Genomic DNA, 1,153,433 nt, shown 5'->3' with positions numbered 1-1,153,433 from the left:
TTTTGTTAAATACTTTTCTGCATATAATGAGATGGCTATATGCCTTTTATCCTTCCTCTTTTTTTAATGTTATTTTGAGAATGAGAGCAGGGCAGGGGCTGAGAGAGAGGGAAGAGAGAACCCCAAGCAGCCTCCATGCTATTAGCACAAAACCCAACCCAGGGCTTTATCTTGTGAACCATGAGATCATAATCTGAGCTGAAATCAAGAGTCAGATGCTTAACTGACTGAGCTGCCCAGGAACCCTGATCCTTCCTCTTGTTAATAGGATGTATCACATTGTTTGATTTGGGAATATTGAATTACACTATCATCCCTGGAATAAATCCCACCTGACCATTTTTAACTTTTTTATTATATAGTTGAGTGTGGTTTTCTAATATTTTGTTGAGTGTTTTGCATCTATGTTTACCAGAGGTATTGGCCTATAGTTTTACTTTTTTGTAGTGTCTTTATCTGGTATTGGTATCAGAGTAGTGTTGGCCCATAGAATGAATATGAGAATTTTGTTTTCTATTTTTTTGGAATAGTTTGAAAAGAATAGATATTAACTCTTCTTTAAACACTTGGTAGAATTCATTTCACCCTGTGAAACCATTTTATCTGGAACTTTTGTTTACTGGGAATTTGTTCATCACCAATTCAACTTTATAATAATCTGTTCAAATTTTGTTTTTGATTCAGTTTTGGAAGATTGTAGGTTTCTAGAAAATTATCCATGTCTTCTAAGTTGTTCAAGTTGTTGGCATACAGTTTTCTTTAAACAGTATTCTCTTGTAATTCTTAGTATTTCTGTGGTGGTGTCATTTCTCCTTCATTTCTTATTGTATTTGAGTTCTCTTTCTTTTTTAAATCTTTTTTGGGGGGGATGAGTCTGGTAAAGGTTTATCATTTTTGTTTATATTTTCAAAGAACCATATTTTGGTTTCATTTTTTTCTGTATTTTTTTTTAGTCTTTGTTCAATTTATTTATGTTCTAATCTGTATTATATCCTTCCTTCTACTAACGTTTGGCTTTTTTTTTCTTTTCTAGTTCTTTTAGGTGTAAGATTATATTGTTTGAGATTTTCTTGTTTTTGTTTTTGTTTTTTAATTTTTTTGAGGTAAAACTGTATTGCTATAAGTTTCCCTCTTAGAAGGGAAGACTACCTTTGCTAGGTCCAAAAGATTTTGGATTGTTGTGTTTTCATTTTCATTTGTCTCTATGTACTTTTTGATTTCCTCTTTGATTTCTTAGTTGACCCATGGGTTGAATTAGTAGCATGTTGTTTAGCTTCCACATATTTGGGGGTTTTTCCCCCCAGTTTTTTTCTTGTGATTGATGTCTAGTTTCATGTTGTGGTAGGAAAAGATTCTTGATATGATTACAGTTCTTAAATTTGTTGATTTGTTTTGTGGCGTAATATGTAATTTATTATGGACAATGTTCCATGTGCATGTAAAAAGAATGTATATTCTGCAGTTTTTGGGGTGAAATGTTCTATATATTAGGTCCATCAGTTTAATGTGTCATTCAAAGCCATTATTTCTTTATAGATTTTCTGTCTGGATGACCTATATATTGATGTAAGTGGGATGTAAAGTCCACTACTGTTATTGGGTTAATGCCAATTTCTTGCTTTAGGGCTGGTAATGTTTGTTTTATGTATTTAGATACTCCATTGTTGGTGCATGTATGTTTACAATTGTTGTGTCCTCCTGTTGAATGATCTCTTTGTCATTATATAATTCTTTGTCTCTTGCTACTATCTTTTCTTAAAAGTCTCTTTTGCCTTGAATAGACAGTTTTCCAAAGAAGACATCTGCATGGCCAACAGACACATGAAAAGATGCTCAACACCACTCATCATCAGGGAAATGCAAATCAAAACCACAATGAGATACCACCTCACACCTGTCAGAATGGCTAAAATTGGCACAAGAAACATCAGATGTTGCTGAGGATGTAGAGAAAGGGGAACCCTCCTGCACTGCTGGTGGGAATGCAAAGTGGTGCAGCCACACTCTGGAGCCACTGTACGGAGGTTCCTCAAAAAACTGAAAACTACCCTACAATCCAGCAATTATACTACTAGTCATTTACTCAGACGATACAAAAATACAGATTCAAAGGGGTACATGCATTCCAATGTTTATAGCAGCATTATCAACAATTGCCAAACTATAGAGAGAGACCAAATGTCCATCAAGTAATGAATAAAGAAGATGTGTGTATGTATGTGTGTGTGTGTGTGTGTGTGTGTGTGTGTATATATATATATATATATATATACACACATACACATGGGAATATTAGTCATCAAAAAGCATGAAATCTTGCCATTTGCAATGACATGGATGGAGCTGGGATATATTATGCTAAGTGAAATGAGTTAATCAGAGAAAGACAAATACCTTGTTCTTTTACTCATATGGAATTTAAGAAGCAAAAGAGATGAACATATGGGAAGGGAGGGGAAGAGGAGAGGAGGAAACAAACCACAAGAGACTCTTAACTAGAGGGAACAAACTGAGGGCTTATAGAGGGAGGTGAGTGGGAGATGCGCTGGATGGGTGATGTGTATTAAGGAGGGCACTTGTTGGGATGAGCACTGGGTATTGTATGTAAGTGATGAATCACTGAATTCTACTCCTGAAATGAATATTGCACTGTATGTTGGCTAACTAAAATTTAAATTAAAAAAAAATAAAATCTCTTTCGTTTGCTATAAGTATTGCTACCTTGACTGGTTTTTAGTTGCCTTTGTTTGCTCCCATTTGCATGGAATATCTTTTCCCGTCCTTTTATCTTCAGTTTCTATGTGTCTTTAAATCTGAAGTTAATTTCCTGTAGGCAGCATACAAATGGGTCTTATCTTGTTCATCCGTTTAGTCACCCTATGTCTTTTGATTGGAACATTTATTCCATATATATTTAAAATAATTATTGCTAGGTTTGTATATATTGCCATTTTGCTAATTATTTTTGTAGCTTTTTCTGTTCCTTTTTCTTGCTGTCTTCACATGTATTTGATAGCTTTCTTTAGTGTTATTCTTGGATTCCTTTCTCTTTACTTTTTGTGGGTCTATTATTGGTTTTTGATATGTGATTCCTATTGAGTTTAAAACCATTAAATTTTTACTCCCCTTTTCATGTTTTATGTCCATGATGTTATATTTTACATGTTTAAAAATTTTTAAGGTTATTCCTTGAGTTCTTTTTGTAGATATAATTGATTTTACTACTTCTGTGTTTTAATCTCCATACTGGCTTTATAAATAATCTCAAGGCCTTACTATATGCTTGCTATGAAATTTTTTCTCCCATAATTTTCTTATTTATAGTTATGGCCTCTTCTTTCCACTTAAAAAATTCCCTTTAACATTTGTTACAGTTAGTTTGGTGATAATACACTTAATTTTTGTTTGTCTGGGAAACTTATGTGTCCTTCAATTATGAATGATAACCTTGACAGGTATAGTAATCTTTGTTGTACATTTTTCCTTTCAGCACTTTGAATATATCATGTCACTCCCTCCTGGCTTGCAAAGCTTCTTTTGAAAAACCAGCAGATAGTTTTGTGGGTCTTCCCTTGTTTGTAACTATTTCCTTTTCTCTTGCTGCTTTTAAGATTCTCTCTTTGTTATTACTTTTTGCCATTCTAATTATTATGTGTTTTGGTGTGGACTTCCTTGGGTTTATCGTACTATGGGATTTTTCTGCTTCCTGGACCTGGATATCTGTTTCCTTCCCCATATTAGTGAAGTTTTCAGCTATTATTTTTTCAAATAAATTTTCTTCCCCCTTCCCTCTTTCTTTTGGAATCTCTATAATGCTAATGTTATTACACTTGGTGATATCACAGAGTTCCCTTAACCTATTCTTATTTTTCTTTTTTTTTTCTTTTGCTTTCCATCACCTTGTCTTCCAGATCACTGATCCATTCTTCTCTAGCCTTTAATATGCTGTTGATTCCTTCTAGTGTATTTTTAAAATTTTAGTTATTCAGCTCTGACTGGGTCTTTTGTCTATTTTTTATCTCTTTGTTGAAATTCTGAGTTCTGAGTTCATCCACTCTTTTTCAAGTCTGGTAGTTTTATAACTATTACATTGAACTCTTTATCAGGCATATTTCTTATTTCCACTTTATGTATATTTTTTCCAGTTTAGCTTTTTGTTCTTTTACTTGGGACATATTCTGTATTCTCTTTTTGTCCAATTCTCTGTGTTTGTTTCTATGTATTAGGTAGGTCAGTTATCTCTCCTGGTCTTGAAAGTAGTGGGTTTGTGCAGAAGAGGTTCTGTGGAGCCCTGTAGTGCATTTCCTCTGATCTCTAAAACCAGACATTCCTGGGTCATCCCCTGTGTGGACTGTGAGTGATTTTCTGTTGTGGCTGAGCCATGGTTGCATTCAGCCCAGTCAGCTCAATGACCTGTTTTGCCTACTGTGGCTGCACTGGATAGAGCTTGTTTCTTGTGCTATTGAGAGGCCTAGCTAAGGCAGCATTGGGTTCATTGTTGGGTAGGGCCAGTAGTCAGCCTAGCTGTCTGCAATTAGCCTCCCCTTCGCAGCTGCAGGCACACCAACGGGCAGGGCTTGCTCCTTGTGTAGCCAACTGAGTGGCTTGGCTACAGGAATTGTGGTTGTGCTTATGTGTGGCATTTTCTCCTCTCCTCCTCAGGGAAGCAGTCACTGGAGTGGTGTTGTCCCAGCCAGGCTGCCTGGTAGGTGTGGTGGGACAAGAGTTACTTTGGAGGGAAGCCTGCTGAGGTTGGCAGGCTGAGGGTAGTGAGTCTACATGGGATAATATCAGGGTGGGGTATATGGTGATAGCAAAGTAGATAGAGAGTGTTAGAAGTGGCTCCAACAAGTGTTCTGTTACCTAGGCTGGGAAGGGAAAGAAAATTGTGCCTTAAAAGAAGTTGCAGGATTAAATTAAGTATTTGTAAACACCTGCACTATGTTTATATTCAATAAAATTAGTAGATAGCATGATGCAGTGGGACAAACATGAACTTTGAAATCTGAAAGATTAAAAAGAACTCAAATCAACACACTTGGCATACGTGGGGCCTTATCAAATATACCAGGTGACAGTGCACATTTGTTTATGTTTATGTAGGGATTTTATTAACTCTCTTTTGCTGAATGCCTGTCTTGATTCAGTCCCTTTCTTAGCTTTTGTGAGACACCAAGAAGCAAAAGTCGTGGAAGCTATGAGCTTGCAGATGCAGGGCTTGGTGCTAAATTGTATCAGTTGTTTTGCAGATGTTATGAATGAATATTCCCAAGGAACCCTCAAACTTTACCCGAAAGCACCTTTGTATGTATTTGAGGAACTCTTTATCGTGTGCATTTTATAGTAATTATCAAAGAAGTTATTTTTGTTCTCTTTTTGCATGGCTGCCAGTGTGCTCTCAGACCACAGCCTGAACGAAATTTAACTCCATTTCTGGAGACTCAGTAGCTGTAGGGACATGTGATCTTCCAAAGGGACACTGTTTTCTACCCCCTTTTGAATACTTCTATGGGAGATTGTTTGGGAAGACCTGGTCAGGTCTTTGTCCCTGATTTCACTCTTCTACCTTCTCATACACATATAATGAGAGATAGGTTACAGAACAGGCTCACCTTGTATCCACATAGCTCCCTGCTCCTGTTACAGGGCTATGCACACTCCAACTCTCTCATCACCTCATCTTAGAAGAGAAAGAAACACTGCAGAGAGCTCATTTCTTCTGCCTCAAGCCAGTTACTGAAAATGGTAAAATGGGAGAGTGGCAGAGCCAGAAAAAGAAGCCGCTTTGACTCTGCCAAGCATGTGCTCTTGCTGCCAATTGAAACTCTGTGTGTGTAGACAGTCTGTGCAGCAGATTAAGACCCGCTTCGAGTACCGCATCTGCCTGGGGCTCTTTCCCAGTATAGTTTACTGCTCTCCATCCCACCCTGAAGGATATCACCTCCCTGATTCCCTCCCAGGCCTCTGTGACAGCTTCCTGTCAAGTGACTCTCCCCCACAAGTCTTTTTTGACAAATCTCAGAGATGCAACAGCTGGTCACCCTTCAAGACTTGCACATGTCTCTGTTGCCACTTATGCAGATTTCTTTCTTCCTTATTGATTTTTTCCATTTCTCCTCTTCTGTTTTGTGGGTATCAACTAACAGTTTACATTCTCTTGTATTGCTCAGTTCTCTCTATTTAAAGTCACTATCTTGTGGCAACTTCTGCACATATGGACCTTCCAATTATAAAGTTATAAGGAACAATAATAGATACTAACTTGTCTGTTTACATTCTGTTCTACTGTTCAAAAAGTTTTTGTACAGCAGTTATATTATAACTTCTCTCTGAGGTAAGCATCTGATACAGGGATTTACTTTTATATTTTTTTAAATAAAGAGTAAAGAGTTTCAAAATAATGATAATGTATATTTTTTAAAAAACCAACCAACCACACACCTGCCATCAACTTACAAAATAGAACATTATCAGCACCTCTGAGCCCCTGAGACCCAACCCTCCATCTCTGTAATCCCTTACCTTCTCCCAATGTCACAGACATCTGGATCTTGGATTATCACTTCCTTACTTTTCTTTGTGGTTTTACCACATGTATGTATCCTTAAGTAGCATAACGTTTAGTTTTGCCTCCTTTGAAGATGGAATGTAAATGAAATTATCCTGTTTGCATCTTCTTAAACTGTGCTGCTCAATATGATAGCCATGCAACTCCTGAGCACGTGAAAAGTGACTAGTCCAAATTGCAATGTCCTGTGTGTATACATTGTATACCACAGGTGCTTGTACACCAAATATCAAAGATTTAGTACAAAAAAATAATGCCATATAAATAACTTTTATATTGGCTTTAGGGTGAAATATATTAGTTTGAATGAAATATATTATTAAAATTTCACCTGTTTCTTTGTTTTTAATATGGCTTCTAGAAATTTTAAAGTGAAATATGCATCACATTTCTACTGGACAGAGATACTCTAGAATTTATATTTTTGCTTACCATCCTCTTTATGAGACTGACTCACGGTGGTGTTGGTAGCTATATTCACAATGTGTTGGATGCCACTTTATTATTCCGTGCTATTATTAGTAGACATTTGGATTTCTTCTATGTTATTCCCCCAGTTAGAAACAGTGCTATTTGAATGGGCAAGAGTTTCTCTAGGATACTGCTAGGTTCTGGAGTTTGTATCAATTCATAATACTAGATAGTTGTACCATTTTATTCCTGCTAGCAGTGAAAGAGAATTCCCATGCTCCACAACAGAGGTCGGCAAACTTTTTCTGTAAGAGGCCAGGTAGTAAATACTTTACGCTTCAGCACCAAGTGATATAATTGAGCAGTGGTTCTCCATGAAAGACTAATAATCTTTTTTGACATTTGTAAAAAACATTCTTGGCTCATGAGCTATACAAAAGCAGGTGGTAGGTTAGATTTGGACCATGGGCTGCAGTTTGCCAAATCTTGTGCTGCATCATTGTCCACACTTGAAATTGCCAAATTTTAATCTTAGCCAATCTTAAGGGTACAAAGTGATGTTTTACTACGGTTTTAATTTGAATTACCCAGCCTACTAACGAGGATGAGCATACTTTCACTGATTTATTGATCATTCACGTTTGCTTTTCTGTGAAATGCTGGTTTAATTCTCTTGCCCTCTTTTTTATTGATCTGGTATCATTTAGAGGCAATGAAACTGCCCTTGCCTGAGGGGAGAGATTTTATGAATGTTTTAAGATCACATAGCTAGGAAGGAATGGAACATAGACCCAGGCTCTTTCCTTTAATTACAATGTCTTTTATGCTTTCACTAAAAACTCTAAAAGTATTATAATGATTTATGCTGTTATTTACTACTGTTGTTCTTCTCTCGGGTAAATGTCTTTTCTTAACTTTTAATAGATTTCACAGTGCCTATTTGGAATAGGGTAGCAACTTTTTTATGATTGAGATTTGCTTTAAGACCATCACATTTCTGGGATTAGGTAGCTGATTTTTTCAGTGCTGATTTCACAGTGTGGTCGTATCTGAAAAGCTTGACTACCCTCAGGTTGTCTTGCTGCTTGTAATGGCCATGTGACATACATGGAAGTCTATTAACTGGGTGTTCTTTGAGAAAATTATTATTCTCCTGATAAAAGGGGATAGATTAAGCTAGCACCAGCCTTTTGGGCATCTGTTTATTTCTGCCTGGAACTTAGCTCCAGTGACCAACAGTGTAACAGCCACCTTTCAAATCATGGAAGGTAGAAAGATTGAGTTCTCATTGACTTACTCCACAACCTGCACCAACCTTGGGCTACCTCAAGATGTCTTATTACTGGAGAAAAGAAAAATATTTTACCATTCAAATAAGTTACTGTACTCAGATTTCTGCCAAAGCAGCAAAAGCCAACTGTAATTGATGAAGGCAAAAATGCAGACTTACAGATGGTATACCTCATGTTTGAATCACTTTTGGGGAATAATTTTTCAGGGAAAAAAATGATAATTTCTAGAGAAGACCTATCATAGGAAGTCATTTATAAATTGTTGAAAGAAATATATATTTTGCAGGAAAACTTTTCCCATTTCCTCAAATACATTTCATTCTGTAAAGATTGAGGTGCTAAACTGTAATATAAAAAACACTGCTACTTAGTTCATTATCTTCATTTGTCTGTCAAATGGAATAAAGAAGACTGCAATATGAGTGTCTTAGAATCTGAGATAAGGTGCCAGGTCACCCTCTAAAATCACAAGAGATCTTTAGTGTGGGGCAGGAGAAAAACTATGGGATTATAAGGTTGGCCAGAGACCCGTATTCAAATTCTGACATTGCCATTTACTACCTGTTTGGTCTTTGAGTCTGGGTTCTAAATAGTCACCTATATATAAGGATAATAAACGCTGTGTTTAAAAAAGAACTGTTAAAAGGGTTAAACGCCTTGTCAACATCCAGCTCTTCCCTCAGATCATCTTTCTTCCGAGTGTGATTTTGGTAAAACAAACCTATGAGTAAAGAATTTCTAGATGTAAGGCACTCTGGAACATGAATTGCAAATAGTTGTGAGGATCTTTGACAATTGAATGACTAGAATGAACAATTAATATTTATTCTTTAATCTTGTACTTGGAAGACCATTGTAACAACCCCACTCCCACCTCATGCACATGCACATGTATGTGCACACGTGCGCACACACATTCTCTCTCTCTCTCTCTCTCTCTCTCGCGCGCGCGCACACACACACACACCATTAATTCACTAAGTCCTACTCATTCTCTTGGGCTCAGCATTGATATCACTCCCTCAGAAATGCCTTGCCTGACCACTCTTCACTTTGTGCTTACTCCTGACGTGTCTTTTAACTTCTTGTATTGTACCATCTGCTTCCTTTCTTATACTGTGAGCTGCTTGAAGGCAGGGGTGTGTTTAATTCACCATTTTGTCTTCAATACTGAGTAGTTTTCTGACATAATATGTGTTTAAAAAGTATTTCTTGAATGAATGAACCTGTGAGTGAATGAGTGACTTCTACATGCCAGAGTCCATTGCTTTTGTTTGAATTTTATTTAAATCCAAATTAATGTATAGTGTAAATATGGTTTCAGGAGTAGAAGTTAGTGATTCATTACTTCCATATAATACCTAGTGCGCATCCCAACAAGTGCCCTCCTTAATATCCATCACCCATTTGGCCCATCCCCCTACCCAACATCCCACAAGCAACACTCAGTTTGTTCTCTGTATTTAATAGTCTCTTAAGGTTTGCCTCCCTCTGTTTTTATCTTTTTTCCTTTCCTTCCCCTATGTTCATCTGTTTTGTTTCTTAAATTCCACATGAGTGAAATCATATGATATTTATCTTTCTCTGACTTATTTCACTTAGCATAATATGTTCCAATTCCATCCATATTGTTGCAAATGGCAAAATTTCATTCTTTTTGACCACCAAGTAAGTAATATAGGGTTAGGGGTTAGAGAAAGGGATAGGGTGAGGGTTATGATATAATATATGTTACTGTATTCAGTATGTATGTGTGTGTGTATGTATGCATATACATATATGTACGCATATATATGTGTGTGTGTATGTATATATATTGCAAATAGTGTGTATATATACACACACACACACACACACACATACATACCACCTCTCCTTTATCCATTCATCAATGGATATTTGGGCTCTTTCCAAAATTTGATAATTGCTGATAACACTGCTATAAACACTGGGGTGAATGTATCCCCTTTGAATCAACATTTTTGTATCCTTTGGATAAATACATAATAGTGCAATTGCTGGGTTGTAGGGTAGCTCTATTTTTAATTTTTTGAAAAGCCTCCATACTGTTTTCCAGAGTGGCTGTACCAGTTTGCATTCCCACCAGCAGTGCAAAAGTGATCCCCTTTCTCCACATCCTCACCAACATCTGTTGTTTCTTGTGTTGTTAATGTTAGCCATTCTGACAGGTGTGAGGTGGCATCTCATCGTGGTTTTGATTTGTATTTCCCTGATGATGAGTGATGCTGAGCATCTTTTCATGTGTCTGTTAGCCATCCAGATGTCTTCTTTGGAAAAATGTCTGTTCATGCCTTTTGTCCATTTCTTTACGGGATTGTTTTTTAGTGTTGAGTTTGGGAAGTTCTTTATAGATTTTGGATACTAACCCTTTATCCAGTATGCCATTTGCAAATATCTTCTTCCATTGTATCGATTACCTTTTAGTTTTGTTGATTTTTTCCTTTGTTATGCAAAAGCTTTTTATCTTGATGAGGTCCCAATAGTTCATTTCTGCTTTTGTTTCCCTTGCTTGCAGAGACATGCCTACTAGAAAGTTGCTGCAGTCGAGGTCAAAGAGGTTGCCTGTTTTCTCCTCTAGGATTTTGATGGTTTTCTGTCTTACATTTAGCTCTTTCGTCTATTAGAGTCCATTTGTATGCAAGGCCAATACAAGTAAATTGTCTCCAAGAAATTCAAATACAGTCACTTGCACTGTAAATTGATTCACTCAAGGAAAACCCTGTAACTGAAGACAACTTCAGTTGTCATGGATTGTATGAAGCCAAGGAAAAGCAGAGACCGAGAGTAACAATGTGTCTATATCCCTCCATCCTTCCAGCACCACTCATAAGACTAGGAGTTCTTATTCAAAGAAACATAAAAAGGGATGGCAATCCTAGATTCTAGAATTTGAATATTTCTGTGACTGAAAAGCAATATTTCTTGAGCAGTATATCTGAAGCATAATATTAAGGATCCCTGATAAATATATGCTGTTAAGGAAAGTCTGAGGAAGAAAAATATTTGATTGACTTAGTATTCTTCATGTCTAGAGAAATAAAAATGCACCTAGCACATTAATAAGAGGAAGGCCTAGGGGATCTCACATCTTTCAAAGTAAATTTCCTGTGGATTAAAGATCTAAGTGAAATTTTAAAATTTAAAAATGCAAAGGAAAATAGAGATGAGTTCTAAAAATCTTACCAGAGGTGGAAGGCTTTCTAAGCTTAAAAATAGTTTAGACAGGAACAAAACAGAATAATAGAAAAGAATAGTGAATCCAGAAAATTCCCATATAAATAGGAATTTTTAAAAATTTGATAAGAATGACATTTCAGGACAATAACTAGAGTTTTAGAAGAAATATATATTTAAATCTCTACATTAATTATCTTACAAAAAATGAATTCTAAATAGATACATATATAATAAATACATATAAATACAAAAGTACTAGAAGATAAAATTGGTAACATTTTTATTTAGTAGTCTTAGATAACTCAGTAACATTTAGTAACCTTAGACTGTGGAAGGCTATTCTGACATTCCAATTATTAAAAAAATGTGAGTTGAATCTGACTCCAGATACATAAAAAAAATAGTGCATAGAAATAAGTATCACAAACAAAAGGCAATTACTAATTGAATTTTTTTCAACACCTAAAAGAAAATATTATTTATAACATACTTTACCAAAAAAATCAATTTTTAAAAATAAAGGGCATGATTCTATAGTTCTTATAGTTTAAAAAAATCTATTTGGCCTTAAAATCTATGAGTAGATGTTACATCACACACATTATTAGAGGAATGCAAGTTAAAGCAAGATAACTTATTGTACCTTCTGAGTTAACAAAGAATGTGAAGCTTAGGAAAACCAATGTTAACTAAAGAGTAGGGACATAGTCACTCCCTAATGTAGCAGTAAAACTGGTATGATCCTAGTGGAAGGCAATTTGGCAATCCTTATTAAATTTTGAAATGTATGTTTATCTTTTGACTCAGCAATTTTATTTTCAGAAAATTTAACTACAGATACAACAGATATATTCACATATGGGTGAAAGATACATTTACTAGGATGTTTATTGTGATTTTGTATGAAATAGATTATGATAATAAATACCCATGAATAAAATAGTGATATAGCTATTTTAGGGTATGTTATATACTATTGTTAGAAATGAGATTTAAGAAGTTAACAGACAACTCTATAATGCTTACTACATGCCATTTAATTTTCATAACAATTTTATAAATGAGGCACTATTATCCTCATTTTATGGATTAGAAAATTGAGGTGTAGATAGCTTTGCAACTTAGTATATTATTTAACCTATTACATGCTTAAGGCAAAATTCAATTCAGGCAACCTGACTCTGGATTCTGTGCTACTACCTGGAAAATATGCTGCCTGTGAAAAATTATAATGTTCATTTATACCTCAAAAAAATCACAAGTTGAAGGGGCTCCTGGGTGGCTCAGTCGATTAAGCGTCCGACTTCAGCTTAGGTCATGATCTCACAGCTTGTGAGTTCGAGCCCCGCATAGGGTTCTGTGCTGACAGGTCAGAGCTTGGAACCTGCTTTAGATTCTGTGTCCCTCTCTCGCTCTGCCCCTCCCCCACTCATGCATGCACGCTCACTCTTTATCGCTCTCTCTATCTCCCAAGGATAAATAAACATTAATTTTTTTTTAAATAACAAGATGATGAATATGGCTATCAAGAGCCCATTTGTATTAAATACATATACATACATACATGTTTCTAAATTAATTGACATTTCTGGAAAGACACACAGCAACTAAAAACAATAGGTATCTCTAAGTACTATTTTGGTAACATTTGCATATATCACTAGCATAATATTGGAAATAACAGAACTCTCTGAAAATATTTAAGTTATGATATTCTCCATTATAGTAGCCAGTAAAATTTTTGTTTAAGAGTTCATAATAGTGTGGGAATATACTTATATTAACAGAAAAATAATAATATATTCATGACCATATGATAATGGAAAATTGTACAAAATCATTACAGTAATGAATGCACAAAAATTTTAGCAGTAGTAATAGTGGGTAGTCCAATTAAGGGTTTTCCATCTTTCTACTCCCTATATATTTCTGAATGTCCTGTATATATTACACTTATAGTAGAATATTTTTATTTTACAAAAATAATGTCAGCAACCCTGAGAAAATCAGACTTAAAAAGCTGAGGCTTAGCCTTAGGACCATAGCCACCTCAGTAAGATCTATTAAAGATGGTGACAAGAAACACCTCCTCACAAGGTTTTGGGTAGAAGAAAAAAATCTACGTACAAGGAACTATAGCTATGCTCTAAAACCCCTAGTCAAAATCTGTTAAAGAGAGGAAGGAATCCGAATGTTAACACAAAAGATCACAGAATTCACACTTAATTGGGATAATACGTATTGGTCTAGACTGGTGTAGAAGATCATTAGAACAAATGAAATGCCACCCAAAAATCAGGTTGCAGAACATTCGCCGTGGTCCTTTTCTAAAGTTCTAGGGTAGATTCTGGCACTAATTGTGCTTTCTTTGTTACGTTAATTATTGGAGCAGCATATGGCTGTTTTGTTAAAGCCACATATATACACGTCTGCTCAAGTAAATTAATGTTCCCATCTCAACTGGATGATTTGGCAGGAATAATACACTCACCAGCCAATGTGTAGAGTGACCCACATGACTCCCTCACTGAAGGATATAAAGTGGAATATTGTATAATATGCTAATAAGCAGATGGAGGCAGTACATTTTTCTTTTAAATATTTTCATAGTACCATCTACTGACCTTTACCTAGCATCCTGTATATCATGCATTTGTTAGAATTAGAAAATGCAGGAGAAATCTGGAAAATGGTATGCAAATTGGGAAGGTGCACAGGATGCATCTTTCAAATTAACAAAATAAGAGAACTGACATCTCAATACTTAATTAAAAAAAGAGGGAGAGATTTTGCTTTCAAGGTGGGTTATGTGTGCACACATTTGAGCACGTGCACACATATATATACACATACACACACACACACACAGTTTTCTAGTAGACAGATTACCTGGAAAGTTTGAAAAACTTTCTAGGTCTGTAATATTGAAAAGTAAACAAACACATTTTGTAGTAAGACTGTTTTTACCCTGTTTGATACTACTCTAATTCCTTCTACATGTTATTGCCAAACTAAGCAACTTAAAGCATCCTTGCTCAAGGGAGTATGGATGTATTCTGCAGTGATAGGGTTTTCAGGTTATCTATTCTGCTGTGTTGCTAGAAACTGAAATGCACTCTTCTCCATTCGAGACATACAGTACTAACTATAATTAAATAAAATTAATATGTATAGTGTATGATCTGAGTGCTGCAGTTATATTTTAGAAATAACAGATGTTTTGGTGACAAGCCTCAGCTATTATAGCCCACTACATAGTAGCAAAATAGCTAAGAGAATGGGCTTTCAGTTAATTCTAACTTTGCATGAAAATTCTCACACTTTTCCTGACAGGTCGTGTGATTTGGGGTTGTCACTTTATTCTCTGAGCCTGTTTCCTCATTGGTAAAAGGTTATTCAGGTTCATCCCAGGGGATAATTATCAAGGTTAAATAGTGAGATATGAAAATATGGTCAAAGTGCTGGCACATAATAATTCAGAGATACCTTAAAAGGCCTGGTGGGGAGCAGAGCACATTTGAAGAGTAGAGATAGTGAGGGACATACAAGCCTGGAAAATTAGCGATCATGTCAGGATCCTCAACTTTGATTTGACTATCCATAAACTTGGCCAGTAACATTAAGAATTTTGAACTTGATCCTAATGGTATGAGGAAGTTGTTAATATAGAGGTACATTCTGATAAAGGCTTTTTGCAGGGAATTTTAAAAGGTACCTAATGTGTGATAACACTTTGTTAGGCATTACTGAGTTCAAGATAATCAGCCAGGGAATGTCCAAGTTGTCTGAAATTCAAATCCACCAAAACTTCTGACTCTACATTTTGTTAACCATTTTGGACAACAGTTCTCAGCAAGTTTAGAGCCATACTTTAAAACTAGTTTTTAGGGGCGCCTGGGTGGCTCAGTCGGTTAAGCGGCCGACTTCGGCTCAGGTCATGATCTCGCGGTCCGTGAGTTCCAGCCCCGCGTCGAGCTCTGTGCTGACAGCTCAGAGCCTGGAGTCTGTTTCAGATTCTGTGTCTCCCTCTCTCTCTGACCCTTCCCCGTTCATGCTCTGTCTCTCTCTGTCTCAAAAATAAATAAACGTTAAAAAAAATTAAAAAAAAAACTAGTTTTTATTTTAATACTGTAACAATAAAACCCCTCTTTGTCTCTCTCTTTCAATTGCTTTGCTTGTAGTCTTCATGGGCTACACGTCATTTCACGTCATTGCTGCAATGAAACCAAGTGTTGGCCATGGTCTTAGGTAGTTGATGGTAATGTGGTTTTAAAATGTACTATGCACCTATCTCTGTCAACATCATTTTGCTTGGGATAACTGTTTTGGGACTGGGGGTTTGCATGCAAGATTGTAAAAATTCTTAGATGCCTTTCTGGTGCCTAAATAAGCTTTTGAACCTTATTGGTGCTTTAGAGTCCAAAAGGTAAGGCTCATGGGAAACTTGGGGTTGTAATGATTCAACATCAAAGCTTCAGAAACTGCAGTTACTGAAGAAACAATGATTGATTGAGCCTAAAATGAAAAATTCATTTAGGAAAGGAAACATTTGGACTTGAATTTTTTGGACTTTAATTGGTGATTTAATTTTTAGAATTTCCTTTCACTCTGAATTTAATAACTGATCCATCTTGCCCAAATTGGAGGACGTTTTGTATTGCAGGCACTGTTTTAATTGTACTTTTGTATTGCCATCATTTGGACTTACTTCATAACCTCTGGTGCACTATATTGGACCATGTGCTTCTGCAGTAATTCAAAATGGGACTCAGGACAGGGAATAAACTTCCAGCCTGGGGTGCAATGTGGCTTTTAGTCAATAAAATTAGCATACTATACTGATCCACATCCATGATCCTTCTGCCTGAAAGGTTGCTGCATAGGCTACACAGGTTGGGGCACACAGAGTATCATGTGAATATTACCACCTAGAGAACCACCACAATAGTGAGCTCTGCTTTTGGGGATAAAAGCAAAGTTGACCACCACTATCCCAGGAACAGAGGTTGCTCTAGGTGGCAGAACCATACTATGAGCACTATTGTCTCTTGCTAACCTGCAGGCCTCTGCCTCCAAAGGAGATAGTCCACTGGGCATTGACTTGGGCTGGAATGTTACGATCAATGAGTTGAGGGAAAAAAATGCAGCATTTATAGGAAACAGTATTTTTCTTTCTCCTTTTTCCTGCTTCAGCCCATAAAATGGGCATTCCTTCCCTCTCGTAAATATTGGAAAGTTGTCCAGCACCTTTCTTCCTCCTACCGTCACTTTGCCCTAAGGTTCAAACCATTTTCTGAATTATAGCCTTATCTACAAGAAGGCTTACATTTTGACCATTAGAAAGTAATACATGTACAAAGAATATGCAATTTAAAAAATTAAAGTCCATTCTGCCCCCAAAATGCCAAACACCTTTTAGAACATTTATACATATATAAAAGTGCTTTCTACATATAAAAGCAACACGCCCTATATCTACAATGTAGGAGAGTCCTTGATCCTCAAACCCTCATCAAATATTATCTAGTTAGGATGATAATAAGAAACTGTTAGTTCTAAAATAGGGGTTGATTTCTGAGATGAGATATTACATAAACTAGAAATTACTTAGTACTTGTGAGACAAGTTGAGATGCTATCACCACTCTACCAATGAGAAAACCAAAGATTCAAGGAAGTTAAGTGACTTACGCAAGGCTCATATGGCTGGTAAATGACTAGAACACATGATTTTTAAAGTCAAACATTTTTTTAGCTCTATCACATTGCTTCTGCTATGCATGTACCTTCCCCTTGAATTCATGGTATAATCTGGGAGTCATAAAAGATAGGGTTCTGATGTTATTTTTCAGGTTTGGTTGACTTCGACACCATGTGCTTTAGTTAGGTGTACCTTGAGACAAAGCTGAGCAATAAATTATATTTGAAGCTATTTGCTGTTTTACATAATTCATCAAATACAGGGGTCTTTGATCACAACCTTTTCAGCATATCATTAAAGGGCTTGGATATTTATGAGAAGCTGTTACTTCTTCTAAGAGAAGAGTTGCTTTTCAGGATCACCAGCTTACAGCATTTTAGGTGCATGTCTCTTCATCCAAATGGTTTATGCTAGAGCACCTGTTGGTGGTGGAGCAGGAAACAGTTGGCAGTGAACTACAAGTGCAAGAATTTGAAGGTAACTAGGTCTTATTACCGTATGCCTGTATAAAAATATCATTTCCCTACTGTGGATGGAGGAACAGAAGCCTTGTGTCTGCAAAGATATGAACATTTGTTTGGGAAATTTATGTTGATATATAACAGCATATGGTCTTTTTCATCATGGATTTATGTACAGGAGGCAAGCTTCATGTTCACAGTTAGAAGCATTAAAGATGGAGCCTCATGACTGACCTAGTGTGTGGCTGTCTTGTCATCTGCGATAAGAATCAGTGCTTGGTGTGCGCACACACACATGCGCACGCACGCGCGCACACACACAAACACACATTATTCCCTTTCCCAAAGAGGAAAGGCCAACACTCCTGGCAAAGAAATTGGTCTTTAAAATTATCAAAGGGATGCTGGAACCACACACAGATACAGAATTCAGCAAGGACCACATCTCCCTAGTGTAAAGGAGCCATCGTATTTCAGAGACTCCTCAAGCCTGGTGCCAAAACAAAACACATGAAAGTTAGGAGGAGCAAAAATAAATAACTAGGTCTTGCTAATGAGTAGAAAATACTCTTTATGCTTGCTTTTTTTCCCATTTTTCGTTAAAAAACTTAAGTATACATGACAATGTTGCATTAGTTTCAGGTATCCAGTATGGTGATTTGATAACTCTGTATGTATGCTATACTCCCCATAACTTTAGCTACTACAGGTCACCATATAATGTATTACAATGCTATTGACTATATTCTCTATGCTGTATCATTCATTTTTGTAACTTATTCATTCCATAACTGGAAGCCCTGACTTCCATTCCCCTTCAACCATTTCCTACCCATTCCCTTCCATTCCCCTTGCGCATTCCCTACCCTCCTCCCTTCTGGCAACCATCAGTTCTCTGTATTTATGAGTCTGTTTCTGCTTTTCTCTGTTCATTTATTTTGTTTTAGATTCCACATATAAGTCAAATAATATGGTATTTGTCTTTCTCTGATTTATTTCACTTAGTACAACACACTCTAGGTCTGACTATATTGTCACAAATGGCAAGCTCTCATTCTTCTTTATAGTTGAGTATATTCCAGTGTGTGAGTGTATCATGCCTTCTTTATTCATCTATCAATGGGGACTTCCATTGAAGACTTCCATACTTTGGCTACTGTAAACAATGCTGAAATAAACATAAGGATGCATATATCTTTTTGAGTTAGTGTTCTCATTTTATATGGATAAATACCCAGTGCTAAAATTACTGGATCGTATAGTTTTCTATTTTAATTTTTTGAGGAACCCCATATTTTCCACAGTACTGTTCCAATTTACATTCCCGCTAACAGTCCACAAGGATTCCTTTTTTCCCACATCCTCACCAACACATACTATGTCTTGCCTTTTTTACTCTGGTCATTGTGACAAGTGTAAGGTGATATCTCATTGTGGTTTTGATTTGCATTTTCCTGATGATTGGTAATGTTGAGCACCTTTTCCTGTGTCAGTCATCTATATGTCTTCTTTGAAAAATTATTCAGGTCCTCAGCCTATTTTTTCTTGGATTTTTTTTTCTTGGTTTTCTTCTCCAATTCAGTAGGTTGCCTTTTTGTTTTCTTGATGGTCTCCTTCAAACAGCTTTTTGTTTGGGTATAGGTCTAAAAGTTTATTTTTTATTTTGTTTCCCTTGCCTGAGAAGACATATCTAGAAAAAAATGGTTCTAAGGATGATGTCAGAGATTATTGCCACTGTTTTCTTCTATCAGTTTTATGCTTTTTGGTGTCACATTTAGGTTTTTAATCCATTTTGAGTTTATTTTTGTATATGATGTAAAAATGTGGTCCAGTTTGATTTTTTTTTGCATGTAGCTGTCTAGTTTTCCGAACACCACTTATTGAATGGACTGTCTTTTCCTTATTGCATATTCTTCCCTCCTTTGTCATAGATTAATTAACCATATAAGCATGGGTTTATTTCTGGGCTGTCTATCCTGTTTCATTGATCTGTGATGTTTATTACCACTTTATAGCATGTCTTCAGATCTGGGATTGTGATACCTCCACTTTGTCCTTTCTCAAGGTTGCTTCGACTATTCAGAGTATTTTGTGGTTACATACAAAATTTAAGATTATTTTTTCTAGTGCTGTATAAAACACTATTGGTATTTTGATAGGAATTGCATTGAATTTATAGACTGTGTGGGTAGTATAGACATTTTACAGTATTAATTCTTCTGATCCATGAATTTGTGTGTCTTTCCATTTGTGTCATCTTTAATTTCTTTCATCAATGTTTTATAGTTTTCATAGTACAGGTATTTTATCTCCATGGTTAAGTTTATTCCTAGGTGTTTTGTTTATTTATTTGGGGGGGGGTGAAATTATATGTAGGATTTTAAAATTTCTCTTTCTGCTACTTCATTATTAGCTTATGGAAACACAATTTTCTGTATATTAATTTGGTATCCTGCGATATTACTGAATTCATTTATTACTTCAATAGTTTTTTTATGGAGTCTTTAGAGTTTTCTATCTATATATACTATCACGTAACCTGCAAATAATGGCAATTTAACTCTTTCCTTACCAATTTGGATGACTTTTATTTCTTTTTCTCACCTGATTGCTGTGGCTAGGACTTCCAGTATTATGTGGAATGAATGTAGTTAGAATAGGGGCGCCTGGGTGGCTCAGTCGGTTGGGCGGCCGACTTCGGCTCGGGTCATGATCTCTCGTGGTCTGTGAGTTTGAGCTCCGCGTGGGGCTCTGTGCTGACAGCTCAGAGCCTGGAGCCTGTTTTGGATTCTGTGTCTCCCTCCCTCTGACCCTCCCCCGTTCATGCTCTGTCTCTCTCTGTCTCAAAAATAAATAAACATTAAAAAAAAATTTAAAAAAAAAAGAAAGTAGTGAGAGTAAAAGAAGTGTCTTTAAAAAAAGAAAGTAGTAACAGCGAGCATCCTTTTCTTTGTGATCTTTGAGAAAAAAACTATCACTTTTAACCATTAAGTATGATGCTAGGTGTGGATTTGGTTATAATGTTGAGGTATGTTCTTTCTTTTAAAAAAGATTTTTTTTCAATGTTTATTTATTTTTTGAGAGACAGAGACAGAGCATGAGTGGGGGAGGGGCAGAGAGAGAGGGAGACACAGAATCTGAAGCAGGCTCCAGGCTCTGAGCTGTCAGCACAGAGCCCAACGCAGGGCTTGAACTCAGAAACCATGAGATCATGACCTGAGCTGAAGTCGGATGCTTAACCGACTGAGCCACCCAGGCGCCCCAAGGTATGTTCTTTCTAAACCCAGTTTTGTTGGGCATTTTAATCATGGATGGATGTTGAATTTTGTCAATTTTTTTTTGCATTTATTGAGGTGATCATGATTTTTATCCTTCATTTTGTTTTTTGTTTTTTAATGTCTGTGTTTGAGGGGAGGGGGAGGGGGAGAGGGAGGGAAGGAGGGGCAGAGGGAGAGGAGGACACAGAATCCAAAGCGGGCTCTGTGCTGACAGCAGAGAGCCTAATGTGGGGCTTGAACTCAGGAATCATAAGATTGTGACCTGAGCTGAAGTGGGTCACTTAACCTTCTGAGCCACCTGGGTGCTCCCTTCATTTTGTTAATGTAGTGGATCACATTAATTGATTTGCAAATATCAAGCCATACTTACATCCCCCTGAGTAAATCTCACTTAATCATGGTGGATGATCTTTATAATGTACTGTTGGATTTGATTTGCTAATACTTTGGTCGGGAATTTTGCATCTATATTCATCATGGATACTGGCCTGTAGCTTTCTTTTTTTGTAGTGTCTTGGTCTAGTTTCTATATAAGGGCAATGCTGGCCTCATAGAATATATTTAAAAGCTTTTCTTCCTCTTCTATTTTTTGGAATAGTTTAATAAGTATTAACTGTACTTTAAATGTTTGGTAGAATTCACCTGTGAATCCATCCTGTTCTGAACTTTGATTGTTGGTAGTTTTTTTGCTTACCAAGTCAATTCCATTACTAGTAATGGGTCTGTTAAGATCTTCTATTTATTCCTTATTCAGTTTTGGAAAATACTATGTTCCTAGTATTTTACCCATTTCTTTTAGATTGTCCAATTTGTTATCATAGGATTTTTCATAGTATTTTCTTATAATCCTTTGTATTTATGTGGTGTCAGTTGTTAATTCTCTTTTGTTTCTGATTTTACTAATTTGGATCATACTCCTTTTTCTTTTTTTAAAATTGTTATTTAAATCTAAGTTAACCTATAGTGTAATAATGGTTTCAGGAGTAACTTCCTTCAGAAGTTAGTGATTCATTGTTTCCACATAATACCCAGTGCTCATCCCAACAAGTGCCCTCCTTAATACTGTATTTACATTTTAACATATTTCTTCTTTAATTTTTACAAAAGACTGCCATGAAGTTATATGGGTGCATCTGTCAGCTTACAATGGCTATTGTATGTCAGCTAGAGAGAGAGACTACTGTCTTAGGAGGATAGAGATGTGTTTTCTAGTCCTTGGCCTATTCTGATTAGCTTTGTACTTCAGTCAAGTCACAACATTTACCTAATGACCAGCATAAATCCAGGACAGCTTTTTTCCTCAAAGCTGTGAGGTTTTGAACAAGAAACATGCATCCTCACTTATTTGAAGAGGCTCCAAGGTAAAAGACCAGAAGAAGGAAAGACTATGAAAGCAGTGGTAATTCAAAAAGCAACCAGTTGGCCTCATTTGATGATAAATTACTCAAAGGAGGTACCATATCAACCAATCATTAATCTGATTCTAAGTTTTCCCTTTTGACGTTGAGCTCTTTTTTTCTTTTTTTTTTAAATAAATTTTTGAAGTAGTATGGTGAAATGGAAAAGGCACTAAAATAGAAATCAGAAGGTACACTTGCTTGTTGGACTCAAGTTTATCATTTCCTTCATGTGTTTCCTTGGGCAAGTGTCTCTCTGATTTTTTAAAGTCTGACTTTTTTTTTTTTTATACATGAAAATAATATTCAGCCCTAATTTATGTGTCTTTTGTGAAAACCTAATTTAATTGGACTTAACAAGTATTTGTTTGCTGTTATTGGGTACCAGGTACTGTTCCTTTATGCATTTTCTTACATTCAACAACAAATTCTTGAGCAACCACCATTTATTAGATGCTCTGCTGAGTTCTACCCTACTATCATAGAAGCTACAATCTTGTGAGGGATGATGCATGAAATCTGTTGATGTGTTTAATACTGTGCAAAAAGAATGACTATATTACTATAGGAAAACAGAAGGGGATGATTAACTCTGCCTTGGGTAGTGGCAAGGTCACAAAAAGCCTTAGAGAGGGAGTAACAAATGAGTTTGGTCTTGAAGCATAAACAGGATTTCTCTAGGTGAAAGGATTAGCAAAATGGAGAATAGATATAGAAATACTTGGCAAAATGGAAAATTATGACAGATTACTGCTATTATTTGTAGCACCCTTATATAGTATGCTGCTGCAGACATTGCAAATAACAGAGACTGTAAATATATCTTAATTAATCAACTGGTCAGGAACACAAATGAGAGAAGCCAGCTCCTGTGGCTATTTCTTCTATCTTCTCTGTTGAGTGTCCATGTGTGATCACTAGTTTGTAATTTGTTAAACTGATGGCTTCACCACTGCTTGTACCAACTGATTGCACCATTGTTTCCTTAACATTTGTGAAGCACCTACTACAGGCTATATGCCAAGTGCTTTGCATACATCTTTTTACTTACCCAGTGATAAGTCATGACCTAATGATAGAGATATTGTTATTACATTCACAGAAATAAGATTGGACACCATGTGGATTGATGTGACATGTCTGGTGACAAAGAATTCATCAGTGGTGGGATTTCAAAACTGATGTGTCTGAGTTCAGTTCTCATGCAGCTTCCATATGCTGATTCCCTAATGTATAAGTTATATGGGATTACAGCATAAAACCTTGGATATATTTAAATCCACATGTATATTTATATATAAATATGACCTATAAAGTCTGGTGCATTAGATACCTCTTTAGTAGCTGATTGGTATGCAATGATTCCTCTATTCTCTTAAAGTAGTTCCATTCACAGAAGTGGGACCCATGGTCATATTTGCATTGTATGATTATGTCCCTTTGCTCAAGGCTGACAGTCTTGGAATGGACTCCTGATCAAATATGGGGCAGTAATACTTTCTTCTCCCTTTCGATGTGTTTTGCTCCGTTTGAACTGGATATGGACGAGTCAGCTTTTGGTTGTGAGAACCACAATATGACACTTGGAAGTTGCCAGAGTCTATTTACCTCAACCTGGAAAGGAAACTATTGTCTTTTTTTTTTTTTTTTTTTAATAACAGCTTTATTTTTAATTCACATACCATAAATTCCACATTTTAAAGTATACAATTCAGGGGGTTTTTGGTAGATTCAGCATTATACAGCCATCACCATGAATTCTAGAATACTTTTATCACTCCAAAATGAAAACTCATACTCATTAGCAGTCCATTTCTTTTCCATGTAAACCACTAATGTACTTTCTGCCTCTGTGATTTGGCTTATTCTAGACATTTCATGTAAGTAGTATCATACGAAGTAGCCAATCTTTAGTAGAAGTGACTAAAATCAGCACAGAAATAGAAGACAAGATAAGAAATAGGTTGGGAATATATATAACTAAACATCTCATATATTCTTTTATATATACATATATAATATATATGTAATGAGAGAAATATATAATGAGAGAAAGAGAATCTTAAAAGAATTTGCATTCTTAAATTTCAGTTCTAAATTACAGTTTCATTCCTGTCCTTTCTACAATTTTGTTGTTAAAACATTTCTTTGCATTTAACTCAGATGTGTAGATAGTTATTTTGTCTATAAGTAATTTAAACATCTTCCCTAGAGTCTCACCCACTAATCAGGAGGGAAAAAACCTGTCCAGTATATTTTATTTTTTTTAATTTATTTATTTTGAGACAGAACACATGCATGCAAGCAGGGGAGGGGGAGAGAGAGAGGGAGAGAGAGAATCCCAAGCAGGCTCCACATTGTCAGCACAGAGCCTGATATGGGACTCGAACCCATGAACCATGAGATCATGACCTGAGCTGAAACTAAGACTCAGATGCTTAAGTGACTGAGCCACCCAGGTGCCCTCCAATATATTTTAAAGCCCAATACAATCCAATAATGTAAAGCTTCAATTCAGCTACAACTCAGATTTTTTTGAAGACATAGGCAAATCCTAGCAATGTAAATTCTCCTTTGGTTCAATGTATAGAGGGTGTGCTTTGTAATCAGACTGTACTAGATTTAAATCTATGTTCTGTCAAACCAACCAGCCTACATCACCTTGGGCTAGTCCTATCCACACCCACCCCCCCCCACCCCAACTCAATTTCTTTTTCTAATAAGTCAGGATAATAATTCACAGAGCTTTCAGAGAGATTAAGTGGGATAACATATGAGAAGAATATAATACAATTCTTGGAACAGGTGGTAACTTCAACTGTCCCTTTGGAGTCTAGATATATGCAGGGAATATAGGACTGGAGAGTCTACCAGAAATTAGTATTTCCCCTTCGGTAGTTTGGAGTTATTATTAGGGAAGCTTCCTGTCTCCCCCCTTCTCCAGCAGGGACTATATTTTTCAACTTTCCTTGTGTGACCTGGCCATGATCTATATCTGTCTAGTGGTATGTGAGTGAAAAGGATGTGTATTGCTCTGAGCCAGGGTTTTAAAGAAGCTTTAAAGGTTTATCTTTCCTCTCACTCTTCCTCATCTGACCCTGAAGCCATTTGGAGGCCAGAGCTGCAAAACTATAGGGACTGTGTCCTTGAACTACTACATGGAGGAAAACTGTACATTGAACAGGAGGAGAGGTGCTGGACTCTTACACAAATGAGGAATAAACTTTTATTGGGTTAAGTTATTGAAATTTGGAATGTATTGATTACAGAATCTAGCATTACTCTAATACAATATACAGTAAGGCTCTATCCTTGGGATCTCACTGAGAAAACACAAATTATACTATAGTGGGGTTCATTGCTTTGTTTCTTTGCAGAATATCAAATCTCATTCATTTGAATCCAATGCCATTTATGTTGCCTTTATGAGAGTATTTTTCAAAAAGATCAATGAAATAAAACTGTAAAATTCATGAGGCTATTCCATGACCCCTGAATTATTTTTTTCTACCCTCATTCAACATTCATTCAACAAATATTTATTGAGTGCCTTGGTTGGAAGAGAGGGACTAGTGAAGATATATTTTAAAAATAGATAGAAATACTGGACTGGGTAATTGGAAGGTAGTGCTCAAGGCAAGCTGTAGATCATAGGCGTATTAAAACAGCCTTCATGAAAACCTGCTGACTTTTCAAAGCATGTTTGATGATTGTGTCTACCTTTAATTCTTTAGCTGTTGCTTATCAGATATAATATACCTAATTTAAAAAAAATGTTTTTCTCTCCTACATTTTAAGCCTATGAAAGCCTATTGCCAGAGGAACTTCTAAGCATCACAACTGATACTGTTGTTACAGAGTCTCTGGCACAGAGACTGTACCCAGTAGCGGGGTTTTGTAGAAAAAGTGAGGCTTTGGGGCCATTGAAATTTACATTCAAATCCTGTCTTCAACCTAAGACTCACTTTCTTTAAATTTTTTTTTTTCAACGTTTATTTATTTTCGGGACAGAGAGAGACAGAGCATGAACGGGGGAGGGGCAGAGAGAGAGGGAAACACAGAATCGGAAACAGGCTCCAGGCTCTGAGCCATCAGCCCAGAGCCTGACGCGGGGCTCGAACTCACGGACCGCGAGATCGTGACCTGGCTGAAGTCGGACGCTTAACCGACTGCGCCGCCCAGGCGCCCCTAGACTCACTTTCTTTAAAGTGAGAAACTTAATGGCTTTTTCTCAGGGTTTTAAAGAGAATTTTAAGTCATTTATATATAGTGAGTAGTAGCCTAGTAATTGACTAATAAAACATAACAGATATGACAATTGCCCCTTAAAGTTTCCATGTAATTAACAAACTCCAATATCTTATGACCTTTTGACTGATAAGCACACTGTGTGATTACAGAGTGATTTAGCTCCTCTCCCTCTTTAACATACACAAAGAGCTCTCTGACCAAGTCTGACTTCAGCATGTGGATGCATCCATTCATATATGCATGATCACACATGTATACCCACATGTGCGTTGCTCACATGAATGCTCATGTGCATACATGTACTTACACATTTTTCTTCTGTCCAAGCATTTGTGATGGGCAGCCCAATTTCCCCAGCCTGAAGATTCTAGAAATTTTTTAAATTTCTGCTTACATTTTATTATTTTTTTAAATTTCTTTTTTAACATTTATCCATTTTTGAGACAGAGAGAGACAGAGCATGAACAGGGGAGGGGCAGAGAGAGAGGGAGACACAGAATCCGAAACAGGCTCCAGGCTCTGAGCTGTCAGCACAGAGCTCAACGCAGGGCTCGAACTCATGGACCGTGAGATCATGACCTGAGCCGAAGTCGGACACTTAACCGACTGAGCCACCCAGGCACCCCATCTGCTTACATTTTAAAGTCTCTGATCCATGAATGAAATTTGTTAATTTATATCACTATTACATGCTTTAGGTTGCCTTTTACTATTGTCCAGTCCCACCAAAGAGTGAAAACTCAGTGCATCACACCAGGAACAAATGAAATCCTAGAATTTTTAAAAAGTCATCCTGAGAAATAATCTTACAAATAAGCTAAATTAGAATTCTAAAATGATTTGATGTTTCTGGAAATTTTAAAAGCCCTAGTGTGAATTGAAAATGATGAAGTGTTTTTCTTTGTGGGGAGGGGTTGTTGATGTTTTGTTTTTGTTTTTTGTGGGTTTTTTTTTTTTTTTTTTTTGGTAAAAACACTTGATCTGTGAAGTACTTTGCAGGGGAACCCTCTTGCACTGTTGGTGGCAATGCAGACTGGTGCAGCCACTCTGGAAAACAGTATGGAAGTACCTCAAAAAGTTAAAAATAGAACTAGACTGCAATCCACTACAATTGCACTATTAGGTATTTGCCCAAAGGATACTAAAATACTGATTTGAAGGGGCACATGCATGCCAATGTTTATAGCAGCATTATCAACAATAGCCAAACTATGGAGAGAGCCCAAATGTCCATCAAATGATGAGTGGATAAAAAGATGTGGTGTAAGTATATGATGGGATATTACTCAGCCATCAAAAAGAATGCTTGCTATTTGCAACAAAGTGGATGGAGCTATAATGTATTATGCTAAATGAAATAAGTCAATGGAGAAAGACAAACACCATATGATTTCATTCATATGTGGAATTTAAGAAACAAAACAGATGAACATATGGGAAAGGGGGAAGGAGGAGAGAGGGAAACAAACCATAAGAGACTCTTAGTGATAGAGAATAAACTGAGGGTTGATAGAGGGAGGTAGGTGGAAGATGGGCTAGATGGGTGATGGGTACTAAGGAGGGCACTTGTGATGAGCACCGGGTGTTGTATGTAAATGATGAGTCACTGAATTTTTTCTACTCCTGAAACCAATACTGTGTGGTGTGTTAACTACAATTTAAATTTGAAAAAAAAAGAATATGCCTAAATTTTTTTGTAAAATCACTTGACCTCACAAGGTGCTTAATAAACTGACAGTGTGTATCTGCCCAGGTGTGCTCATTACTGAGAGTGAAAACCAAACATGGAGTAGATTTAGTGGGAATTTTTTTTTAGTGGTTTTTAGGTGGGAAGGACAGATTTTAGTCACAAAATGGTAGGGACAGCACTAATTTACTCTCTCCCTAACTGCTTCTATAAACTGAGTCTGATGTTCCTTTCAGATTTAGGAAGGTTAATAACTCAGTCCCTGAGACATGCAGGAAAGAAAACATCTTCTCTATTCTGGTTTTTACCCCTGCCAACAGGGCCATCACCAAAACCTGTTTCAAAGAAGTGAAAAATCATTGCCCCAAGAAACAGGTCTAGCATTTACTAAGTGAGTATCTAGATATTCTGAGCATTTTGTTAATTCACGATATTCTCGACAGTGCTCTGAGTAAGGTACTATTATTATTATCCGTGTTTGTGGGGAAAGAAACAGAGACACAGGCTAAATACATTGTCAAGTAGCAGGGGCAAGACTTGAACCCAGGCAATCTGGCTTTTGACATCTTGGCTCTGTTGGCCCAGTAGAGCATGTGCCCAGAGGTAGTCTGTGATGGGACACTGTATAATCCTAGCTAAGCATGTGGGTTATTGTGTTGCATATCTATAAATTATGATCCTACGTGTGAGCTGTGTGTGACTTTGAGCAAATTATCCAATCTACTTGAGGTTTCTCATTGTTAGATAATACCGTCTATCTGATAAGATTCCTTAGGTGTTTAATGGAGTTCAGATGCTGGGCGCTCAATACATGTTAGCTATTAGGATTATTTCTCTCCCAATAGCTTGCAAGGGAGGGCATATTGTCCTGGTTACCACTAGATTTCTCAGTGCCCAGCACTATGTCTGGCAAATGATCAAGAGAGGTGGAGTGATTGAAGAAAAGAGCACTTCTGTTTTGAAGGGCATTCACTGTTATCTGAATGTGTGCCTCCTGTCCCAAAGGGTCTCCTGTGTTTGTCTTTGAGAACAAGGCCATTGTGAACCTGAAGATATAGGAGGCTGCAGGCAAAAATAGGCCCTTTGCATAAATAGCTCAGGTTATTTTCCCTCCATATTACCCCACACTCTGACAAAGTTCCTTTCAGCCAGATTCTCACGAAAAGTGGTACCCTGCTTAGGAACAGAGTCATCAGACAAAAATATACATGGATCTCTGTGGGTCATTCTTCATTCAACAAGTATGCATGGCATAACTTATGTGTTGCTGGCTCTGTAAAGTACAAGGAGTCTGAAATCAAGTAACGTCAGTTCTCTGCCACAAGCCTGGAAACTGGGTTAAAAATGGCGAGTGTGTGTTTCCCATGCCCTTAGTAACCATGCCCACAACAAGGAATGATAGCTTGCCTTCATGCTGCTATGCCAGGACAAGCAGTTACTAAAATAAAGCTCCTTAGCAGCAGATTCTCTGGTTTATGCACTGTGCCATTCCCAGGGTGTGGTCATAATAGATGTTCATTATATATTTGTTGAATGAAGGGATTAAACATAATTGGCACCAAGGGTATAATCTGTTAGATTTCTCAGACTTTGGGAAGATGTAATTCTTATTCTAGGAATTAACAGCTTAGTCAGGGAAAGCTAGTCTTACCCTCTGGACTTGTAATTGGTAAACCCTTCCAATGAAGTACTTCACATGGTTTAGAAAGGGCATATCCTTTTCCCCTTTCCACATGCTCCTAGGGACATATATTACAGATGGTGTACGCTACTGCCCTTGAACAGAAAAGCGTCTCAGTGTGTGACAAGCATAGAAACTTCAAGGAAAATTTGAATATAAATAATCTGGCACTTATAGTCGCTAAGTGGTCACTAAAGTGGCAGAGACCCCATAGGCTATGCTAGGTGAGCAATGGCCCACAAGTGGATTGTTGTAAAATGGAATGACTCTGAGAAACTGGAAAGAAGAAGCTTCAGAGTCAGACTGAGGTGTGTGTCCAGCTGTTGGTATGTGGTCTTAAGGAAGTTACTGAACCTCTCTGGGTTTTGCTTTCTTAAGTTGAAAAATACCCAAGTGATCCAGCAATCCCAATTCTGGGTTTATATCCACAGGAAATAAAAATCAGTATTTTGAAGAGATATCTACACTCCCATACTCATCGAAGCATTATTCACAACTAGAAAGACATGGAAACAACCTAAATGTCCATCAGCAGATAAACGGATAAACATATGCATACATACAATGGAATATTATTCAGTTATAAAAAAAGAAATTCTGCCATTTGTGACAGCATGATGAATCTGGAGGACATTATGCTAAGTGAAATAATTCAGACACAGAAAGACAACTGCATTTTTTCCTTACATGTAGAATCTAAAAAAAAAAAAAAAAAAAGTTACACTCACAGAAGCAGAGAGAATGGTGGTCGCCAGGGTCTGAGGAGTGGAGGAAATGGGGAGAAGTCAGTCAAAAGATATAAACTTTCAGTAAAAGATGAATAAGTTGTGGGAGTCTAATGTAAGGCATTCTGACTATTACTATACTGTATACTTAAAATTTGCTAAGAGAGTAAATATTAAGTGTTCTCACCACACACCCATGAAAAAATCACTATGTAAGGTGATAGAAGTAGTTAGCTTGATTGTGGTAATTATTTCACAATGTACAGGTAGATCAAATCATCACATTGTGTGTCATAATGTTTGTCAGTTATATCTCAATGTAGCTGGAAAAAAATGGAAAGCTGAAAAAGAAAAAAATAGGATTAATACTACATACTTCATAAAGTTCTTGTGATATTTATGAGATCATGCAAACTGAGAGCCTAATTTAGCGAAAGCCGAAATTATTAACCTTTAGTCGTAGCCATTGTTGATTCCTCTTTTACATCACAATGCAGCCAGTAAAGGACAATGTGCTTAATGTATGTACCACTTTTCTAATTGTCTGCTGGTATGTGATGCCAGTCAAATGAGTTTCGATTATGCTGCACTTGAATTAAAGGAGGGTTGGAGAATTGAATTCTAATCAGTGAAAGTCCATTCCAACAAGTGTGTGTGTGTCCTGTGATCCCCTGTGCTTGTTATTTTAGGTGTTTCAACTGGCCAGAGTTGATTTCCTTTGCTTTTAACCCCTTGAGCTAAAACTTAGCCATCTTAGTATTCTTTCAGCCATGGGGTAAAAGACATCATAATATAATGAAAGAGCCCAGGTTTTTAAAAAATTTTTTTAAATGTTTATTTATTTTTGAGACAGAGAAAGCATGAATGGGGGAGGGGCAGACACAGAATCTGAAGCAGGCTCCAGGCTCTGAGCTGTCGGCACAGAGCCTGACGTGGGGCTCGAACTCACTAACTGTGATATCATGACCCAAGTCGAAGTCGGATGCTTTACCGACTGAGCCACCCAGGCATTCTAAGCCCAGGTTTTGAAATGAGAAAGACCTTCTTTTAAATTCTGCCTCTGTAACCAGCTATACTGATTTGGGGAAGTCACTTAACCTCTCTAAACATCAGTTTCTCATCACAAATGTATAATAATAAATGATTACTTAAGAGGGTATCCTTGGCTTCGGTCCATCCTCTTTCAAATTTGTATTCTAGCTTATTACTGGAATGATCTATCTAAAATCTAAATCAGACCATGTTTCTTCCTTGCTAAAACTCTTTAAAAGACCTGCTACATCTGTATTAGCTGGCAGTAGGGGGTGTTTTTGAAAATATAGGTTCTCTGCTTCCACCCCAGACTTAGTAAATTATAATATACTGGCATGAGGTTCTCCTGTGAATCACAAGGTTTACATTCATTTGCCTAACCTTTCTATGATTTGACCCCAGCCTCTTTTTAGCATTATCTCACACCCGACATGTCACAGGCTATCTGTAGCTACACCAATTGCTGATAGCTTTCCTAATATGTTATGTGTCTGCCCTTGCTCATGTAGCTTTCTCTGCTGGAATGACTTTCGTATCCCATTTTTCTACTAGGTAATCTCATCCACATTTCATAACATTCAGATAAACCTTACCTCGTCTCTGAACATTTTTCCTGCCCCACTTCCAGAAAGAACTGAATACTCTGTTTAGATACGCAAATGTGTGATACCGACTTGAAAGTCAAGTGGATGACTAGGATGAACATTAATTTCCTTGCCTGTAAGCCTCTAAATGGCTGGATAGGAGTTGTCTTATTTGTCTTTGTATCATCAGCACATGGGACATGGGCAGCAAGCATATTTGATAAAGGAAGCCCATCTTTTGAAAATATGAACTCTGGTACAGAGATGTGTAGCTTTGATGAATGAGGGCATAGAGCTACAAATTGTAAATGATTTCTTTGCCTTTGATATTGTTAGAAACAAATCAGTCTCTCTCTTTGGATCATTAAACTGGGACCATTTCATTTGGAGCTTTGGAGAAGCTGTTCCTCCTGAAGACTGCCTTCTATTTTTTAGAGCAGTGAGTGGTTTCAGACGTTGGTCTGCAGCTGTGGGATTAATACAGATGCCGACATGTCAGTACACCCAAGGAGCAAAGCTTTTTGGGTGTAAAGATTACCAAAGATTTTCATTTCAGTCCAACTCAGAAGTTCAGGGATGATATAAACAGCATGCTGTTTTATCCATCCGTGATTACCCAGGGAAGTATGCTGTATTTTATGGGCAACCTGGTGGCAGGAGATATATTGTCCAGTGGGTTTTCTACCTGCTGTTTGATTTATGACTGAAGGTCAGCTATATTATGGCTCACCTGCCAATGCTAACTACCTTTTATAAAATTATGGTCCTTCTGAATGGATGAATGCCTCTTAGTTCACACTTTCCATCAGAGTTTTTTAGGTAACAGTTACTGATGCCAGTTGGTTCTTGGCAATAGCATTAAACTTCAAGCCATAGACAGTGAGGACCCTTGGACCTTCTGATGTGTGGCGCAGGCCTTAAAATCTTTACAGGGAATACAAATGGTGATTCTAAATCAGGTTGATCTTTCTCCTGCTCTCCTTAAACTTCCTTTCCTCTCTAGTGTCATGTCCTGCTGCTGTAAAGAAGTTAAAGGTCTGTCAAACTGGTATTTATTCTCTGCTGAGTCAGGAACTCACTTTATAGCTGCATATTTTTTATTCCCTTCCATCTAGGAGCAGTGATTTTGGGCTCCAGTCAGGTGATGAATTCTGTTGAGAAATCCTTATAGGAAGAGGGTACATCCACATAATATTCTGAAGTACCCAGTTGGCTATTACTCAGAAAATGAGGTTTATAGGTTTGCAGCCTGACAACTCTTATATTCCTACAGTTCTTGACCTCCGAGAAGATATTCCCACTTACAGTCTCAAGGTGGTGCAGTAGAATGTTGAGAGAATGTACTCCAAAGCTAGATATAACAATGTTTGAGTCCTGCTGATATCATTATGTGATTGGCCTTGAGTTTTTCTCTGTGCTCTCCAGAGATAATGATGACAAAGTGTCATATACAGCACGTAGTAAGCATCCAGTAAATATTTTATAGTTTTTATTCGCATTTTCAGCTAGTGACTTCATCAAGGCCCATCTTCTCTTGTGATCATTAATAATATTAACCTCAGTGTATGTCTCTGCCTCAACTTTATAACAAGGTAAGAATTCTCTAAAGGGCATTTCATCCACAGTTCTCCAAAAATATTTATATTGGGATTTTATGAAAAATACTTACCTTTTAGTATAACTTTAATATATTTTGAGAACTACAAATTTCCTAGAAATGGTTTCTCCAGACATGTTATCTGAAAAAGTAGGTCATTTTAATAATTTCCTACTAAAAAGACTTTGTACTGAGCATAAGGTATAGTAGGAGAGATTGAAAGCATGTGTATAGGGAAAGCAAGACATGTAACAAGGCCATACTTTAACTCCTTAGATTACATGCTATGTGAATTCGCATCAATTCCCTACCTTAGTTTTCCTTCTTTTTCTTCCTTTCTTTCTCTCTCTCTCCTTTCTTTATCTTTCTTTCTTTCATAAAATGATAATAACAAAATGTATGAATATGAACAGCAAAATTCATAGGAATTTTATGGCAATAGATTAAGATGACAAACATAGGTAAAACGCTTAGAATAGTGTTGGGCCCATACTTAGCACTTAGAAATGCAAGCTCCCATCCCAATAGCAGACTTTACCTGAATATGTCCAAAATCTAGTACCTACAGTGATAGACAAAATAGGAACAAAAACATTCTTAGCAACAAGTAGGGATTTATAGTAAGTACTCCCTATGTCTGCTATAATTTCAATGAACTTCTGTTCACCAAACAGTGATACTGGGAAATGCCATTTGGAGGATGTCCAGGAAACTGCATCCATAATACAATATACAACCTTTTGAAACATTTTTTGTTCATAGCCTCCCTAATAGTGACACCCAGGGGGAAAGTGAGGCAGCACAGCTCAACACTACAGTCATCTGATCTCCATGGTCACTGCTGACTGAGAAAGAAATAAGAACTATACTGTCATAACTGACAGAAGTTCTTTCCAAGGCATATTGAAAAAAAAAAAAACGGTTGTCTGGTTGAGACTTTTTGACATAACCAAGTTGCAATATTGAGAATAAGTAGTCCCACATTTTTAGTCTAGTGAGACTAATGATTGAGTCCCATAGTACAGAGATGATCTCTTCTTTGGCTTTGCATAGCAGAACACAGGCTCAAGGTCTCAAAAACTGCTGTTGAATTAACAGATAGATAAATGAATGAAGTTTGAAGATATTTAACAAAAGCTGCATTTATCACTTGCCTTGCATAAGATTGGAGCCCAAGAAATAGTTAATTAGTTAATTGGAAATATAGTAGGAGGGTAGGTGACTCTTGAGCCCCTGTGACTCAGGCATAATTGTAATTTTTCTTCAACATCTCAAAGCATTTTAAGTAGCATCTGCTTTTCCTAATGAATGATTTTGAAATTTTTCCAAATACTTACTAGCCAAAAACAGTCAGCATATTTTCTATAACTTGGCCAGAATTATAATGTGTAGAGAAAAAGACAGGCTAATTTTTAAATGGAGTAGAAGAGGTTCTGTGTGGGGGACTGGGTTGCCCCCAAAGCTCTTAACTCTTAGTGATTGGTCTAAAAAGCATTTGAAAATAAATAACACTTCATTTATTTTATGGTTCTCACTCAAGCTACTAACCACAGCAATATGCCTAATTCTCTCCTACTTATAAGCCAGTAAGAAAAGTTTTCTTATCTGAAATAGACCAATAATATATTGACTCATTACTGGTCCCCTTTATAGCTCTCTATTGTATTGAAGATTGGAGCTTCACTGTACAGACCTTAGGCCAACTTTAAGACATGATATTCTTTCAGCTATTAGAAATGGTCATGAACCTTTTGAGTTATATTCAAATATCTGTGAAAACATGGACTATTTCATCTCAAAGTGAAGTCCACATTTTACCAAAGTCTCATCTATCTATCTCATCAGTAGTCTGAAAATAATTAAAGGAACACAACATAGAACTAAAATACTGGCCATCCCATGGACACTAACTCCCAAAGAAGCCTATTTTTTTTTTTCAGTTAAAATCACTGTAATCATAAAGCCATCTGAGTCTAATTGATTTCCATACAATAGACAGTAATACTTTCTAAGAGATTATTCTATTACTAAATGAAAACTGCTGAAACTTTAGCTTGGCTTGTTATTGGATTTTGGTATATATTCTTGATTCAATTAGGTTTATCCAACCTTATTAAGACAGTTCTATGGGCTAAGTTTTTTAATGCTAGGTATTTATCCATGCTGCATGATAAAGGCCCTATATATTTTAATAGTTAACTAAAACACAACGCATGCTATAGCTGTTTTATCACTGCAGGATCTAGAGCTGCACTGTCCAATGTAGTGGCCACTAACCAAATGTAGCTATTCAAATTTAAAATTTAGTTAAAACTACACAAAATTGAAAATTCCATTTATCTGTCACTGTAGTCATGTTTCAAGTACTCTTATAGCTGCATATGGCTAGTGTATTGAGCAGCACATATATAGAGGACATTCCCATCATTGCTGAATGTTCTACTGGACAGCACTGATCTAGGGCAACCAACAAAGATATCCCAATTACAGCAGTCTTAATTAATGTCTGCAGGGTAAGCCACACGGTGTTGCACTTATCTCTATTACCTCTGTAAATCAGAAGGAAATGTGTTTATCTTGGGTGACATGGAGTCCTCCATTGTCAAGTACTTGATTTGAGTTTCAGGATTCTGAAATTCCATGTCACTATTTTTTTTTTTTTTTTTTTTTTGTCTGCTGTTCTCCTACCATTTTTCCACTTAACTCTTTGTTTCTCACATATTTCTTTAAGAATGGCGGCACAGTGTCTGGCAAGGGGTAAGGAGAGAAAGGAAAAAGGATTAGAGGGCACACTGATGTCTAAGCAATAAAACCCTGGTGTTCTGGGTTTAGACGTTCTCACATTGTAAGAAGTTCTAAAGTTTCACTTTAGAAAAAGAAGGAGCCTTTAAAGGGTTGATTTCTGCTTTTTCTGGCAAACCTTAACTTCCTGGTTCAAAGAAAAGACATGTATAAATGAGGCCCACAAGGCTTCTTTGACATCAAATCACTCTTACAGCACAACATTTTGATGAGTTAAGTGTAAATGAACCAGAAACATATGGATTAAATTTCTCCCATGATAGTAAGAGGTTAGAAAAATGGAAGGGGAAATATGCCTGGGAAAATGCATTTGGGGGCTTGCTGGGCCTTCAGTGCTTAAAACTCAGAGCATATTCTTTTGCTGAAAGCAAAATGTAAAGTGGAAGCCGTCATCTCAGCTATGTTTCTTATGCAAACTTCCAGGGGAAATTGGAAAAGACATTTGGGTTTCCCTTCAAGTTGATAAGACTATAGTCTAGATTGAGAGAAGACTGTGGCCATATCTGGCACCATGGTGGGAAAAAAGGAAGTGTGTGTGCATTGGGGTGGGGTGGTGATGCTCCCTTCCCTACGCCAGTGTCCAGAGTCAGCTGATTTGGTGGGATGGCCCTGGTCCATCAAGGTCTCTTAGAAGAAACAGCATTTTGTGGAAGGCAGGCCTCTTTGTATTTGAATATACCAAGACACACTACTCTGCCTTTTTGGGAGTCACTGAAAGATTTGAAGTGGAAGAAGATACATGATCAAATCATTCTGGCAGCCCTGTGCAGGGTGGATGCAAAGGAAGAAAGATATAGCTGGAGGAGAGTAGATGAGAGATGATGAGGCCCAGAACTCAAAGGAAAATGTAAGTATTTATGAGAAAGAACTTAACACCAAGTTAAGGCTTGGTGATCCACTTGACAGGGAAGATGAAATGAGGTAATTAGGTAGGAGTTAAATAATTTGTCCAAAGTCACATAAGTTTTTTCATATCCAGCTCCTTTTTTTTACCCCAAAGTTGATGAAAACATACACCAGGCAACCAAGGGTATTAATCCAATCACTGATAAGTATTTATTGAGCACATGTCCTGGCAAGACATTGTTAGATGCTTGAGGTAATGATGCTGAGTTTAGAGACAATTACTGCTATATCGGGGAATTAGCTCACTTGTATCTTAGATTATTCTCCAAAATCATTCCTGGAAACAGACCACATAATCCAAGGAAAACTAAATCATTCATACTCCAGCTGGATTCCTTCAGAATGGTTGCTGTCATACTTTGGTGTAAAGGTTTTGAAACAATTTTGAGTTAAGGGAGAGCTGCCTGCTTTCTCTAAATCAGTTTGTCTGTAACAAGCCCTTGGCCAGTTTTACTTGGCAGGCAGCAATATGCTGCATTAGAGAAAATTGCCACTATTAATACTTACGGGCATTATAAATCACTACCTCCATCCAGGGTTTTAGACTAAAATGCACCTTAGGCCATTTCCCCAAAGAAGCAACCCATTCCTTCAAAAGAACAATACATACCCTTATATTGTCAATGGAAGTGATAGCCTTTCTGTCCACGGCTGGTCTTGGTCAAGAAACAAAGAAAGCATCTCTGTTTTTCCTTCACTCAAGACTATATGGTTCTATGAGTTCCCACTTGATGAATCCTTGTGTAACATAAGGGATGAAAGAGGGAAATGGTAGGATCACTTCCCAGAACTCATTGCACTGACCAGTGCACACCTACAGCAAGAAAAGTAGTAGAGCTGAGATTTAGATGGGGTCTATCCACCTCCTAATCCATGTTCTTTCCACACCACCACCAGATGTAGAGTTGAAGGTAAGCAAATTGAATGAATCAAGTTAATCATCTCTCCCCCAAATTGCCTCTACTAACAGATGCCACAGAGAGAAAGGATAGGGAGAGGGCACACTGCAGACCAAGGAATAAATAAGCTAAACTTTGTCCCCCCCCACCCACATTCACTATAGTATTTCTAACATAAGCTTAGATGCAAAAGACACGATGGTCTCCAAATACACAATATAGTGACTGATAAATACAGGATGATGTGGAGATACATGTATTCTTGACTGGGACTTACCATATTTGCTGTGCTTTGTGAAAGATTATCACTTTCATGTTATCGTCAACTATCAATTGCTGAGTTCAACTATGCCAGTTCAAGTTTACCTATATGCCTTCTGTGAAAAGAATAAACTTTTTTCTTTACACACACTAAAAGGAATGTAGTGAACATTAAACATTTATTTACTTTAATGAGGATTTGATACTTCTAAAACTTCAAAGGACCGTCTATTGTTTTCAGAAAAAAAGTTTAAGCTCCTTAGAGTGGCATGGCTTCTCATGAATGGCCCGTATAAAGTAGACCCTAGTGGTTAAGAGAAAGATCTGAAAATAGTGTGAGTTTGAGCCTGGGCTCTACCAGTTCCCTGCTGTGTAAACTTGGCGTATGATCTCTCTCCATGTCAGTTTTTTCATCTTGATCATGAAAAGAGTAATTCTACCACCTAAGGTTGTTGGAAAATTAAATTATTGTATGTAAGGTCTTAGAACAGTGCCTGACATATAATTAATACTCAATAAATTTCAGCTATTAATTGTTTTGCTCTTGTATTAACTCAGAGCTGTCTTACCTAGTATTTGTGTCTAAGCCCAAAGTGATTGAATTAATGCTAGTCATTTCTAGACATTGCCATTTATTTTTTGATAACATGTGAATTACTTTTAGACTCAAAGTATAGACTTTTTTCAAGAAAAGGTTTGGTTACATCTTCCTGTCTGTAAGAGAAATGTTCTTGTATTTTTGGAGTTTTGTGTCTTTTCTATACTTTTAACCTTTTGGAATATAATAAAATTTTCTGATACTGCTCTTTGCTCCATTACTATTATCTCTACTATCATAACATTGTTGCTGCTGTTGGCTACCATTTCTTGGCACCTTATTATGTTAGGCACTGTACCAAGTGCTTTCTCTGCATTGTCCACTTTAAGTCTCACATTAAACAAAAAAAAAAAAAAGAAAACCTGAAGAGTAAGAACTATTCATCCATTCAATTCATATTGGCTTTCTTTGTGCATGTTAACATTCTAGGCACTGAGAATGCAGTATTTTAGTAAAAAACAAACAAATAAAAATTCCTGCCTTCATGGAGCCTACATTCTGATAACTTCTGATCCCTCATTTTAAGAAGGTATCTGTTTCCTCCACTGTTCAGAGTAAGCAACCAGACCCAAGGTAATTGGATTCTAAATCCTGTGCAAAGTCCCTTTTCAAGGCGCCATTGAGAGTTTTTGGTTTTCCTTCAGTTTCTATTTCTTCCTTTTCCCTTCCTAATACCCTCCATTTCCTGCTTAGAGATCCCTAGAATCTATGCTTTCAACTTTTCAGACTGGAGAGATTGGTTCAGGGCTGGGGAGGTGATCCAAACTGGTCAAATAGGAGTGAATTCTGGCATCTTTCCTTTATATGCAGGAATAAAATTCCTCTCTCTCTTTGTGGACAGCATAATGTGTATACATGAAGCCTGAAAATGCTTTAGCCATTTTTGCCTCCATGAGGGAATTAAGGGTGAGAATGAAATCAACTGCTCAATCAGTTGAAATCAATTCCAAGAGAAATTTAGAGAAAAATTGGAGTCCCAATGAGCCACGAGCCTCTAGTCGAAACTATGCCTGATGCTGCCTTATTTCAGAACCCATAAGATTTGCAAGGCAAGGAATTCTCTTTATTTTTTACCAGTTTGATTTTGGTCTTACATGTTTTTACTGCTGTTTTGTTTACTCTGTAACTGAAAGAATCTCAAACAATAGATAAAGCAAAGGTCAGTGCCAGTTCTTCTCCGTCCCCACCCTTATCACTTTCATCTCTCATCATCTTATCCTTTTTTTTACTCTTCCTTTTTAACTTCTCTTTCTTACTTCCCTGATATTTCACCCTCCCAAAATTCATATGGCTCCTATCAACACTACTGGTGGAAACATTAACAGACATAATAATGAACTCCTGAAATATTTATTTCATAGAAAAATATGTTAGGACTGGAAGGGACTTTGAGAGATAATGTGTTCCAGCCCCTTCCTTCAGGCAGATAAGCTATTATTATTCTCAGGAGGCAAATGAAGTCCAGAAATACTAACTGACTTGCTCAAGCTAGTTTATGTCAGACTGGGGAATAAACTCCAAATCAAAGGGATCAGAGAATCTCAGCACTCAGTAGCTATAAGGATTTTAGACATCATCTGGATCCAACTCACTTATTTTGCAACTGGGGAAACTGAGTATTGATGAGGGTTAGTGACATGCCCAAGGTCACCTTGCTAATCTGTAGCAGACCTAGGACAAACACATAAACTTGCTGAATTTCTCTCTAGTGCTATTTCCACTAAGTTAAACTGCTTCTGCTTTCTTAATTTGTTTTTTAAAGTGTTGGCTAATTATTGAAAATAATATGCAAATACATGAGGTTCAATGCTCATTCCAATTGGCTTGTTAAGTGCTCTATATTTCCTTGATCTCTGTGGGAACTACATCTATTGATAACAGTGGACCCCAGGACTCAGAAACAACTTCAGTCACAAATTCATAAATACTTTCTTCCTCTTTGCTTACACATAAAGTATCCCTAGTTATTTTTTAATACAATATTTTCTTTTCTTCCTCTCAAAGTTAATTCTCCAGCATTCATGGTGGGAGGGGTGTTAGACACTAAAAGCTTGCCTCTCCACCACTGCACTTACATGGAGCAGAGTGGATTTTTATTATAAGCATACTTCTCTATCAACAACTACTTGGACGAGATTGTCTCTGGACTTTAAAGCTAAAAGAAACTGAGGCAGGGTTTTAATTTCTATAATGACAGGAAATTTCCCACGTTGCTCATCCAAACAAGTATTGTTTTTCAGCCCAGTGGGCTAGAGCTGGTGCCACCAACCTGAAGATGTCTTGAAGTGCTTACATTGTTTAAGTTCAGACTTAAAGGCTCTTCTCTCCACTCTTCATCAGAGACTAACACAGCCAGAGGTCAAAGACCTATCCAATCTTACTCCTAAGTCCACAATTCACAATACTCTGGTCAGAGTGGGAGGGAGAATGCTTCCCTCGCTAGCCTTCCTAAATTTTTTTTCATACTTAACAATGTTCCCTAAGGAAGCAAGTTTTAATATCTATAATTGTATCAGCCAGGATCTTTATATTTAAAACAACTCCAAACTCTCAATTGGATAAAACAAAGTTTTTTTGGTCTTTCATTCCCCTCCCCGAGCCCCAATTATTCATGCGGCATGTGTGATGTGGGTCACCCAGAGATACCCCTTTGTGTCCTCATTGTACTTATTCACTACCCAGGCGAAATGGGAAACAATATCGCTGTGACAGAAAGGAAAGAGAGTTCCAGAGGGTTTAACACAGCAAATAGATACTCTAGTCCCAAAGTGATACATATATTGTGTTCAAAGTCATTGGTCAAGAAATGGCCACATCTAATTACTGGCAGAGCTAAAGAAAAAGATACAGTATGTGTGCATAGTCCTAAAGACCACCACTACACCATTTAAATTGTATCATCTCTTGAAATACTAAGTTAACTGAGGAAGAAGGAGGAGGAGGAAGTTGAGAAGGACAAAGGGGAAGGGCATAAGGGCTAGTGAACTTTAATCATTTACTTACAAGGCTTAGATGTTGGTGTTTTCTTTACCTTGTTAATAGAATATAGACTTTTTTCTTTTTCATTGGGAGATGGAGAGAGTCTGGGAACGCACAGGATAAGTTCCCCAAACATCATTAAGTAGCCAGTAAGGATATGTATGACATATGTCCTGCCGATCTCTTTTTTCTATTCTTTGCTATACTCTATCCAAATAAAAATTCTTGAGTTCTTTATTCTTCATTGCTATTCAATATTTTCAATAGCAATTTTACTTAATAAGCTTAGTTAATATTTTTACATCAACTGAACGATTACATTAAAATCAGCCTACAAATTCTACTGAAGTTGTCTTTTCTAATCTAATGCTTTCTTGCTTCATAAGGCTACAACTAATGAAACACTTTAGACCTTGCTAGATTATTTTTAATCTATCAAATATACTGTTTGGAATAATTTTGGAATATTATTATTTTGAATTAGAACAGACCTAAAGCTTATAGATAAAACCTGATACCTTTCCATCTGCAGTAAGGCTAACAATTTTAAAAAAGCTTTTTTTCTGGCACTTTCTTGCCCTAATATAGACCTTTTCATCTTTGGAGATCTGTTAAAAATTAAAAACAGCTGCACAAATCATAACTTTAGAGACAAATGATCTTATGTCAGTGAGTTATTCTCTTTAGGTGGTGCTTGGTTTTCTTGTCTATGATTATGGTTGGTGTCCAACTTTTCTAGTAGAATTACTGCTTTTATTTTATCTGAGCTTTAACACTGAAAATTTATTCAGGAGTTCAATTCTTAGTTTTAAAAACTAGAAGCCATTTGATATGGAGTCATGGATTGGAAGCAAACTTGTTACTTATCTCTTTCAATGTCTCATTCATGCAGAAACAACCTCTCTAGTATGAAAGAGAAATAAACACCCAGCCTCTTTAAAACTCTTGTAGTAACAGAGAACTTATTACATGAAGCATCCAGCCCATTCTTTTTAGGAAGCACTAGGGTAGGGGTGGATTGGGGTCGATCATAGTGTTGGAATGGGTTGAAATGCCATAATACTTACATTTAAACAAACCCATGTTTATGTGCTTCCATGCATTTATCTTATTTCTGTTGTTTTTGTACATATAGAACAAATCCGAAGCCCTCTTTTTGTATCAGTCTTCGCGTATTTGAAGTTAGCCGCCATAGCTCCTAAGCTTTTTATTTTCTTAAGCTTGTGTCAGATGTTCTTTATATGAGATGGGTCACAGTTTTTATTATTCTCCTTTGGGCACGGTCATTTGTCACTGTCACTCCTTAGGGCACAGTGCTGCATGTGTGAATCTTCTTTTATTGGGATCTCTTAAGGTGCTGCATGATGAGTTACTCCCTGTCATGTTTGGAGTAAATGTGCCTTAGATAAGCGAAGTAAATGTACCTTAGGTAAATTTTTATGGCCAATTAGGAAATAGTCTCGTTTGTTTTAAAAGTTGGTGTGAATGTAGAATCAATCATTTTGTGTATAAGTACACAAATGGAATATAGATAATAAGAATCAGTCCTATGGTCAAGCCTCATAAAGATGGGACCATTTTTAAAACAGAATAATAACTTCAGTAGTCAAAGGACACCTCTGGTAATTCAATGGGCCCTTAAAAGCAGGCATCCATTCACTCTTACGTTGAGGCTCTCTGTCACCAATGTAACTCAGTTCTTCTCCTGGGTCTACTCTTCATGATGTATTCCCTTTTCTTCTACCAGAATCAACTAAACAACCATCACCTCATATCTACAGTTCATGTCCCCAAAGGGATCTATTTGGTCTATGAAATCATCATTCTCTAATGGACAGAGCTCTTGTACCAGTGTATATTATAAGCTATGGTTTAACCTACCAATTGTCTTTCTTTAGGTTAGATGGCCACCCCTGGAACAATAAGGCATGGTCAGGAAAGAATTGGAACGTGCGAAATAAAATGTGACTTCCTTTTAATAAGGAAGTACCTATGGTTGTCACCTTGTCAAGAGCACCGGGCACTGTGACATGGAGAGCCTTATGGATTCCTTTTGGGAATCAAAGGATAATGAGAAGAAAAGAACACAACTCTACACCTGGATCAACTCATTGACTGTAAGTGAGATTAAGACAACTCTTCAGGGCCTTTTCTGAGGACAACTTCCTTAGGTCTTAAAATTCAGGAACATACTGTTGGTAACTAATTTCTAATCAATTAGAAATGCTCCAGATAAGGGAAGAGAAGGTGAAACCATTGCAGGGTATATGAAAAGCTTCATGAAGGCAGGTACACCTAGATACTTACCTTTAAAAAAAACCAAACCTAATACTAAGCAGACAGTAGGTCTCAATAAATGTAGATTGGTAAAAATCCCTTAAATGAACATGCAAGGACACCCCAGGATTGCCTTAAATATATATCTCTTAAAGGGGCAGTCTAGACATTGTCCAAATGGATAGCAGGACATAAAATTCTATGGTGCCTGATTACTAAATCAACATTTTGATTACATAATGATTTCCTATGTTTTGAAAGAGAAAAGTCAGATAATTCAATTACTTCTGAGCATATTCTATGGATATTATTTCACCTTAAAGATTAAGCTTTTTCTGTATCATCAAAACAACTTGAGACAATAGACTAAGGTTAAAATAAGTCTGCTTTCCCCTTAGTTTAAAGAAGAATTTTCTAATGATAGTTGTTCAAATATGAAATCAGCTTTTTAAGAGAAACACCTTTATTTTCAGAGGACTCTATGGGATGTCCATCTGACATGCATGTTGTGAAATGAATCCCACCATCAAATGACTTATAAGGTCCTTCCTGAGGTTCAGTGATTGATTTGACTCTGTCTATATTTATATTGTTTTTCTCTACATCAGCAATGGCAAATACGTGACCCAAGTACTATCAATCGTTCTCCCATGCCCATGGCAGACATCACTAATCAATACAGCTACTGCTAGCAAAGTGGAGTTAGCACTGTAGATGAAACTTCTTTGATGATGACCTTAGACTTCGCTTGTATTTGATTCTGTAGCCTCATTGTCTTAAATTGAGAATGTGGTGGCAATGTGGTTGAGTATTTTATGTCAGGTTTGTTGTAGATTCCAATACCCCTACTTACAGATTTTCCTGAGTACAACTCAAATTAACATTTAACATGAAATCATCAGTCTTGGTCAGTTTCCAAATGCATTTATTTTGCTTTTTGCCCTGTTTTTCCCTATCTATGCAAGGAACTTTTTTTTTTTATCCCTTTCAGGACTAACTTAGAACTTTCCTGAGGTAAATTAAAATTCATGTCCAAACCTCTGAAACCAAGATTTATTTCCCAGATTGTATAGTTTTTCATAAAGCAGGAATCTAAGCAGTATAGTTGAAAATCTCTTTCATTCCATGTACTAAAGGAGTATTTCTGTCCAGAAATCAATTAAGTGGGGGAAAAAATATTCACTTGACCAATGAGGAAATGTGTTCTGATTTCAGTGATCATCAGTAAAGAACAGATCTAGCTGTATAAAAGGTACCATTAGAGAATTTTAATTAATTCTGACCTGCTCCTCCCTGTTGACCACATACATGCACACCTGCTATTATCTCTATCTGCATATTTCATAGGAATTTGCAATCCTGTATGAGCAACCCTCCCAATATGAGTTTCATCATTTTCCTCTCTTTAAACCATCTCATCATCCTGCATTTTATATTATTCACTAACTTAGCAAACACTGAGCATCCATACATGCTAGGAATTGTGAAATGCTGTAAATAGCAAGGGATGAGCATATCTAGTTCCTGCTATTATGAAGTTTATGATAGAGTAGATCTAGAATAAGTAATTACATAAGTGATTGGGCACTAAAGCTAGAAACAGAGATGTGCACACTCCTGTCTTTTGCTCAATCCTAACATTTAATAACTCACTATATTCCTCCAGATTATATTGTCTAAATCTCCTTTGAATTAGAATCTTCTGATGCATTCCTACTTTGACTGCCAGCGTTCTCTCTCTTATCTCTCTCATTCTGCACCAATAAAATAACCACTGCTGTGTTCTTCCTCAAATGCACTTTTCACATAACCATCACCAAATAATCTTTCTAAAGTGCAAAACCCACTTATTAAAAAGCTGTATTTTATTAAAAAAAAATTTTAAGTTTATTTTTGAAGAAGAGACAGTGTGAGCAGGGGAGGAACAGAGAGAGAGGGAGACAGAATCCAAAGCAGGCTCCAGGCTCTGAGCTGTCAGCACACAGCCCGATGTGGGGCTCCAACTCATGGACCGTGAGATCATGATTGAGTTGAAGTCAGACACTTAACTGACTGAGCCACCCAGGCACCCCTAAAAAGCTTTATTTTTAGAATCTAGTTTCCAAGATCCTTTACCCAGTCTGTAAAGCCCTCCGAGATTGCCTGATAGAACTACTCCTGTACCGATCACTCTTTACTCCTTATATTTATGTTCTTACAACAACAAACATTTTCCACACACACATATTATATGCCACTGTGATTTTGCTCACAGTGTCCTCTCTGCCGGGAATGCCTTTTCTCTCTGTTTGGCTTCCCTAACTCTTTACTATCTTCTGACTCAAGATTTAGTTTTGAAATTTTTTACAACCCACCAAGAATTGAATCAGGAATTACATTATACTGCCAAAATACCTGGACATGTCTCATCATTGCCCCCACCTTTTTGTATTGCAATTGTATGTTTATAAATCTGACACTCAAGGTAAATGTGTGGCTCAATCAGTTAAGCGTCTGACAGGCTCAGGTCATGATCTCATGGTTCAAAAGTTCGAGCCCCACTTTGGGCTCTGTGCTGACAGCTCACAGCCTGGAGGCTGCTTCAGGTTCTGTGTCTCCCTCTCTCTCTGCCCTTCCCCTACTTGCACTCTGTCTCTCCTTCAAAAATAAATAAACGTTAAAAAAAATTTTTTTTTAGTCTCTTTATAAAAAAATAAAAAATAAGTCTGACACTCTGACATGACTTTGGGATCCTTCATGACAAGGACTCCATCTTCTTTATCTTCGGGCCCTCAGAACTCATTTTAGAGTTTAACACAGACACCCTAGAAATACTTGTTTGATGTATGAATGAATTAATAATCTACAAACAAGACATCCACATCTGCAAAATACAGTATTTGTTCATAAAAATCTATACACTTTTTATATAATATCTGTCCTGCGTAATGAACCAAGACTTGATAGTTAGATTGCATCTAATTCAACCAATAGTAGCTATGCAGGCAGGGCTGCTTTTTGGTTAATGCAAACACTATCTGGCTAAATAATTCTGGTTGATGTTTTTTCAAACAGAAAAAAAACCCCACTTTTACAGCTGCTTTAATGTACCATCAAAGCTCCAGGCTATCCTACATGTTGCACTGACTGACTTAAGTCCAAACCCTGTCCTGCTTTGCATGTCTTCACCAACCAGTCCAAGCTGCTCTCCACTCCTGAGTTGACTTTAAGATCTATTTTGCCACTGACACATATACTATTTTGCTATTTATATATAAATCAATCTATCATAGGTGGAATAGACCAAGTAAGAAGACCAGAGATAGCTGTTAGTGTCCGCTTTATTCCAGGTTCTTCACAAGGATTATTTCCAAATTTCCCAACAACACTAGAAAATAGGCTTGGGGCGCCTGGGTGGCGCAGTCGGTTGAGCGTCCGACTTCAGCCAGGTCACGATCTCGCGGTCTGTGAGTTCGAGCCCCGCGTCGGGCTCTGGGCTGATGGCTCAGAGCCTGGAGCCTGTTTCCGATTCTGTGTCTCCCTCTCTCTCTGCCCCTCCCCCGTTCATGCTCTGTCTCTGTCTGTCCCAAAAATAAATAAACGTTGAAAAAAAAATTTTTTTTAAATAAAAAAAAAATATTAAAAAAAAAAAAAAAAGAAAGAAAATAGGCTCACATTAAGTCCCATTAAGAGATAATGAATCTAAGAGTTAGCCAAGTGAAACCAATTTCTTAGTAATCTGAGGGTGGTAATGTGGTGCCAGGATTTGAACACACATGTATCTGACTAGGAAGTTCCCATCTTTGCCCATTTCATTGTGTGTATGTGGTTTGGTTTCCTTTTTTATAGCACACAGGTATACAGTAGAGGTGTGGGACCAGGTATAAAGCTGAGTTGCTATGAGCCAGATTATTGGAAGCTAAAGACAATCTGATGTGTGTGAATGAAAGGAGATAGTAGTTTCTTCCCTTAAACTAATCCTATCAAGTCAGCCACTATGTGCAGGAGACCATATATATTTTAATGTATATCTTATCAAATGAATCTTCATGAAATTGAACAGTGTTATCTCCCATTTTTAGATGAGGAAAGTATCTTGATTTAAATCAAAAAGAACATAGCGGAAGGGGAGGAAAAATAAGATAAACACAGAGGGAGAGAAAAACCATAAGAGACTCTTCCATATAGAGAACAAACAGAGGATTGCTAGAGGTGAGGTGGGTGGGAGGATGGACTAAATGAGTGATGGGCATTAAGGAGGGCACTTGTTGGGATGAGCACTGGGTTATATGGAAGTGATGACTCACTAAATTCTCCTGAAATCATCATTACACTAAATGTTAACCAACTTGGATTTAAATAAAATTTAAAAGTGAAAAAAAGATCAAACAGGTAATATGGTATAACGAACTAAGATTTGTACCCAAGCTACTCTGACCCAAATTCCATGTTGTTCAGCACTTATGACCCTCAGTAAACACTCTATACATGTAGCCATAGAGATTTTGGTTGACAAACTGTACATAAACACAAACGGCAGTGTTACCTCATTTTTCCTCCTGAGAGCCACTCTGCAACCCACCTAATTGCCTTTGAGTCTTTCCACCTCTAATTGTGCCTTTAGAAGATTGATCTTTAGACCAGTACATAAGCCTTTTATTTATTTATTTTTTTTAATGTTTTGTTTATTTTGAGGGAGGGAGGGAGGGAATATCTCAAACAGGATCCACACTGTCAGCACAGAGCCTGACCCAGGGCTTGATCTCACATATCATGAGATCATGACCTGAACCAAAATCAAGAGGACCCTCAACCAACCATGTGCCCCAATAAGTAGCCCTTTTAAAGACAAAATTAAAAAAAAAAAAAACTATGCAGAGGAGTCACTAGACCATCCCCTAGTATCCACTCATCTTTAACTTTGAGATGTAAATATATTTTTATTTACATTTTCCTAAGTAAACAGCAAAATGATTGAAATGATTGGAACCAACCTATTTGCTTAAAGAAAACAATAGTTTCCATCTCATTCACTTTTTAAAATTTTGCTTATTAGTGCGATCAGAATTTCACATGGATTATCTCATAACCACTTAAATGTTATGGTTTTTTTTAATTTTTAAAGTATAATTGATATAATAGTTTGAGGAATACAACACATTGATTAAATAATTTTACATTATGGTACCCACCATCTGTCAGATTATAATATTATCAACTATATTTGTGCTGTACTTTTCATCTCCACAATTTATTTTATAACTAGAAGCTTGTAACTCTTAATCCCTGTCATTGATTTTGCTCATCCCATTCCTCTCTGGCAACCATCAGTTCTGTGTACTTAAGGGTCTATTTGTTTTTTTGTTCATTTTATTTTTATATTCCACACATAAGTGAACTCACATGGTATTTGGTTTTGTCTGATTTATTTCACTTAGCATAATATCCTCAGGGTCCATCCGTGTTGTCACAAATGACAAAATCTCATTCCTCTTTATGGGTAATATTCTATTGTGTATATATTTATATGTACACATATATATGTACACAAAACATACACATTTATACACATATATACATACATGTATACACATATATACATATAGGTGCACATAGATACATACATATGTATACACACATATATATAATCTTTTATCCATTCATCTATTGATAGAAACTTGGGTTGCTTCCATATCTTGGCTATTGTTAATGATTCTACAAAGGATAGGGGTACATATATCTTTTCCAAATAGTGGTTTTTATTTTCTTTGGGTAAATACTGACTATTAAAATTACTGGATCATATCGTATTTCTATTTTTAATTTTTTGAGAAATGTCTATACTATTTTCTACAATGGTTGCATCAATTTACATTCCCAACAAAAGTGCATGAGGGTCCCCTTTTCTCCACTTCCTTATCAACACTTGTTATTTCTTGTATTTTTTTTAATGTTTATTTTTGAGAGAGAGAGACAGAGCACCAGTGGAGGAGGGGCAGAGAGGAGGAGACCGAATCTGAAGCAGGCTCTGCACTGATAGCAAAGATCCCAATGCAGGGCTAGAACTCATGAACCATGAGATCATGACCTGAGCCAGAGTTGGACACTTAGCTGAGCAGCCCAGGTGGCCCTCTTGTATTTCTTACGCTAAGGATTGTGAACGGGGTGAGGTGATATCACATTGTGGTTTTGATTTGCCTTTTCTCAATGATTAGTGATGTTGGGCATCTTTTGTGTGTCTGTTTGTCATCTATATGCCTTCTTTGGAAAAATGTCTTTTCAGGTCCTCTGCTCGTTTTAATGAGATTATTTGGGGATGTTCTTTTTGGTATTGGGCTTAAAGTTCTTTATATATATATATATGTGTATATATATACACACACACATACACACATATATATGTATATATATAATATATATACTACATATGTATATTTTATATATAACATATATAATAAATACATATATAATATATATTTTTTAACCCTTTTTTGGATATATCAGTTGCACATATTTTTCCCATTCAGTGCATTGCCTTCTGGTTTTGTTGATGATTTCCTTTGCTGGGCAAAACTTTTGTTTTGATGTAATCCCAATAATTTATTTTTATTTCCCTTGCCTGAGGAAACATATCCATAAATATGCTGCCAATGCTTGTGTCTAAGAGATTACGGTCTATGTTTTCTTTTAGGAGTTTGACGGTGTCAGGTCTCACATACAGGTCTTTGACCCATTTTGAGGTTTTGAGGTGTGTGTGTGTGTGCGTGTGCACGTGCTGTAAGAAAGTTGTCTAGTTTCATTTTTACATGGCTCTCCAGTTTTCCCAATACTATTTGTTAAAAAGACTTTCTTCATTGCATGTTCATGCCTCCTTTGTCATATATTAATTGACTGTATAAATTTATTTCTAGGATCTCTATCCTGTTCCATTGATCCTTGTGTCTGTTTTGGTGCCAGTACCATACTGTTTTGATAACTGTAGCTTTGTAGTGTATCTTCAAATCTGGGAAGGTTATGCCTCCAGCTTCGCTGTTCTTTCTCAAAATTGGTTTTTGACAAAGACCTTATTTAGGGTCTTTGGGAATTCTATACAAATTTTAAGATTTGTTCTGGTTCTATAAAAGTGGCACTGGCATTTTGATAGGGATTACATTGAATTTCCTTTTTTGCAAATGTTTTTAAGAGGGAGCATGAGCAGAGGAGCGGAGGTAGAAGGAGAGAAAGAATCTTAAGCAGTCTCCACAATCAGTTGGAGGCTGACACAGGGCTCTATCCCATGACCCTGGGGTCATGACCTGAGCTGAAATCAAGAGTTGGGCACTCAACCAACTGAGCCACCCAGGAACCCCTGAATTGATTTTCTAAAAGGCCTGGGGTGGTATGAACATTTTAATAATATTCTCCCAATCAGTGTGGATGGTACATTTTTACATGTGCATTTTCCTCAATTTCTTTCATCAGCATCTTACAGTTTTCAGAGTATAGGTCTTTCACCTACTTGGTTAAAATTATCCCAGTATTTTATTCGTTTTGGTGCAATTATAAATGGGATTGTTTTCTCAATTTATCTTTCAGCTACTGTGTTATTAGTGTATATAAATGAAACAAATTTCTGTATATACTAATTTTTTATCCTACAGTTTTACTGAATTCATTTATTACTTCTAATAGTGTTTTGGTAGAGTCTTTAGGATTTTCTATATATATAGCATGATGTCACCTGCAAATAGGGACAGTTTTTCTTCCTTACAAATTTGGATGTTTTTCTTTCTTCTTGTCTGATTCCTACAGCTGGGACTTTGAGTACTATGTTGAATAAAAGTGGTGAAAGAGAACATACTTGGGGCACCTGTGAGGCTCATTTGGTCAAGTGTCCGACTTCAGCTCAGGTCATGGTCTCAGTTTGTGAGTTCAAGCCCCACTTTGGGCTCTGTGTTGACAGCTCAGAACCTGGAGCCTGCTTCAGATTCTGTGTCTCCCTCTCTCTCTCTGCCCCTCCCTTGCTCATGCTGTCTCTCTCTTTAAACATTAAAAAAAGCAAAAAACAAAAAAACAAAACAGAGAACATACTTGTCTTGTTCCTGATGTTAGAAGTAAACCTTCAGTTTTTAATCATTGAGTATGATGTTAGTCTTAGTTTTGTTGTTATATGACCTTTATTATGTCGAAGTAGGTTCCCTCTAAACTTTCAGTTTTTATCATGAATGAACACTGTATTTGTCAAATGCTTTTTCTGCATCTATTGAGATAGTTATATGGTTTCTATCCCCCCCCCCGTCTTTTTTTTGTTGTTGTTTTTTGGTTAATGTGTTGTATCACCATAGATGTGTGAATATTGAACCACACTTACATTCCCTGGAATACATCCCACTTGATAATGGTGAATGATTTTTTTAATGTATTGTTCAGTTTGGCTTGTTAATATTTTGTTGAGAATTTTTGCCTCTATGTTCATCAGGCATATTGGCCTGTAGCTTCCTTTTTCTGAAGTGTCTTTGTCTGGTTTTGACATCTGAATAATGTCCTTGTAGAATGAAGTTGGAAATTTTTCTTCCATTTTTGGGGAATTGTTTGCAAAGAATATGGATTAACTATTCATTAAATGTTTTGTAGAATTCATCTACCTGTGAAACCATCTGGTCCTGGACTTGTATTTGTTGGGAACTTTTTGATTAATGATACAATTATGTTAGTAGTAAGCAGTCTCTTAATTCTTCCTAATTCAGTTTCTAGGAATTTATCCATTTCTTCTAGATTGTCCAATTTATTAACATATAATTTGTCATAATGGTCTCATAATTCTTTGTATTTCTGTGGTATTAGTTATTCCTCCATCTCTGATTTTATTCTTGTTTTTAAGTCTAGCTAAAGATGTATTAATTTTATCTTTTCAAATAACTAGTACTTGGTTTCATTGATCTTTTCTATCTTGTTAATTTTTTCTCCAATATTCATTATTTCATTCCTCTACCAACTTTGGGTTTATTGTTCTTTTTCCAGTTCATTTAGGTGTAAGGTTGGTCTGATACAGATTTTTCTTTTTTCTTATAATAGGTCTGCATCACTACAAATCTCCCTCTAAGAACTGCTTTTGCTGGGTCCTGTAGATTGTGAAACATTGTTGTTTTGTTTTTTAATATTTATTTTTGGGAGGGGGAGGGGCAGAGAGAGAGAGGGGGAAACAGAGGATCCAAAGTGGGCTCCACGCTGATAGCTGAGAGCCAGATGCAGGGCTCAAATTCATGAACCATGACATCATGACCTAAGCCAAAGTTGGACGCTTAACCAACTGAGCCACCAAGGCACCTCTGTTGTTTTTTTTAATGTTCTTTGGTCTCCGTGTATTCTAAAATCCTTTAGAACATGTGATTTAGCCTCTTCATGTTTGTGTTTTTTTCCATTTTCTTTCTTGTAATTGATTTTTAGTTTCATGCCATTGTGCTTGGAAAAGATGCTTGATGTGGTTTCAGTCTTGTTAAATTTATTGAGATTTGTTCCATGGGCTAATGTGATCTATCCTGGAAAATGTTACATGTGCACTTGAAAAGATGTGTATTTTGCTGGTTTTGATGGAATATTGTATATTTATCTGTTAGTCTATCTGGTCTAATGTGTCATTCAAGGCCATGGTTTCCTTGTTGATTTTTCTGTCTGGATGATCTATTGATAGTGGGATATTAAATTCCTCTAATGGTCATTGTATTACTGTCAATTTCTTCTTTTGTTAATATTTTATGTATTTAGGTGTTCTTATGTTGGGTACATAAATATTTACAATTGTTACATCCTCTTACAATGATCCATCTACCATTTCTGTGGTATCAGTTATTTCTCCTCCATCTCTGATTTGAGTCCTTTGAGTCTGGCTAAAGGTTTATCAAAGAACCAGCTCTTGGTTTCACTGATCTTTTCTACTGTTTGTTTTTAGTCTATTTTATTGTTGTGTTTCTTTACTAACTTTGGGGTTTGTGGTTCTTTTTCTAGGTCATGTAGATGTGAAGTACCCTTCTTTGTCTCTCGCTGCAATCTTTGCTTTAAAGTATGTTGTGTCTGGGGGCGCCTGGGTGGCTCAGTCAGTTGAATGTCCAACTCGTGATTTCAGTTCATGATCCAGGGTCGTGGGATGGAGCCCCACATTGGGCTCCATGCTGAGCATGGAGCCTGCTTAATATTCTCTCTTTTCTCTGCCACTTGTGTGTTCATTCATGCTCTCTAAAATAAAAAATTAAATTAAAAATTAAATAAAAATAAAGCATATTTTTTTCTGATACAGGTATTGCTAACCTGTTACCCCCCCCCCACTTCCATTGGCATAGACCATCTTTTTCCATCCCTTCACTTTGTGTCTTATGTCTAAAGTGAGTCTTTTTTTTTTTTTTAATCCATTCTGCTACCCTGTGTCTTTTGATTGGAGCATTTAGTCCATTTACAGTTAAAGTAATTATTGATACATATATGCTTAGGACATTTTGTTAATTGTTTTCTGGTTGGCTTTGTATTTCTTCTTTCTTCTCTTGTGGTTTGATGGCTTTAGTGGTATTTTTTAAACTTCTTGTGGATCTATTAAAGGTTTTTGATTTGTGAGTACTGTTGGGTTTGTATGTGGCATCTTAATCACCTAAATTCAAACACATTCTGAAAGCATTAAATTTTTACCCCCTTGTTTTATGTGTATAATCTCGTATTTTACATCCTTTTATTTTGTGTATTTTGTAGATATAATTGATTTTAGTACTTTAGTGTTTTCACCTCTGTACTGTAATTAATCTACTACATTTACTGTATGTTTGCTTTTACCTCTGAAATTTTTTCCTTTAATAATTTTCTTCTAGTTATAGCCTCTTTGTATTTAAAGAATTCCCTTTAGGGGTGCCTGGGTGCCTCATTTGGTTAAGCCTCTGACTTCACCTCAGGTCATGATCTCTCACTGCTGGTGAGTTCGAACCCATGTTGGGCTCTGTGCTGACAGCTCAGAGCCTGGAGCCTGCTTCAGATTCTGTGTCTCCCTCTCTCTCTGCCCCCTCCCCTGCTTGCACTTTGTCTCCCTCCAAAAAAATGAACATTAAAAAAGAATTCCTTTTAATATCCTTTAAAAGTCTGGTCTAATTGTGATAAAAATCCTTTAACTTTTGTCCACAAAATTCTTTGTTTCAGTTCTGAATGATAACCTTGCCAGGTAGGGTATTCTTGGTTGTGGGTTTGTTAGTTCTCCCATCACTTTGAATATATCACGCTACTCCCAATTTGGCCTAAAAAAAATTCTGAAAAAGCAGCTGATAGCGTTTTGGGGTATCAGTGTATGTAATGGTTTCCCTTTGTCTTTCTGCATTTAAAATGCACTCTTTATCATGAATCCTGGTGTGGACCTCCTTGGTATCATCTTATTTGGGGCTCTCTTGACTTCCTGGACCTAGATGTCTATTTTCCTTTCCCACATTAATTTCTTCAAATACGTTTTCTGCTGCTCTTCTATTTCTGGAATCCCTGTAATGTAAATGTTATTATGTTTGATGATTCAAAGTTCTTAATTTTATTATTTTTCTTTTTGCTATTCAGCTTTGTTGCTTTTTATTACCCTTTCTCCAAGATTGCTGATCCTTTCTTCTACAACTCCTACTCCACTGATTCCCTTTAGTCTGTTTTTCATTTTGGTTATTGTAGTCCTCAGTTCTGACTAGTTCTTTTGTTATTTTCTATTGCTTTGTTGAAGTTCTCACTGAGTTCATTTACTCTTTATTTATTTCTGATGAGTATCTCTATGACCACTCCTTTGAGTTCTTTATCAGGCATATTGCTGGTCCTTATTTCATTTAGCTCCTTTACTGTGATTTTGCCTTATTCTTTCATTTGGGGCATATTCCTGTCTCCTCATTTTGTCTGTGTTTGTTTCTGTGTAGTAGGTAGGTCAACTATGTCTTTGCCCTCCTACCCTTTTTGATGTGGCTGTCTACACATCAGCTGCAGAAGATCTGTTCTGTGTATTCAGGTAATTTTCAGATGTAGCTGTTATCTCAGTGTATCCTTTGGATGATTTTACTATCGGCCATGTTCCTGCTTTCAATGCTATATTTTATATATTATTTATGTACTCATTTTACGAATGAGAAAACTAAGCCTTTGCATAGTTAATATATTTTGCAGCTGGTATACAGCTGATGATTCAGAGGCTTAGCTAAAGAGAAACAGTACAACCCTAGTCATGTTAAATGAAGAAGAAACAAATATGAATCAAACATCTACTTGTTCAATAGACATTTTTAAAACCAGGTTAATATCTAGCATCTATAAGAATTTGGACACTAAATGGGTAAGTGGCATTAATGAAGACACTTGTTGGGATGAGCACTGGGTGTTCTACATAAGGGATGAATCACTGGAATCTACTCCTGAAATCATTATTGTACTAATAGGTATATATATAAAATAAAAGCAAACTTTGGGATTAAAAAAAAAAAAGAACTCAGACATAGACAAGGAAAATGTAATAAATAGAAAACATTCTCTGATACAGCAAAATGAATGGATTATTATAATCTGGTTTAGCAAAACATTACATTCTAGCCATTGAGACTTCCCAAGTTGGTGTGGCAGGGGATCTGCCTCTGTGAAAATCAAATGAGTTTTGATGTTAAAGCACATTGTAATAGGTTGTAACCTGACACAAATTAAAAAAAATTATTAGATATATATGTGCACCATAGTTGACCTGATGAGACTTTGAATTTCCTTTTTTTTAAATTTCCTTTTATGAAATATTTAGAAAAGCTATCAGACATTTGGAAAATAGAAATTACATAATTGATAAAAAATGTATTAAGTAATTGATTCTAGTAGGAATTTTATGAACGATTAGGCAGTGAGCAGAGAATCTTACCAAAATTACCTAACGTATAATGATTTTACTTTAAGCCTGTTACTGATCTGTCAAAGAAAATCACTTCAATCATATATGTCTATACATCCCTTTCTCTATTACACATCAATCTATCAGCTAGTGGTATTTACATATTAGGGGAGCCTTCTAATATTATTTAATAACATAGAGATAGAGAAGTATCATATTTGTATTTTTGTTATTGTTAATAATACCTTTACAACAGAATTTTACCAATTATGGTCTTAAGTGCAATTTCCTTTTGAGTAGTAATAGGTTTATCATATTGGTTCAATACAAGTACTGCTCTACCCAGGTCAGCCATGGAAGATGAGGAAACAAGATGGGATTTAAAGACTCAAAGCCAGGTTGACAGAAGTATCAGAAACTATGGTCATGAACCAGAGAGTTTCTAGTTTTAGTCTAGTCTCAAATTGACACAATTGAGACCAGCTTTTCTTTTATTCCCCAGTTTGAGATAAAATTGACATAAATTTATACAGCATTAAGGCTTTTCCAAAATATGTTCTCTATTTGAAGTCTATTATATATAGTAGACTCATATATAACATTAATACATTTCACACAGACTCTAGATACCATATTATAAATTCTACATGGACAAAGACTATATTTTGTTCACTTTTTTACTTATTCACTCAACAAAGCTTTGTTATCTTCTCTGCATCAGGCTTCAAATGATTTGCACTCTAGTGGGAGAATGCTTACAAATAAATAGACCCAATACAAAGTGATCCATGCTCAGGTCAGAGCAGCATGGTGGAGAGGGCACACAGGAGACAAAGTCAGTATGAAAACTGTGCTGAAGAAAGGGCTTTCCAGGCAAGAGTACTATATTGGGAAATGAGGTTTAAATATTTCAGTAGAACCCAAAGGATAGGGTGTATATAAGAAAATGTGGTCAGAAATTAGACTGGAGAGTCAGCAGCTAGACCCTGAACAGATATAGGTGTCATATTAAGAGTTTGTGCTTTATCCTAGATGAGCTAGAGAAATAGAAAATAGAAGTCAGAGACTGACAGACTAAGTTTTATTATGGTCTCTTTTATATCAGAATGGAAGGCATATTAGAAATATACAAAACAAAGAATGAGGGTTTATGGTAGGGATTTAAGAGGGGAGGAATAAAATCTTAAAATATTTAGGATTAGAACTGATGTACCTTGGATGTAGTAGTAGGTTGAGAGAAGAGGATGAATAATTCAATTACTTGCTCAAGGTCTAACCTCATGCTTGACACATTGAAATCACTCAATAAGATGTTCACAGAATGAATGAGTAGAAAAGTAAATGAAGCCTAAACACCATCATTACTATCTCATTATCATCAATATCATTGACTGGATGCTTATTAGGCACCATGCTCTTGTTAACTTATTCAGCTATATTAACACAGTGGATACTCACAATAACCCTAAGTGATGGGTTCTATTAGATTTCCATTTTATAGATGGGAGAACTGAAGTTTGCTGAAGTTAGTAAGGAGAGAGTTCATGCCTTGGGTCTCATAAGTCTAAGTGGATAATTTTATCTCCTATGGTAATTTAGAAAGTTGACCTATAGCCACTGTTTTTTGAATTTAACCATGCTATTTAAAAAAAAACTAGTCTTAAATTTTTAAGAAGATTGCCTTCTATATTTTATAGAATATTCCAGACTTTGTCATGGAAAATGGATGGAACTGTACTCCAAGCCTAGAAACTTGGGAATATATAACCTGCCTGAAAGAGAGCAAGGTTTCTTTTCATCACAGAAACAAAAACTAGGAGAAAGGTAACACGGTGCTTTGCATTCACTTGCTTCACTGTCACTAAAAATAACAGAAGTGATGCTGCATTTTTCTTCTCTCTATAATGAATGGCCTAATTGCATTTGGTAATTGCATATGACTGAGAATAATTTAATTGAAAATGAACTGTGGCTTTGCTTTTTGCAAATGCAGGCATCTTGAGTTTCTCACTGGTTTATTATGTCTTACCAGGCCTTGCCCCTATGAAGAGAGGAAGTCCCTCAACACTGGAGACCCCATGGATTTTCATGGAGGGGCATCTTGATTGACACCATAAATGTCGATAAGTCAGGGGCAATTTGATGTTATCCCTTGAGCTTTTTCACCTCCCTGTTACTGAAACACATCTCATCATCATTATCATTACCATATTATTATTATCACAATTCCTGTATGTGTATGTTTGAGAATCAACAAAGCAGTTTCATTTACAGGTGGAAAAAAAACCAGGTATTTCTTTATTGCTTATGAAAAACTAAAATTCAGAGAAGTTAAGAGACTTGCCTAGATCACATACTTGAGGAACCACAGTTTGTACCTAAGAATCAAAAAAAAAAAAAAATCACAATATACATGACTTTAAAACACCTGAGGAAGGGAGCCAACAGGAATGTGATTTTAATTCAAGAATATTTTAAATTAAATAATTAAGAATGTTTAATATGTAATGCCTAATAAGTCAGCAGCAAGCAATAATATGAAGAAGAAACTACAAATCAAAAGGTGGTAGGACAGGTGCCTGGGTGGCTCCTTCAGTTAAACATGTGACTCTTGATATCAGCTCAGGTCTTGATCTCAGGGTTGTGAGTTCAAGACCTGCACTGGGTGTGAAGCCTACTTAAAAAAAAAAGTGGTGGTGGGCAAGGGAAGATACAGAGGATTCACCACAGCAGGCTAACTGGTATGGCTCCTTACCTGCACCCAGACATTAGGAGCAATACTGAAGACAGAAGCTGAGCAGATTCAATCCCAAGAATTAACACTATATGCCTCCAAACTGGAAAGAGTGCTGATCAAGAATTGGTGATCAGGCAGTCCTAGAAGATGTAAAGTAATATTCCATTAAGGTATAGTATATAGGTTTTCTTTTTCAATTTTTTATTGTGGTAAATAAACACAACAAAATTTACCATCATAACCATTAAATACAAAGTTCAGTAGTGTTAAGTACATTCATATCGTAGTGTAACCATCACTACCCTCCATCTCCAGATTGCTTTTCATCTTGTAAAACTGAAGCTCTGTACCCATTAAATAATAACTCCCAGTTCCCCCTCTCCCATCTCCTGAAACCACCCTCTGTCTCAATGATTTTGACTAATCTAGGTACCTCCTTAAAATTTAATCCTAGTTTGTCTTTTTATGACTGACTTGTTTCACTTAGCACTATGTCCTCCAGTTTTAGCCTATTGTAGTATATTCCAGAATCTTCTTTTCAAGGCTGAGTAATATTTTATTGTACATATATACCACATTTTGCTTCTCTGTCAAATGGACACTTGGGTTTCTTCCACATTTTAGCTATTGTGAATAATACTGCTATGAATATGGGTACCTTAGCTTGGGTTGCTGCAAGAAAATACCACAAACTGGGTGGTTTAAACAATGTAAGTTTATTTTTCACAGTACTAGATGTGGGAAAGTCTGAAATCAAGGTGCTTGGGAACCTCTCCCTTGCATGCTATAAGCTCACATGACCTTTCCTTATTACATGTGCAGGGACAAAGTCTTGTCGCCTCCTCTTCATATAAGGGCATAAATTCCATCATGAAGTCACCACCCACCTAACCTCATCTAAACCTAGACACTGATTTTACTTCTTTTGAGTATATACACAGAAGTAAAAATGCTGAATTTTTTTCCACAGGGGCTGTACCATTTTACATTCCCACTGAAATTGCACAAGGGTTCTAATTTCTCCACATCCTTCCAACATTTGTTTTCAGTTTCATTGACAGTATCCATTCTAATGGGTATGAAGTGGTATTTCATCAAAGTTTTGATTTGCTTTGTCCTGATGATTAGTGATGTTGAATATCTTCATGTGCTTAGTGGCCATCCCTATACTTTCTTTGGAGCAATGTCTATTCCTTTGCCCATTTTTAAATTGGGTTGTTTTTAAGATTTCTATGTATTCTGGATATTAATCCCTTCCTGGATATATTATTTGTAAATAATTGATCCTATTCTATATGTTATCTGTTCACTGTTGGTAGTGTCCATTGATGCACATAATTTCCAAGAATCCAAATTTTCTTTTGTTATCTGTGCTTTTGGTGTCATATAGAAATAATTACTGGTCATGAAGCTTTGCCCTGTTGTCTTCTAAGAATTGCTAGATTTTGAATTAATTTTTATATATGATGCTAGGTAAGGATCCAACTTCATCCTTTTATTGTGAATACCTAATTTTCCTAGCACCATTTATTAGAGACCATCCTTTCCCCCATTAAATGGGCCTTGGCACCTTTGTCAAAAGTTATTTATTTCTAGGCTCTCCATTCTTTTCCATTGGCTTTTATACCACTATGACACTGTTCTCATTACTAGTTTTGAAATCAAGACATACAAGCTTGCTTTGTTCTTAGGATATAAGGGGAGAAGGTTGCAAAAATGTCTGCCTGTTTCTGTGTCTGAACCTCCATGATCAAAAGCAGCAATCAGTGATCAGTACATAGATCCCTGATTTTTGGAGGATGTGATCCTTCTTGCCCGCCCTGGCTCCCACAGGTTGCATGCAATGTACTCCTGGAACATGTACATTGCCTACTACAGGGCTGGAGCACTGCTGCTGAGCCAAGAGCTGAATTTGGCTGAAATTAATCACAATTTACTGGCTCAAGCCTTTTCCTGGAAGTTACAAGCCTTCAATAGACTACAAAGTCCCCAAATAGTTACATCATTTCTTCTAGTACGATTATTGTTTAGGTGGGAAGGCAGAGTCCTCGAGCTTCTTATTCTGCCATCTTCCTAGAATACTCCTCCTATAACATAGTTTTGTTAATGGTCATGTTGATGGTTTACAAATTTATAGCTATCAGGGATAAGACTGTTATGAATATTCTTGGATACAACTTCATAAGAGGCCCTGTTTTCATTTATCTTGGTTAAATAACTAGGAGCATAATTATTGCATTAGGTCTTGTGCATTTAATTCTGTGATTGTATATACTCACCAATAGAGTATAAGACGTCTACTTGCTCCAAAAATTGGTATGTTTTAATTTTCATTCATTCAAAAATATTTTCTATTTTATCTTGTGATGTTTTGACTTATGGATTACTTATCAATTGTTTAATTTACAAATGTTTTTAATTAAGATATCTTACTGCTAATTTTTAATTTAAATTCCAGTTAATGTACAATGTAATACTCATTTCAGGTATGCAATATAGTGACTCAACACTGCCATACAACATCCAGTGCAATCCTTAATCCCTTCACCCATTCTCCCCTCTCTCTCCATTCTGGAAACCATCAATTTGTTCTCTAAGGTTAAGAGTCTGTTTCTTGGTTTGCTTCCCTCTTTTTTCCCCCCTTGCTCATTTATTTTTTTCTTAAATTCCATATATAAGTGAAGTCACATGGCTAATTATTTGATTTAATATATGTGATAAGGTATTCAAATAAAGAGAATGACCGTAAGATTTGAGACTAGTTTTATATATATTCTTTTTAAGTATACACTTAACATTCACCAAGAAATTACTATAATGTTCTAAACATGTCCATGAGGACAAGTTGGTTGATAATATTGTTTAGATCTTTGACATCTTAGCTGATGTTCTCTCAAATTTCTTCTTCCAATTTATTATAAATTATTGAGGGTTCTGAAAATCAGTCATAAGTGGAGATTTTCTATTCTCTTTCATTCTTCAGTTTTTCATGAATTTTAAAACTCTTATTAGATGAATACACATTTAGAATATGTCTTCTTGATAGATTATTTATTATTATGAATGCCCCCCTTTTTTCTCTGAGAGTATTCTCTCTTGCAGTTAACTTTGCCTGACATTAACATAGCCACATCAACCATTTTACCTATAATGCTTGTACTGTATATTGTTCCCTGCTCTTTAATTTTCAACTGATCTATGATTTAAAGGAAGCAAATATTTCGGTCTTTTTTTCTATCCAAACTGACCATCTCTTTTTAATGTTTAGTATTTTTACACTCAGTATAATTATCTGTATGGCTGAGTTTGAGTCTAGTGCTTGGGAATTTTGTTTTTCTGTTGGCCTATTTTATGTCCATCTGCTTATAGTCAAATCATATATTTTTAGCATTTCAATTTATCTTTTTTCTTGCATTTATACTTTTTTTGGTAATGCTTTATAGATTACATTACAAAATTTTAGCTTACCTGTTTTGAGGTATGTTTCTTCCTAATTAAAGATCTATAATATTATGTCATTTATTTCCAACAATGCTTTACTATTTGTGCTAGTTTTATCATGTATTCCACTTTTGCATGGACTGTAAACAATACTATTAGTATTATTACCTTAGGTTACAAGTTCTCTTAGAGAAATTTAAAATATATTTCTTACCATTCTCCCTGAAGTTTGGGACATCTACTTGGTGTTATTTCTTCTCAGCCTAATAAATATCTTTGATATTTTCTTTTAGTGGTCTTAAAAGACAAATTCTTTCAACTTTCACTTGTCTTGAAATGACTTTTTATTCTTGCCTTTATTTTAGAAGAATATTTTTTACTGAATATATTCAGTTCCCTCGCCTTTTGTTGCTTTCTAGACCTTGTGTTTAAAGTACATTAAACAACAAAGGAAGAAAGTCTTTGGGTTGTGCAATGTAAGATTTATGAAGGAGACAGGGCTTTAACTGAGCATTAAACACACACAAAAAACCTAGACAATTAACAGCACTATAACACACTGGAGGAGAATCTTATTTTAGTTCAAATCTCAGTCTGGGGCTCTCTACTCCTTATTTGCTTCTCTGTAAGAAAAGGGGAGAAATAGATCTGACTGGGAACACATCACATCAGACAAGACATCAGGTGAGAGCCTGACATTCATTGAATCACACTGAAGTCACTGCATTTAAAAAGGAATATAGGTCCTGTTTCACTCTCCTGAACTCCCTGGCATTACTAGTAAGATTGGGTTTCTAGGTCAGGTCACAATCCTCCAACTTACTGGAGGTACCGATATGAAGCTAAGAGTTATTTTCTTTGCAGCATCAATTCTCCCCTAGGTGTCAGCACCTGGGTTTGAAGTAGAATGGTAAGGGTTGCTTTTTTTGGCTTCACTACTTAATCCACTTCTACCAGGAACCAATGGAGACAAAAAGTGATCAATTTCTCTATAAGGGTGATAATTTGTTTTCTATTTCCCTCTTAACATCTCTCTACTTGTTGGAATTCAGTTTACAGGTGAGAGATTGAGAGGTATAGTTTTACCCCCCAACTCCAACATCTATGGAAAAGTACAAGAGAAGAAAGAGACCCACACATTTCATAGATAGCAATGCAGAAAGATGAAGGACAGGTGAGAGGGATTTCAGGCCCTACATATATCTGATCTCTTATATATTGAAAGGTAAAGTGGTTTCATAATGTAAGACCATAAAAACATAGAACCTCCTTGGCTACTATTCTTTGGTGTCATTCAGCGAGAATCAAGGTACCTGCAAGGATGTTCTGCATTCTTCCCACCCCCACCCCCCCATAGAAATGCAGAGCTCTCTAATGAATAATGTTACATACTCTGGAATTACACTTCCAAACTTTGAATATGAGCTCAACCACTTGCTATATAAACTTCAGTTTATTTCTCCTTTATAGTTTAGTTCATATATATAATGAGATAATCCATATAAAATACTTGGCCTAGATGGTGTTAAATAAATGGTAACGTAAATAAAAATAAGATTGACCATTCATTCCTTTATCCTGTTGAACTTCTGCAATACAGCATATAAAATGTGAGGATTATAAGGAGAATCAGACTTGCACAAAATTACAGGGCAAGTTACTGAAAGAGCCAGCTAGAGGACTATGATATACACTGGGAGGAGCCAATATGAAGTTATTATGTTTTATATCAGTGACAAATCCAAAAGTCTGGTACATGGTAACTGTTGAATAAGTGATTGCAAAAGTAGAAATAAGAGTGGAGTGTTCAGAATACAAATAGAATATAAATAAAACACAAAAACTAGACACAGTGGTGTCATTCCTGAAATGAAGAGAGCCCCTTTTGAGAAGTTTTATCGTTGACTGTATACTTTCAACTCTGGTTGTACTACCCAGGATTTATGAAGAGAGGAACAACTAACTCAGATTTCATTCAGTGAAAAAGGTCATTCAATTTCAAAAATCCTAAGTTCTCCAGCTGGCTACTCAGGAGCCATGAACTGAATCAAAAACCATTTTGAGAAGAGTCAAGAGGTAGTCGTGCCAACAGAGGGTGCATCCAAATTGGTTAAAAAAAAAAAAAAAGACCAAGGATGACTACATGCAGAAGAATGATACTGGACTATTTTCTTTTACCAAATGCAAAAAATAAACTCTAAATGGTTAAAGTCCTAAATATGAGACATAAAACCAGAAGACTTCTAAAAGAAAACATAGGCAACAATTTCTTTGATATTAGCCATAGAAACGTTTTTCTGCATATGTATCCTCAGGCAAGGGAAACAAAAGCAAAATTAAACTATTAAGATTTTTCTTTTGGTATAGTCCTCACAGTAAACTAACCAAACAAAAAGGCAGCATAGTGAATGGGAGAATATATTTGTAAATGATGTACCCAATAAGGGGTAATAGCCAAAATATATTAACTACTCAACAACAAAAATAAGCCGATTATTCAGGTCCTCTGACCGTTTTAAAAACACTTTTCCAAAGAGGACATACAAATCGCTAATACACACATTAAAAAAAAAATGCTCTACATTATCAAGAAAAATGCAAAATGAAGCCACGAGATATTACCTTATACCTGTGAGAATAGCAAGAATAAAAAAGATGAGAAATAACACATGTTGGCAAGAATGAGGACAAAAAAGAATCCTAGTGCATTGTCGGTGGGAATGTAAATTGGTGTAGCTACTGTGGAAAAGAGTATGGAGGTTTCTTTAAAATAGAAATGCCTTAAAATAGAAATGCCATTTGATCCATTCATTCTACCTCTGGGTATTTACCCAAAGAAAATTAAAACACTAATTTGAGATGATATATGCATCCCCATATTTATTGCAGCATTGTTTATAATATGCAAGATAAGGAATCAACTCAAGTGTCCATCTGTAGATCTATGGTTTGAGAAGATGTGGTATGTATATACAATAGAATATTACTCAACCACAAAAAAGAATGAGATTCTGCTATTTGAAACCATGGGGATGGGCCTCTAGAAAGTATGATGTTAAGTGAAATAAATCAGACAAATACCATACAATTTCAATCAACTGTGGAATTTAAGAAACAAAAATGAACAAAGACCTAAATACAGAGAACTGAAGATTGCCAGAGGGAAGGTGGGTGGGTGATAAAGGGGATTTTTTTGCTGAGTAATTTACAGAATTACTGAAACCTATTATACACCTAAAAGTAATACAATAGTATTAGAATAGAAAGTAATACAACTGTTACATATGCTTCAATTAAAAAGTTTTAAAAATATTGTCACTTTTTGCAGATGGCCTTATTTACATATAGAAAACCCTAAGACTCCATCAAAAACTCTAGGAAGTAATAATTTTCTAATCTGAAAATTCAATAGAGGGGCACCTGGGTGGCTCAGTCAGTTAAGTGACTGACTTAACTGTCACTTAACAGTTAAGTGTTAACTGAACTAGCAGCAGTTCCTGAGTTGAATCCCCATATGAGGCTCTGTGCTGACAGCTCGGAGCCTGAAGCCTGCCTCTGATTCTTTGTCTCCCTCTCTCTCGGCTCCTTTCCCCACCTGCTGTCTCTGTCTATCAAAAATAAATAAACATTAAAAAATTAATACAGAAACTGAAAGTGAGGGAAGATGGTGGCATGGGAGGATGCTGGGCTCACTGTGTCCTGATCGCTTAGATTCCATCCACATCTGCCTAAATATAGTCCAGAAAACCACCAGAAGACTAGCAGAATGGACTCTCCAGAGCCAAGAGTAGACAAGAGGCCCACGGAAGAGGGTAGGAAGGACAGTGTGCGCTACACAGACTGGTGGGAGGGCGCTGGGGCAGTGGAGGGGCAGCCTCCCAACAAGGCAGAGGCTCCAAGTCTGACTTGCAAAAGCAGAGGGGCTGAATGGAGTGTGTTCTGACAGCCAGAGGGACTTAACATCTGGAATGTTGTAAGTCAACACCTCTGTTTAGAGAATGGGAGGGCTAGAGAACAATGGGAAGGAGAGTTGTTGAGCCCCAGAAGACAGAGCTCAGCTTGGCAGGGAACAAAGGAGCTGGTCAGCGCCATCTCCCTCTTCTATACACTGGCTGAAATCCCAAAGGGAAGCAGTTCCCGTCACCAAACTTGCTTGCACCACACAGACACCCAATGCTGTGCTTCTGTGAATCCATCCCTCCGACGGGTTGGCCTCCCTCCCGGTGCTGCAGGGACCCTCCTGCAGGGGATCACTGATGGCAAAGCTAGCTAAGCCTGCCCCTCCCACCACTGTGCACCTTGCAGATCCACCCCGGCTAATATGCCAGATCCCATCAAAGCAGCACCACACCACTCCACAGTGAGTCCTGACCCTGGGAGAGGGGAAGATAAGGTACACACCAATCTGACTGTGGCCCCGCCCACCAACACGTTACTCCAGACAGCACAGGGGAAGTGCCCTGCAGTTGGGAGCCACCCCAGGGACACCCCAAAATGGCAAAACAGAAGGACTCTCCTCAAAAGAAACTCCAGGAAGTAGTGACAGCTAATGAATTGATCAAAAACAATTTAAGCAATATAAAGGAACAAGAATTTAGAATAATAGTCATAACATTAATCACTGGGCTTGAAAAAAGCATAAAGGATAGCAGAGAATCTCCTGCTACAGACATTGGGGGACTAAGAAACAGGAAGAGTATGGCCAACTAATCTTTGACAAAGCAGGAAAGAATATCCAATGGAAAAAAGACAGTCTCTTTAATAAATGGTGCTGGGAGAACTGGACAGCAACATGCAGAAGGATGAAACTAGACCACTTTCTTACACCATTCACAAAAATGAACTCAAAATAGATGACCTGAAACTGAGACAGGAAACCATCAAAACCCTAGAGGAGACAGCAGGAAAAAACCTCTCTGACTTCAGCCACAGCAATTGCTTCCTTGACACATCTCCAAAGGCAAGGGAATTAAAAGCAAAAATGAACTATTGGGACCTCATGAAGACAAAAAGCTTCTGCTCTGCAAAGGAAACAGTCAACAAAACTAAAAGGCAACCAACAGAATGGGAAAAGATATTTGCAAATGACATATCGGATAAAGGGTAGTATCCAAAATCTATAAAGAACTCACCAAACTCCACACCTGAAAAACAATCCAGTGAAGAAATGGGCAGAAAACATGAATAGACACTTCTCTAAAGAAGACATCCAGATGGCCAACAGGCACATGAAAAGATGCTCAATATCATCCCTCATCAGGGAAATACAAATCAAAACCACCCTCAGATACTACCTCACACCAGTCAGAGTGGCTAAAATAAACAAACCAGGAGACTATAGATGCTGGAGAGGATGTGGAGAAACAGGAACCCTCTTGCACTGTTGGTGGGAATGCAAACTGGTGCAGCCTCTCTGGAAAACAGTGTGGAGGTTCCTCAAAAAATTAAAAATAGACCTACCCTATGACCCAGCAATGGCACTGCTAGGAGATACAGGAATGCTGATGCATAGGGGCACTTGTACCCCAATGTTTATAGCGGCACTCTCAACAATAGCTAAATTATGAAAAGAGCCTAAATGTCCATCCACTGATGAATGGATAAAGAAATTGTGGTTTATATACAAAATGGAATACTATGTGGCAATGAAAAAGAATGAAATATGGCCTTTTGTAGCAATGTGGATGGAACTGGAGAGTGTTATGCTAAGTGAAATAAGTCATACAGAGAAGGACAGATTCCATGTTTTGACTGCTATGTGGATCCTGAGAAACTTAACAGAAGAGATTCCTAAAAACTGAGAACAAACTGAGGGTCAATGGGGGGTGGGAGAGAGGGGAGGGTGGGTGATGGGCATTGAGGAGGGCACCTTTTGGGATGAGCACTGGGTGCTGTATGGAAACCAATTTGACAATAAATTTCATATTAAAAAAAAAGAAACAGGAAGAGCTAAGAATGCTATAAATGAGCTGCAAAATAAAATGGAGGCGATCACAGCTCAGATGGAAGAGGCAGAGGAGAGAATAGGTGAATTAGAAGATAAAATTAGGGAAAAAGAGGAAGCTGAGTAAAACAGAAAAAACATCCAGGAGTATGAGGGGAGAATTAGAGAACTAAGTGATGCAATCAAATGGAACAATATCTGTATCATAGGAATTCCAGAAGAAGAAGAAGAGAGAAAGGGGCTGAAGGTGTACTTGAACAAATCATAGCTGAGAACTTCCCTGATATGGGGAAGGAAAAAAGCATTGAAATCCAAGAGACACAGAGAACTCCCTTCAGATGTAACTTAAATCAATCTTCTACCCAACGTATCACAGTGAAACTGGAAAAATACAAAGATAAAGAGAAAATTCTAAAAGCAGCTAGGGATAAACGGGCTCTAACTTACAAAGGGAGACCCATAAAACTAGTGGCAGACCTATCTACTGAAACTTGGCAGGCCAGAAAGGAATGGCAGGAAATCTTCAATGTGATGAACAGAAAAAATATGCAGCCGAGAAACCTTAATCCAGCAAGTCTGTCATTCAGAATAGAGATAAAGGTTTGCCCAAACAAAAACTGAAGGAATTCATCACCACTGAACCAGCCCTACAAGAGATCCTAAGGGGGATTCTGTGAGTGAAATGTTGCAAGGACCACAAAGGACCAGAGACATCACTACAAGCATGAAACCTATAGATAACACAATGACTCTAAACCCATATCTTTCAATAATAACACTCAGTGTTAATGGACTAAATGCTCCAACCAAAAGACATAGGGTATCAAAATGGATAAAAAAATAAGACCCATCTATTTGCTGTCTACAAGAGATTCATTTTAGACCTGAGGGCACCTTCAGATTGAAAGTGAGGGGATGGAGAACTATCATGCTACTGAAAGTCAAAAGAAAGCTGGAGTAGCCATGCTTATATCAGACAAACTAGACTTTAAATTAAAGGCTGTAACAAGAGATGAAGAAGGGCATTATATAATAATTACAGGGTGTATCCATCAGTAAGAGCTAACAATTATAAAACAATCACAAACATAAGCAACCTTATTGATAAGAATGTGGGAATTGCAGGGGACTTTAATACCCCACTTACAACAATGGATAGATCATCTGGACACAGGATCAATAAAGAAACAAGGGCCCAGAATGATACATTGGATCAGATGGACTTGACAGATATATATAGAACTCTACATCCCAAAGATGAAGAATATACTTTCTTCTCGAGTGCACATGGAACATTCTCCAAGATAGATCACATATTGGGTCACAAAACAGCCCTTAATAAGTATAAAAGAATTGAGATCATATCATACACACTTTCAGACCATAATGCTATGAAGCTTGAAAAAGTCAGGAAAAAGTCTGGAAAACCTCCAAAAGCATGGAGGTTAAAGAACACCCTACTAAAGAATGAATGGGTCAACCATGCAATTAGAGAAGACATTTAAAAATATATGGAAACAAATGAAAATGAAAACACAACAATCCAAGTGCTTTGGGATGCAGCAAAGGCAGTCCTGAGAGGAAAATACATTGCAATCCAGGCCTATCTCAAGAAACAAGAAAAATCCCAAATACAAAATCTAACAGCACACCTAAAGGAAATAGAAGCAGAACAGCAAAGACACCCCAAAGCCAGCAGAAGAGAAATAATAAAGATCAGAGCAGAAATAAACAATAAAGAATCTAAAAACACTGTAGAGCAGATCAATAAAGCCAATTGTTGGTGTTTTGAAAAAATAAAATTGATAAACCTCTAGCCAGGCTTCTCAAAAAGAAAAGATGACCCAAATAGATAAAATCATGAGTGAAAATGGAATATTACAACCAATCCCTCAGAAATACAAGCAATTATCAGGGAATACTATGAAAAATTATATGCCAACAAACTGGACATCCTCGAAGAAATGGACAAATTCCTAAGCACCCCACACTTCCAAAACCCAAACAGGATGAAATAGAAAACTTTAACAGACCCATAACCAGCGAAGAAATTGAATCAGTTATCAAAAATCTCCCAACAAATAAGAGTCCAGGACCAGATGGCTTTGCCGGGAAATTCTATAAGAGAGATTTTTTTTTTTTTTTTTAAACGTTTATTTATTTTTGGGACAGAGAGAGACAGAGCATGAACGGGGGAGGGGCAGAGAGAGAGGGAGACACAGAATCGGAAACAGGCTCCAGGCTCTGAGCCATCAGCCCAGAGCCCGACGCGGGGCTCGAACTCACAGACCGCGAGATCGTGACCTGGCTGAAGTCGGACGCTTAACCGACTGCGCCAGCCAGGCGCCCCCTATAAGAGAGATTTAAAGCAAAGATAATACCTATATTTCTCAAGCTATTCCAAAAAAATAGGGAAGGAAAACTTCCAGACTCATTCTATGAAGTCAGCATTACTTTGATTCCTAAACGAGACAGAGACCCAGTAAAAAAAAAAAAAAGAGAACTACAGGCCAATATCCCTGATAAACATGAATGCAAAAATTCTCAATAAGATGCTAGCAAATCGAATTCAACAGCATATAAAAAGAATTATTCAGTATGATCAAGTGGGATTCATTCCTGGGCTGCAGGGCTGCTTCAACATTCACAAATCAATCAATGTGATACATCACATTAATAAAAGAAAAGAACCATATGATCCTGTCAATTGATGCAGAAAAAGCATTTGACAAAATTCAGCATCATTTCTTAATGAAAACCCTCGAGAAAGTCAGGATAGAAGGAACATAAACATCATAAAAGCCATTTATGAAAAGCCCACAGCTAATATCATCCTCAATGGGGAAACACTGAGAGCTTTCCCCCTGAGATCAGTAACACAACAGGGATGTCCACTCTCAATGTTGCTGTTTAACATAGTGTTGGAAGTTCTAGCATCAGCAATCAGACAACAAAAGGAAATCAAAGGCATCCAAATTGGCAAAGATGAAGTCAAGCTTTCACTTTGTTGCAGATGAGATGATATTATACATGGAAAACCCGATAGACTCCACCAAAAGTCTGCTAGAAATGATACATGAATTCAGCAAAGTCGCGGGATACAAAATTCGTGTACAGAAATCGGTTGCATTTTTATACACCAATAATGAAGCAACAGAAAGAGAAATAGAGAAACTGATCCCATTCACAACTGCACCGAGAATCATAAAATACCTAGGAATAAATGTAACCAAAGATGTAAAAGACCTGTATGCTGAAAACTATAGACAGCTTATGAAGGAAATTGAAGAAGATATAAAGAAATGGAAAAACATTCCATGCTCATGGGTTGGAAGAATAAATATCGTTAAAATGTCAATACTACTCAAAGCTATCTACACATTCAATGCAATCCCAATCAAAATTGCACCAGCATTCTTCTCGAAGCTAGAACAGCAATCCTAAAATTTGTATGAAACCACAAAAGACCCCAAATAGCCAAAGTAATTTTGAAGAAGAAGACCAAAGCAGGAGGCATCACAATCCCAGACTTTAGCCTCTACTACAAAGCTGTAATCATCAAGACAGCATGGTATTGGCACAAAAACAGACACATAGACCAATGGAATAGAATAGAGACTCCAGAATTGGTCCCACAAAAGTATGGCCAGCTAATCTTTGACAAAGCAGGAAAGAATATCCAATGGAAAAAGTCTTTAATAAATGGTGCTGGAAGAACTGGACAGCAACATAGAGAAGAAGGATACTAGACCACTTTCTTACACCATTCACAAAAGTAAACTCAAAATGTATGAAGGACCTGAATGTGAGACAGGAAACCATCAAAACCCTAGAGGAGAAAGCAGGAAAAAACCTCTCTGACCTCAGCCGCAGCAATTTCTTACTTGACACATCTCCAAAGGCAAGGGAATTAAAAGCAAAAATGAACTATTGGGACCTCATGATGACAAAAAGCTTCTGCTCTGCAAAGGAAACAGTCAACAAAACTAAAAGGCAACCAACAGAATGGGAAAAGATATTTGCAAATGACATATCAGACAAAGGGTAGTATCCAAAATCTATAAAGAACTCACCAAACTCCACACCTGAAAAACAAATAATCCAGTGAAGAAATGGGCAGAAAACATGAATAGACACTTCTCTAAAGAAGACATCCAGATGGCCAATAGGCACATGAAAAGATGCTCAACGTCGCTCCTCATCAGGGAAATACAAATCAAAACCACACTCAGTTACCACCTCACTCCAGTCAGAGTGGCTAAAATAAACAAGTCAGGAGACTACAGATGCTGGAGATGATGTGGAAAAATGGGAACCCTCTTCCACTGTTGGTGGGAATGCAAACTGGTGTAGCTGCTCTGGAAAACAGTGTGGAGGTTCCTCAGAAAATTAAAAATAGATCTACCCAATGACCCAGCAATAACACTGCTAGGAATTTACCCAAGGGATACAGGAGTGCTGAGGCATAGGGGAACTTGTACCCCAATGTTTATAGCAGCACTCTCAACAATAGCCAAATGATGGAAAGAGCCTAAATGTCCATCCACCGATGAATGGATAAAGAAATTGTGGTTTATATACACAATGGAATACTACTTGGCAATGAGAAAGAATGAAATATGGCCTTTTGTAGCAACGAGGATGGAACTGGAGAGTGTTATGCTAAGTGAAATAAGTCATACAGAGAAAGACATACCATATGTTTTCACTCTTATGTGGATCCTGAGAAACTTAACAGAAGACCATAGGAGAGGGGAAGGAAAACAAAAGTTAGGGAGAGAGCCAAAGCATAAGACACTCCTAAAAACTGAGAATAAACTGAGGGTCAATGGGGGGTGGGAGAGAGGGGAGGGTGGGTGATGGGTATTGAGGAGGGCACCTTTTGGGATGAGCACTGGGTGTTGTATGGATACCAATTTGACAATAAATTTCATATCAAAAAAAATTAATACAAAGAAGTCAGTTGTGTTTCTATACACTAATAACAAGTAGACATTTAAAAAATTCCATTTATAATTCTGTCAAAAATAAAATACTCAGGAGTAACTTACCAAGGAGGTAATATACCTCTACTCCAAAAACTATAAAATATGGAAAAAATTAAAGATGACACAAATGGAAAGGTGTTCCATGTGCTTACAGATTGGAAGGATTAATATTAGAAGAATTAAAATGTCCATACTACTCAAAGCAATCTACAGATTCAGTGCAATTCCTATCAGCATTCCAACATTTTCACAGACCTAGAAAAAACAACCCAAAAGTTCATGTGGAAGCACAAAAGACCCCAATAGCCAAGACATCCTTAGAAAAGCAAAACCAAACAAAGCTTGAGGTAGCATAATCCAAGATTGAAGATGTACTACAAAGCTCTAGTAATCAGGATACAACGGTACTGCACAGCAATAGACAGATAGATCAATGCAAGAGAACAGTGATCCCAGAAATAAACCCATACTTACATGGCCCATTAATCTACAACAAAGGAGGCAAGAATATTTAGCAGGGAAAATACCATCTTTTTAATAAATAGTGCTAGGAAAGATGGACACCCACATGCAAAAAAAAAAAATGAAATTGGACCACTTTATTAGACCATACACAAAAATAAACTCAAAAGGGATTAAAGACCTAAATAGACACTAAACCATAAACTCCTAGAAGAAACATAGGCAGTAATTAGACATTGGTCACAGAAATATTATTCTACATGTCTCTTCAGTCAAGGAAAAGCAAAATTAAACTACTGGGACTAAACCAAAATAAAAAGCTTTCACACAGCAAATGAAACCATCAATAAAACCTAAAGGCAGTGTACTGAATGGGAAAAGTTATTCACAAATAATATATACAATAAGGGGTTATTTTCTAAAATATAAAAGCAAATTACTCAACACCAAAAAATAATCTGACTAAAAAGTGGGCCAAAGACCAGAATAGATATTTTTCCAAAGATGATCTACAGATGCTTAACAGACACATGAGAAGTTGCTCAACATCACTAATCATCAGGGAAATGAAAATTAAAACCACAATGAGTTACCACCACACACCTGGCAGAATGGTCAGGAAAAAAGACAAGATATAGCATGTGTTGGCAAGGATGTGGAGACAAAATAACCTTCATGCACCATCAATGGGAATGTAAAATGGTACAACCACTGTGGAAAATAGCATGGAGTTTCTTCAAAAAAAATTTTATAATAGAAAAACCATATGATTCAGTAATTCCACTCCTAGCTATTTACTCGAAACAAAAAACACTAATTCAAAGTGATATATGTTCATTGCAGGATTATGTACAATAAGCAAGATATAGAAGCAACCCAAGTGTCCCTTGATGAATGGAGATGATATGGTATACACACACACTGGAATATTACTCAGCTATAAAAACAACAACAACAAAAAGAATGAGATCTTGCCTTTTACAACAACCCTATAGATGTACCTACAGAGTATTACGCTAAGTGAAATAAGTCAGATAGAGGAAGTCAAACATACGTGAAATCTAAAAACAAACAAACTGCAGCAACAGACCTATGAATACAGAGGAAAAACTATTGGTTACCAGAAGGTTGGGGGATGGGCAAATCAGTAAAGGAGAGTGGGAGATTCAGGCTTTCAGTCATAGAATGAATATGTCAAGGCAATAAAAGTTACAGCATAGGGAATATAACCAATAGTATTTTAATAGGATTATATATTTAAATGTAGTAGTTACACTTGCTGTGAGTATAGCATAACATTTAGACTTGTCAAATCACTGTATTGCATACCTGAAACTAATGTAACATTGTGTGTCAACCCTACTTTAATAAAAAATTATCTTTAAAACGTTCCAACCATTGGAATTATTAAACTTTAAATAAGCTATTTTAAATGTGTTAAAGTTAAGGCAATCTATGTCTAACATATTTAAGTATTAGAATCCTATGTAACCAACTAAAGAATGTGAAAGGTATACAAATTATTTTTTAAAGAATCATAGAAATTCTGAAGTTGAAAAATAGAATAATTGAAATAAATTTATTAACAGAACTCAACAGTTTTGGGCTGGCCAAGGTAGGAATCCATGAATTAAAAAAAGAAAAAACAACCAAAATTATCCAGCCAAAAATAAAAAGAAATATGAATGAATAAGGAACAGAGCTTCAGAGACCTGGGGAACACCATCAAGCAAACCAACATACATGTAAATAAGACTCCCAGAAAGGAGAGGTGAGAAAGAGGCAGCAAGAATATTTTAAGAACTAATGGCTCCAAACTTTCTCAATTTGATGAGACATTTACCTAGATACATCATAAGCAAACTGTTGGGAGACAAAACAGAGACTTGGAAGCAGCAAGAGAAAAGAGATAAAAAAATGAGAGCTCTTCAAATAATATTAACACCTGACTTCTGAAGACCTACCATGATATATTCAAAGTGTGGAAAAGATAAAAACTTACAACTAAGAATATTTTATCTCTCCTGTTGTGAATGATAACCTTGCTGGGCAAAGAGTTTCTCGAACAAATGTTAAGGGATTTCATCATGACTAATAGAGGCTTATAAAAAGTGTTAAAGTGAATCCTTTAAATGGTTAAAAAAAACCCTAATTGGAATAAAATTATTAAAGGAAAAAGTTTACAGATAAGAGCAAACACATAGTACAAGTAGACCAATCACTTATAAAGGTAGTATGGAAGTTAAAAGACAATAGTAGTAAAATATGACAACATATACATAAAACAGGAAGCATGGAGTAAAATTTTAGAAGGTATGAGAAGTGCTTTTAGAAGATATTAGAACTTAAGCAACCAAAAACTTGATACAGACTGCTATACACATAAGATGCTATCATAACCAAATGGTAACCACAGACCAAAAACCTATAATACACACAAAAAAGGTAAAGGAATCTAAGCATAACACTAAAGAAAGCCATCAACTCAGAAGGGAAGAGAATAAGAGACTAAAGAACAGAGAAAAACAACAAAAATAACCAGAAATCTTAACAAAATGGCAATTGTACATACCTATCAATAATTGCTTTAAATGTAAATGGTCTAAATAATCCAATCAAAAGACAGAGTGATTAAATGGATTTAAAAAGAAAAAAGATCATTTCTGTGCTGCCTAAGAGAGATTGATTTCAGGGCCACCTGGGTGGCTCAGTAGGTTTAACATCCGACTTTGGCTGAGGGTCATGATCATGAGTTCGAGCCCCACATCAGGTTACACACTGACAGTATGGAGCCTGCTTGGGATTTTCTCTCTCTCTCTTTCTCTCTAAACTAAAAATAAATTTTTAAAAAGAGAGAAAGAGATTCATTTCACTCCTATAGTCACACACAGACTGAAAATTAAGGGTGTAAACATACCAGGCAAGTGGAAGAGAAAAAAGTTGAAGTATCACAACTTATAGCAGATAAACAAAGACTCTAAGAAGAGACCAGGGATGGTGCTATCTTAACCTAATGATAAAGGGATCATTCCGACAATAGGATATAAAAATTGTAAATATGCATCCAACATGAAGCGAATATTAACACACAGAGAAATTGACAGTAATACAGTAATAGAAGATTTTAACAATTCACCAATATCCACGTATAGGTCAGCCAGATTATCAGGAAAATAGTGGCTTTGAATGACAGACCAGATGGACTTAATAGTTTTATACAGAACAATTGATTTAAAAACAGAATACACATTCTTTTCAAGTGCACATAGGGAACATTCTCCAAGAGAAATGACATGTTGGACCACAAAATGAATCTGAATAGAAATATAATGTGATAAGCTTGGGAAGACAGTGGAGGAAGAGGATCCTAAGTTCATACCATCCCATGTTTACACCTCAGTATCACTCACATCCAAGTCAATAACCAGAGAGTGATCTAAAGACTGCCAGAATAAACTCCACAACTAAATGTAAAGAGGGCAGGGAAGGGTTGGGAGGTTGGGAAGGGCAGAAACAGTGGTTAGGAGCTGCCTGCAGAAAGAAGTGAGCTGCAGGTGGAGAGAGAGGAAAGTACCAGGAAGCCCACACAGGGATACCAAATCCCCATAACATCTGGCTTTGAAAACCAGAGAGGCAGAATTTCATGAGTTTGTATATCCAGCAGTACTTGGAGCCTGGAGCTTTAAAAATCAATGGACTCAGCACTGAGTGAATTGGAAGAGCTAGTGATAGCTGGGTCCCTGCCCTTAAAAAGACAGCAGCACACAGAGAAGCAATATGGAAGCAACAGTTTGCACAACACCTGGGTCAAACAGAAGGGAAACCTGTTTATTTGAATTTCAGAGCATGTTAGAGGACCTTCTCTGGGAACAAAGAAGCAGGCAGGTGCCATTTTCCTGCCTGGCCTCTCATCATAAACACACAACCACCTTCAGAATGCAGCACTGCACAGACACTTGCTACCTAAATGGCTAGCAGGGCACTCCACCCATGAGTTCTGAGAATTCATCCACTCCAAGCCCGCTGGCCTGGCCCTGACCTCAGCACAAACTTTGTTAATACTGTGCATGCCCCACCTAGCCACCACTCAGTCACATGCTGGGTGCCTCAGGCACTGGTACTGCACATCATGCCCGGCCCACTGCCATGTGCCAAACCCCTGTTGGCCACTACACTCTGGGGGGATCTGACCTAGAACTAGCAGCTCAGCACAAATTTTGCTAACACTGCTGCCCTGCCCTCAAGCTTTCCTGCTGTTACACCCCCTTAGAGTTTGTCTGCCTGGGTCTCACTAACAGCACAGAGAGCAAGCACAGCTCACAACAGGCAGAGAGTCAGTGCAAATGTCTAAATGGAAAGAAAAAGCAACTCAAACAACAGCAGGATGCAAGCAACATACAAAGGAGATTGCCCTAAAGTGCCAGGTTCTGGTGAACAGGGGGCACTGTATTACAGGTCACTGCAAGGCACTACAGGACCTCTTCTTCATAAAGCCACTATTTTTAAGAGTAGAAGACATAGCTGACTTTTCTAACACACAGAAACAGACACAGACAGGTAGACACAACAGGAAGACCGAGGAGTATGTCCCAAATGAAAGAACAGGACAAAATCAGAGCATGAGATCTAAGCGAAACAGAAATAATATCTGATAGAAAATTTAAAGTAATGATTATAAAAGATAGTCACTAGACTTGAGAAAAGGGTGGAGGTCATCAGTGAAAACCTTGACAAAGAGAATAAAAAAGAACATGAGAGATGAAGAACTCAGTAAATGAAATTAAAAATATAAATTATGGAAAGAACTCAAATGTCCATCAACTGATGTATGGATAAAGATGTGTCCATCGACTGATGAATGGATAAAGATGTGATGTGTGTGTGTATACACATACACACACAATGGAATATTACTTGTCTATCAAAAAGAATGAAATCTTGCCATTTGAAACAATATGGATGGAACTAGAGTGTATTATGTTAAGCAGAATAAGAGAAAGACAAATATATGATTTCACTCATATGTAGAATTTAAGAACTACAACAGATGAACACAGTGGAAAGGAAGGAAAAATAAGAAACAGAGAGGGAGACAAACCATAAGAGATTCTTAAATACAGAGAACAAACTGAGGGTTGCTGGAGGGGAGGTGGTTGGGGGATGGGCTAAATGAGTGGTAGGCATTTTGGAGGGATGAACATTTGGAGGCATTGTTGGATTGAACATGGACTGTTATGTGGAAGTGATGAATCACTGGGTTCTACTCCTGAAACCAAAGCTACACAGTATGTTAACTAACTTGAATTTAAATAAATTATAAATATATACAAAATAAATAATAAAAATACAATAGATGGAATAAATAGTATGATACAGGAAGCCAAGGAACATATAAGTAAACTGGAGGATAGAGTAATGGAAAGCAATCAAGCTGAAGAGGCGAGAGAGAAATACTTCATAATGAGAATAGGCTTAGAGAACTCAGCGACACCATCAAACTTAATAACATTCATGTAATAGGGATCCCAGAAAGATGAGAGGGACAACGGGAGGCAGAAAATGTATTTGAAGAAGAAAGAGCTGTAAACTTCCCAAATCCAGAGAGGGAAAGAGAGATCCAGATTCAGGAGGCACAAAGATTCCCCAACAAAATCAACTCAAGGAGACCCACACCAAGACACATAGACATTAAAACTACAAAAAAAAAAAAAAAAAAAAAAAATTAAATAAATAAATAAATAAATAAATAAATAAATGTATTTAAATGTTGCAGAGAAGACAGTTACATACAAAGGAAACTCCATAAGTCCATCAGCGGATTTTTCAGCAGAAACTTTGCAGGCCACCAAGGAGTGGTATGATATATTCAAAGTATTGAAAGGAAAAAATCTGCAGCCAAGAATATTCTATTCAACAAGGTTATCACTCAGAATAGAAGGAAAGATAGGATTTCTCAGGCAAACAAAAGTAAAAGAATTTATGACCACTAAGCCAGCCCTACAAGAAATGTTAACAGAGACTCTGTGAATAGAAAATAAAAGAGTAAGAAAAATGGGAAGCACAAAAGCATGCGTGTGCACACACACACACCTATATATATATATCCATAAAAATCAGTCAAAAGCAGCATGAAATTAAAGTATGTATAATCTGATACCAAATATCTGAAATGTGGAGGGGAAAAGAATAAACAATGACTTCAAAATTAAGTGATCATCCACATAATATATTGACTGCTATACGCAGAAGAGGTTATATAAAAACCAAATGGTAACCATAAATCAAAAAACAGTAATAAATATGCAAAAAATAAAGAGTAAGGAATCCATGTATTTTGCTAAAAAAGCCAAATAATCATGAGAAGAGAGCAAAATAAGGAACAAAGAACTATAAAGACAAGCATAAAACAAATAACACAATGGCAAAAAAAAAAACCCTATCAATAATTACTTTGAACGTAAATGGACAAATGCTCCAAAGACAGAGTGATAGATAAAAACAAACAAAAACAAAAAACAAACAAAAAAATAAGAGGTATCTCCCTACAAGAGACTCATTTCAGACCTAAAGACACATACAGGCTATTCTTGAAGGGATAAAGAAACATTTACCAGGGAAATGGAAGGGAGAAGAAAGCCAGAGTGACAGTACTTAGACCAAATAGACTTTAAAAAAAAGGCTGTAACAAGAGACAAAGAAGGACATTATATAATCATAAACAGTAAAATCCAACAAGAATATATAACAACTGTAAATGTTTATGCACCCAACATGAGAGCCAAGAAATACATAAAGCAATTAATAATAGTCATAAAGGAAATAATTGGTAGCAATACAATAATAGTAATACAATAATAGTATTAATAATACTATTAATAATAATAGCAATGAACAGTTCAACCCAACGGAAAATCAACAAGGAAACAATGGCTTTCAATGACACATTGGACCAGACGGATCTGAAAAGAATGTGTATCTGTTCTAATAGATACATTGAAAACATTCCATCCAAAAACAGGAGAATATACATTCTTTTCAAGTGTATATGGAACATTCTCCAGAAAAGATCATATATTAAGCCACAAAATAAGGCTCAATAAATTCAAAATGATTGAAATCAGACTATGCATGTTTTCTGACCACAATGTTAAGACACTAGAAATCAATCACAAGATCTGGAAATACAACAAATACATGGAGGTTAAATAACAATAATATTAAATAATGAATGGGTCAACCAAGAAATCAAAGACAAAAATGAAAAAAAAATACATGGAGAAAATGAAAATGAAAACACAAGAGTCCAAAATCTTTAGGATGCAGCAAAAACTCAACTAAGAAGGTAGTTCGTAGTAATATACGCCTACCTAAAGCAGAACATTCCCAAATTAACAACCTAATCTTACATATAAAGGAGCTAGAAAAAGAGCAAACAAAACCCAAAGTTAGTAGAAGGAAGGAAATAAAGATTAGAGAAATATACAGAATAGAAACTAAAACAAAAAAACAAACAATAGAACAGATCAATGAAACAAGGAATTGTTTCTTTGAAGAGATCAACAAAATTTTAACAAACCTTTAGCCAGACTCATGGGGGAGAGAGAGAGAGAGAGAGAGAGAGAGAGAGAGGACTCAAAATCAGAAATGAAAGGGAAGAAATACACCACAGAAATACAAATGACTATAAGAGAATATTATGAAAAATTATATGCCAACAATTTGGACAACCAAAAAGAAATGGATACATTCTTAGAAATATAATCTCCAAAAATCAAATCAGGATGAAATAGAAAATTTGAAAAGACCAATCATGAGCAATGAAATTAAATCAATACTCAAAATCTCCCAACAAACAAAAGTCCAGGGCCAGACGGTTTTACAGGTGGATTGTACTAAACATTTACAAAGGAGTTAAGGCCAATTGTACTCAAACTATTCCAAAAAATAGAAAAGGAAGAAAAACCTCCAAGTTCAGTCTGTGAGGCCAGCATTACTCTGATACCAAAACCAGATACAGACACTACAAAACAAACAAACCAAAAAGGACAATATCTCTGATAACATAGATGCAAAAACCCTCAACAAAATGTTAGCAAACCAATTCCAACAATACATTAAAAGGATCATTCACCATGATCAAGAGCGATTTATCCCTGGGATGTAAGTGTGGTTCAATATTTACAAGTCAATCAATGTGATACATTACACCAATAAAAGAATGGATAAAAACCACATCTTCATTTAAATAGATGCAGAAAAAACATTTGACAAATTATATCTATTCATGATAAAAGTCCTTGACAGTGTATGTTTAGAGGGAACATACCTTCAACATAATAAAGGCCATAAACGAGAAATCCACGGTTCACATCATACTCAATGGTGATAAACTGAGAGCATTTCCCCAGGTCAGAAACAAGACAAAGTCCATGCTGACCACGGTTATTTAACAAAGTACTAGAAGTCTTAGCACAGCTATCAGACAAGACGAAGGAATAAAAGGCATTCAAGCTGATAAAGAAGTAAAACCTTGGGGCGCCTGGGTGGCGCAGTCGGTTAAGCGTCCGACTTCAGCCAGGTCACGACCTCGCGGTCCGTGAGTTCGAGCCCCGCGTCGGGCTCTGGGCTGATGGCTCAGAGCCTGGAGCCTGTTTCGGATTCTGTGTCTCCCTCTCTCTCTGCCCTTCCCCCGTTCATGCTCTGTCTCTCTCTGTCCCAAAAATAAATAAAAAAACGTTGAAAAAAAAAAAAAAAGAAGTAAAACCTTTACTAATTGCAGATGACATGATACTATAAATAGAAAACCCTCAAGACTCCACCAAAAAAATACTAGAACTGATAAACCCCATTAAGTTGGAGGATGAAAAATCGATATACAAAAATCTGTAGCATTTTTATACTAATAATGAAACAACAGAGAAATTAACAATCCCACTTACAACTTTACCAAAGATAATAAAATGCCTAGGTATAAACTTAACCAAAGAGATGGAAGACCTATACTCTGAAAACTATACAAAATTGATGAAAGACATTTAAAGATGACACAAACAAGTGGAAAGATATTCCATGCTCACAGATTAGAAGAATGAATATTGTGAAAAATGACCACACTACCTAAAGCAATCCTCAGATTTAATGCAATCCCTGTCAAAATGCCAACAACATTTTACTCAGAACTATAACAAATAATCCTAAGATTTGTATAGAACCAAAGAAGACCCTGAATACCCAAAACAATCTTGAAAAAGAAAAACAAGGGGCGCCTGGGTGGCTCAGTCGGTTAAGCATCCTACTTCAGCTCAGGTCAAGATCTCACGGTCCATGAGTTCAAGCCCTGCGTCGGGCTCTGGGCTGATGGCTCCGAGCCTGGAGCCTGCTTCCGGTTCTGTGTCTCCCTCTCTCTCTGCCCCTCCCCCGTTCATGCTCTGTCTCTGTTTCAAAAATAAATAAACGTTAAAAAAATTAAAAAAAAAAAAAACTGCAGGTGTCACAATTCCAGATTTCAATCTATACACACAAAGCAGTAGTAATCAAAATAATATCATACTAGCACAAAAATAAGCACATAGATCAATGGAATAGAATAGAAAGCCAAGAAATAACCCACATTTATATGGTCAATTCGTGTTTGAAAAAGGAAGAATGAATACATAATGGGAAAAAGACAGTTTCTTCAACAAATGGTGTTAGGAGAAATGGAAGAAGTGGACAACCAAATGCAAAAGAATAATACACAAAGATATACCATACACAAAGACAAATTCAAAATATATTAAGGACTGACACACAAGACATGTAACTATAAAAATCCTAGAAGAGAACACAGGCAGTAACTTTTTTTTACATATGTCTCCCGAGGCAAGGGGAAGAAAAGCAGAAATAAACTAGAGGGAGTACATCAAAATAAAAGCTTTCTACACAGTGATGAAAATAATCAACAAAACTAAAAGGCAACCTACTGAATTGGAGAAGATATTTGCAAATGGTATATCTGATGAAGGTTAGTATGTGGAACATACAAAGAACTGATACAACTTAATAACCACCCCCCTCCCCCGCCCAAAAAAAACAATCCAATTAAAAACTGGGCAGAAGACATGAACAGACATTTCTCCAAAGGAAACATACAGATGGCTAATAGGCATACAAAAAGATGCTCAACATCACTCACCATCAGGGGAATTCAAATCAAAACTACAAGGAGATATCGCCTCATACCTGTCAGAATGACTAAAATCAAAAACACAAGAAGCAAGTGTTGGAAAGGATGTGGAAAAACAGGAATCTTTGTGCACTGTTGGTGGGAATGTAAACTGGTGAAGCAACTGCAGAAAACAGTGTGGACATTCCTCAAAATGTTAAAAATGGAACTACCTTACAATCCAGTAACTGCTCTACTGGGTATTAAACCCAAAAGGGCAGGGGTGCCTGGGTGGCTCAGTTACTTAAGCTACAAACTCTTGATTTTGGCTCTTGTCCCATGGTCTCACAGTTTGTAAGTTTGAGCCCCACATCGGCTCTGCACCAACAGCGTGGAGCCTGCTTGGGATTTTCTCTCTCTCTTCCCCTCCCAAAATAAATAAACTTAAAAAAATTAAGCCCAAAAATACAAAAATACTAATTCAAAGGATACATGCATCCCTGTTTATTGCATTATTTACAATAGTCAAACATGGAAGCAGCCCAAGTGTCCATTGAAAGATGAATAAAAAAAGATGTGGGGTATGTGTGTGTGTGTGTATATGTATACATATACATATACACACACCACACCTTTTTTATCTATGTGTGTATATATATATATATGTGTGTGTGTGTATAAAATGGATCATTAGCCATATCTGTGTGTGTGTGTGTGTGTGTGTGTGTGTGTGTGTGTATATATATATATATATATATATATATATATATATATATATAATGGATCATTAGCCATAAAAAGAATGAAATCTTGCCATTTGCAACAACATGGATAAAGCTAGAGAGTATAATGCCAAACAAAATAAGGCAGTGAGATAAAGACAAATACCATATGATTTTACTGAAATGTGAAATTTAATAAACAAAACAAATGAGTAAAGGAAAAAAAGAAAAGAAAAGTGTGCTTGTGGGTTTGTCTCTACAATAGAGAACAAACCAATAATTACCAGAGGGGAAGAGGGTTAGGGGAATGAGTGAAATAGGTAATGAGGATTAAAGCCTACGCTTATTGTGATGAATACTAAATAATATATAGAATTGTTGAATCACTATATTGTACACCTAAAACTAATATAACACTGTTAAATAAACTTTAATTAAAACTAAAAAACTGGTTATAAATAAAACCAATTTAATATTTTAAGATTAAAATCATATCAATTATCTGTTCCAATCACAATGGCATAACTTAGAAACTGATTACAAGAAAATGGTAGAAAAAGCACACACGTGGAGATTAAAAAAAAACATGCTATTACTTAACTGATGGGTCAAAAAAATCAAAGAGGTAATAAGGAAATAATTCATGGGACAAACGAAATGAAAACAATGTCCAAAATCTTTAGGATCCAGAAAAAGTAATAGTTATAAAAGGAAAGTTTATAGTGACACAGACCTATCTCAAGAAACAAGAAAAAAAAAACCCAATGAAGTTGAAAAAGAAGAAAAAAGCCCAAATTGAGTAAAAGGAGAAATAATAAGATTAGAACAGAAATAAAAATACTATAGAAGATAAAAATAGAAGGAATACAATAGAAAACAAAAATACAATAGAAAAGATCAATGAAACCAAGAACTAGTTCTTTGAAAGACTGATATATTTTAACCAGACTCATTAAGAAAAAGGATCCAAATTTAAAAAATCATAAGAGGAGAAATAACAAGTGCTACCACAGAAATATTAAGGATTATGCAAGTACTACAAAAAATTATACATCAACAAGTTAGACAAACTAGAGGAAATGGATAAATTCCTAGAAACATACAACCCTCCAAAACTGAATGAGAAAAGAGAATTTGAATAGACTGATTACAAGTCAGGTAATTGAATTGGTGAGCAAGACTCCCAACACACAAAAGTTCAGGAGCAGATGGTTTCACAGGTGAATTCTTCCAAACAGTTAAAGAAGAGTTAACATCTATTTTTGTCAAACTATTCCAAAAACTAGAAGAGGAAAAAAAGCTTCCAAATACATTCTACCAGGCCATCATTGGCCTGATACCAAAACAGACAAAGATACTGTAAAAAAAAAAAAAAAAAAAAAAAAAAAGAGAGAGAGAGAGAGAGAAAGACAGAAAGAGAGAGAAAACTACAGATCAATACCCCTGATGGAAACAGGTGCAATAATTTTCAACAAAATATTAGCAAACCAAACTCAACAATGAATTTACAAAAATCATTCACCACATTGAGTGGTATTTATTCCAGGGATGCAAGTGTGGTTCGTTATTTACAAATCAATCAGTGTGATATGTCACATTAACAAGTGGAAGGATTAACACTATATGATCATCATCTCAATACATGCAGAAAAAGCATTTGGCAAAATACAATATCTGTTCATGATAAAAATTTAGATCCAACAATTCTACTACTAGGTATTTACCAAAAGAATACAAAAATACCAATACAAAGGGATACATGCACCCTGATGTTTATTGCAGAATTATCTACAGTAGCCAAATTATGGAAATAACCCAAGTCAACTGATGAGTCTATCAAATGATGAATAGCTAAGGAAGATGTGGTATATGTATACAATGGAATATCACTCAGCCATAAAAAGAATAAAATCTTGCCATTTGCAATGACATGGAATCAGAGAGTATTGTGCTAAGCAAAATAATTGAGAAAAAGAGACATCATATGATTTCACTTATATCTGGAATTTAAGAAACAAAAGTGCAAAGGGGGAAAAAAAGGAAAAAGAAGTAAACCAAGAAACAGAGAACAAACAGATGGTAATCAGAGGGAAGGGGAGAGGAGGGATATCATTGGGGCAGATGGGTGCAATAGGTGATGGGGATTAAAGAGTGCACTTGTTGTGATGAGCACTGGCTGTGTTATGGCAGTGTTGAATCACTATATTGTGTACCTGAGACATATATTACACTGTATGTTAACTGGAATTTTTTTTTAAAAATTTAAACAAACATAATAAAGGCCATATTAAACAAACCTATACCTAATATCATACAACTTTCCCATTAATGGTGAAAAACTGAAAGCTTTTCCTCTAAGATCAGGAACAAGACAAGTATGTCCACTCCTGCTTTTACCCAACCTTGTAATGAAGAAGCATATCTGTCACTATCAGCAGATGACATAATACTAAGTATAGAAAACCCTAAAGACTATACCAAAAACTATTAGATATAATAAATTAATTCAGTAAAGTTGCAGGATACAAAATGTATATATGTTACATGTATGTCTGTATGTTAATACAGAAATCTGTTACTTTTCTAGACATTGTAACCAAGTACTAGAAAGAAAAATTCAGGTAACAATCTTATTTACCATTGCACAAAGAATACTGACCTAGGAATAAATTTAATGAGGTAAAAAACATATACTCTGGAAACTGTAAGACATGAGGAAAGAAATGGAAGACAACACAAAGATATACCATGCTCACAGATTGAAGAATACTGTAAAAATGTCTATACAAAGCTAACTACAAATTCAATGCAAGCTCTATCAAAATACCAATAGCATTTTTTGCAGAACTATAATGAATAACCTGAAAATTCATATGGAACCACATAAGATCTCAAATAGCCAGGACAATCTTGAGAGAGAAGAAAAAAGCTAGAGGTATTACAATCCCAGATTTTAAGATATAGTACAAAGCTATAGTAATCAAAACAGTATAGTGTTGGCACAAAAAAAGATACAGAGATCAATGGAACAGGATACAAAACCCAGAAATAAGCCCACAACTACATGGTCACTTAATCTATGACAAAGGAAATAAAAATATACAATGGGAGAAGGATCTTTTCAATAAATAGTGATGGGAAAACTGGACAACTGTAAGAACGAAGGGAGAGAGAGGAAGGGGATCTCTTTGTGACACCATACACAAAAATAAACTCAAAATGGTTAAAGACCTTTATGTGAGATGTGAAATCATAAAACTCCTAAAAAAGAAAACCTAGACAGTAATTTCTTGGACATTTGCTTTAGCAACATATTTGTGGATCTGTCTCCTCAGGCAAGGGAAACAAAGGCAAAAATAAACTATTAGGACTACACCAAAATAAGAAGCTTTTGCACGATGAAGGAAACCATCAACAAAACAAAAAGGCAACCTACTGAATGGGGGAAGATATTTATAGACCTTTACTTGTCTGATAAATGGTTAATATCAAAATATCAAAATATGCAAAATATGAGTTTCTTATGCAACTGATCACCAAAGAAACCCAAACAATCTGTTTAAATAATTGGCAGAGAACCTGAAAACACATTATTTTCCAAAGAAGACATACAGATGGCCAAAAGACATATGAAAAGATGCTCAACACCACTAATCATCTTGGAAATGCAAATCAAAACCACAATGAGATGTCACCTTATACCTGTCAGAATGGCTAGAATAAAAAAGGTGAGAAAGAACATGTTGGTGAAAATATGAAAAAGGAAACTTCGTGCACCATTGGTGAGAATGTAAATTGGTGCAACCACTGTGGAAAACCATATGGAGATTCCTTGAAAAATTAAAAATAGAAGTACCTTAGGATTCACTAATTCCACTATTGATTATCCAAATGAAAACACTAGTTTAAAAAGATTTATGCACCCCTGTGTTTATTGCAGCATTATTTACAATAGCCAAAATATGGAAACAGTTCAAGTGTCTATCAATATGAGTGAAAAAGAAGATGTGGTATTCTTTCATAATTAAATGATTCTTTCATTATTGACACCAATAAACACACACAATGGAGTATTACTCAGCCATAAAAAAAGAATGAAATCTTGCCATTTGTGACAGCACGGATGGTCTAGAGGGTTTTATACTAAGTGAAATAAGTTCTACAAAGAAAGTCAAGTGCCATATGATTTCACTTATATGTGGAATCTATTTAAAAAAAAAAAAAAAACACCACCAAAAAAAAAATCTCTAACAAACAGAGTCTTAAACATAGAAAATGATCTGATGATTACTAAAGGGTAGGTGGGTAAGGGGGATGGGTGAAATAGATGAAGAGGATTAAGGGGTCCAAACTTCTAGTTACAGAATAAACAAGTCATGAGATGAAAAGCATGGCATAATGAATATAGTCAATAATACTGTAATAACGTTGTATGGTGGCAGATGGAGTATACACTTATTATGGTAAGCGTTGGGTAATATGTCGAATTGTCAAATTAATATGTTGTATGCCTGAAATTAACATTGTATGTCAATTATATTTCAATTAAAAAATATAATAAATGACATGACTCCAATAACTCATTTTATCATGCTTTGCACTATTACATTTCATAGATACTGAATTTTTTAATAGATTGAAAAATCTGTGGTGGCCTGTGTTGAACAAGTCTATCAGCACCATTTTTCAAAAAGCATTTGTTAAACTTTGTCTCTGTCACATTTTGGTAACCTTGCACTACTTCAAACTTTTGCGTTATTCTATCATTATGGCGATGTGCAACTAGGGATTATGACTGCTAAAACCTGAGGTAATGTTTAGCATTTTAGCAATAAGTTATTTTTAACTACTTAGCTATGCACATTTTTTAGACATAATTCTGTTGCACACTTAATAGACTATAGTGTAAGGTAAGCATAACTTTTACGTGCACTGGGAACCCAAAAATTCATTTGACTTGCTTCATCACAATATTTGCTTTATCGAGGTGATCTAGAACTGAACCCCCAATCTCCAAGGTATGCCTGTATACATTTTAGCTTTGAAGATTCACTTTAACAGATACTATTTGATTCAAAGACACAAATAAGGTGAAAGTAAATGGATGGAAAATTGTATACCATGCAAATAGTAACAGAGATGGAATAGCTATTCTAACAGCAGAGAAAAGGCTTTATGACAAAAGTTGTCATTAGTTTAAAAGGATATTTACAATAATAAAAGGGCCAATCTATCAAAAGCCTAATGATTGTAAACATAGCTGCAACTATTAATAGATCTCCAAAATACATGAAGCAAAAACTGACATAATTGAAAGGAGAAATAGACAACTCAACAATAGAATTGAGAGACTTTAGCACCTCGCTTTCAATAATGATAGAAATAAGCAGAATATATATAGCAAAAGCTACACTTGTGCAACATTATGTATCAAGTAAATCTAACAAACATCTGAAATTCACATCAAACAAGAACAGCAAAACACATATTTAATTAGGCAAGATAAAGGGGGGAGGGAATGCATCCAGATTGGAAAAGAATAAGCAAAAGTATCTCCTTCAGCAGATCTTTTACATAAATTTCTAAGGAATCCATAAGAAAACCAGTAGAAGTAATAATAGATTCAAGAAGTCTACAAGAAACAAAGCCAGTAACCAAAAATTAATTATATTTCTAAACACTGGTAATGAACAATCTGAACATGAAATTAAACAATTTTATTTGTGATGGCATCACAAAGAATAAAATGCTTCAAAGCAAATTTAACCAAAGAAGTGTCAGTCACGTATACTTAAAACATTATTGAAAGAAAATAAATAAAACCTAGATGGAAAGACATCTCGTGTTCACAGATAAGATTTAATTGATCTACAGATGCAGGGCAATACCTATCAACATCCTAAATGCTTTGTCTGAAGATCCTGACAAGCCAATCTTAAAACTCACATAGAAATGCAAGGGATTCAATGTCTAAAACAATTTAAAAAGATAAAGAGGCTGCACATTTCGTGATTTCAAAAGTTGGCAAGGGGAATGATGGAAAAGGCATTTCTCAATTTATCAAGGTAAAAGCAACAACTTTTCACTTTCCATTGAAAAATAATTACAAAATTAAAGAAAACACTCCTCATGGTTGGTAAGCAAATCAAAGTTCACTTGCTCCTTTTTGAATTATAAAAGTAGGGGTCAGGGGCCCCTTGGTGGCTCTGTCAGTTAAGCATTCAGCTTCAGCTCAGGTCATGATCTCATGGTTCAAGAACTCAAGTCCCACATTGGGCTCTGTGCTGACAGTTTAGAGCCTGGAGCCTGCTTCAGATTCTGTGTCCCCGTCTCTCTCTGTCCCTTCCCTGCTTGAACTGTCTGTCTCTCTTTTTCTCTCTCTCAAAAATAAACATTTTTTTTAAAAGTAAAGTTCAGAGATAAAGATGTGGGTAAGGAAAATGATTCATACAAACTGCAGTTGAATGGAGTGTCAAAAATATCTCCTTAAACCCCTCATTTACAAATGAGGAAGCCAAGGACCAAGTGACCTTCCACGGTGACCAGACAAGTTACTGAGGTCTTCTGGATTTTTTTTCCAGTGCCTTTTCCCCTTTGTCTTTATGGAAAAGATGATTATTGTTCCAGTATTTACTCTCTCCCCTTTAAGAGAATTTGGGGGTTTTAAAGTCACATGGCCCACTATCAAAGATGCTCCCTTTTCCTAGTATGGGAGCTGGGAAATGTGCAATTTATGCAGCTTCTCCCTAAAAGGAAATTGCCTACTTTCAGTGTTGTTGTTGTTGTTGTTGTTGTTGTTTTAATCTTATTGTTACCTTGAACTCTAATAAAGAAAACCTTCTAGAGAATGGCAAATCCACAATTAGAGAAAATCTACACTCTGTATGACTTTATGGGACAGAGGCTTCAACAGCCCTAGACCACTCACCTCTAAACTATTGCATGAAAAAAAACAAAAACACAAGCTTCTCATATAAGCCACTGTATTTTGAAGTTTTTGTATACATCACTGTAACCTGTACCTAACAAGTGAAAACACTAAGAAAGATTTCCTAAAGACAGGGAATGTACAATGGCTATCTGTGCAGTCCAGTTTAACAGTGTGTCTGATACATAACAAGTTCAATAAAGCACCACTCAATAAAGACAAAAGTTCAAGAGGGAAAGGCCAGGAAAAAAAGAAGGGGGAATTATACGTGTTAGCAAAACAACAGAACTACCAGTTAGTGAAAATTAAAGTTGCTTTTAGGGGAACATTTCCACAGGATCTTTCATCTTTCTCTGCTAATTGTCACAATCTGGCATCCACAGAGTTATCTGCACAAAGATACAGAGGCATTCTGTTGTAGAATTCCCCAGGGTTCCTCTGGAGGGTCCAGATTGTTTGCCTGGTCCTGATTCTGATTGGAATCTTACCCTTTAACAGAAGGGTACATTTGTAGTTAGCATTTAAGAGTTTGCAGCCAGCATTATTCCAAACCATGGAAAAGGCTATCTGCTGTCCACAAAAGTCATGTTTTTCTTCAGCCTGCAAGAAAAGCTGTGTTACAAACATAGATAAGTCAGACCTGGTCAATAAATGGGTGACTAGCATCAGCAAGGTATACGTCTCCTCTCTTAAGGCTTTTCAAGGGTCACGGGAGTGTGAAGATGCTTGAACCCTATCCTCCACCCCAACTAAGAGACCTATAACCGGCATAAAGGTGAGATTCCATTCTGACACTGAGGACATCTATTTTCACTCTAGAAAGTACTTTCTGTATTAATATTCAAACAGTGAATGACAGTGCCTTGAAGAAAACAAAACCAATAAAAAAATATTTAATGAAGGCAACAACATGAATGCACAGAAAGTTGTGCTATTGTAAGTAGGACTTTAAGGGACCTATCGATTCATCTTGTACATCCTTGGCCACTAATGGATTGTTCCCTAGAGTAAATTTCTAATTATTTTAACCAGGCTACTTCTAAATGACTCAGATAGAGAGGGCTTTTACAACTTCCATTGGGGGAGAGTTTTCTGCGGTCTGATACACATCGCTGTTTCGAACTGGTTGGTTTGGTACGAAAATTTCCGTTTTAAATTTATTTGTTTTGTTATTTTCCACCGAGAACTTGCTATATTGGGAAGAATTAGGCTACCACATGCTGGTTTCTTATTCATTTCAGTGTGAATTTCTGTTCTTGTAGTAAAGTTTCAATGAGACTTCTGGAAATCACAGCCTGTTATCTCAATTCTGTCCAGCTCCAAGATCCTCAGGTGAAACCCCCTGGGGGAGGGACTCCCAGTACCATTAGGAATGATTTCTATGAGCACCTGGGGGCATCCTTCTGGCTGATCTAAGCTGTTGTCCCCTTTCTGTAAGGGCTGATCTTGTTCAGGTATTCCTTCTCTTCATTCACAGAAACCAAACCTTATTAACTATTCATTCTACTCTAATGGTGTGTGATAAAATTTTTGATTTTTTAAACACAATGTAAATATAAGGAATTATAAAAACACTTAATAACATTTAATACATTACTTCCACTGAAGCATCTGTCATATATTGTTTACTAACTCCAATGTAAATATTGTGGACAGAAAATTATGTCCTTTTTGTATCTAACAGAGCCTAGCTTTGTGTCTGACATATAGCAGGCACTAAGTTCATAGCTTTAAAAACCTAGCTGAAAGAATAATTATCTATACTTTTTCAAGATTGCTATGAAAAAACTCAAGATATATATAAAAATATAGTTGAACTATGTCACCTTAATAAAATAGCATATTCCTTATCTAAATACCACCAGCATTTTTCAATGAGATAGAAAAAACAATTCTAAAATTTGTATGGAACCACACAATTTGTATGGAACCTGAATAGCCAAAGCAATCCTGAAAAAGAAAAGAAAAGCTGGAGCTATCAGTATTCCAGATTTCAAGCTATATTACAAAGCTGTAGCCATCAAGGCAGTTGTGGTACTGGCACAAAAATAGACACATAGATCAATGCAACAAAATAGAAAACCCAGAAATGTATCTACAACTATATAGTCAACTAATCTTTGACATAGCAGGAAAGACTACCAATGGAAAAAAAGACAGTCTCTTCAGCAAATGGTGCTATGAAAACTGGACCACTTTCTTACACCATACACAAAAATAAATTCAAAATGGATGAAAGACCTAAATTTGAGACAGGAAACTATTAAAATCTTAGAGGAGAACACAGGCAGCAACCTCTTTGACCTCAACCACAGCAACTTCTTACTGGACACATTGCCAGAGACAAGGGAAACAAAAGTAAAAATGAACTATTTGGACTTCATCAAGGTAAAAAGCTCTGCACAGTGAAGGAACAATCAAGAAAACTAAAAGGCAGCCTATGGAATGGGAGAAGATATTTGCAAACAACATATCTGATAAAGAATTAGTACCCAAAGTTTATAACAAATTTAGCAAACTCAATACCCAAAAAAACAAGCAACCCAGTGAAGAAATGGAAAGAAGACATGAATACTTTTCCAAATAAGACATCTAGATGGCTAACAGACACATGAAAAGATGCTCAATATCACTCATCATCATGGAAATAAAAATCAAAACCCAAATGAGATACCACCTCACACCTGTCCAAATGGCTAAAATGAACAACTTAGGAAACAACCGAGGTTGGCAAGGATTCAGAGAAAGGACAACACTTTTGCACTGTTGGGAATGCAAACTGGTGTAGCCACTCTGGAAAACAGTATGGAGGTTCCTGAAAAAGTTAAAAACAGAACTATCCTATGATTCAGGCAATTGCACTACTATGTATTTACCCAAAGGATATAAAAATACAATTTTGAATGGGTACATGCACCCCAACGTTTATAGCAGCAGCATCAAAAATAGTCAAACTATGGAAAGAGCCCAAATGTCCATTGACTACTAAGTGGGTAAAGAAGATGGGGTATATGTATGTATGTATGTATGTATGTACGTATACATACATACATATATGTATACATACATACATAATACTATAATACTATTACATAGTAATAGAATATTATTCAGCCACCAGAAAGAATGAAAGCTTGCCATTTATAATGATGTGGATGGAGTTAGAGTGTATTATGCTAAGTGAAGTAAGTCAGTCAAAGAAAGACAAATAACTCATGATTTCACTCATACGTAGAATTTAAGAAACCAAGCAGATGAACATATGCAAAGGGGGAAAAAACAGAAGGAAGCAAAGCATTAGAGGCTCCTAATAATAGAGAACAAACTGAGAGTGGATAGAGGGAAGTGGATAGAGGGATGAGCTAGATGGGTGATGCATATTAAGGAGGGCACTTGTTATGATGAGCATTGGGTGTTGTATGTGAAGTGATGAATCACAGAATACTCCTGAAGCTAATATTGCATTGTATGTTAACTAACTAGATATTAAATAAAAATTCATTTTTTTTTAATTTTTTTTTTCAACGTTTATTTATTTTTGGGACAGAGAGAGACAGAGCATGAACGGGGGAGGGGCAGAGAGAGAGGGAGACACAGAATCGGAAACAGGCTCCAGGCTCTGAGCCATCAGCCCAGAGCCCGACGCGGGGCTCGAACCGATGGACCTCGAGATCGTGACCTGGCTGAAGTCGGACGCTTAACTGACTGCGCCACCCAGGCGCCCCTTAAATAAAAATTTAAAATAACCAGCATGTAGCTGTCTTCATAATTAAATTAATATATTTTATATTTAAAATTTTTGTAATGTTTTATTTTAGAAAGACAGCAAGAGGTGGAGGGGTAGAGAGAGGGAGATACAGAATCCAAAGCAGGTTCCAGGCTCTGAGCTTGTGAGCACAAAGCCCGATACGGGGCTCAAACCCACAAACCATGAGATCATGACTTGAAGTCAGATGCTTTAACCGACTAAGCCACCCAAGCACCCCAGTATTTTCTAACTAAATTTTCATTTATACCACCGCCTCTCCAAAGAGTTGTTATAGCATAATAAAAAAGTGCATGGACTTTAGATCAGGTCTTTGGTTTGATTCACCACTACTTGTTATTGGTGTAAAGTTGGGTAGGTCATCTAAGCTTTCTGAGCTTCTGTTTCCTTGTCTTCATAATGAACATAGCAATAATTATCTCATGGTCATGTCTTAAAGATTAAATGGGATCAGTTATTTATAGGTATTTAGTTTGGTGCCTGACCTGTAGTTTTTAAGATGAATTAGTTAGGATACTTTAGCATACGGAAAAAAAGGCCAACTAAAAAATTTAACAGTAAGAAAAATTTATTTTATAAGAAGACTACATTAAAGCATTTTGGACTGCTATAACTATATACCATATACTGAGTGGCTTAAACAACAGACATTTATTTCTCACAGTTGTGGAGGGTGGAAGGCCAAGGTCAAGGTGCCAGCAGTTTCAGTTTCTGGTCAGAATGCTCTTCCTACCTTGTAAATGGCTGCCTTTTCACTGTGTCCTCACTTTAAAAGGAGAAAGAGATCTCTGATGACTCTTCTTATAAGCACACTAATTCCATTCCCACCTTCATTACCTCATCTAAACCTAATTGCTTCCCAAAGGTCCCACCTCCGAATACCATCACATTGGGAGTTAAGACTTCAACGTATGTATTTTGGGGGGGACATAAACATTAAATCCATGACAGGCTGAGTCAAGATTGGGAAATTCAGTAGGTCAACAATGCTCATCATTGTGCTTTATACCTTTGTCTCTACATTCTCCACATTACCATAACTTCTCTGCTGCTCAATGATTGATTGTTACACATGCAGCTTAAAGACAGTCCTATCCAGCAAATACGATCTTCTTCTCCATCTCTTTTTATTGGGGAGGCATGTTTTTTCTTTAGATATTAATCAATATTGTGTTACATTTTATGCTCCAGTTGCACAAAATCCTAGAAAAGCAAGTTTCTATAACTTTCAACCTCTATAAAAAGCAGCAGGATCTGCCAGACAGGAATAAATTGGAAAAAAGTTACTGAAAAGAAAAACTAATGAGTTGTCAACCCCTTCCCCCTGTTAGATCCCTGACATGTTATATTTGGTAAACATATAGTAGTTGCTTTATAGTTGATTCAATGCTTATAATTTTATTCTATAAATGGAAAAATGAAGATGATTGTATAGGAAACATGTAGTCAACATGAATTGTAAATTAATCCAAAGTCTGTAATGCAGAAAAGAGCTCTAGAAGTACACATTTGAATTATTTATGTGCCTGTACCTCTTCTTACTAGCTGTGTTAACACTCATGGAAAGTTCCTTAGTCTCCCTGATCCTCTATTTCCCTATCTACATGAGTTAAATAAAGCCCTTGTCTCATAATCTCATTGTGAGCTTTAAAACAGGTAAAATTCCTCTCTCTTTCAAAAATTAATAACCATTAAAAATTTTTAAATAGGTAATATTCATGTAGTCATCTACAATAATAGCTGACATATTAAAGGCCTGTCCTCAATGTGTATTCAAGTGAAATCTGGGTGATCTGTTTAAAGGCGTTTGTTTTTCTCCCCCTACTATTACAACTATTCTAAAAATCAAGTGCATCACTGAAAGAAGAATCCAGAGTCTGAGGATCCAAATCCTATCTCCAACTCCACTTGTTTTTTTTGTTTTGTTTTGTTTTTTTTTTGCTGTGATCCTAAGCAAGAAAATTTCCCTCCCTGGCTCATAAAATTGAATCTCCCTATTTATAGAGAGTCACAAGAAATCCAACCAGTCGCTGTGCCAGTCATATAGTAGGCACCCAAATAGTGAATAAGCAGCATCTTCAAAGTATTTGGGGTGGGGGGGAGGGTGGAAAGATGGTAAAGATACCCAAAAGATGATAAAGATATGGAGAAACTAGAACTCTCATACACTGATGGGTGTACAGTTGTACAACTTCGGAAGTTTCTAAAATATTAAACATATACTTGCCATGCTACCCAGCTATTTTACTCCTAGATATTTACTCAGAGAAAAGGAAATAATACACCCATATAAATACTTGTACACAAATGTTGATAGAAGTTATACTTGCAACTGCTCTACTTAAAAGCAACCCCGATGTCCATCAACTCGTAAAAGGATGAACAAACTGCAACATAAATCCACACAATGAAAGCCTACTTGGCAATAAAGAAGAAATAAAAAATAACTATTAATTCATTAAACTACATGGGTGAATCTCAAAATAATTATGCTTAAACAATCTAGACCAAAAACATAATATACGGTGATTCCATCTATATAAACATCTAGAGAATGTAAATTAATTTATAGTGGTGGAAAGCAGATCAAGAGTTGCTAGGAATAAGGATCAGGGACAGGAAGGATTACCAAGAGACATAAAGCTTTAGGAGGTGATTGGTATGTTCATTATCCTTATTACTGTGATGGTTTCATAGTTGTATATATTTGTCAATCCATATCAACTTCAAACATGTGCAGTTTATTGTATGTCAGTTATACAGCAAAAGGTTTTTTTAAAAAAGATGCTAAAAGTCATAACCCAGTAGGTACACTCTTCTGAAGCATAGAGATACAACCAAATGATTAAGTTAAGTGGACCAGGAACAATTACCATGAAAATGCATTTGTAGGTCAATGACTAACCGAAGTCTAATGAATTATTTTAACCTACATGAGGATTTTCAAGTAAAAGTGGCTTTGGAGCTAGGATGTGGTCTCAATTAGAATCTTAAGCAAAATAGGGCGTGCCTGGACTCACAATTCTCACCTTGCTTAATTGAAGTGAGTCTTGCCTTTGCTGTGGAGCTGGAAGCTTGCTTGTGCTTTCCATTGTCCCCATTTTGCTTGATCCAGAGCTCTTGATTTATTGCTAATCCCTCCACCCCCTTGCAATTTGATGGCCATGTTCTACTTCTCAAGCACCTCTCTAGCTTATTATTTCTTTAATTGCACCCCTTACCCATGCTGCTCTCCTTGGTCACATTTGCTCAATTAGTTTCTTAATTTTAGACCAGGGAAATAGCCTTGTGCATCACAGTTTTTTAACTGCCCTGACATTCATGATAAATGATGAACATAAATACCTTTAACAGAAGTTGTTTTTCCCATTCCAATTCCAAGACAAACTTGTAATTTTGTAGATGATCCCGTAATCTAGTATCTTAGTTTTAGAGAAAAAAATAAAACTCCTAAGTGGGTAGAAGAGAAAAGAAATATAGCTTTCAAGGGTGACTTAGGTGGAAAAAATAGGGGGAAAAGAAAGGTCAGGTATCAACTGCAGAAAAAATATAGTATGTGTGTAGAGCTGCCTACCTGTGCTCAGACTTGCTAACCTCTGTTTGGAGAGTCTTGGCAAGGCATTCTATTCCAGATGTGCTTTACACATTGCCCGTCTTCTTTCAAAACAACTCTCAGCTTCCTTTTCCTCTCCTGGCAAAGGATTGTGGTAAAGAGGAGGATGTCAAGATTTTGAACAGAGATGAAGACTAACGTTATTTAGAAGCCAGAAATAGGAGGTAACCCCATGTAGGTGGTATCGTTTCAGTATCTCTTGCTCCAAATGCTGGGTGCTATTTTCTGCCATTCAAAATTCTTGTGGGAAGGGATGTGTTCCATGAGGTTAGTGGGGTCTTGAATTCTATTTAAGATGTTAAGAGTCCTCATTTAATCCAATATTTTCATTTTATAGGTAGAAAAAACTAAAGCTCAGAGAGAAAATTATTTGCCTAGGTCAGGCAGTTAAAAGTAACAGTTGGGAAAACTAGGATAAAGAAAAACTTCCCTGGGGAAAAGAGAAGTCAGAAAGTAAGCTGGACATACAAAAGCAGTTTGCATCAACAGTAGCTGAGGCCTAAAGGTGAGCAGACAAGGAACATTCAAGAGATGCTGAAACACAGGCAACATAAAGGCTGTGGAAGATTGTTGACTGATTGAACCTGCTGCCGGGTGGGCTTGTTGACTGTGGCTTCTCAAATAGTCATCTCTAGTGGATGATGCAAAGCAAGGCAAACACTCAAAATTCAAACAGAAAATTGTTTCCTCTGGGCTGGCAAGGCACAAAATCAAAAAGCTCTGTAAATCTGGATTCACATATGTGATTCTCAGCTGGTGTGAGTCCCTGAATGAATTACATGCAGCCAGAGAAATTAATGCTACACACATGGGGACCCAACTTGAAAGAAAGAATTGCATCTGAGAAGACTCTGCCAGGCATTAAGGAACTCTGGGAAGCAGACAGAGTCCACATTGATATGGTATGCTAGCTATGGAGGACCCCCAGTGACATTATGATCAAGCACAAGAATAATGTATAATAAATGAGCAAGGACACAAATTGAAAGAAGAGCAAAAAAGCAATAAAATGATGCCTTAATATTCAGTTTCCACTAGTTGGGTGGACTAGGTGGGTGTTAACTCTCACTTTCCTGCCCATCGGAAATGCTGCCTGTTCTGAATGAATTTAGTGCTCTTTACACCCGTTAAAACCTGTAGCCACATGATTTAGGATGACCCTCTTTCCTTCTGGCCTCATGCTAATTGACTTGAGAGTGAGTTACAGTCCCAACAGAATAGCAGTCACACACTGGGTGTATTTTTAATGTCAATTTCTGCAGGAGCTTTTACATAAGGAAATTGTTGTAACAATTATTCTATCCTGGGCCATAGGATAGATATTGATTTTTAGCCTATTAGATGAGGAAGGATGGATGGGTCTATGTAAATGTAAAATGGACGACAGTGACCTGCATCTTTATGTAAAGTATTGATACCCTGATACTTGGGGAGTTATGATTTTTGTACCCCTTTTTGGAGAGTCCTGTGGATTTGGAAAGCTGAGAAGGCAGGTAAAGGATGTTTATGGCTGTAATTCTAAGGCTAGTGGATAGAATTGATATTAGGAAGCTCCTAAGTAAGGAATATCAGCGCACATATTCAGAAATGCTTTCTTTTTGTCATTGATGGTAGCTTTCTGTATTTATGACAAACCTAAAATGTCCAGGAGACAGGGTTGCCATGGTGTACAACTCAAGAAGCACAATTAACCAGCAGGATTGCCTGGAAAAATCATAAATACTCAATTGAAAATCATGTCCTACATTGCACTGTAGAAGAATATAACATAAACATGCATTTATAAGGTATAGTAAAAAGATATGTTAGAAACAGAAATTAAATTTCCAAATCTGAAAATAATTTACTTAAAAACAAAAGTTGACTAAAAATTATGGTGTCATAATTCTACTTGGATTTATTTTCTTAAGTGGAAATGAAAAGATGGAATACATTATGAAAGAGATGGGCATTTTATAGAAGTTTGGGTCAGAGGAAACAAAATCCCTGGTTACTAAAGCAGGTAACTTAAACAATATATGCCAGAGAAGTCTGGACACAAATTTATACAAATAGACATTGTGGTAAGAGAGAAAAATCCAAAATGTGTTTCACAGTTTACCTAAGGTCTGTATCATAAAGTGGGTGAAGGGCCAGGTCTTAGAGGTCAATTAGGAAATATTCTTTAAAGGAAAAAAAAAGCTCCAGTTTCTGAAGATAACAGATTAGGAGGATCTTGAACTCACCTCCTCCAAAACTAAATAGAGGCAACAACTACATCTCTGCAACAAACCCTAAAAACAACCACAAGATTTACAGAACAAATCTTACATAGCTAATCATAGAGAGAAGGCCACACTGAGAAGGGTAGGAAAGGTGAAGATGTAGAGGAGAACCAAATCTGGGGTGTGACTAACCACAAACAGGAGGGACATCACAAGCCCAAAGGAGTATAGGGATCAGACCCCACACTAGGCAATTCCCAGTCCTGGGGACTTGTACTGAGTAGCTGAATCCCCATATCATCAAGCTTTGAAACTCAGTAAGGCTTTGAAAATCAGTAGGGCTTTGCTCCAAGAAAGCCAGAAGATGATAGGAAATCAAGCCCCCACCACCCTTAACAAGTCAGCAAGCTAAATGACTCAGCCTGAAATATCAGTTTGAAAAACACGTGGGGTATACATGAAGGAAATATATTGACACAGCACAGAAATATCAGTTTGAAAAACACATGGGGTATACATGAAGGAAATATATTGACTAATCTTATTACATGTACCAGAGTGGGGGGGAATCTGCAGGAGATTCCTCCAAAAACAGAAGTGCCAGTGGGCACCATTTTTCTCACCCTCCTCCAGAATAGATAGCCAGACACTTCCAGAAGCCAACACTCTCCAGCTAACTTGCTACCACTGTGTGTCCCACACCCCAGCAATCCCCTGCAGACCCTCCCCATCCAACCTGTTTTGAAAGGTGTTCCTCCGAAGGAGCTTCTCCCTATTACACACAGCAGGCAGCCCTAGCTGGGACTGATGCCACACCAAAATGACTCCTGCCTTGGAGGGGGGTGGGAGGTAGAGATAACTTCACATATCAGAATGCCCAGTTTCTGTAGCTGAGTCTCTTATCTGTGCAGGGAACAAGCTCTGCCATTTGATGTATTGGCAGCTGTGGCAGAGGATAATTATAGAGGGGTAGGCTAACTGCTGGTGCCACTCACCAATGAGCCTAGGCAGCTGTAGCCAGCCCTCTCAAAAATGCAGAAAGCAAGCCCTATTCACTGCCTCCACAGTGGGCAAAGTAGTCATTGCAGCTGGCTCAGCTGAAGACCAGCCACATCTACCAGCAAGACCACAGCTATTGTGGCTCAGTACAATAGGCAAGTACATAATGACTATAAAGAGGACACCTCTGGAGTGCCCGATTCTAGTGACCAATAGAGATTGCATTACAGAACACCATAGGACCTTGTCTATACAAGGCCTTTACTCTCAAACCAGGAGACATAGTTGACACACCTAATATGTAGAAACAAATGGGGAGTTAGACAAAATGAAGAAACAGAAAAATATGTCCCATGAAAAACAAGAACCACAGATACAGAGCTAGATAAAATGGGTATAAGCAATATGTCTGATAAAGAGTGAAAGTAATGGTCATAAAGATACTAACAGACTTCAAAAAGGAGTCAATGAACTCAGTGGGAACATCAAAAAAAGAGATATAAAATAGAATAAAGAACAAGTCAGAACTGAAAATACAGTAACTGGAATAAAAAAATACAAAATAGTATTAAACTAGAGGATGCTAGAAGAATGGATTGGTGATCTAGAAGATAGGGTAATGAAATCACCCAAACTAAACAGCAAAAAGAAAAAAATAATTAAAAAATGAGAATAGGTTAAGCGTCGTCATCAGGTATAAGACATTCACATTATAAGGACCCTAGAACAAAAAGAGAAAGGGGGTGGAAAATTTGTTGAAGAAATAATGACTGAGAACTTCCCCAGTCTGAGGAAGGAAACAGACATCCAGGTCCAGGAACAACAGAGAGCCCCAAACAAGATGAACCTAAGATGAACCATCAAGACACATAATTAAAATGATAAAAAACAATAAAGAATTTTAAAAGCAGAAAAAGCAAAGAAAACAATTACATACAAGAGAAACCTCTTAAGGTTGTCTGCTGTTTTTTAGCAGAAACTTTGCAGGCCACAGGGAGTGGCATGATATATTCAAAATTCTGAAAGGAAAAAAACCTACAACAAAGAATATTCTACTAGCAAGATTACCATTCATAATCGAAGAAGAGTTTTCCAGAAAAACAAAAGTCAAAGGAGTTCATGAAATCAGCCTTATGAGAACTGTTAAAGGGAATTATTTAAGGGGGAAAGAAAAGGCCATAACTAAAAGAAAATTATTAAAGAAAAAATTCACAGGTAAAAGCAAACATATAGTGAAGACAGATAATTTGAAAATCCGTTATGAATGTCAATTAGATCTACAAAAATTAGTAGGGTTAGTCAAGAGATGCAAAAAAAGATGTAAAATTAGAACAAAAATATAATGCATGGAGAGGGAAATAATGATTTAGTAGTTTTAGCATGTGTTTGAACTTAAGCAACCAGCAAATTTATATTGACTGCAGAATTAATACCCATTCTTCTTGAATTATTCTGAAAAATACAAGAGAAAGGCAGTATTCTATGAAGGCAGTATCATCCTGATAACCAAAACCAAATAAAAACATCACACAAAAAAAGAGAACTACAGGTCAATACCTCTCATGAATATAGATGCAAAATTCTCAACAAAATGTAACCAAGCCAAATCCAGTATTTAAAAAAAAGATCCTAGACCACGATTAAGTGGGATTTATTCCTGGGATGCAAGGGTGGTTTAATACTTGCAAAAATAATCAGTGTGATAAGTCACATCAATAAGAGAAAAGGTAAAAACCATATGATCATTTCGATACATGCAGAAAAAACATGACAAAGCACAACATCCATTCATGATAAAAAAAAAAAAAATCTACAAACTGGGTCTAGATGAATCAGATCTCAACATAACCAAGGTCTTATATGAAAAACCACAACCAACATTGTACTCAATGGTGAAAAAAATGAGAGTTTTTCCCCTAAAGTCAGAAACAAAACAAGGATGTCCACTCTCACCACTTTTATTCAACATATTACCAGATATCCAACCCACAGCAATTTGACAACATAAAGAAATAAAAGGCATTCAGTTTGGTAAGGAATAAGTAAATTTCTATTTGCAAAAGACATGATATTATATATATAGAATACTCTAAAGACCCATCAAAACACTACAAGAAATGATAAGTGAATTCAATAAAATCGCAGGATACAAAATCAATGTGCAGAAATCTGTTGCATTCCTATGTACTCATAATGCAGCAGCAAAAAGTGAAATTAAGAAAACAATCCCATTTACAATTGCACCAAAGATAATAAAATGCCTAGGAATAACCTTAAAGAGATGGAAGACCTGTACTCTGAAAACTATAGAGTACTGATAAGTTTTAAAGGTAATTGGGTTTGGTTTTGCTAGAGCTCAGAAGGCATTGGGGCTGCTCTTGGGGAGAAAGCAAGGCAAACAGCTCATGGACTCACAGTGTGGAAACAACAATCTGATAAGCACCTGGGCACAGAGTAGAGAGGTTAGTTGTTCATCTTGGAGCATGTCCCAGAGAAACAGCATTCATGGAAAGACTCTGAGAACAAAGAAAGTAACAGGCACCACTTCCCTCCCCAACCCCTCAGCATAAGGACAGGGCCACCTTCAGGAACCAGCATAGCTCAACAATCGCTACCTAACTTGCTAACACAAAGCCCCACCCTGCCACGCTCCAGTGAAACCCCCCTTCCCACATACACTTGTCTTATTCCCAGTGAGGCAGGCCCTCTCCCCCAGAAGACTAGCCTAAACCCCCACCCATATTGCATCTACTGACCAAGGAGTTGAGGACTTCAGTTTTACTTCAGTTTAACTTCAGTTAAAACTTGCCACATTCAGGCCAGGGACTAAACTCTGCACAAAAAACAAAGATGGCCTCTGAAGAAAATTGGCCTGAAGGATAAAGCAACCAGAACACAACAACAGAATGCATGTAGTACATATTGCAGATATTTCGTGAAGCACCAGGCCCTGGGGAACAGTGGCCACTACACACCAGGCACTGCAGAACCTCTTCTTTATAAGACCATCTCTGTTTTTTTTTTAAGTTTATTTATTTTTGAGAGAGACAGAGAAGGCACAAGTGGGGGAGGGGCAGAAAGAATCTCAAGCAGGCTCTATGCTGCCAGTGCAGAGCCTGATGTGGGGCCCAGATTCACAAGGCCATGAGGTCATAACCTGAGCCCAACCCAAGAGATGGGTGCTTAACCAACTGAGCCACCCAGGCATCCCTATAAGACCATTTCTCTGAAGAACAGGAAATGTAGCTGACTTTCCTAACACAGAGTAGAAGGCACAGAGTCTTAGACAAAATGAGACAACAAAGGAATTTTTCCCAAATGAAAGAATAGGACAAGGCCACAGCCAGATATAATAAGCATGCCTGCTAGAGAATTGAAAGTAATAATCATTAAGTTACTCATTGGAATTGAGAAAAGAGTGGAAGGCATCAGCAAGACACTTAACACAGAGAGAGGGACAACATAGCAGAGATAAAGGGCTCAATATACAAAATAATAAACACACTTGATGGAATGGACAGCAGGCTGGAAGAAGCAGAGGAACAAATTAATGACCTAGAAGACAGAGTAATGGCAAGTGTTCTAGCTGAACAAAAGAAAAAAGAATTATGCAAAGTGAGAAGAGATTTAGGGAACTCAGGGACTCTATCAAATATAATAACATTTGAATTATAGGAGTCCTCAGAAGAAGGAGAGAGAGTAAAACGGGGAGAAAATATATTTAAAGAAATAATAGCTGAAAATTTCCCTAGTCTGGAGAAGAAAACAGATTTCCAGATCCAGGAGTCACAGAGAATCCCCAACAAAATCAACAAAAGCAGATACACATCAAGACATATTGTAATTAAATTGACCAAATATACTGATAAAGAAAAAAATTTTAAAGTAGTAAGGTAAAAGAAGACCTTAGCATACACGGGAAACTCTACAAGGTTATCAGGGGCTTTTACAGCAGAAAATTTTCAAGCCGGAAGGGAATTGAATGATATATTCAAAGTGCTGAATGGTAAAAATCTGCATCCAAGAATACTCTATCCAGCTAGACTATCATTCAGAATAGGAGAGATAACGAGTTTGTCAAATAAACAAAACCTAAAGGAGTTCATGACCACTAAAAAAGCTCATGACCAAAAAAAAAAATATGAAAGGGGACTCTGAGTGGAAAGGAAAGAACAAAAGTGACAGTAGGAAGGTAGAAAACACAAAATCATTAAAAATAAGTATTTTTGTAAAATATCAGTCAAGGAACTCACAAAATCAAGGGTGTGAAATGTGATAATCTATACCTAAAATGTGAGGAGGAGAGGAGTAAAGGATGGATTCAAACTTAAATGACCATCAACTTAATATAGACTGCTATATGCTGAAGCTGTTATATACAAACCTAATAGGAAACACAAATCTAAACCCACTAATAATAAATAATAAACCAAGAATAAAGAGAAAGAAATGCAAATAGACCACTAAAGAAAGTGAGCAAACCATGTAAGAGAGAAAGAGAACAAAGGATCAGTGAAAATCTTAATCCCAAAACAGGTAATGAAATTGTAATACATACATACCTATCAATAATTACTTTGGATGTAAATGAACTAGATGCTTCAGTCAAAAGACAGGATAGAATGGATAAAAAAAAAAAAAAAAAACAAGATTCATCTATATGCTGCTTCCAAGAGACTTATTTTAGACCTAAAGACACCTGCATATTGAAAGTGAGGAAATCAAGAAACATTTATCATGCAAATGGATGTCAAAAGAAAAGCCAAAGTGCAATACTTATATCAGAAAAAAATAGATTTTAAAACAAAGACTATAACAGGAGACAAAGAAGGACATATATATAATGAAGGAATACACAGAAATATAGACAATTGTGAGAACCTTTTAAAATCTATATGCCAACAAACTTGACAACCTAGGAGAAATAATTTCCTAGAAATATATAAACTATAAAAACTGAAACAGGAAGAAACAGAAAATTTGAACAGACTGATATCCAGCAAATTTCTTCTTTCCAGAAGAAATTGAATAGGTAATAAAAAAAAAAAAAAAACAAAACTCCCAGCAAACAAAAGTCCAGGTCCAGAGGGCTTCACAGGAGTCTTTTACTGCACATTTAAAGAGCTAATACATGTTCTTCTCAAACTATTCCCAAAAAAGGAAGGAAAATTTCCAAATTCATCCTATGATGTCAGAATTACCCTGATACCAAAATCAGATAAAGACTCTACTGAAAAAGAGAACTATACAGATGCCTGGGTTGTTCAGTTGGTTGAGTGTCCGACTTCAGCTCAGGTCATGATCTCACAGCTCATGAGTTTGAGCCCTGCATCAGGCTCACTGCTGTCAGCACAGAGCCCACTTTGGATCCTCTGTCTCCCTCTCTCTATCCCTTCCCTGCCCATGCTCTATCTCAAAAATAAATAAATATTTTTTAAGAAAAGAGAGAACTACAGGCCAATATCCCTGATGAACATAGATGCAAAATCCACAACAAAACTGAATAATGAAAAACTGAATATAAGAATATTCCACTAACAAACTGAATATAAGAATATATTTTTAAAAAATCATTCACCATTATCAAGTGGGTTTATTCTAGATTGCAAGTGTGGTTCAATATTCACAAATCAATATGATACATCACATCAATAAGAGAAAGGATATGAACCATATGATCTTTTCAATAGATGCAGAAAAAGCCCCTGACAAAGTACAACATGCATTCATAAAAGCCCTCAACAAAGTAGATTTAGAGGGAACATATTTCAACATAATAAAGACCATATATGAAAATCACACAGCTAATATCATCCTTAATGGGTAAAAATGGAGAGTTTTTCCCCTAAGGACAGGAACAAGATAGATATGACCACTCTTACCACTTTTATTCAAAGTATTGTTGGAAGTCCTAGCCACAGCAATCAGACAAAAAAAAAAAAAAAAAAAAAGGAATAAAAGGCATCCAAGTCAGTAAGGAAGAAGTCAAACTTTCACTTTGCAAGTGACATGATAATCTATATAGAAAACTCTAGAGATTCCAAAAAACTACTAGAACTGATAAGTGAATTCAATAAAATTTCAGGATACAAAATCAATGTACAAAAATCGATTGCATTTCTATACACTAATAATGAAGCAGCATAGAAAGAAATCAAGGAATCCCATGTACAACTGCACAAAAATATCTAGGAAGAAACATAACAAAAGAAGTGAAAGGCCTGTACTCTGAAAGCTATAAAAACACGGAGGAAAGAAATTGAACATGACACGAAGAAGTGGAAAGACATTTCATGTTCATGGACAGGAAGAACAAATATTGTTAAAATGTCTATACTACCAACCTGTACATTGAATTCAATCCCTATCAAAATACCAACCGCATTTTCCAGAGTTAGGCCGAACAATAATAAAATTCCCATGGAACCAGAAACGACCTTGAATAGCCAAGTAATCTTGAAAAAGTAAAGCAAAGCTGGAGGCATCACAATTCCAGACTTCAAGTTATATAAAAAAGCTGTAGTGATAAAAACATGTATGGTAATGGCATAAAAATAGACACATAGATCAAAAGAACAAAATAGAAAACTCAGAAATGAGCCTACAACTACATAAAGTCAATTAAAGTCCTTCAACAAAGCGGGAAAGAATATAAATGGGAAAAAGACAATCTCTTCAACATATGGTGTTGGGAAAACTGGACAGCAACATGCAAGAGGAAGAAACTGTACCACTTTCTTTCACTGTACCCAAAAGTAAATTCAAATGGATTAAAGACCTAAATGTGAGACCCATAACTGTAAAAATTCTCAAAGAGAACACCACAAGCAGTAACTTCTCTGACATCGGCCAGCACAACTTTTTTCTAGAGAGGTCTCCTGAGGCAAGGGAAAGAAAAGCAAAAATAAACTACTGGGACTACACCAAAAACAAAAACAAAAAAATTCTGCATGGGGAAGGAAACAACAAAATTAAAAGGCAACCTACTGAATGGAAGAAGATATTTGCAAATGACATCTCTGATGAAGGGTTAGTATCCAAAACATACAAAGAACTGGTAAAATTCAATACTCAAAAAACAAATAATCCAATTAAAAACCAGGCAGAAGACATCAACAAGTATTTCTCCAAAGGAGACATGCATATGTCTAATAGACACATGAAAAGATGCTCAACATCAGGGAAACTCAAAACTACAATTAAATATCACCTCATACCTGTCAGCATGGCTAAAATCAAAAACACAAGAAGCAAGTGTTGGAAAGGATGTGGTGAAACAGGAAGCTTTGTGCACCATTGGTGAGAATGCAAACTGGTGCAGCCCCTATGGAAAGTAGTATGCAGGTTTCTCTAAAAGTTAAAAATGGTACTACCTTACGATCCAGTAATTTCACTACTAGGTATTAAACCCCAAAATACAAAAACGCTAATTCAAAAGGATACATTCACCCCTACGTTTATTGCCACATTATTTACAATAGCCAAATTATGGAAACAACCCATGAGTCCTTAAGTTAATGAACAGATAAAGAAGATGTGGTGTTTGTATATGTATATTTATATATACACACGTATATATACACACACATATACACAATGGAATATTATTCAGCCATAGTAAGAATGAAATCTTGGCATTTGAAACACTGATGAAGTTAGAGAATATAATATTAAGTGCAATAAGTCAGGGAAAAACAAATACCATATGATTTCACTCATATGAGGAATTTAAGAAACAAATGAACAAAGGGGGAAAAAAAAAAAGAGACAAACCAAGAAACAGTCTCTCAATAATAGAGAACAAACAAATGGTTACCAGAGTGGAAGGAGGTGAGTGATTGGGTGAAATAATGATAGGGATTTAGGAGTGCCCTTGTCATGATGAGCTCTGGGTGATATATGGAATTGTTGAATCACTATATTGTAAACTTGAAATTAACACTGTATGTCAACAAACTGGAATTAAAATAAAATAAAAAACTTTAAAAGAATGGGCAGAGGACCTGAGCAGACAGTTTTCCAAAGAGGACCTATAAGTAACCAAGAGGCCCATGAAAAGATGCTCAACACCACCAATTATCAGGGAAGTGGAAATCAAAACCACCATGAGATATCACCTCACAGTAATTGCAATGGTTAGTATCAAAAAGACAAGAAATAACCAATGTTGGTAAGAATTTGAAGAAAAAAAGTTCCTTGTGTACTTTTGAGGAGAGTGTAAATTGGTGAAGCCACTATGGAAACAGTATGGAGAGTCCTCAAAAAATAAAAATAGAAGTACCATGTGATTTGGTAACTCCACTACCAGGTATTTACCAAAGGAAATGAAAACATTAAGTCAAAAAGATGTACGTGCCTATATGTTTTTACAACATTATCCACAATAGCCAAGATATGGAAGCACCTAAGTGTCCATCAATAGATGAATGGATAAAGGTGTGAAATGTTACTAAGCCACAAAAAAGAATGAAATCTTGCCATTTATGACCACATGGATGGGCTTGGAGGGTATTATGCTAAGTGAAATAAGTCAGAAAAAAAGACTAATACCATATGATTTCACCTATATGTGTAATATAAAAACAAACAAAAATACAAAAAGATTCTTAAATAAAGAGGAAAAAACTGGTAGTTGCCAAAGGGAAGTTGGAGGATGAATGAAATAGGTGAAGGGGATGAGGTGATACAAACTTCCAGTTACAAAAGAAGTTACGCAGATGAAAATTACAACATAGAGAATATAGTCAACAATATTTTAATAATGTTGTATAGTGATAGATGGCAACTACACTTAACATGGTGTTGAATGATGTACAGAATTGTTGAATTTGGACACCTGAATATAATAGAACCTTTTATATCAGCTATACTTCAATAAAAAGTAAAAACCTAAGTAAATATCAAAAAAAGAAAAAACTCAATTCCATTAAAGGGATTATTGGATTTGTAATGATTTTATAACCTAAGACCCACTGTTCATTCACTCACCAGGTGAGAATGGACTAGATAGCTCACTTTTAGACGGGATCAGATGGAATATTTTGTCTAAGGCCACAAAGTTAGTAATTTCCAGAACCAAGCCAAGAATCAAGATCTTTTAGCTCCTGAGCCATGGGATTTCTTCTGGACTAGGATAGCCTTCTTCTCTCTCCAGACGGGGGAAATCCCTGGCACCTCACAGCCTCCTCCTCCTCTTGGGTCCCATGGTAAACATTTCTCATCAGTCAAAATGCTCTTCAGAATAAAGCCCATGTCAACTAATTTTCTTTTCAGGACAGCCTTGAAGTAGCTTCTGTCATCTGATTCAGATTGGCACAGATACTGAAAACTGGTTCTCTCTGCCTTACACTAAGATGCCTACATAGTCTAAAACCAGGCTAACTTTTTTGCCCTTTTCACTTTTCATTTTGTTTGGATAATAGAACTAGATTGGTCAGCATCATTTGTGCTGATTTTACTTTGCACCACTCTTACCAGCCTGGAGTTTTGCTGGAATCTATGATGCAATGGGGAAACATTTAGCTCTTAAACAGTATTTCATATATCCTGGAGGGAAACTGGGAAAAGGGCAGGAGAGCGGGGAGGCAACACCTTCTAAAATTATTTTCCTTTTAGGGGAACAAAATTTCCTTTAAAGAATCAAATTGTTAGCCTGAGATTTTATTTTGAAACTTCTTTTAAATCTAGTTTGAAATAACTGCCCATGCCTTGCATTTCTCTGCCTGAACAGTACCTCAACTAGTATCTTCACCCACGAATGAGTACCTCTGAAAGATGAGTTTTATTTAAAAATCAGCTAAATAGTTGATAAAGTCTTACAAAGAAAAGCAATAAAATGGGGTAGAAAGGGAAGACGGAGTGCAGAGACAATACCAGGGTTTGTACTGGGAACTGAGTCAGCTTTGTTCATCTGCATAACTAGAAAGACAGTGAGGATCAAGGTAAAAATATTTCCTTTACTGTATGTAAAGGCTTCTCAGCTACCATTACTTTTACTAAACTTTTTATATAAATTATCAGATGGGGCAATGGTTCTCCTACAAATAACAGATGACAGGGAGGGCTGGCCTATTACTTCACCTATTACTCCAGTGAAGGAACACAGGCTTAGAGATGTAGTCACACTGTTAGCCAGTGGGGCAGTTGGAATTAAATTAAAGTTCTCGGAGGTGCAAAATCACGGCTCTTTCCACTGTCCCTTGGCATTTGAATATGCCTGATGATAGGAACCCCCTGAAGCTCTTTTAAACTATAGATTTCTGGACTTCTTGCCAAAACTTCTGGATAGGCAAACCTAGAGTGGGATTTGTGCATCTGTTTATCTAGTTCTTGACATCTTGGAGCCAAGATTTTCTGAAAGTAAATTAGGGACCAGTTGCTGATTTTATTGAGTGTAGTCTAATAAAACAAGATGTACATAATACTGGTGTCTTTGAAGAACTCCTTTAAATGATAGGCTTCTTAGAATCCATGCTCCTTATCGTGATCCCACTAGAGTGATCTGTTTCTTGAACATCCCAAGCTCTTCTTTGCTTGGCGAACTTTGTAGTATTTTACCTCTTCCAAGACACAGTGTCCCAAGATCTTTGTGTGTCCAGCTTCTTATCATTAAACTCTCATTTTAATAATCACCTTGTCAGTAATACTTTCCTTGATCACAAGTGGCCTGCTTTCAGTAGATCCCTGCATGATTACCCTGTTTTATTTTCAGAGAGTTTTTCATATTTGAGGGTATGCGTGTGTGTGTGTGTGTGTGTGTGTGTGTGTGTGTGTGTGTGTGTGTGTGTTTTACTGGATCTATGAAAATTAGGTCCCATGAGGACCAATATCTTGCCTTTGTCACCAGTCTAACCTCACCATGTGGAAGAACCTGGCATATGGTAGGTATTCATTAAATGTCAGATCCATGATGAATATAATCTTTGAGTTTACCTTAATCTGTTAATTAGCACATTACTTATTTTGATTGGACTTTCTCATGTCACTGGTTGTTACCTTTTGGTCCTTGGCTGCCTAGTGATGTTTAAACTGAAGTCCTGGGTAACAGGTATGGATTTCCTTTGCTCTTGTACAACTGGATCTGGAATTCTCTAGAGAATTTTCTATACCCAGTGGGCAAGCAAGAAAGCTGACTTGAAGGACAGACTCCTGCCCATATTCTCTTGGTGGGAAGCCTATGACCCAAATGTAACCAAAAGAGACAAAGGAACAAAATCTTCTAATATGCCAGGGAGTAGAAATATTGGTGATAACCTGGCCAGTCTAGCTACACACTTCACTGGTAATCTCAGAACTATATTCTAAACAGCCAGTATCTCCATTTGCTATATTCACCAAACTTCTCCCAGTTTTTCTCATTTCAGAAACTTGTTGAAATACCTTATTTTGCTTTGCTTTGATTTCTTTTCAGACTTTTGTATTTTAATCTCAGCAGAATAAATTTAAAGAAAGGTAGAAACATCTTGAACTAGAAGCAGAGAGCTCTATTTTTAGTCTTTCAGCCCCTATCCCCACACTGAAAATTCCTCAGTGGCTTTATTTCACCCTTAACTTCTACTTCTAAGATTCGGGCTTTCGCCATCTCCTCAGCAAAGGAAATATACCAAAATTCAATATTTGGAACTTAAATAATGAGAGGAAATTCTATATTATTGAAATTTTTATGTTAAACATTCACCTGTTTTCTTATTTAATCCTTCAGCTTTGTGAAATGTATATCATTAAGCTTTATATACAAAAGAAAATTAAGATTCAAGTAATTGATGTAATTTCATAAGACATGCACAGAGTTAATTCCTGGTTTCCTGTTTTAACATCTGTGGATGCTCTCTTCAACACTTCAACTGGTTGCCTAGAGTCTGAAGTCTGACTTTCTAGACTGGTATTGAAATGTGCTAGAAATACTGGAGATCTATAGTGAGAGAAATCTGGGTACAAAGCTCAGCTTTGTAACTTGTTATGTAACTTTGGGTAAGTGGCTTAAGCTCTTTAACCTTCAGTTTGTTTATCTATAAAAAGGTTGGAATGTAGTTACTTCATAGGTTTGGGGAGGGGATTAATGAAATATAAAATGACTAGTATAATGCCAAGATCAAATACCTAACATTTATTGAGTACCTATCGTTCTTATAGTTTTCATCCAAGTCTGAATGTTTTGGCTAAAAAAACGAAACATCTTGGTCAAAATCATAATATAGCTGACTAAAGGACAAACCTAGAATATACAACAGTATCTTTAAACACTAGACAAATTCTTTAAACACTAGACAAATTGTCTTCCATGCCACTTTCTGCTCTCTAGGCCTTCAGCTGGCATCTTAATAAAACAGTTACCTGGCATGGTTATAAATACTGAGCTTCAAAAAACTGGGGGAAGCCAGTCTTTTCCATGGACTCATCCTTGGAAGGGCGTTAACATAACAGTTCCTATCCTTTGTTCAGAATAATTTAAAATGTCAATTTAAGTGTCAAGTGTTTAGAAACAAAGACATGGTAAATGAACTCTCAAGTACATCTATAGAGCTGGGAACAGGAGCCTAGATTCACAATAGAAAAGATTTAAAATTGGAATGGGTAGGCCTGTTTGTGGAGCATCAAGACCTAAACTCTAACATTTTATTTTAATTAAAATATTTTCACAGGGTCATGAGAATGGAAGCACAAACCATGACACCCTGTTCTTTCTTTTCCCAATAACATAAGATACACGCACACACAAACATGTGCACGCACAAGGCCTGCCCACTACCCTCACTCATCCTCAAACAACTCTTACGCACTTTTGGCAGAAAGGATGAAAATACTGTTCAAATTTTTTATCCCTTTTTGCTGAATAGAGCTTTCTCCATCTGGTTTCCATAATCCTTGTGTGAAAATTCAAGGGTTCAACCTTAACATTAAAAAAAAATAGTCCTGTCATACTTCAGTGTTAAAAAAAGACTTGTGAAGTAAAAATAAGAATATTGATTAAACCAATTTAAACAACCTTAGCGTCTCAAGTTAATAAAATATAGAAACAGGAATATTAAAATTGAAGTCATGTACCTGGGATTTTGGACATTCTTTAGTTACTCTTGAGCAATTCATATATTTAGGGTTCAGTTTCTTCACTTGTTGAAGAAGTTTTATTGTTAATTCCTACCCTATCGAGTTCCTTTATTGAACTATAATTGAAAAATAACTTTAGTTTCAGGTATACAACCTAATTTGATATTTGTACGTATTATGAAATGGCTACCACAGCAAGCCCAGTTAGCATCCATCACCACGTGTAGTTACAAATTTTCTTGTGATGACACTTTTGAAATAAACTTTCTTAGCAGCTTTCCAAATGTACAATTTGGTATTAACTATAGTCACAATGCTGTACATTACATCCCCATGATTTTCTTTTACCTGGAAGCTTATACCTTTTAACTATCTTTGCCTATTTTGCCCACCCTTCTGCCACCAATCTGTTCTCTGTGAGTTCATTGTGTTGTTGTTTAGATTCCACATAGAATTGAGGCCATTATAGTTTCATCACTCTCTGATCAACTTTTGTCACTGAACATAATTTCTTTAAGGCCCATCCTGGTTGTTTCACAGGATAAGACTTCCATTGTTTTTATGGCTGAATAATATTCCATTAATGTGTGTGTGTGTTTTAATTATGTATTACATATGTTTTTTCCTTATCCATTTATCCCTCCATCAACACTTAAGTTGCTTCATGTCTTGGCTATCGTAAATAATGCTGCAATGAATGTGGGGGTACATACGTATTTGAGTTGGTGTTTTTGTTTCCTTTGGATAAATACCCAGAAGCGAAATTGTTGATATAGCTACCCTATAGTTTATTCATTTTGTGGGCTTTTTTCCCCAGCACTTCTGTATTCTAGCACTTTCTATATTCTGTGTTGAGCTCTACTGATATGGTATAAACTAAGTAAGACACAGAAAATTCTCTAAAGTAGCCCACAGTTCCTTGGGGAAGAAGTCACATGAAGCGCTGTGATAGAATCGTATCCAGAGTACAATAACATCAAGGACATCTGAAGGGATACATATGGTATGGTGCATATAGCATTAGATGACAGGTGGAGGTGGGCTAGGCTGAGGAGTGGGAGAAGTATTCCACCAATATCTGGACTCCTATAGAGCTCAAGTTTCTCTTGTCTAGTTCTACTTAGCCCTGCCAAAGATCATCCTGCTACATCCAGGGTCCCATACTGGATCCCAGAAGCTTACAATTACTCTTGGCCATTGAAAATGAGTGAAGATGGTTGTCCCGATAGGATGGGCAGACCAGTAAGTTGAGGTATTGCTAGACAACGTGCAATGATCTAGATACTGCAAACAGGTCATCCTCATTAGACCACAATGAGAAGAGTCCATTATCTTCTAAATGATACATGGCACTTTCCCAGAAAAGCTAACCCAGAAAGCCCTCACATGACTCTTTACTGTTAGCCCAGCTTCCTCTCCAACACTCAGCATTTTCCTTCTGCAGACTCTACTTCTGTCTACATGCCTCTATAGAATTTTCCGAAAGACAAGGAAAATGGACCAAATTACTTCATCTTACACCTTGGCCATAGATCTTTATGTTGAACAACAAAGAAGTTAGCACTTTTGTCCTTTTGCCCCAAGAGCTTTCCCTGGGATGAAGAGTACAAGGACAAAGGATGGGAGGTGGGGTGAGTGAGGATGGGACCCAGTAGTTGATTCCACATGTGTTATTTCTGGAAGCCAAAATTTGGCAAAGTCAGGTTATACCATCTTCTTTAGCAATCCATTCTGCCTCTAGTGTCCCAGCTTTCAAATGGAATGGTGCACATTTTACAGCCTCTGTTTCACAGCAGATTTAGAGAAATGGAATGATTTGTTCAAATTCACACAATAGAGCCAAGGTAGGATTTCACTTTCAGGCTTAGGCTTCTTCCCAGACCACTTTTTTTTTTTAGATTAATATTTTGTTATTGCTATTGCTTTGTTTGTTGCACAACCTTTAATTCACATTGTTTTCTTATTCCAGCCCTATCCTTTGCTAGCTGGGTGAACTTGAGAAAGTTGATTTCTCTGAGCCTCAGATTCTCATTTGGGGGAAATAAGACCCTTTGTAATTATGGCAAAGAGGATGATTTAATCCATGTAAAACCCTCAGCACAGTGGATTACATATGATAGTTACCCAGTAATTTTAAAAAACATTCTAGATCTAGTATTTTTCAAAATGGCTCTCTGGCTCTTGGTTTCTTCTTCCTTTATAATTATGATTATTATGCATTAAGTGCTATTAGGTGCTAAACACTATACAGGGTAAACTCATTTTTAAAAGATTATACAAGATATACATTATTCTCTGGGTTTTATGAATAAAATCACTTAATTATTTTACTACATTTATTATTATCTAGGTGTTTATGGTTATTTATGTCTATGGTGGGAATATTTACACCATAGAAATGGAAAATGCTATTTATATAAAGGCTTTGTTTTGTTGGTTTTCCTAGACTTGAATTAATATATTAATAGGAAATTCAACTCACGAGTGTACTGTTTCTCATACATTGTAAACAACACCAATAATTGAGGAAATATTTCAGCAGTTACACACTATCAGAGGAGTCAGCAAAGATTTAGTTCATGCCATTAACAAGCATATAAAGTTTCAACATATGTCTTTGTTTCATTTTTGTTCTCAGTAACATAAATGAAAATATCAACCAACACTCATGTTACCACCACACTCATTCTTCGATGAGGTTGACCTCTTTGATGAACCAGATAGAAATCAAGCATATTTGCAGTCTGATTTTGTCAAATCATGATTGAATTGCAAATATAGATTGTCTGTAGATACAAGAGTTTAGCAAAAATTAACCATAGTCTGTAAGAGTTAATTCTCTATATGGAACTTGTAATAAAGATATACAGGTGCATATAACTTACATATATCAGAAAAGTGAATTATAAATTGATGTATATTTGTACATATGCACACATTCCCTCCACCCCAAAGAACTAGCTATTAAATACTTATCAACACCCCTGCCTAAGACCTATTAACCTTCTTGTCATCACCTCTGGCTCCTGGCAGATGATAAATAAATGCAAGGGTCCAGACATCAACCAATACATATCCCAAGCTCTACAGAACTTCTCAGGACCTGTTTTCTCAGGATGATCTTGTGTGAGCGAGGAGTCACCAAGATGTGGCTTTGATCTGCCCTGGGCCAAAGGGATTTATACCCCATCAGCATGAATAAAACTTTCTGAGGAACTCAGCTTGTAAATAAAGCATGGAGAGAACTCGAAATCCACTGACATTCCTACAAGCTCAGTGCACAAGAGAACTGTGAGGGTCATTCCTTTCAGAACTTTTGTCTTTGTAGAATGAGTATTGTAACAGGCCAGTCTCGGGCTCCTGTCTCCATGCTTTATCATTTTCATTCATCATCTCTAAGGCTGAGCTGGCCTGGTTTCACTTGTCTGGGCCGTGGATGTCCCCTGCTGGAGACCAGAGCTCACTGCAATTACAGGACATCGGAGAAATGTGGCAGCAGTAGATTGTGTGTGAAAGAAGGCTCTGGCTTGCTGCTGTCAGCATGCATCTCAACAGGAAACAACTCCTAAGATTCACTTTCTAGTCGCAATTTTACAAGCCTGTTCTCATTCACTGGTTCCATCTTATCAAGCGTTTAGCATAGTGTCCATCACACGGTCAGCTCTCAAATATTTATTGAAAACAAAACAAGTGAACATAAGCCTAATCCTTGGCAACATTGTACATTATCTCATTTAATCCTCAAAACAGCCAATCAAGTTAGGATTTATTATTATCATGTGCTTTGTTTTTAGATCAAGAAACTAGTGTACAGAAGTTAAATGTAAGATCAAATAGCTTGGATGTGGCAGGGTCAGCATTACCACAGGGACTGGCTCTCCCTGTGTGCGGGGCTCACACCCTGCTTTGCCAACTCTCAGAGTTTTCTCCAGTCTTGCATTTACAAACAAATGACCTATTCCCATTCGCTTTCATATTTCTCCACCCCAGCATTCGCCCAGGATCAATCACTTCTTTTGTCCGGCTTACTGTGTACCTTGGCCAAATCCTTTCTGCTTTCAGAACCCAAGTTTCATCATCAGATAAATTAAGAGGATGGACTTGCTGATTCTTAATTTTCCATCCAATTCTGAAACGCTGATGCTTTCTGAATTTAATTTCAGAATGGACATACTAAAGTCCAAATCGCTGGGGATTTCCTTTCTGGCCAAGGAAGCAAAACTCTGTCATGTACTGTTTGCAAGTTTGTATCAAGAGGATGGAATTCAGCCTCAAACCTCAAGCCTCAAAGAGGCTGCTCTATGGGAATATATTTTTCAGATCAGAAGCAAGAGGTTATCAGTAGGTGGACAAAAACTGCCGTTTCTCCCTTCTTTTCAGTGAGCCAAAGCATGGTTGGCAATTCAGACAGCCAGTTGGGAGTTTTCACCATGTGACAAGCCCAAAGGCATTTCTGAGGCTGCCAGCACAGAGGCCTGTCGAATCTACTAAGGAACCAGATGCAGCAGATAAAATATCTTCCACAGCTTGGCATCTGGGGCCTGTGCTTGCCAGCTGAGAAAAGGGGCTGGGTGGCACCGTGCTGGGGGTGGGGGTGGTAGACAGCAGAACAAATGACACACTTTCTTATTAAAGAAGAGAGGGGAAGCAGTTCTAGAGAGCAGTTCATAATTCCGGAAGTGCTTGATTAAATGAAGGTGAATTGTACGTAGGTGATTATATAGGTTATTATATGAAGTAAGATCACAAGTAAGTCAATAGGCTGTCACCTTAGATGCAACTTAATTGAAAATAAAATTGTTACAGTTTTGTATGTCTAGAATAGGATAGTCTTTTTTATTTTATTTTTTGTAATTGATGCAGTACAGCTGCATTAATCAAGGCAATCTATATCTTTATATAGGTCTTGGATATTCTAGTTCCTCCACCCATAGAAAACACAAGGTTAATGCATTATTTTTTATTGTCCATCAGTAAGTGACTGTGCGTTGGGCCAAGTGCCTCTGTGTGTTTTCCAGAAGTGTGTTTTCCATTTAGATCCTTCAAATGGTATTCATTCAGTTCCATTCCTTTCTTTTCAGTACAAGTCATTGTGTATTTACTGCATACAGACACAGACAGTGTGAGGATTACAAAGGTAAAGAGAAAGAGAGTGTCTTCAAGGAGCTTACAGCCTAAAGGATCACAGGAAATATTTGTCTTAGGTGTAGGGAGTAGGTGTGGAGTACAACAGTAACCAAATGAAGGACACCTTTCTGTGTGTTATAGTGTCTGACTCCATGAGCAGGAACTTATACCTTCTAATACAAAAGATATGTGTGTGCATATAGGAGTATTTTTCTTCTTTGATTTAAAAAAAAAAAAGACAAGAATATGCTAAAAGGCACTTCTGTAACTGTCAAGAGCTTTCTTGAAAATAACTTTGTCTCATTTTTTGTTTTAATTTAGTTGATGGATATATCAAAATGACAAAAGCTAAAGGGAGGAGGCATAGCTCCCTGCCATTTTTAAAATCAATGTTTTTGTTTCTTCATGCTTTCTATGCATATGATGCATTTGAATACTAACTTAGATAAAATAGAACATTTTAGCTTTTCCATTAATCTAATGTTAATCATTCTTTGCAATTTCTTATCTCTTTTGTCTTTATCCTTCTCTACTTCATACCATCACTCCGAACCACAGAAAAATCAAAGGCCACCTGAACTATGCATCTTTTCATACCCAGCCAAGGGGTCCTAAGCCAGCAGTATTTTATCTTTTCTCTTCCTTTCTAAAATAAAGTCATACCACATACTCTCCTCTGAGGTTCCACTTTTCACTTAATAGAATTTTTGTCAACCATTCCACTATTGGTAAGGATTATTTTCAACCAGTGTGCTTTAAACTACAACTAATGCTGAAAAGACCACTCTGTACATATATCCTCAAACTTTTATTCTATGGAATAGATTTTCAGGAGTAGGATTACTGGGTCAAAGGGTATATATATTTTAATAGCTACTGTGAAATTGTATTTCAAGTTTCAGTAACATAAGTCAGTGATTTTTCTCCATCTCCACCAGCAGTAGCTATTATGACTTTTTAAATTTTGCCAATATAATAGCCAAGAAGCAGCATTCCATTCTTTGACTTATATCTCCTAAATACTACTGAAGTTGGCTTTTCACAGGTTTTGTTCTTTGGGACAAAAGTGGATTGTTTATTCTGATATTAAAATTTAAAACAAACTCATTCCTCTCATTGAGTTTTTGATAGGTGAATTAACCGTGAAGTTCTGGGTCATGACATAATTATGAGTCAGAGTAGCCATCCAGGCCACAGACATAGCAATGTCTCAACTGGAAGGGAACTTGGTGATTATATAACATTTATTCACTCAACTAATTCATTAGAAAATACTTAACAACTTATGTCATGGACACTATCCTAGGCACAGAGACTCAGAAGGAAAAAAAAACATCAGTATTAAAAGTATGGTTTTATTTATAAAATGGCTCCACTATATCTAGAGAACAGACACAAACAAAAATGGTAACGGAACATGATAATTGCCATAAGGGTGCCAAGATAAAAAGAGTTTGAAAAACAGAGAAGGGAGAGATTAATTTTGCCTACAGGGACAGGAAGTTTCCAAAAGTAACAATTTATCCTACTCATAAAAAATTTCAACCAGCTAGGAGGTCAGGAAAGGGAGTGTGAAAGAGAATTTTTTCTAGACAGAAGGAATGAGAGCAAAGGTAAGGTGATATGAATGGCAAATAAGTGCCACATGATTTAAAAGTGGGATTTCTAGGGCCACACCAGGGTGTCTTTAAAGTGGATAAATAGAGTCTATTAGAGCCAAGCCTGGGCATTCGGTACAAGTGGTGTTGCCCACTACCAATGTCAAAAGAAATTACTTGCTATTGGGAATCTACCACTGAAACCAAGAGCACACTGTATATAACACTGTATGTTAGCTAACTTGACAATAAGTTATACTTAAAAAATTACTTGCTATTATAACCTTCGCCTCCTATTTCCATTTACTTCTGGATCCTGAAAAGATCCCACATGGATTTCACTGGAATAACACTACACTGACATTTCTGTTAAAGAAGCCTTGTAACAAATGCCTAATATCATCCCTGCCATGTATCCAAGATCTTACCCTGTCTTTTCCTGGCATGTTGCTCTTCAAACCACCTTTGGTTACACGCTGTTTTTAAAGACTTGATTTTGACAACTTATTCTATCTCATCCCGTAGCCCAACAGGATTCCCAAAGCCAGGGGGTAGAGATAAATGAGCCTAAGGCCATCTTTAGTAGGCTTTGAATACCATTCTTAAAGTGTTTAGATTTCATATCATTAAGTAATTAAGTACCTACTATGTTTCAGACACTTTTCTAGATGTTGCATACAGTGATGAGCAAGACAGACCAAGTACCTATGCCATGGGAGGGCAATCTAGCAAAAAGGCTTACAAGTGCCCTATAGAAAACACGGCTCCATGCAATCTGTTTAATCAGGAAAGAGTCTGTATTCTAGGATGACTGCCTCATTTTATAGCTTCCTATACCTTCATGTTTAGGAGAATAAAGAAGGTTAAGATTCCCTCCCTCCATTAAAATTAATCCATTATTTAGTATAATTTTATTAAAGCCTGTTAGGTGATGAATCTTATTAAAAGGAACATTTCATAATGATAAAAGGACACATTAAGAACAGAATACTACTTTTGTATCCATCTAAAAACAACTTCAAAACATGAAGCAAAAATGATAAAATATAGAGAAATCTATAATTATCGATAGAGATTTCAACACTTCTATCCCAATAATTGATGAAAGTAGACAAAATTAGTAAGAACATAGATTTAATGCCATCACCCAAGATAACCTAACCTAAGACTTTTATAGAACACTCCAACCAATAGCAGAATGTGTATTCTTTCTAAGTACACTCAGAATTTTTACCCAGATAGATAATTTGTGGATCAATAAACTAAGTCACAATAAACTGAAGGGGACTGAAGTCGTAGGAGGTGTGTTTGACAACAATGGCATTAAACTAGAAATCAGTCACAGAACAATATCTGAAAGAAGACTTATCAAATATTTTAAATTAAACCACAATTCCTATATAACTTGAAGGAAAAAAAGCACAACTAAAAAATGCATTTAAATGGAATGAAAGGAAAATGCATCAAAACGTGGGATGCAACTGGGGCCTGGGTGGTCCAGTCAGTTACACATCTGACTCTTAGTATCCACTCAGGTCATGATCTCACAGTTTTGGGAGTTTGAGCTCTGCATTGGACTCTGTGCTGGTAGCACAGAACCTACTTGGGATTCTCCCTCCCTCTGTCACTGCCCCTCTCCCATTTGTACTTTCTCAGTGGCCCCCAAAATAAACTTTAAAAAATAGTAAATTAAAAAAAAAAGTGGGATGCAAATAAAACAGTGCTTAGAGGGAAATGGATAGCATTGATTGCTTAAATTAGGAGGAAAAAAGGGGCACCTGGGTGGCTCAGTCGGTTGAGCGTCCGACTTCAGCTCAGGTCACGGTTTCACGATTCGTGGGTTCGAGCCCTGCATCTGGCTCTCTGCTTCAGAATCTGTGTCTCCCTCTCTCTCTGCCCTTCCCCCGCTCATGCTCTGTCTCTCTCTCTGTCAAAAATAAACATTAAAAAAATTTTTTTTTAATTAGGAGGAGAAAAGTCAAAGCAATTTCACAGTATTTCACCTTAAGATAGAAAAATGAAGAACGGATTAAATTTAAAGGAGAAGGCAGGAAATAATAATGATGAGCAAAAAAAGAAAAATAGTTAAAGAAAGCAAAATAGCAAAAAATAAATAGATAAAACAAAAAAAACACCTGTTTCACTGGCAGGTCAATAAAATTGATAAAACTCTAACCAGACTCATTAGAGATAAGAATATTTAAAAATACTAATATCAGATTGAGGGGTCCAAGATGGCAATATAGAAAGACCTCAACTCCCCCTCCTCCGTGAACACACCAAATCTACACCTGCATATAGAGTAGTTTCTCTTGAAGCAGAACAGATGGCTGACTGAACAGCTTCTGCTCAGTAAAAGACTACATGGAGAATGGCAGGAGAGACCAACAGTAACAAGGGGAACCTCTATCCCCAATATTGAACTGCAGTGAGAAGGGATAGTGCTGAGAGACTGAGCAGATTCATCTAGCCAGGGACACAGAGGATGGGGGGGAAAGCTGTGGTACAAAAGGGCACCTAGAACTTAAAGGAACCCGCACTTGAGGGTCTGGGGGACCTATAGAACACTCTCCAGGGTCAGGCAAGTGCCACTGTTTATATTCTCCCTCTGCCCTGATTGTGCAGATAGGAGCAGGGCGTGGGCATCCTAGCCAACCTACCACTTCAACAAGACCCAGATGCCCTGGCACACAGAAAAAAAAAAATACCACAGCTTAAAAGAACAACTAAAATAGAAAAGAAACAGCCCTAGAGGAACTGCACAAATATTCTCAGTGGTCAAAAGGACTGGTCAGTGCCATTGTTTATGCTCCCCTGCCACCTTCATAGCACAGACGGGAGCATGGTATGCACCCAACCTAGCCAATTACCTTAGCACTTAGTCGTATGCCCCTCGTCCATACCAGCTTCAGCCATCCCCCTCAAGATCCCTTCACCTGACCTTCAGCCATCCCATCAAGGTGGTCCCAATTTGGTCCACACCAGGACAGTATAAAGTGCCTACTATAGCTCTAGCCATTTTGCCAAGGTGACACAAGTACAAAGCACTCCAGGATATGACAAACCCACATTTGCGTCAGCTCTAGACTCACCAGGGTACTGTGTGGAGCACCCCAGAACCTCCTAACCGACACATACTTCAGATCCAGCTCTCTTGCCAGAGTGCCCCCTGTGTGAACCACCATAGATCTACTGGCCTGTGTACACCTCAGCTTCAGCTAACTCACAAGGGCACCTCCTATGCCTAATGTCCTGAGACTCCCTGGACTGTGTCCATTTAAACTCCAGCCATACTACCAGGGCAATCTCAGTGTAGAATGGCCCAGGAACTCCAGCCCACATCCACTGAGGCTCCAGCCAGCCAAAGCCACCAGAAATCCACAGTCTACATAGATGTTCCTATACAAGGTCATTCAAGATTGAGAAGAGTGGCTCTTCTGTCTAGCTCATGGAAACCAAAAGAGAAAGTCAACAAAAATATGGGAACAGGGAAATATACTGCAAACAAAGAAACAAATCAAAATTTCAGGTAAAAACCTAAATGAAATGGAAATAAGCAATTTACCTGATAAAAAGTTCAAAGTAACAGTCATAAAGATGCTCCCTAAACTGAAGAGTGGAAGAACTCAGAAAATATAAAAAAGAATCATAGCTGAAGAATACAGTAACTGAATTGAAAAATGTACTAGAGGGAATCAACAGCACATTAGATGATACAGAATAGCAGATATGTGTTCTGGAAGACAAGGTTATGGAAAGCACCCAAGTTGAACAGCAAAAGAAAAAGAATTATTAAAAAATGAGGGTAGGTGAAAATATCTCTGGGAAAATTAAACATACTAACATTTGCATTATAGGGCTTCCAGCAGAAGGAGAGAAAGGGGCAGAAAATTTACTCAAAGAAATAATATCTGAAAACTTCCTTAACCTGGAGAAGAAAGCAGAAATCCAGTTTCAGAAAAGACAGAGTCCCAAACAAGATGCCACAGAGATCCACACTGTGACATACAATTAAAATGTCAAAGATTAAAAATAGTAACTTTTTTTTAATTTTTTTTAACGTTTATTTATTTTTGAGACAGAGAGAGGCAGAGCATGAATAGGGGAGGGACAGAGAGACAGGGAGACACAGAATCAGAAGCAGGCTCCAGGCTCCGAGCCATCAGCCCAGAGCCTGACGCGGGGCTCAAACTCACAGACCGCGAGATCATGACCTGAGCTGAAGTCAGAGGCTCAACTGACTGAGCCACCCAGGTGCCCCGCAAAGATTAAAAATAAATAGAATACTCTACCCTGCAAATTCTTTCTCTCCTTCAATTGTGAAGACAGACAAATGTTAAAAATATTTATTATCACTAAACTGACCTTACAATAGATGTTAACAGGAACTTCTTTAAGCACATACAAGAAGGTGTTAGAAAAAAAATAGGAAGAGAAAAAAATTCACAAGTAAAAGCAAACATAATAAAGGTAGTAGATCAATCACAAAACTAGTAGAAAGATTAAAAGACAAAAGTAGTAGTAAAAGAAATTTTATCTAAATTAAAGGACTCAAAATGTAAAATAGGACATTGTATACATAAAACATGGAAGGGGGAATAAAAATATACTATTTTTAGGATGTGTTTAAACTTAAGCAACCATCAACTTAATATAGACTGCTATTTATTTAGGATGTTATATAGGGGCCTCATGGTAACGGCAAACTGAAATCTGTAATCAATAATAAAAAAAAGAAAGAAAACTAAGCATAACACTAGTCTGAATCGTTAGTCACAAAGGAAGAGAACAAGAGAAGGAAGAGACTTCTTACTTCAGACATAAAGACATATACAGACTGAAAGTGAAAAGATGGAAAAGAATTTCCATGGGGCAGTTGGGTGGCTCAGTCAAACATCTGACTGTTGGCCTCAGCTCAGGTCATGATCTCATGGTTCAGGATTTCAAGCCACACGTAGGACTATGCACTGACAGTGTGGGGCCTGCTTGGGATTCTCCCTCCTTTTCTCCCTCTCTCCTTCTCTGTCCTTCCCCTACACTTTTCCATGCTCTCAAAATTAAAAAAAAAAAAAAAATTCCTTGCAAATACGAAAAGAGCCAATGTGCAATACTCAGACAAAATAGACTTTAAAACAAAGACTATAACAAGGGACGAAGAAGGGCATTACATAAGGATAAGTGGGTCAGTCCAACAAGAAATAACAATTGTAAATATAGGAACACGTGGATATACAAATCAAACATTAATAGAGAAAGCTAGAAGTTGAAAATATGATAGGAGGCTATAACATTCCACTTAAATCAATGAATAGATCATCCAGACAGAAAATTCAATAAGGAAACTGACTTTAAGTGACAAATTAGACCAAACAGATATAAAAAGAACATTCCATCCAAAAACAGAATACATTTCTTTTCAAATGCACATGAAATATTCACCAGGATAGATCACATGTTAGGTCACAAAACAAGTTTCAATAAATGAAAATGGAAATTATATTAAACATCTTTCCCCAACCACAATGGTATGAAATTAGAAATTAATTACAAAGAAAAAAAACTGAAAAAGATATATATAAATGAAATTTATAGTGATATAGGACTACCTCAAGGAACAAGAAAAATTTGAATCTAACTTTACACCTAAAGGAACAAAAAACCAATGGATAAACACCCAAGTTAGTAGAAGAAATAATAAAAAACAGTGGAAATAAATGAAATTGAGATTTCAAAAACAACTGAAAAGATGAAACCAAGAGCTGGTTCTTTGAAAAGATCAAAATTGATAAGCCTTTAGCCAGACTCATGAAGAAAAAGAGAGGACTCAAGTAAAATTTGAAATGTAAAAGAACTGAAATGGACATCATGAAAATACAAAGGATTCTAAGACTACTATGAAAAAGTCTATGCCAACAAACTAGACAACCTAGAAGAAATGGATAATTTCCTGGAAACAACCCTTCAAAACTGACTCACCAAGAAAAAGAAATTCTGAACAAACCAATTACCAGTAATAGAATTTAGTCAGTAATCAAAAAACTCCCAACAATGTCCAGAACCAGATGGCTTCACAGGTGAGTTCTACCCAAATACTTAAAGTTAATCCCTATTCTTCTTAAACTATTGAAAATAAAAAATAATTTAAAAAAAGATAAAGGAAAAGCTTCCAAATACATTCTACCAGGCCAGCATTACCCTAATACCAAAACCACACAAAGATACTACCAAAAAAGGAAACTACAGGCCAATATCCCTGATAAGCATAAATGCAAAAATCCTCAATAAAATATGCATTCAACAACACTTATAAGGATTATCTACTACAATCAAGTGAGATTTATTCCAGGCAGGCAAAGGTAGTTCACTACGTGCACGTCAACCAAAGTGATTCATCACAACAAAATATAAACATCATATGATCCTCTCAAGAGATGCAGACAAAACTCAATATCCATTCACGGTAACAACTCTCAACAAAGTGGGTTTAGAAGAAATATAGTTCAACGTAACAAAGGCCATATATAACCAACCCACAGCTAATGTAATAAATGGTGAAAATTGAAAGCTTTTCCTCTAAGATAAGGAACAAGACAAAGATGTCCACTCTCACTATCTTTATTCGACATAGTGTTGGACATCCTAGCTGTGGCAATCAAACAAGAAAAATAAAAGACATGGACAAATGGTCACTATTTGCAGATGACATGATCCTATGTACATATAAAACCCTAAAGGCTCTACCAAAAAGCTATTAGAATGAATTCAAGTTTACAGAATATAAAATTAACAAAAAGCTGCTGTGTTTTTATGCATTAATAATGAAATTGCAGAAGAAGAAATCAAGAAAAATCCCATTTATAATTGCACCGAAAGAATAAAATACCTAGGGATAAATTAAATCAAGTTGGTAAAGATTTATACTCTGAAAAACAGAAGACATTGCTCAAAGAAATTGAAGACAACACATAAAAAAAAATGGAAAAATATACCATGTTCATGGATCAAAAGAATGAATATTGTTAAAATGTCAATACTATCCAAAGCCATTTACAAATTTAGTGCTATTCCTATCAGAATACAAACCGTATTTATAACAAACTAAAACAGTTCCAAAATCTGTATAGAACTACAAAGATTCTGAATAGCCAAAGCAATCTTCAGATAAGAAAGCTGGAGGTATCCTGATTTCATAGTTAAAGATATACTGCAAAGCTGTAATAAACAAAACAGCATGGTACTCGCACAAAAATGGTTACTGACCAATGGAACATGATAGCCCAGAAATAAACTCATTCTTATATGGTCAATTCATCTACAATAAAGGACATAAGAATATACACTGGGGAAAACAGTCTCTTCAATAAGTAGTGTTTGCTACATGCAAAAGTATCGAACTGGACCACTTTCTTATACCATACACACAAAAAAAGACCTAAATGTGAGACCTGAAGCCATAAAAGTCCTGGAAGAAAACATAGGCAATACTATCTTTGACACTGGCCTTAGCAACACACTTACAGATATGTCTCCTAAAGCAAAATTAAACCATTAGGACCTCACGGAAATAAGAAGCTTTTGTACAGTAAAGAAAACTGTCAACAAAACAAAAAGGCAACCTACTGAATGGGGGAAGGTATTTGAAAATGACATATTTGATAAGGGGTTAACATCCAAAAAATATAAAGAATTCATACTACTACACAAAACCCCCAAATAATGTGATTATAAAATGAGCCGAGGACCCAAGTAGACATTTCTCCAAAGATGACATAAAGATGGCCAACAGACGCATGAAAAGATACTCAGCATCACTAATTATCAGGGATATGCCAATCAAAACCACAATGAGATATCACCTCACACCTGTCAGAATGGCTAGTATCAAAGAGACCAGAAATAATTTGTTGGCAAAGCTGTGGAGAAAAGGGAACCCTCATGTACTGTTGGTGGGAAGGTTAATTAGTACAATCACTGTGGAAAATAGTATGGAATTTACTCAAATAATTAATAGAAATACCACATGATGTGGTAATTCCAGTACTGGGTATTTACCCAAAGGAAAAAAACCCTGCTCATTTGAAAAAGATATATGCACACCTAGGTTTAGTGAAGCAATATTTACAATAGCCAAGATATGGAAGCAACCTCAGTGTCCACTGATAGATAAATGGATAAGAAGATGTGGTATGTATGTATATATGTATGTATGTGTGTATGTATACATACATACACACAGTGAAGTATTACTCAGCCATAAAAAAATGAGATCCTGCCATTTATAGCAACATGGATGGACATTGAAAGTATAATGCTAACTGAAATAAGTCAGACTAAAAAAGACCAACACCATACAATTTCACTTATATGGGAAAATAAAAAACAAAGCATACAACAGAAACAGAGTCAAATACAAAGAAACTGGTACTGACCAAAGGGAAGGTGGGTGGGGGAATGATATAAATAGGTGAAGGGGATTAAGAGGTACAAACTTCCAGTTATAAAATAAACCAGTCACATAGGTGAAAAGTACAGCATAGGGGATATAGTCAATAATATTGCAAAAACTATGCAAGGTGAGAGATGGTAACCACACTTTGGTGGTGAGCGTCGCTTAATATGTCTTATTGTTGAATCACTATGCTGTACACCTGAAACTAATATAATACTGTATGTCAACTATACTTCAATTAAAAAATGCCAATATCAGAAACAAACCTAAGTAAATAGAAGGGGAGAGGGTAAAAAAGAGAAGGGAGAGAGAAGGAAGTAGCAGGGGGAAAGAACATCTCTACAGAACCTACAGACACTTAAAAAAGAATATTATGAACACTTGCCAATAAGTTGAACAATCTAGATATGGGAAAATTATTTAAAGGACATAGCTATCAAAGATAATTCAAGGAGAAATAGCTGTACTTAATAGTCATATATATTAAGGAAATTTAATCTGTAGCTAATAACCTCACCACAAAGAAAACTCCAGGATCCGATGGCTTCACTGGTATTTTTCCATTGAATAGTTGACTATATCATCAAACTGATCAATTGCTCACAAGCTTGTCTAGAAAAATCAAAGAGTTAGGATACTTCCCAACTCATGTTATGAGGCAAATATTTTCAGATGTTGAAGCCAGAATCATTCTAAGAAAATAAAACTAAAGACCAAATTTTATTGTTTAAGCCATCCAGTCTATGCAATCTTGTTATGACAGCTCAAGATGACTAATACACCAGCTATGAATAATGAAAATTGAACTAAAACAGTGCAGTTGCAAGAAAAATAAATGTAACACATATGCATGTATATACATATTATACATATGCACATTATATATGTACACATAAACCATATCTTCGTACACTGTAAATATAAAGTCAATATACAAAATTATGTCGATATATAATTTCATGACAAAGCTATTATTAGTGGCTTTCACCTCTGCCTATTATTACAAAGACACATGCAGATGACCTTAGATAGTAGACATTTATCATGAAAAAAAAAATCACAGGGTACTAAGGAAGCCTGGGGATTCAGCTGAGCAGCTGTGAGGACACTTGTAGGCACTAAGTCTTGGTCACAGTATGTATTTAATTATAATTTCTGAATATTCTTTTGGACTAAATGTGTGAAATCCTTTTTCCTGATAGTTCCTTCCACTGACTGCAAGATTACAGGTAGTAAACAAATTCCATGAGGCAATGCCAGAGAGACCATCAGACTCTGATTCTAAGTCTGGAATGACAAATAATATTTCAACCTGAGGGCCAACCCTCATGGATTAGTAATGACTACCTGGAGCAGAAGTCTTGAGAAAGGACCTTGAGACTCTACTTGAACTCAATAGGGAAGAGGACTACAAAGAGGCATGTCTACTGTGGGGTATCAGCCTGCATACCTTATATTAACCATCCTGGACTGAAACCTCATTACTGGATCCAGGAGACAGATTCAGACCCTCAGCTGGCCTTACAAAAAACGGTACATGTAATTAGCCTTTGACCTCTGGTAACCATTCAGCTTGCTGCTCTGTGTCAAGTGACCCTGTCCATTTTTCTTGCCCCTTTCACAACTGTTAAACCCAACCACTATTACTGACCTTTCGAACTTCATCAGAATAGCTAATCAAATGGTGTATTCCATCAATGAAAAATTCTTTTAATGCGTGCGCACACATCCATACCACGCACACACTACACGCAAGTATAAGGATGTGCTTTAACAGAAGGAACAACTAAAGTTCACAGATGTGTATTGACTTGCCTATTCGAGCAACTGCTAAATGATAAACCCAGACTTAAGACACAGTTCTTTTGTTCCCAAGTCCAGTGTATGTTTCAGTATCACAGGCAAGTATCTTCAAGTTGTAAGAATCCGAGTCACATGCGAGGACAATATGGGATTTGGCCAAAAGCAGAAAGTTACTGAGTTGCCAAAGAAAGACTACACTTACAAATCCGAGTACATTTAGTTTCATTTTTCTTTTATGGTTAGGGATCCTTTCTGGGGGGTTATTTCTATCACATGATGTTTCATACGGTTTTATAATTATCTATTTTCTGATTTCTTCTCTACTCCATTAGAAGCAATTTGAAAACATTGCTTTAATCTGTGTCCACAGGGAGGAACACAGTATCTGGCATAACACAGGCACCTCAAAAATGGTAACTGGATGACTGAATAAATGCAAATTATTTTCAGACTTTTCTAAGATTACAGAATTTGTCAAGAAAGTGATCTGGGATCTGAGGAAATGTAATGATGTACCTCCGATGATTTAAGTACAATCTGTCACTTATTAATAGCAGCTAGAGGCCTGGCACTGTGCCAGGCATTTGAATATACTTTTCCTTTCCTTGACCACTCACAGCAAGTCCGTGGAATAAATGTTTCGGTCTTTGTACAGAAATTAAAACTCAGAGAGACCAACCAATATATCCTATTTCATACAGTAAGAACCAAACCTTTACCTTCAAAGTCCAGTGATCTTTCCAAATATTAAATTAGGGAACCATAGATCTGGAATAGTTCCTAGAATGATGATGATCAGGATTCTACATAACTCTAGTTTTTCAAATTAAGATATCTAAGAAGATGTTTGTAAAATACTTATCTTCCATTTTTAAATTATATTCTTTGTGTCTTAGAATTTGAGGTAAAATCTATTCTACAGCATCCTGGCATGTAATGTTTTCCTCTACTGATCTCTGAGCAGATCCGACCAGGTTGTAATTCAAACAACAATTTTCCACTTGTAGCATAGCCTTCCTCCCCAATTTGTCCTTTGGATAACCTCATAATGACTTTTACTGTATTTATGCAAGCCCTTTCCAATCAGCCCTTTGGAACTTTCACATAGAGAAAAAACAAAAAAAAAAATATGAAAGGAGGAAAGAAGAGAAATGATGATCTGGGGTAGCATTTAACTAGCAGGAATTTTTCACACTGTCAGGTCATAGAAACACAGAAAGTCGGAAGAGGCTTAGAGTTCTCGTAATCCAGCCCCATAATATTTACAGAGGTGTTTACTTTGGCGTTTGTGAAAGAATACATGATTTATAGTCAGCCACTCTGGGGTCAAATCCTGAGTTTGCTACTTTCAGCTTCAGGAGCTCTACTTGGTATGCTACTTTACCTTGTTTTCCCTAATTATACAATGAGAATATGGATTCTCAACTCAGAAGATCATTTTGGAGACCAAATGTGGTAGTATATACAGCCCTTGGCACATGTCTGGCGAACAAGGGCTTGTAAGCATTACACCCTCTGTCATCCTCATTATTGTCATACCATAGTGCTTCCCTGGGCAACTTTTACTGTACAAGTGTGAGGATACTGCTTGGAAGGATCCCAACACTGATGATACCGTTACTGCTCAGCTACTCCTAGGCAGTGGTTTGGATCTTACTGTCAAAAAGGAGATTGAACCACAACCCCACTAGTAAGCTTTTCATTTTGGAATATTAAACCATATTCTAGAGGGAATACCTAGGAATTTCAGAGCAGGCTTTCCTACTTAAAGAGATGTATTTTTTGAATCATTTCTACAAATTTACTTTATTAAAAGGTTATGATTGACCTAAGTCTCTTTGCCTCAATTTCTATAACACTACTGAATGCTCTCCCTCTCTTTTCTTACTCCAGTCAAGGGAAAGTGATGGGGCATACACGTATGTGGCGGGTACATTTGGGAAGTATCAACTGGGCATGCTCATTGCAACCCCCTTTCTTTTTTTCCTCTTGGGTATTTCCCAGGCAGTATACATTCTTTTCTGTCTCTAAATTTCCAATATTCTATGGGGGACTGTGGACCTTTGGTCTATGGTTAAGGGAATAAATCTGTGTAATCTGGATTAACATTAGGAGTTTACTGCCCCATGTATAAAATACATCCTCCAACTGAGTCTTATAAAAGATGGGAGACAATATATTGTGGCTCACTGTTTAAGAACTTGAACTACAAGGTGGATACTGTTTTAAGGACTTCCCCAAAACCCCTGGGTTGAATCCGGGATCATGAAATGTTTTATTCAGACAATTTTCATTAGTCTTCCTTATATCCCTTTACTAAACAGTTGTTGTACGCACTACATTCAGACATTAAAGGACTGATAATTTCATGCTGTCTAACATGGTTGTCAACTAGATCTATATTCCATTGCAAGATACTTTTGGCATTCAGGTTATAAACATTGACCTTCATTTGGAACCAAGCCAATGCTAGTCTGGAGTTGTGTGGCTTTTCTGGTTTTATATTATTCCTGAGGCTCTCTGTTATAGTACCTGCTAATGATACTTATAAATATTGGAAATCCAGATTGTAGCTTTAATATTTGAAATAAAATAGATTTTATTAATGGGAAAATAAAAAGAAAAGTGGGCTATTATCAGGCTAGAGATGCAAGTTCCCCTTCTACAGAAAAAGTAGGAAAAATAACCCTTGATCCCAAACCAAAAGTTTCATTAAAGCATTCTTGTGATGCTTTAGTCTTGGGAAATAAGCTGGCTCAGAAACATGCAAGGGCCAACAGCAGCAAGGCAATTAAAGAGTGCTTTATAGGTGAAGAAAAATGGGGGTTCGGGAAACAATTTTAATTCTGGCAGTGACAGAGGAGAAAGTATCAAGAAATCAAAGACTAAGGAATGTATTTATAAAGGCATTTGAGCTTTCAGAGGATAAGCTAGATCTATATAAATAGAGGAATAAAAGAAAGTGTATCAAACACAGATCTAATTGATTTAAAAGATGAAACTGGAAAAAAATGGAGGATTTGATCTGAGCATGTCTGGATTATTCTTCTCAGATTTACCAATCAGATGAGTCACTCCAACTCCCTTGGGATAGACTAAGTAAAGGGGCAGAAAGAGGCCAGAGGTGTAAGACAACTGAACTCTTCACCTAAAATATAAGAAATAGAGGGAAAGGATTTGCTCCTAATACTCAGCAATGAAATACATATGATTAGAACAAAACAGAAAATTAAAATCCATGAAATAACAAACCTATTAACCATTAGTGTTAATATAAATCATCTGATAGTTACCAGACTTAGCTGGTTGTACTCTATACTTTAGCCAAAAATAATAATTTGAAAATTTTAAAAATTAAAAAAAATCCCTACAATCTGCACACCAGGCACTATGTTTAGTTAGTTTAGAATATAGAAGATCTAGTCCCTACTTTAGGGTCTTCAGGAAAATTATGAAAGTATTTAATGAATAACTTAAATATGATGTATAAGTGGTAGCATGGAGATATTCACAGGAGGGCTGGGCAAAGAGGGGACTTAATACAATCTGGAAATGGCTAAGCTTCAGAGTTCACTGTCAGCTTTTTAGCAGCCAAAATGAGGAGATAACCATGATGAGTTTTATAACTTTCAACATCTTAAAGGAAAAACTATATCAATTCTTCAGGAAAGACAATCTTTTTACCAGCACTAAATAAGAAAGAAATTCTTTTCATGGAATTTTGTAGGAAACATTGAAGGATGTAATGGGTAATGTCCACAGCATCAGATTTTCAGCCCTCACAGAAGTGATATAGATTTCTCTCTTATCATGGCTTTTGGTGACAGTAAAGAGTGTATTTTAAAATATTCATTACCAAACTTACTGCACATCAGAATCACTTCGGAATCTGTTTTAGAATATATACTCCAAGCATTATTTAATAAATCCATCCTCCAAATCTTAAATTCTAATAGCTTATTTTCACACCATAACTTTTTCCTTTTCTATTTTCTTACACTGTATTCCCACTAGAGGGGCCTTTAGACTTTATACAGATCTCCAGTCTATAATCTCTCCCTTCTCTCCAAAACTTTCTCTCCTTGGCTTTCTTTTTTTTCCTGGGTGATTACTTAAGCTATCTTCATTCCAGAATCCTCAATCCCCCAAGATGCTGTAGCACTATACATCTTCAACCATCCTGTGATAAAATTTTGATCCTCTGTGATTTTTACAATTTAATAGACCTATGAATGCAAGAAAGCCACAAGGATTTTAGAGTTGATTAAAGAGTATCAATTTATGAAACTGATACTTTAGGAAGTGTCTCCCAATTATGAAAGAGAATATTAATCATGATAAAGAGCAAAGAAATTGTGCATGACACCTGCTTGCTATTTATGTAACATATTGGCCTGAAATTTAAGTGTTTGCCATATGCAAATTGAGAGATAAGACTAGAGTGAACTTACTAGAGAATTGTCCTTTCATTTAAGGAAGTTATAGACTAGTCACGGAGATAGAACAAGTAATAGTAACTAAACTTCTTGAGTGCCTACTATCTGCCAGACACTTTACATCTGTAATAACTAGGCTTTACAATATTCTTACCAAGTAGCTTTTGCTACATTAACAAATCACTTCAAAACCTAGCAGCATAAAATAGTCATTCTCAAAATGTGGTAGCTGGACCATCTGCATCAATATCACATGGAGACTTGTTAGAAATGCAATTTAAGGACCCCAACCCAGACCTATGAATCAGAAACTCTGGAGTTTTTAACAAGCCCTCAAAGGGATTCTGGTGCAAGCTAAAGTTTGGGAATGAATAGCTTAAAACAACCATGTATTTTTAAGCTCACAATTCAATTCTGTGTGTTGGTAATTTGTGTTGGGCTCAGTGTAGGATTCTTTTCCTATCACCTGTATTCACCATTCACTTATTCATCTCCCCATACATCAGCTAATTGCTGGCTTATCTACAATGCCCTTTGTAGGACAGCTCATCTCTGCTCTAAGTGGGCTCACATGCTCCAGCAATACTCTTAGCATGGGCTTATTCAAATGACAGCTGAGCAGGGTTCAGAAGAGCAAATGGGAATATGCAAGGTCTCTTGAGGCCTAAATTCAGAACTGGCACACTCAACATCCATCATATCTATTAGTTAAAGCAAGTCTCAAGACTAGCCCAAGTTCAGGGAGTAGAGAAATAGACCACCTATTGATATATGAGCTACAAAAATCACATTGCAAAAGGCAAGTATATGGGATGGAGAACTGAGGCCATTGTTTCTCAACCGTCCATAATGTAAGATACTCTCACACTCCATCTGTTGGATTAAGAAATTGAAGTTGGCAAATTTAAGTAATTTTTTACAAGGTCATTCATCTTGTAAGTGGCAGATTGTATATTTGAACCTAAGCTTGTCTAATTCCTACAAATCAGATCATGTGTAAATAGCTATAATAGAACATAGTATGTGAAAAGTAAAATAATAGAGGCCCAGATAAGAGTTCATAGAAGTGCAAAAAAGAGAGATATGCAGGCACCTGGGTGACTCGGTTCAACCTCCAACTTTGGCTCAGGTCATGATCCCACAGTTCATGAGTTCAAGCCCTGTGTCAGGCTCTTGTGCTGACAGCTCAGAGCCTGGAGCCTACTTCGGATTCTGTGTCTCCCTCTCTCTGCCCCTCCCCTGGTCATGGTCTCATTCTCTCGGTCTCCCTCAAAAATAAATATTTAAAAAAAAATTTTTAAAGGAGATATGGTTTCTGTTTCTGGTGAGAGAGAAAATTTTTTAGGAGATAGTGAAATTTGAGTTGGGCCATGAAGGATGAGTGATCTAGGAAGAGAAACAAGTTTGAGCATAAAGCACCTGTTGAGAAATACCAAACTATTGGAGTAAACAGTCTCTTTTGGCTGGAAGTTAGGTATTTAAAGAGGAAAATAAGATACATTTAGAAATATATGCATGCTCTGGCAAAGAACTTTGCCAAGGTAAGAATTCAAGGTTAAAGATTTTTTAGCAAAACCTGAAAATCAAGTGTTCTAAGTTCCAGTTATTCTTGTATTCATGCAAATTATCTTTCTGTAGATTTATTCATAGAAAACATTTTGGAATCACTTTCCTTCTACAAATTTTCACCTGTCTTCCATCCTCTTTAAGTTAATACTGTTCAGGGAATATAGACCTACCAAGTTACTTTGGCCTCATTCAGATATGATACTGAAAGGTTGAGTTAGGTTACACTTTCTCTAAATCAAAGCTTCCCAAATGGGCATGTGCATGTGCACCTACACAGGAATGTAGGTGTGCCAAGATTAAGCCTCTTTGCAGTCTGGGCACCCTATTGGCCCTGGTGTTTCTGGAGCCCCAAGGAACGATTTGCTTCAGGCTACAAGTCTGTAGCCTGTGTTCCTTTTCCATCATGTGCAATGCATACATTAACATTATTACTTTTGATGTGTTCCACTTATGTAAAAGTGGAGAAGCAATATCCTAGAGGTTGTGTCTAGCTTCCTAAAGCCCAGGGGATGCTTAAAAAACTCCATCACTAGAAAATAAAAGTCTCAGGAAACCTGGGTGCATCCCAGAATTGTGTTCCTAAGACACCCAGGTAACTCTAATACCTCATCAGCTTTGTGAATCAGTTATAAAAAGTTCTATAACCTAATCTTCTAATTTCTCATCTTTAATTCATGACCAAATATAAAAGGGAACATAAAGGGTCACATCCCATTCCAAATCTTATCCCACCCCAATAATGACCTCCTTAACTGCAAAGCCTTTCCAATTTCATTCCCTCCATGAGTCACACCTGGAATAGCCTGACTTCTCTGGGATAACTAATCTTAGAAAGAACAAACAGATACTCATGGAGCACCTGGGTGATTTGGTCAGTTAAGCGTCCAAGTCTTGATTTTGGCTCGGGTCATGATCTCATGGTTCATGAGTACAAGCCCCACATCAGGCTCCACACTGACAGTGTGGAACCTGCTTGGGATACTGTCTCTCTCCCTCTATCTCTGCTTTTCTTGCTCTCTCTCTCAAAATAAACTTAAAAATATTTTTTAAAAACAGGAAAGATATTCAAATACAGATTTTGATTTTCATGTGGCCCAGGAACTTCCTGTAAGGGGGCATAAACCTACACCATAACCACACAATAAGTTAGAGTTTTTTGAAGGGGCTTGGACTAGGAGAGAGAGAGAGAAAAGAAATAAGGTTTCCAAGAGAAAAATCACACTAAGTGAAGTCTGGAAAAAATGGACCAGACCAAATAGGCCTGACTATTGCTGAGAGCTGTGTGTTCATTTACACTAGCAGATTACATTTGAGAATTTTCGCACCCGTATATAACACCACCATATACACCATATATAAAACCACCACCACCACCATTATCCTGGGTCCAGAATCACCTATGTTTTCTGGAAAGAAGAGCCATTTGAAGAATGACATCATTAGATGCATCAATCAGCTCTGTTATAGAGACCCCCCACTGAAAGAGCTGATCACATAAAGTGTAAAGAGTGCACTTGTTGGTGATGGACTCCTAGAGGTGGGCTCACAGAGGTCAGCAGTGGGATAGGGAGCTACCTGGTGGACATACAGTGCCATTGTTTAGAGGAGGTCAGGAAGGGGCCAGGTGGCTGCATAGGCAGTAACTTGTGAGTGGCAGAATGATTCGTGGTCAATTAAACAGATGGGGAGTGTATTGGAAGATAGAATGAGGGATTGTAAAGATATAGGCAAATTTGGTTATATTTGTTGATTAACATAAAATGCTTGAGGTTTTACTAGGTACAAAGCACTATTTAAGGCTTTGGGTTTTTGTCAGTAACCAAAACTGAAAACAGAAAGAGGAAACACTTGTTTTTACTGAATTTAAATTTTAGTAGTGGTTATTTTATATAAAAAATTACATCTCCTCTGGAATACTCACAATAATTTAATATAAGGATCCTTGGCAAGTAGTGGTAATAGTGGTAAGGGAGAAGGAAGGACTGTATTTCAGGTCAAATTAGTGGAGGTTCAAAGCTTGGATAATGAATGAAGGTACAAATTTTAATATTTTGTTAAACAAAACATGCTTACAAAGGTAAAAGTCCTCAATTCATATAATATACTCTAGCATATATTAGATACATTTGATAGTAGCATGTATTAGATAGATAACTTGAGGTTACATAATGTTAGAATGCTGAATTCAGAAAGGCTTCCTTGACCCTATATTTTGTGTAAAAATTATGTTACACACTGTCTATACGTTCTGTTTTGCATATATGCACATAATTTTTCAAACAATTATAATAAAAAAAAAAGCACATTGTGCTTACCCATTTTACCCGTGGAGAAGTTCTTAGCAAGCTGTTCATGCGGCCACTCGCATAGCAAGTCTGTCTCTTAACATAATCACGGGCTTACCAAGCCTTTTTATAATTAGCTAGATTGGCTACAGGTGCTACTAAATTAAGACTGTACTATTTTTAAGCCTGCCAGGTGTAAACACATTCAATGAATCACACTGATTACAGCTGGAAAATCATCTCCTGCCACCCCCATTTAACCTTTTAGGAAAGAAGTTGAGTAAACATGGATTAAATTGTATTTTTAAAGTGAAACAACAAGGTAGGGGTTCCTGGGAAGTGCCTGGAATCTTACTCCATGAACCATGAAACCATGACTCAAACATTGTAGCAATTAGGTTGTATGGAAAAGGACTTTATCAACTATGGAGTGTTATGAAGTCATGATGAGTGAATTTTATACGTGGATTTCCTACTATAGGTCATTTCTCTCTAGACCTGCACTGTCCAATACAGTAGCCACTAACCAAATGTTGCTGTTTAAATTTAAATTTGTATTAAATAATATTATTTTTTGGACATAGTAACTTTTTATAGTTAGTTAAAATACAGTGCAATATTGGTTTCAGAACTAGAATTCAGTGACTCATTACTTACATACAACACCCAGTGCTCATCACAAGTGCCCTCCCCAATACCCATCACCAATCCAGCCCATCTCTAAACCACCTCCCTCCATTAACCCTCTGTTTGTTCTCTATCAAGAATCTTTTGTGGTTTGTTTCCCTTCTTCTGTATAGAATTTAAAATTCAGCCCCTCAGTTGCATTAGATATGCTTTAAGTCCTTGATGGCTCATATAGCTAGTGGTTCCCATGTTGAACAGCACATATATAGAACATTTTTAGCACCACAGAAAATTCTGGGTAGCTGTGGTCATATCTTAAATGAGTCATTCATTTTATTATTTAACCAAAAGGAATACAAATGATACATGTGTACTGTGTATCTACCAAATATAGGCCAAGCCCTCTGCTGGACCCTAGGACCATGTATGGGAGAAAAGCAGGAATAAAGACACGTGGAGAACCTCTAGAAAATGAACTGTGTGTGTGTGTGTGTGTGTGTGCGTGTTAAAACCTCTTTAGGCCCCAAGATAATATCTAATAGTAGAAGTTCAAGAAATATTTGTTGACAAAGGTACTGGTTGGACTAAATTGTCTATTTTCAGTCAAATCCTTTCTTGGCCACTGTAATATGCAATCTGCTGCAAAATCCATTAGGACAATCAATCGAATCATATTGTGAAGACATCCAAATCCCTCTGGATCACTTATTTTTCAATGTAGAGCTTTTCATAGGACAGATGCCATAGTAGGAAAAAGCTATTAAAATACATTGGAGTTTATTTTCCTCTTATCCATCCAGACTCCTAAAGGATATAATTACTCTTTAGAAAGTCCTTGAAAATCTGGCCGAACACTGAATTCCTAGCCTCTTCTCCTATGAAACTGGTTTGCTCACTCACCCTGAATATGCCTTGCTCTCTCCTATCTCTGCATATCCCCTTACGCATTTCCTCTTCCCTACAATCTTTTGAACTGCCTCCACCCAACTTTACCCAACAAAAATCCTGCTATTCGTTAAGGCTGAGTCATCTCTTTTCTTCTATTAAAACCTGATCCACCCTCCCTTAGCCTAAATGAACCTCTTCCCCTCTCTAATCAAAATCTCTGCTTAGAGGAGTTCTCTCAGAAGTTAGCATAGGACCTTACTGTAAATAGATCCTCAGTAGGTATTTGGTAAATGTAAATGCAAACTGTAATAGGAAAGAACATCAAATTTACAATTATAAGCATTTCGGTAGTACTTTTACATTTACAAAGTACTTTTTAACATATTTTATCCTCACAAAATTCCTGTAATCACGTTGTTATCCCCATTTTACAGATGAGGAAATTGAGGCTTGGACACAGGGATCTGCTCAAAGTGTGTTCATCTCTGTCCCAACAGAAATGGTACACTCCAACCAGAAGGGAGACAATAAGAGAGCCCAAGAGAGCAATCTACAGAGGCCAATCTCACAGGACTCAGGCAGGGCACACACGAGGATGGGCATGTGCTTTGTGCTGGAGGAGAATCAATATTGGGAGGAAAATAGATTTTATCCCATATTTAAAGCTGCATAGCTACTGGGCTACAGAGCTATGAAACAGGGCTCAGAATTTCTATTCTTTTCACTTTGCTACAGCTTTGACACAGAATAAATAACTTTGCAAATAAACTGTATATGTGTGTGTGTGTTATATTACCTTAATTAAATTAAAAATATCCCCCCCCACACACACACTATGAGGATTACATCTTGTGTGACCTTGAACAAGTGATTTAACTACATGGGCCTTACTTTCCTAATGTGCAAAATAGAATCAATATGACTTCCCAGGGTGTGGCAGAGATTAAATGAGATGGTATTTATAAAATGCTAGCATGGCAGTTGGCACAGAGTAGATGCTCCATATATTTTAGTCCTTTCCTTATGCTTTGTGAATATTCTTTATGTAACCAAACACAGGGCTGTGTTCACATTAGAACCTAAGTATATACCAATCAAATAAAAAGTGATTAGTCAAGAAAAGGAAATTACGATCAGAGTCTCTTGGAAATATTTAGAAAGAAGTTTTGTTTTTGTTTTTGTTTTTTTACTATGGCCTGATTATGAGGTTGAATTGTCACAGGTTGTTTCTATAGAAATGACACCATGAAGAAAAGTGGAGGTTAAGGCATGATCCTCTCCCTCTTAAAGATCCTATCTACCAGGGAAGATGGACATATAAACAGCTAATTACAATATAGGTTGAGAAGTGGCTGAACATAGACAGGTGGAATATGGAGAACAGAGCCACTGCCAGGGAATCAGAGAAATCTTCAAAAAGAATGTGACTTTTGAGTTGAGCCTTGGAGAATGTGTTTAAAGCAAATATCATGATTTCACTCATATGTGGAATTAAGAAACACAACAGATGAACATAGGGGAAGGAAAGGAAAAATAAGATACAAGCAGAGAGGGAGGCAAACCATAAGAGACTCTTAAATTCAGAGAACAGACTGAGCGTTGGTGGGGGTGGGGGTTGGAGGGGTGGGGAAAAAGGGTGATGGGAATTAAGGAGGACACTTGTTGGGATGAGCACTGGGTGTTATATGCAAGTGATGAATCACTGGGTTCTACTCCTGAATCCCATACTACACTGCATGTTAACTAACTTGAATTTAAGTTAAACAAACAAACAAACAAACAAAAATGGATGTGTTTGAAGGATTAACAAGAGAGGACAAAATTCCAGAGAAAGAAGAATAAGCGAGTTGTGAATTTAAAGGAGATAATGTGTGTCACAGCAACTGTGTCAACTTTTCAACTGTTTTCTTACAAACATAAATAAGAGAATGGTCTAAGGATATAGTTATAAGCACCCCCACACTGAGCTTTTTTTTAAAATTAGTTTTATCTAAAAGATCATGTTAGTGGTGTATTTTATTCCACAATTATTCATATTTTAGTATATCAAATTATTTGTCCCACATCTTTCTTTAAAAAAACAATTGATTCCCTTAAAAAATTATGTCATACTTATCCTGTGGTGTACATATTTCCTGGAACATCTACCTCCTAGGTGCACATTTATTACAGTTTGAGAAGGTGAGACAGATGTAAAAGTCCTATGTAAGTTCTTTACAAATGTGAATTACCCTTATTATTTACAGACTTTTAAACTAAAATTGGAAAAGTGTGGTCAATTACTCTGGCCTTCTCAACCCCACAGGAGAATTGGTTTCCATGCTCTTTCCTTCCTTCTAATATTGGTCCAAGCCCAGTGGTCCAATGGCTCATGGCCATTTAAAGCAAGGCTGAGAAAATGCTTCTCAGTTTGGCAATGGAGTTGGGGAATTGGCCAGCCCAACCTACTTCAGTGATTTTAATGCAAAGCACTCAGCAAATTAAACTTGTTGATTATAAAATATTTTCCATTTGCCCCAGTGTCGGCACTTTTATAGGAAATTTTGCATCCAGTGAAAGAGAAGTGCAAAGTAAGAATATGTATAGTTTTCCAAGCTCACAAGGATTGCCTAGAGGAAACGGCAAAATAGAGCCTGATGCAACATGTGGTCTGTCTCTCCCACCCCCAGTGCAAGAGAAAAGTTTCATTGCCTAGAGCTTCATTACCTACAAAGTAAAAATAATGAGAATTTCAGTCCTGAAATAGGGTAGACCCTGGAATGTAAGACCTCTAATCTTTTGCTCACTTATTTATTCCCTGAATTTTTACCAAAGAATTTTTCTTGCACAAGGTGTCATGCGGAAGCTGGTAATGCAAAGATAAATATGAATTAGATCTAGCCCCTCAGAGAGCTCACAGTCTAATGGATGAGAAAGACACAGAATCAAGTAACTATGAAACAATGTGATGATATGCATTCAGCGTTTGGGGAGCACCAAGGACAAGCAACTAAACTACCATTTGCCCAATAATAGAACAACTGCCAGTGAAACAGTGAGCACTCGATCTTGACATATTCCATCAGAGGCTAGAAAATTGCATATCAGAGTCACTGTAGATGAATTCTACTCTGGACAAACATATGGACTAGATCAGAGTTTTTTAAGAACAACACTACTGACATTTTGGACCAGACAATTCTTTGTGGTGGAGGGCTGTCCTGTGCACAGGGGGATCTTTAACATCCGTGGCCTTTACCCTCTAGATGTTGGGAGCACCCACTCCTTGTCAATCAGAAGTGTCTCAAGATATTGCCAAATAGGTCTTGAGGGGAAAATTACTCCCAATTGAGAACCACTGGACTAAATGGTCTTTAATATTTCTTCCATCTTTAAGGATTGAACTAGTAGAACAGCTGGCACTGCTGTAATCTGCAGGGAATGCTCATTTCTCCCAGCTGATACTGGAGTTACTTAGATTTGACCACAACTCTGCAGCCATATGCTCTTAAGGAAGCAATCTTAACCTAAAGAAAGAAGAACTCAAATCCTAAGTCTCAAAGCCATAAGTACCCTCTATCTTCAATATTGTAATGCAGTCTCTACTTGGTCAATGTTCCTCAAAGATATTCTGTGTTGAAGAAGTTGTACTTCTTGGGAGCCAGCATTACTGACTGAGAGGGGATAGCCTTGCTACTTGGGCAGAATAGAATCAGCGTTTAGAACAGAGAAGTGCATTTTGACTATACTCTATGCAACCCCTCCTACAATCAAAGCAGTTCTGTCCTTCATCTTTTTTATCCACCTTTCTTAACCTATAAAAAGATAGAAAATGTTTGGTGGAAACACTGGAGTTGGACCTGGAGCCCTGGGTTTGGATCCTAGTCAGATCATTAAACTCACTGCATTAATTTGGACAAATTACTTCATACATTGGCTTGCTCATTCAACAAACTTTTTCCAAGTGCCTGCTGCACACGACAAACTATAACAGCTGGCTAGGGATACACAGGGAATGACACAGCTCTCCCACTAGTTTTTCACAATAGAGAAAAAGGAGAGCAAGTGTCATATCTCATGTGATGGTGTTAGTATCGTCATTACTGCACGACTCACAGGGAAATTATAACTGGTTCTGTTTGTTTTCACCTTGGCCAGGGAGTCAGGATCTTCCTCCATGACCTTGTCCTCACCAATTTGTCCAACATCCCTCTCTCTGTTTGGTCAACTCACATTGACTGGGACTAACCATGCCCAGTAAGATTGAAGGGCATGTTGTCATCAGGCAGAATATCGATGTTCAAGGATAGCTTTTTCTGTATTCCTAGTATTTGCTCTCTGGGCCCCTAAGTAAAGTCACTCCTACCTCTCAAAGAAATCCTGTAAAGTTCCTTCCACATGTCCTTCCCCTGTGTAACTTACTTCTCAACCTTCTCTCTTTCCTTCCCCCAAGTCTCAGAATTACCCAATTTTCAGGGACTCTGCATACATGCATCCAAGAATTTGACCACAGAGGTAAAGCATTTCTTCAAATCTGTATTTTTGTTTCATTTTGGACTGAGAGAAAGAAAAAAAAAATGGTCCTAAAGACCACTGAGAGAGCAAAGGGTGGTGGAAACACAGAGAAAACAATGAAGTGAATGCTAACAAGATAGAACCATAACATCCTGTGGTAACTGACACGAGAAGAGCAAGCTCAGACTTCTAGGGACCATGGCCTTTCCCAAGAAATGGAAGTTAGCAACCAGGGCATCAGTTTGTAATTATATATACTTTTTATCCCACAGCGAAACATATTTCCAACTGATGGGGATGGTTCAGCAGAATATTATAAACAAAAGCTTCAAGTAGGTTTTTACTTCTTCTTTTAGGGCTTCAGATTCCTCCAATATAAAAATAAAAAGCTTGATTAGGGAATCTTTTAGGTCTGAGAGAGCAATAATACTCCATCATTCAGTGTTACTTGGATTCCTTTTCCTACCAATATCCCTGGTACGTCTTTCTCCACACTTAAGATGTGCTGCTTGATCCAAATGTGGAGACTGCAGGATTAGGTGAGGAGAACGAGACAGACTCCCCAGAGGTGGAACTCAGTAACATGTGGAGGGAATATCAGGATTTGAGGAGCTCCAACGAAAGCTTTCACATCTTGCATACATTTTCAGAAATAACATTCTACAAAATGTAGTCTTGTTTCCTTGGTGTGATATAGAACTCTTTTAATTAAACTTTGGAAACAAACGTATAGGGGCCATGAGGATAAACAAAACTTTTCAATTTTTAATTCATTGGATAGATCCTCCTGAGCTTTCATTCCCTGGATAGAAATCTCAAAGCAATAACTCAAGGAGCTCCCCTTAGAGGCTGTTCCACTTTGATGTGAACCCTGCTGTCTTTTTTGACTCTGGAGGATGGACTGGAAGTCAGACTTGAGTGGATACCCTAGCACCTTCACGTACTTAATACCTGCTGTGACATTGGGCATTACAACTGAGCCTCAGTTTGCTCATCTATGAAATTAAGAAACAGTATTCTCAGGGCAGTGCCTACTTTGTGGTAGATACCCCTTCTTTTATCCCTACATTCTAGCATCCAGCCCAGAGTAAGCTTGCGTTAAATGTTAGTTGCATTTACCTCCTCCATTCTTACATTCTCTTTTTAAAGGGGACTTTAATAGGCTCTTGTATCAGGCCACAAAGATATCTTCTTCCTACCATAATTAAGCAACTCGAGAAATCCTGTGAGGTCGATAAATTTGGAAAACGCTTACATAAAACAGAATATAAAATGGCAAGTCCTGCCATCAGAAGCCAGTAAAAGTCAATTGCTTTATGCGACACCTCTACAAATGGCATTATGTCATTGCATAATATTAGTAAGAAATTGTAAGATTTTGTTCAGGCCTATAAAACATAATGAGTCTCACATCATCTACCAATATAAAAATAAATTGAAAGAAAGTAATATTTTAAAAAGAAAGAAAAAACAAGCTTCCAACTTCTTGGCTTTTTCTGTGTTTGAGGAAATTTAGTCCATAAAGAAATGGATTTAAATGTTTTTCAGTGTGGTTAGTTGGCATTCTCTCTCTTTTTTTCTTTCTTTTTATTATTTTAATTTTTCATCTTTGCCTTTTTTATTTAACTGGGAACACACAAAATCTCTGTTTCAGAAATCAGGTGGTCTTGGCTGAAAAATTCTCCCAATGCATAAAAAGAACTTTAAATGTTCAAAAAGTGGCAAGTCTTCATGGTGCCAATAAAGAGATGGATTTATTCATCTGGGCTAAGGTACAGGACATTAACTTTCACAGATGCATTTGTTCACCAGCAGTTCACACTAAACCAACCTGAAAAGTCTTTGTAAACCTGAAAAAATGAGGCTATGTGTGCGTGGCCTAGAACAGTGTTTCTTTTGGTAACAAATAGTGATATGGGGGTCCAAATTTATCCAGTGGGTACCTCTCTTAGGCAAGGTTGAATGCCCATTGGTTCTGGAGCAGAAAGAATTGATCATTCTGAGGAGATTTTGCCATACTACCAAAGATCTGGCTTGCATCTGTATTAAATATGCTCCAGAAAAAATGGAAGGAATAATCTCATAGCTCCCCCACAGTGCAGTCTTATGGATGTGAGCAGGCATGTCTATTAGGAATAATATATAACAAGAGCTGAGCCATTGGGCTCTCTAAATAAACTGTCTTCATATTTGGGGAAGAGAAAGACAAATGTGGTATGCTTGGCTCAAGAAATGGGCTCTGTTTTTCTTCTTTGTCAGCATTCCCATTCAGTGGTGCAGATGGACTGGACACCCTTGGGGATGGGGTACATTTTCTGGCTCAAAATGGAAACAGCGTGGAGTGGTTTAATCCAAGGAGGAAAGCTTGGATTCATGCAATCAGTTCAAGTTACTCACAGACTGAGAGAAATCCAAAGTTGAATGTAAATCTATAGATATCTCTTCTACCTTTAACCCAGTGCTGGAATTCCTTCTTTACATGGTTGAATGATGGCCACCCAGCCTTCCATTGAACATTTTCCAGGAATAGGGAGCTCATTACTTGTGAGGAGCTCTGTGTATATTATTATTGTCATTAATATGTGGATTAGTACCATTTTTAACAAAACTATAGCAAATGTTATAACCTCCAAGGAGAGGCAAATTTGGAATGGTTGTGAAAGCTCATTTCCTTACTCTTGTTAGTAGTTCTACAGGAAGTCATCTCAACATTCCTGACCTCTACAGAAATAGGCTGATACCAAAGGCTGCACTTAGAACATCCTCCCTTTACAAGCAAGAAGTCAGTTAGATGGTCCCTATCCCACTTGCCTTTTCAGAGGAAGAATGTTGTGGGGGCAGGGTCCCCACCTATGAGAACACTTTTTATGGTGCATCCAGTAGTGCTGTCTGCCTAACCCAACTCTCTGCAGAATGAGAATCCAGAGCCTTGTGTGTGCTTTCTCTCCATTTGGAAACGTTACTATAGATTTACACTAGCAGTGTGTGTACGTGGGACCCCTTTGCATAATACAATCTCTACAAGCACTTATAAGATATTAGGCTTCAGGCTAAGAACTTGAGATTTATTAGCACATCTAGTCTTCCAAATAGTTCTCTGAGGTTAGACACTATACTTACACTCTTTTGAAGAGGAGGAACCTAAGTCTCAAAGATGACTGGGCATGGTAAAAACAGGGCTTCTACACAAAAGCATGTTCTTAATCTATGTTACATAGTTGGCCACCACTGGTATTGTGAATAAATAAAACCTTTAAATCAGCTAGGTTTAGGGTTACCCCTTGGCTCTTCCCCTCCCTGGGAGTGATATTATGTACTTTCTTAGCCTTATGGAGTCTCAATTTCCTTGTCAATAAACTGGCAGTAGTATTTCTTCATAATTTTTTATGACGGTTAAATGGGATCATATATATAACATGTACAGTAAACAGAATTTTTCTTATTGCCCTAGAGCTGAAGAGTAGGACTCCAAACAGAGGGATAAAAAGTGTTCATTATCCAATATCACAGAGCAAGAACACTGAAAAGACTACTAACGACTGGGCCTTTTGGCGGGCGCGCTAAGTAGGCAAACACCTCTGCTACCATTTATGATCAATCAGATCTCCTGTTCTCCAGAAACGAAGAAGGAAAATAACACAGGGGAAAGAAAGCATCGTGGGAGTTAAAGCAATTGGCCTAGAGTGGGGAATGTTGCTGCTTTGGCCTTCTCCTCCCAAAGTCAGTGAGGAAGGCCCCAAGAGAATCGATGCCAAGTAACAAGAGTACCTTCAAGAAGGAGAAACTTGTGTCTCATTCCCTGGTTAGACAATTGCTTATGCAATGAATTTTTGATCTCCTGAGTGCCTCTTAAAGAAAAATAGGGTTGGAGGAAGATGGCAGTGTTAAGCGGAGATTTCAAACAGGCTCATGCCACCACTTGAAGTGGTAAGGACAGGCAACTTCCCTAGGAATCCAAAGGTTCTAGAGAAGGTGAATTGGAGTCATATTGCCAGTGCCATACAAGAGAGCACCTCTGCATAGCCATAGGGAACTCTGACTGCAAGAGAATAAGGTGTACTCTCAATGGGATTGCTTTGGGTATATTTTTCTGGAGGAAAGAATTAAAATAGAAATGGTACATCCCAATTATGAAACTGTGAGAACACATACATGAGCCCTACAAGGGAGCCTGCATTTGGACACCTGCCACACAGACCAATTCGTGTCCTGAAGAGGAGTAGCAACACCTAACAAAATATAGAACTTCAGACCCAGTTAAACATAAATGTGTTTCCTTTCCCCTAATTCATTCCTCATGAGGAGGTAGAACAAGAAGAGGATGGACAAGGACAAAGAACTGAAAGTGTGTAAACATGGATCATGCCCCCTGCACGCACACACGCACACACACACACACACACACACACACACACATACACACACAACAGTACATAGCTATAGTTCCCAGGAGTCATGGGTTAAGCTTGAGCAAAAAGGTGAGAAGGGGGTGGTTAACTAGTTTACAATTTAATAATGTACTGGAATGAAGTCTTAATAATTAAAGTGGCCAGAAAATTGTAGCACTCATCACAAAAGTTAATAAAAGATCATATAAGTGGCACGTCTGGGAGGAGGGCATTAATTGGTAAAAAACAAATATTTCATGTGTATACCCAACCAACTTCAGACTATTACTGGTTTATCCAGTAACATATGTCAAATACTGGGCAAATAATATCTTCTTAATAAATGTTACTTCTCCTTTCTCCTTAGATTACAGCACATATTTGATTTCTTCTCTGATTATAACAATGAATCTTAATTCCTTAGAGAGGAAAAACTGGAAAATACAGAAAAATATGAAGAGCACAATGAATATCAGTCATAACCCTCCTCCTACCTTTAGAAGCATCGTTGAGCAGCTCACTTAGGAAATTTTTCCTTATCATGAACCCAAGTCTGCTCCCTGATATTTCCATGCACTGGTCCTAGAACTGCCTTCTGAAGACACATAGATTCAATATCCTCTTTCCTCCATGTGATACTCTTTTAAATATGTAAAAAGAGATAATTTGACTTTTTTACCCACCCCCCCTTTTTTTAACAGGTGAAACATTTTAAATTTCTTCCACCATTCTAAATGCCTCCTGGTTTCCAGCCTTTTCCTATTCCAGTCAATCAACTTCTGAGGATATCTTGCTATGCCAATGTCACTTTTTAAATATGACACAGAGTCAAGCCAAGCCCCAAACTTGACACAGGCAGATTATTACCTCCTTCATCTGAACACTGTTCTTAAATTTTTGTCATTGAGTACAGCCAAAGAACACAAAGAGACCAATTTGTCAAGTTGGAAATATTACCTTAGCTTATGCTGACCTATTTTCTTCCTCAGAGCTTCTCAGGGCAAAAGGAAGGATCTGGCAGCTTGATTTTGAGATTTTCCCAACTCAACAGAGAAGTTTTTGTCAGCCTCTTGAAAGAAATAGAGACTCCTGACATCTAGTAGTAAAAAATAAGTTGTTTCAGAAGTAAATGCCATAATGATTGGAGGCTCTTTTTTCTTCATTCATCCATTCATAAGTTGTGAATAAGAAGCAGAAATTCTAGAGCTTAGAATTTGGTAAAATGTACAGTTAATGCTCTTTGCAAATCTCTTTTCACTGCAATGCCTAATTGTTAATCATACCCAGGACCAACTCAAAATCTATGTTTAACTCACTGTGCTCTTGGGGCTTCCCATATCTTCCCAAGATGGGAGAACAGAGAGAAACAGCAGTGGGAAAGCCATCTACACAAGTGTGTAGACTGTATGGTGACCGTCTGAAATTCATATGTTGAAGTCTTAACCCTGAATACCTCTTTGAAGAGGTAATTAAGTTGAAATGATGTTTGCTGGGATGGGCTCTACTCCAGTATGACTTGCGTCCTTACAAAAAGAAAAGATTAGAACACAGACACACCTTGAGAAAAGACCATGTGAAGACACAGGGGTAGCCAGCTATCTACAAGTCAAGGAGACAGACCTCCAGAAGAAACCAACCCCTCTTGACACCTTGGCCTCGAACTTATGGCCTCCAGAATTATGGGAAATAAATTTCTGTTGTTTAAGTCACTCCATCTATGGTAATTATCCCAGCAGCCTTAGCAGACTAATGCAGGTAAGGACATGAACACAGGTGAGAAGGTAGAATGCCGAAGCCAGTGAGAAAAGGGCCATTCACACATCCTCTGCTCTTTTACCCCAAAAAATCATGATACTGCCTTAAGTTCTATTCAGATTTTTATTCCTTTGAGACGTGTTTTCTTCCATAATCAATCATTTTAACAGATCTCATAAGAATTATAAAACAACTCAAGCCATTGGAAGCCTCCTCTGTTTTGACTTGTAAGAAAGGTCTCTGTCAGGAGGGCCGATAAGGGTGGTTGGTAGGTGTGATCTGAGGGCAGGGCACTCAGAGACACTGGCAGAAGCTAAATCTATTTTCATTTAAGGGAACAAAAATGCACAAGTAAATACCATTGTTATTTGTCCAGAGTTTTAGGCTTGAGAAGAGAGCAAGGAGGACCATGGTAAAAAGGAGGATTAAAAAGCGTAGGGATCTGAGCCTGGGGTACTGCAGACAATTAAGATCTGTCAGAAATGCCACTATGTGCTGTTGTTGGACACTCCTCATTACCGAATTTTTAAGAAAACTTCAATAAATTTTCTATACTGTTTTTTGAATTAGATATTTGTTTCATTTGGATGCACTGCTTTGCTCTAAACAACCCAAAAGTAATCCAGCATATTTGAATTGTATACAAACACAGTGTTGCAAAAAAATTCTGTCATTCATTTGGTATTTTACTGGATTGTCTTTTCCTTCAGAGTATCACTATATTGTAAAGACTGGGCTGCATATAAATTATGTAAACTTTCATCTAAGTATCCAGGCACCTGCATCCTATGCAAATGCACTTAATCTATTCTACAGATTTTTTTCTGCAAATAGGTGTTGGGTACCAATGATGTTAGGATTTGTCTACATAACAAAATAAGATAGAAGTGTTTCATGCCTTTATGCAGTCTGTAGTCTAAATTAGGTGGAAAGTTTATGGGGGAACATGCCCTCAATGAGCATTCTTTGAAGAGAGAAAAAAACTAGGATTTATAGAAAGTCATGCATTTGATATGTAGTTTAACTCTCATAAATCTACCATGACATAGTTATTTAGTAGCTCACTTGTTACATAGAAATACTGAAAATCAAAAAGATTAGTCTATTCAACATCACACATATGGTAAGAGGTAGGGTAGGATGAGTGCTCCTTGGTGGTATTCTTTGCAATACATCAACCTGTCTTCCTTGAGGGCAAAGTCTTTGTCTTATAAATTCTGAATCCTTCTTATGCATAGAACATGGTTCACCCAAGGATAGGTTGAATGATTTGGGGTTGAACAAGGCCTTTGTTAATAAACTATTGGAGTACCCTAAGGGTCAGTCCTTTTTTCTAGGATTTCTCTTCTTTACTTGCATTTACTTCCTAGGTGGTATCATCCAATTCCATCACTTTAAGCATATGATGTTAACTACTAAATTTTTAGTTTTAGCTCCAAATGAATTCTGGACTTATATGTCTAACTGCCCATTTAACATCTCCCTAAGATGGTTAATGAATGTCTCCAACCTAATGTGTTGAAAGAGAGCTCTTGATTCCCCTTTAAATCAGATTCACCCCCTTCTCAGCCTATTCTCCTACCTTAATGTACTCAGTTCAAGCCAAAACTCTGCTGTCAACAGCTTCTTTTTTCCTGTCCCATTCTGTATGCAGTCTATTGGGAAATCCTTCAGGATCCACCTTCAAATGCACCTTGAAACCTATGCTTTTTGCCATCCACCCCTATCTCCACCCTCTGGTCTAAGCCACTGCTGCTCTCCCATGGAAGGCAGCAACAGAATCTTGTCCACCTGCTTCTGCTCTCACCTCCCCTAAGTTTATTTTCCATTCTCCACTAGAGTGCTGCTTTTAACACAAAAGTCAGGTCATACCTTCTCCTGCTTAGAATATTCCCAGGGATTTTCTATTACATGAACTAGAAAGGTCTGACAGGTAGATACAATGGTTCTCTAAACCCTGGCTTCCTGTTGGACCTCACCTCCTACCACTAATCCCTTCAATCCTTCTGCTCTGGTCTCCTACACTGCACTCCCTACTACTCTTAGAACACACTGACATGCCCTCACTTCAGAGCTTTATACATATCCCTGCCTGATAGCCAGTCCTGAAATCTTCACATGGCTCATTTCATTAAGGTTTCTGCTAAAAAATCATGTTCTTATAGACTATACACACTTCCCTGTGTGTATATGCTTGCAGTACAGTGGGGGCATAGTAAATGAATATATTAAATGTATTTGAATCACACCATGTATGTAATGATCAAGAACGGATAAAGTTGGAATTTCTTTCTTTGCTTCAAGAGATTTTCTTTCTCTGCACACTCTTGTGTGAACATTCACAATTACTCATCTGCCAGTTTCATTGCCATAGATCAGACCCGGAAAGCTGCCAAGGAAACCACATATAACCTCACACCATACAATGTCTATGGCCAAGAAAGTAACAGTACATGTCACCCTGAATCCATTTGCCTTTCACATTTGTCTTTGGTTACATTTGGCAATCATGGGAGCCTAGAGAGCCTTGCTATCACTCTGAAGCAAAGCTGATTCTGGATATACGGTCAGAAGAAAAGGGGAAGTTTCTGGGACAAAGTGCCAAAGTCAGACAGAGGCTGGACCATGAGCTGCAAGGTAATGTCAAAGGAGCCTGCTTTTGCCTGTGTCTTCTTCTCCTCCCGTTAGACACCAAACAACTAAAAATCAAAGTCACTTTCAAGCATTTGGACAAGATCCCAGCCTAGCCAGCTGCATAAGAAAGCTTGCTTTTCAGTCAGTCCCCCAGAAATGAAGTATGGAAAGATTGGGTTCAAGTATGGACATAATTCTCCTCTTCTGTTGTCTCCAAGTTGTTGTGAGATCTATCCATGTCTGGGGCTGGAATCATGTTCTGGTCACAAATAATTCGCCCTCGCTTCACAAGTTAGCAGTTCACAGTTTACAAGGCAATACAATTTATTCTTGATTCACAGCTTTCATTCCTCTAAAAACAGGGATGGGGTTAATTAAGAAATGTACCCAAGGGCAATTTTTTTTAATGTAAGAATTATTTGCCTTCACTCTTAAGGTAGACTTTGGAGCCAGAGAGTTCTGGGCTTGAGTGGCTGCCTCAGCACATAAGAGCTAGGGGACTTTGGGCTTATTGCTTTATTTTTCCAATCTCAGTTTACTAATCTCCAACACAGGGTTACTATGAGGATTAAATGAGTAAGCATAAGCAGGATGCTTGACAAACTATTTATGCATATCAAGCCTTAAATAAGCTTTATTTATTCATTTAAACAGTTTACCTACTACTATGTGCCAGGCATGATTGGGAACTAAAGACATAGCAGTAAATAAGCACTCTTTCACAGTGTGCTTTAAATTATAGAGAGACAGACAATAAACGAGCAAAAACTAAAAACAGATTACATACATTGGTTGCCACTCTCCCTTTCATTAACTCTTAGCCATACACTAGGAGGATGGGATCACGTGTTCACATATGCACATACACATGCCTCCTAGCATGCTCTTACCTGCTCCATCATAATTAACTCAGTGTTAGACTTGCTTGATAGATTGTGACAGTACCACGCATTCTTTTTTACTCAAGCAATAGTTTTTGAGAACATGCTAAGCGCTAGATTCCGTGTTGGATGTTAGGAAAGAATAAAAAGGTAATAAAAAATGTTCTTCCCATCCATCTGCTCATGATTTTGTGGTAGAAACAGACCACTAAACACACAATTAAAATACCATTTATTACTTTTTCTGTGGAATGCTTATATACTCTGCCAACCTAGAAAGTCTAAAAAGGAAGTAAAGAGCACCACCTCATGTGGCCTAATGGAGGCTTTCCCAAGAGGGTGAAATTGTGTAGGGTAACTCAGATTTAAACAGGTCAATAAAAGGAGAACTTTCCATGCACAGAGAACATTTTATGCAAACAAATAGCATAGGAAATTATTTTATATGTCTGATCATTAGGGAGCTTCTATTCAGTTCAACATATTATACTCCAAGCAATGTGCTGCCCAATGGAAAACAAGAACGAGGCATGGGTTAGTGCAAAAGGCCAATAAGCACACACGAAATTTTAATATATGGAATAAGTGCTATAATATAAATAGTACAAAGAAGGATCACGCTTCCAGCAGAATCTAATACAAGAATGAGAAGTTAGATGAAAGAATGGGCATGGAGACTGGAAGGAAAGCTTTCAGGAAAGCAGGACTAATCCATACAAGGAGCCTTATGTGGGACACTGGCAAATTCTAGGAACTTCCAGTAACTTGATACTGTTAGAGAGAACTCATCCTTTAGAACCCAAACATCACTTTTCAAGAAAGGCATTCCCTGAGCCCCCAGGTAAGATAAGATTTTCCCCCTTTAGTCCCAGGTAGAAAGTAAATTCCATAATGAGGCACAGGATTATGTCACTCTTCTTCAGTAATGTTCTCCATTGCCTCTTACGATGCCTGACATAGAATAAGCCTCAATAAATTGAATAATTGATTACAAAAGTGATTGCCAAGAGGAAGATTGGAAAGAAATGAAGTTAAAGGGTTAAACAAGCATCAGAACAGATGAACTTATACTTCACACTAGGAATTTGAAATCCAAGACCAGTGGTCTCAAAACTTTGCTTCATCACTTACCCTAGTAAGTCAATGTTTTGGGACACTCACTCCTGATATACACACATTAATTAATATATAAACTTACATGTACTGCTCTAAGGCATTATGTACGTTATAAAATATGCAAAAAGAAAATTAGAAAGCTTATTATAAAAAATAAACAGAAATCGATATTTTAACATGTTTTTCTTATGCCTCAGCACCAAATTATACGCCCCCAGGGTAGCCACATCCCTTTGGAAAACACTAGGGCACAAGAAGTCATAGAAGCACTTTAAGAACAATAATATGTATCCAAATTTGCATGTTAGGATTCTGTTGTAATTAACCAGGTAGTCCAGCCTACTTATCGTATGCTTCTATGCACTTCCCATCTCTGGCATCCATCCCTGAAGTCCATATCGAAGATGATGCATGGTTAGGTACTCAAAAATCGAAGCGAATATTAGCTATGAGGACAAACCTAATTCATCACTTCTTCTCTACAGGTTTTTAGTCTTTTATGAAGAAACACAATAAATAAAATAATGATTAGGCTATAATTCCATGGTAATTCCTAGTCAAGTTGAATTGAGAGTATGATAAGGTGTCATACCTCCATAGTAAACACACAAATCAGAACCCATGTGGATCTGACTCTCTGACCTAGTTGTACCTGGCAGTGATGGAGCAAAGACCAATCTCTGCTTGATCCCTTTATAGTGTAGAGTCTAGAAGCATGGGTCTCCATTATGTGTAGAACCAGGTGGTTCACAAAAATGAGAAAGATAGGCCAACACTGCTAAAATGCCATCTCAATGATTCGCTCCTAGTTGGCAGAGTTGTCAGTTTTTTGCCACCTCTCCAATTTGATAAATCATTCCTTGTGTCCTGGGGAGAGCAAGTGAAAGGATTGGGAAAGAAATTGGAATTAGTCTTTATTAGCCCATCTTTTCTTAACAGTGGAGAATAGCAATCCCCTAATGATAACAAGGAAAAAATAAATAAGGGTGACCCCTCCAATAGCAAGGAAGAAAACCCAAGCAACTGGAAATTAAGATGATAATCAAGAAAGTTCTAGTGTTTTATCTTCAGCACCTTAACTGACAAGATATGCAACAATGGGCAAATCACTCCCCTCTCTGAGCTGCACTTTCTCCATCTGTAAAATAAGAGGTAATAGCAGATGATCTCTAAGGGCCCTTGTAACTCTGACATTTTATGGTTTCTATAAGATATTCAGAAATTATTCTTGAACTGCCTTTGTCAAAAAGCAATAAAATTTAATATAATATTTTAAAATCCACTATTCAAATACTAATGGACTAAATGACAAGGGTGCTAGAAGAACTAAATGAAAATCTTGGGCTTTCTGACCTAATCAATCAACATAAATGGATGGCAGGAAGGAGTACAGAGGATGAAATCCTGAACATTATCAGGAAAATGGACTTTTGAGTTAAGGAGTTAATCAGCAAGAATTTTACCAATTGTGAAAGGTCCAATTGTGTGGCACCGACTTGAGGCAGGACAGGACAAAGACTCCCATGGGCAGATTGTGATGAAAACCAAGGATGAGCACATTCCATAATGGAGGACAATGAGTTAGGAACACTCTGTAACATGAGAAGCTGATTGTACAGAGAGCAGCCGTGTTCCAAAACAGGATACCACTGTGCAGCTGTGGAGACAGAAAGGGGCCAGCTTTCAGAATATGGGAATATTTTTAAAAATGGTCAAATCAGAGCTGGTGAAACCTTTCTTCAAATTTTGGCTGATTTATTGATGTATTTATTTATTTATTTTGAGAGAGAGAAAGAGAGAGACGAAGCAAGTGGGGGAGGGGCAAAAGGAGAGGGAGAGAATCTCAGGCAGGCTTCACCCCCAGTGCAGAGCCCGATGCTGGGCTCCATCTCAGGTCCATGAGATAGTGACCTGAGCTGAAATCTAGAGTCAGATGCTTAACCATCTGAGCCACCCAGGCACTCCTGTTGGCTGCCTTAAATGAGTTATCCCATACATGGTACTGATTTCAAATGTCTAATTTATCAAATATATACATATATATAATTTATCAAATATAAATATATAAAGTTTATCAAATATATATATAATTTATCAAATATACATGTATATGTATATTTATAACATACATATGATTATATATATGTTATTTATTATAGATAGATGGATAGATAGATAGATTTTTACAAGTGTAAATTCAGGACTGTCCACTCATTCCCCTGCCTATTCTAGCATTAATATCACAATGCACAGTATTTTAATCATTGTAGCTTTGAAGCATTTTACAGTTAGGGATTGCATTCTTCTTCGTGTCACGGAATAACAGAAAACTGCCTATAGAAGCTTAATGAAATGAGAAATTTATCATTCTCACATAACAGAAAACTAAAAAGTACAGGGCTGGTACAGCCCTTGGACATCAATAACAGAGACTTTTCACATTTTGCTCAACTATCTTGGGTATGGTTTTCATCATCATGTCATTACTTCACGATTGTAAGATGATTGCTTCACCTCCAGCAGCATATTTGTGTTCCAGGCAAGAAAAATAAAGAAGAAAAGAGCAGTAGGCAGGTATGGGATCTAAGCATCCTTTCTTTTAAGGAGATTTTCTAGAAGCCCTGCCTAGGGATGTTAGTATAACATCAATACATGACCACTCTATCTACAAGAGAGGTTAGGGAATGTATTTTATTATCTGAGTACATTACCCTGAGTAAGGTATTAGGTAACCTTAGTACAAGTAAAAGAAACTTTGGTGTAGAGTAGGCAACTAACCAGATTTGCTTCTCTCTCTCTCTCTTTCCCTATTTCCATATATATATATATATATATATATATATATATATGTAAAAACCTGATAGGGAATTTCAATTTTATGCATTCTTTGCAAAATTTTTCCTAAACTTTTGTGCAACATTGCTTCAGGAGAAACCATAAAATCAGGGATTAGTGAATTTAGTGATAATTAATAGCTTTCAAAAATTAAATAAACCCCTTTACATTTATTCAGTTCTGCTTGAATAGCCCCTGTTAAAACCTTATAATTTTCTTCATTTAGTTTTCACATACTTTAAGCTAGGTTAATTTCTAGGTATCCTGGATTCAGTTTGGCTTGTAAATTTTTAATGTAATTTCTTTTCTTCCTAAATTGTTTTTATTGTTTTGCTGATAATAGGAAAGCTGCAATTTTCATTTATTAATCATATATCATGCTAACTTACTGAACTCCTTTAGTAGTTCTAACAGATTCTTGGTTGGCTCTTTTAAATTTGTACACTTAAATAATCATATTATCTATAATAGAAGTCTTATCCATATTTACAGTCAAACATTTTTATTTATTTTTCATCTAATCACATTATCTCAAGAGTAAAGGGGGAAACTTGCTAAAATAATTTATTAGAACTGTGTTACATTTTATGAAACACTTTTCAGTTGTCTTTTAAGCTGATTATTTGGTTGTTTCTTCTTCAATTGTTTAACAAAGTGAGATTTTATATATATATTATATATATATATATATATATATATATGTATATGTATATTATTTACTTATTTTGAGAGAGAATTCCAAGCTGGCTCTGCACTGTCAGTGTGGAGCAAACACAAGGCTCAGCTCAATCTCATGAACCATGAGATCTTTTACCTGAGCTGAGATCAAGTGTCAGATGCTTAACCAACTGAGCCACCCAGGCAACCAAAGTGAGTTATTTTCCTTTATTTTGATTTTTGTCATTTTAGGTTTTCATGTAAATTCCAGTTAGTTAACATACAGTAAATATTAGTTTCCCGTGTACAATATAGTGATTCATCACTTACATACAACACCCAGTGCTCATCACAAGTGCCCTCCTTCATACCCATAACCTATTTCACCCATCCCGACACCCACCTTCTCTCTGGTGACCATCAGTTTGTTGTCTACAATTAAAAGTCTGTTTTGTGGTTTACCTCTCTCTTTTTTTCCCCTATGTTCATTTGTTTATTTCTTAAATTCTATGAATGAGTGAAATCATACGGTATCTCTCTTTCTTGGACTTATTTTGCTTAGCATAATACTCTACCTCCATCCACATCATTGCAAATGGCAAGATTTCATTCTTTTTTATGGTCGAGTAGTATACCATTATCAGTCAATGGACATTTGGGCTCTTTCCATAATTTGGCTATTGGTGATAATACTGCTCTAAACAATGGCATGAATATATACCCTCGAATCAGTATTTTTGCGTCCCAAAGTGGGTTACAATGTTTTTAAAAATTTATAATGTGAACAATTCTTGCATTTTTGTGATAAATCCTAATCGTTGATGTTGTTGTTAGTATTATTAAGCTGCTTGATTTGATACTCTAATATTTTGTTTAGTATTATTCTACCTATGTTCATAAATTTTTGCCTATTTTTTCTTTTTCCTTTAATCTACTTTTATTCAGTTTTGGTATCTGGATTTTACTAGGCTCATAAAACAAGTTGCTAAGTTTTAATATCTTTTTATATGATCTTGAAATTTTATATCATATGGGAAATATTTAATCATTGAATGTTTATTAGGAATTATAACTTGAAAATTATGTTTAGTGCATGTTTTAGAAATTTATTTTAAGATTTCTCATTGTTTCAGGTTTATTACATCTTATGTCAATACTGGTAGTTTTTTTTTTTTTTATTAACATTTATTTGTATTTGAGAGAGAGAAAGAGAGAGACAGAGCATGAGCGTGGGAGGGACAGAGAGAGACACACACACAGAATCCTAAGCAGTTTCCGGGCTCCAAGCTCTCAGCACAGCTCAACACAGGGCCCATGAGCCAGGAGATCATGACCTGAGCTGAAGTTGGACACTTAACCGACTGAGTCACCCAGGCGCCCCATTACTGGTAGTTTTTAATTTTACTTTTAAATCAACTTTATAGAGGTATAATTTAAATACAATGAATACAAGCAATTTAAATGTACAGGTTGATGAGATTTGACAAATGAAAAATCCCATGTAACGACTTGAGCACCAAGATAGAGAACATTTATATCATCCTAATAAGTAGTCTCAAGACACTTAGCACTCAATTCCTCTCCCTCAAACACTAGGCAACCTCTGGTCTGCTTTCTGCCATTATAAATCAGTTTGCTTGTTCTAGAATTTAATAGAAATGGAAGCATACTATATGTGCTCTGGATTCTTCTGCTCAGCATAATGTTTTGGAGAATTATTCATGTTGTTGCATGAATCAGCAGCATGTCCTTTTAATTCCTGAGTAATATTCTAGTGTATAAATAGCCAATTACTTTTAATCCATTTGTCTGATGAAGATATTTGGAATATCTTCAGTTCGAAATTATTATGAATAAAACTGCCATGGACATTTGCGTACAAGTGATTTTGTGAACAAAATTGTTTTTATTTCTCTTCAGTAACTAGTTAGCTTTAGAACTGCTTGGACAAACAGTAGTGCATATTTAACTTTATTTAAAAAACTGCTGAACTTTTTTCCAAAGTACTGACAACATTTTATACTCTCAACACCAACCCATGAAAGTTCCAGTTGCTCTAAGTCTTCTGTAAAACTTAGTTTTGTCATTCATTTTAATGATGGCCATTTTAGTGGGTGTGTAAGGGTCTCTCTCTCTGGATGCCTTAATTTGCATCTCCATGATAATGAGTGACCTTGAGCAAATTGTGTGTACCTATTGGCCACCCATATATCTTCTTTTCTGATATGTCTGTTTAAATCTTTTGCCTACCTCTGATTTATCTGTTTTTAGATTATTAGGCTGCTGGGGTTCTTTCTGTTTTCTGGTACAAGGTTTTGCCCAAAACAAGATTAGCAAATATTTTCCCCCAGTCTGTAGCTTAACCCTTCATTTTCCTCATGGTATCTTTCCAAAATCAGAAGTGTTTCATTTGCGGGGCACCTGGGTAGCTCAGTCAGTTAAGCTTCCGACTTCAGCTCGGGGCATGATCTCATGGTTTGTGGGTTCGAGCCCCTTATGGGGCTCTGTGCGGACAGCTCAGAGCCTGGTGCCTGCTTTGGATTCTGTGTTTCCCTCTCTCTCTGCTCCCCCTCACCCCTGCTCATACTGTGTCTCTCTTTCTCTCTCCAAAATAAACATTAAAATTTTTTTTTAATTATCAAAAGAAGCTTTTCATTTCAAGTCTAATTTGTTAATTTTCTCTTAATAAGTAGTACTATTCATGTCCTGCCTAAGAGATCTTTGTTTAGCTCAGTATCACAATAAAACACACCATACTTGTCTCCTTACTTCCTAAGAATACATAATTTATTCTGACCTCTGAGCATCTGCAACTTCTATTCCACGTGCCTGGAGTATGGCATATTCTTTCTCCAGACCTTTATAGCTTATTCCCTCATTGGGATACACTTTCTGCTCAGTGTTACCTCCTCAGGAAAACTCTCTCCCTCACAAGCCACTCTAACTTTACTTTGTTTCTAGAAGTCTTATAGTTTCAGCTCTCTCATTTAGGTCTAAGATCCATTTTGAGTTAATTTTCTTATGGTTCAAGGTAAGCATCTAAATTAATTGTTTTTGCATGAGTATATCCAAGTGACTATACCATTGGGTGAAAAGGTTATAGAATTGCCTTGCCATCTTTGTCAAAACTTAACCATAAATATAGGGTTGTCATTCTAAACACTAAATTCTGTGTCATTGATCTATATAGCTAATCTTACGCCAAGACCACAAGGTCTTGATTACTGTGGCTTTATACTTAATTTTGTAACTGGAAAATGTGAGTCCTCCAGCTTTTTTCTTCTTGTTCAAAATTGTTTTGGTTTTTCTGGGTCCTTTGCATTTCCATATAAATTTTAGAATCATCTTGTCAAGTACTGAAAAAAATATATACAGTTTAAGGATTTTGCTAGGGATTACATTGAACCTGCAGATCAATTTGAGGAGAATTGCCAATTAGCAATATTGAGTCTGCCAATCCATGAACATATCTCACTTTATTTAGGTCTTCTTTAATTTTTTCAACAATGTTTTGTAGTTTTCCGTGTACAAGCCTGACACGTCTTTTGCTAAATATATTCCTAAGTATTTTTTTCTTTGTAATGCCATTGTAATTTTACTTGTTTTGTAATTGTAATTGTTTTCTTAATTTCATTTTCAGACTGTTCATTGTTAGCATATAGATACACAATTGGTTTTTGTATATTGATCTTGTATGCTGTGATCATGCTGAACTCATTTGCTGTTTTTTTTTTAATAGAATCCTTAGGATTTTCTACATAAAGAATCATGTCTTTGCAAATAAAGACAATTTTACAACCTCTTTCTCAATCTGGATGCCTCCAATTTTATTCATCTATTATGTATGTATGTATATATTTATGCATTACCTTGTTATGCCATAGAGAAACTTCTCTATGATGTAGTGAAAACGGAAATGTTTGCCTTGTGCTTGATCTTGATCTTGATGTGCTTGATCCACACATATTTTATGTAACAGAGGTGACTTTTCCCTTATTTTAAATAAATCCCTTGAGAGAGACATGAGACTTTATCTAAAGTGCAAAATCTGAGCTTGATTCCTTTCCCACCTAAGGTTTCCCAAACTGTTTTTGAAACCAACCAACCAACCAACCAACCACATTTATTTTTGTGTGTATGCTTTCTTTACCTCATCCAGCTTGACCTCAAGATGCCATTTTTAAGCTTCAAGAGACAGCTGGAGAGATCAGACCCCCTCCACTGGGTCCCCATCAGACACAGTGGAAAAGAGGAAACGAGATGGCATGGATCTAAAGATTTCTCTCAGGGCCCTACTGGACACATGGCCAGGGCTCACATGACTGAACGCTGGAAGGTAGGAAAAGGAAACAAGAGACAAAGAGGGAGGACTGCTGACGTGTTTTAAACTGTCATAAGATAATTTGTATAATCGTGAGGGAAGTGATTTTAGTCTACCCCATAGTAAATACTCAATAAATGGTAGCTCCTGATATTAATATTATGACTGCTATTATCATTAACCTTATCATTACTATTATGTGTTAGGAATATACTGTCTTTTCTCCAAAGGGGCTTGATCATTCCTATTTTCTAATGAAAAAACCCACTAGAATAAAAATCCATTATGAGTATAACTGGTGACAAAAATGTACAAATCTGTTGACAATTATGACTGCGTGTCTCCTGTGTGCTATTTCCCAGCCCTAGAAGTGACTAGTGACCAGGGAGAATGCAGGGAGTACAGAAGCTGTGAAGCTGCAGCTCCTCGGGCAGGGGTGACCCCTCCCCCTCCATCCCCAGCTGTATGATGACAAAGCTGTCATTAGTTAGGGGAGCTCTGAATCCCAAGTGCAAGGACCTTATGCTGTGCTTGAGAGACAGGAAATCACTCCTGTCAGCTGGAGGGAGGGCAGGCGTGGAGAGCCAAGTAAGTAGGAAGGGGGGGGGGGCAGGGTCCTGCCGGATCCTTGGTCATCCTCCCCTGTAAGAAACTGTAGGAAGGCTGCCCTGAGAATCATCGCACAGGCCTCCTCCACAATGACAAAGGGATCACCTGGAGATGAGGGTTTTCTTGAGTGCGAGCTCTCTTTAATTCCCTGCCAAGGCAGCCACAATTTATCGAAGGTGGGTTTGTGAAGTAGAGTTCTGCCAGGGAGAGATTGGCACAAGAGAAATGGAGACAGCTAATTCTCAGGGGGTCGTCTTTGGCAAAATCTGCTATTGAGGCCTCATGCTACTTGTGCTCATAGCTGCCGAGAACCAAGAGTGCCATCTGCAAACTGTGACTCATAAACACTCTGTCAGTCTGCCATCTACCCTGACATCATAAAATAACAAGAAGCGGCATTGTAATAAAGAGGGGAGGTTTGCAGCCTACCAATTAAATGCATCTAATTTATTTCTCTTACAGCTGAGGCTTTATTTATTAGTAAACAGCTGCATTTGTTACACTTTTTTCTCAAAACGTGCCAACTGGCACTTTGGATGATCCATTAATCCTAAATAATCATCTGTGTACTTCATAGATCCTGGATATATAGGCCTATATGTATAAGAACGTTATTAAAAAGCTAAAGCCTAACCTTGCCAGTCAGCTGGAGGGTGTAGCTCTGGGTGTCAGGCTGGGTGAGTTAATGTGACATGAAGTATGTAGATATGAATGAGGTCTGGCTGTGTTTTTGGCAAGATTTTGCATGTGGCTTTATCTCTCCCTTTCCGCAAGTACATGTAGAGAAATGTGTATGTTAATTTTCTGCAACTGAGCATTGCCTAAATTCTTGTCCAAGTGTAATTAGCTTGAGATGACCAGAAGCAGATTATAGGGTTACCTGTTTTTAATTGGAGGTGGGATAAGAGGGAAAAGGTGTATTCCCTTAGCACCTGAACTTTCCCCAACCCTGCTAACCAGCATGTGCTTCTGAGGTTAGAGTTCTTCTATTTTCATCTGTAAAAGCGATGCCAGTACATACACACATACACACACCCCTACACACACACACACACACACACACACACACATCCTCATTTTATTTAAAAATGGCTGTGGTACACACAGGAAAGATCCACTCTCAGTTTTTGTTTGTTTCCTTACTACATGGGAAGAGAAGATTACTGAGAATCATTACAAGGGAGAAGAACTGTGTTAAGCAAAACTAAATATTTCACTCACTGACCTTTAAAGGGAATTGATTTGTTGAATATCAACTTAGATTCATCCATACCTACTGATTATATAAATAATGATTAATTTCATTGTTGTGTGTTTTTTTTATACATTCCAGTGGAACAAGTCATTGCGGGCAATATTTTCATTTTTAAAAAGGGTTGGCCATCATTCTGAATATTATGCTTTGTTTTTATTTTCTGGGAAGTAATTGTTAGTGTAATCTATGCAGAGAGATATAAATGACTGACTTTGGCCTACTTTAAACTCAATTAAATTAGAAGCCCTCTATAATGTGACATTGCATTTATGGTTGTTTAAATTATGTGGCTGTGTGATGGTCACTGGCATATTATTTGTAGGCCAATATTCTGTTATATGGTGTTTTGAATTTAAAAACACTGATAAAAATGATCAGACTTTCATTTTCTCTTTTGTTTTTATTTTTATTTTTCGCAATGATACCCACTGACTTAGGCTGGGCATGTTGTGTAACTTGCATAATAATTGAGATTGCAACTTCAATTAAGAAGGGAAGAGGGAATATGGGAGAAGACAATTGAAAGAATCAATATACAAGTTATGAAGTTTTGAATATTTACATCTCCCTCCTTCTCTTTCCTTTGCCAAAAATAAATTTACATATGATATTTTTCATGAACCATACTAAGGGATCATTACAAATTACAATTTGAAACTACATCTAATAATGGACAAGTAGTCATCAATTAAGTGTATATATGTTTGTTAGAAAAGAGTCACAAGTCAAACGTGCTATCTTGTTTACAAAGTCGGTTCACAATTAATGTGTGGGATACTGAGCCACAGTGTCTGGATCTGAATTCCCGTTCTATCTCTGACTAGCTATGGGAACTTCGGTAAATTACTCAACTACTCTCAGCCTCAGTTTCTTCATTGTTGAAATGTGGTTAATCTCAGTCCTAGCCTCAGAGGGTTATTACATGATTGAATGAGTGGATTCACCTAAAGTGTTCAGCACAGTGTCTAACACCTATAAGCTATCAAGAAACATTAAATTTAAGAAGAAGCAAATCTCTGTAGAAGAAATGACCACCAATTAGGCATACTACAGAGGGCTCAGTCTTTCTGAGATCCCACGTTTCCAAGTGTTGAGTATGCAGGTGAATGCTAATGTTAGCAGAATAGGAGGTTACTTTACTTGACAGTGTCTTCAGTAGAGTGGTATCCTGGATTGGGGGAGTTTGTGTTCGTGTCTTTCCAATTTCACGTGTAACAAAGTCTGCGTTCAGGGTCTGAATGTGTCATGGCAGACATGGTCAGATTATTTACACCACAGAAATCAGCCAGTCCTACAAGTTGGGGCTCTTCCAGTCTCAACTGGTAATAAATATTTACCAACTCATCCTCCCTGTAGAGAACAAAGCCTAAATCCAGAAAACAAGTCCCTTACCTAAAGCCACTGTGCAGCCAATTGACAAAATCCATGCAGGTGTATAATTAAGGATAGATCTCATGTTCTCACTCATAGTGTCATTACCTTCAATCAACATACAACTAACATGCTTCATTATTGAGTCTCATTAGACAGCACACTGGAAGCAGCAAATTAAAAGAGGCAAAGAAGATGGCAAAAAGGAAGAAAACAAACATCTGACTGATATGAACATTCAAAGACATACACAGTCTGAATATATTTACTAAAGGGGGAAAAAAAAGCCTAGAATAGCCTAAAGTCCTTTCTTTCAAAACACTGGTGTTCCTAATGAACTCCTTGAATCATCAAGGAAGTAATAAGATACATTTATTTATTTATTATAATATGTTTACTGCCTCTGATTGGTTAGCATGAAATATATTTAGTCGTAGTCTAGAGGTTAAGATATTAAAGCTGAATGGGATCTTGGGGACCATCAAGTCCAGCAGGTTTCAAATCTTTTAGCCACAGGACAATATTTCATTCAGATGGTCTACTGTCCAAAAACCAAACAGCTCTGTTTTGCATTCTTGTCCTTTCACAATGAAGCACATCCCTTTGTGGAGGTATTTGGGCATATTAGAATACAGGCTGTGAACCACTGAGGGAGAACACCTCCCACGTATTCCAGACTTAGAGATGTAAAGACAGACTTATTTAAATCAACCGCAACATATTAGGGAACCAAGCTTAGCCTAACTCTTGCTTTGGGGAAGGAACCACATGAAAGGAAATTCCTGGAATTAGGTCAGTTCAAAATATTTATATTCCAGAAATCACGATATTGAGTTCTGAATAATAGTTTAAGCTAAAGATTGATAATATTAATACCTACCATTTATTTGCCACTTGCTGTATGTCAGGCATTATGACAGCCATTTAATATGCAGGAATTCTACTTGATAATTACCACTTAAAATCTCACTTTACAGATGAGCAATTCAAGGCTGGAAGGTTAAGAAACTTGCATAAGGTCACTCGGCTGGTAAGTGTCCAACTGCTCAGAGACTTTAAAGCCTATCCCCCAAACACAATACTCATTTGTTTCCCCAATATGCTACATTAACAGGGTACAAAGTCCTGGAAAGTGCCCTGCTCAGAAGAACAGATCTGGAGAGACCAGAGACAATTGTCAAACTTAGAGTAGAGAACTAGGGCACAAGATAAGAATGAGCTAAGATGGTGGGATCGAAGGACAAAGCTGGGAATATGGCTTGCTTTTATGGGCTGGAAGGAGCAAGATATATGCAACTCAGCTGCTCTTATGGAATCCAGATTTGGATGGGAAGTTGGCTGCAGAATTCTCAAGAGATAGTAAGTGACTTTCGCAGGATCATGTGGCCCATTAGCAGTCCAAATCCATCAACTACATCATAACTTAGGGAAAAGTCTCCTTGAAATTAATGTGATCATGTTAAAGAGTTCTAGCACTAAAAGGACCTAACTTTGCTAATATAGAAAAATAATTTTTGTGAACCTCATGAAGCCAAGTAATTGAGACTTTGCTCTATTTAGAGTATAAATTCAAGTATGAGTCCCTAAATAATTTTGAAATCCAGAGCATCAAAATCAGTATTTATGACTCTTTTCCTTGAATTTTTGGTCTGTGCTTATACTACCTGTTTTATTAGTCTTGGAACGGAAGATCAGGAAGAGATGATGAAAGAAACATCCTCCTGGTGGCCCAAACTGGAAGAAAAAGTAGAGGCAAAACTACCCTTAATCACTGCCAAACCGTCATTCAGTTCCTACAACCAAAACATGAAACAACTGAGTCAGGGAACAAACTGAATTCTGTATACCCTCTACACAATCAACAATTAAAATTGCAGTTGGCTACCAACATGGTGTTTCTTTCCAAGAGCCCCATTTGAATGTTCTGCATGGTGTCTGGTGACTGGGCTAAAAGGTACAGATAAAACTAGAGTTCATCTGCTCTTTTGTCTATTCCTTCCCTGACCCTCCTTTTTGCTGAAAAACCATTTTATTTCCCTCTACTGCCCTTTGGGTTTGATGGGGCAGATGTGAGTATATTTCATAAAATCGAGCAGATTATCTCCCCCCTCCCATCTCACCATGCAATGGCAATCATTAAGTCCCTGAAAGCCCACGGTGCCAGCAATATTGGTCCAATAAGTAAAGCCGCACTTCCTAAACAGATGGGAATGATGTTTCTTTGCCACTGGGTGAAATTGCTTTAAAAAGCGTCAGCAACAAACAGGGAGGGAAAGCTGAACCGTTGCTGCTGGAAGTCCGGCCACATGTAATACTCACTGCTTAAAAATCCAATATTGCATTTGCTTCCATTACAGTACTTTGTCCATCAGCTCATTTGAGTCTATTAACTTAATTGTTCTTTATTAACAAATGGGTCATTCTCTCTGGCAGCAGAGCAAAGCTCAAATGCCAGTTAAATACTTTGATAAATGCAACACCCCTTCCACTCTGCTCCCTCCCTGAACATGCTGTGAATGCACACACATGCACACACACACACACACACACACACACACACATACACACGCAGATGCTTAATCAAGTGTATTTATATAAAAGGAGCAGATCAAAAATTGGTTTTTAGAGCTGGCAAGCTGGGAGACATGTTTTTCTTTACAAGTAGATCCTATAATTACATATCACATCTTTTACAAATGTGTGTCATGCCTCTGGTAAAAATGTTCTTACCCTATGAAATGAGCTAAGGTTTTAGCGAGAGAGAACAATGACAATAATCTTTTGGCAAACCTTTTACAGGCAAGTCCTTTTTTAAAATTATGCGTACTTTTTCTTTTAATTATTCAGTAATTCTTCGTGTTATTATTATTAATTCTTCACAACTAAAAAAAAAAAACAAGATTTCCTGTTGTCTTTGTGTATCTTGGTCTCCCTTTCTCTTCCCTCCTAGCCCCCAACATACATACCCCTTCTTCTTAGGTGACATTATCCTACTCACCAAACCTGTAACTTTAACAGAGGGTGACAGGGTGACCTTGACGACAGATGTTCTTATGGCAACAGATGGCACTGGCAAACCCGAGAAGCTGCTGTATGCCGTCTCCGTGCCACCTGTGCCTGGTCAGATTGAGTCCATCAATTATCCAGGCTGCCCCATCCCCTGCACAGCCAGTCAGATGGATTGGCCCAGAAGGTTTGCTGTGTGAATGACAATAGGCAAGGGGCTAGTGAGGAAGCAGTCAGGTGAGAGGGTTTCCTTCTTTTCCTCTTTTACTTCCCCACCACAAATCCCCACCCTCACTCACTCGTATATTTAATGATTTCAGTGAATCTAAAAGACTAAACTGGTTTTATCAGTGAAAATTCACCACATGACCTTTAAAGATAGCCACCATGAGGATGGCTTACACAAAGAGAAACCAATATTGCTACTGCTTTATACACAGCAGTGTAATTTTATTGTCTGATGATTCTGCCACATGAGAAAGCCATTTTAGGAATAAGCACAGAATGTGTAATTTGGTCTTTACTTATCATACCTACAGTTTGACTTTTCCCACCACAGGCTGATCCCATCCTTGGTCTTAATCTCTCCTTTTGCTTCTCTGTGCTCAAGCTGAAGGAAATAAAGATGACTAGAGAGAGGAAAAATAAATAATCATGGTCATGATTTCCTAATCTGTTACTGTATCAAAGAGGTACTTTGCTAGATATTCTATAGTCACAATCCTTAAGCATCTTAACAAATTTACCACAGATAGAATTATTCCTAATTTATAGTTGAGGAAATGGAGTCTCAGAAAGATTCAAGGACGAGCCCAAGGTCTCCTAATTCGCAAACGGGAGAGTCAGGATTTGAACGCAAGGCAGGTAGGCTTTCCATGGCAGAACAGTGCTTCTAGCAACCAGGAAAATCTATAACCTGCTTGGTTAGACACAGACAATATTGGGAGATTAATATGGGCCCCAACTCCTTTCTTAACACAGGCATCTGGCTCGCCTTCTGTATTCCCAGCTACTATGATAATTATATAATTTATTTATAAAGCAGTATGTGATCTCCAGTAAGTAGGTCAAACATAAGCGTAACCTTTTATTATTTTTCATTAGTACAACAGGGTAGTTAAAGTTGGAACAGTTTGGCCTCTCTCTACCCGAAGAAAGCTGGAGTATTGTATGAAATCATCAGTGGACCTTAATCCAGATGGTGGTGTCATTTCTAAGAAATAGCATATGCTAGCTATTATGATACTTAAATGTAATGGTTTTATATCTCTCCAGTGGGCAAAGAAACTGTACAACAGGTTTTAGTCTAGGAATTTTTTAATGGTAGTTTAACCCTCCAAAATACAGTATTTCTACAAAGAAATTCAATTGATAGAGCTTGGTTTAATAATAAAGGAATGTAAATTTCTGCCTTGTTTCATGCAATAATAGGACAGCATCTGGATTTACTACTCCCTGAGTCTGCTATTTTACATAATGTTGCTGAATTGGGGACTATTACATGTTTTTTTGATTTTAGAAAAATTGCCTTAAAAGTTATTTACACTCATTTTATAACAAAGAGGGTAATATAACTAATTTTATTCTTAGCGTGATTAGCCATGAGTCATTTCCTAAGAAATGAGTTTAATTAACCAGGGAAAGAAAGTTGTAATAAATCATGAAAGTGGACTGTTTCTAAGTGGGGTTAAAAACATCTTATTTAAAACTGCCATCAAATAAATCACAAACCCTAAGTTATGTGTTAAGGGAAGAAATTTTTCTGATTTTGAAAATTTGTGACAAAAAAGGAAGGAAGAAGAGAAGAATATGTAGTAAGAGAAGCAGGTCAAATTAGTTGGAATATTTTAAGAAAATAGTTGCAGTAAGGAGACCATTATGCTAATTCAAGGTCTATCAGCTGTGTAATTTTGGAAATTCACTTAATTTCTCTGTGCTTTTTTCTTTTCTTGTAATCCAAAGAGATTGAACTCAATCATTCTTAATCGGAGATTTTGGCAGCCACTAATGTTATTCACAAATATTTTCTAGTCTCTCCCATTCCAAGCACATGATGGAAGTAGGTCTTCCACTGCTTCGAAGTTAAATGTGGACATGTGACTTGCTTCAGCCATGGAACACAAGAGGTGTGGCTTCCATGCAGAGGTTTTAAAAAACCAGCCCATGATTCACCCCATCTCCTTCCCAGTGCTATTATGGTCCTAGTAGGATGTCTCTGGATGAAGTTTCAGGCAAAGTGGATCTCTCAGTGACCAGGAAGAGAAGCAACTTTCCTGCTAATCTACACTTTCTATGTGGCATGAACAAGAAATAAGCTTCTGTAGTATGGAGCCATTGAGATTTGGGTGGGGTTTTGGGTTACTGCTGCATAATCTTGCCCATGCTATAGAGTGGTGGACATCAGATGCATCCAGGGAGATTTTCCAGTAAATATAAGGCAGGGCTCATTCCAGAACTACTGAGTCAGAATCTTCTAGTGCAAATTTCAGATACAGATGTTTAAAAAAGCTTCTCTGATGATTCTGGTGTCTACTTTTGCTTAGGAAACACTGGTGAGTCCATGTGGAAGTAGGCGCATGAGTAACAAAATAGCTTTTTTTTTTTTTTTATTTTTTTATTTTTTATAATATATGAAATTTATTGTCCAAATAACAAAATAGCTTTGATATAGACTTTTAATCGCATGTCACCTTGATGGATACGCATAATAAAATCTTACACTTGTATGTTGCATTTCAGTTTGCACAATCACTTTTGGATTACTTATTTTATGGCAGTTAAAATATTAGTAAATTATGATGTGTGGCCATAACATCTATCAATGTATTGAGAATTTGAAACATTAATCTGACTTGCTGAAAAGTTTCCTCTTCTTACCTCACTGCCAATTGTGCATTCTCTCAAAAACTGTTTGCTTAGTTGATGATGATGAGCTTCACAATAAGAGAAGATCCTCCAAGAATCTTGGAATAGCTGCATTTTCCTGCCTGTGAATTTGCCTTTGTCTCCATGGACAATTGAAGCTGCCTGGCTAGGACCACACTGTTCAAAATATGTTGAGTTGTGTTGGGAAATACGTAGGTTTTATTTTTTATTTGTTCTATACTTATTTCAAAGATTTTAGTATTTCTGTTACTCCCAAGCTGTATGTACAAAAGTGTCATATCGAAGACTGAACTATTGAGCAAATATTATTAACTTGTTTGATCTTTTTTTAAGTTTATTTATTATTTCTGGGGGATAGAGCATGAGCAGAGGAGGGAGATACAGAGAGAGAGGGAGAGAGGGAGATACAATATCTGAAGCAGGCTCCAGGCTCTGAGCTGTTAGCACAGAGCCCAACGTGGGGCTTAAACCCACAAATCGTAAGATCACGGCCTGAGCAGAAGTCAGATGCTTAATTTACTGAGCCACCCAGGTGTCCCAACTTGTTTGATCTTAAGTACCACGCTGAGGGTTCCTGAATTTAACTCTGGCTTGTAAGCAGAATAGTACATTTAATCTAATCTATTAAACTAAAACTCAATGGCTGCCTCTTTACTTTTGACAAACTCTTATATAATTATTACTAATTATATGTATTATATATACATGTATAGGCATATATTTATATTCACACATATGTTATAAGCATAACTAACATAACTAACACCTAGATATAAACAAAGCCTGCCTTTAATATTATTATTAAGGGTATAGATTCTAGAGTGAGACTCTGCATTGACATTTATGCTTCTTCACTTGCCAGTTGATTTACTATTGAATAGACTTTCAACTTCCTTGATTCTCACTTTTCTCAGCTTATAAATGGTCATAATAATAGGACCTACCTTATAAAATTGTTGTTTAAGTTAAATGAGATAATCCAATAAATTGTTTAGCAAAGGAAAGAAGAAAGAGAAAACAGAGAAAACAGGAGCGTGAAGAAGAAGAGGAGGAAGAGGAGGAGGAGGGCAACAAAGGGGAGGAGGAAGAGAAGAGGAGGAGGAGGAGGAAGAAGAGGAAGAAGAAGGAGAAGGAGGAAAAAGGAGAAAGGGAAGAGGAGGAGGGGGAGGATGGAAGGAGAAGGAGAGGAGGGGGAGGAAGGAAAGAAGAAAAAAGGATCTGAAAATTAATTTAGGTTTTCAAGTCACTTTGCGAAAAACTGGGTAAAAATGGATTAACAAGTCTCTTTAACAAGCAACTTCCCAGAGTCTTTAATATGTTAACATTCTTTGAGTCTATGAAAACTTTTAACCACAGCTTTTGACCACAGGGACACCAAGGACTCAGGAAGGATTTTCTGGAGGAGGTGATACCTGAGTTCCATCTTTAAGGAAAAAGGAGCCAGAACCAGAGAGAGTGTGGAGGTGGGAGTGGGCAGAGTCTGGGGGCTGAGAGGCCATTTCATGCATGGGAAGGGCAAGGGCAGAGTCACAGAAGCATGAAATAGCACACTGTATGTCGGGAGCTCAAATAGCTAAGTTGGTTAGGGCAAGGGCCAAGGCAGTGGAGAAGCTGTTAAGGCCTAGATTTTAAAGGGTGTTGTTTGCCATATTATAATTTTGAAATTTAAATTTTATTGGCAATGAAGGAATGTACCAGTAGGGACCCCAGGAAGAAATAGATGGCACCTCCAAAGACATCACTGAAGAAAGTGTAACCAAGGAACACTCTATAGAGATGTGGGCAGGGTCAAAGAGACACTAACAATGGAGGATAAAGCAACAGAGAGATAACAGTAGCACCTTGGGCTCTAAAGGACAAAGGGTGGAAAGCCTCCCCAGTTCCTGGAGAGAGCTCCAGCTGAAGCCAGAGATGAAGGAGAAGGTAATTCAACAGGAGCTATGGCCTTCAGGAGAGGAAAAAATCACACCACATTGTAGCTGGACAAGGTCTGCCCTTCTCAGCGCCCAGCAGCACTGGAGAAGGGCAGAGATCAGACCTGCAGAGGCAAACATAGAAGGTCCAGCCCAGCAAGGTGGATTCACATGGTCTGATTTGAATTTTAGATAAGTCAGTCTAGCAACTATATGGAAAATGGATCAGAGGATATATGAACCTTTAGAAAGGAAGACATACACTCATAACCATGAAATAGATGAGGAAAACCTAAAATGGAGATATTCTGTTATAGATAGAGTGGAAAGGACTGATTTATAGAAACACTGGTGTGTCAAAACTGGGGAGATGTGATGACTGGCTATGACTGGTGGAGAAGAGAGGTGACTTTATTATTCCCATGTTTCTAGCTTGAATAATAAAGGACAAAATGATGTGAATAACATAGTGAACACAAGAAGTGAGTTTGAGGAGGTAAGAGAATTCAGGAATTCCATTTTGAACCCAGGGAGCTTGAGAGAGTGAGTAATGTTCATGCAGTGATTTGCCACAGCCATTTCAATATAAGACATGACTCCAGGGGCACCTTGGTGGCTCAGTCAGTTAAGCATCCGACTTCAGCTCTGGTCATGATCTCGCGGTTTGTGAGCCCGAGCCCCACGTCGGGCTCTGTGCTGACAACTCAGAACCAGGAGCCTGCTTAGGATTCTGTGTCTCCCTCTCTCTCTGCCCCTCCCCCACTTGTGCTCTGTCTCTCTCTGTCTCTCAAAAATGAATAAATGTAAAATATATATATATGTGTGTGTATAGATAGATAGATAGATAATATAGATATATATATATAGATATATAGATATATATATGAAATGACTCCAAGTAAGAATAACAAAGGTTGGAGATACAGATTTGCAAGTCATGCAACTATAGGTGGAGGGCATCCCCAGGAAGCAAAGCAAAGGGGGTGAGCCAAGGTGAACACCAATATTGAATACCTGAATCCCACTGCACTGTTCTCAGGAACCTGGGCACGCTTTCCCTTCTTGGCTCTTCATTGCTGATCACCTGCATTTCCAGCAAGAGATTGTCCTTCAAGTAATTGTATTGGTCTGTTCCAGGAACAGAAAGAGACTTAATTTTCTGGACCTCCAGGTCTGTCAACAGCTAATGCAGAGACAGAATATATCTTTATTTTAGAGTTATCGTCCTTTAAAACTGATGATTTTGTAGAGGCCTAGGTTGCCTAAATGAGGACAATATTAGTTAAGACGTGTCCTCTTTATTTGTTGGTTCCTAAGCCACACAAGCCTTCAAAGAACACATCGCAAAAGTTCTGATCACACTGCTCTATGGAGCCCCACTGAAGAGGCCCCTTACCCTTACTCTCCACCTCCCCATGCTTACCTCACTCTTCCCAATCTCCTGCCTGGATAGTTTCTCCATGGAACACATGAAAGCAATTATGCTAACAGCGGCAATAGGCTTGGAAACTCTTTGATGGAAAACAAGCAAACTCTCACGGACATAATCATAAATAAGTAGACAGGTAGATGACAGATTAGATAGATAGATAGATAGATAGACATTTGATGTATATGTACATATATATCTCACAGGTGTGTGCACATATACACCTGAGATCACATGTATGCACATGCACATGTATACACAGCGTGTGAGTGTGCATGTGTAGATGAATGTGGGTGTGTGTGTACCTGTATGTCAGTGTGTTGTGTGTGCAAAGGTGTGGGTGTATATATGCATGTGAATATTTGATGGCTCTGAGAAGGAGACAGGAAGGAAATCATGCCTGCCCTCCCATGATAATGAAAAGACATTAAAGGGTTAAAGCAATCACTTTGGAAATCATTTTCCAAAAAAGCTGCACCCTAAATTAATTTTGGCTGGTAATCTATATCGGGTTAAATAACTCCTCATTATTCTGTAACACAGCTGAGGCATCTCCAAATGTTTATCTTGTTTTGTAACCGGTACCTTCTGGTATATTCTAGTGCCAGCACTCCCAGCTCCCGCTATATTTCATTCTCAGTATTTTTGGACTGGAGCTGCTGGTTCCAGGTGATTTAATAAATTGCTTTTTTTTTTTTTTTTTTTGGTGTTCCTTTTAACTTACCCATCTGCTCAACACATGCGTAACTTGCAATCTGTCGGCAGTTTGCAGAAAGACAAACTGTCAGAACTGCATGCATTTGACAACTTTGTTCCCAATTAGTTTAGTGGTAATTTTAACAGATTTCAGGGCAATGGAGAAAGGGATGGCATGTTATTAAAGCATCAATTCTGACAGACCCGAGCACATATGATTTCAATGTAAATTATTTTAAATGCTTTAATTAAAACTACAGAAAGATTTACCCTTTTAAATGGTAAGTGATAGCAAGACAAATTTAAAAGGGAAGAGAGTAACAGAGTTTTCTAAATGGTTTATGTTGTGCAAGGCAGTCCAGCAGTCAAGATGACTGTAATCTATGGCGGTGATGTGGAGGCCGACTTAATTATTCATTGCTTCCTCTCTGTAGCAGATGTGCCTCAATGCACGAGTACAGGATTCAGAGCCTGGAACACTCTCTGTGAAAATCTCAGATCAGGCTTCTTTTGGAGCCATCAGGAAATTGCCAGAATCTGTTTAACACGTTAAATATATTCATAAGAAAAAAAAATCTTTTTTTTTTTTTGGCTCTTTGTTTTTTATATGTTTCAATGCAGCTGCTTCTCTGCTCCACTAACCCAGCACCCCAGCCTTCGTATTCCCACCCCATCTCCTGAAGCCTAATACCCCCGAAGCACATGGACAGATGTACACAAGTGACTAGATTAGGCAAACCCAGGGATTCTGTACCTTGGGTCACTTTACAGGCACCCCGCTCACCAGAATACCCCTTATCTATAATTTAAATGTATTGCAATAGTCACAATTCATGACTGTAGAGCGTCACTGACAGAAAGTCTGGCGTTTGGGGAGGAAGCTCTCTATAGAACCAAGGACACATATAGGTGGAGAGATTTCCCTCATGAATTTGACAACAGGCTTGATTTATTCAGCCATAAATCTAACCATTGGTTTAATGCTTTCCATTTGTTCTTAGACAACACCGGGCATTTTATTATTGAAATCACCAATACATTAATTAAGTCTTAATATTCCCTGAACATAATTGCATAAAATTCTTTTACATGCACATTTCTTAGTCACTTGGGAAGGGCTCACCATTTTATATATGGCTTTTTGAGTTGGGAGCTGTCTGTTCTTTTAGAATTATTGAAATGACTTGAAAAAGAAGGTTATTACTGTCTTATGCACGCAGGTTTCCTTAATTTCTCATTTTGTTTTTAGGTAAGTTGTTGCCTTGTGTCTTTAAGGGCATCTGTAAGGCACACTGTTACTAGGCTAAATTGGATCAGGATTAAATGTCTGAGGCAAACTGGATTTTCCCTTATTTCATTGTTACCATTACATGTAAGAAGTGCATGCATTCACATTTTGCAGGGGAAGAAATTAGAAATAGCCTTTCTGAAGAATCTGTGCACAATAGATTTGGAGGACTCTTTGACCAATGTCCAGTGGATCAGTCAGAAATGGCACCTCGGGGATGATGTGACGTACTAGAATGCACATCAGGCCCAACAAGCTGCAAACCTCCCTCCCTAACAACATCCCAATAAGCCCTTTGCCAGAGCATTTCTCTGAACTTCAGACCTTTACCACATGAGACAGGTCTTCTTCCTTTTGTTTCCATTTTGGTTTTTCTTTTCATAACTGATGAAAAAACATAGTCTTTGGAATCCACCAACCTCAGACAGGAATTTGTCACTACCACCTCCTACAGGAATGACCTCTGGCAAAGTCTTGTATCTTTGTGAACCTCAGGGTTTTCATCTCTGCATGCGATAATAGCTACATTTCAGAAATCTTTTGAGAATTAAATAAGACAATGCATTTTGGGCGTCTGGTATGTAGTTAGTTGCAGCACCGTGGATACAAATTTTCGCCATCCCTCTCTTCTTGTTTTACTGATGCTTTTGTACAATTCTGTGATTGTGTTTGCTTTTTCTTGTGGATAAAGAAATGCAGAGAGGAATGGAAAACTTTGAAAGACAAGAGAACCCATCTTTTGCCTCTTCCAGATGGGAATCACAATCTGGTGGGTTTATCTCGGAGAGGATACACCAGTAAATGAGGCCAAACGGAAGCAAAAGGCAATATGAGCTTGCATATCCTGCAACTGACCTGATTTTTCTCCCCCGTATCACTGGCATACTAAGGAACTTGGAGTACAAAAATATACAATTTTTTAAGTTTATTTATTTTGAGAGAGACAATGACAGCACGAGCGGGGAAGGAGCAGGAAGAAAGGGAACAAGAGAGAATCCCAAGCAGGGTCCGCACTGCCAGCACAGAGCCAGATGCGGGGCTCGAACTCACAAAACTGTAAGATCATGACCTGAGCCAAAACCAAGAGCTGGATGCTCAACCAACTGAGCCACCCAGGTGCCCCCAAAATATACATTTAATTTCTGTATTATCATTTAATCTGCCCGGAGCCTGAATCCTGCCTCAGCCTCAGTCATGGGACTCTCTCCCTCATTCAAGGCAGTCTGAGAGCCTAACACCATCTGGCTCTCATATTCGAGGCAAGCATCCTGGTCTTATCCACACTAGTCATCTTGAAAGCTCAGTGCCCAAGACAATGTTCCTTTACCATCACAGAGCTCTGTTACTATCTGAGGCAAACTGAGGTCAGAGGGAATCTTGGCTGAAGATGAGTACCAACATGTCCAGTGCCATTTCCCTCTGGAGATCTGCATATCTCCAGGGTGTCATTAGACAGGAATGTAGATGTTGGATCCTTGTTCCTGATGGAACCCAAAACTAAACATCCTCATCCAATAGCTTTGGATTTTGGAGCTCCAAATATCCTCCTCATACTATACCTACTAAGTTCTGTAACTCAGGACCCCAAGCCTTAGTTAAAAATAATAGTAATAATAAATGATCTTAATTCTGGTAAAGTATCAACTCTTCAAGAATCAAAACCCTGCTGGACAAGGTTGAGAGGGGTGGTGGTAACACACTGCTCAGTCTTCTGATTCTTTTACACAAAGGAGAAGGAAACAAAAGTGTGAAATTCAATAATTATCCAATCCCATGTAGATGGCAGCAAGGATTTTGGGAAAATCTTTTTTTATGCATTTTACGGATGGACTTTTAAATATCTCTAAATAAAATATAATCCAAAACCATAACGATTTTCCTCAAGTCAAGAACAAGGGTGCCAGATTTTACAATTCCTCATTGGCTGAGTAACTTCACATTTCTCAGGCAATATATCCTACTAGCTAAGAATAGGGACTCTTCCCCAATTTCAAACTCAGCCACTTACAAGCTGTGTAATACTTGGCACGTTTCTTTATTTGCAAAATGGGTGTGATAAATAGTACCTACAGGATAGACTAGTTATAAGGATTAAATGAGTGATGAATTGAAAGACCCAAGTTGCAGTCCCTACTCTGCCACTTTCAGCAGAGCCTAATTTATGGGCTTGTGACCAGTGCAGTCACATAGGGTCCCACATTCAGAGGGCCCTGTGCTTGGGGTTGAATGCTCTGTGGCCACCTTCTTGAAATCCTTAGCAATTTATCTTTGAATTTATGTTTTGTTAAGTAAAGGCTGATGGGACAAGAGAGCACGTGCCCTGGGCTTAGGGCACCAGATCTCGCGTGGCCCCACTTGCAATTACCTCCCTAAGATGTGTTCTTGGCCACGTGGCCCTCTTGCCACCCTGGACCCAGCCTGGCCTCCGCCTTCCTGCTCTCACCCAAGATCATGCTCCACCCCTACTGGGATATGAATATGGATGATGGAAAGTTTGGTTATGCTCCCTGTGGCATCACAGAGTAGGGCATAATGATGGCCGTCCCCTCCTTGACTGACCATGCCAAAGCACGTTTGCCAATTGACTCTGCCGGGGCTCCCACCCATCCTGGATCCAAGTACTGAACACATACCAGAATGAAGTTGCAGCTCCTTGGAGGCTGCATGTCCATGATGGGTCTAGTCAATGGACATTCCACAGACTGGCAGGAGGGAGAACCAAACTACAGGTAGGCTGCATGTACAGTGGGTCTCCAGGCACCAGTGAGCGTGTGCACTCACCCCGAGAGTCTCCAGCACTCACTAGGAAACATGAGGGCAGATTGACACACAACAGGGAAAAAAAAGCAAAAGCGTTTATCATTTAGCACCTACCTTTAATGGCACTTTTTTTCTGCTTTTTTGAACGAGGTGCCCCATTTTTCATTTCGCACTAAGCGCACTAATGATACAGCTGGCCCTGCTTGTCAACTGTGTGCTTTGGGCAAATCTAACCTTTCTGAGCATTTTCCTTTGAGTGTGAAATGAAGACAAATGGGATTTTCCTTCCCTCATCACAGGGATTTTTTAATAAGAAAATGAAATAAACAGGAAAACGTTTGTAATTTGTAAGATGCATATATACATATAGGAAGTATTATCATTATGTTCACTATAAGGTTGCATTATGTGTGTATTTCATTGTATAGTTTTATGCCTCTGCTGGGATTAGGGAAGTGATGACCCTAAAACAGATGGCACTTAGAATTTCTAGAATTCTGAAGAGTATCATTGTATCTTTTGCAATAATAGGCTATAAAATTTTGGGGGGGGGAGGGTAGAGGGGTGGAAATCATGGTGCTAAACTGTTCTCTTCTGAATTCGGAAAATGGGAATTAGAGGAGAAAATGTATTTTCGTAAATGAGGAGACAGGTCTGAGACTCCCTCTCTCAGTGATGCGGTGTCTTCACAGATTTCTCTGACCTGGTCATTCGATTCCATGTTTCTGTTCTCTACAGAATCCTGGCAAAATGGACTCAAATGTGTATTTTAGGAAGTGGATAGAAATAGCCTCCAAAAACTAACTTGATTTTTTTTTTGTCACATGGGATGATTACTAAAAAGAAGGAATTATTCATTGTAAATGGTCACTCTTTATATAAGACAATACTCTTTATTTAAATTGAAAGTAACAGATGCTTCGAGCAAAACCTAAAACTCAAGAAAAGTAATCACTCCTGATCCAACAGTCAGAGGTAAGCACTTACAGCAATGCTTTAATTCAGCACCCTTTCAGAAATACTCTTATTTTTTTAGCCAAAATGGAATTATATTGTATATGGTATTTTCAGCTGTTTTTCACTTATACCAATATATGATACTAAATATTTTTATAATACAATTTTTAAAAAATTTTTTTAACATTTATTTATTTTTGAGACAGAGAGAGAGCATGAACGGGGGAGGGGCAGAGAGAGAGGGAGACACAGAATCCAAAGCAGGCTCCAGGCTCCGAGCCATCAGCCCAGAGCCCGACGCGGGGCTCGAACTCACAGAACGCGAGATCGTGACCTGAGCCGAAGTCGGATGCTTAACCGACTGAGCCACCCAGGCACCCCACATAATACAATTTTTAAAGATTGCCTAGTGGTCAGCCATATAGATGTACAATAATGCATTTAATCGGTTCCCTATTGGTAGACATTTTAGTAGCTTTATTTTTATCAGTATTTCTATAAATACTTTTAGTAACAAACACCCTGGTACATGCACCTGTGTGCACATTTCTACTTTCTTCTGAGTGTAATACCAGATGCGGCACTTCCAGGTAAAGGGTACAGGCAATTTTAAAATAGTTTTCTAAACTTTTGCCTGCAGAAAGATAGTACTAATTTGTACTCACACCTCACTTCAGCAGTATATGAGTATATGCACTTAATTATTTTAAATTATGATGTCTTTCGGTGTTATTTTAAATAACATTATGTTGTTTCACTCCTCTTTGTATTTTATTTTCAAAAATTGTTAGAATGGATGGAACATGAGCTTCCAGTCAGGCTACAATGGTAGGAATTCTTTTCCCTCATAAATAACAAGTGAATCCATGACCAGGAGGCTAGTCCTCAACTATTTTTTCCCTCAGTGTGCCAGGGGAACCTCTTCACAACAGTAAGCATCATCCAATATGTTTCAATATTTCCATGAAAAAGCATATTTGGCACAGTATGAAAAAAAATGCTTTTAAGTCAAAGCTTTAACAAAGTGTTATGGATTGAATTGTCTCCCTGAAATTCGTACGCTGAAGTCCTAACCTCCAGGATGTCAGAATGTGAGCTGTTTTGTAGAGAGTGTATTAAACAGAGCAATCAAGTTAAAATGAGGTCCTAATCCAATATGACTGGTGTTCTTATAAAAAAGGGAAATTTGGAGACAGATACACACACACAGGGAAGATGGTGTAAAGAGATACAGGTCGATGACAACCATCTACAAGCCAAGGACAGAGGCCTGGAACAGTTTCTTCCCTAAGAAGGATACTCTGCAAAGACCTTAATTTTGGACTTCTGGCCTACAAAACTAGGAGAGGTATTTTTCTGTTGTTTAAGCCATCCAGTTTGTGATACTTTGTTACACAAATCAAGTTTAAGTTTATTGAAAAAAGGTGAAAAATGTGTCTCAGGTCTTAAACCTATTGTCATTTTCATCATACTTCAAAAACAAAAATTATTATTCTCCATGTATGAACATTTTCATTGTGGGATTTTCATTGATTTTTAAGACAATCTTTTTTTTTTGTCTCTGAAATTGGGTGTATCTTGCAATTAATGGCAATTCATTGCTCATTTAGATGCATTTTTTCTTCTTTTTATTAATCCATAAATTAGGGATATATCTTAAGTTTAATGAAATACAGTGTTTAGGTATGTATATAAATGTTCATTCATTTTAAATTACCAGCATTACATGCATGCACACACATACAGAGAGAGAAAAAGGGGAGGGGGCAGAGATAGACTAATAAAAGAGACAAGAAAATGAGTAACTCAAATACAATCACAGTACGTATATGCTACAGTATGGAGCATAGATAATGAAGTAATTAATTATTAATGATAGACTAAAGGAAATCTTTTTGGTAGAATAAGTTGAGAAGGTATGTCTTAAAGGGTTAACAGGAGTTTTCCAAGTAGACAATGTAATTTAGGGGACTGAAGGGCTGAGGGTAAGAGATAACTTAGTGTATGTTCCTAAAGAAGGAAAATGCTCAAGCAAAGACAAGAAGGCACATGGCATATATAGAAGTTCTTAAGTTGCTTGAGATATGATGAAGTAGAGAATAGCAAAGGTAAATAGAACCCAGCCAATGGAGAACTTGCATAAAATGAGAAAATTAGAGAAGTCTACAGAATGTATAATGCAGTAGATTAGTTTGCAGGCTTTCAGCTTTTATATAATGGAATACCCAATTGAATGTGGCTCAAATATGGATTTGTTATCACATATAACAAGGAGTCGGTGGACACTTTGGGGTTTATTAATTCAGCTGATCAACAGTGTCAAGGTTCTTGGTCAGTTTCTTTGTGATTCTCCTAGATTTAACTAAAGAACACCAGGATTCTGCACAGATCTAAGTGCTACATGCCCATGTCTATGAAAAGATAAGATGAGAGTTTTTCCTTCAGTGCAACTCTGTTGACTGTGGAGGGGAATCTTTTTCTAAAGTCTCCCTGAAGATTTGCACATGCATATTGTTGAAAGAACTGGATCACATGTCCTTTGTATACATGCTCTAAAGTCTAGAGCATGTTGGCTAGGGGAATGTCCACATTCCTTGAGTAAACTACTGCCTAACAACTACACAAAATTGGGGTTTGGATACCAAGAAAAAAGAGAATTGGCTAAGTGGCATCTGACATACCTTGAAACTTTTGAAATTCAGGAAAAAAAATGCTACTAAATGAGGTCTTGCTCTTCACCACTGGACCTCAGTGTAATTTAAAATTTAAAAGCTCATTCATTTGGTCTGTTATTCTCTCAATGGATATTCTTCAAGCCCTAGACAAATACCAGGCATTGTGGAAGACAGAGATGAATCAGAAAAGGAAAAAAAAAAAAGCACTTAAGTAGAAGAGCCAGAGATTTATGTTTACAATAAAAGGGAGAAGATAAGGTATGTGTGAGGCTAGAGTGCAATAGTGAGAGTGGCAAATATCGTGAAGAAGATACAGCTGTGTGCTAGAATGGATTCACAAGAACCAATTATATGCCACCTGTCACAGGTCTGCATTTACTGCCACCATGCTGGTAGTCTGAAAATGTCCATGGTGGAAAAATTTACACCAAGGAAATTGGCAAACTTTACAAATCAGTGCTCTTAAATTTTTTGTTTTGTTTTTCCTCAGAGAGCCAGCTGTTACACATTTACCAGCATACCAGTAGAGGTAAAGATACAGTTCTAAGAACATGTTTTTTTCAGGAGGGAAAGAACAATTATTTTAAACTTATCTCATCAATCTAAACCAATCATCAAACACAGAAATGAAGCCCAATTTGAACTGAGTTTCTGACATTAAACATTCATAAAATGTCCTATAAGCTTTTCTCTTCTGCTCTGTTATCTCTGTACCTCTGGGTGCTTCCTGGGTTGGGCTAAGCATAAAGACAGGAAGTCATGGAAATCTCCAGGAAAATCCTTACAAGAAAGTATAGTCTCTCCAGGTTTCCTACCCAATTCAGCAAAACAGGTGTCCTGGGTTTCAGAAAGCATATTGCTAGAGATGTCTTCCAACCTCTCAGCTGCCTCTGTATTTACACTGTCTTCTACACACAATCTCAAATTGTGAATCTTTTCCATATGGTGAGATCTTTCCTAATGCTTTTTACAAAGAGCTCTGAATACTATCTGCACTCCAGGAAGCCATAGCCTCCTGTGGCCTTCGGGGTCTTAATGACCATCTCATCCACCTCAGTCTTTACATAGGCCCACTCTTAAGCCACTTTCCTTCAGTGGAGAAGGTCATCCTGTTTTGAGGACTTACAGAAAAGTCCACAATTTGCCTTCACTTACTTGTGCTTACAAATAAAAAGCCTACAATAGATATGAAATTCTTCCTCAGATCAACTTAAATCTCACATTTTAGAATTCAAGCTCTTATTTGCTGCCCTGTGGGGATTAGAAAACAGATGGCAACCATCCTTAGTGTAAGAGGCATTTAGACAGATGGACCTCCTTTTTCTGAAACGTTTTGGGCAAATTAAATTTTATAAAATGAATTGATTTCTATTTGGGATATCCCCTGTGTGAGGGAGAATCTGTTTGGGAGGTGAGGAATCCTCTTGTGGAGTGATTGATTATCCCTTCATTTGGGTTCTGTAAACATTGGTATTCAGATATTGAGTTTTCTTAAATCAAGGACTGTCTCTGTGTTTGAAGGTACATTATAAATCATCCTTACAGAGTGAATAATCTCTGTTCCTTTAATCCTTCCTCATAGGTATCATTTTCTTACTATTTTATCATCTGTCTTTCTAGATGCAAACCTATTTACATAAATTAATTAACAATTTAAAGTGACTTGATATGCTTTCAGTGAAAGAAAAACAAATATACAGGAAATGTATATGACCTGGTTGGTCATATCAAATTGCAGCAAGCCCAATTAGCCAATAAAAGAAATAATATTACCTAGCAGTTCACAGCTCTTTGTATTTTTTATATGCTCTCTTTCATCAGATCTTCACAACAAACCTGTGGGACAAACAAGAAAAGTGTCATCAACTGCATTTTCTGGATGAAGAAGTTAATATAAGCACATGCACACTGACTTAGAAAGAAAGCTGAGGTCATAGCCAAAAGCAGAAAGGTAACTAATATTTTTGGTGTACCAATTATATACCAGACACTGTTCTCAGGAGCTCATTTTCACAACAAATTTATGAATTATTACCATCTCCATTTTACAGATTAAGAAACTGAAGCTTGGAGATATGAAATATCTCCATGTTTACATAGCTAATATATAAGAGAACTAGCATTCAAATCCTGGTCTGTGTGACCAAGGTGTGGGACCAACAGGCATGATTCGACTTAAGAGTCTAGGAGCCCCTACTTTAATGTAGGAGACAACAATTCTGGTGGCAGCTTTCTAATCTCCAAATTAGAGCTAGGGTGATAAAATTTTGAAGTCAGCAGTTGGCCAGGGCAGATGCTATAATGAAGGATAAGATAATGAGATCCTGGAACCTGAAGTTGGTCTAGCTTCTTGACAATAGCAAAGGTAACAGTTCTCATGAAAGGCCAATTTTATAGTGATTTGGAGGACTCATTTCTAAAGATCTACCCCCTCCATGATGTTATAAGCCCCTACTTTTGTGTATTAAATCTCTTGGAAATAGAGTGGTCTCTGTTTTCTTCAACTGGCCCCTAGGTGTTAACAAATCTAATACTCTTTTCGTATGTATACCTAGTCAAAGTCTCCAAAAAGCTTCAATGATCCCACATTAGTGAAATTAGAACATTGTTTTATGCTCTGAGTCTCATTCAATTTGAATTTGAAACAACAATCCCCTCCAGATTTCTGTAGCTTCCAGTTTAGGTATTTGAGTCTCTAGAAGTTTGAGTCTCAATCATAGATACAATGTGAACGGTGAGATGATTGCCTAAAGGGGCAATCCCAGGAAAAAGGATTCTTGAGGCCATATCGAAGATCTACAACTATTAGATATGGCTGTAGGTAGCATCACTGCTCATGGAAAAGCCAAGAATTGTTTGTAAAGAGGAGATAAAGCTCCAGTAAGGAAGGCAAGAGCTTGGAACTGGTTTATAGAATGCAATAAGTACAGAAATGATAAAATAAGGGACAAAGTCAGTGGATGGGACAGCCAAGTGATGAATAAGATGAGGATGAGGAATGAGTTAAGGCAATTGCTTAGAAATGTCAAATATGTTTATTGAACACCACTGAGCAATGTACTAGGTTCTGAGGAGAAAGCAATGAAAACTCCAAATTTGGAGTTATTGTTATTGTGAATTAACAGTCTATCAATATCCATCTCATTCATAGCAGTTAAATTAGGCACTAAGCTTTCAGGTTTTTTATCACATGCTAATCACCCACTCTACTCATTCCATGTCCTGAATTTGCCATTTTGAACTGCACCTCACTTGTCTTCATTTATTTGTCCAATACATGGAGGTCAAGATGTACTCTGGTTTTCTCTTTGCTTCTGTGTGTACATTTTCTTGTTATCTCTTCCTCTTCTTATAAGGACATCAGTCATGTTAGATTGAGGCCCCAACCTTATGCCCTTATTTAACCGTAATTACCTCTTTAAATGTCATATCTCCAAAAAGTAACATTGGAGCTTAGGATTTCAGTGTATGAATTTTGATAATATCATCTCAACAGCTATTCAAGAATAGGAGTGAAATAAAGATTTTCAAAAATATAAAGTCTAAAAAAGTTTTCCATCAACATACTCTCATTTAAAGAACTACTAAGAGATACAGTTCCGTGAGAAGGAATTTTAGAAGAGAGAGATACAAGAAACAAAGGTGAACAAAAGAAATCCCTAAAACAGACTGGTAAATCTAAATACAAATGGACTCTAAAAAGGAATAATAAAAGAAACAATTGAAAACAAGGCAAAAACAAAACACTGGTTATCACATGTAAATGAGAGAGAAGAATTTGAATAGAAGATAGTCTTGAGTTTGTTATTTGAGGATGTGGCTAAAGAAGCTGTATCATATCCATATTTCTTTTTTTATTAGTTAAAAATATATAGGCAATGCGACTATCTAAAGTTTTATATTTCCCAGCTGCCCCTTGAGACTAGGTATACTTAGAATATCTTGCAAATTAAAAGTAAATACTATGTATGAGATGTTCAGGAAGATTTCTTAAGGGGATATTATTCAGCTATGTGGAAAATCATTTTTGCCTTCACCTTCTCCTCCTTATTCATGGAATGGCCCATAATAGCTCAAATTCCAGCAGTCATATTGGATAATAAACTGTTCTTAAAGATGGAAATCACACCTTTGAAAAACAGCAGAAAAATAGAAATGTTCTGGGTACCATGACCACAAATATGTCATGTCAGCCCTATAATTCTCAATTCTGAAATTATTTGATGTATAAATAAATAAACTCTTATGTTGTTTGGGCTGCCAGTATTTTGGGTTTTCTCTTAAATGCACAGAAGACATAACTTAACTGATAAACAGATGTGGGAAAGACACAGATCAACTTTAGAATTTTAAATATACCTGTTTACTGGGAACCACTAAAGTAGAAGAAATCATATGCAAAACTTCTAAACCAGTAGAATTGATATAAAAATGTTGGGATGGAGGGTTCTAGGAACATTAAAAAAATGTGTTTGAAGAAAAATTAGAAAAAGAAATAAAAATGGCTCTAGTAATTATAATGACATTTAGGTCAACTATGCATGCAAAGACTTCTAATAAAATTGTTTTACGAAATGCAACCATGGAAAAAGCAATATATTTAAATTATGCTATTATTTTATACAAAATATAATTTAAAAATATGTGTGTAATTAAATTCATAAATTAAATATGTTATTTTGCCAATAAAAACACACCAAAGCCAAGTCAACTCCATTTGTTATTATAGTCCAAGACCCCATTCATTTCTCTTCTGAACTCATTCTTTTTCCATTACCATCCTTGGTCTTTACCTCCTCACTTATTTTCAGACCTGGTTTTCACTTACCTTTTAACTTGTTGATTAATCTGAGTTTTGGATCGGTTCTTGGCACTGTGAAGATTCAGGTTTTCAGTCAGATATACGGATCACCCACTGTTAGTGAAGATCTATTTTATATCTGTTTCTAGAATTCAAGCTCTCAGCCAACATACTCAAGGTTATAGGATATGGGGAAAAAATCCGTTTTCATTGGGCCATTATGGTGCTAAAAGGAACTGGCTTTAGGATCAGAGTAGTTTGAATCCAAAGGGAGATATGAGGCATACATTAAGAGGTTAGGAAGAAAGAGTGTCCAATCGAAATATGGAAAAAGACATTAACAGGTAACTTCGAAAGAAGTCATACAAAGGGCCAAAGTACATATAAAAATACTGTCAATCTCTTTAGAGATTTTTAAAACTACAAATTAAAATAAGACTGGTCATCTTTTACCCTCTTAGATTGGCAAAAGTTAAAAATAATGGTAACTATACTTCGGGTGAGCATAGCATAATGTATGTTGAATCACTATTTTGTACACCTGAAACTAATGTAATATTTGTGTGTCAACTATACTCAATTTTTTAAAAAAATGTAATTGCTCCTATTCTGTTTTGACAAGGCATGGAATAGGCACTGTCATGTACTGGCCAGTAGCAACTAGCTATTTAATGCAGGTGATTCTTTCCTCCAATGTAAATATCTGGGCAATGTTTATCCATTTGTACATAGTTGTAATTTGCCTAGGTTCTTGATAACATATGGCAGAAGTAAAATATGTAACTTTTTTTTTAAGTTTATTTATTTATTTTGAGAGAGTGTGTATAAGCAGCGGAAGGGCAGAGTCAGAAGGAGAGAGAGAATCCCAAGCAGGCTCAGCACTGTCAGCACGGAGCCCAATGCAAGGCTGAAACTCATGAACTATGAGATCATGACCTCAGGCAAAATCAAGAGTTGGCTGCTCAACTGACTCAGCCACCCAGGCGCCCCAACATATATGACTTCTAGGCCAGGTCTATCATCTCCTGTTCTCCTCTTCCCATTTCCAACATACATACATATGTACCCACTCTCTTTCTTCCCTAACTGCTGGCTGCGTTTAGAAGTTCAGGAGGACTTTGGGAGCCATATCTTGGAAATTGGCAGACTCCATCAGCCTGGGGCTCAATGTCTGCATGGACTTCCACTTTGAAATCCACCACTAACTGAAGCTATATAAGTAAGAAATAATTTCCCTTTTGTTAAGCCACTGAGATTTGGGTTTATCAAACATTGCCTTAAAAAAATTCATACACTATAGGTGGGATTTTAGCTTTACAATAATATAAAGGGTATTCTGGCAATGTACATGCCACTTAACCGAAGAATTTCACATATAGATATTGATCCTAAGGTAATAATCAGATAAAGGTAAATATGTATGTATAAGCATATTAATTTAAACATTGTTTATAATAGAAAAAAGAAAAAAAGAGAAATTAATGAAATCCCATAGAGAATTGACTAAAATATCACTGCATAAACATAATGGATATTTCTTCATTCATTTACTTAGCAAATTTTCAATATATGTCATGTGACACCTGTGATGGATACTAGGCAACATAGTGGAAAAAAATAAGGTAGCTGCCATTGGGAAACTTAAAGTTTAGAAAATTAGACAGACATTTACAAGGTAATTTTCATTTTGAATTATAGTAAGTTGTCACAAAGGAAAAGTATGGGGTGCTATAAAAGCATATAATAGAAAATACATAACCTAGGCTGTTGGTCAGGGAAAGCTTCCTATATTAACAAATATGCCATAACATATAGCAATGATGAATAAAAATCATCAGATTTTCCCAATATTCCCTACCCTTAACCAACCAAAATACTTTTAACTTACTTGAATGTATAAAGTCCTAATGATAGGGATGAAATAATCAAATGTTTACTTGTAATATTTCATGTATTAATTTAATCACAGATGTTATAATGTATTCTATAAAATAATAAACTACATTATGAATATTGCTTTGTTCTACTTATTCATGGAAAACCAAGTCATACTGACTGGAATTGAATTCTGGCTCTATCACTTAATAGTTGTGACCTCGGACAAGTTTTGTCACCCGTCAAATGGTGATAATAATAGCTACAACTTCTAGGGTTTGGTGGAGATTTAACTTATAAAAAATAAATATTTAGGACTACTGTCTGGCACACAGTAATGCCAAATAAGTGTTAGCTATCACTATTGGTTTCTGGAAATGCATCTTACACCCTAATGTCGAGGTTATCAATAGAGACACATTGGAAATCATCTGACAAGCATCTTCGTTTTTGCCTAAATTATGTGAGATTATTTTACAACTGCAAAATGCTATCACTGGGATTTTTATTCCAAGTAATAAATACCTATTTGCATACCATTCAGCTAGCCTTAGTTCATTTATCTTGCAAGATTACACTCATTATCTGCATAATGAAGCAACTTACTATTTTGCCCTTTCTCTTCTGTTCCCTTCTTTCTTCCTCCCTTCTTTCCCCACTCCCTTTTCATTTTTTAAATGTAATGTTTATCAAAGTACGAACTGTTCATTGTATCTAAAGGTAAATATTACCAACATACTTTTTTTTTTTAATAGAAGTCCCAGGCTTCACTCCTCTTTGCTTGTCCTTACCCTTCCCAAGTACCATGTATCCTGAGTCCACTCCCTGGAATAACTCCCCACAAACTTTTCCTTCATTTAGCAGTTTCCTTCCCCACTTTGGTACTTGATGTCTTACTTCTAACAACATGATTATATTGCTTTTTTTCTTTTTTCAACTTTAGACATTATTTATTGACTTCCTACTACTGAAGAGAACATTAAACTCTATTTTACAAATTGCCCTACCAATCTGTTTCCTCTACTTGCGTAATTCCTAAGTTGCATAGCTACCAACAGTTTTAAGTGAATAGTCAATGGGTATATGACCATACAATCATTGTTCATATCTGAGCCACTTAAAGTATTAAAATTATATTTCCTACACTGTAAAAATAATTTTTTTTCTTGGAGTAATCATTGATTTCAATTTTATTTTTCCCTGATTTTTCCAGTGGTCAGATCTTAAATCAGACCCAAACCTCCATCAAAAGTATAACATTTATTTCAATATAATGACATCAAGTAATTAATATGTCACCTTACCAAATGTTCCAATATGAATTGGCTCAATGTACCCTTAGTGATCACTTTCAGACACACACAAGGAAGTTTAAGTTGTACTTTTTGTGTCCAACTGAAGGAATTTTTACCTGCCACAAAGATTTTTCTCTTAGACCTTCTTTTAGAAGGTTTATAGTTTCAACTTTTATAATCAGGTCTTTGAATCATTTTGAATTAATTTATGAATATAGTATGAGGTAAGGACCAAATGGTTTCACTAGAGAATTCTACCAAACTTTAAAGAAAAATTAACTGCAATTCCACACAATGTTTTCCACAAAATAGAAGAGGAGAAAACACTCTCCAATTCCTTTTATAAAACTCATATTTCCCTGATACCCAAACCAGACAAAGACAACACAAATAAAACTACAGAACAATATCTCACATAAAAGTAGACACAAAAGTCCTTAACAAAATACTAGCAAATAAAAATCAGTAACCTATAAAAAGAATTATACACCATGACAAAATGGGGTTTATTCCAGGGATAAAAAGCTGGTTTAATATTTAAAAAATCAATCATATCAACTAAACCAATTTCTTCTAATATTTATTTACTTATCTTCTAGTGACTTTTTTTTAAATTTTTAAATGTTTATTTATTATTGTGAGACAGAGAGACACAGAGCATGAGCAGGGGAGGGGTAGAGAGAGGGGAGACAGAATCTGAAGTAGGCTCCAGGCTCTGAGCTGTCAGCACAGACTCAGAGATTGATGCAGGGCTCGAACTCAGAAACTGTGAGATCATGACCTGAGCCGAAGTTGGTTGCCTAACCAACTGAGCCACCCAGGCACCCCATCTAGTAACTTGACTCTTAACTCAGAAGAATTTTATATTGGTTTAAAAAGGGCATATATCTAGGATTTGCAATGTAATTGCTCACTTACTTAAGAGATGATTTTTATTTGTCCAGAAATTTGGACATTCCAACAGGTCAATGTAAGAACTAAAGACAAAGCAAAAACTAAAAGAAGTTAAACAAAAAGTATCGAGATGAGGTCATATGTCAAAAAGATATGTTCCATTTTGCAAGGTCATTTTTAAGAAAAGGACTGAGACACTGAATTACAATGAGCAGAGGACAACTAGGAAGATAACACGTGAACTACATTTCATGAAGTTCATCAAAGGAAACTGGGTTGCTTAACTTAGAGAAGATCTAAGGAAGCCATGAGCAATGTTTTCAGATACCTAGAACAGGGAGTGTTTTGTGGTCCAGAGCCAAAACTAAAACAAATGAATGGAAGTGAAAAAGAAAAAGATTTAATATAAAATACAGCAAAATCTTTCTAATAATTGTAACTGACAAAAATTTATTTGAATTAGTGAGTTTTGTATATATAAAAGTACTCAAGAAAATTCTGGCAAAACACAGACATTGACGTTATAGTGGGATTTACTCTATGGGTAGGAGGTTGAGCTGGCTGACATCCTAACATCCCTTCCAACACAAAGATTCTATGATCTTAGGGGAGCAAGGAACTAGAGCTATTTTGAACTTCACTGACAAGTCTTAAGCACTGTGTCTAGCCTAAATTGTCCTGTTGCTTAATGTAAATGGCTTCAATTAGCTAATGCAGAGATGAGGTTTGAGTGATAAATGTTCACATTAACATGATTCGAGATATGATCTTGACAGTTCTGCTAGACTGGTCTGCCGAAAAGCACTTCAGGAGCCCTACAAATAGCTCTCATTATTTTTCTCCATTTTTTAATGATGTTTATTTTAATTTTTCAGAATTCTGGGATCTGTAATTACCTAGGGTTTATATGGCAGTGAACAGCTAATTACTCTTTTTTTTTTTTTTTTTAAGGCAAATGATTCAGATTCTTTAATATATCCATAGCTTACTTCTGGTGCCAGGCCAAGTCATGGGGTTCTCACTTAAATTATAGCTTCACCTTTAATGGTGCTAATGGTTGTACCATTCCTTTAGCTGCCTCTTCCAACCTGCCAGGTTTAGTGTGTCAGTTAAATCAGCATCACACCCACCAGAGAGATGGGCTGGGGTACTAGTTCAGGAGTCAGTCTTGTAGAAAGATTAGTTTTGACCGATTCTCAGTCACGAGTCCCAGAACAAACATAGTCAAGTCTTAACCCCATACTTTCTGATATGTAGCCTACATTTAAATAAATCTCAAAATTAAACAGGGATATATTCTAAATTAAATAAACTTGATTTAATTTACTCCTTAGGAAAGAAAATGATTAGCTATTATTTCCATTTTATACATGTGAAAAGTGAAGTTCAAAGGGTTACATAACCTGTCTCTGAACACATTGCTGACAAGAAGCAAAGCTGAAATTTGAACCCAAATGCCTCATCCAAAGCACATTTCCCCCTGAGACCATGGAGTTCTAGAATTATGGCAAGGTGGGAATAAAAGAGATACAATGCTTTTCAACTCATCATAATTTGCCTGTGGCACTACCAGCAAGCATACAACCTGTGTGTGTGTGTGTGTGTGTGTGTGTGTGTGTGTGTGTGTGTATGTGTGTGTGTGTGCAATAACATCACTGCTGTGATATACTTTTTATTATAAGGAATACTATTTCTGGTTATATTAATACTTGTACCTTCGGCACCTGTGTTTTTGTTGCTGTTGTTGTTTTGCACCTCAAGAGCAATGTATAATCAGGACTTAATTAAGAATATTTTCTTCATGCTGGTATAGCTTAAAATATGAACCCATGCTTAGCTGATATAAACCACCTCCAAGTACAAAAGCCTTAACTATTTTTCTCTTTGTTGAAATCGTTTTATAGATTAGGCAGAGAAAGAGACAATGGAAACCAATACTTGAGTTATATATTTCTTAAACCCCTTTCCCTATTTCACTAATCAGTTGTCATAAGATGACAGCTGGAGAAATGTCCCCCAAGAAGGATGGAGCAAAGGCAGTGTAGCAGGTAATTAGACTGTGGCTTGGAAGTAGGGTGTGTTTCTAATAAGACAAGTGATCAGAACATGCAATGGAATCAAGAGATTGCCACCACTTGAGTCCAGAAGAATTAAATGGCATACTGGTTGTGACTGGCTGCTTTCTTTGACCTGACCTCCATTTATCCCTTATCTTTCATACTACTCCCTCCTTTGTATCCAACTTTCCTGCTACTCTAATCTGTTTGCATTCCTGGAACGCAATTCTTTTCTTTTTCTTTTCTTTCATTTGTTCTTCCTTCTTCCCTTCTTCCTTCCCTCCCTCCCTTCCCCACTCCCCTTCCCTCCTTTCTTCCTTCCTTCCCTCCTTCCTTTCCTTTCCTTTCCTTCCATCTTCCTTCCTTCTTCCTTCCTTCCTCCCTTTCCTTTCCTTTTTCATCCTTTCCTTTCCGTTCCTTTCTTTTCCTTCCATCTCCTTCCTCCCTTCCTTCCTCCCTTCCTTCCTTCCTTCCTCCCTTCCTTCCTTCCTTCCTTCCTCCTTCCTCCCTTCCTTCCTCCCTTCCTTCCTTCCTTTCTTCCTTTCATGGTAACAGTTAACATGAGATCTACTCTCTTAAATTTTTAAGTATCCATACAGTGTTATTAACAATAGGCACAATGTACGGCAGATCCACAGAATGTACACATATTTCATAACTGAAATAATACTCTTTAAACAGCAACTCTTATTTTCCACCATCCTCAGTCCCTGGCAACCACCATTCCACTCTCTGATTCTTTGAGTTTGACTATTCTAGTTACTTTATATAAGTGGAACCATGCAGTATTTGTCCTTCTGTCCCTGACTTATTTCACATTACATAATGTCCTCAAAGTTAATCCATGTTGTTGTATATGGCAGGATTTTATCCTTTTTTAAGGCTGAATAACATTTCATTGTATAGATATACCACATTTTTTTATCCAGGGATCTTTCAATAGACATTTAGGTTTTTTCCACATATTGGCTATTATGACTATTGTTGCATTGAACATGGAAGTGCAAATACATCTTTAATATCCTGATTTCAACTATTTTGGATAAATATTCAGAAGTGGAATTGCTAGGCAATGTGGTAGTTCTATTTTAATTGTATGGAAATTTCCAAACGGTTTTCCATATGGCTATACTATTTTTCATTTCATCAACAGTGTACAAGGGTTCCAATTTCTCCACATCCTTGTCAAAAGTTATCTTTTTTCTTTTATGTCAGACATCCTAATGGGTATGAGGTGATATTTAATTGTGGTTTTGATTTGTATTTCCCTGATGATTAGTGAGGTTAAGTATCTTTTCATGTGTCTGTTGATCATCTGTATGTCTCTTTGGAAAAATGTTTATTCATGTCCTTTGCCCATTTTTAACCTAGTCATTTGGTGTTCTTTTGCTATTAGGTTGTAGAAATCCAACATAGATTTTGAATATTAACTCCGGATCAGATATATGATTTGCAAATATTTTGTTTCCATTTCATAGGTTGCCATTTTACTCTGTTGATTGTTTCCTTTGCTGTGCAGAACCTTTTTAGTTTGATGTAATCCCTCTGGTCTATTTTGTTTTTATTGCCTGTGATTTTAGTGTCATATCCAAGAAATAATTGCCAAAACCAATGTCATGAAGCTTTTTCCTATGTTTCCTTCTAGTAGTTTTACAGTTTCAGGTCTTACATTTAAGTCTTTATATTTGTGAGTTGATTTTTGTATGCGGCATAAGATAAGGGTCCAATTTCATCCTACACGTTGAACTTATTCATTAATTCATTCTATGCTTTCTGTTGGTATCGATGCACTAGAGAAAATAGCTACCTTTCCCAGTCTTCATGAACTGATCTTATCCAGAAGATCCCCACCAATCAGCTTGAGGCCTCTCAAACCTGCTCCATGTATGCATCTTCTCTGGACTAATGTGTATAAGTTACCAATTAGAAGGATTTGCTAGTTTTTCTTTTTTTCTTTTCAAGAATTCATAATTTCTTCCTCCCTCTGGTGACTTGTCTACTGTGCCATGCATCTTCTGGAGCAGTAGCATTTCCCAAGTAATTTTGTCTTGTTCTTAGCTGCTTCCCGGGATCTAGAGAATGCTGGGTTTGTCCACGCTCTGAGACTGAAGCCAGCCCCATGGGCAGCCACCTGAAAAGTCTGAACACTTGGCATATGTTTCAATCTTCTTTTTCCCTCCCCAGAGAGAAGCCAGAGAATGGGAGTCTTGCCAACCATTTTGCACTGAGTTGGGGAGAGAAGCTCTGGCAGAGGATTGTGTACTAGCCCAAACCTTCACCTTCGCTCTCAGTGGTCCTCAGTCACCTAGGCTATGCCAGATCCAGTCACTACTCTGAGACAAGTGACACAGAAGCCAGTCCTCTGATGGCTCCTTGGAAATGTTGGAACATTGGATGCACAGCTATACTCTTTCCCTTCCCAAGTAAAATGTGGGATCCAGGATTTTTAACTCTCTTGCTCTCTACTGAGATTACAGGAAGATCTATATTGAGTGTTTGCATGGTAGTCCATTGCTGTATTTGTTCTCAGGAACCTCCAACCATCTAGAGTATACCAGGTCCTGTCAGAACTCTGAGACAGGCACAACAGAGCCAATCCCTTGGACAGTCCCTGGAAACTTTGAAACATTGGACACATGGTCCAATTATTTCCTTCCCTGAGGAAAAGATGAGATCTGGGTTTTTCACCCTCTTGCTTTGTGCTGAGCTTGGAAGAGGGGCTATGGCAAGTATTTACATGCTATTCAAACCACCATTTTTGTTCTCAGAGGTTCCCATTATGGGATCCTTTCTTGTCAGCACTGAGATTCAGGCTAGACAGAAACCAGTCCCTTGGGCAACCCCCCAAAAAATCAGAATATTGGACATATGGTCCAGCTCTTTCTTTCTTTCCCTTCCCAGGGAAAATCTGGGGGCTGGAAGTTTCCTCTCTCTCACACGATGCTGTGCTGGGGGCTGGTGGGAGGTAGGCGGAGGTGAAAGATTATGGTGAAAGAGTATCTTAGCTTGTCCTACCAGATTCAGTGTGGTTGGTTTCATGCTTGCCCAGGGTGCAGGAGCTTTTCAGCTGGTTTCTGGATTTGCCATAGTGGAATTTGGTTGGTGTATTATTGCTCAGTCAGGGTTCCCAGGGGAGAAGGAGGCTCCAGGTCTTCCTGTTTTAACCACTTATTGACCTCACCACCCTGGAACACAATTCTTTCTCTTACTTCAGTGCCTTTGTACATATTGTTCCTTCTGTTGAGAAGGAAACTCTCTCTCCCTCTTCTGTCAAATATTCAAATATATTTTAAGGCTATGCTCTGATAGCACGTACTCCCTCACCCCTAGTCAGATTTATATGTCCCTCCTTTGCATTCTGGTAGCACCCTATGCTTACCTTCAAAATGCACTTAGAATATTGTATCATAGTTATTGTTGTACTGCTATGCTTTTACCCATCAGACATTAACTTTATTTTTGTTTCCCTAGAACCTAGCATGACCCAGAACACAGTGGGAAAAACAAACAAGGGATAGTGGAAAGATCTGTCTTTTATTTTTTATTTATTTATTTTTTTTTTTCAACGTTTATTTATTTTTGGGACAGAGAGACACAGAGCATGAACGGGGGAGGGGCAGAGAGAGAGGGAGACACAGAATCGGAAACAGGCTCCAGGCTCTGAGCCATCAGCCCAGAGCCTGACGCGGGGCTCAAACTCACGGACCGCGAGATCGTGACCTGGCTGAAGTCGGACACTTAACCGACTGCGCCACCCAGGCGCCCCAAGATCTGTCTTTTAAATACATCCTTTTCTTTTTAAGAAACAATAGCCTGAGAGACCATAAATGTGAATTTTAGCCACAGCAATGCCACTAACTAGCTGTGTAAACGTGCATGTAGTCACACTCGATGTCACTCTCCAGCTGTAAAATAAGGTTTGTTTGACTAGATCATGATTGGTCAACATTTTTGGCTGGCCACAACACTTCCTTTTTTCAGTGAAATCATGCTATGAAGCTCAAATAAGACACTGGAGTTATTCTGCATGAAAAAAGGAGACTATCTGGAACTCTGCCATTTAATCTCCTCTTTCCTACTGTGCCACCCCACCTGCTCCATCCTTGGAACACAGCTTGAAAACCATAGAACCAGGTGATCTATAACATTCCAACCATCTCAAATACTCTTGGATTATTTGTGCATTGAATTGCACTGACCTCTTCCTCACTGCTATACCCCTTTCCCAGGCCCTGGGGTACACATCTCTATCCTCACTGGTTTTTATTTTTGTAAGCCCAACTAACAGATTAAGGAAATCAAGTTATTCCTGAAGTCAATAAGCTTTGTTTTGGCATTCAGAATATTTGTTGGCTGGTTTACCAATGTCTGTAATCTATCTTATTAATGAAGAGAAAGAGTGGCATGTGTATCTTGGCTTTGACATAGAAATATCATTTTAGAATATTGTGTGGGATCAAGGCATATAGTGTTGACCAAGAGCCAGGGACAGATCACAAATTTTTGATCCTATATGCATAGTTTTTAATTTCTTGTGGTTTCTAAAAGGTGCTAAGTAAAATTATTATTGACCTGAGTAGTCAATTAAATTTTGGCACAGAAGAAACACCAGTTAATTCTTTGGTGATATGGGGGAATAATTAAAATAGAGTAATTTGAGATCTCTGTTTTTAACTTGCATCTAATTGGTGGTTTGATTTATAGGAAAGATAAGATTATTTAACAATTCACTGGAGACCAACATAAGTGACTATAAAATTCTACCTTTTTTAAAGCTACAATATGTATGACTGTCAATTATATGATGGAGCATTTATCAATCTTCTTCTAAGGATCAAACTTCATATATATATATATATATATATATATATATATATATATATATATATATATATCTGATCACTTCTAGTCCCTACAGCCTCATGATGTTAGTACTATTATTCCAATGTTATAAGTAAGGAAACTGAGAGACATGTTTAAGAACTTACCAAAGTACACTCGTAAGTATGGTATATGTAATAAAACTGTTTGGTCTGGGAGAATGAAAAAAATTGGAAATTTTATATCAAGAGATTAACACCTACACTACCCAATCATAATGAAGCAACAGGTAGTGGATTTGCCCTCTTACGGTATACAACTAGAAAACTGGACCAACTCTGTGAACCACTGCTTTCTAAACATCAAGCAGCAGGCAGCACAGGGTTGTGACCCTTAATAAAGGGGAACACACAAGGTAAGTCCTGCAAGTGTCTAAATTTTCTGTGTCACTACATTTCTATCTCACTAGATTTTCTATATCACTACAGGAAGGAGGAGCCCAAACACAATAATGGTCTTTCTGAAAGGAGATAGAAATCAGAATTTGGGAAGCTGAAGCACATTTCAAGATAAATTCCAAGATTAATAAAATTGAGTTATTCTGAGAAAAACTCAATAAATCCTCATGGATTCCCCTTCAATCTGGCTGAACATGAAGCAGCACATGCATAATGTGAGAATATATGAAGCTAAACAAAGAATAGCTATCATGGAAAGAACAATTACCACAAGGCTATAAATTGAACACTTTTCAGTGCTCAAAAAGGGCAGAAAGATTTTCAAGTTCTAACCATCTAGAGTGGAGAGACCTTGTTGAACAACTGGAACTCTCAGTAGAGACCTTAAAAGGGTCATGTTTGATAGAAAATCTGAACTAAGCCAAGAGTAAGAAATACTTTTGGTCACCTTTTTAAAATCTTAAAAATAAGACTCAAAAGAATCAAGCTGATTTGCAAGCTGATCTTGAAACCAAATCCATCAATCTTTAAAGAATGACAAGAAAATTCACACTCTCAACAAAGCTATATCCATAAATTTATCATCTAATAAGAAAAAATTATACTACATTTGAAGAAGCACAGGAAAATTTTACCCGTACCATGGAGAAAATAGAGTCAATAGAAACAGATATGGAAATGCAAGCACTGATAAATTTAGCAAATAGAGACTTTAAAACACTATTATAAATATAAATAAAGAGTTCCAAAAAAATTTGAACATAATAGAGAAATGGAATACATAAAAATGAATACCTACAGTTAAAAAATATACAATATCTGGAAAAAAATTAAGTTACTGAATGGGATTAACAACAGGGCAGATACTGCAAAAGAAGAGTGGTGAACTTGGAGACACAGCAATAGAATATATCTAAACTGAAGCACACACACACACACACACACACACACAGTTGAAAAAATGATAAAAGCTACAGTGACGTAAAGGACAATATTAAGTATACTAGAGTATATTTAATTGAAGTCCCAGAAAAGAAAAGGGGATGGTCAGAAAAATCGTTTGAAAGAATAATGGTTAATTTTTTAAATCAATTTTATAAAACCACATATTCAAGAAGATTAAAAAAAAACTAACAGACAAACACAAAGAAGGATAAATGATAAGAAAATTACACAAAGGTATATCATAATCAAAATGCTGAAAAGAGAGGCACCTGGGTGGCTCAGTCAGTTGGACATCACTCTTTGGCTCAGGTCATGATCGCCTGTTCCATGAGTTCAAGCCCCATGTTGGGCTCTGTGCTGACAGTCCAGAGCCTGGAGTCTGCTTTGGATTCACTCTCTTCTCCTCTCTCTCTCTCTCTCTCTGTCTCTCAAAAATAAGTAAACATTTAAAAAAATTTTAATGCTGAAAAGAGAAAAAATATTTAAAGCAGCCTGGAAGGGGGTTGGGAGAAAGACACATGAGAACAAGTGTCTTATAACTTTTCTTCAGAAAAGAAGGAAAAGAAATGAGGACAATTGGGACACATAGAAAACAACTAGCAAGATAATACAATTTACAAATACTTATATTAAATGAAAATTATCTCAATCTGTAATTAAAATGCAAATATTGTCAGGCTAGATAAAAAGGCAATATTCTAAATTGCCTATAAGAAATTCACATTTAATAGATTCACCAATTAAAAGCAAAAAAAAAAAAAAAGAGTAAAAGATATACCATGCAAACATCAAGAAGATATAATAGTCTTAATGTATATGTTTCTAATAACAGAGCTTCAAAATACATAAAGCAAAAAGTGAGATCTAAAAAGATAAATGAGTATTTATTTTCTCTACAATTATAGTCACACATTTCAACATGTCTTCTCTCAATAACTAATAGCACAAATAGACAGAAAATCAGTAAAGATATAGAAATCTTGAACAACACCGTCAACCAAACTCACCTAATTGACATTTATAGAACACTACGCCAATATAATGTAGAATAGATATTCTTTTCAAATGCACTTGAAACATTCATGACAATAGACCATATACTGGGTCCTAAAAAAAAAGTGTAAATAAATTTAACAAACCAAAGTCACAGAGTATCTTCTCTACCACAACATGATTAAATTATAAGTCATTTTCAGAACAGTATCTGGAAAATCCTTAAACATTTGGAAATTTGTCTGAGGCAAATGCCTGTGAAAAAAGTCTATTTATCTAGGGGGCAATTTGGGTTAATTTCACCTTCCAGAGTCTAAAAATTCCCAACTAAGAATGATCCCTTTTTCTGATTGTCACTTACTATGCAACAGCCGATTTCCATGTGCAGCAAACTCAAAAACTTTATCCATCCACACTACTGTCACAGAAAATACTAGCCCACTAAGAACTGGAAAGGCAACTGGATATTTTATTTTTATTTGAGGAATAAGTTACAATGTTAAGAATGTAACAAAATCAATGCAACTTGCTTCATTCTATCTGAACATATCCCACTTTGGCTCAACCTGCAACTACCACTGCATATATCATCCTCCCTGAGGGCCTATGAGTACTCACCCATCAGGCCCTGTCGGCCATTCAAAGATGAATGACACATAGTCTCTAACCTCAAGAAGCTTGCAAGTTACTTTACCTAAATCCCCTAAATTAACAGGGTATGTTCACATAGTAAAGGCTACTGCCACATTGTGAAGCATTCAGTTTTCCTGTGGCTTTGCTAGTCAGAGCAAAAGGACAAAAGGAAACAGAGCAAGCGAGGGAGACCCAGAAGCTCCTTTTCTTTTTATAGATGTCAATTCAGTACTCCAAAATTCTGAATTTCTAAGAGGTTGATAAGCTGTTGGTTTTATAGTAAAAGGACATGGATAGACTGTCAGATATTTTTCCCTTCCAGGTAAAGAAGGTGAACCATGAGTAGTAGTGATAATTCCGCATTTTTATACATGCCACTGGTTCTGAGATTATTACCAATCTTAAAGAACAAAATTTCAAAAAATGGTGACCTTCCAAAACTTTCAGAAAAGAGTGATGTGTATTCGAGAGATATTAGCAGCTATACTCAACAGTGCTATTTTAGAGAAATATTGACAGTTCCTCTAATATTAGCAGTTATATCTCCCATCTACTGGAATCTGTTTTCCAGGTTGAGAATGTCTAGGGGCTTGACTCATGATTCCGTGGCTCCTAAAAGAGCTTACTCTCTTTCATTGGTTTTCTTTTTTTTCTCTAATGCAAAAGAGATTCCAGAAATAGAATCCAGAAAGATTCCCTTACTAATCTAAGAAGTGAGACTTTCAGAGACAATGTATTTTGACAGCACCTGAATTTTGGGAAGATGAACAGAAAGCAAAGAGAATAAAAGCCCCCTTTTATCTTTTTTTTAAAAGAATTGTTTTAAAATTATTGAACAGTCTTTTTTTTTTCAAGCTTCTCTGTGCTGTATTTATACCATGAGTCATTGTTTATATAATTTAATTAACATTGGCCAGTGCCTGCAAACTAAAACACTGTCTTAAAGCATTTGCTTGAAAAGTCTCCTTGTCCCTGAGCTGTCATTTTTTAGCATGATGGATAATGGATAGAAATAATTACCCTGAACAAGGCTAGACAGCTTAAATGATTAGAGTTTCAAAGAATTAGCAGCCCTAGCTAAACATCTTATTTTTCAAGATGCATTATTAAAGGAAAATACCATAGGGACTGTGATGAATCTGAAAACCTTCTTAAAACTGTGCCATTGTCTATGACAGGTAAGTTTATATCAAGTATATTTGCAGAGACTCTTTTAAATCAGCCTGCCATCTAATACCTCATAAATCCCTCCACCAAAGTGACTTGAAATACTTTTGAATGTCAAGCATCAATGCAAGACATAGTTAAGTGGAAATATTGAGGCTTGGTATATACATTCCAGGGCCTTCATTAATCCCTCACAGACATCTTCTGTAGCCTTAAATATTCAAGCATTTTCCATTTGTTTCATTTTTTAAAAATAATGTTTAGTATTATGCCATAACTAGGATTGCCATTTCCCAAAGCAGGACCATTCTCTTGGCTCTCATGGTATTACCTTCTGTGCTGCCGCTTGGAAGGATTTACCACCTTTACTTTATTAGAGCATTTTTATTGCTCAATAAAATTTTTTACTTTTATGTCCAATATTGTAAATGGTGAGAAGATGATGGAAAACTTTGAGAACAATCAAATATCTAAGGAAGTAACCAAATCAATTTAATAAAAGCCACATTCTTTTTAAAACTATTTCTTTCTCAGACACACAATGAGCAGAGCCACCCAGGGACATTTGTGCTGATGTGTCTTCACCCCTTGCTAGGGAAAAGAAGAGACTCGGTTTCTTGCCTATGGTCAAGAATAAGTCCTCTCTTTTATTGGCATTCAGTTTCAATCCCATCCCACTGAAAACATTTAACAAACATTTGCGAGGAATTTGCGAAATAAAAATTAAGGCCATTTATGGAAGGTGAGTTGTACATGTGTAGGGGGCCTGTGATAACCATCTACTTACTACTTACGTGATAGAGTTCGTGTTTCATCTGGAGAAGATAATATTTTTTCACACTCATGATTTCAGAGTCTAAGATTACATATATGAAAACACTTAGCACAGTATTTAGCCCATCACAGGCAAAAACAGAAAAAAGAAATGTATGCTCACATTTTGTAATGAGGGGTATGTGATTAACAAATATGAAACATCTCATTTGACATATAAAGGAGACAAAGAAGAATTCCAACAGGCAAACACTATTTAGGGACCATTCTTTCTATACTTTCTTCCATCTCCTAATGCCAGATGCACTTACAAGAACGGTTAATGACTTTATAATCCCCTCTGATAATCAACTCTATTTCATCACTAAGATCAGGTTTTGCTTGATACAACCATACCTGGTATTTCAAAATTACTTCTTGCCAATTCATCTTCCTCCAGTAAAATTCTCCTTCCCTTAGAACAATGATTCTCAAATTTGGCTGCCTATATAACTAACTAGGGATCTTACAAAACAAACAAATAAATTAAAACAAAACAAAACAACTGATGCCAAGATCCCACAGAGATTCAAATGTCACCGATCAGTGGGGAGAGCCTGACCATGCGATTTTTGAAAGCTCCCCCAGTGATTCTAATGTTGACCTGAGGTTGAGAACAATGCCTTGAATTTGAAGGTTAGGAAAGCAATCTATGGATAACATGAATGGTTTTCACACAGGAAACCACATCTGAACTTTTTTAGAAATACAGATTCCAGAGCCTGTCTCAGACCTACTGGATCAGAATTTGTGGGAGTGGGTCCCAGAATACACATTTTTAGCATGTCTCCCAGGTGATTCTCACAGAGTTTGCACAGCACCAAAACACAATGAAATCTGATTATGCTCTGTGACCTCAATGTGAGTCATACCTGTTACTCCCCCCTGGTGCTTGGTCCCTCCTCTCCAGCTGCTAGCTGCTGAACGTAGTGTATAGGCAATGGTTTTCCAAGAAAGTCAACAAAATATTATTAAACATTAATTGATACTTACAAAATGCTTACCAAACTGCAGGGACAGTGATAAGAAATTTGTATTCATTATCTTATTTGAATCCACACAACAAAGCTGTGAACTGGGCTCATTTCCTAGCTGAGGAGATGGTAGTTTGGAGGGGTAGTTTTCCCATTGTTATGCAAGTGGAAGAACTGGGATAGACAACTAGGTCAAACATTAGACTTAGCACCTGTGATTATGATTAACCTCCACATCAGTAGTTCCCAGAGTGTGGTCCACCAGTATCAGCATCATGTGGGAAAGTGAAACACAAAATCTTAGGCCCCACCCCACACAGAATGAATCAGAAATTCTGGGGCTTAGGCCCATCAGCCTGTGTTTTAACGAACGCTTCAGGTGGTTCCGTTGCACGCTAATGTTTCAAAAGCACTGTTCTTCGCTATACCACTTACCCATTGAAACAGGAATCTCTTTCCCCAAGGCACTGAGCAGCATCTTTCAATCTCAGTGTCCTATAAAGTTCTCTGGGACTCTTCCTAGAAAATGAGGCAGGACATGTTCTGCAGGAGGGTTTGGATTTCAGCTGCAAGGGGAACAAATCAGACCCGTTAGGAGACAGATGAATGGAAAAGTGATTGACTTCACCCAACAGCAGGAAAAGTAATAGGAAGATAGAATGCACTGTCTCTTCACCCTTGACTGGCTTTTCTCTCTACAACCACTGTTGGCTCCCGCTGACTCCAGGAATACTAGAATTGAGACAGCACACACAACGGTAATTATTTTCTTATTGTAAATGACTTACCGTTACTACAATACACAATAATAATCATCACATCATTATAGAGGCTTTTAATTATTTAATTTCAACCTTAAATCTTTCTCATGTGTGTGTAGTCCTCACACAGTCTGAATGTCTCTCATTATTTAAAACAATTACAGTGAGGGGCGCCTGGGTGGCGCAGTCGGTTAAGCGTCCGACTTCAGCCAGGTCACGATCTCGCGGTCCGTGAGTTCGAGCCCCGCGTTGGGCTCTGGGCTGATGGCTCAGAGCCTGGAGCCTGTTTCCGATTCTGTGTCTCCCTCTCTCTCTGCCCCTCCCCCGTTCATGCTCTGTCTCTCTCTGTCCCAAAAATAAATAAACGTTGAAAAAAAAAATAAATAAATAAATAAAACAATTACAGTGAGTATTGCTTCTGGGTTTGTGTGTGTGTGTGTGTGTGTGTGTGTTTCTTTTCCATGCCCAAACGAGTCTGATCATTTTTTAAATTTTTTTAATGTTTAGTTATTTTTGAGAGAGAGACAGAGAGAGAGTGTGAGCAGGGGAGGAGCAGAGAGAGAGAGGGAGACAGAATTCAAATCAGGCTCCAGGTTCTGAGCTGTCAACACAGAGCCTGACCCAGGGCTTAAACCCATGAACCGTGAGATCATGACCTGAGCTGAAGTCAGATGCTTACGACTGAGCCACCCAGGGAACCCACAAGTCTGATCATTTTAAATGCTTATGTGTGACATGTGTATAAATATCATCACTATATGTGCATGTTTTTCTCTTAAAGTTACCACAACGATATCTTTTGGCCTTATATAGTAAAGTCCCCTACCCTAGTAGAGACTGATGGATTTTCCATGTAGCTTGCAGAGAGCTGCTTTACTGCTACCGTGATAGCATAAAGCCAAATGGGTGGTGATATTTCAAGAGAGATGTGGGAGAGGACAGTTTGCACAGAGTAATGTATCATGGAAAACTCCATTCTTGCCTCCCTCCCCAGTGTCCTTTTAATGATGAAGTCACTGAATAAGTCAAACATTCTAGGAGCATTTTAAATTTGTGTTTGTTAGTGGAACAGCTGATCAATATGAAATACAGGCAAAAAATGAAACCACAGACCTAAGGACAAATAAACCACAACTCACCAGTGGGTCAGATTTGCCTTCCTTTCTTCCTTCCTAATTAACCATGTGTTTATGGAATATACTCCAATGGAAAAAAGGTTGGATTTAGAGTGACTCAACTCAACGTTTGATTCTCAGTTCCACCTCTAAGCCTGAGTGCAAGCTTGTTTGGACGATTCACCTACCTTCTCTGTGCTTTGCTTTCTTCATCTGTAAATAGAGATACAATGAGTTACTGAGAAAATAAGGTAAGTGAGTGTGCATGTCAAGTCTTAGCATAGTGCTTGGCCTACAACTCAACAAATAGATACCTTATTTATCTCTGCCCCTTCTACATAGTTCAACTGTGGCTCTATTCACACTAAGGATTCTCTTATGCTCTTCTTCAGAGGCCTCCAAGAGAATGATCAACACCACACTCTCCCTGACACATAATTCCCCATGGTATTGGGTAATTCTCTGAAAAATAGAAGAGAATGACCTCCTCAAGAGAATGTTGTTGCTTAGTAATGACTTGGGATGTCCCTCAAATATAGTCTCATTGTCTTCTAATTTGGAGCTGGCTGGAAAAATAAAGGTATTTCAGAGTACCAAAAAGATCCTGTATTCCCTTCCCAAGTTCTCTGTTATGCTATCTGATATCCCAATTCTCATGTGTTTCACAGGAGGGAACAGAGGTAAATAATGGCCAAATTATAGAAAGAGCTCAAATGTCCATTGATTGACAAATGGATAAAGAAGATGTGGTGTGCATAATTATATGCATACACATACACACACACATACATATACACAGTGGAATATTACTCAGCGATCGAAAAGAATGAAATTTTGCCATTTGCAACAATGTGGATGGAACTAGAATGTATTATGCTAAGCAAAATAAGTCAGTAGCAAAAAGATAAATATCATATTATTTCCCTTATATGTGGAATTTAAGAAATAAAACAGATGAACATAGGGGAAGGGAAGAAAAAATAAGATAAAAACAAAGAGGGAGGCAAACCATAAGAGACTCTTAAATTAAGAGAAAAATCAGAGTTGCTGGAGGGGTGTTGGTGGGGAGATGTACTAAATGGGTGATGGGCATTAAGGAGGGCACTTGTTGGGATGAAAACTGGCTGTTGTATGTAAGTGATGAATCACTAAGTTCTACTCCTGAAGCCAATATTACACTACATGTTAACTAACTTAGATTTAAATAAAATTTTAAAAAAAGAAGTAAATAATGTGCCCAAACAGGCACAGTCTTGCTCAGCCAAGAAACTCAGGAGCTGAGTCTGAAACCTAAAAATCTACAAGATTGCATACTCTGAGGCTAGGACCTGAGCCCAAATTATTCTCAAGTAGACATAGTTGGGTGTGTTAGGAAGGACTATTGAGCAGACAGCACTCACTGCACTTTCTGGCCATGTGATCTTGAAGCAATCTTGCTCAGAGTCTCTTTGAACCGTACTTTGTAATAATACTTGTTTGCACACATTGTGAGGATTGAATCAAATGAGGAATCTAAAGCGTTCAGTGTGTAGAAGGTAGTCAACACCTGGAAACCACGAATATTTTTATTTAAGGGATTTTTCTCCCACTCTTCTGTTACTAAGCCCCAACTTTGACCTGAGAAACAGAATTTAATTATCTTGTAAGGCACAATAAGCAGCCACCAGTCCATTTTATCCAACATGGAGCTCACTGTAAAATATTAACATTCACCATATGTCCTTCAATAAGTGAATGGATAAATGATGCTACATGCAGATAATGCAATATTAGTCAGTACTAAAGAGAAATGAGTTATCAAGCCATGGAGGAAGCTTAAATGCATATTGTTAAGTGAGAGAAGTCAATATAAAAAGGCTACATACTATATGATTCCAACTACATGACATTCTGGAAAAGCAAAACTATAGAGACAGTAAAAAGATCAGTGGTTGCCAGGGGTTGGGGGAGGCAGCAGCAGGGGGTTGAGTAGATAGACAGAGCACAGGAAATTTTTAGGGCAGTAAAAATATATTGCATGATATCACAATAGTGGAATCATATTGTTATACATTTGTCCAAATCCATAGAAGGTATAACACCAAGAGTGAATTCTAATGTAAGATATGGACTTGGGGTGGTTATGTGTCAGTGTAGGTTCATCAAATGTGTCAAATATCATGTACTACTCTGGTGGGGGAAGTTGATAATGGGCAAGACTATGTGTGTGTGAGGACAGAGGTATGTGGAAAATCTCTGCATCTTCCTCTTAATTTTGTTGCGAACCTTAAACCACTCTAAAATAATAAAGTCTTGATAAAGTGATAAAAAAATAAAAAATGACCCTCTGACCTTGGTCTAGTCCCACTGTTTGATACTATCTTTCTTTATCTAAAAAGTAGACAAATGTACCTAATGAATCTAATAGTCACACATCTTATTGTATATGGTTTGCAGCATATGTCACAATTAGAATAAGTTCCTTACTTATTTAATTAATATCTATGTCTCACATCAGAATCCAAATCTCCATGAGACACTATCTTGTTCATCCCAGCATCCTCTAGGATCTGATATAGTACCTGGCACCTAGAATATATTTAATAACTCTTGTGAAATGAATCAATAAATATGACATAGAGGTGACACAGAAATTAATTGTTCTTTCACTCAACTCTTTCATTTATACAATAAATATTTTTAAATGACTGATATGTACAAGACCACATGCTCTGTGGTTGGCAATGCTGTATTCTCCTGAGATAATCTCATTCACAAAACATTGTGGGGAGAATTTGCCATTAGGCCCATTTTACAGATAAGAAAAGCAGAACTGAATGATATTAAGGAATATTAAGGAAAGAATTAAGGATATTAAGGATATTAAGGAATCTATTTTATGATCACACAAATGTCAGTGAAAAAGTGAGCTAATAAATTACTTTTTAAATGTCAAGGTATTTTTATATTGTGATTATTATTGCACACACTATTTGAAGCACTTTGTAAGTATGAAATTCACTTAATTCTTAGCAAAAAAAAAAAAAATGCATTGAAGTGGTTACTGTCATTATCCATCATTTTCAGATGAGGAAACTTGAGACCAAAAAAAGGTAGATGACTTTTCCAAGGACATAAAAATAATCAGAGATTAAGCAATTTGTCTCTGAACTCAGTAGATGGTAGAGAGGCAGGGCTTAACCCCACAGACTCCATGCACTTAGCCATTATATACTACGATACTTCTCAGAAACCTAAACATGATTGCAAAGGAAACACCAAATGTTGTCGAGCCTCCTTTGGATGGAGTCAACTGAGCTAGTGAGGGGATGGCTAAAAACTAAAGTATGGTAGGATTGATGCCTGTATGATCTTTATGAAATTATTTGTTTCTCCTTATGAAATTATTTATGTCTAAGTTAACACAATGATGTGCTACATTTGGTATATGCTCAATAATTTTTAACTATGTTATTATCAAAGTATACATTGTGAACTATAATCTGAGTCACAATCAAGAAATTCAAATAAAGGATAAATCAAAGCAATTGCTAATTATTCAGCTGGCCCTCTTTTCTTAGCATAACATCTGATATTCCAGAATAAGAGTTTCAACAAGAGTTGGCTTGGAATTTATCCTCAACAACTTCAGTTTAGTCCAGTTTGATCTCAGTACAGTAAACGTGTTATTCCCTTCATCTAAAAAGCAACCAAAATTGCTTGGAACTGGGGCTTTTAAAGGGAGGATTCATTGTGTAATATCATTACTGTTAAAACTCAAGAGCTCAGGGGCACCTGGGTGGCTCAGTTGGCTGAGCGTCCGGCTTCAGCTCAGGTCATGATCTCATGGTTCGTGAGTTCGAGCCCACGTCAGGCTCTGTGCTGACAGCTTGGAGCCTGGAGCCTGCTTCAAATTCCGTGTATCCCTCTCTCTCTGCCCCACCCCTGCTCACATTCTGCCTCTCTCTCTCTCTCTCTCTTAAAAAATAAAATAAACATTAAATTTTTTTTTTTTTAAAGGCAAGAGTTTATTTTTATAACTTTGAGGAGGGGCAGAAATTAGAATAAGAACCTTGAAATTCAAAACTAGTCTCTACTTGAGAATAACCTCATCTTCCATCTTAAGATGCTGATTTTAGTTTATGAAGCCTCAGCAATAAGAAGGTTGTGGGGTCTTACAACTTAAGGTTTGTCAGACTGAGGACCTCCCTACACCCTTGGAAAGAAAACTAGCTATAAAATCATGAAACTTTAACTGTTTTCAACTCTAAGCAGTTGTAAAATGAGATTGTGCCAAAGAAAACTTCAGAAGTAAGGGTGAATGCACAGAAAATAGCTGGGCTATAATGAGCCTTAGCTTCTCACAGCTACCTTAGTTTGAGCCAAATATATTTAAATAACATTGGCAATAGCTCATCTGGCTGAGATTCAAAAAGAATGAACTTTTCTCTTTGTTGAGGTAACTTTGAGACCAAGTAGACAACCTCTGGGACATGTCAACAAATCCCGAGTTTAAAAAAAAAATCCCCATACCTGTATTTTTATTTTCCTCAGCTATATTGTAATTTTCCATTGTACAACTCAGGCATATATCATGTATTCATTTAGTCATTTCACAGAGATTTATTGAGTGCCTACTATGGATAAGATAATATGAAAACTTACATTTACTCTTTCAGTTCCTGTTATATAGCAGCTCAGTAAAATGGTTTGAATAATGCAATTTTTGATTTGTTATTATACTCATGTTCATCACACGTATGGTGTATCAACTTTTATTCTTCATTTAATATTCATGTAATAAATCTCTGTTGATTGTTCTTGAGCTACTATGCCAAGCACTGAGAACACAATGGTAAGTCAAACACATGTGGCCTCTGCCTTATGCGGCTTATGGTCAAAGACTCACCAACACTTATAAACATTTTACTGGAATGTGCTATGAAGGAGCGATTCTCATCAGTAGGAAAAGGAAGAGAACTTTAGGTAGTCAGCCACTCCTAAGAAGTGACATTTTACCTGAGATCTAAAGTAAGTGTACTATCTAGGTGTCTTAGATGGGGGTTCCCTAAAGGGCCTGAGACACACATTCTTCTACTAGAGATTTATCATAGAGTTGGGTAAGAGCTGGGAAAGTAGTACAGAGAAGGGGAGGAAGCCAAGCAAAAGTGTGATCTCAGGTACGGCTATGCAGAGAGTAGCTGCAGCCAGAATCGTCAGGGGGACTCTGGATTGTAAACCTTGCCTCAGAGTTGTCCTGGCCTGTGACAAGCTTGCTCTCCCTTAGAGCTATTGGTTAAAGGCCCCTATGGGACAGGGGTTCAAACTCACAGGCACTTCCTGTCAGCAAAATGGCTGCAGTAACCAGAAGGGAATCTTCCCCAAAGCTGTGGAAAGTACTGTGTGGAATACATAGAAGGAGAGGTGCAAAGAACTTATATAAGTGGCTCCTAGGAAATTGGGAAAAGCACTAGCATTGTCCTCCAATGGTGGACCAGAGACTTGCCAGGATAAAGAACTGAATGAAATATAAAATACTTGAAGCCGGCCAAGACTATGGGTAGATTGATGTGGGATAGACTGGAGAGGGAGATTAAACAGGTCACAGGTGGGATTAAAGCCATGACTTTTGTCCCATGTGAGGACACTGAATGGTTTTCATTAGAAGATCAACGCAATTGAATTTGCATTGAAAGACTTTTTCCAGCTGCACATTGGAGAATAAATTGAAAAGAGGCATGCGTGCAGGTCGGTAAACCAAGGTAGAAAGTAATCTAGAGACTAAATGATGATGTATCAGAGTTGGGTTTGGTAAAGAGAAGCATGCAGACTGGAGAAATTTTAGGTGAAATAACTAGGAATTGTTGATGGACTGGATGGGGGAGGGAAGACCTGAGAGGTATCACAATTTCTGGCTTCCCTGTCTAGATAGATGGTGGTTGCATTCACATGAACCTGTGAACACTGGAAAGTTAGGTTTCAGGGCTCAAAAGCAACAAAGACATAAACATGCACATGTGGGTGAGGGTCATCACCAATGGCTTTAATTCTGCCAAGAGATTACCTGTTGAGTGGGTAATATTTTGAGAACAAGGAGAAGAACCAGCAAGCAATTTCCAAATAGCAATTGGACAAATCTAGACAAGCATTAAATAGTCAACTTGCTCCAGAGATGGTAATACCCAATGAATGAGGTGGTACCTATTGGGAAGGCTGACCTAGTATAGATGAAAGAACCATCAAACAACATTAAACAGGATACAGTTAATGTTCATGTATGTGATTTAACTGTAAGTCTAAAGTACCCCAAAAAAGCTTTTAATTGAGTGAAATAATTAATATTCTAGCTTGTGATGGGTCACCAAAGTTGGTTCCAATTTTTTTGGCATGCTTAATAATGTTTCTTATGGGGTGGTGAGAGAAGTGGTGAGAGTATCTAATTGTTTTAGCGTGTTTTTGTTTCATTTCTTGTGTAATTACAGTTTTTAGTATCATTTTTTATCCAGTTTTCAAAAAGATCCTTATTGATTTTCCCCAATATATCCTGGGGTATTAGTAATTTTTCTCATTAATTTCTATGAACTCTTTACATATGACAAACTTTGTGTATACTTAACATAAATGCTTTCCCAAATACAGTTTTTATGTCCAGAATCTTTCTATCTAGTCTAAGGAAACTCTGTAAGATTTTCCTTCCTTTGGGATTTCTTCACTGCATTTTCAGCTTAGAAAGCTGTCATAGACTCTGGGTCTAGAGGTCTCTCTTGTTCAGCAAGAGAGAGGATGCAGGATTAAAATGCAAGAGAGGCTAATGTCTTAACCTCTCTTTTTATTAGGATCAGACCACTTACAAGTGTGATGGGTGTGCACAAAGAGACAATGAAACCATTAACATTAACTCATGGGAGTGGGGGAAAGGGGGGAGTTTGAAGATATGCTGTGTTAGGGGTTTGGGTCAACATAAAACAAAATCCTGGGGCTGGGCAGAAGATTGTTTATAGCAGACGTGAGTACCACCTCTGTTTACCTAAACTGGCCTAGGGGACTAGAAAGAGCATGCTACCTCAAGGTCAACAGGCACCTTTCTCTTGCTAATTAGCTCCCCTCTGGGCAACTCCCCCTGCTGTGGTCTCAAGTCCTGTTTACCTGTTTACATATTTTGGTCCTTCCTACAAAAGCAACTTTCTGCTATTGTACCAAGTTGGGGGGTGTTTCCGCCTAATCTTACTTACCTCACTTTTGATGCTTTCATCCCTAGGTATTTCTATTCCTGTATCTTTGTCCTATACTGGGACCTTTGCCCTGTTTATGTAATCTTGTTTACCTAATCTTGGGTGCTTACATTCTGTGGCTTTCTATTTCTTTATGCCTTGTTAACCCTTGGGTGCAAGCTCAGGAAATTCCTAGAATTATTCCCCACAGAAAGCTTTCCTTTATTTAGAGATCAAAATATGTCTAAAATTTGTTTTAAAGAAATCCAACAGGGTTGGAGGGTTAGTAATGAGTAGGTATATTAATGAACCAAAATTAGTCATGTATGTTGTCCGTGTTGAGTATGGAAGTTCATTACGCTTTTTTTAATTTCACTAAATTTTTTATAGTAAATATTTTAAAAAATTTTATAATAAACATTTTTTGAATTTCCATAAATTTTCACTAAAATTTTTATAACAAATATTTTTAAAACTTATTTCTAATTCAAAAACAAACAAAAAAATAGTTCTGCATAGTCTTCTATCTGGACTTCTTGTTCTATCTTCTTTCCTATCATCTGTTCTCAACATGACAACCATTGTTCAAATGTAAGCTTTTTAGCTCCTTGTTTAACTCAACCACCTTCAGTGGCCTACAAGACCCTAGGTGATTCATATACCATCATCCTCATTTACTGCTCTGATCTCACTACTCTTCCCCTTTGCTGACTCTCCTTCAGCTACACTTATATCCTTGCTATTATTTGAATAAGCCAAGCACACTTCCACCTCAGGACTTTTGTACTTGCTTTTCTTCCTAGTGCCCCAGACTTCTGCATGTGAACCCCATACCCTCCAGGTCTTATTCAAATATACCCTTCTCAGTGACACTATCCCTGCCTACTCTAGGAAAAGAGTACCTCCTCAGTTCTCTCCCCTCTTACCCTTCTTTTACCTCATATCATCTGCCATAGTTATGTAGTTACTTTTTTTTTCATTATATATATCTTCCAGACTGTAAACTCTTGGAGTCCTTCTCAGTTTTCATTTTTACTGTATTTCCAGTGCCCAGAACAATGCTGATAAAAGAAATAGTCACTAAATAAGTATTGATTGAATGAATGAATGAATGAATGAATGATATATTCAGGCATCAAAGAAACGCTTAAGAACTCTAGTACATCTACAACAGGATATGAAAGTTATTGTAATTGAGATGACTTTTGGGGCACTTGGGTGGCTCAGTTGGGTCAGCATCCATCTCTTGATTTCAGCCCAGGTCATGATCCCAGCCAGGGTCATGGGACTGAGCCCCACATCAGGCTCTGTGCTGAGCATGGGGCCTGCTTAAAGATTCTCTCTCCCTTCCTCTGCCCCTCTCCCCCATTCATGCTCTCTCTTTCTCCCTAAAAAATAAAATAAAATTGAGATGACTTTTTAATAATATAGAAAAATTCTCATCTTCTAATGCTAAGTGGAAGAAAAAGCAGGACACAAAATTTCCCCCTTAAAAAGTGTTGGTGAAAAATATCCGTGGGGAAATTAATCTTAACAGCTCCATCTGAATAGAATTTTGTGTGATTATTTTGTATTTTTGTATATTTTTCATGTTTTCTTCAAAGATTTTTATAATAAATAGGAGTATTTTAAGAAAATATAACAGCAAATTATAAATCTAAGTTTTCACTTCTGCATCAATATCTTCTATGGCTAGTCATAATGTCTATACTCTATTTGTATATATGTCTTTCCTACTATACTAGACTATTAAGGTTTGTGTTGACAGAGGCTATATCTTCTCAGCTGATCACTATCATCCAATTGCCTTGCCCAGGGCCTGTCACATAACAAAGACCCAGTAAATATTTGTGCTATGATTGATGAATGGATATGCCCCAAATTCCCAGGTAGGCAGCATGTAGTAAAAGTCATAAGAGGTTCAAATGGTTTAGGGAATTTAGGGAAGCAGAATTCACATCTTGTTTAAAAGAATCTGCAAAATACAAAAAAAAAAAAAAAAAAAAAAAAAGGTATTTGAGCTTTGAGCCTGACAAAGAATGGTTGGATTTTTACAGGTATAATAGGAAAATGTCATTTCAATCGAAAAGAATAGAATGATTAGTGGCATCAGATGTGCTCCGGTGAGTTTTTGTGACTTGGTGCCCTTTGGAAAGTTAGTCCCATTTAAAGAAAAGTTTAATTGTAGGGACCCACAGCTGGTACCTTAAGTGCCAGATGCTGGTTTTGTTTTATAGTTAACGGTGGCGACACCGCTTAATTGTATATTTACAAGCAAACACATGTTGTTTCATGAAAACTACTTGATAATTACACAGCGACTACTGGAACCCCTGATAATTACACAGTTACACGTGTTACTGCTACCAAGTTATCTCCTGATAGCTGAGTAATTAACTTGTCAACTCAGCAAATGGGGCTGCAGGGGAGACGTCTGAAATGCTTGTTCCTTTTCTTACCGATTTCTGTGGGTTCAGTTGGCACTTGTTGAACCTGGTACCATCCTCCTATTAGTTACTTGGCACTTAACCTAGGGGTTGAAGAAATGCTTTCTGCCTCCCTCAACTCCTAAATCTCTTCATATGTCATGTGACTGTAAACACATTTTACCTTGCTGGGAATTTGGGGAGTATGCATCCATCCATCAGTCCATCTATCCATTATTGCGGAATTACTTATTTAGCCCCTCCGATGCACCAGCCCCTGTCAGGGAGTCATTGTTGCTGCTTCCTAACACAGCATGGCACAGTCCAAAGAGCACAAATTGGGTCTCAAATTCTGGAACTGTCACTCTTCAGGTCTGTGATTTGTGGCCAAGGTCCTAATCTATAAAATGGGTTTAAAATAATTTTTAACAGTGTGATTGTTAGGATGACAACGAGAAAGGTTAGCATAAAATATCACTCTGTAAATTTTAACACCCAACCACTGCCTCCCCCCAACCCCAGGCCCCAATTAGTCTTTACTGTTTTGCCGCTTCATCAAAATAGATCCCAGAATAACCTCGACTTAAGATTGTTAAAATTTCTGGATATGGTTGAAATTAAAATTAATTAATTAATTAATTAATTCTCAAAATTCAGATGCATTAACTAAACCGACAGGCCTTTTTCCAAAATATATTGAAATTAACAATTTTGCCAAATGGTGTCCAAAACACCTGAAACATAAGACGTATCTGTTTACTATTTCAATAAAACCAATGCTTTAGTGTCTGGGTGGCTCAGTCGGTTAAGCATTTGACTCTTGGTTTCGGCTCAGGTCATGATCTCATGGTAGTAAGATCGAGCCCCACATCAGGCTCTGCTCTGAATGTGGAGCTCTTAAGATCCTCTCTCTTCCTCTCTCTCTCTGTCCCTCCCCTGCTCACATTTTCTCCTTTCCCCCTCTCTCTCTCTAATAAATAAACATTAAATAGAAACCAATGCTGGCGCATCTGGGTGGTTCACTCGTTTAAGCATCCGACTTGCACTCAGGTCATGATTTCGTGATTCATGAGTTCAACCCCATGTCAGGCTCTGTGCTGATAGCTCAGAGTCTAGAGCCTGCTTCAGATTCCATGTCTCTCTCTCTATCTCTCTCTTTCTCTTTGCCCCTCCCTGGTTTGTGCTCTGTCTCTCTCTCCCTCTCTCTCTCAAAAAATGAATAAACATTAAAAAAAAAATTTAAAGAAAAAGAAATCAATGCTCATGTAAAAACCATGAGCCCCAATCACACGGAGTGTATATTCTTAGAAGGTGCAATTTAGGAGTCCTCAGTGCTCCTGGTCATTGGAGACTTCTCCCTTCCCTCACCTCTGCTCCCTGCCTTGCCTGTCACAAAGCTTCCGTTCCTAAGGAAGCAGCTCTCTGTCTGGAGAATGGGTCGCCAGACACTGTGCCGGGACACAAATAAAACAGAAGGTGAAAATAACACCGACCCCTGGGATTAAGAATATATTGAGGCTGAGACAGATGGAATGGCTTGTCCATGTTCATGAAAGTAGGAGGTGGGAGATCTGGAGTTCAAACTCATCATTTTTACTCCCGACCCACCCTCTTCAGAGAACACCACCAAGTCACTTTGCACAGTGCCTTGAAAAACCTCCCATTCAATGCTCTATTCTGTGTTTACATTTATTAAGTGTCTACTACATGCTGATAAAACGTTATGCCCTAGAGGAATAAAATTACATAAAACTAGCAACTATTCAATGTCTGCTAAGCGACGGGTACAATTAGCCTGTACACATTAGCTCACTGGATCATCTTAACTGCAGTGTAGAAAAGATGCCATTTTTATCCTCACTAAATGCTTGAAGAAACCAAGGCACAGAAAGCTGATTTCACCTGCCTGAGGGCACACCCCCCTGAAGTGGCAGAAGTGAGATTTGAACGTAAGCTGACTATCTCCAGAGTCCACGCTGTTTGCCACCAGGGTAGTTCTGCTGTTTTGGTAAGATAGCTACAAGACCCAGCACAGTAGTGAAACAAGGGGAAATGTGCTCCAGACCCTGGACACAAAAAGCTCACAGTCTAACAGAGACGAAAGACACAGAAACAAATACACTTCAATGTGCCGGGTGTTATCGTGTGTGCCAGGATCCCAATCCCTGCTCAGTCACTTAAAGCTCCTGAGAAAATATAACACAAAAGATGCCAACCATATGTGCCCTGGTTATTCCTTGCCATGGTTCTTGCCTGACTCCCTGCCTACTCTAGAGAGCTGGAATAGATCCCATATGGAGTAAGTGAATCAAAAGTAAATTTCAGGAGAGAACTCTAAGACAGAGCTCAGATCAATCCCAAATAAGTATATTTTTTCCCCCTTTTGCATTCTCTCATGGTACCTACCTGGTCCCATCTGGCTCTCTCAGTATTGGGATCTCCCTAGTAAGGGTGTACCCAGCCTAAATTTTATGTTCCAGCCACAGGAGAGGACAGAGAGTGTCACATGGAAGGAAGTCATATTGACCGCTTTGTCCTTCATACATCACCAGAACACTCTCTCAGGTTAAAGATGGGAGAGGACTCTGTGTCACCGTTACAGAGGACTGGTGACATGCCCAAAGGAACAACTCTACACACTGCCTGTGAGGAGAAACAGAGGCTTCAGAGAGGAAGGGATGTTTGATAGATGAGTTAGAAATGTCAAACACATGAGGAAGAAGAAAATTCCCGACAGTGAGAATGTACAGAGGCAGAGAACAGGAAATGGTAAGAAAACCAATGGGCACTTGGGCACCTGGACAGGTACAGGGAGGCAAGTGATAAGAGACATAACTGGAGAAGTGATTGGGGCAGATTAAGAAGGATTTTGCTCGTCAAGGTGAATAGTTCTAATTTTTCATGGGAGATCTGAAAGCATGGGACTGGCATGATTTATTTTAACATCATAGAGGCAGCAAGACAAGTCAAGAGCCTATTCTAATTTTTCAGAGAATGTGAGGTTGTGAATAAACCAGAGACCGAACCTGGGGGTTATTTATGAATAATAACCTTCAGGGCTCAGTATCAGAGATGGGGAGAGATGGAGAGAAGAGCCTCAAAGCCTCAATAGAAGGGAGAATGACACATAGAAACACAAACAGAAAAACCCTATAAATCTGTTCTTAAAGAATTATGATAGCAACATGGCCAAAACTGTGGGCAAGCTTAAGTTTCAGACTCCTGTTCTCCTGATAGGTAGATGGTGCTAGACATGGGTGGCAAAGTAGGGGAGATTAAACTGGACTCCCAGGTAGAACTCTTCTTCTCAGTCCTAATGGCCCCCATGCAGACTATGGTGTCCAGTGTGGGTGGGTGACCCCCTCTGACAGAATATCCCATCTATGCCAGAACGCCCCCTAGCAATTGGCTTCTGAAGAACCTATATCTGCTCCAAACACAAGAATCTTAATTTTCAGGTTGGATCTACCCACCTAAATAAAGTATTCATCAACAAAATGCTGGAATCTAACCTTTAACTCTACACATGAAACAAAAGTATTATTGAGAATGACTGAACCCATTCTCTGAAATTGTAATATTTATTTATTTTTAAAGGTTATTTATTTATTTATTTACTTATTTTGAAAGAGAGAGAGAGAAGGAGAGAATCCTGAACCATGAGATCATGACCTGAGCCCAAATCAAGAGTCAGATGCTGGGGTGCCTGGGTGGCTTAGTCAGTTAAATATCTGACTTTGGCTCAGGTCATGATCTCACGGTTCATGGGTTCGAGCCCTGCGTCAGGCTCTGTGCTGACAGCTCAGACCCTGGAGCCTGCTTTGGATTCTTTGTCTCCCCCTCCCTCTACCCTTCCCCTGCTTGCTCTCTCTCTCCCTCTCTTTGTCAAAAATGAAAAAACATTAAAAAAAATTTTTTTTAAAGAGTCAGACTGAGCCACCCAGGTGCCCCTGAAATTGTAATAGTTTAAATAAGAGCTAATGTTTACTAAAGACTTTTTTAATTCTCAACCTTGTACTAAGGGGGTTTATATATAAATAGCTAATGCAATCTTTGATGTGATATAAATTTGAGTTTAGGTGCCTATTCTCCTCCCAAATTCACTCCCTATAGTCCTCCACAGCGTTACCAGCTACCATGGGAGCAAGAGTAGGTCCATTGTTTATTTGGGCCAAAACGTAATAGAACTTTTACAGCTAAAATGGCCAGTAGTGAAGTATAATGGGAAATGTTTGGGGCTTTGAGGACAGTGAAAACTGGCTTCAGTTCAATTCAGTTCAATTCAGTGCAACAGAGAGACGTTGAGCCTCTATGCCAGGAGTTTTAATAAATGCCCACTAACATCAGGCAAGCACTATATTTCTTAGTAGATATACGAAAGAGAATGAAGACAGAACACCTGCTCTTAAGGAGCTTGCACATAAATAGACATTTCCACAATAAAGTGGATGATATTAAGAGAGAGGTAAAGAGAGTGTCATGGAAGCACGGAGGAGAGGCACTTAGCACAGCTGAGGTGATTCCTGACCTTCATCCTAGAAGATAAGGAAGCAATCCCAGCCAGAAATGGTAAGAATCCAATTCCAGGCATTGAGAATATTACGAGTGAAGACACCCAGGAAGGACATACAGAGGATGAATGAAAAATTATATACAAGGTAAAGTTAAAAGGAGGGCACACAGACTGTGAGCCTGAGCAAATTCCCTTACCTTTCTGAACCCCAGCGACCTCTTTCTTCACTTGCTGGTTGCAAAATTTAAAGATGAAAAGCACTAAAGCACCCAGAACAGTGTTTATATCAGAAATTCGAAGTACAATATTCATAAAACATGTACTCTATGGGATGTTAACAGATGTTCTAAGTCCCATGGTCAGTTGTGATTTGGAATATGCCGTTGAACTAGGTACAGACTTTGAGCGTATTTCTTTAGAACTACAGCTTTTCATATGCTAATTTTCATTGTGGGTCTTTAAGGGTATGAGAGAGAGTAAATTCAGCTTTTCCAAACCTTTCTTTTTCTTTCTTTCTTTCTTTCTTTTTTTCTTTCTTTCTTTCTTTCTTTCTTTCCTTCTTTCTTTCTTTCTTTTTCTTTCTTTTCTTTTCTTTTCTTTTCTTTTCTTTTCTTTTCTTTTCTTTTCTTTTCTTTTCTTTTTCTAACCAGGCATCCTAAAGGACTCATGCTCCATAATCACACTGGGAAATATTGGCCAAGACAGACAGAACATACAGGACTACAGGATGCCCAGCACAGCTTTGATCCCTCCAGTTCTTACCAGTAGGGAAACTGTTGCTTCATTAACTCATCACTATATATGAAAGCCAAGATATTTTTTAATCCCATACAAATCAAAGTCTGTGTGACAATGACCCATAGTAATTGATGGTTTTATCTATGTAAAGTCATTGAAGAGTTTTCCTTCAAGCCTTCAAACAGCTGGCTTGTTAGAAGGGCTGGGCTTCAACCCCTGGTCTTGTAAGTATTTGAAAGACCATCTGGATTATAATCTATTGCCTTATAAGTAAGGAGGCAGCCCATGTGGTGGCTTCGAGCTCCACAGTGACGGGGAAAATCACCTCAATTCTCTACGCCTCAGTTTATAATTTTGAAAAACAGGATATTATTATACACTCCTCTAAGATTCTACAACAATATCATATCCTAGGCCAGCCTGGAGAATACTCAGTGTCAGACCTCTGAATTTGGTGAGGCAGGAAGCCATGGTTTCCAGAACAGAATTTCATAGTTTCAGGAGGACTCTGCATTCAGTGATACCTGGGCAGTAATGTAAGGCAGGAAGAATGGATGAGCCAAGTGGATAAGAGTAGTATCTCCATCTAGCCTAAGGCTTCTTGAAAGAAAGTAAGTATAACAGCATGTGTTCAATTGAATTAATTTTTTTTAATGTTTATTCATGTTTGAGAGACAGAGAGAGACAGAGCATGAGCGGGAAGGGGGCAGAGAGAGGGAGACACAGAATCTGAAGCAGGCTCCGGGCTCTGAGCTGTCAGCACAGAGCCCGACGTGGGGCTCGAACTCATGAACTGTGATATCATGACCTGAGCCAAAGTCGGTATGCTCAACTGACTGAGCCATCCAGGCGCCCTTTGTTCAATTGAATTAAAAGAGGCCAGTGGACAGAAAAGACTAGGAAGAAAGTTATTTGCATAAATGCAATTTGGCCAGCTCAGGAGACTTCCATATCATCACCTCCAAGGCTATAGACTTATACATCCAACTTGCAGGTAAACATCTCCACCTGCCTATCCAACAGACACCTCGAAATAAATGTGTTTAAAACAGAATTTGTGTTTTTGCTCCTCTACATATCTCTGAAGCAAGGCACTTCTAAGAGACCCCACAGGTCCAAGGAGGCATTTTCCTGCCCTAGGCTGGACAGTCCTGATGGCATTTTCCTAAGTGGACAGGAGACAACCACCAGGAACTGTATCCTTTATCTTCCATGTTTTCACTTGTTCTCTCTTATTTAATCCCTCATAAAAACCACAAATAATTGTGTCTTTATCCCTATGTTTACAAATGCTGAGAGGTGAAACTCCAGAGAAGTAAATGATTGCTCAAGGTCACATAGCCAGGAAGTCTGGGAGCTGGAATCTGTACCTACGCTTGACTCCAAAGCCCACGTTCCTTGGACGAGGCTGTCTGTCAGAGTTGGTGCAAATGATGGCAGAGCACAAGGCTGGCGAGCTCCGGGTCTGGGGAAAGGCTGCTCCTTGTTCTGGGTGGTACATTCTGTCACAAGTGAGCATCTCAGAAGCACTGGCTGTCACTGCAAGAAAGTCGTAGAACTGTCAAGCAGGGAAAGAGATGTTAGGGTCCAGGTTCAATAAGTGTCTCATGTGATAGATTAGCAGTGCTGTGCTCACTCTACACGTTACCAGAGAGCCTCGCTCCCACACACACTGTAGCTCATCCCACTACCTTCCTCCCTCCCCCCTCGTGTCCTTCTCACTCTCTTGGTCTCTCTCACACGCATACACACGCATACACACAACACTCCCTCTGCCCAATTTCTGTGGGCAATGATAAAAACATACAAGATTTATTTTGAGTTACCAGACAGCTATCCCCAGCTCACATTTTATAGCTCTCATTTACTGAACACCTATTATGAGCATCTGCTCCTCAGGCCCAGCCCAATTTAATTCTCACAACATTCCTCTGACATAGATGTTATCTATTACATTTTGAAGATGAGGAAACTGAGGCACAGAAAGATGCAAAATTGTTCACGGTCACACAGCTAGTAAGAATGGAGGAGTAGAGGAGAGGATACCCAGATGCAAACCCAGGTCTATCGGGCTCCAAAGCCCAGGATTTGGCCAGGGCACCTGGCTGTCTCAGCAGGCTCTCTCCATGCGGTGCTGGGTAGACAATCCCATCAAGACAGCTTCTTGATGAAGAAAATTAATTTTAAAAATCACTGATCCCTTCATTGCCTTAAACTTAACCCTCACAGGAGCTGAAAAAGTGCATATCGAAGAGTTCTTATCCCTTTTCTTTGGAGCAGAAAAAAAAAAAAATCTAATGAATGCTATTTCATCCTGGCTCACCTAAGAGTTAGTTGAGTGAGGAAAGCAGGAAGCATTTCTTGCTGCCAAAGACAAGTTCCAGAGACCTCCCTCCAGTGCAGCAACAGTGACACCGTGTGGCCAAGTCAGGTCTCCCCAGCCCCTCCCTGGATCCCCTCCCACACTCAGACTCTCAGGAGGTGGGGGGGGTGTTAAGGAGGACAGAATCTTTGAGAAAGAACCAGCCACTGGGTTGGGATAGCTGCTGGTGGAGTTCATTTTGCTTTCATCAGAAGACAAATCCTGTGGTAAACAACCAAATACAAAGCTAGTTCGTGGCATGGGAGAGCAGGAAATTAGACATCTTTTTTCTAATTTCTGCATTTGCTCATTTATCAGTTTCTATATCCCTTACTTTGTCCCAAATACACTTATAGGCAGCTTTAAAAAGATACGTTGGTGTTCAGTTAGGTAATTGGTTTTATAATTTGGTGGGTAAGGTGAAGCAAAGATAAACAATGCCAGAAACACAGGTCCAGAAATAAAGTATATACAATATGCATAACTAGAAACTGTAATCCAAGGGCATGGATACGACATAGATTTGTCTCTGGGTCTTTGATAGGCCAATGGAAATCTGGGAGCCTCATTGGTTACAGACTAGGAGATAAAAACGAACCATAAGCCAAAGAGGAACACAACTGCTCTTCAGGCTAACAGCAGGGAGGGAAAACCCTCCCGAAGTCCTCATAGACCTTTAGGTCATAAATACTGTCAGTACACACATAGCATAACTGGCCCAGATGATCTTTCTCTGGGGCTCAGCAACTCAGAAAATGCTTACGCTCAACTCACCCTTCTACCTTTGCGTTCTTAAAATAGTGCAAGGCTTTTCTTTCTTTCTTGTTTCATTATTGGTCTTGATTGTGTTTGTGTGTTTAGAACACTTTGCGCTTCCCCTTTAAATGATTGCTGCCAATTAGTTGTGTTGGTCTCAAATGCAATAAGATTCCATTTTAAGAAGTCGATGCAGGGCTTTTACTGAGGAACACAATAAATTAATCATTAAATCAATTGTATTGATTGGACCTTACAAGACATGAAAAATTGCAGTGTAAGAGATATTTCCTCCAAGGGGTAGGAAGGGACTTCAGCATCCTAGGGGAGCTTGAGTCAGTATTCCCTTATAATGTCGTTCTATCCCTTCTCTGGATGTTACTTTTGTTTATCCACTCTAAAATAAATATGGAGATCATTTAATTTTAAACATCTACCCTAAATAACAGTTTTCATTTATGAAGTACTCACTAAGCACTCCACACTATACTTAGTGCCCTTATACATCATCTCGCGTAATTCTAACAATAAATCTGTGAGGAACCTGTTCCTATCCCCATTCTGTAGATGAGAATACTGAGGCTAGTGAACCTAGAAACTTGCTCAAGGTGACCCACCTAATGAGAAGTAATCTCGGGATTTGAACCCTGAGTTCTGAGTAAACCCAAAGCCCATGCTCTCAACACTAAAATACACCTTAAATTAATAAAAGGATACAGGGGTAGGTAGAAAACTCTACAGCACGCTTTTCTGCCTCTTGCTGGGCTGTTCATGCTTCCTCCTATTGTGCCAACACAAGTACACAGAAGGGGAGCCAAGATCAGATTTTATTTGGAGGAAAAAGTGAATACTGGTTACCAATGTCCGGACGACGAGCAGAGACCCAGGTTAAGTACTGAGACACCAAGCAGACCCCAGAGTGGCTCACCAACATGGGAGCTCATAGAGAGGAACACCAAGGAAGGTACGAGTCACGGGCTGAGTTGTCAGCTGCCCCTATGAAGTGACACAAAGTGTTTTCGGCAGTACCTACCATGATTCGGGGGATATACGGATGTAGTTTTCAACCTTAAAGTTCACATACCTTCAACATGCACCTTAAAATCTCTAAGCCTGGGGGCGCCTGGGTGGCTCGGTCTGTCAAGCCTCTGACTTCAGCTCAGGTCATGATCTCACAGTTCGTGAGTTCGAGCCCCGCGTCGGGCTCTGTGCTGACAGCTCAGAGCTAGGAACCTGTTTCTGCTTCTGTGTCTCCCTCTCTCTCTGCCCCTTCCCTGCTCATTCTGTCTCTCAAAAATAAATAAATGTTAAAAAAATTTTTTTAAATAATAAACACGGGGCGCCCGGATGGCTCAGTTGGTTGAGTGTCCGACTTGGGCTCAGGTCATGATCTCACAGCTCATGAGTTTGAGCCCCGCGTCGGGCTCTGTGCTGACAGCTCAGAGCCTGGAGCCTGCTTCTGCTTCTGCGTCTCCCTCTCTCTACCCCTAACCCACTTGCATTCTGTCTCTGTCTCTCTCAAAAATAAATGAACATTAAAATCATTTTTTAAAATAATAATAAATACATAAATAAAATCTCTAAGCCTGTTTCCTCACCTATAAAATAGGAGTCATAGCCACCGCACAGAGCTGTTGTGAGGTTTAAATGCAATAATGTCTGTGAAGTTCTAGAGAGAGCACCTGGTGACTAATAAAAGCGTGCCCCTTTCTCCTCTCTCTTAATTTCCCTTAGCAGAGCCTCTATTAAGGAAACTCCGAGCTGGACGTTGCCACAAAGCGTTCTTATTCCCTGTTTCCTATGGTTCCAGTCAGTTTATCTCTTTGCATGCTAAATAGCCTGCCCTGAATCTGAAATCCAGCTTTGCCACTTTTACTCTCAAGGGAATCTCCACTCATGGACCAGGTATCAAAGGGTAATCTGCCAGTAATCCTCACAAGTGTCGGGAGGGGTGGGGGTGCTGATGACAAAGGTGTCTGCTTTGTTTCCTGACTCTGCTCATTTTCACGTGACCAAGCCATCTGGTCTCAGAAGACTGGTGTTGATTTCCAAGGAAGCAAAGACAGAAAGAAACCAAGGCCAATCTCCCCCACTACCTTCTCTCCCAGAAGCAGAACCTCTCCCAGGCTTAGGGCCAGAGGTAACTATTTTTCAGGATGAATCACTCAGAAAGACTGATATGAAAGGCAGAAGAGGCACTATTGCTTGACCAAATTCTAGCCACAAAGAAACAAACAAACAGACAACTCAAGTGGGCTTTTCTTTTGCTGGGCACATTTGGCAGATGCGTACCTGTCGGCCCATGAAAAGTAAAGGTGGTTACTTATTCATGCCACCACCTCTTGAGGAGGCCAGAACTAAAAGGAGAAAAAGAAAAGTCTCCATCACAGCTGCAACAGCGTTTAAAGGATGGCTGAGTATTCAGCTGAGATTTGAACTTGAAATTCTGGTACCAGATACAGTTTAGGATTCTAGGGAGGAACAGGAAATGGCCTAGCTCAGAGTATTTCTTTTCACTTCTTGAGTCCATTTATTTTATGGTTCTGACTGCATGCCAAAGCCATTTGGAATTTTCAAGAGTTTAAATAGCGAGGTCCAATTAATAAGGCATAAAACTGCAGCTTCCTCACCCCCGTGCATTTAGTGAGCCCTTCTCTGCTCTGAATGTCTGATTGATAGGAGACACTCGCAGCCTGTGTCTCCAAACCCACGCCAAGGATGGGAGCAGTCAGAGTGGTAGTGGTCTCCAGCATGGCTTTGTGTGTTTGGAACCATTCGAGCAGTCATGTTAAGATGAATTACAGTTCCTCATGGACCTGTGTCTATGATTGGAATAGGATGAAAGTTCTGGTACTTTTATTTCTTTCTGAGACATTCTGGAACATCTTAGCAGTGAATGTGTCTCCTGGCTTTTTTGGACTACAAACTGCGCACGTATTATTTTAATAATGAGGCATTCTGCTGAGGAATTAATGAGATAGAATTGCGGGGTTCAAGGTGACAATGAAAGCTGTTGTTTGTTTGTTTGTTTGTTTGTTTCTCCCGGAGATGTATTCATCTCTTTCAAAATGATTATTAAAAAAAAAAAAAAAGCTCATGTTTAGATTTTACCTTTACTTGAACAGAGTCAAACTGGCAAGTATATGGGAAACAACTTGGTTCCAGGAATATTCGATCATATTTAATGGGAGAGTACATTAAATCTTTCCTCTTCTGTGTTTTTTCCCCTTATTGAACTGGTTTTAGGTTATAGCAGGTATTCACTATCCTATGTAGAAAGCTAAAAAATCTCTTTTTTTTTTTTTTTTTTTTTTTTTTTTTTGCTGAAGCTTTTAGGATTGGGTGGGGGAGGCAGGAGAGGATGCAGTGAGGACCTGTGATCTTTTCCCTACATAATTTGTAGATTACACAAGCCCTTGTGCCTTTAATAGATGGTTCCTCATTAGACAGCACAACAGAAAAAAATAATTGTCCTCTATTATCCTTGAGAGGCAGGGCCAAGTATTCCCCCCCAAGACATTATCATATCAAACAACTGCTTTAAACCCAACGCGAAACACAGGCTTTATGGGAAACCTTTGGATTTCTCACTCCTGCCAAAGGAGTTCTAAAAGATGAGCCCCTTTGTTATGGATGGCTCTGGAGTTCCTCTAATAGGTGTACCAGATGAAAGATGACTAAAGGCATCCCAGATGGAAGAGTTGGCTAACAGCAGCGCCATAAATACCTGATGGATATACAAGCCTCTTGGCGTGAAATATGGTCTTTGCTCTGATTTACACTTTTAGGACATATTTAAAAGAATGCCACATTTGCTGGGGGGCGGGGTGGGCATTAATAAAATAAATTCAGATCGGTGGAGAGAAGGTAAAGAGAATCTCTACTCCTTGACACATACATTGTTGCTTTTCCTCACTGGCGCCCCACTTTCTAAGGACACCGTCACTTTTCTGAACAGAAGTTTTTGCTGGAGAGAGCGAATGCCATTTGTCTAGATTAACTCTGAGCTATTCTGCTGGATGTGTAAGCTATGGTATTATGGAAATAGGGCTGAGTCCATAGATGGGACTCTTTATTTTCATACACTTTTACTTATTGGCTTGCTTACCTTTGTCACACTGTTGGTGACAGTACTGAATCTGGTACTTAGTAGGCACTCAGTAAATACTGGTTTATCTGGGCCTCAGTTTTTTCATCTACAGAGTGAGAGCGAGTTCTACGCCATAAGGACCCAAACCATGTTTAACAAGAACCTCTGTGGGCTATATTCTTTGCTCACACCTGCCTGGACAAGTGCAGGACAGAAGGCAAGTGAGTAACAACACATCAACATGTGAAGAGGTCATAATGTAGTGAAGGTAAGCAAACCTGAATTCAAGTCCCAACTCAGCTACTCGCTAGCTTAGCTGGCCTGGGAAACATACTTGGCTTCCAGTTGCCAATTTGTAAAATGGAATCTTAGAAGTTTCTACCTCATATTGAAAACATCAAATAAGATGATGCTTTAAAACTCTGAAGAAATTGCCTGCATATTGTAAGTACTCTATAAATCTCAGTCAGCACCTTGGCTGGACTTCATGAAACCTAGTGCCTAGAATGAGCTCTTCACTACCTTTCCCTGATCTAACCATGTCTGGGATGTTATTTTTATTTGTGGACATCACAACTTCGATATATATTGTTACATACAAAAAAAAAGACAAAGTTTTGAAATTATTTTATATGAAAAATGGTTGAACCACCTAATAGCTCGGTTTAAAGGGAAAAAATCCATCACTATAGCACATATTTGAAGAAGTATTTAAGTCCGAAGGGAATTAAAAAAAAAATTTAACATTTATTCATTTTTGAAGGACAGAGAGAGAGCACAAGTTGGGGAGGGGCAGAGAGAGAGGCAGACACAGAATCCGAAGCAGGCTCCAGGCTCCGAGCTGTCAGCACAGAGCAGGACGCGAGGCTCAAACTCAGGAACCTGTGAGGCCACGACCCGAGGCAAGGTCGGACGCTCAACTGACTGTGCCACCCAGGTGCCCCTGTCTGGAGGGATCTTTAAGGGCAAAACTAGCACCATATGGCAGGAGGCAGACACCATTTCTATCAAGAAAACGATTGTCTGATATTTAAGGCTTTGTGAAATGAAATGTTCTCTTCTGTGTAGGCATTAATCTCCTGCCACTCAAGAGAGTAGGCCTCCTTTCTGCCTGACATGGATCCAAGCATAAGGTAGAGGACTGGACTTCCTTCAACCTTAAATGTTCTGTGACTCCGCAGAACAATCAGCCGGCTCACTCCCCTAATGTTATATACTGAATGGCAAAAATCCAGACAGATGCCGACTTTCCAGCCACTTAATGGTAATGTGTGCTATGGATTCACTTGGCTAATTCCATTCCATTTATAGAAAGTCACCGCTTCACTGTGAGCTTCTCCAGGTGCCCCCCCTCCCTTTGTGTGCAGGGCCAAGCCCTTCACATTTGTTCTTGACTCTGTTCCCGCCCATATTCTCTAGAGTTAGATCTGAAGCCTCTTCCTCTCTAACTTCTTGCTTCCTGGAAAAACAAAAGGAGTCAAACCTCCCCTAAAAACAGGCGGTGAGCCCTCTTGTGGGCTCCCCTAACACTTCATTTTTCATTTTGTGTCTCAGTGCAGTCTTGCTGCCTCCCATTACTCACCTCCCGCTTAATTCTCAGTCTACCTAACACACGACTGAAACAACTCCAGGAGACACTTCTCAGACCTTGCATACCGCCAAATCCGACAGACGTCTTTCAGACCTCCGCATACTACGCTTCTCTTATGCTCATCTGTCTGGGCTTTCTCTGCCCACCACTATCACACGTGTAGATATACTGTGGCAACAGGGAAAAGTGCCCTAAACACAGCAACAGATTAGCAATACTGCGAAGATAAGACATTTTGAGGACGTATAAAAGAAACGACCAGAGTGATTCACTTCGGCTCTCTGTGGCCTAAGGATAATGTTGGTGGTGAGGCCTAACAGCATTCTGCAAGGCCTTACATGCCAGGCTAAGGGACTGAGAATGGTTTATATCTGCAACAAGAAGCCAGTTCATGTTTCTTAGTAGAAAACGGTCATGACCTTTAATTATGATACACTGGATTGAAGACTTGGGGTGAGAAAATCATTAAGGGGTATGTATTTATTTTCTGAATCCTTCTCTCTGCTTGCTACCTAGTAATCTGTGTTGTTTCACCTGAGATGGTATTCAATGTGCACACCTGCTTGACTTCAGAAGAGAGACTAATAATATCATCACTATCCTGATGAGTTTCCCAAAGTATGGGCATGGGACACTGATGGTCCTAGATGGTGTGGGGTGGGCTAGAGAAAGCATACATAGCTTTGCACCACATAAAGAGAATTTCTCTCTCTTTTTTTTTAATGTTCACTTTTTTTCTGAGAGAGAGTGCGTGCAAGCAGGGGAGAGGTGGCGGGGGGAAGGGGGTTAGAGAGGATCCCAAAGAGGCTGTACACTAACAGCAGAGAGCCCGATGCAGGGTCTAAATCCATGAACCATGAGATCATGACCTGAGCCAATTCGGACACCCAACCAACTGAGCCGCCCAGGCACCTCCGTAACAATAATTTCAATTCTTTCGATCTGTTTCATTCCATCAAAGAGAAAAATATCATTTTGGTTCTCCATGTCTTTGGCACTGCTCTAACACTTAGCTAATCTTCCACTTACATGAGGAAAGTATTCCTTGGACACAGAGCCTCCCAGACACAAGACTCTACAGCAAGAATTCAATAACCCTATTGCGTTTTCATGTATTTACTTTTGTTATTACCATCTATTTGTGGCAAGTGAAATTGCTTTCCATTTATGATGGCACCATACATCTTCCTTTTAAAATGCACTCGTGTAAGTAAAATTTGGGAAGGAGAGGAACTGATTTGCAGAAAAATGTACAAGTGCACGCAGATATGGTGAAACACGAAAGGGAACGCTAGTTAAGAGAATTCGGAAAACCATAATTTGGTAGAAAATGTGGAACTTGGCATCAGACAAAACTGGCTTCGTATCCAGGGCCTGCTGAATAATGTAAAGCAGTTTCCTTAAACTGTTTCGGTCTTCACGTCTTCATTTGGAAAAATGAAGAAAATAAGATTTACTTAATAGGTCTGTAGAGAGGAATTAAAAGAGGAAATATTTAAAAAGCACAGAGCACAACACAGTGCCAAGCACAAAGTAGACACAGGGTTCATTTCGGCCCCCCATTCCCGTTCCTCCCCACCCCACCACCTGCTGACTGCTCAGCTTGGCCCCTGCCCCTGTTCCTAGGGTCCCCCTTTCACAGTGTAACCTGTGGGCAGGCTCTCGCGTCTGACAGCCTCTGAGTGAGTTCTCTTCTTGCCAGTTTCTCCACTGACGAGCTGGCAAGGGGCCTGCCCTCGAGCTTCCAGGAGGATGAATTGACTGATCGCAGGAGCTCCCCAGGCAAGAGCTCCTCACAGACACCCCCTTTCCTCCTATGTCAAGGAGTAGAGTCATTTCATTTGTTGCTCCTCCTCTCCCCTTCTATGTGCAAAGCAGCTAACAACATGCTCTTTCATTGGATTTTCCATGGAGTAGTTCAGGAGCCCAAACCAGTGCAGTCAAAACAGGGAGAACCAGCTGCGCTCTGGCTTCTTCAGGAGTCTTCAGACACAAAGTCAAATCCTACTGTACCTCTTACAAGCTTGGGAAAGACGATTTCCTTGTCGGAATCACAATGTTCTTACCTGCAAAATGGAATCGTTAAGGCCTTCTCCTTGGGGTCACTGTGAAAACATAAAGGCTTCTCCCACGGTGCCCGGCACCTGATACGAAGGCTGCCTTGCAGTACTGGTCCTCTCTGAGCATGGCTTCATTCACAGGTAGAACCACCTGTTCAGAGCTGAAGAGAATTTGGAGATTATTCCATTTCTCTGTCATCAGAAGCATGAAACTTCTCCGGTATTAAAACTTCCCACTCTCTGGCTGGAGACTCCCTACCTTGAAAGGTAGTGAGTTTTATTGTTTGTTACCAATTTGATTCAAATACTGAGTCTAAATTTGTCTTCATTGTTTATCTGTTGTTCTTTCTGGAGCAAGCCTACGTAAGCGGAAGATTTAATGATTTATTTGTTGTTATTATTCTGTTTTCCGATTGCTTCCCATCTGTTATTTCCCCAACCTCTCCTGTTCCTGTGAAGGATTTTCCCACCGCCTTTGGCTTCTCAGTAAAAGATAGTTGTCATTTTGGTTTCTTATTTCCCCTTAACCTACAGTTAATCCCATGAGCCTCATTATGGTCATCGTGAAATAGAAAAGACCCCAAGATATTCAGACAAAAATCTTGCATTATTCTGGGATTTCTGGCCAGAAAAAAAGGGGGGGGCGGTTAATAAGTTAGCATCTAAAAGGGAAGACATCACAAGTTGTCTACAAAACCTAGACTCATAGAAATGTTGAGGGAGGAGGGTGGCCACATGGTGGTTGTGGCAAACCATTGCACAGAAGAACAAATTCAGAATGGTATGCCTGGCAGCACACAAGAAGGTCATAATCACACAAGGTAAGATTTGAAAGAGTCCCTGAAGCCTGCTAGCTTTTTCCTTCCACTATTACTGGTGAGGAAGTTGGAAGCTGCCATGGAGAAGTGATAAGTAACAGCCTCACAAGGGCCGAGTAAGGTCCCAGTTCTCGGACACCTTATCCAGTGCTCTTTCCCCTATACCACATTGTCTCTGGCCCACCCACCACCACACTCCCTCTTGATGACTGTCCCCATCCTCCAAGTCTCATCTGACCATGTGTGGTGGCGCTAGCTTAGCCTCTTACAGAGTCTGCACAGGATTAGACTTCAAACAAGCCTTTATAATCTGTAGCAACAAAAGATACAAGCATCTAGACTATGGGAAGGGGAATCAAGAGAGTCTAGTACAAATCTTCGTTTACAAAGGGAAAAAGAGAGAAGGAAAAAGAGAAAACCAGACCCAACCTGAATTTATTTTCCAAAGGTTACACATCTTGTTACTGGCAGAGCTGGGATGCAAGTAATAACAATAACTGATTTTACTGAATGGTTATTATGTGTCAGATACAATGTGTTATGATATATACACCCATTGCCTGTTTATTCCTTTCAACAACTCTGAGGTATGCACAGTTTTGCCTGCATTTTCCAGATGAGGAAACCAAAGTATGGAGCACTTAAACATTTCATGAGAGACCATACAGACATTTAGTTATATGCAAGACATTGGGGATAGAGAAGTGACTAAGTTCTCTCCCTGTCATCCACAGGGAGTACACAGTCTGGTCATAAAGACGCCCACATAAATAAGTGAGTCTTAGTCACTGTGATGAGTGTGACAATAAGAAATATGGAAGGGCAGTTCAGGAAACAAAGTAACAAATTTCCATCCGGTCTACATTACATACGAATCTGAATTCCATTACTTTTTCTTAACATTATCATAAAGGCATTTGCCATGTTATGAAAAGCTTTTTTGTAAGATCCTCATAGTGTTCTATGAAATAGATGAACTGCCATCTACTTAAACAGAACTGTTTTAAAATATTCACTCTTATAAATACTTCGTCAGTAAAAATCTTTGAATATTCAACACTTTTTCTTTTGACCATAAAATACAATTAGCGGCTCAACATGGTCTAATTTCTTTCCCCAAAGCCCCTTTCCTCATTTTATATACAAACAAGCCAAAGTCCAAAATCATTAAGCTGTGTGACCATGTTAACATTAAGTAATAAGCAGTTGATGTGAGCCTGGAATACAGGTCACACAGTTTCCAAAGTAATGCCTAACGGCTGTAAGAGGAAACCATTCCTCTAAGTCATGGTTTCTCAGTCTTCATACTATTGATATTTGCACCAGGTAATTCTGTCTTGTGTGAGAGTGTCCTGTGATCGTCAGGGTTTAGCAGCATCCTTTGCCTCTATTCAATCCACCCCACACCCATACTAATTCTGACAACCACAAGTACCTCCAGATATTGCCACTGCCCCCTGGGTCAGGGGTGGCAATATGTGCCACTGGTTGAGAACCACTGTTCTGCAAGGTTATCTGCTGCTTGAATTCTGAAAACAGATCCTCATTGACAGCATTGCCAGTAAGAAGCCATCCTTTTCAATACTGGATGTACTTCAGTTGACAACCATATGTAGACAAATAAATCAAGTGTAACTTACATACTAAACCTCAACAAATTCAGGATAAAATACATAGAAGAGTTTCAAGTAGGTTATCCCAAAGAACAAGAGGAAATATATTATTTTGAAAGGCTTGTAGGATTCCTGCTGGTGTCCAAGAGAATATATGATCTGCACGGACAATAAAATGAAGGAAAGGAACATAGAAACAGACATCAACTCCACGGCTATCATGGCCTTCCAAGCTGCTAATCTCCTAAGATTTCTCTGAAAAGACAAACCATATGGAGAGCTTGTTACCTGGCACTAGTGTTTATGAGTCCTTGGATAGTGATACAGGGCCTTGGGAAGACTCTGGCCGTCAGTGGGAGAAGAGTATAAAGCTGGAGGAATCACTTTCAGCTAATGCATAGGTGTCTGGTTTCTTACAACACAGAAATAAGGGAGTCATAATCTTGTAATGGGTCCACATATGTGGCCACGACTGCATCCTTTGAAACTCTGATTTCTAGAGACCATGGTTACAGGGTGCTAGCTACTATTAAGCAACCCAAATGTACCATTCCATTGCACACACTCTCCTGGCAGCTGCAAGGTATCTAGAAATTGTCCCAGGAGACCACCTCGACCTGCTTCTGGAGACTTTCCCCTGAAAAGCAGCTTCGTGGTATTGTTCTCTTTCTGACCAGGCCTAACTGCCAGCACAAAATCCACTGTTCTGGCTTTGAGGCCTATGAATAGTTCTGTGATATTTTAAGTGGTAGGATATTGACCTGAGTTGAGTCCTGGTTACCTGGGGAAACAACAACTTGGGGGTTTTCCCTGCCCTTGACCTAATGGATACAAGTGGGCTAAACTAGCCTTTGTTATGTTGGGAGGCTGGAGAGAGGAGCCTGTCCAGGCTGGAGGACCATCGCCAGGGCAGGCCAACTTCCCAGATTCACACGTTCTGGGAGGGCAGGGCTTCTTCCAGGGGCAAAAAAAAAAAAAAAAGAAAAAGAGTCTTTGAAGTGGAAAGGAAATGAGGGTCAGTGAACTCCCCAGGATGGGTCTTTTGGAGGTGGATGTAATCTTAACCATGTAAGCAAGGCTAAGACTTCAAATGAGTTGGCAAAGCTCATGCCCTTTGAAGCCTGGAAGCTTGCTTTTGGCCCTAGGCCAGGATGCACTTTGGGCAGTTCTTCGGAAATAAGAAAGCCTCTGGGGCTCTTCCTATACTGCTTACCTGGGTCTGCAGATTCTTGCTACTGGGTGGGGAGAGCACTATCTGCTTGAGGCTTCTGGTGTCAGGCTCACTGGAAAAGGCTGCTGAGGTAGAGTGGGAGCTGCCTCTATCCCTAGTGGGAGCTGCCTCTATCCTTAGCCTTCTCCCATGGGAGGGCTTTTTGCTGAGCTGATGCCTTCACCAAAGCTTGAAAAGAGTGGAAAAATTGACTAGTGTCCCAGGAGTCTTCCAAAGGTGACAGGGATTCAGTTACCAGCCACAATAGAGAAAGGCTCTGAGTTTACTCAGTCTGGCCTCATTCTTCCACTCCCGCTGCTCATCCAGGTATCCAGGCTGGCCAACCTGTTGGGTCAAGTCTCCAAAGATCTTATGCATTTCAGGCTATTATACCACCTGCACTTAAATCAAGGACTCAAAGCTGAGCTAGAATTAATGTAGTGAACTATTGTAGAACTGCTATCTTATACAGGAGCTGCTTGTTCTTGGCTTTAGAATCATACCATGCAGGCCAAAGCTTTGCTTAAGCCTGGTGGAGTTTCGCCGGCAGTGGCCCCAGCTTCTCCTTTTCCTTGTATTTTTCACCTTGGCCTACAATCTCCTACAATCTTACCAGGACTGCTCTGCCATTTCACCGGCATGTAAGGTTAAGGAAGACACTGCCAAACTTTTTAAAGGGCTCAACCACAGTCTTCTGGATCTGATTCACCTTTTTCTGGTTGAGGGCATCCATCCATTTGTGGCCATGTCCAGTGCTGTCACCAAGTTCAGAAAGCCCTGGTCTTGCTCACAAAGAGGGATGGAGAGTAAGTCCGAGGGTATCTCTTTCTTCATGTTCTTCTGCAGCCTCTTGCTCTGCTCTTCCAGATGCTAGAGTTTTCCATACTTCCTCTCAAAGTTTCTCTCCACTGTTGTGGAGAGAACAACACTGTTGTTGTTTCCTGGGCTGCCCAGGAAGTTGTTTCACTTAGAGTTAAAAATTATGCCACGGATTAATTCAACACAAATATATGTAGAGGATATTACACATGTAAAAAAATCTTGCAGAGGGTTGTATCAATGCAGAAACAAGAAGCTAGGAGCAAGGAAGCATTCTCCCCTACAGGTTTCAGAGGGAATATGGCCCTACAAACACTGGATTTCAAATTTTGTGCCTTCAAAACTGTAACACAATAAATGTTTATTGGTTTAAGTCATCTAATTTGTGGCACTCCATAATGGAAGCCATAGGAAACTAATGTATATCCTCTACACAAACAATTGCCCAGCAAATTAGAGCATTTCAACTCATTTGTGTTGTTCTAAATTAAACTCCTCTGTGAAGAATGCTCTTCACTATTGCTGGAGGTGCTCAAACACAGGAAGACCATTCGGTGGTGATGTTGTTGAGAAATTTAAGTTATTTCTAAGATGCCCACCTAAACCAGATCTTCTGACCTTCAGTAAGATGTGAAGACCTTGGAGGGGATGCATTCTGGGTTTATATTACAATGTTTGGAGGTGGCTCTGACTCATGTTACTAGTTCAGTCAGAGTTTTACAAATTTGCCCCATCTTGGGGAGCCTGGGTGGCTTAGTCGTTTGAGCATCCTACGTTGGCTCAGGTCATAATCTCACGGTTCGTGACTTGGGGCCCCACGTCGGGCTCTGTGCTGACAGCTCGGAGCCTGCAGCCTGCTTCAGATTCTGTGTCTCCCTCTCTCTCTGTCCCTCCCGTGCTCATGCTCTGTCTCTCTCTCTCTGTCAAAAATAAATAAACATTTAAAAAAATTTTAACAAATTTGCCCCATCTGATGAGCTCTGGCCATCAATTAGGAAAAGATTTTTTAAGTGCTGCTAAGATCTTTTTCAATGATATATCCACTTTCAAACAATATTCACCTTCCATGGGCATTGTGGATTTAACTGCTTTGTCTGTTTTTTGCCATTTTTTAGCCCTAGAGGGAAAATGTGTGTTTCAGATATAAAATAACCCTCTTGAACCAAGAAAGCAAGAGGAGACTCACCCAGGCACTCCAACAGAGCCCCAAACTCTTCACCTCCTCTTGGATGACATTAGAGGACAACGGCTGTGGAAACTGCCAACATTATAATGAAGCAAACTGCACCAATTTCAAATTTCTCCCCCTGGGTACGTTTCTTGTTGGAAATGAAGCCCCCTGCCTTTTTATTGTTAAAGAAGTCTCTTTTCCTTTCTCCCGATTATCCCCCAGTATTGAATATTGATTTATCATTTTCATAAAATTGCAAATGGGGGCCTGTTGCCTGAGACCAGTCATAAATTATGAAAATGTGTTCAGCTCCCCTGGAGGGACTGACTTCTTATGGGGAGAGTTTCCCAGAGCTAAACTTAAGTGCTTTGCATGGGTTTGCCGGATTTGATGTTTCTGACCCTCTGATAAGGAAGGGATTAACATTTGCTAACAACCTAGTAGGGACCAAATTCTTCGCATGTTACTTAATTTAATGCTATTAACACAATGGTGCATAATCACCCTCTGCTTTGACAGAAGACAAAACAACAGTCCAGGATGGTTCAAAGACTTCTAAGGAAGGGACATAGCCAGGTTCAAACCTAACTTTGTCTGCCTCCTGAAATTTAATGCCTTCCCATGTACTGCATTGTCTTTCATTCTAAAGTGGAATAGTAATATCTCAGTAGGGGTGGATAGGGTAGTTTTCATTAACATCAACGTAAGCCTTAGGCTCTTCAAGTTCTGATAGATTTGCTCCAAGGAGCCATTAAGAAAGGCCACTGATCCAAGGGTTATAAATTAACACTTTCTTCATACAGAGCTATAAGCAGCTATTTAAAACCTGGATAATATCGTCCTTAAAATAAGTATCAGTTTTCTGGGTATTTATGCTCTGTCACTCTTGGTTTTTCCATCCTTGACTCCATTAATAGAATTTTTCTTAATTCCTTTTCTCTTTTTATGGCTTTGCAAGGGGCTAATTTGCAGGCAAAATTGCTAATTTTACAGTTGCTTTCTGCTTTGTCAGCATGAGGCTGACTCTCAGAGTTATTAATAGAAGAATAGGATTCCCTTTTCATCCTTTTGCTCTTGACTGTTGTAGGAGGTGGGACAAAATCCATTATTTAATAACATTTGTTCTTCTTGAAAGGTCATCATTCCGGCCTTTCAGTTTCCACTCAACTATAGCACTATCAGCAGCAACAGCAGCCACTTTCTCTTCCTGAAAGGCTTCTGGAATACTTCCAGGTTATACAGTTGATGTAAAACTGTCTTTGAGATCCACCTTGGGAATGGGGTCCAGCTGGGAAATTTTCTCAGTATTTCTGTGCATTTTCTAAGGAGTAATTTCTAGCTGTAAGTATTCATAAGTGTCCTAGTCACCTACACTCCTGGAATTGATACTGAATTTGGGATACTCACTTAGGAATTGCATTTGGCCACTATAGCAGAGGATAGAAATAACAGTGTCTAAAACAAGATGGAAATTGATGTTTTGCATAAAATATATCTTAAAGTAGACACTCAGGATTGGTACAGTAAACTCACACTGTCATCAAGGACCCAGGGTCCTTCTGCTGTCCAGTTTTATTGTCACTATCATGTGGTTTCCATCTTCAAGGTTGACCTATGGTCTCAGCCACTGCTCCCAGGACTGTGAATACATGATTCTAAGAAGGTCAGAACATATGAGCAAAGAGTAAAAAGGGACAGATTGAGCTGTCTATCTGTTTCTGATGGAACTTTCCAGCAGTCCTCCTAACAATTTCTGTTTGTGTCCTCAAGCTGCAAAGGAGGCTGGGAACCACAGTCTTCTGTCTGGGTGCTTGCTGCCTCTAATAAAACCCAGGTTCTCTTACTACAGAGAAAGGGGAGGACAATATTAGAGAGGCCAGCTGTCTGCTGCATAGGACCAAGAGAATGACTACATAAATTAAGCCAATGTGACTTTATTAAGCACCTATTTTGTTTACAAATGAATAGAAAGTTTTGATTCATTTCTTTAAGGAACCAAAGCTTACCTACCTTTTGCTCATGCCTTCTTCTGAGCCTAGAGTGCTAAGGCTCACCTAAAAACGTGCTCACCTAAAACACGCATTAATTATTCATTTCCTGCTCACCTAAAAACGTGCATTAATTATTCAAAGTTGTTCTCAAATATCACTGCTGTCCGATGCTTCCCTGAAAGACTGTTCCCAGGAAGAATTCATTGACTACTCAGCTCTGTCCCTATACACTTTATCCTTACTTCTATTATGCCACTTACTTCCTCAGAGGTGGAGGCGGTATACTGAAGTGAAGAGAGGCAGGTACCACACCTCCCACGTCTGCCACCTACCAGCATCGGGCCACATACTTTTGCTCTTTGAGTTTTCTGTCTTCAGAATAGAGATGTAGAGATCGCTCAATTCCACCTCTAGGGCTCTTGCAAAGATTAAATGAGATAATGTGTGCAAAGCACAGCCTCAGGCAATACTTTCTTTAGTTTATCTCAGCATGCTGTTTTATGTGCCTTTTATGAGTTCCAGAAAAAAGAAATAAACTTCTTAGCCACTATTATTTTGTGGGGTTTCTTTTTAGAACAATGAACAGAAATTTAATATTCTAATTAGTAAAGTTTGTGGAGATCTATTATTTAAATACCTTTCCTTAAAAGCCTATTTAAAGATACACCTCATGGGGCACCTGGGTGGCTCAGTCAGTTAAACGTCTGACTCAGGTCATAATCTCCCCGCTCGTGGGTTCGAGCCCTATGTTGGGCTCTGTGCTGACAGCTCAGAGCCTGGAGCCTGCTTCAGATACTGTGTCTCCCTCTCTCTCTGCCCCTCTCCTGCCCATACTCTGTCTTGTTCTCTCAAAAATAAATAAACATTAAAAAATTTTTTAAATAAATAAGTAAATAAATAGAGATATACCTCATGCAAAGGAGAAAGATATCAAAATTCAGTGGTCAAAAGTGGGGAAGTTTAATATGAAAAGACACAATGAACACTAACCCATGCAGCCGAGAATTGAGCCTAAATAATGATAGTTAGAAAACCATCTCTTGGAAATCAAAAATACATAAATGTGAAAATAACAATAGATTAAGTATAATAGAAAGGCATAAAATGTCCAGATCATACAAATAGAAACAAAAAATAGAGCAAAAGAGCATTAATTGATGAAGGTAAAACCATGTGATTTGTCTTCATTTTTCACCAGCGAGTTAATAGAATTATGTTAGAATAGATAGGATTTCATAATATAGCACATATTATGAAATATAAATGTCAGTTACTTAAAGTTATAAATATAATTCTGAATGGACCTAAAAGCCGACTGTATACCTTTCAAATTTCTAAATGAGAAGAACAATGACAAAATTCTCTACCTATGAATAAAGGTAAAAATTTTTAATTTTTTTAAGTTTATTTATTTATTTTGAAAGAGACAGAGACAGTGTGAGTCGGGGAGGGGCAGGAAGAGAGGGAGAGAGAGAAACCCAAGCAGGCTCCATGCTGTCAGCACAGAGCCCAACACAGGGCCTGAACTCACAAAACCATGAGATCATGACCTGAACAGAAACCAAGAGTGAGATGCTCAACTGACTGAGCCACCCAGGCACGTCAAGATGAAATTTTTAATGGAAGGAAAAAGGACATATTCTTTTAAAAATACCAGATGTAAATGGAAAAGACAGATGTAAAACTGTAAGAATTTTGTTAAAGCAATATTTGGTAATTACAATAGAATAAATAAATTTTAGTTTAAATGTTTACATTAAATCAAAATAAAAAGTGATACGTCTAAAACAAAACATCTTCAAAAAAACTGATGAAAAGGAAGGGCATATGAAAAGCTTGACTAATAAAAAATAAGAATACATTATTATTATTATTATCAGAAAGACTTGGAATCAAGGTAAAATTGATTAAGCGTCCTAGATAAGGAGGTTTACTAAAAACACAATATCATATGAGACAATAACTAGTGACTTTTAAAGTACTCAAATAAGTTGAACCAAAGTATATAGAGCAAAACTCATGAAAATGGAGGCTAAATAGTTCAGAATTTCTGGCCACAGAGCACTCAAATAATACAAAAGTACTTTCAAATAATAGGTAGATATAAGCAAGCTAGAGAAATAAATACGTAAATAAATAAAAATAGAGCTGAATCAAATTTTATCATCTGTAAATATAAAATACACGTTCTTTTTATGGACCCATGGAATAGCTTTAGTAATGATCACATATTAGAAAAATTTTAAAACCTCCATAAAACTCAGAAAATAAGACTATCACACACTATACTTTCTGGCAAAAGTGTGATAATACTAAAAGCTAATAAAACAGACATAAAAAAATTCACGGTCTCTTTAATTTGGATGTCAAAAGGAAGGATATCTAGAAAATACCTAGAAATATCTGGAAAATTACAAAATTAAAACACTAATATCGTAATGCATCTAACTTTGCCAAAAATGGGCTATAAGAAAAATTCACAGAATCTAAGTAAATTAGAATATATTAATTATATATTTAATTAAGACTTAGAAAATAGCTTAAACAATCTAATTGCTGACTAAATCCCAGAAGAGTTCCTTTGAAGAAATAAATGAAATAAATCAACCATTATTATTTTGAAGAAAAATAAGTGGGAGAAAACAAAACATATGAAATAAGGGATGAACTGGAGACAAAGGTCTTGAAGTTACAGGGGAAATTAATGCAAATGAAATTTGTGCAATCTATTGTAAAAAGTTTTTAGGTTCTGGATGAAAGTGACTATTTTCTAGGGAAATATATGGCTTTAAAAGTAGATTCAAGGAAAAAAATTCTAGATTTTTTTTCTGTAAATATGGTCCACTGAAAATCCTGTCTACTCTCTTTCTGTAAAATACCTAGAAATAATGATAAAATACAAGAGAGGAGGGCATTTTTGAATGCAGAACTCAGCTTACAAGACCATAAGTAAAATCCTTAATTATGAAATATAAAATAAGAGCATGGACTCAGACAGGTAAGCAAACACTTTAAATGGTAACTGCCCTTTGTATATTTATAGATTCAAATATGTATTGCAAACTTCTCATTGTCCAGAATGAGATTAGGAGATCTAAGGCCAGTACAAGGTAGAAAATAGAAATGGAGACCCCTCAAAGAGCTGAGATTCCCAAATCATTAACAAAAGTGTAAACTAAAAAAAGGGGGGGAAAGGAAAAATGCCCTGCATGGAAAGCTTACTCTTTTAGCATTGGATAGGAATGAAAGGAGAAAAAGTATTTCCCCTGTGAATTGATGCCTGTATCAACAGTACCATCTTTCCTAAAACCACAACCTAAACATTTAATTTAAAGGTCTTCTTTTTTAACAAATATTATTAATATCTATTTTTGAGAGAGAGAGAGAGACAGAGACATAGTATGAGCATGAGGGGAGGGGCAGAGAGAGGGAGACACAGAATCCAAAGTAGGCTCCAGGCTCTGAGCTGTCAGCACAGAGCCCGATACAGGGCTTGGACTCATGAACCACAAGACCATGACCTGAGCCAAAGCTGGACGCTTAACTGACTGAGCCACCCAGGTGCCCTTAATTTAAAGGTCTTCTGGGTCAAGAGCACTTTCCAGCACTTAAAATAAGCAAACACAATTCATTCTTGAAAAATATACCCTTAATCTAGGTCCAACGGAAGCCCCATAATAAATTTCATAGTAAAATAATTTCAAATATAATTTCACAGTAAAAATGCGCAAAGCATATGTAGCACAAAGCATACAAATGTAGCACAGAGCAAAACCTCCATGAGTGACAGCAGAAAATGTCCACAGCAAAAATAAACTCCTAAAGACCATACACATATGTTCAATATGTTTGAAGAAATAAAAGAGGAATTTCAAATAAAGCCCACACAATTATTAAAACAAACCCAGAGACTTGAAAAAGAGTCAAAAGGAAATTCTAAATGTTGAATGTATAATAATTGAAGTCAACGACTTAAACAATACATTAGGTATCAGATAAGATAGCTAAAGAGTGAATGAATTGAAAAAACATCTCATGAAAGACCCACAATGTAATACAAACTAAGATAGGGACAATGTAAGAGTTCATGAGACTTAAGCAAAAAAAAATGGAGAGGTCTAATATGTATCTAATTATAGTTCTGTTGAAAGTTGAGTTTAAAAAAAATAGAAGAGAGAGGACACCTGGGTGCCTCACTTCATTGAACATCCGACTATTGATTTCAGCCAGGTCATGATTCCAATATCACGGAACGAGCCCCACATCAGGCTCTGCGCTGAGCGTGGAGCCTGCTTAAAATTCTCAGCCTCTCTCACTCTGCTTCTCTCCTCTCTCTCTCTTTCTAAAATTAAAAAAAAAATTTTTTTTGGTGGAGAAGAAAGGATATTTGAAGAAACAATCACTAAGAATTTGTCAACCTTGATGACAACAGTCTAATGAATCCCAAGCTGGATAAATAAAACAAATCTACACTTGGCCATATCAGATCAATACCAAACAATGTCAAAGAAAAGACCAATTTTAAGAACAAATAAAGAGAAGAGTTAACTCACCAACAAGGGAACAATAATTAAACTAATAATTAACTTCTCAAAAACCATAATAGCAACTTAAAGAGAGAGAAAGAAAATATATACATAGAATGCTATTAGAAAATAGCTGGAATCTTAGAGTTGTATATACAGTGAAAGTATTTTTCAAAATTACAGGGTGGGGCGCCTGGGTGGCGCAGTCGGTTAAGCGTCCGACTTCAGCCAGGTCACGATCTCGCGGTCCGTGAGTTTGAGCCCCGCGTCGCGCTCTGGGCTGATGGCTCAGAGCCTGGAGCCTGTTTCCGATTCTGTGTCTCCCTCTCTCTCTGCCCCACCCCCGTTCATGCTCTGTCTCTCTCTGTCCCAAAAATAAATAAATGTTGAAAAAAAATTAAAAAAAAAAAAATTACAGGGAAAAAATAGGTTTTTAGGTAAACAAAACTGAGAAAGTTTACCACCAATAAACCTTCAATAAAAATAACTACAAAAGATGTATTCCAGGAAAATATTACCAGCCCCACAAGAAAAGCTGGAGAAACAAGAAGGAATATTGAACAAATAATAAGGTTAACATGTGGAAATAGAAACAAACATTGACTCTATAAAAAAGTAAATAATAATTTTCAACTTGTAGGTTTAAAATAAAACTATTTAAAGCTAAAATATTGTAAAAGACACCATATAAGCCAGTGGGTAAACCATTAGAATTAGAGTATTTTAAGATGTTTATATTATTCAAAGGAAGGGGAAAGATGTTAATCGTAATTTAGACTTTAAGTGTAAATACTTAAATTTCAAGGTTGACCAGAAAAAAAAAAAAGAAATAGTATATCACTTTAAAATCAGTAAAAGGAGAAAAATGGTATGAGATTTTTAAAAATTTCATCCTAAAGAAGATAAGGAAGAAAGGCAAAGACACAGAAGAAGTAAAATTAATAAAAAGCACCAAAAAAGGTGCTAAAAATAAATCCAAATGCAACAATAATTACAACAAATATGACTAGATTAAAATTCTAAATAAAATTCTTTAGTTTGGACTTTTTTTGATACTAACACTTGTTATTTGTAAGTAATATATGTAAAGCCATCAAGACACCAAAATATTAAAATGAAATGGAAGAAATGTGACTTCTCAGACGTATGCTATCCAAAAGAAATTTATGTCAGCCACGCCAAAATTAAATACAATTGATGTGAAAGCGAAAAGCATTTTTTAAAAGGGAAAAGATTATCATGTAATAGTGAAAGTTTTCATTCTCCTAGAATTTTAATGATTTTAAATCTGTATGCACTTCAAAAGGTGACCTCAAAAATACACAAGGCAAAAACAAAGTGAAACTTGAGGTAAAAATGGATAAACTGAAGACTCATTAGAATATTTAAAATAATTATCTGTCTAAAATTAAGCACAACAATCACTAAAGATATGGAAAATTTGAACAGCACAACTAACAAGTTTGGTCTAATGAACATATATGTAAACAGTCTTGCATCAGTGTTGGAGAACACATATCCTGTTTAAGCACACTTAGACCCTTTATGAAAAATTATGTCCTATACCCTGAAGTAAGTCTCAACCAATTTCAAGGATGTGTCACCATACAGACCATATTCTCTGACCACAATATAACTAATGCAATGGAAAGTTACTTGCAAAAAGATACTTTAAAACAATATACCACTGAAAATTTTTTAATTTACTTTTTTTAAATATTCAAGTATTACTGACATCCAGTGTTGTATTAGTTTCAGGTGTACAACATATCGATTCAACAATTCTATACATTACTAAATGCTCACCATGGTAAGTATCATCATCATCTGTTACTAACCTCACTGAGATACAATTCTCTACTTACTGTCCAATGTTCTCACAGCAGAACTGGTTAGAGAAAAAAAACAAAACCCTACTGATTGCTCTCATTTGAAATTCAGAATAGTTAAACTCACGCAGAACTTCAACTTTAAGGTTGCTTGATAATTATGCTAATTTCACTCACTCTCCTACTCTGTTACATGACTATTCCAGCTATATTCTCTCTCCTCAAACTGCTACACCTACTCCCATTCTTGCTCTCAGCTTAAGACCTTGCTTACTATTTCCCTCAGAAGAAAGAAGTAATCAGAAGAGAACTTTGACAAGCTCACATCACAAAATAAATTTACCTGTTTCTTCCTGACCCTCTGTTTTAATGCCCAAACTCTTCACATACCCCTGTACAGATCTCAACCCTTCCACTCTTACACCACATCCCATTTCCTGACACCTCCTCAAGAACATGGCTCCGGCAACTCCACTTTATTTCCTATATCATCAATTTTCATAATCACATAGACATGCAAATTTTCCATTTATAAAGAGAACATGTTTTCATTCATGTACCACACTATTTCCTTCTGCTTTTTTACAGAAAAAAATCCTCATGGCAGCCATTAAAATGCCTCTGGCAACCTCCAACTACAGGGAGTGTAACTAAAAGCCCAGTTGCTGTGCTCTGAAATCCACCTCTACATTTGCACAAAGGCCATGTGTCCCACAGCTACCTCTAGTCAATGACTAAGTGCAGCATGACCCTAAAGCAGGTACACTTAGTCCACTGAAATGGGAATCCTCTGATGGCAGACCTTGGTTCAAGGACTCTGACAACCTGTAGAAATGTCTTTAAGATGCACAACATCTGATGTGTCCCCCCGACCTTCGACCCCTTTCTCTTTCTTGCAAGGTCAGGCTTGCATCACACTCAGGGGACTTTACCAGGTCTTTTAGCTCCCCCTCCATTTTCTCCAACACAGCTATGTTCACTCAATGAATCCTTGTACATATAATTCCATCTTGGAATGTGCTTCTCAGAGGACAGCATAACACACTCCTCTAAAGAGTCCACTTTCCTCACTCTCTAATTCATCTCCTCTCACTTTGTCTTGAGTCCAGTCCAATCCAAATTTTGAGCCATAGCTCCATTACACCTGTTCTTGTCAAAACATCTATAATTCCAGATCGCTATTTTGAAAGATTAACTGATGAATTGAAAGATTGAATCTTATCCACATCTTAATTTGCTCTACTAGCAACATTTAATATAGTTCCTCTCTCCCTCTTCCTTTACACAATGAGCTTATAGGACACACTAAACTGCATCTTGTTTATCCAATTCCTTCTCAATTTCTCCATTTGGTTGTTTTATTGTTATCTCAGATTTAACCTGTCCAAACCTGGGGGTTTGGGACACCTGGTTGGCTCAGTTGGTTAAGCATCTGGGTTCTTGGGTTTGAGCTTCACATCAGGCTCTGTACTGACAGCTCAGGGCCTGCTGGAATTCACTTCCTCTCTCTGTCCCTCCCCCTGCTCACACACTCTCTTTTTCAAAATGTATAAGCAAACTTTAAAAAACTAGGGGTTTGATCCCCCCCAAATATTCCTTCTACCTTTATCTTCTCTAATCCATAAACGAACAGTCCATCTTGAAAGAAGGACATTAATTACTACAATCTCATGGACACTGAGAGGATATTGAAGTGATACTATGAACAATTCTATGTCCACAACTTTGATAACCTCCATGAAATGCGACAATAACTTGAAGGACACGATTTGCCAAAACATACACAGAAAGACATACACAATATGAACAGACCTTTATCTATTAAGGCAATCAAAAATGATTTGCCGAGAGGTGGTCCTTGTCTGCTCCATACTGGTGAATTGCCACTTCAAACATCTGCTTGCTTTCTTCCCTGAAGAACAGATTCTGATTATTGCTATGGTCCCTATTAATTTCCTTTCATTGAGTATTTTCTATGAGCTATTATGCTGTGCTGGTTGCTTTTCATATATACTTTTCACTTCTTTTAACCACCTTCCCATTTTACAGATGAAGGAATCGTAGTTCAGTGAAATTTAGTTGTTGCCCAATTTTCCAACAGCTAGCCAGGTGGATAAACTGGGATTTGAAACCTTTAACTGACTCCAAAGCCTCTGCTTTCTCTACAGCTCCATGCTGATGCATTAAAAGGTAGAGCTGGTACCCTGGAACATGTGTATCAATGAGATATCACTTTCCAGTCTCTAAAGGGTGATTATCCTTAACTGCTCCTGTTCTAGCTTCTTGGAAGAAGGTGTTGGGTCTTTGCCTCTACAACATCTATCATGAAGTCAACTTCAAAGCACTCAACCTGGGTGTTTGATCTCCTGCCGGCATGATTTCTGACACATGCTGGAAAATGAAAGTAGGAAATGAGGAACAGTTTAGTCATCCTTGTTAAACATTTCTGGTGCCAGTCAGGAAAGATGTTGACCTTAAAATTAAGAATTAGAAGCACACATTCTGGAAAAATAAATCAGTCCAATAAGAACCGAACCAGTGAGACCCAGGAGAGACTTCTGAGTGCCCACAAAAGACATGAAGCATAAGCAGCTGCTAAATGTTCTCTCTCCTCTGGCTTTCCCTATTTATGGTACAACTCTAGCGTGGTACAATTTTACCCTGTACACATGTTTTTCATGAGAGAAGGCAGGGAGTGGGGATCATGCCATTTTTGTAGTTTCAAAGACTTGAAGTAAAAAAAAAAAAAAAAAAAATCCAGGTAAACCAGAGAGTTAAACAGGTGTTTCAGACACATCTGCCTTTGAGACCATCTATACTTTGATTGTGGCAAAGTATACATAATATAAAATTTACATTTTAACCATTTTAAGGTAGACAGTTCAGTGGCCTTAGGTACATTCACAATCTTGTGCATCCATCACCACCACCTAGTTCCAGAACTTCTTTACCCCAAGTGGAAAGCTTGTGTCTATTAGTACTCACTTCCTGCCTCCCCCAGCCCCTTGTAGCCACTAATTTCCTTTTTGTCTCCCTATATAGATTTGCCTGTTCTGAACATCTCATATAAGTGGAACCATGCAACATGTGGTCTTTCATGGTGGCTTCATCTTTACTGAGCATTGTATTTTCAATATTCACCCACGTTGCAGCACAGTAATGTTCCAGGTAACATTCCGTTTCATGTTCATTTTCCAACAAAACGATGATGGACATTTGAGTTGTTTCTATCTTTTGGCTGCCGTGAACAGTGCTACTTGGAGATTGTTTTAGATGTGTGCAAATCAAATTTTCAGGTCTTGAGGCAAGTTGTGAGAACCTTATACTTCTCCCAAGTGCCCCAAGGAGCCACCCCTTTGCACAGACTGCCAGTACCACTGCCACACTGCTTCACCAGCTTCAATGATATCTTCTCAGGGTCCTCTTCCTCCACCAGTGTACAAAGCGATTCCTCGCCCTGCCGGTCTCTATCTTGGGCACTTCTGTGTTTCCTTCCATCATCACAATTTCTAATGAGGTTGTTGATTTTTGTTTTTAAATATCTCTCTCCTCTAATCCTTAAGGGATATCAACTCCTCAAGAATAGGAAACCCTATCTGTTTGTTTACTGAGGAGTTGTTCTCAGCACTAATGTCACTGCCTGCCACATACAAGTACTTCGGTGTTGGTAATGGAGATACTGATCGACACGGGCTTTAAAGATGTTATCAGACTTGATCCCTCGAGTCCAGACTGGGCTCCATTTAAACTCTGAGGACCGAATAACGTGTGGCTTAAATACCTACGTCAATGGATTGCTCAAGGTTGTCCAGGCACTATGAGGCAAGCAAGTGGTTTTGATACTATTGTTTTGCTTAGCAGGAACCAGAAAATGCGGAGGCTTTAAAACCAGATACCCTGTTCTTAGAGAGTTCGCCCCCCAGAAATTCATCTAGGTCACTCCCTAGGTTTTTGCTGTAAGGTCCTTACTTTCTGAGACATTTATTAACCACCTTATTTAAATCTCTGGCTGTGGTTGCTGGGCGCCTATTTTCTTACATTTCTTATCCCTCTTTTTGAGCTTATTTTTCTCCTTAGCACTTGTCACTCTCTGACAAACTCTCTTGTCTATTGGCTGCCTCTTCCTGTGAAAATGTAATACCAGGAAGGCAGAAATTCTCATCCATTTCGTTCACTGCTGCAACCCAGTATCTTGGACAAAAACCATGCACACAAGTGCTCAATTAATATTTGGGGAATGGATAAATAAATAAATAAATAAATAAATAAATAAATAAATAAATAGCATTTTTCCTGTCAGTCCACAAATTTATCAGTCACATCTAGACCAGGATGTATGGTACTCTATGACTCTTGGCTTTAGCAATGATCTTAGTGTTAGCAGTGATCCTAGAATTCTTGGGTTCTAGTCTGGTTCCAAACAGACAATATGCTTCCCTAATTTTTACCCAAATGTTTCTCTCCAGAGTTCCACCCTATTCCTCTTCCAGAGATATCTGTGGTTCTAATCTTGCAAATCATCTTTTTTAATTTTTTTTTAATTTTTGAGAGAGAGACAAAGAGAGTATAAGCAGGGGAGGGAGAGGGGGGGAGAGAGAGAGAGAGAGAGAGAGAGAGAGAGAGAATCCCAATCTGTCAGTGCATAGCCTGATGTGGGGCTAGATCCCACAAACCTCAAGATCATGACTTGAGCCAAAATGAGAGTCAGACTGAGCCACCCAGGTGCCCCTATCATGGGCTATTTCTATCTCTTCTGAATAGAATGGTCAGTCTTCCAGGAGGTGTGAAACAATGTTTTGTGTGCTAGGCATTGAGTAAGCTATATCTCATTTATTGTGGCCACAGTCCTAGAATCAGGTGGGTATTATTCTATCTCTTTATAGGTGAGGAAGTAAACATCTGCAATTAAACCCAATGTCACTTAGCATGTAACAAATGATAATCACGATGAGCCCATGTTTGACTATAAATCTGCAGTTCAAACTATTTCCACCCTTGGATATTGCATAGTTTTCTATTACAAACAAATAAAAAACAGGTCATATTTAGCAACCTGACACAACACTCATTCATTATCTCATAGCTCTGTAGTGCAGAAATGTGGCACTCTATGCATGCGCTCTCTGTGCAGGCTACATTAAGGTATCAGCTGGCTATGTTCTTATCTGAAACTCAGAGTCTTCTTTCAACTTCATTCCTGTTACTAGTGGAATTCAATTCCTTGTCTTTTTAGAACTGAAGCCCCCATTTTCCTGCTGGCTATCAGCTGGGGCTGTGCTCATATTCTGGAAACCATCCACATTTCTCATCCCATGGCCCCCTCAAGTCAGCACATCAAATCTTTCTCATGCTTGGAATCTCTCATACTTCTTCTGATACCAGTCAGGGAAAACACTCTGCTTTTAAAGATTGTTCGGTGGGTTAAATGTCAGACTCTTGATGTTAGCTCAAGTCATGATCTGCGCAATGACCGTGTGGAGCCTGCTTGGGATTCTCCTTCTCCTCTCTCTCTGCCCCTCCCCAGCTTGTGCTGTCTCTCTCAAAATAAATAAATAAACTCTGAAAAAATAATAAAAATAAAGATTCCATGTGATTATATTATACCCATCTAGATAATCTCCTTTTGCCATAACACAATAATCATTAGAAGCTATCTGATCATATCTATAGGTTCTACCTCCATTCAAAGGGGAGGGTATTATACAAGGATTAAGATCACTGGGGTCATTCTTAGGATTGTGCCTAACACAGATGTTGCAAACCTGAAGCTCAGCCTAGCTCTTTACTGACAGCCACATGGTCTCAAGGCAGGCACCAATAACCTCATAGCTTTCCTGCAACCTATAAGCTTCCTAAAAGAGCCAGGATCGGATTTCTACCTTATCTTATTTCAATCCCCTCCAATTCCATGAAACTCCTTCATTCTCTCCAAGAGCTGGCTGGCCTAGGCAGGAACTGAAGCAGTTACAATTAATTGCCTAATGGATATGTTGATGACAAAGGAGTTGGGGACAAATAAAGGCAAGCATTTAAATGTATGTTCATAAGTCTAACTAGAAACTAGAGAAATATACCAAGAAGTAGTCGCCAAAAATATCTTTCTTATCTTTATAAAAAATACACTGGGTACCCCCCTCCCTTCAATAATTTTTGTCTTTTCCAGTTTCACGTAAGCTCCAAGCTGCAAGAATGAAAGCTCCATGCTGGTTCCCCACACAATGAGGCCTCAAATAGTCTGAAATGGCTACTAGCAATTGGTGCTAATTATGATTCAAAACTGAGGATATGAAGGTCTCTTCAACTCAGACAAAGGGCACTGCTATCTAGAGAGCTGCTGGGCTCAGCTTTCCCCTACCCACCACCACACACAGCTTGACAAGAGGTGACACATATGCCTCAGATTTCAATAAATGCCCCTGGGGGAGAATGCAGAAAGTAGGCGTTCTTACTTGAAAGAGAAGAAGGATCCTATAACACTCTAAAGCATAACAGCATGTCCTAATGGAACACTTGAACCAGTAAGAACTTTCTGTCTACCCTAGGATTTCTATGTCATCTCTCAAACCTCCAACAATTAAATGAAAATTTATAGCTGCTAGTTTTCTAAATAGCTCTCCTCTGTGGCCTTTCCTGAGACCCTGTGAAATTGCATAGTTCCTTTTTTTCTCAACTCTGTAAGAGACTGTGCATTTTTTAGCTTATATTGCCATTATTTTTCTTATCACTTTCGTGAGACTATTACCCTCTTGAGTGTGGAAACTATGCCTTGTTGTACATTTCTATAGAATTCAATGTCTGGCACATAGTAATTGATTAATAAAATGTCAAGTGATATAACACTAGTCTAATCAGTGTTTTGTGTTATTTTTCCTGTTGTGCTGAGTTTTTTTTTTTCTAAGTCTTCTTTAAAACCAGGGTCATAGGAGCTCCTGGGTGGCTCAGTCAGTTAAGCATCCAACTCTTGATTTCTGTTCACTTCATGAACTCATGGTTTGTGAGTCGGAGCCCCACATCAGGCTCTGTGCTGATAGCACACAACCTGCTTGGGATTCTTTCTCTCCCTCTCTCTCTCTACCCCTCTCCCACTCACACGTGCTTACTTTCTCTCTCTCAAAAATAAATAAATAAACTTTAAAAAAACCCTCAAGGTTATATACTTGTGAGTTAGTGGGTTGGAATAGGGTACTGCTTCTTAGTGTGAGCTAACCAGAGAGACTTAGCTTCTGTTTCTGCTTGCAACTAGTCACAGTGTGAGCCAGCTGGGAGCATCTCAGATGGATTCACAAGGACCTAGTGAACAAAAAAAAACCACAGAATTGAGTGATGAAGTTCAAACACAGACTGGTAAATCCATCCAGAGAAACACTGAGCTCCAAAGGAAGGTTTAGTTTGGGTATGGACAACATCTCATGCCACCAAGATCCATTTACTCTCTTCTTTCATAGGAAGTTCCAGGACTACAGTGGAGATGTCTTTTTTTTTTTTTTAAAAAAAGGAAGGTATTCTCCTTGCTTCTCTGAGAAGAAAGGGAGAAGTCCAATAATTCATATTCAATATGGTGGCCAGTTGTGGTGTCCTAGAAGAGTAAAACAAAAGAGCTTCTAAGACAAGTTACAGTCCTGCTGATTTAGTTTGTCTAGAGGACAAAATTGATATTCATCAACTCCTTCATCAACTATCCATCTTAGGTTCTCTTTACCCTTAGCTAACATGTTAACTGGTCTTGGTTGTTTGCCTGGCAGAATGACCCAGATTATAATCTCTAAGAGATCTGAGTTCTTAGTTTTTCATTGTTTTGCCCTGGTTTAGGTATGTTTGCTATAGTTGACCATAGTCATTACCAGACACAGAAGTATGAAGAGACACCTCACAGATTCCTCTGGACTGCAGATCTACCCTCTTAGAGTAGTAGTCACCCTTTCTCCGTAGGTGGTAGGATAAATTACCACCACCAGTACCATAGTGCTCTTCTAAGCCTATTAGTCTACTGCCATTTGAGCAGTCCAAAGTGATTTGGTAGTAGTTACAACACCCAGTTTAGTAAAAATCTATTTTATCCTTTGGAAAAGAATTTTCCACCACCACAAAACTAGGTTCTGTAACATGGCAGGGTCTTAGATTAAGGGAATGGAAGCACAGATTCCGTAAGTGGATCCCTGGGCATAAGAGTTTGGTGCCCATTTTCACTTTCATTCCTCATTCTCTAGAGCAATGTATTTAGTTAAACAGGACAAAATACTACTAGTTCAAAGTATACTCCACATTTTGAAGGACAGTATCCTATCCTGCAAGCCTTTTCCCACTGCCCAATCCTAACACCCTCAGATGAGTCTTCACTGGCCTTTCCACTCTTATCAGACTGGCTGTTTCCAAGTAATAAGGTACATAGTGAGATCACAAACCCATAACCATGAGCTCATTGCCATACTTCTTTTGTTATACAATGGGTCTCTTTATCAAAGGCAATGTTGTGTTGTACTCATATCAATGGATGAGACTTTTTGTAAGCTTTCAGATAGGAAAGGGTCTATGGGAAGGGAAGTTAAACTGATATCTGGAGTATGTGTCAATTCTAAAATGACTTCTTCCTCCAAGGTAGAAGGATTTTACCTTGGAGGATTTTACCAGGTGCCTGCTTGGTCTTCCTGAGAATTGTTCCTTGGTTTTTGCTGCTGGCAGATTTGCACTCAGCAGTGACAGTGGTTATATGAGCCTAGGTGAGGAGGAGCTTATGTTGTGGAGATTGTGAATAACGTACCTATGTGCTCCCATGATCTATCTAAATGTACAAGCACAGGAATATTGAGGAAAAAATATGGCTGACATCCTAAGAATAAGTCATTCTTCCCTCTTGCATTAGATGCTACCTGGTGACATTAAATGTGACACAGAAATTTGCACATTTCAACTATTCCCTCCTGTTCTTCCTGATACACATTAGACAAATTTTGGAATTGCCTTGACTTAGGTGTTTTTCTTTTCAGACCTAAGCTTGTACTTTTTTTTTAATGTTTATTTTTGAGAGACAGAGACAGAGAGAGAGAGAGAGAGAGAGAGAGCATGAGCAGAGGAAGGGCAGAGAGAGAGACAAATACAGAATCTGAAGCAGGCTCCAGGCCCTGAACTGTCAGCACAGAGCCCAACGCGGGGCTCAAACTCACGAATCATGAGATCATGATCTGAGCTGAAGTCAAATGCATAACCGACTGAGCCATTCAGGCGTCCTTAAGCTTGTACTTTCTATCAAGGCTGTACTGAGACCTAACCCTAATTGTCAGCCAAGAGGCAATGAATGACAAGTGGTAGGGGTGAGTCTTGAAATAAAGAGAGTCACTTTATGAGACACTTGCTGCAGGCCAAATTATTACATGGTCTCCAGAAAAGGGGAGACTATTCTCCTCCGGAAAAGATAAGAGATGTTGCTTTTACTGGCCAGAAAGATCAGAGAGAATTGGGGGTGTTCCAGATTTTCAGATTTATTTATTCAAATGTTTCTATCCCTGGTCTTATGCTTCTACTCTTTTTCTATCAAGGCCCTGATTGGGACCTAAGAGACCTACAAAGACTATGCATGTATCTCCTTTGCAGCCCAGTCACCCTTATCATGAGTTCCTGGGCCTAATTTCATCATAGCTGTGTCTTGAGACTGCAGAAGACTGACCTATAAAGCTCTGATAAAAACCTTCTGGTTTTTATATTCTTCCTTAAGTTGAAATTGACTCTCCTTTATCTTTTATTTTTTTGAACAATGTCTTTAATGTTGTCTAAGTAGCCACCTCATTTTACAAACTTTATTTGAAAAAACCTTGCCGCCATACCAATTAAGAGGTACAGCTTCTTGGTCTCCCAATGCCTTATCCTTTAACTGCACTTCACCAACATCGACAGCTAAACACTTAAGTGATTATAATGTACAGCATCTTACTACCAGCAATGAGTCTTACTGCTGCTAGACAAGTGGGCAGTATAATTTTAAAACTCTGTTTGCTAGAATCACATCTGGTTTTAGCCAAATCTCTATAGAGCAGAGCCTGAGGCAAGGATTGAAGTGATAATACTTTATTTAGAAGAAACAAACCTAGAGATAGGAAGGTGAAAAAAAATAAATGAGGCAAAGAAATATGAGAAGCAATGCAATGTATTTTATCACATTGGCCACTTTTTCTTAGTAAGTCAGGAAGACTTACAGCAGTTTGTTGTCAGGTATGTTTGCTTGACCTGCAGGATTTCTTAGGAAGGTTCACAAAGAAATTTTTAACCTCAGAGAAATCCCCAAAAAGATAAATGAGGTGGAATTATCTGACTAGCTCCCTTCTATCTCTCATTTGTCACTGCTCTTGGTTTGCCCCATTGCACTAGATCAACTTCTATAGCAAATACGAGCCACAGCACCCTGTTTGCAAAAATATCTAAACCTGAAAGCAACCAAATGTTTGGAAGCCATATAAAACAGTAAGAGTTCATGAAATAAAATATACAGACAAATATATCAAGTTGACTCTTAATAAGTTACGATAGGTAATTAATATTATGGAGAAGACTGAAGAGGAGAAAAAACAATGGAACCAGAAATCCATAGAGAATTCTTGGGAATGTTCTTCTGATTGACATGAAATATGTTTACATATTCATGATTCTTTTTTTAAAAAATAAAGAAAAAATAACAACATATTTTATATAATTCTACCCTAAAAATAAATATCTTCTCCTACAGTGAAACAAGTCATTACTTGTCAACATAGAAAAATTAAGTATTAGTTGGTGCGTACTTTTTTTTTTTTTTTTTTTACCTTTAAAGCAAACCAAGTATTTGATGTAAAGCAGAGGCAAAGGAACAATGTAAGGAGTACCCATTCTTGAGTGACTTTTGGATCCATACGAAGATTTTTTAATTTTTACCTAAAAGTGTGCTCAAAAAAGCATATAGTATCCTCATGGATATGTACTTTGATACTGTTGCTACAAATACTGCCTAATCTAAATCTAAAGGTCACTGGATTGTACCTTCTGTAAGAGCATGGACTGCATGTTTTAGTCACCAATGGATATAGTGTATCAAACTTGGTAAGCACCCAATTAGAATTTTTTGAATGATATAATAAGCCAATTAATCAATTAATCCAAAAAGGTCTGATATACTTTTCCATCTGTCATTCTCATTGCTCTTGGTTAACCCTATTTGAAGTCTTAATTCTACATCAAATACAAATTACATTGACAAGACAATATTTGAGTAGTCCCCTCCAGTTTGCCTCGTAGATATTCCTCAGTGCAGTGAATATGAATATTGAAAATTGTATAAATATGTAGCTAAAAAAATGAGACTTCAGAATGTTATGAGGTTGATACATGAGTTAGGCATGGCTGAATTTTTGTGGTCATTTAGGGTAACCTAGGTACCTTCAAAGGATCCACAATGGTTTATTATGTCAGTGTTCATAGTTTTACAGGGCATATTTGTCTTCAATCTAAATGTATAAAGAAACAAACATCATAGTTTTTTGTAGGCTTATGTGATGAGTTACTCACATAGGATTCATTATAAACCTACCATGGGCCAAATTTCCCTATTGGTAGCAAATTTTTCTCTGCCTTTGTCTTATTTAATATGCTTCAGTCCATTATTAATAGCCACAGAAAAATAAGCCTGAATTTTGATGCTTATCATGGCCTACAGTCCAGAGCATGGATCCATGGATGATTCTCTACGTCATGAGACAGAATTGAAAATGAATGGATAACCAGTGTGGGCTCAAAATAATAAAAATGTACTAAGAAGGGCATGGATCTTCTCCCTCAAAATGTAAAAATGTCATTCCATAGAATACTTGAGAAACTTCCCACTTTTTCCACAATATTTCCATATGTTATTAATGTTCAGACCAAATGGGAAAGGAAATAACAACCTGCAGTACAAGGGAGTTCACCAATTCTCCATTCTAGCAGAAGTATTCTTGTCCAAATTTGATCTGTTTCAAGACTCAATATTTTTTTTTCAAAATTCGGGTTTTTTTGAAATTCTTTTTTTTTAATATGGAATTTATTGTCAAATTGGTTTCCATACAACACCCAGTGCTCATCCCAACAGGTGCCCTCCTCAATGCCCATCACCCACTTTCCCCTCCCTCCTACCCCCCATCAACCCTCAGTTTAGTCTCAGTTTTTAAGAGTCTCTTATGGTTTGCCTCCCTCCCTAACTTAAGACTCAATATTTTTAATATGTGCTCACGTTGTCAACACCAACCACCTGAAAATACGTTGGAAGCATTGATTCTTGGAAGAATAAGGAGTCAGGGAAGTTCTTAGAGAACTCCATGGGAATAGAAAATGATTCCCTGGCCAATAAAAACAACATAGGTATGAAGAGAAACAAGGTATTAGCTATCAGTGGAAAGAATTAAGTGCTTCTCATACCTGGTGACATCAGACAAAAAGTCCAAAATTAATGTCTCAGGTGATAATTGATGCTAGGCAGTTAACAGCTAGTGGGGTTAATGGCTTCTTGGAAAACCAGGTGTGACTAGATTACAGGTAAACTCAGTGGAACCATACCCAGTTGAATGGAAAGATGCTCATTAAAAGGGGGTGTGACTGAATTTTCTTGCTTCATCCAAAGCTAAATTCACATAGCGGAGTCTTGGGAGAGCTCAGAGTCTGAACACATACGTTTCTCAAGTTTTCCATACTTACTCAGGAAAAGGAGTAAAGCATCAGTTGTCTAGGTTAGTTGAATAGCTCTTGAAGAATAAAGTTGTTCAGCAATTATCAGGCCCTAGATCCCATTTGTTCATTTCTCAACTAATCTACCATTGTCAATATGATCTGCTGTTTAAACTTACATATCTTTGGGGTGCCTGGGTGGCTCAGTTGGTTGAGCGTTCGACTTCGGCTCAGGTCATGATCTCATGGTTTGTGAGTTTGAGCCCCACGTCAGGTTCTTTGCTGACAGCTCAGAGCCTGGAGCCTGCTTTGGATTCTGTCTCCTTCTCTCTCTGCCCCTCCCCAACTTGTGCTCTGTCTCTCTATGTTTCTCAAAAAAATAAATAAGTGTAAAAAAATAAATAAATAAACTTAACATATCTTTGAGCTGAGATACTCTTCCAATATTCTTAAAAAAAAAAAAAGATGGGGCACTTGGGTGATTCAGTCTGTTAAGTGTCCAACTTCAGCTTAGGTCATGATCTTGTGATTTGTGAGCCTGCCACATCAGGCTCTCTGCTGTCAGCACAGCACCCACTTGGGAACCTCTGTCCTCCTTTCTCTCCCCACCCCCCCATTTGTACTCTCTACTCAAAAATAAATAAACATTAAAAAAAAAAAAAAGATCGGGGCGCCTGGGTGGCTCAGTCGGTTGAGCGTCCGACTTCGGCTCAGGTCACGATCTCACGGTCCGTGAGTTCGAGCCCCGCGTCGGGCTCTGGGCTGACGGCTCGGAGCCTGGAGCCTGCTTCCGATTCTGTGTCTCCCTCTCTCTCTGCCCCTCCCCTGTTCATGCTCTGTCCCTGTCTCAAAAATAAATAAACGTTAAAAAAAAAAAAAAAAAAAAAAAAAAAAAGATCATTTGCCAATATTACAGTCTAAGAAGTGAATATTGTTCTTGCCCACATTTCATGAAACTAACAACCTGGTGACATCAAAGAAGACTATACAAGTTAAAGCTTCCTTTTTTAGTGCAGGCAGATGAGAATATTTTAGGAGCTTTCCTTTCTCCTATACTTTTTCTCCAACTGAATTCTTTAACACTGGATTTTACCTTCTATATTATTAGAGAAGTGATCAATATTTTTTCTCCCATGGGCCAAGCAACCTTCACGGACTCCCAGGCTTCTGGTGTGCCTGTCTGTGTCTCTGAAAGACAGTATGATATAACTATAAGGATCATGGGACTAGAGACAGAACAGAAGGCTACTGATTACAGCCCAGACATTAACTCATGTTGTACAACCTTGAACAAGTCATTTTCCTTTTCTAGGTCACAGTTTTGTCATCTGTCAAAGGGACGTATTCAATGAATAATTTGTAAGCTCAATTTACAGCTTAAATGTTCCTTAATTCAAAACTTAATTTGGGATCTAGATTTCCATGATACTTTCAGGAAGCTCATTTACTTCAACAAAGATTAGAGTTTCTGGATATTAAGTATAGCTAATGTGTGTCTATGTCATGAATGTACAGAAAGTAATTGTTAGCTTTCTTAAAATTTGTGAACTTTTCCAAGTTCACTTTGGATACCTTTGCAGAACTCTGGAAGAACTAATTTGCATATCCAATCTCAGTGGCCTCAGTGATTTGAAACATGTCTCTCAGGTGGACAAATCAATTCAGTTTCATAAATGGGTCAGTCCCTGTTGGTCCTCTTTGGGAATAGCCTTTCTACTTAAGAATATGTTAGGAAGGAAATGGGAATTATTCAATGACTAGTGTCTTTCACACTCTGCCTCTTAGGTCCAATGGACCTTTAGCAAGTGCCCAATCTGAGAGAGAACCAGGGGGTTACTAAGGCATTTGCAAAAGAGTATCCATTTGGATTTAGTAATTAGTGCTTCTCAATCTTTTATTATCCTCACTATGGCTGATTGAATGTGAATTCTTCATATATACCATTATTCAATGGTTTTTCTTTTTTTTCCCCATACACCCTAATATATAAGACAGAGAGAGAGATGAAAGGATCCCTCAGGAAGTTTAACTCTTCCTACATTGATGGAAAATGCTTCAAAGTTGGCAAAAGACCAATTTAGAGCCCTTTAGAATATTGTTTCAAGGAACGAGCCTATGTGATATCAAATGCTGCAAAGTCTCAGCTCCCATCTATAATAGAGTATGCTTCCAATAAATGTTTACTATTATTATTACTATTGTTACTATTTTCAGGAGCAATATCAGTACTGGAGAATTGGCATTCTATTCGATATAACGCTTTTCCATAAACCACATCCTCACCAGAGTTGTAAGGGTTGAACTGAACACATGATGTGTTGGATATCATCTGTTTCTCCTCTACTTCGACTCTCTACCCTTTGTGCCATGTGATACAGGAGGCTGGTCCATGTAAATATATAATTGGGCTAATCTGCTCTCTACTTTCCAAATGGGTATGGCCAATGGAGAATACCATCAGGAAATCAGAGGGGCAAGAGCAAAGTGAGGCTGAGTGTTTATTGCCCTGCTCCCTCCCATTATGATTGGTTAGTTGCCATCAACCAAAGGTCTCATTCCCTATTAGGAAGTTTTCTTCACCCAGCTATCTCTGTCTCCAGGTTAGTATCCACTCTCTCCTCTTGCCCATCAAGCTAGTACTTTCCTGTTACTAGCCAGACAACACTGCACTATTTATGGTTTACCTGCACTCAACCACACCTTGGCAAATAGTCCTTTTATTAAACTGCCTTCAAATTATCGAGTTTAAGTGTGGCATGCCTTTCCTGATACAATCCTGCCAATGCGCATGGTCTTTGTGCTATTAGCTCTATAGGGACAGGGATCTCTATTTTGAGTTTTTAGTTGCTGTATCCCCAGCACATACAGTGCCTGGCATGTATTAGACACTTAAGTAATATTTGTTGAATAAATGTTCTCTAAATAGGGCTTTAGCACAGGTCTTATGGAGACAAAAGCCTTAACAATTTTGGAGGTTCTCTTTAAGAAAAGAATATACATATATGTCAATGTTGCCAAGTTTACAAAAATATATTATCCTATTGGTAAGGCCTCTCCCAAGGCCTTGAATGGGTCCCATAAGAATGAAGGGCCCTGAAACTCAAGCTTCTCCAGCTTCAGCCTACCTCTTCTTGGACAAACTCAAAGTTTCAAGGAAACTGCCAGTTGCCTGTGCATAAACGTGAAGAGAAAAGCATGGTGTCGTGAAAAATGTGTAGAAGTGGGAGTCAGATACACCTGGGTGAGGGTTCCAACTCCTTTGCCTATTAGTTATGAACTTGGATAGGGGACTTAACCTCCAAGAGACTTGGCCTACTTAATCTACAGAAGACTGTTAATAATTCTTCCTTCAGAGGATTGCTGTGAGGATTACCTAAAATCACGATGTGAAGTTCCCGGCATACAGTAGGTGCTTAGTAATCATTCAACCTTGCCTGGTGAAGGTATTTTCCTAGCAGCTTTCTTTTAAGCCTTCCCCAGGCCTGCTTCCTTTCTGCTATGATTGAATTGGATTTTCCTCCTCAGTCCTCTGAGAGCCAGTCTAAGCAGCTGCTACTTCAGGACCAAGACCATGGCCCTATTCACACCAACTTCTGGAGTCAATATTTGCACAGTGGAAAGTCCAGCATGCAGCACAGTTTGCCTGCAGCCAAATATCCAGCCCTATTTGCCAGGGATTCCTTTCTGTCACCAGCCATAACTCAGCCAGATCTCTGAGGAGTCATTTAGACGCTCTAAGCAAATTTTTTCATTCCTTTCTCAGAGAAAAAATTCTCCCCATATTTCATTTTCTAAGTGATCTCAATGGCATGTCAGTTGCCTTTTACATAAACATTATAGGGTTGAGCAAGCCACATTTTAGAGGCTGGGTTACCTTTTTTTTTTTTTTTTATTCTATGTGCTCTTTTATTAATGTTCTCCTCTTCCAGTTACTCAGATATGAATTACACCCAAATCCTTGTTTAAACAATGCAAAATCCATGAAGACAAGGTTGATATTTGCTTTATTCATCATTGTACTCTTAAAGTAGTGCCTGGCATGGAATAAATGTTCAATAAATATTTTGAATTAACAAACGAATGATTAGATATATCATGCAGAAAAGAATGTAAAAGGATGACCTAGGGGATAGGAGTTATAAGGATAAACTTAGAAATCAAATATGGGCAATATTTCCTACCATATTATTACAAGGGTTAACTATCTTGTGGGACAGTGAGGTCCTCGTGACTGTAGGACATCTGTCAGGAATTCCGTAGGGAAAAAGTTTGCATTGAAGATAGAAGTCAGTCACATCTAATTTCAATTCCAACTCTGAGAGTGTAGGATTTCATAAGGTATATTGCCTAAGTATTAAATAGTGTCTTGTGGAAATTTGAGAACCTAATTGGCTTTGGATCCAATTTCACTTTCAGTATACTAGCTTTAGTACCTGGGCCAAGTTGACTTCCCCAAGCTTCAGTTTCTACATCTATATATAGAGTAAGCATAACACTGACTTCACAGGATTATTGTGAATTAAATGAGATATTAAATTTAAGAACCCTCACACGTCACTCTAAGTATCGATGAACAATCCAACAAATACTAGATTCCTCCTCTACCCCTATCCCTCAAGTTTTTATTCTTAATAAAGGTAGAATAGTTAAGCAACTCCTTTCTTAAAGAGTCTGGTGCTGCAATTGGGAAGACCTGGCCCATCAGTCTGTCACTGGCCATAGTCACTCTGACTTACAGCAGATCGTATACCATCTTTAGTCTCTGGCTCTTCAGTTATCACCTGAAAGCCTTAAATTAAGGCTTTCTTGGGTTATCTCATGTCCTGAAGATAAGAAGTTCCTTCAGAAAGCTCAGTTCACCTTCATTTTGGAACTCATTCAATACTCGGAGTGATATTAGGAAAACCCCCCACTTCCTTGTCAATTTTTTTGACCATTATAGGTGGGATCTCAGCATGTGGCTGAATCTTACCTGGTCCCATGAGTGTAGTAAGGTATACTTTGGGCTTTGTAAAATACAATAAGCCACACATGGAATTCATTAGCTAGAATCAACCTCTCTTGGCTGAGATGCAGACACCCTTTCTGACGCAGAACTCTTTCACAATAACTTCATTTCTTCCCGGAATGAGACTAAAGAATTAATGCACTATAGCTATCAGGATACAATTTCAATTTTTCAAAGGGAATAATCTTAACATGGGCCTGGTATCCCTCCTTCTGCCATACAGTAGGGCCTTCTACCTCCTTTAGGAGCCCTCCCTGGAAAGCCAGGAAAAACTCTGCTAAAACTGTACTTCCATAACCATAGTGGGGAACAGATCATTTTCGCTTCTTGCCCGGGAACCCTACAGCACACTGGTTTGTCTTCCTCAAATCTGATTAGCTCTTCAAATAAGAAACCTAATGCCTTTTCATTATATCCTTCCTCCCCTGGGAAAAATTTTCAAAAATAATAATATGAATAATAAAGCATAACATTAAAATGGGGCAAGCTATTCAGGAAAGATGAAGAGCAAAGGGTCAACAAAAGTCTCTTTTGCCTCTAACTGGGAAATTTAACTACCCTCTCAGTTTTGGTTATAAAGGAAAAAGAAAAAGATTTCACTCAACTGTGAAGGCAAAAGATCTGATTGATAGAGCTGTTATCCTTGGTTAGCTTTATAATGACTTAAGTTGGACGGGTTGATTTTAAGAAAAATTGATATCAAAAATGTGTCTCTGCCTCCATGTCTGTGCTTAAGTCACAGCCACACTCCCCCGACCCCCATAGTACTTTCTCAAAGCACTGTCATCATTAATGAGTAGTGTTCAGGTTCCGGATGATTTTAGGCCTCAATCTGCAGATACACAGGCAGATCCTGGCTGTGTTAAGCTTTAAATGCTCTTCTCCAGAGGTTTCAATGTTTCTGCCACTTTCTCTTAATTCCAGTAACTTGCAGGGTCTACTACACTGAGACTTTTCAGGAACCTTCTACAGACCCAAACCACCCCAGCTCAAAGGATCCATTTGGATGTGACTAAAGCTTGAATCCACAAGCACAGAAATACTGTGGGCTATGGGACACCTGGATGGCTCAGTCGGCTAGGCATCCGACTCTTGATTTCACCTCAGGTTGTGATCTCACCAGTATGACATCTAGCCCCACTTCAGTGCAGAGCCTGCTTGGGATTCTCTCTCTCCCTCTCTCTCAAAATAAATAAATAAACATTAAAAAAAAAAAAGAGGGGCGGCTGGGTGGCTTCCCCAGTTGAGCATCCAACTTCAGCTCACAGTTGAATGATCTCACAGTTTATGAGTTCAAGCCCTGCATCAGGCTCTGTGCTCACAGCTTGGCGCCTGGAGCCTGCTTCAGATTCTGTGTCTCCATCTCTCTCTCTGCCTCTCCCCCACTCATGTTCTGTCTGTCTATCTCTCTCTCAAAAATAAACATTAAAAAAAGAGAGAGAGAAATACTGTGGACTAAAATAAAGAACAGAAAGAAGGCCATAATGTAGACACCATCCTCCAAAAAAGACTGCAACAAAACAACTCTTGAGTATGAGGCACCTGGGTGGCTCAGTTAGTTGAGCGTCTGACTTTGGCTCAGCTCATGATCTCACAGCTTGTAAGTTTGAGCCCCACATCAGGCTCTGTGCTGAGAGCTTGGAGTCTGGAGCCTGCTTCAGATTCTGTGCCTCCCTCTCTCTCTGCCCCAACTCACTTGAATTCTGTCTCTCTCTCTCTCTCTCAAAAATAAACATTAAAAAAATTTTTTTAATAAAAAAACAAAACTCCTGAGTAGAAATCAGAATGCTTGAGTTTCAGAGTCAACAAATCCTAAGCACCCACTTAATAGTGATAAGCTGACATGTTTCACCTAACTAGAATTCTAACTAGAATCTGTATTTTAAGATATCATTATTAACTCTATCTTATGATGAGGGCACTGAAGCTCAGAAAGGTTACATGACTTTTTTAAGGTCACAAATTTGTTTCAGTGTTGAAATTTGGACTCACATTTCTTGACTCATGTTTTTGTTCTTTTCAACATATTACAGTGTTTCTTAAATGAAGTGGGAATCTTGGCTCTGCTACTTGGTAGCTGGATGTCCTTGGTCAAGACACCTACTCCCTCTGTGTCTTTTCTTTTCTATAAAATATCGAGAATAGACCAGAAAAGGAAAACAAGAAGGATTCTGTGCCTGTCTGGCATTAAAAAAAAAAAAAAAAAAAAAAAAAAAAAGCCACTGATTGCCTCTCAGAACCAACGGAACAGAATTAAAACCCCCTATGACCAAGATAAAACCATTAATCATTAATTAGTCCCTTGCATTAAAAGTGCCTTGCAATCACTAAGATTTTTTCCAATGATCATGGCTGCCCATAGGTGTCAGGATAAAGTTCACAGTTCTTACCTTAGCCTACAAGGTCCTTGATCACCATTTTTCCTATTCCTTTGCCTTCCTTTCTCCTTAATCCTCAGAGGCTGGTCTCCCTCTACACTGCCACCTTCTACTACAGCCTGTAATTGCAATTTCCCTCCACACACCACTCCTCCAGTGGGTGCCTTCTCCCCTTTGCTCATCCAGATACCCAAACATATCTTTAAAATACCAGCTCTGCAGTCTCCTCCTCTGGGAATCCCACCTTGACTCCAGCTTAATTTAGATGCCTCTCCTCTGTGTCTCCCTACACAATATGGGGACCTGACTCATAGCAATTCTCCATAACGGCCAACTGACTTGTTTTTCTCCTTCACCAGGTTCAGAATTCCTTAAGGACAGGACTATGCTGAATTTATTTTGTATCCTCAGCATCTATCATAGCAACTGAGGTGTGCAAAGTGATTTATAAGTGATTTTGAGTGAAATGATTAAATCCAGATCTATCAGGAAATGGCTACAAACACAAATGGAAAACACTTTCTATTTCTTTTCTTAAATTTTTTTAATGTTTATTTATTTTTGAGAGAGAGAGAGAGAGCACAAGAGACAGAGGGGCAGAGAGAGAGGGAGATACAGAATCCAAAGCAGGCTCTGTCAGCGCAGAGCCCAATGTGGGGCTCAAACCCATGAACTGTGGGACAAAGTCAGACACCCAACCAACTGAGCTGAAGTCAGATGCCCAACCAACTGAGCCACCCAGGCAGCCCACACTTTCTAAGAGCCAAATTCTCTCAGCCACCATGGGGTTTTGCCTACTTATGCAACTTTATGTATCACTCCCTGCTGCCTTTTTCCACCTCCTCCCATATTATGATAGAGTATTTCCTTAACTCATTCATAAGTATCTCTGATATGTTCACATTTAGCAAATTCTCTCACATTTACCTACAATTGCTATGAAAAATCACCCTAAAATCCCACTACTGCTTCATGTGGATTTCTACACTAGATGTTTTTATAGAGTCGACCCCTAGGAAAGTTATTTTCCCCTCAATGAATTGGTACCCCTTCTTCTCTTTGACAATATAACTATAAAATTAAGTACAATTTCATTTTTTTTTTTTTTTTTTTAGCTTCTAAGAACTTCAGAGTCAAATCTCTGGTCTAATCATAGCAACTATATAAGCCTATTCTGGATATTTATATTGTTACTGTATTTCCTGGTCTCTACACTTCAGTTTGACAACATTTATTGAGAGCTTATTATATGCACATATCTGTTCGGGGTGCTTGGTGCATATCAATTAACAAAACAAAATTAAAATTCTCCCCCATGGAACTCACCCAGTTTAAACATATAGACATTTTAATACATCATACAAATCAATTCCAAAGTTCATGCAGTATATAAAACGGTTGATATATCTATCTATCTATCTATTCATTCAGTATATAAAACTGTATAGAGATATATGTATCTCTATATATGTATATACATATATAGATAGAAAGAGAGAGAGATCAAGTTGATGCTTATATTTGTTAAATGCCTGGCTCCTCTTTTATAATGCATTTATTAGAAATATATTGCTCATCTCAATTTTGTAAATGCTGACATTCACAGATTGAAAACGTACAAGAAAAATACAAAATGCTGATGGAATGTGAATTAACTCATTTCAGAGTTTCTTAAATAATGGTAATAGAAAGTTTATAGGCAGCTTCAGTAATCCCTAATCAGCGTTTTCTAACACATTAGCAGTTGGTGTCTGGAGTCTGACATTTGCTGTGAATGAGTGCCTGACAGATTTGTTTTAAGTTTGGGGTTTTTTTTTTTTGTTTTTTTTTGTTTTTTTTTTTTTTTTGCCTAGTAATTTGCTCCCTGCTGTCTAGGGGGAGGGAACTTTACTTTCCAAGATGCCCTACAAAATGTCAATGTCAATCTCCTACCCTACCCCCAGAACCTGCTGCTCCCCACCAACACCAACTACATTGACCTGAAGGCTTCCTAGCTATGGGTCAGATAGGACTTGTGCTGTCTTATGAGGGCTTCTCCTGAGATTACTTGCCAGTCTTTAGAAATCTCTAGAGAGGTTTTGTTTTGTTTTGTTTGTTTGTTTGTTTGGGGGGGAGGGGCATTGTTTTGTTTCATTTTGTTTTACACCTGAGGACTTACCAGACAGCCAAAGCACCAGTTGAGAGTCAAACGTACTTCACGGACTATGAAAATGCAGTTTGTAATATAGTGAACAAAAGCAGACAGAATGAACATTCCATCGTACGTAGAATACAATGGGACCCCGGTATTTGTGTCCTATTCAACTTTCCCAAAGGGTTAGAGAAAACCTTTAGGGTAAAATGGCTAAGCCAATAAGATCTACTATGGTATCTTTTTTCCCTGCTGTTGTTGAAACTCTTCCTCTAGGCCTCATGCTGCTTTTATTCCAAACTGCCTGTTCTGTCAGAGTACCTGACCAATAGGGGCCTTTGCTGAAAATATATCCCGCACTGGGGAGAAAAATAGAAATCCATTCACTAAAGCTGACCCCATCTACCCCATCTCTGTTTACTATTTCATTCTCAATACCATATAGACTACATCAAGGATTTAATGAATTACTACTGAATATGCAAAACAGGCGGATTTTGACGATAGCATCTGGATAGAAAAAAATGACAAGTACTGAGGCCTAGTACAAGGTCACTCCCGATTGTGTGATCAAAGGATACTGTTAACTGTTGGCTCAAAGAGTTCATGGTTTTTCTTTTATTTTTCTTTCTTTCTTTCTTTCTTTCTTTCTTTTACATATTGAAAAACATGTGACTTTTGTACTACAGCAAATCAAAGAGGAAAGCAAATCCCTACTTCACCACTTATATATTTGGTTCCATTTCCTTTTGATAAATATACCACATTCCCAACAACTTATTTTCTTTTCCCTTCAGGAAATTGGTGGGAAAATGTGCTCCTGCTATGGATACAGGAAACATCAACAAATCTTAAGTTCATTTCACTAGATAAAAGAAGCCCCTCCCCCAAAACTGCATACTCTCTGAATTCATGTGTGTAATATTCAGAAAGAGGTGAAACTATAGGCCAGAGAACAGAGCAATGGTTGCCATGGTTGGGAGGGGGGCCCTAGGCTTGTCTAGAAAAAAACTACATAAGGGAATTTTGATGGAGAAAGAAAGAAAGGAGTCTGTACCATGATTTCAGTAAGTGGTTGCCTTATTCTCTGTATTCATCAAAACCCACAGAATTGTACAGTCAGAAATGAATTTTATTTTATGTAAAATAACAAATAGGGGCACCTGGGTGGCTCAGTCAGTTAAGCATCCAACTTTGGCTCAGGTCATGATCTCGTGGTTTGTGAGTTCGAGCCCCACATGGGGCTCTGTACTGAGAGTTCAGAGCCTGGAGCCTGCTTCAGATTCTGTGTCTCCCCCTCTCTCTTCCCCTCCCATGCTCATGCTCTGTCTCTCTCTCTGTTTCTCAATAATAAATAAACTTTAAATTTTTTTTTAATTTAAAATAAAAGTAAATATATGTTAAAGTCCATGTAATTTGTTCGCATGGTGTGATAGGAAGAAATCCAGTGAAGTATCTAACAATTATGAATTTGCTCTACTATTTGAGATATATATTTATATCATCTTTAATTATTAGCCTTTAGATATATAATTCCTAAAGCAATACTAGAATTTTGCTAAGATAGAGCCAAGTACTTAAATAACTTTTAATCATAGACACATATGGCTATAAAGGATTTTGTGTAATCCACCAGTGGATTAAGAGATAAACAAGGAAAAAAACATACAATCATCTCAATACGTTCAGGAAAATCATCAAATCATTTGACAATGTCTGATGATATCTAACACCCAATTCTGACTAAAAAGAAAAAAAAAAATAGGAAACAAAAAACAAAAAATGCACACAAGGCATAGAAGGGAATGTCCTCAGTCAGATGAACCACATCTATGAGAAACCTAAGGCTAACACCATACTTAATAGTATGAGACTGAATGCTTTCCTTTAAGATGAGGAACAAATCAAGATACCAGTTTAGACCACTTCTCTTCAACTTTTTACTGGATGTTCTATACAGGGCCATGAGGAAGCTTAAGGGAGTTAGAGAATGACAGATATTTTGTTATCTTGATTGTGGTGATTTGTTTTTCATGGAGATTTTATATATATACACACGTGTGTGTATACACACGTGTGTATATATACATATATGTACATATATATGTATACATATATGTAATTTTCATGGATATTTACCCAATTATATACTTCAAATATATTTTTTTTTATATAGCACTTACGCCTCAACAAAGCTCTGAAGAATTACGTGATTTAAGCACAGTCCCTTTAGCCATTAGTAACCAAAGCCTAACCAGGTGCTTGAGCTTTCCACAATCAACCTGAAAATATTCGTCTTAGAAGTAGCCAGGATGTGAGGAAGTCATTTCAAAAAAAAACATTCAAAAAATGTTTGAGAGGTGGCTAAACATTCTCTTCTGTCAAAATAGAACAAAACCAATCACACTTCCAGAAAGCATATTCCCTGGGAGCAAACTATGAGTTCCAGTCTCCCCGAGAGGTAGGGAAGAATAATGAAAAAACCACTATGGTTTTGGCAACACACAGATTTCAAATCAAATTCTGAATTTGCCAGTTCTTGACTGTGTGATTTTGATACATTTATTACACTTTCTGAGCTTCAGTTCCTGCTCTGTCAATTGAGGACAATGATACGTTTTTTCCTAAAGGATGCTGTGAGGGACAAATAAATTATTTTATGTTAAGTGGCATATATATTAGTCATTCAATAAATATTGGTTATGTTGCCCTTCTTATCTTCAAAGTCTCTTAAGCCTTTCTGCTTTTTGCTTTCCCCAAAGTCTTTTAAGTAATTATCTAAGAAACTATTAAGTATTTTCTCTAAATCATAGAAAACCAGGCATGGCATTAATCTGGAGAGAGCTCACAGTCTCATAGGGAAGACCAATATATAAAAAAAAAAAAAAAATGCTATTTGGCCATCCTACACTCAAAGTGATCACTACAAAGAGTGACGCTGCAATGAGTTCAGTGACTAACTGAGTTTCAATGGCTCAGGCAGTTTTTCAGAGAAGGAACAAAAAGCACATCTGAAAAGATGGGTAAGAGTTAAGCAAGTTCATGGGAGTTTGGATGTGAAGACAAGCATCTCACTCTGAAAAACCAAAAGGCTGTCCATTACACTCATATATATTACTAACAAAGTGCCTTTTGTAGCTCCTGCTTCATAACGTAATTCTGAATCCACACATACTGAGACGAACTTCAGGGACTAGTACAGCAAGCGTTTAACTTTATAGCAATCTTCCCAGAAACTCCTTGGCCCATTCAACATGGCCTGATTATTCTATATAAGAACTTCATGTCCTTGATCTTGCCCAGGCTCTGGGAAAATAAATAAACAAGGCCCAGACCCTCAGAAATCTAATCTTGGAAAAAGAGGTTGTTCCCTCTATGACAAGTTTCAGAGTAAGTTTGTGTTAATCTTGAGTTTGTGTTTATCAAAACATTAACGTCACTTAAAGGCTTCTCCCTTCTTAGGCTACAAGTCAAATATGAAGATAAGTACTCAATGTTATTTTCTCCAAGCTATTGTCAGAAATCATGAAACAAATTATTTGCCTCAAAGGAAATTGCTGAGCACCTTAAAGAAAGGTACCAAATAATCATACCAAAACCAGCAAATCTGAAACATCTGGAATATATGTATTTTGGAATATTCATCAGAAGCTGTATATTGAATACATCAAGGGAGTCTCCTTCTTCTGCGCTACACTAGTTAATTTGATTTAGAGTCACAGACAGCCAACTGCTTTCCCATTGTATCTCCTTTCGTGAAGAGTATTCTATTATGCTGGCTTGATATGAAGTTGCCTTAATGTGAGAGGCATTCACAAAATCCTGCAAGTACCATATTATTGATTTCAAGACTTGTGCTCACTTCATTGCAACATGCTGCCTCTGAAAGAATGAGCATGCCATTCACCCCAACCCCCACCATATCTTTTAGAAGGACCATAAGTAAAAGGAGCCCAGGTTTGCTCATTTTCATGGGTAAAAGGAAGAGATTAAGGATCAGAAGTCCATGGATATCCAAGGGTAGAATGCCCTACAAACAAGAAACCCAGCAACTAGAAGGACCAAAGAATATGGCTAAGTACTTAATCAAAACCAATGATACCTACCAATACCTCTATTATATAGATAAAGATATTGAGGCTTAGTGTAGGCAAGTGTCTGTTGAAAGAATACTGTTAACCCGTGGCAGAGTAGAGATTGGAATTAAAATCAATCTGACTCCAAAGCAAGAGCTCTTAACCACTCTTCTATTCTGGGGTGGTGGGGGGGAGGGGGGAGGAAGCAGGAAACTAAATTGATTCTATAGTATACTTCACAGAACATACAGTGTACAATATGTAATATATAGAGACTGGCCAAGAGCGAGCTCCTGGCCAGACATCCCTCTTCTTCCCAAAGACACAAGGTCACTCTAACCTGCTCAGAGTTACTAGCCACTAGACACCTTCTTAAACGTAGACTTGGGGAAGCACTAGGAACAATGGGCCATTTAAACCAGCAGTGGCTGTATAATTCCTCAGACTCGATACTGACAGTAACTGATGCACTGTGATTGGTCAGTTAAAGCTGAGTTTTCCTGCTAAGCCAGCAAGGCTGCCACTCCTTAGATCAGATCCATTACAGAAAATGAAGTACTACATTTTCTTTTGTATCTGAATGTAGTGTATTTTCCCCCTCACTAAATATGAATGCCACTGTGACAAATACAGTGATGTCAACAACACACAGGGAACAACATAATGCCTTACGTTTGTGGGATCGGGTAAGGCTGAGGAGGTGCTATGTGAGCTGAAATCAGGAGGAGGAGTAAGAGTTAACGAGGCAGGAGAATTAAAGGACCATCCCAGCCAGGCAAAAACAAAAAACAAAACAAAAAAACAAAAAAACTATGGAAAAGTCACCCATGGTAGGAGAAAGCAAAGGGAAAGTCTTGAACAAGGACTTGCCACCATAGTATACCACCTATCACAGCAAAAAGGGCTGTGTAGTAATTTGTCGCATAAAAAGAAAAAGGAAATAGAATTGTCTCTGGACCTTCAGTCAGTCAATTGGTAAAATCATTCTCCCCTGTTTTCTCTGCATTCAGTCCTACAGTGACCTGATTTCTCTTCCCAACACTAGCTCATTATCCAGTAAAATCTGCCTGGCTGACTTTCCATCAAACCCACATTCTGGTTATTTTAATGTCCCAACATAGCTGAATGTTGCAAGGTTTCACTCGAGGCCTATCCCTCTGTTCTCCATTACTGCAGATATAAAAAGGACATTTGGTGGGAATACCGCATACTGAAAAGGCCACAATGCTATAGGAGCATATCATTGAGACATGTGACTAATTAAAATCCTTACACAAGCATTTAATAAAGAATTTAACCTGTTTGTGCCTTCCTTTTACATTGCAGTTTTGTATATCCCTTGAAAGAAGTCTTAAAGATTGTCAAACAGTCATCAGCCTTTTACAATCATCATGATGACCTTATTTGAATACCACTTGGTAACTTACAAATGCTGTAAATCTATTCTTTCATTTGCTTCTTTAGCCTGTGTACAGAACATAGGGCACATACTCTCATGAGTTGTTTTATACATGACCAAATGGGGGCACAGAGTACTTTCTTTTTTTTTTTTTTTTAATTTTTTTTTTCAACGTTTATTTATTTCTGGGACAGAGAGAGACAGAGCATGAACCGGGGAGGGGCAGAGAGAGAGGGAGACACAGAATCGGAAACAGGCTCTAGGCTCCGAGCCATCAGCCCAGAGCCTGACGCGGGGCTCGAACTCACGGACCGCGAGATCGTGACCTGGCTGAAGTCGGACGCTTAACCGCCACCCAGGCGCCCCCAGAGTACTTTCTTTAATGTAGTTCTGAGAATAAAAAATATATATGAACACCATTACTCCAAGTCATAGAAAAAAAGCCATTTTATTGTGTCTCATGATTTTGCACTTAAGTATTTGAGCAAGGCTCAGTTACATGATTCTTCTGTCCCATGTAGCACTGAGATCTCTCAGTGGTATTTATCCAGCAGATTCCCCTCTGGAAGATCAAACAAGGCTTCACTCATGTCTGGTGCCTTGGCAGAGATAGTCGGAAGGCTGCACTCAGCTGGGACTTTTTCTTAACTTTATTGGGGAATAATTGACAAATATAATTGTATAGATTTAAGGGGCTCCTGAGTGGCTCAGTCGGTTGAGAGTTCCAACTCTTGATTTCGACTCCGGTCATGATCCATCAGGCTCTGTGTTGAGTGTGGAGCCTGCTTAAGACTCTCTCTCTCTTTCTGCCCCTCTCCCCACTCACACTCTCTCTCTCTAAAATAAAAAAACAAAAATAAAAATAAAAATAAAATAAAGTATACAATATGATGATTTGATATACATATATGTTATGGAATGATTATCAAGACCAAAGGGACTTTTGACCAGAGTGCCTACATATGGCCTCTCTACCATGATGGTCTCAGGTTAGTTCTAAAAGAGAGTGTTCCAGTGAGCAAGGTGGAAACAGCATGATATTGATGATCTAACCACAAAAGCCACATGATCACTTCACCCAGGTTCTATTGGCCAAAGTAGTCATAAACACGGACAAAGTCAAGATGAGAAAGCATCCACTCCATTTCCAGATAGGAAGAAATGTCAAAGGACCTGTGATTATGTTTCAAGACTGCCATAGGCATAGGAAGTATTGGAATTGTGGTTTAAACCCATAGCTTTGACTAAAAATCCCATTCCCCTGATGCACTGTCTGATAAGCCACAAACATCTCACAAGCCTGCAGGGAACTATGGTAAATTGGAAAGCACAGATTTAAGATCTGGCCAAGAATTGCTGGGTATATCGATCTATTATCAAAAGATAGAAATTCAGATTTTTATGTTATACCTCCCAAAATGAAATTATTAGTAAAGAAATTAGTAAATATTTACTAGTAAATAAATTTTGAATTACTCATAATTCAAATTTTAATGCCCAGTCTGTAATGTCTAACCCTATATCATAGTTTGAATTATTCTGTGTAGTTTTTGTGTCTGGAGGTAATTATTTGTTTACTTCAAAGCAAGAAGTGTAGGTTACAAGTTTAGTTTAGGATTCAGCCTTAGGTTCCAATCCCAGTTTTCCCCCTTGCTAATTCTGGGCCTGATGCTAACTCACTTGTGCTCTCTGAGCCTGTATCTTCATCTGTAAAATGGGGTTATATTAATAACAGTACCTCATAGGACTGTTGTGTGAATAAATTATACAATATATGTAGGAAGCCTAGCATAGGTCATGACACACAGTGGGTTCTCAGGCAATAAAACCTATCATTATGGAGGGAAAACCACCTTCCACACTTTGACATGAAACGGTGTGGAGAACCTTCACCAAGAGTCAAAAGGCCCAAGTTTTATTCTGAGTTCCACCTCTGGATTTTTGACTTCAGTTTTCTGGCTTTACCATTCCAGAGTCCCTGTGACCTCATCTGCAAAATTGCAATAGTAATAGCCCTACCATCCTCAGTATGCAGGGAAGAACAACGAATTATACTTGTGAAAGAGATTCGTAAATTGCTTCCAATAATCTAAGGCATAAATACAAATACCACCATGGGTTACTGGACATTCTGACCCCCAATCAGATGTCAGAAGCAGAAAAGCAAAGAGCACACTGGACAGGAGTAAATCCAGGCTGTGGATCAGCAGTCAGGGTAGCCAGAAGGAAGGAAGACCCTACAAAGCTAAGGACTATTTTGGGGGCTATGAATCAAACAGAGAAAACATGAAAAACAGAAAGCATGAAAACAGAGGTCATGGTCTATACAGAGGCTAAGGACCAGGCAAGTGACATGGTGAGCACTGGACTTGGAGTCAGGACATTACTTAGATGACCTTGGGAAGACCACTGATGAGAAGATTAACTGAAAAAAATTGTGTCAGTTATATGACAATGTCTCATACATACACTTAATGAGTGTTTACTGAATCTGACTCTAAGCCATTCTAAAGTCAGGCAGAAGACTGAAGATGTTTCCTCTTTAAAAGTCAGAATACACACACACACATACACGCACACAAACACACACACGGTCACATGAGTGCATCTAAAACTAGTGAAAGCTGAATAAGCTCTGGGAATTGTACCAATGTCAATTTCCTGTTTTGAAAATTATACTTTGTCATGGGAGATGTAACCACTGGGGAAAACTAGTTGAAAGGTATACAAGAGACCTCTCTGTACTTTTTTTTTTTTTTTTTTTTGCAACTTCCTATGAATCTGTAGTTGTTTCTAGTAAAAAAGTTAAAAAAAAAAAAAAAAAAGAAAGTCCAGGAAAACAGTAGAATATAAATGAGAGGGATTGGGCGGGGGGGGAGAGATTGAAATCAGTAAGACACTAATAGAAAATGAAGCAAAGACCAATAAAGGGCAGGGGGCAAGACAAAGTACAGGAAGTCCACAGGTATTGAAAAAGGCTGCATGAAGCCTCTAGGGAAATGAACAGCTGTGGAGTTTTAGTCCTAAAACCTCAAATGGAGGCCATTTTCTCTCACAGCCTAGACACTCTTGCCTGCTTACTATTCTGTTAAGAAAAATATCTCAGGACCTGGCCAGAACGATGTCTGCAGGTAGAAATAGGTAAAGGGGAACCCACGGCTAAAAAGAGAAGGTGTGCTATGGAATAAAAAAGGAGACAGGGGAAGAATAGTGGCCACTAGAAAACATACCAAAAATGGGTCATTCATCAGAACTTGCTCTGAGGCAAAATCTTGAATCGTACATTTGGCTTTCACACAGATTGGTGATCATTTTCTTGTTTATACAATCCATGGAAAGGTTAATTATGCTAGTGACTATGGCTGGGAAACAATTCTCGGAAAATGCTTTGGTAACAACAGGTTGGCAGTGTATGGAAACCATCTGCTTCCCACAAATGTTAAGGTAAACTTTCAAACTTGTGGGGTTAGCAATTACAGATTGTATACTAGTTTAGTGGAGGGAAAATACATGCTGTGTTGATGTACACTTTCTGGATCTTTTTGACACCCAGCTGAAAAGGAACACCATGTTATAAGAAGGATGGTCTTTGGGCATATCAAAACTTGAGTAAGTCATCTTTGTTTGCATGTATTAAGGCCAACAGAACAAGAACATCACACAAGGGAATAGAGTATTTATACAGAATGTCTCCTAAGTAAATTAAGCCTCTCTGGTTTGCTCTTGCCTTGACCCACTAATGGGAACAGGATCATAGATGGAAGATTTGTTTCTTATAAAAATATTCAGTTTATTCTACAAAGGAACATAAAATGCTGCTCCTCTGACCCCGTGGCATGAGCTGTTCTCGGGGGCCGCAATTGTGGTTGTTCCGGCCTGCTTTGTCATAAAGAAGCCTATTCCCCAACCCTCCCGGAGGCAGAGTTTCTGGGCTCCCACCTCCACTGTGGAGGAGAGAAATGGCAATGGCTAATGTGCTCCCAGCTTAGCAAATGCTGTCAGGGCTGCTAATCCATCACTCTGAGGTTACCTCGCAAAGAGGCAGATTCTTGTGAAAATCATTCAGCTGAAGCGGAGAAGGAACATTTGAAGCAGAGTGGAATTCCAAATTATGAATGGCAGTGGGGAGTGGACACAAATCATATTTGCTAATGGAAGTAAAAACTCTAATTGGTCCCTTGTGGTTTCAGCTTGAATAGCAACACCTTATAATGCTTAGGCCCTAGGTGGCTTGCGTCCATTACAGACTGAGGAATGGCTGCATAAATACAGGAATTAAAGTTTTAGGCAATCTCAGATCTATAGATGATTAACACTCTCCACATAGCATTCGCATTCTGATTGACGGTGAGGCTGCTGCTAAAGTGGGGTAGGGAAATGAAGTTATCTACCTTAATTTGCGCATGTGAATATATTGTAGGAATGATTTTAAAAAAGAAAACTCACATCCCTATTGGAAGACTAAAGAGCACAAAAACACGTACAAAATTGGAATCAGATAACTTGTTTGAATAAAGACTCTGTCACTAAATACTCGATCTCAGGCTAAGTAAACTCTGAATCACAAAATTCTTAAAGCTAAAGTAGATGGATAACAATAGTATTCTTCTCACAGGACTACCGTATGAGAGACAGCTACCTCTCCCTGTGACAGATACCTATTATTCCCTCTTCCCTGTTAATTAGGTCTTAGTTTTGCTTAGGTGTTCATATTCTACCTGGCTATATTCAGAGAAAGGACCCCTCCTGGGCCTAAGGGGTTAATCTTGACCAGTCTAAGTGAAATATGTCATGCCATTGCCACTGACAATATCTAGTTTAGGAATAGGCATGTGACAAAATTCTGGCCAAAGAGACATGAGAAGGCTTTGGGGGAAGGAGGTCTCTAGAAAATGGATTATTCACTCTTACATAGTGCCCTATAAATACAAACTTCACTTTCCTACCTCAAGACATGGGACACCTGCAACTATATTAGCCATGTAAGGACCATGAGAACAAAACCAAGAGAATTTTAGAGAAGCCAAGCTAGATCAATGATAGGATGCATTTATGCAAACACTCATCCTGTCTCTGGACTTCTCATTATATAAGATGATAAACTTATTTTGTTTAAGTTACTTTTTTTCTTTTCTTTTCTTTTTGTTTACTTGTGGCAGTCAAAGGAATTCTACCTGAATTCTACAATATAAGGATAAAATAAACAATGCCTGTGGAGGGCTACTTTCTAGATCGGGGATAAACCAGATGCAAATGGAAGCTTACCAAAGTTGCAACAAAGATTCACGCTATGTCAGTCTAGGACTGTATTAATGTGATCTGTCCTTGATTTATCATCTTGAGCAATGATCAACTCACTTTGGAGGAAAATGACATCACTGAGAGCTTATATAAATTCTCATAAATAGAATCTGGTATTCAATTAAGTATGCCAGACTTATCAACAAGTAGCACTAAGAGAAAAACACAAATAGAAAAGGAACCAGAGATGACCTGGTTTGGGGAGTCATTAGACATGAACTTCAAAATAATTAACATGCTTTAAAAAACAAATGACGATCCAACAAACAGAATTCCAGGACCAGATGACCTCACAGACAAATTCTACCAAACATTTAATGAAGAGGTAATACTTATTCTTCTCAAACTATTCCAAAAAATTGAAGAGGAAGGAAAGCTTCCAAATTGATTCCATGAGGCCAATATTACCCTGATACCAAAATCAGACAAAAGTACAACAAAAAAAGAGAACTACTGGCCAATATTTCTGATGACCATTGAAGTAAATATCCTCAACAAAATATTAGCAATCTGAATCCAACAATACATTTAAAAAAATTATTCACCACAATCAGGTGGGATTTATTTCTCAGATGCAAGGGTGGTTTAGTATTCACAAATCAACATCATAAATCACGTCAACAAGAGAAAGGTTAAAAAACATATGATCATTTCAACAGATACAGAAAAGGCATTTGATAAAGTACAGCGCTCATTCATGATAAAAATCCTCAACAAATAGGGTGCCTGAGTGGCTCAGTCGGTTGAGTGTCCGACTCTTGGTTTCAGCTCAGGTCATGATCTCACTGTTTCATGAGTTTGAATCCCACATTGGGCTCTGCACTGGCAGTGTGGAAGCCTGCTTGAGATTCTCTCTCCCTGTCTGTCTACCCTTCCCCTATTTGCATTGTCTCTGTCTCTCTCAAAGTAAATAAATAAACTTAAAAACATTTTTTTAATCCTCAACAAATTATGATTGGAAGGAATATATCTCAACATACTAAAGGCCATAGATAGAAAAACCCACAGCTAACATCATACTCAATGGTGAAAAAATCAGAGCTTTTCTCCTAAGGTCAGGAACAAGAGAGGGATGTCAACTCTCACCAATTTTATTCAATGTAGTACTGGATAACCACAGCAATCAGACAACAAAAAGAAATAAAAGGCATCCAGATTGATAAGAAGTAAAATTTTCACTATTTTCAGATGGCATCATGCTGTATAAAGAAAACCCTAAAGACTCCACCAAAAAACTACTAGAACTGATAAGTGAATTCAACAAAATCATAGGATACAAAATCAATATAGAGAGATTCTGTTCCATTTCTATACACTAATAATGAAGTAGAAGAAAGAGGAATTAAGAAAACAACCCCATTTAGAATTGCACCAAAAATAATGAAATACCTAGGAAAATATTTAGCCAACGAGGTTAAAGACCTGTACTCTGAAAACTATCAAACATTGATGAAAGGAATTGAAAAACACACAAAAAATGAAAGATATTCTATGCTTGTAGATTGGTAGAATTTTGTTAAAATGTCCATAATACCCAAAGAAATCTACAGATTTAATGCAACCCTTATCAAAATACCAACAGCGTTTTTCACAGAACTTGACATATAATCCTAAAATTTGCATGGAACCACCAAAGACTCCACATAGCCAAAGCAATCTTGAAAAATAAGAACAAAATTGAGAGATATCACAATCCCAGATTTTAAGATACACTACAAAGCTGTAGTAATCAAAACAGCATGGTACTGGTGCAAAAAATAAACACATAGATCAACAGAACAGAGATCCCACACTAAATCCCAGAAATAAACCCACACTTTTATGGTCAATCAATTGCTGACAAAGGAAGCAAGAATAAGCAAAGGGAAAAAAGACAATCTCTTCAACAAATCATGTTGGGAAAACTAGACAGCCACATGCAAAATAATAAAACTGGATCACTTTCTTACACCATACACAAAAATAAACTCAAAATGGATTCAAGACCTAAATGTGAGACCTGAAACAATAAATATCCTAGAAGAGAGCACAGGCATTAATTTCTCCTACATTAGCCATAGCAACATTCATTACTCTGGATCTATCTCCTGAGGCAAAGGAAGCTGAAGTAAAAATAAAATATTGGGACCGTATCAAAATAAAAAGCTTCTGCATAGCAAAGGAAACAACCAACAAAACAAAAAGACACCTACTTAATGGGAAAAAACATTTGCAAATGATATATCTGGCAAGGGGTTAGAATCCAAAATATATAAAGAACTTACACAATTCAACACCAAAAAAATAAATTAAAAAATCCAATTTAAAAGTGGTGGAAGACGAACAGACATTTCTCCTAAACAGGCTTACGGATGGACAACAGACACACAAAAAGATGCTCAACATCACCTACCATCAGAGAAATGCAAATCAAAACCGCAACGAGATATGACCTCACAATTGTCAGAATGGCTAAAATCCAAAACACAAGAATCAAGTAGTGCTAGCAAGAATGTGGAGAAAAAGAAAACCTCATGCACTGTTGGTGAAAATGCAAACTGGTGTAGCTACATAGAAAAAAGTATGGAAGTTTCTCAAAAACCTAAAATTAGAACTACCATATGATCTAGTAATTTCCCTACTGGGTATTTACCCAGAGAAAATGAAAACATTAATTCAAAAACATACATGTACCACTGTGTTTATTGCAGCATTATTTACAATAGCCAAGATATGGAAGCAACCCAAGTATCCATTGATAGATGAATGAATAAAGAAAAAGTGGTATACATAAATATGCAGTGGAATATTACTCAGCCATAAAAAAGAATGAAATTTTGCCATTTGTAAAAACATGGATGTACCTAGAGAATATAATGCTAAGTGAAATAAGTCAATCTGAGAAAGACAAATGCCATACGATTTCACTCATATGCGGAATTTAAGAAACAAAACAAGTGAACAAGGGAAAAAATACCTCTTAATATATACTCTTAAATATAAAGACTCTTAAATATAAAGAATAAACATGCGCTTACCAGATGGAAGGTGGGTGGGGGTATGGGTGAAATAGGTAGAGAAGATTAAGAGTACACTTATCGTGATGAGGACTGAGTGATGTATAGAATTTTTTTCCAACTTTTTATTTAGATTCCAGTTAGTTAACATACTGTGTACTATTAGTTTCAGGAGTAGAATTCAGTGATTCATCACTTACATGCAACACCCAGTGCTCAACACAAGTGCCCTCCTTAAAATTGTTGAATCACTGTATCATACACCTTAAACTAATATAACACCATATGTTGATTACACTGAAATATAAAAATAAATAAGTAGATTTCCTTCCTTAAAAACAAATAAATGACAAAATGGAGAATGTAGTCAGAAAACTGGAAGCTATAAAAAAATCAATAAAAATTCCGGAACTAAAAAATATAATAATCAAAATTAAGAATTCAGTATGAACATATAACAGTGCACCAGAAGTCAACAGAAACTATTCAAGCTAACACAAGGAGAGTAAAAAAAAAGGTGGAAAATTTAGAAAATACAGTGAGAACATATGAGAGATGATTAAAAGTTCTATCATATATATAATTGGAATCACATAAAGGGAGAAGGGAGTCAAAGGAAGAGAGTCAAAGGCAATATTTGAAACAGCTGAGAAGTATCAAATTTGACAAAAGACATGAAACTATAGACTAAAGCAGGATATCTACAAGGAAAACCACACGTAGCCTATCATAATAAAACTACTAAAAACCAAAAACAAAATCATACTAAAAGCTGACAGAGGAAAAAACACATTTACTTTCAAAGGAACAATAACAAGACTTAATGGCTGACTTTCCAGTAGAAACTTGAGAAGCTATAGACCTATAAAAATCCTTTTAAAGGGCTTTTTAAAAGTCACTACCAACCCCCCAAATTAAAAGCAATGAAAACTGGTATATACTCAACAGAAAAAGTGTTTATGTCCTACATAAAGAAGACATGTACAGTAATGTTCATCACACATTTAATAGTCAAAAGTGAACAACAACTCTAGTGACCATCAGTAATAGAATGGATAAACAAATCATGGTATATTCATATAATGGGATACTACATGGCAATAAAAAAATGAACTACATTATTCATAACAGATGAATTATTTCACAGACCTCATGTTGAGTGTAATAAACCAGAAAGAAAAGTACATTTTGTATGATTCCATTTATATGAAGCTTAAGAATAGACCAAACTAACTCATGTTTGGAGAACACAGAATTGTAGTTACTTCTGTAGCAAGGGTACTGTCTGGGAGGGAGAAAGAAAGAGCATTCTGGAACGTTTTCTAGGCTCGAAACCTTGATATGGGTGGTACATGTAAAAATTCATCAAGCTGAACATGTAAGATTTGTGCTATCGAATATATGTAACTTATCTCTCAATAAAAACAATATTACTTTTATCAAGAAAAAGAAGGTGAAGGGTAAATAAAAATATTTCCAAACAAACAAAACTCAGAAAATGTGTTGTTAACCAAATCACACCAAAAGAAATTCTAAAAGCAGCTCTCTAGACAGTAGGAAAATGATGCCGGGCAACAAAATCAAAATGTAGGAAATAATTAAGGGCAATTGATAAAGATACATAAAAATACAAAATTATGGGGCACTTGGGTGGCTCAGTTGGTTAAGTATCTGATTTCGGCTCAGGTCATGATCTCGTGGTCCGTGAGTTCGAGCCACGTGTCGGGCTCTGTGCTGACAGCTCGGAGCCTGGAGCCTGATTCCGATTCTGTGTCTCCCTCTCTCTGCCCTCCCCCCGTTTGCACTCCGTCTCACTCTTTCTCTCAAAAATAAATAAGCATTAATTTTTTTTAATACAAAATTAAATGACTATTATCTATATAAAACAATAAAAATGTCTGTAAACTCTAAAACGTGTATTAACTTCACTTGGCGTTAATCACCAAAAATCAGGAAGAAAATAAATGGAGTATAAGTGTTCTAGACCCTAGCAATGCCTGGGAAGTTATAAAAGAGCTAATTCATATTACACTGTAATTAGTTAAGGATGCTTATTGTAATTTCTGGGATACATGCTATGGTAAAAGAATGTATAACTAACAAGTTAATGGAGTAGAAAACATAAAGAGAGACATGGTAGAGAAAACAGAACTGACAAACATACCAGGAATCACATTAAGTAGACTAAATATTTCAATTAAAGACAAACATTGTCAGACAGAATAAAACAAAACACAACAATATGCCCCTTATAAGAATAAGAGATGGTCTTTAGGGATGCCTGGGTAGCTCAGTCAGTTAAGCACCCGAATCTTGACTTCAGCTCAGGTCATGATCTCACGGTTAGTGAGTTTGAGCCCTGCATCTGGCTCTCTGTACAGTGTGGAGCCTGCTTGGGATTATCTCTCTCCCTCTTTCTCTGCTGCTCACTTGTTCTCTCTCACTCTCTCTCTCTCAAAATAAATAAATTAATAAAACTTTTTTTTTAAAAAAAGAGATGCTCTTGAAACCTGAAGACATAGACAAACTGTAGGTACAAAGATAGCTTCTTAGGCCAAGTTTCCACAGAAATAGACCCTAGCACAAGAATTTGAGTGCAAATAATTTAGTATTAGGTGAAACCAGGATCATATGCAAGGTAGTAAGAAAATAAGACAGGGGCAAAAGGGAATATTGGATGCATTCATGAACAGTTTAATTCTTGAAGCAGCTATAACTGAATCCTGACATGGATTGCTGAGAGGTGGTATATAATACGTATCACAGTGGTCTCGCCTGAGAGACGAGGGAACAAAGGTATTTACCCCTAAACTCCCTACATTATTGGTAGAGGGCAACATCTGGAGCACCACTAACCACCTACATCCTGCCTGCTCCCATGAGTCATGTCAACAATACTTCAAGAAAAATAAAGAAAAAAGAAAACAAGTTTTTAAGATAAAACTGTCAGGGAGAGTCGTGGGTAGATTCACAAGGACTCTGTGGGATGCTCTGGCACATAGCAGAGTGAGTGCTGAACAGATAGGAGCAGGGCCTCAGTAGCTTCAGCCACAAATGAAAAAATATATAGCACGCAAATACTAACTAAAGACAAACAAACAAGCAAAAACAAAAACAAAAAGCTAGCATGACCGTGCTAATATCAGACAATGTAGGCTTAAAGGCAAAACATGCTAGCAGAGATAAAGAATACTTCACAAAAGATTTAGCATTTACTAATTTATATATATCTAATTGCATAGCTGCACAATATATGGAATACAAACTGACATAAGTCAAAGGAAACAGAAATCTACAATCATAGCAGAAATATCAGCGTGTCCCTCTCAATAATATGTACCCTGACAAAAATAACAGTAATTTTAAAGAGGATCTGAATAAAACAAATACTCTGGAACTAACTGACAGAGAACCCTGCAAGTAGTAACAGAACACACGTTATTTTCAAGTGTACCTGGAACATTTATCAAAATTGACCATATGCTAGACCATACGGTGAGTCTCAACAACTTGTAAATAATTGAAGTCATAGAGAATATGCCCTCTGAACACTGTGGTTTATAACTGGAACTCGGTAACAAAAATCTAAATAGAAGATCCCTAAAACCAAAGATTTTGTAAAACATTTCTAAATGGCTCTTGAGACAAAGAATAAATCACAATGGAAATTAGACAATATTTTGTATTAAATTACAATAAAACACATCAAACCTTGCAGGATACTGATTAGGTATAAGCTTAAAGGAAAATGTGTACCCTTAAATGCATATATTAGAAAGGCAATTTTAATCCTAAACCCAACATTTTAAGTAATTAATTCAAAAAGGAGAAGGAAGGAAATTTTTTTAAAAAGCAAAATAATAATAATAATAATAATAATAATAATAATAATAATAAAATGGAAAAATTCAATAGAGGAAGTAAACAGTAAAAGTGATGAGTAGAATAACAAAATGAATAAATTCCCAGCAAGACTGAGCAAGAAGAGAGAAAGAAAAGAGAGATAATAACTAGGTATGAAAAAGAGCATATCAAAACATACCTTACAAATATATATTTCTTAAAAAAGAAAGAAGGATAAGATAATATGATGAATAACTTTATGCCAATAATTTTTTTAAATTTAAATAAACTTTCTTAAAAAACAAAAAACTTGACTAAATTAATATAAGAATAAAGAGAAAATTTGAATGATTTCTATTTAAAAACTTAAATCTCCAAGTAAAACAATTTACCAAATGGAGAAGTCTCTAAAGCTTAGAGAGCCTCACTGGTTAGTCTTTCATAACAAATTTTTCCAAATAATAGGAAAGGGGAGCTAAAACTTTATGAGATCAGCATAACCTTAATTCAACTATCTAGCAAGAATATTACAGAAAAGGAAAATGTCAAAGAACATGGAAAATCCTAGATAAAACATCAACAAGTCCAATTCAGTAATATGTAAAAACTATTGTACCCAAGGCCAATTAGGGTTTATTCCAGAAATAAAAATTCCTGGTTGATTAGCACTCAAAGTTTAATCAATCCATGTAACTCGGTACATTAGTAGAATAAAGAATTAAATAAAGACAATCTCAATAGATGAAAGCATTTGATAAAATCCAACACCCTTCGTCTTAAAATTCCTAGCAAACTTGGAACAGACTGAACTTTCTTAATTGGATAAATACTATCCTTTAAAAACACCAATTATCATACTTAATCATGAAATATTGAAAACTTTCTTCCTGAAACTTGGAATAAAGAACATGCCTGATACTACCATTGCTCTTTTTTTTATTATTATTATGAAGTTTATTTATTTATTTTGAGAGATAGAGAGACACAGTCAGGTAGAGGCACAGAGAGGAGAGAGAATCCCAAGTAGGCTCCACACTGTCAGGGCAGAGCCCGACACAGGGCTCAAATTCACAAACCATGAGATCATGACCTGAGCCAAGATCAAAAGTCAGAGGCTTAACCAGCTGAGCCTCCCAAGCGCCCCTTGATACTATCATTTCTATTCAATATTGTACTAAGGATGTAGCTGATACAACAATGAAGGAAAAAAATTAAGAACTGGTATGGAAGAAATTAAGATGTTCTTATTCACAGATGACATGATTGCATGTAATAGACGATCTAAAAGAATATACAATTAGAATTAACAAGTGAAATCAACAAGGTTAATATAAAAATGTGTTTTTATACAGCAATAAAATATTAAAAATCATATTTTTTTTCTTTTTAAAGTTTTTATTTAAATTCCAGTTAATTAACATAGAGTGTAATATTAGTTTCAGGTGTAGAATTTAGTGATTCATCACTTACATACAACACCCAGAGCTCACCACAAGTGTCTGTCCTCCTTAATACCCATCATCTCCAGAAACCCTCAGTTTGTTCTCTGTCATCAAGAACCTGTTTCTTGGTTGACTCTTTCTCTACTTTTTTCTCTCCACTATGTTCATCTGTTTTGTTTCTTAAATTCCACACATGAGTGAAATCATACGGTATTTATCTTTCTCTGACTTATTTTGCTTAGCTTAATACTTTTTGGCTCTATCCACATCGCTGCAAATGGCAAGATTTTATTCTTTTTTATGGCTGAGTAGTTATATACATTATATACATATATATACACATAATACATACACATATAACATATATAATATAATACATACATATATACATTATATACATACATACATACATACACACACATACACCATATCTACTTTATCCATTCATCAGTCAATGGACACTTGGGCTCTTTCCATAATTCGGAGATTGTTGATAATGCTGCTATAAACGTTGGGGTGCAGGTGCCCCTCTAAATCAGTAAGGAAACATTATTTTAAAAATGGCATTTACAACAACATCAAAGACATGAAATACTTAAGAAAAAATAATGAAAAATGTACAAGACTTCCGCATTCACAACTATGAGACATTAATTAGGGAAATCACAGAAAACCAAAATAAAAGAAGGGCTCTAACATGCTGAAGTATTGACAACTTCCTAGTATAAAAATGCTAATTCCTTCCAAAATGGTTCACTGGAATCAATAGTACCCCATTCAACATCTCCAACAGAGTTAACTATTTGTCTTTGTGAACAATGACCAGCTGATTCTAAAATTCATGCGGAAACACAAAAGGCTGATAACAGCCAAGATAATCTTGAAAAAGACAATACTAGAAGATCCACTACTAAATATGAAGACTTGTTTAAATCTACATTAAGACATTGCAATATTGGTACTGCTGGTGAGTACATAGACAAACATCAATAGAAGACAAGAGAGTGTTCAAAATTAAACCTTACTGGGGCGCCTGGGTGGCGCAGCCGGTTAAGCGTCCGACTTCAGCCAGGTCACGATCTCGCGGTCTGTGAGTTCGAGCCCCGTGTCAGGCTCTGTGCTGATGGCTCGGAGCCTGGAGCCTGTTTCCGATTCTGTGTCTCCCTCTCTCTCTGCCCCTCCCCCGTTCATGCTCTGTCTCTCTCTGTCCCAAAAATAAATAAAACGTTGAAAAAAAAAATTTTTTTTAAAATTAAACCTTACTTACATGGTCCCTTGATTTGGACAGACAATTCTCTGCAGTAAAAAAATAATGGACTTTGCAATAAATGGTACTGGGTCAATTGGACACTACTATGGAAAAAGTGAATCTTGATCCCTTCCTAACAACAAAAACAAATTCCCAGTGAAATACAGATCTCAGTATGAAAAGTAGAACATTAAAACCTCTAGAAAAAGAGATATTATCTTTATAACCTGAAGGTAGCAAAGATTAAACAGGACACAGAATCAACCACATAAAAGAAAAAGTTATAAATCACATTATATAAAAATGAAGTATTTTTATATGCCAAAAACAGCATTTAGAGAGTGAAAAGTTGAACCACAGAGTAGGAGAATATATTTTCCATACACATATACAGCAAAGAATCCATAACCAGAATTTAAAAAAAAATTTAATTTGAAAATCAAGACAAAAAAGACAAAATCAGAATAGGTATTTCATAAAAGAAGATATCCAAGAGGCCAATAAGCATATGAAAAGGTACTCTACTTCATTAGGCATTAAGGAATTGCAAATTGAAATAATATTACCATTACATACCCAGCAGAATGGGTATAAATTAAAATTCTGACCATACCAATTATTGGTGAATATGTAGAGCTACCCAAATTCTCATTCTCTGCTGATGAGAGAATAAATTGGTTGAACTACTCCTGAAAACCTTTAGGCAATATCTAATAAAGCTAAAGATTCACACCAGATGATCTGACTAGCTACCGGAAACGCTGACATAACCTGTACTTGCACAACAAACGGTATAACTACAGCAGTTACTTAAGTCCTAAGTACCAGGCTCTGGGTTTTTCTTCAATTATGCCAAGCATTTTTATACCCGTCACACAGAGGAGTATAATGAGGCTTGGGGAGGTTAGATTACTATGCAAATTCACGAAACTGGTAAAGACAGAAGCAAAGATTAAATCCCTGCCTATGGGACTTCCAGGCCTTATTCCTAACTGCCACCCTCTACTGTGAACACATGGTCAGTAATTACCTATTTAGATATGTTTTTTGAAAGGCCACTTAGGTAATAAGACCTAAGGACCTCCCACCTCCCAAACTGTTTTCCTAGTATTTATCTTCCTTTATCTTTGATGAACAGTATAGGTGTTACTAGGGAAAGGAAAAGTGATAAGATATGGCAACAGCTTGATTTCCTACAAAGCTGTCTGGAATTGGGTCTCTAGAAGTGTTTTCAGGGTTTGCACATGCTAATGAAGACAGAAGGTCTGCAAAATAGTGTTTATAAGGGCACCAGGGTGGCTCAGTCCGTTGACTGTCCCATCCCTGATTTCAACTCAGGTCATGATCTCACAGTTCATGGGCTCACACCCTGCATTGTGCTCTGTGCTGACAACGCGGAGCCAGCTTGGGATTCTCTCTTTCCCTGTCTGCCTCTCTCCCACTCATGCACGCTGTCTCTCAAAATAGATAAATAAAAGTCCAAAGATAAAATAAAACAGGTTATACATGTGCACTAATTTCCTTAGACACTAAAGAAAAAAACATTCCTTTACTCTCAGAGCAAACTGTGTTCCTTCCATCCTATAGAAGGAACTCCTCCCTTATTCTCAACCAGGCCTTGGCCTCAGGCTGATCAGACACTTGCGGAGTGGAGACCACACTGAAAACCCTTCTGTGTGAGTCTTCATTTGACTGCACACTTCTTTCACTGAAGTGCTGCTCAAGCTTTCACCGGCCTTCTCTAGACATTCAGCATTCAGCTTCCTACTCCTCTCAAATTTCATTAAAAACGTGCTTGTTGTTCACCTACTAGATGGTTTTTTGGCCTTATCTCAATCTTTACCACACATCTTTAGGGTAACTTTTCAGATTCCCATTTTGCAGGGGGTAGAGTGAAGATCAGAGGTATGAAGGGATCTTCAAGGTCACAAAAAAATTAAGGGACCTCATTCAAGGTCACACAAATATTAAGGGACAGAACCAGGCTCTATAGGATGTTAGAGATCTCTCTTTCCTTCCTACACACTACTTAAATAAAGCTCACAGCCAAAGGCAGAAACACAGACAGAAACACAAAAGCCTTAGCGATTTGGGGCTCAGCAAAAGGCCAAGCTTGTGTATTTCAGTAGCCTCTAAAACATTAGTAATTGAATTGCATTGCAATTATTGTTTCATTTTTTCATTATTTGGGTCCACTTATATATGCATTTATGTCAGACCTTTAGTTAACACTGCATACCAGCAGGTCCTGGGCTAAGAACTGGAAATTTATGTGGGATTATTGGTTTTATTATGACAGCATGCTACCCACCCTCACCGACCTTACTATCTAATTAGAAAGATAAACAATTGAATTAGCAACATGATAAGGCGTGTTGTCTATTACAACGGGAAACTATGACTTAGATCATCAAGTAGAAATACAATCATAATTAGTATTGTTGTCAAGAAAACATGACAGAGTGAAATATATTTTAGATTAAAATCAAGATATTACTAAAATAAGTTTGAGGCTTTTATGTGTATGTGCCTTAATAGCTAGAAAAATATTAACTTTTTTGGATGATGCAGAATAAATGAGAGATTACTCCAATATAATTGATCACCTGCCTTTGTTTTACAGTAAAATCAAAGCCCATGAGCATGTCTGGTTCTACCTTCTGTATCTAGCAGGGTATTGTGGAATAAACAAGGTCTTTGGAGGTACAAACACTGAGTATAAATATCAAGTGTGTGTCTAGTTTTTCTAGTTCTTGTTTTCATTTCTATCAAAAAAGGCATTCATAAGAATACTGGCACAGGCTGTGAGAACGAAGGAAAACCATGTATATAAACATACTTTGTTATGTATTCTATTAATCAGAACCTTTTTGGTTGCAAGTGCTAAAAATCTAATTCAAGTTAGCTTTAAAAAATGGCATGTATTGAAAACTATGGCCACACAAAAACTTGCACATGTATGGTTATAACAGCTTTAGGCATAGCTGCCAAAATCTGGAAGCAACCACGACATCCTTTAGTAGGTAAATGAATTAATAAACTGTGGTGCATCCAGTCCATGGAATATGATTCAACTCTAAATAGAAAGGAGCTATCAAGCCAGGAAAAGATATAAAGGAAACTTAAGTGCATATTGTTAAGCAAAGAAGCCAATCTGAAGAGGCTACATACTGTATGATTTCAACTACATGACATTCTAGAAAAAGCAAAACTATCGGGACAGTAAAAAGATCAGTGGTTGCTGGGGATGGAAGTGGGGGCACAGTGAATAGGCGTAGCTCAAAGAACTTTTGGAGCAGTGAAAATATTCTATATGACACCTTAATAATAGACACTTGACATCATACATTTGTCCTAATCCATAAAATGTGTAACAGCAAGAGTGAACCATAAGGTAAAGTATGGACTTGGGGGATCGTGCTCTATCAATGCAAGTTCACCAATGGTAACAAATGCACCACTCCGTTGGGGGATAATGGGGAAAGCTCCAAATGGGTGGGGTCAGGAGGATATGGAAAATCTCGGTACCTTCAACTATTGGGTGAACTTAAAACTGCTCTCAAAATATGTCTTTAAAACAAACAAACCAAAAAAAATGGTGTTTACTGACTCCAAAGTAAGGGTGACCAAAAAGGGTGGGGTGGATCTCACCTCATGCACTGCTGGACCTGGGCATGAAATGATACAATCTGAATGCCCTCCATCTCTTGCCTTTGGTATATACTCCGTTGGCTTCATTCTCTCCATTCTCTCTGACTGGCAAGCCTACAGGAGAGGAAGTCTTTCTCTCCACTTTCGTGTATACAAATCCTAGGAATTCTGATCGTCCAAGCTTTCATTCTTTACCGACACCTTGTGTGAATTATTGTGACTGGCTGGACCGGGTCATACTTTTATCTACCCTGTGCTGACATGAAGAGGTACATGGGATTAGCAGCCCTGTCAGAATACTGTGGAGTATGTTCTGGTATAGGAGCAATTCTCCAAAGAAGGACTAGAGGAAAGCATGCTGGAAAGTCAAATCTATACAATCCATACATACAGCATACCTAAAGTTAAGACCTGTCGATCTCTACAGACACGTCACGGTACTCTAGCTGTGTGATCCAGGCCAAAACATTTCATTGCTCTGAGCTTCATTTTCCTCTTCATTTCCTCTTCATTTTCCTTATAAAATAAGGCACTTCTAGGGCCATAAGCATTAAATGAAATCATAAACCTAAGATGCTTTGTATCTTGGACATAGAATTACTCTGCACATGGTAGACATTAGTAATAATAATAATCCTCAGCTCAAAGATATGGGAACAAAGGCCTAGAGAGGGTGTGACTTGCCCTTGGCCAGATCCATTGAACACCCTGATAGAGAGATCATAACAGCAAGTACCAGAGCCTGGAGCCCTGAAGAAATCCTTTGCACTCTGGGAATTACACAAATGATTTACCAATGATGACATCTGGTCCCGAGGGAGAGAAGGCTTACTTTTAGCTGTGCTTCAGGACAATCGTATAATAAGCGTAATGTCTTGTACTGCATGGTGCTTTTATTTTTCAAAGTGTTTCCCATCAATTACATCATTTTACCCTTAAATATCCCTATGAGTCAGGGAAGACATTATCACCATTAGTTGTTGCTTTTACTATTGATTTTTTTCAATGCTCCGTTTGTTATAGAGCAAATACGGCCATTCTCATTTTTAAACTGTTTCTAATTTTTTTTTTCAATGAATTCTGGTGCTTAGCTTTCTCTAACTTGAATTGTTGTCTCCTAATTGAAAATGGCAAATTTCCTTGACAAATGCACAGCAAGATGGCTTAGAAGAGAATCACTAAGGAGTGGGAGAGCTGAAAACGCCTTTTTACATGCAAACAAATGGATTACAAAATATGTGTTTCCCAATCCTGAACTTCTGCAGCAGCTCAAGTCAGGAGGACCAAGGAATCTGTGAACTAGCTAATACCACAAGTTAGCAGATGTTCACATGGGTCCCAGGCAGTTGCCAAATGAATCATTTCTCAGTATAAACAGAACCAATGGAAAGTCTAGACCTCATGAAATCCTGAAATCTGCCAAATTACTCCAGCAGAGTGGAAACAAATTCTTACCTTTTCTCATTATACACAGTAGAAAGTCTGATGGATAAAGGGGAGGTAAAGGCCAAAAGTTCCAGATTCTACCACTCAGCTCTGCCACTGACTGCTGTCTTACCTTCGCAGAGGGACTTATGTTCTTCTGCAGTCACTTCTGGAGAACAGAAATACCGTGAGCTTCTGGATTTACACCCAGACCTACATTCTGAACACATGACACATTACCCAATTTTCCCAGCCCTAATTTCATCACTTGAGCTGCTTATATTTGAAGATTAAATAGCATCACTATGTATGAAGACCTAATATAGTACCTGGCACATAACAGAAATCAATAATTATCAATTTCTCTTTCCCTAGAGCAAAACAAACAATGAAGTCTATATACACTTGATATGCAGATTCATGCATAGGTACATAGATGATAGTATAGATATAATTATATGCATATACATTGTGAGCATAAATTAAAACTCAATTCTTTAAAATTATTATAAATATACATAATATATAATAGATATTACATTTTATACTCTATATTATTTTGAATTCTTTTTTTTTTTTTTAAGTTTATTCATTTATTCTGAGAGAGAGAGGAAGAGACAAAATCCCAAGCAGGCCAGCACAGAGCCCAACGTTGGGCTCTAACTCATGAACCGCGAGATCATAAGCTGAGCAGAAATCAAGAGTCAGATGCTTAACTGATTGAGCCACCCAGGTGCCCCTATTTTGAATTCTTGAATAAATATTACCTCTTCAAAAAGAGTATCACTGTGTAAAAGCCAGGATAGGATCAGTCTGTTCAATTACACAATAATTATTTAAGGACCTCCTCTGTGCCAAACACTTTCATGCATATAACTACTAGCAAAACAGATGTGGTCTCCACTCTATATCTAATGGATGTTCAGGCAGAGGATTCTAGAAAGAGCAAAGGGCACATATACATTAACTTTAAGGAAGAAGAGGCGCTTGAGTGGCTCAGTCTGTTAAACATCCATCTTCCATTCAGGTCATCATCTCAGTTCAAGCCCCATATGAGTTCAAGCCCCACGTCAGGCTCTGTACTTATAGCCTAGAGCCTGTTTCGGATTCTGTGTTTCCCTCTTTCTCTCCTCTTCCCTGTTTGTGCTCTGTCTCTGTCTCAAAAATAAGTAAATAAACTTAAAAAAAAACAATCTTTAAGGAAGAAACTGAAAGACCTTTCCTAAGGCAGAATCTGTGGGAAGTGACAAGTTGTCTCTGTGGCCAGAGACAAGATCCTTATCTATAAATGTAAGATAAGCAGCCACTGTCTGATGAAGGTGAGCTTTCCAAGGAATTTCAATTTCTCTTTTAAAAAAAAAATGGTCTGGGGCGCCTGGGTGGCGCAGTCGGTTAAGCGTCCGACTTCAGCCGGGTCACGATCTCGCGGTCTGTGAGTTCGAGCCCCGCGTCAGGCTCTGGGCTGATGGCTCAGAGCCTGGAGCCTGTTTCCGATTCTGTGTCTCCCTCTCTCTCTGACCCTCCCCCATTCATGCTCTGTCTCTCTCTGTCCCAAAAATAAATAAACGTTGGAAAAAAAAAAATAAATAAATAAAAATAAATGGTCAGTGTACATGTCTACAAAAACAAAGCAGAGAGAAGCTTCGCTTCTTGACTTGCTTGGGTAGCCAAAAATTCTTGAATGGGTCTCTAAAGGGAATCGGTGTCCCAGTCAATCCAATGTCTAATGGAAAATCTGATTTCACAGTCTGGCTAAATAACTCACTGGTCACATGTCTTTGGGCAAGTTGATTAACACCTAGGCCTCAGTTTCCCCATTGTCAAATGTTGACAGTCATAAACCAGTCCACTCCTCTTTTCAACCATTCTTAGGACACCAACACTTTAATGAAAGGGGTGTTTGATATCACCTCTTGCCCTGTGATTTTATTCATTTGTCGTAACACCTGATTTTATCATCAGCCAGTAACTACTTATTTAAAAAAAAATGGAAACATCCTTGTATAATAAGACTCTTGTGGGAATAGTAAGGGAATTGGAACTCACTTACAGAAATCAAGTAGCAAAATGATTTAGCTGTTGGTTCACTCCAGCCTGGGCTGTGTTTTGCATGAGAAATGAGCTCATCTCTGAATGTAGCAGATTCTGCTTGTTTGGGTAGTGCTTCTAATCGAGGCATATATATTTTGCCTCAATCACAGGAAAACAAATTGTCAGTGGCATATTGCTTTGGTGTTTGAACCATTTGTTGGATTTCCCGCCTTCCTAAATGTCTGAAACAGAAGCATGAAGCATGAATTGGCCAAACTAGAAAACCCAGTATTTATGAGTCTATTCGAACCTTGTAAAGATTTGATCAGCAAATATGCCAATTGATACACCATAATGTTTTACAACCGCAGTCGTCTTGGTCTATAAAACTTATTATAATTCTGAAGGGATTTCTGCTTTCTTTGCAGACATTTCTGTTTTACTGCCACCCAATGGCGTATATTAGAATTGGCAGTTTTGCTGTTGGGAGTTTCAGGAGGCAGATGTTTTTAAGTTTATGGCAAACAAATGATCCTGAAAGGCATCTTTCTCTCCTGTCTCACTCACCTCGCTCCCCCGCCCCTCGCCCACACACATACACATATACTATTCCAGCCAGAATCTAAAAGACTGTAGCATGGATTATGGTCTATGAGGTAGAAAAGATCCCAAATCTACTTTTGCCAAAAGAGCTGTGATCCTTAACATCTACTGGACTATCAGCAAAGCTGATATTTTGACTCCTATTTCCAAAATCTCTACCAGTTCTAATGCAATACAGAGAAGCTTCTAGAGTCAGAGAAGTTAGCAGCCAAATCAGTTCCTCAGATTACTAGGTTGAACTTGGCAGACTCATTGCCCTGGTCAAGTACAGTGGGATGTCAAGTAGAATTCCTTTCTAAGAGATTCCTAGAGTACAGAGCAAAGGAAGCAAGAGAAAAAGATCAGTCATAAATACTGAGCATACAGAGAAGTAAGATCCTGTTATACAGAGATTCTACAGGTTACCACAGAAATAGTGGTTCTAAGGCTGCACAGTAACGTTGAGTTCTATAGATCAATGGCTTTCAATCCAAGAACAGCATCCCCAGAATGAGCATTTGAAATGGAAAGAGGCTTATATTTTTATTGCTACCTTGAATGGGGTGCACTCCTAGCATCTAATGCTCATGAGTTAATGTTGCTAAATGTCCTGCGATGCTCTGGACAGTCCTGCATAATGAGGAATGTTCCATCAAGAATACCAATACTGTCCCCATTGGGAAACACTGCATTCACTTGAGGACTGGGACAATTCTTCATACCTTCTTTCATTCTTTGATAAACGATTTTCTGAGCCCCTTCAAGTCAGACCTCAGGTTAGAATCTACAGATCTGATTTTAAGATGGAGCTTCCCATAAATTTCAAAGGATCCTAGTGGGTATTCCATGCATTCTCACCAACATACCAACACTTTACTTTTGTTGGTTTTCTTTTTGCCCTTGAGGATGTGGTAACTGTCCAGGAAGCCATGAGAGGATAGCAGAATCTTGCCACTACCTCAGATGAGGCTGCCCTCCAGGATAATGTTGATTACCTGTCAAAGATGCTGTGATCCAGAGCAATTAAAGCATCAAACCCCCAAGAGACTCGAGCAGAGCTGCCTTCTAATTCTCACACCAAAGTAGAGAGAAACATCCCCTCTTCTCTTTTGTGTTACACCTTGTCACCTGCTCACCAAACAGGTGCCATTCGTGTCTCTGTGTCTCAGAGTCTCCCCGCATCATCCCTTTTATCATGTGCTTCTAGACTTGTGTTACATAGGTAGGGTACCTAAATTTCAGACAAATGCTATTATGTCTATCCTATTTCAGGCTCAGTCCTAGATATTCACATAAAACTAAGTCATTCTTCTCCTTCAACAACCCTCTCCATCCCTGGAAAAATCCCTTCATGCAAACCTGGTATCTCAGGTCTTATTCACCAGTTTAGTTCATCAATACATCTAAACCTCGGTTTAGACTCGAGCTGAAACACTCCCTCCCACTACATAGGAACTGAATCACTGTCCTTATTCATGTTGATGACAGAAGACTGTTGGATGGATGGATGGATGATAGAAAGATACAATAGAATATCACATGTAGGGGCGCCTGGGTGACTCAGTCAGTTAAGCATCAGACTTTGGCTCAGGCCATGGGTCATGGGTTCGAGACCCACATCTGGCTCTGTGCTGACAGCTTGGAGCCTGGAGCCTGCTTCAGATTCTGTGCCTCCCTCTCTCTCTGTCTCTCCCCTGCTCACATTCTCTCTCTCTCTCAAAAATAAATAAACATTAAATTTTTAAAAAATAAAAAGAGAAGAGTAGCACATGTAAGAATGCTTGATGTAACACCTGGTTCTCAACTTTAGCTATTATTAATACATTTTGACAACTGTATTGTTAGCAATGCCATCTTTTTTAAATGAAGAAACCAAGGCTCAGAGTCACAGAGCAATTAATTCATAGAGTTAGGCTTCTAACTTATCTCTGATGTCAAAGCTCAGGCACTTTTGCTCAAATCCTACTAGCTCTACATTCCACTTTATGTAAGAGTAAGACATTTTGAGATCGTATAACATGTTAATATCACCTGTAGACAACCGTGTGTATTCACATCACATAGGTGTTTTCAGTTCTTTAAGTCTCTCATCACATTCTGACAAGGAGGTGTTTCTTTGGAAGACATGGTCTATACTAATTAGAGGGCAGCTTGCAGCTGAAACCAAAGGAGGAATCCGCTGCGTGTTGGCAGAGCCTACATCACAAGCAACGTATACCAATTCGTGCTACTCTAGAGATAATAACAGGCAGATTATAGAAATAAGTGGGTATCTTTCTTTCATTATGGGCTGTGGGTGGATAAACTGTAAACAACATTTCCTTCATTTGAAAGTGGTAAGTGTAACAGATGGGAAAATTTCTGTTAATAGTATATTAAAAATCTTACCTATCTCTATTTTGTTTGTAAATACAATCTTGTTCTGAATCAGTAATTTTTCTGTAAGTGTGCATGTGGTAGACATTCGTAGGGCTCATCAGTATCCACTTTTCTGTTTCCGGGCATACAGAGACAATACTTCTCAGTTCCCTTTTGTAATAAGGAGGCCATATTCCTCATCTGGCCAATAGAAGCACTGCATGTATGGTTTTGAGAGAAAGCACTTAGTTCCAGGTGGGTAACCTTCCACAACTTTCTTCCTCTTGCCACCGTCACCACAGAAGCATGTGTTGAAATGGAGGTGCCATAGGGTCCATAGAGACCAGATTGCTGAACCAACACATGGACAATAATTGTCCTAGAGTCTGCTCAAATGCACAGCACAATTTGCATGAACAAAAATAAACTTCTTTTTTGTCAAGACACTGAGATTTTAGTGAGGCACCTTTAGCGAGGCTCAGTCGGTTAAGTGTCCAACTCTTGTTTTCATCTCAGGTCATGATCTCATGGTTTGTGAGTTCGAGCCCCCCATTGGACTCCGTCCTGATAGCACAGGATTCTCTCTGATGCTGATAGCTGATAGGCTGGGATTCTTTCTCTCCCTCTCTCTCTCTCTGCCCCTCCTCTGCTCTCTCTTTCTCTCAAAATAAATAAACAAACCAAAAAAAAAAAAAAAAAAGACACTGAGATTTAGGTATTGTCTCTTAGCACAGCATAACTTGGACTCTCCCAACTAACACTGTGGGTGAGGTCATTTCATTCATACTGTAAAATAGAATACATATTTCTCTGTCCTCATCAAAAATAATAGGTGCATTTTAATATGATACTCAGGATCTGCTACAATCTGGGCCAAACCTACCGTCCAAATTTTTCCTTCCACCACTCCACCATGAAACTAGACAATATTCCTTCACCACATCTTACAATTTCTTGATTTTTTTAATCTCCACTCATGTTATTCTCTCCACTTAGCATACTGTCTCTTCCCCTTTCACATGCCATATGACTACCTACCTTTAAAAGACCCAACTCATATGCTAACTCTTCCATGAAATCTCCCCCAATCCTACTATTCTAAATTTCTCTTTCCTTCAAGTTTTCATACTTATTTCTTATTATTCTTTCTTACTTTATATCCTATATAATGATTTTTAACATATTAGTTTCAAGTGTACAACATAATGATTCAATAGTTGTAACCATTGCTAAATGATCACAAGTGTCTAATTAATATCCATCCACACACAGTTACAATTTTTTTCTTATAATAACTTTTAAGATCTACTCTCTTAGTACCTTTTAAATAAACAATACAATATTATTAACTATAGTCACCATGCTGTACAATACATCCCCATGACTCATTTATCTTATAACTAGAAGTTTGTACCTTTTGAACCCGTTCACCCATTTTACCCATTCCCCATGCTTTACCTCTGGCAATCACCAATTTTCTGTACCTATGGGATTTGTTTAGGTGTTGTTTTTTTTTTTTTTACATTCTACATATAAGTGAGATAATACCTTATTTGTTTTTCTGTCTGACTTATTTCACTTAGATAATGCCCTCGAGATCCATTCATGTCATTGCAAATGGCGAGATAATTTCTATCTACGTATCCATCAGTGGACACCTTGGTGGTTTCCAGGTCTTAGCTACTGTAAAGAATGCTGTAATGAACATGAGCATGTATTTATCTTTCTGAGTGAGAGCTTTCATTTCTTTGAATAAATACGCAGTAGTAGAATTGCTGGATAATGTGGTACTTCTATTTTCAGTGTTTTCAGGAGACTCCATACTGTTTTTCACAGTGGCTACAACAATTTGCATTCCCACGAACAGTGCACGAGAGTTCCTTTTTCTTTCTCTATATCCCTGCCAACACTTGTTATTTCTTGTCTTTTTGCTACTAGCCAGCCATTCTGACAGGTGTGAGGTGATAGCTCACTGTGGTTTTGAATTGCATTTCCCTGACGATGAGTGATGTTAAGTACCTTTTCATGTATGTGGCCATCTGTGTATCTTCTTTGGGAAAAAAAAAAAAAAAAAAAAAAAGTCCATTCAGATCCCTTGCCCATTTCTAATTGGATTGTTGGGTTTTCTTGCTATTGAGTTATTACAAGTTATTTGTATATTTTGGATGTTAACCCCTTATCAGATGCATGATGTGCAAGTATTTCCATTAAGTATGTTGTCTTTTCATTTTGTGCATAGCTTCTTTTTCCACGTAGAGCCTTTTAGTTTGATACAGTCCCACTTATTCATCTTCACTTTATTTCTCTTGATTTTGTTGTCAAACCCCCAAAAATCATTGCCAAGACCAACCTCAAGGAGCTTACTGCCTATGTTTTCTTCCAGGAATTTTATGGTTTCGGTCTTACATTCAAGTCTTTCAAATATTTTGAGTTGATTTTTGTGTGTGGTGTAAGAGAGTGGTCTCGTTTCATTCTTTTACATGTAGTTGTCCAGTTTTCTCAGCCTCATTTCTTGAAGAGACTGTTCTTTCCTCATCATATATTCTTGCCTCCTTTGTCATGAATTAATTTACCATCTATGTGTGGGTTTATTTCTGGACTTCCTTTTCTGTTTCATTGACCTCTGTGCTGGTCTTCATGCCAATATCATACTGTTTTTACTACTATAACTTTGTGATATATTTTGGAATCAGAAGTGTGATGTCTCCAGCTTTGTTTTTCTTTCTCAAGATTGCTTTGTCTATTTGGAGGCTTTGTGGTTCCATACAGATTTCAGTATGGTTTGTTCTAATTTGTGAAAAACTTACACTGGAATTTTGAAAAGGAATGCATTGAATCTGTAGATTGCTTTGGGTAGTATGGATATTTTAACAATATTAACCTACCCAGTTATGGATTATTATTGTTTATGAGCAAATTTTAACTCCCCTGTTAGCAATTTTGAGAGGATCATTCAAATCTGATTATCATTGTATCTTCAACAATTCAAACCAGGGCCATAAAACTATGCCTAGTAAATATTTAATAGGTATAGATACATCAGTGATATTATTACAGCAAGTTTTGCAATAAAATCAACTGAGGCTTTTGGGGGGGCGCTATCAAGAAGCATTCCTTCTTTCAACCACTTTCTTACTCCTATTCCAAAAAAAAAAAAAAACCATTATTGGGGCACCTGGGTGGCTATGTGTGGGTGTATTTCTGGACTTTCTATTCTGTTGGCGGCTCAGTCTGTTGAGCATCCGACTTCAGCTCAGGTCATGATCTTGTGGTTCGTGGGTTCAGGCCCTGCATCGGGCTCTCTGCTGTCCGCACAGAGCCCACTTTGGATCCTCTGTCCCCCTCTCTCCACCCCTCCTTCACTTGTGCCTTGTCAAAAATAAATAAACATTTTTTTTAAAAAAAAGGAAGAAGCATTATCTTAGTTAAGCCATGCTTAGAAGTTGGTGGGGATACTGGGCACTGAGAAGTCCTGCATCTATACAAGTTCCTTCTTCTAGACCATGAAGCAGTATTAGCAAATGGGCCAGGCGTCCTGCTTCTCCCACAAGCATTCAAGAATGGAAGACTTTATGGCACTCAGGCTTGGTGGTTGGTGTTAAGAAAACTGGGACTGGGAGGAAGGTAGCAACTGCGTGGATATTTATTGACAATACAGAGTGTGCCAGGACCTGTGCTAAGTGCTTTGTGTTTGTTTTATCACTTGTTCTTCCCAAGAACAGCAGGGAGCTGTTATAACATGGTGGATGGTGCATCAACTTTGTAGCCAGATTGCAAGCATTTAAATCCCAGGCTTACCATCAACTGGGCGACCTAGGACAGGTACTTCACTCTCCTCTACCTGTTTCCTTAATTGAAAACAACACTCTCTACCTCATAGAATTATTATGATGATAAATGTGTTGGTAAATACAAAACACTTTGGTGAGGGCCTGCATACAGTAAGTGCACAATTAATATTGCCTTGAAAAAAAAAAAGAATGATATAACTGTTGTTATTATCCTCCTTTCACAGATTAGGATACTAAGGCATAAATGCTAAGCTCATGGCCCAAAGACACACGATAGTAAATGGCAGGGTTGGTATTTGAACCCAAGCCTCTGACCTCAGAGCCAGTGCTCTGAATTCTACCCTATAGCCTCTTTGCGGCCTACAGAATCGCTAGGCAAGAAGGTTTGAAGACTATCCATGCTCCATGTAGCTGCATGGAGGAATTGATTAGACAAGGTAACTTGCGAGGTTCCTTTCAACCTTGAGTTATTGTGATTTACAGATGCTCAAACTTAAAAGCAAGTAAGGTTCCTAACAATCCAGGGCAGAGGTGACTGGAATGGTCTTTCTGTGGTTGAGAACGTCTCTGTGCTCATTCTCTAGAACCTTTTAATACAACCACGTTTTTCCAGGTTGCTTAATATTATACTACACAAGTTAAAAACACATGTTCCAAGAAGATACAATGCTATATAGTGAGACAGATATGAATTTGAATCATTGCTGTACCATTTATTTGCTGTAAGACCTTGGGCAAGTTATTCAACCTCCTATCTGGTTAATCTCTACCAGATTCCCGTATTTTGTAACTTTCTGCATACTAGCTCTTCTCCAGAGCCAAGGGCTTCTCCAACAATTCACAGTTCTATTTACCTTCTTTTCCCCTGTGCAATGATTTATTGGTCCAAATATCTCCTAACCCAAACAAGCCAACCATGATTTGTCCCTAGTAAATGGGACTAAGAAATTCCAGGTGTACTGGTCTCTTGAATGGAAATGATATAAAGTCATGAATTGTTATGGGAGACTTCCTTTCCTGTGGTCTTGGGATCACAAAACACCAATGTAGAGCAGAGAAAAGAATAAATGAAGCTGAGGCACAGAGAGGAGCAGAAATAAGGGTTAGAAAAAGAAAATTCTCCTCATGTCCCTCATGTTTCAGAGGGCTGAGTTCATTTCTGCACGTGGGTTTCATGACAAATACCCATTTTGCTAGAATCCCCTTTAGTGGAGTTTCTGCTTTTTACCACCAGTAGTCCTCCTGTCTGATCTAGTACTCTGAGACCAGATTCTTCATCAGCAGGGCAAAGAAAATAATCTATCCCTTAAGAGATCATTACTGAAATTAACTGAGACCCTTCCTCAGGGACTGACACATAGTAAACCTTAAATACATAGAAGAAGCTATCCTTTGTTAAATGATGCTTCCTTAACATTATCATCATCATCATTATCATACTGTTACAAATTATCCAACAAATGTTCATGATACATATTATGTACCAGCACCGTGCTTAGAACTGGCCGCATGACAAACAAGATGTAGCATTTACCATCCACAGGAGCAACTCCACAGGGGAGAAAGATATTGAACCAGTAATTACAGTGAAGAGTAGAAGGTGTTAAGACTGCTGGTTTACTTAAGGGAGCACGCCCACCTGCCTGGGGACACTGAGAATAGATAGCTTCACATAGTTGGTAACATTTGACTTTATCTTCAAAGTTTGAAACGGGGCCACAAGGAAGACATTTCAAGCAAAAACAACCACCTCTAAAAAGGCATGAGGGATAAAACTTATGGAAGGTTGAAGGAACTTTAGGTAATATGGCACAGCTTCAGTTAATGAGGTGGGGAGAAAGAGAGTGGGGGACGAGACTGGAGAAGTGGGCAAGAACCACATCAAGGGGGCCATAATAAAGGATGCATATATTATTTTAAGGAGGTAAGGCTAATGGCAACAAATTCTTACCAGATACCAAACACTGTTCTAAACATTTGCTCATTCCTTTCAACTTTGCATTATTGTAGGTATTGGTGTTACCCATGAAGAAATAACGTTACAGAAAGGCAAAGTAGTTTGCCTGAAGTAACTCATCCTACGTGCAGAGCCAGGTTTGGAATCCAAGCAGTTAGGGCTTGTATTGGGTTGAATTGTGTCTTAGTTCAAGTTGCTATAAGAAAAATACCACAGATTGAATAGTTTAAATAGCAACCACTCTTTTCTCACAGTCCTGAAGTCGGGGAAGTCCAACATCAAGGAGACAGTTCTGAAACACAGCCTTCTTCCTGGTTTGCAGAGGTATGTCTTCTTGTTGTACCCTCACAGCGTGGAGAGAGAGGGAGCCCTAGTCCCTTCATTTCCCTTTAAGGGCACTAATCCTGTCATGAGGGCTCAACCCATATGATCTCACTTAAACTTAATGACCTCCCAAAGGCCCCACCTCAAATACCAACACACTGGGAATTAGGGATTCAACATACGAATCTGTGGGGGTCCACAGACATTCCGTTGATAGCAAATTGTATCCCACCAAAATTCGCGTGTTGAAATCCTAACCCCCAGGACCTTAGAATGTGACCTTATGTGGAAATAGGGTGATTGTGGAGGTAATCAGTTAAGATGAAGTTATCCTGGAGTAGAGTGGGCACAGAGGCCCACACAGGGAGAATACCACGCGAGCCAACATAAAGGCTGAAATCCACAAGCCAAGGAATGCCAAATATTGTCAGTAAACCACCAAAAGCAAGACATAAGCATGGAACAGATTCTCCCTCACCACCCTCATAAGGCACCAACCCTACTGATACCTTTTTGGACTTCTAGCCTCCAGAATTGTAAAATAATAAATTTCTGTTTTTTATAACGTCCCCACTTTGTTGTACTTTGTTATGGCAACCTAGTAAATTAATACAGGGCCCCAAATTGGCCCATCTAATCAGTATGCCACGGGATCTTCTTTCTCCAGAGCCAGGAGAGGCTTTTAAAAAGGAAAAGAAACTCAGCCATATTTGCATTCTGTTAGAAAATCGGCCTGTCATTTGCTCATCTTTTTACCCACAGTCCTTCCTTAGTCATAAAGAAGATCATTGGCTTGGGTTCCATATGTTTATGAGGGGGGAAATGTGTAAAGCCCCAAATTCTTTGCAGTACAGTTCAGTTTAACATCAGTATTTGTCTCTATTTTTGAACGGGGACTTCAACGCAAAATGCCTCATTTTTACATATCTGCGAGTAAACTGTTCAAAAGAGCAGTGCTTGGGGCGCCTGGGTGGCGCAGTCGGTTAAGCGTCGCCTTCAGCCAGGTCACGATCTTGCGGTCCGTGAGTTCGAGCCCCGCGTCGGGCTCTGGGCTGATGGCTCAGAGCCTGGAGCCTGTTTCCGATTCTGTGTCTCCCTCTCTCTCTGCCCCTCCCCCGTTCATGCTGTGTCTCTCTCTGTCCCAAAAATAAATAAACGTTGAAAAAAAAAAAATTTAAAAGAGCAGTGCTTTATTGTTTCCTATTTATAAACTCATTCTACTTTGACTTATATGGACAAAAACAAAACATTTTTTGGAGGCATTTTTTTTTCCTTTTCTTTACTCCACTTGATGGTAAATGTAAAATCGTGAAGTTTTAGGAAGAAGCATTCTTTGGTTTCCTTATTATAGCTATTCATCTTTCTTTGGAGAAAGAAAGAGAGCTGTCTCCGTTGGAAGATGTTTCTCTGGAATCCTTCTCTGGTGACTTGTAATCTAAAGCTGTTGAATTCAAGGACAGTTTTAACCACAGTATTTAATCTTCTGGAGACATTTATTACATAGCTTTTTGTTTTGCCTTGTTTAATATAAACCACTAGAGAGATGTTTCTTGGTTATGTCATTTCGTAAACCAGAGTGTGAAGTAGAAAATCCCAGATAAGAAGAGGCCACTCCTCATTAGGAATTCTATCATAGGATGCACCTGGGTGGCTCAGTCATTTGGGTGTCCCACTTCAGTTCAGGTCATGGTCTGTGGGTACAAACCCCGCGTCGGGCTCTGTGCTGACAGCTCAGAGCCTGGAGCCTGCTTCTGATTCCGTCTCCCCCTCTCTCTCTGCTCCTCCCCTGCTTGTGCTCCGTCTCTCCCTCTCTCTCTAAAATAAATAAACGTTAAAAAAAATTCTAGCATAGAATCTGCATTCTCTAAGGGAACTAGAGCCTTAAACCAGTGCCAATGAAAACATCAACATTAATAACAATACTGACAATAATGGCTAACTTCCACAGAGGAGGTATGGAGTAGTGGCTATAAAGGGTACTTCTAGAATTAGACACACCTGGATTTTTTTTGCAGCTCTGATTCTTCCTAGCTATGCTCCCTCCAGCAAGTTATCTTCTCTAAACCTTGGATTCCTCACCTCTAAAATGGAGATATTAAATCCATAAGATAAGATATTGAATGAACAGCACAGGGGGACTTGTGTGGCTCAGTTGGTTAAGCAACTGACTCTTGATATCAGCTCAGGTCTTTATCTCAGGGTTGTGAGTTCAAGCCTCACATTGGGCTCTGTGTTGAGTGAGGAGCCTATGTAAAAAAAAAAAAAAGGATGGGGTGCCTGGGTCTCTCAGTCAGTTAAGCATCCCACTCTTGATATCAGCTCTGGTAGTGATCTTCAAGTTGGGAGAACAAGCCTCACATTGGGCTCCACATTGAATCTCCAGCAGGGTGGAGCCTGCTTGGGATTTTCTCTCTCTCTCTCTCTCTCTCTCTCTCTCTCTCTCTCTGTCTCTCTCTCTCTCTCTCTCTCTCTCACACACACACACACACAAAATAAATAAATAAACATTTTTTTAAAAAAGCTTTTAGTACAATGTCTGGCACATAATAAATATTCACTAAACGTTAGCTGCTATTGAATACAATTTATGAAAGCTTATTACATGTCAGGGACTCTAGGAATGCTATCTCTAATCCTGATAGCAATCTTCAGGATAATTATTGTTTGTCTCCACAGGAAGGTAAGAGTTAAATTGCTTACTCAAGGTCATTTGGCTAGGAAGTGGCAAAGCAGAGGTTCCCTTGGATCTGAAAGAAATATATCCAATTTCAAGTGGATACCTTCAAACTAATAAAAAAGCTGCAGTGGAAATCCTCCCTCTATGTCATTGTGTTTCAAGTTGGCATTTATAAAATCTTTAGGTAAAGATAAGGTCAAAGGGAGCCTTTAGTAGAATAACTGATTTGATCAAAATTGATTGACTTCTTCAAGGTCTATCACAGAATTAACAGTGAAATTTAAAATACCAATCAATTAACTGCAGCCCACATATGAACCTTAGCAACCTGAAGTTTTAAAAGTCTCTGCATTCGCCAGGACTCTTTAGGTAAAGATTAATGAAGCTCATTTCACAATATCTTTTCAGCAAGAGCTACATTTTTCACTTCAGTGTTTAGGAGGCCTAGAATCTTGCTAGCTTCAGGCATAGCTGGATCCAGGCTCTTCATTGTCACTCCCTTCCCCACACTGGCTCCATTTTCAGCTCTGATCTGGCTTCCTCCTCATCTGCTGAAAAGGCATATGTGTTGACATAAATATCTGCCAACAACCTCAATACCGTATCCTCACACTTTAGTAACCCCAGCAGACAGAAGCCCTCCTTTTTATCCAATACCTGTACAGCGGTCCTCAACAAGAATTCTGTTTGGCCTCCTTGAGCCATAGAATGTGATCAGTTCTATGAAGAAGTGGGTCCTGGGGCACTTGGGTGGCTGAGTCAGTTAAGCTTCTGACATGGGCTCAGGTCACGCACCATCTCCTGGTGATCAGGCTCTCAGGTCACGAGCCCCACATCAGGCTCTCTGCTGTCAGTGCAGAGCTGGCTTCAGATCCCCTCTCTCCCGCTCTTTCTCTGCCCCTCCCCCCTCGTGTGCACACGCATGTGCTCTCTCTCTCTCTCTCTCAAAAATAAGCATTTGTAAAAAAGAAGTGGGTTCTTCAATAACATTGCATTTGTTTCCTACGGCTGCTGTAATCAATTATCACAAACTTGGTGGCTTATGACAACACAGCTTTATTCTCTTAGCGTTTTGGAGGCCAGGTGCCCCAAATCAGTCTCACTGGGCTAATGACAAGGAGTTAGTAGGGTCTGGTTCCTTCTGGAGCCTCCAGAGGAGGTTTTTGTTTTGTTTTTTGGTTTTGTTTTTGTTTTTTGCCTTTTCTGGCTTCTGGAGGCCACCTGCATTCCTTGGCTCAAACCCCTTCTTTAAATCATTCTAACCTCTTGCTTCCATGGTCACATCTACTCCTTCCTCTTCCACAGTCCATTATCTGTCTACCTCCCTCTCCTGAGGACACTTGCAATGATATTTAAGACCCACCTAGATAATCCAGGATAATCTCCCTATTTTAAGATTCTTAATCACGTCTACAAAGTCCCTTTTGCCACAGAAGATAATATTAACAGGTTTTAAGGATTAGGGCGGGGATGTCCAGGAGGCCATTATTCAGCCTACAACAAGCATAAATCCAGGAGGGTATGGCAACCAGTGCAAACAAGTAATCACACTATCAGGCAAAGGAAGACACACTTTATGGAAGAGAGAAACCACAAATTATACAGAGAACAGAGAAACCATTTTCAGCTTCTGGGATCTGATTTGGCTTTGTGACAGATAATTATAATAATGATGATAGCAAACATTTATATTGCTCATTATGTGTCAGCCATTGTTCTAAGTGCTTTACTTATATAACTCAATTAATCTTCACAAAAAGCCATCCTCATTTTATAGAAGAGGAAACCAAGGCACAAAGATTTTAAGTGATTTGCCAAGATCACTGTGAACTAACACAGCCAGGATCTGAACCCAAGGTATCCGATTCCCAGGTGCATACACTTGACCATTTGGGATGGAATTTAAAGAATGGATTGTGAGGAAACATGAAGGGTCTTGTACAGAGAGAACAGAATGAATAAAGCACAGAAGAAAGAAAGAAAGAAAGAAAGAAAGAAAGAAAGAAAGAAAGAAAGAAAGAAAGAAAGAAAGAAAGAAAGAAAGAAAGAAAGGAAGGAGGAAGGAAGGAAGGAAGGAAGGAGAGGAAGGAGAGGAAGGAAGGAAGGAAGGAAGGAAGGAAGGAAAGAAAGAAAGAAAGAAAGAAAGAAAGAAAGAAAGAAAGAAAGAAAGAAAGAAAGAAAGAAAGAAAGAAGGAAGGAGAGGAAGGAAGGAAGGAAGGAAGGAAGGAAGGAAGGAAAGAAAGAAAGAAGGAAGGAAAGACAACGAAAGAAAGAAAGAAAGAAAGAAAGAAAGAAAGAAAGAAAGAAAGAAAGAAAGAAAGAAAGAAAGAAAAGAAAGAAAGGCAGGTTCAGGCCAGGCCAGTTAGTAGACTGGGTTGGATGGGGTATAGAAAGCCCCGGAGAAGTAGCTTGAGCATAGGGTGTGGAAGACTTTGAAACCACAGACAACCGCCATGGCTCATGGGAGTCCTTTGACTTGAGGTGGGGACTTATCAGAATTGGGCCTTGGGAACACTGCTCTGGTGACCATGTGAAGGCTGGGCTGGCAGAGTAAAAAGGGAACTGTCCCCTTTCCTCCCCCAAGGTACTTTGTATATCACAGAATGTCCTGTGTGTCTCTGCCACTAGAGAGAGAGCCCTAGAGGGGGGATGCGTGTATCATCACACTGCATGTGCCAGTAGATGATACAGTAAATCACAAAACACAGCACAGCCAGAGGGCAGGAGATAGGCAGGATGGTTACTGGGCTGCTGCTGGAAATACTAACACCATTTTGGAATCAATTTAAAGTGTCTTTACCCGTGTTTGCTTTAGTCTGTGAACAATAAAAACTTTATGGAAATCTGGGATGTGTAGGAATATATTCAAATCTTCACTCTGTCAGTTGCCTTCGTGGGATATGGGGAAATTACTCAACACCCCTAAGCCTTATTTTTTTTTTTTAATCTTTAAAATATAGATAAAATTATGTTATTGGTAATTGTTAACTTACCAAGTAATAATAGTTGCCTGGCTCAAATGAGGAATCTGGCCTACAGATACCACTCAAACTTATTTTTTTTTAATATTCTTATTTCATTTCATCACACAGGTGAGCGAAGGAGTTGCAAGAAAGACGCTCACATGTCTTGGAGAAGCTCCAAAGCACAGATGGGAGAACACTCAGACTCGCCTGTCTGCAGCCACACCCCGGCGCCTGTGGAGGAGCCCACCCCCTCCCCTCTCCAGCAGGTGGAAGAAGACTCGGACCCCGCCCAGCAACAGCCTCTGCGTCCTTAGCGACCAGGCAGTAGCAGCCCCGCCCGCGCGCTGGGCCCGGTGATTGGCCCGACTCCTGGCCTCCAATCCCCCGCCCCACCATGTTCCCCCGCAGGCTGTCTCTGGTCGCGATCCTGGGAGAGCACAGACCGAGTATCCCTGAGCTGCCTGGGTGGGGAAACGCCGCCTCGGGGGTAAGGCCTCCCCCTCTGTTTCATCCCAGGAAAGGGCTCAGGACTGACGTGCAGCTGCTGGGCAGACAGTGGACACCACAATCACAAACTGTGGTCCTTGAAGTTTCAGACAGTTTCACAGAGGTTGCAGGTTCCACTGGACAGGGCTATCCTGGCAGAGCAGGTCTTTCTTGCGTGCTGGCCACACACTAAGTGAAGTTGGGGTCTTGGGAAGAGCGCTGGTCTACTTCAGACCTGCACACTAGAAACAGGTCTGTTCTCACTCTCTGTGTGAGTTTGGTCAAATGATACACCCCTCTGGGCCTTGGTTTACTAGTCTGTAAAACCAGCGTTTGGATTAGAATGACCTCTGAAGACTTTTCAATAATAGCAGACTCTGAAAGAGAGTGATCAGCCTGGGGCCAGGTTTATAGAACGTCTGAGTTGCCCTTGGCATCAGATCTGTATAAACATCCAGTACTTATCTAATACTGGATCTCAATTGTAGATTCACTGGATTGTTGCAGAAACACACATCAGCAATAACAAAAATCCCTCTTTCCTACGTACAGCGCTCCTTCAGATGTATTATCTCATTGGATTCACTCTAAAACCCAGGGAATAAAATTGGAATTATCCTGGTTTTGTAAAAGGAGAAACTGAGCATGAGAGCTGAATATAAGATCTTCACATACCCACGAAAACCCCTGGTTTCCTCTCTCACTTCACAAGAATCACATAAGAAAGGTGTAAGGAAACCACCTGATATCAGAAAGGTAGAGTGCCCAAATGACTCAGCAGACCGATTTGGTGGACCTCTTGAGTGGGATTCCCAAATCTGCTAATTACTGATTCTATGGTATTGAGTAAGTTGCATAAGTACATTATGCCTGTCCCCTCAACTAAAACAAGAATGATGATCGTAATTAGGAATATCTTACTCATGCCTTTATTAGGAATGTCGAGTGAGATAAGATAGGCAAAGCACTTTGTTCTGCTGCTATTTTTGTTGTTATAATTGACAACGGTAAATTGACTAACGGGAAATCCAGACGATGAAAGGTTTACTTATTTTCCAACCCAAGGATTTTGAGAAGCATGTCTTCTGTTTGGAAGACTCCGTGTGGATCAGATGCAGTGCCTGAGATGGTGGTGAAAATCATTGGAAGTAAACACTTTCAGTACCTCGTGGAGAAGCCAAAGATGTAAGTTTACTGTTTGAAAAATGTCTGCTTTGCTGGGAAGATAATGAAGTTTGGAGTTGCTGGGTTTTTTTAATCTGGAAATTTACATTTTTAAAATGTTGTCCATGGAAAATTAAGTCATGAAGGAGTAACAGTAGAAGCAAAATCGTGTTGATAACTTCCATGAGCACTGTTTTCCTGATATTTTTCATCTTTATAATTTCCCTTACTCCTTAATTACTTAGGCAGATTTTCCAAATAGATGAGGAATGTAAGCAAAGAGACATTTATAAATATTAATGGAGTATTTCTGCTGCTTCTCATCAGGTGTGCAATCTACTACATGTAGTAATTTTTTTAGCGGGGGCGGGGGGGGTCAGTGTTAGTCAATTTGTTATGAATTAAAGGGGTGGGATTAATAATGAATCATAAATTATAAGATTTTCATTTACTCTTATTTATAGTCTATACTGCTCCAAGCAGGGGCTTCTCAGAGCTTAGCTACGAGGTCTTTCTTCCCTCCAACTCATCACGATCACATGTAAGGGAGGACACTCATGGATCTTTAAAATTCACCAGATATTTGGCACAGAAGCCTATGACTAGGTCTTCCTTCCAGCATTTTGGTGGTTCACAAAAGAAAAAAGAAAGCACGAGACCTGCCTTTGCTCTAGTATCATTCCATAAATAGCAGCTGGTCAATCGTGGCCTTCCCTCCTGAGATTATTCCCATAGTTTTTCCATTGGTTTCAGACACCGACAGACCAAACACAGAGACAAACAGATAAGATCTGGCCTCACAAAACAAAGGTGCTGAAAGTGGTGGAAACCAAACCTGGCTGCCATCAGAAACATCTAGAAAACCCTTACAAATAAAGATTTGGAATCCAACCCAAGACCTACTGAATGGGAATCTCTGAAAATGAGGTCATCAGGACCACTGTTATGGAGCATAGGCATTAGCAGGGTAAATTTAACTCCCCATCATCAGTATTGTCAGCCCAGAAAAATTCCAAAGTGAGTGCTATAATCAATTAGTAATGTCTGTCTGGCACAGCAAGGGAGTTTTGCGGCCCACGAGTCCGGCATTTGGGATCCCTACAGAGCTGAGAGATGTGAATTTGAATCCTGGCTCCGTGCCTTCCTGACCTTTTGGCATTGAGAAAGTTCATTAATGTCTCTGGCCTCAGATTCTACCATCTATTAATTAAGGCTAAGACACATGTATCTAGTAGGGTTGTTCTGAGGACCAAATGTGAAAAAGGATGCAAAACACCTTTCCAGTGCCCAGGAATGTATTCAAGATGCTCGCTCAGTGGTTCTGTTGTTATTATTGAAGCATAATTTTCCAGGGATACAAGACATGTAATAAAAAATCAAATCTCGGGGCGCCTGGGTGGTGCAGTCGGTTAAGCATCCGACTTCAGCCAGGGTCCGTGAGTTCGAGCCCCGCGTCGGGCTCTGGGCTGATGGCTCAGAGCCTGGAGCCTGTTTCCGATTCTGTGTCTCCCTCTCTCTCTGCCCCTCCCCCGTTCATGCTCTGTCTCTCTCTGTCCCAAAAATAAATAAACGTTGAAAAAATAAATAAATAAATAAATAAATAAATAAATAAATAAATAAATAAATAAAATCTCATTCTATGGAATGCTTGCCATCCCTTTTTTTATTCTATGTCTGGGAGGCCACTTATCTCTATTTTGTAGATGAGAAAACTAAGATACTGTGATATAATCATATAATAATCTTACAGTGATAAGATCTACTAAATGTCCCTGCTTGGCGAGGAAAGTACTAGGGTCAGTTTGGATGCCTGGCTCAGTTCTCCTCCCATCCAGAGACAACATTACTACCGTACTAATTCCATTCTGCTCTGGGGTTCTTTCTGTAGCCCCTTGTGTCCCAAATCCCTTTCTTTTTCCAGGAGTATCAGAGTCCAATATGTTCCTAGAAGGGTTGGTTGGGGAGGGTCCTTGTCCTTTTAAATAGGGAAAATTTTCCTTTGTCTTATGAAAAGGTGCCTTTTATTTTCTTCTCTTTATTTTTTTAAATTTAAGAATCCAGGAAATAAAAGACTACATTAGGTTAGATACATGAACTGTGAAATAAAAGACCCAGTTCTTTTTCTTCTATGACGACCGTAAGACAAAAAAGTTTAAAGAACATCAAGAGAGGTCGTTTCGTTTCTGTTTTCTATGGGCTTGATGTTACCGTGGCTGGAATTACATAGGACCATTAATTAACACACTTAGCTAAAATATTTCTGGATAGTTCAAAAATAAATGATTTTCAAAAGGTTCTTGTTGCTGAGGTAAAAACAGACCCACCACTGTCGTGTCAGGTATGTCCTAAAATCTATCTCGGAAGCATTTTAGTTGTGCTACGTGTATACCCTTCAGCCCAGGTCTCAAGAGGGCTTATTCTTTGAGCTGAATCTGATGAGTCTGTTAGTCAAAAATCTAGGTAAGAAACAGAAGTGAAAGCCAAAAAATAAAGAAGTCTCTAAAAGGACAACCTGAATTAAAAAGAAAAATTACAAATTAATGATGGAAAGGGGTGCCTGGGTGGCTCAGTCAGTTAAGCATCTGACTCTTGATTTTGGCTCAGGTCATGATCTCATGGTTCATGGGATCAAACCCCATGTCAGGCTCCATGCTGACAGCACACATCCTGTTTGGGATTCTCTCTCTCCCCTCTCTCTGCTCCTCACCTGCTCTCTCTCTTGCTCTCTCTCTCTCTCTCTCTCTCTCTCTCTCTCAAAATAAATAAATAATCTCTAAAAACAAATTCATAATGGATGGAAAATAGAAATCCTCCTGTATAACCACATTTAGTTCAGATTTCCTGTAGCCTATGTGGAGAAGGTCGAATAGTATGTCAGACCTGAACGTGATCTTCAAGGTCTAAATCAATGTACTAATTTGCTAGGGCTGCTGTATGAAAGGTCCACAAACTAGATGGCTTAGACAACAGAACTGTGTTGTCCCACAGTTCCAGAGGCTGGAAGTCTGAAATCAAGGAGTTAGTAGAGCCGGGGAAGAATCCATCTCTTCTAGGTCGTTCTCCCTGCTTCTGGCAGTTCTGTGGCTCATGGAAGCACAAATCGAAGATTCACATGGCAGTCTCCCTGTATTTGTGTCTGTGTACAAATTTCCCCTTTATATAAGAATACCAGTCAATTGGATTAGGGGCTCATCCCAGTCTACTATGACCTCAGTCTAACTAATTATATCTGCAATTACCTTATTTCCAAACAAGGTCATATTCTGAGGTCCTGGGGGTTGGACTTCACCATATGAATTTTAGGGTTCAATGCAGCCCATAACAACCAGTCTCCCATTTGATAGATGAGACAAGTGAGGACCCTGTGGGTTTAAAGTGAGGCTGGTTACTAAGAACTAAGATTGGAATTGAGCTCCCTCCCTCTTTCCGTAATTTAGCCTGTACAGTTATTGACAGATGAAAGAAAAATACTCAATACCCATTTAGTAGTCAAATTCCTCAATAAGGAGATCGATCTGCAGGCTTCAAAGAATAAAACAAGTGTCCCCGAGTTTTGGAATCATCACTTGCCTCCCACATCACCCCACCAGCCTTCCTTTCTCTCTATTTACTCTAATCCACTCATCTAAAGGCTTATTCCCCAAAGGGTGGTCCATGGAAAACCAGCATCAGCCTCACCTGGGAGCTGGTTAGATGCAGAATCCCAGGCCCCTCTCCAGACACAGTGAGCCAGAATCTGCATTTTTGTCAATTCCCAGGGGACTCTTAAGCAACATTACAGTTTGAGAAGCCCACTTTTCAAGTACAGCAAGCATCATCATTCTGAAATGCAGATCTAATCAGGTGCCCCACCTTCAGCCCCAGATTCACTGACCCCCTGCCCTTCGCCCCCGTGGGCTTCCATAGCAACCTTAAGGGACTGTCACACTCTATGGTTTCCTATGCATTTCTGGCTCCCCTATTTAACTGTAAATACTGTGTGCACAATTGCACCCTCAGCACTGAGTACAAAGTCTTTACATTTTGAAAGCCTAATAAATGAACGAGGGTACAGTGGATGCCAAGAAAAACAAAGAGCTAGAAAGACAATGCTTAGTTGCTTTAAATCCAAATCTAAAGGCTCATGTTGCTAAAGTATTATGCAGATGTAACTATGGAACTCTGAGGAGTAATCTTCCAAAGCTCATCAAGAAGAAGATAATGCCAAATGACAGGAGACAAATATTCCCATTTTCTAAAAGGAGATAAAAGTATGTAATAACAGCACAAAACCTGAGGCTTGTGGACAATCCCTGGCAAAACTGCAGGCCAAAGAATGAAATATATTAGTTGTGAAAACAAAACACAAAAGTGATGGTCACTAAGGGTTGGTACATGTTGACTAAAACCAGATTATGCCAACATGGTGGTGACTGAACAATTGATGTCAACACTACGTGTTGGAGGTGGGGAGGTTAAGAGGATTTGTGTGTAACCCTGTTCTTAGTCAACATTTTTTTTAATCTTTATTTATTTTTGAGTGAGAGAGAAAGAGCATGAGCACGGGAGGGGCAGAGAAATAGGGAGGCACAGAATCTGAAGCAGGCTCCAGGCTCTGAGCTGTGAACGTGGAGTCCAATGCAGGGCTCACACTCATGGACCACGAGATCATGACCTGAGCTGAGGTCGGACACAACCGACTGAGCCACCCAGGCACCGTGACCTTTTTAAATCCATAACTGAAGGAAGACAGACAGATCACTTCAGTAAACATGCAGGAAGAAGAATGCTGGAAAGCCCTGGCAAGAAAATGAGCTAAAACCAACAAGACGAAATCAACGGAGATACACTCAAAGTCTGTGTTTAGATAAGAGTATGTGTAAATGTTTCTATGGAATAAATGTCTGGGTTTTACTTGTTGTGAAACAATAGAAAATATATATGTTAGTCTCTGCTCCCAGTTCCTGGCACAGAGCTCCTAAACCCCTTGCAGTTTCCTAGGAGATAACAAGAGCGCCAGGTGCCTCTTCTGTTCTAGTATTCGGTCTTTGACCGTGGTTGCGGACACAACGCTCCTAAATTCCTTGGAATTTCCTGGGTGATGTGGTGTCTCTGTTTCCATGAGGATACTCTCAGTGGGCCTCTGGACAGCTTCAGGATGGAGGCTGGTCACCAGAAAGACCAAGCCGTGATTAAGAACAGAACTTTCAGCCCTACCCTCCATCTTCAGGGAAGGGGGAGAGGGGCTGGAGATTGACTTAATGATTGAGCATAACTACGTGATGAAGCCTCCCTAAAAATCTCACAAGTATGGAAGTCAGATAGTTTCCAGGTTGCCGAACACATCAAAGTGCTGGGAGGGTGGTGTGCCTGGACAGGATACAGATGATGTTCCACGCCCCTTCCCACATACCTTGCCCTGTGCATCTCCTCCATTTGGCTGTTCTTGAGTTATATCCTTTTATAATCAATAAATAGTCTGGTTAAATAAACTGTTGTCCTGAGTTGTGTGAGCTGCTCCAGCAAATTACTCAAACCTGAGGAGGGGGGTGTAAGAACCCTGATTTATAGTGGGTCTATGAAAAACACACTGGACTTGTGACTGATGTCTGAAGAGGGTGGGGCAGTCTTGTGGGAATGAACGCTTACCCCATAGGGTCTGTGCTGACTCTAGGTAGATATCGTCACAACTGAATTGGTTCGTAGGGATACCCAGCTGGGGTTGAAGTGCTTGGCGTGGGGAAACCTATACACGTTTGGTGACCAGAAGTCTGTGGTGGTAGTGGAGAGGAGAGGAGAAAATGGAATGTTTTCCTCTCTACCCTTGGGTTTGAGCTCAGCACAAGTGGAGAGTATCCACAGAGTGGGATGTGCGAGGCCCAGTGGATTCAGAACAGGATATGCCACCTGTACAGCCCTGTGCTTCTGCAGGCCACGTTTTAGGAGGGACCCTGGCACGCTAAGAGTGTGGCCGCTGAAGGCACTGCATGATGGAAAACCTAGGGTGTGAAACGTGGCCTAGGGGAACATTTATAAAACCTGGGGATTAAGTCATTAAATAAAAGAGGAATTGGGTTCATTTCAAGAAATGCCTATGAGTATAGATGCTTCCAGTGAATAAAGCTGGCCTCTACAGTTCCTTCCAATGCCAAGAATCAATGACCCAAAGCACTTCATTCCATAGTTGCACTGCTGTTAGTATGGCATTCTTAAACACAGGGAGGCTGGCTGCAGATTTTTACAGGAAAGGATAGCAAAAATGGTAATAATGTGTGTTGATACTTGTAGCCTAGAAAGAAGGAAGTTTTGGTATTTCCCCACATGATTATCCTGGAGCCCATATTCTGTCATTTTTTGATCCCTCAAAGCCCTTCATGTTTATACATTGTTTTTTGCTTTGTTGAACTTTTTAAAAGTGCTAATGTTAAAAGCTTTAGAAATCAATGCATAGGTGGAGTTCCATCAATCTCCTTTCCACAAGCATTAATTGAGCACCTGCTGAGTGCCAAGTCTAGGGAATACAGCAGTATACCTAAAATTCTAATGATGGGGGACATATAGCAAACATATGAAGAATGACTGTTCAAATGAGGAAAAATAGAGGGGGATCATAACAGTATATCAAGTCACAGAGAGTGTTCCCACAAGGCTTCGTTGAGCAAATGGCATTTGAACTGAGACAAGAGCCAGAATTATCCAATAAGAATTATCCATGGTTACTTAACAGTGAGCTGGCCAAGACTGGCCCAACTTAACACTGGTGCGTGTGGCTCACCAGATTCCAACTTTCCATAAAACTAGAAGTTTTGGTTTCTTCTTCCTGCTCGTGCCTCAGAAGAAGAGGCTGGCTGCAACTTCCCACAAGCTCCAAGTTCTCCAATGTTAGACATCTGGCTTTCCCAGAACCTGCTACAAACAGCACCTAAACTGACCACCTGGAGCCTAAGCAGATTTTTTTTTGTGCAAGGCCACCTCATGCTCACTTCGTAAAAAGTGAGAGGATACGGTTTTTCAGAAGCACAGCACCCAGAGACCAGGGCACCCACGTAGCTGCTGCTTTTCTGTCTGTGAGGTTCAGCCTGTACCAAGTGACTCTGCAGGTGTTCTCCATGCTCCTGGTGCCTCCCCAGATCTGCACAGAGAGTAAACCAGGCAAATACCCAAGGAAAGAGCATTGTGGGCAGAGGGACAGCCCTTAGAAAGCCTTGTGGCATGTTTAGGGAGGACCAAGGATGCCAATGTTGGTGTAGCAGAGTGAACAAGGGGAGAGGGGGTAGAAAATGAGGTCAGAGCAGGGCTCAGATCATGGCACCTGTGGGCCATGGTAGGAACTTAGGATTTGTTCTATGTAGAATGGGAAGCCCTTGGAATATTATGAGCAGCAGAAGTCACAGTCAAATGTATACTTTCTATGGGATGGTTCTGGCTGCCGCGTGGAGGATAAATTAGAAGGGATGAGAGTAAAAAGAGAGAGACCATTTAGGGAGCCATTATGGTAATCCACGCAGGAGATTGTAGCAGTGACCAATTAACTAGATAAAACCTATAATTTAAGAATTCAAGTACCCTGCTTATTCTTTTTTTTTCTTTAGAGAAATAACTGAGCATAATATCTTTGTTTATCGCTTTTCTTGCCATATAATCTACATAAAATCTTAGTACCCACAGACTCCCATCTTTCCTTAAAACAGAGCAACATCAGAGGGTACACTTTTATCTCCATTTTCACAAGTTCAAAGTGATCGGGTAATATGTTAAAATCATACTTCTCTTATGCCTTTTTACTACATTAAGCTGTTTATTAATCTCCTACAATTGGTGGTTTATTATTACTGTTATTATTATTATTGTTGTTGGCACTGTAGGCATATAAAGAAGCATGAGATACTATTTTAGACATAGGCATAAAACCTTAAGTAAGGGGGCACCCGGGTGGCTCAGTCAGTTGAGTGTACGACTCTTGATTTCAGCTCAGGTCACGATCCCAGGGTCAGAGGATCGATCCCTGAGACAGACTCCTTGCTGAGCATGGAGACTACTCAAGATTATCTCTCTCCCTCTCTCTCTCTGCCCCTCCCCCATTCGTACTCATGCTCTTTTTCTCTCTCTTAAAAAACAAACAAAAACCTTAAGTAAGAGTGTACGGCATTACATGGATAAATGCCAAATAAATGTTATAAAAAAAAATAGGTGCCTATCTATCCTAAATAGTGAGACTATGAGGTAAAAGTTGTTACTTTACCATTTGAAAACTCTGTATTTCAAAAAACAGAATAAAAAGTAAAAGGCAAACGCAGAAGGACACTATTTTTAACATATATGACGGGAAAATTTTTCTTCTTGCTGTATAAAGAGCTCTTGAAAATCAGTAGGAAAAGGACAAGCAGCTGAGTTTCATAAACTAGCAAAAGATCTAGATCGGCCATTCACAAAGAAGAAATAAACATGAACACCTACAGGGGTGCCTGAGTGACTCAGTCGGTGAAGCGACCAACTTGATTTCAGCTCAGGTCATGACCTCATGGATTGAGCCCCACTGTGGGCTCTGTGCTGGCAGCATGGAGCCTGCTTCGAGCTCTCTCTCTCTCTCTCAAAATAAATAAGCATTGAAAAAAATGAACACTAGATATGTGTGTGATGGGTGTGGGGGAGATTCAACCTGAGTGGCAATGAAAAAAATTTAAACAGCAACGAGACATTATTTTTACCAATAAAACTAGAAATGACTTTATAAGGGAAATATCCAGGGTTAACAAAGATTTCAAAAAAAAGAATACTCATAAGCTATTGGTTTTTAAGTACACATATCAAAAGCCTTAAAGGTGCATGTACTTTGGCATAAAATCTCTATCAATCAACTCTGTAGAAACAATTATAGATGGATAGATGGTTTGCCTTTTTAAATTTTTTTTTTTTCAACATTTATTTATTTTTGGGACAGAGAGAGACAGAGCATGAACGGGGGAGGGGCAGAGAGAGAGAGGGAGACACAGAATCGGAAACAGGCTCCAGGCTCTGAGCCATCAGCCCAGAGACTGACACGGGGCTCGAACTCACGACCGCAAGATCGTGACCTGGCTGAAGTCGGACGCTCAAGGACGCTCAACCGACTGGGCCACCCAGGCGCCCCTGCCTTTTTAAATTTACATAATAATGTATAAGGCTGGGTCCCTCAGGAAACAGATTATGTAAGTTCAAATTAGCATGATTCCAGAAGGGTTTCGTTTCTAAGAGTCAAGGTGTTGCACAGGAACCACAGGCTAGCTGAGGCAAAGCTCTGAGCCGTCCTCAGTCTGCAGAGATGAGAAGAGGGGAATGCTTCTGGGGAGCACTCTGCCGCTCAGGCCACCTGGAGAAATGTAGTGACCTCTGGGCAAGGAACACAAGGAATTTAAGGCAACATTGTGGAGAAAGAGTCATCTTCTGCCAGGGCCACCCACTGGCCAAAACCAGCCAGAATCAGAAGGCATCAGAGCAGATCATTAGTCCACACAGATCAGCTTCCTGGGTTGAGGAAGGAGACAAGGAACTGGAGGCATAGGAACGTGTCCAGTAGGGCAGCAATGTTTAAATTAGTAAAAAACGGGGAACAGTAAATGTTCAACAAAATAGGACTAGTTAAATAAATTGTATATCCATGCAATGAAATACTGTTTAGATATTTTAAATGTTCTCATGGAGACATAACTATCAATGTGTAAAGATACCTGCATTATATTATGGACTGTAAATTCTTTTAAAAGATTACAAAATTGTAAAATCCTAGTTTGGTTTGAAAGCAAAACAAAATGTAAACATTAAAAAAAAGGGAAGGGCACCTAAGTGGCTCAGTCGGTCAAGGGTCCTACTTAGTCTCAGGTCATGATCTCATGGTTCATGGGCTCACCCACATCAGGCTCTGTGCTGACAGCTCAGAGCCTGGAGCCTGCTTCAGATTCTGTGTCTACCTCTCTCTCTCTGCCCCTTCCCTGCTCACATTCTCTCTCTCAAAAATAAATAAACATTAAAAGCAAACAAAAAACAACAAAAAAACAAAAAAGTTCCTGTATGTATGTGGAAATTTTCTATAAAGAGATACTATAGCACCTTGCCACATTTAGTTTAACTGCTTATAATTTTGAGAAAGCACAGGTTTATATTTGTGTAGTAAACTTTTTTTAGACCTTAATGTTTTTTTTGGAGCAATGTGATTCACAGCAAAATTGAGAGGAAGATACAGAGATACCACATGCACCCTCTGCCCACACATATGCATAGCCTCCTCCATTATCTGCGTCCCCCAGGAGAGTGATACATTTGTTACAGTTGATGAGCTCACATTTACACAACATAATCACCTAAAGTCTATAGTTTGCAATACGGTTCACTCTCGCTGTTGTACATTCTAAGGGTTTGGACAAATGTATAATAACATGTATCCATCATTACAGAGTATTTCCACGGCCCTAAAAATCCTCTCCTCCTTTCCTCTAGTACACTTTTTAAATCCATGATCTCCTGATACCCCTGATTTAGTTCAACCTAATTAGACAAAATAACAAAGCAATAATTATTACTCCTCATTCCCATAGACCACGTGGATGTACCTGGGGGGTGGTCCAGAGAGAGATGGTTTGTGCTGCATTCTCTCACAGTATGGACAGAAGTCCTGGCTCAGAAACTGTGCCTGAAAGCACTGAGATAATTGGAGAAAAGGCAAGCCAGTTTTGCACTGTCATTTTGCTTAGACTTGCAAAAGCAAAACAGACTAGAACGCAAGTGCAAAGGACGTTAAATTTCCAACTGATAAAGGCTGGCTCAAAGATTTAAAAACGGCGCAGTCTGCAAAACTCCTGGGTATAATCCACCTGAGGACATTGTGATGACTCAATATTTCGTTTTTTGTTTTTTTTTTTTTTCTTCTGTAAAATTAAGGAAAGTGATTCTGAACAATTATGCTTTATGAGAGCAGATTTTAATACTAATTAATCTCCTTTGTTTGTTTAAAGTAGGTGATTTCTAGAACTTGGATTCACTGTTGTTAGTCAATTACAAGGCGGTGAGATGGATTATATGGACTATCTCTCTTTTTAAAAACATTTTTTTTATGTTTATTTTTTGAGAGAGAGATTGACAGAGTGTGAGCAGGGGAGCGGCAGAGAGAGAGGGAGACACAGAATCCGAAGCAGGCTCCAGGCTCCGAGCTGTCAGCACAGAGCCCAATGCGGGGCTCGAACCCATGAACCGTGAGATCATGACCTGAGCCGAAGTCGGATCCTCAACGGCCTGAGCCACCCAGGCGCCCCTGGACTGTTTCTCTTTTTACCTATCGAAATAAATTTTCCTCAGTTCTTATGTACTATGAAACTTTGATCTTTTGAACTTTAGTTTACCAGTAAAGAAAGTTCTGAGGGTCCACAGGAAAGAAGAGCATCCCTCTGTACTTGGGTGATGAAGGAGGTGTCTATAAAGGAGATAGCACTCTACTCTAGGACTAACATAAAATTACCATTTGTCAAGGGCTGACTGAGATCCAGGCTCAGTGGTACATAATTTGTACATCTTATATTGATAAGGATTATTTTTCTAATCTCACAGATGAGACACTGGAAATCAGAGATGTGAAGTAACTTGCCAAAGTCCATTGACATCTGGGGCTAGGATTCAGAATCAGGTCCATAGGACAGATAGTTCATGTCCTTAACCACTACATTATACTGCTTGTGATTAAGGATTAATTTTACACAATTATGGAAAAGACTTTTTAAAAAATTTTTTAAATGTTTATTTATTTTTGAGACAATGCGAAAGACAGAGTGCAAGCAGCAGAGGGGCACACAGAGGGAGACACAGAATCTGAAGCGGGCTCCAGGCTCTGAGCTGTCAGCCCAGAGCCCGACATGGGGCTCGAACTCACGAACCATGAGATCATGACCTGAGCCGAAGTCGGACGCTTAACCTACTGAGCCACCCGGGCACCCCTCTTTTTCATTCTCTACACTGTTGTTTCTTAAACTTCAGTGTACATAGGAATCATGTGACATGTTTGCAAAGAATACAGATTTTCTTGTCCTGTTTTGAGAAATTCCAATTCACTGAGTTCGGAGTGATCCAAGTTGTGTTTTATTATCCAGCATCCTGCATGATTATGACCCACCTCAGGTGGTCTGAGGTTCAAAGGTTAGAAACCACTGTCATTGTCTCCAAGTACGAGCCATTCATCCTTTCTGGAATATTTTCCCACCTCCTATCTCCTCTTTCAACTACATTTTATTTGTCAATTCCTTTGTGGAAGAAGATTCCAAAGCATTGCAAAGAGAATGACTGAAAACAGGGAGGGGTGGATATTAAGGAAGCCAGGCCTCTGCGCAGTCTCCTGTTTCAATTTCTGGAACACCAGGGACTGCTGATTTTAGTCAATTACAGCTTGAAAATTGCAACTCCACCACCTTCTGGAGCATACTCTTCTACTCTGGACTGAAATAGGTAAAATGTAGTATCTGTTAAGTAAACAGCCACTTACATATTAGTCTCGCTCTGTCAGCACCAATTATAATTCCTTCAAAACAAGCTATACAATCTTGTGGGTTTTGCCTTTATAAACCTGTACTCCCTGCTTGGAATTTGGAGCACACTATCAATTTTGGTCCACTCTGTGTTTCCCAGATTGCAATTTCTCAGACCCCAAATGTTTTTGGTTGCTTTCTAGCCTCTTCCTCTCAGTCAATACCTTCATGGAATCATTCCCATCCTCCTTAAGCCGGTCTGGTGTGAAATTGCTCTATGATCTCCTTTTTACATAACTCTATTTTTTCTGTCATCACACAGCTTTCCACAAATTGAAAGACCATGCAGCCCATTGGATGCCCAATACAACATTAATCAAATAGTAGTGCATAGCTGAAAGACAATTCAAATAGAAGAAAACATCCACGGTGTAAATGTGTGTGTCATGCTGTACAACTGCATATAAGTGACGGAAGAAAGATGCAGAAGAGGAAGGTGTGCTGGGCTATCATTTTCTATAAGCTAAAAGTACAACACGCCAAAGAATTAGAGCGGATTGGATTGGTTGCTCATTTTGCATCTAAAGTAACCCTTTTATTTTACTCTGCCATGAGAAATCAACTTTGGTAATTTTCATTGATGTCAGAGTTCGGTTCAATGTTGTGAAGAAAGAAATGGAATACTTTGGGAATAACTCTGGGGATATAATGAATTCCTTGCCCCTGGGAAGTTTACGAACCACAGCGGAATGTCAGCCACTTAAGGGTTCTGTGGAGGGACGTAAGTCTAGCTGGGAAGATGGACGAGATGCCTTGATAGATGTTCCTTTTTATTAACTTGTTAAAAGAGAATAAAAATCCTGTTGCTTAAAACAGTTTGTATATTGTTGGTAGAATATTGAGGAGTAAGAGGAAGGGCATGTGTTTTAGAGCCACACAGACCTGGGAATGAATCCTAGATCTCTACCTGCAAGGTGGCCTTGAGGAATGTACTGAACCTCTCTGATCGTTGAGTTTTTCATCTGCACAATGGTGATAAAATACCCACTCTTCAGGATGATTAAGATAACATGGAAGGATTTATGTAAATTTATACATGGCAGCTTGACTCATGGAAGCATTTAGAATGTTAGTTCATAGAATTCCAATGATGAAGCAATGATTTGGGCATAGGTTTAGGAGTTAAAGTACTTTAAAAATCTTTCTGAAGGTTTAATTTCTATCATAATAATACATGGTATGGCTCTCTGGCATTAAAAAAAAAAAAAGACGAAGAAGAAAAAATAAAAAACCCCTCACACTTCATCACAATAACATTTGCCACATTAGCACAGGCTTCACAATTCAGCTTCCCCGTGGAGTTTGGTGAGATTTTCAGCTACACTCCCCTCCCCAGTCCCATTTCATATTTTTATTTTGTTGTTGTCTTTTTAAAAAAGGAAAGTCTGGTTGTGTTGCTTATCTACTATTACTTCCAAATAAGAACATGCTTTCATTTACTGAAATTGGATCCCCATTCACTGCCTTGGCACACTCAGGACTGTCTTCTCCAGAGGGTTGGAGGCCTGTTAGATGGCGCACAGTTGGAAGCTGGTGGCACCGAGTCCCTGCCAAGGCTGGCAGACCTTTAAGATGGCATCTGGTGACCTTTTCCCTGAGCCCCCCTGGGTCCTCCATTTGAGATTTGATGTTCTCGGCAGGGGTGTAATCCAAATCAAATGTGAGATCTGGTGAGTTGGAGTTATACCGGAGGTGGGCCAATGGGAAGTCTCTACACTGCTTTGGGCAGTCGATGCTCCCAGAAGCCCTTGCAATGTTTCTTTCTAACCCTGAGACTCTGAGCTCTAGTAGACGGTGCCCTAAAGGGCTGATTTGCAGGAAGAGCCCAGTGTGACAGAGGGAACAACTGAACAGCTTTTGCCTCATTTATTTATCATCCAGCAATGCAGTAATCCTAATTGCTCTAGTTGCAGGATGGCACTAAACTCTTCACGGTGTCCCTGAGAGCTGCAGCCGAGGTCAGAAGTACACATGAAGAAGCCAGTCATGCCTTGTTTCCAAGATCGTGTTGATAGCATTTTTTCCCTCCTCTTCAAATGGCAAATTTCTATTTTCAGTTCTGCAGGTAGATAGCACACAAGCCTCGAAGAAAGAACTGTGCGTTTGTGAACAGCCTAACAACCAATGTGTGTTGACGAATTGTTTGTGCTAACAACAGGCACATGCCGTTTCTCAGCTGGGGAGTCATTTTCGTGATAATTTTAAAGTGCTATGTATGTTTTTTTTTTTTTTTTTTTTTTTAAACAGCTTTTACTTTGAACAGATTTAACAGGTTATTTTTGGTTTTACATCTACTGTGACTGTTTTAACAGACAGGCAGATACATTTCACATTTCTCAGGCAATTCTGTCCTGAAACTGCCCACCAAAGGATTTTGAAGGTGATTGATGAAAAGATGATTTATCTCCCTTGCCTTTATCCACTGGAGTTAACTCTCTGCCCCAAACCCATTCTTGCCTTCAAATCTGCACTTCCTCCTCCTCTACTCTCTGCTCCTCACAAAATGTAAACTTTCATGGATTCTCTCCTGACTCTATGGGCAGTAGGCACTCAGGGGTCATCAGGCAGATTTAGGTTTAAATTCCGGTTCCACTATTGAAAAGCTAGGTACAATGCAACAAATCACATCAACTCTCTGAGCCTGAATTCCTTCATCCTAACAACGAAAATAATATAAGCACCTACCTATAGGGTTAATCTCAAGATTAACTACCTAGTGTATGTGAATGGCTCTAATGGGACTGTCATGTAGTTAAACACTCAGTAATATTATTTTTTTTTAATTTTTTTTTTTAACGTTTATTTATTTTTGAGACAGAGAGAGACAGAGCATGAATGGGGGAGGGTCAGAGAGAGGGAGACACAGAATCTGAAACAGGCTCCAGGCTCCGAGCTGTCAGCACAGAGCCCGACGCGGGGCTCGAACTCACGGACTGTGAGATCATGACCTGAGCCGAAGTCGGCCGCCTAACCGACTGAGCCACCCAGGCGCCCCGCTCAGTAATATTATTTTTGCAACCATTGCAAATCCTAGTTATTCGTCACTCTTACGAACTTCAAATAGCACTGATTCTCTGTAATAATCACTTGGCATTGATTTAAATGCTAATTAAGTATGTTTCATATTTATGTAAATTTTATACTAATTTCTTTGAACAGGTTATGGAAATATAATGTATCTATCTATCTATTATATATACACACATAAAAATGCACATGTCATATATATAGTCTCACTAAATTTTTGCAAATGTGTTAAACCCTTGTAACAAGTGCCAAGGTAAAAGACAAAACCAAAACCAAAAAAAATTGAATAGTACAGATACCACAGAAGCTTTGGTATTCCCTTCTGGGCTCTACACCTCCCTAAAAAGGTAACCACTACCTAGAAGCTATCGATCTAATTTCTGGAAGCAGATTTTTACCTGTGGTTAACTTTACTCTTTGTGTTATTTTTGGACAGCCAAATGAAATTAAATTTCTTGAGGTCAGGGATCATATGCTCTATGTCTTCTTTCACTGCAAGAATTATTTGTTAAATACACACCTTTGTCCTCACTTTCCCACCTTGCTCTGTTGTCATTCGACTGCACCCGTCTGGAAAATCCCAGCCCTGAAAGCGCCCATCTCTCCTTCTCCCATCTCCACAAGGACTCCTAGGCAATCCTAGAGAAGGGTATGCCCCCTCTCAGCCTGAAGCCACAAAATTGTGGTCTCCAACCTTCATGGCTACTTGGTTGTACCCAGCCGACCTTTCTTCTTGTTCTGACCAGCTCTTTTCCACTTTTCATAGCAGCTGCCTCAAGCCATCTGCCCTTAGTTCAGACTTCCTTCCCTAGCACTTCCCCCTTGAGAGCCAACAGGGAAGCATACCTTATATATCAAAGAGAAAAGTCAAGCTGTCACCCAATGTATAAATAAATTTGTCAACATCCTCACCTATCTCCCTACTATCCTACCCTGTGGTTTCATTTCTACCTCTGTTCTCTCAATGACACCCCACCTCACTTTGTTGGGGTTCATCATATTTCATCAATGACATCCTCTCTTTCCTTCTGGCTCAGTTGGCACCATTGACATTTAATTGTGTTAATGTCTCCACTATCCTTCAACATGATAACAACAAAGCCCAATCTGAAACCCTCATTGCATTCCAGTTACCAATCCGTCTCTCTCCCCTCTTGCAGCCAAACTTCTTTGCAGAGGTCTTTATACCTCTGGGATTCGGTTTCTTGCCCCCTTCTTTCCCCAGCCTACTTCAGCCCAGCATCCATCGCCATTACCTCACAGAAGCTCCTTTATCAAGATTCCTGTCGGTGTCCTTATGGCTTAAAACAATGGACACTTTTCAGAACTCACCTTTCTCAGGAGCCCCTGACACTGTTGACTATGCCCTCTTTCTGGAAACATCCTTTTCACTTTGTTTCCAAGCCCCACACTCCCTGGTTTCCCTCCTGCCTTACTGAGAATTTCTTCTAAATCTCCTTGTAGGGCTCTTCTTCTCTTTGTAAATGTAGGTGTTCCTCTGAGTTCTTTATCAGGCCTTCTTTCCTTCTCATGCTACCTCAACCAAGAGGATTTCTATAAAAAGCATGCATACATTCAAATCATTGCCTGTGCTTTGTTTGGCTTTATCAAATCAACAAGTAATGGAGTGATTGTTTTATGCTCCGATGATGTCATGATTTAAAAGGGATCCTTTGCATTGTATCAATACTAACAATTGGAATTTAGTGTGCCTTCTATAGCTATATAGAAATTGACTTTTTTCTTGATTATAAAATAATATTGTAATATCATAAAATAAATTTTTAGGAATATTCTGAATTCTGCTACCCAGACACACTTACTGTTTATTTCTATCATGTTTCTTTTTAGATGTACTATGTACTCTCACACATAAACACATATATTATGTACATGCATTTTACATAGTTGAGCTAATTATAGTTTTCACTTATTTGTATAACTGGACATTTTCTTGTGTCATTAAGACTATTCCTAACTATTTTCATGGCTTTATAAATTCTATCATATGAACATAGAATGAAATATTCAACATATTCACCTATTACTAAATACTTAGAATTTAAAATTTTTCTGCTTCTGCATTCTTTTCCATAATACACAATTTTAAATATTGATTTAGTAGGTTAAAGCATTGCGACTTCCTGACTGAGCCTTCATACATTTTGTCAGGTCACCCAATATATTAATTATATCTATTTATATGGACGTTGGCATTTGACTTTCTTATTTTTGAAGTTTTCTCAATTTAAAATGATGTCTTATAATTGCTTTGATTTGTGAGTCTTCAGTTGGCAAACAAGGTAGACTCTTTTTTTTTTTTTAGTTTGTTTATTATTTGCATTTCTTTGAATCATTCCTACAGTTGGTTTTTCCTTTTCTTTTCCCTATTTAATATTAAATTTAAATGGAGGACTCTTGAAAAGAAAAGAAGCCACAGGATAGCATAGTCTCTCTAGCTAAATGATCCATACACAGTAACCAACGTCTCCTCCTTCATTCCACCGTGCTGAGTTACCACTGTTCACACCACCAGAGTAACACCCTCTATTTCTTATGCCAGCCTAGCGTATTCAGAGTCTGCCCCGTGAGTAACAAAGTGCAAAACTGTTTCTTCACAGCAAGGAAAATGAGAACTTGAAGGCAGAAACTCAAACAGTACTCCAGAAATCCATGATTGGCAGTGCAAGACAGATGAGCAGAGCCTCCCCAGCTCCTACTAATCCTACTGATCCTCAAATCAACCATGACCCAGATGATGAGGAAGAAAACAAGCATCAAGAGAACAACCAGAGCCCAGAGAACAACCAGAAATTCCTCACAGGAGCACTCACAAGCAGATTTCTGGATGGCAAAGTAAGTGACAAAAACCCAAGCTTCTTTTGGTAATTGACTAGGAAAATTCAAATTAGGTTCATACCACACACCCTTGTACTAATGGTAATTAATATATTTTGCATAAGAGGGACTTGGAATTCATTTTTTAAATCAGAAAATAAATTTGAGATCATTTTGTATATTGCATTCTGGTTGACCACCAAGTGAATTGGCCAACCTACTCTACCTGCAGCTATATCAGTGATAATCATACAGTGATACATGTAAATATACATGCAACCCTGGGATGTGCTCAAGGGGAAAGGTCTGTCTAACATTACAAGAAGAGGTCATTTATTTTCAAAATCCAATGCGACCAGAACTGTATATCGAAAAATAATCAGCCAAAACCATCTTGATAGAAATGTATATCTCTGCACTCTGTTAAGAATCAACCAAACAATTCACAACACACTAACTTGATAATGATGAATCCATATGATTAGTAATTTGTAATTAAAAAGCAAGAATAGCAGCAATTGGAAACTGGATCCAAATCAAGACAAAACTAATGATTCATTGATAACAAAGTACCACTTCCAAAAATTGCTGAAATTGCATTTAGACGGATACATAGAGTAGGAGTTTCGCAGTGATGCCAAGCATTAAGTGACAGCCAAATATTTCAGTAGAATACTGAATTCGAGTCTGCAGTAAACTCTAACATAACTATTTTTAGTTTATAATTTTAATAGCCCTTACTAAATCACTTAGATCCTAGCTAGTCTTTAGTCATCTGAGAAAATAAAAGCCTATAGATTTGTGATCTTTTCCTCATAAGAACTCTGCGAAGCTTATAATTTAGAGTGGTTAATGGCCCACCAGTGGACCTCAGACCATACTCTGCAAGGTCTAGTTGAACACAGGTCCCAAAAGAACAGTGACTTGCCTGGAATGTCAGTGGCACAACCTACGCTGGAAATGGTGCCTCCTAATCCCCAGTTAATGTGTTCTTTCGGCTGTCTTATAAGTAGTCCTTGAATTCAGGGCCCCGTTGCAGCAGGATATAGTGCATCTGCAGAGGTGAAATGACCTATTGTGAACTTCTAAAGACCTCTGAGTTTTTACATAATTTTGACTCTGGCATTAATGTATTTATTGTTACTCCCCAAGGATAACCTTGGTAATAATATCATGTCATAAAACACTTTATTATTGACTGGTTGCTTTCAGATAAATTATATCATTTGCTGTTTGGAATTAACCCCTTGAGGTAGGTACCAGTGTTTTCTCTATCACTATGGTATAGATGATAAAACTAAGGCTCAGAGGGGCACCTGAGTGGTTCAGTCAGTTAAGCATCTGACTCTTGATCTAAGCTCCCGCCATGATCTCCGGGTCATGAGTTCAAGCCTTGTGTTGGGCTCCATGCTGGGCATGAAGCCTACTTCAAAAAGGGAAGGAAAACAAAACTGAGGCTCAGAAAAGTTGAAGAGGCTCATAAGTGTAGAGAGAAGATGTTTATCCAGGTTTTCTTCTCTCTCTTTTTTTCAAATCATCTTTCTAATTATAAAGTACTGCATACTCATGTACAATTTTGGCAGATGGAGAGTATAAGAAGAAAACTCAACCAAAGAAAAATAATAACATATTTCTTTCTTTTTTTCTCTGTGCATAGATATAGAATGAGAATAATTATGTATTTACTCCTTGTGATCCTGCTCAATTCATTTCATATTAAGAATTTTCACCCTGGCTTTAAAAAATTCTTCCTAAGCATCATCTTGAATGGTTCTATGAGAATCATAGCACTTAAATAGTGCACTTAGATATCAGAACAAGCACTTAAATATCATTTATTATGTGCCGAGCACCATTCTAAGTTCTGTACATGTATTAACTAACTTAGTACTCCCAAGCACCCAACGAGGTAGGAACTCTTACTCTCTTCAGCCCGTACAGGAAGGAACTGAAAAACAAGGAAGTTAAGTGCCTTGCCCAGGTCCTGAGGCTGAGAAGGGACAGAGCCACAATTGAAGCCCAAGTCCTAGGTTCCTAATCACCACCAACTGTATTCATTCCTTTGTATGGATATAACATGGCTCATTTAACTAATCCCTTACTGATGGGCATTTAAGTCATTTCTAGTTTTTCTCTTATAAATGGAAATGGGTTTCTTGACACTCCCTCTACCACATCAAGCAGCCCATTCATGGAACAGATTCCGCAGTAGCCATTATCACGGCCAGAATGTTCACTGAATAAGCTGTACTTGGACCTCCAAGATGCAGATTCTTTGCTAGCTCTGTAGTGCTAGAGGGGGATGATTTGCTCCTCCCCTCCCAGAACTCAATGAGGTTTCTTGTGGGAGACTCAGCAGGGCTAACACCCAGCCACCAAATACAGCAAGGCCTCCTGGGAGGTGTGGGTTCTGACTAATTGGTTCTGTCTGCCGAGTCTATGATGCTGGCCTGCCAGATGGCAGCCACAGTTGCCTGGTAAAGAGACCCTCATTACCACCTTGACTAAGTGGTAAATGGAATTCTGCTGCAGTGAAAGAAGTAAACCAATCAGAACTCCTTCTAGATCCTTCTCTCTCACACATAGATGAAAATAAGCTTTCCTGCCTGGGATGTAACAGGCAATCTGGACTGCCTGAATTTGCTCCAAAAGAAAAGTTGCTGATAAAGACTGAGCTAACGTGGGTGAGGACAGGCAAGTGTGAAACTCTTTTCTACATTACAGATCAAGTTTGAAGAGTATCATTGGTTAGTAGGAGGTAAGTAAAGCTGAAAATGCTATGAGAGCTCATTGTTTCATGTATCTGAGAACAGTAAGATATCTTAGAAATCAGCAAGTACAAATCTCCACTTCCAAAATGAAGAACGAGGGGCCCAGAGAGCTTTAGTGATTAGTTTGAGGCTTTACAAGTCAAGAGCCTGGCTCTTCTTAACAGTAGCCTTAGAATCCTTTTTCTCCAAATTCTGTTCCTTATGTGTCTTTGAAAATACAAATACTGTTTGTATTATTTCTCAGAAGCATCAGCTCTGCCTTCTCTCAGAAAATAAAAAAGAATGTGTGACTAGCTACAAACTCAGTAGCACGGTTTCAAAAATAAAATTAGAGCGGTTTTTTGCATCTGGCAGCATGAAAATGAAAAGTGTGAGTGCTTTAATTTTAATAATTATCATAGTTGATTGGTAATGTGTTCTTTTCAAAGTGCTTTTGTGTGTTTTATCTTATTTGTTCTCCACAGTACCCTGAGAGGTAGGTGGAGGCACATGATGTTATCCTCATTTTGTAGATGAAGAGACAGAGGTCAAGGACATTTCCACTTGGCCGTGCATTGGTAGATTCATCATGTTCAACACAGAACCTTTGATCCTGCTCTTTTTCTGTGGTCTGTGTCTCACAGAGTAGACTCCCATCTTTGCCGGTTTTATCAGCAAGAAACCTGGGCATGCTTTCCTTCTCTTTCTCCCTGAATCTAGTATCACTGAGCCCTTTAAATCCTAACCCTTTATGTCTCTCAAAAATGCCTTCTTAATCTGCTTCCTCTGCCATCATCCTAGTCAGACCACCATTGTACCTCAGCAAGTTGATTTTAATTATCTCCAAACTGGCTGTCCTTTTCTATGCTTCTCTCTCTGTATTGGTCAGCTACTGTAATAATACTGCTGTGTGACAAATCACCCCAATACTCAGTGGTTTATAACAAGAATCATTTATGCTCACATCTGCAGATGTGAGCTAAGACAGCTTTTGCTTTCTTTATTTAGACTTTTCTAGGCTTGGCTGCAAATGATAGATTTAGTTCAGGTCTGCTCTGGGTTTTTCTTACTGTTCTGAACCCAGTAGGCTCCTCAAGGCAAGTTCTTCTTATAGTAATGGAAATGTTTCAAGACAACAGACTCTACCACAAGTACGTATTAAGTCTTTGCTTGTGTCATATCTGATGTGGGAAACAAAGGCAGAAGAAAAAATTAAATTTCCTTGCAACTTAGCCCATTGACAAGTCTGTGAGACAGGCAGAGTGACATTCCTCTGGGAACTCAACTGCCTCAATGTTGACTCTTTGCTGAGGGCAAAAAGTGATCTTAGCTTAACATTATCCTGACCTCCAGGATCCTGTAGGTTTCCTTTAACATAAAAAAAAATTCCTTTGGAAACTCCCTTTATCTCTACCCCCAAATATATGTTTGCAATCATCTTTTAAGCATAAAGCTCACTGATATACATCTGAAGGATCTTATTGATGTGCAAATGTTGGGGCTCTGGAGCCAACCCAAGAAAAAAATTCTTAGGATGTCTTTGGTGCAAAAAAGGTGGTTTTCTTAAAGCACAGGGATAGGACACATGGGCAGAAAGAGCTGCCCTGGGATTGTGAGGAATAGTTGATTGTTTACTTGGGAGCTGGGGGAGGTAAAGACCGGGGGAAGTTTCCAAAAGCATTTAAAAAAATTTTTTTTTTACATTTATTTACTTTTGAGAGACAGAGAGAGACAGAGCACAAGTGAGGTAGGGGCAGAGCCGAAGCAGGCTCCAGGCTCTGAGCTGTCAGCACAGAGCTCAACACGGGGCTCGAACTCACAAACTGTGAGATCATGAGCCAAAGTCGGAAGCTTAACTGACAGAGCCACCCAGGTGCCCCTACAAAAAAAGCATTTTAATATGCTAAAGAAGACTCATGGGATACCGGAGGCCTAACTATTGTCAAGCTAAGGCTATTTTTCCCTCAAGGAAAGTATCAATATTAAAACAGTTGGGAATTCCTGGAGGAATGTTCTACTCTGCCAGCCTCAAGTATTTGTCAACGGGCTGCAGGTTCTAAGGAAATTTGATATTATCTACATTTCCTTTTTGCCTTTATTCCACATAATTATGATTAAGGTTTTATTAGACAGTAACAAATGACCTTATCCTAACAATAGCTAGCCCTTTCGAGGTCCTAGAAACCTTGCTTCCAAAATTCCTTGGAGACTTATGCTGTCCCTAACCCCCTCCCAACTTGAAAGTATATAATCAGTCACCCATTACAACCCCAGTGCAGCTCTTCTGCCCATGGGTCTTGTCCCTGTGCTTTAATAAAACCACCTTTTTGCACCAAAGATGTTTGAAGCATTCTTTCTTGGCTGTTGGCTCTGAACCCCAATACTTCCACATCATTATCCACGAACATCTGCCCCGCTGGCCAAGGTAAACCACATGGCAAAGCACAACACAACTGAGGCAAGGGTATATATTTTGCCTCTTTTAGGAAGAACTTCAGAAGCACTCAAGTATGGCCACTACTTAAAAGACTTAAAACCATTGTTTAATCCCCTTTGCCCTAGTATAAAATGCAAAGTCCTTGATGGCCACTTCAACTCACTTCTGTTCTCTCTACTTCTCTCACATGCCCACCTTTCCCTAAACAATCTCTATTTCCCAGATAGAGTTCTGTTCCATTTTGTCTTCTATGCCTTGTCCATGCTATTCCTTTTATATGAAATTCTCTTCATGTAACCTCTAGTTACACTAGGGTCTCAACTTACTGAGATATCAACTCTACTAAGAAGCATCGCTGTCTGATCACCAAGATTGTGGTAAATGCCTTTTGTAAGGTACTTGTAAATCAGTCTGTGCATACCCCTCTGGCAGATGTTGCTATACTATTAAAATGGGTTGTTTCCTCTAATGTAAACTCGTGTGTCAGTTACACTAAAAAAAAAATAATTAAAAAAATAAAAAAAAAAAAACAATGGTATGAAGTAGGTGCTCACATCTCTATTTTATAGGTGAGAAAACTGAGACACAGTGAGTGACATGAAGTAAATTGCCAAAGCTCATACAACCAGTTGAGTATTGGTGGATCTAGGATGTGAACCCAAGTGGTCTGGATCCACTATACCTGTCTAAATCTCTCTTTCATTATTGGACTCCACTCCTCAGGAGAAAAATTAAAACTCTCCCTAAAGAGAATGGGATTAAATGCCAAGAAATACTATTTTGTTGAGTAGAGTTGAGCTTTTGAGTGCTAGAAACCATTATAATATTTTAGAATTTTTTGCCCCCAGGAATGAATTTTTGCCCCCTCAAGGGCAACATTGAGAAAAATGCATGTACTACACTATAATGCCTCCCATAAACACATCATTTATGGTAAAATTTCTTGCAAATAAACCTTATAAGTAAATGAATACTTTTTTTATATAAATAAAAACATAGGCTTCCTTGTCTCCTTCCATGAGTCTGTAAATTCCCTGAGAATAAAAATTTTCTCATTCACTTTTGTTTCCAAAATGCCTCTCTCTATATATTACCCAAAGCCAACATCCAACATTTGTTTACTAGACAAACACTAGAGGCTTTCACATTAGAGTCTGAAAGAAATCAAGCATATCTATTATTTCCATTGGTTTTTAATGTAAAATTGGAGGTAATGGCCAATGTAATTTTTAAAAAGAAAGCAATTACAGACAGAATAATTGGAAAGAGGAAGAACTATTGTCAAATGATACAATTACACACATAAAATTTGAAAACAGCTAATGAAGAAACTACTAAAACACTAAGAGAATTTGACAAAACAGATTTATATCATCAACATACACAAATCAGTGGCCTTCATATATTATAAACAAAAGCTAGTTAGGACACAAAATGGAAGGCAGCATTTACAATTACAAATAAAAGCATACCTATATTAATTAAATAAGTAAATAAACCAAATGCCTAGTCAAACTTAACAAGAAATGTCCAAACCTTTATGAGAAAAAATAAAAAACTCTCCTAAAAGACACAAGAGTAGATTTGAATAATGAAAAGGTATGCTGTTCTTGTATAGAAAAAAAGTTAACATTGTGAATCGCTATCAAAATCCCACTGACATTTTTTTGAAGAAATAGAAAAATCCAACCTAAAATTCATAGTGAATCTCCAGGGACCCTGACGTCCAAAGCAATCCTGAGAAAGAAGGTATACAAGCGTATGGTAATCAAAACACTATTGTACTGACATAAAGACAGACATTAGAATAATGGATTAGAATAGGGTGTCCAAAATAAACCCCACATATATGGTCAAATGACTTTTTTAACAAGGGTTCCAAGATGATCCAATGGGGAAAAGATGGTCTTTTCAAGAAATGGCACTAGGAAAACTGGAATGTCCACATGCAAAAGTATGTAGCTGGACCTTCACCTAACACCATATATAAAAATTAACTCAAAATGGATCCATGGCTTAAGTATAAGATCCAAAACTATAAAACTCTTGGAAGAAAAAATGGGCAAAATCTTCACACTGGATCTGACAGTGATCCCAGCTTTGAGCCTGGAATGTCTACTTACACCAGAAGCAATGGAGATACCAAACACTTTCCGAGACTTGTTAAAAAAAAGGCTTGGAATCTAACTTAAAATGGTTCTCACTAAAATAATAATAATAATAATAATAATAATAATAATAATAATAAAATATTAAAGGCTCCCAGTAGTCAAAAGTGGGATATTTTGGCTATCAATAAAAGTAATTTTAATGGATTTAAATGCATTGTATATGCTTAAATCTATAACCTTATAGTGATTTAAAAAAAAAAAAAAAACTCATTGGTCACCTGGGAAGAACACTAGGGAACAGACTATTTTTTTTTTAATTTTTTTTAACGTTTATTTTTGAGACAGAGACAGAGCATGAATGGGGGAGGGTCAGAGAGAGGGAGACACAGAATCTGGAACAGGCTCCAGGCTCCAAGCTGTCAGCACAGAGCCCAACGCGGGGCTCGAACTCACGGACCGTGAGATCGTGACCTGAGCCGAAGTCGGCCGCTCAACCGACTGAGCCACCCAGGCGCCCCCAGACTATTTTTTAAATTGGTAAATAATAGAAGCATTTATTGTTTGCCTTTTCTATACAAACTGTATTTTTTAAAGTTTATTTTGAGAGAGAGAGAGAGAGAGAGCAAGCAGGGTAGGGGCAGAGAGAGAGGGAGCGAGCCAGTCCCTAGCAGGCTCCACACTGTCAGTGTGCAGAGGTCTGAGCCACCCAGGTACACAAACTGTATTTTAGATAATAGTTAATGAAGACAGTTTCTCTGTAAAGAAGCATTCCTATTAATAAATGAGAGCTAATAATAGGATAAGAATATCACCATTTATGAAACCCTAATGGAAAAGAAATGGAGTAAAGCAATGAGCTTATCAGTACCTATAAAAAGAAAGACAATCTGACAGCATTTGTTTGCATGGGACAATGTATCACCTGTGAAAGGATCTTGCTGAAACAACTGAACTTGAATAAGATCAAGACCCTGGTTCTAACTATTTTACAAGATAGAGATGGGACGGTTGGTTAAACCTTGCACAGAAATACAAGCAACCAAATCCAGACTGTGGAAAACTTTATAGGGCACACAACACAGCTTCTTCAGCACATCAATTACAAGGGGAAAAAAAAACGGCAGGAAAAAAAAAGGTGGGGGTGGGGCAGTGAAGGGAATAATAGGAAGAACTAGAAATTTAAAAAGATGTAAAAGATTTAAACCAATTACAATATATGGATCTTATCCGGTTCCTGTTTTGAATCAACAAACTGAAAAATAGGATGTATCAGATAATCGGAGGATTTTCAACAACTGACTGGATATTTGAAGATGTTAAGAAATTACTGCTTTTAAAAGTATTATAATGGGATTGTAGTTATATTTTCAAAAATTTTTTACTCTTAAAGCAGAAGTTCCCAAACTTTGGCATGTGTTATAAGTACTGGAGGGCTTACTAAAACACATATTTGTGGACCCCAAGCCCTGAAATTCTCATTCAGTGGGTCTGGGGTGGGTCTCAAGAATTCACATTCCTGGGGCGCCTGGGTGGCGCAGTCGGTTAAGCGTCCGACTTCAGCCAGGTCACGATCTCGCGGTCCGTGAGTTCGAGCCCCGCGTCAGGCTCTGGGCTGATGGCTCAGAGCCTGGAGCCTGTTTCCGATTCTGTGTCTCCCTCTCTCTCTGCCCCTCCCCCGTTCATGCTCTGTCTCTCTCTGTCCCAAAAATAAATAAACGTTGAAAAAAAAAAAAATTAAAAAAAAAAGAATTCACATTCCTAACATGTTTCTAGGTGATGCTGAGGTTTCTGGCCCAGGGACCACACTTTGAAAACCACTGCTTTATAGATACATGCTAAAAAAAAAAAAAATGTGGATGAAATAATAGCCCATCTGTGGTTTATTTACTTCATTTCTGGTGGCAGGTGATGTGGGTATGAATAAAACAAGCATTTCCGTTGATAATTACAGCCTGGTGACGAGTATATGGAGTTCTATTACACTATCCTTACCACATGTGCCTGTGTTTGAAGTGTTCTATAATTACAAGTTAACATGTAAAGAAAATATAAATGTTTATATTTATAAATATATGTTTATATTTGTAAATATAAAGAAAATACTCAAATGATTAATGCTAATACTTATTGTATTGACTTCAGGTATAAAAATCACATGTTAAATTTATTAATTTGGAAATACTTTTTTTTTCAATTCTGCATTTCTTAAGAAATCCTGTCAAGCTTTTTATATCCATCTTTCTCATGATTGTATTTATTATCACTAGCATCTTTTTGAGCCATTTAACAGCTTTCTAGAGCACATCAACACCTTGGTCTCAAATGTTGAAGAAATAGAACTTTTCAAATCTGCATTAGATGCTGTCTCTGCAGATTTCCTCTCAAGCCCCAGCTATGCATTGCACAATATGAAGACAATTCGTTGTGTTCACTTGTCTTGGAGGAGGGTGTTCATGGATTCCACAATATAACCACTTTATTTATTTTTTATTTTTTAATGTTTATTTATTTTAGAGACAGAGAGAGAGACAGAGCACAAGCAGGGGAGAGGTGGAGAGAGAGAGGAAGACACAGAATCTGAAACAGGCTCCAGGCTCTGAGCTGTCAGCACAGGGCCCTATGCTGGTTTCAAACTCTGGAACAGAGAGAGGTCATGACCTGAGCTGAAGTCAAAGACGTTCAACCGATGAGCCACCCAGGCTCCTCATCACAATATAACCACTTTAAAATAATTTTTTTAATAACCAATATTTTTTAAAAGTCTTGTTTACACTCCCCAGACCCCAAGAAGAATTACTAAATCTGTGTTAATGTTTTTAAGTTTATTTATTTTGAGAGAGAGTGAGAGACAGAGAGAGAGAGAGAGAGAGAGAGAGAGAGGGAGAGAATGAGTGGGGTAGGAGCAGAGCGAGAGGGAGAAAGAATCCCAAAATGGGATTCAGTCTCATGGTCATTAGATCATGACCTGAGCCAAACTCAAGAGTCAGACGTTCAACTGACGGAGCCACCCAGGCGCCCCTAAATCTGTGTTAAACTTCTGTGCTTCATTTGTAACAATTCTTCTAGGTAAATGTCACAATACTGGTATTACGCCCCAAATCCACTGTGTGTTAGCCACAAGCACTATTTTGTGATTCAAAGTAAAACAAATGAGAGGAACCTGTAGAACTGGAGATTTTACAGATATTCTGGCAACCCTTGAAGTCAGAAACATGGTAATTCTTGATCAACATCTTCCATGTTATCTTCTTTGACACTTTGTGGATACAATGTTTGGAAAAACAACAGCCCCGGGTGATTGGTGTCAGCAAAGGGAGAAGTCTGAAGCCAGGCACATGCCACAGGGCCTGAACAGACCATCGTCACCTTTCTCACACTGTGTTTCTCTATTTGTTCTTCAAATTTGGCACTGTTCTTAAATGCTGGGAGTCAGTGGGGTACCAGACTGTTCTGGCCCACACAGAGCTCTCACTGTATTGAGACACACAGCAAATAACAAATCAAGGTTTAGAATTTACAAATTGTTTAAAATACATTATAATACTCATTCCTCACAGCAGCCCTGGGAGTAGAATATAATTTCCTCTTTACATAGGAGAGGTTATAAAATTTAGTGTGTGGACATCTAGGCTAAAAGATCTGTGATGGCAAGACGCATACCTGCCTTGTTCACCTGTATCTGTAGTGAAGATAAAGGCACTCAATAAACTGTGGTGTTTAAATCAGGAAAGGGACACCTTGACTCCATTGGAATGGTGAAGTATTGAGAAATGCTCCTTCAGAACCCTACAGTATAGGGGCATCTGGGTGGCACAGTCAGTTAAGTATCTGCCTTTGGTTCAGGTCACGATCTCATGGTTCATGAGTTCAAGCCCAGCCTTGGGCTCTGTGCTGACAGCTCAGAGCTTGGAGCCTGCTTCAGATCCTGTGTCTCCTGTTCTCTCTGCCCCTCCCCTGCTCACTTGCTCATTCTCTCTCTCTCTTTAAAAAATAAATAAACATTAAAAAAATTTTTTTAAAGAATCCTGCAATATAGAAGTGTATCAATTCTCAGAGGCAGAAAAATATTTGTATGTGGCTGAAAATACAAATGTTTTATATTACAAATAATTTCCAAAGAAACATACTGTTCTAAGAAAATGTTCTAGGGACGCCTGGGTGGCTCAGTTGTGTAAGCATCCAACTTCAGCTCAGGTCATGATCTTGTGGTCTGTGAATTTGAGCCCCTCATCGAGCTCTGTGCTGAGCCCCTCATCGAGCCTGCTTTGGATCCTGTCTCCCTCTCTCTGCCTCTCCCTGCCTCTCCCCCACTCACGCTCTGTCTCTCAAAAATGAATAAATGTTTTTAAAAAATTAAAGAAAGAAAAAGAAAAAGTTCTAGGAAACACCTGAAATACCTAACCAAACATTTTATAGGATGAAACTGCTCTGTGGACTGAATGTGGAATCTCTCTCCTCCTGGGGTAGTGGGGGAAATGTAGGGTTCAAATCTTATCTGCACAATTTACTAGGGGGTAAATTTTGAACAATTCCTTTTTTTTTTTTTTTACCTTTATTTATTTATTTTGAGAGAGAGAGAGAGAAAATGCTCATGCATACATGCCAGCAAGGGAGGGGCAGAGAGTGGGGGAGAGAGAGAATCCCAAGCAGGCACGATGCTGTCAGCACAGAGCCCACCCAATACGGGGCTCGATCTCACAAACCATGAGAACATAACCTGAGCTGAAAACAAGAGTCTGATGCTTAACTGTCTGAGCAACCTAGGCTCCACAATGTCATTATTTTTTATGCCTATTCTAGAACTCTCTACCACTCCTGCTCACTCTTCCCACTCTAAAAAGCCTCTTGATTTTTCTTTAAAATGCTTCACGACTATAAAGCACCTACAGGTTGCTATCCATACTGACTGGTTATTCAACATGACTATCAACTGAGTACAGACATTCAGCTTTCAGTGAATCCTTCTGATAATGTCTCCTTTCAATTACCTGACATCAAAAATGATTATTTTTGTGTGTCTCAATTTATTTCCAAGATTTTATTTTTATCTGGTATGACACGGTAACAGATATAATGACAACTGCCTTTCAGAGAATAGTTTCTTATATTTCCCACACAAAGGCGGCATGCCACATATCACAGGAACACATGAGGAAGGACCAAGCTCTGTCAGGAGGCAGAAGTGAGGGGACAGCACAGGCTACAGTCTTTATACAGGTTTCCACAGGAAAGGCAACGCAGCGTAGGGGAAACAGCTTAAGACTGGCTAGCTTGAATAATTCCAGCAGGGTTTGAGCATAGGGGTGGTCCCTAGTTATCCAGTATCTGGACTGGGTTGATTTGGGGCAGGGGAAATATTTGCTTCATGAGAAATTCGTGAACCCTGGGAAGGGCAGTCTCTTCCAGCCAGCAAGGCTACCTGAGATGTCAAAACGTCATAAAATACAGACAATAAAAAACATGAGTAATACACATACACCATGGCAAGAGGGAATGGTACTTCATCACTAACCTTTGTCCCATCATTTATTCTATTGTAAATTTTATGAACGTTGCTCTTGGGATATAATATTCTGGGCTTTTGAATCTCTTCTGTTCCATTCCTGACAAAACTCACAATTGCCTTTGCTGTTCTTCTTCAATCTGTTAATTAAAACAGTCTAAAGGAGTGGCTGGCTGGCTCCATCTTAGAGCATGGGACTCTTAATCTCAGGGTTGTAAGTTCAAGCCCCACGTTGGGTGTGGAGCTTAATACACACACACACACACACACACACACACACACACACACACAGCCTAAGGATACCTTTATCTCTAATAAGAACCCTATATTTGCCTATAAATGCCTTATGATATACCTATTTTTCCTTTGTCGCAGATACCTTCTTTCTTGCACAAATGAAACGGCACTGTTTTACTGTTAATATATTTGTCAAATGTATGAATTGCATAATGCTGAGATTGATGTTGAGACAAGCATTCTTTGGGGACTCATTGATACAGTCACTCTATGGACTGAAGTCACTTAGAACTGGGAATGTGTTTTAAGAGATTGTTTCCTCGTTCATATTCTCCTTTCTTCTTTCTCTTTTCCTCTCTCCTTCTGATCCTTACTACCATTTGTCTTTGTTTCTTTAAGATTCCCATCCAGGCAAATGCCCATTGTAGCTCAGTACCAACTGGAGACCAGTCCCTATCCTATATCCATGGCCTCCCCGGGAGAAACCTCAGAGACTGGTCTTTGGAACAGATGGCAAGGGACAGCCCTGACCAACCTAAAGTACGTATACTAAGACTTGCCTTGTTTTCTATTGTGGATGAAGGGTATTATTTGTTGCCTGTGGACTTTGATGTGCAGCAGATAATGAGACAGTCTGAGAGGGACGCTAGAGGCCATATGATGAAGCTTCCAAGAAGCTCCTTGGTGAGCTTACAGGCAAACCTTGATTGTCTCAACTGAACTTCTCATCTTTCTTCCACCTTCTTCCTCTGGAGACAATGGGTCTCTAAAACTTGGCATTCTAAATTCTCTTATAATTTAAAAAGTTATTTTGTAGAAGACGGATGATATACCTTCAGTAGCCTTCTAACAGAGTATGCACTCTAAAATGATTTTCTTCTTTTCTTCTTCGGAAGGCAACAGTCCCGAGGTATTGCAAACTAGTAAATATGCCCAGAATGAATACCTACCTCCAGGTGTTACCAGCTTGCACTGTTCTAGGCGAGGCCTGAAAGTGGGTGCTCTGATATCAACCCCACTAGGCTTCTGCTTCTTTGCATTGGCCGTCACTTCTCATTTTAGAGCTGTGTTAATTGATTGTTGCTGTTGCTCTTGTGTCAGGATTTTGGCCAGAGGCCAAGTGGAACAACAAGAGAAGACGCTTTTCTTCTTGCCCTGGTCAGAAGAGAACTCAGCTCACACCCTTTGAGTTCTGGCTTACTAGAAAAGCTTCAGAAAGAGCTGAAGATCCTGGATCCTATCTCTTCAGGATTTCTTCTCCAGTCTCAGCTAAGCCACCTTTTCTTAAGACAGGAAGTCCCTCTACAGTTACCAATAGTCAAGATCCTTTGCCAGAGATTTTCTAAGAGGGGCTCTCCAGAAATGGTACAGCCATGTTGCTATTCTAAGCATGGGTTCCTTTTATTTTACTTGTACGCACCAGAGTAGTAGAATTAAAATTTTAGTTTCTCTTTTTTTTTTCTTAAAAATAACCTTTACTATTGACTCCTAAGATACAAAGCTTATTTGTATTCATATGTGGAAATTTCTAGTCAGAAGAAACCAGAATAGAAAATGGATTAAGTCTCTTAGCTCTATTTAATTTCTTTTTAAAAGACTGCTGTTCCCGACTTTCATTATCTGCCCTTAGCACTATTGGGTTACAGATTCAGGAAAATGGGCTCACTTGAGTCAACTTACATGTTGGTCAGTCTGTAGGCTCTGAGATGAGAATGGAGAATTTGACTAGGATGTATCATTGTAGAGAGTCCCTAAAGAGTTAGAGGTGGGAGGTATATTTGAAATACAATTCACCACCATTTGACTAATTGGAAAGCTGAGATCCAGAGTGGGGAAAGGAAATTGCTTAGTGTACTCAGAGAATTAATGGTGGGCCCAAAGCAGAGATTAAGGCTCCCCAGTGACAAGTCCAGGGTTCTTGCCCTGAACACTGCACTTCCCAAGCTCACATTTATGGGTAGATACAAAGCATAGTCCAAGTGTAACCAGGGTGCTAGAGGAATATAACCTACAATAGAAAAAAGCAATAGCAATGAGTAAATCATGAGTGAGCATGTGTAGAAAACCAGGCTAAAACAAACCTCATAGGGGTAATCTGGGAATTTAGTAATATAATAAGTGCAAATTACCTGGTCGCATGCTTAGCGTTTAGTAAGTATTCAAACAAATGTTAGTTCTCTCTCCTGCCCATTTCTAACCAACTAACCAACTATAATTAGTTGTATATTGATGAGAAGTATTTAGCAATACAGTGTCAACTTAGTACAGCCACTGTGAATCTTCAATTCAATCAAATTCTCTGGCCTGAGATTGATTTTATGTCAGAACCTTATATAGCTTCCCCCCCCCCCCATGGTTATCCCCCAACTGCCCTGGAGTTGTATGCCCACCAGAGTCCGTAGGATGTCATCCAGACCAGCAATGGAAATGGACAACATTCTTTCAGTCCGTTCCCATGTTTAAAAAGAAAAAAGGACTGGGGGGGGGGGGGGGTGTCTTGAGATTTTTCACTTAGCTTAATAAGACCTTGTCCTCAAATAATCTGAACATATCTGCTAGATATATCTAAATACAAGCAAGTGCTATATATAATAAATACATGAAATGTGAGAGAGCAGCTAGAGGCTAGATTATGCTGTAGTAACAAACAGCTCCAAAATTTCAGTGGCTCAAAACAACAAAAGTTTACTTCTCACTTACACTTCCCTAATAGGTAAGGCACAGTTTTGCCATTATCTTAGCTCTCAAACCCACACGGATGAGGTAGCAACTCTGGAGTATTTTTGGACATGCTGGCAGAGGGGGATAAAAAGAGAGCTATGGAGGGGCTTGTGTGAGCTGTTTAATCCTCAACCAGAAGGAAGACATGTCACTTCTGCTCACAACTCATCGGCCAGAATTGTTCCCATAGCCCTACCCAACCACAAGGCAATCAGGAAGGGGGGATAGTGGGAATATTTGCTTTTCAAAAGCACTAATAATTATTATACTATATTTTTAAGGCTGTTTTAGAAACCTTTAATGGTAAAAAAAAATTCCAAATACCCTCTACCTCAACAGGCATTTCCCTTATGGGCATTTATTTCCCTTATATGTACGTTAAATGACAGCGTTCTTTTTCATATTGGATTTTCAGGTGAGCTACGGAAAACTCCTCTGGTTTTTAAAAGCTGCAGCTTCAGGTGACCCCCAGCAAAGCCAAAGAGTTGTGGGCAGCAACTGGAACAAGAGTCAGAGTTATCACGATCATGGCCAAGGGTACTTTCCTTCTTTTCTTGGGCACAGTGTTCCTAGATTTCTAGAGCTGGCAGTGACATCAGAGGCCATTCACCTGAAAAGCTCACCCAAGGTAGAATCACCATGCCCTTCACCAACACTGGGCTTATGCTGATCATTTCCTCTCTCTGGTACAAAGGCCAGCACAGAAAGTTATTTGCAACAATTGCATAGTTTCTCGAGATCAAGCATGTGTCTTTTTTTATGAGGTTGCCATGTGAAAAGGAAAACCCTCATTGTGAAGTAAGGAATGACTGTATACTGGCACAGAGCTCCAGTCTCTAAGGTATGATTCCAGAAACACGCTTCATGAGTGAACTCCTGGTTTACGGGCACTAGCAAAGAAAGGTTTCAGGTACAAGAATCAATAATCCCCTCATATAATCTCAAAGGAAAGAGATGACACAAAGTAAAAACAGGATGTGAGGAATATCATTAGAGATGAGGCACAATAAAGCATGAGAGTCTCTGTGTTCTCCAAGAAAGTTGACAAAGTGCAGTAGTTAGGAACATAGCCTCCATTACCTAAAGCCTGGGCTCAATTCCTGTTTCTGCCATTTAATGGCTATGTAACCTGAGGACAGTCAGCTACCCTCTCTGTGCTTCCATTCTCCAAGTGTGAAATAGGAACCATAAGAGATTTCCCTTCACTTCATAGATTTATAAGGGTAAATCAATCAATCAAGGCAAAGTTCTCAAAAACAGTATCCAGTACATAGTAAATGCTATAGAAGAGTGTTTTTACTTTTTTTTTTTTTTTTAACTATCCTACCAGAAGATACTCTTTCCATTACAAATAATGAGACACAGTGATTAAGAGCCATGATATTGGAATTTATCACTTCACTCTAGGGAACTAGAGTTTCCTGCAAAAAGGTCCCTGGGCCAAATGTTAGACTTGATTCCTTTCTACAGTGCGCCATTTTCATGCCCTTTTGGCATTCGTTGAATACCAGATGCTTGCCAGGCACACCTTGCTGTGCACAGTGAATTCAGAGGTTGGCAAGGCCCATTCTTTCCCTCAAGGGCTCAAGTTGCAAAGAAAGTGACACTGCCAGGTGGGTCTATGAGTCAAATATCTGGGAGCAACTGTGCTATGGAGGGCCATAAAGCCCCCAGAATTTTTTTTAAGTAGGTTTATTTTTGTGAGAGAGAGAGAGTGGGAGAAGGGAAGAGAGAGAATGAGAGAGAGAGAGAAAGAGAGAGAGTCCCAAGCAAACTCTGCACTGTCAGTGAAGAGCCCAATGCAGGGCTCTAATTCACAAACCGTGAGATCATAACCTGAGCAGAAATCAAGAGTCAGACACTTAACCCACTGAGCCACGCAGGCGCCTGTAGCCACAGAAATTTTTAACAATCAGCAACCACACTTCATAAAACACAGACCATGAGATTTGGGCCCAAAGAGGTGGTGAGCTATGCACTGAAACACATGGTTACCCATTGGCAGGTATGGGTACTATGGGTCCTGGACAGGAAGGCTTTCCTGAGCCCTGGACCAGGTTGTATCTCTGTGGTATGGCCCCACAGTCCTTTCCTTGCCTAACAGCCGTGGTACTTGTAACTATGTACTTGACATTTGAGGTTAGTGATAATAGCGTGTGCCCTAGCCAACACGGTGTCGAGCGTAGTTCCTGGCACGTGGGAGATGCTCAACGAGTAATTTTTTTAATGTAATTGGCACCCTAATTATCCACTTGCAGGGACATCTGGATATCTACTCTGTAAAAGAGGTGCACAGAGAGATCATTTTGAACTCATCAGAGAAGGTGCTGCTTTACACAAACCAGACAGCATGTTTGTGGAAGTGCAGAACTGATGGCCCGTAATGAATCCAGGCTCTTTGTTAATCAATGTGCTGCTCAGGAAAAGGCTCTCCCACGTTCTGTCAGGAGAGCCTTTAATGGGGTAGCTCTGTGATGTTTAAAAAGCCTCCAGCATCACCTGTGGCAACAACAGTGGCAATGGCTCTCCTTACCTAAGTTGGACCAGATGAAACACACTCTTGCAGCAGGTTTCCTAAGAAACCCCACCAGCTGAAACAAATGGGTTCCATACAACTCCTGCCCATTTAGCAATTGGTGTTCGGAGTCAGGGGCCAAAGCCTCATGAATTCCTACCCCCAGGAAATGGCATTGCAAGAAAAGGAACAAGGAAGGAAAATTTGCGATTCAAATCTGGGACAGATACATCTGATTGGCAAGGCCTGGGTCATGTGCTCTATCAGCAAAGAGAGACTAGTAAACCAAATAGCTAGCATTTTCCTTGGCTGGAGTGAGAGGCAGACTCCTGAGCTAGAGAACTCTCTGAACAAAGGAAGGAGGGTGAAGAAACTATGTGACCAAAACAAAGACAAACAGCCACCCCTTCCTGCACTAAGCTTTTGGAAAATATTAGCTATTAGGCCAAAGCCCAAGTAAGAGTCACAGAGCAAAAGAAGGTGCAATATGACCTTTAGTAAAAGTTAAATACATGCATATAAAAAGAATCGATTCCAAGTGCTGCACAAGATCCCCAGGAAATAGTAAGAAACAAAACAGAGTTGATCCACATCTGATGGAGCAGTCTAATAGGGAAGTCAGACACGAGGCAATGACCAAAGAAATAAAGATGTGAATGCAACACGAGGGAGATTTATTAAGGAAAAGAACAAGGAATTATAAAAGAGCTGATCAAGCACAGGGTGCTGGAGCACCACTGAGAGACAATTGGGAGCATCACTTCCCAGATACTCATTCAGTGACATCGGGTTGGTAGCTTGAAGTCAGCCATGGTGGGAGCACTTGCACCGTAAAAATTAGTAATGCTAACAGATTAGGGCCTTATCTTGGAGAGCAGGTTGTTAAACTTTACTGGCATACCACTGAAAGAAGGCTGATTTACAGGAGTGGAGATTGAGGGATGTCACAGAATATCCCTGTAGGGAAGTGGCACTTGACGTTGAGACGGTGGAAATTAGGAAAAGCTCCACTGCCGAGAAGACAGTTCAGACGGATCCGGAAGGAACATCATGTGAATGCTAAATGAGTAAAAATCTCACTAGTTAAATCAAATAAGTAAATGACTGTAACATTTTTATCATCCTGTGGTTTTTCACCTATTATTTAAAGTAACAATAGTCAGTGAGATAAACCATCTTAAAAATTATAAACATTTGCAAAATCATTATTACCAAAACTTTTCTGGGTTTTCCGGATACAAATTGCAAAGTCAAGGATAACAGAGGAAGTTCACTCGATTCAAGATTTCCTTCTAAATAGGTTCCCTGGTCACAGGGATCTGGCAGGATCTGATTTGCTTTGCTTGTGGCAATGAACGGTTTGGAAATTTGATTTCCCATCAATAATTATCTGGGCCTAAGAGAAGTAAGATCAGGCAGCTAAAGTAAACTACTGTGGTTACTTCCAATTTTTTCTCTCAACCTGGAAAAAAGAGTTAGAGATTAGGTTACAAAGTTTGGTTTATGTTCTAGTTGAATTGGTTGGTGCCTCACGGAGAAGAGACTATAGTGGTCAGGAGAATGGAATCGATTGGAATGAATGTAGCAAATCTTCATGCTCAGACGCCATGACCAGGTTACTGAGATTTAGAAGACCTTCCTGGGTGGGTTCTCTGGTTCCACAGTGTATGTCAGGGGTGAGAGATCCAGTATGAAAACATAGAACAGCTTTGGGTGGATCATCTTTTCATAGCATTTCCCCTGCCCCTCCAAACAGTACTGCTCATCAAGATGCCAGCCCACAGTCAGAAGTGAGCAAGAGCCTGTCGGAGATCTTGATGGCACTAAGGACAACTAATGGGAAACTCAACATAGAGAACCTCAGTCAGAATTTTCAAAAAGAAGATCGCTCATTCTCTGGCTCCCTGCCCCTACCCAAGGTAACCAAAACTAGAGTTCAGATGTGTTGATCTCCAAAGGCTACCTCAGGGCATTGGGTCTATAAGAAAGCACAGTTATGATCTGTGTTCTGCCTGTGGATCACATTATACACTTGTTTTCTGTGCCTGAGAGGAGAAAAAAAAGAAGACGACGACAAAAAGGAATTACGGAATGTGCAGAATCGGTCCAGGAGTTACTTACACTGGGATACGTTTTATGTTAATAATAGAAAATATGAGGGGCGCCTGGATGGCTCAGTCAGTTAAGTGTCTGACTTCAGCTCAGGTCATGATCTCACAGTTCGTGAGTTCGAGCCCCATGTCAGGCTCTGTGCTGACAGCTCAGAGCCTGGAGCCTGCTTTGGATTCTGTGTCTCTCTCTCTCTCTGTCTCTCCCCCACTCGTGCTCTGTCTCTCTCTCTCAAAAATAAGTAAACATTAAAAATTTTTTAAAAAAAATAATAGAAAATATGACAACACCCAAGTAACATTTCACGATGGAAAATAAATATTTTTCCAAGGCCAAATGTTCACTTCTCACACCCTGTACCAGTTTCCAGTGACATCAGCATGTGGTATCTCATGCTTTAGGAACACCAAAGTTTAGGAACTAGTGTGATTTATTGCTGATAGAGACTAGTCTGCTGTTTGGGAACATTAATTAACAGTACAGATGTGTCTTATGGAAGAAGATCCAGAACCATATTAACTCAAGTATTGTCTTCAGCCAAACAAACCCTAGGCATGAGGCTACCTCAGATACAGGCCAAATAATAATTATGAGTATTACTACAATTCCATTAACAACAACTTGTCACCACCAAGCTTTATTGAGTTCTTACTAAGTGCCAACCACTGCACTAAATGCTTTAGTTACACCATTTTAATTTAACATTTACAGATGACTACAAAATCCAGATAGATGTTATAATACCCATTTAATGAAAAATACTGAGTCTCAGAGAGGCCAACTGAATCATCCAAGGACTACAGCTAGCAAGCTGTAGAGCCAGGGTTCAAAGTACAGAAGAGTAGAGGGATATTGAGGGCCAAAATCGGAACTCTATTAGGCAGAAGTTATCTGGAAGCGTCCATGAAGTCTGTGATACAAGACTTAGAGTTCCAGGGGAATAAAGGGATTGGAAATTAGCTGGGGGCGGGGGTGGGGGGGGGAAGGAAAAAGAAAATGCTATAGAAAAGATTGGAAAATGCCTTTCATCTAGGCAAACAGGTTAGAAATGAGAAAGAATTTAAAAGAACGTGTGATGTTTACTAAGGAATCAAGGACACAATATAATGTCAGTGGACACTTATCCCAGGACAGAAGCAGCTTTCTCTATGCTTTCATTTATACAGTCAACTAAGCATGCAAAGGCAAAGGTCATGGTAGGGTGTAAATGTGTGTGCACGTATGTGAATATGACACATGCAAGCATGTGTCACTAAAAAGAGAGAGAGAGAGAGAGAGAGAGAGAGAGAACACTACCAGAAATTCCACACAACATAAATAGCTTTCACTACGTTCATAAGATCAGTAAGAAACAGCAATTCTCTGTTAGATTGGAAATTACATAACACCATCAATGAAGCTTGAAGGTTCTCGGATAATACTTGGAGAATAAAACATAAATAACTTGGGAATCAAAATAAGTTTTCTTAAACTCTTTGAGTCTTTAGATTTTTCCACTGGAAAAACTGGGTTTGAAATATCTATCTCCTGCATCTATTGTGAGGATTCAGCAAGATAACTATGCGAAGGTACTTAGCACGCTAATACATGAGGCACTCAGTAAATACTAGTTTCCTTTTCTTCTAATTAAACAAAAAAATTCAGTGTTTGGTTAAATTATTACTCAAAACAGCCCAAGGAAGGGGAATCTTTCCCAGGGTCAAGTGATGGCCACATTGAGTACTGGCTCTTAGAGCTGGTCCTGAAAGCTTAAATTTGTGGTTCATATCCAAGGAAATGGGGCACATTTTCCTTGAAGCTGGTCTGCCTCTCTTCAGCCATCTGGCATCTCTTAAGACATCTGGAACTCACTCAAAGTATATTACAGTCTGGGAGGCATATAAAATAGAATTCTGTTTCCCCAGAACGTGAGACAAATTGAGGCCCAAGGGACATTGGATACAAAAAAACAGCAGCAGCTGTGCCCCAACATTCATGCTTTTAGACACAGGACTTCAGAGTAGACCAGGAAAGGATATGAGTTGGAAGGGCTTTTCTTTTTGGACCAGTAATTCTTAATCTCCTTGGAGCGTAGGGCAAAGAATCACAGGCTTCCTTAAATTTCTCATGAAATCAATGCACTCTGTGCCCCTGTGTTGAGGGGGGTGGGGGTTGCCATCCTCACAGCCAACATTTCAGAGGGTTCACAGATCATCTGTAGCCTCTCAAATAAATGTATTCTTGAAGGATAATCTATGGGTCTTGCCACTCGAATGAAATTTTGCCCTTCTCATAGAACAGTCTAAAAACATATCAAACATCTACCATCCTCATTCTGTGGACTCCCTCATCCTGTTCCTCTAGCACATCTTGATGCAATGATGGCTTCTGGCAGGATTGCTGAAGCAATGTAGGTCCACATCCTGGGTTCTGAGCACTATGCGAAGGCACTAAGGAGCGGAGACTATTATGATTTCAGTTCCTCAGTTCTCCAGGAACCCAGGAGAAAGGTGACATTTTAACTATGTCACAACTCTGTATGACAAATAGAGTGATGGCAGTAACTTGAAACACAAAGAAGGAACACCAAACTAGCCTGCCTCAAAAACCCTCCAGAAGAGATGGTACAAAAACTAAATCTTAGAGGACAAGTGAATTTGACAAAGAATTGGGAGGAGGAGCAAACTAAGGGATGGGAAAGGCATTCTATGTAAAAGAATAATGTGAAATGGAACTGAAAGGAGAGACAGCGTGGCTAATTCAGGGAACTGTAAGTCATTCAAATGGACAGGACACAGCAGGTATGCGGTGGCTGGGATTGGTGGGAGATGCTGCTCAAGGCGATGTTAGAAGAGAAAGTGGGAGCCAGTTTATGAAGGGTCTTTCTAGGAGGCTTAACCTTATCCTGAAGGCCCAAAAGGATCATGAAAAGATATTAAACAGTGAATGAGTGATACGATCAAATTTGAAATTCTACCAAAAGCACCTTAATGGAATATGAAGAATTAAAGGCAAAGAGAGCCCTTTAGAAGGCTGTTCCAACAATTCAAGCAAGAAATTATGAGGTTTTAAACCAAGGCAGAACAGGAGAGATAGAGCTAGTAAAGTAGGTCTTGGTGACTAACTGGGTATGGGCCCTGAATTAGGAAGAATCAAAAATTACTCCCAACATTTTGGCTTTCACAACTTGGTGAGTGGTGGTACCTTTCACCGTGATAGAAAACAGAAAAGGAGTAGCTTTGGAGGAATGGAGGACAGGATGGGGAGTTCAGTTTTAAACACATTGATCTGGGTTGAGAAATTAAATAATGATTTAAGGGTCTTCAATATGGAGTTGAAGCCATGGGAATAGTTAGCGTTATCCAAGGACATATAGAAAGTGAGAAGGCAGGTTGAGGAGGACTTTCATTGTTAAGGAGTAGTTAGAAGACAAGCCAGCAAAGGAGACTAAAAACAATCAAACGAGACATGGGAATGGTCAGGAAAACCATAAAAGAGATTTATAGAAGAATGGCATGATCAGCCATGTTTCATGCTATGAAGATACCATCTATAATTAGGACTGAAAAGTACTCACACAATTTCAAACCATGGAAACTACAAGTGACTTAGCAAATACAGTTTAAGTACAGTGATGGGGTAAAATGCAAATGGAGCCATAAGTGGGAAGAGAGGAAGTTGAGAGAGCATCTGTGTGCCACTCTTTCAAGGAGCATTTTGGGGAAATAAATATTTATTTCACATGGAATTTTCTAAATAATGTAGACATTTTATTTACATTTGATTAAAAAACATTTCCTTACTAAACAGAAGAAACTACACATAATGAAATCCTTTCTTATTGAATAAGGGTCATCATTATATATATTCATGCTTTAAAGAATTTTAGTAATAATCCTGAGTAACACTAGGTTGGCAGGATTTTCTGCTAGATGTTGATTTTTTTGTTGTTGTTATTTATTTATTTGCTCCTTTATAACTGTCAGTTCTTAGCAGCTATCAATCAATCTGCTTCTAGGAACCCTGATGTACTATTTCTAATCTGCTGTTCATTTTAGCCTAGAGCAAAACTCAATGTTGCCAGAAGTAAATCAACTGTTTTTAGAATAACCTCTGATGTTTAAAAATACATCAATATGCTGTAACCATGAGGATAATTCCATTCTTATTTACGGACTAAAATGGCATAATGTCACTAATTTCTACCTCTCTAAAGTTACTTTTGCCAATCTCTGCCCATACACACTCTACTTTTTTCTGTCTTCATCTCATTCATTCGCTTCCTTGTTCGCCTATGTATTCATCTGTTCAAAATTATTAATACTTTATTTTTCAATATGGTGCTAGACAATGGTGATCGAAATATGAATGAAACACAACCACAGCCCTCAGTAAGCCAAGGTTTTGTAATAAAGTTCTAGTGAACAAATAATTACTGCCCAGTCTGGAAAAGGGTATAAAACTATAGTAGGTGGGTAATGTCAAAATACATGCCGTTTCTAAAAAGCACCATACTCTTTCTCATCCATTAATTACACATGTTTTTCTTCTGCCTGGAATTTTTCCTGACCTCTTATTCTTCTTATAAACTCTTACTAAGTTGTTCCTATGTTTCAAATTGATCTTTTTTCCCTCCTTGAAACATCCCTGACATTACTCCTCTATACCTAGTAAGTAACATGTGCAAGTTTTAAACTTAGATTTGTTGCTATTTCCTTCCATAAAGACAAACCAAGATTAGTTTTTTTGTCACTATTTTAAAATCTAGGTTTTATTATTATTCAGCTATGGTCTGACCAACAGATCAGGAGATGACTGCCACTGAAGAGATAGTTTGTTACTCGAAGTTTCCAAGGTGAGGGAGCATGGCACATTCCCACAGGCCACACCAGAAGCAGCAGGGTTGGTCAGGAAGCAGAGGGGATAAGGGGAAAATGTAGTCAATAGCCCTCATTGTGGAAGGTGCAAGGCAGGGTAAGCAGGTTTAGGATTAGTTAGTTGGATTTATTTCAGTGAGCTCAGGGACTCAGGGGCTGTCACCTAGTACTGGGCCCTGGGGGTGATAAGGGCATAGCAGCCCGAGTGTGAGAGCCCCAGGAAAGAGGTTGGTTTGCATTTGAAAGAAAAGCATACTTTCAAGCCAGTCCTTTACTAAATCTAGGAATTGGCTAGCTGGGGGGGGGGGGGGGGGGGGGGGGGGAACAATCACTCAAGATAAAAAACATGCTTAATACAGTCACTATACTGAACTTCCTCTCAAAGTAGTAATAGTAGCTACTATTTAATCCAAACACTAAATTAGACATCTCTTTTTCTTTGTCCTTTCCTTCCTCCCTCCCTTCCTTCTTTCCCTCCTTCCCCTCTTCTTGTTCTCTCTCTCCCTTCTCTCCTCTCCTCTAATCCCTCTATCCTCTGTCCTCTCCTTTCTCTCTCTCCCCTCCCTTCCTTCTCCTCATTCTCTCTCCTCCCTTCCTCCTTCTCTTCATTTAAACAAATATTAATCAAATGCCTAACTTGAAGCCAGACACTATTCTAATTGCTTATTTTCTCATGTAAACCTCACAGAAGTCTAGGAAGTAGAAAATACTAGTCTTACTTAGTAGATGAAACATTGGGCACAGAAAGGTCACACAGATCACAGAAAGCAGAGTTAGAGTCCAAAACGAGTCCTGTTTCATTCCAAAGTCCATGTTTAAACAGCAAGATAAACACACAACACATGTTATCATACCCCTAAAAGTCTGACATGTTTGAATCTCAGTGCCATCCACCCACCAACCTGAGAACTGAACTGATTTGTCAGCTAAATTAAGAAAATATTAAGTACTTGGGAAACAGCACTGACACCTTATTCAATCATCCAACAGGAATGTATTTGGCATCTGGTTTCTAGATTAAGTTCCATCATTTATTAACTGTGTAACATCGAGGAAGTGACTTAGTCTAAGTCTTGGTTTTGTCATATATTAAATGCAGATAGCAATATTGACCATGCTAATACCTCAAGCTTGTTTTATAAATCAAAGGAGATACACAAATTTTTTTTTTTTTTGCAATTTACCTATATAATAATTGTATATAAATTCTAGGCCTTAACCACCAATTCCATTGCTGACAAAAATTTAAGACCAACATTTCAAAGTCCAATGGCTTCTGAATAATGAGCAATACCTCGGCACCAACCAAATACAAATTTGCTATTTTTTTATTTTAATTTTTAAAAATTTAGTCCAGTATATTTAACATAGAGTGTTCTATTAGTCCCAGGTGAACAATACAGTGATTGAACAATTCCAAATATCACCTAGTGCTCATTCAGTGGGATATTATTGTCGTGAGTGATATCCTGATGAGATAATTCACTCCTGGGTACTAGTTCTTTGTCGAAATCATATGGGTTCTAACTATGGGAAGGAAATTCAAATCTTAATTTCATTATAACAAAACTCCAAATTCTTTCTTACTCTGCAGGTCAGGGCTATATGCGGAAAACATGGATTATATCTGACTTTGAGTTTTCTGGAAACATTGCTAAGCCACCAGAATTTGGGTTATCATGGTGAAATAAAGTAAGTTGATTTTTTATTCACATAGTCCTTTATTAGGATACTAAATACTGAAATCTTTCTTTAGAAGTTTTTTGTGTGAAACTATCAATTTCATCACTTATAGATAGTTAAGGAATGTTTACTTATATTAAGGACAGAGTCTTCTTGGTCATAGAGAGACAAAGCAGGAAACTTCAAATTCCAACCATCATAGACCATCAAGAAAAGATTTACCATTCCACCTTAAACAACTAAAAACAGGACAGAACCTATGAAACGATAGTTTTCAGACATTTGACACCAGCCAGCACAGAACAGCAATTCCTGAAGAAAGGAAAATAAATAAGGTAAGCTAAGCTTACTGAACAAGAAGAGGAAATCCAGAGCCCAGATTCTTCTTTAGTTAAAGAGATGGAGTTTGGAGTTCAAGAAGGCCAAGAAGGTTAGAAAGCACAATACAGAGTAGTGGAGAAGAGAGATCTGAACATTTCTCTTTCTAAAGAGTTGCTCTTGAGTCTTCATGTGAGTACTGGCTAATATAACCATTTGAGGAAAGTACCCAAAGCCAGATGGGGAGAGGGGGGCAAAAGAAAGACACAAAAATTTTTAGATCTTGCACAAAGGTTGGGAATAGTTCGTATTTCCACCAGTCAGTTTAAAATAAACTGTTATCAATATAAGTTGTTATATGTAAACTTCATGGTAGCCACAAAGCAAAACCTATAGTAGATACACAAAAGACAATGAGAAAAGAATCTAAGTATATCATTAAAGAAAGTCATTAAACCACAAATGAAAAGAACAAGAGAAAAAGAAAGGAACAGAGGAACTACAAAATAACCAGAAGGCAATGAACAAAATGTCAATAAGTACATACTTATCCATAATTACTTTAAATGTAAATGGAATAAATTCTTGAATCAAAAGATACAGAGTAACTGAATAGATAAAAAAGAAACAAGACATATCTATATATTGCCTGTAAGAGACTCAATTCAGATATAAAGACAATATACAGACTGAAAGCGAAGCAATGGAAAAGACATTCCATGCAAATGGGAACCAAAGAAAGCTGGGGTCACTGTAATCACATCAGACAAAATAGACTTTAAAACAAAGATAAGATGGAGATGCCAGGATTCATAACCATCAGAGCACTAGTACAAATATTAAAAGAAGTCCTCAGGCAGAAGGAAAATTATCATTTTGGATCTACACAAAAATATTAAAAGCACTGGAAATAGTAAATGTGTGTATGAAAAAAATACATTTTTTATTAAAAAACTCTTTAAAGATAATTTATTGTTTAAAGCAAAATAAGAACACTGCAGCATGGGATTCATAATATAAGTGCGACATTTGACAATAGCATACAAATCTGGGAGGAGGAAATGAAAATGTTCTTGATAAGGTTCTTATACTACAAACTAAGTAGTATAATTTTGTTTGAAAGAAGAATGTAATGAGTTAAAATGCTAATTAAAAAAATAAAATGAAACATAAGAACATTTAAATAATAAAAAAGACAAAAAAGATGAAAGGGAAACAAGAAACAAATAATATAAATGGAAAATAAATATTGAGATGTTAGATTTAAACCTAACCATATTAATAATTACATTAAGTGTTAATAATCCAAACACACCAATTAAAAGGTGATTTTCAGACTCCATTAAAAAAGCAAGACTCAACTAAATGATGTCTACAAGGAGCCCATTTAAAATATAAACATATAAGACATACCAAAAGTAAAAGGATGGAAATGATATACCATGCTAACTCTAATGAAATGAAAGCTGGATCAGTTATAGTAATGTAAGACAAAGTGCATTCCAAAGCAAGGGATGCCAAAAAGTCAATTCATTAAGAGGACATAATGAACCTAAATGTTCATGTCCTTAATAATATAGTTTTAAGTTACATGAAACAAAAAAATAAAACTAAAGGAGAAATAAACAAATTCACAACTACCATTGGAGAATATAACACCTCTCTGTCAGTAATTGACAGAACAAGCAGATAGAAATTCAGTAACAATATTAAAAATTTGAACTAAATTATCAAATAACTTGATATAAGTAGCAGTTACATAACACCAACCGAAGAAAACAGATTCTTTTTAAGCATACATGAAATATTTAAAAAACAAACCATATTCTGAGCCACAAAACAAATGTCAGTAAGTTTAAAATGATGAAATCATATAAAATATGTTCTCTGACCATAATAGAATTAGATTGGAAATTAAAAGCAAACACACAAAAATCCTGGAAATCTCCAAACATTATGAAACTAACAACACACTTCTAAAAAACCTATGGTAAGAGGGAAAAGGGAAATTAGAACATATTTTGAACTGAATTAAAATGAAGCCGACATACCTGTAATTTTTAAGTGTTCTCTTTTTCTCACATTTTATGTTGAATACATCAAAAATTAACTAGTAAATCAACTCTATGTTCAGAATATGCCCAGAATCTGGTTACTTCTCACCACCTCTATTGTTACTTAACTACACCTCGTTCAAGTTACTATTATCTTTCTCCTGGATTACTATGATAGCCTCCTAACTGAACGAGGCGTCTCCCTTCTCCCTAGTTTATCCTCAGTACAACAGCTACAGTGATCTCTTAAAACCTAACATAATTTATATCATTGCTCTGCTCATGAAACTGCAAGAGAATCTTATTTCACTCAGAGGAAAGAAAAAGAAAAAAACATCAAAGTCCTTATAAAGGGTTCTACATGATCTGCTCCCCCATTGCTTCTCTGATTCCATCTACAACTTCCTTTGCTCATTCTGTTCCAGTTACACTGTGCTCTTTTTCTCACACACACCATGCACCCATCCACCTCAGCAACTATCCTCTGACTGTATCCTCTACTTAAAATGTTCTTTCTCAGATATCTCCATGCTAACCCTTTCACCTTTATTTTTTTGCTCAGATGTCACCTTGTCTGTGAGGCCTACACTAACCACCCTCGTTAAAGTTGTGGTCTCACATTCCTCTTCCTCTTAACCTGCTTTCCTTCTGCTTTCTTCTCCACACTTATCAACTTCTAATGTATTCGGTGATTTGCTGATGTATGATGTTTATTGTTGTTACCAGTCGATCCCTGATAGACTATAAGCTCTAGTTCCAGGGGGCAGGCAGAATCTTTGTTTTTACCCATTGATGTATGCTAAGTGTTTAGAGCGCTGCCTGGCATATATTAGAATTCAAGAAGCATTATGTAATTGAACTGAATTAAGGAAGGGATGGAATCTCAAAATAGTCTCAGGAATGCATGCAGATATACAAATTGTGACTAAGTCCCTCTCATGGTCAAATTGAAGAAGGCCATTCCTAACCACCCCATCAAAACCAGGTTCCTTGTTCTATACTTTCTCTTAGCACTCAGCTATTATTTTTCCTAAAACTTATAATTATTTATAATTATGTATTTATTTATATGATTTATTACTTCAGTGTCTAGGTCGTAATCTCCATGCTGGCAAGAAACAGGACTGTTTCCCTCACATTATATTCCCAACATCTTCTAGGCCAGTACTTGGCACATGGAAAGCACGCAGTAAATATTTTATTACTTTATTTATTCATTTATTTAACAAACATTTATAGAGTTCCTACTGTTTACCAAGCACTACTCTAATCATTGGGAATATAGACATGAATTAAACAGTCTCCCCACTCTTGAACTTATATTCTTTTTTTTATTGAGAGAGAGTCAGGTGGTGGGGAGGATGTGAGTGGGGAGGGACAGAGAAAGAGGGAGGGAGAGAGAGAATCCCAAGCAGACTCCACCCTGCCAGCACAGAGCCCCACACTGGGCTCTGAGATCATGAGATCATGACCTGAGCCAAGATCAAGAGTCAGATGCTTAACTGACTGAGCCACCCAGGTGCCCTGAAGCTTATATTCTTTTTTTTTTTTTTTTTCAACGTTTATTCATTTTTTGGGACAGAGAGAGACAGAGCATGAACGGGGGAGGGGCAGAGAGAGAGGGAGACACAGAATCGGAAACAGGCCCCAGGCTCTGAGCCATCAGCCCAGAGCCCGACGCGGGGCTCGAACTCACGGACCGCAAGATCGTGACCTGGCTGAAGTCGGACGCTTAACCGACTGCGCCACCCAGGCGCCCCAGTGAAGCTTATATTCTAACAGGGAAGAGAAACAATAAGTAAGCTGGAATGTGTGATACATCACATGATGATAAGAGCAATACAGAGAAACAAAGAAGTGTAAAGGTTAATGGGAACATCAATTGATAAATAAACGATGGGAGGAGGTTGAGCCTAGCCAATGAATTTCCACTAGACCATCTTTGAACATGGGAGTTTCCCTTCTGTAAAATCTTGGGGGTAGTTGAGTAAGGGGCCGGGGGGGGGGGGGGGGGGGGGGGAGGAAGCGGTTAAGCAGCAAAAGCATTAAAGTGGGCTAAGAGCCGAATAGAAAACCAATAAGCTAAAATTGGGAGTCTTAAAAAGGCATCAGTATAAATGGAGAAAATGCAAGCATCAGAGCTCACATTATACCTGGTACATAGTGTACCTGATTAAAACATGGGGTCCAGAACAAAGATTACAGGAAACAGAGATATGAGAGTAAGAGTGAATGGGAAGCAAATGAGGTTAGGCTATATATCAATATTCTCAATTCCCCACGCTTATATGCATATCAGAGAAGCGCACCAGTTTCTTTATTCACCTTTGACCTTTGAATGTTCAAGGACATCAAACCATAAGAACCAGTGAAGAATTGCATTTATAAGTGATAAACCTGTTTCATCCTTAAACAGTCATTGGCTAAAGCTTCTTCTGTTGAATTAAATCCATTCCGTTAAGGGCTTTGTATGCAAACCTATATCCTTAAGAGATTAAAGATGCAATTTAGACACACATTTTAAGAGCTGAATGCACGAATCATTATTTTAGTACATATTGTCCATTAATCTGCTGTTCAATTGGGAACCCATTTGGAATGTGGCTGCTTGCTAATTAGCGGGATTCTAGTGCTGAGCTGCTTCCTGATTAAATGTCCTTTAGAATCAATAAAACATCAGGAGGGATTATGGTGATGTGGGATTAGCCCCATCTAACCAAATAAAATGAGTTGTGTTCCCTTCTTAAACTGTCACGTTGCAAGAGCTGATGAGAGGAGCAATTTCACCAACGATGTTACAAAGTTGTTGTTTTTTGCGTTTGTTTTTTTTTTTTTAACACTGAGATTTTGTTTTTTGCCATTTGCCTACCAATTAGCAGAGACATTAGTGAATGTCTGCTAGGGTAAGGCGATTTTGAGAAAGACTTGATTACGATTTCAAATCTCTACTCTGAATCACCCTTATATAAAATGAGTTCAGGTTGTGTTGGATGGAAATTATTATCCTTGTTCTTGGCCAGGAACACGTAAGTCAGAATTAGCATTTAATGTTTCTGTGTGACTTTGCAATAAATGGTAATTAAGGAGGGCAGAGAGGGAACAGGAGGCAAACTAATACCCTAAAATTGTATTGGCAAAATTAAATGCTTCAAACCCAGTTTAAAACACAGGCACACAAGCCAAATTGTCTTGGGGGAGGGGATAAATAATGTAGCTGCTCTGGAAGCCGCAATTGACACAGCCACGAGTAGGACTTCTCGTCCACATCTGGCCCATTATGAAGAGTGCAATTAGGTTGAAAAGGACCGGTTTGATAATCCCAGGGATGACCAGAGGATTTTAGGAGATAAAGCAAACATGAGGTGTTTGATTCAGCAATTACTTGTAAATGGGAATCGAAAAATTGGTAGACAGTGAGCAATTAGAGACATTTTATGGGTCTGCCCATTGGCTGGGTCTTGGAAACCAGACCTGTCTTTAAGGGTTCAGTCTTCTCTTGCAGAAGTCCGTATCCATATGGGGTGAAAATAATAATAATTATTATTATTAATTATATTAATAATTATTATTATATTATTACTTTCAATAATATATTTCCTATTATTATTATTATTATTAAGAGCCAACATTTATATACAGCTTACTATATTCCAGGCAATGTTCTAAGTGCTTTACAAATATTAACTCTTTTCATCCTTGTGAATGTTCCATGAGGTAGGTACTATTATTTTTCAAAAGAAGAAACTAAGGTAAAGAGAGGCTAAAACCAACAGGTTACTGGTAAATGCATTCATCACTGAGGCTGAGTCAAAAGCAGGCTCTCTAGCTTCAGAGCCTTCATTCTTAATACACTATGCTGACAGGTCTAGGAAACTCAGAAGCTTATAGGATAGTGGCAAAGCACAGGGGATTTACAAAAACTGGTTGAGTTCCATGGCTAGGTCCACCCTTGGGCTTGGGGCTGAGCATAGACTGGATTTGAGGAGCTCCGTCCTGTCCTCTCTCCTAAGACCCAGGAGAGGTGTGAGATACAGATTCAAAAGCTCTTAAGTTCCAGAGGAAGTCGATCCAAAAGAGCCCAGGGCTTGGAGGTAACTTCTCCTCCCTGGTGTGGCACCTCCTCTACCTCTCAGTCCCTGTCCTTGGGGAAAGGCAGCATGAGCTCTGGAATCACATGGACTGCCTAGATAGAAATCCTTGCTCGGAAATGCACTTGGGCAAATCACTAATTTCTCTTCACCTTAATTTCCTCATCTGTCAAATGTAAAAAGAATCCTTTTGTATGGATTCAAGAATTTATTGCCTACGGATCAGAGAAGGGCTGTGCTTCTCACAGTTAACTGGAAGGCAAGAAGAATACAACATAGCTTCTATCATCAAGAAGGTGACAACAAAGGAAGATGGTGGGAGTAGAATGAGCATCCCAGTCACTGGGTTAAATAACATAACCAAAATAACCTCCTGACTTGAGAGTGTAAGGGATTGATGCATGTGGCACTTCATGTGACACAAGCTTTGGGCCAGATGCTTTACATGGCTTATCTCATTTCATACTCCCAAAAGCCCCATGAGTTATGTTTTTATATGCACTTCACAGATGAGTAAACTGAGGTTCAGAGACCTTAAGTAAATTGTCCCAAAAGTTGGGCTTCTTTGAATCTTTGTTTCTATTATAGGCTGAATTGCATCTCCCCAAATTCATATGTTGAAGTCCTAACCTCCAGTACCTTATACTATGACTGTGTTTGGAGACAAAGCCTTTAAAGAGGCAACTGTGTTAAATAAAATGAGGCCATGAGGGTGGGCCCTAATCTGATCTGACTGGTATCCTTACAAGAAGAGGAAATTTGGAAACAGAGACACCAAAGATGGGCTAACACAGAGAAAAGACCATGTGAGGACACAGAGCGAAAGCAGCCACCTCCAAGCTAATGACAGGAATCTCAGCAGAAGTCAAACCTGCTGACACCTTGATCTTGGACGTCTTGCCTCCCAAACTGTAGAAAATAGATTTCTGTGGCTTAATTTCCCTAGTCTACAGTATTTTGTTATGACAGCCTACCTACCTCCCCCTTCTAGCATATATTGTACCCTTTCAGCTGGAGGAGAAGAGTACAGGATCCCTCAGGGCATGGCTCTAATGATCAAATGCTTCAGATCATGGGACTTAACCTGTGATTCTAGCAGTCTGAGCAGAGCTGGCCCTTCAGCACTATTCTATACTACATCTCAGCTGAGCCTGGTGGGGGACGTGTAGTAACTAACAAGAAAAAAGAAGGAGGGGAGTGTCTCAGAGGGAAAAGCAGAACGTGCCAAGACAACGAAGCAAGCAAAAGCATAGCAAGTCTGGAGAACTCGGTTTTTGGCTGGAGCATACACTTCGCAAGGTGGAGAAAGTTAATGGGTTTGGGAAGTCAGCACCAGCACACTTTTGGTTTAAGCCTGTATGGAGCTCACAAAGAAACATGTCACCTGTAGTTAAGTTCATGAAGATTACAAGGGTATTCCTATGAAATAGCCCACATTTTGCATGTTTGGTGTGTTTAGGATTTTGTTTACATTTTTTTGATATATAATACTTATTATATAAAATGTCATCCACTTAACAATCCATGATTAAAATTCCAACTGAATAAAAAAAGGAGCCAAACACACACACACACACACACACACACACACACACACACACACACTAATAAGCACTCTAGTGTCAAAATCTAGAAGTAATCTCACCAACTACAAGTAAATGGAATCTGGGAAAATCAGCGAGTTGGCGCCCATGCTTTGCCTTGTCTACTTGTGAGAAGTACAACAGACAGAAGATCCCTTGTCCCTTCACAAGACTTCCCCTTGATTTGGAGGCCCCAAGTCTTCACCAACTACAAAATGACACAGGCACTGCTTTCTGTAGCTGCTAGAGTACTACTGCCCTTTTTTCCCCACCCAAGGATACACACATGCACACTTCCTCACAGACTGCTTTCCTGTACCTATGCAGAAGGCACAACTCCCAGGAATGACAGAGCGGAAAGTTGGGGTGAGGAAGGAGGGCAGGGGTAAACATGGCTGCGATGTCTGCATTTGGTGAGGCATCATTCCTGACATTAAAGTCATGTGGGTTGGAGCAGAGAGAGGGATCCGTGGTAGTTGTATATGCTGAGTGTATCAATTATGACATACATGCCCTGGGTCCCAACCGAGGGCTACCAGGCATCGGTGAGGGTTGTCACTCACTCCTTGACTGCAGGGCTAAATGAGCAGTGAATAGGGCCAAGGGAAAACTATTCAGTTCATCTGCTGGCTTGTGCAGAATGTGAACAGCTCCTCACTTGACAGTGAATAAAGAAAAAACCCCACTATCAGGCCTAATTTTTAAAAATCCTGCAGACCATGGACAGGTAGGTCATGGCAATCTGGTCGGCTCCAAATAGCAGCGAACTTTGGAAGTGACTTACTCTAAAAACCAGAAAACATTTAGAGAACCTTTGGTGTTCTCTGTAGTCTGTATGGAGCCATGTCCTCTAATGAAACCAATTGGAAAGTAATAAGCATAATGAGATTAAAAGGCTATTAAAACAAAATTTAGAAAAGCCCTAAAGTGAACAGAAGAAATTAGAAACAACTTGGTAAAATATGTATAGTTTCAAGGAAACTGAATCTTCGACAGCCGTATTAAGAGGTAATCAGGATTGGAGCGCCTGGGTGGCTCAGTAGGTTGAGCGTCTGACTTCAGCTCAGGTCATGATCTCACATTCTGTGAGTTTGAGCCCCATTTCAGGCTCTGTTGTGACCGCTCAGAGTCTGGAGCTATTTTGGATTCTGTTTCTACCCTCTCTCTCTCTGCCCCTCCCCTGCTTGCACTCTGTCTCTGTCTCTCGCTCTCTCTCAAAAATAAACAAATATTAAAAAAAGAAGTAATCAAGATTGTAACTAGGTGTGTTGATACACATTAACTAGATTAATTGTGATCATTTCTCTATATATACATATATTGAGTCATTATGTTATACACCTGAAACTAATATAACACTACATATCAATTATATCTCAATAAAAAATAGGAGATAATCAAGGAAATCTGAATATTGCTGGATATTTGATGATATTAGGATATTTGTATTATATTTTTAAGTCAGCAAACTTTCTCTATAAAGGGCCAGGTAGTAAATGATTTAGGTTTTGTGGGTCTACAGTCTATTTCTGCTACTCTGCTATGTCACTATAGCCTGAAGGCAGCCACAAACAACACATGACAAATGGCTGTGGCTGTGTTCCAATAAAATATTATTTATAAAAAAAAAAGAATCAATAAAAAGGAAAATTAACAGCAGAGAAAATCTAATACATAATGTCAAACTTGAGAGGTTTTCACAAAATCTAGAAAAGAAAAACAGAAGAAAATGAGGGAGGAGAGCAGACATAGACGAATAAGAATAGAAATTGAACCTAAGAGGACTTGGCATCGTGGAAGAAGAAACTAGAAAAACTGAACAACAACTAACAACAAAAGCCACAGCTGAAGAACCTTCACAGAGATGGGGAAAAAAGAAAAAAACGCTCTGTATACAGATTGAAAGGATTCAGTATGACTAAGCTAAATTAAGGGGAAAAAAATGTATCCGTGTCTATCCTGACAAAAGTTTTGTGTTTCCAGAGACAAAGAATATTATTTAAGGATGCAGGCCAAAAACAAAATAAAACTAAACCAAATAAAGGAAAAAATTAATTTTAAATGAACCCAAATCAGACTGACCTCAAACTTCGGCAATAGTAAATATCAGAAGACACTGGAGCCGTGTTCATGGGATTCCAAAGGAGAAAAAAAAACATAAGTGAAACCAAATTATATTACATTCACGTGTGAGGCCATATAGCACAATGGTTAAGGGTACAGGATTTGGAGTCAAAGAGCCTGAGTTTAAATTCTAGCTACCTCACTGATCAGTATGTCCTTGGGCATTTCACTTACACGTTTCATAGGACAGTTGTCTAAATTAAAGGCGAAAATGCACACAAAGTACTCAGAATGCTTACTAAAAGCCATTTGGACTTAGTAACTGCAGTGGAAGTTAGAAGTTGAACTCAGATCTGCCTGAATCTAGAAATGGGCTCACACACCTTGTTGTCCAGTCCTGACCTCTCTGACTCTGCGTTGGGAGTTTGGCACTTGCCTCTGTGATCAGAATTATAGTACCTACAATGGTAACTGGAACCCATTCTCACATTCAAATTGTCAATGGCTCTTTGAAGGTTCCAGGGTAATGTAAAGACTATGGAAGAAAGAAAATATTTTATTAGAAGGAACTTAAGGTTTTCATTGGTCACATAAATCCTATACACCACTTAAATCAGGCAGTGTCCAGTTTCAATGCTGACAAAATTTTCTCACAGTCTCTTCCTCTTCCTCTCAGCACCATTCAAGAAGGGGCAGGAGAGTTTCTGGTGCCATTTGATCCAAATGCCTTATCTCATATTTGATAGCTTCTAACAGCTCTGAAGAAGAAATGTACAATGAGGAAACATCAACGGAACTAGCATCCTGTTGTTGTATTGTTGTGGCTGTTTTTCAAAGGGTCAGAAGATACAGTAGGCAGAAGCCTGGCCCTCCTAAGAGGAGAGAATTGCAACAGGCATAGAAGACAGGAGTTTCTTTTATTGTAGTTCACCTTCAGATCTGTGCTAAGATCAGATCTTTGCATGATTATAGATATTTCTCGAGAGTGCTGCTTCTCCAGCTGTCTTTTCCCTGCAGAGCGCCTCAGCAGTTGATAAAGTCATCAGCTTATCTGGTTTGTGGTGCTGCATACCTATGCCTTATCTATTCTTGTGCCCAAAGTGACAGGAAGGTCTAAAGCCTTCCTTTCTATACCAACCATAGACCTTTTCTGATTTGCGATGTCGTGTATAGGGAAAGTTTTATGAGGTATAAGGAAAACAGACCAGTTGCATGTCTAATGAATCATTTTTTTATCTTATTGTCACATGACATTAGACCACTTCTAGAAAATCCAGGGGCGCCTGGGTGGCGCAGTCGGTTAAGAGTCTGACTTCAGCCAGGTCACGATCTCGCGGTCCGTGAGTTCGAGCCCCGCGTCAGGCTCTGGGCTGGTGGCTCAGAGCCTGGAGCCTGTTTCCGATTCTGTGTCTCCCTCTCTCTCTGCCCCTCCCCCCTTCATTCTCTGTCTCTCTCTGTCCCAAAAATAAATAATCGTTGAAAAAAAAAAATTAAAAAAAAAAAAAGAAAGAAAGAAAATCCAGGGCTTCTGTATCTCACAACTTACTCTTTATATTTGCTTGACTTCTGATGGACAAGGAGGAGATAAAAATTCTTACCAGGTACAGTTTGGTTGCTAGCAACAGAAACTGCCTTTTGCTAACATAAGCAAAAAGAAATATTTTGAAAGGATATGGTGTTATGCAAAATCTGGGGGAAAATAAAAGTTTGGAAAAAAACCAGAATCCCAATTTTTTCGAGAGAGAGAGGGAGGGAAGGAGAGAGATAATGAGCAGGGGCAAAGGGAAAAGAAGAGAGAAAATCTTAAGCAGGCTCCATGCCCAGCACAAAGCACGATGTGGGGCTCGATCTCACAACCATGAGATCATAACCCAAGCGAAAATCAAGAGTCAGACACTTAACCAATTGAGCCACCCCGGCACGCCCAGAACGAAAAATTAATGAGAAATACAGAGACAGAGAATGGGAGAGAGGGAGGAAGGTAGGGAGGGATGAATGGAGAAAGTGATAAATAAATAGAGATTAATTAGACAAGGTGAGTCACAACATTGGCTAGGGTAGGGTATGGGACATTGATTATAGTCCCTCACCCCAGAGAAGAATATATTTGTATACAAATGGAGGGTGGGTGTTAGGCAAGCAAATACACGTGACTTTCACTACCAACGTGTTCCAAAGTACTTACCAGCCTTAAATGACTCTCTGTCACATGCACGTATATTGCTTAATGCAGTTTCTGCTTGGGGATTTCACTAAATGTTGTCTATTTGCACTCAGCACCCACTTCTAACCCCTCCTATGTTTTTGTTTTTTTTTTCCTGTATTGCAATACTTCCCACTCCTGGGAAGGCTACAAAAGAATATTTGACACCAACCTTCTGGAATTGATTTAAGTTCCATCTGTGAGATGCAACCGCATGAGATTTGAAAGGCAGAAGGGGCGGGGAGGGACATTTTAAATATTTATTTTCCTGCAGTAGTAGCCATGCCAGACCCTGGCAGGCATCAGTTTTTCCAGCAGCCAAAATGGACCTTGTACTGCCTAGTCACCAACCTCACAGTCACGGGCAACTGAGACATCAGTCAGAATTTCCTCAGGACTACATCTGCTAAAGCCTGATCCTGAGCAGAACAGTAGATGCCAACCTCCACTCTACTGAGCCTGCGATAATTTTGCAAGCACCCATTTTCCCATATGAAAGCCCTTTCTAGTAGAGACACCTGAAGTAGTTTCTGTGTCCTGAATTACACCATGAACGATACAGGTATCAAAAGGCTCCCTCAATATCACTATCAACATAAACTTTGACATTTATTGCACATTTCTTCCAGAGCTTCTGCATTGACCACCAATACTATATGCTTTTTTTTTTTTTTCCTGCACAGATGGCAGAATTTTGTTGAACTGTTGAGTAAAGCTTCCTCCAATTTGCCACATGATTTGCCTAGAGGTGAGTTGGGTTATTTTGTTCCTTGAGAGACACCCGCCCCCCCCCCCTCATTTCCCAGAGCTACTCTTGACTCTCCAGCTTTGCTGTGGTGGTTTGCTTGTTGGCTTCCATCTCACTGCTCCCAGAAAAGTAAATGGCTCACCAGTGAAGAAAGGCAAGAGTCAGAATTGCCTCACTGGCTATTCTTGTAGGCCAGTTGGGTCATAAAAGGCATAGTCCTTCAGGTTTTGTTATATCATGAAACATTCTCTAGTGATAGCCCTTTAAGATAGATAAGGCACACTTATACAAGTTGACATTATTTATTAGAATTCCTAAGGGCACAACCCCTTAGGCCTAGGAATCCTTCAGCTAGGTACTTACCCTACCTGCATCTCACAAAAAAATAAATAAAATAAAATAAAATAAAGCCTATTGCAATATTTTTTGGTAAATGCTTCTAAAAAAGGGAACACAAAAAAAACATTTTTTTAGTAAAAAATAAGAGGGGCGCCTGGGTGGCTCGGTCGGTTGAGCGTCCGACTTCGGCTCAGGTCATGATCTCGCGGTCTGTGGGTTCGAGCCCCGCGTCGGGCTCTGTGCTGACAGCTCAGAGCCTGGAGCCTGTTTCAGACTCTGTGTCTCTCTCTCTCTGACCCTCCCCTGTTCATGCTCTGTCTCTCTCTGTCTCAAAAATAAATAAACGTTAAAAAAAAATTAAAAAAAAAATAAAATAAAAAATAAGAATGGAAAACAATGAAAAATCCTTTCAGGGACAATTTAATTAAATTACAGTCGATGCAATTGATAAAACTACACAGCTGTAAAATAACATGGCTGGCCTAAATACAGGAAGATTTCCAAGACATATTATTAAGTGAAATTATAAAGATGAATTTGGGCAAAATATTTAGCAATTAGCGAGTTTTAAATATGACAGGTGAAAAAATATGCATTGATATTAATCTGCTGTTGCAATTTCTCTATTTACTACATCCATCAACCATTTACTCATTACCTTTTGGATCAAAATACAAGGTACCAAAAGCTTGAAGGGATTGGGGGATTGGCTGCACAAGCATTAGGAGATTCAAAGAGCAAAAAGAGAATGGTGTGTGTAGTTATTTCTGCAACACGGTGCCGTAAACTGGGTTGCTTACAATAACGGAAATCTATTCTCTCACAGTTCTGAAGACCAAAAGTCTGAAACCAAGTAGGGCCATGCTAAAAGCTCTAGAAAAGAGTCCTTCCTTACCTCTTCCTGCTTCTGGTAGCTCCAGGTATTCCTTGGTTTATGGTTGCTTAATTCCACTCTCTGCCTCTGTCTTCACCTGGCCTTCTTCCCTCTCCGTCTCTTTCACGTCTCTGTATCTGTATCCCCCTCTCCTGTTTCATATAAAGACATCACTGTTAGTTGGATTTAGGGCTCTCCCTAATCCAGAACAACATCATCTGAACTTGATTACATAAAAAAGACTTCATTTCCAAATAAGACAACATTAATGGGCACCAGTGGTAGCTGTGTTAGGAGACACAATTCAAAACATGACAGTGGAAGTAACCCAGGTATTAGTAGCTGTAGGAAGCAGCTATCATCCTTAGGGCTAAAGGAACACAGACAAAGGGTACTAATAGCAGGATCTTGGCTAGTATCCCTACCTAGCTGATTCTAGGATCTCCGAGAGTATGCCAAGCAGCTAGAGAAAGAACTCTTGAAGGAGGTGCCACACAGCTCGTTCTTGGAACGCCACATAGTTTGAATCTCAGTCCTTCACAAATGATGCTGGTGCTTGGATTTCTGACAGAGCACCATGTGGTCAATACTGGGCCCACTGAATGGGATGTGCTGTAGCTGTTAATCTGAATTTTGAGTTTCCATAGATGATTAGTGCTGAGAATGGTGAAAAGCATGATAGCAATAGCTCTCCCTGATGCTGGACAGATATTGACTCCAAAAACAGGAAGTTAGTACTTCTACTCCTCTCACATTCCAATCTCCCTCCAAACGTCTACCATTGCTGGAATTCAGCCTAAAGCCAGTGGGCCAGGGAATCTGGGAAATGTAGTTGTAGATCCCCAGCCCACCATTATAGAAAAGAGACAAAAGGAATATGCTAGAAGACAACAGAGTGATCTCAGGTAAGGGTTCATTTTTCATGGTGAAGTCTATAACCTCAGAGAATTCACTTTTGTTGAAAAGACAAAACAAGGACATCAAAAGATAACAAATATTGGGGCGCCTGGGTGGCTCAGTCGGTTGAGTGGCCGACTTTGGCTCAGGTCATGATCTTGCGGTCTGTGAGTTCGAGCCCTGCGTCGGGCTCTGTGCTGACAGCACGGAGCCTGGAGCCTGTTTCAGATTCTGTGTCTCCCTCTCTCTGACCCCCCCACCCCCGTTTATGCTCCGTCTCTCTCTGTCTCAAAAATAAATAAATGTTAAAAAAAAAATTAAAAAAAAGATAACAAATATTTACTTTTTTTAATGTCTGTTTATTTTTGACAGAGAGGCAGACAGAGTATGAGTAGCGAAGGACAGAGAGAGAGACACATAATCTGAAGCAAGCTCCAGACTCTGAGCTGTCAGCACAGAGCCCGATGTAGGGCTTGAACTCACGAACTGAACCGTGAGATCATGACCTGAGCCAAAGTAAGACACTTAACTGACTGGCCACCTAGTCGCCCCTCAACAACAAATATTTAAACCAAACACTCTCTCTTTCTCTAATATAAGCCGGGTCATTAGATGCATCAGTTTGCTACAGTAGCTTAAACAATAGACATTTATTTTCTCGCAGTTCTGGAGACTAAAAGTTCAAAGTCAGTGTCAGCAAGCTTGGTTGTTTTGAGGCCTCTCTCTTTGGCTTGCAGATGGCCTCTTTCTCACTCTATCCTCACATGGTCTTTTCTCTGTGCGTGCACATCCCTGGTGTCTCTGTATGTGCCCAAATTTTTGTTCTTATAAGAACACCAGTTAGATTGGTATCCTCATTGTAATGGCCTGCAATTGAACTAAATCACCTCTTTAAATGGCCTGTCTCCAAATACAGTCACATTCTGAGGAACAAGGGTTTAGGACTTCAACATAAGAATTTGGGGGGACAGAATTTAACCCATAACATATGGCATAGAAAACCGTATAAAAATAAGGGTCAAAGTCACACTTTTACAACTAAATAACCACCTTATATTTGGAACTTATTTTACGTATCTTGGACCCATTTTTCTCATCTGTAAAAAGAACAGAAAATGTGAAAGAAATAAAAACCTGCCCTACTGCTCTGACAGGGCTAAGTGTGAGTCTGACAAAAGTTTTTAGGCAATGTTGCATTCTGCAGAATGACAGGACTTTGGCAATGCTATTGTGGCATTGTTGTTGTGATGGCCTGTTGCTTACTGAGAAAGTTAATGCCTTGATCTCTTCCCATTCTGTATTGCTAGAGCTATGCTGATAAGTGCTCTTAGGCCCTGGAGGTGGGGGGTGCATTTTATCTCCCATTTTTCTAGTTCCACACGTGAGTGTTATGAAAGGAAAGAAGGTACCTTTTAGGAAACTAAAGGCAGCTACTCATTTTGAGTGTGAAGAATTGTGAATTTTCTCATTCCTGGGGCCTGTTTTCATTCAAAGATTCTATAATAACCTATTAAAATGATCCATGTATATATATATATATATATGCCTTGTATCACAAACTTTATCTCATTTGGACCCACAAGTATCCTATGAACTTGTTTTTTAATGTACACATGATTATCACATAAATACTTAATATCTGTGACTTATGCTAAGATATAGAATGGACTAGTTTACAGCAGACCAAACCTGTTGGCAAGATCAACCCGAAGACTAGATAAAAGACAGAACAGTATTTCTCTGAAAGCTATTATTTGGAATTCAAATTGAATATCATATAGAAAGGAGAAGAAAAACCTTGGAAGAAGTTAAAATCATATAAAATCTTTAGAATTATTCATACAAAATGTCCAGACTTAATTATAAATAATCAGGAATGATACAAAAGAGGAAATGGATTTTTTTAAAAAACTGTAATTAATATATATAAAAAATGGATAAGATGGAGAATTTTAGCAAATAAATCTATAAAAGGAATCATATGGAATATCGAGAAGTAAAAAATATAAAAACTAAATTTTAAAAACTCAATAGATGAGTTGAACACAAGGTTGGGCATAGCTGAAGAAAGGATTAGTGAACTGGAATATAGTTTGGTAGGAAATATCCATATTGAAGCATGAAGGAGAAATGAGGATAGAACATACAAAAAAGTATGTGAGACATACAGGAAGCAGCAAAAAATCCAGTATATATGTAATGAAGTCACAGAAAGATAGGAGGAAGAGAATAGAGCTGAAGCAATATTTGAAGCAATTATGACTTAGAAATTTCCAGACTTCAAGCCACAGGTCCAAGAAATGCTATGAACTCCCATTAAGACAAATACAGAAGAGCTCAGAACACTCCAGACATGCTATGGTATGAGGTCTAAAATAGTATTTCACAAAAATGAAGTATACCCAAACCGAATCTCTTCACTATGGAGCCTGTGAGTGAGGATGAGGAAGAAAAAGCAGGAAGCACAGAGCAGGGATATAGCAAAGCTGCTAATGGGGGGGAATTGGAGGGAATGGCTGTAGCCTCAGAGGTTCATTGATCCCCTCAAACGTCTCTTGAAGACCTATCACTCAAGATAACACAGAAAAATGACTAAGAGTTTAACCTCCCTTTTATTATGGAAAAAAATAACCGCAGTAATTCCTACTTAGAACTATTTATAGTTCTAAGAAAAGCCAACTCTGTTGAGACAGTAAAGAGGTTTGGTTTATCTAAATGAAAAGTCTGGCAGCAACAAGAACGATAAGCATGGTTGGATGTAGTCATTTAAACGTTAAAATCCAAGATTTGGTTTCTTTCTGGCTCTCTGCTCTGCTGTACATGGTGCTGGCATCATCTTTAGGCTCTACCTGGTGGTGCCCCAACTACTCCAGGCACTTCTGCAGTAACAAAATAGCTATGACAGCTATGCTCATCGCATGTTCACAGCGCTCTCTTTTGGCCCATCCTTCCCAGAGGAATTTCGCTAGCTGAAAAACCGTAGTGGATGTCTCCACTAGCCTCAGACACTTAGGTTGGATTTTTACGTCCACCTTTGAATCAAGACTGTGATTAGGATAACCATGATAGTCTTCAACTAACCAGAGGCCAAGCTTGGAGTTGGAACTGGGGGTCATTCTTAGCAAACCACAGCACCAGGATGGGGGAAGAGTGGTGCCCACCAACCAAAATATTGTTGCTATCACTAGAAGGGGATAATGAAGAGAACAATCACCAGAGAAGAAATGAATGATGGAAGCCAAAATAATAATAGTAATAATAATAAATTCCAGTCACCTGCATGGTCCATGAGGCCCTTCAGTTCTGTTAATACTTAACCCACTTCTCTTCCCTTTCCATCCCACATCAACAAGACTCCCCTCTCAGCTATTGCCTGAATGCACCAAACATTCCTCCCTCCCTTGTGACCTTTTGTCTTTAAGATAGCTTTCTCCTGAAATGCTCTTTCTGCAGATATTTGCATACCTTTGTCCCTTGTTTCTCAGGACTATTTGAATGTCCCTTCAAGAGGCCTTTGGTGAATTCGCTCCCTAAAATAGCAACTGCCAAGACTTTCCAACCCCATAATTGGCTGCAGTTGTGTTTCTAGGACTTATCACTACTTGACATTATTTTACATATCTATCTGCGTGCCCTCACCACTGGAATGCGCACTCCATGAGAAGATTCTGTCCTGTTCATTGTTGTACCACAGTAAGCATTTAACAATGGCTGTTGAATGAGTGAATGCATTAGAATCCTAGACTTAACGCTACCTCTATTGTCTTAAGCAAGAAACTGAACCTCATGTTGCCTCAGTCTCCTCCTAGGTAAGATGGAGACAATTTCTACCTTGCAGGGTTATTCTTGAGATTGAGTAAGAAAACACGTGAGAAATGTCTGGCATATATTGAGATATCTGACATATATTAGTTTCCTTCTCACAAAAGTTCATTCACTAGGTCCAATGAGGCCAGAAGTCTTTATTTACATCAGTTGTTTTCTCCTGTGGCTTCACTTTAGAATTACCTAGAGAATTCTTTAGAAGTTCTGAGCTGGGTTCTCACCCCTCGAGATTCTGATTTAATTGGTCTGGTGTGCCGTCCAGACACTGGTAATTTTTAAAGCTCCCCAGGTGGTAGCATATTAGCAGCCAACACTGAAGACCACGATTTCAAGTCATTAGTGGAGGGGGGTGGGGGCAGGGAGGGCTGGCTGTGTGACTATCAGAATCCACTGGAAGCCTTGTAAAACCTGGCCCTTCCAACACCTGGAAATCTCTAGAAGCCAGCTTGGCTTATTTCCTCCAGTACAAATCATCAACTGGCAGACTAGACAGATGGTTATTATTTATCCTTCCTGCTGTGTTAGAAAAAAAAAAATTAGTTCTGCCTCGAGTTTCTCAAACCATTTTTACATGTGCAAACCATTACCTCTTTTATGCTCATAGGTATTAGAAGGGAGAACGGGAAACTTGAGAGAGACCAGGGAGACTAGCCTGTATTTTCTTCTAATGTAACTTAGAGAAGTGCAGACACCAGAGAGAAACTGGCCTGGAACAAAGACTAGGTTCTAGCTCTTATACTAAAACGGATAATGTAAAGTGCCCAGAAAATAAACAGTGCCCACATCATAATTGATGCTAAGTCTCGTTTTCTGGGGAAATGAGATTTAAGATCATATAATAATGATAACACAATAACAAATAATAATACCTTGCATGGAGCATCTTCCCGTGTTAAGTATTTTCTCTCAGTAACTTTTTTCTTTTGAATCGCCACAATATAATAATATTGTGACCGCTGGTGTCATGTCCTTTCCACAACTGACAACGTCAGGATCTGAAAGCCTGCGGTTGGTTAAGGGAAGGACCAGGTTTAGCACTCAGGTCTGACACCAAAGTTTATCTTGCCGCCCTTATGCTATGCACTGCTTCCAGAATCCTTTTAACTCTCAAACTTGATCATTCAGAGTAATTGGAACCTTTTCTCGCCGGCAGAAAACGTTTCTTCCACATACTGGGCGAAATAAGCAGGGGCCAGCGCTACTAGGTGATGATGGGTTCCCATGGCAAATTTTCAGCTGATTAAATCGGATCTGCCTCAAAGGGCTGCCTGAACTGACTATCATGATTCTCATTAAGCATCTATTAAGTCTTACTCTAGCATCTGGGTTAGGTACAGGGGAATAAAGAAATGAAGAGAAGAAATTCCTCCTCCCGTAGGACCTGAAAAGGAATTAGAGGAATAGAACTATATATTCAGTGGCTTTATTTCCTAGGCTCCAAATCAGGGCACCTGGTCCTTCATTTAGTCTAACTGAGTACTTATTCTAATGCTGGGTAATGAAGCTTCAGATATCATGAAGTCACCTTACCTTCATCAAGAGACTGAGGGAGAAGATGCGTAATGGCTCACAGGTACAATATTAAAGGTGTCACAAAAGACTTTTTCATCTGAAATGTAAGTTAATTTACATGAGCATCCCTACGTAGGTGCCGCTATTAGTTAACATTTATTGAGCACTTGCTGTGTGCCAGGAGTTTGCTTTACAGTTTCTTTTTTCTTTTTTTTATTTTTAAATATGAAACTTATTGTCAAATTGGTTTCCATACAACAGCGAGTGTTCATCCCAACGGGAGCCCTCCTCGATGCCCATCGCCCACCCCCTCCCTCCCACCCCCCATCAACCCTCAGTTTGTTCTCAGTTTTTAAGAGACTTTACAGTTTCTAGTCCATTTAATCTTCACACTAAACTCTGGGCAGCACTCTCCAGCTTTTACAGAAGTGGGGACTGAGACACAGTGGTGACAAGGAACCTGCCCAGGGCCACTCAGCTGATAGAGACAGGAGCCGGGACTCCAACCCAAGGCCAGAGCCTCCACTCTCCACCTTTCTGCGCAATGTATTGATTAAACCATTTTTGTTGAAAGTAGTGAGACCCCACTCAGGAACAACAGGTATTTGTTAATGGCCTATTTGAACAACGCACTAAACATCGAAGCTGAAGTCCCCAGAAATCTGTACTGTGTGGTCGTCGCATGGATTTGGGAAACAAATGAGTGAGTCACCCAGTGTGATGGAAGCGGCTAGTGATGAATGGATGATACACACAATAAGCCTAAGAGGATTTCAGCAGAAGAGCCTCATGTCTTTTTCCTGCATCCTAAGGAAATTTCTTCTATTCGTGAAGGCAGCAGCCTGAGCAAGTAGTATCTGGGCAGTGGAACCCCCTGGGTTAGGAATGATGTCCAAACCTCTTCCTGTACAGCACTTCTGAACACTGAAAGGAGCAAGGAAGGCAAAGGTTTTACCGGAGCCTTGAGGCACACACCTGCGTGGAGAGAGGGGCAGAAGTTCCTGCTTCTCTGTAAAGAGGCAGAACCATGGAAAGAGGGCCCTTGCCACTCTCCAAGCTGCAAAAGCCCTCCTGATTCAAGGCGGCGCTATGGGCTGTTGTCTCTGCTTATCTGAAGCAATCTGCCCAGCATCACCAGCAGCATCACTTTTACCTGGAAACTCCTATTCACCCCTCGGGTCCCCAGTTTACGTGTACCTACCTCCAAGGAGCCTTCTCATATCCTCCACTGCTCTCACTGCTACCTCAATATATGTTCAAATATTTTCGCATTTTCCTTTGTTGTGTTTCTGGTAGTTTGTAACCGAATAATAACTTGGAGCATCTGCTTCCCTTTCGTGAGCTCCATCAAGGCAGCTACCGATCTCTTTTATCTACCAGTAGATCCCTAGCACCCAACACAGTGCCAACCCCATAACAGAGCTTCAACATTCTCTTTGCCTCTGTAGGAATGTGTATGTACTAAAATGAAGAGGCCAAACTAAACCCTTCGGTTTTTTTCTTTCTTGTCCAGGAAAGAAAGCAAAAGAAACCTCTGCCACTACCATGCAGGCTGAAGTTGCTAAGATATCTCAAGGCAGAACAGAACATATGGTATGCACCTGGCTACCCAGAGCTTGGGGAAGGGCTTCAACGATCCTTGGCCCTCTATTCTCTGATGCTGGGTGGGGCCCTCCCTTCTGGGTTTTTGATTTCCACCCAACACCTTGATGTCAGTCTATCTTTGACTTTGAGACTCTCTTCCAACAGAGGAGGGAGGAAGAACTCTGAGAGTGTGGGTTGGTTCCTGTCCCAGCTGGTACGCACACAGATCTCTCTCAACACGAGGTGAAGGGCCTGCCATCTGCCCCCAAGAAACTGGACTTGTAGCATGGATACAGGTGTCCTTCCAAAGCCTGTGACCAATCCACCAACTGCCATCAAAATAAAAGATGGTTATGAGACCTATTTTAACATCTTAAAGTCCAGCTTCCAGAAACTGAGGGTGACCTTTTCCCCAGACATCGCATTTTAAAATGTAATGGGCTCTTTGATTTAAAAAAAAAAAAAAATCTGGCAAGCAGTTAAAATCCGCTTTAATATTCCCAGCACTTAGCCAAAAGAAGATGCAGACAGAATTGAAAAACAGCCTGAGTTTTTCTGTTGTTGTTGTTTTTTAAATGCCCGGATTAGAACATAATTCATCTTAAAATGACGGGAGGCCTCTTCATGCACTTCACACTTTGAAATATTTTAGAAAATAGTATCCATTTTGGCAAGCCTCTTGCCACGCAAGAAACAACAGCAAATGCTTTTCTCCTTGAGTGTTAAGTCTGTTGTGAATAAGATTATAAAAAATATACTTTGCTCTTTTATTTTGCCTCTTGTTTGAGGATTTTGCTGCATTTCTGCAATAACTGATTCTTCTCACATTCCTGTATAAGCAGCATTCACTGCCCCCATTTTTAGGGAGTGAAATTGAAGCAGAAGTTTGGTAAAGCAAATTTCCTATTTTCCCAGAGAAAATCGTTTCTTCATTCCCTTACTCATTCAGTAAACATGTCTTTAGAACCAAGTATGTGCCAAGCCACTAACAAGCCCTTGACGATCCACAAATGACTACCTCACAGACCCGGTCTCTAGAACTCTGGTAGAAGAGAGAGACACTATAACAATCACAATATCCTGGAATAAGTGCTGGGATGGATAAAGGGGCTACAAAGAATCACCCCTCAATCCACCTGGAGCTTTGGGGAAGGCTTCCCACAAGAAGTGAAATATGTGTTGGGTCTTGAAGGATGTGTAGAAGTCCAACCAATCAAGGCATGAGGGTAAGAAGGGCTTTTACAACAGAGAGAATAGTATGTATAAAACATAAAGGCATTATTTTTTTTCTGGATTTATGTGACTGGACAAAGATGAGAGAAAAAGATGCATACATAGGGCCGAAAGAAAATAAACAAGGACAAGAACTTGGATGGCCTTATGTGCCAAGTAAGGAATTTGGAATTGATCCTGATAACGTGGGACTAAAACAGTATAGGATGTGTTACTTAACTTGTTGGGTTGAGCCTAATTCGGGTCCATACAAATCCTCCCTTTCTCTGCCTTTAGTGGTCAATGAGATGGTTGAACTATCTGAAGAAATACAAAGTTATTTTAAATCAGTTTCTCAGATCCAATGACCTCTTTGAATTCTCTACAATCATCCACCAAACTCTATGCATATGTGCCTTTAGCTGGGTAGATTATCTAAAGTGTTCATCAGATTTCTAAAGTGGTCCAAGGCTCTAAAAAGTAGAGTCCTGTTTATTTACTTCATGAAAACTTTCAGCTGTTTCTTAACACTGATTTTATCAGGCAGTGGCTACCGCTTAGCCCTCTGCCATTTTCCTCCTGCCAGGCGCCAGCCTGGATTCCTGCGGTCCCCTCTCCCCTTTCCTCCCTCACCCCCTTCCTCTCCCTGGCTCCACCAGGCACTCAGAGCTTTCTGAAGAGAAATGAGCACCGGTCAGAAAAATATATATGTATATATCAAAGAGGAATTCTTTTATATTAATCTCTTAAAATTTGCTGGTTGCTGGTCATCCATATGGGCTCAATTTCAGATAGCATTCTATTATTTCAAACAAACCAATTCTTCATATTCTCCAGCAGCAGTTTAATCCATGTTTGTTAACAAACTCAAAACTTGGTTCCTTACTGCAATTTTTATTTTTTAGAGCTTTGGGATTTTCACAACTTGTATATGAGAAGTTTGAGACAAAGGTACAAAACTGGAGAAATTCAGATACTTGAAAATTGGGGGAAGCACAGATATCATACCAAAGGTAGAGGAATGATTCTATGGCAAATTAGTTAAGATTATTTGGATTGCAATTAATAGAACCAACTCTAACAACGAAATATACTGGAAGGGTAAACAAGCATATTATGCTGCCTAAGGATAGAACTGTAACAGTGTGCCCAATTCAGGGACTTGGACATCATGTCTTCCTATATTTTTTTCTCTTCTCTCTGCCATCAACTTCCTACCCTCTGTCTATCTATCCTTCTGCCTATCCATTTATCTGTCTTTCTCAACAGACCATCTTTTTTGCATTTCCAATACACTGAGTGGAAAATCTGCTGCAGTTCCTACCTCCCACACAGAATGACTCTGTTTTTCTATCTCTCTGTCTTTAGCTCTCACAAATAGTTCCCCAGTCACTGGAAAGTGTGTTTATTGGCCCATTTTGCATTATTAGATGCCTCGTCCTGCACCATGCATGTAGAAACATGGTAATTCTCTCCACAACCATGTAGATAGACAAGATGGGCAATTCCTGGAAAAGTGGGGTTGATCAGATGAAACAATAGATGCCCACTCTCTGTCTTCACGATAAGTGACAGAATGTCTTACGTGGCATGGCGGGGACTCATTTGTCTACCTGTTCTAAAGGCATCTCTATTTTGTGCAGGGCGCGGGGTTAGAACACCACAATGAGCTGGACATGACCTCTGCACCCTCCTCCTAGTTTTGTGTCTACCATTGACAGTCTGATCTTAGTAAGTCACTTCTATTCCCTGGGCTGCTGCTTCCTTTCTTAAATGAATAGGACAGACAGATCGCAGAGGTGATTTATGCTTTGTTAAAATGAGCCCAGGAGCCTAAGATCATATCAGTGTGGTTTCAATCACTTTTCATCAAGAATCTCACACTCATGATGCAGAAGTTTTCCCACCAAGAAATTATAAGCATTGCCTGAAGCCCATCCCCTCGTGTAACCCCACTAGTATAAAATAGAGTAGGATGTCATGAAATGTCTCAGTTACAAAAACCTTTGTTTTGTGTAAATCAGAAATGTAAACTGAATGAAAGTCATGATTTCACTCTTCTCTTGAAACATACACACACACACGCACTCAACATAGTAGTTTATATCCAGCAAGAATTGGCAGATATGGTCCTATGGCACTGAGGATTTGAAACACATCCTCTAGCTTTACAAAGCCAGACCTTGCAATAAATCTTGCTAGCTGTGTGGCCTCATCTTTGGCCAAGAGACTGGAGGAGCTCTTTGTGGTGAATGTATTGCCAGTGAGATGCCTGTGTTGTTTTGGTAGAAAATTCCAGAAGAGGAGCTGCAACCAGAAAACCCTCCTGCTGAGATTTCAGCCCCCAAAGATCCCCTGAAAGCTTTGAAGGTCAGGCCAATCTCACAGCCTTTCGTGACTCCAATGATGAAGAACGAGCCTGAAGAATATGAGACATGGATTGACAGGTTCAGGAAGCTGGAAAATGCCCTCTACCTGTGTGACCTGACTAATATAGGTGAAGTGGGACGCTTACAGTGGATACACCTTTCTATTTGTGTTCTAGTCTGGAAGTGGACACCTCCTTCTCTCTCACTTCTTACCAAGTACAGTTTGTATAGAAACCACGTGCACTGGCACTGGGGTCACAAGCAGGAAATACAAAGATGAATCAGAATCAGACGTGAATCACTCACCAGTTTGCTTACAGTTTCTTGTGTCTTTGATCCTCCTCCATTAACTACTGGAGTCCAACCCATAATCCAATCTTGTAAACTCCTGACTGAAACCTTCAGCGTGCCCACTGGCAGGCTGAACTCCAAACTCCTTAGCAAGGCAAAAGCTGGTTCTGTCCACCTGACCAGTCTCTTCTCCTTCAACTCATTATTCTCTCAGCATATCCTACCCTGTCATAATGAAGAACCTGTCTTCCTCAAACACACTATGCTTTCCCCTGTGGCTGCTCTTTCTCTAACCCTATGCCCAGGCAGTCTGAGCTGTCCACCTCTCTTCTTCCTACCTTACCCACTGCCAACTCCTCATCTTGTTCGCCTGGCTAGCTCATGCCTAACCTAAACATGTTTTATGTTAGAACTCAGGTTTACTCCTCTGAGACTCCCGGGATTTCCCCAAGAAAGATCTAGGCCAACCTTTATCTGGCCTCCTAGACTTCTTTAACAACCATTATCCTGTTTGATATATTGTATTTTTTTTTATCTGGAGACTTACTACAATATCACCAGTAGACTATATTTTTTTAGCTCTAGTACCTTGCATAATTCTATTCAACTTTTTAATTTTTTTAAATGTTTATTTATTTTTGAGAGACAGAGCACGAGTGGGGCAGGGGCAGAGAGAGGGAGACACAGAATCTGAAGCAGGGTCCAGGCTTTGAGCTGTCAGCACAGAGCCCGACGAAGGGCTCAAACCCCGCAAAATGCAAGATCATGACATGAGCTGAAGCCGGACACTGAACCAACTGAGCCACCCAGGCACCCTTATTCAACTTTTTTTTTTTTTTGAGGGAACAAATAAATGAATGTAACTACATAAATAAATCCAAGATGGAAGGTGATAAATACCATTACAGTGTGCTATGTCGGCATTCAGAGAAAGGCGAATTCCTTCCTAGTGAGGTGATCTGGGAAGGTTATGCTAGTGTGAAATTAACCGTTAAGGATAAAGCACAGTTTACGTACAAAGGAGTGAAATAGACTTTTCTGGCAAAAGTGCGAGTTACCCAAGCAAAGCGTTATGTGTGAAGCTCAGTGTCAGAAGTTTGGTTTGGAAAAAAGACAAGGGCTATTAAGGAGAATGTTACATGATAAAGGTAGAAAATATAAGATTCTAGCTCCAAGAAGATCTTAGACGCCAGACCAAGGAATTTGGATTTAGATCAAAGGGAATGAATAGCACTGAGAGTTTCTAAGCAGAGAACTGGTATGATGAAGTCGTATCTCAGAAAGACCCTCAATGGCTACGTGCAGATTTGAGGAGAAACTGAAAGCAGGGAAAGGAGAAAGGAGGCTATTGCAATGTCCTAGTGAAAATGAAGGCCAGGTCAAGGTCAGAAGCCTGGAGAATGGAAAAGAGGGAGCAGATAGAAAAGCACCTGGACTGAAATCATTGTACTTAATTACATTCTGTGTTCATGATGAGTTAGCGTATTATATGTGGAGCCTAAAGATACGGAGCTCAGGGGCGCCTGGCTGGCTCAGTCGGTTGAGCGTCCGACATCAGCTCAGGTCATGATCTCACAGTTTGTGAGTTTGAGCCCCACATCGGGCTCTGTGCTGACACCTCGGAGCCTGGAGCCTGCTTCAGATCCTGTGTCTCCCTCTCTCTCTGCCCCTTCCCTGCTCATACTCTGTCTCTCTCTGTCTCTCAAAAATGAACAAACGTTAAAAAAAAATTTAAAAAAAAAGATATGGAGCTCAGAGAAGTAGAGAGCAGAACGGCGGTTGCCAGGCAAAATGGGAGATGTTGATCAAAGGGTACACACTTTGAGTTATAAGATGAATGAGTTCCAAGGATTTGATGTTCTGCATGAGGACTCTAGCTAACAATGCTGTATTGTATACTTGAGAGTTGCTGTGAGAGTAGAGCTTTAATATGCTTACCACCACAGTAACAACCACAATAAAATGGTAATTGTATGTGATAAAGGATATGTTAACTGACCTTAAGGTGGTAAATATTTCCCAATAGATACATGTATCACATCATCATATTTTACACTTTAAATTTATACAATGGTAGGGGCGCCTGGGTGGCTCAGTCGGTTAAACGTCCGACTTTGGCTCAGGTCATGATCTCGCAGTCTGTGAGTTCGAGCCCTGAGTCAGGCTCTGTGCTGACACCTCAGAGCCTGGAGCTCAGATTCTGTGCCTCCTTCTCTCTCTGCTCCTCCCCCGTTCATGCTCTGTCTCTCTCTGTCTCAAAAATAAATAAACGTTAAAAAAAATTAAACTTATACAATGGTATATGTCAATTATATCTCAACAAAAGAAATAGCAGATGCATTAGTACTCTCTAGAAGTAATCGTGTAACAGTAGCAATGCGTGTATTTTCATTCACTGTGTGTTCTTGTTTCATTTTGTTTTGAATTTCCAAATCACTTAACTCTAGACCACATAAAGTATAATTACCATATAATACCCAAGGACTTCAAACAATTCTACCAAAGAGAGGAGGAGAAAAAAAAATTTAATGAAAAACTAATCTAGCTGAATTAGAAAATCGTTTATTAAACATGTGTTATCAGCCCAGCACTTTGTTAGAGGCTGAACCAGAAGGAAAACCAGAAAGGATAAGACATGGTATCTGGGGACACCTCAGTGGCTCAGTAGGTTAAGTGTCCAACTTCGGCTTCGGTTACAATCTCACAGTTTTTGAGTTCTAGCCCTGCATCAGGCTCTGTGCCGACACCTCAGAACCTGGAGCCTGCTTCTGATTCTGTGTCTCCCTCTTTCTCTGCTCTTCCTCCAGCCTCTCTCTCTCCCTCTCTCTCAAAAATAAATAAACATTAAAAAAAAAAAAAAGACATGGTCTCTGGCCTCAAGGAGCTTTTAGGTCTGACACCAAGACTAAGAGTAGTTAAATGCTGAAAAAAAAAAAAAACATTTTAAAGGACAACATATAGTAAAGCATCATAATTGAAGACACAAGAGTTAGAGTCCAAGGAAAAGAGAGAAGAAATGAAAAGAAGCTCATCATCTAATGTGAGCTAAGCATTCAGAGAGGGTTCCATGGAAGAGAGAGCTTGAGTGAGCCTCCCAGAGAGAGAAGCTTTAGATAACTGGGGAGGATGCTCTGAGTTGAAACCATCTTCCACAAAGCTTAGAAGATTTCTATTGGATTGGATAGTGAAGTTGAAACCCTACTGTGAATCCCAAGTCCTAGGACAATCCTCTACCCAGTGTCCACCAAAGGTTCAACCAGAGCAGAGCACAAGAAAAGCTAAGATGGATAATTTACAGATGATACTGGAGAAAAGGAGATTAAAAGGCTACTGAAAGGGTGCCTGGGTGGCTCAGCTAGTTAAGCTCTTGACTTCAGCTCAGGTCATGATCTCATGGTCGGTGAGATCAAGTCCCGCATTGGGCTCTGTGCTGACAGTGTGGAGCCTGCTTGGGATTCTGTCTCCCTCTCTCTCTGCCCCTCCCCTGCTTGCTCTCTATCTCTCTCTCAAAATAAATAAAAATACATTTTTTTTTAAAAAGCCATTACTGAAGTAATCATGAGCCTAGGTATTCATAACTAGAGTGGTGATGGGGTTACAAACAAAAATAAACAAACAAAAAAACATCAGGTGGAGAGAGAAGATATTTCTAAAGAAACAAATGCTAAGTTGCAGTGATGGATGATGGATCATAAACTCGGTTGCTAAATGACTCCCCAATGGCTGGGACCTTTCTCATACTTCTGAACTCTTCTGAGGAAAAACAGAGTTTTGTTGACTTTGGAGGCAGACTCCAGCAGATTTGAAATGCCTCTCTCATGGCCTCTTCACTATTTATGCCTGTTTTCTCTGTTTCTATGAAATTCATTAGTTCCTTGTCAGCCAGGGAATGTGTCAGCCTGATCTGGGAACATCTAAAACTATCTTTAATGAGGAAAGAGGATTAACTGAGGTCATTTCATTGGTTTATTAACCACAGTATTTAGCTGACCACCACAGCCTCAATCTAGACACTGAGCGGATGATACCTACTTTGCCTATTGATGAATCAGTGTTCTTTATTATGTGCAAGGAAATATGTAGGCCAGGGTGTTCTTCATTCAGGGTGAAGACAGACCATCCATCATCAAATTAGTGTTTCTGGGAACCTACTTTGTGCTTATTTTCTAACAGGGGTTGTCAAGAAAATATCCTTGAAGAGGAAGAATAAGAAATGACTGTGAATAACTGGTCGTGTTTTCTAAAGGAAAAAGGGTGGTTGGGATAAATGTTTGAGTGAATGGTAGATTTGGAATTTTCCCAATGAACTGAAGTCTAGATAGAAAACGTTTTCACGTTCAAGGAGGCAGAATGCAATGAGAGACCTCAAGGACATTCTTTGCATGAGTCTGGACTTTGCACGCACTGAATCACTAACTCCTCACATCAACCACATGCTGAAGGCATTAATGTCCTTATTTGCCGAGGAAAAAGCCAACCTCAAAGTGGTAAAAGAATAGCCAGTGGGGAGTTGAGCCATAATTCAAACCCAGTTCTATTGGACTTCCCACTACACTAAACTCCCATGACACACCAGAAAGAACATGACGTTTTGCTTGTTGCTTTGTTGGTTGTTTCTTTGTTTGTTTTTACCAGAAGACTTAGATTCAACTCCAGATTTTACTAGTTGCTGAGCCCTGAACGCCAGTATGTATATATGTATCCTCTGAGCCTGTTTCTTTATCTATAAACTAAGACTGTTAATAATAAAACATACCTCGGGGCGCCTGGGTGACTCAGTCGGTTGACCGTCTGACTTCACCTCAGGTCATGATCTCACAGTTCATGAGTTTGAGCCCTGCGTCGGGCTCTGTGCTGACAGCTCAGGACCTGGAGCCTGCTTCGGATTCTGTGTCTCCCTCTCTCTCTGCTCCTCCCCTGCTCACACTCTATTTCTCTCTCAGAAATAAATAATGATTTTTAAAAATTTTTAAAAATAAAATAAAATAATAAAACATACCTCCCCAGATTTGAGAAAGGATCAAACTACATTTGAGAGTTCTTTGTAAACTGTAGAATAAAGTAGATGTTAAAGGAAGTATTATTTCTTTTATTTTGGTTCTGGTGGGACAAGAACAGGTTTTCAACCCTAAGATAGATTGTAAGGGTTATTTTATGCAGCTGTCCTAGGCATCCCCTAATGACAGTAAATTAGACAGATACAAATTTCAGTCAATGGACTCTTGTTTGACACTAGGAATCTTCTACCAATGGTAAAGCTCAGAAGATAGCAGAAAATGTCCCCATGCACACCAGTGGTGATTTCTAGATGTATTTTTTAACATTACTTTAAAAAAATTTTTTTTTAACATTTACTCATTTTTGAGAGTGAGAGAGACAGAGCATGAGCAGGGGAGGGGCAGAGAGAGAGGGAGACTCAGAATCCGAAGCAGGCTCCAGGCTCCGAGCTGTCAGCACAGGGCCCAACGCAGGGCTTGAACTCACGAACTGTGAGATCATGACCTGAGCTGAAGTCAGACGCTTAACCGACTGAGCCACCCAGGCACCCCTTAACATTACTTTTAATTTGTGATTAAAATATAAACTAAATTGTGTATTTTTAAAAATTTTTTATTAAGATACATTCTTATGTATTTTAAATAATGTTGATGATATAACTATTATAATCATCTTATAATTCTTGCATTAATGAGTGATTAATAGTTCTGGGCACCGTTCTAAGCTTTCATTATTTTACTGGTTTTTATACAATGTAATTATCCCTATTTTAAAGTTGAGGAAACTGAGGCTCAAAAAGTTAAAATACCTTCCCCGGCCAGACACTTATTCCAAAGTCCATGACTAATAATTCCAGAGGCAGAATATGAGGAAATGTCTTGAGGGATCCAACCTAGACCAGACCAAGAACAGCCACCCAATCCAGAGAACTGCAAAGATGCAATTGGCCAACTCAAAGAAAATTATTTCTGCCAAGATCAACATTCTAATAGAAGAGATAGACAATAAACAAATGGAGAGAGGATGGGACAGGACAGGACAGAACCAAACAGAACGAATAGAATAAATCACATTAGGACCTGTCTATAGTCCACTGCTAAGAAGACCCATCAGGGAGCAGTTCAGAGGAAAGCATCATGCTCAGTGGTCTTTGCTCATTTAAATATAAATAATACTTGGGGCGCCTGGGTGGCTCAGTGGGTTGAGAGTCAGGCTTCAGCTCAGGTCATGATCTCACGGTCCATGAGTTCGAGCCCCATGTCGGGCTCTGTGCTGACAGCTCAGAGCCTGAAGCCTGCTTTGGATTTTGTGTCCCCCCACCCGTCTCTGTCCCTCCCCTGCTCATGCTCTCTTTCTCTCTTAAAAATAATAAACATTAAAAAAAATACATATGAATACTACTTGACAGCTTCAACAGAGATAACAGGTATCCAGTAGACACAAATTCTAATGGGCTGGTAGTGATGTTTACAACATGACCCGGGGACCATCTCTGGCCTCTTTGAGAAAGAATCCACAATCGCTACCACAGCCCACACCAGTATAGAAGAGTAGAAGAACAACATGCATGAGATGCATCTTTAATCCCTATAAAAGATATTTAAAAGCTTTTCTTGACACCAGTGGTGTAGATCCCCCAAATTCAAGGAACATATTTAGGAAACAATCTGAGCCTCACTTAAAATAATCTCTTCTTCCTTACTCTATTATGTAGTGTAGTGGTTAAATGCATGGTTTCAAGCAACCCTGGGCAAGTGACTTACCATCTCTATGCCTCAGTTTCTTCTTCTGTAAAATGGGCTGTTGTGAGCATTAAATGAATTGTTACTGGTAAAATGTTTGGAGGAGTGCCTGAAACATGATAAATGTATGTGTGTGTGTGTGTGTGTGTGTGCGCGCATGCGTGTGCATGTGTGTGATTATTGTTATTGTTGCATTCTAGTTAATTTTTTGCATATCTGACTGTCTCAACTGGATCTCCCTGAGGTAAAAGGTCACTTCTCTAAATCTTCTATATTCCCAAGTGCATATCTGTATCTGACATATATGAGCTCACAATTAGGAGCTCATAAGTGAGTTCTTGATCTTTGCTGATGCTCTGTTCTACCTTTAAAACTCCTCTCTGCAACCACCAACATCCACCTACCCTTAACATGGAAAGCACCTTGGCATTGATACATATAACACGTAAGTACCAGAGCACATCCTGTGATGATAAGCACTACCATCTCAACTATACAGATTTAGACTCTGAGCCTTGAGAAACGTGATGCTTTACCTGTAATCACACAGCAAGCTGGAGGGAGTCACAGCAAATACATTTCCAGAAAAGCATAAAAATGGGCTGTTTGAAACCTGCCTGTTTAGGAACGTGTTTGGCTACTTCCATAAGATAAAAATAAACCAGAAAAATTAGAAATCGATTTTCGCAGGCACTCCACTTGTTTTAAAAATTGGCTTTTAAAGTGTTATGGCCCCAAAGAACAAGCTTAAATTGCTTTAGGAAGCCTAAAGTGTCAAAATATTAGCATTTTGTTTTTACACGGAAGTCATTTGAGCTAATAGATTTGTTTTCTCTTTTTTGTTTTTTCTTTCTTCTTTTTAAAACCTACCACCCACCCAACCCAATCGCAGGAGTCCTGGAAAAGGAACGGGCCAGACGCCTCATTCACAACTACAATCTCATTTACAACCTGTCCCTGAGCCCTCGGAAAATCGACCAAGCCTTGAGGAGATTCCGTGCGGGAGAAAATATGCTCTTGGAGCCAGCACTCCAGTACTTAAAGGAGCTATGATAACAAACCCATATTGTGAGAACAGATGTTTCCTTTTTCTTCCTTTCTACCCAGACACTTGTTTCTTCCCAGCCCATGCATAGTGGTGGAGACACTGTCACAGAGTCAAGGCCAATGCAGCAACTGAAGATGCTTTGGACTTGGGCTTCATTTCTAGCTATGATACTCCCTGATAGGCAGCTCAGAGTGACCCGAGAAAACCAGGTTTCCTCTCCTGAGGTGGCAAGAACCCAATTTCTTAAAACCCCCTTTTATTCCAATAACGCTCCTTATGAACATTACACGATTTTTTTTTCTACCTTGCCGAGGAAACTTTGCTTTTGCAAACCCTACAATTCCATAGAGTAAAAAATATGCTAGATATTGTTGTGAACTCCCTCAAATGCCTGTCACATAAGAGACCTAACTATATCATTTTTGGATGTGTGATCCGCCTCTAGTCACTGTTCTAGGAAGGATTTCCACATTATAAGAAAAAATAAAATTATTAACAATATGTTAATACTAAGGGTAGGAGCAGAATTCCAAGCAAGGTTTTCTGAACAAGTGAGATATTTTCTCTAGTACAAAAGTAGATGCTGTTACACTGTCCTTTTCCCAGAGTATAGGATAGAAGTTTCAATGAGTGACAAAGGGTTCTGAACTAAGTAACATCTTTGCTCCCTCTGGCAGGAAAATCAAGCAAAAGTTTCCACCAGTCCCCATAGTTCTTCTGTCTAACTTTGCACCTCCCCCAGGACACACACACACATCACACCACACAGGTAGCATGAGCTCACCGAAGGAATGCTAGCCTAGGACTTCAGAGACAAATGTGTTCCCAGAACCATCATTAACGTTGCGTGACCTGGATTCTGGTTTTCAAAACTGTGCAGGAGACAGGATGCAGGAGTTAGGTCAAGGGGAAAAGTAAAAAAGATCCCTGAGTATCCCTTTTTATCCGTTTTATACAGGGCGGGGGTGGGGGGAATGTCTCATAAAGTCTTACAAACAAGATCTTAAGAATAAAATAGTTTTGATTCACTAACATAAATGATCTCTAAGGGCTTCAAGTGTGAGCTTGCTTTAGTTTTTACAATCCTTGAGTAACCTCCAAAAATGCCTCTTAAAGCAGACTGGACCACCTCTCTAACATTCTAGAACCCTTGGACCCACTAGCCTTTTAGGTCAGAGAAGTAAGCAAACAAACATGGCTTTCTCAGACTACCAAAATGCCAAATGAGGAAAGTTAGAATATTAGATCAGACAATTCAGTATACGTTGGGCAGCTAATGTGTGCTGGGACCTGGAAATATTTTGTTTCATCCATCGCTGACAACTCAATATGGCAGGTTTTACAACTCCATTTCACAGATGAAGAGAGAGAGGCTCAAAGAAGTAAAGGGTAGAAGAGTTATTGAGACTGCTTGCCTGTTGATAATTGGCCAGAGGGATAGAGCCTTCTGGAGAACACTAAGAATGCCCTTTCCACTCTACATCTCTGTGGGGAAATGAACTGGAGAGAGGGCTGGATGAAGGGAGGCCCTAAACATGAGGGCAGGATTATTAGACTCAATCGTGGGGTCCTGAAGAGCAGTGATCCTGCCCTACCCAATTCTTTGTGTGTGACATCTAGACTAGCTCCTCAGGAATAGCCTCAGCACCCAGCAACTCACACAGCTGGAGGGGACTCCGTGGACCTGGAATGCAGCAGAAAGGTGCCCCAGGGCTATGTGCATACCTTGTACTCCTGTAGAGCTCACTGACGGAATGCTTCTATAAGTGGGTAGCAATGGCCAGATCTGGATCCACAATCACCCCACCGCCACTACCCACCCTTCAACAGAGAGCAGAAAAAGAATAGGCTTTAAATCAGCCAAAATCCATCTCCGTCACTTAGTAGGTGGTAGCTTTAGAAAGTTTTTAATCTCCCTGAGCTTCAGTTCCTTCAACTGTAAAACAGGAATAATAAAAACACTGAGTGTTTCACAGAAGTGTTATAAACGCTGAGAGTCATGTCATTTGGACAGTTCCTTGCACGCAGTAGAGATGGACCTTTCTTACATCCCTTCCCTTAGCTGCTGAGCATCAGGATGCTTGAACAACCGACTCTGTGACATGACACAGGGACATAACGTTACCCCTATAGCAAAAACAAATTTTGAGATACATCTGCCTTCTAGAACCAGGGGACAATTGTTTCTGGATCATCTCCTGTCTGGAATTGTCCACTACTTTACCCCAAGGTGTGTGTGTGTGTGTGTGTGTGCGCACGTGCGCGAATTTGCAAGACTTCCACTTTGCAAAAGCAAATACTCACTAGGTTTTCTCGGAGTAAACATTAAAAGAAGCAAAATTCAACTCAATTCATAGAGAAAAGTTAAGATATCAAGGTGACAGTGTGACAGCAGATGTCAAATGAGGCCTTGCCATGAGGCAAACCATTGAACACAAACAGGAAAATGCTATGAGGTCATTATGTGTTAGAATATTGGTTTGACCTCTGTGCTAGGACTTCCCCATGGTTTACTTATGGAAAATCTGTTACCTTTCTCTCTTTTTTCCCCCTTAAGGTCAGTGATGTTTTGTATATTCCCTGTGACTGTGAACTTCTAACCCTGGGTAGAGAAACTCTGCTGTCTGTGGTCTTGACCAGCTTTCTCTAGCAGAACCTTTCTACATGGGTGTCTGTGTGCAGTGGCCTGGTTTAAACTCCAGTATGCCCTGGAGAGACTCTAGGTCAACTGTATCTGCCCCAACTGTCTGAAAGCCTTAGCTTCTAAAATGGGTCACTGAAGACACGATAGAAGCTGAATCTCACCAGTTGGACAGATTCCTTCACAGATGTGTGACCCTGAGCAATTCACTATCTCCCTCACAGAGTCATTCGTGTTAAAGGAGATAATGGTACAAATTGCCCAGCTCTGTATCTGTCACGTAGACATGCTCCGTAAGGGAAAACTGGCTTCCTATCTTATTCTTATACAGTATTTCCATTTACCCCATTCAATGGACCAACCCATTAAATTCCTTTTCCAAGTACAGACCACTTCCAAGCCAACAGGTGGCTCCCTGATTGTGTGGTCCTGGAAGGCAGAGACCGTGCCCTACACATTCTTATTCTTGATTCTTCCACCTGCCCTGACTCCTCATAGTAACCTAACTATGCTGGCATTACTACTATGCCCATTGTGCAGATAAGAAACTGAGACTCATGGTGGTAAAAGGTGCTTTCCTAAGGACCAACAGCTAGTGAGTGACTGAGTCAGGGTTAGAATCCAGTGCACAACTTCAAGCCCAACAGTGCCTTGCAGGTCACCATTAGAGCGAATTTTCTCTAGTATGTGTGGTCTGTCTCCCCAGCAAGTCTGGAGGTCACTTCCAGAAAGGGCTAAGGTCTTCCTCACCTTCGTCTCCAGCACAGAACCCAGATTCACCCCCAGGTGGGCACCTGGAAAACATTTGTAGAATGGAGCCCCCGCATGAAACGTTTGAAGCCCTGGGGCTTTCTGCCCTCTTCCAGCTCTGCCAGCTTCATCACTGCCTTTTGGGGACTGAAATGAAGGGTGTTTTCAGGACTCTTGGCATCCTGTGTTCACACAAGCAGAAACACAACTGTATAGATCACGCAATCCAAAGAGTTTGCTAAGTGCTAGCTGACTCTTCAGAGGAATTTCCCAAGATCATTAAAAGAAACAATACGGGGTTTGATATTCTAATTGGGATCAGCAACTGGACGGCTTTGGAGCTGGCCAGAGAACTGTGAAGCTCTGCAAACAAATGCTGGCCTTTCTTCTCTTTCTCTCCTTGCCTCCCCCTTCGTTAGAGCCTCTCAGCTACAGTTCCAACGCTCCTTAGCAACAAAGGCCGGGGTTCCCAGAGCTGGGGGGCCTCAGGAATGCCAGCCACTCCTCTCATTAGCATTCAGGGCCCCTCATCTGCCTGCACAGTTAGCTGTGGGACCATGCAAAAGGCAGTGGCTTGGGGGAGGCCCAGCATTTAGCGTGGCTTGTTGGGAAATGGGAAACCTCCACAAAGAGTTTCCAAACAAAAGGCATCAATATTATTTGTGGAGCCATCAGACTGCCTGGAGCACAATATGGCTCTGGCTCAGCCACATGCTTTCTCTCCAGGTTCTGTGCGAAGGCTTGGTGGGGACTTCCTAGACACAACATGGCCCTGAATGCCAATGCATTGGAAGGTCTCCCTCCTCCTCCCCTGTCTGCTGTCCAGTCTCTCCTCGGACTCAGTTTATCCAGGTTGGGCAATGGGTAGACTCTTAACTGGCAGTGAGAGTGCCCAGAGGAGGGGAGTTGATGGAGGATAAATGGTCAGATGGTAGGACAATTCCAAACAGATGGTGCCGCTAGGAATGCTTTCCAGACAAATTCACAAGCAGATTGAGCTCTGACGAAGACTTAGCCGTTGGAGAACAGTTGGTGCCTTGTACCAAGCCCTTTCTCAAAACACACATCCTGCTCTCCCATACAATCTTGAACAGTTCCATGAGGGAACCCCTACCCAGGTCCTGTCTCACTGGAATTCCAAAGTACTGATCAATAGGCCAATCGCTGGAAGATTCCAACCAGCAAAACTATTTCTCAACATTCTCATGTTGTCTCTGAGCAGAGTTTCTTTCAGACTCCTTACGTTTGAACACCTCCAGGGATGTGGACCTCACTACTTTTCATCTCTAAGACAATTCCTGCTCCAAAAAGCTCCAATTTGTTCATCTAAAATTGGTCTCCACTTTAGGCTCCTTTCTACCCTCCCTTGTGGCCAAAGAGGATGTAAAGTTTGATCAGTCAATGCAACAACACCTGCACTAACCCTATGCCTGGCTCTTCTAGGCATCAGGGATTTAAAAACAAACCCAAAAACAAACAAAAAAGGGAAAGATAGAAAGAAAGAATCTCTCTTCCAGACCTGATTCGAGTTGGGGAGAGAGCTCAGGAAGGTGCCCTTACTTACAAAACTTCCCAGGGGTGCCTGGGTGGCTCAGTTGGTTAAGGATCTGACTTCGGTTCAGGTCATGATCTTGCAGTCCATGAGTTTGAGCCCCACGTCAGACTCTGTGCTGACAGCTTGAAACCTGGATCCTGCTTCAGATTCTGTGCGTCCTTCTCTCTCTGCCCCTCCCCCATTAGTGCTCTGTTTCTCTCTCTCAAAAAATAAATAAACATTAAAATATTTTTTAAAAACTTTCCACAATCATACACTGACTTACACTCTCCATTTTTACTTTCCAATGTGTGTACCTCTGAATAAACAGCCCATCCCATATAAGCCATCTCAATCTCGGAATATCCCCACCAGCTGCCCTCGGTTAGCAACATTTCTTATTCCTTACTCAACCATGGAACCACCTGCCCTCATATTCAGCATGTGACAGAGAGAGCAAAGAAACAGAAAGGCAGGTAAGAGAGATGTTCTGTTCCCCTTTGGGTCCAGAAGTAGAGTGAGGAATTGGGCAAGTTATAGATAGGTGGATTTGCCTCAACCCGGGAAAAGACATGCTAATAATCAGAACTGATAAACAATAAAGTAGGCTGCTTTCTTTTACTTTTTATTTTTTTTAACGTTTACTTATTCTTGAGAGAGAGAGAGAGAGAGAGAGACAGGCAGAGTGTGAGAGAGAGGGAGACACAGAATCCGAGCAGGCTCCAGGCTCTGAGCTGTCAGCACAGAGCCCGACGCGGGGCTTGAACTCAGGAACTGTGAGATCATGACCTGAGTTGAAGTCGGATGCTTAGCCAACTGAGCCACCCAAGCACCCCATAAAGTAGGCTTCTTTCTAATTCAGTAGCTTTCTGTCCTCAAAATCACTAGAGATGGATGAAAATGTGTCAGTGATGGTAAAGGTGAGTAGTTCCTTTCCAGTATAGAACAACATGAATGACAGAATATCTGGGTTATGAAACATGTCAAGGTTTGCCAGATCTTGGCCACCTTATCCCAACGGCAGAAAAGGTGAGAGAAGGCATCCCTATCCCTAAACTGAATTACTCTCCTCTGCTCTTTTGTAACCATCATCACACTTGTAATTACATCAACATTTCCCTTAGTTTCCTTAGTTGACCTGCGGTCCAGAAGGCCTGGTCTAATCAGATGCCTGTTATTTCTCAAGCAGACCTAAAACAAAGTCCTACACACAGTGGGAGCTTCCAGAGCCTGAGATCCAGTCTGCACCCTGCCTTTTGAAGACATATTTGGGGTTCATTATTCCCCCACCTGCTGGAGCAAATGATTTCTGACCAGGTCAACTGTGATGTCCTGTGCAGTGTCTAAGGCATGTTTCCGGATAAACCCTCTATCCTGAGGGGAAAAAATACAAGAATCAGCCAAGGATGGAGGGAAATTCAAGAAGAATGGTGAGCATTTTGCAGATGAAGATGCTGAGATTCAGAGAAATTCTGTAGTTTTGCTAAATGTGGAAGAGGAGTTGGAGACAGACATAAGAACTTGCCTTCCCTTACACAGCTCTTAGTGGCCACTCCTTGCTAGACCTGCCAGTTCCACTCCATCCCGGCTTATTATCCACTTGCCAGCAGTAAGTGTGCCCCCATCCCAAGAGCAAGATTGGCAGGGTGCAAGAAACTGTGTTCCCACACACTGGGAGGGCTTGGGATTTGTGTCCTGCCAAGGTTCAGTGAACCCAGAGGAAGGGGAAGGGAACTCTCAGTACTGATACACGCTATGAGCCAGGTACTATAATCTCACCCGATACTCATGACAGCCTTAGGAGGTGGGGATTACTTCCACTTAGGAGTGAAAAGCTGATACTCAGAGGCTCAGAGGCTCAGCAAAAGAGTGGTAGAGTCAAAATTTAACACAGACCTTCCCAGCTCCAAGACCTGCGAAGACCTCCACCCTGGAGGAGGGCTTCCTTCTGGGCTTCTAATTCCCCTGGGTCTCTTGTGTCTAAGGAGGGAAAAGAGGAACTCAGACCTGTATAGTTCTCTCTTTTTTATTTAACAAGTATTTGCTGAGCATGTACAATGGGCAGGCCTCAGTAAACAGTTTGAGTGAATTTCCCAAAATCCTAGACTTCCTAGGAAATGCCCTTGCCCAAATACCACTAACCTGGACATCCATCCTTCCTTCCTTCCTTCCTTCCTTCCTTCCTTCCTTCCTTCCTTCCTTCTTGCCTTCCTTCCTTCTTCCCTTCCTTCCTTCCTTCCTTCCTTCCTTCTTTCCTTCCTTCTTTCCTTCCTTCCTTCTAATACTGATCGCTGTCTGGAATTGCCCTGTCAGTAGCTTCTCATCCTGGTACTTAGTGGATCAAAAAATGAAAGTCCACTCCCATTTACCTCTCTCCCCACTCAATCCTTCTCACTCTGAGAACACCACTCAGCCAATGCTATGGTCTCCTTCACCCCTCTCTGGGATCCTGGTGAGGCATTAGTGACTTATTCCTATATGGATAATGTAGCGATTTGTCGGTCTGAGGCCATCACGAAAACCACAGACATACCACATGGACACTTTGGCAGGAATCATTTGTCATTCTTATCCATCCATCCGTTCATTTATTCATTCATCAGTTCAACAAAAACAAACACCCCACTGTGCTTAGAGCCGTGCAGGGTACCGGGCATGCAGAGATGAGGGAGGCAGGACTGATCGTCTGTTAAGCAAAGGCAGACACTAAAGCAGCTGAGCACAACAGAGTGCAAGTGCTGTGCGAGAGAAAAGCCAGGAGTACTCGGCCACAGCATACCCAGGGGCACACACAGCTCAGCCCAGTGATGGGACACAGCTGTGGTCAGGGAAGGCTTCCTAGAACCTTCAGGACTGAGCCAAGTCCTGGCAAAGGAGAAGCAACCGTCTAAAACAGGGATGGGAGTGGGGGACCTGGGTGGCAGGGCTGAGTCTGCCAGGTAGGCCCAGCAAGATGAGCAAAACCCCTGAGACACGACCCCACCTTCCGTTCTGGGAGCTGTGGTTACATATACGTGAAGCACGATGCTCCAGGTGAAAGCAGAGGAGGCAAAGCTGGAGAAGATAAGATCAGGTCTTCAAGGCTCTTGATGCCGGGCCAAGATTCCACACGAAGCACAAAGGGGTGTGGTGTGGTCGGATGAACGTCTCGATTGTTCAGCGGCTATGGGGGGAAAGCTCTGAGACACAAGAACAGAGGCAGGAAACCTCAAACCTCACGGAATTTACGGTTCTTCATCTGTAAAATAGCAGGCTTTAAGGTACCTACTTCTCAGGATCATTATCAAGGCTATATAAGGTATGGAAAACCCCACATACAGTGTCTAACACTACAGAGGCCTCATAAAATGATAGCCATGTATTTTATAATATTCATGTTCTATAATAATCTGATCACAAGGCAAAGGACCTTGCCATAAGAACAGCCTTTCTTAGGAAGGACATGAAGGATAACGCCATCGGCAGAACAGCTTCAAGGGAGTCATTGACACTGACGCACACACAAGTAAATAATTTATGTGTTTGAACCATTTTTTGAAGGCCCCATTATTATTCCTACTCCCTGCCTCACAGTGAGGCTGGTAGTCACAGTGCATTAGTTAATTTCATGGCCCTGTTGTGAATCTTACAATATTTCATCCTCCTAATTCAAAATATTCATTCCAAGGGGTTCCAACTTCACAAATAAATAATTCCTGTTGGAAAATGGAGTTTTTCCATCTGCCCAGCCCATTTTCCATCTGTTCCTACAAGCTCGTGGTAGGACAGAGCTGGGTCTTGAGGCCCCATTGATTAGTCCTGATTTAAGAAGGAATGGTTTTCTCCCAGATGGGTTGTGCATTAGTGATAAAGATTAGTTTCCACTGTTATTAGTTACTATCGTAGTAGACAGTTTTAGAGATCTGGAAGTGGATCAAAAAGTAAATGCTAGATAAAAGGAAGGAGAGAAAAGTCACATTGACTTAGCTCCCACCATGCACTTGACCTTGTAGGCACTGTACACACTGCATACACGTAATTTGACCACTGCAACAATCCAACAAGCAAATGTGATTTTGCCCATATGACACATGAGGGAACTGAGGGTCAGAGAGGCTTAAAATCTTGCCTAAAATCACATTTGTAAATAAGGCAGCTAGGACCGAGTCCAAAACCCAGGCTCTCTCTACAACACCAGAGATTCCGACTTTTTGAATGGGAAGTACACTGACCAAAGAATTATGATTTTGTTTCTTTTGATAACCCTGTCATCTTATAATAGAAGAGCATCCTGTGAAAGAAAGGTAATCTATTTTTATGTCCTTACAATGACAATGGAGCTGGAGGGAGGAAGAGAGCCACTTACTGATATGATCAGAATACAGTCCTATCTGAGAACTTACAACAGTGAACTATGAATTAGGAAACATGGACTTATATTCTGGACCCCCAACTTATCTTAATAGCAAGAACAAATCACTTAATTTTATGACCCTCAGTCTCCTCAACTAGAAAGTGAGTCTACCCTATGTTGCCTCTTCAGTCAACCTCATAGGGTCTGGAGAGGCACATCTATCAGGAGTATGTAAGATTATAGAAGGGAGCACAGTGTGTCAGTGGTAAAATTCTGTGCAAATATTAGATAACATTTTCATTTCTGTGCCTGCTTGCAAACAAAATGTTTGCCTGTAACAAGATAAGGAGCCTGTGTCATTGTACAAGTCTATGCATCTATGCAATGCTTCTTTCATTGAGAAAGTCTGGATACAAAAGAATATTAGCCAAACTAAATGGTGTACTTAGTGATGCAGTTGATTTACTCCAACACAGATTTAAGCAAACAGTCCATGGGCCAACACCAGTCTGTGGCCCACACATTAAGTCTTGCCATCAGGACTACCGTGAGGAGATCAGATGGTGTTATCACTGAAGTATACAGTCTCAGCTCACTATTTATGAGCTTTATGTGACCTTGATCAAGTTATTTAATGTCTCTGTGCCTCAGTTTCCTCTTCAATAAAACAGGTTTAACACTACCAAACTCATAGGGCAGCTGTGAAGATGAAAAGAGGATGTGACTTACACGTGTGACTGTGTAAGACAGGGCGTGGGACATAGTAGCCAGTGATAAAAACGTTATCTATCTATCTATCATCATCATCATCATCATCATCAACCTAAAGTATCTGTCCTCCTGGTCTACCGCAGTATGTACATTTCCACTATTAGGGGTTGTATCTTGGTTGTGGTACTACCAACTCAACTCAAGGAGGTGATGGTGCTACTGGCATCCCATGAGCAGAGGCCAGAGATGCTGCTCCTACAATACACAGGACACCTCCCCCACACACAGACAACAAGGTATTATCCAACCCAAAACGTCAATAGTGCCAAGGTGAAGAATCTTGCATTAGAGTCGTTCCTTTGGGTTGAGGTCTCCTGCCGTCATATGAAGATTTAATAATAGACTTGATGCTTTACATAAACTTGTGGTTTCATAGAATGAATGTCAACCCTAAGAGAGACTTTTGACCCTAAGAGTCACTATTGTGTGGTCCAAATACCCATCTTACTGAAAGTAAACCTCAGAGGGGCCAAGGACTTGCCTTCTCCCTGTCTCATGTAGTGAGTGGTGAAAATGATATTTTTGTTCCTTCTGTCTTTCTACCTTGCCTCTTGAAAACACACTTCCCCAGATGGATTAGAGAAACCAAAGGTCAAAGTCACCAGGCTACCAAATGAGAGAGATAACATCACATCCTATATTTCTAGATCCAGGGGCTGAGAAACTCAAATATGGGAGACATCAATGTAGTCCAGGGCATCTACAGCTCAGAGATTAGGCTTCTGCATCTTGTGATACCTCACTCCCACATAGCACTGCACAGAGGAGGGAGGTATGTGGGAATCAATGCAGCAATAAGAATAAGTCAGGCTTGGAACTGAGTCCTGACCTCCAACTCTTTTTCTGTGTTATTGGCCAATGATAGGAAGCCTAGAATGTTAGCACTGAAACTGTCTTGAACACTTCAAGTCCAAAGTCTGCAAAGATCATTCTCCCTTATTCTCTGTCTCTGTCTCTCTCCCCCTTGGCTTCAGATTCTCCACTAATAAAATAATGGTAATAAAATGTACCTACCTCATAGAGGTTGTTGGTAAGATCAAATAAAATCAAAAGCACAAATGCAACTTGTTATTAATAGCTAAGAGTACAGACAATTATCGGCCGTGTAACCTTGGAGAAATCACAAAACCTGACTGCCTCAGTTTCCTCATCCCCAAATGGGCTTAGAAATATTATGACTTACCTCATATTGCTGTTGTGAGAATTTAATGAGTTAATATACATGAAGTACTGAGAACACTGACTCGTAGTAAATTTTAGGCAGAGCGCTAGTTAATACTGTGACTAACCATCCTTTGCCCACTGGTTCTTCCTAGTGAGGGCGAAGAGCTACCCAAATGCAATTTTCCTAAGTAAATCATGGAACTCTATGACAGCCAACAAGAAGCCAAGATTCTCTCAGACTCCATGATGTCACCTTCCTGCCAAGGAGCTATTTCGGGATTAGGAAACAACAGCTCCCTCTGCTGCCAAGAAGTGAAACAACACTATCATCCCCTCTGACAGCTTCATTAACATTCTGTCCTTTCTGCCCTGTCAATCTTGCCTCTTGAAAATGCGCTTCCCAGACAGATGAAATTGCTTCTATGTACTAATATCATCAGTGAGGCATTTTCCTAAGCGGCTGACTCATGACTTTTTTTTTTTTTTCCAATCAAAAGGAACCATCCTTCTAGGCTCCAGTTAGAATTTGAATCGCTGCCTGTTCTCCAGTTCCCATTAGGAAGCAACGCTCTGGATGGAGCCTCAGTAACTGAAGAGGGCATTCTCTCCACTGGGAAAGAAACCGTGGAATTGGAGCATTATAACAAATTGTTCCCATCCAGCAATCACTTTGTAATGTGACTATTTTCAAGGTAAACTCATTTGTCTTGTTGAACAGATGGCAAAACACACACACACACACACACACACACACACACACACACAAACAACAACAACTCTGTCTTTGCATTTCTGACTCCCCTCAGAAAAACTCTATCCCAGATTCAGAGGTGAGTAAACAGGCTTTTGATCCAGATGGATCCCATGGCCTGAGTAAAATGGGACAGGGTGTTCCTATTTCCTCGGGAAGGAGGCTAATACGCGTTGAGAATCTACTATGGCAAATATTTTTAAGTATTATCTCCTTCAATCCTTACAACAGCCTTGTCAACTAAAATTTACTGTGCCTAGTTATAGACGCAGAAACCAAGACTCTCTGAGGTTCAGGGATGTGGGCCTGAGGTCACACGCTAGAGCCAAGGATTTGAGCTTTTTCCACCATGCCATGCTGCCTTTCAAAAGACACAAAATCATTATGGGAAGATTGTGACTGACAAGTTGGTGAGACAGCACCAGAAGTGACTAGAGAAGGGGACCCCTCTGGACACGGTCTGCAGAAAAGTGGTTCCACTGTTCCTCCATTCACAGGGAGCTTCAAAGGGCCTGAGGTGGGCTACTCCAGGAAGTACCTTCAATCATCCTGCAACTGACTAGAATATGAAAAACCTTCAAAGGGATGGAGCCTACTGAAATATTCTACCAAACATTTAAGGAAGAAATAATACCAGTTCTATATAAACTCTCCCAGAATATGGAAGTGGAGGGAACACTGCCCAATTCATTTCTTAGATTACCCAGATACCTAAGCCAAAGACATAAGAAAAGAAATCTACAAACCAATATCCTTCATGAACATAGGCTCAAAAATCCTTAACAAAATACTAGCAAATCAAGTCCAGTAATACATGAAATGTATAATGCCAAATGAGGTTTATCCTGGGAATGCAAGGCTGGTTCAACAATCAAAAACCATATCAACGGATGAATGAAGAAAAACCATATGATCACCTGAGTGGACATAGAAAATGATGGAGTCCAACCTTGGTGTTCTCCAGATGAGAAGCTCAGGCCCAGAATGGAGAAAATATATTCCTGGTGTAACAAAGGTGTAGCAGATTTAGTGTAACAGATCTGACAAATCCGCATTTAGAATCCAGCTCTCCGGAGCTCAGAGTTGTGTGGGCCTATCACCTTATGGTGGGAGCCAGAGAAACCCTTAAGGTATAGAGAGGCAATAATCCAGAGACTTCATTCTCACCTCTCACATGATGAACAGAAGTGAGGAAGTCGGAACAAGCTAACTGTAGTTCACACCAAGTAGGAAATACCTGAGGTTCATGCACATAAGCACAGAACCAAGAGAGCATTGGGCTCAGGTGGAAGGATTATCTATCCCCTGCATAGACCTTCCAAAAGAGGTAGAAATTGCAACTGTTGAAAACATGACGCAAAAAATCCACTTCATTATTTGAGAAATACGAGCCACAGTTGTATTTCTTTGGAAGAAGTTTTTAAAAATCACAGAATTTTTATTAAAATAGGAAAAAAGGCTTTGAAAACTTTGGTATAACTGAAATGACAGAATCCTCCCAATCCTACCCTCCACCCAGCTGGGGGCCAGCTCGGTGACCTTCACAAATGTTCACTTTTGTCAGTACCCTACATGAAACCATTTGTAAAAGCTTTCTCACTCTTCTTTAGTAATTTGATATTTGAGTCACTATCATAACACTGGAAGTTTCTTTACTCTTAGTTGCGGTTATTGGAAAATAATGTCAAAACCAAAGTGTCTATTTTTATTTCAGGCAAATTCTCAGCAGTTCTATCCCCAGAAAACCTCCTCGCTATCCACCATTTCCTTCCCCAACACACACACACACACACACACACACACACACACACACACAGCTGCTTACACATACATAAATACACACACATACACTCTTCTTTCTCTGCCTCTCCCTTACCTGGTTCAGAACAAGATGGGCAAGGTGAATGCAAACCATTTGTGTCACCAGGGTGATAATCAACTACAAACTGGCCTCATCCCCAGCATCTTCAAAATGAAGCAGAAATTCAATATGCCTTTGCTCCATGCACGTCCCTCTCATACTAGCTCTTTTAAGTTGACTCAGATTATTTTTGAACTTTACAGTTTAAAAGGGACTCAGACATCTATTATCTAATAGCCCCAATTTCCCGACAAGGAAAGTAGAGCTCAATAGAGTGGGTACGTTTCCTCCACTCGCCCAATTGTACATAAAGGAAGCCATGAACTTGGATCATGGTGCAGGACGCACAGAGGAATTATGGCACCTGACCTCAAGGAAGCCCCTCTCCTTGAGGAGAGTAGCATCAGGCAAATAGGTAAATAGTGAGTTAACAATAGCAACCATTTAATGAGTTCTTTTTGTGCTCCATGCACTGAGCTACATATTATCTCCTTTAACCTACATGGCTACCCACTGAAGTAGGTGTGATTATATCCATTTTTATAAAGGGAGAGATGAAGCTGGAAGGTCATTAACATGTTGCAAGTTATACATAACAAGTAACTGGCAGGCTCAGGACATGAACTCAGGCCTGAGGCCAGAGCTTGGGCTCTCCACTGCCCTTGACCGAATCTTGGAAGGTCAAGGATCCTGAAGGAGATGCATATAGTATGTTGTGGAGTTAAGTGTGGGGTGGGAGTGGGGGTATTAGGGAAGTGGCCTGTGGGGTTGAGAAGTGATCACATTTGCTTGGGGGAGGGTATATCAGAGAAGATTGAGCAGCAGTTGAGAGCTGTCTTGATTGAGGGACAGGATTTGAAAAGGCACAGGTGAATAAGAAGACACCAGGTTTCTGGGTGGAGTCCATGGTGCTAACAGAGGCTGAGAGGTAGCAAAGTGTACTTTGTATGCAGACAATAATAATAATGATAATAATCCTGTGTGGAGGGAAGACATGGGCACTTGCTGTCATGACCAACTTGTGATGTGTTTGGCAAGAAATGGGATACTGAATGGTAAAGGAGAGAAGTTTTTATTTCACGTAATTTTTATACGAATTATAGTCAGAATTGTCCCTGTAAATATCATGGTTCCTGCACTCAAGAGACTCACCTTCTATGGGGGAGGTAAACAATTAAACAAGCAATCACAGAACAGGAGTAAGTCCTATGAGAGGGTAGGAACAGGGTGATCGTGTCAACGGGGACTTCATGAGGGCATGCTAGAGAGCGATGTCTAAGCTGAGGACTGAGGGGCTTGTGGGCATTGCCCACATGAAGGGGTTGGGGATAGAGGCGGCAGTTTGTTTAGAGGCCCAGACAGGAGACAGATCAGAGCTTGTTTGTGAGGCTGCAGGTGTTGAGGGAGCAGGTGGGAACTGAGAACACGTGAGGCCAGAGGGGCCTGCAAGGGGTCAGCTCATGAGGAGACTGTGTGCGGCGTTAGAGTATATGGTGCCCTGGCCCAGCGCGGGCTCGGGCTGGCTTCCCTCCGCAGCCAGCAAATCAATTACGCCCTCCACCGACTTTCGCCTTGTGTGTTTAGAATGCATGGAGTTAGCCTGCCAAACATCTGCTCTCGCTATTAAGCATGCCATGGTAACCATTGCACTCCCGGGCGTCAGCGCCACCAGGATTGGTAATAATCACAAGTGTCAAAAACGAGAAAGAATGGGGAGGGAAAGCTGGGCACAACCCAGCGGCAAGATGATTGGGCTGGCGGCTCCACTCCGGGGCCCCGCCAGCTGCACCTTCTGCTGCCCCTGTTGGGGGCAGGGGAATTGATGCGGTTCTGGCCTCCTCTTGCCCCTTCTGTTGATCCCTCTCCCTGTATTATTCATCCACTGTTTCGACCGACATTGGAAAATGTGCCTCGCCTTTGCCAGAACAACATATGTGCCCCTGCATCATTGTGTGTGATAGATAAACCCGCCAACAGTTCGCCAGACCCAGGGGCCCTCTGGGTGAAGACCCCACATTGACACAGGCAGGCAGCATGGTGCCCTGGCGGGAGTGCGGCTCTGCAGACAGACAGACCTGGCTTAGGATTTTAGCTTCGTAACCTCAGGGGCTTGAGACCCTAGGCAGATCTCTTATCCTCTCCGAACGCCACTTTTGCAAAATAAGAGTAGCCATGCTGGCCTCATAGGGTTGTTTGAGGGCTCAGGCACTATGCTGAGTACTTTCTTCAAATATGACTCTCCACAGCCCTACAAGATAGACATCACGATCCCTATTTTACAGAAAAGAAGACTGGGGCTGAGCGGTTGAGTGGCTCATCCAAGTCACAGAGCTCGTGATGGCAGGCCACAGCCCGCACTTACTGCCTCAACCATGCTGCTTTCTACACCTACAAAGTTCTTCCTGTGTTCAACTGAAGCCCCCTTCTTGATAAACAGTATTCATTGGTCCCAGCTCTGCTGCTGGAGCCACAGGAACTAAGCCTCGTCTCTCTTCCAGAAAAAAGCCCTTCAAAAATGCAGAGCCAGATCCCTTCACCCCGATCTCCTGTTCTCTGGACTGACAGACCCTGAGTGCCTCAGTGGGTTTTCACAGAGCCACTCCCTGCCGGATACCCTGCAGGCTGGCTTGGCCAGTGTTTCTCTCACAGAGGGGCCCAGAACCCCCACGCTCCTGGATGCCAGGCGGGGTTTGTACGCTCCCTTCCTGTCTCTGCATCAGAAGCACCCACTGTGTACCTGAACCCGGAACTGGCAGGGCCGGTGCCATCACCTGGAACACACCCAGGACGCTGTCCTGTCTTTCTCTGGATCCTGGTCTCCAAGCCAGGCACGCAGTACCGTGGGCTCCAGCGCCCTCTTGTGTAAAGGGAGAGAAATCTACAGGAAATAAACACAGGAGAGAGCGGGAAAAGAAGCCCATTGTCTCTGTTTAAAAAAAAAAAAAAAAGCTCACCCACTCCCACAGCTGCTGTAAATTTGTATTTCGGCTTGAATGTCCCTCCAGGTTGTGAGGTGGGAGATTACCCTGCAGCCGTCTAGAGGTAAACCTGGCTCCTGATGATGTCAACCTTTCAGGAAAGAGGCAAGCCTGGCCGCCACACCCCCCACCCCCTTCCTTTAGCAAAATCTCATTTAAACCTCCACCCCAGTGTTTTTCAGCCATACGAAGGACGTAAGGAGAAGGGCATGTAGTGATGCCTGGGCCCAAGCATCTGAAGTAGAGAGGCCATCCCGCCTCTGCCCCATAAGGGCCAGGGAGGTGACTGGGAACATCACCCAAAAAAGGTGACCGCTGATTGACCCGTGAGCTGACCTGGGACCTTTGGAGGCTCCTTACCCCCATCTCTCCTGTCGATGGGGTGTGAGTTCTGCTTCCCTTTCCTGCTCCCAGAAGCTGCTGCAAGGACATAGCCTGGAGACAGTAATGTGGTGCCGAGAACACTTGCCTGGTATATGTGACTGGACCGTGTTGAGGCCTCTTTATAAACTTTTAAGACTTAGTGGGTGAGCAGGTGCAGAGATTTATTTCTCTTGCTGGCGCCCAGGGCGAGCCTCGTGTGTAAGTCCCTTCACTTGTTAAAACTGCCACCTGCCAACCCGGGGTGGTCTACCTCTCTTTTCCATCTCTCCTTGCCCTCCTTGTAGGGGGCCTGGTTTCAGATTGATTACACCTGGGAAGCTCCCGATAGGGTTTCCAACCAATAATGATAGCAGTAAGGGAAACGAGTTGAGGAAGGATTTATCTGAGGCAGTAATGGGGAATAAGTAAGAGCAAGCTGAGGTCAGAGAGCTCCTTGGGTTGGCTCTCAGGGCTGTGGAAATACCCACCCCTGGTCCCATGCTCCTGCTTCATGCAAATGGTATGTGGGAAGTTTTGCCCAGTAAATCAAGCAACAATTCCTCTCTCTGTGAAAAACTCTCCGGGTGTCATTGAGAAACTCATTTCTCCTCCTCTGTGCAAGGTGGGTCAGAGGCCCCTTCAGTTCTAATACTTTACGAGCTGTAACATAGAATCATCACTGGATCCGTTTCAAGCATCCATCAGACTCCTGAGAGACTTGGGCCATGGGATTACTAGGCTTTTATAACAAAATTAAAAAAAAACAACAACAAACATAGAGAACACATTTCCATGGAACATGAACTATCATCAAATATTTATTGAGCCTCTACATGACTCAACAGATATGCTGTTGACCCCATGGTTTTCTTCCTTCATGGAAGCGGATCAGTCTTCAACAAGCTGAAAATGAACAACAATATGAAGGGTTTTTTTTTTTTTTTTTTTGCATTCATTTAACATCCTTACAACAAAGGAAGATTACATGTAGGAATGGAACTCAAAACTCCAGCTGTCCTATTCCTCATACACAGGGCTATAGAACATCTGCTTCCCCCTGATTAAAACTTTTTCAGTGGTTTTGAAACTTACGTAGCATGAGCCACTGAGTTCCGCCTTGGATGGAGCCACTGAGAGAGGCACATGCCATCACAAAAATGGCACAGAACTGCCCTTTTATCAATCTGTGTGCTCTGTCCCCCCTCATGAGTGCCCCTCATGCTTGCCCACCTCCCCCACAGCTTCATCCTCTGACTGGTGACAAGTCCATGGAACCACACACACTGTTCCTGTCTGTTCAGCCAGTGCTGATGACGGAACTGGGGTGCTTCATGTCTCTGCTGGGACCCTCTGGCATGAGAGCCAGCACCCAGCTGCCCTACCTTCTACCTCTTTCCCGTCTCCTCTCCCTGGTTCTCCACCAACCCCACCAGCTGTCCTCTGCTAGGATAGTCTAGCCACCTCCTTGTGGGGGACAACTGGGGCCAAGAAGGGAAAGAAATGAAGTGGGGATTCAAGACAGATGAGAGAGAGAGAGAGAGAGGAGGGTAACAGGGGAAAGGAGAGAGAGAGTAGTGAAAAGACAGGGCTATAACATAATTTCAAGTATGTTCAAGTGATGCCACTCAAATAATCCCGTCTTTTGTTTGGTAACTTTGAAGATGGTTTTTAAACAAACATTTCGGGGAAGGGGCAAAGAGGGGCAGACACCACAGGGTTTGTGTGGAGAGCATAGTATTGGTTTCAAATAAGCCATTTTGGATTCCCCTCTGTTTCCTTGAATGCAATGTTACCATCTACAGATGGAGATCCCAGTGGGCACGGGGCTACCTACATCTCTTTCAGTTCACATTCCGCCCAGTTGGGAGAACACAGAAGAATCATTCCTGCAATAGAAGCTGTGTGATACATGACCTGGGGGCTTCCTGGGGATGCGAGCTTTGCAGACCTGGCCAGGCTGGAAGACTGTCCGGCAAGGTGTCTTTTCACGTGCTTTGAAAATGTTGAGTCTTTGATCTTGATCTCAAGACACAAATGACTCAGATGTGTGAAAGTATTAATAAGATAGTATGACACTACCCCAAAGGGCCAGTATTTCAGTACTTAACAATAGCACATTAGAACATAATCCCATCATGTCTACACCCAGTGCAGCCCATTCTTTCTCATGAGATAGGAACATGAACGTGAACTTTGCCCCACGACGTAGACATAGGAGGCAGAGGCTGTGCCGAGTGTGTTTTCCATCTCATTCAAAATTAAAGCCCAGAAAGCCAAGCCTTGCTCACAGATACATACTCAGAGACGGCACACACAAAGGCAAGTCTCGTCTGCAGGAGGCAGATAACAAGGCAGGTGCAGGCAAGCAGAGGTTGCTGCAGCCTGGAAAGGAAACGCCAGCCCAGAGGATGCCTTGATAACAGAATCCCCATCCCTGCTGCTCATGGTAGGCCATGTTAATGCAGCTTAAGGGTTATTTTCTCCTTTAAAGAATAGGTTGGGTTTTAAAACCTCATCTTCTTCCAGCTGACAGGCTCACGCTTTGCCAAGCTCTGTTAAATACTGACTCATTGGAAAGGAACAGCCCTTTCTAAAGGAGAAATTGGATGTGTATTTGTGTAAACCTCCTTTAAGAGGTTTGCATAAACCCCTTGTGATTACATGGCCTGGAGATTTGTTCCTGGCTTCATGGCCCCTCCAGCAAGAGCTTTCTTTCGTAGTTATCTCAGCTCATTCTTAAAACTTGTGTAAGCTTTTGTATCTGGAGTTCTCAACCAAAGCCATAAAACCGCATCTGCTCAAAGGCTGGTTGGCTCAGAGATGAAGGCTAAGGTCACATTTCAGTGGGAGAAAAAGGAGGAAGATTAGATATACACTGGAAATGCAAAATGATTGGTTTGGGGAGTAGGTTTGCCTGAAGCCCTTAGATTTCCTTGATCTGAATAACTTGTCCTTTTCAACCACCCCCCACCGACACTGAGACATAAATGCCGTGACTTCACAGTGCATTAACAATCACCCAGAAAGTAAAAACTTCAATCACAGGTGTTCGGTTTGGTGACCTGGATGAAAATGTATACTATTTACCTCTTTCCTCCAACATGAATTCAGCCAACTTAGCTGGTGTGTGAAGACAGGCACAACTGGAGCTTCCCATCTGCCTTCATTCCCACTCTTTGCTTTTGCAAAGATGTTCCTGCTAGAGAAATCCAACTGTTGTGTTGTTTGTTTGCTTGTTTTTTTTTTTTTTTTAATCAACCCCACCTGCATTTTTCCTAGGAAAACCCACTGAGTCCTCACCAGCAACCACTCACAGGTTTGTCACGTGTTTGCTCTTAGTACATTAGATATGTCATTAGTGCAATAAAGCAAGAACGCGGGCTTGGGAGTCAAACGGGCTCGTACTTGTTTCTCAGCTCTGCCATTTACCAGCTGCATGATCTACCTGAGCCTCAGTCTCCTCATCTGTAAGCTGGGGATAGTAAGAATTAAAGAAAATGTACATCATAGGATTGCTTTGATAATTCAATTAAATGAAACAATAAATATTCTTAAGGTACCCAGGATGTAGCAAGACTTTTATAAATGTCTTCATGAAGGACTCTAAGTAAAGACTGCCCCGGAAGGCTTTGCACACAGGTAAAGATGAGGAAGGAGAAGAACGCTGCCATGAAAAGTTGAGGCACCACCATAAGAAGACTGGGCTGAGTCTACATTACTACCTGACTGAGGGTCAAGCTTAACCAATATTACGTCTGTCTTCTACCCTCCCGCTCCTGGGTCAACTAATGACGGGACCAGGAAGGATCTACGATACAGGTCAGAAGGTAGATGTTGAATACCACAACACTTCCAAAAGAAATGAACCCTGCCATACACCAAAGACATGAGAACTTACCAATTAGCACAAAGTCATAATGCCTGTGTCGGTCAGAGCAATGCTGTGACACCAAGCTCACTGCCATTGTTCCATTGGGATGCTGATGCCTGGACAACCACACAGCAGGCATAGGAAAAGGGTATCTGGTGAGTCCATACTTTCGAACAGACAAGCTGGACCACTCTGGCAGTGGGTGGCCACTCATGGTGTCTCTTATGCTCTGTGTCTTTTCTCACAAGCATAATAACTCTCTTTTTGTGTTTGTAGCATAGAGTTAGAGTAGCCCAGGTGTCCGCTCTCTGAACACTGCTCTTCTCTGTCCACCGGCACTCTCAGGCTGATTTCATCTAGCCCATGGCTTTGTATATACCACCTACACCCAGTGTTTCTCACTTATCTCCCCAGCCTGGCCCTCTCCTCTGAACTGCAGGCATCCAGCTCACTACTAGGTATCTTCACTTGTGTGTCTAAGTGTTATCTCAAATTTAACAATTCCAAAAAACGAACTAATTCCCCACCACCATCACAATTCCAAACCTGCCTCGCCCTCTTTCAAAAAAAAATGACAACTCAGTTGATCCAGCCAAAACCTTACAATCATTCTCGATGCCTCTATTTTTCATATATTCCACATCCATGCTATTAGCAAGTCCTATAAACTCCCATCCCAGAATGTATCCTCACTCCGACCTATTTTTGTGACTTTCCAAATATCATTCTGGCCAAAGCTCCCATACATTATTACAATAGACTCTTAACAGGCCCCAAGCTTCAACTGCATCCCCTTCCAATATAAATCTTCTTTCCACATAGCATGAAGAGTTTATTCTCTTAAAATATATGCCAGATTATGTCATTTCTCACTCAAAGCCTTCTGTTGGCTTCCATGGCATTCAAAATAAAAGGCAATCAATCACATTGAAAACCCTCATAATCACTCTAATTTTGCTGAATTTATCAACCTATAATTTTTTAAGTAAATTCACGATATGGAATAGTCATCTCATTTTCCAGAGGAAAGAAATCAAGACTTCAGGGGACATCAGTCCAATTGGTGGCCAACCATGAACCTTATATATTTCTTATATTTGGGGAACTCCCTGTGTGATTTATGTCATCTCCCCAAAGTAGAAGTCAGACTTAACTTTTTCCAGTCTCCCTTATGGCAAGGACATTGGTATGTGACCTAGGTCCTGCCCATTAGTTGCCACCTTGGCAAAACCTTCATTCACAACATACACTGTAAGGAAGCAGGCACTGGTCGAATCCATTCCTGGAGTGGGTAGATGGCAAAGAGTGCTGATGTGAGTTTCCATTGACGTCAGTGCCAGATGTCCTCCAGGTAGTATTCACATTCTCTGTCTCCACACTGCCAGTGCCTGGTGGAGGTGAGACAGCATGAAAGGCATTCCAGAAAGGCATTTGGGTATTGTTCTGCCTGTGCAACCATTGGACCCTATTCTCTATCTAACCTGGAGTTCCTTTGACCTCCTAATACTTGTTTATGTTTTGCTTTAAACCGGTTCAGATGGGTTTTCTTTATTGCCATGATTAATCAGAGACCAAATCACTCGACACCTTGAAGAAAAATGAGGTAAATGGTCTTCTGCTTGCAAAAAGAGATGTATCAGTGGGCCAAATAGATAAAAACCATCATTAATAGTCTCGTATTTCATTTCTTAGGTTTCAAAACAGCATAAATGATAATCAGTGTTTTGCATTATAGATGTGAATTTATAAAATATGCTTGCACCAATAGAATAAAACTTTTATGTGTTTATTTTTCGAGTGAAATCTTATACTCTAGTATCTAAAACCCTTCTAATAAAAAAATTTTAAAGCTGGTCTTGTTTATAGATGAGAAAATGGAGCCCAGGGAGAAAGTTATTTGTACAGGAAATTATAGTTATTCATAGACAGATGCTGGGCTAGCCGTGAGGCCTCCTGACTCCCAATTCCATGTAAGTTCTAGTTCAAGATGGTGTCTCAATGGAAAGTAGGGATTCAAACAGATACTTCTACAACAATGTGCATAGCACCATTAATCACAATAGCCAACAGATAGAAAGAACCCAAATGTCCACCAACAGACGAATGCATCAGTAACGTACGGTTCCACACGCACAATGGGATATCGTTGTCTTAAAGAGCAATGAAGTTCTAATATATGCTACAACATGGATGAACTTTGAAAACATTGTGATAAGGGAAATAAGCAAGACACAAATGACAAATTTTGTATGCATCTCCTTAAGTGAAACATCTAGCATAGCCAAAATTTTAAAGATAGAAAGTAGATTAGAGGTTACTGAGGATTACATAGTGGAGGTTTGGGGGAGTTATTGCTGAATATTGCTTATTGTTTCACAGAGTTTCTTGTTTGAGATGATGTAAAAGTTTTGTAATTAGTGGTGATGGTCACACCTGTGAATGTAACTAATGCCCCTGAATTATACACTTAAAAATATAACATAGGATGTAATGTTGCGTTTATATGTAATTTGATAATGTAATACCAACAAACATTGAATCGTATGCTTTAAATGAGAACTGCATCTCAGTGTGAGATTATACATATGTAAGTCAATTATAATCTCAATAAGGCTGTTTAAAAGTAAAATGTCCTGGATAACATGAAACAATTTTAACAATTATTGAAACATTAAAAATGATAGTATCTCATCAGTTCTCACCCGTTGGATCACTGGGGGAAACAAAGAAGTATTCAAAACCTGAATCATCACCAAGAACTGGAATGGGCTTTTCTCAGAGATCGGTGGGATAAACACCCCAGAGTAGATGGTTTAAAGACCCTAGAGTGAGGCCAGATTCACTTTTAAACTTGTGAGGTAGAGTGTCAGCTTGTTTTGGCAGTCACTGAACTCAGACAATGACCAAACTCCATCCCAACCTGACCATTTGCTCGTTGTGCTGCATCATCTAGGGTCCACTGGGCAACGCCAACGGCATCAATATTCAGTTATTCATTCAGACAACGAACACAAGCTGCCAGCCTTTGAACCAGCAGGTAAAATGAAGGTGGAATAAATTAGCATTTAGTAAACCTGTGCAGTGTAGCACATCGATGCAGAGGCAGTGCCTGTTTTTCCTTGTAAATTATTTCACCCATTAAGATTAGTTGGGATAGTGAGAGCTTTTTCCCTGAGATCAGGAACACAACAGGGATGCCCACTCTCACCGCTGTTGTTTAACATAGTGCTGGAAGTTCTAGCATCAGCAATCAGACAACAAAAGGAAATCAAAGGCATCAACATTGGCAAAGATGAAGTCAAGCTTTCGCTTTTTGCAGATGACATGATATTATACATGGAAAATCCGATAGACTCCACCAAAAGTCTGCTAGAATTGATACATGAATTCAGCAAAGTTGCAGGATACAAAATCAATGTACAGAAATCAGTTGCATTCTTATACACTAACAATGAAGCAACAGAAAGACAAATAAAGAAACTGATCCCATTCACAATTGCACCAAGAAGCATAAAATACCTAGGAATAAATCTAACCAAAGATGTAAAGGATCTGTATGCTGAAAACTATAGAAAGCTTACGAAGGAAATTGAAGAAGATTTAAAGAAATGGAAAGACATTCCCTGCTCATGGATTGGAAAAATAAATATTGTCAAAATGTCAATACTACCCAAAGCTATCTACACATTCAATGCAATCCCAATCAAAATTGCACCAGCATTCTTCTCGAAACTAGAACAAACAATCCTAAAATTCATATGGAACCACAAAAGGCCCCGAAGAGCCAAAGGAATTTTGAAGAAGAAGACCAAAGCAGGAGGCATCACAATCCCAGACTTTAGCCTCTACTACAAAGCTGTCATTATCAAGACAGCATGGTATTGGCACAAAAACAGACACATAGACCAATGGAATAGAATAGAAACCCCAGAACTAGACCCACAAACGTATGGCCAACTCATCTTTGACAAAGCAGGAAAGAACATCCAATGGAAAAAAGACAGCCTCTTTAACAAATGGTGCTGGGAGAACTGGACAGCAACATGCAGACGGTTGAAACTAGACCACTTTCTCACACCATTCACAAAAATAAACTCAAAATGGATAAAGGACCTGAATGTGAGACAGGAAACCATCAAAACCTTAGAGGAGAAAGCAGGAAAAGACCTCTCTGACCTCAGCCGTAGCAATCTCTTACTCGACACATCCCCAAAGGCAAGGGAATTAAAAGCAAAAGTGAATTACTGGGACCTTATGAAGATAAAAAGCTTCTGCACAGCAAAGGAAACAACCAACAAAACTAAAAGGCAACCAACGGAATGGGAAAAGATATTTGCAAATGACATATCGGACAAAGGGCTAGTATCCAGAATCTATAAAGAGCTCACCAAAGTCCACACCCGAAAAACAAATAACCCAGTGAAGAAATGGGCAGAAAACATGAATAGACACTTCTCTCAAGAAGACATCCGGATGGCCAACAGGCACATGAAAAGATGTTCAGCGTCGCTCCTTATCAGGGAAATACAAATCAAAACCACACTCAGGTATCACCTCACGCCAGTCAGAGTGGCCAAAATGAACAAATCAGGAGACTATAGATGCTGGCGAGGATGTGGAGAAACGGGAACCCTCTTGCACTGTTGGTGGGAATGCAAATTGGTGCAGCCACTCTGGAAAGCAGTGTGGAGGTTCCTCAGAAAATTAAAAATAGACCTACCCTATGACCCAGCAATAGCACTGCTAGGAATTTATCCAAGGGATACAGGAGCACTGATGCATAGGGGCACTTGTACCCCAATGTTCATAGCAGCACTCTCAACAATAGCCAAATTATGGAAAGAGCCTAAATGTCCATCAACTGATGAATGGATAAAGAAATTGTGGTTTATATACACAATGGAATACTACGTGGCAATGAGAAAAAATGAAATATGGCCTTTTGTAGCAATGTGGATGGAACTGGAGAGTGTGATGCTAAGTGAAATAAGCCATACAGAGAAAGACAGATACCATATGGTTTCACTCTTATGTGGATCCTGAGAAACGTAACAGGAACCCATGGGGGAGGGGGAGGAAAAAAGAAAAAAAAAAGAGGTTAGAGTGGGAGAGAGCCAAAGCATAAGAGACTGTTAAAAACTGAGAACAAACTGAGGGTTGATGGGGGGTGGGAGGGAGGAGAGGGTGGGTGATGGGTATTGAGGAGGGCACCTTTTGGGATGAGCACTGGGTGTTTTATGGAAACCAATTTGGACAATAAATTTCATATAGTATAAAAAAAAAAAAATTCTAGCTAACTAGTATATCACCGGAGTTGATTATCCACCAATCATTTAAGAGGATTAACAAGCCAGGGACATATAAATTTATTTCCATAATCAAGCTGAATTGAAGGTAAATGGTGAAGGAAAATAAAATATCTAGGACATGTGGATCAGGAATAATAGGAATATTAGCAACTGTGTACACACAGAGGAAGCAAAAAAGATTCTCAAGAGGAGATATATATATATACACACACACACCCTGCCAATGGGAGAATTAGAACTCAGACTTTGCTCCCTTCTCTGACTCTCTGCCCTTTAGTCTGTATAGGGATATAGCACATCTGCACATCCCCTTCCTGCCCAAACATATGATGTATGGTACTGTGGAAAGATATTTGGTCTTTATCCCCAGTTCCTACAACACAATTCCTAAAACCTTGAACTTTTTTGAGTGATTGGATGAAAAGAGAGTTTTTGTTCTAATGAGGCAGGTCTCTGATAGGTGGGGCCCCTAGACAGCTTCAGGATGGGGGCTGCTCTCAAGAAAGAGGAAGGCACGATCCAAGAGTTGGACTTTCAGCCCTTCCCCTGACCTCCAGAGAGAGGAGAGAAATTAGGGACTGGAAGTTTCGCTAATCACCAGCCACTACTGATTCAATCAGGCATGGTTATGTAATGAAACCTCCTTTAAAAAAATAATAACAACAGGGTTCAGAGACCTTCTGAGTGGTGAGCACGTCGAGATGCTGGAAGAGTGGCACAGAAGCTCCCTGCATCCCCTGCATACCTTGTCCTGCATACCATCTCTTCCATATGACTATGCCTGACTTGTATCCTTCATAATAAACCAGTAAATGTGTAAAAAAAAAAAAAAAAAGATTAGTTGGGATAAAAAGACAAAGCCAAAGCTTGAACATGGAAAAAAACAACAACAACAACAATGCTGTGCTCTTTCTAAAATGTTCTACACGTGTGTGTAGATTCGAATGTAACATAGGTGAAAAACACGCCTGCATCTATTGCGTTCAGGAACACGCAGAAGTGTTCACACCCGCAACATTCCTTAGGTGAAACCCTCCAATGTCTTCCTGTCACTCCTGGAATAAAGTCTATACTTCTTATTCTCGCCTGCAAATCTCTACGGAATACGACCTTGCCTGCTACTCCCGACTCATCTTCTATTCTCTTTCTTGGATTATATTCTGGCCACACTGGTCTCCTTGGTAAGTAGACAGACTTACCAAATGTTCACCACATCAGAAACACTTTACACATGCTCTCCCCCACCTGGGATGCTCTCCCCGTGACCTTCACACGGCCTGCTGCCTTAGTCCAGTTAGGGCCCCATTCAAATGCCAATTTCTCAACAAGGCCATCCCTGACTCAAGTACCCCTACACACTGGTGTCTCTCTCTAGCCAATTAATCCACCTCATCTTCTTTCACAGCAATTGTCGCTACCAGACATAATATCATATATTTATTTGTTGCCTTTTTCTTTTGTTTTCCTCTAGAATGAGGGCAGTCTGTTTTTGTTGTCTCTATGCAACCCAGCATGGTAGCCCCAGGGCGTAGAGCAGCGTCTAGCACAGAGAAGAGGCTCAATAAACAGTTGCTGAACGCATAAATGAATGTTTCCCCCACTCGTCGCCAGACCATAAGCCTCCATAAGATAGGTTATGGGGGCTTGGTGAGCATTCCAGTGGAGAGCAGGCCTGGACTCTGAGACAAAGGGCAGCCCTCCACTGTTGTAAGGAGTTTGATTCATCACATATGTCCTGGCCATTATTCATACTCTACACAGCAAGACTAAGACCAACCAGAGAAGAGCTTTTCCTGGACTCTCCTAGATTTTCTCCATCTCTACGATATTGCTTATTTCTGTCAGTCAGCTGACTACCCAGTCTTTGAGACTCTTCCAGTTGCTGAATATCCTTTCCATGCCATTGTGCCGTCTACCTGAATCTCTTCCTCTAAAGGAAAGGGACCCATTTGTTTGCTTATGGTACCGCATGAATGTATTGACTTATGTTCCTGCCAACCAATCACAGATACAAGAAGGACCCTGTCTTGTTCACTGCTGTATCTCAAGTGCCTGGCTGTGCTGGATGGGGTCTGGTGCACAGTTAGGACCTCAACACACATTTGTTGAATGGAAGGATATGTGAATAAATGGTGGGCCCCAGTTTATATTCCCTGTACGTTGACTGCATACCTGCGTGCATAATACACAGAGCTAGACGGTGAACACTCAGAACAGAACTAGTCTCTGCTCTGCATTTACTCCTGATTTCCACCGCCATTGCCTGGCTCCCTGATTAGGGTTCTTTCTAATACCCCTCTCAGCTGTCCTCCCTGCCTCCAACACCAATTAGACAATGGCTGATAACTTCACCTGGCATTCTGTATGTTGGCATCTGGATTCCCCCACCCCTAACAAGTCCCATGCCTCCTCTTGAATCTGCCATTGCTAAGCACCAGCTGATGATTGCCCAGACAGAAGCCATCTGCTGGTTATTAAGGAAAGTTAAATAAGCAAAGGAGCTCCAGGGGAGTTTAGCAAAAAAGAGCACCATATGCATAGAGAATTGGCAACCGGTTGGCCCCTCTGACACAAGGTTCATTATGGCTATGTTAAGCATGCTTCACTCGAGATTATTCAGCTTATTGGCTTATGGGAAGCCCCTCTGATAAATCTGTCCTTATGCTCCTCCCTAGTGCAAAAGCAGCCCCATAGCACTTCATTAGATACTTCTGTCATTCACTCTGTCTCAAACAGAAGTCTCAGCAGGGGCCAGGGTGGGCCTGGTTCCGGGCACCAGTTAGTTCAACCCACATAATACTGTTTGAAGTTTGTATTGTGTAGTTAGTCACGGCGAGCAAAACAGACACTGTCCCCGTTCCTGTGGAGATTATAATGGAGCCACTGACACCGTGATCTTAATGACAGTCATGGGAAGCGAGGTAAGATCCAATCCAAACTGGCTCTCGAAAGTCATTAAAGGTCAAAGTCAAGTATGTCAAAACCATCACTTAAAAACTGAGCCAACGCCATGATACTAAGGCAAAGGCCGGAAATTAGCTGAACGTGGAACAGGAGAAGAGCAAGGGCAGGGGAGAAGCCTCGAGGGTCCTGAGTCACTAAGAGGAGTAGGGCCCAGGCTCCTAGATCTTACTTTTAATGACCAAACATTTCCCGGGGCACCGAGAGGCCAGAATGGTGTTTAAGAAACAGGGTGGGCTTGTTTGCGTGTTTCTTCATTCAATATTTGCTAATTACCTATGATGCACTAGCCCTCATGCTATAGGTCCAAAAGATAGAAAGGTAAACAAGACCTAAGCCCAGGTACAGGGTTCTGACAGGCTTAAGTAAAACATAAAGACTCCATATACTAACTAAAGTATTAGGACACTCAGAGGTGTCTGACTTAGTTATCTGAAATAGAGACAGGTTTTTTTGCTTCATTTTTTTAATGCGAGACCTTAAAGAGAAATGTTGTGGAGGGTTGAGTTAAAAGGCTATTTATTTCAAGATTAGAATAAGAGATAAGATAGCGTTTTGGAGGGGAGGGGCCATGGAAATTGGACACATAAACGTGTAGTCAGGAAGAGTTTTAGAAATAAATAAAAGGGAACTTGTAAGGCAATGTAGCATAGTGGTAGGAAACAGGAACATGTGAGTCAAACTGATCAGAGCCAAATCTTGCCCCCACCCCTTGCAGCTGAGTGACCTTGGGCAAGTTACTTAACCTCTCTATATCTCAGTTTCCTCAGCTAGAGTGGAGATGGTTTTCGAATGTGGCTGCTACATTCCCTCCGGTACTCCTTAAAAAGTGACTTTGTCGCTTTTCCCTTCTTAAGGAGCCAACAGAATGTGGCAAAAATACTGCTCTGCGGTTTCAGGGCTTAGGCTTTAAGAAGCCTCGTGGCTTCCGCTTTCCCCTCTTGGAAGCCATGGAGAGAAACTCAGTCGCGACTCCTGAGTGGTGGCAGACCACGTGGAGACAGAGGCCACACGGAGGAGAATGAAGGCGCCTCCGCAGGTAGCCAGCATCTAGGCCTCAGGTGTTACATGGCACCATCTTGGATCTCCCAGTCTCAGTCAAGCCACTGCAGGCAGCACCACATGGAACTGACATGAACATACTCTCTGAGCTCCGAACGTCCAAAGTCCTACCCCACAGAATGGGGGCCGATGAAATGGCTGTTGTTCTAAGCCCCTGTGTTTGGGGACGATTTCAATGCCCGCTACCGCTGGTCAACAACCCAACTATCTAACTCATTCTATACCCCTCACTACCACAAGAGGTGGCAGAGTTTGGTCAGCAAAAACAGGAACAACTCCGTGTATTCCAGGAAGAAGGCATTCCTTATGGGAGTAAGGGCTTGAACATTCACTGGGGTAGCTGGAGGAGCAACCATCAGGGGGGCCAACACCGAACACTCAGCCTTGGGAATTGTAGGGGGTGATTCTAAAGAGCTCGCCATAAAGTTGATGAAGCTGTCTGTGAAGCTCCCGCCAACTATGTAGCAGCAAAGCAAATAGTATCGAGAGCTTGTAGGAAAACCTCTGAGAACTCCCTATCTGCCCTGGCGTAGGGCTGCAGCTGACTCTTGCTTCTCCTTCCCTTCCATCCTCCAAATCCCCGAGCTAGTGCTGCTCGTTGGCCAGTTCTAACCTGAAACCCCATAGGAAGGGGATTCCAGCAAATGGAGCCTGTAGCTTCTTAGAGTCTTTGGGTGGAGTGCTAGTGACGTCAAGTTAACAACAGAACGTGCAGCCCAAGGTTCAATTCATTAATTCTTAGAAAGTCTTCATTTTCCTGTTCGCTTCTTGAATTGGACCATGTTCCTCCAAATCCTCTCAAGTTGGATGATAGAGAACAAGGTAGAAGGAAGGAAGGGAGGGAGAGAGGAAAGAAGGGAGGAAAGAAGGAAGGGAGGAAGGAAAGAAGCAAGGAAAATAAACCTATGTGTTCAAGAATATCCACAGGATATTGTCCTCTTTCTCCAGTGAGGGGTAGCACAGATAAGAGCAGCAGTCCTGGGGCGGAATACAGGCAATGGAGCAGAACAACCCCAGGTGACTGGGGCCATTATGAAAAGTCCCTGGCAAGAAGTCTCCTGCAAAGGAAGAGTAATATGGGCTTTTTGCCACAGGAAATCAAGGCGTCCCACCACAGAGATTGGGACCTGCCTCTGTCGTGTTTGGAGGTGACTGAGGTTTATTCATGATAGAACTATTTGGGAAACATATGCAGTCTTCAGACTCAATGGCAATTATTGGCATTCACTCATTCATTCTAAAATCATTTTTTGAACTTCTCCCATAAACTTGGAACTTGTCAACGGATAGTTTCTTTTCTGGTCTTGCAGAAAATTGGGCAAATAAATCAAACATCTATAATACACTAAAATATATATACGTGTGTGTGTGTGCGTGCGTGTGTGTGTGTGTGTGTGTGTGTGTGTGTGTGTGTAGCTGGGGGGAATGTAAAGATGTTATCCAAGCACCCAATGAAAAAGCGATTGAATCTAGGGTTTAGGGCTGGAATTTGGAAAAGCTCAAAGACAAATGGCCTTTATATGCATACTTTTGAAAGATGTCTAGAAATTGACTGCAGACAAAAGAGGTCAAGGGCGTTTCATGCATATGCAAAAGCACAAAAATGTGAAAATGTACAGTGCCACCTGGGACCCATAAGTTGTCCGGAAGGTCTAGGATCAAGTATTTCAAAGGAGACAATTCTCAGAGCCAGGTTGGAAGGGTGGGTTGTGTCAAGCTTTAAAGACTCCCGAAAGCCATTTTGGAGAGTTCAGATCCTTTTCTTTAAGTAGGCAGTTTCCAGATGGATTTTCATTGGCACCAAGTGTTTCATTCATTCTCTGCTGGGATACTGAAAAAATGTTTGAGCTTCTATTGTTATTGCTAGCAACAGCCATGGAAATGAAGTACTCAAATAAAACTGAAATAGAATAAGAAGTTTCAAAAATACTCAAGTATATCCAATAATATCGCTCTCACCATAAAAATGTGAGTATTAATACAGCAAGCTATTTTACAGGGTTAATTAAAACATTGTAAGAATTGTTATTTTTAAGCTTTTTTACTTTTATGTTTTATAACATACATGATCTATGACTATAGTTGTACCTAATATGATTTGTAAATACCTAAACGAATCTATGTTGTGTGTGGATGCTGAAAAGCATTTTACTAATAAATGTGCATAATCAAAGCGTTTGTAGGGCACTTGGCAAGTAATGGAAAGCCAGCAGAGGGCTCCATGCAACTTAGTAGTCTATTAATGTCAATTTTTAGACATTTCACTCTGGCAACTATTTGGAGAATGACTGAAGGAGAAAAAGAATGAAAACAGGGAAACCATTTAAGAGGATAGTTCAGTAGTCAAGGTGGGAAGTAAGGGTGTCCGAATTAGTTGCTTTCCATTGTTTAAAACTCTTACGATAAAATGCAATTAAGAATATTTGAAAGCAAGGTCACAATTTTGCTAGTGGGTTGCATAGTGCTAGGGTCTGGAGTATGCAAGTTCACAAAAGCACTGCATTCCTCCAAAAATAACTCAGGCTCTTGGTAGCAAGGACACAGGGTCCACAGTATTTTTTAGCTCAAAGTTACAGAGATTTCTTCTGATATAAAGGGAGGCAAAGGGCATTCCAGGCCAGGGGATCATACATTCAGAAGTCCAGAGCAAGGAGTGTGTCTGGCAGGTACAGGGAACAGAGACATGCCCTTGGATGTAACCGAGGATAGAAAGGTTAGCTGGCCTCAGATCACAAAATGCTAGAAATGCTATGCTCCCTAAGTAAGTTGTATCCCGTGACCAGTTTAAACAAGGGATGTTCTCTGAGATAAAGACTGGCATGGCTAGAGTTCCACCAATGGCCTTAAATCTGGGACACAGGGGTTGGACGGCAACAAGGACAGAGAAAGTATTCCCCCAAGCAACTAAGCTTCTGTAATTTCACCTTATGACCACATGGGGGCGGACTCAACCCACTGCTTCCCAAAAGTTCTCAGGCTCCGCTCAGAACTTCCCGCAGATTTCATCTTCCTAAATGATCACACACCCTGGTGGCGTTTAGCGTTGCCTGTCTTTGGGAGAACGCACTTTTTGGAAATTATGGGTGTTTTAGGATTTTCATTAACAGTCCTTGAGATTCCCATGTCAGGTTCTTACCTGTTCTTTTAGTTTTCAAAGTGCATAGACGGCATCCCATAGGACCTATAGCCACGGTAAATAAACACCACTTGTGAACCCCACTTGCTTTACAAAGTTCAGCACACCATGTAGGCTAACCCCATTACCTCCATCTTATAGATAAGAAAGATACAGATAAGTCCCAAGCAGGGCCATGACCAGAGGAAACAGTACAGTTGGGAAATGAAAGGAGCCAGAGGGGGCGCCTGGGTGGCTTGGTCGGTTAAGCGTCTGACTTCGGGACTTCGGCTCAGGTCATGATCTCACGGTCCGTGAGTTCAAGCCCCGCGTCGGGCTCTGTGCTGACCGCTCAGAGCCTGCAGTTTGTTTCAGATTCTGTGTCTCCTTCTGTCTCTGCCCCTCCCCTGTTCATGCTCTGTCTCTCTCTGTCTCAAAAATAAATAAACATTGAAAAAAAAAAAAAAAAAAAAAAGAAAGGAGCCAGAGAAGCAGCACAACAGGAAAGATTGGGAGCACAGGTCATAATAATTTCAAAGATTATGTTTTCACATTTAGAAATTCTATTGGTGCTAATATAAATATGAGTTATTTTGCTACGTGTGAAAAACCCCATTTTCACCTTACAGAAGCTCATCTTTTCACTATCTTTCTGGATATTTGACCTACTTTCCTTAATGTCTCCTTCAGATTGCTTTATTTTCTTCCAAGATGTGAATTCCAGTCCTCCTCCTTGTCCTTCTTCCCCTCCCTCCTCCTCCTTCTTTTTCCCCTCCCCCTCCGCCCTCCTCCTCCTCCTCCCCCTCTTCCTCCTCCTCTTTCTTCTTCTTGTGACACAGTCAGTCAACAAATACTTATTGAGGATCCACTATGTGCTTGTCACTGGGGATGCCGCAGTGAGTGAAGAAAGTTAAAAAAAAAAGTCACCTCTGTTTGTGGAGTTTGCATTCTAGTGGGGAGCAGAGGGAGAGAATAAACACAGATCAGAGCGTTGTAGCATGCCGAATGAGAATCTGTGCTATAAAGAAAAATGGAACAGCAGGGAGAGACTTTGTCATTTCACGCAGGGCAGTCAGAAAAATCCTTCTTGAAATGTTCATTTCTGAGCAAAGTCCGGAAGGAGGTTCAGGACAGAGCCGTGCAGGTATCTGGCAGAAGAGCACTGCAGAGAGAGAAAAGAGCGAGTGCAAAGGCCCTGAGTCAGGAGTGTGCCTGACGCATTCCAGGAAGGTACCATGACTGCAGCAGACTGAAAGGGGGGAGTAACCGACAAGGGCAGGGAAATGACAAGAACCAGATGACACTGGGCCTTTGGGGCTATCATGAGGATTAAAGCCATTCAGCAGCTGTATGAGCAGACGAATGATATGACCCGATTTTGTTTTTTTAAAGAACTGCTGGGGCAGACAGTCTCTCCTTTGCTGTCCTGCCCATGGCTCCCTTGCAGTATATTCAATAAACTTCTACGTCCTTTGTTCTGCCTTGAGTGAGTTCTTTCACCACCCACACCACCGGCCTCCACGAGGTTGGGTCCTCCCACATGTGGTGACCTCACAGGAAACTTATGCCAGACCAGGACATCCCCTGGATTATCCAGGAATTTCTCCAGACTTTCTCTTGGTGGCCCTGGCTCTGGTCCTCCCTGGGGAACTGACTACCTCTGGCCAAGGTTACTCCATGATGAGGACCTGAATCTCCAGAGAGAGCCAGCCAGACCACCCTTGCCCCAAAGCATGAGGGACTGCCCCTCTTGCCCTTAGAAGGGATCTTTCCTTCCCTCTCCTCTCTTTTCGGCCCTTCAGCAGCCTAACCCTCGTACAGATAACTGAAGGTCTCTGGCCAAGGTGGCTCTCTGGTAGGGTCTGAAGGTCTGAGGGTGAACAGGTCAGACAGCCAGATCCTGTGAGGGCAAAGGACCCCCTTCCTTGCCTCTCCCACTCTGTCCCCCCAACGTGCGGCACAACTGGGAGCCGAAGCTCATCCAGGGTGAATCTGCACATGTTATGGACTCAATCTGTACAGCCACCACCTTGCTTTTTTCAGGCCCCCCTCCCTTTTTTTCCCTTGCTCCTGTGGATCCAGCTTCCTCCTTGATCTACAGGCAAAATACATTTGTACACATCTGAGTGGCTTCCTCCCTCTGGGACCATGCAGCACAAAGGTGGTTTTCCTGGAAAGAAACCTGGTCATGGCTACCCTGGCTTCTTCCCTTGTTAGGACCCCTGGCCTCAATACTCATATTCCTGACTATTGGTTCCTGATTATTGGTCCCGCCCTCTTCAATCTCTTTGTTAAATCAAAGAGATTCTTCTAGAATCCAACAATTCCATATACGAATGATGGCTCAATAAGGATTCCACCCCATACCATCAGAGGATCCCCTTCCCCTAAATTCCATGCACCTGAGCACCAAGGAATTTCACTTAAATCGCCTACCAACACATTGATAAAACACCATGCTCTAGTCTTGAACTGCACAGAACCCCTGATGGACCCACAAGTCTAGGTAGGGACAGTATGTCTCCCCCAGCATGAAGCAGCTACTGAAGATGAGACCTCCACCCAAATGCCAAAGATTCATCATTGTCCACCTGTCAGAGGGGAATGCAGAGGCCACTTTAAGGCAACAGGTTTGAGCAATGGAGACCTGAGAAAGGTAGAAGGGTCCACAATGACCAATAGGCTAAACAAGCCCCTTAGGTGACCCACCTCAAAATAGCCATAGGCCCTAGCTGACCAATGGGCTACTTACAACTGGGCACAATTCCATACTCTCCCATACCTCACACTACCCCCCCCCCCCGACCCTTAACTACATCCCCCCACCGCTGCCTCTTGCCAGACAGCCTCGCCTTTGCTATCCTACCTGCTACTCCCTTGCCGTGTATGCAACCAACTTCTAGCTCCATTGGGAAAAAAGCAAAAACAAAAAACAAAAAACAAAAACTGCTCAGGCATGAATGTGCTTGCATGTTTCAAAAGGCAACCACAGAAACCGGAAGACCAGGCTTTTGCAATGATGCAGGTGAGAGATAACAATAACCTGTGAAACGATCGTCAGCAGTGGAGGCGGTGGGGAGAAATACTTGGGTCCTTGATGTATTTTGAAGATCACCTCAACTGGATTTCCTGATTTACATTTGAAGTATAAGAAAGACAGGAAATGAGAGCTCTTTGTCCGAGAACCTAGAAGGATGGACTTCTCACTTCTGAGAGTCTGGAAGACTCCGAGAGATGTGATTTGATGCCAATAGAATCAGGTTTTACCACCACGATCTCCCTTGTAATTGGCTAGGTCAGCTGACTCCCAAGTCGATAATGAAAATCAGATGAAAAGAATAGCCAGAAAAATATGAAATACAGGAAAGTTGTGGAGTAGGGGGACCAAGGCTAAAACTTTATTGAAGAAAATAATTAAGCTTCTGGGATTTCAAATTTCAAAAAAAAAAAAAAAAAAAAAAAGGCATGTATTAGCACATGAATAGATAGAATGATCAACAGACAGAGGGCTCACATAATCTTAGATCCATCAATAGATAGATAGGTACATATATACATACGTAAATACATATGGGAGGGAGGGAGAAAGAATATTTTAGTTTCTAAAAAAAACATATAGTATTTTAAATTGGCAGGAAGGAAGAAGATGAACTAATTAGTAAATGGAGAGCCACTGGGGGAAAGATGAAGTTAGAGATATACCTCCCTCTCACAGCAAAATAAGGATCGGATGGGTCAAAAATATTAAAGTAAAAATCAAACCACAGCAGAATTCAAAGAAAATGTGGGGAAATTATATTACTGCAGCTGGGATAGTTTTTCTCAGCATGACACAAAGCTGTGAAGCCCTAAAAAAAAGAAAAAAATTGGTAATTCTGACTCTACATTAAAAAACAAACACTTCTATATGGTAAAAACACTAGAATCAAATCCAAAAAGACCAGGAAAACCATGAAGAAAATAACACAAATAATAGATAAAAGTCTACTACTGGGTGAAGGTCATGATTTCAGAGAAAAATAAATGTAAATGTCTCTTACAAAGATATGCACCACATCACTTTTGAGGTTAAAAATAATGTAATTAAAAATAGTAAGTAATAAAATTGGGGGGAAAAAAAAGTGCAATCATTCCTCACTAATCCAACCAGCAAATAACCATTAGTTCTAAGTTGGCAAGTATGTAGGGAAACAGACCTCTTCATACAGAGGTGGTGGAGACTCTAGAAAAACCAGTTACATCAGCATTTAAATGAACATAACTCTTTGATCCAATTTGTCTACTTTTATGAATTTACCCTGTAGACATTTTCACTCAAGAATTTCTTAAATGCAGGGCAGGGCACCTGGGTGACTCAGTCAGTTAAGCATCCAGTTTGATCTCAACTCAAGTCATGATCTCGCTGTTTGTTGGTTTGAGCCCACGTCAGGCTCCGTGCACCCAGGCGCCCCGAGCTGTCCCCATCTTGACAAATAGCACTACTACCTACAATAAGAACAGTGACCTAGTTTTATTTAATTGTCAAAAATTAGATACTTTACTTTTCGGTGCCTCCATTTCTTCATTTGGAAAATGGGTTCATAACAGCATGTACTTCAGAGTATGGTTATGTGGATTGAGTAAAATACCAAGAGATATTGTCATCATTACTTTTGGTTACTTTTTCCATCACCGTGCCCATCTTACAGACCCTGCCTCCAAAAATCTATCCTGAATCCAAAATGCTTCTCTTCATCCCCTCTACTGTTGTCATGCTAAGCCATTATCTACCAGTCTGCTTACTACAATGATTTCCTAACCACTCTCCCTTCTTTGCTCTTTTGTTTAATATTTTTTGTTTTGTTTTGTTTTGTTTTTACTTTTGAGAGAGAGAGAGAGTGCATGCACATGCTCGTGCACAAGTGAGCAGGAGAGGGGCAGAGAGAGAGGGAGAGAGAGAATCCCAAGCTGGCTCCGTGCTGTCAGCACAGAGCCCCACACGGGGCTTGATCTCACGAACCCGTGATATTACAACCTGAGTCGAAATCAAGAGTCGGACACTTAACTGACCAAGCCACCGAGGCGCCCCACCCTCCTTCTGCCCTCACACTTACAATCCATTTTCTTCAAGGAAGACAGTGTCATTTAACAGGGGGAAAAATCAGATCATGTCACTTTTTGATTAAAAAACTCCAATGGCTTCTGATCAAAATTCACATAAAACCCAAACTTCTTCCCTGGCTTACAAATTCCTTGCTTGACATGATCTCCCTCCTCCTATCTCTCAACCACTCCCCTAACCCTTTTATTTCTTCATCCTCTTCACTCTGCTCTGGAAACACAAATACGCCAAGTTTCTTCTCACCATAGAGCCATTAGTCCTTTTATGGATTCTGCCCCCGCCCTTAACTACACTAGCATTTTTGGCTCCTTGCCAAAAAGTTCCCTGTTCAGGGAGATCTTCCGAGACCAGTAAGCCTTAGGGAGCCACTAATCATGCTCTTTGGCATGGCTCTATTTTAATTTTCCGAATAGTGTGTAGGGCTGATTTTTTCTTATTGTTTTATTATTAGCTGCCTTCAACTGGAACATAATGTCCCATGAGCCAGAGCCTTGCCTGTCTTCTTCACCACTGTATCTCCAGTGCCTAGAATAGAAACCAACCTGTGATAAGTGCTCAATAAATGGTTGTTGAGCAATAAATGAATACTATTCCTCAGCGGCTGCAGTGTGCACACATATCACCTCACCAGGTTCGCCTGTCTAGGGCAGGGTTAAGGGTTAAGTGTCCTTGGTACCTGGTCACTGTCTACAGTTTGCAACAAGTTTCATCAGCAGCCATTTTGTCAGGCTTCACCTTGCCAAAAATTCAGAAACAGTACAAATTAAACCAGATCAGCAAAGTAGTATGAAGAGTTTATCGTGCACATAACAGCAGTTCACAGTCTGGGAAATTTCCAGCCCCCAAAGGATATGAAGCTCAGAGACATGACTATGGAGGATGGCTTATACGGTCAAAATTAGGAAGCTATTTAACCATTACAAAGGATTGGTTATTGAAGTGGGCATTTCTAGACAGCAGGAGATTGGTAAAAGAGATTATCTTACGGCGTTTCGGGAAGGTAACTGAAGTCTCTTTTATGACTATGAGGGCATTTACAAAAAATAATCCAAGCTAAGTTTTGCTTATGTTCATAAAATAAGCTAGATTGTGTGTTGCTTACATGACTTACATGGTATTGTCTGCTCAGGGAATTTTCAAGTTTAGGCTCTATTTTATATTTGAATAGATTTTATATTTGAATTTATATAGAACCTTTGAATGTTCTAATTCCCAACCTTTTCTGTACCAACATTAGGATAAAGTTGGCATCAAACACTAATGCCAATCTTTTTAAAAAAAATTTTTAATGTTTATTTATTTTTGAGAGAGAGAGAGAATCTGAAGCAGGCTCCAGGCTCTGAGCTGTCAGCATAGAGCCCAACACGGGGCTTGAACTCAGGAACCGCAAGTTCACAACCTGAGCTGAAGCCGGATGCTTAACTGACGGAGCCACCCAGGCTCCCCACTAATGCCAACCTTCTAACCACACCCGTGTCCTCGTTTTTCTATCTTATCCATCCCATTTGCCATTTCTTGTTGATTCTTATCACCTGTAAACATGTGTCATATGTTCTATAATGCAATGTGTGTATAGCGATATGTAAGTATAGATAGGTGTGTGTATCAATGTATATATGTATATTTATATACCTTTTATATACACGGCACATAGAGCAATGTGTATATATAGGTATATATGTGTGTATGTATGTATAAATCATATTATGTATATATATATCATATGTATACAAAATATATATACCTATTGACCATTTAGCATCCATTATCTCTCATATCTTAACAGCACCCGGTTTTCTTTTGAGAAATTACAGCTTCCCCACTGTGTCACACCATAATGGGATTGTAAATCAAGGCACCTGAATCCTCCACCAAAGGAGCAAGTGCATAATCTAAGCTGGACCGGCAGGAATCTCAAATTTTGGAGCCCTGAAAGATGGGGAAAGGAGGTAGAGTTCATGCTTTCCAGCAGCACTAGATGGGATAGCGGAATGATTCCTGCAGCCTAGACGCCTACAGATATCTTCATGGGGTTCAGGGAAGGCTGCCCTAAAACATGCTGCTTTGGCATATTGATTGTTTTGAATTAAAATCACTTAAGAAACAGCCAGTGCAGTAAGGACACTCTGACTCTCCTCTGACCTCCTGAAAGCTTTAGGAAATAAATTCCTCATGTGAAATGAACCCTCCCTACACCTGGAGGGTACGAGGACACTCTTACACCAGATATAGGAAATTCACGGCCAAGAAGGCTGTATAAACAAATTTTGTAACTTCATCATTACAATTTGCTACCTCGAATGCAAACCCCTTTGAACTGTCGATTCTTCAAAAATTATTGTTTCTCTGTCTAAAAGGTATAAAAGCTGCTTTGGTCATTTCTTTGAGCTTCATATTCTTGGGGCTCCCCTAGGTACAAAATTAAATTTGCTTTTCTCCCATTGATCTGTCTTCTATCAATTTAACTATAAGTCCAGCCAAAGGACCTGAAAGGAAAGAAGGGAAATATTTTCTTCCCCTTACAGGCTTTAATCCAGTCCCAGATTTTGTCCTGTTTTGAAGCATCCTCTCTAAATCTTTAATTTTTTTTTAACGTTTATTTATTTTTGAGACAGAAAGAGACAGAGCATGAACGGGGGAGGGGCAGAGAGAGAGGGAGACACAGAATCGGAAGCAGGCTCCAGGCTCTGAGCCATCAGCCCAGAGCCTGATGCGGGGCCCAAACTCACGAACCTTGAGATCGTGACCTGAGCTGAAGTCGGACACTCACCCGACTGAGCCACCCAGGGGCCCCTCCTCTCTAAATCTTTAAATGGTCCTCCAATCCTGTCCCTTTGTAAGTTTTCTAGAATTGGTTTTTGTTTGTTTTTTTTTGCTTATAAGATTGTTTCTTTATTCTTAAGAATCAAATATTTAATTCTATTTATACATCATTTATATTTATATAAATATATAATATATATCTCATATATTATATATTACATTATATATACTATATATTTGTATATAAATTTATATATATTTATATTGTACATATAATACACATGCAATATACATGCATCATCTTATCACTTCAATTTTTATCTCTAATAGCCAATGAAATAATACCTTTATCATAGTAGCACTTCCATCCCCCCCCAATTTTTTCCGTATTTATCAGATATGCTGGATGAATAATATTTGTAAGTCATCTTAAAACTAAATGGAACAAAAAACCTAAAAAATAATAACACAAAGGAAGGCAATAACTTACAAGTATATGCAGTCAGTGATACCATTTGCACATGCGTGTGTGTGCTCATGCGTGGCGGAATGAATTGGTACAGTTGTTCTGGAGCATAGCATTAAGTGAGTTTGTGAAAGTTATTAAGTTGAAAGTTTCAAATTGAGTCATTTTAGTATCAGAGAATGTCAACTAAGTGCTGCAGAAAGTAAATGCTCCAGAGAGAAACTTCTTAAAGAATGGGGGAATGTAAGATAAAATAATAAAGATACTTCACAGATCAATTTCACGCTCTTTATCTCACTGGGGTGGCCCTGCGATTATTTTGAGGAGGACAATTAAGAACGGCCAGTCTCCATTTCAGTGCCAAAGAGAGTGCGTGCTGTTCAGAAAGCCCCAAAGCATTTCCAGAAAGCCCTACAGCTATTAAGAAACAAAACTAGGAATAGACTATGAGTTGTTGACCTATCACCTAATTCTCTTTTCCTTTTTTTTTTTTTTTTAATTTTTTAATGTTTATTCATTTTTGAGAGACAGAGAGAGACAGAGCATGAGCGGGGAAGGGGTAGAGAGAGAGGGAGACAGAATTTGAAGCAGGCTCCAGGCTCTGAGCTGTCTGCACAGAGCCTGACACAGGGCTCGAACTCATGAACTGCGAGATCATGACCTGAGCCAAAGTCAGACGCTCAACCACTGAGCCACCCAGGCACCCCTAATTCTCTTTTCTTTATATTATAGTTCCCTTTTATCTTTTTTCTCCAAAAATGTCAATCTTACAAAAGAATTATTCATAATACTCCCTTAGAATCTTCCCCTAGATTCACTAGTTTTTTTAGATTTTACTGCATTTGTGCTCCTGTTTTCCCTGCTTCCCTCCTCCTCAGCTTCCCCTCTCTTCCTGCCCTCCCCCCCTTTTCTGTTTATCTGAACCATTTGAGAATTAATTACAGGCATCATAATATCTAACCTTAAACATTTTAGCCTGTATATACTAAAAAAAAAGGATGTTCCTACATAATCATAATAAACTATCACATTTAGAAAACTTAGCATTGAGGGGAGCTTGGGGGGCTTAGTCGGTTAGGTGTCTGACTTCCGCTCAGGTCATGATCTCACAGCTCACAGGTTCGAGCCCCATATCAGGCTCTGTGCTGACATCTCAAGAGACTGGAGCCTGCTTGGTATTTCATGTCTTCCTCTCTCTCTGCCCCTACCCCCCCTCAAAAATGAATAAACAAAAAATTTAAAAAAAATTAAGCATTGATACAATGAAAAGTTCTCTCATTTGAATAGATTGTTTTCTTAAAGCAGTTTTAAGTTTACAGAAAACTGAGCAGATACTACAGAGTTCCCACATCCACCATTCTCCCCCTCACTCTGTCTCCCCTGGTACTCACATCTGAACATCTTGATACATTTGTTATAATTGATGAGCCAGTATTGATACATTATCATTAACTGAAGTCCCAGGTTTACACTAGGGTTTACTCTTTGTGTTCTACAGGTCTATGGGTTTTGACAAATGCATGCCATGTATCCAATTAGAGTATCGTACAGAATAATTTCACTGCCCTAAAAATCCTCTGTGCTTCACCTGTTCACTGCCTACTTCCATCCCCCAAACCCCTGGTAACCACTGATCTTGTTACTGTCTCCATACTTTTTGCCTTTTCCATTATGTCATGCGGTATGTAGGCTTTTAAGACTGGTTGCTTTCACTAAAAATAAGTATTTAAGTTTCTTCCATGTCTTTTTGTGGCTTGATAGCTAAAATCTTTTTATTGCTACATAATATTTCATTGTATCCACGGATCACAATTTGCTTATCCATTCACCTTTTGAATGATATTTCAGTTGCTTTCCGGGGTTGGCAAATATGTGTAAAGCTGCTATAAACATTTACGGGCAGGCTTTTGTGTGGACATAAGTTTTCAGCTCATTTGGATAAATACCTAGGAGCATGATTGCTGGATCCTACGGGGAGCCTATCTTTAGCTTTGTAAGAAACTGCCAAAATATCTGCCAAAGTGGCTGTACTATTTTGTACAACCACAAGCAATGAATGAAAGTTCCCGTTGCTCCACATCCTTACCACCATTTGGTATTGTAGTTTTTTGTTTTGTTTTGTTTTGTTTTTTTGTTTTGTCGTAGGTTTGCAGTGGTATCTTATTATTGCTCAAATGTGCAATTCCCAGAGACATATAATGTCAAGGAGCTGTTCATATGCTATCTGTATATCTTCTTTGGCGAGGTGTCTGTTCAGATCTTTTGCCCACTTTGTAATTGGGTTGTACTGTTGAGTTTTACGAATTCTTTGTATACTTTGGATATATTTAATTGGGTATATTTTGTGCAGATATTTTCTCCTAGTCTGTGGCTCGACTTTCCATTCTTTTAATTTTTTTTAATGTTTTTATTTATTTTTGAGACAGAGAGAGACAGAGCAGGGGAGGGGCAGAGAGAGAGGGAGACACAGAAGCCGAAGCAGGCTCCAGGCTCCGAGCTGTCAGCACAGAGGCCGACGTGGGGTTTGAACTCATAGACTGTGAGATCATGACGTGAGCCGAAGTCGGACGCCCAACAGACTGAGCCACCCAGGCGCCCCAACGACTTTCCATTCTCTTAAGAACATCTATCACAGAGCGATTTTTTTTAGATTTCAATGAAGGGCAACTTAACTTTTTCTTTCATAGATTGTGCTTTTGCTATTGGATCTAAAACAGGATTGTCTTCGGTGGCCACAAGATGACTAGGTTTTCACACCCAGCTGCCAAATCTTAAAAGTTTATAGAGAGGCTTTAACTGGCTTCAGCCATATATACCATCCAGATAGTCTCAACACCACACTTATAAAGTTGTATCCTTGGGGTAGCTTCTGGGAGCAGGGAAGGCAAGCCAGCTGTACATTCCAAGGACAGGGGAGGGGATGCGGAGATCTTGCCTAGATCCAGCTCTAGGGTCAATTGGCACTCACGTCTTCTCGATAACCGAGCCCCACAATCCACAGGGGAAGATTTGATCCCATGTCCCGAAACAATTGCCCGAATCCCATGTCCTGAAACAATTGTAACAAGTTACAAGACTGGAGTCACCGTGTTTCTTTTGTGAAGGTGTTTAATATTCTCAGAACTTAGCTCATATCCTTCCAATGAGGAATGAAGGACCCCAGCTGAACAGCCAGAGTGTCTGAAGGGATGATGTGAAAACAGACAAGGAGGCAGACACTGAAGATGATAAAGTCAGTAAGATGATCAAAAGTGAGAACAAAATTCGATCTAAAAAATAGCTACCTAAATATTTCCTGGAACACCGGTTCCTGAGTGAGACCAGCAAGGGTTCAGCTTGGTTCAACATGCATTAGACAACCTGGAGTTTTATAAACCAGGGTAAAACTTACCCCGGGATAAAGGATAATGCCTGGCAAGTGGCAGAGGACAGATTGCTGGTAATATTTTATTTCCTGTTCTGTGTGCTATTATACAGGATGAGTTAACTTTCTGCAAATTCACTGAGCTGTGCACTTACCATTACTTTTCTGGGCATATGATAAACTTCAACAAGTGATTTAAAAGCTTTTCACACCATAATCCCAGGGCAAAAGGGGCTACTCGCCATGCATTTACATAAATAAGAGAGGCATTTTAAATGTGCCTCACTGTAGAAAAATGATCAGTTTTTCTAGAATTAAAATTTGAACATCAACCCATTAAAAAGTTATATATAACTCAAAGGGTATCACGTAGCATCGGATGGCTTTATCTTTCACGAAATGGTATCTACCCATTACCTGCAAAGAACAGAAAATAAGAATAATTTTTTAAAAGGTATGTGGTATACATCCATCTCTATATATCTAACTCTGTTTTCCCTGGAGGACTCATAAAATCATAGAAGCTCAGTGTTAGAGAGTCTTAAAGCCCTTCTAATCCAGCATTCCTCCTGACAGTTACATTCTTCTCCAGATAACCTATTGTGATTTCTCTTTGAATGATGCTGGTGACAACTCCTTCGTACCCTGTTTCACAGTTGCTATAATCTATTTTCTTGTAAGTGATAGTGAAACATGAGTACATGTCTTTGAATAAAAAGACTAGGGTTCCTATTTTCACAGTGGCACTTAATCTGCTTTTGTGGGCTTTGGCAAAACACTTCACGGCTCTGAACTTATTGGACCATCTGTAAAATGGGAATAATAACTTCACTTTAGAGAGAGGGTTGTGAAAATAGATTCAGCTACAAGTTCTGAAATATCTAATACCTCACAAGTGTGAAATCTCATCTATACTGATCAGTCTCCTCAGGACACATTGCACTGAAGTTCTTAACTACAATGATCTGAACACAAGCTTTGTGAAGGGAATATTGCATGCATTTGTTTCTCAAATGTGCCCTTTCTCAAAAGTGCCCTTTCACTTAACTATGAAGATTTTCCCCTGTTTTTCTTCCAGAAGGTTTATAGTTTCAGGTCTTATGTTTAATTCTTTAATCCAGTTTGGGTTAATGTTTGTATATGATGTAAGACGAGGGTCCAATTTCATTCTTTTGTAGGTAGATCTTGTTTTCCCAATACCATTTATTGAAGAGACTACCCTTTCCCCATTGTGTAAATCTGGCACCCTTGATGAAGATCATTTGAACATCTGTATGCAGGTTTGCTTCTGGGCTATGACGTTCCATTCGTTAGCATATCTGTTTTTTATGCCACTATAGGACTTTATTAATTGCTATAGCTTTATCAGAAGTTTTAAAATCAAGAAATGTGAGCCCACCAGCTTTGCTTTTCCTTCTCAAGATTGTTTTTGCTTATTTGGGGTCCTTTGTGGTTCCATGTGAATTATGCTATTATATTTTCTATTTCTGTAAAAAAAAAAATGCCATTGGGACTTTGATAGGAATCACATTGAATCACTTTGGGTAGAACGGACATTTTAACAGTATCAGGTCTTCCCATCCATGAACATGGGGTGTCTTTCCACTTATTTGTGTCTTTTTAAATTTCTTTCAACAATGTTTTATAGTCTTCAGTGCGTAGGCCTTTTGCTTCCTTGCTTAATTCCTTTTTTGGTGTGTTTATTTACTTTTAAGAGAGTGCAAGTGGGGGAGGGACAGAGAGAGGGGGAAGGAGGATCCAAAGTGGGCTCTGTGCTGACAGCAGTGGAACTATGTGGGGCTTGAACTCATCAACTGTGAGATCATGACCTGAGCTGAAGTCGGACGCTTAACCAACTGAGCCACCCAGGTGCCCTGCTTCCTTGTTTTATTCCCAAGTGTTTTGTTCTTTTTTTTTTTTTTTTATGTTTATTTATTTATTTATTTTGGAGAGAGGGCAGGGAAGGGGCAGAGAGAGAGGGAGACAGAGAATCCAAAGAAGGCTCCGTGCCATCAGCACAGAGTCCAATGGGGGCCTGAACTCACAAACCATGAGATCATGCTCTGAGCTGAAGTCGGGAGCTTAACTGACTGAGCCACCCAGGTGCCCCTGTTTTATTCTTTTTTAAGCTAGACTAATATTATTTCTTTCATGATGGCATAATCTTATATATAGAAAACCCTCAAGATTTCACACAAAAAACTGTTAGAATTAACAAATAAATTCATCAGAGCTGCAGGATACAGAATCAATCGGTTGCATTTAGAGGCACCTGGGTGGCTCAGTCAATTAAGCATTGGACTTCAGCCCAGGGCATGACCTCACAGTTCGTGAGTTCAAGGCCTGCATGGGGCTCTAAGCTGTCAGCATAGAGCCTGCTTTAGATCCTCTGTCTCCGCCCCCCCCCCCCCCCGCCCCCGCCCCCACCCTGGCCCCGCGCTCTCTCTGCCCTTCTCCCGCTTGCACTCTCTCTCTCAAAAAATAAATTTTTTTAAAAAATTAAAAAAATCACAAAAATCAGTTGCATTTCTATACCCTGACAACAATCTAAAAGAGGTCATTTTTTTATCCACTCTGACAGACTTTGTTTTTTAATGAGTGTATTTAGACCACTGACATGTAAAGTGGTTATTGATACAGTTGTATGGATATCTACCACATGCATTGCTGTTTTTTACTCCTTGCACTTGATTTTTGTTCCTATTTTGGCTTCAATTGCCTCGGCCTTTTCTGGTTTTAACTGAGCATTTTATACAATTCCACTTTCTCTGCTGTCTCAAGCAGATCAATTACATTTCTTTTTTTTAGTTAAGCGGTTGCCCTAGAATTTACCACACACATGTCCAAATGACCCAAATCCACTTTCAAATAACACTGTGCTGCTTCACTAGTGGTGCAGGTACCTCATAATAGTTTCCCTACTGCCTTCCCTTACAACATTTCATCATTCATATCACTTATTTATAAGCTATAATCACTGAATACATTGCTGCTATCTTTATTTTGATCAAACTGTTATTAGATAAATTAAGAATAAGAAAAACACAAGTTTATATTACCTTCATTAATTTCTTCTCTAATGCCCTCCCTTTCTTTCTGTAGACCTGAGTTCCTGACCTATAACTTTTTACTTCTTTAGGAAGAACTTATTTTAACATTTCTTGTAAGGCAGTTCTACTGGCAGAAAACTCCCTCAATTTTTTGTTTGAAAAAATGACTACTTCTCCTTCGTTTTTTTACAAAAGCTTACTAAGTTAGGATTCACTTTTATAAAAGTATATCAGCAAATATTAAAATGTTAACTTGCTATTTTAATACTATGATACAAACACAAGACACAAAGTATCCAGTATTAAATACTGATCTCCTTTGCCTGACTCTTTTTAAATATTGAGTATTTTATATTTTATAGAAAGGAACTTTTAGAGTTCAGTCAATACTTATATTATGTATTATTGTTCCTCACCAAAATCTTCATGAAATCTAAGAAGTTGGTATTAAAGTAGCTATTTTTTTTCTTCTTGAATATTCTAAATGCCCGTTTAGATCAGCATTCAGATTTCCAGGGCATCAAAGATATACTAACACAGGACACACGAACATTTTTTGGCAGATTTAAGTTTGTTTTCAGTATGACAGAAATGCCTTCAACTTTCAGATAATGGGGAAGAAACATCCTAAGCAAATATAAAAGATTGGTGGACCAAGTTACTTCCCAGCAAAAGTAATACATCACTTCAATCAATTTTTACACTAAATTCTTAAAAGCATTTGAAAAACACTTGTGTCTTCTAATTGTTAATGCACTCATGTGGTGGAAGATTAGACAAGTAATAGAAATCTTTGTTTTCAAATAAGTGGTCTTAATTTTTCTTCTTAGAGACGTTTAAAGCAGCTTATCATAAACATATGCAAACTATCAATTTTTGTGGCTTTCAGGTAAAGTCCAACACTTGGTTCATACAGAGTGTATGAGAAGAGGTTCTGATTCGGGAAAGGCAGAAAACAGATTATCCTATCCTACGCAGACTGTTTATCTACATGTTAAGTACCTGGGGATGTGCTATAGTACTTCAGGACTATGCTTCCTGTTTTGAGGACCGTGAGACACAGGTAGCACGCACGGGATGGCATGGGAAGTTGGAACCTGGGGCCTTACCACCGTGTTGGGGCTTCAGAAGGGAAATCTCACAAGGCATACCCAAAAGGAGGACTAAAACACCTTCTTCCAATGTTAATTTAGCCCCTGTTGAAGACCTAGGCTCAGCGCTGGAGGCTCTGATGCAACGCTTTTTCGTCTTCAAAGAGTTACAAATGCAGGCTCTTGTTCCGAGGTGCTGCGGACCAGTGGATTTATTTATCCACCACGTGTATGCCACTTAACCTCTCCGTGTCAGTTTCCTCCACGGCAGGACGGAAGTAAAAAGAGCATCTCTTGCGTAATTTGGTCAGAATGAAACGCTTCACGTACAGACGCGAGGGTGCTGCCTGGCATTCAGCGAGGCGCCCAAGAAATGCCAAGTGCTGCCTTATCAGTCCTGTTCACCCGGCAAGATTCCAACGTTTGGATGAGAGAGGGCGATTGAAAAACACTGAGCTCCAGTGCCTGTGGCGCTCTCGGGGAGATGCACCACAAACCCAAGATCCCCAGTGGTCTCAGACCGAGACGCGCTTTCTAAACAGAGAAGAACAACGCGCCTGGCCTGGCCTGTTCCAGACGCGCGGCGCGGGGCCGCCCACGACTTCGGTGCCAGGCTTTCCGGAGCGCAGCGCGCCGGGCCGGGGACCGGGGTCCGGGGAAGGAAGCAGGGGAAGAGGAAGTTCACTGGGCGCGGCAGCAGGCGGGCGGGGCCAAGAGCCGGGACCGAGCAGGCGGGCGGGGCGCAGTGGGGGAGCTCGGCGCGGCAGGGGCGGGGCGCGGCGGAGTCGGGGGCGGGCCGGCAGTGCCGCGAGCTCGGCTGCAGGGACCGGCGGGGACGTCGCCTACTCCGAGCTCAGCCGAGCGAGAGGACTTTGCGAGCCATGCTCGCGGCTGTGGGCTCCCTGGCGGCCGCCGTCTGGGCAGTGCTGCATCTGCGCACGGTCCTGCTGGGTGCCGTCGCCTTTCTGTTCTTTGCTGATTTCCTCAAAAGACGGCGCCCCAAGAACTACCCGCCGGGCCCCGTACCCCTGCCCTTCGTGGGCAACTTCTTCCATCTGGACTTTGAGCGGTCGCACCTGCAGCTTCAGCGGGTAGGAGCGGGTGAAGGTGCCCTGACCCTGACCTGCGGGACAGGGGCCGTTCCGGGGATCGAGGGCGGGAGGCTGGGGGGCTGTGCAGCTAATGCAGGGACCCTGGTAAACCCTGCTTTGAGCCCCGGTTTCCCAATGGTCAGCTGGCATGATTACACCTGCCCTTTCTAGAAGTGAAATAATAGTCACTGTTTACTATTAAAGTATGCCAGACTTGCTACATTCTTTATTGTGTACCTTGTGAAATGTTACTGGAACAGCGTATTTAGCATATGATCACTTTGTCTTCTTTAATATTTTTATCGTTGGGGGAAAAAAAAACGCTGTACTTACCTTCTTTGAGGCTGTATTTACTGAGTGTAAAATGGTGACAGTACTACCTAAATCCTCACCACTTTTCAATAACTGAGCCCCTCGCTTTCAATCTCTTCTCCCTGCGATCTGCTGTCACTAAAGTAATCGTTGTAAAATGTCATCCCTCGGCTTAAATTTTCTTAGTGCTTCCCACTGCTTTCCAGAGTGAGGACTTATCAGGGAGCCCCTTGGAACTTTCTGACTAAGCCTCTTTCCACCTTTTTATAATCATATCCCGCCAGGGCTCCTTAACCCTGGCTCCTGTGATTTACTTAAAATTCCTTCCAACATCCAAACTTCTCCCAAGAATCCTCAGCTGGTTTCCTACCACTCAGCACAGGCACCTAGCTGAATGACAACACTGTGATAGGTGGTTGTGAAGGTTAAATAAAAACAATGGTCAGACATGGCTTTTACTAGGTGCACAGTATTAGTCCCCTTTCCCTAGACATGCCTGGAGCACTTTAAACTCATGTCTATACTCAAGTACAGAGGGAGAAGGTTTTATCACTTTCTTGGAGAAACACCCAGTTGGTAACACTAAGTGACAGGATTAGTCACAGAATTTTAAAGCGAGGCTCCTAAACCTATATCCGTGTTTAAGAAATGTGTTGTTCAATTTCCAAGCATTTGGAAATTCACCTGCTTGCTTTCTGTTAATGATTTTTCAGTTTGTTGCCATTATGGTGAAAGGACATAGTTTGTGTAACTTCAGGTCTTTTAAATTTGTTAAAGTTGGTTTAATGACCCAAGATACAGTCCCATGCATGCTTGAAAAAAAAAAAAGTATTCTACAATTTTGGGGGTAAGTGTTCTGTATATGTCAATTAGATATCATTGGATGATCCTGTTTATTTCTTCTACACTCTGACCTCTTATCTACCAATTCTATTAATCACTACGAGAAGCATGTTGAAGTCTCCAACTGTAACTGAAGGTTTGTCTATTTTCCAATTCCATTCTGGTAGTTTTTCCTTTATGTATTTGCCATTTCTGTTATTTGGTGCATACACATTAAAATTATTATATCATCTTAGAGAATCAACTCTTTTGTTATTATGTAATATCCCTCCTTATGCCTGGTGACTTTTATTGCCTGAACTTTAGCTGATATGATGTGACCACACCAGCTATCTGTTGATGATTATTTGCATGGTATATGCTTCTTCATACTTTCACTTTTAACCTGTTTGTATCATTATATTTGAAATCAGTTTCTTGTAGACAGCATATAGGTGGGTCATTTTTTTTTTTTTTTCATTTTGCCAGTCTCTGTGTTTTAATTGGTGGGTTTAGATCATCTTATTTATTTTCTATTTTTCCCTCTGTTTTTTATTCCCCTATTTATTATTTTTCTGTTTTCCTGTGGGTCACTTGAACATTTTTTTTTAGAATTCCATTTTAATTTATTTATTGTGCTTTTCAGTGTATATCTCTGCATTGTGTTTAAGTGGCTACCTAAGGATTATAATAGGCACATATAGCTTTATTGTCATCTATTAGTGTCAGTATTTTGCCACTTCAAGTTCAATGTGGATACCTTACAAATGTTAGATCCTTTTATCCTCCCCGCTTTACACTATTATTGTCTTAAATATGATCTCTCTATGGGGCGCCTGGGTGGCTCAGTCGGTTGAGTGTCCAACTTCGGCTCAGGTCATGATCTCATGGTTTGTGAGTTCGAGCCCCACCTTGGGATCTGTGCTGACAGCTCAGAGCCTGGAGCCTGCTTCAGATTCTGTCTCCTTCTCTCTCTGCCCCTCCCCACTTGTGCTCTGTCTCTGTGTCTCTCAAAAATAAATAAATGTAAAAAAAATTTTTTTAAATATTATCTCTCTATATATTGAAAACCACATCAGACAATATTATAAACTTGCTTTTAACTGTTAAGCACATTTACTCATTTATTTACCCTTATTTTGCTGTTTCTTTATTCACAATTTTCCAAATTTCTACCAATATCATTTCTTTTCTACCTGAGGAACTTTCTTTAGCCCTTCTTTTAGAGTCAGTCTGCTGGCAAAAAACTTCTCTTAACTTCCGCTTACCTAAAAAATGTCTTTATTTCACCTTCGTTTCTGAAGTATTTTTTCATTTAATATAGAATCCTAAGTTAACAGTTTCTTTCATTCAACATTTTAAAATGTTGTTCCACTTCTTTCTGGCCTCTGTGGTTTCTAGTGAGAAACCACATTTGAATTGTTGTTCCCCATAAGTAATCAGTTGTTTCTCTCTGCTGCTGTCGAGAAGTTGTTTTGCTTTTAGTTTTCAGAGATTTGATTATGGTATGTCGTGGTGTTGATTTCTTTGGGTTTATTGGGTTCTTGGATCTGTAGGTTGATCTCTTACCAAAGCCGGGAAGTTTTCAGCCATTGTTTCTTCAATATGTTTTCAATTCCACAGTCTTTTTCCTTCCTTTCTGGGACTCTTGGACACTGATGGTGCAAATGTTAGATCTTTTGTTATTCTAACGTAGGTCCCTGAGGCTCAGTTTTTGTTCTTTTCAATCTATTTTCTCTGTGTTGTCCTGACTGTATACAGTCTGTTGATCTCAAGTTTCACTGGTTCTTTTGTCATTACCCTTCTACCATTGATTTGCTTTCCTGAGTTTTTGTTTAGATAGGTGCATTTTTAAGTTTTAATTTTTCCCTTTGGTTCTTATACCTATCATTTATTTCTTTGGTAAGATTTTCTATTTAAAATTTTTGAGAGTATTTGTAATTGTTTGTTAAAACATATTATAGCTGCTTTAAACACTTAACTCTATAAAGTTAAAACGCTTCTGTCCTGGGGCACCTGGGTGGCCCAGTCAGTTAAGCGTCCCACTCTTGATTTCGGCTCAGGTCATGATCTCAGGGTTTGTGAGTTTGAACAGCACATCAGGCTCTGCCCTGACAGTGCAGAGCCTGCTTGGGATTCTCCACCACCATCCCCACCCCTCTACCATTCAGGCTGTCTCTGTCTCTCTCCAAATAAATAAATAAATAAATAAACTTAAAAAAAAAAAAAAAAAAAAAAACCGCTTCTGTCCTATTAGGCTAGCCTTTTTCTGAAACTTTGGCTAGAGAAAGCAAGCCTTTCTTGGAGTTATTTTTGTCTGTGCCAATTAGTGTCAGGAAGAGTAGGAGGAGTAAAATGGAATGCTTTTACTCAATCTTGTATGAAATCATAAATTTGATATGTGCCTCTGGTTTACTACTAAGATAGATGTGATTAGAAAGGGTAAATGATTTGCCTGTCATAAAACTGGCTAGTGATGAAACCGAGGCTAGGATCTTATCCATGGCCCGATGTTTTCATCAGAACTATTAAATTTTACTGCATACAGGTTTGCATTTTTTATGTATTTGGTTGTAAAACAAATGGAGTCAAATGGTGTATTTAGTTATAACTAAATTTACACTCTAGCAGTTCGGAAACATTAAGTACCAACTATTTGCTAGATCCTGTATGAGGACTTATCTGTTCATTTTCATTTACTCTTCACAAAAGACACACAGGTTCGTCATTAGCTGGTGTGGTTTCCACTTTGCCACTGAGGAAAGTGGCTGCAAATAATAAAGTTGTCTGCTTGAGTTATTCAGCATAGATGACGGCAAAACGAGCACTTCAAACCAGAAATGTTTGACACTTACACCTATTCTGTACTTGGGCTACTTGACTTCTCATGACAGTGAAAGGATGGCTGATTTATTCATGGGTTCATTTATCGAACACACGTTTATGAAGCGCTTACCGTATGACAGGCACAGCACAAAACAGTATATGATGCAATGTGTGGTGTAGACTCTTGGTAACCAAACGAAGTATCAAGAGATGGGATCCCTGGGAATGGGAAACCCTAGAGATAACGTCGTGTAGAATGTTGGAATAAATTGAGCTGAGCGTTAAATGGATGTTAGGCAAGTGGCCACGTGGAGTTCAGGGGACAGGAGATTTTAAATTTTTTTTTTTAACATTTATTTATTTTTGAGACAGAGACAGAGCATGAACGGGGGAGGGTCAGAGAGAGAGGGAGACACAGAATCTGAAGCAGGCTCCAGGCTCTGAGCTGTCAGCACAGAACCTGACGCAGGGCTCGAACTCACGGACCGCGAGATGGTGACCTGAGCCGAAGTCGGCGGCTTAACCGACTGAGCCACCCAGGCGCCCCGACAGGAGATTTTAAATGGGACAAAGTGGCGTGAGCTAAAACACAGCAACAGCACCGTGAAGAAACTAGCCTGTTTAAATGGTATGATGGGAACTTTCCTTGTATTTTCCCCCCTATATTTTAAAACTTTCTCTATCATGTCTATATGACCAATTAGAGGAGCATGTATCTAAATAAGAGAAAACCTTATTGTACTAAAGTGGGAAAATGGTAGATAAGGTGGATAAATGTATTAGGTAGGATACACATTGAGCTGCTTATAACAGAGACCCCAAAATACAGTGGTGTAAAAAAAGGTTGAAATTTACCTCTCTCCCACAAATGAGTTCAGATGTAGGCAGGAAGCCCGGGATAGGGAGACTGCTTTCTATACCTCAAGACGATCCAGAAACTTCATTTCCTTCTTTGTTGTGCTCTGGTCCTGCAACCCCACTGTGTGTAAGTTCTGGTCCACGGGAAGGGGAACGGGGTAGGTAGTGAGCAAGCAGTTTTCATTTAAGGATGAGACCCGGACAACGCGCACGTCACCACTACTCATGTCCCACTGGCTACACCTGAAGAAGCTGGGGAATGTGGTTTTTGATTGGAAAGTCATGTGGCTAGTTAACACTTAGTGCCATCACTCACAAAAAGAGAATATCTTCATCCTTTCATTTAACTATTTGCTTTTATTTTGCGAGAAAGAGAGAGCATACACATGAGTGAGGGAGGGGGAGAGAGAGAGCATCCCAAACAGACAGTGCAGAGCCTGATGTGGGGCTCAAACTCCCGAACTGTGAGAGCATGACCTGAGCCAAAATCGAAAGTCGGACACACACTCGAGCCACCCAGAAGCCCCTCTCTAGAGCCCAAACTTTATGCCCACAAGCTAGGTGCTACATCTCTGTGCTTACTTTTCTGAATGCTGAAAATTGTTTCTAGGATTGTTGAAGAACCAGATAACTTCATGAATATCAACTTGTTGCCAGAGTGCCAAGCACATAGTTGATACTCATTTCCACGTCTACCACTATTCCCCTTTCTTTAAAAGTTTAAAGCAAGAAATTCAAGGAGAGCCAGTGCTGTTGCATCCCAGGCATCCCTTGTCTGCCTAGTGGCTGGATGAGCTCCACTATTCCACTCTCTGGCCTCTTCCTCATTCCGTTGTCAATATCGTATCAGAATGCCTTTGCTAAAATATACTCGCGGATAGATCAATAACAACAAGTAATTGTGTTATTAATATTAGTATTGTGGCTACTAATCACAACAATCCTAAAGATGGGAACCCGCAATATCCCCCATTTTATACCTTTGGAAATTGAGATACAGAGAAGTTAAATAACTTGCCACCAAATCACACAGTGAATGTGATTTGTAAGTGGGTTCAAACAGATTTGTATGACTTCACAGTCCAAGCTCTTAAACACTCATTTACATTACGTCTCCTATTCAAACATCTTTGGCCTCCTAATTACAAGCAAAACTAGATCCAAACTATTTCAGCTGGCATGAAGGCTGTCCTCAATCTATCTCGGATTACCTTGCCCAGCCTTGTTTCCTATCTCCTTACTCAAGTGAGGAGGTACTTTTCCCGGGAAACCTGTCCTGGTGCCTGGTTCCCTTTATGTGCTTCCTTACTTTCCCTCATCAAATGATTTCTTGTACAGAATAGTAAAAATAAGAACTGATTATTTTTCTATATGTTCCATTAGACTGTGAAGTGCTTTAAGTTAAGGACTCATTGTATCCCCAGCACTTGGCCTTGACCTACCACATGGTCAGCGCTCTTTAATGAACCCTGCATTCCAGTCAAACCACACTGCCTACTTGTCCCTGAACACCTCAATTTTCCTACCTTGTATTTGCATATCCTGTTCCCACATTACATGTCCTTTTGCTGGCAGCTTTTGTTTAAGATCTAGTTGAAATACCATCCCCTTTTAGAGGTTTTCTAATACATCTGGGGTGGAAATCATTTCTTCTTTCAATGGCTTCATGTTCCTTTCTACCAGCATTATAGCATATATCACTTCTGCTGTGCGTTAGTGTTTTCTGCAGTCAGCATTGCTCAAGAGACTTTGATGCTGTAGGAAAACACCGAATCATATTGACTTTTGTACTGCCCCACGTGTTACAACATAACTATGTCACAGGGTGCCTGGCAACTCTTAAGAATTTTATAGAAATGTATAGAACCGAACTTGAATTTGCTTTCCACAGACTGTTCTCAGAAGCCTAGCACAGCCCCCAAGAACTACCTGTGACACCAATATTCTTAGCAGGGGCTCATGGGCCCCAAGGGACTGGTGAACCCCTGAAACTACAGCCATGACTGTGCTCATGTGTACAGGAGTTTACTGGAGAGCGGATCATGCCATACACTAGATTTTCAAAGGATTCTGTGATTCAAAAAAGAGTAAGAACCATTGTTAACAATGGTTTATTCCTAATTCCATTAGGTCTGTTTTTCTTTTTCCTGTCCTTCTTTGCCCTCCTTTCTCCCTCCCCCTCCCCCTCTTTTTCTCCTCCTTCTCCTTCTTCTTTGCTTTATTGGATAGAAATAATTGTGGGGGTGCCAGGGTGGCTCAGTCGGTTCAGCATCCGACTTCAGCTCAGGTCATGATCTCGTAGTTCGTGAGTTCGAGCCCTGCATCGGGCTCTGTGCTGACAGCTTGGAGCCTGGAGCCTGCTTTGGATTCCGTGTCTGCCTCTCTCTGCTCCTCCCCACTCGCACTCTCTCTGTCTGTCTCTCTCTGTCTCTCAAAAATAATCAAACATTTTTTAAAAGTTGAAAAAAATACAATACTGTACATATGGGGGAAAAGATGATAAATCTTAGTAACATATAGAAACAACGTGCATTTTAGGGGGCTTATTTGAATGATACGTGCACACACACAGCTCAGTGCTGGCCAGAGTTTGGGGGAGCACACCCTCTCACCTGCTGCCCATGGAGTGAGAATAGCTACACTTTTCCTTTGTGTCTTTGTTATATTGGCTCTTGAGTTTAAGAACTGAGATGAGGTGGAATCTCTCCCAGTTGTCTCTTGGTAATCGTAGTTCACACACTTGTCTCACTAAACCCCCCCTCTTCTAATTTTTCATTATTCTAAACATTTATTTCACTCCACCTTATGATGTAAGCACTTAATCCCACATTTGGGGTTTTTAATCCTTTGTATCAAATTCCCTCTTATTACTTTTGTTTACCTTTTATAGCTCCCACATTAATTCTTTTCTTATTTTTCTATTTTCCTTTCTGATATTAAGCCTATTTTAGCCTCCTGAATCATCCTACTTTTAACCTCTTTTGTTCTCTTACTCATTTGAGTAATGACTTGGTTATTGTTGTACATTCGACAGTACGGTCTACCTTACAAAGTCTTTTCAGATGCCCGGTGGGTCATACACTTAAATCCATGTAAAGCGATCAGCATAGTGCCCAGCCCAGTGCATGTAGGAACTGTTAGGCATCACCATAGTCAACAGGCTCAGGGAGGTCATTTGACCTGTGTTTACACAGCTGAATATGCCATGAGAGTTTTTTTTCAATTTTTTTTTTTGTTTATTTTTTTTTAATGTTTATTTGTTTTTGAAGGAGAGAGACACAGCGTGAGTGGGGTAGGGTCAGTGACACAGAATCCAAAGCAGGCTCCAGGCTCCAGGCTGTCAGCACAGAGCCCGATGCGGGACTCGAACTCACAAGCTGTGAGATCATGACCTGAGCGGAAGTCGGATGCCCAACCGACTGAGCCACCCAGGCGCCCCACCGTGAAAGTTTCTGATGCAGTTCTTTTGGACTCATACGTGGGCAGAGAGCTGATAGAGCAGAAACTCTGAAGTCGTTCAGTTCAGCAAATACTAATGGAGTGCTCTGTTCCTTCCAAGTACAAGCTGAGATTCTAGGTTGTACATGCACATTGTCAGGAGTCATTTAGCTTAATCCGAGATTTTCACCCATTCCAAAAACATCTTTTCTGAATAGAATAAATTAGTCAAGAAATCTTTCTCATAAAGACTAAGAAGTTCATCGGGGCAGTCAGCAAGATGACAAAAAAGATTTTGCTTGATTTTTATGGGCCCTTTCCTGCTATGTCTTAGAGACAAAGACGTGTACTTTAGAGGCAGATGAATTTGAGAGGGAACCTTGGCTTTACTCTTTCCAGGGAGATAGGAGCTAGACAGGAACAAAGACTGATGGAAGGCTCTGGGCTGAGAGAACAACGGAAGATTGAATTCGGGCTTGGTTTTTAATGTGGGGGCAGGGAGGCGGAATGAGGCTGGTGTAGTCTGTTGTATTTGCTCTGAGCGGGGTGGTGGGGTCTTAGGCGCTAAGGTGACAAGGGGGAGCATGCGTGCATGGAGACTGAGAAGGAGGGGCCACAGACCCCTGGAGGAAATGGGGCCCTTCTGTTTGGTACCACTGCCTGCAACTAGCCACAACCCCAGGTGGACAAGAGGTAGGCGTAGGGTCTACTCAGAGTCGTCTCTTGAAGGAACAAGTCAGGAACCACCTTGATTAGTAGCCATTCGTTCTCATCCAGCCCACTTGCACATCCAGCCCACGTCTGTACACACCACACAGCCTTCCATTCTCTCCCTGCCTCCTTCCCCCTTTCTCTCCCTCCCACTGAACTCTAAGGGCCTGGTGGCTTCTCAGGTTCAAGTCTTTGTCCTCAGATCTTCCCTAATGCCTGGAAAATTCCCTTCACCACTCAATAGCTTTGTCATCTCGGTGACATTACTTCCTCGACGACTCCTTTTTCCTTTTCTGAAAGAAAAGGAAAATCATTAATGCCACAGGGTGGCTGGCTGCGAGATCAAATGAGATAAACAGAGAAAGGGGCCTAATATGGCCCCCAGCGTCATGCGCCCTCCTCCAGCACATCCTGTGTGCGCTCGTCCTCTCTGTTGCCATGAGCGTGTGTCTTCATCCCTTTGCACACAGAGCCCGTTTGTTCCTCAGGGACTCAAGCGGCTGTACGCCAGGTACCAGAAAACAAAGTGCCTTTCACACTGTTGCTCTCATTCTTCTTCACAGAACCCTTTAAGGGAGGAACACTTTTTCCTTTTTATAGCTGAGGCTCAAAAACTGTGAAGCAGCTTTCCCAAGAGCCACAGCTAGCCAACTATAGAGCTAAGATGCCCACTTAGCTCCGGAACTAGAGTGCTTTTCCGCACAGCTGGCCTCAGCCCTGTCATGAATTTTCAGTTGTCTAGCACGTGTTGAGGAAGAGGACATTCTCTTCCAGTTAAACTCTTGTGGTTTACTGAGAAGTCCATGCTTGCAACCCAGAGTTACACTAAGCATATCAGCCTTTTTTTTTTTTTTTTTTTGTGAGTCACATGTTCTGAATTCTCCCCCCCCCCCCCCATTAGACTCTAAGGTGCTTGAGGTTAGAGACCTTGTTTTATTCTAGTTACATATTCATGTCTTGTTCTTGGGACAGTGTTGGATGCTCACTCAATTTGTGTAGGTTGAATATATGAATGAATGTTTATAAGGTATAGAAGCACAACCCGGAGCAATTTTAATCCTAGTCTAGCTGAGAGGAAGAGGAAAGAGGGAGCAGAGAGAAACGTTCCCATCATACCAAGGTGCACACACAGACTCTGCTCAGTACAAGACCTTCCTCAGCGACACACAGCCCCTCCATTCCTGGACACATGGACATGTGCATAATCAATTGTGACTATTTGACTATTTTTCAGCTTGTGGAGAAATATGGAAACATTTTGAGCCTGCAGCTCGGTGACATGTCTTTAGTTCTTATAACTGGATTGCCCTTGATCAAAGAAGTCCTTGTCGATCAGAACCAAAACTTTGTGAACCGCCCTACAACTCCTATCCGAGAACGTATCTTTAAGAACAATGGTAAGTTTCTTAACTAATGTACGGGGTGTATGCTTGATATTTTTATGATCTGTTAAAGGTGCCCTTGTGACTGTAATTCTCCAATACTCCCAGGGAGCTGGGCCATTATAAAGTTCCTACAATTAAAGAAAGCTGGATTCCCACATTTGCTTATTAAAGGCACGCTCTTAGGGGTGCCTGCGTGGTTCAGTCGGTTAAGCATCCAACTTTGGCTCAGGTCGTGATCTCATGGTTTGTGGGTTCAAGCCCTGCATCGGGCTCTGTGCTGACAGCTCAGAGCCTGGGGCCTGCTTCAGATTCTGTGTCTCCGTCTCACTCTGCCCCTTCCCTGCTCATGCTCTGTTTCTGTCTGAAAAATAAACAAACATAAATTTTTTTTTTTTTTTTAAAGTCACTTTAGAGAACTTGGCAGGGTCCTGTCAGGGATTTGAGAGAAGCTGTGTCTCCTGCATGAACTTGCTCTGGAAGCACTGATTACTCAGTGAAAGCAGGGGAAGAGTCAGTGCATTCTTGTTCTTCCTGCTTTCCATTCAAATCTCTTCCCCTGGGAAAATTCATGTGCACCGTTTCCTTCTGCTCCTTATGGAAGTCCCTCTTCTTGCCTCTAGTTCCTCCGCTTTCTTGTTAGGGCTGTGCCCCACAAGGTATCTCAAGCCTTCCACTCTGTGTTGGAACAGTTGGGCATGAACACTTACAACTGTCATTAAATAAACATAAACATTTAAAAATCTAAATGGATAACTCAAATGTATTACTCCACCAAAGCAGCCTTTTTTTTTTTTTTCCCAGATGCTTTTTGAAATAGTTTATCTTTTTTTTTTTTAATTTTTTTTTTCAACGTTTATTTATTTTTGGGACAGAGAGAGACAGAGCATGAACGGGGGAGGGGCAGAGAGAGAGGGAGACACAGAATCAGAAACAGGCTCCAGGCTCTGAGCCATCAGCCCAGAGCCCGACGCGGGGCTCGAACTCACGGACCGCGAGATCGTGACCTGGCTGAAGTCGGACGCTTAACCGACTGCGCCACCCAGGCGCCCCGAAATAGTTTATCTTTTAACACTACCTCCACTCCATTTATTATGTGAGGCACGGTGCCAGGTACTAGCAACATGACCGTGAGTAGTGCTGACAAAATCCATGTCCTTAGGGAACTTACATTCTATTCAGAAAGACAGTATCAATGAGTGCTAATAACTTAATGCATTAGTGTCATTAAGCTGTGTGCAGGATGCATTTATCAGGGGCATCTAATCTAGCCCTGGGATTCAAGGAAAGCTAATGTAAATAAATGGCAATCAATTTAACAAAGTGAAGCAGCAGTCAGGCAGAGGGAATAGAATAGGAAAAGTCCCTTAGGTGGGAAGAAAGACAGTGAACTCCAGGAATTGAAAGGTGGCCCATGTGGCAAGTATAGGGATTAAATAGAGATAATTAGAGGGAAATTCAGCTGCTGAGTGCCAGGAATTGTTCATGCAAGTTCTTGCTAAGGGTGTTGGGTTTTATGCTCAATAACAAGGGAAACTCTAGAATTTTTTTTTTTTTAGTGATTTTTTTCATTTTATTTTTTTAATTTATTTTTTAATATGAAATTTATTGTCAAATTGGTTTCCATACAACACCCAGTGCTCATCCCAACAGGTGCCCTCCTCAATGCCCATCACCCACCCTCCCCTCCCTCCCACTCCCCATCAACCCTTAGTTTATTCTCAGTATTTAAGAGTCTCTTATGGTTTGGCTCTCTCCCTCTCTAACTTTTTTTTTCCTTCCCCTCCCCCATGGTCTTCTGTTAAGTTTCTCAGGATCCACATAAGAGTGAAGACATATGGTATCTATCTTTCTCTGTATGACTTATTTCACTTAGCATAACCGATGGAATGGGAAAAGATATTTGCAAATGACATATTAGACAAAGGGCTAGTGTCCAAAAATCTGTAAAGAACTCACTAAACTCCACACCTGAAAAACAAATAATCCAGTGAAGAAATGGGCAGAAAACATGAATAGACACTTCTCTAACGAAGACATCCAGGTGGCCAACAGGCACATGAAAAGATGCGCAACGTCATTCCTCATCAGGGAAATATAAATCAAAACCGGGGCGCCTGGGTGGCGCAGTCGGTTAAGCGACCAACTTCAGCCAGGTCACGATCTCGCGGTCCGTGAGTTCGAGCCCGCGTCAGGCTCTGGGCTGATGGCTCAGAGCCTGGAGCCTGTTTCCGATTCTGTGTCTCCCTCTCTCTCTGCCCCTCCCCCGTTCATGCTCTGTCTCTCTCTGTCCCAAAAATAAATAAACGTTGAAAAAAAAAATTAAAAAAAAAAAAAAAAAAAACACACTGAGATACCACCTCCTGCCAGTCAGAGTGGCTAAAATGAACAAATCAGGAGACTATAGATGCTGGCGAGGATGTGGAGAAACGGGAACCCTCTTGCACTGTTGGTGGGAATGCAAACTGGTGCAGTCGCTCTGGAAAACAGTATGGAGGTTCCTCAAAAAATTAAAAATAGATCTACCCTATTACCCATCAACAGCACTGCTAGGAATTTACCCAAGGGATACAGGAGTGCTGATGCATAGGGGCACTTGTACCCCCATATTTATAGAATGGTTTCAAGTGGAGAAAGGAATCATCATGTTTACATTGTACATTTATAAAACCTATGTAGGTGGCAGTGTAGAAAATGGTATACGGGGAGCAAGAGACTATTACAGCATTTTAGCTTAGAGAAGGTACTAGCTTGGACTAGGGAGGTGGCAAGAAACGATAGTAGGTTAGGCCAGGTTAGTGGCAGTGAAGATACATAGATTTAAGGTATCCAGGGGGTAAATCCAACAAGATAGGATGACCTAAATCATGGGCGATGGAAAGGAGAATGAGGTGTTGAGGTGGACACCCAAATGTCTGTCTCATGTGGAAGAGGGCAGGTGTTTAGTTTGGCTTGAGTGGGGAGTTGTATGGAGAGCATCACGAAGCCAATCATGGATACGCTGAGTTTGAAATGCTTTTAAGTCAGCAAAGTCAGGCAGACAGTTGTGTATGTCTGGAGCTCAGGGGCAGAAAGAAGTGGTCACGATCAACAGATGTCATTTAAAAGTTTAGGAGTTGATGAGATTTTCCAGGAATGGAGTATTGAGGGAGAAGAGAAGAGGTGTTAGACCTTATCTTGAAGTACTCCATTACTTCAAAATTTGATAAAAGAAGATGAACCAGCATAAGGTATGGGAAGGGAGAAAATCTGGAGGCCATGCTGTCCTGAGCAACACTGGAAGGGAGGGCTTCAGGAAAGAAGTGCTCCGTGCTACCGAAAGATCAAGCAAGATAACATTGAAAAGTTTCCCCAGGTTTGACAAAGAGGGCTGCCTTGTGGAAATGGTGGAGGCCAAAGCCAGACACTAAAAGGGGTTGCACAACACTCTGGAGGTGAAGAAAACAAAGGAGTGTGGCCTTATCTGTGTTGGAAATCAGATGATGGTCTATTGAACACACTGAGTTGTTTCTGGGGTTTTGGTTTTGTTTTTTGTTTTTTTTTTTGGGGGGGGTGGTGGCTCTTTGCCTTTCCATGTGCTATTTCTGCCTGGAATAGTCTTCCTTGCTTTCTTAAGTCATTCCTTCATCTTTCAAGTTCTAGCTTAGATAAGAGTCTCCTGGAAAGCCTTACCTCCTTACGGGTATAGATTTTTCTTGTCCATGGGTGCATTCTTAGTATGCAGCATAAAATTAATACTTAAATATACTTATGTGACTGGCAATCAAAGCATGGGCTTTGGAATCTAATTTGAACGTCTGTTCAGCTGCTTACTAACTGTAACCTTACAAAGTTGACGTTAGCCTTTGCGCCAAGTTTTTCTCATCAGCAAAATGGGAAGGCGACGTAATGATTATACCTGCCTCATAGTGTTTCTGTAAGTACCAGTGACATAATGCAGTAAAAATACCAAAGCCCCTGTAGTGCCAGCAATGCAATGCAGTAATGCTAGCCACTGTATCTACTGCATATCCAGAGATATCTACTGTATCTCTGGATAGTTTTCAAGTGCCTCAGTGCCCTTCTCCTTCCCACCAATGCACGTTGCCATACCATTTGCCAGATATTTACATTATAGAATAAGAAAACCATAATGTTGGCTTTTTTTTTTTTTTTTTCCTTCCAGGATTGATCATGTCCAATGGCCAGGCTTGGAAGGAGCAAAGAAGGTTCACCTTGGCAACACTCAAGAACTTTGGTCTAGGAAAGAAGAGCTTAGAGGAATGCATTCAGGAGGAGGCCCGTAACCTCATTCAAGCGATAGAAGAGGAGAATGGTGAGTGTTTCCTAGGACAAGTGCAGGAGATTGTGACTCATTCATTCATTGAACAGATGCTTATTAAGTGCCTTACGTACCTAACCTGTGCCCAGCATTGTGCCAGGCACTGAGCATATTGCAGTGAACAGCTAACCATGACCTTGCCTTCATAGAACTCTAGGATTAAGTGCAGGAAGATTAATATTAAACACATTACCGGTTTTAAACGCTGGTCATCAGCTTGCCTTCCCAAGTATTGACGATTTGCTATATGTCAGACCCTAAGTAGGGGACTGTGGCTAGAACCTCATAGGTGATTCTATACTTGAAATGTCCTATGTCCTATGTCCTGTAGAGGAGACTCTCTGTAGAAAATAGAAACAAACCAATCCGAAAGATCCGTCTCTTCTTCCACCTCCAGGACAGCCTTTTAACCCTCACTTCAAGATGAACAATGCAGTTTCCAATGTTATTTGCTCTATCACCTTTGGGCAACGCTTTGACTATGAGGATGCACAGTTTCAGGAACTGCTGAGGTTGCTGGATGATGTCACCTTTCAGGAGGCATCAAAGAGATGCCAGGTAAGAGGTTCTCTTTCAATATCTTGGGCTAGAATATTGGAGCCGATGTTCAAAACAGATGGGTTCTGACCTTTTGGTTTGTTTAAGCTAAAACATCACCCTTTGAAACTGACTTCACTCAAACTTACTGGAAGTCAATCTGTTGACTTTAGTGTTTTCTGATAATATAACCAGATATTTACTACATACAAAGAACATTTCTAACATTCGTGTAAAGTACAAAACGTTACATGATATACACCTATGCATCCACGTTGTTTTCTTTAAAAAGCATGATATTGCCATTGCCTTTTGAGTCCTGCCCCTCCACGTCCCTCCCTAACCCAGGCACTCCCCTGCCCCAGAAGTGTTCTTTGGTGCCTGGCTTCTCCCTCCGCAGATTGCGGATTCGTCTGTGTTAATTGCTCTTTTCTTTTTTAAATCCTGAATAGTATTTCAGTGTATGAATACACCACTGTTTGTTGCTCTGTCCCTGTCTTGATGAACAGTTGGGCTGTTTCTAGTTTGGGGATGTTATGAATAAAGCTGCCATGAACATTCTTGTACAGTTGTTCATGCGGACACGTCCATTCATTTCTCTTGAATTCATACCAGGACATAAAAGATGCCTAAAGGTTTCAAAAGCAGTAACACTACTTACATGCCCATCGGCACTTGATATTATCAATCTTCTCATTCCATAGGGTACAGACCCTTGGGATTCAAACTTCACCCCTTCCTTGGTGGGCCCTGTGCTCCATTTTGTCCCTCTGGGTCTGTGAGTCTGTCAAAAACCCTGTTCAGCTTCTTGGTCTCTCAGAAGACCAAGGTCTTTGGAAGACACTTCTATGGCCAAAGCAGCCCCAACTATTAAGGTCACATTTCTTGTATCTAGAAGTGGATTTGTTTCTATTTATTCCTGACAAACATCTTTGCCTGGAGCTTTATGGACCCAGTGAATCAAAACTGATAAAGCATTATCATGATTCCATGCGCATTAAAAGGGTGCAATGAATGTTGAGCTATTATTATTATTATCAAACTTATTTTTGAATTCCTTTTTCTCATTCCTAGTCATAGGAGTCCCTAATTCAATAACCCCATGTTCTTTGGCCCCATGAATGCAGAACCTCGGAAGTCATGAGAGTTTAGTGGGTACCCAGCTTATCTTCCCCAGGGAAAAGTAATTCCTGAGAGGGTTGGAAGGGGCAGTAGGGTAAGGCTAATAATAAGCATTTCTTGGAGTCCTCACATAGGCCAGGCATCTTGATGGACAGCAATACATACTTTACCATAGTTAATTCTTGCAAAAAAACCTTGAAAGATGAAATGGAGCGTCATGGTGTGTGCAAGCAGGTATGGGAGCGTGTAAGCAAATCCAGATAGTGATCCTCTGGCTCCGTCCTAGGTGCTGTATGGATCTCATGTCGCTCAGTCACCAGAAAAATCCTGACCCCCAATGGCAGCTGGTTAAACTAAGGAGCAACAGATTACATCATTGTTATCATCATCGTCATTATTATCAACAGAATATTATGGCTGGAAAGCAGCAGAGCTAATTGACCTGTACCTGTATCTGTTTAAGTCTGAGTGATTTTCCATTATGTCATGCTTCTTTCTACCAGAAGATATTATTAGAGAAAATGTTTTCAAAAATACTTTATTTCAGTAAAATATGTCTTATCTACATGGAGATTACATCATAGCAGGGCAGACAAATCCATAAGACATGCATCTATCATCTATCTATATCTTACACACACACACACACACACACACTTACTTGGGATAATTACCATGAAGGAGAATAAAACAGGATATGGGAACGGAGAGAGGCTGGCAGGGGTTATAGGATCATCAGGCTAAGACCACTCCAAGGAGGTGACATTTGAACAGCACCCTAATGAAGCGAGGGGTCAGAGTTATACAGATTTCAGAGGAAGGGTGTTCTAGGTGGAAGGAATAGCAAATGCAAAGACCCAAACAAGAACATCCTTGATGTCATCACAGGGGCCAGTGGTGCTGCACTGGAGAGAGTGAGAAAGAGCAAGATGGCGGGAAGTGATAGCAAAGGAGGTGACAGGTGTGTGTGGTGGCTGGCCCATGCAGAGCTTATAGGCCAGGAGCATGATGTAGAGCTTTGTCCGAAAGCCATGGCAAGTCATTGGAGAATTGAGAGCCAAGGAGTGAAATGATCTGATGAAGGTATAAAGTGATGCCCCTGGAAGCTCTGGAAAACAGACCTGGAGGGGGTTAAGAATGAAATCAGTGAGGCTGATGAAGCCTAGCACAGCATCCAGGTGAGAAATGTTGGGTGTTTGTTAGGGGTGAACGTGGCGGGGTGGTGAGCCGTGGTCTGAAACTGGACACATTTTGGATGGAGTGCTGAAGTGCTTTGCTAGAGGGTGACAGACAAGAGTCAAGGTGACCCCAAGGTTTTAAGAGCCAGTAAGTGAGAGATGGAAAGAGAATATCCATTGTTTTGTCTCAAAAAGCGAAAAATTGGCACCAAATTGTCTGAGTGTTTCATTTTTCTCACTTAGCTCTACAATGTATTTCCATGGATTATGAAATTTCTTCCTGGACCCCACCAAACACTCTTTAGCAACTGGGAGAAACTGAAATTGTTCGTTGCTCAGATGATTGAAAACCACAAGAGAGACTGGAATCCTGACCAAACAAGAGATTTTATTGACGCTTACCTCAAGGAGATGGAAAAGGTGAGGAAATCAGAGTTGTTTCCTGTTTGTTCTTAAAGAGCAAATGGGAGCGTACTCATTTCCTATTGCTGCTGTAACAAATTACCACAAACCTGGGAGCTCCAAACGACACACGTTTATTCTCTTATAGTTCTGGAGGTCAGAAGTCTGAAATCAGTGTTACTGGGCTAAAATCAAGGTGCTGGCAAGGCTGGTCCCTTCTGGAGGCCCTAGAGAAGAATCTGTTTCCTTGACTTCTCCAGCTTCTAGAGGCTGCCTTTGTTCATGGCCCCTTTTTCCATCTTCAAAGCCAGCATGGAGCATCTTCTCTGCTACCATCCTTCTCTTGCCTCTCTCTTATAAAGACCTTTGTAATTACTTTGGAGCCACTGGAATGATCCAGAATCATCTTCCCATATCAAAATTCTTTTTTTTTTTTTTTTAATTTTTTAATGTTTATTTAGTACAGAAGGACAGAGTGTGAGTAGGGGAGGGGCAGAGAGAGAGAGGAAGACACAGAATCTGAAGCAGGCTCTAGGCTCTGAGCTGTCAGCACAGAGCCCAACGAGGGGTTCAGACTTATGAACCATGAGATCATGACCTGAGCTGAAGTAGAATGCTCAACCGACTGAGCCATCCAGGGGCCTCCTGCCATATCAAAATTTTTAACTTAATCGTATCTATAATGTCCCTTTTAGCATATAAGGTAACACCCACAGGTTCCAGAGACTAGGATATGGACATCTCTGTGGGTCATTATTTAGCTTACCACGGGGAGTCAAAATAGAAGCAGTATTTCATAGAGTGTAGAAGCAGCATTAATTCAGGATTGATGAGGCAGGTAGAAATAAGGATAGGGGTAAATGATATTTGGCTTGAGTCCTTGGGGATACTCAAATACTGCCTGTTCATCTTCTATTCTCTGCTCTTTGCCCATATCTGAAGGAGCTATACACAAAAGGAAAGCTAACAGTTGAGCTTCAAAGAACTCTTTCATTGTTATTTGGATCTGGGCCCAGTTGCCTGCCCCTTCCCTCACCCCCAGTGCAGAACACAAGAAAAGCTGAGTTGGATGCCAGAGTTCAGCCTCAGGGCCTGAGTGGGACTTCTGCCTTCCTCTTTGATCTTCCTATCATCTACTTTCCAACATTATAGGAAAGAAGGAGGGAAAAGCCAAATTGGATGTGTAGCCTTTAGCCCAGTCACCCCTGTGTTCAATATACCTCGATGCACCAGTATCACTGTCATAATCGTTGACTCGTCAGATTAGTTGTGTCTCCTCTTGGGATTGACCAGACTGGTAGGTTTCTATCCATCTCCCCTTTTATCTCACCTTACTGGCATAACATTAGTAGAAGCATTGATTTCTCCACAAAGGAGGAGACGTCACTTGCTAAATGCTGTGCAGATATGGAGCCACACACTGAGCAGATTGTTGGCAAATTGAAGCTTCCGGGGCAAAGTGGTAAAGATGAAGGAATTCCATGAGGAATGGTTGATGGAATGAGAGTGGTTTCACCTAGAAAGGAAGACATTAACAGGGAGATACGAGCATAGTTCTCCATAAGAGGAATTCAGATTATTCTTCCTGGTATCAGTACAAACACGTTGAGTATTTGTTATGTGCTCTTTTCATCTCATGTAATTTATAGTGTCATCTTAAGGGGCATGTGTATTTCATTGCTATTTTCTGAAACAGGAAACTGAAGCACAGAGAGATTAAGTGACTTGCCCTAGGTCATACAGAGAGTGAATGGTGTAGCTAATATTGAAACCCTAGTCTGTCTTTCCACTGAACTGCTTCTCTTCCCACTGTACTAATAGATTCTCCCAAATTATAGATATAAAAAAAAATTAAGTGTCTTGATTTTCATCCACCAAAGCCAGCAAAAGTTTCCAGCACTTGGGAAGAGAGGATGCTAATGATATTGCTGTAGTAAGTCTCTACCTCTTGAGATGGCCAAAGGGAAAGATATTTCTCCTGGGAATCTTTTCTTCCACATTCTCTCCCTAGGATGAAGCCCCTGTGTGTTGTAGCAACCAAGAACCCACTGAATAAACCTATAACCTTGTGCTTTCTAGAATAGGGGCAATGCTACTTCAAGTTTCCACGAAGAAAACCTCATCTACAGCACCCTGGACCTCTTCTTTGCTGGAACGGAGACAACTTCCACAACACTGCGCTGGGGTCTGCTTTATTTGGCCTTATACCCAGAAATCCAAGGTGAGCATGCCAGTGAATGTGCCTGGGGCAGGACAGAATGGTGTCTCCTAGAGCATACGACCCCCAAGTTGGGACTAGAAGATAGGATGGTAGAATGGAAAAACAGTCTTGAGGTGAGGTGGACTTGAGAATGGGCACATTCTTCAATTTTCCTGTTAGGACTGTGATGGGTTCACATAATCCCAGTGTAACAGAGTCCCTGCCCTCAGGAAACTCAGAATCTAGAGTGAAAACAGTGAAGTCAATGGACACTGTGGTGAGTTTCAGGAAAAGACTTACATTCTTATACGAATGTATCTTGTTACAAGCTTCTAGCCTTTAAAGTCATGTCTTCCATTGGCCTGTGGATAATGTTCAGACTCCTGAGTCTGGAATATCATGCTCTCTGATGTTCCTTCTTCTGCCTGTCCAGCCTTAGCTCCACCCACCGTACATGGTGGCCTCACTAAATTACATGCTGTTTTCTTTGCACTGTCCTTATTCATGCCTCTGCCATCAAGCTTGCTCTTCCCTCTCATCTGCTTCCCCCTTTTCTCTACATGGTAAATCACCAGGTGTGCCTGAAGAATCTGCTCAAATACAACCTCCTCTAAGATGCTTTCCCACTCTAATAGGAAACTACTTACTCTAGAGATGACTTTATTATTACTGGATTATTTTCCTCCTCTAGAGATAACCTAACACACCTCCATTACTATGCGATTGCACATTATTCATATATCTTCCCCAAAGACTGCCATCCATTTAAAGGCAGTGACTGTTATAATCTTTTTTTTTTTTTTTTTTTTTTCTTCTCTCCAGGACCCAGAGCAAATTTGAGCTGGAGAGATGGGATGCTAGGATACAGTTTTTCAAACTTTGGATAACAGTTTATTAACGGGATATAAAATCAATTTAGTGGATCAAGACCAACATTTTTTCCTAAACTAAAAATAAAGATCAGAGTACTTCCCATGTACGAAGGATAAGATTGTTCATCAAACTTTATTTCTTTCCATATATTTACAGTAAAAGTATGTTTTATGATTCATGATGTAAAATGCATTTGGAACTCTGAATTACATTTTCTAAAAAGTTTAAAAGCTATCTCATTAGGATATAGAGTTGGCTTCTGTAATAGGGTCTCCAAAATAACAATAGCTTAAAATGATAGGGGCACCTGGGTGGCTCAGTCAGTTGAGCATCCAACTTCAGCTCAGGTCATGATCTCACAGTCCATGAGTTCAAGCTCAGAGCCTGGAGCCTGCTTCAGATTCTGTGTCTCCCTCTCTCTCTGCCCCTCCCCTACTTTCTCTCTCTCTCTCTCTTTCTCAAAAATAAATAAATATTAAACAAAAATTTTAAATGATAGTTTATAGCCATCTTCACAGCACCATTATTCACAGTAGCCAAAAGGTAGAAACAACCCAAGCGTCTATCAATGGAAGAAAGGATGAATAAAATACGGAATACATTGCAATATTATTCATCCTTAAACAGGAAGGCATTTCTGACATGTGTTATAACACTGATGAACCTTGAAGACATTATGCTAAATTAAATAATACAGTCACGAAAAGACATATACTGTATAATTCCATTTCTATGAGGTTTCTACAGTAGGCAAATTCATAGAAACAGGAAGTAGAATGGGGGTTGCCAGGAGTTAGGGTAGGAGAAAATGAGAAGTTATTGTTTAGTGGATGTACAGTTTCAGTTTCTCAAGATAAAAAGTTCTGGAGATTGGTTGCACAATGTGAATATGCATAACATTATTAAACTATACACTTAGATGTGGTTAGCATGGTAAATTTTAGGTCACATATATTTTACCATAATTTTCAAAACTCAAATGGTCAGGAAAAAAAATTCTAGGGGTGCCTGGGTGGCTCAGTCAGTTGCGCGTCTGACTCTTGATCTCAGCTCAGGCAGGTCAAGATCCCAGGGTCATGGGATCAAGCCCCATGTTGGGCTCCACACTTAGCACAGGGCCAGGTTAAGTTTCTCTCTCTCTCCCTCTGCCCCCTCCCCCGCTCACTCTCTCTAAAATAAAAATAAAATATATTTTAAAAATTCTTATTTCTGTCAAAATTAAAAAATGTAAGCTTGACTCAGCAGAGCACTTTGGGTTCTAAGCTTCTTCCAACATGTTGCTCTGTTGTATCTAGAATGATGGCCTTGTTTATACTCTTAAAGATGGCTCACCTTGAGGGCTGCCTTTCCACAAGTGGGAAGGGAAGAAGGAAACACCCTTCCTTTAAGGACATGTTTCAAGTACCAGACATTCCTTCTACATTATTCTATTGACCAGAACTTAATCACATGGTCACACTTACAAGGGAATCTGGGAATTGTAGTATGTAGCTGGGTAACCAGGCGTCCAGCTAAAAATCTCTTATTGTAGAAAAAAAAAAGGAAAACAACTATATTGGGGCACAATTAGAAGCGTCTTTGATGTGTTGGGTGCTCACCTAAACCAGTTCGTGTAAATCTCAAGACGCCCTTAAGAGGAAGGTAGATTTATCCTTACTGGTAAGAAGAGAAAACAGCCTCACAGAGTTTAAGTAACTTGCAGTAGTAATGTCGTAGAGCAAGAGTTTGCAACCAGATTTGTCTAAAACCCAGGCCCACTTTCCACTCATATAATTCCTGAGAAATCAGAGTCTATAGAGCCTGCTATAGTTTTAGCCATTTTGATCCTGGTTATGCCATTCGTTAGTTTAATCGGGCTTAAGGAAAGTCGTGGAAGAGTAGAATAATAGAACCTTCTTTTCCAGAAAAAGTCCAAGCTGAGATCGACAGGGTGATTGGCCAGTCGCACATACCAAGCACAGCCGCTCGAGAGTCCATGCCCTACACCAATGCCTTCATCCATGAGGTGCAACGAATGGGAAACATCATCCCCCTGAATGTGCCCAGGGAAGTGATAGATGATACCATGCTAGCTGGCTACTACCTGCCCAAGGTAACCGGGGACTCTCAGCCTCAGATCTTCAAACCCATCTTTTAGAGCTCTGAACTGGAAAGTGACTCATACTCTTGCCTTAGGGAATCACTTAAATGGGAAAGAGATATATTATACCTGAGAAAATACTAGTTTTTTTCTCCATGTGTGATCTTTGGAACATTAATCCAATGAGACGTTAATAGGTATTAGGGAGGGGAAAGGGGATTCCTAGGTCAAATATGTTTAGGCAGAGACCGGCTTTTCTTTGCTGTGGGATGTCTCAGTGGGTTTTTTTGTTTGGTTTTACTATGTAGTGTGCATTATGCGTCTTTGTGGGGATACAGCAAGCAGCAGTTCTCAGACTTTGCCATGGAGCCCTTTTCTTTGCCTTTGTGGAGCTTCTCACAGTGCTAGGAACATGCCAGACTTGGAAAATTCTGCTTCACAATCCTGGGGTTCTAGAACATTAAAATAGGAAGGGACATTTGAGACCACCTGGGTCAATATCACATTAATGCTGGAGTATTTTTTCCAGCTTTTACTTACAGACCTGTCATGGGACTGCCTCACAAAGGAAACCAGTCCAGGTGTATGCAATATGAATTATTAGAAAAAGAAAGGAACCAATACTTATTAAGCAATGAGTATGTAACATGGACTATATAGATTCTTTCAAAATGTATTCATCAGTCTTCAGAATACCTATTATTCCCATTTTATAAATTGGAAAGTGGAGGCTCAGGAGTGATAAAGCTTGCATAAGATCTCTCAACTACAAAGAGACAAGAGTTGGGTTCCAGAACCAGATCGGTTTGTTTCCCAGGCTCATCTTTTTTGTACTACACCATGTTCTCTCCACAGGAGTTGCCTTACTTGGACTTTAAAAGAGTCTCCCTGCAAGTGTTCTCAGTTAGCCCCTGTTAAATTCCTGTCCTCACAAAGGAAATTCTGTTCTCTCTCTGCCCACCAGCCTTAAGATCTAGGCAGACAGCTCTCCTCTGCCCTCTGGTGTCATCTCTGCCCATTGCACATTTACAGTTCCTTTGCTTTCTCAGGGTGTCGGTCGGCTTCTGTGGATCCATTCCAGTTTGTCTAGATCCCTCTGTGTGTGTCTTACCGGGAACTTCTCTCAACAGGCAGAACCAGGGGAGCTTACCTATTCCTATCCTATTCCTACGGCTGTTTCCATTCACTGTTTTCTTATTGATAGACATCTCGTGGGTGAAGGCTTAAGTCTAAATTATTTCACAGGTGCAGTTTGCATTTTTCTAGCAATTCATTTAGCTCAACAGACTCATTCTACCACTGGCTTTAAAGATCAGCTTTAATAAAGATCCTGGGAACTGAGAGATCTTAGTGACTATATCTTGTAGAGGCCAGGAGCCATGCCTTTGACATGAACTAGACCTTGTACAGATCACGGCTTTACCTCTTCCCACTGCGTAACTCTGGGCATATCACTTAACCTCTCAGAGCTAAGACTTATCTATCTGTAAAATGCCATTTAAAACTACTTCATGGATGGAGAGAAAATGAGGTCATGCATGTAGTGTTTAGTGTAGAAAGTGCTCAAAATAGCAGTGATCTACTAACTTAACAAATATCCAGTACGCATCTAAAAGGCTCCCACCTGGGAAAACAACTCTGAACAAAATAATCATGCAAGTATATACTTATAAACCACGGAAACTGCCCAGAAGGGAGAACCCGCTGGTTTCCATAAAGATACAGGACAGCTGGAATGGGGAGGAGAGGCACGAGTGGTCTGAGAGGGCTTCCAAAGGGAAGTGGTGTGTGAGCTGAGGATTAACGAGTGATGGAGAGTTAGCTCAGTGACAAAGTAGGGAGGAAGGGCATCCGGGCAAGGAGAACAGCTTATAAAAAGGCCTAGAAATGAGTGGGAACATAGCATGTTTGGGAAGCTGAAAGAAGGCGTCTGGAGTGCAAGTGCAGGAAGAAGGAGAGTGGTCCAGACAGGGGTCAGGAGATGGGTCTCTCCCCTAAGGGTGATGGGAAGCCAGTGAAGGGTGTTCAAGGTGTGGGTGGGCGGCTGGGGGTTGGCATCATTCTATCATGTCCACAGCTCACTCTGCTTTTAGAGCGTGGAGCAGATTGAAAGGCGAGAGAGGCCACGGGCATGGTGGGCAGCTCTTACAAGACTGTAGGCAAGGCAGCTGGTAGCCTGGATCAGAGGCGGGGGTGGACACAGAATGGAAGTGACAGAACCGAGAGACATTTAAAGTAAAAGTGAGCCGCCTCACTAAAGGATTGAAGGCAGAATGAGGGAAAGGGAGACAACACAGAGGACTTCTTGTTTCTCGTTGTGTCCTTCGATGAATAGTGGTTCCCTTCACTGGGGGACCTGATCTTATTATTAAGCCTTCTGTGGAGTATACCAGACACTAAAGGGAAGAGAATGGGAAAAAGAGAGATGCATGGGGTATCTTTTACCTGGGTAGAGCTGCCAGAGTTATCACTTTGCTGAGTGGCTGGGTTGATTTGGGTATGGTACTGACTAGCTAGCTGTTGCATTATTCTCTCTGGTGTAGACATGTCCCTGTAGAAAGATCCATTCTACAGTCAGTAGAAGCTACACTTCTCTGATAAAATTCCCTGCAAGCCCATCATTTTAAGCTATACCATTGCAAAGAGCAGGTTGGCTGGGGGCTGGGGGGGGGGTGGGTAGGGGTTAGGCTCAGAAGACAGTGAGTTGGGGAGTGTGAGGGAGTCTGCACTTCTGAGTACACGTGTTGCATGGGTCAAGCCTCGCCTGAGTGTTTTCTGCCTTTTCTAGGGAACCGTGATCGTTACCAATCTGACTGCACTGCACAGGGACCCAACAGAATGGGCCACCCCCGACAGGTTCAATCCGGAGCATTTTCTGGAGAATGGACAGTTTAAGAAAAGGGAATACTTTCTGCCTTTCTCAGTAGGTGAGTTGTGACAAAAGGAGTGTGAGAATCCACAGTCCCTCTTTTGGCCCTTCCCTACCCTTTTCCCCGTCATGCTTGGCTTTTTGAAGGTTTCCAGATAGCCCTGTTCAGCGTGACTCCCCTCCTGCTGTTCTCCGCACCTGTGGATTCCTTACTTCCTCAGCCCTTGCTTGCATCTGATGGAGGTTTTGGCTTTACTTTGTTCTGTTCCCCAGAGCACTGGGGACAGAGATTCAGTCCCCATCTCTCGCTCACAAAGAAGGTTGGATATTTGCTATCTCTATAGAGGTTTTAAATGTCTCAAGTTCTTTTTAAAAGCCACCCACTCACATAGAGCTAGAGGCAATTTATAAAAATAGGATGCGGGGCGCCTGGGTGGCGCAGTCGGTTAAGCGTCCGACTTCAGCCAGGTCACGATCTCCCGGTCCGGGAGTTCGAGCCCCGCGTCGGGCTCTGGGCTGATGGCTCAGAGCCTGGAGCCTGCTTCCGATTCTGTGTCTCCCTCTCTCTCTGCCCCTCCCCCGTTCATGCTCTGTCTCTCTCTGTCCCAAACATAAATAAACGTTGAAAAAAAAAAAAATTAAAAAAAAAAAAAATAAATAAATAAAAAAAAAAAAAATAGGATGGGGGTGGGGCAAGGAAAGGGGCTACTTGTTTATCATTATGGCCATCAGGAATGACTCTGGATGCCACTGTCCTAACTAGGTGGGATTCTACCCTAAGAGGCGCTTTTGATTTTTACAATTTTAATTACCCTTTAAAAATCTGGCTAATACATTTATATGGTACAAAGCTTGTAAAGTACAAAAGAGGATATAGTGAAAACTCTCACATGTTTCTAAGCCAGCCGTTCCAAAAGGGTGTTTTAATTCTTAACATTGTAAAAAGGAATAACAAAAATTCTTAGAATATTCCAGGTATTGAGTTAGGGTATGTTGCTTAGATTTTTTTTCAAGTAATTCCCCGATTCCTGAATTCTATAAAGATTTCTTGGGCATCTATTACGTGTCAAGCATCAACTCTGAGGATCTGACAATGAATGAAGTGGAAAAGAAAAAAAAAACTGCTCTCATTAGCATGTGCTCTGGTGTAACATTGCAGGGTTCACATTACTAGAACCACTTCAAAGATAAAGAGACTGAGGCTTAGAAGGGTAACTATGACATCTAAAGTCATCAAATTCATGTGGCAGAGCTAGAACTCAGTGTTAACCAGATTTATCAAAAACTAAAGCCTATGTTCTTAGCACTGTCTCCTAAACATACACATATATGTACGTATATATAATAATATAGTTATATTATTTAGTTATATACATATAACTAAATGCTACACGGAGCCCATACTGTGGAATGCACGATAGTCTGCTTATCATTAACTTAAAAATAAATACAGATTGCTTTTCTGATCCAATATCTTTTTGCTGTTGATGACACTAGGGCTCAGAAGGGGAGGAACTGGAATATGAACCCATGTGATAAGACCTGAAGTCCAAGGTGCAGCACCGCCCTGAGTGTTATCTGGGCTGATTTCTGATTAGAGCTTCTTTGTCTTTCTTCACCTGATTCCAAGTCATCTTTGCTCACATTGGACAAATCCCTCCCTGATAGGAAAGCTGCTGTGAGATATAGGAATACCTTCCAGTCTTCTGTCTACAGTAACTTCAAGTTTTATATTTCAGTACCAAGTCCCAGCCGTCTATTTCAAGGATTGGATTATAATTATTTTTGCCTCACTGGTGCTTTGCTATTGAGAATTTTATCACACCCTCTTAATTACAGACTTCATTTGCAAGCACATTATCTCATTTAATCTTTGCAGCCACCCAGTTATTAATAACTAGGAAAGCGATCAGTATTTCCTTTCTTCATATAAGGAAACTAAGAATAACACAGTGGTTTCTTATCCAAGGAATGAGGCAGAACAGGGCCTACGAGTTAAGGTTTTATACTTCTCATCTACTGCTGTCTTTAGCACAACTAGAATATAACTCTCTTCCCCCTTCAAGTCCCTTTCACTTTGATTCAGAGTTCATTCCACAGGTGTCAGCATACGTACGCATAACAAACAGTCCACGAACGCAGTGGCTTAAAATGATAAGTTATTAAAACAATATTAGTGCTTACAAATCTACACTTCAATTAGGGAGTTCTGGTCTTAGCTGGGTGTGTTTATGTGTTTGGGAGGTCAGCTGGCTGAAAGGCTGATCTGGGACCTCAGCAGCAACCACAGGGCTTTCCATGTTACCTCTCATTCTCTGTCAAGCTAGCCTGAGTTTGTTTACATGGTAGCCATAAGATCCCAAGGAGGAGAATGGGTGGAGCTAGAGAGTGTAATGCTAAGCCAAATAAGTCAGAGAAAGACAAATACCATATTTCACTCATAGGTGGAATTTAAGAAACAAAGCAAACCAGCAAAGGAAAAAAAAAAAAAAGAAGAGAGAAAGACAAACCAAGAAACAGACTCTTAACTATAGAGAACTGAGGGTTACCAGAGGGGAGGTGGGTGAGGGATGGGTGAAAAAGGTGATGGGGATTAAGGAGTGCATCTGTTGTGAGGAGCACTGAGGAATGAATAGTACTGTTGGAGCACTATGGTGTACTCCTGAAACTAATTTAACACTGTATGTTATCTATCCTGCAATTAAAATAAACAGCTTTGTAAAAAAAAAAAAAAAAAAATGCCAGTCATGGAAGTTGAGGCATCACTTGCATGTCAGCCAAATGCAACAGCTGACACTCAACTGGTCCTTTTACAATAAAGGGCACTATCAGGACCACTGGCAAAACCTGACTGGGGATCTCAGGAGGAAATGGTGGTGATGCATCGGTGTTTCCTTGAGTTGGTGGCTATATTGTAGTTATGTCGAGAATGTCCCTGTTTGTAGGAAACACATACTAAAGAGTTCACAGGTAATGTAGACAGTGTATGTTCAGATAACTTGGGAGAAACAAGCTCTTTGTATTATTTTTGCAACTTTTCTGTACTTTGAAAGTGTTTCAGAATAAAAGGCATGATAGGGAAAGTATAACAGTAAATAACTGTAACATACAGAAAGCTATCTTAATAATACTGCCATCCAAAATGTTTCACTTAAGAAGTGTTTTCAATCATATTCTTCCAATTTTTGAGAATTAACCAGATGAAGTTAATGCTAAGCTCTTTCGCAGCTAGAATATTTATTATTATCCAGGTGATGTGTTAAAATACTTTGTTTTGCTGTGTAAGTTACTGAATTCTTTGCTCTATTAGGATTCAGTATGTAGCCCACACAATATATAAAATAAGGTTCCCATCTTACACACACACTCACACACACACACACACACACACACACACACACACAGAAGTTTCCCTTGATAACTGAAGAGGTTACTTAATTAGTCCCAAATCACAGGGCTAGAATTGGAGTTGAACTGGCTCTCCCTTCTTCTGCTTCCAGGTCCTCCCTCACTAACAGGGATTGGGATGTGGCTAGGTTGGTGCCAAGTGTGAGCTAAGGGATCCAGCAAGGGCCCCACATCAGAAGCAAAAACCCCACTGGGGGAAAGACCACTGTATATAAGAAGGACTATTCAAGGAGGAAACCTGAGATAATTCCAATGCAAAGGGCCATCAATGGCCGTGAGGTCCCCAGTCATTGAGAAGGAAAACACGACATGGGGGACAGATGTCCTACATTTTAGAAAACCTGCTCTGACATTCACTGGCTTCTACTTTTCAACAGTTTTGTTATCTGCTAGTGTTGTTGTTTGCGGATTGATTTTGAAAAGTCTTCAGGCTACACATTCACCTTCTAGGTCAACCCAGGCCTCCCTCCTCTTCGGGTCCCTCACCCTGTACCTTCGCCCTGTGCGTCAGCTGCTTGACCCTTGAAAGCATTGGAGTCCAGACCTATACTCGGCCTGGCTGGCTATCAGATTAAAGGAGCCTCCATACGTAAAGCCGTGGGTCCTTCCAGCCCCTTCTCCTACTCAGGTTTTGCAAGAAGTAGATGTCAGCCCCACACTAGATGGGAAGATGACCTATCTTATGCTTTTGTCTTCCAGGAAAGCGGGTGTGCCTTGGAGAACAGTTGGCCAAGTCTGAGCTGTTTATCTTCCTCACTTCCCTTGTGCAAAAATTTACCTTCAGGGCCCCAGACAATGAGAAGTTGAGTCTGAAGTTCAGAATGGGCATCACAGTCTCCCCGGTCAGCCACCGCCTCTGTGCAGTCCCTCGGTCTTGAAGTTGTCAGGGAGTGACCCTGAGGGACGATCGGAGGAATTGGATTCAGGAAGCTCCATGCAAATCCCAGCTTTGCTGTCTCCTCTGATGGAGCCTTGAGCAGATCTTTTATGTTGTGAATGATTTACCCTTTTCATCCAGGAGATGAAAAGCAGATAATGGTTCCTGCTCTCAAGGAAGAACTATTACAAAAATCAGAGGGCGAATGGACTTTGAGTGATTCGGAAACCATAAAGCTTATCATAAAAGTTCTAGCTGAAATCTGCCTCTTTCTTGCCAGCTTCCTTAGACACGGATTTGCTTCTGGCCTGTGGAGGTAGTTCAGGTCAAAGTGGTGCCAAATGGTTGGTAAGAGAATGTGGACCCTGAGGCAGCCAGAGGCTAGCCACAAATGCGCTCACTCGTGGTAGCACTGTGCAAGCATTATCTTGCTCCGGCCTCAGAATGGCCCTCTGGCAAGTCAGCAGGGCAACTGTCACCCCCTATTTATAGGCGGGTTTCTAAGAAGCAGCAGTTTGTAAGGTTTACCTAAAGAAACACTACCTTGACCTTGAACTCAGGAGCAAGCAGAGGGCGACCACTGTCAACTAAACCTGGGGAACAGGTTTGGGAAACAATGTGGAATTATCTTCTTTGAGGGTCACTCTTTGCCTCAATTCCTCTATCAGGCATTTATTCTCAAGCTGTTCACATTGGATTTAACTATGTGGTGGGTGTGAGTTTTCTTGCAAGTAGATGGGTCAGTTTTTGAATGGTAAGTATTACCAGCCTAAACTCAACTGAACCCTGGTATAGTAGTTTATAGTAGGGAACCAGAAATGCCAGGATCCTGCTCAACCCTTCTGTACGTATTTGCTGAAGGGAGACAATGGCCATAAAATGGAAGGCCGAGTAACACTCATGGTCCGTGGAGTTTTGACACCAACCCCAATGCAAACACACACAAAGCCACCTGGGAAACTGGACTAAACCACATAGAAGATCTTTTTTTCCCTAAGGCAGAGACTCTGTGTGCTTCTGCCTGCTCTTTTGGAACTTTGCTACCACCAGTGAATCAAGCTCCTGTTACCCTGATGGATGACGAGAAACACATAGCCCAGGCATTACTGTTATGTTGCCCTGGCTGCCAGCTACCCAACCACCCGAGCTGTGCTCAGACCCTCCGACATGAGCTGGACCTGAGCACATCCAGCAGCCGCACGAACGTAGATGCATGAGTGATCCCAGCTGAGACAAGAGTTGCCCAACTGAACTCAGCCTAAACCGCTCACCTTAGATTTGTGAGTTAAACGGTTGTTTGAAGCCACTATGTTTTCAGCTGTATTGTTATACGACAATAGTTAATGAATACATTCCTACAGGGCAGGAAGAGTATCTGTCTGGTTTAAGAACAGTGCCCTGAACATGATAGGGCTCAACAGATAGTGAATTAATGGATAAAATAAGGTAGAATAATTGTGGGCTAATGTTAGATTGGACCAATCGCTCCAAATCAGATCTCTGCCGCTGCGCCTCTGTCCTTGTCACCTCATTCTAATGACCTGTTTCTCAGTCCTGATGCCAACTTCTGTTATAATCTTTTAGGAACACAGTGGAGGAGTACAGGGTTGTTCTGACCTCACTGTTTCCTTCCATTTCCCAGGTGGCTTTCTGGAATGGGGCCACCTATCCCTCTTCCCCAGGCTTAGTTCTCAAGAACAGGCTGATGTTCCTGGATGGGTATTTTGTACTGTCTGGTTCACACTGTGTTTCTGTGCATTCACCGTGAGCTATGTGTTCTGCTCTGAAAAGCTAAGAACTTTTCCCTGTGCTTTTGAAGCAGATAAGAAATGAAATTAAGCAAGAATAAAGGGTCAAATGCAACGGGTCACTTTCAGGGGCTGGCACAGAATCGCTGATGATGCCTGTTGCAACAGTCAGGGTCAGAAGAGAGGCTTCTCTTAGCCCCAGTACATGAAGGGTCCAAAGATATCACAGGGCTCTTGTTATATATAAAACAACATTAAAAGATGTGGGTGGGGTGGGGAGTGTAGCATGGCGAGTCAGGTGACTGGGGGCCAGGCCTGAATTTAGTTCTAAGTTTTACCATTTATTCACTTTTGCTTGTGAATTAAACAGGCTACTTTATCTTCCTGAATTCACATCCTAATCTGCAAAATAGAATTAAATAACACCTGCTGTGGTAAATTATGAGACTGGTCAAAAGACCCACTATCCCTCTCTGGGTTGCCTTTCTTTGTGGTGCTCTTTCCACGGGACTTTTTTATATAATCACCCTGATACATTCAAGAATGGCCATGACATTCACTCAGTAAAATGAGAGCACAAGTTCCACAAGTTCAACATGTTTCTTTTTTCTCTGCCATGAGACCAGCAATGTCCCAGATAAGGGTCTGCGGCCTACATCCAGGTGACAAAGACAGAAAGCAGAGTCCTAGCTGATTCAAGATGGACACGAGATATGACAAACCTATTTTGTTGTGAGCCACTAAGACTTTGGGATTATTAGTTATGCAGCATAAGTTATCCTAAACTGACAGACACATCAGCATTTTAATTGTGAGGACCATATAGATTTATGTTTGTAGTTACTGTGAACACCAAATATATGTGTGTGTGTGTCTCTATATATACATAATATATAAAATGTTACTTTAATACATATTAAATACTTAAACATAAATTTATATATTACATATAGTGTATATCGTATATATTATATTAAACAAAGTAACAGTGTATTTGGCATATAATAAATTGTGGTTGCAATGCTATTATAGTTATTTCAGACAAAACATTTTTGTTATTTCTACACCTTTTTTTTCTAGACAATTTGATCTTTTCCTCACTGGAGTCACAGAACAATATGTTCCCCCTACTGACTCCAGGGTCAGCATAGGCCCTTTTGCAGGGCTGCTGCATGGTGAAACCCCAGGTGCTACCACTGGCTGTCCTCCCCTCGTAGTGAGTGGCGTCCTCTGGAGTTGGACTGTGGATGGCCATGGGTAGGCGCCTGCTCCTTGGCCGGGCGGGCGTAGGATAATTTTTGTGATCGGAAAGCTGCTCACCTCGTCAATCATGTCTCTCAGTATTTCTGCCAAACTAGTGAGCTCCTATCAATTCCTTAGACAGGTTAGGTCCTCTGTCATTTTCATGTCTTTATATAAGCTATTTTTTTCTATAAGAAGTCTATCATCACACGTGGCATACCTAGCCCTACATGTCAGCTCTTCAATGACATTTTTCTTGACTCTCAGCCGGTTGGTTGCTTCCTCCTTCATTCTCTGAGAGTTTTATTCCAAAGCTTTAAAGTTCTATATCCATGTAATCTCTCCCAGTTACCCTGAGCTTTTCGGGGGTGCCTGTGCCTGAGTTTTGGTGCATATAGGAGATGCTCGGTAAATGTTTGTTGGACCTATGGGCTGGGGGTGAGCCGCCAAGTGACTACGGCAGAACAGAAGCTTTAAAGGTGCAGGGTGGCCAGCATTTCCTGCTGCTGTGCAAGAAGCCTCTTAGTTCTATGTGCCTCAAGTTCACAGTCAGAGACTGCATACTAAGGTCCCTGCTACTTCCAGAATCCTGATTTGTGGGGAGAAGAACTTCCGAAATGGCAAATCAAGGACCTCCAAAAGCCACTCCTCTATAAAAGCAACAAGCAAAGTAGCAAAAGTTGTCAGAGTCAGCATTTCTGGAACCCTGAAAAGTAACCAAAGTCTTGCAACAATCTGAGCATTTGTTTAAGGCAGAAAAAATAAAAATAAAAGAGCTGGGTCTCAATCAGAACGGCAAGCGCTGTGGCATGTGAAGCTGCTCTATTCCTGCTCTCTTCTCCCCAGCTCTGCAGTCTCCTTGAAAAGCAGCAGCCTCCCAACTATGGAGCTGAGACAGCCAAGTGCCAAGCAACCACTGGAGGGAGCGGGGTAGGGGTGGGGTGGGGAGGGTGGGTGGCTGGAGCAGCCCGAAGGCACCGTGCCCAAACAGCAGTCACTACCTGACCTGTCTGGCAGTTCCTTGAAAAACCCCATTTTCAGGGCGTATCTTTATTTGACCTGACTCAAAGTTCAGTCTGTGTGAACCACACCATAAGGCATTCATTTAAAACAAAAATCGGTAACAATTGTACCACACTGTGGTCACCCCAGGTGGCAATACCCAATGGTGCTAACGAGAGGATGAAAAGGGAAAACCCGGGAAGGAGATGGCCATGGGGCTTCCAAAAGTTCTGGCATATTTCTGGGAATCTAAATGGCCAGGTACATGCAAGGACCGTGTGTGTGGCCAGGAAGGACCTGGCAAGGCCCAGATCTCTCACTCTGGCCAAGCCTGAGGCTCACAGGAGGAAAGCAGGAAATGAAGGCTAAGACAGAGTTGTAAAGTACCTGCTAGAGTGTCAGATGTAACCTGACTCCTATGCAGAGCCCTGAGAGGCTTCAAGGCATTTAAGGAAACTTCTGTCCACAGGGTAGCTGAAATCAGTGCTAACAGAGGAGAATGCCCACCGGCTGCCCTTAAGGAGGAACAGAAATTTTACAGAATCAGCCCCAGAAAGTCACCAGACAACAAGCAACAAAAATAACAACAGTAATAATAACAGACCTGGGTGGTTCCTGATCTCCAGAGTCTCCTCATTATACCATTTAAAATGTCAAATTTTTAACAAACAAGTTATAAACCACGTAAAGAAACAGGAAACTATGGCCGACACACAGGATCCAGAGCAAACAACAGAAACTCCCTGAGGATGCCCAGACAGTGGATTTATGAAACAAAAAAAAACTTAAGATGAGTTATTTTTAACAGCTTTAAATTATTAATAAATTCTAACTAATATTTATTTTAGTTTAAAAGACTTTAATGTGAGATATTTTTGCACATATTTTTGGTGTGCAACTTGTCTTTATATGTAAGTATGCACTGTGAAAAAAATCACCACAATCAATCTACATAACTTATCCATCCTCTTTATAGTTAACCTTGTGTGTGTGTGGCTGGGGGGGGGGGGTGTGGTGGGGTGGGGTGGGGTGGTGGTTAAGATCTATCCTCCTAGAAAATGTCAAGCACAAAATGCAGTAGTGTTAACTATCATCACCACGATGAACTTTAGATCTCCAGAACTTTTCACCCCACATAACTGAACCTTTTTGTACGCTTTAGTGAACATCTCCCCATTTCCCACACACCCCAGCCCCTGGCAACCACAATTTTACCCTGTGCATTTATGAGTTCGGCTTCTTAGATTTCACATTTAAGTGAGATCATGCAGTATTTCTCTTTGTCTGTCTGTCCTACTTCACTTACCGTGTCCTCCAGATTCACCCTTGTCGCAAATGGCAGTGTTTCCTTCTTTTTCAAAGGTTGAAAAATACTCCTGATTTCTTCTTATTGCCACGTCAGAGGACTGTCTTCCATTTCTAATATCCCCTTACTTTCTAGCCCGCCCTATTATTTCTTATGGATAGCACATAGTCTTGCTTTTTTTTTTTAATCCATTCAGCGTCTGTATCTTTTGATTGAAAAGTTTAATCAATTTTTACCTAAAATATTGATACAGAAGAATTTATTACCAGTTTGTTAACTGATTTGTTTGTTTTGTAGCTCTTTTCATCTTCTCTCCTGCTATCCTTCTTTATGGTTTTTCTTTTTTTTTTCTATTGATAGGCTTTTATTCTTTGCTCATTTTCTTTTGTGTAATTTCTGTAAGTATTTTCTATGTAGTTAATGTGGGGCTTACATAAACTATGGTTATAACAATCTATTTCAAGTGGGTAACTTCACGTATAAACAAATCTCTACATTTTTACCTCTTCTCCTCCCCCCACTATATACTAATGATGTCACAGTCAACAACTATTTATATTGTGTATGCATCAACATCATTTATAGTTGCTGTGAATACTCTCATTTACTCACCACTATAATAGTAACACAGTATTCTGTTTTTGTCTATACTTACCTTGGCCAGTGAGTTTCATACCTCCTTATGTTCTTGTGTTGTTGCTATTTAGCATTCTTTCATTCAACTTGAAGAACCCCCTTTAGTATTTTTTTTTTTTTTTTTTGAGAGAGAGTGAGCCCAAGCACATGATGGAGGAGGGGCAGGGGGTGAGGGGGAGAGAGAATCTAAAGCAAACTGCATGCTCCACCCTGAGCCTGACCCTCACTAGGTCATGAGCTGACCTGAAATCAAGAGTCTGACACTTAACCCACTGAGCCACCCAGGCCACCCCCTCTCCCTTTAGTAATTCTTGTCAGGCAGGTCTAGTAATAATTAATTCCCTCAGCTTTTGTTTATCTAAGAGTCTTTACCTCCTTTTTATTTTTGAAGGACATGTATGTCAGGATTAGTACTCCTGACAGGTAGTTTTTGTTTTTGTTCTTTTTCCTTTCAGGTTTCTGAATATATGGTCCCACTCTGTATATTCAGACTGCAAGATTTTGCTGAAAACTCTGCCCATAGTCTTAAGGGGTTCCCTTGTGTGTAATATGCCATTTTTCTTTTGCTGTTTCAAAATTCTGTCTTTAACTTTTGACAGTTTGTCTTGGTGTGAGTCTCCTTCATCTTATTTGGTATGTTTTGGGCTTCATGGATCTGGTTTTCTATTTTTTTCTCCCAGGTTTGGAAAGTTTTCCGGTATTATTTCTTTGAGTAAAGCTTTCCACCCATTTCTCTTTCTTCCTTCCACAACTCCCATAAGGAGTATTACTTAAGTCCCTTAAGCTATCTTCACATTTTCATTCTTTTTTCTTTGTGCCCATTTTACTGAATGATTTCCAATGACCTTTTAGTTTCATTGATCTTTTCATCTGCTTAATCTACTCTGTTAGTAAGGCTCATTTTTTAAGTTTTCAGTTCAGTTATTGTATTCTTTGACTCTATGATTTCTGCTTGGAACTTTTTAATATTTTCTATCTCTTTGTTTATATTCTAACTCTGCTCATGCGTTGTCGTCCTGAGTTTGGTGAACATCGTTATGATCATTATTTTTCATTTTCTGTTAGGTAAATCACAAATCTCCATTACATTAGGGTCAGTTTCTGGAGATTTACCTTGTTCTGTCATCCAGGACAGATTTTCCTCTTTCTTCATTTTCCTTGACACTCTATGTTGCTTTCTGCACATTAGATAAAACACCCACCTCTCCAAGTCTTCACAGACTGGCCTCACATAGGAGATGAGCCTCACAAATCAGCCTGGCCAGAGATTGTGGATGCCTCTCAAACCTCTGTGCTTGTCCAAGCTGTCATCCTTGTTTTCGGTGGCCCCCAGGAGAGCAGAGAATGCCAAGTCCTGTTAGTGCCTCCAGACAGGTGAGGTAAAAGCCAGTTCCTCACACAGCAGCTGGAAAAGTTGGAACACTACATGTGTAGTCCAATTCCTTCCCTCCTCAGGGAGAAGCTAGGAGCCAGAGTGTATCACTGAGCTGGGCAGAGGAACTGTGGCAAATTCCTCCTCCCTCATTTAGGCCACACACTCTTTCAAATGGCTACTTTGGGGGCGCCTGGGTGGCGCAGTCGGTTAAGCGTCCGACTTCAGCCAGGTCACGATCTCGCGGTCCGTGAGTTTGAGCCCCGCATCGGGCTCTGGGCTGATGGCTCAGAGCCTGGAGCCTGTTTCCGATTCTGTGTCTCCCTCTCTCTCTGCCCCTCCCCCATTCATGCTCTGTCTCTCTCTGTCCCAAAAATAAATAAACGTTGAAAAAAAAAAAATTAAAAAAAAAAAAAAAACAAATGGCTACTTTGTCTTCTGTTGCCCCAGGGTCCTCATAAATGCTGAGTCACATAGCTCTCCTAGCTGGGTCAGAAGCCAGTCCCATAGGTAGTGGCTGAAAAGGCTGAGGGGAGGGAGGTTAGGTCTAAAGTCCATCTGTTTCTAGGGAGCAGCTGGGGACTTGGTTTTACTGCTGCAGCATTGCTGAGTATAGGAGCTGCAGGAAGTAAGTACCCACACACCTTTTCAAAAATCCCAGACATTAGTCATTACCTGTGCAGTCAGCTCCCAGAAACAGGCAAGTTAGAAGCCAGGTTGTCTGTTGGCAACTGGAAAAGTCAGGGTGGTAGTATAGTCTACCTTCCAGAGAGGTGCTGGGTTTTATTGCTGGAGCGAGCTGAAATGAGGAGTCCTAAGAAGAGCCTACAGGATCATTGAAAGCTGTGGCTTTCTCTGTGCACCTGAAGGGACTACTGAAGGCTGGGCCTTGTCAGCTCCTAGAGAGAAGAAAGTTAGAAGTTAGACCCTCAGGCAGCAGCTGGAAAAGTGAGGGCACTAGATGTAGAGTTCAACTCCTTCCAAGGAGAAGCTGATGGCTAGGTTTTCTTCACTGGAGTCAGCCAGGGGCGGTGGGGTAGGAGGGTAAATACAGGAAGTACGCACCGGTTTGATCATGCTTTCAGAGGACTGGGGATTGCCTATCCCATCAGCTTCTACATGCAAGCTGATGACTAGGCCAGCCCTTAGGCAGCAGCTGGAAAAGTTACCGTGCTAGATGTGCAGTCAGACCCGTCCCAGGGTGAAGCAGGGAACTGAGCTTTATTGCCTGCCACTCAGCACTGAGCCAAGCGAAGAGCCCTGGGAAGTGTTTGCGTGCCCACTTAAAACCATGTCCTTGGTGTTTGAGGTCCCAGGACACTAGCACATCCCAGGCCTCATCAGCTCCCAGAGATGATGCCTTAGTTAGAAGCTAGTTCTTTAGGTAGCAACCATAAAAGCTGGGATGCTAGATGTATGGTCCAAGCCTTTCACTCCCTAGGGAGAAGCTGCTTGTTGGGGGTGGGGGCAGGGCTCCACCCAATTGTGTGGTGCTTTGCTGGGGGTGGGGTTTACGGTGAAAGTGTGCCTCAGCTCTTCTTACCTGTTTCAGTGTGGGTATTTCCTTAGTCACCTGGTATGCACAAGTCTCTCTCAAGTGTTTTTCTGCATTTCTCTCAGAGATACCGATCCATGTACAACAGTTTATTGAATCCACGGGTGGAGCATTTCTTAATTTCTTGCCTACTCAGATACTCCTTTAATGCATTTCCCTTATCTCTTCAGAGAGTCTTGAAACTGGATTTCTAAAGAAAACATTCTGTCCATCATCAGCAAGTCTAGTTCAGCTAGTACGTATGTATCGACTGTGCAGAAGATACTGTGCCAAGTGCTGGAGGGGAAACAGAGATGAACCAGATATGGCCAATGACCTCAAGAAACTTAGTGTAGTGGGACATTAAAAAAAAAAAAAAAGAAAAAAAAGTTGATCACATTACAGTCACTAAGACAGAGAATTGGAAAACTTCAGAAAGACAGATCTGTCATCTTATTCGAGAAAACTTGGAAGGATTTATGAAAGAGGGAAACATTTGAGGTAAAGCAAGCAGCAGGTCTGAACTGTAGGTTTTACTACTTACTGAGAGCAAGTTGCTGTGGCCCAGCTGGGCAAGGGAACCAAGTGTTTCACCATCAAAATCACGGCCGGCTTAACAATCCAACTTCAGCTCTATCCCTGAGCGTGTCACTGTGTGCAGGAAGGTGTCTGAAGGTTTCACTTCACGACATTTCTGTGGTCACATATCACTGGAAACTTCAGAGATGTAGAATGTGTCCATTCAACCTAGGCATCTAGAACAAGCTGTCCAATTCAATTTTTTGTGATGATAGAAATTTCTTTACTTGCACTGACCGATACTGTAGCCACTAGGCTAATGAGGAAATACAACTTAATTAAAATTTGTTTAAATACACATTGTGGCTAGAACCACCACACTGGTCAGTATAGGTCAAGAATCTCTGGTAGGGAACTAATCACAAAATTATGGGGTGATGTTGGGCCAGCATTTACTGTAAAATTCTGAAAGTCCAATTTATGGAATCATGTTCTTTTGGCAACATGGGGATCTATCTAAAGTGAGATGGGACTTTATTCTCATTTTTGCATGTCTGGCACATGAACTTCATTCATGTGATAAAACAAATATTTACTGGGCATCTATTAGCAGCAACAGAATTAAGCCTTTCCAAGACATGTTGTACTTTCCTAAAAATTTCACAATTCATTGTGACACACATGTATAGAATGAGAAATAAGGATGCTGGAAACAACAAAACAAAACAAAACAAAACAAAGTGGCTTTAAGAAACATTGCTTAAGAGAAATTCAGGTGGGAAGTGGCAGCTGATATGGCTAAATGGTGGTATCAGGGATCCAAGCTCCTTAGTCTTTGTTATTCCATCGTCCCTGAGGGTCACATCTCTTTGGCCAGACCTTAAGTGGCCCCATGTAGTTACAATGGGGTCTGGAAAGTAGTTATCCTCCCCACCCCCCGTCACTGGATAGTGAAATCACAAGCTAAAATATGGCATTCTGTTACCAAAGGAAGAAGGGGATAATGGATATTGAGGGATAAGCAGCAATCTCTGCCAAAGAAAACCCAGAAATATTCTGGATTTCATGATAATGGAAAATGTCTAGATCCCCATGTGAAACTGGAGACATAAAAAGGGAACACCAAAAAAATCACTCCTACACACCTGTTCATTCACCAAAAAATTCAAATGAAAAACTAAATTAGAAGAATTGATGCAATTATTTTTTCTTTAACAAACTAAATATTTTAAGTCCTTTATTTAAAGCAGCAAATAAATGTGCACTTGTAGCCACTAAAAATCCACCATCACCATCAGACACAGAAATCAGAAAGTTTATTTAAAAGGTTTCACAACTATTATATTGTTATTGGACAATCATTTATTTAAAATAATATCCTAAATACTTACAAAAATAAATCAAGTATTGCTTCTATTTTTCAAGTGTCAAAGTCTTTTGCCATAGAAAATAGAAAGAACCTTTATAAACTAAATGTAACATTTAAGCTACATCAAGTTTAATAACTGCACACTATTTTCTTTAATGGCTGTGCTTTACAAATTCCCAAGCTACTTCTTTGTAATGTACAGGTTCACAACAGGAATGTATGCATACAGCCATACACACACATTTTTACATAGGAATGTTTCTCATTAAATATGCCTATAGAGAACCTAACATAGTACTGTGGCCTAAAAGCCACCCCATAGAGCCCAATGTGCCACTATACAGAAACAGGTGTAGATGTAGAAGCATTATCTAACATTCAAATTAGCAATCCAGTTATCAGATGATGACATCCTAATGAGGGATACTCAGTTTTGTGTTTCTAGATAAGACATTAATTCTTAATCTATACTAAATCATAAGAGTTCAACAGCCCGATTCACCGAAAAAGAAAAAAAAAAACAGAATAAACTTCAAATATTTCTCAATACATTAAGTGATCATTGTCATATGTATACACACTTTTAACTTAAAAAGAGAAAGGAATATTAACCTTAGAGCAAATGCTCAAAATTAAAGATCGCTTCCAAACTGGTCTGGGGTTGTACTTTATCAGTGGGGCATTCAAGACCTTACCATACAGACAGATGCTGGCTTTCTCTTCCCTGGCATATGCACTCAAGCCTCAAAACACAGACATAAATCATAGTTCGTGATGAATATTTATAATGCTGTACCACCCACAGGGTGTCAATCTCACTACATTAACCAGATGTGGAAAATAATCTCACTTCTGATCAGTTCCTGAATTTCCATAAGGTTAATCACAATAATACAGAACTTTACATTAGTCTTGTATAAATACTCCTGTATCAAGCATTTTAAATTCTACTTATCAACTAGAAAAGTGATAAATCACAAAATTTGCTTTTTCTCTATTAAAAAAGAATCTAGCTTTCTGTCCTTATTCAGAAATTGCATAAATTATTTAGAAATTCCAAATATAATAATTGAAAATTTATGAGCAATTGACTGTGAAAATACTAAATTATTGAAATTGATGTTTTACAACAAATTCCAATAAAAGGGAGCTTGAAGAACTTGTAAAATCTCAATTATGAGCAAATAGTAAACACCAAAGGAGCAGATGTCCTACACTGACCAAAATATACCAAAATGCCGTAATATTTGGAAAATTTTAATCAGCATGCTAAAATATTTTCAAAGGGCTATTTCATTTCACTAAAAGTTGCAGGCAGGCAGACTATAGGAATATACAAAAAAGCAAACCAACAATATAATTGCACCAATAAAAACCATCAAAATCTAAGAGGTAGTCAACAGAAGTAACCCTGATGAAACAATATATCCTGACAGATGCTCCCTAATCTTAAGAGACCTAAATGCAGTATGAAATTCTTGTATTTTCAGTGATTAGGAAAAATGTACTCGTAGATAATCTAAAAAGCAAGTATCTAAATGAATAATACTGTAAATGGAACAATACTCACATATGCAAAGAAAGGCTGAAAATAAAATCTGGACCAGGGGTCTACAGCCTGCAGGCCACATCCGTCCTCCTGCCAGTTTTTTGTAAATAAAATTTTATTGAAATGCAACAACACCCATTTTGTTTACATATTTGTTTATGGTTGCTGTTTTCACACTTACAGCAGAGTCCAGTACTTGGGAGACATCATATGGCTCAAAAAGCCGACAGCGTTTACTAAACTGTTTACCATCTGTCTCTTACAGAACGTTTGCTGACCCCTAGTTCAGACATATGCTGACAGGTATGCAGTTGTCGAACGGCACTGGAAGGATGAACTACAAACGTCACAACCTAAGGTATTCAACTATACGGAATGCAAAACGCTAATTGTGCCACAATTCAATTCCTTTTCATATCTGAAAGAATCCTAACAGTTTTCTTCTTTTTATGTTTGTGGTCTAATATCAAAGAGTATTTCCAAGTTACTAAAATAAGGTTGATCACAGCACTGTCCGAAAGAACTTTTCGCAACGATGGAAATTTTTTATACCTGCACTCTCCAATACCGGAGCCATCAGCCACATGTGGCGGTTGAGCATTTGAAATGTGGCTGATGTGACCAAGGAACTGAATTTTTAATTTTAATTAATCTTATTTAAATCGCCACATGTGGCTTGTGGCTAGAATGCTGGACAGCACAGATTTAACTCAAGATCTAAAGTGTGACTCCTAAAAAAGGCCAAAAAAATTAGAAAATAACACCTCTGAAGATAAAAGCTTTGGATAGAAGTGAACTGAATACCATAAACTCAGTCCCAGACAGATTCTTTAACTCGTAAACAAAATCAAACTGATTCCGGATTATTCCATCACCACACCATCTCTTTGCAGTGAAGAGGAAAAACTATTATGGCATGTTTTTTAGTAAATGCCCTGATAATTTTATGCTTAAAAACAATAATTATGATCATTATATTAAAACATGTGTGGACGTTTCACACAAATTATATTTTTTGCCTTATTTCCCATCAGAAAAATCACTTATAAAAGTCAGCTTATTTCCATATCCTTAACATTTCAACCATGCTGTACAGAAGCCCTTGTTTATAGTAGGTACATATGAGAACTAGGAAGTTTCCTGAATCTGCAAAATCTCCAGTTAGTCACTTTTACTATGGCAAAAAGTCATTTCAATGTCAATCTTCCAAATATTATAACATCCATCACATGATAAAAGAGACCCATCTGATGACAGATTTGAGGATAGAGGTAAAACCTTCTATGCATCGAGTCAAAAAGCGTAACTCTTGTATAGTTCTCCATGCACCTACTCAAGACTATTTTTATATGGAACCACGCAATAAAGCAAATATAGATATATTTGTAAATTACTTATTACTGATTATACATTGCAAATTAACCAAGTTACTGGTACAAGTGAAAACATTAAAATATACAAAGTCAATTTGAAATTATAACACTCTCAGAAGACAAAAGTTTGAGATGTGTGCCTAATTACATCTTCCAATTACTCAAATATACTCCCTTAGAGAAATAGCTGACTCTATATTTTGCTTTCCAAGTCAGCTGACAAAATTAATTTTGTGCATGTTAATTTTAAAATAGCTGATATCCAGCGTCATAAATTTCTTTTTCAATCTGGCAGTTAATTGAAGGATACAAAATATTTTAAGGGCACTTCTGTTTATGTTTTCTTCTGTAGTTTAATCAGGTGTTGAAGCAGGAACTTTAACAGAGAGATTTCTTCTGGTGTTGGTGATGTGCCGTTGCTGTGCCAGGAAAGACCGTGCGGGAGCGCATGCACCAGGGTCTTTGCATGCACCACTGCCGCTCACGAGCCTAGATTCCATCCCCAGCTTCTGGAACGCTAGACTCTGCACAAACATAAGCAGATAAGGAACAAGACTACTTAGTTTGTCAAGTGCTTTTCACTTGACAAATATAAAGTCATTTCCTCAAAACACTACTGTAAAGCTGATTGATGTTTTTCTCCTTTCATAGAAAAGCTAAGGGTTCAGAAGCTAATTCATCTGTACATTGTAACACCAGCAAGGAGGAGGAAACAAAGGCATAACACTCAGTTTCTCTACTTTAATCCACTAAACTTGAAGTCATCAAAAACAGTAGCTTAAATTAGTATTCTAAAATTAAGCTTAATTATAACCATAAAAAAAGGTTCCAAAGTAATTTTTTCTGTTTGGGCCTTCACTCCACTCACTATGAGCAGACATAACACAAGAGAAAAGCTTAGGTCAATGATTCTCAAATGAGGTCCTCAGATTAATATTTGCACCACTGGAAAAAAAAAAGGAAATTCTATCTTGCAGATTCTACCCAGACCTACTAAATCAGAAGTTCTGCAGCTGCATCCAGTAACTTGTGTTTTAACAAGTCTTCTAATGCATGCCAAAGTGTAAGAACCACCATAGTTCACTACTGTCTATCTACACATTGATACATGACAAGTTACTGTAGTTGTGGATATTGGGTTTTTTAGTAAGAAAAGTAATTACTTTTTCTCACTAGCCCACGTAATAGAATTTTACTAAGCTTAGAATCACTAGGAATTAGTATAACACACAGAATACAGTAAATGCTCAAAAGACATGGGTAGAAAATGAATACGTAATGCATTATTTGGCTCTAATACCTTTAATGATTTATGTATTGAGAGGCTGCAAAGGAACGAAGAAAATAATACACAGTTACCAATCTTAACTCGGATGACTGACTTATGAGGGACAGTTCTGGGAACACTTCACACATGATTTCCTTTAAGGTCTTGCTAAATTAGGCCAGATTTTGTCAAACAGAGAAGGGAAGGCAAGAGCACAGACAAAAAATATGGTGACATACAAGAACAGACATGTTTGAGGAAGGACAGCCCGCTCTTTGTGGGGAAGCACAGGGTTCAGACATGGGAGTCCATACTCTCTCATACTAAATAAGAAACAGCTAAGGTAGATAATGGCTGTGTTATTTTCTATTTCGATTAAAATAATCCAAAAGAACCATATACATCATGAAATGCTTGCAAATATCCCACTGACAGTAAGGATGACAAAATAAAATGCACTTCAAATAATTTTACACTATTTTCTCCTGTTTAACACAGACATACAACTACCGAAGAGTATTTCTTATTAAAAACAAAACAAAACAGAAAACAAAACACAGTGAAAGACACACTTAGAGGATTTATGGGATGTTAAAACAAATGTTGAGTACTAGAAACACGGGATTTTCATTTCACAGATATTCACATTTCTACAGAAACACTGCATGAAGCACAAATTAAATATTTTAGCTCAAATAAGGCAATTTTAAAAATATTTGTGAGCCGTTGTGTGTGTGCTTCATGTGCATCACCTAAAAACACTAAAGTTAATTTGGATTATGACTCACATTAAAAAGAAGAGACTATGTCAGGAGATACCTGGGTACATGCACACAGGGTAACTTCTGTTTACTTATATACGTAAGCATGCATGTGTAATGATCTATGGCAGAAAATATATTTCTTTCTGTGGCTCCTGGTCAAAACGTTTGATAAACACGACATCCAATCACTGGTTGAATGTCAACTCACCTTATTGTACCAGGCAGAAACAATGAGTTTTTCTTCATAATCACGGAATTTTGCTACTTTACATTCACTCTGGAAAAAGACACAAGGACTATCAAAATCCCAGAAATAAACCCAAACTACCAAAACTGGAATCATTTTTTCACTCTGCTCATTGAGAGAATTTGAAAAATGCATTGTGTAGCACATAAAGCAGTCAAAATCTGAATTGCGTCATGGAGAAAGCATGCACAATACCTTTAAGAAAGAATAAGACTGTGACTAGTAAACCTTTAACTTCAAAAATTTTACTGGTAGGACAGCACTTAAGCAACAACAAATAAGAAACTCATGATTCTCATGCTACTGTCACTTATAAAGAGAGACGAAAATAGTAACTGGGTTAGATGACAAAACAGACCAGCATCTGTGGAGGACTCAAAACTAAGGAGAAAGAGGAGGTAGTAAAACATATGCCAGAAAATCCTAAAGATCTCCTATAATGCTTAACCCGAATTTTTCTCTCTCGTTCCTCGGTCATCTGTATACTAGATTGCCTGTGGCCATGCTTGCGTGCTGACCTAGAGACTGACATCCATTTCTTAATTGCTCAAATATAGCAAATTTAGTAATTTCATTGAGCACCAGATACAGTTGGCTCACGTAAATATTCTACATAAACACGTGAGTGTTCCTACAGCGAGATGCTCACAGTACAAAAGGACGCAAGAAATGACGGGGGCAAGATGGCCTTTTGCTGGCTCACACCCACTCCAGACAATGACTCCCCAAGAACGATGGCAGATAGAATAACATCTGCTATTTATATTACTCTCATTTTTGCTTCTTGCAGTGTATGCGCAGAGAAGTACACATGAACCAAAGCCCATATGCTGTAATGTAACCCAAGTTTCTCCTCAAAGCCCTATCATCAGAGGTGCCATTCTGTCTTTCTACTTGGTAGGGAGCAGCACTTGAAGCATTGACGATGCTGCACACGCTCACTGGCGTTCACTGGGAGGTGGATAATCAGGGCAACTCAGAGCTCAGGGGGTTTTCAGTCCAAGTCTCATTATTTTACAGATGAGGAGACCTAGGACCAGAGAGGAGAGGTGATAACTTTAGGAGAACTTACCAATAAAGCAGCAAACCTGGCCTCTCATTTATGTGATATTTAATGCTGGGAGTACAGGTATATAAGATACACGCTCTGCCCTCAAACTCTGACACACACCAGGAAGAAGAACAATGCTATTGTGGGATGAATTAATGAGTTCAAAATACATGGAATCGCTATGGAGAAATAACCAACTTTGCCTAAGGAATCCAGGGAGACACATGTGAGTTGGATGCTGAAGAATGGATGAGTCTTTCTGCAGAGAGATGCCCCCATCCAGTGCTTTTTTTTTACAGCACCTGACAAGGCCTGGACAAGCACTTAGCAAGGGCACATAAGGCTGGTGTGCACTCTGAATGTTAAGTCTTTAAACAAAATAGTTCCACTACAGTCCATACCCCCTGGCTCAGAAATAATATGAAGAAAATGGTAAATGAATACAACATGTTTCTCTGAAATACAACATTCCTAGTTGATTTAAAAAGAAACCTACTATCAATTACTCAAATTTCAAGGCTAGTATACAGATCTCATCATGGCTCTGCAATTACACATACATTATTATAAGGAAGCACATAATGACTTCAAGAATAGTATCACATCTCACCACAGTATTAAATAATTTTGTAAAACACTTTGCAAAGGAAACTAGAACATGCCCAATTATAAAATCTATGAATATACAGTTCCGGACTGACATACTTATTAACCCAGTCAGTAAAAATGATATGATCATCAGCACAAAAAATAAGTTCTAAACACCCGGCTAATTAATGAGAAGATGTCATCGCTAACATAACTATGCATGATTAACAACCAAGACTGCCACTTCAGTGCAAGGACTTACTGGATTCTATGAGCACTTTCTTCCCCCAGGAATTGCAACTAATGAGTTTACTTAGGTTCCAGTGAGGAATAGGGAGAAGAAAAGAGAAGGAAAATCTAGTTAACAGAGTACAGTACCTTTTTTTAAAGGTGAGTTTGGTTCCTTTTTTTCCTTTATTTACTTATATTTTCTGAATGAACTCTAACCCACATAATTTTAAAAGGAGCTAACATTATAACAGAACTCTATTAGCCACTAAGGGCTATCCACAGGACTGGCTGTTGTGGGAGTGACAGAGACAATGTAGCAGAGTAGATAAACTCCTATTGGCTGGTGAGATGCTTTGTGGTAAACATACTGAGCGCTAAAACATGGCATTGCCAGCTCCCGATTTCAACTTCTTGTGAAACTTGATCATTAATGGCAGATGCTGGACAGCAATTAATTATCAGGATTATACAGAATAATTAAAAGGAGACGTGTGAATATGAACATTTTACCTCCAGAATCTCAATTCTTCTCTCTTTCTCTGCCAACTGCTTTCTAAGTAGCATTATTTCAGCTGATGCTGGATTTAGTTTGGGATCTAAAGTTTTTATTACCTGTTGAAAGAAAAAAAAAAAAACAAATATTTTAACATTTACTTTACATTATCAAGTACTGAAATATAAGAACCTATAAACCTCTGTGAATAAAGTGGAAAATTATCCAGAAAGTGATCCGGGTGTGAACTATGACTTATTTTACAATTAAATTTGAGTAATAAAAATAACATTATAGAGGTAGAATGATATTATAATTCAGTACCAAAATGGGAAGATCCCTATCTCAAAATAAAATTTCCTTTCTCCAACGCTCAGTAGTCAGGGATAGTAATCTAGTCCTATTAAACTTTGAGCACTGAGGTCTTGAAACAACACTTTCCATATTTATCTGATACATTTTTTAAGAAATTAAAAGAATTTGCTAATTAAATAGGAACTCATTGTACAAAGTAACAAAAAAATTCTTAGCAACAACCTTTTTTACTACCATTATCTAGTGAAATGTAACTCAATATGTAAGATCAACTTATTAGAAACTGATGACTTTGTCTGCAATCCCTAGAGTGGCTCAATCACATTTATGGAAGTCACTAAAAGTTAGGTAAAAAGATATTTTGCTCAGAATGCTGTTCATAGACTCAACTAAACTATGGAGCCAGCAGTATAACAGGAAATTAACTTGAAAATATCAGGTGTAAATTAGAAGCAAAAACAAATTTCCAATAATAAGGTCAGCTGTATGATGTAATTACAAATCTATTCAAAAAGATTTAAACTGATTTAAAGATTTCACCTATATTCACTGAGGTAAAGGAAAAATACTGAAAGGTAATATGCCTAAAAATGACTGTGGTTCATTCAAAACAATTTGCTGAGTGCTGAATATGGCAGGCACTGACTATGGCCCGTGGGATACAGGAGGCTTGGTGCCTGCCTTCGAGGAGTTCACATTGTAAAAGCAGAGTTTAAATCATAATTTAATTACAGAGAACACATCATAATTTTTTACCTCTAAGTAATAAAAAGTATGATTGTGACTTTTCAATATTTTCTGAATTTTCTATCATGGACATTATGTTACTATAATTACCCTCTCCCTCCAAATAATGTAAAGGTAAGAAATGAAATCATGTTTATCATACAAGCAATTGCTTTTTATTTTTATTTTTTAAATGTTTATTATTTGAGAGAGAGAGAGTGGGGGAGGGGCGCAGAGAGAGACAGAGAGAGAGAGAGAGACAGAATCTGAAGCAGGCTCCAGGCTCTGAGCTGTCAGCACAGAGCCCGACGCGGGGCTTGAACTCACGAACTGCAAGATCATGACCTGAGCCAAAGTCAACCGACTGAGCCACCCAGGCGCTCCAGCAATTTTTTTTTTTAAATGATAGTACTTGATGATGATAAGAATATGGTATTCATGGTCACTGTTTTGTCTACTTAATTGTGATCCTTTTAGAATATCATTTAGATATATGTATCAAGCACATTATTAAAATGTTCTTATCCTTTGACCTAAAACTTCCATTTGACCCATTAGCTTAGGAACAAGGCTAACATAATAAGCCAAAATAAGGGGCAAGCTTTCTATATAAATAAGTTGCCTATAGTCTTATTTCTAGAAGCAAGAAGGAAAAAGAAATGGAAACAAACTATTTCCAACAATAGGATGATGACTAAATTGCTATATACTGCATTCAACTGAATATTATATAGCCATTCTCTCACTTTGCACAGTCCGCTCTAGAAGCGTCTGTCTTGTTTACCTCTCTATTCCCTGTGCTAAGTATAACAGCTGCTTAATAAATATTCAAGTATGTTTATATAACATGAGGGAATTATTTTAAACTTTCAAAATATAAATTGCATGTGCTATGATAATACAAATTGTGTGTGTCTATGTCTGCAATCATGGACGTAGTATGCACTGAAAAAAATGCACAGTTAAGAAGAAAGGGAATCTTTCTATGTTTTATATTTTCTACTAAAAGCACTTATATAGTTGAGAGACACTAGACTGTGGCAGAGACTGTCTGGATATTTACCAAGACTCCCTAGAAGTTGAGTGCAGCTGTGTGCTTATATTCTGCCCACTGCAGTGAGGGTGAAAGTGGTTCATGTGGCTCCCAGGCCCACCCCGTTACTTTCTCCGGTATGGTCTAGGCTGGCTGCCCTCGTCTACCAGCTGGACTAAGTCAAGTACAGCTGGGAACATTGTGTTCAAGAAGGCAAAGACTCTGTCAGCTGGGGGCTCGGGGACACTGCACGGAGCAGAGCCCCTCCCCCATTGAAAAATGGACTTCATGTGAAGCCTTGAGATCTTGAGGTGTATCTGTTGTTGCAGGTAATATGGACAACTTAATAAACACAAAATTCAAACATAAAAAGAATAGATACATTAGCAGTATTTTAAAGCTTCATCATATAATCCTCTTGTTTATTCAACAAATAGAAAAGAGTATATTGATATTCTCTAAGAGAGAATATTTTAAGAAAATACATGGTATTCATGGAAATAAACGATTTTATGAGAATGTTCTTACAGATATTTAAGTTGGAAATAGGGAAAAAGACCAGTCTGGTAAACATTAGAAGAGTGTTTAACTATCTAATCTAAATTAAATGGTAAAACAATTTTAAACAAGTTTGAAGAGCAAAATTTTCACAAAGGCAAACATTCATTTTAAGAACTAAAGATTCCAGGGGCACCTGGGTGGCTCCGTCAGTTAAACTTCCAACTTCCACTCAGGTCATGATCTCATAGTTCATGGGTTCAAGCCCCACATCGGGCTTTGTGCTGACAGCTCGGAGCCTGGAGCCTGCTTCAGATTCTGTGTCTCCCTCTCTTTCTGCCCCTCCCACATTCATGCTCTGTCTCTCAAAAATAAATAAAAGTTTAAAAAAAAATTTAAGAGCTAAAGATTCCATACTTTCTTAAATTTTTTTTTAATGTTTATTTATTTTTGAGAGACAGAGAGACAGAGTGAGAGCGGGGGAGGGGCAGAAGAAAGAGGGAGACACAGAATCTGAAACAGGCTCCGGGCTCTGAGCCCTCAGCACAGAGCCCAACGTGGGACTTGAACTCATGAGCCATGAGATCATGACCTGAGCCGAAGTTGGACTGAGCTACCCAGGCGCCCCTTAAAATTCTTTCTTTAACATTTATTCATTTGTGAGAGACGGAGAGTGAGTGGGGGAGGGACAGAGACAGAGGGAGACACAGAATCCGAAGCAGGCTCCAGGCTCTGGGCTGTCAGCACAGAGCCCGACATGGGGCTCAAACCCACAAACTGTGAGATCATGATCTGAGCCGGAGTCGGACGCCAAACCTACTGAGCCACCCAGGCACCCCACGATTCCATACTTTCTAATAGTCATCTTCTCTAATGAGGTCACTGCGGTCCCCGTTTAAACTGTCCAAGAACAGCCCTGTGTTTGTTTTACATGATGCTGATGAGTGAGAGGGAGAGACTGTGAGGACTGACCCACAAGGCAGGGTAGAGTCAGAAAAGGGACATGATGCATATTTAAGAGAGATGACCTCATGGGCGGAATGGGCCTTATGAGAACCTGAGTCAGAAGACTTGAGCTCTGAAAGGTAAGCCACTCACATTCCTTGCTTTCTCCAAGTACATTTTGTATCTTTCCTCCATTGCTTTCATATCTTCATCTTTCTTCTGAAGAGCAGCTTCAAGTTCATTGATCTTCTGCACTATTATTGAAAATGAAATGAAACATGACCGATTTAAAATATGCCCTCCTCACACAAAAATTATACTTATCTGATTTTTTTCGAAAGGACTGATAAGAGAACTTAAAAGAGAAATGTTTATTTCTTCTTTGTAGTGAATTTGTATCTAAAACCTTTGAACTACAACTAACATATCCTCAATCATTTCATATTATTTTTTCTTAAAAATATCTATAATCTGCTTTATCCAGCTTTTCTCCCTTCTATCAAGTGTTTCAATGAGCAAATACACTTCAGCATGTAAGCACAATCATTATAAGAAAATAAAGCAGTCCTTCTACATACTGTTTAAGGCTCAATTTATTTTTATTATAAATTATTTACATTTCCATAGTATTAATTCTATTATATGTTACCATGTTTGATACTCCTATATATCAATCAGTTCATTTTATTAGACTTTTTTGCTTTAAAATCAGATCACTTGTTAATCACTGAAATCACTAAAACATTATCATGGTTCTTATTTGCAATGCATGCATGTATGGAGTGTCTGAAAGCTTATACACAGTTCTTGCATCTTTCAACTAAAAAAGGCAAGTCCTTAGTCGTAGTCTCATCCAGGTTTTTACAAATACCTACCATTCTGGCTTACATCTGGCTGAAGATCTTCAATGAGTTCTTGTTTCTTCTGTAATTCTTCCTGGACCTCAGTTAGTTTTTCCCTAAGTAGTGGAAAGAGCATGGAGTTTTGGAAGCAAACAGACCTGAGAATGAAAACTGATTTCTGCCACAGGACATTTGTGGACTGTGGCCAAATCACTTTCTGATCCTGAATCTCCTCACCTGTAAAATGGGCATAATACCTGACATATATTATAGGCTTGTTGTGAGAGGGTAAACTGCCTGACACATGACAGGTGCTAAAAATGTTAATTTTTCCCTCTCATCCTTGCTTCCTAAGAAAGTCAGAGGAAGTATTTTATTGGTTAAACATCCCACATCTCCACATGTGACAGCTGTCTACTTTGTAAACTCTTCAAATGACATTAGTGATGGAAAAATGTAGGATTTGAGATCATTGACAGGCAGGCTGAACATTTTGGCGCATTTTTCTTTTCACTTCTTGGTGGCAGTGGTGAACATTCAATTGGCATCAGGGGGTTTCTCTGACAAACAAAGTCAGAAAAGGATACTAACTTTAGAAGTTTTTAAAACCCTTCCCCTCTCATATTTGAAATGAAATATCAGTTTACTTACATATGAGCTTCCAACTTCTGCTTTAGTTTGCTGGACTATAAAAATTAAAAAAAGTTGCTGTAAGATAACTATTGTGACAAGATACATTTTCCAGACATCAAAATCTCTTTACCTCCTTTTGAAGTGTACTATTTAAAATTATAAATTTTTTAACAATTTGTATTTCTAATAACATAGTTGTAAAGACATAAAATTTCAGGTGTTTTTTACTTCAAAGGGAAAGGAAAGGAGGTTAGGAAATGACATAAGGATAAGTACAAGAGTAGAAAGAAAAGTGCTTCATATTTCTGAATACCATGAAAATAAAATTTGAACTTGAAGAAAAATACCAAATGCAAGCTGAATGCGATATATTGAGGAGTATCAAACATTTAAAAGTCATTTTTTAAAATACATAATTTAAGATGTTAGGCCCTTAGTGAAGAATAGACTTAAATAATTATCTTTATAATAAAGCTTTATCATTATAAATGCAAGCACTTTAATATTAACATCGAAGTGAAGAGGATTTTGTTAAAAAGTAAAATTCAAAACATAAAACTTCCTCCTTAAAAAGCAGGAGTTTAAATTGCAACACTAGTTCTGTATCATCTACTGAAAAGTTGAAGGGTTTAAAATACATAATCTGAAACATAACTAAGACACTAATAATTTATTTTTAAAAGATAAATAGAACACACTTAAAAACACTGCAATCCAAAATGTACTCTCTCAAAGAGATCCCATTTTAAAAGTATTTTCTATTGTGGCTTAAAAAAATATTCATATTAGAGAGGTTACAATACCGTATATATGCACATATGAGATGCCGCCATGCATGAGACGATTTCTATTTTCCAAGCCCCCGGGGAAAAAAGAAAAAATCATATAAAGCATATAACAGACAGAGAGGAAACACAACCCCTTCAGTCTTCCTTTTCACCTCTTTACTTACTCTTCATAGCTTTCTCCCCCGTCAACACAGATCTAACCACCTCAGCTTCCATCTAACCAGTACCTAACACACACAGAGCCCTGTCTTTTCGTTGTTGTTTCCATTAAATGCCTTCCTCCCTCTGTCGTTACTTCCTTCCCCCTGCATACAGAGCTCAAACTACAGACACACTGTTAGGTGCATTCAGGTTGGGGCTGTTGAGTTCTGCTGAGTCCTCTTCTCTCTGCCCTCACAATGTTTGCCATCAAAAACAGATTAGAAGCGGCAAGGCCACGAGTCGGCATGGAAGAAGGGAAAAATACGAGGTGATGCTTTCAAAACTGCATTACGGTTTCTGTCCTTTGGAGGTTAGTATGATCCACTCCTATAAGGCTCTTTGCTAGAGATCATTTTCTCCCTCTCCCTTTTCCTGTTAGAAGTTTTCCTCAATTCTGACCACTGAGGACTCTCAACCAGGACTTTTCTGAGGCCCACCCTGTTGGTGTCCCAGCAGAGCCATGAAGACCTCACCGGTAGCACACCAGCAGCCATGAAGTTAGGTGTAGCTGTTGAAGTAGGACAGATAGAAATCACCTTCAATACATACGATTAATTTATAGGCTCCAAGGTGGCAAAATCACAGCATCCGTTATGCAGATATATACGGTATTTAAGGGTACCCTCATTGATAAGGGTGGCACTTTCAAACACAAGACGAATTTGGGCGTTAGGACCTCTCGCAGAGAGTCCACACTCAGCAGAATTATTACAGCTTTCAAGTTACTTACACTTTCTCCTTCAGACTTGGAGCCTTGTTCCTGTAAAGATTTCTGGAGGTCCTCAATCTGCTGCTGTAATTCTCGGATGCGCTCTTTGCTCAGCCTATTGTAAGATGGATCATACACATTTATTTGTATGGAAAGTCAAAGTAGTTAAGGATCTATAAAGATGCATTTGTGCAATTGGTGCATTTAGTAGTAATAATGAAGGCTGAACAATTATCTGTGGCTAGGTTTAACATATAGTATAGTAGGCTACTTGCAAAGAAATATTTTTTTAAAAGAAGACATTTATCCTGGAAGTATATACACCCACATGTAAAAATTCAAGATACTTATGTGCCAGTTGCAAAAGCACATCACATCTGCACAGTACTCACTGGTAAAAGAAATTAGAAAACTAGCTCAGTTTTCCTACATTTGTATTTTTTAAAAATTTTTTTAATGTTTATTTTTGAGTGACAGAGAGAAAGAGAGACAGAGAACTATCAAAGGAACAGCAAAGAGAGAGGGGGAGACACAGAATCCAAAGCAGGCTCCAGGCTCTGAGCCGTCAGCACAGAGCCCGATGCAGGGCTTGAACACAGGAACCATGAGATCATGACCTGAGCTGATGTCGGATGGTCAACCGACTGAGCCACCCAGGTGCCCCCCTACAGGTGTATTTTTAATGAATGGGAACTAGGTTTCTTTTTGTTTCAGATTTCATAGTGTACTGACAAAGGTCACCGTTTTCCAACCATCTCTTCATAATTTTTTGTTTAAATTAAAGAGACTAACACTAGCAACTAATGCAGATTTTTAACTTGGCAAAACCTCATTCTTTAAAACCCTGCTTGAGAATTGCCTCTAATGAGGTTTCCAGCAAGAAAGAGAATCTCTCTCTTTTCATGTATATATGACCCAACACACCTGCCCATTATAATGCCCCATTGTTCCAGTTATCAGATAATGTAATTATCTATTCATATGTCTATCTTCCTGTTTTAACTTTGTAAAAGCTGAAACTTTGTATCGCCAGTGCTGATATTGAATTGCAGAGGATAGTAATATTTGATGGTCCCTTCACAAAGCTAAAATGTTATTCTTTTTTCAACCACAGTTGATGTAATACTATATATACAAGTTTGAGAAACCAGGTTCAAGCGTATCTAAAATTCCTGGTCTCTAAGATCCAATAAAGGTTGGTCAAATAAAACCAAATACTTTTACTGAAAAATATGCCATATATAAGAGGCAAGTTAGCATAGTGTTTAAGAGTCCAGACTCAGGAGTCAGAATGACAGAAAGTTCAAATGTGCAATCGAGAACTTACTAGCCTATAACTTTGGATAAGTTACTTAACCTCCTTGAACCTCAGCTTCCTTATCCATAAAAGAGATAATTACAGTCCCTATTTCACAGAGTTACTGTGAGGTTTTTTGAGTTAATACCAAACAAGCGCTTAGAAGGTAATACTATATATTACCTTTAGTAAATAGTTTCTAAGTTACCAGTAAAAGAACTCCTATTTCTCTCTAGGATTTGCATAATAAATATATAATACAATATAACACTTGTGCTTTTAACAATTTAATACTTGTTTTTCGAGACAGTCTTACAATAAATACTTTTTTCTTAAAAACTTCAGAAACATTGCTAACAGTTTTAAATGACAGCTGTTGAATGAACAGGAATTTTCTTTCCTAAAAAGTTAAGAATGTAGAAAAAATGTAAAATGTATATTTAGAAAAATTTAAAAATAAATTTTGCTTTTCAACATCAGGGAAGTGGCTGGCATACAGTGAACACTTTATCAATGTTATATATTTTTAATATTATAATTTTTAAGCCCCTCCTCAGTATCAGATAAGTACGTCATTTGCTTTAAATACGTTATCTGTGAATCTTCATAACAACCTGCAAATAGGTATCACCTCCAGTTATAGCTGAGGACATTAAGTGTGAATTTAAGTAACTTGCCCAGTACAAAACTGTTAATAGGTTTAAATAGAGGTGGCACTCAAATTTGACTCCACAGTCTATGTTCCATCCAAGCACTGACTGCAGTCGAAACCCAGATTGTCATTTACTCATTTGTTAAATTTTCTGAGAATTATGAAGACATATAAATGAAATTCAAGAATGAGAAGCCTGGTTACTAAAGTATGCTAGAAGCAATGGGAGTGAGAGACTAAACTCCTAACTATTTCAATTACGATGTTATCTCCCTCTTCTGTGAGTCAAGATTTGGTGGCTACCTAATGGAATCACTATGACAATTACAAAAGAGTGGGTCACCTTTGCTCGGTTTCCAGTTCATTCATCTTGCGGTGCTTCTGTTCTAGCTGTTCCTGGAGTTCCTCAATACGTTCATTCTCAGTACCTTCCTGTTGTAAGCGAAGCATCTTATTTTCATGTTGCAGTCGAATAAATACTTCCCTGATGTTGAAAAGAAAATTTATTTTTAAATTTTTCTAAATCTACATTTTACTTTTTTTTACATCCTTAGCTTTTTAGGAAAGAAAATTCCTGTTCATTCAATAGCTGTCATTTAAAACTGTTAGCAATGTTTCTGAAAGTTTTTAAGAAAAAGCCTACATATATTGTAAGACTGTTCTGAAAAACAAGTTGTGAATTTTTAAAAGCACAAGTGTTATATCATATTAAATATTTATTATGCAAATCCCAAAGAGAAACAGGAGTTCTTTCACTGGTAATTTAGAAACTATTTACTAAAGGTAATATATAGTATATCCTCAGAAAACATAAATTAAAAGCAATAGGTTTAAGAAATCAGTTTGCTTATGGGGTGCCTGAGTGGCTCAGTCAGTTGAAGTCTGACTCTTGATTTCGGCTCAGGTCATAATCTCACAGTTTGTGAGTTCAAGACCCATATCAGGTTTCACACTGACAGAGCACCTTCACTCGCTCTCTCTCTCAAAATAAATAAATAAACGTAAAAAAAAGAAATCAGTTTGTTTAATATTTTTATTTAATGTTTATTTATTTTTGAGAGAGACAGACAGAGAGAGAGAGAGAGAGAGAGCAAGGGAGGGGCAGAGAAAGAGGGAGACAAATATCCAAAGCAGGCTCCAGGCTCTGAGCTGTCAGCACAGAGCCCAACGTAGGGCTCAAACTCGTGAACTGGGAGATCATGACCTGAGCCAAAGGTGGATGCTTAACCAACTGGGCCCACCCAGGTGCCCCTAGTTTGCTTAATATTTTTAAATATACTTTCATGATGACAGGCCTATCACTGTCTCTAGATTATTTTTGTTTTCAAAAAAATCTTTATTAAAAGTTTACATACACATATTTTCTAAAATGCAAATGATAGGAATGATATTAAAGAAAAAAGTAATGTTCTCCTACCTGCCTCCCTAAATGCAATTTCTCAGAAGCAACTAATTTCAATTAATCTCAGTTTGTGTTCTTCCGAATGACAGCATCATGACTTTAAACTATAGGCTCATATGGCTATTTTAAAGTGATATTAATATCACTGGATACTAACTAACAAGTTGCTTTCCAGTCCAACAGGTAAAGAGCTCTGTCTTAACAACAAAAGTTAAACAAAATGAAAGTCAACAAATTTGCAAACTATACGCTAAGTGAAACAAGTCAGTCACAAAAGGCTGCATATTGTATGACTGTATGTATATGAAATTCTGTAACAAGCAAATGGACAAAGAGTCAATTCTTGGTTGCCTGGGGCTGGAGCTGGAGGAGAAGCAGGAATGAGGAATGACTGCTAATAGGGACAGGGTATCCATCTGGGGGAATGAAATGTTCTCAAATTAGATGGCTGCACAACTCTAGGACTACACTAAAAACCACTGAGCTGTACAACTGTAAATGGGTGAGTTGTATCTCAATAAATCTGCTTAAAAAGTAGAATTTGAAGTGATAAATAAAACTCTTACCACAAAAAAGAAAACCATAAAAACTACCAGATTAGTCAAATGCCTACAAGTAAACATAGCAGTAAAATACGAAAATAAAAGCTGGTGAAGAAGAATCTCTAAAATTTATATTTTATTTAACTTCTGCTTAATCCTCCTGCTATATTTGACAGCCCCTTTCCTATTGGCTTCACCCATGTGGATTTAAAGGCCATGTATAAAAAGGGTTTTCCGTAGCGCTTATGGGTAGGGAAAGAAGTTCAACACAGTAAAAGTCATATCGTAAAAACCAGAATATCTCATTCAGCAAGTCTGTGAAATTTTACTTCTGATAAGACCTAAAACAGCTAAAGTAGCAATAACAATCTAAGAAGCTCAAGCAGATGAGACAAAGTATTTTGAGCTCTATGACTCATAAAATGGAACATTTTAAAGGCTAATAATTTTTTTTAAAGAAATCACATTTCTAATATTATCAATTAATAAAAACACATTTACCTGTATTCCACAGGCATAATCTCAGCAGCAAGATTCTCAAAACTTTTTGTAGCAGACGCATCTAAACAACAACAATGAAAGATCAACATTTCAGCATTTCTATCATTAAAAAAAACTTTTAAAAATCCAACAAAATTCACCTGTTTGGTTTAGATGATCTTGTTGTACTTGTGAACATCGAAGTTCTTCATTCGTTTCTTTCAGAGTATCACGTTGTTCTATTAGTCTCTAAAAAAGAATTGTTTATATGAGCAAAACAATTAATTGTTTCCACAAGAAATGTACTTTATGGTTATAACAATTTATCTTAGCAAACTAATTTCCTAATTGTTGTTTAGTTATTTAAAAATGACAATATTTGGGGCGCCTGGGTGGTTCAGTTGGTTAAGCGTCCGACTTCGGCTCAGGTCATGATCTCACGGTCGTGGGTTCGAGCCCCGCATCGGGCTCTGTGCTGACAGCTCAGAACCTGGAGCCTGTTTCGGATTCTGTGTCTCCCTCTCTCTCTGCCCCTCCCCTGTTCATGCTCTCTCTCTCTGTCTCAAAAATAAATAAATGTTTAAAAATAAATAAATAAATAAATAAAATAAAAATAAAAATGACAATATTTTAGTTTTAGTGCTAAATCACGTAAATAATCTTTATACAACACAAATCTTGTGATTTCAAAGATAATATACCTTTGAACCAAACTGATGTAATTATGCAACAGAGTACAAATATGCAACTGTGGAGTAATTAGTAAAAAGTATGGACTCTGGAGGCAAATAGATCGTGGCTTGAATTCCAGGTTCCCTATTTCCTAGTTAAATTATGCAGGGTGAGTTATTTAGTTCTTTGGCTTTAGGATCCACACCATCAAAATGGAAATGCTGATACTTAGATCCTTGCAAAGGTGTTCTGAATAGTGAGCGAGGTAAAGTTTGTGGTTATTTTAAGAACTGATAAGGGAGCTCCTGGGTGGCTCAGTCAGTTAAGCATCCAACTTCGGTTGAGGTCATGATCTCATGGCTCATGAGTTCAAGTTCATGTCGGTCTCTGTGCTGACAGTGTGGAGCCTGGAGCCTGCTTCGAGTTCTCTGTCTCCCTCTCTCTCTGCCCCTCCCCTGCTCACGCTCTGTCTCTCTCTCTCTCTCTCTCTCTAAAATGAATCAACATTAAAAAAAAAAAAAGAATTGATGAGCTATTATTGATTTTTAACATTAGAGTTAACTGTTTCTTTTTTACTTTTATGGGTTCTGACAAACGTATAATGTATCTATCACTACAGTCTCATGGTCAATTGATTTTTAACAAGGGTATCAAGACAATCCAATAGGGAAAGAACAATAGTGCTGGGACAACTGAATACCACTCAGAAAAGAATGAAGTTGAGACTCCTATCTTATACCATATACAAAAATTCAAAATTTGTCACAGAATAAATATAAGAGCTAAAACTATAAAACTAAAAGAAAACAAAAAACATAAATCTTTATAACCTCACATTATTCAATGATTTCATAGAAATAGTACCAAAAAATACACAAAAGAATAAAATGGCTAACTCTGATTTCATCAATGAAAAACTATTCTGCTGCAAACCATACCATCAAAAAAGTGACAAGACAACTCACAGAATAAAAGAACATATTTGCAAATCATATATCTGAGAAGGAGCTTATGTCCAGAATATATAAAGAATTCTTACAACTCAATAATAAAAAGGCAAATAATTTAAATAGTATGTGAATAAGTGATTTGAAGAGGTAATTTCTTCAAGGAAGATATGCAAATGGCCAACAAGTACATGAAAAGATGCTCAAATTCATCAGTCATTACGGGAACACAAATCAAAACCACAATGGCATACCACTTCATAATCACTAAGACAGCTAAAATTAAAAGGCTGGTAAGTGTTGGCAGGGATGTGGAGAAATTGGAAACCTTCACAAATTGCTGAGAATGAAAAATGGTTCATCTACTTTAGAATACAGTCTGGTATTTCCTTAAAAGGTTAAACATAGTTATCATATGATCCAGCAGTACCGTTCATAGGTATATACTCAAGAAATGAAACACATGTCAACATAAAAACTGTAAATAAACGTTCATAGCCACGTTAACTGTTTAATAGGCAAAAAGCAGAAATAGCCCAAATGTCCATAAAATGATGAAAGGATAAATAAAATGTGGTATGTCCACAGAACAGGGTATTATTCAGCATGAAAACAAACAAAGTACTGATTCATACTACGAAATGGATAAACTTTGAAAGCATTAAGCTAAATGAATGAATCCAGTCACAAAACCCACAAAGTGTATAATGACATATTCTGGACAGACTGGGCAAATCTATAGAGAAAGACAGTAGAGTAGTGGTTGCTGAAGCTGGGCGGGAGGGAACCAGAACAGAGAGCAGCTGCTAGTAGGCACACTGATGGGGTGAGGAGAGTGTTCTAAAATCTGACTGTGGGGATGGCTGCACAACTACAAACGTACTAAAAACTGCTGCATGGTACACTTTAAGTAGGCAAAATTGATGGCATATACATTATATCTCAATAAAGCCATCAAAAAAATCCCATCTGTGGTGCCCGCTCTCAAGGAGCCAATGGTCTAGAATGGGAACGCACACACTGAGACATAGGGGCCTTGCCTCTGTGACTCCATCTTCCCTTGGGAAGGAAAGTAACGAAACTGTAGGGTGAATTCTTTCTACTTCTTTTACACCAATACTCTAATTTGGAGAAAGACAGAAGAACTGACTGATGTGACTTCCAATCTTAGACCAGCAAGGATAATATTAAAAACTAAAAGAAGATAGGCGTATGACTTATCAACTGTATTTATGCTTACCTCTTTTTCCTTAAGTAAAGCTTCGTGTTTTTCTTCAAGCCGCTTCATTTCAAATGCTAGTGTATCTGCCCTTTTGGATTCAGAGGAAAGTTTATTGTGAAGATCTTGAACCTTTTGTCGAAAACAAGGGTATATAATATTAATAGTTTTTCAGAGGTCAACAAATGAGAAACTGATTGGAAATAAAACTTAGACTAAGAATATAATCTAGTAATCCTCAATACTTGTGAAAATAGCATGTGGATAAGAGTTAACATAAATTTTAAAATACTCAAATAATAATTTAATAAACAAACCATTCTTGTACTCTACTGTTTCTCTAGGTTGCTTGATAAATAGCTAAACAGAATATTACCGGCTATAGCTCCATTCTCTAGGCAATTATTATTAGTTACCAGAAATGCTAATAATAAGCAGTAAAATGCCTCCCAATATATACGAGCTCAGAAGACAATAAAAAGGGGAAAGACCCAGATAACTCAAACTCAACTATCAATCCTGGAATTAAAATTACAGGTAGGAGAAATCTGTCATCATAATAAGCTCACAGCTGGTTATAGGCAATGTTCTTCACCTCTCTATCATTCTTAAAGTATCAGAAGGAATAAGAAAGTTGAGCTCTTTCAGTTACAATGATTAAAAAAAAAATGACATATTTTCTTACCTGCCTCTTGTACGTTTCTAATTGTGTACGTGCTGCATTTGCCTTCTTTAATTCTTCTTCTAAGCTGACGGTGTTATGCATATACATCATGTTTGTTTCTTGTAAAGTTTTCACCTGCTTGCGAAGGTCATTCAGATCTTGTAATTTCTGACGATACATCTCGACCGTTGATTCTAGTTTATTAGCTTTATCAGAGGTAGCCCTATAATAAAGCTACATGTTACTGGGTAAAAGCTAGTAAATTCACATAACATTTCTATTCTGGCTCTAAAATTAGTCAGCTAGATAAACTATCAATTGGCTGAAACAACAGAAAAGAAAATCGGACAGACAGCAAAAGAATTAAACTGTGTGAGAACTTTAGAAAAAGACTCAAGTCCAGTGTGGAACCTTTTTGTTATAAAGGTATCAAAACAAAAATGCCTTAAATTTGACACACTAAATTATCAAACCGTTTCATACAGCACAATGTCTAAAAAAGAATGGTTTTGTAAATGTAACTGAACAATTCCAAGCTTCTCTGAAGCTTACAGGCCAATTGTGCTTTGTGTTTAACATTTAGTGCAGTTTTATTCTAAGTATTTGATATACTTAGGCAGTTGACTTATAATTTGTTTGACAAAGCACATCCCTTTAGAGTTGTGCTTACCTGGCCAACTAGAGCAAAAATAAATACATAAACCAAATCACTTTCCATCACATGCAAGTTCAAATGAATGGTAGGAAGATTTTGTTTCAAATGGACATAAAAACTGGGCAACAAAATGGCTAATTAAGAAAATTTAACAGAAAAGGCTCAGTAGGTTGAGGGTCTGACTTCAGCTCAGGTCATGATCTTGCAGCTCCTGGGTTCAAGCCCCATGTCGGGCTCTGTGATGACAGCTCAGAGTCTGGAACCTGCTTCGGATTCTGTCTCCCTCTCTCTCTCTGCCCCTCCCCTGCTGATGCTCTGTCTCTCTCTCTGACTCTCAAAAGTAAATAAAACATTTAAAAATTTTTTTAAAAAAAGAAAATTTAACAGAAAATATAAAGAGCATATGGAAAGTCTGTTTGCTTGACTAACAATTCATAGGAAAAGCTAAATATAAATTTTATATTGTCAAAGACAGTAAGAGAACCTTGGGATAACCCTGAAATAAATGTTAAGATACTTACCTATATCTATTTTATATCAAATGCCAAAATATGGATTGTGAGAATACTTTCCCTCATGTAAAAAGTTCACAAAATAAACTAATGAGCACAAGGAGATGAAGCTAAATGTATCTAAAAGTAATTCAGTTTACACAATCTTAAGAAAAAGATATCATACCCCCCCCCCCCAAATCGGGCTCTGTGCTGTCAGATATGCTTGAGATCCATTCTTTCTCTCTCTCTCTCTCTGCCCCTCCCTGGCTGTGCGTGTGCTCACTCTCTATCTCTCTCAAAAAAAGAAAAAGGTATCATTTTGGGTTTACAAATTCTAATATGAAATTGTGCTAACAAAGATTGAATATTATCCTTAAACTGCAATTATTATCAACAAGCATAAATTAAGTAAAGACTAGGAGCCTGGAAAAAACTGATCAGTACTTGATATGTAGAAATAACCCTACGAATCCCTGATTAAAATATGGAATACTGAAATGACTAATAACTTAGAAGCGACATAATTATATTCAGACATGGCATACCTAAGAACATCTATTTCATCTTTCAGGGCTCTTGTTTCTTCAGCAAGACTAGTCAGTTCATCATTCCTATGTTGAAATTCAATTAGTTGCTTTTCAAGTTCTTCACAGTGAACACGATAATCATCTTTTGCAGCTTCAAGCCTTGCATAAACAAAATAAGTATTTATAATGTAATTTCCATTATTTGTTTTCTTACTGAGACATGAGCTTAGCAAGACATACTTTTAAAATAGTCTTTAAAATTCTACACTCAAAAGAAAGACTCAAAGAATAAGACACTTCTGGCTCCCGGATTTAAAACTGGCTGAGAATAAACTAATGTTCTGAATTTTCATTTTCACTTCTGAAATATGGTGCTTGGTTATCACTAGTTCTAAAAGGGGTTTTAATCTCAAAAGGTGAAGAGAAAATGTATAGATATGTAATCACTCAAAAATATACATCGTGTGTGAAATGGTAAAATATTAACTCTAAGTAGACTATGATAAGTTATGGATAAATACTTCAAACTCTATGGTAAAAACAAAAAGTAAGAAGATGGGGAAGTCTGGTGGCTCAGTCAGTTAAGCCTCTGACTCTTGAACTCAGCTCAGGTCATGATCTCACAGTTCATGAGTTTGAGCCCCATGTCAGGTTCTGCACTGACGGTAAGGAGCCTGCTTGGGATTCTGCTCCTCCTCCACTCGTTCATTTTTTGTTTTTTTTTTTTTTTCTCTCTCTCTCAAAATAAATAAACTTTAAAAAAAAAGGAAAAAGGCAATACAGTGTTTAATATAAAATATTAAAAAAATATTTGATTCCAAAGAATGCAGGAAAGGAAGATAAAGGAAAGGAATAGATATGACAAATGAAAAACAGCAAAATGACAGACCTAAATACAACCATAACAAAAATTACATAAAAGGCCAATAGGTTAAACGCACCAATTGAAAAGGCAGAGACTATCAGACTAAACAAAAAAGGCTCAAATATACATTAATTATACAAGGGATATTATAAACATAAAGACACAGATTAAAAGTAAAAGGATTTAAAAACACCATGAAAACAGTAAGCAAAGGAAATTGGGGTGGTTAGGTTAACATCAAACAAAATAAATTTTAAGACAAAAAAAGTATTATCAAAGAAATGTTTCATAATTATAAAAGGGTCAATTACTAGAAAGCCATATCATCAATGTATATATATACCTAAAAAATAGTTTTAAAATACATGAAACAAAAACTGATAGAATCAAGGGTAGAAATCCACAAATCCACAATCATTGTTTAATACCAGTCTCTAATGGATGACAGAACTAAACGAAACAAAAAAACTAAACATAAAAATACAGAAGAGATCTGAACATTATTAACCAACATGATTCAGTTGACATGTATAGAACATGTCAGTCAAAAATGACAGAACACACATTTTTCCAAGTGCACATGTAACACTAATCACAATGAAACATGATGAGCAATAAAATAAGTATTAATAAATATCAAAAGACTGCAATCCCATGCAATATGTTCTCTAACCATAAGAGACTTAAATTAGAAATCAGTCACAATAAGAAGTCTAGAAAAGCCTTAAATACTTGGAAATTAAACAACATGTTTCTAAACAACCCACAAGTCAAGGAAGAAATCACAAAGGAAATTGGAAAATAATTCAGACAGAATAACAACGGAAAGACAACCAGTTAAATTTGGGGAACGTGGCTAAACCAGTGCTTGGAGGAGAATTTACAATTTTAAAGGCTTACATATTAGAAATGAAGAAAGTCTTAAAATCAATCCAAATTTCAACCTTAAGAGGCTAGGAAAAGAAGAGCAAATTAAATCCAAAGTAAATAAAAGGAAAGAAAGAAAGAACAGAGATGTACAACTAATAATACGGAAAGCTAATAAAGTGAATAGATTAATAACATTGATGAAACCCTAGTAAGAGTGATCAAGAAAAATGAGAAAAAATACAAATTGCCAATACCAGGAGTGAAAAAGCAAGCATCAGTATAGCTCCTACAGTCATTAAAAGGACAATGAAAGAATATTATGAACAACTTTATGCCAATAGATTCAACGTCTTAAACAATATAAGCATATACCTTGAAAAGCACAACTTATCAAACTGACCTAGATGAAACAGAAAATCTAAGAAGCCCTATGAGCACTGATGAAATTATATTGTCATTAAAAACCCTTTCACAAAGAAAACCATAGGCCCAGATTGTTTAATATCATTCACACATAAACTCTTTCAGAAAACAGGAGAGAATTCTTCCCAATTATTCTATGAGACTAGCAGAACTCTGACAACCTAAAAAAAGGCATTACAAGAGAAAAAAAGTTATAGACCAGTATCTATTATGAAGACAACCAAAAAAAAAAAAAAATTCTCTCAATCTATAAGCAAACTGAATCTAGTTAATATATATGCAGAATAATAAGTATGACCAAAGTGGTCTAACCCTGAAATATAAGATTGTTCAACAATCAAAAAATAAAACAATCATAATGAAAGAATGAAAAAGAAAACCACACTGTCATTTCAAGATGTAGAAAAATCATTTGACAAAAATCAACAATTAGTAATAAAAACTCTTAGCAAGCCAGAAATAAAGGGGAATTCCTTCAAACAGAAAAAAAACACATTAAAAAACTTTACAGCAAGTATTATATTTGATGGTACTTAATTGAACATTTCCCCCCTAAGACCTGGAATAAAGTAAGATGTCTTCTCTTGTTCAATGCAAGAAAAATAAATACAGGGCAGAAATAATAAAAGGAAGATGTAAAGCTCTATTAATAGATTAGATGACTATGGATGTCTTAGAATTTTCTGCATAAACCATTTTCTAGAATCAATAAGTGAAGACATAAAAGTTTCAGAAGACATAAAAGTTTCAAAATAAAAGCTTGAGTTTCAATATATAAAAATGAATTGTACATATTAGCAGCCGCTTTTCAGAATAATTTTAATTGTATTGGTAATAGCATCTACATGGGAATAAAGTTAACAAAACACAAAACTTCTCTGCTAGAAACAACACAATATTGCTGGGAGAAACTAAAGACTTAAATAAATGAAGATACAATGTTCATAGACGGTAATTCTCAATATAGTTAAGATATTAATTTTACAGAACCTAAATCATAATCACAAAAGGTTTTTTTAAATGGAAATTGACTGACAGATGTGAAAATGCAAAAAGACTTGGAATAGCCAAAACAATTTTTGAAAAGAAAGAACAAAGTTGGAATATTTATACTACCTGATTTTAAACTTACTTTAGAGCTAAAGTAATCAGGACCACATCATACAGGCATAAAGACAATCTGATCAATAGAAAACAACTAGAAAGTCCAGAAGATGAACCCAATTTTATGATACCATTTTTCATGAAGATACAAAGCAATGTGGAGTAAAATTAAAATATCTTCAATGATGCAACTGTAACGACTAGATATCCATATGGAAAACAAAAATAAAAATAGGGACGCGTGGGTGGCTCAGTTGGTTAAGTGTCCAGCTCTTGATTCTGGCTCAGGTCATGATCTCACCGTTCATGAGACGAAGCTCTGTGCTGGGCTCTGTGCTCTCAGCACAGAGCCGTGCTTGGTATTCTCTCCCTACCCTCACCCCTTCCCTGCTCATTCTCTCTCCCTCTCAACATAAGTAAATAAACTTTAAAAAATAACAAAATAAATAAAAAAAATAAATAAAGCTTGACCTCCATACCTTACACCATTGTTTTAGAAAACAATTCAAGATGGACTATAGCCTTAAATGTAAAAGATAAAACTGTGAAGTTTCTAGAAGAGCATAATAGAGAGTATCTCCATGGCATGGAAGTAGACAAAGATTTCTTGGACAATACACAAAACAACACTAATATTAAAAATATTGACAAATCAGACATCATCTAAGTTAAGAACTTTTCCTCTTTGAAAGACCCCATTTAAAAAATGAAAAGGCAAGTCACAGAATGAGTGAAATATTACTATGCATATATCTGACAAAAGGAATTGTATCCAAATTTTTAAAACCTCCTACAACGAATTGATAATGACAAACAACCCAATTTAAAAACAGCTCAACAGTGTGAAGAGACACTTCACAAAGTAAGATATATTGCCAATAAGCACTTGAAAAGGGGCTTATCACATCATTTGTTGTCAGAAAAATGCCAATTAAAGCCATAATGAAATACTACTACATTTTCCCTAAAATGTTTAAAGTTAAAAAGACAGATAAGAACGAAATATCCTACCAGACAGAACAACTAGAGCAATAAGCAGCAAATTCTGCTCATAGAGTATAAAATGTTACAGCGGCTTTGGAAAACGGTTTGGCAGTATCTTTCACAATTAAACAGCTAGTGCGCAACTCAGCAATACTGCTGTATATATTTACCAATGGGAAATAAGAAAACATAGGTCTTTAAAAACTCTTGTATTATAATGTTCAGACTAGTTTCACTTATATTAACCCCAATTGGGAAACCCAAAATGCCCATCTAAAGGGAAATGGATAAATAAAAGTGTGGTATAATGTAGAATAATTCCAAATATTTGAATACTACTTAGCAATAAAAAATAATGAATTACAGATACATTCAAAACATAAATGAATCTCACAAAAATGCTGAGCAAAAGAAGCCAATCACCAAGAAGTTCACGCTGCATTATTCAATTTATATGATGCTCTAGATTAGAGAAAACTAATCAATGCTGAAAAATACTCAGAAGAGTAATTAGCCTCTGGGAGGTAGGGGTTGACTGGGAAGAAGCATAAAAGAACTTTCTTCAGTGATTGGAATGAACTATATATTGATAAAAGTGTGATAACACAAATGTATGCCTTTGTTAGCACATTAAATTGGACGCAGTATTTCTTCATTTCACAACATGTAAATGTTACCTTGTAAAAGAACCATAAACATACTGAAGTCTAATAATATTTTGTATTAAAAAGGTAAGACTGCAATTCTTAAATTGCTTTCTATGTGTTTTAGGATTAAGTATATGAGAATATATGTTCAGGAAAATGGGAGCCACGTTTCTCACCACTGGAGGAGTGGACAATATGGAAATGCAGATCAGAATGAACCCCGAAGACAGGGGACTAAAAGGAAAGATGTCAATATGAACTCACTGTTCATACTGAGAAATAGAATAAATGCAGACATGTGTATATTTCAGCGTGTGGACACAGGCAAGTGTGAAAATCGGTCGTAGGAACCTGTGCTAGTGTATTTCCTAGCTCTGTACTCCAAAGTGGCCTAGAAGCAAGGACGAAAACACTCATTTGGAGCACAGGTCTTTGTTTCTAAATAACATTCTCCACTAGAAGGAATTAAAAATCTTTGGAGAAATGGCTGACTGCAGAGTCTGGAAAGGAGAATGAGTCTAGAATATTTTGTTGTGCAGGAAAGTAAGAACGTGCTCAAAGGATAGCGACAGGTTGGAAAGGACACAGGGGCCAATTGAAAGGATTCCCAGTGGTCGAATCTGGGATAATTCCAGCATCAAATAACTGATGACAGTAATGGATGTGTAGTCCTTTGAGTAAGAATAATACTAAATGCAATGCATGATCCTGGATTGGATTCTGAAACGGGAAAAAAAATAGCTCTACAGGACAATGAAACAACTACTGGAATTTGAATACAATCTGTGGATTAGATGGTAATATGTATCAATGGCAAATTCCCTAATTTTAATCACTACATTGTGGTTTATAAGAAAGTATTCTTGTTTTAGGAAATGTATGCCAAAGTATACAGGGATAAAAGTGCACGTCTCCAGCGTACTCTCAAGTGGTTCAGGAAAAAATATATGCATCTGTAAGAATATGTAGAGAGACTGCTAAAACAAATGGAAAACACTGCCAAACTACTGCAGAATCTGAGCAAAAGATATAAAGGAGTTTTTTGCGCTATTCTTGCAACTGTTACTGTGTTTGTTTGAAATTATATTTTAAAAAAGTAACAAAAAATACATACAGTACAATTAGAGTGCCTCTTCTCAAGGCCTTATATAGTCCAAGGCTAGGCTACTAGCACACAAGAGACAGTGTTTATTAAAGGTAAGATGTGGGGCGCCTGGGTGGTTTAGTAGGTTGAGCGACCAACTTCGGCTTGAGGTCAGGATCTCACGGTTTGTGAGTTCAAGCCCCGTGTCGGGCTCTGTGCTGACAGCTCAGAGCCTGGAGCCTGCTTCAGATTCTGTGTCTCCCTCTCTCTCTGCCCCTCCCCTACTCATGCTCTCTGTCTCAGAAATAAATAAACATTAAAAAACATTTTAAAAAAATAAATAAAAAATAAAGATGTACACCACCTTTTTTTTTTCAAAGAAAAAATACAAAAATTTAAATAGAAAGCACCTGTTTAGGTTAAGATTTCCATTTTTTCCATTTATTATCAGGTTCCCTCTCCTATGTAAGAAACACCCCATTCCCCCCAGATCTCAGCAGTCATTCCCTTAAACTCCTATTGGACTTGCCTATGGCCTTTATTTGGCCCTAATCACAAGTTATTTTGAGCTGTTTTCTTTTTATACACATATCCCACTTGCCTAACTAGATTGCAAGCCCCATGAAGGCAGGAACTATTTACACCATTTGATATTTTCAGAGCTTCTATTTTCAGTGTTCTAAGCATATTATAAAGTTATAGCATGCTATAGCACACTATAAAATGCTTAATAATTCATCACTGATAGGACTTCTTAACTCCTGGTTTAACAGAAATCCATGGAATGGTTTTTACTAAAAATGCTACCTGAAATTTTCTTCCTGTAATTGTTCTAGTTGTAACTGTGCATGAAAATACTTTTTTGCAACCATTGTATTTGGATCATCAAAAGATCCATCCAACTGGTCAAGTTTTTCATTCATCATCTCATTCTCAGAAACTAATGAGTTCTTTTCATCTTGAAGTGCAGTCACCTAAAAAACAAATACACAAATATAAGCATCAATAGCAAAAAAACTTAAGAGTCCAGAGCCCCACACTGCTACTGTGACCAAGCCATTAAATGAGCTTGGTCAATCAGACAACATAATTTCTAAGGATCCTTCCAAAGCTGGAATTTGGGGTCTAGGATGTTTGAGTCAAACAAAAGAAATCAAAGTAATTTGATTACTACAGAGAAAACCGAGTTAAAACATACAAGGACAACATCTTCAAAATGTTAAGCTTGCCCTAGTTTCAGTAAGAAAATTTTTCTAAGTCTTTAAAATCTAATGTACTGATAAGCTTTGAAAAATTAATTTGTTCCTCTTTTAGTTATAAATTTACTATTAGGATGCTGTTACCTAATAAGCTAAAATACACACACATATGCACAAAGTTATTTTAGGTTCACAGCAGAAAATTATCAGTTACATATCATGTCTTCAGAGACAAGCACATTATTTGGTTAATGAATCAGTAACAAAAAGCTGAACTAAATCCATTTGCACATTGAGACTGTTTGCTTATAATTTAAAATGGCTAAAAATTTAGAATCACATCGATATCAGTACCTGATACATTTTCACTTTACTTACATATTAATGCAACAAACATGATTTGCTTCAGTTCTTTTTCTTTTCCATTTAAAAACATCTTTTAAAACCTTTTAAAAAGGCTGTAACCTGGTCATATGTAAGACCAGAAGTTTACATATGATTATATTAAGCTTCCTTTGAAAAAAAGTTGACCTATTATGATTTTGAACATATTACTACATAGGTTTGCAATTGTTTTTTCAATAGATGTAATTAATTCAACCCAGTTACGTAAAGGAGGCTGTATACCAACACAGTGAGCTACTAATAGGAAATTAAAAGCAAGTGAGTGCCTTCAACACCATATAGGCAAATTACAAATACTTGCCTTTGACCAACACAACGACCAACACAATGACCAATGGGCAATGACCAACACAAAGGCTCAGAAAAGTCTTCCCGGGAAGACTACGGGAGAAAGCAGTTTTTCTCCCTAAATTCAATGCATGTATCTATCCTTGCCAAGCAAGCAGTTTAGTGACTATTACCTGTCATGTACAACCCTAAATGACTGAGATATGAAAAAGGAGGAGAGTCTGTACCCTTAGCATCCTTATGGTAAAAATGTAAATAATTACACAATAGGAAATGTTCAAAGTGCTTTGGTGGAAACATACCATAGGGTAGGAGATGGGACACAAAGAAAAGAAAATCTCATTCTAGCTGGAGGGAAGAGGGTGTCACAAAAAGATCCACAAAAGAGAAACAATACCCTCAGTCTTCCAACCTGTGTAAGAACCACGTAAATTAGGTAGGTAAGGGCAAATTCAGTTGTCAACACCTGGTGTGTAACCAACCTGGGTCCTATCCATGTTTCACAGTGTGGCTCCAGAGCTACCTTTAACCACAGACGTGAAGGAGAAGGTAGTAAACATGCAAATTCCTTGCACACCCTCCCTCCCATCTATGACACAGAATGTCCAGTGGTGGTTCTACACATCTCCTTTAACAAGTTCCATAGGTTCATTATGTACCTGCCTTTATCCTTCTCTGTTTTTATTTTTCTTCTCTATTTCTTTGTTTCTCTCTCCTTTGTTGCTGTGTCGAATTATTTAAAAATGAGACAGAAAAATTCAAAAAGCTAAAAAAAAAAAAAAAAAAAACCACACCATTTTCTTACATTACCCAGATTTAACGTAATACTTGTGTCCTATTTGCTTATTTAAACAAATATATGGGTTGCCTGGATGGCTCAGTTGGTTAAACATCCAACTCATGATCTCAGCTGAGGTCTTGATCTCAGGGTCATGAGTTCAAGCCCCACATTGGGCTCTGCACTGGGCACGAAGCCCGCTTAAAAAAATAAATAAAAACGTCATCACATTAAAGTTTGAAAATCACTGCCTCAGATATAAATGTATCTTGTACAATGGTGGACAGGAGCATGTCTTCTCTAACGTACCCCAGGCAAGAATGGCTGACCATTGCTACGGCATTATTACCGCAGCAAGTGAAGGACTGCATCCGACTGCTGCCGGGGGTCACGAATGGTGGCTGGAAGGGCAGAATAAGAGCCACTGGCAAACGTCACAACTTGCCTGAAGGTCCCATAATATCCTGATTGGAACGGAGTTCCTCAAAACTTCACATCCAAATATCACGTGGAGTTCTTCTTTCTTTTTTAAGTACACATAATCAGACCTGCCTCCTGATTTACTGAATCAGAATTTATGACCATAATTTGCACAGAACCAACACAGTTCTGTATTTGAAAGGATTCAAGCTTCACCAGATCCTTCCCCACAGAATCTCCACTCTTGCATTCTTTATTTCGATTAAAACATGTTTGCTAGCTAGACTCCGTCAACAAGCAGTTTTTTCAAGAACAGCTCGTGAGTCTGCACCTGAGCTCTTCATCTGGCCATGATGCCGCTTCCCTAAGCACTCAGTAGATACTGCTCTTCCAAATTCTGGTACTGAAGTTGTAGGGAAGCCTGATGGTCTGGTCTTTGTGGGTGATTTGCCTCTTCTACCTGAACAACCAAGGACTCGTTCTTCTCCTATTCATGAAGTTCAATGGCTTACCTAGGATAAAGCCTAGTGTTTCCCATTATTTGGTGATTAGTGTCTGTGCACCTGCAACTTTCTTTTAAACCTCACTTTGTTGTCTTCACGCACCATCTATTTTACTGATGTGTTCTGAGGAAGCTGTTCCACAACATGAAGCAAACATTATTTTTCTAAGCTCGGCTGAAGTCTTTTACGTGCACTTTGGTCTGCACTGTTTGCATGGATGTCACACTTCTATTCTTTCCATCTAACTCGTGCTTTGTTGGCAGTCAGGATACACCAGATGTTCCAGTGTGGGCTGAAGACTCCTCGACACGTCTCCACTCTACTGAAGATCCAGTGTGCCTTCCTCTCTCATTATGGTGGAGGCTGTTCTCCCTCCACACCATTCCACAGCCTTGGGAATGGTCAGGGAAGGAGGGGGCAAGCTGAGGCAAGGTGCAGTCTTTACGACACCTGGGCTACACTCTCACTTCTGAGGTTTAAATACCTTCCACCAGAGTGCTGAGCAGTGTCTCCCACCCCCAGGGAGGAAATCCTTTGGACATCAGCCCTCTCCCCAGTGCGGTGTGTAGCTCTACAGACTGCTTCTATCAGGAGTCAGGCCTGTAGTGTCTTAGCTGCTCCTCCCTCGTCCAGTGAAAGAAAACAAAAGAATCAAAGGGTGACTCTCCTGACTGTGTAGACCGCAGGGAGAAGAATCGAGATTCCCGTGGATCCCCCTGCGTGGGTCAGGGATGAGGAAAGGAGAACAGATGCTTGCTATGCAGCACTTCTGTCTACGTCACATGCCTGCTTCTTTCCTTGACTGTCGGGTTTTTTGACTTCACAAGTTACGTCCTTTTTCTTGTTTACCTGTCCTTGGTGCATTTCTGTGCAGCTTATTTTTCTTTTTTTGCTACATTTGATCAGGAATTAAAACAATCCCCTCTGCCCCAATTCAAAAACAACTCTCAAGTAACATATGATTAAAAGTAAAGATTTCTCAAAAACAAATTCCCTTTTGGGGCGCCTGGGTGTCTCAGTCGGTTGAGCGTCCGATTTCAGCTCAGGTTGTGATCTCACAGTCCGTGGGTTCGAGCCCCACGTAGGGCTCTGTGCTGACAGCTCAGAGCCTGGAGCCTGCTTCGGATTCTACGCCCCCCTCTCTCTCTGCCCCTCCCCTGCTCGTGTTCTGTCTCTGTCTCTCTCAAAGATGAATAAACATTAAAAAAAAATGAAAAAAAAATGTCCCTTATAAAATTGGGATATATGTCATGTGAACCTATGTGGATTCTATGTTGTTAATTAATTACTTTTTGTTCTATTATATAATCATTCATTTCCTGTGTGCAGATAATCTGAGGGTGATTCTATTTTAATACTAGAATCAAAAACTTGAGTTGTCTGTACTTTACTGCTAAAATCAGGTGATCACATGCTCTTCACTGTGTATAACAAACACATATTCTAACATAGAATTTTGTGTTCTTTATCAAATAAGAATTTCTAGAAAATGTACAGAGATCCTACATAAGACTGCTAAGGCCTGAATGATTCAATCCTCTGTTCTTTATATCAGGTATTCTGGCAGGTGAATAAGATCCTGTTTGGCAATAACACATCTCAGATGCTTTGTATGTGTGTATGCAATTGTTGTAACGTGTGACATAACTGTGGCCAAGAAACATGAAAGAAGAACATATAGAAAGCCCCCTAATTTTGAGGTACTGGCTTTGTTCAAATATAAACATTAACTCTTTTCAAACACAGAGGGACTGATTTTTTAAAGAATGACGTTAAAAGACCAGAACTGCAGGCTGTCACTGTCCTAAGTAGCTGAGTCACTGTGACCTAGTCACTTCTCTTTTCCTTATGTGTAAGCCTTTACGGATTAGAAATATTACCCAGCCCTGTCAGTCTAGATCTTTATCTCATCAAGCCAGGATGATGCTCTCACAACCCTTGTTCCTTGTCTTCTTACTTTTCAGAGAGTAAATTATTTATGTAACTCATTATTTGAACAAAAACGTGCAATTTACATTTAGCACATTATGCAAGTACACTTACCCTTTTGCATAATTTTTTAAGACTTACTGCATAACTTGTGCGTTTGCACTTTTCATATAACAATAACAACAATACGCGCAAATACACATAGTGCTTATGTGCGTCAGGTACTAATGCATAGTAACTCATTTAATCCTCATAAAAACACTCTGGGAGATACACACTATTATCACAACACTTCTCAAGAGAGAAAACTGAACTATAAAGAAATTAAGTAATTTGTTTGAGAGGATACAACCATCTGAATATAGGTGGGCTAGTGTGACCATCTACCCTATTAAACGTTAACTATTGTCTCTCATGCCGAGTTTATTTTGCTAACATGTACATACATGTGAATATAAGAATTATATACACATGGATTCAGATACATGTACATGTTAGCAAAACAAACTTGGTACCTGCATTTAACGGGGAAGGGGAGAAAAGCACTTCTAAATACTTCCATAAATGACCTCATTTAAATATTCGCTCTATGCAGTAGATACTTGAATTTCTCCTTTTTACAAAAGAAACTAAGGGCTCATCTAAATACTCGAAATTCCACAATTAAAATGATTTTCTCAAAGAAATAACCACCAATTTTCAACTCAAAGAGAAAAGTAACTAGGAAGTTCATGCTTGAATGTTCAAGCCTATAACAAACACTTTAAAATTTCCCTCCCTGGAATGGAACCCCTCCTCCAAGGGACTGTGCCAATGAGTTATTTACAATAAAACCTCCGTAAACTTAAAGAGGAAGTTTCCCTCGGATGGGTTTCTCTTCTGCACCTGCATATCCAGTTCTTGGCACCTTTGCCTCAGTTCTTCCTTTTCCGCTAGTGCTTCTTGAAGTTCTTCCAAGGCCCTTTTAAGCTGAAACAGAAAACGTTCTGACTCTTAGAAAGATGTGTTCTGACACAAGTTGAAAAATATGTGTATGTACACATAGACACGGACATTCAAATTTATCAACAAGTCTACTCTCTTTAAGTCTCCATTTGAACCTTTCTAGGGTTACTATGCAAATTAGACAGCATAGGAAAAGCAGTCGGCACAGGGTCTCTGGGATGTAGTGGACAGTCAATAAATAAGCGACTACTAGTCAGAGTGAGGGGGAAGATTTTAAGAGGGTGACCAGACGCAAATGGACAGTTGTGTGAAAAAGGTGTTTGGTCATGGGAGAAGGTGCTGATTAGTATAAAACAATGAGGAAGACCTAACTGCAAATGGATATCATGCATCTGTAGTGACCTCAATTCAAATAAATGGCTGTGCTTTTCTCTAACAGAGCTCAGCTGCATGGATGCTGCAGTAAAGAAGGGCACTCATTATTGTTTTAGTCTGAGTTTCCCCGATGATCAGGGATGTTGAGCACCCTTTCATGTGTCTGTTGGCCATCTGCACGTCCTCTTTGGAAAAATACCTATTCATGTCTTCTACCCATTTTTAAAGTGGATTATTTGTTTTTTGGGTGCTGAGTTTTATAAGCTAACTACAGAGAACACACTGATGGTTATCAGTGGGGAGGTGGGTGGGGGGATGGGGGAAACAGGTGGTGGGGATTAAGGAGAGCACTTGTGGTGAGCACCGAGTGTGGCATGGAATTGAATCACTAAATTGTACACCTAAAACTAATGTTACACCGTATGTCAATGAACTGGAATTTAAACAAAAACATTAGAAAATTTTATCTATTAACAAATAAGTCTCAGTTTGTTGTTTCTGTGTGAATATTTACACCATCTCATTAATATTTAAAGCAAAGGTCCCACAGAAATAAAATTTTAGATAAACCTTCATGAAAAAAAAATTTGTTTTCTGGTTCAATGTGCATTTTTAAAAAAAAACCTCAAGTATCACTAACATAGAATGTTATATTAGTGACATATATCATACAGTGATTCAACAACAAAACGATGGTTAGATGCCCTGAAGGGGGTGACAAGGCCTTAACTGAGTTGTGTGCTGGCAGGCTGGAGGGCCTCTTCCAGCCTTGTGACAGGGAGCGCTAACCTTTTCCCCTTTCACGCATCACTCCTTATGAAATGCTCAAACAGCAGAATATTAGAGGATGTTGTTTAACTTCATTACACAAAATTTAGAAAAAACACAGTGTTTAAATTCAAATAGAAATTTCTTAGGAAAATTTTAGTTTGGAATACTTGGTGAGATGCCTGGTGACACTTATGAAAAACAGGTGTTCCAAAGTAGAGCAGGAAAAGCACTAGATGCAACGGCCTGTCCCTGTGCCCCTCCCCACAGCCCAGGAGAGTGCCCTCCCCTGTGTGAACCAGCATGCAAGAGAACCTAGAACTGGGGAAAGGGGACTTGAGCGCAGGGTCATGGAGCTGTTTCCTCACAATCAGGAGAGAGGACAGCAACATGACAAAAATTATCATATTAGATAAATGACAACTTAGCAGACTTTTTTCAACTGTCTGCTACTTAACTGTGCAATCATCTAGCATGAGCCACATATATATCAGAAGTTTTGGAAGGAAAGTTCAATGTCACTCATCTCTGAACATGATCACAAAAACTTTTGGAAACCAACACTACTTGCATTCATGAAGGAATTCATAATAATATTCAATTGAGATATTATAGGATAAACAAGCTACATTTCATGGAGGAGAATATTCTTGCATATGTTCGCCTATGTAAGCCTTATGATAGTAATTGGCTAAGGAACTGCATGACTGTTTTCAATACTCTCCCCACATACTAAGATACTTACCTGTTGCTCTAATTCTCCGACAGCATCATTTGTGGGACAGCTCACTATTTCTTTACTCATCAACTAGGAAATTAAAGTTGCAATGTTAAGTACAATAAAGAGACTAAGTTATGAAGTAAAATTAAGTTTACTTAAAAGGGCAGTAAAATGCTTTATATTTAGTTTCCCTTGATGATCCTTAGAATATTATTTAAATAAAAACTTTATTAGAGACTTAAGCTAAATAACACAACATTTCAACTATTACATCAATGGGGACATCAGGAATAAAGTGTACTTGAAATGCACAGATAAATTTAAAATACTTGTATACTGAAAAATTGTAATCTAAGTTCTAAAAGATGAACTACTGAATAACACTGAACACATCAAATAATAATAAAAAAAGATTCTCCCATAAAATTAACACATTTAAAATACAGCCTTTAAATGAGTGATATAGCAAAATTCCTAATTTGAGAAGTCATTTTAAAAGTAGGAGTTACAACTATATGGAAAAAAAAATCTTATAAAAGTAACCTTTTTGCATATGAAACACAGATATATGTACTGTGATGCTATTTTTTTCTTTTCGTTTTTATTTTAATATTTATTCAATTTGTGAGAGAGAGAGAGAGAGAGAGATAGTAGGGGAGATGCAGAGAGAGAGGGACACACAGAATCCAAAGCAGGCTCCAGGCTCTGAGCTGTCAATACAGAGCCCAATGCAGGGCTCGAACCCACAAACTGTGAGATCACGACATTGGCTGAAGTTAGATGCTTAACTGACTGAGCCTCCCAGGCGCCCCTGTACTATGATGCTTTAAATTCAAGTCAACAATGCAAACTCAGAGCACACACTGCTAACCTCCTGTGAGATGCCTCCTTCCAAATCATGCCCCTGTCAAACTGCTTGTACTCACTAATTCCTCATTCTACCTCCCGTTGGACATCCTCTACACTGCACTTCAGTCTGATGTTAAGAATCAACATGTACCACGTGAATTCTGAACCGTTCTGGTTCAACCTACACATCTAGATTCGCTTGAACCCAGGCTACCTGATTCCCAAACCTATCACCATATTTGTTCACAGTTTGTCCATTCTGAAAATGAATGTAAGATATGTTTACACACATGCTTTAAAATTTCAAGAAAGACTACTCTAATTGGCAGAAAAAAAAGAAAAAATAAAGATTCCTATCTGGTCAGAGGTTGTTTATCCTGCTTAGGTGAAGTTCTTTAAGGGAATCTGACAGGGGCACCTGGGTGGCTCAGTCATTAAGTGTCTGACTTCGGCTCAGGTCATGATCTCATGGTCTGTGAGTCGCAGCCCCACATCAGGCCCTGTGCTGACAGCTGGGGGCCTGGAGCCTGCTTTGGATTCTGTGTCTCTGTCTCTCTCTGCCCCTCCCCTGCTGTGCTCCGTCTCTCTCTTTCTCAAAAATAAATAAACGTTAAAAAAAAAAAAAAAGGGAACCTGACAATATTAACTTATCTTTTAAAATACAGAAGTACTAAAATTGGGCTTGAAGTCTTTTTAAGATATTTTGGAGAAAGAAAAGAAAGGAAGGCACACTAATTTAAAGTAAATAAAACTGCTGCAAAGGGCAAGTTTATACAAGTAGAAAAATATACATCCATAAGATTTATGTGATAATTTTGGTGTCATTAGGTTTAGGATTTTCATACATAGGTGAAATAATAAAAACTTACCTCTTGAATAGCAGTCATGACCACATGTTGAACAGACTCTTCCAATGTCATTATATTTTGAATATGTTCTGTGATTTAAAAAAAAAGACAGATATGATAAAAAGAATCTACTCTTTCCCATGTTACTTTAGCCATTCAATTATTAGTATAAAAGGTCATTTACCACACATACTTCTTTATGCAAGTATATTTTTCCACAAGAAATAAGTCCACCAAAATTATATAAGCAGAATTAAAATGCCCAAATTTTAAATGTTTTATTTTTCCTAAAGAAGAAAACCTCTACTTTTCTTATAAGAAGAAAAAGAAGAAATTATGATTAATCTTAAAACAATTATGACAATTTCTTCCCTCTTCTTAGATGTTCAGTATTATGGGATGAATTCATACATATTAAATGAATGTTAAATCTTCAGCCCAGAGAATTAAATCTTACCACCTATGTAGTTCATTTCAGGAAGGCTTTCAAAGAAGCAACTTCTACAGCCTCCTATAAACACATACTCAATACTCATCAAGCCTCATCTGAAGGAGATCCTTATGCCTTACCACAAACACACATGCAATAAGTTAAGTCTGTCCCAATATGAAATGAAGAACCATAAGAAAAGGTGTTTCGTATATTTACATAATCAACTTTGATGGCATGTTCTCCAGCTAAAACAATTTCCATATAATTCCAAATTTCCAAAAAAACATTACTTTCAAATATTTTTATTGCTTAAATGATTGTCCTGGAACACTCCCGAAAGTTCTCTAAATCTTTCTTTTATTTGTGAAGTCAAGAACTGGACAAAGATTCTGACAGATTCTGATATGCACCTGACCACTAGGTGGGGAGTGGGAGGGGAAGAGGAAGAGTTAAGTAGAGAAAGCACAGGCAATGCAAGGATCTCCTTTAACTGGATTTTCTGGGTAACGGAGAGTTTCAAGTCTGCTGAAACCTTCAAAAAAATTCTCTCTTTTCCCACCAAGATAAATATGGTACTATTAACCAAACAAGTTCATTCTTTCAAGACTGAGACTATTGCAATACCTTGGAATCATTTCGAAATCAATTCTCATTGCAAAGTATAAAGGTGTGGAAGCTGTTTTACATGCTGGGTGTATTTTAGGTTTCAATTAAATTACTGCAAGTTTTTTTTTTTTCATTTATTTGCTCACTCATAAAATCTGAGAGCCCACATATCTCCAAAATTAAATCCAATTAGGTAACAATGATGTGTTTAACAAGACAGTGAAACTATTTCTTTATATTTACCACTTGCTAAACTTTTATTTACGTATGCTGAAATTGAATTTCCTTTCAAAATTCTGGGGACAAAAATTCTATTAATGCTTGGAACTAAATTATGAAAATAATATTAAAATTCATGGAAGGTAACAAAAATCATAACACGGGAAAATTACACCTGAAAATGTCAATTATAACTTAGAATAGGAAGAACTGATTAATTCACAAGAAAAGAGATGAAATGAGATAAAAGAACAGATATTAAATAGTTCAGACAAAATACAGTGAAAGCCCAAAGTTACTTTTTTGAAAAAGACTATTAAAACTGACAAATGTGGAAAAGATGGCAGAGTAAGAGGATGCTAAACTTGTCCCAGAGACACACCAAGGCAACAGCTACATCTACGCAAAACTAACTCTGAAAATGACCTAAAGACTAGTGAAACAGACCTTCCTTAGCTAGTCTCAGAGAGAAGGCCACATATAAAGGGTGGGGGGGGGGGGCAAAGACATGGTTGGGAACCAAATCCCCAGTGGGACCAACCACAAACAGGATAGGCAATACAAGGATGGAGAAGCGAGATCAGACCCCACACTGGGCAACCCTGTGTCCGATGAGTCCCTATAATATCTGACTTAACACTGGGAGCTTTAAAAATCAGCAACGCCAAGAGAGTTTCCTACTGAAGGCAATAGGAAACAGAGTCCCATCCTCCCCCACCCTCCCTAAAGAGCCAGCCCTAGACACAGCACAGAAGCAGCAGTTTGAAAAGCACCTGGGGTATACATGAAGGAAATTCAGTGACTAATCTCAGAGTATGTGCATGAAGGGCAGGATCTGCAGATTCCTCCCAGGGAAAAATGCTGGCTAGTGCCACTTTTCTTCCCTCCCCCACTAAGGAGATGCTTCTGGGAGCCAGTTCTAACACTCTCCTTCTAGCTCGCTAATGCCACAAGCTCTGCCCCAGTGCTACCCTGCAGACATGCCCCACCCAACCTGCCTGCTTTGGCGGGCAACCCTGCAAATTAGCTCCAGCTCTGCCACACCTGACAGGTAGCACTGGCCAGGCCTGTCCCACTCCACAGTTCTCCAACGCTGAGGAGGTGAGTAAATAATCCCAAACATGAGCACAGCTGCAATTCCTGCAGCTAGGCCTCTTAGTTGGCTGCACAGGGAGTAAGCCCTGCTCTTCAGTGAGACTTACAGCTGTGGTAAAGAGGCTAACTGCAGGTGGCTAGGCTGACCACTAGCCCCACCCACCAACTGGCCCATGGCAGCCTCAGCCTGGCCTCTCAATAGCACTGGGAGCAAATCCTGCCCAGTGCATCCAGAGCAGGTAAAGCAGGTGACTGCAGCTAGCTGGGCTGAAGGTTATGATGGCCCAGCCACAAGTGTAGGGCACAGGCAGCCCATGTAGGGGATACTCCTGGAGCACCTAGTTCTGATGACCAGGAGGGACTGTGCTGTAAGACACTTTTCCATACCAGGCCACTATCTTCAAGACCAGAAGAAGTAGCTGACCTACCTAATATACACAGAAATAAACACAGAGAGTTAGACAAAATCAGGAGACAGAAGTATATACCCCAAATGAAAGAACAAGACAAAATCATGGTTAAAGAGCTAAATGAAACAGAGGTAAGCAACATGCCTGATAAAGAATTCAAACTAACAATCAAAGACACTCCCTGGACTTGAGAAAAGAGTGCATGAACTCTGTGAAAACTTCATGAGATGGAAAATATAAAAAAAAAAGAACCAGTCAGGGCTGAAAAATTCAATAACTGAAATGAAAAATGCACTAGAGGGAATCAACAGCAGATCTGATGATGCAAAAGAACAAATCAGCAATCTGGAAGACAGAGTGATAGAAAGCACCCAAGCTGAACAGCAAAAAGAAAAAAGTAAGAAAAAAAAAGGAAGAACAGGTTAAGGGAACTCTACAACATTACCACACATAACATTCATATTATTAGGGGGTCCCACAAGGAGAAGATAGAAGGGAGGCAGAAAATTATTTGAAGAAATAACAGCCAGAAACTTTCCTAATTTGGGGAAACAAATATCCAGGTCCAGACAGCACAAAGAGCGTCCAACAGGATGAATACAAGGAGGATTACACCAAGACAAATATAATTAAAATGAAATAACGATAGAGAATTTTAAAAGCAGCAAGAGAAAATAAAAATGTTATATATTAGGGCAATTCCATAAGGCTATCAGTTGAATTTTCAGCAGAAACTTTGTAGACCAGAAGGAAGTAGCATGATATATTCAAAGAGCTGAATGGAAAAAACCTTACAAACAAGAATACGCTACACAACAAAGTTATCACTGAGAAGTGAAGGAAAGATAAACGGTCTCTGAGACAAACAAAAGTTAAACAAGTTCATCCATCATTAACTCAGCCTAACAAGAAATTTTAAAAGGAATTCTTTAAGTGGGAAACAAAAGATATAACCAGATGTAAGAATATTATGAAGGGAAAATGTTTCACAGGTAAAAGCAAATGTATTTTAAGGGCAGTAGATTAATTACTTATAAAGCTAGTATGGAGATGAAACACAAAAGCAGTAAAATCAATTATATCTACAAAAATTAGCCAAAGGATACAAAAAAAATAAAAGGATGTAAACTATGACATTATATATGTAATGTGAAGAAGGAAGTAAATATTTAGTGCTTTCAAAATGTGTTCAAACTTAAGTGACTTAATATAAATATCAACATAATATAAATTGTCAAACACACAGGATATTATACATCAACCCAGTGGCAACCACAAATCAAAAACCTATAATAGATACACAAAACATAGAGAGAAAGGAATCCAAGCATAACTCTAAAGAAAGCCATCAAATCACAAGAGAGCAAGAGAAGAAAGGAACAAAGAACTATAAAAAAAAAAAAATAAGAAAACTATTAACAAAAGGGTAATAAGTATGTTCTTATCAACAATTATTTTAAATGTCAATGGACTAAATGCTCTAATCAAAAGACATAGAGTGACATAACGGATAAGAAAACAAGACCCAGGGCGCCTGGGTGGCTCAGTCGGTTAAGCATCCGACTTCAGCTTAGGTCATGATCTCACAGTCTGTGAGTTCGAGCCCCGCGTTGAGCTCTGTGCTGACAGCTCAGAGCCTGGAGCCTGCTTCAGATTCTGTGACTCCTTTTCTCTCTGCCCCTCCGCTTCTCACGCTCTGTCTCTGTCTCTGTCTCTCTCAAAAATAAATAAACATTTAAAAAAAATTAAAAAAAAAAAAAAAAAAAAGAAAACAAGACCCATCTAGGGGCGCCTGGGTGGCTCAGTTTGTTGGACATCCAACTTCAGCTTGGGTCATGATCTCACGGTTTGTGGGTTCAAGTCCCACATTGGGTTCTGTGCTGACAGCTTGGAGCCTGGAGCCTGCTTCAGATTCTGTGTCTCCCTCTGTCTCTGCCCCATTCACGCTCTGTCTCAAAAATAAATAAACGTTAAAAAAAAGAAAAAACTAATCTATATGCTAAATCTATATGAGCCTACAAGACACTCACTTCAGATCTACAGACACAAATAGACTGAAAGTGAAGAGATGGAAAACAATATTCCGTGAAAATGGAATAAGGGGGGGGGGGGAAAAAGCCAGGATAGCAATACTTATATCAGATAAAATAGACTTTAAAACAAAGACTGCGGCAAAGGGACAAAGAAGGGCATTGCATAATGATAAAGGGATCATTCCAACAAGAGGATATAACAATTGTAAATATCTATGTACCCAACAAAGAGACACCTAAATACATAAAGCAAATATTAACAGTCATAAAGGGAGAAACTGACAGAAATACAATAGTAGAGGACTTAGCATCTCACTTATATCATTGGATAGACCATTCAGACAGAAAATCAACCAGGTAACAGTGACTTTGAATGACACATTTAATCAGATGGACTGAACAGATATATACAAAACATCCCATCCTAAAACAGCATAATACACATTCTTTTCAAGTGTGCATGAAACATTCTTCAGGAAAGATCACATGTTGATACAAAACAGAGCTCAATAAATTTAAGAAGACGGAAATAATAATAAGCATCATTTCCAACTACAATGGTATGAAACTAGAAATCAAATTAAAAACAAAAACTGGAAAAAAACCCCACACATACAAGAAGGCTAAACAACATGCTACTAAACAACCAATGGGTTACAGAGAAATCAGAGGAAATACATGGAGACAAATGGAAATGAAAACACAAGAGTCCAAAATCTTTGGGATGCAGCAAAAGCTGTTTTAAGAGGGAAGTTTATAGCAAACCAGACTATCTCAAGAAAGAAGAAAAATCCCAAACAACCTATTCTTACACCTAATGAAACCAGAAAAGGAAGAACAAGGCTTAAAGTTAATAGAAGAAAGGAAATAATAACGATTAGAGTAAAATTAAGGAAAGAGACTAAAAAACAATAGAAATGAAATGAAACCAAGAACTGGTTATTTGAAAAGATGAAATTGATAAACCTTTAACCAGTCTCATCAAGAGTCAAAAAAAAAAAAAGTCAAATAAATAAAATCAAAAATGAAAGAGAAGAAATAGTAACTGATGCCACAGAAATACAAAGAATTACAACAGAATATTTTGAAAAATTGTATACCAACAAATTACACAACCTAGAAGAAATGGGTAAATTCCTAGAAACATATGATTTTCCAAAATGGAATCAGGAATAAAAAGAAAATTTAAACAGACTTATTACTAGTAATGAAACTGAATCAGTAATTTAAAAAAAAAAAAAAAAAAAAAACTCCCAATAAACAAATGTCCAGGACCAGCTGGCTTCACAGTAAATTCTACCAAACATTTAAAGAAGAGTTAATACCTATTCTTCCTATTTTTCTCAAACTATTCCAAAAAATAGAAGAGGAAGGAAAACTTCCCAATTGATCCCATGAGGCCAACACTACCCTGATACCAAAAGCAGATCAAGACTCCACTAAAAAAGATAACTACAGGCCAATAACTCTGACAAACACAGATGCCCAAATCCTCAACAAAATATTAGCAAAACACATTCAATAACACTTTAAGGATCATTCACCACAATTAAGTGAGATTTATTCCAGGAAGGCCAGGGTGGTTCAATATTCACAAATCAATGTGATACATCACATCAACAACAGGACTAATAAAAACCATGTGATCACATCAAAAGATGCATAAAAGCATATGACAAAGTACAATATCCATTAATGATAAAAACCCTCAACGAAGTAGTTTTGGAGGGAACATATCTCAACATAATAAAGGTCATATAAAAAAATCTCACAGGTAACATCATACTCAATGATGAAACACTGAAAACTTTTCCTCTAAGATCAGTATCAAGGTAAGGCTGTCCACTCTCACTTTTATTCAGCACAGTACTACTGGAAGTCCTAGCTGCGACAACCGCAGAAAAGTAAGGAAGTAAAAGGCACCCAAACTGGTAAGGAGGAAGTTAAATCATCACTATCTGCAGATGACAAACTACTGTGTATAGAGAACACTACAGACCCCACCAAAAATCTACTACAATTAATAAATGAGGTGAAGATGGAGGATACAAAATCAATATAAATAAATCTGGTGTGTTTCTACATACTAACAATGAAGTGGCACAAACATACTAAGAAAACAATCCCATTTACAACTATGCCAAAATAAAATACCTAGGAATAAATTTAACCAATAAAGTGAAAGACCAGTACTCTGAAATCTGAAAGAAATTGAAGATGACACAAATGGAAAGATGTACCATGCTCATCGACTGAAAGAATTAATATTGTTAAATGTCCATACTACCCAAACATCTACAGGGTCACTGCAATCCCTATCGAAATGCCAAAAGCATTTTTCAAAGAACTAGAATAAATAATCTTAAAACCTGTATGGAACCACAAAAAAACTTGAATAGCCAAAGCAATCTTGAGAAAGAACAACAAAGCTGGAGGTATCACAATCCCAGGTTTCGAGACATACTACAAAGCTGTGGTAATTGGAATAGTCTGGTACTGGCACAAGAGACACATAGATTAATGCAATAGGATACAGAGCCCAGAAATATACCCACACCTACCGGGTCAATCAATCAATGACAAAGAAGTCAAGAATATACAATGGAGGGGTGCCTGGGAGGCTCAGTTGGTTAAGCATCTGACTTCAGATCAGATCGTGATCCTGTGGTTTGTGGGTCTGAGCCCCGCATCGGGCTCTGTGCTGACAGCTCAGAGCCAGAAGCCTGCTTTGGATTCTGTCTTCCTCTCTGCCCCTCCCACTCTCTCTCCGCCCCTTTCTCTCTCTCTCTCTCTCTCTCCCTCTCTCTTTTTCGCTCTCAAAAATGAATAAAAATTAAGAAAAAAAAAGAATATACAATAGAAAAAAGACAGTCTCTCCAATAAATGGTGCTGGGAAACCTGTGAGACCTAAGCCGTAAAACTCCTAACAGAAAACATAGGCAGTAATCTCCTGAACATCAGCCTTGGCAACATATTTATGGATATGTCTCCTGAGGCAAGACAGTCCACTGAATAGAAGATAACTGTAAATTATCTATCTAACAAGGGGTTAATATACAAAATACATGATGAACTTCTACAGCTCAACACCAAAAATACAAACAATCTGATTTAAGAATGAGAGGACCCCAACATTTTTCCAGAGAATAAATACAAATGACCAACAGGTACATGAAAAGATGCTCAACATCACTAACAATCAGGGAAATGCAAATCAAAACCACAATAAGATATCACCTCATACCAATCAGAATGGCTATAATAAAAAACACAAGAAATAACAAGTGTTGGTGAGGATGTGGAGGAAAAGGAACCCTCATGTGCTGTTGGTAGGAATATATAATGGTACAACTACTGTGGAAGACAGTACGGAGGTTCCTCAAAAACATAGATAACAGAACTACTATACAACCCAGTAATTCCACCACAAGGTATTTAACCAAAGAAAATGTAAACACTAATTTGAAAAGATACATGCACCCCTATGTTGATTGCAGCATTATTTACAATAGCCAAGATACGGAAGCAACCCAAATATCTGAATGAATAAAGAAGATGTAGTCTACATACACAGGACAGAATATTACTCAGCCACAGCCAAAGAATGAGAGCCGGCGTTCTCAACAAATGGATGGGCCTAAAAAGTATGATGGTAAGTGAAAGGAGTCAGTCAGATAAAGACAAATACCATATGATTTCACTTATATGGTTGTTAGAGAAGGGGTGAGCGGGAGAATGGGTGAAACAGATTCAGGGAATTAAGGGGTGCAAACTTAAAGTTATAAAATAAATTAGTCACGGTAATGAAAGTACAGCCTAGGGAATACAATAAATAACACCGTAATAACATTGGAGACAGATGGTGACTACACTAACCATGGTGAGCACTGAGTAATGTACGGAAGTGTCAAATCAATATGCTGTACACCAGAAACTAATATAAATCTGAATGTCAATTACACTTCAATAAAAAAACTGACAAATGTGCTAAAATTAAGCAAACAGATGTTATAAATAACCAGTAACTGAAAGAGAAACAAAGCTTTAATCAAATAAAAAATAAAAAGGATCACAATAACAGAAAATTGCTAGATTTATAAATTAATTGCTATTTGTCAATTTGTAATTAAAATTTATGAAAGTGTTAATAAATTTTGATGACCAAATTCTCCTTATTTTTGTGAAAAACCCCAATACATAGATCTTTGACACTATCTCTGAAAAATAAAAGCCTGTGGAGAAATACTCACTTGCCCTAGAAAAAAATAGCTAGTTGATGATAGAGATGAACTAATACCAAGATTTTCTGATACCTAGTCGCTGCCCTTTTTTATTGAGAAGCAATTAATTTCTGGGGCGCTTGGGTGGTTAAGTCGGTTGAGCATCCGACTTCAGTTCAGGTCATGATCTCATGGTTCATGAGTTTGAGATCCATATCAGGCTCTGTGCTGACAGTACAGAGCCCGCTGGGGATTCTCTCTCCCTCTTTCTCTGTCCCTTCCCCGCTCATGTTCTCTCCAGCTCTCTCAGAATAAATAAATAAACTTAAAAAAACAAAGCATTTCATATATTTTATCTTTCTCCTTCCTGAGTTTGTTCTTATTGAATTTAACCTGCCTCATATTATTACTTCACTAGATAATGTTGAACTTGTCTTCTAAAATCCTGGCTTACAGTTTTTTACAAACTTAAGCACCCAACATTCTCTCATAAAGGTGATGTACTGAGACCAAGTTTGGATGACTCCTGCAAAAAACATCAGCAACAAAAATCTCACCACCCAGACTGATGCAAGACTCTGAAGGAAGTAAATTTTGGTGTGTTCCATTCATTATTTCATTCACTACATGCAACCAAAAATGATCTTTTTGTATTCACTAGGATATGAGTCACTGTTATTGGATATACCAATATAACAATTACATTTGTGTCATCAGATTGCTTAAGTGGAGGATACGCTGGACAGGCATTCTTCTGAAAAGAGCAGAATATCATCTGAGGAAGCTTGGGTTATAACTTAGTAACTGCATATTTATCTATAAAAATCTGAATCAGCCTAAGATTCTATCTTCTATCAGAAAATGTAGCAGATGAACAAATACAATTTTTACTAAATATCCACTAAGTCCTAGCACTGAATATTATAAATTAAATTAATTAAACTAAAATACATTTAATTTAGCCACTGAATATAAATCTCAGAATCCAGGCACAGCTAAGATTTGTAACTTATTAATGGCAGAACAGGGATAGAATTAAGATCTCCTAGGCTACATTTTCAGGTGATTTGTGCAAGATGCAACAGTGAATTTTTAGGCTACTTTCTATAACAATGTAGGTTGTTCCTAGAAAGTAAATATTCCCAGATTGACTTTGAATTGATTTAAATTCACTTACCTTGCTTCTTTTCACAATTGACGGCACAACCTAAAATAAGCTGGAGCAACCTCCCTAGCTCCACAGAATCTGAACATTCAGTTATTTGGTTCAAATCAGGGATGAGTTCTTCAGAAATCTGCTGCCCCAAAAACTGCAGTAGTGAGACAATAAATTAGATCACTCATTTATGTAGATTGCAAAGAATTTATTACATTTAATTATCACAAGGAAAATAAATTATAAATAGGATCATGAGATAAATCAACAAATTGATATATCCATAATTATTTACTAAAACCAGTAAGCAAAGTTCAAGCAGCATCCCAAAATTTTGAGTAACGAACCAAAAGCAACTAAAATAGTTTTACATCAATATCCTTTGATCTCACTGTCAAAGGGATTAAGAAACCCCTAGCCTGATCTATTATGACAAAAGTTACACCTTTCCAAAAATAGATTTACGTAAGCCAAAAGATATGCATAATATTTTGACGCATGATTGAATAACAGAAACCATAATATAAATCATCACACTTACAAAAGAACAGCAAATCTAACAAATCCAATGGATTAATCTTTCCTTATCTTTTTTTAGCATTTGAAAACATTTTCTTGACATTAAAAAAAAAGTTCCAAAATGAGTTTTAGGCATTAATAAATTGAAACTTTTCAGTCTTTAAAATTATTTGGAAAAAATTACAAGTGTAAAGATGTGACAACTTTAAAAAACAGAAACCAGGGCGCCTGGATGGCTCAGTCAGTTAAGCACCTAACTCTTAATTTCAGCTTAGGCAGTGATCTCACAGTTTTGTGAGTTCAAGCCCTACGTTGGGCTCTGAGCTGACAGTGCATAGCCGGCTTGAGATTCTTCCTCTCTCTTTGCCCCTCCCCTGCTCGCACTCTCTCTTTCTCAAAAATAAAGAAAAAATTAAAAAATTTAAAAGAGTAAAAATAGAAACCAAATATTTTAATGGCAAAACCAAACCAAAAGATTGCAAACATAAGCAATAAACTTTCCTATATCAAATAACTCTATTAGAAAACTTGTTATGGTATTGAATAAGAAAAAAACAAAAAACCTACTTGAATAATGTACTATCTAAAGTGACTTTAATACTGCTTCCATTTTGCTTATTTTCTATTTCACTTGCACAAAAGCATAATTTCACAGTATACCTTTGCTGCTGCTTGCACTGAAAAGAAATGTCAAAATAATACTTACATAGGAAATACTTCAACTTAATTATAAAATCTATTTGTACAGACTTTGCATTTTTTAAAATCAAGTCATACAGAAATGACAGTAATTCAATTGTAGAAAAAAACCAATTTCAGGAGTATCAATATAGAAGCAACATTATTTTACAAACCAATATATTAGTTTAAGCCTATTCATGTTCACAAAATTTGAGTGTTCTGAACATGGCAAAACACAATATATTATAATTATGAATTACATTTCAGTAAAATGTTATAAACTAAAATCCAAGTTTTTTTTAGTGTCAACATAATTATCATATATGATTTGGTATTTAAACAAATCAGATGTTTTTCATACCTCATTGTAATAACTCATAATTCCTTGAAGTACCTTCTTTAAATTACTAGCCTAATGGAAAAAAAAAATAAGAATTCAATGAATTATTTCACATTAGTAATGAAGGAAAATTTATGCCAATGTGAAAGACATAAGAACTCTGGCCTCATAAAAATGACAACAAAAACATATATTAGAGTTTTATAGATACAAGCATATGATATTTTTTAAACATGAAAGCTTTAATCGGAGTTTGATTAAAAATGTCTTCATGCTTACATAGGTTAACCAGGGTGATTCTATTTAAAATGAGATGCAATGAGGAAAAGTACAACTTTAAAGATTTAGCTTTGACTATGTTCACCTCCAGTCATGAATGAGTACCAAGGTTTCTACTTATTCTCTTGCCAAAAACAACAGAAAACAGGACAAAATACAAAGAAACAACTGTTTCCAAGCTTTAGCCATTGGGCAGGTTGGAACTCTAATTTCTGAGAGATGGAACACAAAAAGATGAGTCCAACTCTAGTCCAAGATTTCTCTCTGGAGGGGATTTTCATTCCATGGAATGGAGTGGTAGAACCTGAACAAAGCCTGAGGTTCTCCTTGAGTTGAGGAGTTAGACTTCAGAAGTTCAGGAAGGTCAAGGTCGTTAGACTTTGTAGGCAGACAAATGAAGAGGTGAGCACTATGGAGGAAAAGAGCTCCGGAAATCTACACAGTGTTTTGTGTCTTTCAGCTGAATACTAATTCGCATGTGCACGAGAGAAACTCAGTGAGATTCAACAAAAAAAACTTAACTTTTTTCCCCATTTTTTCCCCAGTCAAGAATAACTCCCAAGGCAAAAACAAGCCAGGGAACTTTAAGCTGAACAATTTCCAAAGATTACACAAGGCCAGAAATGGTTGAAACTCCCACCAGCCAGAGTGAAGAGACAATGCTGTATAGACAAGCATTCACTAAAGACTTTGAAAAGGTCATACCTTAGTAGTTTGTCTAAACTAGCCCTAGAAGAAAGATAACCCTAGATCTGCCTCCCACCCAAAACTTTAGAAGGATCAAATTGATTCATAAGTATCTTAATTGCTTGCAAGAACAAAGTCCTACTCTCTTCGAAGAAAAACAAAAAATCCAGCACTCAACAATGAAATTCTAGCATCATCCAAACACTGCTTAGCATCCAATAAAAAACTACTACATATGTGAAGAAGCAGGAAAATATGGATCATTAAAATACATGGATCATGAGGAGAAATCTCAGTCAATAGAAACAAGCCCAGAAATGAGCGATGAAAGAATTAGAAGATAACAATGTTAAAACTGCTAGCTTAGAAATAATGTTCAAGGATTTAAATGGAAATAGGAATATAAGAAAAAAAATGGAAGATTTTCTTTAAAAAAAACAAAAACAAAAACAAAAACAAACAAAAATCAGGAGCGCCTGGGTGGCTCAGTTGGTTAAGCGTCTGACTTCAGCTCAGGTCAAGATCTCGCAGTTCGTGGGTTCGAGCCCCACATGGGGCTCTATGCTGACAGCTGGAGCCTGGAGTCTGCTTTGGATTCTTTGTCTCCCTCTCTCTCTTCCCCTCCCCTGCTCACACTCTGTCTGTCTGTCTGTCTCTCACCCTCTCTCTCTCTCAAAAATAAATAAACACTAAAAAAATTTTAATACAGGGGTGCCTGGGTGGCTCAGTCGGTTAAGCATCCAACTTCAGCTCAGGTCACGATCTCACAGTCCGTGAGTTCGAGCCCCGCGTTGGGCTATGGGCTGATGGCCCAGAGTCTGGAGCCTGCTTCCGATTCTGTGTCTCCCTCTCTCTCTGCCGCTCCCCCATTCATGCTCTCTCTCTGTCGCAAAAATAAATAAACTTAAAAAAAAAAAAAGCTGCTGAGGATTCAACTCAGTTTTTTTAAATAAATAAATTAATAAATAAATTTTAATACAAACTTAAAAAAATAGATATTCTATGGATAAAAAAAGGAAGACTCAACTATTAGATGTGTACATGAGAGACCTAACATAAAGATACAGATTAAAAGAATAAAAAAAGATATACTAAAGCAAGAAATAATCATAAAACTAGAGTGGCTACATTAATGTCAGACAAATTAGACTTCAGAGCAAGGAATATTGCCAGGGATAAAAAAAAAGGTCTTTCATAATGATAAGTAGATTTATTCACCAAGAAGACATTTAAAAAATAATGTATATAAACCTAACAAGAGATTCAAATTACATGATAAAAGTTAACAGAACTAAAAGGAGAAATTGACAAATCCACAATAATTGTTAGAGATTTAAGGACTCCTCTTCCATAACTGACAGGATGGTCACAGAAAAATCAGTAAAGATGTAAAAGATGCAACAGAACTATCAGTAAGTTTGATATAATCTGCCTGCAGATTATATCAAGGGCACATGGAACATTTACCAAAACAGACCATATGTTAGGTCATAAAACAAGTCTCAATAAATGTAAAAGAATTTGTCAATACGGAGTTATGTTATCAAACAAAAATGGAAATTAGAAATCAATAAATATAAAAAAGGTGCCTAAAAAATCTTCAAATATTTATAACTTGAAATATCTACTTCTAATCTACCTGTAGGTCAAAAGAAATCACATGGGGGAATTAATGAGTATTTTAAACTGCATGAAAATACTAACATAGAATGTCAAAATGTGTGAGATGTGTAAGGCAATGCTTAAATTAGGGGAAAAAAAGGTGCTAAAACTTATGATTTAATTTTCTACTTTAAGGCATAAAGAAAGAAGAGAAGGTGTAGGTAAAGGAAAGAAAATAATACAGAGAGGAAATCTATAAAAAACAAAAGCTAGTTCTTAAAAAAAAAAACAAAAAACAAAAAAACTTGAAAAACATCAAACCAAACTTCTCAAGAAAAAAAAGACAAAACACATAAACTGCCAACATCGGGAAAGAAAGAGGATACATCACTAAAGATCAGAGAGTTACCAGCATATTATTAGCAAAATAACACAGTTAAGAACTGTATGCCAATAGGGGCGCCTGGGTGGCGCAGTCAGTTGAGTCCGACTTCAGCCAGGTCACGATCTCGCGGTCCGTGAGTTCGAGCCCCGCATCGGGCTCTGGGCTGATGGCTCAGAGCCTGGAGCCTGTTTCCGATTCTGTGTCTCCCTCTCTCTCTGCCCCTCCCCTGTTCATGCTCTGTCTCTCTCTGTCCCAAAAATAAATAAACGTTGAAAAAAAAAATTTTTTTTAAAAAAAAAAGAACTGTATGCCAACAAATTGGACAACCTAAGTGAAAAACACAAATGCCCTATAATACACAACAAAACTGACTTATGAAGAAACAAAATCAGTTTGGAAGTTTCTTATAAGATCAAATATATACTTACATGACCAGATACAATCACACTGAGGAATTTATCTAAGAGAAATTAGACATATGTCTACGCAAGGACTCATACTAAATATTCATTGTAACTGTATCCATAGTAGCTAAAAACTGAAACAATTCCAACATCCATTAACAGGTGAATGGGTAAGCAAATTGTAGACTATCAATGTAATGAAATACTACTCAGGAAAATAATAATAATAATAATAAATAACTCCTAATACAGGTAGCATGGGTAAGTCTCAAAAACATCACACTGAGTGAAAGATGCTAGACACAAAGAGTAACAAAAAGTAAATAATGTCCGTTACCATTTATACAGAATTCTAGAAATCTACAGTGACAGAAAGCAGATCCACGGGGCCAAGCGAGGAGTGGGGATTAAGTGGGAAAGGACTTAAGTGCATGTTCTGGGTTAATGGAAATGTTCCACATCTAATTATGACGGTAGTTACCTAAGAACATGCATGTGTCAAAACAAACTGCACACAATAAAATGCACCCTTAAGTTAATTTTAAAAAAAAGATTCAGCTGAGCTTAGTGCTAATTTTAAAATCACTGTTTGGGTTAAGTGCTTCTACTGCTCATTCTGTATACCTTTATTCTCCAGTTGTCACCCGTATCTTCTTTAATTCGGCTTAACCAAGATTCATCGAACCAAGCTACATCTCTGAAATGAAAACACAAATGCAAAACATTTAAATGTTTTTGTTGCATGGAAAGTACTAAATTAAATCAATAAAGTTATTTTATATCTAAAAGCCTGTCCTTAATATGAACAGCAAACATTATTTAACTGAACCCCCTGAATTTTTAGTGATTCTTAAGGATTTCTTTTGGAATTTCTCATAATAAATTACTTAATTCATTAGCATCTTCAATTTAATAAACATTTACTGAATATCTCATACAAGACACTCTGGTAGCAGGAAGATGTATAAGTCCCAATCCTAAAGGGGGGGGGGGAGGTAGAAATTAAAACTAACATTTTAATATGTCTATTCTGTATCAAGCACTGGGCTTGATGTTTTTCCATATTGCAACTTTCAATATTGTAGTCACTGGAAAAGGATTATGATTATCCTCAATCTTACTCTTCAGAGAAATGAAGATGAGAGAAGCTATGTAATTAGCCCCAAATCACACTAGTATATAGAAAAAGCCAAAATTATTTGATTGTTAACTGAGGAGAATGAGTGTAATGAGAAGTCTACAAGGACAGTTTAGTTTTAAACTCGTGAAGTCATATTAACATGGGAGGCCAGGACAATGAATTGCTATATTGATTTTTTATGTATTTAATAAGGTTTTAAAGAATAACATTTGACTATACAGTGAACTACACTAATAGATCATACATATTCTAAACAAAAATTTGGATGCTTGCTCTGAGTAAGGAACTGAGCAAGATTAATATAAAGATGAATAATTTACTACCATGACTCTCAGGGAAATAGCTATTAAAGCAGGAAAGTAAAGAGCACAAAAACTCTACTCAAAGGAGAATGTGAGACATTCTTTAAGAGTTAAACACTACAGGGGCGCCTGGGTGGCTCAGTCAGTTAAGCGTCTGACTTCAGCTCAGACCATGATCTCACGATTCAAGGGTTCGAGCCCCGCATCCGACTCTGTGCTGACAGCTCAGAGCCTGGAGCCTGCTTCGGATTCTGTGTCTCCCTCTCTCTCTGCTCCTCCCCTGCTTGCACTCTGTCTCTCTTTCTCTCTCTCAAAAATAAACATTAAAATTTTTTTTTTTGAAAAGAGTTAAACACTATAAAATCACAGAATAGTGCTAGAAGAGGTTTTCAAGGTCTTGTCTAGATTTTCACTTTACACATAAGCCAACAAAAGTGAGGGAAGAAATTAAAGGGATCCTCTTCCAAACTTGAATTTAAAAATGAAAAGCTAAAACTAGAACACAGTGCTTAGCTTTCCACAAATCATTCTGCCTCAGATGTTTTAATACAGAAGATATTGCTTTGACTGGGTAACCAAAAATGACTTCATTTCTAATTCATCTATGTGGAATATGTAACCATTTTCTTTTGAGCAAATTAATGTTAATTATATTCAACTTTTCCCAGATACTAAGGCTACAATTACCAAAATGACTTGGCTCAATATATGAATGGTGTATTTCTAACCAAGCACTTGCCTGAAAATTCTGATTTACTAATAAGTCAAAACTGTCATCAAAGTAAATTCATTTCTTTCGACATCAGATTAAGTAAAAGAAGTAAGCCAGTTGTGATGATTAATTTTATGTATTAACTTGGCTAGGTCAGGATACCCAGTTTTTGTTCAAACATGCTTGGATGTGGCTACGAAAACACTTTTTTAGATAAGATTAACATTTAAATCAGTAGACTTTAGGGGCGCCTAGGTGGTTCAGTTGGCTGAGTGTCTGACATCGGCTCAGGTCATGATCTCACAGCTCGTGAGTTTGAGCCCTGTATCAGGCTCTGTGCTGACAGCTCAGAGCCTGGAGCCTGCTTCAGATTCTGTGTCTCCCTCTCTCTCTGCCCCTCCCCTGCTCACGCTCTCTCTCTCTCTCAAATACACATTAAAAAAAATTTTTTTAATAAAAAAAAAAATCAGTAGACTTTAAATAAAACACATTACCCTCCATAACGTGGGTGGGTCTCATCCAGTCAATTGAAGCCTTTAAGAAAAAGACTAACCCCCTCAAGAAAGAGTAAATTCTGCCAAGAGATTGCCTGTGGACTCTGGCTGCAACATCCACTCTTTCCTGGATCTTTGGCCTGCAGGCCTGACCTGTGGATTCTGGACTTGCCAGCCTCCACAATCATGTGAACCAACCCTAAAAACAAATTTCTCTGTCCCGTGTGCGTGTGCGTGTATGTGTGTCCATCCTATTGTACATATCCATGTCTTATTAATTCTATTTCTCTGGAGAACCCTACTACACAAGTCTTCTAAAAGATATCATCATATATGCTTCTAGAATTATGTTCTAATTACCTCTAGAAAATGGATCTAGACATAACCTCTTCTAGCTTTCCTCCTTTTATCTTGTGTTGCTCCTTGTCTTTCTTTCTACTCCAAATCAACTTCAGCCCTACGTCTTCGTCTGCTCAAGCTTCTATAACAAAAGATCACAGGCTTACATAACAGAAATTTACTTCGCACAGCTCTGGAAGCTGGAAACCCAAGATCAAAATGGTGTAGCAAGGTAGGTTTCATTCTCAGCTCTCTTCTTTCGGCCTGTAGGTGGCTGCCATCTGTCCGTGTGCTCACATGACCTCTTCTTGGTGTGCTCACAGAGAGTGAGCTCTCTGATGTCTCTTTTACAAAGATTCCAATCCTATCAGATCAGGGCCCCACTCTTATGACCTTATTTAACCTTAATTGCTTCTCAGAGGCCTCATCTCCAGTACAGCTACAACACTGGGGGTCAGGGCTTCAACACAGAAATCTGGAATGGATGCCAACATTCAGCCTATAACACTCTGAGAAATATTCGTAACTTCTGCCTTCTTCCTTTTCTCATAAACAACTCATTCTTCTGAAACATTTGTAACGGCAGCCAACCTTCCCCTTGATACCCAACCTCGTAACTCTGGACATATCCTTCCTTACACTTCTGCACTGCCACATCTACACGTCTTAACTAGACTCCTGGCCTGAACAATTAGCTCCTTTTCTCATCCTTCCCAGAACTTCAGTGAAACTCGAGGGGACATAAGACTGAGGAAGCAAAATATGGTCCAATTGTTGTCTAACAAAAGTAAGTAGGAATGAGTATAAAATTATTTAACTCCACTCATAGTGTTTGTCTTCAACAATTTTACCAACTAAATACAGGCAACAGTTAACAACTGCCGGTTACTATACACAACATAGTTGTTTTGCTCCAAGAGACACCCTGACATAGTTTTTCTTGACAATCAAAAGGCCTACTGTGGTTAACACATGAAATTGTGATCTGTACTTTGGGCATGCACATCTGGCCTTTTATGTATTAAGACCCCAAAGTAATAATCTATCAGGAGAAGGTCAAGATACTAGATTTCACGGATTACAGCTGACTGAGAGCACAGGTATTAGAGTCAGGCCAAAGCTATGCCAATCCTGGCTTTGCTATTAACTCATTATTTGATTTTACCAAAGTTGTTTCACCTCTCTAAACCTCTGTTTCATGTATAGACTGAGGAATATCTACCTCACAGAACAGTAAAAATTAAATGAAATAACATATGCGTAGGGTATATAACAATGGCTTATAACTTAGTAAATACTCAGATGTTGGCTATCATGATTCATCATTTCAAATACTCCAATATCTGACTGAATGAATGAAGAGATAACTGCATGGTACTTGAGGTCTCTGGGTTTCTACATTCTTGTTCTCGCTCTTTTCCCTCTTGCAAAAATGTCTAGTCAAGACAGGCAAAAGAAATAAGCAGAGAAGTTATCTGTTGTTTAAAGTGGCCAAATTAAGCCTTTCTTTTGGGGGAAGCACATGCTATAGTATTTATAGTTGTTGTGGGTTGAACTGTATCTTCCAAGATAACATGTTCATATTCTAACCCCCAATATCTGTCAATGTGACCTTATTTGGAAACAGGGTCACTGCAGATGCAATCAAATTAAGATGAGATCAAACTAAATTACTAAAACGACTGGAAGAGGAGAGGACACAAAGACACGGACACGGAGGGAAGACAACCAAGCAGAGAAGAGACAGAGATGGAGCCATGCTGCCACAGACTTGGGGATGGGTGGGGGGGGAGGGTGGAGGGGAGGCGGCGGTACCAAAGCTGGAAGGAATGATCCTCCCCTACAGGCAACAGAGAGAGCATGACCCAGCCAATACCTTGATGTAGGACTTCTAGCCTCCAGAATTAAGAGAAAACAAATTTTTGTTGTTTTAAACCACCCACTCTGTGGTACTCTGTTATGGCAATCCTGGGAAACTGATGCAGCTGTAATTATAGATTCTCCCCATGTGTTCTTTAAATATCTACATATATTTTTACAAGTATTCAGGCCAAAGATAATAATTAAGGACTTGTAAAACCCTAGCAATAATTCCATGACTCTCCAAGTCTAAGTCATATAGTTTGGGCATTGATTTTTAAGATTTATTATTTACCATACTTGCCTCAGGTAAATAATAATTACTCATTAAATTTTGCTACTTCCTTAGAAAGCAGAATTTCCCTTCTCATCTTTAGTTACAACTTTGATGTGATTTGATGTGAGTCACAATAGTAATCAATGCAATTCATAACAGAGTGTAACATATACAAAGTGCTTTTGAGTGTTCAAAGAAATATGGTAAAATGTGCCCTTCTAGCTGCAATATGATATACTGATTCAACTAGAGAAAAATGTATGCTTCTAAGTTTCACTATCCAGATCCAGACTTCTGGAAAGCTATAAAACTAGAAGGGGATTCAAAAGAAAAATAAAGTTTAAATAATTCTTGGATGATAAGGAGACTAAGACAGCTAAGTACATGCCAAAACAGGCAAAGCAAAAAAAGAGGTTTCAATCCAATTTTAGGTCACTGTCATATGTTTTATGAAGAAAGAGAGCTTTCTGATTGTTTGGCTATTTTATTATTCTTGCAGAAAAGCCATTAGAAGACAACAAATGAGAGAAGGAAAAGAAAAAAAGGAAAATCAGAGAGCCAGAGGTTCAGCAGTAACAGCAGAATCCAACAGATTATGGAAAATAAGTTAGTGATAAAGGGTAGAGTTTAACTAAATTTGAACTGACCCTACTCTAAACATCAGGTACAGGGACACCTGGGTGACTCAGTTGGTTGAGCATCCGACTTCAGCCCAGGTCATGATCCTATGCTTCGTGGGTTCGAGCCCTGCGCTGGGCTCTGTGTTGACAGCTCAGAGCCTGGAGCCTCCTTTGGATTCTGTGTCTCCCTCTCTCTCTGCCCCTCCCCCACTCTGTGTCTCTGTCTCCCCAAAATAAACACTAAAAAAATTTTTTTTTAATAAAAAAAAAAATAATAAACATCAGGTACAGTGGTAGAGTACAGGGAGACAAAGAGCCAATGCATCATATCACAGTAAAAACAGGTCTCTTCTATTGTATTGTAGTATAAAAGCTACCAGAGCCACCACAATACATATAAATAACAGCTTTGGATGGCACTGTTGAAGTCAATGAATGCGTGCCAGTCTTACATCCATACCAACCACAATGTAGCTCCATCTACACCAATACCCACAACATACTGCAATAACAAAAGGCAAGGGGCACATTCTAACAATAAAAAAATAATGACGACTTTCCCACATCATCAATAAAGGGTCATATCCAGAATGCTTGGTTCTGACCAATTAAATCACTTTGAAACTAATCAGGGCATAAATAAATAAAATGTTTAAGAAACATGTTTGAGAAAAGAAGGGAGAAAGGCATATTTTAGAATGACTGCCAAAAAAAAATAAAAGTTAACATGTTAAGTTTGTCTCTTAATGTATTACTCTTGAGTTAACCATAAAATCTGTCTATTCACATTAGATCATGTTGAAAATTCCAAGCAACTACAATTTTGACACTTTAAGTTGTTTTTCTGAGGGTGATAAGGAATTTCTGCAAACCCATCTACAGGGTTTTCAATGTCAATCACAACAAACCTTGACAAAATGATGGCAACCACTGAAAAAAACATCTCTGACTATAAAACAAATAGCAGAGATAGGATTCTGGTCTCATGGAAGCCACATTATCATAAAAGTAAGCTAATACAAAATCAGTAGGGCTATCAATTAATAAATTAGCCCTGTTTGTTCCTACTAAGGGTAGAGCTCATATTGCAGATGTTATAACCGTAATCATTGCACAATGTTTGGCAAAAATTATGAAATAATGGACTTAGGAACTTTTGATACTATATAATTATATCTAATGGGCCTAATCCAAACAGAATCGTTTTATTAAGATTCTCCAATATTTGTGATTTCAAAATTCATTTATACCTCATTTTATTATTGGTAGAGTCATAGAATTCCTACTTTTAACTCAAATATAGATTTTAAAATTTAATATTTTTTTCCAAATCCAGTATTATATACTTCAATTCTCTCTAAAATAATAATCTCCATGCATTGATACCTTCCAATGGTAGTAAGGTAACTCAAAAAATCATAAGCAATTATACCATTCATTAAAACGGCTTCTTTTCCAGTTACTATAGTTTGTGAATGTGACCAGAACAAGTTTAAAATGAAAATCTCTTAGCTAGATAATATTCGTGTTTGCTCATTTAATTAAGATTACCTCTGTGAACAAGCAAGGAAGAATTAGGTGGTGAACTTTCCTGTGCCCTAGATGTAATAATGCCTGTCACGACTTAATAGGATAAAGTTTCAGCAACTTTTAGAATACAAGGCTAAGTTTTCTTCCTTGGTACTGGGTTTACAATTCCTTCAAAAAGAGTCTGGACTACTACTTACATTTGATGAAGAACTTGTGCCATGGCAACTCCATTAGTCAGCTGTTTGACATCTTGACAAGGTGCGGCAGTATTGAATGTCTGCAGCTAAAATGACACAGAGCAAATGACTTTACTGTTCCTTGATCCTTACAGGATGGTGTTACCAACTCCCCTCCCCAAACATATGAACACGACAGAGAAAAATAACTATAAATTGTCCTGTTTTGTTTAAATTCAGACTGGGCCGAACAAATGCAACTATACTAACAAGTTTTCGTGGCTGTGTAATAGTCTTACAAACATAAACACTTAACAATTCAAATAATCACACCTAAAACAGTCAAATATATTGATGCAATGTAGGAAGTACTTCAGAATTTCTGAGAGCCAGATGCACAGACCTTAAGATCAACTATATTGTGTTCATTGTTAGGAGAATAACATCAGAAAGGACTTTAAGGTAACCTATTATTTCAACTTAAAATTTCACTCACATCATTTGGTAGGACAACAAAGCCTAGAAATGTCAAGTCTAAAACTACTTAATTAACCAGTGAGGCCTGAAATAAGGCAGGACCTCAGCCTGCCATCCAACAATTAGTCTCAGGGCATGAATGATCCAGGGCCCACCCACCACATCAAGTTGTTTCTATTTAGTTTGGTTTTACATATTATTCTTGTCGAATCTCTATTTGTTAAACATTCATGTACATGGTAAAAAGAGAAGTGAAACTGTGGCGTCTTTTTCTAAAAAGCAAATACAAGACAAGAATTTTTGAAAAGCAAATTACAGCAGAGCTACAATGGGTCATATATTTCCTAGAAGTCTAATCTCAACCCATAATGATCTTAAATTAAATACACTATGATTCTCTTTTCCTACATATATTTATCTGCTTTACTATTCAATTATAATTCCTTAATTTGCCACTTAACTATCTTAATCTGACAAAAGTCTCTTCCCTCCATGATTCACCTTTAGTGGTTCTGTTTGAGATTCTACAAATAAGTCTCCATTATGGTAAAACATATGACACAGACAAATAACGCTAGCTACAGTTACTTTCAAAGTACACAAAGATACTTTACTGAGATCCTACTCTATGTGGGCACCGTGGGGTTACAAAAGAAAATCACCTGTTTTCTGCTCTCAAGCAGTTGCAATCAAGAGTTAAGGACAGGAGAAAAAGACATAAATTATTTCTAGAAAATGCCATTCCCAGTCTCATGACTATAGTATGCACAAATCATTCAGAAATAGACAGGAGTTAACTAATTAGGGTTTGTATTTAGGAAATACTTCTCAGAGATGATTCCTGAACAGAAGGTCTTGAGTAAAGAAAGAACCAAGGGAAGGAAGCTTTAGGAAATAGGAACATGATAAGAGCACAAATACCTGAAAAGAAATGGTATTTTTAGGCAACATACAGTTCAGTATTACTGGATTTTCAGGGCAAAGAGGAACGGGGAAGAGGTGACAACAAAGGGGGGGCAGGTAAGAAAACAGACATGGGTCAGAATTCTGGAGGTCCCTTGATGGTATCGTCCTTATAATGGGAAACAGCAGAATAGTTTGTATCTACCTCACAAGATGGTTGAGGGAGTTAGCAAACAGAGCCAACTTAGATCAGCGCCTGGTACAAGCTCAGCAGCTGTTAGCAATTAGTTATGATTCGGGGTTCCTCAAAGCTTGGGGTCTAAGAACAATACAAATCAGAATCTCTAGACACATTAAATCAGAAAATGCCTAAGTGATTCTTTTTTGTTTGGTTGGTTTTAAGTAGGCTCCATGCCCAGTGTGGAGCTCAATGTGGGGCTTGAACTCATGACCTGAGCTGAGATCAAGAGTCAGACACTTAACCTTCAGAGCCACTCACATGCCCCTGCCCCAGCAATTCTTATGCACATCAATTTTTTAGAACCAATGCTCTGGATGATGATGAATCACTGAAGAACAGTAAGAAAGAGAGTGATAACTTTAGCATATTTAGGATAGCAACAATACTGACACAGAGAAAGGAAGAGAGTAACTTTTACACCTGAGTCCGTTAGAAGGCTCCTGTAATAGTCTTGTTGATAAAACAGGTGGCTTACAGATAGGGTAACGCTGACCAAGAGGACTGAATAAATTCATGGAATTTAAAATATAAAATAACCAGGATTTTGCAATTAAGTGGATGTACAGAAAAGAGAAACCCCAGGGTTAGGGCATCTTTAAAAAGAAGATAATCATATACTTTCAGGTAAACTGTGGCTCCCACTTTTCAACCCTTCCTACTTACATTTTATATCATTAGCTTTTTACAAAATGGATAGGATTAGTTATTTTAAAAGAATGATTTAAGAAGCACAGAATATTAAGCAAAATAGTAAAGAAATGTGTAAAAGTAGTACATATACTAAGTATTGCCTCATTGACCACCGAGTCCAGATTAAGATCAATTTTTCCTTCTCTTAGACATGGATTTAAATTGGGGTGTCTCGGGGAGCCTTGGTGGCTCAGTTGGTTAAACATCCAACTTCGGCCTAGGTCATGATCTCACGGTTCATGGGTTCTGTGCTGAAAGCTCAGAGCCTGGAGCCTGCTTCCAATTCTGCGTCCCCTCTCTGTCTGACCCTTGCTCACTTGTGTTCTCTCTCTCTCCCTCTCAAAAATAATCATTAAAAAAAAATTTTAATTGGAGTGTCTCTTGAAAGTTCTTAACCTAGTTGCAAAATAAATTAGATAACACAGAATGTAATTTCATTTGGCCAAACAGAAAGGCTTTATAACCAAGAAGAGTGAATAAATTAAAAAGCTCAGTGTGGGTAGTGATGCCAAAGCAGAGGGACAAAGGAAACCGTCCTCTTTCACACTACTCTTCACAGAGGTAAAGAAGCAGAAGTCTTTTTGGTGAGTGGCCCAAAAGGGGCAGACAGGGCTTCCATCAGTAACCACAGGGTTCTTGCAAATCAATCTTACTTTCTTATTTATCTTTAAATAATGCAAATAATCAAAAATGTGGAAATATTGTTCCTGAATTACTTCAATATAAATGTCACCAAAATCAAGGAAGAAAGGGGGGGTCTTCCCAACTGACAGCCAAAATCTTCAACTTTGGGTCAGCTCTATTCTCATATTCTCCTCCTCTAAATATTCATTTCAGAAAGATTATTGTTTTAAGATTTTCATAACAATGATTCAGCTTTTAATATTTTTTGTTCCTTTGGGCATATATTTGGCATTTGTTTTTCCTTCACCTGCCTGTCAAGGTCAAAGAACACAAGAACTAAGAAAACCATTAAAAATATAGTTCAATTCTAATTTTATTGGTGAAAGTAAAGTCCCAAAATTTTAATTTTCCAAATGTTACAAAGCCAAGTTTATTAAATATATATTCATGCAAATACTGCAAACTCTCATATACTCCCTCTACCATGTAAATGGTGCCCAAATTTGTCTTTCAGCTCTAAACTTTTTGCTAAGTAGCAGTACGACATTTCTAAGAACGAATTATTTTAAGATGAGTTCCAAATCATAAAATAAAACTTTTTTCTTTCTTTCTTTCTTTCTTTCTTTCTTTCTTTCTTTCTTTCTTTCTTTCTTTCTTTTTTGAGAGAGAGAAAGAGAGGGAGAGAGGAAAAGAGAGTGTGTGCTGGGGAGCAGGAGAGGGAGAGAGAGAATCTTAAGGCAGCTCCATGCCCAGCGCAGAGCCAGGTGTGGGACTCAATCTCATGAGATCATGTCCTGAGCCAAAATGTCCTGATCATGTCCTGAGCTGAGATCGAGGGTCAGAAGCTTAACCAACTGAGCCATCCAGGTGTCCCATAAAATATAACTTCTTAATAACTGCCAAAAGAGCCGCAGCAACTTCTTATTCAAAACGTCTCCAGAGGCAAGGGAAACAAAAGCAAAAATGAACTACTGGGACCTCATCCAAATAAAAAGCTTCTGCACAGCGAAGGAAACAATCAGCAAAACTAAAAGGCAACTGACAGAATGGAAGAAGATATTTGCAAATGACATATCAGATAAAGGGTTAGTATCCAAAATCTATAGAGAACTTACCAAATTCAACACCCAAAAAACAATCCAGTGAAGAGATGAGCAAAAGACATGAATAGACACTTCTCCAAAGAAGACATCCAGATGGCCAACGGACACATGAAAAAATGCTCATCACTCACCATCAGGGAAATACAAATCAAAACCACAATGAGATACCACCTTACACCTGTCAGAATGGCTAACATTAAGAACTCAGGCAACAACAGATGTTGGCGAGGATGTGAGAAAGAGGATCTCTTCTGCATTGTTGGGGGGAATGCAAGCTGGTGCAGCCACTCTGGATAACAGTATGGAGGTTCCTCAAAAAACTAAAAATAGAACTACTCTACAACCCAGCAATTGCACTACTAGGTATTTATCCAAGGGATACAGGGGTGCTGTTTCAAAGGGACACATGCACCCCCATGTTTATAGCAGCACTATCAACAATAGCCAAAGTATGGAAAGAGCCCAAATGTCCATCGATGGACGAATGGATAAAGAAGATGTGGTACATACACACACACACACACACACACACACACACAATGGAGTATTTCTCAGCAATCAAAAAGAATGAAATCTTGCCATTTGCAACTATGTGGATGGAACTGGAGGATATTATGCTAAGTGAAATTAGTCAGAGAAAGATAGATATTGTATGACTTCACTCATATGAGGGCTTTAGGAGACAAAACAGATGAACATAAGGGAAGGGAAGCAAAAATAATATAAAAACAGGGAGGGGGACAAAGCATAAGAGACTCATAAATATGGAGAACAAACAGAGGGTTACTGGAGGGGGTGTGGGAAGGGGTATGGGCTAAATGGGTAAGAGGCATTAAGGAATCTACTCCTGAAATCATTGTTGCACTATATGCTACCTAATTTGGATGTAAATTAAAAAATAAAATTTAAAAAAAACTGCCAAAAGAGGCATCTCTGTACTAATCAGGTTTTCTTAATGACCTCTCAAATTCTATTAATGTTGGTTCTATTGTCCTAGAACACTGTCTAGTGCTGAAAGAACAGAGTTTACTACCAGCTGTCTTCTCACCTCCATGATTTAGCCCCATCATAACTTTTTACTCTTTTATCTCCTACTACTTCCCCTCGACATGTAACATTACTTACTATGGTAGGGAGCACATTAAGAAATGAGAGATATCATGACAAGGATGTGCCTGCACTACCTCTTTTTGATCTACTGCCGAAGAAGACCATTTACATTACTTCCAGGGTTTCTTCCCTGTGTCTAGAAAATTCATTTCCCCTGATTTCTACTTGCTGAAATCCATCAATCCTCTATCATACTGTTAAAAGTTTACCCCAGGTATCTACAAGAACCTACATCCTTAATGGTGAAATACTGGTCTCTGAGGTCAGGACCAAGACAAGGATATGGACTATCACCACTTTGATTCAATGTTGTATTAGAGATCCCAGCCAGTTGTTGTTCCTGGGAATACAGCAGAAAACAGGTCACAAAGGGGCTGTGACCCCATGGAGCAAATAGGCTGACTTCGGAAAGTGTTAAGTGTTACAGACTCATAGAAAAGGGGTGACAGGTTATAAAGAGATAGGACTGGGGGACAGGTAAGTCATTCACTGTTACTGACTCTGAAAGATGACAACAGATCCGAGAACTGAATGGTGAGAAGAAGTCAATCACTCACTAGACAGAGAATATTCTGGGTAGAGGAAAGTATAATTAAGAAGCCCAGATTCCTCAAGAAATAGAAAGTCAGTGCAGCATGGTGGGCATGGAGGACTTGGGGCATCGGGAGAGTTTGGGAAAACCTGGAGAAGTGAGGTGACATCAACAATGCAGTGGCTGGCAAAGGCAAAGACAGATACCAACGTTCACTGGAAATCATGTGGAGAGGTAAAGAGAAGCCAAGAGACAGGTACCCAAGAAACTAAGGCAGAAGATGATCTCACAAAAGAACCATCAAGTAAGATAAGGATAATAAAGAATAGTTACGAGCTGGCCAAATCCAGTAGGTGAAGGCCTAAAAGAAAAGAATCTCATGTGCAGTGGGTTGAGAAGTGAATGAAAGTTCAAGTATAAAGGATGAGTATACAAAACTCAAATAATTTGACTGCAGAGGGAAGGGGAAATAGAGTGTGGTTTTAACAGGGAGTGGTGGCTCTCTGTTTTCTTTTTAACATAGGGAAGATTTAAGTAAGTTTATGTGTAAAGAGGAAGGATCCAAAGGAGAGAAAGAGTGAAATGAAAAAGCAAAGTTTTAGAAGAGGTAGAAGGGATGGGATCTAGAACTAGGGTCAAGATAAGGAGGAGATCATATTTCTGAGGGGAGAAAAGTTGGGGGTTCAAACAGGGTACTGGTAGAGGTTTGCAAAGAGAAATGTGAGGGGATCTGTGTGGTTGTTCTTAGTCTTTATATAGCTGGGCATTGTTATGGGAGCAAGTAGGTTTGTCTGTAGAGCATTTTTAAAGGCAACAATCTGCACAGTAATTCCATTTTCTCCAGTGTTTCAGCAGCCTTAGAACTGGAGAAGCAAATAACCTACTATGTCATCTATAGCATTTTTGCCATTTTTAAGGAATTTTGCCTCTCATTATAAAAATACACAGCTCTGCCTACCACTCCAAGAAAAAATGGAAAGTTCCTTGATTATTCTTGATATGTCTTCCTCAGTGCCTTGAACAAAGTAGGAACTCAATAAATACTGGCTAAAAGAATGGGTATAGTACATAGTATTTTAAAACATTGCAATACAATTCAAAAACATCCTTTACTTCACCACCTCATATAAGTCAATGACATCACAAAGATGAAGTTTACTACTTAAGTCAGATGTTTAGAGCAATAATGTAACAGATTAGGATACCCCCTTTTATTAGTCACTTGTTTTAGCAAAACACATTGCTAAAAGTAATGTTGCCTTATTTCATGAGAGTCTTAAAACGCAGCATCTCAATCCCAATACTTACTCTAAATGAAAATAAAGATGAACAGTTAGCTAATTGCTTTTAACTCAGAAGCCCTATATACCTGCATTCCACTTATAACCAAAGCTATTTACCTCTAAACTGTAAAAGTTGCTTTAAATCATGGTCATTTCCAATAGACTTCATACACAGCCAGAAACCTTCTCTGATTTCTCATTGTTTTGAATTACTCAAATGAGGAGATCGCTAGAGAACAGCATCAACCGAATATCACCTCCTGATCCAGTCTGTTTACATTCCATTATGCACACACTCATCCACACACAACCAAACAACTAGTTTAGGGATGGGCACCATCAACAGCACCCTGTGGACAGACCATCAAGCACCAACCTTGCCCAATGTGGGTTGGAAGCTACACCTGAATTGCCAGCTCTTTGGTCGCTGAGCACCTCCAAAAGGTGAGACATCATTTTACTGACAGGAACACTGGGGGCAGATCCTATGTCTGTCCAAATACCACAAAAATTAATTAGAAATACCAAACACGCACCAAGTGCAAATGAAAATGCCAAGTCTTTTTCTTGAAAGAAAATGCTGTCCACTGGAGGAGGAAAAGGGGGGGGGGGCAGCAAGAAAAAAGGAATAGGAGCCCCCCCCCCCCCAGCATATCAAGTGTGTGCAAATATCCCTTCGAAACGACTTCTACAGAATCGGAGGTCCTGGAGGAGCTCTGATCCAGGAACCAAAACCACCTCTTGGCCACCTGTGTCCAAGCAGAGCAAAGTGGTTTGGATAGGAGGGGAGTTTCGGAGGGGGTCTCCGCTCCCAAGTGGCACAGAGGTCAGTACAGGAAAGCTGTTCGGCAGACAGAAGGCGAGAGAGTCGGCAGTCCGGGGAGGAGAAAATGGGGGCAGCGAAGAGCAAAGGGGATGGACGCCTGGCTCCAGCCACAGCTGTCACAAGCTAGATAGATCAAGGCAGTAAGACGAGCCTCCTCCGGCCCCAGCTCCGGAGCTCCCTTTACCTGCCCCTAGTCCCCAGACACAAACATACAACACCCACACGTACACACCTGCCCCGCGACCCGCAGGTGGCACTCTCGCGGTCAAGGGCGACAGGAGACTCGGAGGGCGACGCGCCGAGTCCGCGGCGCAGGTGGCCCGGCTACTCCTGAGGCTCACCTACGGAGAACCGGGGGCCCGGGGCAACTCGCCTCGGCCCCTCGGGCCCCCCGCCCCCTCGTACTCACCCAGATGATGAGGCTGTCGCATAACGGCAGCTCGGACTGCGGAAGCGGCTGCGTCTCTTCCATGGCCGGGGCCGCCGTCGACTACGCCGCCGCTGGCACCGACACCTCCCTCCTCCCCGCGCTCCGCCAGGAGCCGGCGTCGACGACCTGCTCGCCGGCCGGGAAAGCTCGGTAGCCAGGCCCAGCGCCCGCGCGGCTCACGCGCGAAGCCTCGCGCGGCCGACGTCGCCGGCGTAACCCCCTCCTCGCCACCGCCCCCGTCCCCGCTCCGCCCCGCTCCGCCGTTCGCCCCCTGCCGGGTCCGGCCCGGCTGCACGGCTCTGCACCTGAGCCCCGCCCCCTCCTGCCCCTTCCCCGCCCCTCCCGCCCCTCCCGTCCTCCCTCCCCCCTTCCCTATCCCGCACACCTCTTCCCGCCGCACTGAGTGACCAGGGCGCGCACCAGTCACAAAGAAAGTAGGTGCTCGAGAGGGGCGTGCGGGGCGGGAGGGGGCGGGAAGAGCGGGGATAGGTTGCGCAGGAGGGATTGCTGATTGGACGCACCCTCTTGGCTCCGACCAATCAATGTGAGACAAGACAGCCTCCGGGAGGGAGCGCGGGAGGGTGGGAAGGGGTTTGTGACCTGGCAGGTGCGGTGGGGACGGGGGCGGGGAGCGCGCGTGCGCGGCTGGGCGATGTAGCGGCTGAAGCTCACGCTGCCCCAAGGGCAGAGGAGGCCGCGGGGCTCCCAGCGTTAAGTAGGGCGGGCTCAAGCATCTTCGCGCCTCCTTCCCCTCAGTAGGGCAGCTCCTGGCTACACCTGTGGAGATCCACACTGCTGCCCTCGTGTCTTCAGAAATAGATCCTACTCGAGAAAAGGAGAGCTGATTTTCTCCCGGTCGCTCATTGGAAAAGGACATTTTCCTTTGCAGACATGGCAAAGAAATGTGTTTGCTAAGGGGGGAGAATACCATAAAGCTGCTTAAGTTAAATAAGCTCGCACAAGATCACAGAGACGGGCAATTGCATTTTAAATGGGGCGAAAAGGAAGGCCATTTTCAGGTAGGAAAATGGAAAATGAAATCATCTTTTTTAGTTTTCAAAAAACATGGAAGATAACAGTGTACAATGCTTCCGATTTTCCTTTGGCGGATGAAAACTTGCCTTTTCTGAGAATGTTTGTGAGGGAGGGGGTGGCGTAGAGTTGGAAGCTCTCCAAGGTACTGATGTATGGCTTAGGCTGTTGAAATGGGTTGGGATATTCTTACTCTTACTGTTGATTTCCATCACTTCACTCATTCATAAACTCATCAGTTCATACTCTGTGTAAAAATGCAGCTGGCTCATTTATATTGCCACGGTCTTTATATTTAGACATTGAAAGTTTAAAACTGATGGATAACTGCAATTAAAAGCCCTCAAATGTAAATCAGTCTCATTCTAAAAATACAGTACTTGCATTTGCTATCAAGTCTCTTAACCTCATTCTAGAACTTTCTTACCCCATGTGGAGTCATTTTATATTTCTGGACAACAGCAACATCAGTAATATGACTTAACTGAAAAGGAAAAGGAAAGGGAAAAGATCTAGGAATTGAAGACCTGGTCTGAATCTTGACTTTACTTCCCACTGGCTGCTGACAGCTTTCTCCTATGGAATCCAACGTCCACATTTCTAAAATGATGCTGATGACACTGACCTGCCCCGTCTCTCTCACAGGGGCAAAACTGATAATGGATGTGAAAGAGTTTTATGAATTAAAAACTCTTTTGCAAATATGAGTTACTACAATCATACATGCTTATCACTAAGAGTCACAGGTGACTGAAGTATTCAGAATATTTAAGAAGAATAATGGGGGGGAGGAACTGAGTTATCCTTCTGAGTGCTGTAGGATCAGAGAACAGATCCTAAGGGAAGGATGCTCGGTTGTCTTCATGATACTAGATCTAAAGGAAAAATATGTGAAGCATATGATCAGTGAATTCAGAAAAGAAGAAATACAGATAGTTCAAGGAAATGTGAAAAGATTTGAAAAATGAAAAACATAAATCATTGAAATAAAACAACAAAAATAATGTTGAGAAGAGTGAGTGCGCTTTCATACAAAACTGGAGCAAACATTTTAGAAGAATTTTTCCAATTTTCTGTCAATATTTATCAAGAAACTTTAAAATATCCATACAATTTAAACCCATGATTCTAGAATTCCACTTCTGGCCATAAATTCTATTGAAATAATCAGAAATGTAGTCGAGGTTATGAGCAACATCATGTATTGCAATTCTGCATATACTGATCAATACACATCCAATAAGCAAGAAAGGTTAACTACATTATAGTCAATGTATAAGATATAATATTTGGCGACTAGTAAAAATAATGGTTTGGGGAATATTTAGTACAAATGTTTCATGATACATAACATTAAAAGTTTAGATATAAAAGTATGAGCCATATGATTTCAACATAATAAATATATATGTATTTAACATGTGCACACCAAGAAGACAAAGGAATGCTCATCAAACCATCATTTTTATTTATGGATGATGTTATTTTCTGTAATCTTCTATATTTTTCAACTTGCAATTAGCTTGTATTACTTTATAATCAGAAAATAATATTAGAAGAAATGCCTAATACAGTATACTCTATCCTTTTCCAACTGTTGACATTCATTTCTAAAAGTTGGCATCTATATTTGGAGCATTGAATAAAACTGATTTTTAAACACTAGTTGTGGGGTTGTAAATTGGCACAATCTTTCTGAAAATTTTTTGACAATATATATCAAGAATCTTTAAAATGTTCAAAGACTTTAAGCCAATAGTTTCACTTCCAAAGCCTATTCTTTTTTTTTTTAATGTTTCTTCATTTTTTTTTTTTGAGAGAGACAGAACATGAGTGGGGGAGGGGCAGAGAGAGAGGGAGACACAGAATCCGAAGCAGACTCCAGGCTCTGGGTTGTCAGCACAGAGCCCAACATGGGGCTTGAACCCACAAAGTACGAGATCATGACCTGAGCTGAAGTCAGACGCTTAACTGACTGAGCCACCCAGGCGGCCCTCCAAAATCTATTCTAAGAAAATAATCAGATGCCAACAAATTTGTTGATTGCAGTGCTAGTTATCAAAGCAAAAAGAAAAAAAAGAAAAAGAAAGAAAAAAGGAAAAAGAAACAGCCATTAAATGAAAGAAGAGTCATTAAATACATTATGGTATATCCATACAATGAAATATATTGTGGTTATCAAAATATTGTGAAAGAAGTTTAACGACTCAGAAATGTTTAAAGAATAATATTAAAAGATAAAGTTGATGATAGAAATCTATATACACAGTATGGATCTCTCCCTCGCTTTCTCTCTCCCTGTTATATGTTTAATATATATCTAAAATTTATGTATGGATCCCTATTTGTGTATGCATGTGAGTGTATTTATATATGCCAAGAGAGAGAGAAAGAGAAGAGAAACTGAAAACAAAATAAACCAAAATGTTAGTAGTAATTTTGATGATATCTAGGTATTGGAATATTGAGTTAACTAATAATAGTTAACATAAAGTGTGGTATTGGTTTCAGGAGAAGCCCAGTGATGTATCACTTCCATATAAAACCCAGTGCTCATCCCAACAAGTGTCCTCCTTAATGCCCATCAACCTATTTAGTCCATCTTCCCACCCACCTCCCTTCTAGCAACCCTCAGTTCTCTGTACTTAAGAGTCCCTTATGGTTTGCCTCTCTCTCTGTTTTTATCTTATTTTTCCTTCCCTTCCCCTATGTTCATCTGTTTTGTTTCTTAAATTCCATGAGTGAAATCATATATTTGTCTGTCTATGACTTATTTTGCTTAGCATAATACACTCTATTTCATCCATGTTGCTGCAAATGGCAAGATTTCATTCTTTTCAATTGCCAAGTAATACTCCATTGTGTGTGTATACACATACATATACATCTTCTTTACCCATTCATCCATCGATGGACTTTGGGCTCTTTCCAAAATTTGGCAATTGTTGCTGCTGTAAACATTGGGGTGCATGTGCCCCTTCACAGTAAGAATATGGCCAGATCTTAATGTGGAATAATACATAAAAGAATACACATGTGTGTGTAAGCACACACACACACACACACACACACCCACACACCTGTGTATCTGTAAAGAGGGAGACTGAAAAGAGATATGCTTAAAATTAAGCACAGACTTGGGGCGCCTGGGTGGCGCAGTCGGTTAAGCGTCCGACTTCAGTCAGGTCACGATCTCGCGGTCCGTGAGTTTGAGCCCCGCGTCAGGCTCTGGACTGATGGCTCAGAGCCTGGAGCCTGTTTCGGATTCTGTATCTCCCTCTCTCTCTGCCCCTCCCCCGTTCGTGCTCTGTCTCTCTCTGTCCCCAAAATAAATAAACGTTGAAAAAAAAAAATTAAAAAAAAAAAATTAAGCACAGACTTGAGCATTATGGAGACCTAATATGACCTAATATGATCTCTTATTGCCTGGGTAATCTTGAGCAAGTCACTTCATTTTAGTAAGCCTCCGTTTCAGTGTCTGCAAAATAGAATAATACTTGTGTATTTCTATATTGGTTAGGGATTTTTTAGTGATAAGTGGAAGGAATCAGACCTGAGTAACTTTATATTTAAAAAAAAAATGTTGCAAGGGTATGAGAAATCTTATAGATTCAGAGGAATATCTGAAGAACCCAGCATGGGCAAAAGCAGGTCCCAGAGCTGCTCATTAGATCTAGGTAATGAAACTATAGATGTCTTCTCAGGAGAACACCACCTAGATGAATACACTTAAATAGTTGCTAAGTTTTTCTGGGTCATTCTCTTCAAGATTCAAGTTCCAGAGAGAGCATCCAATTAGCCTGTCATGGGATATGTGTCCAGCCCTTTGCCAGGAACAGAGTGAGCCCCTAAATTGTCTGTCCCACCAGTACTGCAGACCCAAGGTGAATCATGGGGTGGTTGCCCTGTGTAGATGGAGGGTGGGGGAGATTGATGCCTGCAGACAAAAATAAAAACAACTTTCTCTACGTAATTTCAGATGGTTGCTGTGAAAATCAAATGCATACAAAATGCTTAACAGAGATCCCAGCTCATCATAGTTCGTCAATACATTTTAGCTATTATACACACTGTGTATATGTCTTGTGTGTGTGTGTGTGTGTGTGTGTGCGCGTGCACACACGCATTCTTGTTTCCCCTCATTTTTTAAAAAACAAAGTATATATATCAAAATATTAGCAGAGGTTGTTCATGATGGTTAATTATTTTCTAATTTCCATCAAAGTGCATAAATATTACCTTTTTAATTAAAATAAAAACAAATAAACAATAAAAGTAAATAAAAAACAAATACTTAAGAGAGAAAAAGAACGGTCAGGATGAGATTTTAAACTGCACTGGGCTATGGGACACCTGGGTGGCTCAGTTGGTTAAGCGTCTGACTTTGGCTCAGGTCATGATCTTGCACTCTGTGAGTTCAAGCCCTGTGTCGGGCTCTGTGCTGACAGCTCGGAGCCTGGAGCCTGCTTCGGATTCTGTGTCTCCCTCCCTCTCTGTCCTCCCCAGCTCAAACTCTCTCTCTCTCTCTGAAAAATAAATAAACATTTAAAAATTAAAAAAAAAAAACTGAATTGGGCTATAAGTAGATGGAGAAATGATAAAAGAGAATCGCTGATTAGGTACCTCAAATAGAACTGTAGTAGGCTCTACTTGTAAAGAGTAAATCTGTGCCTTGCACAAGCAATGGTGAAAAGGGGTGGAGACGTCATAAGTTTCCCCTGTTGATATATGGATACCTTGAATGGCTGAGAGCGTACATCAGCTAGAGGAAAACTGTGGCCTGGACAGGCGTTGATCTAGATGTTCAGACATAGCAGCCATTCTAGTAGAGTGATCATACCAGCTGCAAACGGTACAAGTGGATCTCACTAGCAAAGCACTTATTCCTCAACCAAATTATTGCCCCTCCCCCACACGATCCTTACAGCATTGCTTAGGTGCAGCTGTAACTCCCAAAGTCTCCCAAACAGAAATCCTACAGATGCTTCAGAGGCAGAAGGATGGAAGAAGGGAAGAAGGGAGGAGAAAAAAGAGAATTGCAACATAGGCTAGATCTCAGCAACAGAGAGACAGAAGAAGCCAGAATGATGTAAGATCCACCACAGATAGGGGTTAACTCTAGATGATGCCCCGTAGGAGTGGTCTGCAGTCCACAATATCCAAAGAACTACAGCAGACTCAGGCTATACCCAATCAGCACCAAGGTCCACAGGCAGTTAAACACAAGAGCAGACACTTCTAGATTGACAATTTTCAGAATCCGAGAGATACTTTGGAATGATAGTGTCCAAGCCCTGGGAAAGATTTATGAGCCCTAATTAGAGTTCTAGGGAAGAGAAATGGTGACCAAAAAAAATTGATATTGTAAAACTGCTTCGGGCATCCGGGTGGCTCAGTCGGTTGTGTCCCACTTCAGCTCAGGTCATGATCTCACTGTTGGTGGTTTCAAGCCCCGCATCGGGCTCTGCGCTGACAGCTTGGAGCCTGGAGCCTTCTGTGGATTCTGTGTCTCCTTCTCTCTCTGCCCCTCCCTTAACCTCTCTCTCTCTCTCTCCCTCAAAAATAAACATTAAAAAAATAATAAAACTGCTTCTTGTTCTTAGGCCTGTGATCCCAGTGGGCAGTAATGTCTAGCAGCACCTATAACTCTTCTAACTACTGTACTGGGTGTAGGAAAGCAAGACCAATCCCAGACACTTACTATGGGTAAGCTTTGGCTTTCTAATAAAAAGAAAGTCTTGGACAGAATAGACTCGGATACTCAGTAGGTCTGAACTTTTTTAGGTGATGGGATTGGGACAGACTTCATCTCCACAAATATTTCCAGCTGGGTTTCCTTTGGACAGAGACTAGAGGAAGGGGATCAAGACTGTGGACCTACTTCCCACTGTATAAAAGGAAATACATGTCTATTCCTCACGCTGGCTAGGAATTGAGTCCTTCTATGAAATGCTTACTGGGAGACTGTACGCGACACCGAGAATTTTGCTTCTGGTGCCTTTACAGACTTAAGTTTAAGAGACTTTTATATGACTTAGTGGAACTGACTTTTAATACATTTTAGCTCAGCACTTGGAAACAATGTTAACACTAACCTGATGGGCTGCTCAAAGAGAAGTTATTTGAAGATTTCAATGGAGAAGAAGTTCAAATTAAGAGTGAAGGCATCTCTGTTACTGGGACATGTATATGCATAGTACAAGGGATTTTAAAATTACACTATACACAGCCACATTGCAGGAGGTAGACTCTGAAATGGAAGATTAGCAGGCAGGAGGTTTATGAAGAAGCAATCTTGGGAATTGAGAGCTTGGGAATTGGAGGAGAAGGTGTAGAAGCAGAAGTGCACAGTGGGAGAAAGCAGCCTGGGGTGCAGTCCTAATGAAAGCTTCAACCACGCCCTGGGGAGCTCTGAAGCTAGAGTAGCCCTTCCAGGTTGTCCGAGATTGGATGAGAGGGGGTTAGTTTTTTTTTTGCCTCCGTGCTGCTGAATCCCTGGATGTGAGCTGTCCTGGAAAGGTGGTGAGCCAGCCAAGGCAATTCACAACAGGATTCCCAGATGTTGGGGATCGGGGCATCACATCACGCTATCTTCTGAACAGCAACCACAGTCATTTTTGGTGGAGTTCGTGTGCCATCACCCAGAATGGGAAAGCATGGTGTCAGAAATGGACAAGCATCTCTAATTGTGGCAATAGTGTAACTGCAAAGTGAAAGTGGTCACAGAGGAAGACTGTTGACATTCTTGTTTCTTACACTGAAAAACTCCAAAATGGAAAGGGGTTGTTGTCACACCTATAATTTCATATAGGGGCCTGGTGACATATAACTAAACAAATGCCACCTTGGAGGATTTAAGACTTAAGTACCTGGAAACAAAAATTACAAAAAGATAAATCACAGCTCAGGATGATAATATAACTTGTATGATAAACTGATGGGAAGGGATGTTTAGTTTGCCATTTACTGAGCTAAAATTAATATAACCATTTTATTAGACATATTTAATTCCACCCCAGGGTGCTGGGGTGGCTCAGTGGGTTAACCATCCAACTTCAGCTCAGGTCATGATCTCACAGTTAGTGGGTTTGAGCCCAGTGTTGGGCTCTGTGCTGACAGCTCAGAGCCTGGAGCCTGCTTCAAGTTCTGTGTCTCCCTCGCTCTCTGCCCCTGTCCCCTGCCCTGCTCATGCTCTTTCTCTCTCTCAAAAATAAACATTAAAAAAGTTAAATCCACACCAAAGTCCTAAGTGAAATAAAATCGGAAATAATTATTTTATCTTGTCTTAAAGTAACTCAGATGAGAACAAATAAAAAGGTATATATATTTTTCAAATACTTAAAAACAATAAGTAATAGAAATAGACATTTAGTAAAATGTACTGATAATGTAACCAATCTAAAGTATCACTGAAACATAAATTCTGTTCTTCAAATTTCAGTTTAAGTGAATCACAAGACATATCATTTTACACTGTTAAAGAGATGATCCGTGCTCATTATTCCGTTGGTGACCTATTTTTTATGTACAAAAATCCTTCTAATCAATGTAAGCAGATTTTTACAATAAAGGCCAAACAATGACACATAGTGGCTAATCATTTAATCCACAGATGTTTGTCTCTAAAAAGCAAGTAAAATCTAACTTTACAGTATAACTACCCAAGGTACCTTCTATTGTTTCCAAGTGTATTGAAAATTAATATTTCAAAATGAATTCTTTAATTTATATAAATGGAAAGTGGATAGAATCATGTTCTTGAGATGAGATCCACATAAATAAGAAGAGAATGATTTCTAAAGAGAACAGGAAACGCTATGTTAGAAATACTGTTTATATTTTATTATAGCCTGAGAAAACCGTATTTGAAACCACTATGGCTGACTAAACATGGGATTCTGAAACCTCTACACATGTATCAACTGAAAATACATTAAGGTGATATCTGCCAGAGGAAATGTATCTTGCTCCCTCTCCATGTGTTACATAGTAAAACTTATATAGAACATAATATATCTTAAAATAACCAAACTGCTAGAAAGAAGAAATTATCAGGTCATTTAAGGACAGAAGAACAGTGGCTTACCTAACCATAAGCAATAATAAATGGGCTGTAGGAACAAAGAAGGAAGCGCCAGGAAAGATGTGTGAAGGGTTTGTTGACATGAGCAGTTGTAAGAAATACTGACAGTAGTAGGTGGTTGCTGGAATTTTTGAAATTACTTAACCAAATAAACACATACTTGGTAGTGCAATTTGGAAATATTTTCCAGAGATTGTAAAAAGAAACAAACAAACAAAACAAAAAACAAAAACCCGAAAGTAAAAAAAAAAAAAAAAAAAAAACACCCAGAAAACAAAAAACAAAAACTGGTCAGAGCTTTTAGCCTTATACAGAAAAAAGACAAGCTGCACATTTTATTAAGTGAAGTAGGGGACTTCACACTTTGATAATGTTTTATATGAACGCAACTGGCAACCAAGGAGATACCCAATCCTGAGGCTATCAACACCACCTAAAATTTATTGAGTATTAGGTGTTATGCATTATCCAGAGGGCTTCATCTGTACTAATTCATTTATCCTTAACAATGTGACAAGGTAGTAATACTTTCTATTTTATAGATGAGGAAACTGATGCATACTCAAGCTTATATAACAAATAAGCTGACTACTTCAGAAAATCCTTCCAGATATAAAGAGGAGAATCCTCATGGGGGGATGAGGGGGAGGTCAGAATGGCCTTTTTAAGCCTTATTGAAGTATAATCAATAAACAAAAATTTGCACATGTTGACTATGTACATATTGGTGAGTTTGGACACATGCATACATCTGCAAAACCATCACCACAATCAAGGTTCTAAACATATCCATCCCCTCCCAGAATTACCTTGTGTTCTTTGTGTGTATTTTGTGTTAAGAACGGATTTTTAAAGAGGGGAGCCTGGGTGGCTCAGTCATTAAGCGTCCAACTTCGGCGCAGGTCGTGATCTCAGGATTCACGGGTTTGAGCCCCGTGTCTGCTCTATGCTGACAGCTCAGAGCCTGGAGCCTGCTTCAGATTCTGTGTCTCCCTCTCTCTGCCCCCCCCCCCCCCGCCCCCGCCCCGCCCCCGCTCATGCTCTGTCTTTGTCTCTCAAAAATAAGTAAATATTAAAAAATTAAACAAAAGAACTTATTTTTAAAGATAATCATGGCAAAATAAAATATAGCATGTATAATTCTTCAGTCATTATTGTTTCTATATTCTCCCTTGTTACTGAAATATTTTTTCAGGCAGTCAAGTTTCTTTTTGTTCAACACTGGGAAGCAAGCAAAGCCATCACATCTAGTTGAGTGAAGTTAATTGTTACCTGTTAGAGAATCTGCTGACTGAAGGTTAATGACTACAATAGATGATTCAGAGACCTTGAACATATTTTGACACTTTTTTTAATTGAAGTATAGTTGACACACAATGTTACATCATTCAGGGGTATAACACAGTGATTTGGCAACTTTATATGTTTTTCTGTGCCCACCACAAGTGTAAACTTGAACTATCAACTTCAAACATAATTTTCCTTATAAACTTCACATGATTTTTCTGAAGAGTAACTAAATTGGCCATTTGGATTACATACTGGCCTACTCTTGGGGGGTTATTTTTTTATGTACAAATTTCTTTTTTTAGTTATAGTTACATTTTTTTTCTCTCTAGATAGATATAGATATATATTTCAAGAGTAACAAAACTAATTATTGTTTACCCTTAAATACTTTCATCATCTATCTTCTTTTTTTATTTATTTTTATTAGTATTTTTTTAATATATGAAATTTATTGTCAGATTGGTTTCCATACAACACCCAGTGCTCCTCCCAACAGGTGCCCTCCTCAATGCCCATCACCCACCCTCCCCTCCCTCCCAGCCCCTATCAACCCTCAGATTGTTCTCAGTTTTTAAGAGTCTTTTATAGTTTGGCTCCCTCCCTCTCTAACTTTTTTTTCCTTCCCCTCCCCCATGGTTTTCTGTTAAGTTTCCCAGGATCCACATAAGAGTGAAAACATATGGTATCTGTCTTTCTCTGTATGACTTATCTCACTTAGCATAACACTCTCCAGTTCTATCCATGTTGCTACAAAAGGCCAGATTTCATTCTTTCTCATTGCCACGTAGTATTCCATTGTGTATATAAACCACAACTTCTTTACCCATTCATCGGTTGATGGACATTTAGGCTCTTCCCATAATTTGGCTATTGTTGAAAGTGCTGCTATAAATATTGGGGTACAAGTGTCCCTATGCATCAGCATTCCTATATCCCTTGGGTAATTCCTAACAGTGCTATTGCTGGGTCATAAAAATTTTTTTTAATTTTTTGAGGAACCTCCACACTGTTTTCCAGAGTGGCTGCACCAGGTTGCATTCCCACCAACAGTGCAAGAGGGTTCCCGTTTCTCCACACCCTCGTCAGCATCCATAGTCTCCTGGTTCATTTTAGCCACTCTGACTGGCGTGAGGCGGTATCTCAGTATGGTTTTGGTTTGTATTTCCCTGATAAGGAATGACGTTGAACATCTTTTCATGTGCCTATTGGCCATCTGGATGTCTTCTTTAGAGAAGTGTCTATTCATGTCTTCTGCCCATTTCTTCACTGGATTATTTGTTTTTCGGATGTGGAGTTTGGTGAGATCTTTACAGATTTTGGATACTAGCCTTTTGTCCGATATGTCATTTGCAAATATCTTTTCCCATTGCGTTGGTTGCCTTTTAGTTTTGTTGACTTTCCTTTGCAGAGCAGAAGCTTTTTATCTTCATGAGGTCCCAATAGTTCATTTTTGCTTTTAATTCCCTTGCCTTTGGAGATGTGTCAAGTAAGAAATTGCTGTGGCTGAGGTCAGAGAGGTTTTTTCCTGCTTTCTCCTCTAGGGTTTTGATGGTTTCCTGTCTCACATTCAGGTCCTTCATCCATTTTGAGTTCATTTCTGTGAATGGTGTAAGAAAGTGGTCTAGTTTCATTCTTCTGCATGTTTCAGCATCTATCTTCTAAGAATAAGGACATTCTCTTAAGATAACCGTATATAATTATCATACTTGGGAAATTTAAATTTAATATTATTATTTAATTTGCAATCCTTCTTTACATTTGCCTAATTGTCCCCCGTCTCCCCCCTTTTTTTCCCTCTGGGATCCAGAGTCAAGGATCATCCCTTGTGTTTATGGCCATATCTCTTTTATCTCCTCTAATCTAGGTTCGTTCCCCAGCTGGGTGCATGCACACACACATCTATGTATGCATTGTGATATTTCATGACAGCAACATTTTTGAATAGTCTAGTCCAGCAAGATTTGTCAGATTTTTTCTTCATAAGATTTATTTCATGATCATGTTTAGCAGAGATTATATTGTGAGCTCAGTGCATCACTTTGGCAGGAATATGGTATTGGATTGTCCAATTATGGGGGGTGTTAAATTTTATCATTTGGTTAGTATGGTGTCCATCAGATTTCTCTATTGTAAAGACATTTCTCCCCCTGTAATTAATAAGTAATTTGAGACTGTGTGAATATATGATTCCTCAAAAGTTTATCACACACTGCTTTTAGCATCCATGTTAATTACTGCCTGAATTAATTATTGCTATGGTGGTCATAAGATGGTGATTTTCTATTTCTGTCATTCCTTTATATCTATTAGTTGGTACTATTCTATTTTTTATAATAAAAAAAGTTTTCTTCTTCTGTCCATACCCACCTTTATTTTTCTAAGTGTAAATATGGATTCATGCATTTATTTTTATTCAGTGTAATATAATCCATTCTTGTCACTATTCATTTTAATCATCAAACTGTCCCAGTTTCAGCCAGTGGGAACACCTTCAAGTTGGTCACTTGTCCTTTCTGCATCCCTCCCCTTCTATGCTTCCTGGGACAAGATGTTCCAGATTTCCTTGGTGTTTTCCTGTCCCTATCCTGGAATCAACCATTTCTCTAAGAGACCTTGGCTCCATTTTGTGAGGAATGATGTTTAGTATGGCTGAATTTCTGTAACCAAACCAGGTTCTATTTTATAATTATAATTTCATTCCTCAGACATTAGATTTTAGTTCCCTGTTAAATAAGGACATTTCTGTAAAAATTTAATATTGAACCTACTAGTTATTTATTATACTTTAGGATGAAAGTATTTATTACTCCATGTACTTTATAAAGGATAGGAAGCCCAGGGAATGACAACACTGGACAATGGAGGAGTGAGAGGGAATAAAAGAAGGCTGGCGACAATTTTTTCTTTCCCAGGCACCATCACACATGGCATAAATTCATTCTCACATAAATCCTTATTTCTGCAACTGAGGAAGTAACCTGCTCAAAGTTGCCATGTGTATGGCAGATATCCCAGAACTAACCCCCTTTTTAATTTAATCCTAGAAACCTCATCTGTACCTTCTCCTACACATGCCATTTTGCAAGCCAAACATGGAGGTCCATGAGCTGAGAAGACAAAGTTCAACCTCTTCAAGGGTTGGGAAAGGCAAGCTGTGAACATGCTGCCTTCCTATTTCACTTGAACTTACTCATTGTGACTTACATGTGCAGCAACCCTCACAAACGTTGTCCTTTGGTTGAAAAAATACCTTCAAGTGTTTCTACAGCTCAGACTCAGGAAGTCTGTGGGAAACAATTATATTTCATTTGCTTTCAGTGTTGATTAAAAATAACAGATAAGCATCTCAAATTGAATGCTGTCTCGGTTGGATTATTCTTTACAAGTATTACCTATTGCCAGAAGTTAGTGCTAGCGGTGGGAAAGCTTGTTGCGGGCTTGTAAGGGAGAACTGAGGCAAGCTGCCTGGAAAACAACCTTGGGTACAAAGCCCAGAAAAACATGTTTTTCTCCCCCTTATTCTTATTACCTTGGTAAGGTTTCTGAACTCTCTTGGTTCCCAGTTTCTCACTATAAATGGGGATAATAATAGTTTGCCTGCCTGAAAAAGGAAGCAGGATATCTAGGGCAACATCAACAACCACATTTTAAGTGCATTCTATGAATAGGACATTTCCTTTCACATTGGAAATGTGGAGAAATATAAGGCAGAGTCTTTACCCTCACTATGCTTGCCTTGTAATTAGGGGTACTGGACTTGCACATAAAAAAGTCAAATAAACTACAGAGAGAATAGTTGTAACAGATCATGTGAGTGTCAAAGATGAGAGAAAGGATCAATCACCAAGGATATTATAAGCTTCTCAATTTAAAATAATAATAAAATACAACTTTCTCTTTTTTCCTACCAATGTTGTAAAGAAAAGAAAGAACATGGAGGGAAGGAACAAAAGGATCAGTGAAAAGTGAAGGGGTGAAGGGAAGGAAAAGACATAGAAGGAGCAATAAAGGTCACTGCATAGGTAAATATCTATCAGTATTTTAATTTGGAATTCCTTAGTTTTCTTATATGATTTAAAAAAAACTGTAAGATAATTATAAATCTATGTTGATGGGCTCACAATGTATAAAAATATAATCTGTGACAATAACAACATAAAGGGAAGGATGGAATTGTATAGAAGAAAACTTTTATATATAATTGAAACTAACTTTTTTCTCATTCAAACTATATCTCTATAAATTAAATTGTTAATTGTAATCCTATAATTAGATGGTAAACCACTAAGAAAATCACTTAAAAATGTGTAGAAAAAAATGAGAAAGGAATCAACATGGTATGCTAGAAAATATATATTTAACACAAAAGAAGGCAGTTATGGAGAAAATGAGGAAAAAGAAAAGATATAAGACATGTGAAAACTATATGGCCAAATAGAAGTCCTTCTTTATCAGTAACTGCATTAAATGTAAATGGAATAAAACTCCAACCAAAAGGCAAATAATGGGAGAATGGAGTAAAAAACATGATTCAGTCACATGCTATCTACAAGAGGCTCACTTTTGATCCAAAGAAAGCTAAGGTGACAATTAAAGGATATGAAATATACTCCATGCAAATACTCGCCAAAAGACAGCTGGATTGGCTATATTAATATCAGACAAAATAGAGTTTAAGAAAAAAATGTTACAACAAACAAAGAAGGACATTACATAACAACTAAAAAACCCATCAAGAAGATATACCAATTATAAACACAAAAACCAAGTCCAAAAATATGTGAAGCAAAAATTGACAAAGAAAAAAATACAAAGCTCTACAATAACAGTAGGGCATTTATATACTCCACTTTCAATAATGGATACGACGACGAGACAGAAGATCAACAAGGAAACAGAAGACTTGAACAACACTATAAACCACCGAGATCTAAGAGATATATATATAGAACACTCTACCCAACAGCAGAATATACATTCTTCTCACGTGCCCATGAAACATTCTCCAGAAAAGACCACACCTTAGGCCATAAAATAAATCTCAATACATTTTAAAAGACTGAAGCCATACAAAGCATTTCCTCTGACCACAATAGAACAAAATTAGAAATAAACTACTAGAAGTAGTAAACTAATAGAAGAAAACAGAGGAAAAGCTCATGAAATCTGTTTTTGGCAATGATTTCTTGCATATGATTCCAAAAGCACAAGCAACACAAGGAAAATTACAAAAGCAATTAAACTAAAAAGCTTCTGCATAGCAAAGGAGGCAGTCAATAGAGTGAGAAGGCAAACCAAGAATGAGAAAAATAGTTTAAAATGATATAGCTGATAAGGGATTAAGAGCCAATACGTGTAAGGAATTCCTACAAATCAGCAGCAAAAATAAATAAATAAATAAATAAATAAATAAATAAATAAATAAATAACTTCATTAAAAAATAGGCAAAGAACTTGAGTTGACATTTCTATAGAGATGGTGTGCAGTGGCCAACTGGTTTATGAAAAGATTCTCAACATCACTAATCTTCTGAGAAATGCATGTCAAAATCACAACGAGATATCACTCACATCTGTTAGGATGTCTATTATGTTAAACAAATAACAAATGTTCCTAAGAATATGGAGAAACTGGAGCCCTTGTACACTGTTGGTACATGTAAAATACAAAATGGTGCAGCCCCTGTGGAAAACATTATGGAGTTTCCTCAAAGATATTAAGATTAGAATCACCATCTGATCTAGCAAGTATATATCCAAAGGTATTGAGATTAAGACTTCAATGAGATATATGCACTCCCACATTCATCACAGCATTATTTCAACAGCCAACATATAGAAGTAACCTAAATGTACATCAACAGACGAATGTGGTGTATACATACAATGGAATATTATTCAGCTTTAAAAAGAAGGAAATCCCGCCATATGTGACAACATGGATAAGCCTAGAGGACATTATGCTGAGTGATTAAGCCAGTCACAGGACATACTGCCTGATTCTACTTACATGAGGTATCTAAAATAGACTCTTAGAAACAGAGAGTAGAATGGTGGTTGCCAAGGGCTGGACAAAGGGTAAAATGGGGAGTTGCTGTTTAATGGGTACAAAGTTTCAGTTATGCAAGATCAATAAATTCTAGAGATCTGCTGTAGAACACTGTGCCTATAGTTAACGATACTGTAGTCTGCACTTAAAAATTTTTAAGAGAGTAGATTTCATGTTTAATGTTCTTACTACACATGCGTAAACACACACACAAATCCTTTTGGAAGAATAGAGAGAGGGAGAGAAGGAGGAAGGAAGAAAAAAAAGGGGAGAGCTGGCAAATTCACAAATATGTGGAAATTAAACACATTCTTAAACAATGAATGGGTCAAAAGAGAAGTCACAGAAAATTAGAACATACTGTGAGAAGAATTAAGGAAACACAACACCAAAACTTAAGTGATTCAGTTAAACAGTGCTTGCTCAGAGGGAAATTTATGGTTCTAAATGCCTACATTTTAAGGAAAGAAAAATCTTATATCAATAACATAACCTTCCCAAGCAACTAGAAAAGAAAGAGCAAACTAAACCGAAAGCAGCAGAAGGAAGAAAGCAATAAAGATCTGAATAGAGATAAATGAAATAGAAAATAGAAAAAGAAGCGACGCCTGGGTGGCTCAGTCAGGTAAGCGTCCAACTTTGGCTCAGGTCATGATCTCATGGTTCGTGAGTTTGAGCCCCACGTCGGGCTCCGTGCGGACAGTTCAGATCCTAGAGCCTCCTTCTGATTCTGTGTCTCTCTGCCTCTCTCCCACTCGCACTCGTACTCTATCTCTCTTTCAAGAATAAATAAACATTAAAAAAATCAAAAACAAAAAGAAAATAGAAACAGAATAAATGAAATCAAAAGTTGGTTCTTTGAAAAGGTAACAAAATTACCAAACTCTACTGTTTAGCTCTACTAATTAAGGGGGGAATAAAACTCAAACTACTAAGGTAAAAAATGAAATGGGACATTGCTGTTGACTTTATAGAAATAAAATTATTATAAGAGAATACTATTAACATTTTTAAGGTGATATTTTACATCATTTTGTTAAACACACACAGCCCCTAGAGTACACACACAGCTGACATGTAATGATCTCACATAGAGCTGCCATTTCAAGCCACATGCAATTATACCATGCTCTTTTACACCTGGGCCATTGCCAGCAAAGCCTGGAAGTGTATTTTTTTTTTCTTAGTTTTAATTTAAATTCCAGTTAGTAAACACAGTGTAATATTGGTTCCAAATGTACAATGTAGTGATTCAACACTTCCACACAAGCCTGCTGTTCACCACGACAGGTGCACTTCTAAATCCTCATCCCCCACTTCCCCTATCCCTCCATTTACCTCCCCTCTGGTAACCATCAGTCTGCTCTCTATAGTTAAGAATTTGCTTCTTGGTTTCCCCCCTCTCTCTTTTTTTCCCTTTGCTCATTTTTTGTTGTTGTTTCTTAAGTTCCACATATGAGTGAAATCATATAGTATATGTCTTTCTCTAGCTGACTTATTTTGCTTAGCATAATACTCTTTAGTTCTATCCATGTCGTTGAAAATGGCAATATCTCGTTCTTTTTATGGCTGAATAATATTCCATTGTATATACAAATATATACATATATGCATATATCAATCACATCTTCTTTATTCATCAATCAATGCAAACTTATATGTCAACAAATTGGATAACCTAGATGAAATAGACAAATTCCTCAAAACACACAAACTACACACACATCAACTATCAAAACTGACTCAAGAAGAAAAATAGAAAATCTAAATAGACCTAAACTAAGGAGATTGAATCAATAATCAAACGCCTCCAACAAAGAAAAGCTCAAGACTTGATGGCTTCACTGGTAGAGCTTACTGTTTGTTTTAAGACAAAACCAATCCTTCTGAAAGTCTTCCAAAAAATAGAAGGAGGGAACACTTTATTCTATGAAGCCAGTATTGCCCTGATATCAAAACCAGACAAAGACATCACAAGAAAATAAAATGGTAGGGCAATATCCCTTATGAATATAGGTGCAAAAGTCCCTAACAAAATACAAGCAAACCGAATCTAACAGCATATTTAAAGGACTATATCCCATACCCATGTGGAATCTATCCCAGGAATGCAAGGATGGTCCAGCATAGGAAAAACTTTACCATATTAATAGACAAAAGGGAAAAAGCCACACAATCATCGCAATGATGCAGAAAAAGCATTTGACAAAATTCAATCATTTTTCATGATAAAAATACTCAGAGAAATAGGAATAAAGGCAACTTCTTCAACATGATAAAGTGCATCTATGAAAATCCCACTCAGTGTGAGAGACTGAAAGCTTTCCCTAAGATCAGAAACAAGACAAGGATGTCTGCTCCTGACACTTCTATTCACCATTGTACTGGAAGTTCTAGCCAGAGCGACAAGGATGGAAAAAGAAAGAAAAGACATTCCAAATTGGAAAGGAAGAGGCCAAGCTATCTCTAGTCACGGATGACATGAATATATCATATAGACAAGTTTTAAATAAAAAAAATTATGTGTGAATGTTTATAGCAGCACTATTTACAATAGCCAAAATGTGGAAACAACCCAGTGTCCACCAAGAGATGAATGCATAAATAAAATGTGCATACATATTCAATGGGATATTCGTCAGGAATAAAGTACTGATTCATACTACAACATGGAGGAACCTTGAAACATTATGCTGTGCGAAGGAAGCAAGACACTAAAGGCCATAGACACAGAAGGCCGATTAGTGGTTGCAAGGTGCTGTGGGGAGAGGGGAATGGCCAATGACTGTTCAATGGGTGTAGTGATTCTTTGTGGAATGATGAAGGCCTTTTGGAATTAGAAAGTGTTAATAGTTGCAAACTATTTTACCTCAATTAAAAAAAATACAGAAGAGGAAACATTTAATACTTCTATTTTATGCCCAGACTTGGGCTGGTAATTTTCCATCTGTTTTCTCACTGATCCAAGTGGACATTTGTCCATAAAGAGGTCATGACTTAATTGAAGGGAATTTGCAAACTGGAATTAAAATTTCAGAATTTGCTCTAATTCCACCTCCTCTATGAAGCATCCCGTAACACTCCTAAAACAGAAAAAAAAAAAAAAAGGCTACATAGTATATAATGCTTCTCTACCCTCAACCTTCTGATATCTGAACATATTATGCTTTGGTTTTATTTTTACATTTGTTTTCTCTTACAATGTGACATGTTTATCATCTCTCTTAACTAGTCTATGAGCTCCTCAAAATCAGGACCTGTCCTTTGTTTTTACATTTCTGTGCTCAGCACATAGTACATGCTCAAGAAAGGTTTTCACTGGCCAGCTGGAATTTCATATTTGGTTCCTGTAAGCATACTGCGTTAATGGCTCCTAAAATACCCATGTCTGTTTCACTTGCCTGTGCAACACTCAGCATCTATTTCCCAGAATGAAACTAGGTCACATCTGGGACACATGAACAGTGTTAAGAAAAGTTCCCTCTGAAACACAAAACCCTTAAGTGTATATCAAGTATAATCGAGCTGATCATGCCAAAAAATTGTAAAGGATTAAAACATTGCTTCATTATTACACTTTTGGTCTTGGCTCTTCTACTTCATTTAATAAGTTTTATAGCAACAGAATGATTTACACATGTTGAAAATCAAAACAGGATGAAAATGGCAAAAAAAAAAAAAAAGGAAAGTGTTTTACTTTATGAGTCTTTTTCTTTGTGAGTTCTCCCCTACACTGTGGTTATTTTATACAAGATCTGTCTGGTTATGGAGACACCTTGTACACAAAGGATCTAAGACCTCTTTGCTCTCCTATAAAAAACATTCATCAAAAGAGAAAAATATATATAGATATATATTATATACATAGGTATATAATATATATATATACACACACACACACCAATAAAGAGGATCTGAGGAAGAGGGCCTCTCCTGATCAAGTCACATGTAGGATAGTTTATTAAGAGAAATGCGTGGGATGAGCTGACTTTGGTGGTTTCTGGGAATCATAACAGAATTTACTGGATGCCCACAAACCTTTTGTTGTGTCTGTGCTAAACCCTGCGAACAATACATTTTGGGGGCACTGTTTCCTTTATTGTTTTAGTCATTCTTCAATTGACCCCCTTGTTTGTATGTGAAAAGGTGGCAAAATATTTATTTTCTGTTGATACATTTTTTGAAAATTATGCAATGGGTTCAGTGCTAAGCACAGAGCCTACTTAGGACTCTCTCTCCCTTTCTCTGTGCCTGTCCCCCACCTGTGATTTCTCTCTCTAAAAATAAATAGATTTTTAAAAATTAAAAAAAAGAGGAGTTTCTGAGTGGTTCAGTTGGTTAAGCATCCGACTTTGACTCAGGTCATGATCTCACAGTCTGTGAGTTCGAGCCCCATGTCAGGCTCTGTGCTGACAGCTCAGAACCTGAAACCTGCTTCAGATTCTGTGTCTCCCTCTCTCTCCCTGCCCCTCTCCTGTTCACACTCTGTCTCAAAAATAAATAAACATAAAAAAAAGAAAATTGTAAATCATTCCAAAAAGTGGTTAGGCATTTGAGAATACTAGTCATTCCATTAATGATGTTATACCCACTCACGTCCACTATATACCCAACTATATTAAATGGCAGAGAGAAAAATCATGCACTTGCCACATCGTTTCTCTTTGAATTGCATTAAAACTGAGAACGATATTTTACATCTTAATACATGCTAGCATTTTGTTGTTCAGACTAAATCAATCCTGAGTTTCTTTCTTCTGTTCACATTCCATATTAGGGAAAGGGGGTCATCTGATGGAAAGGATCTGATTCCTGTGTCTCAAATTCTTGTGACATCTGTTTTTTTTTTAATCCTCTCTCATACCCCTTTGTTCAGATTTATCAGCATTTATTGAATATCTTTATAAACAGTGCCTGTGCTTGGCCTATAGTAGGGGCTCAAAACTGGGACTCTATTCCCTCCCTCTCTACCTTATAATAAATATTTATTTTATTAGTCAGGGGCCTGGCCAGAAACAGAATACTGTACATTCTCCTATTAGGTTCTGATGAGAATTTAATGGACTATTTCTAGAAGTATGGATGCAGTTGAGGAAACCAACAAGTGATGAGAGGCGCCAGGCATCCAGAAGCTGTTACTACTCTTAGGTGAGGGGAGGCAGCAATATTTTGGGAGACTGGCATGAGCCAGTGCTATGGAAGGCTGCTGCCCATCAGAAGCTGTAGTTATAGAGGGAGCTACCATTAGGCTCTTGGCATTGCGGTGGTGGGGATAGGTTACCTCTTGTCGACTGAACCATGGTGGAAGCCAGAGGGCAAAAGATCCTGGATGATGCAGTTTGCAGGGTCAACTCCTGGGAAGCAGAGAAGTGAGGGGAATCGATTCAGGTGACCAAAAGAAAAATAAAGAGCATACTCACTTTAGAATTTAATTTCGAAACAATTCATGAAGCAGTGGTATCCAAATTTTACAGAAGAAGACATTGAGGTAGTCAAGTGTAAGTAATTTGCTGAAAGTCACACGACTACTAAATAGGAGTTAAATTCCTGCCTTCTAGTTCCACATCTGTTCTTTTTTTTACCAAAATGTCTGTCTTATACTTTCTCTATTGGACCTGCCTTACATTTTTGACAATGTGGATGTTACAAACAATTGTGATTCCCATTTTTAATTTAGCTACTAGGAAGTCCAGAGTCAAATTTTAAGCCCCGTTTGCTAAGGGCTGTGGGATTTTATGGCTTGCATTTCCTAGTGGCCTTCTCTTATTATTTGATCTTACTTTCCTTTTTCCCTGATTTCTTTATCTTTTTATATTAAATATCTTCTTCCATTTTTTCGAAGAGGTAAAAAATGAAGAAATGAGTATGTAACCATGGGCCTGTGCTAAATCAGCCTTTTCCCTAATCCAGAGCCATGACTCAGTGTATAGAGACTGCCAACCCCTCATCTCCACCCCTCACACACACAAACCCCCATGATCTTTGCTTTCGAGTTTGATTTTACCATCACAGTTTTACTCAACAAAGTGCACCCCCCCCCCCTCCAGCCACTACCAATCAATTAGTACTGACAGGGCAACTGAAACCTATTTGCAGTGTTTACTGTAATATGACCGGTAAATTAACTGATAATACTGCAAGATATTTAATTTGGAAATGCCCTATGGAGAGAGCAGCTTCCGTGTTTAATAGCAGACATCCTGAAAGCCTTTTACTCAAGCTCACTGCATGTGATGAGAATCAGTGTAGTCTGACTGCTTCCCACACTGCAAATACCTTAGTAAAAGGCAGGATGAGCAACTATGTGAACGTATTCTCTCTCCAAATAATTAATTTTTCTTCTCCAGGCTCAAATTTGTGGCATTATTCCAAGGATATCTCAATGGTTATTAAAAAAAAGTGCTGTGCTATTTGTTTTTTTATCATCCTAGATAAAGGCCTATTTGGCCTTATTAATAGAGTTAGCTCCACTAAAGTTGTAGGGTCACAATTCCATTAACTAACATCCTGAAGCAGCATTATACCATTCAGGAGAGAGTGGAATTCATTTAAGCAATTCAAGACTTGGATTCCATTCAAGACCATTTAGCAAAAGCTCTCAAAGGACCATTATTTAAGAAGCCGTGCCCATAAGCTTATGATGGCATAGAGCAATATAACTGTAAAAATATTACTGATCGTAGTAGTTTCTTAGAGTTCTATAAGTATTTGTAGATTATGTGTTTTCATATATATTATCTCATAACCCCAAAACAAAGCTTTAACAAATTTCTTTTTAACACATATATACTCTCTGTGTATGTAAATGTAGAATCAAAACAAGAGTTTGAGTCTGTGGGGAAATCTATCCAAATTCACTGACTGGCATCATTAACACGTTCTTTAACCAAATTGTTCAACTTCCATGCTGTTGTGTGAAACTCAGGTGCATTGGCTTGTGAGCTTTGATCATGACGAATGGCAATGTATTTACTTAAGCTGGTAGCCTAAACATTTTCTCTTTCTCCCCCAAGTTTATGAGTTCTCCCCCAAGTCTCTCCCTCAAGTTTATGAGACTTTAACATTGACACAGATGTGGTTATTTCCGCTTCTCAGATACATTCTGTTATTTTATGTGTCTGAGAATTAAATTAATAAAATGTTTAGGATTCTGACCCCTTCTTTAAAAAATTTTTTTTAATGTTTATTATTTTTGAGAGAGAGAGAAAGAGAGAGAGAGAGAGAGAGAGAGAGAGAGAGAGAGAGAGAGAGCATGAGCGGAGGAGGGGCAGAGAGATAGGGAGACACAGAATCTGAAGCAGGCTCCAGGCTCTGAGCTGTCAGCACAGAGCCCGATGAAGGGCTCGAACTCACAGACTGCAAGATCAGGACCTGAGATGAAGTTGGACGCCTAACAGACTGAACCACCCAGGTGCCCCAAGGATTCTGACCCCTTGTAATGAGAATCTTCCTTGATGTTGTTCTTTTCCATGCTCTTTCCACTCGTCTATTTGTTTCAAAGATGAACAATGAGCACATTGATGATGTGTTTGCATTTTAAAGGTTGCTTTCCCATGTATCACTTCATTATATTTGTATGTAGTCCTGTGTAGCAGATATCATGATGCACACTTTGCCAGACAAGATATTCATGTTCTAGCCTTCAGAACTAGACAAGCTCTGGTAGGGTCCACTGACCCAATGGTGTCATAGTCATTGGTGTTCATCATTTATTACTGATTCAAAAATATCTGTTGTTTGTCTCTCTGTGTACAACACAATACCGGACATTGTGAGGGATACACAGATATACAGAACACCCAGAATATGTTGTCTATGCTCCAGGAGTAACTTAAAGGCAATATATTCCTTCCTACCCTCATGTCTTCCCACATGCTGTTTTCTTTAGAAGATTCTTCCTAACCCTAGCCCAGAACACTCTTCTGAACTTTTCTGAACTCTTCCTAATTTTTTGGATCTCCATGATGAGGTAGGTACTAGACTGTATTCACTAGTATATTCCCCGTCACCAGTACAGTGCTTGGTGAATGGCAAATATTTCGTCAGTATCTATTGACTAATTGTGTGAACTCAGCATATTACCTTAGTGTCTTGCTGTCCGTGTGATAATTATGGTCTCTTGTTGCCCCAGTGAAGTTACAGCTCACATTTCTCTTGCTCTCAGAGTCCTTATTGCCACTTATGCTTCTGACTCTCAAATAAAATCCTAAAAAACAGATGATATACAAGGTCGCAAAAGTCTTTCCCTAGGACAATTTGTACTGAAACTCTGCCTGGGCCCACTGTCAGTCTAAAATAGGAAGAGCTGATCAGAGAAAACACTGGGAACTCAACAGAAAACCTGATAGAATTCACCAGTTAAATAAAAAATTAACCAATTTCTCACTTTTTCCTAGAAATAATAGAATCATAAATTATATCCTGTTTGCAGTTCCAGAGTTTCAATTACATGGTTAATATTCAGCATATAATAATCCATGACAAATTGACAATAAACTTATTTCTTTAAATGACCAAAACATAAATGTAAGAGATTTAATAGACAAAATGCCATATCTCCATTATAATATTCTGAAGTTGTTATATAGATATTAAGAACTATAACACATATTTTTAACCCTATGCAACTTTGGTCATTATCATCATCATCCTTGTCGACATCAGCATCATCATCATCTTCTACTCAAACATCTGTACATTTTTGGCATGGACATTGGGCCTGGCACTTAGTGTGTGTTCAGTGCTTTTGAGATGAATGCATATTCATATACTATGACTGAGAATTCACAAGAACTTTATGGTACACAAAGAAAACAGTTTTCTGGCCATTATTCCATTTGAACCACATAACAACCTGATGAACGAGGTATAGGAATGATTACCAACTCTTATGTTAAACATGGGGAGTGGGAGTGGGGATTGAATGATTTGTCTAAGTTCAGTCACAATTATTATGTGGTATGTGTAGAGGTGCCATCATACCCAAGTCTTGAGACCAACTCCCAGCGCTCTCCTGGCTTGACTTTCAAACGTAAATTTCTGTATGGGGGAAGAGGTGAGAATTCCGTAACATGTTAAATGGTGCTCAGTACAGTTTTGAAATATCAAAATAGAATTGGTGTGATTTCTTAAATTAGAGACTCATTAATCTAAACAGACAGATACACCATTGAAACAAATTTAGGACCTGAAAATAATTGAATACATTGTCTTAGGACTAAAATTAGAGGAAACCACAGGGTGTGTGGAACAAAAACAACCATGCTATTAGTGAACTGTCAGCATCTCTTAGTCCAAAGGAGTGAATAATTATCACAAGAGAAAAGGACAAATAAAGCATAAGTAAGCAATGGTTGTAACAGTGTTCCCCTGGGGATAATTATTTGTCTTTATTGCATTCTATAGATGATGTAGAACCTTCTATTTTCATTTTTATAGTCATATTTGATGTGTGCAATTTAAAAGTTTGCTTTTTAATAAGCAAATTATTTTCTTAATGTGTTTTATACTTGGTAAACATTTAGATTTTACATAAGACACTACAAACATTTTTAAACAACTAGCGCCTCATTATTTAACAACAGACCATTGTTTATTCATCTGGCACAACAATCAATACACATCTAATAACTTTGCAGTAATTAGAACTGTTCAGAGAAACAGAACAACTTCAGGAGTTCCATGTGATTGGAATCCTCTGGGTGAGGCTGGTAGTGGCGTGAAGGAGAAAATTCCTGCTTCAAGTAATAGGATGGGTCTCTTTATATCTTTGTTAATTCTTACAAAGTATGTAACTGTCCTTATGTCAAAGGAGGTCTTCAATTTGCTTGCAATGAAAGTACAGGTATTTATGATAATAATAAGAAAAAACCCACAAGAACAACCCAGCATTCTCTAAAGGTAACTAATTAGTGAAAGAGAAGGAGAGGAGAGATATTTTATTATGAATAATTTATTATGAACTCAGGAAAATTTAACTGTGTAGAAAACATAGTCATGAGCTTTTTAGCAACTAGGTAAAAAATAGAGAAACATTATCCCTCAGAGGAGTGTATGTTGTAGATGAGGACTTGGTGAAATTCAAAACCCAGAAAGTAAGGCTATGGCGTGGACCAGGTGCAAATCTTCCAGAGGATGACTGCCCCCAGAGAAAAGCTTATAGGAGGTGTGGCGCGGTTGCTAAGGAAGGTGATTCCTACCTCACATGGCCCTACATTTCTGTGGAAAAAGGATGCATCTCTCCTCTCTACTTAAAACCCTTTGATGGCAATCCATTGTATTCATGAAAAAATCGGGAACTTTTACCATGGCCTTCAAGGCCCTATATGACCCAGCTTCTGCTCATTTGCATTTTCCCTGAATCCCTCTGCTCTCACCATGATGGGTCTGTACCAATTGGTCAAATGCGTTGAGTTCCTCCTACTCAGTGCTTCTTCAGATGCTGCTCCTTCTACTGGAAGTACTCTCTTCTCACCCTTCCACCTGGCTAATTTCTATTCATTTAATAGATTTTAAGTATTCCTTCTGCAGAGAAGACCACACTGGCCTCCACCTCACTCCGTTTGTGCTAAATCACACCAACAACTCTTTTACATGGTATCTGGCATTTTTCATTGTTTCTGGCACTAGAAACAACCTATTTGTACTTTTATTTCCTTAAAGTATACACATGGGTTAGTATACACCCATACATATATTTTCTAGCTCTTTCCACTGAAGGCCTAGAAGGACATCTAGCTCCAGATCTTGGTTTCTAATACCTTTCTCCAATTAATGGAGCCAGGGCTCCTTGGAGAAATGGTTGATTCTAGGGCTGGGGCAGAGAAAATGCAAGATGAGTCTGGAGTATCTTGTAGTGACAGAAAGCAAGGAAATGTTTTAAAAAATGGTGATTCATGAAAAAGACACAGTGGTCAACCTGCAAGAACTCCCAAAGACCAAAGCTGGGATGGTTTGAACCAGAAAAGAAGTAATGACTATTGGATTATAACTTAAAGAATAAAATCAACATCCATGAATTCATACTGACATAAAGGACCGAGTAAATAATCAGAGGAGGAACAAATGGTTCTTACAGGACAATTACAGAAAATAAATGCACCTCCAGGAGGTAGAACTGTATTCCTCTCCCCTTGAATGTGGGCTAGATTTAGTCACTCACTTCTAACTAACAGAGTATAAAAACACAAATATAGGAACGTTACAGTCAAGAAATCTGACATGCAGTCCCTCAACTAAGAGATTAAGGTTAGTATCACCAGTGATAAATCACATTTATAGCATGCATCCTTGACATGATGTGATGAAAAAGACGCTCCACCCTTTAACCCATCCAAAAAATCTATTACACCAGCCTATTAGGAGAAAATATCAGACAAACCCATGCCAAGGGACTTCCTACAAAATACCTGACCATGAATTTTCAAAGGTGTCAAGGTCATGTAAAACATGACCTGAGAAACTGTCACAGACTGCAAGAGACCAGATGCGATCATGATATTGTCTATTACAACACAGTTAATAGTATTGCACCAATGTGGATTGCTTAGTAGTGACAAATATGTTATGGTTGTGTAAGATATTAGCACCAGGGGACAAAGAGGGAAATTTCTGTATTGTCTACAACTCTCCTGCAAACTAAAATTATTTCAAAACTGTTTCAAAAAAGGTATTTTAAAAACATCTGCTCCGTTAGCAGGAGTTTCTGTCGTGATCACCACTGTATGCCCATTTCGAGAACAGGGGTGCGTGCTGGATAAAACTTTGGGTTCTGGGGCCTGGCTGCATGTTTGATTCCTGGCTCTAACACTGGTGGGCCTTGCTGTCAGCAAGTTTTGTAAGTATTCCATGTCTCAGCTTTCTCATCTAAAAAAGAATGTAAAATGGTTGGAGAATCGGAGGCCTTAATATGTGTAAAACATGGGGGTGCCTGGGTGGCTCAGTCGGTTGGGTGTCCGACTTCGGCTCAGGTCACGATCTCGCAGTTGATGAGTTAGAACCCCGCGTCGGGCTCTGTGCTGATGGCTCAGAGCCTGGAGCCTGCCTCAGATTCTGTGTCTCCCTCTCTCCCTGCCCCTCCCTCGCTCATGCTCTGTCTCTCTCTGCCTCAAAAATAAATAAACATTAAAAAAATGTAATATGTGTAAAAGATGTACAGCAGTGCAAGTTATCACTGACGTAATTCCCATTTAATGTATCAACACTGACTGAGAGAATGAATGATGGGAGGTTTTCCTTTTTGTTTTTGTTTGGCTAAGAGTGAGTCACAGTTCCCTCGACATCAGAAAGAGTTTGGAGAAGAGGTTCAGGGGATGGAGTAGGATGAATGGAATGGGGCTCCGTGAGGCACCATAGATGGTTGGCATCAGGATGGCAAGAAGCGTGAGGCTAAGCTGTGGGGAGTGAAGCACGGAGCAAAGTTGACACGGAAGTGTGTCTGATTGGCCAACAAAGAGGAGCAGTTAGCCTCTCTGGGCACACCGCCCTTCCTTAAGTTCTCCACTCTTCCCCGCTCTGCTGCGTGTTTGCAGGGGTCTGACCCGTGCACGCTGCACTTCTCAGCCTCCTACTTCAGCTGGTTTCAGCTGAATGTGGCCAAGGGGACTCACTGGTGGGAGACTGGAGAGTAAGGGAGAGGCCAGAGGTTTTCTCTCCTTCCCTCTCAGTCTTGGGCAGCAATTCTAGCAGCAGCCACATCTCTTCTACAAACAGTCCTGCCACGGTCTCAGCTTTTGGCCAAGGGCCAGTAACACCACCTTTTCTTCTGTCCCTCTGGTCTAGGGTCTTAGCAGCTTCCTTCTGTAATTATTCTCTGGGTTGCCTCACTGTCTTCTAGTTGGCTCTCAGTTCCTCTATTACCTATGCAACTTACCCCCGGTTTTGAAATCCCTCTTAGGAACGCTCAGGTGGCTTCCATGTTCTGGTTAGATTCTGACAGAAACAAAAGGCATGATGCAACTCCCCGTTTTCCAGACCGACTGGAACCCTGGAGAAGGTTTTCCAGGGCTACCACAGACAGATACTGGTTGTGTCCCTAAGCATCAATTACATAGTCAGCGTGCTGTGAACTTGCCTGGGCTTCAGGATATTTTGAAGTTTAGAAGGAGGTACTGGTGACAGCCTGTTTAGGATTACCCACACACCACGGCCTTCTGGGCAGTCCCACACAGAACTAACAAATTTGATGGAGGGGGTGGGGGGGTTTCAGAATCCCAGACACAACAACAGATCCAGTGACAGGTCCATCAGGGGTTATGTGGGCTGAAGAGCCTCCCCTGCTCAGAAGTATGCCAGGGAATTGGAGCCAAACCAGGGGTATCCATACCATTCTAAGTTCTGTAAAATCTGGCTTATTCAGGCTGGGTCTCCATACAAAACAAAATGCTACTGTCATCAGCATTTTGTCTCTGGTATTCATTTCAGCCACCCTCCACTTGAGTCCCTTGCTCTCAGCCCTCCTTATTTGGACCTTCATCTCTCCCATCTATTCCTCACCTAGCTCTTGGGGATAAGACGTGGGTTGGCCAGCTATCCTACCCTGAACCTTGGTGTCTCTCCCAGGACATCATTCTGGCATTGTCTTGCAGCTTCTCATACATCCACCACTTTGATGAAGGACTCTCCTTCTACAACCCCATTTAAGACCTCACCATGGTCTTCCTTTTACTTTATTTTATTCTTGAAAATAGGAAACCAAATGAAAGACAGGATGGGAGAGCTGGTGATGAGGCTGGCAGCCATAGTCAGGCTTGAGTAAAGGAAAGAGGTACAGAAGCAAACAGTTGGCTCAGAGGCTGTCAGGTGTAATTGGACTCTGAGAGGGGCGCCTGGGTGGCTCAGGTGGTTAAGCATCCGACTTTGGCTTGATCTCACCATTTGTGAGATCGAGCCCCACATTGGGCTCTGTTGTTAGCATGGAGCCTGCTTCAGATCCCGTCTCACTTTCTCTATGCCCCTCCTCTGCTTGCTCTCTTTCTCTCTCAAAAATAAAATAAATACTTAAAAAAAATTAAAACAAACAAACCTAGACACTTAGAGTGGAAGACGTGAACATGTATGGGAAATCCAAGAGATTTCTTTTAAAGGAGGAGAGGAATAGTAAAAACATTCAATTATAAACACACACTATAGCTTATAGTGTAAACCCCAATCAGATGTCTGTCTAAGGGACATCCTCGCCTGTCTAAGGGACAGCAGCAGTGACAAGTTTTTCTAGGATGAGGGAGCTTTAGCTTCTCTACAACTTCCACCAGCTTTCCCCCTCAATTCTTTGATCTGAACATGTGACATTTTCTCATTCTTATGGAGAAGGCTCTGCAAAAATAGGTTTAGGACAAGCCTGCTAGGCTCTCCTTTCTACCATATTGAGCCTCCTATGAAATCCCTATATAGAAATTCTAGATTCCCTATTGAAAGTAATAGTTCATGTCTATCAAATATTGACTACTGTACTTAAAATGTATACTTTACTTTTATTTTTTAAATGTTGGTTTATTTCTTTTGACAGAGAACGTGAATGAGTGAGAGCAGAGGAGGGGCAGGAGAGAGGGAGAGAGTATCCCAAGCAGGCTTCTCCACAGTGTCAGCACAAAGTCCCTTGTGGGGCTCAAACCCACGAGCTGTGAGATCATGACTTGAGCTGAAATCAAGAGTCAGACACTTAACTGACTGAGCCACCCAGGTGCCCCTAAAATGTATACTTGATTTTAAAACATGACCATTAGGTACCATGTATTTAAAATGCTACCATTTAATGATTCTGAAGAACCAGTAATCTTATGCTATATTCCCAAATAAGTCACAATCATAAATGCCTTCTTCCATGACCTATAAAAATAAATCTAGCAGTATTCACTTCCTCACAGGTGGCTATTTGATGAAGAATAATGAACATCTTTATCACCACAGGCTGATACTGAGCAGTCATCTGCAGAGCCTAGACAGCAGATCATTTTTAGCTAAGAGTCAGAAAGAAAATGTATCTGAAGTGTGATGTTGTGAAAAATGGGTTTTGCATTCATGCAGACCTGGTCTGAATCTTGGCTTCACTATTTACTAGCTCTGTGACCATGGGTCATTTATTTAACTTTGTGCTTCAGCGTATTTATCTGTAAAAAGACAGATAATAGTATGTCTCTTGCAGTGGTTTTTTAGAGGGATAAGTAAGTGATACTGTCTGATATGCTATGTCTGGCATTTAGTGGCTTGTTACTGTTGGTGATGGTGTTTTTAAGTATATTGCCCGAAGGATATTCTCTCTTATTCCAGCCCCCTTCCGGAGACAGCATGAGGTTGGATCCATAGTTAGACTGCAATGGTTCTTAATGCCAGCTACACTTTAGAATTGCTTCAGGAGTTTTTTTTCAAACATAACAATGATAGGCCATGTCACAGAGCAATTCACTCAAAGTCTCTGGAGGGGGAGTCCAAGCTCACTAGGGAATTCTAATACGCATCAGGGAGTGAAAAATCACTAGAACAGAGGAACCGTGGATCTGAATTTGCATGATGTGATGGTTAATTTATGTGTCAACTTAACAGGGCCATGGGATGCCCAGACAATTTGGTTAAAGATTATTTCCTGGTGTGTCTGAGCGGGTGTTTTTGGATGAGAATGGATCTGTAGACTGAGTAAAGCAGATTGCCCTCTCAATGTGGGTGGGCATCATCTAATCTCTTAAGGGCCTGAATAGAACAAAAAAAGGCAGAGGCAGAATTTGATCCCTGCTGGACTGAGTGAGCTGGGGCATTGCTTTCTCTTGCTCTCCCCCTGGGCTCTCTTGGTCCTCCATCTAGAATATATTATGAAATTTCCTGAGTCTCCAGCTGGCAGAGAGCAGATTGTGGGACTTCTCAGCCTCCATAATTATGTAAGCCAATTCCTTACAATACATATCTTTATATATACATATACATTTATGTATGCATGTCTATATACATGTATATGTATATATATGAATATATCTTTGTCTACATCTATATATACTATTGGCTCTGCTTCTCTAGAGAACCCTAATGAAGGTAACATTCTTACGATCCTGTGTACTCTACAAATGTGAGGAGACTATCCATTCTTCTTCCTCTTTGGTGAGAAACATGGACCTCTATTTCCCTAAAACCAGTAATTAAAGTTTGGTATCACCCTAGACTCAGGTCCAGGGTGGAAGGATTTGGCCGAATATATTTGCATAAATATAATCCTAGGTACCGTATGTTGCAGTTATCTAGAGGGAAGTGTAAATTAAGTCATGTTTATATTTAGGGACCACTCATGGATGTTCATATTTTTGATATATGTATGTTAATCCATTGTAATCATTAACTCTTTTGATGCAAAAATTGTCCTATCTTTGGCCAGTGGAAAACACTTCATGTTGACTCTAGTGTTGTCTTAATATGACCTGATAGCACTTAGCCAATGACAGCTACTATTATTATTACTTATTCTTATTGGTAGATGGACTGTCATATTCTTGAAAATGAAGGTTGTGATGAAAGTATAGTCTGAGAACTAATGATTTTTAAAACACCGAGTTAAGTTTTTATATAAATGCAGAAGGGTTGTGGGGAGAGGAAAATAATAAGGCAAGGTTTAAAAGGGGAACACATTGTTATCTCATGCTACATTTATAGGCATAAAGGATTTTTTTAACCACTTCCTTACCAACTCAATCACCTTTAAGACAAAGTCAACATTGTATTTATTTCCTGTAGATTTTATAACCTCCCAGAAGTTTCCTGGTAAGCCCCTGTATTAAAAAGAACAGGTGATATCAAGGCCAAATGCATGTTCCTGACATAAATAGCAGGAAGTCTATGAAGTGTTTGTTGTAAGAAGAGTAGGACTGAAGCATATGCTTGAATATCTATAAGCACAATATGTTCTGCGGCACTATATAACACCTGTGTGGAACAGCCAAGCCATATGTTTCTGAAATCATACTTTAAAAATTACTACGTAGATGTCAAAAAGGAAAATGCACATTTGCACAAAAGATAAACATGTGTTTGCTATTAGCATAACTCTTTATGGTTTCCTGAAATCTTTTCTAATTGTAACAAGTTTTTATCTTGTAGCATATGCCAAAATGTCTTTTAAAATCATTAAAGTATAACCACCTAAAATCTTAGAAACATATTGTCAAAAGGGTGATATTAAAATTTCTATACAACGTTGGGATTTAACCAGCAATACCTTTAATCCAACTCATGGAATTTAGTATTAAAAACTCCATGTGTCACAAAACAGCCAACGTTAGATCTATTATCCTCTGATATTTGCTTAGTCTCAAGGGAAGAACGTTTGACTCTTTTTGGCCGAAGACTTAAACATAATGTTAAGGTAGTCGGTGCTGTCCGTGTGCCTATGTGGTTTGGGGTTAGAGTGAGCAGGGAGAGGATGTAAGAAGGATGAAGGAGATGTTTTCAGCCTGCTATATGTGGGTAGGGAGTTTTCTACGTGCAGTATATAATAGAGGGGAGGAAGACTTAAAAGTTGGAATAAATGGAAATACTAGCTTTGAAAAAATCAGAAAGAAATGCAGGATCATTAGTAGTTGACATTTGCTATCCCAATGGTTTGATCTATGGTGCTTTTAGACCCACATTTTTTTTTTTAATGTTTGTTTATTTTTGAAACAGAGAGAGAAAGACAGAAAAAGAGTGGGGGAGGGGAAGAAAAGAGAGGGAGCCACAGAATCTGAAGCAGGCTCTAGGCTCTGAGCTGTCAGCACAGAGCCCAATGCGGGGCTTGAACCCACAAACCGTGAGATCATGACCTGAGCTGAAGTCAGACACCTAACCGACTGAGCCACTCAGGCGTTCCTAGAGCCACAATTTAATTTAACTGAAAGGATAATTTAACTGAAAGACTTCTTAAAATGTGTTTCTAAATTGAAGTCTTCTTTGAGCCTATTTTTAATGACTAGCATAGACATTGATAATTAGTAACATTCATTTGGAAGACATTATTTGATAAAGCAGTGAATATAGTAAATTGACATAGTAAAGTAGTGAATAGCATTTTGTTTCTATAATTAGGTAAAACAACCAAATTTCATTTAGTAGCCATTAATTTGCTGAATAAACCTCCTAGTCACAGTTAACATGAAAGAAAACATTCATACAATTCTGGTCAAAACATTATGAACTCTTGGTTAATTACGGTCCAAATTACTGGGGTGGTTCTATATGAGTACAATGAGATGCTCTGTACAAGACTTTGATGGAATAAGTCTGGGATGTATGCTTCACAACTTTAACTTTGTCTCTCTCTTGGAGATTCACAGGGTACATAGCATATCAAAAGACTATTCTAAGATATTGTGTAATAACAAAGCCTGTTTAACTCACTGTGTCCCAAACTTAGTTGACCATGGCTCTTTTCTCCCAAGGAAAACCTGTTATGACAGAACCTGATTTCACTGGAATAGCAGCAGGCCCAGTCTTGGTGCATCATGAGGTCTCCAGGCCAGTCTTGGCAGTCCCTAATGGCAGCAATGCACAATCTGGCTAGTGAGACCTAAGGGGGAAAAAGATGGCATACAGAGAAGGTCTTATTATGCCTTGGATGCTGTTACCTGAAAAATAGATGCCTCTAAAGGTTGCAGCATCTTGCAGTCAGAAAGTCACGCACTTTAGGTCAAGGCTAGGGGAAGAGAAGGAAAAAGCACTTGGATCTTTGATGCAGTGATTGAATCTGCAAGTTGACTTGATGACGGCCAGTCTCTATATTTCTTATAAAGGAAATAAACATCATGTAAGCTGCTATTGGGAAATCCCGGCTTGGAGTAAGGTAAGAGGGCGTCCTGCTGATTTCCTGGGAGATTGAGCATTCAGGGCATGCTTGAAAAGGAAGCATGATGGGTTGGTTGTTCAGAGCACAGACCAAGGGGATTAATTGAGCGATAAGTCTTTCCCTACGCAAGACTGAGCCTGCTGTTCTGATCATGGCAAAGTCAGCCTCATATGGGTCAGTGTGGCTCAAACAGTACGGAGTGTATCAGTAAGGATAGATTATGCTGAGGTAAGAAACAACCTTAAAATCTCAGTGTTTTCCACAACAAAAGTTTATGCCTCACTCAAGCTACATGTTCACTGTTGGCTAGTTGGGTACCAGTCATCCTCACTCCGGACCCCAGGCTGAGGGAGAATCCCCATCTGGAAAACTGCGAGTTGTACTGTAGCAGAAAAGAAAGCTCTGGGGATTTGTGCACTGATGACAAGAAAACTTGGTCCAGGAATAACACCCACCATTTCTCACAGCTCATTGAACACAACTGGTTATAAGGGGGCCAGGAATAGGAAACAGAACACTGTCAATTGCTATTACTCACATCAGAATGGTTGGCATAGCAATAGAAGTGTCTAGTCAGAAAGTATACCTGAGTACCTTAGATCCTTTCTGGGAAGTTTGGGCAAAAGTAAGGCCTAGGTTGGTGGCTAGAGAATTACAGGGAACTGGATTTGGCATTTGCTAAATGTTAGATAACGTATCTGGACTCTATCCAAGCAGCCTAAAATTCAAGGCAGGACACTAGCCCGAAGAGGAAAACTGGAGGGCCAATGAGACACTCGGCCTTGGTTTCTATTTGCTAAGTGCAGGGAGATAAGCTTTCCATATGGCTTAACTTAGAGACAGGATTTTCTGGAGCCAAGTGGGATGGGAAAGATGATTTTAGGTCAGGGAAGCAGGAAGGAGAATTTAACCAACCTATGGTTGAAGGAAAGCCAACAAGAGTTTCAGAAGTCAAATTTGAAGGAAGTAGTGAGGGCAGAAAAGAGAGAATAAGTAAACAAGGCCTGAGCACAGGAGGATTACAGGTGGAATGAAATGTAATGTGAGGCACGGTCTTTGACAAATGGTTTAGGAATAACGTAGTGAACCATGTGAGAAGAGTCAACACTTATCTTGCTTTGTGACCAGCAAAAGATAATCGCACAATTTCAAGGGATTGTGCCAGATTAGACAAACATGTATTTATATTTTAGGGGAGAAGCCTATGATTTGGTGAGGCTCCAGGTGCCCAGTTAGCCAATGGCAAAAAGATGAATTCCAGACCCACGGGCCACGGGAGGTAGGGCTGGTCTGAACTGGATATATATGGCCTGCCTCAGCATGGGTTACCTCAAAGATGGAGCAGAGCTGAATCTTCAGGCAGAAGACTTCTAGTACCTATAGCTTTGCAGACCCAGAAAGGCAAGGCTGGACAGATGTCAGCTTTCATCATTTCTAGATGAGCCTTTCCAGACAGACCTATGTTACTGGCATCCTTGGACCTCTTGTCATGCCTATCAACTCTGGTGCTCATTGGCCACCTGGTTCAAAATTTCTGTGAAATCTCTTTGGATGACTGTCCCCTCTCTTGAACCTGATGCTGGCCCCATTGTGCGTCCACGGGGACTATTCCAGATCTCCTGACATAGTAAGAGCTCAATAATAGTTGGTGGTTGATGACAGAACACAGAAGATTTACTCACAGAAAACGAACATTAAGTTGTTCAACTTGACCGGAAGCAACGCTTCTAGAAACTTGATAATATAAAAATGGATTGGATGAGGAGAAAAATTCATACTTGTTGCACTTCTGTTTTACATCAGGCACGGTGCCAGGCACTTCGAAACATCATCCCGTTTATTCCTCACATCAGCCATGAGGCAGATTTCCTTTTCTCCCACTTTCTAGGATACGACACAGAGACTCAGAGGTTAACTGGCTTGCGTGAGTTCACATACCATGTCAATTAGTAAGTAGTGAAGCAGTGATCTGAAGAAGAACTCAGTGACTCCATGGCTCAAGGCCTTCTCACTTTACCACTGTGCTTGCCAACAGAAATAACACAGTACGTTCATCAACCAATGAGCATCAGAAGGGGCCTCCTAGATATTTATACATCTGCTAAAGAAGGGAACCATGGAGGAGAGAGCAATTAGCAAACTAATGAATCATCCTCTGTTGCACAAATAAGCTAATTGAATTTATTTAGGGAGAGGCAGTGGAGTGGTACCGCCTCCGTGTTTCAGCTACACAATCTTAGGCCAGTTACTTATACTCTTGGAGCCATGGTTTTTGTATCTTGTAGAGTGGGATTGTACTCCCTCTCAGGCCTCCCTCACCCAATTTATTATGAGGAGTAGCTGGGATGATGTATGCGCAATCAAGATGAAAACCGTCAAGAAATATTCAAAGGGAAGGCATCACTATTGGCTTTGCCTAAGTATCAGATATTAATCAATAAAACATTTTCCCTTTCAAATGTGTTAAAATCGTACAGCAGGGAGCCAGGCTCACCCCCGATTTTAATAAGAAAACACTTCTTTTTTTTTTTTTTTTTTCAACGTTTATTTATTTTTGGGACAGAGAGAGACAGAGCATGAACGGGGGAGGGGCAGAGAGAGAGGGAGACACAGAATCGGAAACAGGCTCCAGGCTCTGAGCCATCAGCCCAGAGCCCGACGCGGGGCTCGAACTCACAGACCGCGAGATCGTGACCTGGCTGATGTCGGACGCTTAACCGACTGCGCCACCCAGGCGCCCCAAGAAAACACTTCTAATGAAGGCTTCAGGCATGAATTAAGTAAATAAAAATTAGGTTCATAGAAACACTTAATATGTAAGTTTAAGAGATTTGGGGGCGCCTGGGTGGCGCAGTCGGTTAAGCGTCCGACTTCAGCCAGGTCACGATCTCGCGGTCCGTGAGTTCGAGCCCCGCGTCGGGCTCTGGGCTGATGGCTCAGAGCCTGGAGCCTGTTTCCGATTCTGTGTCTCCCTCTCTCTCTGCCCCTCCCCCGTTCATGCTCTGTCTCTCTCTGTCCCAAAAATAAATAAACGTTGAAAAAAAATTTTAAGAAAAGAGATTTGCTGTGCAGAACGGAAACTGACCATAAGATTCAGGGGGTTGTTAATGATAGAGAAACCTGAATTTATTAGCAGTGGGCTTGGTTTTCATTTAAGTGACTTTCGTTTAATAATTTCATATAATTATCAAGTATTCAGAGGTACTGGGCAAAGCATCCTTTTTAAAAATGTACTTTTTCTTTCTAACTCCCTCTAGAAACTGGAAAAGGAAAAAAAAAGCTTTTTTATATTTGACTCCCTCCTATTACTGTCAATAGCAGTTAAGTGCATTTATGGAGACACAAGGCAGCACAAAGATTCCTCTGTGATTCATCAGAAGGCCCATCTTAAGTATAATTACATTACACAGCTCTGCTCAGTCATTAGTTTCTTATTTAGCGACAATGTCCTTCATTTTAAATCCTTTGATGGTAATTATTTGTAACTATGCCCTTGAATTTTGAAAGCATGTGTACTGTGGCCCCGCTGAACAATGGGCATTTCTAAACTAGGACGCAATTGGCTTCCCCTAAGGGACCCTACGGGAAATGGTCTGTAACAACGCTGAAAATTTGCAAAAGGTTTCTAAACTTGAGCTACAATCCAAAACGAAGGTGTGCGGCTATTCGTATGTGTGTGCGATAAAAAACTAAAAAGCAAGTCGCTAGGTGTAAGGCAGGACTTTCTTAACCCTTACTGACCATGGCACATTTTAAAGTCTTCGACATTACCTAAATAAAGGCACATTCACACGTATCAATAGACTGACCCCCAAGTGAGGTGCTTCTGAGACATTTTTAGTTCTACCAGTCACCTCTGTGCAAACAGGTTGTGTTTAAGCGTTTATTCATTTATCGAGCACCCACATGTGCCAGGAACTGTTTAGGTGCAGAGAACAAGATCCTAAGAGGGTTGGTGCCCAAAGAGGAGATCACAGGCCAGTGCAGGGGGACACATAAGCCCCAATAACTTGGTTATCCTCAGGTGTGTGAGAAAGGGCAGCTCATGTTAATGTTTCAGCTTCTTACCTTCACCTGATGATTCAGTGGGAGTTTCCAGGATGTCCTTTTTTTCTTTTCTTTTCTTTTCCTTTTTCTTTTCTTTTTTCTTTTCTTTTCTTCTCTTTTCTTTTCTTTCTTTTTTCTTTTTCTTTCTTTCTTTTTTTTTCTTCCCTTCCCTTCCCTTCTTCCCTTCCCTTCCCTTTTCTTTTCTTTCTTATTTTTACTGCTCCCTTTGGAACTTATACCCCTGTATCCCTCTTGTTCCCAGTGCAACTGGCAACCACATCAACTATGCTCTGGATATAAAGGCCAATGCCCTGTCTGGGTCTCCCTAAGAGAGGGCATCCCTCCCATATGCCTCCTGTGGACCAGCAAACACTGGCGTCGCATCTGACGGTTATGGCAACCCTGCATGTTGCCATTCTTGTCTTTTATTCCCCACTTCCCTTTCCCCGCTTTTGTTCTCTCGGGCTCCTTTGAAAGCCCCATTTATGTTCTTCACATATGGCAAGTATTTGGGGTCAAAACTAAAAACCTATAATGTGTTCCTCAGCAAAATGATTCGTTAAGCAAGGCTGGCTTCAACTTGAAAGAAAAGGTTTCGGTAGGCAACAAAACAAAACAAAAATCCCACAAACCATTCTGGCCATGCTGTAATTCTTCTTCATGAAAGCAAAATGTACTTATACTTTACATGTGTGCATTAAATAAAGCCTCCTTTCCCAGTGCAAGAAGGTGAGTATTGGAGCCATTAAAATTTTTGTTTTCAAGCTACATATGGTTATAGAAATCCACACACACAGACATTTACATTTTCCTAAAACACTGGCTTTATAGTAGGAACCAGAATTTTCTTAGGAATTAACCCTCTGGCCAGGTGGCCCAAAGAGAACACTGTAGAAACAATATTTGTGGAGTGCCTGTTACTGCCAGGCTCTGTGCTAGGAACTTTACACATAGTTTTCTCACTGATTCCTTACCACTAACCCTAAAAGGTAGGTAGCAGGATTATCGTGTTGACCCATGGGGAGAACTGAGGCCTAGGGGTTAAGAATCTTGCCCAAGATCTTTCAATTTTCTATCAAGCTGTCCCTCACTGTTGAGATGCCAGCGGATTCCTAGGGTTCCCATGATCCTTGCTTCATCGGTGTGTGTTTTCCTTTTTCTATAAAGCATGGGGAACCCCAGGTCATGTTTGAGTGGGAGAGCAGTTGCTTGAGAGCATGGGACACTCACAGCATGAGCACTGTCACTAAAGAGCAGGTGCTGGGGCAGAATTCCTCTGCAGCTATGATAAGGGGGTGACCCCCGAAGCTCTCCACCGGGACGGATCTGAATTTGAATGCCAGCTCTATCACCTGGGGGACTCTGGACAAGCTGCTCATCCTTTCTGAGCCTTACTTTCTCAGCTGGAATGTGAGGTTAGTGCTGTCTGCCTCTCAGCACTGTAGTTAAGGACTAGAGAGAACACAGAGGAAAATTCTTCATTCCCCTTCCTCCGTGTTCCTACCCTGCACAGCACTTCTGCTTTGCCAGAGCAGGCCCAGGCCTGCCCTTGTTTCTGAGTCAGTGCTGATCCGCTTTACCAGTTTAAGCCTGTCCGGATGTGGTCCTGACATCATGCCTGGGTCCTACTGTACCCGATTTTTCCTCTGATGTGCTGAGCCCAACTCCCCAATCCTTCTCATCTCTGGCCCAAGTGCTGGCTGGGGTCTAGCGAGCTGAATGAGCTGGACTTGCTCCTGCTGCTTGACTGGACACACATACCCACCTTCAACCTGGACCATGTCCAAGATGTCAATATCCTTTGGATAGCATTGAATGCCACTGTAGAGCTGGCCTTCACAAGTGGGTAGGGTCATCCTACTCGGTAATTTTTATAATATTCTGAGCAATTTCTAGGTACCAGGCCCTGCAAAAAATAGGCATGGTCCAGGCAGTTATCCTAAGGGCTTTACATATATCATCTCATTTAATCCTTATGTAATCCTGTAAAGTAGGTACTATGAATATCTGCATTTTGAAAATAAGGAAACTGAAGCTTAGGAAGGTTAAGGGTCTTTCCCAAGTGACACAGCTAATAAGAGCCCAGAAACCCAAGCCAGGGCTCAAAGCCATTATACCATGTTCCTTTCCATCCTACCTGTCAACCCTCTGCTGCTTCTTCCTTTTCCGGGTGTTTGATGCACTCCACGGCAGCAGGTGCCCCCTCCCCCCTTTTTTACTGTTTATTTTTGAGAGAGAGAAAGACAGAGTGTGAGTGGGTGAGGGGCACAGAAAGGGAGGCACAGAATCCAGAGCAGGCTTCAGGCTCCGAGCTGCCAGCACAGAGCCTGAGGTGGGGCTCAAACCCATGAAGTGCAAGATCGTGACCAGAGTGAAGTCAGGCACTTAACCGACTGAGCCACCCAGCTGCTCCAGCAGGTGCCCTTTTTATTGCAGTGCCTCTTACACTTGGTCCCTTGTCTCTATCTCTCATTAAATGGGGAGATCCGGGCCATACTTTATTTACCCCTGTGCTCGAGTGCTTTGCACAGTACCTGGCACAGAGTAAGAACTTCAAGATGTTTGTTGACGGACTGGAAGTCCTAACCTCAGCAATCAGGCAACCAAAAGAAATAAAAGGCAAGGAAGAATCATTGGCAAAGGAAGATCATTGGCAAGGAAGAAATCAAACTTCCACTCTTCGCAGACGACATGATATTCTATGTGGAAAACCTGAAAGACTCCACAAAAAAACTGCGAGAATTGATATGTGAATTCAGAAAAGCCGCAGGATATAAAATCAATGTCTACAAATCAGTTGCATTTCTATACACCAATAATGAAGCAGCAGAAAGAGAAATCAAGGAATAGATCCCATTTACAATTGCACCAAAAATCATAAAATAACTAGGAATAAACCTAACCAGAGGTGAAAGATCTATATGCTGAAAACTAAGAAAGCTTATGAAAGAAACTGAAAAAGACATAAAGAAATGGAAAAACATTCCCTGTTCATGGACAGGAAGAACAAATATTGTTAAGATGTTGATAGTCCCCAAAGCAATCTACACATTCAATGCAATCCCTTTCAAAATACCAGCAGCATTCTTCGCAGAGCTAGAACAAACAATTCTAAAATGTGTATGGAACCAGAAAAGACCCTGTACAGTCAAAGAAATGTTGAAGAAGGAAAGCAAAGTGGGAGGCATCACAATTCTGGACTTCAAGCCATATTACAAAGCTGTAATCATTAAGACAGTATGATACTGGCACAAAAACAAACACATAGATCAATGAAAAGAATAGAGAACCCAGAAATGCACCCACAAATGTATGGCCAACTAATCCTTGGCAAAGCAGGAAAAAAATATCCAGTGGAAAAAAAGACAGTCTCTTTAGCAAAATGGTGTTGGGAAAACTGGACAGAGACATGCAGAAGAATGAACCTGGACCACTTTCTTACACCATACACAAAAATAAACTCAAAATGGATGAAAGACCTAAATGTTGAACAGGAAACCATCATAATCCTAGAGGAGAAAATAGGCAACAACCTCTTTAACCGCAGCCACAGGAACTTCTTACTAGACATGTCTCGGAAGTCAAGGAAAACAAAAGCCAAAACAAACTATTGGGACCTCATCAAGATAAAAGCATCTGCACAGTGAAAGGAACAATCAACAAAATTAAAAGGCCACTGATGGAATGGAGAAGATACTTGCAAATGGCATATCAGATAAAGAGTTAGTATCCAAAGTCTAGAAAGAACTTACCAAACTCAATAGCCAAAAAACAAATAACCCAGTGAAGAAATGGGTAGAAGGCATGAATAGACACTTTGCCAAAGAAGACACCCAGGTGGCTCACAGACAGAAAATGCTCAACATCACTCATCATCAGGGAAATACAAATCAAACCATGAGACATCCCCTCACACCTGTCAGAATGGGTAAAATGAACAACTCAGGAAACAGCAGATGTTGGTGAGGATGTGGAGAAAGGGGAATTCTTTTGCCTTGCTGGTGGGAATGCAAACTGGTGCAGCCACTCTGGAAAACAGTATGGAGGTTCCTCAAAAAAATTAAAAATAGAGCTACCCTATGACCCAGAAATTGCACTACTAGGTATTTATCCAAAAGATACAAAGATGCTAATTCAAAGGGGCACATGTCCCTGTAAACAATCTTTAGAGCAGCACTGTCAACAATAGCCAAATTGTGGAAAGAGCTCAATATCCATAGACTGACGGAATGGATAAAGATGTGGTAATATATATATACAATGGAGTATTACTTAGTGATCAAATCCTGCCATTTGCAACAACTTGGGTGGAACTAGAATGTATTATGCTAAAAGAAATGAGTCAGTCAGACAAAGACAGATATCATATGATTTCACTCACATGTGGAATTTAAGAAACACAACAGATGAACATAAGGGAAGGGAAGGAAAAATAAGATAAAAACAGAGAGGGAGGCAAACCATAAGAGACTCTTAAATACAGAGAACAAACTGAGGGTTGCTGGAAGGGAGGTGGGTGGGTGGATGAGCTAAAATGGATGATGGGTATTAAGGAGGGCACTTGTTGGGATGAGCACTGGGTGTTACATGAAAGTGATGAATCACTAAATTCTACTCCTGAAACCATTATTACACTGCGTGTCAACTAACTTGGATTTAAATTAAAAAAAAAATAAAATGATGTTTATGGACTGACCTGTAGTGACTTTTCTTCCCTACCTGCTGAAGTCTACGTGTCCTCTATCCAAACTCATCTGAATTATGGCGGCTCTAGAGCCAACATTAGTGGTTACTCTTGGGTCTGGAATGTTGTGTGTGAGTGTGTATGTGTACAAATGTGTATGTCTATGTGTGTTTATGCCTGTGTTATGGTATCAACCTTCTTTTTTTTTTTCTTCAAATACTTGTCTCCATCGAAAGCTTTTATAGTCTTTATGTTTTTTTTCAGTTTCCTTTAATCTGGAAACTTTACACAGCCTTTCTTTGTCTTTATGACACAGGCATTTTTGAAGAATATAGTCCATTAAAAAGTAGAATGTTGCCCATTTTGGGTTTGTCTGATGTTTTTTTTATGATTAGATTCAGGCTATGCATTCCCAGCCAGACTGATGCTGTGACCTCAGGCTAGCACATCTAGAGGCACGTGATGTCCATCTACCCATATGAAGTTCATTTTCATCCCCCAATCAAGATGCTGTCCCATTTCTTCCCTGTATAGTTAATGTTGTTTCTCCTCTTGTAAGTACTAAACAATCTGGGAGGAGACATTTTAAGACCACGCATACATCCTGCCACTTGTTAAAATTCCCTCCTGGATCCACTGATGATTCCTACCAGTACCTATTTTTAACATGGTAATTGCAAGATGAGGATTCTGTCATTAAATGCAGTATCTGACTCTAGATTGGATCCTACACAGGAGGGGCGGGGGGGGGGGATGCCATAAAGGACACTGAGTTATTGACAAAACTGGAATATGAGTGAAAAATTAAATAAAAGTGCTATATAAAAAGTCTAAGGAAATTCACTCTCAAATGACTCAAAAATTCACGTGTGTGTATGTACATATACATGTATATATATGTGTGTGGAAAGAATGTACAATTGGTAAAGCCAATGGGGTGAATATTAGAGGTAAAAGATGCATGGGTGTTCCTTGCATAATTCCTATTCTTGCAACTTTTCTGTAAGTTTGAAATTATTTCCAAATAAGACGTTAATAATAGGCTTTCAGCCACCCTATAAAATAAACATTAGCTGTCATACCTAAAGCAATGCAAGTCTTTCGTTTGATGGCTGACAGTGACTCAACCAGTGCAAGCTTTCCCTGGGCTGAATGGGCTCCAAGGTCTCGTCCCATGGGAGACCCTATAACCTTATGGAAAACTTCTGTCTTTATGGTAGTGTCTGCAGAAACTGCTAACTACATCATGGTGGTATTTTGGGATGGAAGACTCTAGTTCTGGTTGCACACGTCTCGGTTGCCTTTATTAAGAGACGATACAGAAATGATAGAGTGATACCTAAAGGGTCTTGAATATAAGATAAGACAGAAATCCCTGATGTAGTGATGCAGAACCTTCTGGCACTGGCACCTGCACGCTCTGCTCAGTCTCCTTTCATGATTGCTGCATATTCCTTCTGGTGTTCAACCAGCTTCAGGAATACTTGGTATTTCTTGTCATAGTATCTGTGGGAGAAAAATGAATATGCTGAATGATCTCAGACACAACCGCGATGCAGCTTCCCCTTATATTCAGAAGAACAGGAATATATCCCTTATGGTCATGTAGACGTCTCCCATTTTGTGAATGCTTCTAGCATCCTGAGCAATGGATCAGCATGATTCATCGCTATTATCCCTAACCTACGTGGGGTGTTATTATCCTCATTGTAGAAGGGAAGACATTTGCTCAGAGAGGCGTATCTAAAGTAGGACAGCTAAAGACTGGCAAGGCTGGAATGCAGACTGAGGTCTGTCTGACTTCACAGCCTCCACTATAACATACTAAGAGGCTTAGGCTCAACACAGGCCCCTTCTCACTCCCAGCTTTCATAAATATTTCGTTTATGACTAGCCCCAGGTTTGATGACTGGTTTAAAAACCACAGCCCGAAAAGAGAAGAGACTGAACATTTTCATCACCCTTTGTGGATTCCACACCTACCTTTCCTTTGCAGACTGCTTTATCTGGGAGTACAATCCTGTGAAAATGTCACTAAGGCCTTCCCTCTAGTTGTGCCCTGCCGTCCAGGCATCCCTGGGTGGATCTTGCCCTCCCATCCTCCTCTCCATCTGGGTCCTGGTAGACTTGTTATCCCTGGACCTGTTAGAATGTGGTGTTGGCCACGAGGCAGGCTGATTTTGAAAGGGATAATAGCAGCTAAGACAAATTATACTTGAACACTTGTAACTTTGTCCTTACTCCTCTTGGTTGGGAGGGGCTGACATGAGGTGGGGTTGACATGGGACTGAGGAAGCCAACCTCCTTCCAGAGGACTTCTTTCCTGAGAACTCCTTCCAGAAGAGTTCTTTCCAGAACATTCCAGAATCTACCAAGCCATGTGTGACCCTGGGTAAGTTCCTTAATCAATTTGTATCTAAATTTCTTTATCTGTAAATGGGAATAATTATAGAATCTACCTCGATAGAGCTGTTAGGTGAATTAAATGAGGCAATGAATGAAAAACACTGAGAATAGTGTCCAGATCTTAGGGTTATCAGTGCCAATTATGGTTACTACATTAAAAAAATTAATATTCCAACATTATCAGCACTTTTGCACTAAGTAGATTCTACTAAAACCCATTCTATGAGCCTCGAGATTTATTAATCATAGAATGATTTTGGGGACAGAAGTTTTCTCCTTCTAACAATACTCTATGACAATTTCCCATTAAATACTTCTTATATTATATGAGATGGATATCTCCATTTGGGTCAATAACCTCATATACTTGAAGATTTTCAATTTTTACTTTTTATTTTGTTCTTTAAATATTTATTTTTGAGAGAGAGTCTGAGCAGGGGAGGGGCAGAGAGAGAGAGAGTGGGGGGCAGAGGATCCCACGTGGGCTCTGCACCGACAGCAGAGAGCCCAACGTGGGGTTCAAACTCATGAACCATGAGATCATTACCTGAGCCAAAGTCGGACACTTAACCAACTGAACCACCCAGGTGCCCTGAAGATTTTCAATTTTAATCCTGACAACTTTGCGGCAACTTTGTTCATTGGTCTTATTCTTTGCCCAGTGGAAGAAGTATTGGCTTCACAGGCAGAGAAGTCTGGGTGACTTCGGGCAACTTTAAAAAAATTTTTTCTTTTTGTTATTTTAGAGAGAGAGAAAAAGAGCGTGAGCAGGGAGAGGGGCAGAGAGAAAGAGAGAGAGAATCTTAAGCAAGCTCCATGCTCAGTGCAGAGCCTGATGTAGGGCTTGATCCCACAACCCTGGGATCATGACCTGAGCCAAAATTAAGAGTCAGACACTCAGCCAACCAAGCCACCCAGGTGCCCCTGGACAACTTCTTTAAATCGTGTCTCCGTTTCCCTGCCGTAAGAGGGATGATAACCATACCTCCGTCACAGATTGACTGAATTTTAGACATGAAATATTCTGTGAGCTGTCAAGTGTTCACAAGTAGGGATTAATGTTGTTCTTATATCCTTCCATTATCCTGGAACACCAAAAGATGGATAGACTATATTTTTCCTTTTTTTTACACATGGGAAGCTGAGGTCCAAGGCACATTTTCCCCCCGTGCTTTTTCCTTTTCTCAAAAAATGTTTTATTGTAAAATATACATAACATGAAATTTAGCCATTTTTAAGTATACACCGCAGCGGCATTAAATACACTCACACTGCTGTGCAACCATCACCATTCCATCCACAGCTCTTCAGCTTGCAAAACTAAAACTCTGTGCCCATGAAACACCAACTCCTCATTCTCCCCCTTCCTGCAGCCCATGGCAACCACCATTCCACTTTCTCTATGAATTTGACTCTATGTACTTCATATAAGTGGAACCCTATAATATTTGTCCTTTTCTGACTGGCTTTTTTCACTTAGCATCATGCCCTCAAGGTTCATCCATGTTGTGACCCTGGGTAAGTTGTTTAATCCATTTGTGTCTAAATTTCTTCATCTGTAAATGGGACTGACACATGTTGTGGCATGTGTCAAAATGTCCTTTCTTTTTAGGGCTGAATAATATTCCACTGTATGCATGTACTTTTCTTTAGCCATTCACCCGCCACTGGCTACATGGGTTGCTTCCGCATTTTAGCCACTGTGAACAATGCTGCTATGAGCATGTGAGTAGAAATTTCTGTTTGAGATGCTGATTTCCGTCCTTTTGGGTACATACCCAGAAGTGGAATTTCTGGATCATATGGTAATTCTATTTTTAGCTTTTGAGGAACCACCACAGTGGCTGCATCATGTCATGCTTCTCCCAATGGTGTACAAGGGATCCAATTTCTCCGTATCCTTGTTGACACTTGTTATTTTCTCTTTTTTCATGGTAATCATCCTAATGGGTGTAAGGTGGTATCTCACTGTAGGTTTTGATTTGCATTTCCCTAATTATTAGCAATGTTGAACATCTCCTCATGTGCTTATTGGCCATTTGTATGTAATCTTTAGAGGGATATCTACTCACGATCGGTGCCCACTTTTGATTTGGGTTGTTGTTGTTGTTGAGTCTTTTTTTTTTTAATTTTTTTTTAACGTTCATTCATTTTTTTGAGAGACAGAGACACAGCGTGAATGGGGGAGGGGCAGAGAGAAGGAGACACAGACTGTGAAGCAGGCTCCAGGCTCTGAGCTGTCAGCACAGAGCCCAAGGCGGGGCTTGAACCCACAAACCGCAAGATCATGACCTGAACTGAAGTCGGACACTTAACCGACTGAGCCATCCAGGCGCCCCTATTGTTGTTGAGTCTTAAGAGTACTCTGTATATTCTATGTATTAATCCTTTATTAGATATATGATACACAAATATTTTCTCCTATTTTGCAGATTTCCTTTTTACTCTGTTGATCCTTCTCTTTGAAGCACGGTTTTTTTTTTCCCCCCAGGGCACTTTTAAGTGACTACGTTTACAGATAATTTGGTCTGGGTAGAAGGATGAGATTGAGGATCTTTCTGAAAAAAGCATATTGAACCAGAGTCACTAGATTATGCTCTCTGTAGTCCTAAATTTTAAAATCAGCTGAATTTCCTCTCTTCTTATTCTCCCCACACTCAGTCAGTGGCTTCTGTGGGGCACAGACCTAAGTAAACATCCCGTACAGATAGTAATGTGACTTGAGGTACTGAGGAGATGCTGAAGTCTTTCATAAGAAAGTGTTAGCTTTCTACTTGCAAACCTTGGGCTGCCTGTAGATGGTGCTAGAGCACCACATGTGCTGCCTCCCCAGAGGAGGGCTCCCAGCTGACAAGCTAAGGATGCTTTTCAAAAGAACATGTGGATTTACTGAAAGAACTTAAAAATAGACTTCCCTCAAATGTCTTGGGAGGGTCAGAGCAGAGATGAAGAACAAGAATCTTTCTACAAAAGGAGGAAGCTGCTAGCCGATGACTTCCAAGGCCAGTGGGGACTCAGACCTCTCAATGCTCCTGACTTGAGCTCCCCCATGTAAAATGGCCTGCCTCTCTGACTCCAGAATTCAGGGAGGGCTTTATATTCGGAGGGTTAACAATCTAACTCCATGTGGAAACCTGCTTTAAGAAAATTAAAAGGAACTGGATTGCTTTTTCCATGGACATTTCCAACTTTGTTAAATACTGATCATGCTTCTTCGGTGGGATCAGCACCTTTGCCTGTTACAGAGGTGGGATTTGCTTTTATGCTTAACTTCAAATACATCCCTAAAATTATAAAAGCCACTTGGACAACTGTCCTTCCATTTTCATTGTTTTATTTTTTTGAGAAAGATCTTATTTTTTAAGTAACCTGTACACCCAATGTGGGGCTCAAACTCATGACCCCAAGATCAAGACTCGCATGTTCTCAAACTGAGCCAGCCAGGCACCCCTATCCTTCCATTTTTAAACTCAGTGCCAATGACTTAATATAGGTGTTTTTCATCTGTCACCCAGATGGAAAAGACTTCCGTGTGGCCTCTCTGCTTTTACCCTTGGGTCCTCTAATTCACTCTCTGACAGGGATCTTTCTAAAATCTGCGTCTGGCTAGGTCCTACCGCTGCCTGAAGTTCAGTATCCCCAGTCTGCCCATAGGATGAGGTTTCCATCACGGCCTCAAAGCTCCTTATGAGATGACCCCCTCCACATCCCCCTCTTGCCTATTGTACTTCCTGCCACTCTCCATCTCACACTTTGTATTTCAGAATTCTATGTTGTTTATGGTTATCTAAATATAGCAAGCTGTTCGCACCTTTATAACTTTGCACATGTTATTCCCTCTACTGAGAATGTCCTTTCCTGTCTTGGTCTGTGAGACCATTTCTTTTAAGCATTAAAGACAGTGTAGACTTTGTCTCTTCTCAAAAGCTTTCTCTCACCCCTACAGGGTCACATTCCTTTCTTCCTTGGATTACTTTGTCACCTGGTAATACTTCTATTGTAGAACCTCTCTTTTCGTTCTGAAATGATCTATGTGCATACAGAAGATTATGTCTTATTCCCCTCTAAACCCTGGCCACAGGCAAATTAGCATAATGTGCTGCCTATAGCAGGAGCTCAGTAAAGTAGTATTTTGTGAATTAGGGTTAAAATACTGACCAAGGTCATGTTGTAGTCCCCAATGCCAAGAGATGCAAAGGGTGGAAGGACAGACAGATGCTACTGTGTCCTTTAATGGAAGATGTAAGAGATCCCCCATTTTAGAACAAAAGACCAGACTTGTAGCTAATGACATAGGGAAAAGATTAGTGGTCTGAGAGTTCAGAAGTCTGTATTTGACCCACTGGTCTGGCCCTACCTTGCTCTGTGACTTTAGGTAACAAAGTAACTTCACCTCTTTGGGACTCAGTTGTATCAACTATTAAATGAAAGAACTGGATTAGAAGCCCCCAAGGTTTATTCTAGCTCTCCAGTTACTTATCCTTGTATGTCCTCATTCCTCAGTATTGTGCATATAAAAAATACAAACTTACCTTTTATCCTCAAGTCTGGGAAACACGACTTTCCCAACTTTGCTCATTTTAGACATTGCCTCCTGTCAAATGGAAAAAAAAGAGCTGAGTTAGCAAGCTAAAATCAAAGTGATTTGTCATGTGCAAGAACATTCTAATTAGATACCACTCCCCCTTAGGATATTCAGTTGGTCCATTTTTTTTTTCCAACTTCTCTTTGGTGGTGAGAATAAAACCCAATGAACATTAAAAGTTAAATCTATGACCAAACAGACTGGGCTTAATAAATGACTGAGTACTGAAGGCTTCTGGGCATAACCAACCCCAAAAGGCAAAGCACCTTTAAGACCACCTGCAGAGAGCAGGAAATTATTTTCCCTTCTCATTACCTGGAGTGGAGGGCTTAAGAGGGCAATATAATTAGCGACTAAGTACACTGTTTACTTAAACTCAAGATAACAATAACTGAATGGAACCCACTTTGCACCTGCTCTTCAGGATAACATGTTTAAGACTTCTTCAGTTCAGGGATGCCTGGGTGGCTCAGTAGGTTAACCGTCTGACTCTTGATTTTAGCTCAGGTCATGCTCTCACGGTTCATGGGTTCGAGCCCCATGTCGGGCTCCACACTGGCAGTATGGAGCCTGCTTGGGATTCTCTCTCTCTGCCCCTCCCCTGCTCTCTCTTTCTCTCTCAAAATAAATAAATGCCTAAAAAAAAAAAAAACAAAAAAAAGACCTCTTCAGTTCATTGTCAGCTCTTTTTTCCAGCACTCTTTAACACTGTGAGCACAGATGTGAGGCCTGTGGGCTGAGTCTAATTTACTTGAACTCTGGAATATGACTTCAGGACATTCTTGTCTTTACAATGGGGCAACTGGGCAGACGGTGAATTGCAGTGGGTAGGTGGACGTGGCTGATATGTGCAGCATCAAGATCAACCACGGCTTGTGTGGGCTCCACTATAGGAATGAGAGGGTTAGGTTTCCTTGGGCAGTCTCCCAAAGCTGGTAAGGTGATGGAAAAGTTAGGGGGAATGGAATGAACCCAAACTGTGGAGTCCAACAGACTCGACCAGGGAGACGGCAGGCAATGGCATGACACATCTCCTCAAATAGGCCTGCCTTAGGAACAGTTATGGAACTCTTATTGTTGAGGATATAGTGATTCTGGGGTAACGTATGTACAACTTCTTATTCCACATATCTATTAATTACTCACTATGTATCAGGCATTGTGCTAGATTTGCATGTGACATACCCTTTGTCCTGGGGAAACTTACATAGTAGCAGGGGAAGAAATAATTTATATATTATTTCTATGCATTTATTTACATTTATATAAATTATTGTATTATATATTTTATTTACCACTGATTCGTTTCTGGTATGCCATGTACTTACCGCTTTATGTACACCTTATCTTCCCTCCCACTCCTTGCCCTAACCAGAATGCAAGCCACATGAGGCCAGGAGCTCTGTCTACTTACTGCTTACTCAGCACCTAGAATATTCATAAAATAAACCAAGCCCCTTCTATGTACCAAGCGCAGCATTCAACATGCACAGGAAACAGATAGGAAGATTGTATGGGCCTTTTCATCAAGGAGCTCACCAGAGAATGGAAGAGACATTTACTGCGATCAAAATAGAGTGTGATAAACACTTTGCTAGAAGTAGATAAACTTCTTCTCTGTAGCTATTTGAGGGTTAGGAAAGTTGATACTTTTTCATCTGCTAATCACTTACATATATGTCTTCTACCCTGGCTAGGATGCTCTACCAACTCTTCCCCAAGGATAACATGAACATTCTGAGAGTTATCTGGTTATCTAGATAAATCCTCAATGGATTTAAAAGGGCTGACTAGGAAATAAGAGATGCTGAGGTCAGCAAGCACAGTGATGACAAAAGAAAATGGCAGTCATAAGAAAGGGGGAGATTTTCTAAATTACGAAAAATTACTGAAAAGGAAACCATGATTAGAAGAACTTAAAAAGGACAATCTGGGGCCATTTTGTGGAGCGACGAACATTTAAACACATTTTAGTGAGACTGCTGCCATTCCACTCCACAAGGATATTTTAAGAGCTCCGCTCACTCCGTATTTTCCTTCATAGACTAAGTTCTGGTTCCTTTAAAGTAAGCCCCATATCTTGTGAAGATGGCCTCAGCAATCTCCATTGCCAACTCTCTTGTTCTGTCCTCACTTCTTTCAGAGTAGTGCTCTGCAGTCCTTCCAGAGTGGATTCTGCCTCCTCTTGCTCTTTGGAATCCTGAAAATGCCCTCAGGAAATACTCCTCTTGGTTGACCTCAAGCCTTGGACTTGAGAGGACATTCCAGAACTGCCTTCATGGGTGGGACCCAGGAAATTTGTATTATAAAGGGTGCTCCATAAATGTCCTTTCCTTTCCCAGGGAAACAGTTGTGTGGACAAATGGTACACACCAGGGCTTTCTTCCCTTCTTCACATTACCTTTGCCTGTTTTTAAAATAAATTAGTGAGGGGGGCGTCTGGGTGACTCAGTCGGTTAAGCATCCAGCTCCTGATTTCGGCTTAGGTCACAGTTTGTGAGATCAAGCCCCGCATGGGCTCTGGGCCGACAGCGCAGAACTTGCTTGGGATTCTCTCTCTCCCTCTCTCTCTGTCCCTCTCCTGCTTGCGCACATGCACTCTCTCTCTCTCTCTCAAAACAAATAAACTTCAAAAATAAAATAAAATTAATTAATTATTGAGAAACAAACACCAGCACTAGAGATTTTAAAGGTTTAAAAAGAGGGGTTTCTTTAAAAAGTATAGATTTCAACATTAAACTTAGCTCAGGTATTGACTCCACTGAGGAGGTTTTTTCTGACTCATCCCTGTGGCCTACCTCCCACCTAGACTGAATTATTTGCTCCCACAGCAACTTGTGCTACCATCTATCATAGCATTTATGACATGGCACCACAATTTTTTGTTAGCACACCAGCCTCCCTGACTAGACTCTGAGCTCCTTAAGACAGGAACTGTTATAATTATTCCCACCGCCAGACTCAGCATCTGGTGTATCGTGCACTCAGGGAATGTCTATGGGATGAATGAACTTAAGGGTCACACACGTGACAGAATGCTCAAATGGAAGTTTTGGCTGAGATCTAAAGTTGACAGATATAAGATACCAAAGTGAGCTGGAAACAGACCACCCTGAAGAATTGGTGGGAAAAAGGAAAAAAAAAAAAAAAAGGTGGTTGAGGACCCATTAATCAACTCTTAGAACTTTCATCCACATGGAAGGGCAGAGAGATTTTTAGGACTGAATCGTTGGATTATTGTGTATGAGGCCTACTTCCAGGGGAGGGGTGAGAGGAGTCCCCCCTTCAGAAGTCAAGAGAGCAGGGCTTCAATGAGAACAACAGGGAACCTGATATGTGTCCCTGAGGTTGTGGGACACAGGGGACTGAGGGAGATGCCCGTCTGGAAGAGGAGGGCTGGCGGGCAGCATCAGTGTAGAAGTAAAGGAGCCAGCACTGGAATCAGCCAGCACTTCCAGAGTCTGCCAGACTCCAAAAGGCATGGCTGGTTCCCATGAACCCTAGGTGGCCCACGTGTGAGAAAGCGGTCATGGATTGTTTCATATCCTGTCCAATGAGGCAGAGGGGGTCTGCATAAAGAAGCTTCAGATGACCCTACTGGATGTCTAAGGAATGAAGAGTAAACAGTCTATTTGAAGAGTGGCATTAACAAGGAGAAGATAGTATACATGAGAAGTTTCCAAAAGTGGGGTATCTCCAAAAAATCTCTACGATGGGAGTGCCTGGGTGGCTCAGTCTATTAGGCGTCCAACTTAGGCTCAGGACATGATCTCACGGGTTGTGAGTTCAAGCCCCCAATCTGTGCTGACAGCACAGAGCCAGCTTTGGATCCTCTGTCCTCCCCTTTCTCTGCCCTTCCCCCACTTGAGCTCTCTCAAAAACAAACATTAAAAAAAATTGAAAAAAAAAAAAAAAATCTCTGATGGAGCCTAGCTACAAACACCTAGTAGGCTAAGGGAGCTGATCACATGAGAACTTTCTACACCCCCGACTTCTCTTCCCTTCCACCCTCTAACTAGGAACAAGAGGAAAAACAAATACGCGGGACAGGGAATGAGGAAGAGAGAACACTGATCACAGTTATGTCCTGTCATGTGCAGCAGACCCTTGCTGGGGAGTGGGGAGATGTCTTATCTTGGGATAAAAACTCATGTAATGATTATTATATATTCCTTGATATTCTAATTTCTGAATCTGGGCTATGTCTCACAACTTAAGGAGACCATAAAACTTGTATTACCCAAGGCTGGCTGTGTACTTATCTAAGAAAGCAACGGAACTACCGGGGCAGAGAAAAAACTAGCCCCACTGCACAAGTGTTAGGGGGCAGTGGGAGTGAAAAAGATCGTCGTTTCTCATTTCTGTCTCAAGAATCACGTTTGTCCTAAACACAAGTTAGATACGCACAATAAACAGTGGGTGAAAATATATTAGAACACTAACAGGTTCATGAGCATGGGTGGTAATTTTTTTTCTCTTTTCTAATTTTTCTACAGTGACATCTGTGGATTTGATCATTTAAGGATAAAAAAATACTGCATTCTAAAAAAAAAAAAAAAAAGTTATGCTTACATAGGCACTCAAAACGACTCGTGCTCCTCTCCCCTGTCTCCTGGGAGGCAGGCCTCATTACGGGTATTGGACCCAATATGGAGAATGCCCAGAGAATCACTGCTGTCATCAGAAACAGCACTGCTGGCTTTTCTAATTTCTCCAAATAACTAACATTAAGCCAAAACCTCAAGAACCCACTGGCTGCAGTAGATCTGGAAATTACCACAGCATAACAATATGAATTTATTATGGGAATGCTGACACGTGCTAAATATAGTCACCCCCCCCCCCCCCACAATATATTTCTGTTCAAAAGGGTTTGTTTGAAGTTGGCCTCAAAATTCATACTTCTTGTCGGCAGGCAGGAGCTGGACAATCTTAATTTGCAGCACGCTACCCTCTTTGTTTGAGAGTCTAGACAGCACAATGAATGCAGTGACTTTTCTCTTTCCTTTTTGCCCACACAATGAAAGCCTTTTAAAAACAAAATATTTTGTAAAAGCACATTTTAATCACTTCTTTTCTTTCTCTCTATAAGGCAGCGCTATAAATAAACCATGAAAGTTCACATTGGATCGTCACTTCTGAAAGCAAGTGGAGGCTTTCTGTAGGAAAAAATGGGGGCCCTGTACCATGGTCATGAAAGACCGCATTCATGGGGTTTGACCCTTCCCTGCCGTGTCAAGGCCGAGATACCAGTCCACACACACTGCTCACCACTTCTCCGGCTGCAGCACTGGCAATCACCAGGCCTGTGTGGGCACAGGACACACCCAGTTCTCATGTGTTATGGCCTGGCTTGGGAGCTAGCAAAGGGCTTTAGGCTACCCTGGGGTGAGTTATCCAGGGAAATTAGGCTGGAAAGAATGGGGCTTTTCAGCACTCACGAAGATGGGCATTCAGTGAGTGGCAGACACACTGATATGGGCCATCGGAGGAATGCAGGAACTGGTACCTTCTCCCCTAGCCAGGGGAGGGAAAACAATGGCTTTAAGAATTTGGGAAGGCTGTCAGATAATCCAGGCCTAGGTACCAAAGGGCACTGCAAGCCTGGCAGTGTCCAGAGTCACGGTCCACAGGGAAGAATAATCAGGATCTAGCCTGGTGAGGGTTCTACTGCACACTCCCCGAAGGCAAGAACCGTGGCACTGCGGGGGTCAAGCCTAGCACGGTCCTAGTACTCACAGGGGCTTGGTTAATGTTTGCAGAGTCGCTGAATGAAAGGGTGAGGGCTTGCATCACAGGGGCAATGTCAAATCAGGTAAGCCAGTGTTTCTAAAGTGGTACACCTGCACTCCAAGGAGTGCACGAAATGATTCATCAGGATTCCAGGAGAACACATTAGAAGTGCCCTTTATACGATTTCTGGTCTAAAGAAATTAGTGGAGCTTTACCAGCATTTAATATGCAGATTGTCAGCAGGGTGGTGAGTTGGTCCACACATCGGAGAGACACGAATCATTTAAGATGTGTGAGGTTTCTTAAAAGAAATATGGGATCTCTACAACACCTAGGGGATGACAGCAGGGTGCTGGCCCGGGGTTCCCAGCATCCAAGGACTTGCTCCGTGTCGTCATTTACATGTTCCAGGTTAGTGGCTTTACACGTATTGCCTGGTTTTATTTACACCAACCTTTGCAAAATGGGCAGGTGGCTGAAAAACATTCAGTCAATGAATTAAAGGTAATGGTGAGAATTCAGATCTAAGGGAATAAGAAAATGGTGATACTTTTATTCGGTAGTAGCCTCTTCATGTTAGAATCTAAAAGCAATGAAGACCTGGTCAGGTAAGACAAGACTTGGGAGGAAATCAAAATTATCTAGATATAGATATGCAGGCACATATAAAATCATCCAGAAATCATCAAAACACTAAAAATCATTAGAAACTCACCCGGCCATAGATATAAAATATACATTTAGGTATCACTGCATAGTGTTAGTATGAAAGTGTCATGATAGGCAAGTATTAAAAATATTTTATTTCAGCTATATTTCATCTGCTTTACAGTATACATAATCTACAAGCATAGTAGAACACATCTATGCCTCTGCATCAGTAAATTTCCATGTGTTAAGAATCCAAGCTCAAATTTTTTTTTTAACTGACCCAAAAAGTGTGGCACCCATTGATTTAGCAGACAACTCCCATTGCCTTACTACTGGTTCAAGCCAACATTTCCCAGGTGCTTACTCTATGCTGCCCACTGTGCTACTAGCTTTATGTAAGGGACGTTTTTAATCCTTAACACGACCTTATGACATAGATATTGTCATCTATGCCCACTTTATGCATCAAGGAAGTGAGCAAAGTGTAAGATATCTGCCCAAGGTCATAAAGCCAATATGTAGTTGAGCGAGAATTCAAGCCCCCAGCTCTGACTCTGGACCTTTGCTTAGCCTCACACTCAGACTCAATGCTCCTGTCTTCCCTGTAATACAAAAAGCCTGGTCCGCGAGTCCCCTAGGCTTGAGCTCAAATCCCATTTCTGCTGCTTATTAATTGTGTGAGCTCCATGGCTGAAAATGAGTAAGTGTGTGTGTGTGTGTGTGTGTGTGTGCACGCACGCATGATATGCCAATACAGTACACCATACCTTTTTCCAGAGATGCTGACACATAGCTCTCTGAAATACATGAATCTGTCTTCTTGACGAACTCTGAGTCATTTTACTGGAAAACAAGTTCACATGGTAATGTGTGGGCTGAGGCACATGACCCCTCCATAGAAAAACAGAAAGTATAGCAATGTGATTTTGTTCCTCCAGCAAACATGAAGAAATGGCTAGTTGTTCTTTTATTTATTTTGTTTTGTTTTTCTTTTTTCATACAGTCATCTTTTGACCTGCACCTGGTATTCTGTGTAACCTCCATGCATTGATGACAACAAAGTCAATTGAGAAGCAAGGAGGGATGAGAGAAAGGAAAGAGTGGGAGAAGACATAACTATTAATCATGATGTGAAGACTTGCACTTCATTTGTAATTTTAAGTTCTACCTATCTATATATCAATACATCCACCTACTTATCTACTCACCACATGGGGTGGTGATTACTTGGGCACATATAGTTTCCAAAATTCATCAAACTGTGTGCTTAAGATCTGTGCATTTCACTTTATGTATACTATCTACCAAAGCAAAAACTGTAAAAGGTAAAAGAAACAACACTGTACATGTATATGTGTATTCTTGGAATATTTATATTTAATTTCCAATTATATAATGCCTACCAAAAAGAAATAAGCAAATGCAAATGCCCAGCTCTGAAATCTTGACTCCAAATAGACCTCAATTCAGCCTCCTGATCATAAAGGAGGGGGTGTTCTGCAGGAAATGGAGACGCTCGTGTTAAGATTTTGGGGTTTTTGACGTGGGCTTGGGATTGCATCTGGGCTCTGCCAACTCACTAGACGTTTGAACTAAGCCTCAGTTTTCCCATTTGTAAAGTGGGAATAACAATACCTCCTTGCAGCACGGCTGAAAATTCCAGCACCCCACTTTCTGGCCACCGTATCCTAACTAGTCTCCTGACTTCTACTTTGGTGCCCTAAAAGCAGCAGGGCCAGTCCCAGTGATTTGTCAGAGAGGGAAAAGGTAGTGCAGGGATTACAATGATCGACTGACGATAGCAGACTGCCAGAGTTTGAAGTTGGGCTTTACTACTGACTGGCTAGATTGTCCCAGACAAATGATTTAACTTCTGTACGTCTGTTTCCTCTTCTGACAATGGGGATGGGAATAATATGCCTCTCATCGGACTGCTGTGAGGATCACATGAGGTATTTCAGGCAAAGCACTTAGAATCCTACCAGCACACAGTGAATAAATGCTCCACGAGTTTTACATATTTATTATCCTACTTGCATGCAAACACCATGTGGCCGGGGATTTTTATCTGATTCATTTACTGTACTAAGAACTGTGCCTGGCCAGAATAGGTAATCCATAAGTGTTTGCTGAATGAATCAATGAATGAGGTAAGTTAGATTTTGTCTCCTGGGGCTGTTGTCACACACAGTATTTCTGACACCAAATGTGTAGGTTTTTTTCTTCACACCAATCAATTTTCTACCTCTCCGGGCACCAACTGGGTGTCTTAGAATTCAATTTGATTCTGACACTACACGGGGGTAGCGTTAGACTCTAGAGGTTTAAGGGCTCAGTCCCCCACGACTACCTCCGACTCTGGATGCCAGTCACAGGACTCTCCTGTACTTCTGATAGACTGTAAACTGGAGGTTCCCATGACCAGCTATCCCCCTCTCGGATGGATAATTTGCTAGAATGGCTCACAGAAAACAGTTCACTACTATTACTGGTTTATGATAAAGGATGTGATTCTGGAACAGCCAAATACAAGAGATACATAGGCAAGGTTTGAGGGATGGGGGCAGGGTGTGGAACTCCCATGCCCTTTGGGGTGTGCCACTCAAAGCTCACCAAACCCTGTTGTTGAGGGGTTTTTATGGAGGTTTCATTACATAGGCTTGATTGATAAAATCACTGGCCACTGACTCAATCAGCCCATGCAGAAGCTGTCTGTGGCCCCTGGCCACCAGCCGCCAGTCATCTCATCAGTATACAAAAGAGAACTCTTTTCATGCCAGAGATTCCAAGGATCTTAGGAGCCGTGTGCCAGGAATCGCGGACAAAGACCAAATCTTTAGTTTTTCCTCTATTACAGTCACTCTCACTACTAACGACTGCAATGGACCCCCACTGCTTTTTGAATAAAATTCAAATTCTGCAGAATGGCCCAGAACTTGGAGATCATGCTTGTGCTGTTGCTTCCAACCTTATTTCCTGTCCTCACTCACTGTGCTGATCATGCTGGAAACCACCAGCATCTTTGGCTATTGATTGAACATGTCAAACTGGGTCCTGCCTGCTCTTGCTCTCCCAAGAATGCCCTTCTCTTGGATCTCTGACTGTCTGGATCTTTCATATGATTTAGGTCCTCTTCAAATTTTTTTTTAATGTTTATTTTTGAGAGAGAGAGAGAGAGAGAGAGAGAGAGAGAGAGAGAGTAAGCAGGGGAGGGGTACAGACGGAGACACAGAATCAGAAGCAGGCTCCAGGCTCTGAGCTGTCAGCACAGAGCCTGACGTGGAGCTCAAACCCACAAACCGTGAGATCATGACCTGAGCCGAAGTCGGACACTTAACCCACTAAGCCACCCAGGTCCCCCTAGGTCCTCTTCAAATATAATCTTAAAGAAGCCAGACTTGGCCACTTGGCTGAAATATCCACTTCTCCCAAACATCTTCTATCAGATCATCTCATTTGCTTGTCTTTAAAACCCTTCGTAGCACTTAGCATGACCTGAAATTATTACTGTTAATTTATCTGCATCCTCATTTACTGTCTACCTCTTCCTCTGTGGCCCTCACCTCTACTCCTCCTTCCTGAATTTAAGCTCCATAAGAGCAGGGTCCTTGGCTCTCTTATTCATTGATGTATTCTTAGCTTTTAGCAGGGCATTAGTTAAACGTTTGCTGAACATATACACTTATTGAATTCTTATTTTAGCAAGGCACTGTGTATATCTTGCCTCATTCGATGCTCACAAACATTCTGAAACAAAAGTCTTATTATCTGAATTTACAACAGAGGCTCATCGAGGTTAAGTGACTTGCCTAAGCTAATAAGTGGCTTAGGCAGGATTTAAAATTTGCTTTAACTCATGAATAATACCAGGCCTATTCCTTGAGGAGCTCACAGTCAGTCAATAGGCAGATCTTCAGGTGAGTTCATGACAATTTATCTTTCCCTGATGACTTTGGGGCTGTGTAAAACTCTAAAAGCTTGCTTTCTCCACTGTCAAAGACAAATTCAATTACAGTCATTCTATTGTGTTTACAAAGGCAGGAAAGTGGATTCATTGATGTATAGAAAGACTGTTCATATTAATTTTTGAAACAAACAAAATTACTGCCAGCTGTATGACCCTGAGTAAGCCCTTTCCCCTCCCTGGGACTCCCTTTCCTTATCAGTAAAATGAGGGGGTTGGATTAAATTATCTTTAAAGTCTCGCCAGGTCTGCAATCTGGTGGTTCGATACACATGTCTTTTTTTGATTAACTCTCAGCTGACAAGTAAAGCAGTTACTCCCCGTGGTACATTTTATTAGGGTTTTACTAGGCCCACCCTGAGAAGAAACATACCCACTGTGGTTCTCCAGCAAGGGGCAGCGTCATTCATTCCAAATTCAGTCACAGCAAAAATGGCCCAGGGGAGTGTTTCTACAACAGGAAAGACTACCTACCATTGTTGCAATCTTCTGAGGGTGGGTCCTAATATATGGCCTGGCTGCTAAGGGGTTGGGTCCAAACATGAATAGGGGAGCAAGTATTCATCCTATTTACCTGAGCTTGACTCGCCTCTTACGGGTTTTCCGAAAGCAAAAATATCAAGCTTCTTACTAAAAGCATCAGACATTGCAGACTTCAAAACTGCAACTCATTACCCATCTAAGAATCTATTATTGACTGGGGAAAAGGAGTCCTGCCACTTCTGGCTGAGAGTTCTGCAGTGGGCTGGAACTGACATGACAATATCTATAACTCAACAACAACAACAACAACAACAACAACAACAACAACAACAGTAGTGGTAGCTAACATTTATTGAGTACTAACTATGGTCCAGCAATGTATTAAACACTTTACCTGCTTCATATCTCCGCTAGAAATATGAGGAAAATGCACAGCTTTGGAACCTGTACTCTTAACCACTCACTGCAGAACAAAGGCTTCAGTGATACAGAGACCATAATTCAAATCCTAGCTCTGCCATTTAGCACTATGAGTTTCAAGATCCTCATTCTGAAAATGGGAGTTTTAATACTTATTTTATAGGTTTGTTTTGTGGATTAAACGCTTACGCGTACACAGCTATTATTTTTTTTTTTAATTTTTTTTTTCAACGTTTATTCATTTTTTGGGACAGAGAGAGACAGAGCATGAACGGGGAGGGGCAGAGAGAGAGGGAGACACAGAATCGGAAACAGGCTCCAGGCTCTGAGCCATCAGCCCAGAGCCTGACGTGGGGCTCGAACTCACGGACCGCGAGATCGTGACCTGGCTGAAGCCAGACGCTTAACCGACTGTGCCACCCAGGCGCCCCGTACACAGCTATTATTATTATTACTACCACTATTTGCCCATCAGCTGGAACAAACCTTGAGTGGGTGGGCTCGGGGGCTGTTGGGAGTCAAAACATGGCTCTGCATAATCCTTTCCAGACAATTATTCCTCCATCTACAAGCAAAAAGCTCTGCTCCTCTGAGATCTATACCGATGACAGACATACAATCGTACCTACCTCCTGTGCAGCTCAATGCTGTGACTGCTGGCCTCTTGCCTGCATCCCTATGTTAAATGAAGCTAAGACCTTGATCACCTAGTGTCCCCATCTACCTGGAAATCTGTCACTATCCTGGAACACTGGAGCATCTATTTACAAGACCTATCCAATGCTTGAATATTATGGTTTCAAAATGCTCCCAACTCCAGGATGGTTCATCTTTGCTTTACTCCAGCACTCATCCCCACAGCCACACTCTGAAACTTATCATCTACTGGAACTGCTACACTTATGTATATTCCAATGCCCTAACAGCCATTTTCTGGCTTCAACTGCACATCAGTCCAATTTTCTCACTGGTTCCATCCTTCCTACCAAATGTACTCCTTCACCTCATGGTAATTTCCTGATTCTCAACCCTTTCCTTTTCTTTCAATCCACAGACCCTTTCTGGGTCTAATTTCTTCAGTAGTGAGGGTAGAATCTACCATCTATTATATCAAACACGTTGACAAACAGAAATCGCCACAAATACTCTCTTAGTTGCAAAATTCAATTGGTACCTCTAATTCACAAAAATCATTTGGCCAGGATATGCTCTGTTCATGGCTATAAGAAAGAAATCTTGTTTAGGACAGAGCAGCCAATGGGAGATTGCGATTCGAGAAAGTGCAATATCCTTAAAGTTCTCAGGGTCTAAACATCTTAGAAATTTACACTGCCTGCCTCAAAGTTAATTCCATACAGAAAAGATTTTTCTGGTGAACAGATCAGGAACCACAATTAGTAGCAAAGGATCAAAACATGGTGCTATGAATATAGTGCACAATGATTGAGCTATGAAGAATGTTGACTCAATTTCTCTGTGTTTGGGCTGGTAAATATCCAAATTATCTAAGACACAGGGTATCTATCCACACATCCATTCCTCCATACTCTTTAAAGCTCCCTGTGTTGGATATCCAACTTTCCTAGGCCCAAGTCATATTAAAGGTGGGTTCTGGATACCCTGGTTTAGCCTCTGTGGCTGGCCTTTGACCGTCTGCAGTACAGGAGTCCCTCTGGCAAAGACAGAATTCATTTCAAACCAACTTCAGGAGGGAAAAGATAGGAGAGAGGATCTATCAAAAGCCAGGAGTTCAGGTGCCCAGGGTGGGGGGACACCAAAAGACCAAAGTAAGAGACGGGCTGGAGGGAAACAGGGAGGCCAGTAAGGTAGGGAGGAAGCAGAAACCAGAAAGAGAGTGCAAGGTGTGGAATGCAAGTCCTGGATAAATTGTGGTATCCTTTTAATTTGGTCTATAAGCTTTTCTTTGTTCCCAATGCCCTAAGGTTTCCCACTATTTTAGCACCTATCACACAGCAGGATACACATCTATTTACTTATACGTCTTCCCAACTGGACTATAAGATCTAAGAGGACAGAGGCCATCGATTTTTATCAGTACTCCTAATAACTGATATAAAGTAATTCTTCAGTAAATGCATGTTGAGAGAATGAAAAAATGAATGAGTACATGGATTAATGAAACAATGACTGAATCAGGAGGAATCTATACAGCAACTTTGGGATCTCCCTCAGTTGAACTTTTCTGGTTATTTTCTAACTGCCAGTTCAGCATATTCTTCATTGTTGGATGTCACAATTAAGGTTATGGTTATGGGCTCTGAACCAACTAGATTGGAACCTTGGCTCTTCTAACTGAATGGCCAATTTACGAACCTCTTTGTGCTTCAGTTGACCTATCAGCAAAGTAGAAATAATAGAAATAATTACTCATAGAGTTACTGAGATAAAAAAGAAAATGCATGCAAAGCATTTAAATTAGTACTTGGCACAACGTAATAGCTTAAAAATTGGGGTTATTTTTATTCTTTTTAAAAAAAACTTTGTAATGTTTATTTATTTCTGAGACAGAGACAGAGCATGAGTAGGGGAGGGGCAGAAAGAGAGGGAGACACAGAATCCGAAGCAGGCTCCAGGCTCCGAGCTGTCAGCACAGAGCCCGACGTGGGGCTCAAACTCACAAACCGTGAGATCATGACCTGAGCTGAAGTTGGACGCTCAACTGACTGAGCCACCCAGGTGCCCCTAGGGTTATTTTTATTCTTATAATTATTATATCCATCTCCACCCCCACACTTCATAAGACCCTGCAATATTTTCTTGCGTGCTACTATTTAAAGACAGCACTTCCTAATCTTCTGCTACATGTGATATGCTGCCTGGGCCAGAGAGTGATAAAGAGTATGGAACGAAGAAACCATCCAACACTGAACACCAGCTGATGCCTCTGGTTCATCAGTGGAAGGAAGATGAACAATGAGTAGAATAGGGGCTGTTGGGAATAAAAGTTCAGGAGCTTCTAGGTTTAGAAACATGGAGTTTATTTTTAGACTGGACTTCTAGGCCTTCTAGTTAAAACAAACATAGAAAACAACAACTATGTCAGCTGTGTTTATGAATATGAGCTTGCTGTGGCTTTCACAAGACATAGGGAATTCAGTCCACTTCTCTCTGGTTACCAAATTATAGACAGGCACATGATGTACTGGAAAGAGAAGTGATCCGGAAATCAGGAGGCTCTGGTCCTGCATTAACCTTAGTCTAGCCTCTATAATTTTGAACAAGTTGTTTCCTTTTGTTAGATCCCAGTTTCATCTTCTACAAACTGGGAAGTCTGAGCCAGATAATATTAGCTTTACGGTTTAACAAATGGTTACTATGTGACAGGCATTGTGCTAGGCCTGTGGATACTGTGGATACATCACTGAGCCAGACAGCACTGATCTCTGACCTCGTGGAGCTTAAGAGTCTACGAGAGCAATACAGATGCTACAGGAGAGGGTCAGAGGTATATAAAGCTAGTCTGGGTGCTTAGGGAATGATCTATAAGTGCAAAAGGAATCGGCTCCATAAAGAATGTTGGTAAAGAAGGATCTAAGCGGGATGGGATGCATATCTGAAGTTGAGCTATTATGGTGCATTCAAAGCACTGAGGGAAATCCAAGAGTAGATGGAATGAACAGAAAGAGTGACAAGAGATGGAGCTACAGCTGAAAGCAGGAGTCTGAATTTGGATGGCCTTGTAAGTCTTTATGCTGACGTGAAGGGGAAGCCACTAGAGGGTTTTTAGCAAGCGTGATCCTACTCAAGTTTGTAAAAGATCACTATGGCTGATGGGTAGATTAGAGAATGGTAAAAGAGGAGGCAAGCAAACCATTCAGCAGGCCCCTGGAGCAGTCCAGGAGAGAGATGATGGTGGCCCAGACTAGGGTGGTGAGTGTGTAATTACAGCCATGTGAAAGAATTCAAGAGACTTGAGATGCAGTTTACTGAAGTGGAAAGGAAAGCAAAGGTGGGTTCACAAGGTCCTTGAGGTTCTGGCAGGAGAGATTAAGTAGACGTGGCGCCATTTACACATCGCGCCATGACTGAGCCAGTGCCAGTTTTGCAGGCAAGGGTGGAGATGATGACTGCAAATCTGAACATATTTATATTCAGATGCCTGTGAGCGCTTTAAGTGGACATGTGATGTGGACAGCTGCAGAGCTGCTGACATGCAGATAGTAAATGGATTCTTAGAAGTGGATGAGATGAACGGAATCCTGTAGAAGACCAACATGTAGGGTTGGGAGGAGGAGAGAGGGGAGCTGGCAAGTGAATTTGGAAAGCAGTGTTCAGAGCAGCGGGAGGAAGATCACGAATGTATGTTGTCAGTGGAAGAGTGTTTCAATGCAAGGAGTGTCCCATGTTGCAAAATGCTGCTAAACATAAAGCAGGGTAATGACTGAAAAGCCCTTTGTGTTGAGCAATGGCCTAGGTTAGCATTAGTAACCTAGGCTAGGACAATTTGGGCAGAATTGTGGACGTAAAGGGCTGATCATCCTTGGTTAAGGAGGCAGAGGGGAGTGGCAAGAAAATCAGGATGGTGAGGACAGCCATCTCTTAAAACATTTTTGACTGTGAGAAGATAATAATCAGAGGGGCTGACAGGTAGAAGAAGGGATTTCATTAAGAGAAGAGTGTGTGCAGTAGCACTGTCGAAAAGAAATAATGGGAGTTAGGTGATTTTCAATTTTCTCGTAGCCACTTAAAACAAAGTGAAAAGACCAGTAATTTTATGACATTTTAATTAAGCTATTATACCCAAAATACCATTTCACGAGTGATCGGCACAGTTATTCAACATGTTATGTTCTTTTATTCATAGTAACTCTTTGAAGTCCTGTGCCTATTTTACACATTTCCAGTTGGACCAGACACATCTCAAGAGCTCTATAACCATATTCAACTCGTGGCTGCCGTACTGGACGGGACAAGTCTGGAGCATGTGTAAATGGTGCTGAGAAGGAGCTACCACATATACAGGAGTAAGAGAGGACAATGGATTGAGTGGGCTGTCAGAGGCAGTGAGGGATGGCGAAGCCTCTGATAACAGGCTCTTCCATTATAATAAATATGAAGGAGACAAAGTTTGAGTCGGGATATAAGCAATGGTGTGTGCTGATAAATTTTAGCAACTGGCTCTACCAAAAAAATGATAATAACAATAGCCCTACTATGTAGCATTTGCCAATTTCTCGAGCGTAAATAATTCTTCTGTGGCCCACAGGAAGCTACTCATGTGATGTCCCTGGACATGGAGTGGAGAAGAGACATGCGTGGTCAGCTCTCATGCCAGTTGTGAATCAGCTGCAGCACATCGCTGGACATAAGCTGTGCGATGTGATGGCAGGTGTCTTTCTAATGGCTTCTATTTTTTCTTCAAGGTGGATGGTGGCTGAGAATAACTAGGTCATATGTCTGAATGCGAGAAGAAAGATACGGCTGGGAATCGGGGAGGTTTGATGTAGTTATTATAGAAAATGGGAAATTGAGCTGACATGTTAGGTTCCCATCAGAAAACAGCTGGACACTCATATTGGGTAACTGAGGTAAAGCTTAATCATGGATTTGTTTAAAGGAAGGTTTAGGAAAAGAAACAAGTACCCCATGACTAGCAATAGTGGGGAACCATTAATGCCCTGGCAGGAATAACAAGAGGGAGAGACTTCCAACACCCAGAGAGAAAGATGGAGGGGGAAGGTCACCTGCAGGAATGGTGGTCCACGGTAGATGGATCAGTCAACCTATGTCAGCTCAGCAAGGAGAGAAAGGATACCTTCCATATCTCCTCCAAGCTCCTGCTGGTGCCTCCCATTGGCCAAACTCAATTAAACACCAGGGTAAGAGAGGCTGTCCAGGGACAATATACAATGACAGAAGCCTGCCTTATGGTTGTACAATGTTTTATTACAGAGCTCAGTGGCCTTTAGGAAGGGATAAGTACCTGAACTCGGGGCGCCTGGGTGGCTCAGTCAGTTAAGCATCCAACTTCGGCTCAGGTCATGCTCTCACGGTTCATGGGTTCAAGCCCCGCGTTGGGTTCTGTGCTGACAGCTCGGAGCCTGGAGCCTGTGTCAGATTCCATCTCTGTCTCTCTGCCCCTCCCCTACTTGCTTTCTGTCTCTGTCTCTCTCTCTCAAATATAAAAAATAGAACATAAAAATTTTTAAAAAAAAGAAAAAGAAAGCTGAATTCATCCTGCTTTGAGGTTCGGTAAGACAAAAAAATTAAAAAAAAAAAATAAAACGGTCATGTGGACACTGGCCATGGGGAAAGAGACGAGAGGCAAGAGGAAAATAAAACCAGCCCTTCAAAATGCATGTTAACTCTGTTTGAAGGAAGACTGAAACTCAAAGCAGTAATGTGGCTTGCCCAAGACAACATATTTAGTGGTAGAGTCAAGAGACACGTCCATCTAGCTTGAAAGCATTTTCCACCCTACTGATGCATCCACGAGCAAATAAACAGTTTGACTGAACTGTGGGGGCAGGGGCATATTTTAATGTTCACTTAAGCTTTTAATTGAGACCGAAGCATTATTAGAATTCTCTACTTCTGATACAGAAGTTCATACACACTTGGGGCGCCTGGGTGGTTCCGTAGATTAAGCGTCTGACTTCAGCTTAGGTCATCATCTCACAGTTCATGAGTTCGAGCCCTGCATTGGGCTCTGTGCTAACAGCTCAGAGCCTGGAGCCTGCTTCGGATTCTGTGTCTCCCTCTCTCTCTGCTCCACCCCTGCTTGTGCTCTGTCTGTCTCTCTCTCTCTCTCAAAAATAAATAAACGTTAAAAACAAATAAAAAAAAAAGAAGTTCATACACACTTAAAAGCAATAATGCCCTTGGGTATTTTCATTATAGAAGCTCATCCCACATGCACATGCTAAGAGAGGAAGTGAGCTAAGGTAAGGAAAAGACAAGGGTGTCTTTAGTGGAATCGAGTTCTCAGGCATGCTCTGTTCCTCACTCTATATGTCTGCTCTGGCTTCTCCTTAAGGCAATACCTGAATAGGTCACCTTTTTATTTATACCCAGCGGTATGGGCAGATGGGGGAGAAAGTGCCATATGACTTCCCCTGTGAGTGTCACATGGATATAACCCATGTGTATTCCCAGCGGCGGGCACATGGTTAATGCTCAGCGATGATGGGATAAATGGAATCTTTCCAGGGCCATGTTTGCTGTGTCAAATATTACATGGTCTGACAATAGGATAAACAATTAGAAATCAGAGCTGCAAAGCAGGGAGTGGTGCCCAGGAATCACAGGAAACAGCAAGCTTGGAATTCTTGATGTGACCTGAGAGCCTCATCTCTCTTGGTCCAGTTATAAAACTTACTCATTTAGAAAATTTGGCCAGTCCCTGATAGGTCATTGTGAGCATTAAATCAGCCCAAGGATACAAAGCTCCTGGTACATGTAAGTGTAGCAAAAGCTGATTCCCTCCATTCCCTGTCCATCTCTGCTCCTTTTTCTTTAACTATTTCCTTCATTTCCCAGCATTGTCACATTTTTCTGATGCTGCATTCAATTCACTGAAGTTAATGGTGGTTTTCCTACCACTTCCCAATCATGGTCACTCCTGGTTTTTTTCTTTTGTTTTGTTTTGGTCACCTTTGGGCCTTGGTGACCCCAGGTGACCATTCTGTGGAAACTGCGGCAATTTGGATCATGGCTTTTTTTCCCTTCTTTGAATAAACACTGAAAGCTTTCTTTCCCACTTATTCCAACTCTCGTTTGCCATCTGGTGCCTGGGTTGGCCGCATCTGTGTTTGCTTAATGACTTTAGGCGAAGGCCGAGTTTACATATGGGAAGGAGGAGAGGGCTTTGCTGATTTCTTCCATATGTTCATTTATTCGTATATTATGATTTTTGTAATCTCACCAGCATAGATCCCTTCAGACAATCCTTACAGTGTTCCTTGGGACCTGCTTCTTTGTGTGCTCAGCTGGGAGTTGCCGTGAGAACATTTTTTGCAGACCTTTTAGCATAGCTCAGTGTGGCTTTTAGGTAGGTACAAACTGATGTTCTGAAGGTTCTTCTTTCTGAATGGAGGACACTTATTAGATGTGGGTGATTCTGTGGAGTCAGGAGACCTGGGTTCTAGGCCCTTCTCTCCATCTGCAAAAGGTGTAAATTCAAACTCTGTAACTCTCTGGCCTCAGTTTGCTCCTTGCAGATCAAAGGGCTTGGGCTGGGGATGCTCTGACACCTGCGTGGGGCCGCAGCCTTCCCTGCCCTCTTCCGTCCTCTGGTCCTGGGCTTCCAGCTTTTACGTATTTCTACCTGAAGTCTCAGTGTGTGCTTTCCTTCTTCCCGGTGCCCAAGCAGAGGTGTGCATGGAGGAAAACAATCCAAGAAAGGCATCCCGTCTTCTGCATAATGCAGGAATGAAGAGGATGAGCTCTATTTGTCGTTTTGTAAGAAGTTATCTTGATTTCTTTTTCTACAGACTCTTTGGGCCTCAGCTTAGTGTGATGGCTCATGAGCTCTGGAAAGACATGGACCTGGGACCTGGTTTTGAAACCCCCCTCTTCTCTTCCCAGCCTGGGCCCTGAGCAGGGTTCTTAATTTTCCTGAGTGGTATCTTCCCTCTCTGTAAAACAGGAGTACCATCTGCCTTTGCAGGGGTGGTGAGCGGAGAAGGGATCGTTAATCCTAGGATGACGTTTTGCATGAAGCAAGTGCTCACAAATGTTGGTTACCTCTGTGCACGGTGGATTCAGTGGTGAAATGCCAAGGTGTTGAGAATGCCTCAGAGGAGGACACCGACCATACTTACGGAAGATCACAAAATCAATGGATGCCAAACCTTGAACCAGAACTTGGGATTCCTGACTCCCAGGCTGCAGTTCCTTCTCATGAGTTAAAGAGGGGTGGGGAAAAAAGGTGGGGGGCTGAGTCAAATTCACCGGAGACCAAATGATGGCTAAGAAAGGAAGGTGGCCTAATCCTTATTCCAGAGGGCTGGTAAGTGGAAGAGAGATTCCTGAGGGGGTCAGGAAAAGTGTTATGGGGTGGTGGCAAGAGGGAGTGGACCTCTTTTTGTGAATGTCCTCAAACTGTTCTGAGAGGTTTTCTTTCTCTCTCTCTCACCATCTGTCCCCCCCGCCTCTCCTTCTGCCCTTATTCCTTCCCGACTAGTCTCTGTGCCTGTGAAAGTGAAACCCAAAAGAACAAAAATTATTTGAATGAATGTTTTTGGATATGACCAGACCGACAGGTGAGGTTGGGTTTGATAGTTTAGGCAGGAAAGCTTTGCAGGCTTATTTGAAAAGGCCAAATTAATCTGAGATAATTGAGAAATAATTTGTCAGGTCAGAGGCAAGTAGAGAACAAGAAATTACCTTGTCCACAGCCTCTTGCTGTGGCCCTCTCTGCTCAGAAGCATGAGGAGAAGCTGTGTGAGAAGGGTGGTGTAGGCAGCTGTCTCTAGATCTTTCCTCTGTCAAAGAGCAGTCAGAATCTGAGAGATGAGGGTTCTCTCCTGACCCTGGGTATGGGGTTTCCGGGTGTGGAGAGGCAAGGAGGGGAGGGTTTTGGCACTCCTGGGTCTCTGCCGCCTCACGTTATGTACGATATGTATGTATGTGTAATTTGGTATATGCATGCATGCATGTATACTGTATGTAATGGCTTGGCTGACAGTAAAAGGATGCACAGGCATGAGCATGCATCCAGCAGAGAACAGAACTATCTACAAGGAAAGACAATGACACACTTGAGGAATGAGAAGGCCAGTGTGACTGGAGCAGATGGAGTGCGGGCAAGTGTGGAGGAGACAGAACCCGGAGGCAGGCTGGGGCCACACCGCGGGGACCCTGCAGTCTCCTTTCCTAAAGCACCAGCAATTGGTCTGGCAGGAGCCAGGTGCAGAGGTCCAGGGAGGCAATCAGGGTGGCGGTGATACATGAGGGAGATGTACGCAGATATGAGAGGTGTTCAGGAGGCTCTGGTGATGGATAGGGTGGCGGTGTTAGGGAGAAAGAGTTGTGAGAAATACTGAAGGACCCTTAGATTTCTGGGCCCACGCATCTTCCCCACTTGGGTAGAGGCAGAGTGAGAACCTGCATCTAGAGGTGTTTGCTTAAAGTCTGCTTCTCTACATCTGAAAGGGCTCATTCAGGGTCATGGGGTAAGGAAGAAGGAGCACCTCAGCTTGGCCTCCTGTTCAGAGAACAACAGCTACAAGAAAAGAACATCAAGAGAAATAATGTCGCAAAATTCTTCACAGACCTGGCCAAAGCTTACATCAGCCAGTCATGTGCGTTTCAAGCTCTATTATTCAGTAAGAAGTGGATTTGTCCTTGTAAGTGCTACAAGATCTGGCACTTACACCTGAGATGTGAAGGCACTTTGTGTTTTTAGTTTTTTCTTTTTAAAGCCACAGACGCTCTGGACAATCCGGGAGTTTTAAAAGCAGCCTCGGGACACCCAACACGCTGTCTGTGGCTCGGACCTTTCCATGGAGGCATTTCCCAGTTTCCCTAGGGTGGTGGACAGGAGAATGCATGTCAAGAGAGAAGGTATGAGGCCATTGGCAAAGGCAGGGATCTTGTGCACAGACATTTCTTAGTTGAAGTAAGACACTATGTTTGCCTGGGATCCTATAAGCCTCTATCTGTGCGGGGGGGGGGGGGGGGCGCAGAGGTGGGGGACTCCAGCCAGGAGTGTTAAGATTTGGGCAGGCAATTCGATGGGGGGGAAGGGGTTGGGCAGTGCTCAGCAGCTTTTCAAGGCCAGAATGCAGAACCTGAACTTCCTCATCAATATTTACAGCAACTGCAAAAGATGAGTATTATCATTATTAACTCTATTTTACAGGGGAAGAAAAGAGGGGTGAACAGGGGATAAGTAACTGGCCCAAGATCACTCAGTGAATAAACAGTAGTAGGTCCAGAACTCAAACCCAGGCAGTAAAATTCATTTCCTGGACTCGGTGGCTACCAAAGGGCAGGGTGGGAGGAGCTGTTCATCTGGGGTATAGGCAATGAGGGGAGGGGTGCACTGTCTCTAGAGAATTAAATAATAATAATAAAACCAGTTAAAAGATCCATCTCTTTTTTATTCTCATATGCATTAACAATCTATGAGTAGTAAAATCTCCCCTCTAGGGCAAACCTCTCCTACCCGATGTATCTCCCACCCCTCCTAAGCCACTGGTTTAAACCATTCTAGAAGGGAGGAATGACAAGTCACATTTTGCAGATTTCAGATCCCATCCAAACACTCTCATTGCACTCTGCACAGCTCCTTTGCTCCCCACTAACAAGTATATTGGTCACATGTACACATATTTCTTTACTGTTTGCATTTGCCGTTGGACCATCAACCTCATGAGGGTAGGGGCTGTCTGCAGTTCCTACTGGAGTGCCTGGCTTAACATGTTGGTGGTGCTCACCTGAAAAGATATTTGCTGAATGCACAGAAGAATGAAGGAACGGTCAATCTAAAATGCCGCTTCCTCCATGAAGTCTTCCTTGAGGGGAGAAGAGCTTTGCGCTTCAGAGAAGAAGTGCAACAGGTGATATTGGAAGAAGCCATCAGGATGGGCGGGGCTCTCCTTCCCTCCAGGGCGGCCCCGGAAGTTCTGGGCCAGGTGTGAAAAGCATGGGTCTCAGTGTAGCTTTGAGCTTCAGGGCACCCCAACATTCCTCATTGTGGAACCAGGAGGAAAAGACTCCCCTCTTAGGATTGATATTTGAGAACTGATAGTTTCTACACCTGTCTAGGGCCAGAAACTACCTAACTGAGGCACAGATTTACGATTATCTTTAGGACGATCCTTAAGATCTAGATACAAGAGCCTAAATGTCCATCAACTGATGAATGGATAAAGAAGTTGCGGTTTATATATACAGTGGAATACTACTTGGCAATGAGAAAGAATGAAATACGGCCTTTTGTAGCAACGTGGATGGAACTGGAGAGTGTTATGCTAAGTGAAATAAGTCATACAGAGAAAGACAGATACCATATGTTTTCACTCTTATGTGTGTGGATCCTGAGAAACTTAACAGAAGACCATGGGGGAGGGGAAGGGAAAAAAAAAGTTACAGAGAGGGAAGGAGGCAAACCATAAGAGACTCTTAAATACTGAGAAAAAACTGAGGGTTGATGGGGGTTGGGGGAGAGGGGAAAGTGGGCATTGAGGAGGGCACCTATTGGGATGAGCACTGGGTGTTGTATGGAAACCAATTTGACAATAAATTTCATATTAAAAAAAAGATCTAGATACAAAAGATCCCAGCATGTTCCTGAGAGAATCTATTTTGCTTTTGGCATGTTTCTAAGTTGCTAGATAAATATAACTCTGCAAACATCTCTATGACCTGGGATGTTGTTTTTATTTTGAAATGAGAGCATGTTCGTTTATAAGTTCGTTAAAACTAATATATATCTTGCTAAAGCACTATGGAGTCAGCATCCCTTCAGCAGGCCTCTTCAAGCCCATTTGTTAAACAAGACTGTAATCCTTTGTAAAACATTCTAGGTATCATGCTGTATCGTGTCCTCTTTTTTTTTTTTTTTATCCTTTAAACTATATTTCTGTATTTCACCCCTATAAATAAAATGATGTTCCAGTCAACCTTTCTGGGTGGTCCACCGTGAGAAAAGAGTTCCCAGGTCTCCTCTGAGAGGTGGGTCACAGCGAGGTCGGTCCTCACGCTCAAAGCCAACATCCCAGGAGGGAGGCTGCATGAACTGCATGATAAGGTGACAGCAGGGACATAGGTGGTCTGGCATCACAGCCAGTCCTGGAATGGTTTAGAATGTAACATGGAGTCTGGCAGAGAACAGGCAAAGATGAGGTCAGATGGAAATCTTCCTGATCCCCAAATTCTGCCATGCTACCTTTGAAATGTTCTGTGGGGTTGGGGGAAGAGCCCTAAGGAGGAAGATCCTCAGGGAACGGTGACACCAAAAGCTTGCCTACCTCTCTGCCTCACTACCTGGAGTTTTCATCCTCTAAGACAGTTTAACGAAGGCAGTATGTCCAGAAAATGAATGCTTATACATTTGTTATGTCTGGCAAGAAAGGATTACTGGAATAGTAGATATACCAGAAGGCACATGTTTGTTATATCAACTAGCTGTAAGATGAGGAAGCCTAGAGCAGGGTCCCAAAGGGGTGGGACACGGGAAAGAGAGGAGAGAGGGACCTAGAGACAAAAAAGTGCTCTGCCGCCCCTTTGTATCTTAAGGCACGGGAGACAACAAGATCTCAAGGAGAGTGGGCTTTACAAGTATTTTTTCCTTTTTCCTAATTATCTTCCTACCCTTTTCCTCTGTCCCCTCCTTCCACTCTCCCTCTCTCCTTCTTCCCTCCTCCTCTTCTTCCCTCCCTCCCCTCATATATGTTTACTGAACATCTGCCATGTGTTGGTCACTATTTTAGGTTCTGGAAGTCACTGGTGAACAAAATCAGCACGGTCTCTGTCCTTGGGAAACTTAGAGCCTTGTAGGGGAGGTGGACAGTCAACAAGCATTCCCCCAATATATCCGTCATCACGCATTGCAGTAAGTGCTATGAAGAAGAAAGACAAAGGGCTGTGTAAGGAACATTAGCTTGATGGGGGTGGGTGGGGGAGTGTCAAGGGATCCTCGTCCCCAAAAGTGACATTTAAGCGCACAGCTGAAGGAAGGCGAAGAATTAGGTCAAGAAAAATCTGTGTGTGGGGGAGGGGCAGCATTACAGCCAAGGGAATACAAGAAACAATAACAATAACAGTGATGATAAAAGCAATAGGTGAGACTTACTGAACAGTTATTATGTGCCAGTCACGATTCTAAACATCTAATAAGTATTCATTAAACCCTCACACCAACTCTGTAAGGCAATTTACCATGATTGTCCCCATTTTACAGATAAGGAAAATAAGGCCCAGAGACGTGAAGGAGCTTGCCCATCACATAGCTGGAGGGTAGAGAAACCTAGATAATCTGGCTCCAGGAAAGGAAGGCCCAATGAAGTAAGGGCATGCACAAAAAGGCAACAAAGCTGAGCTGTAGCAACTACAGGGGTGGTGGGAGAGGGCACGGCCAGGCACTCAGGGGCCATGTGATAAGTTCTAGAAGTTTTCCTAAATGTGACAGTGGAAACCCATTGCAGGAGTCTTGGGGGGGAGTGACACTGACCTTTCCACGGGGCCTCTCTGGGTGCAATGGGGAAGCAGCCTAGAGCACGGGCCCAGCTGGGAGAACCCTGCAGTAGTCCAGGGGTGGGGGGAACAGGGGTTTGCACGAAGTACCCGGTTACATAACTGATCAACCAGTGGAGCTCCTCAGTGCTTTCCTTCCCTGGTCTCTTGCTTCCACTCGCTCTCTCCCTGCCCCCACTGCTCTCTCTGTCGTTGTCCCTCTCAGCAGAAGGCTGAGGACGTGGTGGTAAGACCCCGACTCCTGCTCCGTTTGCCAAGCCGCGGATCGACTTCGGCATTCTGTCACCTTCGCCTTGCCGCCTCCCCGACTCGGGATCATTCTTTCCCACGCGTTTAAGCCTCGAGGGAGCAGCTGCTGGTATCTAGAACCCAGCTGTTCTCCCAACTTCTCTCAAGTGTTTCTTAGTGTCAATGCTTCTAATTAGTTAAAATAGGAAGAGGGGTGGTAAACAGAGGAGCAAAAGAGAGACCTAATTTTAGCTGTAGCCAAAAGGACTTTCCCCCAAATACACTGTGATCTCAAAATACTTAGCTAAGCGCATATGGACACGGCGGGGAGAGGATCTGAAAAGCTACAGAAGGAACAGTCGAAGCCAAATGGGACCGCCCCTGCCTTCCCAAACGTAGGACTGGATCGAAGAGGAAGGCTATGAAAACAGACTGAATCCTTCCTCTGTGCCAGGCACCGTGCGAGCACTTTGTGTGAGTCAACCCGGCAATTCATTTCCTCCTCCCAGTCAGAGGATGCTACAGGGGCTAGATTCACGCTCCTTTTACAGATGAGGAAACTGAGGCTCGGTGCCGCTAAAGTTATTTTGTCTGAGATGAGACAGCTATCCAGAGAGCCAGGATTTAAACCTGAGTCTCTCTAACTTCAAAGTGCCTAGCAAAAGGAAGATGGGGCCTCAAACTGAGGACAGATATAGGGTACGGGGTAAAAAGCTCTAACGGAGATGCAGGGCAAAGCATCAGGATAAAAATCCAAAGGATGCTGCTGCTCAGAACACTGAGAGGCATCGTTGGTTGGGACTGGCACGGATCATTCAGGACCTTGACTTTTTCTACTCTTGAAACCCCATCCAGCCCTCACAAGATGTCACTAACAATTTACAGGTAGATAAATCACTTCTTGAGTGCCCCCTACCTCTCACTACAGCAAAAAAGACCACTGCTTTCTGCAAACAAAGAAGATGCCGTTTTGGCAAAGGAAGCTAAACTGGCTAAGCCCACCCTCCCCCAGCCTGCCTTCCTAAGGTCGTGGTGGAATCTGGGCTCCTTCAGAAAACGGGCCACCTGGTAGGACTCATCACGTCAACTTCCTTCATCTCAGTTCAAGCTTAAAAGGCCTCTTCACTGGGAAGCTCCCCAGTGAGGTTTTCCACGCACATCTGGAGACTTTCCACAATAGGCCTTTGAAGCGGCCTGAAGTATTCCGGGAAGCCGGGCTCACTGGGCTGAGGTTTAAAGAGCAGAAGCCCACATTTATTTTTCTTTCCCGCCTTCTTTGACAAAACTCCCCCCCAGTGGTTTGTGGGCATTTGCAAAGCAGCCCTGATTTTCAGCTTACTACTTTTAGGGCCGAAGTCTTAAAGAAAACAACAATAAAGCACATTCCAAGGAAGCACTGATAACCATAAAGATCTGTTTCTGTGTTTGGCTCCTTCGCCAGAGCCTGAGTCGTGCCTTAGTCATCTATGTAGCAGAAAGAAAACGAGCCCTGGACAGAAAACAGACTTGCTCCGTCGTCACTCAGCATGGGTGACATTTTGTCGAGTCACTTGGACTTTCTGACCTGTAGAGTGAGTTAATAGTTCCTGCCTTGTGTGGAGTACTAATGGGTTACATGAGGTGGGGTGAGAAAATCACTTCGCACATCGTCTGCCATGGACTTTATCGGGCCTGCGCTGGCCTCCCAACCAGGATAGCTCTTGCTCACAGAGGCTAGCCACCGCATTCTCGACAACTCAACTCAGGCGGTGCTTTCCCCTTCTGGAAATGTCTTACCTTCTTTTTGCCCGGCTAGCTCAGGTGTGTGTCTTCTACACTTCAATACCTCCCTATCCTCTGCTCCACAGTCTGTTGTTTTTTTCCATCTTAAGTGTCTATCCACCATGGCCCCCTACCACCCCTGGGACAACTGTAGATGCGTGGCATTTTCTTTCTCATTGTTGTCTCTCCCTCCGGAGCACAGTGCCTAGTACAATGATGTGCTCCGTAAAAATCAACTGATTAATTTATTTAACAAATATTTATCAAACACCTACCCTGAGCAGGGTACTTATTCTAGCTACTGAAGGCAGAGCAGTGAGTAAAAGTGACATAGCCCCTGGTTTTTCACGAGTTTACATCCTGATATGGAAAGTCAGGAAATGCATTAAGGAGATAGACCCTTGGCCCTTGAACGCCGCAGTGGTTAGAGGCACCAACGCCCCACAGGTGAAAATGTGCGTGTAACTTTTTATTCCCCCAAAACTTAACTACATTACAAGAAAAGAAAACCAAAAGCCAGTATCTCTCATGAATATAGATGTAAAAATCATCAGCATAATATTAGTAAATAAAATCCAACTAAGTATAAAAAGAAGGATGCATCACAGCTAAGTGGGATTTATTCCAGGTATGCAAGGATGGTTCAACATTCAACAATCAATAATGAATTCACCACATCCATAGGTTTAAGGATAAAAACCATATAATCCTATTAATAGAGGCAGAAAAGACATTTGATACAATGCACACCTTCAAGTTCACTTTGTGCTATAATGTTCAATAGTTCTAGCAAATGCACAATGTCATGCATGCACAATGACAGTATCATAATAGTTTCACCAGTTACCCCCACCCCCACCCCCAAATCCCTGTGACTCACCTATTTAATCCTCCCCCACTCTCCCTGAGCCTTTAGCAACCTCTGGTCTTTTTATTGCCCCAATGATCTTGCCTTTTCCAGAATGTCACATAATTGGAATCATGTACTGCGTAACCCATAATGGAAAGTGCTATATGTGACAAGGCATCCAACTGTATTACAAACATATGAAACAATGTCACTGAAGGTTGTGGGAGATAAAGGGACTGACCTAAGTAACTCTGGAAATGAGGAGAGTTTATACAGGGCAACAGAGACTGTACATCAGCAATATACTCCAGTTGATAAAGTTGACAATTCTGGTATTTCTACACTTGTATATTGTAACTGGATAATTAAGAAAAGGCAGGGTAGATGGCAGGTGCCAGGCTTCTCACTACTTGAGTGGAAGCTTACAGAAAAGCAAGAGAGGGAAGCTAGAATGACTCATGTGATAAGAGATTAGTGTTGGAGATAAAGTATAAACTAATGGTTAGCTTAATGTGGACAGAGATGACTACATATATAAATATTTATAGATATGGGTATATGCATAGATTAGTACACACACAGGTATCTGCTCACACTGTCAACAGGGTGGGTCTAGGAAGCAACAACAGCTCAGGAGCAATGAGCACACTTAGTGCCCAGATCTTGGTGTTTGTTATCATCCTCCAGCAAAAAGAATCAGGGCTCCACGGAGAGTGGCTGATTCTGGTGCTGGGGCAGGAAACAGACAAAATGAGCTTAGAGGATCTTGTAGTGTCAGAAAGTAAGGAAGCAATAAAAAAGAACAAACGAAATGAGGGGTTATTTCAGAGAGATAAAGGATCCATCTGAGGAGTCCCAATGGCCAAAACCAGAACAAATAACAGAATAAAGTAATACTGGGTCATAGCCCAAAATAGCACATAAATGTCTATGAGTTCATACTGTTCTAAAGCAATTGGATGAATGAATGAATGAATGAATGAATGAATAGGAAGACAGAAATGTCCCATGAAGAGTAATTCCAAATCTATGTAGACATTCTACACTTGAGGAAATGCAGCACTCCTTAAGTGTGCATTGCACATAGTGATTTCTTCCAAAGAGTACAGGGAAAGGGAAAAACAAAGTATTTTACAGTGGAGAAACCCGAAAACCCTACCTCAGCTGGGGGACCAAGGTCAATACTGACAGAGGTAAGTCCGGTTGATAGTATACAACTTGATATAATGTGAGAATGGCACTTTGTCTGTGTGGTCTTCTTCCCCCCAAATCTTAACTCTGGTCTAATCATGAGAAAAATATCTGACAAATCCGAGCTGAGGAGCATTCTACAAAATATCTGATTACCACTCCTCAAAGCTGTCAAGGTCATCAAAAACCAGAGAAGCCTAAGGAGACACGATGACTGAATGTAATGGGGTATCCTGGATGAGATCCTGGAACATAAAGAGGACACTAGATAAAAAACTTAGGAATAAAATAGGGACGATAGCTAATAACGCATCCATACCGGCTGACTCATCATAACATACCTAAGTTGGTAACAATAAGGGAAAGAGGTCAATAGTAAGGGGAACCGGGATGGGGTTTATGAAAAATCATATCTTCACAATTTTTCTGTAAATAAAAAAAGCTGTTCTCAAAAATAAAGTTTGTCAAAATAATACACACACACACGTGCATATAATGCATGCACCCATATATTATGTCAGGAGGTTGTCAGTTCTGGAAGGAAAAAACAAGTAGGGCAGTGATGACGAAGGATGAATGGAGCAAGCCGTCTGCATGGGTGGCCAAGAATGGTGTCTCTCTGATAAAAGGATATCTGTGAAATGATATCTGAGCAGAGATCTGAAGGAAATGGGGGAGGGAACCATGGAAATATCTAGGGAAAGAGAATTCCACGCAGAAGGGAACGGGCATTAGGAAGGCCCTGAGGCTGGGGGGTGTGTTTAGTCGTGCACAAAGAAAAGAAAGAAGCCAGGGTAGGTGGTGTGGCCTGGTCAGGAGCAGATGGTGGAGTCCGAAAGGGGGTGGGTGCCAGGCCAGGCACGAAGCAAGTCAATCAGTACAGGACATGAATGAAAACTCATCTTGAAATTTATTCTAGGTACTCCAGCCTTTTTTTTTTTTTCTTCAATGTAAATGAAGAGTCATCTGGAAACACCTCCCCCCCGACAAGTACACACAAATATTCTATCACAACAATACCAACATTTCTTAGCCTGCAACTATGCTGACCTGACCCTCTAGTCCCACAGAAGCAGTCTAAGGCATGCCACCCCCTCTCTGAAACAAAATCTCAGACGGTTTCTAGGCAAGCAAAGTGAAATGAAGGCTTGAGGCCAACTTTTCACATAATTCAATTTAAAAGAAACTTACATATGCCTGAAATCTTTAGATAATGGAAAGAAAAGTGGATTTTCCTCTCTTCGTTATTAAAGTAATTGGCTCAAACTCTCATTTCATTTTGTACTTGTAGGCACAACCCAGAGTCTGTAATTAGTTTCAAACCACCAAAGTAGAACCAGAATAAAACCTCAACTAACTGAAGGACCTTGTTTTCCTTGACATACTTGGCTTTCAATGGCTACAGGCAAAGGGCACCAATCCAAGAAGCAAGCTTATGACTGGGACTTGTTTAAAAAACAAAATTACTTACAAACTATGTCTTAGGTGAGTCCAGTGTGAGATCCTTACCAGCCACCTTCTCCCTCTCCACTCCTAGTCCCAGGTAATGAGAGATGGTATCCTGGATGATGACGAAAGCCACACTCATCAGAGGAAAGCACACCAAGCTCATCACTTGCGTGCCAAGACGGGCACAAAAACACTCATCGATAGAGATGAAATCAAAAACACCTTTCTATGAACTTTAACCAGAAATGTACATAAATAAAGGCATTCTACTGCATGGGCATGGGAATAAAATATGGATCATCCAACAGCAAGGACTTGATCTCAAAATATCTTGATCTATTTAAGAATAGTTGAGAAAGAATATTTAAGAATACTCAATCACTGGCCACGTCTTTGGTGAGCTGACCTCTCTGAACCTCAGTTTCTTCGGCTGTAGAATGACAATTATGGCATCTCCTGCAAAGACCTCCTCAAGATTAAACGAAATAATGTCCCCAAACACCAAGAACAGTGTCTAGTTTAAAATAAGTGACCAACATGTGTTACTTCCTTTTACGAACATACTTATCCAGCCTGTATCTGTACCAGACAGGGATCTGGTAAATCGTTGCCTCCTGATAAATGTTGAATATGTAACTGTCTGAAGGAAATACCTCCAGGGAGTCATGAATGATACTTTATGTAATGATACTTACTACAATGCTGACAATAACCATCATTTGTTGAGCACTTACTACTGGGCAGGTGCTGTGATACCCACTCACACACATCACCTCACTGACTTCTCATAGTCCCCTAAGAAGGTAGGCCTTCTTTCAGCTCTCAAGAGCATTTTTTTTTTTTTAAAGGCACTTTTGACTTCTTTTGCTAAGATGACTCAACCAGGGTGAGTAAGCCTTCTTTGACTCCCTGGGATAGCCGCATCTTCTGGACTGGCAGCTCCGAGGAACAACTGGGACTGGCCGAGCTACCAGAGACTGACCTGGAGAAGGTGGCCGAGTCCTGTTCAGAAGAGCTATGTGGGCTGGCAGGGGAGGAGGATCCTGGCTGCTGGGCTCGAGTGTCATCTTGAATAAAAGAGGTAAAAGCGCCCCAAGGGCAAAGCAAATTATTCCAAGAAAGGGAGCTGGGGGGGGGGGGGTGGTCCCCGGTGCCAGTCCTGTCGTGGCAGGAAGCTAGAACCAAGGGCACTGGGAGTGCCAGGGGTGAGGGTCTGGGGTCAGGGGATGCAGTGAAAAGTTCTAGACAGGCTGTGGAAGATGTCAGACTGTGGCAGGCCCTCTCGGGGGAGGTCCCTGAGCCCATGGTGTGGTGGCAGAGTGTCAACACACAGAGAAAGGGGTCGGAAGGACAACTTTAACCCCAGAACACTCCTGTGGGTAAAATCACCCTAGAGACAGTGTGAAAGGGATTCAGAACATGGACTCAGGGGCCTGGGTTCAAAGCTTACTTTCTCTATTTACCGGCTGTGTGACCAGCCATGTTACTTAATCTCTCTGTGCCTCAGTCTCTCCCCATCTACACAAAAGGGATAACAATGTCCTTTATCTAATGGGGTTTCTATGAAGATCACATGAGTTAATATATAGCAAGTGCCTAGAAGAGAATGTGGAAAGTGCTGGCACGTGCAACTGTTTAAGCGCTCTCTGCTGTTCTGGTTCTTACCCCCTCCCGGAGCTCATGGGGAGATACAGTGAGAGGTTATGTAACCCCATCAGCAAATTATTTTTCCTTTGTCCTCCTTTACGCAGTACAGCTTTAGCAGCGGAGCCGGGACTTGAACCTAAATCTCTTCAGACTCTATGTCCTTGTCTTCTTGCTATGTGCTCTTCAGTCATCCCAAATTCAAGCTTCTGTGGCACAATCTAAGGTTGCTTCACAACTGCATTCCACACATATGGGTTCATACTACGTCCTTCTTCCTGTCTTTCCCAGCTCCCATCCAGCCTTTGTGGGCAAAGTAGCTCCCTTCATTATGGCATCCCCCACTCGAAAGCACTCCGTAGTTCCCCAGTGCCTGTGGTGGGAGGTATCAGACTGGTCCAGGTGGTGGGGAGCTTCTAATCCCTGGTACTCTCTGTCTGAGTGCACGAGAGACTGACAATAGATAACTGCATCACAGCAAGCAGGAACTATTTCACAGGCAGAACCTAAGATTATCATCAGCACAAAATAGTTGGCTTGGTTAAAGGAGAGGATGCATATATAATGCCTGGGTCAAAAATAGTTGGCTGGGTTAAAGGAGAGGATGCATATATAATGCCTGGGTCAATAATTGTGCACGTTAAGTACCATCATAATTATCACTATTATTATTCTAAAATCCAGATCCTTCTCTCTGGGCTTCAAAGTCTTGCACATTCTCTCCCCATGCTAATTGCCCAATCTGACTTCCAACAGCTCCCAGGAATTTGCTGGACTTGCTCCTCTGGGATGTTTCCATTTCCATGTCTCTCTCTGTGGTTCCTTCCCATGATGCCCCAATATGAGCCTCTTTCAAATCCTGCCCTGTGTTCAAGGCCCCCTCACACTGGATCGTCTCCAGGAAACTGTCCACGTACCCACATCCCACCTCTCCAGAGTCATTCCCATCTACAGTGTGTACTAAAGAACTTTTAAATACTTGCCATTGTTCCAATATTTTGATTTTCTCACCCCACTTAGACTGTAATCCTTTCTTGAGTAACTGCTGGGTTACTTACTTTTTTCCTTTAATGTTAGTTTTCAGCATAAAACAAATGTTCTAAAAGCTCCTAGTGACTTTTACTCTGAGGGTTTCCAAATGGAGTGTAAAAATTCCTGGGAGCTCGGGAGTGGTTTTCTTCTTTTAAATCAAGACAATAATACCAGCCTCATAGCGGTGTTTGATGGATTGAGATAATGGGGATAAAACTGCTCAGAAATCTGCTGAGTTGAAAAGACAAGCTGGCAGAAGAGAAGAAAAAAGCAATCGGAAATCATAGGAACCTAAGGCAGAGGAAAAGGAGTTCTACAGGGGAATGCAGAGAATTGCTAACGAAACGAAGGCAGTCGGTGTCTCCCGTGTGTCTGGCACTGTGCTAGGAGCTTTGTACACATGATGTGCAGGACAATGGTGAAGAGCTTGTGTTCTGGAACCAGGCTTCTGGGTTCCAATCCCAGTTCGATCAGCTATCAGCTGGGTGAGCTGTTAACTTATGCAAGATGCCTATGCTAGATTTTTCTTCATCTTTAAATTGGGATCATTTAAAGCAGGAGTTGGCAATTTTTTTTTCTGTAAAGGGTCAGATAGCAAATGTATCTCAGGGTTTGAGGGATGCACAGCTTCTGTTACAACCACTCAGCCCTGCAGTTGCAGTGTGAAAGCAGCCGCAGACTCTATGTGAGCAAATGGGCGTGACTGTCTTCCAATAAAACAGTATTTGCAAAAACGGGCAGTGGGCAAGAATCAGCCCACGGGGAGTGGTTTGCCAACCTCTAATACACAACCCACTTCACTGGGTCCAGAGAGGACTGAAGAGTTAATAAAGTTCATGCTCTTAGAACAGTGCCCTGCACACAGTAACTGCTCAAGAAAGGTTAGCTGTTGTTAGCATTATAAGGAACCCATGGAATAGGCGTTAGAATGCCCCTTTACAGGGCAGAAACCCGAAGTTCAGGAATGAAGAACTTCGAGGTGCCTGGGTGGCTCAGTTGGTGGAGTGTCCGACTTCCGTTCAGGTCATGATCTCATGGTTCGTGAGTTCGAGCCCCGCGTTCAGTTCTGTGCTGACAGCTCAGAGCCTGGAGCCTGCTTCAGATTCTGTGTCTCCCTCGCTCTCTGCCCCTTCCCTGCTCGCACTCTGTCTCTGTCTGGCTCTCTCTCAAAAATAAATAAACATTAAAACTTTTTTTTAAAAAAAGGATTAGAAATGAAGATCTTCTCCAAAATCTGGCATCTTCTAATAGTAGCAGAGTCAGACTCAGGGCACAGACTTGTGGGACTCTAAAGTCTATAGCTGTTCACTGTAATTTTTGTCAACATCAAGGATCTTATCAGAACCAAGACCTTATTTCATAAACCCAAAGGGAGCCTTGCTCTAGTCCCCAGTATCTCCAAGTGTTTGGGGACTTGACTCAAACACTGATCACACACTGAATGCTGAAATCAGGCCTGAGATCCATATGGGCATTGTCAGACAGCCCCCAACTTTACTTCCTTTAAATCCTGATTCCAGTCAGTGGAGAACAGGTGTGGAATCCATGTTCAGTACTCTCCTGGGTGCTCACACAGTGTCAGCCCTCCCTGGCCTCAGCGTCGGTTTCCTATGACAACGATGGATCAGCTGCCTTTGGGGAGCCCTAATTAAGTGCACAAATAGGGCAGCCTTCCCAAATCCCACATTAGTTCTGCTTTGGAATGCCAGAACGTTTCTACCATGGAAAAACGCTTCATGCCCCAAGTCTTAACAAACCCAGCAAGTTCAAATGCATTTCTGGGGTGGGGGTTGGGGGTCAAGAATCCCAAGCTGTTACATGAGACGGCAAGGAAAGAAAGGGCTTTTCTTGAAAGGGGGAAACAAAGGGCATGGAGAAATGTCACCGAAATGTCCTGCAAACTCTCTAGCTTGCCCCAAATTGTTCTTTTGTCTGAAAGCCTTGAAAGTGTGATTTATAAAACTTTTTCCTCGGGTCAATGATTGGCTTCTTAAACCCGGGACTCTGAAGCCAGTATCAGCAAAGATTTCTTTGCATTATGTTACCTACATGGAATAAAAAGAAAAAAATAATCCCCATTAAATAGCACAGACTTTGTGCATTTCAAAACTATCCACCTATCAGACTTGTTATTTTTATCCCCTCCTCTTCGTCTCCTTCCTCCTCCCTTCCTCCTTACACCCTAAAGCCACGTCTACCATCCAGTCTATTCCAGGGAAAGCCTCTCTGGTTCTACAGCTGAGAAGACACCCTCATGATTGGTTTTGTGCACGTGAATATAACAGCAATCAGCTGTCTGTTTTATGTTTAATTCTGCATCTTCTGGAGTAAAACCATTTAGGCTGCCATGCCCCCAAGGCACTGCATGCCGTCTACTTCCAGACTTCAGTGGACCACTGTGTTGATGTGTTTTACCTCATCAAAGGATGGAAAGTGGCTTGGCCTTCAGCTTGACGTGCCTGCAAGACAATGCAATGGGAGAAGCCACTGTGCTGGGAATTACAGAGATTCATCCACCACTAAGTCTTTGAAGCCCAGAAACAAAGTGGATCCTCCAGGCTCCAGGCTGACAGATGCAACCTTTCCACTGGCCGCCATGGGCTTTCTGCCCAGAGAAAACACCCGCCTCTCTGGGGCTTGCTGTCTCAGGAGAGATGACGGCGTGGGTAATTAGGGTGGCCATAGTTTATTATTGCAGTAAAACTCACCTTTGGGTCCTAATCCCTCTGATGATCAATTATTAATAATGACATCAAGACGTACGACATAGGTTGGGTCTGTCCTGGCTGTATTATCACCTCTCCTCAGGGGCTGTGGATGGCTGGGCGATTTGGGGAAGTTAACTGTCCTCAGGCCCTGCTCTCTCTGGGGTCAGAGGAAACTGGGAAGTTTCAAACTTTTAATTTTGGTTTCGATGTCCTTATTTTGTCTTGCCTCTTGTGACAGATGCCACCAGACTTCAGACTTCACGAAAGTGAAGACGCACCGAGAAGAAAATACTAACGCGTACAACAACAATGCTCACTGTAGGCCGGGTGGAGCCCGTCTGATGCTGGTGGCTGGGGGAAAAGGTTCTTTCCCTCAGGCAGGAAGGGCTATCTTCTCATAAGGCCTAGCTCAGGAGCTCCCACATTGTGGATCCATTTTAGAAACCAGCAAAGAATTGCCAGCTTTTTATTTTGCCACATAAGGACCTTAAAAATAAGACGTACAAAAAACCCCACAACTACTTGACATGTGCTCTGACCATTACGTCATAACAAATAGGTGATTTTAACATAATAAAAAGTTACCACGATCTCAGAATAAAGGTAAAATATTGAAACTGTCTACACTTAGCGTTGTTAAAAACTCAATGCACCGCTCTTTTGTTTTCAATTCCCACTGGCTGGTGAAACTTTGTTAAGGGCCTGGAACTTTGCAAAGGGCCCTTTGTTAAGGGCCAGCGAGGGCCAGCGTCATGGGTGTGCCCTCTGTGTTGTCTGTCGCCCAGGGCCCCATGTCAGGGAGAGCCCAGGCTTGGGGTTTAGTGATCTGTAGTCATTGCTGTGGAATTCTTAATAATTTTATCTTTGAATGTGTGCTCTGCAAATAAAGGCTGATAGGACAGCGAAAGGTGGGCTGGGGGCCGGCTGTTGCCTTTCCTTTCCTCAAGCTGGTTCTTGGCTATCTGCTCTCTGTCTTCTGCCCTACTCCACATCCCACTGCTGACTGTGCACCTCTGGGGTGGTGACGGGCTACGTGAGGTGGGGGGCACACAGGGCCAAGCACAGGTGTGAGGAGAGCCAGGTCAGGTAGTGAGCAGCTGGTATCTCAGGGTGGGGCAAGGCCGTGGCTCTCCCTGCCACCCCCACTGCTGTGGGGTGCTGGACGGGAAGCTGGCCACCCTGAGGGTCACCTGTCAGTCATGAGTTGAGGCAGCAGGCCTGTGGGAAGGGGGGACTTCCCTGTCCCTGGATCCCACAAATCATGCATCTGGCTCTGCCTGTAGGAGCCGTTGATGACATCTGAGAACTACTGGACTACTCATAGACTCTTGCCCCTAAATAGCTTCCCACCTCCTCTCACATGTGAGTAAGGGTCTGACTGGGTGGCAAAATGTCATTCTTACCACCCTTCACCGGTGGGCAGCACTCCACAGTCTAGAAAGCATTCTTCTTACTCTATGTGTGCATGCACATGCCTATGTGTGCACATTCATTAATCCCCCTTTCTCCAGCTGGATGAACCTGAAAGAATTTATACTTTGGAGTTTGAGGCAAATCTAGGTTCAGGTCCCAACTCTCTCATTTTCCAGCTGTGTAGCTTTGAGCAAGCATATCTGCCTTTTTCTGGACTTTGAATTCCTTGTTTTTGTTTTTGTTTTTTCTTTTTGACAGAGAGACAGAGAATCCCAAGCAGTTTCCATGCCCAGTGCAGAGCCCAATGTGGGGCTTGATGTCACAACCATGAGATCATGACCTGAGCCAAAGTCAGGAGTCAAACGCTTAGCCAACGGAGCCACCCAGGAGCTCCTCTAACTCCTCATTTGTAAATGGAAATACTAATATTTACCTACCTCACACAGCTAACTTACAGATTAAATGTAGCTACAGAGGGGCACCTGGGTGGCTCAGTTGGTTAAGCGTCTGACTCTTGGTTTTGGCTCAGGTCATGATCTCAAGGTTCGTGGGTTCAAGCCGTGCCTCAGGCTCTGCGCTCTCAGCACTGAGCGTGCTTGGGATTCTCTCTCTCCCTTTCTCTCTGCCCCTCCCTCTTTCTCTCTCTCTCTCAAAATACATAAACTTAAAAAAGTAAACGTGGCTATATAACCAAGTAAGTTACGGGTGATCAACTAACATTTACTGCTTCCCTCTTCCTCTCCCGGCCCCTAGAGATGAGGAACAATGCCTGGGAAGACAAAGTCTCCTCTGGGGAAAAGCCACCCAACAGGGGCTGAGCCAGGCATCCTCCTGGCCAAGAGGACTTCCCACTGTTCAAAGGGCAGCACTGCCCTAAATAGGAAAAAGTCCTGGCTAGGTGAGGGGCAAGAACTCTGGAAATCTGAGAAAAAGCTTCTCCAGGAACACGATTTGAGCACATAGGCCTAGTTATTTTGACAGGTGAAAAGAAGTACCGAAGTTGGGGGTAGGGTAGAAAGCACTAAGTACAAACACAACCTCCTTCCCTGCCTTTCGGAGAGGCTAGCAGACCTTGTGGAAAGGTTCAGGAGGACAGCTTTAGACAGGATTTGGATGAAGAATCCGAAGGCCCAGATTCCAGTCTCAGGTTTTCTCTCTATAACCTTTCTCTCATCACTTCCTACTCTGGAACCAAATGTCCCCTGTCTTTTATTTATTTATTTTTTTTTTTTTTTAATTTTTTTTTTTTTCAACGTTTATTTTATTTTTTTTGGGACAGAGAGAGACAGAGCATGAACGGGGGAGGGGCAGAGAGAGAGGGAGACACAGAATCGGAAACAGGCTCCAGGCTCTGAGCCATCAGCCCAGAGCCCGACGCAGGGCTCGAACTCACGGACCGCGAGATCGTGACCTGGCTGAAGTCGGACGCTTAACTGACTGCGCCACCCAGGCGCCCCTCCCCTGTCTTTTAAACACATTAGACTAGATAAGTTGTTCAAAGTTATTTCAGCTTTGATAGAGGAGTGGATACCTGTAAAAACGTATTTTGTAATAAGCTGGGACATGCCTGCTAAACTAGGATGGGCCCCTTCAAAGCAGTGGCTTTAGGAAGGCTGCCTCAAGTCCAAGGATGCTCCTGATTGCTCGGGCAAGGCTGTTGGTCGGGGCTCCACAATGGCGGACATCTCATGATTCCTGATAATTCACACCGAAGGCACATATATCATTGGAATGGGCTATGACTGACTTCAGGAACAGTGACAGATTCAGCCATTTTCCTGCGGGGCGTTTCAACATCCATCTCCAAACAGAAGGAGCACAGTGGGCTGTTGTGACAGGAATTCTGGGGAATACTATTTATGGCTGTGTTTTGGTTTACCCTTGGCCTAGTACATAGGGTACAGTTGGAAATGGCCTCAGCTGAAAACACTCTTTTGTCTTTTAGGGCAAAATTTCCAAATTTTTACATACAGCCTGTCAGCTCCAGGCCTACTGCCCTGCCTCTTCCCAGAGAAACAGGGTCATCCCTCCCTCCTCCTCCCCCTCTCCCTTGGCCTATGAGTCATTCTCAACAGAGGCAGGACATATACTAACAGCATATCATTAGGGATTTGGGGTCGGATAAACCTGGGCTCAAATCCCGGTTTCTCCACTTTTTAGTTGTATGACCTTGAACAAGTCACTTAATCTCTCTGACCCTTAGTTTCACCAGGTAAAAATAGGAAATAATAATACCTACCCAACAGGACTGTTTTAAGAATTAAAATGAGATGCGTCGCTGCAGACAGATCCTGATGGACATACTTCATTGTGTCGTTCTCTCTGCCCCAATCATTTTGGCTTGCTCCCCAGAGACCAAGCTTCTGCTTCAGTTTTCCTTCCTGAGTTTGATCCTCTTTCCTCTTTTGTGCTCCAGATATGCAGGAGAGCAGATTGGGTTGGGGATGTGGCTGTCCTGCCATTCCTTCTAACCAGGGACCCCTGACTGCAGGCAGGGATCTTCCCACGGATGGACAGGAGCCATGAACAATCAATAACAGTTCATTTTATTAAGCATTTTCTATGTGCCTAATTGATTATCATTTTCCCCCTTTGTAATAAGCCTAGAAGTAGGCACCGTTATCAATCCAGTTTTATAGATAAGGAGACTGCATGTTGAAGAGGTTAAGTCCAAGGTCCTAGGGCCAAGTGGGAGGCTAAATTCTAATCCAGTGTCTGACTTGAGTCTTTTCTTTTAAATCAATCACCAGCCTCCCTGCATGTTCACTCGTGTCCTTCTCTAGAATCATCACCACAGTAGCCACCACTGATTGAGTACCTATAATCGGTACACACATTATCCCATGTGACTTGCCTGGCAGCTCCATGAAGTAGATGTTTTCATACCCATTTTACAAACGAGTAAGCTGAGGTCAGGAAACATATGTCATGCAGCGTCAACTGGCTAGGAGAGGAGGAGATGGGATTCAGATACCACGTATGTTTTCTTTGTAGCTCCTTGAACACTGTACTGTGTGCCAAGTGCTTTACAAATATTAACTCTTGTGACAGGTCTATGAGGTAGGTAACACTAGAATTCCCATTTTACAGGTAGGAAGACTGAGGCAGAGAGAAATTAATCCCCTGCTCCAGGCCTCACAAGTAAGCATGGCAGAGCTGGATTTTGAAGCCACGCAGTCCAGCTCGAGTGTCTGAGCTCCTGATCTCTAGCACAATGTTGGCGTAAGAAGGGAAGGATGCCAGGCGAGGTGAGGGGAAGAGGAGAGGGTTTCAGAGGCAGAGGGAATTATCTCTGCGTGGGCAAGAGGCTCGGTGAGAACAAAAATTCTGGAAGAAGAACTGTCCACCCACATTGACTGAAGTAGTACCCCAGAGCTTTGGCTCTCTCCTCCAAAAGGGGTCGGCCACCCTGGAGAATTTTCCAGCATTGAGCAATGGTGTAGGTGTTTTGTTTCCTTTAGGCCCACTGAGATGCATCATGAGGAAATTGCCTTAGTTCTACTCATGAGCAAGCTGATCCCACTATTCAGCTACAAAATCCTCAGAAGAGATGGAAGTCAACAGTTTTAAATGACCAGTTATATCTAAATATTCAGGGGGGAGAAAGGCCTTTTGTCAGGAAAGACAGAAACAAACACGTACTGAATAGTGATCACATGCTGAAACATGGGAGTTGTTAAACCTCATAATAACGTCTGAAATTGTGATTCACTTCATTTTACAGAGAAATAAACTAAGGCACAGAGCAGCAAAGTGATGTCCCCAAATCAAATGGCAAGTAAAGGGTCTTGGACATGGCCCAAAACCCATATAAATGACTTCAGGTTGCATGCTTTAGCTAGACCTCTGCTGCCTCTCATTTGCCTAATGACTGATCCATATGGTTTCAGAATTTTCCCATAATTAATGGTGAAATCACCAAGAATGCACAAACCCACAGACCACTCTGCTAACCTGGTGTGCTCTGGCCTAAAATGTTAGCATTCTGAAAAACAGTTGTAGGAGAAGAAATAGTTTACAGGGAACGTTTCCAAGAAATCCCGAAGTCATGGAGACTGAGAGTAGCAGATATGAGTATATGAAAACTTAACACTGCTGTACCAGACATCACAGGCAAAGGTAGATGGTGGGGGCCATATTATAAGAAACTCTTCAACATATATGGCAAAAGGCTGATATACAGAGCATACAAAAAACTCCAAATCAATGAGAGAGAGACCCCAAGGGAAAATGAAGAAAGGATATTAAGAGGCCATTAACAGAAAACAGAAGTCAAGTGACCAAGGAGATGAAGAAAATGTTCATTCTTACTAGTAACAGAGCAAAGGCAAACAACAATGAAGAGTCCTTTTCTGCCCAAGAAATTGGCAAAAATGTTACCCGACTGACAACACCCGGTATTGGCAACAGGCACAGGGACACCGCTGGCAGGAATACAAATCGGGACAGCCCTTGTGGAGGACATTTTGGCCACAGCTAACATTTTAAATGCACAATCTTTCCAGGACCATTTCTGCCTTTTCAAATCTCTCCAAGAGAGGTTTTCATACTTGTATATCAAGCGCCACAGCAAAGATGGTCCCTGGATCCCCGTTTATAAAAGCCAGATTATAGAAACTACCTAAGTGTCTATCAGTAAGACAGCGGTTAAATAATTTTTTCATATACAGACTCTGGAATTAATGTCAGTATGTAATTGGCATGGGGCAGCTCCATGTGCTCTAACATACTCCAAAATACCTTATAAATGAAAAAAAAAAAACAACCTTGCAGGACAATTTGTAGTATATGATCTTATACATGCACATATATGTGTCTGCAAAAGCATGAAAAGAGTTCAGAAGATATGCACATTGTGTAATAGTGATTATGTCTAGGATCAGGTGAGGTTTGTGCCTTTTGTCTTTTACTCTGTAGTCCTAGAGTGTTCGAGTTTTTATGATGTAAGTGTATTCCTGTTATTTTTCACTTATCTAAAAATTTTTTTTAATGTTTATTTATTTTTGACAGAGAGAGAGAGAGAAAGAGAGAGAGAGACAGAACATGAATGGGGGAGGAGCCGAGAGAGAGGGGGAGACACAGAATTCAAAGCAAGCTCCAGGCTCTGAGCTGTCAGCTGTGGGGCTCGAACTCACAGACCGCGAGATCATGACCTGAACCAAAGTCAGACGCTTAACCGACTGAGCCACCCAGGCACCCTGACTTTTCACTTATCTAAAAAGAACAAGTTGGCCGCATAGACAGAGTCACTTGCCTTGCTCTCTGGGTGGTGTCCACCCAGGGCTGAGGCTTCATCCGTTGCTGATGGGAATGGAAAGCAGCTCACGGGGAAGCTGCCTTTCCCTCCTTCGCTCCCTCAGTTCCAAAGGTGTTTACACATCTGAACTTGTGCGCCACATATACACATTCCTCTTGGGCACACATTCACTCAGAATAACCACCACATAGGCTAGTTCATGGCTCAAGAACTTCTGAATCACGGACCAAAGTGATTTCTTGTCATCTTGATAAAACTACTACACAATCACGCCCCAATATGACCACGAGAAAAATAACAAATAGTCAGGCCCCATCGGCGCAAGCCTTGATTTAAATCACGGGGTCCAACAGGCACATATTGGACGCGAAGCTCCTTAAATAATGGCTCTGCTGGCCTAAAACTTATCAGATGTTCCTCTAGCCTTAGCTCACCCAAGACATAAACTATGGGTTCAGGGGAAAGCGAAGTCAAATGACTCATGACAGAGTTTGTTTTTAGTATGAATTATTTTTTCTGGCTCCTTGCTTTTAAAGACGGATCCTTTTCAGATGGGCTGAAAGCAAGGGCTGCTGGGAGCTGGGCTCATGGGCCTTGCCTTTCCCCTGCTTCTGAGAGCAAAACGTGGAGCCCTGAGCAGGAGAGATTTACTTCCCATCAGGTTCACTCCCATTGTGCCCCGCTCCTTTTTCTTTTCAAAACAAACCACGCGAGGGCAGCCTCACGGTAGCTGCGTGAGGCTGGTGGAAAGAGCACTGGATTTGGAGCCTAAGAGAACTGAGCTCCGGTTCCAGCACTGCCATTTACTACTTGCGAGATGCTGGGAGTGTCACGTGATGTCCCTGGGCTGCGGTTTCCTCGGGTGTGAAATAGGAACAATAAGCATCACGCTGGGCTGTGGTGGGAATTCAGTGAGGCAATCCAGGCCAGGTGTCTACCACCCAGGAGGCACTCGGTGAATGGCCCTGGACTGGATTCCTCAGGGCAGAGATGGTGTCCTATTTACCTCAGTAGCTCTACTGCTTGCCTGAGAGTGGGGCACAGATATTTAAGGGGTGAAGGCAGCCAGGTACTTCGTACTTGTGATGTGCCAAGCACTGTTCTAACTGCTTTATATAAATCATCTCATTATCTTACAATTAACCCTATGAGGTAGAAACAAATGCCATCCACATTTCCTGATTGAAGAAACCGATGCACAGAGATATTAAGGGAGCTGACCAAGGCCACACAGGTGGTTAGTAGAGGGGCTGGGGTCTGGATGCTTGCTGTCTGGCTCTAGAACAGGAAGAGGAGAGGAAACACGGGCAGACCAGAAGCTCCCCCTGCAGAATCTATGGAAAGCCCACATCAGGGTTAGCCTACCTCTTGGATCACTTTAGAAGAACAGATACCAGGGGAAGGAGAAGGACATCACGAGGGTCACTCATGGCCCTGTCAGAACATAGGTAGTGGACAACCAGAACCTACTCACGAATGTGGCATATTCGGACAGCTTCTCAGGGTGCTCTGGGCCTAGAGATGCCCATGCTTCTGAAGGAATGAGTACCTCAGGACAAGGCTGCTGGCCAAGAAGGATGAGGGGACTGCCTGGCTGGTACCCGCACATGTTCATCATCTCCCACTCCTCAGCAGACAGAACTAAAATGAACACAGAACTCCAGAGCTGGAAGGGACCTTAGATACTGCGTGGCCCTCCAGTGCACAGGTTAGAGAACTGTTACTTGTTCAATGCCACACAAGTTAATGGTAGAGCAAAGACTGGAATCCAGTTCCCTACCTCCCAAGCCAGCAATTCTGCCTCTGGCATCTAAAACACACCAGTGGCCACTGTCCCTTCAAAGTACAGCTCTTGAGTTATGACTTCTCATTTCAGTTCTTCATTCATTCCATAGTTTTCATCTGAGCAGTGTTCAGGAAAGTTAGGAATGCTGGCCATTGGGTTTTGGATCTGTCCAAACCCGTTGATAAACCATCCCCAGGCTTAGATGAATGCTTAGCCTGCTCTCCCAATAAATCACTGAATAATCTACTAGGCAAGCAACCTTTTGATAATGAGGTGGGTCTCCATAGGAGTCTGCCTACAGGGAAACGATGGGAAAAATTTGGAATAGTGATCTATCAAGGTGAAGCGACAAAATGCCTTTTGGCTTTATGTTTCCATCTCATGAGCTGCCCCTACCACATGTGAGCACAAAAGCATTACTTTATTCATTCATTCACTCAAATTCACATTTGCTTCCCAATATACAATTGAGTTCACTTTTGGGTTCATAAATCCTTTGTTCCCAAGATCTAAAATTCTGCATACCCTCCCATTTCAGCCCTCAAGACTCTCTCTCTCTCTCTCTCTCTCTCTCTCTCTCACACACACACACACACACACACACACACACACAAACAGACCTATGATTAATTAACATTTCCAAGCCTTGTTTCAACTGTCATTTCTTTGGAATGTTTTCTCTGATACCCCAAGGCTAGGGAAGGTGTGTCACCTATTGTTACCTATCCTATCATATAGCACATTCTATCACAGCTGTCTATTTCATCGTATTTCTCCTCTGCAATACTGTAAGAAACTTAAGAAGGACTGAGCCTCTCTTGTTCAGAGCTGTGTCTGTCTGTAAAAACCAGAGACAGACCTAGCACAAGGTGGCTGGCGCATACATAGATGGCACTCAAGAAACATTTGTTGAATAAATGAAAAAAATAAAGAAAACTCACTGAAGAGTGATTGTGACATAGACTCTGCCCTCATGAAGCTTCCACTCTAGTCGGAGTGGGGGTGGACACACAAAGGACAGTCACCATACATGTGAGAAGTATTATATCTAAGGTCTGCTCTGAACAATGGCAGACCTGACTGATGAATGACTGTACCAAGGAGGCTGGATTTCACTTAAGCCACATGTTCATCATAACATGACTTTACAGGATATAAACGTGTGGGATATGAGTATAGGTGGAGACACACAGAGTGTCAACTTTCTCAGTCCAATTCTCTTGCTTGTGAACTTCCCTGTGCGCGATTCCCATGGAAGACACTTCAGGATTTCTTTGAATTCAATGAAATCAGGGTCTGAGGCAAAACAAAAAACAACAAAACCAAACAAACAAAAAACAAAACAGTACCACAGAGTGAAGAAGGAAAGACAGAGAAGAGATTCACATCACAGAATTCTCCTTACATAACACACTCCAGCCTCCCTGGTCTTTTTTGCTTTTCCTCAGACAGATCAATTCATTTCCACCGCAGGGCCTTTGCATTCACTGTGTTTTCTGCCACTCGAATCTCATCTCAAATACTTCTTCCTCAGAAAGGCCTTTCTAGCTGCTCACACAGCCAGGATGTCATGTTCCTTCTGTCCGATCCCTCTTTGTTCCCTTGTACCGCTTTACTTTATTTCACAGAATTTTTCGCTACCTGAAGTCATATTATTGGTTGTGATCCCCGGCTGCTAAAATTACTTGTTACCGGATTCCTTGTAACTAGAATATAAGTTTTGTGAGGGCAGACATTGCTTTTTCATTAGACACAGCTGGAGGTACTGAGCGAGGAGAAAGAGACAGGTATCAAAGGATGAAAAAGGTGCACTAGTTCCTAAAGGGAAAGGCAGATGATGGGGCAAAGAAAGGGGAACCAAAGTGCTCTGAAAGTTTAAGGAAGAATGAATAATATTAACTCACTTACTATACACTAATACAGCAGGCTTATGCATGACACTGCTACGTTTCCCTTTTGGGAATGCATAAACATTCTGTGAACATATGTAAAAACGCGGATAATTTTAGTTCCTGCTCTATGATATTTTTCTGTGGTGATTAAATTAGTTAATTCATGTAAAGCGATTTGAACAGTGCTTGACATACAGAAAGCATCAATAGGCGTGCCAGGGTGGCTCAGTCGTTTAAGCGTCTGACACCTGATTTTGGCTCAGGTGATGATCTCACGGTTCATGAGATCGAGCCCCACGTTGGGTTCTGAGCTGACAGTGAGGAACCGGCTTAGGATTCTCTCTCTCCCTCTCCCTCTCCCTGTCAAAGTAAATAAATACATAAATAAATAAACTTATAAAAAAAGAAATCATCAATAAATGTTGCCTATCATCATCATCATCTACAAAGAGATATGATATACAGATAGTAACTATTCAGAAGAATTTTATGCATTGCTATATGCTATTTACTTTCTATTTTTTAAATGCTTATTTATTTTTGAGAGAGAGAGAGAGACAGAGAGAGAGAGAGAGAGAGAGAATGAGAGAGAGCATAAGCAGGGGAGGGGCAGAGAGAGAGGGGGACGTAGAATCCAAAGCAGGCTCCAGGCTCTGAGCTGTCAGCACAGAGCCCAGTGTGGGGCTTGAACCCATGGACTGTGAGATCATGACCTGAGCTGAAGTCAGACACTTACTTGAATGAGCCACCCAGGTGCCCCTACATTTAAGATGAAGCACATCATTTCTATAGTATACAAAGTTAAACATATGTCCCTTATTTTGCATTTATTACAGTACAAAAAGTTTTATAAGGATTAGTCATCAGTATTCAGAATCAAAGAATCTTATTGTTTTTAATAAACACATTTACGATCATATTAATCAAAGATGCAAAAGCTTTAAGACATGTAAGCATGAATAGCCAGCCATGCAGGAACTCTGAGAAGCAGGAGGAAGTGATAATGAATCATCAGTGGAAAGGAGAAAGAGGCTGAAAGGCTGAAACAGAACTCCAGAAGGACTCATACAGAGAACAGTGAAGAAAGAAAAGAAAAAAACATTTCCATAAGTGAGAAGAAATCAGCACAGGACGGTAAATCGAAGCACCACACGCAATAATCGTTTCAATGGAATCACTACGGGAAATGCCTGTGATGAGGATAAAAACAGCAAACTGCTGAGGACAAGAACAAGAGTTAAACAGTTTAAATGAATCCAAGGAAATTTGTTCACAACTTTAAAAAATCTGCCAGAAACGAACACATTACTCCAAGTTTGGATAACTTCTTTATAAAAACAGTTCTTTTTAGTTACAGCTTCTTTTTGGTTGTCGCCAGGTTGGAAGCCTGGTGGATGGAACTCGCAACCTACCTCATCAGGATGCCCTCGCCTTCTCCCTCCTCCAACCCCAAGATCCACAGCATTTTATCACCGCATCTCAAAGAACAGGGGGATTGCTTTTTTAAAAGGTACTGAGGTTTCAGCAGCACATGCCATGTTCCATACAGCCTCTAGGTGGCGCTATTACAAAACAGAAGCCTGAATACTCCGAAGGGGGGAAAAATAATCAACAAAGTACATTTAGTACAAAACACTAAAAGCAATAACAGCTCAAAGGCAGACTCCATTTATTACAGAAGCTACATTTTAGTATCTCTAAGACAATTATTAATTTCCTTTTTAATTCAAGTGCTCACCCCACAAAGAGACATCTCATTTTTCAGCCAGAAAAAAATCTCAGGGTTATTTTCTTGCTCTAAAACATTTACATTTAAGGGCTCAGTGGAAACCCACACTATGCTAAAAGTTTGTAGTATAAACTGTTTTATAATCAAGATTCATTTGGTAGAACAAAAGAAGTAGCGTTCAGAGTAAAAATGTAAGACAGCAAATGAGAGTTGGCTGGGGAAAAACAGTTATGCTAGTTTGATATTCAACCAAAAGCTGTAATCTTATTAAACATATTTAAATATGGTTTTCATTTAGATTTGGCAACTTGATTAATGGGGATGTATTAAATAATACCTGGCTGCTAAGAGTATATTTGGGAATCAGTGCCACATAAAACACGCAAAATGTACAATTCGGTTTCATTGTTATTTAAGGCTTCTCTGTTCTCTTGGCGGTGTGCATACACGTATTAAAAATTAAGTACACATACTCCATGTATGCTCAAGCCTTTTAAAAGGCTTTCTCTTTAAACAGAAACATGCAATGGAAAATGAACTCAACTCTGGTGAAAGGTAATGGATTCATCCCTTTGGGGACAGCTGTCCTGTTTATCAAAAGAAAGGAGGGGAGGGTCAGAGGCAGAAAAAAAAAAATCCCTAACTGGTCTGCAAAGAGAGATGCCCAACTTCAGAGAGGAGCCGAAATCAGTTTCTACAGCCAGGCTTCCTTCTTTGCCTGAGTTGAGAGGTCGAATGAATGGTACCTTTCACCATGAGGCCATGGGGGTATCACAATGGGAACAGAGTATCTTAAGATATGGGGAATGTATTAGTGGCCAAATGCAGGCAGATGCTGATTCCCCATGTATTAAAGAAACATTTTTTTTTTTTTTTTTTACTGGTTGGGGGTGGGGGGATCTGTAGTTTTTTGGGCATTGCATTAGGCACTGATCAAACGGTAGGAGTTGGGGGTGCTAGGGTGGTTCAGAACAACCAAAGAGACAGATAATGGTAATAATGCAAAGAGCCAAGTACCATAATACAGTTCTACTCAGTGTTTTTGATGAAAAAATAATACGTCTGACATGCAAAACCTGCACAGTAATGAACATTCTCTCTTTTCCAGTATCATGAGGTTCCCTAAAATCTGCAGGCTGGAACAAGACATCTCAGAGTGGCCAAAATGTCAGATGACTTCACATTACGTCTCTAAACAACTCAGTGAAACGGGTCACAATATTATTATGTTTTAATTTGAGAAGTTAAGTTTAAGCCTGGAAAAGTCCAGAAAATATCTTACAACTCAGAAGGAAACAAAAGAGCAAGCTTTTTTGATACAGGTATTTTTCTGTCCACTTATGGATGATTGGAGGGGGTGCTGTGAGAGGTTAATAACATTACCCAACATCATACGTTCAGTAAGGCACAGAGCCTGGCCAGGAACCCAAGGCCATTTTATGTGGAAATCCATGTTTTTTGTTTTTTGTTTTTTGTTTTTAATTTGTTTATTTTGAGAGAGAGAGAGAGCAAGCAAGGGAGGGAGCAGAGAGAGGGAGAGAGAGAGAATCCTAAGCAGGCTCCGTGCTGTCAGCATCGAACCTGACATGGTGCCCGAAGCCACCAAGTGCAAGATCATGACCTGAACTGAAACCAAAAGCCGGATGCTGAACTGACTCAGCCACCCTGGCGCTCCGGAAATACACTTTTCTAACCTCTAACCCCAGAGCCCCACTGCTTCTCTGTGGATGACTGAAGACTTGGGACAGGCGCAGTGATGGAAGTTAGGGGTAAGGGTGGGGACACCACATGCAATCTCATTTATTTCCCTGTCACCTACTTGCAAAACAATGGAAGAAGAGGGGCCAAGTTCCTTCCAGAGACCACTTCTCCCTGCCACTGTCATCTGCAACTGGGCTATGTCCCCCAATGGACAGAATGCATGATAATGTTGAGCATGCCAAGGCCTTTACAGTGATGATGGGTACAATCAGGGGCCACAGGGAACAGGGTGTGGGCTGTAGTAAGACTACAACCAGGGAAACAGGAAATTCTGACCCACACTACCACATGGATGAATCTAGAGAACATGATGCTAAGTGGAATGAGCCAGTCACAAAAAGGCAAATACCGTATGATTCCACTTGCATGAGGTACCTAGAGTAGTCACGTTCATAGAGACACAAAGTAGAATGGCGGTTGCCAGGGGCCAGGCGGAAGAGGGACTGGGGGATCATTGTTTAGCGGGCACACAGTTTCAGCTTTGCAAGAGGAAAAGAGTGATGGAAACTGGTTGCACAATGATGTGAATAGTCCTTAACACTACTGAGCTGTATACTTAATAATGACGAATTTTATGTTATGTGTATTCTACTACAATTAAAAAACAAACAAAGAAAGGAAGAAAAGCATACAGTCACGAACACCAGCTCTGGTGGTCATTTACAATGTCTCTTGCCTGGTACAGTATGAAACATGACCTTCCAAATTTTCAGATTTATGGAAGTAAAAGTCCTTTTATGGGACATCCTTGGTACTTTTCTGGAAAGCAGGAAGTCTGGAGGAAACAGGTCTTTTTTTTTTTTTTTTTAACATGTAAAATTTTATATCTGCATGTTTTATATGAATTCTCATCTTGGTTGACCAGCTAAAAGAGCTTTGAACAAAGCACTTCCCCTCTCTGGGTTCCAACTTCCTCATCCATAAAAGGAGGGAGTGGGTGAGATGATCTCTGAGGGCCCTTTCAATTCTCAGATTCCAATTCCTGTTTTTCCAAATGCTAACACTGTCCTCTGTTAAGTATACTTCATCCATTATGGACATTCATCGGAACATTTTTGCAAGCCACTATTCGTTTATGAAATACCTACTCCCTGCATTTTCCCCAAGGGATAAAAGCAGGAAGGAAAGGTGCAGGATGAGGTAGGCCAATAGGAAGCAAAAGAGTAAAAGGTGTTCTGGAAGGAGCACTGGACTGGGAGTCTGAGGCTATGAGGTTCCAGTGGATTCTCCCACTTGCTAGCCATGTGAATCAGAAAGGAAGGAAGCATTTACTGGGGTCTTCTCTGCAGAAGGTCCTTCCACACATATTATCTTTTTACTTTACAATTTTGGCAATTCATACACTATCTTCATAATTGTTTCCCTATCCAAGTACTACCTGTACTATTTATTATTATAATTTTTTCTTCTAAAGTCCAAATAAACCGCTTTTTCTCTTTGTTTTAAATTGCCATGTTCTACACAATAATGTCCAGGAGAACCCAGGAGGGAAGCTGGTTATATACACATTAAGATAAATATATAACTAGTAGAAAAAGAGTGTCCACATGCCAGCTAAAGTCATCTTGGGTGCCACTGGTGGCATATGGGTGTATATGGGAGATGCCACATTAACCCACTTTATCTCCAGTTATGGCTGCTGGACACTTGAGCCACAGCAGACCCAACAGACCCCACTCAACATGCTGGCTCATATTCCTCTCCTCTTTAGAATGGGTGGGTTCTATAAAGTAGAACAGAGTCTTTCTGAGATTTTCAAATTTCAGGGATACTAACATTTCCAAAACTACTTTGGAGACTGACATAGAGCAAGTTTTAATTTTCTTATAGTAAGCAAGAACTCAAAACAATATTCTCACACAAGGTAATTAATAACAACAACAACAACAACAAAGCAGAAGACTTTCTACACCAAACAATCGGGAGGAGTACTTCTCAGGCGAATGGAAATAAGTTAAGAAAAACAATTATGATGTTCTGCTTCCTTGTCTATGTTTCTCCATCTGGTGAAAACTCTGCCATGGGCCAGCCACTGACAGCCTCAGCACCCATGGGCCACAGATGTAACGGGAGACGGCTCTGGAGTCACACACGTCTGAGTTCAAGTCCTGGTTGTGCACTAACTACATGTGCAGCTTTGTGAAACCTTAGCCTTGGCTTTTCATGTGTAAACCGAGGCTACAGCTCACTGTGGTAACAACTGAGTGTAGTAAGTGTACAAAGTGCCTCACACAGTGCCTAGCCTGCGGTACGAACCGAGGCTTACCTTTCCCGTCCTATCTCACCAGGAAAGCTGCTCTCAGGATACAAGATGGCAACTCATGGTTGGTGCTCTGAAAGTGCATCCTGCAGCTCTAGTGGTTTCTGGGGATCTCAGCTTAGAAGCTACTTCCTCTGGGAAGGGAAACTTTCTTTGACCCACCCAGTTGGGTAAGAAGCCCCTGTCCCTGGTACCATGGCATTCTGGGCCCTGCAACTGTTCACTTGCCACACTGGATTCGCTTTTTAACGTGTTTATTTATTTTGAGAGAGAGAGAGAGAGCACAGGAGGGGCAGAGAGAGAGGGAAAGATAGAATCCCAAGCAAGCTCTGCACTGTCAGTGGGGCTTGATCTTACTAACATTGAGGATCATGACCCGAGCAGACATCAGGAGTCAGACGCTTAACTGACTGAGCCACCCAGGCACCCCACTTGCCAGGCAACTTATTAAAATTGCCAGGCAACTTCTCCCTTACTTACCCCAGGAGGTCCAAAAGAGCTCTGAGAGACTGGGGAGTATATCAGTCTTACTTATTGTTGCTTCTCCACCATCTAGAACACACATAGTGGCTACAAAAGTCAGCAGTGATGCACTTTTCATTTGTTAAATGCACACGTTAACTAACGGGAACATTGGCATAAGTTTTCAAATCTGTTTTGTGGTATTGCTTGTGGTATGCTCGACGGTTTGGACCATGGGTTTATGGCAGCATTTCCAGTGTTTGGTGCTAGAAACGTTAGCAAAGTAAGATGCTTCAAAGCTGATTCTTCGGTCAAGTCAATTTGAGAAAGACTATGCTCTATATGGAAATCCACGATGCATGTTTACATATGAAAGTCTTATGAGAAGTCTTGCTGTAAAGATACCCAGTTAACTTGAACATAGAATTTTCCAAATGAATTCTTTGCAGGAATACCTTTTAATATAACAAAGACCACCCTTTGGAAAACTCTGGCTTATAGAGAACTTGAGCTGTGAGCCAATTTTTCTGATGGTTTCTATCAAGTCTTTGTCCTGGTTCTCCTTCCCTGATTTAAACTATACAGCTGGAATCAGGAGACATACAGTGGGCTGGACAATTGAACCTTTGAGAAAACTGCACATATGGATGAGCTGGCCGGTCCAGGAGCTGACCAAAAGTATTTTGACAATGACTCAAATGGCCTCATCTGTGTCACACATCAGAGCCTTGACATTTCTGTGCACATACATCATGGCAATTTCTCCTCACTCTTCTCCTTTTCCACCATCATCACCACCATCACCACGACCGCCACCACACGTAGGTGTTATGGGACACTGTCTGTGCCATGCAATGCTCTAAGGACAGGCAATTCCTGAGTTAATGTATTTACTTCCCACCATGACTGTTTAGGACAGATGCTAGTGTCATCCCCATTTTACAGAAGGAGAAACTGAAGTGCACAGAGGTTACGGAAGAGTCACATTTCGTAAGATGGGTAGACCAAATCACAGACCTATGCTAAGAAATCTTATTGATTAACAGACCGACACTGAGTGCACTGAGTTCCCAGGTGAAGCAATCCATAAACAGCCATGTCTGGCTGATTCCAATAAAGCCCCTTCTACCATATCAGGCCGCCTCCTGATACTTGATCTTTGTGAGTTATTTTCTGTTTACTAAGCACTTCCATATCCTTCATTGGTTTTAAAATCTCCTGACCATGCTTTACACAAATATGAGTGTTTTATAGATCTTGAAATGCAATCTCACAAAACTACCACCCGTAGTAATGACAATGATGATGACATTAATGATAGCCACCTCCCACTTTTGACAAACTTATTGTTCAAGGCAAAAGAGCTCAGAATGGGTAGATTTGGGGCCCAGACGAAAGCCTTCTAATGCCAAGTCCAGAGTTTGCTCCACCCTTGAAAGGCAGGTCTCTCCGACAAGATAAGCCCAGCTGTGGCAGGGGAGAGAGGTTTACAGCACCAGCTCGGCATTCAGTTGGTGTGGTTTTTAAAGGAACTCAACATCTGTCATTAATTAGAGTTCCTGTTGCGAAGGTGATGGTTTATTATTGCTAGGCTGATAAGATGGCCAGTTCAGGAACACTATCTTCCTCCTTTTTCCCTCCCGCTCTCCAGCAGAGATTTTTCTCTTTCTTTCTCCTCTCACCTACAGAAACATAATTGACCTTTTGCCACACGGTATGATGTGGTGTTCTCAAACAGGGGCCCCTGTTGGCTTCCCAGTGATAACCTTTGGAATTTTTTCCCCTTTGGCTCAATGCAGAGACTCTGTTAGACCAACTTTGATTCAAATTTCATGTCTCATACTCCTGAGCTCTCTGAACAAGTTAATGATCTTCCCCGGGCTTTACTTTTTCATATGGAATAAGTGACAAGAAGGCCTAAGTGGCAAGGTTATTTTCAGAATTTGATGTAACAAAAAATGAGGATGTTAACACAGGGCTTGGAACGTAGTGGATACCCAAGAAAGGACAGCAGATGTGATAACTAAAATAATAGCAATAATTATTTACAAAGAGATGAGATGAAACAGGGGATTAGGGTTGGGGGTTGAGGTCATTCTGCCTTCAATCATTCATCATTTGTTCTTCCCCTGCAACTAGTCTTTTTCTTTACAGCCCTTAACGCAAGGCATGTATATATTTATTTGTATTTATTTATTTCATTATCTCTTAATACTCAGCTGTAAATGTGATGAGAATTGATATGATGGTTATTTTGCTCATCATTGAACCCAAGGGGATACTTGCTGAATGAACAAATATTTACCAAGCAGCTATCCCATGTCAGTTTCTGTGGTAGGCACTGGAGATATGGAAATAATTAAAGCAAGATTCTCACCCTTGAGGCATTCACATAAGGGATCTATGAAAATTGACAAAAATAAAGGAAATGAGGCATTCGTCCCGACTCCAGAGAGTTTTTGATAAATCCAGTGGCATAAATGGATTTAAATCTGCAGTAATATTCTAGCACAAAGCATCAAGGTGGTGGGGTGGTATGGATATCTCAAAGCTCTAAGTGCCAAGAAGGATTCAAACCGGTGGCGTTAAGCCCCCCAAAGTAATTAGAAATTCTTTTTGAAACATACTAGTTTAAAAAGAAAGAAAGAAAAAGAAAAAGAAAGGGAAGGCCTTTCAGAGGCCTGGCTCCCTGACTCCTCCCAGAACAGTCTGATCCCCTCTGCTGGTGAAGCAAGAGGTCAGATCCCCAGACGGAAAATCAATCTCTAAGAGTCGCTGGATAGAATTTCTAATCCACCAGTGCCACGACACACAGTCTGTTTCCAGCCAAGGAGGATGAGGCCCAGAGGCTTTAGCTTCCCCAACCCACTGTACACAATCAGGCCAAGCTGACACCCCTCGCCAGCAACACACAGCCTCTAACCATCACGCAGGCTCAGAGGTCCCACCACCAGAGCCCTGGAACATACCTTTCTCAGTGGTTTGGAACTCCCATTTTGAAGTTATTTTATTATCGTTATTATTTTTGAAATATTTATCTATTTTGAGAGAGTGTGAGCACATGACTGGGGGAGGGGCAGAGAAAAAGAGAGGGAAAGAGAGAAAGAGAGAGAGAGAATCCCAAGCAGACTGCATTGCCAGCACAGAGATCCTCGTGGGGCTCGATCCCACTAACCGAGAGATTATGACCTGAGCTGAAGCCAAGAGTCAGACACTCAAGTGACTGAGCCACCCAGGTACCCTATTATTAAGTATTTATATTAATTACTTTAATATATTTTGGGTTATTTCCTCTAGTCCATTGCTTCTTATGTTCTGCAGAGACCTTCCAAGGCTGCCATGCCTACTGTGGGGAAAGATAAGGAGTGACAAGGGAAAGAAGGAGCCATGATTCACCTTCTGTCTTTTTTATATAACAGCCTCCCAAATGTCCACTGCTATAAGTTTTTTGAAAACTAGACTTGATTCTTTCAGTCTAAAGGTGAGGAAACGGAGACCCACAGAGGCAATAAACCTCTTGCCCCAAGTCACACATTGAGCTGTTCAGTAAGTGAACCACTAAGGATGGGGGTGGGGAGCTTGTTTTTGAAAAATGGGGGTAACTGAGAATCGTAAGGAGCAGCCCGGAGTGAGTGCCAGTGCAAACAGGGAAAGCTGTTTCAGCTATAATCTAGGTGGTCTTGGATCAGAGTTTATCTGTTAAAGACTCTAAATCCAAGTCTATCCACAGAGGCACCACTGCTTTAGGCGGCTGGCTTTCTGTGTAACCAGCCAAGTAAGTATCTATAAAATTTCACCTGCAGCTCAGGACAACATACATTTATCCAGCCCCTACTGGTGGGGAAGACTTGGTCCATTACTTGGAAGCTCCCACTCACATGGGATAAGCAGATACTGAAACGTCCAAGGGCAGCCCCAGGGGTAAGCACAGGGTGGGGGGGGGGTGGGGAAGGGTAGAGGTGAGTCTTGCCAAGAGGAGTTTTCCAAAGCAACTTTATAGAGATGGGTTTCCGTATTATCCCAGTGAGCAGACTGTAGGGTCAGAGTACCTGGCTTCATAGCTCGCTACCCATGTGACCTTGGGAAAGTACTTAACCTCTTCATAATCCAGCTTCTAGAAGGCAAAGCGCAACTGACATCAGGACCTCATGGGACGCTAGTGAGGATTAAGTGAGTTCAAACACAAAAAGTGTAGAGAGGGGGCTGGTGCATAGTACACGAACCATTTGTAGGAGTCCTCTGAAGACAAGGGTCCTGGCTCCCCACCGCCCTGCGGTACCTCAGACCCACTACTGTCTGCTGTTTCCTAGTAGTCGAAGCACTTGCTCGAACCTCCACTTCAGGATTGTCTATGAATTTCTCCTCTGGCGTCTGCAGCGGTTGGTTAGTCAGCTTACGGAGATGAAGACAACCACTGTAATCCAACTATCCAAACCAGTCTGATCTGCCAGGATCCCTCCTCATCAGAGATGCTGACAGGTGAAACTGACACAGCCAGCTTGGTAGGAATTTCACTCTGACAGACTCCATCCAACAGTCTCCTCCGGGCAGAGGTGTCAGTTGACAGGGAGGGGGGCGGGGAGGGGAGAAGGGGCACATTCAGAACTGGTGCGAGGGGGGTTGCTTGCTTCCCACAGCCCGTGGCCTTGTCTCATCAGGTGCCTACTCCATCCTGAAATCCTGAAACGCGGTCTGTTACAACGCCCTACACACAGACAGGTGTGCTCTAGTGAAACGGGACAGTTTCCAGGGGGCATTTAAAGAGTGCCCCCCTTCTATTTCAGGGACTCTTCAAAACTGGAGGTAAGTAATAAACCTTTGTAATTACTCCCAGGCAGAATCAATTTACAGGCTCTTTTTCCTAAGCAGGAAGCACTGTTCTCACCTGTGAAGCACTTAATGTTGATTTTCTAAAAATGACACTATTAGCCTATAACTTTTTAAATTTTTTTTTAAAGAACAGCGTCAAGGATATTGGCCAAAGGATGCTCACAAGATTCCTGATCAAATTCCTAAATGATCTGTTTATAGTTAAAAACCAGCACCTCCAATCAACTGTGGTCATTACATATCCAGCTTTCTCTTTTGCTCCTTTTGACCTGGGACCCTTCCCAGGGGTTGAGTTGATCTTCCTTCTGTCTGTGTTTATTCTTTTGTTTTCACAGCACCTCCTGAAAAGCCCTCTTCCTCCTGCTTCTCTGCTCATCCTGGATTAACATTTTCATTTGAAGCCCCACTTCTTATCCCAGACGAAACTGGTCTTTCCTGCAGAAAGCAGGTTATGTAATGACATGCTCTGTTTTTAGCTTGCCTTGTTTTTATTTATCCAGTCTATCAGCCACTTGAAGATCTTTCCCTCGGAGAGCCAACCTGGAGGTGGTTTTTCCTCTTTTTAAAATTTTTTATCTATTTTTTTATTTGTAAAACATGCTTGGCCTTATACCACATAATCCAGCACTGTGATGTCACCTGCAGAGAGTGTGTGCTTGGGGACAGAAAAACCTGTATTCAATATCCAGCTTGACTATTAACACCCAGTATGACCTTGGAGAAGTTCTTTCAGTTTTCGGAGTCTGTTTAGTCATTTGTAAAAATGATAAAAATAAACTTTCCAAATAAATCTATTGTGAGAATTAGGTAAAAAAGGTTGTTTCTGTAAGGAAATTTGTACAAGAAGACCATAGAATATGGGTTATGTATGTAGCTTTCTTACTATCTGCTTTGAAGCAGGAAGAAAGCTTTGAAAACTTTGAGGAACAGATATAATTCTCTAATAAACACAGACTCTGACACATATAAACTTAAGTTCAAATCCTAACACTAATGCTTAATATCTGTGTGACTTTGGGCAAATCACTTGCCTTCTCTGAGCTTCCATTTCCTTATCCGGGGCTGGGGAGGGTTGTGAATAATTACATACCTAATACAGTGACTCACTTAGAATAATGAATGGTCCCGAGATCTGGCTCAAGCAAGAGGATTTCTATTCCTTTTGACTAAACACTACCTTAGACTGTGCCTGGCTCTGACTTGTAACAAGTCTGGTCTCCTCAGAGAGGTAGTAAGCTACATGGGGCTGTTGGCCTCAATGCCTAACTTAGAGTTGGCTTATACAGAGTTGGGTATTCACTAAAGATACTTAGGTCAATTTCTCATCTTTTGGGCACCACATTCACCAGCCCCTCCTTCTCCAGTTGGACCAACTCATTCCAACAGGGAGAGAGGAAGGGGAGTGGAGGGCTGTTAAGGCCTGTAAGGGCTTGTAAGGGCTGACTTCTCTTTTAATAATTAAAAAGCAACCATATCAGAATCCAGTCAGGAGAACCAAAACTACTCTAGGTTTTTCAACAGAATCTAATACAAGAAATTGGTTTCATAGGTCACCTAAGAAACCAAAAAGTCAAACAGATGATCCTGCAGTAACTCAAGAGTCAGCAATGGCAGAAAGCTGCGACCCCTTTTGGGGATCAAGGGATGATGGGAGGCTGTGGTGTGACCAGAGCCAGGAGCTGGAGATGTCAGGCTGGAGCTGAAACCAAAGAAGGGCTGAGTGGCCAGAAGTGGAGGATGAAGGGGGAAGGCTGAGAGCTGGAATCACACAGGGAGAGATGACCTAACAACTCCCCTCTTCCTGCCGGTCAGTCTTCCACCAGTATCCCCCATTGGCCAAACCTACCCGGAGGCTGGCCACAAAGGAGCCTGGGAAATGTAGTACACAGCAGAGTGGGGCCCGGGGATCGGGAGGGGAGAATAAAGCTTCCTGAGAACAAATAGGCAAATGACCAGCCCCACCATCTCTGAGTAACATATCCAAAGCAATGGCACAGTTTATAATTCATAGTCAGCTAATAAGCATTGACATGAATACCACTACAATTTTGTATAATGCTCAAAGTTTTTTCATACCAGTAACTGTGCTAAATACTTAATACATATTATCTCATTTAATCTTTACAACAATGTTATGAAGTATACACTCTCAATAGCCTTATTTTCACAAATGAGGAAACCAGCTGGAGAAGGGACTGATCTAAGACAAAGCTACAGCATGTGAACACAGGACTGGAACACAGATTAAGGTGATAGCGAAGTCTGTGCTCTTAACTATGGTTCCAGCCATTACTTCTAATATGAATCATACTTCTAACAGTAAAAGGGAGGGTACTGGATAAGCTGAAACTTCTCATGAGCACTGGGAGGATATTTTGAAGACCTACATTTCCAAGGCTGGAAGCCTAGAACACGGTGAGCGTTGATTCTGCCCTTAAAAAAAGGAGAGATGAAAAAAAACAAATGCATCACTTAATTCAGTTTATAAAAGTCCATGGTGTTCCCTCTTGAAGGCAACAGGGTATTTTTGCTAAGAGGATCCCAAGTTCAGTGGCCTCTGCAGGCTTGCTGTTTACTGATACTTGATATGCTTCAACATCTGTTGCCCTTCTCGATTGATGGGTGCTTCATTTTAGCACTTCCCTGATGCCAAGCTGGGGGAAAGCTTTGGTAATGAGGTCCTCTAACACACTCCTAGGTCACTGATGCAGCTTTGCTTGTAAAGCTGGCCGAAGGAAGGGATATTCAGGGAGGAGAAGTGAAGAGCCATCTCATCCATTGGCCGTGATGGCTGCTCTCAGTTTCTACTCCTGGGTCAAGCGACATCTCCTGAAAGTTATAAACCCCAGCGATCCTTTACTCGAAGTCAGGTTTCAGTATCATGCTCCAGGCTCTTAACAAAGTAGTATATGATGAATTCTGCTGCTGCTTCTGTGAAAGTTCCAGGGAAGGATTTCTAGACTGGTTTTTTATTTTTTTTTAAAGTTTATTTATTTTGAGAGAGAGCGCACGCGAGCCCACAAGCAAGGCATGGGCAGAGACAGAATCCCAAGTGCTAGCAGTACTGAGCCCCATGTGGGGCTCAAACCCGAACCCACGAGCCGAGCCGTGGGATCATGACCTGAGCTGAGGTCAAGAGTTGGAGGCTTGACCGACTGAGCCGCCCTGGCGCCCCTCTCGGTTGGTTTTTAAAGAAACAGAATTTTTAGGATTTGATACCAGGAAAAATGTAGTCTCTTTTGGTGAACTGGTATACTTCCTTGGGTCTGCGGACACCGTATGACTTGACACATTTCCCAGTTTTGTCCTGGCTTCCTGGAAGCTCAGAGAAATTCTCTAATTTATGGGTCAGAGACCTATAGGCCAATCTGTCCCATAAAGCTGTTTGGTTTGGCACTCACCAATCCAGGATTTATATTAATTTGAATTTCAGTGCCCTTCGGCAGAGTATACATTCTACGACTTGGTATACAACCAAATCATGCTGTCCTCTGCTGGTATCTCCCCATGTTCATACGGACTATCTGGCACCTGAAGGTGTATGAATTTGAGGATCCCCTAGTCTAAGTGGTTGTTATATTCTCTTCCTGCTACATGGATTCTGATTTGTAAGTTTTTATTTTGCTTAGTTTTATTCTGCTTACTCATATATTATAAGCCTCCACGAATCCTTTATGGAAGCGAAGCATAAATGATAAGTAAACAAACTGTTTTCTTCCCTAAGCAAAATTGCCAAGATCAAGCAGCTGTATTCCTGCTGATCCAAGGGCTGACCGTTCCTCTGGCCTGCCCCACCTGCTAAAGGGTTACCCTGGCTGTGGGTTCAGGCCTGCCATTCCCTCAGGCACAAGAAAGAAAAGAAACTGGGGCCTGGACATAATCACGTGGCCCCTGTTCTCTCTAGCACGTGATATGTAAATCTAGCTGTAGGTGCCCTCTGGAGCTCGGGGATGCGGGGGGTTTGCAGGGTTGTTCTGCAGCAAGACCACCTAAGTTGAAACCCTCATGCCGTCACTAGCCGTCGATGTGACCTAAGGCCAGCTTATTGCAGTCTTGTTGCCCCAATTTCCTGCTTTATAACGTAGTATAAGCGATACTACCTACTTCACAGGTTTGTCATGTGGATGAAATGAACATAGGAAATAACATTAGTGCTTTTTCGTGTGCCAGGCACTGTGCTAAATGTACTTTCATTCATAAGATCTTTGCAGCAGCTCAGTGGGTCAGTTAATATGAAACTGAATCTCAGAGAAATTAAGTACCTTGTCCAGACAGGTTCGTTCACGTAGCTAGTGAGCCAAGAAGCCATAGCCTGGAGTGCAGCAAAGTGACTGACTGAGAGCGCTACTTTTTCTCTCTTGCCCCATCTGATTTCCTTCCATCTTGCCCACAATGGATTCAGCTCACTTACCCTCTTCCACACCGCACCCGCATCCCCGCCCTGCTTCCAGGCAGGCAGCTAATATACCACCACAGAACTGAGGCTCCAGCAATTACTAATATTTACTGGGCTGAGCTGAAACGGAGAGAGATTTGTGAGGACTGAGGCACATGTTCCTTTCTCTGCTTTCTAGAAGGACCCCCACTGCAAGCAGACCTGGGGACACGGGGCCTCTCCCCTGAGTTCCACTCTATCACTCGCTAATCCTCGGTGGCCCAGCTCAAATGTTGCCTTCAAAGGACTTTCCCAGCCCTCAAGACAGTGGCAGATACTCCTTCTTTGGTGCTCCATTATCCCATTGCATAGCAACTGCAGTTTAAAAAAATAATAGCCAACATTAAATAAACACTATTTCACCTTACATGTTCTAACGTGCTTATTCCTTATAACACGAATTGTGAGATAATATCTCTATAATGCAGGTATTACTGTTATCTTTTACAGATGAAGGCTCTGAGGCACAGATAAATTAAGTAATTCACCCAAGGTAAGTGGTAGAGCCATGATCTGAGCTCAGGCGAGGCCCCAAGGTCTTTGCCACTTACTTAGTATAGACTTTTTCATAATGGTATCTTTCTGTGTCCGTCTCTTCCCCATTAGATTGGAACTATGTGGGCACTGAGATATGTTTAATTCTTCTTTGTCCGCGGCCATCCTCGTCACATGGCAGGCTCTTGTTGCCAAACCCTGGCTTAAAGAATTGAACAGGGAGCCCCATCACCCACTTGAATCAAGGCCCACGTGCATGCCTTTTCCAGATCTAGTCCACTGGCATCTGTCAGCTGAGCTAGCGGGGCCCACCCAAAGTCCAGCGGTGGAGGAGAGCAGAAAATGCATCCTGACATCACAGGAAGGACCGGAGTAAAAGGTACATTAATGGGGGCAAAAACAAGCCAGTGGAGTGATTAATTTGGCCTCCCCTTCAATATTATGTTTACACAAGTTGATTATATAGCACTTAATTACTAATTTGCCCTACTTAAACCAAGAGTGCTTTTAATTTTTAATGAGATAAGGGAAGGAGATGCCTTTGCTTAGTAAGGAGTAGCTATTTGATTTCCTTCTTTTGTTTTGCCCAGCCAATTAATGACATTTCTAAGGAAATGCATCCCTCTCACGAATTCCTTCTCCCCATCCTCTTCTCCACCTCCCAGGTTTAAAAAGAGGTGGGAAGAGATGACAGCCACTTAGAAACAAACTGACTTCACCTTCTGATCTGACTGGCTGGGCCGGGCAAGGCCTTGTGAAGTGCAGAAACATGGGACCTATAAAGGGTGCTACCACATTTTTTGGGAATTGGGTACATCTGTTCCCAGAAACCCTAGGTTGGTTGTTACTGACAATAGAAAACACAGCCATGGGTGTCCAACCAGGGCAATCCTCCTACAATCCTGCATTATTTCCTGGGTGCGAGGGTTGGGTAATTAAAAAAAAATTTTTTTTAATGTTTATTTTTGAGAGAGAGAGAGTCAGAAACAGAGCATGAGCAGGGGAGGGGCAGAGAGAGAGGGAGGCACAGAATCCAAAGCAAGCTCCAGACTCTGAGCTGTCAGCACAGAGCCCAACGTGGGGCTTGAACTCACCAGCCATGAGATCATGACCTGAACCAAAGTTGGATGCTCAACCGCCTGAGCCACCCTGGGGCCCCAATGTCAGGTAATTTTAAGAAGAGCACTGGGTCAGTCCAGACATAAGAAGAGCAAAGAGACTGGCGTCAGATCTGGATGTGACTGGTGGCTCTGCCACTCGTAGCTGTTAGACGACGGGCATGGCACTTAAACTTCCTCACACTCGGTTTTCTATCTGTAGAGGTGAGGTGAATAACCTAACTTGCGAGAATTAAACATTATCTAAGGTACCTTAGCAGAGTGCCCAGCTGAGAGGAGGTGCAGGACAAGATTAGTCGTTTCTGGCAGAGGGAAAGTAGGCAAATGAAAGCAGGAATAAAGGAGCACCTTTTGAGGACCTCGGCATGTCTGTCCTTGTCTGCAGAGCTGTGAAGTCTCCTTCAGTGCTATTCAACCAGCCCGGTCATAACAGAGCTTGCCCCAGAATGTGAAGAAACACACTGACTCTTTCATGGAGAACATCTTAGCATGAATAAGATGTCATAACTGATTTACATTCTGATGCAAGTATCCCTTATCTTATCACAAATCTGTAACAGACCATTCACAGATTGCCCTCTGGTCTTCAGACGGACCTAACAGCACAGCCTGGATGACTGGGACATTTGCATGTGCTCCTGAAGACTTCTCCCCACCCTTCTCTGGGCCTTGCCAGCCTTACCTGTACCAACTGCATCAACAAGTTCCCTTGCCCTCTGACTTTTGAGTCCAGCCAATGGGGAGCCCGGCAGTAAAACAGAGACAGGGAGGAAAATGGGGTCAATAACTCAGCTCTTTCTTTCCAGGGTCTCTGGCAGGCAAGCTGGCTCAGTAGTCTCCACACGGGCCTCTGTTCTGGGGTTCTGGGGCTCCAGCAACTGGGCTCTCCCTTCACCTCTTAAGGTTCAACGGGTACAAACCCCAGGGTACTACATCCTCCCTTGTGACCCTCAATGCCCTGATCTACAGTCTTGTAAACAGTCCCTCCAGTAAAATCTCTAAAATTATCCTAATTTGAGAGTGCCCCTTGACTAACACCGCGATATTTTAAGGTACATCCAAATTCCAGTTGTCTAATACTGGTACTAGTTGTTTTGTTGTGTTTTTTTAACAAGAGCAATCACATCCAGCCCCAGAAGAATCCATTTCCTTTTGTGACAAAGGCCAATAACCCTTCGCTTTGAAATCCTAGACTAAGCCTTGGATTCTGGCTCCACCCCTTTCTAGGTATTGACTTTGGTAAGTCATTAACCTGCTGCCTCATTTGTAAAATTATTACAACAGTATAGGAAATACTACGATAACAGCATAGGAAATGTCCTTATAAACAACTTTTGACATGGTATCTATATTTTAAACGTTTGAATTTCTGTGATATGCAATTATTAAAGATCAGCCAACTCAACTTCTGAATACATAGTACTTTCTTAAAGTTCACTGCAGAGTACCAGACATCTCCAATAAACAACTGCAATTTTTTTTTCTCTTTTGAATACTTCTTGATCACTTGCCTCAATGATGCAACCAAAATTCATTCGCTGACTTCGGTTAGACCTCTGTACATCTCATGACCCTGAACTCTGTCCAGTAGTATGTGGTATGCGTGTGTGTGTGTGTGTGTGTGTGTGTGTGTGTGTGTAGTCATTTTTAGGGTCTTTTTCCCAATTAAAGAAAATTCCTGACTTAAATAAAGGTCTTATCTTTCCTGGTCTTTCATCTCAGTCCATGGCCTAACTTATTATTCTGAACATTAAGCTTATAGGAGCATAGATCTGTTCTTCATGAGTTATCAGTGTGAAGGAAAAAAAAAAAAAAAATATATATATCCAACCCATTCATTTCCAGTTTATGCCAAAAAAAAAAAAGTTTATTATGAAAAGTAAAGGCATAAATGATCATTGCAATGAGAAGTTAATTACTTGTAAGCATTTGTTTTCACAGAAAGATCTTAACATATCTTTGCAGATTTGTACCAGTATGAAATGTCTGGCACAAAATGAAGTTAAAGAGTTTGGTGAACTTTATTTTAGAAATATAGTTCTGTAACCCTTCTAAGTTTCTACAGGGCTCAGCAGAGGTTTGGCCATTGTTTGCTTTTTATAAAAAGCCCAATTCTTAAGTTCCTAAATAAAAAAGGGGTGGGAGATATTTGGGAAACAAGTTGATGAGTTTAAATCTTTGTGTTAGTAACAATAGTACAAAAAGTGTCTCTTAATTAAAGGGCTTTTCTGTATCTACCTCTGTAAAAAGGGAGTGGGTGTATTATGATTAAGATGAGATGACACATGATAAAATAAGATAAAATAAAAATAAAATAAATAAAATAAAATAAAATAAAATAAAATAAAATAAAATAAAATAAAATAAAATAAAACAAAACTCTTGGGCATGGCATGCCGTCTTTTCCAGGCAAAGGAATTAGAAAATTTCCGAGCCAAACAGGGTACACTTCTTAATTTTATTTCTATATTTGGTACTCAACTAAGCAGTGACGACAAATGTGGGCTGCTGATAATTTCTACAAAGCAGGCTACCCTGTGAAGCCAGCAGCATTTCCATATTGGAATCTAGACCTTTCCTGGGCAAGGTATATGTATTTACTGGGATACTGTTTGATGGAATAAAATGAATATTCGCTTTGTATCAAGTAAGGTTTGACTATGCCTCCTGGTTTCAGAGTCTTTGTCTGCACAGCGGGGCCTGCAGAATTCAAATGTTTTGACTTTCATATCCATGATTCCATTCTGCAAAGTAGATTGGAAGAGGAGATTCACAATTAATCAGAACCTGAATTTGTTGCTTTTCTGAGAGGGAATGATTCTCAAAAAGATAAGAATGTACTGTTAACCAGGTGTGGCAATAGTATAATGAATGTTAGGGCCAGCATCACATTCTTAATTTAATCCTTCTTTAAACTACTAATTCTCATTCCAGGATTTTCTGTTGACTTTCTATGAGGCACTGACATATGGGACAGGACACTCAGAAAATTCAATCAGAAATCTGAATCTATTTAATTAGAAACCAGGATCTCATATCTCCAGAAACACATGCTTAAGCAGCAAAGGGCAAAAGGCTACTAAAGAAAGTTGATAATATCAGGACCATATGTGAAATGAATAGGATTATAAAAGGCCTGGGGATGAAAGCTAAATGGAACTAAAATTCACAGCAAAAGACTCATCCTACACACAAGAAATGGGAGCCCTGAATTTTCATCCACCACTGGTGGGAGTACAAAGCGTTACTATGTATCAGAATTCTAAAAGCTGGGAAACTTTCTGATGAAACAAATGTATCTCCCTAATTTATTTTATGTAAATAATTTAGGGTATCTGCAAAAATTTAGCTACAGAGATGTTAGCTGCAACATTCTTTAAAACAATGGAGACAACATATATATTCAAAACGAGGGGATTGGTGAAATAAGCCATGGTCTATCCTGTGCGTATAAAATTATGCAACCCATAAAAATAACAAATAACAATGTTTACTACCTATTTTGGGGTGGGAAAAAAAGCTACAAAACACTATGCATTGTATGAACACATTATTGTAATAAAAAAAAAATGTAAAGTGGTTTAAAAGTACGTACAAAAAGGGGTGTCTGAGTGGCTCAGTCAGTTAAACATCTGACTTCAGCTCCGGTCGTGATCTCATGGTTCAGGTCATGATCTCACGGCTCGTGAGTTTGAGCCCCATGTCAGGCTCTGTGCTGACAGCTCAGAGCCTGGAGCCTACTTCGGATTTTGTGTCTCCCTCTCTCTCTCAAAAATAAATAAAAATTAAAAAAAAATTTTAAGTATGTAAAAAAATACTAAAAGTATAGAAACCAGAATCTTCAATACTGGCTATTTTAGGGCAGTAAGATCAGTGTTTTTGTACTTTTCTTTCAGCGTAACTGAACTTTCTTATTTTTTTCCCCCTCCATGAACATGAATAATTAGTTGTAGTCCAGGAAAAGAAAAAGAAAAAAAAAGCAAATTAAGATTGAATGTGCCAAGAAATGGGATGGTTTCCTATTTCTGAACATCCACGATATAGCAGTCTTTCCAAACCTCCAGAAACTAACATCACCACAATCAGCTTTACTTTGTAAAATGTAATAGCCCTAAAAATCACAGAAAGTTGACTCCCACAACATAAAACAGAATGGAGGTGCATTGTACCGTGTATGAAGTCACAGGCTGTGGGGCACCTAATAGGTGATGAATATAATCGGCTCTAAGTGAAGTGTACTCTGTGGAAAAGAAGAGAAGGAGAAGCTTCAGCTAAGCGGTGAGCCTGTTCGCAAGGACTGACCTCGAGGGCGGGCCACTGCGGTCAGTGTGGATAGCTTCTCTTGTGGGCACACATTACAGAAAGGGTGAGTAGTCACGCCTCTCAACAGGCCACTTACACGTAGTGGTCTGCAAGACACGGGAGTCTGTCTGGAACGTGACAAGGAAAGCTAATGGTGGGAACACACAGAGTCCATGGTTTACAGAGGCGGCAGCCCTCGCACGGTGGGAGGAAGAAAGGTTTTGATTAATTGGTGGATTCCAAGGGCTTATTTTCTTTATACCGGTACGTGCCTTACATTGATTGGGGAATTCATTTTCATGTCTTGTCACAGCCTCCTTCTGCTGCCTTTTGCTTCCTCTACTTCGGGGCAGGGGGGCAGAGGGGCAGAGGGGCAGAGGGGAAGGTGTCACTCCTGGAATTAAAGCTGGTGTCACAGAAAGAGATCCGGAACCAAAAAACAAACAGACCCTGTCTTTTAAGATAAGAAATTACAGAAAGTTAATGACATCTGCAGGGGCCTAAAGGAAGCGGAAAGCGGAAAGGGATTTTGTATTTCTGCCTCTTTGCCATTTTGCCTGAGTTGTCTTTCAAGGCATCTTGAAACTGGTTTCTTGTTTTATGTATCCTTTGCATGTCTTAGAACCTCTCTACCATCTGTGCTTGGATAATGTAAGTACGTTGTTAGTTCAGAAACGTATTTTTTCCAGTTTGTTATTTTTCCAGGGCTTGGGAGGCTACAGAAGAGTGCTGGGATGATCCCAACTTTCTAATCATAATTATGTGCTTTCTAGGATACTCAGAATTAGAGAATCTCTTCGGAGTGCATGGACAGCCAAGGGAGTGAGGTGACTTTTGGGGGATCAGGAGTGGCCAGATGGGAAGGTCACAGAGGTCAAGGCTGTGTGGATTCCATACTGCAGTGAATAAAAGGAGGAAGGAAGACTTCCTCTTGCGATCCCTCCCACTCACCCAACAGTATAACATCTACCATGAACGCAGCATCTCTGTGGCTTGAGTCCCTCTTCCTGATTGAGCTGCAGATATGAAGATGACTGTACCATGACGCTTGTCAATACTTTCTATTGGAGACAGAGTCTGGAACACTACTTACATGGAGAACACCATTTCTGGAGAGACGCAACCCTTTAAGATATTAGTAGTTGTTCTATTCTCTAATGCAGATGGATGGCTAGATCAGTACCCTCTGCGAGATCCTCATTTGAAAGGGGAACAGCAGGAAGCTTTCGATGTCAAAGGGAGAGGAGGGCAGGCAAGAAGCAGTGAAGAGAGGGAGAGAGAGAGAGACTCTGATGGTAACAGAAACCAATAAAAGAACAAGAAGCAGAGGCTAGGCATTGTTGGTAGGCTCCAAAACTTGAAACAGCAGTGGATGTCATACTTGACTAATTTCTCCCCTAACATCCCACCAGACCGTTCTATCCCCTAGCCCTCTCCATCTGACAAAACTTCCCCCAAAATTGAAATATAGAGAGAGGTTTGCAGTGTTTGTAAGGAAAGCTTGCGACTCTAAATCCTTCGAACCTGTTCGGATCACCACAGGGAAGCACAGGGCTCTACCCCTGGCTGAAGACACCCACTCACGGGCCCAGGAAATCAGGAAACCCCATCTCTTCAGGCATGTAGGCCTCTTTCCTAGGTGTAGCCCAGGTCCTCTGGACTCTTCCTAGTCTTTCATTCGTCTGGAAGAGAGGACTCTGGCTGGGTCTACCAAAGTCTGCATACTGTGGTACAGTCAAGTGAAATCCTTCCTCCGACCACCGAATGTGTGGTCTATGGAAAGAGAAAGCTCCTGTCAGGAATCGCTCAGCTTTCTTTATTTGCTTTTTTTTTTTTTTTAACGTTTTTATTTATTTTTGAGACAGAGAGAGACAGAGCATGAACGGGGGAGGGACAGAGAGAGAGGGAGACACAGAATCAGAAGCAGGCTCCAGGCTCTGAGCCATCAGCCCAGAGCCCGACGCGGGGCTCGAACCCACGGACCGTGAGATCGTGACCTGAGCCGAAGTCAGACGCTCAACCGACCGAGCCACCCAGGCGCCCCGCTCAGCTTTCTTAAAGGAAGGAGTAGCAGGCACCTTGAAGACCAAGTAGGGTCTTTGAAGTTCAAAGAAAAAAGCATATTGAAGTTCAGGTTGAATAATACGAATCAGAGGGAGAAAGCAATTCTGTTTCACATCAACTTGCCAGAATCTTGAGCTCATCCCCAGGCCTGGGGCACAGAAGTGGCTGTCTCTTCTTTGGAGAGGGGTGAATGAAGCCACATCCACATGTGTTTACATTTCCAAAGCAGTTTGATCATCATTATAGCAATGTTGATAATTACACTTGGGGCTCATGTAGGTCCTTAGAGGTTCCAAAGGCTCTTTATCTCAACAGCCCCACATGAGTGGCAATTCTCTAAATATTTTTTAAAAAGGAAATACACAAATACAGCAAGTACCTGGAGAGGCCAGGTGCCACTGACTGAAGATATACAACAAGCAAGCACAGAGGTCAAGACCACGGGATTCTCTTGGGCAACGGAATGACAGGTGAGCTTTCAGGGCTCTCTCAGCTGGGGGGCCTCTTTACTAGATTACAGCGTCTTCTAGAAATTACTGTCAGGAGGGGCACATATTTCCTCGGGCTTAATAGAAGAGATGAGCTTGTCTTTAAAATGCTGTGAGACTTGCAGCTACACTCGAATCACCAATTCCAATACTCGATGCACTCTACCTGAGATTCTGTTCCAGAAGATGAACGGAAAGTCTCATGCAGTGATGATGCGTCAGTGTGGCATGAAGGTTAAGACTTTCCACTTAGGGAAAGATGTGAGTGGAATCGTCTTGGAGCTAGAAACTCCAGGTTTGACCAAGATATCACTGAGGCACCCGAAGTCACGGTATGGAGTATCTGATGAAGCAGGCCTACCTATCCCACACTACTCTTCGTTCGAGCTGTAGACTATCTCCTGAGTTGCGACCAACGGGGCATTTCTTTTCAGAAGATATACTACTAAACACTCATGAAGCCACAAACTATTCTGAACACAAAAAAGAAAAAAAAAGTTGAAAGAAGTAGAAAAAGAATGATAATCAGGATGGGACAGAGATCCAGAGTGCCTTAGTTTCAATTCCTCTTCTGCCCTTTATTAACTGTGGCCTTGAGCAAATGGAAACCTCTCTAGGCTTTGGCTTCCTCATAAACAACACAAGGATGGAAACAGGGACACTGTCAAAATTAAAGGACGTTTTTTTGTCCGCTCCTCCTGCCATACAAAATACCATAGATTGGGTATTCAGACAAGAGAAATTTATTTTCTAACAGTTCAGGAAGCTGGAAGTCTAAGATTAAGGTGCTAGCCTGGTCAGATTCTGCTGAGGGCCTTCTTCCTGATTTGCAGACAGCCACCTTTCTGTTGTGTCCTCCCAGGGCAGAGAGAGAAAACACAAGCTCTCTGGTGTCTCTCCTTATAAGGGCACTAATCCCATCATGGGGATCCCACCCTCATGGTTTCATCTAATCCCAACTACCTCCCCAAAGGCCCAATTTCCAAATACCAACATATGGGGGAGTTGGGGCCTCAACATATAACACAGGAGGGGACACGTTCAGTTTATAATACGATATAAACCAACGCAGGGCCGCAGGGAGCATCTCTACTGCTTTGCTTTTGCTACCGTTTGTCCCAGGAATGGCATCTAGTTGTGAGAACACCTCCATAAACAGATGCATTAAAATAATAATTGAGATTTCAACAAGAAAGAAAGAAAGAAAGAAAGAAAGAAAGAAAGAAAGAAAGAAAGAAAGAAAGAAAGAAAGAAAGAGAAACAAAGAAAGAAAGAAAGAAAGAGAGAGAGAAACCCCACGCAAATGTTTTGGAGAGAGTACCAGAAAATCCAGAAATCCTTGAGAATTCAGTTGCACTGTCTTTGATAAAAAACTTCAGCTAAAGGGTACTTAGCATTCACAAGTGGATTCAATTCCTTAGGAGCGATATTTCAGACATCAGTTCCAAAGGCTTGGCCAGTGTGCAGTGAACCACGCTTCTCAAAATGCGGTACGGATGCTGGAATCAGACTGTTGTGTCTGTGTTTCTAACAGTGTACCCTTCAGTTCTGTCACCTTTTTGGATCTCTGTTGCTTAACCTCTGCTGCCCGTGTAGGTAACAGGTGTCTGGAAGATCACAGGAAGAGCCCCTAGCACAGCTCTTCGAACATAAAAGGGTCGCGATAAATAGCGCTCTTGTTACTGGGCCACTGGTGTGAAACCTGGCTTCTCATCCTGACCTGGAGACCTTGGACAAGTCATTTAAGCTCTCCGAACAAACATTTCTTGAACTCTCAGGAGAGGCTGGGGAGCCAGACTTCTTGGTTCTGACGTTCACTAGCTGTTTCAACTGAGGCCAAGTCACTTCACTTCTTCATGCCTCAGCTTCTTTGACTATACACTGGGAATAATGGGATTAAGCGTGCATTCCCGACACAGAGAAAGAACTCATAATGTGCTCCTGATGATTATTGCAGAGAAAGAAATGGAGGAAAGAGCAGAGTGGTCAGGGCACAGAGCTAGGAGGTAGACAAGGCAGGACTGGAGCCCAAGCAGCCTGAGTCCAAAGGCTGTGCTCTCAGCCTCCTCCTAAATTGCGTCTCTAGCTTTTCAGAAACCTGTTGTTCATATTATTATTTAACCACTCAAAATCTCTCCATAGGACCTATGTGTGAAATGTCTTTTGCAATTTGGTGGCAGGAAAAGCCTTGTCTCCCACAAGAAACTAATGTTTCCTCTTTTTGAAAATAAGAATTATGCAACTTATCTTGTGTTCATTTTTGTCTTGGCTGCCAGGAAGCTCAGAGTGCAGTTGTGTGCTCCGTCACGGAGCCCAAGTTATTTCCTTTTTCCTATATCTTTGTTCCTTATTTTCCCTTTTAATTCTTTTTTTTTTTAAGCTAACGTTTTCATTTGTGCCTCTTATTGTCAGAATCCTCAAAATGATTTGGAAAGTGGTACATGAAGATGAAATAAACAAATATAAATCTGAAATGTACACGGAACACTTAAGTTTTAAAACTTATCTGTTTTATTTGCTACAAAAAAAAAAAAGTCGAGGGGAAATTAAAAGAAATCATTTAAGAGCTATTTTAAAGGAGAGGAAAAAAAAAAAAAAACCTAACAGGAAAACAGAATGACCAACACTAACGGAGGCCAAGTCAAATGAAAACTGCAATAAATATGTCTGAGGCTAGAAGTGTTTGTGCTTTCCCTGGCTGGAACCTATCATTTCTTAATTATATCCTCCGTGTGTTTTGCAAGATGTGAGCTGCTGTCAAGAGGAAGAACAGCCTCAGACAGGGGAGGAGCCACGGCCCGCCCCTCGGCCCTCACATACCTGTACAGAAGCGAAGTCCCCCGAGGCACAGGCACCCAGAATAGCAGCGCCCACAAGAACAGACTCCACCTCTTGCGACAGGACCACAGGCATGCCTGCACAGGACAAGGCCACACCTTGGTTAGGGAGCAGGGCCGGGGATGGTGAGGGGAGCCGGCAAGCAGCCCCAGCAACAGAAACACCTGACGTGATGTGACGTGAAGGCAGCAGCGGGCACCCTCTCCCCATCCCCCACAGTTCTCTGCTCCTGATTCTAAAGGATTTTACAGCCCGTGCCTACTGCTGCAGCAGCCAGGAGCCCCAAGGGACCCAGCACTCATGAGACCTTTTTGCCCCGATTTCCCAGGCTTCTGCCAGCTACTACCTGCCATTGGTTCAAGCTCCCTTCAACAAACATTTGTTGAGTGCTTTGCTGGGCCCAGCGAATATGGAGATGAACCTCCATCTGTGCTATTCAGGTCTCCAAGGGGGGGTGGATGAGAAAGAGATAAAGGCCGCACAGGGGGGTGGTTCTCTAACTGAGATGCGCTAAGAAAAGGGAAGTAGTAAGAGGGTGTGATTAATCCCTCTGGTGGCTTCCTATTTCTCTGCAGACAAGCCAAAGCCCTTCCAATGGCTGGTGAGGCCCTCCAGAGCTGGCACCCACCCCGACGGTCTCCTCCCCTCCTGGCCACTCTGCCCCGGCTGGCCTCCTTGTTTTCTTGAATCAGCTGCAGGGCCCTCGCCCATGCTGTTCCTTCTGTCTAGGTCACTTTCTCCCAGAGGCCCACACAGCAACTCCCTCTGTGTCCTTTGCGCATTTGCGCAAGCATCCCCATCCCACTGTGCCTTTCCTGACCGTTCAGTGACAACTGACCCACGACATTACTCATTCCCCTATTTCCTCAGCATCATTCACCCCTGCATGATTACTGTCTGTCTCCCCTGCTCGAGCCTAAGCTCCATGAGGGCAGGCACATGGTCTCGTCCACCGCTGAATTCCTGGATTTGAGACTGCCTAACTACTCTCTAGCACACAGCAAAGGCTTCAATGACGAAAGAGCAAATTTCCCGGAGAGGGAACGGGCTGGGGTGTTCGTCAGAGTGGAGACGAGCCTCACGGAGGCACTTGAGGGAGGAGTAGAGGTCCACCAGGCAGCAAGAAAGCACTCCACATGCCAGCTGCTGGAGCCTGAGGGCTCACAGTGGGTTTAAGATTAATAGGAATAATTTAGAATTCTGAGGAGTTCATATGTGTATATGTGTACACTATAAACAAGATACACGTAAAACGTAAGTATAAATGCATTGGCTAATCAGGAGATGGCAGCAGCATCCACAAAGGTAAGCTTGGTAGCCAGACCTGAACACCTTCCTCTACTCAAGACACCAGACTGACTTTTTCAAAGACTGCATATGTCTTCCTATCCTTTCCAGGAAGATCTCCTTGACACAGTCACTCCGAGGCTCCCACTGCCTCCTAACTCTTCTTCCTACTCCCAGGCTCAGTCAGCTGCCTGGCCACCTGGCACAGAGGGTCAGGGAAGAGAACGCCCTCACACAGCTAGGGGATCAGGAATGCCAGCCCCCAGACTGTAGGGCCAGCACCTGAGGCTCCGCTGACAGGCATCGGGGGTGGGTCCCTTGGAAAAGCTCAGAGTCCATTCCACTAGCCCTGGGTCCTTCCCCAAGTGACATAAATATGTAGCCTCGGTTTCCCGGTGTGTGAAAGGGGGACAATAGTAAGACTGCTGTAAACCTGCTGTGCAGGTTTGCAGTGAGGCTTGATGAGAGAAGGCACACGTGGGGCTCAGCACATGTCTAGTGTCTTAAGCCCCTGAGAACGGTGGCTGTCGCTGTTAGAATGAAGCGGGAAGGTGAGCCAAGGCCCTCTACACGCACTCACTTGCACAGCGGGGAAGGGACAGACAGGTGCCCATCAGCCAACTACAGGGGAAGGACAGACACTGGGCCACACGGAAGGGCTGTGTGGGCCCAGTCAGGAGAGCGCTGCATGCCTTTGTAGCAGCTGGGACCACCCTCATAGACATGGCCCTTCTTAGAAGATAGCAAGCACCTGTAAATGCCGTTGACCTTCCAGCCCCTCCTTACCCTGTCAAAAGCCTCACTAGTTCTGAGCAGGGAGTAGGCACCTGCAGTCCCTTCCCCTGGGGAACCGGACACCAGAGCGAATCTGGTGGATCCCCCACTAGCTCTCCGGTTGTACCCTAAGGACTCTGGAGCCAGACCGCGAGCGTTTGAAATCTGGCTTGCTCGCTGATTTACCTGTGCGATCCTGGGCAAGTTCCTGGACCTCTTTGTGTCCCGGTTACCCCATCTGCAAAATGGGGATAAGATTCTACCTCCCTCTAGGGCTGCTGCGAGGATTTAAAGTACTATTGTGAGTGAGGCACTTAAAACAGTGCTTGGCTCAGAGAAAACACTACATTAGCATTAGCTGTTAGGATTCTTAATATTTACCCTTATCTCTAAAGACTTCCTCCTCATCCCTGTCACCTGGATGATAGCAACTCACTGCTTCCACTTCCCTTCAGGTCAATCCCACCTCGTCCCTTTCCACCTCCCACCTGCTGTGGGTCCTGGGACACCAGCCTGTGCAGACCACATCCATGGCTCCCTTGTCCTCATGGCTGAAACCTTGACTAAGCTCTAGTCGGGCAGCCTCTTCAGAGCCCCTCAGACTCAGGATGGCTATGCCCCTGCCTGCCCCTTGCAAGCTTCGGGGTGGTAAGACTGTGGGCAGCCCCAGGGGACCGCCCGGTCATCGGGGTTTCCCTACACTCTGCCCACACCTCTGTAACAGACCCTTTGTTTGATTTTACTCCAAACTTTGTGCGTCATCTGTTCCCTGCCTGGACCTGACTCATACCGACACCAGCATCCTCTGGGTCCTTGCTGTCCTCTCTGGACACTGCTCAGAGCACCGAGAGCACTTTTTTTGGTTTGCAATGACCCTTCTGGCAGGACCTTATCGTTTTTCTTTGCATCCCCCTGCCAAGCTCAGTGCTTGGTATGCTTGTGTGCTCAGAGAAGGCTTCAGAGTGAATTAAATGGAAGGACAAATTATTAAAATAATGAGTAAGAAAGAGGGAAATCCCTGCTGAAACGGCCAGGGATTAAAAAAAAAAAAAAAGAAACCAAAAAACAAAATTCAGAGAAGGAACATTCAGTCCCAAGTCAATGGAGGAAACCTACAATTACTTAGGACACACCAAGTATTTCTTGAAACCACAGTTAAACTAACTGCCAGACATACAGGGAGATTCTTCCTCCTCACGTAGAGGACATTTTCCCAAGTTGGCAAAGCCCCATTCTCTCTGCGTGCACGGAGAAGCCTGCTCGTCACATGCCAAAGATTTGCTTACAAATTATTAAACTGTGCTTTTAAAATTTTTTTCTCTCTAACACACCTCCTTCTTTTTGGCGAGGGGCTGCTTTAAGGGAAGAAGTGAGTTAACATTTATGGAACACTGACTTCCAGGCATGGACCTTGGTGCTCATGAACTCACGAGCATGTACCCCTTCAGCACAATCTATCAGGAGGAAATAGCGTTATCTCTTTCAGAAGAGGAAAACGAGGCTCAGAGAGGTAAGGCAGCTTGCCCAAAGTCACAGAGGTGACCCCCTGCTCTTTCCATGACTCCACACTATCTCCAAAGAATCTTCTAATCCCGCTGGGTTTTTGACAGGCAGTCCTGAGACTCATGCACCAGGTCTATGGTCCTCCTGAAGCCTCTGTTTGCAGGAAAATCGGAACTACAATGTTTCGAGGCATCCAAGACTCTACCTCTATACCCACTGGTGTGCACCTGCCTTTTACAGGACCCAATGCGAATGTGTTCTTTTCTGTGAGTGCTGGGTGAAGGAGGGGAGAAGGAAACTCTGCCTGGAATGGGAACTATTTTATCCAATGCATTAATGAGTTGAGCAGAACCCAAAGCATTTAAAGGCAGATGCACTTTGCCATCACTCGTCAGTCACAGCTTCCCGACGCAGAGGAATTCCAGCCAAAGAAAAGGTCCCTTTGTCTGGAAGTGTAACTGGTCCACGGCCAGAGACAAAGGGTCCAGTTTCAATCGGAATCCAAATAACGATTAACAGCCTTTTCATTCAACAGCCTGAAGAACTGTTTCCAAAGCAGAACTTTCTGTGAAGCTGCTACCCGCCCCTGCTTCTGAGTCAGCTCAGGGACGTAAGGCCTGGAAGAGGACCCACTTTCATTAAGGCTGGAGCCGCAGTGCCTGGTCAGGACCCGGGTCACTCAAACTGCCCTGCTCTCGGGGCATTCTCACAGGTGACGCGTTAGCCAGGGCAGATCTTATCTCCCCTCCTGCACAGAGGTAGGAAGGCTTCATGGCAATTAGAAGGCTGGAAATTGGAAAGTCACTCACAGATCACATTTTAAGTCTGAATCTTATCTGACTAGCTAGCTGACTTTTAGATAAAATGTGGTTATCGGTTTTCTCCTAGGGAAAACTACAAGGTAATTTGGGCTCCTTTTTTTAGGTCTTTCCTCTTTCAGCCTCAGCATGGCCCACGTCCCTAGGTTATAGACACTTTCAAGGAAGAGTAATTAACACATTGGTACAAACTACTCAGGAAAGCCAAGAAACCTGGGTGAGCAGCAGAGCGTAGGGGCCGCTTAGCCTAGACATACCCAGGGCACTGTCCTAGTTCTGTCCCTCCCCTCTTACTAATGTTTGACTTTGGAAAGTGAATTTAATTGACCTTCCTAGCCTCAGTTTCTTTGTCTGTAAGATGGGGCACCGATTGCTACCTTTTGGCAGTTTATGAAGTTAAACATATACAGAGTGATTCTAGCAACACACAGTGGGAGCTTGGTTAATGGTAGTAATTTCTATACTTAACATCCTGATACATTTACCCTTAGACTATGTGCTTTTTTATACTGTCCTCTGGCTTATGCCTCAGTTTATTTATCTCTAAGATGGGGATGAAGAATTTATTTAGTTTGATCTCCCAAAGTGCAGGGGTTGACTACGCCCCTGATATTTGGTAAAGCTCTCATCCGCAGAAATCTGTATCTTCTGGAGGGGACAAGAGTGATGTGAAGCAGTGTCAAGGGCAGGGACCTTGATTCACCCAGGTGTCAGAGGTAAGGAATCCAGGTGATGGGGGAGGGACAGCAAGAGATCATGATGAAGGGAGGCTACTGAAGGATGGACTCATATCACACTGGACCTGGAGCTGTAGGCAGGGTCCAATCCCCTCTATTTCCCTTCCCTTGCCCTGCTCTGGTGCCTGGCCATCCTGGGGTGGGGGGATGCCCATCTCCAGGAGACACCAGGGGAGAAGGGACAAGGGGCATGAGAGCACCAGTTCCAGAGGGACAGCAGCCCAGGGAAGGCTCTGTGATACAAGCCAAGCCTCCTGCCAACGGGGTCCCTTTCTTGAAGGCTGAGGGATCAGCAGCGGGGATCCTGCTCTGCTGTGTTCGTATCACAAAGGGACCAGCCCATGCTTCTGGATTTTCCTGACATGTGTCATAGCTATGAAAGAATCACAGGATCTTGGGGTCTCGGGGCTCAAATTCCCATCTGCAGCCAGACCCCAGTTCCCACAGAGCAGCTGGGCTCAGAATTCTTTCTTCAAGACAGCTTCCCCATCACTTCCTCCAGAGCGCTTGCCCTGCCCGGTCCCAGGTCCAAACCAGGGTGAGGTGTCCTACTATGTTTCTGTGACACTCGGTGCTTTTCTCACTCTCAGCTCTTGCCACACAATATTTGCACAGTGGTTTGTCCTTGTCAATAGACTCTGAGCTCTCTGGGGGCAGGAATCCTGTCTTACCCATCTCTGCATCTTCAATATTCCCCACAAGTGTGCATCAGAAGAGGTGCTCATACTGTTCCGTAAAGGCTTAAATTATGTCCTAGCCCTTGCCGACCCCTGTCATTTCTCAGGATCATTCAAAAGATGCCTTCACAGAGAAGTCACTTTCTCCATCATGGCTACAGACACTTCACAGTGATCTTAAGAAACAAGAATACATTTTAACCTAACTACGCACAATAATTTGGCACATCACTTGTACCCTGCTATCTCCAACCCTGTCCGGTTCTTAGCCGGGCATATTTGCTGCCAAGCCCAAAGTGACATCCTCTGTTCCTCCTCAGACTTACCTGTAATGTCTGCATGCATCTGCACAAAAAGGGGATTCTTGCTCAGGCCTCCACACAGGAAAAGAGTGCTGAGAGAGTGCCCTGCCGCCTCCAGGGCCTCTATGATGAGGCGGGTCCCAAACTTAAAGGGAAAAAGCAGAAGAAAGCATCAGGAGAGCAGCAGCACAAAGAAAAGCTCTGGAACATTTACTAAGTGTCCACCCAGGGCCAGACAGACACCACACTGAGAGCTTTACATGCCCTGTCTCGGAGCGCTGAGACGCCGGGAGACTGTGTCGCTTCTGATCACACGGCGAATGAAGTCACAGAGTGGGAATTCCAATGGGGGCCTGATTCCCAAACCTGCTTAATTACTATACCATTCACTTCCATCAGTAGTCACACGACATTGACAAAAACAACTGATGGTGCTACCACAGTTAGTATTAACACAGTCCACCAGAACCCACACGTCATGGGTGTTTGCTGTGGCCCCCGATGCTCTAGCAGGAACGAAGCATGGAGTGATTGGCTGGTGGTCTGTGGGTCAGGCTTCCTTCCCTGGATAGGAACTGAAGAGGTTGGTGCTTTGGAAAAGGACACCAATAAAATCAGCAGCAGACACATGAGAAGACAGCTCCAGCTGCATGAAGATGAGAGTAAGACTTCAGGCTGGCAAAGGGCTGACCTGTCCTTTATTCTCACTGGAAGCCAGGCAGCGGTTCTCCAATGACAGTTCTGGAGCCCGCGGCCTGGGACGAGGTGGGAATCCCGTGCTCTGGTTTGTTCATGGCTTCACAGTGCTTCATTTCAGCCCTCATGTGCTAGGATCCCCCCAAAATGTGTTATGCTCCTCATCTTGCTAAGTTTACTAAACTCAGTACAAATCGCTGATGCTTGAGAAAAGGACAGTGCTGTGGGGTCATCAGGGTGAATGCCAACGTACGATTCTTTAGTTTTAACTAGGGTACATGAAGAGCTAAAAATCAGTTTATTTGGAGGTTCAAAAACTGGAAGTTCATGAGTCATCATTTATTTGGGGTCAGGATTCAAAACAAAAAGGTGGAGTGTGACATGACTTTGTGAGGCAGCCACATGACAATGGTTGAGAAAGTGGCTCTGGAGGGCAATGAGAGAGGAATGGTTTTTTGATGGTGAGAGAGAGCCCTCGAGATGTTTAGAGAGCGATTAACTCTGAGGGATGACACAGTCCCAGGTGTGGACAAGGGGGTGAGTTGACGAAGCAGAGGGAGGAGAAGGTCAGGGAACATAAGAAGGTCAAGGATCTAGGAGGCCACAGATGGGACAGCCACAAAGAAGGCAGGGTTAGGGCTGGAGAGAAAACTGTGAGGTGGTATCCTGCATGTTGCTGGGAAGCTGGTACCCAAGTGTGTAGACAAGAAGAAGGCAGTTTAGCATGAGGGCATGCCCTCTCAGAGGAGTAACCAAAGTAAAGGAAGAGGGTTTGGGAAGTGGCCAGGATGTCCCTCTGACCCGCAGGGGTGGGATGCAGGGCGAGGGTAGCCTCTTTTGACAAGGCAGTCTGGAGAGCTGTCTTCCCTGTGTCTGGCGGTGTCTCTGAGAGAGGGAGTGGATAGGAGGGGGGGGGGGGGACCGTGAGGCATGAAATCCTGAATGCTGTGTAGTAAATTATGAGAGACGGGGGCAGTTCAGGAGCAAAAGCTCAGCAGTTCCAGCCCAGGGGCCCTCAGCTCTTCGTGAATCTGGCAAGAATATGGATTAGGTGAAACTTGGGCCTCCAAAAATAATCCACAGATGTAGTGTGTTAAAAAAAAATTAAAACATGTTGTACTGTATAAGGCCAGATCCTGCTTATTGCATGTGGCTGATTATCCCCAGATGTTCTTTCTTAAGCTTTTGGGGGGTCATGAACCCTCTTGAGAATATGATAAAACCTACTGACCTTTCCAGAAAAAAAGCCACTTACAAAATAGTATTATGAATGATTTTAGAAGGTCGACAGATGCCCTTATGTCCACCATGGATCATTTGGTGTCTGTGGATTTCAGGACACTCTAGTCTAATCAAGGGGCATGAGCCTGTAGTAGTTAAGAGCATGGCTTTTGAATTCAAGAAACCTAGGTTGGGGTTAAGACATTTCACCTACTTCTTGAATCAAACTGTATGGAACCTAAGACTCAATTCCCATTTTGTAAAAAGGAATAGTAACATCACATTCATTTATCTTAAAACTCTACGAATTGTCAGAAATGTTAACACGCAAGTAACATTTTTTTTATTATGGTCTTAGATTCGATGAAATACAGTAATACTTATTTGCAAGGTTGCCGCTATAGACAGCGTATGCACAACTCACACAAGGGTGTCAGGTACATGGCAGGTGTTTGGACATTATCGCTATCTTGGTTATTAGCTATACTAGAGGTGCTCTGCTACCCATTTTGATGTCGTCTCCAATCTTATGACAAACTCAAAAACTGCACCTTGTTATCCCCATGTAGGAGTTCTATGATTTGCCTGAGGGTCTGTGTTGGGGGAGGACAGCTTCCCCCCAACACGCATGAAAATACCATGCAAAATTGCTATGTCTGATACTTCTGAAACCAGAGAAGTGTGGTTCATGTGATTAGTGGGCCAGAGCCGAGGGTAACACAAAGCACATTCCCTTGGGAAAAGGCAAGAAAGTATCTGCACAAGAGGCACTCCCTTGGGAGGGGCTGTGACAGCCTTGCCTCTCCCCCATGTGGCATTGTTGGCTGGAATTTCCCACTCAGTCAGTAACAGGGCATTCCCTTCGGGTGTCCCAGGCTCCACTCTGTGAAATGTCCCACCCTCCTTAAATGCCTTGCCATGGGGCTTTGTGCTAAAATGATTTTGTGCTCACCTTTCTGGAAAAAATGTTTTCACAGAGAAATTTAAATTAAAATCAGGCTAGTCCACTGGGAATGTACAGAACCAAATGCAAATCGAGAGACTTCAAATGCAAATAGTACTTTTTAAGGGTCTATTCTGAAAAGAAAACTATAGATGAACAGGCTATGGATAAACTGGTTGTTTGACAAGTCTTTCAATTCAGTGTGATCAAGAGAGAATTTTACTTCATGGAGAGTTTCGCACAGTCCCAAGTTAACTTCATTACAATATCGCTTTCATTCTATTCCTACAAAATACCAACCACATCTATTCACAACATATAGATGCTAGGGCAATATTCAGAGCTAATGAAACAAAAAAACCATTTTTTTCCCCAAGTTGAACATCATGGGAAAATATCTGTTATCAGAATACTTCTTTGAAATGCACATTTCTGCCTGAAAGATGGGCATACTGTCTTACCTTTGCAAAACAAACTGAACTACTCACAATTCAGTTGACCCTACAATGAAACCTTATTAAAAAAAAAAAAAAAAGGTCTTAAATTTCCTTCCCTTTGCGGTATTATAAAGGTCATTAAGGCGATGGACAGAATAAATATGATAGCTTTTAATACATGTACAACCCACTGAATACAAGATTGGTTTTCCAACTGTGTGGTATTTGGGAAAATGTAGCTGGCTGGCTCCACCCAGCCCGCATGATATTTAACCTCATTTACACGGAAGGGGGGTGCCTCTGTGAGGTGATCCTGGCCAAAATAACAAAGTTTGCTAAGATGTGTAAAATAAAAACTGGCCTTAGAAATGCCTGGAAGCTTATTTCCTCCATGTAGCATTTACAAGCAAATCAAAAAGCAAATGCAGGTTGGGAGAGTGGAAAGAGCAGAGGATCGGGAGCGAGACACACTTCTCAGGCTCCACATGTGACTCTACTGAGCACTAGCTTTCTGACCTCGCAAAGTGCTTTTTCCTGTCTGTGAAATGAGGACAAGCTCACCTGCTTACAGGGTGCTAGGCCACAGGTGGGTGGGTGGTACTCTGGTGCCTGGCACAGCTAGTGGGTGTCGAGGAAAGGCAACGGTCATTATCATCGCGTGATGGTGCCCCTGGGTCTGCCTCTCGGCATGTACTCAGAGGACGAGCAACACACAGCTCAGATTTTCCATTTCAACGTGGTCATTTTATTCCACTCGAAGACTTCCATGCAATGGCATTGTTGGATCAGAAAACCAAAGTTCCTCAATACTCCATATAGCTACTTTTATTTTAAAAAGCCGGGGCCACCAATCCCAGCTCTGCTACTCACTAAGCTACATGAAACTGAGCAAGTTAAGTGGTCTTGCTTAAGCATAGGTTTCAAACCTGCGGAATGGGGATTCTAAGACCTAGTTCATTAGGTTGAGTCACATGATGTTTGTAAATATTTAGCACAGTGCCTGGCACATAATACCCCAAAACTAAATTATTCATCATGATTATCATTATTACCATCAAATAGGATCACTAAATAACTGTCTTGATGACTGATGCCCATTATTCTCCTTCATATTCATTTTACTATTCACTCCCTCCATTTTGACAGGTACCAGAATTACCTGTTTTTGACCAAGGTCCCATAAGTAAGACCAGCTGATCGATGCCACTGAATTAGCCAAGCTATTAAATCAATGACAGTTGCTTCAGGAAGATAGTCAAACTGGCACATAAATAAACTAAAAGGACTGTTTCATCCAATCCAGTTGGCCTGGGGCATATAAGACTGTATGTTCTTAGTGGTTGGAAAGCTTTACTCTCTCATCATAGCTACATGGACAAATGGGGCCATGAGAAAAGCACTTCTGTTAGTGATATGGATATACAGAAAAAAATGTATGCAGTTCTATTATTTGAAGGAATAAGGTTATGGAAGTGGTATATGGAGAAACAAAATAACTGAGTGGCATATAAATATGTCCACATAACAGGAACCAGGAAACTTTCTGTGTGTCTCTGAAAAATAATTTTGAATCAGAATTTACTGGCCTGATTTTTCCTTTCTGTTGGTCCAGGTTCTCTTACCAGAGTGGCTAAGCCTCGCTTGATTAGCTATAATTTTGGGGGTTCCTCCCAGCTCTGAAACTCAGAAAGCCATGACCCGCTCCTCCAAAATGCACTTCCTAACATGATCACCTCTGGGAGAATAAGAGTCCTTAGAGAATGATGTTTGAGCTTTTAGGAGTTTGTTTTCACTTTGGATTCATCTTCAGCATAGGAGTTCCTAACACTTTAAATTCTCCCCTCCTCTCCTTAACCATCTGAACCTCTTGCTGAAGCTGCTAATGACCTAAAAACAAACACTTCCAAGTTCTAAGGATGCTTACTATTTAGAGGAACCCTATAATGAATCCTTTTGCGAAGGGAACAATGTCATGTGTTTTGTAAGTGTGCACATTCTTTAACATCAGCTTTTCTTAATGCAGGCATACATGGCATCTGCTTCTATTTAATTGAGTTTGGAGGACAAGTTACATACATAACAACTATGATGCTCAAAGGCTTGAGCTCCTTTCAGCTTTCAGCCATGTGAGGTGATTAGTGAAGCAGGTGAAGAACTTTATCAAGATTTCCTTCCTAAAAGACACGCATCTCTTTTTGGCAAGCTCCCTTTTAATTAACAATCTCTGTCGCAAAAAGCACATGATGTATCTTGGAGGAGCATGCGGTCTAAAGTTTATTGATAGCCCTCGCTCTCTTTAAAAATGGCATTAAAGGGTCTTACAGCAATGGCTTGAACTGTGGCCAGGTAGAGAATGGCAAGATCATCGAGGTCCTGAGACAGTTTCAACCCGGTGACCTGGAGGGATGAAGAAAAGAAAAGAAAGAGATGGCCAAAAGGAGCTGCCATGGATAGAGATAGTTCCCATGAAACACGTTCAGATGTGTTTTCTTGCCCAAACAAGTTCATATGCAAATCCCCTTTTTGTGAGCTGAACGTGAAATGACTACCAAACTGTTTAATCTCCAGACCTGGGAAAAAACTATCATTTCTTCTCTAAAAGAAAGTGCCCTGCCTTGTATTAAACAAAAACAAAACAAATACCATACGGAAATTGTGTTTGATATTCCTTAGAATGGAATTAAGTCTTTCTTCTTCTTTAAAAAAAATGGTCTTTTATTATAAACACCCATTTTCTTTGGCTTAGAGAAATCAACATGGAACAGTGGCATTCTAGTAAAAGATGATCTTATTCTGAGCTCTGCTGTTGTCAGAATTCAGTGTAACAGCATCGAGGGGGTATTCAGAGTAAAATAATATGTCTCCTATAAATGTTATACCTACTAGGGGATAATTTACAATCTGTGGTTTGCAAGGGAATCCCATTAAAGTCAATCGGAACCACATGCTTATATGGAGTATGTCAATTTCTGAGAGATTCCAGAACTGAACAGGATGCTAAATGTAGATGCCTTCAAGACTTGTTCAACAGTCCCTCCTTCACACTTCCCATTCATTAACATCTTCTCTTGGGATATTTCTAGAGGGTGAAAAACTGCGGGGTTCTTCAAGCCTACTCTGAAGTTTGTGGATATCGATACCAGAATTTGCTCTGTATTTTCACATTACAAAATTAATCAACGTAACATAGGTTTACTCAGAGCCTACGGTGTGTATGATCTTGAGTGCAACGAGGTGGCGACATTAAAAGAGGAGAGCTGAGTGGTCTCCCCAGGTCCTTTCCCTTTGTCTCTCCAGTCCCCTTTAATTACCCTCTCCAGGCTGCCCTCTGAGCCAGGACTAAGGGGCCGTATTGACCTGTTGCAGGGCAGACTCCATTCTGTCACCGAAACCAGAGACCTGAGGGCACTCTCCCCTGACTTCTCCTTTCTTCTCGGATTTACACAGTCTCCCAAGTCGTGTCCATTTATCTCCCAAATCTTTCACGAATCCATCCCTTCTCTTCGTCCTGTTGCTCACTTCTTCAATCCAGGCCACCATTTTGTAAGTACTTGTTCTGACATACAAACCTGATCAGGTTACTCCCTGTGACAAATTGTCCACTGACCTCATTTCGAGGCAGAAATGCCTATGCTGTTTTATGTGCTCCCTCTTTGGCTTGCCCCTGCTTACTTCTCTAGCATCTGTACATGTCCTTCCTCACTTAGTATTCTCTGCTCTAGCTATTCTGACTACTCACTGAAGTCTGTTGATGCAGGCATTATTGGATTCAAGTAGAGCTACCTGCTAATGGTTTCTCTGGCCGAATAATTGGGTGACCAGATGAGAATTTGAGCTTTGAATTGAACACACAGGAACATGAAGATTTGAATGAGAGACTAGAGGGGAATTCTGGGTATGCATCTTCCCAAGCCAATAACTCGAGTGTGAAGGAACATCCCTTGTAAAGTTCCCCAGAGACCTAAACACATAGTAAAAACACTGGCAGTAAAGGAGAACATGAACACTGCTGATGTGATAGAAGTTCACTTCATAATGTGTGTAAGGAAATAACGTGCCCCAGGGAACACATACAATGGAAACCAGAACCTAGCTGTTCTGACAGACTACCTGTGATACTCACACAGGATCTCCAATGCCTAGCACTATGTCTGGCACATAGTAGGTACTAAATTACGATCCGCTGAATGTGTGAATTAATGACAATGCCTTTTCCCTTTGTATACCACTGTCTTTCCTAACATCCTAGCCTTTTGTGTCTAATTACGCGATTACGGGAGGATAATATTTACCACCTCAGCTCCTCATATATTCATAGAGGGGAGGGCCATTTACTCCATGCCCCAAGAAAGAAGAGTGGAAGATCACTTCTAGTTGCTCATTCCAGGCTTTCACCCCACCCCATCCCACCCCACTTCACCGCCCAGACTCGACACTTTGCTTCCCTCATCACAGTGGCTTAGAGGAGATCATCGGGGTAAAAGAGCAGCCCATTGCTCATATGGAACCTTTGTGTGAATTAGAAAAAGGTGCCCCCTCCAGGCAGACTAAATGCAAAAGGCATCCCATTTGGGAGAATAAATTATAAAAAGGAGAAGAGTGGGCAGGATTTCAGCCCTGTCGTATGTCCCTTCAGCCAAATACCTCATGTCATCGACCAGCACTGTATCACATGATGATCCCGGATAAAGATCGCTCATCATGAATGGTCTCTCTTTTCTCTACTGGCCTGGCCTCAACAGCATCTGTGCAGCTTACCTACTGGCAAAGCCAACTGGGACAAGGCCTAGAGCGGCCTTCCAGAACCAGTCCAGGAGGTACGCTACCTCTGGCTCCCCTCTCTGGTCATCAATGTGAATGAAGCTGTGACCCTTTGTGTGACTGGGTTATGTGCATGCTTGGCAGACTCACATCTCCCCGTAGGTGGGTCCTGAAGACCAGATTTGGGTACAGTGTGATGGGGTGGGGAAGAAATCTGACTTTGGATAGGAGATACATTCTGCTATTAATTAACTAGGAACCCTAGTGCCGTGTATGACATTTATAATGTAACTGGTTCTCATATCCTTCTTGATTAGCAAAAACCCGTAAGACAGGATGGATGCAATATCATCAGATTTCATTTTCTTTTTTTTTTTTTTAGTTTTTTAGGTACACTCCACACCTGGTGTGTAGCCCAGTGTGGGGCTTTAACTCAAGACCCTGAGATCGAGACCTGAGCTGAGATCAAGAGTCGGACGTTCAACCAATGGAGCCACCCAGGTTCCCCCAGATTTTATTTTCTTATCCTGCAGTAAATAATCGTAAGACTTTCCCCACAGTATTAATATTCAAGCAACAAAAGTATCATGGCCCCTTGTCTAAATGTCTAGTGCCCCCAGAGCTCAGAAATCATAGGGGAGAAGAGAGAAGATAGTTTCTTTTCTCCAGAAACTGAGAATGAGATCATGTAAATGAGCACTAAATTTAACTCCTAAGCTTGCTAGTAGCTCTGGCAAAAGGAACACCACACGGGTGACATAGCGTTTTCTTTTTCTGATAAATAAAACATACCTGTATTTCAAGGAAGAAAACATTATTATTCTAAGGAAGAAGGTACTCAGCAACGAACAGGACTAAGCAAGCACAGCTCTCCCACTCCATCTCCAACATCACCAGGGCCAGGGAGTTGAAACGTGACTCAGTGAAAGACATTTCTCTCTAAAGAAGTTACTGTGGTCTGGGGCCCTGCTTGCTTGACATCTCATCTGATAAGCAGATGGAGACTCCAGAAGGGCCCGTCATCATGAATTCCATTTGATTTCTCTCTCAAATACTAGGGACTTCAACCTTGCCTTGGCGAAAGTCAAATGGCTGTTGACCCTAAGGAGTGCCTGCCATGTGGACCACTCAGGAGGCTACAGAGACCTGTCAGGGAGCCAGCCTGGTAGGGAAGTGGCAGCAGTAGCCCAGGAACGCCAGGGACGTCCTGGGGGGAGGTGCAGCTTTGTAACCAGTGAGAAAGCTGAGACGTGACAGATGAGCAGATATCCCTATCTGAGGGCTGAATCGTTCCATCAATAAGGGGAAGTAGGAAGAAAGCATAAGTGGAAGGAGTGTGTTTCTAGAAGATGTGCATGTGCCTATTTTGAATGTTTGGGCAAGACAGTGAAATGTGCGGGGAAGCCCCAAGGGAGAGTTGCACTGGTAAGCACATTTTATTTATTTTGCTATTGTGTAACAAGGAGAACTGTAAGAGAAAACTTTTATAATTAATATTTAGAGATGTGTGAAAGCTGCATATGGTGGCCAAAGAGAAGCAAACTACGGCTGATAACTTCAACATCCTAGATGATAATTATAAAATGCTTATGTGGAATTTCTGAGCTTAGAAGACAAGTGTGGGTGAATGGAAAGAAGACAAGCTATGGAGGAAGACACCTGGGTTTGGATCTTGACGTTTCCCCAGCTGGCTGCACAACGGAGTGTTTGGTGACCTTTCTGAAGCCTATTCATGAAGTAGGAATAATGATACCTCAAGGCATTTTTGTGAAGATTAAAAATCATTTGCAAAGTGTCTTACATTTCCGGGAAGCTATACTGAGTCTACAAGAGCTAAACCATTGGGATGCCAATGACATTTAGCGTTGATTTTCTTTTCCTTTCTCTTACTAAATGTTTGTTCTCTTTATCTTAAATGCACGAAGGGTTCAATCCCATTCATTAATTGGAGTAGGGCAACAAAACATCTCCTTTAACATGGTATGGGTACCCCCAGGGTATTAATGAGGGGCCCTGAAGACTAGTGCACATCCAGCGTGGGGAAGACAGGGCAGAATGCCTGTTCACCATCATCAGCATGAGGATCATAATGTTAAAGATATGGACATCTAGGAGGGTGGACAAACAGCATGCCCCTGATGAGGGCCCAAGAGTAGGATGATGAGGGACTCACTGCAAGGACTCCTTGGAGAAGTCCTAGTCCTTATCAACCTACACACCTTCACTCACTATGTAAATAGTAAGGACAGATGAATTTCACCATAGACTTCACCTGAAGTCTTGCTGCCACTTAGGAGCTGTGAGACCTTGAGCACGCCTCATCTTTTCCTGGGATCCTCACTGAATGCAGACTTCCTGAGCTCCAACTCCAGATTTCCCGAATCTTTGGTGTGGGCCCAGCAATTTGCATTTCAGCAAGGTCATATTGTACAATAAATTGTGGGAATAAGTGTCCTTAACCTTGGCATTGTTAATTAAAGGTTGACAGGCATTAAAATTGCCGAAATTGTTCAAAAAAAGATAGTAGTAATTCAGTTAGCTAATTTTTTTCCTTTTTAGTGATTTTAAAGGAATTAGTTATATATGTTAGCAAGAAAGAAAAAAAAGCTTGGAAATAGATTTTCAAGGGGTCTCTAAAGATTACAAAGACAAGAAAACAGGATCCCCAGTCCTAAGGTTTTCTAGGGTTATCAGAGCTTGATGGAGTATCCAAGGCTCAGGGGAATTGGTTGAAAGCTTTTGAGAAAACAAAGGAACAGCAAAAATGCTCTGTTGGCTCAGTCAATAATAAGGGCAGAGCTGATGGACAGAGAACAGGGAAATGAGAAGGATCCGAGAAAAATGTATAGAAAACCTCTGGAGAGAGGACAGAGATTGGAGAACAGGTCTGAAATAATCAGCAGCCTGGAAGAGAAAGGACACAAACGTCCTGGAGGTTTCAGTAAGCATCAGGAATCAAGGATGACACTTGGCATCGCCCAAAACTCACCCAGATTTGGGAAATGCAGATAAACGTGTTAACAAAACACAACGTGTTAACAACTCTGAAGATGTTCCCAAGATTCCCATCCTGCAGTTACTCAATCAGACACTAATCTAGGCACTGCTGTAAAGGGACTTTGTAGATGGAACTGGTTACTAGCCAGATGACCTTAAAACACAGAAATTATCCTGGATTATGCAGTATAAACTCAATGTAATCATGTGAGCCCATAAAAGCAGAAGAGTCAGTCAAGTGACAGAGTAGGAGGCAGAAGAAATGAGGCAGAAATGGAAACCGGGGAGATTCAAAGGATGAGAAGGACACGATCTGCCATTGGTGGCTTTGAAGATGGATGAGGGGGGCAATGAGTCAAGAAATGCAGGTGGTCTTTAGAAGCTGAGGACCCCTGGCTGACGGTCAGCCAAGATATAGGAACCTCAGTCCCACAACTGCGTGGAGCTCAAACTGGCCGACAATTTGAATGAATTTGGTAGATTATTCCCAGAGCCTCCAGATACGAGCCTTTGGTTCTGGTCTTGCGAAAATTGGAGCAAAGAAACGAGCTGAGCCAGCCTGGCTTCTCACCCACAGAACAGCGAGATATGAAATTTAAGCCTCTAAGTTTGTGGTAATTTATTCAAGCAGCAACAGACAACCGATAAACTCACGAAGCCTAGACTGACATTCTCCCTTACAGCCTTATTCTGTTGGTGAACCCTACGTGACACACTAGTTTGTGTGCTAGGCCCCAGATACACCAGGCACTTCACATCTTTGTCTGCTTCTGATGCTCTAAATCCAAGCCATTTTTTTTTTTAATTTTTTTTTTAACGTTTATTTATTTTTGAGACAGAGAGAGACAGAGCATGAACAGGGGAGGGGCAGAGAGAGAGGGAGACACAGAATCCGAAACAGGCTCCAGGCTCTGAGCTGGCAGCACAGAGCCTGACGCGGGGCTCGAACTCATGGACCGTGAGATCATGACCTGAGCCGAAGTCGGACGCTTAACCGACCAAGCCACCCAGGTGCCCCAATCCAAGCCATTTTAATGTACTCATGCACCAGTATCCCAAAGCTGTTCTGGTTCAACTGCCCAGGTCCTTAGTTGGTGTCATCCAGCCTGTCTTGATTTACATACTAATGATTTACATACGGATTTGGATCCCATCCTTGGTCCCCTGGCCTTAGATCTTTCTCATTGTTTGTTTGTTGGATATTCCTAGCGGGTTTCTACCCAATTCACTCCTCGGTCTTCTATCAAGCCATACTACCTTGGGAAGGACTCTTATTTGTAATTCATATTCCTCTTGCCTCCCTCTCCTGGGTTTTACTTGTTGCTTGGTATAGTTAGGGAAGAGAGAAAGCACTAAGAAAATAAAGTCTGAATCTGTGACATAATTTAAAAAAAAATCACTCAAATGAGGAGAAAATACGGCAGACACACTGAAAACAGAGTGGGAATATGAAAACACAAAAACTTAATTTTTTTCTTTAAAAACATTTTTTTCCTTAATTTTTTTTTTCCTCCCAATGGATATCAGGGGCCTCAATCTGAACACACCAGGTTTCTAATATCACTTCTGTTTTTTCCCCCCTCTAGGAAAAAAATAGCTGTGACTCTCTGAACCTTAGAGAGAGAGACAGAGAGAGCACGAGCAGGGGAGAGGGGCGGAGGAAGAGAGAATCTTAAGCAGGCTTCACGCTCAGCACAGAGCTCAACTCAGGGCTCGATCCCACAACCCTGATATTGTGACCTGAGCTGAAATTAAGAGTCTGACGCTCAACCTACTGAGCCACCCAGGCACCCCCATCTCCGTCCTTTTAAATGGGGCAATGACATTGTCAGGCAGGGCTGTGAGAAATGTTGGTGATGATGCATGTAAAGCATCTGTCATGGTGCCTGACACGCTACAGTCCTGGAGAAAATGATACCTATCACAAAACAAAATACAAGCTGCTAAACTAGATACTTCAATAAGAAAATGCGTTACCAGAAAACCAGCTAGATGATACTTAGGATATTAAACTTTGTTATACGACTCAATTTGTCATAGGCAAAAATATGTAAAAACAAAACAAAACAAAAACAGTGAGATGAACCGGCATTAAATTGTAACAAAATCATCAACAAACCCATGTCAAAGAGTGCACATCCCTGCAAGCCTGATAAATGTTATCAGTCACGAGCTGCTTGAATTAGCCCATGAGCTCCCAGGTCTGGCATCCTCCTCCCCATCAGAGGAAGCCACTGGGAGACAGCCTGTGGCTCCTCCTGAGATCTTGCAAAGCCTCATCTGCATTGCTGACTCCATCCACATCAGACACTGTTTAGCAAGGCCCGTCTCTAGCTGGGGTTCCGTCCTCTGGGAACCGGCTAAGATCTTACAACGCGTCTTCCCTTTCTCTGTCTCGGTTTTTCACAGGCACACTTGCTCTGGGCTTGCTTTGAAGAGCCGTTGGAGCAGGACTCAACCTCTCCAGCAGTTTGAGCAGCATATGGTCTTATGTTAGAAATCACAGCTCTTCAAAGCATGAGAAAATAACTTTCCGTTCTGGGTAGCGCTGTTCTTGCAAAAGGAAGCAGAGAAAACACGTTTCAACCACTGGGGGATATGGTGTTTTCATGGCCTGATAGGCTTCTGACATGACTTGCTTCTTTGATTACATTTGATGAATTGACTTCTTGGACATTTCAGGAAAAGAATGTTTTAAAAAGCGCCAAAACAAAGAGGTAGTATTAATTTGAGAATAGAAACTAGTCATATATACCGAGACGCATGCCCTCTTTCTAAATTCCTCCAGCACTAAAGTTTTGTAAGGCACACAAAATTTGAGTGTTTCCTGCTGTGGTTAAGGGAAGTGAAGCCTAAGGGCTTATGTAGAGAAAAGACTAATCTCTGTACAGTATGAAATGTGGCTTCTGTGAGGACCAAGTGACTGTTCGCCTTCACCAGCTGGTCGTGCACAGCCGATGACCTCCGTGGCTGCTGAGTCCAGATGGTCCCTGGGCTGAGGCGGATGGCTCATGACTGGCTACTTGGCATCCAAAGGCTACACTTAGAATCCTGCTAGTCGTCTTTTAACGTGCAGATAAGGGCCACTGAGCAGAAGCCACAGGTTCCAAAGTATTTGCTGGTGTTGTCTGTCCACTATGTGATAGTCTCCCCCTTGTTGATTCTGACAATCATCCCGTAAGGAAGCCTGTCCCACTTACTGATGAGCAGACTGACCTCACAGAGCTAATGTCAAAGGTCACACAGCTGGTACATTTTCAAGGCAGGATGCCAATGCAGATCTGACTTTGATCCCTGGGCTCCCTTTACTGTTTCACAGGGGTAAAAACTCTCCAACCAAACATTTAAAATAAAAACAATCAGGGGTGCCTGGGTGGCTCAGTGGGTCAAGTGTCTGACTTCGGCTCAGATCATGATCTCACAGTTCGTGAGTTCGAGCCCCGTGTAGGGCTCTGTGCTGACAGCTCAGAGTCTGGAACCTGCTTTAGATTCTGTGTCTCCCTTTCTCTGCCCCTCCCCTGCCCATGCTCTGCCTGTCTCTCTCTCTCTGTCTCTCAAAAATAAATACACATTAAAAAATAAAATAAAAACAATCATAAAAACTATCGAAAACAGGCCACCATGGGGCGCCTGGGTGGCGCAGTCGGTTAAGCGTCCGACTTCAGCCAGGTCACGATCTCGCGGTCCGTGAGTTCGAGCCCCGCGTCGGGCTCTGGGCTGATGGCCCAGAGCCTGGAGCCTGCTTCCGATTCTGTGTCTCCCTCTCTCTCTGACCCTCCCCCGTTCATGCTCTGTCTCTCTCTGTCTCAAAAATAAATAAAAACGTTTAAAAAAAAAAAAAAAAAAAAAAAAGAAAACAGGCCACCATTCCTGATGATGAATATTTAGCTTCATCTTTCTTGATGCATGACCATGCCACATTTCTTTAAATACAAGCATTTTTTCTTATGTTTTCCTTTTAAAGAACCTAGAGCCATCAGTGTTAAATGCTTTGATACCGATTGCTATGACCCGAGCTTCTGCTCCCTTTACACATCGTATGCAGGGCCCTTAACTAATTTATCAAGTGGAAAGGAGAAATATTTACATAGATGTCTACTTGGTCCAGGCACACCATTAAGCTGCCCACATCCCTAGCCTCTACCTCTTTTTAGCCTAGTGCCACAGGTCAATCACAGAAGGAGAAATGAAGCAGCCATGCACATAGACAGGAGCCAACTGTTACCAGAACAAAAGAAAATGATGTGTTCACGCATAAGGGAAGGATTCCTGGGTTGTGCCCTGTTCCTACTTCTGAGGGCAGGCAGCTCTAAAGCAGAAGAGTTTACAGCCAGGTCAAAGCAGGAGTGCTGATTACTTCTGAAATCTGAGTCCGTAAGGGTGTGAAGGAAACAAGCACCATTACTGAGGAGAGAAAGAGGTCAGAGCTTAAATCCAAGGGCCAGGGTAAGGACAAACATGGGAGAAAGGAAGAGGGCCAGGTTTCAGAGAAGGGGAGCGAGGACCAGGCTGAGGAGTGTGGTTTGGTATGAAACCACGTGTGAGATGGGTGTTAGGACTCCCATCTCACAGTCACTAGTGTATCGTGCAGAGTAAAGAGCTATGAGTTAAGGCAGCCGTGGGGGTGTGCTTGCTCAAAGTCAGGACTCACATTTTTATTTAGGCAGACCATTTCTTGGCGTTATGACTTTAGGCAGGTCACTGTTCATTCGTCCCTTGACAAATAAAGATGGAAATAATTGCTTAGCCATAAGGCAATTATTCGATGCCTGTCTTTGACCTAAACACTGCTGAAAATTTTAATGTTTGTTTATTTTTTGAGAGACAGAGACAGAGCGTGAGAGAGAGGGAGACACAGAATCTGAAGCAGGCTCCAGGCTCTGAGCTGTCAGCACAGAGCCCAACGTGGGGCTCAAACCCACAACCGTGAGATCATGACCTGAGCTGAGGTCGGACGCCTCATCGATTGAGCCACCCAGACACCCCTAAACACTGCTGAAATTTAAAAAGTAAACAAGCCATAGGTAGTCCCTATCCTCAAATTTTTTTTCTAATAAGTGTAAAATATATGCTAGGTCATATGGCAGCTGTGATCTTATTTTCTTCTGTAAAAATTGTTTTTTATTGACTTCAATGCAGGTTTTAATTCTGCTATTCTGTATTTTTAGTTGTCTTTATCATCTCCTTTTTTTTTTTCCTCATTCCACTGGCTTTCCATCTGAGCTCACTTTTCCCCCCACTAAGTTTCTGTCCTATTTCATAGAGATGTGCCTTTAAAAACAAAACAAAAAACAAAAAAACACAACCTACTGAATATGCCGAGTCTTTCTAATATTTTCTTTTGGTTTCAGTAGCAAATAATTCTTTAAGAGGCCTTTCCCTGTGCTCCAATGGTAATTCTTTTTGCTCTGTATGCAACATGTTGTTTTCTAATGGACTCACTTTATTATTTCTTTATTCATTTCAACTAGAGAGCTATACATATTCAGTGCTTCCCAGCAGAGAGTACACATGATTTACTGTCTGCCCCACTCACTGCAACTTGGATACGCCTCTTCAGATCTAAAGCTAGTTGCCAGTTCCCAGAGTCTAGCAGTTTTTTTTTAATATTTTTAATGTTTATTCATTTTTGAGAGACAAACATACAGAGCATGAGCAGGGGAGGGGCAGAGAGAGAGAGAGAGACGGTGGAGGGGGGGGAGAGACACAGATTCTAAAGCAGGCTCCAGGCTCTGAGCTGTCAGCACAGAGACTGATGCAGGCCTCGAACTCACGGCCCACTGCGAGATCATGACCTTAGCCGAAGTTGGCACTTAACCGACTGAGCCACCGAGGCACCCCTATTTAAAATTTTTTTTTTTTTTAATTAGCAGCTTCTATTTTGGGTAGCTTTGGTGGCCTCACCACTACCCGGTTTTCTACCGTTAGAACAGGCAGCAGATGTGCAAACCTATAGCCCTCCTCCAAATTCACAGCTTTTCCTAATGTTGACTCCCATTAACAGAGTTTTATTCGGGATCCTCAGAACGTAGGGCAGCAGCATTCATCCCAGATAGGTCTTCCTGCCCAGCTGGCCTCTTGGGTTGGCAGTCTTCTGATGGATTGAACTGAAAGGGAAGATAAGGTCTGGGGTTGTGGGAGAGTTCTGGGAAATTAAACTCACTGGCTGCTTCCAAAAAAACAAAACACCCTAACCATCAGCAGCAGCATAGAGGGAGGCCTGCCCTGTTCTTAGGCTTAAAGGGACCTTGCGTTATTAAGCCAAGGAGCAGAAGGTAGGTCTAACCTCTTGCAAGGCTAGAGGTTCACTTTGCTTATATGTCATGTATTATGTTTCCGAAACAAGTTCCAGCTAGTCTTTTAGATTCTAAAAATTCTTCCCAGATTCTGAGACTGTTGGTGCTGGTGTTGCTAGTTGAACGACATGTTAATTTTCAAAGTCAGTGTGAGTTTATGCCTTTTTTTTTTTTTTTTTTTTTGCATCCTCACATGTATTTTCAAATGAAGAAGAGGAAGTCTGCATCAGGTCTTACTACCCAAATGCCACATAAAAAAAAAAAAAATCATTCAAAGTCAGACATCCACTGAGCGCCTGTTTTGGCTTGCACAGATACCTGCATCACAAGTATCATAGTGCGTAATGTTCATGCACACACTCACATGCACGCAATAATCATCTCCCTGATTTTATGTGAATTTGGGACACCCACAGTTTCTTTTTTTCTTTGTGTTCGTAGTAGGTGATCAATAATGAATGAATAACAAAGATAAGAGACAAGAGTCAACCGAGCGAAGGATAAAGAACTGGGAGAGTGTAGTGCTAGAAAGCAGAAGTACAGAGAGGGTCCAGGGCTTCTCTTGAGGTTTTTTTTTTTTTTTTTTTTTTTTTACTACCAAGATAAAATGCTAAATGCAATCTATCATTGCTTAGATAATGATGCAGGGAACCAAACTCGGAGGCGTTCATGTTCCATGTTCTCCTCCCCTCTAGAACACTGCATTTACTATGGTTTTCCTGGTTCCAAACCCTCTTCCTTGCTTCACTCAGTGTCAATGTCACCTCCTGTCTGAAGCCTGTCCTGACCTCTGAGACTAGGCTGGGCAGTCATCTCCCACACATCTAGGGAGCCCTGGACAGTAAGTGGCACCTGCAGCTGGCATGCCCAGTATCACTTGTTTATATATTCTGTCTGCCCAGTCCCCCATCCCGACAGCAATAGTCCTGACGGTTGGAATTACATTTAGTTATTCTTATATCGCCCGGCAACTATAAAAGGCCTGTATTAGTTCAAATATTTAATTAATTAGTTGATAAGCAAATGTCTTCATAAGTAGGATAAAATAGGAACCTCTTGGCTTCATTTACCTGGACATTAATATTGGTATTAAATACATATCATATGGATACTAAGAGCAGCAACCAATCTACTTAATATTAGCAAACTGTTCATATGTATGTTTTTAAAGCAATACATGGTTTCTTTCTTATCTCCATGTTGACTGTCAATTAAGTACATATTAAGTGCTTAGTATATGTCCAGAGAAATGTTTCAGAAGCCAAAAGAAGAAATCACATAGGTTTCCTTCTCTACTGGGAATATCTTGACAATTACAGTTGCTAAGTAGACATTCTATCTACTTAGCAACTGTAATTGTCAGTTTCAAGCACTTCCCTTCCCTCCCTTGAAACATGCTCTGTGAATATACATATTGTTGTACCTTACTGTATCTACGGCAGTGCTAGGCACTTCTAGGTAAAAAATAAAGATCTACTAAATGAGTGCTGGAGATAGTAGTCACTGCAGGTTCTGACAAAGGATAACATGACAGTAGAGATTTCAGGGTGATTACTTTGATGTTATCTGAAACTGAGGGAAAGAAATACTGGCGGGGGCAGTGCCTGGGTGGCTCAGTCGGTTAAGCATCTGACTTCGGCTCAGGTCATGATCTCATGGTTCGTGATCTCGAGTCCTGCATCGGGTGAACACGAGCCCTAGTTCTCTCTGTCCCTCCCTCTCTCTCAAAAAAATCCCTCTGCCCCTTGTGGGATTCCTTCTCTCTCTCTCCCTCTGCCCCTCACTCTCTCTCAAAAAAAAGCAAGAAATACTGGGAGAAATTTTTAGTCCAGAATTTCCTTCCTTTTGTCTTACCAAGGTCACCTTCTCCTTCTAGTGATGTGATGTAAATTCATGGAGAGACAGCTATTCCAATGTAAGCCCAACCCAAGGCCAGTTACAAAAGGAAATCACTGTTAAGAAACAGCACATGAGATGTGAGTTATGTTTGTAAAACTTCAAAAAGTAAACATACTAGGATCTTCTGATACAATTGGGAGTATGTCCCCGTGTAAGAAGCCTCCTTTGGTAAGCATGTACTTAGCTGTACTTGTTATAATGAGACAGGCGTTCATGAAAACATTCCATTGGCTCCTTTGGAATTACACTTTGGATTGAGGTTACCTTTATAAGAATATCCTTACGGTGGCAATTCTTAAATCTTTGGGTGTCAGGCTTGGTTTTAAGGAACAGAGAAAAGACACTGAGAGCCATGAGTCCTGCCATGCTAGGTATTGAAGCTGGGTATGACAGAAGTTGGCAAGAGAGGGAAGGACTCCAGATCCAAGGCCATGGGCTCCAGACCCATGATCATTTCACTCCACAGCCCTGCATTGTTCTGGGGTCATCTTATGAACTGGTCATGCTTCTTAACATCGTGAACATTTTAAAGGCCCATTACATTTGGCTTCAGGTATTTGTCTCCAGTTAAGTCACTCACTCTTGTACCCACACAAAATGTGTTCTACCCCAACCTGTGGGTACCCAGGAGTCAGTTATCTGCAAGGGCAGCTTTGTGGCTGCAGCTTGTGGCCACATGACCCTCTCCCAACTTTCCTCTTCTGCTTCTGCAGGCCAAGTAAGGAGGCCAAGCTCATTGTCAGCGGTGCGGGCACGCTTCATGGACTCCAGACAGACATAACTTTGGCTATGTCCCATTTTCTTTTCTTTTCCTGCGACTCCCCTTTTATTGGCAGAAGCTGATTGTATCAACTAGGTAATGAAAATAAAGATCAGGTCTTCCTACTGGCATCATAAAAACATTTAAAAAATCTCAATACAATCAGTCATAAAACCATAGAATTTTGAGTCTCGAAGTTCTCAAAGCCAGCCGCCTGTTCTACCATCACTCAGTGTAAACCCTGAATCGCCAGGTTTGGCCTCCATTCTGAACTCCCACCTCCATTCACTGCACATTCTGCTTCTTGACTTCCTGACATCTTGACATCTTCATGGATTCTGAATTCCTGCTTTATTTTCCTATTTGTGGCCTCTCTTGGCTTCTGGGAACTGAAGGTGAGTTCTATTTCTCTAGCTTGAACGTGCTTCTTCCAACCTCAAATACGATTCTCAATGGCTATACTACCTACACTCAGCCACCTAATCTTGCCTGGCCACCAGGGTGTTCTATCTTAGTTTAGGAGGCTATGAACTCTGCCACAAGTTGATCCTGGCTCCTAAAGGAGGGCCCAAAATCTTCTGTACCATCAGTGACCCCAAAGGTCACCAGCAGCTGAATTTATTCATCAGTATAAGTTATTAATTTTCTTTTCCTTTTAGCAAAGCTTAATCTGAAATCCTAATAATGTTAACACGCACTCGGAACAGCTCTGACTCAGAGCTTGAGCAGACATGTGGTTATGGCAATCAAGACCATGGGTGGTAATATTTACCACTTATTTACTGGGCAGCCTGGGGATGGAGACAGAAAACATGACTCTGCAAACTGATGTGAATAAAAAATCACAAGGCAGGGGCTCATGACTTCCAGCCGCTCCACAGGACAAATAGGCAGCAGTAGCTAAATGTAAGAAATACTGCTTTTAACGCTTTCAAGGTTGGCTCGGCAACAATGAGAACTTTCAGCAGCTCATCCTATGGAGCAGCAAGGGCCTTCGCAACAAGCGATGCATCTGCAAGAAGCCTGTGTGCCCTTGCCCCGCCTTGTTTATTTTTCCTCTTTTCCTTTCCCCTCACTTTGCTTCCTCCCAACTTTGTAGACCTTTGGCCTGCCTGCACCTTCGTGCAAGGACTGGCTGTTACTTACCATGCCCTTTAGTGTCAGATCTGCTAAGGGAGACCGGTTGCCATGGAAGTCTGGCCAAACATGTAAATCAACAGTGAGGAAACCCACAGGCCGAGCCTTCTTAATCAGATCCAGGTGACTGTTCAAATATGCATATACACTTTGGCATCTGGAAGAGACGTTGATTTTGTTTTCAAAAGGGGGGGTAGGGTCGGGAGGCAAACTCTTCGGCAGAAAGAAACGATCTGTACTTCCCTATCAGATCCAAAAACAAAGCAGAGTCCCCAACCTTCAGCAAAGAAACTACCCAAACCCCCAGAAACCAGCATTCTGTACTCTCAGATCATGAAGTGCCATCACCAAGAACAGGCAGCATGTCCTGGTACAAAGCGGAAAGGCTTGGAATCGGAAGACCAGGGCCAGGAGGGGCTTTACCCCTAGTAGGTGTGTGACCATGAGAAAGTTACTCGAACTTTCTGAACCACTTTCTTCGCATCTGTAAAAACAGATATCATAATCCCTGTCCAACTTACCTCATGGGGTTACTGTCAAGATCAAAGGAGGCTATGCATGTGAAGATACGGTATTTTGTAAATGGGACAATAGTGGACATATGTAAAGGATTTTTTAAAAATCTGTATCGCTAATTGTAACAATAATGATGGGGTGACGAGTATAAACCTAAGTTCTTGGACTCAGCATAGGAGCTGGGCCACAGGAAGTGACAGCACAGAGGAATGCAGTTAGATCAGGAACTAGGAGACTTGATTTCCTACCCAAAGGCACCAAATGGCGTCACGTTTGTTCTTGCTCCTTTCTAAGGCTCAGTCTCTTTCGATGCAGGATGAGGGAGTCACACTATCTCTCAGTCTCCACATGTCTGGGGGAGAGGGAGACAGAGGTGAGGAGACTGAGAGCTACGGTAGTCCTGGCTCTGGCCCTCTGGTAGATCTGGGCTCAGATCGGTAGCTGGGTGACATGGGCCAGTAACTCGCCCTCTGTGAACTTCAGTTATCCCATATAAAATGGGTATCATAATACCTATCTCACGGAGCTGAATCTTACTGCAAGGCACAAAGGTTAAATTTGGTCGCCCTTCCCCTCTTCAAATGTGCTTCATTCTCAAAGTCTTGTACCAACGATTCTAGAGGAAAGTGGGTTTATCAGAGGGTGGCATCCATGCCTCTTGTCACTGGTGACCTTGGAAAGATCTCACGGCTTGAACAATGGCAGGAAGAAAAGTATAGGAAATCAATGTCCAAGGGAGGGTAATATCTAAGGTACTCAAGATGACAGTATTTGAATTTCAAAAATGCTTTAGGAGTGTCGCTCAGAGATTTCTAATTCCAGTTTTGTGACACTGTGAATGTTCCCATGGAGCCCATGAAGTTCCCAAAAGTTTTCTAAACTAACATTAAAGGAAGAGACAAACAACTAGAGCAGTGGTTTTCAAACTCTTTTGTTAAATAAAAATTTTTCTTAATTTTTTTTAATGTTTATTTGTTCTTGAGAGAGAGGCAGAACGCAAGTGGGGGAGGGGCAGAGAGAGAGGGAGACACAGAATCCGAAGCAGGCTCGAGTCTCTGAGCCATCAGCACAGAGCCTGATGCAGGGCTCGAACCCACGAATTGTGAGATCATGACGTGAGCTGAAGTTGGATGCTTGACCGACTGAGCCACCCAGGTGCCCCTGGTTAAATAAAAATTTTATGTGGAACTCCAATATAGGAAGGATAGAAAACAAAAACTGCTCCATGTAAGTGCCAGAGTGAGGGAGTATGTCTGTGTGCACGTGTGCAAGCCTATGCAAGATGCTCAAAGAAGTGAAGACAAGTGACCAAGTTCAAATTTAAACAAACCCTTCTCTGAGGGATTCTGAAGCCATATCTGTAACCCAGATCGGAAAAGACTTGTCAAAGCCCACATTCGAACTCTGCTTTAGCATGATTCTCTGACAGTGTTAGGAGAGGATCCTGGAGGCCTCCCTGGAAGGTAGGGCCGGAGCCATATACCTGGGTAGAATACAATCACATCCTGGTTTTCTATTTCCCAACTCTCTCTGCTCACGGTCCAAAAGGAACATTGACCACAAAAGCCACAGGAACGTCCATCCGAGCCAGAATCCAGAGTCTGCACTGATTCTAGCAACATCCGACTTCAGAATACCATCACTGCACTTAAAGCGAAGGGCTTTTTTTTTTTTTTTTTTTTAAAGCACACATCTATAAATCTTTTCATTTGCCTCTCAAGGAATCTCAGGGCAGGGCATTTGGTTTCAGACATCTGGGTCAATAAGAACCTATAGGCCTAATTACTATTGATTTGTCATTGTCTCATTTACCTTGGGTCTTTGCAAACAGTGAGATTCGTTTAGCCTCTTACATATATGGTCACTCATGCACTAATGAGATCCCTGGGGGACGGGCCATATGCTTACCCCTTTGACTCCTAACCTCCTCACAGCTGTATGTTTATTCTTTGAATGCGGCCATTCTCCTGCACGTTTTTCCAATTATACCTTACCATGTGTGCTATCTGAGTATATCATTCAAAATGAAATGCACTTGGAAAACATTATAATAACAAATGCACATCATTATTCACATAATTTTAACCTTACATGATGCCTTTTTTGGTTCTGACTTTGTTTCATTTTGTATTTTTTTTTTTTATTTTTTATGTTTTTATTTTTTACCAATTCCTTCTCAAATGGCGGTCTGACCTCTCCCAGCTCGGGAATCACACATCAACTGTTTCAAGTGTGTGCTTCTCCTTCCCTCTCACAACCCCCAGGCTCACGTATCTTCGGTCAGAGGGAGAAATTCCTGCTGCCCCGGTCCCAATGCATATGTTGAAGAAAACACAGTTGTAACCTTCACACAGTATATTCACTGTGTAGCAGCTGGGTGGTCAGGTACACAAATTCCCTAAGCTTCATTAACTTTTCTATATTCAGGACTAATTCTTTTCCCTTACAGGCTGCTGTGAAGATTCAATATAGAGCCTCAGCACTGTACAATGAGAGGTAATGAATAAATAGTTCCCCCTCCCTTCCCCTCATAGGAAATTCATTTCTAGCTTTGAAACATCCAAGAGTCAGGGAAGACTGTTCACAGACTTTATTATTTATAATCTTAGATGAGGATAGCACCCCTGGAATCTCTACTCTCTCCTCCCTCTCTATAAATCAGTTAATTCTTTGGATTCTTGGGCTGCCCAGAAGTGTAGTGACCATAATTTCAAAGCAAAAATCATAATACATGGTCTAGAAGAAGACATGTATGTCCTTTCTAGGAGTTGAGGAAGTCTGTCTGTCTTCAGTTCCTCACCTCTTGACCCGCTGCAATACGTAGTCCACTGAAACTGGTCCCACAGTGAAGAACAATAGCCTTTGCTTCCAACTCCAATGGACCATCTCCTGCCTTTATCTTACTTGAATTCTCTTTCATTCTGTACCATTTGACCACTTCTTACTCATTGGTTCTCTTTCTCTTGATTCCAGACACTATATTCCTTTGGTTTTCGTACCTCCTCTCCAGCTGGTTCTCTTTCGTTACTTGTCCCTTAAATATCTTAAGTCTCCCAGAGACTTGTCCCTCTTTCCATACCCTTGGATGATCCAATTTTCCTCTCGTGGCTCCAGGTACCATCTAGGGCTGAGGACTTTCAAATATATGATCGTGTCTCCTGCTCATTTCTTTCCTGAGTTCCAGGTCAGATAGCCAACAACCCAACCAATGGTTCCTCTTGGAAGCCCATTCTTGAAATCTTGCCCACTCCCAACTAGGTTTCCTACGCTCCTTCCTCGGTGATTCTTCTAAAATGCAACTCGGGGTGTGGGGAGGGGGGTGTCTGGGTGAAATCAAGTCCCACTCTTGATTTCAGCTCAGGTCATGATCTCGTAGTTGGGGGATTGAGCCGCCAGGTCAGGCTCTGTGCTAACAGGCCTGTGCCTGCCTGGGATTCTCTCTCTCCCTCTCTCTTTCTCTCTGCCCCTTGTCTGCTTGCGCACACTCTCTCACTCTCTCATTTTCTCAAAATGAATAAGTAAATTTTAAAATTCAACTGTGATCATGACTCACACCCTACCTAGAACCCTTCAGGGCCTGCTCTCCATTATCCTCAAGATAAAGCACAAACTTTCTTGTCTGGCATAAGATGTTATTCATTGTCTAGCTCTCCCTACATGGCACTGTGTTACATACATGTCTTCCAATGCAGAATACAAGAAATGGAATTTCTGGGTTGTTTACAACTCTATGTTTCACTGTACCACTGGTTTGCCAAAGGGCGGATCTCTGGAGTCATATGGACACGATGTTCCAGGCACTCTGGTCTACACCTCAGAATGGAGCGGGAAGAGGAAAAATATCTTGGGACACCACCCCCCTTCCATGTGCCAGGCACTGTGCTGAGCAACAGTAACCACCGAGAGGGAGAAAATGGAGAATTTATTTCCTAAGTCAGCACAGTCCTCAGTCTTTCTGAGGGGACCCCAATGCCCTGAGTACTTTCTAATCCTTGCATGCAAAACAGAAGCCAAAGAAAGGCATTATGATATGTAGCTTATTTCTGTTTAAGAAACATTTCTCATTCAAGAGCCATCAAGAATTTAGTGATTATCCTGGCACATCCTAGGGGATGAAAGGTGTTAATATCATCACCCTCATTCCATGACTGTCCTAGCTCAGGGGAGCCCAAGTAAATACTTGCTGACAGACTGATGGCCCCAGTTGTCAGAATGAGGGGCCGAGACTCAAGGAGCCATAAAGGCCAAGGAAGCAATCTGAGAACACCAGAGGAGAATGGAAAGTGAGAATAATTTTTAGAAGTGGAGTCGAAGAGGTCCCTTTAATCCTCATTTCCTCATCAGAAATCGTATGACTTCACCCATATGACGACTTTAAGACACAAAACAGTTGAACATAAGGGAACGGAAACAAAAGTAATATAAAAACAGGGAGTGGGACAAAGCATAAGAGACTCATAAATATGGAGAACAAACAGAGGGTTACTGGAGGGAAGGTGGGAGAGGGGATGGGCTAAATGGGTAAGGGGCACTAAGGAATCTACTCCTGAAATCATTGTTGCACTATACGCTAACTAATTTGGATCAAAGTAAAAAGAAAAAAAAAAAGAAATAAAGTTTATTGATTAAAAAAAGATTCAATGAAATTATACATATATATGTATGTATGTATATGTATATACATACATATATATATATATATATATATAGCTAACAGAAAGAGCAGTGTCAGGAACACTGCAAGTTCTCAATAAATGTTCTTGTCTTTTCTTTTTCCTTTCCCTGCTCCAGTGGAACATACACAGCCTTTAATGAGGAGCTTTAAATGCACCTGAGATTTGGCCCATGGGGTTAGAAAGTGATCCTCAGTGGGATGACGGGAATCACAGAGGCAAAGAGAAAAAAAAAAAAAAGGTCTGAGAAATAAATCAGATTGAGAAACACTGACTGTCCCTACAGAAATGGCAGAAAAATCCAAGAGAGTGGGAGAAAAGAAAGGTTGGGAGAGAAAACGTGGTTTGGGAAAACTTCATTCCGGTAATCTCAAGGGGCCTGAAACCAGGAGAGCACAAGAAATGATCACTGCTTGCAGTGACCTCTGTAAAAGTAACTCACAACAGGCTGGGCGTCTGATTACAGTCGTCCCCTTTTGGTAGACTGAGAGCTTGCTGACATTAGGGGCCCTCTGTTCTACTCTGTTCCTCTCTCCCCACCAAAAGGGTCTTGTGTCCTCTCCACAGAGCAGCCAAAGCAATCCTTCTAAGGGAAATCTGATGGTGGCTTTCTCCTCCGGCTCAGAAATGAAAACCTTGAATAAAAGCCAGGGTCTTCATGGTTACCTTCAATGACTTCCATGGTTTGGCCTTGGCTAACTTTCAAGCCCTTAGCTGTTCCCAACTCCCTCCCCGTCTGGTCCAGCCACAAGGGCCTTGATAGTCTCCTGGAGCCCCCCAAGCAGGCTGCTGCCTCAAGGCCTGGGGCCTTGCTGTTCCTCAGGTATTTTGGTATGGCTTGGGGCACTCCAAAAACAGAAGACCCCCATCTCAGAGCTAAGCCATCAGCAAATCTTACTTGAAACTGCAGAAACAAGTACTGATAAACAGACTTCGTTATTTTATATACTCTTGGGTTGCCACGTAACCCACTGAGTCATGGTTTGTTTCCACTTTTTATTCAGAGTCCCACACAAGTGTCACCCCATCAAAGATGGCTTCCTCACCTGAAAGAGTTCCCATCCATCACCTCAACACCCCTCGTTCTGTCTATTTACTCATCTCTGTTTTTGTTTAAGTTTATTTTTGAGAGAGAGAGAGGGCACAAGCAGGGGACAGACAGAGAGAGGGGGAGACACAGAATCCCAAGCAGGCTCCAGGCTCTGAGCTGTCAGCACAGAGCCTGACACGGGGCTTGAACTCACAAACTGTGAGATCATGAGCTGAGATGAAATCTGATGCTTAACCGAATGAGTCCCCCCACGTGCCCCTCATCTGTTTTTCTTTAGAAAGTTTATCAACTCCTGGTGTGCAAATGTGTGCTCTTTACCTACACACACACAATTTGTATGTATCTATCGTGTATATATAATTTCCATGAAAATAGGGACTTTTTTTTAACTTTGTTCACTATTATAAATGCTCATAAGACACTCATTACTCATCACCTTTGTTCTGCTGCCAACCTTGAATCTAGCGCTTGTGGTTTGTGCCAACACCTCCCCACCAAATTCTGCTATCACCAGAACCTCCTTCTGAGACAGTAGGAGTTAAGGTTCTATAAGAGAATTAAGACAATAAAGAACAGTTTAGGGGAAAAGAGCCAAAGTTATGATCAGTGTAAGGCAGTCTCTGTCTAAGGAGTGAAAGTTTGGCCTCACAGAGAGAGAGAGAGAGACTCTGGTTGCCAATTACACGCACGAGCACATCTAGTTATTGTTTACTTAATTTATAAGCTCACAAAACATCACTCTTCAGGGATGGGTCTGAGAAGATTAGGGCAAATCAAGAGTATGAAATACTAAATCTGTTTATCAGCACTTGTTCTTGCAGTTTCAAATAGGATTTGCTGATGCTAAGCTCTAAGGCAGGAGTAACTTGCACTCTGCTTTCAGAGAGCCTCAAGCTGCACCAAAAGAGACCTACAGTCTCTGATTCCCAGGGATTTGCTGTCCTTTCCAAACAGCCAAATTCACTTCAGTAAAGTCATGCCTATTTTGTCCTAAGACCTCTGTAGTCTTGGGATATTCTATTCATAGATCTGTAAGACAGAGATGCACTTTCTTGTACAAAACAATAGAAGCAACGTGAGAGGAAAGAGAACCAACATTTATTGAATACCTGCTAAATATACGAGCTGGATGTAAAATTTAAGAAAGAAATGAAGCCAAGAGTATATATAGATGGGAGCATCATGGAAGAATGACAAAGAGAGAAGGAAAAGGGTCCAGAACCCTAGCTGTAAAGAACTTTGATGTGATAGTCTTGAACTTGAAAAGGATACTAAAAGGACAAGCCAGAGATATAGGAAGAAAACTGGGAGAAGTTAACATTCCAGAAAGAAAGCCAAGGAAAGAGAGTGTTATAAAGCAGAGGAAGGTGTGATCATTGATGCCACATCCTGCTGAGAGCCCCAGGATGGGGACTGGAATGCACCCTATAGACTCAGCAACAGAGGTCACTAGGGACCTTAACCTTAACAGTTTCAGGGGTCAATGGGTACAGAATTCAAACTGAAGTGGGCAAGGGATGAGTATACAAAGTGAGGAAATAGTGACCAAGGATGGAGGCAATGCTTTGGAGAAGCTTAGCTCTAAAAAGGGAGAAATACAGGAAGGTAGTAGGAAGATGGCGTAAAGTCGACTAGTATGTGGAAAGAGTTGGGATTTAAATCCAGTTGACTCCAGTTCTGAATTCTATGAATTGCTGCTTCTGTACCACCCTGTGCTGTTGTTTCTCTGAGTCTGCACACTAATCCATAAATCTCTCTCTCTTCTTCTCTATAAAAACTATTCACATGAGGCTCATCCACAGAGTAGAGCTGTGGAAATTTTGAATATTGCATTCCAAAATCTACCTATCCCTTAGGTTTGTATTGGGCTTTAAGATCTTCAGAGACTGGCATTTCCACAATCTATTTTCATCCACATAACATCTGTAAAATGAGGTAAGCAAGGAAGTATTATTGTGGTTTTATGGGTGAGGAAACTGAGTCACTGAGACAATTATGGCAGAAATGGCACAAGAATCCAGACCTCCAATTCCCAGCCCAGCATTCTGGCTACTTTACCACACTTTCCGCAAGAAGGTCAGCAGGTTATGGATGACTGCTCTGCTGCTTAACCCTAGAACCACCACCACCAAAACATCCTCCACTTTTATAACCATTAGTAATAGTGGCAGAAAGAACTGTTGTCATAATTGTCACAGTAGAGTTTACAAAGCCTTGCCAAATACATTACCTCATTAAAATCAAAGCAAATTCTCAGAGGTACCCAGGGCTGGTTCTTGCAGAGTGACTACCCCATGTTCTGATGGGGAAACAAATTCATATGATGATGCATGTTGGGAGCTGGGGTTTGAATCCAAATGTCTGAACTCCAAATCCAGTGTTCTTGTCTTTGGGTTTGTGGTTTATGAATGCTGGATTCCTTCAAGAATCTGATGAAGGTGATGGCCTCTCTTCAGAGAATTATACCCGTAAGAATACAATCAACAAAACTCTGCACACAAATTAAGGGGTTCGCTCATGATCTGAAGGTAGGAACCCTTGCTCTAGGTTACATGGTCTCTAAGCCAAATAAAGTGTGAGTTGATGAAGTTACATGGTGTGATCCCTCTCAGTGGTAAGAGGGTCATAACCAGGGATTGCTAGAAGGGAAAGCTTCTGAAGCTTTCCTTAAACTCCCTTTCAGGACCATTCCTTATCTACATCCTGACAATAGACTGCTTTTTTTTTTTTTTAAGTTTATTTATTATTTGAGAGAGAGATAAAGAGTGCGCAAGCAGGAGAAAGATAGAGAAGGAGAGTGAGGATCCAAAGTGGGCTCTGTGTTGACAGCAGAGAGCCTGATGTGGGGCTCAAACTCACGAACCACAAGATTATGACCTGAGCGGAAGTTGGGTGCTCAACCGACTGAGCCACGCAGGTGCCCCCAGACAGCTTACATTCTAGTATAGTATGCATCTCATTCTGCTCTGTGTAGGTGCCTCCCCTATTAGAATGTAAGCCCCTTGGTGGGGTGGAAATGTCTAATATAAGTAATGACACCCATAACGACAACTTCTATCATTACTACTTTCATTCCCTGAAAACTTAGAACAGCTTGACCCTTGTCACCATATGCTCCCCACTATTCAAACAGGCTCCGGAGTCTATGGTATTAACCTCTACCTTAGACTGTCTCTCATTTTCCATGTACTTGCTACATGGGGTTTTTCTGTTAATATTATAGCATACCTTACTTTTCTAAAAAGGCCCAACAGCACTCCTGTCTTAAGCAGTTAAAAAAAATAATAAATGGATTTCATTTTGAAGTAACTTTAGACTTACAGAAAAGTTACAAAAATAGTACACAGATTTTCCTATACTCAACACCTAAGAAATTAACATAATTATTGGTTTTTTTTTTTTTTTGAGTTTATTTATTTATTTTGAGAGGGTGGGGAGGGACAGAGAGAACGGGAGAGAGAGAGAATCCCAAGCAGGCTCCACACTGGCAGCACAGAGCTTGATGTGGGGCTCGAACTCACGAACCATGAGAGAGGTGTTGTCTGCCAGATCTCTCCACTGTGAAGTTACCCTTTTGCCTTTGCTATTAATGAGTGAGATACTTTGCGACTATGCATGTATCCTGCTTTGCATCATACTTTCACTCATTAATTTCAGCATCCATTGGTGATTCTTGCTTGCAACAAGTGCTGTTTGCCTAATGATGATCTTTTAGTTCCATTATTCCCTCCACATTTATTTTTTAAGGTCTATCTATTTTGAGAGAAAGAGAGAATGATGAGGGGAGGGGCAGAGAGAGAGGAAGAGAGGAAGAGACAGAATCCCAAGCCGACTCCACACTATCAGCACGGAGCCTGATACGGGGCTTGAACACACAATCCATGAGATCATGACCTGTGCCAAAACTAAGGGTTGGATGCTTAACTGACTGAGCCACACAGGCACCTCTCCTCCACATTTATTAATTTCAAGTACATGGTCCTTGCAGTGCAAAGGGAAATCTGCCTTTTCTTCCCCACTTATTTCTTCAATAAGTATGGCCTCAAGGAGTCACTTTATACTATCATTACTAATTCAGTTGATCAAATTGTCCCCAAAGACCACTGAGAGATTCTTAGTGCTGGTTCCTGTGCCCTTCGACAATTCTTCTTTGAGTAGTTCCTTACTTTCTGGCATCACAAAACGTTCACGTGTATATGTTCCCCGCCCTCTCTTTGGAATCGGCCATGTTTCTAAAACCTACTTTTTGGTAGAGAACACTATTTAAAAACCAGCATCTGGTGCTAGCCATGCAAACTGCTCCTAGGGGTCATTGTTTCTAGGCCGTCTCAGCAGAGAACACAGGGAATATATGTATGTGTACTCACATGAACATATATACTGGATTTATTTCTCTCTATAGCTATAGCTCTACCTGTACATAGCTACACCTACACACATACATACAAAATCACAATTTGATCCTAATATCTCCAATTTCCACCCACTACCACAGGGTTCATTGTAACCTTCCCTTTCCCTATTTAAGAGAGGCCTGGCTCCCATTATCCATAATATATTTATTTATTTGCTCAGTTGTGGTATACACATGACAGATTTTCAGAAGAGCTCATCAGACATTTATGAAAAACAAATTTAGGAATTAGACTATAATACTCAAGTATAGTTATTTTATCTTTAACCATACATTATACTATCAAAACATTTTTCCCAAAATTACTTAAATTAGTTCCTTTCTTTCCCAAACCCTTCTTAGTGCGGTTATGTTATTCATTATTAATACAATACGTTTCGTTTTTGCTAACTGTATTTTATTTTGCCTATTCTCACCACATACGTATATCCTCATAACTATCTATCTACCTACCTTACCTAACCTACCTACCTAACCAAACTTGCTCCCTCCCTCCCTCCCTTCTATTTTCAGGGATACAAGAAGCATCACCATGGTTCTAAGAATTAGGGTATATCGAAAAACATACTCAAAGAAGTACCATTTCCACCTATGACCCTGTTTACACTCCCCCATATTTCTACTGCATGCCTACTCACCACCTCTAGGTAACCAGTCTCGCCACTTTCTGATTTAACTTCCCTGCATTTCTCTTGCACAAGTAAGTACACATATAGTTTCTTATAGTCATCTTCCTTCTACATAAAAAGAAGGGAACTGTAAACACTTCTTTGCTTTCTTCACTTAACAACATTTCCTGAAAATCATTTTGTAGCAGTTAATATCCTCAGTTTTACAGATGAAGAGAAAGGCTTAAAGAGATTGGATAACTTGCCCAAGGTCACACACCAAGTAAGGAGTAAAGCTGGATTTGAACTTGAACCCAAGAAGTTCTGATCCCCAAATCCATGTTCCTTCTACTACATTAGAGTCTCTCAGCCAGGGTTCCTGGCATATTCTTTGGGGATCTCTAGTTTCTTTGAATTCTCTTAGATCATTTTGAAAATTAATGCATGTACGTCCTGGATCATCTTATAACCAAACACTGCCAGGCATCTTCACTGCCCATAGGAACTGAAAATCACACATCTGCCTAAAGGGACTGAATGCCTTCAGTGCAGGAATGCACAGGAGCTTACAAAAGGGAACAGGGACAGCAGTTACCTGGCTGTGGCCTTGGCTTGTAGTTCAGGGAAGGCAGCATGACCCTGCACCACGTGGTCTATCTGAAAAACAAGAGAGATGGGTCAGTTTTACTGTTTCTCGGATTTATGTTTAAGCCAGAAAGGGATATATTAAAATGTCTGTTTCTTTCCATTCTTTGTCCATAGAGGATCTATGCTAAAATGCTAACTCAACTTCAGTGTCATAGCTATTTCAGAAATTTAGCTTGGCTTAACCTACTATCAGCCTTTTGATCCACAAAACAAAGCAGTCTAAAGAAAAAAGTAGCAGGAAATGAAACTCTCAGGCTAAAGTGGCAGCAACAGATAGTATCGGGTCCCAAAAGGAGGGGTGATGACAGGAATGAGAAGGCAGTAACTCCAGGTATGGGGCAAAGGGTCTGGGTGTTGAAGCACCAATCTCCGGATCACACCATTTCCACCTCCCCATCCAAGCTGTTAGCCCAGGCAAGGTCAGGCCTTGAATTACTTACTGTGTCTTACCAAACGTGGGGGGAGGGGGGGGAGTGAAAGAGACAGAGGAGGAAGGAATACTAACTAGTTCAAACAACAACAACCACAAAGGGTTGCCTTAGAGCTGTCAAGAGGACCCCTCCTGAGGAAGTGCCCTGCAGTTTGGAGCCGCCGCAGGCACTACCCAAAATGACGAAACGGAAGAATTCTCCTCAAAAGAAACTCCAGGAAGTAGTGACAGCTAACGAATTGATCAAAAACGATTTAAGGAATACAAAGGAACAAGAATTTAGAATAACAGTCATAAAATTAATCGCTGGGGTTAAAAAAAGCATAGAGGACATCAGAGAATCTATTGCTACAGAGATCAAGGGACTAAGAAATAGTCAAGAAGAGCTAAAAATGCTATAAATGAGGTGCAAACTAAAATGGAGGCGGCCATAGCATGGACTGAAGAGGCAGAGGAGAGAATAGGTGAATTAGAAGATAAAATTATGGAAAAAGAGGAAGATGAGAAAAAGGGAGATAAAAAAATCCAGGAGTATGAGGGAAGAATTAGAAAACTAAGTGATGCAATCAAATGGAACAATATCTGAATCATAGGAATTCCAGAAGAAGAAGAAGAAGAAGAGAGAAAGGGGCTGAAGGTGTACTTGAACAAATCATGGCTGAGAACTTCCCTGATCTGGGGAAGGAAAAAGGCATTGAAATCCAAGAGGCACAGAGAACTCCCTTCAGACGTAACTTGAAACGATCTTCTGCATGACATATCATAGTGAAACTGGCAAAATACAGGGATAAAGAGAAAACTCTGAAAGCAGCTAAGGATAAACAGGCTCTAACTTATAAAGGGAGACCCATAAGAGTAGTGGGAGACCTACCTACTGAAACTTGGCAGGCCAGAAGGAATGGCAAGAAATCTTCAAGGTGATGAACAAAAAAAAATATGCAGCCAAAATCCTTTATCCAGCAAGTCTGTCATTCAGAATAGAAGGAGAGATAAAGGTCTTCCCAAACAAAAACTGAAGGAATTCATCACCACTAAACCAGCCCTACAAGAGATCCTAAGAGGGATTCTGTGAGTGAAACGTTGCAAGGATCACAAAGGACCAGAGACATCACTACAAGCATGAAACCTACAGACAACACTGAACGTAAATGGACTAAATGCTCCAACCAAAAGACACAGGGTATCAGAATGGATAAAAAACCAAGACCCATCTATTTGCTGTATACAAGAGATACATTTTACATCTAAGGACACCTTCAGATTGAAAGTGAAGGTTAGGAGAACTATCTATCATGCTACTGGAAGTCAAAAGAAAGCTGGACTAGACATGCTTATATCAGACAAACTAGACTTTAAATTAAAGGCTGTAACAAGAGATGAAGAAGGGCATTATATAATAACTACAGGGTCTATCCATCAGGAAGAGCTAACAATTATAAATGTCTATGTGCCAAATATGGGAGCCCCCAAATATATAAACCAATTAATTCCAAACATAAGCAACCTTATTGATAAGAATGTGGTAATTGCAGGGGACTTTAATACCCCACTTACAACAATGGATAGATCATCTAGACACACGGTCAATAAAGAAACAAGGGCCCTGAATGATACGTTGGATCAGATTGACTTGACAGATATATTTAGAACTCTGCATCCCAAAGCAACAGAATATACTTTCTTCTCGAGTGCACATGGAACATTCTCCAAGACAGATCACATACTGGGTCACAAAACAGCCCTTCATAAGTATACAAGAATTGAGATCATACCATGCACACTTTCAGACCACAATGCTATGAAGCTTGAAATCAACCACAGGAAAAAGTCTGGAAAACCTCCAAAAGCATGGAGGTTAAAGAACACCCTACTAAAGAATGAGTGGGTCAACCAGGCAATTAGAGAAGAAATTATAAAATATATGGAAACAAACGAAAATGAAAATACAACAATCCAAACGCTTTGGGATGCAGCGAAGGCAGTCCTGAGACGAAAATACACTGCAATCCAGGCCTATCTCAAGAAACAAGAAAAATCCCAAATACAAAATCTAACAGCACACCTAAAGAAAATAAAAGCAGAATGGCAAAGACACCCCAAACCCAGCAGAAGAAGAGAAATAATAAAGATCAGAGCAGAAATAAACAACATAGAATCTAAAAAAGCTGTAGAGCAGATCAATGAAACCAAGAGTTGGTTTTTTGAAAAAATAAACAAAATTGATAAACCACTAGCCAGGCTTCTCAAAAAGAAAGGGACATGACCCAAATAGATAAAATCATGAGTGAAAATGGAATTATTACAACCAAATCCGTCAGAAATACAAGCAATTATCAGGAAATACTATGAAAAATTATGTGCCAACAAACTGGACAACCTGGAAGAAATGGAAAAATTCCTAAGCACCCACACACTTTCAAAACTCAAACAGGAAGAAATAGAAAACTTTAACAGACCCATAACCAGCGAAGAAATTTAATCAGTTATCAAAAATCTCCCAACAAATAAGAGTCCAGGACCAGATGGCTTCCCAGGGGAATTCTACCAGACATTTAAAGCAGAGATAATACCTATCCTTCTCAAGCTGTTCCAAAAAATAGAAAGGGAAGGAAAACTTCCAGACTCATCCTATGAAGCCAGCATTACTTTGATTCCTAAACCAGACAGAGACCCAGCAAAAAAGGAGAACTACAGGCCAATATCCCTGATGAATATGGATGAAAAATTCTCAATAAGATACTAGCAAATCAAATTCAACAGCATATAAAAAGAATTATTCACCATGATCAAGTGGGATTCATTACTGGGCTGCAGGGCTGGTTCAGCATTCGCAAATCAATCAATGTGAAACATCACATTAATAAAAGAAAAGATAAGAACCATATGATCCTGTCAATAGATGCAGAAAAAGCATCTGACAAAATTCAGCATCCTTTCTTAATAAAAACCCTCGAGAAAGTCAGAATAGAAGGAAAATACTTAAACATCATAAAAGCCATTTATGAAAATCCCACAGCTAATATCCTCAATGGGGAAAAACTGAGAGCTTTCCCCCTGAGATCAGGAACATGACAGGGATGTCCACTCTCAACGCTGTTGTTTAACATAGTGTTGGAAGTTCTAGCGTCAGCAATGAGACAAAAAAAGAAATCAAAGGCATCAAAACTGGCAAAGATGAAGTCAAGCTTTCACTTTTTGCAGATGACATGATATTATACATGGAAAACCCGACAGACTCCACCAAAAGTCTGCTAGAACTGATACATGAATTCAGCAAAGTCACAGGATACAAAATCAACATACAGAAATCAGTTGCATTCTTATAGACTAATAATGAAGCAACAGAAAGACAAATAAAGAAACTGATCCCATTCACAATTGCACCAAGAATCATAAAATACCTAGGGATAAATCTAACCAAAGATGTAAAAGATCTGTATGCTGAAAACTATAGAAAGCTTATGAAGGAAATTGAAGAAGATACAAAGAAATGGAAACACATTCCATGCTCATGGACTGGAAGAATAAATATTGTCAAAATGTCAATACTACCCAAAGCTATTTACACATTCACTGAAATCCCAATCAAAATTGCACCAGCATTCTTCTCGCAGCTAGAACAAGTAATCCTAAAATTCGTATGGAACCACAAAAGACCCCGAATAGCGAAAGTAATTTTGAAGAAGACCAAAGTGGGAGGCATCACAATCCCAGACTTTAGCCTCTACTACAAAGCTGTAATCATCAAGACAGCATGGTGTTGGCACAAAAACAGACACATAGACCAATGGAATAGAATAGAGACTCCAGGGGCGCCTGGGTGGCGCAGTCGGTTGAGCGTCCGACTTCAGCCAGGTCACGGTCTCGCGGTCTGGGAGTTCGAGCCCCGCGTCGGGCTCTGGGCTGATGGCTCAGAGCCTGGAGCCTGTTTCCGATTCTGTGTCTCCCTCTCTCTCTGCCCCTCCCCCGTTCATGCTCTGTCTCTCTCTGTCCCAAAAATAAATAAACGTTGAAAAAAAAAAATTAAAAAAAAAAAAAAAAAAAAAAGAATAGAGACTCCAGAATTGGACCCACAAAAGTATGGCCAACTCATCTTTGACAAAGCAGGAAAGAATATCCAATGGACAAAAGACAGTCTCTTTAACAAATGGTGTTGGGAGAACTGGGCAGCAATATGCAGAAGGATGAAAAGAGACCACTTTCTTATACCATTCACAAAAATAAACTCAAAATGGATAAAGGACCTGAATGTGAGACAGGAAACCATCAAAACCCTAGAGGAGAAAGCAGGAAAAAACCTCTCTGACCTCAGCCGCAGCAATTTCTTACTTGACACATCTCCAAAGACAAGGGAATTAAAAGCAAAAATGAACTATTGGGACCTCATGAAGATAAAAACCTTCTGCACTACAAAGGAAACAATCAACAAAACTAAAAGGCAACCAATGGAATGGGAAAAGATATTTGCAAATGACATATCAGACAAAGGGTAGTACCCAATATCTATAAAGAACTCACCAAACTCCACACCTGAAAAACAAATAATCCAGTGAAGAAATGGGCAGAAAACATGAATAGACACTTCTCTGAAGAAGACATCCAGATGGCCAACAGGCACATGAAAAGATGCTCAACGTCACTCCTCATCAGGGAAATACAAATCAAAACCACACTGAGATACCACCTCACACCAGTCACAGTGGCTAAAATGAACAAATCAGGAGACTATGGATGCTGGCGAGGATGTGGAGAAATGGGAACACTTTTGCACTGTTGGTGGGAATGCAACCTGGTGCAGCCGCTCTGGAAAACAGTGTGGAGGTTCCTCAAAAAATTAAAAAATTTTTTATGACCCAGCACTAGCACTGTTAGGAATTACCCAAGGGATATAGGAATGCTGATGCGTAGGGGCACTTGTACCCCAATGTTTATAGCAGCACTTTCAACAATAGCCAAATTATGGAAAGAGCCTAAACGCCCATCAACTGATGAATGGATAAAGAAATTGTGGTTTATATACACAATGGAATACTACTTGGCAATGAGAAAGAATGAAATCTGGCCTTTTGTAGCAACGTGGATAGAACTGGATAGTGTTATGCTAAGTGAAGTAAGTCATACAGAGAAAGACAGATACCGTATGTTTTCACTCTTATGTGGATCCTGAGGACTTAACAGAAGACCATGGGGAGGGGAGGGGGGAAAAAAAAGGTAGAAAGGAAGACAGCCAAACCATAAGAAACCCCGAAAAACTGACAATAAACTGAGTGTTGATGGGGGGTGGGAGGGAGGGGAGGGTGGGCGATGGGCATTGAGGAGGGCACCTGTTGGGATGAGCACTGGGTGTTGTATGGAAACCAACTGGACAATAAATTTCATAAAAAAAAAAAAAAGAGGACCCCTCCTGATTGAAAAGTTAGCACGTGAAAAAAAATACAAAAAAGAAAGAAGAGCTATCACATGAGAAACTGGGACATAGCTCACCAAGGATAGAAATGTCTAGGCTCTGTGAACAACTACCCTCTTCTCATTTGAAATTGCATCTCTCTGATTTTATTCCTTAATCCACTGGGTAGCTCTAAACAAAATAATATATAACGGTATCAGGAAGGGAAATGTTTTCCCATGATGTTACCACCCTGCCTGCTAAAACACACCCAACACTGTACTTGTGTTCCTGAACCTCATCTGTGTGTCTTCCCAGTGTTCACATGAGTGTCCAGGACTCCAAAACCATTGGGACCAATTTATTTTCATTGAGAGTATGAACTGATTGGTTATTTTGGCCTCATGGAGAGAGGCTCTCTAAGCATGTTTCCTAACATGTATAAAGGGGAGGAGAATTTTTTCTGGAGCCACGGAGGCCAGGTCTGGGTTCTGGCTCTGATACCACTTAGCTGTGTGACTTTGTGTAAGCCATTTAACTACTCTGAGTCTCAAAAACCTCCTGTGCCCTCCCCCAGCCTCCCTTTAAAACAGGGGTGCTGGATATCGACAGTGTCTACCACAATGTCAACAACAGTGTAAATACCATCCCCTAAAATTTACTGACTCATTTACCATACATCGACACTGAGCTAAGCATTTTACCTACATTTTCTCATATATTCCTTACTCTGCTTGCAGGAAAAAGATACTATTCTCTATTATGGAGATGAGAAAACTGGGACCAAGAGAAACTAAGCAACTTGCCCAAGGTCAGAGGGAGTAAATGACGGATCTAGGTTTCAAACTGAGAAGGTCTTCCTGTATCTAAAGTCCTTGTTCTTAACTACTATGCCATAATGTCTACCAAACTTGCAGGTATACGTTGCTGAATTCCATTTATACAGTAATGCAGAAATGCTCAAACTAATATCAAAGCAATTGGTCATTTCAGTGGGAAAAAACTATGCAGGTTTCAAGTGTTAACTTCCTACAGGTTCAGCTTTGGGTTACTGTGATGGAGTGCGTCTGGACCTTAAAGAGTCGCATCAGTGATGGATAAGTAAAGTCATTACTTGATTTGATGCTAATTTCTATAGGAACACCTTCTGAGTTCAGACAAGGGAGATTTAAATGAGTGTCCAGTGAGAAGCACAGAAACTAGCATGTGTGGTGTGTGCATGAATGTAGTTATTCAGTATTTAATGAATGCCTAATGCATCAGGTACTGGGACTAGGTCCTGAGAATACAGCAGAAAGTAAGAAATACAATACATATAATACATAATAAAATAAAGAGGTCATTAATTTGGCAATTATTAAATAGGTGGGAGAGGTGAGGCTTCAGCTGAGAGGCTGAGAACAGGCAGCTTGGAGGAGTAGGGAGCTAGGGGCAGGATATGCTGGGAACAAGGCGGTGATGACTAGATATGGAGATGCAAAGACATATATGGTTGTGGACAGTAAGGAAACTGGTGAAGTCCTGAGCCTGGCATATCATTGCTACTCAGGAAATGTTTGTGCAAAGATGTGGGAGGCACGAAGCATAATGGAGGCACATCATATACTCACGCAGTGCCATGTATTCTGGAAGCACTACCATATACTTTACATCTGTCTGTATGGGGCACACTTTGGTCACAGGGTGACTGCTAACTTAGAGAATACATGAAGTGGTGAAGATATCGGATGGATGCGGGGGTGGGCAGACAGTAGTTCTTGAAAGTCAGGTAAGCATTTATAGTTTTATTGGATTAGAGACCATGGAATTATTTTGATTTGTGTGCAAAATGATGAGAAGTTAAGGCAAAGCAGTCTGGTAGGGTATGCAGGATGGAGAGATGACCAGACAGGGAGGGCAGGAAATGCAGCCTGGGCTCAGAGGCTGATGGTGAGAACAAGAGGCAAAAATATTTCCTGTTCTTTCTCCATTGTGGCACTTGTCAAGTTGTTTTAAACAATCACTAGTTTATAGGTCTGTCTTTATCTGACACTCCAAACTCTTTTAAATCAAGAGCCCCATTATTTCCCAATCCCCAGTGCCTACGTCAATGCCTGGTGTCTTGAATGAATGAATGAGATATATTTGGAGAAAAACAAAACAAATTTAGTGGCTAACCAATTATAGAATATAAGGAAATCAGAGTCAAGAATGACTTTTGGGTCTAAGAAAAGGAAATGTGGCCATGTTAATCATGTCTTTTTATTTTCTGTATTTCTGATGCTTTGATTCTATGACCTTATGGACCCTGGAGAGACTGCCCCTCCCAGGGCTGGCAAGTTCCAGAGAAAGCAAAGGACTCAGCACACCTGAAAGCATACCTTTCATATGCAAACTAACCACTCCAGAACCCACCTTCCCCCACCTCAATGGGCTACTGCTTCCTGCTCTAAGCAATTCAGGGCCAGGAACCAGAAGGCTAGGACAAGCCTGGTGCTTCCCTTGGGTGGCGTGGTCCTGGGGTGGCGTGGAGTGCCCCCTCCTCTTGAGAACTGTGAGCAAGGAACCATCCTTTCGATGGCAATCAACCCCTGATCTGTTGGCCTCATACCTGAATAATAACAAAATCTACATATTAAAACAGTGCCTTAGTAAAAAAAAAAAAAACAAAACATAAGCTTTGGAAACAAGACTTGGGTTCAAATTCATGGTCTATACTTACATTCTGTGCTACCTAGGAATTTACTTGACCTCTCAGAGCCACATCTCCTACAACTGTAAAATAGGGATAATAAAATGTGCCTTGCAGGGAAAGTAGTGGCCAAGTGCCTGGTATATGGGTGTCTCTCAGTTCACAACATCATCAATGAAAAAGAAGGGGGTATCACCAAAAGAGTAAAAATGGTTGGGAAAACAGAATCTCAGATGGTCAGCTGCACTCTGCCTCCCCCCCCCCCCCCGCCCCCGCCCCTGCCCCCAGCATCTGGTGGTAAAGGCCCACTCTGGTTAGCAAAGAACAAGCCAGTTTTTTCAAATAACTGAGCACTCATTTCAATAGCCTGGAGTGCCTGATCGCACAGCTGATCTCTCTATTTATGTCCCATTCTCTAATGCATTTAGTCCAGTATAGAACATAGGGTCCTATTAGTGGTTATTTGTTTCTCCGTAAAACAACCAGTTTAACCACAATGACTGTATCTGCCAAGTGGTTGCCTCAGAAATATATAGACAGAGCTCGCCTAACTTTATGACTACTTTCTTATTTCCTCCATCTTCTCAGATTTCAGCTCTGAGAGCAAGCAGAGAAGTCTACAAACTATATGGATAGGTAGGAAGCTTGAGCTGGATGCAGTCAGATCTTCTTCAGGATGGCTTTCTAGATCAAGAGGGAAAAGCTACCTTATGATATATAATGAGAGTTGGGTTTTTAGGTCCCTCCTTACAAAGGTGCCATCTGTATTTGGAACATGGGAGAAAGAGAAAGACAACACAACACAGAGATCATAGATGGGTAGTATGAGGGAACATCTGGCTCACATATGTATTTTATTTGTGTTATATAATGTTTAAAAAAATCAGCCAGTATTTTTAAATTGGGAGATTCCACTTGAAATCCAGATTCTGGTTTCTCTTGGAAAACTGGCATATGTAAAACACTGGCCACACATATTTCCCCATGGCCAGAGTCAGCTGGAGCTGATCCCTTCAGATAGGACTGTACCCTTCACTATGTAGGAGGCACCACTGGTCTCCACCATTCCCCAACAACAGGCACCATATTTTACCAATTTCCTCATCATGACAGCACTCATGTTTTACTTGTAGGAGATCTATTTCTCTATGCCCATCTCTCTATGAAAGGAAGGAACATAAAATGTTCTCTAGAGCACCATGAGTTGAAAGAAAAACTTCTCTGTGGAAGAAAAAAAAATTGTTTGCCTTGTCTTTATTCTTTAATGCTGTCTGACTCCTTTAGGCATTTGGGTTTTCAACTCTTGATATGACAGGAGGAACACAAACAGGGACTCCTAAGACCGCAGTCAATTCTGGCTCAGGGAATGACCTTACATAAGACTGTTTCTAATTCTCTCTCTGCAACATTTAAGAAATTAATATGACAAATAGCCAAGTGTTTGTAAAATTACATGGACGACCGCATTGCCTGAGATATCAAAACTGCTGGCACAGAGTTCACAGGCAGGACAAACACATGACACAGGTGACTTCTGAATTCCAGAATTTTAGGTTCTACGATCATTTTGCTAGGACATAGCTATCTTCTTGAATGTGGGGTTTTTCTCTATTAAAATCAATTTTATGTATTAGTCTCAAGGCTGTCTTTTACCTTACTTTGCAGATAACAAAATCATTAGGCTCAGAGAAATGTTCACTGCTTGCCACAACTCCTTTTCGCCTTTTGCATTTACCTGAAATGTCACTTTTTTCATCTCGGCTATTCCAACTCTTTCCTTACCTCGCCTTCTTATCTCAAAGCAAAAACATTTTGCCTGATTTTTCCCAGACTTGAAACTCTCATAAAAATCTAATGGAAGAAGAAAGCCCAACCTAGATAACTTCTTTTATGTTGCTGAAAAGAATTGTGGGTTTCAACACTGAACAGTTCTTAAGAACAACAAACATTCCTGAAAGAAAATGTAAACCGTGTTTTGTTTTTTTTTTTTTAACTTTAATACTAGCTTTAGATAGAACCGCTTCACTTACAGGTGGCGGACAAATTCTGATTTAATGCAGAGCTACTTTAGTTTCATTCAACATCAAAGTTAATAGCTTTGTGTATTTTTATAGTTTGTTAATTGATTCATTTATTCATGAAACTAATGTGATATATAGCTACCCTGTGCTAGGCATCACTGTAATAATTGAAGATTCAAAGATAAATTAAAGTCATTGCTCTCACAAAGCTCTGCCTGTCAGTGGAAAATGGGCACACCAATACTCACATATGGCCTCAGAAGATTAGGCTCTTGGTAGATTCCACAAATGTTTATTGAACATTTACTCTGTTCTAGTTGTAGTAAGCACACGGGATTCAGTGGCCATGGAAAGGAAGCTCAACCCTATCATACAAATGCTACCCTAACTTCTGGATGATCTCTGAACTACATTATAGGCAGCCTAGCTAAAGCTGAAAAAATTCAGCGGAGATTTCAGTAGGTGCCCATCACAAGAAAGGCAAAATCTGAGAGTTTGAGTTCAACCAAATAAACCACCTGTTAAAAACAAACAAACAAACAAACAAACAAAAAGATACTCTTCAGAGAAATAAGAATAACCCAGCGTCTCTACAATATATCAATCATAATGTTTAAGACATGATCCCAAATTGCTAGACGTATGGAGAGAAGGAAAATGTAATCCATACTTATGAGAAAAGCCATTTAATGGACAATGACCCTGAGATGACACAGATACTGGATTTAGAAGGCAAGAATTCAGCAGTTTATTCTAGATCTGTCTCCTGAGGCAAGGGAAACCAAAGCAGAAATAAACCATTAGGACTACATCAAAATACAAAGTTTCTGCACAGCAAAAGAAACAGTCAACAAAACTAAAAGACAGTCTACTGAACAGGAGAAGGTATTTGCAAAGGACATATCTGATAAGGGGTTAGTATCCAAAATATACAAAGAACTCATACAAATAGGTGAAGGGGAATGGGAGTACATTTATCTTGATGAGCACTGGCTAATATGTGTTATTGCTGAATAACTATATTGTACGTCTGAAACTAATAGAACACAGTATTAAGTGCACTGGAATTAAAAGAAAAGAAAAGAAAAGAAAAGAAAAGAAAAGAAAAGAAAAGAAAAGAAAAGAAAACTAAGAAGTAAAATAATAAAATAATGTATACAACTCAACACCAAGCCCCCCCCCACCACCACCAAATAATCAAATTAAAATTTGGCGGAAGACTTAAACAGACATTTCCCCAAAGAAGACATACAAATGGCCAACAGACACATGAAAAGATGCTCAACATCACTCATCATCAGGGAAATGCAAATCAAAACCACCATGAGATAATCACCTCACTACTGTAAGAATGGCTAAAATAAAAAAAAAAACACACAAGAAATAACTAGTGTTGGTAAAGACGTGGAGAAAAAGGAACCTTCATGTACAGTTGATAGAAATGTAAATTGGTGCAGGCACTGTGGAAAACAGTATAGAGGTTCCTCAAAGAATAAAAAATAGAATTACTATAGGATCCCTTAATTCCACTATTGTGTATTTATACAAAGAAGACAAAAACACTAATTCAAAAAGACATATGCATCCCTATATTTACTGCAGTATTATTTACAATAGCAAAGATATGGAAGGAACCTAAGTGTCCCAATAAAGAAGAGGTGGTATGTATGTATGTATATATGTAAATACACACACACACACACACACACACACACACACACACACACACACACACTGGAATATTACCCAGCCATCAAAAAGAATGAAACCTTGCCATTTGCAACAATATGCAGGGGCATAGAGATACGATGCTAAGTGAAATGTCAGAGAAAGACAAATACCATATGATTTTACTCATATGTGGAATTTAAGAAACAAAACAAGCAAAGAAAAAAGAGACAAACGAAAAACAGACTCATAACTATAGAGAACTGATGGTTACCAGAGGGAAAGTGGGTGGGTAGAGGGATGGGGAAAATAGTGATGGGAATTAAGAGTACACTTATCATGATGAGCGTGGAGTATTGTATAGAATTGTTGAATCACTGTATTGTATGCCTGAAACTAATACAACACTGTACGTTAATTATACTGAAAATAGAAGCCAAGACTACATCATTGTTAACGAACTTGAATTTAAATAAAAAATATGCTGAAAATAAAAAAATAAACAAAATAAAATCAACATGAAGAAAAATTTGCTATATATCCAAAAAAGGAGGTGAGGTGAGAAGAAGACTAATATTGTTGCTTGATCTGAGCACTGGTATGTATTGACATTATTGAATGTAATATTGCTCACCTTAACAAATAAACATTTAAACAAACAATAAATAAACCAAAAAAAATGAAGTCAGTAGTTTAATGATGCTTTAGGATAGGAGAATATTCTCATAATCAATAAATAGAGAAGAAATAGCAAAGAAACAAAAACTATTAAAACGGAAATTCTAGTATTGATAAATATTATACCCAAAATATTTAGTGGATAGGCATCACACTGATTGAAGATAAAAGAGAAAAGTCAATGAACTTGAAAAGAGACCCAGAGAGAGTACCTAATTGTGAGGGGGAGGAGGGAAGGAGGGGAAGTGAGGGAGAGAAGGAGACAGAGAGAGAGGTGGGAGGGGTGGTAGAGAGGCAGAGACTGGGGGAAAAACAAAATCCCTCATGGGCCTATGGGACAAGGCCCAAGGGTCTCAAATATATGTAACTGGAGTCACAGTATGAGGAATAAGAGCACACGGGGCCTTGGTAATGAGGTAGGTCTGTGAGTATGGGTGCAATGGAGATGCCTATATATCATACAGGCACACCCTCTGATGATATTAAGGGGCAAATATATAGTATCATCCCCCAGGGAAAATACCTAAGCCAGGGGTGGTACAGATTCATGGGAACCACACCTCTACTCTTGTTGCTAAATGAAGATCTGCCATATCTATTACCTATAAAACATTTGTCTTATTGTTCCTAGCCTCACATTGCTGGTGTTTCTTATTACTGCATTAGGAAATGTATTGTCAAGAGCCACCACCTGTGCTGAAGTTTACTCTCACTCCAACTGCTGGGTCTGTGGAAAGGATGGCTTGCTAGGTCACTAGGGAACCACAGTTCTAAATACTTTCTTTTGTCTTCTAGGTATATTAATCTTGTGGTGCTGTTTATATTGCTGCTGTGGCATACGGATGCAGTATTTATCTATGTTTAAATAAATAAACGCTGACAATTTCCCAAACTTGGTGAAAGAGAAAAATTTCCAAATTCAAGACGTTTAGCAAATCCGGGAGAAGAAGGATAAATCCAAAGAACACCATGTCTGGGCACACCATAATAAAAATCAAAGGTTAAGAGAAAATCAAGAACGTGGTAGAAGAAAAATAACATACTGTACGCATGGGACAAACAATACCAACGATGGTGGACTTCTCCTGAGAAAAAAACAGTGCCAGAATACAAGATAGTAACATCTTTAAGCACTGAAGAAAAACAAACAAAAAACCTGTCAACCATGATTATTTTTTATTTGAGGGAGACAGAGAGCACAAGTTGGGGGAGAGGGGCAGAGATAGAGAGAATCCCAACCAGGATCCCTGCTCAATGTGGAGACCGTCACGGGGCTCCATCCCATGACCCGGGGATCATGACTTAAGCTGAAATCAAGAGTTGGAGGCTCAACTGACTAAGCCACCCAGGTGCCCCAACCAAGAATTCTGTATTGAGCAAAAATATCTTTCAAGATAGAAGGTAAAATAAATCACTAAAAAAGGGAAAAAAACCTATTTTTTTTTCTTTTTTGTCAGTACAGCTACAAGAAATGAATAAATGCTGAAGTGGGTTCTCCAGAATAAGGAAAATATTAGATATTTACATTTTCAGAAAGAAAAAAAAAAACAACGGGGATGGTAAACAGGTAGGTAAATGCAAAAGATAATGGTTGCTTCTCAGAATTTCCTTGAAATACGTATGACTTATTAGGGACTGAATTGTATCCTCCCAAAATTCTGATGTGAAGCCCCAACCTTCCATGTGACTGGAAATAAGAGACTTTACGGAGGTAAATAAGGTCATACGAGGTCACACGGGTAGGGCCCTAACATGATAGAATTGCTGTCCTTATAAGAAGAGCAAGGATCACCAAAGCTCTCTCACTACATGCATGCACCTGGAAAAGGCCACGTGAGGACACAGGGAGAGGCTGCTGCCCACAAGCCAAGAAGACAGCTCTCACCAGAAACTTAATTTTCTAGCACTATGGTCAGGGACTTCTATCCACCAAACTGTAAGGAAATAAATGTTTATTGTTTAAGTCACCAGTCTATGGTATTTTGGTATGGCACCCTGGGCAGACTAATGCGTTATTTAAAGCAAACAACAGGGGTGCTGGAGAGGTTCAGTCAGTTAAGAATCATACAGAATCATACAAGAATACATCTTGATTTCGGCTCAGGTCGTGATGTCACAGTTTGTGAGATTGAGCCCTGCATATGAGATCAAGCACTGCATCAGGCTCTGCATTGACAGCATGGAGCCTGCTTGGGATTCTCTCTCTCCCTCTCTCTCTGTCCCCTCCCCTGCTCACACACACACGCACTCCCTCTCTCTCTCAAAATAAATAAATAAACTTAAAAAAATAAAAATAAAGCAAACAACATAGCAACTACTATATTGTTGGATGTATAACATATGTAGACATCACGCAAATTATGACTTATAGCATTTAAGAGTTGGGGGGGGTAGCATGTAACTACACAGTTGAATGCTTTTTCTATATTGCATGAAGTTTATAATATACAATCTAAGTAGGCTATAAAGTTCATGACGTTTATTGTATATAATTCCCAAAGACATCATTTAAAGGAATTCAAACTATCATGCCTAAAAAGCAAATAGAAGAATTTAAATGGAATTCAGAAAATTGAAAGATATTTGAATAATCCAAAAGATGGCAGAAAAGGAGAGAGAAAAAACAAAAACAAAAACAAAACAAAACAAAACAAAACCAGAACCACAGAAAACAAAGAGCAAAATGGAAGACCTAAATCCAACAACATTCACCTTCACGCTGAATTGTAGGTAGTTTCAACATCAGAGTAAACATCAGAGATTACAAGACTGCAGGAAAGCAACACCCAACTATATACTGTGTATAAAAGATGCACTTTACATAGACTGGGACGGAGAAAATGGTGCTTTGACTGATGGTGCTGGGAGAGAAGGTTAAAAAAAAAAAAAAAATGGAGAGATGTTATACATTTTGGACTTAGAATCCATAGGACCTTCTGACTGGATGTGGCCAGAGAAGGGAAGGGAGAGTCAAGAATTCATCCCAATTTTTTTGTTTTGATAAAAATATAAATGAGGTGGTCTTTACTCAAATGAAAACAAATAATTGAGGATCAACACAGAGAATGTATCAGTTACCAGAGTTAGAAAACGGTAATTCTGAAATCCCCACCCCCACCTCCTTGACATTGACTCTATCTTCTCTCCATTGATAGCAACGCTATCCTTCAGAAACCTTGACCTCTCCCTCTCTGCTGCACCTTTCACATCCAATCCATCAGGAAACCTCACCGTCTCTACCTTCAAAATACATCCCCAAATACGACCACGTTTTACCAGCTCCACTGCCATCAACCCCATCTCTCAGCTGGTTTACTGCAAAAACCTCTTTGGGGTGTCACTGCTTCTGTCTCTCACACCCCCCATCCCACAGTTTATTCCCAACATAGCAGTCAGGCAGCAGTCTGAATGATCCTTTAAAAACTAAGTCATAGCTGTCCTGTGCTCATAATTCTCCAGTGGCTTTCCATTTCCCTCAGAGCAAAAGCCAAAATTTTCACAGTGACCAATAATATAGTCCCAAATTATCTCGTAAACTTATTCCCTACAACTCTCATTTTGGGTCATTCTGCTCCATCTTTGTGGCCTCCTTGCTGTTCCTGTAATGTCGCAGGCAGGCAATCCTCCCGCAGGACCTTTGCACTGGTTGTTCCCTTGGCCGGGTACATTCTTCCTCCAGGTTTCCAAATGGCGAATTTCCTTCCCCTCCTGGTTGTTAAGTTTGTATGTCACATCAGTAAGGTTTACCCTGACCACCTTTTTTTAAAATTGCAAACTGCTCACCTGAATCCATAAGCTTACTTCCTCTTTTAACAACTTTAACCATAAAATAAACTCTATGGCTTTCTCATTCTATGTATTGTGTATGATCCGTCTCTTCTTGTTAGAATGTAAGCTTGACAAGGGGCAGATTTTTGGAGTGGGGTGCAGAAGAAGCTATTTTCGTCACTATTTCTCACTCAGAACGGTAACATGAACATAGGCACTCAATAAATACTGGCTATTTAAACAAGCATCACTCTAAAGAGTTTAGACTTTATCCTACAGATAACTGGAGAGGTGTCAAGAGTGACAGGGTCACATCTATGTGCTTTCAACACATAGTTGAAATTTTGTGGACTAAATGTTGTGTCCCTTCAAAATTCACACGTTGAAATCCTAACGACCAAAGCGATGGTATTGGGAGGTGGGGCCTTTGGGAGGTGATTAAGTATGAAGGTAGAGCCCTAATGAATGGGATTAATGCCTTTGTAAGGGGCTGAGGAGACCAGAGTCCTCCCCTTCCACTTCTTCCTCAACCCAGAAGAGGATCCTCACCAGAACCCAACCAAGGTGCTGCCTTGATCTTGGCCTTCTGGCCTCTACCGCTGTGAGAAATAAAGTGTTGCTGTATATAAGCCACCCAGTCTATAGTACCTTGTTTGAGCGGGACACACTAAGACAAAAGAATCAGAGAGGGAAGGATTAGAAGAAAGAAGGTCATCAGGGAGCTGTGCAGGAATCCAGGTGCGTATACAAAAAATACAGTGAAAGCCTGGGTGGGAGGGAACACAGAAGAGTTTATTTATCCAGGGTAGGTCTTTGTATCCACGAAGTCATTTCAATTAGCCAATGTGAAATGCTGGGGACATACCTAAGCCTATACACAGAATCTGTCAATACTGATACACATAGCATTTTTTCTCTCATGGTCCTACAAAGCCTGTCAACTGTATTTGCTTCAATACGTTTGAAAAGAAAGTCCTACTAACTCACAATAATTGCTTCTCAAGGGACTATATAAGACAAGTGTAGGAAAAACTCAAAAATGTAGCTCCACAAAAGTCAGGTCCGGTTCTGGAGAGATCTGGGGCTTCTGGTAGCCCACTTGGGTTTGAATCAAAGCTTCCCCACTTACAACTATTAAGGCCATGATCAAGTTACCTCATTGTTCTGAACCGTAAAACTGACGTAATAACACTGGCCACACAGACAGGCTGGGTTGATCAGAAAGGGCCTGAAGGTGTTTGTCACATAGCAGATACTCCCAGTAGGCTGCAGGGGTAGCACAGTCTATGTGCGACACTAACTAATAATTATCAGGTCTCTATCCAGCCTTCCCATTAGATGATAAGCTACTGGAGGACAGGAATCGTGTGACCGTATTCTTGCTTGGCCCAGTGTAATCACTGCAACATAATGGAAGGGGTGAAATCACTATCTCCATCCATGCACCCCATGCACCCACAATGCAATGTCTTTGTACACCCAGTTATGGAAGACTGACTGACTTCCTGAGGCTAGGGCCAGGCTGACTAGCACTGGGGATAAGGCAGGGGACAGAGAGGCTTCCCAAAGCACAAATGCAGAATTCTGGGCACACAACGTCTTGCTACATGGTGACCCTGGAGCTTAAGTTCATAAATTTAAATTCTAGGTTCAAACAATTCAAAGGTAATCCTCACCCAAGCCTACCTGTCCCAGAAAGCCAAAGCCACAAATTTGACTTTGCCTCCCTCACTCTACACCTCCCCCAATGAAAATGACTCCAAGTAAGACAGACAAGAGTGTTTGGAGAGAGGGATGGCCATGGTCCAGCTGGAAACCAGTTTCAGCATCTGGTGACTGCACGGGTTGGTGTTCTATGAAAAAGGTCTGGACAAAAAGCAATATTTTTTGCACAACTATTTTGGAGAGAGTATTGACAAGCACGAGGCAATCCCTGATGGGTGCCCAATTGATGCAACTAAAATCAATCATCCACAGGATGGAGGCATGTGCCCTTCTAAAAGGAAATGAGTATCAGTGGCACAAGTCTGAAATGAGTGGAAAATGAATGCAAGTCTCAGTCGAATGAAACTATAAGAGGTCCAAAGCCAGAAGAAATCCTATTCTATTTTTTTTTCTTCATGCTGAAGTTAACCAGATGGAGTTTGTTTTGTTTTGTTTTGTTTTCCAGTAGCAATCTATTCACATACTTGGAATGAAGGATTTGCTTTGGGATAGATGATCTTTTCTTTTTCTTTCTTTTTTTTTTTTTTTTTAATTATAAAAATGAGACAAAATAGCTTCCCACCCCGCAAATCTAGAGATTAGGTAGTTTTTTGTTTCTTTTTTTTTTTTCTTTTCCTTCTCTTTCTCCTCCTTCCCTTCCCTCTTCCTCTCTTTTCTCTCCTCTTCTGCTTCAGGTGGTTATGTTTGTGACTGCATGTTTAGAATGTACTTTGGACAACGCAATAACGGAACAGACGCAGCATGTCAGAGATGTGCATTTGAGACAAAGAACTTAAAAAAATGTAACTTCCTCCCTGCAGTGTTCTCTAGGAAACCAATGTGTTGTAAAACCAGAGGTCAGAGTTCACAACAGAACTGAGGAGAGTGAGTAAAAGGAAAGGAAGGCAAAGAAGCCACAGAAAAAGGCCACTGATGGTGCACTAGGAATCTCCTGGGGCTGTGCTTGCTACCCAGAGTTTTTCTTCTTCATCGGAAAAATATGGACAACAACTGTACCTATTTTACACAGGGGTTTCGAGAGAATTAAAGGAGATGTATATGCAAAGCTCTTGGCACTGAGACTGGGAAATAAGCCTTAAAAATGAATGGCAGGCATTGTGATGATTATAAATATCATGCAAGGAGTTAACAAGATTATATATATAAGTCCTGTCCACAGAAAAAGATACTCAATTAAATGTGATTTTTATTATTACTATCATTATTATTCTTATTTTATCTATTTTATAGGTTGTTTCTATCTCTTTGCTTGTCTTCTCTGGACTGATGCTTTGGGTGATCTGTTCTGTTCTTGACTCAGATTTTGTCCCATCATGTGAGCATTTAGATTGCCTAAGATTTTGCTGTCTATAACCCATAGGTTAGTCTACGGCCAATAAAACCATAGAAGTAAAATTGCCCGGGGGCGCCTGGGTGGCGCAGTCGGTTAGGCGTCCGACTTCAGCCAGGTCACGATCTCGCGTTCCGTGAGTTCGAGCCCCGCGTCGGGCTCTGGGCTGATGGCTCAGAACCTGGAGCCTGTTTCCGATTCTGTGTCTCCCTCTCTCTCTGCCCCTCCCCCGTTCATGCTCTGTCTCTCTCTGTCCCAAAAATGAATAAACGTTGAAAAAAAAAAAAAAAATTAAAAAAAAAAAAAAGAAGTAAAATTGCCCAAAGTGGAACTCCGAACGCAGCTTGATTGGCTGATGGCACAAAATCAACTAACTACAGAAGGGCCAACAATTTCCATGACTCCCGTCGAAAGTCATAGTAGACTATTATGAAGATTTTATTAATGGCGAAAAAGAGGTCACATTTTTTATTTAATCAGGGCTCATGAAACAAGCGGAACCAATTCTTATCCACAAAGATATGTCATAATGTTTGGGAAAAGATGGCTTATATCCATAGCAACAGAGCAAACTTTGAGCCAAATACTGGGAAGAGTGTTTCCAGACTGACACAGATGTTCAATTTGCATATTAAGTCTCTGAAAACCTGTTGATGGACAGCTGCACGAACAATGCATCCTGCACAAAGAGTTGGTTTACTGGATCATGATCCTTGTTAAAAAAAAAAAAAAAACACAAAGTCTCTGGATTGTGTGATCCAGGAGTTCTGGGTCTGCGAAGGGTGATTATACTATGACGCAGGGTTGAAAAGGGCTATATTTCAGTAATGGATTTTCAATGTGTCACAGAGAAGAACGGATATCTAGGTTGACAGTTGTGTAAACAGATGACACTAGTTAAAATAGGAGAATGAAAAGCCTGAGTCCCATGGCACCTTCAGACAGTGGTGTCATCTCAACTTCTCTAGCACGGGGTTATTAAGACCAATCAGATGTTATGTTATAGTCACTAAGCTTCCCTACTAGACAGTGAGCTCCTCAAAAGCAGGGCCTGATGAAGGCCTAATCCATTTAATTCCTCCAGAACATGTGCTTTGAATCTAGCCATCCATCTATGCTTCCATGGACGGTGAAAGAGAACCTGAGGCAGCTAAGTATAAAATAGCAATATACTAAGAAATGGAAACTAATGGTGATTTGCATCCATAGCCAGCTTTGGATCAGACCACTATAACTCTGCTGAACATTTGGAGAGTCGGTATCGGAATCAGGCCATAAACAGATGATTTCAGTGTAACACAGTAAATGTGAGGTTGGCTGAGCCTCGGTCTCATTTTCCCTTGCCTTCCACATGTAATCTCCCTGAGGGCCCACTGACCTCTCCTGACCTGAGTTCTCAGTCATCATTGCCACTGTCCTCATTCAAGCCCGCAAGGCTTTCTGTCTGTGGACTAACCTACTAAAATCATCTCCTCACCTTCAGCCACGTGCCCTCAGGCCTTCTTCCTCACGGCTGCTAGCTGGAGTCTGGACAACTGAGATCTGAACATATGCGTCCGCTCTGCCAACCTTTTGCTGGTTCCCCTTGGTCCGCCAGACAAATATCAGCTCCCGAGCATGTTCTACAGGGACTTCTTATGATGTGGTCCCTGCCCAGCTCTCTAACTTTTAACCTAAGTCATTCTTCTAAGAACAGTTTATGTCACAATTTAAACGCTGGACTATGTGCTATTACCTCAAGTAGGCCTTGTTATTTTTAACTCCCATATCTTTGGTCCTATGCCAGTTCTGCCTAAAAGAGTAGCCCTACCCTTCTTTGCCTGGTTTGTCCCTATTTACCTTTTAAGACTCAGCACAAATGCTTTCTCCCCCTCAAAGCGTTAGCTCTTTAACCTAGCTTTCGGTCAACTCTGCTTTGCACCTCTGGTATAGTATTCATGTCACTTTTATGCATCTTCTATCTTCCCTACTAGACAACCCCACAAATTCATCAAATTTATTAAGCACCTTCTATGAAGGAGGCACTGAGCTTGACGCAAAGAAAAGTATGATACGGCCTTTGCCTTTAAGGAGCTCATAGATTTCTGGAAATGACAGATTAGTAAACCAATAATAATAGAATACTATAAGTAGAGTCATGTCTTAAAGGACAACTAAAATTATCCAGGTGGTAAAGAACTCTCTGAGCAGAGAAAGAAACACATCCAAAGGCACAGAGGAGTAGAATAACATAAGCCATGGGGAAGTTGTGGGTAAGGCAATCTAGCCTTAGTGACAAGTACATGTGTGGGACTGGAAGGGCTGGACCATGAAAGATGCGATGTGCCCAGAAAACTATCTGAATGAGGTCCCCAAGGCTATGGAGAACCACTGAAGGATTCTGGCTGGAGAGCAACATGGTCCTTTTTACAGAGTAGAGTATCACTCTCACGGACGTGAGAAAAAAAATGGATTTTTGCATGAAAGGTAGGTGTCAAGATGCGTTAGTCACCAGTGCCTGGACCAACATTTATTCCTTTGGCAAATGCATGCTGCATATGCACCATATGTTAGGCTGTGCTCTAAAAGAAAGCTAATTCTTCTGATTTAGGAGCCTGCAAATTTTATATATGGGGTAAATGGGGAGGGTGACAAAATGGACTAGTCAAGGCTATGAAAACATTTAAGCCCGTATTGAGAAAGTGTCAACTTACCAATTTTCCAGTAACGCTCTGACCACCTTCATTCAGCCAGAACCCAGGGACCATGGCTGAGAAATAAGGGCCCCAGACACCTGGTACAAAAATTGGGTCTTTGCTGATCTGAAAAGAAAGAGGCAAAGTATGTGAAAATAATTGACACTCAGGGCTAGAAGAAGCCTTATCCTCCTCCCATCTGATATTTCTGTGACCATGTGATTCAACTTCTTATTAAATACCTTCTTTGGTAAGAAAGTCATTCCTTCCAAAGGAAAGGCACAGCTTCATCTTTGGATGAAGGTCTTCCTGTTACATTCATTTAAGATGTCGGAGAAGCAAAAGATCATTTTGGAAAGAAACTGGTAGGACGTTTCCTTGCTGGCTCCCTCTCTGTGGTAGACTGATTGCAAAAATGTCCCCCATTCTCTACCCCTCCCTGTGTCCGTTTCCTCTGCAATGTGACTTTACAACTTCTCTCACTGACAGGTGGAGTCCCCACCCATGGAATCTAGGTCAGCCTGGTGACTTGTCTTGGCCAACACAATGAGACGGAAGTCATACCACCAGTCTTCTAGGCTTAGGTCTCAAGAGGACTGTGTCCTTCTACTCTCCCTCTTGGTTCTCAACCTCTGCAAAGAGAAGAGCTCAGACTAACCTGCTGGATGGAAGGACATGCAACAGAACTGAGGCAACCCAAATGCAGCAGGTGTATCTCAGATATAAGAGACAGCCCAAACAAGATCAGTAGATCACCCTAGTCAACCAGCACTAACAAGCCCAGATCACCACAATCACCCAGCTAACTGATAGACTTGTGAACAAAAACACATGTCTTGTATGTCACTAACATTTTGTGTTTGTCACCTAGCATTTCTGTGGTAATAGGTAAGTGACACATTTCCTTCCTTCTCCAACTACTTACTAGTCAACTAATAGCATGCCATCTCCCCCTCTTGGGTGCTGGGGACAAAGAGATGAATCACACAGAGTTCTTATCTTCAGGAATCTACCAATCTAGAGGGGAGTTCCACAGGTAAATAGACAAATAGGATGCAGTGGGGTCCACGGGATGGTAAAGACAATACATAGAATGTCATGGAGGGACAGAGCAGGCCAGGAGTGAATGGTCTTAGGGAATAGGACATAGCTCAGATGAGCAGGACTGAGGCAGGCATTCTAGGTCAAAGGAAGGGCTTGAACAAAGCCATGTAGGTGAGGGAGAGGTGTTCTTAGGACTCAAGACACTGCAACAGTGTGTTTGTAGCAGACCACAGAAGTCCTTTCAGGTATTAGGAGAATACATCAAGACATGAACGTGGACGGACAAGGATGGACCACATGTTCACTCATTTGGAATGGTGCGTGTTTCTCATCCATCTAGCAGGGACGCATGTTGAAGTCATATTTCTGGTTGTGGAGAAGTGTGGGGAGGGTGGGGAGGGAAAGGGAGGGAGGCATGTCAGATCTACTCCCACATGTCTTCTGGATAGGCAGCAAATCCATTCATTCATTTATCCTACAAATATTTATTCAGCCCTTATTATGTGCTTGGTACTATGTCTCATCCTGGGGATACAGAAATGAACTGAATATTCATGATTTCTGCCCTCATGAAATTTTTAGTCCAGCATTTTAGCACACGGACAAACATTATTTAATGGTCTTGACCCCAACCGTTCCAGTTGCCTTTTCACTAAATTAGCGAGTCCTCAAATCAGGATTTCCGAAGCTCCAACAGGAAGGAGGTGAGGCAAGGTAAGGGAACTACAAAACACTGTCAACTCTAAATTGTGTGAAATCAAGATAATTTATAAAAAGGGACATTTAACACCTAAAAAAGAAAGAATAATGTCAGGGGAAAAAGACAGACTTTTGCAAGAAAAGTCAGTTTGGCTTACATTGACATACTTCTTTCCTTACTGTTATAACAGATGTTTTCTGAACTCCCACTGTGATCCAAGTCTGTGCCCGGCACTGGCAATGAATGTTAAACAAAACAGCACAGCCCCTGCCCTCAGACAGATTACAGCGACCAATCGTTCAAGTTTGGCCAGGAATCTCTTGGTTTAGTACCGAAGGCCTTGCGTCCTAGAAAACCCTTCCGTCCTAGGCAAAAGAGATAAATCATTGGGCAGCCTCAGAAAGATATTAATCAGACCATCACACGATGTGTAATTGTAAAGCGTGATATGTAAACGAATGAAAATCAAAAGGTCTGATAAGAGCAAATAAGTGAGGTACCTAATCCAGTCTATGGGTCAGGGAAGGCTTTCTTAGGAAGTAACATCAGAATTACGAAGTAAAACATATATAGAAGTTATTTAGTAGGTGTGAAGGTATGTGTGTGAGTAGGAGTGTGTGTATGTGTGCTTTTGTGTATGTGTGTACGATACAGAGAGTGTTCCAGCCGGAAGGAGCACACACTATACGATCTTCATTTTTGTCTCTTGGTCTTTGCCCGTGAACATTTATCACCTGCCGGGCCTAGAAACTACTCCCTAAACTGCATCCCAGAGTGGCTTTGGGGTGAATAAGATAGCTCATGTTCACAACCATTAAGAACCCAGTGTTTGACAGGTAAATGGATAACAACCAAAGTCAAATCATCTCTTTTCCTGCCCGGCACCCCTTCCCTTCCAGGACTCTTAGCCCCATTTGATAGATAAGTCTCAGAGAGGCTGTATAGGATATCCACAGTCACTCAGTTAGTAACTGCCCAAGGTGGGATTTGAACCCAGGCAGATGCCGGCCTCAAACCAGATGGCAGGCTTTATTTGTAACTTATAGTACATACTCTGCTTTGGAAGGTTACGCATCACACCCCACCTCCACCCTGTCTCAAAATTTAAACCTGCTCCTGAGTCAGCCATAGCAGAGCTCCATTGGAAGAGTGTGGTTCTGCGGCTCCGAAATGTCAGGTGAAGGCTTTGCCTGGCTCTGCCCACGTATAAAGCTTTGAGCCGACTCCTGCTCACGCTCACTCGTTTGAAATGGCAAATGCTTCTCATCAGACATCTGAGTGAAGCGAGGAAACCAAGACAGAAATATGTTCCCCAGAGCATTTCCAATCACTTCCAAGCCCTGTGCTCTTGGAGAAAACAAGTAATAGTTTGTTTTGAGAGAGAGAGAGAACGCGCATTTGTATATGTCTGTGTGCTTTAATCCTTTGCAACGAACCTAAATATTTAAAAATATTTTTGTGAAAGCTCTTAACCCATGCTGTGGGCTATCCTGGAGGCTGCTCTGTTACCCAAAGGAGGGAGTTCATTTTACTACACTGGTAACAACTGTCTGTGCAGGACGCTGACTTCCTAGTAATCGTGGTGTTGTTGGCAACAACAACAGCTAAGATGGACTGGCTACTTACCAAAGGCCTTACTCCAAGCATATTATAGGAATTAAATCACTTAACCCTCATGAAAACCCTAAGGGAAGATTCCATCATTATTCCTATTGTCTAGATGTGTAAACTAAGGCTGAGAGAGTTCAATTATGTGTCCACGGTTATAAAAACTGCCAAGCAGTCAGGCACCACACTCTACAGGTTCCGTAGTTGTCTCTGCCAAAGTGTTGTCTTAGTTTTAGGCTACCTTTGCTTCTTGGAATCCTTCTTTGCCTCTCGAAGGCAGAGAGCAAGGGCCATCACAGTCAATACAGACTCATTCAAATGGCACAAACCTTTTGGTTTTGCTGACAAATACGTTAGGGAATCTGCATTTCCAAAAGCTTTTGATAAATTTTCTCCAATACACTTGTGAAGAGGAGAACACGTGAGTTGAGTCAAATACCTATCTTTATTCTATTCCCAACTGCCATATTTCAGCCAGGTGATCTTACACAAGGACATAAATGGGCCTCAGCCTCAATTCAAAAATGGAAGGATCAGGGCACCTCAGTGGCTCAGTCGACTAGGCTTCTGACTCTTGATTTCGGCTCAGATCTTGTGGTTTGGGAGTCTAAGTCCCGTGCTGTCAGCACAGAGCCTGCTTAAGATTCTCCCCCTCTCTCTGCCTCTTTCTTTCTCCCTCTCAAAAATAAACATTTAACAAAATGGGAGGATTAAGGGGCACCTGGCTGGTTCAGTCAGTGGAGCGTGTGACTCTTGATCTCAGGGTAGTGAGTTTGGGCCCCATGTTGGATAACAGAGGTTACTTAAAAGAAAAGAGAAAAAGAAAATATATGGTTATACAAAAATGGGAGTATCGATGTGAATGTTGAAAGACTTCTGTGAAGATGAAATAAGTTATCACCTACCAAGACCTTATTATATGTTAAATACCAAATAGACATTAGTGCTCCTTGAAACGAAGTTTGTATGAGAGAACAGTCAGGTGACAGAGTTGAATGACCACAACCAAAAGTAATTATGATCATATAAGAAGGTCTCTAGATTTGTCCATGGCCTGATTTAGCCAATATTGTTAACACTGAAGTAGAAAGTGATACAGAAGTAAAGCTTATCATGTTTTCAGATGGTATTAACTTGGGAGGATTGCTTAGAATGGGGCATGTCCAAATCAAGATTCAAGATTACTTCAAAGAGCTAGAACATTAAGCAAAATACAAGAAACTAGTTAACATTTATTTAATTGTATAAATACTTGCACTTAGAAGGTACTGGAAATATTCTCATATTCTTTTTAATGGGTGGTGTTATATGAGTATTCCATGTGGTATTGTTTAAACAGTATACAGACCCTTGCTATATTCTAAAATCGTGTGTGCTATCAATAAAGTTAAAGAAGCCCACAATGAGACAAAACACTTGGTTGCACACCATACGCCAGGCACTGAGATCAGCATCGAGGCTATTAAAGTAACAAAGTAAAATGGTAATAACACAAATAATTAATAATAAGGCATGGCTCCTTTCCTCAAAGAGCTCCTAGTCTGACCAGGCAGACAAGAGGCAGAAATTCAGAAATTACAGCAAATCATGCTAAGCCCCACAGTAAGAGAGGGAAGGAGGGGTAGGAACCCAAGCTGTAGTCTTTCCATAGGTGGCCACACGGAGCGAGGCCTTGAAGGAGGAGTAAGTGTTTCCCTAAGTAAAGAAGGAGGGCATGCCGGGCAGAAAGGACTGTGTGGGTTAGGGGCACACTCATGAAGCTGCACAAGCATTCTGGTTTTCATGAGGGCTTAAAGTTCTGAATTTTACTTTAAATAAAAGGTCATAAAGTTTGAAGGACAGGTATATTTCTGCATTTATATGTCCTAATGGTTGTGAAAAATTCAATTTTGAAAAAGCTGTGGCTTTTTAAAAGGAAAAAAGCCTCAAACAACCCTCTAAGTCAAGCAACGAGAGTAAGAAATAACGCAGAAATAAGGATAATAATAAGAAATACTAAAATGGCAATCGCTAACAGTTACTGTGGGCTTCAGAAGATGCCAAATACTCTTCTAGGCTCTTTATAGAGGTTGTATCACATAATACTTGTGACATCCCAATGAGATAGGTCCTATTATACTTACCCCACAAACGAGGAAATCTAAGTTGAAGGAAATCAGATAGATAGTATATAAAAGGGTAACTTCGGATCCAAACAAGATCCAAGCTATGGACTACCAACTTCTTTTCGTCTGCCGACTTTATTTTCCTCGTCTATAAAGTAGTTAGATTGGACTAGAATATTTAATATCTCCTTTGTCTTTGAGATTATCTAAGATTCCAAGAAGCGGAGTCATTCTTCTCCAGCTGGCCAATCAGAATTCTCCAGCAAGCTCTTTCAACACAGACTCTGCTCTGTGGCTCAGAGGATCAAACTGGGTGGTCTCGAGGGGCTTCTCTTAACTACCGACTTTGCTTTGCCACCTCCGTGACCCGTGGCCAGGATTATAAGGGGCATTTGTTGACTGTCAACTTCATGGGTTGTATATAATGGCTACCATCTATAATTATAATCTCTTATATTTGCTGAGCACATATTCAGCAAGTATTTATTGGATACACCCCGAATTCAAACTATTGTTTCCAACACGAAGAGATACGGAAAGATGGGCATCAGAGCCTCTTGAGGTTTGCAATCTAGGAGGAGCCAGAGCACAGGATGGGCTGGGTGTCAGTCAGGTATCAAGTGATTTGTAAGTTTCTATTTGTATTCAGTCTTGCAATGACCCTGATAGTATACGGAGTCAAATATGCACAGCCCATTTAATAGCTGAAGACAAAGGCATGCAGAGGGTAGGCAAACTACCCAGGATCACAAGGATCTGAAATGGTGCAGCAGGGATTAGAAGCCTCTCCCCATTTGTTCCTGCCTCTTTTCATGTCTGTGCCCAAGCTGGCTCCGTTAGTGGATGCCACTGGCTGAGTTTCATCTAAGGCCGCGCTGCTGTCAGCTGAGTTTCCCTTCGGTGCTAAAGCCCGAGCGCCTGCTCACACCTCTTTCTGGGAGAGATGACTGGGCTCAGAGCAGGGAGCTACTGCAGCAATTTCCGTTCCGCCTTGCCCCCACCCCATCATCCCCGAGGTTGGCCTAAACCTCTGGCAGGGGCAGCAGGCAGGCTCCAGGCGCCAGTGGTCCTGAGAGGGAACAGGAGGTTTTGTTTTGAGTGCCTCCAGCCAGGTTGGGAATTTTAGAGGGTAGCCGCAGGCATGTGTGGGACTGAGTATTTCCGTGGTGGCTCATCTCTCCCTCCAAATGGACTGTGCTATCGTCTTACTAGAAAAAAAAAAATTATACACATTCCAGCCAACTCCCAGCTCACTACACAGTGCAAAAAAGAGCAGAGAGAATTTGGCTTTTGAATAGGGCTCTTAGCATTGACCTCTATTTTTGCACTTCTCAGATGAAACTGTAGTGAGTTACTTGCTTCTCCTATGAAATAGTGAGGAACCACATCTTCTCTCAAAAGGCAGTGAACACGGTTTAGTAATGTCAGCAGAGACCTTGGAGTCAGACAAACCTCAGTTTCAATTGTGGTTGGGTTGTTTATTAGCCATGTTCTTTTAAATCTCTCTGGGACTCAGTTTCCTCATCTATAAATGGGGATAATCTCACCTCCCACAGAGTTTTGTGTGAGTCCTAAGTGGTATAATGTGTTTAAAAATCTTAGGACGTGATATCCCCTCAAGAAATGTGAAATAACAGATGGTTTAATTCCACTCCTTTTTGGGACAGTGGGAAGATCTGGAATACAAAGTCCTGGGTTGGAGTCTAGGCTTTGCCCCTTCTTAGTGCTGTCCCTTTGGAAGGTTCTCCTTGCTCTTCCTTCCTGGATTTACTCCTCTTTGCTGGTCTCACTCGGCACATCTCACGGGGGCAGCCCATCCATTCCCACATGTGCACTGACAACTTTTGTGCTGTTGAGTCCCAAATTTTCGTTCCAAACTCAGGCCCTATTATAAACATCCTTTAGAAGTTCCCCGTGACATAGGAGAGCTTTCTGACCTGGCTTTTATCTACAAGTCTGGTCTAATCACACATGGTACCTTTCCTCATCCTTTGCCCCATTATTTTTACTCCAACGAGCCCATCACAGCCCAGAAATCCCCAACGTACACCACCTTCTTTCTCATCTGTATGTCTTCATAATTTCTCTTCTCTCTAAAATGCATTTCTTCTGACTTCCCCCTAACCCTTCCATGTCCTTTTATAGAACTTAGCTCAATATCATCTGCTCTGGGAAGCTTCTCTAAACTCTGACTGGGTTATTAGCTGCTTCTTCCGGCATCTTCCTTAACCTTCTGTCCTTCTATACTGTAGATTATTTTGACATATATGTCTAAGTGTGTATACCTACATCCGTAAGTCATATGTAATTGGATTACATAATTAAGTAATGCATACTTAATATGCTATGTGCATATAATATGCTTTGTAAACCAAACCATACAAATGCAGCACATGGCTAAAGTTATTAACAATGTCGCAGATATTCACAGCTGTAATTCACCTGTAAGCGACACAAAGTTAACAAAGCTTCAGGCTTGCCAAATCTCCCTTTGCTATATTTGGAGGTTTCTGAAAGGTTAAGAGTCCTCCAGTATAGAGCATGCCCTTCCTAGAAATCCAATCCCTTTATTTCAGTTTGAGCAAAACAAGAACACATGAAACCTGTCTACAGATACCTCCTGGGGCTTAGCAGTTGAGCAGGCGGGGAGGGCACTGAATGGGTTTGTCACCCAACCAAACAGTCCCCAAATCTGGGATGGAGGGAGGCAGCCAAATGTTGCTTGCAATGTCCTGAGTTATTTGCAAAGTATTTTGGACTCCTTAAACCCTGAATTCCTTATTCTTCATCATTCTGAAACCCATATGTGATCACAAGAGAAATTTAATCCATATGTTTCTCATTCACATACACTTTAAACACACCCAAAGTTGCTTTGCAAGAGACTGAATGACCAAGAAAACTTTTGAGGCAGTCCTAAAATTTCCCCCAATTTTCTCTCCCTTGCAGACAAGAAGCCACACTTGGCCTCCTCTCTACAGATGCTTGACTGGCTCCAGTGAGCTCAGACCGGCTCTCAGCTTTGAAAGTTCCAAGAGCTGTATGACCCCAAAGATATAAAATCATAGTTTGCGTCTTTTCACAGCCTAAACAATCCGCAGTGGGTAAACAGTTATCGGTCTCTTCTGTGGATCCTGTGAGTAAGGGAGGAGGGGCTGGTGATGTGAGTGGGGGAAGGGGAGGCAGCTAATGAGAGGAGAGAGGGCGCCCTTTCTGCGTGGTGGTCACCAGATGTTCCAAAGTCACATGGTGAGCTGGACCCTCCGAGTCAGAACCCTATCTTCTACTTCTGTCACATCCCCAGGAGTGAGCAGAGGACTAACTGAGTGCTTCTCCAATATGACCCAGCCGATGCCTCCCTTTGATTCTAAACTAGCTGTTTAGGAAAAGCAGCTCTCCCTTACAGAGTTCAGTAAAAAAAAATTGCCTCAGGCAGCCTTACAGCCGAGGCCGGTCAGCAGGTGCACACGAGCATGACACAGCCTTTTCTCTGTAACAAGCACACGGCACCCCAACGCACAGTCTCGGTCGGGTACCCTCTGACTTCCGACTGCTAAGTTGTCGCACTTTCTCTTCCTGCCCCGCTCCTGCTCAGCTTCTGAGTTGCCCTTGTTACGACTTTTGCTTTGATACCAGTGTCTAGGCTCACATGTTGTCTCATAAGTCTGACCCCGGGTGTAGAGATAGTCTGGTGTGGCTCTGAATGTTTGGTCCTGACTTGTTGTATGACTTTGGTCCTTGGGGTGTTCCTCTGGAAAGTGGGGCAAACAGGACCTCTTTTATAGACCCGTAAAGACTAAATGTGGCACAATCTATTATAGGCCTTGGTACAGTGCCTGGTACATTCAGTGACCCAGGGAAATGGAGCCTGTATTAATATCATCACCTCCACACTGGCCAAGGTGTACTTCTTATTTATGGAGTGGATTACATGCAGGCATTTAACTTTAAAAAGCAAGATCTGACACCATCTTGACTGGAAATCTAAAGTAGGGTACAGGGTTTGCACGGGCTGTAGAGAAGGAGCAAGATAGGAATCAACACGCTCACTCAGGTGCACTAACTTCTACTGGCAAGATCTGTCATTGGGCGTAAGTACAACTGAGAGGTACCTGTTAACAGGGTAAGGTGTAAAGGCAAAGAGAATCCTGGCTGAATTATAGCAGGGCCTCTTTTGAAAAAAGTCAGCATTTCTGGGCAGATGCATCAACCATTGCCTTTTGGAAGCACTCCCCGAAAGAACCCACTCCTGCTTCTCAGGTTCAGCTCAGGGAATTTGGGACCTGGGACGTGTCCACACAAGTCTGGACCTGAAGAATCCCGATCTTCAGAACTGTCTCTCCGCTTTTGGCCTAAGAGAAGATGAGAAGGCTAAAGTGGCCGGGCAAAGAGAACTAAAGACTCTGGGACACTTGGGTGGTTCCGTGACTGAGGGACCGCCCACGTGTCATAAACTGACAAATGTTTATCGAGTGTGAGGGTGAAGGAGTTCATCCCTTACGTCTGCTCTGTAATGAAGGAGACTGCGAGAGCATTAAAAAGTCGTGATGGCCAGATAGCAGGAGGTCAGGAGAAAGATGGAGAGACAGGGTAGGAACCCCACGTTGTTAGGCCACCGAATATGTTACCAGAGGCAGCACACAAGCGACACAGGTACCAGCACGTCCATGTCAGACAGCGATAAGGGCCCGTCTTCTGCCATGTCTGGGCCATGCCTCTGAATCCTACACAGGCCAGCACACCAGGGAGTCACCGCCATCAGCTGGAGAGATGTCTATGCGAAGCTTCTGTCATCCCCACATGGGGCAGTTTTACATCCACTCCCCCACCTGCGATGCTGGGCAAGGCTGTGTCACCTGGTTTCGATGGTCAAGGGAAATGAGCTTCAAGGATGTTAATTCAAGTTTCCAGGCTCACAAAGAGGGGCAGAACCAGCTTTTAGACTCAAATCTGACTCAAGTGTCCACAAGCTTCTTGAGACACCTTTTTATAGAAAAAAGGCTGTACACAGGAGAGACAAGGACCCGGCAGGCAGACAGAGTCAGCCCAGCTCCCTTTGTGCCCTGAATGGAATATGTCCCTTGGAAAGTCAGTAGACAAGATGGGATTTTCCTTTGTCAAAGAGGGAGTGGGGGGGAGAGGGAGAGGGAGAGGGAGAGGGAGAGAGAGAGAGAAAGAGAGAGAGAAATCATATATTCCCGTGCTATCTTTTCCCTTTTCTCCATATTCAACAGCAGTTTTTTGAGAATGCTAAGTGACTCTCAGATTTAAAAAAAAAAAGGGGGGGGGGACTTAAAAATTGCTTCCCTATTTGAGTGAGTTTTTTTGGAAGAGAAATAGTCCACAGAGGTAAGGAGACCAGAGGAAGAAAGGGCACTCAGAGGGAAAGCTAATCTGGAGGGTTTGCCCTCTGCCTGTACTCTATAAAAGACCAGGCTAATAAGTAAGATATGTAAACACTGTAGGACAATCAGAAACAAATGAAATGAGGGCTTGAGAGTAACAGTGTTCAGCTGTGGCCAAAGGCCAGGAGGCAGCTTTTGTTATGAATAGATCATCTGCATGTGAAACAGACCTGATTTTAACCCTTGGCGGAGGCTATCCAGTGTAGAAGAATGTATAGGGCCCATCTGGATTTCCTTAGACAAAAGAAAAACAGGGGATAACAGGGAAGAGAGGGGGAGAAACAGCTATCTGTGAAATAATATGACATGATGTAGGGCAGAGTTACAGTTCTGCGAGAGTGGTTTAAATAGTTTCTGTGTTATTAATCGGTAACAATTGGGCTCGCAAAGTAACAAATGAATGACCGTTACAACGGCTTTTTTTAAAGAAGTTATTACAGGTGAATGGGGGCAGGCAAGGGAGGGAAGGCCACTAACATCTGCCAAGCACCTACTAGGTGCTGATTGTTTGATACACATTCTCCTGCATAATCTTCATGATAATCCTGCCACTTCCTTCAGGTTGCAGATGAATATACTCTGACTCACAAAAGTCCCGAGCCTTGTTTACAGTCGTATAGATGCTCCAGGTGGCAGAATGGGGATTTGATTTGATCTGGTTCGGTCTGGTTGGGAAGAAGGCTATGCTCTTCTTCTTATACCAGGCTGCCTCCTGGCTACCGGAAGAACAACAAAAGTCCAAAGAACGTGGGGCGCCTGGGTGGCGCAGTCGGTTAAGCGTCCGACTTCAGCCAGGTCACGATCTCGCGGTCCGGGAGTTCAAGCCCCGCGTCGGGCTCTGGGCTGATGGCTCAGAGCCTGGAGCCTGTTTCCGATTCTGTGTCTCCCTCTCTCTCTGCCCCTCCCTCGTTCATGCTCTGTCTCTGTCTGTCCCAAAAATAAATAAAAACGTTGAAAAAAAGAAAAAAGTCCAAAGAACGTAAGGGGCCAGTGGAACCAGCCCTTGCCCTTTCCCTTCCCGGACATTTGAGCTCTTGCTGTGGGTTTACAGAGAAGGGTTTACAGAGAAGGCAGTGCCTAAGAGTGCTCTCAAGGAGCAAACCAAAGCCGGCTTCTGGAGATCAGTGTGCTTCCCTATGGTCCTGCCTTCCTCCCTTCTCCCCACTCATCATGCAGCAATCAGAGACAAGATTAAACGAAACTGGTCACCAACGCCAGCCTGGCTTCCAGGATGTGTGAATTCCGGCAGAACTCTCTGTGTGATGGTGTAGACTGTGATACCCTGTGTGTGTGGTGTAGACTTATTCGCCATTGGCCTAGCAATTTGAGAATTTGGCTCTCACCTGAGGGACAGATGTCAGAGTGAGGAGTAAGAGCTATTTTTCCACTTCACTGGCCTGCGCTCTCAAGGTGGTGACTGAGCACTCAGCCATGGTAGGAGGGAATGTCCCTGTGCAGCTGCCTCTGGGTGGGTACAGAGAAGGGTGTGGGGGTTAGAGAGGCCGGGGGGCCGGGGAGACTACTTCCTCCAGGCTGACCGGTGCCGTGCAGAGGGGCGCTTTGGTTTAGCCAGGTCAGGAATCACAACTCCATGATCAAGCTATGAGACCCTGGCAAATGCCGGTTTCCTCCAGCGTAAAAGACACACAAGAATATTCATCTTCCAGGATGTTCAGAAAGATTAGAAGCAATGCAAAGAAAGCCCTGACGTGCTGCCTGCACACAGTAAATAATCAGCAATTAAGAGCTGCACTCTCGTTTTCTTAAAGCCAGGAAATGTTTCCTCTGTATTTTTCTGAGTTCAGAGTACAGACCGGTCTGCTTAATCCTGGTAAGGTACAAACAACAGCAGTGCCAGCAGAGGGTGGGAATAGCTGGAGATACAGTGAGTTTTAAGTGGAAGAAATCTGGGTCTCATTTTTCATGCCAGACCAGGAGGACTGTTTGGATCTCAATGTGGGTTCCTAGTGGGTTCATGGTAAAAAAGTCATCTAATGTTTAGACTTGAGGCATTTCTGTTAATCGAGGCTCTGCACTCACCTGTCAAGAGTTTATAGGTTAGCTGCCTTGTAGGGTTGTGGGGCTATTAACCGACATCATGCATGCAAGCACCTGGTGTGGTTTCCCACACACAGTAGGTGCCTGACACGGGTAATGAGAGGGGGACCCAGGAAGCATCTGGGGACTGGTGGGCATCAAGGTTCTGGAAAAGAGAGACACTTCACACATTTCTTCAGCAAACATTTAACTGAGCACCTACTATGGGGTCAGGTTCTAGGGAAACAGATGAAAAAGATACTGTCATTGTCCTAGGTTTTCATTGTAGTTAGGATGTATGACAGCTAATCTACGAATAGCAAGAAACTCTGATAAGCACGTCAATAAAGGCGTAGGTTCTTAGTATAACAATGGCATGAAGAGAGTATTATGGTTTGGCTGCAAGGCAGAATTTACAGTAATAATAACCAAAATCCCACAAATGTGGAATTGCCATATACGAGGAGCAAAGGACTATGTTAAGTGGCTTTATGTGCATTATCTCACTTAATAATTACCGCAGGCCTGTAAAGACAGGTATCAGTATTCCCATTTTACAGATGCAGGAACTGAGGCTTAGAGGAGTTACAGAACTTGCTCAAGGTAAGGCTTCCAGGAACAGGAGATAAGAAAAAAAAAAAAAAAAAAATCAAACCTATGAGTGGGAGGACAGGCAGAGGTTAGATCATGAAGGCTCTATCATGACAGGCTAAGTAACTGGGATTTTTCTCTTGAAGGCAATGGGGAAATAGTCCCAAGTTACGTTTTGGTTACTCTGTAGCCAGAAGCCCACGAACCCACTGCCGTCCCCTCTCAAGCACACATTCAGGATTACCAGAGTTGGACTTGCACGACGGTTCATTTTAATTTGCTCTGATTCACAACTGAATGCATAATGGATGATAATCACCTGTTACATTGCCCCAAAGTTCTTGTGGTCCACAGCCTACGTAAGTGTCCCATACAGAGCTGGGCCTTCCCTGGCCCCCTGGAGCCTCGGGGCTGCAGATCAGCTTCATGGTGTGTAAGTGTGTGTGGTTTCTTCTATTTTGCTAAGTCAACAGTTCCATCAAAATATGTTTATCCAAAAGCCCTTCACTGCCTCGCCTCATTCTACCCATCTCCTCTGTCCTGATTCACCCTCCCACAGCTTTTGGCCCCTCTATGCTTTAAACGGTCCCAAAGTGCTACCTTGATCTTGGACTTTTAAACCGCCCAAGCTGCACATCTGACCTTCACTTTTTTTTTTTTTTTTAATGTTTTATTTATTCTTGACAGAGAGGGAGAGAGCATAAGCGAGGGAGGGGCAGAGAGAGAGGGAGACACAGACTAGGAACCAGGCTCCAGGCTCTGAGCCGTCAGCCCAGAGCCCGACGTGGGGCTCGAACTCATGGACCGCGAGATCGTGACCTGAGCCGAAGTCGGACGCTCAACCGACTGCGCCACCCAGGCGCCCCGTGACCTGCACTTTGAAACCACCTGCCTCTGCCCTGGTTCGGATGACATCTGGCCCAAGACCCTTGCTCCATCCCTCATCCATGTCATGCCTGCTCCACAGGGCCTAGCATCTGGATTCAGTCTTCCAAATCCTGGCTTTCCCCAATGACTTTGGCTAAAATGCACGCCACTAGCTCTCCCTGCCCTGAAAGTCTTGGTTAGGATCATCACCCAGCAGTGGACTCAATTGAGGACACCAGCCTGGTACCCACACCCTACAGAAGGACTCTTGCCTACGGCCAAGGGTAAAGGGAAAGTCTTCCATGGAGGAAATACCGCACACCACGTATGTTCCCCATTCAACAGCCCATGTTCCCAATGGGCCTCAATGCCCCTAAGACGTCTCTGTGCTACAGAGGGTTTCCAGACAGCTGTCACTAGCTCCACCAATGCTCGACACCTGTAGGAAGTAGGAAAAGTCGTCTTTTTTTTTTCGATAAAGAGAGGAAGCCCTGAAAAATCAAATGAATCGCTCTCATTCACCTGGACACAAAGTGTCAATGTCAACATGAAGACCCTTCTTTTTATTTCAAAGGTCAGTAATTTCTCCGTTGGCCTAATACTGAGAGTGGATGTACATGATTTCAGAGAAGTCAGAAACACCTTTATATCCCCCCAAAGCCATCATCCTTCTGGTCTCCTGCAGGATGATGCACCAGAGGAGAGGCTCGCTCGCTGAATTTAAAAGCTTTGATTTGGGTACGAAGACAGATGTTGCAGAGGGACTCATCCTGTAGTCAGTTGTACCACACAACAGAATGGACATGGACGCATTTTCTTTTTCTTCATTGCAGTCGAGAACAGACACTATGAGATCATCAGTATTAGGTGAGCGGCTCTCCTGCATATGCTACACCAGACCCTCCTACCGAAGTTCTTGGTTGCGCTCAACAATGGCCCTCAAATATTAGGGACACCAAGACATAGTTGTGGCATTAAGAAATGATGACCTCCTTTGCATCCTTGATACTGGGAGAGTCTTCAAGAATGTTCACCTTCAAGATCTCAAAATGGTGAGCACTCACCACACCACATCACTTCACAGTGGGATCCTGCTGAGTGACCATGTCCATCAAAACTGACTGAAAGCCAACTTCGTTCCAGGGACTGTACTAGATCCTGGCAATACAGAAACGGAGGAGCCACAACACCTGCCATCGAGGAATCCACAGCCATGTGAACAAGGAAGACACAGGCCCAGGTAACTAGCAACAAACAGGGAGGAGTATGCCCTGTGACAGAGGCACATGCCATGGGCCATCTCGGTGATTCTGAAAGCTTCCAGGAAGAGGTGACCCCTGAGCTCAGATCGGAAGGCTAAGTGAGAGTTGTTAGACAGGAGAAGGGAGAGGAGGCAAAGGGAGAGGCATTAGGGAGTACAGGACATCTTGGAGCAGGGCTGAAGGAGACAGAATATGAAGGGGAATAGTTTCATGTTGAGTTCACTGGTCATCATGGGCCGTGCCGTGCAGAGGGTCATCAGAATGCTAAGGAATTAACAAAAAAAAAAAAAAAAAAGGAATGCTAAGGAATTAGAATAATTCCTTTAGGGGCAATGGGAAAGAGAAGGATAACATGTTTCAAACTGGTAGGAGAGATTCTGGCTAAGACCTGCTTCCTCTCCGGGACTCCATTCTGTCATCTGCAAATGAGAGTACTGAATTAGATGATCTTCACACGTTCCTTCTGAGTCTCCCGTTCTGGTCATCAAATGGATGATTACAGTTACAGAAACATTTTTCATGCTGCAATAGAGTTGGTAGCCAAACACTATGGATGGGTGCCTGAAAAAGGTGTTGAGCTCTAACGAAGGAGTAAGAACACTGGATGTGTCTTCAAGTGACCTGAATTCAAAGCTAGGTCTGCCGCTTACTACGTGACCGGGTAAATCCCTTTACTCTCTCATCTATAACACAGGGAGATCAATACGTTGGAGGGAGGGAAACCGTAAGGAACAGAGAATACCAGATATGTTAAAATTCCTGGCACGCAAGCAGTTACTCAACCAATGTCCACTGACTCTATGAACTGGCCTAGACAGACTGTAGCTCAGCGTAGTTTTCAACTTGTACTGCAAGAATGTTACATGTAAGGGCCGGAGTACACAGGGATGAATGAGGCATGGCTGCAGGCCTTGCGAGCTGCAGGTCTAGTGCGGCGACACACATTTAATACATTTTTATAAAATCCAGTGAGCGGAACAACACAGTTACGAATCAAAAGCTACAGTAACACAAAGGAAGGTGAGGGTACTTTTGCCTGGAGTCACGGGAGGAAGCCCAGGCCAAGCTTTAGGGAAGAGGTTCTATTTAAGTTGGTTACCAACAGTTTATGAACAAGCTGCATAAGATCCTAGTTAGTATGTCTCACTCAACACAAGTTGTGAGATTGTTTTCTCTCTAGGTCCAAATGTGTCCAATGAAGACTTTTTCAGCTGGGGATTCTAATGAAACTCCTCCTCCTCATGCAAATGGTCTCAGGGAATAAACAATAATGAATAAGGCAAAAGGAGGAGAGAGAGAGAGAGAAAAAAAAACACACAAAACATTAGTTGGTCTGTAAATTTTTAACTTTTCCAAGTTGTGTCATGAAATATTACCGTGCTCTTCACCAAAACCCTAATGGGATCTTACCGGGGAGGCACAGAGCTGTGGTGACTGATCAGCCTCGCCTAGCAAACCCTTTTCAAGGAAGATCTAAAATGACTTTGTGTGGTCACCAGCCCAAAGTCATTTCCCCCATGTATGAACCAGACAAAAATTTAATCCAAGCCATTAACGACGACCACCACTTAGCATTATATCATAAATGGTCAGGGGCGTGTGTCAGCTATTACAAAGGTCAAGTGAGAGAAAGAATTCTCATTCCCCATAGTCACAGGGAAGGACACTCCGTGGAAGAGGTGGGTTTTCTCCTTAACATTAAATGAAAGAAGCTTGAGGGAAATGGTTGATGTGTAATGTGCCCTTGGACGTGATGATGAAGAAGAGGAAGAAGAATATTAACAGGAGACAGAGAAGGAGGAGGGAAAATACATGCGGTGGGGCTAAAGGAGGAGGATGTTCAGACTGAGGATGATTCTAGACTGAGGATGCACACTGCTGCCTGCAGTTCAAAGACAGCTACTTTCCAGTTTTACAATGGGAGAAGCACCTGTGCTTGCTGGGTTAGTCATCTGTAAACCTAAAAATCAAGAAAGAACATAGAAGTCTGAGAGGCAGTACGATGCAGTGGTTACGGGCATGAACTTGATTAAAGCGAAATGTAACAGAGAGCTATCAGTTCTGGGGAGAGAAATCAAATCTGGCTGCGGTGGTGGCACAGAGGAGGGGGTATGGAAATGCATTCTCAAAGCCTGCACAGAATTTAACAGGCTCAGCTGGGGCTGGGCTGTAAGGAAAAGGGGTAAAAGGAAGCTTTCATGACGGAAGGCATGGCATGTGGAAAGGCTAAAATAAGTTAGGAAGCATTCCTTCATTCAAGGAGCATTTCATGGGGTGCCTGGGTGGCTCCATTGGTTGAGCATCTGACTCTTGCTTTCGGCTTAGGTCATGTTCACCACTTGTGGGATTGAGCCCCACGTCAGGCTCCATGATCAGTGTGGAGCCTGCTTGGGATTCTCTCGCTCTCGCTCTGTCTCTCCCACGCCCACCCCCTCTGCCTTTCCCGTTTGCACGCACTCTCTCTCTCTCTCTCTCAAAAATAAAAACCAAAAGACCAAAAAACAAAGAAGTATTTCTTGAATACAAGCGTCTACTATATTCAAGGCATGGTTCAAGGGCTCAAAGACATAGCTATGAGAAAACAAAATCCCACTTTCATGGAACATATAATCTGGTGGAGAGTGATAAAAACACACAAATATTCGAATATATATGTCAGCTGTGACAATACTGTTTAGAAAAATAAAGCAGGAGAGAGAGGTTAAGCAGTATGGTGGGGGCGAGCATTGTTATTTTAATACAGGGTGATCTGGGTGGACCTTAATTATGAGGCTCTATTAAGCAGAGACTGTGAGGGAGTGAAGCATGCAGTTTGGTGTGACATAAGCAGAATGGTAAGAGCAAGTGCAAAGGCCCTGTGGCAGGGATGTGCTTGCTATCTCACATAAGCAGTATAGCTAGAGTGGTGTGAACAAGAAGAGTGACAGAGGAGGGTAGAAAAGCAAAGATGAGCAGATAAGTGGGGGTCTAAGAATGGGATGTGGGGTCAAGAGAGTTTTTTTCTCCCTCCTGCCCTCTGGTTCTTTAGAAGACAGCTATCATAGCATGTTGTAATGTTAACTGATTAAGTCGAGAAAGAGATATGTCAGTGCAGGCGGGGGAAGGGAGAATGGATAGAGCCTTGTGTATGTTCTAATTTATTGAGGGATCTGTACGGGTAGGCATACAGTGGGAAAACAGCTGTATTCCCTTATCTACTCCATGTTACATTTGTTCTGTGAAGTTTTCATTATCCTGAGATGGAATTTTAGGTGGATCCATAGTACTCCTAAACTCTTAAAGAGCACAAGTCCACTGTCCATCTTCAAGCATTAAATGTGTGCACTCCATTATAATAACCAAAACTTCCATATTACTGAATTACAAATTCTCCCTCCTACAGCTACAGCTTATTTCAGGCTTAGAAGTGTATTGGAGAAGCAGGGGGCGAGGGGTGGTGCTATCCTGCCTCTCTGGTTTTTCTGCTTCACCTTCCCCTCCACGGGCTAGCTGGGGTGGTGTGGGTTGGGGTGTGTAAGGAAGGTCTTGCTTGACTGATATGGTCATGGTTGGACTTCCATACGTCCTCAACGTGGGGTGCCTATCCGATAAGGACTCGCTGGTCATGTGGTCCTGGCGATTCACTGCAATGTCTACCCGGGGACTCCCTCTACCTCCCCACAGTAGGATGTTTGAAGCCAGTTTGCTCCCCTGTCCACTGCTCTACTCCCAACTCCCTTTCAGTCCTGGGCTTCAGGTGGCTTACCCATCTACTGGGATCACACCGCTCCTTCAATCAAACCTTTTGGATGAGGTCCCACTTAAGATCTGCCCAGATGGCTCCCCTGTCATGAACACACCTACAGCTTTGCCTTGTTTTTACTGGACATACATCCGGTTCCCAAAGCAGCCCTCACTTTCTGCTGACTATTCCAGACACAACAGTCCAACTCAGGCTCTGCTCCTTAGTCCTCACCTCTGACTTCTTCCATCTGTGTTTTATATCCTCAGGGTGAGTGTTACCATCTTTTAACAAGTCCTGCATAGTTGATCTGGACTCTGGGGCCTCTTCCAAAAACCCTGGGTAAAGAAGACCCCTGTTGTAAGATCCCATTACATGAAGCTGGAGCAGAAAGTATGTTGGGAGGGGAGGTGGACAGAGCTGGAGGGGGCTAAAGGAATTGACCTTTACTTTCTAGGCAAGAGGGTATCATCAAAGGCTTTCTGAACAGAGTCCCACGTCAGGAAAAGGTATCAGTTTCAAGACACCGGACATTGTAATATCAGGTGTTACATTAACTAACTTACTAATTGAAATTCCCCTTTGAAACGGGAAGTACACACAGGATTAAAACCACCACCATCCAGTATTTTAAACTACTAAGACATTCTTACCTAACTGCCTGCCTGTTTTATGATAACCAGCCTCCCTCAGTTGTTCCCCAATCAATCTCTATTTGTTGTCACTCAAGTGTTCAACTCTGTCTTCTTGTACGTAAACTTTAAGCCTGCCACTGTACCTAACCCCTCTCCAATTCTCTGGAATTCCAAACTTTCTGGTCACACGAGAAGACAGCCCTTTGTGAATTCTTTTGACTTCATTCAGAGTAATCATTTTCATTACTTCGTGGACAACATATATAAATTCAAAGACAGTGGCATGAGACGAATGGCCAACTTTAAGGAGAAAATGAAATAAGCAATTATCCTATTAAAGAGAGCATTTAATTTTTGTCCTGATTAAATCATCTTTAGCCAGCTGGCTTCAGTTCAAATAAATGTGAATCTTTAGGGGCAAAGTCTAATGGCCACTGGCAGAATGTTCTGGGGCTGACTCACTCATTTATCCCTTCATATGTCAAATGACTAGCTGACTGTGCCAGGTGCTGAGGATGTAAGAATGGCAGCACCATGAACTCAATTCATTTTATGAGGGGTTTGGAAAGTAGGGCGATTTTTGGCTCCCTTTAAATAATAATTTGCTAACTTCAATTCATTCATCCAACAAATACGTATTAAGCATCTTCCATTCATTCATTCGTTCATTCATTCAATAATGAATGCCTAATTAAGTCCCAGGCACTGTGCCAGCCACTGAGGATATCATACTGAGTCAATGGTCACTGCCCTCATGAAGTTCAGTGATGGAGCTCTGTGGCTGTGGAATTGGACTGTCAAATAAACGAATCTTTAGTGGTTATTCAAGCACAGGGTACTGATTATCTGTCCCGAATGCTATAGAAGATCATTTCCTTAATGTCGTAAGTATATATATACATATGTATGTGTGTCTGTGTGTATACACACACACACACACACACACACCTCCAGATATATATATCTCCAGCAAATATCATGCTTACTGGAGAAATTTTAGATACATTCTAACATAAGGAACAAGTTAAGGTTACTTTTGTTTTTTTTTAATGTTCATTTTTGAGGGACAGAAGGACAGAACGTGAGTGGCGGAGGGGCAGAGAGAGAGGGAGACACAGAATCCAAAGCAGGCTCCAGGCTCTGAGTCGTCGGCACAGAGCCTGACGCAGGGCTCGAACTCACAAACCGTGAGATCATGACCTGAGTCGAAGTCAGATGCTCAACCAACTGAGCCACCCAGGTGCCCCAGGATGAGGTTACTTTTTATTATCCTAATTGCTCAACAAAATACTGGAGGTCCTGACAAACACGACCAGACAAAAATTCATTCACAAGAGGTACTGAGAAGGAAAGAAAAAGACAAAATTTTGCAGGTGATATGATCTCACAGTTACAGCTCATACTGGCCCCTCTGATTGGACCACTCTTTTTTCTAACCAGAATATTATAGTTCAATGTCAGTGCCTTACAGAAGCCTTCCCTGACCATCAAAACCACATTAGATCACCTAGCTCTATAGTTTAAAAATTACTCTGAAAGATCTTATGCATGCGGACAGTGCATAACACATATACATTTTAAAACTTAAGAGTATTTAGCAAGGTTAGTGGATATGAGATCAATGTTTGAAATAAAATGTATTTCTCTACTCCAGCAATAACTCAGTAGGAAATATAAAAAAAAAAAACTAAATGCAATTCATTAAAGCGATTGAAAGTTACAATATAAGAATCTGATTCCTTTGCTTTATCTGTGTTCCTCTGCTATACGTGAATTAGCGTAGAAATATAAACTAATGTATTTTATTTTTATTTACTTCTAAAAAGGGATTTATGTTGTCACTTCTTTCATAAAGGGTGTGTGTGGTGTGCTGAATAATGTTCCCCCACCCCTGACAAAAAAAAAACCACACCCACGTCCAAATCCCTCCAAGCTGTGAATGTCACCTTATAAAGCAAAAAAAAAAAAAAAAAAAAAAAAAAAAAAAGGATTTTGTAGATCTGATTACATCAAGGATCCTGAGATGGGAAGAGAATCCTGGATTATCCAGGTGTGCTCTAAATGTAATCATAAGAGAGACTGACCACAGATGGGGAGAAGGCAATGTGACTATGGAGGCCAAGGTGAGTGATTTGGCCATAAGCCAAGGAAGACCAGTGGCCACCAAGATTGCAAAGAGACAAGAACAGATTGTACCCTGGAGCCTTGAGAGGGAGTAGGCTCTGAGGACATCTGATCTCAGCTTAGTGAAATGGATTCCGGACTCCTGGTCTCCAGAACCTTAAGAAAATAAATGTGCATTGTCTCAACCCACCAAATTTGTAGTAATTTGTTATAACAGCCAATAAGAAACTAATATAAATACTGAACGTGTTTTAAATACCGCCCCAATACACATGTGTGCACGTACATACACACACAGATATTATAGTAACATATGTAATATAAGACTGATGAAAAAAAGAATGGAAATATGGCCAACAGAAGGTTCAATATTTTAGCTTGAGTGTTCAATTTCAACTCTGAGCTTCCTGGTTTCCAGGGTTGGAAGAAAAAGGTGATCACTTAAATAGCTTTTATTACTGGAAAAAGAAAATATAGTGATGTTCAGATTAAACACCACTTTTCCAATGATATAAATTCTAAAATTCTCCAGGAGGACTTTGGAGGGAGTAAAATCAGTGACATATTAACTCATCAGCAGGGGTATAGCAAATGTAGGTATGGCCTTCACATGACTAATACTTTTTTTTTTTATTTTTCAATTTTTTAGTAAAAAATGATTTCAGACTTACAAATTGCAAAAACAGTAGAATTCTGTACACCCTTCACCCAGGTTCTGTCAATATTTTGCATAAATATTCTGCCTATATTTTATATGTGTGCATAAATTCTTTTTTCTGAATCATTTGAGAGCAGGTTGTACATATAATGCCCGTTTACTCTTAAATACTTCAGTATGTGTTTTATAAAAACAAGGATATTCTCCTACATGGTCATTATCATATCAGGAAATAAACTCGGAAACTATTCTATCATTTAATCTACAGACCTTATTCAAATTATATCACCTGTCCACAAAATGTCCTTTACCTTGAAAGAAAAAACGCAAGACCACGCGCTGCCTTCAGCTGTCATGTCTCTTTAGTCTGCTTTCATCTGGAACCCTTCTGCCTTTATCTTTTGTGACCTGGATATTTTTGAAGAGTGGAAGCAAGTTATTTTGAAGAATACCTCTCAATCTGGGTTTCTGACATTTCCTCATGATTAGATTCAGGTTAGGTATTTTTGTCAGGCTCCCACAGAAGTGATACTGTGTTCACACGGTTACATCTTGGGGAGACCTTTGCTAAAAGCCCAGGGCAAAACATTTAATTTTTATAAAGAAACACAGCTGACATTAACCAATGAGCTCCTCTCCTGTCAGTCTAGTCTGCCCAAGGAATGCCTGAGCCCCTGCTGTTGACCTCTGCTCACTAGGCAGTAGCTGATCACAGAAGGCTGGGGGACGCACCTACAGAGCCTGCATTGCATCCATCCTGTGATGCTGGTGTTCTTTCATTGCACAAAGAGTCACGGATTGCATCTTCTAAACATTTTTCCGATATATCCACTTCTCTCCATCTCCCCCACCATAATCCAAGGCAACTGCCATGGTGCCGCCTCTCAACCGGACCCCTAATCTCCTTCTATCTGGTCCTCTAATGATCCGCTCTGGTATCTCTCCAACCTGTTCTCCAAATTGCAATTATTTAGGTCCTCTGTAAATCCAATTATGTTACCCACAATGCCTAAAGTCTTTCACTGTCTCTTAAAAGACCGAAATCCTTCATTATGCTTATAAATCCAGCCAGCCCTGCCCCTTTTTGCTTCTCCAGCCTTAGCAGATGCCTCTCCATTCTCCTATGCCACCTGGAATCTGCCAATTTCCCTCCCATTATCCTGCCGCAATTTCTGGACCACTTTCTTCTCAACCACCACCAGGCAGGCACATCCTTCCTTCCTTTCAGCTCTGTTTAGCTACCTAATCAAAGTACCTCAGCTCAAACATCACTGCTTTACAGAAGCCAACCACCCAAACTATATCAGTTACTTGGCTTTATGCTCTCATGGTTGTTCCTTCACTTTATAGCACCTATGTATATCATATAGGTATATATACAGCTATATGATATACTATATAGCATCATATATACAGAAGAGCATATTAAACATATGTGTACATTTTTTTTTTCAACTTTTATTTATTTTTGGGACAGAGAGAGACAGAGCATGAACGGGGGAGGGGCAGAGAGAGAGGGAGACACAGAATCGGAAACAGGCTCCAGGCTCTGAGCCATCAGCCCAGAGCCCGACGCGGGGCTCGAACTCACGGACCGCGAGATCGTGACCTGGCTGAAGTCGGACGCTTAACCGACTGCGCCACCCAGGCGCCCCCATTTTTAAGACTGATAATAAGTACTCACGGATCTTCCACCAGTAAATGCCAGCTCCCCAGGTCCCTTCCAGATGGCTTCTTTCTATGTCAACAACTAGCACCCCCAGCCATGTAATCCACTAGTGTCCTGATATTTGTAGCAGTCATTTCCTTTCGTGACTCTCTAGGTTTGGTACCTATATATGCATTCCTAAAACGCATGGTTTCTCTTGCCTCTTTGTGAATTGCCTATGAACAAAGTGATTCTGTATTTCTTTCATATCCTGTTTCTTTCACTTCAAATTGATCCCTCTGTGTTGTTCATGTAGCTTTAGTTCCTTCGTTTTAAATGTGTATACCACTGTAGGAAAATAATACAATTGAGTTATCCATTCTATGATGGGTGGAAATTTGGGTTGATCCAAATTTGGGGCTACTATGAGAAATAATGCAATGAATACTTGTGTACTTGTCCCTGGGTACATACAGGTACCCAGGAGCAATAGTTTTTCTAGGTTTTCACCTGGGAATGGAATTGGTGCAGCACAGGCTACGTGCATACTCGTATATGGCTATATGTGCAGGCTGTATGCATATATTCATATGTGCTGTTTTCCAAAGTGATTGCACCAGTTCATACTCCCACCACCAGGGTAGGAATGTAGAGCATTCATCAAAGTCTATAATCATATATTTTTGTGACTGTTTGCTTAACATCCTTCCCTTCCACTAGACTGTAAGGTCAGTTTCTACTTGCGCCCGTTATTTTCCCTCCAGTGCCCGGCACATCGGAGATGCTCAAAATTCACTGAATAAAAGAAGGCACTCTGGATAAGGAAGTTTAACTACCTCGAATGTGAGCACAGGTCTGACTTCAGAACCCATGTCTTTTCTACCACGCTGTATTTTCCTGATCTCAAATCAGTGAAGATCATTTGTATCCTACTTACTACTTTCCAGTGTAATGGCAGCAATGGAGTGAGATTACGCATGCCACTCCAACAAACACAGAATGCGTATTAAGCATCCAGCAGTGTTCCACCACTAGGCACCTGGACGCAGAGGTCCACAGATGGAGTGTATGAAAGCTGGCTGTCAATGGCAAATGCCTCACAAATGTATGTGGATTAAGATTACTTTGTAGAGGAAGACTGGGGTTTCAGATATCAATGCAGGGAAAACCAGGGAGACCAATTAATGCTTTCAAGTCCAAGCTGCACCTGTGCCCCAAATTATTCACCAGCACAAACAAAAGGAGCTTCCTCCAAGCCTGATGAGAACAAACATTTTAAAATGCTTTCACCCAGGTGGCATCAGCTTTCCTCTGTGCCAGGGGTCCAGGAAGGGCTGGGCACAGAACTGGATTAAACTCCGTGCTTCGGCTTGGCACTGTGGGTTCGAAAGTAAACTCTGGCTTCCTATTTACCCTGAGAGATCTTAGGCCTTTGTGGTTTCCTGTTGCATCCTGTCTGTGCTCTGGTTTCTGTGTTTGTCTGCCCAGAGCTGCAAATGGGGTCTCTCTCACTGTTTCACTTCATTCTGCTTTTCAGGAGAAAAGAAGACTTCTACAGTCTCTGATTGTTGGCACATTCCGCCAGGTCCTCTATCCAAGTCCAGACTTCCCAGGCCATCTGCCCCTAAGCCCACCAGGAGAGACTTTGTTTGAAAGGGAGAGGACTCAAGGAACCCCCTAGAGTGTTCCAAACCCACAGGGACTGACGGTCCAACTTGATTTCCTTCAGTTTCTAGTCGTTTACATTCACTGACTTCACTCTTACATTTCATCAAGTGTAAATTCAGAGTCCTCCTGTGTACAAGATGCTCTGCAAAGCACTGAGGAAGCAACGATAGATCTGACTGCTACTCCTGGGAAGGTAAAAGTGGTTTTCCTGCGAGCCCCACATTACAATCACTTGGGCACATGTTAGAAGTATACATTGGTATACACTCCTTCCCAGTCACACTTACTCAGACCCTGCAGGAGTGGGACCTGGGGAACTGCATTTTTAGGGAGTTCCTCAGGTCCATTTTATGCATGTCAACTGAGAACTAACAGCTTGCGCTGGGAGGAGAATTCCAATCACAATGGGGCTAGTGAGAGAGAATCAGGAGCTCTTACAGTCTGATCCTTCAATTTGAGCAAATAAGGATGAATTGATTAAGGATGCAGAGGGACAGGCTCAGGGTTTCCTCAGACAGTATCTGAGCCTTGGCCCTATCGCTTGCTAGCTGTGGGATGCTGCATAAATCACTGTTTCTTTGAGCCTCTGAGCACCGGGTGTTGAATGTAAGTGATGAATCACTGAATTCTACTCCTGAAACCAATATTGCACTGTATGTTCACTAAGTAGAATTTAAATAAGAATTTGAAAAAAAGAGAAAGAAAACACTGGGCCTCACTTAGTTATTCTACCCAGTTCCACAAGGCATTCAACAAACTCCAAAGCACCAAGAACGAGTTAGTCATTTTATCATCACAAAAGCTTTAACAAACAAAAAAACAAATTCAACCCCTAAGGTTTCTCTCAAGCAGTCAGAACTACCCCATCTTCTAACCATCCCAAACTCTGAGAAACATTTTCTTTTCTTTTATTGTAAATGACATTGTGTGGACAGGTGATGTAATTTGAATAAGGTACACAAATTAAATAATAGACTTGTATTCAGTGTTGGTTTTTTAAAAAACTATTAACTTTTTAAATTTATTTATTTTTGAGAGACAGAGAGAGACAGAATGCAGGAAGGGAGGGGCAGAGAGAGAGGGAAACACAGAATCCCAAGCAGGCTCCAGCTGTCAGCACAGAGCCTGATGTGGGCTTGAATTCACAAACCCTGAGATCATGACCTGAGACAAAGCAGGACACTCAACTGACTGAGCCACCCAGGTGCCCCCTCAATGTTGGGTTGTTTTTAGTGTTTATTTTGAGAGAGAGAAAGTACAACATGTTCGCAAATGGAGAACGGCCAGAGAAAGCGGAAGAGAGAGAGGATCTTAACCAGGCTCCACATTCAGCACGGAGCCCAATGTGGGGCTCAATCTCACAACGAAGAGATCGTGATCTCTGATGTGAGATCATGACCCGAGCCGAAATCAAGAGTCCGATGCCCACCGACTGAGCTACTGAGGCGCCCCTAGTACCGTATCAGTGTTTATTTCCTGATATGATAATGGTATTATGGCTATATAAGAGAATATCCTTGTTTTCATAAAACACATACTGAAGTATTTAGGAGTAAATGGGCATTATATCTGCAACCTACTCTCAAATGATTCAGATAAAACAATTTACACACTCACATAAGATATGAGTAGAATGCTTATGCAAGATATTAGGACAATCTAGATGAGAGGTATACAGAATTCTACTTTTGCAACTCTGTGTAAGTCTGAAATCATTTTTGAGTAAAAAAATTAAAAATGAACAAAAGTGGGGGCCAGCATCTCTTAAACATTGTAGCTGTGTATTATATGCTTCTTTCCAGGTTCCAGGTTCCAGCACATTTTTCTCAAAGCAAAGCTCAAGGCTGGACCCAGTCCTGGGTAGGATGACAGGATACGTTCGTGATGCCATGTTACCATTTTCAAGGAATGGATATAAAAGTCAGGAGCCCAGCCAGACCTGGCTTCCCCTGACATGTCCTAGCTCTCTGATCTCTTTGACCTTAATTCCACCATCTCTTAGATGGAGAAATGTACTCCTTTCGGGTCATTTTAGGTTACTGACTTCTAGTGACATTTACCTTTTGTTTAATCTATTAGTATTACCTTTTATTATGATCTAAAACATGGCTATTACATCTTTCTTTTTCTTAAATTAATCAACGTATCCTAACAGTGAGGGTTAGAAATGCTATATACAGACTGCCTCCCGCAGAACTGGCACATGGTACATATGTAATAAATCCTAGCTATCATTATCCTTTAATGTAAACATATTCCTTGCTCATTTTTGACATGTTGTCCCTAACAAATTCTTCTTCTTTATACACCCTGCATGAACCCGAGTAGCCTTTTCCTTTTTGAATATTTCTTTTTCTTTTTTAGAACCAAATTTTGCACCTTTAAACTAGGGGTTTGGTGTTTAAATAGCTATTTCATGGATACAAATCATTTGCCGTCAGCATATCTCTCTGGGTGAACCTGACTATAAAGTATGTTGAGTACCTACTGTGTGCCCTAGAGATGGAGCATGCAGTAGACTTTTCCCCAACTGCTCAAGGAGCCCAGGCTCATGGGGAAGACACGGAGAATGACACGTGCTGTACTGGAGATGTGCGGGAAGAGCTATGAAGGCCAAGGCGGGGGGGAGGGGGCGTGGTGAACTCAACGTGGCAGAGAAAGAAAAGAGAGCCTCATGGAGACATCTAAACTGGAACTTTGGGGAACACACACACTAAGCACAGCACAGTGACCGGGACTATGGGCTCTGAGGTCCCTGTGCTTTAGCACAACCTCAGCTCCACTCCTTGCTCTGTGACCTCTCCAAGCCTCAGTTTCCTCACCATAACACAATAAGAAACCATCCCAGAGTTTGCTGAGAATATCAAATAACACAGAACATGCTCAATAAATGTGAATTATAACAGTGATGATGATTCTGGTGATGATGGGACCCACTACGCAGAAGAGAGACGGAGCCACTCTGCACAGAGAAAACACCTGCCTGAAGGGCACTTAAATGAGGCCAGACAGACTCTTTTCCCAAAGACTGGATAGAAGTCTGTATTCATCTAAAGCATTCCACCTACCAAGTTTTTCCCTGATTCCTCTGCTGGCCAAATTTGATCTGAACTTACCAAACTATGTAGAATCTACTTAACAGGCTTGGTGTGAATATTAGTAAGTTTTACTGCAGAAATACTAATGTTTTGTATTATGGGTGCTATCCCAGACCTGCCTGGCTGTGTAATGTTGTATACTGTGTACACACCAATATTAACTTTCTAAAATATGGATATTCTGTATTCCTAAACGTCTTTGGCCCCATGCAATTCAGATAAGGATGTGTGTGCATACACCTGCTAGACCGCAGATGAAAAGTAAAGGATGGTGGGGGATAAAACTAGAGGTGGGTAGGGCCCAGATCACAGGAGAGCCCCCTCGCCCAGCTAGGATTGTAGGACTCAGGAGACTCACTGGGAGACTTTCATCAGGGCCATGAAGCTATCAGACTTCATATTGAGGCATATCTTCATTGGGAGTCTACCAGGGTAGTCAGGTCCACGCAAGTTAGTGTCTTGCACACCACAGAAAAACAAATACATATGTTAATATTACTGGCCTATTTCTCTTAGGTTCTCTCTTCTTTTTCATAGGCCATTTCCCCAATTCCAGAGAACCCTAGCCCTGCATTCCAAGATCACAGTAAATCTGTGAGCTAGGAGCTATGTGGATACCTAAGGAACTTTAAGTAAGTTTTAACACGCAGGCAGATGATAGGTGCCCAAGTCAGGGAGGCGCCATGACTGGTCTATGTCAAGGAGCTCCCTCCAGTTAAATGTCCTCCTGACACAGAGAACCAATACCCAGTCTTGTCCTGGCTCCACACAAGGCCAAAACCAATGTCTGAAAAGCCCACACGTAACTTGGGCAATTAGATGACGTGGATACTTTTCAGTTACTTTCACGTTTTTGCTTTTGGCCTATTTCAACACAATGAAAACTCAGTTCTCAAGTGGGCAAAATTTTGTGAGTGGATTGACCAATGCCTTGTGTCAAATGGGAAGACTCTGTTAATCAAAGAAAGAACCTAAAGCCTTACTGAAGACCAGGCAGCTTACAGGCTGGAACTTCCTCTCACAGCATAGCCCATAAATCCACCAAAAAAAGAAAACCAAACTGGTATGGCATGATCTGATCTTCAGTGAACTCTAATGGATATCTAGTATATCATATACTGGCTATTCAGTATGTTTCTGCCTGTCCTTCTGTCCATCTATCAATGCAACACATACTCGTCCCAAACTGTGTGTCAGGTATGGTGCTAAGCACAGTAAGTGGAAATTTACTGCTTTGAGATGATCTTTCTATTCCCTCTCTAAATAATAAAGGCTACATGCCGCTATCATTTCATAGTGTAACCTAAAAGACGCACAGTAAAACTTCCTCTTTCTCAAATATCACTGAACTCAGCTCTCTAGAGGTTTTGAAAACACATGGCAGGAGGGAATTTTATAATATGTGAATCATCTTTCATTAAAAGAGCTTTAAAAAAATACATAATGGCACTGTAGTAACTCTCACCACCTCTGGATTTACAATTTCTATAATTGTTCTTTAATTGAATGTAATCTGAATGTTGAACAACATGGCCAAATGTCCATTTTGTTCTCCATTTTGAACACTTTTTTGCATTGGCAACAGGGAGCCACTGACTGTTCATTAGGAAGGGACTCTCAGCCTGCATCCGACAGTCTTGACTATTCAATCAACTTCTCATGGGGTCTTCTGGGACCTTTGATTTCTTAGATATTATTGCTCCTGGTGCTCTAACACCGTGTAAGTATTAGAAGAAAAACTACTCTACACTTACCATGGCTCTGGGGAACAAAAAAGTAGAAAAATTTAATGACGATATGAAAGAAGAGGCCCTGAGAGCATATAAGGAGAGTGGGAGAAAGGGATGAAAAACTAAGGGAAAATCAACAAGGCACAATTACTAAAACCCCTGAACTAAATGTATGTAGAAGTGAGCTGATGGGTGTTGAGGTCATGGGCACAGTACTTGATCCTTGGCGAGAGGGCTCTGTAAAGGCTGTCTTCAGCATCTTTTTTTTTTTTTTATTTCTTTTTTTGATGTTTATTCACTTTTGAGAGAGAGAGAGAGAATGAGAGGGAGGGAAGGTAGAGACAGAGAGGGAGACAAAATCAGAAGCAGGCTCCAGGCTCTGAGCTGTCAGCAGAGCCCGATGTGGGGCTTGAACCACAAACTGTGAGATCATGACGCGAGCTGAAGTCGAATGCTTAACCAACTGAGGCACCCAGGCGCCTCCAGCATCTTTTTAAAAAAGACATTTTTTTGTTGTTGTTAACGTTTATTTATTTTTGAGAGACAGAGAGACAGAGCACGAGAAGAGGAGGGGCAGAGAGAGAGGGAGACAGAGAATCCTAGGCAGGCTCCAGGCTCTGAGCCGTCAGCACAGAGCTCAACGCAGGGCTTGAACTCACGAGCTGTGAGATCAGGACCTGAGCCGAAGTCGGACACTTAACTGACTGCGCCACCCAAGCTCCCTTGAGCATCTTTTTCATGTGCACTGAGCCACCGGCAAAGCACAAACACTTCCATAACTGCTAGGTCACCCTTAGCCGCCACAGTACCAGAGTTACCCACACAGCAGATGAGTAGTAAATAGGAAAAGGGGAAAAAAAATCAATGTGGTTTTCATTTCATGGTCTTCTAAACAAATATAAAAACATCTTCATGAGTGGGAGGTTGGCCTCGTGTCTTCAAAGTGCCTATTCAAGTACTTGACCACAGAGCAGCAGGGAAACAGGGAAGATTAAATAAGGAGTCTCATAAATATTCTCCTCCCAGGGGACGATGGTGACAAGTGAGGCTGTTTATTTTTATTGTTATCGTTAGACGGGTGGCCTCGTGAAAGGCGGTGATCTGAAAGACTGGGAAGAAGGGAAAACAAGAGTACTGTGGTTCAGCTTTGATCCAAGTCTAACTTGGCTCTTCTCATCAGGCTGTGGAAAAGATCTACCTTGTAATCACTCCACCCCCGTTTCCCATACAACACGCATGCGCCTGCCACACCGCCTCTGTCTTACCGTTCTGCTAAGAGTTGAGAATATCTGCTCTGGACTCAAACAGCAGCATGGGAAACAGATCTCTAGGACTTACTAGCAATGTAATCTTGGGCAAGGACTCTGTCTTTCTGACCCTCAGTGTCCATCCCTGTAAAGGGGAGGATAATTCTGATAACTGCAAGAGGTTATTAGGATGGTTTGATCATACAATTTAAATTTCTTAGCCCACGATAAGCATGAAGTACATGTTAGGTGTTACTCTTACTGCTGCTAATTTTTTTTTTTTTTTCTTCTGCTTCTTTGATCATTCCTCCAGGCAAGCTGCTGTCTTTTGTGGAAAGCTGGGCTCAGGCCAGTTGATAGACTCCCACCAGAAGCTTTAGTTTCTGACCTTCTGAGAGGCCTTGGGTCACCCGACCTTGCTGTGCTCCTCGTGGCCTTCCATTAACATAGGTCCGGACAGCCCTGCCCAGCTTTTATAGGAGTGGAATGGGGGTCACATGGTAGGTGTGACTTTGTAAGAAACTGCTAAACTATTTTCCAAAGCGGTTGTGCCGTTTTACATCCCCACCAGCAGCATGAGAGAGTTCTAGTCCCCATATCCTCACCCCAAGTTCAGCCAATCTAAAAGCGTGCTGTAGCTCTCATGGTGGTTTAAATTTGCATTTCCCTTTAAAGAAATGGTGTGGAGCATCATTTCCTCTAACACCTCCTCTAACACCGGCCTGAGTAAACCATGGTGCCCCAAGCTCAGGCCACAGGCTTTGCTTTGGGGTAACTTCTTCCTGGATGATGTGAGGAAGCCACAGGGCCACACCACTGCAATCACCCAAACAGCATGGCTCTAACAACATGGCACCGTCTGATGGGTGGCATTTCTCTGGTTAGAGCCCAGAGCCTAGGGCTCCTGAAAAATCTTCTCCCAAGACAACAAATGTCAGGCTGCAGAACGACTGTGAGCCCAAATGCATCCTGATGTGCTGCTGGGGGGGGGGGGGGAGCATTGGGGGGGGGTCATGTCCTCCCAAGGCCACAGGGTGTGTATATGGGGTGGGGGGCGGGTGCAGAGCATGGGAATGGAAAGCTATGCAAGACTGTCATAGCGGACGGAAGAAAAGAAAGCAGCAGCTGTGGCTGAGTTGTGTCTCCCAGGTCCCACTAACTAACACTGTTCAGTGAAAATGTTACTTCCCAGAGAGGCCAAATGAACATCCAGATCTCTCTGGTAAGGTGGTGTGGGCAACTGACTGCCATTAACTATCACACAGGGGGCTTCTCCCAGTCAGTCAGGCCCCACTCAGTGGAGACAGATGATGAAAGGCAACACCACGGGATCGGCAAGGAGTGAGAAGGCACTCAGGAAAATCCAAGCACTTGCACACTTCCGGGGTTGGGGGGCGAGTGGGTGGGAAGCAATCCGACCACACACTCACTAAGCATCCATCTAGCCCTAGCTTCAAACTGGACAGGAGGGGCCAAACGGGGCCACAGGAGACACGGACTCAGTAAGCAAGACAGCTTCATCTGAGATACAAGTCGGTACCAGTAAAACACAAATAACTATCGGTCTGTGCTAGGGGCCAAAAGAACAAAATAATAAAATATGTCAGAGTAGCTAGAGAACTGATGTGGGTTGAAAGAAAATATAGGAAAACTAACAGTTATTGTACAATTTAAAAAAATTAATTTAAAAATTTCTTTAAACATTATTTATTTTTTTTTTAATTTTTTTTTTTCAACGTTTATTTATTTTTGGGACAGAGAGAGACAGAGCATGAGCGGGGGAGGGGCAGAGAGAGAGGGAGACACAGAATCGGAAACAGGCTCCAGGCTCTGAGCCATCAGCCCAGAGCCTGACGCGGGGCTCGAACTCACGGACCGCGAGATCGTGACCTGGCTGAAGTCGGACGCTTAACCGACTGCGCCACCCAGGCGCCCCAAACGTTTATTTATTTTTGAGAGAGAGAGAGAGAGATAGAGAGAGAGATAGAGAGAGAGCAGGGGAGGAGCAGAGAGAGAAGGAGACATGGAATTGGAAGCAGGCTCTAGGCTCTGAGCTGTCAATACAGAGCCAGATGCGGGGCTCAAACTCGGGAATGGTAAGATCATGACCTGAGGCGAAGTTGGATGCTTAACCGATTAAGCCACCCAGGCGCCCCTCAGTTCCCCCAATTTTTTTTAACATTTAGTTATATGAGAGAGAGAGAGAGAGAGAGAGAGAGAGAGAGAGCAAGGGCAGGCAAGGGCAGAGAGAGAGGGAGACAGAGAATCTGAAGCAGGCTCCAGGCTCTGAGCTGTCAGCACAGAGCCCAACGCTGGAACTCATGAACTGCAAGATCATGACCTGAGCCGAAGTCAGACAACTAACTAACTGAGGCTCCCAGGTGCCCCTTATTGCACAATTCTTAAAATGAGGATGAAATCATTTCTATAGACAGAACAGTGCCTGAAATATAGTAAGCACTATATAAGTGACTGCAGATACTACTTGTGTTGTTTTTTCTGGTCTTTTCTATTTTTTTTTTCTTTTTAAGTTTATTTATTATTTATTTGGGGGGGGGCAGAGAGAAAGGGAAAGAGAATCTCAAACAGGCTCCACGCTGTCAGCACAGAGCCTGATGTGGGGCTTGAACGCACAAACTGTGAGATAGTGACCTGAGCTGAAATCAAGAGTCGGACGCTTAACTGACCCAGCCACTCAGGCACCCCTTCTTTTCTGTGTTTTAAACAAGTTTTACTGAGGTGTAACTAGCATGTGATAAGCTGCATATAATTCAAACGTAGGATTTGCTAGATTTGGACACGGCATACACCAGTGAAGATGTTACCTAATGAAGGCAAATGTATCCACCAACCCCAGGAGTTTCCTTGTGCCCTTTGTGCTCTACTCATCCTCCTAGCTGTCGTTGCACTGCTGTCCCAATGCAGGCAACCACTGATCTGCCTTCTGTCATTCAAGGTTAGTTTGCATTTCTTAATTTTAAATAAATGGAATTATATTAGTTTGTACTTTTTTTTGGGGGGGGGGTTGGCTTCTATCACTCAGCATACTTATTTTGAGATTAATCCATACTGTATCTTATATGAACAGTTCATTCCTTTTTCATTGCTTAGTAGTATTCCATTATAATGGACATACCAGCCGTGGATTTATCTATTCACCATTGATAGACATTTGGGCTGTTTCCAGCAGGGGGCTGGAAAATAAAGCTTTATTTATTTACAAATAAAGCTGCTGTGAACATTCCTGTACAGGTTTTTGAACGGCCATAGGCTTTCATGAGTGGAATGGCTGGATCACACGGCAGGTGTAGGTTCACTCTGTAAGAAGCCGCTAACCTATTTTCCAAGCTGGGTGTGCCATTTCACATTCCCGCCAGCAGTGTGGAAGTTTCAGTCTCCACATCCTCGCCCCAAGTTCGGCAACTCCAGTAAGTGTACTTTACCTCCTGTGGTTTGGGCTTGCATTTTCCAAATGACTAATGATGCTGAGCATCTTCTCAGGGGCCTATCATTCAAACCTTTGTTTCAGTAAGATGTCTGTGCCAACATGTGCCCATATTTTCACTGAGCCTGTTCTTCCTCTCCTCTGGACCTCTGCAAGAAGCTATTTCACTGAAAGGGAACAGCAAGGACTCTGGGGTCAGTCCCCTAGAGGGCTCAAATATGGCATGACCCACTGAACTATTCTTGGCCTCAGTTTCCTCACTTGTGAAATGAAGACAGTAATGGTGGCTATCTCACCGAATTGCTCATCACATGACAGAAAGGATTTAGCACAGAGATTGGTACACTGTAGGTGCTTGATAGATGGCAGCAGCTAATACTATTGTCTGTCTCATAATGACTGAGGCTGGGCCAGAGACGTTAAACATCCTCTGTTCAGCATAGTGTAGAACTGCCCTAGTTTCAAATGCCAGGAAAAGCACAACCCTAAGCTTCCTGAGTACATTATCTGTCTCTTACTGCTCACGGAGCCACCTCAACCATCTCCTTGACAAATCAATGTCTAGCACATATTCTGTTTTCCTTTTTTTTTTAATTTTTAAAAATATTTTTATTTATTCTTGAGACAGAGACAGAGCATGAGCAGGGGAGGGGCAGAGAAAGAAAGGGAGATGCAGAATCCGAAGCAGGCTCCAGGCTCTGAGCTGTCAGCACAGAGCCCAACACAGGGCTCAAACTCACAGAATGTGAGATCATGACCTGAGCCAAAGTCGGACGCTCAACCGACTGAGCCGCCCAGGCGCCCCAATATATATTCTATTTTCAATAAATGTGCTTGTGGGTCCCTGGGCCAGTCTCCACAGGAGAGTCTCCTGAGAATAGTCGTTCCTGGAAGGCTGACAGCAGCAGGTCCTGGTGAATGAAGAGGGCGCAGGCCACTTCATGCATAGACCCCCAATTCTTCCATCGTTAGGTTTAACAGTGGTCCTATATGCACCAAGTGGACTCCCTTCCCTGTCTACCTTTCTCAATGACCTCTGCCAATGCCACCTGCTAAAAAGACCAAGAGAGAGAAACTGGTCCTACCTGCCCACTCTGTTGTTAGCTATGACCCTACTAACAGAAGGTCATTTGTTAAAGGCACGTGGCTGTTCACCCCTCTTATGGTGCCCTCCTGATGGGCCTATACATAACCACATCCCACCCAGACGACAGAGGAAGTCACCTGCATGGTGTGGTGGACACAGAAGAGAAAAACAAAGTCAGGAAGAGAAGAAGACAGGGCTCAGGACCTGAAACTGGGCTGGCAGGAGGTGTCCCAGTGGGACCAAGGAAATGCCCCATCCTATACGAAAACTTCCTTGTCTACTCAAGACTTGGGCAGGACCTTCTCCCTATTCCCACCACACTCCAGTGTTGCACTTATCACAGCAATTTCCATCTGTGTTGCGGTTTTCTCCTTTTTGTCTTAAGGCAGGCATGATACTTTCATCATATTTTGCATTCAGCCAGGCAAGTACAAGGAAATGCCTTTTTTTTTTTTTTTTTTTTTTTTTTTCCTAGAAAGAGAAAGAGAGAAAGTCATCAAGGGAGAGGAGAAGAGGAAGAGATAGAATCTTAATCAGGCTCCATGTTCAGTGCGGGGCCTGATGTGGGGCTTCATCCCACGACTCTGGGATCATGACCTGAGCCGAAATCAAGAGTTGGATGCTCAACCAACTGAGCCACCCAGGCGCCCTTAAGAAAATGGTTTCTTAATGAATGAATGACTTAATAAATGATTTAAAAATAAACTTTTAGAGGTGTGGGGCCTGCCTGAGATTCATTCTCTCTCTCTCCTTCTGTCCCCTCCCCACTAACATGTGCTCTCTCTCAAAAAAGAAAAACTTTAAATTTTAGACTAATTTGAGATTACACAAGATTTGCAAGATAGTATAAAGTCCCCATATAGGGGCGCCTGGGTGGCTCAATTGGTTGAGCGGCCGACTTCGGCTCAGGTCACGATCTCGCGGTCCGTGAGTTCGAGCCCCGCGTCGGGCTCTGTGCTGACAGCTTGGAGCCTGGAGCCTGTTTCGGATTCTGTGTCTCCCTCTCTCTGACCCTCCCCCGTTCATGCTCTGTCTCTCTCTGTCTCAAAAATAAATAAACGTTAAAAAAAAAATTAAAAAAAAAAAGTCCCCGTATATACCACACCCAGATTCTCCTATCATTAATATCCCACATGAGGTATACCTATTGTATATCTACAATTAAAGAAGAATATCAGTATGTTATTACTAACTAAATGCCTTAATTTATTCAAATTTGCGGAATTTTCACCTAATGTTCTGTGTTTGTTCCAGGACCCCATCTAGAATCCCAGGTCACATTTAGTTGCCACATCTGTTTAGACTCCTCTTGGCGGTGATGATTACTTAAGACTTTCCTTGTTTTTTGATAGCCATCACAGCATCAAGGAGTACTGGTCAGGCATATCATACAATGTCCCTCAACTTGGATTTGCTGATGTTTTCCTTAGGGGGATACTGTGGATATAGGTTTTGGGAGGATGATAAAGTGCCATTCTCATGACATCATATCAATGGTACATATTATCAACATGGCTTATCACTGCTGCTGATGACCTTGGCCACCTGGCAGAGGTAGCGTTTGTCAAGACTGCTCCACTGTAAAATTATACTTTTTCCCCTTCTCACACTGTCCTCTCTGAAAGAAAGTCACTAAACACAGCTCAGACTTAAGGAGTGGGAAGCGATGCCCCCCCCCCTTGATGGGGGAGTACCGACATAAGTTATTTGGAATTCTTCTGCATGAGAGATTTGTCTCATTCATTCATTCATTCATTCATTTAGGTATATCCCTATGGACTCATGATGTTTATGTTATACTTTGGGTCATTATATAATACTACTTTACTTTGCTGCCCACACTGCTCCAGTTTTGGTCACTGGCAGCACCCTCAGTTGGCTCCTGATACCCCTTTTTTATTTTGTTTTGTTTGTTGAGCATTTCCTTGCTTTCTGGCACTAAAAGATGCTCCAGGGTTATCTCCTCTATTTCCTCTCCAGTCTTAGAATCAACCATTTCTCCATGGAGTCTAGGCTCTTTTTATTGGAGAAAGGTATTAGAAACCACGATCTGGATACCAGCTAGGCTTGGAACACCAAGTTGCTGGGGTGTCCTTGTTTCTAGAGCCTCTGAGCTGTCAGAGCTAGGAGATATGTATGTTTACTAACCTGTATACCTAACATGCATCTACAAATACTCGTTATATGTATCCATCTGTAATCTATATTATGCTACACATGAGTTCACTCTGATGCCCCCAATTCAATCCATTTCCACATGGACCATTCCGGCCTCAATGGATCACTTTTAATGACAGCACTATATTTGGTCTTTTGCGTTAGGTACAGTGCCAAGCTGCTTACAAAGATCACCCCATTTCACCCTCAAAACAACTCTATGGGTAAAGAGTATTGCCCACATTTAACAGATGAAGAAACTGAGGTAGCGAAAGGTGAAGTATCTTACCTAAACGCAGTAGGCAGTGGGGCCAGCAAAGGAGCCTACTACATCTTTGAGACTGACAGAGAACCTCCATCCCCACATTCATCTAAGCCCTTGAAAAAGCTTTGGTTCTGGGTGATTAAAGATGCGGATAGAATTCCCAGCTCTCAACAACTATTGTTCTGTTCAAATCTTGCCTCCTCAACACTTGTTCCACTTCCTGGGTCCTCTCGCCATCTGACGTGCTAACTGCAAGACAAGGTGCCAAGTTACAACCCGACTTGACAAGTCAAGGAAAGGGGTGCTGGAGCGATGGCAAGAATCAATCTCCATCTGACCCCGTGACTTTTCAACCCCTGAGTAAACCCTTGCTGTGTATTATCTTGGGTTTTGGTGACTTGGTGGTAATTAACTCTGAACAAGCAGCCCTGCTTTCGTAGAGTTAAGAAAAAGAACACATTTTTTTTTCCCCATTAATTAAAACATCTAAAGGAAGATAAATGTACAACCCACACGCTTATCTTTCAAAATATCAAAGACCTGATTAGTAAGTCTTATGTTCAACCTCAAGCTTTTTCTCTAGATTCCTAGAAGTAACAGGGACTGGGAGGTGAGGAATTTCCAAGTATTTATCAACATTTGGTTACTTGGACATCCACCCATTCATTCATATCTAGAAAGAGGCAGCCTGGATCAAGCACAAAATATTCCTGGGAATTTGGCTCGATCAACCTACTGAATCAAAAAAGTCAGTAGTGTGCAGACAAGAAGAAACAGAATCCTTAAGGCCAGGTTGAAAACCACTTTTAGAAAAGCCCAAAGCCCCCTCTGGTCCCGGTGTTCTGTTTGGTGAATTTTTCCTGACAGTTGGTGGTTTTGTTTGCCAGAACCACAACAAAGGGGGTCCTTGAGCTTCCCTGGGAGTGTTTCCTTAGACCTGCACCTCTCCTAGACCTCACAAAGGTGTTATTGTTGCTGGCTCCCTGGGCGCCCAGCACCTGAGGAAGATCAAAGCCACTTTCTGATGCCAGCATGACCACAGTCTCGCCCTCACCACATAACATTAAAGCTGATGATTAATACCCTTGGCCCCGAAGGTCCCTTCCCACTCCCAAGTACAAAGCAAGGTGGGGGTGGGGACTTTATTTCCAGCACAACACGACCATAATAAACTGGCATTTTATGGCCCTAATTCATTGCAACCAACTGCAGCTGCCCATCAAACTCGTTAAAGCCCAAACAGTTGCTTCAAGTGAGCCTTGTATATCACTAGGCAAGTGCACTAAGAATCTCCACCATTTCTGAGTGTCTGTTATGTACTAGGTATGTACGTCCACAAGTCACATTCACCAGCAACACTATGAAACAGGCAGCACCACCCCAAGGGGATGGAGGAAGGCTCAGAGGTTCAGAGAAGTTAAGTAGCTCCCTTCAGGTCACAAGACCACAGAGTGGAGGAACAGGGCTTTAACCTGAATCTCACAGCTCTGAAGCCCAGGCCGTCTCCACGTCTTTACAGGACATTACAATTGTGCTCAAGGCAGCGAGGCACTGAGCAGAATGCGTTTGGGATTGAGATGGAGCTAGGTCTGAGTTCTCAGCTCTCACTTAACAGCTTGTGGCCCTGGGAAAATTTCTGGACTTTTCTATGCCTTGGCTGCCTAACTTGCAAAATGGATCCTAGAAGAAAAGGCAGTACTATCCCCATTAATAGACAAGGAGAATGAGAGCGGGGGGAGACCTGACAGAGTCCCTCACATTCATTTGGACTTGCTTTTGCTCGGAAATCCGAATTAAGTGTAGTAAAAATGCCTAAAATTCAGATTTCACAGGAGAAACCAGATTAGATGTGTCCCTGTGAAAATGGGGGATGATTTAAATAGGTTTCAATCAGTGTTCAATTAAGACAGGCTAACCAGTGTAGACTCGTGTCAAGGGAAATAAGGACCAGCTGCCCTAACGGGTGCCTCCTGCTTGAGGCGGCCTGAGGCCTCTGCAGATCTCTTCCTTCAGGGACAGCTGGGCCCTACCATTAGGGCTGCTAAGGGGACAAAGAGGCTGGGGTTTTGAAAACTTATTAAAGGGGTGCCTGGGTGCCTCAGTCGATTAAGTGTCCGACTTCGGCTCAGGTCACGATCCCACAGCTCGTGAGTTTGAGCCCCGTGTCGGGCTCTGTGCTGACAGCTCGGAGCCTGGAGCCTGCTTCAGATTCTATGTCTCCCTCTCTCTCTGCTCCCGCCCTGCTCATGCTCTCTCTCTGTCTCAAAAATAAATACACATTACCAAAAAATTTTTAAAAGAAGTCCCACTTAAAACTTTGTCCACAGAAACAAAAGGAAAACTTTTTTTTTTTTTTTGGCCGGGAGAAAGGCAGGGGCAAGGAAACCTATGACCTGAAGGTCTAACACAAGGATCCCCTCAGGAAGGTGTCCCTAACCCTGGACCATTCCCGGACAGAGTCAGTCACTGTCTCCTTTTTTCCCAACAGCATCAGTGCTAGTCATCAGGAGCTAACCATTGTGAGGAGCTTACTTCATGGGAAGCACATCACATAGCCTCATCGCCTGATCATAACACTAGGAGCCATGTACTAGAGATCTCCACATTTTGCAGATAAGGAATCTGAGGCCCGGAGGGGGTCAGTGCCTTGCCAGGGGGCCCATACTTAGTAAGCAGAGGGACTAAAACTGGAAACCAATGGGGCTGGCTCCATCATCCCCCTGCGCTGGGAAGCCATGCACAATGTCGGCATATCGCAGATGCTCAGGATCACAAGTTCAATCCAAATTGATACCCTGGGGCCTTGTACTGTATTGTAATGGCTGCTGTAACCATGCCTCATCAACAGGAGCCTTCATGTCACCCTCGCGTCCCCAAGGCTGAGCACAGCTCTGGACACGAGAAGAGGGGATCCACAAGTAAGTAGATGTATCACTATTTACTCAATCAGAATATTTAATGGTAAAAAAAAAAAATAAAAAAAAAAAGGCTCACTAGGCCCTACTGTCACTAGGCCCCATATTTGACATGGCACATGATTCCTTCCATGGCTACAGAGACTCGGCCCGGACTGTGTCCACTCTAATCCTCACCCGCCTTCCGCCTCCTCCCCCCACCCTCTCTCTATTTTACTCATCTGGGAAACATCCAAGGAGTCGTCCATCTAAGTTTAACAGAGTAATGACTTTTAAATAAAAATATGGTAGAAATGGGTACTTATCGAAATGGAATGCTTTCAGACTCATGCATTTAAAGAAGATATAAATTTTAGGGCAGGCACTAAATTTTAACTGCAATCTTGGAGAACGCCTTTCCACTAATTCATGGAGAAAAATTAACAAAGTGAAAATTGCTTATCAGTGTTCTTTTGAAGTCATGATACGCAGCCTAATTCTATAGATCATCAGGCTGCTTCTAGGGAGATGGATTTATATTGATTGGGAGAGAGCCCCGTGGCCAAGGAAAACAGACACCCCTGTGCAGAGGAGACTCAGAGACCCATTAGGGACAGATCAGCCTGGAAGCAAGGCATTGCCATCTTTGGATCCAATTTCACCCCTCACGCCTGGGCTCTCTGACCAGGCTGATGTCAAAGACAGACTCAAACCTTTTCATACTTTTTAAGAATCTAGCTCAGGGGGAAAAGAAAGATCGGGCAAATTTAAGCACAGCTTTTGGGAGAAGGGCTGGGCTTGTGGCTAAACAGAGCAGGCAGGCAACAGGAAGGGAAGGAATTGAAGGGCAAAGGAGGGGCCAGCCATTTACATCTCCTCTTGGGCCGCCCCCCCTCCATCCCCTGTGGTGGCCCCGCCCTCAGCCCTTCAGACTCACCCCCATGTGACAAGAAGATGTTCCACAGATGACAGCCAGCCGTGACGTCACTGGCTGTCCCTCACAGGCAAGGCCATGCCCTCTCACATCTGCTCCAATCACTCCTGCGAGAAAGCAAAATAAAACAAAACCCTCTTAAAAAAAAACGAGAAAAGAAAGCCAAGAACAAGCATACAACACTCCTTTTTATAACTAAACGTTAAGAAAGCATTCCTGTGTAAGCCAGTCTCAAATGGAAACCAACAGAACATACTTGCCTGTCACCGAGAAGCTAGGAAGCACATTATGTCTATGCTCAATTCTGGTCAATGTATAGTATCTAACATTGTAGTATTAATAGTAACTGTAATTAGAATAATAAAAGGTGAAGCTATTGGCGATTTTGTGCCCAGGAAATACCAGGGCACCATGCTGCATATTCACATGGACGATCTCATTTTATATTAACCCTGTCTCAAGTTCGTATTAGTAATGCCACACACATTGGTGGAGAAACGGAGGTACGAAGAGGTTGAGTGACGTGACCAAGGTCACACTGCTAGTAAAGGGCAGAGCTGAATGGATCTGATTTAGCACAACACATTTCAATCTCAAAGAAGGCACTTGAGCTGTTTGATGATTTCAATCTTTTTGGTCTCTCTAGGTCCCCATTCTTACAATTACTCATCACAGAACTCTCAATGTAAAGGGTAGGGTGACTGACAGCGAGTTTCTGTTAAACGAATGTGAGATAACGGAGACTTTCTCATAAAAGGTATAAGCTCAGGCTTCTTCTTCAGACTGTTATTTGTTGATACCTCCCAGATAAATGAAGTTATAAATGTGACGATAGAGCTAAGAAGACTATTTAGATAAACATGGAACATTCTTGAGAACAGATCACATACTGGGACACAAATCAGCCCTCATCAAGTATAAAAAGATCGAGATCAGACCACAACACTATGAAACTCGAAATCAGCCACAAGAAAGATTTGGAAAGACCATGAATACTTGCAATTAAAGAACACTCTACTAAAGAATCAGTGCGTTAAACAAGAAATTAAAGAGGAAATTAAAAACTACATGGAAGCCAATGAAAATGAAAACATGACAGACCCAAACCTCTGGGATACAGCAAAGGTGGTCATAAGAAGGAAGGACATAGCAATCCAGGCCTTCCTAAAGAAGGAAAAAAGTTCTCAAATATACAAACTAACTTACACCTAAAAAAGCTGGGAAAAGAACAGCAGATGAAGGCCAAAACCAGCAGAAGAAGGGAAATAATAAAGATTAGAGCAGAAATCAATGATATCTAATTAAAAAAAAAAAAAAAAAAAAAAACAGACCAATGAAACCAGGAGATGGTTCTCTGAAAGAATTAACAAAATTGATAACCCCCTAGCCAGACTGATCAAAAAGGGAAAGGACTCAAATAAATAAAATCACGAATGAAAGAGGAAAATATACAACCAACACCACAGATACACAATTGTAAGAGAAGATAATGAGTAATTACATGCCAACAAACTGGGCAAACTGGAAGAAATGGACAAATTCCTACAAATATATAAACTATCAAAACTGAAACAGGAAGAAATAGAAAATTTGAACAGACCCGTAACCAGTAAAGAAATTGAATCAGTAATCAAAAATCTCCTAACAAACAAGAGTCCAAGGCCAGATGGCTTTCTAGGGGAATTCTACCAAACATTTAAAGAAGACAGAACACCTATTCTTTTGAAGCTGTTGCAAAAAAATAGAAATGGATGGAAAACTTCCAAATTCATTCTGCAGGGCCAGCATTACCTCGATTCTAAAACCAAAGACCCCACTAAAAAGGAGAACTAAAGACCAATTTCCCTGATGAACATGGATGCAAAAATTCTCAACAAGATACTAACAAACTGGATCCAACAATACATTAAAACGATTATTCAACATGATCAAGTGGGATTTATACCTGCGATATAGGGCTGGTTCAATATCCACAGATCAATCAATGTGATACATCACATTAATAAAAGAAAGAATAAGAACCACATGATTCTCTCAATAGATGCAGAGAAAGCTTTTGACAAAATACAGCACCCTTTCTTGATAAAAAACCCTCAAGAAAGTAGGGATGAAAGGATCACACCTCAAGATCATAGAAGCCACATATGAAAGACCCACCGCTAATATTACCCTCAGTGGGAAAAAACTGAGAGAGTTCCCCCTAAGGTCAGGAACATAACAAGGATGTCCATTCTCACACAGTATTGGAAGTCCTAGCCTCAGCAATCAGACAACACAAAGAAATAAAAGGCATCCAAATCAGCAAGGAGGAAGTCGAACTTTCACTCTTCATAGATGACATGGTACTCTATGTGGAAAACCCAAAAGACTCCACCAAAAAACTGCTAGAACTCATACATGAATTCAGCAAAGTCATAGGATATAAAATAAATGTACAGAAATTGGTTGCATCTCTATACATCAATAATGAAGCAGCAGAAACAGAAATCAAGGAATTGATCCTATTTGCAATTACACCAAAACCCATAAGATACCTAGGAACAAACCTAACCAAAGAGGTGAAAAATCTATATGCTGAAAACTATAGAAAGCCTATGAAAGAAATTGAACAAGACACACAAAAAAATGGCAAAACATTCCATGCTTATGAGTCTGAAAAACAAATATTGTTAAAATGTTGATACTACCCAAAGCAATCTACATATCCAATGCAATCCTTACCAAAATAAACATCAAAATAACACCATTCTTCACAGAGCTAGAACAAACAACCCAAATACTTGTATGGAACCAGAAATGACCCCAAATAGCCAAAGCAATCTTGAAAAAGAAAACCAAAGCAGGAGGCATCACAATCTCGGACTTCAAGCTATACTACAAAGCTGTAATCATCGAGACAGTATGGTACTGGCACAAGAACAGACACTCAGATCAATGGAACAGAACAGAGAACCCAGAAATGGGCCCACAAACATATGGCCAACTAGTCTTTGACAAAGCAGGAAAGAATATGCAATTGAAAACAGACAGTCTCTTCAACAAACGGTGCTGGGAAAATTGGACAGCAACATGCAGAAGAATGAACCTGGACCACTTTCTTACACCGTACACAAAAATAAACTCAAAATGGATGAAAGACCTAACAGTAAGACAGGAAGCCATCAAAATCCTAGAGGAGAAAACAGGCAACAAACCCTTTGATGTTGGCCACAACTTCTTACTCCACGTGTCTCCAGAGGCAAGAGAAACAAAAGCAAAAATGAACTATTGGGACTTTGTCAAAATAAAAAGCTTCTGCACAACAAAGGAAACAATCGGCGAAACTAAAAGGCAACCGACAGAATGGAAGAAGATATTTGCAAATGACATATCAGACAAAGGGTTAGTATCCAAAATCTATTTATTAAGAACTTATCAAACTCAACACCCAAAAAGTAAATAATCCAATGAAGAAATGGGTAAAATACATGAATAGACACTTTTCCAAAGAAGACATCTAGATGGCTAACAGACACATAAAAAGATGCTCAACATCACTCATCATCAGAAAAATACAAATCAAAACCACAATGAGATATCACCTCACACCTGTCAAAATGGCTAAAATTAACAATACAAGACACAACAGATGTTGGCAAGGATGCAGAGAAAAAGAACCCTTATGCACTGCTGGTGGGAAAGCAAACTGGTGCAACCACTCTGGAAAACAGTATGGAGATTGCTCAAAAAATTAAAAATAGAACTAGTCTTCAACCCAGGAATTGCAATACTAGGTATTTACCCAAAGAATATAGGAGTGTTGTTTCAAAGGGGCACATGCACCCCAAGTTTTAGAGATGCACTATTGACAATAGCCAAAGTATGGAAACAGCCGAAATGCCCATCAACAGATGAATGGATCGAGAAGCTATGGTATGTATGTACGTATGTTTGTATACACTGGAATATTACTCAGCAATCAAAAAGAACGAAATCTTGCCATTTGCAACAATGTGCATGGAGCTAGAATGTATTATGCTAAGCGAAAATAGAGAAAGACAAGTATCATATGATTTCACTCATATGTGGAATTTGATACAAAACAGATGAGCATAAGGGAAGGGAAGCAAAAATATATATATAAAAACAGACAGGGAGACAAACCATAAGAGACTTTTAAATACAGAGAACAAACTGAGGGTTGCTGGAGGGGTGTTGGGTGGGGGGATGGGCTACATGTGGGAGGGGCATTAGGGAGGACATTGGGTGGGATGAGCACTGGGTATTACACTTAAGTGATGAATCACTAAATTCTATTCCTGAAATCATTATTACACCATACGCTGACTACCTTTGATTTAAATGAAAAAAAAAAAAAAAAAAAAAAAAAAAGAATATAATTGCAACGAATGTATTCTTTATCAGTGAGACTTTGAAGACTTTAAGCCTCGTTGTTCCTTTCTCTGCCTCTTAGTCTCTTGTGACAGTAGCAGAGAGTTAGGGCAAGCAAACTGAACATTCCTTTATATGCTATTATGAAGGTAAATATCAACTAAAGAGTTAAAGTGAATTCAGCCTCTTGGCCTTTATGTAGATAAAGTGATTTTTGGTAGATGTACTTATGGCCAATGACCCAGAGCTCACACAACTGGCCAGATGAGCTGAATTAATCCTAACAATGTTGTGGCAGTTGCTTCCTTATGTTGCCTTTGTATCCTCAAAATTTAGAGTTTTCATAACAGACCACAAAATGGACCGTCAAAGCTATGATCCAAATCGTACCTCTGTTTTGTACTGAAAGATTGCCTGGTAGATACAATTAAGTGACTTTTTCTCTCTTTTTTTTTTTAAAAGTTTTTAAAAATGTTTAATTACTTTTGAGAGAGAGAGACAGAGCACAAGCCAGGGAGGGGCAGAGAGAGAAGGAAACACAGAATCTGAAGCAGGTTCCAGACTCTGAGCTGTCAGCACAGAGCCCAACGTGGGGCTTGAATTCATGAACTATGAGATTATGACCTAAGCCGAAGTCAGAAGCTTAAAAGACTGAGCCACCCAGGAGCCCTGACTTTTTCTCCCTTAAAAAAAAAAGACTAGGGGCGCCTGGGTGGCGCAGTCGGTTAAGCGTCCGACTTCAGCCAGGTCACGATCTCGCGGTCCGTGAGTTCGAGCCCTGCGTCGGGCTCCGGGCTGATGGCTCAGAGCCTGGAGCCTGTTTCCGATTCTGTGTCTCCCTCTCTCTCTGCCCCTCCCCCGTTCATGCTCTGTCTCTCTCTGTCCCAAAAATAAAATAAACGTTGAAAAAAAAAATTAAAAAAAAAAAAAAAAGACCATTTAGACCCTAGAATTGCGCGTCATTTATTAAAATGGCCAACAAGCATCTTCTTCTTCTTCAAAAAAAAAAGTTTATTTATTTATTTTGAGGTGCGGGGGGTTGTGAGTGGTGGAGGGGCTGGCAGAGAGGGAGAGAGAAAGAATCCCAAGCAGGCTCCCTGCTGCCAGCACGGAGCCCAGCTCAGGGCCCGAACTCACAAATCTCAAGATCATGACCTGAGCAGAAACCAAGAGTCCGATGCTTAATGGACTGACCACCCAGGCGCCCCTCCAGCAAGTATCTCCTATGCACAACGCTATATCGCAGGTGTCATGAGGGGGAGCTGCAAACATTCCTCAGGACAATACAGGCAGGATGTAGTGCACGCTGAGGCAGGGCCGAGCCTGGGCTCCCGCTGACCTCCCCAGCTCCATGCAGTGCCAGCCTCGCCCCCCACTCTCAACTCTCTTTCCCACTTCAAGACCTCTGGACTTGTTCCTCCCTTACCTCAGATGCCATTCCCCTACTTCTTGGCCAGGCTAACTCCCGTCCATTCCTCACTCCAATGTTACTTCCTCAGGCGGCTTCCCTGGTCCTCCAGGAAAGATGGAGTGTCCCTGTTCAATATTCGAACCCATCCTTGAACATCCCTGGCACACGAGACACTGGTGGTTTTAAAAACCCTCCACTGCCTGCCTCTTCTATAATAAAAGCTTCTGGAAACTGGCCTGCCTTATCCACATGCTTAGCAGTGGAGCCTCCACAGAGTCGCTAGTGCAGAGCAGGAGGCCAAAGTACCGATTTGTGGGGGTGCAGGGATAAAGACAACAACTCCCTGTCCTCGGGGGTACTCACAGTGTGGTGGGATGGAAACAGCCCTAAACGGAGCACTTCAATGCAGGGGGTCAGGACAGACAGGGCATGGGGACCACAAGGACAGCTGAGCTCCCAGGCAGGGGTTCAGGGAGGTTTCCCCAGGAAGTGGGTCTACGCTGCTGCACTCTGCAGGAATCGGCCAGGGGAAAGGAGGGGTTGGGGGCACCTCCTTGGACCACAAATCCCCAGATATTAAAGGTGTTGGCTGCCCAGGCAAGCAGGCCTTTCCAGAAAGCAGGATCTAGAGGGCCACTGACAGGCCCTTACATTCCAACATCTTTCTAGGTTTTTCCAAGGCTTTTTCCAAATTCTACCTTCCCAAGCACAGCAACTTGAAAACCTCAGCCATTGTTCATCAGAGGCCCATCAGCAGGGGGGAGTAAGACTCTTTCAAACTTTCCGTGGTGGTTATCACAGCAGTGAGGTCTCAGCAATCAGGCAACTGAGGTCCGAGACTGAGCCTGTAAGACTTCCTATTGGCTTTCATCAAGTCCTCTGCTCTGCTCAGTACCGTGGGTTCCTGCAGACTGCGGTTCCCAGACTCCAAGTGAGCCAAGGTCGGCTGGGAGATCTGAGGGCTGCAGGAAGCAGAGAGCCAAAGCATGTCTCCTCCTGCATGATGACTTCAGCCCTGCTGACAGGGCCGCATGGCTCTAACATCTGCTGGTGTCTGCCACCCTTGGACTCTGGTAACCTGTTTCCTTTGTCCCTCTAGCCTAAAGGGGTAGTAGCAGCTTCTATTTTGCTGATTTCCAGCTTGCTTTATGGGGATATAGCCCTTCTTGGCCCCTTCATGATCTGGGTCACCTTTTTTATGTGTACTAAATTCTATTTTTTAAATACTTGGAGCACTTTACATTTTTCTGGGTGGACCCTGAGTGACAGAGCTCCCCATCCAGGGCACAAAGGCTTTTGCACAGGAAGAAACCCTAGATATGAGCTAGTATGAATTGAGCTCGTTTTACACACGCTCTCCCCATGCATGTCTCAACTTATTCTTCCAACTGTTATCAACCTCTTTTCAGAGATGAGGAAATGGAAGCTTACAAATGAGGAGAGTAACTTAACCAACTTCACAAAGCTCACAAGAAGCAGGGCTGGGCTTCATATCCAGGTAGTCTGATTTCAAACTGCTGGTTCTTGGGTTTTTTCTCCAAGGTAAAAACCCAATAATTAGTGGCTGGTATTTACTTATCTGTATATCTCAAAATATTGATGCCTTAAAGATGCTGATGCTGAGATCCCTGGCAGAAGAGAGCGTAGCCACTGCTGGTCCACAGTGTTATAAATAAGTTCAAGGAATTTCTGATGATGACCTATATTTACTGGCTCCACATACATGAAGCACAGGCGAAGCATATCTCACAGGGTTTCAAATAGCAAAATGGGGAAAAAAAGAAGTCTGTGACAAATATTTCTTTGTTTCTTCTCCAGTAGATTCATTGTTGATATTCTAGGCTTGGACTCTGAGAACTAGGGTGTCGTATAGGAGAGGAGTGGAATTTGGAGACAGGAAGACCTGTTATAAAATGAAGAAAATGGCAATGTCATATGGTTGCTCTGATACTGAGCGGATGTTTAAAAATAAAAGTTTGGTTAATGGTAGCTATGTCTCCATCACCACTACCACAGTGACCCCAGCACCAGCTCATTGTCAGCATCAACATCATCTGAATTATTTCCCAAGAGATAGTGGTCTCCTTTCGTGTCTTTCCAGCCAACATATAAGACATCTAAGATCGGCTGAGTACTGGGCTAAGCTCTTTAAATGTTATCTCATTTAATTTCCACAACATCCATAAAGCATACATATTCTTTCGCCCCTTCAACATATGCAGAAGGAAAGGATCAGAGAGTTCAAGTAACAGGCCCAAGGTGATACAGATAGAAGGAGGAATGTCAGGATTTGACCTTGTCCTGCCTGATTCCAAAGCCCATGTTCTTTCTCTACTCCTCCAATTTTTGATGTCAGACTGTCTCATAGAAAGGAAATACCTTTCTAAGTGTTGGCACACCATGGAACATTGGTAAGAGCCATGGGTTTAGAGTTAGAAAATCTGAGTTTTAGCCATACATTCTGCCATAGTACATCATAGTTTGAACTGTTCCATCACATTCACAACGGAAGACATGGATCATAAATGGAGATCCTTTCTCAGCCATTCTCAGTACACAATACACACGGTGCTTCTTCAAACAACCAAGTCAAGTTTCCCCTTTCCTGGCAACAGGAAGGCAGAAAAACGCATCCCCAAATCCTACATTCTCAAGCTCCGAGATGTGGATAACCTCAGGTCAGGCGTGTCTAACATGGGTAAGAGGCAGGTCATGTCCAATTTCTCTCCGGAGAGGCCCTCTAACCCTGCCTCACGTCCACCCTATTCAATAGCAGTGCGTAGCTGATGCCCGCTGTGAGGCCACATGAATCCAAGAGCTGACATATCTCATTCTTCCTTTGGCCACATAGAGCTTGGAGGGGCCTTCCCTGAGAAAAGAGGCCCAAAGCAGGGAAAGCAACAAAGGGCAGAAGGAGATTTCTCTTTCTGAATAAATACATTTCACAATCCAAAGAGGACTCACAGGCTGCACTCATACATCAGGAAACAATTCACGAGACACGATTTTGACAAGCACAGCCCTCAACACTGCTGGGGCCCTTCATATGACGATCAAGTATCAGCTTCTTTAAAGCAGAAAGTTTAAAGGGCAAAATGAGCAGCTGAAGAAATCAGCACACACACACACACACACACACACACACACACACACACACACACACACAAAGTGAGACATTCAATCGTATTTTCCCTGAAAGTTGCATAACGCTCAGCGGTGGTAGTTGCTCAATAAACTTTTGAATGAAAAAAATAATCAGAAAAACAAGCTTGCTGAGTCAATGAATCAATGCAAGTCTTATTTAATGATTCCTACTCCTCCACATACACAGACCACAGTACCTATCAGGATTATGTTTTAGAACAAAATTAAGAAGAAAAAATTAAAACCTCCTGTACAACTCTCCTGTTTAGCCTATGTGCTGTCTCTCTCCCTCTCCCCTATCTACCAACCATCCATCATTCCTTCCATCCAACTTTAAAGTATCTACAATATTCATGTAAAAGAAAAAAGAAATGGCAAATGTTACAATTAAGAGTAAGTTATCCTGTAATTTATCAAGCCACACTGCTTTGAACACTTTAGAGGATTATATGGAAGAAAAGCATCTCAAGTTCTAGCATTTGTGTTAGAATTATCTCATACTTGACAGCTATATAAAGTACTTTATAACTTGCAAAGCATCCTCAAACACTGTACCCTTCATTTAGCTTTTAGAAAATCCTGCGATATGTTATTTTCTCTCCAGATCAGAGTCGAAGAAACTGAATTTCAGAGACGTGAAGTCACTTAGTCAAGTTTATTTAGCTACTGAGAGGCAGAGCTACAGCTCACACTAAGGTTTTTTAGCCTCCCGGTCTGCAGTTTTTTTCCCCATGTTTGAAAATAAAAGATCTGCTACAGATGTGTTGGCATCTTGAAAAAGATTCTCTTGAAATAACAGCCTCAGACACCTTCTCCAAAGAGAAAAAGAATGAAAAGGGTTTTGAGCATTACCTAAGACTGTATCATCTTTAGATTACAGACTTGGCCAGTTAGAGGCATGAATGGAGTGACAAATTCCATCAAATGTGTGGTTCTACCAAGCTTAGTTGTTCCTAAGAGGTTGATAGGATCCCTGGGGAGGAGGCTCTCTAGAAACCACCAGCCTCACGTATGCAAAACCTGTACCAATAACTGTCAGCTCCTGGAAGGGCAGGAACCATATCAAAGACATTTGCTCTGCAGGGGACTAAACACTAGTCTATATGCAAGAAAGCACTGAATTCTATTCTTCTGACTAATACTCATTCATGTTAGATAGAGTACAACCCACGGGGTTGGCATTACAGTGTTGTGTTTCAAGGCATGGACTCGTTCATCATGTGACCTTAATCACGTTTCTAATCTTTATGCTTCGGTTTCCCCATCTATATAATATGAATAATGGTATCCTCTTCTGGGATTGTTACAAGGATTAGATGTGTTAACGTATGCTGTCCAATAGAGGGAACACTTGGAGATGATGGAAATGTTCTCTATCTGCACGGTCCCCTAGAGTAGTCACCAGGCCCGTGTAGCAATTGAAAATGCGGACAGCACAACTGAGGGACTGACTTCTCTATTTTATTCAACTTTAATTATTTTAAATAGCCACATGTGGCTAGTGGATACTGTACTAGACAGTGCAGGTCAAAGCATGCCCAGCACTCTATGACTGGCTTGGTGTTTTTATTATTGTAGTTATTTTGTCCTCAGACTGAGAGCCTTGACTCCTCACTTATATGCCCTTGGGCAAATGCCTCATCTTTAGAACCTCAATTTCAGTATCTGAAGATTCTGGAACAACAACACTTACCTTACAAAACTGCTGTGGGAATAAGGTGAGATGCACGTGGAACATACCAGCCCTCAACAAATAAGAGCTATGAAATCCAGGACCTAGAGAAGTGCTTGGCGCAAGTTTAACAGTCTTTCCACTTTATTCCTGAATGTGTCTTGCCCATTCATACCATTGATCATTTGCTCATGCTGTTCTCTGGTTTAGAACATTCTTTCTATAATACGCTCCACTCCCAACAATCTACCTGGGGAACATGGGCTTCGTTTTACATTTTTTAAAATGTTTTTTTTAGATGTTTTTGAGAGAGAGAGAGAGAGAGAGAGAGAGAGAGAGCGAGTGCGTGGTAGGGGCAGAGAGAGAGGAAAGCACAGAATCTGAAGCGGTCTCCAGGCTCTGAGCTGTCAGCACAGAGCCTGATGCTGGGCTCGAACCCAGGAACCGGGAGATCATGACCTGAGCTGAAGTCAGATGCTTAACCAAGTGAACCACCCAGGCGCCCCAAAGGGCTACATTCTGAAGATTCAACTCTTTCATCAGAAGCCTTCTCTGGTCACACCTTTCCCCATCCCTCCAGGAACTCTAGCCAGGGAGAATCAACAGATCCTCTTTCATTACACCCCACTCCCTGACACTGTCCAGATTCTATCCGTGAATCTATAATTTCTTTGTGCGCATAGCTGTCTTCCTCTACTAGACTATGAGAAGACTGAGGGCAAGGCAGGCCTTGACACTGCAGTGGCTCCGTAATTTTTCTTGCTGTTGGTGTTCAATACATGAATGAATGGATGTGGCCTAAGATGGATACTTGTAAAGCATAAGGGGTTTTCTAGATAAAAGGAACAAATGTAATCATGCAAAAAATGCTCTGTGTCTTAAATATGATAATGATGAAAAATACTGAAGAGTTTTGAGCGACAGCTCATGGGTAATAGTGAAATTATTACTGGAGCCTCACAACATACCTCCTTTAGAAGAGTCAAAATCACTGGTAAAGAGGAAAGGCCCTGAGATCCGTATACTTACTGAAAGATAGCTTTGTGCCTCACATTTTGCAAAATTGTTGTATTAAACTCTTACAACGATCTTGAGAGGTAGTTATTACTGCACTGTTTTACTAACAGGGAAAATGAAACCAAGGTTATCAAGTAATTTGTGCAAGGTCCCTCACTGCGAGAGAGAGAGAGAGAGAGAGAGAGAGAGAGAGAGTGTGTGAGTGAGTGTCGGGGAGAGGGTATCACATGCAAATCTACCCAACTCTAAATCCTATGGCGTCTACAAAAAAACAAGTTCCTTTCTTTTCAACTATGAGCAGGAATGCAAAGTATTCACACTCGGCATAGCTGAACTCAGATCCCTTTCAGGATTTATTGTTATAATGCCACTGCAGCAGTCCAAAGGGTTCATCTCAAGCCCAACACATGAAGGGGAGTGAAACAGCTGAAAAGATTTCTGTGATCCTAGTGTTTGATGAAACATCACCTTGGCTTTGAAAGAAATGTGGTTTAGAATTCACCCAATCTAAATCCTGAAATAGACTTATCTTTAAAAAAACAAAACAAACAAACAAACAAAAAACCAAAAGCCCTATGTGGTAAGTCTACAAAGAAATTTTACACACCTGGACAGAGCCATCGTCCCCCGCCCCACACCACACCCGCCACAGAACCAGAAAGATAATATGGAAGATGGGGACAGACTTTCACTGATATTTGAAATGAGATGGGGACAGACTTTCACTAGATATTTGAACTAGTCAGGGCAGAATGGTTAAGAACAAGGGCTCTAGAAATGGACTCCCTGATTTAAAGTCTGACAAGCTGGTCACATCACTTCACCTTCCTGTGTGTCAGTTCCCTCATCTATAAAACTGGAAAAATTATCATGTCTAACTCATAAAGCTATTGTGACAATTAAGGGAGAAGAACAGTGCCTGGAACACAGTTTACTCGGTATCTTTGCCATTGTTGTGACTAATGACAACTCTCCATCTTTGGTGCTAATAGCAGGGCTTGGAGGGAGAGGGCAGGCACACGTGCTCAGCGTGCTGCGTGCTTTGTCTGAGTTGTTTGGGTTTATTTGGATTGACTGAACCTTTTTTTTTTTTTCCCCTTTCTGTCCTTGAGTACACTCCTGGTGACACAATAATGGGGGGGCCCAGGGGAATAAGGAAGATAGGTACCAGATAGCCGCAACAATCCAGGCTAACATTTTGAACATGGTTGAGAATAAACCAAAAGCTGTTTTTATCTCTAAAAGCCACAATAACGTGTAGCACTATTCATACTGCAATTCAACGTGGCGATGGCATTTATCATTTCTGTCTAAACGCTGCACTCTTCCCTGACTTGCACCAATCGGAAACCAATACAAGAGCCCAGAGAACAAAGAACTGACCTTCAGATAACTGGGTCCCCCTTCCCTGTTCCTCCCTTCTAGCCAGAAAGATCAAATCTCGAAGGTAGACTAGTATGTAATAGCTTGGAAATCTGAGCCTTACATAGAGCTAGCAAAATCCACAGGAAAGACAAAGCAAAAACTTGGTTTCAGAAATTCCTTTCTTTCTAACCTCAATACAGCCTCCAGATTACTTGGGACATTCTCATATATGACCTCATAAGAGACAATTTTTCACTTTGAGGCATTAGACATGGTAAAGGGTCAGGCTGCAATCCAATGCAAACGGCCAAGGTAACACATGAACGTTACTTTCTAAAATACAGAAATCAAAAGAAAGAGGACTGGCCCAAGTATAACAAATGTATCTTATGACACAAATCCTTAAGCAGATCTGAAACTGTGACTCTAAATCACACAGCTTCCTTCTGTTATCTTATAAATTAAATTAATTCACCAACTATATACCGATTCCCAATTATAAGCCAGGCACTACGTTTCACGCTAGAAATCTATAGATGTAAGTTGTTTCCTTTTGTTCTGCAAGGTCCCAGTCTAGTAGGGGGTGGAGAGATATGTAGGCAGACACTCATAAGACAGTAGGGGACAACCGAGGACTCAGATCTGAGTAGGTCTAACGGACGTACGGAGCCCTGGCCCATGACCTACCCTGGAGAGTAGGGTAGGACCTACTGAAGGAGGTGAGGCAGGAGTTATGTCAGTCAGGATGGGGAGGAGATAGGGAGGGAGAGGCATTTCTGGTAGAACTTGAGACAAAATAAAAAAGAGAAGTAGATGACACAAGGTCACTGAGCCACACGGTCTGAAGGAGACAAGAGTCTTATATTGTGAAGAATTCGGTTGGTGTAAAGCTCTAAGTCTGAATCAGAAGGACCCAGTTCACAAGGGTGCTGAGCAACCTTCAATAAGCTAACTCTCCTCAGCTAACTTCAAGCCTCAGTTTTCCCAGTTGCAAGGTGGCAATAATGGCACTGGCTGTACAGGGTCAATATTCTTGACTTCAGCACTGTATATCCAGTGTCCCAAGACACCTCCCCACAGTCTTGACCAAACTGGAATGGCTGGTCACTTTGTGCCTGGGTTCTAGGAAATGTGCCCCATTTCTTCCTGGAGAAGGTAAAGTAACACTAAGTTTCCTTCAGCAACCTTGTCTTGTCCCTAGACAAATGGTCTCGTTTATAAAATTCTCTGATGGCTCCAAAAAGGTGGAGAGAGGACCCAGCAGCCTTGATAAACCCCTCAAAGACACAGCGCAGACTGGTGAGATGTTTCAGGGACACACTAGGAGGGACACAGGACTTGCTCAGACAGCTTGTAGGACGCTCAGAGTATGGGGGCAAGGCCTGAAATCTCAGAGAAAAAGATCTCAGCTGGCAGGCGAGCTCTCCCCAACCAAGCTGAGCCAAGCTGAGCCAAGCTCAGCACCCCCTCCTTTGGTGTGAGTTTCGGTTCCATCAAAAACTTCCAGAGGTTTTGTGGGGTTAGTTGAACATTGACAGATTCTTCAAAGCCTGGAATTCACTCTGAGAGCCAAAAGCAGGCCAAGTTTCTATGGGGCTAGGATTTCCCCCAGGGAGGGTCACAGGGCTCCACCACACCTAGACTGATTAATCTACCCCTGCCCCAAGCTTCAGACAACAAGGAGACAAAAAAGAAAAATAGATCCTGAGGCTGGATCCTGATTCAACACCCCTAGCTCCATTCCCGGGAGAGTAGGAGTGGGAGTGTAAGGCAATTCCCAGCACCGGACAAAAGTCAGGCCAGAGCGGCAGTGAATTAAAAGTGATATGCAGAGCAGCTGGTGAGAGGGGGAAAAAAAAAACACAAAATCTGAGCAGGATGAAGGGCCCAGGGTTTTAACACAATGAATGACATGTGGCTGAAATCGTTTCAAAGAGAACAAAAGCTTAGGTAAATAAATAGTGTGGAAGATGAGAGCAAAAATGAATTACAGGAAATCCCACGAGGAATACACTGGCATTTTTCAAAAACTGTAGTTGAAACAACAACTCTGCTTCAGCAGAGATCAAGACTCAGCCCTCCTATTCTCCCTATGCACCTGCTCCTGATTGTCCACCTTCCTGGGACCACAGCCCCAACCAGGCTCGGCCCTCCTTCTCCTGTGCCCATCCAAGCTCCACGGAGTAATGGGCGACAGCCAGAAGGCAAGAGACTTCCAGGCATCCCGGTGACTCAGTGGATGATCTCAGGCAAATGAGCCGAGCTCCTTGATTCTCTGATAACTCATCTGTAAAAGGGGAAGTGACGACTTCAAAGTAAAAGTGCAAAAATACAACCGTAGTTAGACAGAACAGTGCTGGCACACGTTAGGCCCTGAATAATATTCTCTGCCTCCCTGTGCTCAGTAGGATTCGATATGAGCCACATTCACCTAGCGCAACTCGAGGTCAAGTGCTGTCCTAGGCACTGAAGAGGAAATAATACTTAAAACAAACAAACAACACCAGCACTGTCCTCAAAGAGCTTACAGACTTGTGGGAGCCAAGGATGCTAGGACACAGCAGACTGATAGCGTCTGCAACGGAAGCACCAGCCTCTGGCAGGAGGAAAGAAGTGCCCCCCGTCCGTGGGGGCCGGGGCGTTCTTCCCGGAAGCCCTCTTCCCCTTTTGCCCTGACAATCTGCGTGCTCCTGCACTCCAGGTCCTGCCACAGCCTTTGTCAAAAGCCTTAGGGCTTCGTCACATCACTTTACATCATCACAGCCGCTATGTCTGTAGTATCTCCCCGTGCCGGGCCCTGTTCCAAGTGCGTGACACAAATTAATTTAGTTAATCCTCACAACTGCTACTATGGTAGTTAGCCCTACTATGTAACGAACCACTACTATGGTGCCCACCTTGGAGATGAAAACAGAGGCCCAGCAGGTTAAGTAACTGACCCCTGATCACACAGGGAGCAGCAGGTGATGGCATGGAATGTAAACTCAGTCTGGCTCCAGGCATCATGTTTTCTCCCCAACCGTGAGGCTGTAGGAATGGTACATATGATTTGGGCACACACCGGTACACGTTTCTATTGGATATATGCTGGATATCCACATTATTTTTCGTTCTCTGCTCTCTTTCGAACCTCTGAACTTCACAGGGAAGAATTTTTCACTGATTCTAAAAGTAACTCCCAGTCCACACCTCAAAGCACCTGCGGCCAAGCCCAGCCTGTGGCCAAGTCAGTGCTGGGTCCTCCGGAGCTGGCTGGAGCAGGACTCGGCAGCCTCCTTCAGGGTGGCCCAGGGGCAGCGATGCGTGAGAGGATGTGAAGCAGCTACCACTGCCTTCCAACTCTGCAATGGCCCGTGCACCATTGCAAACTACCGTGCACAACTACCATGCCAGGCCTTCCAACTTTGCAATGGCCTGTGCACACCTGCTGTGCCATTCCCTGGGCACTGCCCCCCCAAATTAGCCAGTCCTTCTCATCATCCATGTCCTCCCTCCATCCTGCCATCTGCCTGTCCACCTGCAGCCTAAACTCTGGCAGGCCAGCAGGTGTTCCCTCCTGTTTCACTCGGTGATCTTTCTATGGGGCTGTGTGGCCTTAGCTGAGGCTGTTATAACAGAGCAGCATGAACGAGGTGCCTTTAACAACACACATTTCTTTGGGGCGCTTGGGTGGCTCAGTCGGTTAAGCGACCGACTTCGGCTCAGGTCATGATCTCGCAGTTTGTGAGTTCGAGCCCCGCATGGGGCTCTGGGTGGACAGCTCAGAGCCTGGAGCCTGCTTCCGATTCTGTGTCTCCCCCCTCTCTCTACCCTTCCCCTGCTCATGCTCTGTGTCTCTCTGTCTCTCAATAATAAATAAACGTTAAAAAAAAAAAAAAACAATACACATTTCTCTCTCACAATTCATGAGGCTGGAAGTCTGACGGAGATCAGGGGGCCAGCACGGGCAGGTTCTGGCGTAGGCTCTCTTCTACCTTTACAGATGGCTGTCTTTTTAGTGTGTCCTCACAGCAGAGTAATAGTAAGCTCGCACTAAGTCTCTTCCTAGAAGGGCACTAACCCCATTCATGAAGGTTCTACCCTCACGACCTAATTATCTCCCAAAGGGCCCCGCCTCCTAACGCCATCGCATTTGTGGTTAGAATTTCAACATACAAAGTTTAGGGGGACACAGACATTCAATCCACAGCACGGTCTAAGGTAGAGTCATAAAGGGCTCAGGGTCCTTGGGTAAATATACAAGAGAAAGTTTCTGTACTAACACTCCATGGAGAGAGCAGTAACTGACGATCTGATTTCAGCCGAGGAGGCTGGAATTCTACTTAGCATGTTGGTAAGGAAAGCTTACTGTTCAAACAATATGAACAAAAGAACAATATGTTACTACCTTCATCCCCAACATGTACTGTGCACTGAAAAAGAGGATTTTTAAGGTAATTTTTCCCTTTTCTTGATGACTTCTCAGTATACCAAGGTGGAAGCAGGAACTAACTTTATTAAACAACTAACACAGGCCAGTATTGAGTTATAAGTTGCTCTTTTGTGCACCGATGTACCTTGAGTTCACGCCTATCAAGTTACTTCTGATTGCCTATTAAATATTAAACCACTCACCTCCCGAACTCCACTGCTGCTGGCCAGACTAGGTCACTCCCTGCCTGTATTCCCAGCACCTAGTGCAAGGCTGCATGATGCCAATGCTTAATACCTTTCCCTTTGCAATTTTTAATAAACTTTATCAATGAAGTATAACATGCATTAAAAGGCCACACATTTTACATATACACTTCAGTGAATTCTCACAAAGTAAACACACCTACCCAGATCAGGAAATAATTCCCTTCATGCCCTTTTCCAGACACCACACCCCACAAAGAAAACCACTATCTGGATGTCTAGACCATAGGATTTCCCTGATTTTTAATTTTTAAACCATTCCGTATGTTTTCTTTGTGCAAGCCTGTCATCCGTGTTTGTGAGATTCAACCCAGTTGCTGCATGCAGCGATCTATGTATGTTTTTATCGCTGAGCGAGATTCCACTGCATGAATATATCAACCATTTATGTATTCATTCCATGATTGATGGACATTCAAAGTCTGTTTCCAGTTTTAGGCTATTACAAATAATGGCGTTCTCTGTATTCTTGTTGCATGCTTTGGCGGGGCGGGGGGGGGTACACACTACTCTTGGAGAGATGTGTGAGCAGGACTGCTGAATCAGCACGTGTGGAGACATTGCCAAACTCCTTCCAGGGCTGTGTACCAACTCCTCATCCCGTGGTAGTGCTTCGGTACCTCAGCTTCATCACATCCCCAACAACACTTGGTATTCTCAATCTGCTTAATTTTAGCCAGTGTGGTGGGAGTACAGAGGCATCATATTGTACTTTTAATTTGGACTCTCCTAATGACTAGTGAGGTTGGGAAACTCTTCCTATTTTATTGTTCATTTTCATATAATTTTTTCTGCTAAGATAGCCCAATCATTTTTACCATTTTCCTATCAGCATGGCTATGGTTTTTGTTTGTTTGTTTGTTCTTACTATCTTACTAATTTATGGAAATTCTTTGTATACTCTGGATACAGGTCCTTTGTTATATGTCTTGCAAATAGCATCTTTCATTCCGTGGTTCCCATTTCCACTCTTTCATGGCATCTTTTGATGAAAACAATTTCCTAATTTTAATGTAGTCCAATGTATCAACCCTTTCCCTTTATGGATGTGCTTATATTGATGTCCTACTAAGGAAATATCTACTTATCAGGGAGTCTGGGTGGCTCAGTCAGCTGGGCATCCGACTTCCGCTCAGGTCATGATCTCACCGCTCATGAGTTCAAGACCCGCATCAGGTTCTGAGCTGACAGCTCAGAGCCTGGAGCCTGCTTCCAGTTCTGTGTCTCCCTCTCTCTCTCTGTCCTTCTCCCGCTCGTGCTCTCTTTCTCTCAAAAATAAACATTAAAAAAAAATCTACTTACCATAAAGTCATGAAGATCTTCTCCTAAATATTGTCTTTTAGAAACTTTGTATTTTACATTTCTTCTTTTTCTTTTAAAGTTTATTTATTTTGAAAGAGAGAACATGAGTGAAGGAAGGGCAATAAGAGAGGGAGAGGGACAGAATCCCAAGCAGGCCCTGCACTGTCAGCACGGAGCCCAACGTGGGACTCGAACTCATGAACCATGAGATCATGACCTGACCCAAAACTAAGAATTGGATGCTTAACCAACTGAGCCACCTAGGCGCCCTTACATTTCATGTTAGGCCTATAATCCATTTGGGATTTCTTTTCATGTACAGGCTAAGAGTCAAAATTCAATTTTTCTCATATTGATATCCAATTAACATACCCACCATCTTTTATCACTGTTCATCAGCCTCTTTGTGTTTAATTTCTTAATCTTTCCCTCTTCTCCATTCCTACTGGTTCTGTCTTGGCCTCAGCCTTCAACGTCTCTTACCCTCAGTGCTGTCTTATCCCCTGCCATTAACTTTGTGATCTCCAAAGTGTCTACCTAAAAGCTATTACCTTAAGTATAAAAATCCAAACTCTTGAAAGTATGTGGAAAGGATGTCCTTGAAAACCTGCCCCACACATATCTTTCCACACATCCGTTTCCACATGCAGACCACACAATAGCTATACTCAGTACTGTGCAGCCAAAACAGGTATTCTCCTGCTTCTGGACTTTAGTACATGCTGTCCCCTTCTGCCTCCCTCTCCCCTCTTCCCCTTCTCCCTGACTGCCCACACCCACTTTATCCAACTGATAAACTCCTTTTACTCTCTCCTGTTCATCTTTCAAGTGTCAAATCAGTACCATTTTTTGAAGAAGAAATCTTCCTCATCCACTCAGGCAAAGTGAGTTTAAGACTCCTGCAATAAGCCACACATGCTTCTATCAACTTCCTTCACCGCATTTTGACAGTTTACTTGTCCATTTCTACAATTAGAATGCGATCTCCTTGAGAGTATGGAGTTAGATTTGTTCATATGTGTATCCCTAGTTCTTGCACAGTGCCTGGCACTTAGTGAGGATATGTTACCTGTTGCTGAAGGTCAAAGAAAGGAATATTTCTTTTTCACAGCCACAGTATTTACAGCAAATCTGCTGTACTTTACCAAAATTCTAAGTCAACAGTGCTGGGTGAGAGCCTGAGAAATGGTCCTTGGACTTTCCTACAGGGCATGAACTCTCTGACAAGTGTTTTCTCAGCTTTTGGAGGTCTTCTGTTTTGGTTATTTAACTCTACATAGCTCTGCTTGAAGTGGATGAGTCTAACTGGATATCTCCACTGAAGATAAGGGACTTGAATGAATGCCTAGCTTAGAAACTGGATGAATTACTGACTGACTTGAAATTAACAAGTTATTTATCATCTTCTTCCAAATATGAGACGGAACATTTCAAATAAAGAAGTCACTTCCATGTGTTTAATTTAGCAATAGCTAGAAGGTACATAGAGAGAATCTAACATCTTAAATAACTCTTCCCTAACCAATAAGTTTAGAAAAAAAGAAAAGTTGTCAAATTCCCTGTCCTCCTTTCGCATTCCCATTCCAGGGTATTCCTCCACTATTCTTCCCTCTCCCCAAACTACTGTGTATAGAATTATATAAAGCTCTGCAGAAATGACTCTCTTGCTTAAAACCCCCCTTCAATGGCTTGCAACTGCCTGGGGGACGGGGAGAAGTACAAATTTCTCAACATGGCACTCAAGGGCTGCCAATCTGTGCCTTTATTTGATCCTTACAGCCCCGTATTCCAGGAATCCCTTGGAGACATAACAGGTTTGGGCCAAACTGTAAAGCTTATCATGTCCCAACCCCATGTGCCCTAATTTACATTATTCTCTCCATTCAGAATACTCTACATTTCATCACTTCCAATGGAGAAAACACCTATTATGTTCTGCTCAGTTCAAAGCAACCCTTCTGTGAAAATAAAGGAAACGCCATTTAAAATGGAGTGGAGCAGCCCTCCCCCTGAAGGGGGAGCTCTCACACACGGGCCACTGGCTGCAGTGTGTGAGAAGGCATCACCAGCAGAAAGAAGGAAGATGAAGGTAAGAATTATCTTGGAAGGGAAGATATTTTTCACATAGGAATTCCATCTCCTGCTTTTAAGAAAAAGGAGGGGGATCCCTTCCTGCCCTAGCAACCACACACTTATCCTTGTTTACAGTCAATGAGAAACCGCCACACCTCGAACTCTGGTTCTCCAGTGAGCTTTTGTTCAAAACACATCCCCCAAAACCCTCCTCCTGTTACAAACACAAGCCCCTCTCCTTTGTTCTCCAGACTTGTCAATGGTTCGCCATAGTTTTCCCATCCCAATGTGCAACTACTCTGCTGTTCCAGAGTAAACTCAGGCTGCGAGTGACACAACTGGCTCTTTTATTTTTAAGGCTGACATCTCCCGCTTCCCTCAAGGCCCGTGGCAGGCTGAAACTCAGGGGGTTATCGTGACTAGTTGTGTGACCCAGAGCAAGCTGCTGGAGTAGACGTGACAATTAGACACTTAGATAAGCCAGCATTTATGTCAAACTGAAGTCGTTCAACGAATACCAGTGTCTTTGCCCTTCCCCCGCCTGTTTCAACTGCAAGAGGCTTCTCCCTTTTTCAAATTCCTATGCAACTTGGTCCACATGTTATCTCCATCTTGTTAAATCGCTGTCTTCGCCACGGTAACTAGTACAGCACTCAGCATGTTGTTTATAAACAAACCCATTAACTAATGTATATAATCATCCATTTACTGAGTTAACTGCTGGGGTCTTAAGTTACACAGATGAATACGACCAGATTCCGCGGCTCACAAGAAGCTCACAGTCTATGTGGGGGAGACAGTAATGTAATCGTCTGTTTAAGTGTTGCCATGTTAATGTCTATGTGGTACCTGTAATGACAGAGACAGGCACAAGGGAAAAGGCAATAGGCCGCATGCATTAGGCTGGACAACAACAGCGTCACCCAACAGCAGAGCAGACAATGTACGAACCAGAGCCACATTAGTCGGGCATATTAAATATATTTCACAGAATTGAATTGTGTGGGTTTTTCTTTACAACTCTGAGCTGTGAGAGGCCTGAATATAGAAGGCGAGTCGTTTTCACTCCTATTACTGACACTGGTGGGAGAGTCCCGACCCCTCCAGGCTTCACAGTGGTGAGTCATGGGCTGGTAACTTTTAACTCCCTAGGCTAAATTCAGCCCAGGGACCTGCAGCAAAACAGATCAATAATCCAACACATTCTACTTAAACGAAATATAAGGGCCGAGGCTTGTGCTAGACCTGTGCATGTGATTCAAAGATTTTCCATGTTTTCTATTATTTGAAAATTTTTAATAATATTGCCTATGGCTAACTCAGTTAACACAGGCTTGGGTGACGATATGAAAGGTAAGACAAGAGAGAGGTGGAGTCAGACAGACCAAGGTTCTCAAAATTCTGCCAGACTAGCTGCCGGAGTCCAGGTAAGTCTCATCTCTCCCTTTACATGGCAGTGGTAAGAACATGCACAGCCGAGAGTTTGTGTCCACACCAAGCACTTGCCTCTATGAACACTTAGGTAGTGCCCAGCTTGTGGTGGGCAGGCCAGATCGAAGAGCTCTTCAATGCTCTGCTTTTGAAACAAAAATTTTTAAATGTACTCTTTCAATTAGCCTGGATTTAATTTTGTTCTTCCTGGACTACAGACAGAAAAGTTTTGACTGTGACCAAACGGAGGTGAGGTTGCCCCTCGTGCCGTCTTTTAAGATCCCAGCGGTAAAGCCTGTCGGGCTCATGGGAGGATACAGTGCCCCCAGGGGAGTCTGCTGAGCTAACTCAGTAGTGGTGGTGGTTGTGGGGAAATCTGTACCCTTGCTAGTTCCTCGGGTGACTATGCATACTCAGCTTGAAAACCACTACAGTAAATAAATAAGGACAGAAGTCAGATAGTTTTTAAAAACACCTACACATCATGCTAAGTTTAAATTCAAAGACTTTTGTTTTGGATTCACTGCACTGTGAATTCAGTTTACTATGAATGATGGGAAATAATCTGAATAACCCATTCTTCCGTGTCACTCCCCCATCTATTTTCCATTCTCTGCCTCCCGTAAACAGTATTTTCTAACTAAAATGGGAACAGAGAAACCATGTGGGAACACGTGTCTTGCCACCAACAAAATGAGAGTGGAACATTTAGAAGTGTGGGCACAGAATTCCTTAAGGGCTCCGGGAGAATTCCCACCGGCTCAGACTACAGTGAACGCGGGTGAACTATGCGCACTCTCTCTGTTTGGACATGAAGCAAGGGAAGAGATAACAATGTGAAGAGAAAGGAGTCGAGATAAAATTCCCTGCGCAAAAGACAGTGGCAGAGATGAGAGGAGGCAGGAGACAGCGAAAAGTAGCACTGCCTGGTCTTGGACCCAGTGGATGAGGAACAATCATCTTGAGAGGGAGAAGTCAGAGATGGGGAACACGGTTTCCCTTCCAGCTACAATTCTGCAGGTTGGGTGAAGAGAAGTTGTTAACAGTGGAGTTGTCAACAGTGGAGTGGGCTTGCCCTGGCAGGGAGTGGGTCTTTCCTGAATCCCCAGAGCCTGGAAAAATATATGCCTGCTTAATTCTATTGACGTGAGCTTTTGCTTTAAGCTTCAAATGAGATGGTATCTTTTTTTACTGGTCTTACTGTTCTTTTGGAGTATCATCCACTGGTATTAAAAGTCATAGCTGCCCTCCCAAAGGCAAACTCTTGCTGTAGGACACTTGACATAGTTTTCACATGACAATCAGTGCTGAGGAAGCTATTTGAATAGATAGGGTTGATCCAACTTAATTTTAGCATCCCAACTCCTTGGCTTGGAATTCAAGGACTTTTACAATGGAGTTTCTGACCGGGAAGAGCTAACACTGGATGGGCACTCACCACGTGTCAAGAGAAGCCCTCTATGCAACCACCCAAGGAGGCGCCATATGACTCGGGTTCACAGAAGAGAAGGCTGAGACACAGGGAAGTGGTCTGCTAATAAGTGGCAACCTGGGACCTCCAGAGTCCACACCCTGCCGCATGGCTTCTGTCTTCCCCACTAGGTGCTGGACTCCTCCAGACAAAGGACTGAGTCCTCAGCACCTTGATATGCCCCATGGCCAGTGCAATAACTGAGACCAAGGGTGGGCCTAACATATATTTGCTCATTGAATTCATCTCTACCTTCTTTCTTATACCATGAAATGTTCTCTCACTTCACTGAGGTCTCTGTCCCCAAATGTCGTCTCTCTGGACTCAACTTTTCAGAACTCTCTGTACTGGTAGCAACTCCTGACACTTTCCATTGCTTCGTATAAACCTTTCCTTCATAACACTTGGCAATGCCTGATACATACCCATGCATGCCTATACACATACACACACACACACACACACACACACACTCTCTCTCTCAAAGTAAACACACATATAAAGAGACACATGCATATACATGAGTACTTGTACACATACACTTACATATATGCAAACATACACCTATTCACAAGGCACACTTATGAACACATGCATAAGCACACACATGTATGCATATGTACAATACCTGTGCACAGATGTGTGATACACGTGCATGGATATGAACACATGTGTGTGCAGAGATATGCATACATGCAGCACATACAAACACACCCATATATGTTTATATGGTGGTTTATGAACTCCCCCAAAAGAATAAAAGCTGTATGAGAGTAGGACCTTGTTTTTGTTCGCCCCTATATCCAATACACCTACAACAAGCCCTCACACATAAAAGAAGGATGTCACATATTTGTTAAATAATGGAATGGAGGCGCCTGGGCGGCTCCGTTGGTTAAGCGTCCGAGTCTTGATTTTGGCTCAGATCAAGATCTCACGGTTCGTGGGATCCAGCCCTACGTCTGGCTCTGCACTGAAAGCACGGAGCCTGCTTGGGATTCTGTCTCCCTCCCTGTTTGCCCCTCCCCTACTCACTCCTGCATGCATGCTCCTTCTCAAATAAATAAATCAAACTTTAAAAAAAAAAAATAAAAGAATCTTTAAATTTCTCTTGCCCGCTGCTATCATTCATAATGTGAATCTGTTGAGGTCACATTAATCACAGCTAAATATACACAGCCCCAGCAGGCATTGTTCTAAGTACTTTATAGATAATGGGTCATTTATTCTGAAAACAACTCTGTGAGGTAGGTACTATTATTTCCACTTCATAGACGTGGAAACTGAGGCACAGAGTGTCAGGTGACTTCCCGAGGTGACAAAAAAAGCAAGTGGAACCAGGATTTGAATCAGCTATGTGTTCTTAACTACTATACTGGGTTTCCTCCATATCTTTGATTTTCATGGTTTTCAGAGGCCAAATTCTTACATCAGAGTCACAGTACACAGCATAATAAGGACTAAGTTATGGAAAGGTGGAGTGGGAGCCATGTTGTGGACTGATATAACTGGAGACTACTGCGATTTTTCTATATTCCAAAAACTTTCCTTTCTTAGTTTTCTTCCAGACATCTACACTGGCCGCACAGTGCCATGAGACAAACCTCAAGATCCCCAGTGTGAGGAAATCAAAAATTTTTCCTCCCTGCTCTTCATAATGACTTATACGAATGGATGGTTAAGGGAAAACTGGAACAAGGAAATGAACCAGACCTATGGACCAATGATAAGGAAGCAACCAGCAGCGAGATGCAAGGCTGCCGCTGAGGGGTGATGGCTGGAGATGTGCATTTCCTCCCCAGCAGCTGTCGATGAGCAAGCCCTAAAGTAAACAGTGGTGCTCAGAAATGTTCCATGGATGTGGAGCACCGGGTGTTCAGTCCCTGTGCCATGAAATACAGTGGACCCTCGGGGTAAGCCTACTCTTGCCCCAGTGACGCAAGTGCAGTATTAGACTCTGGGCCCCCAAACACTTTTCTAGCAATCTTCTGCCTTAGAATTTGGACTGTCCTCCTAACACGTGGTTGGCAGGATCAGAACCTGGCTCTGGCTCTTCAGTGTGATCTTGTTTTGTTCCCAAGCCCAGCAAAGGAAACCAGCAACTTCTCTTTTCAGTCATGTATGAGTACGTGGGATGAACAAACGGTAGCTTCCGAAAACCAGATAAACTCCTGAAGCTAATGAGTCGGTAAAGATCTGCTCGTCTTCGGGGGCTCTGAGCACAGGAACTCTTGCTGGGTCATGACATTCTGCTCTATTTACTAGGTAGTACTTGTTTGATGCAAAGACTGCACCAAGACAATGTGAAGTCATGGGAAGAAACCCACAGATCAGGGTTTGAGTCTCAGATCCAACCCTTCCTATCCTGTAACCTTGGGCAAATCCCTTCATTCCAAGTGACCATTTGCTCAATGATTAAAGGAGGTAAAAATACCAAGTGGTAGTTTGAAACTGGAAAGTCACCACACAGACGAAATTCATACCAACATTAATTTTAACACGAATCATCAAAACTAATCAGCAAAACTGATCAACAATATTCATAGGCCCTTTAATATTACTGATCCCTCCATGATGCAGTCAAAAAATGGCTAGGCTGCTCCTATAAGCCTGGTCTTATTCCCCATGACTGATGGAGCCCTAGAAAACTGTGCAGCGTTAAGTATTCATTATGAAGTCATTTCCCTACTCCGGGCCTCGACTTTCTCAACCACAAAATGGATCCAGAAACACACCTGTCTGGAAGAATGTGAAACAGAAGCTCTATCTTTTGTTATAGATACATATGTTGGTGTGAGTGTAGGCTCACATAAGGAAGCCAGGGCAGGTAGGAGAAAGCTCACAGTCCAAGAAAGCCTTGGACCTAGAACCCTACTCTATCATTTGTTAAAACGTCACCTTGAGCAAGTTATTGCACTTTGATTTTCCGATGCTACATTTGGAAAACAATGGCAGCTCCCAGCAAGGCTGGGATGTGATGGCAAAACAAAGCAACCTGCTCATAGGTGGCTTAGAACAAGTTTACTTATTTAACAGTCACCGGTAGCATGGACAGTAGCATTACGTGGGATACAACGTATAAGATGGAATACACACACATACCACAATACATATACATGAGTATAGCCAAGCATATGTATACACATGCAATGCGGACACAACTGTATATGTATATGTACACATAACACACATCAACTGGGCGAATATGCCCATTCTTTTCCTGGCCTGGTTAAGTCTGGTTTTACTCCCTACAACCGATACAGTCCCTGACACCTGGAATCATTCCCTTTTCCTAATTTGGAGACTGTGTGGCCAAACAGGGCAAGAGGCACTGGCAGATGAATTAGGAGGCCCAATTTCTAACCTCAACTCTGACGGTAACTTGTCGGGGTAACCTTGGATGACTCACTGGTTTTCTGGGCTTCCGTTTGCTCATCTGCAAATTGAAGAATTTGATGTAGAGCATCTCTGAGTAACCTTTCAGCTCAAAGCCTATATAATCGCCCATTATCCAGAGGAGTGTGGACGTCAAAGTAAAGACGTTACCATTTCAGCGCAGGCTGACGGCTGTACCTCCTGAGTTGCGAGGCACAAGGTGGGTAGGATGGGCTGAGCTGGCTGTGGCCCCAAGGCCCCATAATCCCCCTCACTTTCTGACCACGGAGGAAAAGGCTGGTCTCCCAGCTAAGACCAGTGCTTCGCAGTCCAGAGGAACACAGCGCTCCAAGAGAGCCTCGAGGCTTGGGGACAGGAAACCCAAAACTACTATCCCCCCCTCTTTCCCCTCTGCCCCTCATTGTGGCTCCTGCAGCTGCTAAGGTCCGAGGCAGCAGTGGTTCTCATTAACCCAAACCTCAGCTTAAAACAATAAACTCGAACTCATATTACCAACTTCCTCCTCCATCCTCTGATTCACATCCAGGAACTCCCAGAGCTGCCCCTGCTCTGTGTGCTCAATGACACTGCTTTTCTCCTTCCAGATTCCCCAGCATGACTGTATCTGCTCATCCTTCCCCCTCCATGTCTTACAGACCGGCTGCCTCTCTGGATCCACCTGGATATGCTCCCTCCTGCCTGGCTCTGGGCCCGAGCCTGGGCCTGGCTCCTCAACAGCGCCGGTTTGGTCTGATTTGTCTACTTGGCAGACGCACATCACCACTGCTTCTGACCCTGTGTGCCCAGTGCCGACTCGTCCCGCAGGCTGTCGCCTCTGGGTACCGGGAGACACCTTCTGCCTCATAACCAGCTTCCCGGGTCCTGCCTGATGTTCAGACTCAGAATCCAGGGCCTGGGAATAGGTTTGTTTGTTTTCTAAAGATTCCCCACTCAGATTTAGCCATCTCTGTTTAACTTTTCAAAATCCTCTCAGTTCTGATAGTAATCAATTTACTGATTTACTGAGGACTGACTGACTGACACTGTGGGTCCTATACCAGATGACGGGCATTGGAAGGTGCGTGTGATTTGGTGAGAAATCTGAAATAGATGCAAAGTGTTGCAGATGGGGAGGGATTCAGTTTTCCTAAGAGTGGGGTTAACCTTGGAGAAGTCTCCATGGGGGAAATAATGTTAAGGTTGAGTGCTGTCGCCTAAGTGGGACCGCCCAGGTGGCGAGGAGAGACCACCCCATACAGGGCCAACAGCAGGAGGAAAAAAGGCAAGGAGGCAGAACGTGCATGATGTGTGGAAAGAGGGCGGGTGGCTGGTGCGGCTTGTCTCTCAGTAAGACGGATGGGGTAGCAGTCACCTTGTACCCCGTGCTCTTCACTCTTCACCTCTGTTTTCTTACCTCATAGCTGTTTTCACTTACGAGTTAACTGCACAAAATACATGTTGACAAACTACTAATTTATTAGCCCCTGACTCGGGGCTGCGTTTTGGCTTCCACGGAAGTAAGCTGGTGAAGAGAAATAATATCACTGAGGGTGTTTCAGTCTAGAGCAGACCTCATCCTCTGCCTGACTGACCGGAGACCCACGGCAGGTCATTCTTTGTTGTGAGGCCGTCCTGAGTACCATAGGATGTTCAGCCACATTCCCAGTCTCCACGTGCCAGTCTGACAACCAAAATCTATCTCTAGACATGGCCCAGTGTCCCCTGGGGTAGGGGTAGGGTTAAAATCACCCCTGGTTGAGAAGCACCGGTGTAGAGAAACAGGAGAGCTTTAAGAGTCAGACTCAAGCTCAAATCTCGCCAGGACACGAGTTACATGATTATGGAAATATTCTGCTTAGAACTGGAATTTCTTCATGTACAAGATGGGAAATAACCTCTACCTAGTAGGATTATTGGGAGGGACAAGAGATAAAGTAGGTAAAGGCAAAGGGTCAGGCCAGAGTATTTAGCACAGAGAAGGCAGTAAAAACGGTCAAAATAGTAGAGGTACTAAAAAGAGTAGTGGTTCCAATATATATATTTTTTAAATTAACAATGCTGATGTTGTCACTGCTGGTATTATGAGGAATAAAGCCTAAGTGAAGTTAAAAAGACACAATGAATAAATAAGTTCTACTTTGCCGAGAAGCCATAATAGGGCAAGAAATGTTGTGATTCCATTAGCAGACACCACATCCTCTAGGAATCCTTTTACGGTTCTTCAAGTCTCAATTCGAGGTATAATCTACATTCTTCTGAGGCTCTCCACACTTGGTACCTATAACTATCATTGTTTATTTAATGTTTATTTTCTTTACTAGACCATAGATTCCCAGAGGTCCAATTCTCTCTCATATCCACCTGATGCTCCCATCAACTAGCAGTTGGTCATCAATACAAATTTATTAAAATACTTTTTTTTTAATATTGGTTATTTGCTCAAATGGCATTTGGCTCAAATGGCCAAATTCAAAGGATCCCCTTTTAATAGATACACCATTCCATATAGCACAGTAATTAGAATGTGAGCTCTAGGGGGTGCCTAGGAGGCTCGGTTGGTTAAGCATCCAACTCTTGATTTTGACTCAGGTCATGATCTCACAGTTGATGAGACTGAGCCCTGCACTGGGCTCTGTACTAAAAGCACGAAGCCTGCTTGGGATTCTCTCTCCTTCTCTCTCTCTGCCCCTCCCCGGCTCATGCTCGGTCTGTCTCTCTCTCACAAAATAAATAAACTTTAAAACAAAAAGAATGTGAGCTCTGGAATCAGAAGGAGTAGATTTAAATGATTTACCACTTATTGTGTGGCTCTGGGTAAGTCAGGTAGTCTCTGTGAGCCTCACTGTTTTATTTGATAAATGGGAACACGATAGTAGTATATAAAGTGGCTTTGAGAATCAGTGCTGCTTCTAGACCACTGACAATGGTATTATAGCTCACTGGAATAAACTAGAACTACTACAGGAGGGCATGCATCAGAAGCTCTTTTTGTAAGGCTACGTAAACCAATTCTTCTGCTATTGAAAAAAAGCAAGAAGGGAAGAAAGGGAAGGAAGGAAGGAGGGAGGGCAGGAGGGATTCAAATGTCCTCATTTTGGTTTGACTCTGCAACTCCGATGAACAATTTATGCCAACTCAACACCTGGCAAAAAATCCAGTATCTGGAAACAAAGAGCAATGCTAAACCTAGGCACAGAATCTGCTAACATGATGGGATACAAATGATACCAATTTCCATAGGGAGTGCTCAAACCAAACTCTCTTGCTTCATGGAGAACTGAGCCTGGTACGCCTACCATGTAGGGATAATTGCGTCTGTAATGAGAAGTTATGCTCTCTCTCAGTTGTAACATCCATCCCTCAGGGAGGAGAAAACACTCATTTCTTCACTCACTCACTCACTCACTAAACATGCATGTGTTAGGAGTCCTCCATATGCAAAGCACTGGGATGCAGGTTGCTGGGATATATGGATGAAGTGACACAGTATTTTCTCTCAAAGAGCTTACAACTGGTGAATGAGAGCAAGCTGTACACATAAAACTGGGTGACACATGCAGTAAAATGGAAGCAAGTCCAAGATACACAGGGGAAGAGGAAGGAATGCTTAAGTCAGCTAGAGGGAGTCAGGGAAGGCTCCTAGAGGAGGTGAATCAACCGGATTCAAGATCTGAGGGATAATCAGAAGTTTGTGTGATACACAGAACAACTGAGAGAAGGGAGCCTGAGACAGAAATCGGCTTGTTATTGCCTTTCAGGACAGCTGGGGTGCTGGAGCCAAGAACAGACCTGGAACAAAGTTAATACTATTTTTATAAGCTAGAAAAATATCAGCAGCAGGAGCCCTGGCCAGAACCACCCCCGCAAAGAGCAAACAAAGCTAGTCCTATCTTCTGGCTGTCTGCTGCAGAACTTACTAACCAGCACCTTAAGAACAAAATGTTCTTTAATCTTTGATTTTTATTCCCACAAAGTCCTTCCTCCTCTTTTTCCAGAACTGGAAAAAGCAGGGGTTGAGTGTTACTTGCCTCTTTGATCTTCATCCTCCTGTCCCAGGCTCCCTTGAGAATGAGAGCCCAGGGAGATTTCTCCAAAGCAGAGGGCTGACCCCTCCTATCAGTCAGAACGGAGGGTCCAAGGTAGGTCATGCCGGGTCAGCCCGTGAAGGGGCCATAACTGTCGAAGCCTGTTTGAGGGAGGCTTGGATGGCCTCCAATTCTGACCTCCAAAGCTGAATTCTTAACCTGACATTCAGCAACCTCTTAACATGGAGTTCATTTACCCGTTTCTTGAGACTGCTTCTGATCTCAACCTGTACAAGATCGAAAGCATTGAATCCTGCATTCTGTTCCCAAGTGCCAGGCAAGGAGAATCAGGGCACATTCAAGGAAGGCTGACAGAATCCAGAAGTCTGAGGTTCTTTTCCAATTGCCTGTCCAAAAAGAAGACCATTGTCCTGGTACACACCTTACTACAACAGTAACTCAGAGAACTTCCAATTTAAAAGCTTTTACTTTGGTCAGGCGTTGTGATTTCAGAGTGAGAAAACCAAAGAGAGAAGCCTCATTATTATGTGCCTACTATGTGCCAGCCGCTTTACCTTCGCTGCTTTTCTGCTTTACCAATGCTCTTAACAACCCTGGTGTGGGGGGGGGGGGCGGTGGGGGGGGGCCCATTGCTATCTCTTATTGCAGAAGCGGAAACACAGGAGTGAAGAGAGATGATATTTGGCCCAAGGTACACTGGTAGAGGGAGTAAGAATTTAAACTCACATCTTCAGACTCCACATTCAGTTCCCTTATTAGAGCATCATAACAATAGAGGTCTCCAACCAGTATTGTTAAGCAATAAACATGCAGGTCGGGAAAGAACAGCCAGAATTTTCTCTTCGGAAGGAGTGGCACTCTGTCTGCTCTGTTCACACTATAACCCCCAGCGACTAGACCAGTAATTGGCAGGTTTGCAGGTACTCAGTATGTCTCTTTAGTGACTAGGCAGCTGGGTGCATCAATGACCTTCTCAAGACTCTCAGGCCTGCACAGGGCACCGGCAGGGTGAGAAACAAGAGGCAACGTTTGCTTCCAGGCCTCCTCTCCTCACCAGACATCCTAATTCTGTCATGACTGTAAGAGGAGAGGAGGACGCATAAGGAAGTATACGAAGGATAAAACTTGGTCAAAATTACGATCTTGACTGTCTTGCAGTTGCTGAGAAGCCCCCCTTCCTGTGCCCTTCCAGCCACCACCAGCCCCTAAGCTCAGCCCTTAAAGAATCCAAGGCCCTTATTCTACCTTTCCACGTAAAGAGCTTACTTTTGGAAAACATAAGGGAAACTCATTAACTGAAGAGTATTAAAAGCCTGAGTTAAAGCTTCGAAGGGTAAAATTCCCGTCACAGAACCATCTCTGATTTAGGAAAAGAGGGAGGTCCCTCTAATGGCCTGGATTCCTCCCCGTGGAGCTCCCACACTTTGAGTGTCTACAAATAGCAGGTACCATATGGGGCACAGCAAGTGCTGGGCAGCAGTGAAAAAGGGTGCTTTGGTTCGTCCCTTAGGGAGGTCTGGGGATCTGACAAGGAAACAGGAGTCCTGAAGCCCCTGCAAGGTGCAGGCTTTCTTTCAGCAGGCAGTGGTCCAAGCCAAGTCCTTATCACCTGGCTGGGGGTGGATGGTTGAAACGAATTGAAAAAGCACGATAATTGAAAAAGCACAATGGAGAAAGCTTCCTTGGCCTCAAACATGACACAGGATGTCAGGATTACAAGGGGACAGGAAAACTCCCTATCTACGTAGACCCCGAGTTCTTTCTGTGCCTGCTCAAAATCATGCCACTCCCATCAAAAGAACACACTGAAAAGGGAGAGAAACACCCTTGCCTACACTCAGTATTACCTGTCTGCCATTCCACCGACCCACAGGTACTATTGGCTGTTTATAATTTCTCAGGCATTGTGTTAGATCCTGGACACATAAAAGCGAACAAGGCAGACACATTCATAAACTGATAAGCACTACCCTGCTCCGGAAGTCCATGGACTACGTAGAGGAATCAGATACTGCTTGTTATCCTGTTGCATAAGGAAACATTAACTTCCACTCTACAGGTTAAGGCCATTTCACCTTATTCTTGCCTTAATATGACTGTATTCATTTAATAAATTTATCAAGCACTTATAGGAGCCTGATCCAGGGCTCAGCATAGGTGATACAAGAATAATAATATAATGCCCTCAAGGAGCTCAGAGTCCATTGGAAAAGAGAAGCAGATAAATGAGTAATTACAACCCAGTGTGATTATTTCTCTGGGAATATAATTATTCCAACCCAGTGTGATTATTACCCAGTGTGATTACATTACAACCCAGTGTGATTATTTCTCTGAGAATATAATCTGAGTGCTCCATGGAAGGTTATGCAAAGAACAAAGCGTCTGCTATGAGTCTTCAATTTCAAGTAGACATTAGGCAGTGGGAGAAGGAGAGGACCAATAAACCAATCTGGGAAGAGAAATACACATGCATTTATACAAACTGGATTCTGGAAGCACAAGTCCATTTAAGTATTTGAAAGATAACTCTTGGTTCTAACACAAAGTATGGACCAGAATATATTTCAAAACTCCTTTGACTATGATCCAAGGTAAGAAATTCATTTTCTTCATGGTCCAGTGTCCACGTTCACTACCCATAAAACATAAACATAAGTCCCATAAAAACAGTGTTGACCCTTACTATGTGAGATGTACTCTGATGTTTTCTACTCCAGTTGATTCCACTCTGAAAATCCAATGGTCATGACCTACCAAATTGATAGCATGAAGTCTTAGCCATAATTAAAAAAAACAAAAACACTGTTAGAAAGAAAGTCTAGGGAAAAATATGACTATAGTGGAAGTGAGAGAGATTGAGAATTGAAGAGGAGAGAGGAGAGAGGAGAGAGAGGAGAGGGGAGAGGAGAGAGAGGAGAGGAGAGGAGAGGAGGGAAGGGGAGGGGAGGGGAGGGGGGAGGGGAGAGGAGAGGAGAGGGGAGGGGAGGGGAGGGGAGGAGAGGAGAGAGGAGAGGAAAAAGAAAAAAGAAAAAAGAAAAGAGAAAAAAGAAAAGAAAAGAAAAGAAAAGAAAAGAAAAGAAAAGAAAAGAAAAGAAAAGAAAGACAAGAGGGAAGAAGGGGGGGAAGGGAAGGGAAAGAGAAGGGGAAGGGAGGAAGGAAAAACTGTAATAAGGATGAAGAAGGGGTAAGAGTCATCAACCCCTTCCTGTAGTCCTTGTCTCCCTGCCCGCCTTCCTACTAAAACTCATGGAGGAGACACGCTGGTTTGGCATAGTTTTAAATTCACTGTCCCCAAGCACCATGTCTACGACACATTGAAGTGTTCAATGGGCCTTTGAAATAATAAACGCCTGAATGCCAGATGTGAGAATTATTTAGGAGATAAAATCAAGACTGCACCCACCTAACTGGATATAGAATATAAACCAAAGTATGAAAAGAAATCCATTAGACTTGAGGGTTTTGGAGTGTCTTTAGAACAAAGGCAAAGGTGGTAAGTGTACCACCATCATACGTGCTAGCTGAAGCGCACACATCTCTTTCAAATTCTCCGTAAACCAAAGAACCATCCAGATATTGATTCGGGCCATTTTTTTTCTGTTATTCTGTACTGAAAAAATTAACAAGATTATAAATACTACATGTGATTAAAAGTTTGATAACTCTATCCAAATGACTAACTGTAAAAAGGCTTTTCCTGGGGCACCTGGGTCACTCAGAAGGTTAAGCGTCCAACTTCAGCTCAGGCCATGACCTCGTGGTTCGTGGGTTCAAGCCCTGTGTCGGGTTCTGTGCTGACAGCTCGGAGCCTGGTGCCTTCTTCGGATTCTGTGTCTCCCTCTCTCTCTGCCCCTCCCTTGCTTGTGCTCTCTCGCTCTCTCACTCTCTCTCTCTCTCTCAAAAATAAATGTTAAAAAATTAAAAAAAAAAAAAAAGACTTTTCCTTACTATACCTGGAACCACCAGCCCTTGATCCCTGCTTTAAAAACAGGAAAGGAGTGTCTTAGGTTCCAAGGAATATTCCGTTTGAACACAGTGTTGGTCATGGACACAGGGTGGGAGGTTACCTAGGCCTCCTGCGTGGGCATCAATAAGTGAGGCTGCCACCGCAATTCCAGCAGGAAGTCCAAGGTCTCTGGCTGCCTCTGGTGTGAGCCCATTTCCAAGAGAAGCTCCAGGAGGCAGTACTTGGTTTCCTGAGTAGACATGAGAAACAACAAACACCTGTCAGTTTGAAAAACACAAAAGCAAACACAGGGTTTTCTTAAGGGAACCTCTCTGCTCCCGCCCCTGTCTTCTGCATTTTCTCAACCTCATGAAGACAAAAACCATGCACCCACAAAGAGTCCCTTTGCTCCTTTGGTGACTTAGGTGTATGTCCTTGGTTTCCGTGGGTCACGCTCTGGGGTACTTTACAAAATCAAGAGCTCTAAGGTACTTTTCAAATTGGAGAAAGATTCCATTCACGGGAAATTCCAAAGATATAAACACAGTGGCCTCTTAAAGACCAGTTAAAATAGTCAAACTGTTCCAAATGGGCTTCCTAACACAGCAGCAGCCCTAACAGCATACCTTACGCACACACACACATCCATACACAGTCCTGGGTTAACATATATTCCTAAGGAAGTTGAGAACCTTTACTTGTGTAGTTGCTTCCTGTCAGAGGATAAGGGAGGGAATTATTTTGTTCCAATAAAAAAAAAAAAAATCTCTTCAAAGTTTTTCTCAGTTGGAAACGAGAGCCCAGTCTAAACCTTGCAAACTTAACAAGGCTGCTACTTGCACAACCACAGAATACAATCTGAATGGTGTTCTTTGGAGTTGTGCAATGCAGCGACCCTGATATTTCAAGTGACCTTGAATTCCTGCAGTCAGTCAGGCCTTCAGTTAAGAATTTATTGATTGTCTTGCTTTGTGTGGGCGCTGTGGCGCTGTAAAAGGCAGTCCTTGCCCCCAACCTAGTTAGGGAGATGAGATCAGGACACAAGGAGCCATGTAAGTCAGAACAGAATGAAGAAATCCATCTGTTCTCAGGTGTTTAGCAGAGGCTGAGTCCTCCCCCTCCCCTTGTCAAGAAATTCATAATTAGTGTTTGTGCACCACAAGGAGGGGGTCGGGGGAGATCCACATATATGCTAAGACCTCTCTGAGCTCCAAGATTCTAAGATTCTGAATGTGTGCTCAGTAATTTGCTTGATGCTAAGATACTTACCACTTGTTCGTTGTTCCACGGAGCCCCAGGGCTAGGCTGAGGTGCTGCAGGACTTTTGGGGTGAAGGGGAAGGTGGGGATTGAGGGAGGCAGAGGGTGAATGGCTCACCAATCTCCTCTAATTGGAAACAAAAAACCCTCCACAACACCATTTTTATCCATTTTAGGTAACGAGCTTCATCTATAAATGAATTTGGAAAAAAAAAAAAAAAGTCTGCTAAGAAAATCAAGAGGAAGAAGACTGCAACCGTTGCAATGCATCCTGGAGCTTCACTGTCCAAATTGGTAGCCGCTTGGCATGTGTGGACTAAACGCTTGAACTGTGGGCTGGAAGAACTCAAGGACCTTAATTTTCCACTTACTTTCATTTTAATTCATTTCAATTTAAAAACTGACACTCAAGTCAGCTACCGAAAAACTTTTTAAGGATGTTTGAAACCACTGTGGCGTGCAAATCTACTTTTTGAATGTTAACTGAGGACATCTAAATCAAATATTTACAATGAAGTTTTAGTGTATGTATTGGGAGGTACTAAGCAGAAAATATGCATCAGATGTCAAAAACTTTGTATGGAAAAAATAAATGTAAAATATTCTTAACTTTTATATCAAATGGCATGTTGGAATCCTATTTTGGACATATTAGATTATATTACATTGAAATTAATTTCACCTATTGCCTTTTACTTTAATGTGGCTACTAAAAAATTTTAAACTGTGTGTGTGGCTCATATTATATTTCTGTAGGACAGCCCTGGTCTGGAAGACAAAATCAAGATGCTCCAATGTTGGGGCAGAGAGAAAGGAGAGCTTCTAGCCTGTTTTGAATACCTAAGCCAGCAGAATCCTAAAGGAGAGTGGTGCCCTTCAAGGTAGACAATCTGTCTCTGGACACGATGTGGAGTATGTCACTGTATCTAGGATCTAGCACATAAAAGACAGCATTTGCCTTTACTGAGCATTTCTGTGAGAGGGACTGTGCTAAGGATCTGCTATGCATTTTCTCAGTTCATTGTCACATAATGCCATGTGAAGGATACTATTACTGTCCCCATTGCACAGATGGATGGGGAAAGTCAGGTTAATGAAGGGAAGGTAAGTTCCTTAGAGTCATACAGCTTAAATGTTGGGAGTACAGGCCATAGATTCCACTCCAACCGATGCAAACCTGTGCTCTTATTGGTTAAATTACATACTGGTGGATCTGTTTTTAAAAATTTTAAGTGAAGAAAACAAGAGAAGAAATGACTAAAGAAACAAGAGAAAACAAATTTTTAAAAAATTTTTTAATGTTTATTTATTTTTAAGAGAGAGAGAGAGAATGTAAGCAGGGAAGGGCAGAGAAAGAGGAAGACACAGAAACCGAGGCAGGCTCCAGACCATGAGCCATCTGCATAGATCCCCACGCGGGGCCTCTAACTCATGAGCTATAAGATCATGACCCGAACCGAAGTCAGACATTTAACAGACTGACCCACCCAGGCACTCCAAGAGAAGTATTTTTAGAACAAACATTATGTAGGTTTAAAAAGTAGCATCACTTGGGGGCTCCAGGGTGGCTCAGTTGGTTAGGCATCCGACTTCATTTCAGGTCACAATTTCACGGTCTGTGGGTTCAAGTTCCGTGTCAGGCTCTGTGCTGACAGCTCAGAACTTGGAGCCTGCTTCTGATTCTGTGTCTCCCTCTCTCTCTGCCTCTCCTCCACTCATGCTCTGTCTCTCTTGCTCTCAAAAATAAAACATTGAAAAAAAAAAGTAGCATCGTTTGGAAGTCATGCTCACTACCTTCAGATTTTTTTTAAAGGGTTAATTTTGATAGGAAAGTAAAAATGGGAATGGTTTCACCTTCTTCCCGATCTTCACAAACAAAAAGGCCATGATTTTCATAAAAAAAGGTTCTGGACAGAAGGAGGATTAGCAAGATGGGGAACTCTTGTAAATCTTCTGGGCAGCAGGTAAGAAAGAACCCTGGGCTGGCCAGGTACAAGGGAGTCCAGGGTTTGCAGCCAGATCTAGGTTCAAATCATATGCTGGTGGACCACAGGTAGATTTCTCAGCACAGGCAGCATCTTGAGCAAAGGCCAAGAAACATGGGAGACTGCCAAAAAGGCTGAGTAAAGTGGAACAGAACCCTGGCTGGGACCCAGCAGGGGGCGGAAGGAGCAGATAAGGTTGGAGATGGAAGCCGGCACAAAACAGACACTGTAATCCAGACTCAGGTGTCTGAACTTCATCATGAAGATCACGGAGGGCCCCTGGAGGAACAGTAAGCCAGGCAGTGAGGTGACTGGATTTAAGCATTGCTACAGATCTCTTGGGCAGCATGGCAGAAGACAGAAAGGGGTTAGGGAGAACAGTTGTGATGCTATTTCAGGAAGAGAGAAGATATGAACCTTCATCAAGGTATGGGCAAGAGAGTCGCAGGGACAGGCATGTGCAACAGAAGAGATTTTGTGAAGCAGCAAGTTACAGGTCATGGCAGTTGCCTGGATATGGGAAATATGGCTGATAGGGAGACGCCACGGCTTGGATCCCTGTTAAGGACAGACTTGCAGCCCAGTAAGGGCAGTAAGGGCAGCAGACAGCTTCCAGCTGCCAGCTCCTTCAGGCTGCTGTGCCAAAGTGACGCCTTTCCCAGGACAGCCGCACCTGATGACTTAGCAGAGACAGAGCAGAGGGATTGTGATGGCACCACTCACTCCAGAGCACTCTGCTGGGCTGGGCAAGGGGCATGGGACTATATCACGGCTCAATTTCTCCCTCTGCCTCATCCCCCTCTCCTCACCTTCTTATCACAGATGGCAAACCCTAATAATTTGAGAGAGACCCTCAAACCTGTCTCAGCATCTGCTGCCGGAGAACCCAACCGGGGGCAGTAGGCCAGGCCTTCTCCCCAGCCCACTGGTCCAGGAATGAAAATAAATATGCACAAAGCTTCATATCCTCCTTTGAACTGGAACACAGCCTTCAGGAATAGTCCATCTGGGCCCAAAGCAGGAAGAAGTTTTGTTTATTTAGAGACCGAAAACAAACAGCTTGGCATAAGAGAAGATGATGGAAAAGGTGGGAATCTCTGAGAAATCACCCCATCAGATCATGCTTTAGGCTTATCAGCCAGGGTTACATCTGAGGGACTGGTGGAGCTGTCAGAAGCAAGCTTTAGTGCGCCTGGACAACTTTTCTGGAAATAATCCCCCTTTCGGCTCTTCCTTGACCATAAAATTAAGTTAATCACAGCATCCATTTTCCCAGACTTAATCAAGACCTCACAGCCTCACCACTGGCTGTCTCTCCCAGCCTCTGTTCAGCCATTCATCCACACAGCTTCACAAACATTCAAGAACAATGGTGGCCCCGTATAGTTTTGCCCACCCTGTGGCAACATCGAGGTGCTGGGGTGTATGTGAAAGAGGCACCTCTGAGACTCACACAGTGGTCTCTGTTAACCAAGGCTCTCAGCCCCTCAAAAAGTGCTCTGCAGGTGAAATGTACATGGTATTCCGAGAACGCCAAGGAAGGAGGGGACTGTGAGTTGGCCCTGGGAGTGCAGGAAATCAAGATGAAGGTGACATTTGAGCCTAGTCTGGTAAGACAGGTGGCAGACTGCTGGTTTCAGAGCTAGAATGCTCAGGGGAAATGGATGCCATTAGAGCAAAAAGCCATTCACTGCAGGCAGCCCCGAGGGGCACAGAGTGTTTGAGGCCGTCAGTATGTTGGCAAAAAGGGCACCAGGGAGGAGCCGTGAAGTGGGGACCTCAGGCAAGGCGAGGAGCTCCAACTAAGGCAATGAGGCCCTGCCAGCCAATAGCTCTGAGCACTGAGATTTGTTTTTTAAGAAGATAAACCTGCAGTGGGGAAAGGCTAGAATAGGAAATAGTTTTTTATCTGTAAAACAATCAAGCCAACTGAAAAATGCAGGCTGCAAAACATTATGTAGAGTATGACTTCATTTTAAGAACAACAACAAAGAGGGTAGATGGACCATTTGTAAAAATACATTCCTAGGGGGAAAAAAAGAAAATTGCTTTTTCCTGGATGAAGAAGTTATTATTTTTTTTTCTTTTTACCAACCTATACTTTCTAACTGTTCTGCCTCGAACACACATTTCTTGTGTAATTTTTTTTATAGGTGTTTTTCCCTTTAAATCAGGGTAAATAAATGAGGGCACATGTATTCAGAAAATTCCTACAAAGCCACCAAAATGAATGAGGAAGAATTAGGGTCTGAATTCGGAAAGAAGTTCAAAATACATTTAGCAAAAACATCAAGACACAGAATAGTGTTCACAGTGTGATCCCATTTGGGCATTTTATTCAAGTATACAAGAATGGAAGCATGTATATTTCCAGAAAAATCCTAAAAAAACATGCAGAATGTTGTTAAACAGCAGGGATGGGGACCCAGTGTGGGACACTCTTCTCTAGGATTTGTGCTTCCCCTATACCGTGACCTTAAATTTCTTTTGTGATCAAAACAAACTAGACTAAGTTAAAAGAAAAGCAAAATTAAGAAGAATACCGTGCACCTTTTCCAAACCCTGTTCCTCAGCCTGAAGGCAGGAGAGGCCTGAGGACAAGGACACTTCAGCTATTTTCTTGGTTTGGCTGGCTTCTGTTCCTGTGAACACACTCTCATGTTGGGGTATAAAAAAGCAATCGCTCTGAGGGTTCGTGGGCTCATGTCCACTGAACTCTTATTCAGACGGGCAGATTCAGTGCGAGTGGTCAAAAGCTGGAGCCTACAATTATCTGGTGGTTGCGGTCCCTCCTCACAGGCAGGGGCTACTATTACACCAAATCTTTCCCTACCAGTTTTTCAATTATCTATGACTAATGAGCACTTTGGGAACAGTTTCAGACACACACATAATCCTCTTTCCTGACGTCAGCAGCAGAAATTAATGACTGTGTGGATTGCTGAGAGACAGAAAATGCATTATAATGGTCAACAGAACTGTTATCCTCTCCAGGAAGAGGGAGACGGGGGAGGGGTGTTGTATTAACTGGAAGGTTCAGTGTTCCTCTGTATTTCTACAAATGGGGATGAAACCCAGGGGAAGAGTGGGCTCAAAGTCCCTGGAAATGTCAGAAAGAGGTCTGGGCATGGGCAGCATGAGACCCTGGTTCCTCTGTGTTTGCCACTAAGGGCACTGGTTCCTGCTCAGTTTTGCCAAGGTCAACAGGCCAACTGGACTGGCTGGAACGGTGCTCTCACCTGCCCTGCCAGCAGAGAGGCTCTATGAGCGCTGCGGGACTGAATCCACTGTCAATCTGGTTTAGGAGTGGGAGAACAAAACCAGAATTATCCTTTTGTACTCTCCAGTGATTATCTTAAGAGCATGTGGTGATGTATGTAAGTTTGCTGTTTCATGCAGGCATAGTATGGGCGTGATTTTAAAGATGGTTACAACCTGCTCCGACTCTGGTTGAGCTCCCAAATTAGCATGAACCCTCCCCAAAGAAAACAATACCATCATGTGTATATGGCTGCCAGTAGACTGGTTATTGATACTTTTAAAAGAGCTGAGGGGTGCCTGGGTGGCTCAGTCGGTTAAGCGTCTGACTTTGGCTCAGGTCATGATCTGGCGGTTTGTGGGTTCGAGCCCCGCGTTGGGCTCTGTGCTGATGGCTCAGAGCCTGGAGGCTGCTTCTGATTCTGTGTCTCCCCCTCTCTCTGCTCCTCCCATGCTCATGCTGTCTCTCTGTCTCTCAGTAATAAACAAACATTAAAAAAAATTTTAAAGAGCTGACAATATTAGGGGCTTGAGCAATACCCAGCACCTAAATTCCTCTGCAGAGACCTCGGTTTAGACAGGTTAGAGCAGGGAGCTTTCTGGAACCAAAACTGATACAAGACTGACAGAAGAACATTCTGGTAATTCTTGCTCCTGCAGAGGAGTCACACACATCCAGAACTATTCACTCAACCAGAGAAATTAACAAAAAACTCAAACCTGATATGCCCCACTATCTGTTGAAAGACATCTTCCAAAGTATTGCCTTTCATTTGCCTCCTAAAAATGACTTCACTTTAACTAGGAATTAAACTCTACTTTAAATTACTGACTAAATGTGAAACTTTCTGATTCATTCGTTATTTATTACAGAAATGTTGACTGAGTACCTACTATGTGCCAGGCACTGCTGTAATGCAGAAAATGCATTAAGGAACAAGACAGAGAAGCTCTCTGCCTTTACTTACAGGGCTTACTTTCAGTAGACATACAATTCCCATCCAATACCTCTTCTGAATTATATCTTGTAAATATTTTATATTGTAACCTCTTCTACGGTTTGGGCTATTATTTATAAATCTTTATATCCCGTTCTTGTATTCTGACCTATAGTAGGTATTTATTTAATAAACATATCACATATTTTATTTTTTAATGTTTATTTACTTTGAGACAGAGAGAGAGAGACAGAGAGAGAGAGAGAGAGAACATGAGCAGGGGAAAGGGCAGGCAGGGAGGGAGAGAGAGAATTCCAAGCAGGCTCCACACTGTCAGTGCAGAGCCAAAGCAGGGCTCAAACTCACAAACTGTGAGATCATGACCTGAGCTGAAATCAAGAGTCAGACGCTTAACTGACTGAGCCACCCAGATGCCTAACATATCATATATTTTAAATCAAATTCTGAATGACCCTCGTGCTAAGTTTTGCTTTTCCCCCATGTTTCTCTCTTCCCCTCTCTCCTACTAAACAGAGAATTACTCAAAGATGATTTTATTTATCTCTGCATTCATGTACCCTTCCCCCCAGCACACAGCAGTGTCTAGAACAAGAGTCCTTGGTGATGTTCATTCAACTGAATTTGCAGCTTTCTTTTCAAAAGAGAAGACCACCGTTCAGAACGTGGGTGGCTCTGTCGGTTAAGCATCCTACTTCGGCTCAGGTCATGATCTCACTGTTCACGGGTTGGAGCCCCCCCAGTCAGGCTCTGTGTTGACAGCTCAGAGCCTTGAGCCTGCTTCGGATTCTGTCTCCCTCCCTCTCTGCCCCTCCCTTGTTCCTGCTCTGTTTCTCTCCCAAAAATAAATAGAAACATTAAAATAAATAAAATAAAAAGAGAAGACCACGCAGATCAATCAAATTAGACAAACAGATTACACACACACACATACATACACACACACGATGCTGAGTATCAGCTAGGAGAGTAAAGAGAAGAGGAACATGTTTCCTTATATAATCCTCCCAGTATCACACCCTCACCTCTCAAACTCAGGGACAACAGAAGGTCTCAAGGCCCATGCACGTGCCTAGAAAATGGTGACCAGCAGGTCCAAGCCTCTCACTAGGTACACTGATGCTACTGTGATGAGACGCTATGGTTATCACCACCTGGTGGAGTAGAGACTCTCAAATTCTCCTTGCGTAGTCAAGTCTGAATCAAGAAGTAGATGGTGGTTAACGTGTTAGGTGAAAAGCCCCAGATCTCATTGCTAAGTGGGTCTGAGGAAGGCAGGATGGACGCCAGGCCAAGGCGTTTGGACTTGTTCTGACAGGCAACTGGTAACTATTATAGGTCAGTGAGCGAAGGAATGGTTCACACAACGTGTGTTTCAGGAAGATCAATATCATAGTAACAGTACCTGTTTATCAAAACCTACAGGCTTTCCGTCACTTTTTGGCATTTTTCAGTTGCTCTCACCTTCAATGCCAGCAACAAACCTACAGGGCTGGTGCTAGAATCACTACATTGTATCATAAAAACAAAAGCACAGAAAGGTTATTTAATTTGTTCAGTCACCTATGTGATGAGGGGCACAGTTAGGCTTGCGGTCCAGGATTCCCAGGTTCCAAAGTCTAGGATTTCTCAACTGTACCATGTAGATTAGAGGAGCCAGATACTAGACCCAGGAAGAATAATCTCCAGTGTGTGTGGGGTCATGGATAGAAAAGCAGGCAGCTTCATTTGCAAAGGCTCCCTTGGTGGGTCCTGTCCAAGGACAAAACCCCACGACCCATGCGATCCAGCAGCTCAATCTTCTAGCTCTTTCCTTTCCTCTCCTAGGCAGGTTCCAAAAACAGAGACTCTGGACTTCAGATGGCCCAGAGAGACCACGGACTTCAGTGTATTCCTTTTTCAGTAGAGAAAACTGAACCCAGACAGGGAGGTGACCTCCCTGGGGCCACCCTGCTGTGGTGGCAGCATCTACACTGAAGCCCAGGGACTCACTTTTCCACACCGCCTGCCGTGGCAGTACCAGCCTGGACTTGCCCCTATCTGGAGCAAGAAGCTCATCCAAGCCAGGACGAACAAGTCACAGGGCGAACAAGAGAGCAGACAAAAATCCAGTGGATTCCAACGGCGTTGACTGCCGATTCTGAACTATTCCGAGCATATAGTGCAGGCTTTTCAGCTTGAAATCATCCACTCTGACACCCACACTGACCTAATTCTCTAGATAATTGCCAATGCCCTATTTTATTCTCACCTAGCCTAAGGCCACCTCCAAAAGCCTTTCCTGGGTAGATCATAATTAGTCACTTTTTTCCTCTACAACCCCACAGCATGTTTCTTAGAATTACATCATTCTGTTCTACATAATGGCTTTCTTCCTTGTGCTTCATTCCTCCATTTTAGATTATAACCGCCTTGAGGGTAGAGGTCTTTTCACAGGTGTATTTGTAGGAAGCATGCAATTTAGGAGGAGTTCAGGTTAGGAGGTGAGCAGACTTGTGATGGAGGGTGAGTGGTTTCATTTCTTTGCCTTCCTTGTCTCCTCCCCTGTAAAACGGTTATAATAATGCCATTATGTTATGTGAGAATCACGCACGGTAGTACAAATAAAGCACCTTAGAATGCTGCCACGTGGCAAATACTCAATTAATATGAGATATTATCATGGTACAACAACTCCCTATTCCGGGTCTGTCGGATATCGCATGGCCTATACTGATTACTCAGTTCATTCTGGCTGAGTTTATAAAGCTTGAGGAGGGATCCTTGATGTTACGGCATGTGGAGATATATGCTTTTGGGGTCATGAGAGCAAACCACAGAAACTGTGAAAGTTGTGAAAATATTCACAGTGATGGAATTCAGTTTTCCAGCACAAAAAGAGTCTCCCTGTAGTCATGTCTCCATGGCGTGTCTCCAGAGTGAAATGTTTAAAAAGTGCAGAAGGTGTTCTCTTTGGAGTTATTTTAAGGACGAAATGCTTGTTTCAGAAGGAAAAATCATTATTTTGTCAGCAAAACTCTTGACTGTTATGATGACCAATGCTTCTAAGACCCAGACAAACAGTTTCGCCACAGACAGTTGGGAAAGACATATTTGGGAAATACTTTCGCCGTCATTGTGCTGAAGATATTACCGGGGTTAAAGCAGTTGTGCTCACAGTTTTGTTTTTTGTTTTGTTTTGTGTTGTTTTGTTTTGTTTTGTTTTCCCCACAGTCTAGTAGAGAAGACACATATAGAAAACCGGGGACTTATCTAAGGCACCTCCATTTTTTCTGTAGTCCCATAGATTCATTAAAAACAAACATTAGAAAATCAGGATCATTTAACAGAATGTTTTATCAGCAAAAAGATAGGAAGGAGATGATCTCAAAATAAAGGACGTTAAAAACAATTAAATACAATGCCCTCTTATGACGGTATTTTCTCCTCCTATCACCCACCCTCTGTTGGGGGCCAGTGGTAGTCTCTAGTCTAGAGTACTGCTTGCAAACTGGTAGTTTACAAAATACTAACAACCTCCTAACAATGGGTGAATCTACAGGATATCGAACTGCAAGCTCTCACGTAGAGAAAGTCAGCAGGTCCAGTGCTCACCACACAACGCCAAACATCTGGTGATTTGAAGACATCTGGGGCTTTTTTATCATGTAGACCAAACATGATTCAGGTAATTGACCAAATTTTTCACTTCCCAACCAGATGTCTTACTTTCATATAAACGAAGCCAATCTTGTACTTTCATGTGCAAATAAGCTAGACGTAAATTCACCCCTGGAGGGCAGAATTAATTGCTTATTCTCAATGAATACTAAATTACATATTATTTCTTCTTTTTTTCCACCATTCTACCTTTGAAAAAGGTTTTCCACCCTTGCTTTGAAAAGCATACATTTCATTTCAGAAACGTTCTGTCTTTTAAAATGTTTCTCTCTGAGTGTTTTACTGCAAGGCAGTGTGCTATAATGAAAAGAGTGTGGTCTTAGGAGTCAGGATGAATTGGGTTCTAATTCTGTGCATACCCCCACTCCCAAGCTGTTAAGGGTCTTGGAAAAAGCTAAAGTCTCGGAATTCAGTTCCTTTGCAGTTATAAATCATTAAATCCACCTATAAATGACACTATGAAGACCTGAGATCACTCATTCTTATGATACGTGTCAGGCACTCATTCTGTGCCCATCACTGAGAGATGACAGAGAGCTACCATGCTGCCCCCTGGGAGCTCTGTCAAGACCACAGGCAGGTGCTCCGAAGGGCATGCTAGAAAAGTCACGCTCCATATCCTGAATGGCAACATATTGTCCAACAAAGCAATGAACGCTTTTATTCAGGATTTTTAATAAAAGTATGAGCAACTTCAACTGTAACTAATTTTTAAAGGGAGTATCAAGTTTGTAAAAAGGAAGGATCTGTCTGAAACCTTTCCTCTTCTTGTATTGCTTTCAAGCACATATTGGAATTTGCTCTCATCATGTTTGTTTAAAGAATTCATGTGGTTATCAATGACCCTCCACCTTCTATGCCGTTGTCCTGACAACCAACCATTTACTAGACAGAATATGGAAAGCAGACGACAATGTATCCCTTCAGTCAGGTTCAGTAGGTAAAACTCAACAGTACAGAGACAATATTCAGAAGACCAGGGTCTTTGTGTTTGAGATCCTTCAAGGGGAAATAAATACGGAGATATGAACTTACACACACAAAGGAGAGAGCAGTGTATAGAGAGCTCAACTGGGCGAGGAAAGGCTGTCACGTAGAACTTTTGTGTGGTTGAATAGCTGTTGTATTTCTGAAGCCAGGCTACAAAGAAATACAGCACATAAAGACAAAGGGCTAACTTTATTGTTGCTATTGTTTATCCTAACCAGTTAAGATTCTTTTATCACCAAAGACCAGAAACCTCTCAAATATATGAAGAACTGAAATGTGGCTGTGGTTTTTAAACTTTTTTCCAAGGACCATGTTTTTCCCCCCACTAAAAGGAATCTTTCACAGAACCCTGGCATGTAAATCTGATCAAGTAAAGGAGGAAATGTCCAAAAGTGATGTGCTCTAGCGTTGACACTTGGGGGACATCCAGATGGTGGGGGCTGATGAACACGGGTTTGAATCTGGAATTTAATCTATGGTGGAGGCTGCCAATCTGCAGACACAAAAGAGGAGAGGAATGCAAGTTTGGGGCTGTAAAATGAAGCCCCTTCTCTTAGGCTTTCCTGTAGCACAGAAGCTGAAGAAGCAGAAAGTGTCCACTATTTAATGACAAAGACTATGACCTCATCCTGGGTGAAGGAGGACATGGGCACTACAGCATCCAAGGAAAGGAGTGGAATTTGCCAGGTTGGCATTTGGCCAAAATGTCAGGGAAAAATCGCTGAAGCGCTCACCCACACTGCCATGGGAATTTAGCAGGGGAAGATTCCAAAAAGGATGCTCTCACTTAACATCATTTAAATCTCCATCTCCGTCATCCAGGGTATATGTGTACAAAGTGGGGAGCCTTGTGCAGATTGTGGGGAAAATACTCAAGGAGCAAGAAGATGGAAGCTTCCAGCTTTGTCAATGAAACAGCATCTGATTTCTCCAGTCCTTTAAAAATTTTTTTTAATGTTTATTTATTTTTGAGAGAGAGAGAGACAGAGTGTGAGTGGGGGAGGGGCAGAGACAGAGGGAGACACAGAATCCAAAGCAGGCTCCAGGCTCTGAGTCATCAGCACAGAGCCCGACGCAGGGCTTGAACTCATGAACTATGAGATCATGACCTGAGTTGAAGTCGGATGATCAACAAACTGAGCCACCCAGGTGTCCCCTAATTTCTCCAGTTATTAAGTCTCTCGTTCTTTGGACATAAGACCTGTGAGAATGAGGGACTTAGGCAAAATGGAAAAGGAAGGTTGGCCCAGAACCCAGAAGCATCCCCAGCTACCACAGCCTTTCCCGCTGGCTACAGATGTCATTTCCAGGGGGAGCACTCAGGGTAGAGGGAGGGAGACCCAACCTCCAACAGGCTTTAGTGCCTGGAGCTGAGAGCAGGGAAACTGTGCAGGACTCCACCTTCTGGAGCTGTTTCCAAGGAAAGACGTTGGGACTGTACAGCCTCTGGAAGGTGATCAAGGGTGGACACCAAGGGTGCCAATGGAGAAGGGCATCTGTGAGGCCAGCCCACAGAGCTAGGGCCTGTATGATCAGAATTGATTTTTTTTTTTAAAGAAAAATCAAGATCATGAAGCTATTACTCACTGTAGTTTTTCTTCAGTTTACAAAGACAACACAACTTCACTACAGACAATTCAAACAGTACAAAAAGACAGGAGAAAAAAACCCTACCCTCAATTTTCCTCCTCCCAGAAATAACTACCGCTGAAATATTAGAAACGATTAAAGACCATCCTTCCAAAATATTAAGATACACATGTATTTAACTCTACATAAAAGGGATCATGTAAGTATGTAATTTTATATTCTGCTTTGAACTCAGTAGTATGCCCTAGACATCTTTACTCACCAATGGGTATGGTTCATGCTTCTTGAAAATATACCCTATTCTATAATTTGAATGTACTACATTATTTAACCACTCTCTTACTACTAGACAGCTAGCTCATTTCTGTCAAAATAAAAACACATCCAGACTTAGTAAGAAAAGACTTAGGAAGGATTAGTGTAAGGAGGTAATGGGGCTTTTGCAGGTGGGGAGGGGAATTATTACAAGATGGAGGGTGTTGGGACCACAAGATCTGCAAGTGTCTCAAGAGTTAGATAAAATGGGTCTTTTACAAGGTGAGAAAGAATGCAGGGAAATGGAATCAAATCGTGGTGTGACTGGAAAATAGATCAGAGAGTACTTTGCCCTGGGGTCAGTATATTTTGAGGGAGGAACCTGTGGTAGTTAATTTTATGTGTCACCTTGTCTGGAAGTTTAGAGTCATAAAACTGCAATTCTGTCCCAGATATCTTGTCAACCATTTTCCTGGGTGTTTCTGTGAGTGTGTTTTAGTTGAGATTAACATTTAAATCAATAGACTGAGTAAAGCCGACTGTTGTCTATAACGCAGGTGGGCCTCATCTCATCAGTTGAAGACCTGAGTAGAACAAAAAGGTTGACATCTCTCCCCACCCTCAGCCTCTAAAATCCTTCCTGCTTGACAGTCTTCAAATTGGTACATGGGACTTTTTCCTGCCTTTCAACTTGAACTGAAACACTCTTTTGGATCTCTAGCTTGCTGACTCACCCTAGGGATCTTGAGACGTGCCAGTCTCCACAAACTTATGAGCCAATTCATTATGATGTACATGTGCACACAATATGTGCATGCATGCATGCCCACACACACACACACACACACACACACACACACACACACACACACAAATTGCTGTTTCTCTGGAGAGCCCTGACTAGTGCAGGACTTTACTGTGAGAGTGCAAGAGCAGGGGAAGGACAGAGAAGGGTGGGGGAGAAAGAATCCCAAGCAGGCTCTGCTGCTGTCAGCACAGAGCCCAATGCAGGGCCCGATCTCACAATATGTGAGATCATGACCTGAACTGAAACCAAGAGTTGGAAGCTTAACCAAAACGAATATGGAAAAGAGTAACTCTTTGCTGTAGACCATTTCCTGGAGCACAAAACATGGTGGCATTTACTAACCTTCACTATTTGCTAGGAGCACGGTGCTCAGTAAAACTCAACACTGTCATTCAATCACTCTTAGTATGAAGAATACTGTCAAGAACATCTGTGAACATCCATGCTTGCCCGCATGGCATCATGGCCTTTTTGACGAGTTTAGGAATGGCATCTCTGTTTCCCCTCACTTAGCAGTGGAAGCCATAAATACATGCCTGATATCCTCCGGCCCAGGGGCTCACATCCTTAAGGAACTAGAAAAACAAGGCAAAGTATGAACACTGTTCTCTAGCCGGAAAAATCAAACCTGAAACCATCTGAACCCCCTTCATTACTGGATGGCTGCTTCTCAGTTTCCCTGCTCACTAGGATAGGACAGAACTAGCCCAAGTGTTGACTTTAGGCATGCTCAGGTTCAAATCCACTTGAACATTTACCAGCCTTAAGAATTTGGGTTACGTAACTGCTCTATTTCTCCTTGTATAATACAGTAAGAACAGTACATAAGAGGGATGCTAAACAAAATGAATGACATGATGAACACAAGGGCACCCAGCACACTGCATGGCACTGAACTGATGCTTCAGAGGTATTTCATTTTCTTCTCTTTCTCCCCACAAAGAGCAAGTTATATAGGAGGAAATAACGATACAAGGGAAGGGGACTATATCTTGTACCAAGTGCCAGCTGACATCCAAGCACAGTACGACATGCTGCTTTACAGCTCAGATCTCTGTGAAACTCATTAATCCTGTGAGGGAAGGAAGGCCATCCCCATATTGCAGAGAAAGAAACCCAAACACAGGATGGACCTGTAACTTGTCTGAATCCCACCGCCAAGTGAGTTCAGGATTAGAGTTAGGAGGGTAGTTGCTCTGGTTTTTAAAGCCCATTTCTTCTCTGTCAGCCAAATGGAAAGTACTCATCGCTCCAAGGCTCAGGTATGGCTATTAGTTCTACTGGGACAACTACCCTCTCCTTAACGTTGCACTTGCCAACTCCCTCACCAAGGTAACCTCTCACCTCCCTCTCCAGTGAGAAGCTGGTCCTGCTTTGCCCTGGGGCCGAGAGCCGATGACCCAGGGCACAAACCAGCAACCTATGGAGCAGAGGCTCCAGGATCCTCCTGCCGCCCCCTCCCCCCCAACCTTGTAGCTCCTCTTGGAAACAACGGAGGGGCATGCAGAAGAGGCCGACGGGAAATCAGCTACGCCAGCCTAAATAATTCACAAAATGAATTCATACCACAGCTAGCTTCCCTAGCACAAATAACCTTGTGAACCAAAGACAAAAAGTAAAGCCTCTGGGTTTTCACATTTCTTACCCCGAGGCAAGTGGGAAGGGAAGAGATGAAGACTGAGAGGTCATTTACTAAATGCCTGGGGGGCGGCTATTAGCATCTCTGCTTCTCGGCAGAGGAAACTGAAGCTCAGAGCCTTGATAAATTGATACCAGCTGCCTGACTCCACATCCTACTCCAGCGTATCACCCTTTCCTATGTTTGACCCATTTGGTCAAAACCAAATAAAACCTCAGGGGCTTAAACAAGGAAAGAAAGGACACAAAAGGCATCAGTGTTCGGTTTCCTGACACTAACTCTCCCATTCTTGTCCCTTTGCCTGTCTCCTCCTCTCTCACCAGCGTTTTCAAAGTGGGCTCCCCAACAGGCAGTGTGAACAGCTCCTGGGAACTTGTCAGGAAAGCGCAGTTCAGGTTGGACCAGAGACCCGCTGAGGCAGAAACTTGGGGATGGGGGGTGGGGGCAGAGTCACCCTCCAGGTGGTTGGGGCAGAGTCACCCTCCAGGTGGTTCTGATGAGAATCCCTGCATGATCACCTGGTCCCCAGTCGTGACTTTGGTTATGAAGTGAGAATCCTTATTTTTAAAAACTCCCTGGTGATCCTGGTGCCCCAGACGTCAGCACAGACTCCCCCAAAAAGAAAGGCTTTTACAGTTCGACCATGTCCTGGCATTATGTACTAAATGTACGAACTTCACAACCGCCCCCGAGGTTTAAATGATGGCTTCTTTTCTGACTAGCTGCATGACCTTGGGCAAGTTACTCTCCAGCTTTCTCATTTGTAAAACAGAGTTCGTAACACATACTTCGGAGTGTGAAATTGAAAACGATAATGTAAAATGCTCGGTATTGTGCCTGGTACATAGTAGACCGTAAGTTAAGTGGGGACTGTTGTTATTAACCGCCTAATAAGAATGAAGAAAAAACAACCCATGTAAAAGAACCTCTATTATATCAAATGGAAGAGGGGGGGGGGCTGCACAGGAGGGAGACCTTGTGGCACCTGCAAGCCTTTCCGGTTCCCGTGTCCCACAGCGAGAGAGAAGATCTCTGGCAGGGAAGTGTGACATCCTCTAACGATGCTGCCTCACACAAATCAGATGCAGAAACGAACCTGCAAGGATGTGGAAGGAAAAACCGGGTGCAGTGTGAGAGTATTCAAAAACAATGTGAAGAGACACAGCGGTGCCGACAGAGCTGGAGGTACTGACAGGAAACCCAGGCTTCCAGGGAGGCTGAGCCGTGTGACACAGGGGACAAAGGTGCACAGCGAGGGGCTTCTGTCTGGCCTTCCTGAGACTGAGCTATGCAGCATGTGCAGGCCAAGGGAGGAGAAAGGTATAGAAAGGAGACTGAGGGGGGGGGGGGCGGTCAGACAGTGGCAACGCTGGACAAGCAAAATCGGCATTCATAGTAAAATCCAGATTAGGAAGATGGCATTCTACTCTGTCTCCATTACAAAACAATTATTTCTCCTAAGGTCCAAAAGAAGCAAACTTCTCCTCTTCCTGCCTAAAATCTGTAAATCTATCTTCCTAGGATGATAATGTGCTTTTTGGGGGTCCCCATGTCTGCCCAGGCTGTTCTTTCTCCACGGAATAAGCTTCCCTGCTTCTTCACACACCTAGCCACTACTCAGTCTTAAGAACTCAGAGGTCACCCTCTCCCAAGAAGGCCACCCTGAATCCCTGCCTCTTCAGCATCTGAATCGCGCTGGATCCCTTCTCGGGGCAGCCGTCAGAGCTAGCATATGACTTAACTGCCACATTTCCTTAATTCAGTGTTTCCCAGAGTGTGTTTCACACACAATGACTTCAAAAACCTGCTGCTATTTTTAAATGCGGATCCTGGTGCAAATAAGTTTGGGAAATGCCAAGCTGAACCAAGACAGGTTTCTACACTGCAACAATTCTCAGAGACTTTACCATGCTAGTGCGCAATGAGAATCTCTAAGGAAGTATGAAATATGAATCCCCAATCCGATTTGATCACGGGAATTTTCTTCTCCTAAAAACCACCTGTAGATCCAGAGTGCACGTTATGAGCTATACTACTATCTTTTACTGACACTGTCTGCTTTCCTGCTTACCAGGCTGTAATTTCCTTGTGGGCAACAGTATCTGTTCAATATAGCATTTCTGGTATTACATAAGCACTTGCTATATGGTACATATTTGCTGAAAGCCAGCTGCGTGTTAAAAAGTTAACATCAGGGGTGCCTGGGTAGCTAGTCGGTTAAGTGTTTGACTCTTGATATGGGCTCAGGTGGTGATTTCATAGTTGGTGAGTTCAAGCCCCACGTCAGGTTCTGCTCTCCCTCTCTCTGCTCTTCCCCTGTATGTGCACATGCACCTGCTCTCTCTTTCTCTCTCTCTCAAAATTAATAAACTTAAAACAATGAAAAAAAATAAAAAAGCTAACTCACATTTCCCTTTTCAAAACTCTCCAGCGGCGTTCTATTATTACCCTTAGGAAAAATCCGGATGCTTTACTCCAGGGCTCATGAGGCTCCACAGTTTTGAAAACCCTTACCCCCTCCCTTGCCATTCCCCTCTTGGACTGCATTCTACTAAATTGGCCTTTTTTCCTTGCTCAAACATGCCGAGCTTCTTCACCTCCCTGAGACTTTGCACATGCTGGGTTTGTTTGTTTGTTTGCTTGCCAGGAACACTCCTGTCCACATTTCACATCGCTGAAACCATCTGAATGATGAGGTTTCAACCCACAAGTCTTCCCTACATTTCAGCCAGCATCACACATCAGTAGGGGCCATAACACACATCAGTAGGGGCCCCTGTCTTGCTTATGTACGTACTTGCCTATGGTATGGAACCCCCGACCCCCAGCTCACAGCCTTAACATTCTTGCTCATTGCTACCATCAAGAGCACTGAAACATGTCTATCAACTATGTTTAAATAATAAAAATTTTTTAAAAAGAATAAAAGAGTTCTGGAACCTAACAAGATGCTTAATGAGTATTTGCTGGTTACTGAAAGAATGAATTGAACTGAATTATGTATCACAGCAGGTACGACAGTCAGCCTTCCTTCTAGAACAGGATCAAATCCTCGCCTGCCAATGACCAGCTCTGTGACCAGGATAAGTCATTTAACTTCCAAAGGCTTCCTGTAAAATAGGAAATAACAGACTTCTATTTTAAGTAATAGATTGAACACACTGATCAGATTTTTTTCTCTCTTTCTCTAAGATGGGAATGAAATAAAAGTGAAGGAGTATTTTTTTTTCAGTTGTAAAATGAACATACCAACAATTTCCCATCTTAATCATTTCTTGCTCAGCGTGCATCAAGTACATCCACACTATTGTGCAATCTTCACCACAATCCATCTCCAGAACTCTTTTCATCTTGCAAGACTGAAACTCTAGATTCATGAGGCAATAACTCCCCATTCCCCCCTCCTGTCAGCAATCACTATTCTAATTTCTGTCTTTGTGAATTTGAAAACTCTAAGTACCTTCTATAAGTGGAATCATATAGTAATTGCCCTTTTGTGACTAGCTTATTTCACTTACATTAATATCTTCAAGGCTCAGTCAGAATTTCCTTCCTTTATTAAGGTAGAATAATGTTACATGGTTTGCACATACCATATTTTGTTTATCCACGCACCTGTCACTGGAAACTTTACTGTGAATAGCACTGCTATGAACATGAATATACACATCTCTCTTCAGGTAGCCTACTTACAATTCTTTGGGGCATATAACTGGAAATGAAATGCCGGATCATACGATAATCCTATTTTTAATTTGGGGGGGGGAATAACATATTGTCTTCCATGGTGGCTACAACATTTTACATTTCCAGTAGCAGTGCACAAGGCTTACAATGTCTCAACATCCTCACCAACATAAGCTATTTTCTGGGGTTTTGTTAGCAGCCAACCTAAGGATATGAGGTAGAAGGGGTCTAAGAAATACAAACTAATAAAGGCAAAATTGTGAGAAACGGTAACACCGGCAACAAAATTTTGGAAGTCAGAAAGTAGAATGATGAATAGTAACGGATTTAACAGGCCTAAGTGACCTTTGGGGTGCCTGGGTGACTCAGTCGGTTGGTTGAATGTGACTCCTGATATTGGCTCAGGTCAAGATCTGTCAGTTCTCAGTTCACAGGATCCAGCCCCCACATTGGACTCTGTGCTGACAGTGCAGAGCCTACTTGGGATTCTCTCTCTCTCCCTCTCTCTCTCTCCTTCTCTCTCTCTCTCTCTCTCTGTCCCTCTCCCTACTCATGCGCACACACTGTCTCTCTCAAAATAAATAAACTTAAAAAAAAAATAAAGTAGAGTTTCAATCGTGTTAAATCAGCCAGAAAAAAAAGGCAAAGTTAACTAAAACTACCGGGGAAGTAGAGTGGTGAAACTGTTTTCTGCTTTCATTTACTCTATGAGTTTTCTTGAGTTGTTTTTCCGTTTTTGTTTTTTTTTTACATTTACGCTCTTTTCAAAACAGAAGACAAAATTTAAAAAGGTGATGATGCTGTTGTTGGATAGCGTCCACAGAGACCAATGCTGACATATGTTCAAGATCGGGTTTCTGTGAAGTTCACTTGTGAACGGGCCTCAGTCAAAGTGATGCTGGGGAGGAGCCCTAGGGCTTGGGACCAGTATGGAAATGGAGAAGACCATTTAGAGGTGAGAGGAGTACATACTGAGGTGATAACGAGCCCAGGAGGTCCAAGACTCCTTAGGCCTTCAGATATACCAGGTATCTCTGCGTGATGATCAGTTTCGAGGGTTCCTGTAGAATTAGAGCAGCAGCAGCAGACCAGGCAGATTCGATCTCCACCCGAGGCTTCACCGAGTGCCTCAGCACCTACTGAGTGACCGCAAATGAAGGTGAGTGGATCTTCTTGAAGGCAAGAAAGCACAAAGCCAGATGGAACAGAGCTACTCCAAAAGTGTGTCAGGCACTGTTCTGATGCGGGGCCCACAGCAGGTAAAGAGAGGAACGTGGCCCCTGCCCTCACGGAATGTATACTCTAGCAGGCACATTAAACCCATAATTACAGAACAATTCGCGAAAAATTCAAATGTAAGAAGCACTATAAAAGGAAGTACAGAAGATTTGTGGTTTCACAGACGTGACACACAGCTTCAACTGTACACGGGATTCAGGAAGCAAAATGTATTTCCCTTGTCCCTTGCCTTTTTCTCAAGCGTTCAGGCCTTGTCACCTTGACCAACCTGTGGGCTCCTTCTGGGCAGAGCTGTCACTAACGCGTCTGTGTATCTGGCACAGTGCCAGGGTGAGAGGATGCCCCATAGACATGGTGAGGGACTGTCATATGCCTCTTATTGGTGAAAATTCTGAGGCATGGGAAGTTAAGTGATGTGCCCGTCAAAAGTCCCTCACATAATCAGTGACAAAGTCCAATCTAAGGGATAATTCTCTTATATGCGGAAAAGCTAGAGTCGGTGTACAGGTTTTGCTTGTTTTTTTTTAACATATTGTCAAGTCATTCTCCCACAGTGATTTAGAGAAAGTTCTAGGGCTGATGAACTGGATTCGACTCTTGGCTTGGCTGTGTGCCCTTGGACAAGTTATTCAACCTCTCTATGCCTCTGTTTCATCCTCTGTGAAATGGGGATCAGAGTCTCTTACAAGACCATAAAGTGTGATATGTGAGTTATTGGAAATCAAACTCTCAAAACAGTTCCTGGCATATGGAAGGTACTCAATAATGATAGCTAAACAATTACATCAATGCATTTGCTCTTTTCCCAAACCTGATGAGTCACTGTTTTATTAGTTATGACTGAATGTAACTACAAATCCACAAAATAGTGACATAAGAGAAAAAGAAATGTTTTCTCTTATGTAAAGTCCACAGATAGCAGATCCAAGGCTGGTAAGGTAGCGCCATAAAAGCTTGCTGTTCTGCCATCCCTGGAGTATGGCTTTTGTCTTATCTAAAATGGCGACAAGAATTCCAGACAACCTCCCTGATTCAGGCATGCAGGTAGGGAGAACAATACATCCACACTCCCTCCACCTTCTCCTTAAAGGGGACGTCTCCAGAATCCCACTTCTGCTTACATCTCATTGGGCAAAACTTAGATGAGCATATGTAGCTGCAAAGGAGGCTGGGAAATGTGGTCTCTAAGAGCCCCGTGTACAGCTCAAAGTCTGAGTTTTGTTAATGAAAAGGATAAAAGTTTGAAGATCAGGTGGGCACTTGGCACTTTTTGTACTACTGGTCATGTACCACTAGCTAGTGATGAGTTGGAAAGGTAATTCCAGTCTTGTCCCATTTTACCAAAGTTTTAGGATTCATAACAAATCAAGACATTTTCTAAGCTCAAGATCTATAATGCTAGCTCTATTCTAATTATTTTGAAAGCACAACCCCCTTAAGGGAAATGTAACTATATGGGTCTGATTCACTCTAAATTATTGAAAAATGGATTTTTTTTTAACAGGTGTTTGCTGGGGCGCCTGGGTGGCGCAGTCGGTTAAGTGTCCGACTTCAGCCAGGTCACGATCTCGCGGTCCGTGAGTTCGAGCCCCGCGTCGGGCTCTGGGCTGATGGCTCAGAGCCTGGAGCCTGTTTCCGATTCTGTGTCTCCCTCTCTCTCTGCCCCTCCCCCATTCATGCTCTGTCTCTCTCTGTCCCAAAAATAAATAAACGCTGAAAAAAAAAATTAAAAAAAAAAAAATAAATAAATAAATAAATAAAAAATAGGTGTTTGCTAGCCAAGACTTTTTGAACTATCTTAATGAGCTTAAAAAATAAAACCACTAACTCTTTCTTTTGAAGAGCAGAATCATGTTTTCACCAATAAAATGAGAATAACTGAACCCCCAGATAAATGTGGTTACATATTCCTTAGTGATAGACAACCTAGCTTTTATAAGTCTTTGGCTTACCAAACAAACAAACAAGAACTCATCTTCTTATCACTATCATGGTAGATTTTACCTTAAAATGCATGTTATGTACTTCATATTAATTACGGATTATCAATATTTTGAGTGTTTGTATTGGTCAATCTTTTAAAATAATGGACATGATAATGACTCATCATGGAAGCAGTACTTACTGATATATTTTTCCAATCACAAGGATATAGAACGGGGCTCATAAAAAAGTCAGATCTGTGATTGAACATCCCTTTCAAATAAACATCACAAGCCTGAATAAATGCACTTTTACTCCCTGGCAAGCTTACCAGACTTCTCCTGCATCACAGAAACAGGCCTTAAGAAGCTACTTCTTTAAGGCAATGGGAAGAAAGATGATGGAGCAGGTGGACTGCCCAAGAAAAAAAGGACAGGAATAAAGACGATACAAGACAGAGCGCAGAAGATACATCAGATCTGGCCCCGTTCACTGAGATGACTCAGAAAACCAGTAAGACAAATGATTCAGCACCATCCCTATGAAAAATGCATGGAAATGACTGGAGGTTTAATTTACTGGTAAAAAGCATGAGCTTCTGAATTCAGACAGGCCTGGTTTTGAATTCCTACTCCCCCATCTGGTAAGTATGAGAGTTAGGCCAGTTATCTAACCTCTATGAGCCTCGATTTCCATATCTATAAAGAGAAATAATAATAGTACCTGCACCTCACTGGTTTGTTGGGAAGTTTACCTGATAATTCACATAAAATGCTTGAAAGTGGTCCCTGTCTCATAATACGCACTGTACAAGTGATCACCATTATCAGTACAAGATTGCCTTTCCTTCTCGTTATAGATTTTCTTCTTTCAAGAACCTTCTTTCATCTTTTATTCTTTAAAAAAAGGTAAACAGCTGGAGGTACAGGTGAGGGTGGAGAACACTATTTGAATTCATCACCCTAAGACTTCTAATTCCATTGAAGTGAGGAATAATAGTGAGGAAATTGCTTTAGACAAGGGTTTCTGCTCTTGCTGTTGATTTAAACTGTCACTATCTGCTAAAAATGAAAATGCAAATTTTGAACAAAGCCAAGGTTTCATCTAGGACAGGAAGGCAAAGTTTGGGTTAGCAAAAATTAAATGAAAATGCCACTTACTGAGATGGCACAATAGAAATACCTCCTCCAAAAGCAAAGGACGAAAGTCAAAGTGGATAGAAAGAAGTAGGCAATTTATGACTTAAGACCACAGTAGAAAATAAGCCTCCTTTGGTAAAGTTTAGCTATAATCGCAAATTTCAGAGTAGAGTATATTATTCTTATAGGTCCATGCATTTCCTTCTCAGTGATAACAAAAAATTAATAATCTGTTTCTTCATAGTCTATTTTTCAGTAATGACAATAAATTAATCTGTTTTCTTCCAGAGTCTATATACACATCATAGGCAGGGGCCAGGTATGTCTTAATCATGCTGTATCTCCAGTACCTAGGATAATGCCTGGCACATCGAATGCTCAATAAATATTTGTTAAACAAATGAGCAAATTAATACATGAAGGAGTGATTTTCATCAGCATTTTCCTCCATTCATGTTGACAATTTTCCTGGATAACCACCAAACTTCGTCAAAGCACTTTGGAAGCAGTAGTGTTTTTGATCACCAACCAATTCAGGTCTAATGAAGCTACTAGCCAGGTTGCAGGCCTTCCAGCAAGCAACACCTGGAAGAAATGTGAGAGACCATCTACTCCAAAGGGTCTCCAAGTATGGCTGGGGATCATGACCTGGGAACTTGTTGGAAATGCCAGTGCTTGAGCCCTCAGATCTTCTCTATCAGAAACTCTAAGGGGGACCCAGAAATCAGCATCTCTAGAAGCTCTCGTGGTGTTCTGATATGTGCGCCAGTTTGAGAATAGCTGATAGAGTTCAGTGTCCTCGCAGAATGGAAGCCCAGGAAGGCAAAATCAGTTATTTTTCCAGAATTAACTTTTGTAATAACTGGACAATTAAAAGATGCCAAAATTACCACTTCTTGGCTTCGTGCCATCATTCTGCCTCTCTGAGCTACAGTTTCCTCACTGTAAATGGGAAGATATATAAACTTATATATATACATTTATATATTATATTATATATTATATAAATAATATAATTTATAATTATTAATAATTTATAATAATGTAAACATTATTTATTATAGTATATATTAAATATATATAAACATATATATAACATATACACACACATATATACACACACACACATATATATGTGTGTGTGTGTGTATGTATGTGTGTGTGTGTGTATATATATATATATATATATATATATATATATAAGTTTTCTCTTTGGGAAATGCAGTCAAGATTCTTATATACAACAACTCTCTTTTTAAAATAAATGGTCATTTTTGTGAGGCCAAGAAATAATTGATCAAATATGAAAACATTTGTTCAGGATTCACACAAGTGGGCTTGAGATTGGCGTTTGCTACCAAGAAGACTACAGACTTCACTTTACATTTGTGTCTGGCAAGCCCGCAAGAGGTTCTAACATCAAGCTGTTTTTTGAAATAATTCTGGGGTGACCTAAGCCATTAAAAGAGGACTCAGCTGGTGATAAAAGGATCTTGGTAAACATGATCATCAACTTGACAAACACATTCGTCTGGAGACATCTAACCCTTGATCTGTACCCCTATAAACTGACTTTTCTGAATAGTTTAGCATACCCAGGAGAGTACAGATCTTGCTTACCACCTGGTCATCAGAGTCCCTGTCCTTCCCATACTTGCAGAGCTGGGCTGGTGGAGGCATGGTGGAAATAAATCAATTACATTGGCCAAGAAGTAGTTAACAGAGACCTGAACCAGCATTCACAGCATCAGGAAATAGGATTCTATAAATCAGACATTTTCCCCATCAGTTTTTACAAGATACTCTCTATGAAATATATCCAGACACAGACACATTCCCATGGGAGCACGTGTTTCTTCATATGCACAGAGCTGCAATAAAGTGAGCAGTGTACCCCTTGGAAAGCCTCTCTCTTCCCAAGTCAGAAATCTGTTCAGTGCAATCTCTTACTTAGACTGTTAGCATTGCAAGCACAATGTCAAAAGGCTTTCCAGTGAGCGGATGAATTTACCATCATGGAAATAGAACCTGTGGGAATCTGTGCCTCGAGACTTCAAATCAACGGCAGAACAGTTAACAGAATCCTGAGCGAAGCGGGTAATTCATTTCCACAAAACTCTATTTTGTTGGTGTTTATGTTTATGAAAAATGTATACCTTTACTCCCTTCTGGGTGCCCACATGTCCATGGTTCTAAGGAGGAAGGAAAAATAATTGCAGAGAAAGAGGATGGGCATCAGGAAGAGAAAAGAATCATGTAGGGAACACACACAAAGGACCATTAGGAGATGGGGTCTGGGTTTGAGCCCCAGCTCAGCCCCAAACTGATTCAGAGATCATCCTTAATTATTTTACCTTCAGGGATCATCCTTGTAAAACAAAGTGCACGTTCTCTATATTCCTTTCCAAACACTAACATTCTGAAATTATTCTTCAAACAATTAAAGAACTGTATATTCTAAAGGAGAAAGAATGGCGCAATGGACCACGTCATTTCTTTGTTTAAAACCTTTCAATAGTTCCCAGATGCCTAACGCAATGGTTTCCGAACATTTGAATTGTGTGTGCCACTAGAAAAGTCTTATCATGATTTCCCAACATATGTATTACTTATAAATGATATGTATGTGCTATTAGATTTGTAAGCTGTATGTGTGTATGGTGACACACACGTAAAGGTAAAATTTTAAAGAATGATATAAAAATAGAGGTAAATATAAACCCTAAATGTCTTTCCATACTCATTGGACCATCTTACTTGACATCACTTGGGGCATAAAATCCCATCTAGAGAACAAGAACACACAGGATAAAGTTTAAGTGACTCATCATGACACAGAAAAGCCATTATAATTTGGTCCCTGCCTACTTCTCCAGCTTCACGTCTTTTTCCCACCCCAAACTCAATGCTCCAGAAACTCCTTCCCTGCACATACCCTATTACTCAGCTCTGAACCTCTACTTAGGCTGTTACTTCCATCAGCAATGTCCTTCACTCAGCTCTTCACCTGAAAAACAACTCCTCATCTATGGCAGAGAGTATAAGATGCCTACTTAGTGCACATCCTCCTCATCTTTCTTAATGACACAATTCTGATGTGGTTTTTTTTTTGTTTTGGTTTGTCTTCTAAGTAAGCTCATGCCCAGTGCAGAGCCCAATGTGGGCTCAAACCCATGACCTCGAGATCAAGAGCTGAGGACAAGAGTCGGATGCCTAACTGACTGAGCCACCCAGGCGCCCCAACTCAGATGTTACAGGAGGTGGTAGTGTGACCAGCAAAAAACTTATCTTTTCCAGCTTCCCTTACAGATAGTGGTATTCATGTAATATACTTCTGGCCTTACGATGAAAGGTAACATCCTGAAATTTTTTTACATTTATTTATTTTTGAGAGACAGAGTGAGACAGAGCGCGAGCAGAGGAGGGGCAGAGAGAGAAGGAGACACAGAATCTGAAGCAGGCTCCAGGCTCTGAGCCGTTAGCACAGAGCTGAACATGCAGCTCGAGCCCATGAATCGTGAGATCACGACCTGAGCCGAAGTCAGACACTTATTCAACTGAGCCACCCAGGCACACCTGAATTTTTATTGTAAAAAGCTCATGCTGGTGACAGTGTGCAGAATGGGCTGAAGAAAGCAAGTTTCCATTCAGTGAGAAGTTTAGAAGCCTGCTGAACAGTCCGGGTGGGAGGTTATAGGAACCTCGACATGGAAGCATTTAAGATGGAGAGAGGGCGTAGATCATAGAGATATTTGGAGCAGAGAACTGCCAGCACTTGGTAACTGAGATTCAGGATATGAGGGAGGAAGTGTCATGGACTGGCAGAACTGGATGGATAGTGTTACTATTCACTACAATTAATAAAAAAGCAAACGAACAGCCCCTTCCTCTGGGCTTAAGACCAGAAGGCTGTGAACGGCAGGGGAAACATCACACAACAGGGCAGATTAATGATAAACTCATGGAAGGCTGGCAATACCATTCAACAATCCTCCAAGTTTTCTCTACCCCTCTTGTTCCCCCATTCTCTACTTAAACCTTTCCCACTCTTCTCAGGCTTCAGACTCCCTTACTTCACTGCCACATTCTCAGATAATCATCTCATCCACTTCACACAGAAAACAGAAGCCACCCAAAGAGAGGTCCCCTCACTTCCCTTCTGAGCATACCCTCCTCCCCGGGTCTGCACTCATCATCTTCTTCCTAGAGCAACAGAACGACTCTCCCCATTTCTTTCTAGAAGCCATTCTTCCTGCCTTCTCTGCAAACTCAGTGTATCAATTCTCTTTCCTCTCTCTAGTATTGTCAATCTATCACTCACTACCAGAACCTTCCTGTCAGCAAGTAGAGCTGTTCAAGCCAATCTCTCTCATCTCCAACGAACCAAGCAACTTTCAACTATTCTTCCTCCTCTACCAACCTCCTCCATTTCTCTTTCTCTCCCTATCAACCAAATTTCTTACAGAGTTGTCTAAATCTGCTGGCTGTTTTCTCAGCTATTATTCTCAGTCTGGCATCCAACTGTCTTGGCTTGAATCCTTACTACACATCTGACTTGCGGCTTAAATCCATACTAGCCAGCTGTGTGACTTTGGGTTCTTAACTTCATGCACCTCAATTTTCCTCTTCCGTGAAAGAGGGGAAAGGGATAACATTCCCTCGTAACGCTGGTGTTGCTATATGTTAATCCGTATTAAACACCTGGCACAGGACCAGGCATCTAATAAGTGCCTGGTACGTGTTTGCTGTAGTTTCTACTGAATCATTTGCTCCTCAACCCTTATCTTTTGCCTTCCCTTTTACAATATAATAAAGTGGGTGGCTCTTGAGTCTCCAAGTCACTTCAGCAAATGGCCAGTTTTCAGTCTTCATTGCCTTATCATCTCCCTGCCCATTACTCCTTAGCTTTCTTAGCAGGTACCACCACATCACCTGACCTGCTGAGACTCCTCTTTCCCAGCTCCAGTTTTGTGTTGCTGCTGGAGTCCTCCGCACACACCCACGGCCCCAAGTACCTCGACGCTGATGACTTCCAAATCCCTATTTCTAGCCTCCTAGCTCCATTTTCTCACTGCTTTCTCCAGGTCTTCGTTCGGAGATCTTGGAGGTGTGAACTCATGACCTTCACCTTCTTTTACTTGTTTTAACTCCCCTCTGAAGCATCTGTCTCTGAACGTACCCTCCAACACTCATTCGTTCACTTGCCATATCTATGGAGCACCTACTACGTTCCAGACTTTCTTCTGTGTGCTAGCGTGTCTTCAAAAATACTGGAGGGAGCTTATAACTAGTACACAAGGAGAGGAAAACGTCAGTGGGACTGAAGATTAAATAAAAGCCCATATGGGAACAAAATGAACTGAGACAGCATTCAACATATACACCTCTACAGATGAGTCTCAAATTTGCTTTAAGTCCTCAAGCAGCCAAAGGGATGTGGAACATCCTGCCACTTAGTCAATACGATGCCCACGAGAGACCGAGAAAATCAAGTAATTATTCAGAAAAACTAGGATAAACTGAAAATAGTATGAGGACTGGGGTCAGACAAGATTTTTCCCAAGCGGCCTACATTAGGAGGTGTGTGTGTGTGAGGTCATCTTAATTGCCAGGTGTTACCCAGATATTTCTCTCCCAATGTGGCAGGTAGGTGAACTTAGACCCTCAGAGGTTAAGTGACTTGCGTGATCCTAGTTACACAGCGAATAAATGGCAGCATCAGGATTCAAACTCTTATCTAGTATGGCTCTAAAACCTGTTTTCTTTCTATTACCCCAAAGTGCATTTCAAGAATATCCCTTACCCAGAAGCTCAAAGATCTCTACATACAAGATCCATAATAGGGCAACCTATGACATCGCAAAAAACTATGTATCTGAAAGATCCCCTGGCAGCTTCTGTACTTTCAATTTAAAGACAAATGCATGGTCCTTGGTAGAAAAGAATGGGGGGGAGGGAAGCAGAACATGAAGTATTAATAAACATCGTAAAATCATTACCTGGTCCCTTAAGTAGCCTCTGAAGTAAGGGCAATGGGGAAAAAAAATTGCACGAGGCTTTTTTCCCCTCCTAATAGATTGCACATTTCAGCAGCTAAAAGGGTATGAAAATTTAACGGAATTTTTAATGTCTTTCTAGGTTTTACGATACCACAAAGAGATCATCTTTGTTCTCCTTGCCGTGAGAACAGATGGGTGGCAGGGGTGGTGGGGCCATGACTCACCACCTCCTCATGCCCGCAGAGGCTGTCTGTGCAGCAGGCAAACTTTTGGGATCAATAGGGTTCACAACAATGCAGTATCTGCCAGCAAACCTTGGAGAGGCCATTAGTCAACCAGTGACCTGCCAACCTGACCACAGCGGCCTTCTGATGTGTATTCTCAGAAAGGTTAGCCTATGCTGGGAAACTGAAAAGGTCGTGAGTATCGCACAATCAAAATCCACAGAAGTGGGATGAAGGGCATCGCAGAGGAGCTAGGAAGTCAGGGCTGAGGGCCACCCTGGAAACCAAGGTCACCACCTACCGGCTGGCTGCACAACCAAGATAAGCTGGGTAGAAGAGGCAGCAGCTCTGACAGGCCACATACAACAGCGAAGAGCGGCCACTGGAAACGGCTGCTTTCCAAGAACCCTGAACTAGATGACCTCTAAATGGATGACAATAATGGCACGAGGTCAGAGGTCCAAGTGGGGTCTAGATGCAAGTCTCAGGTTAATAACTTTCAAAAGAAGGGAAAAATCCAAACCTGACCTGTGAATTTTAATGTGAATGAAACACACGCGGCTTTGCAAGAGTCATATTGTCCACTGATTCTCCTCCTGGGATTTCAGAGGATCATTCTGATCCTCTGTGAGCCGTATCTACAGACCTCTTTCCCCTACACTCAGAGAAAGGGGAGGAGGAGCCTCTGAGATGGCTTGCACCTTTTGTGATCTCCTTCAATCATCTCCTTCAGTCAGCAATCCAGTCAAAGATCTGGATTAGAATCTAGCTCCGTTTATTAACGTTTCGGGTTTGGGGCAGGCGATTTTATGTTAGACAACCCCAGACTGTCCAACTATTTCCCACATTCACTGGATCTAAATTATCTTCTTTATCTGGGTCATTCTCCTGTAGATGCACTATTTTTTTTTTTTTTGAGGGGGGTGGGGGAGGTGGTCAGTGGTCTTCATAAATGTGAGGCCTGGAATTCGACACAGGATTTTAGATGTAATCTTGACCAGAACTGAGGCTCTTGAGGATGCTGACCTGAACACTGCAGCTATGTTAACACAGCCCTACCCCAGGAGGCTCTGCGGCCTTGTGGTCAGATATGCAGGCTCTAGAGAAGACCTACCTGGCTCTATTCCTTATTGTGTGACCTGCAACTCATTTAAACTCTCTGTGCCTCAGTTTCCTCATCAGTAAAGTACAATAGTACCTACCTAGACTGGCTAAAAGGATTAAATAAGTTAATAGTTATAAAGCATATAAGAGTGACTGGTACATAAGAAGTACTCAACAAATATTTGGCTCATCGCTCCTTAGCCATCAAGTATTCTCTATGAAATCTAGGTTACTAGTGAGATCACACGTACGTCATTGAGAAGCTATTTTTTTTTCTTGAGGTATAACTGACATATAACATTATATTAGTATCAAGTGTACAACATAATGATTTGAAATTTGTATCTATTGTGAAATAATGACATTACGTCTAGTTAACATTTGTCACCTTAGTACAATTTTTCTTACGATGAGGACTTTTAAGATCAATTCTCTCAGCAATTTTCCAATATATTATAAATATATATTTATTATTGATATATTTATATATATCAAATATATTATTTCAAATAGTATTATTAACTATACTCACCAGGCCATACATACATCCCCGGGACTTACTGTTCTAACTGGAAGTTTGTACCTTTTGACCACATTTACCCATTTCACCCACCTGCCACCCTGCCTTGCAACCACCATCTGCTCTGTGTATCTTTGAGCTGCTTTTTTCCTTCTTAAGATCTCACTTAAGAGTGAGACCATATGGTATTTGTCTTTTTCTGATTCATCTCCCTGAGCGTAATGCCCCCAAGATCCACCCATGTTGTCACACATGGCACGATTTCATTCTTCTTTGTAGCTGAATTATATTCCATTGTGTGTATGCACACACACATACACACACACACAGCACATCTTCTTTCTCCCTTCATCTACCGATGAACACTTAGGTTGCTTCCATGTCTTGGTTATTATAAATAATGCTGCAGTAAACATGATGGGGGGGGGGGCATATAATAATGCCCACAAGTGGAATTGGGGGGATCATTTCTACTTTTTGAGGAAACTCTGTACAGGTTTTTCATAGTAGCTGCACCAATTTACACTCACACCAACAGTGCACGAGGATTCCTTTTTCTTCACATCCTTGCCCACACTTGTTATTCCCTGTCTTTGTGACACTAGCCGCTCTGACAGGCATGAAGTGGTATGTCACAGTGGCTTTGATTTGCATTTCCCCGGTGATGAGTGATGTTGAACATGTTTTCACGTACTTTTTGGCCATCCCTATGTCTTCTTTAGAAAAGATACACCGTTGTTTAATTTTATTTTCTATTTTATAATGTCTATTCAGATCTTTTGCCCATTCCTTCCTTGTATTTTTTAATGAAAAGACATAACTCTGAATTTATCCCTGATAAAAATTCACCTTGTTAATTTTAGCTAACCCTTCCAATCTGTTGTTTAAAAAGAAATTTGGATTATGTTATTTAATGTATTATTTAGGGTTCCCTGTTTTATATCACTTACATATTTACTCAGCAAGTCCTCTATGTGTTATCTAACTTGCTGATTGAAAATATTAACAAGGGCAGGTTAAAATGCAATGCTGCGTGTCATACCACCAGGGACTCACAATGAATTGAGATTAAGTACTTTATCAATGGTCTTTGAGATAGTTTCTCAGTCATTTGGGAATATATTCTGAACATATCATTCATTCCAAATTCCCTTATTTTAATTACGAGAAAACTGTTAGAAATTCTTCAGGAATGTATAGCAAACAAGATACATTCCTTCTCTGCCATTTTATTGATCAGTAGTGTTCTCAAAATTCTAATTAACCCACTTATTTTTTCAATAATATTCAATGAGCAGTTATTTTGTCAATAAAAAAAATACATACAAGAATAAGGTAATGAGACAGTGACAAGTACTAAAAGGAAAATACAAGAGAGAAATAGAATACTGCTAGAGCAGTGAACAGAGTGGTAGCTCAGAAGGTAAGGGAAGGCTCTTCTCTAATGACATTTAAGCTGAGATATGAACAAAGAGAAAAGGATAACCATGCCAATATTTTGAAAAAGAGCAAACCAGATAGAGGGCTGAATTAAGGCAAAGGCTACATATGCTAGAAATGTCTGAAGAACAGAAAGAATATCATTGATGTTGGATGGTAAATAAGTGGGCGCATGGCAAGCAATAAAAGAAAGGGGGGAGAAGGAGTGAGCTACTGTGTAGGACTTTGTAGAACATGGCAACGAACTTAGATTCTTTTTCTAAGTGTAATGGAAAGCCACTAGAAGAATTTGGGAATAAGAATAGCATGATCTGATTTACATTATTAAAATAATATTCCAGATGCTGTAGCAATGGATTATCAGAGGAAAGAACATAATCAAGGAAACCAATTAAGAGTCTGGTACACTAATCCTGCAAAAGATGAAAATACTTTGAACTAGGATGCTAACAGCGAAGAGGGGTAAGAATGATCTAATTTAGGGCTCATTTTGAACCCAAGCAAAAAGAACTTATTGACAAATTGAATACAAGGGGTAAGAGAAAGAGAAGCGTGGAGAATGACTTCGAGGTTTGGGTCCTCACCGAACGAGAGAACTGTTGTACCTTATACGGACACAGAGGACACCACAGGAGGAGCATGTTGGGTGGTTGGGCTGTGTGGGCAAATCAAGATTTCTGTGTTGGATCTCAATCTCTCCCATCCACCAATCTATCCAGCATTTACTTAGTGGTGATGCTGAGCAGAGGAGACAATAAGAACAGTCCAGTTGAGGATACAAAAGAAGAGAGACAAGATGTAAGCACTAGGTGTTACTGGAGCTTAGACTATGCCCAAAAATCTAAAGAAGGAGACTGTTACTGAGAAAGGAATTTCCAGAACAGGCAACATCTAAGGTTAGGTCAGCAGAATTCATTCATAGTGAACCTGTGCTATTTCCTAATGACATCCCCTTTACAATCATATGCAAAATCATCAAAACCAAGGTCTATCATTAGCAGGAAGCACATAGGTCAATGGTTTTTAGGGATCAAATTTTTGGAAAAGTAGGAGCAGCACCTCACCTGAGCAGCAATTCAACCTTGCTCTCAGGGCCTCCAAGATCACATCGGCAACTTACTTTCCTACTTGTAGATGCCCAGCTGAACATGAATATACAAAGCTGACTGGGACAGTCAAAATACTCCCTTAGCTTTCTCTCAACCACACTCAGTCTGAATGAAGCTAGCTCTATGAGATAATGATTTCAGGGAATTTGCATCCCATTCGCTTTCAATGTACTCAGCTCTGGCCACAATGGTCTTCCTTCACCATGCTCCCTCCTGCCACAGTCACTGCAAATGCTGTTCCTTAACAGCAACACTGTTCCCAAATCTCTTAACAGAGTCTGTGCATATCAACCTCATCTAAATATCAATTCCTCAAACATGCCCTAGATTCCCTGACAAGGCCATATCCCATTATTATACACTCTTAATGCCCCCTTTACCATTCCCTGTAGCATTTACCTCAGTGCCAACTTTGTGATTGATTGGCTTATGCATTCTTTATTACATTAAAAACTCCAGGAAGGCAGGATCCATGTTGGTTTTGGTTCATCATTATTCTCCAGCAGGGAGCATGATGCCAAGCATTAAGTTAATGAGTGAGAACAAAGAAGGAATATAAGAGTTTTTCCTCTCTCTTTTTATCCAATCATAAATATGATCTGATCTTTGTAAACCATTAACCCAATCTTGTCTTTCTTCATGTGAATATAGTTATCCAAAGTCCTTCTTGGTTGCCCAAAGAATTTGGTATTAGGGAAGCCCAATATTAGCTTCCTTTATCACTATGATATTTTACATAGCATTGAATTTTCTCATGTCAGCTAAGTTAGCTACTGTTTACTGGGGTCTTACCAGGAGTCAGTTTACATACATCATCACTCCATTACGAAGCCCATGGAAGGTAGGTATTCCTACACCTGTTTAATAGATACAATCAAGGTTCATAGAGGCTGAGTGACTTGCCCAAGGTCGTATAGTCAATGAGTGGTGATTCTAGGATTTGATTATAGGTCTTTCTGACTCAAAAACTTCTAACTTCTAGTTTCTCCAAGTGTAAATCTGGAGTAAAAGCTATTTTACTCCAGTGGGAAAGTAAGTGTGACTATGCATGAAAAGAAACACTCTTTTGAAGTCATAAAGCACTATAGGAACATTAGTCACTGAGTTTCTTAGCTAATTATCACCTATGTATCCTGTATTTTTTCTTTGCCTATGGATATGTGCCCTTCTGTTCATGAGAAAAAGCTAAAGATCACCAGTTATGGGACTGAAGAATTTAGGAAATCCTATAATTCTGGTTAAGATAACCTCTCAAGGAGGTAAGACTTCAATGTGATGATGACTTTGAAGCAGAAGTCTGATTATTTTATTACATGCTGCTTGGAAGAAAAGCTGTGTGAACCTGAGGGTAGAACTAAGAAAAGCATTCCCCAAAGTCAGAAGAAGTTGGCAGTAATTACATGGGATCAGTCATGGGGTACTGGCTTTGGCAGACATGATCTATCACCTACGTGAGAATCTGAGTCCAAGACACTGAACAGTTATGAAGACAGTAAGAAATGGCATTTTTTTTTTTTGAAGACTTAACTATGTGCTAGGATCTTTACCTGCATTATTTCTTTCAGTCCTCATAATATACCAGTTAAAGCTCAGGAAAATCAAGTAACTCACCCAACAATATGGCAGAGCCTACATGGCTTGCAGATAATGGAGGCAAAACTGAACTCGGGCCTGATACTGGTAACCAAACTCTTAGCCCTTAAAATAGGCAACAGCTAATATTCCTAGATCCAACTATCCCTTGTTGCTTGGACAAAGTCCAATTCCTGCATTTGCAAGGCTGAAGACTGGACAATGGATTCGGTGCATTCACGTATGTAAGCCTGTCCCTCAGTGACCTTCTAGTGCTTAGCCCCTTTCAAACGACAGTAACCAGACTGGTTAAATGACAAGGAAAGGTGGCATGGAGTAGTGGAACAACCACAGGACTGGGGGGGATGGGGGTCAGGAGACCTGGTTTCCAGTTTCAGCTCTGTCACTAAAGTGCTCCAAGACCAAGGAAGTTCACCCTACCTCACTGAATCTTTCATCAACAAAACAGGGCGAGAGCAAAATCTCTATGATCTCTTTTAGCTCGGCTATTCTCTGAACTGCCCAGCAGTAGTAAGAGAAGTTGGAAGCCAACCTCACTTTTGGGGGGGCTTCCAATTATCTTCCAGATGCCACAGTGAAAGGAATAGCTGTTCCATGAAACCTTAGACACAGTGTGACTTCTAAAAGCCATTACGTTACAGCATGATGTGGTCATCACTGCTCCCTTGCCCTCCTGGCTCTGCAGGGCTATTCCTGGAAGGGCCAGCAACTGAAACGGTACTTCTGGGAATCTAAGAGTGGCAGTGGTGGGTCGGGGGAGCACAACTACTTTTTTCAGGCTCAACAGGCAGGGAACAGAGTGTTGAGACAGTAAAGACTGTTGCCCTAATGGTGCCAAAATATATTTAAAAAATGATAACTAACAGGTCTACAGGCTTTGTAAGCCACACTGAACTATGACGTCTGATACCTCCTTTCAGCTCTGTAACAAACCTTTATGGTATAGAGGTAAGCAGTGGGTACTGTATAGCGATTAGAGGAAAGAAACAGATTTGGGGTGCTCACGTGTGCATGCACAACCATTTTCAGAGGAGCTACAAAACTTCTAAAACTGCCCACCATGTTATTTACAGCACTGGTAGGAATAATAATTGGAACCATCTCTTGAGAGGAAGGGAGCCAATCTTGTGACACTGGGTCTCTTACCAGGGGCCCCCTCTCTAAGGAAGGATAGAAACCCAATTAGAAATTAAACCCAGTCCCCTCTCCTTTCCTACCCCAGATCCACTATGCTCCAGCCATGTCCAACAATTCATGGACTCCTACAGTCTTCTGTGCCTCCATATCTTCACCTGGGCTGTTTCTTCTGCCTTGAAAATCATTTACCTGCTTTGCTTAAAAAACTACTACTCATATTTTTTAGATATCTCAAATGCCATCTCATAAGAATTCCTTATGAGGTGTCAAGATATTCCTTGATAACACCTCAAATTGTGAATTCCTTCTCTGCTGCCCCATAGTACTTTGAGTATGTCTAGACTTACTGAAAAACAAGAACAACACTGAGATTATAGTTTTATTTACCTCCCCTCTCTGCTCAATAGACACGAGATGCCCAAGGGCATGGATCATGGTGAATATATTTTTCTTTCGTACTTAACCTAGCACCTGGCACATAGGAGACACTCAGTAGTGTGGCTGTTTGGATGGATGCATGATTGGAAGTATCACTAACTAACAAGAAGACTTCTAGGTCATCCTCCATCAGGCAGAAATTTGATTTTAAAGGATAAAATAAGATAGTACAATACTCAGAGGATATGAACTTGTCTCAGGTACTGACAACACCCTGTTTTATCACCTGGACAGGAATGAAAAGGGTAATAAGAGAAAGTGGGATAAGACCAAAGGCTCAGGGTGATGGGCAAAGGCAAAGCCCAGTCGAAAACACCCGTAGGGAAGGTCTCCCCCAAGACATGGGAGATAGTATTGTATAAGACCCCACAGAGCCTAGAAAATGCTGGGATTACCTGTGGCCAAAGATGTCTACAGACCTTCCAAAATATATTACTAAAAAAAGCACTAACATCTCATGATACCAAGATGGAACAGCAGTTCAGCAAAACTCTATGTGAAAAGTCTCACATTCTAAGAAATGAACGGACAAATCCTTGCAAACATGTCTAGTGGGAGAACTCAGACCACTGGGTATTAAAGTCCTTTGGCTTTAGCCCTTCTTTGGGAGACGCAGGACGTACGGACCCCCCTACTTCTCCGCCATGTTGGCCAAGTCCCTGATCACTGGGTATTAATAGCTTTAAAAGGATTTTATAATACGCACAACTCTGGATGATAAGAGATCCCTACATTCAGGCTCCCAACACTGGCCACGATGCATATTACTAATATAAACCCCTTATGCATGTTTCTACAAAGGGATTTCCTCTTCTCTCCCTCAGGATGGAATAAGCATTAATGTGAACAATCATTCCGTCCATGAGAAGGAGGATAGCTTAGCTCATCCAGGAGACTTGGGGGCGGGGGGGGGGGGGGGAAACAACCTCCCTGGGGCCATGTTAAAAAGGAAGTACAGTCACTGCCTTGAAATGGAGTCAGCACAGGCCTGGCATGTGTCGCTCTTCTTGAACCACCTATACCCAGGCCAGTGAGGGAGGGGCAGAGAGAGAGACACACACAGAATCCAAAGCAGGCTCCAGGCTCCATGCTTCCAGCTGTCAGCACAGAGCCCGACGCAGGGCTCGAACCCATGAACCGTGAAATCATGACCTGAGCCGAAGTCACACGCTCAACTGACTGAGCCACCCAAGCGCCCCATCAATTGTTTAGACTTTAAGACAGAACAGTAGTGAATCCTGGCCCAGCTATGTCCTCAACACATACTTGTGATTAGCCAGGATTCTTTACCTACAACGTGAAGCCTACATGACAAAAATACCTACAATGTAGCTTTAGTTAACTGCGGGTTTATTTTACTCTTTGGAAAAGTGATATTCATAATCTTCTTAAAATAAGATTTTGTTTGTTTTTGTTTTGTTTGCTCTGAAGGAGTTAGAAATGTTTCTCATCATGGAAAAGTCTCAGAGAGATTTTGTTACAGGAATGAGGTTGAACTGCCGCTATCATTCTGGTTCGGGTGTGTCTTTCCAAGAGTCCCTTCTTAAGTGGTAAATCGATTCGTGAAGAAAGGACTGTGAACATTGAAATTACGAAAAGAAATCACTGTCGCCTAGTGATATCAAATAATTCAAAACAATTTATGGGGAGTACATTACGTATTTCGGACAACTGAGGCCAAAAAAGGAATTGTTTATCAAATCCTCCATTCAAACATACATTCACTCACTCAACAAGTACTTCATCAGTATCTACCACATGCCAGAGAGTAGCCAGTGTCCTGTGTGTCTCCCAGAGGGAGAGAAATGAAGTTTAAAAATACAGCACTCCTCCCCTTAAGGAAGTGTTTTCCTTCACATATGCTGTATCTTCAATTTTGCCTCTCACTTAACAGTTAGTAACTCCTTGTACTTGAGCTTTACGTCTCTTTTTTGCCTGGGTTTCCTGACCCCAAATAATGAATGATCTGGAAGCTAACACACTGAACCCTCTTACATAACAAAGCTCTCTCTGCAATGCAAATCATCACTCTGTCATTAAGCCATGTTGCCCACACGGGTTTCCACAAAGTGGCCTGCCCCAGCAACACAGCTAAGCACTCTACCCAGGAAGTAAAATGGCAACTGGGAAGTGCTGAAAGAGATCCTGGAAAATGGATGACAGCAGATGGGATGCTGTGTGTCTTCCTAAGCGTCCTTGCTCCTCACTGATCTCTTCCTTGATAGATATTTAGGATCAGATGGGTGATCTGGGGAGTGATTCTCATGGAACTGAAGGTCAACATTTACTGGAACAGACTTTTGTTGGACTATGGGTAGATGATTCCTGCAAAACACTGGATTTGGGTGTTTCCCATCAATTCTCAACGTTCATTTCATTAGTACAGTTTCAATTATAAAGAAACGCCTATGGGGCGCCTGGGTGGCTCAGTCAGTTAAGCGTCCAACTTCAGCTCAGGTCATGATCTCAGGGTTCATGAGTTTGAGCCCCGCGTCGGGCTCTGTGCTGACAGCTCGGAGCCTGGAGCCTGCTTTGGATTCTGTGTCTCCCTCTCTCTCTCTGCCCCTCCCCTGCTCATGCTCTGTCTCTCTCTGTCTCAAAAATAAATAAAAAACATTTTAAAAAATTTTTAAAAAAAGAAAGAAATGTCTACTGTAGTCTTTTGATTCACAAAAGGATTTTTCCCCCATACTTTTATCATGTTCCCAAATCAAATCTTCCAAATATGTCCTTGAAAGAAGGCATTAGGTTGTAATATTTTAGCTTTGGAAATTTGCATGTAAGTTACTTACAACATTGTAAATTTCTTCCCCTGTCCTTCAGATGCACTGTATAAATACTGCATTTGATCCTTAACTTACACTTCATCAATAATTCATTTCAAAAATATCCCTCCGTAAGACCATCAGCTGCTGAGGTGTTCAGTTTTCGGGGAAAGCACTTATTTACTGCATGAGCCCAGGAAGGCTGGTAAAGACTTGGCTAAAAGCTCCGCATGGAGCGAATTATGGTAATTGAATTAATGCTCAAATCCACAAAGCTCTACTCAAATCTGCTGAAAGGTTTTGCACTTTATTGCCCACATCTTGACGGGCAATGAGTCCACTGGAATTGTTTAACACTTCATAAGGAGGCTTCCCAGATTAATTTCTCATCGTTACAAGAATTACTGAAGAATGTCTGGAGGTATCTTCCAGAGCAATCTTTCAAAGTCAAAACTGAGAGTTAACAACCTCTTTACTATCTTCCACTTTTGGTTCACCAAAACTACAAGTTCAAGTCACCAGAAATGAAACTACAAGTTCAAGTCACCAGAAATGAAAATCAAAGGAAACATCACATAATTAATTTTGATGAATGGGTAAGTTTTAATTCACGTATGGCAATATTCTGGTTAATGATACGTCTCCTTAGGACATCCATTAAAAATCCATTAACTTAACAGGCTAAATCTAATAAAGTTACTCTGGAAATTTTCTGCTAGATTAACATTATGGATTATTAATGAATATTTCCTGTAGGTATTGCTCTATTAGCAAACTGAATATACCAATTAAACACGGGTTTTGTGTCAGGGTTGGGGGAACACCAAAACATTAAAAAAAAAAAAAACATAGTTGAAGTTAGACCCAAGTTGCCAAAGATACTACAAAAATCAGTAAAAATCATTATAGCTTTTATTTTTGAGAGAGAGAGAGAGAGAGAGAGAGAAAGACATAGAGAGAGAGAAAGACATGGAGAGAAGGAGACACAGAATCCAAAGCAGGTTCTAGGCTCTGAGCTGTCAGCACAGAGCCCAACGAGGGCCTCCAACTCATGAACCGTGAGATCATGATCTGAGCTGAAGTTGGATGCTTAACTGACTGAGCCACCCAGGCGCCTATCATTATAGCTTTTAAAAGCAAAAAGTGCCAACCTACCAGGACCAGCCATCTCAATTTATCTACTTACTAATCAAATAGTAAAATTTATCCACTTACTAATCAAATAGTAACTGAGCTACTAAACTGTGCCATGCCCTGTGCCAGCACTGAGGACACAAAGGTAAATTAGTGAAAATCCTGATGTCAAGGAGCTCACAGTCTAGCATGGAATCAAGACACACACAGGTAACCAACGTGTATTATAATAAGATATGGCCAATATACCATGGGAACACTCAGAAGGAACAACCAAATTTGAGGGATAGTGGGGAGCATGAGTAAAAGAAGTTGAAATTTGTGTTCCAATATGGTATCATCTCCTTCTAGGGCCTCCCATTGGAAGGTCTTTGATCCTGACTTATCATTTATTGCTTCTACATGTGGTTAAATGAGATTATTTATCAAATTCTCGTCTGCAAACAGGGAAACACTATTTTTGCCACTGACTGTGAGAATTACATGCCACAAGGTATGAGAAAGCACATAGACATGTGCTTGAAATACAGAAGGGGAAGCAGGGTTGGTACTGATCTGCTGCTTACTATTCATAGGCACCCACTGAATATTAATGGGAAGTCAAGATAGCAAAACGGCTGGAGCAGGATTTGGAATCATTCAAACGTGGGTCTGAATTCTGCTTCTACCGCTTGCAACTTATACAGCCATCATTTAAACACCGTTCCCTTTTCTGACCCTCAGTTTCTTCAGCTGAAGAAAATACAATAAAACAGCTCTGTTACACAGTTGTAAAAATTTAACAGGATAAGGGTTGTAATACAACAGTATCATGTCTGGGAAGCAGTAAGCTATTAGTGTTAATTGCTACCATTTACTCTATCTTCACAGGTAAGACTGTAGAGATATGGAATCATTACTAGACTTATCTAAGTTGAAACCATCAGTGCCAGAACTAGAACTGCCCTAGCTCCCAGTTCAGTGTTTTAGACCCATCTTGCCTGTACCCCTCAATTAGACGACAAAACACCCTCCCCTAGCACTCAGTCCTAAAGGTTCTTCAAGGTAGCAAGCTCATGGGGTGCCTCTAGAACAAAAGATTGGGAACTCAGGACCTGATGGCCCTGCTTTAACTCTAATGACCAGTACACTAATACCCTGGTGCTATGGGCTGAATTTGTGTCCCCAAGTTCCCATGGTGAAGCCCTAATCCCCAAGGTGATTATACCTGGTGATATGGTGGGTGGGAGATAATGAAGGTAAAATGAGGTCAAAGGGTGGGACCCTGACCCAACAGGATTTGTGTCCTTAGAAAAAGAAACACCAGTGAGCATTCTCTTGTGCACACTCTTTCTCTGCATATGTAGAAAGAAGAGGTCATGTGAACAAATGTGAGAGGCAGCTGCCAACAAGCCAAGAAAAGAGGCCTCAGCATTAAACTTACCTTGTTGGCACTTTGACTTTGGACTTCCCAGTCTCCAGAAGGGTAGAAGTTCCTTTCCATTGCTATAAGTCGCTCAGCCTATGGTGTTGTTATAGTAGCTTTAGTGGTCTAGGACCCGGGACAGTTCTTTGCCACCATTTTCTCTTAACTCTTGCCACCTGTCTCGGTTCTAACAACCTTGCCTGTGTCTCACACATCCTATCAGCATCCATTTATCAGTAACGCCTGTGCCAAGACACTTAAGGGTAAGGCACAGTGGTCCCAGCCCTCTAGAAGCTTTCAGCTGAGCATCAGCTTCTATGCGGCTGCCCATTCTCCTTGGGAAAAGGAAGCACTGTCTAAAACCCCCGCCTGCTTCACTGGAGCCCCAACATGCCACCCTCTAGCCAGCTCACTCAGCCCCCACCATAAAAGACCGACCCTGGTCCCCGTCACTGTCCAAGCTGCTGCCTCCAAATGGCCCGACCACCCAGAATTTTAAAGCCAACCATCGTATTAGTCATATTAATACTTAAAATATTAACTCTTTTTTACACCCTATGAAATTATATTCCACTGAGATCCCATCACACCCTACTCTCATCCAGGTAGGCACACTTGTTCTAGTCTACTTAATGTTGGCTTTGGGTGCTCAATATTGGGACTGCTGCCCAATCCTTCTGGAGGCCACCATATACCCACACCAGTTGCCTCCATCTCATGTGTCCCATAGGCAGTCTGTTTGGTAGGAATGTGTGGAATTAGAGACCCTAGTTCTAATACTGACTTGACAACTGAAGAGCAGACAAGGAACTGAATCTCAGTCTCCGTATCCATAAAATGGGAAGAGCTAGCTACACTACCAGGTCTGTGAGGGCCAAATGAGACAATGTATATAAGTCACCTACCAAAGGACTCAGAATGTAGCTGATGAAGAAGAAAGCTGCTTTGCTGTATTCCTCTCATCCCTGGTCCTGACCTCTTCTCCTTCTCCACCAGCTCAGATCCAGAGATGGTTTCAACTAAGCCACAGCAATTCCAGAATGGCTCTTTGTGCATACTACTATGACTGTTCTTTTTCCACAGACTTAGCAATTTGTAGTTGAACAGACCACAGACAACCAAGGTATGTTGCCTACCACATGGTAGTGCAGAGGCTACCTGAGTCTCTCATGTTTCTATCCTTGAACTTTAAATTTTTTTTTTTTTTTACATTTATTTTTTGATAGAGAATGAGCATGAGCAGGGGAGGGGCAGAAACAGAGGGAGACACAGAATTCAAAGCAGGCTCCAGGCCCTGAGCTGTCAGCACAGAGCCCGACGCAGGGCCCGAACCCACGAACCGTGAGATCATGACCTGAGCCGAAGTTAGATGCTTAACCGACTGAGCCACCCAGGCGCCCCTATCCTTGAACTTTAATAGATGGGTCATGAGGACTCCACACCAGAGAAAGGTGAAAGTGGAATAACCTATTGTGTGACTCAGTTATTAAGGGCAGTCAGAATGTGGAGCTTACACCAGTTTTTTGCCAATATTCAATAACACAACTCTCAAGTTTTAGCTGGTCATGCACATGGACACATGGCTGCCTGGCCAATGACTACATTTCCCAACCACCCCTACAGCCTAGCTGGGTCTTATGAACAAGGGCTGGTCAGTGGGATGCAATCAGAAATGACATGGCTCACATGGATGGATTTCTCAGTCCTTTTCATTTGTCCCACTCACCGGCTGGGAACTGATGAGAACTGGAGTAACTACCTGGGACCCAAAGTTGGAGGTAATGTTGTGACAATGGCCGAGCTGGCCTGACAGTTACTTACCTCTATCCTATTACAAAGGGAATGACCTTCCATCTTGTTTAACCCACTGTACTTTTTTCCCTTGTATTGTTACAACATCTTAGCCTAAACATTCAACTAGAACTGTTAAGTAGTAACGAAAGGAAATAAACAGCTCTCTCTGAGACGACCGCGCAAACTTTAAACTTTCAAATGTGAGCTACTGTGATTTGTACTTAGCATCTAAATTCTTCCCCCAAGTAAACCCCTACTAGTCACTCATGCCTTTAATGCCTACTCATTGCCACATAAAACTGGAAGTCTGGGATTCTATGCCCTTATGGACCAATGGCTCATGTCCTAGTTTGTCTTGTTCCTGTTTCTTCTATTTTTGATGTCTTCAACTATTTTTTTCTGTTCATGGCCTTGTGTGGTTCCTTGAACCTAATTCATAAAACATCTTCCTAGTACTCATGGGAAACAATCTATATGTACTTCCTCGATTACACTATTCCCAGCAACTCCCTGCAAATGTCTTCCTCAATCTAGCCCAATGTCTACAGTTCTGTATTTCAGGACTGACTTCCACAGCCTATATCTCTACTCAGGTCCTATGAGTCCCAACACAAGGGCCCACTAGTCGTGGTCGACCCACAGTGATGGATTCATCCCTCTTAGGAAAACAGGGCTGAGTTTCTACATTTCAATTCATACAAAAACAAATAAAAAACCAATATCCTCATACACACACGCATACACATAATCACTTTCCAGATGTTTTCATTTTACCTATTTTGCTGTAATTATCCGCAACAAAATCTTCCAAGCCAATCAGCTTCCAGAAACTGTCATCCCAGCCTTTCTCTGCCGAGTATGTCCATTTGCACACCAGGGAGCAGAGAGACCTAAGAAAATGGGACAGAGGCAGAACCAATAGTATGAGTGAGGCTTCCTTTATATTTTGCCAAATACCTCCCCAGATATCTGAAGCAATGTTAACGAAGTAGAATAAGTCAAACTAAGTAATTACACATCCCTGTTCAGATTCAAAGTCTCCATTTGTACCTGGCCGTGGGTTGGTGGCTGTGGGGCTCAGTGATGGGTAAATGGGTGTTCTACTCTGCTTTGTGCATGTTCAAAACTCTCTATAATAAAAAAGTAAAAAAATTCAAAAAGTGACCGGCATACATATGGTTGCTTCAGTCTAAAGCAATATTTAATAGAAGGAAGACCTGAATGCTGGAAGGTACTTTCCTCTCCAGTTTCATTTCTCATACATTCAGCCTTAGTATTGTACATTTCAGCAATAACAAATCATTTGCAATTCTCTGAAGGGGGGTGGGGGGTGAAAAACATATTTGTGCACATTTCTAGGTCTTTGCCCTATTCCTACTTGTTTGGAAACTCTTCCCAGCTTCTTCATCCTGATAACTGAGTCCCCAGTTCTGGGTAGAGGTGCTCCTCTGAACTCCTGGAATGTGAAACATACCTTCTATTATCGCCCTTAAAGTGCTGTGTAATTAACTGCTTCCTATGTACCTTCCCAACACTGCTATTGCCTTCCAACCCATGCTTCATGGTGTGCCCACAGCAAAACTTATAAAATTAAATCTGATTATATCAATCCCTGATTAAAACTCTTCAACTGCTCCTCAGTGCCTTCAGAAAAAATCCAATCCCTTAGCTGGGCGTAAACCGCCTTTAGTAATAGGACTGTGCCAACCTCCAGATTCCTGTCTTGCCGTTCCAACCCCTGCTTTCTTCATTGTCCAGAGTGGTATTATTTGAAGTCTCCCTTAGCAGGCCTGATTCCTCACTTCCCTGGGCACTAAAACCTTTATTCATTCTGCCTAGGATATTCTTCATTGTTATGTATTTGCCAGTTAGCGTTCATGACTCTTATCCCTTTTCATGAACCCCAGGGAAGGGCAAACTTGAGTCCAAAGCCTCTTCTCTAAGCTTCAACCTGGACATACCTGTAACATTTACCATGGTAACTGTCTCTGCCCATTCACTTCCCTGTCTCCCCCACTAAGCCTTCAGAGCCAAACCAGCCCTGCCCAGCTCTACCTCCAGTACATAGTCCACACTCAGCCAAAATGCATACTGACTGAATGGCCACACCAACAATCGAATATGGTCTATCCGCCTCAGCAAAGGTAAGTGATAAACTTGGGGAGCTCACACAGTTTTAAGGCTAAAACTATCTCTTAGAGTCAATAGTCTATGTGCATCTCATTTAGTCATTCACACTGATTCACTCAGGCACTCACCCACTCAAGAAGTAGTTAGTACTCAGTTACTATGCTCCTGGCACTATGTGATGCCCTGGGGAACCGGTGGTAGGCAAAAGAGTTGGTCCCCTGCCTGCATAAAAGTTGACAGCCAAACTGGGGGACACAGAAATTAATAAATCACACCTCAAATCACATACTAACAGTAATTTCTAAAGGAGGGAGAGAAAAAAAAATGAAAACCTTTAGCAAGGGAATCTGATATAACCTGGTGGGAGAAAAGGGGAGAAAGTATCAAGCAAGAAGGGCTCCACACAGCAAGTGACCTTTTGTGAGACCCAAAAGTCTTTTGAAAGCGAATACATGTTATTTATCATTCAGGATTTTTCTAGACATGGTGGAGAGGGCAGAACACCTCGAGCTAAGGAAGCTAAGTGGGACAGATATACTGAAGGAGTGCTAGCGTCCACAGAAATGTAACACACACATGCTAAATCCTCCACCTTATAAAAGACAATTCTCAAAATCTGAGGTATCAAGAAGATAGTCACCTATGTAGCACATTCCGAAGAACATACAACAGGCTAAATCCTCTTGGCACAAAGCCTGGAATTCCAACTTTTTGGAAGCTCTGATGGCTCAATGCTATGGAACAGAAGACAGTGTGGACAGATGATGTCTAATGATCTGGCCACACAGAATAGCACTTCACTCTCCAAATGCCCCAGCCATTTGCAGAATTCTATACCTCTGCTCTCAATGTTCCTTCTGTCTTAATTGCTTATTGTTCCTTCCACTCATTCTTGACTATTGGCCAACTCCAAGTCCTCCTTATAGTCCAGTTCCAATGGCACCCCCCACCACTAGCTCCAAGCTAAACTCATTACTCCCTCTTCTGGGGCAGCATTCTAACTTGGTAACATTGCCTTCCAGCTCTTAACAGCGGTGGCAGGTTGGAGTCACGGTCCAAAGTGTCCAAGCCTCCATATATGTTCATCTCTTGCCATGTGATTTGTAACTGCTCGCCCCCTCCTATCTCCACCCTATCACAGGGCCTCCTTTCCTAAGTGTAGACTTCAGATTCTGTCACATGGCTGGATTCGGCCAAAAGAATAAGTCAGGAGGACAGCATTCTGGTTTCAAGCCTAAGCTTCAAGAGGCATCATGTGTTTCTGCTTGCTCTCCTGTGTCTCTTGCATAGCCTAGAGAAAATCACATGGGGCTAGCACAGTGGTGCAAGGAGGAGAAGAGATGTGTACAGCAGGGCAATGACCACCAGACTTGGCCTGCATCACACATCCTAGGCCATCAAGACCTGACGCAGTGAGTTCAGCTAACACTAGAAGAACTACCCAGCAGAGCACAGTCTGAACGAGCAACACCATGAGCCAAATAAATGGATTACTGTGCTCAACTACTGAGCACTCGCTGTGGTTTGTAATGGAGCAACAGTTAAACAACTCAACACTTTACAGCACAACTATGTTATTCCAAGCAGGTTTTCCCTCCAGTAAGGGCAAGGAGAGGGATGTCTGGGTCCTCCCAGCATGTTAGAATAAATGGCCAGAGAGCCTGCTTTGAGGGAAAATGACTAAGCCCAGGAGGCAGAGAGCTTCACAGCTGCAGATGCCTCGGGCAACTCCACCCACCCTCCTCAGGATTATTCAAACACTATTAGGGTCCATTTCATTTGGATCTCTTTAAATCAACTCCTAGGTAATATGAATGTGTAAAAGCAGGGGGTGGGATACCTGAGTAGGTCAGATGGTTAAGCATGTGACTCTAGATCTCAGCTCAGGTCATGATCTCACAGTTTTCCCGAGTTTGAGCCCTGCATTGGGCTACAGTTGGAGCCTGCTTGAGATTTCTCTTTCTCTTTCTCTCTCTCTCTCTCTCTCTCTCTCTCTCTCTCTCTCTCTCTCTTTGTCCCTTCCCTCCCACCCCTCCCCCCCGTTTCTCTGAATAAGTAAACTTAAAAAAAATTTTTTTTAAGACATTAAAAACAAATAAACGAACAAACAAAAGCAGAACTGGAAAAATGTAGAGAGTGGATCTGAGGCCTCCAGCTCTCCAGAACTCTCCAGGAGACAGAAAGTGAGTAAAGGCAAGGTACCAGTAGCAGAACAAAAGGTTTCCCTCCCCATGAGGCCTTTGTTAAGACACCAGGGTTTTGCCATTCCCTGAGGTATTCCTGAGCAACTTGCAACTAACTCCCAGAATAGCTGTTCCCCATCAGGCAAGCTGACCTACCACCCTACTGGGGGTGGAAGGTGTAATCTATAGGATCAGAACCACAGACAGGGGAGAAAGGCTGGGGCTACACTAGCAGGCTGGGTTGTTTCAAAAATGAGCAGCCAGGGAGGAGTGTTGTCGCCGGGGAGAAAGGGTCACTGGCTGTTTGTTCTCTGCCAGCCAGAATACCAGGGCAGAAAGTGCTGGAGCTTCCTCACTTTTAGATTTGTTACTGACGAGACTATAAAATCCTATAGCCAGGTCAAAAGAACAACAACCAGTGAGCAGGCAGCACAAAAACCATACTAACTTAGGGGACCAGGTGATATGAGAGTGGGTCTCAGAGAACATGTATAGGAGGGCAGGTGTCTCTGAAGAGATCACAGTACAACGCCTGGAACTCAACATCAATAATGGAAGTAGCCAGAGGGCAGAAGGCGGCGAGAAAGCCTTTCTGAACAAGACACACGGATTTTAAATTTAAAATTTTTTAAATTTCTGCAGAAGGACTAAAGGGAAAATCGCTGGCACCGTTGAGAAGCCTATTAATGACCGGGAAGCAATTAATAGGAATAATTAGTAGGAATCCCCTATTAATGACCGGGAAGACCAAATGAACAACATCTCCAACTACCCAGAGCAAAGGCACAAAAAGAGAAATAATGAGGGAAGAAAGAAGAGAGCAGATCCACGGCAGTATAACATGAGCATTACTGTAATTCCACACGGGATTTTTTTTTTCCAAGGAGAAAAGGAAAACTTTAAAAAGAGAGAGAGAGAGAGAGATGAAAGAGATGCTATAATTAAATGAATACACTACCAGATCTTTTTTTATTGTTATTATACTGAGCTGAAGCAAGATTTAAGATTTAAGCCTGCAGATTAAAACGCTCATTAAGTCCAGGAAGTGAATCCAGGAAATACTTGAGTTTCAAGCATAAACAGAAAATTACACCAGCTTCCAGACAGAAAGAGTAAGTTACTTACAAAGGCAAGAGATTCAGACCGGCTAAGGAATTCTCATCTACACCTCTGGAATGTAGAAGACAGTGGAACAGTGTACAGACTATGAGGAAAAATGATCCAAAAATCCTATGCCCAGACAAAATATTATTCAGCTGTCAGGGGAGAAGAAAAACATTTTCAACATGCAAGGATTAAAAAAGAAAACTTCCCATATACGTGCTGTGAAGGCAATACTTGAGCGTGAACTTAAGCAAAAAAACAAGTGATTCAACATTAGGGAAACCAGTGGTGGTGAGCGCTGAGATGTTCATTCTCTCTCTCCATATGCGTGTGTGTGCACTTACACACATAGGCACGTGTACATGTGTGCGCACACGTACATAGGTACATACACACACGTTTAAATCTACAAAGATGACGATAAACCATGAAACAGGAATTTGTAATACTAAGCTGTCCTGAAACACCTTCCTGGGATATTAGAAGGAAAAAAATCTATTAATGGCCCGGAGGTGAAAATACCATTAGCAAAATCTCAAAGTCAGAAATTGAAGAAGACGTACGTACACAGGAAAAATAGGCATATGTGTGTATCTGTGTGTTTGGGACGGACATAAGTTTAATAATGTACAGGATGAAAAGGTAATTTCTAACAGAATCAAAAAGTGTAGCAGAAGTCTCAAAATAACAAGGAATTAAAAAGGAATAAAGAGGAAGTTAAGAAGTCAGTGAAACCAAACTAAATCAAAAAGGAAAGCAAAAGAGGGTAATGTAATGTAAATAGAAAATAAAAATACCATAGAAAAAATAAAATTGCTTATTTCAGTTAATTACAACAAATGTGAATGGGCTGAATTCCACAATTGGTTCAAAGACAATACTATCCACATTGGGGTTAAAGTTGAGGACTATCTGGTTTACAACACATATTTTTTTAATATGATAAAAGGGTTTTTTTATAATGAATGTTACCATTCATTAAATTTTATGAAATGAACAACATAATGTGACATCTATAAAACAAGAGTTCCTAGATTAAAAAAAAAAAAGAAAAACAAAAGGCACTTGATGGGGCTTCTGGGTGGCTCAGTCGGTTAAGCATCCTTCGCTTCAGGTCATGATCTCACAGTTTGTGGGTTCCAGCCCTCCAAAGGGCTCTCTCAGTGCAGAGCCTACTTTGAATACTCTGTCTCCCTCTCTCTCTGCCCCTTTCCCACTTGCACTCTCTCTCTCTCTCTCAAAAGTAAATAAACATTTAAAAAAAAGTGAAACGAAGAATGTCTCAAAATTAATAACCTTAAGCAGCCAACCTAAACATTAGGAAAAACAAAGATAGATTAAATTGAAAAAAAAATCAAAAGGAATAGTAAAGAAAAAAGAATATGAAAGATATAAAATAACAAGACAAAACTCAGACAGTCAAGAGATCCAAAATGTGGCTCTAGGAAAAGACAATACAGAAACCAAAACAAAACAAAAAAACCCTCTGGTCAAAGTGAGGAAGGAAAAAGAAGAGTAGGAGAAAAATAACAAATATCATGAATGAAAATGATGGACATCCTTATAGATAAAGCAGACCTTGATAGAAAAAAAGAGATTAAGTAACATTATGCTAGCAAATTTGAAAATTTAGACGGAATGGAAAATTTACTAGAAAAACAGAACTTACCAAAGCTGACTCAAGAAAACATATGAAACCTTAATAAACTATTTAAAAAATGAGCCAATAGTTAAAAATCATCTCTGAAATAAAACTTCAGCCCAAATGGCTATACTAGAAAGTTTTCCCAAATGTTCAAGGAACGAAATACTGCAAATTATTTCAGAGTCTAGAAGAAGAAGAAATGCTCCCCAAGTTATTTATGAAGGTAGGATAACTATATTACAAAGCCAAACAAAGACAGCATGAGAAACAAAAATCAGACGCCACTCTCACATTATGAATGGAAGCATAAAATTTCTAAGCAAGGCATGACCAAAATAAAAATGAGAAAAAAAAATACATCATGCATAATACTCCAAAACATTTTAATCAGAGATCTATGAATGTGTTTTGCCACAGTTTTTTTTTTTTTATTAAAGGAGAGAAAATGACCAACTCATATTGAAGATCGAAAAATACATAACGAAGTTAAAGGCCACATCAAGACAGAAACTCTTACTGAAGTAACAACAATAGAAACTTCTGCTTCTAACCATGATGGAGTAGCGGAGACTGGATTTTACCTCCCCGTCCCCTGCCCTGCCCCCATCTTAAGAAACTAGAAAAGGGGGGAGAAAAAAAAACGTGACACAACTGCTCTCAGAGCCTGAACAACAGGCAGCACAGAACTATCCCGGAGAGAAGGAAACAAATGAGGTGAGCCCTAAGATTGCTCTGGCTTTCTGCCAGGAAGCCCATGCCCGACCACAAAGCAGAAAGAAGGATGCCAAGGAAAACAAGTCAAGTTCATGAAACCGAGAAGACTGAGATCAGAATTCAAGGAATTTGAGGTGGCTGGAAGCTGTGCTGGCACAGCTTCCAAAGAGGAGGTAGCTATGCAGGAAGAGGTCCTGAAAATCTGCACAAGAGTCCCATGAAAGCTTTATGGAGATGCAGATATGCACACAGATGCTCCAGGAGATCTGGTGAGAAGTGACTGGAAATCTGTGAGCTGAACAGTTCTCAGGGCTCACAGTGAGAACGGGAATCATCTGAGCACAGCATCTTCACTGACTCCTTGGGGCATTCAGTGGAAAACCCCAAAGAATGCCTAGAAGTATAACTGAGCCTTCCTGTGTAAAGGTTACAATAAACCTGCACTAACAAAGTTTAGAAAGATTTCAAAAAATAAAACTAAGCCAAAAGTACATTAACAGCCTACCAGAAAATGCAGGAAAAAAATAGAGAGAGAGAGAGAGAGAATAAAACCCAGACACTGGATAACAGAAAATAACTGACAATATCAGCTTCCAATAAAAAATATTTGAAGAAATAATGGTCAAATGTTTTCTTCAATTTGATAAAAGCTATCACCCACAGAGCCACACTCACTGGAAGAAACCAAAGGAAGATAAAGACAAAGAAAACCACATCAAGACATATTATATAATCAAATTATTTTTTAAAAATGATGATCTTAAAAGTGGTCAGAGGAAAGACAGGTAATAGACGAACAGTCCTAAAAAGGCAAATTTTTTTTCCAGAAATAATGCAACCCAGAAGAAAGTGGAATGACATCTTTAGAACACTGAAAAATTTTAAAAAGAAAGAAAAAATCAAACTAGAATTTTATATTCAGAAAAAAAGATCTTCAGGGGTGACTGGGTGGCTAAGTCAGTTAAGCGTCTGACTCTCAATCTTGGCTCAGGTCATGATCTCAGGGTTCACGGGTTTGAGCCCCATCAGTGCAGAGCCTGCCTGAGATTATCTCTCCCCGCCTCTCTCTCACTGCCCCCATCACCCCATCAAGCACACGCTTTCAAAATACATAAATAAAATTTAAAAACAAGATCTTTACACAAGTAGTAATGAAATACAGGCTTTTTCAAACAAACAAAAACAGAACTCATTTCCAAGAAACCTGCGCTGCAAGAAACGTTAAAGGCAATTCTTTAGGGAGGAGGAGGATGGCATTAAATGGAAATGTTAATTGATAAATGATTGTTAATTGAAAGCAATGAAAAGTATCAGAATCAGTAAATATGTGGGTAGATACAAAGGGCAGCTTTTCATTTTTAAATTTCTTTAAAAGATAATTGACTTTTTCTTCATCTTTAAAATATAAATTAGGAAAAAAATTCAAAGTACTATGGGGCTTATAACACATGTACAAAAAATGACAATAACAGAACAAATGATAGGGAGGTATGAAAGATACTACATACAGCGGGGTATAAAAATGTTTTAAGGCAAACTATGGTAAGTTAAAGATGCATATTATAAATCCTAGAGGAACCAGTGAAAAAGGAGATAAAATTAATACACCAATTTGGGAGATAAAAGGGAATACTAAAAATCCTTCAGTAATCTAGAAGAAGGTAGGAAGAGGGGAAAATTATAAAGAACACATGGAGCAAATAAAAGGCAAATGGCAAGATAGTAGACTGAAACCTCACCTAAAAACTCCCTTGGAAAGGCAAAAAATTTCAGGCTGGAAACAAATAAAAAATAAAAAATAAAAATCCAACTCTGTGGTGTCTGTAAGAAACTTACTTTAGGGGCGCCTGGGTGGCTCAGTCGGTTAAGGGTCCGACTTCGGCTCAGGTCACAATCTCACGGTCCGTGAGTTCAAGCCCCGCGTCGGGCTCTGGGCTGATGGCTCAGAGCCTGGAGCCTGCTTCTGATTCTGTGTCTCCCACTCTCTCTGCCCCTCCCCTGTTCATGCTCTGTCTCTCTCTGTCTCAAAAATAAATGAATGTTGAAAAAAAAAATTAAAAAAAAAAAAAAAAAAAAAAAGAAACTTACTTTAAATATAAAGATGCAGAATAGGTTCAAGAGTGGAAGGAGAGAAAAGATATGCCATGCACACACTAATAATCAACAAGTTCAAGGGGCTACATGAGTATTCCACAGTAAACCTCAGAAGAAGAAATATTACCAGAAAAAAGAAGTCCATTATGTAATGATAAAAGGGTCAATTCACCAAGATGACTTATGGGTTAAAAAAGAAATTGTAATTGAATGGCAACCTGAACTTAGCTGGAGTTATATTTCTTTTCTCTTTGTGGTAGCTCAGAACTTCATGTACATGAAATCAAGGATTCACGACAGAGTAATTGGATGTGATCACCTGGGGTCGCCTTTGTTTTTTACACAGATTTGAGACTCAGCAGTCTCAGGAGCCCATGTTGACTAAAAGGTCTGACAGGCTGGAGGGGTCCAGAACTCTGGGCTTATTGTATTTTATACTATTTTTTTTAATGTTTTATTCATTTTTGAGAGAGTGGGGGAGGGGCAGAGAGTGAGAGAGACAGAATCTGAAGCAGACTCCAGGCTCTGAGCTGTCAGCACAGAGCCCAACACGGGGCTCAAGCTCATGAACCATGCGATTACGACCTGAGCAAAAGTCAAATCGCTTAACCAACTGAGCCACCCAGGAGCCCTTATTTTATACTATTTTAGATAAAAGCATGTATGAGTGGGGAAGGTCAGAAGGTACTAAAGCATCTACAGCTTTATGATAAAAGAATGTTATTTTGTTTCATTTCCTGATGCTCTCTGTCTAGCCTTTCTGGAATTTCAGTACCTCAAGTCTGGCCATGACCTCCCACAGCAGGGACCATATGTACCTTATTCATCATGCCATTCCCCAGCACGAGGCACAGTGCCTCCCTGGCAAATTTTGAGAGTTCAATCTGTGTTTATTGAGGTAATGTATGAGAACCCTAGGATGTCAGTTACAAGAGGAAGCTTTCAGGTCCCTAATCACTTTTTAATTGTTTCTATTATATGGCCCAGATCTTCAGCAACTGCTCTCGGTGCAGACTCTAGAAGAGAAAAAGCTAGATTTCTGATCCCTGGAGCGACCAAAAGCAGCAGCAAAACACTGGTTTCTTACACAAACTATGCACCTTATGGAAATGCATTTCGCCTACCTCACATACCTCCCTCCCATTGCCTACTTCCCCCAAAACATGCCAAATCTCTAACACATCTTCTTTTCTTCCTTGAAAAAAGCAAAAACAAAAAGACCCTTCCAGTTAAAGATACCAGACTGACTACACACGTTGACCTCTGCTCCCTTTAAAAATTCTAATACAATGGCAGTATAAGAATGTTTCAAAAAGGCAAAAGCCCACAATGACAAAGATAACACACGCAAGGACACTAACAGAAATCTGAAAGGCAGAAAACACAGATGGATGAGTAGTAAGGCTCTTGGGAGACTCAGAAAGATAAAACCTAAGTAGCAGGTGAAAAACCCAGAATCACAATGATTTCCCTGCAGAGACCCAAAAAAGTTCAGGACGTAGTGGCACCACGTGCTTCTGAAAGTGGGAATAAAAGTGGGGCTAAAAACAGCAAGGTGGCTGCAAGCTGCTTAGGAAGTAATCAGAACCCCATGCGCCCTCATTATGAGCAACCGGGGGCCTCCCTCTCCTGCACCATGAAAGGTGACGGAGGTTCACTTGAGACTCAGTAGGGGACAGGGCCCAGCTACAAGGGATCGTCTTGACAAGAACAGGGAGATAAAGTAAGGAGACGCCGCTCTCTCTGCGAGTAAGCCCTCAACATCCGTTCCCCAACTCAAGTCCCGGAGCTCTGGCTGCCAGGTTTACACCCTGAAGATCCGTTTATGGGGAAGCTGAGCAGACAAAAGCAAAGACCTAAGGCTAGTCGGGAGGGCATTCTCAGAAATAATAAGCCACTCTAGGCCTATGAGGATTAAAATGGCAGAATATAAGTAAGACCCATTTTTGATGGTGAATAGTGGTAACTGATACCATCATCATCATCGTAGTAAAACACACTAATACAGAAACTATTTACTGTGGGCCCACTGTGTATCTACCAGAACTTTTCTAGGCAGGGAGGAGCCCCCCACCTCTGAGGGACACAAAAGGAAAGAAAGTGTCACTTCTCCTGGGACCACGAAGGAGCCTTTGCAAGCACAAGAACTTTTGACTTTCCTGCTTTTACCCAGAGCAAGGCACACATCAAAAGCACACGCCTGCTGGGTTCCAGAGGCCTGATCATTATCATGCATTTCTCAACAAGACTTTATAAAAATGAAGCCAGCACTGCTGCATTATTTATATGCAGTTCACTGTATTGACATGGCCAGGCCCCCACTTTCAAGGGAAGCCTTTTGTTCTCTGCTTGGGTAAGGCAGAACCTGGAGAGTGTCAATCGAACAAGCTAGCCAGTAACAGAATAATTAGAGTCGGAGAGTGGGGATAAATTACCAAGCTATTCCTGGCTGCAGCCTTCAGTATATCACAGGCCTGTGATGGCTCTGTTTTTCTAAGCCATACAACAGACTGAATCGCCAGCACTGAAGACTGAGCTCAGGGGGAGATACGACTGGGGCTAGATTGCTAGTTCTATCAACAAAGACACCAAGAGGGCCTTATTTCTGAAGAAATACCACTGCACCGATTGGAGCTGCTTCTGTGAAAGACCTGTCAGATTTCAGGCTTGTTACCATTGGCTCTGTACTTCATCAAGACTTGCTGACAGGTCCATGACAGACCGAAATAATATATGCAATGATGCAACACAGGGCAATATTAAATTGCCTTTTCAGTGAGACTTGCCGATAACATGGTTTAAACATGGCTGTGACAATTTGGGGAGCATGAAAGAACTGAATAAATAATCAAGCTCAGGGAGTTTTCCCATGCTCCCAAGAAAAAAGAGATCTAAGAGTCAGAAAACAAAAGACCCTAAAGTCCCTGCCAAAACATTCCAAGATCTTGGGGAAGCCCTTGGACTCATGGGTTTGGATTTAACTCCTCAAGAATGAGGATGATAATGAATAGAGGCAAAATGAGAGGTGGGGGAGGTAAAGGGGGAAGAGAAGGAAACTAGAGGCAGGTCATGAGTCTGTGCTTCAGGCCAAGCACTGTGCCTGGGGCTTTTATGTAGGTTACTGCAATTGTTCCCACAATAAAATGATAAGGGTGCTATCAGTATTCCCATTCAACCAAGGAGGACACTGAGGCTCTGAAAGGTTGGGTAGCTCATCTGAGGTCATATCATTAGGAAGGAGCAAGGCAGAAGTCCAAATCCTGGCCTGATCAATCAAAAGTCTACACTTGTTAAGTATTCACGCCCATTCAAGAAAAGATATTTACAATCAATTAGGGCATGAAAATAGTGTAATAAATTTGAGATATTTGATTTCTCTATGTTTTACTTTGTCTGTTATTGCTTTTCTTTAATAAAGGAAAAACATAATAATAAAAACAGATGAAGAAACATGGAGATCTAGGGGGCAAATAAGTAGCTGCCTTAGGTTGCCTGCGAAGATGTTCTGGTAAAACTTAACATGTTCAAGAGGTGCATTCCATAAGCCAGGACACAGGGACAATAATGAGATGCTCCCTGAAGGTGCAAAAATGAACACTGTTTTCAAGAGTTCAAGCCGTGAAGTCCACCCACAATGAGTAAGAGTAGAAACTGCAAAATTATCATGAAAAGACACAGTGGCTTGCAGGACTCTGAGTTCACAGAGCCGATTGAAAGCATTCAGATGGCTAAGGAAAGAATACGTCAATCAGATGGATGGTTAGCCTACATGGAGCAGAAGAGGCAGAAGCCAGCAAGTGTCAGTGGGGAGAGGGAATAGACAGGAGGTTTTCAAAACTTTCAAGACACACTGTCCCTAAGAAAAGGAAGGAAAGAGAAAGAACTGGAAAATGAAATGGGAAAGGAAAAGAAGCAAAGAGAAAAACAGCCTAAAACTAGATTCTAGAGGGATGAATAGGCAGAGCACAGAGGATTTTTAGCAATGAAACTGTAAAATACTATAATGGTGGATACATGTCACACATTTGTCCAAACTCATAGAGTAACCAACGCCAAGAGTGAAAAGTAACGTACACCATGGACTCTGGGTGATTACGATGTGTCAATGCAGATTCAACTGTAATAACTGCACCACTCCTGTGGGGGATATTGATAATGGGGGAGGCAATGCATGTGTGAGGGAAGGGGGTATATGGGAAATCTCTGTAACTTCCACTCAATTTTGCTGTGAACCTAAAAGTTCTCTAAAAAAATGAAGTCTATTCACCTCACATCAGTCAGAGTGGCTAAAATTAACAACTCAGGAAACAACAGATGTTGGCGAGGATGCAGAGAAAGAGGATCTCTTTTGCACTGCTGGTGGGAATGCAAACTGGTGCAGCCACTCTGGAAAACAGTATGGAGATTACTTAAAAAGTTAAAAATAGAATTACCCTACGACCCAGCAATAACACTACTAGGGATGCAGGGGTACTGTTTTCAAGAGGCATGTGCACTCCAATGTTTATAGCAGTGTTACTGACAATATCCCAAGTATGGAAAGAGCCCAAATGTCCATCGATGGATGAATGGATAAAGAAGATGTGGTGTGTATATATATATAGACACACACACACACATACATACACAATGGAGTATTACTCGGCAATCAAAAAGAATGAAATCTTGCCATTTGCGACAACATGCGTGAAACTAGAGCGTATTATGCTAAGCAAAAATAGTCAGAGAAAGACAAATATCATATGACTTCACTCATGTGGAATTTAAGATACAAAAGAGATGAACATAAGAGAAGGGAAGCAAAAATAAAATAAAAACAGGGAGGGGGACAAACCATAAGAGACTCTTAAATACAGAGAACAAACTGAGGGTTACTGGAGGGGTTGTGGGTGGGAGGATGGGCTAAATGGGTAAGGGGCATTAAGGAAGACACCTGTTGGGATGAGCAGTGAGTGTTATACATAGGGGATGAATCACTGGAATCTACTCTTGAAACCATGATTGCCCTATATGCTAACTAACTTGGATGTAAATAAATAAATAAATAGGGAAAAAAAATGAAGTCTATTGAAAACAACAACCAATCAACTAACCAATCTCACTTCTCAATGTCTTTCAAGGATCAAGATTCAGAAACTGGCAGAAACAGTATGTCTGCACTTCAGGAAGATACAGTCAGGCTTGCAATTAATGTCAAGAATATGGCTGGCAATTTTGTGACTTAATTAGCCATCTAAGACACTCATAGTAAATATCATCACTCTGGACTCAAGGGACTCATAGTCTCTCAGGAGGAGAAGAGCACCTATGATCACCCATTAACATGGGGCACATACCCATTGTATGACAGGGGAATTTCACAGGTGAGATACAAAGTGTTTAAGAGGAACACCAGGGGTGCCGGGGGCGGGGTTCAGTCAGTTAAGCATCTGACTCTCAATTCCGGCTCAGGACATGATCTCACAGTTCGTGAGATTGAGCCCCCATGTTGGGCGTCGCACCATGAAGATGAGATATTCTCTCTCTCTCTCTCTCTCTCCCCTCCTCTACTCCCTCTCGCTCTATCAAAATAAATAAACTTAAACAACAACAACAACAAAGAGGAACACCAGAGCAAGAGAGCGACTCTATTTGGGAATATTAGGAAGCTTCCTTTAGGAGGAGAAGTTTGAATTGTGCATCCTGAAATATGAGTAGGAGTTACCAGGTGGACAAAGGTTGCAGAGAAGACATTTCAGGCAGTGAATGTACAGGCATTCAGTTCAAGCATGAGCCTGTCTCCAGACAGGAGATGGACTAGCTGACCTCCCAAGGATTCTTCCAGTCTTCTGATTTGACTGCTGATATAAGAAATTACTGTGCATGAAGGAACTACGGGTTCGGGGTTCGACATGGTGATACCGTCATTCATTACTGAGCAAGAGGTCCTCCTAGTACTTCATTTTCTCCATCTGTTAAGGAGATTCACAGTACCAGACAAATGGTACTAGATAAATAGTAATTTGCCTCATAAATTCAATAAACTGAGTTAATCTACATAAAGCATGTAGCACAGTCCCTGGTACCTGGCACAGGCCCAACAAAAGGTAGTAATTTTTCTTCTTTTTTTCATCAACATGAGCATCAGCATCATCCCACAGTTACCACTGAGGAAGAAAATATCAATGAAAGAGAAATATTCACATGAAAACTTGCTTTGACCCAGTGCTAAGAACACTACAGACAAATATGGGTTTTCAGCTCTATCTTGATGAGCATTGTGTGACCTAAATGAACTTAATGACATAAGCCACCAGTGCAGCCTTTATCAACTCAACATAAAACTGAGTTGAAAACCAAATTCTTGGTGCACGTCTTAAATGTGAATACCAAAACAGGGCCCAAACTGGGTCCCCCTCTGCAAAGTTAGGAGCAAAGCCACTCAGAACACTCCACCCATTCATGGAGTGATTCATTATCCCCCAAACATATTTCTGCCAGCACTGAGCATGGCACCACAGACAGGGAGAGGGAAGAACAAGATCTCCTCCCTGGAATAATGCAGAGGATAGAAGGGAAAGGCAGACACACAAGGGGAAATGAAGAAAAAATAAAAATAAAAACAATATACAATGGTCTAGGGGAGCACAGAAGGCTAGAGAAACTAACTCTGGAAGTTCTAGAAACTTCGATGAAACACCAGAAAGAAATGAAAACCTAAGATGTGCATGCTAGGGAACCCAGGGTAAGGAGTATGTGGGAATCCCTGGTTTGCCTATTCTCTGGCTAAAACAAACCTGCAGCTTCTTGGATGGTGATGTATCACCTCCCCCGCCACACACACACTTCTGTGCCTGGTCATGCAGTTCCTTCTGCCTGAAACACCTCACCTTACTTATCCTGGTAAATCTTCATCATCTTCAGATGGCAGTTCCTTTGGGAATTCGTCCCAAGGGTGTGGACGACTGTGCTTCCAGTACTCCCTATTGTAGCATCTACTGCATTTTAATCTCTGGCTCAACAGTCCTTCTCTCTCCCACCCTGGACCGTAAACCACGAGGATGGTACATTCTGCATCCTCAGCTTCCTAGTAAGGCTGCCACAGATACTTCATAAATGTTTGTAGACTCGACACCCATCTCTGATGTCTTCTTCAACCTACTGCTACAGACAAATATACAATTTCATCCTCGCAGAGGACGTCTGCTTTGAGTTTTGAAGTGGAGTTCTACCAGGGCAACTCAGTCCGTGATGTGGAGATTTGCAACGAGCTCATGTTAAAAACAAAGCAACCAACAAACAAAAGGGACCAGAGGCCTCTGCTCAAGTATAAACCAGTATCCTTGCTGAACTAAAGGAAGTTACCCATTTGCTATCCTTCTTAATAACCAGCATGAAGGAGCTTGTGGGGTTTCTTAATTGAGAAACCATACAAAAAGGTACAAGTGTACTTACAGTGTACCATGATCTTTTTTCAACTCCTGTAGAATTAGCATGTGTTTTTCTAATTGAGAAAGGCTTATTTATAAACCAGATCTGAAAAAAAAAAAAGGACTAAATTTGCTCTATTTCCCTTGTGCATCGTTTCTGTTTCTTTTGAACCTTGCACAGCAGTTTATGACAAATAAATCATGTCTTATAAATTAAGCAACTGGCGAAATGGAGATGGGAACGGTTGATGGCAGGCTTAAAAAGATACCATCATATATCACTCGGGGTCACAGTATTTCAGTCACCCACCAATCTGGCGGGTTCGACTGTTTTTAATGGTGGGAGACATATTTCCAAAGACACCTGAAATCAACGATCACTTACTAATCATACCTAGCCTGAGGGTTTTTTTTCTTTTAGGTAGAAGACCAATATATTAAGAGAGTAGTATTCCAATAGTTAGGAAATGGAGAGAAAAAGAAGACTGTCAAATGGAAAGGAGAATTATACCAAGAGAAGAGAAGGATATGGAATGATGGAATAACCATCTTTAGGAAGGGAAATATTTTCAGTTGAAAGCAGCTGTTTTTCATTTCTAGGAAAGCAAAGAGCATAAATTTCAGAAAGGGAGGGTTCGTATTAACTGAGGGAAAGCTGCCTAACTTACAGGGCCAAAAGACATGATGAGTTGGTATGAGAAGATGGTCTTCTTTAAAGGGATCTTTGAGGGACTCCTGGATGAGTCAGTTGGTTAAGCGTCCAACTTTAGCTCAGGTCATGATCTCACGATCTGTGGGTTTGAGCACGGGCTCTCTACTGCATGAAGCCGGCTTCAGATCCTCTGGTCCCCTCTCTCTCTGCCTCTCTCTCTCTCTCTCAACAAGAAATAAACATTTAAAAAACTATAAAAAAAATAAATAAAGGGATCTTTCAGAAAGGAAAGCCTCCACCAGTATAAGGTGACTGGGGAACTGTCTGCACCAAAGAGAAGGGACTGCATCACGTAGATGATTTCTAGTGTTTTTACCGTTATTATTGTTATGATTCTGGTTTGAAGATTCTGTGATTCATTTCATTGACTGTAAAGCCGGCCTCTTTGATTCCAACAAAAGAACAATACTGAAGAACACCATTTCTGAGAATTTCAAATTCATGAAGACAGTCGTGCCGAATTTATGACCTTATTTAAATAAGAGCACACAAGTTTCCTTTTAAATTTCAATTTAATAAAATATATTGAGTGGCTATGAAGTGCAAATTCTGTGCAAGGTGTCAGGAGCATGGAGATAAAACATGAGTCCTGGTCCTCAGTCCGCTGGAGAGAAAACGAGCCCATCAATTACCATGATGTAAGTAACCAAGGAGTAAAAAGAATAAAAGACAGTGTGTAGCAGGCTGTCAAGTGCTGGAAAAAATTTGAGGAAGAAGATGATTATGAGGTAGGTATTAAAAATTCATAAGATGGTAAATGCTATAAACCTTATAAACAAAGACACAGAAGTACGAATATTTGAATCATGCCTGGGAACAGGCAATGTCCTTGTTTAATCTGAACAAAGGTAGGTGTTGGGAGATTAAAAATAAAAAACTTGAAAGTTGGCTTGAGTCATGTAGGTGACCCACTCTGTAAGCCTCCAAATGTGAAGCAAGGGATATTTATTATCCCAGAATTAAAATAAGTTCATTTCCTAATTACCTCCCCCCTCCTCAGCTGGACTCAATTGGGCCAAATTTATTGCAATATTATTTTTTAACAGAAATCCTAATATTGAAAAGTTACAATTTAGGCAATTAACTGAGAACTGCCAAACACATGTAAAACTTTGGCTTCCCATCCACTGTAATGGATCCATAAGGGACCAATATGGATTTGATTGCCTAGTGGAAGACAGCTAATGGGACGGGCTTGGAACTTTTAGAAAGGGTTTAAAGACGTTATCACAATAGAGACCCGACTCTGGAAAAGCTTTCCAAAAGCCAGAAGCAGAGAAACACCGACGTCAGCCATTTTTTAAAAATCTATGAAATGCCTAAACCTTAGGGCTAGCTATTTCTACAGAAGTTGCAAAGCATTCTGGGTTGTCCAATGAAATAAATGAGTAAGTTCCCAACTGGTACTTATCTCTCACATAAACAGAATGTTTTAGGGTGCTGTGTAATATTATGGAAAAGGCAAAGGCTTTGGAAATGGGCAGGTCTAGATGTAAATCCCAGCTTTGCCACTTGGTATTTGATTAGGTCTGGGCAACTCTCCGAACTTCTCCATTTTCTCCCATCTAAGGTAAAGGTAAGGACACAGAACCTAAGACGTTGTTGTGAGGAAAAGATACACTGTAAAAAGAAAACCTGGCGTAGCAAGTGACCCACACAGGCCCTCAATAAACAATACCTATTATTAGCAGCACTCATATTTCTTCATCTTAACTTACCACAGTTAAACGCTCACACACACATACATACACAGGTACTTCTGAAATCTGCATCAAATCTCCACATTAAATAGTCTCTTCTGAAATCCCAAGATCTGTCCCTCACGAGTAGGGAGACTATGTGGAATAGGTAAGTTTTACATCATTACACAAATCTCTTGTCAGCTTGTCAATCAATGGGCTCAGATTCCCCCCAAAGAGTTAGGTCAGTTCCCCAGAGCCCAATACCACTCGAGATTGAGAAAGGGTCTGAAATATTCACGTCTTCAGTGGAATTTATGTAAAAACTACAAACTGGAAAGTTTTAAATTAAAAATCTACCCTGACACCAGTCCATTAAGAGCAATCACTGACATAGGTTTATGTGTACACGGGCATATTCTCCAGAGCGCGCCTCACATTTCTAACATCAGTGTTAACACGTATCAAAGCAGTCACCTACCAAAGCAGTCACCAGACCCATCACTTAGGAAGTACAATGCAGGGCATATATGTCCTCAGCCACTACTACAGGTAGTAGGTACATGAAATTTCTTTCCTGTTTATAGTTGTCTGCCTTTGGAATGTTTGCCAATAAGAAGTAGAAACAAATAACAAAGGACTGAATAACATAGAGGTCTCTCATGCTGACCTTAGTGAAAGTCAACCTGAATGCCTATTCACACCCTGAAAGCCAGTCACAGAAGGAATTAAGATAGATATGGTATCCACTCTCCTGAACTCAGAATGAAGCAGGAGAGGCCAGGGTTTAACATATAATTACATAAATATTTACAGTGGTCTTAAGTGGAAAAAGTGCGGGGTACCATGAAATCATTTAAGAGGGGCGGAATTTACTCCAAGAGTCAGGGAAGGACTCTAAAGAGGAGACCTGAAGGATAAATCAGGGTTTTCCAGTAAAGTGGGAAGGAGGGAGAGGGAGGGTCCCAACCAGGGGATAGCCATGCTGATCAAAGAAACAAATGGTATCATGTCAGCTCTGAGCCTAGCAACCTGTTGGGCACTTCTGACTTATCTGATTTTTGCCTCCCAATAGCCCTGATGAGAGGAAAATAAATTACACTAAGTAACTGATGCAAAGTTGCAAAGCCAAAATTATTCATTAATATCAGCAATGGTCATTCCCTTTCCAGATGCTCCCAGCAAATACCAGTTGCATTAACGTGTTATAACTCCCTATATGCGAGTATAAATTTTTTTTAATGTTTATTTATTATTTTGAAAGAGACACAGAGAGAGAGAGAGAGAGAGAGAGAGCAGGGCAGGGGCAGAGAGAGAGGGAAACACAGAATCTGAAACTGGCTCCAAGCTCTGAGCTGTCAGCACAGAGCCCGATGCAGGGCTCGAACCCACAGACCTCGAGATCATGAGCTGAAGTCGGACACTTAACTGACTGACCAACCCAGGCGCCCCCCTATATGTGAGTACATAGTGAGATGTTTATACATGGGTAGTCGTGTTGGTGGGATTAGAAACCAATGAAGCTCTAGGTCTCAAACACCTTTATTAGCTAAAAACAAACAACAACAAAAAAACAAAACAAAACAAACAACAACAAAAAAAAACCCACAAGGGTTTGTGTGCCTCCCCTAAGCTTTAATAAGGTACAGGAGACCGAAAGGTGAACTAGTAAGCTGTCGCTGGATCGTACCACGGCTGAGAATGGCCAGTCGAGAAGGGTGCAAACCATGTGCTTAGCGACTACCTGACCTGCAGAGAGAGCTCCACCACAGAGTAGGTGGTGTTATCACTGTTATTATGGCACAGGTGGGTTTATCTCTGCCCCCACCTTTTCCGTTCTGGTTGAATTTCTGTATGGAACTGGCTCCCAACCACCAATCCACGGGAACATCCAATCTGGTGGTCATGGCAGAAATCTTCACAGAGAACCCCAATCAGACCACAGAGCTCCTTAGGCAACAAAAGAACTCTGACTCCCATGCCTTCTGCCCCATCCCTCCAAAGGTCATGAGGAAGAAAAAAATCAGCTAAGGAGGAGGCATCCTAACAACCTGGTGAGACACTGGGCATGGAGGATGATGCCCTGGGTTCTGGATCCTTCTTCAAAGACAGAAACCAACATCTGAAGTTCCTCAAGTGGCCTCCTCAGCTCTATGTAAGTAAGGGGTCAGAGAAATGAGGGCCTGTGGTGTGGTATTATGAGACAGACTGGACAGAACTTGTAAACAGCCACCTCCTGTCCAGTTTCTCCTGACCTTCCTCTAAGCACCGCAGCCTCAGGCCGTGGTAAACAAAGATCAGCCCCAGCGGGCTAATTTTGGTCCCAGTTGTAACAGTAAAAGCCGAAGCTCTTCCCCTTCCCGTGCTGTGAGGAGACAAATGCAAGGCTCCCTTGCCCCCGTCGTTCAACTTCTCCGTCAGCAGATAAAGGCAGACATCCGCGAGGAGCAAGCAAGCACCTGCCTGGACTGGGAAATCGTATCCTGGGTGAGGCTCCCCAGAGAAGGGAGGTGGGATAGAACAGATTTAGGAGCTCTTCATTCACTCACTCACTCTTCATTTATCCATTAACGTATTCATTCCCTTGACAAGTGTTTATTTAGCACGTGCCACAGAACAGACCCAGGAGGAGACCCTGAGCCCACAGACATGAGTAGGACGAATAGGCTGCCACTCTTGGGGCACAGGCAGAAGAGCCAGAAGTTAGGCAGTAAATCATACAAATAACTACAGATAATAGCAATTGTGATAAATGCGAGGCAGGGCACTTGAGGGGGGCCCCTGATCCAGAACAGGCGCTTGGGGAATGATTCTTGGGAAAGGCGTGTTTAAGCTGAAACTGTATGCACTACAAAGGCTGTAGGAGGAGAACCTGACAAAGGGCATGGATTGGAAAGGACGTAGCCTGACTGAGGGATGGGACTGTCATGGGGTGACACCACAGTGAGGGTGTGCAGACAAGTGGGAGAGCCGAGGCCAGAGGGGCTGCAGGGCCAGACATCAAGGTGTGGAGTCCTATCCGATGCTGAGACCAGGGGGGGAGGCAACGATGGTTTTCGACCAAGGGACTGTGGTGATCAGCTCACATCCCGACTATGCCACTAGCTATTACATCACGTTGGGTAAGTCCCAGCCTCTCTGTTTCTAACGGGTGAGCTTAGTTTCTGCCCATGGGCCTCCTCCTTCAGCCAACAGATCTTTCTTTACCGTGCATGTACTTTGTGCCAGCCGCTGTGTCACAGACTGGGATGCGACGGGAGGGGGCATCCAGAGGGCACGGGGCCTCCGTGGAGTGGGGGTGTTACCGTGCCACCTGGTGAGCTGCTGAGTGAAGTGACCTCAGCTACGTGCCAACGTCACTCAGGCTGCCGTGTGGAGGAGGACCAGGAAGAGGACAGGAGTGGAGGGAGTGAGATCTAAAAGGGGACTTCTGTGCTCCCTCTCATCACTGGAAACAGCACATTACACTTTACTATTAGCCAGCTACTGGCTTCACACCGCTGGGCAAGCAACTCAACTGTCCTCATCCATAAAATAACACCCCCCGCCTCACTGGGCTGCTGTGAGGATTAAATACAAGTCTCCATTTGTAAAGGATGTAGAACAGCGCTTGGCTGAGCTCTGAATGCACCTTGGCTGTTCTCGCGGTTCATTTCCTGTTCATCTCTGCTACAGGAGTCCAGGCTCCTCATTTTTATCTGCCAGCACCTGTCCACTGCTTATCCTAGGTACTCTGTAAATCAGGAGTTGCAACTTGTTGACTGAAGGCCTAAATTTGCCCAAAGACATATTTTGTTGGCTGATGCAGAGACTTCAAAACATGTGCATGTGAATAAGACATTCACATGCACACATGTACCCTCGCCAGTATCCTGGGTCCCTCCCACGACGCCTTGTCTCATACTCTCCTACGTGTGTACTGCCTCTACAGGCCCTTAGGTCTGGGACCCCCATTAACACTGATCTCCTACAAATGTGCCTCTTTGGTATGTGTGTCACAAATATAAGTGGCACATAAGCTAAAAAATGACCCTCCCTCCCTGCTCCTGCCCCCACCAGAGCAACGGATCACAGGGCCGATCTTCTCACTTTTCTTCAGACAGTCATTCGTCGTTTGTTTACTGACTGCCAGGACTGCTAAGTCCTGGGAACTGGAGATACAGAAAGACAGAGTCTGCCTTAAGTGAACCTATAACCCGATGCCCACAAACGCAGATGCCGCAGGCTCCTTGGGTGCAAAAGGCCCACTAAGAATTGATTGTACTAGAGAGTCTAAACCTTATGTTTAGATGTCTTATTCTGCCCTTATAACTCTGTGGGGGTAGCTTGGACAAGGAGGTTACTCTGTTTTGCAGGCAAGTGAAGGGTCAAAGAAGCTAAGTGTAGAGCCCAAAGTGACACAGATAATACATGGTGGATCTCGAATTCCCGACTCCTGTCATTAATAAAGGCATGGCAAGCGGGGCAGGGTTAGCCCCACCAGTGAGATAACCTATAAAGTTTTCTCCTTGCGACATGCGATGGGCCTGAGAAAGGGAAAGGTGAGAAATGATATTCAGGCACTGCCCAGCACATGGGTGACATAACCTCCACTGGCTGAGACGGTAGGGAAATCATGACAACAGAGCTGGCAAAGAATAAGAGACTTGGGCTCCCCACAGAGTTCTTGCTGGGCTCCATGTGTCAGTGACACATCTGGAAATAGACAAGAGAAATCAGGGAACAGAACACGGCCCCTGTTTTGCCAGATTTTCAAAAGTGCGTTTTTGGTTAAGGCGATGAGATTTTTGCCAGGTGGTGCCATGCCAGACAGCAGGTCTGCATGGCCCAGCGAGATCTGCTTCCAGAGGGACCCTCTCTGGTATTTCCCAAGAAGGTTTGGCACACTCAAGAAGATCATCACAGCTGCCTCCATGACAGCCTGTGAGTGCAGCAAGCCTACTCGTGGTGCTCCAGACACACACAGGACTGGAAAATACATCATTATCCTAGAGACACCCAGCAGCCTTACCAATCCCGAAGACGTCCTTTCTGGATGTGAGTACTACTTGTGGCTTCTTGGCCAACGTTTAATTTAAATCTGTGATGCTCAACCAGAGGGATTCTGCCTCCCAGGAAACAGCTGTCAATGTCTGGAGGTATTTTTGGCTTCCCTTGGGGAGGTGGGGGGTAGGGGCGCATGCTATTGGCATCTGGTGCATAGATGCCAAGGATGGTGCTAAACACCCTACAGTGTATAACAGAAGAGCCCCAGAACAAAGAATTATTTGGTCCAAAATGTCAAGAGTGCCAAGGTTCAGAAATCCTGATTTCAATGTCTGAAATATTTACTGAGTTATGACTGGATGCTCTCAGCCTTGTGCTAAGCTCTGCAAATACAGAGGTGAACTGGAAAAGTCCTTTTTCTCAAGGAGTTCAGAATCTAGTGGGAGAGATAATCAGGTAAAGAAACAATGGTCACTCGGTGTGATGGGACTGAAAGCAACCACCGCCTAATACTGGACTTAGAAGAGAGTTCTGGGTTCAAATGCTGGCTTTGCTCTTTCCTTACTAGTTGTGTGACCTTGGCCAGGGTGTTTAACCTTTCAGTTTCTTCTGAAGCTATGAATGGGAAATTATGATACTATTTCTGCTCCTACTACTACTCTTTCTGCTACTATTACAACTTCTACTGAAGATCTACTACTACTGCAACCATTGCCATTACTGCCGCTGATGCTAGAAAGGCAGAGAGCCAAGAGGCACGAAGGACTTAGAAGGAGATATGGTACAGCTTCTAAAAGGGCCCTTAAAGGGAAAAGGTATGCTTCTCCGTCATCCATGGAAAGAGGCTGAGGCTGAAGGCCACCCCGATCATGTAGACAGGGGCATCGTATTATGGATGGTTCAACACAGAAGCCACCTGCGTTCCTAGAGGATGTCATAGAAAGTATCGCTGTCTGCACTGCCATGTGAGAAAGAAGGAAGCTATCTCACTTAAGGCACCAATGATACTATAACCTAATAACACAAAAGTAAAGAAGGTGATTGAGTGGACCAGGTAAGGAAAGGGCATTACCAGCAGTGGAAATAGCACATGCAAAAATACAAAGACTTGAAAGAGAATCAAGTTGAGAGAGAATAAAGGGATCACTCTTTGGATCCCACCTGCTAGGAGAGTGATGGAATAGGAGATGGGAGCATCCGATAGAAGCTGGATTACGATGGACCTCATATGCCGCACCAGGGAGTTAAGACCTAAATCCTACAGGCACGGGACGCTACTGAAGGGATTCCAATAGGTAAGTATTATCAGATCCACATTTAAAGATAAGGTGGATGGAGTATCAGTTGGGCAGGGGTAGGGGAGTGAGGAGTGAGGAGTGAGGAGTGAGGAGTGGTAAGGTGAGGTGGGGTAGAAGTTGGGGGAAAAGCAGGAAGGAAGGCTGATGATAAGTTTGCTCCTCAGTCTGAGGCTCAGGACAGCAGTGGAGGACAAACATTTACACTGTGAGGTCATCAGTAGAGAGTGGGTATTTAAATGATGGGGAGGTATGACATTTTGTTGTACTCTGATGGGACTAAGTTATCGGACAAACTGTATTCAGGTCACCTCCAATAATTAATTACTAAGTCTAGGGTCTCCTCTACATGTTTATTGTGAGCCAGGATACTTAAAAAAATTTTTTTTTAATTTTTTTTTAATGTGTGTTTATTTTTGACAGAGAGAGACAGAGCATGAGCCGGGGAGGAGCAGAGAGAGAGGGAGACACAGAATCCGAAGCAGGTTCCAGGCTCCGAGCTGTCAGCACAGAGCCCGACGCGGGGCTCAAACTCACAGACCGTGAGATCATGACCTGAGCTAAGTCGGACACTCAACTGACTAAGCCACCCAGGCGCTCCCCCCCAAAAAATTTTTTAAGTCCACACACTGGAGAATAGAGGCAGCCAGGCAAGTTTCTAGAAGTGTCTAGAAGACACAGGACCTTCTCAGAAACAATTCCCTTCTCACACCACTGCCTGTTCCTGAAGGAACCCTGATCTGGCCCAACCTTAAGTTTGCACGCAGGGCCTATGAACATATGAGACACCTGCAAAAGCCATTCACCTCTTCAAATAAGATGTAAAATGTATCACTGCCCTAGGACTTTGCACCAAAAAGACATGAAACAAATCCCCTTTTGACGCCAACATTTAGGGTGGTTTGCACAAAAAAATGTAGCCCTGAGAACAAGGAGATTGGGTTTTCAAGGCCCCTAGCACAATACTTTGTTTTAAATAGACGTGGGCGTGGACACTGCTATGAAAGATCTGCCCAGGGCTCCAGTCATCACAGGGCAGAAAAAGCCAAGTAATTATTTTCTCCCCAATTATAGCTAATTCTCTGCAAGTTCATTCTTGGCTTTTCTAAAATGGGCCCAGAAAATTAGCTCTTCATGTGCAAGGCTGAAGATACTGAACCCAGTAGCTTCTGGCCTGGGGTTATTCCTTACTATTTCTTAAGGAGTAGGGGACAGGAAGTCAGGGTTTTGACTTGCGCACCCCTTAGTCAAGCGGAGAGAAAAAAAATCTCCCCTCGGTTCTGAAACAAGATCATGCAGCTATAAAATTTATTGGACACAACTCAGGCAAGGGTGTTGGGTGAAAAGAATCAAAGAAAAGAACTATGGGCTGGGTTCAGAGGGTGTAACGAAATGTGCACCTGTTGTCACTCACTTATTACCCCAGATCTCCCAGGCAGTTTACATTTAAACCAGACAGGCCTGTGGCCCCGCCTGGCTGATGCTGGCCTTTTTTTTTTTTTTTTTTTTTACCTATAAGCACTCAGTCATAAATGTGTGCAAGCGTGTGTGTGCACACATGTGTACATGGGTGCCAGAAACAGACTGGGAAGCAGGGGGCTGGAAGAGGATGAGACTTACCATTGTGGGGTACAGGCAGGGGCAAGTGAGCAAATTTCACCACCAAATTACTTCAGCCTAGAAAAGGCAACTTCCGGATTCCCTGATATTTGCCAACCGAGGGTGGTATTTTCAAGTCTGTTTTGATCAAATCCCCAGAATTAATCGTTTTCATAAAAAGAAAGCAAGAGTACCAAATTACTTGAGTCGACTGGAAAGATGGAAAATTCCCCAAGGAAAAAAGTTAAAGGAGAAACCATTGAAGCACTAAGGGATATTCCACCCCTTCTGTGAAAATCCCCATTTTCACACATGGTTTAAAACTCTACGTGTATAGGGGCACCTGGGTGGCTCAGTCGGTTAAATGTCCAACTTCGGCTCAGGTCATGATCTCACGGTTTATGAATTCGAGCCCCACGTTGGGCTCTGTGTGGTCAGCTCAGAGCCTGGAGCCTGCTTCAGATTCTGTGTCTCCTTCTTTCTCTGCCCCTCCCCCACTTGGGCTCTGTCTTTGTCTCTCAAAAATAAATAAAAGTAAAAAAAAAACTTTTTTTTAACTCTACATGTTTATTTAAGTAGGTACGGTTATCTTTTTTTTTTTAATTTTTTTTTTTAACGTTTATTTATTTTTGAGACAGAGAGAGACAGAGCATGAACGGGGGAGGGTCAGAGAGAGGGAGACACAGAATCCGAAACAGGTTCCAGGCTCTGAGCAGTCAGCGCAGAGCCCGACGCGGGGCTCGAACCCACGGACCGCGAGATCATGACCTGAGCCGAAGTCGGACGCCTAACCGACTGAGCCACCCAGGCGCCCCGGTTATCTTTTTTCTAAGTTTGTTTCTTTATTTTGAGAGAGAAACATAGAGAGTGCCACTTGCGCAAGCAGGGGAAGGGCAGAGCAGGAGAGAGAATCCCAAGCAGGCTCCTTGCTGCCAGCATAGAGCCCTACGCAGGGCTCAAACTTACAAACCACGAGATCATGACCTGAGCCGAAACCAAGAGTGTGTCGCTCAACCAACGAAGCCACTAGGCGCCCCTGATCTTTTAACCTCTAAGTTTCTAAACTAGTTTAAAAATAAATTAATTAATTTTAAAAAGCCAGTTACTGAAATTCACATCATCAGAGCCACGAGGAGCTTTACTTTTCTCTAGGTCTATTCTAGGTCACCTGTGTAGCACGTCACTTCTCTTTAGCCCCTTGCCTTCGGGGCGGCCATACATCAGGTGTGCTGTTCTCAGTTTTCATGACAGTGAAGAGCCGTCTGCTGCATGACGTCACTCACACAGTGACATGCCGCTCAGCACGCCTGTGGGGCACTCCTAGACCAGGGCAGCTCTCCAGGCCCCGCCAGAGGAAGGTGCACAGGCGGCATGTGCTGATTTCTCCCTTTCCTGCAGGGCTAAGGGCCACGGCTATCCCTGAATTCCAGAGCACGGAACACACCTAAGTGACAGGGATCCTGACCCCCCACCACTCCTTTTATACTGAAGGAGCCTCTAATTCCGCTGGGTGGTCCACCGAGGACTCACCAGTATAAAAGATGCCACCATAGACTCCAGAGTAGGTGGGCCTTGGCTGGGATGCCAGCCACGTGACCTTGGGGCAAGGTGCCTAACTCTCTGAGCGATCGTTCCCTCATCTGGAAAATGGAGCAGTGCCTTTAGACGTTTAAGTGAGATAATCCAGGTAAAGCATGCAGCACCAGGCCCCGTATGTTGCCATCAATCAGTACATGCTCACAGCCTTCGGAAAGTGCTTTATAAGCTCAAATGAGCTGTGCACGTATCCGTTAACACATCTTTCAAGCACCTTTCTGATCTGTGTGTGCTCACAGGCAATGCTATCCACCCCGACGGTTAATTATAATCTGCACTGAGGTACTGTCCAACTGGGAAGTAGAACAGGATGGTGGTAGACCACTTGGTTTTCTGATGGCAGACTGATAGGAGTTGGAATTCTAGCTCTATCTCTGATGGGCTGGATGACCTTGGGTGAGTCGTTAAGTCAGCAGGAGACTCAGTTTCTCCATGAAGGATGAGGGTTAAAGTAAAGATTCGCAAACCCTCAATAAAAGTCATTCTGTGTATATTCCTTATCGTCATTCATAAAGCCCCGTGCAATTATTAAGGCTAGAAAATGTTACATGATCCCTGCAGAATCACCTGTAGGATACACGGAATCATAAAATAACCGAGGCAGAAATGACCAACAGTCAGATAGCACCTGCCATGCGAGCCACTACCTGCCCGTCCGCATACTTGCCAGACAGCAATAGCTAATTGCTCTTTCTCGCTTAGCTGAGACTGGCTTCCCAGTCTGTTCCAGACAGACGTCCCCCCACACTGTTCCAGACAGCAATTTCCAGTCGATAGCAACCAGCATGAGAGCTAATCTATCTGCTGTTTCCAATCCAGTCCCACTATCCAATATGAGAGAAGGGAAAGCAGAAGACCACTGAGGTTTAAATGACCTGCCTCAGGTCTGACTTCTACGGCAGTCCTGGCCCAGAAAGTACATCACCTAACTCCTTATGTGGTGCCTTCCACCTCTGTCTCTCTGGATTGCCGATCCATCTTCAGGGAGATGATGGAAGGCACTCTGACACTCTCCTGGTCATCCTCCTCAGAGCTGCAGAGGGACCAGTGCGTGTAGCAAACTACTTATAATCTAATTGCAGCAAACCCCCTTCTATGGCAGGTGAAGGAGGAGGAAGGGGGCGGGAATTAATTATCTCTTTCAAATGTTTTGACTGACGAGGTGGATAATGTACAAACATTCCTATTCCTGGCTGTGTTTGGTTCTCAGGAGCATGAACATTAGAGATTCTTCCAGTCCAGAGAACCTGAACAGAAACTTTTGCTAAGAGCCAAGTGAGTCACTGCAACCAAGGAGGGGAATGTGGGGCGACTGACCCTCACACAGGCCATCCCCAGTCTCACTCGTCCGTGAGTAAAGCAGGAGCTATGTGGTCCATGCCACCAGATCAGCGGCAGCCTGAGGCCATCTGTTTCTGTCGGGCACGCAGCATCCCAGCATGCGCTGGTTCCAACTGGATTTCTGTGGGGAGGGAAGCGGAGAGGGCCCCAGCTGCTGTCACCAGACAAGGAGGCGCCTTCTCCTCACCTCTGTGCTGGGCGCCCTCCATGGACCTGAGTTCCCAGCTGTCTTGCGGCTAGAGACTCTCCTTGCCTGACTCAGAATACTATAAGTGCCGTACCTCTCAAGGCAGAATTAAAAACAGGTTTTTCGTTGTTGCTGTTTATTCTTATCTGTGATAGAGAGAGGAGGGGAGGGTAAAAAAAAAAAAAAAAAGATGTATCCCTATTTTGCAGGTGGTACCATCTGTTCAAGATTTTTACTTCCCTCAATTCCACAACATGCCTGGCATCCTAAAAGGGCTTTGAAACAAAATAATAATCGTGACAATAATAGCCAAGCTTGTATAAGCACTGCCTGACTGGGCTTCCAGAACTGCAGGCAACTGTACTCCTTCTCCCAACGTTAGTCTCCTCCACAACAGCTTGGATTGCCATGATAATCCCCATGCGTTCGTTCAACAAATACTTAGTGGGACCAACTATTTTCTAGACATAGTTCTAGGCCCTGGTGAGAAGAGGGCAGGCCCCTGCCTTGATGGAGCTCAGATTATATTTGGAGGAGGCAGACAAAAAAGTGAACGATAGGCTTCCAGAGAAAAGTAAGTGCCATGGGGACATAAACCTGTACTGGAGGGGAGGCCCAGTTGAGACAGGGGACAGAGAGGGCCTCTCTGCAGAAGTAACTTGTGAAGTGAGACCGCTGGCTGAGAATTAGAAACATACTACCATGTTCTGATATTAAAGCATATTGTGCTATTTTTTTTAGTCCTGAATTACTGCTATTTTTGTTGCTGTAATACTGTTATTTCAGACATCAGTCAGCAATTTCTCACATCCTTCTGGACTCTTCCCAACCCACTCCTCTCTCTTTCCCTCCTCTGCCTCCTCACCCATCCTGGATATGCTATGACAAGCCCTCCAGGCCCCTGTTTGCCACTCAGCTGGGGCGACTCCTCTGCCTGGCCCACTTCCTGCTGGGGGAGAGGAGGAATTAGGTGCCCAAGTGGGGCCATCCCTCCAGGATTAGCAAGGAGAGGAATAAAACCGGGTATAGACTAAGGCAGAGGAAGTGCGCCCCAGGAGGTGGTGCTGGGAGCTCTAGCAGGGTGGGGGTGGCAGGGTTTGACACCCCCCCATGCTTCAGAGACAGTAGCTCTATAAGAAGCCCAGACACAGGGAACAGACACCAAGAGAAGTACCAGCAGAAGCACCCAAAGGAAAGCTTCCTAGAATGTGCCTACATTTTTGTATTTGAAATGTATTAAATTTCTCTGGTGGAAAAAAAATGAAGACTTACAAACACCCTTATGGTATTATTCCTTGGTATTATGTCAAATCAACACTAAAAAAACCAGTTCCGTCCTTTTGCTCCAATACCAATCCAGGACAAGGGGTCTGATTTTCCGAAAAATAGAAAGAAGCAGAGGAAAACAATCTCGGTCCAAGGGAACTGTAGAGTCAAAGAACTCAAGGCTGAAAAGAGGTGTATGCTCAGGGGTTTTAAAGACGCAGCTGTGGCTGGACAACAGTGAGAGAGAGACAGAAAGAGTGAGTGAGAAGGCATAAGATGGAGTGGAAGAATGAGGCAGAGGTCAGAATCATGACCACTGGGGAAACTCCAACACCAAGATCCGTAGTGAACCATGCATGCGCATACATACAGCAGAAGGAAAACCAGGTGTGCCCCTGGCAGAGTAAACAGAAAGATCACTGCTGTTCCTTCTTCTACACATTAGGTGCCCCCTGCCTTCCAACAGGCCCCAGTGTTAGGGGACAGGGGATCTATGTATCAGGTGAGTAGGACGGAGATGGGGTATGCACATACTTACCCCTAATTTTTAAAAGCTTAAAAAGAAAGTATAGAAACGTGAAAGAACTCTTCAAATTATATGAAATCAGCTACAAAAACTGTGAAATCTATTATAACTCTGTTCTGGGCCAGCATAATTGTGTCATTTTAAAGAAATTTAACAACCTCATCTAAATCATCTTTGTTTCTCAGCCCTGCTAGTCACACTGTATATGTATAGCTTCTATTTATTAGAGCCTTGTACAGGCAGGCATACCTCGTTTTACTGTACTTCTCAGACACGGTTTTTGGTTTTTGTTTTTAATAAAGTGAAGATCTGTGGCAACCCTGTTGAACAAGTCTATTGGTGCCATTTTCTCAATAGCATTTGCTGACTTTATGTCTCTGTGTAACATTTTGGTAACTCTTGCAATATTTCCAACTTTTTCATTGTATTTGTTATGGTGATCCGTGATCAGTGATTACGACTTGTTGAAAGCTCAGATGATTCTTTAATTAAGACATTACACCGAATTTTTAGACATAATGCTATTGAACATTTAATAATCTTTAGTATAGTGTAAACATAAGTTTTATGGGCAACGGGAAGCCAAAAAAATTCATTTTACTCACTTTACTGTGATATTTGCTTTACGGCAGTGGTCTAGAACCCAACCCACAGTATCCCCCAGGTATGTCTGTATATGCTAGGCATTGTACAGCATGCTTTATATATGATACCATTTTTATCCCTCACAAGAAGACTCTATGGAAAATAATAAGAATCTCATTTTATGGGTGAAGAAATTAAAACTTAAAAGATCTTAAAGTCACATAATGAAATGGTAATGAAAGGGTCCAAATTTGAACCTAGATCTCTTTGGTTCTAACACCTATATTCTTTCCAATATAGTAAGAGTCTTTCTAAAGCTCTGATTCTCAAGACTAAAGCTCACAACCACTTCTTCCGCTGATTCTCAAAAGCCTAACCTTTACAACCAGCTTATCCTGAAGGCGTCCTTGACCACTCCAGCCCACACTGATCATCCCTTCCTTTGGCCTTGAATAGCAAGCACTAAATACTGCCTACCATTCATTTATTCACTGAGCCATCCTGTAAGCACACACCCACCAGGCACTGGGCATTGTGCCCCATGAGACAATACAATAGCAGGTAAGAGAAAGCTTCTACCCTCAGGGAGATTATGTACAGGAGGAAAAAGACAACAAAAGTGGAAAAAAATCAAACACTGCCTGGCACCATGCAAGTTAGAACTCAATTATCTATTTTCTGGGGGTTCTTTTCCATTCCCTCTCTAAAATGGGCTGCATGGCCATCAAGTGCAAGTGTTTGGCTGCTTGCGAAGTGGGAGGGGGTGGGAAATGCAGCTGGAGAGACAGGGCCAGACCTGGAAAAGTCTTCTGTGCTATGTGCAGGGACTCAGACTTCTTCCTCAGGGAATCAAGAGTCACTGAAGGAACTTCACAAGCTAGAAACATAATCAGACCTGCTTTTTAAAAAGGATCCCCTCTGAGGAAAGTGACTTGGAAAGCAGGTAGGCTCCAGGAAGGAAGATCAGTACACAGACTGCTGCAATATGCCAGGAGAGTGAAAGTGAGGGCCTGGCATCCACTGGGGGAGTTTTCCTTCCCATCTGACATTTTGATCTTCGTACTATCCAAGACCGCCAACAAGCTGGATGGTATCCACATCAGCACAAAACTCCCACATTCTCAGGCCTGTCACAAAGTGCCAAAGCAAATATGGGAAGATATGGGAAAATCACCTAGAAAACGCTTCTGTCCCTCAGCTGCCACGTTCCTTTGCCAAACAGTTCCCAGGCATGACACACTGATCAGCAGTGACGACGTCTCTCGGTGGGACCTTTACCCAATACTGGACCGAGAAAAACAAATGCGCCTGTATAGCCTGGTCAAAGGAAGCTCTGGTGGCCTACCCCACTGGTCGGGTTTCCTGACCTTTACACAGATTTCCCCTTCTGTTACACAATCGTCCGGGGCCATGAAAGGACAGAGAAATAGCCTGCAGTATTCAGAAAGGCTGCATGGCACAAGAGAAAGTCACATCTAAGTTCAAATACTCCTTCTGCCACAGGTTTACTGTGTGACTTTGCATAAAATGCTGTACTTCTCTGAGCTTTAATGTCATCAAATGCAAAACTGGGTAATAATACTTACTTTTCATGCTGTGCAAAACTTAAAGGAGAAAATATAAATTAGAAGGCAAGTCTACTATAATAATAGGCACTTCATAAACATTAGTTTCCTATTCCCTTTCCTTTTTGTGTTCACCATTTATTTGCTGGCGCTTATGTAATAACTACCAGATACAAGGCCTTGTTCAGAAGCAAGTTGTCTTACATAAAAACAATTAAGAACAATACCAATGAAAACATACCACACCAGTTGTAACAAGGCAGAACCTCAATCTGCTCCTTGAACAATGAGAATCCCTCCACTCTATTAAAAACCACTAAATCTAGTAGATCTCCAACCTAATCACATGAGAATCACATGAGATAAAATTGCACATTTTTAGATTCTGTTGCCACTCAGGCCTATCAATTCCCAGGGGTTACCCAAGCATTTTTACTACATTTTTTAAAATGAAAAATTAACAATCTCTCCAGGTCATTCTTGCCATCATGACTTTCTTTCTGAGGATGGTTTGCGATCCAGTGACCTAATATTTGTCTACTCAGGCTAGGATTAGTTCAGACCAATCTCACCGTACAATCTCAAAGACAAGAACTCATTCCAAATCACAGACAGTAACCAAGAACGGGATCCTAACATTCCCCTTTGCAAATCCAGACTAATGATAAAAAGGTAACTTCAACACAAATCCTTTACATTCTAATCACGGCAAAACTTTTCTTTTTTTAAGTTCATTTATTATTTTGAGAGAGAGAAAAACAGAGAGAGAAACTTGGCATGCAAGCAGGGGAGGGGCAGAGAAAGGGAGAGAGTGAGAATCTCAAAAGCAGGCTCCAGGCTGTCAGCACAGAGCCCGACATGGGGCTAGATCTCATGATCAAAATCAAGAGTCAGATGCTTAATTGACTGAGCCACCCATGTACCTCTAATCAAGGCAAAATTTAAAAAAACAAAAAAAAGCAAAAACAAAACAAAACAAAAAACAAAAAGCATGCTGCAGTGACCCACTGTGGGGTGGGTGGTCTAGTCAAGTTTTGACCTCAGCCTAGTAAGACTTCTTACGGGTCAGGCAGGCCCGGGCAGTCTACAACACTCATTTGAAGTCTCCAGAACTGCCTGGCCTTTGTGTTGCCATGAAAATAGGCCCCAAGTATATTTGCAACTTGATACAAAACATGTGTCTCTTTTTTCTTGTCAGCCCAAATGACACGAAAGGAAAGACAAGCAAGACGACAGAAAAACAGACAGGGAGAGAGTAGGGAAGGAAGGAGACAGAAAGACAGAAAAATAGAAAATGGGAGGGAAAATACCCCTGGGCTGGGGAAAAGAAGATTTGGAATAGAAGCTAAGGCAACCAAAAAACTACCCTTAGGAATCCAAGGCTTCCAGAGATTCCAATCTGTTAACTTTTTAAAAACATTTTTAAATTGAAATTAAAAATTTCAAGCACATTCAAAATTAGAAACAACAGTTAAGTGAATCCTCATGTACTTATCACCCAGCCTCAGATAATTTCAACTCCTAGCCATCTTGTTTCATCTATACCCCACTCCTATTCTTTTTTTTTTTTTTTAATGTTTATTTATTCATTGTGAGAGAGAGGGTGAGAGCAGGGGAGGGGCAGAGAGAGCGAGAGAGGGAGACAGAGAATCCCAAGCAGGCTCCCCACTCTCAGCTCTGAGTCCCACTCGGGAATGGAACCCACTAAGCATGAGATCAAGAGTCAGATGCTTAACCAACTAAGCCACCCAGGCACCCCCCACTCTAATTCTTTTTAAACAAATTCCAAACTCTGTATTATTTTTCTGCAAATATTTCAGCATGCATCCATAAAATTTAAGAGAGCTTTAAAAAAGTAATTGCCATATAATCGTCATAATTAAAAATAATACCTTCGGGGCACTTGGGTGGCTCAGTCGGTTAAGCATCTGACTCTTGATTTCCGCTCAGGTCATGATCTCACGGTTCGTAAGTTTGAGCCCCGCATCGGGCTCTGGGCTGGCAGAGTGGAAACTGCTTCGGATTCTGTCTCTCCCTCTCTCTTCCCCTCCATCTCTCTCTTTCTCTCTCTCTCTCTCTCTCAAAATAAATAAATAAATTTTTTTTTGAAAAATAACATAAGAAAATTAATAATAATTAAAAAAAATCTTCATTATCACCAAATAGCCACTCAGTGTTCATATTTCACCTCATGTTTCACTTTTCTTCTTTTAACAGTTGTTTTTTGCAGGAGGGTTCAGATAAAGGCTATGCTCACAAGTGGTGCAAAGGACTTCCAAAGTTCACTACAGCTCCCCCTCCATCTCTCTTTTTACTCCCTGGCAACTGGTGGTTGTTGTTGCTGTTACTGTTGCTGTTGCTGTTGCTGTTGTTGTTGTTGTTGTTGTTGTTGTTGGAAAAATGAGATCACCTAACTAGCTTTTCATGCTGGAGGGTTTTTTATCCTATGTTACAAAGAAATCTCCCTCTTCAGAGACAAGTCTTGAGAAGTTTCATGTACAGTAAATACACACACACACTATTGCTGGACAGTTTTTTAAAACCAGATTTTCTATCACATATGTATCAAACAAATCAGAAATATGCCCAAGAACACTCGTTGGCATAAATAACCCAGAAAACACATATGCCCAAAGCTTCTTGGTGGTCAGGAAGTCAGGGGCCCATGGAGGCCTCTTTGTGGTCACTGGGATCACCTGTATCTGTTAGTTTCATTAAAGCACAAAAATCAAAATTAAAAATTCAGAAGACCTTTCTGGACTTCAGAGATCTCAGAAGCACAATATTTTGATTATTTCAGGGCAGACAAATCAGAAATATACAGAGTACAGGGCTCTTTTTCTAAAAAATACGTTTATTTATTTTGAAAGAAAGAGAGCACAGCAGGGTGGGAGAGGGAGAGGGAGAGGGAATCACAAGCAGGCTCTGTGTGGCCAGCACAGAGTCCAACATGGGACTCCAACTCATGAAACTGTGAGATCATGACCTGAGCCAAAACCAAGAGTTGGATGCTTCACCGCCTGAGCCCCCCAGGCGCCCCAGGGTACATGGCTTTTAAGGGACTTCAGTGTACAAACACTTGGCCAAATTCATGTGGGCAACTCCTAAACCCAAGATTAAAAACTAATTCGATGAATTCAGGGAACCCCAAGTGCCCTGGATCCAGTCTGTCCCTTCTGTTCCAGGGTGTTGGATTCAGAAAATGGATGAGGTGTCCTCACTGCTCTCATAACAGTTCCACAAAAAACGAAGTGAAAGACTGACGGTCAAGGGCTGCCATGGCCCCGCCCAGGGAGTGTTCCCCGAGTAGCTACAGAGCTCTTTCCAGAGCAGCCACCCACCGCCCACCCTGGGGAAATGACTTCAGGAAGCAGGCCTTGTCCAAGGGGCAGTCTCCTTTGATGTTATCACCTCTGTCTGCCCCACCACTGGAAACACACATAATTCCCAATGGTCGTAGGCCTGGCCACTCAAAATCAGAATCAGGAGACATTTTCTGATGCTCACAGCATTTGGAGTCAGGACATCCAGATAGTAAAAAGCTATGTATGCAAGAGCTTCGTTCATTTTCATTCCTAGGGTGAGGTACAACTGTGCCTTGTGAAGGGCCCAAAGTGGTTTCTTTGGATTTGTATTTCCTAACTTTAGGAATCAGTGAGGATTTAAGGAGCAAATAAACCAAAATGCTTTCTTGAAAAGTATGGTCACAGAATGAAGACTGTCAGAAATCACTACTTACTGCCCCACCTTGAACTAATCACCAGAGAATTCTGTACTAAAAGAATCAATTACAGGTATGAAAACCAATTTGTCAATGGTTTAGTAACCTTTATTGTAGAGTTCTGATTATTCAGCCTGCAAGACTGGCTTAGAATATATGTTGTGCACTCACAGGCTAAGAGTACCATGTTGAGAAAAAGATCCACTGAGACAGAATGTGAATGAATTCACAATTTCCTGACCCCATGTGGATAATTCATCTTTCTGATGGCAAAACACTTTCAGTCAAACCTCCATGTTGTGCTTAACTCAAGACCTTCATAAAATAGTTCATCAAGGCTTTCTTTCCCCATCTAATGGCCTTTCAGAACTGAGTTGTGGAGAATGAGCTTACTTCCAAGGCCATAGTGAGTCTCTCCCCCACGCCACTTCCTTCTCCCAGCTCCCCTCGAGTCACTGGCGTTCTCAGGGTAACTAACCCTTAGCACCAACTCCCTGGCTTCCAGGTGACTGTCCTGGGACAGGACAAGACCATGTCTGGTCCCATTCTTAATGCCTCATTTAAGTCAATATGGCTTCCTGCCCAGCTCACTTCCAATGGGTTAGCTGATTTATCAGCTTGCATCAATGCTGATGCAATTAGCATGACAATGACCAGATCCTTATTTTAATCCAGGACAGACAGACTTGATCTGTGTCACAATCACTGTATACTGTACACAGCCTATTATTATCTAGCAGGATTAGGAACAGGTATACTTCTTAAGAAAATTACTCGGTTTAAAAATACTGCTTTTGTTTGGGCCCTTCACCACCTTCTTAACTGGTGTTCTTAACCTTTCACTCTTCACAATGCTGCCAGAGGGTCGTCTAAAAAGTCAATGTAATTGTATGATTTCTGACTTAAAATTCTTTGATGGCTTCTTGTCACCTACAAGATTTTAAAAAACACAAATACCATAACAAAACCATCTGGACATGCACTGAGGACCCTTAAACTTGGTTCTGTTCTCTTCCTCACCTTCTGTACACCATTATCCTGAAAGCCTGTTTTTCCAGACATACCAAATATGTTACCATATCCTTTATCGTAACACGCTAGCCCCTGTAAGCTTCATACCTTTCTATATAACGTTCCTTGCAAAATACGATCTGTGGGCCAAATCCAGCCCACTACCCATTTCTGTAAATCAGTTGTACTGGAACATGGTCAGGCCCATTCATTTATGTATTGTCTCTGAATACTTTCTCACTACGATGATCAAACTGCAGAGCTGTGACAGATACCGTATAGCTGGCAAAATTGAAAATATTTACTATCTGGTCCTTGAGAGAAAAAGTATGCCAATCCCTGGTCTAGAATTCTCACTTACCTCCTGCCCCAGTTCTTCCCTTGGGAAACTTCTATGCATCTTTAGGAGAGAAGAAGCACATCCGTCTCTTTGGGGACCAAGACATCTAACTTTTTCTGAAGAACGTTCTGTCATAGTATTCCATATCCTTTCTCGGGTCCTTCCTTAGCTTACCAAAGCTGATTTTATTTAGATTGGGGCCATGTGCAACTCCAAGTGATCACTCCTGATGGTCTAAACCAGTGCTGTCCAGAAGAACTCTCTGCCATGATGGAAATGCTTTATATATGCAACTGGACAGTAATGCAGCCACTATCCAAATGTAGCAACTGAGTGCTTAAAATGTGGCTAGTGTGACTGAGGAAGTGAATTTCCTACTTTATTTAATTTTATGAATCTATTAAAATAGCCAGTACTATTCAATAATAAAATGACAACCCAGTTACAAAATGGGCAGAGTATGTGAACAGACATTTCTCCAGAAAGATACACAAACAGCTGGTAAGCACATGAAAAGATGCTCACTATTAGTGATGAGTATGTAAATGCACATCAAAACCATAGTGAGATACCACTTCACATCTACTGGGATGGCTAAAATCAACAAACAAAAATAACAAGTGTTAGTAAGAACGTGGAAACATTGAAACACTTATTCATTCCCATCAGGATGTATAATGCGCTATAGCCACTCTGAAAAAGTCGGTCATTTTCTCAAAGGATTAAACCTAGAGTTACCAAATAATCCAGTAATTCTACTCCTAGGAATTTGCCCAAGAAAACTGACAGAAAAATAAAAATATGGTCATCCAAAAACTTATACATGAATTTTCACAGAAGCATTATTTATAGTAACTAAAATGTCCATGAACTGGAATGTCCATCTGCAAATAAATGCATAAAACAAAACGTGCCACCTCCATGCAGTCGACTATCATTAAGTTATAAAAAAGGAATTGATATTTTCAAATACTGATACATGCTATAACACAGATGAACCTTGAAAAAATTATGCCAAGTGAAAGAAGCCAGACACAAAGTGCTACATGTTGTATGATTTCATTTATATGACACGTGCAAAACAGACAAATCCAGGGAGACAGAAAGTAGGTTAGTGATGTCAGAGGGTGAAGGTAGGGTTAGGAAGGGGAACTAACTACTACTAAGTACTTGTTTCTTTTGGGAGTGATGAAAATGTTCTGGAGTTAGACAGTGATGATGGCCCTATAATCCTGAAAATATATTAAAAACCATTAAAAGGTACAATTAAAGTGGTAAATTTCATAGTATGTGAATTGTATCTGAATTTAAAAAAAAAAAAAAAACCCTCTTGAATAGTCACATGTGGCTACCATCTTAAGTTGTATGTATAGATCTAAACCAGCCATGACTATCTTATTCTCTACCTTCCCTGCTTCCCGGGGAGCTGAAAGTAGCCATGTGAGAACCCAGGCAGAAATTTAGGAGGCAGCCCTCTGAGAAAACTTCCTCTTCTCATTTTTTTTTTTTAAAAAATGGGGCGCCTGGGTGGCTCAGTCAGTTAAGCGGCCGACTTCGGCTCAGGTCATGATCTCATGGTCCCTGAGTTTGAGCCCTGCGTCGGGCTCTGTGCTAACACCTCGGAGCCTGGAGCCTGCTTCGGATTCTCTGTCTCCCTCTCTCTCCACCCCTCCCCGATTCGCGCTCTGTCTCTCTCTGCCTTTCAAAAATGAATAAATGCTAAAAAAAAAAAAAAAAAAAAAAAAGTGGGGGGAGACTCTGTTCTCTCCACTTCTCCCTCATTCTTCAGCATTAAAGGTGATGAAAGGTAGACAGAATGTCTACAGCAGCTGCAACTATCTTGCAACCATGAGGTAATTAACAGGGAAAGGTCTAAAGAATAAGATATACGCTGGCCTTGACATGATCACATCCCCTTTGGATTTGTTATTTAGGGGTGAGAGAATGGGAAGTCAGGTCTATTTGTGTAAGCCACTGATAAATTTATAGATTGTTACATGCGATGATATAAGTAAAACATTCCAAACAGCTCCTGGCACGCAGTAAGCCCTATGTAACAGCTAGGTATTATTATTGTCATAATGACTTAGCACTTCTCAACTGTTTTGTTGTGTGTGTGTGTGTTTTTTTAACATCAACCTCACTGAAACATCTTTTCAAACATTCCTTCCCTTATCCCTGCCCCCATGCTAGTTTAAAACCTCTCTGTTCATTTACGTTGTTAGGTAGGACTGAGCTTTAGGAGGCTACAAACCACTGTAATAGCTAAATAAGATCCTGTCATCCACCAAGAACCAATTTTTGCCCTCTTGCAAATGTATTCTTGACACATGCTTCTTCCCCAGGGCAACCCACCGATTTAAAAGGTAAGAGTTTCTTAGTATTGTCACTGCAGCTGAATGCAATCCTAATTGATTCATTCTCCTCCACTGCAACCAACTGATTTAAATTGGACCTGTCTTGATGGTACAGATCCCACCCTGTTGGCCATAACAGATTCCCTGGGAATGTGGGCATTTAACTACAAAGCTGAGATCACGCGAACATGCCACACCCACGGATACAGTTGATCCAATAAGGGATATGGACCTGAGCCCACGTGCAAATAAGCAAAATTCTTCCCTGGGACTTTGGAACTTGAGAGAAGAGAAAGCACAGGTCGACTGCTCTCTGGAGTAGCAGCTATGGTAGGTGAGGCTGAGAGCTCTCGGCAGCCACGTGAAGGAAGCCGGGCAACAAGAATGAAGGCAGCATTCACCAACAAGAGACAAGACAACGCTGGAAATGTGGAGATAAATAAAGCATAAACATAAACATAAACCGTGTGAAGAAGATCACAGTAGTTGAGGCAGTAACTGCAATACAGTATGATTAAGTCCTGGGAATTGCCCCAGACTATGGGAGCTCAGAGGGGAGGCACTAGAAGGGCCAGCAGAGGTTTCCTGGGGATGGACTATGGCCACATCGCAAGAAATGACACACATGTCACTACAGGGTACATGTCACCACAGTCAAGCCAGCTCTGCTATGGCTGCTAATTTACATAATTCAGCCCAGAGAGCACGATATGAAGCAAAAACAATCATTAGGGGAGAGGGACGGTACTAATGTATTTATTAATAGCATTTATGGGTGTCTTTGTTATTCTGATGGTAAGAAACCCGGAACACAGAATAATGTAATGAAGAAAAAAAAGGAAAATCAACTATTATCTCACAACGTAGCTATATTTGTTTCATACAGCAAAACAATTCTCCTGAGGTATACTGCTCACATGTTACTCTATCCTCTTGCAGCCTTTTCCAAGACTGTCAACAGCACTGAAATATTTTCAGTTTTAAGCCTCGCCGAGGCCTTCTGATGCAGGTGGTACCCTTCTCCCACTCTCCAATGAGGAAAATAAGGGCTTGGTGAACTGAAAAGACCTGAGAATCACTCAATTAGCAAGTGAAGCAGATGTGATTCTGCACCAGACTCTCCGACTCCAAGCACAGCCCCCATCACCACCTGACTCCTCCACAAATATCTGACCACAAGAGCCAACCAATCAGGAGGAATGTCCAAATGTCCCAGACATGTTCTATGTGCCTCTCTGCATTCACTCTTGAACCTTCTCCACCCTGCTCTCTGCCCCAGGATGCTGAGCAGAACAGAGCATACCCAAAGGCTCACCACTCTCTGGCCCTGAGCAGGGTTTGGCCAATGAGTACAGAGGGGAATCAGCAGGCAAAAAGAAAATGCAGCCTGGCTGTAGTTCTCTGCACCAAAGGTCACGCTGATAAAAGTCCATACAACAGTCTCTTCGGGACCTGGCAATATACCCGCTCCTTGACCTTGAGGCTGAGAGCTGGTCTCATCGCCAATTCTGGTAGTCCAGAGGTCCTGCACTACCCCTTGTGGTTTCCCTACCCTTACCCACTCTTCTCAGATTACCCCATCTGAGTGTGCCACCTGTTTCTTGCAGGGACTTTGGCTGATACACTGACAAAAGAGAATGGATGCAGGTGTTCCAATGGGTACTGGAGGAAGACCAGGGGAGCCTTCTCTTTCCATGACGGCAGTTTCCAAAAAAGGAAAGATAAAGAACAGCCATCATTATGTAGAAATGGAGGTAGAGTATACTTGTCATCCCACTCTTCGGAGTCCTGTCTCGTCTGTAGGCCCTGAATGGACACACAACAGTGAACATTCAGAACAAGAATCTGAATAAAGCAGTATTCTGGCTGAAGACCTGGAACTTCAACTGTTTTTCCAATGCCGAGTAGTTTGCCAGGGAACTATTAATCACCTTTCCTTTCCTCCCTACCCTCATCCTCTCCCAGGGTCTTCAAAAGCTGAATTTCCCACAGCAACAATATAGATCAAATTAATTTTAGGACAAGGAAGGTGAGACCGTGTCATTCCTCAGCTTAAACTACCATCGACTCCCCATTTACTCTAGGGTGAAATCCAAAATTAGCAAGAAATACGAAAAGGCCCCGTCACTGGGCCCTGCAGGCTTCTCTCACCCTAGCCAACTCTTTGCAGTACTGAGCTCTGTGTGCTCCAGGTGGATGGGCGCCACGCCAGTCCCCCAGTATCCCATGGAGTACTCGCATCGCCAGGCCTTCCCATTTGCTGTGACCCCCTTCTACCCTCAGCTGCCCCTTCCCTCGCTTCCCCAGGTAGAGAAATTCCAAATCACCTCCTACAGTAGAGGTCTCAAACCCAAGGGCGCTCAAGGGTCAGGACGGGGAACTGCAGAGCACAAGCCCGCACAAGCAGCAGTCCCTGCCTTGGCGTTAACTCCTGACCACGCCATCTCATGCAGGAGAACGGGACCAGTGTTAGCAAATCTGGGAAGCGGGAGGTCTGGATTTTATTTTTGCTGCCTGAATGATTTAAAAATAAATAAATAAATAAGTAAATAAACACTGACTGGCTGAGGCAATACGAGTCTACAGGCAGAACCTCCTAGTTGCTATTTACGTTCTACGCACCTTTAAGCGTTTGTCACAGTACCCTGAGAACATTTGCGTTCCCGTCTCCCTTACTTACAAGCGTGACAACATCTCAAGGTCAGGTCCCTGTATCGTTCCTTGGTCCTTTCACTTACTTATTTTAATCCATGTATCATTTCTTTCCCTCATCTACCCATCCATTCTTCCATCCAACTCACCCATAAACAGAATTAAGTCCCTATAAGCACTTTGTTAAGAACACAAGAGTAAACAGACACAGTCCCTATCCTCAAAATGGTCCTAGTCGAGGGAGGAGAGACACAGGCAAACAATTATGATGCCTACACTCCTGAGAATATCATAAATGAACAATGTACTCAAAGCACAGCACACAGACGATAGGAAAAAACAAAACAAAACACTTCAATCTCCCTGGGGAAGTCAAACTGGCTTCTGACAAGATTTGAGCAAAGGATAGGAATCTGCCAGCTTGATAAGAGAAAGAAGGCATTCCAAGTCATAGGAACATCCTGCACCCAAGTGTGAAGGTAGAGCAGAGAGAGGAACCACAATAACGTGGGTTCGGTTTGAAACAGGGAATGAAAAGGGGTGCCATCTCACAGCACACCATTCTTATGTGTGCAGGTTTTGTGCAGTTCCTGGTACAGAGAAAATACTTGTTCTGTGTAATTACTTAATTCAAAACCGGACAGGAAGGCATGCTGACCAAGCACAGTTTAACCATAGTTAAGCAGCCCCTTCAACGTGTGAGCTATACTAGGAGAATGCATAATAGGAGCTAACGGAAGAACTGTTACATGAGCCAATACAACAGTAAAATAATTATGATAATAACAACAGTAATAACTCAAATTTACTGCCCGCTTGTTACGTGCCAACTATTCAATGGACACTTTCACAGGCATTTCACTTAAGTCACATAATGATCCCATGCAGTAACTATCATTCCCATTTTACAGAACAAAACTAGGCTCAGAGAAATGAGCTGGGGCTCCAACCCAGGAATGTCTGAATCCAAAGTATAAACTCTTAACCATTATAGTCATATTTTTGGTGGAAAACTCCCTGAGGGTTTCTCACACAAGAAGCCTTTTGGTCGTGTTTGAACCCAGAGCATCAGTGTACCAAGGCAGAAACTTGTTCGCTTGGGGGTGACTAAAAACTGTCCTTCCAAAATAAAAGCTATCCTCTGAAGTGAGCAGAAAAACAACCACTAGGTAGGTATTATCTACACGATCCAAACGTAGATGGCTCACGGTTTTCCATTATCAAAAAAAAAAAAAAAAAAAAAAAAAGGAAAGGAATAAAATCGGGAAAATGCCATGGAGATGGTAGCAGGCAGAATCCCCCCCTTGGAAGCAGGCCAGGCCTGCCCATCTCTGGAGAGCCCATCGAAAACCGGGACTCGGAGAGCAGGCAACTGGCTTCCAGGCAAGAGCAGTCAATACTGTTTCCTGTCACAACCTGGACCCCCTTACATGGCCATGTTTGTAAGTGATATTAAAATGTTTGCGATGTGAACATCAAACTTTCACAACTTTTACTGAACTTCTCTGGGATTCAGCTGACTTCGTGGATAAAGCAAACTTACCTAATACAAGAAAGAACTAAGAATCTATAAAAGAAAGATGTGTTATCAAATACTCTCTGAGGATTTAGCAAGCACTGTTTCTTATCTCGATGATACTGTAACTAAAGATATCTATTTTTTTTATCAGCTTACTAGAAGACGTTTGCTATAAGCACTTATAGGTGATTCTGGTTGATGACCTCCAGCTCTCTGTATACATTTGTCATTTTTTTTCTTATTTTGTCACCACTGAATTATTTTTTCCAACTTTATTAAGGAACAACTGAAAGACATAAATGTATATATTTAAAGCATACAAGGTGATGACTGGATATGCATATAAACTGTGGAATACATCCCTGTGATACAGACCATCAATTTATTATTGTGTACCGATGAACAGTTCACACTGTGCAATAACATTGTCTGCATTCAAACTGTCACTCAGACACGTGCTGCTGTGTGATCTGGCCAAACTACAAGTTTTCTCCAGTTTCACCATCTGTAAAGTGGGTATGATAATGCAGACTTAGCCATATTAGTTATAAAGCTAGCTGAACAACCAAATTAAGGCAGTAGCAGAAAGAGGAGGCAGGCAGCACGTTAAAAAAATATTTACAAAGTAACACAAACAAGACGGAGAGATAGATTTCTCAATATGCAGTCTGTGAGCAGGGCAGGCAACAGGCAATGAGGGCAGATTCCAGCCTGCACCCCTGGGAAGAGATGGCCCATCAAAGGAACAGGCAGGAGAGGGGCCAGGTGGTGGGAAAACTAAATCTGGAACATGCTGGTAGGGCACAATGGTGCAGAGCTATGTCCAGTGGCCAGTGACATTTCAAAGAACAGAGCGAGGAATACAGATTCGGAAGTCACTGGCCCATAAATTAAATAGATAAAGCCACGTATACTGAGTTACCCCAAAAAGAATATTTCGGCAGAAATTGCAAACTGGTGGCCCAAGGGCCACATCTGGAACACAGACTTGTTTTGTTTGCTGCCCCCCCCCCACCACCCAGAGTTCTAAAAACAGTTTCAGCTAACATATAAAAAATGTTAAGACCGTGGATTTTTTTTAAAGTCTGGATTTCTAGTTTGTCTTGAAAATTCAGAAGATTCTGCAATCTCAGGCGCCAGCATTCCTGCTCCGGGTAACACACTCCGTTAGAGCTCATTTCAGCAAGCGCCACCACCCCCCAAAATCAGGCTCATACTGCACAGCCCACCATGGCTGCCCCCACTCTCACGGGGTCGGCGTGCCCCGTTATCTCAGCCCGCGCCTCCCATTTGCTCCCTTCTGCAATCCGGTAGGAATGTGAGCCTTTGACTTCTGTTGCATTATCACCGGCGAGTGAGAAGAGCAGAGAACTAAGCAGAGAACTGAAAACCAACACAGAGAGACTCTAGAAGAGGAGTCTCTGAATGAGACCTGGAAAGAGGAACCAGAAAGGTGAGAGCATGTGCGGTACCCTCACGTCAAGGGAACAGGTTGGTCACACATTCATCCCTGATGGCTCTGCCGGACATCTCCCTTCCCCCAGTCCAGCAAGTCCTTCCTGCCTCAACTTCAACATACACCCCACATCTCAACGCTTGTCCAAAACCCCACCACTTCTCACCGGGGTTATTGCAATCACCTCTCATCTGTTTGTACTCTTATCACCCCAAAAATTCACTTCCCCAGATAGCAGCTAAAAACAGCTCATTAAAATGTAAATCAGAGCACATCACTCCTTTGCCATTTGCCAAAACTATCCAGTATCCTCCCAGGACATACAGAAAAAACCCAAACCCAGAAACACATCCTATAAGGTCTCATAAGGAGAATCCCTTTCTACCTCTGCTGGCTACATCTCCAACAATTGGTTCCTCTCACTGTGTTCAGTCACGCTTCCCTCTCTGCTCCTCAACAGGTCAAGCACATTCACCTGCTTGAAGGCCCGTGAACTTCCTTCTCCTCCTGAAGGGATCACTCTTCCTCAGCTCATTTCTCCTCATTGGTTCCTTCTCCATTCAAAGGTCACCTTCTCAAAAGTGCTTATTAACCATCTCAATGCCATTCCTCGTTTGACCCACTTTCAACCCCTCTCTCTGCTGCATTTTCTTCAGAGCACGTATCACTCAGCTACACTTATATCTGATGATTTGTATATTTAGTTATTTCTCCCACTACAGTAAGTTCTATGTGATTGACGACTCTGTCCACCTATATACAATGCCTCACACAGAGATGGTCCCAATAGGGAAGTTTTTAAATGAATGAAGAAATGAATGAATGAATGAATGAATGAATGGGATACTGTGGAAGTTAAGGGATTATAGAGAACAGGTATTAAACACAGCGATCTTTGCCCAGATCCTCCAGAAAGCAGACTCTGGGTAAGAGGGTTTATGTAGCAGCGCTACAGTAGGAAGTATAATTCCAGGGAGCAGAGCGATGGACAAAGGGAGTGAAACAAATAAGGAGGGGGAGAAGCAAGATGTAGTTGCGTTATCAAGCTGATTCCACAAGAGTGATTCATTCTCCATCCATAGAACCATCCACACCCTCCACACTCCAATCCCCCAAGCCATGTTAACTCTATCTTAAAACCATCCACGATGGAGAAAAAAGGAATGCTAATTCTCCACACATCTATGCTGCACTCATGTGGGCAAAGAGTGAGATCCATCAACAGGGAAACCTCATTCCACACAATGGATGGCATGCAAGGAAGGCACACAGCACAAGGTGAGGCGCTGTTTATACCTGGAGAATGCCTTGCACAGTCCATGCAAACCTGGTTGCCACGATGGCAGCTGGATCAAGAAATGATCCAACTTTTCTCTACCATCCTCCTGAGAAAATGTAACACAGGACATAAGAAGTGCATGATATGCAATAATAGAAGAGCCAAGAATAGCTACCACGTTAGCAGTGACCTTAACAGCAGCAGCAACAGCACACAGGGAAGAGTGTACATCACATTATAGTGGATGAAGGTGTGACCTGCAGGAAAGGAAGCAGAACACCAAGAGAAGGCCTCTCTCAGGGCTCCTGGGAGAATTAGCAGATTCCAGGGCTAGAGCAAGGAGAGCACTAAGTGACATCCCATGGGGCCAGAAAGTAAAGATGTGCTCCAAAAGAAAATCAAAAGGGCACAGAAGCCAACTTGATGGTTACATTTGTGACTACTTGAGCTAGATAATAATGATAGCAATGGATTGAAACCAATAAAAGAAAATAATAATTCATAACTACACAATGATATAAATAAATAATCGAAGTAATAAATAAATGTAAACAGACAATGAGAAAGCCACTTACAGAAGAGATCCTAATAAATAGAGAAGGGATTATAAACAGAAAAATGACATCTGGCAGAACCACAGGAATAACTGTTACAAGCAAGAATAATGGATGCTAAAATTAGTAGGCAAAGGTATGACAGGAAGCATGATATTTACATAATCGCAAGGTATCTCCCCACAAGGCAATGATTAATTACAAAAGGGAAAATGGTGACTTTAGAGTGGAAAAACTGAACGACACCAACTTAAGCAAGTGCCATCACCTGTTAACATCACCAGTAACAGGACAAAGTGCCTCCTGATATGATGCACTGGGAAGAACACAACATCACTTCAGGGGTTTTCCTGCCAAAAATGCATAGCCTGCATTTAATCTTGAGGAAGCACTAAGCAGATTGAGAGGCATGACACAGAGTAACTGTGTGATGCTTCAAAAGCATCATGGTCATGAAAGACGAGCAGTGACTGAAGAATTGTACCAAACTACAGGAGACAAAGATGAGAGAAGAACTAAATGCACCGTGTGATCCTAGGTTAGATTCTGACCCAGAAAGAGACATTAGTAAGATAACTGACAATACCAAAATGAGGTCTGTAGATTAGGTAATAGAGCAGCACACATGTTCATCACTGGACTCGGACCACTGCAGAGCGATTACATAAAATGTGGGAGAGAGAGAAGAAGAAGATGTGATGAGGAGAGATACACAGCAGGGCCCAAGAGTACCTGAAATTAGTCTCCAGTAGGTGATAAGTACATGGATGTCCATTAGATTATTCCCTATACTTTATATACACACTATAATATTCTATAGGTACAAACATGTCATAGTTTTCAATTAGAGAAAATTTTAAAAATACAATGAAAATATAATGGATGTTATTACGTTCTAGATTCTGTTGACTGAGCCTCAGAGCCTGAGCCCTGTTCTTTCTTGCTTAAAAGGGGCGGTGGGGGGGGGGGGGTGCAAGTATTAGAAAGTTGTAAAAGGCATACTGGCACCCAACTAAGACTCTCTCCTTGATATAGTAAGATGGCTTTTAAGACATCTAAAAAGGCAAGAGCAGGGGCTCCTGTGGCTCAGCCAGTTAAGTGTTTGATTTGGTTCAGGTCACGATCTCACAACACGGGAGTTCAAGCCCTGCGTCAGGTTCTGTGCTGACAGCTCGGAGCCTGAAGCCTGCTTCGGATTCTGTCTCCCTCTCTCTCTCCGCCCATTCCCCTTGCGAGCATGCGCTCTCTCTCAAAAATAAACTAAAAAAATAAATGAAAAAATAAAAAGGCAAGAGTCACGTTTCAACCATGTGAGTCAATGTTCTTTAACAGCTGTCCCTACACTACTGTAAATCATCTTACGGGTCACTTGAAATCCCCATATATGCTCCCAGGAGAGGATGTCCTATATGCTGAGGAGAAGGACTGTAGTTTTGATGTAAGAAGTCTTAGACTAAAATCCCTACTCCTCTCCTCACTAATAGTGTGACAAGGGGAAGGCAAGTGACTCAACTTCCCTGATTCCACATAAGCAAATAAGAGAAAATGTCAGTGTTGTTACAAGGTCAACCTGAACGGATGTGCATCAAGACCAAGTTCTTTGTCTGATACACACAGATATTCACGTACGGTAGCAATACCCATCGTCACTGTTATCATCTCTGTGTCCAAGGAGACTGAGACTTAGAAAAAGCAAGTTTAGCCCTGCCCTAAGTCCCCACAATGCCAGAGATAAACTGAGATCGCAAGAGAGCATGAAACACAATTCCTCAGCACGGATGGCCTCACAGCCACCACTTCTGGCGTGAGTGGCCTCACACCCTCCTCTTCATATGGAGAGCTGGTGTCGCAGACACGGCAAAAGTTCTGGAGTCACAGCTGGGCTCAAATCCTGGAGTCACTTCTTGTGTCCTGTGCGACCTTGAGCAAATTATCTACTCCTCTAATCCTCAAGGGTTTCCTCTCTAAAATGGGGATAATATCACCCATGCGCAAAATTATTAGGACATACGCTGCATATATCACATAAAACAGTGTCTGACACGTAACAGAGACTCCACAGATCTGAGTGCCTCCCTTGGGCTGAGCGATCGCAAGAAGGAAATCTCTGAAGAAGGGCCATACAAACCAAGGAAGAAAACATCTGATGAGAAAGAAAATGCACTAACTGGGTGATTCAGACTCATAATCCTGGTTATTCCTTAAATTTCCTTAACCTCCCAGAGCTTCAGTCTCCTCACCTGTGAAAGAGAAATAACTACCTTTTCCTTCACAGAGCTGTCACGGGGTTAGCTGAGGTATGCAAGCATCTTCCATCACGTCAGGGACACCCGTGGAGATCACTACCAGCAAGCTGGGGCTGAGGGAAGTCATGCGGGAACTCCCAAGCCCACTCACGTCTCCTGCCCCCTTTCTCACAAGCCTGAGTGATGGCTAAGTGTTCAAGGTCATTGTCTGGAAGCAGTTATCCCTTCAATCCTTTCCTGTCTAAGCCATCCACAGCCCTGGCTCCTGGGCCCCTCAAAGAGGAAGTAAAAGTCTGTATGAAGGCCAAGTAGAAGTGTCCCAGTGCTTTCCAAAACCCACCCCCGCCCAGTCCCAAGCTGCACCCCAACCCCCATCAGTGCTTTTCCAATTCTACATTCTAATACCTCTGTTTATCTTCCTGAGAAATCCAGAAGAAGAATTCTGCATGTGCACTGCATGTCATATACTTCCTACAGGATGGATTTAAACGGCGTTCTCTTACCTTTGGAGGATAATCTGAGGACAAAAGAGGGATTAGGAATTGTGGGATGGGTGAGGATGGAGATTTGAAAAATAAGTCAGGTTACGGTTACAAGGATAAAAGTTAAGTAAGGAAACAAAAGCCCAGTGAAGGCCGCCTTGGTTAAAGTTACAAATAAAACCAAACACTTCATAGAACTCCAGTTTGTGAACCCGAGAAAGCTCTGTGGCGGCCCTCGTGAGTTTCAACAACAGGATAATTTTCAAGCGAATCAAAATGGTTGGGCCCCACGACAAATAGGTTGAAAGCCCAAGCATAAGCCTGGTCTCACAGAGTTAAAAGGAACGCAGACTGACCCAAAGCACACCAGCCGTTTGTTTTTTCTGCCACCTTCCAACGGTCATGTCTCGAGTGAGGATAAACAGTTCTGGGGGGGAAATATGAAGTGAAGCACAGACTTTAAGAAAATAAAACACTAGAGTCTTAAAGACTTATATATGAGCGCCTGCCCATACGTACAGATGTAGAGAAAAAGAATATATATACATACACACACACATATGCCAAAATTATCCAAACTTCTGATGTTTTCCGGTACAAATAACAAGGGCTGAAACGAGCCATTGAGATCCTGTAGTTTTTTTAGCAAGATCAAGATTTTTTACAGAAACCTTCCAAAAACAGGGAAAGGTGCCTTAACATTTCATTTTTGTTTGATAAGATTAGACTGGGTGCTTTGGGTTGTTATTAATAGCATATTTGTTACTGTAGGTTGCTTAGAAATGTATTTGGAAAGTCCCAGATAAACCTAAGAAGTAAGAAGAGTGAGGAGAGAGATTCGTTTGATGGCAGCCCCACAGGGAGCCAGGAATCATGCTCAGTGCTGCGTGCGCATTGACTCCTTTTTACTGACACGACAAGCTTAGATGGTAAATATCAGATTTCCAAGCCCACATAGCTTGCAAGTGAGAGACCTTTTTTGTGTCCCCCAGGACCTGTTTGTTTTCCCCTCATCATTCCCCATTGCTGACCCTCCCCCAAGGAAATGCTGACCATCAAGAAACAGTCTTTCCGGGGTGCCCGGGTGACTCAGTCGGGTAAGCGTCAGACTTCGGCTCAGGTCATGATCTCACGGTTTATGAGTTTGAGCCCTATGTGGGGCTCTGTGCTGACAGCTCAAAGCCTGGAGCCTGCTTCAGATTCTGTGTCTCCTTCTTTCTCTGCCCCTTCCCCACTTGTGCTCTGTCTCTCTCTCTCAAAAATAAATAAATGTAAAAAAAGTAAAAAAAAAAAAAAAAAGACAGTCTTTCCTAGTATTGCAATGAGGACAGAGAAATGTCCCATATTCCTTGGACAGGCAAACAGCACACAGCAAGGTAAAAGGCAGCTTTACTGTGATCTCTACTTTGGCAGAGAAGAGACGAGAAACATTCTGCCCCAAGAATTAAAGCAAGAAGATGAGCAATTTACATGTGGCAGGTGATAAATATTTAATGCCGCCTGGTATAGTGGTTCTTCGAAAACGTCTTTCAGCTCTGAAGGCCTCTCTGTTAACCCACACTTCGGGGGTGCACACAAGACTCGTAGAAAATGCATTTTTAATAAGGGCTGTGCCAACGCAAGAGGCTCTGCATGTAGTGTAAGAATCACAAGGGACCACACACTCTTGGACTCTTGGGAGAAAGGGTCCTAAGGTGAAGAAGGAGGGAATAAAAAGAAGCCAGAAATATATATATATATATATATATATACACACACACACACACACACTATGGGAAAAGAGGGCCAGTTAGAGTCCTGTCAGAATAACTATCAGAATAGACTTTTTTTTTTTCTCCCTCAGTGGATGAGCTAGTCAAGTTTAAGAGAATCATATTCCAGACAAATAAGCTCCGGATGAGAGGCACTGGCTGCGTTCCAGCCATCCACAGTATCTCAGCTAACCTGTGCAGGCAGAGCTCCCGCATTGTGCATTCAACACATATGGCCTGTGGCTGTCCCCCGCTCCATCTCTCTGGTACGGTGTGGGACTCTTGCTACCAGTCTCTCACTTTTTGTCCTGCCTTGGCTTTTGAAGGTGATGCTTTACGCGGAGGACGGGGAAGAAACTCAGAGATCCACAACAACAGGAAGCTGACAGAACAAGGGAAGGAGGTACAGTTGCTGGACCCCAAGAGCCAAAGTCATCGGTTAGAAGCTGGAGCCACAGGAGCCTGCCCCGAGGGTGGGAGAGCCATCGCGGGAATGTGGTCACTGTCAACAACGTTACCCAGGACCAACACTGTGGCCTCCCTCTTCTTCCTGCCCTCCCATCTCCCGTGACTGTCAAAATGTCAGAGACAGGGGTCGATCTGCTGCAATGCACGGCAGAGCAGAACAAGGATAGGAGATGGATCTGAGCGCAAACAGGCCCAAGGCGAACCCAAACGATCAGTTCAAATAGTGTGTCATCATCAATAAATGGATGCATATGTGATTTAGGCAAATATATACACACTATATACAATACGGAGATTGAGGTATTATAGGATGGAAAGATCAAGAAAGAGAGCAAGCGGAAAGCAGAAATCTCATTATTTGCAGTAGTAATGTTCTAGAGAGTCTCCACAAATGCCGCATTAGTGAATACTGAACCACTGTTCCCAAAGGAAACACAAGGTTAGGTTCCTGTGAGCTGCTGGTTATATTTTCACCAACAGATCAACACACAACCTTGCTTTATGTGTGCTTCTGTCTAAAAACACCCCATTAAATATATACCGTTGCTTCACTAACACTGAACTCATGGCCAAAGGCACTTAACTCACACCTACATAAAGCTTACTTGGCATAGGTACTTTCTCCCTAAGACACGTTGCAGCTTTCTTGCGCTCAGAAAGAACCACGGCACTTGGGCACTACGCTCGGGGGCCATTTGAAAAATTGAAATCACCCCAAGAGGCACAAAAATGAGAAAAATTTGGCAATAAAAGACCACAAAAAGGACAGTGTTTGTAGTATGAGAGTAGAAACAAGAAGGCAGGGGTTAATCTTGCTCGACCTCAGGTGGGAATGTGTGCACCAGGCGACCCGGACATTTTTCCGCACCCTGAACATGTTGGGGAATGACCGTGAAAGGCCCACAAGCATAGATTTGGGAGTTACGAAGAAAATTTTACAAGTACAGGAGTTCACACATATGGAATCCACAAATAATTAGAATCCACAAGATATTTAATGAAAAAAAAATTGTCCCTGAATGGTACAAAATGGAATGCTATTTGTCCTGTTATTTATTTATTCTTCCTTTTTATTCTCAAATGTTGTCTAGTCTGCGTTAAGATTGCAATTAAGGAGGGAGAGGATTCTAAATGTATGGTTTCAAAAAGTAAAGAAAAACGAGGGACACAGCCATTAAAAAGCAGAATCATTTCACTTGGCAGGGGATCATCCCAAATATAGCCCCAGGAGGCACACACCTAGGTAGTCGCAAGGCGTCCCCACTCCTCCAGCCAGTGACTCAAGGTGGGCAAAATGCAAAGGCTGACCAAAGGGCAGGCTACAGACAGGAGGGGCATATACGCTGACTTCCTCAGGAGATCACATACAGTCCCAGAAAACAACACAGCCTGAAGTCAGAAACTCACACCTGCCTGATCCAGCTCTAACGGAATCTCTCTTAGGCTCATTTGACCTTTACTAATGAGATGAGGCGAACCTCTCTTGTCTCAGTTCAGCAACTATGACTTGAGCTCCTACTATGTACAAACCACTGTACTGACTACTGGAATGAATAAAAGGCCATTTTTGTCACACATCATGTTCTACCCGTTTCGTGAATAACCAAAGGGTCTGCATCTCTAGTTGCACCACGTTATATATGTAAGTGGTTTAAAAGTATAAAGCACTTTATACTTATGAAATTCTCGTATACTTATTATCTCCTGCCTCTAAGTGTCTGTGTTAATAATTTGTATCCCTCTGGCACTATTATTTATATATATTTTCTACTATAGCATATCACATTATTTTGATTTATATATTGGTCTGTTTCCACTCTGGTGTTTAAACTTGAGAAAAGGCCCTCAATAACCCTTGAAGAATTACTATATTCAGAATAAATCCCTAACAACAACACAGAAGTAGGAATTCTTTAACGACATACACAGGTAAACAAAGAGGATCAGAGGTGAAGTGATGTCTCTATGCATTTCATGCACAATGGGTCTTTCTGCCATCCCAAACCCGCTGACACTAAAGCATGCCCCAGGGTGCACATTATAAAAATGACATGAGTCCAGGGGTGCCCGGGTGGCTCAGTCGGTTAAGCAGCCGACTTCGGCTCAGGTCATGCTCTCACGGTTCGTGGGTTCAAGCCCCACACAGGCTCTATGCTGACAGCTCGGAGCCTGGAGCCTGGAGCCGGCTTTGGATTCTGTGTCTCCCTCTCTCTCTCTCTCTCTGCCTCTCCCACGCTTGTGCTCTAGCTCTCAAAAATAAATAAACATTTAAAAAATAAATAAAAATAAAAATAAAAATAAAATGACATGAGTCCAGCCAAGTTCTAGAAGCACAGTTGTACAAACAACACCTGAAACCTCCATCCAACTTCTTCACATGTACTTTGAGGCAAGAGAGGGAGAAAAGAATGAATACACCCTGATTCTGACTTCTTCCTTTGTGTTCAGAAATATCCACCAACAGTAAAGGATCCTTCTGGGTTTAGAAAAGTGTCCACGGAGTTTATTCTAGATGCACAAACCTGAAAACCTGATCTATCTTCAGCTGCAAACCAGGAATAAAACTAAGTTTCAGAACTGAAAAAGCATCAGAATAGCACAAAAGCACAGTAATTTAACTCTCTGTTATTCCTTATGCCATTAACGAGCGACTTTTAATCTTTAATCCTCCCTCACTAAGCTGCTTTTACTGTCCCATCTGCTCCTCTTACTCATGCCTTCAGGATCTTATAATTAAATTCTAATTAAAGTTTAAGGCATGTAATAAAGAAAACACTTGCGGAATGCCTTTGATTCAAGAGGCCAAAACAACATTTCAGCAGTTTGAAAAATGAATTATATCCTTTTGCTTCACAAGAATCTTTAAAATGGAATTAAAGTGGGAAATTCCAATCTTCCATGATTTCACCAGCCGCACATTATGTAAATATGTTCATCATCATGGGTTACATTTAAGTCAGCTGAAACCATCATGAAGCGAACACTGCCCAGCATACACAGTGTGCATGTGAGCTTGGCGGGAGCGCGATGAGCGGAGTGGTCATAAATGCCACCGTGGTACCTCGATAGAGTATGGACATCAGCACCCACCGAGCAGGACTCCTGAATACTGACAAAAGAGGCTTCTCCCCCTCCTCCATAATCTTCCACCAAAATCCAGTGGGTCTTCCTACCATCTTCCAGATCTACTTCCATTTTAGCCACGTGAGCAGGGCCCTCTGAGAGCCCTGTGAATACCATGGTGCTTCCTTATCTCTAGCCTCAGTGCTCAGTTCCAATTCCCACTCCACCCCACGTGGTGGACAGTTACCTTTCCAGGCATCATCCCCACCAGGCTGTTCCACTCCGACCATAGGTTAACATTTAAGAATAATTACTGGTTCCATAATTATATATAATGTCATTAATAATAACTGATACGCCAGACCCTGCTCGAAGTTCTTTATGTTATTATTCCAATTCTCACAACCACGCTGTTATTATCCCAGATGAGGAAACTGAGAGACAGAAAAATTGGGGTACTGGGCCAAGACCACAGAGGCATGTAGCAGTGGGGCCAGAGTTTAGAGCCACGCGGTCTGGCTCCACAGCCCATGCCAAAACCACTTCTAAAGCCCAAAACCTGAGTAGAGCCTGGGACGACTTTCTATTCTTCTCTCCAAATCCTACACATGCTCACAATTTTGCAGATGTACCATGGTTTTCACACCCATAACTTTTCACATGCTGCCTTTTTTGCCAGGTGGCCCTCATCATCGATCTGGTAGATTCCTACTCATCCTTCATTTCCTCCCTGTAAGGCCTCATCTGATTCACTGGATGGAACTGATCACTCTCTCTTTCGCTACTACAGAATCTAGAACCTACCGGACTTCTTTTAGGTGCTAATAGCACTGCCAAGTAACTGGGGGGGGGGGGGGGGGGGGGGGGGAGGGCTCTGCTTTCATCCCTAAATCCCTTAAACACAGAGGACACAGCAGAACTTTGATGCATGTATAAAGAATAAAGAAATGGATGGCTCTTTCAATCTACATTGGACATGTACAGAGCATTAGCGAAGTCAGTACAAAGAAAAATGTTACTCTCTGGTACCATTTATAGAGAGGAAGGAAAGAAAAATGTAATTTACTTTATAAAACTAAAGAATACTTAAGCATCCAGCTCACTGGTATCTCAGAGCTTGTTTTACTTTTTAACTATCAACATGCATTAGTTCCTTTCTTGCAGGACCCTACAACCCTTAAGGCAAGCCCCATCCAGACCACAGCAAGGGCAAAACAGTCGTCTGAGACTCAGCCACACAGGGCAGTCTGTACTTGACTGTGCTGCCTGCACCCCAGCATTCAGTCCAAGGCCTCAGGGGCACTGGTCCGCCATGCCCAGGCATCCTTGACCTTGGCGTCTCCACCAGGTGAGGTCCGAACAACTGACCATCTCATGTGTTACTTAATTTGCACTCCAGGGCCACACTGAGATGGAGCCTTTTCCTTGATGCTATGAGCCTGGGTGAGCCTTGCTTCTTTTTGCCAAATAATCCATCTCCCAAGGAATTTGACCTCCCTCTACCACCTTGGTTCTTTTTCAGGTAGACCAGCCACTCTGAGCTACAAAGCTGCTACCTTGTCAACGTGCACTGCCCCTCATTCCCAGAAGTCCCTAAGACTTATCTCCCACTGAATGAATAAGCAACAGGCAGAGTTCTAGGTCTTGTATTTGTAACTGTATCTCAGATGCCTCAAAACCTTCTTACAAGAAGCTATTGCTAATTAATCCATTCAACAAATCTTTTCAATTATCTACTATGTGACAGGTAGGACTATAAAGCTAGGTGACATGCCCAATGTCACACAGCTGATGAGCAGCAGAGGTGGGAGATGAAAACAAATCTTTTTAATTCCTATAATATATCCCAACTCTGGGTCCTCCGTCTTTGTCCTTGAAGAGATGAAGGCGCATTAGGGAAAAGCACGCACCCAGAAACCTAGTCAGATCGCTTTTTATTATGATGTATCAGTATACATGGCTGTCTCAACTCTTCACAAGACGTCAGTCTACATTTTCATGCTCCATCCACTCTACACTGCTCACTGTTCCCTGAACTTGCAATAAGCTTTCACACCTTCATCAACATTCATACCTTTGTCACATTCTGTTTTCACCTGTCCGCGGTATGCACCCTGCAAACACAGCTCCTTCGCTCATCATTCCATACTTATTACACTATCAAACTCATCTGATAAGGGTACAGATTTAGCCCCTGACCTTAGAGAGCCTACAGTTTACTGGGAGGTAAAGACAAGTAAATAAGTCAAAACACTACATAGTATGTCCCATGGCAGGAGTGCATGTGGGTTGTGCGAAAGCTCTAAGGAAAGGACTGGGACCCAGTATCGCTGCCTCCTCTCGGAGATGCTACTCCTTCCCGATCCTCCTCTCATTCTTTCCCCAGTCCCTCCACAATTTATTGCCACTCATATGCTTCTTATTGTGCTGTTCAATCTGCAGCCACATTTTTCACATCGAGTTATGATTTATGACTTGATTATTTATCTTCATCACTAGAATCAATTCCTTGAGGGCATGGATTGCCTTAACAGACAGATACATGTCGAATGGCTTGCAGGACTAATAGTGGTTAAAAGCATGAGTTTTATCATTCGAGTCCTGGCGAGTACTTAAACCAGCCATATGACCTTGGGCAGGTTACTTAATATCTCACACACTCAACATTTTCTACGTGTCTAAAATGGGGATCAATCAGGAATATACTGAAGCCCAGCATGGCAACAGTATTTACCCATAATCACTATCAGTTTTATTTTTTGGCCTCAGTCTTTGGCATTCTTATTTCAACATCCATGCTGGCATTATTTAACATGTGTGATCAATGACAGGTGATTAGACCAAGGGTCTCTGCCATATCTAGATAGTATAACAACAGTCAGTAATACAAAGCAGTTTGGGATTTATTGTTAATATTATATTCCCTTCTAAATATATGTAAATGATTTAGATCCAACTTGGGATGAAAAAATTCTTTATGGGCTGTATATGTTGAAGATGTAGCAACTAGCTGAATATAAGTATTTTATAACATTATTCATATTATTATGAAGACAAAATGTTATTAATGATGATTTTGAAAACTGCTAACATTTCCCAAATCAATTATTGAAAACTGTGAAATAACTTAATAGGATAATAGATTGATAACATCAAGAGACAGAGTATTACCTACTTGAACTGACAAAGAACAGTCTTTTTGGAGACTATGAATCTATACAAAAAGGTTAAATAACATAAAGCAAAGTACTATTTTTTTTAATTTTTCTTTTTTTTACACTTACATATTTTTGAGAAACAGAATGAGACAAAGTGTGAGCGGGGAAGGGGCAGAGAAAGAAGGAGACACAGAATCTGAAGCAGGCTCCAGCCTCTGAGCAAGTGGTCAGCACAGAGCCTGATGCGGGGCTCAAACCCACCAACTGTGAGATCATGACCTGAGCTGAAGTCAGAGGCGCAACAGACTGAGCTGCCCAGGTGCCCCAAAGCAAAGTACTACTAAAATGAGATCATGACACTGCTTGGTTCCAATACTCATAATGCAAAACAACAATACAGAATTATGTACAATGTTTGATTGATTAGTTCCACTTGAGTCAAAAAGTCGTTCAAGAAAAAGTTCTATTGAGAAATTCTTCATATTTTATATAAAAATTAAAAGCAGAATATCAACCTTACAATCTCCAAATTTCACAAAGAAGCAAAACTGCAACATTACACACAAGAACATTAGTGGTAAATTGTCTGATACAAAAATTTAAAAACTCTAAAGTGTGTAAAATGAAAGTGTGAGAGAAAAATGAAATTCCCAAAACCTACTTTGTTCCTGCTCACTCATCTTTACAATTAAAAACATTAAAATATGTCATAAAAGGATAATTCCTTAAAACTTTGTTATCTCTGGAAGATGTGGGGCTGATACTCAGGTAAGAAGAAATGCCTGGGATATGTTTATGCCATAAAACACAGTAAGGGGATTACAGGTGCTCTCTGCAGTGGATGGTAAGGATGCCGCTGTATGCAGGGGGTTAAGAAGTAAAAGACTAAGTGAAAAAATGAAGGAAGTGGGAGTTGATTCTACGTATGGAAGATCTCACGACAGCAGGAGAGGAAAGAAAAGGGGCGGTGGTCCGGAGTCCAATTCTATAGTATGTTTTCACTTACTAAGGTAAGACACATAAACTAAAACTTAATGGAATATTACATCTGTACGCAGCAGTCTAAAGGACCATTGTTGCTCCCGAGTGCCAAAAATGTATGTATAATGTTGACTCCACCCTACCATCCAAGCTTACTTGATTCCCAGATGCCTGGCTTTAACTAAGCCATTTTCCTCAAAAACGTTAAGAATAAAAAGAGAAGAAAAATGTTGAGGCCAAGACATGTTCCTGTTCAAGTCCACCAACACTTGTGCTTTTCCTTACATAGCACCCAGATTTAGTGTTCATCCACTTCCAGATGGGATGGAAAGGACATGTACACACAGATGCCCAGGTGTATACACCACCAGATCATACATACGATTCTGAAGTTCTCAGAAATGCAAGAACCCGTCCTTAAGGACTTTGTTTCAATCCCCACAGACATATACATAGTATGAGAAGCAGAAAAAAGAAAAACAAAATTCTATTGTGTGGAAATCTCTAATCAGAAATGATAGTATGGGAATGCAAGCTGGTGCAGGCACTCTGGAAAACAGTATGGAGGTTCCTCAAAAAACTAAAAATAGAACTACCCTATGACCCAGCGATTGCACTACTAGGCACTTATCCAAGGGATACAGGTGTGCTGTTTCAAAGGGACATATACATTCCACGTTTATAGCAGCACTATCAACAAAAGCCAAAGTATGGAAAGAGCTCAAATGTCCATCGATGGATGAATGGATAAAGAAGAGGTGGAATATATATACAATGGAGTATTACTCGGCAATCAAAAAGAATGAAATCTTGCCATTTGCAACTACGTGGATGGAACTGGAGGGTGTTATGCTAAGTGAACTTAGTCAGAGAAAGACAAAAATCATATGACTTCACTCATATGAGGACTTTAAGAGACAAAACAGAGGAACATAAAGGAAGGGAAACAAAAATAATATAAAAAACAGGGAGGGGGACAAGACCGAAGAGACTCATAAATATGGAGAACAAACGGAGGGTTACTGGAGGGGTTGTGGGAGGGGGGATGGACTAAATGGGTAAGGGGCACTAAGGAATCTACTCCTGAAATCATTTTTGCACTATATGCTAACTAATTTGGACGTAAATTTTTTAAAAAATTAAATAAAAAAAGAAATAACATCACAGCGCATCATGTCAATAGTGCCCAGTAAGTGCCAAATACTTTGATATATATATAATTCCTACAAATAATTATTGTTATTCCTCTCACAAATGATGAAACTATGGCTCGGAAAACCTAAAAATAGCCAACTAAGAATAAGAACTTTAGAGATTCAGCTTTGCCACTAATCTAGCTCTGTTAGGTTGCACAAGTTCCTGGATGACTCTAAACCTTACCTTATCCATCTATAAAATGGATATAATCTTACCAGCCTCAGAGAGTTAAAAAAAGGATTAAGAGATAAATAATGTATATGAAGTACCTGACATCAGGCCAGGCATCATAAATTAATATTCAATAAATGGCAGCCATTTTGATTGTTACCGTTATTGCCCAAGACTACACAACAAGTGACAGAGCAGACATTTGAATTCATATGTGATGAATTCTAACACTTAAGACCATATGAAAACTGACCATGTGCCAAAATTACTATGTAAATGCTTCACATGTATTAACACAGTCACAAGTCATAATAACCCTATGATACGGGGACTATTATCCCTGAGATAATAATCACATGTTCACAATAGCCCATATACCAGCAATCGGATATATCGGTATCCCTGAGATACTGAGATACAAAAATGCCTCGTAGCTATTGGAAGCTTGACCAGCTGTCCTTAGGCCCAATTTCAGGTATTTCCCACTCCACCATTGCACTCGTCCTTCAAGACGACATGCCTGCATTTGGAAACCGTAGACAACATCTCAGATATATTTTAGAAACAGAGGGCATAAAGTAAGGGACACTGCTTTGAGTTCTTTAAGAATATGGGAACTATATACACGTAAACTAATGTCAAATAAAGTAATTTATTACTATGTTGCAAAGACACGAACAAACTGCATCAGGAATTTTATTGTCCTAATTAGCCAATCAGGATCTGGTTAAATCAAACTGGACTTCTTTCTAGCTTTTCTTTCTCATTCTGCAAAATTTGACAACATCTGGACTGTGTGAAACACACCATAGAGTGGTCTCTAAAGCCACATGTGAACTGACCTTTATGGCCAAAAGTCCCCAAATAGACACATGTAGAAGGGTCAACATATCCCTTCTGCCCATGACAAATGGCTTTTGGAAAGACTTTTTTTTCTTTTTATGCTTTTACAGTCCAATAATCACGATCAACAAGAATTAGATAAAATTGACTGCAGCTGGAGTTTAAAAAATGCTGACATGAGTGGCTAAAAACATCATGTGCAACTTGTAATAAAAGGGGACAGGATCATAATGTAAGTCGAGGCCCCACAGACTCAATCCTTCCACAGTCACATCTCATTAAGACTACAGGCAGCAGCTGGTTTCTCCCAAAACAAGTCCTAGAGGAGCAAAATTAGAAGGGACCCCATCCTTTAGATGTGCTCTTGAAAATACGGAGTCCTTGATGTGGATGGATTTTTATAGACAGTTGACAGGTCAGACCTAAGTGCACATTATTGTGAAGGTCAGAGAGTTGGCAAAAAAAAAAACAAAAACAAAAAAACGGATGTGGATGTGACTGTTGTCAAACAAGAATGAGCTCCCTTTAAAGTCTGAGGCTCACCCTAGCTGACTCCGAAGCGCTGTCTGTAAATGCAGCAAAGGCGACAATAAAAAACAAACACGCTGCTCTGTGTCAGCTGAGACTTCTTTTAAGTAATGCAGAGTGTACTTCCCTACCTTCCTGTGCGGGGCGTGACCCGCCATTAAAGTCTGGGTAAAAAAGGAGAAGTCCACGCAGTGGGATGGCGTCAGCAGACAGCCATGGAGGACACCACCGCCTACATCCTGCAGATCCATGAAGAATCTCCCCCCAAAGTCCCTCTGCTCCCAGTTTAATCTGCTCAGTATCTGCCTTGACCTCTCTTTGATTATCTGTGCCTACCTATTTGTTTTTCCTCCATGAGGTGTATTTTATTCTGTGGGTAACTTCGGGCCAAACTTGTTGCTATGCCACCAAACACTCAAGTTGTTTCTGTGCCTGTTATCACTCAGGAAATTTTGCTATGTTGTTATCTGAACCTTCTCTTTCAGTTTAGTAAATCAGACTGATATTCCACCTCATTAATCAGAAACACAACCCTAGGTCCCTCGTCCCCACAGCCCTAGTAGTTGTGGAGTGGAATACCAATGGAATTAAGGAAAGTTCTTGGAGACTCAAATATCACAGAAATGCAATAATTTGTCTTTATTAATAGAAGGTCAAATACCATGTACCTCTGACAGTTGCATCAATATTTTTACAGTCCTTAGGCCTTGACTTGCAGCAATGGCCTATTACACACACACACACACACACACACACACACACACACACACACACACACACACAAATGTATGTCTAAATCCTGACGTTGTTAAATCACTTTTAGATACCTTTTTGAAAACAGAAAGATTTAAGACATAAGGCGTTCAACCTGGTGCCTGGCTTTGCCTGGTATTGGACCTCCCAGAACTCCTTGGAATACCAGCCATTTTGGAATACTTTAGAGTCCTTGATACTCAGCAAAACCTACAATCCATTTCTCAGAATACTCTCTGGTAAAGACATTAGTGACTAAATCTAGCTCTTACTGCTTCCTCTCAACTAGCAGGATTTAAATGCTCACCATGTGCCTCAGTAAATTCTTATATCATCATCATCAAGTAGGTATATTATCCCCATTTTACAGATGAAGAAATTGCTGTTCAGCAAGGTCACTTTCCTAAAATCACATATGTAAAGAAGCTGAACCAGGATTCCAAGTCCAATTCAGAGTCCAGTGTTCTTTTTTCCTACCATGTATAAACCTAGGGTCTATAGTTGCCACAGATATTTCTGGAAAGTGTAATGATATGAAACTCTGGTTCCTGATTCTGCTACTGCCCCTTTCTCTGTAGTCCCAGTTATCTCTGGGCTCCTTCTTCACTCTCCAATTAGAGGAACCTGAAAGAGGGGGGCTGGAGAGAAAGATATTCTTAAAGTTCTCAGATCCTGAAATCTATCAGCACTAAAACAAACCCATCACCAAACCACAGACACACCCAAAACATTAAGGTCTCTCAAGAACCTTAGCAAAAACATTCATTAAGATTGGAGCTCGGTCCCCATATAAATGACACAAAAATCAGGGGTACACAGAGATGAGCTATTCAAACATATGACTTATTTTAAGAAAAGCCAAAAGTAGCGGCACCTGGATGGCTCAGGTGGTTAAGCATCAGACTTTGGCTCAGGTCATGATCCATGGTTCATGGGTTTGAGCCTCCCATCAAGCTCTATGCTGACAGCTAGCTCAGAGCCTGGAGCCTGTCTTCGGATTCTGTGTCTCCCTCTCTCTCTGTCCCTCCCCTGCTCATGCTGTCTGTCTGTCTGTCTCTCTCTCAAAAATAAATAAAACATAAAAAAAAGGAAAAAAAGCCAAAGCATCACCTAAATAGAGATAACAAGTACCGACAATTAGAAACCGCGTGCACTGTTGGTAGGAATGTAAACAGGTGTAGCCACTATGGAAAACAGTATGGGGGTTCCTCAAAAAATTAAAAGTAGAACTACCATATGATCCAACATTCCCATTCTGGGTATAGATCCAAAGGACACGAAAGCAGGATTTCTATGAGATATCTACATTCTTATGTTCATTGCAACATTGTTCGTAATAGCCAGGATATGGGAAAAAAATCTTAATGTCCATCAATGGATAGAGGCATGGATGACGTGGTACATATATACGATGGAATATTATTTAGCCATGAAAGAGAAGGAACTCTTTCCATTTGCAATAACACAGATGGACCTTGAGGGCATTATGGTAAGTAAATAAGTCAGATAGAGAAAGACAAATAGTGTATGATATCACTCACAAGTGGAATGTGGAAAAGCCTAACTCATAGAAACAGAGTAGAATGGTAGCTGCCAGAGGCTGTATGTAGGTTTGGGGAAATGGGAAATGTTTGTCAAAGTGTACAAACTTCCAGTTGTAAGTTGTGGGGATCTAATGAGCTGCATGGTGATTATAGTTAACAATACCATATTACATATTTGCAAGTTGCTAAGAGAGTAAATCTTAAATGTTCTCAACCAAAAAAGGAACAATGACAGGATGTGTTGGAGGTGTTAGCTAACGCTAAGACAGTAATCATTTTCTAATACATAAGTGTAGCAAATCAGCACAATGTACAGCTTCAGCACACAATGTAATAGGTCCATTATATCTCAATAAACATGCAAAAAAAGTCTATTTTCTACCCTCAAAAAAAAAAAAAAAAACAGAGAGAGAGAGAGAGAGAAAGGAAAAAAAAGTCAATAAAAAAGGAGTAAAATTCCAGAGAAAATAATTTAGTCTTAGAAAATGGTTCTCCAACTTTAGCATCCCTCAGAAATTCCTGGAGGATTTGTTAAAACATAGATTACTGGGTCCCACTTTCCAAACTTCTAATTCAGCAGGAAGGGGTGAGGCTGGAAAATACACATTTCTATTATATTTGCAGGCTATGTTCTGTGATCTGAGGAGCATACTTTGAAGAACCACTGGTTTAAGAGAATAATCACCTAACAAATGAGCTCTTTAGGAAAACACGTCTTATTAGATTCCATTTATAGTTGGGGGGAAAAAAACCACATTATTGAGCTGATTAGTACCTGTAATCAGGGGCAGTTTACCATGGCGGTAAAAAGCCTGGATTCTACGACCAACTACCTGGGTTCAAATTCAGTTCTACCTTAACTGTGTGACCTTGGACAAGTTCTGGGTCTCTCTCAGCCTTGGTTTTATTAGCTACAAAACATGCATGATAATTGCAGTACATATAATATAGGGATACTGGGGGATAGAAGGGGCTAGTGTATCCAAAGTGCTCACAATGTGCCAGCACATGTCAAGTACCCTGTAATTAGTGTAAACCACTCTTTCTAATTAAATAATGATTTTAGTATTTTACTCTTTAATACTCAAAAGTAATATTATACTTTTTTCTACCTCTGTAACTAGTACTTCATGCCAGTCCCGGTGTTAGGACTTAAAGATGGACCTGTGGACCAAACATACAAGGTCCTGCGCTCACGAAGTTAGAGTGTGGCAAGGAAGGCAACTTAAGTAGCTGTTTACACACTACAGTAAAACCTTGGTTTGTGAGCATAATTTGTTCCGGAAACATGCTTGTAATCCCAAGCACTGTATATCAAAGCAAATTTCCCCATAAGAAATAACGGAAACCCAGGTGATTCATTCCGCAACCCCCAAATATTCACATAAACAGGATTACAATACCGTAATAGAATACAAAATAATAAAGAAAATACAAAAAGTAAACAAATTAACCTGCACTTACCTTTGAAAACCTTCGTGGCTGGTGTGAGGGAGAGAAGAGAGAAGAGGGTTATTGTGTAGGACGACTTTCACTATCACTGACAGAATCACTGCTGTCTGTTGGCTCAACAGAGTCTTTTTCTGCATGGGGGCCATTGTACACGCTCACACGGATGGTGACTATAGTACAGTGTTAAACTCTTGTCATATACGGTATTTAATGTAACTGGCAATAAGGCATCAGAGGAAAGGGTCTATATCTGAAGGTAGCCTGGCCTAGAATGAAGCAAAGCATTCCTAAGCTTACTCTTGTATGGAAAAGCAAAAGACTGTCCACAGGTGCTCTGAAGTGACAAAAAATACACTAGTGACAGTTGTGGGCACCTTCCAGTGTTCTGAAAAGTCACTAATTTCTGCCAAACACCACGGCCTGAGACTGAGCATGGGAGACAATCACCCACAATCCCGCAGTGAGAGACAGAGACAGAGAGAGAAAGAGAGAAGAACCATCGGCTCAGTTGTGATGATGTGACATTCGGCATCACATACTACTCGTATTGGAAGGTATCGCTTGTTTAGCAAGTTAAAATTTATTAGAAATGTTTGCTTGTCTTGCCGAAGATTCGCAGAACAAGTTACTCGCAATCCGAGGTTTTACTGTACTATCTATTTTAATCAGAGGTTAAAAGCAGGGAGGGAAAAGAAAAGACTACATGGGGCACCTGGGTGGCTCAGTCGGTTGAGCATCTGACTTTGGCTCGGGCCATGATCTCATGGTTCATGAGTTCAAGCCCCATGTCGGGCTCTGTGCGGACAGCTCGGAGCCTGGAGCCTGTTTCAGATTCTGTGTCTTCCTCTCTCTGCCCCAACCCCACTCATGCTGTCTCTCTCTCAAAAATAAATAAACATTAAAAAAAAAAAAAAAAGAGAGACCGCAAAGTCCTTTCAAATGGAAGATCAATCAGGCATCAAGAACATTTCTTGGGGCGCCTGGGTGGCGCAGTCGGTTAAGCGTCCGACTTCAGCCAGGTCACCATCTCGCGGTCCGTGAGTTCGAGCCCCGCGTCGGGCTCTGGGCTGAGGGCTCAGAGCCTGGAGCCTGTTTCCGATTCTGTGTCTCCCTCTCTCTCTGCCCCTCCCCCGTTCATGCTCTGTCTCTCTCTGTCCCAAAAATAAATAAACGTTGAAAAAAAAAAAAAAATTAAGAACATTTCTTAAATTGGAGCATAAACCAACAGAAAAATAGGATTCTCTGTAATCACACCCTATAGCTTTTTCGGAACAAAGTATTATTGTGACTTCTAAAACAATGATATGACAAGAGAAACTCTTGCCAATCAACACCACCAAATTTCTCAGCACCTAACACAGAGTCATGAACTCTGCACTAGAGGCTGCGAAGGGGACTAAACTGGTTTCTTCATCCAAAGGTTCCTAGGCTAGCAGGAGAAAAATGTGCTGACAGTTACACTATGGGTAACCCCGTAACAACACAGGTTTGAACTGCACAGGTCCATTTAAGCATGAATTTTTTTCAATAAATACAGTAGAGTCCTGTAAATGTATTTTCTCTTCCTTGTGATTTTCTTAATAACATTTCCTTTTCTCTAGGTTGCTTTATTGTAGAATGCAGTATATAATATATTTAACATACAAAATACATGTTAATCAACTGTTTCTGTTTTGGTAAGGCTTCCAGACAACAGGAGGCTATTAGAAGTTGTTGAGGAGTAAGAAGTTATAGGTGGATTTTCAATCACATGGGGGTCAGTGCCAGAAACCCTCACATTGGTCAAGGCTCAAGTGTGTAAGACAGAAGTCCTGAGGAATCTGAAGGGCTTCACAAATAACATGACATTGAAGATGGCAACAGCCACAGCTCACCAAATAGAAAAAAGGGCATGAAGGATATTCTCGAGAGAAGGAACAGTATGTGCAAAGGCAAGAGGACTTGAAGAGAGGCCCAGAGACGAACGGGATGTCAGATGGGGCAGGAATACTGGTGTGTGATGAAGAATGGCAGGAGACGAAGGCCGCTCATAGCTCAGTTCTGTGAAAGTATCACCAGTTTTCCATATAATAAAATTTATTTGAAGCCACTTGGATGACAGTGGAAGATGGCAAGGAAATTGTATAAAGTGATATCATCTGTAGTCTATTTTATATTTTTTTTTCAGTTTATTTTTGAGAGTGCATGCGTGTGCACACATGAGCAAGGAAGGGGCAGAGAGAAGCCTAAGCAGGCTCCATGCTGTGAGCGTGGAGTCCGATGTGAGGCTCGATCTCACAAACTGGAAGATCATGACATCAGCCAAAATCAAGAGTCAGATGCTTAACCAACTGAGCCACCCAGGCACCCCAATGTGTAGGCTTTTAAATTTTGTTTCATTGTGTATGTACTTTATTTTTGAGAAAGAGACTGCACACGAGTGGGGGAGGGGCAAAGGGAGAGGGAGAGGGAGAGGCACAGAATCCGAAGCAGGCTCCAGGCTGTCAGAACAGAGCTCGACACGGGGCTCGGACTCACGAAATGTGAAATCATGACCTGAGCTGAAGTTGGACGCCTAACCAAATGAGCTACCCGGGCACCCCTGTAGGTTTTTAAGTGAAAGTCTTTATTTGCACTACACTATACAGAAGGTCAATGTTTTAATGGCAGATAGTAGGATTAAGCTCCATCTACTTCAGTCAAGTAGAACAGCAGCAGCAGGCACAGCTAACATTTCCTGAGTTCTTAGCAGAATGTACTACAAGCTCTAGGTTCACGAACTCTTTCTATCCTCATAATGAGCCCGCGAGGTACAAAGGAGGAAGATAAAGTGCAGAAAAGGTAAGTAACTTGCTCAAGGTCACACGATCAGTTCCTGGGCTCTCATGTTACCCCAGAACCTGAACTCAACCTCTTACCCTTGAGTTCACACGCCTTCTTCCACAAAGGATTCCATCCTCTCATACCACTTCCCAGGGCAAATCCAGGTTTTAAAACTTTTATATGGCGGGGGGGGGAAGACTCTTTAAAAAGAGGATACAAAATTATGAATATAAAGTCAGGTGTAATGATGAATATTTACAACACGAAGAAAATGAAAAACAAATAACTAGAGCTTTGGGGATTTAAGTCCCATTTTTTTTCAGAGATCAGCACTGCCTAAGTAGCAATACTTCCTACAGCAACCTCTTCCCACTTGAAACACCATACAACCCCCAACAACACCAGCTCTCAAAAGGGCCCCCACAAGTGAGGGTTCGGCTTAAGCTTCACTGCACCCACTCTGTGGGAAGCCCACCTCTGCCACTGCCCAGAAGTCTCTTCAACTTTTCCAACCTACTGCAACAAATGCCAGATCTTGAGAACCAAAGGAGGCGGTCAGTTCAGCCATAAGACAAAAAGAAGGTAGAGCCAAGTTCAGTGTGAGAGGAACTAGGGCTTTTATCCTTTCTCCCCTGCTGGGAAGATGGGCCACAGCAAGAGTTACACCTTCAGAGCCACAGAGATCTAGATTCGGATTTTCTCTGCAACTCAGCAGCTGTGTGAGCTTGAGTGTATGGTCTGACCTCGCCGGATCTCACTTTCCTCGTCTGTAAAAATGATGCCGAGTAAGGGTCGAATAGCACACTGCCAGAAACATCAGCCCCTCTTCCTCTGGATATGCCTTTCCTGTGCTTCCTTCTGCTTCATCCTCCCTACCCCACCTCATGTCTGAGGGTGAGTAGGTGGATCCCCTCTGTGTATCCCCAGCACATCCCATGGAGACCTCCATGGAAGCACATCATTGTCTTATTAACTCAGCAAGCACTCCGTGGATGCAAAGATGAAAGTACACACTACAGTCTGCAGGAAACTCACATCTAGTGGAGAACCACGGTTGTGGAGCCTTTCTCCACCATGAATGAGATGCTTGCAAGGGCTGGAGCCATGCTTTGGATACGAGGAAGGCTGGACCTGACTGAAAATACCGAGCTCACCTCCCACCTCTCAGCCGGTGCCCACGCCAGCCTCATCCCAGCCCGCTCGTCTGATTCCACTTGGACCTTCTCCCGACAGGCCCCAGCGATGCTGGCCTGTACATCCTTTGCATGGCGGGATCGATGTAGTTTGGCTTACAGGGCACTGGGCCCATTGTTGGCACTCACCTCTAGAACAAAGAATACTGGCCCTTCCAAGGCCAAACAAAGGCAGACTTCTCCCCCATGGATCTCTGTTCCTTTATGAGCAACAGTATGCAGACCCCTGGTCCTCCACTGAACTACATTTAAAATAGCTTTTGTGAAAGACAGACACAGTGGCCATTTTTTGTGTATGTGTGCCAGCAGCAATGAATTGATTGTAATACGAACAATGTGTACTTCTTCCCACTTCTGACAGAATAGATGACATTGTGTCGTGGGCTGGGGAGGGGGTTGGGGGAGGAACTAAAGAAACCAAGCCTTAAGGTTTATTACATGAAATTCTGATAAAAAGCACTTCGAAGCCTCTTTCCCATCATCAAAAAACCACACTGGGCAAGATCAGAGCTTAACAGCCAACAAAAAAACACATTCAATCCCTGAGATCATTTTCCTGAAATAGAAAACTACATATGTTTCTCAAATTTCACATCAAGCCACTGCAGAGGCCAGACTGCAGGGCTGAATTGGGCCAAAGTAAGTGAGCGAGAGAGAGAGAGAGAGAGAGGAGAGGAGAGGGGGGATGGGGTGGGAAAAGGAGTAAACAGAAGAAAATGAGCCCATTCTTCCACATCACCACATTTCTCTAGCACAATCTAAACTTACAAACACCCCCAGTTTCACAGAACTTGTAGTTAAGGTTGCTTATCGGGCAGCCTTTACTTTGTCAAATTAAGACACATTGCCTTGGATTAGCAAGACTCCTTAAATTCAAAATGACTTCATGGTTGGCTCAGAGTTCAGTGTCTCTGGGGCCGGCCGCCAGGAACATAGCCACTGTGGAGGCTCCCTCCCCTCTCCACACTGACCTGCCTGACTTTTCCATGGAGACGGCAGAGCAAAATCCCAAGCACACAGGCTGTCAGTGTTAATTAAAAGTCCAAACACCTCTTTAGGAACTATCTCCAGCTCAATATTTACACAGAATATAAGACTCCTAACAGGCAGGGCTGGAGAGGGAGCGAGAGGTTGAGGCGGAAATAGGTCTGAATGGCATTTGGAACCCATTAATTTTTAAAAGACAGGCTGCCACCCTATATAGACCCAGAGAAGTTCAAAATGTAACGAAACCAGGAAGATGAATGAGCCGAAGGTTGTTTAGAAAGCCTGGGGAGAGCGCTCAGCTTTTGAAAAGAATAATATCTGGGCAATAATGAGAGCTGACACTTTTTATTGGTGAATGCGGTTTTTGGCACATTTTAAAGACACAGGTTGACAATTTTTTGTATTTAACAAAAGGAAAAGCAATCTTCTAAATGGCTTGGGAACAAAGGGCTCCCTGACTGCAATTTCTTAATAACATTTAAGAATTCTCTTCAAAGGCCCTTGACAATAATTCAGAGAGAGGAAGAAAGGAAAATGAAGAAAACAAGGAAAAAACCCGTTATACATAAAAAAGAAACTAAAGAAAGGTGAAGAAGCGAAGAAAAAGATACGGCATTTTGACACCAAATTCCAGCCCAAAGGGTTGAATTTTAATGGTAGAGTTTAACGGTACTCTTTACAAAAGAACGAGTTTTAAGAAAGAATCCAAAGAGAGACTTTGGTCAACACCATTACCTCTCACAGACTGAGAACTTTAGTCCCAGGAGGGCTAAAGGGATCGCCTAATCCAACCACCAATTTTACAAGATGAAGAAATGGAGTGCCAGGAGGTCCAAGGTCACCTGGTTCCACCAGGCACTAGCCTTCCAACCATGCCACCATGTGCATCTTATCATGTAGGTCCTGAACACTGGCAAGCCTTTACAGTAGCATGGGATCCAGGAATGAATCTTACTCCTTTCATCAGTGGCTGAAACAAGGTCCCCAGAATCACAGAGGTCCAATATACTCAATAACAGAGTTCACAGAATAGCAGTCCAACCGAGGCAGACACCCTACATAGAAAACAGACGTCCGAGTCCACAAAGACCACAGTGCCCTGTCCATTCTGAGACGCCTTCTCAGGTCAGAGCAAGGAGCCCAAAACAAGGTGTAATATGGGGATGTCCCTTCAAAACCTAACCACTACTGCAGCCACTGGTTTCACCCCCACAGAGTGAGACCCCGCTGGGATTCAGTCATGTCACCTGGAAAATGAGATCTCTGTTTAACACTTTCAGAGTTTCAAGCCATTTCCAGCACAGAACAGACCATCACACTATTTGCAAATAGGAATCATATTCAGAGGTCCTTCTACTTCACCACACCAGAAAGAGCAGAGGGGATTATATTCTCAAAGTGATGCAAGGTCTTAGTGAAGAGCGTTAGGTAAAGGAAATGCTATATTGCTGCTCGCTTGGAAAATCACAGTCATACTGGCTATCATCTTTCAGGCATACAAAATTCATGTCTAGATGTACGCAGCAGACAGCTGAAAAAAAGTTCATAGACAGTGAACAAATTCAGACCAGCAGTTCTTAACGAAGGGTGTATAGACAGCATAACCACCCGAGGTCATATATTTTTTTATAAGTTTTAATTTTTTCAATGTTTATTTTAAGAGAGAGAGAGAGAGAGAGAGAGAGAGAGTGAGTGAGTAGGGCAGGGGCAGAGAGAAAAAGAGAATCCCAAGCAGGCTTCATGCTGTCAGCACAGAGACTGACTTGGGGCTCGATCTCATGAAACGTTACATCAAGACCTGAGCTGAAATCAAGAGCTGGACGCCTAACCTGACCCACCTAGACACCCCATCCACCCAAGGTCACACATTTTTACCTCCTTTGTTCCAAAGGACAAATGTGCACATTCTTAACCTTTTCTGCCACATTTGCTTTATTGGTAAAAAGTGAAGGAAGAAACTCATTCTTCGGCACAGTCTCAACCTACCAGATAAAGAGCGAAAGGTAGTCAGCGATCCCAGAGTAAAGCATCAGCGTAGGGCATCCGTAGGACTCCCACTCATGGAGGATCTGTGTCCCGACTCTGGCACCTCTGATAAGCACAAATGAAAGGCCTTCTCCTGCCCCCTGATGGACCCAGAATATTCCATTCTCTCCTGCCTACCTGGACTTTTGGCCTCTAGATACTGACCTGCCTACGGTCTCTCAACAACTACCCATTTCTTTCTGCCCAGAATAGCTGAGACCTTTGCTGACCGTCACACTCCACGACATGCTAAACCTTTTGATCACATCACAGGAAGCCAAGACAAAACCCCCAAACGGGGTAGACAGGCTGTCAAACAGGTTATCTGGTTGCTACATGGCCCATCCTCCCCACCCCATGCATAAGCTATTTAAAAAGAATTTAGGTCCACCTTAAAATTTTAAAATAAAAATAACAAGAACTGAAGAGAAAGAAAACGGAAGGAACACTTTTTGTGCACTTCTGTGTGGCAAGTACCGGCTAGAGGTTTTCCTCATGCTGTTTCCCTTTCTCCATGAAGCAAATCGAGGTACTTTTTGTCCTCCTTCAACCCTAAGAGGAAACTGGGATTGAGAGGGATTAATTGGCTTGCCCAAATTCACCCAGCTGATGAATGAGAGAGCAAAGCTTCGGGTTAAGAATTCTGTGGCCCAAGGCTTTACGTGTATTTGAATAGTTCAAACAAATATGTACCTACCCGGTGCTAGATTAGACAGATCGTATTTTCTTAGGAGCTCTATTAATATATATGCAAGGAATAAATGAATGACTGAATGAAGGAAACTATGAGCCACAGTTGCTTCAAACCACATATCACCTCCTCCATGACTACTACCATCCTCCCCCTCCTCCTGATCACTATCATAGATGGATTATAAATTGGTATCTGGGATATAGGTAATGTAATTTACTGAGAAACTACAATTCTGTGATTATCTTTTTACCTGCCCAATATTAATTCCCCCTTTTTGCTTTAGTAGTAAGAGAAACCCAATGTCATTCAGGTAGCAATGTGTCCAGCTCCAAGCCTAGTCCATCCAGGCTCCATTCTGCTAGGCATGACCATAATCCTGAGGGCTGGCCAATGATATACAAACAGAAGTATTATGTAGATCTTCTACAAATGTTGTTTAAAGAAGGCTAACTCAGGTATGTGGCACGTTCTTTTTACACACCCCTGTCTTTCTTCTTCCTGATAGAAGGAATGTAGACTGGACAACAGAGACTCCAGCAGCCAACATGGACCATGGGGTGACCTTGAGAATGGAAATCAGGGCTAATGAAAGTGAAGTAAAAATATCAAAAGAGCTAGTGTCTTTGATGACTTCACAGGCTGACACAGTAGCCTAAGACTCCATATGTCTCCATTTATTTACAGAAGAGAATGAACCCCTTATGCATTTAAGCAACTGTTTTGTGTGTGTGTGTGTGTGTGTGTGTGAATTTTCTATTATTTCTATTATTTATCCGTGAAGAGATAAATACCATATTTTTTCTGTAGAGAGTAAAAACACTCTTCTTTCCCAAAAATAAGGATAAAGTAAAGCTAATACTTACAGGCCATTTCTCAGCCCTATTAGATACACTAAAGAAGAAAAGAAAAGAAAAGAAAAGAAAAGAAAAGAAAAGAAAAGAAAAGAGCAGTTGATGTGAGAGGATGATGGAATTGTTCTTCCTAGAACCTAGAAACATTGTCTGGAACTCATCCTTCAATACAACACTAAAACAATGCTAGTCAAAGAGCCTTAGCATTCATCACGTCAAGAACAAGTGTGATCTTTTTTTCCCCAGAACTCTTTAATTTTATGATACTTCTAGAGAATCCTTATCCAGTTTCAACCAAGGTCTGGTCAAAAAATGTTACCTTTACCATGATCTAGGTTCAATCAATTTTACTTTCATTCAGATTTCTAACATTAAAAAAATCAAGTCTTAAATCACAACGAGAGTCTATAGTTATAAGGACAGCTATAATAAAAAAAAAAAAGAAATTAAGAAGGAAATGAAGTGTTGGTGAAGAGGTAGAAAAATGAGCATCCTCATACATTACTGGTGGAATGGAAAATGGAGAAATCTGGCAGTTCCTCAGAAAGCTACATGCAGAATAACCATCTGACCCAGCAATTTTACTCCTAGGTATATTCCCACAAGAAATGAATGCAGAGACTCAAACAGATACTCATACTTCAATGTTGATTGCATTATTCACAATAGCCAAAAGGAAGAAACAACCTAACTGCTCATCTTGGGTCCATCAAAAGATGAATGGAAAAGCAAAATGCAGTATATGCCTACAATGCAGTATCATTTAGCCATAAAAAGGAAATCACGACACATGCTACAACATGGATGCATCTTTTTTTTTTTTTTTAAGTTTATTTATATTGAGAGAGAAAGCACACACACGAGTAATCACGGGAGGGGCAGAGAGAGAGAGGGAGAGAAAGAATCCCAAGTGGGCTCCTCACTGTCAGCACAGAGCCCGACACAGGGCTCAATCTCATAAACCGTGACATCAGGACCTGAGCCAAGATGAAGAGTCAGACACTTAACCGACTGAGTCACTCAGGTGCCCCAACATGGATGAATCTTGAAAACATAATGCTAAGTAAAATAAGCCAGCCACAAAAGAACAAATGCTGTATGACCCTACTTACATGAGGTATCTAGAATAAACAAATTCATAGAGACAGAAAGCAGATTAGAGGTAACCAGGAGCTGGGGGAAGGGATGTATGGGGAGTTATGGTTTAAAGGCTATGGAGTTTTCTGTTTGGGGAGATGGGTAAGTTTTGAAAATGAACAGTGGTAATGGTTCTTCAATACCATGAATGTAATTATCGCTAGTGAACTGTACTCTTCAAAATGGTTAAAACGGTAAGTTTTCTGCTATATATATTCTTTACTACAATTCACAAAAATTAACAATGTAATCTATCAAAAGCACTGACCTGTTTTTAGTGACTTACATAACGTGTGATTTACATCTCAGCAAAGGTGTTTGTTGGTTTATTTTTTAAAAATCACGTCTTATATATGCAACTGCAAAAGGCAATCAGGAAGTGAAGTACTACGGAAGGGATGTGGACTTCAGGTATGTTACCAGAGGCAGATACAATAGCGGAAGTTTCTCCCTTCTTCCCACCAAGCTGCTGTCTCAGCCCCCAGGGAGGAGGCGGCTGCCACCCAGCCTGCTGGCTCCACTCAGAGCAGCACCAGAAGAACCACAGCTGATTTTGCACCTCACCCCCTTTATTTAATTTCCTCCAAAGGGGCAAGGGCTCATCTGATTGGTGACAGACTGGAATATATTAAGCCATGTTTTAAGGGTGACTGTGTGAAAGATAGGTGATGAGTCATGCATAGAACAACATCAAATGCACTCCTTCCCTTTCTATGCCCAGGTGCAACTAGCATGCTTTGGCTTCAGGTAAGCACACCTGAACATTCAGGGTCTACATCCATCTTGCTGACTCTATTACTTGAGCTCTGCTGGACATATCCGTCTTCCTCCCCCCATATATGTACACATACACCTGAACATGAAGATGCTGGTTCAGTCGCACTTCTGGGCTGCATTTTCCATCCAGTATGCCAGAAGCTCTACATATTAGAGGTTAAAGTGTCATTTTCTAAAATAATGAGGTAGGTTTTCATTCTTCACTTAGCTAATATGCTTTTTATGTAGTCTCTATGAGTCAGAACCCCAGTGGCAACCAAGAGTGAGTTACTCTTTGAACCCTTAACAACAGGGATACCTGTTAGGAATTCAAATAATGAAGATTAATGTTAATTGTCCTAAGTGAAATAATGGCAGTGTGGTTACATAGGAGACTGTCAGGTCTCTTATGTGATCACGCGGCATAATTGAGGAGGAAGCAGATGATGTCTACAATTCATTTACAAATGGCTCAGCAAAATAAACACATTAGAGACAGAGCAAGAGATACAAATGGAACAAAATGTTGAGGAATGTAGGTAAAGATAGGGTGTTCAGTATACCATTCCCTCAACTTTTTGGTTTTTTTTTTTTTTTTTCAAAAATAATATGTAGGGAAAAATACCAAAACAAAAATTCAATGCTTTTGATCAATGACATAGAGTTCTCACCAATATTTAAGAAAACACCAAAATCCAATATGAGCAACTGACATATGTAATACTAATAGACATAATTAATAACTGCCACTGACATAAATTAATAAAACCAGTGGTTGAAATATATATGAAAAATTAACTGCATTTAACAGCCAAAAAATTAAAATAAGACACCATTTTAATCCCCAAAACTTGGCAAAACTGACACAGACATTATACCGACATAGGACAGGATATAATACAGGTATCAAAAATATGTTTTCAGATAGTATTTATTGATATAGAAGATAGAATAATATATGAAAAGTAAATTGTACAAAGTAGATTTACAATTAAAAAACACACAGTAAAGTCTAAATAATGACACTATTTTTGAAACCCTTGAAATTATATCTGGAAAATGACTACAGATCGGGATCAATAATCAATCTGACCATAATCTTCTCTTGACAGATCAGTAAATAACCATTAAAAAACTAACAGTACAATAATATCTCCTAAAAACTCAAAACAGAGAACCATGCAAATCAGGAAAATAATTGTTATTTTAAGAGGGAATATAGTTTCTCAAAATCGTAAATTCACCTCTTTAAACTAGAAGACAGAATATTTATGGACAACTTACACAGAACTATACACTGCAGCAGAGAGAAAAGAGAAGGGAAATAAACATTTCACATAAAGAAAGCTAAGGGGAAAACCAACCTGAGATTTTAGCCATCAGCCCTCTTTTCTCATATGCCATTGAAAAGTCTCAGAAATTCTAACATGTAAATTCTAAGGCAAACTTACCAATGTGTCTCTTGTACTTAAAGAGCCTGACCATTAATTTCTCTCAGTCCAAAGAAATAAAAACAAGTGAATTGAAAATAGACACATCTCACATACGGAATGACTCAAAATAATGTTTGTAGATACTCTGCCCTCAAGGAGGTGAAGCATAACTCCCTACTCCTTAAATGTGGGCTGTGCACGGAGACTTCTTTAAAGTTTATTTATTTTTGACAGAGAGAGAGAAAGAGTATGAGTCGGGAAGGGGGAGAGAGAGAGGGAGAGAGAGAATCCCATGCTCCAACTCACGAGTGAGATCATGGCCTGAGCTGAAATCAAGAGTCAGATGATTAACCAACTGAGCCACCCAGGTGGCTCAAATCTCTTTAGAGGGAAGATTTATATATGTGAATATGTTTTTGTCCGATTATAAAAAATTACATTGTTCAAAGTTCTGACTTCCCATTTCTCATATCACCAAAACTCTGGATAGTTACCCACTCATGAGTTAGAATGGGGCAAATTACTAAAGCATCTGGCTTCAGTTTTTCAACTGCAAAATGGTGCGAACACCATCTGCTTTAACCAAGGGTCATGAGGACTAATGGGGTTCACATTTGTTAATATGCCTAGCACAGACAGAGAGAAGGCACCTGAAAATGATAATGATAGCATTATTATTACTAACAAAAACAGCTATCAGTATTTGCATTCATATGATGGAGCTGAGTTACAAATTAATCCCAAGCCAGGTGGTGATTTTCTCAGTGACCCAGATAAACAAGAGTCGCTACCACATTTAAGGGGGTGAGAACAATAACTAAAGGCGGGAGGGCAGAAAGGAGAGGACAAAATCTGATAGGGGAAGAGGAGGAGGAGGGGGAGGACTTCTTACACAGGGTCACTGCCAAAAACAAGTCTGAAAGCTTTAAGACAAGGTGAAATCTGATCACTTTTTAGCCTTGACTCCACTAGAATAATAAAAAGAAAGAAAGAAAAAAAAATACCCTCTGGTCTTTCTGGCACTCATTTCCCCAAAGTCTCCCAGAACAATCACATTAAGAGCCAAATAAACACCAAATCTGAACCTCTCCTTGGCCCAGAGGATGCCAAGTTCATGTTTCACTCCTCAAAGTTTTTTGGCATTGGCACATTCAAACCCAGACCTTCATCTTCCTTATTCGAGAAGAGGGGACAGAGGATGGGGATTTTTCCATTAAAAGAACCATGCAGTGTTGAAATACTGTGTACCACACATGTTGTCCACAGTACCTCTAACTCCCCCAATAATCCTAAGACGACACATCCGGATGAGGACCGGAGGCTCAGTGGGGGGAACAATTCACTCCATGTTCTTGCAGACAGTACACAGTGGAGACACTGAACCCAGGTCAGCCTGACTACAAGGATTTCCCTCTTTCCACTATGCCAGACACTTAATGCAAAGACTTCCTGCCAAAATCGATAGAGAAAGGGAACTAAATAAAATAGCTAATTCCTTCAAAACATTTCTCAGCACTGCACTGGAAGTTTTTCTGTGACCTTAGTCAGCCCAAACAATAATCCCATGGACTGTTGTCACTGTCCCAATTCTACAATCGAGAGACCTCAGAGGCCTTACTTGATTCATCCTAATAGTGCACAGGCTGAAACAGAGAAGGGAGGAGGAGCTGAAAGACTGAGGAATGAACAGGAGAGATAGATATAATAAACAGGGGTTCCAGGGGGAGGGCAACCACCTCACAAGAGAAACTCAATCCCTGGTGCCCAAGGTCCACAGGCCCTGCTCTAGGAGAGGGAAACTGGACAGGAGATCTCTGAAGGTACTCATAAGTACGGGGCAAGGGTGGGGGAGGAAGTGAGAATTGCAAATTTGTAGTAATTAAAAGAGAATGACTCATGGGTGTCACAGTCAATTTTTAAAAAATGGCAGGGATAACTGGACAGCCAATAAATCATTTCTGAGCATTAGCCTTTCTGCTTCCTGAGGGTTTCAGACTGTTGTGGGTGGGGACAGAAGCCCCCGAGAACATTCTGATGGGCCAAGAAGTTCCCCATTTGAAATTTACCAAGTCCTTTAACTGTTTTTAATACTTTCAATCCCTCACAGGTGTGAAGCACCTTAGTGTCATCTATCATTTTCATGTATATTCTGTTAAGCATTGTTGTCCAAAATTACCTAATCATATATAACCACCTGGGGCACTTGTTTAACATATAAATTCCCAGGCATCCCAGGTGAGATATGCTTAAAACTGGAAGCCCTGGGGAACTGTGCTTTGGAAAAATGATTCAGCTGATTCCTATACTCAGGCTAGTTCGGAAAGACTGCTTTAACAGGATCCTCTCAACAAGTTTTCAAGATAGGTATCCTGATCCCCATGTTAAACATAAGGAGAGTACGGTTCAAAGAAGGAAAGGACACGCCCAAGGTCACACAACTCCTGTCTGGCAGAATGTAGAAAGACAAATCACACTGTGACTCCACAGTGGGTATGCATGGCATCTAAATCTGAGCCAGAGTCAGCTTCAAGAAGTCCTGGGGCGCCTGGGTGGCGCAGTCGGTTAAGCGTCTGACTTCAGCCAGGTCACCATCTCGCGGTCCGTGAGTTCGAGCCCCGCGTCGGGCTCTGGGCTGATGGCTCAGAGCCTGGAGCCTGTTTCCGATTCTGTGTCTCCCTCTCTCTCTGCCCCTCCCCCATTCATGCTCTGTCTCTCTCTGTCCCAAAAATAAATAAACGTTGAAAGAAGTCCTCTACTTGGGGTCTTAACTATGGCATCAGAGACCAGGAAATGGAGACTATCCAGCACCATCAGAAAGAACCAGGGAAGAAGTCAATGCCCTGGGTTGAATAACACTCAAGGAAAAAGAGGACAGCAAGGTTCTCCTCTATTTGTAGTTCTATTTTTGAGTCCCCAAATTTTGCAGGCCAATGGGGTATTTCCAACACCCCCACTATTGGCACTCTTTTAACTAATAGGTCCATTTGGCTAAAATGATGGAAATGCTTCTTTCACTACTGCACAAAGGTAGGAAAAAAGCCTGGAGAAAGGTCCTTCCAGAAATAACTTCTGACAATTAATGTCACACCAAAAGAGGAATGCCCCAGATGAGATCTTAAAATCCACACACTGACATCCCCGCTGGTGACTGCAGTGTAACAGTGACTCAATTGTGCCTTCTGGGGGTAAAGTTCACACCAATCCCCAAGAGCCTGCTCCCCCAGACAGGGTTAAGTACCTGAGGTGTGCAAAGGATGAAGAATGATGTGCCTGCGAAACATGTCCTCTACTATCTCCTTTCTGGAAGCCCCTAATGCTGAACTCTTATCAACTCTCTATAAGAAAAGTTCTAAATCATACAAAGTGAGTTAGACAGGAAGAGCACAAGAAAATGGCACTCGTAGTCCCAGCTTCTCTTGACTTTGAATAAAAAAGAAAATGGGGACGATTAGCCTTCCCTGAAGGAGCTGACTTTAAGATTCAACACCTGCCTCTCCCTAAATATATATAGATATATAGATATAGTTTATCTATATATAGTTATATAGTATATATATATGTATCTATATATATTTAGTGTATATATATAGTATATATATATTTATCTATATTCAGTATATATTTATCTATATATATTTAGTATATATGGGTTTATCTATATATATTTAGTATATATAGATTTATCTATATATAGTTTATATAGTATATATATAATATAAATATAATATATATACTATATTATATAGTATATATAATATATATAGTGTATATATATGTATATATATAATATATATATATTATATGTATGTATATAATATATATATACATAGTTTATCTGTCCTCGGGGAATGATCCCCTTCCTCACAGATTTGTTGAACATAAATTATCTAAATTATTTTCAAGGTAAGAAAACCCATCTCCCACCCTGCCCTACTGCCCCTCCGTATGTATCTCCTGAAATCTGAGGCCAGGATGACAATAGACTTGCATACTTTGTGATTTCATGTCCAACCTGTCTCTGTTAAATACACACACACACACACACACACACACACTGTTAATTACAGCAGGCTGCTACTTTACACTATTTTTTAAATTGTCTCTGCCATGTAGCACATACTTATTTATAATATTCATAATTTACTGAAAAATATTGTGACTTCAACATACAGACCTCTATATTCTGCAGTGATTCAGGTATATTACTATAAAAAGCAACACACCCATCCAGTTAAAATCAACTTCTTGAAAAACATATCTTTTGCCTCAATTTTAGGGCCTATCCAGTTAAAATCAACTTCCTTGAAAAACAGATCTCTTGCCTTCATTTTAGGAGCCAAAAAAAATATTTTTCTTTTATTCACCATGTAAAAAGCACCTTTAGAAAAACAGTCACATTTCATGACGAACTGTTCATGTCTCCTTCAAATGTGTCCAATTTTAATGAATGGTCTTCACCTTGGATACCAACATTCCAGGCTGCATGGGAACAATGGTGTTTGGGCATGTGCAGTGGACGTGGAAGATGGATTCAAGATGTTTCAAGTATGTAAAATCACATGCAGATGTACAAATAGTACGTCCAGTCAAAGCGAGTTAAGAAAGCAATATATATACAGACACCCGAGAATGGATGAGTGCAAATAAAATCCAACTTGTAATTAACATACCGTGCTGTGACACCTGTTGCCTTCCACGATAAGAAGTCTGGGAGATCAAAGAAATGTCCCGCCTTATCCCAGCAAGTCTCTCTTAAGTTCTGCCAAATTAAATACATATTAGAATCAATTATGGGCTTTTTTTCTACCCCTCCCCTCTTTCAATAATGTTTCAAATTTTTCAAAACAAAAGTATAGCCAACAATGTCCAAGAAAACATCTGTTCAGGGGCTGGGGGCCAGGGGCAGGGATGGTAGAAAAGTAGTACCTATAGAGGAAAGAAAAATTGGCAATTATTGATCCTTCCCCAAATGGCCATCATCTCCCTTTTATCCCCTTGGCCAACCCAGAGGGAGAAGATGCACACTCTGTGGGGGAATGCAATCTATCTTCCTCGTGAAGGGCCACAGGATACACTTCAAGGCATCCAGTAAGATTTCAAAGCTGAACAGTTTTAAGTTGGGAAGAAAACCACCCTAAGAAACTACCCCATGGGGGGCGCCTGGGTGGCACAGTCGGTTAAGCGTCCGACTTCAGCCAGGTCACGATCTCGCGGTCCGGGAGTTCGAGCCCCGCGTCAGGCTCTGGGCTGATGGCTCAGAGCCTGGAGCCTGTTTCCGATTCTGTGTCTCCCTCTCTCTCTGCCCCTCCCCCGTTCATGCTCTGTCTCTCTCTGTCCCAAAAATAAATAAACGTTGAAAAAAAAAATTTTTTTAAAAATTAAAAAAAAAAAAAAAAAGAAACTACCCCATGGAAGAGAATGTGTCCTGCCATGTAAAATTCTCCCCACACCAACAGGTTCCAAAGGCAATAAAAAAGTTGGTCCCTGCCTTCAAAGAACTTCCAGTCTAAGCCAATGAGAATGGCACAGAACCAAGGTATTCTTACAAGATACCTAAACATTTGTTTCTTCCAGTCTCTTCCGCAGTGCCAATGTGGTCAGAATTTTTCTTGCCACTGGGCTTTTTCTTTCCTCTGCCACCTCTGTCTGGAATTCCTCAACCACCCCCCTGTGGCTTCCCAGGACCCAAGTCGCCTGCCCCTTTGGTTAACCCTATCCACCCTTCCTTGGAGAAGCCTTCCAGGATCTCCTACTCAGGGTGGGTCTGACTCTCCTACAACCCATACCATCCCACAATTATTTGCGTGCTATCTTCCTTTCCCACCAGATTATATGCTCTACAATGTCAAAGAGCCTAGTCCCTTTTATGCACTATGATATATCCCACAACCTTCTCCTCTCCTCCCCCTACCTAGGACTGGACAGTTAGCTGTGAGGTAGAAACCACCTGCTTCCAATCTGCTTATTACACACTTAACTGGACCAGGGATGGACATGTGACCTAACTGAGCCAATCAGATTCCTTCTCCCACGAATTTAGACTCAGGATCCAAATGGAGTCATTTCACTTCTGCCTATGAATAGAACTGGAGGGGAGATAAACTTGGAAACTTGAAGTGGCCCTTTTCTGCCAAGTACCTAGAGAAGCAGAACTTCACAAAGAGAAGAGTAAAGCAGACAGAAGCGGTAGCAAGAAAGGTTTCCTACCATCCAGGCAACTCTCCAAGTCCTGGTTTCAATTATTTCCTTCCCAAGTGGCTACAACTAAAAGGAATGTATCATAAGCATACAGGGCTCTTGGGGGAACCAGGGGGCCACGATGAAGAAGTTCCCAAAGAGACGTATTCCACTGTCCGCTAGAGGGTGACACACAGTGGACGCTCAATAAATATTTGTTGAACAACTAGACAAACTGCTCATTTTTACCTTCCAATCTCTCTCATGTGAGTAATGCTTCAGCGTTTAGAAGTGGATTCCGCATGCGTTATCTCCTTAGAATGAGGGAAAGTTCTGAGTATTATTACGACTACTTTACAGACCTATTACTGGCCTTTATCTACCTTTGCCCTCAAATTCTCTGAGTTCCTACTTCCTCCTTCCCTATCACTACTATATGGACTATCTGTGCACAACAGAGAAACTGAGTATAATCCCAGGTACAGGGTCCCATTAAAATGACAGTAATATCAAAAGGGTTAAGATGTAAATGGCAGCATGAAGCCAATTTCCTATTACTGTTGTTGTCTATTTGTTTTAAATTCCAAAGCACTGGGGTGAAAGCTTACATTTAGGAAGGGCTAAGCTCTTTGAACGCCCATACACGTTAACGGTAAACAAAGTGAAACTTAAAGCTGACTGAATGTGCCTAACACTGCTGTGCCTTAGTAGTATCTTCATACCCTGATAGGTCACAGTCAGAAAATGGTAGTCTGAAACTGTGTGAGTCAAACGACTCGGATGCCTTCGGGGCAGTCCCCAAAATCTCTTTCCATGTGCTTTGTGGTTTCAGTGATCAGTTTCTAGGGAGAAAGAGAAAATGCAGCCTCCTTCTATGGGCTCCAGAAATCCAAGGCCAGTCACCAGAAATGAACCACTAAACCACGGCAGCAACACCCAGTGCTTCAAGCCAAAGCCGAACAATGTTCCTAAACTCCAAAAACAACTGCTTCTGTTAGATCTCGTATACGGTCATTAAAGACTCTGCATAATGAGAGCTTTCAGCCTGGAGCCACAGGGACATCCACTGTGGACAATGGGACCCAAGCAAATGTCTCCAAGAGAACTTGAAGCTTCTTGCCAAAAAAAGAGACACGCTGCAGGCAGGAGGCATGAGGCAGCCAGGGAACATCATTTCTTCTTGAAACCTTGCCAGCTTCATCTACCAAAGCCACATACCCCAGTCCAACCTCTCTCTATAGGATGAGAAGCCAGAAGCATCTAATTAGAGGTATGAGGTATCCTTAAGAATAGGCATGGTCTTGGAGGAACAGGGACCAGCAGTCCCCGCTTCCTCTACAAAAGCAGTCTGGAGATTAGCCAGAAAACAGAAGGCAAAGCACCTGGGTGGCTCAGTCGGTTAAGGGTCCAACTCTTGATTTCGGCTCAGGGCACGATCTCACAGTTGGTGAGATGGAGCCCAGCGTTGGGCTCTGTGCTGACAGGGCGGAGCCTGCTTGAGATTCTCTGCCTCTCTCTCTCTCTCTCTCTCTCTCTCTCTCTCTCTCTCTCTCTCTCAAAATAAATAAATTTAAACAACAACAACAACAACAAAGAGAAGAGGGCAGAGTTTGCCAGGATGAGAGGGAATGTCTCCTAAAGCCTGATCTCTTACTTTGAGATGCTGGCAGACTCTCTGTGACGATCTCATGCTGTTTTTATGTTGAGCTACATGATTCACAAGTGCTTTGTCATCAAATGCCAGATGGGCCAAGAGCATGTAGCCCCATGGATGGATTTTTAATCCAGTTCTGTGGGAAAATCTCTCTTTCCATCCCACTCTCCAGTACATGGTCCCAGCTGAGGGCCTCAATCTTACTGAATTACTTCTATTTTTGTAACCATTGGGCCTGCATGAAGACACCGTGATTGCACTCCTATATTTGTCCACAGCTCACAAACAGCCCCCGCATGCCTCATCTCATGTGATTCTCAGGGCGGTTCAGAGGTGTGTAGGCGAATATACGGCAGTCTCATACTAAGGATGTACAAACAGTTTCAGACAGGGCTTACGCCAAAGTGACATGGGACTCGTAGCTCTAAACTGAGTGCTCCTTTCTGCTCCTATGTCACAGTCACCACTCTGAGGCTCCCAGACCCATCAGAGATGTGGGGTTTGGCCTTTGGGGAGATTCATAATGGAAGCTACAGCCATTCTTTACAGAAGAAAAAAACAAAAGCCCTTTCCAACACATTTCTGTACACAATTTAAAATTTTTCAAGGGTACCTGGGTGGCTCAATCAGTTAAGCAACTGACTTCGGCTCAGGTCATGATCTCCCAGTTCAGGAGTTCAAGCCCCACATCGGGCTTTGTGCCATCAGCAGATAGATCCTCTGTGCCCCCAACTCTCTGCCCCCCCTTCTCTCTCTCTCTCTCAAAAATAAACATTAAAAAAATAAAAATTTTCAGAGAGGTCACTTCCAATCCCAAGCAGCTCACTTAACTTCCTAATAACACCTTCCACGCACAGATGGTGTACCAGAAACAGAGAGCACAGAGTAGGCCCTCAACACACACCAACTTCAGCCGTATCTCATCATGTGACAGCTGAAGCCAGTTCACACTCAAAGCTCTCTGTGCGGAACGTTCAGCCTATCCTCCAGTTACCAAGCAACTAACAAAAACGAGTCTTTTCAAGAAAGAAAAGAAATCAGCTGTGATCTGGGGTATAGGACTCGGCCCTAAAGGCTTCTGCGTTCCAATAACGATCCTTTTGAGCTCAGCAATCCCCCAGGCTTGAAAGCAACCAAAGAGAACAACTTTTTCCTTTTTTTAATCACCTATAACTTCATGAAACCACAGCATTTCTTGGGGGGGAAGTTACAACTCAAAGCGCACACACAGTGGCGGGGCTCAGCAGAGGGTGGAGGCAGAGCCGTACATCCAAGATTCAGAGCCAGGCAGCGGCCGCCCTGACAGCCTCAGGGCATAGAGATGGGAATTTCTCCCATGCCCTCTCTCTGTCATGTCCAGGGAGGCAGCGAGGTATCCCCTGGATGCTCGATGTTGAAAGAACTAATAGGAGACATAAAGCAGGTCCCTCCGTGTATGTCAGGAGACATCAGAGCCTAGAACCGGCATGAGAAGGTAGAGATGAGCAACTCAAAAGTATTTTGTTGTTAATTGCACAAAGATTCTGTCTAGGCTACCTGTTGTGTGCAGTGGAAAAAAAACAAAAAAACAAAAAGAGAGCTTCCCCTTTTTATGATAGAGTTATGAGGCTGACTCACCAAACCTGGGTATCAGGCTCATTACATTATTGTCATACATCATCTTATTAATTACCTTTTCCATTAGGCACACCTTCCTCTAGCTCTGCTCTAATTTTCTTTTGAAAGGTCTTGATTTGAAATTTCTTTATGCCTTCTGAAGATTCCCCACTCAGTAAATGATCCTTCCTGAAGAGCCCAAGCACTCATGATGTTGTTTTCTAGCATAACTACCCATGAGAAAGCAACATCTTATCCTCCTTCTACCTTCACGACTCCAAATTAGGGCACAGGCTGATAGGCCAGAGAAGAAAGAGAAAATGTAATCCTCAGTGTCATTCTTAAGAGAAAAGTGATGCTGAAAACGTGGAGTGGGTCATAATCCCCAGCCAGAAACCTCCCAGAATGAATGAAACAATTGTGTGTTTCAACCTCCCGTCCACAAAGAAAAAGACCAAACACCGGACCTATTTCAAGTCAGACAGGCAGATACGCTGAGATGTTTGTGCTACTAGAGGCATCTTGCTAAAAACTGAAAACTTACCATTACATTCCCTTGTTTAAAATGGTCCGACAGCTCCTCCTGGCCTCAAATCACATTGAACTCCTTGGCATGGCTCTCAGGACACTCAACACCCTGGCTCCAACCTGGCCATTATGATGATGAATCCTTCTGGGCTCATCTCCTAGCATGCTCCACCCGGTACTCACCTCATTGCCTTCACTTTGCCCAAATGCATTATGCTCCTCTCCATTTCCAGGCCTCTACTTTGATTGACTTCCCCACATTCTCCCACAACCAAATTTCTACTTTTGATCCATATGCAACTCAAATGTCACCCTTTCAGCGAATCCCTCCAGTCCCTCGTCGTAGCCCAATTATATATACACATGCCTAAATCCACCTCAAAATGACAAACTCTCGGAGGGCAAAAGCCAGCTCATACATGGAAAAAAAAAATGCAAAAAGTTTCAGAAGGTATAAAGAAATTTCAAATCAAGACCTTTCAAAAGAAAATTAGAGCAGAGCTAGAGGAAGATGTGCGCAATGGAAAAGGTAATTAATAAGATGATGTATGACAATAATGTAATGAGCCTGATACCCAGGTTTGGTGAGTCAGCCTCATAACTTTATCATAATATTTTGTGTGTGGCCATATATTTGCCTCTAATGAGTAATCACAGACAAGGTTCAGAGGAGGGAAAAGGCTTTGGGGTTAGGGTTGCCAGAAAAGCTTCATGGGGAAGAGATTTGAGCGGAAGCCTAGAGGTCAAGTAGACTAAGTATCTGTGCCACTACTGAGAACGAAACCCAAGGAACAAAAGTCTGAATTGGCCGGACTGTCCCCATTAGAGAAGGATTCATTTAACTGTACCATCATAGAATTTACTTGTGAAATGAAATAAATCCATTGTATAATTTCAACTATTTCATTCTTAAGAACTAGATTTATATGCATCCTCCCCCACCATCTCTCCTAAGGCTCAACTACTGTACAAAAAGGCAAACTTAACAACCCACACTAGTGTTGATTTTCCAACCATTAAAAAACATGCTCATTTTCATGAAAACTGATCATATTTAGTAAAGCTGACTTTGCCAGGGATGTGACACCACCACACGCATTAGGAAGACAAGGCTGTGGAATATGGGCTCTAAGAACATCAGGCAGACCTGAGTGTGATTATTGGCCTCGCCACTTCCCAGCTGTGTAGCTTTAGGCAAATTAATTCTCTAAGTCCCAGTTTCCACAAGTGCCGTATTACTAGCATCTATCTCCAAACATGTTGTGAGAAACAAATGAAATAATGTAGAGTGCCTGAGAAGTCGACAAGTTTCATTCTAATTACTGCCACAGAGTCCCATGTTTTTCAAAGCACTTTGACATGCATGATCTCATCTGCTCTGTATAATTCTGCAGGGCAGGGAAGGCAAGAAATTATCAACCTCACCTTGAAAGTTGAGCAACTAAAACCCAGAAAGGGAGCGCACTGTCCAAAGGTCACACACAGATAAGTGTAAGACAAACTAAAATGGAGATCTCTAATGACCAGCCCAGTGCTAGTTCAGGTGCCCACCTCCCTAAAGCATTAATAAAATGCAAAAGCAACAGAAGGAGAGACGCTATGGTGATAGAGAACACAATTCCTTGTGGGTGGTACTGTCTACAGGAGGGAGCGAAGGAGGGAGTCCTAATATGAAGAGAAGGCTTTGGAATGGGTAAGAAGGTGTTGGAACAGACATGAAAGAAAGCAGAAGATCTGGACAAGAGGTGAGGAGGTCTTGCCTAATACCTCATTCTCCTGGATCCCTTCATGACCTTCTCATTGCTTTTCCATCTTGAGTACCTTTTCCTTTGTTGCCCTTTAAGCGTGGACACTCCCCAGAGTTCCTCCCTCACCCAAATGCTCTTCTTACTACTCACATGCTGCCTGGGCAATCTCAATTACTCCTACCATTCCAACTAACTTACAAATTGAATGACTGATTTGCCAAATCTCAAACCCCATGCTCTCCTCTGAGACATGGCTTCTGGATGTTCCACTGCACCTCTAATGCAACATGTGCAAGAAAGAATCTGTTATTTTTCCCAAAATGTTTCCTCCCCCTTGATTTGTCAGTTGATACACTTACCCAAATGGTCATCTTCCACTTCTCCTTCTCTCTCATTGCATACATCCAATCATCCATATCATTTAAACTCCCAATTAATTCATGATGAGGTCTCCACCTCTTATTAGTATTAGGGTTCTCCAGACAAAGAGAACCAAAAGGATATATTTATTTATTTATACACACACACACCCCAACCAAAAGGAACAAAAAAAAGGAATGTCATTCATTCAAAATAACGTTTTACCAAATGTCTGGGCACTTTGATGCCCAGTCAAATGGACACATAAAATTAACCATCAGACTACCTCGTATCATCATTATCCTTTTTTAGTCCATCACATTCCATTGCCCAGATTACTGCTATCATACCTATGGCATACTCTAGAAGTTGCCACAATTCTTCCCTTCCCTGTATTAACGCCCTTTGCAATATAGCCCTGCAGCTCTTCTCATCACGAGGTGAATCTGTTTCTACACCACTTCACTTGGTCTTGCCTTACAATTTGCTTTGACCACTGGAATGGAGCAAAGGTGCCACTGGGCTACTTCTGAACACAGGCTTCAAAACACCTTGCTTTTGTCTTCTTGGAATATAGTGCTGCCAGGTGAGGCAGCTCAGCCCGGCCTGCTGGACAACAAGAGAACACAAGGACATTTGGCCAAACATTATTTTGAGTGTATCTGAGAGGGTGTTTCTGGATGAAATTAACATTGGAACCGGTCAACTGAGTAAAGCAGATTGCCCTCCCCAATGTGGCCTCATCCACTCAGTTGAAGACCTCAGTAGATCAAAAAGGCTGAGTAAGAGGGAACTTCTACTTGAACCACCTGTGCCAAGACTCCAGCCATGCTGAAGAGCTGAGCAAAGCCAAGATCAGGAAACCCTACCCCAGAAATCTACTCTACTCTTGAATCAAGAGTCGAGACCAGAAAAATCATTTATCTTAGCTCATCCCAAATCAGCAACCTGCATAATTATGGAGTAAATAAATGGTTAGTTTTATCCTCCATTAAATTTTGAGGTGGTTTGTTTCCACCCTAATGCTTTCAAATCCTACCCCCTTTCAATTCCACCACCTACACAGCCAATTAGAATACAATAGTCTATGTATGGGGCACCTGGGTGACTCAGTCAGTTGAGCATCCAACTTTTGATTTCAGCTCAGGTCATGACCTCAGGGTTGTGGGATTGAACCCCACACCTGGCTCTGCGCTAAGCATGGAGCCTTCTTATGACTCTCTCTCTCTTTCATGGGGCACCTGGGTGGCTCAGTTGGCTAAGCATCAGACTTCGGCTCAGGTCATGAATTGCGGTGAGTTCAAGCCCCATGTCAGGCTCTGTGCTGACAGCTTGGAGCCTGGAGCCTGCTTCAGATTCTGTGTCTCCCTTTCTCCCTGATTCTCCCTGTCTCATGCTGTCTCTCTCTTTCAAAAATAAACAAACATTAAAAAAAAAAAATTCTCTTTCTCCCTCTGTCCCTCTCCCCCACTCATGCTCTCTGTAAAATAAAAATTTTTAATAAAAAATAGCCTATTTAACATGTACATTTAACTATATAAATAACTCATTCATTCATTCATTCATTCATTCAATAAGTATTTATATGGTATCCTCTACATGTCAAGTACTGTGCCCAATGCTAGGAAAGGAGCAAACAATAAGAGCTACCACCGACAGGGAGCTTTCAATCTAATATACTTGTGTCCTTCAAAGTTTTCTACTACCTTTGGAGTTAAAAATAAATTCATTAACATGGCATATACAATCCACGTCTTACCAGCTTCACCTCTGATCACTCTGAGATACTATATTAGAATGACCCACATATACTGTGCTTTTTCTTACCATTATATCTTCATTCGTAGTGTAGCCTATCTGGAATACCCACCCCTCTTCAACCTGGCCAACATGGACTCACCATTTAGGACTCAACTCAGATAGTATCCACTCCGCAAAATCTTCTGATTCCCCGAAGCTGAGTAAGGTGCTCCCAGGCTATGCCCTCTTAGTACCCTGTGAATATGCCTATCGTGGCTCTTCCCATCCTATCCATTCATGTGTTGGTCTCCCTCGCTACACTGAAAGCTCTAAGGGGGAAGGGAGGGGGACTATGTTTTTTTCAATCTCTCTATTCCTAGGTCCTAGGATAGTATCTGATACATAGATGATGAATAATGTTAGCAGAATGGATGAAAAAATAAATGAGCAGAGATGTACAAACTAAATAGGAGTTTGTGGAAATGGGAATAAGGAATGAATGGATAAATGAATGAGGTTGTGAATAAGAACTGTCCCAGTTTCTCTTTCCTCATTCAAGTTAATGGCTTTTCACCATCTGACTTAGGAGCAGAGACATTCTAGCCAAGCCAGAATGCCAGGAAGATAAATTTCTCTTCTTGGGGTGAGCAGGTCTTTGGAGAAGTTTCATTTTAATTGGAAAATGGATTCATTCACTTCCTGGCTTGGACTCCTGGGTCAGTGCAACACCATGTTGAATGGCTGCCAAGCACCATTGGAAAGGGGGCTGAGACCGGAACAGCACTCCGTCAAAAGTCCAGTGCACCAGGACACCTGAGGACAAGCTGGTAACAGGTCCAGGCTGGCTGACAGGAATGCCCCCTCCTCTTTCTTCCCCAAATTTCCTTCAACCCAAACTTTACCTATCCCCAAACCATAAAGGGCAGTGTGCTTTACCTTTCCATTTGGCATTTCTTTGGGCTTTATTTGGTCATATATATCCTTCCTGTTACAGAGTGCCACTGTCATTTCCTACAGGGCACAGACGAGGTCCACAACAGAGAAATCCCTTCACAACTCAACTAGTAGAAAAAGAGCACAACTTCATAGTCTCTTTCTTATAGTGGATGTGAATAGCTCAACACCACAGAAAACATCCCTTCCAAAGAACATCTCTTGCATCTTTGGTGAAGGGTTGTTGGAGAGGGCCCTGAACACTCTCTGATTTTTGTGACCCGGCTCCAGCTCCCTCTTTAGCCTCACCTCTCAACACCTTCACCTCTCAGCACCCTCACCACCCCTGATTCTCCAAATGGACTGATGCATTGGCAGTTCTAAAAATTGCAATATGCTGTTCTACACGGAGGTGCCCCTGAACATTCTGCTGCCTCTTCCCACAAGCCAGACAGCAGGGGTGCAGATCCTGGCTCTAATACTTCATAGCCATGGGGCTTTGGGAAAGCTAAATACTCTTCACTTCCACTCCCTTGTCCCATAATAATTAGAGTGAACAGTAACACCACCTCCACCATAAAGTTGATGAGGGAACAGATGAGCCAGTGTCTGTGAAGTGTTTAAAGCATCTGGCACATAGTAAGTACTTCCTAAATGACTGTTGTCATTATTAGAATGTCAACAGCACGACCCGTATCCATCTTCAGTAAGGAGCAGGAACTTCAGGGACTGACACATCTTGGTTCAAACTTTGGTTCTTCTACCAAAACTTGTGTTACTTCTGGCCAAGAGTCACCTAATATCTATGGGTCTCATGTTCATCTACAGCAATGTTTAACTCTAGTACTGTCAGTAGGATTCAACTCAGTGAGTCTATACATATTAATGTGCTCATCCTGGCACATCCCCAGTAACTATTTGTTTCTTCTACATTCCTTACTCTTCTCAAATTATGTGGGAGCCTGTCTCTCCAACAAGACTATTTGCTCCTTTAAGGGGAGGCCCACTGTTTACTCAGCTGTATCCCTACAGTGCACATGAAATAATTATTTCTCAAATGAAGTATTTATTGGCCATGCTACAATCTGTCCATCAGCCCTGGTTTGTGGTCAGGTGTGCTAGGACCCTGCATGAAAAGTCAGGCATATGCTGGATCCGATCCTCACATTGCTTATGGAGTAGGTGAAGCAAAGGGTCTGCATGTGAACCCTCAGCAGGTGTATAAATAGTATAGAATAATTCAAGTTTGACAATGCCTGTTACAAACTAAGGATGCTGCATAGTCATGATAGAAAGAGACGGCTGTGGGCAAGCAGCCAAGGGAAAGGTGTTATGTGGGAGGAGTGTCTGACCTCAGTGTGGAGGGAAGGCAAAGATCACGGGAGATGGGAGAGGACGGTGGTCCAGCCAGCACAACTGGCTGAGAAAAGTTCAGGAGAAGGATCAGCTATATATATCCCTGGCCATGGAAAAGGAATCCTGAGAAGTTTAGCCTGAGTGATGTATGTTGAAGTACAGTAAAAAGAAATCTGAATTTGTATTACACACTCAGGTCAGGGGAGAATGGGAGCTACCATCAGTCCTGGGTGGGGGTGGTTTGTGAATACAGTTTTAGAAAGGTTAGGACAGAACGCCATGTGGGAAGTCTGGAGGAGAGAGGAGACAGGAGGACCACTTTGCCATTTCTGAGAGAGAGCAGGAGAAAGCACAAGAAAAGGAAGGAAGGAAGGAAGGAAGGAAGGAAGGAAGGAAGGAAGGAAGGAAGATGAAGGCAAAAGAGAAGATGAACAAGGAAAAAAAACAGGAAAGATTAAGTAGAAGAGGAAGGAAAAGAAAATAAAGACAGAAGCAAAAGGACAGAGAGGGGAGATGGAATGAAGTAAACACATGGGAACACATGAGAAATGAATACAATGAGAAAGCCAGAACAAAAAGAAAAATGAAAAAGATGTGTGGAAAACAACAGCAGGACCGTGGCAATGTCCCCGACGAGACAAACCATGGAGAAGGAAGGGCAGAAGCCAGAGCCCGCTCTCGGTCTGCACACTGTCTCTCCTCTGGGCGAATGAAGTCATGGCTGATGTCACCGCCTCTGAGTCACACACCCACCAAGGGAGAGGTGGAAAGAGCCCCTGCCTGGTGTTCAGTCCCACCCTCCTGGACAAGAGGGGTTAATTCACGCCTCATCCTCTGGGGCGCTGTCTGGTCTGGTCCTGATGTGACAGAAATGAGGACACTTCTCCTCTGCCGAGGGAGGACACTGCAGCCATGTGAGCACTGGGTTCCACCTCCAGGCCCTTGAGATGGAAGAGTCAGAAAAGGTGGGGCCGATAGTTTCCAGCTTTTCTCTGACCGTGGCTGGGGTACATGGGATCTATCCATGTGCAGAAGGGAAACTCCCATCATGAATAGCATTGAATACACAGATGGGACTCAAAAGGTGCTTTCTGATGGACTCCCTGAACTGCCTTCCCATGTACTGTACTTGTAGCCCCAGGAGACCTTTCCTCCTACCGTCCTCTATCCTCCTTTCCACCTCTCCAGCATCAGTCCACCTACCCGACCTACCTGCTGCAAACCGCCCCCCGAGTGCTTACCTACAGCCTCTCCACCATCAGCCCCAGCTTACACACCACCTCCTCCTGACTCGTCTCCCCTAAGGGGGGCGTACTTTCACAGGGACCCAAATCCCATCCAACTTAAAGTGCACTGTGACTCTATTTCTGCCCCTCCTCTCCCTTTGCTAGAAAATGAGCAGCTTAAGGACAGGGACTCTAATGTTTACTGCTGTATTTCCAGCACTTTACAAAGTACCTGGAATAAAGTCCATTTTCAATAAATGTCTGCTGAATGAACTAATGTCCCTGTTTGATTCTGGTGGGAACTGATTAGCACACCCCGTTCTTAGACTTCTAAAATGTGTACTCATTTGGGGAGCCTGGATGGCACAATCAGTTAAGCATCCAACTCTTGATTTCAGCTCAGCTCATGATCTCACAATTCACAAGATCAAGCCCCACCTTGAGCTCCATGCTCACAGCATGGAGAGACTGCTTGGGATTCTCCCTCTCTCTTTCTCTCTCTCACCCTCCTTCACTCCCTCCCTCCCTCTCTCTCTCAAAATAAAAAAAAACTTAAAAAAACCATTAAGAAAATAAAAAATAAACTAAAATAAAATGTGTACTCATAGTCATCATCCTGAGCATGTTTGTTGCTGAAGACCAGACCCCATAAGTCACCAACAATAGCATCAGTGAAACTGCTCTGGAAACGTCTGCTAGGGGCCTCTGAGGATGGATTTACTCTCTCTCTCAGGCTCTTACACTCTCCCCAGGGCTTGGCCTGTGAGCTGTTATGAGCACACACTTGAAAAATTTTGAGTTAGATCCCAGTTTGACCACTCATGAGCTGCATGAGGTGAACCTTCTCAGCCTCTTGCCACCTGTTCAAACGGGACAGTAATACCTGTGCCCCAAGCTGTCAGTAAAGATTAAGCACACTGGCTTTTTTTTTAAGTGCCTGCCCCAAAACAATGTGAATTTTTCCCTTCACTCTTGGCCTTCTTACCTGCATGCAGAGATAAGTATATGAAAAACAGACCTAATTTCCATTCTACTTCTGTCATGTTCATCAAAAAATACATCACTATACCAGCGCTCTACAACTTCCCAAATACCTTCTAAGACACAGAGACACAATACTGCCGTTAACACCATTTTATCGGCAGGAACAGGAGGCCCATAGTGAAGAGAATTGCAGAGAGTAAGTGAAAAGCCTGAGTGAAACCCCGGCCACTTGAATTCCAAGGCCAATACACTACTGTCCAGTTGCTGCTTCCCAGGACAAGGGAGGTGCTCAATAAATACTTGCACAGTGATTCACTCTCTTTCTCAGGTCCATGGGCTTGTCTCTGACCCCCAGCCAAAGCCAGACCACATGGCCTCATGCCAAGCCAAGTGCAGCAGGGTTCACTCGGGTCCTGATTCTCTTCTCATCTATCTCAGATCCACAGAATGCCAGCTTTGCAGAAGGACTTCAGGGGTCATGGAGCCCAGGTGCTCCCAAATGCCAGACCGTGGACTGGTGCTAGTCCATGACCAATAATTTTCACGAGTCAATGGTGAAGCAATAATAATAATTATATTAGGGAAGATAAGTCATTATTGAAAATATTATGAATAATTAATTGGCAAAGAGATCTTATTTCCTAACCGCTTGCTTTGCTTTACTTGGGCAAGCTCCAATACTCTATATATACACGTATCATTATTGGGAGAAAATGTCTCTGCACCACAGTTCAGACCCTCTGGCAAAGCCCAAATGGGAGACAGAGGCCAGGGAAAGCAGAGCCACGAATCCAGACAGCCCTCTCATTCCCTCTGAACACTCCCTAGTCTTGCATTTTTGAGCCAGTAGACACTGACTGTTGAGATTACAAAGCTTGGAAGCCAAACTAAAGCAGCTTTTTAAGAGGGTGTGCGTACAGGTACTGATGGGGCTGCAGAGTTGAGATCAGACTTCCTTACCGAGGTCAGAAGGATTCAGGAGACATGGGCTTTTAAGGAGATCCCTGAATTGCATGATCACTCAACCAACAGAATGGCTGCAGCATGGTGCGTAAAGATAATCCTTGAACGAGGTCTTTGCCGAAGAGATGCTTCCGGGACCCTCAGGTTCAAACGAGGTAAGGAACTAGTTACATCATTTACTCATTTTTTTGAACTACAAACACTTAAGATGAATGCCAAGGGAAGGAAGAGGCCAGCTCTTTCAGAGGGATCTAATGTATGAGACACGGACGAAGAGAAATGGGCTGGAATTTGTGCAGTGGAGGGTCTTAGGCATGATTCTTTAATTGTGAGCCTATCTAAGGACAACTTAGATAACTTTTCATTGTAAAATTCATATTTCACTTCAAAATTTCAATCAAAGTTGTTATCTGGGATTTGAAACCTAAACTAGGAGAACTAGCTCTTTCTACCCAAGTGTCTCATCTGTATTTGATGCAACAGTCAGTAAGTGGTAATCTACTTAACTTCCTTTATCCTCACCTTCATTATCTGCAAAGGAAGTGATAACATCTACCTCACAGGACTTTCATAAGAATTAAGTAAGATAGCAAACTTAAAAGCACATGGTAGATATTTAATAAATATCTAGGATAAGTAAAAATAATAACATAACATAAAAATAAAGTACAGGTGTTGACGATGTTTACAGATAGCAATCAAACAGGGTCAATATCTTAAACAGAATTAAGGATCTCAAAAAGGTAAAGGGTCTTTAACATTTCAAACTGCTTTCAGAAGTGTAATGATGTTTCAACTTACTGCAAAAACTTAAGGTGGACTGATGGATGGCTAGAGGGACAGATGGATGGACATACACATGCTAAAGCAAGTATAGTAAAATGTTAATGGCAGAATCCAGGTGATGGTTCTGAGTATTCACTATAAAATTCTTCCAACTTTTCTGAATGTCTGAAGATTATAATAAAATGTTGGGGAAAATGGCTTTCACAGCCTCTTCCTTGGTCTTTGACTTGGGAGCAACTGGAGATAAAGGACACTCTTGGCTTCCACTCTGTCTCATCACCAAGGACACTGTCTTCTACATAGTAGTTACCAGACAAAAAGTGTGTTTCACCAATTAAATAAGTATGTCCCTACAACAACAGAACAGTTATTCTCATTTTGGAGAGAAAAAAAAAAAAAAAAAAAGTAAAACCAAGCTATATGTTTAGAGAAATGAGGTTGACTTCTCTTACCAGAAGAAGCCCATCTATCATCTTTCCTAACTTCTGGCCTGCCTCCTCCCTTGCCTCAATCAACTATCTACCCTGGGCTTCCAGATTTCCAAGGTGACAGTTCACCTCAATGAGGCTGATGGTGCTTATGAGTTCCTCTATCAGGACACACATCAAATGTGTTGTCTTTTTTTGTGTCTTTTCTAAAGACAGTATTTCCCTTCAACAGGTGCATTTTAGCCACTATGAGAGAAGAGGTTTTTTTTCAGTTTTTGTTTTATATCAAATCATCCCACGTGGGCATAAAAGCAGCCAAACTTAGCAATCTTGTTCTTGCCTCTCTGATTACACTGGCAACACCTAAATGTAGCAGACACCCCTGCACAGTGGTCAGGAAGACTGGCAGAAAAGCTAGGCACATGGGCCTCACTGCTCCAGCCCTAAGTCTGGCTCTGACCAGGAAACATGAGTTCATTTAGCAAGTATTTATAGAGTATGATCTCCATGCCACGCATTGTTTTAGGTTCTAGGGATACAACAGCCAGGTATGGATAGAAAGATCTGGTCCCTGCTCTTAGCAAGCTAAAAATCCATCAACCCAAATGAGAAGGAACATGGTAGAGCACGAAAAAAACAAGACACAATTTAGAGCCATGTGAACCTTCACTCAAGATGCAATCCTAATCCCTGTGGACAATCATTTCATTTCTTTGAGGCTTGTGTACTCATCTGTAAGATGGGGCAAATAGTAATACTTATCCCACAAGTCCATACCATAGATCAAATAAAGAAAATATACATTGGGGAACCTGGGTGGTTCGGTCGGTTGAGCGTCCAGCGCTGGCTCAGGTCAAGATGTCGCAGTTTGCATCAGGCTTGCTGCTATCAGTGCAGAACCCGCTTCGGATCCTCTGTACTGCCCCTCTCTGCCCCTCCTCTGCTCACTCTCTCTTGCTATCCCAAAAATAAATAAACATTTGGAAAAGAAAAAAAAAGTTCTTTTAAAAAGAAAAGAAGAAAAGAAAATACACATTAGTCTGCCTTAAGCCATAAAGTAAAATACAAAATTTGGCATAATAAAAGCTGACATTGGGGTGCCTGGGTGGCTCAGTCGGTTAAGCGTCTGACTTTGGCTCAAGTCATGATCTTGCCATTCCTGAGTTCGAGCTCCGCATTGGGCTCTGTGCTGACAGCTGAGAGCCTGGAGCCTGTATCAGATTCTGTGTTTCCCTCTCTCTCTCTGCCCCTGCACTGCTCGCGCGCTGTCTCTCTCTCAAAAATAAACGTTGAAAAAAAAATGTTTAAGTAATAATAGCTGACATCTATTAAATGTTACTAGTTATCAGACCAAGCCCTTTTTTTTGTTGTTATTGTTGGTCTGCTTTTTAGAATTACTTTGTTGGACTATAAAACTAAAACAATACAATACATATTTGGCATAAGTCAAATATGCAAATGCCAGGATGATAAGGAAAGGATTCGCTGTCCAGGTAAATAAAATGAAGGCAGGGCACCAGCCTTAACACTCCATTTTCATTTAGTTCCAAGCCTAGTTGATGGGCAGACCACCCTGGAGAGAAAATCCACAGAAGAGGCCCTAACAACAGCTGACAACACTGTCCACACTGCTCAAACGCTGGAAAGAATCTGGTCTGAATGTAACAGGGCTCCGGTATAAACACTCATAAGAGAGGCTGTTTGATTCAGTACATAGGTGTTGGATTCTCTTGCAGGGTAAAGGAAGCAACTTCAAGGGTTATGCACCTCAAGACACAAAGACACAGGAGAGAGGCCTGGAGGAGTCACTGCCTCAATGTGAGGCCTTCATTTCACACACAAAACAAGCTATGACTCAAAGTAACACGACTGCAGCCGAGGGGTGGTTCTGGGGTGGAAAGGAGTGGTAATACTCCAAACTTCCTTTTCCACAATGGGGAAGAGAAAATGAACTTACGTTTGGTCTGCAGTAGATCTTTACTTGGGAATGGAACAGATGGTCAGATGTACACAACAATCAAAAATGGCACGATAAACAATTTGGTACATTCGTTCACCAGTTCATCCATCCCTCTGTTAAAATATTTCCTGAGTGATCAGTGTTAGATGCTAAGCAGTGCCCTAGGCATTAGGGACATGGAGATAAATGAGACGTAATATGGTGTAATAAGTTCCAGGGCAGGGGTAAGAGGAGGATGCCATGGGGGACAAAGGGCAGGACCCTAATCAACACTCGATGGAGAAAGCCAAGGAAGGCTTCCTGGAGTCTTGAAGAATTCGTGTAAGTTTTTCCAAGTGAAAGAAGAAACAGTAAGTTTGCCAGGCAAAGGAAAACCCTGAGCAAAGACTCAGAGGTGTGTGAATATGGGTACAGCATCCCTAGAGCCACTGACCAAGAAGTTTGCCATCTGGAAAATCTTTCCACTTCTCTAAGCATTTTGTTATGGGAAAAGTAATGATGGATTCCTTGAACAAATTCCCACAGCCTGGGTCTCAAATCCAAACGCCTAGAGGGTAGTGCTGGAAAAGGAAATGAGCAAAAGCAAGCTGGGTGGGGATGGCTGTGAAATGAAGGACACTTGCCCCTTCTGAAGGGGGCAGCCCATACTCAGCACTGGCCAATTCTTTCCACATGGGAATGCGGGCCCAGGACTGCCAAATCCTTTTGTTATTTCTTCTAAAGAAACAGAAAATCTGGATTTTTATGTGAAATTTCTTAGTTTTTAAATGTTGAAAACCAATTCCAAAAAAAAAAAAAAAAAAGAGAGAGAGAGAGAGAGTTTTATTTTTTCAAGCATAGGGTAGGTCAAACAAAACCCATCTGGGGACCAGATTCAGCCTGTGGGCCGCCAGCATGCAGCCCCTGGCATGTTGCGGGAAACGAGCGGTCTCAGAACAGGCAGTGAAGGCCAGTGAAGGCAGGCCGGAGCTGGAGGCAGGCCGGATTTGGTGAGAATGCTGGCTCTACCATTTATTTGCTGTGTAGCTTTGGGGAAGCCACATAAGCCCTCTGGGTCTTGTTTTCCTCATCTGTATATTGGGATAATAATACTGTGTCAGTGTTTTTAAGGAAAACAAGCCTAAGAAGAAAAAAAAAATCCCATGCTAAATAATGAAGCAGTAGAAACCAGAAAGGTTAGCCAGGTCTATAAGATTATTTTTTTAATGAAAAGCTACTAATAAGTAATAAAAGCATGAGCACTGTGCTATCACAGTAGCAAACTCTTCCAACCATAAATGGTGACCCATTATTAGTGGTTTTTGCATACATAGCCAGGTTTTTGGGTTTTTGTTTTTGTTTTTTTTTTTTTTTTACTGATCATTTCTTAAAACAAATACATTCCTAAGACCACACATTCAGTCTTGTATTTTTTTTCCTTTTAACATTATAATGTCAAGTGTGTTATTGTTAGACAAATATTTATTACCTACTCAGTACTATGCCGGAGTGATTTTTTAAGTCATACCTATGCTTCAACACTTCCCCCTACTATTAGAATAAAATCCAAATTCCTGCCCATGGCCTCAAGGCCATGCAGGAGCTGGCCCCTACCCACTGCTCCAGCCCACTGTCCACTAGTCTCTGCCTGGCTCACACCCTCGCAGCCCCGCTGACCTCCTCTGCTAATCTCACAGGTAACTTTCCTCCCCTCATGAACCTGCTGCCCTCTCTTCCTGAAAACCTCATCATTCAGGTCAAACAACACCTCCCAAGAGAGAACACACCAGCCATGCCAAATCTGCTTATCTGTGTTTTTCCCTCACAGCGTTTACCAGAAAATATAATCACTTTATGGATATATCCTTGTCTATTTTCTGCTTCTCTATACTAGAATCTAAGTTCTCAGAAGCCTACTCAGGACTCTCACCTGTTTTGTTCACTTTGGAATCTCCAGTGCCCAACACAGTGCCCATCACATGGGAGACTATAAACAGTATCGGTTAAAAGAAAAAAAAAAAAAAAAGAACCCACCAGCCATTGTTCCTGGCCTCGGGCCCTCCTGAAGTTATCACTTACAAATTCTTCCCTGGACTAATTTATCCAAACCCTGCAAGGCCAACACTGGAAGAGGAAATCAGTAGGGAGAAATGGTGATAAGCCTATATTCTACATGTGAAACGCCAAGGTTCCGATCCTAGCTATTTATTAGCTGAGTGACCTTGGGCAAGTTGCATAACATCTCTGAGCCCATTTTATCATCTATAAGAGAGGATACTTACTTCATACGGTCGAGGTGAGGATTAGAGGAGTTTAACATGGATAAAATGCTTGCAAAAGTGCTAGATGTAAAATGAGCACGACATACACTTTGGCTACTCTTTTCACCTGTTGCCTTATTCTGTTCCTATTGCTTAGGTGAGTTTGTATCTTTCTTCTCCAATCACACTGCAATTTTTTGAAGGCAAAGACCACTTCTGGATTCTCACAGTGAATGACAGAGGCCCCACAGGATGGGGATGGGGGCAGACCAGTGGTATGGCTCCCGACGCAGGTTTGCTCACATGGTAGGAGACTCTGAGTAAGCCATTTAACGTTTCTGAGCCTAAGTTCCCTCATCCATAAAAAAAGATCATATCTACCCCACAAGACAGGTGTGAAGATTAAATAAAATAATCTTTGTGAAATAAAATAATGCTGATGGTGGAGGCAATGGTGAATTTTAGGGGAAATAGTAGATGGCATTAGGTAAATCTGCTTCAAGTTCAAAGCTGGCTGCCTTCTGGTATAGGTATTACACATAGGATGTGGATGATTCACACAAATGAATGCCTCTGAAAATATGTTTTGTATGATGGTACTGGATTTTGTCTATGATGGTCTCTGACAAACTCATGGTGGTTTTTAGATGTTTTCCTTAGTTATTAGTCAAACAGGAAAAATACCACTCATTGCAGCCAGCTACGTGAAATGAGATATTCTAGTGTTTAAAATTCTCTCAGTCGGTGATAGGATATTACCGACATGCCCATCAGTTGACACAAACGTCTTTAAATACAGTGGAAATGAAGATTAAACTACTATTTGAATATATGCTTACAGAAAATGCTTTACAAATATCTGACTAAATTACAATAGTTCCACCAGGCTGATATTACTATCCTTTTACAGCTAAACACTGAGACTCAGAGAAGTTGATTTACCTTTCTAAGGTCCCCAAACTGGGAAAGGGCAGAGAAAGACTCAAATGCAAGTATGCCCAACTTCAAAGCCTGTACCTTTGTTACAGAACTGTGTTTTACCTGCCAAATTTCCTCAATATCTTGTATTAGGTCCATTGCTAAGGTCTGATGAATGTAGGTGAACAGTAAAAGATCTATACATGCAACTTCAAGCCAGAATAACTAACAGAAAAAGACCATAGTACCTACCATAATTGCCATTAAAAAAAGAAATGGTGTATTTCAAAGAAAGGAACTTGAACATTATCTTTCACAAAGTTTCAAGACAAGAAGAAATCTACGATAAGACAACAAATGTTATTACATTGTCAAGAAGAATGGAAGAACAAAGCCAGACAAGGCACTAAAAACAGCTGAGGCAAGCCTCTTATGTCACAGAAGGGACTAGAACCAGGCTTTCCTGACCTCCAACAGTTGTTTTTTTTTTTTTGGGGGGGGTTGTTTTTTTGTTTTTTGTATTTTTTTCCCAATAGTTCCTCCTGTAAAGAACTCCACTGATTTCTTCCACAGCTAGCACCAAGTTCTCAAACCACCTCTCTGGGCATGCCAACTCCCAGCTTGCTCCAAGGAATATGTATACACAGGAAAAGGCACATTAGAAGCACAGAATCATTTCTTCAGTTTCCCAGTACATTATCAGGGGAACAGAAGCAGAGAGGCACGGACTGTGGAGATGGGAGGGGCAGATGTATTTTCTAAACCCGTCAATAAAACCCTCTGACATTCCAGCCCAGTTGGTTCCAGTTGGAACGAACAATGAAAATCTCAAACTAAAATGATTAGCTTTCTCCTCTGCTGACAATGGCAAAAAGAGAAAACGAGTTAAAAGTCGGGTTGGAATATCTCCATGCAGCCCCTACAAGCCAGTTAATTATCTTCCATTAACACTGAGCTGTCAGAATCTGCATCAGCCGTTAACTCTCTTGACCTCCCTCAGTCTGCACCTTGTTACCCTACAATGTTTCATGTTTATAAAGATAGGAGACTCCAGCTGTTCCAGCCTGACAGAACTTAATTTACATTTGGCCTTCATTAAGATGAGAGTCAGAATCATTGAGACCAAATGGAAAAGCCAGACTGCTGGGGGTTATGAAAAATTCAAATGGCATTTTTCCTTTTATCTGACAATTCTTATTAAGGAGACATGCGTCAACCTGAAACACACAAACCTTAAATGTAAAGGACATGATTAAAATTCCATATGGCAGAACCAGGACCCAAGTGACTTTGCCCAAGAGCTGCGGTGGTCCTAGTATATCACTTGTGTCTTCTGGGAAGTCTGAACTCCAGATTCTGTCCGACTCTCTCTGACATCTGATTCCAGGCTAAGGGCAAGGAGCCCCTGAATGACAGCAGTACTGAGGTGAGCAGTCAGCTCCGACTCTGCCATCTAGCTCGCCCCTCATGGCCGATCAGCCCTGATGTCCTGCTGAAATGAGCCCCTAAAAATCCTGGAACCTATCTCCTCTCCACCCCACGGTGCCTACTTCACACCTCATGACTTCTCACCTGGAGAACTGCAACACCCCCCCTTAGTGAGCCACCCAAATTATTCAACAACTGTTTACTAACTACCTACTATACAGCAGACATTTGACCAGGGGTAGAGAAACAGCCAGGAACAGAACGGACAGGCTCTCCCTCCCCAGATGGATGACAATGGTTGGAAGACCCAAGCACCATGCAAATCATCATACAAAATGATACATCGTGACAATTTATGAAAACATACAATGAAGTAAGAGACTGTGACAAGAGACCTCTGATTTATTTGAGGGTCAGGGAAGGCTTTTCTGAAGACATGACGATAAAGCTAAGACCTAAATGATGAGTTAGGATCAGTGTTGAGCACAGGAAAGAATACTCAGGGGCAGAAAGCACAGTATCACGACATCATCAAGACCAGGGGTCAGCAAACTTTGCTCTAATGGTCCACAGAGTAAATATTTTCAGCCTTGCAAGCACACAGTCTATGTCTCAACTCCTCAGCTCTGTCACTGTGATGCAACAGCAGCCACAGACGATACATAAATGAGGGTGGCTGTGTTTCAATAAAACTTTAGGGCCATGAAAGTGTGAATTTTACATAATTTTCACAAGTCACAAAATATTATTCTTCTCTTGATCCTTTTTCAACCGTTTGAAGTCAAACCCATTCTTTGCTCCCAAAACATCCAAAATAAGCAGCACGACAGATGTGGCCCATGGCCTGGAGTTTGCCAATCTCTTTGAGGTGGCAAAGAACAGAGTGTGTCTGAGATGCCCTGACTGCATTCCTGGAGACAGAGTGAGCAAGACGAGGGAGGGATACACCTAAGCAGAGAGGGTAAGGTGAAAATGACCTCACACACCATCTTCTGGGCCATGTTACAAATCTGGGGATTTATCTTAAGAGCAAAGTAAAGCCAACAAAGCACTGTGATCAGGAAAGTATGAAGACTAGTTCCTAATCCCACACACACACACACACACATTTTCTCACCCCTAATCCAGTCTCTTCATCCCTGCCAAAGGGATCTCAGATATTCCCTCCCCCTTGCTTAAGAACGACTGACCACCAAATAAGCCCTGACCCACCGGGCCTCATTTCCTACTACACTCAGGAAAGTATCCCGGGCTCTTGTCCCAGGACCTACATACCTTACCAAAAATGAACCATAGTCTTGCTCTAGAATTTCCTCCCCATCTTCTCCTACAGGCTAAACCTCCACTTATATCTTGAGACTCATCTTAGAGAACTCCTTCTGGAAGCAAATTGTTTTCCCCGAAAGCACTTTATATATTCCTTTATCAAGGTGATTAGCACGTCCTCTGACAGCTCTGGTTCCATGCCCCCTCCTTTGCTTCCCCACCACTGCCCCAGGGGACTCTGTGCCCCTCAAGGGTCAGCCCCATTCTCTCTGTGCTTGCGTCCCCAGTGTCTGTGACATTGCTGGTTCACAGGAGAACCTCAGTTAATATGTGGCAAATGAAAGAGTGAATAAAGAGTAAACACATGACAGCACAGTGAGCTTAGCACAGAGTCTTACGTTCTGACTCTGACTCTGTGAAAGCACTCTAACCTCTCTGTACCTCCATCTCCCATAGCCCCATTCAAAACAACACAATGTCTCCTGATTCTCCATTAATGGGTGTTCTTCGGAATACAAGGGCAGTTTCTAGAATCAGAAGTGATTTTCTAAGTCTGCGGGCCAGCAATGCTTTACAGAGGGATTTCAGTGCTGCAACACATGATGGGCGGAGCTGGGATTTGGAGCCCAGTAGACGTGGGTTTAAATTCTGGCTCTACCATCTGTTTAGGACAATCATATAACTCTGTCAGCCTCAGTTTCCCATGCTGTCCATCAGGCAGAGCTTGTTAAGATTAAATCAATTAAGGTCTACAGAACACAAAGCAGAGAGTGGGGCAGTGCAAAGTAGTTGTATCTTCCAATTTGTATTTCAGGATACATTTACATCAGGTTTGCAAACTGGTCCAGACCAACTCTCTCACTTTATAGACAGAAAAAATGAGGCCTAGGGCACCTGGGTGGCTCAGTCGGTTGAGAATCCGACTTCGGCTCAGGTCATGATCTCGCGGTCTGTGAGTTCGAGCCCCACATAGGGCTCTCTTGCTGTCAGTGTGGAGCCTGCTTCAGATCCTGTGTCCCCCACTCTCAATGTGTCTCCCAGCTCTCTCTCTCTCTCAAAAATAAACTTAAAAAAAAAAAAAAAAAAGCGAGGCCTGGGATGCAAACTGATTTGCTCAAAGTTACACAAGGTGATGGTCAGTGGAGTCAAAAACTCCTGGCTTCTACAACGTAGTGTGTTTTCAAACTCTTAGTAAATACAGAAGCCGTTTTTGCAAATTAAAGGTTACAAAACAACTCCATATACTAAACAGATAACGAGCCAAACCCACGTTGATTACAGATTCCCTCTTTGCTTCTCTCTCTTCTGCCCACTGTGGCAATCCAAGGACACATTCTCAGCACACTTACACTCCCCTCAAGCCCCATTTACATTTTGAGTCATCAAAGACTGAGACCACCTGAAACCCCAGAGCCAGTATATGAATCACACCAGGTCTTACTCATTAGACGGATACTCTCCTCAGCAGACCACCTAGGGACCTTCAAGTCCGAGGTTCCCAAAGGACTTGAACTGTCTCCCACATCCCTCTCTACCGGGAACCATTAAGCTGACATCACCATTCTCCACACTTCATAAAGGATCTGAACATCTGGAAACAGGAACCACCTGCAAGTGCTCTGTCCAGAGATCACCGTATCACACAAGGACATGGAAACTCAGGTTCAGGTGACATGAGAAAGGAGTATCCTAACATGCCACCAAGGCCAGATTAATCCTCAGATAAAAGTGCATGGAGAAAGAAGATTCTGGTCAGAAGATCTGGACTTCAATCCCAGCTCTGCCACTTTCTATCTGGAACGGGAATCAGCAGCCTTCCCGAACTCTCGGAGAATCCTGGATATTAAGAGAACTGATTTTGGGGTCAGCTTCCACCCCTGGCTCTGCCACAGACTTAGGTCACTTTGGAGGGAGTTGGTTCATCTCTATTAGCTTTAGTTTTCTTGTCTACAGACAACCTCCGCCCCCCCACCCCACCCAAAAAAGAGACAACCTCTACTTTCATAAGGCTGCTGCTAGGATTCAAAGAGACAATATGCCAAATAATTATTACCATGCCTACATAAGGTTAGCACCTAAAAACAGGAATGATTTAGGTGCAATTGAATCAACAAATTGGGATCAACCTCCCTCAGAGAGCTGCTGGGAAAAATCAAATGTAACACACTTCAGCATGGTGCCCGGTACAGGCAGATCCACAATAAGTGAAATCCCTGGCCGTAATTAGTGTCCTCTCTCCACCCTATGTGCTCACCTCTTTCAGCCACAGAAGCTTCGGGGCTTGCATTTCCACTGACATCACGCCCCCAACACACTGCAGGACGCCGTGCTTGGTTTCGTTGATCCTGTGGACCTGACTGACCGCCCGGTGGTCCAGCCACATGATGATGTTCCGGTGGGAATCCCCTAGCAGAAACAAGGGAGATGAGGGCACACACACATACTTAGCCTTCTAATTCAACGAGGCACTTCCACAGTCCCAAGGGCACAAAGCTGCACAAGTACGACAATTTCCTACGTAGATGGCAGCAAGTGAACGGGCCACCACCATCACGAATTAGTACACTCCACCCTAAACTTGGATGTCCCTTCCGGTGAGGTGTCCTTTACAATGCAGCCCCCGGGGTTAAATGTCTACACTAACAGTCAAGATCTACCAATTAATTAGATTCTCACTGACTCGCTCCCAACTTCTTCCCCACCTTTCCTATTCCTACCCCTTCTGTTCCAGAAAAAGTTCCCTGGGTTTAACCTTAGGAAAAGAGCTATGAAGTAAGCCTAAAACAATCCTTGGCTTTTTAAGATCTGTCTCCATTAAAAATGGACAAGCACTTCAACGGAATAATACATCCAGCAAAACAAACAGACCACATCCATACAATGGCTTTTATCTGCTTATATTCCCACTTCTCCTAGTCACTTTAATGAAAATTAATTAACTTAGGTGTTTACTTCCTCTCAGATGCTTTGGTGGAGTGGGAAACACTGGAATTTTTTTCAGTTTGGGGATCAGGCAGACCTAATGGGGAATGCTCACTACTTCAGTTACAGGCATAGATACAGTGAAAGAGTCATTAAAGTTTTCTTAGCCGAAGTATCATCATCTATAAAACAGGGATAACCACACTTAATAGCATATAAGGGTTAACCGGGATTTTTCATTCACTGAACAAGATACCACGCATAAAGGCAAGTACCTATCACGTAGTAGGCTCTAAAGAGAAAAAGAAATAAGAAACAGAATTTAAAGCCAGTTAGAAAACAGCATAGGCATGCCCCTCACATCTGACCTCTACCATCCTGCAGCGCACACGGGAGCTAACTGCCCCTTTCTCCCTTCCACGGCCTCCGTTAATTCATCGGGTACTAACGGGCAAGCCAATATTCTTTTTACAGTCTTCCACTGCCTCAGATGGCAAGACGCAGAGATCAGCAATGAACAAACTGGGAGATAGTAAAAGGGAAAGATAAAGGGGGACCCAACAGTAACCGAACCAGGCACTTCACACATTCTTTAACGGGAGAACTACAGCAATGATGTATCTTTGCTAAGAGCAAATATTTATAAAGCTGTGTGTGTGTGTGTGTGTGTGTGTGTGTGTCCCCCAAGCCCTGTGCTAAACATGTTATACACATCGTCTCATTTAATCCTCATAACAACTCTCTGATCCAGGTCATTTTCCATGACACGCTGACTCCGAGATTTACGACCTGCCTACTATCTCACAGCTTGGAAAAGCATATAGCATGCTTTGAAATGGATCTGTGCAGGGAACGGATAAATAAATTCGTGAAACAAATTTAAACTCAAGCTACGCCTATCAACATGAATAACGATACCAGCTGGGATATTTTTAAACACCATATATACTGCTTGTTGCTGAGGGCATACACGTATGTAGTGAAAACACAGAAACAATGTGTTTGGGAACGTCAACAGCAGCGTGGTCACCTGCCATGCAGAGGGGAAAGGCGTGGGCTGAAGATTCAAGGAGTTCCTCCTTTAAGAAAAAGTCCAGCAGAGGCTCCTGGGTGGCTCAGTCAGTTAAGTGTCTGACTTCGCTCAGGTCATGATCCCAAGGTTCATGGGTTCAAGCCCTGCGTCAGGCTCTGGGCTCACAGCTCAGAGCCTGGATCCTGCTTCAGATTCTGTGTCTCCCTCACCCTCTGCCCCTCCACCCCCCCTCCACCCTCTCTCTCTTTCAAAATAGAAAAAAAGTCTGTGGCAGACATGGCAAATTTCCATCGGCTTATCCTCAGTAGTGGGGACAGAGAAGGCTGTGAATTTTATTTTCCTTACTTTGCTGTATCTCTGAAGAAAAATCTTTAAAACTGAAAGAAAAAATGCCCACCTAGGAAAATATCTAAATCAGGTCATCATCACCATGATGAGGCAAGGATTCAGTCTCTGCTTTGCCTGCCTGGAGAAGGTTCAGGTCCCACAAAAGCTCCTCAAACAACAGTAATACTTTGAAATTAAGAGAAAGTACATGAGACCTTCCAGAGCTACATCTAAGATTTGTTTTTAAATAGGTGAGTGATTATACTGTATAACATCACTACCTAAAGCTTCGGTTCTCAACCCTCATTGCACATTAGAACCACCTGGGACAGCTTTAAAACCACTGATGTCCAGGGGGTGCCTGGGTGGCTCAGTCAGCTAAGCATCCGACTCTCAGTTTCGGCTCGGGTCATGCATGATCTCACAGTCTCGTGGGTTCAAGCCCCATGTCGGGCTCTATCCACACTGATGTTGAGGAGCCTGCTTGGGATTCTCTGTCTCCCTCTCTCTGCCCCTCCCCCATTCGCACTGTCTCTCTCTCAAAATAAATGAATAAACTTCAGAAAAAAATACTGATGTCCAAGTCCCATCCCAGAACCATCAAAGAGTCAGAATGTGCATGTGCAGGCACACACGCACGCATGCATGTGGCGGGGGGGGGGGGGGGGGTGTAAAATGGGACAATGTGAGCACTGCTTTTTAAGTACTGTATAAATGTATCCGCTGCTAAACTTTCAATTGGAATGACAGACCCATCAGTTACTACTGCATCTAAAGGAAGAGGCTCTTACAACACAGAACGACACCCTCAAATTGTGAGAATCAATTAGATTATATATATACGATGATTATTAATTAATAAGTTGCATTGTGGACACCAATGAAGAAGTTCATCTTGTCAGTTCTTCTAGAAAATCACAATGGGGGCACCTGGGTGGCTCAGTAAGTTAACCTGTTTCAGCTCAGGTTAGTGGATCAAGCCCTCGTCGGGCTCCATGCTGACAGTGCAGAGCCTGCTTAGGATTCTCTTTTTCCCTCTCTCTCTCTGCCCCTGCCCTGCTTGCGCACACGCTTGCTCTCTCTCTCTCTCTTTCTCTCTCTCTCTCTCTCTCTCAAATTAAATAAATATTTTTAAAAATCACAAATCAATGATTCCAATGACAGCTCTTTTAACCTTTCACTGAGCATCTACACACACCGGGCACAGTGGTAGGTGCTGGGATACCGAGAACATGCCGCAGTCCTGCCTGTCGGGAGCAGGTGGCCGGATTGAGGGAAAAAAAAAAGAAAGAAAAGAGTATCCAGTGTTGACAGCCCGAACACAGTGGGGCGGGCAGCCCAGAGGAGCAGGAGCACAGAGAAGGCCGTGGAGAGCCGAGCCCAAGGCCACACAGGGAGCTGCCAAGAGGCAGGAAAGCTTTCACATAGTTCTGAAAAGGGCTGGCCGCCAGTTAGCCAGGTGAAGAGAGGGGGAGCGAGGAGGCCTACACAATAGAGTCAGCACGTGAAACAAAGCACAGACCTAACCACGTGTCATGTTTGGAGAGAACTGGGAGCAATTGCTAGGGCAGAATTTGGGTTATACAGTCAGTTTACCGACAGGGAGATCATTCATCCATGTGTTCATCCACTCAATATTCTGAACACCTCACAGGAGGTGTGCCAAGCACACTCGAGGGAAATTACTATGAAATAGCAAAAACATCTAAATATTAGGTTTCTCTTGCAGAGTAGCCTAAGTGGTAACTCCCTCCCCGATCCTGAATTTTCACCCGCATTTCTTCTTGCTCCCAAGAGCTCCGGTGGCTGCGATGACCCAACCAGAGTTGTGCTCTGAGTTTAGGGGGAGCCTGCAGAGTAGGGAGCACACAGCAGTGGTAGCACAGTCCAACTGGGGGGCTGTCTGACCTTCGAAGGAAAGAAGATCGGGGCGCCTGGGTGGCTCAGTTGGTTAAGCATCCAACTTTGGCTCAGGTCATGGTCTCAGTTTGTGAGTTCGAGCCCCGCATCAGGCTCTGTGCCGACAGCTCAGAGCCTGGAGCCTGCTTCAGATTCTAGGTCTCCTTCTCTCTCTGCCCCTCCCCTGCTCATACACTGTCTCTCTGTCTCAAAAAATAAATAAACATTAAAAAAAAAAAAACAAAAAAAAAGGAAAGAAGATCAAGCAAGAAAAGGCTAAAATGAGAATATCTTATCATGTAGTAATGAGTAGTGTTCTTAAACTATTGTACTTAATTTACTCAGGCTTTTGTTGTTGTTGTCGTTGTTGTTGTTACCATCTTTAGATTTTTGCCAGTTTTGTGGGTTTGGCTTTAATGGTGATGGTTCATTTCCTGACCCCACTGTCTGCTCCCCACAATCATTCCACTCAGCCAATCAAGAGTTGGTCACTGCCATGCAGGCCTAAGAAGTCTTTAAAACAACCTGTGAATCATCTTTATAATTCAAATGTCATTTTCTAGGACAGGATAATCCATTTCAGATAAAATCTAACCTTAAGAGAACCTGTTGAAAGGCAAGAAACTGGTAAGGGGTACTGGCAGCTGGACGCATTTGATGAACAGGTACGTTTTAACCTTTTTGGTGAAATAAAATTATTTCAACACTTATCATTAGGGCTGCAAGCTAGCTACCCTTTTAACAGAAGGTCTGTTAACAGGAGACAATTCCACCTACAATAACAAAAAGATGGCACCCGGAGAGGGTACATATGTAAGCAGGTTTAACAAGGAACTCTCTTCTTCCACAACAAGTGCTCTTATTCCTAGTATTTCAGCTTCCATTCAGCTGCACCAGGGATTCTCCACATATCAGAGCATGAAGGAAACTTTAAAAACATTGATGCCTTTGTCTCACCACAAGCCCACTGAATACAAATCTTGAGGGTAAGGCTCACGAATGGGAAATTTTGAAAGATCCCACGTTGATTGTAATATATGGCCTGAATTAAAAACCATGTATGTTAGCAGACCAGAGGTATAGCGTACTTGAAACCTAGGGTTGTTAACAGCTCAAGTCCCACCCCAAATGTGAACTCATCCAACAGTATCCCTGAGAGACTATCACTTCATCGCTACTTAAGCCAATCAAGGAAGCGCTGACAGCCTCCCAAAGTGGCCAGCTCCATGGCTGCCCATATCTCATAAATGGAGTTCTTGCTGCTGCTGAACTGAGGTCTGTTAGTCCAGCCCCATTCCTTTGGTTTGTGCTTTCTAAACTGGCCCGGATTGAGGCTGTCCCGCACTCTTGGGCCAGAATGATGCCAGGTGAGCCAGTGATCAGCCACTGAGATCAAGGAACATTCATATTCATCTCTGATACCACAACACTTAATAAGACAGGGGTTGGTATGTGGGAGGTGCTAATAAAAGTGACAAAAAGGGAGGAAAGTGTGTGTGTGTGTGTGTGTGTGTGTGTGTGTGTGTGTGTGTAAAGATGGGCATCATTACCACAGTGCTCTAACAATTCATCCGCTTGCAAACTTTTTCCAGCACATGGAATTTATGAAAGTCACTGTTCTATGCATTAGGTCCATAAAAGTGAGTGTGGCACAGTCTCTTTTTAGGAATTCATAATCGGATGGAACAAATATTTCTGAGCGTTCAGTGTCAGGCTCTCCATCCTCACAGCAAAGCTATGGCTCATTCTTCCAATTTTTTCAGAAAATACAGAGGCAAAGTGACTCGCTCGAGGTGTCATGGCCTAGCATCGGGTGAGCTATGATCTGGGGCCTTCCTGACGCCAATTCCAGGGTGTCCCAGTGTGCCCTAGTGTCCGCGGCCAGCTAAGAAAGGCACTGCTACGGCAGTGTCCGCTGCTAAAGGTTCTCAGACACAATCTTTCCCAAAACGCATCTGCAATCGCTGCCTTGGCAACAACCAACCGATGATGCCTAGAACCACACTCCTTAGATGGAACACGCAATTTCTAGTTCTCCGTGGCCTCCACCACTCCCAAATATCTTCTGCTCATTCAAGATTAAGTATCAGTTGCAATTCATCTCCACAGATGTGCTATTGGTTGTTCTCAAACCTGGCCCACTTTACTCATTGTCATTACCTGCCTACCATAGACTTTTGGGTTGCAACCTGAATGCTAGCGCTACTGGCTAAATTCTCCCAAGAGGGATGGATCTCGACCCATGAAAAATTTCTGACGGTGGACCCAAGTGGAACATACAATTGAAACAGCTCACCACTGTACTCACAAGTCTCTGCTAAGACAGCACCATTAAGTAGGAATGCCTTTGGTCTGAGTACTGAAAATAGAGAAGCTAGTCTGTTTCCTGCTTGTGTGTGACGTCTGGTCCTGTCTGCCCAATTCTACTTCCTTTAAATGGATTTGGCTCACCTACTCAAATGAAGGTGCCACAGGGGCCTTATACACAAAGCAACAGCAGGCATGGACACTCCCTTCCCAGAAAACACCCAGACCACTCGCCTGTTTCAAGGGCTGCTCACTCGAAGCTAACGATCCCATGTCCTTCCTTCAGTGAGCTCCCCACTGTGGCTCTCACGCATTAGTGAACCAAGTCTCTCCCTAAACCGGCCCCTATGTCACCACTCCTACCAACTGTTCTCGAAGCTCGTAACCTCTGGGACATGATTCTGGCCTCAGTGTGCCACCTCTAAACCTCATCCTTGGCAATAAGAGACACCTGACTTCGTGTTCCACCTGGGGCCCAACCAGTCTCCCACCACCAAGGAAAGAGAGGGAGATGGTCCTACCTTCATGGTTTACTGGTAAAGGACGAAACTGCTTATCCAGAACAACCAGAGAACATGTAGCATCAAACCCAAGCCCTCGGATTCGGTTTACATCGATCCCTTGTACAACTTTCTGTTTTAAAACAAATAAACAGAAACATAAATTACAAGGCAGGCTTTTAAAAGACTGAAAACAGTTATGACTAAAACAAATATGACTAAACAGAAAAAATATTTACAACAGAAAATAGATAAAAGTTCAATATAATTAAAATAACAAAAGATCCTGTAAGTTAATAAGACAAAGACAACCAATCTAATTGGAAATAAAGCAAAGGACATGGCAAGTCACTTCATAAAATAAAAAGAAATAGTCAAAGAGCATATAAAAAGATTCCCAACTCCATTTAAATAAATAAATTAAATTAATGCAAATAAAAACACACTAATCTTTGCTTTTCACACTGGCAATTATGTATAAGACTAACAGTAGACAGTAATGGCAACTAGGGAGAAGTAGACTTTCTATTACATTATTCTAACAGTGTAATAATTTAGTATAAATTTGAGAATGAAAGGGCGGGCCTACGCCGGCCGACTCCATCTTGTTCTGTGTCCTCCACCTTGAGTGACTATGTCCCCGACATGACCCCTTTCCCGGGAAAATCTCAGAAACCTCAGATGCGCCTCCTCCCCTTGAGTAACCTCCCGCTCACCCATTCAAACTTCCTGATCAAAACACGCCCAGCGACCTGCGTAACAGGACTCCGACCCTTCCCCAGCCAATCGGCTGAGGCCACAGCTGTTACCTCACCAACTGCCCCTAGACCCCTATTTTGAAACTCGCTCTCTCTCCCCGGTATCTCACCGCTGCATCGGTGCAGGTAGGGGATTGAGTTCAAGCTAGCTCGAATAAAGGCTCTTTTGCTTTTGCATCGGACTCGGCTCCCTAGTGGTCTTTGGGGATCACGAATTCTGGGCATAACAAGAATTTCACCGTATTTATTAAAATTAAAAACATGAAGGGTGCCTGGGTGGCTGAGTAGGTTAAGCTTCCGACTTCAGCTCAGCTCACGATCCCACAGTCCATGGATTCAAGCCCCACGTTGGGCTCTGTACTGACAGCTCAGAGCCTGGAGCGTGCTTCAGATTCTGTGTCTCCCTCTTTCTCTGCCCCTCCCCTGCTCGCGCGCTTGCTCTCTCACTTGCTCTCTCTCTCCCAAAAATAAATAAAACATTAAAAAAAAGAAAGCATAACTTTTAACCCAGCCAACCCACTTCTAGGAACTTACTTTAGTGAATTATTAGCATAAGTAAAGTTATATGTGGATGAAAGTTAACTGTTGCACTGCTTAAGAATATATTTAAAATTTAGAGAAACTATTTCCCATTAAATTATGGTACATTTGCAAAATGGAATATTCTACACCCATTAAAAAGAGGTAGAGAAGTAACTTCTGAGTGTGGTACTTTGTAGAGGTTGGCAAATCCTCTTTGCAAAATAAAAGTATCAAGCTGGACAAAATCATCAAAAGCAACCATTTGGGGGCTATGAAACTTGAATAAAGCAACATTTATTTATTCCTGAAAAATCAAAGCATTTAATTTTTGAGAAGGACTTGTTCTTAAAAAATCAAAATTATACTTAAAACATTCCCACAAATACAAAATAAAACAAAACAAGAAACTCTGGAACTAAAATGGCTCCACTGGGAAATTCTGTTAAACATTCAAGGAAGAAACAATACCATTCTTATACAAACTTGTTTAGGATATAATGAAGGAGGGAATATTTTTAAACAAATTCTACATGGCCAGAATTATTCTCATACTAAAGCCATAAAAAGACATCAAAAGAACAGAACACCACAGACCAGTATCTGCCATGAAAGTAAGTGTAAAAATCCTTAACAAAATACTAACTACAAAGCAAGCATTATAAACTATGATCATCTGGAGCTATCCCAGGAACAAAATGGTAATTTAATATCCATAAATCAATTAATGTAGTACATATATTACTAGAATAAAGCACAAATACCAAATGATCATCTTAACAGAAGAGGAGAGAGAAAAACAAAACAATCCATAAACCCAGAGGCAAGTGAACTTCTACAGCCAGATAAAGAGCATCTACAAAAACCTATAGTTAACATTTTACTTCATGATAAAATGAAATGATTCCCTCCTATTATGAACAAAGAAAAATGTTCCTTGCACCACTTCTATTCAACCTGTAACTAGTGGTTCCAGCCAATGCAATAAGGCAAGAAAGAAATTTAAAGCACACAGATTGGAAAGAAAGAAGTTAAAGTATCTTTTTTTTGCAGAAAACATCATCTCATATGCAGAAAATTCTAAGGGATCTACCAAAAGAAAAAAAAAAAAGCTACTAGAATAATAAGCAAGTTTAGTAAGATCAAAGGATATAAGGTTAACATATTAAAATTAATTGTATTTCTGTATGCTAGCAAATAACATATCAAAATTGAAATTAAGGAAATAATTCCATTCCGAATAACATTAAAAAAAAAATCACTCAGGAATGAATTTATCAAAAGAAATTCAAAATCTATTCCCTGATAACTACTAAACAATTGCTATCAAAAAAACTACAAACTAGAGAAATATGCCATATTCATGAAATGAAAAATTCAACATTGTGAAAATGGCAATGTCCTCAAAATTAATCTACAGATTCTATAGAACCTCAATAAAAATTTCAGGAGGTTTTTGTTTTGGGGGTGTTTTTTTGTTGTTGTTGTTTACAAATTGACAAGCTGCTCTCAACATTTATGTAGAAATATAAGAAATATAGAAGAGCCTAAGCATTTTTTAAAAGAACAAGTGGCGCCTGGGTGGCTCAGTTGATTAAGCCTCCGATTTTGGCTCAGGTCATGATCTCACAGTTTGTGGGTTCAAGCCCCGTGCCACACTCTGTACTGACAGCTCAGAGCCTAGAGCCTGCTTCGGATTCTGTGTCTCCTCTCTCTCTCTGCCCTTCGCCTGCCCATGATGTCTGTCTCTCTCTCTCAAAAATCAATAAACGTTAAAAAAAAACTTCAAAAAACTTTAAAAGAACAAAATTGGACAGAACTTAAGCTTCCTGACTTCAACTATCATTACTAAATCAGTGTGGCACTGGCATGGGTTAAATTTATAGATACAACGGAAGAGAAGAGAAATAGAAGAAATAAGCCTAAACATTTATGGTCAATTAGTTTTATAAAGGTACCAAGACAGGGGCGCCTGGGTGGCGCAGTCGGTTAAGCGTCCGACTTCAGCCAGGTCACGATCTCGCGGTCCGTGAGTTCGAGCCCCGCGTCGGGCTCTGGGCTGATGGCTCAGAGCCTGGAGCCTGCTTCCGATTCTGTGTCTCCCTCTCTCTCTGACCCTCCCCCGTTCATGCTGTGTCTCTCTCTGTCTCAAAAATAAATAAAAAAACATTAAAAAAAAAAAATTTTAAAAAAAAAAAAAATAAAATAAAGGTACCAAGACAATTAATTCAATGGGGAAAGGACAGTCTGTTTGACAACGGGGCAATAACAACTAAATGTCCACATACAAGAAAAAAAACAAACTTCTAGACTTGCACCTCATATGCACACAAAAATTAATTCAAAATGTGTCATGTTCCCAAATATAAGAATGAAAACTATTAGAAGAAAATCTTTGTGACATGACTTAGACAAAGAATTTTTAAAAGCAAGACTCCTAGAGGTGCCTGGTTGGCTCAGTCAGTTGAGTGTCCAACTTCGGCTCAGGTCACGATCTCGCGGCTCGTGAGTTCAAACCCCACGTCAGGCTCTGTACTGAAAGCTTGGAGCCTGAAGCCTGCTTCGGATTCTGTATCTCCCTCTCTCTCTGCCCCTAACCCACTCGCATTCTGTCTCTGTCTCTCTCAAAAATGAATAAATAATAAAAAAAAAAAATTGAAAATGCAAGACTCCTAAAGAAAAAAAATGGATAAATGTGACTTCATCAAAATTTTTAAATTTTGTTCTTCAAATAAAACCGTAAGAAAATGAAAAGATTAGCTACAGATTAAATACTTGCAATTCATATATCTGATAATAGACCTATATATAGAATAAAAAACTCTTATAACTCAAATAATAAGAACAAACAACCCAATGACAAAATGGGCTAAAGATTTAAATATACACATCACCAAAGAAGACAAACAAATGCCCAAAAAGTACATGGAAAATGCCCAACATCATCAGTCATTAGGAAAATGAGAACTAAAATCATAATCGGAGAAGACTGATGATACCAAATGTTAGAAAATCCTGGAGAAAGAGGAAGTCTCATACATCACTGGTGGAAATGTAAAATAAAGCCACTTTAGGAGACAAGTTTGGCAGTTTTTTAAACATTAACTTACCACACAACCTAGCAATTTTATTTCTTAGGTATTGAGGAGGGCACCTGTTGGGATGAGCACTGGGCGTTGAATGAAAACCAACTTGAAAATAAAATTATATTTAATATAAAAAAGTAAAAAATTAAAAAGTGTATGCCAATATAAACACTTATATGTAAATATTCATAGTAGCATCATTCATAATATCCCCAAACTGGAAACGAATTTAATCAGATGATTAAACCGTGTGGCATATCCATAAAATGCAAGAAAGTACAACATAGATGAACCTTAAAAACATTATGCTAGGGGCGCCTGGGTGGCGCAGTCGGTTAAGCGTCCGACTTCAGCCAGGTCACGATCTCGCGGTCCGTGAGTTCGAGCCCCGCGTCGGGCTCTGGGCTGATGGCTCAGAGCCTGGAGCCTGTTTCCGATTCTGTGTCTCCCTCTCTCTCTGCCCCTCCCCTGTTCATGCTCTGTCTCTCTCTGTCCCCCAAAAAATAAATAAACATTGAAAAAAAATTAAAAAAAAAAAAAAAAAAAAACATTATGCTAAATGAAAGAAGTCACACCAAAAAAAAAAATCCACATTGTAGGATTCCATTTATATGAAATTTCTAAAGAAGAATAGCTATTAAGATAGAATGCAGATAAACAGCTATCTATGAATGGAACTAGGGACTGACTACAAACAGCCCCAGAGGAACTTCTTTGAAGTAGCAGAAGTGTCCAAAAATGGGATTAAAGTGATAACTGTACGAATGTGCAAATTCAGTATCACTGAATTATATATTTTAAATGGATGGACATCATGGTATGTAAATCATACTTCAAGCCATTAAATATTTTTAAAAGGTTGAGCTAAAGATGAAATGGAAAGTTATCCATGATATGTGCGAAATGAGGTCAAATGTATATACATCTTCCTCCACTTAGGATGTGGTTACATCAGAAAAACTCACCCTCAGTTGAAAATAGTCTAAGTCAAAAATACATTTAATACGCTTGACTGATCAAACAGCATAGCTTTGCTTAGCCTACCTTAAATGTACTCAGAATACTTATATTAGCCTACAGTTGGGCACAATCACCAACCACAAAGCCTATTTTACACTAAAGTGTTAAATATCTCATGTAGTTTATTGAATGCTGTACTGGAAATGAAAAACAGAACAGCTGTATGGGTACAGAATGTATGAAGTGTATTAGTTCTTTACCCTCATAACTGCAGGGCCCACTGCCCAGCGTCATGAGAGAGAATCATACCATGTATGGCTAGCCCAGGAAAAATCGAAACTCAAAATTCAAAGTACGGTTTCCGTGGAATGCCTACCACTTTGGTACCACCATAGTGTGAAAAAACCGTAAGCCAGGGACCAATTTGTATGCAACAAACTGTTAGCAGTGATTGCCTTTGAGAGCAGAAACTACAGTTGAAGGAGACAGATTTTTTACTTTGTTATATAATTTTTAAAGTTATAAACTAATAGATTTATTATTTCTATTTCTTATTTTTGTTTCTACAGTTTCCTTTTTTGACGTTTATTTATTTTTGAGACAGAGAGAGACAGAGCGTGAATGGGGGAGGGGCAGAGAGAGAGGGAGACACAGAATCCGAAGCAGGCTCCAGGCTCCGAGCCATCAGCCCAGAGCCCGATGCGGGGCTCGAACTCACAGACCGCGAGATCGTGACCTGAGCTGAAGTCGGACGCTTAACTGACTGAGCTACCCAGGCGCCCCATACGGTTTCCTTTTTTGGAAAGGCATGACTGACCATAATCATGGTTTCCCATTATCTTAAAACACGATGATAGCCTTGTAAATCCCACAAAAGTCAACTCAAAAGTGTCCATCCCCATTTAAAATACACAATTCTTCCCTTCCCGTTTTAGAACCCCAGACTTATAATTTAGTATCCTGGGGGAAAACATTTGCTAGTGAGTGACCCATCTGTGACTGGTGGCAATACCTTTGCCACACAGCAGGAGCTGAATGCCCTGCATGCTTTCAGGACACTGATTGATCTACACTTACAAGAGAGGACCAAACCCTGTCCAGCATGGCCTTGTGGCGAGTCACAAAGTCCTGGTTTCAGACCCTAGTTCTGCCACTCTGGCCATGTGACTGAGTGTGAGTCACACAATTCCAGCCATTCCAATCCCTCTCCTGACTTGCTGGGTCAAGTCGCCATAGCATGTATAGGCACGTGGCTTCTTCTTCCTGGAATGCATTTCCAACTTGGCTTGGAAATCTTCAGGCAATGATTAAGATAAATGATGTTGGGTGCAGACCTCCTGAGTCTGAAACCTGGCTCATCCACTTACTAGTTGATAGGACTTTAGGAAGCCAAAAAACCAGCCTCCTTCATTGCATAGTCATCTCTTTTTTTTTTTTTAATGTTTATTTATTTTTGAGAGGGAGAGAGCGTGAGCAGGGGAGGGGCAGAGAGAGACAGACACAGAATCTGAAGCAGGCTCCAGGCTCTGAGCTGTCAGCACAGAGCCCACTGACACAGGGCTTGAACTCAGGGACTGTGAGATCATGACCTGAGCCGAGGTCGGAAGCTTAACCTACTGAGCCACTGGGCTCTCCTACCTCCATCTCTTAATTGTGTTATGAGAATTCAGCAAAATAAGGTATGATTGGCTTAACATCTAGCCTAACATCTGGCATTATGGTGTACAATAATTTGCAGCCATTATTAAAGTAATCAGCTGCCTCAAATCTTCTCTGAACTCATGTGGATTCAATAAACAAATCGATAACTCAGCCCTAACTTCTACCTGCCATGAGGCCCTACTGGCCTCTGTGCCCAGAGAGTGCAGGCCCAACTCACACAGGACTGGAGTTAGTCAAAAGGGGAAATGGGTGAGAATATGCAGAAGACAATAAAATTCAATACCATAGGGCAGATTTGGAGTAGAAACGAGTATGAGATATGGTATCAAAAGAGCCAGCTTTGAGTTTCAACTCCACCATCTTCGGATCAGGAAAGCCTACACTAATTGCAACACCTTTCTGACCTTTTTTTTCCTGAGAGTGAGAGTCATCTCCCAGGTGAAGACCAAAGGAGTTAACAGGGTTAAAAGTGCTTCGGAACCAGTAAACCTTTGTAGGACGGAAAAGCCGCTCAATGCCTTATTAACTATATTCATGGAATCTTTGTTACGTACGAAGCATAGCACACTCTGTGTCACGTAAGCACATATAAAAATGGTAAGCCAAGGGAAGAGTGATTGAAAAGGCTGAATAAACTCAAATCTTCCTAAAATTATTATGGTGGGAGTAACCTTCCAGTAGAACCAAAGAAAGTATTCTCCTCAATCTATTTTATGAACCCCTCTCAAGTCCTACGGAGTACCATATCCTACTCATGGACTTTCAGTCACAAAGGCTCAACCTCTTCTCTCTACAATAGAAATCTATCACAAGGAACTAGAAGGATAATTGTGATATGCATTTAAACCTGCTTTAGGTGGGTGATGGGCACTGAGGAGGGCACCTGCTGGGATGAGCACTGGGTGTTGTATGGAAACCAATTTGACAATAAATTTCATGTTAAAAAAATAAAAATAAAATAAAATAAAATAAACCTGATTTGGTTAGGTAGCCACATCCAGCCTTACACAAAAATGCCTTATGATCATGCTGATCCAGGAACAGGACCACCCTATTCCCACCCTACCCCACCCCCATCTAAACCATCCCAGAAAGATGGCTATCAGAGCTACACTACCCAGAAGGTCCCTGGGACTTGACCTGCTGACCTGAGGATTCCTTTTAATGCTCTTATTAATGGAGGAAGAAAGCAGTCCAGTAAACTCACCCAAAGACTTGGCATCAAGGGAATTTCCCCAGCTAGAGAGAAAGCACATTGCTCTTCTAAAGAATTTCCAGAGAAGCAGATTTCTGCAACTTCATTTGGTAACCTGGTCCATGTCTCACAACTGTCAACTCGTAGCTATGGGGCAGCAAACAAATATTTGGGGAAGGGATTGTGCATCGCTTTGTTCTGCTGGTGGGAACCAGTTCAATCCTGCATGTGTTTTAAATCAGCAGGCTCTGCCATACTGGGTGGGGAGACAAGTGTTCCCTTGAAACCCTACAAACTGAGAACTGGAGGAGTAGAGGCATACCTGGCTTTTTCTGTAGCTCTATTTGGAGCCAGGGTCAAAGCCTAGGGCCTCGCAGACAGAGCGCAGCTTGCAATTGAGTCTTGTGGCTGGTACTGTACTCTTTTCAATCTTGATTTGAGTGCCTCTGTCAGCCTTGAGGGTGTGTGGGGTTATGAAATCCCTGGTTCCCTGAGGCTCATCACTCCCTGTTGCCTACACAATTCAATTACTCACACGTTCAATCAGTCAGCAAATATAATCAAGCCTCTTCCAGGGTCAGGCTGAGCACTCTTCTGGGTATTTGGAAAACAATGAAGAATAAGATAAAAAAAAAAAAAAACAAAAAAAAACCTTGCTCTTTCGGAGATTACATTTTATTAGGAACAGACAACAGCTGATACAAGTAAAGCATAGAGTGTACATATAGCGTACCAGAAAACGATAAGGGGATCAGGAGTGACAGAAAAGAGGGAGGTAGTTACTGAGAAGATGAGGTCTGAGCAGACACTTGAGGGACCTGAGGAGCTGACCTTGTGGAAATCTGGTGGCAAGCGTTGCACGCAGGCAGAAGAGCCAGTGCAAAGGCCCTGAGATGGGAACAGCGACCAGGCTGATACAGCCTGTGTGGGGAGCAGGTTACCTGCAAGAGCCCTGGAAATACTCTATTTCACAAAATCGACCCTAGTGACTAGTAAAATGCATAAATCCAACCCCGGACCATGACCTACACAGCATCTTGGCTTAGGTGTGGTGTTGTCCCTTGAAGACCAAGTAGGGAAATGGAGACCAAACACTTCCATTTATGTCAGGGACACCAACTTGCTTCTAAGAAGGGAAACTCTTAAAGTGCCTCCCTCTCCTTCGTCCCCACTAAGTCCTGTCAGATCTTCCTTCCAAAGTCAGTCTTGTCACTCCCATTTATCCCTCTGCCAACATTCTCACCCAGCCATTCATTATTAAAGGGAAATTATCAAACACCTGTATGTGCCAGCATGGAGTATACATGCTGAACAACACAGACATAGTCCCAGCCTCCCAGAGCTTATAGTTCAAAGGAATCCAGCCTCTAGCATTTCATTAGAAGAAACCACCTCCTAACAGGCATCCTTGAATTTAGTTTTGTTCCCTCCAAGCCATCCTCAACCAGCTGGTCAATGTGACACTCAGGATGATTCCAGAAGACTCCCTACTGGCCTCAGAACCAGCTACTACGGCTATGCCTCCTCATGGATTGCAGTCTCCCCTCTTCCTCCTATTGGAAACCATCTGCCCATGCCATTCCTTCGGCTCTGAAGATCCTTTCAAAGTTCTCCAGAGTCCCTCAGCTGCCATCCCCTCACCCTTCCTCAATGTCATCCTTCCTCAATTCACTGAGTAGGGAGGTCCCAATTTCTATACTCATTCATTCTTCTTACACTTCCTGAGTCTACTGGATGTTGGGACCTGGGTGAGCAAACCACAGTTCCCACCCACCTGAAACATCAAATCTAGGAGTTAAGACAGATATGAATTCAAAAAATGTAGGATTATTTACCTCATTTATGTTACTTGATTATATAATGATTTTATTATTTGATTACTATTGATCATAAGGGGATGATTCCCCAACCACATGAAGTTCTCTGAAGGCAAAGTACAAGGTATTGTGACAACATTCAATAAGTAATATAGAGCTTAGTTTGGAGGGGATATTGAGAGAAAAGGCTTGTTCCTGGAAGGACTGACTTTTGAACTAAGATTCAGTGCAGCAGTATCCTAATGGAACTTCCTGCAGTGATAGAAATGTTCTGTCTCTGTGCTGCCCAATCCAGTAGCCATGAGCCATGCATGGCTCCAGAGCATCAGAAATGTGGCGAGTGCTTCCAAGGAACCGCATTTCAAACTCTTCTTTATTTTAACAAACTTAAATAGCCACATGTGCCTAGAGACTACTGTATTATTGAATAGCATGAATCCAAGGATGAAGAGGGGTTAGAGATGTTGGCAGAAGGCAAAAACGAACAAAGGATGCGTGTACAAGTCCTGAGGCCAGAGGGAGCATTGCATGCTTGAGCGCAGGACAGGAGAGTGTGGCTGGAATGCAGGGAGCTGAGAGAAGCATCATGAGATGGACCAGGAAAGTAGGTGGAGCCCAAACCATGCAGGACCTGAAGACCCTGTTAAGAACCTGGAGTTCTATCCAAATAGTAGTCTGATGATATTGAAATGTGGTGAGCAAAAGAATGCCGTGATCAGATTACGTTAAAAAACAAAAATCATTCCTGGGGCACCTGGGTGGCTCAATCAGTTAAGCATCCAACTACTGATTTCAGCTCAGGTCATGATCTCACGGTGCATGAGTTCGAGCCCCACATCGGGCTTTGTGGTGACAGTGCAGAGCCTGCTTGGGATTCTTTCTCTCCCTCTCTCTGCACTGCCCCTCCCCCGCCCCAGCTCTCTCACTCTCTCTCAAAAAATAAACAAACTTTAAAATAAAAATCATCCCAGCTCCAAGAAGGAGACGGGATTGGGAAGGGGAAGCCCATACATGAGATCAGTTAGGTTCTCACACTAATCCAGACAAGCAACAAAGGTATGTGGTGCTGGAGATGGAAAGAAGGCAGAGATCTGACCTGAGTTCAGGCTCATCACCAACTTCCTGGGTGACTTAGGGAAGGTCACTTAACTCTTTGGGTCTCAGTTTTTCTTTTCAACTGTAAAATAGGAACAACCGCCCCTGCCCCACCTACCTTGTATGACAATCAAATGGCTATGAACGAGCTTTGTAAACCTCACAGGTTCTACAAATGTAAAAGGTTAACATTATTGCTTAATCCCACATGGGCTACTCCCTCTTCTGCTCCTTCTCCCTCCAACCATTACTCATATAAGTAGTGCAACTTAGAACAAAACAATACTTTGTTGGCTTCCTAGGTGCTGGGTTTTTCCATGCAACTGAACCATTTCATCCTTAGGGGCAGAGAATTCGTTATAGCCCTCTTCTAGACACACTCCAGTTCAGCAAAAATCATAGCGCATAGCAGGTGCTCAAACAAAGTGTCCATACTAAATAACACTCAACAAATGCCTGTTGGCTGACTGACGCCTGCAGCTTCTTTTTCCTTCTTCCTAATGGAAGCTGGTACTAATCATACACAAGCTTGAAATGTTCTCACCTCCTTGGGAGGATTAAGATTGTGGCTCCAAAAAGAGATCTAAGCCCTTAAAATCAGGGACAGTCTATACCTCTAGGACTTGTGTGTTTCCATAACACTTTTTAGATATGTGAGTACCGACCCAGTAAAGACCCACCAGTTTTAGGAGCAGCAGGAGTAGGAGAACCGAGACTAGGGTTTGGAGTCCCCTCCTTAGGGGTCTCATCCTGTCTCTAATACCTGTTAGTTTCAGAGCCTCAATATCCTCATGTGTCAAAAACAAAGAATGGCAGTCTACCTCACACAGTCACTGCAACATTTAAGCAAGATAAAGGATGCCAGAGTTTACTTCTTTGTAGCTCTAAGTAACACTAATCCAACATCCATTGATTGAGCAACAAAGTTGTGCCAGGCAGTGTATTAGATGCTGGAAATACAGGGGTGATGGTATTAAATAAGCGACCAAACACATCATCAAGTACAATGAAACCTGATAAGGACCAGATAAAATGCTATGTGGCAAGGACAGGTGAAGACAGTGGGTTCTAGGGCAGCACAGAGGGGTTTCTCACCCTCTCTTTCCTCTGAGGTTGGCAAGGGAGAGCAGGGGCTGTCAGAGGTCATCCAGGAAGGCTCCCAGGAGGAAATAATGCTTAAGATTACCTTATAAATACCTGTGGAGTTGGGCAGGTAAAGAAGAGAAGAACACGTCAGATAGTAAAAATAACAGAGGGGCACCTGGGTGGCTCAGTCAGATGAGTGTCCGACTTTGGCTCAGGTCATGATCTCAAGGTTTGTGGGTTTGAGCCCCAAGTCAGGCTTTGTGCTGATAGCACAGAGCCCACTTTGGATCTCTGTCTCCCTCTCTCTCTGCCCCTCCCCCACTCACACCCTCTCTCAAAAATAAACATTAAAAAAAAAAGAAAAGAACAGAGGTGTTTAATTCATTCATGTACTCCACAAATATGAATTGGGCATATCACAGGCAAGGAACTCTAGGGAAATTTAGATCAACAAGACATGACCCCAGGGAGGGGCACACATTTTTCACATAAGCAGACAGCCAGGTAAAGCCACTTATAATTCAGTATGGTTAAGATAACAATCAGGGTAAGGTCAAGGTTCCCCACATAGTGGCAAATTCAAAACACTTCAGGTAGTTTAATATGATTTCCAAGCAGGGAGCATGGGGAGTGGAATGAGGCTGGGGACAGGGGCAAAGGGCAGAGCATGAGGGGGCAGCTGCAGTCCACCCCTTGCTCATATTAACCATGTGACCTTGGGCTGGCTACCTAACCCTTCAAAGCTCATTCCTTCCAGCTCTGAAACAGAATAAAAACTACGTCAAGAGGCTGTCGTGCGCATAAATGGATGTGAAGTCTCCAACATGGTACCTGGAACATAATTAGTGCCCGAGAAATGGTAGTTGCATCAACATCATCATCATCTTATTGTTGTTGTTGTTATTGTCCTTATTAACTTGACTAAGAGGCAAACCATCTCAGGCAGTGTGAACGACCCAGCTTGAGAACAATTGCTCTCAAGCTCTTAACTCCCTGAAGTCCTTGAAAAAGAAGACACAAGACAGGATGTATTTTACATCACCCTTTGCCCTATACCAGTGCTTGTCAAAATCTTACATACAAAGAACCCTAAAGACAGGGAGTGAGCGGATAGTCCCAAAAGGTACCTCCCTAATTGACTCTGATGTTTCAGCGTTTTATCTTACTTCATTGTCCTGCACCATCTACCCATTTCCGTTACTGTTACCATCACCACCACAACAGGAAAACACAGTGCTTCCTCATTTCCAGGCACTGTGGAGGCACTGTATATGCATTAACTCATTTGATCCTTCACAACAACCCGCTGCAGGTAAGGTATAATCATCTTTCCCATCTTACAGATAAGGAAACTCAGGCAAGAAACATGAAGTAACCTGTGCAAGAAGACAAGCTAATGAATATTGGAAACAGGATGTCAATCCAGACAGTCGGGCTCCAGAATCTGTGCCCTATGGTGTGCTAACTCCTGAATATAAAAATGCTTCCCTCTCTAAACCTCATACCAGCCATGAGCTGCGAGTAAATGTGTCATGCTTATCCTATGGCTTCTGGCACACAGTCACACAGCCATACTCCAGGTGAGGGGACAGCCTGAGACCCAAGAGCTTTATCCCAATAGCCTCAGTGCAAGAGCCTAAGGACCAATGCCCAGGGCACTCATGGGGGCTCACAGTGCTCAAACAGCTGATGAGCTGGCCAGCACCGGGAGATGATTAAAAATCTACCATTAAACCAAGCCGTACTTAGACCAGACCTTTTTTTAAAGTAGCTTTTCATCAGGGGATTATATTTTCTTCTTGACAATTTCCTTAATGGCAAGAAAGGCTATATGTTAGAAGAACAAAGGAGACCCAAGGGCAAAGAGTAGAAGATTCTCACCAAGGCGGGGGCCAAGAGTGAGGAGGGAGGAGGAAAATTAAACAGGCAGAAGAGACATGCCCCCACTTTTATTCCTACAGAATGCTCCAGCGCTGCCCACCCCCACCTCCTCTTTCTGCCGTCTTCTCTGGGGGCACTAACAGCAGCTCAGAGCTCATTAAAGTTTAAACAGACTGATCAATACGGACAGAATGGTGAATTGTCCATCTGCAAATTACCAAACCCTTCATGAATATTTAAGGAACAAAACTAGGAACAGAGAGAAGAGAGAAACCAGGACTTTATTTTTCCCTCTAAAAAAAACAAAACAAAACAAAACAAAAAAAAACAGACAGAAATATCTCTGTAGCTCCTGATCATCAGCAGGCTGACTGCAATCCAAGGCCACTCAACATCAACATCTGCCTGGCACAACTCAAAGTTTTGCTTCCTCAAAACACACATGTGCATGCCACTGCGCCTTTGCACATGCTGTTGCCACTGAACAAAATGAGGTTCCCCAACCTGTCCACTTGGAAGGCAGGACAGTCCAGTGACTAAGGGTGCAGCTCTGGAGTCAGCCTGCTTACAGTTCCAGTCCCACCATGAACCCAGTCCCCTCATCTACCCTGTCAACCATTCACCATTGGGTAAGTCACCTAACCTTTCTATGCCTATTTCCTTCTCAATAATACAGGGGTCGTAATAGTACTACCTTCATAAGGTCATTGTGAGGATTCACATACACGATGCATGCTACCACGGTTTACACAGCACTGGGCACACCTGAAGGCACAGCAGGTGTCAGCTATGATTATCGTGACTTCCTCCACATTCGGTCACATGCGACCAGATCATCTGCAGGCTCCACATCTGTCCCATCTACCTGTGCCCGAGATCCCCTTTCCTCAGCTCCAGCCATAGCCACTTAGCCCCCAGCACCTACTTGAGTCATAGTCTAGCTATTGATCTCTGTCACTAGCCTATGAGCTCCCGTAAGGTAACGCCTGTATCAAAAGCACCCCAACACTGTCCCTGACACCAGGTGTACAAGAGACATGCTCAGCAGGTGAGGGCAGGGGAGCATCTGCAAGGGTAGAACGCCACAGCTGTGGCCATACCTTTGTGACAACACCACATGCGGCCCAGATGTCCTCCGAGGACTGCTCATGGTGGTTGAACTGAGGCTCCCATTGGTTAATTGGCTGGTCTGCGAAAGCCAAAAGGACTCCCCTCTGGTCCACCAGAGCCGCACGCACACTGCCCGTTCCAACGTCCACACCCACATAGTAGCTCCCTGGTTCCTGACCTCCCCCGGGCATTGCGGTCCCTCCACCTGCAGAGATCAAGGACAAAAACCACACTAAGACCAAGTAGGTCTACAAAATTGGGCATAAAACATCTTGAAAGTGGAAATAAAAGGAGTGCAGCTGACTGGTGGTCATTTGCTTCCTCGTTCACCCAACAAAAATGCAGAGTGGTCACAGAATGCTAATGGACACATTGAGCTGGGTGGTGGGTCAACGAGATAGGCAAGGCCTTAGACATGGAGTTTCCATTCTTGGAAGGAAGTCAGATGTGAAGCAGCTACAATCTCACAATTCTTTAAGCAGAGGCATGATACCCAGTGAGTAAGAAGTGCTTTACATGTAAATAGGGGGTGTGGAATCCAGAGAATCTAAAGCTAATAGATATGTATTTATTCTCATTAAATTTGAATCAAAGTGAGGACAGTGGTCACAGTACAAAAAAGGAACCTCATCTACCCTGTCAACCATTCATTCAAAAAATTATCTACTGAGCACCTGTGACATGCCAAGCACTGTGAAAAGTCCATGCACCCCTCCCGTATTCCTCACTGCAACCCCAGAAGGAGTCTATTTAAGTCATCCGAATTTATAGATCATCAGAGGAGACTCCAAGAGATACATCACTTTTCTCTTAAAAGCAGGTCCACACACTTAGGAAGAGTAAATGACACACGTTGTACTGATGGGGAAACAGGTCTCTGAGACATGAAGAGAGGCAGCAGCATCATTCACAGGCAGCCCAGACCCACAACTTCCCATCTGGTACCGCCAAGTCCCATGCACGCCCTTCCCCTCGTTCCCTCTTAACAGCCTGCAGGGTCACTTTGAAGAAGAGGCAAATACACTGCAGCGAGTCATGAAGAGACTGAGAATTGGGAAGGAGCCTCTCGGGGCACAGGATCAGGAATTTGTGAGACCGTCTGTTTTCTTTGCAGACCCCTTGTGAGTTACAAGGAAATCCGACCAGAGAACACTCAGGAATTCCTTGGCCGTCATCACCACTCTAGGTCCCTCTGGTCAGATTAGCCCACATTGACACAGAAATCTCCCAGCGACTTTCATTTCCCAGATCAGCCTTTCCAAGAGCAAGAACAAGCCCCCAAGACAACAGCGCTGGTGAACAGGCTACAACTCCCCAGATGAGCCCAGGGCAGTCTTTGCACCCGGGAATCTCATTTCAACCGAGAAAGTGGCCTGAGCCCGTCCATTTCAAAAAGGAAATGCTTCCCTGGCAAAGCCACACTTGGGGATGCTAAAACACAGCCAGCCCGCAGATGTTCAGTTACTGCTTCCTGGATATTTATCCCATTCAAAAACAGCTTCATGAAAAGTGACCACTTCTGACTTAATCATAGTGATCTCCCAATGGTGTTTGCCCCCTTGGGCTAGCAGGCTCCCTGGCAGGTGGAGGGGAAAACGGGGAGGCGGTGCTGGGGAGCCACAGCCAGCACACGTGCTACCTTCAGCAGGGCTTCAGAGAACAGCTCCCGGGCTCCAGCCTCCACACTTTCTCAGCCTGACTTCCTCGCTTACATGCTTTGGGAGCTACACAGGATCTACAGCACCAGACATCAAGCTACGCATTCCTCAGTGTTCTTCAAGCCATGACTCACACAAAATTTAAGTGAAACGAGTCAAAGTGCAGCTGCTCCATTTGAAGCAAAGATCAGCCCAGCGCCCCCTCCACACCTCTCCCTGCAGCTGCCCCTCTGCGGGGCCCTTTCTCAGGACCCAGGATGGTTGAAATACAGCATGGTGTCCTGCGTGGCATCCCAGGCCCACCACGAGCTTCCCCATTTGCTGTCAGGCATGTCTAACACAATCCCACCAGGTCTTACACCAACCCCAGATATTCTGAGACTCCTCGCAGGTTCTCAAGGGCTCACCCTGCCTGGGGGCTGCCCCACCGAGGGCTTCCTACTTGCCCTTCCCTTCCTCACACCTTCCTCTCTTGTGAGCCTGGTGGCCACAGACTCACACTGCAAGCTTCCAGCTCAACCATCTCCCCTTCAGGAAAGACATCCTTGCCTTTCCCTGTCCCTCGCTGCCACCAGAGTACCATGTCCCTGCTTTCTTTTACAACCTAACCATTGTGAAATAGGATTTGTTTTCGGTTCCAGGTCTGTCTCCCTTACTGGCCTGAACCTAAAAAAAAGGAACTTATTGATTTCTGGATCCCTAGTTCCTAGTATATAATCTAGTATATAATCAGTTTTCAATAAATGTTTCCTGAATGAGCAGCTAGATCAGTGAAATCGATAGAAATCATGGATGAACCTCAAGCTTTAATAGTTTGAATTCCTAATTTCATACCTATACGCACGAGTGTTTTGTCTTGATTCTAATCTCTGTATGCTTCATTCATCCAATTAACATTTACTGAATGCCTACAACCACATTTTATTAATTCTAGACACTTTTTTCATTTTGCTTCTCTAAAATCAGTGAATCCTATAATCCGTGGCATCTTACAATCAAGTGGTAGCATCTTCTTTCTTGGTGATGCATGAAACAATAATGCATCTTGTAATCCATGACTGATATTCAAAGAAATGCAGAATGCGCCAGGCACAGGCACCCTGCTATGAGCGGAGGACAAGACAGGGCCCTGCATTGGCTCAGAGCTACCTCAAGTTTCTTCCTATGCAAATAGGAGGAAGACTGACCAAGCCAGTTCCTCCATCTCCCTGCTACTGACCACACCACAACCTCTTTACTCGGAATTCCCTTTTAGCTTCTCACTGTCCCCAGCGTAAAGGCCCAGGGGTGCTCCTAACACTGATCCTGGCTTGCGAAGAGCCCTCTGCCTTTGGCTAGAATTCCCCAAGGCTTTTCGAAACATTTCAGAGAGAAATAAGGAAATAAATAGGAAATCAAGAGTCTATACAACCATTCCGGCTCACCCTGACTGGCCAGCCATCCCCCAGGCTTCTCGCCATTCCTGCTAGCCCAGCTCCTCAAGCCTGGGTTCCTCACTTTTGTCTCCGTCTTCCCCTGCAGGGAGTGCAACATCTTATCACCCACCACCCACAAGTCCAATTTATTTCCAGCAAAATCCAGAGGCAGATTTCCACTCTGGAAACACCTAGGGCATACCTACCTCAGTTCTGGTTTTTGGACCCATGTCCTCACTAAAGAGGCAAGAATCTACCCTTCAGGAGAGCTCCTACTTCTTCTTAAGAAGGGTGGAGCTTTACTATTAAATTATTAACTCCAATGTTGCCCAGATCACGGTTACCCCCAGTACCAACCCAGAGCCTGGCACACAGCAAGAACCTGAGTCTTTGTGACTCAGTGGATACCTTTAAAGCCTATCATTAGGGAATAATAAAAGGTACTACGTCTACTGTGTCCCCAGTGCTCTGTTCAACAGCTTGCTTACATTACCATACCACATTTGATCCTGACATCAGTCCTTCAAGGTTAATTCCTAGTATCATCCCCATTTTACTGATGAGAAAACTGAGTCCTAGACAGGTCAAGTAACGTGCTGCAGTAGATCATGTAACTAGTAAGTAATAGAGTTGACAGCAAACCCCTTCCCTGTGGCTCCAAAGTCTCTAACCATTCTCGGGGTGCTATACTGCCTGGCTCTCCTCCATCTACTAAATGCCTATTTGCCAAGGACCCTGCCTACTTTGTCTCAGATTGGCTGATTCAGAACTCAAGGTGCCCCCCTTCAGAGATGGCCCCTTCCCCAATGTCAGGCTGCCTCTCTCTGGCAAACCGCCCGTTTCTAGACCACATTACCAAAGCACTGGTCAGAAAGAGTCAAACCCATGGGGACAAGGGCACCATACCTCCTGGCACTGTTCACACACGCCTCCCAGTTCATGTTTTTCTAAGGAATAGAGCCTAATTAAATATTTCAGGTTCACCATGTTTCCCATTACTATAGTTTTAAGTGATCTCTTTGTGATTGTTTCCACACCTGGACCCTGAAAGCAGGGAAGCAAGCTAAGTTCAAGCCCTTGGACGGCTTCCCTGAAACTCGACCCTGAGAGTTTTAAAAACTCTGCCAGAGAATTCCCTGCAACTCAGATCCCTTGTCTTGCCTCTCTGTGCCCTTTGTTCCTGGGTCGCAGGTACTCTCTGCTGTGTCCTGTACTCCAAACTGTATCCCGTGCACCTTTGCCTGAAAAAATAAAATACCTGCAAAATTGAAAACATTCCATTTTCTAATTTGTTAAGAAAAAAAAAAAAAGGATTAGGATCCGCCTGTGTGTCTGGCACTTGCATACATGCCTTAATCTCTTCCAAATGAAACTCAACCGAGTTGGTAAACCCATCACCATTTTGTACTTCAGTGGGACGGGGAAATTCGTCCAAGTCACATGAGCTGTAGATATGAACCTCGGCCTCTACAGCAAGTGTGGGGATCTTTCCACAACAACCTCTAACAACCGAAAACAAAATTCTTTGTTAACTTCTTCAATCAGGGTATCAACAACAAATGTAGCAACAAGTAGCAATGATTAAGCTCTGCTCTGCAAATCACCCTCATGATTTTGTGATTCCATCCAATCCTTGTAACAACCCCGTGAGGCGGACAGTGTGAGCCCATGTTCCAGTTAAGGAGGCTGAGATTCTCAGCAATTAATCTGTTCAACGTCACATAGCATACAACCTGAGGAGCTGGGACCGGAGGCTGTGCTGGAATGGCTGCAAAGCCCACTTTATGAATGCTGGGGGTCAGAACTTTGGTACCACCTCATTCTTTCAGGCAAAGAGAATGCTCTAAAAACTCTGATTACTATTAGGGCTACCGGGAGGGTGACAGGCAGGCAGAATGAGGACATGGACTGTGGGGGCCACGAGAAAGAAAAAGAGAGAAATTCAGGTTGTGCTGGACACAAGTCCTGGGCCACCTAACTTCTCAGTCTGCAAGATCCTTCACAGGGCAGAAAGAGCCTCCTGTCCAAGCCCCCAGTATGCACGGGACTCATTTTTAGCCCCGATTCATGATCAAAAGACCGCTCCTATGATAAATATTTAGATGGTTCATTAAATAATAGCTTGTATAAATATTATTAGAAATATGCCACAGGAAACCACAGGCTTCACGGCTGATTCTTCAACAAATGTGCAAGTTGTTCAAATGCAGCGTGAAAAAGGAAGAGGGACATGAACATGGGAGGCAGTTCTTCGCAAAACTATTTCAGTAATTCTAAGAAGGGTGTCAAGGCTACAAGTATTGTGCCCCAAACCCATCATTTGGGAGTTGTCTTATATCTTTCCTCCTCCTTTTCCCCGATACAACCTAATAGCAAGAATATTGTTTCCTACGACTACAATCCTCCAGAGTGAAGGAGCTTACCTTCAGTCCTATTTCTTCAAAAAGGCCACTCCACCAGGATCAATTAGGTGACAGTGTCCACAGAAACAGTGTCCCAGGGATCTGAGAAGGAACTCAATATCCTCTTTCAACTTTGATCTCTGGACTCTGCTGTGAGATCAGGCACATGAGTTCCACACAATCTATTTATTCGGTTAGTCAAATTGCAAGCAGGCGCTTGGTAAGTTTGGAAAGAAAAAGATAAGCAATGAGGATGCCTGTCCACTTCGGCCCTCTAACAGAAAGAACTGAACAGCACTTCAAACGAGTCTCGCGTGCTGTAAGATGGCAAGAAGGCTCCGGATGGGAAGTAAAGAGCTCATTTGGCAATAATAACAGTTGGCAATTCATAACAACTGGATGCCTAGCGCTTTCACCAACAATACCCCTGGGAGAAAACAGTACAGGTTGCTCGTGGCCAGTTTTCCTCTTAAGGTGAAAAACTGTCTCCTATGGCTCCAATCTCCTACTATGTTTGCAAGATTAACTGAGATTATAGAACTGAAGTGACTAGCATAGCACCTGATGTGTGGCACACACTCCATAAGGAGCTCCAATCGTGAGGACTATTATTATGCCCCTGCCAACACCGGATCACCTCTGGACACCTGCAATATACCCCGCCCCTGCCCGGGTGTTCTCACTCTAACAGCTCAAATCCCAGTAAACAAAGCAAATACTAAATACTTTCTCTGTGCCAGGACACTAGGACTCTTCAGCTGAAAGAGACAGGATCTCTGGCTTTAGAGCTGACAATCTAACCTAAGAATCTGACTTCTGAAAATCAAATGGTGACAACTCAAGTTATTCCCGGCGTTTGTGCTTCCAGCAAAATCTAACACACGTAGGCAATAAAACAGCTTGCTGCTGCTGCCGGAACCCTTGCCACACGCTGGGGACCAAGCATCCCATCCCAACACCACCTTTCTCCACAGAATGCGGAGATGATGGTTGGAAGTCGAAGTACCAGCTTGCTGTTTGCATCACTGCTCCAACCACGAGATCAGAAAGTCAGGATTTGTCAGGATACTGAGGGTCTTCATGTTCTGAACTAAGCCCATGTTTTTTTTTAAAATTTTTTTTTTCAACGTTTATTTATTTTTGGGACAGAGAGAGACAGAGCATGAACGGGGGAGGGGCAGAGAGAGAGGGAGACACAGAATCGGAAACAGGCTCCAGGCTCCGAGCCATCAGCCCAGAGCCCGACGCGGGGCTCGAACTCACGGACCGCGAGATCGTGACCTGGCTGAAGTCGGACGCCCAACCGACTGCGCCACCCAGGCGCCCCACTAAGCCCATGTTTAAGTACAAGCCCCAGGTATCCAAGGAGGTGTAAAGTATTAAATCAGACAGGAGAAAGGCTGGCTGTTCTTTCAACTCAAAGTTGGATTCCCAAAGGCAGAAAAAAAAGTCAGAACTCACCAAACCCCCATGCCTGCCTCACAATGTGGCAGCCACAGGATCAAAACTGAGCCAGTCCTGGATGATGACCAAAACCACTGCCCTCCACAAGCCACACAGGCAGGACACAGCAGCTGACACAAATACAAAACCCAACCATGTCGAGGACAAATGCACAGAACAGGTCCTAAAGAAATCATGGACGGAAAATCTGACTCATGAGAAGACATCCTCAAACTCCAACAACAAACACCGCCTTAACAGCAGATGAAACTTTGGATCTCCCACATCCTCTTCTGTAAAACCCTGCTGACTCTCTCTTCTTTTCAATCCCTGGGATCCGATAAAGCAACTCCTCAGAAGCCTTTTATGACACCCCACCAAGCTATTCTCTCCGCACAGAAAGGGAGAGGGGACACCTCATTTAGAACACCCATCCAAGTTATGTGCTGTGTCTCCCATGTACAGATGAGGATGCTGAAATTCTGTGAGGATTGATCTCCAGTGGATGGCCACAAAACCAGGAGACGAAGGAGGCTGTATTCAAATTCAAGTCTGTCCAAGCCAGAGCAGGGCTCTTGCTGCTGTCTCTGCTACAACGTGGCTTTCCGTGCTAAACAAGGCGCCTTTATCCTGGGCAAACTCAGAATGCCCTTCCAGGTCTGTTTATCCTGTGACATCTTCTGGGACACTCAAACATTAGAAATGGTTTCTCTCTGCTCTGATTCACAAACACTATGTCACCCTAAATGCTACACTAATAAAAGTGAGATACTAATGGACTGTTTGTTCTACTAGCTACTTCCTAGTACCTGCCTACTGGCAACACAGTGTAGGGTAACCTAGGAACGGGGCAAGTACCGGGTTGTGGGAGAGAGGGAAGATTTTTAATGTATACTAGAGTCAAATACCTTTTAAAATAAAAAGTCTCTAGGGACTCTGCCCTTGGAGAGTTCCAGAAGCACGATCAGCAAGCCTGTGTTCCGTGTGAGGCCCCTGGCTTCTCCCTCAGGACCATCTCCCTCCTTGACCATGCACCTGTATGGGGCGGGGGGGAGAAGATGGAGAAACTACTTGGACAAGGGGTTTTCTCATCTGAGTCGGTCTATCTTCCACAAATCCAGCTTACGCTGAGTTCACTAAAACTCAGAGTGCGAGCCCAACAGTCTCGCAGTCCCATGCCAGGAACCTGGAAGCAGAAAAATGGCAAAACAGGCAGAAAGAGGGTGAGGGCTGGCACACTGATTATAAATGCAAAGTTATTATAGTGTAACCTCAATATGCCAATTACCAAGCTAAGCCCGTAACGGGGAAAACTGTACACAAACTCAGTGATTTATTATTACATGGACTCTTCTTTTTGGAACGTGAATTCCCGACCTCTGAGTTCTGAATAATTTAAGTATATATGTAGTTTCTCTCCCTCTGTCACTTTCTTCTCCAAGAGGCTGTTGATTTGCTGACATAATTAACTATGAACTGATTTTCTACAGAACTAACCAGACCTTCAAAGCAAGGCTCTTATCATTAGCATATTGGCTGAAATCCAAGGCTTTTCCAAGAAAAGTCACTCAAATTAGAACAACAGAACCCCCAACCTCAGTGACTCCTGTCAGATGTCAGCAAATTCAGGAAAGGCTCAGGGCAGTATTAGCTAGAGCAACAAAATCCCTTCCCCCAACACAATCTTCCAAAACTCCTTCCTCCAGAGACCATGCTCAGCCAGAAGCCGGGGTCTTTGGCCTCTTCTTGTGTTTACCTATTTATGAAGCATGACCAAGTGGATTTTAGGTCCAAGGTGAAAGGCATAAAGAACCAGTTATTTGAAGGCCACATTTTACACTTGGGGAGCTGGATGGTGCCATTTCGCAAACATGCCCTGTCAAAACTACCAAGAGCTATGGGACAAACTCAAACTACTGACTGAACCAATGCTGCTTCTGCCCCAAAAAAGCCCAAGCTCTTTGTTTGGCCCCCAAGAACCTCAAAGCTCTAGTGCCCACCTGCCTCTCTAACCTCACCTCCCTACCTCCCTACCCCTCTCCCCAATCTCAACCCCCTATACAACAACCCTAGGAGCTACTAGCCATCCCTTAAATGAATGTTTGGCACCTGTGTTCATTCTGTTCCCTCCTCCTATGATGCAAAGAATACAAACTTGCAGTTCACAGAAAAAGAAATACAATGAACACACATGAACACTCAGCCTCACAAATAAAATAATGGAGGAAATGCAAAACAAAACAACATAAATTCTGATGTAACAAGTTGGCAAAAATAGAAAACTTTGATATTACCCTGTTTCTGCAGGAGTGTGGGGAAATAGGTAGTTTCATACACTTGTAGTGGGGGAGTAAGGGGTTCAGCCTTCTCTAGAACAATCTGGCACTATCTATCCATTTTTGAAATCTCCCCTTCTACCCTACAGGGTTTTTTTTTTTGTAATGTTTTTGAATGTTTATTCATTTTTGAGAGAGCAAGAAAGACAGAGCACAAGCAGGGGAGGGGCAGAGAGAGAGGGAAACAAAGAATCAGAGGTAGGCTCCAGGCTCTGAGCTGTCAGCACAGAGCCCCATGCAGGGGGTTTTGAACCCATGAACCGTGAGATCATGACCTGAGCCGAAGTCGGACGCTCAACCGACTGAGCCACCCAGGCACCCCTCCCCTACAGTTTAACTTCTAAGAATTGATGGATTGGCTCACCTAAAAGATATACATTAAAAATATACACTACAACATGTTTTCGTTAAGGCAAAAGCACACTCACAAAAACCCTGGAAACAAATTAAATGATTACTAATAAGGGACTTACTGAAACTTCCACATAAGGAGCTATTAATACCAATGAGAAAGGGGCTAAAGAAAAATGTTAATGGTATGTTATTAAATAAAAGAGCAAGTTCTTAGAGACTACATTTGTACTAGTTTTTTGTTGTTGTTGTTTTTTGTTTTTTGTTTTTCTTAAAGACAGAGCATCAGTGGGGCGCCTGGGTGGCTCAGTCGGTTAAGCGTCCAACTTCGGCTCAGGGCATGATCTCACAGTTTGTGAGTTCGAGCCCCGCATCGGGCTCCGTGCTGACAGCTCAGAGCCTGGAGCCTGCTTCAGATTCTGTGTCTCCCTCTCGCTTTGCCCCTCCCCCACTCACTCTCTGTCTCTGTCTCTCAAAAAATGAATAAATGTTAAATTTTTTTTTTTTTTTTTTAAAGCATCAGTGGTTCTAAAACCGTGGTCTCCAGAAGAACAGCATCAGCATCACCAGGGAACACTCGAAATGCAAATTCTCAGCCTCCAGCCCACATCTACTGCTTCAGAAACCCTGGGAGTGCAACTCCACAGCCAGCACTGTAAAAGCCCTCCAGGTGATCGTGACAGATGCGACAGGTTGAGGGTCAACGTACTGTACTAAGACCTACCACACGAGATTCAGGAAGCACACACCAACTCCCGCTTCCTGCAGTGACACCTAGGGAAAAGAAAGGTGGTGGAAACGTGGAGGACATTTTGAACTTCCCCACTCTGCTGTCGGAATGTTCACAATGAGCAGCTAATACTGTAGTAACAAGAGAGATCTTCCTGATAGTGAGTGGAGCTTTGCTCTGTATGGCTCCCATCCTCCACACCTCATTTTTGTCCCGTGGGATCATCCAAACCACCTAATTCCTTTCAGGGGAGCTATCCCTTTCAAATGCTTTATGATGATTCTAGTGACTTCCTATTGGTCTTCTTTCCTCCAAAACTATAGGTTTTCAGTTCCTATAAGCGCTCCTCCATGCCATGGCTTTTTGTAAAATAAAAGGGATAAGGCGCATTTAATGAGAATGGTCTTCAGACACTCACGTTTCCATGTGATGTTGTATGGAGAGCAGGTAAGCTATACTACCAGCACACGGAAACCTGCCTGTAGACCCAATGGATGCAACATATACTGGGACAAATCAGGGGCCCGTGCGGCCCAATATCCAATGACACTAAGAGCAGAATAATTTGTTCAGGAGAAAAGGGAAAGGGAGATTGAATATGTTCCCAAACTGTCTCCAAAGGAGGGCTCTGAGGGAGCCTTTGTCAACTACCCTCCTCTTCCTACTGTTTTATCAAGATGTATCTTCACATGAATCCAAATGTTTCCCAAACATACTTATAGTTTGAGCCAATCTTCACCTTGGATCTCATGAGGGCTGACTCTTTGCCAAGCACAGTATCTGTGCACAGTATGACGTGACCCTGCTAATTTTCCCAACCCTGGAGGGATCCATACTTAGAAATGGGGGAACTAAGGTTCTGTGCAGTAAGGTCACTTGGCCACCACCACAGAACCAGTAAAAATCAGAGAAGGACTTCGGTCCTATGCCCCTTCCACCAGGTCACCGAATACTTTTAAACATCCTAACAGTAGCCTCATTCTAACCTCAAAGTTGGTCAGTAGTTCTACCATCCCAGAATTCCGTGAACGACACACACTGAGACTTGTCTGTTGAAATCACTCTTGACTTTACACAGTCTTCCTCTCATTCTTCGTCCCCCACAACCCACCAGTAACTGAGTCCCTTCTTAATCTCTCCATCCTGTGGCTGGTTTAGCAGAACACAAGCTCCTCGGCTGTCAGCCTGGTCTGCAACAGACTTTGCTATAACGGAGGCCCGACTCCAGATGGCCAAGGGACTGGTAATACACTGAGCCTGAATGATTTCTACCTCATCGCCCTACTCTCCCTAAAGCCACCCCACACATACATCACCGTGTATCACTGTATAGGTACCTGCTGTATGAAGTCTGCTTCCTCCATGTTGGTAAGAGCCTCCTCAATGATTTAAGATGATGAAGGCAAAGGGGGCGGGGGCGGGGCAGGGGGGTGGGGGGAGGATGTTATAGAGGAGTCTCCTGGAAAAAGTATTCCTAGTTTGGGAAGGAAATCTCATCATTTCCCCCTCACACATCAAACCTACTTCTCCCAGACATACTATTCCTTCTCTCCTGTCTCTCAGTGAGCAGCACCACCAACCATGCTGACTGTTTGCCAGGCATCTATAGGTTATGACTCCTGTGCACGTTATTCTCAGCCTGCCTGCCCCCCCCCCCCCACACCATACACTCAATCCTTTTCTGCCTACCCTCTGTCCCAGGGCTACAGTCTGGATCTCCAGGCGCCCAACCCTCTGTCTTCTACTTGGGTTTGGACAATGGAGAGCAGTAGCAAAAGGCGTCAAGAAGGAAGGAGAGTAAGGTCCAAGCTCCCTTGGACCGAACAACCTGCATCTCTTGAACAAAGGTAACAAAGCCTCTCAAGGCAGATTTCTGCACAGTTTCTCCTTTTGGGTTCTGGTAACCTTCCTCTCCTAACCCCTTTACATAGGACAGAACAATCCTACTTTCTCAGCCCCATGGATTCAGGCTGCCCTCATCTCTCTAAATAGTTCCTTTACTAAAAAATTATCCTAATTGGAGGGTGTCTTCTATTTCCTTTTGATCTACTTCCTGCACTGTGCCCTTTCAGACATCAAGGAGTAAAAGTGGTCCCATTATTACTGGTGCCTGGATACTTCAAAACCTCTTCCTCATACCCTCAAATAGTCCTTCTTTAAATTTTCTTCAGAAATTCCAGTTGAAGACCTCCACTGCTAGCCAAGATGAAGTAACAGGAACCATATTTACCCTCCCATCAAAAACTACTTTCAAAATATACATATATAGGAAATGAGGGTTCTCAGGACACTGAACATTAAGGCAAGAAAGTACAGTGAGCCCAGAAAGGGGAGGAAAAATGAAATGTCCTGAAATTGCTGAAGCTTAATGTGTGGGACCATGGTACGGGAAGAGGAAATCCAGGCCAAGCCCTGCAGTCTGCCAGCATTGAGGAAACAGAGCTAGGAGTCTGTGGACAACAGGAAGCTACACTTCTTAGGGCAGAGTACAAGAAAAGAGAGAGCTACACAGAGGGAGAATTCCAGAGAACTACAAAGGGTGCTCCCCAAGTATTCAGGAGAGTACCAAACACCACATGCATGTGAGGAAACCATTTGCGCCAGAATCTCCCAGAATCTCCCAGAATTGGTGTACTTCACACGGGGCCATGAATAGTGCCCACTGACACGAGCCAGAGTGGAAAAACGTAATTCACAGGGTACTAAGTAGAGTAGAAGGGTTTCACCTCAGCAGTGAAGAAGAATTAACCCTGGTCCCACGTAACAAAGCTTAGGGCAAGACTCAAAAGAATCCAATGGTTTGCAAATACCTCACTCATACCCCAGAACAAAGTTCAAGTGTATTTATAAAAATACAAAACCATCTAGCACAAAACAAGGTAAAACACACAATGCCTGGTGTTCAATCAAAATTTACCAGGCATGCAAAGATACAGGAAAATACTATCCAAAATGAGAAAAATCAACGGGCAGTGACCTCACACTGACACACTGGACAGAATTAGTAGACACAGATATTAAAATAGCTATGATTCCTGTATCTCGTATGTCAGAAAGCTAGGCGAGAGATTGAACTTGAAAGTTCAGAAATGGAAGATGAAGCAACTTTAGGCTGAAATGCTAAAAATGACAACTAGGATATCTGAGATGAAAAACCTACTGTATAGAATTGGACAATACTGAAGAAAAGACGAGCGACCTTCAAGACACAATAAGACACTAACCACTAACAGAGAGAAAAGATTCTTAAAAAATAGACAGAGTATCGGTGAGCTGTGGAAAAACTACAAGTGGTACAATATATGTGAAATGGGAATCCCTGAGGCAGAGCACAGAGAAGGGGTCAGGAACAATATTTGAAGAGCCAATGGTCACAAACATTTCAAATTTGATGAAAACTACAAACTCACACATTCAAGAATACCAATGAACCCAAAATAAAAGAAATATGAAGAAAACTAAACCAAGACAACATCAGATTCAAATTGTTCAAAACCAATGATACAGAAAATCTTAAAAGCAGCTTGGGGGGAGGGGAGGTGACAATCGCACAAAAGAAAAAAAAAAAAAAAATACGGGGGCACCTGGCTGGCTCAGTCAGTTTAAGCATCCAACTTTGGGTCAGGTCATGATCTCATGGTTCGTAGGTTCAAGCCCAGCATTGGGCTTTCCGCTATAGCCCAGAGACCACTTTGGATCCTCTGTCTCCCTCTCTCTGCCCTTCTCCCTTCCACACACTCTCCCTCAAAATAAATAAATAAATAAATAAATAAATAAATAAATAAATAAATATTATTAAAGAAGACGACATTACGAAAGAAAGAAATAAAGAAAAATAGAAAGGACAACAGATTTCTCATCAGAAATAATAATGCAAGCTAGGAGACAGCAGAGTAAGATTTTTGAAGTGTTGAAGTATTGAAAAAAAAAAACTTTCTATCTAAAATTCTGTACCCTGTGGAAAAAAAAATTCAAAACGGAAGCATTAATAAAGACTAACTCAAACAATGATGAAAAAATTCATTACTAGCAGAACTGCACCATAAGAAGCGAGGCAAAAAATGATAGCACATGGAAATCTGCATCTATAAAACAAAACAGAATGTAGAGCACACGGGGAACTATGTGGATACATATAAAGGCTTTTTGAAAATTAGTCGAATGTCTGGGGCACCTGAGTGGCTCAGTCAGTTAAGCATCTAACTCTTGATTTGGGCTCAGGTCATGGTATCACGGTCGGTGAGTTCAAGCCCCACGTCAGGCTCCCAGCTGTCAGCACAGACGGCTTGGGATTCTCTCACTCCCTCTTTCTCTGCCCCCTCACTCACTCATTCTCTCTCTCTCAAAATAAATAAATAAACTTTAAAAAAAATTACTTGAATGTCTTAAAAAGATAACTGACTCCCTAAAACTAAAAGAATAACCATATATCATGGGGTTTAAACCTATGTAAATATAAAATGTACAATATAAAATAACAGTAGCACAAAGGCTAGGAGGCAAGAATTATAGACATACTGTTATAGGGTTCCTATATTATATGTTAAGTGGTATAATCCCACTTGAAAGTTGACTCTGATAAATTAAAGATGTATTCTGTAAACCCTAAAGCAACCATTAAAATAATACCAAAAGAAAAAGCTATGCCTAGTAAGCCAATAAAGGAGAGAAAAAATGAAATTATAAAAAAAAAACCCAAAAGAAGGCAGAAAAAGAATAAAAAGAACAAAGAACAGATGGAACAAATAGAAATGAAAAGAAAAAGCTAGATGGGTGCATTTAAAAATTTAAAAGAAACCATATGAATACTTATATTAAATATAGTCTAAATACTCCAATTAAAAGGCAGAAATTAGCAGGCCTCACTTCGTTATCCAGTCCAACTATATGCTGCCTATAAAAACCCATTTTAAATATAAGAAACACACGGGTTAAAAGTAAAAAGAAGAAAAAGATATGCAACAAAAGAGCATTCAAAAGAAAGCTAAATCATTATCACACTAAGTAGATTTTAAAGCAAAAACACTACAGGTTTAATAACTAAGTATATTTCAGAGTCAAGAATATTCCCAGAAACTAAGAAATAATAATGGGGATGATTCACCAAGATAACCTAACAATCCTAAATATTAACACACCTAATAACAGTGCATCCGAATACATAAAGCAAAATGTGATACAGATGCAAAGAGAAATGCATATATCCATAATTATCCTCAGAGATTCTAACACCATTCTCTCGGTAATTCTCTCAATGATGGAGTAAGTTGACACAAAATCAGCAAGGATGTAATATACAGTAGTCAGCAAAGCTGATATATTGATAAGTAAAAAGCACTCTATCCAAAAAGGGGCAGAACACACATACTTTAAGTTCACATCAAACATTTACCAAGACAGACCATATTCTGGGCCAAAAAATAGTCTCAAGAAGTTAAAAGAATTCAAATCCTACAAAGTACCTTCTGTGACCACAATGGAATTAAACTATAAATCAATAATTAAAAGATAAGTGGAAAGTCCTCAAATATTTGGAAACTGAATAACACTTCTAACACATGGATCAAAGAAGACATTTAAAAAATATAAAGTATTTTAACTGAATGAAAATAAAAATATAGCAGAAGTGGTAGGATGCACTGGATGCAATAAATCTATAGTGTCATAAGCATGTAATAGAAAAGTTGCCTCAAATAAATAACTCAATTTCCATCTTAAGAAATTAGAGAAGAGTAAAAGGAACCCAAAGTTAGCAGAACAAACAATAAATTTCAGAGGAAAAATCAAGAAGTTAAAAAAAAAGACTACAGAAAAGAAATAAAACCAAAAGCTGTTTTTTTGAAAAGACCAATCAAATTAATACATTTCTGAACAGAATAACCAGGAAAATAAAGAGAAAAGATGCCAGTATTAGGATTTTATGTATCAGGAATGAGGGAGATGAAATCACAACAGATTCTATAGATATCAAAATAATGAGGGAATATTATGAGCAACTAAGAAGATATGTACAAATTCCTTAAAATATAGGAACTACCAAACCTCACTGAAAAAGCAGCAGATGATCTGAATAGTCCTGTATTATTAAATCAGTTGAGTTCTTCCTCTTCTTGACAGAAAACCAAAAACAAAAAGAACTCTAGACATCTTCATTGGTGAATTCTACCAAACATTTAAGGAAGAAATAATATTCTATACAAACTCTTCCAAGAAACTGAATTGCAGGAAATCCTTTCCAACTCATTTTTGAGACCAGAATTATCTTGATAACAAAACTTAAAAGACAACACAAGGAAAGAAAACTGTATCAATATTTATCATTAACATAAATGGAGAAATTCTTAAAATTTTAGCAAACAGAATCCAACTAACTATAAAAAGGATAATAGGTCCTGACCAAGTGGGATTTATCTCAGGAATACAAGGTCTAACATTCAAAAAAAAAAAAAAAAATTTGGTGAATGTAATTTGTCATATTAAGATTCTTTAAAAAAAAAAAAAGTCTTAATAGTTACAGAAAAGAACACCTGAGCCAAAAAAAAAAAAAAAAAATTCATTCTTCATTTAAAGACAAAAACAAAAAAAAAATTTCAACATATCTCAGCAAAATAGGAACAGACTGAAACTTCCTAAACCTGATAAAAACCTACTATAAAAACTATTCAACTAATATTATACATCATAGTTAATGATGAAAAAATGAATGTTTCTCCCTAAGAAAGATCAGAAAGAAGATGTCACTTCCATGCAACACGGAGTAGAGATTCTAGCCAGTGCACTATAGCAAGAAAAAGAAATAAAAGGCAGCCACATTGAAAGGAAGAAAGTAAAACTGTCTTTATTCACAGATAACATGATCACCTACATAGAGTATCTGATGGCATCCACAAAAAAGCTATTAGAACTGAAAAGGAGTTTAGCAAGATTGCAGGATACATGACCAATACACAAGCAGCAACAAACTGGAAGATAAAATTTAAAAGATAATTTCATTTCAATAGCATCAAAAAAATAGGATACCTACAGATAACCTGACAAAGATGTGCAAGACCTACCTACTGAAAGGTACAAAACACTGAGAAAACTTAAGGAAGACCTAAATAAACAGATATACCAACCATGGGTTAGAACACTCAATTGTTAAGACGTCAATTTGCTCTCAAATTAATGTAGAGATTTAATGTCGTTCTAACTTAAATCTAAATAGGTCTTTTTTGTGAAACTGACAAAATGACTGTAAAATCAATACGGAAATGTAATGCACCTAGAAAAACCAAAGCAACTTTTGAAGATGTACTTCAAAATCCACCTATACTACCTGGCTTCAATACTTATTGTTTCAAGATTTTTGACCTCAATACCCGGATCCGTTGTCTGGCCACTTCGAAAAATGAACAGGTGGACACAGAATGAGCAGCAGGCAAAGTTTATTAGAGTCTAAGATTAGAAAGCAAGAGGTAGGAAAGCTGTCTTTACAGAGAGGGGGCATTCAAAGGTGAATACCTGTGGACTATAGAACAGGGGTCCTTGTTTAACAAGGTTCTGGTCACACACCCACCCTTCCCTTCCTCCTTGTTCCTTCTCAGGTCCTACCTTTATTGGCTGGGTAACACTAGGTGCTGGGTTGTCCATTCCTGATTGGCTCGATTCCACTGTATAAGGGCTATGGCCATATCATTCCTTCTGGGTCATATGTTTTATGGTCTACTCCTTATTTTCAGTTAGGTCTTTTGTCAAATTCCTGAGGGAAACTGGTGGGGGAGTAGGTGGTGTCTGTTACATTCTTCAGAGGAACGTTATGCTGGAGGGGGTTTATTGTAGTCAGCCACTCCCAGAATTGTTCCAAAATATGTGCTGTTCCCCACCCAGGGACCTCAGATCATCTTTCCCTCTCTGCCTACTGAATCCTATCTTTTCCTATCATATTATTATGAAACTATAGTCATCAAAACTATGCAGTATTGGGCATTAAAACAGCCAAAGAGAACAACGGAACAAAACAAAACAACCAGAAATGGGCCTCCACATATACATAGTCAATTGATTTTAACCAAAGGAGCAAAGGCAAGTCAATGGAGAAAGGATAGGCTTTTCAGCAAATGGTAGTAGAACAATTAATGACATACATGAAAAAATTAACTTTGTTTCATATCTGATGCTATAGATTAACTGAAAATAGATTGTGGATTTAACATAAAACCAAAACAATGAAGCTTCTTTAAAAAAATAGGAGAGGGGCACCTGGGTGGCTCAGAAGGCTGAGTGGCCCACTCCAGCTCAGTTCATGATCTCATGGTTCGTGAGTTTGAGCCCACATCAGGCTCTGTGCTGACAGCTTGGAGTCTGCAGGGTGCTTCAGATTCTGAGTCTCCCTCTCTCTCCAAGACCCTCTCCCATTCATGCTCTGTCTCTGTCTCTCAAGAATAAATAAACATTAAAAAAAAAAAAAAAATAGGAGAAAACGAGAGTTCTGGCTAGGCATGACTTCTTACATAAAATTACTAAAACCATGACCCATAAAATAATAAACTGATAAAAGAGTCATCATCAGGGGCGCCTGGGTGGCGCAGTCGGTTAAGCGTCCGACTTCAGCCAGGTCACGATCTCGCAGTCCGTGAGTTCGAGCCCCGCGTCAGGCTCTGGGCTGATGGCTCAGAGCCTGGAGCCTGTTTCCGATTCTGTGTCTCCCTCTCTCTCTGCCCCTCCCCCGTTCATGCTCTGTCTCTCTCTGTCCCAAAAAATAAATAAACGTTGGAAAAAAAAAAAAATTAAAAAAAAAAAAAAAAGTCATCATCAAAGTTATAAATTCACAAATTAGACTTCATCAAAATCGGGAACTCTGCTTATGAAAAGACACGGTTAAGAAAATGAAGAGAGAAGAGGTGGCTGGGTGGCTCAGTCAAACATCTAACTCTTGATTTTGGCTCAGGTCACGATCTCACAGTTCATGAGTTCAAGCCCCATGGGGGCTCAGTGGGGTTCTGCTTGGGATTCTCTTTCTCCCATTCTCTCTCTGCCACTCCCCCTTGCATTTTCTCTCTCTCTGTCATAAATAAGCTTAAAAGTATAAAGGGGCACCTGGGTGGCGCAGTCGGTTAAGCGTCCGACTTCAGCCAGGTCACGATCTCGTGGTCCGTGAGTTCGAGCCCCGCGTCAGGCTCTGGGCTGATGGCTCAGAGCCTGGAGCCTGTTTCCGATTCTGTGTCTCCCTCTCTCTCTGCCCCTCCCCTGTTCATGCTCTGTCTCTCTCTGTCCCAAAAATAAATAAACGCTGAAAAAAAAAAAAAAAAAAAAGTATATGAAAAAACAAGACCACAAAATGGGAGAAAATATTTGTACACACAAGTGAGATAAAGAACTTGCAATGAGTATATAAAAGCTCTCAAAACTCAGTAAGAAAATAAACGGCTCATTTTTTACAAGTGAACACAAGATTTCACAAACACTTCACCCAAGAAGATATATGATACATATATGGGCAAGTAAGCACATGATAAGAAGCTTGAAATTATTATTCATTAGGGAAATGTTAAAACTCCCTGAAAGAGGACTCCATGTTATCAGAATGGTTAAAATTAAAACGAGTGACCACACCAAGTGCTGGAGGAACCGGAAGTTTCATGCACCACTGAAGGGAATGCAAAAAGGCACAATCGCTCTGAAATACAGCTTTTAAAAAAGTTAAACACACACCTACCATGTGAACTAGCCATCCTCCTTCTAGGTATTTAACCAAGAGAAATCAAAGAATAGGCCCATTTAAAGGCATGGATATGAACAGTCCTAGCACCTTTATTTGTAGTAGCCAAAAAGCAGCCCATAATCCAAATACTCACCAACAGGTAAATAAAGTACAGTATATTCGTGCAATGCACCAAATGAAGTATGTGTGCATGCTCAACATGGATGAATCTCAACATGATTAAGCTAAGTAAAAGCCACCACGCAAAAAAGATACATATTGTATGACCCCACAGATAAAATCCTAAAATAATATTAAATCATCTATACTGACAGAAAGCAGATCACTGGTTGCTGGGGGGGGGGGGGGGGGGGGGGGGTTGGGAGAACCAGGAAGGGAGGGATTACACAGGAGCACAAGTAATCTTTATGGATGTTAGAGATGTTCTTTATCTTACTTGTGATGATGGTTTCACAGACCCAGACACACGTCAAAACATCTATTAGATATTTTAAATATATACAGTTTATTATATGTCAAGCATACCTCAATAAAGCTGTTGAAAAATACCCCAGTTGGGAAAGCCTTTTCCCCGACGGCACTGTAACTGCTCCCTCCTTTCCCATTCCCTACATCCAATCGCTGTTAATTCCTAACCATTCCACAGCCAACCTTTGTACAATGCAGGGGGTTAGGGGCACTGACCTGCCGCGACATAAAAATTTGTTCACAACTTTTGACTCCCCAAAAACTTAACTTTCTAAAAGCCTAGCATTGATGAGAAACCTTACCAAAAATATAAACAACCAATTAACACATATTTTGTGTGTTATATACTATATTCTTATATACTGTATTCTCACAATGAATTTAGCTAAAGGAAATGTTAAGAAAATCTTGAGACAAAATACATTTACAGTACTGTAAAAATTCCGCGTATAAGTGCATCTGCGTCCAAACCTGTATCGTTTGAGGGTCAACTGTATTCTCTCTCCCTCTCCAGTCCAGAACTATCACCCTAACCCATCTCTCACCTGTATTATAAAAGCCTCTCTCCACCCTGAGGCCAGAATTAACTTTCTAAAACACCAATCTGTACCACTTCAACAGCTCCTGATTGCTCTGGAGATAGGTTTCAAACTCCCTTAATATGACTCACCTGACCCTCCCCGATCTGACCAGATCTGACCTTTTCACCTTCTGCAGCCTCCTTTCTGGTGATTTCCCACCTCACCCTTTCCTATCCAGCCATACGAGTCAACAATGTGCCAGGTTTATATAGTTTTGCACACGCTGTTCCCAAGTCAAATAATCCCCTTCCCTTTTGTCTCTCTCCAGCCCACTCATACTGAGGCTCTGTCACTCAGCTCGAGGATGATCTCCTCTGGGAAGTCTTCCACGAAACCCTACATTAGGCCATTTGCCCTTCTCTCCACTTAGTTCAAATCACAATTACCAGCATCTTCCTCATACCCTGCCACAACACTAATCTCAGAATCATATAATCTCCCTCATTAGACTAGATATAATAAGCAGACTGAGTGAAAGTTGGAAGCAGAGAGCAAACCTTGTTCATCTTTACCTACCCAGGGCCTACCACAGTACCAGGCCCAGAATACATGCCACACCCTTAGTGAACAAATGAATGAATGGAAGAACTGGTTTGGATGACCCTTAGACCACCACCTGGGTTGATTCTGTATTTCTCCGTATAAAGAGATGGGCAGGTGAGGTTAAATGATCTCTGTAGTACATTCTGGTGAAATAATTATTTCAAATCCCCTGGAGGGAGGTGGGGGATGGGGGGGCGGGGGGGGGGGGTTAGTCCCTATTCTGGCTGGGCAAGATTCATTACCTCTAAACTGTTTTCAAAACCAGCTGGTAATTGACTGTGATTTGAACTAAGTGAAAGGTTAGGGAAAGGGAACCAGATTCCAGGAAAAGACAAGGTCCACAGCAAAAATTAACACAGCCTGGAAGAAGGCCCAGTCTCCTCCCAGCAAACTTCTTACTTTCATCCAGAAAGATACAGATCTCCACCCTCAGGATTATTCCCTTCTCCCAATACGCATGTTTTGATTTCCAAATCCAGCAAGGGAGGCTCCCAAGCTCGCTTCCCCTCAAAATCAATCACAAGGCCCTTCTCACCCTCTCTGGTCTTTCCCTTATCATCCTTAATCAACAATCCTCTGGGCCTCCCACTCACACATCCTCCTCAGCTGATCCCTCCAACAGCCAGGCCAATGATCATCAGGTCAAGAGCCAGGCAGAGGGCCTCATTAACAGGAGACTCCCAGAAGACCAAGAGGCAGTCGAAAGGCTGCAAGACCCAGCTGGGAACCATAAAAAGTAAAAAATCAGGATATGTATTTGGTGGGTCATAAAAAAAGAAAAGCAAGCAAAAACAAAACAAAGCAAAACTCTACCATCTGTATAATAGCCACAAACCAAGAGAAGACCTGCCTTCTTTCTCAGTGATTTTACAATTCAAAAGTGTAATCACTTCCTCCCTCCAAATCTCCTATTTTAAAAAATTAACCTAATGCTGTTCCATGTTTTGGTAGTGACTGACCCTTTAATTTAGGGACGCTATTAGTTAAGACCTAAGAAGTGCTTTCGTGGAAAATAGCCAATGATTAGGGAAATTCACCATTTTACATCTTGCCAATCCTTAAAAGAAAGGAAATGAATTAAAAAGCAAGGATAACATTAGGCCTTTCCTACCAGGCTAACTGTAACCAAACAGCATTATACCATCACAACTAAAATGCACCTTAAACGTTATCACAAGCTGCTGAAAGCGTTTGAAGTTACAAGCAGCACTGGCCTTTAAAATGTCTTAGGCAGCCAGATTTGTATTAAAAACTCAAAACTGTTCAGGAAAATATATCCTAAAATAGGGGTCCGGGGGAGGGAGGGAGTGACTAAAATAGAGAGAGCGTGAACACAGTTAATTGGTCGGAGATGGCAGAGGACCCCGGGTTCCCGACATCTCATAGACAGCCTTGGGGATGCAGTAAAGGCCGACCCTTCTCTCGACGGGCCAGCCGCCTCACCCAGGAGAGGGCACAGGGAACTCAACAGCATCCCGGGGGGCGAAGGCCCTGCTAGCTTGAGACTTAAGCGGCAGGAGAAGGAAGACCAAGAGGAAGGGGCGGCGACTGCGGGAAAGGTGGGGGAGGCTTGGGCCGGGTGAGCTCTCGGGTTGGAGAACGTGGGCGCTACGAGCCTGCGCGCCTGCAAAAGCCCCTGCTGCACACGTGGGACTGGGAGGAGGGTCACTTACTTGTCCAATCTGAAATTAGATTTTAGCTAGCGGGGCTCTGCAGGTTGCCGTGCGGAACGGCACCGCGCGCGTGCAGAGCGGTCCCAGAGAGTGGCTGCGGCTGCGCCCCGCCCCCGGCCCCGCCCCCGCCGGACGCGGCCCCTGTAAAACCCCCTCTGATTGGCCCTTTGAACCGGGCCGAGGATTGGCCCGCGCGTGCCCGCCCCCGCCTCCGAAGCCTCGCCCCGGCTCCACGGGCTTTATGGACTTTTTAAAAAGGCAAGGAGGTCCCCTGCACAAACTCTTCGCAGCCTCTGACGCTTGGGTGTGGAAGATACGCATCCTATAACCGCTTCTCAACCATTTACTGAATGCAATTTACTGACCGTTGTAGGAGGATGTCATTAATAATAATAATATATTAATAATAATTACTGAATGCTTGCTTTGTGCCAGGTCTTCTTTCTGATACTTTGCAGGAATTTATCCGTGTAATCCTCTGGCCAACCCTCTGAAGTGGTGTCACAGTCTAAATCCTCAAAGCAGATAGGCCCTGCCTGTGCAGAAGTTACAATGTGTGGGCCCTAGACACACCCAATTCATTTAAACCTCACAGTTCTTGCCTTTCCAGTAAACTAGGCGGTATTCGCCCCTATTTACAGATGCAAGAGTCATCTGTTTTTTAGCTTGTTCTGAAACACACAGCTAGCTGCTAGGGAACCAGACAGAGAATTCCAACTTGGGCTCCAATTTGAGCTGTTTGCCTTCAAAAAGTAGGTTCCCAGGCTGATGGGACTGAAGATTTGGAAGATAGTTCAGCAAGCCGCTGATTCCAAACCCTTTGCTTCCCTAGAAAAGTAAACTGAGGTCCAGTAAAAGGAAGTGAGTTTCCAAGACCACAGCAGATATAAGAGGTAAGCCTAGGTAATAACAGTGATGCCATTGAACTGGCCTATGTGGCATGTGCCTTACAGTCCCTGTCTGCTGTCCTCCTGACCATCCCCAAAATAGATGCTCTTCGCTTTGTCTTGCAAGCGTACATACTGGCTCAGGCTGAAGCCGTATGATTAGCTACATCTACTAGGGAGCCTCTTTGGGAGGGGTGGGGGTGGTCATTTTCTTTCTTCTACACCATAATTTTTCCCCTTTCATTTCCAACAAATATCCAAAGATCTAACCATGGACTCTTTGGGAAGATAGGAGGTACTGGGATCTGATACTTAGCACCTGGATGAATTATAGTGTACAATAGAAATAATAGTATTAAGACCTGTGTATCTTGACCTTTCTAGAGGGTTGTGAAGAGCAAACAAAAAGTAATAGTTAGGAAAATACTTTGTGAAGTGTTAGATGCTGAATACATGTAACACGTGGCTTCTAGATCTTCCTCCCTGTACCCCAGGAACAGAATATATGAAATACACTTATTGTCTCATGAACTATGGCAGGACATGTCGTTTTGGCCAGACTTCAATTAATGTGGATTTGCTGTCTGGTCTTTAGGTATGTCTCTGTTTCTAGGCTTTATGTATTTGATTTTTGGCTTGTTTCCTCTTATTATCATACTATCAGTAGTAATAGCAATCATAGCACTGTGGCTAGAGCTCCAGAAGCCATTTGTACCATAAGAGAACCTCAGAATAATTGCTACAGACGGCAAAGTAGCAAGGTGAAAAGGCTGACACCATACCCCACTAGACCAACAGCCACTGCCCACTTCCACATGAAAGAAATAAACTGCTGTCTTGTGCAAGATTCTTTAATTCTGTGTTTTCTGTCACATGGGACCAAACCTAATCATAACTGATATGTACAGCCTATGTCACACAAATCACTACAGCAATTCTGTAAGGTGATAGATGCCCAGAGAGTATAAATAAAATGTTCAAGGTCATCCAGCCAAGTGGTGGAGATGTGATTCTAGACCAATTTTTGTTCTCAATTTCAATTAGTACCCACTGCCTATTGTAAACAAATGAATATTTTTATTTTTTTTTCTATTTACTTCCATTCTACTCATATGTTCTAGGGGGTGGCAAACTTTGCCTTTAAGGGACCAAATATTAAATATTTTAGACTTTGTGAATCATCCAATTTCTGTTTTAACTACTCAACTCTACCTTTGTAGTGCAAAAACAGCCATAGATAATAGTAAACGTGTGGATGTGACTATGTTTCAAAAAACTTTATTTACTAAAGTGGGCAAAGAGCAACAGGCACATGAAAAGATACTCAACGTCGCTCCTCATCAGGGAAATACAAATCAAAACCACACTGAGATACCACCTCATGCCAGTCAGAGTGGCTGAAATGAACAAATCGGGAGACTATAGATGCTGTAGAGGATGTAGAGAAATGGGAACCCTCTTGCACTGTTGGTGGGAATGCAAACTGGTGCAGCCACTCTGGAAAACAGTGTGGAAGTTCCTCAAAAAATTAAAATAGATCTACCCTATGACCCAGCAATAGCACTGCTAGGAATTGACCCAAGGGATACAGGAGTGCTGATGCATAGGGGCACTTGTACCCCAATGTTTATAGCAGCACTTTCAACAATAGCCAAATTACAGAAAGAGCCTAAATGCCCATCAACTGATAAATAGATAAAGAAGTTGTGGTTTATATACACAATGGAATACTACTTGGCAATGAGAAAGAATGAAATCTGGCCTTTTGTAGCAACGTGGATGGAACTGGAGAGTGTTATGCTAAGTGAAATAAGTCGTACAGAGAAAGACAGATACCATATGTTTTCACTCTTATGTGGATCCTGAGAAACTTAACAGAAGACCATGGGGGAGGGGAAGGGAAAAAAAAAAAAAAAAGGTTAGAGAGGGAGGGAGCCAAACCAGAAGAGACTCTTAAAAACTGAGAACAAACTGAGGGTTGATGGGGGGTGGGAGGGAGGTGAGGGTGGGTGATGGGCATTGAGGAAGGCACCTGTTGGGATGAGCACTGGGCGTTGTATGGAAACTGATTTGACAATAAATTTCATAGTAAAAAAATAAAAAATAAAAATAAATAAAGTGGGCAAAGGGTTGTTGGTTTTGTTTTTTAGTTTTTGGGTTTTTTTTGATAGTGATGTTCCATTACAAAAGTGCATTGGAAATACATTACAGAGGTGGGGGATTGTGACATTGTGACATTGCAGGCACACCCACACTGTTGACTGATGTAAAAGGCCAGTGCATGACAGAGTGGTCCAGAAGAAAGACCCCTAAGCTGATACTGAATGAGACTGGGCAGTGAGTTTATGTTTGCCGCTGAAACCAGGCATATATCCTGGACCACCCCTGGTTGCCTCAGTTTCCCTGTGTATTAGGAACGAAGAACAATGTAAATGTTATTCATACATCCCCATTTTCCATGGATGCAGGGAGACTGAGATGAGATGATACACTTCATCATATTTTGAAAGCTGTCACTATTATCAAACTGTGTGCACATTGTTTCATGTCAGCTAAAGCCGCATATACCCCTCTGTATCCCTGAGTTCCCAGTCTTCATTCCTCCATCATGAAATGTATGGATTGTATCAAATGCCTAGTCATCATTAGTGTGTCTGTTTATCCCCTGAACTCCTCCCCAACTCTGCATAAGGAGTTATGGTGTTGCACTGGATCAGAAGACTGAGTGTTGGCAAGTCTAGACTTCCTTTCACAGTTACTGCTGGGCAGCGTGGGGATCATGCAGAGTCATCGTCCACTAGGCACATCAGAAGTCACACTGGAGAGGGGCGCCTGGGTGGCGCAGTCGGTTAAGCGTCCGACTTCAGCCAGGTCACGATCTCGCGGTCCGTGAGTTCGAGCCCCGCGTCGGGCTCTGGGCTGATGGCTCAGAGCCTGGAGCCTGTTTCCGATTCTGTGTCTCCCTCTCTCTCTGCCCCTCCCCCGTTCATGCTCTGTCTCTCTCTGTCCCAAAAATAAATAAACTTTGAAAAGAAGTCACACTGGAGAGGCAGCACAACAGAAAGACAGAAAGAAAGTAAGTGAGACAGAAAAAAATGGGTTGTGAAATCCTGGAACCAGCTGAATTGGAAGTTTGTGTAATTTCCTTCCTCCTCAGAGAGTTACATAGAGCACCAGAAGGTACACAGGAGACCTGGTGCTCTCTCTGATGACGCGTGGAGACCTTGTGACTCTCTAATGGCATTCTCTGAAGGCTTTTCCTGCATTAGCAACCCGCCCCCTCTCGTTAAAGAGAAGACAATTTTTCCCTGAGATCCTTAGAGTCACAGCACAGAAATAGACATAGTCATTCATTTACTTATGAATTCATTTATTCATGCATACATTTCTGTATTCATTCATTTAACAAAGATTTATTGAGTGCCTACTGTTCAAGGCTCTAAAGAGATGGTGTTGAGAAGAACAGATATCGTAGCTGTCCTCACGGAACTTACAATCATGAAATAGACATTCAATAAACAAACATGAAACAGACATTCAATAAATAAGCAAGCAATTGATTCAGTTTCACATAGAAAGGGAAATAGGATACCCTGAGAGAAGAAACTGATTTAGATTAAGGTCTAATTTAGATTAGTGGGGTTTTTTTTTAGAAATATTTTAACATTTATTTATTATTGAGAGACAAAAAGAGACAGAGCATGAGGATGGGAAGGGCAGAGAGAGAAGGAGACACAGAATCCGAAGCAGGCTCCAGGCTCTGAGCTGTCAGCACAGAGCACAACGCGGAGCTCGACCTCACAAACAGGGAGAGATCATGACCTGAGCCGAGGTCGGATGCTTAACCGACTGAGCCACCCAGGCGCCCCTAAATTGATGATTTTGAGGAAACGGGTGCTTTACATACATAATCTCCAGACTTCAGCAAACCCCTGTGAAGTGGCTATTCTCACAACCATCGTACAGGCAGGGAAACTGAAGCTCAGGGAGATTAGGTGACTGATCTAAGGCTGCTCTTAAGTCTGGAGCAGGCTGAGCTCTCTCCAATACTTCACAAACCCAGAAGGTGAAATTTTCCTGCCTGCCACCTTTGCACATGCTATGCCTCCTTCTACCTGGAAAGCTGCTCCCTCCATTCTTCTCTTACTGGGTTCATATCCTGCTTCAGCGTCTAGTTGAGGGCCTACTTTCTCTGCAAAGTTGCCACCTCTATTTGAGCCCTCAATCCATCTCTTCTAGGCTCCTAGAACAATCATTATCGCTGAACCTAGGACACCTTGTAGAGTGAATTATCTTTTTTACAGGTTAGCCCTAATGTCCTTGCTCACGGTCCTGGGAGCAAAACACAGGCCATTAGAGCCAGGGGCTCTCCTCCCAGTTCTGCATGTTTTCTGCGTGACCTGGAAAAAGTTTCTTCACCTCTCAGTATTTTAGTTTCCTTGGAGAGTCATAATATTCTTGAGATATAGCCTAAAACATTTGTCCCAGTGCTAAACAGATGGTAAATGCTCTGTAGTGCTTAGTTTTCTACCCAATTCCATTCCCTAGATTGGAAGCCTCTGGAGGGCAAGAACCACACCTTCTGCTCTACATTCTCAGCAGGTAGCACCATGCTCTGTAACAGCAGGTATGTTAAGTGGTATATAATTATGCCGGTGACAGCCCCTACCTGCCCGCTGGGCCCCTCACTACTAATGAAACTTGGTTTCTCCTGTCTTTCTTCCTTTCTCTCTTTTGCAACTTTGACCCCTTTACACTTCCCTTAAACTTGATCCTCCAGCAGGGACAGGTGCCACTGCATACACACTCTCTCTTTTCTAAATCTACACTGTCATCTCAGGAGGAAAAATAGCTGCTGTAGTTTGCTGGAGCCCAAACAGGTGGTCAGTAAGGGGAAACCAATTTCTAGAAGAGCCTGCTGAGCTCGCCACTCTGACCACCACCGGGAGCCATATTTTATATACAAAACCATTAGTCAGTTCAGCCCGCCTCTCTGAAGGATGCCAGTAGCTTGTTTCCAAAGACAGGAAAACACTCCAACTTACTTTATTAGTTCCTTGCGACCTATTCCCTGCCCTCTGTCTGCCTGCCTTCATCTCTTCACTCAGCAAACATCTGCTGAATACTGAGCACTTGCTAAGTGCTAGGCCAGAGCTGGTACTATCCAGAAAGCAGAGATGAATCATGGTGGGCACCCCAAGGCCATGAGAAGAAGGGGAGACTCGGGGTACAAGGGGAGAGGAAAGACTGTGTTAGCCTTCACCAGGCCCTGTGCTCTGCACCTCCTCCCACGGCCTCAGTGATTCCTCCCAAACTCCCATGTGTCAAGAGAGGGGTTGCTGCTGAAGAAGGGAAGGCTCACAAGGGTGAAACAGCCTCCCCAAGGTCATCTATCACAAGACCACATGTCAAGCTGCCAAAGAGGGAGTTTCTGCTGAGGAGCGAAAGTGGGCAGAGAAGCTCATGCTAGATAGAAAAGGTTCCGATGAAGGCAAGTCCTAGTAATCTCGCTGGTGTCAACCCGCAGCCCCAGTTTTCCCCTCTGGGTTTGAGCTGCCCACCCACTTCCCAGTTCCAAGACCCTACTCACCATCAAACCAGTTCTATGCCATCTGTAGCTTTCTTCCCTGACACCACCCCATCACAAGCCCACAGCCTCTTGGCCATGAGTCATTTTAATAAAAGTGCAAACTATGTGATGAGCCATGACAACAATGTGCAACCCTAAACCCCAAGCAGTGTTTTTCTGCAACAAGGCAACAGGTGGAAAAAGAGAGTCCAGGGCCATAAGACTATGACGAGGCCAAAAGAGAGATGGGAGGCAGCCTACTGGAAGTGCATGCTCAAGGCCTCAGGGGCTGCTGGAGCCTGTGAAGAATGCAGTCTTCAAAGGGAAGAACTGTGCCATGAACTTCTCTAGAATCATGTCATTTGGAAAGCATTAGATCATTGGTTTGGGTAGTTTTCAGACTAGATTCTGTGGGAAGGCTTCTACATGGCAAAGGAGAGGCTGAATGAACTTTCAGGCCCTCCGAAGTGTCCCCCTTCCCTGCCAAGTCGTTCTTTTCTCCAAGACACCAGATGAGGGGGCTAGTGGGGGCTGAAATCCAGTCTCCATTCCGCTGGCCAAACTCTAGGACTGTGAAGCCCTGGTACCCCACCAGAGAGGTCAACTTTTCCTAATTTGCACAATGTGTAAAACAGAATTTTGGTAGCTTTGTCCTCTCTCCTGCCCCAACCACACAAGCATGCAAACACACATACACATAAAGCCACACAAACATACCCACAGACTCACACGTCAAAGGACAAGCACACGCACATAATTGTGCAAACACACATGTAGCCATATATCCACACTACACACAGAGCATGCAAACACAATATGTAGAAATTAAATGATAGTGGAAAGAGTGGTATGCTCAGAAATGATAGCCTTAGGTCTTTTCATAATATGAGTCTTACAATTAGTTTTGTTTTTAGTTTATATCATGATGGAAAATTTGTGACTTTTAATAACTGCTACATAGCATACAGAATCATGACTCCCACTTTTTTGTTTATCCACTTTCAGAACTCACAAGTATTGGTGTCTACCCCAACTTCTTCACCTCCCAAAGGACTTCTAGAGCCATGGAAAAGGATATGAGGACTTGACAGTGAGGGTGTAACATTATTAAGGAGTATAAAAGACAGGAAATTTTTGGTTGTAAGAAATAGAAATATAACTCAGACTTTATTTAGCAAATAACATATACAGAAACAAACCAAAAGGCAACTTATTGTCTCATATATTTTGGCAGTCCCAAACGGAAGTCAACTTCAGGAAAGGCTGGATCCAGGGATACAAATTATGTCTTTTATGTATATTGATGCCTTTTATTCTACATTTTTATTTCTTAATTCCTGTGTTGACTTCCTACTCAAGCAGCAGCAATTCATGTTGTAGCAAAGATGGCCAGCAATTGCTTTAGCCTTACAATGACCTTATAAATCTTGCTGGGAGGTGGATGAGTGTCTCTCCAGGCTCCGATTTCTTACAAGAATGCTGGACACAGCTTTAAGTGGCCCAGTTTTGGTCAAGCATCCATCTCTAGGGATGGATTAGAAAGAGGCAACCTTCACCCGTACCAGAAAAACTGAATAATGGGGGTTGAGGGTGATTCCCCAAAGAGATGGTAGACAGGAAAAGGAATATTTATATTCTCCTCCCTACTTCCAGGTATACTCATGGGTCAGGATCTGTGCTGAAGGCTGGGGGTACAAAATAAAAAGTGTTCACATTCTTTTCCTCTAGGAATTCACAGCCTAGCAATAGAAATGGCGTGTAAGACGATAGTATGGGACATAGAAAGCAATAACCACAAAATAAAAGTCTGATTAAATACACTTCATTAAACAACACTAAGAAAATGAATAGGTGAGCCACAGATTGGGAAGAAATATTCATAACATATAACTCTGTAAAACCATTTGCATTTTTTAATAAGAGAAAACATTCCAGCTTGCAAAAATAGGCAAAAATCTTGGACACTTCATGGCCAATAAGGCCAATAAACCTGTGAAAAGTTGCTCAGATGCATTAGTTCTCAGGGAAATGCAAAGTCAAACCACAATAAGATACCACTATCTTGGGGCGCCTGGGTGGCGCAGTCGGTTAAGCGTCCGACTTCGGCCAGGTCACGATCTCACGGTCCGTGAGTTCGAGCCCCGCGTCGGACTCTGGGCTGATGGCTCGGAGCCTGGATCCTATTTCCGATTCTGTGTCTCCCTCTCTCTCTGCCCCTCCCCGGTTCATGCTCTGTCTCTCTCTGTCCCCAAAATAAATAAACATTGAAAAAAAATTAAAAAAAAAAAAAAGATACCACTACCTAATGTCTAGAATGGCTAAAATTAAAGACATTGACAAAAATGTTGGAGATAATGTGGAGCAGCCGACCTCTCCTGTATCCCTGGTGGGAATGTAAAATAGTACAACCATTTTGTAAAATCATACATCTACACTATGACCCAGCAATTCATTCCTAGGTATTAACCCAAGATAAATGGAAGTTACATAGTCACAAAAAAGTATTTTCGAGGGAGTGTTCATAGAAGCTTTATCATTCATAGCTCCAAACTGGAAACAACCCAAATGTCCATTAACACGAGGACGGATTAACAAACTGTGGTGTGCCCGTACAGTGGAATATTCCTCAGTCATAAAAAAAGGAATAAAATACTAACAACTGTAATGACATGAATGCATCTCATAGAAAGTATATCGAGTGAAAGGAGCTGGCCCTAAAAGAGTACAACCCGTACATTTCTGTGCATTTCTGTGAAGTTCTTAACTAACTTATGAAGGAAAATAAGTGGCTCGGGTTGGTCTGGAGGGTGAAAGGGTGGAGGTTAGGAGGAAGCCTAACCATGAAAGGTTATGAGAAAAATCTCTAGAGTAATGGAAATGTTCAAAACCTTGATAGATGTGTGGGTTATACAATCATACCCATTTGTAAGTGTGTATTTCATTTACATTAAATACAAAAAATATTAAAATATAAGTAGTTGAGGGTAGAGAGTGATGGGAGGTATAGAAAAAGCAGCAATGACAGAATGTTTATAATTGCAGAAACTGAATGATGGGTACATAGGACGTCACTCAACTATGTTGTTTACTTTGTGTATGTTCGAAATTTTCCATAAAAGAAGAGTTTTTAAAAAGCAAATAAATTCATGTTTAACACTATGATGACTTCCATGAGAAAAATAGGAACTGGAACAACAAAACCTAGAGAAATTACCTGCTAGGGGAGTTGGGGGTGGGAGCAAGGAGTTAGAGTGGCTCTCGGAAAAGGCATTTGAGAAGAGAGGATATTCGATTTGGGAGTTACCAGCCAAGAAGGACTAAAGTGGTTGGAAACGCCCAGAATAGACAGCGAACCATTAGAGAACACCAAGGAACCTCTGTGACAGGGCATCATCACAAGACAGCCAGTGATGCGTACTCTTCTGAAATTACCCTTCCCCCATAGGAATCAGCGCAGCTGAGTGTGCAGGGCGAAGGAACTGCCATCAGGCTAAACTCCTCATCGTGTCCTTCGATGATCTAAGTCACAACCCTTCTCTGCCCTTCAGTTGCCTTAAGTGTGAGGTGAGAGTTTTCAACAAGATTATTTCTTAAGGTCTCTTCCGATGCTTGAAAGCTTTCTGCAGTAGCAAGTTAGTTGTGGCAAAGAAGGAATAAAACAAAGGTCTGAGAACCTATAGGTCCCAGAATTTCCCTACTGCCATATTCCACATGTTCCAAGGTGCACACTCTTCTTTCACATTGAACATCACAGAAATCAGGGCACACCTTACACCCAACGACGTCAGATGGCCAGGCCATAGTTGCGTTGCCTGCCTGGAGGTCTTTGGCTATTAGTCTGGGGCAAAGTGACTGGCAACCACAGTCACCGACTGTTTAGTTGAAAGACCACCTGTGGACCTTTGGTGGAGCAAATGAGTTGCAGTTGTCTGGAAATCTCCTACTCATGCCTTCTTGCAGAGTGAAAAAATGACACCAACATCAGACTTTGCAAATTGGTACCGGTAGGCTGACACCAACTTCCCAAGACAACTTCCAAGGCAATAGCACTGTTAAGGAACGCTGCATTCCCAGACTGTCTCTAGGGCTCAGTTGACAATATTGTGCAGAAAAACACGTCAACAATGGAGTCAGAAAGTGCTGCTGAAGAGGTAAACCATTCCAAATGTGAAGAAGTCTTAGTAATACCTTAACCAATGTTTTGCTTATATTTTCCTTGTTACATATACCCAAGGGCAATATGTGATTTAAAAACACATGTCTAAGGGTGCCTGGGAAGCTCAGTCCAACTCTTGATTTCGGCTCTGGTCATCATCTCAGGGTTTGTGGGTTTGAGCTCCACATCAGGCTCTGCACTGACAGTGCGGAGGCTGGTTGGGATTCTGTCTCTCTCCCTCTCTCTCTGCCCCCTCCCCTCAGTCTCTCTCAAAAATAAATAAAATAAACATTTAAAGAATATGTCTAAATAAGTCGGAGATTTTTGTTAAAATTTCTAAATCATGTCTAATTATGTCTCAAAGATTTTTTAGTACTAATAAAAGAAAATAAACTTGAAGTAATTAGGAAGTGTCATATCATAGCTTAATCAGCAATGCTTTTTCTTTCCAAGAGATATGTAAAATAATAGTTCAGCTGGTAATCTTAACCGTGATGAAATCCCATAGTGAAACCCTATGCCTCCCCAGCACTCACTTCCTGTGCCTCTGTATTCTTTTAAGACTCTCGATAAGGCTTCACATTTGAGGGCTTTTCTGTACCAGGAGCTGTGCGAAAGGCTTTACAAACATCCCCTCACCTACCATGTAACAGCCTTATAGGAGATACCATTATCATACCCTTTAATGTTGAAGAGGCTAAGATATGTTGTCCAAGGTCACAGTTTATATCACTTCCTTTCTGAAATTAGTGGAAAATCACAAAATGAACTTTTCCCAGCTCAGATACACTCTCCAGAATCTGTCCATGAACAATAATGCAGGGAGCTCCTGTGACTTGGGGCAGTACTAGAGAAGGTTCTCACGTACACGTACCTCAAGGGAGGCCAGCAGCATTGGGGGGGGGGGGGGCAGCACAGAGACAAGCTTTGGAGTCACACAGACCCAGGTTCTAATCTCAACTCTGCCACTTTACTGGTTGTGTGATTTTTGAGCAAGCTAGTTAAGTTCTTGGAGCCTCAATTCTTTCCTGTGTAAAACGGAACTAATATAACCTAACTCCGAGAGTTATGTGAGGGTTATATAAGTTCACTCAAGTATTCATTTATTCAACAAATATCTACAGAGTGCCTGTTGCATGCTAGGCATCGTATGTAAAGTGAATGCTATACCAAAGCCCCTAGCAGAGTGCCAGGCATAGAGCAGACACTATGGAGAAAATTTGTTCTGTTTTTATTTTTCTGCACCTATCTCTCTTTCTTACCAGCACACCATTTCCCTTTTGGGCAGTCCCCTCCTCCCTCCCCCAACCTACGCTACTGTAATTAGATGCTCTGTCCTTCACTGACTTGGCCATGAGCATGTGAAACAAGCTAGGTCATGGGCATGGGCTCTCTGGAACTTGAGTCTTTAGTGGAGTGACGGAGACTGAAAATGGTAGGCATTCGTGCAAACCACCTTTGCCAGGGCTCTTCCACCTAAGAGCGAAGCTATCTGTTCCTGTTCATTTCCAAGCCCTATTCTGCAGCCTTACTATAGTTTTGTTTGTTCGAGGTCACACGATCATTCCAAAACTTCCCTTTTCGTAAGTTACCTAGAGATAGTATTAGTCATTTGCAACCTAAGAAATTAGATGCACGATAAAGAAAAAAAAAAAAGTTGACTCCCCTTTCTCTCATATGTATTATCGATTTAGGAGAATAGGAGAAGTAGCAAAAAGGGTGATTAATGGCACAGGGGAATTTAGAAGTGCCCATTTTGGCAGCATATATACTGAATTCAGAATAGTTGATAGATATTCTAAACAACAATGCCATTGACTTACATTGGTTAGGGGGAGTGCTTACTATGGGACAGACATGCACACACATTGTCTCATCTAAAGCTTGCAAGGAACCTGTGAAATAGGTATCAACAGGTGTCCTAGATGAGGACATTAAATCTCAGAGAGATTAATGGCTTGTTTGTAAGATTGCTACACAATTTGCAGGGCCTAGTGTAAAATAAAAATGCAGGGCCCCATGTTGAGAAACTATTAAGAATTTCAAAATGGCAACAGAAAAACATTATATTAAGTTCAGAATCCCCCTGGGCATGGTTTTCCCCCATTCCTCACCCTCAAAACTGCCCAGGTCACCCACCCATAAGGTTGGCCCAACTTGCTTAAGCTAGTAAGTGGCAGAGCTGAGATTTAAACCCAGAACCCTTTGAGTCTATAGTCTCAAATTGTAAGTATCCCTACAATGGGAGCACCCCAGATCAGAATGATACTGACACCCATTCCAGATCGTTCCCATCCATGTTGTCTAGGCACTGTCCTCAGCCCCTACCCCAGAGAGCATCTGGGAGACTCAAATGAAAGGCTGAAAATGATGAGAACCTCAGAGATTCACAGGGAAAAGTAATCTAGGAGAGTAGTGACAAGTCTTGTTGTCCCCTGCCTTCCTCCTGGTTTTCAATTAAGGTCCCACCCTTTGTGAGGGCTCTAGACCAAGGAGAGAAAATTTGGAAGAGGCTCAAAAGAATGATGAAATTGCTGCACACAAGTGTTCATGAAATTGTGAGTGGTCACCCTGTAGACCAGAAGAATCACAGTTGCCATCAGCCACTTCCCTGCCAAGACAGAAGTTCTGCAAATCCTGGGGTCTCTCCTGTTTACCACAATACCCCAAGTGTCTGGCACAGTGCCTAGGGCATAGTTAATGCTCAATAAATAGTAAATGGTGCAATTGATTAACCAGTTTGCCGAATGTCAGTCAAGAAGAAGAGGGATTAGGGGCGCCTGGGTGGTGCAGTCAGTTAAGCGTCCGACTTCAGCTCAGGTCACGATCTCGCGGTCCGTGAGTTCGAGCCCCGCATTGGGCTCTGGGCTGATGGCTCAGAGCCTGGAGCCTGTTTCCGATTCTGTGTCTCCCTCTCTCTCTGCCCCTCCCCCGTTCATGCTCTGTCTCTCTCTGTCTCAAAAATAAATAAACGTTAAAAAAAAAAATTTTTTTTAAATAAATAAATAAAAAAGAAGAAGAGGGATTAGATGTGGTTTTTCTTGAGGAAGAACATCCATTCCAATGGAGTTGACCGGCTTTGACTCTTGAATGTGGGAAAGCTCTGCCTCTCCAGCTCAGAACAGGCTACGAGGTCTCAGGTGTGGAGATATGACAAAGCTATGCCCCAAATGCATTTCCTAGAATACCAGAAATAACGAAGAGGTTCCTACTCCTAAGGAATTTCCAACTGATTGATGGTAGCTACCTGGGCCTCTGTGGAAAAGCTGCTCATAGAGAAGTCAATGAGAAATATCGCTGTCCTTTAGACATCATTCTAAACCTTATGGTCTGTGACTCAGTGAATGTGCATATTTGGTCCAGCCCAGAACTGTTGGTAAGGCTAACTTCAATGTCCCAATCGATGTAAGGCAAAATTCTGAAACTGAGTTCACCAGAGTTTATCACTATGTGTAGCCAGACAAATGTACAACTCTCCTGCCTTCAGAAGAATTTTCTCCCCTAATTGGGACGGTGATTTGAAACACATTGTCATTTAATTCTGATTAAATCCAAAGTTAGGGAGCTTTTGAGAATTCTTTCTTTTTTTTTTTTTTTTTTTTTTTTCTTCTCAGTTTTGGGCTTGGATACTGGATATATAATATCTAACCCCACTGGGCAATCCTGGATGTCAGAGTCCCCATGCTTACAGACATCTGCAGGGAGAGAGCTCTGAATAAATCTGTCTAAATAGTAATGATGCATTACATTACTTCATAGCGATGTTAACCTTTGGAGGCAAAAGTCCAGACAGGTTGAGGAATGGAAAATGAGGGGGTAAGTGGGGGAACAATTCCATTAGCTGTAATCAAAAGAAAAGGCCAAAAGGGGATTAAAATGTATAGTGTGTTCAAAAAGGGCAGAGACTAAACCACTCCAACTTTGAAGAGGAAAGATTAAATGTTTGCTGTTGTTTCCTGTTTTTTCCACTAAAAGAGTTTATTAATTTACACTTAAGACTCTGCCTGCCTCAGTTAACTAGAGTTTTTAAAATGAATGATAGACTTACTCATTTAAAACCAAGGAAAAAAATAACCCCTCCATACAGTTCCCATTTCCTCTGACCCATACTTTATAACTTTATTTAGATCAGGGTTTTAAACCTGGAGATCCAAATACTCCACTTTTTAAAATAAAATACAGGGGGTTACTACAACTTTATTAGAATTTCAGAGTATGTATGCATATTGTATATACACATATATACTTTTTTCCTGATCAAATACTCCAAAGCTGTTTAAGATTATTAAAGAGAGTTTCTGATTGATTACACTTCTAGAAAAAAAAAAAATTAAGAAATTTTACACCGACTACGTCATCTTTAAAGTATCTTTTTTTCTTGATTCCGAATATTCATTGATTTCTGGGTCAGGAGCTAAACACTATTCTAACCATTTTTACTAAATGCTTCTTCATTTAACCCTCTTGGGTACTAGGGAACATCTACCTGCCCCTCCCCTTTCTCTTTCTTGCAGAAAACAGACTCTGATAGTTTGAGTAATAATCATCGCCACCCTTTACTGAACCCCTCTGATGTGCTAATTGTTTTTACATCTCATTTAAACTTCCAACAGCGAGGTCGATGTTATTTTCTGGCCATTTCAAAAATGACGAACTAAATGATCCATACAGTTAAGCAGTTTGTCCAAAGGATATTTAAGTTGGTAAATGAAACACGGGTTGGGGCCCAGGCCTAATTTCGAATCCTGTCCTTTGATCACCACACCCCACTGGGTTTTTTTTTCTTGATCAGCTATAATACTTGCACATGTGCACCCTTGGCCTTGAGTGGTAGGACATGCTACTGAACAGGGGCCCCACCACCATTCGATGTCAAGCTGACCTCACCTGTAATGCAGTTATGCTGGCTTCTCTTCCGTGGACGCACACTTTCAGAAGAGGGAATTTATGTCACGAGATAGGAGTAAACATCAACATATCCTATAACTTTCCACTTCTGGAAATTGTTCCCAGCCACCCAAAGTTGTGTTTACGAGTGGTTGTGTGTTTCCTGTGAAACCCTCTCACAAGAGGGTCGATCTTCTGCCTTCCTGGGCCTCACAGGAGCCCTGTAACTAGGACAGAGACGGGTCTTCCAGGTGCAAGGTAACAGCTAGGGAACTGTGGCATTGGCAAAAAAGGTATCACCTTTCCCTGTATTTCTGAGCCTCTGAGGCTCCACATAAAACCCCCTTCTCTAAGAAAGCTCCCTTCCTGGACACTGGCTGTCATCAGCACTCCCAAGCAGCACGTTGCCGCAGCCAGCGACAAGGTGGGTGTGAAACATTTACTCCAATGGGCTCTCACTCCATCACCCATGCAAGTCTTTAGCTGCCTGTTTGTGATGTGCCACACACTTCGGAGGTGCTACAGGTATAGATCCTCCTCAGGAGTGTAGGGGGACCACATGTGACAAAACAGTTACAATAACTGTAGATTAAGGGCTTAAATACTGGTGCTTTTCAAGTAACGTGAAAGTATAGAAGACGTAGAAACAAAGTCTCCTGAGTGTGTTCAGGAAAACTTCACAGAGGAAGTCACATTTAAGTGTGGTTCTGAAAGAAGAGTAGGAATTTTCCAAGAGGCAAAAAAACAAAACAAACAAAAAAAAAAACAACCAAAAAACAAAGAAAACAAAAAAACAGGGGTAAAGGCAGTCCAGGAGGGTCCAGCACAGAGGTTGAACAGTTAACAGCACGTTGGACGAACACCATGACTTTCGGTTTGACGGCAGTGGAGAGGCGCTGAGGCCTGAGTCTGAATTAGGTGTGAGACTGTGAAAAGCCTCATGTGTAGGTCTGAGGTCCTGACTCTATCCTGTCTGTACTACACATTTTCTTTTCAATTATTTAACTATCTTATTGCATTTCCCCCTTATGATAATAGAAACATGTGTGGGAAATAGAAGTTAGAAAGGACCCACAGGGAAGGGAAGGAAGCAAACAGCTATATCAGTTACAGTTTCCAAAGATGGAAACTATTAAACAGAGCTATAGCAAAAATTTTCAGCTTTAATTAAAGATGTGTGGGACAAAAAAAAATAAAAATAAAAAAATAAATAAAGATGTGTGGGACAAAGAACTGTGTATTCCATGTGGGAGAAAACAAATAACATCCAAGAAAATGCTTTGCTCTTTTCTTTTTAACATTTCCAGAAGAAGACCTTCAGACAGGAGACAAGGAGACGGGAAGGAATAGTTGTTGAGTGCCAGTTCTATGTTGTTATTGCATAACATTGAATTAATTGTAACCCTTAGTTCATAATACACTCTTACCATGTTATTAATGAGTAACCCTCATCATCCTCATCATTAACGGTAAAATAAAATATTGTTGGGGCACCTGGGTGGCTCAGTCGGTTGAGCGTCCGCTTCGGCTCAGGTCATGATCTCGCGGTCCGTGAGTTCAAGCCCCGCATCGGGCTCCGTGCCGACAGCTCGGAGCCTGGAGCCTGCTTCGGATTCTGTGTCTCCCTCTCTCTCTGACCCTCCCCCGTTCATGCTCTGTCTCTGTCTCAAAAATAAATAAACACTAAAAAAAAATAATAATAATTAAAAATATATAGTTGCACCAGCCACCAAACCTGAGCACGAAAACCCACGTGTTCCTCTTCCTTTCTTCTCTATCCCCATCCCAATTAACCACCTTGCAAACTGTGTGCCATTCATTTAATGGACAGTATGTGCACACACACACATTTGTACTTATATTACAAAGACACTGTCACTCGGGTGTATACAGCTGTAGTTTATCCCTTTCCCTGTGGACTAGATTGTGTCCATACACCACTGTGTATTTATCCATTCTGTTATCAGGGGCAGAGCAGGGGGCAGATTTGGGTTTTTCCCTGATTACCTACTATGAAGAAGTCTCTAATTTTTTCCCGTCTTCAATTTCAAATCTCCCACCAACTCGGTGAACTGGGGATTATTAGCTTCACCATATGGGTGAGCACATGAGCCTCAGAGAGGGTAGGAAACTTCCCTGCCATCACATGGCCACCCAGCAAAGGGGCCTGGGTTTAACCCAATTCGCCACAAATCCAAAGCCTGCAGTATCACTTCCTCCCCTCTTCAAAGGCCCAGTTTTCCCTCTAGATCCAGTGGGTTCAAGGCTCAGGAGACCCCCCCCCCCCCAGCTCACTTTTGGTTTTTCTGAGTCTGCTTTATGAGTCACTGCTGGGGTGAAGAGGGGATTTCCTGAGCTGCCCCTGCCAGGGGATGTCAAAGCAACCTGCTCGCCCAAACAATTCCATGGGTAATAGTCAGCTGCACTGAAAACTTCTGGGCCAGCCAGTTGGGTGGGGCTGCATTGACCTAGCAATCTGCTAGAATGGGTTTCTTCCTTTTCTACCATGTGTGTCCTCAAAATAGGTAATCATAATCATCCTTCACTTGGGAACACAGCTGTGCCATTTCCAACGTTCTCTCTGAAATGGGGAAGTAAGTATTATCAGCCTCGCTTTGCAGATCAGGAGACCAGGTATCAGGGAGATTGTGATTCAGCTGGTAAGGGGTGTCTTGGAAAAAGGACTCCAGTCCAGAGCACGTTCTCGTTTTCCATACAAGTATCTCCTCCTTCAATGAAACCTATCACACTGGGATAGAGCCTCTAAGAGAATCTGAAAACCCGATATTCAGGACATTCCCCAACACAATCTTCACTACCAAGAGCCCCATTCTTTCCAAAGGAAAAATACCCAGTTGGTTCTCTAACCACATACTGCCTGTGAACCACAGGTTTTGCTAAATGACAGCCACAAGGCGGTAAGAGGCGGGTGACAACACAATGTGGTTTGAAAAGTGCTAGGACGGAGCCCTCCCTTAACTGTCTCTTTCCACGGTCTGTCGCAAAGACCCAAGTTCTACTCCTCCCTTGGTGCCTTGGTTGTTTTCCACCTCAAGAAGACCTTTAGGAAAAGGGTGAGATCTAGCATAGGTCATATTAAGAAAAATTGCTGAAGCCTTAGACAAAACGTTAGCGGTTTGTCCTTTCCGTATCATGCTGGGGTGTTGTCTGATAGGACTACCCTAAGATTATTTAATTCTCTATTGTTTCATACCTCATGTTATTACTGTGTAAGGCCCAGATTCTGCGAAGAAACGTAACAACTTATAGACTTTTTTTTTCCCCAGGACAGATGAAAATGATTGTTTGAAAGAATAATAACCCCAAAGATGATGTTTTTATTGCCCTGTAGGACATTAACCACTTTGGTTTTGCACTTTATTCTTTCCTCAGCACATATAAATACTTCCTGTCTTATGTGGGGGTTTTTTTTTTGAATGATTTTTACTAATCTGTTGGTTTCTTCCTCAATGATTTAGATTAATCTTGTACACGTGTTCACTTTATAACTGCTTATAATTTTAAGAAATTCTATGTAGATGGTCCTCATTTTTAATGCCAAAATGAGAGTTTCCAGTTATTGTTAGCACATAACAAATTACTCTAAAATTAGTGATGTGAAACCGTATCCATTTAATTTACTCACAGTGTAGGCTAGGTCTCTGGGAAGGGCCGGGAAGTTTTTGCCCAAGGTTTCTCATATGGTTATGGTCAGGTATCTGTTGTGGCTATAGGCATCTCCAGACTCCATTGGCTTGAATGTCCAAGATGGCTCCTTCGCCTGGGTACAGTTGAGGCTGGCTACTGGCTAGCAGCTCAGCTGGGCTTTCAACAGAAGCCCCTATATATAGCCTCTAGAGCATGGTAGTCTCAGGGAGTCAGGCTTCTTAGATAGTGGCTGGCTTATCTCAGGAGAGGCATCCCAAGGAAATCAGGTGCATGGCCTTTAGTGACCTAGCCTGGTAAGTCCATAGCAGCACTTCTGCTGTGCCCCACTGGTTAAAACAGCATCGTGGAGGAGGTACATACACCCCATCTCTTTTTTGGGAAGAGTGTCAAAGAATTTTTGGACTATGTTTTAAAAAGTCACCTGGGGAACCACTTTGAACCTTACAGTGGGAAGGAATACTCACCTTTGACTTATTACATTATCAAAAAGACAGTTGGTGACAGAGAGGGCAAGAGGAGGTATGAGAAATAGAGGTAAGGGATCCAGGAAGGAGGGTTTGTGCTACTTGAAGTTAAAAAGTGATTGGAGGGGCACCTGGGTGCACAGTCAGTTGAGCATATGACTCTTGGTCTCTGCTCAGGTCATGATCTCCATGGTTTGTGAGTTCGAACCTCAAGTCAGGCTCTGCATTGATAGTGCATAGCCTTCTTGGTATTCTCTCTCTCTCTCTCTCTCAATCTCTGTCCCTCCCCTGCCAGTTCTCTCGCACGCACTCTCTCCCTTTCAAAAATAAGTAAACTTTAAAAAGAATGATTGGAGCCTTTGTTCATTCAGCATCATGGGAGGGGGAGAGAAGAGACACATATTAGAGGTAATTCAAATTAAAACTTGAAAAGATTTGGTAGTTGATTGGCTGAGGCTTGCCCTATTAGCTCTGTAATAAAGAGTCTGATCCCATTATTATTATTATTTTTTAAAAATATTTGCTGACAGCTTTTAAGCCTCACCCTCCCTCTCTGCTCCTTTGTCCCCACAACTGGGGAAGCTGAAAAGAAAGCCCAGGACTGTGTCCTTTGGCACCAGTGGGAAGTTTAAATCATGCATTGAAACTCTCACCCCAGCCCCACCTGACCACCATAAAACCCCCAGCCAACTCTCCTGTCTCTGCTCTCTCAAGCCATTTTTGGATGTGCTTGGAAGCCACCCTACTCTCCCCAGAAAGCCTCATTATATGAACAAGTAACCTTTTATCATAATCCTCTTAGTGGATCTGTGCCATCATCATTCTTGACACGCCAACCACGACTCGGGGGGGGGGGGGGTCCTCCTGCATCTTTACAGTGATTGTGACAAGTTCCCAGTCACACCATATGTAGCAATTTTGGTTTCTGACTGTAAAAATAATAATGGTTAGCATTTATTGCCTTCTATAGTCTGGCCACTATGCCGGCACTTTTTCTATGGGATCTCATTTAATCCTCACAAGAGCCCTCCAAGATGGTACTGTTATTATCCCCATTTTACAGATGGGGAAATGGGTCAGAGTAGAGCAATCAATGGAGGGGAGGGATTGGTCAAGATATGACCCCCCCCCCCCGCAGGCTGCAAGCGTGGTTGAGAAACTGACAACTAAGAGAAGGCAACCTCAGAGGATCCATCTCTATGGGAAGGAATACGCAGCTTCAGGCAGGTTTCATTTCTGATGAAAAGAGGGTATACAAATGAAGACATCCTTTGGCATTTAGAGATAGAAGCTTATTCAGTAAAAATATATTGGGCACCATTTAGGTCCCAGCCTCCAGATGGGTACCGAACAGAGCTCTGGTAAGGGAACAGGACTGAAGAGTCACCAAGATCTTGGGCGCTGGAGCTAAGATTTAGAATCCAAGAGAAGGAGAAAAGTCAAGGGTTGTGAACTCACATTCAGAGCATGGGAGAAAGAGGAAGAGCCAGCAAACCAGACAGAGAAAGGACAGTGGTCTAAATAGTGGACCACTTGAGTATACGGGTCTGAAAATATATTTTTTTTAAAGAAACTGCCACTTAAAAATTGCCTGTATGTCTGGGACAAAGCCTGAAAGCCAGTGGAGTCATCTTTCCTTGATCTGGAAATGTCTCTTCACTTGATGGCCCCTTGCAGTTATGCAAACAGAAGGCAAGTGGGCAGCCACTGCCACGGGAATTCTATAGCAGAGCATTTTATCTTTGGCTTTGGGAGGCTGCCCTCCCTTGGTACTCAAAAGGGTCACTTACGTGGAAGGAGTAAAATGTGCAGAGAGACTCCAAAGGCGTTGAGATCTGGACTCTCTTTAAGATGTTCAGCTTTATTACATCTTTCCAGTGACTGGAGATGGCTCCAACTGAAGTCTACTGGCAAAAAAAGACACCAAGAGTTGTTGAAAAGGGATTCCCCATGAGGAAACTTCCGGACTGATTATCCAGGTTCAATGTCAGTGTTTAGGTGGCGAAAAGGAAGGGTCATTTCCGTCCGGTGTGCAGCCTGTGATTCTGCTGGTGTGGCCACTTTGAGCACAGTTAGGAGCACAGATGGGGAGCAAGCCCGGCTGAAAGTAACACTGGGAAAGGATCACTGCCCTTCCTTTAAAAACCTCTGCAGCTTTGAAAGTGTCTAAAACAGCAAGAGTGTCACTGAGGTGGGAAGCGAGGGTCAAAGTAACTAGCCAGGACCAGACTGTGATGATGACCCCATGCAGCAGTGTCAGAAGCTAGAGCCACTGAAAACAGAGTCACTCACACACAGACCAAAACCTCCTATTCCCCCTTTGAGAAGTGTTTGCAGTATTACTGGCTTTTTGGGTTAGGAAAGCAATTCAAAGGGAGAAGGCAGAAAGAGAGAGGGGAACCAGAGAGTCAGGATAATCTTTTTTTTTTTAATCTTCTTAAATATTTTTTTAATGTTTATTTATTTTTGAGAGAGAGAGAATGAGCAGGGGAGGAGCAGAGAGAGACACACACACAGAATCCGAAGCAGGCTCCAGGCTCCGAGCTGTCAGCACAGAGCCCGACGTGGGGCTCCAACTCTCAAACTGTGAGATCATGACCTGAGCTGAAGTTGGATGCTTAGCTGACCGAGCCACCCAGGTGCCCCAAGAGAGTCAAGCTAATTTTAATTTTGAATAATGAAAACGTGGCCTGATTTGTACCCCATGTTGACGAAGTAGGTCATGCAATCTTGCTACCATTCTTTGAATACTCAGTAGGCATATTGTTTTGCAGCGTTCCTGTTATGTAAAAGGTGCTTAATATATGGTAACTGATCAATAACATTATTATTAGTAGTAGTATTAGTATCAGTATATTGTTGGTTCTCATGGTTAAAGCACTAATTTTAACTGGGTGGTCAACACAGTCCTGGTGGAATAATCAAGGAACAATGCCAACAGCCACCTGCCTTTTGGATCTCATTCCTTAAGCGATCTCTGAGCAGTGCAAGAAGAGCTATTGTTTGAGACAAGGAAGGAAAGGCTCCTGCAGAAGGCATCATCACAACCCAACAGCCAGTGCAGACAATCCTTCCTGCAGCTGGGACCTTGACCTAGGTGGAGAGGCACGGTCCACATCCTCTAGGGACCATTATTAACCAGGTCACTGATTAGCAGCAGGAGGTGGCTTTGTTTGCTTATTTTTACCCTCCACACAGAGCCCAACTCTGGGGACTCTGCCAAGGGAAAAAATATTCCTTGTAGATAAGGGCAATCTGGCCAATCCATGGATTTGGGAGGGGAGACTTCCGTATCGTAGACGTCTGTCCTCCTCTTCCTCGTTTTTCTCCTCTGTCTTCCCTGTCTCAGCTCCTGCTCCTTCTTGACTTCTCGCCATCCTAAACACAAACCCCACATTTCTTATATTCCCATCCACGTGACCTTGGGAACATTTCCTCATCCCACAGATGTACCACCACGAATGGCTCTGCATGTAAAAAGTGTTGGGAAACTTGGGATACCAAACCACTACCCTTCTTAGAAATTCTCAGAGCAACTCACCATGCCCGAAGCTCCGAGAAATCCTGTGGTGAAGTCACCACTTAACTCCCTTCAACCCAGGGTTTCCTAATCTCCTTGGCTCACGGACGCGATCATATTTAATTATTCTTTCACAAGCTTGTTAGTACCATTCAGCACTGGGGCTTCGAGGGATTCAGATTAGGGCATTCCAGGAAGAGGGGGAAAGTACAAGAACATAGAAATGTGACACAATTTTGCTGGACGGGGGCACTGTGGAAGCAGTGCTGGAGAAGATATTAAAGAAATGTGTTAGGGCTCCTGTGCATAAAGAATAGGGTGCAGAGAGAGGCCTGTATCATAAAGGATCAGTTTTATGGAGGCCCCTAAAAATCCTTGTCTGAAAGTAAGTAGGGAGGGAGGGTGCAAGCCAATTCCTTCGTTCCAGCTCACCATTAAGTCTCGTATGCTTCCCTTGTATCTGGGGGGACAGGGTGGTGAATTGGAAGATTATGATGGACATATCCGGCAGGAAAATTAGGGAAGAGACCTGAGTTGTAAGCTAGATATTTGCCCTTTTTTTTTTAAAGTTTATTTTTATATTTATCTTTGAGAAAGAGAGAGAGAGAGCAAGTGGGGGAGGGGCAGAGAAAGAGGGAGAGAGAGAAAGAATCCCAAACAGGATCCTCACTGTCAGAGCAGAGCCTGATGTGGGGCTCGAACCCATGAACCATGAGATCATGACCTGAGTCAAAGTCGGACGCTTAACTGACTGAGCCACCCAGGCGTCCCTAGATATTTTCCTTTTATTCTCTTCAGAGCTTTCCAGCTTTTGTCCCATCGTGATACACATAGGAAATTACTGTAGTTTTGGTTTTGTGTGGCACACGGCTGCAAATGGACGAGGACGCGTGGTCCAGAAGTGGTCCAGAAGTGGATCAGTATCTCAAGTCCCCTGTAAGCCATTGGTGGCACTGCAGTGAGCCCTGATGCAGCTGGGAAGTGCTGCTCTAGGTGACAGGGAATAACAGTAGAGTTTTAAGCGTGTAAATGACCTGATAAGGGTAGCACCAAGGGCTCTTGGGAGTTTCAGCGGGGACCCAGAAAGAGATCGGGAGCAGCTGGTCCATCTAGTTCCACAAACGTGCCAGGGTCCTCCCACCACAGGATCCTGTGCATGTGTTTCCTTCTGCCTGGAGTCGTTCCTCCAGCATCGCTGGTCTCCATGTTGTCCTCCTTCTGCTCGCAGCTCGAATATCAGGTTTTCAAGGAAGCTGTCCCTCACTCCTCAAGATCAAGCCTCCTTTATCATCATATCTTCATATGTATTTCCCCCCATGGCGCCAATTTTAAATCACGGTTGTGCGTTTGTGTTATTATATGGGCTGCTCCTAGAGACACAAGATATTTGTCATACTGCTTCCCCACCCGGAAAGCGCTCCCCTCACATCTCCCCGAGTGCTCACATCATAGCCCATCTTGGCTTCCACATCCCACCAATCTCCCCATTTGGAAATACTTTTGCTCTTCTTTGCTGGCACTCTATAAATATGGTTTCTGCACATCTCCAGGGGCTTTGTAGAACAGACATTGAGGAATTTTCTGCCTACCACCGCTGTTTTCTGGGACTACTCCCCCCACCCCGTCCTGTCACGTAGTCACTGTGGGGCCTGCCAGCTTTATTCTGTGTCACTCCACCTGAGACCCCAGTTTCAGTGCAGAGCAGGGTGGATACTTGAACCAAAGAGACATTTCAGATCTGGGTTAGAAAAAGTTGCATCAACCTGTCTCATGTACCTGACGTTCTAAGATGTAGCACTCTGGAGCTGTCAAGAGCCATGATTTTGCTTTGTAGAAAATACGAACTTCCGGTAAAAGAGAAAAATGAAGCTGTACTCAGAGAGAAGCAGAGACAAGATAGTGTCCCATCAACCCTGGAGTCCCTGCTGCCAATGGTTCCTGAACCCTCACCTTGCCTTAGAGCTGTGAGATATTCACGGATGCTTCCGGTAGATTCAACATGGCTTAATTTGGATGGGTTTCTGTCACTCTGTCACCAAGAATACAGACGAATTCATATGTATTGATCACTCTTGAGAGCTTTTGGGGATGGTACTTACTGCTTGAATTAAGGGCAACCAGGGTAGAGAAAGCTAAAACAGCAACGATGCATCACAGAGTTTAACATATAGTTGCTGAAGTCTCCACTGGGACTACATAGCACAATGGGAAGATTATGGGCTTTGAAATCAGACTTAGGTTTGAGGCTAACTCTATATTTCCCAAGCACAAATTGTGACTCCAGACAATCGACTGCACTCCTCGGAGCCTTATCTGTCAAGTGGAGATACCAATACCTACCTTAAAGAGTTATTATCACATGGTGTCATGAACGATGCCTTAGACAACTTGACATAGAATCTGGCTCACCACAGGTGCTCAGCATTTCACATTTCACTGAATCTAAGATGCCATCTATTGTCACAGGCATCATGATTTGGGGGCACCACTGAGAAAGGAAAAGCCGATTAATCAATGACACACCATTGCTTACATGAGATATTCTGATTTTGGAGCTGTTAAACAATGGAAAGAAGTGGGTCTTAGAATGGATGAAATACAGTATATGTATCGAGCACAGGTGATCTAGGCAATAATGTTAGGCACTGGGGATACAGGAGTGAACGAGACCAAGATTGCTTCTCAAGGTGCTAGGAGCTAATAAGGAATACATTTCAGATTTTCAAAAGGACACAGAAAAACCTTAGTTGGTGAGTTCATCACTTCCAAGGATGCCTAGGCTTAAGAAGTAGAGCAGTAGAGAAATACTAGATTTTAATCCTCTTATATGTTGTTAGATCCTATAGCAGTCATATTTTCATGCTCTGCATACAATCCAAAACAAATTGTCTGCTTACAATTAAAATCCTGCTGAGTTTCCAAGAGTCCAGCCCCCAGGGAGCTATTTGAACCCTATGTCTTATCCACAATGACGCAATTCTACTTTTAAGGGACAATTAAGGGGTTTCCTTGTAAGTCAGGCCAAACTTTCTCCAAAATACATGAAGGAAGTGCCTGGAAAAGAAAACGTTTGAGACTTGTTTTCATACTGTCACTTAAGAAGAACAATTTCCAAAAAGGACTGATTTTTTTTTTAATCAAATTTGGAAGGCCTGTGCTTTATAGCCCTTTACAGCCTTTTAGTAGAAGAGAACAAAGTCCCTTAGGAAACTTAATGTAACAGTAACCAAATGTCCTTGTTAAGCAGCCATTTATTGGTCTATTAAATCTGATCTGAACTGTGATATTTTGTGGTAAATCTTTTCTCCACCATAAATGGCTCGGTATGGGCTTCTTAAGGTGTCTCCTCCTCTGGAGACAGCTTTTTCTCATCTCTCAGAAAAGGCAAGTCTATTTGCATCTTCCTGGGCAGCTCTTCCAGGAGGGGAAATCCAAAAAACATTTTCTTTACCTCATTTGCTTAGGAAGCCTTCGATGTGATTTTGGAGATAGTTCATCCCCATGGCTCCATTTCACAGATGAGGCGAGACCAACAGCGAATTATTAAGTACTTGGTATAGATCAGGCACTGTCTTAGGTCCTAGGAATGCAGAGATGAATAAAAGGTTTTCTCTGCCCTCAGGATGCTAGCCACCCAGTGGCAAAGAGAGATCAGAAAGCTCGGTGGTAAGTGCTAGAAAACTGAGGAAGCCCCCTATGAACTAGGGCTGGCAGCTGGGATAGAGGAAGAAAATGATCTGCATTTGTCAAGTGCAATGTCAGGGTCCCTGCAGGGACCAGAACTCATTCCGGTGCTTTAAATGAAGAGACAGTGATGAAGGGACCACCTCCAGAATGCGGGCAGAGCAAGGGGATTTGGGTTCCCTGAGAATAGTAAGTGAGAAGCTACTCTCAACCTTAGAGCCAGAGGGTAAAAGGAAGAAACAGTGTATCAGAGTCTGCTAAGAAGTAGAGCCCTGGAGAAGCAGCCTCTCACTGGGAGCTGTAGTCATAGCGGGTCATAGCTGCTGCCAGAAAAAAGGCACCAAAGCAAGGAACAGGGAAGAAATGCCCCTAATTTTCTAATTTTCAATTGATGCTTCCCGTTGACTGAATCCAACTGGGAGCCGGATTGCAAATGTGACATAACCCGACAGAGTCAGCCTCCAGAAGCATAGAGCAAGGCAAACAAGGACAGAAAATGGATCTGAGGAAGAGGGCAAACACAGACAAGCCATCACATCTGGCATCTACAATCTTTCAGGGAGCCTAGGAATGTGTGTGCACACTCGCACACCTGCGTGCACGCACAAACACACCCACCATTAATTTATTTAGCTAACACTTATAATTACCTACCACGTAAATCATGGAGATAAAAGTTGCTGGAGCGTAGTTTTGGAAGTGAAGGGTAAACAAAATGAATACCATTTTTACCCTTATGGGCCTTCTAGTCTAGTGAGAAACTGATGAATAAAGTAAATAAGCCATAAAGCATGATGAGTATTATGTTAAGGAGAGGACAGGAGGCCTGGGAGTACGCTGGGTGGGGAAGTACCTAATCCGGTCTAGGGTACATAGACTATTCCCCAAGAAGGTGACATTTAAGAGACTTGGCGGTGAACAGAAAAGCCCCATTCACTCACCTAGAGGAGTGAGTGGCAGAGAGAGGAATGTTTCTGATGGAATAAACACATGTGCAAAGGCCCAGAGGCAGCAGTAGGTGTCAAATTCAAAGGTCTGAAAGAAGTCTAGCATGCTTGGAGACTGGAGCCTGAAGAAGAAATATTGACAGAATGAAGCTGGTGTGTCAGATTGTTTGGGGCCAGATTTTTTTTTTTTTAATTTTTTTTTTCAACGTTTATTTATTTTTGGGACAGAGAGAGACAGAGCATGAACGGGGGAGGGGCAGAGAGAGAGGGAGACACAGAATCGGAAACAGGCTCCAGGCTCTGAGCCATCAGCCCAGAGCCCGACGCGGGGCTCGAACTCACGGACCGCGAGATCGTGACCTGGCTGAAGTCGGACGCTTAACCGACTGCGTCACCCAGGCGCCCCTGGGGCCAGATTTTTATGTCTAAAGACGATGAGGAATCATCCAAAGTTTTTGATTAGGGTTCTCTAGGTTTGAAAGGTCACTCCGGATGTGTTTTTCTCTCAGCCATCCTGGTTTAAGGAGATATGGTAATGCTCAAGATGAGTCCGAGGGCAGTAGGAGCCAGTCAACTGGTAACAATTGAGGATGATACAGGAGGTGGTGAGCGCATGTGCAAAGAAAACAGACAGGACCCAGGGACTTGGAGAGTGAGGGTGGGGGATGGTGATGAAGCGGTAGGATGGGTGGGAGAGGACTCTCCATCCCATGTACCTTGAATTTCAGGGCCACCAGACCTCTTACCATCACTAAGCATATGCTTTCATTTCTCTTAGGTAAATACAGTACAACCTTGGATTACAACTAACTTGTTCTGTGAGTGTTCCGCAAGATAAGCAACCATGTCTAATAAATTTCAACTTGATAAACGAGTGATATCTTGCAGTATGACACCGAATGTCACACGATCACAACTGAGCCATTGGGTCTCTCTCTTGCTGCAGGATTGTGGGTGATCGTCTCCCATGCTCAGATTCTTGGTCTCAGGCTGTAGTGTTTGGTAGAAATCGGTGATTTTTCAGAACGTTGGAAGGTGCCCACAACTGGCATTCGTGTATTTTTTGTCACTTCAAAGCACCTATGGACAGTCCTTTGCTTTTCCATACAAATAAGCTTAGGAATGCTTTGCTTCATTCTAGGTCAGGCTGCTTGCAGATATAGACGCTTTCCTCTGCTGCCTTATTGCCAGTTACATTAAATACAGTATGTGACAAGAGTTTAATACAATACTGTAGTCAACATCTGTGTGAACCTATGTAATGGCCCCCACGCAGCAAGATTCTGTTGAGCCAATAGACAGCTGTGATTCTGTTAGTGATAGTGAAAGTCGTCTTACACAATAAACTTCCTCTGTCTTGTCTCTCTCACACTAGCCATGAAAGTTTTTCAAAGGTAAGTGCAGGTTAATTTCTTTATTTTTTGTATTTCCTTTATTATTGTGCATTGTATTACAGTATTGTAACCACTTTTATATGAATATTTTGGGGGTGTGGAACGAATCATCTGAGTTTCCATTATTTCTTAGGGGGAAATTCGCTTTGATATACAAGTGCTTTGGATCACGAACATGTTTCTGGAGCAAATTACGCTCTCAAACCAAGGCTTTACTGTACCTGGCATTGGAATTGCTGGGCCCAGGGGTGAGCATATGTTTCAGCTTTTTTTTTTTTTTTTTAATTTTTTTTTTTTCAACGTTTATTTATTTTTGGGACAGAGAGAGACAGAGCATGAACGGGGGAGGGGCAGAGAGAGAGGGAGACACAGAATCGGAAACAGGCTCCAGGCTCTGAGCCATCAGCCCAGAGCCTGACGCGGGGCTCGAACTCACGGACCGCGAGATCGTGACCTGGCTGATGTCGGACGCTTAACCGACTGCGCCACCCAGGCGCCCCTGTTTCAGCTTTAATAAATGCTCTCCTCTGTGTCTTTGCTTGTGCTCATTCCTCTGTCTGGAAACCCCATCTGCCAGCATCTAAGAAACATGCTTGACAGCAGTTGTGGAAACTGCATATGAAAAGTGCCAGGTCAAGACAAGAGGATGGACGGCAAGCAGCGGCCAAAGTCAGAGTGGGGTTGGGGAAGCAAATCAACAGGAGTGGGGCTCAGAGAGAAGGACAAGTACCAGAGTGGTGACGGTAATTTCAAGACGGAGTCTGTAAAATGAAGAGCTGATGAAAGCAGGTTAGTTTTAAACCACCACACCTGCTTTCGTCAGGCTTGTCCTGTGCTTACCTTACTTAAAGCTGCAAGTCTTGGGGCTTGTTGCTATCCCAAATGATTTGTTCTTTCCCACGAATATTTAGTAATACCTGAACATAGTCTGCCTCATTAAATGGCGTGCCAGGTCCTCTCTTAGACTGATGATTCAAATGTAAACTGGTGCAAACCATTTGAAAGAAGTTTTGTGACATGTAGGAAGAACTTTCAAAATGCCAGTATTCTTTACTCCAGGATGTTCACTAATAATTTTAGCTAATACAACTGCGGTGGTTGTAACTTTACGTGTCAACCTGACTGGGCCCCAAGGTGCTCAGATATTTGATCAAACACTCTGACTGGCCCCAAGGCACTCAGATATTTGATCAAACACTCTTCTCGGTGTTTCTGTGAGGATGTTTTTGGATGAGATTAACATTTAAGTTGACAAACTAGGGAAAGCAGATTTTCCTCCATATTGTGGGTGAGCCTCATCCAATCAGTTGAAGGCCTGAAAAGAGCAAAAGGCTGACCCTCCTGTGAATTGCAGAAAGCTTGTCCTGCCTGACTGCCTTTGACTTGGGGCATCAAGTCTCCTTCCCGCCTTTGGACTTGAACTGAAACATCTGTTCTTCCCAGGTCTTGAGCCTATTAGCATTTGGGCAGAAACTATACCATTGGCTCTTCTGGGGCTCCAACCTGCTGACTGCCGACCTTGGCGCTTGTCAGCAACCACAACTGCAGAAGCCAATTCCTTAAAATCAATTACTCAATCGATACATCTTCTATTGGTTTTGCTTCTTTGGAGAACCCTAATACAACAACCAAACACCATATACGGGAAATATTGTAAGCAATATACATGCATTAGGACAGTTAAATTTCATGAACCCCCCTGAATTAGATACTATTGTCTCCATTACTGATGAAGCAAAAAGTAAGAAAAGGCAGAGCTGACATGCCATGCTCACACTTGCACATCCAGTAATGTGTCAAAAAGGAATTTAAACTGAGGCGGTCTGACTCAGAGCTTAACACCACACTACGTGGCCTCTTCAATTTATGTAGACAAGTTACGTGGGTTACGATCTCTGAACAAAGATGTGCATGGTCATATTACTTATCCTAGGGAATATTTTGATACTTTTTAAAGGTATAATTTACTCATGGTAAGGTGCACAAATCATAAGTGTTTTTTTTTTAACGGTGTATTTATTTATTGAGAGAGAGAGAGAGAGAGCATGAGCAGGGGAGGAGCAGAGAGAGAGGGGGAGAATCTCAAGCAGGCTCACAACTGTTAGTGCAGAGCCTAACACGGGGCGCCATCTCATGAACTATGAGATCATGACCTGAGCTGAAATCAAGAGCTGGCTGCTTAAATGACTGAGCCAGCCAACTGCCCCCTAAGTGTTTAATTCAATGAATTTTTTCGTACGTATGCAGACCCACGTAACTGCCACCCAGATCGAACTATAGAACATTTCCAATATCCCAGCCATCTCCTTCCTTGTCAATAACCCATAGGCACTATCATTATCCTAGTCACTATCCTGACTTCTACCAACAATAATTTTGCCCGTTCAAGAACTTCGTATAACTAGAACCATGTAGTAAGTGTATTTTGTGATTACTTTTCATTATGCCTAATGTTTGTAAAGTTCAACCATATTGTGTGTGTGCCCATCAATAGCTTGCTCTTACTACTGTGTCTTATTCTACTATTTAAATTTTTCACAGTTTGCTAATCCATCCTCCTATTGATGGACACTTGTGTTGTTTCCAGTTTGGGACTATTATGAATAAGTCGTTATAAATATTTTTGTACATGTCTTTAGTGAACGTGTACCTTTGTTTCTCTTAAGTAAATGCCAGGATTGGAATTTCTGCCTCACTGTTTTAATTCAGGCTGAAAAACAGTTTTCTAAAGTGCTTGAACTAGTTTACAATGATACCACTAACGTATGAAAGTTGCCCCACATCCCTGATAACACTTGATTTAGCTAGGCTGATTAATTGTACCTACTCTGGTGAGTTTATAAGTGATATATCACTGTGGCTTATCTTAAATTTCCCGTATAGCTAATGAAATCAAATACTTTTTCAAGTGTTTGGCTATTTGAATAGGCTTTTTTGTACAGTACTCATTCAAGTATTTTTGCCTTTGAAAAAATAAGATCGTATTTTTCTTATTGCTTTTTAGAAGCAGTTCTTTATATATTATAGGTATCAATCATTTGTTGGATATATGTATTATACATAATTTCTTTTAGTCTGTGGCTTGCCTAGTCACTTTTTGATGAACAGAAATTCTTAATATTAATATAATATATTTTATTTTTCTTTCTTTCTCTCTTCCTTTCTTTCTTTCTTTTTCTTTCTTTCTTTCTTAGAGACAGAGAGAGAGAAAGAGAGAGAGGGAGACACAGAACCTGAAGCAGGCTCCAGGCTCTGAACTATCAGCACAGAGACCAATGTGGGGTTGAACTCACTAACCATGAGATCATGACCTGACCTGTAGTCGGACACTTAACCAACTGAGTCACCCAGGTGCCCCATTATTATTTTTTTTCTTTTAAGCTGGGTTTTGTTGTGTCCTATTTAAAATAGCTTTCATATATCAAAGTCAGGAGGATATTCTCTGATATGTTTTGCTAGAAACTTGATTGTTTTAGTCCTTACATTAGGTTTATTTCCATTTTGAATTAGTTTTTGTGCATGCTGTGAGGTAGAGAACAAGGTTCATTTTCTCCCCACATCGATATTCAATGTGCTCTGCACCATTTTTGGGAAAATTTGTCTTTTCCATACTGAATTTCAGGGTTATAAATCAAGTGACCCTATATGTGGGGATCTATTACTAAACTCTATATTCTCTTTCAGTTGGTCTATTTTTCTAACTTAGCACCAATACTGTACTGCCTTAATTATCATAACTTTATAATGAGTCATGAAATCTGCTGAAGTCCTCTAACTTTGTTCTTCTTTTAAAAATTGCTTCCATGAATACATTTAAAATTTTTTTAAGTTTATTTATTTATTTTGAGAGAGACAGAGACAGCATAAGTGGGGGAAGGGCAGTTAGGGAGAGAGAGAGAGAATCCCAATGTGGGGCTTGAACCCACGAAGACGTGAGATCATGACCTGAGATGAAACCAAGGGTTGGATGCCTAACCAACTGAGCCACCCAGTTTTATTGAAAATAAGATGTTTTTATTTTCAATATCAAAATGATAGAGAAATGGCACAAATTATAGTACATCCATAAAAAAACGCAAGATTACACATCCATAAAAATCAAATTTATAAAATTTCAAATGATGGGGCAAAATACATACAAAATAATACCAAGTAAAAATAGAGGGGCATCACCTTGCAAAACCTGTATGATCTCAATTATACGAATGAAAAATACATCCAAAGAAAATGAAAAGTAAAACAGTCAGGATGCAAACCATGACATCTCTCTCTTCACAGTGAAATGATGGATGTCTGTCTCTGTCATTTATTTGTTGTTTGATCTCACACCCATTCACTACTTTCTATGATCTTTGTATTGTGGCAAGATAGACCTGCAAACTACATCTCCCATTTCTCATGCATTCAGGCTGGCTCTTCGTCATTCTGTTAAGATTGGCCGGTGGAGGGCAACAGACAGAGATTAGGGGTGGGAGGAGAGGAGAGCAGGGATTTCTCTGCTCCTCTCTGCTTGCTCAGGCAGCCCTGCCGGGCAGCTGTGAGCTCTCAGTGGCTTCTCCTTTCCCTGGCAAGCCCTCCCTCTAGGCAGCTCTGCTTCTTGGCTCTGTTACCAGGACTTCCTTGTCCTCCCATCCTTAGGGGTGACAGTGGGCTTCTGCTAATTCCTGGGTTATTTCTCCACCCTCTGTTTGCACCTTTAGCTCTCCCAAGACATATGAAATGAGTTTCTCATATTAAATCTCCTCCATCAAATTACTTGGTCTGGGTTCTATTTTCCGAACTGGACCTTGACTATTATTTACTTAACTGTATTTTCTACACTTTTAGACATTTGTTCAACTGTACATGGATGGCTGTTATACTTACTTTTTCTTCCAGTTTTTATCCAAGATGCTAGAGAGGAGATCAAGTGTTTGGAAAATTTGACTAAAAATTATTGAGTGTCTACTGTAGGCCAGGCACAAAGTTATCAATGCATTAGCCTCAATGGTTGTACTAGATGTTGTAGATACAAGAGCTACAAAAGCTGCAGTTGGGACTGAGTGGCTATTAAAGCTCTCTTTTCTCCAGGAAATTTATTTTATTTTATTTTATTTTATTTTATTTTATTTTATTTTATTTTATTTTAAAGTTTTTATTTTAATCCCAGTGTATTTAACACACAGTGTTATATTAGTTAAAAGCTCCTCTGATCTGGTATTTTTTTGTCTCTCATTTCTATAACCACAATAAGCAGAAAGTATATCACCGAGGAAACAGAATATAGAATAAATGCATTTTTTTAGCAGAAGATAGACAAAATTTGTTTCACCCTAGAATTGCATACAAAAGGCAGACTTGAAGCCTTGGTTCTTAGGAAGGAGTTCAAAGAGAAGATAATGAGAGACAGAGAAAGAGACAGAGAGAATATGAATCTGGAGGGCTTTTCTGTTACTGGGGTGAGTGCTTCTCTTGAGGGCAGAGCTCGAGAGAGCAGCCCCTTCCCCTCATTGCATCTGACAGCCCTTCCTGTCAACATAAATCCCTTAAGAGTCTTAGGCAGAGGAAAACAACAGAAAGTTGTTTTTGTTTGGTTTTCAGAAGTTGGGAAAGAGAAACTAAACTCTACAGACAAATAGAAAAAGAAGGCTCTGGGAGGGAGGCAGAGGCCAGGTTGGTGTTTCCTCAGGGATGGAAGCATATGGGGCCTCTGTACTCTCCATGTTATAATCTTTGGAATGACCTCAGGACTCGGTTTCTCTCTTTCACAAGAGACAGCATGGTGATGTCTAAGGAACTTGAGGTTTGGATTCAGAGTATCCGGGTCGTTGGTCTAGGATCGTGCTCTCTCTCTCCCTCTCTCTCTGTCTCTGTCTGTCTCTCTGTGTCAGACACACACACACACACACACACACACACACACACACACATGCTGGGTGACCTGAGGAGTTATTTATTCTGTGAACTTCATAGTTGCCCCATCTCTACAGTTGGGGATAATCATACTCATCTGACAAAGTCTGTCTGCGAATTCGCTCTGCTGCCTTTTGTGTCCTCATAGTTCCTTGTCTCCTTGTGAAGAGAGCTCATACTCCTTGATATGCCATATGAAGCCTTCATCTGGGACCTCATTTTCTGCTCTCCGTTCATCTCACTGTCCTCTGCGTCCCCTGCGAGTGACCCACCCTGAAGGATGTACATGTTGCTCTCAGCCCCAATTCCTTTATGCAAATAATTCTCTCTTCATGCAAAGCCCCCTTCTCCATGATCTGGATAGCAAGCTTCTCCTCTTGAAAACTCAACTTTTCTTTGTTGGTGACATACCCTCTTGTTCCGCAGGCTTAATTCTTTGCTAATTCTTTGCTAATCCATTTCATCTGTGTAAACCTCCAACGGACTAACTTGACTGTGTGTGCATCAACCTTCCCCGAAGGACTAAGCGTTCCTGTGGTATAAATCTTTGTGTTCTCAGAGAGTAAACCAAGACTTGTCCCACAGCAAGTGAGGAGCAAACGCAGTGCATAAATAAATACTTTTCAAGAGTTCGTGGTGAAATATTTCTGATGAAGTGTCAGGGACTAGCAGAAAGATTGAAAATCCAGAGACGGATTCTGACTCCAGTCTTAGCTCAACAAGTGATCCTCATTTCTCTGGGCCTTGGTTTCTCCTCTTAAAGCAAGAACATGGAACCAAATAGTCTCCAAGGTCCTTCTCAGCTCAACCACCTTCTGATGGTCCTTCCCTTGTGAAACACAGCAGAGATTCCAGCTCTTTGGCTAAGGGACCCACCTCTGAAGGTGGTTAAAAATAACTACAAAGTGAAGTACAAGGCAGTGGACTTTGAAATACTGGGAAGGGTGTTGGACTGGACAAGAAAACCTAGGTCCAGGTCTCATCTCTACTACTTCCTATCAACTATGCAATTTTGCTCAGATGAATCGCTTCTTTTCTGGAACCTTTCTTTTCCTCATATTGTGGGGGAGAATAAGACCTTAGCCAAATCTGTGTCAGGATTAAATTGGCAATACGCTTTAAAACTCTAACATTCTCTACCAATAACAAAGTATTGTTATTTTGATTATGATCTCTCTTACCAGTTTTGGGCCTTAAGAGTTCTGCCATGAAAGCTGGAGGAGTTTTTTGAGATGACTTCTTAAAAGAGATCACTGATATTAAATTGCTGGCCAGGAATTCACACCCTGAATTTTGTAGTCAAAAGCTTTACAAGGCTCACCCTGCCATCTGCTAGACTGATCAACTACAGCCTTCAACCACTTTAGTTTTGAAGCTAGACATGAATTAAACTGTCTCCAGCTTCCACATATGGATGGCGATTATTCAGTGGTAAATTGTCTCATAAACTGTGGTCAAATGTACCATAAAACAAACACAATGAACAATGTAAGCTGTATATATAATAATTTCTCAGTGGCACCAGGATGGAGCATGAGGGCTCCCAGAACTTGGAGAAGTTGATATATATCTGCTCAGCTGAAGCAGTATTTTCTTCTTGACTATTACCTCAGTGTGAATAAGCAAAGATGCCAATTGTGTGTATCTGTATGCTTGTATATGTATATATGTTAGTGCGTGACCCGTATGATCCAGGCACCAAGAAACATAAAGTATTTCATAATATTTTCATCATAATGAGGATTGAGAAGAAGATGGATTTTTACTCTCTTCTGCTCCAGGTTTTTCTCAGAAGCCATCTATTGACCTACAGCTGAACTTTCTGGATAATAAAAGAGGGGAAAAAGCAGCCACCCAATTGTCTACATGGGCCCTTAGTACCATTCATGTCTCCTGTCCCTCTTTTTTTTTTTTTTTAATGTTTATATATTTTTGAGAGAGAGTGAGAGCACGAGCAGTGGAGGGGCAGAGAGAGACAGAGAGAGAAAGAATCCCAAGCAGGCTCTGCAATGTCAGCTCAGGGGCTCAAACTCATGAACCATGAGATCATGCCCTGAGTCAAAATCAAGAGTCAGACACTTAACCAAATGAGCCATCCAGGCGGCCCTCTTCTGTCCCTCTTAAGGACACTGAGAAGCAGCAAGCGAGACAGATCTGAGAATCATGGTGCACCACTTTGGAATTCCTGGTGAGACTGTAGAATTATAGGGTGGCCAGTAGGGCTCTAGAATGACCCAGAGACTCAGAGAGAAGCTGAACTCTGAGGAAAGTGACCAGTTGAGCTTTTCCCTCAGCTCCCACCTAACATATCCTTCTAGAGAAGTGGGAGAGAGACATGCTTTCCAGAGAAGAGGGAAAGGGAAAGTCATTGGCATCATTTTTACAGTTTGTCAAGACATGAATTTGCGTGCCCAATCTTTTTACTAAAATAGCATTAGATGTTCTATTTACTTCAATGGTTGTTTAGCAAAAGACAAAACAAAACAAAAACACAAAAAACAAAACTTTCTATTAGTGATTACAGTGATTAGATTTTCATATCCAAAATGTGATTTGCTACTCATATGATGATAGAGGGCTCATAGAATGATGGTGAAGAGGGGTACCTGGGTGGCTCAGTTAGCTAAATGTCCAACTTTGGCTCAGGTCATGATCATGCAGTTCATGGGTTTGAGCCCCACGTCAGGCTCTGTGCTGACATCTTGGAGCCTGGAGCCTGCTTCAGATTCTGTGTCTCCCTCTCTCGCTCTGCCCCTCCTCCACTCATGCTCTGTCTGTCTCTCTCTCAAGAATAAATAAACATTAAAAAAAAAAGTATGATGGTGATGGACTCAGACCCTGAGATTAAAGGATTTGGAGCCAAATCCTGCTTTTGCCATTTATTAACTATGTGTCTTTGGACAAGTTACAAAAGCTCACTGGGCTCAATTTTCTCATCTATAATGGAAGATTTTTTTTTTTTGTTTTTTTGTTTTTTGTTTTTTGTTTTTTGTTGTTTTTTTTTTTTTTTTTTTTTGAGAGAGACAGAGCATGAGCAGGGGAGGGACAGAGAGAGAGAGAGACAGAGAATCTGAAGCAAGGTTCCAGGCTCCCAGCTGTCAACACAGAGTCTGACGTGGGGCTTTAACTCATGAACTGAGAGATCATGACCTGAGCCGAAGTCAGACGCTCATCTGACTGAGCCACCCAGGCACCCTGGAGTTAACACTTAGCTTCATAAGGTTGCTGTGATGACAAGTGGAATCCTACCCATAAGGCACTTGGAAGAGTGGCACCTAGACCTTTCCTGTGCATGTCAGTTATTCTACATTGTGAGCTTCCTAAGGGCAGGGACTATGGATTCATTCATTCAACAAGCAATTACCAACCATGTACTTTGTGCCATGCATTGGAGATGCAGAGAGATGGTTAGCCCATAGGTGCCTAAGAAGGGGCTCAGAGTCTAGTAGAAACAAATAGGTACTTCTTTAAAACGACTAAGATACATACTACACAAAGTATATGGAAGACATTAAGGGAACGCAGAGTTGTAATGACTACTATGAGACTAAAAGACCCAAGTAGGATTCAGTCTTGAAGTTTAAAAGGCATATGCCAAATTAACAAGGGAGAGAAAACTTTCTAGGGGAGTGTGCATATTTTCTACATCAGACACTTGTGTGTGTGTGTGTGTGTGTGTGTGTGTGTGAAAATGCATGTATGTCCAGGATTGTTAAACTATTTCTGAAAGAGGATTTTGGATTTCTGCTCTTGATTCCATATTCGTTGATCGATATATCATTGTTTGCTCTACATGTTTTCAGTCAATTTTAGGTGAATATGAGTTTATGACTTTTATAATTATAAAGCGGTTCTTTTAATTATCTAATATTTTTTTATTCTACTATTGCTTTTTTCCTTAAGCTGGTTTTGGTTTAATACTAATATTGCTGTTCCAGCTTTATTTGATTTATATGTGACTCATATCTTATTTTACCCACTTAGTTTCGATCTTTGGGTCATCATGTTTTGGATGTTTCTTTCATGAAGCACATAGCAGGATGTTATCAAAATTCAATGTGATAATTTCTAGCTTTTAATAGGTAAATTTAATTCATTTATAATTAACTTAATTACTACTTTTTGAATATATCACTACCTTTTTAAGTATTTTCTTTTCTCCTTATTTATAAACAGCATTTGGTAGTTCTTCAAGCAAGTATCTATAGGTAATAAATGCTCTACCTTCGTGGATCTGAATGTGTCTTTATCTCTCTTACTGTTTGTTATAGACTGCATTGTGTCTCCACCCTACCTTATAATTCAAATGTTGAATCTCTAGACCCCCTACATCAGAATGTTTGGAGGTAGGGCTTTTAAAGGGGTGATTAAGTTAAAATGAGGCCATTAGGGTGGGCTCTCATCTAATCTGACTGGCGTCCCTATAAGAAGAAGAAATTCGGACACACAAAAACCCAGGAGTGCATGTGCACTGAGGAAAGACCATGTAGGGACACAGTGGGAAGGCAGACATCAGCAAGCCAAGGAGAGAGGTCTCAGGAGAAATCAACCCTGGATCTTGGACTTCTATCTTTCAGAACTGTGAGAAAATAAATATCTATTGTTTAAGTCACCCAGTTTGTGGCATGTTATTATGGCATCCTTGGCAAACAATATACCTCTGAATAATAGGAATATATGACGGAGAAGTCAAGATCAAATGTTTTCCCCATCAGCACGTTGTACGTACCTATTGCATTCTGGCTAAGATCACTGCTATGAGTTACCTGCCAACCACCTCACTGTTGTTCTGTGGTAGATAATCTGTCCTTTCTCTCTAGTAGCTTTGAAGATTTGCTTGGAATCCATAACATTCTGCACTTTTTATCTAAGTACAGTTTGTTCTATTTTTATTTATCTTTTGGCCCCCCTGGTAGTTTCAGTCTCAGCCCAATGGTCTGTCTTCCATGCTGAAAAATCCTCACCCGTTATCTTTTCAAGTACTGCCTCTCCACTCTTGTCTAGAAGAGAATCAATAGCAGATAGCTTGGCCTGAGTCCTAGTTGCACAGCTGTTCTGCTCCCTCCTGGAGCTTTATACAAACCACAGCCCTGGGCAACAGATGGTATGACTTTAAGCCTCCCTTCATGGATTGGAGAGTCCTACCCGGACTCTCAGTTTTAGTTCATGAGATTCACTCTGGTTCCCTGCCACATTTGTTTCTCCTTGCTCCAGAAATTCAGCTGCGTGCTATCTTGGCTGACTAGGTGAAAAGCCCAGGGGGCCATACCTTTAGACCCCGATAAGTGCTATGTTTTGGTTCTATTTCTGGGTGTGACCACAGAGATGCTTATCTTTCTTTCTTTTTTTAAAAGTATTTTTCAAATTTTTATTTGAAAATCATTATTCACAGAAGAGTTTCAGAGATAGTATGAGAAGTTGCCATATACTTTCCACCCGGCTTTTCCCCCTAATAGAAGCCTGTTACATAACACAATTAAGTTTTTAAGATTCTTCTTTTTGTAGTTTATCTCTGAGTTCTTGGTTTTTGGCCCTCAAAAACAGTGGAAGCATGAACTCATCAAGACATACTGACCAGAACTTCTGGGCCAGGAATCTTCCTGTTGACTAACCATATAATCATTCATCCATTCATTCAACAAATATTTATGCACTCATTATGTTCCAAGAGCTTTCCTAAGCACAAGGGATATAACAGTGATCAAAACAGGCAAAAATCCCTGCCCTTGTGTTGCTAAGATGTAAGTGTTGGAGATAGAAGATAAAGAACGTAAAAATGGTAAAATATGCAGTGTATCATATAGTGATAAGTACTGAGGAGAAAAATAAAGCATGGGATAGGATGCAAAGTGTTTTGGGGCGGGAGGGGGGAGGTGTTTGTAGTACTAAATATGGAGGTTGGAGAAAGCTTTACTAAGAAGGACAACTGAGTGAAGACCCAAAGATGTGTGATCATGAGTCATACAGATATCTGAGATGGGGGGTGCAGGGGAAATTGCCCTCAAAATAACCTTGAAAACTAGGCATTATAGCCACAAGAAAACCGAGGTTCAGAGGAATCAAGAAACTTGCCTCTGTGTGCAGCCTCTGATTTGGACCCAGGTCTTCCTGACCCAAAGCCTTGTGTTCTTATGTGGGTGGCTAAGCATAGATTTACAAGGAGACACATACCCCCTCAAAGGGTGCATTCTGGTCCTTTTACTCACACAACTTAGTGCTAAGCCATGGTGTTCTCATAAACCTTTCAAGAAAACCCTAGAAATCTATTTACAAAGTACTTGAGGTTTTTCAACAAGATGTTTTCATTGAACTAGCTGAGCTTCATAAAATATGACTTTGACCTTTCCAGCCAGTGGTCTGGGAGCTTGAGTGGTCATGGCCAGCCTGGAAGGTGGCCAGTGCCTCTGTGCAGGGTAGCTCGTTTGTCAGCTCCCACACTAATAGAGAAGCTAGTAATCCTTCCCGAGAGTGTTTGTTCTTATTTTGCTACCTTTGGCCACTCATATAGTCTACTTCCATCAAAATATATCATGGAAAATGACTCCTTTTGAACAATCCCTACTGATTCTTACAAAGCAGAGAGATAGCCGGTTTGTATTGTAAAGGCTTTGGATTACAGGGATTTTCAAGGACAACACATATAATTTGTTCTTTAAAAAGAATGCAATAATAACAAACTGGGCCCCAGGGGAGGTCTCCTCAAGTCATTTTAGTGTTTGTAAGACTCTCCTAGGGTGTTAAAATGCAGATTCCTGAGCCTGACCTTCAGGAATTGGATTCAGGGTTTGGATGATGATAAGGAGTCTGCCCATTCAACTGTTCCTCCTTCCACAAGTGACATTCTTTGGTCCGGGAGGTCAAATGCCAATTCCTGCTGAGGTAAATAACGGTCTCTCCAGAATCAGCCTCGAACTACTCCAGCTGTTCTACTACTCCTTCCCCTTGCTCCTTGCTCCTGACCCTCATCATCTCATGGACACACACATTCTTATTTCCTTGGATTTCCCCACCAGTATAGTTTTGTTCCACGGAGTCCCTTGCCTGAAAAGCTTTTTCTCTCATCCCTGAATATCAAAGTCCTGCTCCTTGTTCAAGAACCTTCTCAGGGCTCTTCACTCCGTAAGTCTTCCTAAATATTCCGGTTAAAATGAATTCCTCCCTTTTCTGTGTTTCCATAGTTTGAAAGAAAAAGAAAGAGAAAAAGAGAAGGAGAAGGAGAGGGAGGGGAGAGGAAAGGAGAGAAGGGTGAGAGAGAAGGGGAGAGAGAGAAGGAAAAGGAAGAATTTTCCTGTGATGGATCTTAACATGGCTTGCCCTCAATAGATCTTTTCATCCCTCTGAGGCCCTGCACTGTTTTCTTGCACAAGATGTTCACTTGTTGACTCAAAAGAACAGCTGAGTATTAGTAGCAATTAGCCCGTTAATGATTAGTGTGAAAGAAATGAAGTTCTACCTAAGTGCTAGAAATCACTGGTCTCCTTAAATGGCCCTGCAAAAGTCTTGCTTATATACTTGTATACTTGGCTAAGAAACTCTTCGTTTTTGTTTTTAGCTTTGTGTTTTTTTTTTTTTTTTTCCTTTTGACATTTCAACTTTCACCCTAAGCTATGGGTCAAACCTCATTGTAGTTTTAAAAAGGCACTGGCAGGTGTGGTCTGCACTCGTGTTGAGACTGTTTAGCGTACCAGCATTGAGACTAATAAGCATGGATTCTGGAGTTAGCACTGTCACCTTCAGAAAAGAGCTGTGCTCAGTGGACCCTTTTGCAGCCTCTGTACCTAAATGGTCAGATACCATCACAGGCACGAGCTATTCAGACCAAGCTGTCCTATGGTTGTTCGTGTCTATGACGGTATGTGATCCTTTCTCATGAACTTTGTCAAAATGATCACTTTTTTCTGCTCCTGGCTCCTTCCTTTTCCAAATGAGTGGTGGCTTCTCCTACCTCTGTGGAGAATAGCTCCTGAAAAAAATGAAGCTGGACATAGGTCCTCAGAGAAAGCACAATAATGGCATTTTATGTTTCAAATGTTTTATTTTTTAACTTTTGAAATAATTTCAGACTTACAGAAAAGTGTTAAAAATAGGACAAAGAATGTCTACCTTTTATCTAAATTCCCCGAATGTTAATGTTTTTGCCCCTAAAACCATCATGCTATTCTCAAAATTATGAAGGGAACATTGATACACTATCAGTATCTGGTGTAAATTTCTCTAATGCAAATTTGTCCTAACTATAGATTTCTCCAGCCAACCCACATATGTCTTTTTTTTCTGGCCCAGCATCCAAACCAGCATTACAGGTTGTGTTTTATTGTTATGTCTCCTTAGTTTCCTTTGATCTGGGACATGTCCTGAGTAATTCTTTGATTGGATACTTGATACACTTCCTTGATACCTTTAAGGAGAACTGACAAGTTATTCGATAGAATATTCCTCCATTTGGCTGATATTTTCACATGATTACATTCTGGTTATGCATGTTTATCAAGAATACCACAGAAATGATGGTGAGTCTTTCTCAATACATTTCACCAGGAGGCACGTGGTGATCATTTGTCTGTCCCGGTGATGTTAACTGTGATCCCTTGCTCAAATCATCATCAAAACAGAGATACTGTGGAACTATGTAAAAATACTGTTTCTCATCTTTTTTATTTTCTCATAATTTTGCTATCTGTTGAAGAATCTTGCCTGAAACAACTATCACTTTTGCTAGTTGCCAAATGATCATTTTCTATTTTCCTCATTTCTCATACGCTTCTGATTTGGAACTCTATTCTAACAAAGAGATTTCATTCATGCAGGCATTCATTCATTTATTCATATATTCATTCATCTGTTTCAGTATAAACCTATTGGTTCTTATTTTAGTCTTTGGTTACAATCTATTGCATTTACTGTTTTGTGGCTAATATTATCCTAGCCGTGGCTATCAAGAGAACAGTGTTCTCAAGTTGGCTCTTGAATCCTTTTGACATAATCTTACATCTCACATTGTTTTTCCTTCTGAGGGTTGTGTTGGGATTGTGTTGATGCAGATGAAGAAAATAAAGCCTCTCTGATCCACCCCAGTGAATTTAAACAACTCTGGTGGTGATGACCCTGTCCTTCCAATGACCTGTGATTTAGCTGTGCCCACATGCCACTCTATATAACCTACATGTAGGTGTTATCCAGATGGTGTTTGTGTGTACATTTGATTTTTCAATGACTCCTATGTGGTCTGCCATTGCTGCCTTTCCACTGGTAGTTTCTTTGAAACATTTTGTAGGAAACCCAACAACACAATTCCCTACGGCCTCTTGAGCTCTAAACCACGTTCTTTCTGCATCGTTCCTGCACTGGATTCTATTTAATTAACATTTGATTTTGCATTGCAAGACCCAGATATACATTAGGAGGTCACCACCCAGCCATCTATCTTTTAAAGTAACTGGGCTGGTTATTTTTTTTTAAAGTTCCATCAGGTTAAAACAGTTAGCAATTTTTCTCCTTGCAGTGTTCCTTCAGCCTGGACCAGACGGATAATAGATCAGTGTAGGTTCAGATGCATTACAACATTAGTCATCAATTAGGTTTAAACCAGCGCTGTAATATATCATTTATCTTGCCTGCCACGGCTCTTTTGAACATTTAATTTTTTAAGGCCTCTTAGGGTTTTTTTTTTTTTTTCTTCCTAACTGGCCTCCTGCCTCTCTCCTCTGTCTCCGACACAGCCATCTCCTTAAGGAACAATAAAAATTAGATTTGTTTGACCTGCTCTCAGGGTTCATTTCAGCAAGATGGATTTTAATAGCCTTGACTGGTTAGGCAGACAGCTTTTATGTAATATTCCAGACATTTACGCACTGTCTTTAGCTGGGCCCTGAGCAGGTGTGTATGTGAGAGGGAGTGTCTGGGTGCCTCTGAATAGCTCTTTACTATTCCTTTCACATGAAATAATCCTCTGGAAAATTGCTTACCCTAGCTATGATGGGCATCTCATTAAGGGCTCAAGTCATTGGCATGTCTTTCTTCTCCTAATAACGTTTTCCTAATCTCCTGCATTCGGCATTGATTGCATTGTTCATGTTAAAAGGATGCTCTTTGTTCAGTGGGTCTTTCTAAGTTGACTCGAGTTGTAATGAATTGTCTCTCTTTTTTCTAGGTGTGCAATGACACCTTCCCCATGAATATTCTGAGGCTGGGATGGGCATTTTCTCATTGCAAGGTGGGTTGAGGTCATGAGAAGAGCAAGTTTTGAGGCCATGTGAGCCCTTGGATTTGAATTGTGACTCAGCCCTTTATGAGACGAACTGCTTTCTGACTCAACAGGGTAACCCCATCTGCCTAAGTCTCAGTGTCCACCTCACTAGAATAATAATATCTATCTCACAATGTAGTTACCAGTGTAGTTCACCAGTTATCAGTGAGGGCATGGTAATTTGGAGTGCTTGACACAAATGAAGAATTCTCTTTTAAGCATCTCTAAATTTAGCTTTTTCTTTGCAAAGTAGGTATAATAATATTTATTCAATATTTATGCCATGAGTAGTTACTTCACATACACTTGGTATCAGGTACTCTTCTAGACAGGGGAAACAGTGGTGAACAAAACAGATGAAGATTTCAGCCCTCATGGAGGTTAAATTCTTATGGAGGAAACTAATAGCAGACAAGGTAAATAAGCAAAATATGTGGTGTGTTAGAGCTAAGTACTAAGGAGAAAAAGATAAGGCAGGGTTGTTGAAAGATACCATAAAATGTTGTTAGCTAGTGCCTTGCACATAATCAGTAGTCCATTCATGGTAGTTATTCATATCATTCATTCATTCATTCATTCATTCATTATTTCACACATTTATTCAATATTTGTTGAAACCACACTTTAACCTAGGCACAGAAGTTGTAATTTTGGGAGCTTCTGGAACCTTAAGGCAAAAAATTCATTCATTCATTCATTCATTCATTCATGTATCTACTGAGCTCCTACTCTGTACAAGGCACTTTGCTAAGTGCTGGGATCTAGAGATGAATAAAGCAAGTCCTTGTCCTAATGGAATCTCAACTATGACAAAAGCCAAAGAGATAGGAGAAATTTGACTGGGGCCTAGAAGGAGCTAGGATCTGGAAAGGCAGAGGAGAAAACAAGGATGAAAGCGGGTTGAGAGTTCTGGCCTGCTTTGCTCAGTCTTCTGGAACAACAAACTTGTAATTTCCTCATGCTGGTGGTAATGACTTTTGATGACCTAGGCTGCTGGACAACCCCTTCCAGCTCCACAGGACTTCCTTTCAAGCTATCACTGAAGCTCACCAATAAGTGAATGAGAGCAGAGACGAGGCATGTCATGAGACTCAAACCAAACTGCTCTGCTATTGGAGAAGCCCTCCAGCTTTGTTGGGAGAAGAGCTATGAACTGCAGCTTAAACTAGTTTTGTGAGCTAGGAGAATGTCATTGGAGAAAATGAGTAAAATTAGTTGGAATTTTAAACCATATTTTAATATATTAAGATGACCCGGACTTAGTCTTGACCATGATGAGAATTAGTTGTTTGACTGTGGGCTCTAAAAAAAAAAAAAAAAAAAAAAAAAAAAATGCAGGGGTTGGATTAAGTAAAACCCTGGCTCAGAGAAGAATCCTGCAAATTTAGTTAATTTAATCACTTTATGCTCATTCTCATAGTTACTCATCTAACTATCCACTTATTCATTCTTTCATTTATCTGTCCAGGGTTTGGGGCATCATCTTTCTGCCAGGCCCTGTGTTGTGTGCTTCACTACAATAAGACATGGTTCCAGGCTCAAGAAGCTGATGCTCTGGGTTGTATTTTTCAGAGATTATTTAAATTCTCTTTGACTTGGCGAGGCATAATAAAAAGGTAACAATAACAGTCCTCCCTCAACATTACTACACAGAATAATAACCCTGTGAATGAGACAGGACAAACGTTAGTCCCCTTTGTTTCCATTCTTCAGGGAAGGAAGTCAAAGCATTGAGAAATCTAGTGGGCATAGGAGAGGTTCATTGCGTGCCAAGTGCTGGCCTGTGTGCTAGCAATACCATGGTGAACAAGTAGAGGAAGCTACCATCCAGGTTTGCCTGACACTGTGTCTGATTTGAAACAGAAAGACCTGCATCCCAGAAAACCCTGCAGTCCTGGACAAACCAGACTAGATGGTCCCCTAAGATGTCCTATAAGATTACTCCTCTATTACAGAACATTAAGTGTCATGCCAGGCTCATGAAATGAAGTTCAGTATGATTTTATTGATTTGGACATAAACAAATGGAAATCACACTAGAAATATTTCATTTCTTTCCTGAAACGTGTTCAGTTCTCTTCTTCATAACCCCCCAATTTAGATAGCCATCGAATAGATGGGAGCGATTCCCCTTGTGAGAAACCAGGGATGAGGGGAAACATTGATATAATGCTGGAAATGACCAAGCTAGGCCCCTTCTCTTCACTCTCTGAGAGTTAAATAGTAAGTACAAGAGCCATGGGTTCTTTTTTGAAGGATATATTCTTTAGGGTATCTTTGAAGGATAGTTTTACTTGGGACAGGGGTGGGGGTGGAGGAGGATTGGTGGCCTGGAGAAAAACTCCCTGAATGCTATCAACCATGAATAAATCACTTCACATTCCACACAACTCTACTCGTCCTGGATCAAAGAGCTCTCTGCTTCTAGTTACTTTGTAAAAATGGCATTATTCTATAGGTCATTTCATGGAATAAAGAGAATGGTAGACTGGGGATCCGGAAAGGCCCGGTCTTTTATTTTTTATTACAAACATTTTTTTTTTTAACATTTATTCCTTTTTTTGAGAGAGAGACACAGAGAAAGAGTAGAGCAGGGGAGGGGCAGAGAGAGAGAGACACACACACACACACACACAGAATCCGAAGCAGGCTCCAGGCTCTGAGCTGTTGGCACAGAGCCCGATGCGGGGCTCAAACTCACAAACTGTGGGATTATGCACTGAGCTGAAGTCCGAGGCTAAACTGATTGAGCCACCCAGGTGCCCAAGGCCTGGTCTTTTATGCAATTTGAAACCATAGGCTAGTTGATTGCTTTCCTGGGGTCTCAACATTTTCACCCTGAAAAAGGCACAGCCACACCCTACTGGCTGGAAAGGAGGAGAAGATAGAAGTTACCCCACCCCTCGTAAAATGTCCTGAATTCCAGCAAGGGAAGGCTAGGTGACCCTCACTCTGATGAGACTATTGTGGTTTAATCAACAAATAGTGCTGTCCCTGGCACTAAATCATGTATTACCCAGGACGAATTGCTCACTTTTTCTGAATTTCCATTTCCTCATCTAAAAATTGGAGGATTGCAACCTTATGACAAAGTGTTGTAAAGATGAGAGACAATGTCCCCTCATAGCACTAGACTGTGATGAATAGGATGCTTGGAGGCCTTGGATTTAATCCTAAAGATATTTCAACTGTGACTACATGAAACAACTATTTTAATCTATATTATATTCACATGAATGTAAGGTCAAACATTTCTTTTCTGGAGCAAAGTGTATTGAACCAGTTTGTATTTTAATATTTTGTTTGTTTATTTGTTTGTTAATTGAATGAGAGAGAGTATGAGTGGGGAAGAGAAGCAGAGGGAGAGAGAGAGAGAGAGAGAGAGAGAGAGAGAGAATCCCAAGCAGACTCCATGCAGAGCCTGACATGGTGCTCTATCCCATGATCCTGGGATCATGACCTGAGCCAAAATCAAGAGTTGGAATGCTCCCGACTGAGCCACTCACGTACCTGGAGCCATATTTTATTTTTGATTGAATTTTTATGTAACACAGTTCACTATGATTTTCCCATTTTAATTTTATTAGAATCAAATATTTCTTTGTAAATTTTAAAATGAATATTTTAGGGGAGCCTGGGTCGCTCAGTTGGTTGAGCATCGACATCGGCTCTGGTCATGATCTTGCAGTTCGCAGGTTCGAGCCCCACGTTGGGCTCTATGCTGACAGCTCAGAGCCTGGAGCCTGCTTTGGGTTCTGTATCACCCTCTCTCTTTGCTTCTCCCACTCATGCTCTATCTCTCTCTCTCTCTCTCTCTCTCTCAAAAACAAGTAAACATTTAAAAAATTTTAAAAATAAAATGAATGTTTTATTAATCCATCATCATTTTTCCCATGTCAAGTTGAACAGACTAAAGCTTTCTGCCACTGCCAGTTTTCTTTTGTGAGCATTACTTCCACAAAATTCATTTGAAAATTTGTTCTTGTTTAAGAAGAATTGACATTCCTGTTCATTTATTGTGAAAAGCACATCATGCTATGTGTGGTTTTATCCATTATCAACTTTGTTTTGTGCCGAATATGTCTACCAGTAGTGTTCATTAAGAACCAAATAGCCACCGAATGTAAAAAACTGAGAAGATAAATGGTATCTGTGTTTTCTTTTTTAAAGCAAAGAGAAGGAGCATTAGTATGGCAGGAAAGGAGTACGGCATGAGTCAGAGTCAAATCAGTGGAGTCAAACATCTGCTTTGTCTTCCTCACCCGGGACCAAGCTTCCAACATTGGCATTGGCTTGAGTCACACCTGAGCTGGCCTTGTTCTCTGGACATGAAGTATTGGAGTGAAGAGCTGCATTGAAGGGCTTTGTAGCCTTGTCCGTTACCCTTACTCACTTCCCACTCAGTGCCAGCCTCCTCTCCTCCTTGCCAACTTATGCCAGCAAGGTTTGCAACTGAGTTTGCAAAAAACTTCTTTTAGCAAAAACGTTGTTTTGAACACAAATTCGTCATGAGGAGTAAAAGAGATCGTGTTGACAAAGAGCTTCAGCAGAATGCCTGCCACCACGGTCTTTCATACACAGAAGTTTGTTCCTCTATCCTTGTCCTCTGGCTTTCTCCCTTCTCGAGGAGAGAGCCGGCCGGCCCAATGGAAGGGACATGGGCTTCTGAATTCGACTGAGCTAGGTTAACATCTTAGTTCTCTCATTTTTTTTTTTTTTTTTTTAGCTATGTGTTCTTGGATGAGTCGTTTCATTGCCTTGAGCTTCAGTTTCACTGGCAATAAGACAGAAAGAACAACATTACTTCCATCCTTGCATTGTTGCAAAGAAGAAATGACAGTGCGTGTGGAGCATTCATTTCCCCAGACACTGGGAACACCTGCCGAACACAGCCCCTGTCTGCACATTGCTTAAGGAAGGACCCAGACAGCAGCAAACAATGATCAGGTTGATGAATTATTACGAGCACGACAACTGCCATGAAAGAGATGCCGTCAGGGCAAATAACAGGATATCCAAACTCATTGAGGGTTGGTTGGGAGCATCACTGAAACTGTGGTACACATGGTGGTTATGCCACATTTTCAAATAAGTGTGTCTAAGGGAATGTGGGTGTGTGCACGTGTGCCAACAGTGGAATTAGGCAGACGTGGGCTTGAATCCTGGTTCTTCCACTTATTATAAGCGGACCTTGGCACACTACTTAATTTTCTAAAAATGTTTATGTTTATTTATTTACTTTGAGAGAGGAGAGAGAGACAGAGAGAGAGAGAGAGAGAACACAAGTTGCAGAGCGGCAGAGAGAAGCAGAGACAGAATCCCAAGCAGGCTCTGCACCATCAGCATAGAGCCCGATGTGGGGCTCGAACTCAGGAATGGTGAGATCATGACTTGAGCCAAGATCTCAAGAGTCAGACATACAACCAACTCTGCCACCCAGGTGCCCCTTTTTAAAAAAATTTATTTATTTATTTATTTATTTATTTATCTATTTATTTATTTATTTATTTTTGAGAGACAGAGAGAGACAGCGTGTGAGCAGGGGAGGGGCAGAAAGGGAGACAGAATCCAAAGCAGGCTCTGGGCTCTGAGCTGTCAGCACAGGGCCTGACACAGGGCTCGAACCCACGAACCCTGAGATCATGACCTGAGCCTAAGTCAGATGCTCAACTGACTGAGCCACCCAGGCGCCCCTTAATTTTCTAAATCTCAGTGTCTCCTCTGTACAGTGAGGATCATAACATATTCACCATGTAGAACTGTCCTCAGAATTTTCTCCCCCCTTCCCCCTCATCTCTAACCTTTACTGAGTACTTTCCAAGAGCTGGGCACCACGGGCTCAGTAATCCCATGAAATTAGGACTACTATGATGTCCTGGGGAAACTGAGGCAAAAGAGTTTAGCGAACTTGCCCAGGGTTATATGCTCATAAGTGATGGGCTAAGACAGAGTTTCAATCCCAAACTGGCTTACAAGGCCATGTGTTTCATACACACCAGCTGCACGGGGAGATAGCTCAATACCTAGGAGCTCTGCTCCTTGTGAGTCTTTATCATTGGGTTTGTTTTCCCCAACAAGGGCACAGGAATGTGCATTATTCCCATCTATCTCCCAGAGGCGTATAGGACACAATTGGTGCTCTGTAAGTATATCCCAAATAGATGAATGTACTGGGCCTGGCAAAGACAGTCATGTTTTAGAGTGGGTGGGTGGAGGTGGGAAGGGATTAAGGACCCACACCCCTCCCTAGTACTTTCAGAAAGGCTTTCAACACCCTTGATTGCTATGTGCTCTGACAAATGCATAAAATATGGTCCCCTTCCAGCTGCTTGCTCGGTCCATTGCTGGAGAGGTGCCAGCCGCCTATTTGATCGGCTTCGAACAGCAATGAGGTAGTTAAGACTGAGCAGGGTGCAGTCGGCTGAGAAATGGGTAAATATTTTATAGACTGTATGGTAAATAATGTATACATTCAGAGAAACAAGGTGAATCTTTTATAGGCCCGAGCTGCTGTTAAGTCTGCAATTAAATGCTGGTGCTGGAAGAAATAAAAGTGAGTTCTAAATCTCCCTACCTTACAGAAGTCAAAGGCCTGCCCTTAAGCCCTGAGTAAGAAGTTGAGTCTCTGTCCCTGGCTGCTGAATTGCTCAAATGGCAATGTGTTTCTGCAAAGAAGAAAGATCTTTTTCCTTATCCCAATGCCACTTACAGACATATATTTACAAACATTTCTTTATGTATATTTATATTTTTATACATTTATTTGCATTGAGTGTCTACTGTGAGCTTGATTCTTTCCCATAGACTTATTTTAGTCCTTACTAAAACTTCAGTGGGTGTATGAAATAGGAACATATCAATATTGGTATTTTATTTATGTGTGTTGGGGACTACCTTGTACCAGGCTCTCTTCTAGGTGATGGGGTACCATAGGTCTACACTATGCAATCTGAATATAGGAAATGAATAATCTACAAGAGTTTCAGGCGGAGATAAGTGCTGGGGAGAAAAATGAAACAAGGGCAAGAGGAATAGAGGAGACCAGGGAAAGGACTCACTGGAAAGATGACATTTGAGCAGACGCATGCAGTGTGGATGGTGGTGGTAAGAGTGTTCCTATCATTTCAAGGGATCATAAAAAATGTTGAATTGAGTGGTACAGATCAGGATCAAGGTGCTCATTCCCCCAGCTTCTGGAAGCTGCTGAGGGACCACATCTACATCCCTCTCCTGAAATTGCCCTTAACAGGAGAAACTAACTTGACCACATTTTGCCCCACTCTCTAGGAGCAGTCCACATCCAGTGACTGGTTGAAGCAGAGGTACAGACACTTGACTCCTTGTTTCTGTGGGGGATAACTCAGAATGGGCATCCTGGTGGGCAGTGAGAACCCTACTGCTAGAGGAATGTGGAGCTCTGATAGCCCCTGGCATGCCCCAGCCATACAGTTGTAGACACTTCAGTTAGTGGTTTATGGAAAGAATGAGAGACCAGTGGAAAGAAATGTACAAGCCATTGCAATATTTCAGCCATTTAAGAGGTTTAGGGGGAAAGAGGAATTATAGGGACAATGGAATTGGATGGTTGAGGACAATTAATGCATTAAAAAATATATGAAAAAATATATGAAGGATTGGAGTGTTTAATCATCAATTCATGGTAAAACATAAAAATCAGAGCATCCAGGGAGATGCTCAATTACTTTAGCCAGAAGACAGAAAAAAAGTGAGGCTCAGACCCAGAACTTACTTATAAAGGTAGCAGAGCTCTAGAGAAGCCTGAATCCTCAACCACAGTGAGCCATGTCAACCAAGGCCAAAGATCTGATTGGGAATGAAAAGGATCCTGAGACTTGGGGTGGGAACATCCACATTGATTGCATGTGGAAACCTTGAGACTCCACATATCTCTACACCCTCTTAGTCTGTAGAATTGGGGCACTCATGTTTGTTAAAAGATGGTGCTCCGTCTTTGATGATGATACAAAAGCCTATGCTTTGCAAGACAAAATGCCCCTGCCAAGGATTCATCTACACTTATCCTCGTGACCAGTAATTATGTCAAGTCCAAACAAAACCAAGCAGAGGAAGTGCCGGGCTCACTAAGGGAGGGGAGGGGCTATACTCCAAAGAAGCTGAAGGACCTATACAGCACAAAGCAGCAAGAACTGGGAGGGTACATTTGGACCTGAATGCAAAGCATGATAAATCAAGGAAGGCAGGACATAAAGTGGGATCTGAAAATGTATTGGTATAAGAATACTATCCTGTGATACAAGATCTAACACTCTGGAAAGAACCTCAGAAGACAATACAATGGATTCCAGAAATGTATTAGCCAACATGGGGTAAAGTAGAATACAGGGGGAAGGAGCCATTAGCTAGATGCAAGAAGGAGGATACGTAATTGATCTCAAGTCCCAGTCCCAGTGATTCAAGGATGTGGGAGAGAAAACAGCCACTACTTGAGGGGCATGCTGAATATTGATTGATAATTTATTTCTATTTAACAAAGAAACCAAGGATTAAGGTAAGCTGGGGTTAGGAGGTTGAATCGCTAAAAGTCACAGAGTAGGTTTACAGTCGATGTGGGATTTGAGCTCAAGGATTTTAATTCAAGGCTCAATCAAGGTCCTTCTGTCATCCCAGAAGTTTATTTTCAGGCCCTAGTCTTAAGTACTGGTTTTGCAGTGGAGGAAACTGAGGATCTGGCAGGCCAAATGACTAGTCCAAGACTTGCGACCAGCATTTCTGACTCAGAGACCCAGGTTCATTCTATAGTACCATTTCAGAGCAATTCAACATGCTGAAGCCTGTGTTAGCTCTATGTCTCTGAAGGTAAGTTTTGAGGAATTGGGCTGTCAGAAGCTGCCCAGTGTCTCCCCACCAGTCACCCAGATCTGTCTGATTCCTGAGGCATGGCTCTTTTGTGCCACCCTCCTCTCGGTATTAATAAGAGTGATTGAGGACTCTAACACAGGTCAACTCATCGTAAATGACTGCCACAGGTGATGCTTAATACATGTTTGTGACTTGAATTAAGGTAACAAACCTAACTGAAGGAGGCCAGGTGGGTGTGGAGAGAAACAGAATGACCTTATGTCTGAGAACATCAGCTTTGGCATTAAGTACATCTGGGTTTAAACCCAGGTCCAAGACCAATTCTTGGCTGGTTGGCTTTAGGTAAGTCACTATCACTTTGAGTCTTAGTTTCCTTGTTTGTAAAAATGAAATACAGTAATGCCCATCACAGAGAGCTGCTGAATTATTAAATGGCATCATGCATATCAAACACTTCCATAGGGCTTGGCACACAGAAGTGTTCAGTCCAGATGAGGTATTACTAGCTACTCTTTGGCTTGAATACTATTCTCTCTTTGTACCCCAGATTGTGAGTTCTTTATGTTTGCTCAGCTGCCAATTGGGCTCAGGTTCCATACTTGGCATTGACCGTTGGATTCTGTTTTCTTTCCCCTTCACACCCACCCTGAGTGCCCTTTGTCTTCCCGCATTCATCTCTGGATCTAGGACTAGGCTCCCGGCTCAGTCATAAAGTCTTTGTCATGCACCCAGTCACTCTTTTTCTTGGGATCCCAGTCCATATGAATCTGCACATTCTGGCCATGCTTATTCAGAGGATAATAGCAATCTAATGAATGATTTACCTTTACTGAGTATTCAGTCTGAACTCGGTGCTTTGCTAAGCACTTACATCTATCATCTCATTTAATCCTCATAGTGATCCCAGAGGTAAACTGCATTTTAATCTCTTTTACAGAGCAGGAGACTAAAGCTCCAAGAGGTCAGTTAATGTGCCCAAGGCCCACAGTTTATAACTGGTGGAGTGAGGTTTCCTCCTGGGCTGTCTGACTTCAGAACCTGTGCTTCCAACACCAGTAACTGAACTGCGCCTGATACCCATCCAAGGACAGAGGCTGCTGTCTCTATGCCCTAATCAAGCCTTCTGCATCCATTCAGAAACCTGGGGTTGACTTGCCTGAATGAGGGAAGTACTACCTGAAGTGGCTACCTGAAAGATATTAGTTATTTATTTTGTTCCTCCACTAGACTGTCAGCTCCAGGAAAGCAAGGACAATGGCTTGTTCTCTACTGTATCCGTAGTTTCCAGAACCAGTGGCTGACATATAGTAAGTGCTCAGTAGAGAATTATCGAATGATTACTGGATGAGTCGAGCACAGCTTACTCCACCCCTTAGACCCCACCTCTCCAGTATGGCTCAGCTACACGTCCAAATTCAGGCTCAGTAGCCAGGCCTGATCCCCTGGCCTCTTGGCCTCTTGGAAGTTCTCTTTCACCTTTTATGTTGCTGCAAAAAGTCTCTGCCCTTCCTGCACCTTAGAGACCTCTGCTCTGTAGATGGAAACCAAAGCTAGCCTTGTAATTTGTACATATCCATTGGGACTCAGGATGATTCAGAGAGGGCCTAAGCCATCCAGAAGCACATGGCCACTCCACCCAGCTACACTCTTCCAAAATATTAGCTGCCATTGACGGAGCCCCTCCTAGGATGTTGGGCTGAAGATCTTTAAAAAAAATCTTAGAGAATAGATATTTGTATTCCTGTTTGGCAGATGAAGAAATTGAAGTTCAGAGAAAGGAATTCACTTGCCAAAAATCACATATTAATTGGCAGAATTGGGTTTGCTATCCAGATGTTTGATTCCAAAGGTAGTTCCCTTATCTAGTAAACAGAAGTTAGAGACTGTGTCAATGGGTGTGCCCTTGAAAGGATTCCTGTTTGCAAAAGACAAGGAGAGAAACAAGGGAAGAGAAGTCCCACCTTGGCATTGCACCATATTAATCTGGTTGGATCCAAACTGGAGACTTCGGGCTCAGCCTGTGGCAACTCCAGCTGTTCTCCTCTCTCACCTCATGGGGGTCCCCCAGGGCATGCCATATTTCTCTCTGACATTCTCGGAATAGTTTATGATTCATTCTTGGAGCGTGAACTTTTTAACTCTTTTTCTGAGGGAGAATTGCTTCTTCCTTAGCAGCAGGTCTGGATGGAAACATACAGGACTTACATGGGACAAAAGAAAAAAAAAAAAAAAAAGGAGGGACACCCTTTGGTGTTCTTAAATGCCCTCATAAATGTGACTTACTGGAGTCTAATAATTTATTATCTTGTTCTGGAGACCATCGAGTCTAGAAGGGACTTTATTTTCCAGAGAGGGGACTTGGCCAAGCGCATGGATAGAGAAAGGAGATCAATCAGGTCTTGTTGCTTTGAGTCCTGAGTTCTTTGCATTCCAATTTCATAAATCCATGGTGCCTGACTTGGTGTATTTTCCCAACATAAGTTCATGATGAGCCACATGTTTTAGTTCGGCCAATGGAACTCATATTTTCACATAATATTTTCCTATTTCTATTACTAGGGCAGAAAGCTGAATTGAGTAGGTCCTGAATGACCAATGAGTAAAATTCCACAAGCAGAAAATTATCTGGGCAGAACTAAATAGATACTGCCAACAATTTATAAATATTTTGTTATTCGATGCTCCTAATAACCCGGCAAGAGAGATATTATCTCCATCTTATAGATAAAGAACTCAGGTTCAGAGAAAGTAATTAACTTGTGGAAGCTCTCACAGCCTGTAACAGAGGGAATCTAGATCAACTTGACTATAAAGCTTGAGGTCTTTTCACAGCCCTACAGTCTCCGGGAGTAATTCGTTTTTACAAAAGGTTGAATTGCTCCAGAAGTACAAGGACTTCTTGATCAGCAGCCTGCAGGAGGGGGTTGATTTGTGATTTCTCAGGAGGGAAGAGGAGGGACAGTGATAGCAGCTGTTCCGCCCCATCCATTCCCCATGTCCCACCCCTCTGACATCATGGGCCTGCAGTTCATTTCTGGAAGGCCCCACCTAGAGAGGCTCCACCCAATGGCCCAATACCATGGAAATGAGCCCATCATCTGGGCCAGGGGTGTCAGTCCCTGCTCCCAGGGCAGAGAATGAAGCCAAAGGCTGCATGAATTTCAGGCCAGACATCAGAGCCTAGGACCCAGAGGTAAGCTGTTCAAGGCATCCAAGAAATTCCAACAGTTCCATCTCAGTGACTCAAGATCATAGTTGTATGGAATGCTCTTCAAATGGCTCCCTATAGCATTCAGAATAAAGTTTAATCTCTTATCCTGGCATACACGGTATTTCATGATCTAGCTCCGGGCCTAATATCAGTGTCTCCTTCCCACTCGTACCTTTTCTCTAACACATCAGTTGCCATGCCTCTCTTCACAAGTTGATCCTACTGTCTGGAATGCTGTTACTTCTTCCTTGCCTGGGTGTCTCCAACACATCTTTCAGCTTCTTGGTCATCACACCCCCCTGGGAAGTCTTCCTGAATGTCCACATCTGGGAGGGGTGTCTGTCTTATCAACAGTATCATCCTCTGTTAATGTTTCTCTGCTTGTCTGCTGTCTCCCTCAGGATGTGAGTGATCCTGAGCTGGGATTGCATCTTAATCCATGCTGGTGTCCCCAGTACCTTGGAAAGGCTGGTCCTAGTTGGAACAAAATATCTGGAAGAGCTCGTGGGTATTTCTCATAATCAAAGTGAAAATCCTTTTCATGGCAGAGTGTACATAAAGGTCACCATCTCCCATGCCAGAGTCCAACTCACACAGATGTTTGGGATCTGGGACCTTTCTTCCTCCCTTGATTCTCCCCTTCTTTTTTTCCCACCCATTTCCTGCATGTACTTCCTCATCCCCTGCCTGGAATCTTAGCTGCAACCCAAAGGGGTGATAACTGCCCTTAGCCTTCTAATCTGAGCCAAACTTGGGCAACCCAGCACCTTACTAGGAGATGATAAGTCTGTAAAGCTCTTAGGCCTTCCAAGTATTCAGAGTGGAACATCAATGAGCATAATCAGCATTTCTCTTCCTAATACTGACCAACTTTCAATATATTTTTGTGCTGACACAACCTTTATGTCTTTACTCCGTCTTACTAATGATCTCTTTTCTGCAAAGGATCGGTGGCAGGAAAAAGAAGGAAGCGAGAGGGAAGTCAAATGCTGTCTTTCATGTAAATATTTAATGTACAGCAGAATGGCTGGCTGGCTGGCTGGATGAACAAATGAGAGACAGGATGTGTGGATACATAAATAAATGAAATGCCCCTTGGTTTGGCCCCGGCCTCTGGCACGGCAGTCCTTGTCATGCTCCTGCTTGCTCCCCATGTTTGCTTACTCTCTCACATCCCAGGGCCCTGAGCTCAAACACTGATTGGGATTCAGTTATTTACAGAGTCCTACCTGATGTTGATCACAGACTTCCTATTGTCTCCTAACTCAGGGTTCCATGTTCCTAGGCTCATTTACTTATTAATGCACCCCCTCCTTGCCAAGAAGGTCACAGAGCAGATTCGCTCCTCCATCTGCCCAACTTGCTGCATTTTTAGGCACAACATCCACGAAGCCTGAGTTGTGCAGGACAGAAGATCCCTAGGAAGCACTTAGGAGACCCTGATGGAAATGACTTCAATGAGGACGGGGTGCAACGGGAAAGGCAAGCCTTTTATCTTGCCATGACTCTGATGGTCAGAGAAAGTCCATGGAGGTGAAATGCTGGTGTAAGTATTCTCTTATTTGCTTCCTGTCTTTTCCTCTCCATTTCAATCCCTAATCCTTTCTTTTCTCTCCTGATTTTAGCTAGCAGCTCCAAATGCCCCTGCCCTCTCTTTAGGCAAACTCCTTTAGGATTTGGTGTCACCTCCCCCTAGATGTCTTTCACATGCCCTTCTGTAAGAGTTGTGTGTCCACTCCTTGTGACAGACACAGGGACCCGCTGCCCAGATCCCCTGCAAGAAAGGAGTGTGGTTAGCAGGTCATTTCCAGCTGTCGGCTCCCCTAGGGTCAGCCTGAGCTGTAGAAAACCACTTTGCCTGGGAATCATAGCCCTGCAGTCATCAGTACTGAGGAAGGCAGCGACATAAAGGGATCTTCGTTTTTAGCCTCATGGAAGACGTCGCTGTTGGGCAATTGGGTCCAGAGCCCTTTGCCAGGTTGGTCTGTGTCGAGGTTCAACTTCTTCTTCTGCCCAGTCCTGCTCCTTCCTCACATAAATGTCCATCACCAAGAAACCCCTTATATCCCAAATCCGTCTCAGTGTCTGTCTCTTGAGACCCCACCTATGACATCCATTAACAGAGAACAGAGCACAGTAGGAAACAGAGCTTTGGAGTGATAGAAACCATGGTTTGACTCTGTTCTTTCCACTTACTATGTGTGTGATCTTAGGCAAGTTAGTTGACTTCTCTCAGTCTCATTTTGCTCATCTGTAATGTAGAGGTAGTAGTTCATACCTCCTAGGACTGCTGTGGCGTTACATGGTAAGTACATCTAAAGTGCCACGTATTCAGGAACTTTTAATTCCTGACACTTCTTTCATCATGGTATGTGTCACATCTGCAGTTGTTAAAAATTTGTTTTTTGGTCCTTGGAGGCAGGGACCATTTCTTATTTTTAATTGTGTTTTTGTACCTAGCACAGATCCTATATGGAGTGAGCTTTGAATAAGTGTTGGTTAAATAACAAATTCACATCCTGATTTTGCAGATGAGGGGGCCGACCGCAGAAGCCACACCAAGAGTAACTAGCACAGCCAGAATTGGAACACAACTCTGGCTTCTTTAAAGCAAATGATATTCTATCATAGACTTCCAGAGCCTGCATGTAAAGATGGGGCCTGGAAGTGCTAAAGAATTTGAATTTTACCCTGAGAGCAATGGGGGAACCATAGCAGATTTTTAATTGGGGAAATTTCACAGTCATATTTACATTTAGGGAAGTCACAAAGGGTGCAGGGAGGAGGTGGACAGAAAGAGGTCCAGTCTGAGGGAGTGGAGAATCTATCAATTGGCTATTGCTGCATAACAAATGACCCCAAAACTTAGTGGCTTGAAACACCAGTATTCCTCTAGGCGTGACTTATCCAAGGATGGCTTAGCTAGCCCTCCATTTCAGGGTCTCTTACAAATTTGTGGTCAGGTGTTAGCTAGAGTCACAGTCAACTGAGGCTCAACTCAGAGAGGAGTGGCATCCAACCTAACTCATATGGTTGTTGGCAGGGTTCAGTTCCCTGCTGACTATTGGCCGGAGGCTGCCTTCAGGTTGTTGCCATGACTTTTCTGTTGAGCAGCTGACAACATGGCAGTTTCCTTTATCTAAGCAAGTAAGAAGGACCAGAGAGAGAACGACAAGTCAAAAGTCACACTCTTTCGTAACCTAATGTTAGAAGTGACACCCGATCCTTTTGTTGTCTTTTGTTCTTTAGAAACAAGTCAGTAGGTCCAGCCAACACTCAAGGGGAGAGGATTACATAAGGGCTTAAATACCAGTGGGATGTTATGAGTTGAATCGTGTCATCCCCAAATTTATATGTTGAAGTCCTAACCCTTAGTACCTCAGAGTATGACTTATTTAGAGATAGGGTCTTTACCAAGGTAATAAAACTAAAATGAGGTCTCTTAGGTGAGCCATAATCCAGTATAACTGGTACCCTTATAGGAAGGGGAAACTTGGAGACTGATACGCACACTAGGAGAATACTGTGTGAACATTAAGACAGCCACCTACAAGGGGAGAGGCCTGGAGCAGACTATCCTTCACAGCCACCAGAAGGAACCAACTCTGCCAATACCCTGATCTCAGACTTCTAGCTTCCAGAACTGTAGGACAATAATTTTCTGTTGCTTAAACCACTCAGTTTGTGTGGTGCTTTGCTATGACAGACCTAGCCAGCTAGTACAGGGATCACAGAGAGCCTCTTCAGAAGTTGCCTCTCACAGAGACCTTAAGTCTGGTAGGTCTAGCCTGTTGCTGAGAAAGGGCTGGTCTGAGGGATGAAGTTAGATGGAAATCACAGGTCTTGGTAACTGATGGACAGAGTGGGAGAGGGAAAGGAAAGGTGTTTGCTGTGCTCCCCTGATTTGCACACGGTCTAGGTAATAGTAGTAAGGACTGAGGAATGGGCATCAACTAAGCAACCTGTTGAATGGACTTCAAGTTTTTGAAGGCAAGAACTGCCTGTAGTTCCGATGCCACCAGAGCTGAGTGTTTCTCCTTCCCTTGGCAGGTAGCCTGGCCTCTGTCTTAGAATAGGCAGAGACATTCAGATTCAGCACCAAATGTTTCTTAAGCTTCTATTATTCTCGGCACTCAGAACACAGAGATGAATAATTTTCCTAGCTCACTAATCTGATGAGGATTCTGCAAGCTTTCAATAACGTTGAGTCACTGAAAAAAGCACAGTTTCCTATCCCAGCACACACAGCTCGCCACACTGGACACAGACCTACCCCTTACTCCAAGGCTTCTCCTCCTTCTCTTCTCACTTCACCTGGAATCACCTCAGAGTGCCTACATAAGATGGGCCATTTTAAGCCTCTCTGCTGCCATTTATTCTGCCTGGATTGATTGATCTTCCTTCCTTCTTTCCTTCCTTCTTTCCTTCTTTCCTTCCTTCCTTCCTTCCTTCTTTCCTTCTTTCCTTCCTTCTTTCCTTCCTTCCTTCCTTCTTTCCTTCCTTCTTTCCTTCCTTCCTTCCTTCCTTCCTTCCTTTCTTCCTTCCTTCTTTCCTTCCTTCCGTCTTTCTTTCCTTCCTTCTTTCCTTCTTTCCTTCCTTCTTTCCTTCCTTCCTTCCTACTTTCCTTCCTTCCTTCCTTCCTTCCTTCCTTCCTTCCTTCCTTCTTTCTTTCCTTCCTTCTTTCCTTCCTTCCTTCCTCTTTCTTTCTTTCTTTCTCTTCTTTCTTTCTTGTTTTCTTTCTTTGAAAATTAAAAAAAAAATCTGCTTGGTTAAATTCTACCTACTCTTCACCACTAAGTTGAAATGAAATGTTCCTCCATGAAGACTGTCTTTCTCCCTTACATCCCTTACTTTGTGGGAGAGAAATATTAATTTTTTCTGTTAGACCATAAGTCCCTTCGAGGGGGCATCTTTGTCTTTTCCTTTTTGGACCCCCAGTGCCCAGAACCTGGCGGGTAGTAGAGCTCAGTCAGTGTTAGTTGAATGAAATAAATAGTTAAAGAAACAAGAGAGTGAACAGAAGGCGGTTCCTATGCCAGCGAGAGACAGGTAAGTACATCAGCAGTTCCGGCATAAGGTGCCAAGTATTTCATAGCTAAATTCTAAACAAGCATGGAGAGCAGAGCATGTCCAGTTTGCCTGGAGAATGTAGGAAAAACCAGGGAAGGGGTCCTGGGAAAAGGGCTACTAAAGCTGGGTCTGAAAGAAAGGTCACATCTTCCTCATGGGGGTGAGGGAAAGGCATTTCCAGCAGGGTGTATGCACAGGCATAGAGACATGGTAGAGCTTGCTTGTCGAGGAAAGATGTGTCACAGGGCGCAGTGGAGCCGGGCAAGTGACGAGCACAGATGGCAGGCTCCCGCGACTATGGAGGGCCTAGAATACTATCCTAAGGAGGTAGTATCTACTCTCCCTACAGCACTGCACACCGGACACAAAGTTGCTTAGCAAGTTACAAGAAAATGACAATGGGCAGTGCCTACTCTCATGGCCACCTCTTTTTTTTCTTAATGTTTATTTTTGAGAGAGAGAGAGAGACAGACAGACAGACAGAGTGTGAACAGGAAAGAGGCAGAGAGAGCAAGGAGATGTAGAATCCAAAGCAGGTTCCAGGCTCCGAGCTGTCAGCACAGAGCCTGATGTGGGGCTCGAACCCATGAACTGTAAGATCATGACCTGAGCTGAAGTCGGGTGCTTAACCGACTGGGCCACCCAGTCGCCCCTCATGGCCACCTCTTAACTGCTTTAGCCTGGAACCCCTACATCTTTGCCTGGATTTACATCTTTCCCTCATAATTTTAGTAAGATTTAAAAGAACATTTTATTGCATGGATTTATTCCCCTTTTTCCCAGGATCAAAAAAGCACAGACTCATTAGGAAAAAAAAGGGAAAATATCTTTAAAAACAAAAGAAAACCGGGGGTGCCTAGGTGGCTCAGTCGGTTGAGCATGCAATTTTGGCTCAGGTCATGATCTGATGGTTCATGAGTTCAAGCCCTGCATCAGGCTCACTGCTGCCAGCAGAGATGGCTTTGGATCCTCTGTCCCTCCCTCTCTCTGCCCCTCCCCTGCTCGCCCTCTCTCTCCCTCTCTGAAAAATAAACAGTAAAAACAGAAGAAAACCTTGTATCATCACATGTAAATACAATCATTGTTCATATATTGGCAATTTTACTTATTTTCTAAGCACAATATGGGAAAACAATTCTGCATGCTACCGTTTCATTAATAATATACCACGAGCCCCCTCACGTGTTCTTCGTCTTGGAAGGGACCAGTGGTTAAGAATCGTCCCTTCATAGAGACATGGGACACAGGAGGCAGATAGAAAGCAAGGTGCTAGCTCTATTGCTGATGTGACAGGGCTTCAGATGTGCAGACACAAGGCCTTCCTTCTACCCTCCGAGCAAGGCTCTCCCCCACCATGGCAGGTGTCCACAGCCAGGCCCAGCTGCAGAAGCCCCGCCCACCCTTACCCCACGCTCAAGCAGAGACTGAGTGGTGGCGGTGGCGTGACCGTAGACAGGCTGGTTCTGAAAAAGACAGGAGCCACAAAGGCTGAGGTGGGCGTGTGTCAAACCTACTCCTCCACTCAGATAAGCACTCTTCCGGGGAGGGAATAGAACTCTTCCTCCCATACTTTTCCCTTCTGGCAGAAGGCAGAGTTTTCTCTCATCGCATCTGCCCCACTCCCAGGGCATACAAAGTCAGAAACATAGGTTAAGAGCACTTAGTATATCTGTCGTTGGAAGCTTCTCTGACAGTCCCCCAAAGGGCCCCTGGGTTACCACCCATCATGTGCCTCCAAAGCTCCCTTAACTCGCACGCATCGCTAGTACTTGTCCTTTGGCCTTAAAGTGACCTATTATCTCCTCTTCCTCTCACGCCATAGGATGAGTTTCCTGAGAGCAGAGACCCATGATTTTACTCACTCTGGGACTCTCAGACCTCAGCATAGAGCCTGGTACAGATCCTGAATCAATGCTTGAGGAATGCATGAAAGAATGTACCCAACTTCCTTTTGTTTTGTAAACTCGAGTTCCCATCGCTGGCTCTGGAACGTTCCTATGTCTGGCTCATTCTGTCCCAGGCATCACCTGTCTAGTGAGGTCAGATGCTCAGGATAAGTAAGTCCAGTGACTGTAAGCGGGTGGGAGCCTGTGCAGCCTGGTCAAGTCCAAAGGCAGAGCCCCAGGGGACCCGCTGGAAGGCGCGTGATGTAACCACATCTCCAGAGCTGGTATTAGACCCCTCTAATTTGGTTTTGAAAACATGTGGTTTTGTCCTTGTTCAAATATTGATTTTAGGTAACTTGAGCCTGGCAGAAAAGGCCTCTACTGAGGCCAGTGGGCTGTTTGTTGCCTTAATGACATTTCTGTGTGTTTGTATAACACGGGCTGGCGGTCGAATTGTCGCTCCCAGGGAAGATTTACGGGACTTTACACTTTGGAAGATATTGAGGCAAACTGTTGATGAAGGCCCAGGACATAAATCAGACCCACTCAGGCCAACAAAGGACACTTTGGAAACCTTGCCAACTGCCTCTCTTCATGTGAGTGAGGGATTTGGATTAGGTCAGCTGGTTATGGGGTGTGCTCCCTGCAACCTGGGACTTCAAGGAGCAGGTGTGGAGAGGCAAGTAAGAGGAGTGCATTTTGTGGGAGAATGAGCAGGCCAGGGTTCCATGGCCTTCTAGAACCTTATCGGTTTTACCATCATTGCTCTTACTAGGCTTTTGCAGGTAAAAATGAAGGTTTGAGAACCATTTTGACATGCCTTTCAGACTTAAAACTCTAGCACTGAATTACCCTGGGTCCTAATGGGAAACAAATGGCTCCTCTGAATGGGGTTCATTGACAAGAGTCTGATGAAGGAATTAGTAACAAAGGTATGGATGGAGCTAAGGGACACAGACAAGGGATGGTGAAGCACTGGCAGCTGGTACCAGTGTCCTTAGAGGAAGCCAGAGTTGTGCCGTGGCTTAACCAGAGAGCTACCTGATAGGAGCTGACGCCTTGGGTAGCGGAATACAGCCACTGCAAACCAACCAACAGCCCCGAGGGGAGCGAACAGGGAATAAACACCGGGATGTCTCTCTCTTGTCGCTGGATCTTCTGAGAGTGTCTCCCATTTGCCAAACTCAACTGGGAGCCAGAGGGTTGATGGGGTCCACAGAGGCCAGGCTCACCAGGCCCAGAGAGACTGAGTGGAGAGTGGATTTGCAGGGGCAAATGAAAACTACTCAGTCTATATCAGATTTGTAGACCCCTGTAAGATGGCGAGAGGTAGAAAGTTCTGCTCCTCCTCCCCTCTCTGTCTACAGCCAGTCTTCAGCTGAGCATCTCATGTCTTCAGCTACCTTGCTTCTGTTTTTAATCAAATCGGGATCTGGTGATTTCTTCACATCTTCTCCTGTGCTTGAAAAATGATTCTGCATCTGCCTGAACAGGGAAATGCTGGCTAGCAGAGTTTAAAGGGAAACCGTAAAGGATATTGACTAAGAACACGAACCTTGACATCACTGGGTTTTGATATTAGCTCTATCTCTTAATATCTGGGTGACTTTGGACAAATTATGTCACCTCTTAGAGCCTCAGTTTCTCACCTGTGAGATGAGACAATCATACTACCTTACAGCATTGGGGCAATGACAAAATCAGTTCAAACATGTAATGCACTCAGAGTCAAGCACGTAGTTAGAAGTCAAGTGGCAGGAGTTATTCCCAGATGAGAGCCTGGAGGAAAACACTCATAGATACAGTGGTATTAAAGTCCTCATTCTCTACTAATCTTTGCATTCTTGTCTCCTCTCTGTCCTCAGCTTTCCTGGTCAAAATGCAGCAATTTGGAAGGAGTCCTCTTGGGTTAGTGCCACAAGACAGTTAATGATCTGACTTGCAACCCTTGAGCTGACCAGGTTGTTTCGAAGTTCAATGTCTGCCCCTGGGAAAGTGGCCTCACCTCTCCGAGACTCAGGTCCTCCAGCTCTGCCATTCTCGGTCATCACAGCAAACCGTGGCATCTTCAGGGCATGCCAAAGCATTCTGGAGCCCCGGCTGAGCACAGCAGTTTCCTTCTTTATTTAGGCATGTGAGGTTCCGCTGGGGCAGGCTGGCCCCAGCTGTGCTCCTTGGCACATAAAATCCCGCCTCCTATCAAAGCCAAAATCTAGAGAGCCATGGGCACTGGTGACCAGGGCAACAGCTACCTCCTCCCTGTTCTACCAAATGCTGTCCCCTGGGGCCTCGGGAGACAAATAACCAGTTCACATCTCAGCAGCTGCCCTGGCTGTAAGTCTACGAGATTTACCTTGGCTCTCATTGGCACTGAGAATGAGGTCATGGAAGGAAGGAGACAATGGAGAAGACCTCTGCAAGGGCAGCAGTAAAACACGCTGTCAGGAGGCAGGAGAGGACCCTTGAGTCATGGGGTCCTCGGCAACTGTCTTTGAGAGGTAAATAATTTCAAGAAATCCTTGACTAGAAGATAAAACATGGGCTTTTATGTGTACCAAAGGCCATCTAGAGACTCTTCTCTCATGTGATTGTTTTTATTGAATCCACTTCCTTACAGCTCAGGAATATGGTGTGGTTGGATGACAAGAACTCGGATGGGGAGTGGAAAGATAACAGCTTTCCAGAGCCAGACAGGGCCGATGGCAGGCTCGATAATTCAGTTCGTGTCTCCCTCTCCCCCTCCCTCCCCCCGTGCCAGCTTCACTGGACTTCTCCCAGCACCTGAGACTTTCACTCTTCCAGTCTTTCGTCTGGAAAGCTCTTCCCTTGGCTAATTCCTGTACTCCATTCTTCAAATCTCAGTTTATATGCCATTCTTCGGGTTCCTTCTCTCATTCCACTTCTTTGTTATTTTCTCCTTCCAGATAGCTGGAATGCAGTTGTAATCATTGGAGTTTGAGCAGCCATTTTAAACCATGAGGTAGACGTGAAAACTATAGATGGCAGAACTACAAAATAGAAGGAGCCTGGATCCCTGAGGTTGTCATAAACCTGCCTACCAGTTCTGAATTTCCCCGCTCTGGATTTCTTTTATTATTATTTTTATTATTTTTTTTTTATTATTTTTTTCTAAATTTTTTTTTTTTCAACGTTTATTTATTTTTGGGACAGAGAGAGACAGAGCATGAACAGGGGAGGGGCAGAGAGAGAGGGAGACACAGAATCGGAAACAGGCTCCAGGCTCTGAGCCATCAGCCCAGAGCCCGACACGGGGCTCGAACTCACGGACCGCGAGATCGTGACCTGGCTGAAGTCGGATGCTTAACCGACCGCGCCACCCAGGCGCCCCATTATTATTTTTAACTGATGCAAAATTCATATAACATAAAATTAGCCATTCACCATTTTTAATTATACAATTCGGTGGCATTTAGTACATTCACCAGGTTGTGAAACGATCACCTCTATGTAGTTCCAAGATAGATTAATTGTTGCAAAGGGAAACTGCCATTAAGCAGCACCATTCTCCCTTCCTTCAGCCCCTAGAAGCCACAGTCTGCTTCATTCTGTATGGATTTGCCTATTAGGGACACTTCATATAAATGGAATTTTATCCCATATGACCACTCGCATCTGGTTTCTTTCGCTTCATATAATGTTTTGGGGATTCATCCACATCGTACCATGTATCAGTATTCTGTGCCTTTTTATGACTGAACAATAGTTCCTTGTATGTACAAACCATATTTTGTTTATTTATTCAGCTATTAATGGACATTTGGGTTGTTTTTATCTTTTGACAATTTTTAAATAGTGCTGCCATGAACATTTGTGTACAAGTATCTCTAGATTTTTTAACACACGACAGGAATAGATTTCTGTCTATTTAACCCATTGTTACTTGGATTTTTGTCACTTTCTTTTTTAAAAAAGTTTTTTATTTATTTTTGAGAGAGATAGAGAGAGAAAGACAGAGTACGAGTGGGGGGAGGGGCAGAGAGAGAGAGACACACACACGGAATCCGAAGCAGGCTCCAGGCTCTAAGCTGTCAGCACAGAGCCCAATGCAGGGCTTCAACCCATGAACCATGAGATCGTGACCTGAGCCGAAGTCGGATGCTTAATCGACTGAGGCACCCAGGCGCCCTGGATTTTTGTCACTTTCAACTGATTTTTAACTAATACAAAGGACCTAGCAATTAAAATGAAAATAAAAATTCTACTTCCTCCTTATTCATCCTGCCTAGAAGTAGAGAATATTAAGAAGCAGAAAGATCTACGTTATTTTCTCCCCACCACCATTTCCTGTGTTTCTTTGGGCCTTAGCAACTTTATCTATAAAATAGGGGTAAACAGCCTTTGAAAGCAGAGGTCTAAACCAGATAATCTCTTGAGGTCTCTTGTATTTGATTCTTCAAAGTATGCGTTGAGAGGGCTAGAGGTTACAGGAAGCAGTGTGAAACCCATTGAAATGTCATGCCATTTTCTTTGGAACACTGTTCCAAATTCACCCCTTTCCCTTCCCTTGAGCTGGCCTTTTTTGTCTTTATCTCTCTGTCCTGTAGCCCTGTAACACCTCTAAAACTACATCTTTTACAGTCCATCTTAGACCTGTTGTGTAAATATCTGTGTTCTTGGTGGCATGTGAAATCTTTCAAAAGAAGTCCTTTCAGGGTAGCCCTCTCTTCCACACAAAACAAGCGTGTAAGAGCCAGCTGCAGCAACAACATATATGCTGGGTGTTTCTTCTCCCCCAACTCTCTGACCTTCCTAAGGCCCTCTGGTACCTTGGACCTTGACACCTGTGTTAGATATCTCTTCTACTTCTCCTGGATGAAGATATTATTCTTTTAATTGACAATCGTGCCCTTACCCAATTCTATCTGATCCCTTGAGCCACAGCTATGGCTGAGAACCATGTTTTACAATGGCCCTGGACCCACGGAGCTCTCAATGACCGGTTAAGCCCTCACCCTATTCCCCATCCCCAGTGGGAAGGAGTTCAGAAAGGTTCTAGGTCAAAGGTGCTCAGAAAGGATTTATTGAAGGAATTCCTAAAGAAAGAAAGACTTCACCTCATCAGAGTGTTTTACTGAAGAATCAAACCCAGAGGCAAAGCCCCACCCTGGTCCTTGTGGGAATCGGGGTTGAAGATGGGAAGGAAAACAATTGGAATTCTTTACATAAGTCTGAAGATATACTGCCAGCTCCCTCATTTCTCTCTAAACTAACCATCTCTCCCCACCCCAGCCCCCACTCCCCCACGTTAGTCAGTTTTTGGTATATACAAAGGGTGACTTAATTAAGCTTGGAAACTTTTTAAAATTAGTAATATCTAATATATATATTACACAAGGACATACGTCATGACAGGAACCATGAAAATTTCTTCATCTGGATCATCTCACTTATTCCTTTCAAAACCTTATGTGGCAGGTATTGTAATAATTTTTATTTTATATATGGGAGTATATTAAAAAGTATATATCTATCTATATATATATGGCTTCTCAGGCTAAGTAACTTGCCCAAAGTCTCATAGCTAATAAAGAAGAAGGCACCAGGTCATCTGATTTTAGTCTATGCACACAACTACCCAAAATGAAATTCAAATTTATGCAAATATTTCCTTGCATCTGTCCATTCGTCAAGCTTGTATTAGTGTCTCTGCTGGGTCACTTGCCTGGGATAAAGAAATAACTAAGATGGGGTTCTTTGCAGGGCAAGATGAAGAATTTCAACATTATTATTTCTGGCACACTTCCATAGTCCCTAATTCTCAGCTTCAATCACAACACTTATCTGAGAGTCTCCTTCTCCTTAATAATCAGAGAGACACGAGTAAGTGTAGTGGGTACACTACTATTACAATATGCCCAAATGTAGCTGAGTAATGGAACTCAAAGATACCAGGTCCTAATACTTGGAACCTGTAAACGTCACCTTACATAGCAAAGTCTTCAGAGATGTGATTAAGGTAAGTATTTTAAGATGAGGAGATGATCTTGGATTATCCCAGGGGGTCCTCAGTAAAATCACAAATGTCCTTCTAAGAGGGAGGCAGAGGAAGACCTGATAACTCGACGGAAGAGAACAAGGCAATGTGACCACGGAGGTAGAGACTGGAGTGATAACGGATACAGGCCAAGGAAAGCCGGTTAGCCCTGAGAGGCAGGAAGAGGCGAGGAATACCTCCTCCCTGATTCTGGACCAAGGAACAAAATCATAATTGTGGTCTCCAGAACACACAGAGGAAATAAACTTCTGTTGTTTTAAGCCATCCAGTTTGTGTTAGTTTGTTCTAACAGCCGCAGGAAACTAACACACCAAGTTACCATACTTTGCTGTTTTGATGACCCCTGGGATCATTTGGACCCAGGACAGGTATGAAACACAACATATGAAACTGAGTTTTAGAAAAATAAATTGACTTTCCCGGGATCAAAAGGCTAGCAGGCAGTGGAGGTGGAATTGAAACATGGTTCTAACTCTGAGTTTTGCAAATCACCTTATAGTTTATAAGCACCTTGACTTAACAATCTTTTAAAATTTTTCGTGGGAACCCAGAGCACATTTTATTCCCCCCCTCTTTTTTTTTTTTTTTTTAGAAAAATACAGATAAAGAATCTCAGGTTTTGTAAGGTAAAAGCATATGCCTTAAGTCACAGCTGAGGAACTGAGATTGAAGCCCATGCTAAGCCCATGCTGGGTCTTTGAATGACCTGTCCTTATGGCCACACCCCCTGGCCTGTGATGGGTTCAAATGCTGGGTGAGGGGATCCTGTCAGAAGCTCCCTGCCAGCCTGCCTGCAGATACCCCCAGCTTATCAGTCTGACCTTTGGTTTTCCATGGCAAACCCCTGCATGCAGGAAGCGGCCAACGGGCAGTCAAGGCTCTCTATTGTCCTTATTTAGAATTGCTTTCACTTAAACTAGCCCTGCTCTTGCAAAACATGTTTATTCTGGTTTCCTTTCCCTCCTGGCTGCCTGACCAGCGTGGGCCCAGAGTGCAAGATACCCCAGCCCTCAGACCTGGGCCAGACAGGGCAGCGCAAGGAGGAAAACACGAGACTCCAGGGAAAGGGCACAGGAGGGCATGGTTTCCCTTCCCAGGTCACGTGTCAGGCATGATGGACACCCTCTCTTCGGGGTGTTGCTGTGGGCCCCCGGGGAGAAAGTGGCTGTTCAAAACACACTGCTGCTGAGATTGACTTCAACTTAAAATCCCAACAGTTTGAGAGTAACAGTACGAATGATGACAATTTTAATCATACGAGCACTTCCTTTTCTTAAATACTATAAACCAGACACACTGTTAAATCTCTTACGTGATTTATTTTGTTTAAGCTACAGGAAAAGCACATTAGCTAGGTTATATCTAATAACCTTGTTTATAGATGGGGAAACTGAGACATATTTAGGTCACAGGACTAGGAGGCCACGTAGGTCTGGCTAGAGTGTGCTCTCTTACACAACATGCTTCTGTAGGGACCCCTTGGTCTAGCCCCGTTGTTAGCACAGAGCAGAGTTCAGAGAGCACAGTGACTTGGCCAAGGCCACAAAGTGAGTTCTCAGCAGAGTTCATTTCCTAAGATTCTAAGGCAGGTTCTTTCTAATAGGTTACCCCAAAATAAGCTGTAATTTAGAAAGGAAGAAAAAGCAGTTCAAGATTTCTCTTGCATAATATGAAAGGCTTGTTCTTGCCTCCTCTTATCCCCCAGAATCCCTTTCTCAAGTTGTTATTGTCTTTGAGGCCAATACATTTCTTCCAAGGGGAAATCTGGGTAGAAGCTGGCAGTGGGAGGAGGGAGGAAGCCTGGAAATTGGAGAAGGGAGTGCCTGCCAAGTCCCTTATAATAAGTCTACATGGAAAGCATTTTATGAACCATGTCTTCTGGAGTCATCTCGTAGGGTCTTCCCGCTCTTCTGGGGAGTATCGCCATTACGCAGGTGAGTAAAGTCAAGTTCAGAGGCAATTTGTCATTTGTCTACAGTAAAGAGCTGGTATAGAGGTAGAGCTGGTCCTCCAACCTGAGCCCCCTGACTGCTGGGTAGCAGAGTACATAGGTACTATAAACAAGCTGGATGCTTCCCAGGCCAGAGAGCCCCACACCCAGCCCCCATCCACTTTTTTATCATTTGGAAATGAGGAGGTATTAAAAAAAAATCAATCTTCCTCTGTAAAGAGAAGGAGAGGAGAAAAGGAAGACTCCCAAGTGAATTTTCTTCATAGTAGGGGAGAGGGTGATAGCTGGGGAGCCTTGAGAACTTGAGCCTTTATTCAAAGCTTATTCAACAAATGATAAATGAATGTTGATTCTGGGAAGGCACTGTGCTTGGTACTGGGGACTCGGAATCTGGGATTCAGACTACAGACAAGCAGACAGACGGGCAATAAAAGCACAAAGCCAGAACCCCCAGATCAGGATAGGGATGGAGAGACGCTGGGGTTGTTTGTGGGTCTTACTCCCTTCCACTCCTGTTTAGGCTACACTGGGCTACTTTTAAATCCCTGAACATGCTGTCCTATTTCTCAGTCCTGATGTCACTCAGGCTGTTTTTTTTCCTGCCGTTCTGCACCTCACAAGCCTCTATGCTGTTTTATTACCTTCATGACAAACGGCCCTACAATTGTCTGCTACTTTGTGTATCTCTCCCTTTGAGTTCTTTCAAAGCAGGGATTGTCTTTTGTCATTTTGTTTTCCCTGTTTTTTGGAAAACAATAGATCAAATTTATAACCTGTAAGGACCATGAATAAGAAACAGTAAAGCTGGGTTAATGAATACCAACATGTTAAATCAAGTGTCACGCTCAGCACTCAATTACTTCTGAGCGAGGTTTTGGTTGATTACTTCTGAGCGAGGTTTTGGTTGATGTTCGCTTTGGAAAATCCTGACTTGCCCAGATGAGCAGTCACAAGGTATCGTTTTTAAAGAGCGAGCTTTGCAATCTCAGGGGAGCGGAGTTCACAGAGGGGGTGGGCAGACTCTCATTCAGAGCATGGCAGAGACAATATGACCCGTAGCACATGACATCGCTCGATAATGATCATGCAATCAAAGAAAAGAAAAGGTAAGTAGAGATTGTGTTTCATACTGGAGAGGGTGATGTTTCTGGCAATAACTGGGGTACAGAGAGCAAAGGGGTGGGTGTCTTTATATAGGCGCCAGAAACAGGCTTCTTTGAAGAGGTGACATTTGAGGAGGTAAGTGAGGAGTGAGAAGAATCCAGGTAGGCAAAGGGCTGAAGGAAGACCATTCTGGACAGGTAATAAGTGCAAAGGCCCCAGAGCGGGGAGAAGCCTGGAACTGATTCACTCTGAACCTTTGCTTTAGGCAACAACACCAGGGACTTCAGATAAACCTAGATATCCCCAGTGGCCTCTTATAGATGCCTGACGTCTTTTCTCAAACACGGTGTTACTTGAACACACTTGGGAGGCACTGGGCAGATTTTACAGCTGAGAGGTAGAACGGGCATGTGACAGTCACTCACACACAGCTGGTTATTGACAGGCCATAATGAGGTCCCCCAAACCCGCTGGTTTCAAGCCCAAGAGTCCTAACCACAACATCACAGCACTGCACAGCCTGAAGGTAGAGGCTGAACCTTCTTCCACCGGAAACCAGGGACTCAGTGCCAGGCAGGATTTATGACCTAGTAACTGAGGACAGAAATAATTGGTCGCATTAATGCCTGGCAATCCCAGGTTGGGCTCCACTCTTGAGGGGGCTGGAGGGCACTGCCTGAAACAGTGGAGGCAAGTTTACTTCTGTCAACCCAGGTGCTCTGCTGTGGCCAACACAGCCCTAATGAGCGCTGCATATTCAGGACCCAAATAATTGATGGCCCAATTTAAAGTGTGCAGGGGCCGCGTTTCTTTCCAGGCTCTGAAGGAAAAACACTGGTGAGGAAGAATGAAGAACGGCCTGTTCTAAGTTATTTTCCTTCTGTGGTCATTCGATCCCTGGGAAGACCACGTCTACCCCATCAAGAGCCTGGAGAAAGGAGGCAATTATCTAAAGAAGCCAAGCAAAAAGGAAAGGAGAAAATAAAATTCATGCACCAGGGAAGAGGTCTCAGGCTCCACGCTGAAACGCATACAACCTTCACCGTACCCTGCTTTATGCAGAAGCTTGAGTGAAGGCCTTAGACTTTGGGGTCAGACAGATCTGGATCTGAAAACTAATTCAACTACATATTACACATGTGACCTAAGCAAGACTTAACTTCTCTGTGCCTCAGTCTACTCATTTGCTAAATGGAGATTAAGAGCATGGACTCAGGGGCAATCAGACTTGGATTTCAAACCCAGCTCTGGCACTGACTGTGTTATAAAGGGCAAGTTACAAACATTCAGGGTCAATTTCTTTGTCTCAGAAGAGGAGCTGGTGACATAGTTGCCTTGGAAGACCTTTAGGAGGACTGGCTAAGAGGTAAATGCATGTGCATAGTGCTCAGGAAAATCATGGTTAACTTGCTACTTATCACCCTTTAAATGCTAGATCAGGGGTTCTCAAAGTATGGTCCCTGGACCAGCAGCCTTAGCCTTCTCTGGGTACTTGTTAGAAATGTAAATTAAGAAAGAAAGAAAGAAGGAAGGAAGGAAGGAAGGAAGGAAGGAAGGAAGGAAGGAAGAAATGCAAATTATAGGGCCCCACCCCAGACCCACTGAATCAGAAATTTTGGGGGCTGGGCCCAGGACTCTGTGTTTTGTTTTGTTTTTTGTTTTGTTTTGTTTTGTTTTTGTTTTTTAATATTTTTTTAACGTTTATTTATTATTGAGAGACAGAGAGACACAGAGTGAGCAGGGGAGGGGTAGAGGGAGGGGGAGACACAGAATCTGAAGTAGGCTCCAGGCTCTGAGCTGTCAGCACATAGCCCGACGCGGGGCTTGAACTCACGAACTGTGAGATCATGACCTGAGCTGAAGTCAGTCGCCTAACCAACTGAGTCACCCAGGCACCCCAGACTCTGTTTTAACAAGACCTCCAGAAGATTCTAGTGCATGCTACGGTGTGAGCATCTCTGTTCTGTGCGGTCATACAGAATGCCCCTGATGTATTTCAGTTCGTTTGCAGCTGTCTCAGGCTCCTGAGTGCCTCAATGCCATAATCCTTCAAGATAGCTCTCTGCTCATTCCTTTCTGTTTCCTAACAGTGAAGAAATACTTACTACTTAAAGTTTTAAGGGGACCCTCTCAAACTAGGTAACATTTTCTACATGATTATTATATTCTAGGCATTGTGATAATAGATCATGACATGACTTATTACAATTTCTCTCTCCAATAATGCTCTATGGTAGATATAATTTTTGTTTTGCTGATAAAGAAACCAAAGGTCTGTAAATTGCCCAAAGATTTACAGTTAGTGAATGGTGAAGCCAGGGTTCAAACCCCAGTCATCTATTGCTAGAACCCATGCAATTCCTAACTCATCCCGGTGCTTCTTTATACCAGTATGAAGAGCCAGGAAGTCTGGGTTCGTGAAGAGAAACATCTGAAGAGCGTGTGAAAAGTTTCTTCATGCCTGCATAGGGCCAGTATAGTCCAGTATGGTCACGGGAGTCAACCAGTTTGATGTGGTTCCACACCGCAGAATAGGGAACCACTGTGGCTTTACCAGAAAGCACGGCGTTCGGCAATAATCTGTATTGTCCAGAATTGTCTTGCCTGAGGAAGTAGTGAGCTCACTTCGGGGCATGTGGGTGGCTCAGTCGGATAAGCATGTGAGTTTTGATTTCAGCTCAGGTCATGATCTCACGGTTTGTGGGATCGAGCCCCATGTCAGGCTCCTGCACAGACAGCTGGAGCCTGCTTGAGATTCTCTCTCTCTCTCTCTCTCTCTCTCTCTTTCTGCCCCTCCCTTGTGTGTGCATGCCTCACTCTCTCTCTCTTTCCCTCTCTCTCAAAATAAATAAATAAACATTAAAAGAAAAGAAGTAGTGAGCTCCCTGTCACTGACGATGTGTGAGCATAAGCGAGGTGGACACCTGTATAGGTGCTTTGATGTTTGTGAAGAAACTGGAGCTATTTCACTTGCATGTGAATAAGACTGAAGTGAACTCCCTGGTTTGGAGAAGAGAGAATCCACCTTCCTGTGGCTCCAAAGAGCCATATCAAGATCTTCTCTGATCTTTGTAGCTGGAAGGTATCCCTCTTTCCTCTGCTCTCCCCTGTCATGTTAGACTGATATGGCTCTTGTAACACTGAGCCCTGTCCTACTGTGCTATAGCTATTTATGGGCGCGTGTGTTTCTTCTGCTAGGGAGGGAGCAAGACATATGTTCATGGAGACTGATAGATCCATGGGATCACGAGCAATAATCTTAAACTCTCAGTTTCCTCCTTATGTAAAGAGGTCAGTAGGGATTCCTTACTGAGGCTTGAAGGACTCAAGGGGCCAGAAGTATGGTGCATCATACCCTGTACGCCTCCTCTCCAGTCTCCTACAGATTGTAACATGTCTTTGGGGAGAATGCATTTCTGATTCATTGAGATACCCTTTCTACTGCTCTCCATGGCTCTCTTCCCACCTGAAATATAGATATTCAATTTGTGGTACATAATAGGCACTTATGCATTTCTTTTAAAAATGAAAGAGAAAGAAATAAGAGGGCAGGAGACAGAAAGAAAAAGAAAGAAGGAAGGAAAGAAAGAGAGAGAGAAAGAAAAGAAAGAAAAAGAAAGGAAGGAAGAGAGAAAGAAAAGGAGAGAAAATTTTAACAAATAAATGCTCTTCCTCATTTTCTGCCCATCACCTGGTAGGCCCTCTACCTGGGTGGACATTTTTCTTGGGCACACCATGGGGTGTGTGTGTGTGTGTGTGTGTGTGTGTGTATGCATTTAACAGAACAATCCACAACATTAGGTAGAAGAGACCTATGGGAGAAGAGAGGAAACAGGAAAGAAGGACTTGAAACAATGTCTCTATAGGCAGCTAATGGCAGTTTTGTGGTTATTTGGGGCAGTTGTTTACAGTGGAAAGAAGCTGCCGCTGGGATACCGGAGCCTCACATATCCCCATCTCCATCTTGAACCCCTTTAATAGGAGCAGAATGTTTCAGGGGCAGATTCTAGGAGACTTAAAAGCAGGTCTGGTTTTCAACACAGCACATATTGAACTTTCTCTACTGTGGGAGGCAGGCCAAGTAGTGGTTTTTGAAGCTTTTAAAGGCTCACTGGCCCTTCAAAAAAAATGGCTGTTGTGGACATATGGTTTTAGAAGCTTTTTAAAAAGCCTTGTGGGCTTATTTTTAGAGCAAACCTCAACCTTGTAAAACTTCTTAAAGGAGCTACGGAGGGCCCAATCACTTGAGCCTCCTTCGAGCCCCGGGCAGCTGCTCCCCAAGATTTCCAGCACAGGCTTTCCTTGTGCCTGATGCATCAGGCTGCCAGCTGAGCCTGAGATAGGCTGTCCCCAGAGAGGGTGTGTCCTGGGAGCCAAAAGACCTGAGACTTAGGCCACAGGTGAGTCGCCCAAGGAGGCAGAGTTTGCTTGCCAGAGAGTAGAGACCCAAGAATCACAGAACTACAACATCTCAAATGTTCTCCTGAAGGAAAAGAACCTTCAAAGTCATGCAGTTAACCCCAGTCTGATGCTAGAACCTCCTTGAAACACATTTATAGAGGTGGTTCCACTTCTGCCTACACATCTCCAGCTATGAGGAGATCACTGACTGGGCATTCATTCATTCATTCATTCACGCAACACGTTTGTGATTGAGTACACATTACACTCTTGGCACTGTGCAAAGCACTGGGGAAACATCAGAGAATAAAAAACCAGATGCGGTCTCAATGTGGATTGAACGTTAGTGGGATAGACAGACATGGATGAAATGATTGTGCCAATATGCTAATGGGAAAGGAAGAAAGTATAATTAAAAAAAAAAAATTCAACGATTTATAAGAGCTGCTGGCTGGACCTGATCTGGTCAGAGATAAGAGGCATATTTTGATGAAAAGGTGACCTTTGAACCAGGATCTGAAGGATGAGTGAATCTTGGCATGGTGGCAGGAGGTTAGGGGAAGGCATGGAGGGCTGAGGGGACATCACTGCAGAGGCTTCAGGCAGGAGAGAGAGTAGCATTTTAGTGGAAATGAAGCTCAGGAGTATAACAACAAGGAGAAAGACCGGGTTTGAAGTTGGGGACACGCAGTGTGTAGGACGTGTGTGGCCTTGCTGCCATGTTGAGGATTTTGATCTTTAACCTCCAAGGTACTGGAAGCCTCTGCCTCCTTTTAAGCAGAGGTGAGGCAACTCAGGCCAGAGCTGCCAATCCTTTCTCAGGTTGCTAAGTGTAGGGTCTTCAGACAGATTCATAATTCTCCACCCTTCAAAAGTCAGAGCCTAACTTCCTTCCCCTCAATGTAGGTCAGTCTTAGTCTAATTGAAAGAATGTGATAGAAGTGATTCCGTGGGACTTCTGAAGCTAGGAGAGCTTCCCTTGCACACTTCTCTTGGATTGCTTGTTTGGGGGCAAGTCGGCCACCAAGCTGGGAGGACTCAAATAACCACTGGAGAGGCCTGCACGGAGAGGCACCAAGGCCCCACTTCCTACAACCAGCACGAGATTGCCAACAGTGAGGACTGGAAGCGGGTCCTCCAGACCCCGCCAAATCTGTAGATAGCCGTAGCCTCAGCTGAGGCCCATCTTATCTTGACTCTAAGCTCACAAGAAACCCAGGGCCAGAACCACCCAGCTAAGCCGTTCTTGAATTCCTGACCCACAGAAACTGTAAGATGCTTATGGTTGCTTCAAATGATTGACTTCAGGTAATGTGTTAAGTGGCAACAGGTGTCGAGTTGGGCGAGGTACGTCAAGGTATGAGGAGGAAAGCAAGGACTTTGGGGTCAGAGAGATTTGTATTTGAAATCTGATTCTTTGGCTTCCTGGTTGTTGGATTGAAGGCACGTTTATTTATCTCCTGGAGCTCCCATCTTCCATCTGTAACCTGAGATGATGCCACAGAACCCCCAGGATATGATACTGTGTGGCCATTCTCAATTTCCCTGCCTTCCCCCACCTCATCTCCAATTGGGACGTGCCACTCTCAAAGTTGAGAAGATAAGAAAAGCTTGCATTGTCAACAGGTGCTGCAGAATGTGTTTATCTTGATTCCCCTAGAAAGAGAGGGCTTGAAAACTGTCTGAGGCCGCCTTAGGCCCTGTTTCATTCATTCAGGCTACAGATTTTCAAGCCTATTTCCCACTTGGGTGTATGAGTTTTATGAGTCCCACTCTTACCACGTAAACAGAATTGCCTTTTATTCGTTTGAAAGTTAGCTCCTCATAGCTGCACGTCTTATTTTCTTAATTTGCACTTCAGTAACAAAACAGATTAATGATGAGTTTTCTTTCTTTTTTTTTTTTTTTCAACATTTATTTATTTTTGGGACAGAGAGAGACAGAGCATGAACGGGGGAGGGGCAGAGAGAGAGGGAGACACAGAATCGGAAACAGGCTCCAGGCTCTGAGCCATCAGCCCAGAGCCTGACGTGGGGCTCGAACTCACGGACCGCGAGATCGTGACCTGGCTGAAGTCGGACGCTTAACCGACTGCGCCACCCAGGCGCCCCATGATGAGTTTTCTTATGAAAGAGATTATGGAATCGGTTCTTAGGTGTCATATACATTGTGAAGACATTTTTAGTCAATTCTCTCAGCACAACCCTGGGGCATCCATCATTTGGGCCATTTTACAGATGAGGAAACAGATATAAAAGCGAGGGATGTTGCTTTGCACTCTCGTATAATGTGACCTCGGCTAGTTATTAACCTTCTCTTACAGCTTAGTTACCTCATCTGCAAAATGAGAGATAAGAACAGAGCCTCTGCAGAACCAGGCTGACATGAGGATTAAAATACCTAGTATGTATAAAATACTTAGGAAAGGGTCTGATGTATTCTGATATCTTCCTAATTAGTTTGTCATCATTTTTTCTATTTTTTTAAACCAATGTTTCAAAAAAAAACAGAACAAAAATTCCATCTAAGCCATTTTTCTCCATCCATGATGTCTCTCTTCCTGCAATAATTGTCCTTTCTATTCTTCTGGCATTTAAACAATATCCGTGTGGTCAACAATTCAGTGATTCAGTCTCATGATCATTTTTCAGCCAAAAAAAACTAAGCCTCAAAATGGCGAATGTGAGTTGCCCAAAGTGGCTTCGGTTGTAAGCGACAGAAACCAAACGGAGCTAGTTTCCGCTAAAGAGAGAAATTCATCGTTAAGATGCGGGGGTGATTCAGGCAACCAAACTGGTGAGTGAGCCGTGGGGAAGGTCTCCAGGAATGACAAGAACTGGTGAGAGGAAGGTAGCAGGGAACTTGGGAAACGGTCCTTCTCCTTCTCTCCCCTTTCCTCAACGTGGCTGCTCGGCTGCCTCTGCCTTTCTTCTCTGAAGCCCGGTTTTCTCAGAAGCTCAATGCAAATGGGTGGAGTGTGACAGCCTCCCAGTTTCCAAGCTCACGAGTTATCATAACAACCACACAAGAGATTGACCTTCTGCCTCTCTTAGTTTGGATTCCCCATTACTACCAGTGGGACCCCGATTGAAAAAGCTTGAGTCAGGGGCCTTCCCCTGGTCTGGTCAAATGCGGCTAAGGAGTAGGGTCACAGTGCCCAGGCCTTGCTGCTGGGCACTCACTCCTGTAGATTCCCGTAGGAAGGTCATGAGTAAGTGAAAAACACTCCAGAGGGAACCCAGAACATGAAGTGAGTTTCTTGCCATTTCGCATACTGGAATGACTAAGGCAGGACTCCCCCTCCAGAGCTTTCTTTCCTGTGAGGCCAACACTTTTCCCACGTGGCTTCAGCGACGTCCTTTCAGGAGACGGTGCTGGTTTACAGCACCTCCAGGGATTCCGGTTGGGGAAGATTTGGGCACCAAATTTTTGGGGCACCAGTTTTTTACCTTGCAAACTGAAACTTAGCACCCTCTGAGCAACGCTTTCCCTGCTTTCCCCTCTTCCCCCTCCCCCAGCCGCTGGCAACCACGGTTTTACTTTCTGTCTCTGTGAATTTGACTACTCCGTATATTTCGTACAATCTCGTACACCTTTTGTCTTTCGTTGATTAGCTTATTTCATCAGCGAAGCGTCCTCAAGCTTCATCCGTGTAGTAGCATATACCAGAATCTCTTTCCTTTTTGTGGGCTGAACAACATCCCCACTGTATGTGTGTACCACATGTTGTTTATCCGTTCATCAGCTGATGGCCACTTGGGCTGCTTCCACCCCGTGGCGTTGTGAGCGGTGCTACTATGAACACGGGTGTGCAGAGTTGTCTGCACAGGATCTTGAGGATCCTGTGAAGGAGGATCTTGAGAGCACAGTGTGAAGACGGCAGAAGGGAGGTCGTTCCTGCTGTGTATGAGAAAAGGAGAGGAGTTCTGCTCCTCACAGAAATGGGGAGACGATCGAGGGAAGGCACCGCGCAGGAGAGGTTGGGAGAGGTGACCCAGGGTCACGGGGTAGATTAGCAAACACCTGGGGCCGGGAACCAGGGCAGAATTCCCACTGCTGGGTGGTCTATCGTTCAGTATGAAGTGGTTACATTGGTTATTTCGCCCCATCCCCCCTACTCAGCAAATTTTGGGAACGTTTCCTACACACATACACAAATGCTGTGTGAGTTGCTTTTTGGTGTAAACTGAAGAAGGAATTAAATTTCCCATCTGGTCTGATGTGAAACAGACAGAGACAGGGAGCAAAGAAGGGCAAAATAAGCTATCAACTGTCCTTTGCAGGGGAAGTAAATGTTCTGGGGGTGCCCCCGAGAGATTCCCTGGGAATGAACCAACAATTTGGGCAGAGACTTGGACTTCCATGGGACATACCTAGGCGTTCTGAGGCAGTCTTATCTAGATCAGTGCTTCTTAAACTTTAGCGTAGCTGAGAATTGCCTGAGGGACTTGAGATGTAGATGTTGATTCAGTCAGCCTGGCGTGGGCCTGGGATTCTGCATTTCAGACTGTTCGAGCTCTTGGGTGATGCTGAGGCTGGTGGTCTGTGGACCACCCTTTGAATCAGAGGGTTCCAGATCTCAAAGGGACGGAAAATTTCTAACAGTGTCATAGTGTCTCTCTTTATCTGTCTGTCTCTCCATCTCTGTCTGTCTGTCTGTCTGTCTCTGTCTCACACACACACCATCTCCTGGTGTTCCTGAGAAAACATGGCTCTCCTGTCCTCTCAGGGTGAAGCTGCGACAGAGGAAGCCATAAAAGAGCCACTGCTCTCCTCCCACCTCTTCATCTTCGTCCTTGCTCTGTCCCCACCCAGGCAGTGTGGAGGTCATGCCAGGGGACTCTCAGTGGCCCATCCCACATGCTTTGGCCAGGGTATTACAACAATTTTCATGGAGGAAACCAAAGGCTCTTTCTCCGTGGTTGGCCTCAGCACTCCCTCTCTCAGAAAGATGGAGAGAGGCGGAGAAAAAATGTTTTAAATGGTATTTTTCTTGAGAAAGGTCGTTCTGGGGAGCCAAACATTAATTGAGTACTTGATTGTGAGAGGGTTGTGTGGTAAACTCCCTTGTTTTCCACAGATGTTGAAGGACTCTGAGCCAGAGTTCAGGAAAAATGTTTTCCCGCATATCCACCCCTGCCCCAGAGGCGGTGATGAAGTTGGCAAAGGACATTCAGGTCAAGTGGGGCTCCAGCGACCTCACAGAAACACGAGAATTCACAAAACCTGAAGGGGAAACGGTGGCGAGGAAGCATCTAACATGAAAAGAAGACAGAAAGAGAGGGAAGCCCGCCAAATGGGGTACCCTGCCTGGCGGAGCCCTGTGCAAGGAGCCTCAGTTACCACAGGTGATGAAGGAAACCCTCTGCTGCGTTCCCATCTGGGGGTGCTTCTTTTGCTGGTGGAGGGTGGGGTGTGCTTCCTGCTTCAGAGAGAGCCCGGGTCACATAGGAGCACTCACTGCAGAAGGCCTGTCCTCACTCTGAGCTGAAATCTGCCTTTCTGAAACATCCACGCTAAGGACTTTTGTGCTGATGCTGCCCTACAAAGCCACAGCAAATGAGACACTACCACGTCTCCACAGTGCATCCGCAGTTAAAGCACATCCTGGCACACCCATGGGCCCATCTGATCCTCAGAGCTGCCTGGAGGAAGCAGTGGGGGCGATTTTTCTTCCAGGGTTTCAGATAAGCAAGTGGGAGTGTTGTTGGCGGCAGGGGTGGAGGCACAGGCTCTAGGGTCTGACTGCCTGGTTCACAGCCCAGACACTCACCGCTGTGTGTCTGTGGACAAACTCTTTGGCCACTCTTATCCTGGGTTTCCTCTTGAATAAAATGGGCATAATGATATTACATAGTGGAGCGGGTTGTGGTAAGCACTAATAAAAGTAAAGTGCTTAGGGTGCCTGGGTGGCTCAGCCGGTTAAGTGTCCGACTTCAGCTCAGGTCATGATTTCCCACTTGGTGGGTTTGAGCTCGTGTCGGGCTCTGTGCTGAGAGCTCAGAGCCTGGAGCCTGCTTCCGAGTCTGTGTCTCCCTCTCTCCCTGCCCCTACCCCCTCTCATACTCTGTCTCCATCTCTCTCAAAAATAAAATAAACATTAAAAAAAAAAAAAGTAAAGGGCTCGACCTTTGGTTTACAGGCACTTCCCTTTTGCTACTGAGGAGAAAAACATAGAGGTCAAGTGATTTGCTCAAGGCCAGAAAATGGCAGCGCCGATCTAGAACTCAGATCTCCTATGCTAAATTCAATACTTTTTCTATTAGAGTCAATATTTTGCATTCTTAGGTCCATCAGAGATGGAAATTCTCCGGTGACCCTCACGCTGGCGGGCCTGTCCCTGCGTTGAGCTGTGTGCATAGTAGGAAGAGAAATAGTTCTAGAGAGTTTTGCCTGCCCAGGTTAGTTATGCCTTCTTTGCTCTCCCTTGCTTGCTCTCTCTTGTCTGCTTCATATCAACTTATATGGGAAACTTAATCACTTCCTCAGTTTCCACCAAAATATATATATATACGTATATATATAGTCTCATCTGATCTTCCTTGTACTTTGAGATGGTCACTAGTGCTCTTAATTTTATAGCTGATGAAACTTGGAGGGGTTAAGTAACTTGTCAGGAGGTCATACATCCCTCAAGTAGGGACTCAGCTAGCTCCTTCCTCTATACCTCTCTGCCTCCAAGCTTGCAGACAGCAGCAAACACCCCAGACAGCCTTCATCAGATTCTTTCAGGATGTTACAACAGGCACGTGGTATTGGGCAGGCCTTTGTCTAGCCTCTCCAGAAATAAGCCTCACTCACCAGTGTGGGGAGGAATGTGAGAGGGTGAAGGGGGAGTCCAATGAAACAGGCGGAGTAGGTTTCCAGAGAGTTTGGGTTGGGAGTGAGTGCATGGTCACGGCAGGCTATCAGGTCCGGAATTCCAGAGGGCACGCCTCCGTGGATCTGTGGAATCCAGCCACGCGAGTATCCAGGCAGGCTAGAGAATCCACAGCATGTGGTTAAGAGTGGGTAGCACTGTCCTGTTGGGATCAAATGCTAAGGGTCTGCAGATAGGATGAGGCCCTGGGGCAACGGCTGAAGAGGTAAAAGAGCCTGGTAATCCATACTGCCTGGGTTCTCATTCTTCTCCTCCATTTGTTAGCCGTGTGACCTTGGCCAGTTACTGAAATCTGCTGTGTCTCACGTTCCTCATCTATAATTCTGATAGAGTCTGAATCATAAATTTGCGGTGAAGATTAAGTAAATGAGAAGGAGAAAAGCAGCCCCTGGCACCTGTGAATTGGACTCACCCTAAAAGCAAGGCTCCCGTGTTGTTAGGTGCTGGCCTGGAATCTGCAGCTAGGCTGTGGTGTTTCTCTTGCCAAACATAAATAACCTCGTAAAGGAGACCGCCCCCCCCACCACCCCCTGACAATAGGTAGCCGTTTTTTTCTAAGCACATACAAAAACAGGGTCACTGTGGAAACCACAAAAATATGGAATGTCCCCCTCTCCCAGCTAACATGAGTGATGGCTCCTTCTTTGTTAATTACTTCTTTAGCTTCTTTCTATTAGTACCTCCTTCTAGATGTGATTCATGAAGATATCCAATCAGAATTATTCTTGCTTCACGATAGCACTGAATACAGAGCAGGCCCTGCCTCCTTGAACCCTGTCCCAAATCACCTGACTCCAGGTTCTTCAAAAAGTTAAAAACAGAACTACCCTATGATCCAGCAATTGCACTACGGGGTATTTACCCAAAGGCTACAAAAATACAGATTTGAAGGGGGACACACACACTCTGGTGTTTTACAGCAGCGTTATCAACAATAGCCGAACTATGGAGAGAGCCCAAATGTTCACCGATGGATGAATGGATAAAGAAGGTGTGGTGTCTACATACAATGGGATGTTACTGAGCCATCAAAAAGAATGACATCTTGCCATTTGCAACAATGTGGATGGAACTAGAGTGTGTTATGCTAAGTGAAATAAGTCAGTCAGAGAAAGGCAAATACCATATGATTTCTCTCATATGTGGAATTTAAGAAACAAAACAGATGAACATAGGGGACGGGGTGGGAGGGAGAGGAAAAAAAAGAGGGAGGGGGAAACAAACCATAAAAGACTCTTTAAAGATAAAGACCAAACTGAGGGTTGATGGAAGGAGATGGGTGATGGGTACAAAAGAGGGCATTTGTTGGGATGAGCACTGGGTATTGTATGTAAATGCTCAATCACTGAATTCTACCCCTGAAGCCAATATTGCAGTACATGTTAACCCACTAGAATTAAAATAAAAGTTTTAAAAACCAAAAAATAAAAAAATAAAATTTCAAAAAAAAATTATTTCCTTAAAAATATAAAGTAAGTTTCCTGAAATTCCTACATGATTAAATCTTCTTATAGATGAGGCCTAGACTTGAACTCTGAATTCTGTTGCTCTGCAAGGAAAGGCCTCTGTCAGGAACCCCTTCGTTGGCCTCATTTCCCTATAACTCCTTTCCAGGGAGATGAGGAATGATGAAAAACTTTTGGCTCTATGTCACTTATTAACATGAGCAAGACACTTATTTCAGACCTGGGTTTTCTTTTATTATTATTATTATTATAATTTTTTAATGTTTATTTATTTCTGAGACAGAGAGAGACAGAGCATGAGTGGGGAAGGGGCAAAGAGAGAGGGAGACACAGAATCCAAAGCAGGCTCCAGGCTCCGAGCTGTTAGCACAGAGCCCGACACGGGGCTAGAACTCACAAACGGTGAGATTATGACCTGAGCCGAAGTCGGACACTCAACTGACTGAGCCACCCAGGCGCCCTGAGACCTGGTTTTTCAAAATGGGAATACAAAGTTAATTCCTGCCCCATATATTTGTGGTGAGGATCCAATAAAAAGGTATTCATGCCACTGTATTATAAGCTATGAAGGGGACACTATCAGTCCATCTGAGGCTGCCTCTCAGAGTAGTCTCTCACTTGGGGACCCAGTTGTCCGCTGTCTGAGGGTCTAGCTATTGGCCATTGGCCAAGGTGCTTGTTCATGAGTCTCTGTCAATCACCCTCCCCGCCCCCTTAAAGCTACTTGCATTATAGAGAGTGCAGGGAGCCCCCACACTGGGCTTATATGAAACAAGTTTCTCTCTTCTTTAACAGTCCAAAGGAAAACAGTCTGGGTTAATATGGGGCTCTGTACCATAAACCACTCCAGTTTTCTACCAACTTATTTCTGCACTATCCCTAGAATATTGTCTTCACCTCTGGCTGTGGCTGGGTTACTGTCTGTACAGATTTTCAGCCTGCAGGGAGGAAAAAAAGTGAATCCTGTGTAAGGGGTATTGTCTTTATTATACACGTATCACTCCGTATATCACTTATTCTCAGTCACACCCCACACTTCAAGGAAGGATGAAAAAAATGTAGTGTCTAGCTGGGTAACCATGTGCCCAGCTTCAGTTTGGGAGCTTTATGAATCAAGATCAGGAATAACAGAATAACAGGAAAAAGAGAAGCCAAGAAAGCAGTAGGGAAATGAATACTGATCAACTCACTCGTTGGGTCCCTAAGCCTGAGACTGTATTTGTATTGAGTAAATACTCAGATGAAAAGCAAAGAGTGAATTTATTGAGATGCTTGAATCGTCCGATGCCAGAAATCAAACAGTTGGAATCATCCCAGTGCATCTTCATATTTTTTTAGTTTTCCTTTAGATCTTGGCACTAAACAGATAGAACCATAGGTATGTAACTCACTGCATGAACACTCACATGCACCCATGCACATTTAGGCATTGTGTGTGGTTGTACAAACCTATATACATATGCAGTGTAGATTTACACTTGCATAGATCTTAATTTTGTACTAGAGGAGTCCAAGCCTTACCTAGTTACCTCCCTCTTTTCAGTGGAATCATGGCATCGTTAAGAAAAGTAAATTCTTGGGGCGCCTGGGTGGCTCAGTCGGTTAAGCGTCCGACTTCAGCTCAGGTCATGATCTCACGGTCCGTGAGTTCGAGCCCCGCGTCGGGCTCTGTGCTGACAGCTCAGAGCCTGGAGCCTGCTTTGGATTCTGTGTCTCCCTCTTTCTCTGACCCTCCCCTGTTCATGTTCTGTTTCTCTCTGTCTCAAAAATAAACAAACATTAAAAAAAATTAAAAAAAAAAAAGAAAAGTAAATTCTTAGGAGCCAGAGATCCAGATTTAAATGCAATCTATGTCATTGACACACACTGAAACTCTGCACGAGATACTCCATTTTCCTTGACTTTTGTATCCATGTTTGTAAAATGAGTAGTATATGATTTGTCTTGAAATATTATTTTGAAATTAAATAAAATGCCATACTTGTTTGCTTCATTAATGCTTCAGGTTTAGTTGGTACATAATCAATATTAACTATTATTTTATTATTAGGCAAGTGAGCCCCAGCACAAATTAATACCAGGGCGGGAATTTTCCATCCTCCTCCTTGATATGAAGCACAATCCTTTCTAAACTTGTACTGCTCTCAGCTGTGCTTATTTTTTTTTTTGCCATTTGTTAAAGTAATTTTAAAAAGTAAATTGTTAAAGTATAACAGATACAGAAAAGCACATAAATGGGGCACCTGGTTGGCTCAGTCAGTTAAGCGACCGACTTTGGCTCAGGTCATGATCTTATGGTTCAAGGGTTTGAGCCCCACATCCGGCTCTGTGCTGACAGCTCAGAGCCTGGAGCCTGCTTTGGATTCTGTGTCTCCCTCTTCTCTCTGCCCACGTCCCCCACTCACACTCTCCCTCGCCCTCTCTCTCTCAAAAATAAATAAATACTAAAAAAAAAAAGGAAAGCACATAAATCATAAACTTATAGCTCACTGATTTGTCCAAAAGGGATCCTGTCCATGTCGTCAGCACTCAGATCAAGAACCAGAACATCACCAGCACCCCAGCAGCCCCTTCATTTCCTCTCTGACAATAACTACTATTTTACATTATAGATTAATTGTACCTTTTTATACTTTATAGAAATAGGATCAGCTATAGATATTCTTACGCCTGGCTTTTTTCTCTCTATGCAAAGTTTGAGACATTCACCCATCCTGTTGTGTGTACTTGTGGCTTTATTGCATCACTCTTTGCTATGCAGTGTTTCAGCGGTTATACTACCACTTAATGACCTATTCTACTCTTGATTGGTCATGTGGGTGGCTTTGGCTATTCTCAGTAATGCTGCTACAAACATTCTTGCATGTGTCTTTGGTGAATACATTTCTGTTGAATACGTATCCGTGAGTGGAATTTTTCAGTGTTAGGGCTTGTACCCATTCACCTTTTGTAGATCTGTCAGGCAGTTTTACAAGGTGGTAGAAGGATTCCCTATATTTAATTGGTAGAACCTCGAGAGGCTTCGATAGTTCTATGTGCTTACAATTTCCCTCACTGGGCCTGTAAATCCAGAAATCCAAGAATGTACTCTTACTCTTTGGGCATAAGGAATCAATAGCTTCCAGATAACCCAGTGTATCACTTACCTATTGCTATGAAACACATACCTTCCAAACACAGTGGCCTAAAATAGAAATACATATTTACTATCTCTCACAGTTTTTGAGGGTCAGGAGTTGGGGAGTACCTTGGCCAGTGGTTCAAACTTACAGTCTCTAATGAGATTGAATCAGATGTTGATCTAAGCTACAGTCATCTGAAGAGTTAATTGGGACTAGAAGATCCGCTTTCAGGGTGGTTCTCTTCTATAATTGGCAAGCTGGTGCTGGCTATTGGCAGGAGGCCTCAGTTTTTCCTCACATGAGTCTATCCACATGGCTGCCTGAATGTCCTGACAACATGGTAGCCGGTCTCCTCCAATGTGAGCAATCCAAGAACCCAACGTAGAACAGCAATGTGTTTTATGACCTCTCTTTGGACATCACACAGTCATGTTCTCAATATTTTACTCACTATCCAAGTCATTCTTATTCAATATGAGAGGGCTCTATGCAAAGACACGAATATTAGAAAGTGAGGATCATTAGGGGACGTCTTGGAGGCTGGCCACCACATCATTAAGCCCTTCCTGCTACCAAATAAAGACTTTTTTCTGTGATAATTGGAGCCCCAAGTGATTAGCACAGGGAATAGGTAAATTGTGATGGACAAGAAGAGGAAAAGAGAATACGTAGAACAAGAAAGTCCAGGGAGAAAGGCTAACCTGAATATAGCAGCCAAGAGGCAGTTGTAGCATTTTGAGTATCTGAGTAGGAGTGAATGAAAATGTGTTTGGGGTAGGGGCCTCAGAGGACAGTATGTTGGGGTCCACAAAAGTTTTCCTTTGTTTACTACTTAGGTCATGTTTTTGTTCCATAGGGACTCAACTCTGGCATTGTTTGTATGAAAGTAATAGCCCAAATTGAGTATTCTTAAATTTTCTCAGACGTTATTCAATTTACCATCCTTCCATCCATGCATCTAACTCTTACTAAACATCTACCAAAGGCCAGGTCTCCTGTAGAGGGTGATGAGGAATGTGGAAATGAGCAAATACACAAACCTGACACAGGGAATGGGGGAGAGAGAACTAATATTTATTATGCACTTACTGTGTTCCTGTACTTTCACATTTATTGTTGTAAATCATTCTCATAACTTCTCCAGATGTTGGGCATAATTCCCACTTGGCAGATCAATAAACAGACTTGAGTTTACTCAGGGTTGGAGCTGAAAAGTGGCAAAGCTGAGCCTTCTGCAGATAATGATGGTACAAAGTAGAAAGTGATTAAATGCCAAAAGAGGGTCTACACGTACTACAATGGCAGCTCCGAAAATGGAGTGGATTGTTTGGCCTGGAGAGGGAAGAGAAGGTTTCATGGAAGAGGTAGCGTATCAGTTGGATCCTGATGGATGAATAAGAGATAATGGGAAAAGGCCATACGTAAGGAGTAAAGAATATCGGAAACAGAGGCATGACTGTAGGAATGATGTTAGTGATGGTCATACACACAGAGACACATGGAGACATACACCTATAATGTGGCTAGAGGAAAGTGCAAGAAGGTAAAGACTGGCTGACAGAGGTGGACAAAATGGGTTTGGGCCACACAGACACCAGACAGACACCAGACCTAGCTGTTCTGTAATGTGACAGGAAGCCACAGAAGGCTAGATCATTGTACAACTGAGTGGGAACTTCTTTCAGAGTTCTTGGACAACACCTTCTTCAAGGTTGCTATTAGTTAAATTAAGATTGCGCCTTCACACCTGACAACAGAAACAAAAAGCAGATTCAAATCTGCTATAAGATGAACTATAAGATGATTCAAATTATTGAATAAGAATGAGAACTGTCATGGATCAGTAAGAAGGGCAATAAATGTACTGATGGTGAGGCGTGCTGCCAGTTAAAAATGGGAGAAAAACAATGGGAACAGTCAGAAAGCCCTAGGGCTATTGATTCCCAGAAAAATCCTAGAATCTCGGAGCAGGAAATGGCCTGAAGGATTATTTACTCCAACTTGGCACTTTACATAGGAGAAAACTGAGGTCAGGATGTAGGAGTGACTTGTTCTTCTAGAGAAGGGCTCCTTCTAATATGCCTCAGCTTTGTGAGAAGAAGGTACACTCCCTGATATTGAGAAGGCTATGAGTGTGGAGAGTGCTATAAAAATCACTTGTCGTAAAACATTTCGGTTACGAGTTGAAGTGTGTCTTCCCCAAATTCATAATTTGAAATCCTAACCTCCAATATCTCAGAACATAGTCTTATTTGGAAATGAGGTCAGTGCGGATAAAATTAATTAAGATGAGGTCATATTGGAGTAGAGTGGGCCCTGAATCCAATATGATCGGTGTCTTTATTAAAAGGGGAAATTTAGATATGCACGCAGGGAGAATGCCATGTGAGCATGAAGACAGAGATTGGGGCAATGTGTCTACAAGACAAGGAACACTCAAAAATTGCCAGTATACCCCTAGGAGCTAAGAGGGAGGCATGAAAAATTTTTCCTCACAGCCCTCCAAAGGAACCAACCCTGTGACAGCTTGGTCTTATACTTCTAGCTTCCAGAATTGTACAGAAAATACACTCCTGTTGTTCAAGCTACCCAGCATGTGGTGCTTTTTTATGACAGTCCTTGGAAACTAATTTGATTACTAAAACAAAGAGAAGGTATATAGAAGCCACATGAAGTAAGCAGTGTGAGGAAGGAACAATGGCTTAATAGAATAATAAAGCCATGCGTTAATTCATTCAAATGTTGAGTGTGTGTGAGGCATGTTGTTTGGCCCTGAATCTTATAAATGAAGAAGTAGAAAATACCTCTCCTGCCTTTGAGAAGTCCAAAGTGTGGTCTATTTTGGTTCATAACAGAAGTAAATGTTATGGATACCCAAAGGAATGAGGCAGGCAAAGGTCTGGATGCAAAAGGTAACATCTAAGCCAGGTTTTGAAGGATATGTGTGTTTGCTTGCTGATTGTTAAATGGAGCTGATTATTTCTGCCGCTGGAAAGAACTTCCTAAAATCTCAATCCTGGTCCACATAGCCATCAAAAAGTCAAAATCACAGACTTGCTAAGTTTGTTCAATCCAGCATTTCACACAAACAGCTTCAGTAACCCAGGCCCAGTTATCTCAATTGCCTGCCCTAGTTGGCCTGCCATTCGTAGGAAAAACAGGAACAGAGATGCTGACCTCTGGCTGCTCGGCCCAAGTCCCCTTGGAGCTTCAGGCTCGTGTAAGCCCTGGCTTCAGAAACTCACCCCAGTAGGTGGGGGGTTGTCTTCCTATTCTGACTATCTAGACCTCTCTGCAGTGCTGAAAAGTCAGATTGTGTTATTTATGTATAAAAACAACAACAAAAATAACCTTCCCTTTCCAAATATTCCCTGCATAGGAAGCCAAGCCTTCAGCAGGTCATTACTATGTTGACATTTTGAAGAACTGTGCTTCCAGGCCCTGAAACAGGAGCCAGCTCTGCTGGCCTTGGTCTTGAGATGTCTTGGCTGTCTCATATTAAGGACCCCTAGGCTCCTAAATTTGAGCTCTCGGCAGCCACTGCTCTGAGTAATGCTGATAAGAAACACAGCAAAGAACAGAGCCAATTGCAGCTGGAGCCACATCTGCCTCTGTGGAATGATGTCAAGTGTGCTAGGGGGAAGGCAAGGGGCTTCTCTTGACTCTAATTGCTTCCCCACGGGTGAGCCATACTCCCTGAAATTCCATTAAGATGATGGACCTATTCCTTTAAGTTTATGAGCAAGAACAATGGGACAGGAGAGGGTCTACCCACAAACCAGCAGTCTTTGCTCGACTGATTCCATTGGAAAGCCTTTAAGCAGGGCAGGCATGGTCAGTTGCCCCAGGCCCTGGGGTTCCCCTAGAGTACTGCGTCAAGTCCCATGCAATGATTGGTACCTGCCTGGCCCCTCCAAGCGTATGTTTTTGTAACCCTTGTTCAACTTATCCATACACACGGTTTTGACCACCACCTCGGATGGAAATATTTTAAATCTTCCATCTCTACTTTATACCTTTCTCTTCAAGTTTCTGACTCTTCTATGTAACTACCTAGCCCTGCACACGTCCTCTTCAACTAATTCATCGTCACAAAACTATCCCTCGCCAGGGTTCTCTTTGTCTTATGTCCCCAGTCAGAAAACTGGGAAGCATCCCTGACCCTTCCCTTCCTAGCATATTAAATCAATCACTAAGATTTACTAATATTATTGCCAAAAAGTTTCTTCTAACTTTTCTCCCTGTCATGCATTCTGATAATTCCCGAATTCAGGACTACATCAATTTTTGCTTCAACCACTATAATAGCTTCCAAGAGGGTCTCCTTAATATCAGCTCATCCCCACCAGTCCATTCTCTACTTAGCTGCTGAAGTGTCTTTAAAAAGTGTAAATCTGCACTCAAAAAATTACAACTGGAAGGAAACTACTTTACATAATAAAGAACATGTATGAAAACCTACAGCTAACATCATATTCAGTGGTGAAAGATTGAAAGCTTTTCCTCTATGATCAGGGCATGCACGCCTACTTTAACCTGCTTTCTATTTAACATAATAGTGGAAGTCCTAACCAGAGTAATTAGTCAAGAAAAAGAAATAAAAAGCATCCAAATTGGAAAGGAAGATGTAAAATTGTCTCTGTTCACCGATGACATAATTCTATATGGAGAAAATCCTGAAGATTCCACAAAAACCCTATGAGAGCTGGTAAATGACTCAGCAGGATGCAAAATCAACATGCAAAATATCAGTTGCATTTCTATACATTAACAATGAATAATCTGAAGAGAAAATTAAGAAAACAGTAGCCTGAAAAGTAATAAAATACTTAGGAATAAATTTAATCAAGGCAGCAAAAGAATTGTGCACTGAAAACTACAAAATATTGGTGAAAGAAATTAAGGAATTAAATTAAAAATTAAATTAAAGCAGACGCAAATACTGGAAAGATATCCTGTGCTCATGGGGAGGAAGACTTATTGCTAAAATGCCAATACCACCCAAAGGCATGTACACATTCAATGCAGTTCCTTTTAAAATCCCAATGATATTCTCTTCAGAAATAGAAAAACCCATTCTAAAAGTAATATGAAGTCTCAAGGGACCTAGAATAGCCAAAACAATCTAAAAAAAAAAAAAAAGAGCAAAATTAGAGGTCTCCTTATTTCAAAACTTATCTCATAGTTATGGTAATCAAAACGAGCTATTGGCATAAAGACAGACATGTAGATCAATTGAACATTGATATAGTAATAAACCCTCACATATATGGAAAATGATTTTTGGGCCTGTGGGTGGCTCAGTCAGTTAAGCGTCCAACTTTGGCTCAGGTCATGATTTCATGGTTCGTGAATTTGAGCCCCACATCAGGCTCTGTGCTGACAGCTATGAACCTGGATGGAGCCTGCTTCAGATTCTGTATCTCTCACTTCTCTCTGTGCCTCCCCCACTTGCACTCTGTCTCTCTGTCTCTCTCAAAAATAAATAGACATTAAAAAATTTTAGACATAAAAACAGAAAATGATTTTCAACAAGAGTGTCAAGACCATTCAATGGGATAAAGGACAGTTTTTTCAACAAAAAGTGTTTGGAAAATTGGATATCCATCCCCCCCACCGACCCCAAATAGATCCTTACCTTTACACCACATACAAAAATTAACTCAAAATGGATCGAAGATCTAAATCCAACAGCTAACACTGTAAAACTTTTAGAAATGTATATATATAATTTACTTTTATTGATGTCTTCCACTATAGCTGCAGTAGCAAGCATTTCACATGGTATTGCCAAACTTGACAGAAATACCTTTATACAAAAGAGGAAACTGAGACCAGAGAAGGTAAGAAATTTGCTTAAGAATCAACTGGGTCTTAAGTGGATCCCAGGCAGATTATGACTCTTCTCAAGGTCGGGTATCTGGCCAACTCCAAGTAAAGCCTTATAAAGAACGCAGGCTTTAAAACGAGAAAGAACATGGACTAAACCCCTGAATCTGGACATGTTTTTTAACCTTTCTGCTGACTCCATTTCCTCATCGTTAAGATGAAGATAATAATATCTGACCTTCTGCAAGTCACAGGCTAATTAAAAGGAGGTGCGGACAAAAAAGAAGACCTATGTCTTAGTCCTTCAGGCTCTCTAGGGCTGTAGAAATTCACAGCCAAGTCTGAAGGAAAGCTGTGTAGGGAGGAACTTACTCTGGAAACTGGAAATTCCCAGTACCTACTCTGGAAATTTGAGGAGACGGAAATAGAAATGAGAGGGAAGAGAAATCAAAATGAAGGTGAACTCTACTTATAAAAAAGTGATGTGAGAAAAGATTTGGGAAACTCTTTTGTCTCATTTATGGATGAGAAAGGAAATAGAGATGTAAATAGCATGTAAATTACCTTTAAGAAACAATTAGGAGTGATTCTCAAAGGCAGTGTGATATGGCAGAGAGAGTACTCCTTTGGTTTTACACCTTCACACCCTTGATGACATTTGGACATGTCACAGAAGTGCTCCAAATTTCCAGGCCCCTATCTCTAAAACAGGACTATGAATACCCGCCTCCCCTTCTGGGAAGAAGGGAGAAAGAGAGATATATATTATTTGAAAAGTTAAAATGCCATTTGGGCCCAGGTTAAAATCACTTTTGCTGGTCATATGTTCGGAACCTGTTTACACTTCACTGTTCGGAACCTGTTTACTCATCTATAAAAGACATAAAAATAGAATCTACACCATAGATTTGTTAAAGAGACTAAATGAAACAGTGTAGGTAAATGCTTAGCGTGGGGTCTGGCATATATTAAGCACTAAATAAATGGCTGTGCGTATGCTTCATATCAGCAACAATAGCAACAGACACATTCCTTTACTGCTGGGAAAGACAAGATCTATTGGGAATTCTAGGAAAGGAATTCATGGCAATTTTTAAAACTCCAGCTTTCTGGGTCTTCTTAATTTCTCCTTACCCCAAGCAACAGCAAGAGAGTGGCATGCTGGGGGCGGTATGTGTCTCTGTGAATTTTCTTTTTCTTTCTTTCTTTCTTTCTTTTTTTTTTTTCTGTGAATTTTCTTTTGACTCTACAAGGTTAGAAGCTTCTTGTCTCCTGTGATTGAACACTCCCAAGACATTGGATCATTTCCTGAACTTCATTTATTTAATAACTAATCTTTTATTGCCTTCCGTCCTTTAAAGCCAGCCGGGCAGTCTCCTTCCCACCCCCACCCCCACAAGGTCTCACCTCTTTAATCATTTGGACAATGCTGAGACATGCTACAAACCATCTTAATGGAGGGCTGATAAGTGAAGGCCATTTTTCCTCCCGTCTGCTTCTCCATCCAGCAGTATTTCGGACTATGTTCAATAATCCCAGCAAATCACTCAAGTCACCCCCCCTCCCCACCATCACCTAGTTAATATCTCCAGTCAACAGGTTGCTTTTGGCTCTTTTGTCTGGGAAAGCTGGCTACACAAGGCCCCAGAACTCCAGAGGAATGAGTCTGTACCTGGAATTTGTACAAACGAAGCCCTCAACTGTAAGAGTAACGTTTTCCCAAGTTAATAAGAATAGCGACCACTCTGGGCCATAATTCTGGGCCAGGCACCGTGCCAACCACTGTATCTGTATTACCATGTTTAATTCTCATAAAACCTACTAAGGAATGCTTTCATGTCCATTTTACGGATGGGGAAACTGACAGTCTGGGACACTGTTACTCCAAGTGTGGTCTTCCAAGCAATTACTTGGAAACTTGTTAGCAACAGAGATTCTCCAGCTCTACCACAAAACTAGTGAAGAAGAATCTCTGTGGGGTGATGTTCAGGAATCCAGGTTTCAAAAAACTCTCCTGATGATTCTGAGGCAGCCTAAAATTTGAAAAGCACTGAGTGTATGGAAGGTGTCTAACTTGCCAAATTCATAGAGCTAATAAGCGGCAGAAAGAAAACTCAGAAGTCAGAGTCTGGCTGACTTCTAGCCAAGTCAGAGAGGCTCTAGAATGAGATGGCCCACAAAGTTTTAGGATTTCAATATAGACATCTATCATTTCACGTAAGAGTTGTGCAGAAATAGCTCAGTTCTGGGACTGGTTTGACTTAGCAGTTCGATGGCTTTGTGGATCCAGCTCAAAGACATCTCTCTCATTCTCTTGGCTTTCTCTTCGTGATCATAAGAGGGCCACAGTGATTCCGGACATTACATTTTGTTCCTCAATGCCCAGATGTCTGGAGTGGAGGAAGAAGGAAAGGCCGACTCTTCTTCCACATCTTTTGTCTTTTTTTTTTTTTTTTTTTTTTTTTGAGAGAGAGAGGCCATGCGTGCACACATGAGAGATGGGGAGGGGCAGAGAGAGAGGGAGAGAGCATCCCAAGCAGACTCCATGCCTGGCACAGAGCCAGACATGGGGCTCAAACTCACGAAATGTGAGATCATGACCTGAGCTGAAATCAAGAGTCAGATGTTTAATCGAATGAGCCAGCCAGGTTCCCCCTTTCATGTCTTTTGATAAGAGATACTTTTTTCCCAAGAAGTACACTCCTCAGTAGACCTCCTCTTGTGTGTTACTGTTTAGCATTTCATCATCTGCTTATTCCTAAATTGGTCACTGGGAAGAAAAATGGAATAACATGATTAGATAAAATTAATTACAATTCACCTCACTTGGGGCACCTGGGTGGCTCAGTGGGTTAAGCATCTGACTCTTGGTTTCAGCTCAGGTCATGATCTGACAAACTGTGAGGTTCTGCACTGACAGCATGGGGCTTGCTTGGGACTCTCTCCCTCCCATCTCCTTCTGTCCCACCCCTGCTTGCTCTCTCTCTCACTCAAAAAAAAAAAAAAAAAGATTCACCTCACTTGAAGCACATGTATTCCTACATGGACACAGCAGATGGAAATGCTAGGTCAGAGCAATGGGTACAAATTATAAAATGGTGAGAAACAAGTTTGGATTCACAGGGTGGCATCAGATGACAGGAATCCAGATAGAAAAATTAAGAGTTTATGCCATAAGAAATAGACAGCCTATAAATTTTTGAGCAGGGGAGAAGGAAATGTAAGGACAGACATGCAAAGAGTCTGCTGGTGGTGTGTAGGATGGTTGGGTGTAAGACTCAGGAGAGGGAATGAGGAGAGGCTGTGGGAGGACCAGCTGTTGTCGTAGCCTTGCTATAATTTGCCAAGCCCTAGTCTAGGTAGGTGGCAATGGGTATGAAGGATGGGTAAAGATAAAGTTATTTGGAAGGAAAATTGGCAAGAGTGAGTGACTGGCCGTGAGGAGAGGAAGAAGGGGATGAGTCAGGGGTTATAGGTCGGTTTCATGTCTGTGACCAGCGATTCCTCTGTCCCCATGGAGCCAGGATGCAAAGAAAAATACTGATTTAGGCAGATTAAAGGAAAACCGTCAGAGGTTCAATGGGTTATTTAGGGGTATATGCTTAAATTCTTAAATTCGGTGGGTGGCTCTATGATCGATGACGATGATGGTATTACTACTGCTACTACTAATAATAATGATAATAGTGCCATTTGTTGCCAGTATGATATGTCTTGCTGATTTATTTACTTACTTAAATTTATTTTTATTGCAGAAAATTTCAAACACAGACAAAAAGTAGGGAGCATCATGTAATGAACTCACACATACCTATCAACCAGCTTGACCGTGATCAAATCCTGGCTGTGGACCTTGTTTCCTCTATTTTTTTCTCTCACTCTTCCCCAACACCCCCAGCCCACATGATCGTTTTTTCAAATAACTCACGCACCATACAATTCACCTACTTAAAGTATACCACACGATGGTTTTTCGTAAATTCATGGAGTTGTGCAACCATCACCACGATCAGTTTTTAGGACATTTCATCACCCCCAAAAGAAACCTCACGCTCTTCAGGTATCACCCCCTGTCTCTGCATCCCGAACCCCCAGCCCAAAGCAACCATGAATCTGCTTTCTGTTCCTATAGATTTGCCTGTTAAATGGACATTTCATATAAATGGAATCATACAATACGTCATTTTTTGTGACTGGCTTCTTTTACTTGGCATGATGTTTTCAGGGTTCATCCGTCTTGTAGCATATATCAGTATTTCATTTCCTTTTAGTGCCCAATTATACTCCACTGTATGCATATGCTACATTGTCCATTCATCAGGTGATAGATATTTGAGTTCCCCCTTTTAGCTATTATTAATAATGCTACTATGAGCATTTGTGTACAAGAACACTCATGTACGACTAGACGTATGTTTTCGTTTATCTTTGGTATACACCTAGGAGAGGCACTCTGGGTCATGCGATAACTCTATAGTTAAACTTTTGAGAAACTGCCGGACTGGTTGTCATGGTAGCTGCACCATTTTACATTCCCACTAGCAGAGTAGAAGGATGCCAATTTCTCCACATGTCCCCCCACACTTTTTCTTATTTATTTTTTGTTTTTAATTTCTTAATTCTTTCAGTTTATTAGGGCTTTTATCTTTGTCTTTTTTAAACTTAAAGAAATGTTTTTTAATCTCTTTTGAGAAAGAGAGAGAGAGAGAGCACGAGTGGGGGAGAGACAGAGAGTCTCTCTGAGACTCTGAGACTCTGAGACTCCCTCTCTGAGAGTGAGGGAGAGAGAGAATCCCAAGTAGGCGTCACGCTGTCAGTGCAGAGCTGGACATGGGGCTCGATCCCGCGACCCTGGGATCATGACGTGAGCCAAAATCAAGAGTCAGATGCCGAACTGACTGAGCCATTCAGGCGCCCCTCGGCTTTTATTTTTAGTGTATTTTTAGGTTATCAAAATTGAGAGGAAGGTATAATTTCTTATATACTCTCTGTGCCACACACATATAGCATCGCTGTTATCAACATCCTTCACCGGAGCTATGCATTTGTTACAACTGATGAACCTGTATTGACATATAATAATCCTCCAAAGTCCACAGTTTACATTAGCTTTTACTCTTGGTATTGTACATTCTCTGCATTCAGAAAATTCTAATGATATATATTCATCATTGTAGTATAATACAGAGTATTATTTACACTTCTCTGATAATAATTCTGTGCCCTTGTCTTTTTGATTTGCATCTCCCTCATGGCTAAGGATGTTGAGCATTTTCTCATGTGCTTATCAGTCATTTGTAGACCTTTTTTTTTTAAGAAAAATATTCAGATCATTTGCCCATATTTAATTGGGTTGTCTTTTTATTATTGGGACTTAAAGGTTCTTTATATATTCAATATATAAGTCCCTTATCAGACCTATAATTTGTAAATATTTTCTCTCACTCTGCAGGTTGTCTTTTCTCTTTCTGGATGGTGTCCTTTGAAGCACAAATGTTTTTAATTCTAGAGAAGTCCAAGCTATCCATTTTTTTCTCTTGCTGTCTGTATTTGTGGATCATAGCTAAGAAACAGTCGCCTCATTCAAGATCATAAAGGTTTATACCTATGCATTCTTCAGAGTTTTATGTTATAGCTCTTACATTTAGGTGTTTGATCCATTGTGAGTTAATTTTTATAGATGGTATGATAGGGGTCCTACTTCATTCTTTTGCATGTGAATACTCAATTGTCCCAGCACCATTTGTTGAAAAGAATAATGAAATGACTGTTGAATTTTCTTGGCTCCCTTGTCAAAACTCAGTTGACCATCACCCCCAGTTATTTGGAAGCAAATTCCAGACATCATGTCAATTTATCTGTAAATATATCAATATGTATCTCTAAATTTCAAAGCCGCAGGGTTTTATCTATCTCGCCACTGATCCTCACAATAATTCTCAAGGTACAAGTATCCACATTTAATAGAAGAAGACACTGATGCTTGGAGGGGTTCCATGACTTGCCCAAGATTATGCAGCTACTTACATGATAGAGTTAGATCCAAGTCTGTGTTCTTCCTCTCCTACCATCATCCAGTGTGGCCAAAGCACAATGAAATGTAGTAATAGTGAGGGCAGTATGACCCAGGCAACCTTGCCTTTAATTTCATGAAGGTATCATTTAACTTGTGTACTTTCTTCATTGGTACCATCACCATCTCTACTTGTCCCTTACCCACCATTCTACCCATCAGGAAAGATAGAAAGACAACTCTCTAAAAACCGGAGATTACCTCCTTGGAATCCAGGAAACGTGAGCTGGAAAAATTAAGAGCCCAAGGTGAGAGATCTGTGAATTTGCATCAATTTGAGAGGTAACACTGTTTACTCTGAGGCAACCAGCAGATTGAACAATCTTAGCTTTCCAATGGAAATGGAAATTTGGTTTACTAGAAGGAAGACTTGAATTACCAAATCTTTGCATTGAGAGACATTTCAATAGTAGTCTGACCTCTTATTTCACACATGTAAAAATTCTAGTGACTTCCCCGAGGTCACAGGGCTAGTTAGTGGCAGAAAGGGGACTGATAGGCAGATCCTCTCATTCCTGTATTTTCTATTCCTAGAGCCTCCTGGGCATCAAGTGCCAGATAACTTGCCTCACCAAACAGAGGTGTATAATAATCTCACGAGACTCTGTAAGAATTATAAGAATGGGGAAAAGGGAAGAAAAAATCACTGCAGACTGGGATTTTTCTGAACATGCCCATGGGGAGCAGAAAACTTCAAAGATCTAGAAGACAACAAGCAATCCGACTTCTGAGTCAGAGGGAGGATACATGATCTGGGAATTGGAGAGCATCTTGCACTTCCTGCCATTTTTTTAGTAAGGCAAAGAAAGACGGAGTTGAACTCAGACTCACCTAGGGCTCCAAAGAAACATGGTAGAGAGAAGGTTGTTCTAAAATACCTGGGGTGAGGAAAGATGTGGAGCCATGCTAGGATTGGTTAGGTCTACCTCAGAGGGCAAGGTAGGGGAGAGGACAAGTTAGACAACATAGGGGAGAGGACATCAGCCAATGACATGGCCTTCAAGACTGGTGTCATCTTACTTCCCATGCAGCCCCCACACCACTTCTAGCAGAGAGCGATCTTAGAAAGGGTTCTGATAGCAGCTGAGTATGGATGTTGTAACAAAGCTCTAGGGCCAGCTAGACCAAGTTGCCCGTTCTCATTCCTTTACCAAATAGCCACGTGATCTTAGGCAAGTCATTTCATGTTCCCAAGCTTCCGTTTCTTCTTCTGTCCAAAGAAGGTCATTGTGAGGATTTAACTGAGGGAATGACATCAAGCACAAGGCACCATTCCTGGGACACAGTGAAGGGTTCACTTGTGAACATGTGCACCCCTCCTTGGTCTTTCTCAGCTTTGTATGAATTTTGGTCTCTGTGCCACCCCTCCAGGTACTCTTTGGATCTCAGGACCTAGATTTTTCAGTATGGCATTGAGTATTTCATTCTCTTGTTGAGAGAATTTTAGAACTGAAGGGGCAGAGGCCCTTCTTAGGAACCCAAGGCCAGAGGGTTCATGGCACAGTGGATGTCTGGATGCCATTCAGTGCTCCCTCCTCAGCACCACTGTGGTGCGCCTGGGATGCTGGTTGCCATGACCACCTAATTATTTCCTCTAGGTCTGACCACCATGACGAACTGAAACCCTTGCCAAAATCCCATATAAACAAGCAGCAGATGTCCAATTTGAAAAACATCATTCCTGAACAACAATGTTTGGTTTCCCGTCCATCACATGGACTCATCCACAGAAATGGAGTTAGGGAGAGGCAGCTGTGGGGGAGGCAGAAACAAGAACTGGGATGCAGAAGGGGGCCAGACTTAGGGTCTGCATCTTGCCCTGGACCAACCATGCAGGAGGCACTCCTTCCTGCCATGGCATACTAATTCATTTATGGAGTTACTAACAATGTTCCATTGGTCTCACAATAACCTCTTAACAGTCACACAGCAGCAATGGAGGGCAACGCTAATGGCTTTTAGACTCAAACAGGTGTGGGTACCAATATCACTCTTGCCTCTGAGTAACTAACTTTGATCAAATTCACTCCCCTGAAGCTCAGATCCCTCACAGAAAATGAAGATAATGATACTTGTCTCATAAAGTCACTGTGGGATTAAGGCAAAATGCATAGAGATGTAGCACAGGGCTTGGACCTAGTAAGTCCTTGATTAATGTTAGTTATAGACTTGTTTTTAAATCATCGCACTGTCTAATATGCCCACCCTGACACAATATATGATGATGAATGATTGCTTTTGAGAAATACAGACACTTATGCAAACAAAAAGTGTCTTACAATTCATTTCATACAGTACTCTTATTTTATAGAGGAGGGAATTGAGACCCAGAGAGGTTAAGGCATTTGCCTAAGATCACACAGCTAGTTATTAACAGCAGGGCTAGGATAGAATGCCAGGGTTCTGACATCCAACCCAATGCCTTTTCCAGCATCCTATAATGCCTAAGAAAGGGAAGGAGGGAAGAGAATCAGCATTTATTGAGTGTCCACCATTCACAGTTAGTGAATTGTTTCATTTATAGGACTAATAGAATGTAAAGTATTATTATTTTTACTTAATAAGTGAGCAAACTAGAATATAAGCTTTAAAGGGGAGGACCTATGTCTCTCTTACTCATTCCCGTATCCCCAGAAGGCAGAATAGTGCATGGCATGTAGTAGGTGCCCAGTAGATATTTGCCAGTGAACAAGGGGAAATAATTTGCCCAAGTCAGATAGCTTATAAATGGCAGAACCAGGATTTGAAGTAAAATCCGTCTGATGTCAATGCCCGTGATTTTTCTGAGCTGGCCCTTGTGCTTTCTCCCCTATGGGAACTAGGAGGCAGGAAGGAAGAAAGGAATAAAGACTCATTCTTTGAGAAACTTGTAAGTTCCAAGGTATTAAACTGGATGCACTTTCATATATAATCTCATTTGCTTTTATAACCACCAAGGATAACCATTTTCCTTTTTGTTGGAAATCAAGATGCAGAAAGCTTCAGTGACTCTTCCAAAGAAAAACCGTGAGTCGGAAAAACAAGGGCTCAAATTCTAGTCCCAGACTTTCACCTGCATCCTGGGCTCCTCTTATAGAAAGGGCTCTGAAGGAGTCTGGGGGTGGGTCAGGGACATAGCAGGCCTGTGATACAATGCGAGGGGTGGGGGGCAGGGGGGCAAATATATCTCTTGGGGTTTGCCACTGAGTGGTCAGGATGCCCAGAGCTCTGGTGGCCTTTTACGATCACAAGCGCAAAGAGAAAATCAGGAGGCTGAGGGTGACAGAGTGCTTGGTAACACTTGTAGCAGACCCAGGAGCTGCCTGCCTCCCCTCTCCTAGCTAAGTTCAATAGCAAAATGCCTTTGTTTCTTAAGCTTTTATTGGTTTTATTCTGTGATCTGCAGCGAAAATCATTTGTGTCTGATATGATATGCTGCACTTTTCAGGATCGAGGGGGTAATAAAAACCATGGCACTTATGTATCTTCTCACGGACAGGCAAATAAATCTCTGCGCTTCCAGAATTCTCAGTGTTCATGTTTTTATTGGTGGGAGATACCAGTTGGTCAGAAAAGTGTCAGAAAAGAACTTGAGCTAGCTTATAGGAATGAGGGCCAAGTTTTACAGGAAGAAGGAGTATTTCAAGGAACCCAAGTACAGGGATTCTGCTGATCCTGGCAATGGTCTGAGACCAGGACCTTTAAATCATTTGTCTCTCTGTTTCATAAGATCTGCTCTCTCCACAACCCCTCCCTTCCCATCTCCTTCCCCACCTCCTCCCCTTTCTTTCTGTCTCCCCTCTGCCTTTACTTTCCCCCACCCCCACCACACACACTGTTTGAAAAACAGCCTCCATCAGCATCTATGTTTACATGTAACCAGTTCAACCACCAGAAGAGAGACTGTGTCTCAGGGCCGGATTAGCCAGACAGCGGGTGTGACAGGCCACATGCAGATCTGTGGCCAGTGCTGCAACATTCAACCCTTCCTAGGAGGAAGGATGGCTGTGTAAGAACTGGGCTTCCTGGGGGACAGTCCCTGGACACCACGATGGGGCAGGGAGGTTCCGACAAATAAACGGATTGGGGAGACAGCCCCAAGCTGTGTGTTACAAACTGCCCTCTCTTCTCTCTTCCTGAGACGTTAATTAAGGGCCGATTTCAGCTCGTATCAAGGCCAGACGGCAAGCCTGTAACATTCAGCAAGCTCTGCTCTGTGCATTGGGCCTAGAGCCGTGGACAAAGCCAGCCAAGTCACTGCACTCAGAAGCCTTACCCTCTTCCCCTTCAACTGCGTGTCACTTCCCACATCCTTTGAGAAGCCTCCCTTTGCCTCGGCTTATCTGAGATGAATCTTTGTCACTTCTAACCAAAAGAGTGCTGACTGGTGCAGGAATGGGTACTCAGAGTGGAACGTTACCACTGAGTCAGGATACAGGGAGTTGAAAGGACTCTGCCAAATGGGGCTGGGATCTGAGCAATCCTTGCTAAGTGGTAGAAAATCCGTTGGTTAAAAGATTACCAGTTATCTGCTAGAACTCAGACCATTGCCCACAAACTGGGAACTGTAGGTGAGCTGGTAGAGAAATGTCAAATCATTGTTACATGTGGCTCCTTCTTCTAGTAAGTTAGTGACTTGGGCCCATCTGATAGCAGAGAGAGAAGAACCGGGTAGGTTTACGTTCTCTGGAGAATTAATTTCTTTCTACCTGTGGTTAGCAATTTGAAACTGTTGAATCAGATAATCAAGCGCCTTAAGAATACAGCCCTAAATTGGTGCACCAACCAGCCTACTGGGAACTGGGAGGATTTAGAAGAATCCAGGAGGCCTGATGCCCCCAGATGCTTCTGAGCTGCTCTGCTGTGCAGTTCTGTCTGGGAAAGTGGGAAATGCACATTTGGGTGGGTCGTGGAGTGGAGAGAGGAGCCACAATGGTAGGAAAAAGTGAACCTTGCCTCATGGCTCCAGCTTATTATTCTTCAAACTCCAAGACAGAGGCCAATAGACATAGATTGGAGATATGTGCAGAGTCCCCAAGTTTGGTGTTAAGAAACTGATGCTACCGAAGTGTGGTCCAAATTCAAAATGAAATTTTGGCAAGATTTCTAGCGTTGAGTATCAGCAAACTGAGTCTCTCCTGCATCCTCCCTGCTGTAACCCTGTGCAGTTAATAGGCTGGGCTAAGGAAGGACCTAAAGTTGTACTGGAGGGAGGCGCCTGGGTGGTTTAGTCAGTTGAACACCCCACTCTTGATTTTGGCTCAGGTCATGATCTCACAGCTCGTGAGTTCAAGCCCCACGTCAGTAGGGTTCTGCTTGGGATTCTCTCTCTCTCCCCTTCCCCTGCTGGCACATACTCTCTCTCTCGAGACAAATAAATAAACTTTAAAAATACATAAAACGTTGTACTGTAAGAAATGCTCAAGCCTGGTATCCAGGCCTGTGTTCAACCCTGAAAGCAACCTTGAGTCCATGTTTATGACTCAAACAAAAATGAACTATCAAGGTGGTACAGTCCCCTATAATGGAACCCCTGAACTCCCCTCTCAAATTTGACCCTTATTAACACTGGCCTACTTGGTGGAACCCAGGGCAGCTAGCAGGGTGGGTAAGGAACAAACAGATACCCCTGAGAGAGCACGGCCCGACAGAATCCAGATGATGCTCTAGCCCTGTGATTCAGTGTCCTGTCTCCTCCCGAACCCTCACTAAGGGAGTCTTGTTATCCTTTATTTCCCTGACCCTTGAGTAATGATTTTATCTGGCAATTAAGTCCATTATTTAGCTTTTAGCTTGCAAACTCTCAAGGAGCCACAGGGAACTATGCTCAAGAGGAGGAATCGCCATTCACCAGAAGAGCTGAGCTTGGAAATCACTGGCCCTGAATTCATCAGCTGGATGGGGCTTTAAGTTTTCTATTGGCGAAAAGGTGGGAAAAGGGTCTTTTTTGGAAACGCTTTGGAAAAGGGTTGACTTTCGATGAAACGAGATGATTTCTGCAACAATAATAGCTCATGCCTATTAAATCCTCAGTAAATGCCAGGCACTGGTCTGGGACTTTATGTGCATGGCTCATTTGAGTGTCTCAGCTATCCTACAAAGTAGGTACTATTATTATCTGCATTTTAGAGAGACAGTTAAACAACAGTTGTCTAAAGTTGAGCTGAGATTTGAACCTGTGGCTTGAGCTCTTGACCATACATTGCATTTATTTTTAGGTCACTTATCTTGCGGGATTTTGCTTTTTTCCTCCTCCTCCTCCTCCATCTTCCCAGCAGCCTATTGCTACCAATTTTTTTGAGGTGCAACTGGCATACAATAACTAGTACAAATTGATGGGTTTTGATATATGTTTATACTCATGAAAACATCACTCCAGTTCAAATAAGAAACATATTCATCATTCCCTCCTCTAGTTTTTCTCATATCTCTTTGTAATCTGTTTCTTCTCCCTCTCTCCCTCATCCCCAGGCAACCACTGATATGCTTTCTGTCATCATGGAACAGTGTGCACTTTCTAGAATTGTATGCCATAGGAATTCTACAGTATGTACTCTTTTTCTGTCTGCCTTCTTTCATTCAGCATAATTATTTTGAGATGCATGATTTAGAGTATATCCATCGTTTGTTCTTTTTAGTTTCTAACTATTATTTCCTCGTATGGATGCTGCTATCTGTAACAGCACACAGAGCAGCACAAGTATAGCTACTATGAATACTCATGTACAAATCTTTATGTGGACACACACTTTCATTTAAATAAATTTCTTGGATTGTGGTTTACATACACAATGGAGTACTACATGGCAATGAGAAAGAACGAAATATGGCCCTTTGTAGCCACATGGATGGAACTGGAGAGTGTGATGCTAAGTGAAATAAGCCATACAGAGAAAGACAGATACCATATGTGTTCACTCTTATGTGGATCCTGAGAAACTTAACAGAAACCCATGGGGGAGGGGAAGGAAAAAAAAAAAAAAGAGGTTAGAGTGGGAGAGAGCCAAAGCATAAGAGACTCTTAAAAACTGAGAACAAACTGAGGGTTGATGGGGGGTGGGAGGGAGGGGAGGGTGGTTGATGGGTATTGAGGAGGGCACCTTTTGGGATGAGCACTGGGTGTTGTATGGAAACCAATTTGACAATAAATTATATATACTGAAAAAATAAATAAATAAATAAATAAATAAATAAATAAATGAATTTCTTGGTGTGCAAAGCCTGGGTGATACATAGGTGTGCGTTTAACTTTTTAAGACACTGTCTAGCACTTTTCCAAAGTGTCTGTACCATTCTACATTCTCCCCAGCAATATTTGGGAGTTCCAGTTGCTCTATATGCTCACCAACACTTGATATCATCAATCTTTTTACCTGTAGCCATGCTAGTTGTCATGCAGAAGTTTCTCATGGTACGTTTCACAGGTGTGGTCTTTTTAGATAATTTTTTTAACGTTTATTTATTTTTGAGAGACAGAGACAGACACAGTACAAGCAGGGGAGGGGCACAGAGAGAGGGAGACACAGGATCCAATGCAAGCTCCAGGCTTTGAGCTGTCAGTACAGAGCCTGACTTGGGCATTGAGCCACGAACCATGAGATCATGACCAGAGCCAAAGTCAGACGCCCAACCGACTGAGCCAACCAGGCACCCCAAACTGGTGTCAACCAATAACTAATGATGTACTTATTTGCCATCTCTATCTCCTCTCTGTTAAAATGCCCATATTGACAAATATTTTGTCCCTTTTATTGTTATTGAATCCTTTGTGTTTAGTGTGTGTGTGTGTGTGTGTGTGTGTTGTCCTACTTCTTCCCTCTAGAGTCAGCTTCCTTTTTCTCTGAGAAGACATTCTACAAATCAGAACACAGATCAAGGAGATCAACATAGTTTAGTAGATAGGACACAAGTTTGGAAATAATCAGGTATACGTGAACTTGAACTTGCGTTTTAGCTCTGCTACTTGGTACGTTAGGTCGCCTTGGGCAATTCAATTAACACCTTGCACTTTAGTTCATTTGTCTGTAAAATGAGCCTAGTGAGCCCATCTCCTGGTGTTTCTACAAAGAATAAATAAAACACTCTTCTTAAGTGAGTGGTATGAAACAATGGGAATAACCCTTGTTAAGGCCGTGCCCTAAAAGGGAGACCACTTAGGAGAATTTTGATTGTAAGAATTATTGGAATAGGTTCAATGCCAGATATTCCCGTAGAATAATATCTGAAGGGGCATCTTGCTTATTATTTCCTTTTTTCTCTCTTCTTCCCTTCTGTAAGCATAACATACACAGTTTGCAAAAGAGGTATATCATACACACACATCTGACGCACCTCAATAATATCACACCCCAATACCAGCCGTGGTCCTAGTCCCTCACCAGGGAGTGGGGAACCCCCTGATCTCGAGATTCCTCTTCTTGGCCATCCTGTTTTCACACTGCCCTCATGCCTTTCTGAGTCCCTCCTTGTCTACATCCTGCACAGGTAGACAAAACATGGTCCCTTCCGGGTGGGTTGTTTTATTAAAGTGATGGTAGAGAAATCCCAGTTTCCCTGTGCAGGGCTCCTACATACAGACAGTCATCAATATCTAATAAGGAGGTGTGTTTTCTTCCATTGTGCACAATGCACAGTAGGAGCTCTGTGGATATCTACTCCATACTCTGAGTGTCTCCATGAGAGTCAAACTCCTTGTGCTGTGCTTTTAGTGGGGGGAAGGGCAGGGCAGGAGAGAGGCCAATAGCTATTACCCCTGGCTGTCTGACAAGAAAAGAGTATCTTCCAGCCGGGCTCACCCTGCACAAAGGCTCCCCTGCTGTGCAGGAATTATTCACTCTAGGACATGCTTCCTGTGTACTAACATCAAATATTCCTGCTGGCTGGAGAAGCCCAGAGTAGGACAGGTTTAACTGTTTCACGCCCAGTGTGCATGAGCTATAGAATCCTTGGGCACGATGCTGTGTACATGATGGATGCCCAGTCATGGCAGTTTCCTTCCTAATTGTGATTGCTGCTCTCAAACAGCTATCAGGGACATCTGTCTATGTTCCCCTGTGGTTGATGTCTACGTAAATGAAGCTCATCACTATCACCCTCCCAGGGGCCATATCAGTTCCTGTGAGGCTTATTCTCATAGTCCTATCTGTCCTGGATGAACATAACACTTTGCTTCGAGGAAGGAGCACATGAATATATATCACAGACTCCTCAGAAGGATAGACAGCCTTCCCAGTGTTGTAGGACCGAGACCTTTCCCAAAGAACTTCTGATATGCTCTGCCCTGAGGAAATGTGACATATCTTGATGAAAGGCTGGTGACATATCTGAGATCGCCATCTCCCTCACTTAAGTGGAAACCTTCTGGTCCTTTTGGTGGAGGAATTCATAGCAGTAAACCTGCAGCAGATTACAAAGGGCACATGGAAGGAGACACTGCATGAAACCCAGTGTCCTCCGGGAAGCCACTGGAAGATTGGCTTAGACTCAAATGCTAATAGCCCCTCTGATGAGCATGGACAACATGATTACACAGGGAAGGCAAGGCCAAGTTCTGCACTCTCTCCCCAGCTGGCAAGAGCAGTCTTCCTGGAACGGCTCCCTCCTACCTCCCTGTCCTCTCCTCAATCAAAAAACTTCCGGGAATCTGATTTCCTGCCCTAAGCCTCTTCAAATACAATGAATGGATTGAGAAACTGCCCTTCTCACAAACCTCCGGGCCTTACCTTCAGGCACCGTGATTAGAAAACAAAACAAAACACTAAATTAATTACTTTGCAGAGCAGGGTGTTAACAATAGAAAGAATACCAAGCAGGGTTTAAGGCAAGTCAGGAAACAGGATCTGAAGGGGTCTTGTGGAGAGCTGACTACGTGCCAGGCCCTCCCTGTGCTGGGTGGCTGATCCTTTGAGATAGGATTTAATCTCCATTTATGAGTGAAGGGACAGAGGCTCATGGAGTGTCAAGAATTTGTCTCAGGTCACACAGAAATTAGCAACAGACCTGGGTTTGATCATGAGTCGGTCTGATTTCCAAAGCCCATGGGTTTCCCACTGTATGCTCTTTAGATTTTTGCATTGACTATGTTCCTCTTTCTACCCATCTGGGCCTCACAGGGCCAACACCTCTGGTCTCCAGCCATGCTGTGCCTCACACCCCGAGGTGATGCCAACCAGCACTTGTTTTCTCCACTCTTCACATTTCTCTGAAGCATAGTCATAAGCCAGCTGGCTGAAACTCTTCCCCTTCATTCTCTCCTGGCCTCCCCATTGGTCTCCGGAGGGGCCAAGGGCCTTGGTGGAGAAGAGTACCAGTCCACAGTGAGGAGCAGAGTCTGAGTCTCCTGTTTCAAAGCTGGCACCGCTCTTCAATCCCCACTTTTTGTTATTTTGGTGGTAGTGTTGTTCTTGTCGGTTGGCTGGTCTGGGAGCACTTTTGCCCTCAAAGCTCACTTGGTGAACACAGATCAATGACCTGTCCTCAGCTGTTGGAGAAGTAAATAAAGTATGCCAAAGATGGCCGATGGGGCTAAAACAGACTCTGGTCTCTAGCTTAGAGACCCCTCCTCCATGTTCTTCTTCCTTTGTTTGCTGTGGGCGGGGAAACCCCCCACAGATATGGAGGCTGTTGGCTATAAATTACCCTTCCCACTTGCATTCTGGGTTCAGACCTTTGGAGAAAGAGTTTCCTCTGAGCCCACCGGTGTTAAATAAATCTCCAATCTACCGAGATCTCCGAGTGCCGCTTGGTTTTTGCACCAGCGTTCCAGCCTGGTTCCGTATCACTACCACTGACCAGCAAGCCCCTCTTCAACTCAGGTTAGTGGCTCCACCTACTTCTTAAGAATTTCATTTTCCAGAAGCCTTTCATGGCAAAGATGAATGAGAGGCATGGTCTTAGCCTACTAATCGTAGCTCTCAGCAGGGTGAGGGAGATAGACCCCATCATTTAGGGTTCAACTCAAGGAATGGAAGCCATTCTAGATATTTCAAGCAGAAAAGATTCTAATGTAGGAATCAGATGCTAATAAAATCATTGCATGTTTCTGACAGAGTAGGTTCTAGGCTCCAGTGATAACTTCCAGAGGGAGCTGCTACTGTCGCCCCATCAGGAAGGTGGAAATCAGGACCCAAGCTGAACAGTGAAGTCTAGATTCTAGAATCTGTAACAGACCGCACACTTTCAATCTAGGGAAAAGGAAAGGCAGCATTAGGAAGCAGCCGTGGTGCTTTTAAAAGTGACTCTGGACAACCATTAAACTGTTGACTAATTACTGGAGTACAATGCAGGAAAACTTCATGTCTCCACAACTGTGCTTGCCAGGAGAAAGTATCCAAAACAGCAAGATTTTCTTTGTTTCTTTCCTGCTTTTCAATCTCACATATGTGCAGCCGTTGGTGGGATATAACTGGTGTTCAGAACCTTCTCTATCTGCAGAGAAGCCTGGAAAATGGACTTGTGCTACAGAAGACCAACATGTACTGTAGAAGATATTGGGAGAATGCTTCCAGAGACTCATGAACATATATGTGCACAAAAGTGTAGAGGAAACTATCCAAAGCCTGACACGGCTCACAAAGAAGGGAGAGATCAGTTCTGCCTGGGGTTCAGGGAACCTTAGCAGTTTGCTTCAAAGAGGGCTGAAGGGCATGTGATGAAAAAAATGTAGTTGTACCTAGAATCAGCCTATGCTTTCCTTTTCTCTTGCATATTATTTGCTTATGACATTTAAGGACATTTCAACAGAGGATAACCTGCCCACTCCTGGGGCACTTAGGACCCACTGACACCCTAACTAGGAGAGCATGGGGCACTGAGGTCCAAGGCAAGCAGGGCCCAGATCAAGGCACCCCACATGCCATGCTCGAGAGCTCAGACTTTCTCCTGGAAGTGATGGGGGACTTTGGCAAGACAAGATGGGTTTTAGAAAGCTCCCTCTGGATGCTGCATGGAAGACATATTGGAAGAGGGGAGAAATCAGGATAAAGAGAGCAGGTGGAAGGACACTGCAATATGGACAAGACATGGTTAGGACCATGGATGTTGGAATAGGAAGAGAGGGCTCGCAGCATATCAGGAAGTTGAATCAATATGACCCAACTAAGCTGAAGCAATTGGAACAATTACTGTATGTATTCTATGTGCCAGGTTCTATTCTATCCACTGTGCGTGCATGAACTCATCCACTCCTTACAAAACTCTGTGAAGTAGGCTCTGTTATCAACCTGCTTCTGCGGATGAGGAAACTGAAACATGGCTAGCAAATGGCAGAGCCAGGATTTGAACCCAGGTGGTCCCGTTTTAGAGAACAAAGATTCAGCCAACTTGCTGTGAAACTTCTCTGCATTTGCTGGTAAAGTTTGCTTCCCTGTACTTTGTGATTCTACACTTCACTTACGAATTCTGGTTTGGACTCTGATTCAGGAGTTCTTTTAGCCTGGATGTTCATGGATGAATTTCTGCAAGCCTAATGAATCCCGAAATTATAATGAAGTGTTTACGTTTTTTTTTTTTTCAGCATTTGTGTAATTGTTTTTCTGGGAACTGGTGGCAAGGCCTATCACGTGTGTTGTCAAGGATTCTCAGATGGATCGCTGACCTGAAAATCCATTTAGGAAGGCATTTAAAATACTTTTAAGAATACATTGGCCTTAGAGCAGCGGTTCTCAAAGTGTGATCCCTGAACCAGCATCTCTTGGGCGACTTTTAGGAATGCGCATTCCCAGGCCCCACCCAAGACCTCCTGAACCGGAAGCTGTGAGGAGTCTTTTGGTTGCTTCTGATGTGTGCTGAAGTTTGAGAGCCAGTGCCCCGGAGCAAGCGTGAGCACGAGTGATAGGGTCACCGGCCCGGTGCCCTCCCTAGCCGAAGTGGGCCATTCACCCTGGATGTAGCGGCAAGGAGGGTAGGGCAAAATCTTAGAAGGCGGAGATCTTTCTCGGACACTTAGGAAGGAAATACTGAGACCTAAGCTTTGAACCGTGCCAATATTTTGCACAAAGCACTCACCGAGGGCTTCTGCGACGCCCAGAACATGCCTTCCCGGGAGCTGCTGGGCTCCGGACTAGCAGCCGAGAAGATGGAACCCTATAGATGCGCGCACGAGCCGCACGGTGCGTCAGATGCCAGCCTCCTCGCCTCTCATATGAGAGTTGCTTCTAGGGCTACAGTTTCGATATCTCGTTTCATCCAAGGTACACAGACCTTTAAGGACATTTCAACAGAGGATAACCTGCCCACTCCTGGGGCACTTAGTACCCACTGACACCCTAACTGCTTACGGTGAGGTGCCAGGGCCTCTGGTCCACACCGCGCCCAGGCCACACAACAGCTGCGCAATCTGTGCTGGGTTCCTGCCCGCCGGTCTTTTTACGTCTTCCTGGAGACGTGAGAAGTCTCAGAAACCACCTGCAGTCCTGGAGAATGGGAATGGCAAGGATTCCTGAGGCCCACTCCCCTGTGGCCCCTCCCTTCCAGAAACCCAGGCCTGGCTCCTCCTTTTTGCTAAGTCACAAAGCTGGAAAGCTCTTAGGGTAGGGAGAGAGCGTGTGGCTGCTGGTTGGCTTGGAGAGGTTCTGGGAATTCATTCTGATCTAAACAACTATTCCAGTTATTCATGTGACTCAGCCCCTGAAAGCAGGATCTTCCTATGTCCACAGGGCTGGGTGTTGCTGACTCAGTGCTGAAGAGGGCACCTTGTGGGCCCTCCTGGGCTCCCAGCTCCTCTCCCCCTCCCTCTTCGTCCCCAGAGGACAGCAAAGGGAAGCAGACAGTGAGGGTGAGCTTCTCAGCTGGTTCAGTTTCATTTCTAAGCAAGCAGCCAACCTCCTCTCGTTACAGCTGGCATCGCACCCATCTGTCTTCTGGGCATTTTGGAGGGGACATAATCAGTAACAGTCGCCCATATGCATCCGTGTATGCCTTTAGCACATTGTATCCAGCACCTACTATGTGTCTGGCTGATAAGCACTGGGATCCACTATTTGCCCATACAGTTCAGGGGCCTGGTGGGGAGAAATGCACTAGCAGTCATTCAGGAAGTCCTGGAAACAGAACTGTAGCAGAGCTAGAGAGAGCTTTGAGAATGCCAAGCAGCATGACAAACCCTTTCTAGGTACCTGGGATTTCTCTTTAACGCGCAGAAAAATTCAGAGTGTGGGTGAGAAATTACTTCCATCTGTAGAAGACAGAGTGAAGAAAATGCCAGGAGCCAACATGGTTCGGGTGAAGGACTTTCTGGAAGAATGAGGCAAGACTGAAGAAAGAGGCCAAAGGGCAGGAAGACTAAAGGGGCAAATTTTCCTGTTTTGCTGACGGGCCTTTTCTTAACTTGAACCAGCGACGCACTGTATCTACCAGGCAGGATGGCTCAATTTCCCCAAATGGTAAATTGCTTGAACTTTTCTCCTGCCTTTGAGAAGGAGGAGAAAAGAAAGACAACATGCATGAAAATTTTCTGGATGAAAATGAAAGAAAAAGTGAAGACACTAACTACTGCAGGCATCGACTGTGTATTAAACCCTTGTATGTATGATATCATACCTCATTAAATACTAAAAGCATACACACAACATACATACATGGTAGGTATTGAGGTGCAGGGGTGGGGAGCGGGGGTAAGTGACCTGCTTGAGGGTATCCGAGCTGAGATTAGGGCCTTTGCATGCAGGTACATAATGTAAAGACAGCTCATATCCCCACTTTACGGATGGGCAAGCTGAGGTTGCAACTGTTACCTACCCTCTCTAAGGTCATATAAGTAGAAAGTGATTTTACAGGACTTCAGACCCAGGTCTGTCTAAATTCAAAGTCCCTGTCTCTCCACCACACCACCCTGTTTTCTTCCCCCCGTTTTGAGCCCAGATTTTACCTCTCTTTAGGCTCTACTATCTGAACCTCCAAAAATAGAACCTGCTACCATCATCTTCCAGCATCAAGATTTTATCGACAGTAATGTTAGAATTAAAATACTTGATCATAACCCCAAGCATGCTTTCTTACCATTCACTCATTCGTTCATTCACTTCGTTTATATTGAATATTCATCTTCTTGTGCCAGACACAAGGTCCCGAAAACAGAGCAATGGAAAGGGCAGGCATAGTTCTTTCTTCCCCTGAAGGTTGCATCATAACAGGGAGAGGAAAACGTGAAATAAGAGTCACCCAACCAATCAGTTTATTACAACTGCACTAAATGGTGTGATAATGACAGCTAACACTTCCGTTGAACTTACCATGTGCCAGCAACTATTCTAAGTACTCTCCCTAAACAAATGCACTTAATTCTCATAGGGCAATGGGGGAAGTGGAGAAATCGATGAAGGCTTCCAGAATGAAGCGTCAGCTCAGTGGGCAACAGGGGTTAGCTATGCTGAGACGGAGAAGAGCAGGCAGGAATAGGGGTACAATCTAGTAGCTGCTAGCCACATGAGGCTAGAGAGCACTTGAAGCATGGCTAGTCTGAATGGACGGGTGTATTATTTTTTTTTTTTTAATTTTTTTTTTCAACGTTTTTTATTTATTTTTTTGGGACAGAGAGAGACAGAGCATGAACGGGGGAGGGGCAGAGAGAGAGGGAGACACAGAATCGGAAACAGGCTCCAGGCTCTGAGCCATCAGCCCAGAGCCTGACGCGGGGCTTGAACTCACGGACCGCGAGATCGTGACCTGGCTGAAGTCGGACGCTTAACCGACTGCGCCACCCAGGCGCCCCTGGACGGGTGTGTTATATGTGCAAAATACATACTGGGTTTCAAAGATTTAGTGTGGAAAAAAGTAATGTAAAATAACCCATTATTTTTCTTATATTGACAACATGTTGATGCGACGACATTCTGGATAGATTGGGTTAAATCAAATATATTATTAAAATTAATTTTGCCTGGTTTCTTTTACTTTTTTTTTTTTTTTTTTTTTTTTTTTTTTTTGCTATTAAAGAATTTTTTTTTAACGTGGCCACTAAGAAAATTTTAAATGGCGTATGTGGTTCACATTATATTTTGACTGGACGGTGCCGGTCTAGAGGCTCGAAAGTCTCGGGGAGCAGACATATTGGGGGAACTGGAGCCTGGGGAGGTGTGGAGAATTATGAGGGAATAAAGAGAGGACAGGATGCTGAAGGCAAACACGAACTGCCAACGGTCCGTCTGAAGGCCTAACAGCATAACTGCAACCTTTGTAAGCCCCACATTTGAGATGCTGAGATTGACCGTCTATTGAAAGTTGCTTCTTCCTCAAAACCAGGCCTAGCTGTGAGCCAGGGAACAGTTAATGCCATTCTTGAGCCTGGTATTGTAGATGCAAGAGGCAAGAATAATCAGGTCAAAAAAGTAAAGAAAAATGGAGGAACATCTTAGGGTAAAAGTCAAGCCCTAATAATGACCCACCGAACCCTGTATTATCTTCCTGCCAACCCCTTTACCTGTCCGACTTCTTCTCCTACTTATCTCTTCCTTCCACCCTACCTCCACTCCAGTTATACTGGCATCTTTGCCGGGCCCCAAACATACCAGGCATGCTCCTGCCTCAGGACCTTTGCACTGGCTGCTCCCCTTGCCGGAAACATTCTTCCCCCAGCCATCACATAGCCAACTACCTTAACTCCTGGTTTAAATATCACCTTCCCAGTAAGGCCTACCTTGACCATTTATTTATTTATTTATTTATACTATTAAAACAATTTTTTAAATTGTTTTAATTGTTTAATTTTTAAAATTGTTTGAGAGACAGAGAAAGCACCATTGGGGGAGGCGGGGAGGGGTGGGAGAGAAAATCTCAAACAGGCTGTACACTGTCAGTGGAGAGCCCAATGCAGGGCTGGGACTCACCAAGGGTGAGATCATGACCTGAGCGCAAGTCGGATGCTTAACAGACTCAGCCACCCAGATGCCCCTTGAGCATCTTATTTAAAATACAACCCTCATTGGCACTCCCTTACCCTACTCTTGTTTTTTTCCATAGCATTTATTACCTTTTAATATATTCAATAATTTACTCTTTTGTTATGTTTATTGTTAACCTCCCAACTAGAAAGTATTCTCCCTAAAGACAGTGATCTCATTTTATTTCCTGTATTATCCCTGACCCCGAGACAGTGCCTGGCATACAGTGGCTGCTCAGTTAACATTTTTTTGAATAAATGAAAGAGTCAGTGGCACTGCTTAGGGCACCATTGGGTGACGAATAAGGCATCGTCGGTACAGTCTTTCCTGAAAGGACATTTTTCTCCCTTTCCTGCAGCCAGACTTGATTAACCTTGCTTCCTGTTCAGCTTTTACTCCTGAGGGTTCTGCCTTGTTCTCTTGGGACGGCCTCCCCAGAGACTACAGGCAGCCAATGATGCCTGAGGAGGCTCCCCACTCCCCACCCCTCAGACTGCACGTTGGCTTTGCTTAGACCCAGGTCCCCTCTCCCCTTGTTTCTCCAGCTGTCAAGGATTCCAGGCTTCCTGGGAGGCTATAAACAAGGATACTTAGTGGGTTAAGGAGGAAAACAAGGGAGACAAGGCAGCCGTTCTCAAGGAATGGTCCCCGGACCAGACACATCAGCATCACCGGAGAACTTACTAAAACTGGAGTGTCTCGGGCCCCACCTAAAACCCACTGAATCAGAAACAGTGGAGGGAGGGTAGCAATGCGTCTTGATAATGACTCACTGCTCAGTGGCTCAGGGTGGCTCAGTGGGTTAGGCCTCGGACTCTTGATTTCAGCCCAGGTCATGATCTCCCCAGTTGCTGAGTTCTAACCTCTGGTAGGTGCTGATACTTTGGAGACTGCTGGGGATGCCCACCCCCCCCCCCCCATCCCTCTCCTCCCCAGGTCATCCTTGCACATGCTCTCTCTCTCCCTCTCAAAATAAATGAATTAACTTCAAAAATACTAAATCATCCACTTTGTTTACTAAATTAAAAAACTGAATTTATGAGTAAAGCCTCCACAGTGATTCTGATGAACTCACGTGTGAGAATCCCTGGGCTAGGGAAAAGGAGGGATTTTATTAGAGCTCTGAAGGCTTAACAGGTCAGGCCAGAGGAGCAGTCCCCGTGGACGTGGGCGTGGGCAGGCTGGCACCCCCACATCAGAGGTCTGCAGGGTGGTCCCAGCGGGAGTCTGACCTAGGAAGCAAGGCCAGCTTTCCCAGGTCCTTCCAGCCCCACCCCAGGAAATTTCCTGCAGCAAGGCCATGACCTTTGGCCAGGGCGGGGAGGGGGCACGTCCTACTCCAGCTGCCTTGGGTCTCCCGCTGGGCGCCTGCACCCTGGGTTCCGCCCTCCTGCACCCCTCCTGACCCCAACCAACAAACCTCCCCTTCTGCCCTGCCCCTCCACCTGATGCCCTTTCTTCGCCTCTGACTGACTTCTTTTCGGGTCAGTCTTTTAACCAAGTTACTAAGAGTCCACTGCGCCCCTGGACGTGCATATTAGGCTCGGGGCACCCGCGCGGTGCGTCTGGGGCGTTTCTCCTCCTTTCCATCGTTTACACAGTTACTAGCTCTTTTTTTTTTTTTTAATTTTTTAACGTTTATTTATTTTTTTTTGAGACAGAGAGAGACAGCTTATGAACGGGGGAGGGTCAGAGAGAGAGGGAGACACAGAATCAGAAGCAGGCTCCAGGCTCTGAGCCATCATCAGCCCAGAGCCCGAAGAGGGGCTCGAACTCACGGACCGTGAGATCGTGACCTGAGCTGAAGTCAGCGGCTTAACCGACTGAGCCACCCAGGCGCCCCAACAGTTACTAGCTCTTAACACCTCAACCAAAATTAGTTTATCAACCTAACGCAGACAGCCATATCCTATGGGTGTCACCTGGCTGACAGAGACCACTATTCACCTATTTTCCCCTTTATGCTAGATGCTCGTTTACTCAAGAAAATGTATGCATTCATTTCAATGATCTATTGAGTAGCTAGTGTGTCAGATGTTCAGGATGAGCAATGTCCCATGGAAATAATAATATAAACCACACAGGGGGTGCCTGGGTGGTTCAGTCAGTTAAACCTCAGACTTCGGCTCAGGTCGTGATCTCCCCATCGGTGAGTTTGAGACCTGCATGGGACTCTGTGCTGACAGCTCAGAGCCTGGAGCCTGCTTTGGATTCTGTGTCTTCCTCTCTCTCTGCCTCTCCGCTGCTCACGCTCCGCCTCTCTCTCTCTCTCTCACATAAACATTAAACAAAACAAAATAATATAAACCACACCATGTTCTTCGGGCTCTGAAGAAATTAAAACAATTATATAAATGATTAAAAAGTACTCATTCAACCCTTACAGTGCCCCTTCAAGGTGAATAATACGATGTAACTATTTTATATATATATGAAAACTGAGCCTGAGCAGCCATGTGCATTGCCCAAGTCCCGACAGCTGGTGAGTAGTGTTGTCAAGATTCAAACCCCAGTTTGACTGACTCCCAAGCTGTTTCTTATTACCCTACAAGGCCAGGTTGAAGGCCAGGCTACCATCAAGGAGAGGAAGATGGGGAAAGTGTAGTGGAACAGCTTTGGAGTTGAAACTTTGGAGTACTGGACTAAGAGTGGATGCTGTGTGTTACTGATTAATTTTCATGACCTCTCTTGGCCCCCCTTAGACGTTAAATGCAGAGCTTGGCTTGATGGCTACAAAGGCTTCTTCCAGATGTAACATGCAGGTTAGCATCTAGGCTCTAGAGCCAGGCTGGCTGGGCTGGAAACCTACTTCTACCATGGACTCGCTGTGTGATCTCGGGCAAGCCACTTAAGCTCTCTGGACCTCGATTTTCTCATCTGCGAGATTGCTGTAACCACCTCACCGGGCAGATGCCAGGATTAATGGTTTCTGTTAAGTGTTAGGAAGGTTATCCAGCACAAAATAAGCACCCAGTGAATGTTGCTTGTTTTTCTATTATCCCAGCTGTATCCTGCAGGCTTCTTAGCAGAGGCCAGGAACATTTTGCCCTGCACCCCGGCCTCTCTGGTGCCTGGCTCGTGCCCAGGCTAAGCCCTTTCTTTCCCAGAACAATGGAAATCCTGATCTCTCTTCCTGACTGAAGGCACCAGGGAATCTGGTCTTGGCTATCAGTGGCTTTCCAGTCAAGGCCTCTCTTACTGGCCTACCCCCATGGAGGATGGTTTTGTTAGAAACTTTTCATCATCAAATGTACCTGCTTTCACAGAGGTTTTGTGCAAAGCTCAAAACATTTTTTCCTTAGTTCCGGTCGGCTAGACGAGAGTCCAAAGATGGTTAAGGATAGTATTGGCGGTGCTGAATAACAGCTTTGTGTGGTGGTTGGGGGACCTGGGTGGCGGACCTTACCTATTTTTTGATTCTCTATATTAAAGTGAGCTTAACAGCAGCATCTGTCTCATGGCGCAGTTGGAGAAAGGAAATGAAATGTTGCATATAAGTATCGACCACAGCAGCTAACACGTAGTAGTCATAGTAGGAAGTTGGCTATTGTAGTAACAGCTCTCACGGGTTTTGTACATTTGGCATTAGAAAGACTTGTGCTCGAAGCTTGGCTCTATCACCTACAAGCTGTGTGACCTTAGACGAATTAATTCCCATCTCTGAGCCTCAGGTTTTATGTGAGAAATGGGAACAGAAGTATTATCTGTATAACCTGCTACGGTGTCTTCAGAGATGTCAAAGTTGTGTATGTTTATGACGCGCTGTGCCCATAGTGCTTGTCCTTGGTAGTTGACTTTCTGTCAAGGTCCCCCCCCCCACCCTTCCCAGCGTGATCTTGTCCTTTGCTGATCTATGTTTCCTCATCTTTGCCTTTGTACCAGAAAACATGGAGAAGTCCATCTTACCTATCTCTGCACCAGTGCTCAGCAAAATGCTTTGTGCGTTCAGATTATTAAAGTGAGAAGTCAGAGGGTCCCGTCTGGTCTCTGCTACATGCTGGTAGCATAAACTTAGACCAGTCCTTTAAGTTCTCTGACCAGTTTCCTTATCTACAAACCAAGGACAGTTTCAATATCTGACTCGCCCGCTTGTTGAGGTTGATCAGGATGATCAGAAGAGATAAAAAGTGTGTCGAACATCATAAATCTGTACACAAGCAGGGGGGACCATTCCCAAGCGTTGTTCCCGAGGGCAGGCCGCCTGCCTCTTCCCGGCTCCCAGCTCTGGATTGCAGTCACACAAGGCTGCCTCTGTTTTCCGAATGGGCCTCTGCTGCTTTCATGTCTCGCTGCCTGTGCACTTTGCATAGAGCGGTTTCTCTGGCAGGGAGTGCCCGTCCCTTCGTCCTTCAACTGTACCCCTTACCCGTTCTCCAAGAGCCTTCTCTCTGAAACCCCCTCGACCCACCCAGCCAGAGTCAGTCAGCCCCGGCTTTGTATCTGATTGTAACTGCACAGACTGCCTTCCTGTCTGTCTTCACCCTGTGTTGCCACTAATGTTTAATCACCTGTTTAGTGGCCGCAATGTAGCAAGGCGATGAAGCACAGGGACTCTGGAAACTGGGACCAAATCGTGGCTCTGACACTAGTTATGTTGCTTTGGGGAGCTAAATTACCCTCTCTGTGCTTCGGTTTCCTTATCTGTTAAGCAGCAATGATAATGATGCCTCCTTCGTATGATTGTTAAGGAAAGTCACGTCAAACACTTAACAATAGTGGTTGGTGCATAGTAGGTATTCTGTGAATTTCAGCTTTTACTAATGTTTCTGTCTTTCTCATCTGATAGCAAGGACTGGGTCTTCTCCTCAGTGCCTAAAAGAAGCCAAGGCACACAGGAGGGGTTCAACAAAGAGTAGTTGAGTGAATGACTCAGAGACTCCCACATGCCATGAATTCTTGTGTCTCCCTTCAGCCCTCTCCCCTGGGTCTTCCCACTCGCCAGTTTTCCTTAGAAAAGGGTCTTGCAGCTTTGGCTTTCCATTTAGTACCGGTACTGTTTTCTTGATTAGAGGCTTGCCTACTTCTTGCCCAGCTTCTTATTTGGTTGGCTTGCTTTCTTCTTCCTTCCTTCCTTCCTTCCTTCCTTCCTTCCTTCCTTCCTTCCTTCCCTCTTTCCTTCCCTCTTTCCTCCTATCTTCTTAAATTTATTTATTTATTTTGAGAGAGATTGCAAGTGGGGGAGGGGCCGAGAGAGAAGGAGAAAGAGAATTCCAAGCAGGCTCTGCGATGTCAGCACAGACCCTGACCTGGGGCTCAATCTCATGAACCGTGAGATCAAGGCCTGAGCCAAAATCAAGAATCAGAAACCTTTTGTTTCTTTTCTTTCTTTCTTTCTTTCTTTCTTTCTTTCTTTCTTTCTTTCTTTCTTTCTTTCTTTTTTAAGAGTTGGAGACTTAACCGACTGAGCCACCCAGGTGCCCTCCTGTTTGGCTTTCTGATTCAGACTCTTCCTGTCCAACCCCAGCCCATAGCTCTGCTATCATATTCTCTACTGAATTAACTCAGAGGACTCTACCCAAGGGTTTCAAGGTCCTCTAGCATTTGGGTTCCCCACAACCATGGATTGCCCTGTCCCCTTCTCACTGCTTGCCTCTGCCCTTCTCTGAGCATGGCAACTACCCCCCCCATCTTATCCATCCACCCACCTAAAGCACCCACCTATCTGTCCACCACCCACCCACTGATCTACACATCCATCCATCCATCCATTTATTATCCACTAAGTCATTCAATGACATTCAATGACAAGTCAAAGACTAGAGAGTGACTATCAGTCTCTAGTCACTGTAGGGAATACAGACTTTAACAAGTGGAGCTGGTCTCCAACTTTATGTAATTCATAGTCTACCAGGGAAATAAGATAACTGAACCACAACTGGTGTCATACGGGTGCCACAACAGGGTTTTAAATGAGAGTCCGTGAATGAGCTTCAGGGGTCTGTGAACTCCTTAAAAGTGTAGGCAAAATTGTGTGGGGGTAACAAGGCATGCATGGTACCTATTTCCATACATGTGCATTTTCAGGGGAGAGGGTCCGTGACTCTCATTACTTTCTCGAAGGGGGTCACCAGGAGGCACTAGAGGCTATGTAAGGAGAAGCTTAGAGAAGAGACACCCCTAATTCAGGGCGTTGAAGGTAAGAAAAAGTGAAGCAATGTTTATTTCAGACCCACTGTGCTACGGACTGATGTTTGTGTTCCCCCACATTCACATGTTGAAGCCCTACACCCCAATGTAATATAGCATTAGAAGGCCGGGCCTTTGGGAGGCCATTAAGTTTAGATGAGGTCATGAGGCTGGGGTCCCCATGAAGAGATAAGTTATCTTATAAAAAGAAGAGCCCTCACAGCTTTCTCCTTTTGCTGTGTGAGGACACAGGAAGCAGGTGGTCATCTGCAAGGCTCAAAGAGGGTCCTCTGCAGATCTGACCATGCAGGCTCCCTGATCTCAGACTTCCCAGCCTCTATAACCATGAGGGGAAAAAAATGCCTGCTTTTTTAAGCCATCCAGCCAATGGTATATGATACTTTGTTATAGTAGCCTGCACTAGCACACTCTATGACAGGGACCCCTTCTTCTAGTTCTGCAGCCTTGGATATGTCCTTGTTGGCAACATAGGAATGGGAAAGAAATAAGAGGAAGGAAACTAGCCCTTACTGAGCCCTGAGCTAGGCAGCGGCATCTTATTTAATGCTTACAGCAGGCTTTCGAAATAAGTGTAATTATCCCTATTTTACAGAAGAGGAGGCCCAGAGAGGTCAAGCAAGGACCAGGGCCACAGAGTCGCGAGGGGGAGAGCGAGGATTTGAACCCGGGCCACCGGGGCTCTAGGACCCAGGATCTCCGCCTCCCTCCCAAGCTCACCTGTGGATCAGGCGAGTCACTGATAGTGACTTCACAGCTGTAAAACAGTGCTCATGTAAGAGAAGATGTTGCCGTCTGTGTTCAGAGAACGTTAAAGGAGGTTTACAAGCCTAAGGAATTGCTGTCATTAAAATTTCAATAACCTCCAAAAAGAATGACCTTTTCCGGTGGATTCTGCCCATGTAAAAGGTCAGCGAGCGTTGGCTCCCACCCAGAGTGTTATCATAGCAGTTTGCAGGAACAAGGCTGGGCGTGGGGCGGTCACTCAGCAAGCACTTGGGGGTGGGTTTATTGGCAGATAGGTGCTCCCAGCCCCCTGCCAGCTCTCATGGCCCTGTCTCCTGGGGAGGCTCTGTCTGGTGAGGTCCGCAGCCTGTGTTACCAAGCTGGCAGAAAAGGTGTACCCTCACAATGGCCCTATTTCCTGCCCGCCCTGGCCTTGCGAGCAGGACACATACTCTCTCAGGCCTGGGCGTTTCTGACACTTCAAGAAAGCTTGAGTCCAGACCGACTGCCCACCCAGACTCTTCCCTGGCTGACTAACATTCCCCCCACTGGCCCCCTGCACTGACTGATGGAATTCAAACCCAGGTCAAAAACTTCTTGCAAGGGGAGATTGAACTAAGTGACTTCTAACCTCCCTTCCAATCGTGTAAGTCTGGGATGGATTAAGGGAGAAAATATTATTTCAACTAAAATTATTTTCCCCTTGAAGGCAAAGACTGTATCATTCCTTGACTTGGCCTTGTAACTGGCTCTGCCCTGCCCTCCCCTCCATCCCCTTGGCCCTCACTCCAGTCAAGAACACCGTGATCATCACCCTGAGTCACTGCTAGCCACTTTACTGGTGTCCCCACACATATCTTGTCCCGTCCCGGCTGTCCTCAGAAGCCAACTGGCGCTTCTAAATGGATTGCCTTCCATCTCTGGCCTTTTTACCCCTGGGCTTCTTCAACGAGCTCTCCTTGATAGATTTCAAGGTCTGACGTTTTTCCAACTGCTCAGCTCTCCTAACTTGTCCCTTTACACCTAGTGCCTTTGGGCCTTAGGCTCTGTCCACCCCCATCACCTCCCCACCTCAAGTGCCTCTCGTGTGCTCTTCTCCCTGCTCCCGGTGCCCTCAGCTCCCTGCCAACCTCCCCCACAACCTGCAGTTCTCAGTCACTAACACAGTGAGCCAGGCCTTTCCTCGAACCTCTAAATCTCAGGTGGGTGCCCTCGTCTGGACCCCTACAGCACCGTCTTCACCCTGTGTTGTAATTTTCTGGTACATTTTCTGTCTTTCTCACCAGCTGTAAGCTCCAGGCAGGAGTCTGTTTGTTGCTTATCATCACATCCTCAGCCTCCAGCTCAGTAAGACCCTCACTCCTAAGAGGCACTTAATCCATACGTTTCCCTCCCACAGAGCAGGGCTCTAGTCTGAGGCCAGGTCAGACTCCTAGCCTCCTTCAGAACTTGAAAGGCCCTGTTGCGTAAGGCCCCAAATGTGGAAGCCATTAGGACAACCTCCCCCTGCTCTTAACTGAATTTGCCCGGAACAGGCAGGGGGCCTTTGGAAGCACCTGAATCCTATTACAGAGCTTGGCCCCAAAGCCAGACATAATTGGGCCGCCTTCCCCACCCCCCTTTTTTAGCCAGATGACCAGCATCCCGCCCCGTCAGGATCCCTGCCTGCCTCTCTGCCAGCATGTTCTGGCTGTGACAGCACTGTCACCACTGAATGGGCAGCTGCGATCGCATTCAGGGAGGGTGAGGCAGAGGGACTCACTTCAACTCTGACATTCAATCTGTCCCTTGTGACTCAGGTTGCCACTTACCCCTGGGGCTGCAGGATGCAAGCAGGGATAACCCTTTCATTAGCTATCTGTGACATGGGAAAAGGTCAGACAGGCAGGCCGGGCTGCTGAGTCACGGACTGAGAGTGCCCCCCCGCCCTTCGACGCCACGTCGTTGCTGGCCCATCTCAAGGGGCACCCTGTCCCCTCGCTGAGGCCGGCTTGATGCCTGGGATGGGTTCAAGTCAGGGCATGCCAGGGAGGATGTTCCTTGTCTACCTCCATAAAGGGAGATGATATTGATATAATATGGTCGGGAGGAAAGCAGGCTGTGGTGTCCCACACACCTGAGTTAGAATCCCAGCTCGGCGGCCTGCTAAGCTGTGGCACCTAATGCAAGTTGCTTAGGCTCCCTGACCCTCAGCTCCTCATCTACAAGGCGGAAATAATATTATCTAATGCCGAGGAGGACTGTTGAGAGAACAAACAAGGTCACGTGTGTAAGCAGCTTAGCAGAGCGCTTGGCAGACCGTCCATCCAGGGAGAGGGGTCATTGTACGTGCTAGTCTCTCCGTAGATGCTGGATCCCCGGGGCACACAGCGTCTCCCCACAGTCACCAGGCGCTGACCCTGCTCCCCATATCTACAGTCACACAGTCTTGACTTTGGAAAATGGAGTTTAAATGAGGGTGAGGTGGGAAGAAGCAAAAAGGAGCTAAAAGGCCGGGGACATTTAAAGAATTTCACTCTCTCGCATTGACACACTGTTTCCCCAACTCGCGTGCCTCTGGCTGTGTGTGTCCACAGCGAACCAGATGCATCGGTAGGTGTGGGGGCCACAGAAGGAGCCCAGAAGGCAGGGTTATATGAAGGCAAGTTTTCCGTCTCAGAGAACTAGAGAAAACAGGGCTGGTAATGGAGACCCTGAAACACACACTCCTCCACCACTTACTGAATTCAGACTGAAGCTCTGCCCTTTGCTCTTGGCTCAACACCCTCTCCCCTGCCTCCAATACTTCTAACCCTCCGAATAGAGAGAAAACATCACAGGACTCTTTGGACCAACATGGAGAAGACTGAAATCGCTCAGCGTCAGTTGGCAAGCTGTTTAACCTCCCTTGTAACCTAGCTATCTTTAGCCTCCTTGATGCTATTTTGAAATGTCAAACTAGCAAATACTGCTTCCAGAATGGTTCTGATCTGGGATGTGACAGGATGCTTGGGGGTGGGGAGATGAGGAGGAGGTGGGGACGGTAAAGGAGCCTTCTGGTAGAGGGTGAGATAATGCACCGACTTAACGACGGCCAAGATTCGTCTCCCTTCTGTCCCAGCCACCTTCTCCCAGGGCCGGCCCATGTAAGGGGAAGTGGGGCATTGAGTCCCGCCTGGGCCTAACCTGGAGCCTAACCGGTCTGTCTATCAGACTCTGGAGCCAGAACTGGATGTCCCATTAGCCAACAGAGCAAACTGACTCTTATGCGCCCAGCCCAGTTCTAAAAATATTTGTTCCTTCACTCATTCATTTATTCATTCAACAGGTATTTATTAGTAGAAACTACGTGCCAGGTACTGTACTAGGCCCTGGGGATATGGTAGCTCGCAAAGGTTACGAGCCATTGGGATCCTCTGGGGAGTTTATCAAAAAGCGGCTTCTTGGGCGCCTGGGTGGCGCAGTCGGTTAAGCGTCCGACTTCAGCCAGGTCACGATCTCGCGGTCCGTGAGTTCGAGCCCCGCGTCAGGCTCTGGGCTGATGGCTCAGAGCCTGGAGCCTGTTTCCGATTCTGTGTTTCCCTCTCTCTCTGCCCCTCCCCCGTTCATGCTCTGTCTCTCTCTGTCCCGAAAATAAATAAACGTTGAAAAAAAAAAAAAAAAAAAAAAAAGCGGCTTCTCAAGCCCCAGCCCCAGGAGTCAATACGGGAGGTTTGATGCACACCGAGGAGACTGCACCTTTAACAAGCATGCAGGCATTCTGATATAGGCAGTCCAGGGCGTGTGAGAAACCCTAGTCTCGTTTGTAGTAACATTGGTTTCCTAAGAGGCTCCCTGGAGTGGAGAGCTAGGGATATAGAAATACACGTTGTAAGGGCGTCTGGGTGGCTCAGTCGGTTCAGCGTCCGACTTCAGCTCAGGTCATGATCTCACGGTCCATGGGTTCGAGCCCCACGTCGGGCTCTGTGCTGACAGCTCAGAGTCTGGAGCCTGCTTTGGATTCTGTGTCTCCCTCTCTCTCTCTCTGCCCCTCCCCTGCTCACGCTCTGCCTCTCTCTCACAAAAATGAATAAACATTAAAAATATTTTAGAAATACATGCTGTAGCCCCAGACCTCGAAGAGCTCACGGTCCACAGTGCCCGGAAAGAGACAGAGAAATAATGCCATTTCAGGGGCTAAGTGCTCTGAAGGCAGAGGTACAAAATGCTGTTAGGCCCCAAGGAGGAGGTAACTAGCTCCTTTATAAAGGAGGTGATATTTGAATTGTGTCTTGAGCACGCAAAGAGTTTTTCAGATGAAAAGAGTGGGTGCAGAGAGTAAATTCCAAAGACAGCCTCGTCAAGGTATACCCCGCCCCGTAGATCTCCCCGCCCCATCCCTCTCTTCTTACAATGACATGGCTCGCTCTAAGAAGTGGGGCTCTGTGTGCCCAGCTCTTGAACCTCGGTGGGGACCTGTGATTGCTTCCACCCAGAGGGTATGGCAGAAGTGACACCTGTGACTTCTGAGCCTAGGACACCCTAAGGTAGTGTGGCTTCTGCTCGGCACCCCCTCTCTCGGGACACATACCTCAGGAGCCCTGAGGTGATTTGTAAGAAGTCGGGCTTCCCTGAAGCTGCCATGCTGTAGACATCATGTGGAGAAACCACACAGCAATAGAGGGAGATGCCCGAGGAGCCCACATTTGGATCATTCTAGCCCCCAGCCTTTGAGCCTCTGGGGCTGATGCTGAGTGGCTCCCCCTCGGCCAGCCTCCACTGCAGATTCATGAGGAAAAGAAAGGATTCCACGGTTTCAAGCACTCCATTTCGGGGTGCTTTGCTGCGTAGCATTGGGCACGTAGCAGAGGCTATAGGGCATTCCAGGAAGAGAAAATGATTGCAGGTTCAAAGGCATGGAGGGTGAAAGGTACATTAATTCTTTTTGAAACTTAGAGAGATTCGATATTCTCACTTAGAATTTAGGAGCCTTGATTCGCCACAGACCAAAATGTACAATAAAGCCGCCTGTGTGTTTGACCCAGCAGTGAGGTCTGTGCTCTTCCCTAGGCCTTGTGACCCACCAATTCGGTGACGTCCCAAATTGGCATACATGGTTTTCACTGTCCTGTCTTTGTAGTGGTGTACTTTTTTTTTTTTTAATTTTTTTTTTTTTAACGTTTATTTATTTTTGAGACAGAGAGAGACAGAGCATGAACGGGGGAGGGTCAGAGAGAGGGAGACACAGAATCTGAAACAGGCTCCAGGCTCTGAGCTGTCAGCACAGAGCCTGACGTGGGGCTCGAACTCACGGACTGCGAGATCATGACCTGAGCCGAAGTCGGCCGCTTAACCGACTGAGCCACCCAGGCGCCCCAAGTAGTGGTGTACTTTTAAGGGTGTGGGTGGCATCCTCTCGGTTCCAAGGAAAGGATTCGGTGGATGTTGGAACTGCAGTGATTCAGATGTCATTCAGTCTAAAACTGCCCGTCTGGTCTGACTGCTCTGAGCACAGTGCCTGGCACACAGCAGGCCATCAGCACATGTGACGGAGTGTTTGCATGAGGCTGGCATGTGAGTAGTGACATCAGAACCTGGGGCCGGAGTCCCCGACTTGTGGGATCCCAGAATCTGGGTCATGGGAGGTATCTTCACAGGTCCTCCTGCCAAGAAGCCTGCCGATATCAAGGACCCAGCTACATCTGCTTACATACCTTTTCTAGTAACCATTTCTGCAGGTTACCAAGTCTCTTTTTCACTGGAACCCAACTATCTTCCCTGTGAGGTAACATAAATCCAGTCCATGAGTGAGGAAATTGAGGCTCAGAGAAACCACTCAGCTGCTAAGTGATCACCAAGATGTGACCACACACCCCCCCCCCCCCCCCCCCCCCCCCCCCCCCGCCGTGGCTGAATGCCTTCCCACTCCCATAGACTGCAAACCTCTACAAGCGAACCACGAGTTCCACCACCTCTGGACCTTTGGCCCACTGTCTCTCCACCTGAAATGCCTTCTCCATCTTCTCTCCTTTGAAGTCTCTGCTCTAAGCCTAACTCCCCTGGGAAGCATGGTTCACAAGGATGTAAGACCTTAAAAACCATGCCTGTGGCTGACCTTGACATGTGGCTCTTTCCTCCACGGAACTCCTAGAAAAGAGCCAGCTGTTATCCCCTGGGGGCCTAGGTTTTGTCCAAGTTTTGTCCCTGTGGCTCTGATAGGACCACAACATTTAGTGTCCAGTCCAGCCAAGTACAGGGAAGATCTTTGTGCTCCTCAAGGGTCAATAGATCAAATTGCTGGGATAGGAATTATAAATTATACTGAGAACAGTCCTTTATATAGTTACTGTGAATTTTAGGTTTCTGTCTTTTCCATGATGCCACAGTACAG

At 41.1% G+C, this 1,153,433-nt stretch overlaps 4 protein-coding genes, 2 long non-coding RNA genes, 1 other non-coding gene and 1 pseudogene across 19 annotated transcripts; 3 read left to right on the top strand and 5 right to left on the bottom strand.

Moving 5' to 3' along the window:
* Window positions 1-240,331: 240,331 nt before the first annotated feature.
* Window positions 240,332-244,090, bottom strand: LOC123596799 (annotated as a pseudogene).
* A 70,932-nt stretch (window positions 244,091-315,022) lies between these two features.
* Window positions 315,023-395,656, top strand: CC1H1orf87 (chromosome C1 C1orf87 homolog). 2 transcript variants are annotated; one of them, XM_045477604.1, is made up of 12 exons: window positions 315,023-315,147; window positions 316,212-316,331; window positions 334,483-334,717; window positions 348,137-348,277; window positions 348,839-349,102; window positions 350,874-350,995; window positions 354,730-354,892; window positions 361,533-361,630; window positions 374,615-374,679; window positions 383,640-383,719; window positions 387,212-387,419; window positions 395,215-395,656. In XM_045477604.1, the coding sequence occupies exons 2-12, from the start codon at window positions 316,225-316,227 to the stop codon at window positions 395,373-395,375; spliced, it is 1,644 nt and encodes a 547-aa protein (XP_045333560.1). In that variant the 5' UTR covers window positions 315,023-315,147; window positions 316,212-316,224; the 3' UTR covers window positions 395,376-395,656. The 2 variants fall into 2 exon arrangements, with proteins under 2 accessions (XP_045333560.1, XP_045333561.1); XM_045477605.1 differs by lacking the exons at window positions 374,615-374,679; window positions 383,640-383,719; window positions 387,212-387,419.
* Window positions 395,657-445,462: 49,806 nt separating this feature from the next.
* On the top strand, window positions 445,463-476,237 carry LOC123597980 (cytochrome P450 2J2). The gene is made up of 9 exons (XM_045477603.1): window positions 445,463-445,760; window positions 455,962-456,124; window positions 460,275-460,424; window positions 460,828-460,988; window positions 463,511-463,687; window positions 465,749-465,890; window positions 468,647-468,834; window positions 471,611-471,749; window positions 475,799-476,237. Exons 1-9 carry the CDS (start codon window positions 445,551-445,553, stop codon window positions 475,975-475,977), a joined length of 1,509 nt encoding a protein of 502 aa, XP_045333559.1. The 5' UTR covers window positions 445,463-445,550; the 3' UTR covers window positions 475,978-476,237.
* Window positions 476,238-486,629: 10,392 nt separating this feature from the next.
* Window positions 486,630-557,497, bottom strand: HOOK1 (hook microtubule tethering protein 1). The gene is made up of 22 exons (XM_045477602.1): window positions 557,232-557,497; window positions 549,055-549,140; window positions 542,207-542,279; window positions 538,247-538,297; window positions 536,707-536,839; window positions 526,535-526,602; window positions 524,841-524,903; window positions 522,893-522,976; window positions 517,293-517,459; window positions 510,527-510,667; window positions 508,854-509,055; window positions 508,190-508,300; window positions 505,492-505,579; window positions 505,352-505,412; window positions 503,250-503,390; window positions 500,979-501,072; window positions 499,278-499,312; window positions 498,660-498,742; window positions 497,938-498,038; window positions 494,285-494,386; window positions 491,866-491,934; window positions 486,630-490,150 (listed from the first exon to the last, which is right to left on the bottom strand). The coding sequence occupies exons 1-22, from the start codon at window positions 557,292-557,294 to the stop codon at window positions 489,980-489,982; spliced, it is 2,187 nt and encodes a 728-aa protein (XP_045333558.1). The 5' UTR covers window positions 557,295-557,497; the 3' UTR covers window positions 486,630-489,979.
* Window positions 524,012-524,138, bottom strand: LOC123600264. Its single transcript, XR_006713623.1, has one exon. It is a non-coding gene; the product is annotated as a U6atac minor spliceosomal RNA (small nuclear RNA).
* Window positions 557,498-578,181: 20,684 nt separating the features above from the next.
* Window positions 578,182-598,671, bottom strand: LOC123597978. Its single transcript, XR_006712340.1, has 4 exons — window positions 598,315-598,671; window positions 592,058-592,226; window positions 581,789-581,912; window positions 578,182-579,060 (listed from the first exon to the last, which is right to left on the bottom strand). It is a non-coding gene; the product is annotated as an uncharacterized LOC123597978 (long non-coding RNA).
* A 3,841-nt stretch (window positions 598,672-602,512) lies between these two features.
* On the bottom strand, window positions 602,513-1,022,303 carry FGGY (FGGY carbohydrate kinase domain containing). 12 transcript variants are annotated; one of them, XM_045477592.1, is made up of 18 exons: window positions 1,022,194-1,022,303; window positions 1,006,717-1,006,843; window positions 1,004,387-1,004,467; window positions 998,881-999,095; window positions 983,743-983,854; window positions 976,988-977,139; window positions 951,113-951,201; window positions 867,197-867,312; window positions 821,494-821,622; window positions 786,072-786,175; window positions 743,157-743,264; window positions 720,734-720,795; window positions 708,886-709,033; window positions 693,349-693,423; window positions 687,754-687,874; window positions 681,614-681,708; window positions 608,172-608,233; window positions 602,513-602,739 (listed from the first exon to the last, which is right to left on the bottom strand). In XM_045477592.1, the coding sequence occupies exons 4-18, from the start codon at window positions 999,079-999,081 to the stop codon at window positions 602,658-602,660; spliced, it is 1,656 nt and encodes a 551-aa protein (XP_045333548.1). In that variant the 5' UTR covers window positions 999,082-999,095; window positions 1,004,387-1,004,467; window positions 1,006,717-1,006,843; window positions 1,022,194-1,022,303; the 3' UTR covers window positions 602,513-602,657. The 12 variants fall into 12 exon arrangements, with proteins under 12 accessions (XP_045333548.1, XP_045333555.1, XP_045333547.1 ...); XM_045477599.1 differs by lacking the exon at window positions 998,881-999,095; XM_045477591.1 differs by lacking the exon at window positions 1,004,387-1,004,467.
* A 45,330-nt stretch (window positions 1,022,304-1,067,633) lies between these two features.
* LOC123599988 lies at window positions 1,067,634-1,069,136 on the top strand. The gene is made up of 2 exons (XR_006713404.1): window positions 1,067,634-1,067,924; window positions 1,068,977-1,069,136. It is a non-coding gene; the product is annotated as an uncharacterized LOC123599988 (long non-coding RNA).
* Window positions 1,069,137-1,153,433: the final 84,297 nt, after the last annotated feature.

Source organism: Leopardus geoffroyi, chromosome C1, assembly GCF_018350155.1.
Source record: "Leopardus geoffroyi isolate Oge1 chromosome C1, O.geoffroyi_Oge1_pat1.0, whole genome shotgun sequence".
Lineage (NCBI taxonomy): Eukaryota > Metazoa > Chordata > Mammalia > Carnivora > Felidae > Leopardus > Leopardus geoffroyi.
This window is presented reverse-complemented; position numbering and strand designations above follow the sequence as displayed.

Excerpts from the sequence above, each read along its gene's own strand:
- CC1H1orf87 (XM_045477604.1), top strand. The coding sequence starts at position 316,225 with ATGTCTTCTGTTTGGAAGACTCCGTGTGGATCAGATGCAGTGCCTGAG. Across the intron at positions 374,680-383,639 it reads GCCACATGATTTGCCTAGAG|GAAAGAAAGCAAAAGAAACC; the intron begins GTGAGTTGGGTT and ends TTTCTTGTCCAG. Across the intron at positions 387,420-395,214 it reads GTGTGACCTGACTAATATAG|GAGTCCTGGAAAAGGAACGG; the intron begins GTGAAGTGGGAC and ends ACCCAATCGCAG.
- LOC123597980 (XM_045477603.1), top strand. The coding sequence starts at position 445,551 with ATGCTCGCGGCTGTGGGCTCCCTGGCGGCCGCCGTCTGGGCAGTGCTG. Across the intron at positions 463,688-465,748 it reads ACCTCAAGGAGATGGAAAAG|AATAGGGGCAATGCTACTTC; the intron begins GTGAGGAAATCA and ends TGTGCTTTCTAG. Across the intron at positions 465,891-468,646 it reads CTTATACCCAGAAATCCAAG|AAAAAGTCCAAGCTGAGATC; the intron begins GTGAGCATGCCA and ends CTTCTTTTCCAG.
- HOOK1 (XM_045477602.1), bottom strand. The coding sequence starts at position 557,294 with ATGGAAGAGACGCAGCCGCTTCCGCAGTCCGAGCTGCCGTTATGCGAC. Across the intron at positions 538,298-542,206 it reads GTGACAACTGGAGAATAAAG|GCTAGTAATTTAAAGAAGGT; the intron begins GTATACAGAATG and ends TTTTTCCATTAG. Across the intron at positions 494,387-497,937 it reads ACTTGGAGAAAGCAAGGAAT|GTAATAAAAACTTTAGATCC; the intron begins GTGAGTGGCTTA and ends TTCTTTCAACAG.
- FGGY (XM_045477592.1), bottom strand. The coding sequence starts at position 999,081 with ATGCCCGGGGGAGGTCAGGAACCAGGGAGCTACTATGTGGGTGTGGAC. Across the intron at positions 983,855-998,880 it reads CATGTGGTGTTGTCACAAAG|AAAGTTGTACAAGGGATCGA; the intron begins GTATGGCCACAG and ends GTTTTAAAACAG. Across the intron at positions 608,234-681,613 it reads GGGACTTCGCTTCTGTACAG|GAGGCAATGTCTAAAATGAG; the intron begins GTATGTGAGGGC and ends TCCATTTGACAG.